We start from the raw sequence: 1029871 nt of genomic DNA, 5'->3' as shown, positions 1-1029871 counted from the left end.
AACTTCCTCATAGCTGTAGGTCGTATCATTCCAGCAGCCTTGGACACTGTTGGGATTTCCAGGAGACTGCGACTCGAGGCTACTTGTGAACTGATTGAGATCTGAACTGAGGTGCTGCCTATGTCTCATTGGTCTCAGAACCAGTTTAGGGTGCCTTAATTTTGTCCTCTTGACCAACTGACCCCTTGGCCGTGACAACAACACCCTTCTTGCCCTCATAGTAACCTCCACAATCCCTAGTCACCTGTGGCCTCCAACACAGCGTAGCACTTGCATCAATTTAGTTTTACAACTGTCTCTAGGACTCAACTCCCAGCCCAGACATTTTAGGGATAAAATAAGAGTTAGTATGACAAATAAAACCTTAAGTATCACAGCAATGAATGATAATAGCATCTCATACAAGGAGCCTGCAGAGGAGGGAAAGAGTGAATTAATCAATACCAATGAGCGTGTTACTTAGATTGACCTGAATGGGGTTCTATGAGCTGCTCCACCTTGGCCAACTCACTTTCGCTCTTCGGGTCTCATTTCCTCAACTGTGTGGTAAGACAGTGAGATGAGCAAGCCTAGTCTAGAATTTCTTTTGGTTCTAATGATCTAACTAGTATTTTATGACCTAATTATTTCTTCCACTCTTTCCTCCATACGTGGTTCACTGCTGGCAGTGTGTGAAGCGGTGGACTGTGAGCTGGCCAACAGTTGGGGATTAAGCACTGGTCCATTTGCAACTAGTTCACCAGCTGTGGCAGCTTGTGCTGTCACTTCAACAGGTCACTTCCTCTCCGGGACCTGCTACCCATAAACTTCACTGAGCATGCTCATCATTCCTTTTTCCCTTGAAAGAGCCACTCACTTCTAAGACTCTTCAGTGTTTCTCCCCAGCCATAGCCTCTCCATCCTTCAGTGAGGCAGAGACTGGGACAACGATTCCCCCTTTCTGTGCGTATAGGAAATAGTCTGCTTGAAGACCTGTTTTTACAGCCTGATGAGACAAACAAGCTGGCTTTTTATTTGGTGATTTTGGGATTTGAAACACAATGGCTAACTTTAAAAATAATTTTGAATTTTAGATTTCATTTTTGGTTCCAAAAAGCACCCCCACCTAAGAATCTTTCCTTGTAGAAGTACCTTACATACGATCAGTTATGTTTTCTGTTGATTTTCACTCTCCTATAGTTCCTTGAGCTTTCTTTGTAACAGGAATTAACACATGGACATTCTTTGGTCCAAGAGAAAGCATTTTACCCAGGAAATGAAAGTCTGCTGTTTTCTCTGACAGCCTTTATTTTGTGTTTCTTTGAGATGGATTCCTGAGTCATGTAACCAGTAGACCATGCCAACTTCTTTTATTAAAATCTCACTGAAGTCTGTGAGATCAGCAAAGAATCACAGCATTTGAACATTATCTTGACCTAAAAGAAACTTTGAAGATTATCAAATCCAATCCTCTCTCTTTACAGATAGGGAAACAGGCTCAGAGAGGTGAAGCAACTTGTTTGAGGTCACACAGCTTACAGGTAACACAGAGTGAGAGCTACAATATCCGTCTCCTAATTTCTACCATACGTATTTGATGGGAGAGCAGAAGGAAGGTAGAGTAAAATGGAACACATACCATCATCTTTTTGGTAAATTTATGTTCTAAGGAAACCCATTTTCCTATTTTGTATTTTAAAGTTTTGACACTAAATTTGATATTTTAACAAAAATTTTCCAAGATTATAAAATAATCTTGGTACTAATATGTGTTACAAGAATATCTTCCTAGTCCAGGGTAGTAAACTCTGGGGACAGGCAGGTAATAGGGGACAAAGCCAATAGGATGGAGGGGCTTCTGGCCAGCTGGAGCTAGGAGCCTCGCCTCTGGGCCTTCGAGGCCTCTTCCTTCCCCTCCTCTTCTTCCAGCTCTTTCTCCTCCCGCTCTTCCTATGCCTTCTCTTCTGACATTTACAAAGCATTGGACCAATAAGATGGTGTAGCCTGGTTGACCAATTTACTCCCCTAGTGGAAGCTGGAGATTCTTTTACTGTAAGATGAACAAAGACTCCTTATCACTCACCATTAATCCCCAGCACAGTATCTGTCATATTGTAGGCAGTCAATAAATGTTTTTCAGTGGATCAGTGACTAAATATGTATTGAGGTTGGGATTTTTCAATTGAATGTAGTGAACTGCTTCTGTGAAGATAAACTGGTTCAGAGCGTGATGAAAATTTTCCTACAACTTACCGTGTCCAGTGTACCAATTCCTACAGGGAGTGCCTTGGGAAGGCCACCAGTCATTCACAACTTAAGATGAATTAATTCCACTCACTTTGTTTTCCTTCTCGCCCTGAGTTGAGATCAATCCCATTTGGAGCGAGAATGAGGTAAAGGAATAGAAGAATCATGTGCTGGGGGGGTGGGGTTGGGGAGGCCGAACTCAATGCACAAAGTGAGGGTGGGACAAAGGGGTTTCAGAGGCAGGACAAGAAGGGAAACGGTTGATGAGGTTAGCAAACCGAGCCTATTTCACATTGCATTTGAGGCTGGTACTGCTGGATTCCAGTATGAAGGAAATGGGTTCACTTTTAGATGCAGATGACTCATAAACAAGCTCATTGTAAATTCTTTGGAAGAAATTTGATTCTGTATTCTGTTTTTTATCTGAGAATCTTTTCCCTCCTGCATCTCTCTCCTTCTCACTCTCTCTGTCTCTCTCTTTCTCTCTCCCTCCATCTCTCTCCCCCTCCCTCTCTCTCCAAACCATTATACAGGATAGAAACATATTCTCACATTTATCATTGGGGCCAGGTATCATCAGTTAAATCCTGATCACTTCAGCAACATAGCCTGTGGTTCAACACACACCATCCCGCCTTCAGGCAACATGCCAAACATATGTCCTTGTTTAGGGGGAATCAGGAGCAGAAGTGCTCTGAATTGCACTTTTCAAAACCTGTTGCGCACTCATGCCAAAAGAATGGGGAAATTTTCCTTTCAAAGCTGGTGTGAAGAGCATCCAGATGTTTTCACAGGGCTAAAGTGCACCTGCACCAGAGGCCACTTGTTACAGCAGCTACCAGGGTCCCTTGGGAAAGCAAGCCACGCTTAGCTCCATGACACGGTGTCATGGACAACTCAGGGCCAAGAAATTTCAGGGGAAAGGATACTGTCCTTCACACCAGATGATCTGGGTTTAGCTCCTCGCTCTGCTCTTTCCCGGCAGGTAGCCTTGGGTAAGCTGCTCCAGCTCCCTGAGCTTCCCTCCGCTTGTCTGTGGATAGACTCCAACCCCTGCTCTGCCTGTCAGTGCAGCTGTCCTTTCTTTAGCTTCCACTCCACGCTGGGCACCCTTGTGCCTCCAGTAGGGCATTTATTCCTCATTGCAGCCCTGTGGGTGGTTAGACACCTTTATCACCCTCACTTTACAGATGGTAAAGCCCTAGCTCAGAGTTTTTAAGAGAACTGTGGTAGCACAACTGGGAAGGGACAAAGCTGAAGTTTGAAACTAGGCCTATTTCCAGAGTTGTTGAAAAGACCAACTGTTACATTGTATGTGGAGCGGCTTTGAAAGCCATGATCTAGAGATTGCAAACGGGAATGAGTTAAGAGCACAGGATTTTATGCTCAGGGAGGGCCCCCGGCTGTGGGTATTAGGCAAGTTGTTTCCCTCTCGCAGCCTCAGTGTCTGCATCTGTCAAACAGAGGTGATAACAGTGCCTGTCTCCTGGGCTATGGTGGGAGTGGAATGAAACCCTCCACATACAGCCTTAGCAAAATGCCTGGCACATTAGTTCCCTATAAGCGTTAGCTACTGCTACTTTTGTTGGGAGGATGATTTTAAGTTATTGGTTATAAATTAGAGAAAACAATGTTGCCAGCCCTTTTCTCATCTCACGCATGCCATCTTCTGTTCACTTCCTATTTCCCCTGAAAAGCAAAAGCCAGAAGGAAAGCTGATTACTAATTCCAATTTTTAACAAGAACATTTTTTAGCGTAACACAGGTACTTAAGCCTCTTTGTTCCTCAACCTGAATGAATGAAAGTCAACATGCAGGACTTCAATAAACAATGGACAGCGTCTGCTCCAGCCATGTCCGTCCCCTGCTGGCCTTCAACAAGGGTCCTCAGGATGCACCCCTCCCACCTTTCATCTCAACCTGCTTTTGCTTCTTTCCTGTTTCTTGACTCTGAACTCTCAAGTCCCTTCCTACTTCTGCTCCTCTGGGATGGTATTTATCCTCTTCCCCCCGCTACTGGACCCCAGTGCTCCCTGATCACCTCTTTAGCGACAACTCTGGCTCCCACCGTCACTTTGGTCTGAGACCCAAACTCCAGAACCCAAGGAATCCCACCCCTGTTGTAACGGATGGCGAACAGACTTTGGCTCTCTCCAGGCTTTGCTGCTTTACCTTCTGTTGCTCCTTGTATTTAGCTCTCTGATGATTCACACTGGGGCATAGACCAAGCAAAATAGAAATTGAGGTTCAGACTGTGTCTCTCAATGTCAGACCTCCAGATGTTTCCAAAACCCAAAAGTTTTGATCACGTAGCTCAATTCCTGCTCCTGAGTGAATTGTTAGCTTTTCCTCCTGATGTGGCATCATGTAGGCGCAGCCCATGACTCCTGCGAGTTAAGAGCAGGGTCTCTCAGCGCACAGACATCGTAATTGTCTCTGATGAGATATACCTTCTCGAAGTAAGCAGCTAAAGAGGTCTTTTCAGGCTAGCATCAAAACTGGATCGTGTAAAGTTTTCATCAAACTGTAAGTAGGGTTTAGTAATAGGGAAAGATGGTGTGGGATTAGTCTCTTTCAGACCAGCAAAGCATGCTTTTTCAAATAGCTTTTTCCCCAGTGGCCTCCAAGGTATCTCCAGGTTTTCCTTCTACCTACTCATCCTTAGCTCATATGGCCGACTGGAAATTGCACAATCTACAGAGGAGTTTCCCAGACCTGGGATGGAAGCCCAGTTCAACCACTGAAACCCGTGTGTGCTGAGCAAGTCAGTTAACTTCTACAGCTCCTGACAACAGAAGTGATAAAACCTAAAACCTACCTCTTGGGAGAGTTAATATCTGTAACATACTAGCACGAAGTGGAGATATATGTGTGTGATGTGTGTGTGGGTAGCTACATGAATGGTAGGTGTCCTTGAGTCTATATAGGTCTACCTGTCACCTTACACCCTCCTTATTTGGGTGCCATTTGCTAAAAATCTCTCTGATCACAGGGATCATGTGGAATTTCATGCTGATCTCAGTGGCAATTCTGGAGTGAGTTGTCCATTTAAAGAATATTCTTAATATTATTCAGCCAAAAAAAATGAAATCTTGCCATTTGCAACAACATGAGTGGACCTCGAGGGCATTATGCTAAGTGAAATAAGTCAGACAGAGAAAGACAAGTACCGTGTGATCTCACGTATATGTGGAATCTAAACAGAAACAAAAACAAACCCAGGCTCGTAGATACAGAGAACAGATTGGTGATTGCCAGAGGGGGATGGGGGTGGGGTGGGAGGAATGGGTGAAGGGGGTCGAAAGGAAGAAACTTCCAGTTATAAAATAAATAAGTCATGAGAATGTAATGTACAGCACGGTGACTACAGTTAATAATACTGTATTGCATATTTGACAGTTGCCAAGACAGTAAGTCTTAAAAGTTCTCATCACAAGGAAAAAGCCTTTTTTCTTTTTAACTTTGTAAGATGACAGCTATTAACTAGACTTATTGTGGTGATCATTTTGCAATGTATACAAATATCGAATCATTATGTTGTACACCTGAAACTAATATAATGTAATATGTCAGTTATACCTCAATTTAAAAAATACTGTAGTCCTCCCCTTATCGATGGGGGATACACTGCGAGACCCCCAGTGGATGCCTGAAACCACGAATAGTACCGAACCCCATATATACTATATTTTTTCCTATACATACTTACCTATGACAAAATTTAATTTATAAATTAGGCACAGTGAGAGATTAACAACAATAATAACAAAATAGAACAATTGTAACAATATCTGTAATAAAAGTTACCATAGATCTTAGCAACTTCAGAAGCACTTTAAGACTTCTCTTTGGCATATCTGAATTGTCAGCATCACTACTCTTGAGCTTTGGGGCCATTATTCAGTAAAATAAGGGTGACTTGAACACAAGTACTGCCATACCACGACAGTTGATCTGATAACTGAGACGGCTACTAAGTGACTAACAGGCGGGCAGCATATTCAGTGTGGAGATGCTGGACAAAAGTGATGATTCACCTCCCAGGTCCAGATGGAGCTGGACAGCACAAGATTTCGTCATGCTACTCAGAATGGCATGCAATTTAAAACTTATGAATTGTTTATTTCTGGAATTTTCCATTTAATATTTTTGGATTACGGTTGACTGTGGGTAACTGAAGCCATGGAAAGCAAAACCTTGGGTAAAGGGGGACTACTGTCCAGTCACGCATCGTTCAACAACAGGGACACATTCTGAGAAATGCATCATTAGGCAATTTTGTCATTGTGCGAACATCACCTACACAAACCTAGATGGTGTAACCTACTACACACCTAGGCTATATGGCACTAATCTCATGGGACCACCATTGTATATGTGGTCCCGTGTTGACTGAAATGTTTTTATTTGGCTCATGACTATATTCCTAAAAGTGGCCTTATTGTTCAGATGCTATAGGATTATTTGATTTGTTTTGATTTGTGTGTGTATCTCCTAATTTTCTAGTTCTTTCCGCTGTCACACTTTGTCTCCTGCAAGCTTGTGTTAGAAGCAGTCTTGGTGGCTGTCCAGTTGGGCTGGCTGGTGGAGCTGCTCCAACTCGCTGATTTCAGAATTTCCGTTGGCCTCTAACAGCCACTCTCCTTTAAATATGGCCTTAGCCAGCTTAGTATTGGATGGGCCGTTTACTCCAGAAAATGCATCTGAATGCTTTCTTTCGCTAGAAAACGTTTTACTAAGGTGCACTTTTTTCTTTTTTTTGCCCAGAAAAATATCCCCCTGGTGTTTGACAGTTCAGAACTTTGTGCTTGGTCTGTCAATGAATAAATTCTCTGGGAGTAAATAAAACCCTTTGGAGGAGTGTTAACTCTTTGAGGGTACCACTTTATTACTTAGTCATAATTTGAGAATTCTAAAAACATTACTTTCCTTTTCATCCAGAGAGGATTTGAAGTTGTTTCAAAAATACATGCCATCTAGATTAAATAAATTGCAAAGATCTCAGATATAGGTAAGAATTCAAAACAAGAGGAAAGAGGAAGCACATGGCCCTGTATAGATGCTATTGTCAGAGAGCCAGTTTGTCTCCAAGGTTCCCAGTAACCAAAGCAAAGAGGGAAACTCTCTCAGTTTTAAGAAATACAGTTTGATGATATAAATCCAAACTAACTTTTTCTCAAGACAAGAGGGAATTCGATAAGACCCTTCCCCAAGGAAAGCCAAAGTGCTGGTTTGACCTGAATTGGTGGACAACTCAAAAGTTTTGGGACAGTTTGTCAGCTGACCTGGGCCTAGGAAAACATGTGGCAGTGTTCATGTATGCATGGACAGAATAAAGCTATAATGTTTAATCTCCTGTGCGTGGACATAAGCGTGAAGGCTTTAGAGGGTAATATAACTATGCCCCTGCTCTTCCATGTAGCCACATTATGCAATGTAGTGTAATTGAAAACAGTACTAAATTGCTGAATGTGTGTAATTTTAGATCCAGGGGATTAAAACTCCAGGGAATGTTTATTTATCTTACAAGGGCCTGCTGAAGTATTCCTACCCTGTGAAGTTCTGAGACATTTCAGGAGTACCAGAATAATCCACAGCAAATTAGAGGGGGCCATCTACGTCCTCCACACTGATGTGTCTCAGTTATAGCATTATAATGATGTACTTCCATGTCTGCTCCTCACCTCAGCTTTGAGATCACCGAGGGAGGCTCCTAGCCACCATGGATACCAGTGCCCAGCATGGCGCCTTCTACACTGAATGTTGAGCGTAAGAGTGAATATTATGTTCTAGTCAGAGTTCTAAGTCCTTCACCTGGTTTCCCTCATTTAGTCCCTCTAACAGCTCTGTGAAGTAGTTAATATTATTATACCCATTTTACAGATGAGGAAACTATGGCTTAAAGAGTGATTTTCCTATTTCTTGGAAATAAATGATAGAAGAGAGAATTTAAGCCTGTTCTCTCCACCAATATCCTAGAATGAAGATTAAGCCTGAGTGTGATGAGGAGGGACTCCAGTCTTGGGTGTGGGAGGCACTAAATGTGTCAGCGGGTTGTGTCACAGGAAAAGAGTAAGATGCAGTGTTTATTGAGATGCTTCCGTCTGAATTCCCTCTCATTATCACGGTCCCAGGAACGACGGCTTTCTTGGATTTATGGCCACTGAACATTATCTGGAAGCCATGGGACATCTCTAGGGGCAAGCGCCTTATAGATCCTCATTTCTTAAGTTAAAATTTAGTAATACAGGTAAACAGGTTTGTGGATGGTACTGCATTAACTGATTGGAAGATACCAGATAGAAAAATAGAGACAGTAATCTCTGCTTCTAATTTCTCCTAAGTGTTTATTCTCTCTCGATGCAAAGTACTGTTCACAACTTTGCATTATTTCACTCTAAACGCAGCAGGTTCTTAAGTGGCCTGACATCTTTTATGGTTTTCTGGGGAAAAGAATGAAACAGTTGCACTAATCTAATGTTGCTATTTGCTCTAATATTTTGATAAATAAACCCCTGTTCTGAAAGGGAACTATACCTTTTGATATGTTTGGCATATTTCTTTTGCAAGGGCATCCTAAATAGGTTGACTACAAATATTTCTACTAATGAGGTGGCCTTGAAATATCGCCCCTGTGATTATAGGCATAAATAGTGAATTTCATTAGGCTGCTCGAGTCTCACTTTTGATGGCATAGTAAATCTCAGGACCACTGTGGGCGGGAGGGAGATGAAGGGCTTTTTTCGGATATAATTAACTTACTCGAATGAACCTACTCGCTATCTTATAGCAATTCTATCTCAGTCTCAGGCTACTTTACGTACATAAAACAATTCAGCACTGTTACAGGGATTCTTCATGAGCCCAAAGGATTAATAAGTTAAAAAAAAATGACTAGGTTGAGAAAGGCGTGAAGATATGGATTGCTCTCTTTGCTTCACTAAGCAGTAAAGATACTAATACCTGGAACCTAGAGTGATAGTACATAGTATACTCATAATAAACTTGACTGAATCAAATCCTTAATGTTTTGTTCTAAATAATATTATTCTGCTTTGTCAGTTCTTAGACAATTATTCCTTTTGATGTAAATCCTGATGAACTCAAATCTTATTTATGAATATATATCGGCATGGGGGGTGGATAGAGGGATTTTTCTAAGCCAGGAATATGCATGGCCTTGGGGATACATATAGAGTTATACCAACGGTGCGTGAGAACACCTCTTCCCTCACCTCTTCACTCATGCTGTTTTGAAGAGACCAGGCTATTTCTCTTCTAGAATGTTCCATATTCTGAATTTGTCTGATTGTTTCCTCATGGTAGTGTTTAACTTGTTGCTCTATCACCTGCGTTTCCTGAACATTTGAAGTTCGAGTTAAAAGCCCGAGTAGATTCAGGTTCAACATTTTTAGCACAAATACTTCAGAGATGATGCTGCATACCCCGTGTTGTGTTGTGTCAGAGGCACATCCTGCCATGTTAGCCCTCCATTCATGAAGCTTGGTTATGATGGTACCACAATGGTACCCACCATTGTGAAGGTATGTTTCTCACTTCAGAATTAGAAAGGAATTGATGAGATGCATTTATTTAATTGTAATCGGATTGAACATATTTGCATATGTTATTGGCCAAGGAATTAATTTCCATCGTTGAGGAAGCAAAGTTGTTCGTTTGTTTGTTTGTTTGGGGTAGGGCGAGGGGTTTGCATTCCAGCACTCCTCAGTTCACACCAGGCTCACTCCCACTGACCAGTAAGCCCCAAAGGATATTCAGGCCAAGGAAACCTGAGACGATTCTGTTCCTAAAATTGTTTTAAAAGTTAAGTATAGACAAAAGCGTAAGCCAGGGAATTTGGGGGATAATTTTAGTTTTTCTTACTTATTTAACAGGAAATATATTCATGTGATTCAAAGTTTAAAACACATAAAGGGTACAGTGAGGGGCCTTTGTTCCAGTAATCTGTTGCTGTGCAGCAAACCACTCCAAAACAGTGGCCTGAAACACTAATATTGTGATTCAATAGTGAAGCTGGGGGTCAACTGGTCACCCCTTCTGCAGGGTCTCTCTTGAAGTTGCTGTCAGATGGTGGCTGCAGCTGGTGCCTCTTCACTCATCTGCCTGGTGTCTGAGATGAGATGACTCAAACAGCTGGGCGCTGGAGCAGCTGGGGCTCCTTGGGCATCTCCTTTCTCCCTTTTCTCTCTGTCTCCCTGTCTCTCGTTACGTGGTCTCTCCACTGGTGGCCTCCTTGTGCCCAGGCTTCTTACACGGCAGCTGAAGCCTCTTGGAGTGACTGGCCCAAGGGGAACCTGTAGACACTGCATAACCTTCTCAAATGCAGCCTTAGACATCGTGCAGCACCACTTCTGCGTTCTGTTCATCAGGGTGGTCACCAAGTCCCACGAGGGTCCAAGACAAGGGTCATAGGCTCTACCTCCTAATGGGAGGGGGTCAAAGAATTTGCAGCTGTGCTTCGAAACCATAACGCACCCCCTCAAACTCTTTTTCCCCAGCCACTCAGTTTACTTTCACTAGCAACCAATGTCCCTAGTTTCTTGTGAAGCGTTTAAGAGATGCTCTATATACAAGACAAGCATACATATTCTTCTCACTTAGCATAATGTATGCAGTGTTCTGTCCTTTGTTTTTTTCTTAAAAATATTTCATGGAGATTATTCAAATCAGGCCATAAAAAGGATCTTCATTTTTTTAATGCCTTTGTAGTACTGCATTTATACATGTACTGTAATGATTTAACCACTCCCTTGTTAATGCATATGTAAGTTATTACTCATTTTTTACTATTGCAAACAACACTAATATGAATAACTTTGAACATACGTACATCATTTTAGATACATATAAGCACAGTTGTGCTATACATTCTTAGATGTAGAATTACAGGACTAAAACGGTATGAGCGTTTTAAATTTTGATAAATATCGCCACATTGCCCTCCACAGAGGATGCAAACATTTCCACTCCCACCACGCGTGTGAGGATCCACTGCCTCACACCCCTGCAAAACAGAATTTTCTCAAATGTTTTGGGTTTTGCTAAGTAAAAAAAAAATAATTTTAATTTGGTGTGGTTTTAATGTGCATTCTTTTTATCAACCATTTTTAACATTTATTTTCTCATGTTTAAGAACCACTTGTATTTTTCTTTTTTTTTTAAAGATTGGCACCTGAGTTAACATCTGATGCCACTTTTTTTTTCCTCTTCTTCTTCTCCCCAAATCCCCCCAGTACATAGTTGTATATTTTCTTAGTTGTGCGTCCTTCTAGTTGTGGCATGTGGGACGCCGCCTCAGCATGGCCTGAAGGGAGGTGCCATGTCTGCGCCCAGGATCTGAACCGGTGAAGCCCTGGGCTGCTGGAGCAGCGTGAGTGAACTTAACCTCTTGGCCATGGGGCCAGCCCCTTCAATTCCTCAAAAAGATTGATGATCATTTCAACATAAAACAAATGTTTGAGATAAGCGAAAAGGTGAGATCCTCCACATTTTTGATAAACCTAAAGACCTTTTAATAATTCAAAAAGTTCTATTTTCCTGAATCCTGCAGATGAGTAGGCTGTGAGCATTCAGAGCTTTGTGACTCCTGGAGTTACTATGTCTCTCAAACCCAGCCCGAAATTCTCAGCGGGGCAGAAGTGGCGTTGAGATATTATAATTAGAAGTCTATTTCCGCAGGTATTTCTGCAGATCTTCTCTAACATCCAGATTTGGGATGAATGATGTGCCTTTGGATTTTGTGCACGTTCCTCAGACTTCCTTTTTACCCTCCACTTTTAGCGTCTCCTCTCCCTCCTCAGCTAACATTTATTTTATAGATTCATGGGATACATGGCAGTTTAGTCTGGTACAGTGACATGATATAGTAAGCGACAGAGAATTAGGTCAAAATTATGTAGGCAAGGGAAAGACAAATTAGCGTGGTTAGAAGGTACCAGCACTGGAGCCAGAAGACCTGCCATTTGCTCACCTGGCCTTGGGCTGGTTGGTCAACTTTTCAGAGAATCGATTTCTTCATCAGAAAATGATAATACTTAACTCACAAAACTGGGTTGTTGTGAAGATTAAGAGGAAGAATGTTTTCAACATTTATTGAACCCCTCTTATGTCCTGGTGCCTTTGTGTACTTAATCTCATTCATCCTCAGTAGACGTCCACTAACTTTCTGATTTACTGACTATATTGGTTTCCTAGGGCTGCGGCAACAACTTACCATATAACATGTGTCTTAAAACAACAGAAACTTATTCTTTCACAGTTTTGCAGACCAGAAGTCCGAAATCAAGATTGGCAGCGTTGGTTCCTTCTGGTGGGTCTGAGGGAACATCCATTCCATGCCTCTCTCCTAGCTTCTGGTGGCTGCCCACAGTTTTTGGCATTCCTAGGCTTGTAGATGCAAGCTCCAATCTCTGCCTCCATTTTTCCCTCTGGACTTCCTCTCTGAGTGTGTCTGTCTTCTTCTTTTCTGTCTCTTATAAGGACATTCATATTGAATTTATGGCCCACCCTAAATCTAGGATGATCTCATCTCGAGATCCTTAACTTACCTTACATCCGTAATTACATCCGCAAAGACCCTATAACCAAATAAGGTCACATTCACAGGTACTGTGGGTTAGGAATTGGACCTATCTTTTGGGGGCCAGCATTGAACCCACTGCAATGACGAAGTTAAGAACTGAATCCAGGTTCTTTCTGATTCCAAGACCAAGGCACTATGGACTCTGCCATGCTCTCTCCCTCTTCGAAACTTCTTTGCCAGCGTTAAGGATCACATCATGGTTTCTTCTCCTCCTTGTTCTGGAATTATATAGTTCCCTGTGCTTCTAATTTATACCAGAAAGTAGCCTGGGCACCTGGAAGAAATTATTGAATTCTACTAAATTTTTCATTTGCTTATAAGGGCATTCTCTGAATAGTAGGTTGGGTTATGCACATGGGAGTTAAATCATCCAAGCTTGTAGCAAAAATAAGAAGATAGTTAACATTTGTTAAATGCTTATTATGTGTTAGGCCTGTGCTAAGTGCTTCACAAGCATCATCTTATTTCATCCTAGGAGGCAGTGACTGTTACCATCTCTCATTTACAGAAGAAACTGAGGTTCAGAGAGATTAAGGAACTTGTCTCAAGTCACAGAGCTGCTAAGTGGTGGAGCTGAGATTTGAATCCAGACAGTCTGACACTAAACCCCATGATCTTCAAACTATACTAGAGTAACGTTACCACCGCAGCTCCTGGCACAGAGTCCGTTCCTCTACCACCAGGTTGGGCTGGAGGCAGTTGGGCTTAATGAACAACGAATTGTTAATCATGGAAATTAACCATTTATTTCTAATAGGAACAGACTGGGCATTCAGATGTCTCTTTGTTTTCCCTCATTTCATTTTTGGACTGACACTGTTGAAAGATATTTGGAACTGTTGAATGAAAAGCAGTTGGAACTATTAGCTCAGTTTTTTGGAAAAAAAACAAAATCAGGGTATTTCCTTTCTGTCATTACCGTTCCAATCCCTTTGGTCTGGAGTTTTCCTATGCATTCATTACTCAGAACAGTTGTTTGGAATTTGTCAGCACATTATAATGTAATTTTGCTCAAGAAATACAGCTTTTTTCCCCCACCACAAAGTCTGAGTTTGTTTTGGTTTGCCATCAATGTAAAACAAATTCCCCTTCAACAGGGTAATATAATAAAAAGCCACCTAATTACAAGAAAGGATGTAGTAAGTTAGATATAGTCAGCACTGTAATTCTTTCTTTCTGATTACTATTTTTAAATTATCTTTAGCTGACACAAGAAAGATAAATCATTGATATGACCCCAAAGTCTAAACAGAAGCTTATTACATTAGAGTATATTCTTTTTTTTTTTTTTTTAGGAAGATTAGCCCTGAGCTAACGTCTGCAGCCAATCTTCCTCTTTCTGCTGAGGAAGACTGGCCCTGAGCTAACATCCATGCCCATCTTCCTCTACTTTATATGTGGGACACTTGCCACAGCATGGGTCACCAAGCAGTGCTGTATCTGCACCTGGGATCCAAACTGGCGAACCCTGGGCCATCGAAGCAGAAGATGCGAACTTAACCACCTGCGCCAGTGGGCCGGTCCCAATATTCATTTATTTTTAATGCTCATGTCTGCTTTTAAAGAACGGCTTTGTAAAAATATTTTAACTACTTCAAACATTAACTACATCATCTGCCATTCCATTGCCTTAAGTTAAATGCTGAACTTAAGTAGATCTGCTCCCTGTCTTCTCTGTAATGAAGTTCACTAATGAAACTCATTAACGATGGTGTATTTATAGCTTATATGGAAAGAGTCATCTTCTTTTGTACATTGTCCTCTTTTAATTAACTTCAGATCCTTGAAAAAGAGTTTAAGCCTAAAAGTCCTTCTGATAAATTTATTATTTTCCTCTGAAAGTAACAATATCTCTTGTATTTAAAGGATCAAGATAGCTTGCTTCATCTCCAAAGCAGCCTTTGTAAATCATGCGTTTAGAGTGGTTCTTAGGAACACATTCTTGGATTCAGGGTTGCAACTTGATTGCACTGGGATGAGCAAGATTAGGAAACAAAAACAAGAGCACTGGCAAGAAAGGAAAAGATTGACCCTCTTGCCCCTTTGCTGAGCTACTTCCTCTCCTCAGCGTTAGATACAGCAAGTCACCAGGACAACAAGAGGCAAGAGACTTAGTGTGGAATTGCATTGCAACTGGCAACCAATGTGTTTTGATTTCCGAAAGCCATAACAAAGAAACCTAGCAGTTGTATACAAAGTTTCTACTTTGTTTGGGGCATTTTTTGTGCCCCAAATGAACACGATGATTCTTGCTCAATATACTATTTATAGAGTTTCTATAAAGTTGAAAGGAACAAAATTTCTTCCCTGGGTTTCTGCATGCCATAGATTCACTTGACAACAGTGAATTCAGGGAATTTCCCAGCGCCCCTTTGGGGAGGCTGTGATTTTCATTGTACAGTCAGGGAAACTGAAAAGCAGAGAGTTTAAGTGATTTGCTAAAGGTCAGTTGGAGATCAGCGAATATCTGGCTCCAAACTTCCTGTGCTAATTATTATTTGATTGCTCTCTCCTTGATTTATGCGTCTGTTAATAATTGGCTTTTTTGTAAAGAGAAAATAGGTCTGCAAAAGAAAACTAGCTTTTGATATTTTTTGTTGTCAATAAGCACGTTCTACTACTCGTGATTTAAATCTTTTTTTCGTTGTCTGAGGACTGTCAGGTGTGGACTACCACTGAAATAAGGAGACTTGGACATAGCTGAGTGTCAACTTCACCAGTTTTTCAGTATACTGCACTGACCATTGGCTGCTAGACTATCACCGTGTTACCGAAATTCTTAGCGGTTTCACTCCCAACATTCAGTTCTCGTAACATTGGTGTAACCCGTCTGTTGCTGAGCAAGGGGGTCTCACACAAAGGATACAACAAAAATCAGTCTATTTCCTTTTTTTTCTACCTTATCATCTGAGTAAACACAAAAGTATGGGGCTAATGAAATAAATTATCTGATCAATTTCAATTTCATTTTGATTTCTAAAACTACTAATCAATTCTATTTTTATTGTGGTAAAATATACATAAGATAAAGTTTATCATTTTAATCATTTTGATGTGCACAGTTCGGCAGCATTAATTATATTCACATTGTTGTACAAGCATCACCACTATCCATCTCCAGAACTTTTTGCTCTTCCCTAATTGATATTTTGTATCCATGAAACAATAATTCCCCATTTCTCTCCACCCCTAATCTCTGGTAACCACTATTCTGTTTTTGTCTCTGTGGATTTGACTATTCTAGGTACCTTACATAAGTGCAATCATGCAATATTTGTCCTTTTGTGTCTGGCTTGTTTCACTTAGCAGAATATTTTTCAGGTTCACCCATGTTGTAACATGTACTAGAATTTAATTTCTTTTTGAGGTTTCCATTTTATGTATATACCACATTTATTCATTTATCTATTGATAGACATTTGGGCGTTTGTACCTTTGAGCTATCAGGAATAATGCTTCTGTGAACACTGATGTACAAATATCTATTTGAGTCCCTACTTTCAGTTCTTTTGTGTATCTATTTAGAAGTAGAATTGCTGGATCATATGGTAATTCTATGTTTAAATTTTAAGGAACTCCCATGTTGTTTTTCATGTTGGCTGTACCATTTTACATTCCCACTTGCAAGACACAAGGGTTCCAATTTCTCCATATCCTCATGAACACTTGTTATTTTGATTTTTTTGATAATAGCCATCCTAATGGGCGTGAGTGGTTAATTCTATTTTAAGGAATATTAGCTATGGTGGACTGGTGTCACATTTGCAGTGACCTGTCATCTTCTGAAAAGCTTTTCCAAATATGGAGAATTTCCATAAGTTCTACCTCTCCAATATAGAACTCAGAATTCAAATCCCCAGCTTCCTTTTCGGCTAGAATAAAATTGTGTGACCTAGAGTTTGCTAATCAAATGTACCTATGCAAGATTTAAATTCCTAAGTGACTGATCAAAAGATATACGCCCTGTTCAGTGCCTCCATTTTGTTGGCTTAGGTGACAGCAGTGGAATCTGGCTTTGGGGGCCATTAACAGTTGCAATAGAGCCAATGCAGTCAAGTTCTGATGTCTACGGCCACAGTGGAATTTCCTCACCAAGCCATTTCTGTGGAAGGATTTTAGGCGTTGTTCCTGGAAGCTCAGCCCCAAGCCTGTTTAGCCAACCAAAAAGTCCCATCTAGTCTAGTTTAAAACTTCAGATGCATATCCAATTGAATACTCGTCTTCACCCTGCCCCGTACCACCAGCTAGGCTTCTGCCTGGGGGCCTTGGAGTGCAGAAAGGGCATTGTTTATACGTTCACTCTTCCTTCTCTCTTTTTCCCTCTAGTCTTGGTTCTTGCAGTGCAGGGGCAGGAAGGATGGAGGAAGAAAAGAAAGCATGTTCACCTAACTGGTGCTATTGCAGTCCCCTGGCAGATAGTATTCCCTCTCTGTGGCAAGTGTCTAAATACTGGCTCTCTGGTGGTGGACTTTTCTATATATGCAAGTGGCCAGAAAGCTATGGAATCTGCACGAGATGTCATTCAAAAACAGTCAAGGGAGATTTAGTAACGCCTGGTTGAAAGCAGCAAGTGGACAAAGATCAAAGCAGTTCACGTCCATGCCTCTGTGAGTTCAGGTTGTCTAACATTCTAGTTCCTAAAGGTGCAGCTGTTTGAGTGCCCTATTCCTATCTAGGGGTCTCAGTTCCAGCTCTTCACATCACCTGGACCCATCTCCTGACCTGAGAGATCCACTCAGGCTTGACGTTTGCCACAGCTCCCTCACTCCCAGCTTTGATTAACTGTGGAATACCCCATAGACTCCAGTTACTGGTATTCTTGCTTGATGGGTCACCATCTTGGGCAGAATGCCAGCAAGGCAGCTGAAGCCTGGCTCCTTGTGGACCCACAGGAAACCTATGCGGCTTTGCCCCACTGAACAGTGAGAGTACAGACTGCTACACACTTGCATTCTCTCTGCCCTGTCATCTTTTTTCATTTCTTTTTCCCTGCACATATAGGTACGTACAATCAGCAAGTACAGCAAGTACACTGTGTAAACAGAACCCAAACTAAGGAATAAGATGTCAATAAGATACTCCTCATCTCTGAGAGTAATGGTGGAAGCTCTTTCAACACTGGGGGATTTGGAAAAAGGCAGCTTCCATTTCCTTTCCCAAGGGGAGAGGAGGGAAAAGCCACAGTACTCATGCTTCACCAGCAACACCCAGCTAGCAGGATTCTCCTTTCTCTCTCTAATCTTGTCTTATACAGACTGGAGGTGGAGGGGAGTATGGGGCAGAGGCTGAGGTGATGATTGGGGGTTACAGAGCCCATTTAGCCACTTCTTAGTAATCTCTGGAAGAACTTCCTGGCCCCAATTGGTTTCATTTCTCTTTCAAATCTGAGGCTTTCCACACCTCTTTTATCTCTGGGCGATAGGTCATGTTCCATTCAGCATCCTTTTATACCCATTCAGTGGATATTTTTTCTGGGGAAAACCCCATCACCCATAGTCTCCTTTCAGAATTTTATATTTTTTCACTTCATCCAAAGGCTGTTCTTATGTCTCCAATGATTTATCCTTATGGGTATAATTTTCGTGTCTGAAGATATTAACTAGCCCAGCATACAACTGTAGTGTTGTACATAGATTCTCAAAGGATCCCAGATGAGTCCTTCCAAATCTTCACTGGGATTCTTGGAAACCCTACAGAACACCAAAGATGAAGAGTAAAACCTAAAAGTGGCCAGAGAATAAAGGTAGATTACCTGCAAAGGAGCAGCTATTAGAGTGTCAATAAACTTCTCAACAGTATTAACAGAAGCCAGAGGGTAATAAAATAATTATTTCCATATTGGAAAATAGGAACTTTTTTCTCTTCCTTCTGTATCCACCATTCATTTGCATATTTCCCAGACACTCATCCTTTTATTATAGTAATAGTATAATTTTGTTTAGATCAATCATCATTGTTTACATTATTAAGAATGTGAGTGACTTGATTTTGAGTATATGTGACCTACTTTTGCCCTCTGAAAGTGTTTGAAATCTTCTTGTTACCCCCATTGTTTTCATATTTCACAGTGATGTGCCATTGTATGTGTCTGTTTTCATCCATTGTTCTGAGCACTTAGTGAGCCTTTCAACCTCGAAATGCATGTATTTGAGTTCAGAAAATTTCCTTAAATTACTTCTTGAATTTTTTTCTCATTCTTTTTCTCTGTTCTCAACTACTGAAACTCACATTGTACAGATATTGACCTCCCTATATGGTTTTATATGATGTTTTATAATATAATGTAATGTTTTATATTCTCTCTGTAAAATACAAATATAGAAATATAAATTTATATAACATCTTATAATATTTTATACATTTTTCTCCTATTTCCTTTTCTTTGCTTTGTGCTCTACTTTTGGGGAGATTGACTCATCTGTACTTCCAACCTTTCTATTGAAGGTTTCAATTCTGCTATCATTGTTTTTGAATTTCTAAGAGCTCTTTTATGATCTCTGAATGTTCCTTTTTAAATAGCATTCTGACCCTGTTTTTGAGATTCAGTATCATTGCTTATCTCTTTGAAGATATTAATAATAGTTTTATTTGGAAGTTCTCTTCTCTTCATAGTTTATTTTTCCTCCAAGTTGTTTTTTCTCTGTTTGTGGTTTGTTTGTTTGATCCTTATCTTGTATGCTTGAGGCATTCTTCATCTGTCTGGTAATACTTAGGTGTCTGCTCATGTTTGATTGTGGGTGAGTAAAAAGCTCATTGGAAGACCTGAAGGAGCTCCATTGGAGGGTGATGTGGCTGGGCTATTTGTTGGGGGAAACCACAATATTAGTATGTTTGAGTTTTTCCTCTTTATCTGCTCAGATTCCCCAGAGGTGACTTTTCTGTTCTTCTGATTCTCCTACCTGAAGAGAAAAGGTCTGGCCATAACCATTCTGGAAGCTGGGTGGGAGAGCATGGCTTGGAGGTGGTGTTTTGGTTTTCACTGTCTACACATTCTCTTACTCATCCTGGTTTCTATGTGGTCCTCCTGCTCTTAACCCAGGCAGGGCCAACCAAATCCAACATACCTCTGTTTTGCCCTTTCCAGAGGATAGACATTCATTCTTTTGCTAGGGTGATGAGATAGTTAATTTTATGTGTCAACTTGACTAGGCTAAGAGATGCCCAGATAGCTGGTAAGACGTTATTTCTGGATGTGTCTGTGAAGATGTCTCCGGAAGAGATTAGCATTTAAATGGGTAGACTGGGTAAAGAAGATTGCCCTCACCAATGCAGGTGAATGTCATCCAATCTGTCAAAGGCCTGAATAGAGCAAAAGAGTGGAAGAAGGGTGAAATTACTCTCTGCTTGAGCATCCCTCTTCTCTTGCCCTTGAACAATAGCACTCCTGGTTCTCAGACCTTCGGACTTGGACCCGGACTGACACCGTTGGCTCCCCTGGTTATCAGGCCTTCAGGTTCGGACTGGAACTCCACTACTGCCTTTCCTGGGCCTCCAGCTTGCAGAGGGCAAATGGTGGGACTTCTCAGCCTCTGTAATCATGTGAGCCAAGCTCTCACAATAAATCTCCATCTAGCACTCACAACTAGAACATACAACCATGTAGTGGGGGGCTTTGGGGACAAGAAGAAGGAAAGAAAAAAAGATTGGCAACAGTTGTTAGCTCAGGTGCCAATCTTTAAAAAGAAAACAACTCTATCTATCTATCTATCATCTATCTATTCATCCTATTGGTTCTGCTTCTTTGGAGAACCCTGACTAATACAGGTGAAGAGAAGTCATCCAACAGCACGGCATATGGAGGGGATCTAGGGAGTTGGTGCTTCTCAGCTTTTCTAGTCGTCCTTATTTTAAACTACCCTCTTCACTCTCATTTCCAACATTACTTGGTGATGATGGTGTGGAACAAACTGAGCCAGCTTCCATTTTGACTTTCTTTGATCCGCTTGGTCAGTTTTTATTTATCTATCTTCTTTCTGTCTTTCAAAATTTTGTTGTTGTCTCCTCTCCACGTCGTTAAAGGTTTATACATTTCTAAATAATGACTATTCTTTGTGGTTTTTGAATGGTTTTTGGAGAATCAAAATTTGGATAGTGTGCTCAATCCATCCTCTTTACCCAGAACTTTAATCAGAAGCATATATCCAAGTGAACTATTTTTTTTATGACTGACGTTTTCGAAGACTGGGAGAATTGACTTCTCACAGATCTTTGCTGAAAAACGTTGCAAAAGGATGTATTTCAAAGATAAGGAAATTGAACCTCGAAGGAAAAAGTGGAATGCAAGAAACAATAGACATGGGAACCTGGTGGGGACCCAGGTGGATGTCACCTATGGGGAAGCTATTCCTTTCTGGAAGAATGTGTTAATGTCTTTGGCACAGAATGGAAACTTAACAGATGCAGAAGGCAGCTTCCACTGCAAGGCATTTCCACAGCTACAGTGAAAGAAGCCATTCCAGTCCATTCCAGTCCAGTGCTTTGTTTTGGAATAAAGCCTAGACGGGAGGGAGCAAGTTTCCCCATGGGATGTTCCCATCCCCCACCACCATGGGAGAAATCCTGAGTCCAAGAGTTAGATATTCAGAAGTCTAATTCAAGCCGGCTATGGGTGAATGAATAAATAAAGCTTCCACATAACAAAATAAATGTGTATATAAAGTTGTAAAACGGGTCATGAAAAACAAACCTTTTCAGTTTGTGAGGAGTTATAGGGGTTTTCAGCAGTTTGAAAATAAGGGGTCTCACTTAAAAGCTTTTTTCTGTTTCTTTTCTTCAGAAGACACTTCTATTGAACACAGACAGACTGGCCCCCCAGGCTGTAACCAGGGCCCAGGATAATTTCCTTTAGCCTCTAGAAACATAAACCTGTAAGTGCCTCTTCGTATAGGCCATTCCATCTTTGTTTGCTCCATCTCAAGTATCATCAAACAAATATTTCTATTGTAATCCTGAAACTATTTTCTATGTTCCTATTTTTAATGTCCTAGTTCTTGGTTCGTATAATGGCATCCACTCAATAGTTTACATTTTTCTTCTATTCTGATAGAACATCAAAGCTATAGTTTACCAATCGTCCAATTTACGTTTCTAGTTTCTGTACCCTCCCCCCAACTTCCAAAGGCAGGACACTGTATAAAACGTTATTTTGATGGATAGGCGATGTCATCAATTTCAGCTGCAAGCCTGGACCTGTGAACAACTTGAGTTGGTGTAAAATCAATAATAAATATTTATATAGTGCTCACAGTGTGCCAGGCACTCTTTTGAGTGCTCTAACAATACAAACTGATGTAGTACTCACGACCGCCCTGTGAGGAAGGTAACATTACTATTTTCAATTGATGGAAGAGGAAACTAAGGCACTGAGAGACCAGTGATGTGCTCTAGGTTCACAGGGAGTAAGCGGCTGAGCTACAAGCTGAACCCCAGCAATCTGGCTCCAGAGTCCATGGTCTCAATGACAAAATTACGCTTCCTGTTCTGATGTAACACTCTCTTACACTTTTTTAAACAGCGTTTTTTTTTTCTGTTAACAGTAATAGTGCTTAATTTTGTTGATGATAAAAAGATTAAGCCAGTGTGCTCTTAACCCTCTCTCAATAGAGTGGCCTTGGAGAGCTTTAAGGAAATACCAAGGCTTTGGTCCTATCCCAGAAATTATGATTTAATTGTCCTGGTGGGCCCAACCTTTGTATTAAAAAGAAACAACTCCCCAGATGGTTCCGTGTGCATCTGGAATTGTGATTCACTGGGTTAGCTCACTGAGGCATCTTGCGGTGCCTGGTGGTAGAGTTTCTTCATTATCACCAATTACCTGGGCTTTGGTACTTTGAAAATCCGAAAGAATTGGTGTCGTTTAACATCCTTAAGTCCCCAGTGTTTTAGCCCTTTGCATTTCAAGCTTCCAGATCAGTGGTAATAATATGACTTGGCTTCTCATCAATAATGTGTCTTTGGACACCACACACATGCATGCATGCACACACGCATGTACACACCTCATACACCTGTTCAGAGTTGATATTCACCATCTGTCCCTGTCCCAGTTGGTGTCCGTTCTGTCTCTCAGTTCCCAGGCCTTACTGGTTGTGGCTATCACTCCTATCTCTGCTCAATTTAGATCAAATAACACAATATGTAGATCCCTAATCTAATGCATTAATAATGCCAGAGGCTATAAATCAGAAGCTAAGCTGGGGTTTCACTGCTCTTTTTGGAAATGTTTTTGGCTCTGGAATGCTTTGTTCTTCCCTTTTTTTCCATGCCACAGCACTTAAATGGGGATTTAGCCCAAGTTGTCCACAGGCCTCCCCAGTCTCTGGAGCCACCGTTAACTGTAATAAGTCAAATTTCAATGTCCTTCACCTCGCTCTTAGCCCTAACAGGTGACATAGAGCCTTAACTTCCAGGACTTGGGGGGAGAATGTCCCAGGGGTGAACATATGTTCCGGTGAACCAGCCCGCATGGCCCTCCGGCACAGCCACATGCTGCCCATTCGCACTGCAATGAACCCTGAAATGCCAAAGGTGTGGTGGTCTGCAGCAAAGTGGGACGTGACACTGCTCACCTACTCTTTTTAATACTGTCACAGGGGTTGTAGAGCTGTTTGTGGCCCAGTGTTTGGTAGAGATGTAGGGGAACAGATCCTTCTAGCTATCTATCTATCCTTCTGGAGTCCATGAGGCTGGGCTGGGACAGGCTCAGGTGGCAGGATCCAGGCTGTTTCATCCTCTCTACTTCCCTCCAGCTCCCAGCGTGGGGTGCCTCCTTGCAGAGCTTGGGTTCTCTCCCTGCAGCCTGTGCTGCCTTTCATGAAAGTGGGCTTCTGAGAGGCTCCCCCACCCAGTTCGCCGAATGTGCTGCTCAGACCCCAGAGAGCCTGCGCTGACTCCCTGTTCACGCTGTGGCTCCTCTTTCCATGGCTCTGTGCTCCCAGAGTGCATCTGCGTAGTTCATGTTTCTGTAAATATCTCCTGGGTGACCTACAGTGCAGATTTGCTTCTTTTTCTTCTAATTGTAGGGCTGCCGCTCGGGCAGGCCTCTGGGCTCTGTGCACCAGTGAGGATGGGCTGTTCCTTAGCCTTTCTCTCAACAAGCATTTATTGAGCACCAACAACTAGCGTGCACAGAGATGGCACAGACGCCAAGATAAAGCAGACTTGTCCGCCCTCGGAAACTCAGCTTCTATTGCAGATAACAGAGACACAAACAAAGTCATTGCAAGGCAGTGTAACAGGCGGCAGCTTAGGAGGACAGTGAAGCACAGACGTGGGACAGGGGACCCGTGAACTGGGTCTGGAGAAATGAATAGGAGCATTTCGTTTCCTAGGGCTGCATACAAAGTACTGAAAGCTGGGTGCCTAAACAATAGAAATTTCAGTTCTGGAGGCCAGAAACCTAAGGTGAAGGTGTCGGCAGGGTTGGTGCCTTCTGAGGGCTGTGAGGGAGAACACTTCCGGGCCTCCTGCCTGGCCTCTGGCGGTTTGCTGGCAATCTCTCACATTCCTTGGCTTGTAGCAACCTTGATCTCTGCCTTCATCTTCACATGGCGTTCTCCTTGCCTACGGTTGTGTCCCAATTTCCTCCTTTTATAAGGACACCAGTCATATTGGAGTAGGGCCACTCTACTCCAGTGTGACCTCATCTTAAGTGATTACATCAGCAATGACCCTATTTCTAAAAAAGGTCACATTTTGAAGTACCGGGGGCCAGGACATCAGCATATGAATCTGGGGGCTGGAGGACTCAATTCGACCCATAACAAGGAGATCACCAACGGGAGAAGGGGAGGAAGGCATTCTGATTCTGAAAAGAAAGAAGAGCACATGAGAATACAAGGGGAGTGGCCAAGAGGACACAGTTGGGAAAGGCAAGTGGCCAGTGGAGGAGTGGGTGTTGGGGTGGGATGGATGTGGGATGGAGAGGTAGTCTGACTCCGATCACAAAGGGCTTTTCCTGTGGTGCTCCGGGTATGGACACTTCACTGGAGTAGAGAGAAACTCGCCTTCCTGGCCTCAGCCCAGCCGAGGGGTAGAGGAAAGAGGCGGGGGTCCAAGAACAGGACATTTCTGCGACTGCCCAAACCTCCCTGTGTGGGGAGGATGGAGAGGTCCAGAGGGCTTTGCTGGTAGCTGGAGTGGGGTTCACACCTTGCCTCGCACCCTCGGGCAAGTCACTTAAACTCCTTGGGCCTAGTTTCCTCCGTAAATTGACCCTGAAACTGTCTGGCGCATCACAAAGACTCAACAAAAGGTGGGAGTATTGTCACTGTGATGAGTCAGCCCAGGGAAATTTGACCTAAAAAAAAATCAAAAGGCTGCATTCAAACCATAGTGAAGGATGTCTGACCCCAAGCTAGGATTCAGAGGAAGCTGATGAAGAAAAGATTAGTAACAGAGAGAAAGTATCTATTTAAGTATCTCTCGCCTTTTAAATGCTCACTCTAAAAGAAATATCTACCTTACCAGTTCAGGTCATTCGAGTGTGGGCATTTACACAGTGGGGTATATATTTTGTGATAAAAGGACATTTGTAATAACTGGTTAACCTTGGGCCTCGGTTCCTCACAGTGGATGATTCAGACCCACAGCAGGCACATGACTGTCCCTTAGGGGTGAAAGGCAGCTGGCGCTGGGCAGGAACCAAGGAACACCACCAGCCAGCCTCAGGGCAGAGCCCCCAGACACCTCCTGGTGGAATGCAATGAAGGTCACTGGCAGGACAAGCCGCAGAGCCTGGAATTAGTTTGCCAGCTCATCTTCAACCTGATAGCATGCAATGAGTGGGGGCATGTCGGCAGGCATGTGCGGAGAGAAAGAGAGGGCATGAAAGCAAAACAGGGCAAAACACTGAGGGGAGAGGGAGTGGGGAGGGAGAGGCAGAGGTGAGCCCAGGGTGCAGCACGGAGACCCAGAGAGAGACAGACAGCCAGAAACACACAGAAACATAAAGAAAGATGGAGAGAGGCAGAAGACACACAAAAATCCAAAGCAGAAACAATGTCTTGGTATAGATCAAAGGAGACCCAGGAAGCAAGAGAGGAAAAAAGATATATGTATTATTTTAAAGCATATAGTCTATGATAGAAAGCAACCAAAGAATGATTACTATGAAGGACATTATGCATAGCCTTACACTTGCACAGGACCTACAGCACACAAAGTCCTTTCCACCTGCCCAAATACCCACCAATGAGGAGGCAAGCTAATGGCTTCGCATCCTGTCCCTGCCACTTGGAGCCGTGTGACCGTGTCTGAAAGTCACTTAGACTCTTTCTGCCTCAGTTTTCTTTTCTATAGAATGGGACTGGTCTCGTGTGCCTGGCTGCTCGGGTGGTGGTGAGGCACCCCGGTCTCCATCTCCATGGTTCTCATGGCTGCAAACGGAAGCTCAGGAATTGAATTTGGCCTCCCAACAGATTTTGTTCTACTCCCACGGAGATTTAAATATGTTCTGTTTTAATTCATTGCCAGCATTTGAAAATCAGGAGCTATTGCAGATATATCTGGACATCGGGCCTCTTTTGAAAAGCGGGCAGAATGGGCAGGGCTGGACCTGTCCCACTGTGGCAACTCTGCTTCAAGCTGGTGCCAGCGATGCCCTTTACTTGGGCATGCTTGGTCCAGTTCTCCACAGTCCCCATCACTCCCTATTGTCTCCCTGATGCCAGCTCACTTCATTCATTTATGTTCCTTCCTTGGCCCCTGGAGTTTTTGGGTTTGCTGCCCTTGTTCCATCTCACCAACATATTGTATTGAAATGATCTTTTCATGGGTCAGTCTCCTGTCTCAGAGGCAGAGAATGTGTTTTGTTCACCCCTGGATTTCCAGCCCTGACCTCAGTGCCTGGCACACAGTAGGAGCACAGGAAATGTTTGCTGAACTTAACATGGCATGGCACTACCTGAGTATGAGAGTAAGGAGAGAGAGAACCGAAGGGAAAGTGGGCGGTGAAGACAGACTCTGAATCTGGCTTAGTATCAACCATGCACACAAGGGTGCCTTGTAGGCAGTGGGGTTCTTTATTCCCCCCAGATTAGCTCAGTCCCTTTACAGCCTCACCTGGCTATGAGAGAAGAAACCGGACAGGGCGTGATACAGGTTCCAGCGAGGGGCATCGGTGTTTCACCTTCCTCTCTTGTGCCCAGAAAGTTAGAAGCAAGAATTTGGAGCCCTCTAGACCGAGAATGGTGAGACAAAAAGCAGGACCTCTGGTTAAGGGCCTCTGAGGGAAGCAGAGAATGGAGCAGAGTGGCCAAGAGCACAAGGATGGGCCGGGCTCTGAGAGAGGCGAGCCTTGCGTCAGTGCCAACAGAGACAGCATGTTACTGTGCCTGCACGTGGTGTAGACAGCCCTCGTAAGGAAAGACAGGCTTTTGTAAAGAGGAAGCTTGTGGGGACAGTGCAGTGTGTGCAATCAAAGTCTAGCTACATACTGACTGGCTGTGTGAACTTTGACAAGTAAATTAACCCTTCTGGGCTGGTTTCCTCCTTGTATGTAAAATGGAGCTAACACTGGTGTCCACCTCACAGGGATGTTGCATGAGTTAAATGAGATAATGCAGGTAAAGTGCCTGGCTCGTGTTTGCTCGATGCCTAACATGCTCTGTATTCATTTCTTACAGCTGCAAGAACAAAACACCACAAATTGGGTGGTTTAAAACAACAGAAACTTATTCTCCCACAGTTCTGGAGGCCAGAAGTCCCAAATCAAGGTCTCTGTAGGGCCACAGTCCTCTGAGGCGCTAGGAGACAGTCTGTTGTTTGCCTCGTCCAGTTTCACATGGTTCCAGGCATTTGTGGGCTTGGGGCTGCCTCACTCCAATCTCTGTCTCCATCTTTTCATGTGTCTGTTACTTCTGTCTCTTATAAGGACACTTGCCAGTGATTTAGAGCCCACCCTGTAATGCAGGATGATCTTGTCTCAAGATCCCTAACTTACTGACATCTACAGAGCCCCCTTTTCCAAATGAGGTCACATTCACAAGTTCCAGGCCGTAGCCATATCTTTTGGAGGGGCTACCATTCAACTCACTACCACACCTAATGTTTATTGAGTGCTTTCTATAAACCAGAACTTCACATGCATTATTTGATGACTTGATTAAGTTAGATCTTGAAGGAAAATCCAGGATAGTTCCTACCTTGGGGCCTGATGCTGTTTTCCCAAGTGATGAGGCAGTGCGCGGCCATGTGGCTCCGTGACTCCTGACCAAGGGAAGTGGGTTGACACACGCCATTTCTAGATTTTCTGGATTCCCTCCTTGACCCTTTCCATGTGCAGTATCCTTTCCCCTCTCTGTGGAATGTCTGTGGCGGACACGGATGTGCTGTCCAGATCCTCCTTTAAGGAAGGACTTGTTCCAGCTGCTGGGAGTGTGGTCATCAAACAGCCTGCAGCTGTCGGCCCCTTCTCGTGGGCCTCAGTGCAGAGAGCCGCCTCGTAGGAGAGCCCCTGTCATCAAGTGGGCCACATCTAGGGTCTGGTGGAGGAAGCAACACAAAGAACCTGGCCATATCAGCCTAATATGGGACAAGCAGGGTGGGCCACTATAACTCCAGAGTTCCCTGTGGGGTCACAAGAGGCTTTGTGGGGCCTGCATTGCAATGTCCCTTCTCCCAGCCCAGTCCTGCTTCCTCCTCTCCCATCCATAGGTGCCATTTTCACTGGATTCATATTGGTCTTGAATTTTTAGTTAAGTAATTTGATGAAATTCATCCGATATTTACCACCAACTGTGAGTAAGAAATCAAAAAAGAATATAAGACAAGGAAGACAGGCTACTGTCCCAGGTGAGAAAATAGGCTTTTGGAATAAAGCTGATCTGGGTTTGAGTCTTGTCTCTACCACTCTCCGTCACTGAACTCTGCACCTCAATTTTTCTACCTATTCTATGGGGATAATAATGATATATACTCCATGGAATCTTTGTGAAAGTTAAATGAGATCGTCTATCTAAAACATTTATAACAATAAACACCATAAATGTTATTTATTAGCATTAGCTACTTCCTGAAGCAAAGCATAGAAACACACACACCCCTCAAACAGCACACACTAAACAAATTTCAGATCATTTGAGTCACTGATTGCAGAAACCTCATGAAAATTTGTCTAAACTTATTTTAGAAGGATCCCAGGGGCTTTTTCCTTATTAGTGAGAAGGTTATTAAATTTTCCAATCCCGAAGGTGACCGCTGAGTAGACACCTACAGGCAGTGCAGGCATGCATCACATAGCTGTCCTGGGAAAAGCATTTTAAGCAGAGGGAACAGCCAGTAGTTCTGAGAGGACAGTCAGACTGTGTTTGGGGACCAGCCAAGAGGTCCATATGGCTGGAGGGGAGTAAGCAGGGTGGATGAGGTCAGAGATATACGGGGTGGGGCAAGTCTTGTAGGACCTGCTAGGTCATTATGAAGACTTTGGATTTTGCTAAATGATTTGGAAAGTTCTCAGGAGTCTGGAGCTAGGGAATGACATGGCCCAATTTCTGTACTAAAAGGATGCCCATGACCACTGTGTTAAGAATGCAGTGGAGGTGCACAAGGCAGAAGAAGCAGCGAGGTCACTGTCAGGAGGCTGTTGCAATCTCCCAGGCTAATAAAGATGGCAGCTTGGATCAGGGAAGCGACCACGGGCATGGAGCTTGGTCAGCACCTGCTCTACGTTTTTGTGTGTTTGCTTGAGGAAGATTGGCCCTGAGCTAACTACTGCCAATACTCCTCTTTTTGCTGAGGAAGACTGGCCCTGAGCTAACTACTGCCAATACTCCTCTTTTTGCTGAGGAAGACTGGCCCTGAGCTAACACCCGTGCCCATCTTCCTCTGCTTTATACGTGGGACGCCTACCACAGCATGACTTTTGCCAAGCAGTGCCATGTCCACTCCCGGGATCCGAAACCGCGAACCCCGGGCCGCGAGAAATGAAATGCGCGCACTTAACTGCTGCGCCACCAGGCCGGCCCCACCTGCTCTATTTTGACTCCTGTGGTGGCAGAATTTGGTAATGTCTTGGGAGGAAGAGAAGAGTCAAGGAGAACTCTTGGCCTTTTGTCCTGAGCAACTGGAGGAGAAAGGTTCCTTTAATAGAGATGTGGAAGATGCCAGCGAGAGGCAGGTTTGGGAAGAAGAGAGGCGTTCCTGTCGGGACCTGTTAGGTATGAAATAGCTCTTAAGCACCCAAATGAAAATGTTGAGGTGGCAGAGAGATAGAAGAGTCTGGAGTTAGTGAGCAGTCTGGGCTAGAAATGTCGATTTGGGAGTCGTCAGGCTATAGTTGGTGTTTCAAACTATGTGACTGGATGAAATCACCGAGGGAATGAGTTGAGAAAGAAACGGGAGATAAAAGGACAGGACTTGGAAGCACTCCAGTTTCAGGGGTCAGAGAAGATAAGAAGAACCAGTCAAGGAGATGGACAAGCAGCTGCCAATGAAGGACAAGGAAACCCAGGAGAGTCTGGAAACCAGGGGAAGGCATGTGAGTTGGGCTTTGATGGTTGAACAGGAGTTTGTTAGGCCAGTGGTCCTCAAAGTGTGGTCGCAGACTAGCAGCGTCAGCATCAGCATCTGGAAACTTGTTAGGAATGTGCAGAGTCTCCAGCCTCACCCCAGATCTACTGGATGAGAAACTCTGATGGGGAGGGCCCTCCAGAAGATTCTGATGCAGCCGGAAGTTTGAGAACAACTGCCCTAGGCAGAAAATTGCCTGCACAAAATTACAAAGAGGATCAAGAAGAAGAACCCCCCACCCCAAACACACACACACACCACTACCATTTTCTTTACTGGAAGAGAACATTTTTAAAGACCCACCTAGTGCTCAGAGCAAATTTGTAGCAAATTTGCTCCCCTTCCCCATATCATCACCCCCATCCCCCACATCCCTGTTTAGAAACCTTCTACTAATTTATCATGGCTCTTTGGAGGGGAGGAATGCCCCCATTTCACCGGACGGAGGGAATGCCGAGCACCAGGCATGCCAGACATTCCACTGCTAAAAAAAGGGGGGTGGTAGTCCAGGGTTAGCTTGACTGGGCCATACACGCTGAAACTCCTGAGATAGATAGCTTATTCCACCCAACAGTTTCCAATTCTTCCTCTAGGTTTTCCCAGGAGAATTCCACCCTCTTCCATTTTGGGGAGAAGAAGTTAAAATTAGGGCCAGCCCTGCAGGACTGGCATGCCAGATGCGGGGAGGCTGTCCCCATTAATAAGCTGGTTCCCACCGCGGATGGGCGGAGCAGGTCGCCTCCAGTCCCATTCCAGCCTAGGGGCTCCTGGAAGGCTTGCCTCTTGCAAGTGTCTACAAGGGGTCTGATCTCAAGCTTTAAAACCCTGAGCCACGCACCGCATCCTGACCTCTCCTCTCTCCCAGCCAGTCCTGGCTGGCTTTTCAAAAGTGTGCAGTTGTCTCCTCCCCGCCCAGCCCTATCCTCGCCCAGGACCAGCTGTGCGGTGGGCCGGCTTCACTCGGGACGCGAGCAGCCCCGCGGCGGCAGCCGAGGGAGCGGCGCTCTCCATTCAGGCACCCTCAGCTTTCCGCTTGGATCCGGGAGCCGCTTTGCAAAGTTGGGCAGCTCCTAGTGCACACTTGGCCTCTCCACTTCTCCCTCCCCGGGTTCCCGGCGCCCCCGCCTCCCACGCTCCCTTCCACCAGGAGCAGCCGGTCCCAGCTAGTTGGCAGCGTGTACCCCTTTCCGGTTCTACTCCCTGAAGCGCGACAATGCTGTTAAGGGGCGTCCTCCTGGCAGTGCAAGGTAAGGCCTGGACACGGGGGTACCCCCGGGGGGCGCTCTGGTGACCCCCTCCCGCTCCTGCAGCCCGGTGGCCTGCCGGAGTGGCCGTCCTGGGTTGGACCATCCGAGGGCGCCTCCCGATTTCTCTCCACAGCCGCTAACTTCCCTCTCCAAGCCACGCCTGGGGTGGCGATGGGGTGGGCGTGGGGTCGTGCAGTGGAAGCGCCCGGGGACGGGAAGAGAGGGGGACAGCAGTGCATCTCTCTTCGCCCCCCGCCCTCCCCCCCAACTCTCCTCCCCCCCCCCCTTTCACCAGGTAGTCCCCTGGGGCGCCCCGAGTTGCTGCCAAGGCTCCCGGTCAGAGCCTAAGGGAAACTCGCTTTGTGCCCGCAGCCCTGCAGCTGGCTGGGGCGCTGGACCTGCCCGCTGGGTCCTGCGCCTTTGAGGAGAGCACCTGTGGCTTCGACTCGGTGTTCGCGTTCCTGCCGTGGATTTTAAATGAGGAAGGTAAGGGGCTCAGTGCACGGGCGCCCGAGGTGAACTTCCCTCCTGCTGGCTGGCTCTTTCACGTGGGTAATGTTATCTTGGAGTTAAATCCCCTCCGGAGGAAAAGTGTGAGTCATGGATCCTCCTTCTAACCCTCAGCTGTGCTGCCTGGATGGCCAAGGGAGAAAGGGGGCGGGGAAGGGGGGGGGGTCCTTTGTTTACCTGGGCTGTGGGAAGAAGCTCTGAGATTTTCTCCCTCCCCTCAGTACTCCTGAGTGGAAGAGAGAAAAGAGGCACAGCTCCTGAATGTCATCAGCCTCTCTTGTCCTCAGTAGACACCTTTGTAAGTTGAGAAAGTTGGATGGGGAGAGTTCTCTTCCCACCCAGTAGAAATGGTTCCGTGATTCTGTGATGGAACCTCAGTGCTGAAAGCTCACATTTATGTTGTGCTTGACAGCTTTTTGTTGCCCGACTTCATCTTCATACTGTTGTTGTACTTAGAATCCAGCACTTGGCAAAGGAGGAGACCGAGTCCATGACCGTATGCCTGAGGTCACTCAGCTGCCTGGCCTTGGTCATTGTCTCACCACTACGCACCATCTGGGTTCTAGTGACAAAGTTTAAATGTGGAGTTTTCGGATGTATCTTCTTACCCTTCATTATATAGTGAAAAATAGGCAGTTCTTCAGTGCCCAACAGCAGGCACTGGGCGTCCCGCCTCCTTTCCTTTCTCACTCACTTGTGTCACCCCATTTAGAAGCCTGATGCCCCAGGCCATCTGGACTGGGAAATAACCTCCTTTAAAATACCCTGCAACAGAAAGGAGATCTGCTAACCTCCTTCTCCTCCCACAACTGAGGACAACTCCTCAGGCCCCCAAGTCATCTAGGCTGGCTCCCTGGAGGAGGGGGGAGCCCAGAACCGCTGGTTAGGAACTATGAACTATCACCACAACTCACTTTGCCCCAGGCTTCTGTCTGGGGGCTTGCACACATTAGCTTCTCTGACCCTCCCAGGTAGGAGATGTCAGCCCTATCTTACAGAGGAGGGAATCTCAGCCTTAGAATATTCAAATGGCTGGCCCCTGTCACTTGGTGTCACTGAGTGGCTAGCTCTGAGCTGTCTAGTTAGGGGCGGAAACAGGAGGGAACTAGCTCAGTGTAATCTTTATTTAGTGTCAACAATCGCCACGTGCTGACTATTGCAGTTTACTTAGGGGTAGCTGGGAAAAAGCAATTCCTGATTTATTATCTGAGGGATTCCTACCTTGCTGATGGCCTTAGGAAAGTCTCTTTCTTCTCACCACCCCGTCCTTTTCCCTGTTCTTGTTGCACGTGAAGCATTTTGAGACATGGCCTGACAGAGGGTACGTGACTGGCTTTGGAGCACTTTCTTGTCTAGCACAGTGCTTCTCAAACTTTAGCTGCATCGATTTCCCTGGTGAGCGTGTTAAGATACAGATTGCTGGGCCCCATCCCCCGAGTTTCAGATTTGGTGAGTCTGGGGTCAGGCCTGAGAATCTGCATTCCTACCAAGCTCCCAGGTGATGCTGCTGGTCTGGGGCTCACACTTTGAGAACCACTGACCTTCACAATGTGTGTTCACACACATACACACACACACCCCTCTGCTGGTGGCCCTGGGCTGGGCTGGGACTAGGACAAAGGGGCCACTTGCATGGCCCTGAGAGTGAAAACTCCTTAAATCTTGTGGCCTTGACACCTCTCTTGCCTCCCCCTAGTCCTGGCTCTGAGAAAAGGGAGTCACCATCACCGCTGAGCCCCCACTGCCAGTCCTCTGTCAGGACAGTGGCCTCGCACAGCCCACTCCTGGGTCAGTGGGCCTGCCACAGCCTGCTGAACTCAGCCGCCTCCCAGACCCACAGGAAGTGCTCTCTGCTGAGCTGGCACCTCTGCAGCAGTGGCAGTTAAACCAGTGCTCCTTCAGGGAAAACAGGAAGATGCTTATAGGAAAAGGTGATTATGGTTTAACAGTATAATGAAGGCACTGTTGCTTTCCTTTTTGCTTTCTTTCTAACTTCTAACGGCCACTGCTCTCTGGCTCAGGAATGGGACTACTGGCTGGGCAAAGTTAATTCACTCTCCCCTGAGTGCTCCAGGCGGAGCAGGCAGGTTAGGCTTCCGTTGTTAAAGTGCTCCAGGCGGAGCAGGCAGGTTAGGCTTCCGTTGTTACAGACGGAGTTTTTCAAAGGCCAGAACTTGGACGTAACAGTCCACACCAGAGGGGCAGTGAGGTAGGTGTGTGCCAGCTGCTGTGGTTGCCTGCTGAGAAGCCATCGCTAAGAATTTCCGTTGTAAACCCATTTCTAGGTTGGTAAATTAAAGATAATAAAATTGTCCCAGGCTGAATTTTGGCAAGCTGCTCACAAGCCTTTCTGCAAATGTACTTCATTTTGCTGCAGAAAACCTTGGAAACTGGTTCCATCCACCTCCATGTGTTGGATCCACCATAAAAAGTTGTAGGTTTCAGGGACTTTTGCCCACAAGTCTTTGGAACACAAATGTCGCTTTCTGTATGTCCTTGGCCACTAGGTTAATTTACAGTGGAGAGAACAATGCTAGAGCCCAGGGAGGGGAGTTCTGTAATGACAAAAATCTGCCAATTAGATTTTCATCACAGGAGATTCAAATCTGGGGAGAGTTGTCTCAGAATATCTCCCCAGCTGCCCTAAATTGTTTTTGAGGTCCACTCTTTTGGTTTATTTTGAGTGTTAGGTCTCTAAGCATCTTCAATGACAATTCCAGTGTCCCTAGTTCATGGCCATTTTGAAATATGCTTCATCTCTACTAGGCACAGAATAGGTGAGTTTGGACATGGCAGTGTGTTGGCTAGGGTTGTGTCCACAACGAAGGGCACCCCCAGGGACCAGGTGGCACCAGGGCAGGTGACCGGACCGGGGCTGCAACCTAGCCTGGTCTACTTTCTGGTTTCACCAATAGTTGCCTTGTTTTTATGATTTCCCTCTATGTTTTTGTAGAATATTTTCATGTTCCCCAGCTTGTCAAGGAAGGTGAGGTTCTATCAGATGCAAATTTGAACTCGCTTCTAAGTTTCAGGTTTGAATTAAATCCACACAAGAAGAGGTCTATTTTACCTTATAAAAATCTTCTTTATTCATTCATTTGTCCTCTGAAATCTTTTTCTTTATTCATTTGCAGTTCAGAGAATACTGGAACCCCTTTGAACAGTGGTTCTTAGCTGAAATCCAGACTGTTGGTACCATTTCCCCAGTGCTAGTGTGGGGGCAGGAGCCCACCGCTGAGGAGCTTGGAGACCGTGAAGTTGGCCTCTCTTCGGAAGAGTCACAATTCAAATTAGTCATCGGGTGGATTTTGGCTGCACTCTAAGTTTTGGACATTTTGGCTTGGCACATTTAACCTAACTCCAGTGTAGAAACTGAGGAAGGGAGGAGGAAAATCCAAATCCAGGTATTCCTCCTTAATTAGAAGTCTGGACCACTAAGCTGCTTGGGAGCGGAAGATAGATGTGGAAATGTATCAGGTTAAGAGGAGGTAAAAAGGAAATTCAAAGTGCTTGCTGTAGGGAAGGCGTTTTTTTCCTACAACAATAGGGGTCAGGATTTGAGAAATTGCCTAACACAGGCAGTTTGGATGGTATTGGCACCTTGGAGCAAGTGATGGAATCTGAGGCAGGACAGCCAACTAGAGGTGTGGCACAACCAAGGGACGGGGGTGGGGGAGATGGTAGACTAGCATTCTAAGTGTATGTGTGTGTCTCTTTCTGACACCCCTTTCGTCACCCAGACCCCTTCCTTCTCTCTTAAGGACACTTTGGGACACTTGGCCATCTGGGTTTCAGTTCTGCACTCAGTCATGTGCCAATTATTATTAATAGTGGTAAATTTTGCCTGATATTTCTTGAGGCCCAGCTAGAGCCAAAAGTCTGGCCAGGATCCCAAGGGGCTTTCCTGGGAGAAGAGGACCAGTCCTCGCATCCCGTGGATTGCAGCTCTTTTCCGGGGGGGGGGGGCCGACTCAGCAGCCCCGCCCCGCCCCGCGCCGCCATCAGCAGTTCGTCAGGCAGGTCCTGCCCCGTGGGCTGCTTGAACCTGCATCGCCTCTGCTTGCTGGGCTCTTGGTGTTCTCTTAGCAGAAACACAGCCCCCACTTCGTTAAGAGGTTGGAGAGCAGCATGGATCCGGGTGGTTCCTCGGCTGCCTCTCAGACAGCTGGTCGACCCCAGGAATTGGCGAAGTTTTACCTACCGTATCATGTGGCATTTCCCGGGGCTGCCCTGGCTATTCCTGCTGTCAGGTTGAGTGTGGCTATCATGCACTGTGCCTGAGCACGGCATAGGTTCCACCCCAGCTCTGCCTGGGATCCTAGATCCTAGAGCTGGGCCTTAGAAGTCAGCCAGTACAACCTCCTTATTTTACAGAGGAGCACACCTGGACCCAGACAGGCTATGGTCATGGTCACAGACCAAGAGTGGCAGCCCCAGGCAGGGCCTCATTTCCTCGCCTCTCCACCTGTTCTTCCCTCCAGGACTGCTGCCTCTTCTAGCATCCCTTTCTCCACTGGGTCCTGGACCCTGGACCTTGAGTGTGTTAATTAGACTCTATAACATGTTGGAAACGCTTCCTCAGAGATGTAATTATATTTCATCTGCGTGGAAGAACATGGTTCCCAAGGTACAGTCTTTGGGCTTACCAACCCACAAACCACTACATTTTATGTCACACAGTGCATTTATTCACTCTTTCAGATATGTAGCAATCCCTCCTGCCTGCAATCTGCAGCATCTAGAAAAGGGCTTGGCACATAGTAAATGCTCAATAAATATTTGTCGAATGAATGAATTTGTTGAATGAATGAATCCAGTATTGGATGATTAAAGGGTCCTTATGCGTTTTCCTGTGTGCCTCTGGTTCATTCTGCCCTCTCAAAGGTGGTTGCGTATCCTGAGAAGCAACGTAAGCCTAGTGGTTAATACGAACTCTGGAACTGAACAGCTTGGATCCTAATCCAAGGATCCAATATCTTAGGCCAATGGATCTCAACCCTGACTGGACATTAAAATCACCTAAAAATTTCTTCAAAAATAGCCATGTCCAGGGCCAGCCCTGGTGGCTTAGTGGTTAAGTTTGGCAGGCTTTGCTTTGGCACCCTGGGTTCGGTTTCTGGGTATGGACCTACACCACTCATTGGTGGCCACACTGTGGTGGCAGCTCACATACAAAAAGAGGAAGATTGGCAACAAATGTTAGTTGAGAGCAAATCTTCCTCAGCAAAAAATAAAATAAAATTTAAAAAATAGCCATATCCAGGCCCTACCACAAGAGATTCTGATTTATTTGGCCAGAAATGGGGCCAGACTTGGCACTGTTAACAAACACACACATACGCTAACAAGTGAATAAACTCCCCAGGTGATTCCAATCTGCAGCCAGGGTTGGGGACAGTGCCTTAGAAGACCGCCAGCACCCCCACCCCCCACCCCCACCCAGATGTAAGAAAGTAGGCGTGCCCTCTTGTTAAGAATGCTTTGATCATGACCAGTTGCCCACAAGATAGGTGCAAACTGCCTCGCTTGGCACTCAGGGTCCTTCATGATTTGCCCCAAATTATATTTCTCTTCTTCCCTCCCGTTAATCCTTGATGTGCTGCTCATTCAACATGCCCTTTAATTTCTTGCCTCCTTGCTCTATTTGCACTATTGTCTACACCTCCATTATCCTGCTTTTTTATTCCCCTGCCCCATCCTGGCCTTTTTAAATCCTCTCCATGCTTTAAGGTCTGGCTCTTCCTTGGAACATTCCCTGAGTTTCCCAGGTAAATGAACGTCTCCCTTCCCTCCCTTCTGCCCCTTGCCTTGGCTCTCTTCACTTTCCACCTTGTAAGTCTGCGCCTTAGTATCTCCTTATTGGAGTCCACACCCCTTCACCTCATCAGAGTGTTACATCTTTGAGAACAGGGCTCACATCCTCCCTATTTGTCACAACCCCTGACAAACAGAATGTGGTATCAACAAACACTTTGAATTTAACCAATCTCCAAAGCCCTTATTGAGGTTGATGGAAAAAACAGAAAACCTTTGACATTTTTCCTATGGTGAAAGAGGTTGTGTTTAACCGTCCTTCCTACCAGAGCACCTCGACGACTTTGGAGGCTTCTGTTGTAATTTCCAGATAGAACAGCGAGGCAGTATTTCAGCTCGCCTCACCAAGACATGGTCTGTTTCTTCCCTGACATACCAACAGACAAATAGCCCTTGGATTATTTAGTCATCAGGGCTGCCCGAGCCCCTTGATCGTCTGCCATCACAAACAATCCAAGTGCGACCTTGAGAGTGACACGGCTTGGTCTGAAAAGTATTTTTGGCAAAAGATCATCGGACTTTGAACTAGCTTTTGAGAGCTGTTGTTTCTAAGGAACCCGAGTGTGAGACATCAGTAGTACCCACCTTGATGGGTAAAGGAAGGTGGAGATATTTGTCTGCTCCTAGAAGAAAGCTCTTGCCTCGTGGTGTGACTAACGGAGAAACCAAAGAATGAGGTTTCTGATTCAGTGAGATCTGCCAGAATATTTGCTTTCTCTACTTTGTGAGACATTTCTGTGTGTTTTAGGGGATTCCGAGGTTAAGAATAAGATAATAAAACAAAGTAAGTGGTACCATACCATAACTTCATAGTCTTATATGAATGAATCATATATTTTACAGAAAAAGCTAGAGAATCTTCATTCTATCCACAAGCATGTGAGTGCCCACCATCCTTCAAGCACTATATTTGTAGTTGGAGTATGTAGGGAACAGGGAGTACATACGTGGTTGTGGTCCCTGCCCTCTGGCAGCTGGAGACCAATAGGAGGAAACGCGAATCTGTAATTATGGGAGAGAGCAAATGGAATTATATACTAGTCAAGGATCTTCATTGCAAACAGCGTAAGTTGGCTGTTTGAGCAGAAAAGGAGTTTATTGGAAAGGCATCAGTTAGCTCTCAATCAGCAGAAACTCTAGAGAGCTGTATTTGGGCAAGAAGAAAGAGATGCAAAGTGTAGGCAAGATCCTTCTGGGGGAACCATTTGTGTGACTTTGCCACTGGACATTTGTTACTGCTCTGCTGAACCCGTCTGTTCACTATCCTGTAGACAATGAGTCATGATGTGGCCTTCGGTCCAGTCCAATAACTGTGAGGAGGGTCAATTTGAGAGAGAGAGACCCCCGGGGAGGTTAGTCAGGGACAATCGAGTGGTCCAGCTGAGAGATGATGAGGGCTTGAAATAGGATAGGGGGATAAGGGTGAAAGGGGGGTACTAAATAAAACATGATAAAGGGGACTAAGTTGGCAGACTTGATGATTGATTGGGTGGGCGTGATGAATCAGAGGGACAGTGACTCCCAAATTTCTAGTTTGGTCACCTGTTTGTTTGGTGATGCCAAGAGTTGAGAGAATTTCAAAGAGAATATGATGTTAGGGGAGAAGAAGATGTATTCAGTTCTGAGTTCCCTAGGAAACATCCAGGTAGAAGTGGTCAGCAGGCCTTTGATGTAAGAATCTGAAGGTCAGGTACAGTCCGGCCAGGACTATGGCTGTGGGAATCTTCAGCATTAAGATAGTGGTTGAAATCTTGAGCAGAGATAAGATCCCCCAAGGAGAATGTATGAAGTGATAACAGCAGGAGCCTGAGGATGGAGCCTTAAATTCATGTTTACCGATTAGATACAGGAAGGGGGTGGCGAAATGAAAGAAACAGAGGGAACTGGACGTGTTTGAGGAGAATTAGGAAAGTGCCGGGCCACAGAAGCCAGAGGAGTTGGGTGTTCCAGTAGGAGGCTGTGATCAATAGGATCCAGGTCAGCAGAGAGGTGGGCCCAGTACGATTTGTCTGTTGGAAATGGCAATTAGGTGCCTGAATGTATGCGGTCTTAGTGGAATGGTGAGGGCAGAACCAGAATGCCCTGGTGAAAGAATGAAGGGGAAGTGTCTACAGTTAGCAGAGAATTCTCAGGAAAGAAGTTTGGATGTTCTCTTTCTCAGAGAGAAGTTCAACCATACCTACAAAGAAACTTGAGATGAAAGATTTTTTGTTTTGCTTTGTTTTTTAGGATGGGGAGACCAGCTTGTTTATGGAGCCAGAGGAAGGGCCCAGTAAAGAAGGTAGATTCAGGAGAGTGGGGGTCTCCTCATTAGCTCTGCCATAGACCCGATTTCCACAGTGACAGTTCAGAAACCTTAAGAACATACACATTTCTTTGGCCCACATAACCCAAGAGCCCTCCACCGAGTGGAAAAATAACACTTGAGTGTCGACTTCAAAATGTGTGGAATTTTAGTCCTACTCTAAATGCGGAAGACGTAGGAGATTGGGCTCGATCTGTGGTAATTATGATGCATCCTGCAACTTCCTTATTGAAAAGCAAAACCAAACTTTTTGTAAGCTACAAGAGAATGTTTTGGGTATAAGAAAACTTTAATGGCGTGGCGTATTCTATTTCTGTTCTAGGAGTAGTTACCAATGAGAAGTGTGGAGTGAAACTTAATAAAACATTTACCCAGTAGCTTCCTATGCAGCCAGGTTCTGTGGTCCATAGGTAGCATTTCTTGGTATACGCCAAGTACATTTATTGTGGTTGTCTCTAACCTTCACAACAATCCTAGCAGGTGGTTATTATCAGCATTTTGTAGATGAGGAAGTGTGAGACTCAGAGAGATTAAGATAAAAGGCAATACAGTTAGAGAGTCAAGATGGACACAAGCCCACCTGGTTCCAAAGACTTGAGCTTCGTTTGGCCCTACGCCCTGTCCCATCTGTGAGTAGGATGATGCCATTGTATTTCCAGGGGTCAGGACCAAGGAAGACACACCTGGAGGATTTACGCTTCTCTAGAGATGGTGGGAACCCCCTGCGAAATATTGATGGTGTTCCAGCCTTCCAACTCCTTCCCCTGAGTTCTAAGCCTCAGCTATGACAAGAGTGCCTGCCATGCAGTAGTAGCCTTTGCAATCAAGGAGGCATCAAGCCGAGATAGGGAAATGTAATTTTACTTATTTTTTCCAAAACAGATTAGTTTGGTCTTGGAACCATTTGAAGGATTCTCTTCTCCATCCTCGGCATAATCTTGGCAGAAAACTTCAGGGAAAATTTACAGCTTGACCTAAAATACTTTGGCAGTCTTAAGGAATACTCCTAAACTTTGAATTCATCCCTTCCTACTGTGAACGAATTGAAAGAGTACAAGATAAATGTTTTTGCAAGTCAGTTACCCTCCTAGATAAGCAGTTTGCTACTTCTTCCTTCTATTACTCTTAACAGAATGGCAATGTTGCTATACAGCAATGTGATATATAAGTTTGCTCTATGCTTAGAGAAATTTCCATTCCTTATTTGAAAAACTTTTGCCTCACTGCCAAGGAGAGCTGAAGTGTTATTTGGGGCCGTACTTATAATGAAGATGACTTTAATATGCTCTCACTTCACTGAGAAACTTCCTTCTTTGCTTACCAATATTTTATGACTAAGACCATTTCGTCTGGAACTAAAGTTTTCTTTTTTAAGTTTCTACAGATTTCTTCTATTTTTGTAAAAACTTTATTAAAAATTGGTAATAGACTAGAGAATTTTCCTTTGAAGTGTGTTTTGACCCTGCCCATTTTAAAATATAAGCGTCATGGAAACCCTTTGGTTTTCCATTACAAATCCTAAAAATTGGAAATAAGCATCTGAAATCACACTGTTTCTGAAAACTTTTTTCCTTTTCTACAAATTCTGATGAGGAAAATATGAGTTAAATAGTATCTGTTTTTTTAAGAATCAGCACTGAAGAGCAGACCCTTTTGAACTCACATTTGATACTTAGGAATAACTGAAAAAAACCTAATATATCCTAGGTTATATATTAGCCCTGCAGACTTTCATCTTTGTTGTCAACATAAAATAGTCAACAAACTACCTACACATGATTCTCTACTGAATATTGTAAAATAAAAGTGATGTCACAGATAACATATCTAAAGATGTATAGTATTGGCATGAGGCATGATTTTTTTTTTTTTTTTTTTTTGGTGAAGTAGATTGGCCCTGAGCTAACATCTGTTGCCAATCTTCCTCTTTTTGCTTGAGGACGATTGTTCCTGAGCTAACATCTGTGCCAATCTTCCTCCATTTTGTATGTAGGATGCTGCCACAGCATGGCTTGATGAGCAATGTGTAGGTCCATGCCCAGGATCTGAATCCAAGAACTCTGGGCCACTGAAGCAGAGCACACAAACTTAACCACTACGCCACCAGGCCAGCCCCATGGCATGATTCATTTTTAATCTTGGGCTTGTGGACCAGAACTTAATTTGCTTTCCGTACACGGGTGCTTTTAAAGAGTGTTGAATTCAAAAGGAAACGCTGGTAGCTGTAGATCATATGTCCCAGGTAGACCACCCCCCATTTAAAGAACAATAATTACCAACAATGGTATGTTCAAGTTTGATCCAGCGGCCCTCGCGTCTGTCAGGCATGCTCTTCAACAACTTTGGAGGGAAGATGCAGGTGACTTATTTGTGTAACAGCTGAAATTGGGCAGCTCGGTTGCTAGGAAAGTTTTTCTGTCCCTCAGATGTCCCTTAAGCCTCTCGCCTTTCCACAACTCAGCAACTCACAATAAAAATTGCTGGAAGATGGGGGCTGGCCCCGTGGCCGAGTGGTTAAGTTCGCGCGCTCCGCTGCAGGCGGCCCAGTGTTTCGTTGGTTCGAATCCTGGGCGCGGACATGGCACTGCTCGTCAGACCACGCTGAGGCAGCATCCCACATGCCACAACTAGAGGAACCCACAACGAAGAATACACAACTATGTACCGGGGGGCTTTGGGGAGAAAAAGGAAAAAAATAAAATCTTTAAAAAAAAAAAAATTGCTGGAAGATGAAAAGGGTGTGAAACGGTTTGTGTTTTTAATTAACTCCGTTTGGTTGTGATTTTGGTTATCAAGAAGTCATTCATAATCTTGTGACTATATTCCTATCATAAAATAAGTTTTGACACATTTATGAATGATCTCTTGCTGAGCAGAATATTAGCCTTGTAGTCTAGGAATTCTTAGAAAATTAATGGGTCTTGGAAAAATAGATAATATTCACCATCCCTCTATCCAAATGTGCAGTGAATCACGGTCATGCACAAAGACACTGCATTTGAGACTCAAATCATTTAAGAACTTTTCCTTGGAAACATTTGACGGACAAAGCATGGTGAACTGCGGAAATTCAGCGTTTCAGTTTCACTTTGGCTCCATCGCCAACCATGAGGTGCACTATAGAATGACTTGCTGTCACGTACCCTCAGCTGGAAGTTGAGGAGGATGCCTGGCATATTTTATTTAAATATGTTGAGAATGGACATATCAGTGATCATTTTTTATGTCCATCCTTAGATCTCGTTTCCGAGTTGCTAGAACAAACTCAAAAGACCAAGGTTGCATTTGCAGACGTTTCCTGAGTACTAAGAGTGTTGGCACTGAGCCAGAAGACTCAGTAGGTTATTGAATGATAACAGTGATTGTATCTAGCATTTATTGGGTAATTAATATATGCTAAGCACTGTGCTAGGTGCCTTGCATATGGAATCTCACTGAATTCTTACAGTGACCAAATGAGGAAGATACTCATTACAGATGAGGAAACTGGGGTTTAGAGATTTTTTTAACCTTCCCAAAGTCACAGAGCAAGTAATTGATGGAGCCTGGATTTTAACCTGCTTGTCGCCAAAGACTAAGAAAATAACGACTCTGCTATTTCACTTCTCTTTTCCCATTCTCCCTTAACATGGGGTCTCAAAGGATTTTTGTGATAGAAATAATCATGGTTATGATAATAGCTAACCCTTACGGAGTGACTTCTCTCGTCTATATACTGTTCTGTGTGTTTGGTGTTATTAACTAATTTAATACTCCCAACAACTTAGTGAGTTGGGTCCTGTTTTCATCCTCATTTTAGGGTTAAAGGAAGTGAGGCATACAGAGATAATGCAACTTGCAGGTCACAGGGATTCTAGGTGGCAGGGCTGTATTTTGTAACAGGTTTTTTGGCTCCAGTCTGTGTTCTGTGAAGGATATAGCAATTGTAATATTTGGGGTTTTTTTTCGATGCACTTTGAGCTTAAGTTCTGATGTGAATGACTAAGGGAAACATGTGAGGACATCATTTCTTCTAGATTCTTCCATACACAGGGGCCCTACCACCAAATAAGTTCTAATTTGAGGAAATTTCAAATCATTCTTTTCCTTTAGAAATGGCACAGGGCCCTGGGACAGCAGAAGAATTCCTGCCTCGTTCCAAGTTCTAAATGAGATTACTTTGGGAACTCCTACAAGAGTCTCAGACTCCAAGCGTCCCCATGACTGCCCGGCATTCTCTGGACAAACTCCAGGGTTTGTGTTCCTGGATCATCTTGATGTCTTGTTTTGAAAATGAGTCAAGTATCCTCACGCAAAAAGAAAAATGTAATATTTATCTGCTTGGGTTATGCAAAAGACTTGAGGACTCAAACCAGTAGGGATGTAAGCCAGAGACAATGAAAGTCCTTCACCCTTGGAACAAAGGCAGACGGTGAGCTCAGGCTTTCTCGTTGTCTTTTCATTCTGTAGTGGGTGAGGTCTTTGACACGTGGGATATGAACGTGCATCTCTCATCTAATTCTTTCCATGACCCAATGAGGAAGGTACGCTTTACGGACGAAGACACTGCAGTTTAGAGAGTTCGTTTTTAAGATTTCCAGAGTCTATCCCATGGGATGTGAACATGTGTTTGAAGACACCATGGAGTAATAAGGGTCCAGGGCCTGTTCTTCAGAGTGAGTACCTTTAGCTTAATTTTATTCATTTAACATTTGCCTACCTGTGCTAGGCAAGGAAGGTATCGGGGTGACTAATAAAGGTATTTCCCTCAAGGAGCTGCCAGTCTAGTAGAAGAAGTAAGATATGTGAATAGTAACTATCTCAACTACCATTGAGACCAGCGCCATGGCCAGGAAGACGTAAAAGGTCCTGGGAGTTCAGGGGTTAATGAGAGCTGGCAAGGATGGGCCAACCAGGTAAGAGGAGGCCTCTCAGTGGATGTGACCAAGAGGCTCTTTGGTCACATCAAGTGTCAGGAACAGCATGAGCCATGGAGATGGGAAAACAGGGGCCTGGTCTGGAAGAAGCATGAAATCTCTTTTGACAGGCATGTTGGATGCATGAAGCAAAAGGCCATAAATACCCTGGGTATTAGTCACTTTTCCCTCAGGCCACATCCAGCATATGATAACCAGAAAGGTCTGTCTCATGTGAATCTGTAGTCCCAGTTGCTACCACTGAGAGCAGTTCTAGTCCAGGAGCTCTACACAACAACAGAACTGCCATTTCCCAGGCTCAGAGAGGATGCAAAGGTTACAAGTGGTTTCTTATAGGCTGAGAGGAGCAGTGGTCAGTCACTGTTACCACTCTCCAGACCCCACAAACTGTCACTTTGGGCGGTAAATGATCGCATGATAAAACTTACTTTGTAGTTTAGCTAAAGAAAGACATATATGTCAGTCTTGAGTTTTGACTAAATAGAAATAAACTCATGAGTAGTTGGCCATGAAAGCATAGCCCTAGGCGGTTGATCAGTGATTGTGTATCTGTCTACTAAAATGCAAGGGCCTGACAGACACTGTGCTGAGAGGGTCAGTATTCAACTCTTAAATGACCAGTCACTTGCTTCTGTGGAGTTGTAATATAGTATGGAAAATTACTTGTCAATCAGACCCTCAGCCATGATATAATAATAATCAGCATTAGTTGCTGTGTTGCAGATACTATGCCCATATTATCTCTAAACCTCATTATAATCTTGTATGATCTGTGTGGATATCTCCATTTTAAAGATGCAGCAACTGAGACCCGGTGAGGTGATTCAACCTGTCCCGGGTCACAACAGCCAGAGCAGGGATCAAGTCCCTGTCTTTCTGCTCCAAAGCTAGTGCCTATCCCACCATCTTGCTATTGAGTGTTCAGCACTGGGTTTGATGCTGAAGGGGCTCTCAAAGAAGTGCCCTTTGGGAGTGAATAGGATTCCAGTCTCTTACATGTTGACTATTTTGATTACCTTTTCTCCCAAACCAGCCTCTTTACCTCTTCACCTTTGCCAGGAGCTGTTCACCTCTGCCATCATCCATCGTAAACATCTCTCCCAAACTCTCTTGAGGCCAGGGATTGCTTTGTGTCCCCAGCACCTGGCTTCATCATGGTAGACATTCTGCAAGGGCTCAGTGAAGTCAATTCGACTCGTCTTCCTCCCTCCCTTCCTGTTATGCTCATGTTGCGTGATCCCCTCCCCCCCTTTCCTTTTCCCACAGGCTCACAGTCCTTTATGACTTGCTCTTCCAAGCCTAAAACTAGTTCTTTCCTTATTTATTCAGGGAACCTAGTGCCATTATCACAAAGCCGACATCACATCCCACTTCCCAAAGCTTCGTTACGGCAGAAATGGAGAGAAAGCTTCCACCACTACATTCAGTTCTTTCGGTCCTCAATCCTTGAAAAATAGATTTATTCAGATTTATTCAGAAAGATATCCTTTCTCCAGGGACAGTGGGGTGACTCATAGCTCTGTTTTCTGGAAGAGATGCTAATGAGGCTAAGATCAATGGTTGTGTCCCTGTGAAGCATGTGCTACAGCACCCAATACCCAATTCTCAAGATCCGTTTACTGGAGCTCAGTACCTGCTTGATTCACTCATGAATGAAATAGGTGAGGATGAGCAGCAGCGCCAGTTCTTAAGCCTGGAGCCCTCTTCCCCAGACCTTCACTCACGTAGCCATCTCTTTCTCATCATTCCAGCCTCACCTGAAATGTTACCTCCTTCCCTGAGCACCTATCCCAAGGCTGACCTCCCTCACGGTCGGTACCATATTGCTCAATTTAAATTCTCTCTAGAGCACGTTAGCTCTCTGACATTTTTCTTGTTTATTTAGTGGTGTGTTTATTGTCTGTCAACTCTTAAACTGTAAGCTTTTGAGAACAAGGAACCTGTCTCGCTTGTGTCGCTGTGGATTCTCCCATGCCCAGCACAGTGTCTGCCACCTGAAAGACGCTCAGTGAATATGTGATGAGTGGGTGAACACATCTTAGTCACTGTGGTGATGTTGCCTTAGAAACGTATGAAGGCCAGCATGTTGTCAGGTCTTATGAAATGAGGAGAACTACTGGATGAGCCCGAGCATCACAGGGACGTTCTGTGTAGGTGATGTGTGCCCTCCAGGATGCGTCTAGGCAGAAGCATCCGAGAGAAAAGGTGGACTTTTCAGTTACGCTTTGGTCCTGCTCTCCTGGTGCCACCAGCTCTCCCTTTGTCTGCTGGTGCGAGTGAGTGTTCCACGGAGGGAACAGAGATTCATTACCCAGTCTCAGGATAGCATTTTCCTTTTGACGAATGTAGGAAGCAATTCCTGCAACAAAGGAAAGGAATAGAACATTTAGAAACTAAATTCTAAGACACTGCTCAAACATGACTAAGAAGGGTGTGTGTATGTGTTTCTGTGTGTGTGTATGTGTGTGTCAAGGGTAATTGTTAGCTAGTCTGTGTTCTGAGAGCAATTTTTCAGAAAACTGGCTGGTTCCTCCTAGTCCTAGTTGTGTGTGAATTATTCAAAGAGTTGTCCTAATTTTCTTCTCTTCCCCTAAGATAAGCCAAGCTGATACCTGAAATCCATCATGGTAATCAAACTCTAGATCACATGGAAAACATTCTCCCTTATCACAGATTTTCTTTTAAGTGTCCAGTCATATAGAACTCAGTGTGGAGCCCTTGAAGCATTTGAAAAGAAATTGCCAAATAATGGATGTGAATGTGTGGCATAGTTCCCATGCATTCCTGTAAAAATGCACATAGTGTGTTGCATTTCTACACCCTTCTCTCTATGGAGGTATGTGGTAACCAGTCTCATAACTGAGATTTTAGATGTCTTCCCCAGGCCCACTTAATAGAACCACCACTGTTATTCATTGTCTTTTATTGTGGGTCCCACGTGCTTTACATCGTTTCATCTTACAACCGCTGTTTGAGGTGGGTGACATTTCCTCCAGTTCCTAAATGAAGAAACGGACCTCTCTGTGGTTAAGTGGTCTGCCTGATGTCACACAGCTCGAAGTGGCAGAGCTGGGGCCTGAAGGCTTATCAGGGATCTATCCTGCCTCATTACTCCCAAAGCTCTGTCATTGTTTCTGAACCTCTCTTAAAGCACTTCCAAGTCTTTCATTTTGTTGGCCTTATTTAAGAACATATCTTTTCCCTCCTAGTATGTTATGGTTCTAGAAGTTAGCATCCATGTCTCTTCCTTCTCTTAATCCCCCATATGCCTTAGCTAGATGCCCTGCATAAAATAAACCAGGGCCAGGACTGGGGTGAGGCAGATGAGGCACTCCCTTTGGGTGCAAAAGTTAAGGGGATGCCATCAGAACTCAGTGATCAAGGTACATGATATTTTTGTTCTTGTTGTTGTTATTGATTGATTGATTTTACCTTTTGACTCCCATCACCCATTTCTCCCTCACTGCTCCCTGCTTCTGGCGACCACCAATCTGTTCTCTGTATCTATGAGCTTGTTTTGTTTTGTTTAGATTCCCCATATAAGTGAGATCATATGGTATTTGTCTTTCTGTGTCTGACTTGTTTCACTTAGCATAATGCCCTCGAGGTCTGTCTGTATTCTCTCAAATGGCAAGATTTTTTCTTTTTTATGGCTGAATAATGTTCCATTGCATATATGTGTATATATGTCCATATATACCACAATTTTTTTATCCATTCATCCATCGATGGACACTTAGGTTGTTTCCATATCTTGGCTATTATAAATAGTGCTGCAATGAACATGGGGCTGCAGATACCTTTTCAAGTTAGTGTTTTCATTTTCTTCAGATAAATAGCCAGAAGTGGAATTGCTAGATCATACAGTAGTTCTATATTTGGTTTTTTGAGGAACCTCCAAACTGTTTTCCATAGTGGCTGCACCAATTTACATTCCCACCAACAGTACACAAGGGTTCCCTTTTCTCCACATCCTCGTCAACACTTGTTATTCTTGTTTTTTTTTTTTTTTTTAATAATAGCCATCCTAAGAGGTGTGACGTGATATTTCATGGTGGCTTTAATTTACATATCCCTGATGCTTAGTGATGTTGAGTACCTTCATGAACCTGTTGACCATCTGCATGTCTTCTTTGGAAAAATGTCTATTTTTAAAGCACAAAATTAATGTGAGAATTCCATGATGAACAAAATATCAAAATTTTACATAAAGACAGTCTCTGACACTGCGTGTAGCCTCCCTTTCCTAGTCCCAGCCCTGGAAGAACACTTAAAACGTGTTGAATGAATGGATTACAGAATTGGTGTGGCTCACATGAGCTAAATGTGCTGTTCATGATTGAGTGAAATGTTACCATTCAGAACTCACTGATGAATCAGATGGACTAATGCTCTTGGCCTATCTTGCTGTCAGTCTGTCCACGAAGATGTTGATTCAGCTGTACTGGTCACGCCCACCCAAGCTTGGGAGCCCCTGGAGTCCAGCCTCCCTACCAGCCTTAGCAGCAGTCTACCCGAGAGGGGGAGTTTTCTTAGCAGAAGATCAACTCTAAATTAAAAACGGCACTTGGTTGTCTAAGATTCTGAAGTTCCTGGAATTGCTCTTTCATTTTGTTATTTTCCCCCTTTCCTTATTCTTATTATTTTAGGAAATGAGAATAGTTGTTTTGGAAGGGCAGACTGTGAGATACATAAATATATATATATGAGATACATAAACATATATATATATATCTCGATATCTCCCCCACTATCCCAGCCCCTTCACCAGGGCTAGGTAGATAAGCTCAGTAAATATTTGTGAAATTATTAACTGGATTGTAGGAGACGGACTGTAGGAAGAACAAAAATTTAATTTTGAGCATATTAAATTTATATCTGAAGACCCCATTATGCTTTATATGAAACGAAAAGATTGACAGGTCTAATTTGCTTTCATTTAAGTTAAACCTGTTTTTCCATGCTGTTTCCGTTGTTTGTGTTTGGAACCCTGAAGACTTAGCCACATGAGGGATCTGTAAGTGGAACGCAGTGCGTTCTTGTTCACAGTGATAGTAGGACAGAAATCCAGAGTCTAAATGTATAATTGGGTAGCTTCTCCTCTCGGCAAACAGGCTCAATTACAGAACAAATCACCACTTTCTCGAGAACTTTAGTCTCCCTCCAAAGATGTCTCCCCAAAGCCAATAGAACTAGAATTTTGAAAACAACCTTCAAGCCCACAAATGGTCAGACAGACTAGAAACAGAAACTGAGGGGAAAAGATGAGCCCTCAGAGCTACGGCCATGAGGGATTGGACCCAGGAATCCTTCTTCTTTCCTGTAGGTATGGCCTTCTTAACTGGAGCACAGGTGTCGTTGCTCCGGGCCTAGACTGTTGAAAAGAAGGAGCAATTTCCATCAGAATAAATCTTTCTACTGCTTAGGTGTAATCTACCTAGACGGGCATGATTTGGAAAGACTTAGCAGTTTTCAGCAAGAGCAGATTATTCATTCATTCAACAAATATCTACTGAGGACCTACATATGCCAGGTGCTGGGGATTCAACAGTGAACAAAATAATGGTCCATCTCACGTGGGGCATGTCTCCTGGTGGGAAGAGCTTGCAATAAAAGAGGCAACAAACAGTGTGATGTGGCGGGTGGTACACGTTTTATAGAGAGAAATGGGAGAGGGTTGGTCAGGGTAGCTGCTCTGGCTCAGGTGGGCAGGAGAAGAATTTCCGGAGAGGAAACGTTTGATCAGAGGCTAGAACGAGACAGGGAGTGAGCGTAGCACATCGTGTGTTTGGGGAATGGCAAGGAGGTCAGTGTGGCTGCAGCTGGGTGAGCGAGGGGGCAGGGAGAGAGATGAGGTCACACAGGAGCCTGGGGCCCAGATTGTGTCGGCCTAGTGCAGGCCGTGGGAAGGACTTTGGATATTTTTCTGAGAGAGATGGGAAGCCTGTGGAGGTTCCGAGCAAGTAATGACCTGACATGACTTATGCTTTGTAAAGGTCACTCTGACTTCTGGGTGGAGAAGGGCTAGTGCTTTGACCCTGGGAACCTAGAAGCCAGGCATAACCTTGCCCTTGTGGAGCTTACAATCTGGTGGGGAATTTTGGCAATGGGCGCATAAACAAAGAAATAAAGTCAGTTCAAGTACATTCAGAATAAAATGAAAGAGGGCGGTGGGAAAGCAGGAGGGATGGGTTGGCTTGCTGCAGTTAATGGGTAGGAGAGCCTCTCTGGAGAGGTGACACTGAACCCAGAACAGAGTGAGGAGGGAGAGCAGCCATGCTCCAATAAGAGAGGATGGGGAATAGACCAAGTGGATGGTCAACAGTGCAAAGGCCCTGAGGTAGGGGTGAACTGCACGTAATGGAGGAACAGCAAGAAGGCCAGTGTGACCAGAATATGGTGAGCTAGGGAGAAAGGTTGAGAGGTAGGCAGGGCCAGACTTTGGAGAGATGTTTAAGCCATGATGAGGAGTTTGAATTTGAACTTGAGCGATCTAAGTTTGAATTCTATTTCAAAAGGATCACTCTGCTGCATTGTGGAGAATAAATGCTTAGTGAGAATGGAAGTTAGGACACCAGGCTTTGCAGTAACGTAAGCAACAAATAAGAGCAGTTTTAATACTGGTAGAGGTTGTGGAGGTGAAGAATGGATTTGGGATATATTTTGGAAGTAAGCCAACAGATCCATAAATGCAATGGATGTAGGAAGCAAGGAGAATCAAGGATAATTTCTAGGTAACTGGCTTGAGCAACTGGATGGATGGTGTGCCATTTACAGAGATGGAGAACAATGGAAGAGGAACCGATGGGGGAGGGCCATAATGGGGAGAGGGGAAACCAAGCATTCTGATTTGAGATGTTACATTTGAGGCCATGGATAGAGCTTTAAATGCAAATATCTGGTAGATGATTTGATATGGGTGTCTGGAGTTCACATTACATGTCTGGGGGTGAGACATAAATTTGGGGATTATCAGCATGCAACTGGTGTTTAATGCCCAGGACTAACTAGGGAGATGATATAGAAAAACCAAAGGAAGAGGGTAGAGGAGCAAGCCCTGGGGGTATTCCAAAATTTAGAGTGGGGAGATGAAGAAGATACCAACCAGGAGGACTGTGAAGAGGGAGGGAAAAGGCAAGTCGAGACAGGGGGCCTTAGAAGCCAAAAGAAGAGAATGTTTCCAGGTGGGAGTGTCCAACTGTGTTGAATGCAGCAGAAGTAAGATGAAGATAAAGAAACTGTAGGATTTGGCGACGTGAGATTTTTGGTGATCTTGGCAAGAGCAGAGTTTGAGTAGAATAGAGAATATTAGTTTTGAGCAGTTTCCCTTTGGCTGGGGGAGCCAAGTTTCATGACCTCTCCGTGAAGTCATTTCTGAATTTTTATCTCTTGGACCACAGAGGAATATACCAATCTCCTCTCACAGTTGAGCAGACTGAAAATGGTTGCATTCTCTGGCATAGAATTAACCAAAGCTTTTGGTATTCGGTTTCATTTGAAAACAAACCAGAATCCAATTTCTTCACATGTGCTTATTGCTTTTATTATTATGATGATGATTACTTACCTGTTACTGTAAAAATATTTGGAATCATAGAATGGCCCAAATGGAGAGACCTTGGTGATCATCTTTACAATCTCTTTATTTTATGGATAAGGAAAGAGAAGCCTGGAAAAATAGAATTATAAAGGCAGGCTAGAATCTGGGAATCTTTTAACTAGATCCTGTCAGGCTTTTATGATCTGTATAATGCTTCCCCTCATCCCCAGATGCACCCACTTGAGTAAGATTAGAAGTGTGGTCTCAGGCGGCTTGAAGTAAAGGCATTCTACCTCCTAGGCTGCTTCTGATTTGAGACTATACCTGTAAAATGGAATCAGCTTTACTGACTCGGTAATTATTTACGATATTACAGAAGACGTTACTGATAAAGGTCTGAAAAACACTCCATGTTCCCCATCTATGGCAGCCCTCCTATTGTGGTACTCTTTCCTGCCTGCTCAGATACAGTCTCTGGCAGATTTCCAGGCAGCTACCAACAGTCACTTCATATGGCTGTGCAGTGGAATCTATTTGCCTTGTATGTTTTAAGAAGAAGTTGCTTGTGCCCCTAGCCTCAACAAACTTAGAGTGTACAAGGGCAAAAACTGTACATAGAACCAAAGAGTAATAGATCCAGAGGTCTTTGGTCTGACAAGGCTCTCAGGTGGTCCTAGGGCCAGGCATTGGCTGGTATGGTCTTTACAGGAGTTTATTATTTAAAGGTAGGATTTTCACTTTGGTGGTACAGGTGGAACGGTCAGGTGGAATGTGCAGCTCTTTTGGATAACTTAAGCAAATCACGTTGTTTACGAAGACTTTCTTTGTGGCTCTGATAGACCTGCCTGGCTGTGTGGCTCACCAGTGTGATGTCACCATGGCAACAGCTCCTCACCTGGGGTTGGATCAGAGGACGAGATCTCAGCCTGTCACTGTGCACGGCCCCAGCCGGGGTCTGAATGTGCTGAGCCATGTGGTCTTACACAAGGCACTTACCCTAAGTGTTATTTTTAACATCTGTAAAATGAGGCAAATTCCCGTAAAGAGTGCCCTGAGGCTCCCAGAACTGCTTTGAGTAGCTGCACGTTATAAACTGTAAAGCACTGTATAACTGTGAGCTGTTGTAAGACTTAGAAAGAGACGCCAGAGCTCAGTTAAGCCTGACAGTTTGACATCTTAAAGTATGAGAGACTATAAAGGTAAGGAAAATATTTATTTTAGTTAACTCATGAATTAGACAAAGGGCTATTTTGTGAATACTCAGAGCACGCAGTCTACTTCTTAAAAAGCCCAATAAAATCCTGCATCTAGAGCAGCCTGTATTCCGAGACACTGCCTGGAGCTGGGGATGGAAGGAAATGGCATTGATTGTGCATCTCTTCCTTGCGGGTGGGGAGCTTTGGGCCGCGTGGGATTCAGCCATGATGGAGACAGGGAACCTTCCCTTGAAAGATTACAAGCCAATAGGGAATGGGAGGCGAACATCCAAATCCTAGGACAGAATGTGATGTGTATAACGGGAGAGGTGCAAAGGTCTCCCAAGGTCCAAAGAGAGGAGGAGTTTTGTTAGAGGGCGAGGGCAGCAGAAGAGGGTTCTTCAAGAGGCAGAATTTCCGATGTGCTGCGACTGATGGGTAGGATTCTGAAAGTTGGATAAGGCAAACAGGTGCAAGGCAAAGCCATGAAAGTAGGTTGTGAAATTTATTCCGGTAAAAGAGTGGTCCAGTGTGATGGGAGCAAAGGTCAAAGTGGAAGAATTAGCAAAGCTAACACTTACTGAGTGCTTATGCATATCAAGCACTGTCTAAAGGCAGTAAGGGTATTTCTTCAGGTAGTCATCATGGCAACCCTATAGGATAGATATTATTGATGCCATTGTATGGATGAGCAAAGTGGGGCACAGAAAGGCTGAGTCAATTGCCCAAGGTCACCCAGCTCATAAGTGGCTGAGGCAAGAGATGAACTCAAAACAGCATCATTCAAGAGTCCAAACTTTAGACCACTGTGCTATGCTGCGTTCCCAGGGGTCTAAGATGTGAAATGCCGAGATGAGGCTGAAAATCTCTTTGGGGGCTACACTACTGTGGAGGTGCTAAGGAGCAGATGTGAGGGTGTTGTTAATTCAACAGGCCAGGGTTCCCCAAAATTTGTACATGGGCTACGATGGGACAATAAATCTTTCAGATAGTACATTAACCACCAATTTTTTAACAGGATATATTTATTTTAATGTCTATTAGAAAATTATATTTTGCACACCAAAGCCTTAATCTCATGGAAATTATTATTTAGAATGCTGCTATATTTTTAAGTGTGTCAAATTAAAAAAAAAACTATCAAAAGTTTTATTAAAGAAAAAGTAATAATAGTATAATTGGTATAAAGGTTTGTTAAAAACTGGGAAAGTTGCCCTTGAATGCCTGAAGTTTGAGGATGGAAAGCAATTAAAGTTGCTAGACTATGGAAGGATATGTTCAGATATTCTCTTTAGGAAAATTAATCGTGTCTCAACATTTAGGATGGATTAGAGGATCCGGTGGTGAGATCCGTGGGGTCCAGCTTTAGTGGGCTGTATCAGTCAATGCTCAACCAAGAAAACAGAAGTCCCTCTAAGTCGTTACAGCAAGGGGATTTAGTGGAGAAAATGCATAGGTTACATAGTGATGGAAGAATTGAGGAACCAGAGTGGGTATATTAAGGCAGCCCAGGAAGCTGCTTCCACCCGTAGGCTGGAGGGACTAAGGGAAAAGGTAATGTTGAAGCCCAGGTGCCACGGGCACTGGCAAAAGCTGGAATCGCACTGGAGCCATGAAGACATGCTGGAGCCATATAGGAGGCATCCCTTAAGGCAGAGAGGGATAGGGAGAAATACACATGCCTCTCCCTTCACCCGTCTCCAAACTCCTCCCTCCAGCGCCTCCCATTGGCTGAACCCCGCCTAGGAAATGCAGGCCCCTGCAATACAGAGCGAGGGATGGGGGAGGGCAAAGTATAAGATCTGAGCCGAAGGGGCTCAGGACCAGCACTGGGGCTGTAGCCCTTTCTGCTCAGGAAGTAATTATAGAGTGCCAGTGGAACCAGGACACAGAGGGTGCCATCTAGACTCATCTGTAGACAGAATAGGATTTGGTAATTGCTTGGAAGGGATAGGGGATGATGGAAGAATTATGTGTGTGAGAGAGAGAGGGATAAAGCAAAGTAAACCCTAGATGGAGCCTTTGGTTATGAGTCTCCTGGATATCACATTCTCTTTCTTTTACAGATGTTTCATCTCATGTGTGGCATTTCATTTCCGTGCACACTGGAAAAATCTTTATTCTTATTTCTGTGGATTTTTTTTTCCTGTTACTGTAGTTGTTATTTTACTGGGCAAGTTAAAGATCCATATAATTACTGAAAGTAATTATATTTATTATACGCACAGGCATTTTTAATGTGCCGTTCCAATTATAGCACAGTTTTCTGGTGCAGCTATTATTCTAGCCTGCTTTCCTGGCTAATGTATGCTAACGCAAGCCTCAGGATCCTCAGGACTCTGTGGGTCGATAGCCAGGGCTTGTCTTTGTAAACATTTCCTGGATGATGGTCTCAGAGGCGAATGGTGAGTTTACAGAGCCTTCTGATGATGTATTTAGAATAGGATACCTGACAAGTTTTAAAATTGAAAGCTACTTTGTTCTTTAGTGGCTAGCAGAGGCTAAAAATAAATCCAAAGTTTTGTTTCAAGGGAGAAAACTGTGAAGGTTTCCAGCTCCTGAGATGGGGAACTTTTTGAAGTTGAATGTTTAGCGTTAGCCCTGACCCAGGCCGGAGCACCTGGAAGGGAACTGCTTTGCTTTCTGGAACTTCTTGTCCCTGAAGAGTTACAGGAAAAGTTGGAGAAGAATTTCAGCCAGAAACATTTGTTCTTTTAGTTGCTTTCCCCTCATTTCCTAGGACCTCATTTTCATGTCAGCATGATCTTGGCTGAAGAAGAATTTATTCTTCTTAACATTTTCCTCAACTAAGAATAACAATCTTAACATGTCTTTTCAAAGCCCTGTCTGAGCCTGGTCTAATTTCTCTCACAGGGGGAGGTGGTTTCAAAAGGGACGAGCCGAACTTGGGAAATAGTGTAGGATGTGTGAGGCCTGCTGGTGGGTCGTATTTTCATTGTGTATTGTTAGAAACGGGCGTTCACTTTGGGAGATCCACCAATACCCAAATCCTTCCTTGTCTAGTGACCCCTCAGTTTCTTGAGGTTCCTGAGAAACATACATGTTCGAAGGGGGCATGGGCCTGGCTGCTCATTGGGAGGAGAGAAAGCAAAATCTAGCTTCTTCCTCTGCAAGAGTGGGCCCGGACTTTTACCACTACAGGCATCTGGAAGGAGAAGAAAGACTAGACCCATGTGGGCTGATGGACTTGCAAAAGCTCCACTACTAAAAAAATGTGGCCCAGTTATTATTATCAGTTTGAAGAGATGCCTTCTTTTTTGGAGAGTGGAGTTTTTTTCTCAATTTTAATTAATTCTTTGCAATATGTAAGGTACGAGGTAGGGAGCTTTACCCTTCACTTCTACTGTAGTGTAAATAGCTGTTTAGGATGGATTAGAGGATCCGGTGGTGAGATCCGTGGTATTGTGTCGCTGAAATTACAGGGCTCAGCGCATATTAGATGTTCAATAACTTCCTAGTGATTGAATGTTTGATTGATTTAAGAGACAAGAAGATCTTAATTTTTACGTATGATGTCATCTGTGGCCTGGAACTTGAATAGTAAATTGTATTCAAACTCCCAACCATTTCTTGACTTTCTCTATAGGTATTTATTTTTCATAGATCCTTAGCTAATATGCTCACTGTCTCATCTCATTTCTTATTTTCCTGTTTTAGTGGAATATATTCCTCTGCTATTTCCATACTTATTTGTCCCCTCCCCCCTCTTTTTAAGGTAAATATTCTGAGATTTTAATATATAATATCAATAAAATATATCAATAAGTTGTGTTGCCATTTGCAAGGTGTTCAAAAAAATTACGAGCAATTAAATATTTGAATATCAATGGTGATTTCTATTAACCTCTTAACACCAAATATCCCAAATCTAGAGTCTATAAAACTGCAGGAAATAAAAAAGAACCTAATGGAATCTCTCAATAAACAGTAATTTTCAGAAGGTCAGAATGAGATCACTGGTCTGTCAGAGTGGGAGGCCCCTATTGGCGCTGATTTTGATCGAGTCAATTTGGGTAAGGTTGGGTTCATAGTGTGCATTTTACCATGTACTTCGACTCATTCTCCCTTCTGAAGGAGGCCAGCTGTGAGATGAAGGAAACTTAAACGCAGTACTTGATTAACCTAAGACGTCGTAGTTTCATTTCGTGACCCAGAAAATTCCCTGACTGGGGCTGTGCTGCATCCCAGAGTTTCCAGAATTAAGAGGTTACTCTATTTTCCTTTCCATTCAAGTAGAAATAATTAACTAAGGAACCTAACGTGAGTCATAAGTCTAAGGTTTTGGGTGAAAATGTTCTTTCTTTTTATGATTCTCAAATTTCATAAGATCACAATGCCTGCTTGTTTAACTTCTCGGAGCTGAATGATCATATACCTTACCTACCTCCCAGAATTATTGTGAGGTCAAGGGAGACAGTGCAGATATAAAATGTTTCATAAACCTTAATGTTCAGTACACACTTGAGGTATTATTGTTTTTATTCTTACTTATCAATAAGATAAAGCCAAAGAAAGAATTTGCACCATCCAGCCTTTGGGTAATTTTTTGCCTCAGCCCTAGTTGAAAGCATTTCCACTTGGGATTTGCTGATGGGGGAGAGAGTCAAGAGTCAATGATTCTAGAAAGAAAGCAAAGTGATGGTGTTAATGAAACTGATAAGTTGAGGAGCAGAAGGGGGCCACCTGAGCTTAGAGAAGATTGTTTATAAAGATATGAACAAAGAGGCCGAAGGAAGGGACCGAAATGAAATTGATGTTTTTCTTTAATTTACCAAAAACTTCCTAGGAATTCATTACAAAGTGAACTTGTGCAATATGAAGGAGGTAGATGGGTGCTGAATTTAAAAATATAAATGTGGAATATTTAAAAGAGCCCTCATTTTCACTATTTTAGGAACTGCTCAAGATTAAAACCTCGTAGAGTTTATTAAAGATTGGCTTCCCATTAAGTACTTGCCATCAATATTGTAACTGATAATAATAATTTAAGAATCATTTATCATTAGGAAGTCTTTAGTGTTATGGTAAGTCGGGAAGGGTAACAAAAATGAGGTATCAAGTTTTCCCGCACAATAGCACCATCTCCGTATAAAACCGGTCTCACAGAAATCTGGTTCACAATTATACTGGTGCCACCGTTATCTGACTTGTCCACCTGGAGCCCACGTTCCCCAGGAGTGAATGTCTGGTTCTAACTGAGGCTCCCTTTTCTCAGGAAGAGTACTCAATAAGCCACCCTGAATTCTAGTCCCTTCCAAAGGAGATTATAAATTCTCTTAATTTTAGAAGTATGGTACTGTATATGCTAGAGTAAAAGTGGTAGCTTCACACTTATCAAACATTTTCTACGTAATTCGTTTAATCCTCACAACAAATCTCTGAACTGGTTATTGGCACTGTCATTATCCCCACCTTATGGATGAGGAAACTGAGGCACAGTGAAAAAGTCAGGTAACTTGCCTAGGTTATACTGAACTGGATTCGACTCTAGGCCATTTGGGTTCTTAACCAATAGACTGTATTGTCTGTCTAAATACTTGCATCCCCAAAAGTTTGAAATAGTGGAAGATTAATAGATATTTGACCCCATCTCTGCCACATTAAAAAATAAAAGTCTGAGATAAAAAAAAGGGTACCAAAAGTTAAAGGTGAGAGAATCACCTTTGAAGAAGGAAGATAAGAACGTATTTTTATGTTTCTGTTTATGATACCACAGAGATTTGTGTAAAGAAATGAAAAATAGGCTGCAAAAGAGTAAAGCTTTTGTTTCCAAGCTGAAGTGTCTGCAAACACATGGTTTAAAAGGGCGAAGGCTTTCACTCCTGACAAGCCAAGCTTGTTTTAACTTTTAGTACTTGTACATCTTGTACCTGAGGAGCCCTGAATATTTGTAATAAAGCGTCCTAGTTGGTTTAAAACCAATATAAAAGCAAGAGCTGGTTTAAGGGCTGATTCATCCCAAAGGGAAGATTCCCATCCAGGCAACAGAAATTCTTGGGGCTGACTTTATCTTGTTCAGAGGCCAGGATGGCCGCTCCAAATGTCAGTATGGTCCCTGCAGCTCACATACCTCCTCTGAAACTATTGAAGGGATTCTCAAACTGTGGCCTTTGAGTAAGGACGTTGAAAAGACTAGTTGGAAAGAACTGCTTCTCCTCAGTGATTTATAGACAGTGTACAGCAGCTTTTGAAGGATGAATTATATACAGGGTCCTAGCAGCTTTCAAGTAATGATCAAGTGTAGGTCCTTTACTCTCTGGTGTAAACCATGAGGCTCATCTTGCCAAGACAGTGCTGGGAATGAAGGGGTTAGAATCTCCTGTCCTGGCCTGGCTGTGATCCCCTTCTTTCATCATTCCAGTCACGTTGGTGTCTTAGCCATGGTGCTCGCTTCGACATCTTACATTGCTCTGGTTAGTGCCTGTTATTTCTTCAATATGTAAACAGCCACCGAGAACTCTGTCTGCAGCTGCTCAAAGCTCAGTCCTTAAACTCTTAGGGTCATGGGCCCCTTTGAGAATGTGATGAAAACCATGAATGCTCTCCCAGCAAAATAGTCAGACGCATAGTGTTTTGTCTACAATGTCAGGAACCTCTGAAACCATCTCTGTACCCAAGGGTAAGAACCCTGACCCTAGTAGCTTTAAATGAAAGGCTGTTGTTCAGGCTCCTTCTAGCTCACACTTTCCCATTCCCAGGTGTGGTCCATATCCTCATCGTCTCAGATAGTGGCAAATGCTCCAGCCATTATAAATGCATTTCAGGCAGGAAGATGGAAGGAAAAGATCATTTTTAAGGGCATCTCCCAAAAGTTGCACAGAAAACTTATGCTGATGTGCAAGACTGGCTCCATGGACATGCGATCAGTGCAGCCACACAAGCCTTTTGCTTTGGGTTTAGTGCTCTGTGGTCACCATCTTGAAATTCTTAATAAACTCATGTTTGAATTTGTATTTTGTAAGTAAAATTCAATGGCACAATGGAGACAGTGCTGGTGGCTTGAAGCCTCAGCTCATGAGAGAGCCCAGCCCCTGCCTCCTGTTTCCTCCCCAGGACTAGTTCTCCACTGCTGGCCCTTCTCCTGCAGACACACTGGGCCTTCCCAGTCTCCCCACCTAGCAATTGGTGTGGCCCTCTGCCCTGGGCACGTGGGCCTGGACAGGTGAGCCTAGGGAGGGTCAGTGTCAGGTGTGGTGTCCCAAGGCATCTTGGGGCAGGACACGGCGATGGTGATCCCAACCCTGAGCTGCCAGCATCACAGTGTGCAAAGCAGGCAACTCAGTGGGGGCAAGTGGCTTACTCACCTTTGATATAGACACTTAGTGCATCCTTACTGCACTCTGTGCATCCCAATGCACAGAGGTTACAATGCACTTGGGGGTAACCCACCTGCTGTGGGTTGGGGCAGTGGGAAGGGGAGATGCCTGGCTTGACTTCACAGCCCCTGGCTAGGGCACTGCATGCAGGTCTGGCATTAAGCAGGAGTGGGAACAGCAGCCCCGTGGCTGTCCTGCCTGTGAGTGTCTCCACTTCCCCATGAGTTTCCGTGTGCCCAAGGGAGGAAAATCAAAAGCAAATAATAATCATCATGACAGGCCAAGAGAGAGATCCCAGAAGAAATGAAAACGCATTATGTTTAATACCTTTAATAGCACTTTTTTCCTGCTTTTGCAACAAGAGGCTCTGCATATTTATTTTGCGCCAAACCCCACAAATTATGTAGTCAGTCCTGCTATGTCTCACTGGCCAGCCACAAAGAACTGCAAAAGAGACTGATAAATACAGCCTTTCTTCTGGGTGGCTGTGCTCAGCCCCAAATCGGAAGTTCTGTTGCCATGGAAAATGGGGACAATGGATATTGGTGCAGATAACTAGCAGTTTCTACCATATAAGATAACATTTTTAAAATAAGTCTCAGGGACCAAGCATTATTGAAAGTGTTTACAACTTTTGGCTCATTTAATCCTAAAAGCAATAGTACTTTTAGTACTCAGTTTACAGACACAGCCGCAGCAGACAGAGATGAAGTCACTTGCCCCAGAAAACACATCTAGCAAGTGAAGAAGCCAGGATTCAAACCTGGTTGGTCTGGATTTGGAGTCCAGGATCCCTCTATGCACCACCTTGCAGCTCAGCCTGCAAAAACCACCATCTGTGGCTCAGCAGGGTTCCTCTGGTTCTTTAAGACAGTGTCATATAAAAAGTTAGGTCATGGGATCACTTGCACCAGATTGCTACAAGAGTTGTTTAAAATGCAGCTTTCTAGGCTCTAAGCCAGGCTACTGAATCGGAATATCGGAGAGTGGATCGCAAGAACCTTCATCTTAAACGAATTCCCCCCCAGTGATTCTTAGGAACTTTAAGAAATATTGCTCAAAAGGTTAGGGCACAATGAACTTCCTGGGATGAGGGTTGTGTGGGAAGTTGTGAGGAAGTAGATGCTCATATAAATATCCTGGAGGCAGGAACGCGAAAGGTTACAACCCAATGAAAGGGAATGTGGCAACATCTACCAAGATTACAGATGCATTGGCCCTGTGATGCAGCAGTCCCACTTCTGGAAATTTATCCTACAAACAGACCTACACACATATGAAGTGGCACCTGTACAAGATTATTCACAGTAATAGCAGAATATTGGAAGCAGCCCAGGCATCCAGCAGTGGAGAGCTGGCCTAGTCCATCCAGGCAGTGGCACACTGTGCTGCATGGAGAAGAACGAGCAACATCACTAAGTACTGATATAGGCAAATCTCCAGGACGTGCTGGGAAGTGAAGAAAGCAAGGTGCCAACAGTGTGCATAGTAGACAGCCAAGAGAATCCCCTCTCACCAGGAACAGGATGCTCCCCAAAATCCCTCCTGCCAAAATCAGTGACTCTCTCTTTGCAAACTCTGGCTCTCAGGGCCGGCACGGCATGTGGGGGCACTAGAGTCGGCTCCAGCCTCTGTTAGGAAGCCCTAGGTTGTTGAAAGCTCCCTAACAGCTGTCTTTAGAATTGGTAGAGGTATTTAGGCCTCTCTGCCGTAGGCTGTGGGTCCTGTCCACCAATTCTATGGCAAAGGAAAGCATCCTATTACATCTCTTTGGAAATGGTAACCCTAGCTCTCAAGTATAGAATGATTCTGAGGTTGTGTTAACTTTTTCATCATTTCCAATTGGAAAGGCTTCTGCCTCAGTCCTGGACTGGATTCTTTGTGGGGACAGACTGATTTTCTAAGTGCATTTGGATAATTGATGCCCTTCTTCCACTCTGTATGGTGCCTCTCTCCTTTTGACTTTGAATTGCTCGCCCCTGGTAGGGTGTTTCTTTAGCACCTAAGAGAATGCCTTCACTCTTGAGCGAGGGAGTTTCAATAACAGATTTTTCTCTAAAAATAGTCCCTTCAGCCTTTCCCATTAAACTAGGTGTCAAGACTCAAGTTAGCAGGGCGGTTTGTTAGAGCAAAAGCAGAACAGAGAGTTCCCTTGGAGATTGTCATATATGGCTGTGAAACCCCAGGAAGGCAGACTCTGGAATTCTTCGTGAGTTAGAGGAAAGAAACCCAAATGCCAGGTTGGTTTTTTTTTTCTTTTTTTCTATACTTAAAAAATAAGGATTAAAAAATACTCCGGCATCAGGAAGTAGATTAAATAGTAAATGATCTGTTAGCACAATAGAAATTCTGTCACTTCCTATGTTTTTGACCTGGATTAATTTATTCTGGGTTCTGTCATGGTCTGTAGTGGTTCCAGAGTGAGGGGTGGGTAGAGCTTGAAGCTGCATTTTCGTGGCCCTTTATGTAAGATCGAAGAAGCATAAATTGGCCACATAGAAAAAACGAAGGGAGGGGCCGGCCCCGTGGCCGAGTGTTTCGTCAGTTCGAATCCTGGGCGTGGACATGGCACCACTCATCAAGCCACGCTGGGGTGGCATCCCACATGCCACAACTAGAAGGACCCACAACTAAGAATAAACAACTGTGTACCGGGGGACTTTGGGGAGAAAAAGGAAAAAGGTAAAATCTTTAAAAAAAAAAAAAAAAGCGAAGGGGGAGCTGATGGACAGTAGAGGTCAGCCCGTCTTCTCCACCCCTCAGGCCTCACCTTGGCACTGTAATTTCTCTAGCTTGGTAGATGATTCTCATCACTAAGGCCCAAGGTTATATCTAAGGTTCATCTGGACCAACACTGTCCAGTAGAACTTTCTGTGAAGACGGAAATGTCATGTACCTGTGCTGTCCAGTATGGTAGCCACTCTCCAAATGTGGCTCTTGAGCAGCTGAAATGTACCTAGTGTGACTGAGCAACTGAAATTTTAATTATATTTTATTTCAATTAGTTTAAAGTTGAACAGACACATTTAAATGGCTAGTGGCTATCATTTGGACAGCACAGCTCTCCACGCTTGGAATGGCAGTCAGGAATTATGATTTCTGAACTCTGTCTTTATGTCAAATTATGATGATGGTAATGTCACATTAGCGCTGTATGCGTTAAATGTCCATCTTACAGGGTAGATGTAATTGACCCTCCCCTTCCGGTTGGATGTTCTGGGAGGTGTGGGCCATCCAGATTTCCGTATTGAGTTCCGTGAGCCGTCAACGCCAAGTTGTTCTTTGACTTTTGGTCCATTTACAAGAACCAAACCAGGGATTCAGTCCCTGGGGAGGCAGACGAGTAAGAAAGCCCTGCCCAAACCACAAAATGTGTGAAATCACAACACTGCCCCTGATACTCACAAGTGAGAAAACTTCATTTGTCTGCGTGTGTGTGTGTGTGTTCCTTTAAACTCAGAATCAGGTCACTGATTTCAGGAACTTGACTTTACTCACATAAAACCCATCTCAACCCCTTCCTGCTTATAATTTTTACCAAGAGATAGAAAAGAACTAATTGCTGTAGTGCATAGTTTGTGCGGTTGGACAATTAGGGGCTAATTTATTGTTACAAGTCTTGTGTGTAGTATAGATACCTAAGGGGGCTTTGTAAAACCAAACACCATTCAATATGTTGATCTTACTAACCCTAAATCAGTCTGATGACTCTCTGCTACCCACTTTCTCCCCTTCAGAGTGTTCATGTTTTACCTTAGTCCCTTCAGTGCCATTTTTCAAGTGTCCACTACCTAATATTTTTTATGCTGTTAATTAAGAAACAATGCATCGTTGAGCCTCCCGTCATGGAGTCCACCAGTCCTGCTAACAAGAATCCTCATCCAGCCCTCACCCACTCACATCTCTAGGCCTAGGACAGATCCAGAATTTTTAAGAGATGGGTCTAGTCCTTCTTTCTTAGGAAGTGGGGAAGTTGGATGGCCAGAGCAAACCCATCTACTTCAGGTCCCTAGCTCCAGTTGATCTTCACTCCTAAGACTGTCCATGTGGGAGTCCCAAGATCTCCAGGGTTAGCACAGAGGGAGCCATCTTCCAGAATTAGTCTTCACTCCAGCTTCCACTTAGCTGGTGTGTTTTGGGTCAAGTCTTGAGCTGGGTCTCCATCTCTTGGCTTCTGATGCACACCCATTGGTAATAAACCAGGCCTTACTTGACCCTTAAGAAAGAGCAGCCCTGGGGCTGGCCTGGTGGCAGAGTGTTTAAGGTTGTGCACTCTGCTTTGGCAGCCTGGGGTTTGCAGGTTTGGATCCTAGATGTGGACCTAGCACTGCTCGTGAAGCCATGCTGTGGTGGCGTCCCACATAAAATAATAGAGGAAGATTGGCACAGATGTTAGCTCAGGGCCAATCTTCCTCATGAAAAAAAAAAAAAAAAGAGCAGCCTGGAATGGCATAGGCAGGTGATATTGGTTCACTCACCCTCCACTGTTAGCAGAACTCCTGAAAGAGTGAATCCTCTTGGCACAGACTGTTATGGATCTAAGACAATTTTGTGATATTGGGACACAGAAGCTCTCCTAAGGGCTTATTCAAGGATCAAATTCATAACACGTTACAGGCTGCTGTAAGAATGACCTTACTCTCCTCTCCTACTGAGTGAGCCACCCAGCAGAGTGCCATGAATATAAACAGCCCTAGAATTTCAGATCTTATTGTTTTGTTGACTAGCACACATGGTCCTTGAGCACGCAGTGTGGGTGGTCTGCTGAGGGGTTATGAATCAACGCCAAGGGGTTTTGTTTTCTGGTTGGCCTCCTGGTATTTGTGAGCACTTGACTAAATCCTTCTAAACTGTACATTTAATGGCCACTTCTGGGTTTTTGACAGGAAAATGGCTACTTGTTTATTCTCAGATGTCATATTACATCTGCCCTTTACGAACCAGGGTGTCGTGAATGGGCTCTGGTGTGAGATTCAGAGGACCTCCCTCAGATCCACAGCCCACTGCACGACGTTGAAGAAGTCATTGGACAGGTGTGCCTTTGGCTCACCCCAACACAAGTAAAACACACCTGCCCTTTATCTGGCTGAGTGGGAGTGTGTGCAGCTGCAGTAGATTAGAAACAATGAAGGTTTATCTGCAAACAGAGGTCTTGGTGGTAGGATGTTGCGCAATGACAAGTGTTATTGCTAAATATTGTTCTTATTTGCTTTGTATATATTGAAACATTTAAAATGTGTCATCCATTTTGTAGGACAGAGAGTATTTTTCCATGTCCTATTTTTGCCTTAATACACAACTGATTATGTTGAATGACCAAAACATTCATGCTTTTATGATGATTCAAGTAACACAGAAGTGTATAAATTACTAAATAAGTCTTCATCTTATCCCATCCCCTTGAAGTAACCAGTGTTATCAACGTGGCGCCCTGCGCGGACCTTTCTGCAATTCCTCTATGTGTGTAGAAACATCAGTTCTTATTTTTATAGTTTATAAAAGCACGGATATGCCTTTCATATGCTGTGGTTATATATATATATATATATATATATATATGCGCACATATGTATACATTCTCATACATATGACATATTTCCAAGTCAATATAGAGCTACTTCATTCTTTTTAATAGTTGCCTACCAGTCAGTAATATGGACCATGATCTATTTAATCATTTCCCCATTGCTGGCCACTGTAGTTTTCCATCTGTTCTTAAGAGATAAGGGCAAAAGCAAAGGTTGTTGCCTCGGCTTTATGATTTTTTTCATATGCTTAATCTTGGCCTTCGCTTTAAGTTCCTCTTAATTAGGTGTTTTGTCCTTCACATGACAGGTGATTTTTTGAAGAATGTACATGATTTTTATCTTAAGGCCCTTTATTAAGAAAATAGGAAGAAAAAAGTGCCTTGCTCTGTGATGGTAGAGCTTGTGGGCTGGCTGGTTTGGTTGCGTGAGTATTTGGGAGTATTGTTTGTTTACGCAAGTGGTTTCCTAGGTTTCTGTGTGTCCTTGCCAATCTGTGTGACTTGGCGGCCAACAGCTCTTTCCCAAACCATGTCTTGTGGCCAAATGCAAACTGAACGTCGAGGAATGGAAAATATTGCAAAGTTTCTAAATGGTCAGGAAGATTTTTTTTTTCTTTTAAAAAAATATTTAATAGAGTAAGTTCTTTTTAAAAAAAAAAAGATTGGCACCTGAGCTAACATCTGTTGCCAATCTTCTTGTTTTTCTTCTTCTTCTTCTCCCCAGAGCCCCCCGGTACACACTTGTGTATTCTAGTTGCAGGTCCTTCTAATTGTGCTATGTGGGACGCCGCCTCAGCATGGCCTGATGAGCGGTGCTAGGTCCGTGCCCAGGATCCAAACTGGCAAAACCCTGGGCCTCTGAAGCGGAGTGCACTAACTTAACCACTCGGCCACGGGGCCAGCCCCTGGTCAGGAAGATTTTAATTCCAAGACAGGTCTAGTTCCTATTTTGTGAAAAATAGTATGGAAACACCTACTTTTAAAAAATTCTCTTAAGTATATAATTGCACCCAAGGAATGAGAATATTCTTCACTTGGTGTTAAGTGAAGAGAGATTGGGGGTACTGGTTTGATTAGGTAACCCAACCCTGGGCCTTCCTTTAACATCGTGCTTCTGCGCTAGACTGTTAGCTCACCAAGGTAGGCCTCTTTATGTATTTTTGTATTATACATGGCATCAAGTAGGTTCTCGGTAAATGTTTGCTGAGCCACATGGATTTACATAGGGCTCAAAAGTACCATTTTTTAGAAGAATCTTGCTGAAGAGGGCCTCTCAGATGTTTGTTTGGTGCAAAGAGGAGGGCTTGGTGAGACAGACTATGGGAAGGAGAGCACAGGCATAAGATTTAATCTGGGAGTAGGAGGAGACCAGGAAAATGAGGTAATGCGGTTTGCTCTTGTGATAGATGCTAAATCAGATCTTGAGGATGTTTATCTTGGGCTTAAGAGCAATGGAAAGCCACAAGAACCTTCCTGGAGGGGGAGGGAATGGCCAAATCAGTGAGTGGAGAAGCTCATTGGGCTTTTTAGGTGTCGTTGTGACTGATGACCTGGGAGGGACTGTCCTCTCCTGCCCCTTGCAGGGGTGAGTTTGATACACCTTGTTTTTATAATTTGTTCTGCCAGGTTTCTATGCACCAAAGAATATTCTGAACAATAGAAACAAAACTCCAACTTTTCATGTTATGAGTTTGTCTGTAGTATGATTTTTATGTATCTACATGTACACCACACATTTCCACAGATCAATCAACAAAAATATAATTTGGGAACCATTAAAAAACCCTTCCAAAACAATGAAACGTCCTCAGCAGTCCTCAGTCCTCCTGAGTCTCTTGGTAGCCTCCAAGACTTCAGCTAGTTCCCAAAGGCTGTCGAAGCTTGTGGATAGATTTAGCAAATTGGAGGTCCAATTTTCATCACATGAGCTGGCCGCAGGCCCAATCCACTGAGAGAAAGAAGCTTCAAAAGATCATCTTTTTTTTTTGGAGGTCCAGCACTTCCTCCCAGGAATATCTAAGTAGGCTAACCAACTAAAATTGATTCACCTAAGACTTGTCTATTGCTTACTATGCCAGAGTTGGATGTTCTTGCTTGTAATGATCTCATTTCCAGGCTAAATAAAAGATATCCTGCCTGGACATCCCACACTGTCCCAGCTCTGGTGAGGTCCAGGAGATGGGTGTGGCTTAGGCCTGATCAGCGGGGAAAATGCAAGAGAAGGATAAATGGTTATAGGACTTTCCATCTTGCTTCTTGATACAGACAATGGAAGTGTTAAGATATAAACATGGAATAATAATAACAACTTCAAATGATTTTTGCAAAGCTCAATCATGGTGTGGGGAGCAGCTCTATGTAAACTGTGGCAAGCACTACGAATTAGAGTTGTTGCTTGTTCCAGAATGTGAAATTCATTAGGTAAAAAAACTTTTTAAAAGCTGTCTTCAAAATCCTGGCTTCGATCTATTGTAATTTTTCCATGGAAGTAAGTCTGTAATTCACATATTAGAAAAGTTGGTGAAAATATGTTCTCTCATCTAATGTCACTGGTTTTTTCATGCTTTTGCCTCAGTTGTTTCTCATTTGGAGTGTTATTACCTTTTAACTTCTAAAAATATTGGGGTATATTTTTTTCTTCATCTATATCCTCTGTCTTTTAACCCAAGAATTCAAACTGGGGGCTGGACTTCTCTCTTGTGGAAGGCAAGTCAAGAGCTCTTGCAGCCTTGCATCTAAAGAGCCTGGTATAAGGGAGTTGGCCCAGGTTCGGGTCTGTCTCAAGCATGAGTACTGTTGGTGGGTTGGTTAGAAAATGCTGCTAATCGTGGAAGATACTCTTCTTTGAAGAGAGGCAGTTCTCTGTTCTTTCAGACCTGCAAGCATAAGAAGCAATTTCCTGTACCTGGTTCACTCTTGGCTTTTAAGACAAAGCCACCTGCAGATCAGAATTTTCTAATAAATGCCAGCCACCCTCCACCAGAGGAATGTTGAAAATGTCAAAAAGTATATTTTTTTAAAAAGCTACAATAGAAATATTTTAAGGGACAGTAACCATCATCAGTGAAATCTGAAAGCATGTTTGTGTTAGTTCCTAGCATCTCTCGCCAAGGATTGAATTAACAAAAGGGAAACATAGGACATTGTATCTTAGGAGTAACATCAGAATCCAGAAAGCCCATATGACGAAGTTTTGGAAACCGTGGAAGTGAGCAGTGGTCGCGATCATCCTTTCCCAAGAATGAGAACAGTTTTCAGATATGAATAGGTGGTTTGTCCATTATTTCCCTCCCCTCCCTCTTTATATTCAGGTTATACTATTGATGGTTTTGCAGTAAAAAAGACAATTCAATTTTTTCACTTTAAAGTGCATATCTAAGGGATTCTCTAATTTTGGTTTTACAGAATTATATTTGTTTTGGACTAAATTTTTCGAAAATAGTTCACATTTCAGTTTTGTTGTTGTTATTGTTGTTTGTTCTATAATCAAAGCAATAAAGGGCTCCATAGTTCAGTGAAAATGCTCCTTCATGGATATAATATGTCTCCTGAGCTGAAGCAAGTCCTGTGTGATCAAGCACTTACGACGGTCTAGTCTATTAAAGAGCAATAACAATCACCAGGCCAGAAGGGAGTTGTAACTGAGGACGAGGATGATATTTCTCGATGAAAGAGGCCAGGTCAGGCCTTGTCTTCCATTCTCTTGTCTTCATTCCTCTTTTCCATACCTCTTATCACAAGCAAAGCCCAGCCTGTTGGGGACCTGAGGACGCAACTGAGATGACTTCCCTGTAGTCCCTCAAGCATATGTTTATTAATGTGGATTCACTTAGTTATTAAGGAGATTCTTTAGCCAGGCACAATTAAAGCATGGAAGTCATGCAGAAAAACATCTTGCTTCCATTCCAGTAAAAAGAGTATGTCCTGGCTTTACTGTTAATTAGCTGAGAGTCTTAAGAAGAGTTGAAACAAGGCTTGGACTCCATGACTTCTCAGGTCTTTTCTAAAGATAATGTTTTGTGATGTCAAAGAAACTATACAAAGAAACCTGACTAGGTGTCACCTATGTCTCCTTTAATATGTCAAGTCCTCCTTGACTTCAAAATACCACCTGGAACCATCTTCCCTTCTTCTGGTACACTCTCTACTTAGATACTGTGGGGCTAGTTTTTGTGAGGTAGGAAACTTATAACTTCTCAGTCTCCTGCCCAGGTCTCTCATGTTTCTCATGTTCAGATCTGACATCCTCACCACCTATTTCACCACCTCCTTATGTTATATCTTGGCCATAGTCTTTGAAGAGTCACCACCCAGACAGCTTTCAGTCACGGTGACTTGACTTGAGATCACCCGAAAGGAGTAAATAATGCCATGAACATCTTTTTTGTTTGTTTATAGCTATATCTCTAGGGCTTTAGAACAGTGCCTGGTACAGAGTAGATGCTCAGTAAGTACTGTTGGACTCAGAGCTGGCACCACATCATTATGTCTTGGGCCCCCCATAGTTGCAGTCACACATGGGGACAGGCATCCCCAGTCATTCTGTTCTCTGTTACCACCCCACCCTATGCCCAACATTACTCACTTACAACTTGTTTTTTTTCTTCCTTCTGTTGATTCCTTTCCTAGGCTAATCTACAAAAATTTCCTGTTCACTTGATTAATAACCTAAATGTCATGTTTTCATTTACTGAATAAGCCATTTGGAATGGGTTTGGTTTTCCAGTTATTGTTAAGACCCACTGATACCATAAGGCAAACACAGGCAAAGAACTTTGAGAGAAATGATAGTGCTTGTCTTTGAACCCAAGAGACTTTGGGCTCTACTAGTGAGGAGTCAACTGAAGCAAACTTTTCTCCACTATTAATAGCACTTGGTCAGGGGGGAATAAAGTCTGGGAACAGACGCCTGCGTGAAGGTCACACCCAGGGATTATTATTATGAACTATATCTGAAGTTGTAGTAATGGGAAAATGTAAACTTGTTTTAATATAGGACTTTGTTACACCTAATAAATACATAATCCTCTATATCCCACTTCCTCTAATTTACAAGTCTAGGTACCCAAAAGAGACAGTATAAAATCAAAGGTGAACATTAGCTCATTAAAACTGCACCCCAGGGCGCCTCGTTGTTCACATCAATGTTGGTCCTGGAGTGAACTTATGCTCCCAAATTTAATTGGGTTAGGCTTTTGGAAGAGTAATTATCTGCAGTTTGGGAGGACGGTACTTTCTATCCCCGCCCCCCCCTCCCCCCATCACCAAAGAGCCTATTACCGAGGGGCGTAGACTTCATCCCTAGGGCTTTAAGTCAAACCTTCCATTGGAATAGTGCAGTTGGTTCCCCAAGGCTCCAGGGACCAAGTTCATTCCATCAGGGGTGGTACCAATTGGGCATTCTGGGGTGTAGAGAATGAGATCCTTCATTTCTTAGGGTTTTAGCTTTGTCAGAGCACCTCTTGCCCAGGGAGCTATCCAAGGTGCTGTCTGAAGCTCCCTGTCATCCGGTAGATCTGAATATTTTGTCCCAGACCCAATATTTTGACATATATTTCTTCCTATCTTCAGCCTCATCCTTCTGCATTTGTCTAATCCTGAAACCATCTGTCTTTCCCAGTTTGGATTCTTCCTGACCGCTACTTGCTTCCAAATCCTGAGATGGGTTGTGACGCATTCATAGCTTGCTCTCAACTAACCCTTTGCCTGCATCTTGTCTGGACTCTGCCTTATCTGACTTAACTTTGTCATCTCTCACCCTGTCTCCCATCTGGGCTTTGTGTATCAATAGGGCATGTCAGCAAAGTGATAGAAATCAGAAGTTGATCCGCAAGAGAAATTAAACCTAAAGGCATATATGATTTTATTTTTGTATTAATATAAATTGCCCAGGTTATATACTGTTGAAGAAATAGTTCTCTAGTGAAAAAACTTCTAGTTATAGAGACTAGAAATTAGAAATAGAAAAACAGACAAATAGAAAAATAATGTTCATTTTTAATTTATTATCTTTCAGCATGTTTGTTAAAGTAAATTAAATATTCAGCTACTGTTGGCAAGATCAATATTATTCTTGGAACATATATCTGTTATACAGATTTTAGTCACATTTGCAATTCTGACCTGAAATAAAGTAAAGAAAATTGTTTTGATTATAGTAGTGGATGACCTATTCTGGCAATTTGTGCCAAAATGTATTTTTTATGGTACTTTTTTTTAAAGATTTGGAACACTCCAAATTTACATATTGTGTGAAAACTTGCCTGGAAGTTAATATATTTTAATGTAATAATAATAACTTATGTTCCTGTAAAAATGCTTTTAGATGCTTTCAAAAAATTATTGGTCATCTAATTTCCACTACAATATGTTTGTTGTCTCTATAAGGAAAAGCAAATCCGTGTTCACTTAGAGCACTGTGGATACGTATCAGGTGTTGTGCAATTGATTGTATAACAAGTGCTCTCTGGGTTTCAGTTTCTTCTACAATGATCACAGTCTTGAGAAAGAAAAACAAACAAACCTCCAAGCACACCACCCTCTGTCCTCTAGCTTTGAAGACATTGCCTGCGTTGAGTATTACCAGTGGTGTTTGTGTTGGCATTTAAGGCAGAGCTAACAACTATATGGAATCATTCCCATTCCTTTTCCCAGTCCTTTGTGTGACCAATGATCCACATCTCTGAGACCATTCTCAAGATTAGGGATGCAGATCATTGCCATTAACAGTTTTTTATGTCTTCATAAAGCTAATAAACCCTCCGGGGACTGAGCTCTTGACCTTGGCTTCTCACCAACTCTTAGTATAGAAGCACCACATTCTTACTGGCCCCAGATGAGCCTTGACTCGATTTAGACTTTATTATAAATAGAACTGGAATGGTCCATTTTAGCAGTAGAACCCATTCTTCCAAGAAAACCTTGTAAGAGAGCCTGGCAAATAATATAGATAAAAGGAGAACAAGTCCCACAGAATGGAAGTCTGGGAACCTGAGTCCCCATTCTCTTCCCATGACCTGAGGCACTTCAGTGCTCCACAGAACTCTGTTTGAGAACTACTGATTGCCCAATTCCTTTCTTTACAGATGGGGAAACTGAAGCTTGGAGACGTTAACTCAGTGTTCAAGGCTCACACAGCTAAGTAGGGGCAAAGTTGAGACAAGAAACTGGTCTCCTGATCACCTTCCACTGTCTAGTTCACGACCTCTGCCTCCTCTCTGTCCCTTCCCGTTTCCTCTGGTTGAAACTAGCACATCATGCACTCACTCTGACTTCTGTACTGACAGGGCTTTTTTGTCCCCAAGGAAAAAATACTCTAATTCATACTGGCTTAAACTAAAGGACTTTGTTACCTATTGTAAATTAAAAGTTCAGGGATATCTGGCCTCAGGTACAACTAGGGCCTTAAAAAATGGCAGGCAGGGCCCATCTGGTGGCATAGCAGTTAAGTTTGCATGCTCCGCTTCAGCAGCCCCGGGTTCACTGGTTCAGAACCCAGGTGTGGATATGCACCACTTATCGTGAGCCATGCTGTGGCAGGCGTTCCGCATATAAAATAGAGGAAGATGGGCACAGATGTTAGCTCAGCGCCAGTCTTTGTCAGCAAAAAGAGGAGGATTGGCGGCAGTTGTTAAACTCAGGGCTAATCTTCCTCAAAAAAAAAAAAAAAAAAAAGGAAAAAAAAAGCAATCCAGTTCAATCTTCTCTTTGTATCTCTTGCTTCTGTTGTGCTGGCTTCATTTTCAGGGGGCTTTCTTCATGGATTCCAGCAGGTGGAGGCATCCAACATTCTTATAGCTTATGGTTCTTGTGGAAAGAAAGCTTCTCCTAACAAAATTCTCATAATTGAGCCTCATTTACCTGAGTTGGTCCATAAGCTCATTCCTGAACCAACCTCTGTGGCCAAAGGGTTTAAATGATCCAATGGGTCAAGGCTGGGTCATGTGGCCACCCACGGAGGGGGGGTTGGGGTCAGTCGTGCTCAAACCATTTGGACTGAAAATAAGGCAGGGCAGGTTCCCCAGGATAAAACCAGGGTGCTGTTAACCAGAATTGTGAGGGAATGAATGCTGGGAAGGTAAAAATGACATGCATCGATTGCAACATCCTCAACTCTTAGCTGGCTTTTGAAGCTGATACTTAGAAATAGAGGTGAGAGGGCCCCCTGCAGAGCTGCTGGCACTGTTGCTGGTTCTGTAGGACCTCAGGCTCCTCTCCATTATGGACACTTCCATTTTATTATTGCTCAATTAGGAAGCATATAGGGATTTCTTGATTTTTTTAAAAAGCACAGGATTTAAACATATCCTGTGTTTTTGGAGGCAATTGGTAGAAATGTCCAGACAATCCATTAGAGGGCTTCATACATTCGAGAGTGTTTGGTTGAGAGAGGATGAAACAAGGTCAGAAAACTTCCAGAAAGGTCTCTAAACAGTACACAGTGTTGACCACTCCAAACTGCTCTGCTCTCCTCCGTTCCACTCCCCCGGGGCAGTATGCTTTTAGAAACCAAGCACAGCTCATCGCTAGGTCGGCTCAGATGTGCGCTCTCCAGCGTGTTCTGGGAGGGAAAGGCCGCCTTTAGGTTTCCTAGGTGAAGAAATAATAACGATGGTGTTGGAAGAAGAAGATGGCGTTAGGATGTCCCGGTGTTAATCCCGCTGTTTTATGGCAGGATTCTAATTATGCTTCAGTGGGAGGATTTTAGGAGACTGGCTGATGGAAATGTGGACCTGAAATCCAGAAGCTTGGGTTCTTGTCTCAGTTCTGTGATAGATTGCCTGGTTGACTTTGATAAAATTTCTCACCCTCTCTGGGTCTTAACTTCCCAATCTTGAAAAGGAAAGGTTGAAACTATAACAACCAACTTGCACATAAATTAGTGTTTCCCGAAGTGTGGTATGCATACCATGGTAGCTCATAAGATTATTTTAGGTGGGACATGGCCATTTTTTAAATTTTAATAATTATATATATATTTTCTCAGTTTTATTGAGATATAATTGAGCATATAACTTATGTGTATATTTTAAATGTACTAAATTAACCAACATGGCAACTCCCAAATTTCATGGGTAGTATTGGTAAAGAGCCAGACAAAATAAATTTTATATTTTTCAAAGATAAATAGAGTTAAAGAAAAACATTAAATAATATTAGTACCATTGGTACACAGATATGGCAAAACCTGAAGGTGGTAGATGAATTATAGAATTTGAGAAAACTCTGATATACGTGACCTCAAGATAAAAAAAAAGAGTTTTTTGATAGAGTACTATAATAATGATTTGACAGATGTGAAATTTGAGACCATGCTTTATTGAGAACCCACACTACACCAGTTGCTGTACTAAGTACTTCCCATGCATGAGATTATTAAATTTTCAGAAACATCACTTGAGGTGCATATTATTATTCCCATTTTACACCTGAGGAACTGAGGCTTGGAAGGAGTTAGTTACCTTTCCTGAAGTCATGCAGTGATTGGCTGAGTTGTTATTAAAAGTAAGAACTACCTGAGTCTAAAACCATGCTCTTTCCACCAGCCACACTGTCTCTCTGGGACTCATGGCTAAGGGAGAAGTAAAACCAAGAAAGGACCTCATATCTTCTGACTTCAAATCCTGGCAAGTTTTTCTCTAAAATTCATAGTGCTCCGAATTCCTTCTGATGCTCCTCACAGCCTAGATAGGGCTGGACATGCGAGCAGACAGAACGTGAAGCTTCCCACTTCCTTCGACTCTGCGAGTACCTCCTGCCCCGTAACCTATCAGTTCATCATGATAGCTCTAATTTTAATGTATATTGAACTTTTTGCATTTTAAAAAATCGTCTTTGTGTTCTGTAAGTTTGAGGTTACCCTATATTTTACACCCTAATAGAGAATAGCTGAGAGCTGGCAGGAAAACCCAGGGAATTATAAACAGGCTCTTCCTTAGAGTGTACCCAGGATATCTGGGGAGGGGAGTGGGGACGTGGGGGAAGAGAGAAGAGTGGAGAAGTGCCATGCAGAAGAAGGGAGGTTGACCGAAAACTTGGAAAGACACTTTGGCAAACTCCACATTTTCTTTCAGTCCACTTCTAGGTCCAAAATAAATTTTAGAAAACACTAGTACAATGACTCAATTGTACCTTCCTCACGGATCTGAGGTGATGGCTTTAAGTGATCAGGACAGGGCTTGACCCATCATTAGCCCTGCTGAAATGTTACCCGTAATAGTCATGGCGGTAATCACGTGTGCGGTGGAAAATGATCTCTTCCCTACCCTCAATATGCCTTATGCTCGCTTAAATATCAGATGTTTTGAAAGCTCGTTAATTTCTGTATTGAAAAAGTCATAATGGACAAATGATGAACTGGGGAACATTACAACACTTATGACAGATATCAGGTTACTCTCTTTAATATGCAAAAAAATTTCTGTAAATCAATAATGAAAAACTAACAACCAAATAGAAAAATGGGCCAAGGACAGCACACAAAGGAAATAGCCATGGCTTTTAAACATATAAGAAGATATTCAGCTTAACTCATAATGAGAGAAATTCAAATTATAGCTACAACGAGGTGCTATTTTTTATCTAATCAGATGGAGAAATATCAAGAAGTTCAACATACACTGGATTTATGAGGGTGGGAAAAATACTCTCATATATTGCTGCTGGAAGCATAAACTGGTCCAACTTCAAGAAGGAAAGTTGGGCAATATTTAACCAAAGTATAAATGCATTTTCCCTTTTATTCAGCAATTCACTTTCTAGGGCTTTCTCCCATGGCTATACTCAGAAATGTGTACTTAGTCATAGGCACAAGTAGATTTATTGCCACATTGCTTTAATAGCTAAAGATTAGAGGAAATGTGAATGTAGATCCCTAGGGCACCAATTAATTAAGTTGTAGTATATCTATATAATGGAAAAGCTATGGAACAGTTTAAAAATATAAGGCAGCTTTAGATAGACAGATGAGAGGGAGAGATAATAGATCAATAGATTATGTAACAATCTCCGAGATATTAAGTGAAAAAAATCATGCTACAAAATAGTGTATTGTATGTTAATCATTTGAATAAAAACTGAAAGGCTATACCTAAATATGTATTAGCACATGAATAAAGTATCTTTGGAATGATGTCCCAGAAGCTGAGGGTGAGAGAGAGGCTGACCTTCACGGTCTTATATCTTTCACTTATGCACCATTCTGTATCACCTATCCAAAAGATAATAATAAAAAAATTAAAAACCATTAATCCACCTGGAAAGTGTGGCCCTGGAGCCCTGAGAGACATTACTCATGTCATTCTTTGACAGTCCTTTCACTGCCTCCGCTTGGCCTAGCGCTGTGCTAGAGTAAGGCACCCATCCCCAGGCTGGCATGTGCAGAACCTTCAGGAAGGCCTAATCATAGAGTTAGAAAGGGGAGGAGAAAGGAGCCATAGTCTCAGCCCAGGTAATCTGGGAGGATCCACAGTGACCCTCAGATCTAATACATAGTCTCTTTTCACAGAAAAAGAATTGGCCTAGAGCCTAGGGTTGCCAGGTAAATTTCAGTTTCCATTTGAAAAGACAAGTAATTTGTTTAGTATAAGTCTGTCCCATGCAATGTGTGAGACATACTTAAGTATTTTTAATCGCTTAATCTGGCAATCCAAGTGGGATCCAGAGCCTGGCGGCTCATCAGGGAGTGTGTATTCTCCCAGCCTGGCTTTCCTGACCTGTGAAACGCAGAATAATAACTCTCCAGCTTTATCCCAGGGTTGCTATGAGGCTTACATACGCCCACTGCTATGTGAATAGTTAAGTGCTCTAAAATAGCGAGGAATGAACACGGTTGCCCTCAGTGTTATTGTTATCAAAACCCTGGTCTCCATGGCAAACAAGATATTGAAACCCACTGCCTTGTTTTCTACCAACTTTACTGTGATTTCCTATAAGCCGTAGGCACATAGTCATACGTTTATTTTTATATTTAAAGGGAATTTCTAAAATATATCAACAGGGACTTCATTCTTAGTATTTATTGTTCTTGCACTTCAATTTGTTGCCGTTATTTTAAACCATCTTTACCTGATGTGAATGGATGGCAGAGTATACTGATTAATTCTTTTAGCAGATGTCTGCTGAACACCTGTCTGCGCCAGGCATGGGAGGTAAAGTGGTGAGTGAAACAGACATAGACCCTGCCGTCATTGAGTGCAAGATCTGGCTGAGGCTCAGCAGTGATAGAACCGAAGGAGGAGAGTAAACAGATAAGAATGCTTCTCAAGCCTGGTGTGACTTTACAATCACTTGGGGAGATTCTAAAAATTCTATTGTTAGTGGAGTGACCAGCCAACCCAGTTTGCCCAGGGTGGAGGGGCTTCCCAGGACATGGACTGATGTCTAGGCTCACCGCAGACCAAGGTCGCCCTCGGTGATTCCAATGTGCATCCAGGCTTGAGAACTGCTGGATTAGGAGTGTTGGGCATGTTGGCTCTTGAGCTCAATAAAGGTGATGACTTCTCCAGCAGTGTGAATGTGATTACGTACATAGACATGTAGGGAGTGAGTTCATGTACTAGAGCCAACGCCAGCTAACTAGGTAAAACAGACATGGAAGGAGCAGGAGTCTGGCTTGGAGTGGGAAGGACAGGGAATGGTTGTGGTTTGCAGTACATTAGACCGCCATATTGGAGAGACCCAAGACTGTCTAAGTCAGGGGTTTCCAAACCCTCCCCAGGTCCAAAGGACGAACTCAGGAGCCCCCTGTAAAGAGATTGATTGGGAGGGAACAGACTTAGTAGGCAAAATTGCCCTGGACAACAAATGACTCTATAAAACTATAGCCAACTGGGCAATCACAGCCGCTCTTCTTTTGTCTGTTAACGGATGAACTTCTGTGTTCCATTCTGTTTGAAAAACAAAAAGTTTTAAAGCCACTAATCTAGATGAGATCACTCACTTTACGGATATTATGGGGTTTACTTTCATTTAAACTCTTCTTTCTATTATTATGGTCACACCATTGTAAGTTATATCCTCTCCGCAATGCAATGAAATGAATTGTGTATACCTCTATAGCTGTATTTTCTAAGTTGAATATTCTTGCTCCTATTTGCTTTTATATTTTATAATAGGCATAAAATGCAGAATCTGAAATGAGAAAGTGCAGATAAAAGTAAATATATATGTATATCTATTTATATATAAAATGTCTACTTAAAATATATTTAAATTCAGATTTATTTATTTATCTGTACTGTGGTGCAATTTTCATAGGCACCCTTATTTTATTTTGGTTTGAATGAAGCTGAGATGTGTGTAACTCCTTTTGTTTGACGAAATTGCCCTACATAATGCATGAGCAAAAATTCAGCTGTCCTCTCAGCGGTGTTATTAGAAAACTGGTGAGACAGAGTCTCTTGTAAGTCAAAATCAGAAAATTTCCTTGTAAATGAACACCTATTCCATGGAAGAAGAATACTTTTTCCTTCCAGGTACACTCAGGGAAGATGAAGAGCGAATCCAGTCACCCATGGCCCCTGAGGTCATCGCCTTCTACATTTCCTTTATCTTAAATGGAGCGACACTTCTGTTTCCAAGGAGTATCCTCCCCCGCTGGCAAGTCATGTGGTGGAAAATGTGTTCTGAGAACTGATCTTAGGTAGAACCAACGTTGTCGGTAATGCAGCCTTCTTATCTTTTCGTGTTCTTTCTTAAATACTGTGTAGCGTGGAGCTCCCTCTCCAAATATCCCGCGACTTTTCCGTTGGGGTTCGTCACTTGGCTTTCTGTTGGTAGTTGCTAAGGTAAACTTCTCTTCTAAAACTGCCACTGGGGCCAGCAGGGTTTAAAGCTACATCCTTCCCAGACCCCGTGAAGTGAAGCAGGGTGGGGCCGACATCTGCCCTGGTGGTTTCAAATGTTGGCAGATTGTTGACACTGGAGATTGCCTCCTGGCTTTTGTTTTGCTTTTGCAGCCTTAATGCTTTGTAATCTTTGAAGTCTACTTTTTCAGTGTTAGCCAGGGCATAAGAATAATTTCCTCGTTGCCAGGGGGAACCAAAATGGCAATGGGGACGTCTCGGCAATGCTGACCTCGTCAGTTCTCTGTGGATTGCTGATCTCGGTTCTTTGGACTCCTTGAAATTTGAAGCTGATAAAACCACTGCTGTCTTGAATCTAGAAATGTCACACGCTGAGACGTTGTCTGAATGCTTCCCACAAACTCTGCATTCCAGAGAGGCAAAGAATTGTGCATTTTAACAATCCCTTGTGTATCTTGACATAATGAGAATTTGTGTTTCAGAAACTATTAGCAGTGAGAGCATATGTAAAAATATTAAGTGTGGCGTATGTGAGTTGCTGGTGAAGTTACAGCCCTCATTAAATATCTTATTTCCTAGAATAACAGTACATTGAGTAATTGTGATGAAATTCAAACCTAATGAGAAATCTCCATAATAAAAATGTTTGAATGTTTCCTTTGTATGTAAACATAGCTAAATCTATCATTAGGAAGGAGTTTACTCATTTATTTAAAAGTATAGAAAGTACTGGGGCCAGCCTAGTGGCAGTAGTGGTTAGGTTCATGTACTCCGCTTCAGTGGCCTGGGGTTCATGGGTTTGGATCCAGAGCGTGGACATATACCCCGCTCATCAAGCCATGCTGTGGTGGCATCCCACATACAAAATAGAGGAAGATTGGCATGGATGTTAGCTCTGTGACAATCTTCCACACACACACACACACAAAACCAGAGAGAGTACTTGCCAGGAGGCAGGTAGATGTGGTATGTGCCCTTATATGCTTAAAGCCTAGTGAGGAATACAGATGAGTAACCAGAAAATCGTGAATTAAAGTTATAATGCTGATACTAAAAGAGACTTAGAAGAGACATTTAACCAAGTTTAGAGGTAGAAGTTAGCAAAGGCTGCCTGGAAAAAGCAATATCTAAATAGGACCACCATATATAGTTGTCTAGGTTGTACACTGCACAACTATACTTAGTGGCTATGTGAGAAGACCTGGAAGCAAGAAAAGGTGTGATGTCTTAGTTTAGAGGAACTAAAAGAAATTCTGTGGCTACCATGTAGACTGTGAAATGGGTATGGTGGTTAAATATGAGGGCCAGAACACCAGGGCCTTATAAATCAAGGACAGTGAGGAACCCCTCATGTGTTTTAGGCCAGGAAGTAATATGGTCAGTTTGGCATAGAAGAAAGAACACTCTGGCTACAATGTGGAGATCGGATTAGAGTGGGGCAAGACTGAAGCAGGAAGACCCATTGGAAGGCTCTCGCAACCATCCCAACAAAAGATGGTGTTCCAAGCTGGAGCAGTGGAGAGGACGGGGTGGAATGGATAGCTTTGAGAGAAGTTTAGGAAATTACATCATCAAGATTGATGGAATTTTGGAGGAGGGAGATAGACGAATCAATGAAAATGCTGAGATTTCTCGATTGGTCATTAGATAGTGTGGTCTCCATTCACTCAGATTTGGAACACAGAGGAAGAGCAGGATTTCGAGGACAAAGAATGAGTTTAAAGGTCAAGGGCATGTCCAAGTCTCGCCCAGCAGGAAATCAGATGTGTGGGTCCGGAAGTTAATAAGGGATCCGGCCAGTGATATAGACTTGGGAATCACCTGTATGAAAATGAGGCTGGAAGTCTTGGGGTAGTCAATCAGTCAGGTAGTTTGGAAGCCTGTAGCAGAAAAAACTATATACCAATGGTTTAAACTGGGAGATCTTTCATATGAAAAGTGCAGAGGTCGAAAGTCTAGACTGGTTAGAAAACTCAACGGTTTGAGCAGGAACCCAGGTCCTTCTGTGTTTCTGCCAGGCCCACTGCGACGACTTCCATCCTCAGGGTCGCCTGCTAGGGTGACCAGCTGTGCCACTTTGCCCAGGATGGAGGGGATTTCCAAGACATGGGACTTTCCATTTTAAAACCAGGAAGGTCCCAGGCTAACTGGGATGAGTTGGTCACCCTTGTCACCTCCGGTTTTAAGATGGTCACTGCATCTGCAGCCCATTGTGTCCACACCTCAGACAGGAAGAAGGAGGAAGGGAGAAGGACAAAAGGATATCCCAGCTGAGTCAGGCTCAACACTAAGGAGCTTTCCTGGCAGCCCCATCCAACTTTCTCTTCCATCTCTCTCTAGAACTTAGTCATTGGCTGCCTCTAACTGTGCGTGGGACAATGTCAGTGTCTCGGCTGGGTCCATTACCAGCCCCAGTAAAATGAGGGTTCTTTAGAGAGGAAGCAGGAGAGGATGGACATTGGGAGGGCCATGAGCAGTTCCTGCCAGTGAGAAAGACTCATCATAGTGGAGAAACCAGACCCAGTGAAATACAAGCACTTGAAGAGACGAGCAAAGTAGAGAATCCCACAAGAAGATGGAGAAGTAGCAGTAGAAGAGAGGAGCAAAACCATGAGAGAGGGTATCGAGGAATCCAGAGGAAGAACACTTTGTAAGATCAAGAGAGAGTCAGAGAGGGTAATGCCGCTCCATGCGATTTGTAAACAAGGACTATGGAAATTCCCCTCAGTCCCCAAAGGGCAGACACCCCAGATGTGGGAGAATTTGCTGAGCCGACTAGAGGAAGAACCTGGACTATATTGGCCCCCCATGGCCTTCTCCCGGGACCGGCGCTCACGCTGCTAATGGATGGCAATGCTCTATTCAGGGGGAGTGCACTGGGCCTCGCCATTTTCTGTGCTTTTAATCCTAAGGGCATGAGAGAAAAGCCTTCCCTGGCCTTGTTGAACATCAGGGTCCATCCACCCCCACATATTAAATTTCTACAGAAGTTCTGCAATCATAGGCAGAGTTCTGGCTCCTTTGGCGATAAGAGCAAATTCTTATTTATAAATGAATACAGGGAAGCCTGAAAAGTCGATTTCCACATTAGGAGGAAGGGTTGCCCTGCCCACAGCCCGAAGCTCGGATGTGGCAATTTTGCACTACTCTTTAAGTGCAGGCGTTTCTTTTTCCTTAAGCAAAGCTATATTTGAAATGTTCCAAGAATGAGAGCCTCTTTGCTCTACTGGAGAAGGTTTCCTTCTGGGAGAGGTTTCTTACCACTTGAGACCAAAATAGGACTGCAAATGCTCATCACTTCTTCTCAATTATAGATCATTTTGCCCATCACATTTCAGAAGCAGGACCTGCCTGTGAAGTTATATTACAAATCAAGCATCCTCAGTACATTGATTTCTGGAAAGATTTAGATTTAAGCTCATACCGCTTAAATCTTACTCATCTCCTTATCCATGGAAGCTAACCAGAAGCCAGGGGTTTTTTGCAGTTTTATTAAATGGAAATGAGAAGTTTCTTGAAACTGCGTCATTGTTAGGGACCTCATATGGCAAGAAATGGGAAGAAAAGAAGCCATTCCCATCAAAAACATTTACTGAAAAGGGATGCGTTTTGCAACGTCCTGTAGAGAAATCCTTTCTAATCCAGCAGGGAGACTGGGAGCCTGGCAGACTTGTTATGCTGGATATTACAGAGCATCCTGTTGTCTGGCACCTCGGGGTCCAAATCCAGCACTGAAATGGATTACCCATAGATGCACACATAGTGCCTTCTGCTCAATTTAAATTAGTAAATACTTGTTAAGACACTAGGCTGAATCTCTGGGCTGTGCCTTGCACTTACAGATCTCTGGGCTCCAAGGTTGCCCTCATGCTGAGGAGCTCCATGACCCTTCATCTCCATGTTGCCCCACTCCCTACTCCCCAACAGTGTCTACAGGGCGTATCGGCTGGGGTCCCCTGAGCTCAAGACTGTGGGGTCTCTCTGTCTACAGTCACTAACCAAAGAGAAGGTACCAATATCTTTTTCTGTAGACATTGATTCTAACCATCCGTTTGTTAACATCCTTTGGTGGGGATAAATGTGCACTACTATAGATCAATTATCAAGCATACCTAATTTTAGAAGACTTGACGTGTTTCAAACCTTTTAGATTTGAGGCAATGTGATAGAAAAGTTAATCTGGTTATTGTGTTATCAAACAGAAGTAGTATTTGTAGAAAAGCTTACATGGCTTCCATATAGAAACCTCCATCCATTCAGGATCCTGGTGTAAGGGAAACTTCGCTCTCCTGCTGTAGGAGGGTAGATCGAATTTTGAAAAGATAAATTAATAAAGAGACAGACGAGGAAATATTTGGAGGCAGTGTGGTGCAGGGGAAATGCATGGACTTGGTGCCAGACCCTGGTTTATTAGCTGTGACCATGGACTGCTGAATTAACCTGTGTAAATCTCTCTTTCCTCATTTGAAAAGTGATCATTCCCACTTCATAGAATCATTCATCAAGATTAAGAGAGAAGAACTTATGTCAAGAATCTAGTGCCTGGGGCCAGCCCCACGGCCAAGTGGTTAAAGTTCTGTGCGCTCTGCTTTGGTGGGCCGAGTTCATGGGTTTGGATCCTGGGTGCAGACCTACTCCACTCATGAGCCATGCTGTGGAGGCGTTTCCCACATACAAAGTAGAGGAAGATTTGCAGAGATGTTAGCTCAGGGCTAATCTTCCTCACCAAAAAAAAAAAAAGACTCTAGTGCCTACAGCACAATGAGTATTTGTTCCCTTTGAGTCTTTGTTTCTTAACAGTTGATTTGAGATGAATTCTTGAAAGCTATGTTCATTTTCATATGATTAAAATTATATTCAGGGGCTGGCCCAGTGGTATAGTGGTTAAGTTTGTGCGCTCTGTTTTGGTGGCCCAGAGTTTGCAGGTTCGGCTGCCTTGTGCAGACCTAGAACCACTCATCAAGCCATGTTGTGGTGGCATCCCACATACAAAATAAGGAAGATTGACATGGATATTAGCTTAGCAACAATCTTCCTCAAGCAAAAAGAGGAAAACCAGCAACAGATGTTAGCTCAGGGCCAATCTTCCTCACTAAATAAAAAAAAAATTATATTCATATAATGATTTGTTAAACTACAGAGGATAATAGTAAAATTGGAAACTTCAAACAGAAGGTGAGAATACTTTGTGCAAGTCATAGAAATTTGTGACTTTTCTTAGATGTTTTCAGAACATTCTTCTACCATAGGTAATCAGTAGATTGATAAATGGTTTGTGAATCTGATCGATTGAGAGAAAAGTCAGATGTTAATGATCCCCAATATTTAATACAGCTTTTTACATTTGAGGAATGCTATACCATTTATTTTCTAATAAGACAATCAACTGTTTTTGATAATCCCTATGTCCATTGCATTTCTATACATTTGACTTTTTAATTTTTTGAAAATCTTTGATGTGCAAAAAAAGCAAGACTCCTTCAAAATAAAGGCCAGTGGTGGGGCTGGCCCCATGGCCTAGTGGTTAAGTTCAGCATGCTCTGCTTCAGTGGCCTGGGTTCAGTTCCTGGGTGTGGACCTACACCAGTCATCAGCAGCCATGCTGTGGCGGTGACCCACATACAAAATAGAAAAAGATGGGTGACAGATGTTAGCTCAGGGCGAATCTTCCTCAGCAAAAAAAAAAATATATATATATATGTAAGCTAATGGTTTCTACATAATTGAGGATGCAGTTTCATGGAGGCACCCCCTCTCCACGATAGGGATCTGTTTCTTGCAAAAACTGTATAAACGTTTGCTGAATGTTTTGTATGCATTATTGTCCAGGCTGCTTTCATTAAATGGTAGACCCCAGAGATGATTGTCATAGCAGAGAATGTAGTTGGGCAAGGGGATGGGACAGACTGGGAGGGGCTGAGACCTAGAAAAGGGTGTGTCTGCAGCTGTGGAGCAGGCACTAGGGATAATGGCTCCAGCTGCAGCTGGATCTTCTGTACGGTGGGCAAAAGTTGGTGTCAGAAGGGCAGGTCAGTGGGCAGCAGGTAGAACGAGTAGCAGTTAGTATCAGAGAGGTCCCACCCTCAGGAAGAGTGTGCTGCGTGGATATCTGGAAAGTAGGAGCTAACTTTTATTAACAGCTTACCACGTGCCTTTAGGCACTGGGCACTGTGCTTAGAGCTTGACTTTCGTTATTTTATTTAATCTTCTTTAAAACTCTGCAAAGTCACTATTTAAGCACCCCCATTTTACCAGTGAAAAAAGTGACTCTCAGTTAGTACAAGCAACTGGCTCAAAGTGACATGATTTGTTAGTGGTGTGACTGGGATTTGAACCCACATCAGGCTGGTTTGATAACCACATTCTTTTAACCGCTCCACTGTACTGCTTCCACTGGCAGGACCTGACCCAGGAAGGCTTTCAGTGAGGCATTCAGGAAATCTGGTGAGAAGCTCCCCACCTCAGTTTATGGGCTGGACTTCAGCCCTGGGAAGGAAGCTGCCAGAAAGAAGGCAGTGTCCTTGTCTTAGATACGCAAGGTTCTGAGAGCTAAAGAAAATAGAGACGTAGGCATTGCTATCAGAGCTGGATCACGAGGTTTCAGCCAGAATCATATAGGAGGAAATATGCTAAATTCTACTTTAGAAATGATTAATCCTGGTGGGACGAGGGGAAATGTGAGAGTGGGTGGCCAGGAGGGACCACTCAAGAGGACAAAGGTGCAGATTTGAGCAGCAAAGGGTCAATTAAGGCGAAATGAGTGAAAGCTGTTCTCCTACCAGCATTGAAAATGTGCAGCTGGTCTGCTACCTGAACAAATATCGGCTCTGATTCTACTGGAAAAAAGGAAGGAGGCGATATAAATTTCTACTATCCCTGAGCAGCTAAACGTCTCCTCCCCCGATGATGAGAACAGAAATAATTAACAATTAACATTACAATTTACAGAGCATTTCTATATACGTCATCAGGTTCTCACTACTACCCCAAAAAGTAGATGTGAAGTCATATCTCACTTGAGCTTTAAAGTCAGCACAAAAAGTGAAAATTGGGTACCATCAAAATTGCTCTTGAAAGGTCCTTAAATTGCACGGAGAGTACAGTGCACATGGTTCTCTATATAGTATATCATTTCTGTGTACAACACAATTTTCCTTTCTGTGTTAAAATATGTAAAATAGATTTCGTTTAGTGGCTGTTTGTATGAAAAATTTATTTCATATGTGTATGTATGTATTGCAGTGGTTGGATTATTTTCAGTTGGTTTATTTTTTCTGAGTATGTTGAATGATTTTCCAAATATTGAATGTATATGTCATAGGACTGCCTGTGTTATTATTCCCATTTTGCAGGCAAAAAAACTGATGCCACAGTTAGCATATACATGATACAGTTTTAAACTGAGATTATACTTTGCAAATCCTGGATGGGCTTCTCTGCACCATACGGTTGCCTCATCACGATCGTCACACCGGAATGACAGTACATTTGTTAGCAAGTAGAATCGCAGGGGTACCTCACGATTCGTGCCCTGGCCACACTGCCATAGTGATGGCCTGGGATATAGACCCGTCATGCTGTGCCTTGGCTATGAGAAGTCCTTAATACATTGAGCTCCAGCTGTGCAGATGTGGCCAGCAATTGAGCATGACCTCAAAACTCAGGTCTTTATGTCTGCCCTCACTGAAACAGAAATGTTTTTCTATTGTTGTTTTCTGATGCCTGCGTGTGGCTAGAAGACATGTTCAGAGCCTCGGGAATATGGAGCCTGACCTTTTTGGCAGGATGGCTTAATTATTGATTTCGATTGCTGACACTTTTTTAAAAAATGCGTGTCGAAGTTTATGGCCCTTTTCTGACTCCTTTTAAAGGTTTTATCATTTCCAATAAATGTCTCATAAATCAGTTCAAGCTGACTAAGCAGCAGTATTTGAAGAGGCTCCTTCCCTCCCCTCCTGCCCTCATCTGTCTAACACCCAGCCTAGTGAGTCTCCCCCCGACCCGTGGCCTCATGTGTCAGTCAACCTCCCAATCCACCTGTGATTTCTGCCATTTTCTGCCTTTTTATTTTTTGTTTGTATTTACTTTAACATCTCTGAAGCACCGTTTTCTCTCTTTATTGTTTAAAATAGATGGAGAAAGAGAGAGACAGAATAGGGAATGGTGGAGTAAGGACTCCATTGTCCATGAAAGCAATGAAAACACTGGCAACAATTGTCAAAATCAGTTTTTTAAGAATTTGAAATTAACCAAAGACTTGCAACATTTGGGAGCATTTATTAAAAAAACTCTTGAATATCAGTAAGAACAGTGAGCTTTGTGATATTTAAACTTACTCTATTCCCATCCTGATCTTTAAAGTCATATGGAAATGCAAGAGACCCAGAATAGTCAAACAGTCTTGGAAAAGGGGATGAAGTTGGAGGTCTCACACTTGCCAACTTAAAATTTTACTACAAAGCTATAGTAAGCAAGACTGTGTGGTCCTGGCTTAAGGATAGATACAGATCAGTGGAATAGAATTGAGGGTTCAGAAATAAACTCTAGTATCTATGCTGCATTGATTTTCAACAAGGATGCCTAGATGATTTAATGGGCAAAAATTAACTCAAAATAGATCAAAGACCTAAATGTAAGAGTTAAAACTATAAAACTCTTAAAAGAAAACATAGCTGTCAACTTTCATGACCTTACGTTAGACAATGATTTCTTAGCTATGACACCAAAAGCACACACAACCAAAGAAAAAATAGAAAATTGGACTTCATCACAATTAAAAACTTTTGTACTTCAAAGGATACCGTCAAGAAAGTGAAAAGACCACCCAGAGACTGGGAAAAAATATTTTCAAATCATGTATCAGATAAGATTTAGTATCTAGAATATATAGAATCTCATAATTTAACAATAAAAAGATAAATAACCCAATCTTTTAAATGGGCCAAGGACTTTAATAGACATTTCTCCAAGGAAGATGTACAAATGGCCAATAAGCACATGAAAAAATGCTCTACATCATTACTCTTTAGAGAAATGCAAATCAAAATCACAGTTAGATACCACTTCACATCTACTAGATTGACTGTAAGAAAAAAAGAGGGACAGTAGCAAGTATTGGTGAAGAGGTGGCGAAATTGGAACTCTCGTACATTGCTAGTGAACATGAAAGTGGCATTGCCACTTTAGAAAACAGTTCGGCAGTTCCTCAAAAAGTTAAACATAGAGTTACCATGTGACCTAACAATTCCATTTCCAAACATATACCTAAGAGAATTGGAACTTATGTCTACATAAAAACTTGTATGTAAATGTTCATAGCAGCATTATCCGTAATAGCCAAAAAATGGGAACAACTCAAATGTCCATCAACTGATGAGTGGATAAATGAAATGTGGTATATCTATAAAATGGAAAATTACTCAGTCTTGAATGAAATTCTGATATGTGCTACAACATGATGAACCTAGAAATATCATGCTAAGTGAAAGAAGCCAGTCACAAAAGGCCACATATTATATGATTCCATTCATATGAAATTTCCAGAATAGATAAATCCATATAGATAGAAGGTACATTCATGGTTTCCAGAGGCTTGGAGGAGGTAAAAATGAGGAATGACTGCTAGTGGGTATGAGATTTCCTCTTGGAGTGATGAAACGATTCTGGAAATAGGTAGTGGTGATGATTGCACAACTTTGTGAATATACTAAAAACCATTGACTTGTATTTAAAGGGTGAATTTTATAGCATATAAATTATGTCCAAGATTAACTTCCAGATGTCAATCTCATTAGGCTGGGATAAATGAAATAACTCACAAAGACAACCTCATTAACTCACTCACTCAGTGGTAAAATGATTCTTTTTAACAAAGAAGAAACAACTCACCAAAAACATTATGAAGTTGTTCTAAAATAGCAATTTTCTTAGTGACAGTCCAGGGTAAGGCACTCTTTCTGATATCAATATCTTCCTCATTCTGTCTTCATTTTCTAAAACTTATTAAAAATATACCATGTTCCTTCTAGTTCAATTTAGTTCTAACATGACCACAAAATATACTCTGATACTGAAGCCACAAGCAAGGATAATAAATATTTTCAACTCAAGTGCCAGCTCTGATTGATTGGGAGTGGCCACATGAACCACTTTGTTTAGAAGGATTCTGAGGCTATGTCAAGACTAGGCAGGAAAAATATGTAGTGATTAATTAAGAAAATCTATCTTGAACTTGGCAGTGATAGTAGGAGTGGGTAGCACTTGGCTAGTTATTTGATCTAGGAAAATGCATTATTCTGCTGAATGGATGCAAAATCAGTTGAGTAGATAAATCTTTGGATGGATTATAATGCAGCTAATAGGCACATTCACAGAACATGACCTAAAAATGAACTTGAGGTCTGTAATTTACATGTAAAATCTCAATATTTTGAAATAGCCAAGATTTAGGACTGAGATGTCAAAATCACTCAATAAATAGCATCAACTTTCATACTGAATAATATCAAGGTATTTTAAATAATACATTTTATGGTATGTGTTCTCAAATGTTCTTAATATGAGAGCATTAGCATATACTTTTAATAAAATCTGATATAGTGAGAGATTATGTCAAGAGAGATTTTTTTTGGCATTCACTGAAAAATCAAGATAATCACCAGAAGGTGGACTCTGCGAGCCTGCTGTAAGACGCATTTACTGAAGTTTGAGTTTCTGCCTCCAAGTGGAACTGCCTCCTCCCTGCTTCACACACTACAGCAGCCGGCTCTTTCTTTGATAGACAAGAGGTATCTGGGGAGTGAGTCCTTTCTCTGTCAGCTGTTGTGTATCACTGGTTCTCAAAGTGTGGTCCAGACCAGCAGCATCAGCATCACCTGGCACTTTCAGAAATGCAGCCTCACTCTAGATCTACTGGATTAAAAACTTTAAGAGGGGGCCCGGCTGGGGCCTGTGTTTGACCAAGCCCTCCGGGTGACTCTGGGCTCAAGTTTGAGAAGCACAGGTGTGAGTTGTTCCCTTCTAGAACAGGGAGAGGAAGGAGCGAGTGGGAGAACAGGAGAAGCTGGGGAAGTGCCCCAGCAGAATTGGGCCTCATGGCAGCAAAGTTGGTTTGCGTTGTGAACCTCCATAGGACACAGTGGGGGTGTTCTTTATTTCTTTCCTCTTCTAGTCTTCATGTACCAACTCTCTCAAGAAAGGATTTGAAGTGCTCTCAGGATCTCCCCCAATCCCCATTCCCACCACACCCCACTACCAGCCTGTTTAGTGTCCCTTCTTTTGGGGCAGTAGCAGAGAGTAGGGAAAGGAGGATGGCACTTATACATTCCCTTGTGTCACAATGAAGAGTATTTTTATTCAAAAAAGCGTTGACATCAAGAACCCTGTCTTAGTATTTCAAAACCCAACAGGCCCCATTGCTAGTGAATGTGTGTGAAGCACCTAGAACAGTGCCTGGTTCTTAGTGCGTGTTCACCGTGCGTAGGAGGTAACGGTGTTGGTGGCAATTATTGCAAGGGCCAGATTTCTCCTGAGAGGGTGCCTGGTTGGCATCTAGAAGTAGTTGCTATTTGCGCCTAGTGGGTGGTTGCTATGTTAAAAGGCTGCCAGCTGGAGATAGGTTTTGATCTTGAAACTCTTCACAGGCGGGCAAGACTCCCTGAAGACAATGCCCTAACTGTGCCCTAACTGTGAGGATGGTCATCAGCTGAGCTGCTGCTGGCCTGTTGGCACTTGCCACAGAGACAAGGATCCAGACTGGAATCAGCATTTGGTGCAACAAGTGTGGGCGTAGGGGCTGAAGAACATCAAGCCAAGCAAAGAGGCATGTCAGGGCCTTTCTGGTAATAGTTTAGTGTCGGGGAGCCCAAAATACAAGGGGGTGGGGAGTGGCCACATGATGGAAGACAGCAGATTAAATGCTGGCCACCAGTGTGGGAACCTCTGAGCAAGCTTGAGAGTGCAGGCCAGAAAGGCAGTGGGTCCCCAAGACCCACAGGCAGATCAGATCACTGCTATAGGAAGCCAATGACCAGAGCTGGATTTGGAAGGCTCAAGTTAGGGTTCCCATCCTTTTCTTTGATTTTGTTCATAGAAATGTTGTTGTACATCCTGGTGTAGCTGGCAGAGCACCGTTTGTCAATATTGGGAAGATAGGGGGAGGCGGGGCAGGCGGAGGGAAGAGGAGCAAAGAGAGGAAAAGGAGAGGAGGAGGCAGTGAAGGAGGAGGGGGAAAAGGGAAGGAGAAGACAGAAGAGAAGAGGAGGCAGGAGGGGGTGAGAACGGGGAGGAGGGGATGGAGGAGAAGAAAATAGTGATGGCAGGTCCTGGTGTGTTCACTGCTTTCCAATCCCTGTCCTACATGTTTTGCATATACTTTCTCATTTAGTTAACAGAACTATGAGATTTGGTCATGGAAGAGTCTAGAGGAGAAGAGTCTTGTTCCTAATAAGGAAATTAACTTACAATGAACTTTTTCTACCTAGGCCCCAAGATCTGAGGTAACCAAAGCAATTCAATCAACTATAATGATGCGTGTTAAATGCAGATTGAATCATTAGGTATGAGGGGAGCTGTGGAAGGCGAAGGTTGAGTCCATCAAGGTATCTGACTCCAATCTTGGGTGTTTCACCTACTCTTGCTGCTCCTCCAGATTCTGAAGCCTCTTGGCCTGGGTTCTCAAACTCTTGTGCATATGGGGACCTGGACAATGAATGCAATGTGGGAAGTGGGCCAGCTATAACATAGTAATAGGCAACAGACACTTGGCCTCAATGTCAGGAGGTAATAGGGAGTAGTGGGGATTATGACAAAATGGAACCCTCATACTACCCTCTGAAGAGGCAGCACTACTCAGCTCCAGTTCTTTTGTTGTCATGTGTCATGTGACAGTGGCCTCAGAGTTGCTGGACCTTCTAATTTTTAACAAGAAGGCAGAGATCCCGTGTTCAGGCAATGTTCAATGGGCCAACAAAATGCATCTGCAGGATATATCTGCCCTCAGATTTACTGGACCACAGTATTTTCCTGAGTTGCAAACAGAAGACTGATCCCTTCCCTGTATTTCTTTCTCTTTCCAGGCCATTACATTTACGTGGACACCTCCTTTGCCAAGCAAGGGGAGAAAGCTGTGCTGCTAAGTTCTGACTTACAGGCTGAGGAATGGAGCTGCCTGCGTTTGGTCTACCAGATAACCACATCTTCAGGGTCTCCCTCAGATCCCAGCCTGCTGAACCTCTATGTGAGATTTGAAGATGAAAGCTTTGATCGCTTGCTTTGGTCAGCTAAGGAACCTTCAGACAGCTGGCTCATAGCCAGCCTGGATTTGCAAAACACTTCCAAAAAATTCAAGGTGGGTGGAATTCAGGAGGAAGGTGCAGGGCTTCTTATGTGACTTTATGCTATTCTGAGATCTTATGAGAACTTCTGCCATTGAATTTAGTTATCTCCTGTGTTAGGATGTGATGTTTTATAGGAGATGCGTCATAGAAGAATATTAGTAATGTAAATTAATATTTCGCTTATACCTAAAAAGAACTTCTTCCCAGATTTCTTTCCTGTCTATTTAAATGGAACTTTGGTAAGAATCTAAATGAGGCTTAAACCAACCTCTCGAATGGAAATTTATTTTCTAATGGGCTCGAGGGAGCATTTTCATTTCTTATAACTTTGTTTCATCCTTCTAAGTTGTGTGTGGTATGTGTTTATGTTATCTTCCTAATGGTTAGTTTGCTCAAGTTTTGAACAAAAGTAACTATAATAAAAGGAGAAATGAAAATACTTTGAAAGGGGAAAGGGACCTAAAGGTCATGTTCTAATTCCTGTTCAAGGATGGAAGTTGTTCCATCAGCAGTATCGGAAAAGGAAAGTGGAGAATGTAAGATAAAGTTGGATGTGGACTGGCGTAGGGAAAGAGGATGGAATTTGGACTCACTTGGCCAAGAAGTGTGATGTTTACTGAGAATATGTCATGCAGGACCCAATGGAGCCTTCAGGAAAACTTTCTCTTTTCCTAATCCCCATTCAATTTCCTATCCCATCCCTTTCCTTCTTCAGAAAGTTTTGAAATACGGTACTCTCTTATAACCCCTGTCTGCTGGTCGTCCCTCCCCATCAGGCAGTGGGGCGGTTGAGGGAAGGAGCGTTGAGGGTCTGAGGTCCCTATTTCACAATGTCCTCCCAGTGATATCTCACACCCTAAATCTACCAGCATCGTTGCAAAATATTGGGCTAAAGTCAAATAAGGAAAAGCAAATACTTTCAGAAACAGGACCAAACGTGAACCATAACGGTGCTTGAAATCAGCTGCATAAATTGTCGTGCTTTTCTCTGTTCTTTATTTAAAATGTCCGAAGTTTTCAGCAATATAGAAACCACGAGATGATTTGTGAGCCTCTTCCATCTCTGTGGAGATCTCCCACCGCTAGTCAGATTTTGCTTCCTACCTCCTCCCCCAAGGGGTTTTTTTTCCCCCTGAGACTTTTGCCCTCAGTTCCTGACCATTCTCAGAGTGAGTTTCCCCAGAGACACAAGCTCTCCTCTCCGTCTACAGCCGATTGGTGCTACCACAAGCACTGGCGAAGGTGGTGGTTGGGATAACGATCAAAGACAGCTGACTCCAAGCTTTTGTTGGACTTCTTGCTCACCTCAAGGTTCTGAGCGTATATGTATATGTTTGTATACACACACACGAGTGCACGTGTTCCTGTGCAAACACGCTAACACACACACATTTTTTAAACAAAGTCCATCCAATAGCAGTTAGCTGAGACAATCTTGTTTTGCCGTGAATTACTGAACAGCTCCTGACAAGTAACTGAAATACTGAACCAAGGAAGCATGGTGTTTTCAGGTCTAACTCCCTTCTCCCCCATGTGTTGTGCAGATTTTAATAGAAGGTGTGCTAGGACAGGGAGACACCGCCAGCATTGCCCTCTTTGAAATCAAGATGACAACCGGCTACTGTATTGGTAAGTGGGTTTCATTTTCATCACATCAGAATGGGAATCTTTTTCTAAAATCTATTGTTGTCAGAGGGAATCGGATCAACCCTAAAGCCAGAGTATTTTATAGATGCCACTGCATACTGCATAGTAGTTCCAATTCTTTGCTAGGTTCCCTTGAATATAGTATGTTGTTTCTCTGTCTTTAGCATGGCAAGGCTCCTTAGAGTTTGCCTGTGTGACTGGATTAATGAAAGAAAAGTAGATGCAGCAACTGGAACCTGAGTTGTCACCCTAACCTCAACGTATTCTAATAAAATAATTTCTAGTTCGCTGCGAATTCAGCTTTCTGTAGCATTTGCTAAAAAAGCAGGCATCATCTTACGCCTTTTCCTCTCTTTACTCCATTGCTCTCTTGCACAATATTGCCCCTGTCTTTGTGATCAGTTGTCACTTCGATTCTGCTTGAGCAGGGTTAGCTGGGCGCCTCTCATGTGCCAGCTTCTGGGATGGCGTAAGAAGACAGTCGACGTCTAGCTGTTGCTCCACTTCCTCCTGTCTGCCACTGAAGCTCTTTCTGTAGGGGTCTGATGAATCCTGCCGAGAAGGGCAAGCCGTGCTCTGGAGTTGAAGAGACAAGGAGAGGAAATGGGAGAGGACTGAATTCAGGAGAGGCAACTGAGCTGGAGTTTCAGTAGAATTCAGTCAAGTGCAGGCACAGGGTAGGAAAACCCCAGGGGGGAGAAAGCACAGAGCCTGCTCAGGCGAAGGCAAGCGGCTGAGGGGACTGTTTGAAGAGAGAATCAGGGCTGCTGTGGGAGTCTGTTACGGAGGAGTCGGGATCCAGGCTATGGAGCTTGGATTAAAGAATTATGGGTTTGGGAGGCCCTAAAAGTCAAGGCAGCGGGGGAGGGGCTTGCAGTTGCGTTTTCAGCTGACGGGTCTGGCTGCCACGTGGAAAATCAGTTGGAAACAGGGAAAATATGTAAGAGGTTGGAAAACCCCAAGGGAACAATTGTGACCTTACAGAGGGGACACATGAGGGTCTAAGATTGGAGCTGACAGTGGAATGGGAAAAAGCCAGTCTATCTGAGAGATGTGTCAGCACTGACGATACATGCAGGCTGAATGGCTGTGGAAAGGAAGAGAAAGGAGAGTCAAAGACGATTCTTAACAACAACAAAAAAGCCTTTGCTAATTCCCTGAGTCTCCCTTCTTCGTTTTGACCTTGCAATGACGTCCTTAATGCAAATGAAAGAAAGCAGCCTGGGACTGTGACCATTTTCTGAAGATACAGTGAGTTGCTCCAAGCTTCCCTCCTTCAGCCTCCCTGTAGCTCCCACATGGCGGCTGCATGATCTTGGACAACTCACAGGCTTGAGTCAGACACAGCTGGTGGAGCGCCACCTGCTGGCCCAGTCACCTCACTGAGCCCCCCAGCCTCTCCTTTCACTACCCGTAAAATGGGATAAAATACTTCCCTCACAGGATTACCGTGGGGACTAATGAGATCACGGATGTGAAGGTGATTGCTACAGTCCTTGGCACTCAAAAAATGTTAATTTCCTTTCTTCAGATCGCTTGGTGGCTTCTGGTTTGTTTAAAAAACAAAAGGAGTGCCAATACTTTTACTTTGTTAAACTGTATGATGATGTTCTCATCTCTTCTTTCTTTCTCTGCATTCTCTCTGCTTCTCTCAGTTCCTCATCAGTAGCATGAGGTTAATAATAGCACCTCCTCTGTGAGTTGTTTTGAGGATTAAGTTAATTCATGTAAAGTGCTTGGAATAGTGTCTGGTACATTGAGGAATATTTTGCCTTTTATTTTACTCCATGCAGCCTTTGGCACTGAATGTTGGGCATTGCTTAGCAGATGCTGCAGGGGAAAAGTTGCAAATGAAAATCTTAAAAAATTTTCCATGCTTGCCAATGTAAAAACACATTGATAACTATATCAGTCAGGGTGCTGGCAGGAAAGTGGAGACAGAGGGTACATTCAACTTGAGTAATTTGAGGAGAGCTCATTAAAGGAACTACAAAGATGTGGGTAGATAAAGGAAACCAGCAAGAGATGGTGTGGTAATCCAGGCTAGTCACAGTGATGACTCATGAGCCATCACCATCTTTAGGTCTCATGGGCAAGGGAGGAGGGGTTACCAGAACCTGGAGGCAATAGCTGTATGGTGGGGGCTTGTTGACAGGAGCTGCACCCTCAATAGAGAGATACAGCCAGCTCATGGCAACCTGGCAGGGTGGGAGCTGGACGAATGAACACCCCCAACCTCATTCTCTTCCTGCTTCCATTGGTCAAATGCAATAGGAAGCCAGAAGCCAGGGGAATCCTGACACAGTCCATACAGGTCAACCTCCATGTTTTTAATTGCATGATTATGGGGATCAATGGAGCCACTGGCTTGTGAGTTTCTTGTTCCCACCAAAGGAGTCTGTTGACCGGGAACAATTTATCAGTGCAAACATGTCAATGCTACTAAAAGGGGGAAAAGGGAGTCCCTTTATCTTCTCTCTCTTCTCCACTCAGTAGCTGCAGAAAGACCCAGAGCCCTGGATACACATGCCCTGCCTATTCTGACTGGGTTTTTGTTTACAAGAAAAGCAGAGGATTTTAGCATCTAGGGAACATGCCCCTTAGCTCTGGGTATCTTGTCCGTCATCAGGAGAGAAGGGGATGGAGGAATGGGCTACCAGAAGGGTGGTGGATAAAATTTCTGGAGCTAAGAGCATAGCCCTGAATAGTACTTTGAAACAGAGATGGCTGATATACCAAGCACTAACCCTGTCCCTGGCACTATGCAGGAGCTGTCCACACTTACAACAGCCCCATGAGATGGGAGCGTTCCCCCCATTTCACATATGAAGAAATAGAGGCTAAGAGAGGTTATGCAGCAAGCCACGTGGCCAGTTAAGTGGAAGGGCCAAAATCCAAAGAAGCAATGAGGACTTATGATCTCTATGCATTACTGGATCTCTCTTCCTGATCAATATTGTCTAGGGGTCCTGGTACAAAGGTTCCAGTGGTCAAAGGGAGTGAGAAACATATAGCATAACCTATCTAAGAGCAGACCCTCAGTGAGTCTGGGTGTACCCAGGTGTAACCACGTCTCCATGAAGTGTTTTTATTTCTTCTCTGCCAGAATGTGACTTTGAAGAAAATCATCTCTGTGGCTTTGTGAACCGCTGGAACCCCAACGTGAACTGGTTTGTCGGAGGAGGAAGTGTTCGGAATTCCCACTCCCTTCTTCCGCAGGATCACACCTTCAAGAGTGAACTGGGTGAGCTGAGGACAAATGGAGTCCTTTTCCCAAGAGAACTGCTTCTGCCATCTCCTTCCGCCCCCTACACTGGCCTAACTGTGGCTCTGTCAACAGAGATGGAGGAGAAGGGAGGGTGAGTAGGGACAGGGAGCCTGGTGGAAGAGCAGGGAAGAGTAAGCCATGAGATAGAGACAGGCTACAGACCTGAGCCTAGAACTAAGGAGAAGGCCACCCAGTTAAACGCTTTTCTTTACCTGTGACCTGGTCTTGGTATTTTATCGTTTCCATTTTATGTTTTACTTTCTTATCTATTTGTTGTTCAATATTTCTCATTTCTAAAGACAAGGCTGGAATAATCCTAGGTTGCTTTTCTCTAAAATAGATAGAATGGCAGGAACAAGTCCTTAACTTCCCAAGTGGCAATGAGGTGAGCGAGCGGTCCCAATGATTAATCCTGAATGCGGTGTGCAACAGGGCCCCCTAGTGGCCATGTGGGCTGGTTCTCTGCAGGGAAAATGGGTAAGAGAGGTGATCAGTGAGCAGTCAGCTTTGAGGAGAAAGCTTCCATGGAAAGGAGACAAGGACAAAGTAGAACAAGAGAACAAAAGAATGCCCCAGAAACCATTTCTTTAGGTACATCTGGGATCACCTACACAAGGAATTGAGATTAGAAAAAGACAAGACATTTTCACTTCCTTCTTTTAAAAGGAAAGAAGGTTTAGCAATTTTGAAAATGACCAAAGATTGAGGTTTCCACATGTATATCCATATTTTGGCCCTCAAGACACACAGCTTGTCTCCACTTGTGGCCACTGTAGGGGCCACACTATAAATGAGTGTTATGTATAGAGTAAATGATAACCAATCATGACAGATTAATCCATGAATCTACATGAGCATTTTTAAAAGACAATTGGATTAACGCAAAATAATAGAATGTCACTACCTCTTGAGATCTTTGATTAAATGAATAAAGCAACTAACAATCTCTTGGGGTTTCAAGAAAATAAAAGCAAGGTGACTTAATTTATGGAAGTACGCTAATTTTGAGATTGTTTTTCTGCCATGTCTTAAGAATCTAGTTCAAGGAGTAGAGAGAATCTTGAAAGACGAATGCATTAAAATTGTAATAATCCTTGGTGTCATTATCACAGAGGTATAAGCTTAAGTATGGGAAAGTATTAGAGAACTTTTCCAAAATCACTTAAAAGTTAGTTCCCAAGTCAGATCCTCTGGGTAACCAACGTCATGATCTGATGATCGCTTGTTCAGTACATCATTTTTATCCTCACTGATGGTGAGGACCAGCTGGCTGGGGAGAACATGGATGTCTTGGAAGAGGCAACAGATCTGTGGACTGTTGTGAAATCATTCATTTGACTGTGTTGCCTGAGTGCATTCCGTCCTTTGAAGAGTGTATCACGCTAGTCCTCCCTCACTCTCATTTGTGACCATAGACCATTCTGACCGTATTTGTGTCAACAAGAGATAGAGAAAGAGGACCAGGCTAGGAGTCAGAATGCTGTGCTCCAGACCCAGTTATCAGAGCACTGTATTACTCTGGGCAATCCCTTAACTTCTCAGGGTCTCCATTGGCCTGTTTGCAAGTGAGGAATTTGAATTTCATGATCTCTAAGATGCCTTTGAGTTCTAATATTTTACTCTTCTCTCTTTACCTAATGCTGTACATCAAATTCTCCAAATTCACCACCCATCGAGATCTATTTCCAAAATGTTTAGGGTCCCTCCTGATTATAAGCACCTTGCGTTTGGCATTAGAAAAAAAAGAAAAAGGGAGGACTAAGGGGTGAGAAAAAGAGGACCTGGGTTTTCTCCTCTTTTCACCAGAAGGGTCAAGAGAGAGGCGTGATGGTGCCATCACCTCTGAGGAGCACTAAGACTTGACAGTAGAGTGCTGTCACCCCAGCCACAGGTGCTTGCTTCTCTTTTCTCCCACTCGCTCTCCCCATCCCTTCGCCCCCTCTCCATTTTCCTATCCTTTCTCTTCTTCCTTGGGTATTCTAAAACACCTCCCAAAGGCACATAGCTTTGCCCACTGCCATTGCTTAGTCCCCTGATGTCAATACGGAATCCTAAAGAAGCAGCTGACACTGGGACTGAAGGGAAGAAATCTAGGGAGACCTTTGACCTCCCTTCCAGCAAGTCACAGGTTTATATAGTCAATCTAGGCAGAGCCCAAACACCAGAATGAGACTTCTTCATTGATCACTCACTTATTCATTCAACAAACATAAAATAACCACTTTGTCCAAGTCAGGCATTCTTGCATACCCTGGTGATCCAGTAGCAGTCACTGACCTCAAAAAATCATAGGAACCAAGTTTTCAGAAATGCTGTTCCCTTGAATACCAGTTCTTGAGTATAATAATCTCTATATGAAGACAGAAGGGCTATAGGTGATCAGATGTACTGGGGAAAACCTGAGTTAAGAAAGCTAAACAGATTTCTTTATTTCAGGACTTCTCAATGCCTTTAATATAGTTCTATGTTGATGTATATTATGGCATTTCTCAAATTATCCAAATATGAAAATGCTATGTAAACATGCACAGTGATGCATGGCTAATAGAGGTATGAAATAAATATATTATACAGGACCACTGAAAAGTGAGAGACTACCTTGGTTTTGGGATGCAGGGAAGGCTTCCTAGAGGAAGTAATATCAGAACTGGAATATGGCCAGATGGGAAAGGAGAAGATAAGTACAGCATCTGCAAAGGTGGGTAGGCATGGGAGTGGTTGGTTGTCTCTATGGTGGAGAGCATCTGAGAATGCTGGTGCGTCTGATGGTGGCAGAGCAGCCCCTCCATCCCAGGTTATGTTCCTGTTTATGATGGGCGGGGAGCCTGGATGCCTGCATTCCTCTCGGTTCATCCAATTCTTCTCAGCTAGTTCACCCCAACTTCTCTTCAACTTTTCGACTGATGGTTTGCCCAGTCATTAGCCAAACAGCCCTCTCATCTCCACCCAATGCACAGACACATGTGCACACACACATGCACACTCATTCACACTTCTCACGCCTGGACTCCCACGTAGGACTTCCTTCTATATAGGATGGGGCTAAAAAAAGATAAGTTCTAAAGATTCCAAAATATTTTATTTGAGAAGTTCTCTGCCCATGTGATTCAAAGATTTGACCAGGAGATCACTCTTGAGAAAAACCCTCCAATCTTCTAAATAGGAGAAGTTGCCTTGCTTATTACATTCACCTCTATCCGGTGTATTGATTTTCCCTGAGCTCTGTCAATTTGGGTGGCAAGTAAAGATTAAATGTTCAGATGTCTGCCCGCAGCAGCAGATTTTGCTCCCCATAAACTCATCTCATGTTCATTCATATCCTGGAAGGAGCTCATTACTTTGCTTTCAGGTGAAAACTGGAGACGCGAACAGCAGGGGTGGGGGAAGCTATGTGCCTGTTCAGAAACCACAGAGCTGCAGAGAGGCTGAGGGAAGCCTTCCCAGGAGGGCTATGGCCCTTGTGTTGTAGAAAAGAGAACAGTGAAAATGATATCTGAAAAGTAGGATGTGGGTATGTGTTTTCCTTCCACACAAATTTGTGTGTTTTTAACAGTTAGCCCAAACAGTGAGTCGGAGTTTTCGAATGTGTACTATGTCTCCAAATTATTTTTCTAATTGAAGTATAGTGACATACAATATCATACTAGTTTCAGGTGTACAGCATAGTGATTCGATATTTATATGCATTATGAAATGATCACCATGATAAATCTAGTTACACGTCACCATGCAGTTATTACAATATCATTGACTATATTCCCCATGCTGTACATTACATTCCCGTGACCTATTTATTTTATAACTGGAAGTTTGTACCTCTTAATCCCCTCCACCTGTTTTGCCCACCCCCTACCCTCTGGCAACCACGAGTTTCTTTTCTGTATCTATGAGTCCATTTCTGTTTTGTTTTATTTGTATCCAAATTCTTGTCAGATGATGCAAATGGCTAAAATAACGCAGTGAGAATTGTGGTGGGACATCTTTGGAATCCTGGCGGGGATGGGGTATTATCTTGCTTTTTCATGTTCTATTCTGATTCATCACATATGGATTTTTTTTCTTTGTTCATATTTTACAAAGTGAAATAAAATCTTTCAGGAGGTAACCTACTGACAGCTCAGATCATTACCGTTTCCTACCTGCCTTAGCAAAAAGAAGATAATTGCCAGAAAAATAATGAGGGAAATATATTTCTTTGCTGAGATTTTTTTAAATTAAATCTGCTTATGCTGCCACTCTAGAAGGAGCTGAACAAGGCTTTCAAGCCTCAAATAAGGTCAGAATTATTTTATTCCATCAAAGACCATGAGATGGATGGATCATCTTTCCATAACTCATGGCGCTCTCTTCTCATTTCGGCTCAGATTGGGCTCAAGCGTCATCTTAATGGCACCTGTTCATTCGCTCTCTGCGTTGATCCATTTGGCTCATTGCAGAGCCCTCAGCAGGGAAGCAGCTTTTATCTCTCACCATTGCCTTTGTGCAAACTCTGCTGAATCTGCTTTCTCTGCCCTTTCCAGTCACTTTCAGGTATTAACTAACAGCCTCCTTTTCAAGGATTAAGTTCAGTCAACTCAAAACCTCCACATCTCATCCCATTCAAATCTTCCCCCAGCCCGGAGCACAGAGTGGTAGTAAAGAGAAGGGTTTGTGCTTTGTTCTCTATCCTTCTACCCCTGGCTCTTCCCTTCCTCTTCCTTTGCTCACTTTGCTGCTTCTGCTCCTCCAGGTTGGGGGAGGCATGATGGGAACAGAAAGGGAGGGGAAGGGGACAAAGGGTTTCATGTGAACAGTGCTGGAGTTGATGCCCTTCGTACTGCAGGTGGCCAGCTGCTGGCCATTTCTCACACAGCCCAGGGGAAACCCACCTCACTCTCTGGGCGGCCGTCTGTGAAGCCCCTTTAGCACCTGTCAGTAATGGGACAGCCCGCCATCTCCTTTCCGTTGGAGCTAGCACCCTGCATGCAGTCCTCTTGAGAAGGGTCCTCAAGGCTGCAGCCCAGCTACCTTCCGAGTTGTCCACGTAGACTAAGGGAGAACTCAAATTTTTACTCCACCAAACTCTGCAAGTACAGCTTGCTGGCAACAAAATCCTTTCTCTGCACTCTGCCCCCACAGGTCCCTACAGCCATCTTGCCTTTAGATGTTATTTTAGATGCATTCAAGAGTCAGGCACCAGCCTCTGTACCCAACAAAATCCAGTTATCACTGACCAAGTTCTCCCAGTAACTGTGACCACCCTCCTCTTGAGGTCCAGGGCCGTCGTAGAACCCAGGAATTTCTGTAAGCATGGCTGGGGGTGAGGTTAGATGGCAGTTTCCCTCCTCCACCTCTCTGCAGTGGTTGCCTTAAGCCCCCTCCCTTGGATGAAGGTAAGAAAGGGGAAGCATCCCCCCCCTTCCCTTGGGTTGTTAAAAGGAAACACATGGTAGGTCAGCTCCGTAACAACTCTCTTCAAAGAAACTATCTCCAATATCTCTGATCCCTCTCTGGCCTTGTCATAGATACAGGCTAGAGGGGAGAGATGGACCGAATCTGGTGGAGCTGGCTTAGTGCCAGGTCGGCCACAATGTAGCATATTCTGCATCAATGGTTTAGCACTACTCTAGAAAACAGAGATACTTGTCACCCATCGTTCTTGGCACTGAGGTCTTAGCAGAGACTAGGAGAAGCCCCTCTTCATGTTCATGTACCTTTATGTCATTTCTGAAAGCTTTTTATACAAAAGACTATAGTCCGACTCTTTTACAGTAAAATTCACCCAAACCCATAGAACTAAAAGTTCATGAAGATAACTATTGGATTTATAGACTGGGAGAGCAAGCACAATAGCTTTTTGTTTTTGGGTGCTGTCTCCTCACAATGGCAGCAGACCAGTGGGTGTTTCCAGCTGGCATACGTTTCTTCAGACCAAGTTTCCCCCCTTACCCAGGAGACAGCTTGTCCAGACAACCATGACACAGATGCAGACGTTGCAACCGGAGCACAAATGTGGCCAATGGGGCCGAATCACAGCTGAGTCAGAGGACGCCTTTGGCATCACGGCCAAGCCAAGGGCAATCTTTGTGGAATGCTGGTTAACCAGACTGTTTGAAAATAAAAACTCGGGAACTACCCTCAGAGTTCTTTTCCTAATCCAAGGGAAAATGACTAACTACCAGGGGCCACTGGTTCCACATGAAAAGTTGAGCTCATCCAGAAGGCTGCTGCAAGGACGGGAGAGTCCTCTTCAGAAGCAAGTGTCCATGTGCCATCACTGCAGCCTTCACCCCAGAAGGGCCTGAGCTGGGCTGGCATCACTGAGAGTCTTGATCGTTCAACAGAATTGGAAATCAGTGTTTTCTCTAGAAACTGCAGGTTTTTAGTGTATCAGAGAAAAATAGACTGGCTCCCAGTCTGAGTATGGCAAAGTAGCACAGACTTCAGAGGAGTGACAATAAACTGCTCAATTTTTCGTCTTATGGGGAACCCATTGCCCCCTTCATAGACTCTTTCATTTCTCATTGAAGTTTTAATACTTAAAAATCTTGGTGGCCTGCAAGATCCCCAGTGATTTGGTTGATTATATGATCCTAGCCACCTAGGGTCCATCTATACCTAGTTTGATCCTACTCAGACTTAAAGGATCTGATAAAAATATCCTCTCCCAGAGGCTCTAGAACTCTGGACCAGATAAGAGGGTTGGCCTCACTGAACTCGGCAGGAAAATTCTCATAATACCAGGCACTAGGCAAAGTTTCCCAAGAGCTCCAGGCTACTTTTTTCATTCTCCTTGGAAAGGTACACAGAACGGTGCTGCACCCACCCAACCATTTGCTTCTCTTCTCCAGAGCAGATTGTACCCGATGACACATACTCAGCCTGGGCTTGTTGTCATTTCTCCAGCCTGGCGTCGTGAAGCAGACACCTGGTGATTTCTGATTCATCCCAACCCCTTCAGCAGAGATGAGGAACTATGATGAGCCACATTTTGTTTCCCAGTGAGAAACAGCCTTACTCAGATTGTCAGTAAATAGTGCGCAACCTCAGCAACGAAAGAGTGATGGAGAGGAAAAGAGGAGGCGACAGAATGTGGTCTAGTCTGGTGGTTCCACATGAGACTTGGTGTCAGCAGTCCTGGTCTTGTTCCCAGCAGCCTGTCTGACTCACTTTGAGCAGGTCACATTCTGTTTGCTGGAGGTTTTTTTGGATCAGAAATGTGATTGTGGCTCTCTTGGCATATTATCTTGTACATGAGTTGTTAATGAGGCACTTTAACTGCAAATTCAGGGATTAGAATATTGTCTACACAGCAGGTGAGTAACTAGCCTTTGAAGAGGACTATCAGATATCTGTCAACTGTGAGGAAGATAAACGTGTAGTGGGGTGGGGGGGGGGTGGGTGAGACACACTCTAAGCACAGTTGTGCGCTCTGGAAGTACAATGAATAGTTTCAACTGCATTTGTGTGGTCTCCCCCAGATTCACTGAGAATCTCCTAGAACCTTTGGAGGTGCTTCTCACCCTGGATAGAATGATCTCTCTCTTTATGGCTGTGTCAGGTTGGGTCTTCCAAGAAGCAGACACTAAGGCAGGATTAGGAGGGAAGGAGATTTATTGGGGAAATGGCTGTGAAGGATAAAGGGCAAGTGAGCTGGAGTAGCTGGGGCCGGGCTCAAGGTATCCATTAGGTGTGGTAGTCCCAGTGCCTAGGAGCCTCAGCGTTCTTAGGGATCCACAAGGATGTTTTAATTTTATTTATTTTAACCAGGAAATTTAATCAGGGAAAAAATGGATATAATAATAAATATAATACATCCACCTTAGGTTATAGTCATCTTTATACCAATGAAGTCATACAATATCATTTTTAATATTTTTTATGGAGTAAGGGGCCCACAGCAGCCAAAGTGCCTAGGGCCAACGAAAGTCTTAACGTGGCCCTGTGTGGGGAGAGCCTTCAGCACAGGGTGGAAGGCTGAAACTTGAGAAGGAGAGAGGCCAGGCTGTGGGGGACTTGCCGAAGAACCCAGATCAGGCGGGATGGTCCTGCTCTGGTACCCCTGCTGTGCTTGGTCGCAGGCTGAGAACAGCTCAGTGTGATGTGGCCTTGGCACACCTGCTGTTGTGGATCCCAAGATGAGGCAGCTGGAGGCTGTCAGTCAGCTATGGTCCCTGCAGCAAGTTCACTTGAAGGAGATGTCAGCAGCCCACCTCCATGGCCCCCACAATGAGGGATAAGGAAACAAAGTACTATAGCTCTTCTCCACCCACATTCCCAACGGCATATCTTGGAAAGGGGTTCTGTTCCATTGGTAAGACATATTACAAAGGGCATTAACATCCTCTTTTGACACTCAGACAAGTTCTGAGTGAGCAAAGGCATGTTCCAGGGGCTGCTTGGCCACATGTGTTCTCCATAAGTGAAGTGTCCTAGTAGAGGCTGGCTGGCCACCAGCAGTGCTGTAGAAGGCATTGGAGCTTAGGATGGGGATTCGTGGCCTTACCTGCATGTCAGAGGTTCTCTGATTCTGTTCAGTCTGACATTCTGATTCTTCCTTTAAAATCCGTCCCCAGAGGCAGCAAACTGGGGGCCCATTAGCCACTTCCAGCCTGCAGATGTGTTTATTTGGCACAGGCAAAGTTTAGAAGATTGTGGTGGGTGATGTAATGGGTTGAATTGTATTTCCTCAAAATTCATATGTTGAAGTCCTAACCCTCAGTACCTCAGAATGTGAGCTTATTTGGAAATAGGGTTGTTGCCGATGTAATTAGTTAAGATGAGGTCACACTGAAGTAGGGTGGACCTCTAATCCAGCGTGACTGGTGTCTTTATAAAAAAGGGGAAATTTGGACACAGAGAGACGTGCACACAGGGAGAATGCCGTGTGAACATGAAGACAGACATCTGCTAGCCAAGGAAAGCAGAGTGCCAGCAAACCACCAGAAGCTAGGACAGTGGCATAGAACATACTCTCCCTCACAGCCCTGAAAAGGAGCCAGTCCTTCCCATACCTTGATCTTGGACTTCTGGCCTCCGGAACTGTGAAACAATAAATTTCTGTTGTTGAAGCTACCCCAGTTTGTGGTACTTTGTCACAGAAACCCTAACAAATTAATTCAGGGGGTGTTATTTAAAATGGATAGATGTGCTATAAAAATCTGGATTTTTGAGCTTCAGTGGGAAAATTTTAGTCAGGACATCAGCTTGGAGGAGAGGGCTGGGTTCTCAGGGATGGAATGGAGAACACAGGCCTACTCAAGGGACCGCCACTCCTTACCACCAGCTGGTTGTTACAACACGAGAATATGGGTCTAGCGCCATCAGATTTTCTGACTTTTCCAGAGAAGCTTGATTTCTCTTTCTTGTTGCCAGTGAAATATGGTTTCAAATACAGGCAACTAATTCATCACTCTATTTTCTCCCTGACCCACTCCACTTCAATCGTATACTTGATCTGCCTGGCTCCTCTGATCGTCTGAGCTTGTGATCTCTATTTATTCACAGTTGCATGACTTGGCGAGATGACCAGAGAAATTATATTTAAGCAAGGGAGATTATTCAGGGGGTTGAACAATTTGCTGCCAGGAGAAAGTAAGCTTTGATTTTTCCATCTTTCCCCTCTGCCCTGCTGAGGTGAGGACCTTTCTGAGACTATATTTGTGCTTTGAATAACCATTTGTTGAGGGCCCAACACATCCTGGGTGGTGTGCTAGATGAAAGTAAGCGTCGGGTATGTGAGTGCATATATTCTTCCTAATATCCTTCCTGCTATTTTGCCAAGGATAATAAGATTTATTACTAACCAGGCACCATGTAACAAAAACAAAGATATTAAGTTGTAATTGTTCTGAGCTTGTAAATAGAAAGGCTGTTCTATCAAAGCTACATTACATAACTCCTCTGTCATTGAAGCTTAAATAAATTCAGACCAAAATGCTAATAATAATAGCTATCCTTTATACAAAACAGACAATGGGGAAAGCATGTACTAGAATCAGTAATGGCATTACTTTATTTCATTATAATTATGTTGGGCGATTGCAGTGTGCTGGGCACATGCCGAACACCTCACACACATCTTCTCATTTACTACTTATATCAACCTATGAGAGAAGCATTTGATGCTCATTCTAGAGATCAGAAAATTGAAGCCCAGAGATATTTAGTAACTTGCTCAAGGTCACAGGGCTTGTAAGAGGTTGGGCAGGATTCAAACTCAGTTCGCTCACTGCCGAGTCCAAGCTCTCCCCATTCTGCCTCACAGTTTCTCTGTTTCAGCAAAATGCCTCAACGGAGGTCGGCCTCTGGGTCCAGAGCACACCAAGGCCTTGCCAAGAGTGACGTCACAAGTTTTACCCTCTAAATCCTAACCTTGTCTCAGTGTTAGTTGACTGACATGTTCTATTAAAGAGCTACAACTGGTCATCTAGTTTGAATTCAAAATCTTCATTTCGCTCAAAGCATACGTAGTGACACTTTGTGGATATTGTAAAGATGTACAGGAGGGTCTCCCTGCTCTCTTAAGAACAGACGGTATGCTTGGTATGCTCTTAGAAGCCATATAGCCCTAAGAGGGCTCGGGGGAGGAGGGCTTCGGGGTAATGGTCTGTTTCTTTCCACAGATGTGTTCAGCTTGGGAAAATTCAAGCACCTCACAGATGATAGATACACCTCTTTAACTATATGAAGTACGTTTTACTTTACTCAAAAGTAAGGAAAAGGGGCCGGCCAGTGACACAGTGGTTAAGTTTGCACGTTCTGCTTCGGCGGCCCAGGGTTCACTGGTTCAGATCCTGGGCGTGGACCTAGCACCACTCATCAAGCCATGCTGAGGTGGCATCCCATATAGAAGAACTAGAAGGATGTACAACTAGGATATACCACTATGTACTGGGGCTTTGGGGAAAGAAAAAAAATAGAAATAGAGGAAGATTGGTAACAGATGGTAGCTCAGGGCCAATCTTCCTCACCAAAAAAAAAAGAAAGAAAGAAAAAAGAAAAGGAAAGCATGCCTTTAATAAAAACAACTAAGGAAAAGAAAAAGAATGGTTCTACTCTTGTATTTAGCAGAGTACAATGAACTCCATGTATTTACCTCCCAGCTGGGACAAGCCATGGCCATGCTTCTTCCTCCGTAACTCATTCGTTTCCTCCCCAACACTCCCACTGGATTATTTTGAAGTAAATCCCAGAATCGTGCCATTTCATCTGAAAGTCCCCTAGTCTGTCTTATGCTGTGTTTTCTCTGTGTAATCTTCAGGACACTACATGTATGTGGACTCAGTTTACGTCAAGCACTTCCAGGAGGTGGCCCAGCTCATCTCCCCGATGACCACGGCCCCCATGTCCGGCTGCCTGGCGTTTTATTACCAGCTCCAGCAGGGGAATGACAATATCTTCTCCGTGTATACTCGGGACGGGGCCGGCCTTTATGAGGAGATCTGGAAAACAGGCAGCCCAGGGAATGCTGTCTGGAACCTCGCCGAGGTGGAGTTCAGTGCTCCGTACCCCATGGAGGTAGGTGTGCCAGGTGTGCCAGGTGTGCCCCACCTGGCCGCTCTGCAGGGCTGCCAGCCACACACAGGCCTGGAGGTCAGGAGACTCGACAGTCTCACAGTCATTCTTTCTTTTCTGCTGTGTCTCGATCCTTCTCTTTCTTCTCCCTTCCTTGGCCCCCTCCACTTCTCTCCCTTCTTCTGTATTTCTTTCTGCCTTCCTCCTTTGTCACCTTCATTTTCTAAAAAGAATATTTTTTCTAAGGACACATATGGAAAAGCCAGTCCACCAGCTAGATTTCTTGGACACACCGTCCCCCTGAACCTTGCACTGTGGTTGTGATGAGTTCGAAAGAGGAGATCAGTGCCTTCTAAGTGAAACTCCCTCTTTTTAAAAAAAAAAAAAAAAATCTTATTTTTAATTGTATTTATTTTATTGAAGTCACATTGGTTCATAACAGTATATAAATTTCAGGTGTACTTCATTATATTTCAGCTTCTGTATAGACTGCATCGTGTTCACCAAAACTAGTTTCCGTCCGTCACCATACATGTGTGCCCCTTTAAGGGGTAAAGAGAGACTCTCTCTTGAACTTCCATTCCTGAGCACGGTTACGAAGGTTTCCCTTACTTGAAGGAATAGTCTTAAGAGATTGAAAAAACACAGCTTATTTTCTTCTTTTCTCCTTTACAGTATAAATAATGTCATAAAATCAGAAATAAACTTAACGATTGTGGCCCTAATTTGAAACAAGCCTTGGTGCCTTCGTCTTAGGACTTTTTATAGTTACGTGAGTGAGAAACGTCCTTTGCAGAAGGATTAGAAAGTTCAGAGAAGCAAAACAAACTAAAACGCCCTGGGCCAACCCTGCAAGATGAGAACTGCTAATACTTGGGTGTTTATGTTGCAGACCGTTTTTCTAAGCACGTATATTAACACATACCTGTATCTAGGTATGTAATCCACAACAAACAAAAATCCAACAAAGTAGATTCAACTATCCCCGTATTCCAGATGAGAAAGGGGAAAGGGGAGAGTCCAAGAAGTTTGACATTGTTTTCTAGGTCACACGGCTGGTGAGTGCCAGGGCCCTTAGCGACGTTCCTGGACTAAAAGCTGCCCTAAGGCTGGAGGAGGAGGCCCAGCTCTGTCTGGGTACCCCGGAGGACCTCTGGAATCAGGGAGCACATCATGGTGGTGGCAGATTTGGAGCTTTAAGTAGAGTCTTAGTTACCACAAGTTGTTGATAGCCCCTACTTTTCACTCTGCACTTTTTTGCAATATTTTCCCTAGCTGCCTTTAAAGTACAGAAGGAGCAGATTATCCTCTGGATGCTGTTCGGTGGGGCCATCTGCTCGCCTGATGTGGAGCTCCGGAGAACCTTGGGGTCGCCTCTTGGTTTTTTGCCGTGTTCTGCCTGCTGATGGCGTGCCTGCCACTCCCCTCACCTGCTTCTCATCCCCCTCTGCCGCCCCCCTTCAGCCCCGGAGAGAGGACAATGCTTTTTGCAGGATGTGTGCTATTTCCTCTCCCAAAGTCTGACCGAGCCTCGACGTGCTCTTGCAGCTCAGTGGAAAATTTCCTGTGAGTTTGGGTTACAAGGAGGAAAAGAAATGCACATGCTGCTTCAGACATGTTTCCTCCTGTTGAAGGCCCATGAGTCACACACACACTGACGGCGTTTTCTTTGCACACTCCTTCCATCCTACAATAAACTCCTGGGGCGACATTGGGATGCGTGAGACTTCGCTGATTTTTTTTTAAACCAATGCTTGAAAAATTCTGGTCACTACTAAACTTCAATATCTATCCTCTTGATTCACATGTGTGCGATTTTGCTCAGTCTGAACTCATTATGCTATATTTTCTCCTGGTAATTGCCAGGAAAAGAAACATATCCTGCAGAAATCAGCAAATTTAGCGTCACCATATTCTCAAATGAATTTTAAAAAGGAAAACAAGCATTCGAGACCCTCTTTCTGAAAAAGAGAGCAGCACATGGGCTGTGATTAGCATACTGGCAGATTAGCATATTCTGATCGAAATATCATTCTCATTCAGCCTACTCAGTAAGATTAAGTGCTGTCATTCACTTTCTTTATCAGCTGGCACCTTGAGAACGAAATGTCATGAATCTGTGTTAAGTTTGTAAACTTAATTTGCTCCTTCTCATTTGTCCACATCTGTTCCCTTTGTTCTCAGCTCTTCCTAGTTCACCAGAGACAAACTTCCAGGGTCCCCCTTGGATTTTGCAGAGTCCAGGCACCGGGTCTCTGTAAGACCATCATTGTTAAGCTGAAAAGCACCTTAGGAACCAAACTCTTTTTTTTCAAAAATGGAGAAGCTGAGACCTGGAGGAGAAAAGGAACTTGCTAGAGCTAATTAGTGGCTAACTGGGCTTAAATCTGAATATGAGTTCAAGAGGGAGTCAACCTGGAGAAAAAGGCATGAATTTAGTTCAGAGCTCATTATGCACCTGACTCCGTGCTAGGATTTTTATATACGTTATCTTATTTAATTTCTTCATCAGTCCTACAAAGTAGGTGTTATTATGCCTATTTTATGAGAAAAGTGAGGCCTCGAGAGGTTAAGCAACATACCCAAGGTCACCTAGCTTCTAAGTGACGCAAATGGGATTTGAACTCCCGTCAGTCTGCCTGCAAGACACCATTCTCTTCAGAAGAGGTTGAAAACCAGAAGCCTGTGGGCCAAAGCTGGCCCACAATGACTTGCCTGGCTGCTGTGGTTGTGTTTCATTGTTTGTTTGTTTGTTTGGTTTTTTGTTTTAATTTTTAAATTAATTGCTGACATAAAAAATCTAAAGATTTCAAGTCAAAATCTAGCGATCGAGGTCCTCTTGACAATGTGGTAGATCCACACATATTGGGCCGGATTTCCCACTCATCAGCAATTGACAAAGCTGAGCAGCCCCCTTTAGACAAGGTTTGCCTTCTCCATTTCACCACCTGTGCCCTGTCCCGCTGTGTCATACCGAGCCCACGTCATGTATTTGCATTGCCTGCTGACCGTTGTAGGCTTTTGAGTTTTAACCCCTGCTCAACACTGTATCTTCTCATGTTATCAGTTCACAAGTGTGGACTGCACACCTGGGTGGTTCCCCAACACGGGTGAGTGCTGTGCTCAGCACACCTGATCCCCATGGGCACAGGCAGAAGCTGTTGATTGAAGTCAGAATTAAAGTTGATGACAGAGACGACAGCTGAACTCATAAACCCCATGTTCTTTCTAACCATTTGCACATGCCTGGACTTGCTGACATCCTGACATCTGTGCACAGATTCCTGGGTCTGATTTTGCCTTGGCCATCAGGGTAATCATCTCTGATTGCTACATCTTTGTCCAGGACCCTCACATAGAATTCCACACATGAAGAAGAGAAAGGGCCTCGGAGGGGCTTAGTTCTCTGTGAAGGGCAGGGGAGAAGCTAGCCTGCTTTCTGCAAGTAGCCTGTGGTTTCTTTCGTTGAGGTTCATCATGCAAACTGTCACTTCTGTAGTTTGTCTGAAAGTGACATAGGTACTTCAGCTGACGCTCAAGGGAGGGGAAAACATTCACCAGTAAAATATAACTGAATGCTCAGTATCCACTCTCCCTAAGAGACTGTGGGTCGAGGAGCGAGCTGCCCAAACTCCTATATTTAGGAACACGTTTCCTTAAGTACTTTTAACTTGGCCTCAGCTGTCTTGACTGACACATCATTTTTAAATCATGCTTAAGAGCATGTAAGCCTCACGGGAAATACGTGAACCTGTAGCAATATGTCATTTTCCTCTGCAGGTTATTTTTGAAGTTGCTTTCAATGGTCCCAAAGGAGGATATGTGGCCCTGGATGATATTTCTTTCTCTCCTGTTCCCTGCCAAAATCAGACAGGTAAGCTTTCCTTCTTTCTTCTTCCTCACATTTGGAATTTTCCTTTCTCAGTAGATGCCTGTGGGCAGGACTTGCTTTAATTCCTTCTAATTTCCTCACCTTTCCTGTTATCTCATCCTTAAAAGATTACTTAACCGAATAGTCATTTTTCTGGTATATTACTCTTTTTTTCCCCTCACAGACTGAATCTAATTTTTCTGACACCACAGGCCAGTGGTCATGTGCTAAGGAGCTTTCATCTTCCCTACCTCCTCAGAAACGAAAATTAAATACTACTAACTCATTCCCACCCCATCTTTCTCTTTAAAGGATATCTTAGGTTCATAGACAGGTGAATGGATAGGTGAAGAAAACTCTCAAAATCTACTGAGTAGAGGGGCTGGCCCCGTGGCCGAGTGGTTAAGTTCGCGCGCTCCACTGCAGGCGGCCCAGTGTTTCGTTGGTTCGAATCCTGGGCGTGGACATGGCACTGCTCATCAGACCACGCTGAGGCAGCGTCCCGCATGCCACAACTAGAAGGACCCCCAACGAAGAATACACACTATGTACCGGGGGGCTTTGGGGAGAAAAAGGAAAAAAAATAAAATCTTAAAAAAAAAAAAATCTACTGAGAATTATAAAATCTCTTCCCAGTTTTATATAATCCAAACCTATAAATGTCCTCATGTTTAAAGATGTTAGTATTTGGTATTCATTTCTATGATGGTTTTTGGCTAAATATATTATCTTCGATTTAATGTCTAAGTGAACCCTCAAATATTTTATCATGGCCAACTTTGCAATTTCCATTAACTTGATGTTTAGAAAATAGGAAATTTTTACTTTCTGGGAAAATAAGTAAGCAAATCGATTCAAAGCGAATTAGAAAAAAAATGTTTTGGAATAAGAAGGATGGCACTATATTAATAATAACTCAGATGAATGTAATTGACCTTCCTTTTAGTGAGTTTGTTTCCTTGAGAGGCCCTGGGGAGACTCTGTGGTCATCCCATCTTATTAATGAGCCCTCCTTCTGGGTTTTGAAGCCTGGGAAGTAAACTTTTGAACTTGGCCTTTGTAGTCTGATTTTTAATTAAGATAGAGTTGGTCTCCAATGTAATGCGGTTTCAGATATATTCTATAAGCAAGGGGACTGAAAAAGACACTATTTTCTACTTGAGCTAAACTGTTACCCCCAAATTAGAAACACTGCAATTTGCTGAAATCAAATATTATTTTTTACTAATTCTAATTTAAAAAAAAAACTAGTGAAACAGAAACTGACTGGATTTACATGTTTACATATTTTCATTGAAATGATTTAATCCAAACCGTAATCAAAGATTACATGAGTCTCTAAATTTGACAGAACACAGAAACCAAAATTGTTTTACTTCTTTAAATCTGATTGCTCCCTAATCCCATCAGTTGATATTTCAATGATGTTAATAGTAGTTTCACAACCTCTTTATCATTAGTTTTAGAAAGTTCCTTCTTTCGGACACCAGGCACTTACATTGAACTTGATATTTCCAAGTTATACATATGGGTGAAGAGGTGTTTATTCAGTATCTGCACTGGGTGGAGGGTGGGTGGGAGGTAATAGAATCTACTGGACCACCTTGGAAGTAACGTTGGGAAACACTCTCCCTTTTAAAAGATACAGGATATACATGAGCTCTTTCCTACTGAGTGGTGAAAGAAAAAGAAGGATTCTAGCAAAATAGGGACCATTTATTGAAAGGGCTGGTGGCCTCTCAATCTGTAAAATTCAGCCCACATAAAGACCCTTCCTCCTCAGGGGCCACCAGAGATTCACGTTTTTATATAGAGAGGTTAGCCAAGCCTCCCTATGGGTCTTGAGAACTTCCCAACGTACCAGCTTTGCTTTCAAATGGTTTAGTTGCATGCTCCATAGTGTTATGCTCGAGACCCGGCACTTTGGATTCACATCCCTACTCTGCCACTTACAAGCTATGTGACCTTGGACATGTTAATTAATTTTTCTGAGACTCTGTTTCCACATTTATAGGACAAGGATGGAAGAATCTGTTCTGTAGAGTTGTCAGGAAGATTGATGAGTTAATATCTGTGAAGGCCTTAGCAGAGTATGGCACACACAAAATGCTCAGTTATGAGACTTAATATTATTTACTTAATTTTCGGAAGACTCCCATCCATTTCCTGGAGAACAGGGAGTCAGATTGAAATTAAGGAGAACCAGCACTGCCTCTGTGGATGTGTAAGCTAGAGCCTGCTTTGTGCCTTTCATTGAGCAGCTGTGGACCAGATTCTGAGTCTTAGAGGCTGAGCCCTGGTACTTCGTCTTACATTTCACAAATAGTTTATACCCTTCTGGTTCGTAACAGGTGCCAACAATTTTTTCTTTATCTTGGTTAGCTCCAGACTCATTGTCTCTGCTTTTCCCAGCTGGATCTAGCATTTTCTCCCCTCATCTTTCTAGTAGGCTGAGACGGGAATTGTTTCAACACATGAAGCGTCTCGTTCCCACCATCTGGTTGGGCTTAGAGTTAATCCAGTCTCCCAGACCTGAGACCCATCGCGTAGTCACAGGTGTTAAACACCAGTGTCATGTTGCTTCCCAAATGTTCCCCTAGGATGCTTCCAGAGGACAGTGAGACTCCCTCAAACCTCCTCCCCCTGGAGTTGTAGCACTTGCCTTTCCTACCCAAAGACTCCCCCTTCACCACCACATTTGGCCTAGGGTCTAGATCATTGGAATAAGCTCCTCTTTTGGTCTACAAGTTCTTGAATGCCTAAGAGGTGATTCCATCCTCTTCTAGGAATCCTGCCTTCATGCCCAACCCAAACTGACAGCCCCACTGCTGTGCTCTTGGCACCCAGCCTCTTCTGTGGGCTTGGGTCCGCCTCACACCCAGGCCAAGGACTAGGAGGATCCTGACACTCATGGACATACCTCTCAAAGGACATCTACTGGGCCTAATTCCCAATACTGACCATTCACCAACAGCACACTGCCCAGAGCTCTTGTCTAATTGGAGGCCTGGCTCCAATTGTTGCCTAGGATGCAGCTGAAGTTGCCACAGCCTGCCTTAGCTCAGATGCCCTCAAGGGTCTCCACAGCCTGGTCAGTGGCCCAGCCCCTGCTCCATCACAATTCCTCAATCTGGTGCCAGGTCCCACTCACTCTCTTCCCCAAGGCAGCTTTGAGCTGTCTCAGCCTGCTTTCAGGCCGGCTCATGCTAAAATAAAGCTACTGTGCACCCCAGATCGCTCTAGCACTACAGGGGCTGGTGAGCCTTTTAGGTTTTGAGAGCTGAGAGTGGGATCATCTCCACGAACTCCATGGAGCAGAGGAAAAAATGAGAACTCCCAACGATTCTTCTCAAACTGTAACACTCTCCACCTGATTAGATTATTTTCAAAGCCTCTCATTTCTAAAAAGTTCAAATGTCTGAAAGCACGTAATTAACTAAATCTTACATTATGATGCTTTTTGATACCTGCCTCAAAGGGATTTTATTTCCTTTTTTTTTTTTTTTCCAGATCAACTGAGGCTTAGGGGCTTCCAACAGCCTCTGATGCCTCCCTATGCTTCAAATATGTTGTTAACACTCAGTTGTGATTGTCACTTGACCCATGCTTCTGAAACAAGCCCGAAGCAAAGGCTTTCCATCCACCCCAGGTCTCTGGGAGCTCACTTTGGGCCACAAACAGGCCTTCTGGCCCCATCTTCAGGAATCAGATACTGTCTTGCAGTAGAGGAAGCGCTCTGGGTGAAAAAGATCCAGGCTTTGAATTATGCTTTTGAGATTTTCTTTTTATCATACCTTCTCAGGACCCTAGACAAATCCATTTCTAGGACTAGGTATTTAGCAAAAGAATATAATCACATCCTCAGAAAAATCTTTTCTGTGTGACAAAGTTTGTCACCATGGAGACAACTGATCCTTGCTGACTTTCAAGTTTTAATGCCACCTCCCACCCCTCCTACACACCTAATAAATGGGTTATGGTTCTCCTGTGGCTGCCCAGGGGGATAGTCCTTGGGGTATATTCCTGATGAGTAATTTCACTGACCTGCCCTTCTCTTTGTGCATGGCTTTTGGGAGTGCCATGCCATTTTCTGAGCTAGATTGCCATCTATAGATTTTGAATTTTCATCTGCTTTTTCATTACCAGGTGGCAGAGGGATGTCTAAGACTGGAGACCATCATGGGGTTTCCCATGGTCTCAAATCTGCATGGGAGGCTGTCAAAGGATTGTTGTTTGTATGACATATTAATTTTTCAAAGACTTTATCTTCATGGCTTAAAGATACTCCCTGATGTTGACAGAGTCAGGCCGAGCAGTGGGTGGGCTAATCCACCGATCTTAGAGCATTGAGAATTCTCTTCATTTCCTTTTCTCCTCTCTGGCTCATCAGGGTACTCTCCTTGTACACTGGGTAGGGCATATCATCTGAGATACAAGCAGGTTCCAGTTATGTAGGAACATTTTCTTTCTATTCTTTTTTGTAATGTGTGTTAGTCACTTACTTTTTTTAATTTAATGTTTTTAAAACTCATTTTTGTGTCATTTTAAACTCAGACAAAATTTGCAAGAATACTATAAAGAACTCCTCTGTACTCTTCACCCAGATCTACAAATTGTTAACGTTTCGCCACATTTGCTTTATCAACCATTTAAGAGTAGGTTGCAGACATTGTGTCCCTTTACTCCTAAGTACTTCAGTATGTATTTTCTAAAACCAAACACATTCTCCAACACACTATGGGATAATTATAAAGTTGAGGAGATTTTGACACTGATACAAGGTTATCAACTAAATTATGGTCCATATACCAATTTTGCCAGTTGCCCCAATAACATCTTTTATAGCTGGTTGTTTTCCTGGACCAAGACTGAATCTCGGCTCCCTTGTAGCATTTGGTTGTCATGGCTCTTTCATCCCCTTTAGTCTGGGCCAGTTCCTCAGCCCGCTTGAAGGGTTTCCTGCTTTGAAATTTGGCAGATTGAGAGAACAGTGAGTGTTTGTCTGTAAAGAGCTCCCTGTTTCATCAGATCACTGCTCCCAGAATTCGTAAGTTTTTCTAGAGATGATTTCCCAGTTATTCAATACAGTGCCCTCTCTCTGGCCCTACAGGTTAGACCAGTGTATGTCAGCATGCAGGACAGGAGCACGCTTGGCTACATGGAATGTGTCCCAAGCTGCGTCAGTCACGTCCCCTCTGGACTTGAAGGGCCATCTGAACAGCGAAGTTCACAGCTACTTGTTAGGACCAAGTTATTCTCGAAAGAGCAGAAATCTTTATGTTCCATTCCCTCCAGGCAATCTGGAATGAGGTGATATTTTTAGACCAGGGTGAATGATACCAGAACTCAGCAAAAGCCAAAATAATAGCAGTATAGGTGATGGAATTGGTGTGACTTTTTCAACAGCGTGATGTATACTGAGTAATGATTTTCCTCAAGCAGATCAGCTCCTACTCCTAACGTCAATTATAAATAGACAGCGGCTGTGCTTCTGACACAAAGACTGGGCAACAAAGGAAAATTAATTCTGGAAAATATTATTTCTAAAATGTCTTAGAGAGAAATTAAGAATTCCTTAAAATCCTTACCTTTTTCTTTCTTTGTAATTTTGTATGAAGGAATTCTGAGTTGTGAAGAAGTATGTGAATAAATTCTCCCAGTCTTTACATCATAAAAGGAAATTTCTTTTGAAGTTTTTTATTTTTATAGAGAACGTGAACAGAGCTCCTTCCTTCCATCCCTTTGGGGAGGAAAAAAACAATTTTCCTGTCATGCTGAGACGTTGGTTGGATGCTAACCTGTCAGCATGTCATTAGGATAAAAATATTGTCTTGTGTTTTACTTCTTCAGTCTCCCTGGGCACAAATGTGTGCGTGTTTGTCAACCAGCGCATGTAGTCGTTTGAGGTCCTGCGGTTTGGCTCTCTTTAACTTTGGTTCTCCTTTGCTCAGAGCTTCCTTTCAGCGCGGCAGAAGCAAGCTGCAATTTTGAGGAAGATCTCTGCAACTTTTACCAAGATAAGGAAGGTCCAGGCTGGGCCCGAGTAAAAGTAAAACCAAACATGTATCGGACCGGAGACCACACTTCAGGCACAGGTAAACCAGAAATCTGTCTGGGTGGGGATGTTGGGATTGGGGGCTGGGAGTTGTATTCATGCTCCATTCACCATTCTTACTCCACACCTGTTAAGTTGCTGACTTTTTTTTTTTTTAAAGGCACTTGTAAAGAAACAAAGACAATTGGTAATCTTGTCTTTGACCTTTTTTTAAAATTGGAATTCAAGTTGCTATGCTAGGAAAAGTATTTTCAGTTAATTAAATAGCCAAACCTTTGGAAATTATCTTGCTCTTCACTTTAGATGGAGAAATACCTTTAAAAAGCTATTAGATTCCAATTACATGAAGCATCCAGAATAGGCAACTCCATAGAGACAGGAAGCAGATTAGCTGTTGCTAGGGGCTGGGAAGGGAGATGTGGGGAGTGACTGCTTAATGGGTTCAGAGTTTCCTTTTGGGATAATGAAAATGTTCTGGAACTGGGTAGTGGTGGTGGTTGCACAGCATTGTGAATGTACTAAATGCCACTGAATTATATACTTTAAAATGGGAAATCTTGTATGTATTTTTTTTGCAATAAAAAATATATTGTGGGGCAATAAGAGCTATTGGAATATGTTGGTGGGCACTTGGATATATCTACAAGGAGCTCTTAGAAGCCAGTTTGTGCTCCCCTTGAATAAGGATTATGTAATCACTTTAATGGATCCCTTGTGAAGCCCACTCTGGTAGAGACTGATGGAAAGGGCCTGTTCTCGAGGGGTTAGTGTCTAATTCATTTATTCAACAATTATTTATGTACTCAGCCCCAGGGTAAGTTTACCATAAAGCTGATGAAACTTAAGCTGCAGGACCCCTTACTTGTACAGGCCCTGGTAAAGGCGTTGCAAGGGGCCCTCACAATTTTATACTTGTAATTTTGTGCGCTTTTCTTAGAGGTTGCCTAACTTGTAGGAATACAGGCCCTACAAAAACCTGTTCTGACCTTGGCCAGACTAACTCCTGGGGGATCCAATAGTGAGCAAATCAGGTATGAAGCCCACCCTTGCTGGCTGACAATCATTAGAGAAACATTAGACAAATATATACACAAATAACTTTATAATTACAAGATGTAGTAAGTGTTATGAAAGAAATGAAGAGTGAGCTCTGGGAGAGAAAAGAGGAAAGAACCTAATTGTGATTGGGGACTCAGGGGAGGTTTTTCTTAGGGGAGTGGGTGTTAGCCGGGAGAGTGGGAGCAATCCAGCAGAGGGAACAGCATCTGTGAAGGCTTTGAGTTTGAAAAGAGCTGGGCACTCCAAGGAATTGGAGGGTTAGTGTGGCTGCACTGTGTGGAGGAGAGTGGAGGAAAATTAAGTTAGATAAGGAGATAGATCATGGGTGTGGCAGGCCAGAGTAAGCATTTGGGATTTTATTATAAAGGAAATGAGAACCACTGAAGGTTTTAAGAAGACAAGAGATTCAATTTAGGGTTTTTTTTTTTTTTGAGGAAGATTAGCCCTGAGCTAACATCTGCCGCCAATCCTCCTCTTTTTGCTGAGGAAGACTGGCCCTGAGCTAACATCCGTGCCCATCTTCCTCTACTTTATATGTGGGATGCCTACCACAGCATGGCTTGCCAAGTGGTGCCATGTCCACAGCCAGGATCCGAACTGGCAAACCCTGGGCCACAGAAGTAGAATGTGTGCACTTACCCACTGCACCACTGGGCCGGCCGCTCAATTTAGGTTTAAAAAGGTTGTTCTGCCTGGTGTATGGCCACCTGTATTAGTCTACTAGGGCTGCCATAACAAAATACCACGGACTGGGGGGCTTAAACAACAGAATTTTATTTTCTCACAGTTCTGGGAGCTAGAAGTCCAAGATCAAAATGCCAGCAGGGTTGGTTTCTAGTTGGTTCAGGAAGAGAGAAGAGACCACTCTTCCTGGCTCGCAGATGGCTTCTTCTCATTGTGTCTTCATAAGGTCTTTCCTCTTCTGTACATGTGAAGTGGGAGAGAGATCTCTGGTGTCTCTTTCTCTTCTTCCAAGGACAGCAGTCCTATAGGATTAAGCCCCAACCCTTATAACGTCATTTAACCTTAATTAACTCCTTAAAGGCCCATCTCCGAACACAGTCACATTGACAGTTAGGGCTTCAACCTATGAATTCTACGGGGTAGGAGGCACAACTTAGTCCATAATGCCAGTCCTGTTAAATAACCAAAGAACCTTTTGCCGAAAGAATTAAATAATTGGGTAGAACTTGACTATATAGCAAAGACTGCGGCAATGGAAAGAAAATTGATGGGGGGAGAAACAGAAAAAGAAAGTAGGTTCTAGAGCTTATTTATGTTATTTAGGAAAAATAATTATCCTTTTTTAGGGTCCTTTTCTTGCACAGAAAAGGACTTGAGAGAGATTTTCTGATTGAATGACAGGCTGAAACAAAACAAATTTTGTAGGGGACCCAGTTCAGTTCCCAACACCATTCACATGAAATAGCCAAAGTTCCACGGAGTTCCAGGCCAGCCTGTCACCTCTCCCTCGCCACTGATCACTGCAAGGATAGGAAGGAAAAGTCTGCTCTGGGCCTTCCATTCACTATGACCCACTCTAGGTACTCAATCTAAATCAGCTGGTTGACCCAGGCAGCTGGGAGCCTCAAGATGATTTCATCCTTTTTGTTTCATGCAAAACGTAAATCCTAATTGATGACTGGAATGTGAGCATATGCGGTTGGAAATCTGTCCTGGTTTATGAGGTCAACTTAGAGTTGGAGAAGGTTTATTTGCAACAGAGTCACATCGATGTAATCTGTTCCTTAAGCCACAGATATTAGAAAATGCTTTCACTCATTTAAAGCCTATGGAAATAGCCTCTGTTGGCAAATTCTGCTACTTTAACCAAATTTTCCCATTTGATAACCGGGACTAGATTATTTAAGTTTTTCATTGCTGATACACTGAATGCTTTGTCCTGTTTGTAGGGTATTATCTGCTGGCCAACACAAAGTTTACATCGCAGCCTGGCTACATTGGAAGGCTCTACGGTCCCTCCCTGCCGGGAAACTTGCAGTATTGTCTACGTTTTTATTACGCCATCTATGGATTTTTAAAAATGAGTGACACCCTCGCAGTGTATATCTTTGAAGAGAACCACGTAGTTCAAGAGAAGGTCTGGTCTGTGCTGGAGTCCCCAAGGGGTGTTTGGATGCAAGCTGAAATCCCCTTTAAGAAGCCCATGCCTACCAAGGTACAGTAGAACCAGCGCGATCCATCGTTCTTTTTCCATTGCTGGACTGGGTTAGTGAATTTCTGTTTAGTTATTTTCAACTGGTGATGTGTTATTTTTCTTCTCTTCAAGCTGACAGCCACTCCCCCACACCCTATCCCAGCCATGCACAGGTTATATCCTTCAGTTCTTTTTAGTTTTCTGTGTCTCAGAATCATGGCCACCTAGGGAATTTGTTTGTTGTTTATTTCTTAGATTCCACCAGCCTGGGAATATGTGACTAGTCCAAGTTCGGCAGCTAAACTTTAGTTTGAAGCCACAATTCTTTCTCTCTCTCTCGTGCATACATACACACACACACATACACGAATGCTACTGTTTTTAAAAGGTGAAATCAGTGAACCTGTTTCTCCATTGAGGCTTTAAGATCAACAGCCTAAGACTATAGCTGAACACAGGATGGGGAAGCTCAGTGAAAAATGAGAGCCAACCAGACAGAGTGCATCTATATAAGGGAACCATCAGCAGCTGACTTTGATAGCAATGAGAATACAAAGAGATCTCGATTGCAAGGGGAATGTAAGAGAAAACTGTGATTTCCCGAACTTAACAACTCATAACCTCAAGGAAGTTTTACACATGTGATAAATTCTGTCAACTACAATCCACATATGAAGCTAGTATGGCAAAATGTTTTGTTTCAGCCTGTCGTTCACTCAGAAGCTATCTCTCAGGTACACTCCCAGTGCAAGTAGGGGGCCCAAAGGATTGGAAAGGTCCCTTCCTTCAAAGAGATGATTCACACAGTGGGAGCTCAGTGAAGGCTGTTGAATGAAGGGATGAATCCATTAGTCACATTCATTAGCCAGGAATTACCCAAAGTCCCAGCTCCCCAGGGGAAGAGCCATACCTAGAAGAGCAGTTAAACCTTCTTCACAAAGATCGATGACCCGAACTTCTCTCAGTTAGAACCATCTGGACAGAATCACCGCTTTGTCTATCTATAACTTTCTGCTAAAGAAATTTTGTACACCATTCCTGTCGTAATGTTGCTTCGTTACTTTTAGTCCGTTGCGCTACCCACCAGGGCATGATTAAATCTTTACAATGATTAAGCAAAGATCTTGGAATATCTTTACAAAGTTCTTTTCCACTGCTAGGCAAGAAGAAGTTGTGATTATAAAGACATGGCCGCCTCCTGGAGTTACTGATTTCTAAAAGGGTTGAACCAATTTCTGACACTTCTAACAGAATATAAGTATACAGATTTTACCACAATCTCATAGGCTGTTTGGATTATTTTTATGTTAATTAAATAGGTAGTGTTATTGGAGGTATCTCTTCTTAATTCCATTGTGCTTTGATGACTTGACTAGTCTGACAGATTTGGCTTGGGCCCCTGGGAATAAAATGAAAAGTCAGTTTCCTTATCACCCCCTACACCTAAACTCAAACTCCAATTCTTCTTCTCTTTTGGAAGGTTTTTCCCCGATCTTCTGTTTTCCTTTGTAATTCTGAATATTATATTTCCACCTCCGTTTCTTAATTCTTTAATCTGAACAGTATTCGCTGTCTCCTTGCTATGAAAGATAAGGAATTTAGCTTGTTTGTAGTATTCCTTATTCTTTTCTCTCTCCTCACAATTTTTAGTCATATTTTTATGTTCAACTTTTCTCTTGGTTCTCTTTGTAACTTTAATACACTTAACCATTTAGTTTTGGACCCAGAAACTTTAGATAGTGTCTCTTGACACCCCACTGTGTAAGATGAACAAATTTTCACCCCTGCATTTCCCTTCTCCTCTCTTACCCAATTCATGTCTCAGAGTTTCTCAGCTATACAATTGCTTTTACATTGTCATGAATTCTAACATTTAAATTCCTACAGCGAAGCCTTCTAACTTTGCCAGTGGCGGGATTTCCCAGTGTGAGTCCCCTTGGCATTTTGAAGAAGACAGTTCTGCCTTTGTGGGGAGCCATCCATCACATTGTTGGGTTTTTAGCATCTGCAGTTACTGTAACAACCCAAATTATTTCCACACATTTCCCAATGGCCCCAGAGGTGCCACACCGTCCTTGGATGAGAACCATTGGTCTATAAGCTGATTCTGAAAATTGAAATTAAACATAAACTCTACCTGCAATCCACTCTTGCCCCCATCCCATCTGTGCCCTGCCCAGCAGCAGCGTTATCACGAGGAAGCCGTCCCCTGAAGTAACCCTTTGGCCTCCTATTGCTCTTAGGGAAAAGGCTCTGCGTGACCTGACATCCGCCCCCTCCCCAGCTTCGCCTCTTGCTTTCTGCCTTCTAATCACACTGCACAATCAGTTCCTTGAACACACTCTGTACTCTCCTGTCTTGGATCGTTGCGCACTCTGTTGTTTCCACTGCCTAGCCTCATCTTAATTCGATCACACTTAAACTTCGCTTCCACAGAGAATCCTTCTCTAGCCCCACTCCCCGGAGTTGGTTAGAGTTCCCCGGGCATGCTAGGTTGCTCCTTCATCATCTTGGGGACAGTATAACACAGTGATTAGGAGCATAGATCCAGGAGTCTCTCTGGTTTCAAATCTTAATTCTACCATTTACTGGCTTGGCAATCTTAATGTTTTTTCAATTGAGGTGTAATTGACTACTATAACATTATATTAGTTTCAGGTATACAACATAATGACTTGATATTTGTTTATATTGCAAAATGATCACCACAATAAGTCTAGTTAAGATCCATCATCATACATAGTAACAAAAAAGTTTTTATCTTGTGATGAGAACTTTCAAATGTGCAATACAGTATTATTGACTATAGTCACCATTACATCCCATGACTTATTTATTTTTTACTGAAAGTTAGTAACTTTTAACCCATTTCACCCACCTCTGCACCTCCTGCCTCTGACAACCACCAATCCGTTCTCTGTGTCTATGACTTGTTTTTTTTGGTTTGTTTTTCAGATTCTATGTGTGAGATCATACCGTTTTTGTCTTTCTCTATCTGACTTGTTTTATTTAGCCTAATGCCCTCAGGGTCCATCCATGTTACACGTGCCAAGATTTCCTCATTTTTAATGGCTGAATAATATTCTCTTAGTCATTTTTTTTTAAATCTCTTTCTTCCTTACTTTTCCCACCCAGAACCCAAAACCTAGCAGATACTTTGCTCACAGTTGATGCTCAGTAATTGTGGGATGACTGTCAGGTTCTGACTCTCGAGCAGTGGTTGTTGACCCTCATTAAAATCACCTGGGAAGTGCTTTTAAAATGCTAATGCCCAAGATATTCACTGTCCATTTCTCTCATAAAAATATAACCTTCCTGAGGACAAGGTCTGTGTTAGTCTTGTTCATTTCTGTATCTACAGCATCTAGCACTGTGCCTGGTGCACAGTAGATTATCAGTAACATTTTGTTCAGCAAATTTTGTTCGGTACACATATGTGGTCAATGAATACATAGAAGAATAATGAAAAGAACAATGAAAGATGAATAAATAAAAGAATGAATGAGTTGACTTTCTGACGCTGATAAGTGGCAGAACTAGAGTTTGAACCATGGTCTAGCCTACCCTGAAGGCTGCTCCTTGGTGCAGGTTTCCTTGGGTGCTCAAGGTTTCCATCTAGTCTTGGGGAAGGCTTCTTCTTGTGCAACTGGAAACAGTCAGGCTCCCCAATGTGCTGTGGGGTATAGGCACCTTCTGTCATTTCATTGAATTCTCACAACATTCCTGTAAGGGAAGTAAAGTATCTCCTTTTAGTGCCCTTGGCACCCTGGAATGCAGAGTTAGACTAGCCCAAGCTCATGTTCTACTGGAAACGGATGCCTGAGCTCAGAGCTTAGTGTTCTGTGGCAAGGAAGAATGCTCCCTGCCTCTGCTTCTTGTCCTCACCACCCCGTTCCTGAAGCCAGTCAAGTGCCATTAGTCTGGAAGAGAGCAAATGGCTGCATTTTCACACCTACTCCCCAGCTCAAGAGCCATGTATTTGAATCTTGACTACACCTGGCCTAATCCTGCTGCCAATTTTCACTGGTGGAAATGTCTTCTAGATGTGTTTGAGTATCTGTGCTGCATATCCAAAATAATCACACCCATAATCCCTTACATTTGCTTGTTACTATAACCTGCTGTCATGAACATTATTGTCACCCCTCAGTGAGTTGTCATGTGAAACCAGAGCTGAGCAGAGTGGGGAGCAGCCTGGACAGAACTGTAACAGTGTCTAAGCTTGGAGCCCCTCTCGCCTGTTTCTCTCCCTCACTCCTAATACCTACACACTACCCCAGCTGTGTCTTCCCAGATGCCTTCACTCTGGATGTTTCTTTACCTTTCTCTCCCCTCTCTACCCAGCGTGTTTTAAAGACAATGGTTGATACAATTAATAACGCCCTCTTATCTCCCCTAGATGGTGTACTGTTTGATGGAAACTATAATATATAGCTCTATTTAAGAAAGGATAGCAATGGTAGGAATTTCCTTGACCGTTCTAGCAAAGTCGCTGTATGGATGGGTTCTGTGTTATGTTGTCACAGCTGCCAACAACAACAGGAACTTCTGTCGAGCACTTCCCAGGCACCATGCTAAGCCCTCAATGGGCATTGCTTCATTCGATGCCACAGCACCCTAGGAAGGGAATCATTGTAGCCCCATTTAACAGATGAGGAAAGCTCAGGTGGAAAACGAAGGACATTGTTCAGCAGCACTCAGCTATTAAGTAGCAAAGCTGAGAAGTAAATCCAGAAAGTTCTTTTTGAATCCAGAATCCATGCTTTTCACACTGTTCCTTTATGCCTCTCAGCCCTCTCCTGGGTGATGTTGAAAGTGCAGGATCGGGGGAGAAGGGGAGCCCAGCCCTAACTCAAGATTTCTAAAAATTTCTAGGGCTTTATTATTAACGCATAGTTGTTCTATTTTAGAAATAACTTTGGCTCCTAGGAGGGATCAAAGTTCAAGTGGTTTGATACAAATACAGTGTAATGCTTAAAAGACTTGGCTATGGGTTGTCTGCCTTGTAATTTGGGTAGTTGTGTGACCTTGCTGAGCCTCACTTTTCTTCATATGTAAAATGAGTACCTTAGCAGTACCTGCCTTGCAGGATTATGGTGAAGATCAAATGAGATGCATCAGGTAAAGCACTTAGCATAGTACCTGGCACATACTTAGCGTTTATTAAATTTAGGAGAACAGAGAGAGAGAATGACAGAGAGACTGCAGACTGTGTTTTCTAGGTCCTCATCCTCATAAGGTTTCATAGGCAACATCTCTTTAGTTCATGGATAATTCTGCACCTTGATTTTTGCTGTGAAGTCTTCTTTAAACTAAAAATCAGGTCAGAATTAAATCCTTCTTTTAATAGTACTAGACTTTCTTAATGAAATGGCTGCTTTTACACAATCATGAACAGCCTACAACAATTTCTTTTCCTCCCCAAAGCCCCAGTGCATGCTTGTATATCCTGATTGTCAGTCCTTCTAGTTCTATGTGAGCTGCCAACATAGCATAGCCACTGACTGACAAATGATGTGGTTCCATGACCGGGAAACAAACCCGGGCTGCCAAAGTGGTGAGAGTGCCAAACTTTAACCACTAAGCCGTCAGGGCTGGCTCGACAACAAATTTTTTAATGTTTTAGAAATACTTTGAAAGGGCATGAATCAGGAAGTGTTTTTCGTATTCTGTTTTTCCCCATCAAGCTACTAAAGCAGAGAGCAGGTAATCAAGAGTTACCTTGAGACTTTCATATACTAGAGAGGATCATGAGGAGAGGGAACAATTCACTCCAAAATGCTTTTCCTTAAAAGCCAAATGTCGAGAGAGACTAGAGAGTCATTGCCAGAAATTCATAATGATGGAGCACAAACATTAGCCGTTATATGTTCAAATCCTTAGTTTAACATTATGCTTGGTTACCGTAGTATGTTAGGTCCTGCAATATCTCCTGGCCTGAAGCTAGTTTTCCCTTTAACAAAGACCTTTAAGTGTCTGTTAATTAGAAGCACTGGGAGGAATTCAACATTGTGCTCATTAAATATTTCTTTTGGGAAAAAAACTGTTAAATGGCCATGAGAGAATGACCGGGCATTCTGTTTCATCTGGGTCTGGGTTAATGATCAGCTCTGCAGTCTTTCAAATCTTCGTGGTGAACCCTTCCAAGTCTACATCTTTACTCTGTTATAGGATTAAAAAACAAATAGATTTCAAAAGTCATTTATGGATTTGGAGAAAACCACTATGTGACCAATCTGAAAACAATATAAATATATTTTTTTTCACTAGGTAAGAACCTTATGTCAGCACTTCTCAGGGTATGTCCCATGGAGTACAAATCCCTTGAGTTGTTTCTTTGAAAAAAAGTTCTGTGATCAAATGAATTGGGGAAATTTTGCATACAGGGTCTCTACTTTTTCACATATGCACATGAAGATTCATAATGCGCAATAATGTATTAGAAACTCTGGTGAGTTCTACATTAAAGAATCCTGTTTAAGCTTGTTTAAGGTGGCAGTTCCTTCAAAGTATTTGACACGGAACCCTTGTCTTATGTTGCTCCTATTAGCATCATTCTACTATCATAGCATTTAATGCGTTATATTGAAATCGTCTACTTACTTGCCTACCTACGTTAATCAGACTGTAAGCCTCTGGAGAGCAGAGATCCACGTCGTACTTATTTTTTTGTTTCTAATGTGAACACAATTTCTGGAGCAGAGTAGGTGCTCAATAAATAGTTAAGAAAAGAACTAAATTGTCAGTGAAGATGTGTTGATGGCAAGGAAGAACAACGTAAGTCCATCCAAGGAAGAAGGAAGAATAAATGTGTCTGCCTTTGAGTCATATAAACCATAATCCCTTATAGGCTAGCACCTGAGCAATTTGTTCTGGAAGGAATTTCAGTGCAAATCCTTGAAAGCAAGAATATCCTGCTGGAGTGGGTTTAAGGACATGCACGGACATACATATGCCAAGTCTGGTTTGAAGCTTTTCATGATATTTATTAAAACCAAAAACTATGACTCTTCCCTTTGAAACAACTTCCTATCCTTACATCATGCCATTGTCCTGTTCCCAAAGATCCGTGTGAGGTTTTACCAGCCCTCTTGATTTCCCGCCCCCAACACAGCTTCCTAGCCTCCATTCTGTGCTTGTGGTCCATGATGCACTCACTTTCACATCATAATCCCCACGCTCAGGTCCTTCTGGCTTCTGCCATCTTGATCCTCTTAACCCCTGAGAACTGTCAGCAGCTACTTTCATCTTCTTCTCTGCAGGCTTCTCAGCATAGCTGGAGAAAATGGCTTGTCTCCCCTGTCCCCTCCTGCAGGGAGAGCCTTTTATTCATCTCATCTCTTGTTGCCTTCCCTTCTCACTCCCCACCCGAGATGTTCACACCCTTTTTCTCTCACAAGCTTCCAATTTGATTCTCCCTGCCTCGTTCTAAGGATGTGACCTCATGGGTTCATCTCCCAAAAGGATGAAGGCATTCAGGACGAGCCCCTTCAATTCTGTTCCTCTCTGAATCTTCACTTGCCTCTCTTTGTCGTCTGATGTATCTGACAAAGGAAGTATTATCCTTGCTTTTAGTCAAAAATCAACCCGTCCGTCTGTACATTTGATCTCACCCTCCTGCCTCCTCTGGGACCTTATTTCATAAATTATCCCCTCTCTCATGAATCTTCAATCCTCATTAGTCCTCTGCACACTGCCATCATATTTTGGTCACACAAATAAACAACAAACCTTCCTTTCACCTTTTCACTCGTTTAAGCTGTCACCCTACCCCATTCCTTTAGTCTTCAGGCCTCTTGAAAAATGCGTCTTCAATCACACTCTGTGCCCCGGTGCAGTTTCTCATTCCTCAAATCCTCACCTTCTGACCTCTGCCTTCCTCCCACCATGCTTCCTCAAAGGGTTTATTCCGTTGATCTTGCTGCAGGAATCATCATGCCTGGGAAAACCCTTCACCTCTCTCAAAGTCCTTCTCAAGTGTCCCTTCCTCTCTGAACCTTTTACAAGTCATGAACTTGTGTTTTACTTGTTGGAATGAGATTTGTATAATAAAAGATCCTAGGTCAGGAATGAGAAGACTTGGCTTCAAGTCCAGATTCTGGCATTAACTATGTAAATCAGAATGTCATGTCACCTCTCTGTGAAATAGGACATGTTTTAAGATGACCACTAAGTCTCTTCTATCTCCTATTATATTTTAGACGTCTTAATGGCAGGAACTGTGTTTTAATATTGTGCAGCACAATTCTTATGAACAGCTTTCTCTATTTCTTTATTTCTTCTCATAATATTCTTTTCCTTTTAGTAAAAGAATTAGTAAAATTTAAGTCTGTGATTTGGATTTCTCGTTTTAAAATCTTCCTTTTAACTTTGCCCTTTAATAATGAAAATGCTTCTAAATGTAAAATATCTAGGGTTCTGAAATTTTTTAAGGCAATACTTAGAAGTTCGCTCAAATAGAAGAGCAAGTCTAGGATGTTTCTGGAGAGATTTATAAATAAGTGCCTATTTAATAACAAGACATTCTGCTATAAAGGGATTAAGGAACCAGAAAACCAGTGTGTAGACAAGATAGATAAATTTCCTGTCACATTTCATGATGTCTGAGAACATTGGAAAATGGCTGCTCCAGGATATTGATGTCCCAGCATAATTAAAGCAGGACAGCTGAGTGCAAAGTAGAAATAACAAGATTGTTAATTACTGACAAGATGATCAACACATTATAGAACAGATTAGGGTGGTTCTGTACACAGAGCAGGGAAAATTATACTTTCAAGTAGAATAAGTTTTAATGTGAAATTGGATAGAGAGGCTAAGTATGGACAAGGCCCCTACTCTTGAGTTTTTCAAGCTAGACTGTGCCAGTTGTCAGTCCAGGAATTCTAAATTGCTATAAATATGAAAAGGGCAGGGTTGGGTTACTCTTATTTTCCTTCTCTTTCATTTCCTTTCAGGTCTTTGTTGAGGGCTTCTGCATTTCATGTCAGCTTATAGGGAAATGACTAGAAAGGCTGATTTGTACAACTCGTAGTTGCTTACACGAGTGTAGCGTTTATGTCAGTGCATTCTTTCATGACTTTTCTGAGGAATGAATTTCATGGAATATTGCTGAATTACTACACTTGTCCTCCCAGCACCACGGAGATATCTGAAAAGACAGAATAGACATTCTTTCCCCATAGTTTTATTAATAAGCTTTATTAGGCAAATGTATTCTGAGGATTGTCTAGGAATCTGAAAACACTACATCTCTCCACACTTCCAAATTCCTAATTTTGTATTTCACTGTCTTACAATGGCTGCATTTTTAAGGAATCTTTTCCTGAGTGTTTTTGGATGATGCAACATTATTTTTTGATGCTCACATTGAGATTCTCTGGGGATCTTCTGGCTTTCTGAGCTCATAGACAGGGTAATATTTGCTGGCCTCTGTAGCTATAAGCTTAATTCTCTTACTTGTAAATTGACTAGTCACACGTTACTAAAGGCTCTCTACTTTCACCTGGGGAAGAATATTTTATTTCCTTTTGGATAGATATCTCCATCTTTTTCTTCCTCTCTTGTATGACATTCTCTGGGTATTTTCTGCTATGTCTTTCTGGTACTCACCTCCAGGAGAAGTCTCCCTTTAGATGGTCCACAAGCCACTTCCCTATGACATCTCCCATCACACCACTGATGGGCCATGAGCCTCTGTTTTCTGTTCAATGTCAGGTTACATGTGTATCTAGACAAGGCTCAAGGATGCATCACTATTGTGGCCCACTTATTTCATCTCAGTCTTCAAACCAGGACATTTGGTTCTCCCTTAGTTTCATTCTCCAGGTAAGGATTGCCTAATAAACATATCTGAAAGGCAAATCCCGAGTCAGAAAAAAAGTTCATAACATATATGACAAACTCTTAATACATTTAGCATATATTTACTCTAATAAATCAATAAGCAAAAGACAAATTAAGCAATAGGAAAGTGGGCAATGGCTATAGACAGGCAAGTCAAAAAAGAGAAATACTGTTGGAAAATAATGCACAAATATATCTAACCTCATTTATAATCAAACAAATTCTAAAAATAATAAAATAGCACATTTGTCTCTCAAATGGATAAAAATACTTTAAAAGTATAATACTCTGTTGTGTGATGTTTGTATTAATAGCTGTGTTCATAAAGTATACTATTTGTATTGTTCAGTTTATCAATTAAGAAAATAAATCTTTCATTTTAAACCAAAAAAAAAAATATGTATATATACATATAGAGTTATATAGACGAATATATATATATATAACATATATATATTAAAAATTACCCTAAAGAGGTGAGGATGCAAGGAAATAAGGATTCTCATAAGTTCTAATGTGAGGAAAAATTGATATATTTCTAGATGACAACTCAATTACGTGTATCCAAAAGAAAGCCCCCAAACATGCATACCTTTTGACATAACAATTCTATTTCTGGGGATTTATCATAAGGAAATAAACATGGTTATGTACAAAGATTTAGCTACCAATATTCATCACCTCAAAGTTTGTCATATTGAGAGATTGGAAACTCCTCAATTAGCTATCAGTAAGGGTTGGTTAAATAAGTTGTGACATAGCTAAAAAGGGGGTAGTGTTTTGTAAGCTTTAAGTCACAGCTCTTCCTCAGGTCAAGGATCTACACTTTGTCTTGGGAATCAAGGAAAATAAGGCCAACAACTGTCTCTACGTCTCAGACATGAGTCTAGCCAAGTCAGTGTTCCTGTTTGCGTATTAGCAGGGCATGGCTAGAGTGTCTGCTGTCTTCTCCTGACCCAGGAGGAGTTCATCCAGAGCAGGGGTGGGCCTTGAGGGCCTTGACTAAATTCTTCCTTTTCTTGCTGTTTGTTGATTGCATTCTGCATGTCTTCTGGTAGGACTGACATTTTTATATCTCCATCCAAGTGAACCCCAATAACAGCTCCGTATTATGATAGTCCATCCTTGGACATGACAATTAAATTGGTCATTACGTTACATTAATCAGGGAAGTGTTTGAGCAAGGATCCTCCCTATGGGAGGTGGGCCAGAGATAAACCACATTGTATGTCCACCTGGCATTGTTTTTTTCAGACCACCTGCCCACTGAGGAGAGCAAATAAAAATAGGAAGGCATTCACACCTAATTTCCTTCAGTGATGATGAAACGTTTATGGGATAATTATATATAATTCTATCTTCATTATTAGGCTGTGAAATTAGACTCTAAAACACTAAAAATGATACCATCTTATCCTTGTCTGATGTTCATTTTTTCAAAGGCTTTTCAAATTTATTTTCCATTTAGATCCTCGATATTAACTCTGCAGGGTTAGGCATCTGTGTCCCACAATGAGAAGAGCATGAACTTTGGAGTCAGACAGGCCTTGCTCCCAAACAAAGGAAAGAAAGTGAGAATGGGTGCAAATATAAGGTGCAAAGATGAGGGTGTAGGTGTGGATGTGGAGAGCTGAAAGGATTCTTTCCTAGGGGCCTAAATTCTCCATGTGGAGTGGGATGTAAAGTCATCAGCTGAGGAGGAGAAGGATGCAGTGAGATGAGGGAGCGGCTGCTGTGCGGAGGAGAGGTTGCTAACTGAGAGGAGAGCTTTCAGCATTCACCGGTCCTCAAATTCAGCCGTGATTTATGTCAGATTGAGGTTCTGGTGCCAAAGGACCAAAAACTCTTTATAAACAGACATAAGGCAAAATGACAGGAAGCTGGTTGTAAACATGAGTCAAAGATGTGTTTGGTCCACTTCTATTAATTGGGGAGTTTGAAGATCATGCCACTCAGAATCATACTTTTAAATACCTAAAGCAAAAAGGAGAAAATGAGCGGGTTGGTATAACGGAATATGCTCTGTCAGAGATTCAGTGTGATGTTTCATGCCTGGGGCTGCAGCCGGCTCTTGTGTGACCTTGAGCTTACATCACAGGGTCTCCTGGCCTTTTCCTCAAAAATGACTGATTGTGAGGTCTCTTCTGGAATCTCCTCTCCCTTTTCAGTGACCAAAAGACCTGAAAATAATGCAGATTTCTGAAATCAACGAGCTGAGAGATCTGGGTATTTACCACCAAAATAGCAATGAAAAAATTTGGCTGTAAATCTGCAAGTCTACCACAGCGTGCCCTTTACCCCAGAACGGAAGGCTCCTATGAACAGAAAGACTCATGCTGGGAAAGGCTGGAAGCTGCTCAATCTTTGTTGCTTGTCAAAGCCAAAAGTTGAATTAAATCAGATGAGTCTTTAAAAAAAGAAAAAACAAAACAGATGGGTCTTTTAAGAAAAAAAAGTGTTGGTCAGCTAAAGACTTATTTAAAAACACATGGTCATTCTGCCTTTTGTGAGAGCTGAAGACCAAATATAGTAAGTGCAGGAGGCATGCTCTTACAATTTAGCGACTATTTCTCAAAACATGGCTGGGATTCTAAAAATGCTTAAGTCTTATATTCATTTTTCTAGATAAAGCTCCACTCGGCCTGTCTTTAGGGATCTGTGAAAATTCCACCCCTTTGGCCAAATGTTTTAATATTGGAATTTTTGTTTTGTTTTGCTTTATGTTTTTGTATTTTAAAAATTATTACAACTTATTATCAAACAGTTAAATGAATGCAATTGCATTATATAGTATATCCTGCAATTACGTCAATAGCATCTTAATGAAGGGCTCTGGAATTTCACTGACTGGATTATAGTAGTTTTGTGAATAATTATTCCACCAACTCTGTAGTCACCATATCCAAATTTATCTGCACAAATGATTTCAAAGGATTTTAACCTCATCAGAAGAAAAGTTAAATTTAACCCAGAATCAAACCCTCTGGTAAATTGTTGAGGTCCACCGCTTATAACAAGAACTTTTCTAGGTTCATTTTGTGAACATGGGTAATTTATGGTATTGTTGGCATAGGATTGAAATGTTTCTATGTGAAAATAGAGGGCCATTTATGGAAACTATCATTCACATACTAATTATAGGTCAAAGTGGGGCTATTCCATTGGTAAATTAGATGGTGGATTAACCCAACAACCTAGCCAACTGTCTATCCAGCAGGCCATGGAAACTGCTTTGAAAGACAGTGAAAAATCAGTCAGTTCAGCTTAGCTCTTTCATACAATCCTTTTTAACTGCAAGCAAAGGTTTGTGGTTGCATATACCACAGTTCCCTGCACAGATTGGTTTCCTCTCTCCCTCAGCAAAATCCTATTCATTGTGTGGGGTAGCCCTTAAACTAAGACAGTTCACAAAGTTAAAATCAGTAACCCTAATTCTTTTAAAAATCCAACCTGATTTGATTTTGGAAAATAGGTCCTGACATATTTATTTCTCTACTTTTTCTTTTTGGGTGTTTTAACCAGGAATTTTATGGGCTTTTCCAGGCCTTAGGGCAGCCTGGCCCCTCTGATAACACAACTTATGGCTGGATTTCTATCCAGACCCGCTCTCCTCCCTGCCCCATCCCCTCCCCACAAAACTTTAGAAGAGAGTTTAAATTATATGCTATGAGGAAAGTTTGCTCAGTTACCTTTAGGATCTGCTGCCTGTCATTGTGTTGTTTTGAGGGAGTGGATCATTCTTTTTGGAAAGGTAGAAAAATGAAAACAAAGAGGAGATTTGATTGCCTTTGACAATTTGCAGTTTTCTGAAGCAGGAAATTGGAACAGTAAAGCCCTGATCATCTCGGGGATGGTTATTCAGCTTGAGTTAGTCCATCTCCCTTGTTTTTTTGCTCCTCTGTCTTTTGTTTCCAGAGCTGGAGGATATTTCATTGCTTGTTAGAACCACCACCCAGGGATGTGCACAGGAAGAGAAAACTAACTCGATCTAGTCCGCATTTAAAATGGAAACTGTCCTCTTCTGACTGGGGAGAACAAATAGGTTGAAATTGACAGTGAATCCAAAAATGAGGTAACAAATCGGAAAGTGCCTAGCACAGGCGCTACACATAATAGGAATTTAGTAAGTGGGGTTTTATAATCCACACGGCAGTCTTCTCCCACCCTTGACCAGTGGTTCTCAGCCAGAGGATATTTTGCCTCTCCTTCACAAGGGACATTTGGCGATCTCTGGAGACCTTTTTGATTGTCATGACTTGGGGATGATATTGATATCTAGTGGGTAGAGACCAGGGTTTCTGTTTAATATCCTGCAGTGCACAGGGCAGTCCCCATGATAAAGAATTATCCGGCCCAAGGTATCAATAGTGCTAAGACTGGAACACTCTGCTGTAGATAATGAGCCTGCGCAGTCTATTTTTAGTACAATAAAAAGTAAGTGATGTTGTTGATCCTTACTTGACTATGTTTAAAATGATTTGTTTGCAAATATGTTTATATAGCTCTCCATTCACTGCCTCTTTGTGTTTCCAAAGTTAGTCTAGGTAAGTTTCCTTAACAATGAATACTCTCTGTCAAAACAAAAGTTTTTAAGTATTGCCAGTACCTCAGGACCGGCCCCTTTAATGCGCTGAAAGAAGTTGATTTACACAAATCCAATTTGCCCCTCACTCTTCAGAGACTTACATAAAATCAGGAGCACCTTCGAGGGATGTTTTTGACTTTGCCCCTCATCTCCTCCTCTCTCAAATAGATACTAAGATACGTTCCAGTTGCCTAAGAATTTTTTCAGTCTATAGAGATAGTCCACTTGCCTGTAAATACTGCTTAAAGTGAAATAAACTCTCTTTTAAAATAAGATCTATAAATAAACAAGAGGCTAATCCCCTCAAGAATTTAGACTATGTCCAATTCCCTTCTTGTCACATTCTTAACTGGACCCAGGCAGGGTTCTTAAGACAGACCAAGATGTTTGGCTTTCCTTTTGCTCTGTGTCAACCAGGCCTCGTTAGCTTTCCCAGTCACCAGCTACCTTAACATAACCTCTCCACCTCAAGTAGCCCTCAAAATGTAAGATGGTGGCACAAGAATAGAAGCTGACAATATAAGCATTATTAATAGCAGAGTGGAAAATCCAATGTGTTAGACCAAACAAGCTGATCTCATCATGTTTCTTTTGTGTGTTGGAATGCCAAGAGACAACTGACAAACAGATTTGAGGTTTGAGGCCATGGTTCGAATGTAGTCTATAGCTGGCTGACTTTGTGGGTCTTTTGTCAGACAGAACAACATATGGTCTGGCTAGTATTCTAAGTATGGAAAGAGTTCTAAGATAGGAACAATCTAATGGCCTACTGTTGTTGGGAATGTCTTTAGCATTTCGCTTAACCCACTGTGGCAGTTCACAGATTGTTTGGAATGCCCAAAAAGAGACAGGAAATTCTAGCCAATGGAACTTTTTGCAACAAGGTAATGTTATATATCTACTATGTCCAATTCACTTGACCACTAGCTATCTGTGGCTATTAAGAACTTGAAATGTGGCTAGTGCAAATGGCTAATTTATCCTAAAGAAATGAATTTCTAATTTTACTCAATTTAAATAGCCACATGTCCTCGTGGCCACTATAATAAACAATGTCAATCTAGGAAATACTAACTCATTATTCCTCATCTTAGTTACAGATATCTTCATTCCTTTTTCTTTTTTTCTCAATTCTAAATATAACAAAATTAAAGAATATTTAGAAAATAAGGGGAAATTCTGTTTACTACCCATAATCTCATGAGCCTAATATAATTGTTATGAATTTGGTAAATTTTCAAGGTTTTTTCTATGTATTTTTAGGTGAGTTGGATATAATTTATCTTATTTTGTTTCATTTTTATTGTATCTATTATAACCAGGTTTTTTTACTTAACATTATGAGAAGAATATATTTCTGTACTACTAAATAATATTCACAAGGTATTAGAGCTAATGATTGCCTGTTTCTTAGATTGTGGTACCATAGTTTGTTTATTTCCTCTATTTTCGAAACTTTGGGTTGTTTCATTTGTTTGCTTACTTGCTTGCTTGGTTTTATGGTCATCATAGTATAATGCTGTAGTAAACATATGAAAGCATGTTATTCCTCCTCCTTAGAATACATTTACATACCAAGTGTTTGAGTCTTATTCGGGTAATGGTTTACATGGTGAATCATTTCACTACCACAGATTCATTTTGGAAAAGTACTTTTTTCACTATTCATGTGAATAATAGACTTTAAAGCTGCCCAGACGAAAGAAAGTCAAGACTTTTCTCTCTGCAGCGTAATTAATTCACTAAGTTATGAGGCAGATTACTCTTCCTTCCCATGTAACAATAAAAATTGCTGATAAAATGTACCTGCACGCAGGGCTGATGACATAGACCTTTGCTTTTCAAATGGGGAATAAGTTCCCAGGCATAAATCCTGCAAGTAAAATATTGTACGTATTCAGATAATCTCTAGAATTTCTAGAATTTATTAACAGATGGTTTAAAAAAAGATTGGAAAAAGATGGTTTAACAAGATGAGAAAATTAACAGAGGTTAAAAAAAAAACACTCCTTTTTATCTTGTTCCTTGTAAATATATATAGTTATTTATTGTTACATCTCCAAACTATCCTTTTTATAATTTAAAGCAATATGAGTACAGTCCAAGGAAACTTCCACATATTTTACAATTAGTAATTATCCTGAAGATATTGGCTTAAGACATTTTATATTTTGCATAGTGATAAACTGTCTTGTGATTTTAAAATTTCTTTTAAACTGAATTCTATATTCTGTTGGCTCTGATCATCAAAGAGCAAAGAGATTCTACCCATAGCACGGGTAAATTAGAGATATAACGTACTGAATATGAACCTGAAGCAATTGAATGTTCTCATTATTCATCATTTAGGATTTAATGTCTGTAACATCTCTTTGTCTTTGTTTGAATTGAGATTTATATTCAAGGATTGAACACGGAGTGAGTCACCTCGTGCTCATTAAGCGTCAGGTTATACGTGTGAAGCAGCTTTGGAAACTGCGAAGTACGGTGAAAATCTAATAGAAATGCTTTGAAAAGTGCTCTTTGCTCCTCCTGTGTATGAAAAGGAGACTTTAAAATTGGCCTAATGGAAAGAAGTCTAAGCCTTTCCTCTCTCTCTAGCACAGTGAATTTAATAATTTATGGTATGGATTTGTTTCCTTCACATACAACAGTAAAAATGTTTGGCCTGATAAAATGACTGTGTTTAGGGCGTTTATTAGTGTTACCATCCAGTGACATAGATCTTTTCTTTGGAAATGGAACACAAGTTTCCAGATGGCAAATCACTGGGAATTTGTTCACAATATGAATGAAGCACATGGCCAGAAAGTTATTTCCAAAAAATCAATAGTGTTTGTACTGGAAATGTTTGTAACAACGCTTAGAATACCGTCAACTCTGTATGCACTTTGTGAATTATCTGGGGAAAATATTTAAAACCTGATGGATTTTCCTCTGCCACCCAGTTAACTTCTCGCTTTCCTCTTTCAATTCTTTAAAGAATGCAAACTGATTTCAGCATTAGTATACACAATATATCATTATGAGCCTGACTCTGCTTAAGAAAATAATAGAAGTAATCCTGGGGTCATATCTAAATGGTTAACCGTTGCTCACACTGCTGTGATCTCTAGTTCTTATGGACAATGGAGAGGTGTCTATAGTATGCTTCTGCCTGTTTATTGTGCTTAAGTAAATTTCAGGTAAGAGCTTCCAAGTTTAGGTTAACATAATTCACAGTTTTACTTTTCTGAATTGCAGGTGGTTTTCATGAGCCTATGCAAAAGTTTTTGGGACTGTGGACTTGTAGCCCTGGATGACATTACAGTAGAATTGGGAAGCTGCTGGTCTCCAGGTAAGAGCCATCGTTTCAGCTCTCTTGTCTCCCTGGGCTGTATGTGGCACACCTTGTTTCTCTAAGAACATATCACATACATTTAATCTGTGCTAGTTTATCCTTTGCTTTTCTTGCCAGAAGTGTCTCTCTACAGAGCTGTATAGTAAGTTTTGGAATTTAGAAATGATGACTCGAATGCAGTGTGTGACTTTATACGTATGACTTGACCCCTGTATCCTCATCTATAAGAGAGGTAGTAATACCTACCTAAATACTGGGCATAATACCTATAAATTCTCTAGCATAGGACCTGGCACAAAACAGTGCTTTAAAAACAAATACTTTCTATTATAATTACTATTGTTATTGTTGTTGTCTTACACAAGTGCAAGTTTTCCAGCAATATCAATGAAACTATTATTATACAAACGCTATACTAAACATATGATTTTCAAGTGGTAATAGAATAAATATTTTCTAAGTGAGTTAAATGACAGTGGAACAATGGGCCAAGCATTGATAATAGTGACAAATTAAATATGGTGGCTGTGTGTTGGACATTATGTGTAATGAGAAAATGGTGCATACCTCAACCCAGATCATTGGTCTCTCTCTGCTAATTGCCACTGCATCCTAAATCATGGGGTATCACTTTCTTTAAGAGGCCAACTGTGATATCAATCTGGCACTGGAGAATAATCTCCATGTTTATTTAATTAAAAGACAATTTGTTTTCAGTCCCTTGATTCGTGAGGCACTGCAAGGACAACACAAAGAAGAACGAGATAAAAATCTCTACTCTCAAGGCATAGAAAGAGAATGAGGCTTCATGAGCTTGTACTCTATGTAAAATAAAACAAAGTAAACTAACTGTCATGCAAGACAGGTAAATGACAGGCTGTTTATTAGAGAAATTTGCTAAGACTCTAAATGTAGGGAGATACAACCAAGTTCAGCCAAAGAAGTCCCCAGTAAGTTTAGAGTGGCACCTTTCTAATAATAATGAGTACCAAGTTATCGAAGATAGCATCCAAAGATATAAACATTCTCTTTTTTTGGAAATGGAAATTAAGCCTCCAGGTAGCAAAATACCAAGTTCTAATATATATTGAGAACTTTGTGTTCTAAATACTTTCCGTACACGTCTCATTTAGTCCTCATAACCCCATGGGGTGGATACCATTAATATTCCCGCGTTACAGATAAGAATCTTGAGGCACAGAAAAATGAAGTAATTTGCTGCACACATTTAAGCTCTATCTCCAGAAGCACATTTAGTTCTCCCCTCTTCTCCCCTTCCTCCAAACAACTATAGTGTTGTTCTGAGGATTCCCTTCGCTCATCCAGGATTTCTGAAGAAAGCTCCTGCGTTATGCAATTTTATTATTTTCCATATTTCTATAAAGACAATATACCTTCAATTTTCAGAGCTTTGTAAGCTTGTGAACACAAATACATTCACGAGTCAGAGAAGGCTTCTTTCTGAAAATATCCCAATACTTTTGGATCTAGATATCTGATTGTTCTCTGCCTCTGTGGCAGGACCCATGGTGGAGTCCAGAGTCTGGCTGGAGGCCAGAGCTTGGCATAGGTGGGCTGCCAGGGAGGGGACTGCCTCTCCATGTGCATGGCATATGGCCAGATGACGCTCATACATGCCGAGTGGGCTGCCAACGAGCCATGGATACATATTCATTGAAAGTGCCTTGGAAATTGCAACTCCTCCTGTTTCCTTACAGAGAGACTGCCACCTCCACCTGGAGAGTGTACTTTTGAACAAGATGAATGTGCGTTTACTCAGGAGAGAAGAAACCGGAGCAGCTGGCACAGGAGGAGGGGAGAAACTCCCACCTCCTACACAGGACCCAAGGGAGATCACACTACTGGGGTAGGTGAGTTATGCCACATGGTGCTGTTTCCTATGGAAACCTTCTAAAATAACATTCTAGGGATTGTTTATTGCATTTTGAAATGTGCAAATTTATGTCTTGTGTCTAGAATGAACTACACATGTGATTCCTCACACATGGGATAGATAATTCAATATGTGCACTTAAAATTATTCTTTCTGTTTATTGCATAGCTTATGTATGTTGCGGCAAAGAGGATTTAAATGGGCTTATAAAGATATGCACACAAAGATAATTTAATTAGAAGTAGGTTAAAAATAAAAGACAAAGGGACAAAAGTGAAGAAAAAGAAATGTGGTGATCTAAACTGGAGCCAGGACTGAGCGTAGTATAGAAAATGTGCTGGCAGACAGGGGAGGAGATGTACAAGTTTGACTCTATGCTTTCCAGGAGCTGAAACAAAGATGGAAAACTCACCTGCAAAATACGAGTCATAGTGTCCTTAGGATAAAAACAGGTGAAGCAGTCCACCAAGGGGTATAGGAAATAATGGGGTACATTTTCTGTAGAAAATGTATAAACTACAATAAAACAGACTAAAAGTTGATCTCCTTCTCATTATCACCACATCTCATTACAATTGTGTCAGCAATTGTAAACAGCGTCAGTGATAAATTACTCCCTGCGGAACAGGCCTTTCTCACCGACACTCAGTTTCACTTAGTGTGCCAGTTGGATAGAAGCACAGTATTTGGTCCAAAGAAGCAGAACTACCCCTGATGCTAGGCTCAGAGAGATACTTCCTAAAGGGCCCTTAGAGAGAAGGCATTATGATAGTAAGTGCAGAGGTAACTTGAATAGTACTGTCTCTTGTGGCCTACCTCAAGACAGGTCTATGGAATAACACCACAGAGCAACCTACAGCCTAACCTGTTTTCTAGTTGGCTAAACTTGGTAGGGTGCAATCAGAAATAGCTTTATTTTTTCTTTCCAACACTCTCTTCAAACTCACCCTAAAGGATTCTCCCATCTCCAGCCCCTGGCCGATCCCATAGCTTCCCAGTCCTGTTGAGGTATGAGAGCAGTCACGTATTCATGGATGTTAAAAAGGCCAATTCAGATCAAAACTTCAGTTTCTCATTCAATCAAATCATCTCTCTTTCCCTCAGCTTGGGCCTAACTCAGAGCTTTGGGGAAACTCTGTTCTTTCGTTTGTTTTGTTTCACTCTCTCCCTTACCCTTCATTTTCATGATCTTTTAGTCAGGGTGAATGGACGAGGGATGAAAAGAAAGGAACTTTTAAAATATTTGGTGCTATTTTCAATTCTCTCTTGGCTACTGAATGTCCTCTGTTATGACAGATATCTAAATATTGACTTTTTTGGGAACTGCTGCATTTTACCATTTCTGGCAATGTACTCTCTGGCTAATATCCTGTGACCTCCTGTTCTTCCCTTAGCACTTAACTCTTCAGAGGTACAACCTACCTAGATTTTCTGCCTGGGTTCCACCTGTCAATCTTGGCTTGAGTCCTTTCAAGGACACTTGGTTCCAGCTACCCTCCCAGTGGGTATCCATCTGGCCTCCGATACTAATGCACTCTTGCCTGACTAAGAAGAAGATGTGCAGCTTGGTCCTCCCACTGACCTCTCTTTCCTTCCTGCTGCTTCAGCAGATTCTGGGACAGTGTTACTTCAGTAAGGGATGATGTTGAAGAGATTCAGCATTGATCGTAAAGTGGACCAGATTCCTAGTGCCAGCACTAAGTAGAAGATTCTAATGGAGCTCTAAGAGTATATGAGGCTGTATCTGGAAGACCAGGAAGTTAAAAAGATAATGAGAAAGACTTGTATATGTTAAGACTGTTTTGGTTGGGAATAGTTTGTCGTCCTTTCTAACAGACAAAATCCATTTTAGGGCTAACTTCAGGCACAACTTGATGCAGGGGATACAACTATGTCACCGGGAGCGAGTCTTAGATTCTCTCTCTCTGTCCGCCTCTCTGCTCTGATTTTTCTGGGTTGGCTCCAATCTTAAACAGGCTCTCCTCTCATGGTAGCAGTATGACTGCAGCAGCTACGCCTTTTAATACTAAGTCTAGTGGAAAGAGATAACTCAAACAAAAATACAAAAATTGAGTCTCATTGGCTCTGATTGGCAATGCCTTGAGGGCAAGGTACTATCAAACTTGCTTTTGAATCCCCACAGGGCTTAATATTGTACCTTGTACACTATAGATCCTCCAAAATGTCTATGGAATGAATAAATGAATCTATAAGCCTTCACTGATGCATGTAAGAATAACTAACCATTTATTTAGCAAGACTCCTAGAAAATGGGATAGTGGGGAGGTACCCTTTTATTACAAGAGGAATAGAGAACAGTCAAGAATGAATCAGCTTTTGCTGGAGTCCATTTTAATCATGATGTTGTATGTAGGTACATTTTTCTGGGGAGAGGATTGATAGCTTTTCCTCCATTTCTCGGGGACACCAAGAGGGCTAGCAATAACAGAGCTGAGAAGAGGTACCCTCAAAGAGGGCTATGCTGTGGTGGTCTACCACAGGGGAATTTTCTGGGTAACAGGCTGTGGAATGTCTTGAACATGGAACAGCAGGCAAAGCAAAAATAGTAAGCAGTGGAGGGAGTCTCTGAAAAGGGCAAGGAGGGTCACCGGGCCGGGGTTACAACAGATCCGTGAATTTTGGAGTCAAGATTCCCCACTCACTAGGTATGAGACCTTGAGAAAGTTACTTAAAATCTCCAAGTCTCAGTTATGTCATCCAGAAAATGAGAATAATTATAGCTGCTTACCTTTTACCTACTTCAAAGGACGGTTGAGTTTAAAAACTGAGAGCTTTGGGATTAGACTGCCTAATTTGAGTCTCAGGTTGACTTTTCAACTTCTCTCAATCTCATTTTCCTTATTTGTATAGTAGGAATAATTAATAGCTATTTTATAGATTTTGGTGACATTTAAATGAGGTGATATATGGAACATAGTATAGAACCTGGTATATAATAAGTACTCAATTAATGGCCTATTATTCATCTGTTCCTTCATTCAACAAATATTTACTCACTGCCTACTGCATGCCAGCCACCATTTAGGTACTTGGGAAAGACAGATAAACAAAACAGACAAAACAATTATTCGCCCTCGTGGAACTTCTATTTTAGTAGTTGGAGACAGATAATAAACGCTACACTTAGTTATAAATTATGTAGTATGTTAAAAGGTGATAATTGCTGCAGAAAAAAATGGAGTGGGCCAAGGGCGCTTCGGAATTGGGAGGAGGATGGGGGAAGTTAGCTAATCTGAATAGGAGAGTCACAGTAGAACTCATTGAGAAGGTAACCTTGAAGGAGCTGAGGTAGCTAGCCAAGGGTATATCTGGAAAGTGTTCCAAGTGGAGGAAACAGCCAGGGCAAAGCTCTTCAAGTAGAAGCATGTTCAATGTGTCCCGGGAATGGCCAGAAAGCTGGTTTAGCCAAGCAGAGTCAGCCAGAGAGACAGTACTCTAGCTCTCTCTAGAGAAATCAGAGAAATAATGGTAGGCCAGACCCTGGAGGACCTTGTAGTTAATTAGAAGGACTTTGGATTTTACTTTACCTGAATGGAGGACACTGGAGAGTGTTGAGTTTAGGAGAGAAGTGATCTAACCTGGCTTTGAAAGGATCACTCTGACTGCTGTGTTGAGAAAACCCTGGGGGTGGAAGTGCAGCAAGAGTGAAATCAGAGAGCCCAGATAGGAGGATAATGCAAATAATCCCGGTGACCTATGATGGTGAATTTACAATGATGGTGGATCTACCAATGGCAGTGGATAGGATCAGGATAGTACCAATGGAGGTAGAGAGAAGTGGTCAAATTCTAGATATATTTTGAAAGTGGATCCTACAGCATTTCTTGATGGATTAGATATGGGTATAAAAGAAAGAGAGGAGTCAAGGATGATTTCAATGATTTTGACCTGAGCAACTGAAAAATGGAGCTGTCAACAACTAAATAGAAAAGATTGAGTGCATAGGTTTGTTGGGAAGATCAGGAACTCGGTTTTAAATATGTTTGATTTGAAATACCTAGTAGATATTGAAGTGGAGGTGTCAAGTAGGAAGTCTGGAGTTCAGGAAAGATGCTTAGCTGAAAGTTGTTGGCATATGGAGTGTATTTAAACCATTGTGACTGGATGAGATCTTCAAGGGAGTGCTTGTAGACCCAGAAGTGGATGAAGGGCTGAGCCTTGGGGCACTCCAAAGTTAAGAGGTCAGAGAGAAGAGGAAGAACCAGCGAAGGAGACTGAAAGGAGTGGCCAGTAATTATGAAGATATTATATTGATGCCACTGTCACAGCAGTTGTAGGAAGTAGAGACTCAACAAAAATGTCCCTTCCCCTCCATGATCTCTCCTTCCTTGGCTTTCTTATCATCGGTGGCAGTGGCCATTGCTGCTACCTCTGTCACTCCCATGCCAGTCTAGTCTACTTCATCTTTCTATGTTCATATCCATTTAATCTTCTCCACTAGCTTATAAATAACTTGAGGGGCATGCCTTTGGACTCAGTATTAGTTTGCTAGGCCATGGCACAGAATTTGCCATGACAAAATACCACAGGCTGGGCAGCTTAAGCAACGGAAATTTATTTTCTCAGAGTTCTGGAGACCAGAGGTTCAAGATCAAGGTGTCAACAGGATTGATTTTACTCTGAGGCTTCTCTGCTTGGCTTGCAGATGGCCACCTTCTCTCTGTGTCTTCACGTGGTCTGTCCCTCAGTCTGTGTTGTCTGTGTCTTAATCTCTTCCTTTTTTTTGTTTTTGAGGAAGATTAGCCCTGAACTAACATCTGCCGCCAATCCTCCTCTTTCTGCTGAGGAAGACTGGCCCTGAGCTAACATCTGTGCCCATCTTCCTCTAATTTATATGTGGGATGCCTCCCACAGCATGGCTTGACAAGCAGTGCATAGGTCTGCACCTGGGATCCGAACCGGCGAACCCCGGGCCACTGAAGCAGAACATGTGAACTTAACCACTGTGCCACTGGACCGGCCCTTCATCTCTTCTTTTAAGGACACCAGTCATATTGGATTAGAGCCCACCCTAACCGCATTTGAACTTAATCACCTCTTTAAAGGCCCTGCCTCCAAACACAGTCACACTCTGAGCTACTGGGGTGAGAGCTTTAACATGAATTTGGGAAGGACACAATTCAACCCGTAACAGAATCCCTCCCTGGAGTTAGGCAGAGTGCTAACCACGGAAGGAGCAGGGTAAACTCCTGTTACATAAGATGGCTGACCAGCTAACCTTTGTCCTGCTCCTCACATCTTTATGCTAAAATAACTTGAACTTGTAGGCCCTAGTCTGCCTCCTCCCCGTACACACAAAATCTGTGAAAATCTAACAAAAGCACATGCAGCAAATATTCCATTGCTCATAATTTTGCTCTTTTATTTGCATATTTCCTGGTTTATTGGAGCACACATTAGTTAACTTGGTATGACTTTGTTTAAAGAAAACTATATGATTGTGTTTTGCTTTGTCTCTTTGAAAACTTTGAAGCTGGCTGGGGTAAAACTTCATAGCAAAAATTATAATGCCACAAGTCAGTGTGCTCAATATTTATTCCAGGCAAATACATTAAATGAAATTGTCTGGTGCACAACACAGAGACTTCTGATTTTTTTTCAGTAAATTGCTTCTAGGGTCTGCCTTCTTCTCCATTCTTTGTTTCAAAACAAATTTTTGAAAAGTTCTCAAGACATTCTTCAATTTTCTAACTAAAAAAAATCTTTTATAGGTTGTGTCTTCATGTTCCTACGCACAAGAATGCAGATAAGGCAGCAAATTTTGCTATTCTGTGCCCAGGGTACCTACAGATATAGCATTGGCTGAAGATGTTTCAGTTCTGTTCTTAAAATTACTTTAACAATTGTTTTACTGGGGAAATAATAATAGCTATTGATCAGTTATGGAACATTTACCACGTGCAGGCACTGTGCTGGGACCTTTACAACCTGTCTTAGTTTGAGCTGCTATAATAAAAATACCAAAGACTGGGTGGCTTAAACAACTAACATTGCTCACAGTTCTGGAGGCTTCAAAGTTCAAGATCAAGGCACCAGTAGAATCGGTGTCTGGTGAGAGCCTGCTTCCTGGTTCATAGACGGCAGTCTTCTCTCTGTGTCTTCACATGGCAGAAGGGGCAAAGGGAGTTCTCTGGGTTCTCATTTAAAAGGGTACTAATCCCATTTATGAGAGTTCAGCCCTCATGACCTAATCACCTCCCAAAGGCCCCACCTCCTAATACCATCACCTTCGGGGTTAGAATTTCAACATATACATTTTGAGGGAACACAAACATTCAGTCCATAAACACATCCTTACCACAACCTGTAAAGTAAGTGAAAGTGGCATGTTCAGATGAGAAAACTGGAGCTCAGTGAAGTTAAGTGCCTTTCCAGAGCCACACAGTAGTAACAGGTATAGCAAGGACTGGATCTCAGCAATGTCAGGCTCTCATGGCCATATTCTGTCCACGTTGCCTCACCAGAGTTTCCCAGCCTGTGTGATACTAAGAAACCACACATGACCTGGAACAGTTATGTCACACATGGCTTGTGACAGCTTATATGTGAAAAATCACAGTTCTTCACATAACAGCATAATCTCACCCCTAACACTCTTCGCACCAAAGAGGAGTGTCTTCTCTTGGAAAGGATATGTTCAAACTGATGGTATTTTTAGACACCCATAGAAATGCATCCAGCAGAAAGGATCTACATTTTTTCTGAGCTCTCTCTAGTTTCAGAGAGCCAATGCTGTAAGTTCAACTCCCGGGCTGCATCTGGCACACTTATGTTTCCTCAACCTCAAAGAGTAGCTTCCTGTTCCCCTGGCCTCTCATGGCTTGAGCTGTATGTGCGCTGATGTCTTGGCTCTCAGATCACAATATGGCAAGGATCACCTATTCAAAAATTAAAGCATAGATAAGTAAAGGCCCCATTAAAACATTTGTTTATTGGTTAAAGCCACCAGTGTTAGAAGCTTCATGCATATAAGATGAAACATCTTAGAACTGGGAGCAGTCATCAGTGTTATATAGTGCAGGGTCCCTAAGATCTTGATTTATTCCACATTTCCTGAGTACCTACTGTGCATTGTACACCAAATAATTGCCCCAGAATTATAAGGAAAGTAATAAGTGTTAAGTCCTAGAGATGATGGAACCACACAGAAAGGAGCAGCTAGCTCTCCTTGGAAGCATCTTGAAGGATGAGTGGGAGTTCACCAAGAAGAATGGCAGGGAGTGAGGAAGCATTTGAGGACGAAGGAATGACAGGTACAAAATATGGAGCCGTTGAGCAGTATGGCAGCTTCAGGGAACTGTGAGTGATTCTACTTGACTGGCCTGTAGGATACCATGAGCCGGGATTCCCAAGAAAGTGAAGACTAGGATAGAGTCTTGTAAGCAGGTTGTGTATTTGGAGATGTGATCCCCAGGATCAGAAGTGTGGGACACAGGCAGCAAAACAAGAAAAGAGGGAGAGCTGATACAAGGATGTGTCACTGACTTGGCCATTGCTGTGTCCAACTTGTTGCTTGATCTTGTAGGAACATCTGAGAAGCCATGTTGAAATATGTCTCATGGCCATCATCCACATGGAGAAGAGGAGAAGCGTTTGTGCATAGGTTCCCATCCTTCATTGGCCAAAGATATGTGCCCATTCAGCATTGACTACCCACTCCTCCCTCATTTCTGGGTTGTGTTTGTATGGCTGCTGAGTGGTTCTGCAGAGGCCCAAACCAGGAATGAATGGAGAAGACTCAGCATCAAAAACAGGAGGGAATAGGCACTTGGCATGAGCCCAAGACAAGACATATATCAAGTTGCACCTAACTGAAGCTGGTTAAAGACTGTGTAGAACTAGTTGTAGTAATGGTGATTAGAATAAAAGACAGGCAAGGCTGGAAAGATCTGTAATGGTGCATAGAAGCTTCTGATTCGGATCCATCTCGGGAAGTGGTGGGAGATGACCCTGGATAGTCAGATGGAAACCAGATCCCCGAGAGCCCCATCTACATGTTAGGGAATTTGCATATCCTCCCTATATGGAATAGACAGCCATGGAAGGGCTTTAAAGTAGTGATCCCAAAGCAAAATAATAAAGCTTTAATTGATAGTTTTCCCAACTAGACACCATAATAGCCTCAACTTACTTGGCCATCCTGCTTAGGGGCTTTACTTCCAGCATATCCTCAACATCTGCCTAAGTGATCACAAAGGTCTGGGAAAATGAGAAGTAGTTCCATCTCAGAAAAAGACTTGGAACCCATCTGTAGTGACTCCCTCATAAAGATGAGGGTAGACAGGCAAATTTGGGATGAGAACCAGGACTCAAACTTAGGGTTCTTAACACCACCTTCACCTGAGGTAATTTGTGAAGTGAGATCTGGGCATTTGTGTTTAGATCGGTCTGAAAAGAAACAGGCTAATACCATGCGTGACTTTTGCTGAATATTGTACAATATGAGAGAGCTAGAGTATCAGCTTCATAAATCTTTGAGGCTGTATGTCAACAACATTAAAAGAAAGAGTACTATCACATCTCCTTTATTAGGATTTGAGAATTGGTTCTATATCAGGTAACTTTTGCTATATAGCAAACCACCCCAAACCTTAGTGGCTTCAGGTAATAACCATTTATTTAGCTCACCAGTCTACAAGCTGACAATTTGGTCTGGGCTCAGCTGGGCAGTTCTGTTCTTGGCTGGGCTCATTCATGCATCTGAAGCCATCTGCCAGATTAATTGGGAGCTGGCTCATCTAGGAGGTTCAGTTGGTATGGTTTGTTCTGTTTCATCATAGTCAAAGAATGAGGAAATAGACTCCACCCCTTGATGGGAGGAGCTGCAAAGTTATATTGCAAAATAGTATGGCTACAGGGAAGGAATAATTATGGCTGTTTTTGCAAACAGTCTACCAGAGAGTATATCAAACTTCGAAACAGTCCCTCCTGAGCAGATTATTATTGTGGAATCTTGCAAAGTCACAGGCATTGATGGTAGAAGTGCCAGAGTTAGCAAATAAAACCATGGCACACTTGGTTGAATTTGTATTTCAAATAAACAATGAATAATTTTTAGTAGAAGGTTGTCCAAAATATTGCATGCAAGTCATGGAAACAAAGAATATTAAAACCAGAGAAGACCTTAGAAATCACATGGCCTGGAGGTTGCAAATTCAAATGCATTCACATGCTAGGAAACCATGTCTTTAGCAACAGAGCTGTTATATAACAGAGTGTGGTAGGGACTGTAGTTTGCTGATATATGTGCATAATCTAAAGGTACTCAAAATCAAATTTTAAAAAATTATTCTGATATCCCGATAAATATCTGCAAGCGAAATTAGCTCAAAACGTCCCAGGCTTTACCTCCTAACAGATTATTTGATTCAACAAACTGATATAGCTAATTAAAAGAGGGGCCTGGCACTGGAACTAGACACTCATGATGCCCAGTCCTGCACTCTCTCACTACACCAAGATGCTTGTCCTTTAGCATCTACTTTGACAATTACTCAGCATTAGTTTAGAACTGGGATTGTAATCCAGGACTCCTAAATACCCATCTTGGGATCTACTAGATAGTGCTAGAAAAGTACATTCCTATTCATTTTTTTTAAGTAAAACACTTCAAGTATAACATATACCAGGGAAGTGCTGTAAATTTCCCTCTAAGAGCAGTTTTAGCCATAACCTACGTATTTTAAGTCAAGTACTGTATGATCTCACTCATAAATAAAAGATAAAAACAACCACCACCAAATACATAGATACAGAGATTAGATTGGTGGTTATCAGAGAAGAAGGGGGGGAGGGAGGAGGGCAGAAGGGGTGACTGGGCACATGTGTGTGGTGATGGATGGTAATTAGTCTTTGGGTGGTGAACACAATGTAATCTATGAAGAAATCAAAATATAATGATGTACACCTGAAAATTAACTGTCCATAGATGTGTGGGTTTATTTCTGGGCTCTTGGTTCTATTCCATTGATGTGTGTGCGTTTTTGTGTCAGTACCATGCTATTTTGAGTTCTATAGCTTTCAAGTATATTTTGAAATCAAGGAGTGTGATGCCTCTAGCTTTGTTCCTTTTTCTCAAGATTCCTTTGGCTATTTGGAGTCTTTTGTTGTTCTGTATACATTTTAGGATTCTTTGTTCTATTTCTGTGAAAAATATAGTTGGAGCTTTGTTAGGGATTGCATTGAATCTGTAGATTGCTTTAGGAAGCATGGACATTTTAACTATGTTAATTCTTCCAATCCAAGAGCACAGATTGTCTTTCCATTTCTTTATGTCTTCTTCAATTTCTTTCAACAATGTTTTATAGTTTTTCAGTGTACAGGTCTTTCACCACTTTGGTTAAATATATTCCTAGGTATTTTATTATTTTTGTTGCAATTGTAAATGTGATTGTATTCTTAATTTCTCTTTCTCCTACTTCATTGTTAGTGTATAGAAACACAACTGATTTTTGTATATTGATTTTGTATCCTGCAATGTTACTGTATTCATTTACTATTTCTAAAAGTTTTTCAGTGGATTCTTTATGGTTTTCTATATATAAAATCATGTCTTCTGCAAATAGTGACAGTTTCACTTCTTCCTTTCCAGTTTTCATCCCTTTTCTTTTTCCTGCCTAATTGCTCTGACTAGAACTTCCAATACTATGTTAAACAAGAATGGAAAAATAGGCATCCTTGTCTGCTTCCTATTCTTAGAGTGATAGCTTTTAGTTTTTCTCCATTGAGTATGATATTAGCTGTGGGTTTGTCACTTATGGCCTTTATTATGTTGGGGTATTTTCCTTCTATAACCATTTTATTCAGAGTTTTTATCATAAATGGATGCTGTATCTTGTCAAATGCTTTCTCCACATCTATTGAGATGATCATGTGATTTTTATTCTTCATTTTTTTAATGTGGTGTGTCACGTTGATTGATTTGCAGATGTTGAACGAGCCCTGCATCCCTGGAATAAATCCCACTTGATCATGATGTATGATCTTTTCATGTATTGTTGTATTCAATTTGCTAGCATTTTGTTGAGGATTTTTGCATCAGTGTTCATCAGTGATATTAGCCTGTAGTTTTCTTTTTTTGCGTTGTCCTTGTCTGGTTTTGGTATCAGGGAAATGTTGGCCTCTTAGAATGAGTGAGGAAGTTTTCCCTTCTCTTCAATTTTTTTGGAAGAGTTTGAGGAAGACAGATATTAAGTCTTTGTTGAATGTTTGGTAGAATTCACCAGGGAAACCATCTGGTCCTGGATTTTTATTTTTGGGGAGGTTTTCGATTACTGTTTCAATCTCCTTGCTGGTGATTGATCTATTCAGATTCTCTGTTTCTTCTTGATTCAGTTTTGGAAGGTTGTCTGATGCTAAGAATTTATCCATTTCTTCTAGATTATCTAGTTTGTTGGCATATAGCTTTTTGTAGTATTCTCTTATAATCTTTTGTATTTCTGAGTGTCCATTGTAATTTATCCTCTTTCATTTCTGATTTTATTTCTTTGAGACTTATCTCTTTTTTTATTGGTGAGTCTGGCTAAAGGTTTGTCAATTTTGTTTATTTTCAAAGAAGCCGCTTTTAGTTTCATTGATTTTTTTCTCATGTTTTTTAGTCTCTATTTCATTTATTTCTGTTCTGATTTTTTTATTTCCTTCCTTCTACTGATTTTGGGCTTTGTTTGTTCTTCTTTTTCCAGTTCCTTTACATACACCATTAGATTGTTTATTTGAGATTTTTCTTGTTTGTTGAGGTAGGCCTCTATTGCTATAAACTTCCCTCTGCTGCATCTCATAAATTTTGGCATGTCATATTTTCATTTTCATTTGTCTCCAGGTATTTTTTGATTTCTCCTTTGACTTCTTTGTTGACCTAATAGTTGTTTAGTAGCATTTTGTTTAATCTCCACATATTTGTGGCTTTTCTTATTTTCTTCCTGTAGTTGATTTCTAGTTTCATACCATTGTGGTCAGAAAAGATGCCTGGTATTATTTAATCTTAAATTTACTTAGACTTGTTTTGTGGCGTCTTATGTGATCTATCCTGGAGAATGTTCCATGTGCATTTGAAAAGAATTTGTATTCTGAGGTTTTTGAATGGAATATTCCATATATGTCTACTAAGTCCATCTGGTGTAATGTGTCATTTAAGGCCAATGTTTCCTTATTGATCTTCTGTTTGGATATCTATCCGTTGGTGTAAGTGGAGTGTTAAAGTTCTCTACTGTTATCGTGTCTATTTCTCCTTCTATATCTGTTAATAATTGCTTTATATATTTAAATGCTCCTATGTTGGGTGCATAGGTATTTACAAGTGTTATATCCTCTTGTTGGATTGTTCCGTTTATCATTATGTAGTGCCCTTCTTTGTCTCTTGTTGCAGTTTTTCTTTTAAAGTCTATTTTGTCTAAGTATTGCTATCCTCACTTTCTTTTATTCACCATTTGCATGGAGCATCTTTTTCCATACCTTCACTTTCAGTTTGTGAGGGTCTTTAGGTGTGAAGTGTCTCTTGTGTGCAGCATATATATGGGTCTTGTTTTTTTATCCACTCAGCCACCCTATGTCTTTTGATTGGATCATTTAGTCCACTGATATTTAAAGTAGCTCTTGGTAACTATGTACTTATTGCCATTTTGTTACTTTTTTTCTGGGTGTTTTAGTAGTTCTTCTCTGTTCCTTTCTTCTTCTTTTGCTCTCTTCCCTTGTGGTTTGATGGCTTTCTTTAGTATTATGTTTGGTTTCCTTTCTCTTAATTTTTTGTGTATTTCTTATGGGTTTCTGGTTTGTGATTACCATGAGGTCCATATGATAATAACTTACATATATAGCAATCTGTATTAAGTTATTTTTAGTTTGACCTCTTGCTAAAAGCTCTACTCTTTTATTCCCGTCCTCCCACATTTTATGTCTTTGATATCAGATTTAACCTGTTTTTTGTCCATGTGTGTCCGTTACCCTCTTATCATGGAAATAGATAATTTTAGTACCTTTGTATTTTGACCTTCATATTACCTTCATAGGTGGTTGATTTGCTACCTGTACCGTATATTTACTTTTATTGGCAATTTTATTGTTTTGTTTGTGTGGGGTTTTTTTGGATAATTTTCTTCTTCCTATTTGTGGGCTTTTCTTTTCTACTTAAAATAAGTCCCTTTAGCATTTTTTGTAAGACTAGTTTCTTGGGGATAAACTCCTTTAGTTTTTGCTTGTCTGGAAAACTCTTTATCTCTCTTTCCATTCTGAATTATAACCTAGAGTATTCTTGGCTGTAGGTTTTTTCTTTTCAGCACTTTAATATATCATGCCACTCCCTTCTAGCCTGTAAGGTTTCTGCTGAGAAGTCAGCTGATCATCTTACAGGGTTTCCTTTGTATGTAACTTGTTACCTTTCTCTTGCAGCTTTTAGAATTCTCTCTTTATCTTTAATTTTGGACATTTCAATTATAATGTGTCTTGGTGTAGGCCTATTTGGGTTTATCTTTTTTGATGCTCTCTGTGCTTCCTGTATTTGGATGTCTGTTTCCTTCCTTAGGTTAGGAAAGTTTTCAGATATTATTTCTTCAAATAGCTTTTCTGCCCCTTTGTCTCTCTCTTCTCCTTCTGGGACACCTATAATCCTGATGTTAGTGCACTTGATGTTGTCCGAGAGGTCCCTTAGATTGTCCTTGTTCTTTTTAATTCTTTTTTCTTTTTCTGTTCAACTTGGGTCATTTCCTCTAGTCTTTGGTCCAAGTCACTGATCCTTTCTTCTGTATCATCTACTTTGCTATTGATTCCTTCTAGTGAATTTTTCATTTCCATTATTGTATTCTTCAGTTCTGATTGGTTCTTTTTTATATTTTCCAATTCTTTGTTAAAGTTCTCACTGTATTCATCCATTCTTCTCCCAAGCTCGTGAGCATCCTTGTGACTCTTAACTTCTACTGTTTATCAGGTAGATTGTTTATCTTTGTTTCATTTAGTTCCTTTATTGGAGGATTTTCTTGTTCCCTTATTTGGAACATATCCCTTTGTCTCTTCATTTTTCCTCATTCTCTGTGCTTATGTCTATGTATTAGGTATATCAGCTACATCTCCTGATCTTGGAGAATTGGCCTTATGTAAAAGATGCCTTATGAGGCCCAGCATTGTGCTTCCCTCTTGTTACCAGTTCCAAATGTTCCAGGAGTGTCCCCTGTGTGGGCTACTTGTGTCCTTCTGTTGTGGCAGGGTTGCTCTTGCTGTAGGCACACGGGGAGGCTAGGCTGTCTCCCTGGCCAGCTGGTTGTAATGCTCAGCTGCGTGCAGCTGTTACCATCCCTTTGGTCACTTTATTGGGCAGGGGGAGTCCCAGCATAGTTGGCTGCAAGATCTAATAGCACATTCCTGTTGCACTCTTTCTGTTAAGTGAGTAGGCCCCCTGCATGACTGGTTGCTAGACTCAGGGGCTTACAATTGCTGTAGGCCTTGGCCTGTAAGGGTGTTGTCAACTCTCTCAGTAGTGCAGCTGAGTGGAGCTGGCCTCAGGCGTGGCAGCACACAATTGTTTCAGGCATTGAAATGTGGGGCCAATCCCCTATGTGGCTGTTTGAGAAGCACAAGTCTGCCACAGCTGACAAGGCCCACCTTCCACAGGCCTACATGCTCTGTCAATGCAGTCATGCCCTGTGTACAAGCCCTGCCCACTGAAGCAGACCCACTCACCCCACTGTAGAGGTCCCACACACCCTGCCTATGCAGGCCCACAAGTGGCCTGAGGGCTTGCTGTTGGGTGGGGCCAGTCCCTAGGGTGGGCTGCCTGCCCTAGCTGAGCTGGATTAAATAGGTGCTCTACTGGGTGCAGCAGACACCTGCACTAACAGCTCAGGGTAAGAACTCCAATAGTGTCTGCCAGTGTCTGTGTCAGCATGCCTGTACTAGATCACAATAATAGCTGCTACCAATGTCTCAGTCTCTGGGGCGGTGGTCCCAGCCACCTCCTGCCTTGCTGAGATGCACCTAGAGCCTCTTGAGTGAGTCTCTTTTCCCCAAAGGACTGTGCACTTTTCTTTCTAGTGATTATAGTTTGCTTCCTGAAACAGGTGAATTTGTGTGTGGGCACCTTTAGGAGCAGGATTTTCTTTCTTTTATGTTTGATAGCTTTTCTGGGGGCATTCTCTGTTGTATTTAATAGCCAGCAAAGCCAGGTATGATGACACTCATCTCAGAGTTCTTCTGAGTTCAAAAGCTGCTTATTATGGCAAAACTCTCCCACTCGGATCCCCACTTCTCCAGAGAAAGCTTCATACCTTAAAATTGCTCCTAGCTGTGAAGTACCATGGCTAGAATGTGGCTTTTCCCTCTTCAGAAAGCAATGTCTGCTTCTTCCACCTCAGTCAGCACTGTATCTTGTTGTGGAGGTTCTTTTTATCTAGTTTCTGGTTCTCTCTCAGGGGTGATTTTTCCAAGGGTAGTTGTAAATTTGTTGTGTCCGTGGGAGGAGGTGGGTTCAGAGTTCTCCTATGCTGCCATCTTCCCAGGAGTCTCATCTGTTTCTTTTTAATAGATTCAAGTTCTTTAGTGAAATTCTCCATCTTATCAGCTATTTCTTGAATATATTATTAATGCTCATATTATTAAATTATTAATCCTAGTTATTTTATAGTCCTTCTGTGATAAGTCCATACCTGAGTCACCTGTGTGTCTGTTTCTATTGCCTGTTTTACCCCCCTTTGGCCCTGTTTCTTGAAATATCTGGTATTTGGATTCAATACTGGACATTGTGAATGAAAAATTATAGAATCCTTGGTGATGATGTTTTTTCCTCCAGAGAGGATTTAATGTATTTTCAAGTAGCCAACTAGAGTAGAGTGGGTCACCTCAGTCCAATCAGAACTGGGCTAACTGAAGGTGGTGTTGTAGTTCTGTTTTGCTGGGTCAACCTCTTGTTCTCCCTGACACCTAGGGAATATTCTCCAAGAATATATCCTGGGATTTTCTTAGGGTCTCTCCTCTCCTCTTTAGTATGTCCTAAACTTCAATTTTTGTCTCAACAGCTGGTGAGATTACTGGAAACTCTACTTTGTTTTGCATTTGGCTTCTTGGCTCTTAACCTCTGCAACTTAAGAATTTGGCTCATGCCTCTAGGGAAGATTGCCAGGTGATGGATTCACTATTCTATGCTTCTTTTTTCTCGCAAAACTTGGTTCTCAAGCCCTGACTGATTTGGGAGCTCTGAACTCCAGTTATTGTCTTCCCCAGCCAGTGAGATCTGTTGGTTTCTCTGCCTCTTGTTAGCTGCTCTCTGCTTAGCTTCTAAACAGAGTAGGCAAATGCCCCAAGGGGAAAAGCAGCTTGAAGAATGTTGAGCTCACTTCATTGACCTTTCCCTTTCCCTGGGATCTTGACCTCTTAAGTTCTTGCTGCTTGGGAAGCTCTCTGATAGCTTCAAAACAAGTGTTTTCTAGAAAAGATATATTTTACCCATTATTTGTCTGATTTTTCTCAGCAGGAGTGTAGGTCAGCTACAAATTACTCAACATAGCCAGAAGGAGACGTCCCTGGTATTTCATTCTTTAGCATCATTTATTTAAGAACATGATTATTACACTCAGAATTTGAAGGCATCTGCTCTTTTCTTCTGTACCATAAGCCAACCAGTCATAGTGTTTTGAATGAGATCTTTGTGTCTCTGGCCTCTCTCGACTGTATTATTTTATTGATGTTGCTGGCTGTTCTACTCAAGGTCTTGCTGTATCTGAGATTATGCTGTTGTATGGTGTTCTGTTCTTTGGCAAGGGGTAGTAGGAGGAGAGTATTAAAATTTACATTAATACTGCCTCTGGCTATAAACTGCCCAAGAGACAACGTAATTTTCTACTTCTTTCCCTTTATAGCACTCAATCTTTAGTAATAAATATTGGGGACAACTACGTAGTGATAAAATGCTGCAAACGTCTTTAATTATCATGGGAACCACTTGACAATCACCTCACATTTTTTTAAAAAGTGATTTATATAGTAAATGCATTATTGCTTAGATGTATTTCATGGAATTTCTCTTCAACGTGGGATATAGTCTGAAGTAATAAGAAGATTTTCATTGGCTCAATAAATTAATAACAGTTCATGGATTTATAGAATGCTGGAAGTAGACAGGATCTTATAGATCAGCCAAAGCAACATACACATTTTAAATATGAAAACACTGAAACTCATTCAAGGGAGTTTTAATTATTATCTGCTTGGATCCTGGGATAGCAACAGCAAACCTGTCTGTGATTAGCTGTATAATTTAAACAATAATGGAATTACTTCCCAAAAGAACTCTTATTGTCTACTTTATTGATTTATTGCTATTTTTGCATTTAGTCCTAACAATCTTTTCTGTCTCTCTTTTTCAAATACAAGCAGTAAAATAATGGCAGGAGGCATAAATGGAAGAACATCTTACCCTATACATTAGTAAAGTAATAGGCTCAAACTCAGAACCAGCAACATAGTATCTTTCTCCTTGATGACTGGAGGGTATTTGTTTGGCATGGGTGACAACAGAATTGTTTTTGAATGCAATGTGTTCTGGGACTTTCAGAGGATATACCTTATGTACTTGTAGACTGCATTCTACCTTTTCACTTCCCAACCTCAAAGCCTATCAATTTACACTTGGAAGAATAAACACAAGAAGAAAATAGAGGAGAGGCATACAAAGCTGCTTTATAGACAACTCCATTCGATGGTCAGTAAATATAGGCCCCATTCAATAAAAAGATAAGCTCAGAAAAGCACAATATTGAGATGCCAGTTTATCATGTGTCTATCAGAATCAGTACATCATCATACATAGCAATTCCAAGGGAGCTGTAGTTCCTGACTCACTAACGGGCAATGCAATAAACCTTTCCAATTCTAGAGTGTAGCATGGTATAGTCTAGTGGAAAGACTATGGGTGAACAGCAAGCTGACTTTGCCACTTGCTGCCTGCATAACCTGGGGTGTGGTCACATGACTTCTCTGAGCCTTTGTTTCCTCATGTGTAAAATAAAGATAACAGTGGATGTCCTGCTAATCTCTTAGGGATGCTATGATGATTAACTGAGATTATATTTATGAAGGCTTGATACTGTATAAGCTCCACTCAAATGCATGGTATTACTATTTTTACATTTAGTGAATCTTTTACGAAATCTAATGTTCATCTCTGGGATGCTTTCTTAGACTCATTGTTTTGTATCATTTGTGCTTTTACAAAGAGAAAATCATAGCCTATGACTACAAGTAAAGTGACCTAGTAGAAACCAGAAGGTTTGTAGACCTTATACCAATGGTTTCCCAACTACCATTGGGGAATTCTAGTGGTAAGTGGATGAATGTTTTTTAATTTGATAGTAATATCCATGTTTAAGAAAAGTACATAACCCGTACATCAAAATTGTTGTTTCACAGATTTATGGTTTGTTTTCTGTTTTCGTGCTAATAGGAAGTTTCCAATTTGAATAAATATATTTAAGTAATAATGGAATCTATTTAAAGAAAAATATTAAACAAATAATAGGGCAGGTAATATATGGACAGGCAAAAAATAATCATGAAGGAGGTATTTATATGACTAAAATTGGGAAGCATTTCCAATGTTTTAGTCAGTCATCTGGTACAAGAAGTCATTCTAGTAGAACAACAACAAAGACCAAAAAGAAAAAAGAAATCTAGCCCCACAATTTGGCTCCTTATTTAATAAAATAATAAAGCCATTTGTGATAGATGGGTCTTGACTTGCATCGAGATGGGATGGACTCCGCAGGGTTTGTCTGTCCATTTCCTGCCACCATCTACTTGAGTAGCTGTCTCCTGGCAGGATTAGAAAGTTTCCTGACACAGATGCTGTTTCTTTACAAGACAATAAAAACAAGTCGTAACAAAGCTCCCAGGGTTTTATTAGCTATTGAAATTTTATCAACATTTGTATGATGCCATACTGTCAGAGTTCTTTTTAAATAATCGTTTTAGTTGCCATAGAGTTTACAGGGGTTTTGGGGCCAAAAGATAGTAGATTAAATAAATCAACAGATAACCATCCAGTTGAATGAGAAAATGCCTTCAATTGTAACATTTCCTAGCTCACTGAATCCACCAGTGAATAGATTAAAAGTCACCCAGTCCTGTCTTTCTCCTCCCCCCAGCTGCATCCTAGAAAAGCAGCTATTCATCATTTTCTGAACAATTTCCAGAGAAAGAGACACCATCAATTTCTTTGTGGCACTGTTCAGTGTTTCAGCAAATCTTCTGTATTTCTGGCAATTAAATTCTCTTCCAACATGCTGAGTAAAGTTAGAAGTCTTCTTCGTTTCTAAGAACATGCCCTTCTGGTGTGATAGAAGTATCATTGATGCATTAAAATACCAAAGAATGAAATTTATTTATAAAATTGTGCCGTAGACAAAAGAAAATCAAAACTATATGTTGAATGTGTTATATAGCTGAAACTTAATAGCAGACTAATTGAAGTCTTTGTCTTTTAAGAATTTGGGTAGTTAATATCCAGATATGTAACAATGCTACTCAACAAATCTGTCCCCATCTGAGAAGTTAGCTCCAGATTATTGAAATCTCTGAAGTCTTTCACTCTTTCTTTCCATAATTTATCTTATTGCACTAGGTTCTGATCTTGCCAGATTCTACTTACACAGAGATGGCTTCTAAGACAAGCTGTTTAAAGAATTGTGGTAAAATACACATAACACAAAATTTGCCATTTTAACCATTTTTAAGCGCATAGTTCAGGGACATTGAATACATTCACATTGTTTTGCAGCATCACCACCATCCATCTCTCGAACTTTTTCATTTTCCCAGACTGAAACTCCATACCCATTAAATAATAACTCCTCATTTATGACAAGCTTTAAGAATCATTTAAAAGGTAGGGTAAAGAGCAATTTTAGAGAGGCACATTTAGCTCTCGTTCTTCCCAAAGCATTGATGTCTTTTTTCCCTGCTTGTTAAAAATCTTCCTCCAGCTTAATGAATGCAGCTAGCTGTTTGGTCTACACGGCCTCGTGCAGGAGACTCGGGCTCCCTCCCTGCCCTGGTGGAAGGGGGCTGCAAGACTGGAGGAACAGCTGCTTCACTGTTCCAAATTAGGAATATGGTGTATCTCAACACATCACAGTTGTTGTGCAAAGAACAGATGGGACCTGATCTCCCAGGAGATCCATCGGGGCCCTCGCCTTGAATGTTAAACAATGACCCACAGAGAGAAAGTGATTTGTTTTCTCCAGTTAATAATCCCTTGCACAGACTGGAGTCCTTCATGTGCAGGAACACATGAGCTAGTCTGAGGTTTCAGTGCTGGGACTTCCTGGCTCCTGTCCAGGGCTTTTGTCTGCTGAGACAGGCAGCATTTGGAGTTGTAACATGGCAAAGCTTCTCAACACACAGGGCTTTTCTCTGCTTTCCAAACACAGGTGAGGCAGATAGGCTTTCCATGAAGCTCTGATCTTTTCTGGGAAAAGGAAATGTCACTTCAAGTCAAAAAGAAAAATGTATTTGGAATCAAGAGGAATAATTGGTTTGTGCATCAAAAGGACAAATTCTGATCAATTGACAAATACATTAAAATTATTTGTAGGTGTTGGTCTAGATTGGTCTAAATTGGTACTGCTTTATAGAATATACATGGGTGCTTAAAACAGAAACTGTATCCCAAAGGATTTTTGGAAAGGCCAACATTACTCAAGAAAAGTAGGCTGGTATCAGTGCCCCAGAAAGGCACATTTGTACTTACATTCTTCTTGATATTACTCTCTCTTCCAAAAGCAGCACAATTACACAAGTCAAAAGCTTAGGAAATTTCTTTTCGTATTCCATGGTGCTAAACACAAAAATCTGGGAACCTTAGGTCATAGCTTCAGCTGATAACTGAGACCCAGAGGTGCAGGAGCTGAAAGCAGTACCAGAGTAATGTTTCACCCATTTGAGGCTAAGTGATTAGTGCATTGTACTCATGAAAGAAAGAATTCAGTTGGCTAATCCTGGAGGTGATTAAGGGTTTTCCTCTCTTTCAGGACCTCAGACTAACTGGTTGGAACTCATGTTGTGATCACTAGGAATGCACACTACCCCCAAATGAAAGACACTTCTCGGTCATCTCTCATGATGGTTCCTCTGCTTCCTCTCCATTCTGGAAAGACTATGTTTTAGGGCCCCACAGGTCTCTACTTCCCAGTTTCTCAGTGGCAGCATCTTTCAGAGGAGCATATTTTTCTCCTTTAATTGAGTGTTTCATCTTTAGCCAAGGTCCTTTACTTAGGGTTCACGTAGGCCTTTTGAGAGCCCCAAAGCCAGTACAAAAAATTATTTTTCTTTGATTTTGTTCTTGTTTCCTTCAGAGTTATTTTTTGGAGGAATTTTTTTTAAGTTAAACATGCATTAAGATATTGGATCAGTCCTCTGTGCCACTAACTTGCATATAGGATAGCACAGGATACCTTGGTCATGGTCATTTTTATGCTTTGACCTTATTTTCTGTGTAATTAAATTAAATACATCCTTCTATTAGGATTATGTGTATCTGTATTTGTTTACATCCAGCCTAGCTTAAGTTAGAAAATGCTGAAGGAAAGAGCAATAAAAGTTCCTTCCATTGCAGAAAGTGCAAAAATCCAGTGCTTCTTGTGTACCAATTTTCTTGCCAGTGAAAGAATGAAGGTAACAAAGTTAAAGAATTATCTTTTGTGTTTTCCATTCAAAAAACATATCAGATGGTGTGGAAGTAGTTTGAGAACATTTGCTTTGATAAGACTTTAATTTCATCAAAACCTGGATTTGTTCTAGTTTTGCTTTGGAGCATCCTACTCAAGTATGTGTCTTATTGCCAAGACCCTCACACAATTGGAGTGACTGTGGTGGAGCCATGTTCTCTGGAAATGGTCAGACTTGTTTGTGGCTTAGAGCTGTGGGAGAAAGCGCATCATTTGTTCATGCAGCAAGTATATACTGAGCATCTACTAAGTTCCAGGCACTGTTCTGAGACCTGGACACATAGCAGTGAACTGAACAAGGAAAATCTCTGCCTCTCTGTGTTCCAGAGGAGGGAGAAAGACAAACATAAAAAATAAGAAAATTATGTAGTATGTTAAGAGGCAATTAAATGTTATGGAAAATAATAATTAGGGTATAGGAGTGAGGAGTGCCAGAAGAAAGGGATTGAAATTTGAAATAGTGTAGTCAGAATGTGCCTAATAGGAAAGGTAATATCTGAGTGAAGACTTAAAGGATGTGAGAGAGTAAGACAAGAAATTATATAGGGAAAAAGCCATTCCAGGCAGCGGGATTAGTACATGCAAAGGTCCTGAGGTGGTAGCATACCTACCATATTGCAAGAGCAGCATAGAGGCCAGTGTGGCCAAGCAACACAAAGAGAGTAAGGAGAAAGGTAGTAGGAGTCAGAAACTTAAGAGAATGGGCAGGAGATTGGATAGGGCCCTCCAGACAATAGTAAGGACTTCAGCTTTTACTCTGAGTGAAATGCTGAGCCAACCAATGGAAGGTTTTGAACAGAGGAGGGGTAAGACTTAGCTTTTGTTTTACAAGGATAGCTATGGATACCATGTTGGGATTAGGTAGTAGGGGACAAGGATAGAAGCAGGCAGACTAGTTGGAAAGTGTTGCATTGATCCAAGTGAGAAATGATAGAGGCACAGACCAGGGGGTAGCAATGGAGGTGGTGGGAAGAGAAATGACTGGATTCTAGACATACTGTGAAGGTAGAGCCAACAGGCATTCCTGACAGGCTGGATGTGGAGAGTGAGAGGAGGTGAGGAGTGGGACGTGACTCTCAGGCTTTGGGCTTGGGCAACTAGAAGGGGCAGAGTGGGCTTTAGGGTGAGGTTGTTAGGAGTTAGATTCGAACATGTTCAGTTTGAGATGTCAGTTTGACAGTAAGTGGAGATGCCCATGAGGCAGTTTCAATAAACCAGTCTAGATTTCAGCAAGGAGGTTGGAAATTTAAATTTGAGAAATGACAACATATATAGCATTTAAAGCCATGAAACAAGATGAGATGACCAAGGGAGTAAGTGAGAACAGAGAAGTTCAGGATCTGGGCCTTGGAGCTCTCCAAGGTCAGAAGGTCAGAGAAGAGAGGGTGAATGAGCAAGGGAGCGACCAGTGAGATGGAAGAAACCAGGAGAGTACAGTGTCCTGCAAGGCAAGATAGGAAAGTACCTCTAGGAGGCGGGAGTGACATGCTGCATCCAGTGATAAGGTGGACAAAGATGACAAGGACCGAAAATTGTCCATTGGTTTTAGTAATGAGGTTGTCATTGGTGAGCACTCCAGAAACATGGACAGTATTTTTCCTAATATTTTAAAGCAGATCATGGGGATGACTGGTTGATGAAGGCCACAAACCTTGGCTCTGATGGCCCATTTTTCAGGGTGACAACTTTACTGAGTGAAACATGGGGAAGGGGTTGCACAGTGCATACAATTTGATCAGACCAAATTGGACAGGATTCTTTCTCCCACTCTTTCAATATCCTGTAGGACTTCTCAGGTCTGTGTTTGTGGAAATAGGGGAAAGGGAAAGAAGGAATGCCTTGAAGGAGAATAGACGGAGCTGCCAATCAATTCTGGTTGGGATTTCTCAAGCACTGTATTCTGGGAGGTGACTAAAGCTGGTTGATTAAACTTCAAACTATAAAGAAAGATGCCCTAGAAACCATTTCATTTGCATTATTTGGGATCTCTTTCTTTTTTGCCCCAAGTCAGCCATTAATTTCTGCATGAAATAATGAGTCATAACACTAAGTAAAGATTATTTTTTACATCATGTATGTAAAAAGATCAGTATTGGCAAAGAAGAAAATAAAATTGCATGCAAACATTTGTGCATATTTTTTTCTGGTGGAAGAAATATAAACTTTTCATCAAATGATCAAGTAAGAACTACTGATGTAGAGTACAGTGCCTTTTTAAAAAATGGGCTTTAGGAGCACAAGATTATATTACTGGTGCATTATTCTAGAAATTACTATTCATATATTGCCTTATTTCAGTGGCAAGGGATTGCTTTTTAATTCTCTGATTCCAGGCAGAAGCAGGATTAGTCTGCAGGTAAATAAAGTAGTGGTGTGCTGGCGCTAGTTTCCACTGGGTCCCAAGAGTCAATTGTCTGACTTCTGTCGATAAGTCCAAAAGACTGAACACTGGTAGTTTGCAATGGGCCATGATGGAAGTATTTACACCACAAAAATGAGCCATAGCTACAATCAGGCCCCACCTCTCCAAAATAGAGCCAGTTGGTATTAAACAATTATCATTAAATTAAAAAGCAAACTAAACTTAGGAAAGGAAAATGGAAATGTAAAGTCTTATATACTATATATCATATAGTATATGATATATATTGTACATAATATACAAAATATCATATATAATTATATCAAATGTTACATAAATATGTCTTCAAGGCTAAAAGAAATGTCACAAAAATTTTTGGGAAAGAGGGCAGGACAGGAAACTAATGTTTGAATATGTGTTAACATGTGTGCCATATGCCCACATGTATTTAATTCTCACAACTCTGTAGCACAGGTACTATTAACCCTTTTCCTTTTGTTTACAGTTTTATTGAAGAATAATTAACATACATCACTGTATAAGTTTAAGGCATTCAGCACGATGATTTGATTTCCATATATTGTGAAATGATTACCACAATAGGTTCAATTAACATCCATCTTCTCATATAGACACAATAAAAAGAGAAAAAAAGGAGAAGAATTTCCTCCTTGAGATAAGAACTCTTAGGATTTACTCTCCTAATAACTTTCCTACATATCGTACAGCAGTATGAACTATAGTCATCATGCTGTACATTACATCGCTAGTACTTATTTATCTTATAACTGGAAGTTTGTACCTTTTGATCACCTTCCAGTTCCTCCTTTCCCCACCCTCTGCCTCTGGTAACCACAAGTCTGATCTCTTTTTCTGTGAGTTTGTTTTTTCATTCTTTTTAGATTCCACATGTAAGTGAGCTCATACAGTAGTTGTCTTTCTCGGACTTCGTTCACTTAGCATAATGCCTTCAAGGTCCATCCATGTTGTTGCAAATGGTAGGATTTCCTCATTTTTTTATGGCTGAATAATATTCGGTTGTATATATATTTATACCACAGCTTTTTTATCCATTCATCCATCCACGGACACTTAGGTTGTTTCTGTGTCTTGAGTATTGTGAATAATGCTGCCATGAATGTGGGGTGCAGATGTCTTTTCAAGTTAGCGTTTTCATTTCCTTTGGATATATTCCCAGAAGTGGAATTGCTGGATCATATGGTAGTTCTATTTTTTATTTTTTTGAGGATCCTCCATACTGTTTCCCCTGGTGGCTGTACTATTAATTGTTATTTTTAAATAAGTACAGGTTCAGAGAGGATAATTCATTAGACCAGGATCACGCAGACTATATTAGAGCCAAGACTTGAACCCAGATCTATCCGACTACCAAATCTGTGCTCTCTCCCCTAAACCAGTGTCTGGAAGATCCCGAATATTGTCCGTGAATTAGTAGGATAAATTCTGATGTGTTAATCACCACGTCAGGGGCATAATACTAGTATGTTAATTAGCTCTTATATATTAAACTAAATTATTAAATGAAAAAAATGATTTTGATGATCTAAATTTTGTAGCATATTTATTGTCCTTGGATTATACATATTCTCCAAAATTATAAAATCCTTTATCAGTACTGTAGTAGAGTCACCCATTTACTGTAATTTGTTTCCAGGAACACTACTCAAAAGAGAAAGAAGACACTATAGTTTGTGTCCTTTTTAACAATGCCTGATTTTGCATTGCTCTCAAGGCTACTACATGTACATCGAGGCCTCACACATGGTGTATGGACAGAAAGCACAACTCGTGTCCTGGTCTCTGCGAGGAGTCACTGGAAAACACTGTTTGACGTTTTTCTACCACATGTATGGAGCAGGGACTGGCCTGCTGAGCGTTTATTTGAAAAAGGAAGGTGACAGTGGAGAGTCCCTCTTATGGAGAAGAAGAGGTGAGCAGAGCATTTCCTGGCTACGAGCGCTGGTTGAATACAGCTGTGACAGGCAACACCAGGTAAGACAAAAGAGCTAAGAATCAAGCGATGGAGATCGTTTCTATAAGCTTCTGAAGTTCTTTCGTTTTTTTGCTACCAGAGAGAATGTTTTGTTCTTTTCCAGGGTCATAGATAAAGGCAGTACTTGTTTAAGAGTAAACATAATTAGTCTATATTGATTAAATCTAAGCAGGGAATGGGAAATTAGGCAGAGAGAAAAAGCTTTGGGTATTTATGCATAAAGTGATTTTTGCAATTCAGTGATGAAAGTGTATCTATTTTTGTCTTGGTACATTATGAGTGTCAAGTATATTCTATGCGTCCTGCAGATCTCCAAAACAGAGTCTCCCTTTCTTCTAAACATGGTTGTTGCAGCTATGTCTTTCACTCATCATCACTCACATGCAAGGGCTTTTGTATAAGCCCCTATTTGACAGAGTATATGGTCCAGAGTAAATTTTTAAGCCTCTGGCTGCATTGATGTGGAAGAAACTGAGTCTTGATCCTAAGTCTTCCCTTGAGTCCTCTCATGTGCTGTAGAGACCTCCATCCTGCAGGGTCCCGATTATCAGGGAGTCTGAGCAGCCATAGGAAAGAGCCGTTTAAATTCCAGTTGGTGAGACTGAGCAGCCAATCTAGTCTAAAGATCAGCAGCAGCCTCTTGACAGCCACCGACTTCACCTGCCTGCCATGAGCCCATGCTCCAGAAAGCTCTGAGGAGATAACCTTCAGACCTCTGATTGTTTCTGAAATTGCTCTCTAGAATTCTCAGATGTGACCTTCAAGTAAAAGCGCCACTTCTTCCTCATGCTTGCATCTGGCTGATGAACCCCCTGGACCAGCACCACTCGGCTTTAACCACTGGCTGCTTGGTCTAAGCCCAAATCTTCCTGGGAGGAGGCATCCAAAATAAGACTTGATTTGACACCACCCCACAACCAAAATTAATTTTCTACAGATCTAAATGGGAAGGGATTGCAGAAGCTTAGGTGGCCAGGTGGCAGTGCCGTCTAGGGTGCTGCATGGGTAAGGAACAAATTACAGAGGGAAGATTTCCTTTTATCCAGGAATGGCCCATTGTCTCAGCATGGATAAAGCTGTCTAGAAATTTAGTAAAGAATGACAGATACCCCCAGGAATGATTCTGTTAGTGATTTAATGTCTGTTTACAGAAGGAGAGTGGATCACTTAGGAACTTACTAGTATAATTGATCATCATTCAGAGGGGTTGGATTAATTTTGTTAAGCTCTTAGGGAACTCATACTGATACCCTATTCAAATGTTCTCAAAGTGTAGTCCTGAGACCAACAGCAACACCCAAAATGCAAATTCACCTGAAATGAAATTTACCTGAAATGCACATTCTCAGACCCAGCCTCAGAACTACTGAACTGGAAACTCTGGGGTGGGGCCCAGCAATCTGTGTTTTAATAAGCCCTCCTGGTGATTCAGATGCACGCTAAAGATGGAGAATCTCTGTTCTAGACTAAATGAATCTAAGTCTCTCTGGTAAGGCCTGAGCATTGATGTTTTTTAAAACCCCTAAATGATACTGATGCCCAGATTTCTAGGATCTGAGTTTTGGGGAACAGGTGACTTCTCAGCTTCTAAGTCCAGGGGGTTGGGTATCTGGCCTTGCATGTACAGGCATACCTCATTTTATTGCACTTCTCTTTATTGTACTTCGCAGATATTGCATCTTTTTACAAATTGAAGGTTTGTGGCAACCCTGCATCAAGCACCATTGTTCCGACAGCAGTTGCTCACTTCAAGTCTCTGTATCACATTTTGGTAATTCTTGCAATATTTCAAACGTTTCCATTATTGTATTTGTTATGATGAGCTGTGATCAGAGCTTTGATGTTACTGTTGTAACTGTTTTGAGGTGCCACAAATTGCAAAATTCCATTTCAGACAGCGAGCTTAATAAATGTGTGTTCTGATTGCCCTGTTAACAAGCTGTTCCCCCATCTCTCTCCCTCTCCTCGGGGCCCCCTATTCCCTGAGACACAGAAGTATTGAAAATAGGCCAATTAGTAATCCTACTATGGCCTCTAAGTGTTCAGGTGAAAGGAAGAATCACGTCTCTCACTTTAAATCAAAAGCTAGAAATGATTAAGCTTGGTGAGGAAGGCATGTTGAAAGCCACGATAGGCAGAAGGCTAGGCCTTTTGTGCCAAACAGTTAGCCAAGTTGTGAATGCAAAGGGGAAGTTTTTGAAGGAAATTAAAAGTGCTACTCCAGTGAACACACAAATGACAAGAAAGCAAAATAGCCTTATTGCTCATATGGAGAAAGTTCCAGTGGTCTGGATAGATCAAACCAGCTGCAACATTTCCTTAAGCCAAAGGTTAATCCAGAGCAAGGCCATAATTCTTCAATTCTGTGAAGGCTGAGAGAGGTGAGGAAGCTTCAGAAGAAAAATTGGAAGCTAGCAGAGGTTGGTTCATGAGGTTTAAGGAAAGAAGTTATCTCAACAACAAAAGTGCCAGGTGAAGCAGCAAGTCCTGATGGAGAAGCTGCAGCAAGTTATCCAGATCTAGCTAAGATAATTAATGAAAGTGACTACACTAAACAACAGATTTTTAATGTAGATGAAATAGCCTTATAATGGTAGAAGATGCCAGCTAGGACTTTCATAGCTAGAGAGAAGTCAATGCCTGGCTTCAAACTTCAAAGGACAGGTTGACTTTCTTGTTAGGGGCTAATGCAACTGATGACTTTAAGCTGAAGCCAGTGCTCATTTACCACTCCAAAAATCCTAGGACCTTTAAGAAGTATGCTAAATCTACTCTGCCGATGCTCCATAAATGGAACAACAAAGCCTGGATGACAGCACGTCTGTTTACAGCGTGGTTTACTCACTATTTTAAGCCCACTGTTGAGTCCTACTGCTCAGAAGAAAAGATTTCTTTCAAAATATTACTGCTTATTGACAAGGCACCTGGTAACCCAAGAGCTCTGATGGAGATGTGCAATGAGATTAATGTTGTTTTCATGCCTGCTAACACAATATCCATTCTGCAGCTCATGGATCAAGGAGTCATTTTGACTTTCAAGTCTTATTATTTAAGAAATACATTCTGTAGGCTACAGCTGCTGTAGATAGTTATTCCTTTGATGGATATAGGCAAAGTAAATTGAAAACCTCCTAGAAAGGTTTCACCATTCTAGATGCTGTTAAGAACATCATGATTCATGGGAAGAGGTCAAAATATCAACATTAACAGGAGTTTGGAAGAAGTTGATTCCAACCCTCATGGATGACTTTCATGGGTTCAAGACTTTGGTGGAAAAGCTAACTGCAGATATGGTAGAAATAGCAAGAGAACTAAAATTAGAAGTGGAGCCTAAATTGCTGCAATTTCATGATAAAACTTTAACAGATGAGGAGTTGCTTCTTATGGATGAGCCAAAACACAGTAGTTTCTTGAAATGGATTCTACTCCTAGTGAAGATTGTTGAAATGACACCAAATGATTTAGAATATGATGTAAACTTAGTTGATAAAAGCAGCGGCAGGGTTTGAGATGATTGACTCCAATTTTAAAAGAAGTTCTACTTTGGGTAAAATGCTGTCAAACAGCATTGCATGCTACAGAGAAATCGTTTGTGAAAGGAAGAGTCAATCAATGCAGGAAACTGCATTGTTGTCTTATTTTAAGAAATTGCCACAGCTACCCCAATCTTCAGCAACCACCACCCTGATCAATCAGCAGCCATCAACATCGAGGCAAGACGCTCCACCAGCAAAAAGATTATGACTCGCAAAAGGCTCAGATGATGGTTAGATTTTTAGCCATAAAGTGTTTTTTAATTAAGTTATGTACGTTGTTTTTTAAGACATAATGCTACTGCACACTTAATAGACTACAGTATAGTGTAAATTTCACTTTTATATGCACTGGGAAACCCAAAAATTCATGTGACTCTCTTTGTTGCAGTAGTCTGGAACTAAACCCGCAATATCTTGGAGGTATGCCTGGGTGGCTGGTGGTTTGAAATGTTTTTCAAGCACAAAGTAGTTCATCTGGGGTGGCATCTTGGGGTGTTCAAGTTCAAAGGGTGCAGAATGGCCTGAGAAATTTTTAGCTCACAATGTGGAAAGACTCCAGACCATTCCCTTTGGCTTCGAGTAGAACAGATATGAATCTGCCATGAGAAAGTTTCTTCTGGGTTTAGTGAGTCCCTGAGGAATCCTAAATGACTGTCTGGAGACCGGGCTGAACTACTTTCTCCAAAACATACTAGTGTCTAATAAAACACAGATACGCCCATGTGCAAATAGATTGGCCATCTTCTACATGCTAGGCACTTACATTGCTAAGAGCTGTACCTAAATTCTTCCAATTGATCTCATAGCTCCTCTTTACAGATGGGGAAAACTAAATGTCTAGCTGGTAAATGTCAGGGTGATAATTCAATCCCAGATCTGACTGTTTCCAAAGATTGGATCCCTAAGCCACTGTTCTACACTCCCTCCTACCATAGAAGTCCCCAAATACACTCATTCCTCTGGGTATCACGACCACTAGGTGATCTTGGAGAAATCTCATCCTCTCCTAGATTTTATACATTTTCAAAATGGGGCAATAATTCCTGCCATGCTGACATCACCAGAGTTAGAGTGAGGGTCAAATGAGATTATGTATATGAAAGGATTTTATGAACTTTAAAGTACCAAAATATAAAAAGATGTTATTGCTTCTATATTCCCTTCCGGATCTCTCTGGTCTCTCATTCATACCATGTCAGACCTGGTATTCTCAATAGCTACATCAGGCATCCAGACTGAGCTCCTGTAGTATGAGGTCAAAATATCTCATTTTAATAAATATTTATTGATCACTTGCTATTCTAAGTGCTAGGGATCCTGCAATGAGCATAACATATAAAGTTCCTACTCTTTTGGAGTTTACATTCTAGTGGAGGAGAAGTAGAAAATGTAAACCAGAAATATATAGTATAGCATCAGGCAATAATTAGTGCTATGAAAAAGAACAAGTCAAGCTGATCAGGTAATGAGGTCAAAGAAATATCAGGGCATAATCATGAAAGGCTTTCAACGATGTGGTAGACTTTGAAATTTATTCCAAAAGCAAAGAGAAACGATCAAATGGCTTTAAGGTAATATGATCTGATTTACATTTTAAAACAATCGCTCCAGCGACTGCCTGGAGAGTAGACGGTAGGGCAGCAAGGAGACTTTGGGGGTTACTGCAGTAATCCTGGCAAGAGGAGTGGTGGCTCAGGCTATGCGACCGAGGCGAGAGTCATCAGAAGCCCACAGAACTTCCTTATGGGTGGAATGTGGGGTTTGAGAGAAAGAGAGGGGTCAAGATGATTCCAAAGTTTTGGGCCTGAGCAACTGCTGGAATGGAGTTGCCAGTTATTGAGGTGAGGAATACTTTAGCTGGCGCAGATCTGGAGGAATGAGGACAGTGTGTGCAGGAGGAAAATTAACAGGTGGATTTTGTTTGGACTTGCTAATTTTTTGATGTCTACTAGACATCCAAGTGGGCCTGTCAAGTGAACAGCAGATGAGACTGGAGTTCAGGGAAAAGAACAGAGCTAGAGAAGTAAATGTGTACATCATCAGTGGGGGTGGGCAGGTGTGGATGATTTTTAGAATGCTATACTACTGCTGCCATTTGAAACATCCTACACGGGAAATATGTGAGTGGCCTCCTGATGACATTCCAATCATCAGATTATCCTTGTAGAAGAAATGCACCAAGTGGCAAAGTTTTAATCACGCTCCTTCTTAAGGGATTGATTAAAGTACTAAGCAGAACCTGACTCATGATTGATCAAAAACACAAAATGATTTTATTTCCGTTGGGTTCTTTGCTTACCTTTCCTCTGCTCTCAGGTATTTTCCTCCCTGGTTTCTTATATTTTGATGCCATTGAAACAAAGAGTTAGACAGATTCTTAGCTCACTGAAATATTTGCATCATTCATTTTGTTCGTTATACTGTCTAACATTTACTAGGGATTATTATGTGCTGGGTACTTAGCTAAGACCAGGTCTCTGAATTTTCTTGCTCATGATGCCCTTAGTCTCAGTGGATTTTTCCTGGTGCCCCCAGACCAAAAGAAATACTGAACAGTTCCATTTATTAAGTAGATGGGTCCAAACAGCTTAATAAGTATTTATGTCCTAATGACTTAGTAGCCATTTGAAAAAATAATACACTTAAATTGAAAGAAAAAATAACATTTTTATCTAATTCTTAAACAACCACAATTTACTAATAGAATGTGTATCTGTAATACAAGGGGAAAATCATAATGCTATAGAATGGTTATCATTCAGGTATTAAGGAAATTCAAAGGAGAAAGTTGTATGAAATCAAGTGTTTGGCCCAACCACAAACTATTCAGAATATAATTCCATCAGGGCCAATCTATTATGCTTCTATTGCAGACTTGGAGGCCAAAAAATAGATTGTATTGTCCACAAAACCAAAATGCTTTATTAACTGCACTCATATATCCTCCTATCTAGATGCATTAGGACGGTTATTTTTCTCTTCTTGCTACTTATTTGGATTCTTGTTTAGGATTGTGTCCTTTGAATTTTTATTAAGGTTTTTTTTTTGCCACATTTCTGTCATTAAAGCTTCTCTGAGTCATTAATTTCAAGATAGTTTCATATGCTTATTAATTATCCAGTTTATGTTCTTCGATTTAATTTAAATCGTAAACTAGTCCAATGGGGAGTCATTTGCTCATAAAATGAGTAGAGCAAATGTGTTTTCTGGACAATTTTCATTACCCACAAGCCTCCCTGGAGTATTCAGTCGTTTATTAACCATTATTGGGGCAGCCTTGGAGCTGGGAATGTAATCTGTTTTCCCTAGAACCTGAATATTTGGTAGTTGTTTTCTTCTCACAATCTAAAGTCATGAAACTGGTTCCCTCTTCTTCCTGGCCTGTGTCTTGGATGTTATGGTATTTAATACGATAAGTGAGCCATTGTCTTTTTGGTAAATTTAATTATTATGCTTTGCTGTTCATACATGGGTCTCATCAGTCATAGTAAATTCTTCCACCTAGTACCAGTATCAAAGGCAGATTTATGGAGAACCTAAGGAAGCTTAAGCTTCTGGGCCCATCACTTTCGTAGGCCCTATGAGTGCTGGGAGTAGAATGTTCTAGGTAGGGAGGGGAAAACAGGTTGCCACCTCTAGGAAGCATCTCTAGCTGAGCATTTCTGTGCAATTGCCTAAAGAGATCTCAGAAGAAGGGGGCCTGAGTGTCCAAGGCTCTAGTAATTTGTTGTGAATTTTCTTTAAATTCCAAATAAGTATTCTCTTTTGTACCTAAATTTGAATTTATGATTTTGTATTCGTTTCCTTAAAAGGGGCCCCAAGAGCGATCTAAACTTCTAGACCCACACAGTTTGGATTTGCCCCTTACCAGCTTTGTTTTATCAGAATGACTCTATTTCTAAATTCAAACTTCATTATTTTTCAGATAATTTTTGAAGCCATTCGGGGAGTGTCAATAAGAAGTGATATTGCCATTGATGATATTAAATTTCAAGCAGGACCCTGTGCAGGTAACAACATTTTTCCTGATTGTATAAACTTGATGGAAAAGGGATTTTGCAATAGTCTCAAATCATAAGAATGCAAATTACACATTTTTATACACTAAAAATAGAGAAAACAATTATTGTCTATTTGTCTTTCCTGACAGAAATGGAAGATATAACTCAGCAATCATCAGGGTATTCTGAGGATTTAAATGAAATTGAGTATTAAAACGTGATCTGGATTGGATTAACTAAACAAAAGCCATACCTCTCTTCAATCAAAATGAAAAGAAAACAAATGAATACTGGACAGTCTTAACCATTTCATAAGTTATAAAATGACTTCAAGCACTCTTTCCATTACTTTTGCAAAAAATACTGACTCAGGGCTTTTTTTTTTTTTTTCTTTTTGCATATGACAACTGTTACTAGACGTACAGGCTGCTAGTTTTGCATAGATCATTCATCTTAATTTTGGTACCAGTTAAAAATACAAATGTACTATATTGTAGTCATTTGAAGTAGGCAAATAGACGGCACAATCAAAATGAGATGTGCTCACTTAAATCTGCATTCAGTGAATGTATTGGGAGGAGAATAGGTCTTGTGGGTTTCCTTTTGAAATTCAAGTATCGTAAGTATTTTTAAAGTAATAATGTGAGGTGTCATTCTGCAGAATGAATGCAGTTTTTCATGGTAACAAGTTAGTCTAAGAAAATGAAGTCTTATTTTCTGTATTTTATTCCTAGAAATGGAGTATTAATTTTTAAATATTTTTACCATATGTGATAACAAAGGATCATTCATGAATGTCCCAGGGTATGTCAGTATTAATTAATGCTGTATTACAAGACAATGCTACCTTCTTTTTTCTTCTTTGAACTACTTTTGAAAGTCACTATAAACACATGGATATAAATTGCACTCTTTTTTTGTACAGCAAGCTTGAAAATGTTTATGTACACACACCCAAAAATTTTTAGAATGTGTTAAAGAATTTTACTGATTTTTATAATAAATGTTTTGGTAAGGTTTTGAGTAATACGAATTCAAGCAGATATACTAAACTACTGCTTTTTATTTACATGTTTAGAAAATTGTATATACATGTTTGTATACCCAAACAGCTGTTATGAAATTATAAGATTACCTAATAAAAGGTAATTTGAAAATCTTTTCGCTGACAGTTAACTCATTTCTACATTATTTCTCTTTGTCAGAATATCTTCACTACATAACTGCAGATTATAATTTGAATCTCTGCTCTGCTACAACTGAATACTTCTTAAGCCTTTTATTAGTGACTATGTAAGCACTGCATACATTGATGCAGTAATTAATTTTTTTTTTCAGGGAGATTATCCCTGAGCTAACATCCACTGCCAATCCTCCTCTTTTTTTGCTGAGGAAGATTGGCCATGAGCTAACATCCATGCCCATCTTCCTCTACTTTATATGTGGGACACCTACCACAGCATGGCTTGCCAAGCGGTGCATAGGTCCGCACCTGGGATCTGAACTGGTGAACCCCGGGCCGCCAAAGCAGAGCACACAAACTTAACCGCTGTGCCACCAGGCCGGCCCCTGCAGTAATTAATTTTTAAAGAGTGTTTTATTTCATATAAACAATCTAAATTTTTCCTCAAATTTTATATTATTAGAATTTAAATTCTGTGAGGATAAGGATTCTTGCCTGTTTTGTTTACTTTGCTAGTCTCAGTACTCAGAAAAAATATCTGGTATATATTAGGTGCTCAACAAAGAAATACTTGTTGAATGAATGAATGAATTTAACCCTCCCAACATCCTCCAAGATGGAGATATTATCCCTTTTTACAGATAGGGAAAATGAGGCTCAGAAGAGTGAAAAAATTCTTAAGATTCCACAGCTGTTTTTTAATTTTATAGTCCGGGTCTGTCTGCCCCAAAGCCCATACCACTCACTGCTTTGTGCGGCCAAAATCCATTGTTCTCATGGAGTTGGGAGGTTTTCCCACCAAGAATGTCAGAACCCATAAATTAATCTGTAAAGAGCATTACACTTCCCTGAACACCACATTCTTTAGAAAACAAAAAACACTCAGCTATACAAAATAAACATCTGAGGTTTATGGGGAAAATAGACTTTTATAGAAAGCAAAATTTTGTGAATCAAATCCTTTCTACTCATAATGATTAATTACTCAGAGTGGGGAAATCCCTAGATGGAGTTGGGACATTGGGAAGGAAGATTTCAAGATGATGACCAATTCACCAGCATGCTAGACATGATAATCTCCTGACAGTATTATCCCTGTCCAGAGCTTAGTTATATTTGCTGAATAAAGAAATGAAGATTGTATCTCCAGGACCTAACACAGTATCTGGTACATAGTCAAGGGTTTATACCTCGTGGTGAATGAATGAAGTAATTCACCAGCCTCCTTGCTTATGGATTGCATAAATCCATGTTAATAATCATAGCGAACATTTATTGAATACTTACTATTTTCAGACATTGCTCAAAGAGATTTATATGAATTTTCTTATTTAATCCTGATAATAACCCATGAAGTAGATCCAATGATATTTCCCTTTTATAAATAAGGAAACTGAATCTCTCCAAGTTCAGGGGCTAGTATAGGGCTTGGGTTTGAACCTGGTCTGTTTCGCTGACAAACCTGTGTTCTAATCCTTATACGACTGCCTCCTGCACCTGCCTGCTCGCCTACCAACTCCACCCCAATACCAGTTTAAACTCTGCCAAAGGTTCCAAGTTTCCCTCCCTCGAGAGGATTTATTGGCTATCAAAATTGCCCCAAAGTTTGCCAAACCAGAAAGACTACTTGGGACACCAGCTTTGGGAACTGAGGGGGCGAAAGGTGGGGGTTTGGGGCTAGTTATTGACTTAGCAGAAAGGAAGGAGGTAATGATTACCAGTTGTTGCTAAGACACACTCTAAAGTTCATAGAGGAGAGGAGGTGGAAGGGGAGAGAGCGGATTAATTTACCCTCCCTCAATTATACTCCTTTGGCAAGATGTGCTGTTTGGATGCTTCTTTTCCTTTTCCAGGTTGCCCTTGGCATTCATTTAAACTGTGCTTCACCTGGATGAAATATGGAAGGATAGTAAGCACCATACAGTTTTCTCAAGTTTAGAAATGCCCTAGGGGAAGGCACGCTAATAGCGACTGCTTCACAACTTAAACCCAGTGTTTGCATTTATTCCAGTTCTTACCTAAACCCACAAGTGCTTCAGATAGAAACTACTTTTCACACAAATTGCCTTCTCTCCTATAATTTGCTGTCTAAGTTGGAGATTATTTATGGATAGAGGGGAGTGAAGGACAGGATACCAAGAAAATAGTGGCTCTGATGCAAGGTCTGGTTTAATATGGAAGAAGAAAAACTTCAGCAAAGATTTGTTGAGAAATCTATGCTCCAGCCATTCTACCAAGCATGGAGGTTACAAAGATGCTCATGTACTGGTGAGGAAAACAGAGATCTAAACCGGTCAGCCCCATTCAGAGTGCTAAGTACCATGAGGTGAGATGTCCAGGGTGCTCTCGGAGGGCCGGGGAGGGGCGTCTGACCAGGGAGGCTGTGGTCTGGGCAGAGCAGTGAGAACCAACAGACACCTATTAGTGTTCCAGGTGCCCAGATGGATGTCTTCTGTCACTCTCTGAGGGTCATGACATGGGCTCTTTGACTTCTTATTTCCATGCAGGGGACATGTTTTCCCATGTGATTTAACCAGAACTGGGGAAAAAAAATGTTTTCATAACGGATCATTCTTATGTTGCATTTTCAACATATGGATTACTATAACGAGGTGCTACAGTGTAGTGATTAAGTGCACAGTTCCCGCTTCAGGCTGCCTCAGTTTAAATCCTGGCTTTGCCACTTAAAGGCTTTGTGACTGAGGGCATGTCACTTACACCTTCTCTGACTCCTATGCCTAGTCTGCAATATGGGGCAAATACTTGTCCCTACTTAAGGATGCTATAGAGATTAAATGAAAATAATACATATAAGCCCTTGGTGTCTGACACACAAAAGCCATTCTAGTTTATATTCTATGGTTTGAGTGAAATTTTTGGATAAATTGCAGTATTTTTATGTATTCTTTCTTTACAAAGGAATTGTGAGTTTATAGTGCCATCTTAAGGATAAAGCAACCATATAATCTTGTCGTTTTATCAGCTTCTTTTTCTTTATTACCAGCAATCCAGGATCATTTTAACGAGCACCTGGGGAATGCCCTCCTCTGCTCTTCCTGCTCCAGCCACTCTTAGTGGTTCTTCCATGCTGCTTACCCTGTGTACATACCCCTAGCAGAATTGATCACCCTAAGCCTAAAGTCTTTTTTCTACATCCATCTGTCTCCTCAAGGATGGTCGCTTATTCAATTTTGTAACCCCGCTGCCTAGCATACTCGGCAAATATTTCTGGATTAAGTAAACAAATGCTCAATAAAAGCATTTGTTTAGTATGAGTATGTGTGTGGTTTCCAAAAAATAACAAGGGATATAAAGAGTCTCTTTGGTCCATCAAAATTTCATGGTCTTGGGGCCAGCCCAGTGGTGTAGTGGTTAAGTTAGTGGACTCTGCTTCAGCAGCCCTGGGTTTGTCGTTTTGGATCCTGGGTGTGGACCTACACACCACACATCAAGACAGACTGTTGCAGTGTCCCATATATAAAGTAGAGGAGGATTGGCACAGATGGCTCAGCGACAATCTTCCTCAAGCAAAAAGAGGGAGATTGGTAACAGATGTTAGCTCAGGGCCAATCTGCCTCACCAATAATAATAAGAATAAGAATAATTATCATTATTCTTATTCTTCTTATTATTATTCATGGTCTGGAAATCCACACACTAAAAATTTAACATGAACATATGCCCCTGGCCATTGAGCCTAGATGATGCAGTCTCAATCTCCAAGGACACAGAGCAGGGTGAAGAGGGATGGACAATGGATATGACAGGGCAAGCAGAGAAAAACCAGCACAGAATCTTTAAATCTCCTAAGGCATTTTCTCATCTTAGAGTATTATCTTTGATCTCCAATAATGGGGACTGTGGCATCTTTCTTGTGATCGTAATAAGAACGAACAGAAATTTCTCCATTAATTATGATGTGTGCTCTAGGTTTTTGATATATAGCATTTATCAAGTTAAGAAACTTCAGTTCCATTCATAGTTTTCTAAGAATTTATTAAAAAGAGACATTGAACTTAGATGTTTCTTTGCATATGTTGAGATAATATAATTTGTCCCTTTTAATCTTTTAATATGGTGAATTACATGGACACATTATAGATTTTTCTCTTTTTTTCTCATTTAAAAATAGCTTAACTTTTCATGTGAAACATAATTTAAAAGAGTAATAGAATAGTAATGTAAAAGAGTATAGAACACATATGTAAGTGTTAAGGAGTAATAATAAAATGAACACTCACGTACCATTGATACAGCATGAGAAATAGAACATTCTCAATAACTTTGAAGTGTCCTATGGACTACACTGCAATCAAATTGTCTTCCCTTGCCCAGAGAGGTAACCATTATCCTAAAATTCATGTTAATCATAATCATTTGTCTCCTTGTTCTTTTGTGGTCCTAACTCATATATATGCATCCTAACAATACATTGCTTAGTTTTGGTGGTTTTTAAAAATTATACAGATGAAATCATTGCATATATATTCATCCATAATTTTTCTTTTTTGCTCAAAATTATGTTTTGAGATTCAGCCATGTTGAATTTCCAGCCGTAGTTAATTCATTTTCACTGTGGTATAGTATTCCATTGAATGATTATACTGCGATTTATTAATCCATTCTAGTGTTGATGAATATTTAGGTTGTGTCTAGTTTTTGCTATTGTGAACAATGCTCATACAAGTACCCGGGTACCAGTATGAATTTTGTTCAGTTATTAGATGTCTAGCATATGAATAGCAGGTTTGTACGAAAGGTACACTTTACTAAATGATGAGAAACTGCTTGCCAACTGGCTGCACTAATCTACACTCCCCTTACCAGTACAAATGAGTGCCAAAACTTGCTAGCGTCAAACTTTACTTTTTGTCAATCTGATAATTATGAAATTTATTTCATTGAGGTTTTAATTTGCATTTCTCTAATTATGAATTAAATTGAGCAGCTTATCGTACTTTCTATGACCATTCATGTTTCACCTTATGCAAAATGCCTGTTTGTTTTGCCAGTTTTTCTTTTGAGCTACATATCTTTTTCTTATAGATTTGTAGGAATTCTCTAATATTCCAGATACTAAGCTTCTGTTTGATTTTAAATGTTGCAAATATCTTTTTTCTAGCTTGTGACTCCCCCCTCCCCACTCATATTATGTGAATTTGATCATGAAAGGCCTTAGTTTTTTTGTTTTGTTTTGTTTTTTTAAAGATTTTATTGTTTTCCTTTTTCTCCCCAAAGCCCCCCAGTACATAGTTGTATATTCTTAGTTGTGGGTCCTTCTAGTTGTGGCATGTGGGACGCTGCCTCAGCGTGGTTTGATGAGCAGTGCCATGTCCACGCCCAGGATTCGAACCGACGAAACACTGGGCCGCCTGCAGCGGAGTGCGCGAACTTAACCACTTGGCCACGGGGCCAGCCCCGAAAGGCCTTAGTTTTTAATATATATGAATTAATAATCTTTTAATTTTCTTTATGGTTTGTATATTTTTTTGTCTTATTTAAGAAACTTTTCCCTACCCTGTGTTTTTAAAGACATTCCCATGTGGTTTCTTCTAAAAAATTACTTTTTCCTATTACCTTTAAGTCTTTGATTCATCTGGCAAGTCTTTGATATATCTAGCAAATTTGCTAAGCTCTCTATTGCTTCTCGGAATAGACTCTACATTGACGTTCATTTGCTATTGCTGCTGAAACAAATTACCACACTCTTTGTGGCACAAAACAGCACATTTTTTGTCTTACAGTTCTGGAAGTCAGAATTCTAAAAATGGGTCTCACGGGGCTAAAATTAAGGTGTTGGCAGGGCTGTGTTCCTCCTGGAGGCTCCAGGGGAGAAGACATTTCTTGCCTTTCCCAGCTTTTAGAAGCTTCCCGCATTCTTGGCTCATGGCCCCCTTCCAGCTGTGTCATCACTCTAACATCTGCTTTTGTTGTCACATCTCCTCTGACCCTGACCCTCTTGCCTCCCTCTTACAAGGGCCCGTGGTGATTATATTGGGCCCACTTGGATGATCCGAGATGATCACGCCATCTCAAGATCCTTAACTTAATTACATCTGCAATTCCCCTTTGCCATGACAGGCAACATATTCATAAGTTCCGGGGAGTAGGAGGTGGGCATCTTTGGGGAGCCATTATTCTACCCACCACAATCTTCTTTTGCTATTAGGTCAGACTTCTTTTTTTTTTTTTTTTTAAAGATTTTTTTTATTTTTTCCTTTTCCTCCCCAAAGCCCCCCAGTACATAGTTGTGTATTCTTCGTTGTGGGTTCTTCTAGTTGTGGCATGTGGGACGCTGCCTCAGCGTGGTCTGATGAGCAGTGCCATGTCCGCGCCCAGGATTCGAACTAAGGAAACACTGGGCCGCCTGCAGCGGAGCGCGCGAACTTAACCACTCGGCCACCGGGCCAGCCCCAGGTCAGACTTCTTAATAAAGCCAGTTTTAGTTTTTCCTTTTCAACTCCTCTATTTGCTCTACTTTCTTAACTGAATTGGCAGGCTGAGATATCCAATATAGTGCTCAATAGAAGTAATCATAGTACCATCCTTGACTTTTTCCAGAACTTAGAATACTTTCAAACATTTCTTCATTGAATATGAGTTTGTTGAAGGTTTTTGGAGTAACATTTTATTGGTTGAAGGCAGCTTTTGTCTACTCACAGTTTCCTCGAAATTTTAACTATGAATGTGTGTTGAAAATAATTGAATGCTTTTCCTGCTTTGATCTTTCCCTGTAATCTTTTTGTCTGAGGAATCATATTAATTGATTTGATTTGATTTGATACTATTCAATCAACCTTGAATTCCTGTAATAAACCCAATTAGGTCATGACATATTTACTTTTTTGAACATTGCTAGATACTTACATATGTGTTTCATGAGTAAGATTGACAGAAAATTTTCATTTTCTTAGGAACTAGGAGATTTAGACAAAGTTAGACTCATAAGAGGAGCTGGAAAGGCTTCCTTCTTTTTCTGTATTCTAAAAGAGTGGGCAGGATTAGAGCAACTAGGGGCGATTTTATCCCTTATGGGACATTCGCCAATGTCTGGAGACATTTTTGGATGTCAAAACTAGGGAGGTGATACTGGCATCTAGTGGGTATATCCAAGGATGCTACTGACCCTCCTGCAATGTACAGGAGAGCCGTCTCCTCTTCCCCCAACAAAGAATTTTGTCTTACCCAAAAGCTCAATAGTGCTGAGGTGGTCATTTCTTCTTTCATTCTGAATGAATAATAATCACTATCCTAATTGTGTATTTGTAATTTTGTATTTTTTCAGAGGGGGCTTCAAAACTTAGACAAGCTTCAGGTCCCACAGAACCTGGATTTGGTGGGAAAAAGAGAGGGCACTGTGGAGAGGAGAGGGATGTGTGTGTGTGTGTGTGTGTGTACGAGAGAGAGAGAGAGAGAATAGCCATGGAGCAAAAGCCAATGCTAGAGAGAGGGGAAAAAACAGAGAAATTTTGTTTTGACATAATTTTCAAATAATCACAATTACTAAGAAATTAGTCACAAGCAACAATACCAAGAAACTGAAGGAAAGTAATTAGTGTGGTGTACAGTCTAGCAATTCCCATTCTTGGTATCTATCCTAGAGAAATGCCAGCACATACACATCAAGACGTGTCTGAGGATGCTCCCTGCAGCAACGTTTGTGAAAATGAAAAATTGGAAGCAATCTACACATCAAATCAGGAGAGTAATGGATAAAGTATATTATATTTATATCAAACCCTAACAGCAGTTAAAAGGGAACCAGACTTATATGTGTCGACATGGATATATCTCAAAAACATATTTTTGAATGAAAACCCAGGTTGCATAACTATTCTTACAGTATTTTTATGCTAATACATTTATATATATATGCATGTAATACATTATATGTTTATGTAATGCATTCACACTTGCACTATTAGTACATATTTTCTGTAAATAAAATGCACATAAACTACAAAACTCGCCTTAAAGGGCATTACATTACACACTGAACAAATATACGAGTAGTTAATACTGGGGATTAAGGAATGTAGTAAAATTCAGAAATAAAACGTCAAATGTACACTAATTTTATCTGTATGTTCTGATTTTTAAGAGGAGAATGTATCCATATGCTTCATATGTAATTTTTTAAAAAGTAGATAATAGAGGGGCCGGCCCAGTGGCACAGCGGTTAAGAGCACACATTCTGCTTCGGTGGCCCGGGGTTCGCAGGTGCAGACATGGCACCGCTTGGCACGCCATGCTGTGGTAGGCGTCCCACATAGAAAGTAGGGGAAGATGGGCATGGATGTTAGCTCAGGGCCAGTCTTCCTCCGCAAAAAGAGGAGGATTGGCAGCAGTTAGCTCAGGGCTAATCTTCCTCAAAAAAAAAAAAAGTAGATAATAGAAAAAAAGACAGTGAAATCATGCCCAATTATTAACAGTGTTAATTCTTGATTGTAGGGATATGGATGAATGGTTGTTATGTTCTGCTTTGTGCCTTTTGGGTTTTCAGACTTCCGAAAATAATAACAAAATTACAAATACAATTTTAATTATAAAAAAAGCTTTATGGCTCCCAAAGCTGTGGAAGGAAACTTAAACCAACAGGTTTATGGGGGAGTTCAGCAGTACCACAGCTTGTTGAGAGGCTGGCATGAAATGTCACTCTTGGTGACCAATGCCAAAGAACTCACTTATTTTATAATTTACGTAGCAGATTTCGACAGATTTTAACACAATTCTGACAATTCCCAACTTTCTTTCCGTTGGGAAGTAACGGTGTGAGGGGAACACTGGCCCTCCTGGCAGGTCCTCCCAAAGCTCTGCTCCGCGCCCGCCCTCGCCTGCGCCGGGAGGACTGTCAGTTCACTTTGCAAGGACTGGCAGAAAAGGAGATCGCACACAGCCCTTTAGCGCCTTGTTCGTGATCTTTCTGAAATTGAAGGTAAAATCCTTCTGGAACAATTTAATACTGTTTTCTCATTTTATATCCTCAAAAGGAATGAAAGCCTGTTTAGCTCTAGGCTTTCTATCACGACAAATCACAAAGATATTAATTCTTGACGATTTTTAAAATCTTTCGGGATGGAAATTTTGGGAAGAGGCAAATCTGTTGAGACATTGATCCAGAAGATAAAAATGAAATATGAAAAAGGGCTTAGAACAGTAGCTGGCATATGGTAAATGCTGTTAGTATTAGCTATTTCTACTAATACAGAGCTATTGCTACAACCAGTTCCAATACTCACATTGGATCCAATACTCATATTTTGATTGTTTTAAACATTTGTGTGATGTTTGAAAAATATTTTTTAAAATTAAAAACTTTAAAGCGCCCTTAGCTCTAGCGGAAGCTTGCTGTATGGGGTTTTAGTTCCCCTGTGGGAGGGGCGATGGTTCTCCTCAGAACCCCTCATCCCTGCCTAGATCTTCCCCATCAGTTCTTGAACTAGGTTGATTACAAAGTGGCGGGGGCGGGGGGGGGGGGGGGGGAGGTCTGGGGGAGAGGCATTGTTCCCGAATGCCAAGGACTTAGGTTTTAGCATCTGACTTCTTCCCTTCCTTTCAAGCCATGAGTGTTCACTTTGCCACTTTCTGAATTTGCCAGAAGCAAAAGCAATATTCCCTCTCACGTGTTATGTAAACCAGAGGAGATTATTCGTGTTAGCCTGTAAGGGTTCTTGTTAGAACTGGAATAGTAAAACTGTCAGAGATGGTTTCAGCCGAGTCCCATTGCATGCGTCTTGCCCCACCTTCCTGCTATCGTGGCATCTTTATCAAGGGCTTGGGGTGAAGTCAAGAAAGAGAACACAGAAGATGGTATTCTGATGGTGAGGTGAAACATATTTATAACCCTTGACTCTGCCCCTTTCTGCCAACCTTTTGTTTGTGTCAGTTTTAATGTTTCTGCAGAATTAGAAGGCTGTCACTGAAAATGGCCCTCAGTCACTTACTCCTTGGTCAGTATAAAGTTAAATACAATTGCTTTGCCACATCTATTAGCTAGCAAAGATGGCATGATGAACTCAGCTGACTGGACTTAAAACCCTAAGAAGCATAGGATTAGCTCTTGTGGCTCATTCATTAGCATCAGATCCTGGTTAATTGATATTCTGCTCCAAAAACCGTCTCCCTCTGCCTCTTGAACAGCACCCTTTTCAAGGCAGTTTTCACCAGTGGAATTAAAGAATCCAGAAGTAGCAAGACAAATGTCTGAACTAGAGTAGTCTGCCAGAGGATCCTCGGTTCATGCAAACTTCCAGTCATAGAGTCAAACAAAAAAAGAAGTATTTAAATCAATTGTAGTATATCTGTTTAATGGAATACTATATAGTTACTTAAAACTATGTCACAGAAAAATATGTAATGGCATGGAAAGACATTCATAATATATCCAGTGAGAAAAAGAGGGTTAAATAACAGTATATATAATACAATTTGTACAGTATGATACTTTTTTTTTGAACAAAAGGAGCATACCATACATATACAAGGAAAAATACATAAAACATACCCCAAAATCTTAACAGTGATTAGTCTGGTTAGAGGAATTATGAGTAAATTTTCCCTTCGTGTATGTTTGTTTTTCTGCGCGTATTCCCCAAATTTCTGAATTTAACATGTATTGTTTTCATAATTAGAAGCAAAACCAGTAATATTTTCCTTTTTAAAGGATGGTGATAGAGTGTGACTGGCTGCCTGTTTAGACTGGCTGTGTGCATCTGTGGGGTCATCACAAGTTCAGGGGTTCATTCTAAACTTTCAAGTTTATACGCACAATTTGATTAGTTCAGTAAAGAACTGATGATGGTACAGAAATGATCAGACTGGTACCCTGCCCTCAACTCCCATTACTACTGCCTATATTCTTATTTTTCCACTAGGATAGATTCCCCCAAATGTAATCACTTCCTCAAAGAATTTGACTCTTCTAATGCTCTTCAAGCAGAGTACCAAATTACTTTGCAAAAAATCTGTACTAGCAATGTTGGGAATGACAGCATCATGCACTCCTAAGCACTGACTATTTTTGTTATTTACCACCATGTGAACAGTTTTAAAGCTGTTCATTTTCATTTGCATTTTTAAAAATTTCTAGTAACCACGCCAAGTTCACATGCTTTTTACTTATTCTATTTTATTTGGTTATAACTTTCAGAGACAAAGGATTCCATTTGTGTGAAAGGAAGAAGCAGACACCTGGGGCAGGAGCAGTGGTCCAGGAGTCAGGAATCCAGGTCCTACTGCAATAGTTTCCTGACTGGCCCCCCCCCCCCCCCACTTCCAAGCTTGACCCCTGCAAATAGCAACCAGAGCAGTCATTTTAGAACTTCAATCAGATCACGTCCCTCTCCTGCTTCAAACCATCCAAAGGCTTCCCATCGCTGAAAAATAAAATCCAGCTCTGCCATGACGGGCAAGGCTCTGCTGTGCAACCTGGGTCACTTCACCGCAGCCACACTGGCCTTCCCTTTGTTCCTCAAACATCCCACTTGTTCCACCTCAGAGCCTCTGTCCTTGCCCGGCAGGCATGCTCTTTTGTCATTTATGCGCGTGGCTCCTTCTCCTTCAGGGTTTAGCTCAAACAACCCCTCCTCGACAGGCCTTCCATGCCTCCCCCATCGCGCTCATTCTGTTTTATTTTCATAGCACCTATCACAGCCCGAAATGATCCTGAGCAATTGCCGCTCCACTTGTTCTTTTTCTGCCTCCCACATCAGAAAATAAGCTCCAAGACAGGCAACCCTGCCTGGCTCTTTTCCTGCCGCGGCCCCAGCCTCCTGCAGACGAGACATTAACTATTCAGTGAATGAAGATCTACGTGGACCTCAGGGCGCGGCATCTTTAACGAGGGGGCTATCCTGATGAATGTGAGCAGATTTAAGGGGAAGCACCCACTCAATGAAGCCAGCGCACTCTAGCTCAGGGATTTCTAGAAACCCCGGAGGAGGAAGTCTTAATAGGGAATCAGGGAGCGAGGGCGTGGAGAGTCACTGAGGGTCCGCGCGGCGTCCTCTTTTCCCAGGTTGGAGAGCGCGGGAGACCTCGCGCGACGCTCTAAGGGGAACACGGGCGTAGAGCCATTTGGAAGAGTTTTCATTTTTTAGGCACGGGGACCTGATGGGAAGCAAACGGGAAGCAAGCTGAGGAGACGATGAGCCAAAGAGCGGCGAGCGCCGGCGCACTTGGGCGGGCCCGCGGGTGGAGCGCGAGCCAGGCTGGCCAGACGTCGCCCGCCCCGTGTCCCCGGCCCGCCCCAGGTGCCACCACAAACGCCTCCTTCCGCCCCCTTGCGGGTCTGCTTTCTCGGACCAGTTAAAGGGCTTTCAAAATACTAAATGCAACTGACATCTTTTCCTGAGTTAAACTCTGAACCACGCAGAAACAGAGACAGCAGTCCCAGCGTCCGCACCACGAGACGCCCCACCGCCCGCATTCTCACCCGCTCAGGCCACCGAGGCGCGGGGCGGGGCCTGCCCGCTGACGTCAGCGGGCCGGGACTGCGCAGGCGCGGGGCGGGCTCGCAGCCGCTGTCGCGCGCGGGGCAGTTCGCGCGGGAGCGGGGCGCCTGGGCGCCCGTGCTGCAGGTCGGTGGGAACGGAAGCTGCTGCGGGGCGGAGAGGAAGCCAGGATGGCGACTCCGAGTAGGAAGACGTCGACCCCAGGCCCCCTGGCCTCCAAGAGACCTCTCCCGAGAGATCCTTCATCCGAGGTCCCGAGCAAGAGAAAGAGTTCGGCCCCGCCGGCGCCACGGCCACTGCAGTCGTCCGGGCCTTTCGTGGAAGGCTCCATCGTCCGCATCGCGATGGAGAACTTCCTGTGAGTGGCTGGAGGCCGCGCCGCAGCCGGGGGCTCGGACTGCGTGCGTGGGGGGTGGGCGGAAGTGTGCCTGGCTTGTGGGGCTGGCCGTGAATTCGTGCCGGGGCTACCGGGAGGATGTTTACTCGTAGGCCGTGGAGATTGACGTGTGTGGTGCGGTAGGAGTGGGTCTTGAGTGATGCGGGTTTTTTTATTCATTCCACTAACGTTTTTTGAAGGCGTCATATGGCGGGCAGTGGACGTAGTAGGGATTAGATCTCTGCTGGCCGGGAGTCAGGGCCTATAGAGGGAGGACATAATCTGTAATTCACAAAACTGTGGGCCCTGGGAACTCAGGAAGCAACAGTTAAAGCAGAGTGGCAGCGATGCTGTGGCAGGTTCGTAAACAGTAGGCAGTTGCCAGGTAGACAAAGATGGTGAAGGTTGTTCTGGATGGAGGTTGAAGTGTGCAAGAAAAGTAAGCCTTACTCGCAATTGTTGGGCCTCCTAACATGCTCTTGACCCCTCCAAACCCAGCTTTTTCTCTGGTTCCTTTCTTTCTCTTCGGACAACTCATAATGATAATAATCACTTTAGAATTTAGTAAATATATTTTGACAGAAATACCTTGTGTCTAACACCTTACAGTTCATTTGGTCAACGTCTTTTTTTTTAAAGCTTGCACATAGTGTCGTAGGGGAAACAGAATCTCAATGACAGCCCCAATATTTTTTTTCAAGTATCTATCATGTGCCAGGTGTAGAAGTAGGTACTTTAGTTACACGATGCTCTCTTACTGTTCTCATAACAACTCTGTATATTATCTCTATTGATGAGATAAGCTCAGAGATGTTGATTTGCCCACATATACACAGGTAATAAGTAGCTGAACTGCTGTTTGAATCTCGATCAGGAAAGATAAATATAATCAGATAAGGTATCTATCATGGTAACGTATATATCAGGATGCCATGGGGGGCACAAAGGATGAAGTGGTTAATTTTGTCCACAACTGTGAGAAAGGGCTTTGTACAAGAGGTTATGAAAGTCTTAAGAGAAGAGCGTTGTAGACAGAAGGAACAGCCTGATGCACTTTATTTTTAGGAAGTGTCCAGTATTTTAGTAGGGCTAGAACGCAGGATGTGAGTCAGTAGGTGGACAGAGCTGATACTGAACAGGTAGGGAACTGTTGAGGGTCTATTTTTTCTGTGCTGAGGAATTCCAGCTTCATCCCGTAGGCAACCAGGATGCATTTGAAGCAGGGAACAACATGTGATTTATATTACTCTGAAGGCAATGTGAAGGATGATTTAGAAAGGGTGCAGGATTGGAGGCAAGAAGACATTTACAGTGTCAAGGCAGGAGATGATCAGGGTTTGAACCTAGGAGTAGCAGTGGGGAGTAGGAGCAGAAACAGATTTGACAGCATCTGGCTACAAATTGTGAGGGATGAGGATAAGAGAGAAATGCAGTATTTTTCTCAACTCTCCCTTGACTGATTGGTGAGATATGGTGCCATTCAGAAGAGGGAGCAATTTAGGGAGAATAGTAATAAATGCCTTTTGGATTGTGTGACTTGAGGTTTCCTGTGGGGCATCTACAAGAGATCTTCTGTAGACATTATTTATAAGGGTCTGGAGCTTACAGGAAGATGTGAACAGGTGAGAGATTTGGGAATCATGCATACAGGTGGTTTGTTGAAGTTGCAGAAATGATTGAGATTGCTCAAAAGGAAATATAAATAGAAGGAATAAAACATTGAAGGATGAGCAGAAGAGGAACTCAGAGATTGAGTAGAAACTGTTCAGGGAGGTAAGAGGAGAACCGTGCGAGAGTATTATTTAAGAAGCGAGGGAAAAAGAGTGTTTCAAAAATATCATCTGCTACATTGGGGTCAGATAACAGGACTGAAAAGAGCCCATTGCATTTAGCATTTAGGAAGTCTGACCCTTAGATAAAGCAGTGGAAGCAGGAAACTTTGCAAGTCATAGAAGAATGAATGAGTGTGAGGGAGTAAAGCTTGGACAGGAACAGAAGAAAGAAAAGATGGCTGGAAGTGCAGCACTAGGTGAGGTTCGGTTTATTTTCATGGTGAGAGGACTTTGAGTTTAGGAATGAAGTAGGAGGAGTAGGCTTAGAGCACTGAACTGGCCTGGAAGAGAGCAGTCAAGGGAAAGATTTCTGAGTGAACCAAGTTGAATGGGATTGGGAGTGGAGGGAGAGAGTTCTTGGCAGAAGGAATAGCATATGCAAAGGCTTGGAGAAAGAAGGAAGTATAAGATCGTCAAGAAGCTGAAAGAAATTCATTATTGGTAGAATTTAGAGGTCTGATTAGAGAATAGGGGAAGGAGATAGAAAGCAGAAAAAGGTGAAGCTAGAGCTGAATTATGAAGGGTCCTATTTTTTTCTTAGTTATTCTTTTTCTTTCTTTCTTCTTTTAGCAAGTCAGATTGCATGTCTACTAACATGATTTGGTGATTGATTGGACGACTGGGTAGCGTGGGTAGAGGTGAAGGAGATGGTAGAATCAAGGATGATGCAAAACTAATGCCTTGGTTTCTGATTTGGGCAATGCGATGAATGATGGTATGATTCACAAAGAGACCACAAGGGTGGTTTTGGATGGGAAAGATGGTGGATTTAGTTTTGAATGTGTTAACTTTGAAGTGACTGTTGTGGGAGATCCAAATAGAGTTATTGAGGTGGTAATTGCATCTATAGGTCATTTGGGCCTACTTTTAGCATGTAGATGGTACCTGAGGCCATGGAGAATGCTTGAGATACCAGGCAAAGTGTGTAGACTGAGAAAAGGGTGGGCATTTGACAATAGCCCTTTCATGGGGAGCTCAGAGAAAAAGAAACTCACAAAAAGAGAATTCTCAATAAACGTATTATAGAATTAGAACAATTAATATTTTTAATGCAGAGGCTTTGTTTTGTTTTTGGCAACTCTTCCTGTTTATAATATCTATGTGTATGTTATAGGCCAGAAATTCTCATGCTTTTTCTTGTTGTTTTGATTGTTTTCTTAAATACCAATTGCATTACTATTTTAGTAAGACAGTTGTGCAGAGATTTCACAGCAGGAAGTTCAAGTGTTAAAAGAATGAGGCTTCATGTGTTGAGATTAAGAAGTTCCGAGTCAGGTAATTTTCTAGATGTCTGACGTTCCCAAACTGGTTTTATTTTAGTGGTTGTAAAGGGTTTCTTTAAGACCCAGCTGTTAACAAAACAAAGCATCTGAAGAGATCAAGTAGATAGTTGCTGTGTAGAGCTGTGAGGTTGGAAAGCTGCCAGAAAGTATTTCTCCCTTACCATCTGTATTTATTTTTATTACCATCTGGAATTTCAAAATTATTGATTTTTTCAGTATTAAAGTTGAAGTATGCTTGGTTACATTATTTATATACTTAGCAGGTTAGTAGCAAGCTAAGCTTTTATTCTTGGGAAATTAGTTGGCCCCTAACTGAAACCCTATGGGAACAGGACATTATTTCTGGGTTCCAGTTAAGGGTATTCAAAGACAAGGCGGAAGAATATCCGAGCGAGAGTTTGCTTCCCATTTTGCCATAGCTGTCCCGGCAGGTAATAAGGATTAGATGTTCCTGGTGCAGGTAGGTAGAGTGCTGGGTACCATGCAGCTTTCTGGTGTGAGATCTTACTAAAGTGCTTGGTGGTGAGGCATTCTTGTTTCCTTCCATAGGAATAAAGTTTATTTGAACATGGACTAACAGTAGATCCTTTGGTGAATCTCTGGCAGCATGTTAAAGGAAATGGATGTTATTTTTAAAAATTAATAATAAAATGAAACCATGGAGTTGATATATATCTTCAGTTTGCTGATTAGAATGAAAATAATTTGGATTGTTTCAAATATTAAAATATGAAAGGTTGCTATTAAGCATTTTAATTCAAGAGAAATGTAAATGTAGAATCCACAGATTTAACATGACCCATTGCTTCTCTTAAATATAATTTGTTTTAAAATTGTTTTATTTATACAGTAGGTTTAATATGTTCTCGCATGTATTATAATTATTAAAAAAGAATAAATAATATCAAACTTTGCTTTATTCCACAGACAATATTTGGAAAAAGCATATGAAATCTTATTTTCTCACTGATGTTCTTATTTTAGATACACATTATCACTCTTTCATTTCTTCTACCAATAGATTTTTATAACGACCTATAAATAACATAAAACTTGTAAGGTTAGCTAGTTTTTAAAGGAATTTGAGGAAGCCTATAGATAATGATAATGTAAAGCAAGAAAAAGTGCTTTTGTAAAAAGAATATTCTTCACTTCTTATCTCTGCTTAGTAATTTCCCTTCTTTATAATTCAGAACATATGATGTCTGTGAAGTAGCTCCTGGACCCCACTTGAATATGATTATTGGAGCTAATGGAACAGGGAAGTCCAGCATCGTGTGTGCCATTTGCCTTGGACTAGCAGGCAAACCTGCTTTCATGGGACGGGCAGATAAGGTGAGTTAACATAGTGCTTTTTAAAAAAATTCAAAGCTGTGAATTGCTTTTAGTAGCAGATCAGTTTCTGTTTCTCAGTTGCTTGGGTATAGCAAATGTGTAGTGCTTGAATATAAAGAATGAAGTTGGCAAGTGGAGACGCTGGGAGATTGCCATTTCTGGAAGTATTTTGGACTGTATACCTAGGGAATTCTCCAAGTACTTAACACCTGCAATCTTAGAAATGATGTAAAATATATCTTTTTAAATGTATTGCTGGACTTGTGGAAAGGTGAAGTAAATTTACCAAGGGCAGAACAAAATAGTGTGAATCTGAAGACATAAGCAAGCTCTTCAGTTGTTTCCCGAGGAGAATTTGCTCACCTTCCACCCTCTAACTTGGCTTTGAATTGGTTGCACAGGATTGGGGTCCTGAAGATGGGGAAGGGTTAGAAGATGAAACTAGAAGACAAATATTGTGTGTAACAGAAAAAACAACATCACAGAATGAGAAAGTGGGTTACTTACTTATCTCATTGTTAGCTCAGAATGCAGTGGAGATAAAAAGAGAATCTTCCAAAGAATTCCTAACCACAAACCTTAACACATGTTTGGGGCCAGAATTCGTATTCCCTATGTGGCCTAAATATCATAAATTGTAATTTTAGTTTAAAGCAGTCCCAGTTAGTAATATTCCCAGGCACCTGGCAGAAGCAAATGCAAAGCGTATGAAGGAAAATACCTTCAATCCAGTCCTCAAAAGGATTCTGACATAAAGTCCCAAGAAATTCGTGAATCCGTACCTAAAAAATCACAAAAGATAGGGGAAATAAATCACCAAAAATAAGAGCTAACAAAATCAGCAGACTGCACAATCAGAACTACAAAGCTTGTAGATGTAGAATGTAAACTAGGAAGATTTAATTTATTTAAGGAAATAAAAGAAAGTAACAGGTATAACAAAGGAATAAGTAACAAAAAATCAGGTAAATTTGAAAAAGAATCAGAACTTCAATAAAAATATATTACTTAGAGAAAGTTGGCGGATGGGTAAAACAACAAAGCAGACACATTTGAGAAGAGAATTTCTGAACTAAAATACTTGAAAAATTTTCTTAAAATACAATATAGTTAGAGAGCAAAAAATATAAAATCAAGGTTGAGACATGATAAAGAAAGATAATCCAATATACATATAAGTATCTGCAAAGGGAGATAATGGACTGAGGAAGAGGCAATATGTGAAAAAAGAATGACTAAGAATTTTCCAGAAATGTTGAAAAACTTGAATCCTCAGATTCAAGAATCCTAATGTATCCTGTGCAGGATAAATGAAAAACATACACAAGTAGACACATTGTAGTGAATTCCAGGATACTAAACACAGTAGTAATATGTTCTCAGAATGGGAGCACAGGAAAAAAAAAAAAAAGAATAAAACCTGAAATCCTCACTAAAGAATCTTTGAAAGTATATAATTTAGGAGAAAGGAAAATGATCCCAGAAGGAAAGTCTGAGATAGAAGAAGAAATGGTGAGCAAAAAAATGGTAAAATAAACATATAGGGAAATTATATGCAAACTGTATAAAATAATACTGATGTCTAATTTGTGAAGTTTCAATCAAACAAGATATAACTAACTTGTCCTTCTTGGGCAGCAAGAAGAAAGTGATCAGAGTTAAAATATTCTATGGATTTGTAATGTTGAGAGGAAGTTAAGGTAATTGGTTAACTTCAGAGTTTATTAAGTTAAATATGCATGTTAAAATTTCTAGGATAAGCCACTAAGAAAATTTAACTACATAATTCTCAAACAAGAGAGGTAAAAAAGTAGAATGAGAAAACTGAAGGAAAAAACAGCCACTACCCAAACAACCCAGAAGGGATCTTGAGAAAGGAGGAGGAGAAAAGAAACAGCAATACAGAAAATAAGATCATTAAAAAATGTAAAATAAGATGGTAGAAATACATGCAAATATAGTCACAATAATTATAAATGGTCTAAATTCTTGTTAAATGAGAAAGTCTGTTAGAGTAGATAAAGTTCAATTCTCTTTTGTTTACAAGCATATTGAAAGTAAAAGGCTACAGAAAAGTTGAAAGTAAAAGGATGAAAAAATACATACTAGGCAAATATATAAAAGAAAGTAGATGTAGCTGAATTAATACCAGGAAAAACAGAATTTAAAAAGTAGTTTTAGAGATAAAGATAGTCGTTAAATACTGATGAAAAGTTCAGTTCAGCAAGAAGATAATTTAGTTCTCAACTTGAATTCACATAATCTTGCTCCAAAATATGTAAGCAAAATTGCAGAACCCTTAATAAGAAGTTAACAGATCCGTAATCATAGTAGAAGAGCTATCAGTAATCAGTAGATTAATCATGAAAAATTAGTAAGAATACAGAAGATATGAGCAACATGTTGAACAAATGGACATGTTGTAAACACTGCAGTCACCAGTTGGAGAGCACACATTCTTTTTAAGCACAAATGGAACATTTCTAAAAATTAACCATATAGTGAGCCATAAAGCAAGTATGAAAAAATATCAAAGAATTGGTATGACACAGACCATATTCTCTGACCACAGTGCTATCGAGATAAAAATAGTAACAAAAAGATAACTAAAAATTTCCCATTTGTTCAGAATGAAAAGTATACTTCTATATTACACATAGGTCAAAGAAGACATCTTAATAGAATTGAAAAATAAGAGCAGAAAATAATAAGCAAAATAAAATAAATAAAATAATAAGCAGTGATACATAGGGACCACAAAACCAAAAATTGCTTTTCAAAAAGACTAATGAAATCAGTAACTTCTGAGAAGAAAAAGGCAGTGGGGAGAAAAGAAGAAAAAATATAAGGAATGAAAAAACTAATAGTTAAGATACATTATATTGTGATCCAGACAACCCTAAAATTTTAAGTGGTTTAAAAATACACAGGATTAATTCTTACTGTTGCTACTTATCCAGTGTAGTCCCTTTGTGGTCACTTAAGTATTTAGGCTGATGGAGTCTTCATTTCAATACATACTTCCATGATTGCCACCTTAGGGAAGGGAACTGGCTGTTAAAATTTCCTCCAAAAAGTGACACATACATGTTCCACCCACATTTCATTGGACAAAGCAAGTCACCTTGCATCAGAGATAATGAGCAAGTGCAATCCAACTATAGGCTTGAAGGAGAATCAGAATATTCCTGAACTGCCCTAAATACTACCACTGGATCATTACCAGAATGCAGCAGAAGTTTAAAAGAATATGAGAGCATATTATGAACATCATAATAAAATTTAACTTTTTTTAAATAATGCCATTAAAGTTTAAATTTTTAAAAAGTTGTAAATATATAGATTTCTACGACTATTGTAAATTATCAAAACTGACTCTAAGTAGAAAAGATAAATCATGTTACATTTTTTCTCCTAGAGCACATCAGACAACAACAACTATGGATTAGTTCTAGCAGCAATAATTTCCTATTTTACAGAGATGATGACTCTAGATTCTGAAATCAGTCAGGGATAGAATGAGAAAATTACAAGCCAGTCTCATGAGTATAGAAGCAAAAATCTCGAAAAGAGAAACTTTAGCATGCTGTGTCTAATAATATGTAATTTGCATAATACATCCTGCCCAAATTGAATTTATTCAAGGAAGGAGAGATTGATTCAACACTAGAAAAAAATTAACATAATACATCACATTTTAAAGAAGAACTGCATGATCGTCCAAATAGAGAAAAAGCATTCGATTAAATTCCACAGTAATTTAAGATTTAAAACTCTTAGCAAATTAGGACTGTAAGGGACCTTTCTTAATTTCATAAAAGATACCTATGAAAATGTACAGCAAGTTAAGGAACAAGTCGAGGTTACCTACTGTTACTAGTATTCAACTTTGTACTGGAAGTTCTAGGTAGAAGGTAAAGTAAGACAGAAAAGATGAGTTGGAAAGAAAGAAAACTCATTCACACATTATGTGAGTGTCTGAGTAAAAACCACAAAGGAAACTCCAGATAGGCCTTCTGATGAATCAATATAGGAATTTATCAGATTGCTAGATATAATGTTATATAACAAAAATCCATTGCATTTCTATACACTAAAAATGAACAGAAAATGCAATTAGAAATGGATACCGTTTACAATAGCAGTGAAAGTACAAGTTACATAGCAATAAATTAACAAAAGATATGTAAGACCTATATATGCAGAAATTATAAAATTGTATTTAAAAATGTTAAAGTTTGGGTAAATGAGAGATGCACTGTATTAATGGGCAAGAAGACCTAATATAAAAATGTCATTCCTCACATTGATCTACATATTCACTGTCATTCCAGTCAAAATCCCAATGCTGTATATAACAGATTAAAGCTAGTTGTGAAATTTAGATGGAAGAACAAGGGGCCAAGAATAGCTAAGATACTTCTAAAGAAATAGAACAAAATGGGAAATCTTGGCCTACCAGTTATCAAAACTTGTAATATGAAGTTCTAGTAAATTAAGACATTTTGGTGTTGGTGTAGAAATACACGATAGACCAGTGTGATGCGACACAATAGAGTCCAGATATAAAGCCATCATTAATAGAAAGTTGATTTATGACAGAAGTGACATTGTAGATGAGTGGGGAAAAGTTGGATAAATAGTACTGAGACGATTTGTTATCTGTATAGGAAAAAATGAAATTGAGCCCTATTCTTACACTTTAGCAAAAATCAATTCCAGGTGGATTGAAGATCTGAATACGATTGACCAGAAAGTTTTTGGCAGATATAGGTAATAGAGGAGAATATCTTTGTGACTCAAGGTTAAAGAAAAATTTCTTAAATAAAAGTATAGACCGAAAAGGAAAATATTGATAAATTCAGCTGTTATAAAATTAAGAAACTTTTGTTTTTCAAAAGACACTTTGCAGAGAAAAGACCATCCACAAATTGGGAGAAGGTATATATAACACATATAACAAAACAGCGGTATCTAGACTATATAATAAGGAAAACAGTAACAACTCAGAAGAAAAATGGGCAAAAGATATGCTCAGATCTCTCACAGAAGAAGCAACCCAGACACCCAGTAAATATATGAAAAGACACACAACCTCGTTAATTGTCAGAGAAATGCAAGTTAACACTGGTAGGATATATTCGTCAGACTCACAAAAATTCTGGCAGTGCTGTGTGCTTATAAGGCACTTACTGAGCAATGGGAACTCTGATGTATTTTTGATGGGAATATAAATTTGTACAACCTCCTTGGAAAAATGATATGGCATTACCTAGTAAATCTGTAGATTTACTAGTTACTCAAAAGTTCTGCTCCTAGATACCCTAGTAAGCTCATATACATTTATACTAGGTGAAATTATGGAAATATTTCTGGCAGTATTGTTTACAATAAATTCCGGTATAGTCAAAGAAAATTGAATGTTATATGACAGTGAAAATAAACCTTAGCTCATTGGTTACATCTCAAAAACATAATTTTAAGAGAAAATGCCATCTTGGAAGACTACATGTAATGTGAATTTATTTATGGAATGGTCAAAAACATTTAATGTTTAGAGATAATATATGTATATAGTAAAAATAAAAGCAAAAGAAGGACCAACAAGTCGGTTTATAGATTACATTTGTTGAGGAGAGAGAAGGATGCAATGGGGGTGAGTTACCCAAGGAATGTCAGATAGGAAGGTCTGATGTTGATAATGTTCAGTTCCTTAAATTGGAGGTAGATATGTGGTTTTATTATTCATTAAACAGTACATGAAGTTTGTATGTACTTCATGTACATATATATATATGCTATTTGGTATATATTTCACATAAAAATATATTGTGAAAAGAAAGAGTTGAGTTTTTACCCTATTGTAAAATATTTTTAAAACTTGAAATGATTCTTTTATTTTTCTAAAACTGTTATGAATATCACAATATTATCAAAATGATATTACAAGTTTCTTAGCTAGGCTTAAAATTTAATATAAAGTTACAAGACTGAAGCATATACCCCTTAAGATTATAAATAAACCTATTCAATTTTTTTTTAATGCCATATAGGTGCATTTGTGAAATAGAAAAGATACTGCTTTATTATTACTAATTAGCTTTGTGACCTTAGTAAATTGTGAGGACCTTAGTTTTTCTTTATTTCAAAGATAAAGGGGTTAGAGTGGATACCTTCCAAGGACAGACTCAGATTTTTATAAATATTAATATAAAGTTTTTTAATTGTCAGAAATCATTTATTAAGTCTTTATCTTTCTGTAATGGTCTGCTGGATTGTACTCCAGGGACTGTACAGTCAGAGTGGATTGGGCTGTAACAATTTTCACCAGTCTTCCCGTTTCTTTTGTCATAAAGAAGATGCATCTCTTCTCTTCCTTGAGTGGTAGGTTTCTTTACAGAGGCTGTGAAGTGCAGTATTTGTTAGATGACAGATTTCAGACCTTTGAGTTATCCACAAATGTGTTTGGGGGATGCCCAAGTTCTCAGCAAAAATATTTTTAATGTTCTATTTTTATTTAAATGCTAAAATGAAAATTTAACACAAGCATGTTCTGTACCACCTGCGTACCACCTGTATGGATACTAGATAATAAAAACTGCCTCCTGATTTGTGTTTTCTTCTGATTGGTACCAAGTATTTTAATTGTTCCAAGCTAATGAGCAGACACTGCTCCTATACAAATGCCATTGTTTTCCCTATATATGAAGAACTTGAAACAGAGGTTAAGTAACCTGGTCAAGGTCAAACAACTTATGTGTGGCAGAGTTGAGATTTGGAGCTAGACAGTGTATGTTAAAGCCTCTACTCTTCGTCATTAGGTTGTACTTTCTCATTACAAGAACAGGCTTTCTTTTTTATCTTTCTGGGCCTCTGCTTCATCATCTATAAAATGGATGTAATATATCCCTCATAAGGTTGCTCATGAGTATTAAGTGAGAAACTTATATATAAAGTGCTCAGCACAGCAGCATACAGTAATGCTTAATAAATGTTAGCTGTTGTGGTTATAATTGTTATCATCACTGCCGTTACCACTATTAAAAAGCTAATTATTTGCAAGGTGTATTTCCCACTTTTTTTAGTATTACTTACTTATGGCCTGATTTAAGATCCAGTCAGATGTTTTTAGACCCAGGATCTGTTTTCATGCTTATGCTCATGTACATATAGAAACTAGCTCAGATATGTCTATTTTACTATGTAAATTGTAGTGGGTAATATTAGAGTAGTTGTTAATAATATTTAATCTGTGCAACTTTATAGAAGTCTCCAGTGGTAATAAGGAGATTTGGTATAGTGCTTTGTGATTGCATTCATGCGTCGCTTAATAACGTGGATGTGTTCTGAGAAATGCATCATTAGTCAATTTCATTGTTGCGTGAACATCATAGAGTGTACTTGCACAAACCTAGGCGGTGTAACCTATTATACATCTAGGCTATATAGTACTAATCTTATGGGACCACCGTTGTATGTGCTCCATCGTTGACCAAAACGTTATGCAGCGCATGACTGTGGGACCTATTTTCCTAATGGTATTTTCTCCTTTTGAGCGTGTTTGGTATAGAGGTTGAGTACACAGGCTCTGGAGCCAGATATCCTGGGTTCAGATCCTTGCTCTGTACCACTTATGGCCTTTGTCATGAGCTTTCTAAGAGGCTCTCTGGCACGTACAAGATTCAGTAAATGGTAACTAATATTACTGTTGTTATTTGTGTGTGGAAACAATGGAGGGGCCCAAATCTGGGAAGGATAACTTTAGAAACTGATGGGAATGGATATACAAAGTAGTTACTGAAAGAATCTTGATCTGAAAAATAATAATGACTTTGCTAAATCTCTTATTGTTAACCTGGGAATGTCACCGTACAGCTCACGTTGTCTTTTTTATGTCTTAGGTTGGCTTTTTTGTGAAGAGAGGATGTTCCAAAGGCATGGTTGAAATTGAATTGTAAGTGTTAAAAGTGCTGAAACCACTTTTCCCTGTATAATTTCTTAGTTTTTGGTCATGCTTCCCTGATGACTTTAGGAAAGAACAATATATAGTATTATGGTGTAAATATTGGAAATAATATTTAAAGAATACTTTATTCAGACAAGTAAGTTTCTTTTAATGCATCTTTTAAAACCTAAATTGTAAGAGTTTTCTTTTTGAAAAATTCTTAAGTAAATTATAAGTTTATGAGATAATTAAGTAGAAATATGCCACTGTTAAATATTCATTAAGTTGCAGTGTTTACAAATTTAAGATGTCTAATTTTTTTTTGTTGAATTTGAAAGTAATACTTGCTTGTTAAAAAAATGCAAACAGTATAGAAGTGTATAAAGTTGAAAGTGAAGCCCTTCTTCCCGTAATTCTACTTCTAGAAATAACCACTGTTAATAGTTGGTGAATCTCATGTATGGCAAATACTTGGCACTTACATCACCATTTTCCGTTCCCTCCCTCATGATAGAAATCGATAATTCATTATGGTATTCTTTTCTCTGAAGCCTAGAATGTTCTCACTTCTCCACTATTGGCAGCCATTTCTGATGGATCAGAGTTAATACACGATGAAACCAGTTGACTATCCTTGGTGTATATGCTTTCAATCTTTTATACATGAATATGCACATTGTTTAGATGATTTTTAGAGAGTGTTACTTTTTGGAATTTTTGAGCTAAAATAGCTCTTAAAGATTATCTGATAGTCCTGTGATTTATAGGATATGAGGAAATAATCTTTTTACTGAAAAATTGTTGGGAAATTTTTTATTTATGTAGAGAAGAGAAATACACATGGAAGTAAAAAGAAAACAAGAAACTATACTCAACTTATTAAAATATAATGGTAGTATTTTACTGAAGGATATAAAACCAAGACCTGAATAAATGGAAAAGCGTATTGTATTCCTAGAAACATAAAGGTACTATCATTATTAACATGTCAACCCTTTCCAAATTAATGTATAAATTTGATACAATTCCAGCGAGAGTCTCAACAGGTAAGTTTACAAGTTGATTCTAAAGTTCATCTGGAAGAATAAATGTGACAGAAAACCCAAGAAAATTTTGAAAAAGCAGAATCATGAATAAGATATTTGTGTACTGGATGTTGAAGTGTACTATAAAGCCATTGATAGTACGGTATTGGTACAGAAAATTAGAGCAGCAAAATGGAGAAAAAAGGAACAGATCTACTTGTATATGAGAATTTAATTTATTGTAAATGAGGCAGTTTAAGTGTGAGGTATAAATTACTCAAATGGAGTTGAAATAATTGGCTATTAATTTTTTAAAACAAATTTAGAGTTTTATCAAACCCCCATACGTAAGTAAAATCTAGATGTGTCAAAGATTTAGTGAAAAAATATGTAACTTTGAAAATAATAGAAAAAATGTAGAATGTTTTTTAAATCTTAGGAAAGAGGAAGGCCTTTCTAAGCAGAACAGGATACCCAGTAACCATCAAAAGGAGGATGGGAAATTTAGGTTCCATAAAAATTCAGCTAAAAATAATGGTACCGTAGTAAAAAATGAATGACCGATGGGAGAAAACATTTTCAGCACAGATAACTTGTACACATCTTAAAATTACTAAAATACCAATATCTCATGCAAGTCAGTAAAAATTATAAATAGCTTAATAGAAAATAAGCAAAGAAATTTAACACAAAGTAGAGCAAATGGCCAAGAAATATAAAAAGAGGCTACACTTCACTAGTTATCAAGGAAATCAGAATGAGGATTTTTTTTCCCTCAGCCTAGAAAAGTTTAAAAATGAAATTCAGGGGTTGGCCCAGTGGGTAGTGGTTAAGTTCAGCGTGCTCTGCTTCAGTGGCCCAGGGTTTGAGGATTCAGATCCTGGATGTGGACCTACATCACTCATCAAGCCATGCTGTGGCAGCATCTCACAGACAAGAAATACTGGAAGGTGGGCACAGATGTTAGCTCAGTGACAATCTTCCTCAAGCAAAAAGAGGAAGATTGGCAACAGGTGTTAGCTCAGGGCCAATCTTCCTCACTAAAAAAAAAATTAAAAATCAGTATTATGAAGGTATAGGGAAGTGGATCCTGTCATGTACTTTTCGTGGGATTGTGGGCAGTATATCCTATTTGGCAGTATCTATCAGATTTTAAATATAAATATTCTTTGATCCAGTTACTATTCTAGAGAAAGTTTACTCATTTTCACAAAATTAGCTTTTTTCTAATTTTGATAGTAAAAAATTATGAATAACCCAAGTGTCCATCATCCGATGAGTGGCTAAACAAAATGTGATAATCCATACAATGACATATTATGCAGTCTTAAAAAGAGGTGAAGTCCTGATAGATCCTACAACGTGGGTGAACCTTGAAGGCATTATGCTTAGTGAAAGAAGCCAGGCACTAAAGACTGCATATTGTATGACCATTTAAATGAAATGTCCAGAATATGCAAATCCATAGAGTCAGAAAATAGTGCTTTCTGGGGAATAAGGGGAGGAGAGAATGGGGAGTGACCGCTTAACAGCTATGAGCTCCTTTTTTGAGTGATGAAAATATTCTGGAATTGTGGTGGTGATGGATGTACAATCCTATGAATATATTAAAAACCATTGTTGATACACATATTCTTTCAACCGTACACCTAAAAATGGTTAAAATGGTAAATTTTATATTATGTATATTTTACCACAATAAGAAAAACATTGAATTTATACACTTTAAAATGGTGAATTATCTGATAAGTAAACTATCTCTCTATTTAAAAAAAGTAATTGCCAAAGATACTCTTGGGTTAGCCTTGGTACCATTGATTGACCACAGTGGTTTCTTAGGTATTGAAAGTGAAACAAATATATTAAGCCAGGTATATTTATAAATACAGAGGGAGTAAAAGTCCATTGTGGGTGGTTGCAGGTCTTAAACACTCCTGACTTTCTCCTCGGAATCCCCAAGGCCTAGTTGTTTTCTTAGTTATCTAAAGAGGTAAACTTCTTGGTATGCAGTAGCTACTAGCTCTGATAGTCTAAACAGTGACTACTAACCAGAGTTCTGTTAACAAGTCTGGGACAAGGGAAGGTTTCCCTTTCCCCAGTCTTAGCATGGTTACATTGTGGTCACTTGTTCCACTAGGGTCCACATTGCCTTGAGAGTACCCAACAAAAAGCACCTCATCATTAGTTGAAGAAATTGCTATTGCTCTTGAACAAATGCATTAACTGGCCACGTACTCTTTGAGCGGAATGGTGGATAGAGTAATCTCTGGCATACATTTACGCAGTCATTTTTCAAATATTCATTGAATACCTATATGTTGGGGGGTACAGCATTCTGTTGTCATGGAATTTGTGGTTGGGGCATGAGGTTGGGGGACAGATAAATAAATAGGTTAAGTATGTTTTATATTAGATGGTGATAAGTGCTTTGTAAAAAAAATAAAGCAACAGAGGAGGATAGGGAGTGCCAGAGTGGAGTTTACAATATTAAATAGGATGATCAGGAAAGTTCTCACCGAGAAAGTAGTATTTGAGCAAAGATATGAAAGAGAGTGGGGGATGAACATGGAGATATTTGGGGAAACAGCATTTCAGGTAGAGGAGCCTGCAAATGCTAAGACTCTGAAGTGCACCCAATGTGACTGGATTAGGTTGAACAGGAAAGTAATAAAAGATACGGTCTGAAAATATCAGGGAGCCAGCTCTTAGGGTCTTGTAGGCCAATATAAAAACTTTGCATTTATTTTAAATGAGATATGAAGCCACCAGGATTTGGGCAGAGGAGTGGCATGATCTAACTTAAATTTTAACTAGATCATTTAAGTTGCCATGTGAAAACTAGACTGTAAGAGAACAGAGGCAAAAGCAAGGATATCAGTTAAGCGACTAATGTAATAACCGTAAGAGAGATGAAGATCGCATGGGATTTGCTCTCCAATTGGATACAGAGTATGGAAGAAAGAGAGGCATCGAGAAGGACTGCAAGGTGTCTGACATGCTTAAGAGTGGAGTTTCTGTTAACTGAGGTAGAGAAAGCTCCTACAGGAGATTTGGGGGTGAGATCAGAAGTTTGTTTTGGAATAAATCATATGTCATTAAATTAAGATGCCACCACTTTTAAAATGTAGCTTCCAATTTAACTGACACAGTTTGAAATGTGCATCCTTATTTCAGAAATGTTAAGATGTAAAAATATACCAACAACAGAAACAAATGCTTTTGAGAGTCAAAAAAACATAGAGTAAAGTTTGAGATGCCCAGTAGACATTCAGGTAGATATGTTCAATGGGCATTTACATATATAAACCTGACTTTAGGAGAGAAGTGTGGGCCGAAGATAATGCATTTGGGGAGTTGTCAGTAGGGTGGATGAAATCACCAAGGAAGAAGATAGAGATGAAGGAAAGAAGTCTAGGAACTAAACCCTGTTGCACTGCAGCATTTAGAGGCTGAACGTAGGAAGAACTTGGAAAGAAAACTGAGAAGAATTTGCTAGTGAGTCAAAAGCGTGTACTAGCTGGAATGCAATGCTTTCAATAGTTTGAGGAGGAGGGAGTAAGGTGTGTCTGATGCTGCTGATAGGTCAAGTAAAGTGAGAACAAAGAACCTAATTACGTTAGCGTATCTTCGGCCTTGACAAGGTTTGGGGGCGCTGGTGCTTTTATTTATTCCTATTGAATATTCAGGAAAGGCCTGTTGAGAATATTTGTGAGCTGAGAAGTGAATTATAAAAAGGAGCCAACCTTAAGAAGAACTGGGAGTAGAGTATTCCAGGCAGAGAGAATAGTTTGTGCAAAGGATCATAGGTGGAATTAAGTTTGTTGTTTCTGAGGAATAGAAAAATGTTATTCTGGCTGGAGTGAAGTGAAATATTTATTGTAGATTTTGGAATCCTCCACTCAGATTGTAGGGTTTGACTTTATCCCCAATTTGATCGGGGATATTCCCTTCTGTTCCTTATTGGGTATGCTTTTAATTATGAAAAGCAAATTAATTTTATCAGCATGTATTGAATTGATCATATTAATTGATAAATCAATTAATTTCCTGATGTTCACCCAATTTTGCATTCTTAGAATAAACGCAGTATGCTTATAATTTTTTGGATACATTGCTAGATTTGGTTTTCTGATGTTTCATTTCTGATTTTTACGTCTGTATTTTGTGAAGTATTTGTTGTTTAAATGTTTGGTTAAACTTACTGGTAAAATCATCTGGGCCTTAGAGTTTTTTCTTTTAATATTTTAACTATAGGTTTAATTTATTTAATGGTAATGAAATTATTTAGTTTTTCTATTTCTTCTTGAATCGTGGTAATTTATACTTTTCTAAATTTTTCTTAGTTTTTAATTTTATTGGCCTAAAATATGTTTATCGTATTATATTGTATCATATGTATATTATCTAAATATCTTTTGTAGTTGTAGTCCCCTCTTTCATTCATGTTTCTTTTCCTTGATTTGGAAAAATTGATTTGTCAGTTTTATTAGTCTTTCTCAATGAATTAACTTTTGCATTGTTGTTTCTGTCTTATATCACGGTTTTCTATTATGTTAATTTCTTTCCTTTTTCTTTTAAGAGACACAGTGGTATGGGTGATAATACCACAGAGACTCGAGGAAGCTTAGTGTTATTTGTGGGGTTGGTTTTTTTTTTTTTTTTTGGTGAAGAAGATTGGCCCTGAGCTAACATCTGTTGCCAATCTTGCTCTTTTTTCCTTCTCCCCAAAGCGCCAGTACATAGTTGTATCTCCTAGTTGTAGGTCATTCTAGTTCTTCTGTGGAGGATGCCGCCACAACATGGCTTGATGGGCTGTGCATAGGTCCGTGCCCAATATCAAAACCCGGCAAACCCTGGGCCCCCAAAGTGGAGTACATGAACTTAACCACACTATTTCATTAGTTTCTATTCTTACCTCTACTAATTCTTCTTTAAACTTTTGGTTTCTTTTGCTTTTTCTAATTTCTTGAAATGGATATTTATTGTACTAATTTTCGTTGTTTGTTTTTCCTAAAGTGTTAGAGTTAAAAATGTCCCTCTCAGTATTGCTTTTAGCTCCATTCCCCCATTTTTGTATATAGTATTTTCCTGTGTTTCAATTCTGAGTATTTTCTTCAATTTCCTTTATGAGTTCGTAATTAGAAGTTGTTTCAAATTTTTATGTAGTGATTTTCTTGTTATATTTTAATATTGATTTCCACTTTGATAGTAGTGTGGTAAAAGTGTGTGTGTGTGTGTGTATATGTGTGTATGGTCCTTATGTAACCGGCCCTTTGAAACTTGTTGAGGCTTACTTTTTGTAGTGAGCTTTTGTAATTGTTACTTGTTTGGTTGAAAGAATGAGTGTTCTGCTGTTGTATGTGCAGTAATCTGTATTTGTCCTTTAGTTCAAGCTTATTAATTATATTGTGAAATCTTCTACATTTTTGATGATTTCAGTTGTCAGATCAATTCCTTAATTACTGAGAAAAGTGTACTACACTATCCCTCTGTGTAGATTTGTCATTTACCCCTGTCCTGTCAATTTTTGCTTTATGTATTATTAGTTGCAGCTAAGATTCAAATTGTTCTAGCCTCCTAGTGGATTGGATTTTTTATTGTTTTGTACTGACTTCTTTATCTTCTAAGTCTTTTTGCCTTAGAATCTATTTAATTTGCCATTAATGTAGTTAGCAGCTTTCTTTTTAAGTATTTTCCTAGTTATCTTTTTTCATTCATTTAATTAAAATTTTTTGTGTCTTTTGTATCTCATTTAAACAAGTATAGCTGGGTATTGTTTTTTATATAGTCTTTTTAAATGATACATATATTCCATTTACATTTATTGTAATTACTTATATGTTTGTACTTGTTTGTACTTATTTGTACTGCCTTATTCTGTACTTTTTATTTGTCCCACTTTTCAATGTTTCTTTTCTCTCTTACCTTCATTGGATTCTTTTAGTCAATTTTTCTTTATTGTTTTGGAAATTATGCATTCTTCTCTTGTTTTAGTGGTTGTTAAAATTTTTAACATAAATAGTGTCTAGACTGAATTAAATATCTGTCTTCCTATTGAATAAAGACCTTGGAGTGCTTTTGATAACTTCTCAGAACTCCTATGCTGTTTTAATTCTATCTTGTTTTTTAAACAAGACATAACAACTATTATTAATTTATACTGTCAGTGTTTGTTTAGACGTAGCCCACATATTTTGTTTGCCTTGCTTTTGATCCTTTCTTGCATTTCTGCTCTTCCCTGAGATCTTTGTTCTGCCAGAGGACATTCTTTGAAGTTTCCTTTAATGAAGATCTTCTAGTGGAGCACTCAGTTTTTGTCTCAAATGATATTAATTTGCCCTAAATCTTGAAGGATATTTGGTAGATATCAAGTTCTACGTTGATAGGTCTTTTCTCAGCACATGCAAAGTATAATTCATTGTCTTCTAATGTGAATCTAATCTTAGTCTCTTTGATAATAATTCTTTTTCTCAGGATTTTGAGATGGTATCTCTGTTTTTGGTGTTTTATAGTGTCACGTCACATCATTTATTTAGGTGTGGATTTGTTTATTTATTTATTTTGCTTGGGATTTAATGAGCTTTTTAAATCTATGGTTTGGAAAATTCTTATCTATTATCTCTTCAAACATCGCCACTGACCCATTCTCTGTCTCTGTTCTAGAACTCTTAACTACACAGGTTTAGGCTTTCTTACTCAGTCATCCATGTCTCTTAACATCTTTCGTATTTTTTATTTTTTTATGTTTCTGTGCTGCATTCTAGATCATTTCTCTTTGGTTCTTTTTCAGATCTGCTTGTTTGCTTATATTTTCAATCTTTTATTTCTTAAAATGTAGTAAACATACCTATTTTATACTTGAGTCCATTGATTCCAATGTGATTTTGCTTTGCTTTTTTTGCTAGTACTTACTCTTGATGCTTTGTTTGTTTGTGTGTGTGTGTTTCCAGTGAGCTGCTCCTTTCTCTTTGAACTTTATCTATGTTAATTCTTTGAGGATAAAGGTAGATTCCTGTGGAGAAAGTTTTTATTAGCTTCTGTCATAGACCAATGGAGGATACTTTCAATCTAGCGTCAAAATATATAGAATTCTCAGTTTGAGAATTTTTGAACCTCCTTAGGTATGTCATGTAACTTCAAGATATAAATGTGTTTGAGACTGCCTTGTGGTTAGTAACTCTTAGGGGAGTTTTTTTGTTTGTTTCATAGTTCAAGGCAATTTACCTACTGTCTCTAGTGGTGATGGTGGTGATGGAGTATTTCTGGTTCCCTTATACTGAGCATATAGCATTTTGGGGATGGTTTCTATTAGACTCTCCACTTTGGGCAGCTCTGGGCTTTGTCTGCAGCTCCCGTCTCCCAGGAGATCATGAAAATGAATGGGCAAGGTTGCCTGGTTGGCTAAATGCCCTCAGAGTGAAAGCTGATTTCATTTTTCCATTTCTGGATTTCTGCCTGCACTGGGATTTTGGCCAGAATTCCTTACTTTCCTGCTAACTCATAAATGCATTTATGAAGATATTTTAATATTTTATTATTTTTTTAGTTTATAGCAAGAGTATCAAAAAGGGTACTTTATTAGTCATTCTGCTGGAAATGAAAATTTAAACTACTTTTTTTAAGTCTTAAAATTTTTACTGTTTGAAGTGTTCTTATTACAGTATAATCTATATATACAACATTTACAAATTATCATTGTCATTTAGCTATTGGATAGCAATAATTTATCTTTGTACCACATGCTCCTGATTCCCAAAGAAGAAGATCGATGAACAGATGGGAGGTGTGGAGCAGTAGTACTTCTAGAAGCAAGAAATAAGTAACTACCCTTCTTTCAGATTCTCTACTGTTTAATGTTCATTTTAGCCACATGATGCAGTCAGCACATGTGATTAGAGAATAGGATAATGATTAAAGAATAACTCCAGATATGGAAATCCTCTGGCAGTGTTTGGGAATTAGTATTGGCATTTGTTTTAATGTTACTTTAACAGTTTAAATAATTTTGAATGTTGAAAGAGTAGTAACTTACATGTGGTCAATTATGTATTATTACTCATAAAATGTCAAGGTTTCTTTCTTTGGAGGGGCCAAAAAATCAAAAGGAATCAAAATTATAATGCTCCTATCTGGCAACTTTTGGTACAAGAGAATTTGGGAAATTATTATTAAAATTATTTTTTAACTAGGTTCAGAACTTCTGGAAATCTTGTAATCACCCGTGAGATTGATGTGGCAAAAAATCAGTCCTTTTGGTTTATCAACAAAAAATCTACAACCCAGAAAGTAGTAGAAGAGCAAGTTGCAGCCTTAAATATTCAAGTGGGCAATCTTTGCCAGTTTTTACCTCAGGTATGTGAGAATTAGATGTAAAGATGGGTAAATTTTGTACATAATGTTTCCTTTTTATGCTATATGAGAATGTAAATTCTTCTCAAGAGATATTGTAATGGTTATTATTTAAGCTGAGCAATAGCAGTCAATAATCACTAATAGTTCTTTGTAAAATGTAGTGTCTCATCTCTTATAGCATGGTCTTATTAATTTGTGGTAATTTGAAAAATTTCAATTAAAAAGTCCAAGTTACAGAGTATTGTAAAGGAAATAAAGTTATATTATTTTTAAGTTCAGAGAGTAGCTTGAATAGCTATGTGCTTCCATTTGTAGGCTTTTAAAATTTCAATAAACAACTTCTTAATCAGTGTATTTATGTAAAATATTTGATATACTAAAACTCTTAAGTCTGTAGGTGTGCCTTCTAAAAATCTTGTTATATTTTAAGTTTGTTTAATAAAAATAAAACGTCTTGGGGGCCAGCCCCGTGGCCTAGTGGTTAAGTTCAGCGTGCTCCACTTTGGCAGCCTGGGTTCAGTTCCCTGGTGCGGACCTACACCACTTGTTGGCAGCCATGCTGTGATGGTGACCCACATACAAAATAGAGGAAGATTGGCACAGATGTTAGCTCAGGGTGAATTTTCCTCAAGCAAAGGGGAAAGATTGGCAACAGATGTTAACTCAGGGCTTATCTTCCTCAGCAAAAAAAATAAAATAAAAAACAATTTTATAAAACTGTTATGCTGATAATGCATGTTCAATATTAAAGTCAAATACCTTTTAAATTTGTCACTGAATGCCATCTGGTGACTGAATTATAGTTCATTTTCTTTCCTCAGAAACGATGATTTGATTACATATGTCCAAATTAAATAAAAATAAAAGTTTGAAAGCATTTATCAGCTGAAGTCAGACTTTTTTTTTAAAGATTGGCACCTGAGCTAAGATTTGTTGCCAGTCTTCTTCCCCCCTCCCTCCCAATTCTTTTCCCCAAAGTCCCCCAGTACATAGTTGTATATTCTGGCTGTAAGTCTCTCTAGTTGTGCCATGTGGGATGCTGTCTCAGCATAGCCTGATGAGTAGTGCCATGTCCGCCCCCAGGATCTGAACCATGAAACCCTGGGCCACCCAAACAGAGCGCACAAACTTTACTCGGCCATGGGGCTGATCCCTGACATTTTTTTTAACTTTTAACATTCCAGCTGATGTGTGGTAGATAATGATCATTTCAATCCAGGGGACTATTTTTTTTTATTTCCAAACTCTTTATTATGAGTATATAAACATTTCAACCTGGAAATACTGACAGACATTTTTTAAACGTTCTCAGGCAGATGACAGTTTATACCCTAAGTTTATCTTTATTATTTTAAAGAGTAATATATGAAAGGACAGGGTATATATTAAAATTTACTTCTCAAAATACATTTTTTTTTTTAAATGAGTTTCATCTTGAAAGGTGTGATCATTGAGTGAAATATGTTTTGAAGATATTTATAAATGATGATAGTTGCTGATATTTAAGTTTTGTGCTCTAGGATAAAGTTGGAGAATTTGCTAAACTCAGTAAAATTGAACTCCTTGAAGCTACTGAGAAGTCAATTGGTCCTCCAGAAATGCACAGATACCACTGTGAACTTAAAAACTTCAGGGAGAAAGAAAAACAACTAGAGGTATTTATAAATAGATAACTCATTTTTTTTGTCCCTCATTGATTTCTGTGTCTCAAAATGTGGAAGTAGTTCTGATTCATTGAGTGAATTCATATCTTTGTGATTTATTTCACCCAGGATTCTATCGCTGACATTAATTAAATTAGGTGACAAAAAGTGAGAATGGATACGATAATGTAAAGTTTGAAAACATTGACTATTGTTTTGTTAAATAGATGTTATTAATTGAATTTCTAAGGCACCAATAATAGAATTATAAAGTATTTTTTTTCTCAGGAAGTTTCATTATTATTATTTTATTCTTTCAGTATTTGTTAAACACCTACCATGTGCCGGGCACTCTGTAAGGCTTTTGGTAATGCAGCAGGTACCAATGTAGCTGTTAATATAACGTCTCTGTTGAACCAGTTCTCATATTTTTTCAGTTGCATGAGGGTAGACTTTTAAGAGAACTATACATTTAGTTGCAGTGTTGAATTTTTATTGTCACCTTTAATAAACATATAAATTAAGATGTCCTTTTATAGCATATCATTTGAAAAGATGTTTTATTTAATGAATCATTTTCCACATCTCAGCAACTAAAATAAATTCAGTAAATTTTTGTAATAAGAAATCTTGTGAACAAATGCTTTCTCTTAAACTCTGTCATACTTGATAATATGTTTTATAATTTAATATGTTTGTTATACTTATTCAGAGTGAATGACCAAAAGAGTTGTAATTATTTTGTCATACTTCAGATACTCCGTCAGTCCTTTTAGGCTTCCCCACATCAAACAATCTAATATTCCCCTCTGAAACCCTCATGGAAACTACCTGCCATCCTCTGAAAGCAAACAAGCACGTATTCTGCTAGGTTCTCACTGTGTATTTGCATTTGTTAATTCGCAATATAAAGGCTGAATTTTAGCTTTCCTCTATCTCATTTCCTTAAGCCATGGGCCTTCATAACATGCTGCATAACATAATCATAATCATACTACCTTGACTTGTATGTCATGGTATAGCTTCTGTTGAACTTTCATCTGCAGTAAGTTGAAGTGCTTCCACCCTGGAGGGGAATGGGGCAGGTATCTCTCTTGCTTTAAGCAAGAAGAGTCCAGGCTCAGAGAGGTGGGAGGCCTCCCTCACAGCCCTGTGATTAATAGATTGTCGAGCCTAGGCAGGAACTCAGGTGTGCACGTTAATTTTACACAGTTCTTAAGAACTCCTATGGAATTCTTTATTGTGAAATTTTGCTAGCATTGTACATTTTTTATTAAAAGATTTGACCTGTTGTCTTTTTTCAGTTAAACTAATTATTAAATATTTATTTTAGACCTCATGCAAAGAGAAAACTGAATATCTGGAGAAAATGATTCAGAGGAATGAAAGATATAAACAAGATGTGGAGAGGTTCTATGAACGTAAGCGACATTTAGATTTGATTGAGATGCTTGAAGCAAAAAGGCCATGGGTGGTAAGTCTTAGTTATTAGAGGCAAAAATAGTAATTCTTTAAGTAGCGGAAAAGTTATAAAGAAGACATTAATTAGTTTGAATAGTAATTCAAATTAGCGCTTTTGTTCATTTTTCCTTTATATATCATACATAATAAAATTTATCTTTCTTACTTTTTATTGTCATATAGCTGTGCTATGTTATTATTATTATTATATAACAAATAACACTTGATTAAGCCTGTGCTCTTAATTCTTCCAGATTTGAGTCCTCAACATATAGTTTTGTTTTATAAAATGTTAATGAACTAAAAATATTCGCACGTGTAAAAATTAAATCTTTGTTCTCAGGTCACTGAGAATTTGCTTGGAGTGTGCCACTGATATTGACTTCAGCTACAGATGTAGCTGAAGAATATTAACTGGAATCTTCTACTCATATGCATTATAAGTTTACTGAGGCAACTGTTTTCTTTCTGATCACTGCATGATATATGTTTTATTATTTAAGACCACAGTTTGGGCCAAAGATTCACTTCCCTCAATGCATTACTTTACAATAGCTGCGACGAAATAAAACAGTTTTATAATGTTTGTTCCAAGGTTAGGATGGAAATAATTATTAGATTAGAAAAATAAGTGGCTGTGTTTGTTGCCTTCTCCCACCCCCACTTTACCCTACCCTGTCCCATAATTCCATTATTCTTAAACTTTTTTCTTTCTTCAGTTTGTTTTGATTACATTTTTCCTTTATTCATTATTCTTGAACCTAATTTATCTTTGTCTTCTGAAGTCTTTCGTTTCCCCTTTCTAAGATTGATTTCAACTTTTTTCCTTTTTTTCGATTTATGCTAATGTTTGTGTTCTTTTCTCTTCATCCCTTCATTCTTACTATATGCTCTCTTAGCACTCCACTTGTTTTTTTTAGCAAATATTTATTAATTCCTCTGACATGACAAGCATCATTTTCATTGGCATACTTCTTTTTGACCCATTTTCCTTTTGTTGTGTTTTTTTCGTAACAGTTTCTTTTGCTTCTTGATACATTCTTGTGTCTCTTCTTTATTGGGAGACTAGAGGGCAACCTCATTTTAGTAGCCATTAGGGTATAAGTTTTAGAAACAGGAAGAGATGGAAGTCAGAGAGTCCAGCTTAGTGATAGAGGTGAATGCTCTGTGAGTATCAATCAAGATTCTTAGTGAATCATTATGTTAGTGTTTACTCTTTCTGAAGTTGTTTCAGAGGACAGATTTTATGTTAATAGATTGCCAAAAGGATGTCAAAATAGTCTTTTCATAGGTTTGGTTTCTGACTGTACCTTGATTTTAGTATACATGTTAGTTTAAGCTAGTAGTGCATTAACTTCTGTTTTTTGTGTTTGTTGCAAGGAATATGAAAATGTTCGTCAGGAATATGAAGAAGTAAAACTAGCTCGTGACCGAGTGAAGGAAGAGGTCAGAAAACTTAAAGAAGGGCAGATTCCTATGACACTTCGGATAGAAGAAATTGAAAAGCAGCGGCACAATTTGGAGGCTCGAATCAAAGAGAAGGTGCTCTTCTGGTTCAATTTTGGATTTCCTATATTTTATTTTAGCAAATACAGAAAATATTTTGCAGGTCTTTTAAAATATTTTGTAGATTTACTTCTAGTTTTGGCTCCTTAAATTCTTTAAGAATCCTACCAGCACAGGGCTTTCAAGGTGCTGGTTATTACTGTTCGAGCGTACTACTTTATAGAAATTGCAGGATATAAAAAGAGAAAAATGAAATGTGATTGTTTCAATTAAAAGAGGATTCAGAGTAGTATTCTTAGAAACATTGAACCTCACTTTTTGTGAATTTTTTTATCTGCTTTGTAATTATTTGCCCTTTCGGAGGAGGGTGATAGAGAAAGCCTGATGTTTCTTAGAATAAATAATACAATGGCATATAGAATATTCTCTCTATTTTGAAAATATAACTAAATTTTTTATGGTCATGGCTTTTCACCTTTAGGGGAGATTTTGGAGTCAGAGATTATTTTGAGAATGGTTTAAATTATGGGCCCTGCTATCCTGGAGGATTGGTTTTATGATCAGATAAAATAACACAAGAAAATAAATGTGACCAGATAAACATATGTATGCATATTGCTGCAGCTATTTTTAATATCAATAGGAATAACTTTTTATGACAGTTTTAATACAGTTTAATAACAGTTTTGCAAATAACTGTTAGTATCTTTGGTGACAATTACCAAATTTAGTTATTGATGGTAACAAAACAAATATAATAGTTTGGTTTGAAAGAGATCATGGAAAAGCATGGGTGGGGCCACATCACTGGCTTGCTTGAGTTTTTAACTAACTTCCCGTCTTCTGGTTCAATCTTGCAGGCAACGGATATTAAGGAGACATCTCAAAAATGCAAACAAAGGCAAGATGTTATAGAAAGGAAAGATAAACATGTAAGGTTTTGTATTGAAATTTTTATTATGCTAATTTGTCCTAACTTTTATGTTCAGGTCTGGATTACGAGACAACTTCTTGTTTGGGAATTGTCTAAAATCCTCCTCATTCTTTATTTTTTTGTCTCTGTGAGAGAAACTAAGATTGGAAGTATAGCAGTTGCCCAGTGGATAATTGGGAAGAATTGCTCAAAACTACTCATAGATATGCCTTATGGTCATTGTAGCTGAGTAGCTGTAGTTTTTTAATAGGGTAATGGTAAAATTGGATTTAGTTATCTTAATAGCAGAAATTAAATTATAAGGGATTTTTTCTGTTTATGTTAAGAATAGGGTATTAAAAAGCTGATTACAAATTCTTTGTACATAGGTGGGGCTTGATGGCAAAATTATTTTAGGATGATTGGGCAAGAAAGTGGACTTTTTAACTAACCAATCCCCAAATTATGTGGGGTTCTATTCTCCAGGACCATTCAGAAACAATTTTGAATCACCTGTCTTGGGGTAGTTACATAACGTGAGGCATTCCTTGGTGGTTGAAGCTTTGTGTTAATCTCCCAGTTGTCAGCCTCACTCCTTTTTTTTGTGCGTTTATCTTCAAGTCCCAGGCCCCTCTCATTTAAGATGAACCTTAAATTTCCATGGCAGAAGCTTGGCTGCCAGTGTTATGTGCTCAGGGTGTGTGTATAGAGGGGGCGTGGAGGCAGTGGGGTGGGAGGTAGGGTAGGGGTAAGTCTGTTATGTGATGTCTTTTTTTTTGAAGGCTCAACAATATTTTAATTTATTTATAGCAAAATCTTCCTTCTCCAGATCCCTGTAAAGTATGTACCGGGCAATCATTATTATATCCAAACTGCTGGTGGAGAAATAGCGGCTCAACAAAATTAAATGACTTAAGGAACTCAGAAGTAACTCCCAGTGCCACACTCTACTTCCTCCAACATAAAAAATTACTTTTTCTGCAAAAGTCTTACTAAATATGTACTGTCTTTTATACTTGACATTTGCTAGTTCTAAGAGTCTCTGGGATTAATTTTTTTTAGAAGAGTTAGCTCTTGTCCCTTACTCTTTGACCTCCCTTTTGCACCATAGTTCCTATAATATGCTGCTAAATTAGTTCTCCCTCTGCTGTCTTTTATCTTCTGAATATTTATTGAATTCTCCAGTTGCTGATGTCTCCTCCCTTATTTCTTTTGTCCTTGTGGGATTGAACCCATTTTACTCCATTTCTATTATTTAGTTAGAGTTTAGGAGGGAAAAGGCATAAAGATTCACCTTTAAAACCCCAGACAGGAATACCAGGTTGATAGGTTGTCTAAAGTTGAATCATCCTTGCTATCCTGTCATAAATCTTACTTGATATTTTAGTATATTGCTTGGATTCAAATAGAGAATCTCGTGTTTAGAATTTTTTGCATCATGTGAGATTGGCCTAAAATTTTATTTTAGTCCATCTTTAGCTGGTTCTTTCAATGTTATGCTGATGTTTTAAGTAGTTTAATACTCCTTGGACCAATATTTTCTTTTTTTCCCTTATAATTGCCAGGGTTTATCACTTTTATAAATTTTTGAATTTTTAGCTTAATGTTTCTTTCTTTCATTTTTTTTTTTTTTGGTGAGGAAGATTGGCCCTGAGCTAACATCTGTGGCAATCTTCCTCTATTTTGTATATGGGACGCCACTACAGCATGACTTGAGGAGCGGTGTGTAGGTCCAGGCCCAGAATCTGAACTTGTGAACCCTGGGCTGCCGAAGTGGAGCATGCTAACTTAACCACTACACCATTGAGCCAGCCCTCTAGCTTAATTTTTAGTAGGTAGATTTTAGGATATAAATTTTTTTCTGATTATCATTTAGCTACATCTCACATGTGTTGATATGTGCTTTTATTGTTTTTCAGGTCAAGATTTTATAATTCTCATTTTCATGCTTTTATTCATTTCAGGTTATATAGGAGTTCTTATTGTTTTAATTTCTATAGATAATGGAATTTTTAAGTTTTTTTAATGTAGAGTTCCAGTTATATTGCTTTATGGTTAATAAATGAGGACTTTATGATTATTTTAGAGTTTTTTAAGACCTCTTTTGGACTTTTATGTTTGGTTTTGTACACGTTTTACATATATTCAAAAAGAATGTGAATTCTGTCTTTAGGTGTAGTTTTATGTATATGTATAGCAGGCTTACTGTAATTATATTATCCGATGTTCTACTTCCTTATTTTTTTTCCCTACTTGACTTAGCCATTCTTAAAGTGTCAGTAGCTCCTTCTGTGAGGATAGATTTGTCTATTTTTCCTTCTAATTATGTTCTTGCTTCCCAGGTTTTAAAGCTTTATTGTTTTGTACTACTTGTGTCATGTTTTGATTTATTTTATCTGCTGTAGATAATAGATCCTGGGTTTTGTTTTGTAATTTTTTTTTTCAATTTGGTGTGACACACTTTTTAATATAGTGAAGGAGCTTAACCAGTTCACTTTTACCGTTGTTTTCTGTTTACTATTGTTTTTGTTTGATTCCTCCTGCTTCCCTTTCTACTTTCCGTTGCTGTTGATCAAGGTTTTCTTAAGTTATATATTCTAAGCCTATTCTACTCATTACTCTTAAAGTTTAAATAACAAAAAAGTTAATCAGTGTTTTTTTCTTCCGCTTAATTAAGATGAAAATCTTAGCAAGCTTTTATTTTCTGTTCCTCCACTCCATGTCAATGTCATCAGAAATTTTACTTGTCAGTTATTTAAAATGTATTTTTTACTGTCTGTATTTATTTAGACTTAATAATATGTTTTATTGGCTTATTTGATCATATTACTTCTTATATTACACTTCTGGCTCCCTCTTTTGAGGAGGTACAGATTTTTTTTTTCTTCCTGGATATATTCTATAGGTGTTTTACACAGGTTCTTTGGGTGATGAACTTTCTGAGTCCTTGTATGTTGGAAAGTATCTTTTCTACTCTTCACTCTGGAATATTAACATGGCTGGATATTGAATTCTAAATTACAAATTATTTTTTCTCAACACTTTGACAATCCTGCCCCAGTGTCCTCTTGGGTTCCTGAGAAGTAGCAGCTATGAGAGGTAGGCAGAGACTATTTTGGATAGATCCTTGAAGAAAAAAGAAAGGAAATTGAATTTGATTTTAGCTGCAACGAGAATCTATGAGAGGAAGTTTTTAAGCCAGCGAGAAAAGTATTTCATATATATTTTTAAAGCACTCTGGACTGCCTTAAGAAGAATGGACTGTATGGGGCAAAAATAAAAGCCAAGAGTTTAGTTAGGAGGCTGTTGCAGTAGTCTAGGCGAGAGAGAATGGTGGCTTGAACTAGGGTGGTAGCAGTTGATAAACAACTTTAGAAAATTAACCAACACAATTTGCTCAGGGAGTAGATAATAAAGATTATGGGAAAATCAGACATCACATCCAACTCTTTGACTTCACAATTGATGGATAGTAGTGCCTTCTACTGACTTAAGGATTGCTAGGAAAGGGGAAATAAAGAGTTCTGTTTGATTATGTAAAGTTCCATTCTTTTACTTTAAACCTATTTATGTCTTCAAATCTAAAATATATTTCTTGTAAACTGTACAGCCATGCACTGCATAATTATGGTCTGGTCAACGATGGACCGCATATATGACGGTGGTCCCATGAGATTAGTACCATATAGCCTAGGTGTGTAGTGAACTATACCATCTAGGTTTAAGTACATTCTGTGATGTTCACACAACGATGAAATCACCTAATGACACATTTCTCAGAATGTATCTCTGTTGTTAAGCGATACATGACTGTATATAGTTGGATCATAGTCTTTTTTCCATTCTGCCTATTTCTGCCTTTTAATTGGAGTGTTTAATCTATTTGTATTTGATGTAAATACTAACAAGGTAGGATTTATATGTGCCATTTTGCTAATTTGTTTTCAGTATGTCCTATGACTTTTTTGTTCCTCCATTGTTGCCTTCTTTTGTGTTAAATGTTTTCTGTTGTACCATTTTAATTCCCCTGTTTCTTTTACTGTGTATTTTTTGAGCTATTTTCTTAGTGGTTGCCTTTAGAGTTATAATTAACATTATAAGTTATAATAATCTAGTTCATATTAATACCAACTTAATTTCAGTAGTGTGCAAAACTTTGCTCTCATATATCTCCATTCTCTTCTTCCTCCTTTGTGCTGTTATTATCTTGCAAATTATCTTTTTAATCAGTATAAGCCTATCAGCACAGTTTTATAATTATTTCTTTATACAGTTTTGTTTTTGTAACAGTAGTTGTTTGATTCTCTGACACATATGGAGTGTCCTACAATTCAATTCAATTTTGATACTACCCAGAATTAGAGCAGACTACAAGTTAAGGGTTCAGTCTCACAAGATAGCCCTTACTTCAGACACCAGTCTCAAGTCCCCAGGCTACTTGGACTTTTGTCTGACTTGGCTACACATTCAGGGGTTCCCACAACCCCTCCTTTCAGGTTCAGAATTTGCTAAAACAACTCACAGAACTCAGGAAGACGTTATACTTAACAGTTACCAGTTTATTATAAAGGATACAACTAAAGAACAACAAAATGGAAGAGGTGCATAGGACAAGATAGAGGGAGTGGAGCGGCACAGAGCTTCCATTCCCTTCTGAGCACCTCACCTTCCCACCATATCAACATATTCCCTGACCCAGAAGCTCCATACCCTCATGGTTCAAGAGTTTTTATCGAAGTTTCATTTCATGGGCATGATTGATTAAATTCTTGGCTGTTGGTGATTGAACTCAAATCTCCAGTCCCTCTCTCCTCCTGGAGGGCAGGGGTTGGGGTTAAAAGTTCCAACCCTCTAATAATTTGATTGATTCTTTGGGCAACCAGTCTCTATCCTGAAGCTATCTAGAGGCCCTGCCAGGAATCATATTAGCATGAAATCAGGTATTGTCAAAAAGGGCTTGATGTGAATAACAAAAGACGTTCCTGTCACTCAGGAAATTCTAAGAGTTTTAAGAACTCTGGGCCAGGAACTGGGGACAAAGACCAAATGTATATTTCTGTTATGCTACAACAGTTGTCTTTTATATCAGATAGGAGAAAAGAAGAGTTATAGACAACAAATACGTTTTTACTATCTTTTATATTTACCTGTGTACAGGCGTACCTTGGAGATATTGCAGGTTGAGTTCCAGACCGCTGCAATAAAGTGTCACATGAATCTTTTGGTTTTCTAGTGCATATAAAAGTTATATTTACACTATACTGTAGTCTAAGTGTGCAGTAACATTATGTCTAAATAAGTAATGTACATAACTTAATTAAAAATCCTTTATTGCAAAAAAATGCTAATCATTATCTGAGCCTTCAGTGAATTATAATCTTTTTACTGGTAGAGGGTCTTGTGAAAAATGAAGTATCTGGAAAGTACAGTAAAGTGAAGCACAATAAAATAAGGTATACCTGTAGTTACCTTTACTGGTGCTTTTTATGTCTTTCTAGAGATTGAAGTTACTGTCTTGTGTCCTTTCATTTCGTCGTGAAAGACTTCTTTTAGTATTTCTTGTAGGGCAGGTCTTCTAGTGCCAAGTTCTGTCAGTTTTTGTTTATCTGGGAATGTCTTAAATTCTCCTTTGTTTTTGAAGGATAGTTTTGCTGCATATAGAAGTCTTGGTTTTCTTTCAGCACTTTGAATTTGAATATGACATCCCACTTCCTTCTGGCCTCCATGGTTTCTGATGAAGAATCAGCTGTTAATCTTATGAGGATCCCTTGTACATAATAAGCTACTTTTTTCTTGCTTTTGAAATTCTCTTTGTCTTTCAGAAGTTAACTGTGAAGTTTTTAGATGTGAATCTCCTTGAGTTTATCCTGCTTGGAATTAATTGAGCTTCTTGGATGTGCAGATTAATGTCTTTATAAAAGTTGGGATGCTTTTGGTCATTATTTCTTTAAATATTCTTCCTGCCGCTTTCTTTCTCTTCTCTCCTGAAACTCCTATTATGCGTGTTTTGATGTACTTGATGACGTCGTGCATTCTCTTCATTTTTCTTCATTTTTTTTCCTTTTCTGTTCTTCAGACTAGATAATCTCAATTGACGTATCTTCAGGTTTCCTTATTCTATATTTTGCCTGTTGAGATCTCCTGTTGAGCCCCAGTAGTGAATCTTTTATTTCAGTTATTGTACTTTTTAACTGCAGAATTCCTAGTTGGCGTTTTTTCATAATTTCTATCTCTATTGATGTTCTCTATTCAATGAGACATCATTCTCTTCCTTTCCTTTGTTCTTTAGACGTAGTTTCCTTTAGTTCATGAAGATTATAAATAGCTGTATTAAAATCTTTGTTTTTTAAGTCTATTACTCAGGTTCCTTGGGGACTTTTTCTTTCGACTGCTTTTTTTTCCTATTATGGGCCATACTTTCTCGTTTCATTGAATGTGTTGTAATTTTCTGTTAAAATTGGACAGTTTGAATAGCACGATGTGGCAACTCAGAAATCAGTCATTTTCCTCTCCCCTAGGCTTGTTGTTGCTGGGTTATTTTTTTTTTGTTACTTTCCTAATTAATTCTATGAAGTCTGTATTTGTTGTATGTGACTACTGAACTCTCTGCTTGGTTAGATTAGTGGTCAGCTAATTCGACAGATATTTCTTAAAATGACTGGAACCAGTCTGTCTCTCAGTTTTTGCTGAAGATGTCTGCATGCATGTTCGGTCACACCAACACAGCTGGACAGTGTTTTCACTTTCCACCAAGATTCAGTCATTTTTTGTGAGTAAATGCTCCCTGAATTGTTGAACACTTTGGTTAATTTCCACTGCTAGTTCACAACTCTCTTTTGACCTTCACTTCCTGTTTGTACAGAGTGTCAAAGTGAAACAGTCTTTGCACAGAGGCTCTGTGAGAGCTTAAGACCTCCTTGAGTCTTTCTGGAGCATGTGCACGGCCCTGGGCATGTACACAGTCCTACTCATGCATGTGGCCTTTTAGAGTCCCAGGAGCTTCCAGAGCCTCCTGTGGGTTTCTTATTCTCCAGCTTTTCCTTTTAAGTTTTTTGGTTAGCTTATTGTTTGTCTCAGCCCTTATTCCTCAGCAGCTAGCTGTGGTGCTGAACAGTTGCCACTGATTGTTCTTTGACAGATGCCTCCAGGGAAAAGAGTGTTTTGCAGTGAGCAGGCTCTGGAGTCAGGTCAAATAAAGACAAGCCTTGCAAGTAAGATTTTCCAGGAAACTGCTAAATAATGACAGTTCTCTGAGAATGAGAATATGAAAGAGCCCTAATCCTGTTCTGACTTCTCCAGTGGCTGCTAGGCTGCTCATTTCACTATGATTGTGGGCTGTTGGTTTTCAAGGCTGCCATGGAACTGAGGAGAGGAGAGTGGGAATAGGGTGTATTAAAATGCCACAGAACTTGTTGATTTTACCAAGATTCACACATTTTTGTTAATAAACTCTCTGGGTTGTTGCAAGCCTTTGTTAAATTCCAGAGTTCTGAAAATATTAATTTTGACAATTTTTGTGAGTGTTTTCATTGCTTTTATGGTGGAGAGGATTTTCAGAGCTTCTTACTTTGCCATACCTCATAACATCCAAATATTTTCTGTATCTACAGAAAAATGTTGCTGGGATTTTTCATAAGAATTGCATTAAATGTGTATATCAATTTGGAGAGAATTGATACCTTTACCATGTTGAGTCTTCCAATCTATGAACATGACATGTCTCATTTATTTAGATCTTTCATTTCTTTCACCAGCATTGTGTAGGTTTCAGTATACGCAATCTCTTTGTGTTTTGTTGGATTACAGCTTAGTATTTCTCTTTGATTCCTTCAGGTTTTCTGCATAGGTAATCATTGTCATGTACAAATGGGGACAGTTTTATTTCTTATTTCTGATTTGTATGCCTTTTATTTCCTTTCTTGCCTTATTGCACTGGCTAGAACTTCTAGCACTGTGTTGAATAAGAATGGTAAGAGTGGACATCCTTGCCTTGATCCTGATCATAGGAGGAAAGCATTCAGTTTTTCACCATTAAGTATAATGTTAGCTGTAGGTTTTTTATAGATGGTCTTTATCAAGTTTAGGAAGTTATACTCTATTCCTATGTTTCTGAGAGTATTTATCATAAGTGAGTGTTGGAATTTTGTTAAATGCTTTTTCTGCATCTATTAATATGATCCTGTACATGTTCATCTTTATTTTGTTAATATGGTGGATTACATTGATTTTTGAATATCAAATCAAGTTTGCATCCCTGAAATAAACCCTGCTTGGTTGGGTGTATAAATATACAATTCATTTTACATATTGTTGAATTCTATTTGCTAACAGTTAAAGGATTTTTGTATCTGTATTCATGAAGGATATTCTGTAGTTTTCTTTTTTACTGTCTGCTTTTGCTATCAGAGTAATAACTAGCTTTATGAAAAAGCTAAGGTGTTCTCTTCTGTTTTTTGGAAGAGATGTGTAGAATTGGTGTTAATTCTTCTTTAAACATTCTAAATAATTCTCACATAACACTGGGTCTGGAGATTTCTTTTTTGGGAAGTTTTAAAATTACACATTCAATTTATTTGATGGTTATAGGGCTAGTCAAATAATCTCTCATTTTGGATGAGTTGTGGTAGTGTTTCTTGAGAAATTGGACCATTTTTTCTAAGTTTCCAATATATGTGTACATAAATTCTCTTATTATCCTTTTGATGTCTGTAATTTCCCTCTTATCGCTATGGCTGTGTCCCACAAATTTTAATACATTTATTTTAATTTTTGTTCTGTTTAATGTATTTTTTTTCACTATTCTTGAGATCATAATTTGTTTATCCACTCACCTGTTAATGAACATTTAGGTTTTTTCTGGTTTGGGGCTATTACCAGTAAAGCTTCCATGAGTATTCTTGTACAAGTTTTTGTATGAACACATGCTTTCATTTCTCTTGGATAATGATTATTAATATTTTATTGTAATTGATAAAAGTTGATTTGTTATGGCTTAGAATTTTTTGAAAAGTGGTTCTTCACCATATATAATTTGAGAAACACTGCTTGGAGTAGCCTTGGAGGTGTTAGATTTAGGTAGCTGCAAGGACTCTCCTTACATTGTACAAGATAAAGCAGAGTGAGTACACACGGAGGGAGAGGGATGGATTTGAAAACTAGAAAAGTAGTCTTATCAGAGTACTCTGATTTTAACTGTGCTGTTAATGAGGTGTGAGACAGGGTCATTAGCTGAGTGTGTAGAGGGCGTGCAGCAATAAAGGACTGAGGAAGGAGGAAAAGATACGAGCTCATCTCAGAATGAGAGCACACATCTATTAGAGAAATGCAGTAAGTTTGCCTGGTAGTTCTGAGTGCCTGTTTAAGTTTTGTGGTTGTGAATTTAAAGTCATATCTATTTTTGAGAGTTTCTCCAATTAGTTCAGTTGCTTACATATAGATAGATAGAAGGTGTATAATTAGGTTAAATAAGGACTGGGCTTTTTCCTGGCTAATGTGACATAGGAATGGTTGGAAGGTCAAGAGGTCTTTGTGGGGGAGTGGTTCTAGTGCTGGACTGTGAAACCTCACAGCAGGTTAAGGAAAGAAATGAAGGGGATGATGGTTTGTGAAGAAGGAATAGGGTCAGTGGATGGCAGGACCCCATGGGGTCAAAAGATAGTTGGAATAGGATATCATATTAAGTAAAATGGAAGGGAAGGAAATGGTGATCAAAGAGTAGGATTGTGGAAATACAGTTTTCAAAGGTGGTATGACTTTTGGTGATTTACGTGATTAGAGTATAACCATAGTAAAGTGGCTAAGGAGGGGTTTAGGAAAAGATGGTTCAAGTTGAAGAAGTCAAGGAACACAGAGGCCAAAGAGGTAGATTGATTTTCAGTTTGTGTGTTGAAGTCCCATGATTACCGAATAATAATGGAGAGGAAGAGAGTGAGTCAGATGCTCAAGTCATCAATGAATAAAAAGGGTGAGGAAGGATTTGAGAGAGAGAGTTAACATAACAACAAAGATAATGGGTGGCAAAGTCTGATCCCATGGTCTTCAAAAGAACTGAAGTGGGGCTCAGTTAATGGAAGAAGTAGTACAGTGGGGACTAATGAGGACATCTTCCCCAGCTCTGAGTCCTGAAGTACTCTGAAGGATTATGGCAGGAAAATGTCACCAACTTGAGAGGGCTCTAGTGAGAAGTGTCTTTCAGGAATAGCCAAGTTTTAGTTAGAACAAGAAGAGAGAACATTCAGAGAAATTGAAGATAAAGAGCAACATTGGGATGATATCCTAGTGAAGATGGGTGATCTAGGAAGCTTAGACTTACTGTGTTTGAGCTAAACATGGGTATGATGGGATTAGTTATAATAGTTTCATAGATGAAGATGGCAGATGAGTTAAAGTTAGAGCTCAGAAAACTTAGCTGGAAGGACAGGAACCATTGGGCTGTTTTTTAGTGTTTCAGGTCGATATCAGACAAAGACTTTCTCTTGATATAAGTTTCTTCAGCAGTGCCATGATTTTTCATAGCTTGGTGGTCTGTATTTTGCAAGGAGGGCAAATTCGTTAAATTTCCTGTCCTTTTTTGATGGATTTGGACTTCCTCATTTGTTTGGTGATTCTTAATTCTATACCTGTCTTCCCTGATATGCCTATTTTCCTGAATGCTTTGGACTTCATGGGTCTCCTGGCTGCACACTGTGGCTTCTTGTCTGCTTCCTTCTTTTAGGCCTATTGAACATTGTTAATTTTTTTTTCCCCTGAGGAAGATTAGCCCTAAGCTAACATCTGTTGCCAGTCTTCCTCTTTGTTTTGCTTGAGGAAGATTAACCCTGAGCTAACATCTGTGCCAGTCTTCCTCCACTTTATATGTGGGATGCCTCCACAGCATGGCTGACTGGTGGTATAGGCCTGTGCCCAGCATCCAAACCCATGAACCCAGGCTGCCAAAGTGGAGTGCACTGAACTTAACCACTATGTCATGGGGCTAGCCCCAAACATTGTTAATTTCTAATCACAGATATATATGTACCTTAATTTTTTCAAATTTTTTTTTCTCTCACTTTTACGTGTTTGGTATAGGAGAGGGAATTTTAGTATATGTTCAGTTCATTATCTTGACACCAACAAAGCTAAATTTTTAGAAAGGAAAAATTGTTACGAACCCAGATTTCCAACAGTAGGGAATGGAATAAATTGTTGTATATCCATATAACAGGATATTATACAAATATTCAGTTTTTGTTTTGCAAGGACATAGGGAATAATGAAAAACTTGTCAGTATGTTTTTAGTGATGTCATTTAGTAAAACATATGTTCTATAGATAGGTAGAGGTAGGCATTAAAATGTAAATGTTAAAGGACATTAAGATTATAAGTGATTTTTGTTATAAGTTTGTGTATTTTCCATAATTTTTATAATAAATGTTATTTTTATAATGGAGAGGGGGAGGGAGTAAATGGGACTTGGAAAGAACGTGACCTAATGCAATAAGCAAATTAGATGATGTTAACCTTATCTAATTTAATAGAAAATTCTATTTTTGTAAAATAGAAATTGAGTCTATAAGTGTATATTTGTCTGTGTATGTGTGTATGTCTTAAAGAAAATCTTAACTCTGTCTTAGGTAGACTGTGTATGATTTTGATGAAAATTCCACTGGCAACTTATATGATCTGGGTTTTTTTGAATAATTTACCCTGAATGTAAGTCAAGAAATCTAAATATACAGATTAAGGATTAAAATCTCACAATATTACTTTGAAGTATTAGTAGAAAATAATTTTATTGAAAGAAAGTAGTTTATTTTGGTTTAAAATTAATAGGGTGACATAATCTTCATCATCATTTCTATTATTACTACTGTATTGGAAGGCTATCATATATCATGTGACTATCTTAATTTCAGTCTTACGGTGTGTAGTATATATTTACTTTCTATAGGTATTTAGAAATCTGCTGATTGGCTTTATAAATATCTTGTATATTCAGTAAATAATGAGCACTAACTATATGCTAAGCACTGCTTTAGGTACTTGGGATATATTAGTGAACAAATAAAACAGAGATACAAGTAGTCTAGAAGGAGTAACAGTCTCTTTCTGGCAGGATAGCTGTTAGTGAGGAAAGCACCCATGTTCTTGGATTGTTTGCATTGCTTATTTATTTATTTTTGGTGAGAAAGTTTGGCCTGGAGCTAACATCTCTGCCAGTCTTCCTCTACATTGTATGTGGGATGCCGCCGCAGCGTAGCTTGATAAGTGGTGTCTAGGTCTGTGCCCAGGATCTGAGCCCATGAACCCCAGGCTGCCAAGCGGAGCATGCAGACTTACCCACTATGCCATGGGGCTGGCCTCAGATTGTTTGCATTTTTAAAACTATATGACTGTAAAACTATATTACTTATAAACCAAGAGAAAAAGCAATTTCCAGTACTAACTTACTTTTGTTTTATTAGATTGAGGAACTTCAGCAGGCTTTAACAGTAAAACGAAATGAAGAGCATGACCGGCAGCGGAGAATAAGTAATACCCGCAAAATGATAGAAGATCTGCAAAATGAACTGAAGACCACAGAAAACTGCGAGAATCTTCAACCCCAGATTGATGCCATTACAAATGATCTGAGACGAGTTCAAGACGAAAAGGCATTATGTGAAGGGGAGATAATTGATAAGCGAAGAGAGAAGGAAACTCTAGAGAAGGAAAAAAAGAGTAAGTTTTATTAAACTCAGGATGAAGAGATGTTTATAAAATGGAGATATACCTCTGTTAGTGGGCTTTCTTCTTCTCCTGATATTATGTCTCTAAATGTTCAAATCTCCTTATTGAGGAAGCTCAGCTCAGTTCTTCCAACTTAGTGCCTTAATTACCCATATCTGTCGTGTACCATGATTTGCCATTAGCTGGCCATTGTCTTATGTCAGATTATGGGAATTGATTTAATTCTCTAAAAATGCTTTGCTAATATTTTCTTTACAAAGTCACTCACTGTTATTTCTTAAATTGAACTTAAGCTCTTTATTTGTAACCTTAGAACCTTCTGTTAACTTTGCTCCTTGAAAACTGTCCAATTTCATCTTTGCTTTTCTTTCCTATAGACCTCATGGATAGATCTATAGCATTATTCAGAAAGAGGAAATCTTATATTCTGTCTGCTTAGTATATGACTAAGATCCATAAGAAAAAGAACCCACTTTTTATGTTTACCAAAGTACTAGGTGTGGTGGCCCAACCCTTTTCCAACTTCCAGACCCACTCTGAATAGTAAGCACTTTGAACTATTTCAGCAGTTTTTTCAAATAGTCCTTCATGTATCTTCATATTCTTTCACCACAGCTTGAGTAATCAATTTTAGACATTATATCTTTTTTCCCCCTCTCTTAAAGATTGGCACCTGAGCTAATGTCTGTTGTCAGTCTTCTTTTTTCTTTTTTTCCTTCTTCTTTTTCTCCCAAAACCCCCCATACATAGTTGTATATTCTAGTTGTAGGTCCTTGTTGTTGTGCTATGTGGGATGCCACTTCAGCATGGCTTAATGAGCAGTGGCATGTCTGTGCCCAGGATCTGAACCGGTGAAACCCTGGGCCGCCAAAGTGGAGCATGTGAACTTAACCACTTGGCCACAGGGCCAGCCCCTAGACATTACCTTTTGTTACTTTAGACATAGATTTAAGCTCATAACACCTCCTCTCCCTATTGTAATTCCTCAAATGGGATTATTATATTAATATTGGTTATTAATCATTAACATTTATTATAAGTACTATTTTTTTTTTTTTTTTGGTGAGGAAGATCGGCCATGAGCTAACATCCGTTGCCTATCTTCCTCTTTTTTTTTGGATTGAGGAAAATTGTCGCTGAACCAACGTCTGTGCCATTCTTCCTCTATTTTGTATGTGGGACGCCACCACATCATGGTTTGATAAGTGTTGTGTAGGTCTGTACCTGGCATCAAGACCCACAAAACCTGGGCCACCAAAGCAGAGCACACGAACTTCACCACTACACCACCGGGCTGGCTCTAGTACCATTCTTATATCTTTTTTTGTCGTTTAACAGTTGTTAATGTTGCTTGAATGCTTGCTTTATAAGCTAAAAATATTAGTCTCTCATTCTTCTTTTTTACTTTCCTCCCTTGTCACATTCTAAATTCTCTAATCTGTACTCCTTTTTTATTTTCAAGGCTGAAAACGTACTTTATTGAGAACCATAATTAATTTTTATGTGATCTGTTTATAGGTTAATTCTAAAAGCTGGAAATACTAAGTATTATTTATGTTATTACAGCAATGCAGCTTGTTCACAGCAGAGCCAAATAGTGCATTATCATCTAATTTCCTTTCATTGATAGCTTTTTTTAAAGGTTTTGATTTACCTTTTTTTAAAAAAACACTTGGTCTAGCATTTTCTTAAATTAAAAAAAAAAAACAAAAAGCTATCTTATCAGGCATTCCTTTGAGTTTTGGAGCCTTCCATCCTCCTCCTTCCATCCAAAGTGATTGTTCTTACGGCCTAGAGCATGGCTGTCATCTGGGATTTGTCTCATACCTTTTCTGTGTTGGATAAAGTTATTCCTGAATTCTGTGTCTTCATTTTTCGTACATTACTTCCTCATTTTGTGAGAGTACTTCTTCAGGTAACCTCCTACAAAGAGATATTTGGAAATTAATTTCAAAGTCTTTGCATCCCTGAAAATATCTGTATTTCATTATCCCCTTTTCTCAGTGGTGCATATACAATTCTAGGTTGAAAATAATTTTTTCTCTCAGAATTTTAAAGCCCTATTGTGATTGTCTTCTGATAGGAAATCTAATGTTTTCTCATTCTTTTGTACATGACCTATTTATTTATTTGTTCTTGACATTCATTTATTCCAGTTTTATTGAGATGTAAGTGACACATAACATTGTGTAACTTTAAGGTATTCAACATGATGAGAGACCTATTTATTTTTGATATCTTAAAGATCATCATTTATCCCAGGTTTTTGAAAATTGGAGAATGATTTGTCCAGGGTGGGTCTTTTTCACTGTACTAAGTACTTGCTAAGTGGTGTTTTTAACTTTTAGATCTAAGATATTCTTTTATATTGCTAGTAGATTACTTCACTAATTAAAATTTTCAGAGAAACCATAGTTTGTTTTATTTTCCAATTTTAGACGTGGAGGAGCATATTGTACGTTTTGACAATCTTATGAATCAAAAAGAAGACAAGCTGAGACAGAGATACCGTGACACGTACGATGCTGTTTTATGGCTAAGAAATAACAGAAACAAATTTAAGCAGAGAGTCTGTGAGCCCATAATGCTCACGGTAAGGAATTTGTTCATCTTGCTAGCATCTGTTAGTTTTATTATTGCAATCATTGTGGATTTTTATTGCTTTAAAAATTCTTAGTCTTCTTAACTCACTGTTTTTCTTTTATCAAACTTGTGGCATCTTGCATATTGCTTAAGCCATACATGAGCTTTTTAAAGGGCCCTTGATCAGTAAACCTGTGAGCTTTTCTAGAAAGGAATATGAAACTGGCAGCTTTTTGACTAAGCATCATGTGTAAAATTAGCATGGTTAGCTGGTTCCTTCTGGCAATTGCTATTCTTAGGTTATAGCAGGCAATAGAGTAAATGTTGCCGAAGGGGTGGAGAATGGCTATAAACAATTATGTTGGTATGGGGCGCCTGACAGAGGATAGACAAGAAAATCACCTGCTACAAAAATAGGGCCTTCTGAGGATTCTAAGAATGAAGCCAGCAGTTTATTGACCTCATAAACATTTGATACCTCTTATTGATGATCATGAGTCATCAAGAATAGGATAGGCTGTATTTACTAAATCATTTAATGAAGTGTGGCCATGGATTTACTAGGAGGATTTCCATCTAAAATATTTAATAAGTTTGGCCATGGAAAGGGGTGAAAAATTAAAAACCACATTTTTTGGTAATGGTATATTAGATATGCATATATAATATAAACTTAAAACTTACCCCAAAATGACATAAAGATTGTTTTTGCTAGATGATTTTTTACTTTAGAAATCACTATTGATCCTTGCAGGATTCATGAAAAGCTCTATTTTCTGTAACTCAAGTTTGTGTTATACTTTATTCAAAATCATTTTGTATAGTTCTTTGTCTTTTATTATATCTTATATTGCATTGGCAAAATTAACATGCTTAATACTGTATTCTCTTCTTGCTCGGGTATGTATTATTAGAATTTTTTTGCGAGATCAAGAAGGAAATATCTATTTTGGATGCAAACACTATTGTTTTGATCAATCTGGTAAGGATTGAAAGAAAATAGAAGAAAAAATATTGTGATCCCTCATATAATAAGTTATAATGCAAATGTAATTGTCAACAGGTTTTTATTAAAATGCCAACCTCAGTACTTCATAACTTTATTAAATTTGCATCCTCTTGTCACTTGATTTCATAATAGAGGCCTATCACCAAGTTACTAGCTGGCATATATTTACATTTTGAATTATATTTGAATCTTTGAGATAAAGGGATATACTCTGCTTTTTTTTTTGACCCTTCCTGGAGTAATCCTTCCCCTTTCCTACCACCTCCTTCCAGCTGAATCCCCTACACACTTACCTAACTCTTCAAAATCTAGTTGAAATGCTACCACTTCCATAGGTGAGTTAGCAACATATAAACTTCAAATTTTAGTCATATAACTTGTCACTTAGCAGTCTATTTCCGTGAGTTATTTCTAATAGTTCCAATCTAGAATTAAAGTGTGCAAATATTTATTTACAGTTATATCCTCAAAGTAGTGTTTATAATAGCAGAATGATGGGGCAAAGAACAAAATTTCCAAAGATATTGATTGGTTACATAAATTATTCTATATCCTTATAATGGGATACTATGCAGCCATTAAGAATGTTGCTGTAGGTGTCTATTTAAGAATATAAAAGGACATTTATGACATGTTATTCAATCATAAAACAGGTAACAGGATAGGATGTATAGAAAGGTTTCATTTTAAAAAATTGTGAAACAGGAGTCTGCCATCAACCACTAGATCATCTGGAAGTGCTACCCTTCCTATGTCTACCTGTTTGTGTCTTGCTATTTTGTGAAGATGTGGTTTTGAAGAACTTTGCCAAATAGTTTCTTCACCAATCTCATGAGGAGAAAGAGCATGCTAAGAAGCTGATGAAGCTGCAGAACCAACAAGGTGGCCAGATCTTTCTTCACAATGTCAGAAAACCAGATTGCAAATGCAATGGAGTGTGCACTACACTTGAAAGATTGTCAGTCGGTCACTGCTGGAAATACACAAACTAACCAGTGACAGATATGACCCCTACTTGTGTGACTTCCTTGAGACTCATTACCTAAATGAGCAGATGAAAGTCATCAAAGAATTAAATGTCCATGTAACCAACTTATACAAGATGGGGCCCCCAGAATCTGACATGTCAGAATATCTCTAACAAGTACACACTGGGGGAGAGTGACAGTGAGAGCTAAGTCCTAGGCTGGCTTATCCATAGCTATAAAAAAGATGACTTCCTATGGTCATATTTGGGTTACTTTACCCTTTCTCTAAGTTGTAGCAAATACCCACTTAGGTTTTTCTTTCATTTGTATCATTCCTTCCCAATAAAGTAATTTGGTATAAAAAAATTACGAAACGGTAGATACTAAATGTCTGTAGTGTTTATGTCTGTTGGTATTTGATGTGGCTTTAATTTTTTTGTTTGCTTATCTATCAGTTTTCCCATTTTTCTACAGTGATTGATATTCTGTAATTTAAAATAGAGTAATATTGGCCAACATTTATATGACAAACACTGTACTAATTTTTTTTTATTGTGTTATCTTTTTAATCCACATTTAGTCCCATGAGATATAAACTGTTTTACTATGCCCGTTTTATGGATGAATGTAACTAAAGCTTTCAGAGATTTAGGTAGTACTTGGTCAAGGTCAGATGTAGGATTTGAAGCAACATCTGTCTGACCCCAGAGCCCTAGCTGTTAACTAGTATGCTGCATTTTAGATATATAATACATAAATACCTTCTGTTTCATAAATCTTTATTTTTTCAAGAAAGCTGATTTCCATCTGCTAGAGGTGATGTATCAATCATCTAAAATTCCATAGATAGCATTTTTTATATAGCTCTGTTAAGGAGCTTTAACATGCTCTGCTTTTCAACATACTTATCATCTGCAATAAATAATAGAAGATACTCTTCTTGAAACAATTTGTTTTCTTGACCTATTACTACCTTCCATAGCGTTGAGCCTCACATGCAGAAACGCCTAATTAGTTAGTAATTTTAAAATAAATTATGTTCTAGTGGTGCAAACCTAGGGTTTTTCTTGAAAGCACTGTTAGTTACAATTAATCCATGGCAAGTTTTTTTCGTTAGTTTCATAAAGTTTTGTTCAATTCTTTGTGTTTTTATACTGATCAGTTATTGCCGTGTGTAGTATGACTTCCTCTTGAAGATTAAGGAGAAAAATATTAAAAGTTTGGGGACAGATGAGAAATGTTTATACTCTACGTTACAGTGTAAGCCTATTTCAAATGTTTTCAGTGAGCTGACCAGAAGAGAACTTAAGTTATTTCTTAGATAGTATCAAAATTGTTATGTACCAGGTGCTATTCAAGTCTTGGCTTTTGTTTTACTATGTTTTGGATGCTTCTGGGTAATAAATAGACATTTTAAAATGTTGGCTCTTCAATACCAAGTTGTTCTTTTTTTGTCTTCGTTTTTCTCAAGTATTAAATTTAGTTAAATCTAGGTGTAAAGTATAATTATGTTCTAGTAATCACTTTGGGTTTCTTGAAAATTAACTTAAATTTTCTTTTTGTTTTGTTTAGATCAATATGAAAGATAATAAAAATGCCAAATATGTTGAAAATCATATTCCATTGAATGACTTGAGAGCTTTTGTATTTGAAAGTCAGGAAGATATGGAGGTTTTTCTCAGAGAGGCAAGTACTAACCACATAATACTTTGACTCACTTAGCACTTAGCTTCCAGTGCTTGAGTTTTAACCTCAAACTAGGGCAAAAAATGATAATGACTAATTTTACTAGCAGTAATGCTTGTGTAAAAATCATTTAATTTTGCCAATTTCTTTCCTATTTATGCCATTATTGGGGAATGAATTGGTTTTATAAGAGGAAGAACAGCCCATAATTCCATCTGTAACATATTTTGGAATTATCATTTGGAATTAATATGAATACTAATTCTGTCACATTATTTTAAGAGAAAGAAACATCGTAACGATGAGCCTTTGGTCTTAGACATCCTTTTTGGAAATGTATTGAAATGAACTCAGTTTTTCTTTGGAGGGGAAATCAGTATGATGTTGTTTCTTATTATTATAAATAAAACCTCTTTAAGAAGAATGAGAATCCTACATCTGGCTAGAAAAACACCATGACCGAGAATCTAAGACCCTGAAAGGCAGCGTGGCTTCATAGTTAAGAGCAGAGACTCTGCAGATAGGCTGCCAAGATTTGAATTCCGACTTTGCTACTGACTTGTGCAAGTTGCCTAAGTGTTTTGTGCCTTAATTTCCTTGTCTGTAAAATGAAGATATATCTGCTTCAAAAGATGGTTTGAGGATTAAATCAGTTAATAAATGAAAAGGTATTTAGAACAGTGCTTGTTAGCTATTATTGTTTCTATCATTTACTGTGTGTCTATATAATACATATTATTAGCTATGTATGTTGTTATTGTCAGTAAGATTTCTTTTTCCTTTTGCGTTATGCCTTCTACTTCTTTAAAAGCCTCGTAAAGATTAGGCTTAGATTTGGTATTGTTTTGTTTAAACCTTTGCTAGTAAGTCTAAGTGAGGACAGGACCGTGAATCAGCTCAAGTCGTCCTCTGTTTCTCTGGTACACAGTGATTGGGAAGAATCCTTACTTTGTCTGTCTTTTACCATATTGCCCTACTTCTGGTTTGGGAGTTGGCAGGGAACGTGAATATAAGGTGACTGGATAGAATGGTTGGATGTGTAAAATTATAAAATGGACTCCAAAGAGTTAAATATCTGTGTATGTTAGAATTGTTTAAGCCTAACCAGTGAGGTACTGATCTGGTGTCAAAGCTCACTGAAGAAGTAGGTTATTTAGACTGCAAGTCTGTGAGACATAGCACTGATTTCTGTTTTGCAAATGGCCAGTTTAGCCTATACCGAGTAGCTTGATTTGCCACAAAAAACTCACGCTTCCTTTGTGCTAGGGATTTGAACCATATATTGATAATGTGGCATAGGTTCCTAAAAATTTGACCTTTATTTTTTTATTGTGCTGTATCAATGAACTTTTCATAGCTTCTCATCAGTAGGACCAGAACTTGCTCTTACATGTATGGCTTTTTGTGTGCATATTTTAAATTATGATATTTGTTGTACGTAACTGCTCCTTATAATTGTATCTACTAGAATACCGTTGCCCATCTTTCAGTAACTTACAGACCATCTTCACAGTTTTCACCATTTCTGCATCTTCCATGCACTAGCACACCATTTCTGCTGTATCTGGGTACCAACTATACTATTATTTAATATATTTTTTTAAATCACTTCACTTTGTTATTCAAACAGAATATTCCAAAAGGAAGTATAATATCACTACCATTCTGGGGGGGGGGGGGACGACATAATTTGCATAACAATAAAGACAATTAAAACAATTTTAGTAAATCCTGGATCCATGCTGTTGCTTACTGAAAGCAGATAGCATGATTTTAAAGAAAGGAAATTATAAGGAGTTAAGGACATGCTGACACCATAGTGTAACTTTCTCCTTGGTATGAGTTATATTGAAAGGGAAATTACTTTCTCATTGTGTAATTCAGTTTTATTTAGTGTAACCACTGAAACAATAGATCTTAAAAACTTAAATCAACCCTACATACTAGTATCATTGATATATTCACTCATGGCCAATATTGTTTCATCTATACCTCCACTCCTCTTTTTCTTTTTTTTTAAATAATTTCTTATTTTGATGTAACTTCAAACTTTCAGAAAAGTCACAAGAGTCATATGTGTAACTTCTATATACCTTTTACTCAGATTCTCTAATTGTTTACATTTTTCCCTATTTGCTTTATTTCTCCATTGTGAAGTAAAGTCAGTTTTGCTATAACCTAATATATACATTCCTAAAAATCACTATGCTATGCAAAATTGTGAAATAAAAACCCAAAGGGCCTGTGGGGGAAAAAATAGTAGCATGATTTTATACATGTTAAATTGTTAAATACACAAATAGAGTAAATATGGTGTTTTGTTTTTAAAAAGACCTGAAGTTGGGTTGTGGAAGTAGGCATTGGAAGGATTCAGTTTGTGAATTGTGTACTAGGTAAAGCAATTATAAAGCACTTAACTGAAATTGGATGGAAGGTTGTAACACCAAATGTGGTTGAGTATCACACATGTGGTAAACTGAAGTAGGTGGTACATGTTTGAGAGAGGGGGTGTGTGTGTCTGTATTTGCACACAGATTGTATGTATTCCTACACAGCTCAGTTCAATTCGGTGCAATTTTCTGCATTTACCTAGAGAAAACTTTGTGTTTCTTGTAGATGTAATTGTACATAAGCAATGTGAAATTCACGTAGTGTTTAAATTGTCCCCTAATATATCAATTGCTTGAAACAAATTTGTCTTCAAAACAAGCATTATAACAAAACTACTTCTGTCCTTGTAATTATGTGTATGGAAATACTTAGAGACTTTGAAAATATCCTGTTCTTCATGAAACTTCGTAGTTGGTTTAAGAACCATTAATGATTCTAACTCAATCATTTCTTCTATATTTATTAGTTGGCATTCTACTAGAAGGGAGGGCTTTTTCTTTTCTATTTATTTGTTGATTCATAGAATTTTATTTTATTTTTGCTGAGGAACATTTGCCCTGAGCTAACGTCTGTTCCAGTCTTCCTCTATTTTGTATGTGGGTCACCACCACAGCACGGCTGCCACCAAGTAGTGTAGGTCTGTGCCCAGGAACTGAACCCAGGCCACTGAGGCAGAGCATGCTGAACTTAACCAGTAGGCCCTAGAATTTGTTTTTTTCATGGATTATAATCCATTACTATTATTATTTATTTTAATGCTCAAATTGTCCCAGATTTGGCCAGTGAGACCTTCTTCAAGTTGACTCCTGTATCCTGCTTGTATTTTGCCATTGTATTTTGAGCACTATATACTTTTTGTCAGAGCAAGATTATTGACTCATCTTGAATACTCTGTCTGGTCCTTACAATCTGCCTTTTTCCTAAAGAACCCTAGTTCCTTTTAGAAACCCAAATCTGGGTACCAGATGTATTCATTGCTGCTAGTGTCTCATTGCTTCTAAGCCTTCGCATGCAAACCTTTGTATCCATTTCTATGTTATCTAGAGAACAAGAGAGCATAAGTGCACCATCAGTTCACACTGATACTTCAGTTACAATCCAACACAATAGGGTTCCTTCTAGTCTTTCTCCCTTGCATATTTATAATTTCCTTCTGTAGCAGTGAAAAACATAGCCCCCCTTGTCATCAATATATTTACTCATTTGTTTAAGCTTAGAATGCTGTGAAAGTAGTTTCAGAATTGCTAATTCGTGCCACCCTGAGAATCTTCCATTCCACCATCCCATCATACCTCCATTAATTTCTCTCAGCATTGTTTGGGCTTTTTCAGTGTATTAAGTCTTGCTCATTTTTTGTTAACTATGTTCTTAGGTATTTCATGATATTTTGACACTGTTATAAATGGATTTCTAAAATTTGTTTTCCGGTTGTTCATTGCTAGTGTATTGGCATACAGTTGATTTTTTTGCATTGATCTTGTATCCTGTGAGACTGTTGAATTCACTTATTGAAATGTAGTATAGTCATACATTGTTTAATGATGGGGTTATGTTCTGAGAAATGCATCATTAGGTGATTTCATTGTTGTGCGAACGTGAGTTTACTTATACAAACTTAGGTGGTATAACCTACCACATACCTAGGCTATATGGTACTAATCTTATGAGACCACTGTTGTATATGTGGTCTGTCGTTGACCAAAACATTGTTATGCAGTGCGTGACTGTAGTTCCTTTGTTGATTCCATAGGATTTTCTTTGTAGAAAGTCTTATCTTTGTAAATAGACCTGTTTACTTTTCCTTTCCAATCTTTTACCTCTTTGTTGTGCTTCACTACAGTGGTTAGTGCCTCCAGGACATTGTTGAAGAGAAGTAGCAAGGTTAGAAGTGTTCCCAGTCTTAGGGGGAAAGCACTTAATATTTCACCATTAAGTATTATGTCTGCTGTACATTTATCATAGGTGCCCTTTATCGGGTTGAGGAAGTTTCCTTCTGTTGCTAGTTGACTGATAATTTTTGTCATGAATGGCTGTTGAATTTTATCAGATATTTTTCCTGCATCTGAGATCGTAATAGGGCTTTTGTACTTTATTCTGTTAATACGATAAATTAGATTGGTTGATTTTTGAATATTACATCAATCTTGAATTCCTGGGAAAAGCTCTACGTGGTCATGTATACCGTTCATATATTGCTGGATTCTTTTTAGTAATATTTTGTTAAGAATTTTCACATGTGTGTTCATGAGGGATCTTGTAACATTTTTGTCAGGTCTTGGTATCAGGATTATGCTGGAATCGTAAAATGACTTGGGAGATGTCCCTTCCTCCTGTTTTCTGAAACAGTTTTGGTGTTACTGCTTTCTTAACTTTAATAGAATTTATCAGTGAAAATAACAAAAGAAATGTACTCTTTTGGTAAAAATACATAATTGCAATATAAAAACACAACTATTTTCTAAGTACATACCATTAAAATATCCAGTCAATGTTCAAATTACTGATCATCCCATGAATGCCAATAGGAATATGGTAACTTTAAAAATCATTTTGAATGTTAGTATATGATAATTAAAATAGTATTTTTCACTTATATTCAGGTTCGTGACAATAAAAAATTAAGAGTAAATGCTGTTGTTGCTCCCAGGGTTTCACATGCAGACAGAGCACCTTCAAGATCTCTAAATGAACTAAAGTAAGTCTTCAAAATGTTATTAGAACTAACCTGTTAGTTTGAATATTAAATAATCATTTCTTCTTAAATATATTTTAATTATTTCTGTCACATAAATGTTTTTGATATAAGCTGTATTATTCCCTTCTGAAGGATCTCTCCTTAAGTCTAAAGTAATGAACAGTCTAGGCCAGGAATGGATCGTGGTATAACTAGTTTATGATGGTGATGTTTCAGATCAGTGGAACAATATTTGATGAAAGATACTAAGATAGTTGGTTAGTTATTGGGAAAATAAAATGATAAATCATCACTTCATAATGCCAAAATAATTTCCAGAAGGACTAAATGGAAAAATTGCAATTATAAAATAGCTATAAGTAAACATCTTAACTCTGGATGTAAGTAGACATTCTAAATATAAAAGCAATGAAAGATACAACAAAAAAACAGATTAATGAATTGTAATCATAAATATATTAATTTTAAACTTTTCTGACAAGGAATAAATCTCAATATTAGGTGATTTTAAAACAAAGAAAAAAGACTTTTCTTTTTCTGTACCGTTGTTAAATAATTTATATTTTATTGTTTATTGGCCATTTGTAACTATCAGATTTTTTAAAATGATATTTTAAGAAGAAAAATCTAGCAGGTGGTTTTCCTTTCAGACCATATGGGTTTTTCTCTTATTTACGCGAGTTATTTGATGCACCTGATCCTGTCATGAGTTACCTTTGCTGCCAGTATCATATTCATGAAGTTCCTGTAGGAACTGAGAGGACCAGAGAAAGAATTGAACGGGTAAGAGAGTACTGAATTAATACCAAAAACGTGGTTTTGTTAAACTTCCTAGCTTCAAGTCAAGGAAAAATTGTGAGGAATTTAAAAGAGTGTGTCGTTCTGTTGTTTTTAACCACACGGAAATTATCTTTGTATTTTACGTGTTTAATATGACATAAAACAGTGACTTTTGACTAATACTTTATGACGGGAGTGATGTGGGCTTACCTAGAGTAAATAAATACATAATCCCTGTAGGGTAATGGAATAAAGTTAAAACTTGAAAAGAGATACCTGGCATTGTTCTGCCTTGCTTGACAAACCTGTGTTCAGACATGGTATTAACTGTTTGATCATGTAAATTCTTGAATTCTGGATTATCTTTCAGACAAATTATACTTTAGGATGGTAGGCTGGGATATAGAACCGATTTGGTCAGCCCTCCCCTCTAAAAGCTTCCATTTAAGATTATCCCGTGTATGAATGATCACCCTTAATAGGATCCCATTTTCCTGGCTAGTATAGCTACATAAACCCTTAGTTCCTGTATTCTGCTAGTGCTGCTTGGAGTTTTCTTCTCCTTACGAGTGACCTCCAAGACTGCAAACCACATTAGTTGCTTTTATCACGAGTAGAAACGGAAGAAATCTCTTCTAAAACAGGGTTTTCCATAACACCAAGTTGCCATATTAATACTGCTTGTGCACGTCTAGTACCTAGTTATAGACCTAACTGCTACTTATAATATTGAATTTACTAGCAAAAGTTTTAAATTTTTAACAACCAGTGTACAAGTACCCCTAGGGTAATTAATTTGTAATTTGGGGGCTTTAATGTATTTCATTAACAGAAAATAGAAATGGCTCATTAGCAACCGATTTTACAAAAACGAGCTAATTATTGTAAGTTGCCTGCGTCTTTGATTAAAAATTGCATCCTCTTACAGTGATCATTTGGGGAAACCAAAAATAAAACTCTCCGTGTACCTCTCTTCTGTCTTAATTCACTGGGGTTTAGAAAAGACGACCATATGCACTGACCAAACCAATTTGTGTCATAACTTCAGGGGTAGGTAGGGCTATCTCTGAAAGTAAGGGTAGTAGGAGTTCTACTGTTGCAGAAAGTCTAGAAAATTTGGTGAGGGCTTTCATAACTTTACTTTGGGGCAGAAAGGAGTGATACTGCACTTAGAAAATCATTTTTACTTTTTGAATAGTGCTTCAAATTGAATTATTTTTATGTACTTTTACCTTTAAACAAAGTGTTAAAGTCACCTAGAAAGCTTTAATTCTACTGTTTGTACTAGAGAAAGAGCATTGAATTCATATAATTTACATTAAAAGGGAGATGAATTCTTATGTTCCCCTTCATCTGTTTTCAGGTATTTTCTGTTAGCCTTAATCTTTCCGGTTTTATATAAGTGCTGATATTTTAAAAATGCTTGAACACATTGAATGTTTCTTGTACTTTATTCTTCTGAAGCCCAGCTCAGTTATGTGTCATGTATAAATACTCTATAAATTATGATGAGACACTTAGATAGAGCAAAGTCAGGAAGTATTTTAGACACCTGGTATTATCTTGGCCGCCATTCAGAAGATATAAACCTTCATTGAGGAAATTTCCTGCCTTTATATTCTCAGTCCTTCTGTAATGGCTGTATTTCTCCCTTAGAATAAAAATATATTCTTTACTGTAAGTTTTGCTTTATTATCGTACCCTAACATTTTAGGTTCTCTAACAATGATTATACCCTGTTTATGGCATTATTCTCTCATAATTGCTGAGACTCTCCCCTTTGGTTAACTTTTCTGCTGACCTTAGCTTACGATGTTCTTTTTGCTGGGAGTGCCCTTTCCTCATCATCTCCAGCAGTTTAAATCAGTTTAAAATTTATTTTCATGAAGCTTGGGTAGGCTAACCTTATCTAGGCTTTCCCTTTATTCCAAATTATTCAGCATTTATGGATGCCAGTTTATACCCTACTAAACTAAGTGTGCCTAAATATGTCTTACCTCTTCACTTAGACTGTAAACTTCTGGAAAGAAACAAGCCACAAGAATATTGGTAATGAACCTTTAGAGATTGGAAAAAGCTGCAATACTAAAAGCTATTCTTTATAAATATACAGAAATAGATCTAGTAATGTTAAGGTGTTTAGAATGTGCTTTAGTTTATGAAACTCCCTGTATAAGTCCCTGAGAGAAAAGATCTCAAAAAAAGTCTTTGAAATCCTTGAAAAGTGTTTCCATTAAGTATTCCACCAAACATACAGGAATTAAATGTGAGATTAGGTGCCTTTGAACAATATAACTGAGGGGAGAGGAGATTAAATGACTTAGTGGAGACGACACAGTTCGGTCTCCTGGGCAGCTGGCTCCCGATATTTCTTCTGTAGAGAGAACAAGCTCCACAATTTCCCTACTTGGAGAGATTGTGGAGTGAAGCAGCAGCGTGGCTGACTTTGCTAGTTGTTTGGTTTTCTCCCAATTCTCTCTTCCTTAGTCTTTCTTACTGTTTTCCAAAATAATAACCTGAAATGGATCAGCCACTGTTATAGAGATGTTGGATAAGTAAAAAGAAAAAAAGAAAGTACATGTAGTATATTTTGATCTTCTAAAATTCACTTGATCTGTATTTTTAATTCTTTAGTCCTTTTAAAAATATAGTTATTGTTAGATGTGTGCTAATACTTGTTTTACATTGTAGGTAATACAAGAAACCCGATTAAAACAAATTTATACAGCAGAAGAAAAGTATGTGGTGAAAACTTCTTTTTATTCAAACAAAGTTATTTCTATTAACACATCCCTAAAAGTAGCCCAGTTTCTCACAGTCACTGTAGATCTAGAGCAAAGACGACACTTAGAGGAACAGCTAAAGGTTGGTTATTTTGATTTGGATTTTAGAAAAGAATATTAACTGAATTTATAATACTTTAACTAGAACTGTTTTTAAGATACACTAACAATTTTGAATATTCCATAGGAAATTAATAAAAAATTGCAAGCAGTGGAATCAGACTTGATTGCCTTACATGAGACAAACAAACGTCTCGAACACAAAGACAATGAACTTAGACAAAAGAAGAAGGAGCTTCTTGAAAGGAAAACCAAGAAAAGACAACTGGAACAGAAAATTAGTTCCAAACTAGGAAGGTATCTTTTTAGCCTTTTCGGGTGGGGCTAGGGGGTGGTACAAAGCGCTATGAGGATATTATTGGTTATACCCTATAATGACGACACCATCCCACAAGCAGGTTTTGTAATAATCTGTCTCTCAAACTTTAATCCTACTACCCAAAACACAATTTTAGTCCACAGGGCAAAGGGAGGTGAATCTTAAGTGTTGTGAGTTTTTCTATTCCCTAATCAGCTATTCTTATCGCAGACCCCTGTCTATGCTTAAGTATTATTGAGGACCCTGAAGAAGTTTGTTTATATGGATTATATCTATTGATATTTACCACATTAGAATTTAATTTCTAATTTTAATACTGAGAATGCTTAAAATATTTTTTAAGTCATTTAAAAGTGACAATAAGTCCATTATACATTAACATAAATCTTTATGAAAAACAACTATTTTCCAAACGAGATACATTTAGCAAGAAGAATGGCATTATTTTACATTTTTATAAATCTCTTTAGATCAAGTCAGTTGTTTTTCATATCTGTTTCTGTATTCTCTTGGTTCTGAGATGTTGTTTTGGTTCAAGTATATGGGGAAAACCTGGCCTCACATAGATACGTAGTTGGAAAAGGGAAGAGTACTTTATTAGACTTTTCAAATACTTGTGTATATTCTTCTTTAATACTGCATCAAAACTTGCCAAGGTGTGGTTTGTTAAAGTTTAATTGCAGTGTGGAATCTGAAATCTTAATTAAGTGCATCTTTTACCCATAAATGATCTTGCTACATCATTCATTGGTCATTTGGAAAATATTGGTTCACCGAGTCACATAGATCTTTGTTTATTGTATAATATCAGAAAATAGTGACATTGACCTCCAGTCCCATCAGCCTGTAAGAATTGGGAAGCTCACAGTGGTGGATACAGATTTGCCAAATTTCTAATTTTCACTTGAAAGCTTGAATTTTATCATTGGCAACAAATATTCTCAGTTATTTTCCTTGAAATGATAGGCTCACTTCATTCACTTTTGGGGGGAAAAAGTCTGCCAAATACCCAAGTCTGAATAATTATAGTTTGTCATTCTTTCAAGTAAAAATGGTATTCCATGAAGAGTGTCTAGTCCAGCTCCCACCTCAAACGAATGTCTTTCCTTGAGACAACTGTCATTCTTTGGTATACAGCAGAAGTGCTTTATAAGTACTGTGTACTTCGTGTTTCATTTCACTGAATATTAAAAAGATATATACTTAAAGACTTGAGATTTAATAAAATTAATAATTTTTACTGTGTCATCAAGGACATTCTTCAGTGAATTTGCCATTTTTTAAATTTTTGAGTGCACGGCAGTGAAGAATCTAATGACTCTGATGCACTCTGGTGCTGCTACCTTGATTCATTCTAAAGCACTAGCATTTTTACCCACTTGCTTTTGCACCATCAGTGCAAATGTCCACACAGTGAGAGGGGCAAATCACATCTTATTATAACCATGGTTTCAAGGATCCCCAGGAGTCTGTGGGCTACACTTTGAGAACCACTGACCTAGATGAATATCCAGAATAATATGTGCATTGAATTTAGAATGGTGAGAGAGGGGAGGGGATGGTATACGCAGTAAGATTATCAAATTAGGCTATTTGTTTTCTCACCAATTCTGAAGGAGAGTAATGGGTAAGGAGGAAGTTATGCTGATTTTCCTGGAATAGAATGGGCACCTGGAGGTTTGTCTCACTGCCTCAGTTGTAATCTCCCTTGTTACAGGTAGGATTATGTCTGCTTGGCCTTAATGGTCATGTGTTCCACAGAATTCTGTACGAAATATGAATAGTCTCAAATGTCTTTTCCAAAAGGAAAACTGCTAGTGTACTGTAAGAGCCCAGGCAACTATTCTCAGAACTGATTAAAAGTTTTATTTTGAATTTAGATATTTTGTAGAAACTGGAATATCTAAGATGGGATGAAAGCTATTACAGTGTTCAGTCTAGGGGAAAGGAACATGGCTTCCAGTTTCAAGTTTTTTCCCATGTTCTACCATCACACAGCTCAGAACTTTTTGTTGTTATTATTCTTTTATGCTTTTTCTTGTAGAATAAAGGTATTAATGACATAGTCAGTTTTTAATAATAAATGATAACTCATTGCCTTGAGTAGGATGTAAGTTTACACTTACCTAATATATATAGTATGTTTCTAAACACATTCATAAATTAAATCATATTTGAAATGCATTAAGAAAATTTGTTCTTTATTGTTTTTTAAAGCAAACAATTGCCCATTAACTTTTGTTTAAAAAGTTAATAACGTACCTGGGTTGCTTAAAGCAAGATATATCTAAGTCTAGCTGTCTAGAATTTTTTCAACTTTAAGCCTTTTTACAACTTTAACCCTTCACTTCATTTCTATCCTTAGTCATTTACAAGACACTTAACCTTTATTGTTCAACTGCTGTATTGGACCCATGGTTTAAAACTAAACATTCTCCTCAGTATGTAGCATTGATTTTTCTAGTAAAATGACCTTTCATACCCATTACCATCCTGCTGTCTCATACCTACTGTTACTCACTTTGGAATACTGCAGTGGTGACCTGGTTCCTGATCTCTTCCTGACTAGTCCCCTCACCATTCAGGCATCCAGAATACTGTTGTTAAATTTATCTTTTTTTCGTGTTCCTACCCCATTCAAGAATATCTCTTGTGGCTTCCTACTGTTACTATATGAAATTTAATTAAGCACTGCTTTCCCTTAGATTGACTTTCAAGTTTTTCAGAGTCTTGTTTCACTCTACTCATGCTAACTTATTTCCCTAGCCACCCCAACACTCTCTTCCATGTACAATTCAGGCTGCTCTGCAGCATCCACTGAACTTGTTCATTCTTGTATATTGTTGCTTCCATCGTTTGTTCTTGCTTTTTCTCTGGAGGCAACATAGTGTAGTGGAAAGCACTTTGGCTTTGGTGCCAACCACATCTTACCACTTAATATCTGTGTTCTTAAGTAACTTAATTAACTTCTGAGCCTTAGTTTCTTCATCTTAAAGTAAAGAGGAAAGTATTAACTTTCAGGATTGTTGTATTGTCTTTTCATTATGTTTTTTTACCTATTAATCAAATCTCCCCAGTTAAGCTCCTTGAGGGAAGAGACTGTGTTTGTAAACAATGTTGATAGCCACCGTAGCCCTAGAGAAGAAGTAGTACTATTGTTATTTCCACTTTGCACGTGAAGAAACTGAAGCTCAGAAGAGCAACTTGTCTGCTTATGCTGTTCATTAGTGGCAAAGAGGAAATTCAAATCCGTCTTTTTTGACTCCAGATCCTATACCATTAGCATTACCTGGACTATGCTGGGCACATGATATATCTCAACAAACATGTTTTGATTGCGAGTGGTTGCATAGCATGATGATTTAATCTAGAAGCTAGCAGTTTGGACTCTGAGTGGTATTACTAAGTAGACCATAAAACAGTAGGGGACCTAAGGATTTGGGTTCAATTCTTGTGTTTAACTCTGATTTCTCCATCATTATTTGTTTCTTACAGTTTAAAGCTGATGGAACAGGATACTTGCAACCTCGAAGAAGAAGAGCGAAAAGCAAGTGCTAAAATCAAAGAAATACATGTTCAAAAAGCAAAACTTGTTACCGAATTAACAGACCTGATAAAGGTAAGGCATTTTTGTAATATTAGTCTTTTTTTTATAATAGGTAGATAAGATAGTAAAATCTTAGCAAGGCATTTTTATTAGTTTCAGCTTGCTGTATTGTTTGACATTTCTCCTTATAGGTCGATAAATTCATTAAAAGCACTCATTAAGCTAAATTATTTTATTCCAGATGACTTGACTAAATACACAGGAAAACTGAAAATTCTCTTGTAAGAAATAGTTATAAAAAGAACTATTTGAGAGAAGTATCAGTCACAGTAGAAAAATGTTATTTTTTTCATGGTGTATAAATTTGTCTTTTTAAAAAAACTATTATTTTTCTTAGTGTAAAATAAATTAAACTCTTAGGGGTTTTTGTTTCTAGAGTTGTACTTCTTTGCATATAAAAAAAGTAGATTTAATTCTTCAAAATACTACAGTGATCTCCGAGAAGAACAAATTAGAATCAGATTATATGGCTGCTTCATCACAACTACGTGTCACAGAGGTAAATTTTTTGCTTTTGTTTATCTTGGGGTTCCAGCCTTAGACCAGTTTGAAAACATACATCATCATTTGCAATATGCAGTTTGTTGTGTGTTCTTTAATTGACAAATTTAACGTATCCTACCGATGAGGAAGCAATATTTGAAACACTTTGTACTGTGCATTTTTTGTTGTTTGATTGGGGGAGAGGTGGTAATCAAAAAAGAGAAATCAGAGTATCCGATTTAGTATCTGAAAACCAAAGTATCCTGTTTGCTTTCTTTCTTTCTTTTTCTTTGGTGAGGAAGATTGTCCTTGAGCTACCATCTGTGCCAGCCTTCCTCTAATATGTATGTGGGACACTGCCAGAGCCTAGCTTGATGAGTGGTGTATAGGTCCATGCCCAGGATCCAAACCTGTGAACCCCAGGCCACTGAAGCAGAGTGCACGAACTTAACCACTGCACCACCAGGCAGGCCCTCTGTCCTCTTTCTTAATCCATATAAATTACAATCATTACGGTTAGCAAGCAGCAACTAGTAGCTTCTAATTTCAGTTTGTACATCCCATGAAGTAAACTACAGAAGAGTTCTCATCATCACTAGCAGTGGTCTTAGTGTATCTTCTTGGCAATTTAATCTTCTGTTAAAATCTGTGAAATAATGATAAGTATTGAAATAGCGTGCAAGGTGGGAAACATGCTAACATACTAAGTTAACGTAAATCCCAAAGAAGAAATAGCAACAAAATGGTAGTGACAGTAGCATAGTTTTTGAGTCTTCCAAATCCTTTCCCCAAAATAGGAGAGCAACTAGGATAGCATAATCACAGCAAAACCATGGGCAACATATACAACAAAACTAAGTTTCAAGGTATCCCATTTGGTGTACTGCAGTATATTCTCACATTAACCACCCAGGGGTAGCATCAGACTGTACAAATTAAGGGCACAGTCTCCAGCAAGACTGCCCTTCAGATGTCAGCTGCAAGTTCAGGGGTCCTCAGGCTACCTGCACTTCTGACCAGCTGGCTACAAATTTGAGGGTTCCTTTAATCCCCTCAGGTTCAATAACTCACTAGAATGACTCACAGAACTCAAGGAAATACTCAACAATTACAGTTTTATTAAAGGATAAAAATCACTGCTAGTGAAATGAAAAACATACAGGGCGAGGTCTGGGAGGATCCTGAACACAGAGTCTCTGTACCCTTTTCCCATGAAATTAGGGTGCATCACCCTCCTGGCACATCAGTGTCTTCACTAATCAGGAATCTCTGCTGAGCTTCGGTGTTCAGAGTTTTTACTGGGGTTGCATTACCTCGGCATGATTGACTGAATCATTGGCCGCATGGTTGAACTCAGTCCCAGCCCCCTCCCCTGGAAGTCAAGAGATTGGGCTGGTAATCATGTGACTCAAAGCCCAGCCCTCTTAATCACATGATTTGTCTTTCTGGCATTGCCTGCCCCCATCTGCTTAAACTCAGGTGTAATCCAAAGGGCTCAGGAATAATGAAGACACTCTTATCACTCAGAAAATCCTTAGGGTTTTAGAGTCTCCCTCTCAAGAGCCAGGGTCAAAGGCCAGTCAAATTCTTTGTTATATAATACCTGTAAACTCCAAAATAGAAGCAGGGAAGATCTAATCAGCAGTAGCATCAAGACTGGCATGGTATCAGTAAGCATATGGTAAGAAGCAGGAGGAAGGCTCGGGGAACCCAACAATCAAGTCACCAACAGCTACGCATCTCTGAAGGAAGGAGGGTCCACTAGGTGTGGAAGGTTCAGCGGCCAACGTGGAAGCATCTGAAACTGCGAGGGGACTTTGTAGACTCCAGAAAGGTCAGATGCTGCTGGGGCGGCCCAGTCCCTGTGAACGCTCCAACCAGCTGAAACTGCTTTGCACAACAAAGCTGCTCACTGAGGAGAACTCGAACCACATAGACTAAGGAGGCCGTAAAATATATATGTTACAAGGCTGACAGTGTAGCTGAAGCACAACACTCTAAAATGGGAGAAGGGAGACGGTATCAGTAACAGAACATACTTGCTGATTGTCCTGTAGGTATTATCAGGAAATAAAAGGATATTACGTCAAATTAGATGTTTTGGGAGAAAGAAATGAGAAATTTAGTCTTGTTTATAGCGGGGACCAGCAGACAGTATCTCACAAAAGATATTAAGGACTTAAGGATATTATATAAGGTATTTTATTCAAAGTAACATTTCGAATGAAAATATAAGCTTTCCTAAATACCAGAAGATATACAAAGAAAAGGGGAGGGGGACAATAAAACAGATCACATCATTAAAGACGAGGTATTTGATTTATATACAAATATGACACAAATATAACAAACAATAGCAGAACTAAGGCCAAATGTCAATCCTACCATTAAATGTAATGGATATAATTTATCTTTTAAAAAAAAGATTTTTTGACATCCAATATTTTGCAGAATATAAGAGGTACATTTAAAAGAAGGACATTCAGAAAGGTTTAAAATAAAAGGACAGTGAGCACAAGTGATCTTTTTGGGTCAAAAAGATGCAAAGTATCAATCAAAAATATCTAAATCCGTGAATCCATAATAATACTTTAAAAATAATAATATTGGTCACCTTTGGAGGATATTAAGGAACCAGCTCATTATTTTTAAAAATGGCAAGGAAAGAATCTAACATTTATCCTGACTTTCTTATGTGAATTGTTATTTAGGATAAACAAATAAATGAAGAAGGGAAGTTTTTCTTTACAGAAGTATTTCAGATAATAAAATGCAGGAATTGTAGTATTAGAATATCACGATTTTACGGTGGCTAATGAGTCAGTGGATCACACTGGCTGCTAACTTCACCAAAAGATAGCCAGATATTTATGTGTATCCTGATAGAAGGAAGTAACACCTGCTATGAAATAATCTTTTGAAAGAAATCAAATTTCAGTTTGATTAAGCCTCCAGAACAAGGTTTCTCAACCTCAACACTATTAACATTTTACACTGGATAATTCCTTTTGTGGGGGCCTGTCCAGTGCATTGTAGAATGTTTAGCCAGCATCCCTGGCTTCTACTTGCTAGATGCTATTAGTACAACCTTCTCCCCACCCTAGTTGTGACAACCAAAAATGTCTCCAGACATTGCCAGATGTACCCTGGGGAGCAAAATTGTCCCCATTTCAGAACCACGACTCTAAGACTACCAGTTTACAGGAAATAAAGGAGACTGAAAAATACTAAATGACACCATAGGAATACAGTCAGCAAAATCTAGCATGTGAGGAACTATATAGGACAAATCATTTATTTCAAGGCTGTCCAACAGAAATATAGTGCAAGCTATATATATAATTATAAACTTTCTAGTGACCAAACTTTTACAAGTAAAAAGATATAGGTAAAATTGATTATAATAATATAGTATATTAAAATATTTCAACATGTGTTAAAATATTGAAAAATTGAGATATTGTACATCTTTTTTCATTCTAAGTCTTCAAAATATTTTATACTTACAGCATATCTCAATTCAGATGATAAATTTTAATCAGAAATATTTGATCATTGTTTTGATTTTATAAAACTTACAGTTGAAAAAGATCACATACTCAAGTTATTCTAAGCATTTTCCAATAGCTGAGCTGAATATTGATTTTTAATATTAAATTAATTTAAATTAAATTAAAAATTTAGTTTCTGGGTCACACTAGCCACATTTTAAATGCTTAATAGCCACACATGACTTGTGCCTTTTTTATTGGACAGTATAATATCTAAGGGAAAGGAAACCTATAATTTAAAAGGGGCTTAAAAAACATATTAGCCAGATAGAATGTGTGGGCATTATTCTGATCCTGATTTGAACAAAGCAACTTAAAAAAAAAAATTCTAAGAAATGAAAATTTGAATACTAACTCAATATTTGATAATATTAGAATTTATTGATAATATTTTTAAGTTTGGTAATGAGACTATGATAAACAACTTTATGGCAATAAATTTGACGCTTTAGACATGGACAAATTCCTTTAAAGGTACAAACTGCCAAAGGTCACTGAATAAGAAATAGCTAACTAGAATAGCCCTATATTTACAAAAGAAATGAAATTTGTAGTTAAAAACCTCCCCTCAAAGAAAACTAGGCCCAGAGGCTTCACTGGTGAATTTTACCAAACATTTAAAGGAAGAATTAGTACCAATTCTACTCAAAGTCTTCCAAAGGTGAAGAGGAGGGGAATGCTTCTTGACATGTTCTATGAGGCCATCATTACTGCATATCAAAACCAAACAAGGACAAGTAAGGAAACTACAGACCAATATCTCTCATGAACATAGGTGCAGAATTTCTTAATAGAATGTTAGCAAATTAAATCTAACAATATGTAAGAGAGTAATACATCCTAAGCAAGTGAGTTTATCCCAGAAATAGGAGATTGATTTAACATTTGGAAATTTATCAGTGTAATTTGCCATGAGAACAACTAAAGAAAAACCAGATAATCATCTCAATATATATGGAAAAAACATTTGACAAAATCCAACATCCTTTTGTGATAAAAAACTGCATCTAGGAGTAGAGGGAAACTTCACCTGATAAAGGGCATCTGCCAAAAACTAACAGCTCATATCATATTCAATGGCAAAAAACTGAAAGCCTTACCCTACTGATTGGAAACAAGGAAAAGGCTCACTCTCACCTGTTCTATTCCACGTTGTACTGGAGCGTCTAGCTAGTGCAATAAGGCAAGAAAAAGAAAAAAAAGGCTTACAGATTGAAAAGGAAGAAGAAACTTACTATTTCAGACAAACGATCATTTCTGTAGATAATCTTAAGGAATCTACAAAAATGCTGCTGGAGCTATCAGTGAATTTAGCAAGGTTGCAGGAAGAAACAAGTTCAATATATAGGAATCAGTTGTGGCTCCATCTCTTAGCAATGAACAATTGGAAATTGACATTTAAAAATAATACTGTGGGGGCTGGCCCCGTGGCCGAGTGGTTAAGTTCACACGCTCCACTGCAGGCGGCCCAGTGTTTCGTTGGTTCGAATCCTGGGTGCGGACATGGCGCTGCTCATCAGTCCACGCTGAGGCAGCGTCCCACATGCCACAACTAGAAGGACCCACAATGAAGAACATACAACTATGTACTGGGGGGCTTTGGGGAGAAAAAGGAAAAAAATTTTAAAAATCTTTAAAAAAGTAATACTGTGTACAATAGCATCACACGTATGAAATACTTAGGGATATATTTATAAAATTTATACACTGAAAACTACAAACTTTACTGAAAAAAATTAAGGTAAGACATAAGTAAATGGAGAGATTGATTGTGTTCATGGAGCAGAGATTCAGGATTTGTTAAAATGTCAATTCTTCCCCAAATATATAGATTCAATAAAATTGCCAGCAGGGCTTTTAGCTTTTAGAAATTGCTGAGCTTATTCTAAAATGCAATGGAGTTAGAAGAACTTGGAAAAGGGCAAATTGGATGACTTACACAACCTAATTTTAAGACATTATAAAGCTACAGTAACGAAGACACCATTGTATTGGTGTAAAATTAGATATATATGGATCAGCGGAACAGAATAGAGAATCCAAAAATAGACACACATATACAGTCATATTTTGGCAAAGATAAACAATTCAGTGCAATTCGAGGTAATTCAATGGAGAAAGAATAGTCTAACAAATAGTGCTGGGACAGTTGAATAGTCACATTTAAAAAATGAACCATAACCCTTATGTCATACTGTATACAAATGGGTCATAGACTAAATGTAAGAACTAAAGCTATGTAAAACTTCTTGAAGAAAACAAGAGAAGATCTTAGTGACCTTGGTTTGGGCAAAATAGAATGAATAGAACACAAAAAGTATGAACTGTAAGGAAAAGGAAATCTGAAGTTGTACTTCATCAGAATTATAAACTTCTACTTTTCAATAGACAGCTGTTAAGAAAAGGTAGGCAGCAAACTGGGAGAATACATTTGCAGAACATACACCTGACAGGGGACTTGGATCTAAATGACGGGCTATTACTGTGGGCCAAATCTAGCTTAAGGTCTGTTTATGTAACGTCCCTGCCAGCTAAGAATAATTTTTGCACTCTTAAAGGGTTAAAAAAGAGGAAGAAGAAGAGGAAGAATATGTGACAGACTGAATGTGGCCCTCAAAACCTAAAATTTTTATTACTGGCCTTGTGTAGAAAAAGTTTCCTGACCTTTGATGGATACTATAAAAAGAACTCTTAGAACTGTCAATACAAAGAAAAAAAACAACCCAGTCAAAAAATGGGCAAAAGATTTAAAGAAAGTATACAGATAGCAGTTAAGCACGTGAAAAGTTGCCTAACCTTGTCATTCAGCAGGGAAATGTGAATTAAAACTACAGTGAGCTACCACCACACACCACTAGAATGAGTAAAATATTAAGACTGACCATACCAGAGTACTGGTGAGGGTGTGAAGCAACTGGAACTCGCATACATTACTGGTAGAGATTTAAGGTGAATAACCATGTTGGAAAACCATTTGAGGGATTTTTAAATGCTAAACATATACCTGCCATATGATCCAGCCATTTGTCTCCTAGTATATTTACCTAAGAGAAATGAAAGCATATGTCCGCAAAAGACTGGTATATGAATGTGTAGCATCTTTCTTTGTAATAGCTAAAAACTGGAAACAAATGTCTAGCAGCAAAATGGGTAAATAAATTATGGTATATCCATGCAATAGAATATTACTAAGCCATAAAAAGGAATGAATTGCTGATATACACAACATAATGTGGCTGTCAGTTACGCTGAGTGAAAGAGGCCGGACCAAAAAACTCTGTGATTCCATTTATATGAAATTCTACAAAATGCAGAATGCCTAGTGACAGAAATAAATCAGTAGTTGCCTGGGGGAGGGTACAGTGGGATGGATTACAGAGGGATACATAGCTATTGAAGGTGATAGATATGTTCATTATCTTGGTGGTGATAGTTTCACTGGTGTATATATTTGTGAAAATTTGTCAAGTTGTACACCTTAAATATGTGCTCTTTATTCATCAGTTACACTTCAAAGCTGAAAAAGTTTAAGAAAAAAGTTAGGATTTTGTCATTTGTTTCACTGAAGTCTTTTTTCCAATATTTCAAGTATGACATTTTAAACATACACAAGAGTAGAAAGAGTAACATAACATCCATTGTCCTCTATCCCTGTTTGACAAATGTAACACTTTGGCACATTTGTTGCAGATTTTAAAAACTTTTCCTGTATTCAAAGTCCCTTTGTGTACTCTTCCCCATCCTTTCTTCTACTTCCACACTCTACTACTCACTGGCAGTGGTCTGTACAGGATGCACTGTACGCTTAGCTTTTCAGAAACATACCTGTTGTGTAAGAGTGAACTGTAGTAGTATCTTTTTGTGGAAAGAGTCCTTAGAGGATAGGTTTTGGGAAGTATAGGACTGCAGAGACGAATGGAAACGATTAAATCAGAGGAGAATAGCAAGCTGCTTCAAACTCGGACTTCCTGGAAAAGCTTATGGCTAGAAGAAACTGGAAAAAACAAGAATTGTGCTAGCAGATAAGCATCTTAGAGTATGCAAGCACAAATACACCTACCCAAAAGGAGCTGAAGGTCAGGTTGCTAGTATTGATTAGTTCATTTTGAGCAAAAGCCAGAGGCTTGGAAGATGGAAAAGTTCCTTCCACATCCCCTCCCCACCAAAAAAAGGAGAGTAATGGGGAGGAAGGCAGCAGGAGTAGCTGTAGTCATTCTGAAAATAGAAGGGATCCAGCAAAAAGAAACCAAAGATAGTACCCAAACTGGAGGGGAAGGGGGATGCTGGATGTGGAACTATCTGCCAGAAGAGAGCCTCATCAGTGTTTATTTCATGGGACCGTAGGGGGAGTCATCTGCTCATCATGTGTTCTGTTGGTAAGTACTGAGCCCATCAGTACAGGAAATGGTCTTACAGAAGAGATTTCATGCACACATTGACCCATCCTGCAGATACTCTGTGGAGCTCTAAGTCTACTCACATAAAACAGTATTTGATCCTGGTGCCTGAAGTTTTATTTTTGAATTGTGTTAATGAGAACTTAAGAAAATTATGGGTTTGTGTCATGTTTACTGAAGTATGAAATCATGATGGCTTTGGAGTAAGCACTCTCCCAAACTTTAGCCCACTGTTGACGTAATGAGAGATGCTCTTCCGACAGCCTTAGTTCACATAGATGTACTAAGATAGGTGCAAACCAACTGGGCATTCTCTTACCCATTTTGTTGGTAATACCAGAAATATTAGTATTTTGAGTTGAGCTGACTACTCTGGATAGTAGAAAAGTTCTTGGGAGTAGGTTTTGTTTTCAATCTTTGAGTCACTAATTAATTTTTTACAAAGACAGCCACATTATACTGACCAGAGAAATAATCTCTGGTTAGCTACTTGTCGCTCTAGATTTTGTTACCTAGAAATAATACCCGCTCAGTTCTCAGCCTGTTACCACACATGCACGTACACGCGCATGCTCACACATGCACACACCTCCCTTGACAGGTTTTTCCATACTAGTCTAGATGCTACCCCTAACTTTATTTTGCATTTCCTTAGCAGTATTTTGCACCCTTCCATTTCCCTTTTTCATGTTGATCTGAAAGTTATTAAGTGCTTTTTATTTATAATTGCTTTACCAAACCCTTTTGTAATGTTCTTTTATTTCTTGCACTGTGTACTTTATATGTGTTTGTGGCTGACTGACCGCAGTCACTAACCACACAGTCTAAGTAATCAAGAATGGCGAGTGAAAGAATATATAGTAGAGTAGATGTATGGTAGTTCACTTTCTCTTTTATTTGCTCTCTTCTCATGTTTGTGGTCATTTACTCATACTTGCTCTGATCTATTCTTCTTGCTGTCCTACTTCATTTGAAACAAGGAGAAATCATGTGTGTGTGTGTGTGTGTGCTTGTCCCTTTGAACACAGGGCAAGTCTACCACTTCTGGTTTTGTCCTTTGCTCTGATGGTGAAAACAAGTTCACAAAAGAAGATTGACACAAAATTTCATGGGATTGTATCCATGAGGGAACTCAGGGATAGCTAACCACTGTGGAGTTTGATAGTTCCTTAAGTTGTTGGAAGGCAGAGAGGGCAACAGGGTTCCAGACCTACACAACATCCCCAGAGAAAGGCAAATGGTTGTGAGCCTGTTTGGTAATTATATCACTACCTTCTGGAATACTTTTAGGACAAGTTAGACAGCTGTAACTGCATGTGAATCCAGATGTGGAGGTATACCTGTTACTTGGTTTTTGACCTTGGGCAGGTATCCTAACCACTCCAAGCCTGTTGTCATCTTCGGTCATGGGTATTTTGATATCCCTAACTTTCAGGGATCTTGTGATAGTAAATTTAATAATATACTTATCAAGATCCTTAGTAGTGTCCTACCTAGATGAAGCCAATGTTTCCTTAAAAAGTATAGATTGAGGGCCAGCCCAGTGACGTAGTGGTAAGTTCACACACTCCGCTTTGGTGGCCCAGGATTCGTGGGTTCAGATCCCGGTATGGACCTACACACCACTCATCAAGCCATGCTGTGGCAGTATCCCACATACAAAATAGAGGAAGATTGGCACAGGTATTAGCTCAGGGACAGTCTTCTTCACAACCACACAAAAAGTATAGATTTACATCAGGATTAATATTAATTATAAGAATCGGAAATTGTTAAATTTGTTTGTCCTAGTACTAAATTTAGAAATTCTGTGCTTTCATTTTACGTTCTCTGCATACCTGCTTACCGCTCTCCTACAAAAAAGAACTGAGTTTCAGAGGAGTTTTTTTTTTTTTTTTTACTTAAATGAGATATACATATTGTGGGGGGGGGGGAATTGTTTAGCAAGTAAATAGTATTATTGCCATTACTTCATTGTTTACGATTAGATTGAAACAGGACTTTGTAATCTTGTATATATTAAAATGTCAGTTAAGACCACTGGTTTCTAAATTTCAAATTTGACTTTAAAATTTCAAGTTAACATTTTTACAAAAGGATCATTAAATACTTTTCATGTTTCTAAAATATGTGTTCAGTCTGATGTGTACTAAAACTTATAATTAACATTTGAATTTGAAATCAGTTACGTTGGAATGAAATTTAGGAAAATTGAGGAAGAAGTATTTTAATTGACAGCTGGTGTTTTAGTGAAAATTCACGCTACCTAGAACTTAGTTTAATTCCTTTCATACAGAAAATGGTTTTCATTTTGTTTGACTCTTATTTTAATAAATTGTTAAATAGCATACTGTGTTAGATAATTTTGTGTGCAATATGCTATTTAATAAATTATGTGGACAGTTCTGATTTGTTCCACTAGAGGGCCCTCTTAGAGAAGCTTTTCCTTGTTTAATGTCAAGATATTTCTGTACACCTTTAATGGCAATGGAACTTTCTCAAAAAGGATTTTAGAGAAAAGATACTACTTAGTAATTTCTTTCAGAATATATCCCTATACCGTAATCTTTTCTGAGATGTTTGTGGGGGATGTTTTGTAAATTGGCCCTCTTCTCCCCTTATGTCTTAAACAGATGAAATGTTTCTATTGTCTATTAACTGTTAAAGGCTAGACTCTAAGCAGAAATGTAAATAAAGCCTTTTTTCACTAGCCTGACTTTACCATATTACCTTATATATTATATATTCTCTTTCTTTCCACTCCCCCCACCACCAAAAAACAAAGCCTCAGCAAGAATTGTGGTTTCGGGGCAGTGGGCGGGGGCAGCAGGTGCTATGTGAAGAGGTATGTGACAAATATATGTATAGAAAGAACATTTCTTCTGATAAAGATGGTGTCAGACATGACACCAAGCAGAAGGGACTGTTGGATGAGGGTTTATCCTCCTAGGCCCAGAGCTCCAGATAGTCGACTCAATATTTGTTGAGTTGATACTCAGCAAGTGTTGGAATACTTCATTTTAGTGAGGTCCAGAGGAGGAGGAAGCAGGAATAGAAGGCTTAGGAGTGTTAGTTTCTATCCAGCTGTCCCTTGTTTTACATTTGCCTCAGTACGGTGGGCCCTGGGGAGCATAGTAGGGGTGACTGTGAATCTTTAACATTTTCTTTTATTTCTCTCGGGATGTAGGGACTGAGGAATTCATTCAAGAAAACCATAGTACTAAGTGATAAGCATAAAGGCTTGCTTGTATTTTAAGTTCAGTCTAATGCATTATCCTTTTACTTTTTATAACTACTGTCTTAGTTTAGTTTCTTTGCCATCAAATTTGTATCATAAAAATCACCTGAGGACCTTGTTAATAATACAGATATCCAGGCCTCAGCCCAGAGATCTTAAACAAATAGATGTGGCATGTGACTCTCCATCAGTACTGCTTTAAGACTCTACACCACCACCCTCCGCAACCACGTGGTTTTTTGTGTAGACTGAAGTTTGAGGTTTAGTGGAAAGAGCAAGATAGACATGTTTTCTTTCTCAGGAACCTGTTCACCTGATAGTTCCATAACCTTGAGCAAATTTCTTAATATCTCTGAGCCACACCTGAAAAAGGAGATAATACATTTCTTTAGGATCATAATGAGGATTAGATTAATTAACATATAGGATAGGATTATAACAGTGCCTGGCCCACTGAAGGTATTCCACGATGCTCTCCTCATCACACATGAAACTTTTGCCATCTGGCTCTTGCCCACCTTGCCACTCAGATCTTTCATATCCTTCCCTCTCCTCCTACCATGTTAGTTTTCTTGTTCCCTATTTAAGTGGGTCTCTGAGGCTTCCATGCCCTTACAGTTGTGATCACCTATCCTGGGAATGCCTTCTACTGCTTCGTCTTTAGTAATTTCTTACTCGTCCTTTAAGACTGTTCGCTTGTCCTAGCTTCTGTGGCTACTCTGACCTTCCTGCATCCCCTGCCCGCACCACACACGTAGCTTCTTTGCTTTCCTCTGTCCAGCCCTCACACACTTAGAGGCAGCATGCTGTAATGAAAAGTGCGTGAGTTCTATAAGCAGGCCTGGGATGTGAATACTGACAGCCTCCAACTAAATGTATGAGCTTGGACAAGTTGCTTTAATTCCTCTAAGCTGGGTTTTTTCAATGTGCAAAATGGGGTAATATTACTGTACAGTGTTGTGAGAAATAGGGAATAATGTGTGTGAAGCACCTAGCACATAAGCTTTCAGTCAGTAGTAGCTGTTAATTTTATGATAATGATTTTATGTATTTTTCTCCCTATTCACCTTTGCTCAATGCATAATAAAATACTGACATTTAGGGGCCGGCCTGGTGGCGCAGCGGTTAAGTTCGCATGTTCCGCTTCTCGGCAGCCTGGGGTTCACTAGTTCGGATCCCGGGTGCGGACATGGCACCACTTGGCACACCATGCTGTGGTAGGCGTCCCACATATAAAGTAGAGGAAGGTGGGCACGGATGTTAGCTCAGGGCCAGGCTTTCTCAGCAAAAAGAGGAGGACTGGCAGTAGTTAGCTCAGGGCTAATCTTCCTCAAAAAAAAATACTGACTTTTAATAGGTTCTCAGTAATTATTTGGTGAAAGAATGAATGGGTCTATGCATAAATGATAACTAAATGATAGTTTGGAAAACTGTCAAACACTATTTAAAGGTTCTGTTTATATTTGAGTGCTGAGTTTTGTGATATAAAGCCTGCATACTACGTATTTCAAATAGAGTATAGGTACAGAAAAAGGCAATTAAATTTAAATTTCAGAGTTTTATAGACTACAGAAATGCCATATTATTAATGTGCAGATATAGTTTAAAGTTTAAGTTCAAATTTAGGCTTCACAGTAAAGAGCAGTCGTGATTTGAAATATGGTTTTCAGATGATTTGCTTATCACAATCGAAATTCAATAATTTATTTGATATAATGTAGTTTAATAAAATAGCTCTCTGATTTAACAGTAATGTACAAATTTTCAAAATATTTCTTTTTCTTTTAACAGCAACATTTCATTGAGTTGGATGAAAACAGACAGAGATTATTGCAGAAATGCAAAGAACTTATGAAGAGAGCTAGGCAAGTATGCAACCTGGGTGCAGAGCAGACTGTTCCTCAAGAATATCAGACAGTAAGTATAAAAAGTATATAATGCTCAAGTTAACATATTTAACACATATTTAATTTAAGCTTAAAGTGTATTAGACATTGTAATGGACCATGAAAAACATCATAATTCCATAAAACATGAGATTTTTTTTCCCATTTTTAAACTGAGCATGTATGTAAAGTAATTTTGCTTAATGGATTTTCTCTACTATACTCAAACTTGGGCACCAATTAGTCTTGGCTCAATACTAAAGTTATTAAAACATGAGTATCATCTTGCAAAATCATTAGTATCATAACATTCGTTCTTCCAATGACAGGCTTTTTTCTCCAAGCTACTTTTAAGGGATAAGGTCAAGAGATGGGGTATAGTTTTTCGTGGAAATATAGTACCAGTAATTCGTATATAAGAAACAGTAAATAGAGGTGATAGTTGAAAAACAAAGGCAAAATGAAAATGTTTTCCTGGAAATTAGGGTGTTTATTTAGGGAGCTGAATCTTTCAGGCTAACATCTATTGGTAAGGAAAAGAGAAAAGGGCCTTCTCTTTTTTCCATTATATTTTATCTGCTGACATATTCACTTAGTAAAATGAGGAGATGCTCCCCTTTGTCCAAGTTCCACCATTAATTATATAGCTCTATGACCCTCAGCTTTATCTGACAAGTAGGGATAATACCTTGCCTAACATACCTTAATGTCAAAGTAAAATAAGAGAATGAATTTTTAAATAGCTGGTATTTGTATGGCTTTTTTATCTTAATTTCAAATGTTATGTCAATAGATAATGAAATGTCTACTGAAGATATAAGTGAAACTGGGGGAAAAAACTAATTTGGATTATAATTTTCAAATCCCCAAGGATTTTACTGTATGACATCAAACACAGAAACCACAGAGAATAGATCTCTTTGGGTACATAGTAGGAATTTAGGAGATATTTGTAAGATACGCTGAGGAGCTTTTGTTTCTAAAAATATGCTGGAACTTCTCCAAAATACATTGTGTCATCATGAAATAAGTAAACATTAGTACAGTGTCTATCCTTGATAAGTCGTACTGTTTTTGAAAGGAACAAAGTTAGAAGATAATTCATATATTCCTTAAAAATGTATTGATTACCTGCTATATATCAGGCACTGAACAAGACAGATATATTTCCTTCTCTACCAAAATTTATATTCTAGTCTGGAGAGTGGGACAGACAAAAAACAAATGAAAAAGTAAGTAGGTAATGTTGGATAGGAGGAGGTGCTAAGAAGAAAAATAAAACAAGGTAAGAGAACAGAGTGTCAGGGAAGGCTCCTTTGAGGAGATGCTATTTTAGATGAGCCCTGAATGAAGAGGAGAAATCAGTCAAGTGAAGATTTGAGGGAAAAGTATTCCAGGTAGAGAAAACAGCTCATATAAAGCCACTGAGGCAGATTATGTGACGTATTTCAGAATAGAACGAATCTCAGTGGGGCTAAAAACTTATAATCCAAGCAGAAAGGCAGACAGAAGTCAGATCCTGCCGGGCCTTATAGACTGTAGAAGGAATTTGGGTTGTATTTTGAGGTGGAGTCCCCTGGAGGGTTTTAAGCAGAGGAGTGGTGTGACTGACTCCAGCTTGTAGAAGAGCACCCTGACTGCCCTGTGGAGAAGAAAGGGGGGATGCGGGGATGGAAGCCAAGGAGACCATTGAGAAGATCATTGCTCTGGACCAGGCAAGAGGTGATAGTGGCATGGATTAGGGTGGAAGCACTGGAGAGAGAGAAGTGTAAAGATTTGAGGTTATCTTTTAATGACCGAGCCAGCAGGACTTGCTGATGGATTTGAGGTGAAGGGTAAGACAACCTCTAAATTTTGCCATTTACTGAGATGGAGAAGATTGAAGGAGAAATAGGTTTGCTCAAATTGGTGAGGAAGGTGGGTGAAATGCAGATTTCTGTTTCACCAGCTTAGGTTTGAGCTGCCTGTTAGAAAGGCAAGTAAGTGTTGGGCACATGAGTTCAAAGCTCAGTGGACAAGTCAGATTCAGCAAAATATTCTTAAATATCTGAAGGTCTGTAGAAGTTGGACTGCTTTCTAAAAGGTTAAAGAAAAAGACATAAGATTAAGATATTAGATTAATGTAACGTGTCAGGTTCTTTTTCCGAGTTTCAAGACTCGTTTTGTACCTTGTAGTATATGAATTTTGCAGGTTATGCTGGCAAGACAATGTACTCCTTGCCTCCCCTCCTAGGAAAGTATCTGTTCTAATTTGTCTCTGTGGCATGGACTCAGAACATAGTACTGTGGTGAAATTCTACTGTCAAAGTAATTGGATTCTTAGGATGCTTTTGTAGTTCTTCATAAGTACAGTATAAAGTTCTAACTTCTTGCTCTCTTTCAATGCCCCACATATTCTGGACCCATTCTACCAATTCAGCAAGTACCCACCATTCCAAATGGACACAACTCCTCACCCCCCATGGTATGCAGTGCTCATTCTTTTTTCCAAGCTCCTGTCTCCCCTCTGCTTTGCTGTTCTCTAGCCATTTGCTTTAAGGTCCAGAAATGAATTCTAGGCTTCTGAATTCTCTTAACTCTCTTGTAGCTCCTGTAGCATGAACTGATACTTCCTTTCTCTAAATTTCATAGCCTATATATGTCCTGCTTGTTTTAATACCCCCCATCAATACACTGCCTTAAGGTGTTATCCAGTGTTATTAAGTTTGTACATTTTGTTTTCTTTTAGAGTAAAGCGTAAGATTTTTGAAGGCAAAAAACCCTGTTTATAATTCCTTTGATTCCTTGTTGTGTGCTAGCATGCTGTTGAACACATAGCATACTTAGCATAATATTTTTCTTTTAACTATTTGAATTGAACTGTTTTCACTGTACTATCTATATTGATGGACAATTTTTTTCTTCTCTAGGCTTTCCAAGATCTTCCAAACACATTGGATGAAATTGATGCTTTATTAACTGAAGAAAGATCAAGAGCTTCTTGCTTCACAGGACTGAACCCTACAGTATGCTTCTTTGCCTCTTGCTCACTGCAACTGCCACCCTCCGCGCGCCCGCACACATACACACACACACGCACACACGCACACACACTTCCCTCCAGGACTTGCCTCCCACTCTGTACTAGAGCTCCTGGTAATAATAAGCTAGACAGCAGGAACAATGTGCTTTAAATGCCAGATTCTGAATCTATTAGAATTTTAAATAGATTTCCTAAGGAACACAGTGTTCTGTGCCTTTTCTTTATAAAAAGAATAGTTGGGCTAACCTGAAATACTGCACTGTCTGTTTTTTCAAGGCTAAAAAATGGCATTTTTCTATATGTTATAAGAACATAAATTAATTGCATACAAACAATGCAACACAATTGGCATTTTCAGTTAATGTTTCAATTTATGAAAAACTTCCTGTAATTTTATCCTTTGGTAGGTTTATCTTAAAGAAATATTTTTTTCCTGCCAGGTTGTTGAGGAATACACAAAAAGAGAAGAAGAAATAGAGCAATTAACTGAGGAACTAAAGATAAAGAAAGTTGAACTGGATCAATATAGGGAAAGCATTTCACAGGTAATTGTTTAATCTTTACCTTTTCTTTTTGTTGTTTGCTTACCATTAATCATATGGGAACGTAGAATAACGCAAAATAAAATGATAGGCTTCTAAGAAAAAATACAATATATGTTCTTCTGCCTAGACTGATATTGATATTAAATTTGTTTATGTAAAGTTTTGTATCACAATGTAATAATACTTTTAAATCATGTTTTTATATTGCCTTTATTTGCAGGTAAAAGAAAGGTGGCTTAATCCTTTAAAAGAGTTGGTAGAAAAAATTAATGAGAAATTCAGCAATTTTTTTAGTTCCATGCAGTGTGCTGGTGAAGTTGATCTCCATACGGAAAACGAGGTAAAACTGCATTTGAAATGTTTCCTGGCAAGCTGAAAGTACATGTAAATTGTTTATTTACTGTAAAGTCATGTCTGTGAAAATTTTGTTTACTAAAAAATTGTTCAAAGGAAGGAGACCACCTATGGGATTCCATCAGGGTGACCTTTTTTGTGTGTGTGCTATTTGAGATTAGTGACTAATACCTTACTAACTCTTTTTATAGCCATTTTAAGTAATGGTTATTCAGCTGTGATGAGCAAATGCATTGCTTTATAAATGCCTCTATCCCAGTTAGAAGAGTCATAAACAAATTGGCAAACATAACTGAAATATACCAGTGGTTTCCTTTTGATAAAGAATTTAAAAGTTCACAAGAATGGAAATTTGCTACTAATTTCTTGAGCTATAAGTTCATGCATTTCAGTTGTGGGTAAAATAAAATTTCCATTAAGAAATGTGTAAAGAGATGAACTGGAATTTGCTTTAAAATAATTGGGAAAGAGGAGTGGGTGGAGTTATAGATGATACAAGATTGGTCATGTATTGATCAGAGTTGACTAGTTGGTGATGCATTGAGCTTATTTTAGTGTTCTAATTTTGCGTATGTTGAAATTTTTCCCAAGTTTTTTAAGTAAGAAAGAAATGAAGATAATAAAAAATCCTTTTCCTTCACAGCTCAACAATTTTTAACTTTTACATTTTAAATTGTATACAATTTTTCCTGTATGTTACTTAGATAAATATGAAGCAAAGTAGCACCTTTTCCTCCCCTTAGGAACTTTGTCCCATCCCTCCTTCATCTGCTTAGTGTGAGGCATAAGGATAGCAAACATCATTGCATTGTTAAGTTCTTGTAAGATATCAGATCCTGCCACAGTAATTGTTGCCTACGCAGTCCTTGAGCTTGTTAGAATTGAGATGTATTGTAGTAACAAACATAATTTATAATATACTTTCTTTGTGCCAGGCACTGTGCAAGCACTTCTAAGTTTTTTATCTTGTTTAATCCTCACAACCATTCTATAAAGTTGGTACTTTTGTTGACCCTGTTTCACAAATAAAGAAACTGAAACAAAGTATTAAAGAACAGTTCCTGCTTTAAGGGTCTCCAAGGATCTGTTTAGATAAAACTAATATCAGTAAATTTTAAGTTCTTTATTCTTATAAATGATTTATTCAATCTATTTTCAAATAATAATATCAAATTACCAGAGAAAACTCACCTTTCATCATCTTTTTAAATGTTTTATAGGAAGACTATGATAAATATGGAATTCGAATTAGAGTCAAATTTCGCAGTAGTACTCAACTGCATGAACTAACTCCTCATCATCAAAGTGGAGGTGAAAGAAGTGTTTCTACTATGCTATACTTGATGGCACTTCAAGAGCTTAATAGATGTCCATTCAGAGTGGTTGATGAAATCAATCAGGTATAGTGCCTATTCTTTTACTTGGATTTTATTGTATCTTGTAATAGATTTAAATGTAATCATTATTATTGTCATTGTTTAGGGAATGGACCCGATCAATGAACGAAGAGTATTCGAAATGGTTGTAAATACTGCTTGTAAAGAAAACACATCTCAGTACTTCTTTATTACGCCAAAGGTAGGTAATAAGTAACCTAAAAGTGCTCATGTATTCAGAAGTTCCCTGTGACTTAATCGTATAGCAGATTTTGACCCAATATGTAAATGTGAGCAGGAACACTCCCAAAAAAGAAACTAAAAAGATTACAGTAATATTTATATTACTAAAGGGGACAAGTTCCAGTGACATACTTAATCAGAAACCTCATTATCAGAGGAAGAAACGTAGGAGGCATAGCATTATGTTCTAGAACCAAGATTTCCTCCCTGCTTTTGGCACATATTTCTCCTCTAGAGAAGTTCCTCTTGTAGCACTAAAAGAGGACAGGAGAATACAAACCCTGGAACTCTGGCTGTCCTCATTTCCCCAGAAAGGCCTGTCTCAGCATACTCTGCCTTTCTTTCTTCACTAGTACCACTGCCCTGGTCCAGGAAACATCATAAGTATCCCAGCGTCGTCTGTTCACAGATTAACTTTGATAAAAACAGAATTATCTTTATGGAGAATTTTCCATAAGCTAGAACCATTGCAATGGGAAATTTCCTTTTGTTGCATCTTGTGCTGTGGGTAAATTATAAAACTGATTACTCAAAGATGTATTTCACTAATGTAATCAGTTTAAGAAGAAAAAAATCTTAAGTATTTATGAAAAATTTCATTGGAGAACCCATCTTAAATTCAAGTTTTTACTGAACAGTATAATCTGTCTTCTTTTTCTAGCAGATGCTCTATGGAATAGCCAAATCTGTTAATACCCTATTGTTTACCTAACACCTCGGCTTATAAACCAGACCCCCCCATTACACACTTTCAGGCTACCAATCTATTACAGTGCCTGACCACAGAAGCTGCTTGAAGTGTTTGTGGATAAATGAGTGAAAGTATCTGTCCTAGGAAAATTCTGGAGGACACTCTTCTCCAGGGTCGACCTAAGAAGTTGTATGATCCCATTTGGCCTGTGAATGTAGAGCTCTCCCAAGGCATGTTGATTACTTAGGCCAGGCTTCAGGTGTGCTAATTCAGGTAAGGATCACAGTCTGGCAGGGTATACATTGAGAACTTCATAAGAGTCTCATTAATATTATAAATAAAATAATATATTTGACTTACACATGTAAGGTTGGAAAATTATGCTTCTTAATGTAAAGCATTATATGACAGTTTGCTTTAACACTTACAGCTCCTGCAAAACCTTCCTTATTCTGAGAAGATGACCGTATTGTTTGTCTACAATGGCCCTCATATGCTGGAACCAAATAGATGGAATTTAAAGGCTTTCCAAAGGCGGCGGCGCCGAATTACATTCACTCAACCTTCTCAATAAAAGTAAAGGGCGAGAACTTTGGTATTTTTCTGTTAAATCCTGTTTATAAGTACAGCTCAACTGAATAAAAGGAGATTCAATAAGACTAAAAGATCGGTTATTTTTGAAAATCTGCTGTTAGATATAAATGGGCTGATGAATGGAGATCATAATAACTTCTTTCTGTGGAATCGTCTGGTAGTAAAAGTTAAATCATCTTCAAGCGTTGTTGAACTTGAGTCCTTAGCGCTCTGACGGTGAGTCATTGGTTCCCACGTTAGAAGGTGTTCACTATTTCAAATCAAGGTACCATGGAAGGGTTCTCAATCACAAGAAGTTTAGGTGACATAGTAACCCTGAGCTTGAATCACAGAGTAACTTTAATTACTTTTAGAGTCTAAAGATGACTGGACAGCTTGTCATAGTTTTCTCCCGGTGTTACATTTAATTTTTAAAAATTGATACGGAAATGTCTGGTCTAATGTATAGTAATAATTTATGACAAATCTATTCATTTCTTCCTATTAAAAACGATTACCTTATCCCCACTAGGAAATGGAATTTTATGGGCATTCAAGAAATCTTATGGAACTTGATAATATAATTGTATTGGTATCTCAAAGGGAAAAAAAGTACTGAGGTTCAAAACTGGTAGCAGGACTTCTTTGAATGCCACAAGGTGGCCACTAAATGATGCAAAATGCAACCAAAAGATTGACAGAGAATAAAATCAAGTGACAAGTGTTTTTAAAGAATAACCCTGTAAACTGTATGGGACTTTTTTTTAAATTTAAAGTCAATTGTATTTTACATCTTAAATTTCTAAAAGCATTTTTATAATTATTTTTAGTAAGATTTTTCTTAAGATTTCATATGCTGGTTTCTACGATTTATATTTGAAATTTCTCAGTGTTAATGTAAAGAGTGAGGGAAAGCATTGATTTGTTTAAAACCATAATGTTTCTAGAACCTAAGCTTATAGATCCTTTCTTACAGTGTTGATCCTATCCCATTATCTTAGAAAATCTAGTTTTAACTGTTTTCTTTTAGCATGAAAGAATTAGATGAGAAAATCATTTGTTTGTCTCTGAGATATACTAATTAACAGTGCCAAAACAAATTCTGTTCTTTTAAAAAACAAATCTTGTAAGATAATGGACTAGTCCATGAATAGTGGATTGGATCTGTGCCGGTAAAGACAAAGTTATTTTTTGACTTGGTAGCTTGAATAAATTGAAGAATTGCATTCAGTTTGGGTTTTGTATATTCTTAAATAGCCACTGAAATTTAGATTCTTATTAGGTCAAAAAATAATGAACCATAAGTTTATCGCCTCTCACTTGGACATTTTCTCTTTAAAAGGGTATTTTTTTCCTTGATAAAAATTTTAAAATAAAGAGCCTTCTCCTCTTAAACTGAGTCTAATGCCTGTACCATGAAAATATTTTAAAATAATTTTACCAGTGTGAACAACTCATGTAAACATTGAAAAACTTGGTAACATTAGTAAATGGTGGTGGTTACCAAATGTTTTTGTTGTTTAATACTTTAAAACGTTTTCCACCAAAATACCTTTACTAATATGTGTTTGGTGTAGTTTGTTTATTGTCTTGGTTTGTGCCAGTCGTCCTCTTTCTGCAAAATGAATATCAATGTGAAAAAGAAGCTTGAAGATTAGGTGTGTTTGAAAATAGAATGGTCAGTTGCATTTCAGTTTACATATGCCAACAATTATTCCATACCTTGTGTATAAACATTTTTATTTCTCTACTGGACAAAATTAGTATTTGATTTTACATTGAATTTTGAGCTGTGAAGGATAAATTATGTATCATTTTACATAGTAATAAAAGTCTATCACATTGTAGTCTCAGCCACTTAAAACTTTATATATTTTCTGCAAAAGTTGATTTTTAATTACATACAAATTGTAAAAACTTCAAGTAAAAGTCTGATTTGATGAGTGAAATATTTGAAACCTTAAAGTGACAAGCAAGTATTTTTAATGACGAAATCTTCATTGATTTGCCTAAGGAGAAAATCTCTATTAAAGGGTTTTTAATATTCAGAGTAAAAGAAAAGACTTCTTGCTGCTTTCTACTTGTCTTTTGGACATGTGCTTATTTTCTTTGAAGTCTGAATCTTTATTACGTGAAAAATGTAATTTTGTCCTGCTATTGTGTGTCTTCGTGTGTGTGTAACTGAAAAAACTCTTTGTGGGAAATGCTACTTTGTTGGTAATAAATGCATATTTTCATATTCTTTTACTGTGTGTTATTGTAAATGAGAACTGTTTTTATACTTTGAACCTTTTTAAGAGTCATTTTGGTTTTCAGATTTACTGAAAAACAAGTCTCTTGAGTGCCTCCATTTACAGAAACAGTGTTTGCCAGTCTGTTTGTGTTCCAAAGAATAGAAAATTTAGTCCTTTGTCTGCCCGCAGGGAAATTACAGTCTAATAGAAGCAATAAACACATGAAAGAAAGGTTTAAACCATCTAAAGAAGCCAAATTACAAGGCAAGTATAAATATTTTTAGGTTGAAACCCTAGATTTGCTAAAAAAAAATTCCCAATAGCAAATTTTGTCTTATTTCTTACATTAAACTGCTATCTAAAGTAACTTTTTAAAATGTACTTTTGAGTTAGGCAGACTTTATCGTTTACTTGCAGACAAGTTGCTTCACTCCGTTTCCTCTTTGGAGAAATGAGGTTGATGCCTAATTCACAGAGTCACTGGGAGGATCAGGTGAGGTCAGGGGCCTAGTAGGGCTCCAGCTTCACCACAGGCACTTTATAAATGTTTTCTTCTATTTTCTTTTCCTCCAGCTTTATTGAGATCTTATATTTTAAATCCTGAAAAATGTAATATACTATGTATTTTATACATCAAGGCCTGAGAATTCTCTTCTAAGTAAAGGTAATGTAAAGATTTTTATTCTATCTTATCGATAGCGTGAATTGTTCAAAGGGTGGGGATGCCTTTAGGCTTTGAGTGAGCTTTGGGCAATACAGATAAAATTATTTTCATACATCTTGTTACCTTCGTGAAATTTGAATGTGTTAGCCAAAGGAGCTGCCCTAAAGATACTTATACCAATCCATGTCATTACTTTATAGTCACACCACATATTTTGGAAAACTTATAATTAATACAATTTGCACATTTGGGAGATTTGACTCTATTGACAATTGGGGCTTATTTTTTATTCCCAATGGAAAAGTTGGATGTAGGGGATTTTTTTTTTTTAATCTTGAGATATAACTGTTCACTCACTGCTCCAAAATAAGTTATTGGTGACTGGCTGGAAGATTTGGGTATTTTTTTAAAGCCACCTTTGTTTAACCCCAAAGAGAAAGAGCAGGGCTACTCTGCTGGCTTCATTCTAAGAACTCTGCTTGAGAGGACTCGGTAAGCTGAGAATGGGCTAAAAACAGCTCTGGCTCTGTGGGTCCTGGCTTCATCTGAGAGTCTGTAACGTGGGCTGGCTCTTCTTAGGCAGGTCGGAAACGTGAAAGATGTCCTCCCTCCACAAACATTATTACATTACCTTTCTGACCACCCTTTAGTTAGTAAGCTTTGATCTCATTTGCTCTCAGGAGCATGCTTACATACTCCCTTGGCATTCAGGTCTTGTGTTTAGGGTGGAGGCCAAGGGGATAGGGGTGCCAGGGAGTCAGTCAGTCATTCCTGCCGAATATTCAATGAGGAGTGGATTGAAATTGAATTATTCCTAAGGAAAGATTTGGGGCAAACTGTCCAAAGAATGTTAGGATAGCATGATAAATTTTAAATTCTCTTCGTATACTTAAAATCTTAATTTAGTCCCAGAGACCGCTGACATGTTGCATTATTTACCTTCAAAGATTAGATATTAGGCTTGGGAAGGATCTTCCAAGTGGCTTAGTTCATCCTCCTCTTTTCAGTTGTAAATCATGAAAGGAATCATTTGAGTGATTAAGGCTAGCACTGATAAGCCTAAATAAGTTGTTTTGTGAACTAGATGCTATAATAATTTATTTATAAGCTGTATTATATTTTCAAAATGTTTTGATATATAGTATTATACACAACAACCCTGTACTGTAGATGGAGAAGCAGGAACTTAGCCATGTTATGACTTTTTTAAACTTTTACGATTGGTAAATGGCAGAGGTGGGGCTGAAAGAACAGGTTTAATTTTTTTCCAGAATACCATACTGCCTTTTTATCAAGAGCCGTTGCCTTTTGAATTGTTGGAGCTATACCATAAACACTTGCTGGTTATGTAATTAACTTCCTTGTCAGTAGCTTCCTTGCTTCTCCAATATGCCCCTGAATTAAGGTACAAGTTACTTCTGCTGTAATAAAAACCCAAATATAGCTTATATAAGATAGAAGTTTATTCCTTTCTTAACAGAGCATAAGCAGTTTGGGACTCTTCACCCAACTCCTGTTTTGTTGCTCTGCCATTTTCAAGAACCTCTGGGTTCCTGCTCATGGTTCATGATGGCTGCTTCAGCTGTTGCCAACATATCTGTGTCCAAATGATCAAGAAGAGAGAAACGGACAAGGGTGAGACATGACCACTAACAGCACGATCTGCAAGACGCACAAATTATTTTTGCTTTTGTCCTGAACTTAGTCACATGACCTGCAAGAGAGACTTGAATATGTCATCTTTAGCTATGTGACTGTGTACCTAGTTACGCTCCAGCTGCTCTGTTACTCAAGAAAGGGACGGTGAATATTGGGAGACAAGCAGGAGACTCTGCCACAGACTCAGAGAGATAACCCATTGTCCTATCTATGGCCTGCTGGCAGTGTTTTCAGAGAAAAGACTTGGTAGATTTCCCATCACACTCATAAACACTCAGAGCTATCGTAGCCTTCAAGATTCCTGCATATCCCCGACTCTACCCTCATCTAAAGTAGCGTCCCTAAACCACTCTGCTATTCTCTTACCCTGTTTTCCCTCATAGCATTTACCACTACATATCACTATATATTATGTTTATTGTTTGTCTTCTGCCCTAGAATGAGTTCTCTGAAGGCAGAGACTTTGTTGTGTTGATTACTACCTCCCGTGAACCTAGAAAAATGCTTACTACTACATGGTAAGCAGTCAGTAATTGCAGCATGAATGAATGTCCTTTCTCCCAACACTGACAGTGACTTGAGCATATTTATTCCATTATTCATGTATTCAGTCCTTATTTACATGTACTATGAGTAAACCACTATGCTACATAGTTTGAGGAGTAAAAAGTCTGGTTGCTTATGATTCCACTCTCAATCTTAGTCTAGCATGGGGATTCTGGTTCAAAATGGTGACAGGAAGATCTTGAACTCACCTCCTCCCATGGACACACTGAGCCTACAGCTACATGTGGAATAATTTCCTCTTTAGAAAATGGGAAGGCTGGCTGAGTGATGTCTACCCATTGGGTGAATGAGAAGAAAAGCATGTCAAAGAGGGTAGGAGAGGCTGGGACACAGTTTCACCATAAATCCCACCCCCAGCGTGGTGACCCACAGTCGGGAGGGAACTCAAAGCCAGAGCTTCTCCCTGAGGAGCAAAGAGTTCAAACCCCACATAGGTCACCCCAACTTATAAGACCTGCTCTTGTGGGACAAGCCCCCAAAACATATAACTTTGAAAACGAACAGGGCTCACATCCCACTATCCACAAGATTATAGCTATCTGGGAAGTGGTTCAGACTCACCTGCCCCAGGGTGCAGCTCAGAGGCAGCCAGTCACGCCCAGACTTAAAGTGAAGGAGGCTCACCTGCTTATATTAAAGCATCAGCCTGAGGGCCAGGCATGTAATTTACCACATACATCTAGGAGCCTGCTGGAGCACTCTCTGGGGCCTGGCTGGCACCATCTTTGCACTCTCCCTTTGCCATGCTCCAAAGCACCAGTATCTCCCAGAAGGGAGCTTTGCAAGTGTCTGGTGCCCCAACTTTTACAGCTGCTGCCCAGGGGACGACTCTTGATCACCTGGTTTTGGAGGCCAGGGGGACTTGCATCCCTAGCCCCATGGAACTGTAACAATCAGTGTCACCCAGAAAGAAGCTTATGTCCTTGTCTGGCACCCCGAATTTTATGGTTGCTGCCAGGGGACACCTACATCACCTTGGTCTGGTGGCCAGTGAGGCTTACGCCTGTGGGTCACACAGGATTGTAACCAATGGAGAAAGCTACTCCCCCCAGGTAGACAGCTACTACCCCCAGGGCAGGGGGCAAGACGCAAGAGCTCGGTCGGTCTCTCAAGGAGGCCTGTTAAACAGCTAATCATCCTGGCTGCAGCCTAAGGGAGAGGCTTCTAATTAAACACACATCTAGAGGCTGTCAGTAATTTTTCCAGAGACCTCAGAAGACAGATGCTGTATTCACATTCCCTGTCTGCTGAGCTCCAGAGTGCCAGTGTCTCCTGTAGAGGAGCTTTACATGTGTCTCGTGTCCCAGTTTTTGAGGCTGCCGCCCAGGGAACACACCACGATCCCCTGGCTCTGGAGGCTGGGAGTTTGCATTCCTGGGTCCCACAGGACTGTGGCAATTGGAGAGACAGTTCTTGGCAAGCTACCACGTCCAGCGCACTGCACACACAGCAGACCGAGGCATACTCCCCAGTCTTTCTGTGAAGGAGGCCTCTTTACTAGTCCTGGAGCTTCCACTTGAAGGGGCATGCATCGGGTTTGGCACATATCTAGTGGCCTACACAGCTGCTCTCAAGGAACAGGTTATGGACACCATCTTGGCACTCTCCCTCTGCTTTGCTCCAGCTCAACATTATCTCCCAGAAAAGAGCTTATACACTCATCTGGAACCCCAATTTTTGTGACTGCTGCCCAGGGGACACCTCCAGATCACCTGGGTCTGGTGGCCAGTGGGGCTTATGCTTTTGGTCCCACAGGACTTATATATTTGCATACTTTTAAAAGCTGCTGTCTGAGGGTCTCCCAATCAGCCTGAATCTAGGTGCTGCAGTTCTCCCCTTAGGACACTGACAGGTCTTGGCACATCCTCAGCTACTGGGAGCTATTAAGAATATAATATGCTGCTTGTATAAGCACAAAGGTTTGAGAGACAAGCAAGAGCTAGGGCAGAGTTGAAAGACAAGTTTATCACCTACATGAGGCTACTCTTTCAAGCCTGGGAGAGGTAGTTGTTTCATCTACTGTATAGAAACCAACGCAGAGAGTCAAGCAACATGAAGAAACAAAGGAATATGTTTCAAATGAAAGAATAAGGTAAAACTTCAGGAAAAAACCTTAATGAAACAAAGATAAGTAATGTACCTGACGGAGAGTTGAAAGTAACAGTTATGACAATGCTCACCAAACTGGGGAGACGAATGGATGAACACAATGAGAAAACAAAAAGATAGAAAATGTAAGACAGTACCAGATAGCCAGCCCTGGTGGTCTAGTGGTTAAGATTCGGCACTCTCACTGCCATGGCCTGGGTTTGTTTCGTGGTCAGAGAACCACACCACCTGTGTGTTGGTTCTCATACTATGGCAGCTGTCTGGTGCTGTGATGCTGGAAGCTATGCCACCAGTATTTCAAATACCAGCAGGGTCACCCATGGTGGACAGGTTTCAGTGGAGTTTCCAGAGTAGGACAGACTAGTAAGAAGGACTTGGCCATCCACTTCTGAAAACATTGGCCATGAAAACCTCATGAAAGGCAGCAGAGCATTGCCTGATACAGCACCAAAAAGTGAGAGGGTGGCACAAAGTCTGTCAGGGTTCTGCTCTGCTGTACGCAAGGTCACTAAGAGTCACAGTTGACTTGATGGCACTAACAACAAACCAAATAGAAGTCACAGAGCTGAAGAACACAATAACTGAACTGAAAAATACACTACAGAAGTTCAACAGCAGACTAGATGAAGCAGAAGAGTCAGTGAACTCAAAGACAAGGCAGTGGACCTCACCCAATCAGATCAGCAAAAAGAATAAAGTAAAGATAAAAGTGAACATAGCTTAAGGGAATTATTGGACAACGTCAAATGGACTAACGTTTGCATTATAGGACTCCCAGAAAGAGAAGAAAGAGAGAAAGGGGCAGAAATCTTATTTGAAGAAATAATGGCTAACAACTTCCCTAACCCAGGGAAGGAAACAGTCATCCAGATCCAGGAAACTGAGAGAGTTCCAAATAAGATGAACCCAAGAAACCCACACCAAGACAGATTATAATTAAGATGTCAAAAGTTAAAGACACAGAATCTTAAAAGCAACAAGAGAAAAACAACTTATTACATACAAGGGAACCTCCATAAGACTATCAGCAGATTTTTCAGCAGAACCTGCAGGCCAGAAGGGAGTGGCATGATACATTCAAACTGCTGAAAAGAAAAAATTTTCAACCAAAAATACTCTACCTGACAAAGTTATCATTAGGAATTGAAGGAGACAGAAAGACAGCTCTTTCTCTGAAAAGATAAACAAAACTGACAAACCTTTAGCTAAACTCACCAAGAAAAAAGAGAGGACTCAAATAAATAAAATCAAAAATAGAAGAAAACATGTTATGACTGATAACTACAGAAATACAAAGGATCATAAGAGACTACTATGAACAGTTATATGCCAATAAATTGGACAACCTAGAAGAAATGAACAAAATCCTAGAAACATACAACCTACCAAGGCTGAATTAATGAAGAAACAGAAAATCTGAGCAGACCGATTATTAGTAAGATTGAGTCAGTACTCCAAACCTCCCAAAAAACTAAAGTCCAGGACCAGATGGCTTCTCTAGTGAATTCTACCAAACATTCAAAGAGGATTTCATACCTATTCTTCTCAAACTCTCCCAAAAAAAATTGAAGAGAAGGAGATACTTCCTAACTCATTTTATGAGGCCAATATTACACTGATACCAGACAAGGATAACACAAAAAAAGAAAATTACAGGCCAGTATCACTGATGAACATAGACGCAAAAATTCTCCAAAAGAAAAATAGCCATTCAAATACAACAACACTTTAAAAAAGTCATACACCATGAGCAAGTCAGGTTCCTCCGGAGATGCAAGGATGGTTCAACATCCACAAATCAATCAACATGACACACTGTGTTAACAATATGAAGAATAAAAATCACATGATTCTCTCAGTAGATACAGAGAAAGTATTTAACAAGATTCAGAATCCATTTATGTTAAAAACTCTCAATAAAATGGGGACAAAATGAAAGTACATTAACATAATAAAGGCTGTATATGACAAACCCACAGCTAACATCATATTAAATGGTGAAGACCTGAAAGCTATCCCTCTCAGAATAGGAACAAGACAAGGATGCCCACTCTCACCACTTTTATTCAACATGGTATTGAAAGTCCTAGCCACAACAATTAGACAAGAAAAAGGAAATAAAAGTTAGGTAAAACTGTCACTATTTGCAGATAACATCATTTTATATATAGAAAACCCTAAAGAAGCCACCAAAAAATTATTAGATGTAATTAACAAGTACAGTAAAGTTGCAGGGTACAAAATCAACACGTAAAAATCAGCTGCATTTTGGGGCTGGCCCGGTGGCAAGTGGTTAAGTTCGCACGCTCTGCTGCAGGCAGCCCAGTGTTTCGTTGATTCAAATCCTGGGCGCGGACATGGCACTGCTCGTCAAACCACGCTGAGGCAGCGTCCCACATGCCACAACTAGAAGGACCCACAATGAAGAATATACAACTATGTACCAGGGGGCTTTGGGGAGAAAAAGGAGAAAAATTTAAAAAATCTTTAAAAAAAAATCAGCTGCATTTCTATACACTAACAATGAACTGGCAGAAAGAGAAATCTAGAATACAATCTCATTTACAATTGCAACAAAAAGAATAAAGTATCTAGGAATAAATTTGACCAAGGAGGTGAAAGACCCACATACTGAAAATTATCAGACATTGTTGAAAGAAAGCAAAGCAGGCACAAAGAAATGGAAAGATATTCTGTGCTCAAGGATTAGAAGAATTAATATAGTTAAAATGTCCATAGTAGGGGCCAGCCCGGTTGTGTAGCAGTTAAGTTCTCGTGCTTCCTGTGCTTCACTTCAGCTGCCTGGGGTTTGCTGGTTCAGATCCTGGGCATGGACCTATGCACTGCTTATCAAGCCATGCTGTGGCAGACATCCCACATATAAAATAGAGGAAGATGGGCACAGATGTTAGCTGAAGGCCAATCTTCCTCAGCAAAAGGAGGAGGATTGGTGGCAGATGTTAGCTCAGGGCTAATCTTTCTCAAAAAAAATTCCATATTACCTAAAGGAATCTACAGATTCAATGCAATCCCTACCAAAATCCCAACAGCATTTTTCAGGGAAATAGAACAAAGAACCCTAAAATTTATACAGAACAAGAAAAGACCCCAAATAGCCAAAGCAATCCTGAGGAAAAAGAACAAAGCCTGAGGTATCACACTCTCTCATTTTCAAAATATACTATAAAGCTATAGCAACCAAAACAGCATGATACTGGCAGAAAAACAGACACACAGTAATGGAACAGAATTGAGAGCCCAAAAATAAACCCGTACATTTATGGACAGTTGATTTTGGACAAGGAAGCCAAGAACATACAATGGAGAAAGGAAAGTCCCTTCCATAAATGATGCTGGAAAAACTGGACAGCCACATGCAACAAAATGAAAGTAGACCACTATCCGACACTACACACAAAAATTAACTCTAAATGGATTAAAGACTTGGGTGTAAGATCTGAAACCTGAAAACTCTTTCAAGAAAACATAGGCAGTACATATTTTGACATCGGTCTTAGAAATATTTTTTTGGATGTATCTCCTCAGGCAAGGGAAACAAAAGAAAAAATAAACGGGATTACATCATACTAAAAAGCTTATGCACAGCAAAAGAAACTATCAACAAAACAAAAAGACAACCTACAAATTAGAGAAGATATTTGCAAATTGTATATGAGATAAGGGGTTAATATCCAAAATATCTGAAGAACTCAGCATCCCATTTAAACAAACAAACATCCCAATTAAAAAATGGGCAGAGGATCTGAACAGACATTTTTCCAAAGCAGATATACAGATGTCCAACAGGCACACACAAAGGTGTTCAACATCACCAATTATTAGGGAAATGCAAATCAAAACCACAAGGAAATACCGTTTTATGCCCATCAGAATGGCTATTATTAAAAAGACAAGAAATAATGTTAGTGTTGGAGAGGATGTGGAGAAAAGGGAACTTTCATATACTGCTGATGGGATTGTAAATTGGTGCAGCCACTATGGAAAACAGTATGGATATTTTGTAAAAAATTAAAAATAGAACTGTATAGTCCAGCTATTCCACTTCATGATATTTATCCAAAGAACACAAAAACACTAATTTGAAAAGATAGATGCACCCCTATGTTCATTGCAGCATTATTTACAATAGCCAAGACTTGAATACAACCTAGTGCCCATAGACAGATAAATGGATAAAGATGTGGTATATATATACAATGGAATACTACTCAGCCATAAAAAAGATAAAATCTTGCTATTTGTGGCAACATGGATAGACCTTGAGGGTATTATGCTAAGCAAAATAAGTCGGAGAAAGACAAATTCTGTATGATTTTACTCGTATGTGGAAGATAACAACAACAACAGCAGACAAACAGATACGAAGAGCAGATTGGTGGTTACCAGAGGGGAAGGAGGGTGGGAGGAGGGTGAAAGGGATAAAGGAGGACATTTCTACAATGACAGATGGAAGCTAGACTTTTGCTGGTGAACACAATGTAGTCTATACAGAAGTTGAAATATGATGCACACCTGAAATTTATGTTATAAACCAATGTTATCTCAATTAAAAATAATAATAATAAAACCTCCCAACAAACAGAAGTCCAGGACCAGGTGGCTTCACTGGTGAATTCTTCCAAACATTCAAAGAAGAATTTGTACCAATCCTTCTCAAACTCTTCCAAAAAATAGAAGAGGTGAAACTCTTCCAAAGTCATTTTATGAGGCCAGCATTACCCTGATACCCAAATGAGACAAGAATGCCAGAAGAAAAGAAAATTACAGGCCAATATCCCTGATGAACACACTTGCAAAAATCCTCAAAAATATTAGCAAACCAAATTCAACAATACAATACATTAAAAGGATCATACATCGTGATCAAGTGGGATTTATACCAGGGATGCAATGATGATTCAGCATCTGCAAATCAGTCAGTGTGATACACCACATTAACAAAATGCAGGATAAAGATCATACGATCATCTCAATAGATGCAGAAAAAGTGCTTGACAAAACTGAACATACATTTATGATAAAAACTCTCAACAAAGTGGGTATAGAGAGAACATACCTCAACATAATAAAGGCCGTATATGACAAGCCCTCAGCTAACATCATACTCAATGGTGAGAAGCTGAAAGCTTTTCCTCTAAGATCAGGAAGAAGACAAGGAGACCCAGTCTCACAACTTTTATTCAATATAGTATTGGACGTCCTAACTAGAGCAATTAGGCAAAGAAAAGAAGTAAAAGACATCCAAATTGGAAAGGAAGAAGTGAAACTCACTATTTGCAGATGACGTGAAATGATATATAGACAACCCTAAAGACTCCATCAGAAACTATTGGAACTAATAAACAAATTCAGCAAAGTTGCAGGATACAAAATCAATACAAAAATCTGTTGGATTTCTATACACTAATAAACTATCATAAAGAGGATTTAAGCAAACAATCTCATTTATAATTCATCAAAAAGAATAAAATACCCAGGAATAAATTTAGCCAAGGAGGTGACAGACCTGTATACTGAAAACTACAAGACATTAATGAAAGAAATTGAAGAAGACACAAATAAATGGAAAGATATTCCATGGGCATGGATTGGAATAATTAATATTATTAAAATGTCCATAGTACCCAAAATGATCTACAGATTCAATGCAATCCCTATCAAAATTCCAGTGGCATTTTTCACAGGAATAGAACGAACAATCGTAAAATTTGTATGGGACCACAAAAAAAGCCCCAAATAGCCAAAGCAATCTTGAGAAAGAAAAACAAAGTTGGAGGCATCATGCTCTCTGATTTCAAACTATATTACAAAGCTATAATAATTAAAACAGTGTAGTATTGGCATAAAAACAGACATGTAAATAGGGGAACAGAATGGATAGCCCAGAAATAAACCCATGCATATATGGTCAATTTATTTACAACAAAGGAGCCAAGAATATACAATGGGGAAAGGACAGTTTCTTCAATAAATAGTGTTGGGAAAACTGGACAGCCACATGCAAAGGAATGAAAGTAGACCACTATCTTACACCATACACAAAAATTAAGTCAAAGTGGATTAAAGACTTGAATGTAAGACCTGAAACCTTAAAACTCCTAGAAGAAATCCTAGGCAGTAAGCTCCTTGACACAGGCCTTGGCAATGATTTTTTGAATCTGACACCAAAAGCAAAAGCAACAAAAGCAAAAATAAACAAATGGAACTAAAACAAAAAAACTTGTGCATAGCAAAGAAAACCATCAACATATAAAAAGGCAACCTACAGAGTGGGAGAAAATGTATGCAGATCATATATCTGATAAGAGGTTAGTATCCAAAATATATAAAGGACTCATAAAAGTAGCAGAAAAATAATCTGATTTAAAAATGGGCAGAAGATCTGAATAGACATTTTTCCAAAGAAGACATACAGATGGCCAATAGGTTGATGAAAAAATGCTCAACTCACTCAACATCATTAATCATCAGGGAAATGCAAATCAAAACCACAATGAGATATCATCTAGTACCTGTTAGAATGGTTATTATCAAAAAGAGAAGAAATAACAAGTGTAGGCAAGAATGTGGAGAGGGGCCGGCTCCGTGGCCGAGTGGTTAAGTTCGCGCATTCCGCTGCGGCGGCCCAGGGTTCGGATCCTGGGCGAGGACATGGCACCGCTAGTCAGGCCACGTTGAGGCGGCATCCCACATCCCACAACTAGAAGCACCTGCAACTAAGATATACAACTGTGTACAGGGGGGGTTGGGGGAGATAAAGCAGGAAAAAAAAAAAAGATTAGCAACAGTTGTTAGCCCAGGTGCCAATCCTTAAAAAAAAAAAAAATGTGGAGAAAAGGAAATCCTTGTACACTGTTAGTGGGAGTGTAAATTGGTGCAGCCACTGCAGAAAACATTATGGAGGTTAGTTAAAAAATTAAAAATTACAAAATTAAAGTTAAAATTACCATATGATCAGGGTCTGGCCCTGTGGCCGAGTAGTTAAGTTCGAGCGCTCCGCTGCAGGCAGCCCAGTGTTTCGTTGGTTCGAATCCTGGGTGCGGACATGGCACTGCTTGTTGGGCCACGCTGAGGCAGCATCCCACATGCCACAACTAGAAGGACCCACAATGAAGAATATACAACTATGTACCAGGGGGCTTTGGAGAGAAAAAGGAAAAAAATGAAATCTTTAAAAAAAAAATTACCGTATGATCCAACAATTCCACTTCTGGGTATTTATCTGAAGAAAATGAAAACACTAACTCAAAAAGATATATATACCCCCATGTTTATTGCAGCATTGTTTACAATAGCCAAGATATGGAAACAACCTAAGTGTCAACCAATGGATGAAGGAATAAAGAAACTGATATATATATATATATATATATATATATATATATATATATATATATATATATATATATAGGTCTATCTGTCTGTCTTTGTATCTATCTATCTATCTGTCTGTCTATGTGTAATGGAATATTTTTCAGTCATAAAAAAGAATGAAATCTTGCCATTTGTGACAATATGGATGAAACTCGAAGGTGCTAGACTAAGTGAAATAAGTCAGAGAAAGACAAATAACATATTATCTCTCTTATATGTGGAATCTAAAAAAAGAAAAAGAAAAAACCCAACCTCATAGATAGGCAGAGAGTGGGGGCTGGGAAAATGGGTGAAGTGTGTCAAAGGGGGTCAAAAGATAAAAAAATAAAAACAAATTGAAAAAAAGAAACACTCTATCAAGTGATAAAAAGTGGAAAGTGGACCACGAAGACAAATTTCGAAGTGCGTTAAGTGACATGCAGATTGAATACTATTACAATCGAAAGGGGATGGGATCTATCTGAAATCAGGTAAGGCTTCACGAGGATACCGAATTTGGGCATTCACAGTGCGCCTTTCAGAAATGGGGAACAGAACATGCAGGAAGCTGTCATATGGTGTTTTACAGGAAGTGAAAGGGTGTTCATGTTGTTAAAAATATACATCCAATTCTTCCCAGCTGATCCAAAGCAGTTTCATCATGCACAACTCTTAGGGATTTTGTTGGTAAAAAACTATGTTTAACATGGATGAGAGTTGGCTATTCCCCCATAACCTTGATAACAGGATATAATGAAAGTAAGCCTTAGATCAGATTCTGCGGCTCATAGGCATTTGTTAAGCATTTATTATAAGCAAGTACAAAACTGTTCATGTAACTTGTTTTGTAAGCATGGTGAAGTTCTAGTTCTGTTCCCAATTTGGATGATTTGATTTCACTTTGCATGAAAGGTTCACTCATACCAGATGTGATAATATTCCTTTAAATGGGCAGGAAACAACCAGAAATCATTAGACCCAATGTCTAATGGTCATGGGACTAGTGGGGTTCAAGCTTTGGGAACCACCTCTAAGGGTAAAGCATATAGAACTTGCTGAATTCTTATACCCAGTTCATGAAATAATGGGGAGTGTCTGAACACTTTAGCCAATCAACTAATACATATCTTGAACACCTTTAATTTCTAATGTTCATCATGCTAATTACAAACCATCAACTTAATGAAAATCCATTTCTGACATTCAGTGTGCTAATTAAAAAAGCATCTGTCTAGTATTAATCAAAATATGGATAGTAGATGCTTTTGTGATAGCTACCTCTCTAGTATGGGTTTTCTGTTTAGAACGCTGAAGTGTAAACTACTGATTAGGGCAACTGACTGCACCAATAATTTAACCTGGCACATAATACCACTCTGTCTATGCAGGAATATTGAAAAGAAATTATAAATATAACAACGGCCAAAGGCAGTAGTGAGAAATCCCTTGGGAAGGTAGGGTTAGGCTTGATAATGGAAAATAAGTACAGAATTTCCTCTTAGTTATACAGCTTTTCTGTCTTTCTTTTTCTAAACCAGGAGAGTAGCACAACGAGAACTTGAATTCAGGAAGATTCATTTGACCATCGGATTTGGGGGTAGGGGGAAGGGCCTGTGAGAAAGATCCTGAAAGCAAGTAGATGAATAATAAAGCCTGAACACTTGCTGTGCTAAGAATAGAGGTGGAGAAGTGGAGGGGAAGTACAAGAACTATTTACATGTAGAATATATAAAAATATTGATTCTGCCTACCATTTGTGTAATGTTTGGTCTTTCACTTATCACCTTTAATTTTGATGGAAACTATAGAAAAATAATATTATTTCCATTGAGGAAGAAGGTTCAGAGAGATTAAATTGACTTGCCTAAAGTCACAAACCTAGTAAATGCTAGAATTAGGACTTCGAGTTAGGTAGTGTGCTACGCTGAAAAGAGAATAGAGAAGGCAAAACCCCAGTGGGCAGGCATATGGTGGAAGATACACATGCATCATGGGTGATGTAAAAGTCGGACACCCTCTGCAGTGAGCAATTTAGCCATATATTCTAAGTATCACCTTTGACCTAGCAAATCCACTTAGAGGAATTTATCCTACCTATATTCTCTCGCGTGTATTTCTAAGCATATGTGTAAAAATAGTAAGTTCAATATTATTTGAAACAGCAATAGATTGAGAACTGGTTAATAAATTATCATGCAAACATCCATTTAATAGAGCACTGTACAGTTGTTAAAAAGAGAAAGGCTGATCTTTATGGACTGATATGATCAGATCTCCAGGCTGTATCAACAAAAACAGCAAAGTACTGAAGAGAATGTGTGCATGTGTGTCTATTTACCATTTTTGTTTAAAAAGAAAACACACACACACACAAACATGTAGCTACATTTTCTGTCTCTTAAAGGATACAAAGAAACTAGCCTTGGTTGCCTCTGGGGAAAAGAACTAGATAACTGAAGATCGAGGTGGGAGGCAGACTTCTTTTCACCATATGTCTTTTTGTATCTTTTCAATTATGTACCTTATATTACTTATTTTTTTAATCTTTTTTTTAAAAAACAAGAGAGTATAGGCTTTGGACTCAAAGAGCATTTGTTTCTACTGCTTAACTGGCTATGTGACCATGGCTGTGTGGCCAAGTTATTATTTTCTAATTTCATGTGACCACACTATAGAACATGTGAAAAACAAAAGAAAGTCTGTTATGAAACCAACACTCAGAAATAATCACTGTAAAACTTTGGTGTAATTCCTCCTAGTCTTTTAAGAAATCTTTCTGATTACAAAGTAAACGATTTAATTTTAAAATGTATTACAGAATTCATTATTGGGTCACTTTGGTCTATTAACACATTGTTTGAATTACTGTTGATTCACAGTACAAATGCTTACCTTGTAGAGTAGTCCATTCTTCCTATTTCTCAGAATTTCCCCTCATTATTTTCCTAAGGTTTACATTTCCAGGTGAACTTTAGAATCATTTTGGCATTCTGAGAATAGCCTATTGAGATTTTGTTTGGTATTGTAGTAATTTATAGACTAAATTAAAAGAACTGACATTTATATAATATTGAATCTTCTCATCCAAAAGTAAGATACGTCTCTCCATTTAGTCACATTTTGCATATTCCACAGAGATGTATGGGTTTCTTCACAAAAGTGCTGCATATTTCTTTTCAGGTGTGTTTCTAGGCACTTTGTCAATTTTGGTGTTATTTTACTATTGTGAAAGGCAAAAATGTCAAGATCATTATATTTTCTAACCATTTTTAAATCAATAGGAAAGTTCTTGCTTTCCTCCCTCAAATTATTAGTTATTCACTGACATATCTTATTAAAATAACATACACTAGAGCATACAATTTAAAAAAACTGAACTCATATGAGCTCATTTCCAGTAGTCTATTCATAAAATTTGATATGAAGCCACAAACCCTAGACTGAAATTGGTCAAAACTATGAAGATACTAAACTATGCATAAGTCACAAATGTTAAGTAACATGTAAAACATTACCATATTGCTGGTATATTTTCAGGATATTGATACCTATTGCCATAAAATACGTAATTCTATTTTATGGATGAGTGTGGAAATATTTGTTACTATTATTTAAAAATTAAAGATTTCCGCATTTTGTGAAAACTAGAAACCCACAGATCTAAGAGGTGTAATGAACCCCAAGCACTAGAAACATGAAGAAAACTATACCAAGTTATACCATTATAAAATTGTTCAAAACCAGTAATAAAGAGAAAAAAGCAGGAAGAGGAAGAAAGAGACATGACATACAGAAGAACAAAGACAAGATCCACAGCAGATTCCTCACTGGATATAATGCAAATGAGAAGACAGGAGCAGCATATCTACAGTATTAAAAGAAAAAGTGGAACCTAGAATTGTATACGCACCAAAAATATCTTTCTAAAACAAAGGTAAAATACATTTTTAGACACAAAAGCCAAGAGAATTCATCACCAGCACACTGACACTACAATGAATGTTAAAGGAAGTCCTTCTAGTGAAAGGAAAATATCAGATAGAAATCTAGATCTACAAAAGGAATGAAAAACAATGGAAGTGGTAGCTACATGGTTAAATATATAAGATTTTTAAATTACTTAAATCTCTTTAAAAGATAATCGACCATTTAAACAATAATAGTAACAATATAGTTTTGAGTTTACAAGATATGTAAAAGTAAAATGTAGGACAATAGCACAAAGGTTGGGAAGTGAGAATTAGAAGCATTTTGTTATAAGGTTCTAATACTGTGCTTAAAGGGTGTAATATCACTTGAAGGTAGACTGTGATGAGTTATGGATGTAAATTAAAAGCCCTATGGCAATCACTAAAATAACAAAACAAAGAATTATAGCAAATAAGTGGAGGGTTGGGGTGGGTGAAATGGCTGAAGGTGGTCAAAAGGTACAGACTTCCAGTTATAAAATAAATAAGTCCTGAGGATGTAATGTACAGCATGGTTACCATAGTTGGTAATACTGTATTGTATATTTGAAAGTTGCTAAGAGAATAGATCTTGAAAGTTCTCTTGCAAGGAAAAAATTGCAACTATGTGTGGTGATGGATGTTAACTAGACATTGTAGTGATCATTTTGCAATATATACATATATTGAATCATTATGCTGTACACCTGAAACTAATACAATGTTGCATGTCAATAATATCTCAATTTAAAAAAAAGAGTTCAATACCCCTCTCTCAATAATTGATAGAACACTTAAACGGAAAATCAGTAAAGACTTTGAAGACTTCAGCAACACTGTCAACTAACTGGTTCTATTTGACATTTGTAGAACACTTGACCTAAAAAAACAGAATATACATTCTTTACAAGTGCACATGGAACATTTAACAAGATATGTCATATCTGGGTGATAAAACAACTCAATGGGATCTCGTCAAGATGGCGGCATAAGCAGACTCTGAACTCATCTTCTCCCACAAACACAACCAGGTTACAATTTTTGGAAAAATTATCCTGCATAGAAAACTTAAAACTGGATTAAAAGAATTCCCACAACAAGGGACAGTCCTGACTAAGGCGGAAGAGGCAGAAATTCCTGCTGGAGAGAAAAAAACACCACCTTTGGGAGCAGGGAACTTCTCAGCTGGCCAGGCAGGAGCCACTCTAAGGTATGCAGCCCTCCATCATGGAGTGAGGTCAGGAGCCGGGGCCGATACTGCTGTAATCGTATTTCAGACTCAGCCCAACTGAGACGAGGGTCTTACTGTCTGGCTTCGCTGGCTATTAACTGCAGCAAGGATACCTCCAGAAAAGCTATCAGCCAAAAGCCAAAAAGACCCGGATCTTAAAGGGCCATGCACAAACTCACTCATTGCAGTAACCTGAAATCACCAGAGAGAAGGCTGACAGTCCTTTGGTGAAATGAGACTCACCTGGTGGGCTCTGGGGGCATCTTGGTGAGAGGAGGGACCAATTGAGACATTGGTGGAGGCCATTGTTCTGACCTGGTCCAGGCATGCTGACACAGACCCCGGTGGACCAACGCCATTGAGGTTCTTCCCTTGGCCTGTTAGCCCAGGGGTCTGCCACACCCACTAGGGCACAGATTCTATCCAGTTCAGCCAGGGCAGGCAGCCTGCCCTAGGGACCAGCCCCACCCAACGGTAGGCCCTCAGGCTACTTTTTGGCCTGCATTGACTGAGTTCTTTGATCCTCTCCAGGCAGGCGAGTGTGTCTACCTCTGTGGGGCAGGGCCTGTGTGAGGACCAGGTGAACTTTGGGGGCATTGGTGGAGAGGTGGGGGCCTCTGCAGTGTGGTATTGGGATACACTCCAGAGGGTTGGGAAGTGTGCACAGACCAGGACTGTGTTGACAGTGTGTGTGGTCCTGTGGAGGGTGAGGCTTCTCAGTGACAGAAGACCTGTGCTTCACAAATAACCATAAAAAGGATCAGCCCCACCTTCCAAAGCCTGAAACAATTGAGTGCCCACTGCCAAGGGCCAGCCCCACTCAGCTGCACTCCTAAGAGAACTGACAACACCCTTGCAGGCCTGAGGCCCATAGCAACTGTAAGCCTAGCAACCAGCTACACTGGGTACCAACCCAATTAAGAGGAAAACTGCAACAGGAGTGCGCTGATAGACTTTGTAGCCAACGGTGCTGAGGCTCCCCAAACCAGATTTACAAACAGCGGGCTAGGGAAGGACAGACTAGACTCCCTGGGTACCTGCAGTAAGAGCAACCCTGCCACAGCAGAAAAACACAAGTAGCCCACAAAGGGGTCACTCCTAGATCATTTGGACTGGTGACGAGGGGGAATCACACTGCTGGGCCTTATAAGGCATCTCATACATAAGGCCACTTCTCCAAGATCAGGAGACATAGCCGACTCACCTAATTCATAGAGATAAGTACAGAGAAAGGGGCATAATGAGGAGACAAAGGAATACTTTCCAAGCAAGGGAACAGGACAAAACCCAGGAAAAAGGACTAAATGAAACAGAAATAAGCAACCTACTTGACAAAGAGTTCAAACAAAATTTCATAAGGATGCTCACAGATATTGGAGAAGACTGGATGAACACAGTGAGCTCATCAGCAAAGAACTGGAAAATATAAAAAAGAACCAATCAGAAATGAAGAATACAATATTGGAAGTGAAACCTTTACTAGAGGGACTCAATAGCAGAGTAGATACAGAAGAATCGATCAGCAAGCTGGATGAAAGACTAGAGGAAATCACGCAATCTGAACAGATAAAAGAAAAAACGAATTAAAAAAGAATGAGGGCAGTCTAAGTGACCTCTGGGACAACATCTAGCATACTAATATCTATGTTATAAGTGTCCCAGGAGAAGAGAGAGGCAAAGGGGCAGAAAATCTATTTGAAGAAATAGCTGAAAACTTTCCTAACCTAAGGAAGGAAACAGACATCCAAGTACAGGAAGCACAGAGAGCTCCAAACAAGATAAGCCCAAAGGGGCCCACACCAAGACACATTATAATTAAAATGTCCAAAATTAAAGATAGAGAAGCCCAAAAGCAGCAAGAGAAAGGTCACAAGTGACATACAAAGGAAAGCCCATAAGGCTATCAGTGGACTTCTCAGCTGAGACCCTATAAGCGAGAAGAGAATGGCACGATGTATTTAAAGTGCTAAAAGGAAAAAACCTACAGCCAAGAATACTCTATCCATCAAGGTTGTCATTCAGAATGGAAGGAGAGATAAAGAGCTTCCCAGACAAGCAAAAATTAAAGGAGCTTATCACCAAGAAACCAATTCTACAAGAAATGCTGAAGGGACTTATTTAAGTGGGAATGTGATGACCACAAATAGAGATTAAAAAAAATATCAAAAAAACAAAAAACAAAAAAAAAACAGGCAACAAAATCACTTGTAAAGGTAAAAATATAGTAAAGGTAGTGGATCAACTACCTGTGAAGATAATATGAAGGTTAAAAGACAAATGTACTAACATCACCTATTTCAATGATAAGAGGGTAATGGATAGACACACACTAAACAAGAGACTGTATATGATTTCAAAAACATAAAATGTGGGAAGAGGGGAGTGAAAAAGTAGAGCTTTTAGAAAGAGGTCAAGCTAAAGTGTCTATCAACTTGACATAGACTGTTATATACATAGAATATTAAATAGGATTCTCATGGTAAACACAAATCAGAAACCTATAATAAGTAAGCAAAAAAGTAAGACAAATGAAATCAAACATATTACTAAAGAAAGCCATCAAACCACAAGGGAAGAGAGCAAGAGAAAAAGAAAGGAACAGAAGAACTACTAAAACACCCAGAAAAAAAAGTAACAAAATGGCAATAAATACATATTTATCAATAGCTACTTTAAACGTCAATGGAATAAATGCACCAATTGGATAAAAAAACAAGACCCATGTATATGCTGCATACAAGAGACACACTTCAGACCTAAAAACGCTCACAAACTGAAAGTGAAAGGATGGAAAAAGATATTCCACACAAATGGCAAAGAAAAGAAAGTGGGGGTAACAATACTTATATCAGACAAAATAGACTTTAAAACAAAAACTGTAACAAGAGACAAAGATGGGCACTACATAATGATAAAGGGAACAATCCAACAAGAAAATATAACACTTGTAAATATCGATGCACCCAACATAGGAGCACCTAAATATGCAAAGCAATTATTAACAGACATAAAAGGAGAAATAAACAGTAACACAATAATAGTAGGGGACTTGAACACTGCACTTACACCAATGGATAGATCATCCAAACAGAAGATCAATAAGGAAACACTGGCCTTAAATGATACATTAGAACAGATAGACTTAGTAGATATACATAGAACATTCCATCCAAAAACCACAGAATACACATTCTTTCCAAATGCATGTGGAACATTCTCCAGGATTGATCACATATTAGGCCACAAAACAAGTCTCAATAAATTTAAGAAGATTGAAATACTACCATGCACCTCTTCTGACCACAAAGGTATGAAACTAGAAATCAACTACGGGAAGAAAACCAGAAAACCCACAAAAATGTGAAGACTAAACAAAATGCTACTGAACAACGATTGGGTCAATGAAGAAATCAAAGGAGAAATCAAAAAATTCCTGGAGACAAATGAAAATGAAAATACAACATGCCAAAATCTGTGGGATACAGCAAAAGCAGTTCTAAGAGGGAAGTTTATAGCAATTCAGGCCTACCTCAACAAAGAAGAAAAATCCCAAATAGACAATCTAAAAGCACATCTAAAGGTACTAGAAAAAGAAGAACAAACAAAGCCCAAAATCAGCAGAAGGAAGGAAATAATAAAAATCAGAGCAGAAATAAATGAAATAGAGACTAAAAAAACAATAGAAAATGTTAATGAAACCAAGAGCTGGTTCTTTGAAAAGATAAACAAAATTGACAAACCCTTAGCTAGACTCACCAAGAAAAAAAGAGAGAAGGCTCAAATAACAAAATCAGATATGAAAGAGGACAGATTACAATGGACACCTCAGAAATACAAAAGATAATAAGAGAATAATATGAAAAGCTATACACCAACAAATTGGATATCTAGAAGAAATGGATAAATTCTTAGAAAGATACAACCTTCCAAAACTAGACCAAGAAGAAGTAGAGAATTTGAATACACCAATCACCAGTAAGGAGATTGAAACAGCAATCAAAAACCTCCCAAAAAATAAAAGTTCAGGATCAAATGGCTTCCCTGGTGAATTCTACCAAACATTCAAAGAAGACTTAACACCCATCCTTCTCAAACTCTTTGAAAAAATTGAAGAGGAGGGGAGGCTTCCTAACTCATTTTATGAAGCCAACATTATCCTGATACCAAAGCCAGACAAAGACAACACAAAAAAAGAAAATTACAGGCCAATATCACTGAGGGAGATCGATGCAAAAATCCTCAACAAAATACTAGCAAATCGAATACAACAATACATTAAAAAGATCATACATCATGATCAAGTGGATTTCATTCCGGGGATACAGGGATGGTTCAACATCTACAAATCTATCAATGTGATACACCACATTAACAAAATGAAGAATAAAAACCACATGATCATCTCAATAGATGCAGACAAAGCATTTGACAAGATACAGCATCCATTTATGATAAAAACTCTAAATAAAATGGGTATAGAAGGAAAATACCTCAACATAATAAAGGCCATATATGAAAAACCCACAGCAAATATCATTCTCAATGGAGAAAAACTGAAAGCTATCCCTCTAAGAACAGGAACCAGACAAGGATGCCCACTGTCACCACTCTTATTTAACATAGTATTGCAAGTCCCCGCCAGAGCAATCAAAAGCAGAAAAAGAGAGGAAGAAAAAGAGAGAAAAGGGATCCATATTGGAAAAGAAGAAGTGAAACTGTCACTCTTTGCAGATGACATGATTTTATATCTAGAAAACCCTAAAGAATCCACTAAAAAACTTTTAGAAACAATAAATGAATACAGTCAAGTCACGGGATACAAAATCAACATGCAAAAATCAGTTGCATTTCTATACACTAACAACGAAGTAGCAGAAAGAGAAATTAAGAATACAATCCCATTTACAATTGCAACAAAAAGAATAAAACACCTAGGAATAAACTTAACCAAAGAGGTGGAAGATCTGTACACCGAAAACTATAAAACATTGTTGAAAGAAATCGAAGACACAAAGAAATGAAAAGATATTCTGTGCTCTTGAATTGGAAAAATTAACATTGTTAAAATGTTCATACTTCCTAAAGCAATCTACAGATTCAGCGCAATCCTTATCAAAGTTCCAACAACATTTTCCACAGAAGTAGAACAAAGAATCCTAAAATTTATATGGAACAACAAAAGACCCCGAATAGCCAAAGGATTCCCGAGAAAAAAGAGCAAAGCTGGAGGTATCACACTCCCTGATTTCAAATATACTACAAAGCCATAGAACCCAAAACAGCATGGTACTGGCGCAAAAACAGACATGCAGATCAATGGAACGGAATCAAGAGCCCAGAAATAAACCCACACATTTATGAACAGCTAATATGCAACAAGGGAGCCAAGAGCATACAATGGAGAAAGGAGAGTCTCTTCAATAAATGGTGTTGGGAAAATTGGACAGCCACATGCAAAAGAATGAAAGTAGACCATTCCCTTACACCATGCACAAAAATCAACTCAAAATGGATTAAAGACTTGAATGTAAGACCTGAAACCATGAAACTTCTAGAAGAAAACATAGGCAGTACGCTCTTTGACATCAGTCTTAGCAGCATATTTTCAAGTCCCATGTCTGTCCCGGCAAGGGAAACAAAAGAAAAAGTGAACAAATGGGATTAAATCAAACTAAAAACCTTCTGCACAGCAAAGGAAACCATCAACAAAACGAAAAGACAGCCTAATAATTGGGAGAAGATATTTGCAAACCATATATCAGTTAAGGGGTTAATATCCAAAATATATGAAGAACTCATACAGCTCAACAACAAGAAAACCAACAACCTAATTAAAAAATGAGCAAAAGATCTGAACAGAGATTTCTCCAAAGAAGATATACAAATGGCCAACAGGCATATGAAAGATGCTCAACATCATTAGCTATCAGGGAAATGCAAATCAAAACTACCATGAGGTATCACCTCACTCCGGTCAGAATGGCTATAATTAACAAGACAGGAAACAACAAGTGTCGGAGAGGATGTGGAGAGAAGGGAACCCTCGTACACTGCTGGTGGGAGTGCAAACTGGTGCAGCCACTATGGAATGGAGTATCCTCAGAAAATTAAGAATAGATCTACCATATGATCCAGCTATCCCACTCCTGGATATTTATCCAAAGAACTTGAAAATGCAAAGGCATAAAGATACATGCACCGCTATGTTCATTGCAGCATTATACACAATAGCCAAGACTTGGAAGCAACCTAGGTGCCCATCAAGGGACGAATGGTTAAGATGTGGTATATATACACAATGGAATGCTACTCAGCCATAAGAAATGATGAAATCCGGCCATTTGTGACAACATGGATGGTCCTTGAAGGTATTATGCTGAGTGAAATTAGTCAGAGGGAGAAAAATACCGTATGGTCTCACTCATAAGTAGAACATAAGAACAATGACAAACAAACACATAGCAATGGAGATTGGATTGGTGGTTACCATAGGGGAAGGGCAGAGGGAGAGCAAAAGGGGTGATTAGGCCCACATGTGAGGGGATGGACTATAATTAGTTTTTGGGTGGTGAACATGATATAATTTACACAGAATTTGAAATATATTACGATGTACATGTGAAAGCTATATTATGTTATAATCCAATGTTACTGAAGTTAAAAAAATAAAAAATTAAAAAAAAACAAAAAACAATGAAATTTTAAAAGATTCAAGTCATACAAAGTATCTTCTCTAACCACAATGGAATTAAATTATAAATTAATAACAGAAAGATCTATAGAAAATCTCCAAATATACAGAATCTGAGAAAAGGACTTTTAAATAACATGTGGGTGAAAGAAAAAATCAAAAGGGAAAGTAGAAAAGATTTGGAACTGAATGAAAATAAAAACACAACTTACCAAAATTTTGGAGATGCCTATAAAGCAAGACTTAGGAAATTTATAGCAATAAAAGCCATGTTAGAAAACAAGAAAGATCTCAAATCAATGACCTCGGCTTCTACCTTAAGAAGCTAGAGAAAGAAAAGTAAATTAAATCCATGGTGAAGACAAGAAGGGAAATAATAAGGATCGGAGTGGAAATCTATGAAATAAAAACCTGAAACTGGATAAAAAGCAATGAAACTAAAAGCTAGTTGAACTGATTAGGAACAAATGTAAGAATAAACCAGTTACCAATATCAGGAATGAGAAGAATGGCATTACTAGAGATTCTACAGATATTAAAAGGCTAATAAGGGAATAATGTGAACAACTTTATGCCAATAAATTTGACAACTTAGATGAAATGGATAAACTTCATGAAAGACACAAATTAACAAAGCTTACCCAAGAAGAAATATATAACCTGAATAGCCCTATATCTATTAAATAAATTGAATTTGTAGTTTAAAACTTTCCCACAAAGAAAACTTCAGGCCTATAGGGCAGCACTGGTGAATTCCACTAAACATTTACAAATTCTTCAGAAACTCTTCCAGAGAATTGAAAAGTAGGGAATACTTTCCAACTCATTTTATGAGTCACAAATTGCCGTGATACCAAAACGAGACAAAGACATTACAAAGAAATCGCAGACTAATATCCCTCTGTCATAAACATGGATGGCAAAAATCTTAAACAAAATTTTATCAAGTTCAATCCAAAATATGTACAAAGGATTTTTTCTAGTTTTATTGAGAAATAATTGATAGATAATACATTTTGACCAAATGAAGTTTATCTCAAGAATGCAACATTGTTTTGACATTTGAAAATCCATCCATCCATCAGATTAACAAACTAAAAAATATGTATCTATAAATACATAAATATACAAATGATATATGATTACCTCCATAGATGTAGAAAATTATTTAAGGAAATCCAACATTCATTCCTTAATAGGAATAGAAGGAAAATTCCTCAACCTGATAAAGGGCATTTACTTAAAATCCTACAACTAGCATCATACTTAATGGTGAAAAACAGAATGATTTTTCCCTAAGATCAGGAACAAGACAAGGACGCCCACACTCAACATTGAAGATTCTAGCCAGTGCAATAAGGCAAGAAAAAATAAATAAAAAGCACCCATATTGGAAAAGAAACATGTAAAATTGTCTTTTTTTGCAAATGACATGATCCCTTATGTAGAAAATCTGATATCTATGAAAACCCTACTAGAACCACTAAGTGAGTTTAGTGAGTTTTCAGGATACAAGATCAATATATAAGAATTAATTGTATACTAGCAATGAAGAATCAGAAATTGAAAGTATAACAGTATAAACAGTATTGTTTATAATGGCATCAAAGAACATAAAATTTGGGGCTGGCCCTGTGGCCGAGTGGTTAAGTTCACCCGCTCTGCTTCAGCGGCCCAGGGTTTCACTGGTTCAGATCCCGGATGCGGACATGGCACCGCTCATCAGGCCATGTTGAGGTGGCATCCCACACAGCACAACCAGAGGGACCCACAACTAAAATATACAACTCGTTGGCAACAGATGTTAGCTCAGATGCCAATCCTTAAAAAAAAAACATAAAAGTCTTAGGAATAAATCTAACAAAAGATCTGAAAGACTTATACACTGAAAACTATGACATATTGCTGAGAAAAATTTAAAAAGACCTAAATAAATGGAGCTATACCTTGTTCATAAGTTGGAAACTTAATATTGTTAAGATAGCAGTTCTCCAATTGATTTCTAGATTCAACACACCCCCAGTCAAAAAATCCTAGCAGGCATTTTTGCAGAAATCAAGAAGCTGATTCTAAAATTCATATGGAAATTCAAAAGACCAAGAATATGCAAAATAAGTTTTAAAAAGAAAACAAATTTTGACAGCTAACATTACCAAGTTTCAAGAATTATTATAAAGCTAAAGTAATCAAGACAGCCTGCTATTGGCATAGAAATAGACAGATCAATGGAACAGAATAAAGAGCCCAGAAATAGACATATGAACAATTAATTTTCAAGAAAATTGCCAAGACAATTTAGTGGAGAAATGATAGCCTTTTTGTCTGGAACACTGGGTATCCATATGTGCAAAAAAAAAAGAATTTTGATGCATGTTTTGCAACACATAAAAAATTAACTCAAAATGGTTTATAGATCTAAATCTAAAACCTAAAACTATAAAACTTCTGGAAGAAAATGAGAAAAACTTTGTGATCTTGGGTTACGCAAAGATTTCTTAGTTATGACACCAAAAGCACAGTTCATAAAATAACAAATTGTTCACTTAGACTCCATCAAATTGTAAAATTCTGCTCATTGAAAGACACTGGTAAGAGAATAAAAAATAAAAATACAAGCCACAGACTGGCAGAAAATGATTTTACAGCATATATCTGATAAAAGACATATCCAGAATATATAAAGTACTCTCAAAGTCAATAATTAGATAATAACCTGGTTTTTCAAATGGGAAAAATTTTCAACAGAAAATTCACCAAAGAGAGATCACAAATAGGCACATTAAGAAGTACTCAAGGGACCAGCCCAGTGGTGCAGCAGTGAAGTGCACGTGCTCTGCTTCAGCGGCCCGGGGTTTGCCAGTTCGGATCCCGAGAGCGGACACGGCACCGGTTGGCAAGCCATACTGTGGCAGGCGTCCCACATATAAAAAGCAGACGAAGATGGACATGGATGTTAGCTCAGGGCCAGTCTTCCTCAGTAAAAAGAGGAGGATTAGCAGCAGATGTTAGCTCAGGGCTAATCTTCCTAAAAAACAAACAAACAAACAAATAAAAAGGGCCCGGCCCGGTGGCCGAGTGGTTAAGTTCAAGCGCTCCACTGCGGCGGCCCAGTATCTCACCGGTTTGAATCCTGGGCGCAGACACGTGGACATGGCACCGCTTGTCAGGCCACGTTGAGGTGGTGTCCCACATGCCACAACTAGAAGGACCTGCAATTAAGATATACAACTATGTACTGGGGGGATTTGGGGAGATAAAGCAGAAAAAAAAAAAGTACTCAACATCATTAGTCATTAGGGAAATTCAAATTAAAACCATAATGTGATGCCATTACACTCAGTAAAATGACTAAAATTAAAAAGATATTCAGTACCAAGTGTTGACAAAGACCTGAAGGAGCTGGAACTCTCCTGCAAGGCTAGTGGGAATGTAGAATGGTACAACCCTTTTGGGAAACAGTTCTCTAGTTTCTTAAAAAGTCAAATATCCACGTACTATGTGATAAGCTATTCTACTGCCAAGTATTTACCCAAGAGAATTGAAAGCATATGTCCATGCAAAGAGTTTACATGAATGTTTATTAAACCTTTCTTTGTAACAGCCTCAAACCAAAACAATCCAAAAGCCCACCATTAGATGAATGGATAAGCCAACTATGGCACATCCATGCAATGGAATACTGTGGATAAATCTCAAAATAATTATGCTGAGCAAGAGTAGCCAACCCCTCCCTCCAAAATAGAACATACTGTGTTATTCTGTTTATATAAAGTTCTGGGAAATGAAAACTAATGTATAGTGTCAGGAAACAGATCAGTGGTTGCCTGAGTATGTGGCAGAAGGGGTGGAAAGGAACAGCAGGTAATTATAAAGGGCCGTGGATACGTTCATGATCTTGATTGTGATGGTTTTATGGCTGTAGACTTATGTTAAAACTTAAATTGTGCAGTTTCTTGTCCATCAATTATAACTCACCAAAGCTGCTAAAATCATTAATTTGATAAAATAGTTATTAGGAACTTTAAAAAACCAATCTTATCATCCCTATTAGTGGATAGAGAAAAAAGAAGACTTTGATAATAAAGAAACTCTTATTCCTTGATTTGACCGAACAAATCAAAGCATGAAGCCTGTTTCTTGCAAAACTTTTCTTGTTTCTTTTACTGTTACTGGTTGTTTTGCCTTATCTTATGTTGATACTAGTTTCTGGGAATCTCCATGACTGTTTTGATACTGAGTAAGCAAGAACGGAGATCCAAAAACCGCCTAGAGAATATCCTGTCCTCTAAAATTCAAAATGACCCATTTGTCATCATTATAGAGGGAGGACAGTTTCTCAGCTGTTTATAACCCAAACTTGTTATGAAGTTATAGCCAAAGTCTAGTCTTACAAATACTCTGAGTATTTACACCAGGGAAGTAGAAGGCCCAGCTTAATGAATTTATTACCATGGGTCTCCTAACAGGAAGTAGTCCTGTTCCTTCTCCTCTTTTTTCTTCCAGTGTGGAAATATAAATCTACTCTGGATAAGGCCGTATTCGGTGTACAGATCTAAGCAGGAAGTCTTCAGAACTCACAGAGCCCAGGTGGAAAGATGCCGTTCATCATCCATCCTCCTGTCTCCGACCTCAGCTATGGCTTCCAAATGGGTGAAAGGCCTTCATGGAGAGGTTGTGTTACCACTGAGTACGGTATCTGTTGGATTTTAGTGGAGGGGGAACACAGGAGAGGAGGAGGGGGAGGGCTGAGTTACATTTCAGTGAGCATCACAAAAGGCAGGTGAACCAGTCAGAGGACAGGACACCAAAGGCTTGTTCTCTGGGACTTTGCTCTTTGCTCTTTGACTATTCTTTATATTATACTGGAATTGTTTTCTGTTTGTGAGATTCTCTTCACATTCTTTTTCTGCTCCTCAATTCCAGACATTGCGGGTCTTCCGAAACTAGATGTTGAGGAATTTAAAGCGAGAATACTGTAGCAACCAGTGAGATGCATGGAATATTTAACTGTAGAAAAATTGGCATTTGGATTAATTCCTATAGGCATGGTTTTTGTGTGTATATCCAAAGGATAATGCCATCCTTTGAGACTGTCTTGGAACAGTCATTTGAAGTGACTGTCAAGGCCAAAGAAAAAAAAAAGAAGAAGAATCAACAAAGACAACAAGAGTGGAGATGAAGTGACTCTGCTAGGTGGAGTTATTTAGCGAAGAGCATTCTCTCCCTTTATTATGCAGCTGCCTCTGCTTTAAAAACAGTTAACCGATTATGACCATAAAAACTGCCTTAGTTAAAATTTTATCAAAAAGCATTTAAAGAATACTTCATTTCTAATATTATCTTACTGGTGAAGTACTTTTTATTTTGCTAAAGAAATTTCATATCTCTTTCTCACAGGTTTTAATTATAAAAGCTATCTTAACATTTTACACATTTACACACAATTTCCCCCACCACCTAGCCAAGAAATTTCCCACAAACATTGCCTAGTTTTTTAGCATAATACACATATGGCCATTGTTTTTCCCTTTTCTATTTTTCCTTTCTATTCTCGAGTGTATTTTACATTCTGATTCCATTCTTCTAACTCATACACGTGTAGACTTCCACAGTTCTTTTCTTTCTAAGATCCATTGTTCTTCCTCTCTTCTCCCACTTGAAAAATATCCATTAATGAGCAGCTAAGAAAATCATCTTGGTACAGAACACCCCTGAGAGGCTCCAGAACCACGTGGACCTGCACTTGGATGCTGCCTTCAATGCTTATCCTGGACCAGTGACATTAACACCTCTGTGTTTCTATTTCAGTGTCTGTAAAGTAGGGATAGTCATAGTCCCTGCTTTGAAGCGTTGTTCTGGGGATTAAATGAGATAAAGTACGCTCCCAAACGGGGCTGCTCCCACTCCTCCCGTTTTTGTCAAGTAGTCTGAAAATCTTTATATATTTAATAGGTTGATACCAACATTGGCTGAACTGCCAGGCCCTGTGTTCAGTAGAGATACTACCTCATTGAATCATTACAGTACTCTGTCAGCCCGGGTATTATCCCCAGCTTGTAGAGGGGGTAACTAAGGCTTACAAAAGTTGTCACATATTTACTCAAAGTTACACAGTGAGTAAGTGGCGGGACTGATGTTCAAACCCCCGCCATCTTGCTTCAGAGCCTGAGCCCTGGTACCCTGCCTGCCTTCTTGTTGAATTCCTGTAGCTGACCAGTATATCCTTCTTTTGGAGAGATCATACTTTCCTTCTTGTTCTTTTTAAGATACGTTTGCTAACTTTGACTTTATATTGGTCTTATCAACCTCAAATATTTTACCAAGCAAAATGGATATGAATAAAAATTTTAATACTCATATTAAAAGTCTTTTTTGTACAAAATCTTTCTTATGAGTTCCCATCTTTGCCTTAAACTTCAAGTTCTGTAGCCGTTTTCTGACATGTGGCAACCTTGCCTGCAGAGCCACTGACTCCTGACGTCACCTTGGAGATTGCCTGGCATTTTTAATTCATTCTGTCATCTCGCTCATGCCTTTTTTCACACTTGTCTGTTGGGTTTCTTTTTCTTTCCAGAGCAGTGCTCCCTCCTTACCAGTCTTAAAACATAGGGAGTGGGAATTCAGAATTTTCACTCCAATTCAATCTTCTTCCCATGGAAATGGAATAATGGAAAATGATTCTGCATTCATCAGGCCTTGTATAATAGACACTGACTCCACTGTTGATGTCTGACTTCTGAGGCTTTTAAGCCTCTTCTGCTTGTGCCCCCCATGTGGGTGAACTGATAGAAAGCTCCAGCACTCCATCCTTTGATGCCAGCAGGAAGGTCAAACCCCACCAGCCGCTGCTCACCTGCAGGAACCGCGCACCCTGGCCTCACCTCCACCACAATAAAAACCCACAGCCGTTTCCTCTCCTTGCTCTCTCAAGCCATTTTGGATAAACTTGGGGCTTGCCCTGCTCTCTCCAGAAAGACTCATTATGTGAGTAATAAACCTTTCACACCTCTTGGTGTTGGGGAGGCATCATTAGTCTCAACATCTGAACCGGATTGTGGGTGGAAGGTCCATCCTGTGCCTGCAGTCTCCATGGCACCCTGCACCGAAGAGCCCGTCCTGCTTCCTCTCAGGAGCCACCTTCTGAGTTTGCTCCCTTATAACATTTGCTGCCCGGAAAGTGCCGGAACTGCCTCACACTGTTCTAGGCTGACGTCTCAGTTTCCCTTGGGCTCGTTACCTTTCCCGACTTTTTATTTTCTTTGTTTTCTTAGTATAGATCAAAAATTCTCACCGGCCCATCCTTTATTTGTCATTATGTGATATTATTGTTACTGTTCCCCCGTTCTGCTGGGTTTATGCTTTTCCATTTTCGGTTGCCTCTTGCTCTGGTTTCTATAGTGTACTCTTTGTCCAATTCAAGGAACTTTATCGAATACCAGTTGTGTGTCCTACAGAAGCAGACAGCTTTGCTGGGAAATGAGCATTTCCAGTCATGGTTTTGCAACTTTCCAGCTGACAGTGCCTCTTCTACTTTGATAAACGGTGGTTATCTATTTAAAGTGAAGGTTACAAATACTGCCTCTAATTATCGGAATGTTCATTCCAATATGTTCAATTGAAAAGATAGTACATGTGTGTGGTACACAAAGGGTAGACAGGGAAGTCTCCCTCTGACCTCAGACCCCCCAACCCCCTCCCCTGAGGCAATGGCTCGAACACTATTAGATATACTTCCAGAAATTTGCAAAACAAGATATACACACACATATGTGTACACATACATATACACAGAAACATTTTAAAATTAGACTTTTATGTATATTTATTTATACACTTAAAAAAACCCTCACAAATAGAAATATGCTAATATGAATGTAGGCGTGAGAAAATCAGACCTTGTCTGCCTTAAGTTGACAGCCTCTGACATTTGGAAGGTGCCCAATAGTTGTTAAATGAATGAATAATACTGTTCACAAAATATATCTTGGGAAGTATCCCACATCACACATATGTTCTAGTTCATTCTTTTCAACTGCACATTCTATTCCATTTTCTAGATTTGTCATTATTTAACTGAGGCCCTAGGATGGACATTTAGATCGTTTCCAACTGCTTCTCTATAGACGATTAAATAAATGAGAAATAATCTAGGCAATGCTTCTCAGATATTGCTTTATACTCTGCTGTTTATAAAAAGTTTTTGGTTATTTCAGGAATGTGCCATAAAATTTGAACATCCTATTAGAAGTTTTAGTTTTTCTTTTTGAAGAAAAACTATTAAAACTATCTAAAGGTGAGAGAAATAACCCAACAGAAAATGTAGAAAGTGTTGACAAACAGGCAAAGTGGCATCCATGACTGGGAAAAAAAATTTTTAAGTAACTTAAGAGAACAAAGTGGCTGCTTTAAAAAAGAAAAGATTAAAACAATTTGTAAAAGCTCCCTGGAGTGAACAGATGTTATCTATCTGTGAATTAATTGTAGGAAACATTGTTTGTTTTTTCCAGTTTGCTCTTGGGCAATTTACTAGGAATTGAAGATTTAAAATTTTAAGCAATGAAAGTATTGCTTAAGTAGTAAAACAGGTATAAACAATTTAAAACAACTCAAATATTTCAGATTGAGAGGAACAAAAGTCTGGGGGGAGAATCCCTGGTTCATCAAAATTATCACCAAAGTCCCCCACCCCCTCTCATCCTGGAAATACAGTCCTGAAAAAGACTATTGGTCAATGAAATATTGGAATGCTGTCTGATTTATCATAATAGATAAACTAAATATCACAGTCTAAAAAAAATGTGGCTAAGTATATTCCATTGTCTATACATACCATATCTCCTTTATCCATTCATCAATTGATGGGCACGTAGGTTGCTTCCATATCTTGGCTATTGTGAATAATGCTGCAATGAACTTAAGGGTGCATATATCTTTTTGAATACATGGATGGATGTAGAGAGTATTTTGTTAGGTGAATAAATCAGACAGAGAAAGACAAATACAGTATATTTCACTTATATGCGAAATATGAAAAACAAAACAAATGAACAAACAAAACAAAACAGAAACAGCCTCGTAGATACTGGAAACAAATGTCGTTGCCAGAGGGGAAGCGTTGGGAGAACAGGCGAAATAGATGAAGGGGTTTAAGAGGTCCATACTTCCACTTATAAAATAAATGAGTCACGGGGATGTGGTGTATGGCATGGAGAATGTTGTCAATAATATTGTAATAACTTTGTGTGGTGACAGATAGTGGCTAGACTTATTATAGTAATAATTTCGTAATGCATAAAAATCTCTAGTCACTATGTTGTAAGCCAGAAACCAACATGGTATTGTATCTCAATTATAATTCAATAACAAATAAATTTAAAAAATAAAAATGAAAAGTAAAAACTTAAAGAATGAGAAATCAGAGATTTGAAAAATCTTTTTGTTGCTTTGTTGTTTGACAAACATTTTTTTCTGCCAACTTTGTGACAGAAACTTTTACAAGCTTTGTGGCAGAATTCTTGGTTGAAAGTTGTGAAAGGATTTTGATCTAAAATGGAACCAGAGGATGTGAAACGGAGAATCTCACGCAAGTGCCCTCAGAAGAACAGACCTTAAGAACTGAGAGACTGATTTCCTGTAAATGCCTGATTCACAGAAGACCGAGACTTATCTCCTGACCAGTGAACGTCCACCAAGAGTCTCTCCCCATCCTCAAGCCAGGGAACTTACTGCTTGGACTCTGGCTGGACTTCCCCCCGCTTTGTATTCCCTGCCCATAAATACAGCCCACCCCAAACCCTCCATGGACAAGCCTGTAGTTTGCTACAGCATGTGTTTCCCAGATTGCAATTCCTCTGCTAATACCAAATAAACTCAATTTCTGGTAATTTGAGCTTGTTTGTTTACTTCTTTATTTAGGTTGGCAAAGTTATAGAAGCCAAACTCAAACTAGCTTAGGCAAAATAGGAAATCCACTTACACGGGTAACTGGGACGGACAGGGGTGGAAGCAGGATTCAGGCACAGCTCTCTCCAAGGTTTCGCTTATCCTCAGGGCTCACTCTGGGTCCCTATCTCAGCTCTTTTCCCTCTGTACGCTGCCTCTTTTTCTCTTAAGCACACAGTTGTTTCATGTAGCCAGGAAAGATGGCCTTTTGCAGTTCCAGATTCGCACTGTCCAACTTAGCAAATGCAGCAGACGAAAACACTTCTCTTTCCCAACATGGGTGGGGCCAGTCTGAGTATGTGGGAGAGACAGGGTATGGGAGTCCCCAAAGGACGGGGTGCAGATGTATTACACTAAGCCAAGGAACCAAGATCTGAGTGGAAAAGACGAGAGGAACAAATGTGTGTGCTACAGGAAGAGGAATGAGTGGCCAAATCTTTGCTTTAAAAACAGATTCAACCTTTCCTGATTAATATCAGCGTTGCGTCATCTGAATAAATACATGGAATCCTTTGACCTTTATACCTCATTTCGCTTAAGTGCTTCATTTTCTCAAGAAAAACTCTACAGTTGACTCAGCCTCCTACCTCCACTTTTGCCTGCACCCACTGCTCCCTGATCTCAAGAAGAAGCGAGGCTTATTCCAACTTTTAAATGAGCAACGTTTTCTAGTTAGTATACTTCACCCAAATACGTGGAGCTTTTCAATTGTGTTCCTGTATACTTTATCATCTTTAAGATTTTAAATAGTATTTTGGCGGGGGGGACAAAAGTACCGGGAAAATTAAATAAATGCCAGTTTCGAAAGTAAACTTCAGGCAGCCTCATTTTGAAATGCCTTTTGGAGTACCTACAAAATCTCAGATATTTAAATTGGAGGACACTTAAAAAGTAAATATTTAAACGTCGAGGCATTCCTTCATAGGATTCTGAAGAGGAAAAAATACAAATGATAAGCCTTGATGATAAAAATAAACATAACTGAAACACACATAAAGGTTGACTCATTTAGGTAAATTCCTTGGAGGCCAATTGGCATTTCCACGGTTGGTGATAACAGAAAATTATTTTTTAGGTTGCCCAAAGCTGATTGCCTAAGACCAGCACAGAAACATAGAAGGTAATTGCAGGCTTTTAAAAAGTGGCTTTGATTTCTATAGAAAAAAAACCCATATTTTTAGTCATTATCAGAGGTACTTAGGAACAACAGATTGTACATCAATGCTGATCTCGACTCAGAAAGATAGAGATACGAGTCACTTAAAATGCACTTATCCGTAGCTCCCTTGAAAATGGGGCAAGTTAGCTGACTCCTGGACAGCATAAACACTACACAATGAAATTACTGAATGCCTCCTAGAAAATAATAAAAGCTTGGAGAAACTATAAATAACTTGGCACTACCTCCATGGGAAACCCCTATTTTAGAACTGTTTTGGTTTATCAAATGTGTATTTACATATGCAAAAGAGTGAAGAGTCTGGCCTAGGCAGGGGTCTAAAATCTCCCAGAGCAGCTAGAGAGAGACCCCATAGAGACCAGAGGGACCAAGGGGAGTTAATTAGGACTGGTATCCTGCTGCTTTAGGAAAATGAGGAACTTCTGCAAGCATTTGATGGTTGGCAGCTAGTAAAAATGCAAAGAAGACATAATAAAACCCTCAGGTTTTTCCTAGGATTAACAGAAAGCAAGCTACTTTAAAACTGAGTAAATATGGTTATTTAGAGCTGACATCAGAAGACAACCTGCTGCTGTGTCTCCAGGGGGTGTGAATTTTCTGCCTGAGAGCGCCTGAGAACAACATAACGATCTCTCAGAATAAGCCAGATCGAGTTCGGTTTGGCGTGATCGTCATCATTCAAAGGGCTGTGGCCCTTTAAATCCTGCTCCCGTGTGTACGGCTTTATTTAGTGTTAATTGTGTTTAATAAACATTTTTACTTTTACAGAAAAACTATAACTGAATGGATGGTGTGCTAGACACGCCCTCCAATTATTTAGGTCCAGTGTAACCATAACCCACGCAGCCAAAGCTGGCCGGGTTGCAGTCTCCACCAAAACACCCATTATCCGAGAGGAAAGGAGAAAAAAAATGTCTTTCTGCAGAGGCTCTACCCAGGAGACTCCACTGTCCCTGTTCGGGGACTGCCTTTTGTAGTATAAAGCAGAATACTTAGCATTAGTGTCTGAACCTCTCTGTTGTAAAGAAACTCGAAGGTGAAAGTGGTCCCTCTGCCCAGGAATCCTCACATTACAGAGGGAGGAACGGGGTCTCTTTACAGCAGCATCTTCTCAGATGCTTGTTTAGAAATCATTAACTAACAAGGGAGGCCAACGACAAGGAAGTGTTCTAAGGCATTGCTGATTAAATATCAATTAGAACCTATGATAAAAACAAATCTGAAATGATAGTTATTTTAAAATAGATATAGAGGCCCCATGGCTGAGTGGTTAAGTTTGCGAGCTCTGCTTCAGCCCAGGGTTTGGCTGGTTTGGATCCTGGGCACGGACATGGCACCACTCATCAGGCCATGCTGAGGCGGTGTCCCACATGCCGCAACTAGAAGGACCCACAACTAAAAGAATATACAACTATGTACTGGGGGCTTTGGGAAGAAGGAGGAAAAATAAAAGAATAAAAAATAAAAATAAAATCTTTAAGAAACAACCAAAAAAATAGATATATAACCTAAAAGGTTAATCCTAAAAGATAGTCTTGACCACTAACCAGGTGGCTCCTAACCAACAGACAGACAGAGTTATCTAGAAAGAAACATACAGCTTTAACTGTGCCAGGCTTGCGAAATCAAACCTATTAGACTTCATTGGGGTTGAAGTAAAAGGGTGGAAATGGAAACTTGAAAAATTAAGCCTTCAAAAGACATTTATTTTGTTTAATTAACTTTTAAAACTGCAATCCAATGAGCAACTCCTCTCATACTTCAAGCTTGCCTTCAAGAGATACTTGGATAAGAAACAGCCTAAAGCAGAGGTTGGCAAACTTTTTCTGTAAAGGGCCAGATAGTAAATATGTTCAGCTTTGCAGGCTGTCTAGTCTCTGTCACAAACACTCAGCTCTGTTGCTGTGTGATGGCAGCCAGAGACAATATGTAAATGCATGAGTGGCTGTGTTCCAATAAAACTTTATTTATGAACACTGAAATTTGAATTTCATGTAATTTTCATATGTCTGGTATAAAATTCTTTTGATTTCTTCAACTGTTTAAAAACACAGCAACCTTTCGTAGCTTGCTGACTCTGCAAAAAGAGGCTGTGGGTCCGATTTGACCAGGAGCTGCAGTTTGCCAACACCAACGCCAACCTCCTCCTCCTCCTCCCCAACTTCAGGCTCTTTCCATAAACAAAGGTTGAAGTAAGTAAACTGGACCCACTCAGGAGGGAGAAAAGGGGTTGTAACTCCTCTTATTAATTGAAGGCCATATTAACTGTGGGGTGAGAGATGGATGAAACAAATATTTGTTGAAACCTAGTACTATAGAGCAGGTACTATGCTTAAATCTCATTGATTTAATCCTCGCCACAATACTATAGGATATTATAAATACATACACACTTTTCTTTTCATAGATGGGGAAACAGACTCAGAGACATTAAATGCCTTGCCTAGCCCTGGTTCCTAGCTAGGGTTTGAACATGGCTTGGTATTTTCAGAAAACCTTCATTGTGGTTTTCTGACCTGGGAAGAACTGGGTTGATAGTGAAGACTGGAGGAGCAGAAGTGGCATTCGGAAGAGATGAAACTCAAGAAGCAAGAGCTTTGATGGCAGAGTGGATGGAGGCAGCCTCAACTAGAGCATAGATGAGAGAACTCAAGAATTCATTGCTCTGCTAAGACTCCAGTGGCCATGCCAAGTCATCCCAAACCGACTGGAGGGTGGGAGTCCCAGGTTGACCTGTCGTGGTAGGATAGGCAGTCCAGAAAAAATTAACAAATCTAATTTAATTAAGGCCATAGAGCAAGTTAACCCCCCTCAGGAGCGAGGGGTTTAATGTTGCTGTTCTAAGAGACGGTATTTAGACTGACTTCTGGCATTTCCTTTTTTTCCTTTTTACAAATGTTATCCATATTGACATTGTAGAAACTTGAGAAAAATATAGATAAGGAATATAAATTAAAAATTTTCCACCAAGGTAATCATGGTTAACATTTTTGTGTAGTAATATCCTTTAAATCCTTCTAGCCTTTTCTCTACATGTTTTAAAGTAGGACTATGCTGTTCATACCCCTTTTTGCACAAAATATGTCATGAACATGTTTCTATGTCATTTCCCCAAATCTAAGTTGAAAAAGTCCCCCTCAAAAGGAAAACAACCATAATCAGATTTGCGCGATTCTGCACTGTCAGCCCCCGAGAAGTTAGCAGTGCCTATTAGATTAGAGCAAAGACTTGTAACGAGCTCAATAGAGAAAGCCCATTCACTTTGCCTGCCCATCCCAATCTTATTTAATCATGGGATCCTTCTCTAATGGAACACTGGGAAAATTAATGTCCTACAAAATATCCTTGGTGAAAAGCTGTTCTACATCATTTGTAATGGATGCATAATATTCCATTGTTATTTAAACTGTCCATTAGAACTAAATATTGAGATTGTTTTCAAATTTCCACTATTATAAAGAATACCATCATGTACGTTTTTGCAACTAAATCTTTGCAGACATTCATGGTAATTCCTTGGATGTACAATTGGTTTGTCAAAGATATGATCAATTTTTATAGTTTTTTTAGAAATGGATATTATAATTTATTAAAAATTTCTTTGTTTTTCAATGAGAAATTGAATGCTACATTTTACTTTTAACTTTATTTCATTAATGATTAATACTTAGACATTTGATCAGGCAAGCTGCTACTAGATGCTTTATATTCTGACTACACTAAAAGTGACATGTGTTGATTTTATAGAGCAACTGAAACTCTCATACGCTGCTGATGAAAATATAAATTGGTACTTTGAAAAACTGTTGGCAGCATCCACTGAAATGAGTACATGCAAACTCTATGCATTCGTTTTCTATTGCTGTATAACAAATTACCACAAACTTAAAACAAAATCACTATTAGCTCACAGTTCTGTAGGTCAGAAGTCCAACTCCATGGGGCTGGATTACCTGCTCAGGGTATTGCAAGACTGAAGTCAGTGTGTTAGGAAGATTGAGTCCTCATCTAGAGGCTCAGGGGAGAAATCCACATCCTTGCTCATTCAGATTGTTGGCAAAATTCAGGTCCCTAAGGTTGTAGGACTGAGGTCCTGTTTCCTTGCTGGCTGTCAACAGAGGGCCACCCTCAGCTCCTGGAAGCCACTCTCCAGTCCTCACATCTGGACCCCTGTATCAAGAAGCCAGCAACGAGGCAGCAAGCACCCCTTATGCTTCAAATCTCTCTGACTTCCTCTTCTGCTCCTGGTTAGAGAAACTCTCTTGCTTTTAAAGTGGCTGGTGCAACTAGATTAAGCCAACCTAGATATCTCCCCATCCTAAAGCCCACCTGGGTAATTTCCCTATTTTAGCATGGAATCTTGGAGGTCATTTTTAGTACTCTGCCTACCTCCTCCTATAACTGAGCAGTTCCAGTCCCGGATATAGACCCAACAGAAATTCATACATGTGTTCACCAAAATACAGGCACAAGAATGCTAATAGAAGCATTACTCATATTTGCCAAAATCTGGAGAAATTATTCAACAACAATTGTGGTATATTCTTATAATTGAGTACAGAAATGAGAATGAACTATGACCACTTACAACAACCTGAATGAATCTCACAAACATAATGTGGAGTAAACAGATAACATATGGGGCCAAAGGGAGGGCTACCTAACCCAGCTCAGAAAGTCATAGAAAGCTTCCGAGGGAAGGTACACTCACCAGAGTGAGTGATGGGGGACGCAGAGGACAGGACTGAGTTTTAAATTGAAAGAATAATATGAACAGAAATAACATATCTCTAAAAGTTACAAACAGATGGGTTTAATGAATGGACAGCAAAATGAGGGAGGGGGGGAAGGTGTGCGAGAGAGTTTGGCAGGGGTCAGAACGTGGAGAACCTTGCCAGCCATATTAAGAAGATTGACCTAAACATGAGAGGTCCTTGCAAAAGGAAGGATATGGACATATATATATTTGGGATCACTGACACCCAAAGTGGAAGATGAAATTAAAAGAGGAAAATGAGGAAATTAGATTAGTTAGGAGGCTAATCAAGAGTAGAGGTGGGAGATGATGGGAGCCTGAGGTAGCTGGAGTGAAGTGGAGGAGGGACAATAGAATGCTTTGCATCCATCTCCCTTCCCAAAATCTCTTCTTAAAGTCTTCAGGACATTTTTTATAGTTTTTTAATTCTTATGGCCCAATTGTCTTCTCGAAAATGTGTGCCAGTCTGGATTCCCACTAGCAATATGCCTATCTCCCCCAATTCTTGGGGGAGTGGGTGCTTTATTTTATTTTATTTTTTTGAGGAAGATTAGCCCTGAGCTAACATCTGCTACCAATCCTCCTGTTTTTGCTGAGGAAGACTGGCCCTGAGCTAACATCTGTGCCCATCGTCCTCTATTTTATATGTGGAATGCCTGCCATAGCATGGCTTGTTACAAAGCGGTGTGTAGGTCCACACCCAGGATCCGAACCAGCAAACCCTGGGCTGCCAAATTGGAACATGCAAACTTAACCACCACACCACCGGGCTGGCCCCGGTGCTTTATTTTTTTTTAATCTTTACCAATTGTATAGGCAAATTACTGTACCTGGTTATTTTATGTTGTGTTTCTGGTTGAAAGCATGATGAACATTTTCCTAATGTTTATTGACTATTTTTTGTCATTTTGTAGTGTCAATTCATACCACTTGCCAGAGTTTTCTAAATGTATTCATTTTTTCATATTGACTTGTGAGAAGTTTTATATTAAAGACACTAATCCTTTTGAAGTACGTTTCTTCATATCCATACCTTTTAATTGTGTTTAGGCTAATTTTTCATTTATAATAGTTTCACATTATTAGTTAAATCTATTAATCTTTCTGTTATTGGTTTCTACTTTTAGATTTGTGCATCTGAGTTCTTCCCCAGGTCATGATTTATGAATCTTTACCTACATTTTCTTTAAGTACTTTACTCATTTTATTTAAATCTTTAATCGACACAAGATTTATTTTGTACATAATATGCTGTAGCTTAATTCTTTTCCATATAATCAGTTGGCTAAAGACAATGGATAATTCATGACTTCCCCATCGATTTGGAGTGCCACTCTTATAAAATATATTAAATCCTTACAAATTCTTACATCTTCAAAATAGGCTATAATTTCTGGTGGGGCAAACTCCCCTACACTACTTTACTTTTACAAACCAGGACTATTCCTGTAAGCCATGTTTAAATGAGCTTTCTACAGTGAATTGAGATGTTTCCCATCATTTTCTATAGTCTACATTCTAACAGTTTAAATTCTAAAGGAGATATTGGTTTCTTAAAGGTTTGGAAGATTTTGTCTATAAATTTGCTGGGTGCAGAAATTCTCTGACATTTGTTAACTTCTTTTATAGCTTTTGGTCTATACAACTGTACTATCCATAAAAATTGTTCCTTCCTTAGAAGAGCCATTTAATCAAAATGTCCAAAATTATTAGCTTATTATCTCTATAGTCAATCTCTGTTTTCATTCATAATGTCATGCATTTAGATTTTCTCTTTTTTTTGTTTGACTTTGTCAAAAGTGTCTATGTTATTGGTCTTTTCAAAGATCCACCGTTTGGAGTTATATGTCAATTCCACTTTAATTTTATTCTTTCCTCATGCTTTTGCTGGATTTTTTCTGCTTTCTGGCTTCTTGAATTGATTGCCTGGTTTATTTTCACTTGTTCATGTATAATAATAAAATCACAGAAGGCTCTGAACTTTTCTCTAAGTACAGCTTTCAGGTATGTTTTGATATATAGTTTCCTCTAGTTTATATTGTCTTAAACTCAGATTATAACTTGTACTTTCTCTTTAATCTAAGAATTATTTGACAGTGGTTTAATTTCTAGTATTTTGTTATGAATTGCTCACTTCATTGCCTAGTGGTCAGAAAATGTAGTCTATAATGTGTTACAGTGTTATTGTACCCTATATATTTTGTATAGGTTCCACGGATATTTGAAAATACGCAATATTATTAAAATCCTCTCTTTTTTGGGTAAGACTGATTTTCATGAAATTCTCCTGCTTTGTTTTGCGGTTTTGCTTTATATATTTTGATGGACTGTTACCAGGCACTGTTCTATCTTCAATATAGAATGTGCCAATATAAAATAATCCCGTCTTTTACCCAGTTATCTTTTCCTTAGACTCTATTCTGTTCTGGTATCAATATGACAACTACTGATTTATTTTTGTTGACTTCTGCCTTGTTTATCTTTACCAGTCACTTTGTTTAACCTTTGTCATTTCATTTTAGGTGAGCCTCCTGTGTAATGCACACACACACACAACCCACAGGTGTGAGCACAGACACGATTTCGTTTTTTGCTCCAAATTGAAAATCTCACTTTAAATAAGGAGGTTTAGGGGATATGTGGGTTCTATTTTCCTTTTCATTTTGTCTGTTTTTCTTATGTCTCCTTTTTTCCCGCATCTTTTGCTGCGTATTATCAAGCTTGAGTTTTTTTGTTTTTACTTTCTGCAAACTGTGCAGGAATTGATTATACCTCCTATTTATGATTTTTCACCTCCTGATTACTCTTCCCCCTACCAACCAGATGTCTGTTTCCACTATTCAAATGTAACGTCACTAATGAGTCACCAATAATCTCAGATTCCTACATACAGTGGACTCTTTCAGCACTAGTCTCACTGCACGCCCGGGTGACACCCAACACGATTGATTACTCTGCTCCCCCACTGCCGCGGATTCTAGGACCTGCCATTTTCTAGACTTCGTTTGCTTGTTTCCTTGGTATTTCTTGTGCTGGCTTTCTGTCTCCTCCTCTCTTTTCCCTGCCCCTCTTCCCCCACCCCCCATCTGTTCTAGGCTCTAATCCTTTCTATTCTATCCCAGGTGATCTCATCCACTTCTGTGGCTTCGATTACTATCACATGACAGTGACTCCAAACCGCCAGTCCAGACCACGTTTTTGAGCTCTAAACTTATGTATACAATCCTTCTCTGGACATTTCCATGTGCTGACAGGCACATCAACCTCAACGTGTCCACATACAAGTCCATGGCTTTCCCTTCGCGCCAACAGTCTCCCTTCCTCCACCTCATCAAACTGCACTAAGAATGGAAAACAACCTGTTGCTCAGGCCACAACCTGAGGGTCATTACTGGACCATTTTATCCTTTACCCCTGCCATCCTAACACCACTAAGTCCAAGTGATTCTGCCTCCAATGTAGTTTTTGGAACTATTCGCTTCTTCTCACCGCCACTGCTAACGACCTGGCCGGAATAACCATCACCTTTGGCCTGGACAAACACAACAGTCTCCTTGCTAGTCTCCCAGCTTCCGCCCCCACCCCTCTAAAATCCACTTCCCACCCAGCACCCAGAAAGAGCTTGCTGAAACATATCTGTTCATAGCATTCTTCTGCTTTAACCCTTCCAAAAGATCCCCCTGCCCTTAGAATCAAAATCAAACACCACGTTGTAACCTGCAAAATGAGGCCCTGTGATCCACCAACCGCCCCAATTCCCATCCCTTCTCCTCCTGTTTATACTCCAGCCACCCGAGCTTCCTTGGGCTCCTCCAAAATGCTGATGGAATTCCTGCCGAGCGCTTGCACTGGCTGCCATCACTCCCTCCGCATCTTTGCAGGCCTGGCTCCTCCGTGTCATCCAGGTCCCAGCTCAAAAGCTCATGTCCCCTCAGAGAGACTTAATCTAAGGGAACCTCTCCCAACGCCCTGTCATCTGACTCTATTTTCATCATAACGCATATCAATCACTATCTGAAATTATATGGATAATTTGTTTATGTGTCTCCATCCACCAACCTATAAACTCCTTGAATGCAGAGAGCTTGTCTGTTTTTTTCACTTTGTGTCCTCAGTGACAACAATGCCTGGCACTAACAGGTGCTCCGTAAAAGGGGTCAAATGAAAACGACACTCAGTAAATCCCCCACTGTCCGGAGGCAGGCCGGCACAGAAAAATGGAGGGCTGGATTTAGAAGATCCAGATTTAGGGGCCGGCCCTGTGGCCGAGTGGTTAAGTTCGCACGCTCCGCTCTGGCAGCCCAGGGTTTCGCCGGTTCGGATCCTGGGCGCAGACATGGCACCGCTCATCAGGCCATGTTGAGGCGGTGTCCCACATGCCACAACTAGAAGGACCCACAACTAAAATATACAACTATGTATTGGGGGGCTTTGGGGAGAAAAAGGGAAAAAAAATCTTAAGAAAAAAAAATCTTTAGGAGATCCAGATTTAAAGATTGTCTGTCTTTAAAGCTATCCCATTCTCAGTTTCCTCAGCTGAAATCTGTGGGTAACAACAGCATCTACTGTACACAGCTGCTGTAAGGATTAAATGAGACAAAAGACCCAAACACTTGGCATGACTGGCATGCAACAAGAGTTTAATAAATAAGACCTAGCTGGTATATATCTATGTGAATTATACACACACACACGCTCACACACATAACTTGGGTGTTCATCTTCACTAGACTTAATGGTTCTACTGTCCTGCCTTTGAGACCTCAACTTGTGTGTTCTTACCAATATCATATCTCAAGAGCACAATCTGAGTCTCTAGCATTCTCTGCCCAGTTCCTAGCACAGCCCAGCATAGTCATGACCTTTATAAACCTCTTTAAGTGATTTATCTGAAAATATAAACATTCCCCTTGAGCATAATACAGTAGTTTCAAGTGGCCTCCATTTCATCTACTTCCTCAGAGGCCTGTGAACAGCAAATACACACACATCTGTACAAATATTGTGCCTGTTGAAAGGCCTGGGATGGAATCACCTTTGCACTCATCGTAAAAGCCCACGAGCTCAGGTTAAAGACGTCACTTCCGTTATGGCAATAAAGACGTCACTTTCGTTATGGCAAAATCCGCCCCCTTCACAACACATAATGGCTGGAACAACTCGATCTTTATCATTTATTATTTTTATTTGGACAACATATATACATATGTACAAAATACCCACTGTCAGAATCCTCTTTTATAATTTCATTTGATTTACAAAAACGGGACAGCAAAATAACTTAGGTCACTAATACTGTACAAAAATAAAACTGATTAAACAGTTGTAAAGATCAGTATCTTACAGTGTTACAGATCATTCATCTGTGGCGAAAGAACGTCTCAATCTGTCCAGAGTGATGAGTACTGAGTTAGGTCTACCTGCAAACTGACAGCTAATCAGTGTCTGTAATTATAACTACCAAATATAATTCTCAAAAGAAGCATGATGTAGAGCCAGACCGTAAAGCCAGGGCATCATTCCACAGTGGTGAAGGGCTTTCTTCTTCCCTAACCAAGGAGAGGAGTTCTCTTAACTCTAAAATGATTAAATTTTCCAGAATATGACAACTACTTACAGTATTAGATAAAACAACTTTTCTTTCTTTTTAAACACCTGCGACAGTCTTTCAAAAAATTCAGTTTGGTTAAAAAAGTAAACAAAAATTACTATCCTGCATTTGGATTTTTACACGTTAAATCCATGGTCTTTTTAATATAAAAAGTAATTGTTTCATAGTTTTAGTGTTCAACGAACTCTAGTAGTCCTATTTGAACCATATCTTGAGATAGTAAACCTAATTCGAATGCTGGTTCCTGTTCCGTGACATTTGAAAACAGGATTTATCACAAAGAATAAAAAGCCTTGAGTTTATACGTTACGTTACTATAACATATAAGAGAATATCAAATGTGTGTTCTTCAACGACTTGAAAAGGCAAGTAGCAACTTTTTTTGGGAAGTAAATTGTGCATTTTTTTTAAAACAAGTTGCTGCATTGACATCCGTCTAAGTGCTGGACAAGAGCCACACATAGATTTACTCCTGAAACAATAAGGATTGTCTTTCACTGACTTTGCTTGGTTTTCCTTCATTTCATTCTGTGAGGGGAAGATGAGTTTGTACAAGTTTGCGGGTTGCCAGGCAACCCCAAACTCCTCACTCACTTTAGGCAGCGCGCAGAGGGTCACAAGTGGAACCATTCCATGAGTTCAGTCGGAAATAGGCGGCCTCACCTATATCCTATGGAAGAACAGATGTCCTTAAAACTTATTTTGGACACAAATTAAAATTTGGTTTGAAATAAGCGTTTCAAAAATCTGAAACAGAGGTAGAAAGTGTTCTTTGTTTTTTCCTGACATGTTTTCCCGCGAGAAAACACTTTCCTTTGTATCCCACGGCCTGCTCCCAGAGTCCCTAATGTTAAAAGCAGTTCTCTTTATAGAACTACTAATACACCTACGTTGATTAAACAAACGGAAAAAAAAACACCGTGCTAGTGATGGCTATAGTCTTGGAAGTCGGAGTTGGCCGTGACCCGTGCCTGCTGCAGGAGCCCACATGGCTCTGCCCTGGAGCCAGCCTGTGTCAGGTGGAACAACGAATTCACTAAGTGGGTGCCCTCCGTTCACACAACACATCTTATAGCACATGTATAAACTAGAGTGCACCATAGCTCCCTGTGTTAAATAGCAGATAAAATTGTCAGAAAGTGTTATTTCTGAAGAAAAAAAAAATGTAAACATTTCCCCCACGATCACTGCTGACTCCCCTTTTTTTGAGGTTTCTTCTGAACTATGAAAACTCAGTTCCTTTTTCTGACCATGTCAAGGCCAAAATTAAGTTCTCAGGTACATGGCGTATTATGGATGTAGTGGTTTCGGCCATTGTAGACACCTGGATACAAGAGAGAGAGTGGTGAGGCTTCGGCTGTACAAGATACAGTGATGTGCTTTCCTTTGTATGCATTCCGTGTGCCTTCGTGCTCCAAAAGGGACGATTTTCCAGAGTCTCCTCTGAAATTATCGTGGTATTTTCCCTTGGCACTCATTACTCCTAGGGACATATTTTTCTTTTCGTATTTCGGCTCGCTTTTCCTTTTACATCACTCTTGCACCTGTTAGTGGGAGTTCTGTAGGAACACAGGAAGGAGACCAACCAACCTTTTCCCCAAAAAATAGACATTTCCAGAGCTAGTCACAGTTATGCATCCATTCAAAAAAACCCAACAGAGTCAACGCCCTCTCTCTTCGTGGCATTATGGTACAATAGATGATGCTAACTAAAAGGATCGGAAAATTTGGAAAAGTTAATAGAGTTAAAATTCTGTCTGTTCTTTTGAAACTAAAAAAATATATACTATCCTCCTCCTCCTTCAGCATCTGTCATATATATTCTGCCCTCGCATCTCTGCCGTGATTTCACAGGGAAACGCATATACGGTAAACTAAGCAGATTATAACGTGGTTCCACATAGAATGTCTGTTTCTATCCTTAAAGCATGTATTTACCTTACTCATCCTCTGCATTAGAAAGTAGAAGTGCAGCTTATGTTCAAAAAGGACAATTCATACAAAGCAAGGTTTAAAAGTTCTGTACTTACTGTAACCTTTCAAAGGTTTGTCTTGATTAGTATAAATTCAGACTGCTTACCCATTGACTCTAAGTGACTTTTTTGTTCTCAAGTCTTTAGATGACAGATCATGCTGGAGTAAATGTGCTCTTGCTTGCATAAAGACAGCTGTGCTATGGCGTTTTTTAATCTCAAAAGTTAACGTGATTCAAGAGAGTGGTTTTGCTAAAGAAACGGAAGCACACTCGTCATTACATTAAAAGGTAAGAAAAACAATTCTGAGAGACAGCAAGCAGAAAGGGCCCAGAATCACTGTGTGAGGCCACAGGTCAACGCACCCAGTCAGACATATGTACACCAGTGTTGAATCTGGAAAATTCTACCCGAGTCTTGGCCTTACCCCGCCCACCCCCCCCCCACCCTCCCCCAAAAAAGTAAAGGAGGAAAAAAAAAAGAAGCATTTGCCTTCCTTCCAACAGTCAGAGACGGTTCAGAGTTGCCTCTGCAAGGGGACCAAGTGTTGACCGATCCTAGGCTACCATGTGCTTTTGAAAAACAATGCAGGGAGAGGAAAATTAGAATATTGACCAAAGAACAGTGGCTTCCTGTGCTGGCAGGGGGCCTCTTCTGGGCGTCGTTTCCGTGTCTGTCTGTTGGCTGGGAGTAGTTTTGTCTGTGGGGGTCCATCCCTCCCTGGCCCCGGCGGGTAGCACCTCACAAAGGGTGGGCCAGCGCCTTTTTTGACCGCTTGATCATGCTGGGGTGGAACTCGGTGTGGCGCCGGGCGTGCTTGGTGAGGTGGTCGCTGCGCATGAAGCGCTTCTCGCAGAGCGGACAGCGGAACTGCTTCTCCCCGGTGTGGGTCCGGTAGTGGCGGGTCAGCTCGTCCGAGCGCGAGAACTTTTTAAGGCAGTCTGGCCACGTGCAGGGGAAGGGCCGCTCACCTGGCAGGAGGGAATCAGACAGGACACGGTTTAAAGAACACGGAACCCAAACTCTGAACGCTGCTCATGGTCACCCATCTCTATGCCTCAAGGGATAAATCCTTTGCAGATGAGTTTATGGGCTGAATTATTCCCGTCGTCCACCCCACCCCCCGCCCCCATATATATGCTGAAGTCCTAACCCCTAGTACCTCAGAGTGTGACTGGATTTGGCCATGGGGCCTCTAAAGAGGTAATTAAGGTTAAACGAGGTCATTAGGCTGGGCCCTCCTCCAATGACTGGTGTCCTTATAAGGAGAGGAGATGAGGACCCAGAGGCACAGAGGAAAGGTCATGTGAGGTTGCTGGGAGAAGATGGCCACCTACAAGCCAAGGAGAGAGGCCTCAGAAGAAACCAACTGCACCAAGACTTAATCTTGGACTCCTGGCCTCCAGAACCTTGAGAAATGTACTTGTGTTGTTTGAGACGCCCAGAGTGTGGTACTTTGTCATGGTAGCCCTGGCAGACGAATATGATGAGGAAATTGCTGAGAATTATCTTCTCTAAGCAAACGAGCTTGCTATTTTGTACCCAATTGGATCCTCAAGAGTCTTGGAAATTATTTTTTCTGGTTTTATTCTATGCAGTTGCTGGCTTCCTGAGTTCTCTCAGAGGAATCCAAAAACTTAGGCCTTTGCTAAATTTCCTGGCATCTGATCAACTTCCCACCTGGAGCTGGCACCTCCCTCGAGCTCCTGAGTGCTGGGGCCGCTGGGCCTGTGTCTCAGCAAGTCTGGTGACAGGAGGCCTCCTATCTGACAAGAAAGCCTGCCTGTTCTTGAAACCAGCCTTCCTGCAAAGGCCATATTTTAAGTCATGTTGTCTTAATACTAAAAATAAGTTTGTTCCCTCTGCCACATAATAGTCCTTTAAACATCTCTAATCTTCTCTCCTCCAGATGAAACAATCCCAATTTCTTCCATATCTCTCATGAAAGAAGAATTGACATTATTCTAAAATAATAACACAGGTGCAGGCACAGAGCTAAGGGCTTTCCAGACATCATCTCATTGAATTCTCACAGGATACCCCACAAAGTGGCCCATTTTACTGATGAGGAAACAGAGGCTGGGAGGGCCAGAGTACTTGCTCAGAGTCACACAACTAGAAAGGAGAGCCATGAACTGACACCATATACTGGACTCCAGGGCCCATGTTCTTGGCCACTCAGCTGTCCTGCCTCTCATGGGTCATCAGGACTTGACAGTGTTTCCACATCCCTCCCCACTCCGATTGCTTTCCTTGAATTGATGTTATTGTCTCCGTGTCCCACTTAAAATGCAGCTGGCCTCACCCTCCAGATGTGATCAGGCCAGCATCAGGGGCCTCCTGACCCCTGGAATGGCAGGGGAGGGCCTGTGTCCATTTTGGGGGTGGGGAAACACACATAAGTAGAAAGGCAGAAGGAGCTGGTTACGATGAGAGTCTTGCTTGTCCCTTTTGTGAGTGACTGCCACCTCCTGGCTCTGAGCGCCTGCCTGCCTACTCCTGACACCTTTCCAAGCACAGCCAAAAGCAGCTGCTTCATAGACTCAGGGCACACAGACTCCTGGTTTCCACAGAACCCTCCAGACAGTCCTCTGGTAGCCGTGAGGAGTGAACACTTTCTCACTCCTGTCCCCACCTTCCTGGAACGCAGAGAGAGGCTCAATAGCGTGGAGCTGTCCAGCGTGGGGCATCTGAGTCATCCAAAAATTATCCATTCTCTCCCCCAGCTGGTTCTCACCTGTGCCAGAGATGTAGAAATAATAACAGCAAAACCAGACCTCGACCACCTTCGTGACAATCAATACAGGCTAAGGTTTTATTGCTGTTCTCTAAGCAGAGCAGTGATCGTCCAGCCCACTTGTTCTTGTGGGAAACCCAAGGTGGGCAAAACAAATCTGCACAGGCAAATTTGCTACACATGGGTCTAGGTACAAACCTTCACCGAGCTCTGGGCTGAAAAGCCACAGCAGCAAAGGGCAATAGCAAACCAATGGATGCGAGCCCTCCCCGAGGGGATGGGCGCTAGGGCTAATGAGGCATGAGGATGCTCAGTCTCCAGTAGGGCCAAAAAGGAAGAAAGAGAGCCTCACACTGAAGCCTCTGAAAAACTCAATGACACAGAGTTGAAAGCTACATGTTTGCAACTTCTGTGGGATCAAACAGCATTTTTACCCAGTTCAGCAGAATGCTGAGCAAAAGAAGAAATGCAGGTTGTCACAACCCAACAAGGTCTCAACCTCCCGGGGCAAGGACAACGTCATGTCTGACTTTTGTGTGCAAGCATTTAGTAAATGCCTAAACTCTGTGTGTGTGTCTGCTGAGTCTGTTAATCCTCCAGGTCGCTCACATGACCAAAGTCTGCTCAGAAGTTCCCAGAACACTGGAGAAGATTTCTGGGCTTTCCAGAATTAGACTGCAGTGAAGTCCTCTGTAACCCCAATGAAGTGTCTATGGGGACAATCTTCTTTTAAACATGTTATGTTAAAATATAGAAGGGTCAGAATTCATACAGTGAAATGTAAAAAGCAAACCAAAAGACCGTCTCTGCTGTCTTTACAGGAGCCCTCTCTCCACTGCCCTATGATCTGGTGGTAAGGAAAGCAATGAAAAGGAAAAGCTCAGTGTTCTCTCAATGCTTGTTAGGACAAAAACTGACAGAGGTGGTTTTCTTGGAGGAGTGGTAATGTGGTTTAGCTTACTCACTGGCACATGTTTCTTTCAAGTGAGTCATGAGATGAGGTTACTTTATTTGAATAGATCTGTGTCCATCGTGGGGAAAACGCATCAGAAGACCACTCTGCTGTGTGCTAGGACTGGGGAAGAAATAAAATGGCTTAATGGAAGTGATAGTGGAAAACTGTCAAGAAGCCTGAATCAGCTATATGTACAGAAGAACTCTTAAGTATTTATGCTTACGATTTACATATATATCAAGTGTAATCAGGGTGCATTCCCACTGAATTCACTTTCAATCTGGCTTATGGCTACCTTCTCTTCTCGGCCCCCCATAGTTGCCATTCTGTGATTGTTCTCATTGCTTCTAATGCGGATGCTGTCACTGACCTAGCATCCTTATCCCGGGGTGTTTCAGAGAGAAGAGAGGGCCACCCACAGAGCCCAGAGCAAATCAGAGCCAACGGCAGCCTTTGTTAGACTCATATAACTTGTATAATTCAAGCTTACAGTTTCCAAGCATTTAAAAAAAGATCTACTTGGAAGTGAATTGCTAGCGTAAAAGCTCCAGAATCATTTTATTCTTCTTGGATCCCTTGGAAAAGCATTAGGAGCTTTTAGTCAATGATCTAAATTAGGGGTTAGCAAACTATAGCCTACAGGCCAAATCTGACCTGCCGTCCATTTTTGTAAAGTGCATGAGCTAAGAATGGTATAAACACCATGCTCGTATTTGGTTTTTACCAAATGGTTGGAAAAAAAACAAAAGCAGAAGAATATTTTGTGACAGAAGAAAATTATATGAAATTCAAATTTTATGTCCACGTACAAAGTTTTACTGGAACAGAGCCATGCTCACTCGTTTATGTATCATCTGATGGCTGCTTCTTCACTACAACAGTGTCGAGTAGTTACGACAGAGATCGTACGGCCCACAAAGCCTAAAATATTTACCATCTGGTCCTTTGTGGAAAGTTGGCCGACCCCTGATCTCAATGTGAAGATGTGAACTTCTACGTGGTGTACACCACAGTGTGTAAATCCAGATGTCTTCAGGAGCCAGACATGTGATACAAACGGGTGAAATGCCAGGTGTATTAGCTCATGGGTTGAGGTAGAAATCATGGCCAAGTGGAGAGGCTTTCCCACTTCAAGACATTCAAATTCCACACTTTATAAAAAAAACACTGTACCAGCCAAGCAGTATGTGTGCAGGGGGACCTAGATTCTTCTTGGGGACTTACAATTTGCAGCCCTTTGAAATCATCCACCTCTTTAACTCAGCGGTGAGTTCGCATACAACCTGTTATGGGATACGTTTCGGCATGTTGGTTAACGATAGACACATAGTACCAACTAGAGAATGATACATACTTTGCCTCTAAGAAAGCATGGAATGGGGAAATCGTATGTAGAGAAGGAACAGAATTTAAGGCTGAGTGGGCCCACAGATGTTCTGCCGAGGGAAAGAGAGGCCTTAGAGAGGCTGTGGCTCACCCTTCATCCTGCAGCCAGGGGGACATCAGCAGGCGCTTTCTATCAGCTCAGGGCTAAGGCCCAAAAAAAGAATGGTTATGTGCAGACTGAACAAATTCATGTGGCAAAGCAACTATCAATGAAAGAATATTTAAACTTGTCTTTAGTATTAATGAGAGAGTTATCATCCTCCTGCGGAGAAAAAAAAAAAAGAACAGACATGTACTAGTGCTTTATTTCTGGCCTTCGCAGGAAAACACACCCAGAGGCAGTGACACAATAAACTCCGCTTTACTGGAGCAGAGCTGTTAACAGCACAAGTTTCTCCGTGTTCTCATTATTTATAAACCACTCCCCTCCCCTTCCAGCAACAAGCTAAGCACCTCTTGCTGACAGAGACTCAGCTCCGAGAATAAAATAAACTTGATCAAAATGGCCACTGAACACGGCACCAAAAGTGCACAGGCTTTCTCTGTGGAGACAGGTCAGGCCTGCAGAAGTCTCCTGGGCCTCCAGCAGGTTCAAAAGAAGTGGAGTGGGGCCTGCAGGCTGTGCCCCTGCTTACTTAGCACAAACGACGGCTCCCTGTTTATCAGAAGGAGCCTCCACACCACCTGGGGGTTAGTTGACGATGCCAAGAGAAGCTTATTCTTCTCGGCAAGGTCTTCAAACAAACGGTGGTGAGTTCTCCATAGAGAGGGAAAAAGAGGACGAGCTCCGGGCAAGTGTGGGGCTTGCTAACTGGATAGACCCCAGCCTGTCCAGGCTCCCCTGAACTCAGACAGGCCGCCACTGAGGTCCTGCCTGGGGTGAGGCAGCTCTGTGCTCTCCACAGTCCCCCTTTCCCACCTGGTTCTTCGTACCTCCCCTTCCACAGTCCCACCAGAGGGCCTAAAATGGGCTAACCTTAATTGAGGCAAGAAGTTTAAAAATGCAAACTCTGAAGCTTCCATTGCTTCTAGCAAAAGTAACCCAATCTAGTAAAACAAACCTAAGGGAATTAGGCCCCCTTTTCAGAAATGAACTCTAAAAATGCCAATTAAGAATCATAGCTTCTTGCAGACACACAAAATCAAGGCTGCTTCTTGAGGAAAAACAGTGTTTTTTAATTGTAAAAAAGCAACTAGGATCCCAGAGATAACAAGATAATCTCATATTAGAAAATCATATTGATATTGATATTATTCCCCACTTTAACAGGCTAATATGCCCCCACACCCCCACACACATCTTGCCTTGTCAAATGCCAAATAGTATTTGATCAAATTCAACATCCAAACCTCATAAAGCTTTTAGGAAAATAGAAGAATAAAAAATATAGATCTGAAACCCTTCCCCAGCAAGGTCAATAGTAATAGAAAGGTAGCATTCCCACCAACGCCAAGCTCAAGGCATGAAGGGACACCCACCCCGTCACTACAGCTATTCAATAGTGTTCAGGAAATGCTAGTGAGTGCAATTAGATGACAAAATAGGACGTAAACCCTGGGAAGGAGGAGGTGAAATAAGAATTATTTGTAGTCGACACAATTTTCTATTTGGAAAGGCTACAATAAATAACTGACAAATTAACATAAACTAGAAATGCATTCACGGGTGTAGGTATGCAAAAGAGCAATGGTTTTCTTATACACCAGCCACAGCCAGTCAGGATAAGCCTAAAAAGTTCAGGACCTGCATGAAGACAATCATAAAACCCTGATAGAACAGAAATGAATAAACGGAATGTTTCCCATGTTCTTGGAGGGTAAGACTCAGTGGTGTGAATATGGTAATTCTGTCCGAATTCCTCTACGAAATTAACACACACCGTAGAAATTCTTTTTTCTTGAACTTGACAAAATTATTCTAAAGTTCATTCGGAAGAATAAATATGCTCAACTTGCCAAGAAAATTTTGCAACGGAACAATAATAAGTGAGCACTTGCGATAGCAGTTATTAAAATGTATGATTAAGGCCGCAATAATAAGATAGTGTGATACCAGCACAGGAAAAGAGAAATCAGTGGAGCAGAGTTGAGTCTGAAAATAAACCCAAGACTCTACAGGGATGGGGTACTTCAAATCAGTGAAGGAAAGGATTCAATAAACGGCACATACATCTGCTAAAAAAAAAATTAAAAATTAAATCTAGATCCTCACGTTTACCTTTCACCTAAATAAATTCCCAATGGGCTAAAACACATAAACGTAAAAAAAAATAAAACCTTAAGGTAAAAGAAAATATAGGTGAATATTTTTAGAATCCTGGAATGGAGACAGACTTTCTAAACATGAAACCAAAGGCAGAATCTTACTTTAAGGATAATTTTGAAATACACAAAAATGTTAAACTTCTTCATGGCAAAAATATACATAAGTAAAAAAAAATAAGAAGCAAAACAGTGAACTAATAAAGGAAACTGCGGCATATGACAAAAGGTTAAAATCTGTAATATAAAAAGGACACGTAAATCAAAATGAATAGCCCAATTTAATACAACTGGGCAAGGATGCAAATAAGCAACTTACAAAATAAGAAATAGTAATGGCCAATAAATAAATCTATGAAAATATATTCAATCTCACAAGTAATGAAAACATGCCCATTAAGACATCAACAAAATATATATGAGGTTGGTGAAAACATTAAAACATATGTTCCCACCTATCATTGGTGGAGGCACGAGAAAACAGGCCCTCTAATGCATGAGTGGGATTTATAATTGGTCCAAGGCCATTTGGCAATATGTTCTTCTAGGAATTATTTTTGGTAGTAATTAGATAGGAACACAGAAATATACAGGGATACCAGCCTTGTTTATAAGGCTAAAACTTGGTAACAACTCAAATGTCTAACAATAAAGAACTAACTGGTCTAAGAGTTATAGAGTATCCAATATGGTGGAATAATATGCACTTGTTAAAACGGTACTAGATTGTTACATAATGAAAGGGAAAGATGTTAGCCGTCCAATGCTAAGTGAAAAGAGCAGCCTACAATCTGCTGTGTATGTGCGTGAACATCTATGGAGAGAAAAAATCCTGGGAGAATAGATAGAAAATGTGAATAGTAGCTATTGATAGGTGAGCAGATAAAGAGCAACTTCTAATTTTTTCTGTAATTTCCCCATTTTCTGATTTTTTTAAACAGCAAGTACAAATTTCTTTTATAATGAGAGAAGTCATAAAAAAGTTTTTTCGTATTAAAAAACATCTTACTGTAAACAAAGGAAACAATGACGCATTTGAGTTTAAATTTTTCCACAAATGGGTTGATCAAGAATACATTCCACTGGGGGGTGGGGAAGAGGACTCACACTCTAGTGAGAAATTACGGGAACACTCCAGTGCCCAAGACCAAAGCAAAAAGAAGAACCATTCTTTCTCAGATTGTTAGAAAGTGAGAAACTTTTGGAACAAACTACATCTGTTTTCTCTCTCCTCCTCCAGCTTCTCCTCTCCTACTTTTTCCATAGGTGAAAGGAAAATGCCCCTACACGAAGGGACAGGAATCTCCCTTCACATGCGGAGTTACACAGACAGTAGTGGCAGGGCTGCTCCCCTAAGGAGTGTCGTTAGGAAGCAGGGGGAGAGAGAGTGTGCAGACGTGCAAAGACGGGCAAGTAAAGTCCGATGCAGTGTTCCTCATGGACGAGGCTGGTAGGGCACGTGTCCACCCAGACCTGCCCCGACCCCTGGCACCTCACTGTCCATTGTCGTGGGTCCTCAGTCCCCATGGGAAAGCAACATTGACTTGCAAGTACAAAATGTGAGCCACTGCTTTATTGTGTTTTATTCCCATTATCCTCAAGTGCAGACCCACCCATGTATTGGACAGAAGAGGCGTGCAGGCCATCTCTGGGTACAGACAATCCTACATTTCCCCGCACAAATCATGCTGATTAATATTGGACTCAAATATCAAGAAATCAAAAGGCTCATTTGCCAGAAACATCGCTACATATGATGTTCTGAAGGAATAAAAACGCTTGATACGCTTTGGAAGAATAAACTTGCCTAAATGCCAACCTATCACATTACCATTTTCTCCTGGCCTCTCTCTCTCTGAATCCTTCTTGTGATTTGGTTTCCTTTCATATTTTATTTGTTGATATAACAAAGTCACTATAGAGTTTGGATGTGAGATCGTACTTCCTGGTCCCTGTGTTTATCTGTGGAAAGCAGCTTGTCCCATATTTTAGGGTCTGAACTGGGAAGTGGGTGTGTCTCTACCATCTGTCCCGCAGCACTTCCTCACTGGAAGCTGGTGTCTAGGCAGCAAGCCTGTCCGAATACTGCTTGCACATCCCCGCCCTCGACCGATCTGTGAGACAGCACATGTGCCAGGACCTCAGAAATAAGGACAGTAGACATCAGATTCTTGATTCTTTAGGTTCTCAACCCGGCAAGAGACACGTCTTCATGTCTCAGTTATACCGCCCCCACCTTAGCAACTCTGAAGCAACAGAGAGGTGAAGGGACCTCCCCACATCCACACAGCAAGGTCCAGGCCCAGATTAGCTGATTCCCACGCCCGCATTCGTCCTGCCATCCCAGACTGTGCTGCCTCTGTCGAGTTATTTGTGGGAAAAAGAAACAATAAATAAATAACCTCCTAGGCACTAAACGTTGAACTGGATATAAATGTCTGATGGCAAAACTATCCTGAGAACATAGATTCTTTGAAGCCTTGCATTTGGGGTGATTTTTATGACCATCTAATTCACACCTGTCCTGTTTCACACGAAGCCCGACTCAGAGACGACTTGCCCAAGGACACCCTCCGACTGGAAACGTTTTCCAAATTCCTTCAGTTTCGAGCAGAAAACAAGATTAGATGTGAAAGAAGAGCAAGGCCCTGAGTGACGGTACAGAGAGCCTTTGAGGGTGGGTTTTCCTAATTCTTACTCCCAGGCCCTTCTTTCCATATGCACTGCCTCTGGCAGGGCAGAGACGATTGAAAACAAGTAAGTTGCTGCTGAGCTTTAAGTTTCAAAATAGAGTTTGAAAAATGTAAAGCAGACCCCAAAGTCCTGCAACTCCCTTGATTTGCTAGAGCTTTGACCTGAGCTGTAGAGAAAGAGAGAGACCAGAGGGGCTGTGTTTACAGAGTAGACAGAGAGGTCTCTCAGACGGGCCCAGCACTCCACACTCTCCTTTTAGAAAGGGGCTTGGGCAGTCCCCAAGGAACAGCCACGGTTGCCTGGTCCCCAGCATGCTTAGGGCCTGCGTGAGCCCTCTAGGGAAGTCCCCACACACGCCAAGGCACCTGAGGAGTTGGCTGCGTGCCTGGGAGAAGGGTCTCAGGGCACGCCTCGCAGTTTGCACATTTCCAGACGTAAGGTGGGGACAGGGACTGTGTGTTCCTGAGCCCAAGACCACGTGGTCAGGAGAATGCCACAGGAGAGCTGAGTCACAGAGCACAAGGTTCTACCTCCCAGATCCACGGTGCAGGGTGCAGAGGCACTCTACTGCAGAGGCTGCCAGCAGGTGAGGACCAAGATCCAAGCAGCTGAGACCACCAAGGTCAAGGAGGGCATGCTCCATGGACAGCCCCCTGAGACGCCAAAAGAAGAGGGGAGCCTCTTGCCCACCAAACAACAGATCACTCCCAGGAGAAAGAAAGGCAAAGGGAGAGGGAGAGAGAACTCTGATTTTGCAAATATTTACCCAAAGGAAAATACAATTGAATACAGAAGAGACTTAGAGACCCTAAATGGCCAAGATGAAGTTTTTCTACTCACAGCAGAAATGGGTATGTGTGGGGGAGTGGACAGAGTGGGGAGGGAGATCGAGGACTCAGTTAGTTCTGCTTATGGACAGTTACCACTTTGCACACCCCAGGTTTGTGACCAGGAGATTCCTACTCAATGCACACAGTTGCTTTACAAGGGCCACTGAGACTTTTGGCGTCCTTAGCGAACACAAGGATAACCTCTCCATTCGTGCACTTAGGTGAAATTCTATGTAGCATCCACAGCTTCCAGCCTGGGGGCAGCTGCTATCCAGAGAGCTAAAGCCTTTGGCTCAGGAAAGACGATGGGTAAAAGGAAAATACAGGAGTCGAGACTGTTGTCTGCTTAGTAAGTGGCTACTCTACAGCCAGGTTGTGGTTCTCGCAATGACTCAGAGTGACTAGCGATGCTATTCCAGCATGTGTTTCCAGCTTTTTCTCTCTGGTCTCAACCTCTGTACACTGTAAGGCTGTGACGGCCATAGATCCTACTCACACATGCCACATGGGCCATCATCTAATAGTTTTGCAAGCTCTAAGAGAGTAAGCCACTAATTCACATGGCCTGGTGTTTGTTATCAAAGACCATGAGGAATGGCAGGGCTGAGCTGTCCAAACCAAAGCACCCCCCTGCCTGACTCCCCCAGGCATTTCTGGGCAGCTCTTCGACATTTGGGAGCAGGCAGGATGTCGAGAACAAATGACTCAGGTTGGAAGGGCACAGCCCATCTTTCTTTCACACGGGGACCTCGCTTCAGTGGGATCATGCTCCCCAGACAAGCACTTGTGGTTGGCCATGGGTATGATGTACATCATGAAAGAGGGAAAGCCAGCTGTTTGGGTGTCATTCTGCTTATTTTCATTAAATTGGCAATGGTATAAAACTACTGTAGAATTATGGCCGCATAGCGATTTAAGTCACTTTAATGTGTTTTTGCAGGTTATTTTTAAGATCTAATTTTTGCCTCTAATGATTTATTATGGTGTTTTTGTTGGGCATCACTCACACTGAATAGACTTCTGAGTCCCAACGGGAACTGCCATATAAAAAGTTCGTCTTTGTAAAGATGAGGCCTTGATCATTTAGCACATGGGGTGACAAACATTCATAACCCCAACTCATTTCTCTGGGCATCTAAATAGACAGGCAACTGGGATGAAGACCAAGTGAGCGGGACTGCTGATCACACTGCTCTTGCTATTCTTGTTCCACGCGAGGCTTTCAGTCCTGGCTTCCAGAACCTCCACTGAGAAGGGCCTAGGGGTATGTGCTTGAGCACAAGAAAAACAAGTTGAAATAATCGATCTTCTACCAAGACCATTTAGTCCATGCCCTTGTGGCCTATCTTTTAGGTTGAACTCCAGAGATAGCTCACAGCTCTTTCTCTTCATGGGGAGAAAAAGATGGAGAAAAAAATGTTGCTATATTGATCCATCTTTCATTTTGTCAAACTCTGCTCTTTAGAACATCCTGTTTGTCATTCTAAATGGGCAGATAGAGTGACTGTTGGTTTTGCCTGTGTGGCATCCATTCACTCTTTTGGATAATACATAAAACACCTTGAATTGCCTTTTGGAAACCACCCCTTCCCCACTCTAAGTCTATGTAATCGCATGGGGGTGACCCCACACCCCGAGACCCAGAGGCTGGATGTGACCCAGCTGTGCCTCGGTGACTGAGTCCACGGACAGGCACACAATTCTAACTCAGTCATGAAGCTCGAGGCCTGGGACTTTCACTGGAATCACTGGGAAAGGGGAACGGTCTTTCCACAGGGCTTGCTGGCTTGGCAGGATGGGAGTTTGGAACTGCTGGCAGCCATCTTGCCACCATTCAGAGACAGCCTGCCCATGAATGAAGCCAAAGCAAAGGACAAGCCATGCTGAGCTGGGAGAGAGGCAGACACTGAGTACCTGTATCGAGAGAGACCTGAAACTACAGTGACCCCAGGTGTGTTGGCAATTTGAATCAGTAAAGTTCTAGTTTTCATTAAGCCAGTCCAAGTTTGGATTCTGTCGCTCACAACCAAGAGTCCTGACTCACACAGATGTGGACCCAGAGCTGGGGTCTTTTTCAATCGGAAGGAAGCAGGTTCTGGATAACTATTAGAAAATACAGGATAGGTTTGGTCAGAGTCCAAGATTTCTGCAGATATTCCTAACCAAGGTTCATAAAAACCCACCACAAGCCAGAGTCACAGCACAAGAGTAGAGAGCTAAAGACTGGTGGCTTTGGGGCCAAATCCAAGAGAGCCATGCAATAGCCAGGGTCTCTTCCCCTCTGGCAGAAACCCAATGGGTCCAGGTCAACAAGCATTCATGCGCAACTCCAAGCACCTGGAAACATACTGGGAAAATTCCAGAGTAACCTTGGACTAAGTTAACAAACTCCAAGTCTAATTCCTCTTATAAAACGAGAATAAGAGTCCCTTCCTATCTTATAGGACTTCTGTGAGTTTATATGTGACAATGTATGTAAATCATTTGGCTTGGAACCTGGCATATAATAAATGCCGGATGTTACCATTATTATTGCTATCATTACCACTAACATTAATAATTTACTATTGTTCTTACTATTATTACTGTTATTTACAATGCCTGCTGTCAACATCTAGCACAGCTCTTTGCATGTAACAGTCACTCAATAAATAAATATTATGTAAATGAATGAGCTGCTGCTGGATTAATCTGGAATTGTAAACAAAAATTCTAGGAACCTCAAGGGCTTCTGGGCAACACATGTAAATTATTTCTTTTTAATTATAAGACTCAGGATATGGGGACACTGTACAAAATGCTTTAAATACCCCATCTGAATTAAGTCTCATAACTACTCCATGAGTATATAATTACTGAACTCCATTTGACAGATGGGAAAACTGATCTCAGAGTTCTCATAATTAGAGAGGTGAGATTCAAACACAAGTCTGAAGAAGCAAAAGGTAGCGCTCTAACCACTCATCCTATAGCCTCCCTACTGACTGTAAAGGCCTCTCCTAGAGGACCCTCCTGCCCCCCAGCCCCATTCAGGCTCCTGAGAGTGGGCTGGTCCCCTCATCATTGGCTTTACACTTTTCCGACAGCCTCTGTCTTGTCAAAGTTGGCTCCCTGGACGGGAGAGATGGTGAAACATTTTTTCCCCTTCTATCTTTTTGAACAAGGAGAATCTATCAGATTTCTTCCAGTTCTGAGATGTCCATAACTCTCAGGCAGGATTTCTGTGCTTTTGTCTGTTGCCTGCCCCACTGATCCCCACTTTGGTTCAACTCAGGTCCTCCGAGAGGCGCTCACTTCCAAAACGATGGAGAATCGCCTTGGGAAAATGTCCGAACCTTGTTTAAGACAAAATACTGCTGCCTGCGTTTCAAATCCTTGCCATTAATTTTGTAAGGCTTAAGCTCCATCTCTTTATTTAAATCTATTTAAAGAATGTCCTCACTTTTTTAAAAGGTTCGATCAGGGGTGAATTCCATTCTCCTGTCAAATTTGTGATCATTCTCAATTTTGTTTAAAAAAAAAATTTCAAAGGCCCGGGGTCCCTGGTGGCTAACTGGGTCTTGCAGCTCTAGAACCTTTAGATTTCAGATCCAGATGTTCGATTCCCATGCCAGGACTCCAAAGGCTCACAGACTTCATGATAAACCGAGATGAAAAGGGAAGCCTGTGGGTACACCATCATACACGTGGGCTTTAAGCACAAATGGAAACGAATGCCTCCCAGGATCCTATGCATAAAAAATGGATGCACCTCACTCCCTTAGTGGGAAAGGCATTCTCTATGAATAATAACGTTAGTCCTATTATTTGCTGAGGAGACTGCTTGAGGCCGGGATAAGACAAATGCTTACTCTTGGCCTTAATGCACCAAAAAGGTATTAAAGTTTCAGGAGGGCTCCAGGAAGGGATGAGGAGGAAACCTCCCAGGCTCCCCGCCTTGGGCTGTTCAGGGAGAGCTACTCCCATCATGAAAGGGCAGAGGTCCCTGGGGCTGACTGCGCCTCTGCCCTTTTGCTTGGTTAATTCGAAGCAGCTCTTTAAATCAAGGTAAAAAAAATGTTAACCACAGATTGAAATCCTCAGGAGACCCGGGGGGAAAGAATTCAAACCAAAGAAGTGCAAAGAAATCACAATGAAGGAAGATCTCCACACTTCATCTTCAGAGGACCCAGTGCTTTCATTGTGCTACTGAGGAAACGGAGGCTCTGGGAGATTGTACAAGATGCCCAAAGTCACATGCTCCTCAAGGCAGAGAGCCAGCTTTTGAGCCCTGGGGGCCTTTCCAAACCCTCCAAGCCGCCCCCAATGCTTAAATGGAACAATCCCCATCTATCTGAGAGGGTGGGCATACGGATTTTTTACAGACAAAATGATGGATGTGATGACCTCTCAAGGTCACTTCCAACCTCTAAATTCTATTCTTTGGGTACTAACAACTGCTGCCACCAAGTGCTCTGAGTTAGGCCTAGGCCTGTGACTAACTTTCCAACAAAAAGTGGGGCGGAGCAAGAGACAGGATTGCTCAAAGACCACTGCTAAGGATCCCATTTCTTTCCCTTTTTAACCATCTGTGGGGTTTTTTTTTCCTTTGGCCCCTCCTCTTTGCGTGTGTTGCATAGAAACAGAAAGTGCCTTTGTACCAATTACTAGGCACTAATTTACTCTCTTCAGTGGGCGCGGGGCTTGCTGGAGAAACATTAGGAAAAGGTGGGAGGGTCGGATGTGGGGGAGGACTCCAGCAGCACAGGCCTGGAATGCTGCATGCTTTTTCTCCAAGTCTGAGAACAGCTAAGAGGAGGGGAAAAAACCCAGAAAATTTGGAAGTCAAGACTAATGAAAATGATAAAGCTGTTTTTTTTTTTTAAATCAAGAATGCTAATGATCACAAGGCATTCAGAAATCAGATTGATGGGCTAGAAAACCAGCTCTAACCAGGGCACATCAGGTTGTTTTAGGGGTACCAGAAAGAGTGAATATCAGGAAATTGTCCGCCCACTTTTCTTCTGAATGAACTTATTAAGGAAGACCATTGTCAGCCACTTTCCCAATATGTCATATGATATTTCTCTCTGGGAAGTCCAATCTGGGAATTTCCCACAGACGTTGCAGAATGACTAGTTCTTAGGATAAGCGTCAATAATTGAGACAGGAATGTAAATCTGACCCTTCTGTTCAGAGTCCAAGAATTCATTTCCCTCAGGTTAAATCTTTGCGTCTGAGGGTAATGGGGTGTTACCATCAAAACAGCCCTGTGTTTACTCTGGTATCTCCCTCCCCCACTTGCACCCCTCCCCTCTCTCTTGTCACCATTCACAGAAGATTTGAGAGGAAAATCGAAGCAAACAATGTTTTTACTCTGAAATTCTACTCCACTTGTATTTTCTGTTGTGAAATAGTCATCATGACAGCAGTAGAAGCTTTTCTAAGGTAACCCCACTTTGTCTTTGCTGGGACAGGAATAAAGAGCTGTTGGGTCTCTGGACAGGCCTCAGGCCCCAGGGTGAGATTCCAGCATCAGGCTAGGGCACTAAGGTCATATTTCCCTGGAATCAAGGGAGTTTTAGCCCCTTGTCTGAAACCCGGAAGCAAACCCTATAGGACATCCCTACAATCCTTATGAACCTACCACCCTCTACAGCTAGAGACCATTTGCAGCCCTCTGCTCTCTTCCTGAATGTTGATTGTTATTTTTTCCTGACAGGATACATGAGACTGTGTCTAGACAGCCTCACTGGGGGGTGAGGGGGTGGGGGGTGGTATTGCCCCCAAGGGGCAAAAATTGGATCTTTGACAGATGAAAAAAGTCTTAGCTATTACAATGGTGTGTGGCCTTCTAAAGGGACACAGTGCACAGACAGCTCTACAGTATATCTGTGGTACTAAAATGACATGGGGGGAAGGACAGTTATGGAAAAAAACCCAGCTATAGTCTCCTGAGAGGAGAGAAAATGGGGAAAAAAACAATGATCTGTGCAAGCCCCACTCAAGCTTAGTTGTAAATGCATCTCGGATGAAGCGTGTCAGGTTATGAAACACCATTCCACATCACAGTGGGAACCCTCTGGAAAGAAGACTAGGCAGAGAGAATGTCTCCTTAAGGATCAAGGCACAGAGCCTCCCTTCTCCTCACGAAGGGAAGAGGAAGTGGTAAAGACTGGGCAAGGGCTAATTAACCAGCTGCCGAGGCCACTTCTGAGCGGAGGCCCCTAGTCTGGGGCCTGCTGCCAAAGCCAGACCTTGCCCTGTCCCTGAACCCCTGCTTCCTGGATAATGGACATGGGTCCTTCTCACACCTCTGATGAAACTAAACTCTCCTGAACCAAACAGTTGCCTCCAAAGCTCTTTGCAGTAATTATGGGAGGAGAACGCAAGAGGCACGGAGCAGGCCTGGTCCCTGCATAAGCAAAATTTTAAAACTTTAGTCTAGCTACGGAACATCCCTCCCCAGTTAAGGTTGGCTGGTAACGGACATTTCCAGAGAGGCTGGAAAATCGCTTTCCCGTATTGGAGGATAACTTCCACTGTGGGGGCCGGGCTATCTGGGTCCCTTTCACCAGACAATCTCAGTACCCCAGGGAAATGTACCAACAGGGCAAGAAAAACAGAAGCAGTCACTCTTGGGATGTTGTGGCTCTTGTCTTTCCTTGTTTTACATGAAATTCCTCCTGCCCTATTAAAATAAAAAAAAACCAAACTATGATTTTTAATTTTTTTTCTATAAACTGAGGTGTGACGGACGGGATTTAGGGCTTTCTGATTTCCAGAATCCTGTAACCAGTGTCATCAAGCTCAACCCACCGTCACCACTTGAGGACAGCTGACTTAAAACCCTCCAAAAAGAGAGTGAAATTGCACCTGGCAGGAATATAAGGCCTAAGGTTTCCATCACTGGGATGTCAACCTAGCACGACTCTCCGTCAGCCAGTTCCAATGACTTCCAATCTGGAATTTAGATGTAGTTGTTCCCCCCCACAATATACATATAGTCTACGTGCAGGGTGAGGGCAGGGTCAGGAAACTTAGATACACTGAAAATTAGTTGTAGTTTCAAATAATATGCTCGATATGTTTTCAGACAAAGTACTCCAATGGGTCTAACTGTTCATCTAATTACAATAAATACACCTGAAGTATCCAAAATGTCTGGAAACGGAAAAGAGTGTATTTGTTCTCTGTTTTTTCACATTAACCATCCACTGCTTCACCTGAGAAGATTATCTGATCTAGAGGCTGAAGAAAAACACATCGTGCATAGTATCGGAAAATGTAAACTAATGTACTGCTTAAAAATAAGTTTATTCTATGTTTCCTGGGTCTGAGGACACCCTGTCTACTGACACAAATTGTAAGATCCAGAGCTTCTTGATGGCCTACTGTGTGTGGAATTCTATTAGGTGCTTTATGTTATCTTGTCTTTGGACAAGAACCTATGAGGTGTCATAGTACCCTATCTTGTGGATTAAGAAGATGAGCTCAAAGCAAGAAGGGGTTGCAAACTTGAATGCCAACAGAGCCAAAGTAAATGATTAAAATAAGGGACACTGCCCCATATAAAGAATAACCAGTTCAAGCCAATTGTTCCTAGGCAGGAATTCAGGCCTAGTATTGCCAGATCATTCGATTTTTCCAGAGAAGCCAGAAATCTGGATTTGTGTCGAAATCCTCTGATTTTTAGATGTTGATAACTAATTAAATTTTTATGAACCCTGTGTTGGGCAAGCCAAACAAATTTGCCAAGCAAATTCAGCAGCAGCTCTAGTTTGCAAACTCTGAATTCAAGTAGCTTGCTTAAGGTGTCACAACTGGGGAACAGTAGGACAAATGAGAACCCAGCTCAGTGCCTCAGAAGGGTCTTTTCTCTTAGGACACTATATATATACCTGCACTGAATTAAATGCAATTTTGTTTAAACGACTCTCAACTTCTACAGCCACGGGTTCTACAGAAGTAGCAGCTGTTTGAGGCAGGAGGAAGAGGTGAGCAAGCTGCAGGCGGGATTCTTGTCCGGCTGCATTGAGCAGGGGGGTGTGGCTGGAATTTTAGCTCTTAAAATCTTCACAGAATGCAGACATTCCAACACTATCTCTTGTCCACCTTCTGGAGTGAATACCAGCAAAAAGAAAAGCTCCTTACCCCACCTCAAAGACAATCTAACACCAAGCTGTATCTGAAATTTCCAAATCCATGAGACCTCCTACCAGTCTCTTATTTAATGTCCCCTTTGCACATACCTTCTCCAGCAGGAGGACGCTTCCGACTATAGACACAGAGGCCGAGGTTTTTGCTCAACCATGTCCTAGCGTGACAGAGCCCCAAGCCATAAATAAGACACCTGCAATCACCATATCGCTAATTTCAAAAGACTGACTGTAGCATTTAAAACGGGATTAACATTTCACTTCGTTTTCCACTCTTAACTGTGTAAGAGGTTCTCCTGAAACAGCTGAGCCGACTCGCCTTATGGAGAATTGAAGAGCACCACGCATGCACGCACACATGAGCAGCCATTTCTATAAATGCCTTAGAAAATCACTCAGCCGAATGGTCCAGAACGCTGGGAATCTTTTTTTTTCTGAGTTGAACAGACTCAGGTAGCTCACACAGAGGCACTGCAGGCCTCCCCAACGGTACGACTGGGCAGCTCCCTGAAGGAGAAAGTGCCTTTGCTCAAGGTGGCAGTGGGTGTCGATGGGAACAACTGTAGTCCGGGAACATGGCTGACGCGGCCAGGCCCGCCCAACAGCTGCCGGTGAGTAACACCCTCGGTTAATATACCCCTACTTCACCCCCGGGAGCCACGCTAAAGGTCACATCCCCCATTCAACCTTACAGATACCAACTTTAAAATGTGCTATTTTATGGCAACCTAGATGACAGCCCCAAACAGAACCTGATTTTACATTAACCACGGAGGACCTTCGGTTTTACTCCTGTGCCAAGCAGCCACCTCCACAAGAAGCACTTTCCAAAGAAAATAAAACATGAGATGCAGTTACGTGGCCATTCTTTGAAAAGACCAAACCAAACCAAACCAACCAATTATCATTTTAAAACCACAGGCCCAGGGCCTCATCTTAAAATTACAACAATTACACCAAAAAACGACAATCCTTTTCCAAGTAACTCGGACAACCACCTCTTAAACATGGTGTCATAGGACAGAAGGAAAAGGGGTTTCCTGAGAGGACCACGCCCCGTGCTTCCTTATCGGAAGAGCACTTGCAAAAGAACCTTGCTAAAGATGGTGAGACAGCATGGCCCAATGTGAAGGCTTTCCAACTTTTTCTGAGTATGTTAAACAGAACCAACAGAATTGGCTGACCAAGGTCCCTGTCAGTCCCCAAAGCCCGTTTTATACTGCAGATGTCTTCCTAGCCACATTCATTTGGCCAGCCCTGCCTCTTGCTCTCCCTGGGAGAGACCCTTCCACGAGGCCGACCATTGCTGAGCCTTGACAGCGGGCAAGGACCACACCTCCTCAGTAACCGCTCTGCTCAGAGGTAGAGGGTGCGACCTAAGTCACGTGGAAAAAAAAAATCCCCTCTGAAATCTCTCTTATTAAAAAAGCTAACTAGTCGTGAAGTTAACCCACCAACCACCACTTGATCAAACTCCTCTGCTGCCTGAAGCAGTGTTATTTTAAACCTCTCTGGGGACTCCCGGCCAAATTTAAAACCACCTTGGCAAGCCCTGAAAAGTAGCAAGCATACGGCTAAATGAGTCCTTAGTCATCCCCGAAAGGTTCCATGTCAAGGGTGCCGCTTGCCCCCAGGTTTTGGCCACTTCGCTGCAACCCCACAAGAGAATCAAATAAAAGATACGCCATTTGACTTCCCCCCCGCCTGCGTCTGCCCAGGTGCGGTGGCCCCACCGTCGCTGGGTGCGGGAGTCCTGGGGGCGGGGCGGGACCGGGGAAGGGCGGCACCGCTCCCCGCGGAGCCACGCACAGGGGCTGGCCCTCCGCACTCACTCTGCCCGCCAGTTTAACGCTCTCCGTGGCTTCTAGAGGCCGAGGACAATTAAGAAGAGAGTGAGCTTGCCGTCTCTACACCGTTCAATTATTTAAAGAGTTAAACAGCATCTTATCCAAAATGTTTGCACCCTTGAGGCCGAGTGTGGTGTCCTTAACGCCCAGGATCGCTGCCCGGCCAAAGGTGAACTAACCCCCGAGCTCGCTGGGAGAGGGAGACGCCGCTAACCTGTATGCACTCTGTAATGGGCTTTGAGATGGGAGGATTTTCCATAGACTTTCCCACAGCCACTGTAGGGGCACTTGTGCCTCTTTTCGGAGGCGTGTTTCCCCTTCGCAGACACTCCAGGGTGGAGGAGGGAGAGTGGGCTGGGCGCGCTGCCAGGATCCTGTCTCTCCTCCGGGCTGTGGGAAGGACTCGACCCAGATTCGGTGGTCACGTCGCTGTCGGATCCCATATCCTCATCCGGACTCTCCAGACTGTCGCTGCACACCGAGGGGGTCTGGATGGGTCGGTACTTGTTCAGGTCCAACAAGCTCTTGGCGATGGTGACCAGCGTGCAGTAATCCTTCCAGGTGTCCCCCGGGTCACCGTGCTCCTTGGTCACCTCGCGCTCAGGTAGTCGCAGTCGCTCGGCGTCCGGAGCGCCCCCATGCTCCGGCACCGCAGCGCGGTTCGAAATGGAAACCAGACACTGGGCAGCCACGAAGTCCATGTAGGCGGCCGCGGACATGGTGCGGGCGACGGCAGCCCCGGCGGCGCGGCCAAACTTGGCGGTGGCTGCGGAGGTTCGGCTCGCCCTGCCCTGGCCTCGGACGACGAGCGCGGCGAGGCGCGGCGCGGCGCGGCGGCCAAGGGGGCGGGGGCGCGGGGCGCTTCCGACTCGCAGGAGCGCCGAGGCGACCTCAGCCCCTCATCTTTACGTAACCGGCAGCGCCTCCGCACGCAGCATCCACGGCCCCGGGCTCCGCCGCGCTGCCGCCTCTTGCCGCCGCCCGTACCCCGCGCCGGGCGCGATCCCCCCGACGGGCGCGCCGGCTGCTCCTCGCCGGCTCCCTTGGAAAGATGCCACACGTGGCGGTCGCAAGTTTATTCGACTGAAAACGCCCCCGAGGCGCTGGGAGAGGAAACTGCAAGAGAGGTACACGCCCTCGGCCGCCTCTCCGTCGAGCCAAAGCCCCAGGACATTCACCCGATCACCCCGACGCAGGTGGCAAGGGCCAGACCAGGTGCCAGGTCTAAGAGATACTTTTCCCCCAGTCCGCGGACGGCTTCGGAGCCCCTTCTCTTGCCGGTCCGCACCGTTCCGGCATTCTCTTGCTCAGTAACAATTTCGCAGAATCCCATCACGTCACAACCCAAACCCCCTCCAATTGGCCGGTGGGGAGGGTGATTCAACTCTGTTTACTTTCTCCCCCTGCCAGTCAGAAGGGCCTTTCGGTGGAGAGGTGCGTCTAGAACTGAGGCGTGCGGCCAATCCGACTGTTCCGTTTCGCTGCCTCGTGCTACCCCTACAGCCTCGAATGCTGACATTTAAAAGGGTAACAGCCGGGAGGCTGGAAAGGAGCAGCCGCTCATCTTCAAGAGGGCCTCTGGGTCCGGTAGCCGGTCCAGGCCTCCCCGCTCACGTTCCAGCCTGCGGAGCTGCGGGACACACCTTCCCTAGTCAGTTGTGCCCGTTCTTATGACAAAAGAGAACTTCAGGTTCGGTTTTCCAGCTTGCAAAGAGTTAAGTGACTTCCTGCAAACGCTACAGTCCCAGCAACCGGCCTTCCAATCAAAAGTAAGTTGGTTGATGTCACTGACATTGGCTCAGCCAATCAGAAGGGCGTTCCGAAAGCAAGCGCTCGACACTTGTAAACGCGAGGAGCTGTAGTGAAACTGGACACATCCTTGTATTTTATGTTGCCGGTAGTAAAATTGAGATATGTATGGGAGGGCAGGGGTGATGAATAAATGCCATGTGAGTCTATAATTTAAAAAAAAGCAACTAAATATGTCAAGTCAGTTGCCCAAGAATAAACACAAATGAGAAAGCATCAATTCGTTTTTTCAGTTTTGGGGCGCAGCATACTTTGGGAAAGACTTTAAATAATTTTTCCATCTTATACATTAACTATGACTAATTCATCTTAAAAATGCAGAGCCGACAAAAGTTCTGTTTTAGAGCACAGTCTTTCTACTGTCTGGCTATTCTTACATTGGAACACCTCATCTTTGGTTTTGTGATGCTTCTTAATTCCTCTTTCCCCAGTGCAATTTATTCTAGGTTACTTTAGTTTTTCTTTTGAAGCTATTGTAACCCACCTTCAAATAAGTGGGGACAAAATCCTTCATTTGTATAACGTAAAAAACGAAAATGAAGCATTCTTAGCTCATTTTCTTTCCACAGATCCTTGCCTGGTTATTGGCATGTGTTTCTCTTCCCTTGCTTTACAAAGGTGGAGACTGAGACCCAGAGAAATGACTTCTCCCCCTTATCAGGTGGATAGTGACAGAACTCAATTGAAACCATAAATCTCCTGACTCCTAGCTCTTTGGGCTTTATGACAATTGAGCCCTTTGGTTTTGTGGAATATTAACGGTGCTAAACAGACTCTTAAGAACTGGAACCAGCCAGAGATCCTAAGCCATTGAATATTGTGGCGTTACTTGATCAACAGTTAGTATGGGTCTTGGAGTCTGATTAACGCAGTTTGATTCTCCCTCTGGATGAAGGATGGGGTTGTTTTCCATCTTGATAGCTGAGAAAAGAATCTAGTTCCAGTGTCTCTTGCAGGAGGTGTACTGTCAGCACAACTCATTAAAAATACATTTATTTTCCTAACGGGGTGTGAGAAGTGCCTGCTTCTATGTGATGCAGATCCAGTGAGGTCCAACCAGGGCCCTCACTGGCTGTTAGCCTTTGTCAAGGTTTGGGAAAGTTACACCAAGTTCCTGGTCTCTAAAGGAAGGGTCCAAAATTAACCCTCCCAGTTTGAAGGCTAGTATAGTTTATTTTGATTTTGCTTTTGAAGTGGTACAGGAAGATATTGGAGTAAATGACTACACAGGAAAGGGAAATAGAGAAAGGGAGTGCTAGTCAACCAAGAATATCATCATCACATCACCATCATGGTAAGGTAGGTACATCATAGTAGGAAAAGTGAAGCCCTCTTCGAGTTCTTGTATTCCAATCCCCTTAATTTTAGAAAAGAATTCACTGAAGCCCAGGGGAGTTTGCCTACTTCATGATTTTTCTGGGACAAACTGTCCCCAAGGATACGTGATCACTTAGAAACTGCACCTTTCCTTGCTTCTTTAAGGTCCAGCACAAATACCAGTGGGATGTCTCCGGGGTCCCTATGAGCACAGCCTGTACAGTCTCTCAGACTTTCGCATCGTAACTGGCATTGCACTGGGCACCTCCAGGTGGTCCTAGAGTTAACTTTGGGGTTATTCCAGAAAAGAAGGAAAGTCTCTATCTTTCCTTGAAGTTTGTAATTCAGGAACTTGAATAAGTCAATCATCATAGGTTTTTTAAAGATCTAACTTTCCCCTCTCCTACTTCTTGCCCTCCTTAAATCCCTTTAATTTTGTTAGGACTGGACATAAACCTTGAACTCTCCTATTTCATTCATTTCAGAGTTATCAAAGAAAGTAATAAAATGAAACAGATTTCATCCACATGAATTTCTCTCCCACATTTACAAACATAACTGCTGCTTGACTTGATTTAGAATATCTTTTTAAACCCAGCAATTCTACAATTGTAGAATGCCTTCTCCTTTTTCTCTTTTTCCACTCATTCACTCTCCAGATATTTATTTTTCTGTCAATGAGCTAGGCATGGGGGAATACAGAAATGAAAAAATGATCTGTCCTCAGTGAGGCTTAAATGTTAAAAATAAATAAATAAATAAATAAATATATATATATATAACAACATATCACAATAATAATTCCTACATCAAGATTTTCTTCTTATATTTTCAACAACAGGGTTTCCTTGCTGTGTTGTGTATTATAATAGTTTTATGATTAAAACCAGCTTATGCTGTTCTGCCAGCATGTGGTTGTCCTAATTAAAATTCTGGCAAAATAAATTATCCCAAATTAATATGAATCATTCCTAATTACAATGAATAATTTACCAGTAAAGTATATATTATGCTACATAAGTATAAGAGGTCTGTTTTCTCCCAAGTTAGTCTTTGTAAATGCACATTTCAAATCCACACAAACCAGCTGGGAGGAGCATGAGAAGTGAAAGACCGTAACTGAGCTCCTGGTTCATAAGTATGCATTTTCCTCCCTAAGTTCTGCCTAAGCCTTGGCTTTATCATCCAAGTTCTCAAGAACAATGGCTTATGGGTCTGCAGCTAGAACATATAAGTCTTATTTTCCGTGCATCCTAAAGTAATTACTATCATTATCACCTCAGCGCCTACAGTGAGCTGATGGCTTCAGCATGTGTTCAGGCCAGCGTGAGGCATGGAACTGGCCTCCTGGGCCTGACATGAGCTGTGTGACCTTAGGCAACCTCTTAGAGCTACTTCCATATCTGTGAATTAATGGGATTAGATGAATACATCTCCATAGTCCTTTCCAGACTCCAAATACTCGAGGGATCCAAAAACCAAAAAAAATCCTAGGGAAAAAAACTGAGCACACTGGGTTCTTTAAACACCACCTCCTCTGCTGTGCATCTACAAACACAGCTCTTTATGGCCGTGAAGGTCAGAATACCTTAATATTTAATGGGATAGCAGGCGCAAATATAAACTCGCCTCAAATCTCTTAAATCCTTTCTTCCTTAACTTCATGATCTCCGTTTTTCTTTCTTCAAGCTAGTTTGTAGGAAGTGGCCTGCGTGGGGGGGAGGCTCGGAGAATCCCATCCTTTCTCCTGTACAAATTTTCCACCCTAGCCCAAAGTGAGGTCTTTCCAGGCCCCTCCCCTGGAAGTTTTAATTCAAACTGAGCGCAGGGCAGAGTGTCCCCCACGCGCCGGGTGGAGCTAACCACCTGGAGCTTAATCTAGAGGACAGACTGCCCAGTCTCCTCCCTGCCCAAGGCCCGGGAGGGTTAGGTTAAAATCGCACTCTGTAGGTAGCGGGTTCCGCCAACTCCGGCTTTTCTCGCTGTTTCCTGCTGGGAGGCGTGGACGGTGCTGGGCAGAGCTGCCAGCCTCCAGGCGGAAAGGAAGGAGAACAGATGGCCCACTGGGGGTAGGAGATCACGTGTCAGACCTCACTCTGGGCTGGATCCAGACTTCTTTCAGGCCCCAGGCCCCTCAGCTTCAGCGACCCCCACCAAGGCACACAGGACAGGACTGGGGGAAGGTAGAGTTCATTTTAGTAAAAGCCGGGGAATTAGAGGGAGGTGGCGAGTTTGAGGACGGGAAGGCGGGGCTGAAGGGAGCCGGCTTCCCACAATGGCGGTGTCCCTGGATTTGAAATCCAATTAGGTAAAGCCTCCTCCGGTGAGATGCCTGTGGCCTTAACGACAGTTAGCACCAGAAAGAGGGAGGGGGGTCTGCGTGCCGCGCGAAAACTTGCACGACGCCCTACTTTGCTCTCGCTCCACTTAGCAGCCTTCCGCAAAACTCCAGGCCTCTCCTTTGCGGAGCAGAAAGGCCACCCGTTCATGCATATGCAGGAGGATAAGTTTAGCACGCAGCCCCCAGCGCTCCGAGAAGGCCCGCGCGGCGCCGGGTGAATCACCCGCGCTTGGGGGCGGGCGCTCAGCTCGGGCCGCAGACTGGCGGCCTGCGCAGCCACTGGCGCGCGGCGCCCCGGCCTGGCATCGCCCTTTTAAAAAGTCTTCCGCAGGCGGCCGCCGCCGCAGCAGCCGGAGGAGGCGAGTTCATCTGAGGACAGCCCCAGTTCTCAGAAATCCCTTCCCTGCTGGAACATCAAGCTCCCTTTACTGCAGTTGAACAAACTGCCCTAGATTGGGGGATGAGGAACCCGCCCCAAAATCGTGCAAGGAGCTCCGGGCGCCCGCGCCCACGTGAGCTAACCTTGAAATTAGCCCCCACACCCAGGTGGGGGGCGGAAAGGGCGGGAGGAGGCAGGGGCGTGTTGTTGGCCCTTCCCGGCCTTGGGTTTGCGCCCTCGGCGTGCACGTTCCGCCCCCTCCACCCTGTTTCGTAACTCTAGCGGGGTTGCATTTTTCTTTTTTCTTTTTCTTTTATTTTACTCCAGGGTAAGATAGGGGTGTGTGTGTATGTGTTTGGGGCCGGGGGGAAAGCACCTTCCTCATCCCCCACACCCGCGAGGAAGAGGAAAACCTGCCCTGCGGTCCCCCTTCCCCCGGGAACACTGCGGAGTAGGGTGTCGGGATGACATCAGTTTCTAAACATAACCAGCACCGCACCCCAACTCTGAGCGCCACGAGCAGGGCTGGTGGGGGGGGCCGGGGGGGAGGAGAGCGGAGGAGGCTGAGCTGCTGTCCGCGGGCGGGGCGGGCCGGCCGGGCTGTGCGGGAGGAGATGACTTTGCAGGAATCGTGCTCAGAGTTTGCAGGCACATCTCTCCCGCGATGGTCGGGCCACGGGGTTAGGAAACATTCCTGTCATTCCGCGCTCTCCCCTGCCCCACAAAAGTCACACACACACAGAGAGGCGCGCACGCACACACGCATCCCTTGCATCTAAGGTGCCTTTATTTATACAAATCAACCCTTCCTCCAGCCGTAGCGCCCAGGTTGGGTCTGTCTGGGGAGCATCCGCACCCTCCAGCCCCGCGCCGGCCTCCGGGCTAAGCCTGCGAGGGGGTCGGTGTGGCCCTCCCGGTGAGTCAGATGGGCTGTGTTTCCTGTGGTTGTTGTGGAACAGTTTGTCCTTTTTACCACCACCACCCCCCCGCCCGGTCTCCACCCCCTTGGTAAATATAGCCCTCACGTTTCATCATCTCTTTGTCCAACGAGCGCCAGACACCCCGGCCCGCGGCCCCCGCCGCCTCCCTCCTCCCCAGCGCGCGCGGTTACCTCGGATAACCCCGCGCGGGCGGGCGGGCAGGCGGCGGGCGGCAGCCGAACCCGCGGCCCTGCCAGCGCTGCACCCCAGCGTTTCCCGCCGCAGTCCACCCCCCCCCCCCACTCTCCACCCCCTGCTTCCGATTCCCGCTTCAGCTATACCCGCAAGTCCTAGTCCCACCCCCGCTACCCCGTGTCCTGGGGACCGGGTCAAGATGTGCGTAGGTGCTGGGAGGTAGACACCCCTCCTTCCTAGCCCCAGGCGTCACCCACGCCCAGGCCAGCACTGGATCTTCCACTTACCTAACCTCCCCTCTCCCAAGTCCCAAGGCCACCCCCTGTGCCCCTCCTGAGAGCGGGTGACAAGCTGCTGAGACAGTGTCTGATTCACCGACAGCTGAACCAGCTATGCGTACTCGGAGGTGGGCGCTTCGTGAACCGTACCCCTCCCCCTCTCCAGGGGAGTGGGCTAGAGGGTCGGGCAAGGCGAGGTGGGTGGATAACAGCCGAGAAGTGCCTGCTGACTCTTCCCTCTCTCCCTTCCCCTCCCAGTTTCATTTCCACACGTACAGCCACCCACCGGGGACCGGAGGCGGCTGGTGTTCTCTGAACGCAGGGAACTGGCTCTCTCTGTGGTCTCCTGTTTACTTCCCTCCTCCTCTTCCCTCTCCGTCCTTCTCTCCCCCACCACCCTACTGCCTCCCGCCCCAAGCAGCTGGGAAACCTGCAGCAAAACACTGCAGTCATGAGACTTCCCTGGAAGAGAGCTGTGGCCCGGGTTTGCCCTGCCGGGGCCTTGCCCTGTGTCCACTTGGGGAGCTTCTTTGTCCTGGAAAGAAAGGCTCTTGGGGCTCCCCATCCAGGAATGTGGGAGAGGTGACAGTCTCCCCCCTCTCTCTTCCTCTCCCCTCTTGGCACCAGATCTCATCCTGTGGGGAACCTGCCTGGCTGCCTTTTTGGCCAGGGCTCTGAACCACCCCTATGAGTGGCCACCTGTCCAGGGAGGGGTAGTGAGAGAGCTGACAGTGTGTAAGAACTCGGCATCCAGGATGCTGCAGAGCTGGCTTATTGGCCATCACAGGCTGTCCTGTTCATGACAGGGCCCCCAAAGTTCCCTGCTGACCAAGGTTTTCAGGCAGAGCCCGGAAACCTGCTCCCGGGGACACACCCTCGCCTTATGGAGTCTGGCAAAACCTTCCCTTTCAAAGCTTGCTTCCCAGCAGGGAAGAATTCAGCCTCTCTCCCTAAGTAAGCTGAATGAACAAAGAACCCGGCGGAGGCCCGGAGGGTTGAGCTCTGGGTGCCGCCCTGCCTGAAGTTCACTCCATTTAAAAACCACCTCTTCACTACCAGCCTCTGCTCCACTGCCATGGTTACCAGCTCCCTGTCCTTCGGCAGCACAAATGTTGCCGAAACAAACAAGGGCATTTAAAATGTTCTTTTAAATATCCAAAACACTGCCATGGTATTTTGGTAGCCGAGAAGAGGGAATGAACGTCCCGACTGTTCCCTGGTTTCCTTCTGACCCCTTGACCCTGAATAAATCCCTCACCCTGGGCAGCTTCTCAGCTGCCAAAGGAGGGAAGGAAGCTTATTGAGATACTAGATAGTGGAATTCAGAATGGAACGGGTCCACCCACTGCTGGAGAATTATTACTCAGGTAAGGCTGTGTCTCCCCTCCTGCCCCCAGCCTTAACTACCCCCACCCTCAGCTGCTCTGAAGTACCTGCTGGCAGGCTAGACTATCCCCTGATTGTTGCTGTGTTCTGCAGCATCTCTTGTGCACACTCCCTTGTTCCGTGGAGATTCAAGCCCCCGACTCACAGTCCCTAAACCCTACCTGACTCCTGTGAACATTTTTGGTGAATTTAGCGTCCTCGTAGAATAATGACCCATCTGAAACCCTAGTACCTAAATGGCAACCATCTTCCCCTCCACCCGCCTCTCATGTGGGTACCAAATAACAGCACCACCTCTGAACTTTTCATTTCAAGCCTCCTGTTGCCTGACCAACACCTCTTTCTTTCCATCTTATCTACTCTGTTTGAACAATTTGAACAATTCGTGGACCCTATTTTGACTCTAGTCTACTTTTTTCACTGTTTGTCATGGCCCCTAGATTGTCACATCCCTCCTACCCAGCTTAGATTTCATGGTCTATCGCTCTATGATTCCTTTACATACACCCTTCCCTTCCTTGTTCCTGGGACCACCTACCTGGCAAAACCCTGATTCTGTCCAGCTTAACACGCTGGACAAAAACAACAGAGCGAACTGTCGTCACTAAATTTATCATCATAAATCTCAAGTGGCCTCTCAACACCGTCTCTCTGCGTTTCCCTAGTTGGTTTACTTTCCCACACTCCAAAATGACTACATTGCACCTTCTGTCCCCAAATATCCAACACCTCTCCCCTTCCTCACTCTGAGTTGTAAACCTTGCTTCTTATTTCACTGAGAAAATAAAAGCAGTTTCGCAAGAACTGCCTCATCTTCCCAGCACCAGGGCTTCCATCCTACCTGCCTCTCTGCCCGGCTCTGCCTCCCCTCCAATCACATGGATGTAGTGTCCCTACTCCTATCTAAGGTAAATCCTTCCACTTGGCACGAGAGTCCCTTCCCCTCTTGACTATTTACTGACTGCTCCTGAAATTATCCCGTCATCTCCTGCTTATCAATTGTTCCTCTCTCTCAAGTGATTCACTTCAACACAAAAACATGATGTGCGCTCGCCCGTCCTTCTATCTATATGGATGTGTGTGATATTCCCTTAGCCCCATAACTTGCCAATTTTCCTTGGCTGCCAACATCTCAAACTTGCCTGTAGGTCTGCACCTCCTGTTCTCTCTTGGTCTCATGCCAATCAGACTTTCACCCCCATTGCTCCACCAAAACTGCTCTTATCAAGGTCACAAATGCCCTCTATCCTACCAAATCTGTTGGACCGTTATTCCACTTTATTAACGTCAAAGCAAAGAAGACTAAGGAGTGGGCAACAAAGTAAGAGGAAAATAGAAAAATACGGTAGCCTAGAAGCCAAGCAGTTGTTTCAGGGAAGAGAGTTTAATTCCTTCTTAGTTTCCTTTGCTGGTTTCAGTTCTTCTCCTGGCTCTCTGAAGGCTGGGGTGCCCCAGGGCCCTGTCTTTGGCCTTTTCTACGTCTGTACTCACTCTGTTTGTGACTTAATCCAGCCTCAAGGCTTTACTACCTTCTACATACCACTGACTCTCAAATTTTTATCTTCAGTCCAGACCTCTCTCTTGATTATCCAATCATCTAGCCATCATCTCCACTTGAATATCTAACAGGCATCTCAAACTTAACATATTAAAGTCGAACTGCTGATCATTTACCCCCCAAAACAGCTCAGTTCAAAGGCTTCCTCATCTTAAAGGCATTCCTGTGCTTTTGTTTGCTCAAGCCAAGAACCAGAACCAAGTTATCCTTGATTCCTCTCGTTAATTTATACCCCACAGCTAATTCATGAGGAACTCTTGTTAGCTGTATTTTCCAAATACATCCAGAATTTGGCACTTCTTGCTGCCTTCTCTCCTACCACCTTCTTCTGCGTTGATAACTGCAGTGGCCTTCTAGCTGGTCTCTTGCTTCTGTCCTGGCCCTGACTTCTTTTCTCAACATAACTGCTAGCGTGCTCTTCTTAAAACACCTGTCAGGTCACCTCACTCCTCTGCTCAAGACTCTGCAGTGACTCCCATCTCACTCAGAGTAACTGCTCAAGTCCGCACAACGGGGACAAGGCACACACTGTCCGCCCGGAAGGTGACTTCTGACCTCTCTCTTACTGCACCCTGTTCCTCCCTCCACTCCGGCCACGCTGCCCACCTTGCTCATCTGGGGACTTGCCAGCCACTCTCCCACTTTAAAGCGTTCATGGATGGCTCTTCCTTCTCCCTGGAATGCTCTTCTCCAAGATTTCTGCGTGACTCACTCCCCCACCTTCCCCAAGCCTTTACTCATGTCCCCTTCTAAGAGAGGTCTGCCCTGGCTGTCTCATTTGTAATCACATCTCCCTCAGTTTCCCTTTTCTACATTTTCCTCTTCCATGACACTTATCATATTCTGACATGCTACATAGTTTGCTTATTTAGTATATTTGTTGTTTATTGCCTGTCTCTTAGTAAATACCAGCTGCTGTGTTCACTGATGTATCCTTAATGCCTAGAACAGTGCCGGGCAGGTGGATTATAAGCTCTCAGTAAATTTTGTTGAATGTTGAGTAAACAAGGGATAAATAGCTATAATTTTTTGGAGTTGTTGCTATGTGCCACACATTCCAAACTATACTCTGTGTTGTCTTAGCCCTCTTGGTTTATAGATGAGGAAATTAAGATACAGAGAGGGTAAATGACAAATCCAAGCTTACACGGTGGCAAAGCTAGGATTTGAACTCAGGACTCTGGCCCAGAGCTCGTGTTCTTAAGCACTCCGTTATTGTGCCGCTGTATACGAGTAAGCTAAAAGTGAGTTCTTTCTGCTGTGGCTGCAGCAGAGAATGTGGAGAAGCACATTGTGACATCTCCAGAGGTCACCTGAGTATGTGTGTTGGGGCGGAGTGTGTCACACAGCTTCCTGCCCCTATTCCAGACGCTACTGCTTAAGAACAGGTGAGGATGATGGGCAAGCATGTGGCCATGTATTTGGTGTGCACTAGAGTATTTTGCCTCTTTATGAAGATGTTGAGCATATTTATAGAATAGAGGTAGCATGGTGCAGTAGCTTTGTTTCTTGCTCACAATACATTTTGTTATTTATTTCAAAGATTGACACCTGGGCTAACATCTGTTGCCAATCTTCTTTTTTTTCTTCTTCTTCTCCCCGATGTCCCCCAACACATAGTTGTATATTCTAGTTGTGAGTCCTTCTGGTTGTGCTCATAATACATTTTAAACAAGCATTAGCTATTAATTCAGACCCAGGTTGATGGAACAGCCACCATTGGGAACATTCAAGTCATAGTTTATGCTTACATCTCATATGTCACCCTCCCATCCATACCATAAGAGGAACAGGAAGCACAATCCTTCCAGTGCCCGGAAGGCAGAGAGCTAAAAACATTTTTTGGGTCCGTGTCCATTTTTCGGGTAAGCTCTTGTTGGACCAACCCTCTTACAGGTAACAACTATAAACTTTGGATAGAATACAGAAAACAATTACCTGAAGTTCCTGGAGAGTGAAAAAAAGCAGGCATAGTGGAAGGAAGTTGGCATTTGGAAGATGGGAATGACATGAGCAGAATTTCCTGTGTATTAATGGCTTTTAGCCTGAAGGTAGGTCCTAATTCATACCGCTTAAAATGATTAAAATATTGATAGAAAGCCAACAGTCTTATTGGCCTGCAGAGCCAGAGGGTAAGTTTTGGGTCACTCACAAGTAAGCTGGAAAGTAAGGGAAGAAGTTTCAGAAAAGAGAGAGCTAGAGAGAAGAAGTCCCAAGGTCTGGGTATAAACCCTGCCCTAATCTCTGTCTGATCACTGAATCAAGTGCCTGCAGCAGGCTCCAGGCAGCCCAGGTAAGACTACATGAGCAAACTGAAATTTGAACAGCTGCTCACTGTAGGGGAAATGGAATTTTGCAGTTTGAATTCTGCTAACTTAATTGTCTACTTAAACTAAAAAATCAGTACTCTTTGGAGGAATATAACAGAATCCACAGTCTCTCAATGTGTTATCCACAATATCCAGGATGTATTTTAAACTTACTTGACATTTGAAGAAAAATAAAAACATGGCCCATTCACATTAGAAAAGACAGTCAATGGAGAACAGCCTCTAGATGACTCAGATGTTCGATATTATAGATATGAACTTTAAAACAGCTATTGTAAGCATGCTTATGGGTAGAAAGAAGAATATACTTGTAATGAATGGATAGGAAGCCTCAGCAGAGAATTAGAAACAAAAAAAAAAATCAAATGGAAATTTCTAGAATTTAAAAACATCTGAAATAAAGTATTCACTGGATAGACTTAACAGCAGATGGAAATGACAAAGGAAAGAGTCAGTAAACTAAATGATATCAATAGAAATTACCCAATAGAAGAGCGAGAGCAACAATATTGGGGAAAAAAGAGCCTGAGCAACTGGTGGGACAATATCAGAATATCTAACACATGTGTAATTGGAGTCCTAGGAGAAGAGAAACAGAGTGGTCAGGCAAAATATTAGAATAAATAATATTGAGATGTAAATTGATAGATTCAAAAAGATCAGTGAACACCAAGCAAGATTAATACAAAAAAAAAGTATACCAAAGCATTATCATAGTCAAACTCCTGAAACCTAAAGACAAAGAGAAAATCGTAAAAGCTGCCAGGAAGAAAAGTCACATCATGTCTAAAGGAATAATGATTTGAATACTACTGACTTCTCATCAGAAGCAATAGAGACCAGAAGAGAATGGATGACATCTTTAAAGTGCTGAAAGAAAAAACTCCTGTCAAATCAGATTTCTGTATCTACTGAAAATACGCTTCAAGAATGAAGGCAGGAGCTCTCCCTGATGGACGCACTCTCACTGCTTCAGGGCCCGAGTTCATTTCCCAGTCACAGAACTACACCACCTGTCTGTTGGTAGCCAAGCTGTGGTGGTGGCTCACATAGAAGAACTAGAAGGACTTACAACTACAATATACAACCATGCACTGGAGCTTTGGGGACAAAAATAGAAAAGAATGAAGGCAAAATAAAAATAATTTCAGAAAAAGAAAACCAAGATAATTTGTCACCAGCAGGTTTGCACTATAAGAAATGCTAAAGAAAACTCTTCAGGATGAAAGAAAATGAAACCTGATGGAGACTCAGATCTTTGGGAAGGAATGAAGAGCATCATATATGGTAAATATGTGGATAAATATGAAAGACTTTCTAAAAAATTTCTTTAAAATGCATATTAACTGTTTAAGGTGAAAATTATAACATTGTCTTGTGCTGTTGATAATAAAGTACATGTACTACATATACTACATATGATAATTATAACATACAAGATGGGGGAGGGTAAGTGAACCTATACTGTTACAAGTTTTCTAAATTTTATGTGAGGTGGTGTAATATTACATCTAAGTAGACATATTTGGTGTACAGCAAATTAATGACTATGGTATACTTTGCCAAAGTGTTCACAGTATGGTGGAAGAAGACATATGTCCAAATAATTTCAACACAGTATGGTATGTGCAAACAAAAAAGGTTGTGCAAACACCTCTGGGATTCCAGGGAATCAGCGATTAGCTCTCCTTGGGGGCAGATAAGTAAAGGCTTCATAGTAGAAGTCATGTTTGAGCTGGTTCATGAGGATGATTAGGAGATGAGAAGGAGAAGGAAGGCATCCCACACTTCGCAAACAGTATGAGCATAGACATGAGCGTAAGATGGTGCAGAATCTATTTAGGGCACCAGTAGTCATCTAGCTCTACCTCTGGGATGGGCAGAAACTATGAACTTGTCAAGAAGGGCCTCACATAGAAAGATCACTGTAGGGGACATATAGAGGATAAACTGAGGCAGAGAGAACCTGCAGAGAAACTAATTGAGAGGTGATTACAAAAACCCTCATAAAAGATGATGAGATCCTGAACACAGGCTATGGCAGTGAGACTGGGGATGGGGAATGATGGGAGAGATGGCCAGAAAGCAGCATTACCAGGCCCTAGTAACTGGCTGAATAGCAGGAGGAAGCCAGAGTAAGCTTCAGATTTATGAATGTGGGGACTGGTGCCACTAAGAAAAAAATACTGGAGGAGCAAATTTGAGGATGGGGGCAGGGACGGGAGTAATAAGCTTGGTTTGGACATTTTAAGTTTGATAAACCTGAGGGACATTATGTGGACACTGTAGTTGCTGGTGCAATGACAATTCTCCCTTCTCTTAGGGGCTGGCCTTGATTTCTGTTTGGGTACCTATGCCTCTTTGGGCAGTCCATGTGTTTTGGGGGAATCTGAACTCTATCTCAGGATATAGACCTTGGGCATTTTACTTTAAGCCTTAGCTTATTGGAAAAAATGTAATCTTCTGGTACTTTAAGAATGGGTACATGATCCAACTTGGATCAATGAGCCTGGAGACTTCCCTGAGGGCTTCTAGAAAAGAAGCTCCTTTTGACTCTTTCCTTTTGGGTAAGGTAGTAATATACAATTGCAGAGTCTGGAGGACCTCCAGGCATTCTGTCACCATGAGGAAGCCAGCCTTAGGGTGAGCCGGACAAACAGAGTCAGATCAGAGAGTCGAAAAGGAATTGGGTCCTTGATGACAGTGAGTTGATGAATCGAACTGACTCTAAAGCTTATACACCCTGTGGATTTTCATGTTACACGAGCCAGTAGGTATTCTATTTTATAAAGCCACTTGTTACGGTATTTGCAACATAAAGAGCTTAACTGGTCTATTTAGATAGAGGTGGCCAATGGGCATTTGCAAAGATAAGACTGGATCTTAATAGAGTCTTGGGTTTTAGAGAAGTCAATTATTGGGGTTTGGGGTTATGATAGTGGATGAGATTGTCCAGGGAGCAAATGTCAAGAGAAAAGAGAAAATTATTGTATATGCAGAAGAGGAAAACAGAAGTAGGAGGACAGATGCGTCTCAAGAGCTAGAGGAAGAGAGGTTCAGGAGAAAAGGAGTTGCCAACAGTGGTCAAATAGGATGAGGACCAGATTTAAAAATTAGAGGTGATGGGGAGTTTGGTGGGTCAGACACTTTGTTTCCTGCACAAAAGCTATCACTTCCCTGTCCTTCTTTCTAGCAGAGATCCCTTGATCTCAGAAAAAGTGAGGCTATCTCTAATCTGGAGGTGGGCATGTGACTTGGTTCTGACCAATGGGGTGTAAGGGCAAGTTTGCTGAGAGGCAATCACATGAGGAGAAAGTCTGTTCATTGAGCCATTCAGGTCCCCTCACACAGTTGTGTACGGCTCTGATGTTTAGGTCTGTAATGACCATGAGAAGAAGATGAAGAGGATGTCTGAGATACCAACCCACAACCCCATCATGGGTTACATGCTGAATTGCCAGCAGTGACCTACTTCTGGGCTTGTTTATGAGGAGAAATAATACAGTTTGTGGTTAAGCCATTGCCGGTTGGATGTTCTGTTACTTGCAGCCAAACACGTTCCTAACAGACACATTTAGGAAGAAAAGTTTCAGTAGATTAGTGGCAGATTAATCAAACTCAAATGAGCTGATGTGTGAACTGTAGGTAAACACGTATCATCAGAGACTATGGCATGATTTTGCAAGAAGTTGGGAGGTTAAGGGGAAAAGCAGATGTAGTGTATATTGAGGGAAGCAAAGATGATTGGAACATTTTTTCTAGATTACAAACAGTTGAATACGTTTCAGTTGAGGAGAAAGAGCTAGTGGTTAGGCAGAAATTAAAAATACATGAAGGAGGAGATCATTGATAAAACGAGGTACCGAAGGGAACAGGCTAAAGAGCCCAGGAAAGGAAAGGAAAGTCACGTCTTCCTTTGAGGCAGAAAGGAGAATGTGAGCCTGGCTGAAGACGTGGAGAAGTTTGGAGGTGGAAAGAGAAAGGCCCCGGGGAGTTCATGCCTAGTGGTGTCTGTGTTCTTTGTGAAGTAGAATCAAGGTAGTTTATGCAAGGGAGATGATGGGAAATGTGACATAGGCTGTGGGGAGAGTGGCAAGGGTTTGGAATGCCTGTCATCAGAAGAAGTCACCCTATTTATGTCTCCTTGCACTGTGCCTAGCACGTGGCAGCTTCTGTCTGTGGGAAGAATGAGTTGACTCAATATGACTAATAGGATTGTTAAATAGCAACAGCTGCCTCGCTGAGACGGGAAACCAGCCATTTATGGGGCTTTCTTAATAACTTTTATTTCTTGTGACAAAACAAATATAATTTCATTGTGGAAGAGTTTCAAAACACAGATAAACAAAAAGAAAAGAAATAATAATCAATCATATCCCACAAACCCAGAGGTAACCATGGGTAATATTTCATGCACATCTTTTGTCCTTTTTATGCATATCTGTGCCTTTTTTAAAAAGAAAAGTGAGATCAGGCTGTGCATATTTTTTTATAATCTCTTTTTCAGTTGACAATTTTCTACAATTGTATTTCACATTGTTTTACATTCTTCTACATTATTATTTTAAAAATGTATCTTTTGAATAAGTAAATATTCACATAGTTCAATTCAAAAATTATAAAGTATATATAATGAAAAATTTCTTTCCCAACCCTGTCCTTCAGTTATCTAGTTACTCTTTCCAGAAGCAACTAAATATTACCTTTTTTTTTTTTTAGTAAATCCTTCCAGAGATATTTTCTGTGTCTCCAAGCAAATGCATACATCTTGCCCACATTTTTACACAAATGGTTAATATCTTAACAGTGTTCTGCACCTTACTTTATTAACTTAATAACGTGTCTTGAGGATCGCTACAGATCAATGTGTATACAGCTTCCTCCTGTTTGAGGGCTGTCATAGAATTCCAACATAAATGTAGCTTAATTTAACAAGTCCTTTGCTCCTCAGCATTTAGGTTATTTTGGGTCTTTTGGAATTTCAAAAACTACTACCCTCAACAACCTTCTTTCACATTGGGGCAATACACCTGCAGGATAAAGTTCTTGAGATGTCTTACCGGGTGAAAAGATACATGCATTTGTAATTCTGATAGATGTCATATTGTTTTCCCCACAGTTTGTACTGGTTTATATATTCCTATGCATAATTTATACAAGTACTTGTTTCTCTATATCCTCATCAATGAGTAGGTTAAAAATGTGTTTGACCACTGCCAATCTGATTGATAAAAATGATATTTCAGGGTACCTTTTTTTTTGAGGAAGATTAGCCCTGAGCTAACATCTGCTGCCAACCCTCCTCTTTTTGCTGAGGAAGACTGGCCCTGAGCTAACATCTGTGCTCATCTTCCTCTGCTTTATATGTGAGATGCCTACCACAGAATGGCTTGCCAAGCGGTGCCATGTCCGCATCTGGGATCCAAACCAGTGAACCCTGGGCCGCTAAAGCGGAACGTGCACACTTAACCACTGCACCACCGGGCTGGCCCAATGTTTCAGGGTACTTTTAATTTTCATTCTCTCATTATAGGCTGTAGGTTTTTTACCTATAGAGTCTTTCTATATTAGGATATTAGCCATTTGTCTATGACATGAATCACCAATATTTTTCCCAATTTGTCATCTACTTTTTAACTTTGCTGACTGTGTTTTTGCCATGCAGAAGGTTTTTGTTATTGTTGTTATATATATCAGTGTTTTATACTTCTAGATATAATTTCATAATTAGAAAGGCCTTCCGCATTCATATTATAAAATAATTGTCCTGGAACTGGCCTGGTGGTGTAGCGGTTAAGTTTGCATGCTCCACTTTGGCGGCCCAGGGTTCACGGGTTTGGATCCCAGGTGCGGACCTACACACCACTCATCAAGCCATGCTGTGGCAGCATCCCACATACAAAATAGAGGAAGTTTGGCACCGATGTTAGCTCAGGGACAATCTTCCTCAAGCAAAAACAGGAAGATTGGCAACAGATGTTATCTCAGGGACAATCTTCCTCACTAAAAATAATAGTAATGAAAAAATAATAATTGTCCCATGGCTTCCTCTGGTGCTTTTGTGATTTCGTTGATCTATTTAAAAATTTTTTCTGGTATAATTTGTGAAGTGCATACCCAATTTAATTTTTTCCAAATGATATACAGTCGTCCCAACTCCATGTATTGATTTTACTTTTTTACATATACAATCATGTCGTCTCTGAAGAAAGACAGTTTTTCTTCTTCTTTTCTGAGCTTTATGCCTTTTATTTCTTTTCTTACCTCATTGTACTTGCTAAAACCTCTAGTACAATATTGGCTGACGTTGGGGAAGTGGTGATCTTTGCCTTGTTCTGGATCTTACCTGAGAACCAACAGGTAAATGCCCAGCTGGCTATGTATTGCCAAATTGCTCTCCACAAAATTTATGCCTATTTGAACTACTCTGCAGTATGGAGCTGCCTAGGAAACTGTCACCATTAACTATGATGTTAGAAGTAGGTTGTAGGTGCCCTTTATCAGATTGAGAAAGTACCCTTCTATTCCTAGTATGTTGAGAGTTTTTAATCTTTTTTCGCTTGAAGAAGATTGTCCCTGAGCTAACATCTGTGCCAATCTTCCTCTATTTTGTATGTGGGATGCCACCACAGCATGGCTTGATGAATGGTGTGTAGGTCCATGCCCAGGATCCGAACCTGTGAACCCTAGGCTGCCGAAGTGGAGTGCGCAAACTTAACCACTACACCACCGGAATGGCCCTTTATCATGAATTTTGACGAGTGCTTTTTCTATATCTATGAAGATGATCATACGGTTTTTTTTCTTTTATTCTTTGGTGAATTATATTAATTTAACTTTGAATGTTCAGTCAACCTTGCATTTCTGGAATAAACCTAACTTGGTCACAATTTATTATCCTTTTTATATCTTGCTTTATTCTGTTTTCTAATACCTCATTAAGAATGTTTAGGGCCTGGCCTGGTGGTGTAGTGGTTCAGTTCACATTCTTTGCTTCAGAAGCCTGGGGTTCACAGGTTTGGATCCAGGGTGTGGACCTACACACGGCTCATCAAGCCACACTGTGTCAGTGTCCCCTTTATAAAATAAAGGAAGATTGGCACACATGTTAGCTCAGGGCCAATCTTTCTCACCAAAAAAAAAAAAAAAAAGAATTTTTATGTTATGTTCATGAGCGATATTGGTCTCTAACTCTCTTTTTTGTAACATCATTGCTATGTATTGATTTGAAATACCAGTTGTATACTACATTTCCATATATATTTGAGTCCGTGTCTGGGTTTTTATATTACATTCTGTTCCGTTAGTATCTGTGTTTCCTACCTCATTATTGTTAATGGATACATCATTGGGTATTTAGGCATTAGCTTATTTCCAGTGTCCTGCTATTACAGGCAAGGCTGTAGTAAACAGTATATGGCCAGATTTTTTTTCCCACTCCATGATTATAGCCTTAGTATAAATCCTTAGAAGTTGATTAGCTGGGTCAATGGGTAGGCATAATATTTTTTTTTAAAGATTGGCACCTGAGCTAACATCTGTTGCCAATCTTCTTTTTTTTCTTCTTTTTCTCAAAGCCCCCCAGTACATAGTTGTATATTCTAGTTGTAGGTCCATCTGGTTGTGCTATGTGGGACGTCACCTCAGCATGGCCTGATGAGTGGAGTCATGTCCTTGCCCAGGATCCAAACCAGCAAAACCCTGGGCCGCCGAAGCAGAGCTTGCGAACTTAACCACTCGGCCACAGGGCCAGCCTTCTGGGTAGGCATAATTTTAAGAATTCAGCTACTTTGTCAACCAGTGTCCCATCAGGAAAGTAGAAACCATGCTAATTGTTTCAATCAGGGGACTTACTTAAGGAATGATTACTATTGTTGGAAGGGCTGAAGGAGCAAAAAGGAGAAGGTGAGATAACCCTGGGTTAGTGTCTGCAGGCAGCCTACACCAACTCTAGGATTGTAGGAGCAAACAGGAGGAGGTGGCGTGCCAGAGCCCTGGTCATGCTCACTGCTGACAGTGATAATGACTACACTTGCTGTTGAAACCGCTGATGCCGCTCCTAGAGTCACAGCAGGATGCTGGAACCACAGTCACCCAGCACTGCAGCCCCTGGAACCACCAAAGGATATTCCACTGCTGCAGGAGACATTGCCAGAAGCAGACAGGGATACAAACGCCTTCTTCCTTCCTACCTTCCACTTGCCCTTCCCTCCCACCAGTGCCTCTCATTGACTGAACTTAGTCAGAAACGAGATGGCAAAGAAGTCTGGAAAAGTAGTTTGCAGTGTCCAGCTCCCTCTGATACAGAACAGCAGGGCCAGCTTCATGGACATTCGACCTGTGCAGTCACACAGGACCCCATCCTTAAAGAAGCCCCATATTGTCACTCTCTTGAAATTCTGAATACTTCTTGATTAAAGGGTCTTATGTTTTTATTTTGCACGGGCCCTGCAAATTATCTAGTTGGTCCTGGAGGGTGGAGCATGGAAGGGCAAAAATGGAGCTGAGAACACAGAGGAAAATGCCAGGGCTGCTGTGTGTTGGCAAATTGTTCTCCACAAAGTTTACACCAACTTGATCTATGTACTTGCAATGTATGGAGTGGCCTGGGAAACCACGAATTAGTTATGGTGCCAATAGGTAAGTTCCTGATATTTCCCCTAAGCAGTTCCAAAAGCAAGAGCAGAGAAGTCAACAAACTGGATCTCTGGCCTCTCAACCCAGAGCGTCAGATTAGAAACGCTCCCTGAGCTCTAATAGACAATTTTCCTACCTCACCCCTACACGGTGGAAACAGATCTTGGTGAGGGTATTGGTTGTCATAAAATTCATATATTTTATGAATATATAAAATTCATATAAAATTATAGCACAGAAAAATATCTTCTAGGGCCAAGTAAAAGTTAAACATAAGAGTAATTTGAAATATGTGAAAATAGTGCATGCACGTGACAGGTCAGAGTCATAAACGGTGCTACCTCCTCAGTTCTCTCATTGTTTTGTACACAAAACAAAATGTTTTGGGATTTACACAAACATGGCTCACAACGTAAATTTGTTCCAAATAATATTCCCTACAATAAAACTATTGTGTCAAGGAAATTGATGAGTGGATCTTTGCTTGAAACCCTGGTAAAGAAATATTACTTCTTGTTCATTATTTAGTTAGTGAGTTTTTGAGTAAAAAAGATGTTATATCCAAAAAAAGAAATCACCATTAAGTGGTATAAATTTTCAAGAGCTGTTATGGTGAAAAGTTGCTAATATGTAAAAGAAAACATAAAAGAATGAAGAATGGATGAATGAATGAATGGATAACTTTAAGGCCCCCTGTGGGTAGGAACCCTTGTTGTATGAGAGAAGGCTGACAACCCTGGGAGCACACAATGGTGGAGGAGGTGATGGGAGACCAAGAGAGAAGCCTAGTGCGGGGAACAGCATGGGGGAGAATTCTAGCCACCCTTTATTGATCATCCAGTGTATGCCAGCTGTAGAGACAAGATGGTCTCATTTGAGACTTCATTCTCCTGCCTTGTCATTTTGCAGAAGGTTATACACTGTTTCTACTCTTCAGTCACCAGCCTTTTTCAGTGCACGATTCCAGTGAACATACGTCACATATTTACTAGGACCGTCTTAATTTCAAATATTCTGTTTCATTGTCAGTCACGTGTTTCATACTTTGGAAAACATGATGGTCAAAGACTTGGGGCAGGGCATATAATTTTTTAGTGTGAATGAAAGGAAAGGAAGGGAATAATTGTTAGTTCGTATACTTCTGCGCAGAATATTCAACTATGGGATATACTTATTGCTTTGCGCAGTTTTGTTTTTCTTGTTTTTTTAGATAAACTAGAAATGTTTGAAGTAAAGAAGATGAAACTCTCAGGCTTTAAGCAATATCATAACTGCTAACTCTTACCTTGAGTCCCAGCCTCCTTGGTTATGAAGTAGGAAAACAGGAAGCTGAGATGAACAAATGAGTAGAGAATGGAAATTTTATTCTACCTTTTAACCTTTTTCCTTCATTCACTTATGACGATAATTCTTTTCCAACTTTTCTACCAAAATATCCTAATAGTCCAGAAGCATGAACTCTGAGATTCTAAGGGCTTGACTCCAAGAAAAATAGCAATTTCTTATCATTCCTTGGAAGACTGGTGTTTTATTATAAAAACTCGCATGAATTTTGTATTAATGCTATATATCTATATTTATTTTAATATAATTTTTTATAATATGGTTTTTATTCTCACCCAAATTTAAGGGTAAAATTGTCACCCCGGGAAGATTTGGTGTATAGTATAGTATTTATTCAATGGCTTTACGTGTAGCGCCTACCTTCACTACTGCCACATTGCTGCATACTCCTAATTTGGGATACATATCCTTATGAGTTCAAGAGTAAATAAATAAAGAGAAAAAAAATCAATCTTTGGAGCTTTGCTGTAATGATTTCAACTGTAATGATGTGTTTACTTACCAACAGTATGTAAACTCTTTCTTTAACTGGAAACCTCAGGGGAGGACGATTCCACCACACAAAGGGATCATTAAGCAGTGGGTCACCCAGAGTGAACCCTGTGATGGCTACCACAATCAGAATAAGGAGGAAAAATATGTAACTATCCTGTTAGATGAAGAGAAAACATTGGTTAGAATTTAAAATTTGTTCATTTAAAAATACTTAAATTAGGACTAGAAGGAAAAGTTTTTACACTAATATCCAGTACATTCCAAAAATCTATAAGAAACATGATACTTAACAGTGAAGTTCTAGAAGTATTTCCATTAAAGTCAGAAACAAGACAAGAACGCCCCCTTCACCATTCCTAGTCAAGACTGTGGAGGAAGTTCTAGATAATGCAGCAAGACAAGAAAAAGAAACAAAAGGCATAGGACTGGGAAGGAAGAGGGAAAATTTTTTGACATTTGTAGTTGATAGAATTGTCTAAACAGAAAGATTCAAACACACAAATAATTAGAACTAATAATAGTGCAGAATGGTAGCAGCTACAGTTCAACAGACTTACAGAAATCAAAACCTTTCTGTAAATCGTTAGCAATCAATTAAAATATGCAATTTTAAAAGATTCCATTCAAAATATCAAACAAAAATTGTAAGGTACTTAAGTTTCAAAATATGTGTATGACTGTACTGGAGAAATTTACAAAACATTTCAAGAGACGTAAAGGGAGATCTGAATAAAAAGAGGGTCTTTTATAAACTGGTTTCATAGGTGCAATGACAACACTTTAAAGATATCAATCTAAATTAATCTATAAATTTTTGCTGTTCCAAATAAAATCCCTGAGGTAGCTTTGAAAAGTGTCAACTCAGCTAAGCAGGAACTTTGTTACCCAGACTTCCTTCATGGAATAGTCCTGGGTTAGGATGAGCCATAAGAAAAGTTTGTGTGAAGATGGGAAGGTGGAGGCGAAGCAGAAGTCATTTTTTATGGTCTGAAGGTCAGTTTTGGGCCAAGAGCTATTGCAACTCATGTAGTAGCAGTGGGACCAGCTCTTTGTGACAGATCTGTGGTGAAGAGTGCCAGTTTATCCTGTAGGTCATCCCTATCATTGAGGTTAGGGCAATGAGAGAAAGACATGCGTTTATCCTTGTGGGCTGGTAATTGTCTCTGCTCTTCTCTATTCATCTTTCCACACTGCTGGCTTTGCTAACTTCAGGTCCAGCATCAGACACAGAACCAACAGCCTCACCTAGAATGCTTAGCTATCTCCTACAAATGTGTAAGGTTTAAGCCCTGCAATAAATCCCTATTCTATATCACTGATAGTGGCTCTGTGTTTCTGATCAACTCCTAACTAATGCAATCTCAAACAGGCATTTTGTAGAAGTTGATGGGCTGTTCCAAAAATTAATTTGGAAGATGAAGAGCCCAAGAATAAGTCAAGAGAATTTTGAAAAGTTAAAGAAGGAGGCAGGGGGTATTTCTGTCCTAGCAGACATCAAGACTTATATAGCATTTAATCAAAACAGTGTGATACTTATGGAGTGATAAAGCAAAAAAGACCAATAGAACAGAATAGAGAGCCCATAAAGACACTCAAACATATGTGAAAACATAATGTAAATGATAAAAGAGGTCTTACAAATCAATAGGGAGAATGATGTTCAATGTTGCTGTGGCATTTGGATATCTTACGTAAAAAAATATTAAAGTATAGCTCTATTTCCTATCATACCAAAAAATACATTTGCGAATAACTAAAGCTCTAAATATGAAAAGAAAACTTTAAAAAGAATTAGAGGAGAACATCACTCAAGACAAGAAGGAATTTCCTAAACAAAAACAAAAAATTGCAACCATAAGTGAAAAGTTGACAAATTTAGCTATATTGAGAAAAAGAAAAAAACTTAGTCTAAGTGACAAAAGACACCAAAAGCAGAGTGAAAATACAAAGCACATCTGGGGAGAAGACTTTGCATTACACACAGTAAACGAAGAATTAGCATCCACAAAATGTGACGAACTCCTGCAAATAGCTGAGAAACAACCTATTAACCAAAGCAAAGGAGAAACAAGGAAAGAATATAAACAGGCCATTCACATAAGATGCTCAATCTGACTGGTTATCATAGAAATGCAAATTAAAATTAAAATGAGATATTATCTCTTACCCATCAGATTAGTGAAAATGAAAAGTCAACAATATTAGTGAGAGTGTGGAGAAAAAGGAAACCTCCCATATTGTTGGTGAACGGAAATTGGGAGAACCACGATAGGAACAATTTGGTCATATCCATAAAAGTTGAAGATATATGTACCCTATCACCAGGCATATATCCTAGAAAAACTCTCTCAAGGATTTCATTACAGTGTTCTGACAGCAAAAACTAAAAACCAAAAGTCTGTTAAAAGAAGAATGAATAAATAACTTGAGGGCTATTCATGTCAGGGAAAGCATACAACAATTAAATGAATAACTTAGACCTACCTGGAGCAACACAAATGAATCTCACAAGCATAATGTTGAAATTTATCAAAACAAATTGCAGGATCCTATGTACTATTTTTAATGAAAATTTTAAAAACACCCCAAACAATGCCAAATATTGTCTCTGGATACATATCTATGTAGTAAAAAGATAGAATTAAAGGATAAATGCAGATTTCATGATTGTGGTGCTTCTCAGGAAACAAGATCAGGGAAGGATCCAGATAAATTTCCAAGTGTGGACATAACATTCAGAGTAAAGATTCAAAGCTAATATGGTAAGGTATTAACATTTGTTAAATTTCAATGGTGGGTACTATGGTTTATGTTATTCTTTTCTGTGATTTGAAATTTTTCATAATAAAAAAAGAGAAAAGCATTACAGTGGTGTCATGAACTGAATGTTTATGTCCCACCTACGCTCATATTTTGAAGCCTTGATCCCCAGTGTGATGGTGGTTGGAGGTGGGGCCTTTGGGAGGTAATTAGGTCATGAGGGTGGAGCCCCGTGAATGAGATTAGTGCCCTTGTAAGAAGAGAAATGAGAGAGACAATCTCTGTCTCTCTGCCATGTCAGGACACAGCAAGAAGGCAGCCATCTGTGAACGAGGAAGAGAGCTCTCACCAGGAGTCAAATTAGAGGCAGGACACCTTGATCTTGAATGTCCCAGCTTCCAGAAGTGTGAGGGATAAATGCCTGTGTTTAAGCCACCCAGCCAGTTGCATTTTGTTATGGTAGCCTGAGCTGCCTCAGACAAGCGGACACCCGTGGCTCCTCCCACCCCAACCTCTCCCGGAGACGTGAGCTCTGCAGAGAGCCAGAGCATGTGGTCTGATTTTACCACCCTGAGGACCTTGCTCTGCACATCAGCCCAGAAGGCTACCATCTGGAGTCCAGATAGGAGATTAGTCAGAAGTGGGATCCCCTCAAGTTTCCAGTGGAAAGACCCTCATGTGTTTTGCCCACTGGGAATTCTTTCTCCTCCCGCAAGACTGGCCTGGGTCACGCTGTGGTGCGTACTCCCTGTGGACTTGGAAACCAGAATGTCAGATGTCTCATGTGCAGCCGTGCTCCTGCATTGATTCTACTATGTCAGGACAGCCTGACCTCACCTGGGCCTGGACAGCTGTGGCTTCCTTGGCCCAGGGTGTGTTGGGACAGTCAGCACAATGGCCAACATGACTTTCCTCTTCCTCACAGCCAGCGAGACTGTCACCCCTTACCTCTATTCCTACTGCCTCAACTCAGAACAATCTGGAATGGAGCACTGTTTCTCATATTTGCCATCTACCTGACATACGGATTCCTTGAAAGGCAGATATCTGATTCTCCCCTCTCTTCATCTTCCTCTTCTCCCTTCTCTGTTTTTGTATTTGCTTCTCTGGTTTCCACACATGACTTTATTGTTTCACTGTGTGTCCACTTTGCGCTCTCTGGTCTGTCCCAGTGCTCTGTTTTTTTCTGATCTCTCTCTCTCTCTTGTATTTCTGCCTATTTGTCTTCTCTGTGGCTTCCCACTGCATGTCTGTGAAGAGCAGCGACAGCTTCCCATCCCACAGACCAGTGGGAAAACCAGAGGGAGCTCTGAGTGTGAGCAGTAGATGGATGGAAGTGGAAGAACACAATAAATGGCAAAACAATTTCAGCATTACAGGGCCTTAAATCCCAGGAGATGGGAGCCATTGAAATCTCATGTATCTAAGTTGAATTTTATTCAAGACTTTCTTAAGCTTTCAATTCTATCTAAGACATTCTGCTGAACAGGTCTAAGTGTTTCCCATAAGCTCAAAGATTAGTGAGAGTTGCAACAGAGATGGCGTAGAAGGCTAATATAGAGGCTCTCCCAGGTATCTGCAATGATAATAGGAACCTTCTTTGGATCACTAAGCAATGGTCTTCAGCCGACTTGTAGTTTCCAGCTCCTAGGGTTTGGTGTTTGTAGTTGAAAAGGTTTATGACTTTTCCAAGGAGGCAACTTCCATATTACAAGGTTTACAAGTGGGTTTTGGATTTGACTGAGGACTAATAGAATCTACTGACCTGACAAAGTTGTATCGTGGTGTTAGGCTGATTTCAATAAATTATAAATTGAAGCAGCCATACAGAGTGAGGCCACCCATTCAGCCCAAGTTATATGAACAGTGGTTTAAGATGTCAGTGCTTTCATAGTTCATATTACCATGCTGGAATGGAAATTTTACTCTACACAGCCACTTAAGGGGGAATATAGTGTCTGAGTTATTTTTAAAAAGCAGTCTGTCTTAACGCTTTTATACTTGCAGTGTTTTATAAGCATCTCTGTCACCTGAAATGGAGGCAAGCATTATCACTCTCGTGTCATGGATGAAGAGATGGTGCAGACGTTAATCGACATTCACCTTGCAGGGCAATGGCTGAGTCATTCAGGGTCACAGGTCTCCTTTTTTCTGCTTATTCTACAGGAGAGCATCACCTTGTGGTCAGTGAGTTCAAACTCCCGGGCTCTGCTACCGATGGAGACAGTCTGTTGTCGACCTTGAGCGACTTTCACATTCTCTCTGGATGCCTGTTTCCTTGCTGTGAGTTTGGACAACAAACACATACTTATGATTGTTTTCTTTCTTTCTTTTTGTCTTAAAAATCAGGAATGATGGATTGCCAGTGAATCAGAGGTGAGGGATTCCTATGACATAAAGCACAGAATCTCCAGGTTAGAAAGGATCTGGAAAGGGCAGCTGGCAGGGTGGGCCTGAAATGTAATCTTACAGTGGAATTAATGAAGGAGTTAAAAAATAAAGATTCTTGAGCTCCTTCCTACTAAAATGGAAAATACTAATATGAGGACCAGGAGTCTATAGTTTAAAAAGCGCCCCAGGTGATCTGGTGCAGGTTTAGAATTCGTGGCTTATGTGGAACCAACCACTCCAAGTGCATGAGACAGGGAACAGGCTTTGCAACTGCTGAGGGGTCAGATGTGCACTTCAAATAAATGGGCCATGGCATCAGAAATGCAGCTCCCTTAAAAGCGATTGAGCAGATGGGAGATGGACTGGGCAGAGGTGTTGGGAAACCCTGGACTCTGTTTTTGCCAGGAAGTCCTCCAGCTTAAGTGTGGAAGCCGGAAAGAGCCTCGAACAGAGCAAGGCTCAGTTTCAACCTGCTGTGTGATTTGGGTAAGCCACTCCCCCTCTCTGGACCTCAGTTTCCTACCTGTAAAATGGGAGTGTGGACTCTTTGATCTCTAAGTTGATTCTATGACACTTTGAAATTTACCTAATGTCCTTTTTGATGTGAACTTGCTATAACTCCAAATGCTCTCCATTATCTTAATGTTCTTATATAATGCTTTGTGGACCCAGTGCTTGTCCCACTGAATGTCTTTTCAGTCGTGGGCATCCTTGAGTGGCATGAATGCTATACCCAGCCACTGAGTCAGTGCGATTGCCCATAGAAATCAAAGCATTCCGAGGTGATTCCCTGCCATCTTAGGCTGCAAAAGCAACCTCTACGAAGGCAAGTTCCAGGGAAGAGAGGCAGAAGTCTAGGTTGCAAAGGCATTTGGAAAAAAAGGTGGTCTGATTTGGAGGGCGCTAAGTATCCTACCAGCCATCTCTGCTCCAGGTGAGGGTAATTCTATCTGCTGCTGCTTCAGGTGACCAGAGAAGGCTCTATCAACTGGCAAAGACAATGCTTTCCACTGATCATGCTCGCCTTTCCCCTGAGTGCTGACCGCTGTTGGCCAGAGAAGCGTGTAATGGTTATAGTTGTTGGCACCAGTGTTGGCTGCTCAGGCCGTAGCTTGGCCAATGAGACGAGGCTTGGGAAGGAAAGACTGGCTTAGCAGCAGCACCTTTGTAGGCCAGAAATGATCAAGTGTTCACTATGATTGGAAAGGAACCAAAAGAGAACAGTTCAGGGAAGAGAGCCCAAGGCTAAGGAGCCAAATAGTAGGCTTTACTGGGTTTTTGTTAGAGTCAATTAAATTCAATGGAGGAAACATTTATGGAGCACCCACTGTATGTCAGAAACTGTGCAAGGCTTTAGGAATTCAAAGGGGAACAAGCAGGGTCCCTTTCTTTAGGCATTTATAACCCGGGAGGGAAGTTCTCCATAAGAGAGACAGAACGTATCATCTAGGGGTGACGGCATGGCAGGGGGAGGAGCTTACACGATCTGGGCAGCAGGAAAGGGAGGCAGATGAGGTGACGTCTGAGTAGGACTTTGCTTGGAGAAGAGGGGAGTGGGCAGGACTTCTAGGCAGAGGAGACAAAATTAGCAAAGGCAAGAAGGTGTGGAAGAACATGGTGCCTCTGTGAACTGGAGAGCTGATGGGAGGTGTGGGGGCCATCCGGATACACAGGGGAGAGGAAGCTGAAGAGACCTAGCCAGGAGCTGGGCTCAATGTGTCTGTGCGTGCAAGGGCTTTAGCAGAGGCAGCCTCTTATTAAATCGTCACATTCGTGTTTTAGAAATATTGTCCTGGAAGCAGTGTGGAGGATGAGTGAACAGAAGGGACAAACGGAACCAGGGGATACATTAGGAGGTTAGGGAGGCAAGGCAGTGGTGGAGAGGCTGGGTCATATTCAGTATTGGGTCATCGAGTGGATCCGAGGGCTGTCTGGATGTGGGCAGCGTGTGAGAGGGAGGCACAACAGATCGTTCTTGGTTTTCTGGCTTGGATAATGGGCTCCAGGGATACCCCTCTCCCTTCGGCTCTTGCGCCTCCCCCAAGGTGGGGTGGGTGAGATCCCCCACTCTGCTTTTATAACTTTCCAAGATAACTTGGAAGCTGGTGGTTGAGGGACACCCTTTGAAAAACGATGAGTTCTTAGAGGCACCCAAAAGAAGAAAATACTTGAAAATAAACTTTAGCTAAACTTTTTTAGGGACTGTGTATTATTTGACTATTATTAATCTTGAAGAAAGTACACATATATAATTGTGAAACATTACTCACATACTGAAAAGCTTACAAAATAGAAATATACAACTCATCGATTAATCACAAAGCAAACATTACTGTCACCATCATGTTGGGCTGGAAATGCGGGCAACACGGCGAGCACCCCGGAAGCCCCTTTCATGCCCTGTCTCGGCCAAAATCGTCTTGTCCCAGAGTCCCACCTCCCTCCGGGAGAACCATGATCCTGATGAAAGCACTTAAAAAAAATAAAACTAAAAACCACGCATTTCCAAATGAATACAACAAAAGAAAAAGCATATCTTTCGTATTTTCCTTTTTCCAATTTAGGTTAATTCTTCCTCATCTTCCTAGTCTGATTGAGTTTAGGGATCCTGACAGTCATTTGGTTCAGTACCTACAGGAGTAACAAAACTGTGGTCTGGGCTGCTCTTTGCTCTGTGACTATATAAGCTAAGCTGTGGTCTTGATCAATTAATCACCTCTGTAACTTTTTGTAGCTTATACGGCTTTGAGTTTACAGAAAGTCCATTTATCTAGAGAGAGGCATTCGCCTTTGTATAAACAGTGGTGAGTACACCCCGAACCATCTAAAGGGAGAGAGGAGAGGAAAAGAGGATGAATTGTTGAGCCTGGAATCTTAACATTTACTTATTTAGGTTCTGCATGTCTTTATAGGCTTGAGGAGCTATTTCTCCATCCCTCTTCCTAAAGCTGCTGCTTTCTTAACAGGCTGTTAGAATTGCAGGCTCCAGCCACCTCTGATACACACAACACTTTCATTCACTGCAGAAGGGAGTTTTGTGTGGAGAGAGGGTCTACCTAAAGGAAAGAGTGGACGGCCCAGACGTTTGATCTGCTAGAGCGAGCTACATCAGGAGAGGCCTGGGCAATGGAGCAAAGCGTTAGGACGATCTGGAAAGATGGGAGAATTGGCAAGAAGGCAGCAGCCCCGTCCCCCTCTGCCATCCCAAAGGCAGGATGAGCCAACCTCTCCAAGTTCACATCAAGGTTTACGAGGGTCAGCGTGTTTGTGCAGGCCTTGACATTTTCACAAATTGCTCTGTAGTTGTTTTTATTAGTTTTCTTCCAGCTGTTGCTCCAGGGCCCTTCTGGCAGCCGGGCCTTCCAGGCCAGCTTGGAATCCCTTGTTAATTGACTCAAGTCATGAAAAGGTGCCATCTGCTTTGAACTCTTGCCTGTTCCAAAGCTGGACAAATCCCAGGCACGCACCATAGGAAAAGCAGTAATGAGGCTCACACCTCCGAGTTTAGAGTTTAGAACTCTGTCTGGTCAGGTGTTAAGGGCAGAGGTGAAGGGCGAGCCCAAGGGGACGGGTTTGAAGAGTAAACAGACCCTGAGGCTGTACTTCCTCCTGGGTCCTAAGCGATGACGCCAGGCTTGGGAGGAGATTTCACAGCAATCCTGTCAAACCCCTCTGGTGAATAGCATCATGTTGACCCAAATAAATTCACAGATATCTGTTACTCCCTGTGTTTTCACTTCACACCAGCTCTCCTCAGATGCGCCTCAGCTTGGGAAAGAGGCCTCGGTGAGAGGTTTCCTGTGAAGCTATTAGTTTCATCCCACTTCATAGAGAAAAAACAAGAAAAATCTTAAGGGGGTTTAGGAAGAAGGACCACTATCACCACGATGCAACACCTGATGTTGAAACGCTCTTTTCATATTTATTATTTAAAAATGATGGCAAGGGCAGTGTCAACAGAGCAAAATATTTATTGACTTTCATGAAACATCCCCCAATTACAACGTTTTAAAAAAGTGTTAGATCAACTGTAGTGTGAAATTGACTTCTGTCTCCTCCAGTACAATGTGTAATCAGACCTTCTTTCCTTGATAAATTTTGATACTTTAAAATGGACCCAGGTCCAAGCATGCTTCTTAAAGTTGTATCGTACAGAAGGGCGTCCAGTATGCTGTTATTTGTTTATCAGGAAAGATGAATCACTAGTGGAAATAAGAAAATAGCGTGTTTGCTAAGGCTTGGAAAGATTGTCAGAAAATGTGGCACCAGTGCAGGGCGTGGTCGGTGGGGCGTGGTGGCAGATGGAGGGAGAAGCCGTAAGTTAAAACAGATTTAAGAGGCATATTCATCATATACAATGTGTAGACCTTGTTTGAATCCTGATTTGAACAAACTAACGGTAAAACAAACAAAGACAATCAGGGGAAATAGGACAGTGACTGGATATTTGATGAAATTAAGGAATTATTCTTTAAAAAATTTAGGCATAAGAATGGTATTGTGACTGTTAAAAAAAAAGAGAGTTCTCATCTTCTCATCTTTTAGAGATATGTACAAAAATATTTACAAATGAAATTACATGATGTCTGGAACTTATTTTGAAATAACCCAAAGGGTCAGGGAGGGGTTAAGTGTATGGTAACAGAAAAGAGGCAAGAGATGAAATAAAATCGACCTTGAGTTGATAATTGTTGAAGATGGGAAATGAATATGAGAGTTATGGGTTTGTTGTATTATTCTCCCTGCTTCTCTGTATTGAACATTTGTATTATGCAAAATTAAAAATGAAAGTCCTCAGGGGCCGGCCCCAAGGCTGAGTTGTTGGGGTTCCACACGCTCCACTTTGGCAGCCCGGGTTCAAGGGTTAGGATCCCAGGCATGGACTTACTCCACTCATCAGCCATACTCTGGAGGCATCCCACGCACAAAGTAGACGAAGACTCGCTCGGAAGTTAGCTCAGAGCTAATCTTCCTCAAGCAAAAAAAGAGGAGGATTGGCAACAGATATTAGCTCAGGGTCAATTTTCCTCACAAAAAACAAAAAGTGAAAGAGAAGGACCTCAGTGGGCTCTTGTCACGTATGGTTAGCTTTCTTATGTAGAGGAGGGAAAAGGTGCTGAAGATTTCCTCTCCAAATGGTCATACAATTTTTACCTTTATTAATTTTATAATCAAAGAAATCTCAATGAGCTCTTTCTAATCTTATGATTCTTTGATTATACGATTCTGTGAAATTGCAATCAGTTGATATCTTGGCCATAACAGTCATCAGCTCTGACCTCAAATTGAGGTTGGAGAGGAGCAGAAAAGGAAGGAATAGCTTCCCACTGAGAAGTTGGTTTTTCACTTACACCAAGCCAGGGATCTGGTCTGAATATTTGTAATGGGATGTGGAGATGTGGGACAACAGAATGTTATGCTTTTGGGGACTTAAATAAATGTGGGCGGGGAGAGTAGTTCCGGTTTGCATGATAAACTCATTTTAAGGAAACTCTATATCCTAGACTGAAAAATAATTTATTCCTTAGACCGGATTTCCAATGCTATCACAACTCTATTAATTATCCATGCTGTGTAACAAATTCCCCCAAAAATTTGGTGGCTGAAAACTGCAAATATTTATTATCTCACAGTTTCTGAGGATCAGAAATCTGGGTGTGGCATAGCAGGGTGCTTGTGGTTCAGAGTGTCTCCCAAAGCTACAGTCAAGGTGTTGTCTGGGGCTGTAGTCATCTGAAGGCCTGACTGGGGGAGGATCTGCCTCTGGGTTCATTCACACGGCTGTTGGCAGGCCTCGAATCTGTTTCCCAATTCACTCCTGTGGGCCTCTCTGCAGGGCTGCCTCGCCACGTGGCAGCCAGCTTCTCCCAGAGCAAGTGAACCAACACAGAGCACGAGAGAGGGAGCATCATATGGAAGCTGCAGTCTTTTTATAGCATAATCTTGGAAGTGACAACTGATCTCTTCTGCTGTACTCCATTCTTTTTTTTTTCTTTTTAAAATTTGGCACCCGAGCTAACATCTGTCGCCAATCTTTTTTTTTTCTTCTTCTTCTTCTTCTTCTTCTTCTTTTTCTCCTCAAAGCCCCCCAGTACATAATTGTATGGTCTAGTTGTGAGTCCTTCTGGTTGTGCTGTGTGGGGAGCTGCCTCAGCATGGCCTGACCAGCAGTGCCATGTCTGCGCCCAGGATCCAAACCCGAGAAACCCCAGGCCACCGAAGCGGAGTGTGTGAACTTAACCACTAGGCCATGGGACCGGCCCCTGTACTCCATTCTTTAGAAATGAGTCACTAGATCCAGTGAGGGTGACCAGTTCATCCCCAGTTGCCCAGGACTTTCCCACTTTAACGCTGAAAGTTCCACATCTTGGGAACCTCTTCAATCCCAGATTTTTACTGGTCATGCTAAATCTAGCCTACACTCAAGGCGGGGAATTCTACAAGGGTGTGAATATCAAGAGGTGGGGATCGCTGAGTGTCATCTTCCAGGCTGGCTACCACAACAACCTTTCTAAGATTTAGTTCTCGTCATTACTGAAAAACAATGCCTGCAAGCCATTTCCTGATTCATATATCAGAATATATATCATATACCAGTTTTTTAATGATATAATGAATCACGTTAAAGTGGATTGAATAAATACATAAACCAACTTTAGAAACAGAATTTTATTTATGGGGGAGGGATAATAAGATTTATTATGTGTGTGTGTATAGTTTTTCCAATTTGGTCATTATTTCAAAGCAAATATTGATTTTGGTATACCAGTTCTGTCTTTTGCTTTGACTTCTAGAATTCCTGGCTAGATTTATGATCTCTTTTTTTTTTTTTAAGAAAAATTAATTTTTAAATTATCCCCTATGGCCAGATATTTTAATGATTTTGAATTTTGGAACATATTTTAAAATTTTAAACCCAGCTTTGGAGTTGACCATTTTGACTCTGACTCAGAAATTCAAATTATTCATTGGTCCATTCAAGCAATAGATATGTATTAAGCACCTAATGTGCGCTGTGCTCTATGCCCAGCCCTGAGGATATAGCGTTGAGCCAGCAGGACTTGTTTACTTTTTGTACGTCATGGACCTTGGAGCCGATTGGGTCAGTAAAATAAGGTGTCCACCACCGTGGGCTTAAGTGTCCCTCTCTTGCACTCTTCTGCCCACGGCTATCTGACGTCTAACTCTTCATGGAAAGTATCCATTTGTATACAAGTTTCTTCCACTACACTGTGCGCTCCTTGAGGGCAAGAAGCATGTCTTTGCTCAATCTTTAAGAATAAAAAAAGGTATCGATGACTTCTAATATGCTAGGCCCTCTGCTGCATCTTGATTAAGAAAGCTAAAAAGATCTGTTTTCTTGGAGCTTCCAATCTAGAGGGATGACCGACAGTAGACAAGCAAACAAACCAACAGGGTTATACGTGTGCTAAGTGCCATGAAAGAAAGAAAGGGTGCCAGGAGAGAACTAGGAAACCCTAGTTTGGAAGGATTAATGAAGGAAGGCCTGTCTGAAGAAGGGCACTGGAGCTCAGCTGAGACTGGGACGGGGAGGGCCAGGCGTTCACGCAAGGAGCTGGGTGAGGGATATTCCAGGCTGAGAGAATAGAGTGTGCAAACGCCCTAAGGCGGGGAAGGGCTTAGAAAATTCAAGGAACTGAAGGGAGGCAATAGGGCACTAGTGTTGTGGGGAAGGGGGAGCATGATGACTGTGAAGATTGGAGAGGCATATAAGAGATTCCTATAGGACTTTCTAGGACTGGAGAATTTTTTAATTTATCCTAAAGACAATGGTATCCCCTGGTGAAATTGTAGGCAGGGAGTCACTTTGCAGGCAGGGAGTCACATTGTCTTAGTCTGGCTTCTCCTAGAAGCAGACCATGAGTGAAGCATTAGGATGCAAGTAGTTTGTTCAAGAGATGACCCCAGGAAGCATCAGTAAAGGAGTGGGGAATTGAGACAGACAAGGGAAGATATCCAATAAAGGCTGCATTTTAAACAAAATTACCACTGTGGACCACTGAAGCTTAATTGCTCTGGGGAACTCTGGAGGCCACTATAGAATGTGCCCCTCGAATTATTCCTCTTGAGGGGTGAGAGAACTGAGGAATTTATATACCCAATCTCGCCAGCCATTGCTTGAAGTCTGTTGGGGGATAAGGAATGTCTTGTAGGGCATGGGCAAGCGTTTCTAGCCTGCTGCAAGGGTGGGCAAAGCAGCTTCATGACCAGAAAGAAACCTCTGGCAAAAAAAGACAGGTTCTGGAGTTTGGAAATCGGGTTAGTGAACAGGTTAGCGGTAAGGGTGAGGGTACATGGGGAGGCAGTGTCTACTGCAATCATGATCCAGTGTAGGAGTTAATAGTTCCCTCTGGTTCTTTCAGTGTGAATAAACCAGGAGCAGACCAGAGTGAAAGTGGGAGACCAATTCAGAGGCAATTTCAGTGGTCCAGGTGGGAGAGGATGGAGACCTGGACAAGATGATGGCAGATGGAGATGGAGAGAAGAGGTGGGCTTCAGATTCATGTTGGACATGGTGTTCACACCTTGGTGATGGTTTGGACATGGGACATGAGAGAGAAAGGAACTTCATGAGTGATTTCTGGCTTGAGTATCTGAATGGGTGGTGGTGACATTTACTGAAATGGGAAAATGGGGAAAGGGTTGATTTTGGGTCATGTATTTATAATGACGCAGTTGGCACAGTCATGTGACTTTCTCCAGCAATGCTTAGCTGGCACAGAAGAGGTGGGCTGTAGGTTTCATCCACAGGTGAGTGTTTGCCAGGACTGGGCAGCAGGAGAGAAGTAAGGGAGCTGAAGGGACTTGCAAGGGAGTCATTAGCAAACTGTTGGACTAGGAACTCAAAACTCATTGACAGGGAAATGAAGGCAGAAAGGGGCAGTTGGTCAGAGACAAGATGGTGGAACCAGTGGGTCAACAGTGGGGCTATTAGAGAAAGTAAGCTGGAAGGATAAGAGCAAGTGGTCTTCTTCATCTTGGTACCCACAGCTCCTACACAGCTTCTGAAATATAGTAAAAGCTCAGTAAATAACTGTGTTTAAACTGAGGTCATTGTTGGCCTGAGGATGGATCTTAGAGGGATGGGGTTGCACCTTTCTCTAGTCCTCTATTTCTTGGGTTCAGTGGTCTTTCTGAATGAGTCCATTCTGTTTCTCTGTTCAATTTTTTCCTTTGGGATCAGCACACAAGAACTTCTCTGCTTCCAGTCCCCAGTGGGATATGAACACGATAGTTACTGCTGGGCTGTCCCAAAGTCACTCTGTGCTTGTGGGAAGCTGGATGGACTGTGGACTGATCTCTGGACGTTCATTCGTTCATTCGTTCATCCACCCATTCATTCAATAAACCCTCACTGAGCAGCTACTACATACCTATCTCCTTGCTAGGTTTTGAGTTAACAAAATGAATGAATGAGTAAATGGCCAATAAAGTTTTGTTCATTAGGGAGCTACAAATTGTAGCACTTGAGTTTCTGGACTTGAACTTTTTGGGTCTGTCCATCATTCACAGTCATATTGAGACTAGAGGGGACAGCCTTTATTCTTTAGCCTGCTGTGTTGTTTTAAAATTTTACCAAAATGTATAATACTCTGAAGACACACAAAAGAAAGAAATCCTTCCATGGTGTCTAAAAATGTACAAATGCATCTCTCCAAGAGCCGGGGTCAGGTCAGCAGTTATGCCTTCATCAAGGGCGGGATTCAGATTCTCACCCCTTTAACATTTTTTAAACCATGACATATTATTTTTTTAGGATGGTTTTACCTACCTAAGGGTAATGCTCACCAATTCTTCTTCAGAAGTTGCGCTGTCTTCCACGTGAGACATTTAATTTTAATTAATCGAATCAGCCATTTGTTTTGTTTTTCCAAACCCTCCGCCACTCCCAGGTAATCTGAAGAAATCTCTCCCCAAAGGGAGCCAGGCTTTTGCGTGCTCCGGTGTCAGCCCTTTCCACTGTTGCCTCCAGCAGGTTGGAGGGACCAAGTCTCAGGTATTTGCTGAGCGTCTGGCACAACGGGGTGCATAAGCGCTGTTCATAAATTCTGGTGTGACTAATGGATTGATATAAATCTCATTAGGGCTAGGATTGTGCCTCTGTCCCCAGCACCTAGAACAGTGCCTCCTACCATTAGGTGCTCAATGAAAATGTTTGTTGAATGAATGCATGAGTGAATATTACTGGGGACTGTTGAGCTTTGTAAATCCAAAAATGTGCTCTAGGGTCGACTCATTTGATTCCCTTCCAGCTTTCAGCGGTGATATGAAATAGGGCTGTGATTTTAGAATGTTTTGCTTGTGCTCTGCATCCTTTTTTGGGGAGGTGGGGAAGAGGTTAGCAGGCCGAAGCATCCTTAACCAACACACCAATCTGAGCTGCTCCTCCTCATCCATTCTCTATCTTGCGGAAAGTGCCACTCCAACCAAATCAGTGAAGTGAAAAAAGAAAACAAAGCTGGGTTTAATTGTTACTCCTATCCCTTACACAAGAGTGCCACGACTGAAAATACAGAGGGGCAGCCTGAGGGGCTGTAAATAGAGAGACTAGAAAGTTAGGAAAGAAGACTCTGAAAGAGCATCACTTTTGGAGCCTTTCTTGAGGATCTCCTCTGTCACCTGCAGCTTGCTCTGTGTCTTGGCTTATGTTGGAGGAATGCTTACTCCTCACTCATGATGCTCTTTCCATGAGAAGGGGCCTTCTGTTCCATCAACAATGCTGGCCTTTCCATACCCTTCCACTCATTCCTCCCAGGAAAGGATAGGTGACATAACAGAGTGGTGAGTTTGAGATGAGGAATTGAGTTGTGTAGCCCAGTCTCTGCCTCTCTTGGGACTGACCTGTCAGCAAAGAGCCCCATTCTGCTCTGCTCCAGTATCCTCTATAGAGGGCAGGCTATGCATCTGTTGGGGGCCTTGTAATCATGCAGTGCTGCCTGCGACTGGGTGGGTAAGGCTGCCTAATTTTGGGATTCAGTACTAGAAAGCTCATTATTGCTGCACACCTAAGACACATCTTCCCGCCCAACCTTGATGAGTAATGTCATAGTCGGTTTAGGCTGCTGTTAGAAAAATACCATGGATGGGGTGGCTTAAATGACAAACATTTATATTTCACAGTTCTGGAGGCCGGGAAGTCCGCAATCAGGGTCCAGCATGGTTGGGTTCTGGTGAGGGCTCTCTTTCTGATTTGCAGATGGCTAACTTCTCCCTGTGTCCTTGCGTGGTGGAGAGCAGACAGAGAGGAAGCAAGCTCTCTCATGTCTCTTCTTATAAGGGCACTAATCCTATCATGAGGGCTCCACCTTCATGATCTAATTACCTCCCAGAGGCCCCCTCTCCAAACATCGTCACACTGGGGTTAGGGTTTCAATGTATGAATTTTGGGAGCACGCAAACATTCGATCCATAGCAAGTAATAAGGATGAGTTTTTCATCTCCATCTGCCTGACTCCTGTGGCTTTCTCTCATTTGGTGCCAAACTTGGGTGAGGAAGGGACCCCCTCAAATACCAATAGCTGAGGTCTAGTGTTTGGATGTTTGGGGGTTGATCTGGCTGAAAGGGACAGAGACAAGCAGGTAGAGTTTCTTTGGTTCAGTGCTTAACCAGTTTGCACAGAGCAAATCCCCTTTTCTTTCTATGGGTGCCGCATCCACGATGCCCTAGCTCTCAGCGCTGTTGCTGCTCCTTCCCTCTGCTATGCTGCTTTGCTGCAGCCCTTGTTTTCCAGCATCCTCCATCTGATAACATCACGGGGAGAGAGGGGAACGTTAGGAAAAGAGAGCAGGAAGAGAGGGCAGAAGCGTTCCCAGTAGTAGCCCTGCAGGCAGCACCCTTGTTTAGTGCAAACTGACTCTTCTTCAGCCAAGCAGATGCTTAAGACCCAAGTTTCATTAGGCTGAATTCCTTCCCATAGGGCACCTTGGTCCCTCATGCAAATGAAACTCTTCATGAGCCAACCCCGATAGCTGAAGAGGCCATGTCTGAGTCTGATAATGCTCTGTATAATATATGTAAAACACACAATAATGCATACATACACACCTACATTTTAGGATGCAATGCTACAGGTGAATACATATATGCACAAGGAAGCATGTGTGTACACATACATTTGCTACATATAATAAAACAACTCTTCCCCAATTAAAATTCAAAGTCAATAAAGGTAAGGAAGGGACTGTTTCTGTATTTCTTCTGTCCTCAAGGTTAGCTCTTCGAGTCAAGCCTCTCTTCCAAGTCGGGATTTAATTTCCTTGGAAAGATAGTCTATGGAAGGCAAGAAGTGCAGGACCTGGGTCCTTTTTCTGACCACGTCTCTGGCTGTATGACCTGGAGCACAACCGTCCTGCTTCAAAGCCTGCGTTTCACTGCATAGTACGTAGGGTAGAGGCTGTGCTGCGTTGGCTCTCCTAGCTCCTTCTGTGGATGTATACTCTGAACAAATAGCCAACGATTTGTAGGTGGCCAGAGGAAGATATGGAGGGAAGGAGAAGGTGGTGAGGTTTAAAGAGACAGGAAATATGGCAGCCCTCATTTACTGGAGAGCTACGTATTATACAATCGGCAAAGGATGGGGTCTAGGGGTTCCAATGGAATCATTGCCTACCTCATCAGTTACTGCAAGAATGATAGAAACAACTGTGATTGGCTTTGCACTCTTTAGAAAAAAAGGCATTTACAGGTGTGGCAGAGAGGAAGAGAGAGAGAAAGAGAGAGAGAGAACAGGCTGTGTGCTTGGCACTTTGTCGGGTGCTGTGAGGGGCACAGGGGTGGACCAGCCGCGGACCCTTCCCAATTGCTCGTCATCTCTGGCGAGAGAGGTCAGCCGCAGGCTCCGGAGAAATAGCTCCTTAAGAGCGGGACAGGAAAAGTGCTGTGGAATTTGATAAACTAGAACTGATATCTAAAACTCTCTACTTGAGTCATTGAGCATTTGCAAGACAGATTCCTTCAGGAGAGGGCCCCACAGGACTCTTGTTTGGGCTCTCACCTCACTTATCCCATGGAAGGCATGATCAACAGTGACTGAATGTGTTGGCCCACATTATTTACAAACACCGTGCTTGAACCGTGGTTAGGCAGAGACGTATTTGGAGAAGGTTTTGTGCTCACTACAGCTCTGTGCTAGAAAGGTCTGACTCGAAATGCTTCAATTGAGTTTCTTAACTATTTACCTTGGTCCTTCGTGTTTTTTGTTTTCCAGTTCTTCCTCAAACACGCTCTTTCTCTTCTTCCGAAAACAGTCAGATGGCTGAGTCTAATGGGACTGTGATTATCTTACTAGAAAGACAGCACTTTGCAAAGCTTGCTTTATATTAGATTCCCTTCAAAGTCTACACAGGGCGTGTGAGCATGAGGGCAATGACATCCACATAAGGCCTACAGCTGGAAAGAACATTCTTAGAGCGGGAAGTGCTGTGTGAACAGTTGTCTGCTCTGCCCCAACTGTTGCCACATGTGGGTGGGGCCCCCTGAAGGAGAAGGCAGAAGGGCTCTAGGTTTCTGGGGTACATATTAGGCTCTGAGCCACAGTTACCGCTACTATTATTATTTATAGTTAAAACTACTCAGTTAGTATTCATGGAAAATTTCTAAGGTAGGAATTATTGTGACCTGCCGTTTACAATTTGAAAGGACATGCAATTTCACTAAGGTTATATCAATAGTAAAAGGCAGAACCAGGATTCAAACCAGGCTCCAAGATTTCTCCCCCACCTTTTCTTTTTTGGAGAGGAAGATTGGCCCTGAGCTAATACCTGTGCCCATCTTCCTCTGTTTTGTATGTGGAAACACCACCAAAGCATGGCTTGATGAATGGTGTAGGTCTGTGCCTGTGATCCGAACCCACGAACCTGGGCCACTGAAGCGGAGTGCACCGAACGTAACCACTATGTCACTGGGCCAGCTCCCAAGTTCTTTCCCTTTTGTTGAAGGAATGATTTAGTGAAGGAATGACTAGTGATATCGTGATACGCACCAGCCGAACTTTCACTAGGAATTGACCTGATTGTTGATGTTTTGTAATTTGTGTACTTTCCCCCCAGTATTGGCATGATTCTTTATCTAAATTCAAGAGGTCACTTCTTAACTAAGCATTTCAGTGTTAGGAGGCACCATCAATCAACCAACAAATTTTGGTCTCTGTATATTGATACCTAGGTGCCTGCCAAGGTGAATTTATGGAGAGTATCAGATACTCTTCAAATGCTCATTTTAGCCAACTATTTCTTTCCCAGTTTTAATGTGGATAATGTATAGTAACACTGAATGAACTTACATTCTCTGTGCTCTCTCCTCACTCGTGTGGGGTAAATGAACCCAAGGTGACCACTGAGGAGGCCGCAGGAAAGAAAGAATGAAGGGACTGGCATGATTCATATCTTGAAAGCTAGTGTTTGAATAATGAGGAGTCACTTATGATTACTATTAGAATTTCCCCATTCTTCCTCTTCTTGTTCTAGTGACTTTCAAGTCCCTGGAGTATTTTATTGTCATTTCTGATACATAGACAGCTAAAGTGGGTATCACCCTTAAGAACTTACAGATGGAAGTTGACAACGCCTCTGCGAGAAAGAGGTATCATTACTGTCATTCACGGAGAGCCTGAGAGTCTAGGCCTCCATGCCTGCTCCACTGGCTACAAGTTCAGGACTCTCCAGAGCCCCAGGGTGTTCTCCTGGGAGCTTCTCCTCCCTCCCCTCCACCGCCACTTGGAGACTGTCACCTGCCTTGGAGGAGAATTCTTATTGAGAGTTCCTAAGCCCTGGATTTTCCAGACTCAGTCCTCTGCCTCTCAGTGATCAGCTCACGAGAGTTTGCCCTGAAACGTACACAGTGATTTCTGTGCTACTTTTTGGTATTTCCTGCTGGAGCTCGGTCTGGGTGGAGTTCCCTGTGGAAGTGCCAGAGTTTTCCTGTTTGTGCAGTTGATTTTCAAAACCTTAAATAAACTCTGTTGTGATGTGTTCAGGATCATAACAACTCAACAACTAAAATAGGTGCCTACTATGGGCCTGGCACGGTTCTAGCAGCTGGGGATACAACAGTGACCTCAGCAGACCCTGCTTTCAAAGAGCTTGCGCTTGGGTCCAGGACACTGATTAGCAAACAGGCATTTGCCCTCCGCGTGGTAAGTGCTGTGAAGGACAAAGTCCAGGGTGTTGGAGGTTGGGGGGGTGGTGCACACAGCAGGGGCAGTGACTGAGCCCAGCCTCGGGAGTGGCAGGGCTTGGGGGTGTGGGAAGTGCCAGCAGAGGCTTCCTAGAGCCCGAGCCAGCTAAACTGTATCCTAACTACCAGAAACTAATTTTTGTAGACTCTGTTCTCAATTATCTACAAGTAGATGATTGCACTTAATTTGCAAGAAAACTTTTTGCAATGGCTTGAGTATTTCAATTTCCTCTATTTATAATACATGTTACATAGAGGCATCAAATCTCACAAGGACAGAGCTTCGGCAGCCCAGATAGCCTGCTCAAAGGAGGGTTTGGGACGAGTGAAACACTGCATTTCCTGCTTGGGACCGAAGAGAAGGGAGAAAGGAGATAGGGGTGGGGGGCATTGAAGTGCTTCCCAAGCTTCCGACCATTCAGGTCTTTATAGGGAGCGTCATTATTTCATCTGAAGTGTATTTTCAGGGTGTCAAGCAGGCACATCTCTGTTCAAATACCAGATAGGCAACAAAACACATTCCAGAGCCACCAGATGTAAATGACTCGTGGATGATTCTCTTTTTAGCTTCTCCAGGCCATTGTTCCCCTCCATTAGCGCAAATAATAAAGACCAACTTCTTGCCAAAGGAAAGAATAGGGGGTGGGGTTGGGAACAATGCAAAGGCTTCTGTGTGTCTGGCCAGACGAGTTCCCTGTGATTAGTCTCTGATCCACTTTTGATCTCTTGGTCAGACAATAAAATGCCTATTTAATTTAAAAATAAACTTTATTAAGGTTTAATTTACATGCAATAAAACACACCCAATTTAAGTATGCTGTTCTTTGAGTTTTGACAAATGTATACACGGAGGCAACCACCTCCCCAACCAAGACATGGAAAATTTTCAACTCGCCAAAGTTCCTTTCGGCCTTTTTAGTTACCCTAGCCCCAGCCCCGGGCAAGCGCTGACCTGCTTTCTGTCACTATAGATTAAGTTTGCCTGTTTTAGAATTTCCAATAAATGGAATCATACCATATTTTTTCTTTTGTGTCAGGCTTTTTCACCCAGGATCATGTTTTTGAGATTCATTCTTGTTGTTCTTGTATCCATAATTCCTTCTTTTTTATTTAAAATGCTGATTTTTGAAGTAGCAAGCAACTGTTCAAGGTACCACTCAGGAAGATGAGCAAATCGAGGAAGTCCCTCTGGCCTAAAAATTCTATCAACTTGCCCAGGAAATGAAGGCCTGAGAATTGCACCAGGTTAGTACACACCGCATTTAAGAACCAGCCAGGCACAGGAATTTCTGGGCTCCAGGAGGCCCGGACGATGGGGAGAGATGAAACCTTGGTGAATGATAGAATGCATTACAGAGGATGACAGGGCTATTTGTTCAGTTCTGTTATGAGTTCAGCAAAATGTGACAATCCTGGGAAATATAAATATATATTGCTATATTTATATGTGCATTTGTCTCAGGAGACCTGGCGGGGAGTGGTGGGTAGCAGAGTGCGTTCCTGTAGGATTGGAGTAGGCAGAGATAACTGGGTAAAGCAGAGCCTGTCCCAGATCACGTCAATGCACAGTCAATAAATACAAATGACCATGAGAGCTAATATTTATTGAGCACTTACTATGCATCAGGCACTGTGCTATGTCTGTTGTATGCATTGCTTCATTTAACCTGTGCCCACATCCTGTGTAGCTCTGCCTAAGTCCCCTCGCATCCCTTTCCCATATTCCTGCACACTGTTATCAGCGTGTGCTGTGCTCCCAGCAGCCAGCACCACGGCTCTGTGTGGGGGACAGTCCTCGAGCTACTGGAACCGCTTTGCTTCCCAGCTCAGAGAGCAGAAGTTCCTGAGACTTTACCGGTGACCAGCCAGTGCGGGGGACAATCACCCCAGCTCCCTCTGTCACCTGTCTTGTTCCCAGTCCTCCCCTCCATGGCATTTTGCTTGATTCTCAATCTTGCTTGGCCCCCTTCCCTTCCCTAGTCCCACTCCTCAGTTTGGGGACACTTCTTAATAAACCACGTTCACATGAGTCCTCATCTCAGGTTTGGCTTCTGGGGACCCCAAACTTAGGCAAGATACTGTTAGTACAGTCATTTTACAAATGAGGAAACTGAGGTTGTCTCTCTCTCTCTTACATACACATACACTCTCTTTCTCCCTCTCTTTTTCTTCTCTCCCTCCCTCCCTCCCTCTCTCCCTCCCTCTCTCTCTCTCTCTCTCTCTCTCTCTCACACACACACACACACACACACACATACACACATCGAGCTAACACCTACTCATCCTTCAGATGAAAGCTTGAACTTCACCCTCTCAGGCGGTCCTCCCTGATTCCCAGTCTAGCTGAAGGCTCTCAGAGCCGTCCTTTGTAGTGCTCACTTTGGTTCTCAGTCTACAATGATCTGTGTGATGATTTTCACTAGTCACCATCCCCCTGCTAGACTGCTGGCTCTGGGAGTTCAGGGACCCCATCTCTTGTGCTCTTAGCTGTATCTCCAGCACCCTAGCAGAGCTTCTAGAACATAGTGATTGCTCAGTAAATATTTCCTGAATGGACGAATGATTTGAAGTTCCTTTAATTTCCTCACAGGTGCTCGCTGGCCTCCTAGATGCATCTCAGACTCTGCATGGGCCAGAAATGAGTAATGTATAACCCCCAAGGGTGACATAAGATCTCCCACCCAATTCTGTTCTTCTGGGTATTTAGGGAAGAGCAATATCCAGGGCAAGGTGATGGTACTTCGCTCCACGGGACAGAAATTTAGCATCAACTGGAGAGTTGAATCTAGAGGGTGGTCTGGGAGGCTGGGTAGAATTGGATTGATTATTAGGAGAAAATTCGAATAATATCATTTAAGTACACACACATTCTGAATTAAATACACATTTGTGGATCCCTGTACTTCTTAATAAAAGGACACTTAGTTCCAAGTTCTCGTTAAGAAGCTGATAAGCATCCATTTTCTTCTATTCCGACAATGATTATTCCTCAACTCTATAAAATTTACAAACTGCTTCGGAAGCATTGGTGGAGAAAGGTGCTGTATGAATATATGAGATTATTGAAATAAATGCTGATTTAGAGATTTCCCAGGTGGAGAGTTAAAATATACTGGGGCACATGCACCCACTCTCACCCCACCCTCAGGGTACTTTCCGCTCTGATCAGCGGAGATAAATTTTCCGACCTGACAGTTGACTGTAAATCAAGAAGTGTGTTTTAATAGTCACCACCTTTCTGCTTCTGTGTGCTGCTGTCTGAGGCAATCCTTCACCTCCCGGGACACAAGACCTGAAGGATTTTGGCACATTCTCTCCCCTGCACATGGAGAGGTGGTGCTTAGCAGCAAGGTAAATATTGGCAGGCTTGTAGGCGAGCAGTGAATATAAATAAGTCAGGACATCCTTAGAAAAGTTCATCTCTGGATCCACCGTTCTTTTTGCCAATAGGTAAGAAAATAGAAAATCATGAGTTTCTCAGGTTTTTGCCAAATCACAACAAGATATTTTTGTAACAATATAAAAGCTAGAAAGTATTTGAGAGTCAGTAAATGCTGAATAAATAATTCTGAAGGTGAACACATGCCCTTATTGCCACAAGCCCTGATTACTGGGTTGGATTACTACACTTGCTCCTCCTGACTTTATCCCTCATAATCCTGTCCATCAACGTTTGCTTGGAGTAACGCAAATAAACCAGGCTGTTCCATGCCCCAGTGTCTTTGCACCTGCTGCTGTGTATGCCCGGACTGGAACGCTTTCCATTAATCCACGTGGGCCAGGGACATTTTCTGATCTTTCAACACTTGGTACCAGGATCACCTTTAATTTGCTTTATGAAGCTTTTCTTGACAAACTCTCTCACTCCCAGACCTGCCACTTCATCCTGTACAAATGTGATTGCACATGTCTATTTAACACAAACATCACTGGCCTCTCTTGGCAAGTCTCTGCTCATATCCTGTACTCCCTCTGAGGCCATAATCAACACTTCATTGCTACCCAGTTGCCCTTTGTGACTTCTCAAGCCTCTTCCCAAAGCATTTTGAGTAATGTAGCTTTTATTGAAATGTTCACAAGGGAGAAAAGTGGAGGGCTTACACTGAACACCATGTGGCCAAACTTCATAAAAATCCCCACTAAAAATCTCCATCATTCCAAAAGCCTGTTCTCCTTTTGCCAGCTGCCTTCTCTCCTCTGTCTCTTCCATTCTCTGCTCTCCTCTAACCTCCTTTCACCCTTGGATCCCTCAACACGGCCACAATCCCAGCTCACAATCCAGCCCTTTCAGCCCTTTCTCCTTCATTAACTTGTGTCCTTGAAGTTTTAGGTCCTATTCATCAAACAAAGTATCTCTGTGAGATCACTCCCCTTTAAAAGGCAAGGGTCACAAAATCTCCACATTTCTTCTCCTTCCACTAAAGACTGGAGCAACTTGAGGGTAGGAATCAAGCCCTATACACTTTTGCATCTCTTCTGCAAAATATTTAAAATATTGTGAAATGGAAGAAGAAATAAATGAAAAAATATAGCCACAGGTTAAAATCCCCAAAGCCCCACTCTAATCACAGTTTTCTTCTGTTTGAAGATCTTCCTTACCTCGTGAACTCATGCTTTGGTCATCTGCCATTTCTCCCTGACTCTAGCACTCTGCCCCGCCATGATGGGCCCTCTCCACTCCAGCCCACTGGGCATGTTCTTGCCCTCAGGTGCTCATTCGGGTTGTCTCTCCAGGCCTAGAATAATCTATGTCATTCATGAGGATGGTTGGCGGTGGTTTACCATCACCCTATTGGAGGCCAAGGTAGACGCAACTGTTCTGGTTTCGTAGGTCCGTCCTAACCCTTCCCAGTCTTCAAGGCTCAGTGCGGGTCTTTGCTTCCTCAGCAGACTTCATGGAGGTCTGCAGTCCAGGCGTAATGCTCTCTCTCATGTCCTTAGGACATAAGCCTTGAACACATCCACTCTGATGGCACTTAATCATTCAGCCTTATATCATTGTTAAATTTGGGGTATGGGGCCTTGAGGTCATCCTCTTTCCAAAATGTGGTCATCATTAGGTCTGTTCACCAAAATTTTAGGTGTTTTCCTCATTTCTAGACTTGTGGTAAGTTTGTACTTGTCTAACCCCTTGAAGCTATGTGTGGCTGTCTAATTGACTCTGGCTAATGACATGTGAACAGAATTGACATAAGCCCCTTTGGGAAATAAGCTTTCAGAGGAAGAGTGATGGATCATGCTGTCTTTCCCTCTGACATGGCGACTGGCAGTGTTTGAGGCATCTGGTGGATTGTCCATCAGCCTGGGTCTGTGAATGAGGACCCAGCGATTCACATGGGCATTTGGTATGAGCAAGAAGTAAACCTTTGTTATGTTATGCCATTTAGATTCAGAGATTATTTGAACAATTAATAACATAAATAAATAAATGTGTGTTGCTGCAGCACAACCAATCCTATCCAGACAGACTCTAAGTTCCCTGAAGGCAGCACTCAGGTATAACTCACCTTTCTGTCCCCCAGAGAACATAGCACAATGCCTCACGGATGTTCGAGAACTACTGCTGATTGATTAGACATACTGTGATAAGGTAAAATATATGAGACTAGAGAGTAGTACTTGGTGTCAGGACTTCAACTTGAGACTTAGCCTCTAAAAAACCAAAATAAATGTACGTGATGATTTCAGTAGTATTCCAATAAGATCGTTGCATACAGGGAGGCAGAAGAGTGTAATGCAAGGAACCTGGGCTCTCTAGCTTGATAGACCTGGTTCAAGTGCAAGCTTTACCAGGTACTTGGCTGCATGACCTTGGGCTGGTTATTTAAGGTCTTTGAGGCTGGGAGAACATCACTACTTACTAGGAAGGATTATTGTGGGGATTAAACAAGAGAATGTATGTAAAGCCCTTGGCACATAATGAATGGTCAACAAACGTCATTCTCTTAGGCTCTCCTCCCACCAACTGCGTGTGGGTTGGTATGAACTCTTGCTTAATTCTCTGGGAACTACTTCCCTTCATTTACACCCTCTGAGACCTTGGTTGCTCGCCTAGTCCCTGGATTTCTTTAGCTTGGCCTACCTCAGATCCTTAGGATTTTGCTTTCCCTACCCCATGCACACTCTGGCCTTCTGAGAAATTCCATATGCAAATGGTCACAGTTGACAGGAGCCCTTGGCAAAGGACTGCAATGGGGGAAAAGGGTTCTTGAGACAGACTGTCTGCTGCCCCAAATTTAAAATAGGGCCCTTGGTAAGGTGTGTATAGTCAGGGAGGTGATCTCTATGGGGAAGAAAGAATTTAAGATGTCATGGTGACCAGTTCCAAGGAAGCCCCACCTTGGCCTGTGCCCTGGCTCTAATGGCGGGGGGTTCTTCTCTTGAATCCTGGGATTGTATCAGTGATGGTCGCAGAGAGGTCTGTGAGATTATCTTCAATGACTGACTCCTTCCACAGACTGGGTCTTGGTGTGGGGCCCGAGGGCTTATGTTTTCTTGGACTCCTGGCCCAGTGAACTGTGTGTTTACAGGTTTACAATTGTCCCTGACTGAGTCCTTGAGGCCACCTCCCCCCTTCCCCTCCCCATGGAGCGCAACCGTGATGTGGCATATCTAACCACCCCAAGGTGCTTGTGTAACTTGTTTTTCAAAGTCTTGGCAGGAGCTCCGGTCCTGAAGTGAGAAAGGGTGTTTACATTCTGGAAGAGCAGTGCCGACAAATGTCTTGCATCAGGGCTGTTCTCCACCAATCTCTGCTTCCCAGTTTTCTTCTCTGTGGGATGGCTTGTGACAGCCACAGAGATAGTCTGGGACCTGGAAGAAACGAGCCTGAACGTGAAAGCAGGTAGGCTGTGAGGCGGCCCTCATGAAGCTTCAGGGCTATGTAAACCGCCCTCCCTGGAAAGGTGAGGAGCTTCTTGAGGATGAGGCGTTTGCTGCCCCACTGCCTGGTGCAGGGCCTCACACAGAGCGCAGCGCTGCATGCAGGCGCTCAACAGACACGCGCTAAGTCAGTACACGGTGAAAATACGTGGGAAGGCAACATTTGAGAGGACACGTTGGGAACTGACACCCCAGTTAACAGCTTTCTTGGAACAGTACTTACAGTAATAACAACAACGGTTATTGGTTATACCTCCTCTATGCCAAGCAAAGGCGTATATTATTTCCTTAAATTCTACCATAGTCAATAGTTCTAGCAAGACGTAGTCCTCTCTCCAGTGAATAGCGGAGGGCACGGAGACTCATGGGCAGAGTCTGAGCATCTCACCCGAGGTCACGGAGACAGTAAACCCGAATTCCGAGCCCCTTGGGTGCACGGAAGCCAGTGCTTTTCCGCTTCCGGTTCCTCCACACCGCCCCTCACCCCTGCTGTCTCTGCCTCGTGAAACAACGGTAGGGCAGCTGTCCGTTCTTTTCGTCATTTCTTCCTCTAGCAAATAGGCGTGAATTCAGAACGGAAAGAGCACTGGGGCGGCAGCCCCATTCCAGATGTCTGCTTTGTCATCCTTAAGAACACCCGCCCGTGTTCAAGGCCTTCTAGTACCTCAGTCTCGCAACCCTCCCTGGAGAGCGCCCTCCCCTCCCCTCCTCCCTTCCTCCCTCCCTTCCTCGTGGCCACTCAAGGCTTCCTTCTTTTCTTCTTCTGCCTGGCATCAAGGCCAGGTTTTCACTTCACTAGAAAAACCTTGCTACAGGTGTTATTCTATGGACAGTCCCTGGCACTCAAATGTGCACTCAATAAATATTTACTGAATTGCACGCTAAATTCTAGACAAAAGAAGAAAAGAGTGGATCCAGAAGAAAATTGAAAAGCTTCGGGAGTGGGGGAGTGAGTGCAATAACCAACTCTCTTTCCTTCCCCCTGCCCGCCCCCCTCCCTTAGGAGGGAAGCAGCGGCACGGTCAGTGTTAAGGCTGTCATTTGATTACAGTAACATCCAAACAGATTGAAAAGCTCCCATCAATGCCGGAGCAGAAGTGCACACGCAGGGGGTTGTTTCCTTGGAAATGTTTCAGCTGTGATTACTTTCCAAAGAGAAATAGCCAAAACACTTCCTTGACCCTCTGGGGAGAAGAAGTCACAATTGGACAGAAAGTCATTTCTGTGGCCTTTCGTTCGTGTGTGTGTGTGTGTGTGTGTGTGTGTGTGTGTGTGTGTGTGGCGCATGCGCGTGCCGCTGCACCTTTGGCGTGTACTGTCCGTAGGGCGCCTTTGACAGCCGGTCTATTCAAAGGCTGGGGCCGTGGGTTGGCGGCTCGGTGCCTGCCGCCGCGGTGGCTGAGATCATGCTGTTGATTTTATTTTACAGAGAGCAGCCCGGCCTGTTGTGCAGAGTACAGAATGTTCTCTTCTGTGAACTGAGCTTGAACTTTTCCAACCCACTTTGTTTGGGGAACCATACAGACACAGAGGGGAAAAGATAGGGAAGATAACCCCCAAATGGTTGAAATCATTGTGTTCTCTCTGATTTTGGCACAGATCGTTTGCTTTTCACTGCTCCAAATTAAAAATCCCAAGCATTACAGTTCTTGGAAAAATGGAATGCCTGTGATGTCTTTTCTCTAACTCAGGGCTCTGGCTTTGACTTTGGAAATTAACAAGTCGGTCACTGTCACTCCTCAATTTCCTTTTTTTTTTTCTCCTAGGCATTCAAGGGACAGGGACAACAAAAGCTGTTTCCCTATAAGGAAAAGAAAAGGTTCCCAGTGCCTGTGACTTCTCTCCCAGTTGTTCAGGCTGTCACAACATTACAAATAGTGTTCCCCAATTTGCCATATGGCCTGAGATTTCATAATGAGGGCTTTGGGTCTTTGGCCTTCATATACATCACCAACATGAGAAGCTGCCAATGCTTGGTAAAGTGGTTTGAAATTTATCTTTGAAAACCATTGTCTAGTCTTAGGCTCGAGTCTCCAGTTTGGGGATACACGGATAAATGTTTAGGGGGGGCTGCTTAGAGAATCTGAGGCAAGACCCCTATTGGATAGGCAGCAGTTTTCCGACTTCTTGTTATTTTTAATAGCAGTGGATTCCTTTCTTTATACGAAAACTTACCAAAAACTCGCTAGTGAAGCAGGAAGAGCACAACTTTGTGGGAGCGGAGCTGGGAATCTGAAGTGTGAGCGCTGGATTTGAGTCTCCTAAGCATGGGTATGTCTATCATATTGGACAAGTCATGTTTTCTAAAACTTGATTGGTGAAAGGGGCATAAAGCTTGTCTTGTGTACTTGCAGAGTCATTTATACGAGTTGAGTGCTATCCCGCTGTACCGACAAAAGAGATTCTCCTCTTGAATTTGCAGCTCCATCACCTACCTCATAGTTTGGGGGCTGCTGCCTCGTGGCTCTTGCTCATAGCTGGCAACTGGGAGATTCCTACAAGACTAACTTTACTTCTGAGATGATTCTAGTTTCTCAAGATTCCCTGCAGCCTTTTTTCTTTTTAAGTCAACGTGCCATCAGAATATTGGTTAATTAGTTCCTTCATTCCATAAACTTCCTTTGAATACTTGCTAGGTTTAAGTTACTGGATGGGATCTAGGAGTTTGGAGATGAGTAGAATGTGTTCAATGACTTCAAAGAGTTTGTTGTCCAGTGGGAGAAGCAGAAATACACACACACATACATATACATACATACACATACTGCCCATATACACACATAGTATGTATATACATATGTAATACTTACTGTATAAAGGAAGTTGATACATGTTTAACGGAGCTACAAGTAATAAACTGTGAAGGCAGAGTGTCACAGGAACAAGATGAGGATTCTAATAGGTGGAAGTTGAGGCAAGATCAGTCTAGACAGCAAAAGGAATCATGAAAATTGATGGTCTTTGTTAATAGAAGCGTGTAGTATATTTGGGTAATAAAGAGTAGTTCTTGTGGCCGAGCAGTTGATGCTAGAGTATGTGGGAAGAAGCAAAATAATAGATTGAGCCTAAATCAGGATGTCCACATCTCCCGCTTGTGCCCGTTTTAACCTTTCTTGCTAATTTTGTATGAAGCCTCAGAATCCTTCTCAACACAATTCCCCAAGAAGCCACCACTAATCATTTGGAGTTGGCATTTGAGATAAAATCATTTTTCATTCCTGGCTTGGGCCTTAAATCCCATGCTTACATATTTATATTTTATTTGGTTGTTCTTGGGGAATTACTGCATGTTTTTAAGAATCAGAATATACAAATGAATGACATGATTCAACCTATGATTTTATAAGGTAGCTGATGACCACAGGAAGGATCCGTGAGAAAGGCCAGAGAGTGGAAACTGAAACTGACTGACAACAGACTGGAAAGAGAGAGTCTGGTAAGAAGACTTCACAAATCATCTACAACAGCATGAGTGGGAGGGAAAAGTAGGTTAGACGGATAGGGCATTGTGGAGGTAGAAATGATAGAACTTGCTGATGCTGGAGGGAGAAAGAAGACTTGATGATAACTGAGTTTTCTCATCTGGGTTATGGGGAGAAGATTGCTCTGGTCTGAACGTGTCCCCCTCCCAATTCATATAGAGAAATCCTAACTTCCAAAGATAATGGTATTAGGAGGTAGGACCTTTGGGAGGGGCTTAAGTCATGAGGTGGAGCTCCCATGGGTGAGACCAGTGCCTTTCTTGTAAGAGAGGCTCCAGAGAGATCCCTAGCCCCTTCTGCCATGTGAAGATACAACGAGAAGTCTTTGATCCAGAAGAGGGCCCTCAGCCAACCATGCTGGTGCCGTGATCTTGGACTTCCAGCCTCCAGAACTGTGAGAAATATATCTTTATTGTTTGTAAGCTACTCAATCTATGATATTTTGTGACAGCAGCTTGAATGGACTAAGACAGGGGCCCAAAGAAGGAACGCAGGAAGAAGAGCTTTTTATTCTTTTAATAAAGGGAAGATGAGGTATTGAGTTTCAGACAGGTTGGACTTGAGGGATACGTGCGATATCTATGGAGAGAATTCCAGCCATCATTTGGAATTACACATCTGGAGCCAAGAGCTAAAGAAGTAATTCAGGATTCAGCCACATAGAGGAACCAAAGAAAGCCCTAGGAAGAGAGCCACACAGGTCATGTACAGACCTGCAGGAAGAGAGGGCCAGGTTAGACCTTGGGAAGTGCTTATGTTAATGAACAGCAGAAGAAGGGTGTCTGAGAAGTAATATAAATTCCTAATAATATGAGGCGCCATTAGTTAGATCTGGTCCTCCGTTCCCGTATCTGAGCATCTGATTCTTCTTTAATACAGAACAATGACTCACCTGAATGCAACCTGTTTGGTGTCTGTCTGAGAATTCAAGAAATAGGTAGTTTTCTCCTGCATGTCCTTTAAGGTAGTGTTTCCCAAACTCTTTTGATGGTTGACCATGACCCACAGTGAGAAATATATTTTACACATACATATATAATTACGTAACTAAAATAAAAGGCTTCGATGAAACAATATCTACCTGTACCTTCTGCAATTAATGCTATTTTCTATTTTATTCTATTTCATTAAAAAAATGCTGGTTGGGGCCCCATATGTTGATATCACAACCACTAATGTGTGACTGCTTGCAGGAGCCGGGATTAAGGGACTGTGGTTTCTGCAAGTCCGCTGTCCGTCTAGGGGTTGGCATCTTCCAGGAGAGGCTAGAGCTTGTGAGTCTCAGCTCAGCCTGAGGACCCATGGAGAAGAACGTAATTCCAGCTCCAAAGGCCTCTCTTGCACAGAAGAATTTTTAGCGTTGAGAGGAAGTCTAGGTGAGTTCCACCAGCAGGGTTGGTTATATTGCTCCCAAATGCAAATAATAATAATAATAACAACAATGATACCTATTAAGTCAGGCACTTTACATACATTATTAACACAATTCCATAATAAGCCTGTAAGGGAAGTGTAATTATTTCCTCCATTTTACAGATGAGAAATGCTGAGGCCAAGAGAGAGAACTTGCCCATGATCATACAGCCAGTAAATGGGGAAGCTGAGATTCAAACTCAGTCAGTCGGCTTGCGGAATTGTGACAATAAGCTGTATCTTCTGGGTCTGGCTGGGCCCCTGCCATCCCTGTCAGTTCCTGTGTATCTCTTAGCAAGGACTGGTCTTTTCTCATGGTGCTCTGTTCCTTCTCCCAGTGGACCCTTGGTGCATTTAAAAGTTTCATGAATATAACCAAATATCTGACGTGTTCAGGAAGTAGAGGCAGGAAAAGAGAAAGGAGAGGGAAAAGTAAGGCGGCAGTGGGGTGGGTTGAGGAATGTGCTTTTGAGGCTGGGTTGGAGCAGGCAGTGTGAAGGGGTACAGTGCTGCTCCTCATCACCATTACCTGGCAACAGCGTCTGGACCACCTCTGCTTCCATCTTCACCCCTGACAATCCATCCACCCTCCACATGTCCACTAGGCTTATCTTTCCAAAGCAGCACTGTCCTCATCACTCCCCTAGTTCGTGCTTCCTGCTGACATATCTGACTTTTCCTGTCCCCAACTGAACTCTTCCTCTCTCCCTCAACGCCAACTCCCCCTTCCCGCCCCACCCACCGTCTGCTCTTCAGATGGCCATTCCAGACTCGCAGTTGGCCCCACCCTCCCTTCCCCACTCCTGTCCCACTATTTCCCCACATGAAGCTCAGCCTGGCAAGTTTTCTGTCTGTCCCTGCAAGCATGGGGCTTGTCTGATCTCAGCGCCTTCGCCCATGTTGTGTCCCTGCCTGGAATGCACCCATCCTCCACCCCCTCTCTATACCTACTCATCCTTCAGACCCAGTTCAGGGCTTGCCTCTACCCTGATAGCTTCCTCTGATCTCTTCCTTTATCTTTGCAAATCTGCTTTTGCATCATCCCTTTAGGAATATCACCAAATACTGTAGAGTATTTAAATGGTTCATGTTTATACCCTCAACCAGATTCATTCATTCATTTTGAAACTATTTATTGAATTGCCTGTTAAGTTGCAGACACAGGAAGTTCAATGACAATGAAAGCAGAAGAGGTGTTATAACTCCAGGATCCACAAACAGGGCCAGAACAGTGTGGTGGAGGGCTATTGTTCTTTTTTTTTTTTTCTTTTAAAGATTGGCAGCTGAGCTAACATCTGTTGCTAATCTTCCTCTTTTTTTTCTTCTTCTTCTTCTCTCCAAATCCCTCCAGTACATAGTTGTGTATTCTAGTTGTAGGTCCTTCTGGTTGTGTTATGTGGGACACCCCCTCAGCATGGCCTGATGAGCGGTGCCATGTCTGTGTCCAGGATCTGAACCGGTGAAACCCTGGGCCACCAAAGCAGAGCGTGCAAACTTAACTACTTGGCCACGGCGTCGGCCCTAGGGCTATTGCTTTTAACACCCAGCTTCTGTTCACCTTCTAGAAAACGCCTGAATTTTGAGGGGTCATCCTCTGATGTACTAGTTCATGTTGTATGAGCAGGGCTGACCTCCCCACCTTGAATGGAGTGGGCGTGTGACAGAGGCCTGGCCAGTGAGAGATCTGCATTCCCCTGGTCACAGATATAGGTTCAGAGATGGGTACATCATTCTGGCTAGGCCAATGGCAGTCAGCCCTAGGTTCTTGCTAGAACTATCTGGGGATGCCAAGCCGGTGGAACGTGAGCTAGGATCTTCTGGAAATTATTATTGCCTCCACTGGAGAAGGCCTGTCTGAAGATGAAGCCAACATGAAGGAAATCAGAGTTGAGGGTTGGAAAGCAACTGATTCTGGATAACATCTTTTGAGCATTTAGATCCCTGAAGTCAATAAATTCTCTATTTGCTTAGGTCGTTCTCTGTTGAGATTCTGTAACCTGCAACTAAAAGAGTTCTAAATATTGCAGTGCATCCTTCATCATCCATGCTCTATGAGCCTCTGCAAGTGAATAACAGATCAAAGAACAGTCCTCTGGCATCTGGCCTGAAACTCCTTCCCCGACCCTAACTAGCCTCGACTGATTCCCAGCTCAGGTTGGGTTGAGCATCAGATTACAGTGAGTCAACGAGTTTCGCATAGCTCTGGTGACAGAGGAGCACAGCCTTTTCCCACAGCTCCTTGCCTGGAGCTGGCATCCTCCAACTGCTCAGTGTATACCTGGAGCTTCTGTGCTCGCTCCTATGGGTCCTGTGGTGCAAATAGTTGGTTTTGCCTCTCTGCAAATGATAAAAATTATTCCTCTATCATTTGATATGATAAGCATATCTCTAAATTAAACAGGATCCTCATATTGAGCCAGAGTGATGGTAATGTCCCATAAGCTTATAGTGGGCTTATAAACTGTAAGTGGTGGTGACAAAGTGACAATAGAGAAAGGAAAACTTAGAGTAATCATTTTAATAAGGGCTATGGGAGGGTGGTGGCTACTGCATATGTATTTTATCTGTTCTCTGATAAATTCCTATAAATCAATCAATCCTTCAATCAATTGGCATATATTAATAGTACCGACTAGAATTAGACATCAAATTTTTTTAGTTGTCTTGCACAGACCTAAGCCAGAGGTTGCTTAATAAATATTTTAGTGATTAATAATGGTTTGCAGCCTTGATGTTATTTAGAGATATGATCGAACAGATAGAGAACAAATTCTTGGTTCCCAAGACTGTGCTCATCTCCACTCCTGGGTCAAAGAACCACCAAGTATTCCTGAGCTGTGGTAGTGGTGTTGGTAGGAATAGTTTCCTTTCCTCCAACATTTAGCCTCTGATTCTTGCAATATTGCAGTTCCAAAAGTCAGAAGCTGGGGAAGACTTCAAAATGCTTTTAACAGGACAGGTTATGCCTTGAACTAAATCACTGCCTCACCTTAAATGTCCCTAGGCTGCCACAGCTGGCTTCCTGTGCCTGCGTTTAGTCTCGGGCTAAGGCCACATGGACACACCCTTGGCTCAGGCCCAAGTTGGATCTTCTGCATCTGAAGGTGTCCCTCTTACTTAAGCCCTTTTGGCTGGTGAATATTTGGAACATTTTGGGTGCCCCTTCTGACCTCTTTTAGTTAAATCCCTCTGTAGTAAATCATACTAGAAAAATGTCAGTGACCTTCTGCTAACGAGTCCTATAAACAGCTCCTGTTAGAGGCGCTTTCAGAAGTAAGACCGGCCGCTCGTCTGCATGCGAGATGGGTGGGCAATGGGCGATCTTACAAGAGAGTATGATTTCATTAGAACCTGTGAGGAGCAGGACTTTTCATTCAGCTAGTTCCTATTAAAGCTCAGAATCCTTTTTGAGGCAGAACAACACCTTCCCTCACCCAAATATCCCAGGAATCATTAGACTTTAAAGATCCAGTAACAGTTTTATTTTCCTATTGTCAAGATGGGAAACATTTAACTCACCTCCCTTCCTTCCCTGAGGTTGGGTAGCCATTGGTTTTAGGGCGACTCCAAGGCAATGGTTCTCCTGGTCAGTGGTTCTCTCCCTCGGGGGCACACTGTAATCTCCTGGAGATTTTAAAGATCGTTGATGCCTGGGGCCTAGAGAGTCTGAATTATGTGGTCTGGGGTGCATCTCGGCATCAGGATTGAAAAGCTTTCCCAGATATTCATAATGTGCTGTAGTTGTGTGATCTGACGAGGGCCAGAAGAAAAAAAAGGCTAAACCCAGCCTTTGTTTATGAAGGTTATCATTACCCAGAATTTACTTTTTATATACCACAGAATATGACTTTCTAATAAAGAAATTTGGAAAAATCTTTTGTTTGTGTTTTGATTGTAATCGAGGAGAGTAAAAGTCTTCACCTTGCCTGTTCCAAAGGATTGTTGTGGAGCCTAAATGAGACTAAGCGGTAGTTGGGGGTGGGGGGTGGGGGTGGGGGGTGGCCAGTGCTTTGTGAACCAGGATTTGCAGCCTCACACGCCCCGAGGCGGGTGGGAGGGGTAGTCCGGGTGGGGTCAGGCAGGTAAGTGCTGGAGGAGGTAGCAGGATACAGGACAACAAAGAGCTGTAGGTGTGGGGTGAGGCAGGTGTCCTGTCTCAAGGGAGGACACTGGCCCAGCTCTGGCTGACTGTTGCCAAATAAGTCTGCACCTAATGTTGCCAGAACTTTTTCTTTTAAAGATTTTATTTTTATTTGTTTTTTTATTTTTCATTTTTCCTTCTTCTCCCCAAAGCCTCCCAGTACATAGTTGTATATTTTTAGTTGTCGGTCCTTCTAGTTGTGGCATGTGGGATGCTGCCTCAGCATGGCTTGATGAGCAGTGCTAGGTCCGTGCCCAGGATCTGAACTGGCAAAACCCTGGGGCGCCAAAATAGAGCGTGTGAACTTAACCACTGGGCCACCGGGAGGGCCCCCAGAACTTTTTTTTTAGGAGAAGACACACGTTAGAATTTTTATGCAGAATTTCTCAATTTTAAAAACACTGAGTGCCAAAAAGCACATTTGGGAACTAAACCCATGGATCATTGTTTTATGAACTCTAAAACTGTGAAGGGATGGGAACCTGTTTAAAATCAGATTTTTTGTTTGTTTGTTTTAGTAAATCATTCCATTTCAGCAACTTACTTTTATTCTCATTGTCATACAGATTGACTCTCTCCTCTTAGGTTGCTTTGCTAGAGGAAGAAGAGTTCTCTATGCTCAGAGGCAGTAGACAACTTGTTAGTTTGTTCTTTGGGAGTTTCCTAAGCTTTAAGGAGTTGGCATGCCAGGTGGGGAAGATGGCTTGGGAAGGAGTTCTGAGCTGAAAAGAACCTTGCCTGCTATACTATGTGGTTTTGAGCAGTCTAGCTACCTCTGAGCCAAGCGGGCTGGGCCGGGGTCAGGGTCTGTGGGGTGGGCGAAGAGGCAGAAGGGAAGAAAGGAGTGTCCTGGATGAATACAGGTGTTGACAGAGTTCCTGGTGCACAATGGTCCTGCTTATGCCCAGCGAGTGGTATTAAGAGAGGGACAAGGTAGAGAGTACTCAAGGTCAGACGTAAGAGGGAACCAAGAGGAGAGCGGAATTTCGTCATAGGAGAAGGAGGTGCTGAGAGTTAGATTTGAGTAAGGCTGATTTGTCCTCATGCTTTGAGAAGCTGCTGGATTTTTGGATGAAATTTTGGCTGTGGAACCAGTGGATATTCCTGCTTTGCTGCTCCCTCATTCTTGTTTCTTTAGAGCGTTCCAAAAAAGAAGAAATATCACAGGGAAAGGAGAAAGCTGTTGTTTGGACATAAATGTCCTCAACAGAGACCAGGAAGGATAAGGGAAGCTACTAAAACATACAGGATGCTAAACCAGTTTATGCTGAACTGGGCTGCACCATGCTAAACGTTTTCTCCACACTTTCTTTGAAAGTCTCCTTAGTTCCTTCCCGTCCTCATTCTACAAGACGGCATGTAATGCCCTTTCAAGTGTGGAGAAACTGCAGAATTCTTCAAACAAAAAACCAAGAAACACCAAAAGATTGCAAAAGCAATTTCTTCAAATTTAAGACATCTTAGCATCTCAATATCTAGAAATAAATAGAAAACAGAGAAGAGAACTATTGCAAATCCTTTTGTGAAGTAAATGTAGAATGTGTAGTCCCACCTAAGTATATATGTTTTGTGGATCTGAGTTTGGGTTTTCCGTCTTCCTCTTTTTTTTTTAATGGTGTTTAATCTCAACTTATCTCCTTTTTTTTGTTTTTGTTTTTTTTCTTGGCTGGGAAAGATTCAGTCTGAGCTAACACCTGTTGCCAATCTTCCTCTCTCTTTTTTTCTCTCTCCCTAAAGCCCCAGTACATACTTGTATCTTCTGGTTATAGGTCCTTCTACTTCTTCTATGTGAGCCACTGCCACAGCATGGCTACTGACAGACGGGTGGTGTGGTTGCACATCTGGGAACTGAACTCAGGCTGCCAAAGTGGAGTGAGCTGAAATTTAACCACTAGGCCATCAGGGCTGGCTCAGTTTGGGTTTTCTTAAAGTGGGACATATCTGTGTCTTAAGAAGACCTCTCCCCTAAGGTGAAGTAACTTTGAAATCAATGAACATGAGCAATTATCACCATCATCCATTTCCCCTTCCTCCCCGTACTATCTACATGGGTTTCCCGTTTTGTGTTGGGAGTTGAATAGAATCATAGCAAGTTAGATTAGAAAGGGAGTGTTGATATCCTCGATTCTGTCCTCTTCAATTTGCAAATGAGGACACTGAGACTCAAAGAGTTAGAGGGAAATGTCCGGCGTCACAAGGTCAAGTAGTTGCTATAATGACATTCTTGATCTTACCCAACATCTAGGCCCTAGTTTATTCCTCTCAACATAATTCCAGTTTTGGGATCTATCCTTCTCCAGTGTGACTCAGGGATACCCAATGTGACACCATTTCCAGCTCCAGGGTAGATCCTGGTTAATCCAAGCCAATTAATGCATGGCATTCTCCTGGCAACTGCTATTAAGCCAATAGTGAGTATATGACCTATGGTGGCCCAGTCCCTACTGAAGGAGGGGACTTGTGTCCCATGCTTGGGGGAGAAGACTCTTTCTCTTTCCTGCATGTAGCCTCTATCACCATTGGGAGCCATCCTTTCATGCTTAGGGGTCTATCTGATGCAGGTGTCCAGGCCCAATTAGAACACAGCTCCATCTCCACTAAGTGAAATGTACTTCTCATTATACCATACAATTGCCTCACAATTGCCAGCAGGCTAGGCTATACCCCTGGCATCAGGGCAAAGGGAACATTTCCAACTTTTCTAGGCTGCTGAGTAGCCATAGATGGCACTGAGGGAATTTCCGTGGGTCAGTCTCTGGCGATTGAATCTTGTGCTGGTCCCCAGTGCTGTGAATTGCATTGCCTGTATTCGTGTAGGGCTAATGAGACAGAAGAGAAGGAAACTACCTGAACTAGCCAAGATATTTTAGTTACAAGTGACAGATGATGCAATGCAACATGCCTAAATAATAAAAGGAATATATTGGTTTAAGTAAATAAAAAGTACTTGGGTGTGTGACCCAATCTACAGGCTCAAATGATGTCATTAGGATCCTGCCTCTAGTCACTTCTTAGCTGTCCTATTAACCACATTGGCTTTATTTATTCTCACATTTCACAGGAGGGCAAGATGGCAGCCGACAACTCCAGACACTTTCTACCCTGCTCAAGACCAATGGGAAAGAGGTGGGCCTCTCTCCTGTCTCAGGTGATGCAAATGTCTTAAAAGATGTGGTATCTGATGTTGGGTACAACCCTTCACTCCTCAAGCTGAAGCTCTGGGTTTTGAGCTCCCTCCTGATTGTGGGTCGCTGTGCAGGTGTCAGGTTTATGGCGAGATTGTGTCTTGGCTTTGTCCTATATGCTTTGATGTCGCTTCTCCCCTCTTAGCCTGATGTGAAGGGGTCACTCTGCCAGTTTTTAGGTTTTTTCCAGAGGAAATTGTTCCATATATACCCGCATTTGGTGTGTCTGTGGGAGGAGGTGAGTTCAGTATCTTCCTAATTCACCATCTTGCACCAGAACCCCTATGCAAATCTCTTCTTGCCTCTCATCAGCTCTGATTGGGTCACAAGCCCATTCCTGAACCAATCACGATGGCAGTGCTCCGAATGGCCAGGAGGCCTGAGGTGCGTGTCTCGCCCTGAACTGAAGGATGTCGACTGAGAATGGCAGCAGATCCCCAGAGGAAAATCACTGTTGTTACCCAGGAGACCGGCGAATATGTCCCGGCTGTCCAACTGGATACCTAGAAGCTTTTCTAAATGTGTAGATTTTTTTGGTTTATATTGTGCAAAGAGCAGAGAATTTGAAATCAGAAAGCTGAGATTTCAGTCCTGGCTCTCTCAGTCTCAGCTCCATAATTGTTAATGGGACAGAAGACTTTTATTTAATTGGATCCCGGTGTTGTTCTGAGGCTTGAATGAGATCCTGCATAGGAAAGTATGTTTTAAAATATTAAGGGCTAAACCAAAATGAGGGATTGTTGTTGTTTTGTTACTATTATTGTCTTTTCTGAATTTCTCCCACTCATGCTCTGATTATGATGCAAAGCTCTTTCAGGCCAGACACGAAGAGTAAATGCATCATTAGCAACTAGAAAGAATTTGGCAAGGGTTGCTGTAAGCATATATAGCATCTCTGTGAGAATCAGAAATAGACTCCCCCCTCCACCTTTGGGTGGTGCAGTTCCCAGGGAACATGGCTTGGCAAGAGAATAGCATCTTCGTGCAAAGAAACAGTCACCCCTTCCTCTGTGTAGACACTCCTACATGCTAGGTTGCATGGCTTGGTGAGTGGAAAGGATGCTGGATTTCAACTGTCACTGCCCCTTTAGCAGTGGGGGTGGGCAGGCAGGGGTGAGGGGTTGTTCTGTGCAGTGCACAACCCGCACAGCTGTACTCAGTGGCCCTGACTTTGGTGATGAACCATTGAGCAGGTTGAACTCTGGAAGCCTGACTCCTCATTTTTCTGTCAAAATTCATCTAACCCTTTAAGACCATTTATCACTTTCCCCCTTTCTGAGCATTTTCCCTTCATCCTGAAGGCAGCAGCCTGTGCTGTCTCTTTTAGTTAACTACCCATTAGCGATCCAGGTTCTGCTGGCTTTTCAGATGCTCACCGCGTACTGTTCCAACTGCAAGGAAGAGAATCCTTCCTTTTTACTCATCCTGAGGAGCGAAGCAGCAGAGGGCAGCTAACCCTTTACAATGAATGCAGCATGTCAGTTGACCACAGTTGGCTGTTCCTGGAAAATCAGAGGCTGAGTTCTCTGAAATGCCCAGGAAGAAGGGATGAAAAGCACAGGTAGCTTCACCTAGATGGACCACCACTATTTGCTGTTCTCCTGGCAACAGCAAATCTGGAAAGAAATTATTTGAACACGATCCAGCCAGCCTCCAGAAAGCCAGGGATTCAATGCAGTAGCTTCGTGTTGCTGAGCCTGGAAGCCTTCCTATTCTTAATAGATTATCCTTCTCGTGCAACAGATGGATAGTTAGAGCCAATAGGTGTGTGCAATGTTGTTGAGCTGTGACCATGTTGCCCCTTTCACTTCATCCTTGGTATCTTCCGGGGCACCTGAAATGACAGTGACTTTTCTACACGATGTGAGGCAGGATTAACTGGTCTCCATGATGCCAGTGGTGTGGTTTAGGGGAGCTGGGTCTCAGTTTAAAGCATGCTCAGATCTCTTTTTCCTAGAAAGCACCTCTGCTTGACACTGCTGTTCTTACCTCTTCCCTCTTCTTCTTTACCCAGAAAATAGCCTGCCGCCTTAGCTGCCATTTCCTCCCTGTCTCCTTGCTCATCTACTTCCTCCTTCCTCCAAGTTAGGGATTTCTCCATCTGTCCCTCTCTCCCCACAGATCCATTCTCTGCCCTTCTCTGCCCCTCCTGGGCTCCCTTGCCCTCAGGTTTCTGGTAGGTTCACCCAATGGGAGGCACAGCAGGAGACTGGAAGATGCAAGGGCTGTGAGATGAGATGTTGGCTACGTCTCACCCTCCATCGCAGCCTCAGCCTCACCCAGCTCCTGGTGGAAGGGGTTCCTCTATGTCTCCAGTGTCATTACTCCCTCTCTTGCCCCTTCAGGGAGAGGGATGGAAACAGCTTCCTGTGACCGTCAGTCACCGGGTGCCTCATCATCTCCAGGTGTTTCTCGCTGCCTTAATCCTGTCCACACCTTATCTAGTCTGTTCATTAAATTCTTTTGAGTGTCCATCTATTTCCTGCTGGGATGCTAACTGATGCAGCCTTCATCCTCACTTCTCTTCTAGAAGAATCTCCTGGATGGTCACCAGGGACACTCAGGAAAACTCCTAGGCTTTCTTCTCCTTAGCCACTTGCGCCCAGGTTACTTCCTCCTCTTTACCTTCCTCTCTCCTTTAGTCTCCTAGATATAATTCCATCCTCCTTTCTTTCTATCTTTCTACTCATTCTCTGACAAGAACTACCACAGTTGTTTCTTAAGTGGTCCGCTTATTTCCCCTTCATCCTGCCCCATCTGGAATATCACCCACAAAAAAATAATCTTCTTCAAACACCTAGAACCAATTTATGGAGCAGTCTCACTCAGGAGAGGGAGCTTCTGGATACCCTCCATTTGTCCCTCTTGATTAATCCTCCATCCTTCTCCATCACTCTGAGCCCTGGGAGATGGACCTCCATGGAAGTATCGAAGGGCTCCTTTGCCCCTAGCTTCCTGTTGGGTTCAGCCACTTAGGAAGTACTGGTAGGAAACCAGAGGCAGGAGGAAGATGAGGTTGAGGTATTTATCTCCTAGGCTGCCTCCCAGAAGGGCAGAGGATCGGCAGTGGCTGTGTTTCCCTTGCAGAGACCACAGCCCCTGTCAGGTGGTCAGGCGGCCCTCCCTACCACTACAGCTACTTGCTCCCTTTCAGAGCTCGGATTGATAGCAGCTCTCTACTGCTGCTGGCCTTACCCTGCCCACCACTTTGAAAACTGCCCTGTCCTATTAAACTCTCCTAAAGGACCTGCATTTGAGGGTGCCATCTGCTTCCTGCTGGGACCCTGACTGGTCCCGGGGCCCCGATCACTGCTTTCTGTGAAGTTCTGTAGCCTCTCCCTTTCCTATCACTTCGGGAGCTCTCATTGCATCCTGGTCATTCCAATTTATTACAACTTAGTCCAGTCAAGTTAGAATTTTAATCTCACCTCTGATTTAATTCTCATCTCTTCTCCTCCCCTCAAGGACAGGGACCTGGGGAGGAAGGCATGGTGCACTCTTTCACTTCCTGATCCCCGAGCCCGGCAGCTCCTGTGTGTTGGAGGGAGGAAGAGGAAAAGGGAAAGGGACAAATCTCTCTTTTCATAACTAGCTTCTGAGAGAGTTTTGTCTTCTTGTCTGCTAGTGTCTCTGGCCAACACTAAGGGGCCACCGAGGCTGTCTGTGGGGCAAGAGTCCAAATGCTGAGCTTCCAGGATGGGCTAGGTTATGATATGATAACAAACCACCCCCAAATTTAAATAACTTCGATCAGTAAAGGCTTCCTTTTCTTTCGTGCTACATGTCCACGGCACATCAGCAGCTCTGTTCACCAGATCACTCAGGGACTCAGGCTGATGACACAACCCCTAACTCCAACATTGTCAGACTCTACCGGGCGACAGGAGCTTGCAGAAGATCTTGCGTCAGGACTGAAATGGTGCAGCCAGCAGTGACTTATACTTGCATTTCATTGGCTAGAACTAGTCACGTGACCCCACCCAACCGGAAATGGGCCAGGAAGTACCATCTTACCATGTGCGCGGAGCCGGTACTCTGAAATATTTGGGAACAGTACTGATGACTGGGGTGATCAGATGATTTGGAAACTGTGATGACCACATGCATGAGTCCCTCAGAAGATTCAGCATGGTCTAGTTCTCTGGCAAGGGAGATCAGACCCCACTCTGAAGACCACTGTCCCACCGGCCTCACATACTGGAAGTGTACACTTTATGACTTCTTGCTTCTGAATCTTGGCTCCTCGCAGGCAGCCCCTGGGAGGATGACTGACAAGACAGCTGAAGCCCAGCTGCTATTTCTTCAAGAAAATTGTTGCAGTCAAATACACTTAATGTGAAATTTACGAATTCAATCATTTTGAAGTATATAATTTGGTGGTATTTATTATATTCACAGTGTTGTACCATCACTACTATCTGGTTCCAGAACATTTTTATCACCCAAAAAGGAAGCCGCATATCCATCAAGTAGTTACTCCCTATTTCCCTCCTCCTTCCAGCCGCTGACAACCACAAATCTGCTTTCTGACTATGAATTTGCCTATTCTGGGTATTTCATATAAATGGAACCACACAATATGCGGCCTTCTGTGTCTTTAAGCACAGCTGCTTTTCGAGGTGTCCGCATGACCCATGAGCAGCTCACAGAATGTTGTGTACCAAATGGTGGCGGTGCAGGTGCCCCACAGATGCCTGCTTTCACCACCTGCTGTCACTCTGATTTCCTTTTTCTGGCTCAGAGGGAGAGTAGCACCCTGCCGCCTAAGCAGGGAATGGACTGCCCGCCTCTCCTTCTTTCAAGGCCTCAGTCTCTGTAGGTGACTCTCTGTGGGAATCCCTCCCTCACACCGGTGGGGGGTGGGGGGTGGGAAGGGGAAGAAGGCTCGTCCCTGTGCACGGAGGAGGAGAAGCCACTGTACCCCCCCAATCTCTCCCGATTCCCACCCGCCCCAGCAGAAGTCCTTCCAGTGCTTGAGGTCAGAGTGATGATAGTGGAACCACAAGGGGTTCCAAGACATGGGGAAGTGTGCCACAAGGGGTTCCAAGACATGGGGAAGTGTGGCCTCTGGCCCCATTCCCCCCCTCTCCCCCGCCCCCGCCGTGTTCTTTACAATCTGTGTTATTTAGCTGCTGTGTTTTCAGCTTTGGGCCTGAGGGCCAAATCTGCAGCAACAAGAAAGGTCCTATTTGATATCTTACACACCTTTTTGATTAATGTTCCTCCCTCACTCAACAACTTCCCACGTCTCTCTGTTATGAATGGATAAATTCCAAACTCTTGACTTGGCATTCAAGGCCCTCTACCAATGGGTCCAACTTGGCTTTCGAGCTTTCTCTCTTAGCGTCCCCAGCACGAAGTCTCTGTTCCTTTCAGGCTGGCCTGCTCACTCGCTGCCCCCACAATGGCCTTGTTCCGTTTGGGTTGGAGTCCTTCACTCTTCCCTTCCCACCTGGGGTGTGCTTTCTCTTCTCTGGCCTGTGCAGCTCTTTCCCATCGTCTCTCAGCTTTCCTGGGCACCCAGCCTCTCTGTGCTCTGCAGCCTGGGCTGTGCCCTCAGGCACCTCTCCTGCTGCCTTGTGTGGCTAGTGACCCCCTCACAGGTGTCCTTCTGTGCCAGGGCAGCCTGAGTTGCTGAATGAACACTGCAGCCTGCGTGGAGGCTGACCCGCCCGTCCCCTCACCCCTGTGACCTCAGGAAGGGAAACTGGCAGAGCTACGCTGAAGGGGATTAGCCAAGGCCACAGAACCCAAATCTTCTCCTGATTGGTGAGTGGGGTGTTAGGAATGTGTGAAGGAGGTGACTCTGCCTAGCTCAGCCATCTTCCAGGGACACCTCCCTGGTCACATTGGGATTGGGGCTCATAAATTTTCTGCTTGGGGTTCTTTCGCGTAGACCCGAAAGTACATTCTGTTGTGATCAGGTTTAGGTAGAGGGGTGAGAAAAAGGGAGAGGAGGGAGGGAGCAAGAAAGGCAGATTGGGGAGGATAGATGAGACAGAAACAGAGAGAAAAAAGGCAAGTCAATGTGGGGGAGATGGGGAGGGGGAGGGGAATTAGATTTAGAGACCCCCAAATCTTAAGTGAGAAGAACAGGATTGCTCTCATCTTCCGAAGGGAGGAAACCCTGCTGAGTGGCTCTCACTATTCCATCCTTTCTCTGCTCCCGCACCAGGACCTACCATCTGCCTGCGAGTTATCCTCAAGCTGCCTGCCTTCATGGGTCAGAAGCAGCCCCAGCCCAGAGTGTGTTCCTCCCTGGCAGTCTCCTCTCTGCCGTGCTGGCTTTGTTTTTGTCTTTCTAGTTGAGTCTCTTTCAGTGGGAGGGGCTGACTCGTGCCTTGGAGGAATTATTCGGAGCGCTGGAGAAATGCCCGGAGGGACAGAGCTATGGCCACATCCCCAGGGCAGCCTGACCTTTCTCAGGATGGCCTAGAGCCACCCTGAGACCAGAAGTTTCCCTCAGCCATGCAGACACCTGGAAGTGGGCATGCCCAGTGCCTGCTGCCCCAGACCCTGCAGGGGCTGCGTGTATTCCTTTTCCTTTTAGGGCCCCCTGAATCAGGCCAGGCTGGCAGCATTCTGTTTCTAGGCACTCTGACTTTTACAAATCCCTTGCCCCACTAAAAGTGAAGGCAGAGGCTGCAGGCACCAGATATTGTCAAGAAAGTCCGTGACCCTCAGGCTGTGGTAGGGCCTGCCACTTGGCTGGCATTCAGGTAAGGGTGGCCCGCTGTCCTTTTCGCTTCTCTCTGTATTATCTCTGCCCTCATTCCCATTCAGGAAGACTTCTCTCCGGGGCTACTGAAGCAGCTCTCCAAGAAGCTCCTTGCCTCAAATGTCCCCTCCAGTGCATTCTATGTGTGGCTGCTGGATCCATTTTGCTCAAGGCCATCTCTTATCTTGTCATTTCTCCACTCAAAAACCATCAGTGGCTCCCATTGACCAGGGAATAAATAGTTAATTTCTGCAGAGTTTCTGTGCTTACTCCAGGGAGTAGAACCCCATAAGCTCTGCCACCCTTCCCTGGGGGCAGACGTGAGAGCTGGGGAGAAGAGAGGGACAGTATGCTGGGGACCCTATGACCTGCCCATGTCCCATTCCCGGCTCCGGGGGGGGGGGGGGGTGCCGCTTGGAGTGTTGGTCCTGGGATGATCCTACTTTTTAGCCAAGTATCCTTTATTCTTGGGGTTCCCACTTTTCACAGGCTTTCCATCAAGCCCTCTAACAGTATTTACTTCTATGATCTAGAAAAGGGAGGTTCTAGATGACTCTCCAAGTTTGCAGATAACAATAAGCTGGCGATGCTGGTTCTAGGCACGTATGCTATCACATCTCTCCTCCCTCACCCATGGCAGGTGTGACTAATCCACTTTTGCTCAAAAAGCCCAGCTGAGGCCTCAAAAAACCTTTTCAACACTGCTCCAGGCGGCCACCACCATTCAATTGAATTTGGCAAGTGAGTTGAAGTCTGTTATTCCTACACCCAGCTCTTCCAGGGAGTGAAGCTGTAAACCCTGGCAAGATTGGCTACAAGAAGCCGTGGACGGGCCACTGAAGTGGATCCACAAGTGGCAGGGGGCTCATGATTGTGGGATAATTCTATTTTGAGATTTAACAAAGTGTTTGTCCTCATTTTCTTGTACCCCTAGCCCTTCCCTGAATTCAGGCTAAAGATACTCTGCTTTTATTCTCTCGGTGAATGAATGACTTGGCAAAAATGCAGAGAGAAAACTGAGACTCTAAACAGACTGTTGAAACTCCGGTAGAGATGGAAATTCGAGGCAAAAAGAAAAGCTTTTGAGGTTCAAAAGCTTAAGTTTTGGAGTTTCAAAAGCACGGCTCCTAAGGGAACTCAGGGCATAGAGGATGTATGATGAGTAGGAAAAAGAATGAAAACAGGCAAAGTTGGGGCGTAGCTATCCTAGAGAGGAAGTCGGAGCGGGGAGGGGAAACGCTGGGGAGAAGTGGGCCTTTGGGAAGGATTCCTGAGCCCTGCATGTCCCTGCGCCAAGGCTGGGTGAGGAACGATGGTGCCCCAGGTCAGATTGGGAAACTGAGACCAGAAGGGATGTGTGCCTCTCTTTCCTGGGGTAAGCCCAAGAAAGTGCCCAGCATGGTGTGGAATATGAAGGCGCTCAGACAAACTCTCTGAGTTTCTTGAAACCCAGGGTAGTGTGAGAACGGCAGACAGGATCCCGTGCTTCTGCGAGTGGCATGGATGAGGCATAGGAAGACGGTGGACATGAGGAGGGACCAGAACAACATGGCAGAGGACAGTGAGGGTGGGGACCCCTCCGGGATACCAGCATGGTAGATGATGACACGGGGGACCCCGTGACCCTTTCCCCTGACATCTTGGGAGCCTTGAGGATAAGAATCTACAGGGATTCTGAATTTACCAAGATTTAATTTTGCAATTGAGCAAAATGGGAGCTGAAAAGGGAACTTAAGTTTAATCACAGAAAAGGAGAGAAAGTTGTATTTTGGGCACATTGTAGCTGACATTTGTATGCATTATGTGTAGAAAAACTTTCCCCAAACCATAATTATGAGGTGACATTTTCTGCCTCTTGATTGTGGCCTGGGATTTGTATTGGTGGCCTCTTTTAGGGGGCATCCAGCTCACAGCAAGGGTCCCTGGTGTCTGGCATTTTGGATGTGGATCTGGCCACTGCACTTCAAGAAGGACTTACTGTTTCGGAGAAGATTCAGGGATGGGCAGTCCTGAGAGGAGCAGGGAAGTTGGTGGGGACGGTGCTGACACGCAGTACAGCTGTGTGATTATGACGGTGGCCTAGAATGCACATCCCTGATAGGAGATTTAATCAGAGTGGCAAAGCTGAGGGCTGGGCCCCATGGATTGTTCGTGAAGTCCTGGAAAACTGTAGATATACAAATTAGGTCAACTAATAGGATTGGAGAGAGAAAAAGATATTATGGCTCACAGAAGATAATATATCTCTGGGCCTGTTAACCCTGTAACAGTATGCAGGTTGGAAATACAAATATTTTAAGAAGGGGTTAGTTTAGGGTTTCTTAACCTTGGCATTATTGGCATTTTGAGTCAGGCACTTCCTTGTTGTGGAGTAGGAGGCTGTCCTGTGGATTGTAGGATGTTGAGCCCCATCCCCGGCCTCTACCCACTAAATGACAGAAGCATCCAGACTCCTGCCCTACCCCGGCTGTGACAACCAGTAATGTGTTCAGATATTACCATGTGTCCCCTGGGGGGCAAAATCACCCCCAACTGAGAACATTGCATTAGTTTAATGTTCCCAAAGGGTGGATCATGGAATAGAGCTCATGCCAAAAATTGGAGTCTGTAGTAAGTGAGCATAGAAATACTGAGTTAAAACAAACTAAACAGAGCATTTTATTTGCAGGACTTCTCAGGCCTGCACTAAGCCCGTGGACATGTTAAGTCTCCAGGAGGGAACGTGTGAGATGAGCATGCGCTGAATACACTCTGGGCATTCCTGTGTTAGATATGTTCACAGACAGTAAAACGTGAGGGTACATAATAACAAACATGATATTAGTTCTCTACAGATGAAGTGTCTGCCAAATAGGTTGTGTTTTTTCCTTATCCCTGTTCTCCAAAGTAGATATCATTATTCCTTCTCATAGGAGAAAGAACCAGGACTCAGAGAATTAAAATATTTGTCCATGGCCACACAGCCAACAGATGGGGAGACAAAGCAGGTTTAGATTCTCAGTTCCACGTTCTTAACAGGGCTACATGCTGCCTCATGAGCACAGCCCTAAGCTTCTGGAATTGATGTCGTGTCAGAGTCACGGTACATCCTCACTCTCAGGAACGCTGACTCTCATATTTAGAGTTCTCTTGAGAGTCTTTGTCTGCTGGGTCCACATTTACAGGGGCAAATGGAAGACTTGATGGAAACACATTGGCAATCTTCAGCACGATGAAGTCTCTTTTGATTACAATTCTTAAGTAAAACTATTTTTCCTTCCTGAAAATGAAAATTATATAACTGTGTTGTTTTGTTTTTTCCTTGGTTGCCAGGAAGCTCAGATCCAAAATTTCCATCTTGTCTGACAGTTTTGTGCCCTTTCCCTTTGCTTCTATTTTTAATTATTGTATGTACTTTTATACGGTTTGTATGCTGCTGCAAACGCTTGGGAGATAAGAGGGAATATGTAAATGCATATAATTAATAAATGGAAACTTTCCAAAATATTCTCCCCTTAAAAAAAACCCCACAATGCTTGAAAGTGGTTCTTCATCTGATTTTATTTCCTAATCATGTTGAAATGCCCAGGTGTGGATGGCAGCCAGGAGAGGTTACACTTGGGTGAAAGATAAGTAGCCATCTATATGAGATGATTTATTATTTCTTTTAATTAATTAAATTAAACTGATATTTATGTAGTGTTTTAGGTTTACAAAGCCTTTGCATAAACATTATCTTGTTTGATCTTGTCAGCTGGCCTCTCTGAGAGCTCCAGCAGGTATCATTAATTACTATTCTGACTTGACTGCTGATGAATAAACTCAGGCTCATATATTTTAGGTGACTTATTTTTGCTTTCCAATGTTATTGGCCCAGACTAGCTAGTGGAAGAGTTTAGAGGTCAATCTGGGTCTTTTGCCTCCAAATGGGATATTGGACCTGAGCAGGAGTGACAATCTGTGGTGCATGCCACATCCTCTCCCTCCTGTCCCTCCCTGCAACATACTCCAGGATCCCAGAGGTGGCGGTAGCAGCCCTAATTGAGCTAAGCTGTCTTTTCCCGTTGAGCTCAACCATAGCCAGAGTCCTCAACACAGGACCCCAGACATACATCACCAGTGACATGACGCAAGATATCCCAGGACCAGACATTTTTTGGAATTCTGTTAAACTCAAAGATTCCTGAATTGTATGATTGTATACTAGATTTAGAAACCTGAGATCATCAAACGTGATGGATTTTGTCTGTAGCGTCTGTGCGGCAATTTTAAAAGTAGCAATGTATTGGTCTGCTCAGGCTGCCATCAGAAAATACCATAGACTGGGTGGCTTAAAGAGCGGAAATGCATTTCTCACAGCTCTGGAGGCTGGAAGTCCCCGCTCAAGGGTTGGCCACTTCGGTTGCTGGTGAGAGCCCTCTTCCTGGCTTGCACACAGGCCACCTTCTTGCTGTCTTCACGTGGCCTCTCTTCAGTGTATGTGTGTGGAGAGAGAGAGAGAGATCTCCTTTTCTCATAACGCCACAGTCCTATGAGATTAGGGCCTCACCTTTATGACCTCATTTAACCTTAGTTACCTCCACAAAGCCCTATTTCCAAATACAGTCACACTGGAGGTTAGGGCTTGAACACATGAATTTTGTGTGTGCGTGTGTGTGTGTGTGTGCGCGTGTGTGTGGACACAATTTAGTCCATAGCAAGCAGATATGTCATTTAGGGGTAATTTTTATTCCCAAGGTTCATTCCAGTTTGGCTGGTGCTGACTTTTAAATCAGCCATTACTAATGGACTAAAAATAGCGTACACAAAACACCTAGAGCAAATATTTTACCTTATAAAAAATCTGGTTGCTTCAGCTATACTGCACTGAACTCCTTTCTTAGCGATATTTGGAATCCTGCACTCACAGTAACTGCAAATCTTGCTCTAGGTCCAAGATTTTAACACGGGCCGACACTGCAGGAGAGTACATATAGACAGCTATTTGGGAAGAGGGAAAAGTGTCTCCTTTTAGCTTTTGAGAATGGCTCAAGCCGAACCCCGTTCTCTGTCCTCATGGACACCATGCTCTCAGGATTTCTGGTGTAAAAAAATCATTACTTTCTCTATAGTCTTGCGTTTTGTCTGGATTGCAGTGTAAATTAAGAGCAATTAAAATCAATGTCCCGCCCATTGCCTGGTATTGCTTATGATAAATTTGCTTCCTTTGCTATGTGGTCATAGATGATGTACAATCTCTCTGTATCATCACTGATGTACTAGAAGATGGTGAAATAACAGCCTAGTATTCTTCATCTAAGGATTGTTCGTTATTTAAGACCATGTGCATGTTCTTTTTGATCTCCTTTCCTTAACCTCATGTGAATATGCTAGAAAAAGGCCAAATGATAAAGCAATCTTTGGACCATTGATCGACAATCATGGATCATCCTTGCTTCCAGTCTCTCTCTCTTTCAAGCCTAAGGGACCCTGAGCCTTGCACGATAAGGCCACAAATGGAACTAAATTATGCTGGGCAAAAATAACTTCTTTTACTGAGAATTTCCCAGGAGTTTTGATATTTTTGACTCTTGCTCTCTAAATATGGAAAAGATTGAGACACCATGAAAAGCAGGGGAGCTGTTCTGCTTTTTTTAGTCCTTCTTTTAAGAAATCGTTCCATCTCTTTAATGCTATGTTCACAATATATCAGAAATCCCCTCCCTGTAGAAAAATCACAGCCCTCTGCCTGGTAACAGTTTCTGGAGATGTTCTCTAAGCTTCCATTTTTATATACAGAATAAAGCTCCATGAATTATAATTTATGTTTTCTAGTGGTCTGAATGTTGTCCAATATTGGGAAATGATGGAAATGGACATTTCAGAGCATCTTTCATCTTGAAGGCATCAAACCCCCTTAGACTTCATCTCTTCTTCTCTGTCTCCCATTTAAGACAGGCTCATGGTATTATCCAAATTTAGTGGGTGGTCATGGAACATGGTGGAAAGTATGTGTGTACCAGGGCCTTCTTAGGGAAGACTAGACACGATCAGGAACTTCGGTTAATGGGGTTTAGTTTAAGGCTGTGATTGTGGAAGTCAAGAAGAGGTGGAGCATCCTGAGCAGTTCCATGGTTCAGCTTCACTGAAAATGAATGCGTTATTCAGCCATCTGTAGGACTTTAGAGGTTTAGTAGTTCGACAGCAGCATCTCTCCAAGAGCAGCCTGGTACCTGAAGTACTCCTGACTCTGAATCACACCTTGTACCATTTAATGTGTTTCTCTGTCCTTTGTGGTACACACAAATTGGTAGTTAGTGTTAGAGGTTTGGTTACATTCTTCTTCTGTTTTTTTCCTCAGACTTCTGAGTTGGTGTATTTTTGTCTCGTTATCTCTCCTTTACGATTGGGAGCAGCCATTGATATTCATTGTCTGGATACATTCATTCATTTGGGTCACAAACTAGTAGTATTCTGATTTTATCATTCTTTATTTATTTACTGAAACACATCTATGAAGAGAAACTTTCTCATGTCAACTGGTTCATTGCCTTGACATACAGTTCCCTTGGAAAGCAGAATAAATGCTTGATTCTGTCCTTCTATTTATTAGTTTTCAAGATAATGAGTTGGTTCTCTAGCATCCCCCAAAAGTAATTAATGATGATGTTTAAAAAACTTCATATTCACTATGAATATATAGATATAAACCCTTTGGCTGTGTTTTCAATCTACTGCAGTTTTTATCTTCATTGATGGCCAAATCTTCCCATTTTTGAACAACAGGTTGGTTTCTAAGACTTTGTATGATCCTAGTAATCTTTGGCAGCTTCCTTGCTTTCAAGTATGGCAAGATGTTCCATGTTCATCTTGTACATTTTTGGCTTCTGACCTAGCACCAGCCCTCTCTCTAAGTTGACATGGTTCCTTTCAGTGGAAAATGAGATTTAGACACCATTATCCAGGTGCCAGAGGAGCTCTTTGATACTAATTTGGTTATTGTTTCTAAGTGTTTTTTCTTTTTTTTTTTTTGAGGAAGATTAGCCCTGAGCTAACATCTGCTGCCAATCCTCCTCTTTTTGCTGAGGAAGACTGACCCTGAGCTAACATCCATGCCCATCTTCCTCTACTTTATATGTGGAACGCCTACCACAGCATGGCATGCTGAGCGGTGCCATGTCCGCACCCAGGATCCAAACCTGCGAACCCTGGGCCACTGAAGCGGAACATGCACACTTAACTGCTGTGCCACTGGGCCAGCCCCTCTAAGAGTTTTTAGGAGAGAGAGCTACAGAATTTTTATTTATTTTTTTTAAAGATAAAATACATCAAGCATTCGAAAGGAAACTTTGAACTTAAATTCAGTTCTACAGCATTTTAATTTAAGTTTATCAGCCTTATGTCTGTATCTGTTCTCTCCCATGTTAAAAATTGTGATTTCCAATGATACATTGTAACTATTAAATTGCTTTATTCCACATACACACACACCAGTCTCAAAATAACAGTACCAACAACCACAACCAATAATATAATTACTAAAAATAGTTAAAAAAATTCTTTTGGCAGTTCTATATCATAAAGTGATTTGAAATAGGTCATCTTTGTGTGGTTTTGCCACCAACTGGACACACAGGTTTGTTTGCTTTATTTTGCTTCTGACTTTTAGGATTGTTTTTGTATTAAATTAACTTTGTTATAATTATGCAAAATATTAAATACTTCCAAAGTTAAATCTACAAAAGTAAGTATATTCAAAGAAGTCCAGCCCTTTCCCTGTTCCTTCTACCTATTTCTTCGTCTATCTAGAGGTAACTTTAATAAAAAAAAGTGTAATGTATTATTCTATTTAAAAAATATAAACAAGTATGCATATATCTACCTGTATTTCCCTGCTTCTTAGATAAATGATCTTGTACCATACATACCTTTTTCCCTCCTTGCTTTTTTTGTACTTAACAATCTGTCTTGAAGATCACTCCTGAGTAGCATATAGAGATGTTCTGCATTCCTCAAAGGGCGTATTTTTAGCTGTGTTCATGCACTAACCAGATCTTAACAGTCTTCAGGATCACACAGGGAAAAATAAGACCCTTTTAGAAGAACTTCTCATACACTGTTGGTGGAAATATCTATTGTTGAAACCACTTTGAAAGGCAATTTGCCAAATCTAGAAAAGATAAAAGTGTGTTTGCCACAGCCCAGCAATTCTCTTTCTAGAGAAACTCTTAATCTTGAAGGCGTACAATATCACTCATAATAGTGGGAATTAGGGGCCTGCCAGGTGGCGCAGCATTTAAGTGCACACGTTCCAGTTTGGTGGCCCGGGGTTCACTGGTTCAGATCCCAGGTGTGGCCATGGCACCACTTGGCAAGCCATGTGGTGGTACATGTCCCACATAGAAGGTAGAGGAAGGTGGGCACGGATGTTAGCTCAGGGCCAGTCTTCCTCAGCAAAAAGAGGAAGATTGGCAGCAGATGTTAGCTCAGGGCTAATCTTCCTCAGGAAAAAAAAAGTGGGAATTAAAAAAACCCTAAGTGTTCATCAAAAAAAGAACAGCTAAATTAAATTGTGCTATATTTAAGTGATAGAATACTATACAGTAAGGAAAAGGAATGAATTAGATCAATATATAACAACATTGATATCAAAAACATAATATTAAATAAAAACCAGATTGCAGAATGAATACAGTAACATCATTTATGTAAACTTAAAATCTATAAAACGGTACTGTACCTTATGTATAACTACATAAATAGAGAGTAACAGTATTAAAACATGAACAAAAGTCTTTTTTCTATGCGCTTTCTGTGGCAGGAACAGAGCTGTGATTTGTAAATTGAAGTGTTTTTATAGTGTCTTTTTCTGCTTAGTGTTCTGCCTTACCTTTCAACTTTCCCCTAGGATTTACGATTGATTGATTGATTGATATTTCCACTTTAACTCATTCTTGCCAAAGGATACCAAGAAAAAAGTATCGACCATGCTGAGTAACAATGCACCCAGGGGGACCAGGGAGGGGGCAGCGTGGTAGTTGGAGTAAGAGAGAACCCCAAGGCCATAATTATTTGGTGATCTCTGCAATTTTTCCAGATGGAAGAATACTCTTGTGTAAACATGTCGGATCTGTCAAAAGTACACGAAACCAGCTCCTTGCAAGTGTGAAATATCAGTTACAGTGCCACATGTTCTGTGACAGTGCAAAGTGCAAATTTTCATCATCGTAGAAGAGAAAAACAAAGAAAGACTGAGCCCTAGGCAGCGCTAGGCAGGAGCCACAGGCTTTCGGCTTGGGAGAAACAGTCTTCCGCCACCTGAAGTGAGCTATTGGGTCACAGGACACAAACTGGGAGCCCCCAGATGTTTTTGTTGGAATTGTTATAGAAAATTTTTTTGTTGAATTTTTATAGAAAAATACGAAAAAATGCGTTATTCAAAAATGTGTAAACATTTAGGTATTGGGGGATTTTGCATTAAAAAAAAATCCAGATTTCTTGATTCTCTTGAAAGATCAGAAGATTTGGCACCACTGGGCTCACTGTACAGCAATGGTAGGTAGCGGTTACCTGGTGGAGCTGCTCCCTTTAGGTGGAGAGTGTGCTCTCCTGCCAACCACGGTCTGCACCTAACAGGGCCTCTGTGTTACCTGCCTGATTATCAGATTGGTAATGCCTAGTTTAGGGCCAGACAATGGTATTTGTATTTCTCTCCCTGACTCCCTTTCTTCCCTCTAAACATTTCAGTCCTGTGTTTCCAAATATATTCAAATTGGAACTTGGAGGACTTGCAAGTCAAGGCTGCTAGGGGCCCAGCATCCTTCCTCAGGTCTTTGTTTTATGTAGGGGTTAGGCAGGGTGTTTCAATTAAAATTACAGTCAGAAAGTCCTTAAAACCCTGCTGCCTCAGTGGCAGGAATATGGCCTTAGTACTCATTCTTGGTCCTACATGGCTGGGAAAGATGGCTAAGTAGGAATAGTAGAGTGCACGAGGCAGTCAAAAACGATTTTCACAATTCTGAATGCAGACCACACTCTATTATGTGTAACACTCACAGCAACAATTCCCAAAGAACTAAGTCTAATTAAGAATTCCTGCTCATTATCTAGTGAGAAAATAGATTGGAATGAGTCCCAGACCCCATCCATGCCTTTGGCGTGGGGGTGGGAGGGGGAAGGCTCTCCCAGGCAGGATGAGGAGAAAGAGAGACCCTACAGCAGGTTCAAATAGGTCACTCAGTCAAAAGGACTCCTTTCTACATGGCAACCTCTCAGAAGGCTTCCTGTTCAACACCGTAGGCGGAGCGGATTCAGACGAGTCAGTGCGCATTGAAAGGCTCAGCTATAGTAGACGTTGCTGGACTAAGCAGAACACCTATAACCACAGATGGAATTTCCCCATAAAGAGAGCACGTGCATGATGTGAATCCAGGGATGTCGAGAAAGGATGAGACAACAATATCCACCGCCACCAAAAGTTTTCAGAATTTACTTTCCATTTCTACTTCCTCACCTGCTCGGTAGCCCACCACGAGAGAGCCATTCTTTCATATTCAGGCACTATCCCTAGGCGTTATCTCCTTTTATATAAACATCTTTGGGAGAAGCTTTAAAAAAGCTTTTTAAAAAAATGTTTACAGTCTGTGCCAGGCTCTGTCTTACGCGTGAATTCGTGCCCAAGGTCACGTAGCTGGTAAGTGGTCACCAGGATTGGAGCTCCTCTAACTCCAAGTTCATTGCTCCATATGGTGATTTTCAATGTATGATCCTGGGACAACTGGGGGTCCTGGAGACCCTTGCAATGAATCCGAAAATTCAGATCTATTTTCATAGTGATACTAGCACAGCATTTGCCTCTTTTACTCTCATTCTCTCATGAATGCGTGGTGGAGTTTTCCAGAGGCCACATGACATGGGATTTCACAACGAATCAAATGCAGAAGCAGGTTTAAGAATCATCCAGCTGTCTCCTATTAAGCCAGACACTAAAGAGGTTTGCAAACATAAAACAATGCCATTCTTCTAATGTTTTTGCTTGTTTGTTTGCTTTGGAGGTCTTTGAAGTCTTCAGTAATTTTGAAGAGTGGAAAGCATCCCGAGATCAAACTATTTGAGAATCACTCTTCTGCGGCACAGCTAGCCTGGTGCCCAGCCCTCTTTATCTGAGCGTGAGCTGAATTCCTTTTTCTCTGAGATAGCTAGTTAAGAGAGGCACTGGGTGTGGAGTGGGGTGGGGAGAAAGGGAGTCTCTGCCCATGGAGGATGCAGCCTTAGATAATAGATAATAATACATATAGCAGTAATTAAAGATAAAATTGCAGAGTTTGTAAATATTTGCTTAATAAAAAATTAAGGTAGATTTTGCATTATCTCCTATCATAAGGCCACTCTACTCATTTGAGTTCTGATGTGCTTTCTTGAGTGGGACTACTGCTAGCACAGAATGGCTTAGCCCAGGGAGTATGTCATCACAGCAGATCAGAGAGGCAAAGAGCCTTGACAGTAGATAGCTCAGTAAGGTTCTTTTCAGCTCAAAATCTCTAGAGGTCTAACACAGTGTTTGGTGCCTATCCTGTTGACACGTGTCCTCTCCTAAGAGGGGAGACCTGCTTGGAAGGAGGATCAAGAGTTATCAGACTTTCCAGCCACGCAGACCTGGGATTATTTCTCAACTCTGTCACCTGATATTTGTATGTCCTTGAGCAAGAGATATAATCTCTCTGTAAAAGGGGCTAATAATGCCCACTTTATAGGGCTGCTGTAGCTGTTCAGAGAGAAAACATATATCAAACTGGCTGGCTTATAGCCAGCACGCAATAAATATCGGCCTTCTGCTATTTTCTAAAAGTGGGCAAGTAGAGAACTGAAAGACACAACATGAAATCCTTGTCTTTTTAGGGTGCCTCTTGGTGACAGGGAGGGCTGCCTCAGGGGAGTGAGGTGCCAGCATTTAGATGCTGAATAGGAGGGGAAGCGATTTGGTAATTCTCTATCCTGAAGCTGAGCCTGACTGGAGATGCCATGTTGGTGGCCTTTTCCTTCCTGGTGGGTACATGGAATGTCTCCTCATTCATACCTGCTCCCCTGGGTCCCACTTCCTGGGAGACATAATGGATGAACCACAGCCAGCAAAGACTTCACTCCCCATTTATCATCTTCTGGCTTGCTTAGTGAGGCCATTTGTTTTCCAACAGGTGAGCTAGATGAGATGGATTACATGTTGTCAAAATAGTAAGTAATGGGATGTTGTGGCCATTCTTTTGTGATGTGGAAGTGGGAAACATTTAAGCGTTTCAACTTAGCTTAACAGCAAGCTCAGGAAATGGATATTTATGATTCCCAATCCTCCCTCTCGTGTTTTACTTATTGACTTTAAAATGACCACAAAAAGTGCCTTATTTAGGTTTTTAAAACTATTTTCTAGGCACAAAAATATTTGGAAAAGATAAAGTAGACCCTGACTAGAATTAAACATTATTTTCCAATAGTTTCTACACGCAAATATGGTAGGCATAGATCTGAGAAGACGTCAGGATTCATTGGTTAGTTTGTTTCATCAAATGAGTTTCAGTGAAGAGCTACTCTCTGGCAGCCCAGAGCTGCAAGAGCTACGGAACTCCAAACGCATGATTTGCATATACTCTGAGAGGCGGGGGAGTGGAAAAAGCATAGGCCTCTGAGTCTGAGAGGTCTGGGTTTGAATTTGGGCTACATCACTTACTAGGTGTGTGATCTTGGAAATAGCTTTTAACTATACTGAGCCTCAATTTTCTTATCCAAAGGTTGGAGGTAATGAAATCTACCTTGCAGAACTGTCTTGAAGATTAGACATAATGTATATAAAGTGTCTTATAATAACAGATGCCTAAGGAGTGGTAGCCAGATGAGGATAGCGATATCTGTAGTCCGTGCGGACAAGTTCAGTACACCGAGTTTAACCAGAACTATTCGCCCTTTAGAGTTGCCTTGAAGTACTCCTTTATGTACCATATGCTTTTCAGTTCTGTCCTCTAGTCTGGCTAAAAATTACAAGGTTTGGGGAAAGGTTAACTAATTGATTGACTGGCTTAACGTATAGTCACAAGCTGCATAAATAACCTTATGAAGAAAGTACATTCATCGGTATAAAAGCATGTGAATATAAGTACATTATGTAAATATAAGATCAATCGCAGGTACTTTATGGATAGAGAGCATATAGGAGGCTCCATCAGAGATTAAATCTGTTTTTCTCTGTCTAGATGTGCCAACTAACTTTGGAATCATTGAAAGCAACACTCCTAGAAGAAGGGATGTAAATACTTTAGGATCACTTGGGGAGACACTCTTGGAAGGACACTTATCTTTGAGTCATGAGCGTGACTTCCTTTAGAAGAGTATGTGGGAAAAGCAAGCATCATCAGACCCACTCTTCAGAGTCATAAAGGAATAACCACCTGCTCCCTAATGTGGGTCTTGGGAAAGGAATGGAGTTAATTCTCTCCTGGGTTCCATGAGGTGAAAGATCCTGGAATGAATTGTGAGGTAGCACTCCTGGGGCAGGCTGATGTACTGAGATGAGTCTGTGTATGTGAACCAGAGAATGAACTGGGATCTTAAGGAGAGGGCACCCATCGCTGTGCTTAGCACTGCTGGACAGGTATTGGCCTCCCCAGCAGATGCAGCAGCTGTCAGGAATCCACATCAAAGCAGTATGATCTCAAGGTGGGCCAAAATGATTTGGACTGTGGAGGGCCGGTCTTCAACAGTGACACTGTGTGACAAGAACTCATGGCAGTGGCAGACTGATCAAACCTAATTCTCACCTCACTTGAAGGCGAAAGTAAGACTGACCCTTTGGATTGAGTAATTCTGGAAGGGATGGAGGATGCATTTTGCAATTCCCAATGTAATAATTGATTCAGTCAAGGGCTGTATCAATGGATACGAAAACCATTAGGTGTAATGTTGTTGAGGGAACAGCACATTCGCCTGCTACCTACGTATCACCCCACAGGTTGCTTACGAATTGTAAATGTATCTTTACACCGGAGAGATCTGGTGATCAAAGTGAGCCCCACTATTCCTGGTGGAAATACCTAGCATTCTGTGGCTCCTCATATGATGCAAAAGTATGTAAGATACTTGTAAAGTGTTCTTGCCAAATGTGTTTAACCTGCATCTGATCAAGCCTTTAGACCGAACTTCCGGAGGGGACAAAGGAGCATGAGCAGGACAAGAGGAAATAATCATACAAATTCAGACTGTTTGCATACACAGACTGCATTGCCTTCATGGCGGATGGGTTGACTTAATTCAAGATCTTCCTGTCTCGACTTCAGTGCATTTGTTCAGCAGCTGTGGAGGAGGACTGGTGAGCGCCTGCTGCTTACATCACGCCTCATCCAGCTGTCAGCCTGATTTCTTCTGCAGACAGATGTTTCAAAATGACTGTGGGAGCTTTATGCTTTGCCAGCCGGCGTGGAGTCTCAGAGCTTTAGGGCTGGAGAGACATTTGGTTCCTAACCTGGGGTTCAGAGAGTCTTCCTTTAGTGACTGAGGATGGGTTTCAGGGATTCCATGAACCCCTTTAAACGGTCTCCCAAATCCAAGCTTTTTTCCCCTAGAAAGTGTACCTGGCTTCCAGTAGATGCTAAATGATTATAACTAAAGAAATTGAAGAGCCACTCATCTGTCCAAACTCTAAACCCCACATAACAGATAGAGAAACTGAGAGAACAAATTAGAGAAAAAAGCAGCTATTGAAATTTTTGGAATGTCTGTATACTTTACAGAACTGACCTGGTTTTCTGCTGCCGCAGACTGAGCTAATGGCCCAATAAAACTGCTTGAATGAAATAGAGCCACTAGGGAGCTTTTGCTGTCAGCTTCAAAGACCCGAATAGCAGAGACAAGTCTGGTTGAAATCCCTAAGAAGGCAGCATAATTTAGGAGCAGCCCCAGCAGTCTCGAGAAGCCAGTGACATGGGCGAGACCAGTAGGTTCTTTTGTGTGGATTACATTTGAACCCTGGGAAAAAAATACCATTGAGGAATACCTATGTCAACAAATTCCATCCCTCCACCCACTTCTTTTGCCACCTGGCCCCTCCAACCCTGCTTAAAAAAATGTGAGTCCCTTTGGCAGAGCTGACACAAAAAGAGGGCTCAGTTTTCTTTCTGAAACAGAGAAAGCACTCTATCTGATGAAGCATTGCTGTGCTTACCAAATAAGTAAGACAAGACGAAAAGATCCTTTAAATTAAACATTGAGAATGATAGGGATGTGTGGGGAGGTTGTAGAATAATTGTAACTAAGAACAATGCCATTTCAGTAATTTTTGAAAGGCTTCCAGCATCTGGGTGCTGGATGCAATGGTCTGGTGGGTCCTGAGGCTGCCTCTGCTCCCAGTTGTGAGTGGCTCTGGGTTGTGTGGGATGCTGTCGTCTGCCTCCAATATCCCTTCTGCCACCTTCTCTTGCTGTCAGCTCTTCATAAGCGTCCAGTGACCCAGGGGCCTACAATGGAGCTCCCTATAAGTAGCATCTTTCCATGACCGCACTGACTTTCTTGCCAAGTTCTAAATATCTCTTAGGGGACATCTGTTGGATGTTATATGCTTCTATTAGATTGGGAGCTGACTAAGGGCATATTCGGGTACATCACAATTGGGAAAAATACCTTGGTGGGTGAAGCATCTATGCTCATGGTCTCTAAAACACTTTTTGGCCCAGATCCAACAGGTGTAAAAGGTCCCATCTATCTTCTACCTCAACCTTATTTGTACTTGCCACTGCTTGGGCAAAGAACCATCATTCATTTGTTCATTCATTCAATTTGTCACTCATTTGTTTTGTAATTCATTTGTGTGTTCATTCATGTATTCAATAAACGTTGATTGGATTGCAATTGCAATATACGATCGCATCCCACCAGAATATTTCTAGGTTCCACAGTTGAGAATCAACATCTTCAACTTTCCTGTTTCCATTAACTTGTTCCTATGCTCTGTTTTGTGTGCCCTAATTGATTCTTCCTGCTATAGTTAGCCCATTCCATGGCCCTTTTAACCCACTGGCAAGTCCCATCTACTTCCCATTTTGACTTCCGCTATCATATCCCCTTTGGTGTCATTTTCAGCTCTCACCTAGATCAAATTTTCTGGGCTCAACTCTTTCCACTTGTGACACGTTGGCATACGCTCTAGTTGCTATGAATTACTTACCTGTTTTCCAGTGCTCTGTTGTATCTTCATGCTGTTGTGACTTTTCTTGGTCATGCTATACTTTTTGCCTAGAATCCTTCCCCTCCTCCCTCTTTTGTACCTTTGAAATTCTACTCATCCTTCAAGGTTGAGATATTTGAGCTCAAATGTCATCTCTTCTGAGAAGCCCTCCCAAACTTTTCTTCAACCCTGTGCTCCAGTTATTGCAAATTTGAACACATATTTAAAAATCACAGTCTGAGGGCTGGCCTAGTTGCATAGTGGTTAAGTTTGCACACTCTGCTTTGGTGGCCTGGGGTTCACAGGTTTGGATCCCAGGTTCAGTCCTAGCATGGCTTGTCAAGCCACACTGTGGCAGCATCCCATATAAAATAGAGGAAGATTGGCAACAGATGTTAACTCAGTGACAATCTTCCTCACAAAAAATAAAAAACAAATAAAAAGCACACTCTGTACTCTAGCGCTGTTTGTTCTATAATTTATTTATGGTGCTTTGAAAACTCTGATTTATATAGTGACATATCTATTTCTACTAGACTAGGAGCTCGCTGAGGTCAGGAACTGTCTATTCATGTATTTCCTCCTTCATTCCATGTGAAGGTGCCAAGCTAGGCACCAGGAACTGTGCCAAGGTGCTCATGTGTAGCTGGGAAGACAAACAAGTAAACTTACCAGTATCACGTAGGGTGACAATTGCTGTGATAGAGGAAACATGCAAGGCTTGAGGCATGGTCCAGAAAGGAGAGTTTATTGTGGTGAGTTAGAGAATGCTTCACAGAGGCAGAGATGGTCGAGTTGTGACTTGAAGGAGATATTGCCTTATTTCATTAATTCTAAGCACACTTTTTTTTTTTTTTGTATTCTGAAGCCAGGATGTGTCTTTTGATGAATGTGGCATGTTTCTCTCCCACCCCAAATCTGGTATTAATTTGGCAGTGTGTCTTACAGTCAATGGCATCTTAATATTAAGAAGGTATGGTACTTAGATTCTTGTGGTTGCACATAAAAGATATCAACTTGATTTAAAAAAAAGGTGTGTGTGGGAGGTGTATTAGTTCCCTATTGCTGCTGTAATAAATCACCCCAAACCCAGTGGCTTAAAACAACACAAATTTATTCTCTTATTGTTCTGGAGATCAGAAGTAAAAAGTAAGTTTTGAGGAGCTAAAATCACAATGCCAGCAGGTTTGGTACCTTCTGGAGACTCTAGGGGAGGAATCTATTCCTTGTCTTTTCCAGCTTCTAGAAGCCTCCTGCATTTCTTGGCTTGTGGCCCCCTCCTTCATCTTCAGAGCGTGTCTCTTCAGCCTCTGCTTCTGTTGCCACACAGCATAGTCTCTAATGCTGACCCTCCTGCCTCACTCTTGTAAGGACACTTGGGATTACATCAAGCCTGCCTGGATAATCCAAGAACATCTCCCCATCTCCAGATCCTTGGCTTAATCACATCTGCAAAGTCTCTTTTGCCATATAAGGTAAACGCATAGCTCTGGGGATTAGCATGTGGACATCTTTGAGAGGCCATTATTTAGCCTACTACAGGGGGAATGTCTTTTAAGGATACTAATATGTTTTTGGATCCCAAAGGTAGGACTGTAGTCATGTCCCAGGAAGAGTCTAGAATTTTTCCATTTCCTATATCTGCTCCTGTCACTATGTCTATATTCCCTTTTTCTTTCTTCCTCAGCAGATTGACTTCCTCTGCAACACAGCCATACATAGGAACATGACTGTCAACAATTCCTGAATCTGTCAATTATGGTTTCACTATCCAGAGATTGCCCCCTCCCCTACTTCTATTCCAAATTCCCAAGGAAGAAGCTCCGATTGGCACTTTTGGGTCAATGTCACCCTTCGCCAAAGATGTAGGCAAAATTGTGACTGTAGGCAAAGGGTACAGCTCTTCCATATTGTACAAAATGCCTGCTAGCAAGGAGGCATCACAAAGGATGCTCAGCATACACTAAAAAATAGTCCTCTATGAAGGATTACTAGTTGTTCACCAGGGAATTAAGTAAGAAGGTGACATTTCAAATAGAATGTGCTTGTACTTGGTCAAGTGTTTTTCAAATAGTGAGTATCCATGAAATAGTTCTTGAATTGGGTTGAGTTGTGAAATTTCTCCAAAGCGTCTTTTCATCCATGGGGTTTTATCACCTTTTGCCTGGAATCCTGCAATTAATTCCACTGCACCTCCCCATCTTCTGCCATGCCATAGTTTTACACGTCACATTTTTGCCCAAAATTCTTCAGTCACTTTCTTCTTATCACAGAATAAAGTGCAAATGTGAACCTGGCGTTTATGTATAAAACGATGAAGCATCTTTTCCCCATCTGGGACCCACGAATAATTACGCTGATTTCATAGATGTGTTGAGACGATTAAGTGAATATAAGGGATTGTTGTACTTTCCCACAAATCTCCAATGTAAGCCCTCTGCCCTGATCAGTTGGTTTCGTACTGTTCCCCAAGCATATCTTCATTATTCTCATGGCTACACCTTTGTTTAACCAGGGACTCCAGCCTTGGAAATGCCTGACTCTCACCTCCCATCTTCTTCAGTCCTGTCTATTCCTTTAGCCCTCTTGGGCCACAGATGTTCATTCTTTCCTTTTAATTCTAAGAACATGTCTAGTCTGTTCTATGTAGAGTCTCAGAGTAGATTATATAATACAATTTCCTATCTAAAGTGGGAAATCCACACATTGCCTTCCTGGCGGCCATTTTGCTTCTACTTGAATACTTGTAGTGTTGATGAGCTAAACTTGGGCTGCTCAGCCTCATTTTTTCAACAGCTCTAATTAAATAACTTCAACATGTAATTATCTTTTTAGTCATGACAGTCCTGCCTTTTTAATAAAATTTTCAGTCCTTCCAGAGGAACAAAGTCACTGTTCAAAAGGCATCGATTGTATTTATGCCTAAAATTACAACGTCACGACATTAGTAGTTAAGCCACTTCGACCGCTTTTCTTTTCTTTTCTTCCAACTTTATCATTCCCTGGGAGAAACGACTTGACTTTACAGGACTTGTGATCATTGTGATGATGCCTAGAACAGGTCTCTGAACAGAAGGGAGGCAAAGAAAACCCTCTTGGTTGACATCTATTGATACTTGAACCAACTTTACTTAGGCCATTTTAGATTATTCTTAAACAACATTTGAATTTTTGAAAAGAAAAATTTCTGTTGCAAAACATTTACTCCTTTCTCTCCCTTTTTGTGGTATTCTTCCAGTCTTTTTATTATTCATATACAAATATATCCATATCTATATTCCTGGTTTAGTTTTTACAAAAATTGAGATTAGACTATATATTCTGCTCTGTATTTGCTTTTAAAAAGTCTTAATAATAAACCAATGACATCTTTCCATGTAATATACAAAGACAATTATTTTCAATGGCTCTACAGTTTGGCACAGTTTATATATTTTTTTCCTATTGATCAACAGATATGTTGTTTCCAATTGAATCTTGAATTCTAATTTCTTTACATTAAAAGATATTAAAAGGATAAATGACCACCAGACTCCTACTCACAAATTCACCCCATGTTAGGGGTTGAATTTTGTCCTCCCAAAATTCCTGTGTTGAAATCCTAGCTCCTTGTACCTCAGAATATGATCTTATTTGGGAACAGGGTCATTGCAGATATAGTTCGTTAAGATGAAGTCATACTAGAGTAGGGTGGCTCCATACTGGTGTCCTTACAAAAACAGGAAATTTGGATACGGAGAGCACACAGGGAGAACATCATGGGAAGATGAAGGCAGAGATTGGAGTGATGCTTCTATAAGCCAAGGAATGTCAAAGATTTCCAGAAAATCACCAAAAGCCAGAGAGAGGCATGGAACAGATTCTTTCTCACAGCCCTCAGAAGAAACCAACCCTGCCAACACCTTGATCTCAGATTCCAGCCTCCACAACGGTGAGACAATAAAGTTCAGTTGTTTAAGCCCCTCAGTTTGTGGTATTTTGTTAAGGCAGCCCTAGCAAAGTAATACACCAGTCTTAAAAAAAAATGAGTGCTTTTTTTAATTAAAATATTTTTAAATTTTTCAAATGCTTGAGACAAAGAATATTGAGGCAACAGTTCATGACTTTGAGTGAAGGCCTTGCTAGGGTGACTATGTTATATCTTAGTGTCTATCCTGATGATATATTCTCAGATAATGACTGTGATAAAGCCCAAGGCTTCCAGGAAATGGCTCAAACTATAAGAAAGTAGTGTACTGAATGTTTGGGCAGAGGCCAGTTAATAACCAGAGATGAGGAAGGGTAGGAAAGAAATAATTACTGAGAACTTTCCACTGAGATGGGTATGGTAACCCAGGCCTTTATATGGTAAGCCATTTTCTCACTTTTAAAGAATAGGGTAATGTAGACAAGTAAGTAGTGATAAATTATCTCTAGAGAATTTAGTCTTCTTTTATCTCCATCCATACTTCCTTCAAGGAAGCCCTATATTGGTTTAAATTGAGATTTTGGCAGCAAATGATGGTTGATCTGATTTTCCAGGAAATTGGAAGGCATGTGGTTGAATACTCTGTGTTACATAAATGTGCATATTGATGAACATGGACAAGCTGCTTGCAGAAAACTATGCCAGTCATTCCATTTTCAAAAAATTGACTAGACAGAGCCAATGGGAAAGGTAAAGATAAAGGTGCTAATTGGAGCAAAGCCTCATTCTCAAGACTGGGGCCCATGCTAGAGATGCAACCCATGAAGCTGGGCTGCCTGGAAGTTTTAATCAGGATGAACCACTGTAACATTTGAGTACTTATCAAATTAATGTTCCCTTTACCTGGAGTGTCTTCTCCCTGTCTGACTAGCTAAGCCCTCTCTGTTCTTCAGGGCACATGCCAGAGTAGCCTCTTCCACAGAGACTTCCTTGCCCTGAGCCACAGAGCATTGTGACTCCTCTGAGTCTCTAGACTTAATTTTCATGCTCTATTCCTTAGGCAACTAAATGGCAATTACAAGACTGTATATGATTGCATTTCATTACAGATAGATTTAAAACTCCATGGAGGCAGAGATTTTGCCTACTTTATTTACCTTGGCACACCACTGGGCACACAGTTGGTGCTCGGCAAATATTTTTTTGAATAAAGGATTGCATATTTATTTATTTTGTAATTTCTCTTCCCACTGCTATTTGAAATTAAAATATTTGTAAGGTCAAGGACCATTGCTTATTCTTTTTGGCAGGAGTGTAACCAGAGTTACTTAACTGTGGTGGGCTTGAGCCCCTTTCACCCATCTCTCAGCTCTCTCAAAGCCAATCCAATTAAAAATCACAATAATATACTTTAAAATGGATCATGGAAACTATACCTTTAGTGTGAAGACAAGTTCCCTATGTCTCTCTCATCCAGCCAAATTGCTACTCTTAAGCCTTTTGTACTTAGAAATTCTAGAGCTGCCACTGCTGTTTTTACATCCTTTAATGTACGGGTCCAACACTCCAGTGCATATAGGGTCCTTCTAGGTAATGTTAATGAGTGAAGGGAGCCATATGTAAGAGACAAAAGGGAGTGGTGGGGACTGTGGTGTATTGGAGAGCACACACTCCTTCTAAAGGGGCAGCCAAGATGCGATGATTCAGGTGATTATTGTCATGTGGGAAAATAAGTCTTATACTACCAAATCTTCAGATTTTTCAAAAGAAGCCAGAAATATGGAATTAGATGTGAAATCTATCCATTTTTAAATGTTTTAAATTTTTAAAAACACTGTGCTGGCCACCAACACCCCTTCTCTGCTCACTAAATATGACCTCTAGGCCACCAGTTTGCAACCTCTACCCTACGAGTAATTTATGGGGCCCTAGGCACTTATCTCTGTGTACCCCAACAGTCCTTGGCACAAGGATAGTGGAGATCAAATGGCGGCAAATAAATGCACCAGGAAGTCCAAGTCATGTTTTGAACTACTGAGGTGTTTTTTTTTTTTTTATTGCAAAACATTTGTTACAGAAATTTCAGAAAGTTTTTCCCGTGGTATCTGCCAGCTTCTGCTTCGAATTATATATCTAAACAAACAAGCTCGAAGTGCATCATGAATCCAATAATAGACCTTTAAAAAAGAACAATTCCTCTAAGGATTTATATATATTTATAATGTCAATAGATATGCAAACCAGTGTCTATCCATACACAAAGAAGAAAAAGATGTATACATATTTAACGAACCCAATTTCAAAATTGTTGTTATGTATAGGAATTCATTTAAAAATGATATTTGAATAATTTCCCCCATTATAAACTATGGTTAGAATGTTTACAAATGAGAGTCTAAGTTCTATATTATGAAATGGCTGAGTACAGTACACTGCACACACTGTTTTGCACAGCAGGAGCAGCAATATAAACTCAAGTCAGACGCTGTAGTGACAGAAAGCAGATAAGCCTTGATACAATGCTATGGTACTCTTCTTGTGAATCACCCTCACAAAGATCCTGCGTTTGGGTCCAGAATGATGCGGCTAGCAAATACACATGCATATATCATTCGAGAGAACAGCAATAACCCTGAATAGGGTGAGTTCCTTTCCTCCTCCCTCAGTTTTCAGTGTATTTCTTGTATACAATCACTAAGTCGGAATCAAGAATATGATCCTGATTGGCTCTAAATCAGGTCCCCAACTGTTGCTGTTGGGACTGACTGCTGCTGGCAGACACATCTGTTTGGCTAGGACAGTGTTTGCAAATCTGAATGTGAATGTCTTAGTAGCGGGATGTGCGTTCTCTCATGCCCTACAAACCTTGCCTCTTCCTGTCGTCTTTCACCAGTCCAACTGACACTTTTGTGTTCTGGATCCTGCCCCTCCACAAATTTGAGTTTACAACCCCACAATCTGGATGCACATGGCTGGGTCTGATGTGGGGGACTCTTTTGGGATTCAGACAGGCAAAGAATTGGATGAATCTGATGCAAACACCAGCCAAGTCAGGAGCATGGGGTAGAGTTAAGGGGAGGAGGCTAAGTTAGTGGGAAGATTAGGGCTTTTTCCAAGTAACCACTGTTTCAGCTTACTGGGCCAGGGTCCATGGGGTACTGAGGTATTGGGAGCCAGGGTCTGTTGGCCTGGCAAAAAAGCATCTTGTGCTGGGTAAGAGAAAGGAAGAAAGTCAAGGGGGTGAAGAAGGCCACATGCACATCCAGGCATGAGGCTGAACTTCTCTCTGCGTCCCACGGCTCTCAGTGGCCTGCCTGTTCTAGAGGAAGGCCTGGGTCAAGGTTAGCATTGACGCTCTTCAGAAAGCCTATGGTCTTCTGGTCATACATATCCTTTTCACTTTCCAGCACACAAACATTGTGCAAATAGGCAATGGCCTGAAGGGTTAAGGGAGCCAGTAGACTAAGTCAGGGGAGGGAAAATTCACCTCACTCTTATTGCCCTCTGGATTACTTGACCACTGAATCCTCTCTCAGATGCTGTGTAGAAGTTGTTGTGTCTTGATTTCACTAGCAGTGAGCAGTGCAAGGAATTCATCAGAGAAGAGGTAACACCACTACCTTCTCAAATGAATTAAAAAAGAAAAGAAAAAAATCGTGTTTTCCTTAAATCAGAACCACCACTCCTTTGGTTGACTCCAATCTGACAAAGAAGGTTTGACTTGTAAAAAGAAGAGACAGCTTAGGCCATTGCAGGCTGAGAGAAACGTTTTCTCCACTCATTTGAGGAGCAGTCATTTAAAAGACTGTGCAAATTGGCTCCTCTCTTTTCAGATGTTGAATGGCTTCTAATAATGAAATGGTGATTTCTTTAAAGGGCAAACCCTTCAGAGTCACCCAGTGCTCAATCAGACACACAGTCACCCATCTCTTGCCCTCCCCCAGGCCAGACTCACTCGTAAGCCACAAGGTAGGAGGGTGGTCACATGTCATATCATTGGACCACTTATTCATAATAATCTGTGCATTTCTGTACTGTCACAAATGGACTTCTCACTCTCGTCTCTGGTTTAGCAATTTGTATCCATTGGCCCTAAAGAATCAGAAACGTGTGTTTCATATATCACAGATGCACCAACACCTAGACATTGGTAAACCCAAGTGGTGTTGGCTAGCCATCTTTGGGTCCCATAGCTACATGCCCTGTGGTTAATACTTTATCTCATGTTATTTGTTCAGAGCTTAAAAAGAAGTAAAAAAAAAACCTTGGTTACTTTTTTGTTTTTAATTTTTAAAAAAACTGAACATAATTCCCAAACAGTATAAGAAGTCCATCAAGGTGAGTGAGTTCCTAACTTGTTTAAGTGTCACAGCAGGCAATAGGACAATGTCGAGTGCCTTTAAAAAGTCAAAAGAAACGCATAAAGCAGTGCATGCATTTTGTTGCCACGAAATTAAGACTGGATTCGGAGAAAGATTTCTTCATTTAAGTCACATTGCTATTGTTAAAGAATAGTGAGTTACAATGCAATATCTAGAACAAGTATATAACCACCTACACACTAACATCACTTTATCTAGAAACAAACATATTAGTGTTACTAAATGAACATATTTATAAAATACTGTACACTGCTTCCACATGGGGTCAGCAGATGTAAACAAACAGCTAATTCAAATGGAGTTTAAAATATTATTTTAAGTTCATTTGTCATATAGTCTTTTGCATAACATGCCAGTTCGTCTTTCCCAAATTCACAACTTGCCCACCACAGCTCGCAGGGCTGGTTAGAGGATGGACATCAGCTTATACAAATATTTTACAGTGTTCTGCAGGAGTGTGGAAAACACCGAGCAGATCAGGAACAAAAGTGCCCATTTCACGAGGATGCTAAATAACATGGAATTGGGAACATAATTAATCCTTGCAACATGTGCTTCTTTATTGAATGTTACAGATTTGTAAGTGATTATAAAGCTGTCCTGTAACGTTCATTAACACAACCACATGCTACAACTACGCTGGGTTAAATACGGTTACATATATGTTTATGTGTGTTTGATAATACAGTGTTGCCCAACACGTTGAATGGTGCAGCCTAGAGAGATAGCGTGATGGATGACTGGATAATATTTATTATCATTAAAGAAGTTAAGCAGCCCAAACATTCAGGAAGATTAGACTGAAGAGCCTCAGAAAGTGGAATCGATGTACTATCCAGTTATCTACCATAATATTATCTATAGAAACCATCTTGTAGACAACATTTGAAACATTCAGAAGAAACACATTTTGTGTTTTTACAAGTACATTTTTCCCATTTGATTATTCTTACATGTATATTTTAAAGGGGGAACTTTCAAAGTGCTAAATAATATCCTAGACCTGGAAGCTTAGACTTAAAAAAAATCCACTTCTGTAAAGTGCTGCATTCTGATGCTAATACACCTTTTGGCTTAGAACAATACACCAACCAGCCATGACAATTATACCCAAGCTTTCCAGCTGCTCATTCAAATTCGTCAAGGAGGGAGTGTCTAACTATAAATATAAACTATGTTGGTTAATCAGGAAATTTCCATGGTCATTTTCATAAAACATCCTTCACTCTTTTTCAAAAGGGCCAGGCAATTTAGAACAAATCATTACATAGAGTAGTATATAAAAATTGGCACCTCAGATGCAGATGATTAAACCAAAGCCATTACTTCCTTGAGCTCGCTATGACTTTATTTACGCTCCTCAATAACTTGCCGCTCATGAGCTGCTTAATTCACAGAGACAGGTAATTAACGTCCCCTCCATCAGGGACATGGTGCAATAAATGAGCTGAACACAAGCTGACTGGACAAGGCCACAGAATCGATGCCACATCGGTGTGCAGAGAATTAGAAATGGAAAGAAATGGATTGAAACATAACACACATGTATGTGCACAGGAAAGAAATGGCTCATGAAAGTTACACAGTTTGTGTTTAAAGTCATTTAAATTTGGCTTAGACAGTTCACACACTTCACAAAAGATGTGAAGAGCTTCATTTTCACGCACAACAAAAGAACCAGGTAGTCACAAGGTCAGGACTGTTAAGTACTTTGTTTCCCAGGTCCTGTTCTCTTCTCTCCAGAAATCATGATGAATAGAAACACTCATGCTCATAATTTTTTTCCCCGGGTTTCAATCTGGTCCAGAATGAGGCCCTGGAGGTGCTGTGATGTCCTGCTCTGTGGTCAGAGAACTTGGTTTCACCTCCTTCTTGGAGTCATCTACAGACTACCTCAGAGAGCCTCCTGGCCTTGAGAGTGTGCTCTATCCTCAAAATCATCAAAATGTCAGGATGTAAATCCATCAAACTAGCAAAATCTAATCTAAGGGACGAAAATAACAAAATCTTGGTTCAAACTCTGGTGCTGAGACTTGGCCTTCCTGAGAATCACAGAGAAATGGTCTCAAAATGTAAAGTGCCTATTACAACAGTGTTGATTATGAACAAACGTGTTCCCCTTTCTCACTATCAATCAATACGGAACCAGGGGACATGAACTCTTTAAAGTTATATTGCAGCTATGCATGTGTGTACATGTTTTTCTGGGGAGAGGGCTCAGAGCTTTAATCCGATTCTTATAGAAATTCATGACTCAAGGAAGTTTAAGGGCAAATGATTTATTCTCACACCAAATGCATGTTGGCTGAGGGGGAAATAGCCAATGCGGTGCTCAATAAAAAGGTAAGTGTTTCTAGAGCAATTACATATGAGGGACTCTTGGTTGCTTGTTTCTGATTCACCTAAATACCAAGGAGTGAAAAGAGAATTTTTTAGTTCTTTGTTTGTGGCCTCATCACTATTTCTACATCCCAAAAGCTTGTTCAGCAGGGCATTTTTTTTTTTTTTTGAAATATTTAAGGACTAGAGGTTTTGTCCACCTAGTTACTTGACTTCATAGAATGAGAAAATTGGAGTTCACAGCTACTACTAAACAAAAGAACCAGGTTGTATTTTGGGCCAAGAACATTAAGTCATTTTTGTTAAAGATTTTAATCTCTTTTAAATCAGTGATCCAAATAGGAATCCGAAGATTTGAAGGTCAAGATTTCTTTACCCCACTTCAAATCCAGATTCTGATCTAGAAGCACATGCCTATATTCTGGAGTCTGTAATCCTATCTGGTTTAGAATTGCATGTCTATTCATATTGCACTTGCTGTGATCCCTTTGTGCAGGAGAAACTAGACTAAATGAGATGTCTTGAGATTGAGTGCTTCCAGACAAAAAGAGAGGCCGAGGGCAGGTAGCTAGTCATTTTGGCAACTCTAGTTTGGTATGAGGAAAAGTTAAGGTCATAGAGACTTTAAAAATCATAATTTCAACATCTGTCAAAATATAATATAATGAACTCTTTCAATGGATCTCCTTGGATATTAAAAAGTCCTGGTTACACCTTAATGTGATAGAAAAGTCCAAGCCTCTTAAGAAAGTGCTATATGTCTGTTTAGATACTATATATAAACATGTCTCTCTGTGTAAATTCATATATATGTATATAAACAGCATATACTATAGAACTCTTTATATGGTTTATTTGCTCTCTATTTTAGTCTACTGTATCTTTTTTATAGCTCTATATGTAAGAAAAATATTCATAGTATGCCTGCAACTGATGGCTTTGGGTTGATACCAAACTCCCAGTCAATTCTAAGCTTATTTATGGTTTTGAAACTTCCTTAAAAAGTACTTTGGAACATTTCCATAAAAAAGATACCAGCCCTTGAAAAATTCCAATTAAATTGATGCCGAGCTCGGATTAAATGGCAAAACTCTAGGTATGAAAATATCCACATGTAACCAGATATTCATATACAAAATGGTCATGTGATGAGTGGTATGAAAAGTTGGCAGTTACATCTGGGAGATGTTGAGAAGACATGGTGGAGTCATGCAAATGATGAAGGTCACACAGCAGCATACACATGACATGAGTGGTAAAAATATAACTGTATCCCATATAGCAATTTTAGGTAAGTTCTGCCTACTATTATTTTTTTAGTTCACTATTACATATTCAGTGAGTGACTTCGTTGATGACAGGTGAGATACAAAATAAATTAAAAAATATAAAATTATTTAATTACATTCATCCTGAGCTTGCTCGACTATACTTGAATGCCCACTGTATATAACAAACCACCTGACATTTGTTTTTAACATCAATTCTTCTTTCATTTTGATTGCAATACAAGAAGGCATTTCTTTTCCCTTTATTTTCTTCAAAAATGATAAACAGTTGTGGCACCAGAAGTGAATATATAAGAGACAGGTGAACTATGACTGTTACCTTGTTTTTTCTTTATAATGATCAATTACAGAAGTGTTGGCATGAGAAGGATGTGGAACGTTAGGTAGAACCGCTTGCTGCCGGCTTATACTGAATAAAAAGGATGCTCTTCATCAGTCACCAGTGATGGAGCCAATGTGAAAAGAAAACAGAATTGAAGTTTAGAATATCTCATTTGTATGCTGGCTACTTTATTTTATTTTATTTTGCAATTTAGCCCTGCATCCTAAAACTCTTGATAATGGTCAGAAATCGAAAGACGCGTCCTGGCATGGAGAGTGCTTGAAGCCCCTTCATTCCCAGAGCTCATGGCTTTCTGAAGTGACTAGTGATACACATTCATCTCAGCCCTCTTCTGCCTCTCTTTCCCCTCCCTGCCCATCAAGCGTGAACATGACTTACATCGCCCGTGTTTGGCACTGGGCCAGATCAAATGCTTTCTTGATCTGTGGCCCAGAAGTCACTTTTGAGTTAACACCTCCCAAGGCATTGATTATTTTGCTCAGCTAAGAATAAAGCAGGTATGTTTCAAGGAAGGGGAACAGGTGGAGTTCGGGGAGAATTTTAGGGCTGGCTTCTTGAGCCTCCTGCAACGCTTACTACGAAGGTTTAGTTGTGCTTGCTTTCAAAGCTGTGGAAAGCAGACATTCTGGACAGTCTCCTCATGGACAGGCTGTCCCCTCGGCCCTCCGGCTTGGAGGACTTACTCTTCTGGAAGGGATTTCGCAGGCTTGCTGTGTTCCGCTGCCTGTCGAGTTTGTCACTGATGGAGAAGCTCTTCCTGGTGTGTGCATATGGTGCGCTTGGCTCCTCCGCTGAGTAGCTGTTGGCGCGCTCCATCTTGGGAACAGTGATGTTGTTGGACAGGGTTCTGTCTGAGTTATCGCTCTCTTGGGAGGGTATCGCAATGGTAGCTCTCCGGCCTTTGGCCTCATTCTCCTCACTGTCAGAGCTGGGGTGACTCAGTTCTGCTTCTCGCTCAGGATGGCAGCAAGATGAGTCCTCCACTTTGCCTCCAAGACCTCCAGGTAAGGTGGCCCTGTCGGCAATTGCTTGAGGGGCATTGACACACCTTGTGTCAATACAGTCTGTAATACTTGTGTATTCTGCTGTTTTCACAGGCACCCCAAAGTTGGCGTAATAGCTCCTCGAAGGAGAAAACATAAAGCTATGAGATTTCACAATGGGGGCCTCTTCTAGAAGAAAGGGTGTGGTGGCTAGGTAGCGGCTACTTTTGGAACGCTCGATGGTGTGGTACATTGGAGGGTCAGTGTCCCAGGGGTTTTGGCATTCTGGGAGGTGGGTATAGTCTGAAGAAAAAGACCTAGTGTCCATGGAGGTAATGTCCTCAAAATCAATGCTCCGGCTTGGAGGTCTGTCTGTGGGCGCAAGAGTTGCATAGGCACTGCTTGAAGTGGCTGTGGAAGGTACTGGAGCCGAAAAGCTTGGCTCGCCCAGCCCAAGGATGTTCATGGAATTGTCCAGAGGGTCTATATCACAGTGGAGCTCATCCATGGCAGACACGTAGATGTCTATGCATGAAGATGGTCTTCTGGAATCAGGAACAATGGCCAGGGTGTTTGCAGGGGCTGCAGGAGCTTTGCATTCTTTTGCTACAGAGTGGGAACTAGTAGCACGGTGTAGGCTCAGGGACCTTTCTTTAAAAAGACTTTCCAACTTTTCTATACCACCTTTGTCTTTCACATTGACTGAATAGAAAGAATGGCTTCGCATACGGGGCATTAGGGTTGGAGAAGTTGGGGACATGGTCTCCTCACCTGCAGGGTCTATACTCTCTTGGAGCTTGAAGGTGTTGCCCTCCTGGCTGTTGAAGCTGCTCTGGCGGACGATGTAGGCTGCGTCTGTGCAGTCCGAGGAGGTCCGCGAGCGGATTTTGTTGGACTCGGCCCGCTCCAGACCTGCCAGGCGCTCCAGGGCTGTGGCCATGCGCCCGATGAGGTCCTCGAGCTGTGCCAGCCGGATGTCCACGGTCTGGAGCGAAGCCTTCATGCAGTGCTCTCTCTCGTTGACTTCCTCCAGCCGCATGGACATGTTCTCCACCCTGTGCGAGGAAGAGAGAATGAGAGTCACTCAGGGCTGGATCCCTCTGCTGGAGGTTTAAGAGAACGTGGAAGGAGGCAATCAAAGCTGAGCCCAGAACTTGGTGCCATCAATGTCCTACCAGAAGGAAACCGAGGGGTTGCAGGTAGCAAGAGGGAGTGGGAAGGAGAGGATGGCAGTGATGCTGTCACTGAGAATCACAGAATCCAAATCTCTTTGAGCTTGAAGAGGCTTGAGAGATTATCTAATCCAGTGGTTTTTAGCTAAATCCCCTTTTCCCTCAGTGAAATTTAATGCACAATCCCAACACAGTAAATAAACACTTACTGAAGTGGAGTGGGGCCAAAGTCCTACCCTTTTACCACACTCATGGCTTAGCTGTGGCTTGGGGCAGGGTTTAATGACCTAAATAAGTATTAGGGTGTTAGCTGATCAGAGTCACCCACAAAATGAGAATATTGCATTTTGATGACTTTACCCAGAATTTTGCAATAGAATTTTAGAATGTACCTATTCTTATTGCAATGTGTGTATAAAATTTGTATGTTATGGACAGGGATTATTTTTATTTTGTATCTATATAATAATCTTTTGTTGTTGTTGTTCACAATAATCTTTTTAGAATGTAGTGCCTCCAAAGGAATTAATATGGTCCTTTTACTGAGGCACCTGGAAATGATCTAATTTAATCCAATCCTTTTATTAATAAAGGAAAAACAAACACCAAGAGGTGTAACCAAGATTGCATGAAGTAATTTGTGGTAAACTCTGGAGTATCTATCAATCAGTAAATTACCCTGCTCCTCTCTGTCTCTCTGTCTCTCTGGATAGCTGATCACAAGTGCCTTCTATGACAGTTATTTCTAGATGTCTTGACCCTCCCCATTGGAAATTCTTAAGGGCACGATGTGTCTCATATTCCTGCTTCCATTCCCATGTTGCCAGCCCAATATCTGCCAGGTGTCATAAAAGTTCACTGAGGCAATCACTGTTATGAACTTGATTTCAATTGTCTAATCGGCTGCCGGGCCATTTATTTACAAAGATGGAGGCCACATATTTATAATACAATTGTGTCATATTTTTCACTTGCTCAGATTAACTTGGCAAGGACAAACCAAAGCCAAGTTCGGTTTGAGCTCAAACTTTCACTTTAAATGCCCAAAGTCAAATCTTTTGGACAATCCCAATAAGATCCATTCGCAACTTTTCTGGAGAGAATAAAGAAACTTTTCCAATATTCCCTATATGCACAATAAATCACTTGACTGCTGACCCTTAAAAAAAATGCCTGCATGTGCAGAGCGTGCTTTACAAAGAACGGTGGGAGTCAGAGCTGGGTTCCCCCAGCTGCTGTGATGGCTGTGGTGGGGATGCTGTGTTAATAGCAATGTCTCCATTAGAGGAGAATGTACGTTCCAGTACCGGAAGGAGGTAGAAGAGGCACACGGTTTCCCTCTTTAAGGGACTTGTAGGCTTTGACAAACAACCTCCTCTTCTGCTGGCCTGAGTCGGGGGTGTGATTCTCTTGCCTTGGGCCACGTTTCTGCCTCTCTCTGTAACAATTCCCCCACTCACTCCACCCACTGGGCTCTTTTATCTTTCAGATTCCCTGCACCCAGCCTAGGGTTCTGGACTGTTCTCAAGAGCCCTGCTTTGGAGACATTTTTTTCTTTTGCTCCCTCCTGCTGTCCTATAACCAACTGAGTGCCTCCCAGGGTCCAGCATGCCCAGGTGTGTTCCCAGAAGACTTATAAATTGAGCAGTTCTGCATCTGACAAACCGCACGTTATCCACCCAGCTAATTCAGCGACTAACACAGCTACTTCAGGAGGAAAATACTTTTCCCTCTTTCATTTTGTTTTGAGGTATAAACATAGCCCAAGAAACAAATTACTTAAAATAGTAAGTTCATGTCTTAGAGACTTACAATTCACTTTTCATCATCTAGCCTAAGGAGTTTGATTTTGCAAGTACTACGATTTCATTTTTTATAATGCAGTAAGCTTTGGGTAAGTGGAGAAAATATTTCATTAAAGTCAGGAGCAGGACAGAGCGTGCACTGCTGTAGAATGAGACTTTTCATTTCAGACTCTCTAGGTACAGGGCCCCCCTAGCTTTTTAGTGTTGGCAGAGTAACAAAAGGCAGGATAGCTTTCTTCCTCCTTCTCCTTTCCTTTCCTGGAGCCCAGTGTATACTAAGTTGGTATGGAAAGAGATAAAGATGCTCTTTTAGCATAATTGCATGTGATCACTGGTCCAAGGACTGTGAAAAATCTCCCTGCACTGTGGGGACCTCCCCCCCTGTGTCCCGCCTCCCTTCCAACAGTGCCCCAGAACCCAACACTGCAGAGAAAACTAGCAGGTGATAGGCAGAACTGAGGCACCAAGAGGCAACGGAAGTGTCAAAGCCTGGTGGTGGGCAGTAAACCGAATATAGAAACTAAGAAGCCCAAGGAGAGGGGCCGAAGAGAGGAGGTCTAAATAGAAAGAGACTCCTTCCAGAAAGCAGAAGATGCCCAGTGGGAGCCTCAAAAGTGAAGAAGTGTGGCCCTGGGGTTCCTCGGGGAATGGAACCAGGGTAGGGAGGCCTTCTGGAACAGGGCCAAGGAACTATTCTTAACCAAATCTTAACTCTCCCGTGGGTTCTGCGGTGCCTTAGAATGTAAGACTTGGATTAAAAAACATTGGACTGTTTCATCTATTTTCTTCCAGAATTCTGGATGCATTTAACCATCAAACCATATGATCATTTAGATCAAGGATGTAACTGATAGCGGTTTAATGTAGGAGTTACAAAAGAATAAAAATTCCTCGAGTCAAATTTCTATGTTTGTTCCATAACTAGAGTGTGTCCCTTAATCTTTAAAAAAAAATTCTCGGAAAGTTAAGTGTAACTGGGCGTGCATCACAGATATAAATAGTTCTGAGGAACAAATCAGGAGTTTTGGATCACGACTGTAATTGCTAGGGGCTGGTTGTGGTCAAACCACTCAGGAGACAAAATGGAGATAAGAATGATAAGAATTTATGGATCAATAGGAATCCACGAGGAGATAGATATGGGAAGTGACTGAGTAAGAAAAAAAAGAGGGACTGTGCAAAGGAAGATGTTGTAAGGGAGAAACACTTTATTTTTCTTTCCCTCTTTCTCATCTCCAGACTTGCATGGCTCATTTTAGGATAACTCGGGGGGCAATCACAGTAGAGACACAACAAGGTCCTGGAGAGATGAAATGGCTCCTGCTCCTGGAAGCTCAAGGAATTGACAGCCAGGAGCCCATCAGAGGAGACTCAAAGGATGGTGAAAAAAAGCAAAACAGCTAAGAAGACAACTAGCCTCACCAGAAAATGTAAGTAATCTATAAAAACCAAAGGGAAACAAAGAGAAACGCCAAGAGACCACAGATGGGAAAATGTTTTCCTGATATTCAGCATTCTTGGATTCAATGGGAATTTGACATAAATTCTAGGCAGAATTATACAATGGTAGGTAATTAAGCAAGTATCTCAGGTAGGCATCTTTTGAGGACTTTAAAAAGATAGGGTTAGCTAACAGGTGACTACATAGGCTCAATATTAATCTTGTCCTTTTTTTGATAATTTAGACCAGGAGAGTGACAAAGATGCACCATATCTGTGATTAAGTACATTTGATCTAAGCAGGGAGGTTGACACTGGGCTGACTAGGGAAATGTGGAAACTTGGTTGGCTGATTAATCAGATGAGGGATGGTAAAACAGTGGGCTGATGGCGTCAAGAAAGATCTTTTTTGGAATTGGGCAATGTCTTGGGTCTGTCTCAGTTCACCTGATTGGTGCTGGTGAGAGTTTTGGTGAATTATGTTGAAGGCATAGTAGGTACGCTTATCCAGCAAACAATGACATAAAATGGATAGGATGACAAATTAATACACTGGAGGATAAAAACAGGATCCAAAGAGCCCTTGAATTGCTGGAATAATGAGCCAAAGGGGAAAAAATAAAGAAAAACTTCACAGCGACGAATGTTAAGTCCTGATTTTAGGTTAAAAACAAACATTTCACAGGAAGAAATTTGAGGATATGTGAATCAGCTCATGTGAAAAAGCCCTGATTTGAATTAATTTTAAGCTCACTCTGAACCAAAGATGCGACTTGACTGCTATGATTGCAATGCAATCTTACAGCAAATAATATATGCAGATGAAATAATAAAAGTAACCACCACTTATTGAAAGCATAACATCACATATGTTGTCTCAGTAAGTTTTAATACTCTACAATTAGGTATTAATACTCCATTTTACAGACAGAGACATAGGTTCAGAGGAGTTAAGTAACGTGCTCAAGGTCACACAGCTAGTTACTGCAGAATTAGTATTAAAACCTTTCCATTATACTGTATTCTTTCCCTTATAACATGAAAAGAACTACTTGTCCTATTATAATCTACGAGTATTAGCTCAGCACATAGTAGGTACTCAAAAATAGAAAATGAATGAATAAAGGAATTAAATCTAGGTTCTAACTACAACACAGAATTAATTTCCATTTAGGTATCACGTTGGAAGGGGATGTTGACAATTTAAAGTGCATATTGAGGAAATGAGCAGCGTAGTGGGAGATTAGCTGCATGCATCATCAGTAGTTAAAGAATCTTGGGATATTTAGTTTGGAAAAGGCAAAGCAAAGTAGGGAGATGATAGTAATCTTCACATATGTAAAATATTTCCTCAGAGAGAAAAGAATTTCATTTTTTTCTATATTCATTCATAAGACTGGTATCTAAGGCACGTTCTCCTCTTCCTGGGACGTATTCACACAGAGGCTAGGTGTAACGAGACTACACGTTCTTTCAAAGCAGAGTCCTTATACCCCACCACCACCCCCGACCCAGGCCCTGCTTATGCCAGCTGCTCAGTACATGTTTGTTAAATCACCATTGGTCAGGTGTACAGGAGAAACGACTGCTTTGGGTACGAGTAATCTGTACTCAATGTCATCCAGAAACTTTTTCAAATGTAAGGTGCCAAATTTTATGTGCTCCACAGTGAATAATTCTGCACCATCCTCTGCTATCTCTGGACTTTTAGCCTGTCCATTGGGTTCCAACACCGGTTCTCAAAGTGTGGTCCCTGGACCAGAAGCATCAGCATCAGCATCAGCTGGAAACTTATTAGCAGTGCAAACTCTCAGGCCCCATCCCAGATGTAGTGAATCAGAAACTGGTATGGGGAGGGATACCCAGCAGCCTGTGTTGTGACAAGCCCTCCAGATGGAGGCCCTCAAAGTTTGAGAACTGCTGGGGTAGATGTTTCTGGCTGTTCCTGCTTTGGGTATGCATTGGAACTCAGTGAGACTGTGTGATTCTTGAGGACAAGGCTCTGCCTTGTGGGTGCTCAAGGCCTGCCACATTGCCTAATACACAGTGAAAGCCCAGTAAGCACGTACTGAAACAGAAGTGAGCTTGTAAAAGGACAATGAGCATGGAATTTGATGGAACAGACTTCTAGGTTTGGTTATCTTCAGCCAGGAGCCCAAAAATCCTCAGAAAAGAAGCCAGTCACCAATACAGCTTAAGAGGTTAAAAATTTGTTTCTTTTAATGTAATTATCATTAGCTAGATATTGACCCAAATAAAGTGGAGGGCATTGGTTGCTCAATTAACTCACTATATTCTGAAATCGTATTGCTTGAGATGAATCAGGGTTATTGCTATATAAAAAATGGGAAAAACAAGGAATTTTCAGAATCAAGTTCCTCGTAGGTGGTAATGATCTCCTGAATATTGTATTGAGCTCTTTACATACCATTTGGGTGTAAAACTAAGATTTAATAATGATGCATTTAAATCAATAATTATGGAAGCATCTTTGTATTTCTAAAAAGACTTATGTAAATATAACTTGTATAAATAAATTGTATTTTAAAGGCGGTGGCAGGGGGTGGGATGGGGAGCATAGGGCTCCCTCTGTGAAGAAACCATTTTTTCCAAGTCTTTTAGTAAAGCAAAGAGCCAGCTCATAATTTTTCTGACTTTCAATCTCTGTATTGGGGCCATCTAACATGAAAAGAGAATTACATAGTATTCTATATCTTATATAGAATGTGCACCGTTAATTTACGTAAATTAAATATATGTACCTATCCAAATGTATGTATATACATTATCTATCTATCTATCTATCTTTCTATCTGCCTGCCTATCTATCACCTATCTGTCCAAGTATCTATGTATCTATCATCTATTTATCTATTATCTATCTATTATCTATCACTTATCTACTATCTCTCTATCAATTGATCTATCGCTCTACCTATCATCTATCTACTTATCAACTGTCTGTCATCTCTCTGTCTCTCTGTGTATCTATCTATCTATTGAATGTAAATAGGACAGGTGATTTCACCTGCCACTCACTCAGAAAGGACGTGTCCTAGAGTGTGTGAGATGGATATCGTGGATTCGCTCTTCCCTTGGTAGATCTCTGTTCCTCATACACCTCATGGTGTTTCTGTTGTGCTGAGTGCAATTCTAGTGTTTAAAGAAGTTATTTTTTGGTACATTTACAAATGTACAAACCAAAACAAACCAAACCACAACCACCACCAACAGAAACAAAATCCCAAACAAATATAGACAGAAGCAACAGAAGTGGAATGAGGCCTGGGCTTGGGTTTGCTTCTCTGGCCCCAGGCTTGGTCGTCAGTTCGTCTTTATCCTCCAGGCCCCCATTACTCCAGAAGGCCAGCTAATGCCTAGGACGCAGGGAGGGTGGGCCTACACTCTGTCCTGGATTTCTGGGAATTGCTCATCTTGGTCACCCTCCTGAAGGGTAGGTCTCTGTGTCCACCCAGAGAGGAACGGAGCCTTGGGGAAGAGTCTCCTGGAAGCGTTTGCAGGTGTGGGGTGAGAGGCTCAGGTGAAGGTGCTATAGTTCCTCTCTGTTTCCAGCCAAAAGGAATTGATGACACGATCACAATATGTTCACATGCGCTGGTGTCTGCATCTCTCATTCTACTTCCCTAGAGAGGCAAAGCCTTCTTTGCATCTGAACACTCCCTCCTGACGTTTCTTTCCTCCCAGGTCTGTGGCTTTCTGAATTCAAAAAGTATTCCTAAGTCTCCTGGACAGATGCTTTGGAAATACGTTTGCGCAATGGCAATGTGTCCATGTGGCACAATTTTCTGGGAACCACATGGTTCTGTGTCCATTAATAAATAGCTTTTTCGAGACCTCAGAATGAGAAAGATCTTCATATTTTCAGCTCTTTCCTCCGTTTGCCAGAAAATTGCTTCACACCACATCATCATTAAATGCTCTATTTTGCAATGACAGATGCATATAAAATCTGTGCATGGCTTTAAACTTTATTAATATTGGCTGAGCACCTATGGATGCAATCACTCAATGGAGTATCTTGTTATTTTGCTTTTCTGATAAACTATAGAGATGTGGCTGCTGCCTTCTATATTTTTTCACTTCCCCTCTTTTTGCCTTGAACATGAACGTGATTCCTCGAGTATGTGTACATACCTACTTATCTAGGCTGAATTCTTTAAAGAAATAAAGGGCTAGGGACAGAAAAATGCCATTGTGTAATTTCTGCAGAGCCACTAAGAATGCATGAAGTGGGGAAGCAGACAAAATGTCATTTCATAAAAACTAGAGGTGACTGACTCAAATCTTAGAAGTCTGAGTCATATTGACTAAAGTCATCAATATATTATACCTTTTCCCACTATTCCCACTATTTATAATTTTTTCTGCCATCTTTATATAGCAAATGCTTAAAATTTTAAAGTTACACCAACACTGTCTAACACTCTGGGTGTCCTTGAGAACAGTGGTTCCCAAATGCTGGGTTTTGAATGTGCCAGCCTGGAATGAAATTTTTATTAGTCTACAGCAAAATGAGGAAATAAGAAAATGTAAGTTCATTTGCATAAAGCTAGATTTATTAAATTTAAAGAATTCTCTTCTTTTTATTTTGAGATTTTTCTTGCAGCCCTCCTGATCCACAAAACTATTTGGTCAATGAGATCTAAAGGTATATAACCACTGGGTAGAAAAATCTGCTTTTATTTCTTTGCTTTTATCTTGTTCTATAAGAAGAAAAAACGAATTAAAAAAAAAAACCCAAACAAACAACCATCAACCATTATTCTAACTAATTCACAAGCCTCTTGCTATTGTTTATTCAGAAGGTATTGAGCACCGTACAAGCCAAGCACTTGGACCATCTATGCTTTGGGAGAAGATGCTCAGGGATCCACATGAAACAAAACCTGCTTGAGAGCCCTGAGTTGGGTGGGTCTCTCTTGGTTTGTGTCTGGGTTAGAAGTTTCCAGTTTCTGGTCTGAGCCAGCACCTCCTGCCCTGTTCTGGACTCAATAATCTCCAGCATCTAGGAGGGTGGCTCCTATTGCCTGCTGAGAAGTCTAGGATCTGTCAGTCTGGGATTTTCACCTGTAGACACTTCAGACAATGTTCGCTTCTCTCATAAGCTCGATGATTTCTTGGACAATAAAAATAAACAGAAGGGGTTTCTGTTTTTTGTGGCATGTAAACAAAATCAACTGATAAAGCGCACCATGGCATAAAATATTCCGGGAGGTGTATGCCCAGGGAACGCACCTTTCTGAAGTCACCCGTATCCTCTCATCATTGGATGAATTGAACCGATCATCCTTTTCTCTGAAATATTCCTCGATGCACTGTTCTTCGAAATCATGTACTTTCTTGAGCTCGTCATCAGTTATGAAGAGTTCTGTGGAAAGGAAATGAGATATGAGGCAGAGAAGTAAAAGCGATGGCATCTGATCTGTGGGCCTAATGACATCCCTAATTTCAATCAAGGCTAGCAAAAGGGCCCTAGATTCTTTACTTAGTCTGAAACTAAATCCAGATCTAGTCAGGCAACTTGCGTCACTGTCCTCTCTCTGGGCATTAGACTCACGATGGGTCTCTGAAGTTCACCTGAACATACCTGGTTTACTGCCAGGGCCGATTAGAATTATTCAAGTTGTAAGGCCAAAAACATAGCAAAGCCAAGGAAAGAGAGGCTACGCCAAGAATGGAGGTGTCTTAAAAGCTCAATGTCCAGGCCAAGGAGTGTGGCAGACATTGTTCCCTGGCCTTACTAAAAGCCCTTTTGCAGTCACATCCCCCCATCCCTGTTCCCACTACTGACGCTGCAAAGCCCAGTACACACATTTCCAGCCTCCCTTGAAGCTGGCAACAATCATGAGACCCAGTTTGGCTCAAGAAACAAAAGAAGTCTGCTGCAGGGAGTGGTGGTGTATTGGGAAGAGATTTTGCTTTTCTGATAAACTATAGAGATGTGGCTGCTGCCTTCTACATTTTTTCACTTCCCCTCTTTTTGCCTTGAACATGAACGTGATGACTGGAAGTGCAGCAGCTGTTTTGCTACCATGAGACAAGACAGTGTGATAAGGAAGAGCTGAGCCTAAAAATAGAAGGACTCTGGGTCTTTGACTTCAGTGAGACACCATTGAGCTCTGGGCTGTCTACTTCTTCACTTTTTGTTATACGAGAAAAATAAAATTTTATTTATTTGTGTTATTATTAGTCTGGTTTTCTGTTAATAGCAGGTAACCTAATTCATAATTGATATAGCTGTAGAAAAAACTCAATGGAAATTTGAGTCTTTTCTCCCCCTAAGCTTTCTATTTGTCTAAATTTGTGTTTCAGATGGAAATAGAGAATTTTGGAATTCCCGGTCCCTTCCAATGCTCGAATTTTAATGTCTAGAAAGAAGCTGGGCATTGCTATGTCAGGGAAGTTGTTAAAACTTTACACTTAGAGAAGCAGTTGATAAAGTGGCTTCGGTTTCAAACTTTGGACGCACTAGTGATCACCTGGAGATAATTCCTGGGCTGCAATCCAGAGGCTCCTGTTGAGTAGATTTAGTGTAGGTGGTCTGCTTGACACACCTTGAGAAACCGTAGTAGCTGGCTGGTATGGGGCTGGATGCCCAAGGGTTCTTAACTGTGGGTGGTACTCAAAGGACATTTAAGAAGGTGCAGGAGCTATTGCTATTTAACGTGTGGAGGCCAGATGTACCAAATCTCCTGCCATGTGTGGGACAATCCTACACAATGGAGAATTGTTCTGCCCCAATGCCAAGGGAACCTCCTTTTCGAGACCCTGAACTGGAAGGTGGATGGTGGACGGTCTTCTGTTTCGTCCTTCGAATAACGGAAGGCAGGGCTGGTCTCCTCAAGAAGTCATATAGGCACAACCCCTGAGACTTGGGAAAATGTTTAAGACCTAAAAAAATCATAGATCCAGAAATGATCATGGACAAGCAGACCTAGTCACTTGCAACTCCACTCCACTCCTGTAACAATGCTTAAATTAGATACAATGCAACATTGGCAGCACATGGATATGTGGTTGATATATTTTGTGGTAGGACCTCTGGAAAGCAAGACACTTAGAACCTATAAAGTTGCTAAAATAGCCCTGCTGGAGACTAGTTTTATCTCACTGAGAAAGATGTGAGGCTAAGAATGCTCGACTTCCGCCTCTACAGTCTCCTTTCCAGCACTGTTTCTCCGGCGAGGGTACCCTCCCGTTCTCTCCCTAGTCTTCAGAGCTGTCGGCAGTCTGCAGGAGGCAGGAGGAACCAGGTGGCCGCATGGCCCTGCACGACTGCCCACAGGAAGCGGTAGGGATTTCTGATATGTGGCTGCAGGGGGCTGTCACTTGAAGCTTACTCAGGCCATAGTCCCTTTCGTCTGGGTCGCTCTCGTGTTTCCTCCATCGGCAACACAGGTGCTGGAATATCATGGTCATGTGGCTGAAGATGATCAGAGGTGGGGGCAGAACTGGCCTTTCATGGAAAGTCATGATGAGCTGATACCTCTGAAACTTCCACACTTGGTTGGATATTGATTTTACCTCAAAAAAGGTATTGCTGAAACAGGGACCAGAGAGAACCAAGTGAGCAACTCCACCGCTTTCTGGAGCCCCATGCCCTCCAGTGCCCCCACTCCATCCCCAGTGCTCTGAAGGAGGCACTCACTTAAAGACAGCGATGAGGAGGTTGACCAGCAGGATGTTTGCCACTAAAAGGTAGCAGGCCATGATGGCTGGCACGATCCAGGCTCCTGTCTTGCAGGGAGGCAACTGGATTATTTTGCCATCCTCTCGGGTCTCATTCTGTCCACAGGGAGCTGGAGGAAGCAACATGGGCAAGAAATGAGAAACCATGGCTATTGATTAAAAAAAAAGGACTGATTTGAATGAGGGGTCTTTTTTTAGATGAAGGAAAAATACAGCCATCTCAAAACAAATAGGGAAAAAAACTTGCAAAAAAGCCTAAATAGAAAAATGAAAGCTTCGTGACTAACCCAAGGGGCTGCTGGTTCCTCCTGTCTCCCAAGTCATCAGCTGACTTGGAAGAGGTGGGTGGAGCCCCCTGCTTGCTCACCCCGTCCTTTGGCCCATGACACTCGCTAAGGGGCACTTGATGTTCTCAGGAAGCCTGGGGAGGCCTTTCCTGGGGTGCGGCAGCCTCAACGCCCCAATCAAGTTACTTTCAAAATGTGCTGTGGAGGCCAGAAGCCGCCAGCTGTAAGAGCAGCAGCGTGAGGGGCTATTGATCAGGAATTAACACCAGGGCAGCTGTTAATTGCTGCAAGAAACAACCCGGGGGCTCTGAGTTAACGATTTGCTGTCTCAGTGTGGAAGGAACAAAACTGGGCAGCGTCTTGAGAAGTATCTAGAGGGCTTGTCGCTCGGTGCTCCTGACGGATGGCATTTCAGGGGAGGGCAATGAGGGGTGATGGGCAGAAGCCTGTAGCTACCTACTTTCTTCCAGCAGCATTTCCATTCCAAAAATGTGCTTTTCAGGGCACAGGGAATAAAACCCAGCTGCACTGAAGATACGGACAAATGGGAAAAAAGATCTGGAGGTGGGGGTAGGGAGGAAGGTGATGTGTGGGACTGGGTGAGCGTGAGTAATGTGCTAATGAGGCGGGCTTGGAGTTTCCGGGTAAATTCAGGTGAAAACAAATCCTTGACAAAGCTCCTTAGTGCTGCAAAGACAACATGGCCAGGGGGTGATGTGGTGCCCAGGGATTGGTGACGTGCTCCTCCCTCTCCAGCTGCCTTATGTTGGCTTTGGAACAGGGTCCTTTTTTGTCTGTCTCTAAATAGGAGGAGCCACGAAGAAGTCTCAGCAGTTGCCACAGCCAGCTTTTGAAGATCTGCAGGGAACGTTTGCAATGTTGACCTAGAATCTCGGCTGGAGTACCTGGCGAGGGGTCTATTCCCTTCTCAACAGTTAACATTGCTAGGCTGTGTGTTCCATAGTGGTTCTCAACCCTGGCTGTACAGGGATACCCTGGGGAGCTTTAAAAAGCGCCACCCCAGACGATTGAATCAGAGTCTCGGAGGGTGGCTCAGGCACCAATATAATATTTCTTTTAAAACTTCCCAGGTAATTCTCAGGTGCCATTAAGGTGAGTCCACTGAGCTAGAATTAGACCTGAAAAATTCTGTGATTTTTGACATGCTTTCAAGTCCAAAATGCATCTTCTCAGCCTATGAAGGTTTTAATAATATTGGGACACCAAGACTCTGTTTTTATGGCCATCTCAAGGAGCTGGCATCTTTTTTATTATTGGCCGTTGTGGCACTAACTGCCAGACAGCCCTGGAAGAGGTCCTGATCATTTACTCCCTTGGAAGGAAAACCCAGTGATGGAGGCCCCCACTGGCTCCAGGAGGAAGTCCAAACTCTCAGGGTGGCTGGCTCAGGGCCATCTTTTGCCACTTCTCACCTCTCCCTCTGAACACAAACTGGACCAAGTTTCTTGCAGTTCCTAGAAATGTCATGCTCTCTTTTACTCCCTGATTTTGAGCCATGCTTTTAGTGCTTCCCAAGGTCCCCTCTGACACCTTGCTCCCACTGCCATACCTCCCCTGGGTAAATTCTATTTATTTTTCGGTGCTTACTCAACTTTCTGAAGTTCAACCCAGCCAGGTTTTTCAAAGGCCTTTCAGCCCTTTCCAGCCAGGACCGGGGTAGGTATTGACAAAGGTTCTCTGCTTGACCAAACTCTACTCAGGTTCTTCCGAGCTTTTTTTCAATTAGACCTTGACTTTTGGACTTCCGTGTCTGTCTCTGCATTGTTCAATTTTAGCAAGAATCCTGTTAAGTCAGGTTAGCTAGAATCCCCACCCTCAATATCTGATCAGGTCCCCCATCCACCATCTCCCAGGTGGAGTCTGATCACCCTCTCCTGTCTTCCCCAAGAATCCTGTTAGGTCAGTTTAGCCAAGATCCCACCTTCCCCCTGACATTTCCTTTTAGTGATTTTTCCAGCCACCAGCCCCTACCCTGCTCCTGGTATAAATTCCCGCTTCTCCTTGTTGCATTCAGAGTTGAGCCCATCTCTCTCCCCTACTGCAAAACCTCATTGCAGTACCCTCCCTGAATCAAGTCTTCCTTACCATCTCTAACACACGTCATACATGCTTTTTGCTTTAACAAATAATTTTTTCTTTAGTAATTTTATCTTCCTTATGATCCTAGAGCCCCCTCTGCTTGCCCCTCTGGGGGTCTTCTCACATGGTATCACCCTTGCCAATTTACTCATCTATGCCCCACACAAGATTCCCAGTGAGAAAATTGCTCTTCCAGGTTTCCCATGACCTGCATACACGTAGCACCTCCATGCACATCCACACACGACCACTGTCTGTTGAACGAAGAAAGTAGATCATGTGGCCACAGTTTGGTTGTTGAGCACTAACAGACATTTCCCACAGTTCTGCAGGCCTACTCATGATGGACAGTCCTAACTCTGAGCCATTGTTGGTTCCTTCCTTAGGTCCTTTCCAGAAATCCCACTCTTGGCTTGGCAAGAAGGCTTCTTATATTCAGCAGAGACTTCACTTGGCCACAGCCCTCAAGGAATCCCTCACTTTGCTTTTCTCTCCTCCTGGAAGGCTGCCCCACCCACTCTACTTGCCTCCTCCCAGCCTGACCTCCTGAAGGGCTGTCACTCCTATTCTGTCCTTTCCTCTGGCTCCTGCCCAGATCTCTATGGGGATGCTGACAAAGAGCAGCAGAAAGAACTGCTTAGGGTAAGTTACAAATGCACAGTTTTAACAGATGTGGTCCCTGGTCTCCATTTCTCGAGGACATTGTGATATTTCTCTTCGCATTCTGGGAGAATGTAAAATAAACTTTGGAGGAGCAGTCCTTATCTATCTTGCTCTTTCCCCCCATATTTAGTGAGGCATGCAGACACTTCCTCCATTTGGGCCTTTCTTCCAGTCTAGAGAAAAACCAGGGAGAAGAGCAGGTGCTCACTGGTTTTATGCCCAGGCACGTTGCCATGGGTCTTCACACAGTGTCCTTGAGACATCTCTAGATCTTCTGTTCCTGCCTCAAAGGCCCCTACTAGTTAAAAAATTGGACCAGCTTAATATCTTTACACATGATTTGATTTGCTGTCAATGTGACTGGCTTTAGGGACTCTCTGCTGATCCCTTGCATGTTAATTGATTCCAGCTTCCCCCGCCTTTTACTGATCCTGCCTTTATAGAGGTAGCATTATTTTAGTGTTAGGAACACGCACTATAATTAGGCAGACCTGGCTTCAAACCCTGATTCCACCAATATCAAATGACGTGACTTTAGCTTAGTCCAGAAACTTCAGCTTCCTCATCTGTAAAATGGGGGTAGTAATAGCATACAACATGGGGGAGGTTGTCAAGATCATTAACTGAGATAATGCATACAGAGCCCTTAGCTCAGTATCTAGCATATCGCACTTGGTTAACATTAGCTGGTGCCATAATTAGTATTGTTATTTTTGTAATTAATAGGCTTTAAGCTTCTCGAGCTTAGGGACCACATCTTATTCCTCTTTGTTTTGCAATCACTAAGCACAACACTTATTCTACAAACATTTATTGAGTGTTATAATATGCTGGGTACAGGGGAGATTGGGGATCAAAGAGACAGCGCCTGTTGTCAAGGAGCTCACAGTTTAGTAGGGAACGTTACAATATTGTGTGATGTGAGCTCTGATAGGGGCTCTGAAGAAGCTCTGCAGAACGGCTGCAGCCCCTCTAACCTGGGTCACCCCAAGCAATGTGGTAGTCAGGCCCAGCCTTGAGGACCGTCATCTAGATTCTACGGCAACAAGTACGGTATAAATGAATTAGATGATCCTTGAGACAGTGATAACGATAATAAAAATGAATCATTAAGTAACAGCCTTCACTGGGTAATATCAGCACAGAGGCAGTGAACATTATATGCAGAAGTTAGTGCAAAACATTGCTTTATAATAGCTCCTAATGATGTCCTTGTTCTGGGTATTTATCTGCACTAGAAAGTGCTATGACTCAAACTCACAGATGTCTACCACTGATGACGATGAGCTGGGTGCCTTAAAGGCCTCATAAGCAGCAGATTCCAGAATGGGATATAAATTATTTGGATTGTCATGTGGCACCAACCAGTATCTGAGGGTTCATGTTCTCAGGAAAATGCTTCAGGGCACAGGCACTCAAGATGGTACACGGATGGATGTTTAGGGGCATGGGCGCTGGTGGTTCCCACTGTACCTCCTCCTTCCCTGCTTTGGAACCTGACACTTGAGTGGTTATTCTCCCAATCCTCTTGCAGGAAGTGAATGCACAGTCACCACCATTTTCATGTCAAGTGACATGTTGTCACCTCTCTCTTCGTTGGTGACGGTCAATGCAGAGTGCCTCTAGTGGATGTGTGCTGGTTCCACCTACCCAGTGTACATTTCCCCTTCCTCTCGTAAGAGCATTCTGGTTTCCCTTTGTGGAACTGCCCTCTCCCACTCTCAGTCCCTGAAGTTTGGGTGAAATGGACTCAAATTCCATATCTAGGAAATTAATGTGTGCACTATCCCCTGATTGCAGTGATTGGTTCAGAGATGGACATGTGACCCTAGCCTGACCAATCAAGGCCCATGAGCATCAGCCTTGGGACTTTTACAGAAGCTTGTATAAAAGAGAAGCTTTCTTTTTACAGTGCAATGTAAGGCTACCAAGTGGAGAGGGCTTGCCTGGGAGTGACTCCATCACAGAGAAGAAACACAGATTTATGACCCAGCCATGCCTAAAACCCACCCTCTTCAGTTACACGGACTATAAAAGTCCCTTTTTCCTTAAGTCAGTTTGAATTGCAATTAAGTGTCCTGACTAATACACTCACCCCCACCACCAGCCGCTCTCCACAGGCCAGTAATAAAAGACCCCACTCCTGAGACGTACCCCACTCCTGCATTTGGAGTCTTGGATAGCATGAAAAGATTGGAAGGGGCAACTGGGAATGGGAAATCTGACCCGAGCCCGGGGCTGAATCACAGCGTCAGGGTTCAGGAGCAGGCGCACTGTTGCTCCTCTTCCTCCCCGAGCACACAAGAACTGAAGGGTCTGCATGATCAAAGCTCAATTGTGCAACTAGAGCCTCTGACTCAGAAACCAATGACACAGATTCCACCTACTATCAGATAAGTAGGGTAAATGCACTTGGGGAGCTACAGCCAGGCACCCAGACAGGGCCAGCTGCTCCCAAAGTGAAGAAACCTTGTTGTAGAAGCCGATCATAGATAGATTAGGCCACAGGATCCGCAGGGTGGGGGTGCAGGTAGAGTGGGAAGGCTACATCTACGCAGTTGTGGCGAAATTAGAAAGGATCAAGCACTTGGTGATTCAGATTCTCTATGGTGTATTACGTGGGTCACATTGACATATGACATGGCAGGAAGTTGGAAGGGCCGTTTCTGCTAACCACGTATTAATAAGTAGAAATGGAATGGATGATTGGGCTCCAGAACAAGGAGAGGTTGTGCAGTCACAATCCAGCCAGAGTGTGTGGATGATGGTAAGAAAGCCCTCCCTTCGCTGCGCGTGTTCTGGAGAACACCCTTCCAATGGTTGGAATTTCTTTTTCATAAATAAACTTTTATAATAACTAAAATAAGGGTCAACAGAATCCCTCACTAGAACATAAGCTTCGTGGAGAAAAGGGTTTTTGTCTGTTTTGTTCACTAAACAAAACAGCACCTAGAACATTCCCTGGCACACAGTAGGTGCTCAATAAATATTTGCCAAATGAACGCAGGCAGGCCTGTCACATACTGTGCATTTGACCTGCAGTGGCAGGCATTTCTGTAAGAGTTACACCTGACCAATTTCACTGGATCTCTGTCTGTTTTCCTGTTTTTTTCAAGATCTTAAGTGACACAATGACCTGCCAATAAGAGATGGTTCCTATGAGAGCAAAAAGCTGAGAAAGGGAAAAAATGGGAAATGTTTGTTTGTTTTTGCAATTGCCAAGTTTTGCAATTATAAGAACACATCTGATCTTTGGGAAAGGCTGGGAAAAAATCTCCCTTCTGAATGCTGTTGTGTAAATTTCCACGGCACACCAGCTGTGTAACCCCATCTCAAATTCACGGCAGACATTGCTAATCAATCGTGATAGTCTTCTGAGTGTCAAGTTGTGGCGTTAGAATCCTTTTTAAGGCAAAACTTCCTAAAGCACAACCAATCAACTGAAGCTGACACAAGAGGTGGAACCTTTCTCTTGGTCCCTTCAAAAATGAGAACATGAGGTCTGGGTGATAGATAATTTCTGTGCCTCTTTTCAGGATACACTTCATGCCCACATGGCCTGGCCAATACCCAATCTATACTACCTTTCAGTTACCCAGGAACCAAACATGGTCAAATTGGACATCCTGCTTTTCTCCGACCCTGACATTTTTGATGAAGGACCACACTGAGGGTGTTGTGGGACTTCTGCCACGAACATCCTGGGCCCCCTAGACACTTCCCACTGCTCGTTTTAAAAGATAGCTTATAAAATGGATGCTTTCCCAGGAAATGCTGATCCTAGTTCTTTATCTGGGATCTTCAGAAGTGAAGGACAGTAGACATTTGGGAATATACATTGTGGAAAGCATAGCACGTGCCAGCCTCTGTGCTGGGCATTTCTCATCTGCCATTGCATTTAAGCTTCCCAGCAGCTTTGTAAGAAATGTATTATGCTTGCCTCACAGTTGTGGAAACATGCACTGAGGGGTGAAATGCTTTACCCAAGATCACACAACTAATAAGGGATAACGCCAGAACTGTTCACTCATTCATCCAAAAAATACTGAGTCCCTGCTATGTGCCAGTGGGAATCGGCATTGGAGATGCAATTATGAATGAAGCAGAAATGTGCCCTACCCTCTCTCTGACCCCAAAGCCTGTATGTACTCTTATCTCGTGTGGCCTTCCCAATGTAATAATGCTAGTGACCACCTATTGTATGCTTAAATGTAAGGCCTGGGCTATGGGCATTACTCACATCACCTTATTTTAACGTTTACAATATTTTGACGTATGGCTATTATTATGCTCATTTTACAGATGAAGAACTGAAGCTCAGAAAGCTTTAGTATCTCTGTCAGTATCTCCAAGACAGTTAAGAACAGAGTCAGGGTGTCCACTCAAGCCTGCTTGACTACAAAGTCTTTTTCCTCTGTGCCTCTGAAGCAAGAGGCAACACAGGGTTGAGAGGAATCTCTCAATTACGAACAAATGTAGAGACAGGTTGATAGAATTCTTCTTGTTTCCATCAACATGACTAACAGCCTGAGCTGCTCACATGAGGTAACAGATGTATGGAGCACTAAAATTCAGAGCGTGGAGAAAGAAATTCAATTCACATAATAGGTATCAGGTGTAGGTACCCACGTCCCCAAGATTAAGACACAAGCCCTTTTGATTTCATCCTGTAATACATGGGGGAAAGAAACATTTATTTAGTGCACACACAACACTGTTTCCCAAAAAGTATGAGAAATTAAAAATGAAACACCAATGTTTCACATAATCAGCATCATCTTTATAAAGATGACAAAGAAGGATATTTCTGGAAGATTGTCCCTTCCCTTCCTGTCTGAAGAATGTCTCAAAGCTTCTTCCAGATCACAGGCAATGCAATTACAAGCTTAGTTGAGTGTATTACTACACTTATCCTATTTTTTCTTTTCGAAGAAAGGATTTTCAACTAAAAGTCCATCTCGAAAAGATAAGGAGACAAAGAGGATTTCCCCACCTCCTTTTGAAAATCCATACAACTTGCCTGGAGGATTTAGAATGCCATTAGCACAGCTCCAATGGCTTACTCCAAGGAATTAGATTTAGATAGCTCTGCTCTTTTGGCTTTCTTCCTGACACAATGCTTTCCTTGGCAAGACAACTAGAGATGCCTCTCTTTCTATGGCTATGTCTTTCTAGAAGTTTCCTGATCTAAGAATCTTAGGTAGTGGTAGATCCAGACAGAAATCTTCTTTATGGGAGCATGGGGCACTTTCTATTTCTTTCAATAGGCTACAGCCAACGTCCTTTAGTGATGGATGACAGGAAGAGCAGCAGTAATTGAGAACCAGGTAAGCTCCAACTCTGTAGCGTCAAAAGCACTATCCACCAGCTCCGCCTTTTACTTCTTTTGTGGTTCATTTCTTTTCCCTCCCCCTGTCCTAACTGCTAGGTAAGATGCAAATCAGTCATGACGGGACACAAAGGCAACCACCAGAAAGGAGTAAGAGAGGGCCTCAGTTCCTTCCTCTGTTAATGGAGGGACTTGGACTATTGATATTCCCAACAGTGTGGTGCACACACAACTCAGGATGTCCAAGATGATTTTAGGATACAGGAACAGGGCATTAAATAACAGTGAAGTGGATGGTGAGAGAGTGATGACCTTTTCCAGCCTCTTTCGATCTTCCTGACTCCATCAGCAAGACTGCGTCAGTTGGAGAATAATATTTCTTTAACACTTCCTTCACAATTGCTAAACTCCCTTTTTAGTAAAGACTGGGCTGGCTGAAGGCTCAAGTATCTGGACGGAATTTCATAACAATGTGGTGTTTTCATTCTGTTTATTTTATGGTTATCTTCTATTACATCAAATTATACTGATTTTTTTTTAAATTTTATTTTTCCTTTCTCTCCCAAAGCCCTCCAGTACATAGTTGTGTATTTTTTTGGTTGTGGGTCCTTCTAGTGTGGCATGTGGGATGCCAACTCAGCGTGGCTTGATGAGCAGTGCTATGTCTGTGCCCAGGATTTGAACCGACGAAACCCTGGGCCGCCGAAGCAGAGCCTGCAAACTTAACCACCTGGCCACAGGGCCAGCCCCTATACTGATTTTTCAACATATTGAAATGATATAAATTTTCAAGGCTAAATTAATTTAGCTTTGAAAAAGGAGTCAATTTAACTGATATTAAAGAGTAGACAGAGATTACAAAACAGTGAATGCTTTATGTGACTAACTGAAGGTTTGGAAATGCTTGATTAGATGATTCCTAAGCCCCATCTAGTCCTGACATTCTATTACTCATGATTCCATGAAGAGGAAGAGAAAACCAGAGTAACTCCCAGACAGGATGATCTACCCCAGAAGCTAACTGTAGGCAGCTTATAGAAGCTGTATTCTTCCCACTCATGGCAGAAAAGCCAACAAATAACCAGGCCCCGCTGCACGATTTGGAACCTACCACCACCGAGGGCAAAAGAAGGCACCAAGAACAGAGCATCCAACTCTTCAGGGTTAGGGTTACAAGTTCAGCTTTGAGCTATTCAGAAAGCATGATTAAGTTGAATAAGCCTCATTTTTTAACTGAGTGAATTCAAAAGCAGGATGTCACAAGCCTAGGTATGTTGTGTGTGAGCTGTGAGTGGGGGAGGGGCACATATTTTGGGGAAAATGGGAGAAAATTCAATTCCCTATGTTATCTTGGTTCTGTGTTCTTGCCATTCTATATATCTAGCTTTACTTAGAAACAAATTATCATTTATTTGCTGTTGTTTGAAAGGGTTTCAAAATTCCATTAGTTCATTATCTGAGCTCAGGAATTAGTATCAGAAAGGCTCTGTACAAATCTTGCCAGGGAAGGATGTGTATCTCTACTAGCTTGTTGTATATGTCAGTGAGTTTGTTGCCATGATGCAGCAGATGAGTCACATTAATAGCTCCAATTTCTCTCCTCTCTCTGAATCCGGGCTCCTTTGCCATGTGATTTGATAGTTGCTCTCACTAAACAGGTAGGATCTATTTCCTTGCCCCTTGATTCCGAGTTTGGCCATGTGAGTTTCTTTGGCCAATGAGATGTTAGCAAATGTGACCCAGACAGAACCTTGAAAAAACCGGTGAGTGTTTCTGTTTCCACTCTTCCACCTCAGCCATCACCATGAGGAACATGCCTGAGCTAGCCTGCTGGAGGATGAAACACATGAGCCTCTGCTCCCAGTCGCTTCTGTTGTGTGAGCTAAGGTTGTTCTGGATCAGTTGACAGCCAGCTGACTGCCTGGCACATGACAGCCAAGACCAGAAGAACCATTCAGCCATCCCATAGGCTCCTGAGCTCAATAAATGCTTATAGCTTTAAGCGACTGCCTTCTGGGCTGGTTTGTCCTATTGCATTATCAATAGGTAATATCAATATTATTCATTACCTATCATCAATAGGTAATATCAATATAATATCAATACATACTCCACTTCCCTTGCTCTGCTCACAGGTAGAAGACACAGCCCAGGTCTTTCGGGTTGACAAAACCCTTTCCTAATTTCTTCACCCTACCTGCTTCAATTCAGGCCAGGTCCCATCATTGCCCAAGGAAGATCAAGTTCACTGAATGACCAATGGCTAATCAGACTCTGTCTTTAGAAATTAAACTGAAGTGCAGAGATGATGGTAGGTACTTAATTGAAAGATCATACAGAGTCAGACCATGTTAGGTCATGTAAAAGTAAAACAAGCCATCTGAGAGAGGGAGAGGGGAAGGAAGGGAAGAAGGAAAGTGGAGAGAGAGAGCAAGAGAGGATGAGAGGGATGATTGACTGATTGAGACTGGAGAGAAGCAGACAGAAAAGAAGACGAGAGCAGCCGTGTCTTCCGATTCTGCCTTCCCTGAACCACTTCCAGTTTCATTTCCAGTCAGCTCACGTCGTGCTTTGTTTCCTGTCTTTGAATGTCTTTGAGGTTTCCTCTTACACACTTACAGTCAATCTTTTATTTAATCTAGCTTGAGTGGGTTTGGTTTTCTTGCAATCACATTTTTCCCTAGTTGAGGAAACAGTCATTAACACCTTAAAGAGAACCAGCTTCTCAGGCCTGTAGTTTCATCAGAGGAGGCAAAAGTCCAGAGAGCTCAGGGAAGGGCCAGTGAGAAGGGAGAAAGGGGCTAGGGCAAGAGTTGGAAGGATGGAAATAAAAAGCATTTAACTTACCATTTGACTGAGGGCTTGCATCATTTGTTTTGATATTTTCCAAACAAAATAAGATTAGACAAGCTATTTTCTTCTTCAAACCAAAAACAACAAAAAATTTCAGAGAGAAAGTCAAATGGGTGACTTACTCTCCCGGATTTTTGTGCTGCTGTCCACCTCCACTGTAATTCTTGACTGATCTTCTTGTCCCAGCTCCTCTCGTTGCAACAATACACCCTTGAGAGCTACGAGGGCAGGAAAACCTGTCCCTTCCGTCACAGGTTCAGGGAGCTCCATTCCATTCTCATAGCTTAACCGTGGAAGGTTTCTCCCGTGGGTCCACACCACCCTAACCACCAGGGCACACCTGAAGGAATATGCTTCTTGTTTTTGTTTAAGAAGGGATCGCATGACTTTTTAGAAACCCATACATCTGGCCTGTAGGGTATTTGAAGAGGGAGGAGCCAGGGCCTTCTTGAAGAGAGAATGTCTTATAAAAAGAAACCAGCAGCCTCACAACAGGGCTCCCTGTGCTGAGAAGGGTCAGACCAGCGAGCCAGACTGTGCCTATCTCTGTGCAGACGTACATCAAGGACACTAGGCTAGTCCAGCTCCACAGAAACGATCCATGGCTCCGGCCAACTCCCATTGGATTGTGCCCCTGGAGTTATAGGACATCAAGGACAACCACCAATGTGGCCCCTAATATTCAGGAACGCGTTTATAAGCAAACACAAGTTCCTGCTGACATTGTTTATGAATTCCCTGGTAAGTGACAGACAATACAAGAAATCCATTTATACTCACAGCTCACACTCCTGGTTCTGCCTTCTGGCACATTTCCCCCTCGGTGCCCCTCATTCCCTTACTGCCCTCTAGGTCCCAGGCTCTGTTCTCCCTGCCTTCTCTCATTTTACTTTAAGGATGGTCTGCCCACTTGCCTCTGTTTACTGCTAAAACTTGAGCTTTTCACACTTCAACTGATGCTCCTCCAACAGCAAAGAATCCAGATCATAGTCCGTCCTTGTTCTACTTACAGCTAAATAGCTGTGGATGGGCTCAGACTCCAGTGCCCATTACTTGCTGTCATGTTGTGAATACGAGTCCAACTGTATGCCGAATATAAACAGCATTATTATCATTATAACAAAATAGGACAATACACCCTTGTACAGTGGATTAGCAACTTTTTCTTTCCCACAGCGATGTTGACCCACATCAGGTAAAATAAATAAATACTTTCATCTTGAAAGGTCTATCTGTTAAAAATAAGAAACTCAGATGCCAATCAAGTGGAGAAGCGGAGTCGGGGCTATAGAGAGGGGTAGGATGGGAAAGGCACTTTGTGGTTAATCATAGTTTGAATATGTTAAATAAGCACATTATCGTACATCTGCATAACTGAGTCATCTTACTAAATCATTCTTTGAAGTCACTAGACACAAGGCACTAACCCTGGATGGGTTCAGTTTGAGTCCTAGATCTGACAATTTGCTGTCTGTGTGCTATCGACTACGTCGATTAATGTATCTGAGACTCAGTTTCCTCATGTTTAAGCCAGATATAATAATAATAGAAATAATGTTAATAATAATGATGATGACACATTCCCAACTTCTCACATCATTCATTCAACAAATATTTATGGAACCCCTACTATGTGCCAGACACTGTTCTAAGGGCTTGGGATACACCAGTGAATGGAACATCAAAGATGCCTACCCTCCCGGAGCACGCACTGGGAAAGGGGCAGAGGCGGCGGTGGGTGGACAGAAGATAAACAATAGCATAATAAGTCAACCAAGTGGTGTGTTAAAAGGTGATAAGTGCTGTAGAAGGAAAGAAAAAGTAAGGCAGGGCAAGGAGGGTCAGGAGGGTGTGTGGGGGGCTGGGAGCCCCATTGAGAAGGCGAGATGGGAACTCCACAGGTGAGGGAGCTGGCCCAGAGGCTTTCTGAGGAAAACGCTCTAAGCAGCGGGTGCTGCCAGGGCAAAGGCCCCGGGGCGGAAGCACACCTGTTGTGTTCTGTGAACCACAAGAAAGTTCTCGTACCTGACATAATGCAGGGGAGGTTAGCCAGAGAAGAGAAAGAGCGCTAAGGGGTGGGGGGAGGGACAGCATCATATGGGGCCTTTGGAAGGACCTCCCAGGATCCAATCAGACAATGAAAAGGCATTATTATTATTGTAATCCTTTATTGGCTTTATTAAAGAAGCTAATTCCCCTTCATCCATTCTAGCCCCTCCCTGACAGTTTCTGGCTCTAAGTGAGTGCTCTCTTAATTACTTCTGTTTTTCCCAATAGATCCCCAGTGCCCTTAAATGAAATAGGGACCAACCCCCTGTCCCCAGGCGATGGACAGAAGGCGGCCGAATTTTGGTCCTCCGCAACCACTCTCAGACATTTGTCTCCACCTACCATAAAGAAACTGAGGGCTCATGAAAACAGGTGCCTGGCTCACTGGGGCTTTCTCTCAGTCCTACCCACAGTAACAGCCACCCTGCCTTTACTGGCCAAACGGCAGCCCGCTGAGGGAAAGCTGATTGCTAATCTGATTTGAGCATAATCAACTTTTACAGATAGAAGAAACTCTCATAGCATGAGGCTTGGGAGAGGGCACAGGGTTCTTATTGATGACTTCAGAGCACAATCCCCGCTTTTCTCATGGCAGCTAAACTCCTCAGTGGTGTCTGCTTAGTGCAAACTGTTGGCTGCAACTGCTGCGTCAAAGCGCCATCAGCTCAGGTGCAGGCAAAACCTCTCCATTCCTTAAGTGTCTTAACCTTTCTCGGGGCAGGAAGCCCAAAAAGCTGGCGCTGGCGGTTAGTCTGAAAACTTTCTAGACAGTTTTACTCAGCAGTGTGGATATCCGTCGCAAAGTGTATGAAGAGAAAGGGTGTATTTAAATTCTCATTTCCTTTCTTGGTGAAGATGGGAAGGTAGTTACTTCTTTTTTAAGTGAAATAGATGGTTTATATGTAGTCTGTGTTTTTCTCTTAGACCTGGACAAAAACCACACACACACAAACACATAAACACACACGCACACACACACAAAAGATGCTGCTGCTTTCACAAATGATCAACTGAGTTGACCACGTTGATTAGAGTGAGAATAAGATGACTTCATTTTGTCATTGCACAAAGTACAAACTAGTGACATGTGAAAGCTGACCTGTATTTGTTTCTTTTAAAAGATGTCCATCCCATTTTTAATAAGCTATGCTTCACACAGCTCCATTCTAAACAATGCTGTGTGGTGGCATTTCCTTTGGCCAAACTGATCTGAGTAGACCTGTGAGAAAATCTGCAAATTAAACCATAAGCAGTAAAAAATTGGCTAGTTCTGGGTCCTACATAGAAAGGAAGCAAGTTGGGCTTTTTCCAATATATTCCTTGCCTAAGAGTGAAACAAAGGCTGTTCTCCGGGCTCTGGTGGATCAGCTTGTGGGCCTGCAAACTTGGGGAATTTGTAGCTGAATGTTCTGTCTTCCTTTATCCATATCTGGTACAACTCTTTAGTAGAGAGAGGATGGTTAATGCGCAGGTTCTGTGCTGCATGCTCAATGATGACACATATACATGCATGTGTGCACACGCACACACACCTAGGAGAGAGAGGAGAGCTAAAAGAAAGTCATGGGGTCAAGTCCTGCTTGATTGCTAAGTTAACTAACAAGATAAAGAGGAATAGCCTCATGCGTCCACTTAATATGTGACCTGACTACAATCAAATCCCAGTGTAAGATGCAATTCTACTTAAGGCGACGTAAAATCAATGTCCAGTGGAATGAGAGGGATCATTGTTCCTTGGGGCCACAACAGGACATGCCAACTTGGACCGACATAAGGCAGATGGCCAAGTTTTTCTCTACAACTTTTCAAAGAACAAGGCTGCTACGGGTCTGATGAAACAAGTTTCAAACTCAAGTACAGCAAGCATTTATAATTATATAGCAAACAATTGTGGTTACAACCATCGTAGAGATGGGCATGTAGGATTCTAGATGCTTTCACATATATTATCTCATTTGACTGTCACAATAACAAACACATTTTCAGAAGGTATTAAGGTTATAGAGGCTGATCATGAAGACAAAATAGTGAAAATTCTGCAGGGAACACCTTAGAACTTCCCACCCGTTCATTTACTTTTTAAAATTTCATTTGACAAACAATTAATAAAGCACTTGCTATATTGCAGGCATTATTCTTCTTGCTTTATCAATTTCAACACAAAAAATATGAGAATGAATATAAGGCAGTGTCCCAGTCAGCTCGGGCTGCCATAACAAAATACCATAGGCTGGGGGACCTCAACAACAGATATTTACTTCTCACAGTTCTGGAGGCTGTGAAGTTCATGATCAAGCTGCTAGCTGATTCGGTTCCCCAGTGAGAATTCTCTTCCTGGCTTGCAGATGCCATCTTCTCACTGTGTCCTCATATGGCAGAAAGGGGGAAACAAGCTCTCTGGTGCCTCCTCTTACAAGGCCACTAATCACATCATGAGGGCCCCATCTTCATGACCTCATCTAAATCTAATTACCTCCCAAAGACTTCTTCACAGTCACACTGGGGGTTAGCGATTTAACCTATGAATTTTGGGAGGACACAATTCAGTCTTTAACCGGTAGGTACTATTACTATGTCCGTTTTACAGATAAGTAAACTGAGGCACAAACAGGCAACTAACTTGCCCAATGTTACAGGGCTAGTAAGAGTCCTCAGAGCCTAGATTCAAACTTAAGATTCCATCATCTTAACCACCACTTTGTGCTATTTCTCGTGGTGAGGGAGTTGAGAGTTATTTTAAAGTCAAAATGGTTTGAATGCCTGGACATCTGCATTTAGACTTTCCTCATGTTTCATTCTGTTGCCTGGGTCAGTGGCTTTACAATGGTGATGTCCATGAGTAATACTCTTTCCATGTTATAAAGACTTTTAAGAGTAAGTTTGACCATAAGTGGCTTTTGGCCAACATGCTTACTTTAGAAGAACATCTGTGTGGCTAATACAGTCAATGTAAATGGAAAATGTACATTTATCACCACAAATATAATGAATGAAATGAAAAGGCCCAGTTTTCATTTCGTTTATTGACCAAGGTGCCTTTGGAAATGAGTAAGTTGATATTCTTCGGAAGGGACAAGAACAATTCCAGTCCAGAGTGTATCATTTATACTGTGTTGGACAAGGTGCTTCATCCCACAGGCTCAAAGACTTGATTTAAGCCCTCTTAGGTCTTGTTTATCCCAGCTAACTGTGTAAGCAGTCTGTTTTTAATCCATGGAAATAGAGATCTCTCCATTTCACTAGAGTGTGTAGACAGGCCCAAGAATAAGCGATTTGCTTAGGCATAGCTATCTGCACCTACCATGACTGATAGCTTCATTTAGCATATTAGGGTTGGGTTTGCTGAGGATCTCTGCTGAGAAGAGGTTGCAGACCAGCTTCAAACAAGGTATAACCCATGGACAAAGCCAAATCTTGTTTTGCTGTGTGTCATGAAGAATAGCCTATTATTTCACATTACTAGGTGAATGAGGAACTGGTTATGTCAATGGTTACCACGGATATGCACTGCTCCAACTGGTCCCGGAATACAACAGGAACCAGTGATGTTGAGGTGAGGAACATCAAGCACAGGGATTTGGCTTTACCAATCAGTAGAAGTCTGTGATTAGCATCTGAGACCAATTAAGATGTTCATACTCATGTTGATATGCTTCAAAATCCAAGAGAACACTAACAACAATGGCAGGTATACAGGGCCAACTGGGCAGAGTGGGGTCAGTAATATGTTCATTGCAATGCTCTTTTCATTTAATTAAATTTACATATGAATTAGTTAATTAGCATTTTTTACTTATGCCTTGTTTAGGTCTGTCTCCAGTCTAAGTTACATTTCCATGGAACTGACCCAGACTATGATCCATGAACAATGTTCAGGGACTTAATCAGTTCTATTTTGAGATTTAAAGAGACAAAGTTAAGGATGCTTCCATCTTTGTGTAGATTTGGTGGTCTGAATTACTTAGTGCTCAAGTCTGGAGTTTCTTTAGATTCTGTGACTCTTTGTGAAGAATCTTCTTGTTAGGCAATCATAGCTGGTTAATTTAAGATAGTGAACACATAAAAATAATGGAATTGCATTTTGAAAAATTCTGTAATTCAGATTTTTTGCTAATTTGGATTCACCTGGTAGTTAAAATTAGTGAAGTTTTAGGTCATAATATTAAGTGATATTTTAAAAAGTAAATTTTTGGGAGAGCAACATTCAGCTATTTTTTACTCTCTGCTTAAGAGAATCCTGGTGTAAATTAAGCAGATTGAATATTGGGCCATTATGACATGACTACTTAACAGTTGGGTAAAGCAGATCCAAGGACCAGATATCCATTGAATGGCCAACGAATCACTGAAAAGTGGGGAGAAGCTAGCCAATTGCAAATAAAATATTGATTCCAGATATCTCCAGCACAGGAACACTTGTAATATCTTATATAGTCTATCTTCCAGTCTTTCACACTCTTTCTCTCCTTTTGCTCCATTGTCTTTCATTCTCTCTTTTATTTTCTTGCTTATTTTCAAAGAGATTATGAGGTCAACTTCCTATTCCACCTGAATAACAATGTCATTCATCTTGAACTGGCCAGAAAATATAACATCCCCCTTCTGTGGGTCCTACCAAATGCAAAGCCTTTAGCATCCGTTTTGAGGTTTGACAGGAAAAGCCTCTCCTCTCCAGATTATTGAAAAGCTTATCTCAGTCCAAATTCTGCCATCCATATGTTGACGAAAATAATCCATAACCAATCCATAAATGAAAATTTGGGTGAATTTATTCTGAGCTGAAATCTGAGGACCATGGCCCAGGGCCTTTCTTCCTGAAGGAAGAAAGGGCACCAAAGAAGTGAGGTATACAGAGTGGTTATATACCCCCATACAGGATGTTTCACATATGATTGAAATGTCCCTTCCACAATAGTCACAAGATTGCCCTGTCGGCCACAGCGCTTGATGGACACAGCAGGTAGTGGGTCTGCTATCTCAGAGGACGTAGCAGGAGGCAGGCCTATTGTCTCAAGCTGGGTGGTCATAGATCAGCGCAGCAATCAGTTCCTAGCCTAAGGAAAGATGCTTAATCCTTAAGGGAATGCCAACGTTGGGAGGGGGAGGGAAGTTGCACCTTTATCTCAAGGGCCTTTGTCCTTGCCATAGGGAATATCTAAAGCAGATATACAATGCATGCTCAACAGCCACGGTCAGGCCCTTTTGGAAAGACAAGGTCAGGCTGAATTAGGTTTATACCAAATGGCTTCCTCATATTCTCCAATATATCCTATTGCTTGCCATTTTTATTTGTCACATACCACATCTACAAACACATGGGAGACAGGGAGCACTGGACCCAGGCTCTGGAGCCAGCCAGCCTGGGTTCAAATCCCAGCTCGGCCATTTGTTAGCTGTGTAACGTTTGGCAGGTCACTTAAGCTCTCTAGGCCTCAGTTTCCTCAACTATAAATTGGGTGATAGTCACACCCACCTCAAGAGTGTTGTTGCAAAGATAAATGAGTGGTTAACACATGTAAAGCTTTAGACAGTGCCCAATACATCGTGAGAAGTCAGTAAATGCTGGCCGTTTCTGAAAGAGGCCCTCCTGCTGGAGACTTGCAGACCAGGCCCCTGAGCCAGCTGCCAGGGTTCAAAGTCCAGCTCCACCTCTCAAATAGCTGTGCACTCTGGGCAGGTTACTTATTAGGTCTAACCATATGAACTTTCTGAGAGGAGAGCAGTTTTGATCTACAAAAATGGCAACTTCAGAGGGTTCAACCTAATATGTACATAATCTTCTCTGTGCTTCAATTTCCCTACCCATTAAAAACAGGGGCAATAATCCTACCTCATAGGATTGTTATGGGGAGTAAATGAGTGAGCATTCACAAAACATGTGAGACAATGGCTGATATATAGAGAATGATGTTTAAGTATTGACTATTCTTATTTTTATTACCCTCACATCTCATTACTGCTTGACCCAAACTTTCCCCAGAATATCCTGCTTATTAATCCCTCTTTTTGCTTCTGTCAATCAGCCTTTCTGTTTCACCTGCAGTGCCCCACTGCTCCTTCAAAGTTTGGTCTCAATTCATCTGATTGACCTGCCCACTCCATTCCCTCCATTTCTACCATGTCTCTTGGCATTTGTATATTCACTAAGGACATGATGTTTTATGTTAGCTGGCAGTGGTTCCCATGTTGTTTTTCTCTTCTTCACATACTGATACTGGAGTGTGAGAGTCCTGGGAGGATATGACATTTCTTCTGCTTTGTGTCTTTTCACATGATGATAGTTTTATATCTTTAGAAAATTCCTTAAGTTATGCTTAAATGTGGGACCCCTAATGTCTTCTTACTTTTTTTTAAAAAACACACCTTAAAAAAACTTGAATAATTTTAATTTTATAGAAACGTTGCAAAGATACTACCGAGAATTCCTATACACTCCTCACTCAGTCTCCCCTAATGTTGGAGTCTTATGTAACCATCGTACATCTGCCAAACCTAAGAAATTCACATTGGTGCATTGATCCAGGGAGCTGCACTGCATTTGGTCCTCATGTCTTCCTGGTCTCCTCTGGTTTGCGACAGTTTCTCAGTCTTCCTTGTTTCTCATGACCTTGACAGTTTTGAGGAGTCCTGGTGAGGCATTTTGTAGAATGTCACTCAGTTTGAGTTTGTCTGATTTTTTTTTGCATGATTAGACTTGGGTTATGAATTTTTGGGGAAGAATACCACAAAGGTCAAATGTCGTTCTCATCGTATCACATCAGGGGGTAAATGATACCAACATGACTTCTCACTGGTGATGTCAACTTTGATACCTCTCTACGTTTTTTAACAAAGTACAATTTTTACATAGAATTCTCTACATGTTAAACTTACCAAGAGACAATCCAAAGATAGTAAGTAGCTAGATTTCTAAACACATAGCATTTTCAAGCACTGAAGAGGCTTGTTCAGTTCTCAACCTTATCAGATCTAAGATGTCTTTTTTTATAGTAAATATTTTCTACTGCTTCTTTTACTATTATGGAGTGAGATTTATAGATGATATAATTTATCTGTACATATATAATCACAGAATAATCAATATAATGTTCTAATTTTAATATAAGGGGGAAATAAAAGGAAAACAATTTATAACAAAACAATAAATATTTTGATATATAAATGCTCAGGTCTGACTCTTCTAGAAGCCATCGTGAAGTGGTCAGATGCTTACACCTACATGAAGAATCTCCACGAATGAGACAGACACAAATGTAGACTGACAGAAGTCTCGAATACAATGAGCAGCATTGTCATTGGTGAGTTGATTTTCCAAAAGGGTGAACAACTCTTGGGAAAGTTCCAAAGCAAACAAAATACCATCTCCCTCAATTTTCATGGTGGTTTCATTCCTGGAAAAATCCACAGCTTATCAAAGACATGCAAAAATATTGGGTCTTTAAATGCAAAATGGAGTTAGGCTGCGATAATCATAACCAGGTTTTTCACCTACATGAATGTCTGCTGGAACACTGGAAAGCTGTGTGGGACAGAGCACAATGCTTTACTGTGAGAGGGTCCTGTGCATTGCAGGACATGAACCCTCCCTGGATCCCACCAGTGGTGCCAGTGGTGCCCCCCAATCAGGGAGGGAAAGCAAAAACATCCCTTGAATTTCAAGATAAAATTTCCAAAACATGGGGGCCTTGCTGCCCCAGTCAAGACCACCACTGGTCTAGTGTTAAAGTCCAATCACTTCATTTTATAGCTTGGAGTGGGGCTCAGGTGCACATTGGCAGCACAGGAGGGCCAAACTTAGCCTGGAAGTCAGGTTTCTCAGCTCTTAATCTGCATGATCTGGTGCCTACTGAGCCCTCAATAGTACCCATTGGCAACCCTTGGATTGATGCTGAAATCAGATCAAATCATGCAACTCACGTCACACACACACACTCCCCACCACAACCATCACCATCATCATCACACCTAACAACTTGATTCCTGCACAAAACCCTTCATAGAGTTCCTATTAAATGCAGAATAAAATTCAAATCCTTACATTGGCCTAAAAGGCCCTGTACAACTTGACCCTCATTTGCCCCCCTGGCTTTATTTCATACTATTTTCCCCTTGCCTGTGGTGCTTCCATCATGGCGGTCTTCTCAGTTACTGGTAGGAGTTACCTCCTTCCTACCTCAGGGCCTTGGCACAGACTATTCCCCCTCTGGGCTCTTCTCCTGCTCTTTGCCTGGTGAACTCCTACTTATTCTGCATAACTTAGCTTAAAAATCACTTCCTCAGAGAGCCGTTCCCTGAGCCCCTAATACATCTCCTTGTTAGACGTTCTCATAGCGCCCTATATTTCTTGATCATATACTTATCAGAGCTTATGATTAAGTATTTATTTGTGCGTTTCTGTGTTTGATATCTGATGCCTCCACTGGGTTTTTAGCTCCCCAGGAGGCAGGAGTGTCATCAGTTTTACTCATGCCTGTACTCCCAACACACAGCGTAGAGCCTGGAAAAGAGTGGGTTGTAAACATTTGCTGAATCCATGACTGAATGAATAGTTATGTTAGCTGCCCAGAATGACTTGCAGGTTGGCTGGAAGGCAGACACAATAGGGCAGACAAAATCATAGTTTTTCATGATGAGCAGTAGCAATGGAATCTTGGTTCCATCCTGCTGTGAGGAGGGAGAGGCATGCTCTTGGAAACTGCTTGTTAGGGCTTAGTTGTTTCAATGGGCTTGATTTTAAAAGAACACCACGGAATAGAGGAGGCTGGAAGGCACCCCACTCTTTGGATGACTCAGGGCTCCTCTGTCCATCTGGAGCTGGCTTCCCTGCTGGAAGAGACTGGAGGAAGTAAGGCTTTGCAAGCTCCAGTTTTTTGGACTCAACCCTACAAGTACCCCCACTTCATCCTTCCACTGTTACTACCAAAACCCCTTTTCTCTGAGTAGGCCTTGGTATGGTGCCTTTTAAAGTGCAAATTTTGTTTCATTCTTTCCCCAACTTCAGTCCTTTGGGTATCCCTTTCATTAATTTGGCACATCTGCACATCACCGGTGCTATTATTTATTAATGTTTTTCTTTGAACACATCACACCCTGACATTGATGCAGACTTCAGCTTCATCATAAACACTAATATGCATGAACTCCTGTATTTCTTGGGCTTATTATATTCATTTGGGAAGGACTGCTCTTTTTCTTAACAGTGTTCCCGTTGGGAGGCACACCAAAGCAGACCTCCTTACTGTCCTTAATTTGTTAAAAATACTGAAGAACAGAGAGGTTCACTAACTTGCCTAAGGTCACAATTAGCAGAGGTGACAGAACTGGGATTCAAGGTGTCTGGCTCCTGGTTCTGTCCTGCGTTGTCCCTGTCACACTAACTCAAACCATTCTTAACCAAGTCCTCCACCCACACCAGACACTCCATAAATGTGAACCGCTGTGGGACTAATGATCACTCCCCAGAGCGAACTGTTGTGTAAGGTTTTTCCCCTGAGTGTGTTCCATCCAGTGCATGATGCTGGTGTCTCAGGGCTGACGCTTTTTAGCTCCCTCTTCTCAATTTGTAATGTTCTGACCTGTCCGTGAGTCACGTCTCATTTGCAAATGCTGCATTCTTGTTTATGTTACCAGGATGTTCCAGTTTTGATGATGAATGCTCCTCTGACATACTCATGGAGACAGGTAAATCTCCTCTTGGGAGGTACAATGTATTTTTCATGTGGGTATTTAATTCATCCATGATGGGTGCTTCTGAGACTATTCAAGGTGTCACTATCCCAGTGTCAGAGCAAACCTTCAGTGAGGCCACAGGATGGCTCCTACAGTGTAGGCAGCTCTCTTCCTGATTCTGAAAGTGACTGGCTTCTGGAAGATTCCCCCCTCCTGTCAGCATATGGTGGTGTGCTGTTTCCTGAATGAATGCAGAGTTGCTGATCCCATTCTTAAATCCAGTCCCTAACATAGAATTAAGTCACTTCCTTGAACCCAGGAATTCCACCATGACATGCTATCCCAGCTTGAGCTGCTTTAGATCTCAAACTCTAGTTACGCTGGCACTCTTTCTGATCCTAGTTGAACACATCTAGATCCTTCCTATCACATGGCTTCTGTCCTTGCCTTCCCTATCTCTGTTATGTTCTTTCCCCAGTTCTTGCCATACCTGTTTTCATCATTCACATTTCAACTCCATCTTAGCTCTTCAAAGCCTTTCCCTGACCATCCTACATAAAATTGTCCTACCACCTCCCCACCCCAATGACTCCCGAGCCTACTACTTGGATTTGTTTTCTTTGTGGAACTTATTACTACCCCAACGTATCTTATTATTTCTTTACTAATGTTCTATCTCCTTCCTGCCCCCAGTAGAATGTAACTCTCACAAAGGGAAATAGACGGCCTTTTTCTCCACTGCCAAATAGGGCACTTGATAAGTAGTTGCTAAGTAAGTAAGCGCATGACTGTGCTCCACTCACCACAGTGAGGTGCAGGGGAAAAAGGCGGGCTGTGGAGTCAGATGGAAGTAGCCTTCCGTCATCATGTAGAAATAAGAGCACTGGCTTAGGAGTTAGATAGGCCTGGGTTCCGATTCTGCCTCTGTTGCCCTAGCTGTGTGCCGTAAGCAAGTTATTTAATCTCTGCTCTTTATGGCCATCAACAGTAAATCAGGACTAAATGAGTTGCAGTATATTATGGCCTGCTCCAGTGCCAGCCATTGTAATAGAATCTCAACAACTGTTAATTGACTTCCTTTCACCTAGAAATGCCAGAAGAAATCCGGGAAACTCATGACACAGCCTTTGTAAAACACTTGACAGCTCATAAAGAACTCAGGCATCCTTATACGCAGTCCAATCTGCTTAAGTACAACTGCTGTATGTTTTTTCAAAAAGCAGTGATATTTTCGACACTTGGTTATCTTATGTAGACTCCTGATAGGATGGATAATCTTAAATCCACTGAAAGGAATCTAGTCTTTCAGAGTATGACCTGTTTGATACAGGTGTCCTTCACTCTGTATATTCAATTACTTGCTGTATAATAGAACGACATGCGCCACGTACAGTTCCTTCCATAGTTGAACAATATGTTCCTCAGGTGGCATAAGTGACTTTGAAGTACCTGTCAGCAACTGGCTTTCCTGGAACAGTACTATAACCGTTGAGTTCACAGTGGCATTTTACTTCTGAGGCCCTCTTCAGAATATTAAAAAGGGCACACCGCAGACTTCATTCCTTTGCTTCAAGGGCTGTGATTTTGTAAAGCTGGACCCCGTGGTCTACTCAGGAGAGAGACACAGGCTCCAGCAAATGTTTAAAAATGGTTTTGAATTTGGTCCAGTGTGTGAAGTTGGTCAGTAACTGTAACAATTGAGTCTGATCATGGGCAGTGCGTTTCCCCTTCCCCCTTCATCCCAGAGGATAAGCTGATTGACTGAACTGGACACTTTCACAGGGCTTGTGAGGTCACGGAAACCACTTTCTCAATTAGTGCAGGATGGTGCTTTCCTATTTAAAAAAATCACTGACGTCTCTCAGATACAAACTTGGGAAGGGAAGTGTTGAAGTTTGCTAGACTTCACCTGGATCACCAATATTTGGTGACTTCTGAACGATAAGTTAAGGCCTCTGGGTTCTCCTCTTGCTTCACTGCAATGGTAACTGGATTTATTCTGTCCAAAACTCACGCCCAAGAGCAGGAGATTGGACCTATTGATGTTTGCCAAAAGCGGCTTGTCATGTTGATCATTCTAACACCATAACCGCGTGATGTCCTAACTTGGTCTTTGGTCCAAAGATTGAGTGAGCAGAGCAGAGGAGGATGTTGTGAAACTCTGTATGGGATGGCAGATGGGGCCCTGGAGCATGCTGTTTCTGGCTTCAGATTGCGAGAACTTGGGATGAGGTCTGTCCTTTAGGACTTTGCAGATGTTGAGGGCAACTAGCTTGTGCCATTTTTCTTTGAGAAGCAACAATAAGAAGTTGAATTTTAGATTCCGATAGACTAGGTTTTCTCAACTATTGACCTTTTGGGTTGGATAATTCTTTGTCTGGGGGCTGTCTTGTGCATCACAGGATGCGTAGTAGCATGGCTTCTACCACTGCAGCCAGTGGCATCCTTCAAGTTGTGACAACCAAAAATTCTTCTAGGCAGTGCCAAATGTTTCCTGGGGTAGAAGGTGGGGCAAAATTGCCCCTGGTTGAGAACCAGTGAGGTAGACCCTCACTGTGGGAGATTTCGTGGTCACAAGAAAATTTTGAAATGTTCCAGCTTGTCTTGGGGTTTTTAGACCTTTGAGTTTCCTGGGAAATAGATTTCTGAGGGACCTGTTGACAGGCAAAGAATGAACTCGAGGAAAAAGTGAGAGAGGTGGGTACCCAAATGCATTTAACTCCTCTCTTGCCTCTTCCTTCCACTCTTGTGCCTCTGTTAGTCTTCTGGGGGGGGGGGGGGGGGGGGCGTGGCGGATGTAGATGAGGAGAAACCTGGCTGAACTGGAGAAGCTGCAGTTGGGAAGCCCAGCGCCTGCAGACTGAACTGGCAGAGCCTGAGGCTTTTAGAACTTCAAGCAATCCTCATATGTAAATTCAGGCATCAGCAGTTGACTGCAGGCAGCAGAGAAGATGGTTTTTGGAGGCAAGCCGGGCATCTGCCATGGCCCTGGGCAAAACTGCAATGCTGGCAAAGCTGTTTTTGCCACCACCTCTCTTTCGGCACCTCCCCCACACCCTGTCTCACTTTCCCTGCCCTCCAGGCACAGTCGCCTGCACTGCCCTCTGGCTGCTCAAAGTCCACCTCACCCAACCTGAGCCATCTGCTTCATTACCTGCCCCCATTGAACTCTCCTTCCCTGAATGCTGACTTCAGCTATTTTGGGGGTTAAGATGAAAGAGTCAAATACTTCACCCTAAGCAGAGAAGAGTCGTAGTTTTAACCCATTCAGGGGATGTTTTGACTCCCAGCAGCTTGCTACTCCTCTTTTAGAACACATTTTGGAACATGGGCTTTCTGTGGCTTATCTAGTTTCCCGGAAATGAGCATTACGGTATAATTTCTAGCCACAATCTCCCCACTGGGTAATCACAACCTATAAATTCCATAAACCAGAGTCTTAACTTAGAAAGTGGCTCCGTGTAAGGTGAGCTGTGCATTGCCCATAAGAAAAGATCCAAATTCCTTAGCCTGGCATACAAAGCCTTTATAATCTACCTTTCTAAACTCTTCTCCATTCATTCACTCAAATACGGTAGAAAAGATGGACACAGACCCTGGCCCCCACCCTCCAAAAATACATATAGTCCAGTGGGGGATACACATAAGAAATCGGACAAAAACAACCTGGTGCCATGTGTTAACCCAGGGTAGGTAATGGAGGCTTGGGAGCCCCTTGTAGGGGAGGCTAACCTCTTGTCAGCTGGCTCAGGGAGGAAGTCTCACTTCTCTGCTGTCTCTCTATGGCTACACCTGGCATGCCTCGTCCCCATCTCTAGCTTTCTACATGATGGTCTCTCTGTCTAGAATGTCCTCTCATGATCTGTCTGAAAAACTCTGAATACCCTTTATGATCCAGCTTAACTGTTACCTCCAAGAGAATTTCTCTGACGGTACTTTGCCCTCTCTTGTTTTTCTCTGCTTCATCAAGTGCCCCCTGCCCACCCCAAATAAAAATGTGTTCTTTCCTTTGAGCTAAGTCCTTATACATTGTCTCTGTGGAAATATGTATCGTACTGATTTGCAGTGATTTGTTAACTTGTCAATCTTCCCCATTAAACTTTTTGTAAAGTCAAGGCAATGAAGTATGTCTCTTTTTAATTCCCAGCTCTTAGCCCAGTGCCTAGCACACAGAAGGGCTCAGTAAATGTCACTGAATGCACAAACCCATTTAAACTAGAATCTGGAACATGTGATGGCAGGATGCTGCTCTATTCCTTTTTATATTACATTATGAGATATACGATATACAGAAGAGTCCATAAAACATATATGTCCAGGGTAAAATGAAAACCCATGTAACCACAACCCAGGTCAAGAAGTAGTCCCCTCTATTCTTAACTCATCAGCGGATGTCATCTGCTTGAATTGAGTGTGTCACTATGACAAGGACTCAAAATGCTGTGTCTGACCTGAAGTTATTGGGGTCTTCTGCCAAGCGTGTCCCCATCTTGAACCTCAGGCCTGATAGTCTAGATAACAAATATTTGACTGAAAGCCAAGCAATTCAAGCAGATATCACTTGGCAGACGTGGTCTGAAATCCAGCTGCAGGAAGCTCTTCGCTCCACTGGACAGTAACTTGTGAAAGATCTTGAGCACCTTACTCCCCCTTACATATTGAGGCTCCAGGCTTATTTGGACTCTGCCACATCTGAGAAAAAGCAATTAACATGTGAGCCTTGCTGAGGTTGTCAGCTAATAGTTAACCTGCGTGGAATAGTCTATTTTTTCATTGCTATTAAGGTAGATCAGTTAAAATCTTGCCATGTTATCAGAAAGGGTGTACTCTGCTCTGCTTTGAGTAGAAATCAGCCATCTGCCTTGTTGCATTTGGTCCGAACACTGTGCCTTTGGAGAGGCCCATAGTTAACAGGATGCATGGCAACCACCTTGAGTGTGTGACATAGCTCAGAGCTGGCAGGGATCTCATTGTGTCTCATCTGGTCCCACTGCTGGGCTCACACAGCTCTCCCTTCCTTCCTCAGCTGCTCTCAACAACCAAGGGCTTTCCTGCCTGGCCTGCTGCCTGCCCTTCTCCCTCCCTCCTACTTTCTTCTCTCTCTCTTCTCCTGCCTCTCTTCCTTATAGCTGCCCAACAATTAATCTCTGCATATGGACTAGAATGATGACTTATTCAATGGATATTTCTTGAACCTGGTTGTAATTCTCTTCTTGAATACAAATTCAGCTAAATTTCAAGAAGTTATCCATTCTACGATCCTCTTTGATTTCACTTTTCCGTGCGTGTGTGTGTGTGTGTGTGTACGTGCGCGAAGCATGATCACTACATTTAACTTAATCCAAATTTTAAATTTCTTTATAATAAACTTAACTCTTTTTCATCCTCTTTATTGAAATTTCAGGTGCTTTGTGTCTTGGAATTACTTTATATGTAGTCATTGAAAATTTTTTTTGATTATGTAAAACAGACAGCAACCTTACCCTCTTTCTATTCCTTGCCTCAAGGGGTTTGATTTATCCACTATTTTCTGAGTACCTACTATGTGCCAGGCACAGTTTGAGATACTGAGGCCAGAGCAGGGAAGAAGGCAGATGTGGTCTTTGCTCTCGGGAAGCTGGCATTCTAACAGATTTTTATAGTTTTCTAGAACTGAGCTGTCAAATATGATAGCCACTAGCAACATGTAGCTATCCAAATGAAAATTTACATTAATTAAAATTAAATCACATTTAACATTCACTTTCTCATTTACACCGGCCACATTTCAAGGGCTTACTAGCCACATGTGACTAGAAGTTATGGTATCGGACAGCACAGATCTAGAGCAGTTCCATCATCACAGAAGATTCTATTGGATAGGGCCATTCCAGAGGAATTTGCCAGACCTACTACCATTCTGAAATCCCTGTAGCAATACCATGAGATGATTTATTATCATGATTCCTTCATATACAATCCTGTCTTTGACATACGGAGATTATGTCTAGCGCGCCTAGAGCCAATACGTTTATTTTTATTCTGGGCATCCTGTTTTTATTTAAAAGATGGTTAAATCAGTGCAATGGGATAGCATGTTAGACTACTGACTCATTTTCCCCTCCTGTTTTTCAAGCAGGTATTGGCTCTGTATCAGGAAAGGAGGGGCTGCAGAACCCAGAAACAGCCTTTGAGTCTCTGGCTGCTTTTGTGGTCCAAAGACACAAGGTCTCAGGACCTGGAGAATTTGTAAAAGGGGCAACAGAAAGCAGGATTTGAGGAGTAGATAAAAATGTCTTGGCAGAAGCCAGACTGGAGGAGAGAGGAGAGAAACGTGTGTCTGTGCATCCGTGTGAGGGTGTTTGAGAGTGAACGCCAACTTCCATGTGGTGCTCGTTTGTGTACTCAGGCTGTGTGTTTTTCCTGGCAGTTCTGTTGGGGGCAGCAGGGTCCCAGAGGGAGGAAGTACCTCGGATTTGGGACTGTGGTGAGACCTCATAAATCGACTAGACCTGAAGTGTTACACTGACTGAGATGATGGACATTTTAGCAGCCAACTCTCTGGACAGATAATACAAAACCCACAATCTGCTCCCACCCCCAACCTTAATCCACCTCAGAGAAGGTAAAGAGGGTGAGCCTGAGGTCATGATTTTCCCTCAGCTTAAGGGGATGGGTGTTCAAAATAGAAATAAGTGAAATTATAAGAAAAAACTAAGTGGATTTTCTGGCAGCATCTGCATTTGTGGTCTGGGAGCCATACCCACTCCTCAAGTAGTGTGGTTTCCTTATAACTAACTCAACAACAACAGACATAATCTTCTCCTTTGGTCTGTTTTATTTGAATTGATAGAATAATACTTTTCCTGGAAGAAATGAATACCCACAGCGGTGTCATCCTATGTATTTGGATAAAACGTCAAATAGTTAGGAAATTGATTCTATCCTGGAGCATTGGTTTCACATGTTCCTCAACCGAAGGAAGGGGGAAGAAGGCCAATGCAACAGCGTGACTGGATGGTTTAGATCAGGGGTTAGCAAACTACAGCTCATGGGCCAGATCTGGCCTGCCTCCTGTATTAGTAAATAAAGTTGTATTAGAACACGGCCACACCCATTAGTTTACTTATTGTCACATTGAGGAGTTACAAAAGAAACTATATGGCTCCCAATATCACCTGATCCTCAGAAAAAGTTTGCTGACCCCTGAGGGGCTTATAAAACTCCTTAAAATCAAAGACAGTATCTACACATCTTCCTGTTCCCTCCAGGGGCCTGCCTGGTGCAGAGCAGGAATTTGAGAAACACGGTGGAATAAAAGATTCGAAGGCTAGGACAAACTTTCCTGCTTCAAGGATGACTTCTTTCATTGATGCCTGGGAACATAAAGCCTTGAGTTATAGCCGTTGACGTCAGGTGTTAAAGAGGTACAGGTGCAAATAAGTCTCCATCATCTGTAATGAGTTGGCCTTGTTAATACAGGTGACTAGATCAGCCATCTGCTTTATATAATCTGGGTGCCTCATGGCCTCCTGCCCTGCACTGTAAGGAAGGTTCCTGAGCCTCTGATCACACGATTTTAAGTTGGATCTGAGGAGACATGGCGCCTCAGTGCCCGTCTCAGGTTGGGTTCTTCCAGAAGTGACCCTACACAAAGGAATCAAGTGAAAGTGAAAATGCTCCAAAGAGAAACTGGTTAGAAAGTGGAAGAGCGAAAAACTGAAAAAGGTGCAATTTTGGAAGTTTAAGCTTTCTCCCTGATCCCACGGGGATCTCTGGGGTATAAGTTGCACCTCACTTTCCAGAAGTGACTTTGCGGTCTGACTGTAGAAGTGTTTTCCACTTAAACAAGAGCCGAGGGACAGACTTTTTCTACTCTCCCTACCTTTCCTTTCCCAGAAGGCAGCACCAGGGTATGGATATCCTGGAGGTATAGACACTCTCAGGTGCTTTAGGCTCTTTGGGTTGTTAAGGTCAAGGGCAATTATCTGAAGAAGTTTACAGTTAAGAGCCCTTGGCATCAAAGCACACAGAAACTGGAGGATGGGTGCAAAACTTTGGTAAAGGGGGATGGGAGGGAATCTGAGTAGAGGACTAACGGGATCTGTTCCATGCTAGACTGGGTGTCTTCTCCACCAACATTTAAATGTGATTTGGATTATATGCCATTTTGAATTACCCATGTCATTTCTATGGTATGGGTCCTCCATTATATAGCAGAATCTTCTTCCTCTTTTTCCTTATCCTTTTCCTTCAAAAGAAAATTATTTTGGGGGATGAAACAAAACAAGCCACTTTTTGGTCAGATTCTCCCTTTTTATGATTAGAACTATAAAATTTTCAAAATTCTCTTTGAGACTATCTCATTCCTCCTGTAACATCTCTTGGGGGAAATAAATCCCATAAATTCTCTACTTGCCCTGTAGAATGGTATTTCTCTTATTTGACCTAAGTCAACCACTGTCATACTTCAAGGGATTCTTGGCTCAAGTATCCCAGGATTTGGGGATCCATGTCACGTTCACTTTACCCACAGAGAGATTCACTTTGAGAGTTCACAGGCTTTGGACATGGTCACTTTGATCTTTCATAGTGAAGAGCTCTAATCTTCCTGATTTGTCCTCCAATTGCAGCTTTTCATACATTCCCTTGATTAGTTTGGCTGCTCTTCTCCAGCTCAATGTATCATGGCTTCCTTGAGGGACAGTGGCCAGTATTATACTTCATGTCCCAGGCACAGATACACCAGAGCTTCAGATTCGGTAAAGATAGCCCCTTCTGTTTTGTTTTTCATGCTATTCTAGATGACGTTTAACATCATTTGGGGTTGAGTTACACACCACGCAGGTGTCTCTAGTATTCAATCTGCGGTGATTACTTTTCCTTGCCTGTAGTTGATTGCATCTAGCTAGAGTATGGAGTATTATTGTTTTTTAATGACTAATTTCATCTTAAACATGCTCATAATAAACATTATCTGCTACTTTTCTGCTGGCACACATGTGAAATCTTTCTGAAGTCCCTCACTGTTGCCACAGACTTTAGTTTCTTCTCTAAATCTTGCAGAATCCCATTTTTAGGTCACTTTTGCCCATGCTAAAGAGGACACAAGTTCCAACATAGTTTTACAGGAAGCTCTTTTGATTTGCCTCTATTTGGAGGGGTACACACTTTCCATATCTTTTCCTCCCAGTGATAAGTTAGCTCCCCATGGGTGACAAGTAGTCCCAACAACTAGATGGGAAGTCAGCTTTTCTCTCCTAAGGACAACTTTTTGGGAAGTGGCGTGGAGCTTTTTTGAGAAGGTTTCGAGAATTTTAAATACATCCCATCTGCTGATGCTTTATTTGCCACAGGGTTATGTAGGACTTCCGGGAGTATTCATGGGGGAGTAGAAAAAGCATGGGCTTTGGAGTCATGCAAGCCTAGGGTGTACCAAAAGCACTCTGTTAAAGGCAGAGTTACAACAGAGGCGGAAAATGGCCAGGATGGGCCAAGCACTAAATTTAATTATAGGCAAGGTATTAGCAAGTCTAGAAAAGGTTAAAGAAAAATGGAATATTCCAAGGTGATAATAAGCACTCATTCTTGTGAAAGGCGATGAATGATGCTTCTCTAGTATCACGGGCCACTGCTAATTTTAAAAAGAGAGCCTCCTCCAAGATGGAGAATTTTCCAGCCATTTGGGGAGGTTCCTTTTTAGAATCTGGTTGTTCTGCACCACTATATAAAGTCTCCGATTCCATCCTTTTAGGGCACCAAACAATTTGTCCCTAATAAGTCCTTGGAAACTTGAGCAAAGTCTGCTCTAGACTGTGTGTTAGACCGAGATATTATTAGCCTCATCTGGCCTCTTATACTACCAGGGCTCCAGTCTTCAGCTGCCTCAAAACTCTGGAAAAGTTATTCCCACCATACTTCTCTTACCATCATCCTCTGTTCGCGCAATGCAAGCTCCTCTGGTCAACTTTCTTTCTCTACGATATTGTCCTCATGTGACACTGGGCTTTCTGCCCACTGAATTTTCCCAACATTTCTTCCTTTCCTCCCTTCCCCAGAGCCTTCTGGAACACTTTACCATTGAACACAAACTCTTAAGCTTTTTCCTACTTTTATAAGCTCACTTTCCCATTTTCTTGCCTTAACTAAAACCCATTTTTTCAGGAAGACACCGCCTCCCTATAACCTTCTCAAATGGAGATTGCTCATTCTTTTACATCCACCATTGTAGATCCCATAAGTAATGTCAGCCTTCTCACTGATACTCGTTGTCTCTTCTAAACCACTGTTCTTCACTCTTTTGCAAAAAGCCCTTTCTCCTTTGCATTTCAGGTCATCCTGATCAAAGTCTTCTTGTCTACTTTCTCTCCTGTCATTATTATGGACACTTCAATATCTGTATTGACAAACACAGAAGAACCTAGCTTCAAGATGCTTGACCTCATTTCTGGCAGATCCTAGAGCCCACTCTTGTAGCCACTCCTGGACCCTATCACTACTCTAAATTGTTCCACCTCTTAATTCCAAATGCTAATTCATTGACCACAACATCTTATCATCACCACTCTCAGAATCCTTAGTTCTCAGTGCGCTTGGTGCTCAGGCTAACGCTAGTCCTGTGACCATTCTTTTTTCCTCCTAGGTACTTCCCAGCATTATACTTTTATTTTATTCTCCCTTCATCTTAGACATTATAATGCATAACTTTAAAAATCCTTGCAAGCATCTTCAAAAACCCTAGTCCCCTTTTTTTCTCCCATACTGGCACAGCAAAGTTCCAATCTTGGATTAATCCAACTATTCATTTTTCCTGATCTGGGCTGCTGAGTCTTGAGTGAATAAACAGACAACCTAACTATGCAAATAGGTGGCCCTAAGCAATTCTTTGACATGTACTGAGTTGGTGACTTTCCTGTGTGGTGATTACAAAACAATTCTCTTCTCAAAGCCCCACTTCATTGAATGACCCCCCAGCCCCATACATATACAACACTTCTTTCTCTTTCCCTAGTTAATGCTTTGCTTTGTGCTCATTTACTCTTAAATCACTGTAATTGGTTTTTGCACTCACCACTGAAATGAAAATTCTCTGGCCAAAGTCACCAGTGACTTCCTAAAGGTCTAATTGAACGGACTTTTCTAAATATTCACCTAATTCCTTGCATTTGATTCTGTTGACTCCTCCATTCTCAGTGTTCTACTCTGGCCTTCTTTTCTCTCTTTACTTTTGCTCCATGGCAAGCTCACCCACTACCATGGCTCTAACTGGTAGTTATATTCTTGATCACCAAATCTATATCCCCAGTCCAGCTCTTTATACTTAGCTCCAGAGTTCTATATACAAAATAGCCTTCTCCATGGTTTTCCTGGAACTCCCATGGGAACCTCAAATTCAATCCAACCCCAACTGAACAATCCTCTTCTCCCCATCATTCCTCCTCCCAGGTTCGCTCTCTCTCATAGTAAATGACATCACCTTTTAGACTAAGCCAGAAATTTTGGAGTGACCGTCAACTTCTCCATCTTAAATCCTCATCCACTTCCCCGACTACCACCTTCTGCACCATGTGACTTCTGCCCAGGTCCTCCCGTTTTTACCTTCCTAAAATCTCATATTGCCTATCTTCTCCATCCCAACTGTTATTCTATTAGCTAAAGTCCTCTTACCTCCCATCTCAACCCCATTTATGGACTCTTTACATTTTTGCTTGATAGCTCTGACTAAAACATATATCAGATCATGGTACTACCTTGAGCATGGAGGACAAGTCCTCCAAGATCTATACTTCTGTTCTCTTCAGCCTCATCTGTCCTGCTTCTTGCCTCCTGACTCTCACCCTACAGTCAGCCATATTAAACTACCTGTCGTGCCTGGAACTTGCCATGCTAAATCTCAGTTTGGAATGCCATTTTCTCCTTCACACCCCCCTGCTCCCATCTGCCTAGCAAATAGCTGCTCATATTTCAGAGCTCAGCTCAACCCTCTCATGCTCTTCAAGGCTTCGTCTATTGCGCCCCTACTCTCACCCCAAGAAGAACTAACCACTTTCTTTTTTGGGCTCCATCTCCACATACATATTGTTGACATCAGTTTGCCTCTCCTGGACTGTAAACTCCTTGAAGGCAATGTCTCTGTCATGTGCATCACTGCACCTCAGTGTCCAGCTCATAGTAGGAACAAAATAAATATCCAAAGAATGAATAATGAATGAATTAAAAATGGAGCCCAACCCGTGAGCCAAGGTTAAATGAATATTATGGTAGTGGAACAAATGTTGATCACAATAGTGCACTGAATCATCACGAAGGCCTGCCTGCTGGTAGCTTGCTATTTGTAAATCTGCTAAGCCTCAGTTCACTTTAGTAAACAAGTTGGGAGAGTCTTCTCTAGAATGCAAGGGACAGAAAATGGGTGTGGTGCCTCATATTGGCTTACTTCCTTAGCAATTTGCAAAAACAAAACTCAGCAAAACAATTCCCCCTTTTCCAAAAGTTGGCATTGGCTCAAGTTTTTCTTTTCCAAAATACTTTGTTTGGTCAGGCAACACTCCCCATGCTATAGCTGTTAGGGCTTAGCATGCTCTGAAGCCATTAGGGAAGTCAGTCCTGCACACCAAACAGACTCAGAGCCCTGAGTTTCCAGAACTGGAGTCCAACGACTGAAATCCACAACGACAGCCGTCTTCTGGGTTCATGCTGTTCTAAGCTTCACCAGAACAGGCATGTTTTAGAGACTGGCCTTGAGCTATCCTAATTTCCACACCTGAAGTGAGGCACGAGTAATTGGAGGCAGAAAAGTAATGCAGGAGAGTGTTTTAGTTTTACATGCACATACGTGCTCCTTGTTTCCTGACAAAAACACCACTTTAAATCCAGCCAACATCACAGAGAGACCAAGGTACAAAAGAGCAAGGATTTTTTGATAGCAAAACTTTTGTACTAAATAAATAAATAAAATAGAACAACAACAACAACCACAAAACAGACAACAAACCCTCTTACTCCATATTATCTATTCATTTCAGATGGAAAAGCCCTAGGCAGCAAGAGAAAGAAAATTTGACCCATGCATTAAGTAGATTGGATAGTTAATTTAGGGCGAGTGGAAACAGCCAAATAATATTAAGCTGTCATGGTGGAAAGTAAGTTTTGGACATTCTGCTTTCACATTACTACCCAAACTTGTAAAAAAGAGAGGCAGAAAGAAGGACTAAATTTAGACTTTAATTTAATGCATTCAAGAGCATGATTCATTTCCCCCCTGCCCTGGTCCAGCCTGGGGAATCTGCGTGTATGTCAGGCAACACCAGGATGCCCTGGAAATAAAGGGAAGTCTCGTTCATTCAGAGGCTTGAGGAAGCCAGAGACACCCTGTTTTCTCTGCCAACAAAGGTGTTTTCCAGGTACCTCACACACCAAAACGTAGAACCTGATTTCTCGGCTGGCGAGAGTCCATCTAATTTTAGCTTTGCCCTGGCCTTGGCATGAATATGCTGGAAAGATATTCTGCTGCTCCTCTTCTCTAAGTGGCTTTTTTCCTCTCAGGCTCCAGTGGGATCCCAACCAGCTCTCAGAAGCCATGCAACATGGGTCACCTTAATGAGACTCCCAAAAGGCTGTCATCATTTGGGAGCAATGCATTTAGCAACCCAGAGTCCAAGTCACCTCATGGTAGTCTGCGGGTTGGGTCTTAAAGAGCTAGTATTATATATAACATAAATACCTGAGAGGATTTTGGACTATGTGAAAAAACCAAAAGCAAAACAAAACACCCAACAGCAAGAGCAAGTTCCATCCCCATCAGTCAACCAGGGTTTTAGGCAAAGTGAGCAGGTAGAGCAGATCTTCACTGGCCCTTCCCCAGCGTCATTATCTGCTGCTTCTAATCACGTTCTTGCATTCACTTCTGCTCCCGACACCAAAGCAAATATTTTAGCCTCTACAGATATTGATATGAAGGCCAGACTATCATTCGTGTTAATCCAATATGGTTTAGAGGTGAAAAGCGCCTAAGCTATTTTATGATTTTACGGTGACTTCATTCTTTTTCTTTTGCTGTTAGTCTTTAAGCACATTTGGAAAGTAACCTCATAAGTCTTTTCTAGCTCTTTTTGGCCTTATTGATAGTCTCTGGGACAAAGTCTGTCTCTTAGGACAAACTATGAGAAAAAACATGGAACGTATATCAAAAATCTGTAGTTCGGTAGCATTGCCTCCCAGAAGTGAGGGCATTAAAGCGGTCTTCCTTTCTAAGGTATAAGACAGATGTTGATAACCCACCTCTAGGGCCCCATATATCCATATACACTCATCCCAATTAAGAAAGATTATTGCCCCAAACATGAAATGGGTTCAGCAACTTTGCAGTTAAAAACAAAAAGAGTTAGATATACAGCACGTGCATTACGTTACAAATGAGTTGCTCTGAGAAGGGCTGTGCGGATAAGCAGCGCTTGGAGAGGTCCACACAGGGCACATCCACACAATGAGACTTGTAGACCCTGGGCAGGGCTGTGGGTCCAGGTGGATATGAGATCCGATCAGCCTGAATACATGCTTCACAAACCAACCTGGACACAGCACAGAAAAGAGGCAAGACACCGCAGGGCAGCATAAACTATTTGTACCTTTCTCAAATAGCTTGGTATGTGGGTCTCCTGGGCAGTTCTGAATGACCAGGTGGGGCGGTCACCCAATGCCCTTCGGGCCCACCCAGTGCCATAACATGAAAAACAAATCATTTAGACAACAGGGATGTTCAATGACCTTGGCCAAATGTTATGACAGATTTGGGGGCAGCTTTCTATACCCATTTGAGAAAGGACGAATACTTTTTAGCACTCTGGACAGAAAACTGGCTGATTTAGCTTAGAACAGTGGCTACCATTGCAGTCAATTTCAGAATGTCAAAAAGGAAGGTACGTGGTTGGGCAAAGGGTGTCATGAAGGTTGCATCCATCCAAGACTGGGTCAGTTACACATCGGGATTTGGGGGAGAAACTGATTCTCACACGCGCAGAGCACCACAGATCTAATAAACAATGTGGGAAATCTATTTTGATTCTTCACTCACACAAAACACCTCTCTTCCATCTCTGGGGGGGGTGGTTTCAAGTTCTAAACTACAATCAGCCCTTCTTTTAAAATAACAATAATAGATCCTCGTATTCAGCCAGATGGTGGTGTTTGTTGCACTAGGCTGGGTTCATAGTACAACATCAATAAATGGCCACTTGTAGAGGGACAGACAGAATCCCATTCATAAAACACACCTACACCTCCCTCCTTCTCCCATCCCAAAATGTTGCATTGTCAAAACACCCATGGGGGCTTAATCTCTTTTGGAGAAGAAAGGAAAACTAGAAAAGGCAAAATAGTCTAAGTGGAAAAGCAATTTCTTGGGGGAATATAGTACATTTACTCTCTGAGGAGGATAATCACAGGTGGGCTTTTTAAGTGTTGTTTTGCCTTTAGGCACCATTTAAAAGGAGGATTCCAAAAGAGTTTTCCCCAGTCCCTGGAAAGCTGTCTTGTTGAAGGCTGCACATTGTCAACCGAAAATATTGCAACTGGGAGATGGAGTTAAAATTCTTTCTCAGTGAGTTGGCTAAGTCTGACGAAATGAATATTTGTTCCAATTAGGTGTTCCAAAAAGCCTTCTTGCCTCAGATAACTCATTTTGAGAAGGAAAGGGTATTTGTTCAAAATCCATCACGGAAGGGAAAATGATGTACTGGTGTGTTCCATTGCCAGTGTACACACGCTCTTCATAGGCCTGGAGGACTCACACTCTTTGGTGCTTTGTCCTCATTTTCTTGGTCTCAGTCCTACCTGGGACCGGCAGGGGTCGTAGATGGGATGCTGACTAGTCTCTGCTCCTGCTCTTAGTAAGCTGTACTACCTGGTTGTGTAACCCTAATCCATGTCCACAGTCCGGGGCTCAGATGGCTGGCCTGTCAGCAAAAAATGTTTGAAAAATGTTAATTCAACAATGTTAGAGGGATGTTATTTCTAGAGCTAAATTCCTCAGGGAAAAGAAGAAATGGTTTTCCTGGGATTCAGCTCCTCGACTCTGAAAGATATTTCTTTCCTGACGCTTTCTTCCCAAATAATTTCCTAATGCCTGGTGTGCCCTGCCATTTGAACCAAACAAAATGCTGGAACAGACGCCTACTATACAACCATCTTCAAACTCTATACAAGGGGAGTGTTTATTACAGAGAATAAGCATCTATTAGGGCATGAAATGGTGGGGGCCTGCTGGCGCTCGCTCCCCACACTGAATCGCTTCATGATATGGATACCATTTTTTTTTCCTGGCATTTACAGCAAGCAACTCAGTTAATAACCTAAGGCATTTTCCATCCTTCCAGGCAATGAATACTAGCCTCTTTTGAGTCTCAATAGCACATAATTTAAGACAGTGGGAAAAGGAGCTAGAGAATAGTTTCCAGTGCAAGGAAAACACCACGCAGATGTTTGCCCTCACTCTTGAATTCTGATGGTGAAACTGAGAATCGTTTATTTGTTCTGAAGTCAAACCCAAGGAATTTATTTTTTAAAGCTGGGGGCTGGGGTAGTGGTGGGGAGTAGCGACATAATATATTCCTAATATTGAAATATTCAACACATGGCCCTAGGATTTTGAATCCCCAAAGAATTTAGACCCTTTACAATGGTTCATTTCTTGATCGAATTTGGCACACCAGATATTGATTTATGTCACAGAAAGGACATACCTGAAGAAACACCTGAGGACTATTTTGCTAAAATTGTATATTCACCTTTTGTAATTGCTTTTTTCCTCCAAGATAGCAAGCTAAGAATCGGTCCTCTATCTTGAGCCATTTATTGAGAACAAACAAATGCACTTAGAAAAGACAAGACCCAATTGAAGTTAAATACCTGACTTTGGTGTATGAGAATCATAAACTTGCTTACGGTCTATCTGGTCCGCAAACACTTCCCCATAAATCATCCAATAGGGCATGTAGAAGATGTTCTTGGCCAATTTCCATGATGGCTCCTCATTGGGAAAGAGAATGGCTTGCCTGGCGACCCCAAAACTCATCAGCACCACCAGCATAATGATGACAAAGTACATCATATCTATCATCTGGAAGGGTGGGGAAGCAGAGGGAGAAACAAGAGGAAACCAGTATGATTGAGTGTTCCTAGGACACGGACATTGACGGACACCTTTGAAGGAGGTTCACTTTTGAGACTGCTGATAGTTTAGATAGAGAGCTGTGTCCAGGTAAGAGGACATTTGGTCTACTGAGGCCAATGTCCAGAGAATCTTATCAGTAACTCAAAAATCATTTTAAAAACCCCCAAAAAACAAAAAAACACAAGCACAGTAGAACTCCTTCATTTTCCATTGCTGCCTGTGGGACCCAGTCAAGACTAGCATAGGAGTCAAATAACACAGAGGCTTGCATTTCCATATGAATGCAGTACTAACTTTTTCTCTGCTCACTGGGGAGGCAAATGCCCTCCTTGGGTCTCTCTTTTTTGAGCAAAATTAGAATTGGGATAGTTGAACTATTTCAAGAACTACTGAAATGCTGTAAATTCCCTAAGTTCTGAAAGGCTAATGAAGAGTTGGAAAGCTCAAGAAAACAAGCATTTGTAAACAAAGCTAGGACAACCTAAAGATCTATCATATACCATCTTATTCTTGTGGCCCCACCTCATTGAATGGTATTCGACCACAAACCAGTCTCTCAGAGAACCACTCTTTCTGACTGACTTTTCCTATCAGGGTACGTATCCTATCACAAAGGGTGTTTTCATGGGGCCTTAGAATCAGGCTGCCTAATGGCCCATTCCTGTGCCTGCTGTTGAAATGTTGGATTTTCATCTCGACATGTTTATAAAATTCTCTTAACTCCACTCAAGTACAATGTTGACTCTTGTTCTACTTTACTTCTATTTTTTATTCTTTTGCTTGTTTTCATGATACACGTTATCTAGGATCTGTTTCACCTATGCCAAATTACTTTCCTTTTATTACCGAAAATAGATGAGGATGTAATAATTATTATTTTGTCTGGCCAGAACCCATTGCTTCTTTCCTTTAGAAACAGTTCCCACCCATTTTGGCTGCGAAGGTAAGTGACTTTTCCAGGCTAGGTTAATTGTGGTAGCTTACCCTCTGCCAACAGTGATAGGAGGTAGGCCTGTGACACAAGACAGGCCAACCGGAATCCTTTCTTTGGACTTTTTTCAACTGAAGCTTGGAGAGAGAAGCTCCCTTTCTCTCTCTGTAATAATGTGAATTCAGTGTCTGTGGCTGAGTCGCCCACTAGTGAAACTGATCAGAGAGAATGAAGCAGCTATTCCAGAGAGAGAGAGAGCATGTCGTGATGTGATTGAGGGCCTGGTTGCAGTAGCTCTTAAGCCCAGTTCCATCACCTCCTGCTATAAGTCAGTATCTCCCTCCTGGGCTTAAATTTGTTGGAGATTGGTTTCTATCCTTTGCATCAAACAACCTAATACAGAAGACTACCTTCTCTTGGATTTCAAATTTCCTGAAGGGATGCTTATCCAGAGAGAAAGACTAATGATAATGTTATCAATGATAATGAAGACTTTAAATTAGTTTTAAAATTTTATTTTGAAGAATACTGGAATTAAAACATTATAGGCTTTCTGTATGCCTTAGGACACTGGGGGCTCAATATATTTTGGGTCAATGAATTGACTTTCAAGTCAACTTCAAAATCCATCTCTCAAGTACTGTCTGAATTTGAAACTAAGAATCTCTCAAAATTTGACATTCACTGATATTTGTTCACTGTTCTTAAAAATGTATGCTAGTTAATTAGTTATTCCTTTCACAATTTAGTGGCCTCAGAACTCTCTCAAAAGTGAGCAAGCCAACTGTGTTGAAATAGTTTTATAGGAAACATGGGTCTGTTTTTCATCCTCTCTCTCTTTTTCATTTTGTAAAATTCTTTGGTCATTTATTTACAAAAAGTTATATCAATGAAAAAACATGGGTCCTTCACGTTGTGTTTATTTAGATTGATTTGGAGGTGGGTGGGGAGCGGAAGGTGTGTACTCATGAGATTTGGAGGCTAGTTTGACCCAAGAAAACTGGGCCAGTAAATACAGCAAACTGTTCTAGTTTAACTTCTCAGGACTGCTTTCATTCAGACTGATTGTGGTATCAATCCAAAGGGTCAGAACAAAGAAGAAACAATGTTCCCAAACACCCGACTTCATGTACTTCAAAGAAGTCTTAGCTTCCAAATACCAAAGTCTGATAGAGTGGAGTGCAGAAATAGAACACTATTAGTGAGAACTGTGGCGGCTACTTTGGTTTTTAAAGCTAAATTGTCCAGTTGGTTCAATGTTAAGAGCCCCTATTCTGTCTTGTTCTTGTAAGCATCCTCTGATTGTGTTCTGTAGTGGAGGATATATGTTGCAGTGGCTTTAAACAGTGTTCTCAGGTGTCAGACTACCTGAGTTTTGATCTTGGCTCTGCTAGTAAAAATAGCTAGCTGGTCTTGTGCAAGTTGCTTAATCTCGGTTTTTTCGTTTTCAAAATGAGGATAATAACAACAATAATAATGTATACTATTTTTGTAAGGATTAAATGAGGTAATAAGTGAAACAATGTGGGTAGTTTTCAGTAAATGTTAACGTATTCTTGTTATTAGAATTGGAAAGAGGTCAGGCTGTGGAGTCAGATGGACAGGAGTTTGAATCCTGCCTTGGAATATAAAGGAAGGGGGTCAGGGTTCCATTAAGTGATCCTGGATCTAAACATCAGTTGGAATCATACTTGATCAGTATTGTGCAGAGGTCTCAGCATCTGCCTGTCCCTAGACCTCAGGGCATAGTGAGTGACTTGGCTGTTCAGTACTGAATAGGGACGCTCGAATGCTGAGAGGCTTTCCATGTCATCACATCTGGGCATATTTTGTTAGCATCCAGCCTGGCAGTCCATCTGGCTCACTGATAAATTCTATAGCCATATTTTTACCTACCTTCTGGATCAGTGACTCAATTATTGAACTAATTATCTTAAAAGCCCCATGAAAGAGAACAAAGCCCCCAGATATACTCATTTTCTACTTATTCTTGACTAAGTCAAGTCATTCATAAGTTAGAAGGTAGAGAAAATGCAGTTCCTCTCTCTTACTCACTCCATAGTAAGGTTTCATTCTAGTCAAAACTGGAGATAATTATGCCGTTATTAAAATGATAGACATGGATTTTAAAATAATCTTGTGCATTAGTGTGACTTTATTTCTAGTATTTAAATGCCACCCGTTTTTAAAGTAATACATTTGATTTGTTTGAGTCTTTTCAGATTTTATTTATTGAAATAAAATAAGGTAACAATCAATTAGAGAAAAACAACCAATCAGATTATGTAATTGTCTAATGTAGTGGTTCTCAACAGAGGGCAATTTTGCCCCCCAGGGAACATATGGCAATGTCTGGAGATGCTTTTGTTGTCATAAGTGTGTGTGTGTGTGTGCGCACCATGCATACACTACTGGCATCTAGTGGGTAGAGGCCATTGATGCTGCTAAACATCCTACGATGCACAGGACAGGCCCCCACAACAAAGAATCATCTAGTCCAAAATATCAATAGGGTCAAGGTTAAGAAGACTTGGCCTAACTTTGCAGCTGTTACAGTTCTTCCCTTTCATTGGGTCCATTTGAGAATCTCATGGAAGCTTGTCCTCTCTGTACAGAAAATTCATGCACCCACACATTTTTATATATAAACTGGGTGGAGGGTTCACAAATCCTCTGTCCTAAATCTCTTCCACAGACTCTAAGTTGAGACTCTCTGCTTTTAGACATAGGAATTTTCAACACAATCTCAAATTCATTACTAAAGCACAAAGAAGATGAGATAAGAGGCAGTGTAATAGGGTAAGATATACGTTTTCTTCCCTAGTCAAACATCCCTAATTGAACAGGGATTCAGTTTTGGGTAAGTAACTCAAGCTTGCTGAATTTAAGTTTTCCCGCTCTAGAATGAGCTTGGTGAAATTTCCCCTAAACAATGTTTGTGTTATAAATACCCAGCTTTTGTACAAAAGGATTAGGAATAGAGCAGAATAAGTATGCTCACCAATCTTCCCTTTTTTCATTGTATTTTAACAAACATAATATGAACATAATGATAACAGATACAATTTATCAACTACCTACTATTAGCCAGATACGGTTGGCCATTTTAAATGTGTTATTTCTAATCACCAGCACAACCTTACAAGATATGCATTTATTATTACTACTTGGTAATGAGTAAACTGGGTCTCAATGAGGTTAAATTAACTGCTCAAGGTCTCCTAACTCCTTCCTTTTGGATTCAAATTCTCCCTCTCTTTGCATGAGTTAGTCAGTGCTTTCGTAGAAAGAGTCTTGGTTATTTAGAATTTGTTTCAGTAGAGCTACATACATACATACACACACACAACAATAATAATAAATCTTGATTTGCTGACTGAAAGGTAAGTAGCAATGAGGTATAAGGTAAAACTTGAGTGAGAACGATAATAGAATACTTATTGACCAATTGTTGGTTTCAACAGCTCATGCAACGGGAGTGGAGTGGAGGTTATTAGCAAAGAGGTTTTTCAGTAAGAGGTGTTTGCCACAGGAGGAAGGGTGTGCTGGACTTGTCCACATATGTCCTGCAAAGGTTAAGTAGGGGGCACACTTAGAAAAGTGGGTAACTGATAAAAAGCACCCAGTTTCTGAGCATCAGGCTCTGATTCTTCCTCTGGTGAGTCTGGAGAGGGAACTGATTTGCTTGTGCACTCCCAGGTTGACACTGATGCCATCCCTCCAGGGTTCAGTCTTTATGGAGACAGTCTGGAAACTAGTATATGATCAAGGAATATTAGAACAAGTCCACAGCCACTTGTGGAGAAGCATATTAGTCTGACACTTGGGATTCTTCTTTTAAAGAAAAAGATAAGTAGTAGAATCATTCTGGAACCTGGTTTTTAACAGACATCATTTTCCAGTTTCCAACAAAACACATGATATATTGATAGAGCTTAATGTTCCACTCAAATTCAAACTAACTCAACTCAACTCAGTTCAACGCAAATCAAATAAACTGTTTTTCTTCCCTTTGTGTAGGGAAAGACATTTTTCTAGAACTTCGTTAAAAGAAAAGAATCTGTTAAAGTCTGGAGTGGAGACCCACTCCTCTTCCAAGATCCAGACAAAATGTAACCTCTCTGTGAAGCCTTCCCTGACCAACATTCTCTTTTCTATGCTCCCATTGTACTTTATACACATCTCTATTACAGCATTCTCACACCGTATGGCAATCAGTTCTCTCTTTTGCTCATCTTCAATCTCACGGAATGAACATCTTTCTATACCCAACTCCTAGTCCAGTGCCCAGCACAAAATGGATGATGTTTATATATATTTCTTGGTAGGTGAATGAGTGAGTGATGGTTAATTCTTTTTTTTTTTCTAAAAACTTATTAAGCCCCCCGGTACAAAGTTGTATATTCTTCGTTCTGGGTCCTTCTAGTTGTGGCATGTGGGATGCTGCCTCAGCGTGGTTTGCTGAGCAGTGCCATGTCCGTGCCCAGGATTCGAACCAATGAAACACTGGGCCGCCTGCAGCGGAGCGCGCAAACTTAACCACTCGGCCACGGGGCCAGCCCCTAATTCTCCATTTATGTATATAGATGTAGTCAAACTCCTGAACACTCAAAAGGAATTAAAAAATACAACACCCACAGGGCCATCTCAGTTAGACATTGCTGGCAGACCCAAAAGCATTATTTCCCTCTTTCTATTATAACCACTCCTCCTCTGAGAACTCACAACATAGACTCAGAGGACCCTGCTTACCATTTTTCCAATCATCATTACATATGGGCCCAAATACTTGTTCACGCCGAAGATGTCTAACAGACGGATGTACCAGTAAATGATGTTCACACAATAGATAACCCTTCCATCACTCCTGAAGGGCTGGTCTTGGAGACGAAGGATCATTCCAACAGAGAACAGAAGGATGGCTATGAGGTCTGTGACGTTCCAGTATTCCTGCAGCCACACCTTCACTTTCTGCAGCAACTTCCCTGGCTCTGACATCAGAATCTAAAAGGCAGGAAAGAGAGTGGGGTTAGGTCTGATTTCTGTTTATCTATCTTTTCAGGCCAGGCGGAAAGTGCTTGATCTGTTAACTGACGTCAGTAGCTTCTTTTGTCTACCTCTATCTACTCAAAGAATCTGGATGGCCTAAACTTAACTCAGTTGCTGAGCTAAGCTTAGGTCATCCAGATGCAAATATTCTAGAAGCAGACATAAGCAATAAGTTTGCTCTTTTGGGTTGCCTTACAATTCTAAGATACACATTAGGGTTTTTTTGCTATAAAATGATTGATTCCTAATATCCTGCAAATCTCCCCCAATCCTCTCCTATCTCAGGAAACGGCATCACCATACTGAGTTACACAGGCCAGTGACTTAGGAGGACTCTTCGTTCCTCTCTTTCACACCCACACCCTCTGCGTCAACATGTCCTATCACCTCTGTTTCTAAATCCAACCTAATCCAACCTCTTCTCACCACTTCTACTGCTGTCACTCTATTGGAAGCCCCATTGCACCTCCTAGATGATCGCAGCAGCCTTCTCACTGGTATCCCTGCCGCCGTTGTTGCCCACCCAGCCTCAACCCATTCTCTGAGCAGCACCTAGAATGATCTTTAGAAACCCAAGCCATGATCTGCATAGTGGTAACATGGTCATATGGGTAGGTAAAAACTCATCAAGCTATACCCTTATAAGTTCATTTTCTTACAGGTAAATTATACCTCAGTCTAAAAAAGAAAGAGACTTGAGAGATAGATGAACAACGACAATCAAAACTAAGGCAACTTATGATAATTGAATATTTAAGCCTTCTGATGGCTTCTATTACAAATAAAGATCCAAACTCCTTATGGTGGCCTCATGTCGTGACCCACCGCATTCTCCCCATTCCCTACCATGCAACCCTAGTGGTCTGCTCTTAAGCAAAACAAATCCATTCTGTACTCAGGATATTTGCACTTGTTCCTTCTGTGGGGCATTTTCTACTCCCAGATTTTTACATTTCTGGCTCCTCTTCATCCTCAAGGTCTCCACACAAATTTCCCCTTTTTAGGACAGCCTTCCTTGACCACCCTCCCTGCAGTGGTCCCCACATCCCCAAGTCACTCGCTAATACATTAGCCATTTTGTTTTTTGAAGATTTTATCATAATAGGAAAATATCTTCTGTATGCATGTATTTGTGTATGTGTATTTCTGTCCATCTAGCTATCTTTCTAGCTCTCTAGCTATTATCTGTCCACACATCCCTCTCTACATCTATCATCTATCATCTCTTTCCATGAGACTGTAAACTCTGAGGGCTGACCCTTTGTTCTCTAGGGCCTATTACGAGACACTCAAAAAATATTTGACTGACTGATTGTTGCATAGACACCTCACTGCAATTCTCCCGGCCCTTGTGTATCTTAACTGCTGGGCAATACTCTGAACTGCCTTAAATCTAGAGGGGCCTCTTTGCCGCCACACACTTTATGAAATGCACAGTTGCATAGTGGGAGTTGCCAGCCGTCTTGCACCACAGCCTGCCCCGGGATGTGAGGGGCCAGGCGGACAGTGTAGTGAGGCTATGTAGCAAGGCTACCTTCATGACCCATCTGTGTTCACCTCTGAGATTCTCATCTCTTCGAGCCATGACCCCTCCCTCCCTACTCAGGACCTCTCAAAGGAGAGGAGAGCAAAGACTGGGGAAGGGTCTACTCTGTAGCTACTTATTTAAATCCTCATGTCCCTTTAATGGTTTCCCTGGGCCTGAAATATTAAGGAAGGGAGGTCTTAATAAGTCAAGACTAGGGCTTGGAAGGCTGAGCAAGATACCAGGAGCCACCTGGTAGCCCCCTTCTTCATCCTCTGTAGTCCTCATTCCTAAACCCTAGCCCTTAGCATGCATTGGAATCACCTGGAGCTGTGGTAAAAACACAGACTGCATCCCACTCCAGAAGTTTCTGCTTCAGTATGCCTAGTGTGGGGCTTGAGGAGTGACACTTCTAACAAGCTCCCAGGTCATGCTGGTGACCACAGGTTGAGAGCCACTGTCCAACCCATCAGGAATTCCCGCAGCTGCTGTTATCCTGATGGCTTCTGAGCCCCGGCTCTGCCTTACCTAGGCAACAATCTGTGCGTGTGTGTGTCTGTGCGTGTGTGTGTCTGTGCATGCGTGTGTGTGTGTGTGCACGTGCCCCCAGGGGGATGGGAAATACTTCAGAGTTTCTCTAATCCTTTGCCCACACTTTCCTAAAACTGTTAGACACAGAGGTTTTTAGTACAATGTTTTCCAAATAGTGAAAACATTTTTGTGAAATCTCGACACAAAAAAAGAGAGAAAAGCAGAGTGGTTCGGGGCGAAGCAGGAGTGAAAAGTGGAGTCCCCACCCTGGGCCCCTTCCCTTCTCCAGTCAGCCCCCCCGGCTCCTCTCTAGGCTCCTGGGGCCTATGAGGAGCATCACAGCCTGGAACCCACCCGGGCTGTGGGAAGAGAGGGGGGCCCAGAGGCGGATCAGTCAGGTTTAAGTCCCAGCTCTCCTTTTCAGCTGTGGGTTATGGAAAATTGCTCAATCCTTGAGTCCCAATGCCCATACCTGTAAAGTGGGGACGTCATAACAGCCGCACCATTTACCTCCCAGAGTGGTAGGGAGGAGGCCCCACATGAGATAACGTCTACAACGTGCTGTTGTAAACCGTTCCATGCGATTAAGGGATTACCGAGCCTTGTTTTGGTGACTACATGCAGAAGTATGCGGTGCTGGGAACGGGAGGGCGGCATGCGAAACCACAAAGACCTCCTTGTATAACCCTGGGAAGGCACGGAAGCCCACAAACTTTTCCATGTTTCCAGGATCTTGCGTCTGAGATCCTGAAGGAGACACGAAGGCAGTCCCTGTGGGGTCCTCCTCTCCGAGGGGGTTGAACATTTCTTTAATGGGTTCAGAGCCCAGGGGTGGGGGGGGAGTGAGGGGGTGGCCGAAGAGGAAAAGGTCAGACACTAAGTGGTCAGTGCCTCTCTCCCTCCCCACGGCTTCCTCAGAAGGGAAGACTCTTCGGTGACCCCCTGCTGACCCCAGCCTCCAGAGCCCTGCCCTCCCGGCTATTCTATGCCGCCTCAGGAGAAATGGATATCCAGGCCTTGAGGTTCCTGGCAGCCTGCCTGCTTGGCAGCCTCTTCCAGAACAGTCTGTGGAGTACAGACTGCTCCCTGTCTTCTCCAGTCCCTGGAGAGATTCCAATCTCCCTGCTCAAGTCTTTCCCTTTTCTGCGTATCACGGGGAAGGAATATGCATCTGGGCATTCAGTCACAAGAGCGAGCTGGTGCTTCCCAGCAACAGTGCCCTTAGTGGTAGCCGGCCTCTGTTCTCAGAGAGCTGCACAAAGACCAAAGCAAATTTATGACTGTTTTTCACTTTGCAAACTGGAAATCCACAACAGTGGTCAGGAAGTAGAAGGCACTGTGAATGGGAAGACCTAAGTGTGGACAACTAGTTGGAGCAAGGAAAGGAAAGGCAGCCATTAAAAAAAAAAAATCCAGTGCCTTATAAAATGGGGCTAGTGTACCCACCTCCAAACTCTCAGGAGGGGGGCACGCTGGTTAGAATTTAAATGTCCCCGGTGCAGTTTAAAACTCAAAAGAAGGGCTCCTAATATATATAGAGATTTTTTTTTTTGATTCCAATACGATGGCATCTAATATATACTCTATCTACTTCTATGGAGAACATTCTAGAGCTAAAACCTAAGATGGTCAGAGCCTTTTAACCTGTCTTAGTATTGAAGGCAAGGGTGAACTTGTGGATTCGTGGGAATCTTCTTTTCTATGGAGACCAATATATTTTCCCACTCACTGTAGTACAATAAGTAGGATTGTTCCAGAGCTCTTGAGGGTGCAGTGGACTTGACAGGGAACAATTCTTCCAGAGACGGCTTCTCCTGCTGACTGTGGCTCCAAGGGGAAATGCAGAGGAAATGGCACTAGCACGCAAGCCTGCCTTCCCCGAGGGCTTTTCTCTCTGGGAACGCGATCGCGTTGAGCAGGGCTGCAGAGCCCTCTGGTGGACCGCTGCTTGAGCACATTCATTTTAGCGGCTCTGAATCTGATGGGCCCCTGAGGCGAGATCTGACTTCAAGTCAGTCATATGGGGGTGGTGTTGCGAAGGCTCCTTTGAGGCGATGGGGGTGAGAGGAGAAGAGAGGGAGCCACACGCTTAATCTGCAGGATTAGAAATATGCTCAGTTCACCCCGGTGATGCCTTGGGCTGGTGGAGAGGCTGGTGCCCAGCAGGTGCATAATAAATGATAAGTAGGAATAAACCAGAGAATAAACTAATGAATAAATGCACAGCTCCTCCTAGAGAATCCCGGGAATGGGTAGACTCTGTCCAAAGAGACCCAGAGTAAGGGATTGCAATGGGAGTTAAAAGTCAAAAAATTTTAAAAGTCACGTTTATTGGGAAGAGGAAAGAGAGGTGTAAATTGCACTGAAGACAACTGGAGGATTTCTTGTGGCACGAACTACGTCAGCAGAAAATAGACTAAATCCTAAGCAGGCATGGAGTGAAACCCGACAAACAGCCCTGTAAACCTCCCCAGGTTTGTCCGCAGCTCTGGAAGCCGAGTCCATTATGTCTGTGGCAGAATTAGAGAAAACAGTTTTCCGGCTTAATTTGGATCCCAACCGTCCCTCTCTCTCTTCCACCCACAAATGTAACTAACCATTGTCCTCTTTTAGGTTCTCTTTTATGAAAGTGATTACCTCTCTCATCTTTTCTATTCCCAAGGTGAAAATATAGGAAATGACGATCCATTCCTGGGTGGAAGGCCAGCGCTCCATCTTCACCAACACGATATAGTTGAAGAGCATCAGGTATCCGATGTATGCCAGCTGTAAGGAAACACAATACAGTGCCCTGGCTGCTCAGACCCGGGAGTCCTGCCCTTGGGCGAGGCCACTGCACTGCAGGACAGAACAAGGTCAGCAAGCAGGACTTAGAAATCCTGATGAAATGAACTTCAAAGTTCTAAACTATCAAAAGAACAAAAAAAGACTAATATTTGAAATAATTTGATATGCAATCTTCCTTTTGACCCTTACATGTGTCTCTGGGTCCCCGTCCTTTGCTGGTACCTATGTGTCAGGATGCATCACCTTGTTTTGCAATTACTCAGATTCTCGTGTCTTCCTGGCTAAAAAGGAACCCTCTTCTCTCAGAGGCTGCTCTTGCTCCTGCCTGAGCCTCAGGTTCTTGAGCTAGGGCAGCACCATGGATGTTTGCCTAATGAATGCCAGGTAGATTAAATGTCTGTGAGAAGGAAAGGATGACATGTTATACTTGTAAATTGGTCAAACCAACATAAAAATATCCCAGACTTTATCTCAAAGCCCCGCTTTAATTCTCTTCTCAGTTAACGTCTTCTTTTTTTCTCCTACCTTAACGTGCTTGGCATGGCAGTGCCCTGAGAGGGTTTGGCTATTTTCCATTATAACACCTTCCTGCCCTATCCAGGCTGGGATATTCCCTCCTGGTTTCTGCTTCTTGGAAACAAAACAAGAGAAGACAAAGCAATTTATAGAAAGGAATGGGTGTGCGTGGCCCACTGGGACTTGGAGCAGGGTTTCATCCTCCTGAGGCTCCAGTACCCAAGGTTGAACCCTGATGGAACTGGCTGAATTGCTGGGTGTCCCAGGAAAGCTCCTCAGGGTTCAGCTTTGGTGACTGTCACTGGAGGAGTCAGGTATGTCTAGATGAGTGGAGTATAGGAGGGCAGGTGAGCTTCTGGCATAAGGGGCCGGGAGCCTCTGGGGAATAAATTCACCGTAGGAGAAATGGCATATACGTCAAACCTTCCCCAGGCAAGGTTTCAAGTGGAATAAGGCACCTGCTGCCTTTAGGAGCCTCAGGGGTCATGAGCAGGAACTAAGAGTGAGTTTATTCAAATGCCCACTCTTCAAAGCCCACATAGCAAAGAATGGGACACAGTGTGGGCAAAAGGATTGAGGCCTTGGGAATTCTGGAAAGTACAGTATGACTCCGGAGCTCTGGAGGCAGCTTAGAAGGTGGAGAGAGATGCAGCCTGGCTATGAGATCCAAAGGGGACCTGGCAGCCCTACAGAGCCGGATTAACGCTGCTTTGTCTACTAATGGGACCACCCTCTTTCTGTCTTTCCTTTTTTCAAAAAATGAATGGATTATTATTATGAGTCAAAGGTATTTTCTGAGACCCTATTATGTTGACACATTTACTGACACAGTCATATAATTTCTCATCTCTTGAAGGGCAAACATTTGTCGGAGTTCAATGAGACCACGTATGGGAGCATGAGGGCCGTTCTGTGGATGCTGGAGGGCCCCAGGGCTCGTTCTCCACCTGAGAGATTTGCTCTTGGAAGCCCATCCCCTCAGGGACTGTCACTGTAATCCATGCCTCAGTTCCTACCCCTCCCGGTGAGGATCATTAGCACACTGTGAAAACCTCACCTGGCAAGAGTCCACTCTACCTGAAATCACGTAGGAAGCTGTTTAAAATGTCATCTGGTTCCTGTGATTCCTGTTTCCCCTGACACCCTGGCATCCACTGTCTAGTCCCTGTGAGTGCCATATATTACAAAACACCGAGGAAGGACGTCAATGGTTAAACTCTAAAATATGCTCTCAGCTTCCTTCTGACCGGAAATCCTTCTCTCTTCCTGGTGGCTTCCTTCTCTTTGTTGGATCATATTCCATTGCTTCTGGGTGAAATGAATCTTGCTAACTGCCCTGGTTTTTATCATTTTACCCAGTTCATTGCAAAACATTCCAAAGTATTATCCTCTCTTGTCACATGGAGGCCCAGCAACACACCCCCCATTCTTCCCGAACCTCTGCATTTTAGTACTGAAGCACCTCCTCCACCTGCCTGTTTCCTCTGAATACAGGTCTAGCGTACTTGGTGCAAGGAATGGTGTTTGACGGAAGGAACATAGACGCAGAAGTCAGTGAAACTTGGATTCAAATCCTACCTCAAGTGCTTACAAGCTGTACCATTTTGTGTATATCACTTCACCTGCCTGGGCCTCCATTCTGTGAAATGGAGGTGATTGCTACCGATGTTCTAGAACTTTTGGAAGGATCGGGCAGTGGAGGGGAGACACGTTTCTATCTCCTGACACAGGGTAGAGGCCCAGTGAATGGTGGCTAATATTATTACTCGCCTCTTTTTTCAAGAAACTTCTATTCCTCCTTTCTCCTCTTACCTCAGTCCTTCCTTCCTTTTGATCCCTGTTAACTATTCATATCTCTCCTCTTTCCTTCTTTTTAAAATTGCCCTCATTATGGCTTATGCTTCCTCTGTGGTCATCCTTTTCAGCTCCTGCCTGTTCTTTAAGTTGCAGTTACTCTATCATGATCTTTTCTTTCTATAATCAAGCCACAATATAATATTTTGGGACAAATCTCAAAATATGGGGTTCTGAAAATAGGCCTTTAAACACGTTTAAATGGCAAACAGAGATTGGCTGCTGTCTTGGAAGCAACTTATCTCAGAACTCACCAGCATTCGTGGGGCCTTGCTGCAGATTCCCTTAACATGCTTTAATGGTGTGTGTGTGAAAAAAAAAAGAATATATATATATATATACTCACAAATATATATTTTATGAGCTTGAACAAGCTGCATGTAGAATATCAACACTTTGAAAAGAAACACAACCTTATATTCCTATTTAAGTCACTGGAAATCATATAAGAATTTGTATTTAATTTTCTTATATATTCTTTTTATAAACTTTCCATTAACCAAGATGTGTGACTCTTTAACTATGAAATGCAAGCCCAAAGCCTGCTGGAAGCCTGTGACTCCCTGGTGGGGCTCTGCCATTCCTCACTTCTTCCCAGGCCTTTTCCGATGGCCCCTTGAGAGTGGAGGGGACACGTGGCGTTAGTAGAGGAAGGAGTCTGCCACTGCTGGAGAAGCCCAGAGCACACCCCCTGTCCTCTGACCTGGGACCACTTCGCACCTTGAATTGGCATCCTTTCCAGTTGGGAACATGAAACAGGCTATCTCACAAACCGGGTCTGGAAGCCAGTTGGATTCCTGCCTCCTTTCTTCTTGGAACAGAAAAGGGGCCAACCTGCTCCTCCAGACACTCACTAAGATATGGAAGTGAGCTTATGTGGAAATGAGGTGTGTCCTACCTTTTGGAACCTCAGGAGCGTAGAAGGGGATACTTTTGGAAATCAGTATGGGAAATACTCTTACAGAAAAGCACACAACCAAAAGCAAATGGGACCTTTGATCTAAAGCTGAATTTTATTGTTAAGCATCTCTGGGGATTTAAAAGACTGGCACTCCTCATCTCCTTTTACTTCCTTGAGGCCCGGGCTGTGTCAATAAATAAATGTGGATTTCTGAAAATCGTTGTGTAAACACAATCAGACACGACTGGAGCATCCAGTCTGATGGGTTGGCTGACCTAACCCAGCCAGCCGTGCAGAAGGGAGCTGGACACATGGGCTCTGCTTCTCAAAGAGGCAGCTTCGCAACCTGCTGCATATTATACAAGGAAAGCAGTGTGTCCCACGTTTCCTGGACCACCAGATTCACCTGGGAAGCTTGTTAAACACAGCCGCCCAGGCTCTTCCCTGGACATTTGATTTAGTGCATCTATGATGGGACCAGGAATTTCCATTTCTAACAAAACCCCTCATCATCATGGAAGTTTTGGAAATACTGGGCTAAAACCTCAGTCCTCTCTCTGAGGCAGTGGTTCTCAACCTGGCTACTCATAACCACCTGGGACTTTGAAATATCCTGATGCCCAGGCTGTGCCCCAGACCAATGACGTCAGAATCTCTGGGGATATAACCCAGGTATCTGTTTTTACAGATAAAGATATAGATTAACTAGAACCCAAGTGTTATTTTTAAAGCACTCAGGGGATTCCAATGTGTAGTCAAGGCTGAGAACCACTTGCCAGGGCATTTGTGATTTAAAAACATTCTTGGCTAGCAGATTGCCTCAGCTGAATAAATAGGACTAGAGGAATTAAGGAAGTAAAATTAATACTGAACACAGATCAAGGGAAAAAGAGCGGTGCCTTGGAAGGATAAGAGAAGTGAGTTTATTCTAAAGGTGACAGGTAATTCTTGATACTACTACTTCTACTGGTCTCTTTAATGCTCTAGATCAAGAGTCTGCAAATGTTTCTTGTAAAGGGCCACAGAGTTAATTTTTAAGGCTTTGTGAGCCAGACGGTCTCTATCACAAGTAATCAACTCAACAGTTGTAGCCCCAAAGCTGCCAGATTATATAGGTAAACGAATGAGTTTGGCTGTGTTCCAATAAACCGTTATTTATGGACACTGAAAGGTGAATTTCGTGTAATTTTCACAGGTCACAAATTAGTCTTCCTTTGATTTCATGTCAACTCTTTAAAAATGCAAAAACCATTCTTAGCTGGCAGGCCACACTCACAGTCAATGGGCAGGATTTGGCCCGTGGGCTATCGTTTGCTAAGCCCTGTTCTAGGTTGAGACAACGGAGGGAGTCTAGTGGAAGAGAAAGGATAGACATGGAGGTAAAATGCAGTAAAAGAATTATGTTGATAAATCTGTCAGATTAGGGAAAGTCTATATAAGGCACCAAGACCGTGCCTCACAGTCGATGTTCAATAAATGATATTTTATTATTGTTGGGTGGCTGGATGAAGAGAATGCTGACTATTGCTGTGCAATGGGACTAGCCTACAAATAACAACTGTTACATTTACATTGTGCTTACACGTTCCAGCACTGTGCTAAGTGCTTCACTTATTTTAACACATTTACTCTTCACTAAACCTTACTCCTATTATTAGAGTCATCTTAAGAAAACTGGAGACAGAGTGCTAAAGCAATCTGCTTGAGGTCACACAATAACACTAAGAGGCACAGACAGGATTTCTACGTGGGTTATCTGACTCCAAAGTCCACATTTGTCACCACTAAGGTTGTTTTCTGCAAGGTAAAAACAGCATATATCTGTACAAAACATACAAATAGAAATGATTCTTGCACACCTTAGTTATTTTTTGGGGAGAGAATTTTTTTTCTTTTTTTAACATTAATAAATTTGAATTTTTACTTCACTAAAAAAAAATCTAATATTTGTTTTCTGATAATTTCTCATCCTCTTTCAAGACCATACTTTAAAGCAGTGGTTTTAACTGGTGGCAATTTTGCCCCACAAGGGGACATTTGGCAATGTCTGGAGACATTTTGGTTGGCATACTTGGGGTGTGGAGGGTGCTCCTGGCATCTGCTGGAGAGAGGTCAGGGAGGTGGCCAAACGTGCTAAAATGCACAGGACAGCCCCCCTACAAAGAATTATTCTGCCCAAAATGTCAGTAGTGCTGAGGTTGAGAAAGCCTTGTCTAAAGTCAGCAGTAACTGTTAACACACAGGACTCACAATAAGCACCTCATCTGGGATTTGAGTCATCTCGATCTCAGACTCGGATTATCCTGTTGCTGACTCAAGTGACTGCTGTGTAGCTGGTTGAGAGAAGGGCCAAAAATACAGACACGCTATCCTTCATCTGGCACAGTTCCTCTGTGGCTGGAGAGAAGCAGGCATGTCCTGAGCCAAAGCTCACCTTAAGGTTAAAATATCATTGAAAGGTACAAGTAGAAACCCAATGGCGGAGCCACTTCTCCTGTATCAGGAGGCTGTTTCAGGGACTATCCTTCATCGTGTGGGCAGAAAATGTTTGCAGGCTGTGCTTCCTGAACAATATTTGCCAGGATTTGCTTCTTGTAGTTTTTGCTGCTTTGGTTTGCATGTTGAATTGTGTCACAGCAAGAAAGGTTGTCTGATGACATTACAAATTGGGAGTAGTTACACATTTAGGCTACCCACCTTTAGTGGGGTTACTTCTAACACTCTTCTCAGATCTTACTCCACAAAAGTACCCCCAGACCCAGGACTGGCATCTAACAGAAGCAACACTGACCGAATGTGCTCATCCATCCAGAACAGGAAAGTGTTTGATAGAAGGACATCTATTTTCCTGCTAGACTAGACTCATACTCATCTCACCTCTATTTCTGTTAGTTCTCACTTTTACCATTTCCTTTATTTTCTGCACAGAGGAGAAACGTAGAAGCTGTGGAAGCTACCTCACAAATCTTACAAAGCTGTTGAAAAAGCAAGGTCGTAGAGCTTTCATTCCAGCCTGTATGGTCCTTATATTCTGACTCACAGAGGCAGCCACACAGGCGCACAAGAAATTGACATCGGCTCTTTGTGGCCATCTATTAGGAAGAACAAAAGGAAAGATGCTTACAGTGTAGAACCAGAACTTCACGATGGGTGCATTGTAGAATTCATAGATTTTTCTGCCCAGGGGGATTAACCGGTGCCTGCTTTGAACTTCCTCTTCATCCTTCTTCCTGGAGGATTCCCCATTGTTTCGTCCCAACATTGCCTACAGTGGAAGAGAATTGATAACATCATGGCAGGGCTCTGGAGAGCCTGTAGCTCAATGTGCTCATTCTACTGATGAGGTAAAGCATGCTCGTAGAACCTAAGAGCTTTGTCCAAAACCCCCAGAGATTTAGAGATTGTGTCTTCTCTGAGTGTGCATTTGCGTTATTCTTAGAATCTGTGTACCCTTTGCTGGGATGGAAGGCTGTAGGGATATTTCTTGATCATTCTCTTCTCTTCCATCCTGGGACCTCTGGAAGATGTGAGTGATAGAAGATACTCAGAGTTCTGAGAGGGAGAAAGAACGTAGCCTGGGAAGGCCAAGAATCTGTCTTTCCTCCCACCCCTCTCTCCCCATATATGTCATGAGACAGGCAGATCTGAGTTTGAATTCTGTGTCCACTCAAGCTAATGACTCATCTCAAAGGAAAATTGGATGAGTAATACCTAATTTATCCAAAGGTTATGAGTATTCAAGAGGTTAAATTATCTGAAGTTCCTGGAGCTAAATTAGGTTAGGAACATCTCCCCATATGCCGTGGTTCCCTGATTTCAAACCCTGTAAAAGCCAAATTACTGCTGGTAGTAGTTTCATGGCAACTCCTGGGCACACTGCCTTCCTCTGCATGGGAGAGTCAACCAAACAGGAGTAGGAAGTCAGCCCTGACCTGGAGGGCCCTCATCTCTCAAGCTGCTGGAGATTTCCTTAAGAATGGAATTATTCCCTTCTCATTCATGGCAGAAGCAGCAGCAACAACAACAATAATGATTAAGCATCACATAAAAGGCAGAATTTGAGAAAAGGCAGGCACATGCCTGTCTGGGTAGCAACTGACAGAGTGGATGCCTAACCCCGTGCCAAAGATGGCTGAAGATCCTATTGGTGATGAGTCCTGGGCTTTTGGTCACTCAGAGGGCGACTGAGTCCTGACTTGGACACTTAGAATCCATGGCACCTTGAGCAAGTCTCCTCTCTGAGACTTAGTTTCTTTCATTGTAAACTGAGGGTAATAATAGCACCTACTATAGAGCTGGTCTACAAATCAATTAGCATCCGGCACTTACGTGCTCAGTAAATATTAGCTAGTGTCTAATGTGAACTGAGACTTTCTCAGATACTCTTGACTGAAATGATCTAGTTGGGATCTCTCACCAGAAAAAAAAAGTGTGGTATTAGGAGTCTATTACAGCATAATTTCTTGGCTTTAATTCTTTAAATATTGTTCTAAGATAAGGTTAGTTCTATAATGTTTGGAAAAATGCAATTTTTATTAAATGTGAGAACAGAGTAAAACTTTAAAACTGCTCAGAGACTGACAAGGATTTGGGACAAGAAAAAGCACTAGGAATATGAGTTTAGAGTTGAGAGATATAATTATAGAAATAATTTAAGTTTATCTTGAAGTTGAGAACAGAGACAACCCCTAGATAATTCTGGTTTCAAACCACCATATCTAAAATATACAAACATTAGTTACAACTATTTTTGTCATTGCCTCAAATATCCACTTTGCTCAAATATGTAATAATCATGAATGATTTACCTGTAACCACAGGATTTCTGGAAAGTGTAACTTCCATTCCTTTATGGACCCTCTAGCTGGAAAAGTACCTTGAGTTAATGAATAGGTAAGATGCCACACTCTGGCCTCTCTAAGCATTTACTTTGATCAGTGACTGAGTCAATCTTCGTGATGGATATAGCACACCAGACAGCGACAGAATTCTATAAATATTGATCATTGACCTCAAGAAACTCTGAAGTTACACGACATTTGTGCCTCTATAATTTATAATTTATGTAATAATTATCCTACTTCTGTTCTGCTTACTTGTATGCTCAATAATATAATACCATTTGGGGACACAATGAGACAGGAATAAAGGCAGCTTGGAGAGTTTGAGGCATCTTGGAGAGTGGCATCTTGGGGTAACCTCTAGGGACAGAGACTTTTCCAACAGTGATAACAACGCCTGGGTCTGTGGACATATTGGGACTTCACTGGTAAAGTACAAGACACTTATCTGGCAATGAAGGTAAAAGAAAAACAAAAACACAACAACCTGATTGGGTTTTATTATTCAGCTACATTCCAAAGTGAATGCATTTTTAAAAGGCTTGCCTTTCATGGGTTTAAGTAAAGCATTTTTGACATTTTATTAATTCTAACCTAAGCAGCTTAACTTGCTGATTTTGTTGATTTCTTTTTCCAGTAGTCAAACATTTCCTTTGCCTACACTCCTTAAAGCAGAACGTAACAGGGTCAAATACAGACAAAACTGCACAATGTGGATCTGAGAAGCTTTGCTGGCTGGACACAGATGTCAAATCAGGGCAAGATCCTTTGAGGTGAACTCAGCTATAAGAGGCTACGAAAATGAAGCAAACTGAGGCTGATATTTTGATATAATTTTGGAAGGGCCAAGGGAAAATGTCCCATTCTAAGAGAGGATATGAAATATTTAACAAAGAAGCTCAAATATCAACCCTATGAAAAGGGCAGGGGAATCAACAAGCTGCATTCTCCAATCCTGTAAAGGGTAAGCCAAGATCAGTGCTCCAACAGTGATAGAATTTGTCATTAGGGTCAAAGGGAGCTCCACCTTCAAGACAAGTGCTGCCCCACCCGGACTTGGCCAGCCTATAAGTCTCTTCCTTCCTTTCCTCCCCGTGCTGTTTCAGCCTGTGGAGGAGAAGCTCAGGCAGTGATGTTACGGTGGTATCTTCTATTTGGTTCTCAGCAAACCAGAACAAAGTCTATTCTCTGGGAAGCAGATTTTGCTCTCAGATCAGAGATGCATCTTTCATTATGGCTTTTTGAAGGATCAGGTCCTCAAAACTCTAGACTGAGCAGGAGAAGGAAACTGCTTCCTTTATTTTCTTCCTTGAGACCCAACCAGAAAGAATATTGCTTCATCTTCTGGCTATCTTCCTAGGATCCTTCCTTGAACCTTCCTAGGATGTATGCCAACGTCAAGGCCATGTCATACTTGGCACAGGAGGCCCATGCATCACTTTTCAATTCTCTCTGCTACATGGTGGACCAAACCAGTTGAGCACCTCCATTTGAGACTAGGAAGAAATTCTTTGCACCCCTTAGCCTATCAGCTAAAAGCGAGGCCAATGGAGTCTGTAGGCCCGGGTTCTAATCCTGACTTTGCAACTACTTAGCTGGGTAACCTTGGGCAATTTAACCTCTCTGAGTCTCAGCTTCCTCATCTGTAAAATGGGATAATAAGAGTACCTACCTTGTGGGATTGTGATGAGGATTCCATGGGTAAATGTATGTAAAGAATTTAGCAATATTGGTAAACATTTATCAAGGCTTACCATGTGCTAGGCACTAGTCTACATAGTTTATATGTACACTTTTTACATAGTTTACGTGTACCTGTGAGCTAGTAATAATAATAATGTTATCATTCCCATGTTACAGTTTAAGAAACTGTCCCACAGTGAGTAGGTGATGGGGCAGGATTCTGGCTCCAGAGTGCACACTCTTTACCCCTCTGCTGATGTAGTCAATAAAGATTCGGTATTACCACTCTCACTGTTTCTGCTAATGATCAAAATATCATTTCCTATCCTTGAAGGGGTTCAGAGGCCAAAATGATGGTAAGATCTATAGGGAAGACAGTCATCTGGTCCTATCATAGAGGGGAGCAGACTCCTCCGCTGATTTTTATAAGGATCCTGAAATGGAAAGGGAACATTGGCTTTTAACTCAGTGAGTCAACAGCTGTGAACGATTAACCCATCGAAAGAGCCCCATGCTATACCCTGCTGTACTTGGGGCTGGGGCTGGCCTGAAAACAGATCTCTAGGAAGGGCCTGCTGGAAGGAAATTGTGCTTATCTGGAGGAAAAACAATTCACAAGGTGGTCCCAGTAGGATAATAATGCAAAGGCCTTTTGTCACCTGAGCAAAACCAATTTTTGTTTTCTCCCCTTACAGCTTCTTCTGGGTCATCACAGTTGTTGGTCGGGGTGGTGGGGAGGGTGGGGGATATCCAGGAAGTCCTGCAGAGTTGTTGCCTGATGGCTCCAAAGCTATGAAGCCTTATTTGTCCCTTTCACAGCATGTGATATTTTTAGACTTTGGATACAATCCAGTGGCAGTCACGCTGCTCAGGCAGGAGTCGCGGGAAGCTGTCCCATGCCCAGCTGCCCCATTCCTCCTACAGAACAAAGCAGCTATGCTCTATAATTATACCAGGAAGAGCTAATAAAAGCCTTCCATACAAACCTCCAAATTCAATTAGTCCTGCATTTGTGAGCCTGACCCCGAAGACAGACAAAGGCTTAGCTTCTGATCAGCAGAACAGTTCCAGCTCAGAGACGCTGGCTGCTCCCAAGTCACAGAGTCCCTTTCCTTCTTTGTGTGCTGACTGCCACATCACCTGGTTGTTTATAAAGCACTGCCTGTTTGGGAAATTGACGGCGCCTTCCTTTTGAATTTCACTGGGTTGTCTTGCACCACTGATAACCCTGGCTGAAGGGTTTCACATAGGATTAGTCCCTATAGCCATGTTGTTTGCACATAGAGGGGACATGGTGGGAAGCTGACCTCGAGAGCTATGGAATCTCAAGTCATATCAATGGGACCAGTGGATCAGGGATTCTCCCCGTGGACAGTAACTGGGTAGTTTTTTCTTACTGTCAGTTCCATGTCTTCTTCATCTTTTTCCTTCGTCGGCTTCTCCGGTTCTTCTGGCTCCTTCTCTTGGAGATGGATTTCCTGGGCCTGAGTCATATAGGGCATGTCGTCTTTGTTCTTGAACTCCAAGCTGAGAATTGAAGGAGGAAGTAGAATTCCCAGAATTACCTAAAGTAATAATAATGATAATAATAATAATCACATTTAAAGGATTAAGATTAGGGTGGTTGCTTAGAATCAGAGGGCCTGGGGTGTGACATATATGTGTATGTGTGTGTGTGTATGTGTGGGTGTATGAGTGTTGTGTGTGCCCTGTATGAGGACCTACACATCTGAATAAACACATTAGTACTAAGAGGGTCACTTCTGCCATCGGGGAACAGTGACGCACAGTAGCTCAGTCTGATTCTGGAGAAACAAAGCATTTTACCCAATTAACACTCAATCTGCATGGGGGAAAATGAGGAAAACAAGATCCACCCAGGGCAAAAGTGGGAAAGAATTTGGATTCCCATTTAGCCATTAGATAGGACTTGACTTTGTGAAATCAATTCATACATACGTCCATTGGCATTTATTTGCTAATGTCAGGTGGAGTTGACTATGTGTCATCTGGTTATTTCTGTAAAAACTACTATCCTAAGTTGACTTTGAGAAAGTCCGCGTAGGAAAGCATGTTATTCTGTTCAGAGCATTCCCATGGCATTTGCTACTATACAACAGAAACACGCACACACACATACACACACACACACACACCCCAGTGGGCCTGTATTCACCATGAGAATCCCCCTGCACAAATGCCCCATGAGGGCCAGCACTGTATTTCTCTCATGCATACACGAGGTGCTTAAATCTCCATGTGATGATACTAAATACATGGGCCTTTCTCATGAAAGGGCAATCGCATTCTCCCTTTGCCAGGGAACAAGAGCTTTTCTGAATCATAATACTGATATCTGACCTGTGCTCCCTAAATCTTCTCCCACCTCTCCCCTCCATCCTAAAATGGTTCTGCTGCACAAGGCATCTGAATCGGAATCTCCTTGAAGAAACTGCACCAAGGTGAGGGGCTAAGAGAGATCCTGAAGGGTAGGTAAAAATGCTCCTCAAGCCATGAGGCAGGGGCAGCCTGCGCTTGAATGCCCACAGAGACTGGAGAGCAGCTGGGGGAAAACGGAGAGTGGTGACCCTGAACTCAGGGTGCCTGGCAGGCCTGCGAAGGCTCAGGTGGCATGCTGGCAGCCTTCAGGGGACATGACACCCTGTCCTCTGAGCTGAGAGTCTGGCTTGGCAGTCACCAGCAGTGAGCTATGCAACAGCCATGACCCATTTCACGGAACCCTTGTGGGACCTTGGGCCAAGAGCTCACAAGAAGGGTGGAGTGGTGGAGGGGTGCTGGTTAAATAAGGGTGGCCACAGCGATTGCTGTGGTCTGGTGGCCCTTCTGCTTTGGCCTGACCTCAGAGTCACCCGAATCAAGCATTTTAAAACTTTCTTTTAACCGTCTCCCTCCCATTTTTTCTTTCTTTTACTTCTTTCAGTTTAATGTTTTCCTTGCAAAACATTAAAGAAAACATAAAAAAGCAAAGGCCACACATCGTCCTACTTTCCTTCTAACCCCAGTGGTAGCCACGACAAGCAATTTACTGTGTATCCTTCCTGTTTTTTTTTTAAAAAAATTAATTTGCACAGATATAACTACATGTACATGCTTAAACACGACAAAAATGGACTCAGGCTCTACACACTGGTTTGTGACTTGTTTTTCTTCACTTAAGAGTAGATCAGTGCCACAACTAGAAGGACCCACAACTAAAATGTGCAACTATGTACTGGGGGGATTTGGGGAGAAAAAGCAGAAAAAAAAAGACTGGTAAAGGTTGTTAGCTCAGGTGCCAATCTTTAAAAACAGAAATAAATAAAAATATTAAAAAAAGAGAATAGATCAGGATTATCTAGCAATGCCTTTACATATTAATCTATCTCATTTTTATTTCAGTTTAAGAAATTTCTCCAGTATAGCTGATAAGCATCAACGTCTCTTCATGACATAGTACAAAGGAGGGCCAGGGCATTAAGGCTTCCCTGGTGGTGAACAGTTGCCTAGGTAACTGGCTCCTGGGGCAGGATGGCTTGTGCCAGAGCAAATGGTGCCCCTATGGTACCTGAGTGTTACCAACACGTTTGACTCTTCTAAAAAATATAAATGTCTACGTGCCATCTCTAGAAATTCTTTTAGCAGAATTTGAGGGAGGCCCTAGCTTCCACATGAAAAAGAAAAAACTATACGGAAGATTCTGATGTACAGTTGGGGTGTAGAACTACTCTCTCGAGATAAGAGAACGCCTAACACCACCATAGATTTGGCTTGGAAGACACCAACCAACCCTCCGGTCCTCATAGTCAACAGGTCCTCCTGGGCGCGCTGACCTTGAGGCCTGAGTTCTTGCGCATGCGGAGCCGGCCCATCCACATGTCCGTGAGCAACATCTGGCTGCACGTGTGTGCAATGAAGTCGCGGTGCTTGGCAGCCACAGCGAGCTGCAGGCATGTGGCATTGCTCCAGTTCTTTAGCTCATACGTCAGCAGTTTCATGGCCAGCTGCTCGTCCTGCTTGTAGGACTGGTCCAGGAGCTCCACGGCCAGCTGGCCAAAGTCCCTGAGAAAGAGAATGTGAGGAGTTGTCTTTTGGCCTTCTTGGAGACTTAGATGATGAAAGTGGGGACCCACTGGCCAAGCCACAAAAGGTGGTTGCTGTGTGGTCTAGTTGTTTCTTATGGGTCTAGTCTGTTCATTCACTCCTCCAGCCAAACATCCATTAAGCATCTACTATGTGCCAGATACTGTGTTTAGAACCCGGGGTGTAAGTTAAAGAAGGTACGATCCCTGCACTCAAAGCCCCCAGTTCGAGCATATGGATAGGGAGGCTGACCAATAAATCAATGGTTAGAGTGAGTCTTCTCAAAGGTGACAGTCTGAGCCTTGTCAACCGCAAGTGTGTGATCTTGAATGAATGAAGTTCTCTGAGCCTCATTCTCTTCCGCTGTAAAATATGCGTAATAAGAGTACCTACCTCTTGGGGCAGTTGAGAGGATGAAATGAAATCTTCTATGTATCTGTATGTAGCTCTGTATCTAGCACTCTGCCCCGTAAACATTCATTATTCACGTCCACCCCCTATGTGTACCATTGGGTGATACTGCCTTCCCTTAAAGTTTTGGGTAGCTCAGACCCTCCAGTACTTGGGGCCCACCTTCCCTTCTCTGCCCTTGACCACCCCATTTGCTGGGCTGGCCAACCTGGAGTTGTGGTTCAGCTCCTGGGAGATGTCATCGACCATGTCATTCTCGGAAGCCTCGTGCGCCATGGCTTTACAGAGCTTGCAGGCCACCAGGGCCTTGGCCATGGCCTCCTCGCCGTGCTGCCAGAAGAACAGGGCCATCTTCTGTCGCTTCATCAGGACGGCCCATACCATCAGCTCGTGGAAAGGGAAAGGGAAGTGGTTGATCTCAGGGTCATCCAAGTCAATGTCCACCTCTTCTTCACGCTTCTTGGTTGTCTTTCTTCCTCGCCTCAAGGGAACATCGTCCTGTAATTTCAGGGAAAAGACACAGAGGTGGAGTTAGAAATGAATCACGTCAACTTATAAATAGTTATTGCCTGTCTACTACTGGCCCAGCTCTGAGACAGATACAGAAATGAACTATCCTATTCCAACTCCTATCCTAAATGAGCTTACAAGCTCCTATATGCCTAAGTGTTAAAAAAGTTATAATAAATGCATAACCGCAGTCCGAAGGGAACATGTCAGTGTTGTACTTTAATTAAAAAAATATTTTTTAATGGACTATTTTCTTTTTACTTTTGTCCTTTTTTTTTTCCGTACAGGTTGGGTTATTGGTACCTCATGATGGACAGTGCTACCCTTTTCCTTGAAAGGATAAGGATATCCTATACTTGCATTTGCATATATGATAATAACCACATGAGCCAAAGATGGGAAACAGATCACCTCTCTCCAGTTTCTGCACACCTCATTAGATACATTGGTGAAGTATTTCTGGCCTTTGGATCTGTCGCCATTTGTAAACACCCATGAAGAGATTCCACTGACTGGAATTTATACGCTTCCTTGGTTTTCAAGTTAGTTAGTATTTCAAATAGGATTTATTTTTCTTGTTTGCAACGTTAATTTAACCTCATGGTGGAATTTTCAAAGCTGCAGTGACCTGCCCCGTGACGCTGGGAAAAATTTTACTTCCTCATTTTATAATCTTGTATAAGCCCTACCACGGAAGTGATTTTATGTATTTTTAAAAAATGTGTAATAAAGAAAATAAATAATTGACACTAAGAATTTGAGCAAACACTTACCTCCATTCCCAGCAGCTTCAAGGCTTTGGGCTGTTAAAAAAAAATGTTATGTGTAAAGTTAGATCTTTCTTTACAGAGGTAAGAAAAAATCCTACTATGTTTTAAACAAGTAATGGAACAAATCTATTGTACCACATAACATCTATTCATTTCACTACACAAAGCCCCACAGGGCAATGTATTTGTAGAAAGTCTAAGAGAATTAGGGATTTAGTGATTTTCCTGAAACACAGAGGATTAGGAAACTGGAGAAGCATAATGAGATTGCCCAAGGGCAGAGCCAGCAGGTTTATAATCTCTTTTGTGGACCAAGATTACTTCCATCTTCCTAGAACCATCCTGCTTGCCTGACTTCTCTATGACATCAAGCACTTGGGTGAGCAAAACGTTCAATCAAACCATCAGATGTTTCTCAAGTCTCTGAAAGACCTCTATTATCTAGAGACTTGGGATATTATTTAGAAACAGGTTTAGATGCTTCATACTGACCATCTCTCCATGTTGCTGCTCAGTAGAGCAAAGGTGAGTGGGGCCAGAGGGGTATGTGCTGATGGTGGCAAAAGGCGCTCAATGCTCAAGTGTCAGCATGTAACAGCAGCATCATTGGTCATGCTGGGAATGTGCAAAACAGGCACAGATCAAGACGGAGAGAGAAGGTAACTCAGCAAATTGCAGCCCCTGACTTATATTTATCAAGGGGAGATACAAAATTACATCTCAAGGGTCAGGAATTCCAATTCTATGTTTTAAGTATTACAGAATGGTTGGGTGCCATCTTGAAAGTTATTTGAGTACACAGTTAGGTTACAGCACTTACAGTTCCTCCAAATTTTATTTGACCATTCAAGTAGGAGTAACTTGAACCTTGTCTCTCTCTCTTTGTTTCTCTTTTAGCTTCTAAAATGACCATTAGTTGAAATTTCTGTGATTTTGTGTTCTTATTTATACTTTTTGGTGTTTTCAAAGTTCTAGCATCACAAAATACTTTCATAATCAAAAGATAAGCTTTGTTAAAAATAAAAATCATGCCCACCACCAGCTAGTGCAGCAGTTTTCAAAATGTGGTCCATGGACCATGCGACTCTTCCAGGGAGGTCTGTGAAGTCAAAGCCATATTCATAATAATACTAAGATGTTATTTGGTTTTGACACTGTGTGAACTTTTGCACTAATGGTGCAAAAGTAATGGTGAATAAAACTTCTGGGTGCCTTAGTCAGAATGAAGGAAGTGGTACCAAACTTTATTAGTTGTCATTAGATTTCACTGTTATGTACTTGAAGTTTTACAAAAATAAAGCCAGTTTCACTCAAGAATGTCCTTGATGAGGCCTAAAAAATTAACTTTATTAGATCTCTACCCTTGATAATACAAATGTCTTTTTACTATTCTGAGGGATGAAATGGGACGTATACTTCTGTTACATACTGAACTATGATGAGTTGTCCTGAGGAAAAACACTTATGTGTCCATTTGGATTGAATCATGGCCACTTTGTTTCAAGGACTCTACTTGAAGGAAAGACTGGCAGACAAGTTATGGTTATTCAGACTTGGATCTTGGCAGACATTATTGGAAATGAACAAAGTGGGACTGTCATTTCAAGGAAAACAACTGACCATATTGGTTGCCAATCACAAAATTCAAACTTTCAGGCAAAAATTAGAATTTTGGAAAACTTGTCCTCCCCCACCCCATGATCTTGACAGTTTTTCAGTACTTAAAGTCTTTTCTGCTGAGATTGGAGGTGATAATGATTGTGAGTTTTTGAAATTGTATAATGAAATGTGTCAACATTCGGAAGATGTGCATAACTCAACATGTTACCATGTACCAGTATGGTACAGTATAATAATGTACTAGCATTTTACAATCTACGATGTTACAAGATCCATACAAAGGGCAAGATATGGTTTTAATGTAACAAAATATAACAGTATGAAAAGTTCATTGAGGCGGTTTCAGATTTCACATTGCAACTAATCTTTAAGAAATTCCCACTTGTTGAATTTTGATGTAGTATCAAAAAATAATATGTACAACTATCTGTAAAGATTATTAGAATACTCCTTTCTTTTTTTGGATATATTTGTCGTATTCGTCACATATTTGTGTGAGGTCAGATTTTCTTCATATACTTCAACCAAAACAGCATCTCACAAAAGGGTGAATGCAGAAGTAGACCTGAGAATCTAGCTGTCTTCTGTTAAAGCAGACATTACAGAAATTTGCAAAAAATGTAAAACGTTGCTACTCAATTTTTGTTTTTGAAAATAGTTATTTTTCACATTTATGTTCACATGTAATGGGTTTCTTATGGCTATCTTAAAACGAATAAATATTTTTAAAGTCAATTTTTAATTTCTGATATGATAAATGTTGATAGAACTCATATAGATAAAAGGTTTTTGGTGTCCTCAATAATTCTTAAAGGTATAAACAGATCCCAAGACCAAAAACCTTAAAAACTGCTGAGGTAGATAAGATTAATTGGAATATCATTATCAGCCCCTGATCACTAAGGCTGCCTCTTAGTGCCAGTTTCTGATTTGAACTGGACCTAGTGAGGAAAAGATACGCGCGTATCACCCAATACGTTCCTTTTTTAAAAAAATGGATTTGACGGCGGCAGGAAGAGGCGGGGCAGCTGCCTTCTCATCTCATCTCCTCCTTGGAGACAAGGAAGTTACACCCCAAATCCCTCGCACCCCAGTCCCCAGGAATCCAGGAAACGGAACCCGCTACAAGCCTCACCCTCTTGGGGCCGAAGAGGTTGTGGTAGAGCGTCCGGAAGCGCTTGCGCGTGTAGTTGCAGCGGTAGGCGCCGCCCATCAGGTACTCGATCACCAGGCCGATGTCGATCAGGCTGATTCTGTAGTCCGGGGGCAGGTTCCCCTACCAGGGAAGAACAAAACAAACAAACAAACAAATCCAGAAGACAGCGTGGTTTACTAAGGATTCTATTCCATGGGTTCTGTAACTATTTTAGAGTAAAAAAAAAAAGATAATTGAAAAAGAAACATATGAATGTATTATTATGCTGGTTAATTGATTCACCTTAAAATAGATCCAACCGAAACCTGGGTATTCTCGCTTGGAAAGAAGACATAAGTTAAATAAGAAGATGCAGTAATCGTCGGCAATAACAGAAAATCAAAATATTTATTCAAGTCTTCAGCTGGGGAGAAAAAAACACCAGTGTAGCAGAAAGAAACACAAGGCTAGACATGGCAAGTGCTATCGCTCCCAGCCACTAGGAACTGGGTTCCCCGGATGTCCCCCGTGGAACCCCCTCGGACCCCCTCGCTGCTCTGCCCCTGACCCAGGCCTGTGAGTACCGTCTTGCCCATCATTTATCTCTTCACACTCACTAAATGAAGACTCCTTCCAGAAGATGGCTGTTATTACCAGGGTCTGCAGTGGGTGCGATATGCTTTAGAGCTCAGTGTCCTTTATACAAAATCTCTATCACCAATTTAAAAAATTGGCACCTTTTTCATAAAAGGAGAGCGGGATGGATGTCAGGATGAAGTCATTTGTGAACATCCCTTGTGTTTAAAGAGAAGGGGGAGGAGTCAGAGAAGAAATTTTATTAGTGGAATATTTATTTTCCCAGAATTAAGGAGGTTTTTCAGATTTTCTTTCAAAGAAAATAGTGCTTCTTAAAGACCTAGAATTATGGTGTATCTTTTAGCTGTTTGCCGTATATAGATGCAAAAACAGAAGAGTTTTTATGGTGATCTACTCATTACTGGTTTCTGCTTCAAGAAGCAGCTCTGTAGGGTCTAAGGAAAATCCTTGCTCTGTTAGGTCGAGGAAGAATTAGTCCCACTGTGGGAAATTCTGAGCGCACAGTGAGTTCCGAAGGGCGTGATTGATCGCCTCTCACCGTCTGCTTCAGCTCCTTAAGGAAAGCGCCTGCTCCATACCAGGAGTGGTGGGGGTACCACACCATGTAGGAAGCCTGGTGCACTGTGTCCTTGGATATATTTTGGAGAGGCATGAGGGCCTTGTCCACATTTGTCCTTAATGGAGGACATGGCAGGATGCTGTATGAGATTTCTGCCACTTCACAGAAGTGGCTCCTAGCAATAGTGGTGGTTCTCTAACTTGGGTGGCATCAGAATCACCTGGGGAATTTGGTGACAGCACAAAGGCCTGGACCCTGTCCTGCTTCAGTGTTTGGGCCTCTATGCACTTTATCAGCTCTCCAGGCGATTCCGATGTACACCAACGTCTGTGGACCTGCTGGTCTACTAAGTAAGGTGGGGTTACGCCACAGCTCAGGAAATGCATAGTGTATAAAGGTAATCACCTTATTAGGGAATTAGCTCAAGTTGTTTTGCTAAACTGAGGCTAGATTTCCAGTTATCCTTACTCAGCTTTATCTATGCTCAATGGCATCCATTCGAAGGGTTTGGGATTCAGGGTTAGAGGTGGCCCACTGTATCCTACCATCAAACCGATAGCTTTATATTTTTAATTGTTTTATTTATCTTTGTGTTCCCAGTGCCTTTTATAGTCCTGGTGTATGGTAGGCATTCAGAATGTTTTTTGTTGTTGTTGAAAATGTGAATGAGTAAAACAGTAAAATTAATTGATGTGCTTGGGATGAAGTCTCAGTTTGGGAATTTTCAATATTATGTTCTCAGTCACAGAACTAACTAGCCACAGGCTGAGTCACCCCGGGAGAGCCCTAGTTCGCTGTGGAAGTTTGATTTGCAACGAGTATGGCTATATTCTCAAAGGAGTAGGCATGAAGGGACAGCAATTGCAGCCCCAGCCTCAAGCGTATGAGACCCCAGTGCTGTCCCCAAACTTACTTCCCAGCCCCGTCTCTCAGGTTCTACCTTTCCCTTGGCTTGGGGCACAAGGCCAACTTGGGGATCTAATTTGAGTGGTGGAGCAAAATGGGACTGCGTGAAGGGCCTCATATCTGAAGTGTGAGCACTTTGAGGCACAGAACCCCTCCCCTCCTTGACCGTAGCCCATCAGAACCCAATCTGAGATCCATTTCATCAGCTGAATTGTCCCGTCACAGGAAGGGTCTCTACTCTCCTCCCCACCTGTCTCTGAATTTTGAAATCTCCTTTGTTTAAAGATTATCTCATCAATCCAGCTGAATCGCCAAATTAAGCTATCCTCAGGCTAAGACCAATTGTCTGACTTCTTTATGCAAAGTGTGGCAAAAATATAAAAAAGGGAACTTAGAGAAAGTTTTATTTTAAGATAGTAACTTTTCATATATTGTCCTTTCCATAGACATTAAACTGAGTTTAAAAATACTACTCATGCAACCACTTTTCTTCATTATCTTGGAACAGGTCAATAAGGGGCAGTTTCTGTACCATCTGCTCTACCAGACCATTAGGCAAGGCTGTTATTTAAAGAGTAGAAGAGCTCCTGAGCAGGGGCATGCCTGGGTCAGCTACATCTCATTTACACTTGGCCCCTGTAAGGATGACCTCCAGAGGACGCCCACCCCATCTCTCCTTTTCCTTGGCTCTGTGAGGCAGGCAGGCAGGCTAAAGAAGACTGGCTATGAGTCAGCTGCCCGGAACTTCTGTCTGTCCTTCTCAAATTGGCTTCTTTCTCTCAAGGCCTCAGTTTTCTTCCTAATAAAAGGGGTTGAACTCCATGTATGGTCTGTACTGCTCAAGTACCAGGTTTTGGAAAAATCCCCAAAGGATTTATTGTAATGCAATTGAAAGGCAATCATAGCAGGTCTATGAATTTGTGTCAATTTTTAATCTTGTAAGAATTTTCTGAATTTAAAACGTGGGTAATAGTGAGCTTAATACCTACATATTTTCTTTGGAGAAACCTATGTGTGAGCATCAGTTTGAATTCTAAGAACGAGAACCAGTATTGCCGAAGACTACTACTGAATGGCGATAGTTATGCTTTTGAGGTGTCTGTAAATGTGGGGTTGTCAGGGAAGTGATAATAGTAAAATTCAAAATACTAAATAAACATTTAAGATGGGCAAATAAAATATTTTTTGCAAACGACTATTCATAAAGGGCTGTTAGGTTTATATACTACCAAAAAAGGTGCTGGGATCTTCTTTTTCTAGAAGCTTATCATATAAAGCTTGATTATTACAGAGTGACGGAGTGATTGATGTATGATCTGGTCTGAGGCAGGAGAAAGGATTTGGTTACCGCTCTGGGTTTTACCCAGCGTTGAGTGCAAGGAACTGACTTGCATTCTGTGTGACCACAAGGGGGCGATGTTCACCTAGCCGAAGCCCCTGAGGGCTCTTCCCTCACCTGTGTTTACCTGCCTGTTCCATCTGTACTAAGGCGATGTAAGGAATACACAGCTGACTGGAGGATTTGGGGATAAGGAGAGAGTCAGATGCTCTTGTTGAAGCGATATCTGGAGGAGGGAAAGCTTACTTTACCAAATAATGTGTTTGAACTCAGCCTGTAAGACTGCTTGCATCTGTTGCTTTCCAGAGGTTTTTGGAGCAGAGAAATTCAGGGAAATTGGTTTTACAATTTTTCCTAGGAAGAGTGGAAACCTTAGGGGAAGAAGAAGTAGATTTCATAAAATTAATAAAATTGGGTACACTTTAGGCCTCTTGGGAGGACTGTGTCCTGGGTGGACTCTGAAGGGGATGGCAGCCTTGGTGCATGTTTGAGGTGCTGGGCTGATGGCCTTGATCATCTGTGACCTGCACATGTCACTGATGTGCAGAGAACAGCCAGCAACACGACCCGCCATGGAAATAGCACTGGGCTGAACTGTGGTCCTGGCTGTGTGCCCCTTGTGGCCCTGGACAGGTCACCTCCTTTCTCCGTACTTCAGTCCATGCTCTGAAAACAGGCAATCTGGACACAGTTATTGCTAAGGTCCTATTTCTACAGGTCCAATTGTAGGATCACTACCTGGCAGGCTGCTCTTTCTCTGCTGCCAGGTCACTGGGCAAGGACCCCCATCCACAGCTCCCAGGGTTGATGTAATTTCCAATAATCCCCTGGGGTTTGGCTAGTGGAGATGGGGACTCAGAGACAAGGGATGGTAAAGGAATAGACAGGGATGGGGGTGTGCTCATCACATCCACTTCCTCTGGAAAGAGCAGAGAAAGTGAACGGCACCTCACATACCAACAGGTAATGACCAAAAACCTTCTGGAGGAGTCTTCCTTCTCTTGCGTCCTTTTCAAATAGGACATCAGAAACGATACTGGAGGAACATTCATTCTGCCTGCTGTTCCTCTCATTTCCCCCCTCCCCTTTTTGATAATTACTTTGGTAATTGGTAAAGCCTGAACACTTAGTTCCCATTTCATGCCTTAACAACACATGGCAAGCCACATGATTCAAATCATTTGATCCACAGCATAAAATAGGCTTGGATCTATAGGTGGGTACAACTGACAACTTGAAAACTTTGTTTCCTTTTCTCATGCTATGGGCTGCTACTCTCGAGCTAAATTTTAATCCATGCCATGCCTAAGGATGTCTTTTAATCTAAAGAACAGTTTAAATTCACTTATTACATCTCCTCTAAATGTTCTCTGTTTTCAGATGTCGGCTCATGATATGATTATCAGATTTCAGCTGTTGAGGAAACCTTTTTTTTCTTTGAAGCTCGTAACAAGCCTTCAAAATAAGATTGTTTCCTTCTGATGTATGTGAGCTGTAAAATGATTGCTGGTTGTCAGGTTTAGCAAGGGAGAGTAGGGAAAAGACCATCTTGGTGAGAATTCACGGGAGAAGAGGACCTCCCCCGAGGTTTGGCATGGTGGTAGACTGGGCAATTAGTCCTTAAAAAAATAAGAAGCCTTTGCAAATTTGCTTGAATTTAGCAGATGGGATTATGAAAATGTCCTTTCTATACCCAAAGTGTGTCTGAAATGCTTTTTTTCTTTTCATTCTGCAAAGCTCTGGGTCTTGATTCCCATGTAAGTGAGCTTTAAATTATCATCATTTCACCGCTACTTCTATATAATACTCAAATACCACCCTCCTTGGATGGGAAGGGGTAGTCTAGGTATCTGAAGTATTAGCACATTTAAGAAAGAAAAACTACTACTTTAAAACATACAGAGGCACAGATTGAGCAGACAGTTAGCTACTAAAATGGCAAGTTAGATCCACGGAGAAGCAGACAGACTCGAGCCGCTCTGGTTTAATGCGAGAGCATTGGTACATCCAATGGATTTATGCATGGAAACAGTTCAGGGAGTGCGGTTGGCTTGTATTGCTTTAAATTTCTGATTGATGCTGAATAGCAACTCCTTTACCCCATTGCTCCTAGATTATTCCCTTGATATAAACAATTTGAGATTTTGGAATTAGCTTGGGAGCAGTTTTCCACGGTCAATTCTGTTGGTTTCAAAGGCTAGCTGGACTCAGAGATGTCAGGCTGGGCAACTTACAAGGGTCTGACCATTCCTAAATGCATTCTCTGGGTTCATAAGAGTTATTTATATTTAATTTTACAAGCATCTGATTAAACACTATGTTTAAGGTCCAGAACTGTGTTCCTTAACTTATGAATGGCATTTTGTATCAAGACTTATCACTGATTAATTTTTTGCCACAGATTAAATCAATTAATATGTACGTAAAGTCCTATAATCATAAAGCACAAAGCGCATGCTAATTATTACTATGTTCCTGAATTTTGAAAATTGCTTCAACTGGCCAAGATTTTCTTAGCATTTTAAACATAGTTTTTGTAGACTTTGTACATGTAATTGGCCTAAATTGCTGGAAGTTATCTGGAACCATCTGAGGAAGATGTACACCAACATTAATTTCTCTCTCAGTCACTGCTTAAAAAACATAAGCAAAACCCCTCATTTGCAGCTCTCTTCGTCCATATAACATGAAATGTAGACAGTCCCAGCTCCTTTGGCTGCATTGCTATTCTTTCTCACTCTCCAATAGTCAGACGCTCACCTCTGTCATAGAAATAAACGGAGTCTGTGCTTCCTGCTCCTGTTTCTTCCCAGGGGAGGAAACTAAACTCAGCCTTCTCGTCCCTCCCCACCTTATTGGTAAAAGGATAAATCGTTCCTAAGCCAGTTCAGTCCTATCCTGGGCGATCTGTTATCATTTATTCCAGTCACTAAATTATTAGTCAGTAAATGAATCCTTATGTAACTATCTTCTTGCTCCAGTATTTGGATCACACTTAAAAGAAAAATAAAACTGCTCCTCACTAATACTCCTTCTTCGCAAATTCTTACCCTCCTCTTCTTTCTTGTTAGTCTCTATTATTTTTGAGTTACATCTTTAGCTAAGAAGTTTTTTTTAAAAAACCCCTACCTTAAAAATATCTACATGACTTCTAATACAAGCAAAGTGAGTAAATGTAAGAGGCAGGTAAAGGGATCAGAAAAGAGACAATGGTACTGCAGAGCAGAATCCTACGAGGAAGAGACCTAAGAGAGGAATTTTGATCTTTACACTCAGTGAAATCGAACTGCAAAAGTCCCTTTGAAAATCAGGCAAGACACTGAGACACTGGGCGATGGAGGTGGATGGGCGGCTTGGATTGGCCGGTCGCTGGCATGAGGGACCAACGTGTGGCTGTTTCCGCACAGATGCTCACAGTTCCTTCAGCGACACCGACTAGCTTCGGGTGAGGCTGATAATATTTATTGTTTTCGAAAAACTCAAGACATTTTATTGAACACGAGCAACAAATGACCTGACACAGAGTACATGTTGGATGTGTACACTTAATCTTCCGAGATACTTGCCCTGTTTAGTTTCCAGGCAATTTTAAGCCAGGATAAATTAAACAAAATTGGAAGAACTGAGGGAAAGAGAAAAGGGTTTTGCTGAGGGCAGGTGTGCTTATGGCTGGAAGCGGGGCAGACTAAGGAAAGATGGGATCTTGGTAAATGATTGTGGGGTCGGACGTACAGATTGCACAGCATCTGCTTCCCTTGCTTTGAAAGAGCTACAGGCTTCACTCACTCACACAGATGAAAAATCCTTTGTTCAGGTTGTGTGGAGATGGTAGGAAAGTTTCAAAGGGTCAAAAGAAGGAGGGTTTTTTCTTTGTATCCGTTACTCATTACTAGCAAAGGTCCAGCTGGCTAATAAGAACATTATAAGCTGCCCCAGGGCCTTTGCTTGACCTTTCAAAGGAAAAATTTAACAAGTGGCTACAGAAAACTTGAAGCCAATGTTCTAGCCAATGACTTCCTACAAGAGGATGGAACTGTACTCTATTTTTGATCTCACTTTGTAGCTTTCTCCGAGTATATTCTGTGGACTCTGGTGAGGAATTGCTACACATCGGTAGGTGTGGATACCTGTGTGTCTGTGTGCCTACGTGTACATGCATATGTGTATCGGGTGGGGGAAGTGCCACCATCTATTTTATCTTTTGGAGTTAAAACATCACTTTCTGGGATCGCTGTCAAGGTTTTGGAACCGAAGTAACCTCTGAAAGAGACTATATGGGGCAAGAGAACAAGCACTTGGTTAAGATTAAACATAAGCTTCATGTGCCTCTCTCTTTTCATCTATAAATGGGAATAACACTATATGATAATAAAATAATAATTCTACTTTATAGAATAGTAGTAAAGATGAAATGAGCTGAGACGTATAGAAAGCTTAGATTAGTGTCACGCACCTAGTCATCACTGAATCTTAGTACTGTCATTTTATTATCAACCAAAGGACCTGAGTTCTAATCCCAGCTCTTCACTAACCTCTTAATATAGTTCTCACCTCCTTGTATTTCATCCTTCTCCTCTGTAAAATGGGAATAAATCTACATGATCCAAACCTACTGGCTTTTTTTCCCCCTATTGAATTAGACGATGAATGTGAAAAAGTATACTGGAAAAAATAAAGTGTTAGCAGGATGGAATGCACATATGTATTTTAGCTGCTGCTGCTCTGCGAACTTTTTGAGCTGTGTTTACTCCACCCTGTATAATGCCAGACGTGACAGTGACACGTTGCATCAGGAGCTGGTAAGTAAAGATACCTTCTATGGTCAGTCGGACAGATGGAAACTGGCTCCCCAAACAGTGAGGGCCTATGAAAAATACAGGTAATGGCATAAATCCACACGGCATGGGAGAAAGCCTAGAGTTCCACTATCCAAAAGCAGTATGTCCAATGAAAGCATCCCCACCACGGAGACTGGAGGTAGGCCCGCAGCTGCGTTGTAAGCAGAGATGTCAGAGTGAGAAGACAGACACACAGGCTGTGTCCTGAAATGAGGGGGGTCTGGCGGGGGCAGGAATATTCCGGCAGCTCATGCAAAACAGAGGCGCTTTCTAATCACAGGAAGCAGTCAAGACAGGGCCTCCGACCTGCGGTCGAGAGGGTTCTTACCTTTTTGACATCCCTGACCAAGTGGTACAATGTGTTTGAGGGCCCATGTCTCTGAAAACAATAAAGAAGAATCAAATGGTTTTGCTAGTCAAGGGGCTCTCATTGGCAAGGCAGGAAGGATCTGGAAGGAAGGGTTCTGGCTGGTGGAGGGGCAGTTCGTTAAGGTGAACCTTGTTGTAGTTGCTCAGTTGTACTCATCTTTTCTAAACAAACACACTGGCAGATTTTGGATTGTGGTTCCTCGAGAAAAGCCCTTGGAGGTTCCAGGATCAAACTGTATCAAGGAGGTCATCAACGGTGTTGACAGCTGGGCCAAAACACCTCTTAAAAGGCTCGTTGTGCAGCAGGGGGAGACAAAGGGGTCAATTTACTGTGTTGGAAAGAAATATGCTTTGGCACATTGCCAATCCCAACTGGTTTATTACCCATAATGAATGAGAAATTGTCTAAAGCAAGGGTTGGCAAACTTTTTCTGTAAATAGCCAGGTAGTCAACATTTTAGACTTTGTGGACCATCCAGTATTCATCGTAACTGTTCTACTCTGCTGTTGTGCAAAAGTAGCCAGAAACAATACATCAACAAATGAGCTTGCCTGTGTTTCAATAAAACTTTACTTTTGGACACTGAAAGAGAGTCAAATTTCAAATAAATTCAGCATGTCACAAAATATCATCCTTCTTTTGATTATTTTCAACCATTAGAAAATGTAAAAAACCATTCTTAGCTTGCAGGCCATACAAAAACAGGCACCAGGCTGGATTTGGCCCTTGGAAGTTGATGGTAGTTTGCTAAAATCTGGTCTAAAGAAAAAGCCACAGGCTATTTGGGAAAAAGAGAGCCTTGGGGACCAGATGTATGTTTGTTTAAGGTAAGAATAAACTGAAATGGCTTGCTATCCTATTGTCTTTTAGGAATAGAAATGCTAGATAAAATATAGGATGCCCAGTTAAATTTGCGTTCCAGACAGACAATGAATAATGTCTAATATAAATATGTCCCATGCAATATTTGGGGCATCCTTATACTAAAGATTATTTGTTGTTTATCTGAATTCAGATTTAACTGGGCATCCTGTATTTTTATTTGCTCACTAAGGGACCCTATTGGAGGATCTCAGTGATGGCAAATCCTTCAGCATGGTTGGAAGACTCTCAGGGACTGAGACAATGCCTGTGGCTGCCTCAGCTACCTGCCCATTCCATGAACTTTTTCCACTGAGGGATGCAGTATTGTGTGGGGATTAAACAAGCAGACTCGAGTCCGATGTGTGGCTCCACGCCTGGCTCTGCTGCTGACCAGCTGTGACCAGGGGCAAGCTACTTAACTGTGACTCAGTCTTAGCATCTCTAAAATGAGGAAAATAATACCACTTATCTGATAGGGTTTTTGTGAGGATTAAATGATGAAATGCTTATAAAGCTGGGAAAGCAGTGCTTAGCACTCAGTAAATGTCAGCTATTACTATTCCTGAGGCCGTTCACGGTCCCATCATCCTTCTCAACAGAGTTCTCCAGGGAACCATCTCACATTGATTGGAGTGAGGAAATTTATTGGCCTGTCTTGATCTAGAACTTTCCTACTTACTTCTTTCCAATCCTTGGAATAAATCACTCTACTCCCTTGATTCTCTAATTCACAAGCAAGTCATTCAACTCTGTGTTTTATTTCATGTACTTATTTTACTGAAAACCTCACTATTCTTTTTTTGGTCAGCTTTATTGAGACATAATTGACATAGAACATCGTGTAAGTTTAAGGTGTACAATGCGATGAGGTCATAGTTGTATATATTGTGAAATGTTTATCACGATAAGGTTAGTTAACGTATCCTTCACCTCACATAATTACCCTTTTGTTGTTGCTGTGTTGAGAAAATTAAAGCTCTACTCTCGTAGCAGCATTCAAGCTTACAATACAGTAATGTTAGCTACAGTCACCAAGCTGTTCATTAGATCTCTGGAACTTACTCATCTTATAACTGAAACTTTGTAGCCTTGGCCAATGTCTCTTCATTTCCCCGACCCCTCAACCCCCAATTTTTTGAAGAACCTCCACATTGTTTTTTATATTTGTCTCCCTTGTCAAATATTAGTTGACCATGTATGTGTGGGTTTACTGTGAGCTCTCGATTCTGTTCCATTGGTCTATGTATCTTTTTTTATACCAGCACCATACTGTTTTGATGACTATAGCTTTGTGATATAGTTTGAAATCAGGAAGTGTGATGCCTCCAGCTTTGCTCATTTTAAGATTGCTTTGGCTATTTAGGGTCTTCCGTGGTTTCATGTGAATTTTAGGATTGTTTTTTCTATTTCTGTGAAAAATGCCATTGAAATTTTGAAAGCGATGGCATTGAATCTATAGATGGCTTTGAGTACTATAGACATTTTAGCAATATTAACACTTCTAATTCATGAACATGGGGCATCTTTCCATTTATTTGTCTTTTTCAATTTCTTTCATCAATGTCTTATAGTTTTCGGTGTATAGATCCTTTCACTTATTTGGTTAAATTTATTCTTAGGTATTTTATTGTTTTTGATGCTATTGTAATGGTTAAATTTATTCTTAGGTATTTTATTGTTTTTGATGCTATTGTAAATGGGATTGTTTTCTTTATTTCTTTTTCAGATAGTTCATTGTTAGTGTATAGAAATGCAACTGACTTTTGTATGTTGATTTTGTATCCTGAAACTTTACTGAATTAGTTTATTAGTGGTAACAGTTTTTTGGTGGCGTCTTTAGGATTTTCTATATACAAGAGTACGTTACCAGAAAACCTCTTTCTTTCCAATTTGGATGCCTTTTATTTCCTGCTCTTGCCTAACTGCTCTGGTGAGGACTTCCAGCGCAATGTTGAATAGGAGTGGTGAGAGTGGGCACCATTGTCTTATTCCTGATCTTAGAGGGAAAGCCTTCAGCTTTCACCACATGAGTATGATGTTAGCTGTGGGCTTGTCGTATGTGGCCTTTATTATGTAGAGGTGTGCTCCTTCTGTACACAGTTGTTGAGAGTTTTGACCGTGAAATGATATTGAATTTTGTCAAATGCTTTTTCTGCATCTATCGAGATGATCATATGACTTTTGTCTTTCATTCTATTAATGCACTGTATCACATTTATTGATTTGCATATGCTGAACCATCCTCGCATCTGGGGATGAATCCCACGTGCTCATGGTGAGTGATCTTTTTAATGTGCTGCTGAATTTGGTTCACCTGTATTTTATTGAGAATTTTGCATCCATTTCATCAGGGATATTGACCTGTAGTTTTCTTTTCTTGTAGTGTCCTTATCTGGCTTTGGTATCAGGGTAATGCTGGCCTCCTAAAATGAGTTTGGGAGTGTTCCCTCCTCTTTAATTTTTTTTAAGAGTTGGAAAAGAATTGGAGTCAATTCTTTAAATGTTTGGTAGAATTTACGTGCAAAGCCATCTGGTTCTGGGCTTTTCTTTGTTGGGAGGTTTTGGATACTGATTTAGTCTCCATCCTTGTCATTGGTCTGTTTGAATTTGCTTGTTCTTCATGATTCAGACTTGGTAGATCATATGTTTGTAGGAATTTATCCATTTCTTTTATGGTAATTGTTGGTCTTTTTGGGGAGGTGCAAGCTGGAGCATCCTACTCCACCACTTTGGCCCATTATTCTTACTGAAAGTCTCAATATGCTGAACCAAGAAAAATCGAGAAAACAGAAACCTGGAGCCATCCTGCCAACCTGTTTTCTCCTTCCAGCAGTGGGAATGAGATAGAGCCAGGATGCCACCAGCTAACACCTACCACTGGCTGTGGACAGGTCAATAAGTTCCTTCTCCTTAGTGCTGTGGGTGGTGTGACAGAAGCAATGTGACATGTGAGGGGAAAGATCATCTCTGTGACAGGAGCTTTGGTTCAGTACTGGCTTTTTTCTTGACTTAGGAGTTTTGTGACCTTGAATAAACCAATTCACTTCCTGGCCTCAGTTTTCTCCTCTGTAAAATGGGGGAATACAATATCTACTCTTTAACCTTCATTGGATTTTGCTGAGTATCAGCTCAGAGAGCTCAGAACCAATGTACTTAACTCATGGAATACTCTCCAAAACTTCATAAATAGTAGTTTTTCTTGTGATCACTTCTTGGTATCTCTAGTGAATGAATGAACAAATAATTATAAAACAAAACAAAAAATATTTTGGGGTAACTCCAAACAAGAGGTATTTTGTGTTTTATTCTATTATGGTGGAAAAGGAAAGAACTTCATAGTTCTGAGGATAACAAGATGGTGCAGGATAGTTAATTGGCCTCCTTTGATGCTTGGAGTTAAATGAATCCTCCTCGTTGATTGCCTCAGACACCCTCGGGGCTCACAGAATAAACTGTGTTCTAATTTCCAGAGCCTCGTGGTTTTGTGTAAGAATCTGAGAATGTTGCATTTGGTGACCCCATAACTTTCTGCCTTAGATGCTGACAACTGAGCAGTTAAAACAAGAGGAATCTCGGTGACTTGGTGTTTGTTGTCTACTCAGGACTAAGGGAGCATTTGTGAAAAGTGGTCCATGCATTTGGAGGGGAGGAAGGAGACTCACAGGCATGTGGGGGCGGGAGAAGGTAAGACAAAAAACGTAGAGAAAATGAAAAGTGCCTTAGCTTGGTCCTACCGTATTGTACAATTCCTCTAGTCTGGAGATGGTGAGAAAACGGTGCATGCTTACTCCATTCTCGATCAGTAATTTCACAAAATCCACTCTGTCCAGAACCAGGGCATCCAACATGGCTTGCTCCAGAGACCCCACCTGCAAATCAAGTCATGAGTTAGGCTGCCCCGGGGTCTAGGGGTGCAGTGTTTTGGTGTTCGTCTGAACAGGTAAGACATGGATGCCTTTGACATCTGGTAAACCTTCAGCACATCAACACGCTAGCAAGACTGTTTCCAGCTGCACTGTTGGGACAGCCACAATCTCTCCTGTGTTTGGGGGCCTGTCTTTGCAAATAGAATTCAAAGATTTCTAGTTCCAAAAGCTATTTCCTCCTTGAATCTCTCTCTCTTTTTTTTTTTTTTTTTGGTCTTGATCCTGAGAAAGTGCAAGGGTTTACAAGGCTTTTCCTCTCCCCACTCTGACCTAACTTCTGCAATACCCGTGAAGTGCCCAAGTGGGTGCTTTGCTGTCTTCATTTTCATCTTCCTTAGGCTGTGAATTGGACCCCTGGCTGACCTTAGAAGAGGGACCAAGTAAACAGACCAAAGGACCAAAATAGATGCTGGGTCTCTGTGTTGAAGTGGGTGAGATGGAGACGAGGTGGTATCACTTAACTAAAAAAAGAGCAGCTTACTTTCTGAATTTGTCACTGGCTAGGATTTTGATTCCTTTCACAAAAATTTCCCAGTGTCCAGACTCCTTGACAAATCTTTTCACATGAGCAATCCACCAGCAGCACTAAATGAAGACGGGACTTAATCCCAGGCAGAAGCTCTCCGGGGGAAAGGAATGGTTTAAAAAGACTTGGTCGTGAGAGTGTTGTACTTCAGTGGTTCCAGGCACAGAACTCAAATTTGAGGCTGTTGCTGCCTCCTGGGGATACACACATATACCACCCAATGGCCAATTTTCCAAGTTTTTATTTTTGGTAGAGTCAGTTGAGGGAAACAAACCAAGAACAGTTATATAAAGCTTTGGTTCCCTCTGTGCTGTTCTTGGGAATAAGGAGGACTTGTGCTCAGCCATCAGGACCAGATGGCATCTGCATGGGGAAGCCTGCTAATTCTGCATCCGGAGGTGCAACCCAGCCATACACCAGCACCGGATGCCACTGGTAGGAAGCAGCAACCTCAAAGACAATGAGAAACAAACGGCTAACTCCACTCATTCCTTAGTTTTAATTAATACAACTTTGTCTCATATAAATTTTTGGACACGTAGGAGAAATGGCATCACTGGCAGCTGAAAATTCCTATCAAAGGCCATTCAGAGATGGAAGTGTTTGCAACTTTTGGAGTTGTGCTTTGTCTCATCTTCCACTAGGTGGCAGTGTTTTCCTAACTATGAGAAAGGGAGCTGAGACCCCGGAATGCTCTAAAGGAATATTTCCATCCTAAAGAAAAGGCGGCAGTTTCCTGAGCAGTTCTCAGAGGCTCCTTGAACAAAAACCCTTGCCCAAGCAAGCGGGCTTTTCAGAGGTGACGACATATACTCTACCGGCCACTGTTGCCCATAAATAAAGATCTGGCTGCGAGCGATGTCGACTCTGTTCCAGGCTAAAGCTAAGCTCAGTTGGTCTGGGGCCGAGGCATTGGCTCCTGTGTGTAGAAAATAGGAGAAAAGAGCAGGAGAGAGAAAGCAATGATCAGTTATTAGACCAAGAAGACCCGCTCCATCACTCTCGCATCGACACCCGTCTCCCGAAGAGTAGACATAACTGTACAGCAGGGTTTCTCAAACTCGGTACTTTTGACATTTTGGGCAGGATAATTCTTTATCGTGGGGCTGTCCTGTAAGTGTAGTATATTTAGCAGCATACTACCACCCAGGAGATGCCAATAGCACCTTGCCCAAGACATGCCAATCAAAAATGTCTCCGGACATGGCCAAATTTCCCCAGGGATGAAGGGAGACAAAATCAGCCATTGAGAACCACTCGACAGTCTTGCTAGTGCAAGTGTGGCCCATGGAGCAGCAGCAGCAGCAGCAGCATCTGGGCACTTGTTAGCAATGCAGAACTTCAGGTCCCACACCGGAACTGCTGAATCAGAATCTATATATTCACAAGATCCCAGGTGATTCGAGAGCACATTAAAGTTTGAGAAGTGCTGCTCTGCAACACGTTTCTGCTGGCTAATCACTGGTTTCAAGGCATCTTTTGAATTGTATATTGCACCGCGATGGCCCCCTCATCAACTCCTGGGCCAGCTTTGCCACTCTATTGAGAAGGAGTTATGAAGATCGCTTAAGAGAAAGATGAATAAGTGGCTTAGGTTTACTTTGATTTGTGGCTAGAAACCATTGGAATAAATTTTCAGTTTCCCATTTTTCTCCAGACTCTGTGGCTAGACCGGCACTGTCCACTTGTGGCTATTTAAATCTGAATTAGTTAAAGAAAATGAAAACTTTAATTCCTCAGTTGCACCAGCCACATTTCAAGGGCTCAAAGCCTCACCTGGTGGCTGGTGGCCTTTGAATTGGAGAGGAGAGACACAGAACATTACCATCAGCACGGAAAGTTCCACTGGGACGGAGTGGGTTGAGATCAATGTTTTCTGTCCATGAATGCAAACTGCCAAGCAGCTGGATGTGAAGCTGAGAATGCTAGGTGGAGAGAGTACTGGGCTACAGTCAGGGGACCTGAGTCTGCCATTTGATGGCTGTGTGACACTGGACCTCTCTAAGCCTCTGTTTTATCATCTGTGAAATGGGGACAATAAGGATTATCCTGTTTACTGGCTCAGATGAGAGACTAGAATGAGGTCATATCAATGAATTCACAATGTGAGCAGCGTTTTTGCAATTCATCAACACCCTTGGTGCACTGAACAGGGGACATGCTTAAATATTTGCCCGATTTCATGCTGCTGGATGTCCCACCACCAGGGGAGTAGGGGAAAGAGACAATACTATTACCTGCCTCAGATGTTTTGACTATCTAATGTGTCCTAGGCAATATATTAGGCACTTCTGCATGTTATCATATGTAATTTCCCAAATAATCCTGGGAATTGGGTCTTACTGTCTCCATTTGACAGATGAAGATGCTGAGGTCCCCAGAGGTCAAAGGTAAATGGCTACTAACAGGGGGTAAAGAGAACAAGCGTTCATCATGCCAGAGGTGAGTTTTTCCTTCATTCCATCACTGCTGACTCTGATGTTTGTGAGAGACAGAGGGAAAGCAAATGCTGACGCTGCCCATTCCTGTGGGTTCTTCAGCAATGGAGGCCCAAAGCGATGAGCTGGGGATAGGGTTCCTGGTGATAAGGTTGTGTCAGTGATTCCCCAACTCTGCTGCACTTTAGAATCACCTGGAAAGCTTTTAAAATATCTCTGTGCCCAGGTTGCATCTCAAACCAATTAAGTCACATTGCCTGGGGTGGGAGCCACGCTCTAGTTTTAAAGATCCACAGGTGTTTTAAATGTACAGTTGAGTTTGGAACCACCGTGCTATATGCTGCCTTCCCACTGCCCCTTGCTTCTTCCCTTTGGCTCTGAGATAGTGATGCTGAGGATTAGGCGAGCGAAGTGTTCTCTTGACGAGAGCATGCATAAGAATAACCTGGAGGGCTGTTTAAACAGATTCCTGGACCCCACCTCCAGAGATTCTGATGCAGCAGGTCTGGGGCGGGGCCTGAGTGTCTGCATTTCTCACAAGCTCCCAGGTGATGCTGATGCTGATGATCCAGGACCGCCTTTTGAATAGCAAGATCCTAGAGAGCTACAGTGCTGTGTTCTCTTCATGGGTCAAAGGGCATTTCTGTTTCTGGGTTCAGCATTAACCACATACTTGTAGTAAATCAATTAGTGTTTGGGATGATGGATATTAATTTAGTTTACACAGGGATTTTTTCAATAAGGAAATCATTTCTTATCTCCTCAGATAACAGCAGGGATGGCAGACTTATACCAGGGTAACTGGTATATGCAAGTGATAAATAGGAATGTGTCAAAATGTGCTGTTATCATTTCGAAGGAAAAAAGTGAAGGCTCATTGGGGTTCCATTTGGAAAAGTGGCACTTTATACTTTGCTTCCTTCTGCTGCTCTGTTGGTCATTGCTGACCTGCTATAATGGTTTAATCATTCCTTTTGCCATTTGTATGCCACAAATTTGTCTGTCACTGGAGTCAATAGTAGCAGCACAAATCCGAACAAGAGGGCATAGCAGGAAGCAGTCACTGAGGTCAACGTGAGCCACCTGAATGTAATTAGATGTGTCAAATGAAAGCATGAAGCCAATGAATTTTGACTTTTCTAAAATTGAAAATACATCACTCAAGAATGGTCCAGGGTGACAGTTTGGATCAGTGATTCTCAACCAGGGTGACCAGCCATCTCAGTTTGTCTGGTACAGTCACAGTGTTAGCAGTGAAATTTCTGCATCCTGGGAGACCCCCTCAGTCCTGCACAAACCTGGATGACTGGTCATCCTTTTCTCAACTGGTTGTACACTGCAATTGCCTAGAGAGCCTGAAATATACTCCTGCCTGGGATGCATCATCAGATATTTTGGTTTAATTGGTCCTGGACATTGCAGTTTTTAAAAGCTCCCATATGGCATGTGCTTTGTTACTGTGAGGACTAAGGTGTATAAGACAGAATCCTTGAGAGCTTACGTTCTAGAGGAGGAAAGAGGTCTGTAGTTAGATACAGCATTTCACACAATCATCCACTTATCTGCTCAATAGATATTTGTTGAATACCTTCTGTGCAGGACTGTTTAGGCATTGAACATCCAGTGGTGAATAAGATAGCTGAGATTGATTTTTTCACTCTTTCAGTTTCAAGAGTTTACTACTTCCTTCTACTAGTGGAGGAGTGGTACTCAGAAAATAATGAATAAACAAACTAATAAACAGTGTACTTTCAGATTGTGCAAGTGCTATGAAGGAGCAGTGTCACTCCCAGGATATGTGGGACCTGTGTCTCTAGAAACAATGTGAGTCACTCCAGATCAATGTGGCAGCCTCATTCTGGCTACCCAGTCTCGCATGATCCCATCACAGAAGTATTGTGCCAGTCAGCTGGAGTGATCTGCTGGCCAGGCTTCCCACCTGACACCAGGGCTGGATATGGTGCCCTTGGATAACTTCATAGGTATAAGTCTGGGAATTCTTTGGGGCATCTGGTTGACCCTGTGTAGGAACTAGAGAGTTGGAAAATGTCCTGAAGTGTTGAAATGGGTCTCGGGTTCTTGCAGGGACTGGTTTGGGCTCAGGGCACCCTACCCATATGGCACTGCAGCCCTGGCTGGTGCCAGGTCCCAGGTGGCCATGGAGAAGGCCCTTTAAAGCACCAGTCTGAGGGTGGTACTGATAGCAACCAGGGTGGTGGTGGCGCTGCTCTGTTAGAATGAGTGGACAGGAGACCTCACTGGGAGTAACATATGAACTGAGACCTACATGATTGGAAAAAGCCATCATGTGGAGAATTGGGGGAAAACATGCCAGGAAGAGGGAACATCAAGTGCAGAGGCCATGATGTGGGAATGAATGCAAGTAGGTATAAGACATAAAAAACAAGGTTTTATTGTTTCCTCTTCCTACAGGGAAGATTTAAGTGCATAAATAATGACCAGGCATGGTTTTAAAAGATTAGTTCACTAGACAAATGAGATGAAGAAAGGCATTGTAGCAAAGAGAGCAGTGACTGAAAAAATTGGAGGAGTTAAGTAGCCCCGTGAATTCGGGAATTCACAGGGAGATCTTGAGGAGTCAATGCTTGGGGTATATAGTGTGAGTTGGAAGCAGGGAGAGATGAAGTGAGAATGGAAGGACTTAGCAATGATGTAGAGGAATTTCTCTTTATCCTGAAGGTGTGGGGAAACCACTGGAAAACTTCATCTCAGAAACAATGCAGTCAGATTTATGTCTTAGAAAAATCACTTTGGCAGGAGTGTGAAGGATGGGTTAGAAGGGCCAGTGGACTAGAGAGGGGAAGAGCAATTAGGAAAGCCTTGCAATATTCTAGGAAAGGGATAAGGAGGCCCTGAAGGAGTGGCTTGGATGGAGGGATATTTAGAAAGCGCAACTGATAGACTGGGTGATAGATTTAAGTGGGGAGCAAAAGAGAAAGAGAAGTCAAAAGGTATCCCCTACTCTCTAGCTTGGGACATAATGACCAACTGAGATTGGCAACGCAAGATAAAAACAAGCTTTTTAGGGGCGGCAAAATTGCATTCTTGAATATATCAAGCTTGAAATGCCTGTGGTCTATTCAGGTGGGAATGACCAGAGGCTGTGGGATGTGGAGGTCTGGGAAGGGGGAGGAGTCAGGCCTGGAGATAGAGAGTTGGGAAACATTAGCATGCAGGTCTCAGGAAGAGGGCAGAGGATGGATAATTGAATAACACTAATACTTAAAAAGTATGACAGTAAAGCAAACCTTTAGAAAGAAATTAAAAAAGCAGTCTGAAGGAGAAGCAGAGAACCTGGAGACCACGGTGCCCTAAACTTTGGGAAGAGGGATTTTCAAGGAGGGGGTGGTCAATAGGGAAAGGCTGCAAGAGGGGAAGTGAGAAAGATGGGCCGTCCTCCTTTACAGCTCTTCTCATGACCAGGCACCAGCTTATGCATCTCCTAGTTTATTATTTATTTCCTTCTCCAGAATGTCACCCTCAAGAGGTCAAGGATTTCGTCTGCTTTATTCACTGTTGTATTTTTAGAGTCCAGAAGAGTGCTTGGCACATAATAGGTTTTCAGTAACTATTTGTTAAATGAATGAATGAACCTAAAAGTGTGCACTGGATTTGACAATTAAGAAGTCTCTGATGAGATGAGTGTGTGTGCCTTTCGTAGAGTATGGGACTAAAAGCATGTCTGCAAACTCTTTCCTTAAGGAAATTGCAATCTAGTAAGAATGGAGGTGGGATGGGATAAAGGGAGAGGTGTGACAGGTACACAAATGGTTATATCAAAGAACAAAGGGGTAAGCGCCATAAAAGCTGTACAATTAAGTCCAGAGCTCTTCCTTGTCAGCTGAGTCAGAGCAAGTTTAAGGAGGAAGTAGTTGACTGGAGTGGGGAAGGATGGTGGAGAGTTAAACAAATGGAGTTTGTGGTAGGCTGAATGATGTCCTTCCCCTCAAGGTTGTCCACATCCTGATCCTGGGGACCAGTGAAGATGTTACTTTATATGGCAAAGGGACTTCGTAGATGTGGTTAAGTTAAGGACTTTGAAATGGGGAGAATATCCTGGGTTATCTGGGGGCCCAATGCAGTGTAATCACAAGGATCCTTATAAGAGGGAGACAGGGGGATCAAAGCAGTGGTAGGATGAGTGAAGATGAATGCAACAGGTTGGGTTGATCAAGAAAGGGGCCACAAGTCAAGCAATGCAGGCAGCCTCTAGAAGCCAAAAAAGGCAAGAAAATGATTCTCCAGAAGTCTCAAGAAGCAATATAACCCTGCTGCCATCTTAATTTTAGACTTTCAGCCTCCAGAATTATGTTATATTATAATATTATATTATGCTATATGATAGTTTTGTTGTTTTAAGCCATTAAGTTTGTGGTGATTAGTTATGGTAGCCACAGGAAACAAATATAGAGCTACTAAAAATACTGTTGTATTCCTATCAAGGAAAAAAGGGAAATGGAGTTGAGAAAGCAAGAATTCTTACAACTTGGCTTTAGTGTAGAGGTGGTTTCTCAAACTTTAATGCGCTGATGATCCGCCTTGGGATCTTGTTTAAAAGGTCCTTCTGACTCAGGTGGTCTGGGGTGGGGCTCTAATGTCATTTCTTTGGGCGGCACTCATCAGTTCCTACTGTGAACAATGATCAAATTAGTGCATGTACCCTTTCTCCCTTTTCTCTCCTCCACCACTCAATTTTACAATATAAGATTATATTTTTAGTGTTTCACTTCGTACTGTTAAATATGCTTATATTTCTTTTACTAGTATTTGAGGTGTCAGTCTTAAATTATATTTTTTGTTATACTAAGTAAAAGGTACAGGTATTACAATGAGGCAAAAAGCCTGCCAACTCTACCTCCATCCTTCTTTCTTCTTCCTCTCAGTTTCTGTTGTTATTTCTCCATTGTTGCGGCAAATAACATTTACATTCCTTTCTGTTACTCAAATTCTGGTTTTTTTTTTTTCATCTTAGTTCTATTAGACTCTTAGTATCAGTGTTCACAATTACTGATTTTGCCAGAGTGTACCCAAGCATCTCTTGGTTGGTAGGTTAAATTCTTCTGTAGTAGTTTTTTCAAGAGTTACTTATGGGAACAATATTGCCAGAGTTCTAGAATATTTTAAGCTGTTTTTTTTTAAGTAGTCTTTATAGTTCAGTGACGTTGGCTCCGTAGAAAATCTCTTGCTCTATTGTCTCCTGGCATTGAATGTTCCTGTAAGAAGGTCTGAGGCCAGCTTGATTTTTTGCCTCATAAAAGAATTCATCATTTTGCCTGGTGGCCCAAAGGATCTTTATTTTTCTTTGAAGTTCAATAAGTTTACTAGGATATGTCTGGGTGTTGAGGATTCTGAATCAGTTTTTCCTGGCATAGGGTGGCCCTTTCGATATCTAGATCAAAGTTTAAAAACACTTTTTATGAAAAAATTCTTAATTTTTTTTTTAAGTTATGTGATAATTTAAAATATTTGTTCTGATCCATTATTTTGGTTTTCTCCTTTGGAGACACCAATTATGCTTATGTTAGATCTCCAATTTCTATTTTCTATAAATAGAATTTCTCTGTAATTCCAATTAACTATTTCCATTTCATTTCATTTTTGTTCACTTTCCTCATTTCTATCTTTTGTGTCCTGCACTGCGTTTTTCAAAATGTGTATTTGATCTTGCACTATTTCTCATTTCTTCTGCAATTCAGTGATTTTATTTTTCTCCATCTACTGCATTCCTGGGTGCTACTCCCATTTCATCTCCTCTTGCTGCCTCACCTGCTCTTACCTGAATTTTGGCATTCCAACTTTGAAGTATTTCTTCATAGATAAGTGCTTCATTGAGATTTAAATTTTTAAAGTTCAGGGTAAAATATTTATTCATAGCGTTCATCTGTTCCCTGGAAACATTTTTATAGAGTATTATTCTCCTGTGAATACATTTTGCTCTTTTGTTATTTTTTTTTCTTAGAATGTATCTATATGTTAATCCCTTTTTTATTATTCATCGGTAGTGACTTGGGTTAGAATGGGCCCAGGGCAGCATTCCAGGCTAGTTATTGTTCACGACTGGAAGGCTTTCCTCTTAGCTACCACAAAGACAGACTCCCTTCTGCAGAAATGGCTTATCTGCCTAGTTGTGTGTGTAGCCCATCTCCTCTTTCTATCACTCAGTCAGGATCAGGAGGGTCTTCTGCCGCCATCCAACGCTCTCCTTCTTGCATGTGCTGGTGCTGTTCCAGACAAAGGAAAGAACTCTGCACCTTAGCGTGTTCCTCACATGGAGGAATTAGATTCTTGTGGTGCTTTCTGACGACTGCCACTGCTGGCTTCTCTCTCCTCAGCTTTCACCCTTTCTGCCCACATAGCCCCTGCATATACAAATATTTTGGAATATTTCCTAGTTTTACCAAAAATGGAGTTTGCTTGTTTTTTGCTTCCCTTTTCACTATTGGTTTTTGAAGCTTTCTAGGAGAAGAGAAGGATGAATTTATGTTGCCATGTCTATATTGGAAGCTCTGAAGGATTCTATAGGTAGAAGAGTGTTGTGATCAGATCTTTGCATGAGAAGTATCCCTCTGATTGAAATATGAGGGTGGATAGGAAGTGCTCAGTAAGAAGCAGGAAGACCCCTTAAGAGGCCATTGCAGTAAATCAGGTCAGAACTCCTGAAGGCCGGATGATGCCGAGCAAGGACGGAAAAGAGGGGACAGACGTGAAAGATAGTGAGGTGGCAAAACTGCCCCGAATTAGGAAGAAATTGCTTGAACAAAGGGAGAAAGAATTTGATGGTGGCGTTGAGCCTGCGTAACTGCAAGGATAGGGCCTACATGAATATAAATGGGGAAATCAGGTGGAAATCAGCTTTTCGAGGAAAGGCAATTTATTTTTATTTAAATATATTTATTTTTTAAGATGATTAATTTGATTGAATGTGAGGTGCCTGTTGACACTCGAGAGAGTTGTCCAGTAGGCAATTAAAAAAAGAGGGCAGGCAGGGAAGCTGGGGTTGGAGGTAAATTTGGAGTTATTCACGTAGAGCAGATGCTTAAAGTTATGCTTTGTAAGTTTGACAGAAGGCAGAGTGAAGAAGTAGAGGGCCCGATGAAGGAAAGGAGTGGCCAGAAAGGCAGAATACTCTGGCACCAAGGAAAGGTAAAAATAAATACAAATACCATCTTACCTTGAGAGCCCATTACATGCTAGGCATTTGATATGTATTATCTCATTTAATGCTCAGAAAAAAACGTGTACAGTGAATATCTTTCTCCCCGCTTTGCAGATCAGAAAACAGAGGCTCAGTGAGGTAGAGTAACTTGTAGAACCAGGCTTTAAATGGAGACCTTCGCTCCAAGGAAGAAAGAGTTGTAGTAAGAAGTGGATAAAGTCAACACTGTGAGAAGTTGCTGAAGGTTCGTGAGGATGATCATTGGGGTTAGAAGACTATTTGGGATCTTCAGGAGTACGAAAAGCTATGTGAGTAAACTGGATGGGACGGAATCTAGAAGGCAAGAATTTTCAGAGTAAGTGAGTGAGTCAAGAATTTAGAGTGAGCAGAGGCTAAGGAATGCTGGTAGAAAGGGAGACTATCTTTCAGAGTTTGATGGGTAAGAGGAGAAAAGGAAGATTCTTCCTTGAGGGTCCTGGTGGAGCAGAGGCAGAGTCTCCTTAGGTGACAGGGCCCCTGAACATGTTTATAGCAGAAGGGAAAGAGCCGTTGGAGAGAGAGATGTTGAAAATGTAAAAGGAAAGAGCAAGTCCATGATGGATGAGATCGTGGGGGATGAAGGCCAGGGAGTAGCTGCTTTTAACAAAGAACAGAGCTCTCTAGAGCGAGGATGCAAAGCAATGAGGCTGAGTGAAGAAACTCATTCATGAGTGAAAAAGAAAGGAGCTTGGCTGAACCTAAATCCTGCTGACAGTGAGAGTGAGTTGGGACTTGAAGAGATTGGGGGAACATGGAGAATGTGTTGGAGGCTGAGGCTCAAATGATTTCAGAGCAGAGTTAGGGCCCACTTGAGGTAAGACACCCCAAATATTTCATGGCATCAATGGGTACATGTTGCTGGGAATATTTATTTAGGGACTTGAGCATCAGTGTTTGGGGGAAGTTATTTTCCTTTTAAATATGCTGAGGGTCACTAAACACTTCAATGGTTGTAAATGGAGCTGTGGACTCTGGGAATTTCTAAATAAAAAAGTCAGGTGTGTCATCTGACCTGGATAGTTTCAGTGTGGCCTTGCCTGTTGGACTGAGGAGGGGTGTGGGGGGCAGGATTTGCTGACCTTGCAATGTCCTTAGTAGCGGCATGACTCTATGATATACAGGATGATGCCACCCATCCCTATAATAGTTGAGCATTTCTTCTTACTGGGGTCTTTGGATCTCTTCTTATCTAAAGAATCTTATCTGGATTAAACATTCCTGCTAGGAATTCTATTTATTTCCATCAATTTACTTTATTTGTAAATGTTACAACTAAATGCCATTGGATTTCAGTTAATGAAAACCCATCCATCCGTTCATTTAAAGACATTAGGTTCTCTGCCTATATGAAAACCATGAAGGTGGAAGGAAGCTAGCTGAAAGGCCCCATCATGTGACTTGGGTTGCTAGGATACACCTGCATCTGTCTCCCAGAGCAGAGATGCTGCTTACCCTGGTGAGCTTCTCTTAGGAATGTGGCTGCTACATGGAGAAAAACCAAACTGAAGGCTTGAAACTTACACATAAAAAAGTAGATGAGGTCTGTGTGTAATTTATTCTCTGCTCTATTTTCTTGCCCTGAATGATAACTATCTCTTCTTGGCAAAAATAACTTTAGATGGAGTCCCAGGAGAAAGTTAAAAGGAATCAGGAAAAATTGGATTAACTTTAGCTGAGGAAATTTAGATTTGGCTTGTAAGACGCAAAACAGGGAGCTGAGGGAAAGGGCCCTGTGGAGGAAGGTGTGGTTTTCTTTCTAGGTTTGTCTTTAGTAAATAAGAAAGATGATAATAACTAATATTCCCTTCACACTTAGCTTGTGCCGGGCACTGTTTCTAAGTGTTAATGTATTGAATTCTCACAAGAAGCTCTGAGGTGCCATTGTCCCCATTTTACAGATGAAGAAACCAAGTCACAGAAACTTGTCCAAGATGAAGTGGCTAGGAGGTGCCAGGGATGAGATTCAAACCCAGCAGTCTGATTTTTTTTTTTTGCTTCATAGAAACTTAGAAAATTTTACTGAGCTCATTATAACCACAACAAAAATGGAAATAGGCAAACAGGCTGCTTCCCCTATCACAAAACAACCCACACTGCATTAATGGAGGGAGCCAGAATATTCTCTAATGCCCTAGGATGAGGGCCCAAAGTGATGGTAAAATACCACCTAAAATTCAAATATCAGCTTAACTCTTTCCTTTTTTGGTTAGTCAAGCCATTTGGCCTTGGAGTTTTATTTATTTATTAAAAACATTTTTTCCTCAGTTTTAATAATATATAATTGGCATATAACTATAACACTGTATTAGTTTTAGGTGTACAATATAATGATTTGATGTATGTGTATATTGCCAAATGATTAACACAATGGGTCTCGTCAACATTTATCACCTCACATAGTTACAAATTTATTTTTCTTGTGATGAGAACTTTGAAGATCGAGGCTCTCAGCAACTTTCAGGTATAAAATACAGTATTATTAACTATAGTCAGCATGCTGTACATCACATCTCCAGGATTTATTTATCTTGTAACTGGAAGCTTGTACCTTTTGACCACCTTCACCCATTCGCCCACCCCCACTCCCCACTCCTTGCTGAAATTCTTGATGTCTTATTTTACTGCCTGTTGGGGCAGCTTTTAGAGAAGAGTGCTGGATCCCCAGCTGACTTCATTTACTCAACAGATTTTTATTGAACTCCAGTTCTCTGCCAGGCTTTGTTGTAGCCACCGGGGAAACAAGATTGGACCAAAGTTTCTACCCTAAAAAAAGAAAACTCTCTCTGTATGTGTATGTATATGTGTGTGTGTGTGTGTGTTTGTGTGTGTATTTTTCCTGCTGAGTCCTCCTTTGGGATCTATTAGTGAGTCTCTGCTTTGGATGGAGTCCTTCAAAGTCTACCTAATACTCTATGGCACGATCTGAAGTGAGCAAAATGAATTCAGTGTTCTTTATTTCCTTTGGAACAGCAAAGATTGGTTCTAAATTGGGCTCCAGCCATGCCATCCTACCAGCCCCATTCATTTCAATCATTCCATCTCTATTACCACTGCTCACTGATAGTCATAAATAGGAGTTCTCAATTTTAAGCAGTCATGCTGTGAAAATGAATACTTACAAAACAGTGACTTACATAATAACTTATTTTATAAAAAGATTCTCTTTTACAAAAGTATTTCTCATTCTTTCCTTAATTAGGGATTTATCAGTGCATCTAAAGTATGATGCAGTTCCAAAGATAGTTTACAAATACATTTTAAGGAAGTTAGTGACTGGATATAATGATGTACACCTGATTGGGCAAAAGGACCCCCCCCCCCCCCCAGTTTGGACATTCTTATATGCTGTTTATTTGGAGGTTCTGATTTTCAGTGTAATAAGATTTAAAAGCAATATTTCCTTCTTAATTTTAAATTCCTCTGAAAAAGAATTAGCATACTCTTTATTTTGTATTTCTCTCGGCTGTTCATTCATTATAATAGGCTTGGCCTTCTGAACTGTGGGGGTGCATTTCAGATGCTGCCTCTAGAATAAAATTTTGCCTGAATCCAGGAGTCTCTTTCACTTGCACCTTTTTGGTATTTTATGTACACTTTATATTGTGGTGTATACTTCTATCATATAGAAGACGTTGCAGCACTTAAGATAATGCCTCATATACAGTAGGTGCTCTGGCCACCAGCTCAGTTTCTCCTGATACTAAGACCGATACACACTGGCTTCTTGGGAAACTGATGGAGATACCAGCCATACGGCAGCTGCCCGCCTCAATGCTGATCTGTGTCAGGTTACCCTTTACTGGAGAGCAGGTGTGTGGTGAGTGTAAACAGAAGCTGTAATGACTTCTTTGGGTGGAAGAGAAAGGGCCCCGAGCTTATTTATTACCTGTGGGGACTTGGGAAAGTTACTTATCCTTTCCAAGACTTAACTTCTTCATACATATATACAAGGTCAATAATAGCTCCCTCCAGGGGTTGCTTTGAAGATTGAATAGAATAATAGATGGAAAAATTGCTTGGCTAAATTAAAGCATTGTGCAAATATTTTTAGTGTCTTACATATCCCTGACAATACATTTACCTGATTAATAATAATAATTTAATAAATTTATCAGGTTAATAATGCTATTGCCATGCAGACACTCCTGGATGGAGAAGAATTACCAGCCAGGCTATTACTATTGTTTCTGCTGTGGTCAACGTGAGTGATTAGGTGTCACTGAATTTTCATAAAAGGAATACTTACTGTATAGTGAAACAGTAATTCTTGGAATTAAGTACTGACAGTCTTTAAATTACTCAGGGCTTAGCATGCATGTCAGAATGGCCAATGGGCATTAGGAGGGGTTCTCTGACAGAGCTCGGGGAGTCAATCAAATGCTACCTTCTATTGAGGTTTTCTCTTCAGACACTCCCCTAAGGGAGCTGAAGCTTGTAGGTGCTAAGATATAACCAAGAAGAGGTAAGTTTGTTACAATGTAGGAGTCTGAATTTAGGTACAAACACTCTGTTTGGATTATAAAAATGTGACTGTTTTGTAGGAATGTCCATTGAGAAGATTGGTGGTCAGCCCAGGCCGTGGACGCTGGGTGTCTCCCATAGGAACCAGAACCGCAGTCTATTAGGAGACTGCATCTGGCCGCTCCCCTGGCTGCCTGGTGTACCAGGACATCGCTCCTGGGCTTGACAACTGCTGCAACCTGCTGAGGGAGTTGCTGCACCTTCCCTGGTCCGTCAGAGGTGACCGAGCTCTCCTCCAGACTGAAGGCTCCTCCTCCTTTCCTCTCAGCCTTGTACCCTGCCTGAGTGAGAGCTGGACTCTTTCTCTCCCCTGGCTCCCCACACTACCTAGCCACTGGGTTTAGGGGTGGTAGGAGGTGATGATTAAGCTTTGTTTTGTTTTTCTCTTATTTATTGGGTCTGCGTTTTCTGTGTAAGGTCTCACTAGCTTTGAAAAACTGTTCTTAGTTTATGGACAAAAGCTATATTAAATCTTCACAAAGTCAGGCTGTCTATATGATGCTATTTGCCAAGAGTTTCTACAGTAAATGTTGCCACTATTTCCTCATGTCCTAATAACATATGCAAGCAGAAAGGACAAATGAAATTATATGGATTATGATTAATAACATTGTAAAGCACTGTGCTATTTCCTTCTTTTTGCTGACCTACCTAAATGGATGTGTCCTCTTTATTGTGCCCTTTCTGCAATAAAAGAAGTCAATACTTCACGAAAGTCTCCCATTAACATGTTTAAAAAACTTTATAAAAGTGTTCCTGTATTATGCACAATATGCAAAACTGAGAAACATTTTATCAAAGTAAGACACGGGGAGTAAAAGGAAAAAACATTCTAATTGGGTTATCCTGCTTGCTTGTGATATGACAAAAGGAATTCATTTACATAGGTGGGTAAGTGAAGAATGCGCATCTTCTATATTGTGATCTTTATCAGGATTCTATAGAAACACATGCCTGGAGTTCTGGGACATTTTCCAGAATTATTGCATTGAGGTTTCCTTACCTGTTCTATTCTCTCTTTTATTCTTTCTGTCTCTTTCTGTACTCTCTGGGTGCGTTCCTAAATTTTATCTTTGAATTCTTCTATTTATTTTTAATTTGATGCTATCATTTTTTAATTTCTAAGAACCCTTTTTAGTTCTTGAACTAAACATCATGTAACATGCTGTTCTTTTGTTTAATGGTACAAATATTTTCCTTGATTTCTCTCAGGCATTAATGATAGTTTTGGTGAGGTTTCCTTCCTCCTGCATAGGTTCTGATTGCTCCAAGTTGCATATCTGTTGGTTTGGTTGTATATTGATCTTCTGTGTTGGAGGTCTTGCTGGTCATCTGCTCATATTTAACAATGGGGCACTAACGTGCTGCTTGGAAGCCCTGAGCCCATGAATGGATGTTATCAACTGTGAACTTCGTTGTAAGATAAACTGGTTGAGCTCCTTGGATGGGGACTCATTCCTGTTAGTATCTTTAGGTCTTTTCTCTTAGGAGAATCGAATTTTACAGACAAGGATCTTCTCGTCTCCTGCCTGGAGGATGAGGACCCCAGTGGGGACCAAGCAGAGGAAAGGGCGGGGGTCTCAGCATCCAACATGTATTAGTTTGTTGAGTGCCCCCTCCTCCATTTTCAGAACCATAGCCCAGCCCTCACGTGGCACCTGGTGTCCCCTGGTCCAGAGAATCTGTTTTACCCTCTTTAGAGAATAGATCTTTACGTTTTGGTTGCAGAGGGCTTTGGAGAGTAGAGGGAAAGGATATGGCATTCTGGCTCCTTCTTAAAAAAGACTCAACACATTTTTTCATATTCCCCTCCCTTCTTCCTGCCCCCCGTTTTGAGGTCCTGTGTGCCCCAATTTCAGGCCCTTTTGAGCATTTTGAATTGTAAGTCAGCTTGATATCAGCTTAGTATTCAATTTTTTCCCCTGGTCTGTTATTTTCCATTCTTCCACCTGCTTTTCATCATCCAGGTCTAGAAATGGCATACATCGTTCTGATCACCTCCTATTGGTCAAAGCGCAGCCATATGGTCCCAACATCTCTGCAAGGGAGGCTGGGATATTTAGTCATCCAGTGTGAGGGAAGAGAAATCAATGCGGTGAACACAAAATGTGGTTTCTGTTCCAATGATTTTAATAAATAACCATTTACTCTTGTTTTAGAAGGATTCAGAGGAGAATGATAGTACTGATTCATGTGTTCAGTGATCCATGTTTATCTAGGAGTCTGTCTGTATTTTTATGCACCAAGGAAAGTTTAGTCATCTTTACTTGTTCAAAACATGTCAAAAACAGGGGCAGTCCTTAATAACCAGTCCTGGTCATAGATGCCCAGGATGCAGAGCATGTGTTCTGGACTCAGATAATCTGGGTTCATGTCCAGATTCCATCAACTTCTAGCTGTGTGACTTTGACCAAGGTAGTTGGCCTCTCTGTGCCTCAGTTTCCTCAACTGTAACATGGGTGATACTGATAGTACCTGCACCATTATGGTGTTGTGAGGATTAAATTAGTAAATAATTGTACTACAGCAAGTGTCATATGAGTTGTTATTGTTATATGTTAGTTTTACATGTTATCACTAATATTTTTATCATTAATGTAAACTATTTGTTTCGGAATCGTGCTGCTGTCAATCTGCATGATAATGTAATTCAGAATACAAGATGATTGATTTAATGACTGAAGCAGATTCAGTACTCTCAGGCAAGTCAGGGAGGAAAAAGCATGATTCCATCGCCCTGCTGGGCAGTCAGCAGCGATGACTTCTTCACAAGCTGAGGGTCACTCAGGAGCTCTGGGTTTGCAGTTAGCTTAATGATCAGCTCGCTGAGCACACTGGCATCGTGTCAATCCCAAGGCACTAGCCAGCTGCAGGGTGAAAGAGTAGCTTCTGGGGAACAAGGGGCCAGGGATGGCCACATCTGTCATCAGAACTGGTTGCCTGGTGCAGGGAAGGAAAAATAGACCTGGGCATCTGTAGACCTGGATTCCAGTTTCTCTTCGTCCAGACACCAGCAGAGGCCTCTCAGGGTCCTACAGCTTTATGGCTCTATCCAGCGCTAAAATTCTACAATGAGACAATCTTACGGACATGGTCATAACCTTGACAATCTTCCAGAAACGGCTTGAGACTACAGACCTGGGGCCCTGGTATCCACAGTCCTTGCAAGGACTTGAGCCTGCTACATGTTGCACCTTTCCTGCTGGTGGTCATGGCCTTGGAGCAAAGAACACCATACTCTCATCTTCTGAGGAGAGACATGAGTCCATGCCCCGCTGTGTCACTTCCCACCTATATGAAAGGAGCTGAAGAAATCACCCTCTCCTATGAGTTGGCACCGGAACTCTGCTTAGGAAGAGGACTGTCTTTGTTTGTAAAAACGCCTCGCAAAGCTGCTTAGGGTAGATGAGCCCTTCAGGGATGGGGCCAAAACATCAGAGAACAGGGATGGGCTGCTCTGTTTGAAAGGAGAAGAGGAGTTTGTTTTACTCTTAAGGGGAGGCATGAGGAAGAAGTGAGTAGCGGGAGAAGAACTGTGGGGAAGCCTGTGGGACAGTGTGACACTGGTGAAGTCATGGGTGAAGGATGCATGCAAAGGCCCCTGTGTGAAATAGCCAAAGGACGTCAACACTGGAGCTGCCTGCCTTTCAGTTAGAAGTTGTCTGCATTACTGAGAAGTAAACCTCTCTTCCATCCCTACCGACCTTTTTAGAAAAGTCTACCTCATCTATTAAATGCTTTGTGTACTGAATTTTGTTTTTTGTTTTGAAACTGTTGAAGGGCTGAGTTTTATATTTTGATGAGGAACAGAAATAGCACATATGGAATCAGGAACTTGAAGGCAGGGGTAACCAAGAGAAGTTAAATCTTCAGGAATTTGTGGAAATCCTGGGGAGAGAGTAGAATTTGTGGATCACTGAGTTAGGGGGTTAGAGTCTGCCTTAATTAGATTTCAAGGAGGAAGGAGGCCCCAAGTTTATTCCTGGGTTGTTTATGTGACTTTGGCTAGTGGTCGATTAGGCCAGGACTCAACCTCATGTCTTTCAGTCAGTGCATATTTATTGAATGCTTACCATATGTCTAGCATTTTTCTGGGTGTTGGGATAGAAAAGCAAAGAAGATATAATTCTTTTCCTCTGGAAACTTCCTAATTGGAAGGCAGAGTTTGTAAACAGGGTGAGCATACTTCCCAGGATGCCTGGACATTCCTGGTTTATTCCAATTGTTCCGGCATAATTATCAACACTGGTCACTTTCATGCCCAAGAAAGTCCTAGTTTGGAGACAAATGATCTGGTAACCATTCCACAGAGTTCTGAAGATTGGGTGATAAAAGTTATATGGATATGCTTTATGAATTGTAAGGCGTTATACAAATAAAAAGATTAAGAGATTTAAGTTCTTTTATTGCATTTTCCTCTTAGAGACAAGCAGGAACGTCTGAAATTGCTATCTCCCTCGGTCTCCGGTTAGTGCTCTGAGATCTACTTGGATTGGCAAGAAAATAAACTTGCCATAAAATTAATTTTAAGGCAGCTTAGCATGTGCTCAACCATTTTCAAGATTAAACTCCTTTTTGTGCTCTATTCTGGATCTGTACACGTATGCTTAAGGTTTTGTTGTTGTTTTCAAATTTATGGGTCTTTTCAAATTTAACATTTTATGATTCTGATGGGTTCTGGATATAGGGGACATCCTAGATCCTTAGGAATTTTTAAAGCCTATTTTAGAAGGGAAAGGGTATAAAAGTACTTGGTGTTAAGTATTTACCATAACGAAGGCATAGTGCCTGCCTTCGAAGACCTTCCACTGTAACCATCTCATGCGTCCCTTTTATCAGCCCACGTGAGAAAGGTACGATTTCCAAGGGAACTGAGGCATATGGGGGCTACATAACTTGGTTAATGCCGCAGCCAGTAAAGCACTAGGATTTAAGTGTATATCTGAGCAGATCCCAACTCATGTTGATCATTTATTCATGAGTTCATCAAATATATATTGAATACCAACTATGTGCCAGACACTGTGTATATATGTATATGGTGGTGAGTAAAACAGATGTGGTCCATGTCTTCATTTCCAGTTTGGCAGCATCATCATCAACAGTCAGATCATCATTTATTAAACATAGTTTTCTAGGTACTGTGTTAAGTGCTTTACTTGAATTATCGATTAAAATTGACACAATGGCTATGAGGGAGGTGTTATAATGATCTCAGTTTTATAGATTAGGAAGTGGAGCCTCAATGAGGGGAAGCAATTTGTTCAATTAGGGAGGAGCGATGCTTTGAGTATGGCTGTCATTCTTACTATTAGAAGATCCTTTGCTGGTGGTCTCACTGTGGTGAGTACCACATGGAGGGGTTGGAGTGCTAGTGGAGGAGGGGGTGGAAGAAGCTTAGTAGGGAAAGCCTAGGGTGATTTGGTCTTTACAGAATCATTCTTTTCTAAGGAATAGACTGGTCTTGGGGAAAAAAGTGATGAGAATGTAATCTGCTTTAAAGTTTTTGTCAGAAATAATCAAGTACAGACCATGAAAACTGAAAAAGGTAATAGTGATTATGATGATAACTAACTATTATGTAGTCAATAATATTAAGAAGTTACATAATTAGGTCTACCTGGAGTAAACTTTACGAATATGACTTGGGTGGACGTCTGAACCCTGCTTACTATTCATTTGACCTAGTTCCTGTTTTTATCTACTGAATGAAGAATTTATTCCTGGTATGTGGATTTTGAGGCAAATCTGTCACTCTTTGACTCTCAGCACTTATTTTAACACAATTGCAGAGAAGTTTATTTTTTTTTTAGTTGCTTTTAGTCTTACCAGCCTCTTTGCTCCTCCGCTTTCTGGCCATAGAGGCTTTTTTTGTTGTTGTTGGGAACCCATAACTCGTGACTTGGGTGGAGCTGAAACCCATCTCTCATTTCATGGTTACAGGAATTCTTGCCTCTCCTTTGCCATGGTGATGGATTCAGGGATGGGCACAGATCCAAGGAAAGCAAATTCAAGTCCTCCCTGGGACCTTTCTGTTGTAGTTACCAGGAAAGTGGCTCTTTATAGGGATTTGCTCAGTTGGTTGGATCTGAGTCTGGTGCTGCTGTTGGCCGTTTGGTGTGACAGGTGTACAGACTAATATCTGAGAGATAGAGGATAGAACCTGGTGCCGTCATTTGGTGCCCTGGATCCTGCTTTGCCTGAACTCAGTTTACTCTTAGACTTCTTGGTCGTGTGAACTAACAAACCCATCTTATTTATTTTCGCTTGAGCTGATTTGAATTGTTTCTGTCACTTGCAACTAAAAAATTTCCTGGTTGATGTAATATCCCACTGGTGGTCTAATCTTTAAAAATAAAACAAGTCTCAGGTCACATTTATTCTTGCCGTTACATGAGGTGAAATTGTGGGCATCTTGGTTTCATCACTAAGATATTATGTGTGCAACTAAGATAATCTGGCAGCCGAGGGTACCAGTAAGTGCTCTGAGAGTTTTGAGGAAGCAGATGTCCTGATCTGTTCATCACTCTAGACACCCCTGGAGCCACAGGGGCAATGCTAATGTCTCTGTGGCAGACTGGAGCCAAGGAATCCTGGATCCCCCAAAGCCACATACATGTAATATAAAGAAATCTGAGTGGAAGTTAGGAAACCCGTGTTTAAGCTTTGGCTCGCCACTGATTTGCCAAATGATCATGAACATTTTTTAGATTCTTTGGCCTCAATTTCCTAGTTTGTGTAATGCGTGGGGGTAGCAAGGTGAAAGGGGACATGGTGGCTTCAGAGTGGCCTTGGGATGAGGTTATAATAAGAGCCCAGGGGCAGAGAGAGGTTTGGGGAGGCCCATGCCTGCACTCTAACTGCTTGTGGCCAACCTGCTGTCTGACATCTAAGTTAAGGGTTTGACTAAAGGGGCGAAATGAACTAGTAGGACATAAGCGCATTTGGGGAAGACTGATTTATAAGTCAAAGGACACAAGGAAGACTAAAAGTGGCCTCATGCAGACAAGGGCTTGATAAATACTTCTGTAAAGAATCTACATTGTAAAAATTACCCGGTGAGTTTCATCCAACTGAAATACTTCACTAATCTCCCACAGATGACCCCCCCCCATGCCTTTGTAAGCCTAAAATAAAGTGAACATGCCATACATTTTAACTTTGTAGATCTCTTTTGAACAAACTTTCATCTACTTCCATTCGTATAATATTTAATAACTACAGTAACTTTGCTTCTCACATAAGTGATGAAAGTGTTAACATGAATGTATGGTTTTTTGGCCTTAATAAGGCTATCTAAACAGTTCTAGGTTGAAAAAAATTTTAAATGAAAGCAATCATGCATGTGTTGTATTAAGCTGCCTACACACAGGAAAGAGGGATGGGGAAAATTGAACCCATAATTAGAAATAATTTCTTATTTTCAAAGCAAGGCCGTAATTAATTCCCATAAGACCTACTCATGAATCATCTGAATTTAAGCAAGGTAGCTTCTCAGTGAACACTCCAGGATGTTAGTTGTTTATGAGATCTATCTGGTACATAGAATTGTCAGATATAAGCTACTTAAGAATATATGCCAAGATTTTTGTTTTACTAGGGATTAATTAAGCCATTTTAAAAATAGGATGAGTTATTTAGCAAGACTCATTATCTATTGATGTCAGTACTAGTTTGTGATAATATCTCTGCATTTTCTAGTTAATAGAGTCAGAAGGCATGTATTCAGAAGGAGTTACAAAAAATTAAAATATATCGGTATTTTTTAGACTTTATCCACTTTTATTTCTAGTTTAAGGTTTTTTTAAGATGCAATTTTAAAGGAAGATAGTTCAGAACAGTGATTTGCATTATTTTGTATGATCTAATCTATTCAGTGGCATTCTTGAAATTTTTCTAAAGTTAAATAGAACATATTGGCTATTCTTTTGGCATTTGAATTTTTATTTCAAACTTTTTTGTTTCTATTTTGAACAAATTTACAAATGCATATCTGAAAAAGAAGCTGTTCCCCTCCACCTAAGTATCTATAAGGAATCAGTTTATTAATTATTGATAACATTAATTATGTCTGCAGAATCAAAACATAAAATAATGTGGTAGGAACTAGATAATTATCTCTGAAATGATTGTGTAAATCCATAGGGAAATTTGATTTCCTACAAATCATTTTCTGTTAGTTCTGCATTCGTCTATCTCTTACTTAGACTCCCCAGTGGTATTTCTAATCATTTCTGAGATCAGCAGTGATCAGCTGTTATCCATGCCTCTGTGATTTATACAGATGCTTTATATTAAATACTGCCTGCGCATGTTATGGTACTTTTATTATACATATGCTTGACCTTTACAGTTAATTCCATAAGATGCTTAGGTTCCTCTAGGCTGTGACAATTTCTCAGACTTCTCTTGTTTCTGATGACCTTGACAGTTTTGAGAGGAACATATTTTTTTGACATTCTCTTTTCAAATGCTTTCCAGAAAAAGAAGTATGCAATAAAGGTTACTCTCTCCCCATGCCACAGATGAATTTCTTTTCTTTTCTTTTTTTAAAAATTTTTTTTGAGGAAGTTTAGCCCTGACCTAACATCTGCTGCCAATCCTCCCCTTTTTGCTGAGGAAGACTGGCCCTGAGCTAACATCTGTGCCCGTCTTCCTCTACTTTATATGTGGGACGCCTGCCGCAGCATGGCTTGACAAGCGGTGCCATGTCCGCACCCGGGATCCGAACCGGTGAAGCCCTGGCTGCCGAAGCGGAATGTGCGAACTGAACAGCTGCACCACTGGGCTGGCCCTCAGATGAACTTCTTTGCCAATGAAGATTTAACCCAAAGAAGGAGAATTTCTCATTGATGGAGGAAAGCTATCATCACTTATTACATTTTAGTGCACGTATAGGAATGAGAGAGTATACACCCATATGATTTGACTTCCAAGGTGTATGAGAAAACATGAAAAAAACGGGGGGTAATTTTATCGACAGAAGGGGTCGAGGGACCTCTTATAATATCTTCATCTGCTGTGAGCAGGTGTTTTCTGTCTTTCTTGAGCCTGGAGCGAGAGGGATGCTGCTGCATGAGGGATGCAGAGAAGATGAGGTGACTGAGAGAATGGGTTCATAAAGACCAGATTGTTTAGTAGGGTAGGTTTGGGGTCGCTTCCAGTGGAATTCTTCTCTGGTTGCCGTGATTAGGCAGGGCCTGGCTGAGTGATGGAGGCAGACCGAGGGACGAGGTGACCTCCCTCAGTTCTTGAGTACTTTTCCTACAGAACCTCTCAAGGTGTCTGAAGTCCAGAAGTGTTAATGGCATCAGACCTCTGCTGACTAGAGTAGCCTGATTTAGCAAACAAAAATACAGGACTCCCAGTTAACTTTGAATTTCAGATAAATAACGAACAATTTTTTTAATATAAGTATGTCCCAGGCAATATTTTGGACATGCTTATGATAAAAATTTAACTGTTTGTGTGAACATTCAGTGTCCTGTATTTCCTCTGGCAACTCTACTCTGCACCATTTCCTTGGTTCCCCTGGGTGTGTCCAGCGGGGAGGGGGAGAACCGAAAAGGAGAAGGGTGAGAGAGGACAGTCTCTGGCCTCAGACCACCACTCTCGGGGAGCTGTCACCTTTATGTGAAAGATATGTGACATCACTTATTCTCAAAAGCTACCCCAGGTCAGCTTTTGAAGAAACCGTGGGCCTCTTAGATCTCTAGAACAGCATTCTTTTTGTCTCCTTCTTTCTCTCGTCATTTTTGAACAGATACCTAATGTCTGTATCATATAAACTGCCTCCTTTAATATATGCAGATCCTGAAGAAAATCAAACCCAATGGGATTAGAAACATGGGGCAATATTTTCCCTATAGCCACCAGTTTCCTTCCTATCTGTACTCCACCCGCTGCCCCCCAGGCTCTGGATTTATGGACCAGTGGTTAGTGTCATGACTTTCTCCTCCTACTCCTCCTATCTAACTTCTGGTTTTCTCAGATGATGGAGAGAATAAAAACTGGACTGCACCAAGATTCCTCAGGCAGTGGATAATTGAAAACTAAGTATAATTGTAAAAATTAAGCGTTAAACCATGTTATGTGCCCAGGAATAATTTAAACAAATATATAGAATAATTTAACAAACTAAAGAATTTGAAACTGATATAAGTATGCTCTTGGCCTCTAAGGAAGTCAGGAAGAGTCTTATGCTTAATACCCTTCACAAATCAACTGGGTCGAAATCAGAGAGTGTTGAAAAGCCTTCTTGAAATAGAGTTGGCAAACCATGATCTTTTAATGGCATAAATTCCCATTAGCATCAACTGCTGCATAAATAATATTCATTATTGTGATTAGAAATGCTAATTTCTTAGAGTAATCATAATTTCCTTTGATCTTCTATGGCAGTGTTTTTTTAAATTGCAGGTTATAACCCACTAGTGGGTCGTAAAATCAATTTAGTGGGATAGAATCAGCATTAGATTAGAATAGAAAGTATTCAATTTCATTGCATATAGTCAATGTAAATATTATTTCATGTACTTTAATTTCAGTTTTCTAAGTACACATGTATAACTACTTGGTTATAATATAAAATCTATTTCATATGGTCTGTCACGCACATAACAGTCAGAAAACAAATATTCTGTATTACAACAAATAAATTCTACGAGCGATCCAAAGGTAAAGCACAATTTTAAGTTTCACAAATTAGTGAAAGAGGAAGAAAATTTCTTCAGTAGAAGATATTACAATGGTTAATATGTTTTAACCAATGATTGGGCCACTTCTCCATTTGCTGTGAGTTTTGGTTCAAGGTGATAAATGTGGCCTTCAACTTATTATCAATGGGAGAAGGATGCCTTGATGCTACATGTAAGTGAGGGCTATAGGGTCAGGCCGTCTTGCTGCTTACTGGTCAGCTCATTTTGGGCAAGTTACTGAATTCCTCTGTGACTCAAATTCCTTGCCTAAAAAATGGTCCTTGTAATAAGCTGGTCATCAAACTGTTGTAAAGATTAAATGAATTTATACATAGAATGCATGTAACAGGTTTTGGCACTTAGCAAGTCCTCGATAAGTGTTAGTTACCAGCTTTATTACTTTTTCTTATTTTGATATACAAATGGCAAATATCAGATAGTTACTAGCTTCAAACTTTTAATTTTGTTTCTGATAAATGGAGAATGGGGCCCAAAGTATGCTTGGTGTTTCAGCCTTTGCATGGTCCCTTAATTCTCATGCACATATGTAGTTTTTAGTTCACTGGAATGAAATGCTTTAGAGCAGAGGTTCTCAACCTAGGACACATGATACACTTCACAGGATTGTGAACTTCCTGAAGTGTGATCAGGATCTTGAACGAATGTGCGTATGTACACTCGGGGAGTAGATGAAGAGGATAAACAGGTTCTGGTGTCAAAGGGATCACATGCGATATGGTGAAGAGTTAGATATACTTGGATCTGAGTCCAGGCTTATTAACTAGCATGGTAGCCTTGAGCAAGTTATTTAACCCCTTCTTGCTCCACGTACCCCATCTTTATAATGAGGATTAAAAACAGCTCCTACATGACATAGTTGTTGCAACAATTCATGTTTACAGTATTTGCAAAAAGCTTAGCACTTAGCATAGTGGCTACCACATCATGGGTACTAAGAAACCATTAGTAGTAGAAGAAGGGTAAGTAGAGTGGAAATTAGAATAAAATGGTTGCTATACTGAGTTTTAATTTTGAAATGCTGAATCTCTCACTGAATCATTGAGTAATCCATTCATCCCTTCATTTATTCAACAAAAATTGATTGAATGCTGCCATGTGTTAGGGATTGTGCAAGGCGCTGAGAAAGCAATGATGGACGAGACACAGTGTCTGCCCTCACAGAGCTTAGAGTCTAGGGAGACCTACAAACAGGCTGTGACCAGCCATGTGATAAATGCCTCAGCAGGCATACATGATGGGCCTCGGGGAGAATGTGGGAGACATCTCTAACTCAGAACCACATTCAACAAGGTTTGTGGCTTTGTTTTGTCTTATAATGCCAGTTTTCACTTCAGTGCTGAACAGAGGCAACTTCCTTTTGTTTACGTCAATATTGAAAATTATTAGTCAAATGTCGTGTACCTATTAAGGGATATTAAGGGTGAGATTTGATCTGCAGAGCCTGGAAGAAACTGGTCTTCTCTTGGATATGGCTCCAAGGATGAGGTGATGTACTGAGAACTCTTTATAATATTGGGACTAGAGAACAGGAGAAACACTCACCTTAAAAGGCAAATCATACAACCCAGGGCATTTCTATTTTTGCCTCAACTCCAGGCTGCTTAGACTTAAATTTAATGCTCAATAATAACAGCTACAGTAGCCTAATTATTTTGGTTTATTTCTTTGTCCTTTCCTCTCAATGGTTTTGATTTTCCAATTTTAGTATATTATATCACTGTATCTCTATATCTATCATCTCTGCCATATTTAATGGTTTTTAAAAAGTAGACAAGATGATAATTATTAAATAACCTCAGTAACTTAGAGTCTTACATTAGCCTTTTGCTTTATTATTTTTATGATTCAATGGAATGCATGAATTGTATATTTAAGCTTTATGAAGTTGAGTCACACTGTAACAGGTCTATTACAGGATAATTTAATAGCAGTAAAAGTGTCTTGCTGGAGAGGTCCTTATGTTATCAATAATTGGATGTGTCATGGTATCATTTGGGATTATATCCACTATTAGGAGACGTAAGGTTGCTGTGTTAATCCGTTTAAATTATTTTTGCACTCTCTGGACACAGAAACTCTTTTACCTTTGAGCAAAGCTGTCAGGATAGCTAAATCAATGTCTTGGTGTCCTTCTGATCCCATCCGAAATACCGTAATCTGCAATTTGAGACAAGGTGACCATTAGCAAGGCATTTTTTTCCCCCAAGAGGAATTAAATCAATAAGACCATATCTGAACACAGACGATCTTAATATATATATAAAGTAGATTCTTAACCACAGGGAAAGCATATATAGCAAGAATTCAATTAAAGGGCTCTGCAATTCATTAAGAGGGAGATGCCTCCATAGCTTTCTAACAGAAACCACCTGAGATAATTGTGTTGATTACAGTTACAATGAGGAGAAACCAGAGACCAAGGAAAATGTCCTCTTCTATAATTTCAGTTTTAAAATTAAACTTGCAGGATTTACAAAAATGTGTAAGCCGTAATGTAAGCTATGAGTTGAGAAATCGTGTTTAAAAATAGCTAGTTAGTGGGCCCTTCATTCAGTAAATGGCCTCACTTTCTGTGTGTGCATGCGTGTTTGCGTGTGTGCGATATAGCCATCACTACATTTACTCCTCAGCGATGGGTACTCAAGAGTTTCAACACTGTGATGCCTCTAGATCCTTCAGTCCTCTCTATAACTTTGAACGCTTTTGAGAATAACTTAGCAGTACATCCAGGTTGTAAGAAGGGGAAAGCAGACAATACAATAACATCTTTGCTTTTGGTAATCCAGGGAAGAAAAGTATTCTCTGGGGATGAGTAATGGGAAGGAGAGTGAAGAGATCACAGAGAAGGATTATTACATGTTGGATTAATACAAAGTCTACCAATAATGCTTAACGATAATGAAGATTTTTTTCCAAGTCAGAGGGAAGCTACTTAAGGGAGCCAAAAGTTTATTTGAATATCTACACTGAATTACTACTGTACTCAACTGCTTTAGACTTCCAGTTTTTCTATCTGTAAAGTGGGAAAATGATAGTGCTTGCTTATTTCCAACAACATAGGAACTAAACTTTGTAGAATTTGCTAATATATAATTCTAAGTTTTGCCACTATGATGGAGAGAATAGCCACAGAATCATAGATTATTAATCAGTTGCCTTAATCAGTGAGTTACAAGAACAGCTATGAAAGGAACTCAATAGTTCTCATCATTTTGTCTCGTGCCTTAAACATTGGGAAGAAGTGAGGAGAAGGAACAAGATCACATGAGCACCTGACTTGGGAGCTGCCTAACTTTTTTGTATCTGTTTATGTCCTCAGGTCAGAGCCTGGGGTGAAAGTAAGGCAGAGATTGCAAGTTGAAATTCTTTTATAGGCGTTTGAACTCAAAAATGTAAAAAATATAGAGAGGCAGAAAAAATCCTTCTATATGCTGTGTTTGGCTCATGGGCCAGAGCTGTGATCTCTGGTAAGGCCTGTGGAGTGGAGGTGTGCCCCAACTCCATTAGAATTGCACAGAATCTGCTCCAGCACAGCAGTGGTTTGGCGAAAGTGCCATGAGGCATTCTCCCAAAAGACTATTGATGCCCCCACAGAATCCACTTGGTAGATGAGAGGCAGCTCTCCTCTGCTCTGAGCTCAGGAAGGGGTGCCGGAATTGGGAAGACAATGTGAGGTCCAATGGAGAACGAACGAGGGGGCAGAAGTGGGATTTTGGCTGACTCTGTTACTTAACTCTTTAACCAGTGCTGGCTATGGTCTGAAAGGTATTATCGTGTACTCAGCTGGTAGTGAGTTTAGGAGAATCAGGATAACATCCGAGCCCATTGTTTTAGAAAAGTTCAGAAATTAGTCACCCAACGGAATTCCTTAAACATTTGACCTACTTGTTCTGCAGATGCCTAAATTTCACTGCCTAATTAGAGATCATATTTGAGATGCAAATTCTCCTGAGGCAGCAAATAGATAAATTTACCCTGAAGTATAAGATTATCAGGATTTCCTAGGAATGGATTTGAAGAGGGGATTAGTTTATAGTGTAGGGTTTTTTGTAAATTGTGAAGAATTTCAGGGTCGGGGCGGTGGATACATGGATGTGTGTGCTGTTGTTTGTCAAGGAGACTGAAATGGAACAGTATACCAGGGCTTTGCAGTTTTTCTGGAAAACTAATGTGGAGGGAATGGCTACCCACCTGTCCATGCACCCACCCTGGTGTGCTTAGGTTGAAGAACCCAAGGACCCCAGAAATAAGGAAAGAAAGCACCAAGGGGAGATTGGAGGATCCAAAGACGAAATTTATTTCATAATTTTGCCTTGAGCTGACCTGAGGTATAAGATCTCCATCACTACTCTAAAACTTTATTTGAAATTAAAAAATTTAAAAATATGAATTACATAATTTATATGTCTGCCTCAGGAAAAATAAAAAAGATACAAATCAAAATAGTAGTTTTGGAGTATGATAGGTTAATATCAAATTCCTTAGTTTTGGTGTATTATTCTTTAAACAACACTGGCTTTTATTTGCTAATATTTTATTTAGGATCTTTGCAACTATGTTTGTAAGTGAGGTTGGTACGTGTCACCAGTCTTGCCTGGTTTTGGTATTAGGGTTGAACTAACTTTTCAGTATGAATTGGGAAGCTTTTATTTACTTATGTCCAGAACGGTTTACGTAACAAAGGAATTCTGCTTTTGGCAGGTTTTGTAGGACGTTTGTAAATTATCTAGCACTGGATCATTTTTAGAGATAGATGGCTGATCATCTTTATAATTTTTTCAACAGTTACTGATCAGTTTCTGTTTTCTGCCTCTCCTTGACTCAATTCATATATTTTCCTAGATAATCAAACATTTCATCTAGATTTTCAAATTTCTTGGTATACAGTTGTGCATAGAACTCTCTTATTATTTTAAAAATCTCCTTTATACCGAGAATTATATGGCAGTTTTTTTCATTCCTCTTTATTTCTCACTCGATCAAAATTAAGGTCATTTTAAAGAATCAGGTTTTCATTTTATTGATCAATATTATTATTTATAATTTAAAGTTATTTTCTGCTTTTATCCTTATCCATTTATTTCTTCTATTTTTGCTTCCCTAGCGTTTCTATCTGGAATTTTATGTTGACTTCATGTTCAATTTGTTTTTATTCTTTCTTGTTTTCTAATAAACGCAGTTCAGATTATGTATCTCACGTATTTTTATATGTGCTGTGTCATTTTCATTCATTTTTAAATATCTGCAATTGATTTTCTCTTAGTTAAAGCTGTTTTTAATATTAGAGTGTATAAGTATATATACGTATATTTGTAACATTTTGTAAATGTGCTATTTTGTTTGAAAAAAGTGTATATTCTCTTATCTGCTAGGTATAGAGTTATAGATTTAGATTACACATTCTAAGTTTTTATTCAAATACTCTACATATTTACTTATTTCTTATTTCAGAGAAACATGTAAAAATCTCCTATTATGATTATCACTTCACAATTATTCCTTGAAAGTAAACAGTCCTTGCTTTGTATGTTTTGAAGCTTTTTATAAATGTACAAAGGTTCAATCTTTTCTCTGTGGATTGCACTTTTTAGCAACATATAATATTTCCATTTAATGCTGTTGCTTTGTATTATATTTTGTTTTATATTTATATTGTAATTGCCACATGTACTTTTATGAGGGATTATGCTTTGTGTGATATATTATATTATTCCATCTGGCATTTGTCACTTTTCTGTGGTCGTTTTGTTTTAGGTGTGTATCTTATAAACAGCAAGGCTGGATGTTTTTTCAAAAACTTAATCAGAATCTCTCTCTTAAAGGCAGAAGAGAATCCAGCTTCATTTAATATGATTACTGATTTTTTTGTCTTATTTCTTCCATCTTTATGTTTTCAATTTTTGAGATTATATTTCCCTTCTACACCTTTTTTTTCCTTTAGAAATATTATATATTTGCATAGATAATATACGGACATGGCAGAACAAAATTTCCCAACCAGTAGAAAGGGATATATGGTGAAAATTAAGTGCATCACTCACTTCTGTCACCAGTTCTCTAGCATCCCTCAACAAAGGTAACCAGTATTACCAGTTCTAGAATTGTTCCAGACCTATATAAACAGAAGTACACATATGTCTCCCTTTTACACAGGTGGTGGAAAGCTTTATGCACTGTTTTACACTTTGCTTTTGTCACTTGACAATCTATCCTGGAGACCATCGCACTCAGCCGCAAAGAGACGTGAATCACTGTTTGTTGACTGCCTAATGTTTCATGATATGCATGCGCCTGACTTATCTAACCAGTCCTCTGCTAATGAACACGTGGGTCGTCCCCAGTCTTTTGTTATTATAAACTCCACGGCAGGAATACCCTTGCGTGCACATGGCTGAGTGTATCTGTGGAACAAAATTTGTAGATATGGAATTTCTTGGCCCACGTATTCTGAGAGACGTTCTTTAATTCATCGCTCTGTTTCTGCGCCCAGGGCCTCTCCTATTTCCTGCCTTTGTTTATTTCGATCCTGTATGGTAACTGACATAACTTTCAACTTCACAGTAGTATGTATTTTTCTCCTGTAATGATTTGGAAACTCTAGTTTCTCTACTTGCTTTTAATATTCCGGGAATTACTCAAAAGTTCTTGTCTCCCAATATGGTATCTTTTTTCATCGCCCTCCACGCTGAGCACTGAAAGGGATTCATTTAAGAAATATATTTTGTTTTTGTCCTTTTGCCTTTGATTGTCATTTGAGGTACAGGAAGGGAGACAGGCACATATGCTCATTCTATCAAATCTCACCAATGTGAATTTTAATAGAAAAAATTTTAAATTAGGTGGAAATAGAATTTATTAATTTAATTGTTCTATGAATGATTTAGTAAATAAAGTTTGATTTTCCTTTATTATAAAATTGATATTTTTAACGTGTACACTAAAAGTAACTCTCAGATTTGTTTGACATTGTTGGTTATTTTGGGAAAACACTATGGAATACAGGGAGATTAAAGTGAACTTCAAGATTCAAAAGAACAAACATCAAACATCTTGTTAAAAAAAAAAACCAAACATTTCCCCAAATTCAGTTTGACATTTTATATCTTCAGCTCACTTGTGGACAAATTGCCTTAGTCTGGATGGAATTCTGATTCTCACATTGAAGGAGAGCTGAATCTTTCAAAATGACATGATTTCCCTGTTTTCCACCCCTCCAGCCTGTCTGCCCACCAGCTTCTCGGCTCATATTCTTCCTCTCCTTTTGTACCCCCTTCAAAGTCGGAAATGAGGGTGTCGTATTTTTCACCCTCATCACCTGCATGCACGGGATTCACATTGATTGAGCATCTCTGTGCCAGGCACTATTTAGGTGCTGGGCGTAAAGCAGTGAATAAAACTGACAAACAACTCCTGCCTCCATGGTGCCTACTTCTAGTGCATTCTAGTGAGGGGAGACAGAGGGAAAGTAAGTCAGTATGTGGTATGTCAGACTGTGAAAAGTTCTGCACAGTAGGGCTTCTCATGTTTACCTCCTCCTCCATCCTCACTGTCACAGCTATTGTGCAGCCTGTAGCATCTTAACTACGACAGTCATTTCTCTACTGGCCTCCCTGATTCTGGTCCTTCCATTCTGTTTGCCTAGTCAAGCAACCTTCCTGATTATATCACTCTCCTTGTTAAAATGTTTTAGTGGCCTCCATTGCCTATGGCACAAAGCTAAAAATTCTTAGCAGGGCATTCAAGGAATGCCAACATCATCACGCTTCTGGCTATCTCCTTAGTCTTATTTCTTGCTGATACATCTTCATTGCCATGCCCTTGCTGCCACTCCCACCACCACTGTCACAACCCAACCCCACACACCTGATGCTCCAGTCATGCTGAACAATTTCCTCCTTTCAGGGCCCCTGATGTTTTTTCTATCCTCTTAGTCTTGGTTCATTCACTTCCCTCTTTTTGGAATGCCCTTCCCTCTGCTTGGTGAACAAACTACAAGCCTTTCATTTGACATGTGCCACTGAAGAAGCCCTTCTGTATCATTAGGATGGAACCCTCAATTCTCCTTGTGCCCCCAGTATATGCTGTAAGGCTATCTGGTATACCACTTTAACCTTTCGTTGCTCTTATTTGCACGTCTGCCTCTTTGTATGAAAGAGAGGTCCATTTGCAGGCAGGGTCGCTAGTCCTTGCTCAGTAAATATTTGTTGAGAGGATGAATTTTACCAAATGGCTGTGTTTAGGAAACTGGTCTGGAGAAACCAAAAATTAAAAAGTAGCACATTCCACACAAGAATGGTAACAGAGCTAAAGTGAATGGGCCTATTAGGCTATAGACCAAGAGTGTATTTCAAGTGTTAAGAGCTAACTTTAACACAAGAGTCTGGACTGGACACTATTTTATTGCCAAGCACCTAGTCAAACATTATGTGATAAAAACTGGAGCTGCCTGAGCTTTAGAAATTATTTATTGAGGCTTAGCGTGAATGTGACATTTTTGAGATATAGGTAGCACCAATCAGCCCAAAAGTATGTTTCACCATAGTGTTTGAAATTTTGGTGCCATGTAGATTAAACCAGTCTTTTTGAGAAAAAGACTCAAAGCAAGAATATATTACAGAGAAATGAAAAAAAATCCAGAAGTATGGAAATAACTTAGGAAAGGTAATTTTATGTTTGAAGATAATTTGGTTCAGTTTCTGGGCAACAAACCTAAATAACAAAATTTACCACCTAAGTATATTCACCACCTAAATCACAAAATAGAGTAGATGTGGCTGAATTGATGATGACTTCCTACTTCTAAAACCCAGCAGGTCTGATAGTTGAACAAGATGAGAATACAGAAAAAACACTGGGAAAATTAAACTGACTCCCTTTCAAGATGTCTATTAATTAGCTTAATTTGTGATTTATATTTATGTCATACTGAGCAATGAATATGTGAAAGTAGACATGGATATCGAGGCAAGTTTTGAAGATGAAAATAACCATTTTATTAAACTGAAAAACATCTATAAGCTGCAAGGACACTCTGATGAATCTATCAAAAATAAAAAGGAACATTCCACAATCATGTCATGCTGTGTTAGAAATGCAAAAGATGATATCTGAGTTTGACAGGTGGTTTGCAACATGTCTGAGAATTTTAGAGAAATCCCATAGCTACCCAATAGATAATCAGCAAAGATCTTATGATTTTTTAGGAATTTAGAAAAGTCTACCTATAATACTGTTAACCAATAGGCTTAAGAACATTAAACATGCTACATCTGGAACTTCCTTAAAAGAAATATCTCTGAAATGTTTCCTATTTACTCCTTCATTTTTTTACTAAGATCTGGAGACATGCTTCCAGAAAATAGGAGCAGGGAGAGAGGGAGAGAATTAGACCCATAAGTAATTCAATCATCACAATGCAATGACTTCAAAAAATCACCAGCTTAGCAGAATATTTCCCTGATGAGTTATTAATATTGAAATTAATTTGAAACAATTGAGTGGTTAATAGAAAATGCAAAAATCCATGTTCATCAAGATATTGAATGATACAAGACTCCTGATAGGGATCTAAACACGAATCCTGGTTGGTAATGACAGTTCTTAAAGCAGATTCTGGCTTCAGTTTTCGCTTTGGCCCAATCAAAGGTGACTTGGTATGGGACGAGAACGACACAGCCTGATGAATAAGATACTGTGCACCTAAAATATACTCCCATTTGATTTCCAGCATTTGAGAAAATGAACTCCCTCTGGTTGGCAAAATTCTTAAAGCTAACATTTTGCCGAAGGTACTGGCTTCTAGAAATGAACATGCTGATTTACATGGCGGTGCGGGTCGGGAGGGGATCAGAGGAAATTCAGACACACCTGGAATTGGGCAAACCAAACATCAGTGGAAAGTGATATGCAAAATTTTTATTAGAAAATTAATATCAAAGAAGTTCAAATATAAGTTCACATAAACTATATATTGACTTTCTATGTAGTATTTTTGAACAAGACTCAGTTTCATCTTGAGGTGAGATAAAAATAAAAAATGATGCTATGGAAATGGAAATGCGATGAAACTAATATAATTCTAGTGTGTCCTACTTTATAAAGACTGTCATGTATGAATTTACACATTAGATAAAATAGGTGATTATTTGACTATCACAGGATATTTTACTATACAGTGGATTTGCCAGTTCATTTTAAAAGTGTGTTCCTTCTACCTTTAGTAAACCATTCAATTTAGGTTACTTTTAGTAATAGATTGTCTGGTAGATTAAAGCATACCCAACTTGCCACTCAACCTCATGCTCTCTCAAGGGACATTCATGCAAGAACAACTTGGCAATTAATGACGAGAGCCAGAGAATGGAGGAGGTTTTGCTTTTTTGATTCTAATCCTTGACTCCCTTTTTTCTTTCTCCCACTTTAATCTAAGAACACTAGAGTTTGTCTCTCCCACTTTAATCTAAGAACACTAGAGTTTGTCTTTCCCTCCAAGAAATGTGATTCAGAAGCTAGAAGCCTACTGGTTCAAATGCAAGAAAACCAATTTTCTTTCTTATAAAAACAATCCATGATGGTCCTTAAAAATTGTAGAAACTTTAGAAAAAGTCAAATGAAAATAATTTCATTTAATTTCATGATATTTTGTTATATTTCCTTCACATCTCCATCTCTCTCTCTTTTTTTTTCCATAGGCAGAGTGTGTATATGTGTATATGTCCATGGGGGCATATTTGTGAAATACTATTTTGTATTCTCACTTTCTTTTCCGTTAGCATTATAACCAAGCAATTTTCTTTACTGGGAACTCTTCAAAACATTATGTTCAATATCTACAGAGTATTTTGTTCAGTAGATGTGTTTTGGCTCACTTACTACCTCCATTGTTGGACATTTACACTGTGTCTAAATTTCTGATATAAATAATGATGTGATGAACATCTTTATGTATGAATCCTATTCCACATTTAGAATTCTGTCCTTAGGATAGATTTCCAGAAGTTTGGTCTTGTCACAAATTGCCTCTTATGTAGAAATGAGTATTTTTAGCACATAAAATCTAGTTGAAATAAAAGGAAGCTTGTGTTGTCCTTGAGCCAGATTTGCCAGATTTGCTGTAATGGCCTCCAGTCCCCTTAGGGGAAGTGCTGGGGGGAGGGAGGCAGTTCTTATGAAACTGGTTGCACCAACATGGTAGTGGAAAACATAGGCACATGCGTATGTTGAGAATGCAGCCTTCACACCCTGAAGCAGAGGAGCTATGAGCAGGATCAGCTCTTGTCCCTTCTCTATTTGCACCACCACTAACCACCAGGATGGGTTCAGGCTCCTGTTTTTTGGAAAAGGGGTCTTTTTTTTTTTTTTTTGAGGAAGATTAGCCCTGAGCTAACATCTGCTGCCAATCCTCCTCTTTTTGCTGAGGAAGACTGGCTCTGAGCTAATATCCATGCCCATCTTCCTCTACTTTATATGTGGGACGCCTACAACAGCATGGCTTGCCAAGCGGTGCCGTGTCCACACCTGGGATCTGAACTGGCAAACGCCGGGCCGCCGAAGCGGAACTTGCGAACTTAACTGCTGTGCTGCGGTGCCAGTCTTGAAAAACATATTGACTTTGTCACTCTCTCCCAGTTTTACTTTCTTGATTTTTCCTTTAGGTCCCAGGGCACGTAGGTCCCAGGGCAGCGCTGGCTTGTATAACTGGATGGTGCAAATGAAACCCTTTGGTGAATGTGAGCTTTGGATACTTTTTTTTTTTTAAAGATTTTATTTTTTACTTTTTCTCCCCAAAGCCCCCCAGTACACAGTTGCATACTCTCTGCTGTGGGCCCCTCCAATTGTGGCATGTGGGACGCCGCCCCAGCGTGGGTTAATGAGCAGGGCCATGTCCGCACCCAGGACCCGAACCAACGAAACACCGGGCCGCCTGCAGCGGAGCGCGCGAACCCAACCACTCGGCCACGGGGCCAGCCCCTTTGGATACTTTTTTAAAAAGCATGTTAACTCATGTCACAGTAAGGAAATTGTTCAATATGGGTCAGGAACACACCCATGGCTCCCTGGATCCATGATTGGCATGTCTTTCATAGTCTAAAGAGCACTTTGTGATCCTAAGGTGACATATAGGGAGGACAGGAAAAAGCAGCTCAGTTGATTTTGTGATGAGGGCAAAAAATGTGAACAGGCTAAGCTTCTCATCTACTAATTCTTTGGAGAATTTCAGCTGGACTCTCTAGGGGCTTAGAACTAGATGATAACCTGTCATCTACTATCTCCTGCTTTCAGTTCTTTTCCTGACAATTGATGTTACATCTTTCATTTATTATATAACCATGTGATATACCTCACTGGATGCCAATGTGACAGACGCCACAGGTTCAGTAATAATATTTCTAGACGCTTCTTTATATACATCACAACATTGGCTAGCAGAATCAAGAATGTCATCTACCATTTTGTCAGCCAGCTAAATGGGTGAAAATTTAATTTGACCCAAAGTCAAATATTTTCCATCTCGGGAAGGACATTATTGGGTTCATGTGCATTCTCTTAACATATTTTTTTTTTTTTGAGGAAGATTATCTCTGAGCTAACATCTGCTGCCAATCCTTCTCTTTTTTGCTGAGGAAGACTGGCCAGGAGCTAACGTCCATGCCCATCTTCCTCTACTTTATATATGGGACGCCTGCCCCAGCATGGCTTGATAAGTGGTGCGTAGGTCCACACCCAGGGTCCGAACTGGCAAACCCCAGGCCGCTGAAGTGGAACGTGCAAACTTAACTGCTGAGCCACCAGGCCAGCCCCACATATTTTTTTAAATAAGTAGGCCTGTCTCTGAGGAGAATATATAGGACCACAGATAGTTCATATAGGCCAATACCATATGAGCTTCTCATTAGGTTGTAATCTTCATAAAGTGCTATAGACAGAGAGGTTCTCTTGCCTCCCTTCTTAAGCCAGTCCAGTTTCCCTGGCAACAATCTTGCTGACAGTTTCTAAGGTCGGAAGACCAGATGCTCTTGGTTCACCCCTCTGGAAACCTCCTCACCAGGAGGTCATACCACCTGTTACTGGACCAAACTCATCCTCCCTTTTGGGCAGGGAAAGGCTGAGTCTGAGCCAGTGAGAGAGGCCTCTGAGGGTAAGAGGAATAACATTTTGGATTCCCTTCTCACCTTAGGAAAAGATACATTTTACAAACTTCCCTTCTGCCTAAACACCAGAGACAAACATTTCAAAGCACGGGCTTGTAAGTTCACTGGGGATGCGGGATCTGCTTTCTTCCAGACTGGCTTTCTGCACCTTGCCTAGTGCAACAGTGGAAGAGAGCTACTGAAATAACGCTCACTTCAGAGCCTGTGAAAGATTCTGCTATGGAGGGTTGGGGAAATGTTTTGGAGGGAAATGCCCATTTCGGCCTGTGTGAATGCCTTCAGATTCCTGGGCTTTCTTTATATGGCTAATAGGATGAGATCAGTTCCATGTGGCAGGTGTCTCATGTCCAAAGGATCTTGGCCTAATCACCTCACTTCTCTGAATCTTGGTTTTACCACCTACAAAAGAATAACTGACTAGGTGATCCTTGGGGCTCGTTTTAGCTCTAGAGATCACAAAATTTCTTTCTTCATACTCAAAATGGCAGAAAATCAGCATTAGGGGCATCTAATAGGTTCCCCTTCCTACCTGATACATTAATTCCCTCAAGAAGATTCCTAAGAAGGGACCTAGATTTTTGAGGATGGTACCATATGAAAACGTTGTTTCCGTTTGCTGTTCTGTCTAATCTATTCATTAGCTTAGGGTAAATTACCATTTTTTATTGAGATATATTTGACATATAACATTGTGTAAGCTTAAGGTGTACAATATATTGATTGGATGCATTTATATATTGCAATATGATAACCACTTTAGTGTTAGCTACCCATATGATCCAGCAATCCTACTTCTTGGTTTATATCCAAAGGGAGTGAAAACAGGATCTCAAAAATATATCTGCACTCTCATGTTTATTGCAGCATTATTCACAACAGTCAAGATAGGGAAATAACGTAAGCGTCCATCAATGAATGGGTGGATAAAGAAGATGTGGTGTACATATATATATATACACATATATATATACACACACACACACATACACATACACAATGAAATATTATTCAGCCATGAGAAAGAAGGAAGTCTTGCCATTTGCAACAACATGGATAGAGTTGGGGGCATTGTGCAAAGTGAGATATGTCAGGCTGAGAAAGACAAATACTGAATGATATCACTTATATTTGGAATCTAAAAAAGCCAAACTCATAAAAGAAAATCATCATTTTAAAAATGTTCCCCCTTGTATGTTGTTGGGCCATGGTACCAGAATCTCTGATCCATGCCACGGATACCATATCGCTGATACTTAGCCTATTAGACATCCAGCTCTTATGCCTGTGAATTTAGTTAAGTCCCACATGATAACTTTCCCTTGTTCAGGAAAATCTGTCACTCTCAGGCTTATAATACCCCAGCAGTGCTGATGGCCCAGGGCAACGCTCAAATCCCTTATTATGAACACTGGGACTTTCATGGTCTAGTCCCTGAGTTCTCCTCTTCCACAGCCCCCACAGCCCTCCTGATACCCAGACACATTTTATACCCTGGCTCAGGGAGGAAGGACTGTGTACAGAACATGAACTTTAGAATCATGCAGACTCAGAAGTGAATCATGCCGGTTACTAGATGCACAACCTTAGGTAACTACATCAGGGCTACTGCACCTCTCTGAGCCTCAGTTTCTTCCTGTGTGAAACAGAGATAGCTTCTTGTCTCAGGATTATTGCAAAGCGTTATGTGGGATCATCTTTTCAAATCAAATGGCACAGTTTCAAGTATCTGGTATGGGCTCAATAATTGTTAATTCCCTTCCCGTTTGCTGTCCTTCGCATGTTCTCCGGCCCTGCTGTCTCTCCCATTGAGGTGGCTTTGCCCTGTCTCTTCTCTCTGCTGGTATGTCTTGCCCCTGAAGCTCTGCCTGGCTATCTGCCCCTTGTCCTCCCAGGCACAGTTCAAGCATCACCTCCTGGAAGCCCCTCTTGATTCTAATCATCCTTCACCTGGGTTCGGTGACCTTCTCTGTAGTTCCTCTGAACCATGTGAATATACCCCTATCACAGCACCGACACTATACCACAAACAATGTCAACATCGGTGACAGCAATATTACTAAGGCTGCTTGTTGTGTATTTACAGTGTGCCAGATACTGTGCAAGCACTTCGCAAACATCATTTCAGTCAATCTCACAAAAATCTGTCATCCAGTTACTGTTATTATTCCTATTTCACAGCTGATGACCTTGAGACCAGAGAGGTTAAATGCCGTGTGGAAGGCCATGCAGTTAGGAAGGCATATTGAACCCAGACAGCCTGACTCAAGGGCATAATCTCCTCTTTGCTTGGACACTTCTTCCATCTCCACATCTCTATTATCCAGTAGTGAGCTTGGCATATGGCGGGTGCTCAGTGCATGTTTGTGGACTGAATCCTTCATGCCCAAGTTCAGTCTGGCCCGTAGTTTTCAGACGGGGACTGTATATGACAAAACTCTCTCCGTGACCAAAGTTTAGTCAGGCTCCTCTGAACCCTTTTCTCCACAAGGCTCTGACCTTTGAACTTCCATGTTCATCTTTGGATTGCCCAGTTTTTGCAAGAATCCTGCTAAGTCGCTTTAGTGAGAATCCCCCACCCTTGATATCTGATCAGCCTTGATATCTGACCCAATTCCTCATCCTCCACTGCCCCCCAGGTGATGATATCTAATCACCTGGTTGGCCTTCAGCAAGAATCCTCTTAGGTTAGGTTAGCAAGAACCCTCCTACCCTCTTAGCGATTTTCCATCCACTTCTCACTCGCTTCTTGGCCATAAATTCCCACTTTTCCTTGTTCTGTTCAGACCTGAACCCAGTCTCTCTCCCTTACTGCAAAACCCCATTGCAGTAGTCCCTTGAATAAAGGCTTCTTTACCATCTTTAACAAGCAGCAGAATATTTGTTTTCCTTGACATATCTGAGACCGAGTCCTCACAGGTTCAGAGAGGGCGGGCTGGAGTCTTAAAGCTCAGTGTCTGGATTTGGGTGCCTGTGTGTCTTTGTAATATTTCCCAACCAGAGACTGGTCAGGGTTCCACCTAGTAGCCATCCCCAGTGTCACCAGTCAAGACAGGACAGGCTCAGTGCTATATTCCACGGGTACTCGGATCATAAGGGGTTAGGACTCACTTCACTCATAGCCTTGCAGGCTAATCATAAGCAAAATACATACTGCCGTTTGGTCAAGAATGTCCCCATGTGGTCATAAGAACCAGTATTAAAATAAATTCTTAGCCTGAGAGACAGTAAAGAAAAAAAAAACCTTCTAGGCTGATTTGTGGATATGTACACAAATGCATGCTTGAAGGACATGTTGGGCCAGTGCCAGGATATCCTGGGGTGTGTGTCTGACTTAAGATAATCCTGAATTTTGTGTTTGTTTGAGCTAATATATTTGAAAGCATTTGCAAATGGAGATGCAAGAGTATATTTTAGCATGATGATTATTGTCTTAAGCAACGGCAAATAAAAGAAAAATGACAATTACCATTTACTAGAAGTCAACACCCCCTGGGACCTCCTCCGCCTTTGAGTGCCTGCCAGGGCTGCTCTCCTGTTCTTGTTCCTGTGTGCCTGGCCTCAGTCCCACATGGCAGAGAAAATCCCTTGTTTATTTACACAATGCCCAGCCTGGAGATGCTGCCTTTTTCACTCTTCCTTTTTGCAGTTTTTGATTTCAATTTGTGCTTTCTCTACAGCTTTTTCCTAGGGCCACTCGAGAAGAATAAGAAGCAAGAGGCTCCTTTGTCATATGACAAGAATAGAAATACAAAGGGAAACAAAAGGCAGCCCCAGTAGGTTTTCCCCTTAACCCAGCTTGGCAAACTAAAAATGAAGCTGGTGGGAGAACGGAAGTCCTCCTATGAAGCTGCATTTTCTGACTCAACAATGGGAGAACGTGACATTTGTTAAATAGTAAAAGGGACTATGAGTCTAGGGCCCACTGACTGTCCTTTATTACCAACCTACAATGAAGCTTATTTTGAAAAGTTTTCTATTCTTTCAAGCTCAGATGGAATTGATTCAAAGAAAGAACAATGCAGTTTATCTGCTCTATTGTTGCTCCCTAAAGAAAAGTAATATTTCTCTCTTCTTTGGGCCAATGCAGACACACAGCCCCATATCCTCCCATTGAATAGTTGAGTTTGTTGTCATTGTTGCCCATTGCATAAACCATAGTTACTAACTGCTCCAGGGTCAAAACTCTTTGCAAAAGATTGCAGGCTAAGACTTCGGCATTATTAATTTGAAAAGGGCTGTTTAGGAGGGATAGCTTTTCTCCCAAGAAGAGAAATCCTTTCCTCTCTGTCTTCCTTAAGATTGCTTTAGTGTTTCACGTCATATGTACGTATGTCAAATGGAAAAAGATTTGGGGATAAATAGAGATTCAAACATGATTAAAATCAGGAAGCTGTGATGAAGGCCATGAGGAAATTCTACGTCGGGAAAGAATATAAGGGCTAAGGAGACAAAGGTCATTTCTGGCTGGTGTGACACGAGAAGACTCCATGGAGAAGGCTAGGATTTGATCTGGACTTTGTGGGGTAGTTAGAATTTCAATAGGGAAGTTTGGTGGTGAGAAGGAGCAGGAAAAAGAAAATAGTAAGAGAAAATAAGAGAAAAGTGAACATTAAAAACGTTATGTACAGATATTCCGTGTGGCTGGAGTATTGGGTGAAGGGAAGGCAACTTATGAAGGAAGGTTGGGGCCAAGCTGTGAATGATCTTCAGGAATTTCGAAATAATTTACTATGTACTAGGCCTTATGCCCAGCATTTTATATATATATTACCTTGTTAATCCTCACATCAACCCTCTGAGGCTCAGAGATTGAATTAGTTACCCAACAGCACTTAGTTGGTAAATGACAGAGCCATTGGGTCTCAGATCTAAAGGCAGCTCTAAAGGCTATGCTCTCAGCCTCTCTAGGCTATCTTGCTAGAGTACAATGCTGGTAAAGGCAAATTAATCTTGGGGTATGGATTGGAGGTCAGGTCCAGCTTCAGGGCTGTGGCAGCGGACTTGAGATGAAATAACAAGGGCCCGGATCAGGAGGTGGCTGTGTGATGGAGAGGAGGCCCTGTGGGAGGGACGTCAAGAAGAATCACAAGGTGGGTTGACTTTCAGGGGTCAAGAGACAGGGAGGGATCAAAGGTGACTCATAGTTTTTCAGCCTTGGTGCTGCGACAGTGAGGCTGCTCTTAACAGAAACAGGGAAGCCAGGATGATCTGGGGGAAGATGATGAGTTTGTCCACAACTTCCATCCTTTTTGACTCAAAAGTTGCATGTAGGCCCAGGGCAGCATCCTGGAGGATAGGGGTAATTCGGAGAGCGCTCTGCCCTGCAGTGAAACCAAAATCAGTAGAATCTCTGCTGCCCACATGCCCTCAAAACCTTTGTACTGGTGAGCTAAAAGAATGAGCCCTTTGTTAAAATGTCTTTGAATAGTGCCACACCAAAGCCCTGGGGAGATTCTGAAAAGTGGGGAATGGGAAGTATTTGGCAAAACTTAGAGGCTGTCGGCAGCTTTTTAGGTTATGACTGCCACAGATGGTGTGTGTACGTGGAGAGCCCCAAGACTAAGAAAACAGAACCTCTTATCAAAGTGTTCTCTTTGGAGAGCAAAACTGGAGGGAGGTTTTACACACATCCACTTACCTATCACGGCAATAAGGGGATATGTGCACGTGCACACACATACACACATGGGGTGGTTTCATGAGTCATATGACTGAGCAATGTTCAATATGCTAACCATTGTCCCAGAAAGCAACTCTGTACAATCTGAGTGTGGTTCTCTTGGATGGTAGAATGTACATGTCAACCAGCATTGCCTTTCACACAAAGAACCCTCAGAAACGTGTTCAATTTTACATTTACCACTTCAGTCAAATGCTAGCATTTTTTTCACATAGCCCTATCATATTGATTATACAGTTATACAATGATGTCTATTTTATTTAGATATATTAAAGAACAAAGTGTTCTAGAGAAGTGAATTTTATAGTTAAGTATGGGTTATCTCTTAATGCCAATTAAAAACGAGTTAATTCTCTTGGATGGAAGCTTTTCTAAAATGAAATAGACACAATTGTCTTCTTAGACAGCATGAAATAAAGTGAAAATCTATTATTTTCTTTTGGTGTGACTTAGTGATGTTCTCACTGACTGTGGCCTTATCTAGATGGCCCCAGACTGCTCACGTGTACAGTTCATATATCTGCTATGTATAGTTTCTAACCCTACGGTCTAACGCTTCTCACAACCCTCATTCATTATGCCTCCCTGCTTTCTAACTGCCACGGGCAGGAACACAAGACCAAAATCGAGCAGAAGAGTGGTGATTTCTGTGGCATTTAGTGCCTATGACTGTGCGGGATTTAGTGCACAGAATTTCTGATACCCGTGTAGGCATTCAAATAAATTTCTTTTTTCATTTCTTATTTCCTAGTTCTGAGTAGCTGAATTTTCTAAGAGATCTTTAGATAAATTAAGTATTGTTATGTTTTTAGCAGAAAAATTTTCTAGTTAATTTTATTTTAGCTCTTTCTACTACTAGGGAGTTAAAGATTGAACATTTCTAGACTCTTAAGGACAGCAGTTGCTAAGTGAAATAGACACATTTGCCAAAGGTGAGAATAGACGTGAGGTCTTAATAATAATAGCAGCTGCCGTGTGCAAGCACTCCTGTAAACACTGTACACGTGTAACTCTCACTTAATCATCCCAGTGGCCCTCAGTATCATCATTCCTATTTTCCAGTAGAGATAACTGAGGAATAGAAAGGTAAAGTAACTTATTCAAAGTTGCATAGCTAGAATTTCTGTGCTGTGCTCTCAAACTCTACCCAGCTGAAGGCCTCCTTGCTCATTCCGCTGGATGACTCATCAGAGTCTCCTGGATGCTGTGGAGGGACAGAAGGAGAACGATGGCAGCCGCACTGAGGTCAGAACCCATGTTCCATTCCTGATGTTGGCCCCTGCTTTCAAGCAAATAAAGAGCCTGCTGAGAGAATGGGTGGAGCAGCAGCAGGACCCTGTTGGTCACACTGGATGGTCAATGGCTCTCACGCCATGCTGACCAGCTGCTCTGTCATCAGAGCCTCCCTTCCCCTTATTATGTACAGTGCATTCCTCTACTCAACAGAATCAAAGGAAAAGAAAAGCCCACTAGAAGGAATGAATCATGACTGTCAGCCATTGTCCCTTTTGCTGTCTGAAGTTCAGGATTCATCTGGAAAGCTGTCAACTTACAGGAGAGGGTAAGAAGAACTTGGTTACAAAGAAAGAGACAGGATTGCTACCCAGTCTTGAACTTTGTCTCTGTTGCTTTGGCAAGAGCATCTACTGATCTGTCAGATTATCCAGACAGATTTGATCATTGATTATCAGCTCCTATAGACTTTGATTTTTAAATAGAGAATTCCCTAGATGCCCAGAAGTAAAACAAGCATGGAATAAAGCAGGCCACTAAAGAGTCAAATTCTACAAAATAGACATGGTAGGATGGCATGAGAAGGTGTATATTTTTAGCTGGCAATTATAAAGTGACTGCATTTAATTGAGGTAACAGTGGCATGAAGTAAAATGTAATTATTTACTGTCCAGCACTTGTCTTTGAGTCTTTCACTTGACTAGTCATTTCTGGACCTCAGTGAGAGATGTTTTTTCCTTTTTCACCTCTTCCTTATCAACCCACTGCAGCAAAACCTCCCTTAGCGTGAAAGGTATGTATGGATAGATGCATGGGAACATTCAAGAAACATTCAAAGGCTGAGTTCCTCGCTCCTACAAAACCGACATTTCTTTTAGTCGTGTTTTCAACCTCCCCTTCTTCCCTCTGCCTTCCTTCTTTCCTTCCTTCCAAAAGTATTAACTGGGGGCCTTTAAGGTGCCAGGACCTAGAAATAAATAAATAAGTAAATAAAATTTAAATTTGTATATGTAAACTTATATTATATATCTTTAAAGCCTCCTAGTTATATGTGTGTATATATATATATACACACATGATATATATGTGTGTATGCATATGTGTGTATGTATATATATACACATATATGTATGTACGTTCACACATACATATACATATACATATTAACTAGGAACCTCAAAGTGCCAGGGCACAGACACTTGCACAGTAAGACCTATTTAAAGGCCCCTAGTTAATAGGTATATTGTTACATATACATATATATATATATATATATACATACATAGGAATATATCTATATTATATATATTTACGTATGGTGTCTACCTTTAGGATCACTTGCTCCTTATCTCGTGATCTGGATAATTGGGTAGATATAATTTAATCAACTCTTCACTAAACTTTAACGGTATTGTGATTCTAGATAGAGATTTGTTTCTCTGGAATAGGGGCTATAGCTAGGTGAAGCTCAGTTCAAAGTTTCTAACCTTAAAAACTGCATCATAAAAGCAGTTTCATTAGTTGAAAGAGCAAATATAGGTTGTAGATGATGAGAAAAATGTGCCTAAGAGAGACTTTTTTCCTGGCCATAGTTGTTTAAAATAAGAAACAACAGAATATATTAGCAGCAAAATGAAATTAAATTTAGCTATGGGGAACAATTACAAAATTATGTACTACTCAGCTTGTCCCTGAAATTCTGAATGAAAAGAAAATTAGTAGGTTTAGACCAGGCACAACGGACAATTCTAATTCCTTCAAAAGAAATCAGGTTTTATTTTAATTGACCCGTAAGAAAAGAAAAACCTAGTTTTTATTAGGCCATGAAGTCTGATCCGTCATTAGTGGCTCTTCACAATTACATTGTCAGTCTGAAAGTGCAGGTAAGGCCAAGTTCAACCCATAGATGGGTACTATAACTCCAGGGGCCTAAGACTTGACAGAAGTGAGGTAGTTCCTAAAATAAACTGGGCAACAGGAAGAAGAATTTTTTTTTCCAAAAGAAGAAATATCATGTGAATGACAAATCTTTTAATTATTCAAGGCAATATCTTATCAAGCGTCTCATCGTCTTTTAACAGAGGCCACCGAAAGCATGACCACCATGCCACCAAGAACTAATGACAAAGACAGCCCACGGCCACCAGCATCCTGGATGCTGTGAAGAGCAGAAGGCTCGGTAGCATTTTCCAGGTTGCTTGGTTTTTTGAGTCTATCTGTCAGGCTAGTTCAGTTCCTCCAAGAATTCCCAGATGTGACAGGCAGTCAACAGCTCTGCTGGGCATGGCAAGCTTCATTTCAAGGAGTCCAGCTTGTAATTTCAAGTAGACTGGCTGCTGTTGGAAGCCCGGTCAACTCTGGGTTTCAGTTGCTTCCAGGCACTGCTTCATTGAGCACACTGAGCAACCACAGTATCACCCTGGCCAGCGTGGCAAAGGCTGGGAAAGAACTGGAAAGTCCCTTAAAGAGAAAGCATATTTTAGCAGCTTTCTGAAATAAGCATCCCAAACATACCTTTTTACAGTGACTAATCCTCCTCTGCATTCTAATAGGCATGAGGAGGGGAAGCATTTCTCGAGCTGGGATGAAATCCAGGGAGGAGGCTTCCTCCCCATCATTGGTACCTTGCTTATGCTGGCTTGTGATGGAATATCGGACATTCCTGCTCTCTGACTCAAATTTTCATTAGGCTTTACCTACAATTTCTAAATTTTATAGATGTTTGACTAGGTATCAGGCAAAAGTTTAAAAATGGCATTCTACATTTTATACCTGCACACACCAAATACACACGTTAAACACATACACTGACTATACAAATGGGATTTTTCGGAATAATCCCTATTTCAAATATTCTGCCCAGTTGTCAGCTCACATCCAAGGTCATCTGGTCTAGACATCAGTTTGAAGATATGGTCTCTGGACCCATACAATCCACTATTTTGACTCCAAGCCTGAACTTCTGATTTTGATTGAATAGATATTTTCTGAGCATCTTCTCTAAATGCAGCATTGGTTTTTCAACTCAATATCTAGTGAAATCAGAGGACCTTTATTACATGGTATATGTTGTATTATTTTTTCCTGGTTATCCTTACCAACACATAATGGACTTATTGCAACACTCTTGAATGAAATACTCAATTCATAGAACCTTCAAGAGAAATGGACTTTTATAAGTTTCAATATGTAATATAATAATATTTATTATTATATAAGTTAATTTTATAGACAAGGACATTAACAATATCTCCTTCATAAATTGTGAGAAAAGTGAATTAGTGTGTGTAAAACAGTCAGAAAAGACCTTGCATATTCTTGGAGAAATTCAACCAGCTTGATAGATGAGCTCAAAAAACCAAGCCACCTGGAAAATCTAAGTGTTTGCTAAATTCTCTTGCTATTATTGTTATTTAAAGTCCTAGTTTCCTCATCTGTAAACTGTAGGAGTGGATTTAAACTCAGTGATCCCGAAGTTTCTTTCTCTTGGTGACTCTCTGCTCATCTGTGCTTTAACTTTCTAGGAGTGACCAATATTCTAGAGGAGTGGGTCAGGTTAGCATTTAATGCAAATGAAAATTTACCCTGCGGTGTTGAGAACCCATGGTAGCAAATACAAGCATGAGAATAACTGTTTTGTCTTGCTCTGCAAATAACTTCTTTGTGTTTGCTTTTTTATGATGCCAGAATGATGAAATGATAATAAGCAGGTAATTTCCCCTGGGTGCTTAAAAACTTGGCCTGGCTTTGAATGCTTTGGGATCCAGAAGGAAGGAGAGAGACCCAGCTCAGCCTTGACAGGGAGCAGAACAGCTTGTCAAGTGGTTGTTGTAGCTCCCCGAGGCCTCGTTCCGATATGGTAATTTTATGTTATAAATCTGGGAGAACGTTTGGACAGGCTGAGGGCCAGTTGTTCCAGCAACTGCTACTGTAAATCCTTCATTCCCCAAAGAGTTGCTCTCCTTCTTAAATATCTTCCAATGCAGAATGAATGCTAGTCATGGGAGCTGTAAATTGCTTAAAATTAGGCTTTGAGCTAGTGAGTATGTCCTCTCCTGAAAAAGACATTTTTACCTTACATTTGTCAGTATTTTGTCTCCACCAAAATCCAACAGCTATATTTCTTGCTCCAAAATGCATAGAAAAAGTATTTAAAGAAAAATACTGGTGAGAGACAAAGCAGCCAAGACGATACAGTTTTTCTAGGGAAGAACAGCCCAGAAAATAAAAAAATGCTATTCATCAACAGTTCAATTTCAATGATGTTTTACAAAACGAACCACTTCTCATCAGACATAGATTTATTGGTATTACCACTTGCAAAGCAATTCAAAATGAAAAGAAAGAAAAAGAGAGAAATAGAGAAGGCATGAGAGAAAGAATGAAAGGGGATTCTCTTTTGTGGTCCTAATTGGTTTCTAACATTGTCCCCAGCATAGCTTCTGTTGCACACGAAGAACACTCTACAGTGATCCAAGACCTCTTCAATAATACGTCATTGTTTTGTTAGTCAGTAGCTGGTATGTAAATAACCGTGCTGGTTGTATTATACCCAGGAAACAGCAGACTTACAGCGGGACTCTTACCAGGGCCAGTATTATAGCCACATTCCTGCAGAATGCAAATTCCAACAAGGTAGGCCTGGCAAGAATGCAGCAGTGAAAGCCTGCATTCAGCACAGATGTCAAGTGCAAGCTGGTTCTTCATATTTCTTTTTGTCATGCAATTTTATCTTATCCTGTGCCTCCTTCATACGGACTGTGTATTCAGGGGACAAATGTTCTCTGGTAGACTTTGACTAAGGTCAGACTCCGTGGTGCCTAGGAATCCATGGCACTTACCAACTCAGCAAATTGCCCTACAAAATGTTTGGACATTAAATGAATGAAAATTAATTGTAGTATCTAAAACTTCATGAGTGAAAAGGGCCAAGAAGTAAGGGTCATCTCTGCATGATGATATTTAACAATAATCCTCTGTTCAAACGCTGGACTATTATGGTCTTCAATTGATGCTCATGAACAGCATTCCTGTGCACTTTTACTGGTTGGGAAGGGCGTTGTTAGGCAGATGTGTGGTTGGCATGCTACTAAATCCAAAGTTTTTTCAAGTGTTCTCAATAGGGTTGTAAAATTGATAGTAGCATGAGCCCAACGTTTATACCTGCCAAGGCAGATCCCTTCCAGAAAGCAGTTTTGAGAACCATGGTGGAAGTGAGGGAAGAAACTGTTAGCATCCTTATAATCAGACACCTACTCTTTTCTAAAAGCATGGCTGGGAGGGCTTAGGGGCACTATCCATATCTTTTCCCGAGTTTAGAACTCACCCTAATGTTTTCAGTGGTGGAATCACACTATGAAATAAGGAATGATTTTACTTTAAAAATGTATGCCTATGAATTGTATTGTATAATGTATTGTATATGAATATGTATTGTATTGTATATATATTGTATAAAAATGTATTGCCTATGAAACAATGCAAGTGTTTTGGTGCTAAATGAAAAATCTCACTGTATAAATATATACATGATTACAACTGTGTTTAAAACAAAATAAATCTGAAAACTTACATAGAGAAAAAAAGACATCTTAGAAGGAAATTCAACAAAGTCATTGGTGCTTGTGGGGCTGTGGGTGATATTTTTTCTCCCTTTATTTTTCGGTAGTCTCTAAATTTTCTGTAATAAGTATATGTTTAATCAGCATATATTACTTTCTCAGTGGAAAAAATGAACTGGATCAAAGCTACGTTAATACTCAAGTTCAAGATGACTGTTCACTGAAAGATGCGAAATTAATTTGAAATGTGAAGGAAAGCAATTACTATGAAAATGAATCACAGAATCCAAGGAAAGCAGTGCCAGGTGGGACCTAGAGCTTATCTAGATTGTGTATTCCATCTAATCAGATCATTTGAAGGTGAGGTTTTCTGGCTGGAGAGTTAAAAGCTTGTCCTTCTCACATCAGAAGAGAGATGTGGAGAGAACATAATCTTTCTATTCAAACAAGTCTGGATTCAAATCTTAATGTTGCTCCATAACTCTGTGTCCCTTGGGCAAATTACTTAACCACTCTAAGCTTTAGAGAGAAAAGATGACAATGATACCTACTTCTTAAGGTAGTTTTCAGATTTCTATGAGAGAGGGGAATATATGTAATTGCCTAGTACCTAATAGGTGCCCAACAGGTGGCAGCTTTTTAGCATGATCATTATTATTTGAGCCTCTGATTCCTCAATGGCCCACAGGCCAGAAGTATTTTGGTGTCATTTCTCTTGGGTTTAGAAGAGAGTGAAGATAACTATAGAAGTCTCTGTCCTGTATCTTCCAGTATCGGATGGGATATATATTTAAGGTCATGGCATATTTTTGAATGGATAAGAGTTGTTGTGATATCATCTGTTTATCTCTGTTCTCCTCCAACTTCTTTCCTATTTTTCATTTTCCTTTATTGCAAAATTCCTCAAAAGCATTTTCTTTTCTCACTGTCTCCCCCCTGCAGGCTCATTCTCTCCTGAATGCACTCCATTCAGGATTTTCTCCCTTTCACCACTGAAACTGCACATCTGAAGGTCATCAGTGAACTCCATCTTGATAATTCTGGTGGCAAATTTTTAATCCTTGTAGTACTTGATGTATCGCACAAGATCACTGCCTCCTCCCTGAAACTCTTTCTTCACTTGGCTTCCAGGACATCATAGGACATCATACTTTCCTGGTTTCTTCCCATCTCACAGGCTGCTGCTTCTCAGGTCTCCTTTGTGTATCTTCTTTCTCTTCCCGGCCTTTAAATGTTGTAGTGCCAGGGTCTCAGCCCTCGTTCCTCTGTCTACCTTCCCTCCTCAGTAGGCTCATTCCGTTCAATGGTGGGAATACAGTCTATATGCTAAGTGGTCTCAAATTCATATCACCCACTCTAATTGCTCCCTGAAGTCCAGGCTCATAAATGCAAATGCTTCTTTGGTATTGTCACTTGGATGTCCAATAGGCATGTTAAAATTATCATGTCCAAAACAAAACTCTTGTTTCCACTTCCTCCTAAACTCACCCCTTCCTCTTCTTCTCCACCTTAATAAATGGTAACTCCATTCTTCCCATTGCTCAGGATGGAAACGTGAAGTAATCCTTGACTCTTCTCTTTCCCTCACACTCCTCTTCCAATCCATCAGCAAGTCCTGTTGGCTCTACCTTCAAATTCTGTTCCAATTCTAACCTCTTCTCACTGCCTCTCACCATAGTCCATGCCGCCACCAAGTTTTACCTGGATACCTCTGTAGGCTCTTAAATGATCTCCTGGCTTTCACATTTAGCAGGTACAGAACAATCCTTTGAAACTTAATTGGATCATATTACTACCCTACTCAAAACCATCTAATGGCTTCTCATCCCACTCAGAATAAAACTCAAACTCTTCACAACCAGAAGGACTTACAACTAGAATATACAACCATGTACTGGGGGACTTTGGGGAGAAGAAGAAGAAGAAGGAAAAAGATTGGCAACAGATGTTAGCTCAGGTGCCAATCTTTAAAAAAAAAAAAAAGACTCAAACTCTTTGCCATGTTCTCTTAGGCCCTGCACTCTCTGGCCCCTGGCTCCTTCTCTAAGGTTGTCTCTTATCATTGACCCCCTCACTTGTTTTTCTCCAGGCATGCCAGCCTTCTTGCTATATCACAGACACTACTGGCGTGTCCCTGCCTCAGGACCTTTGCACTTACTCTTCCCTCTTTCTGGAATGTTCTGCCTCTAGATCTTTACATGGCAGCTGGCTCCCTCACTTTACTAAGTTCTCATCTTAAGTATCAGATCCTCAGGGGGGGTTCCTCCAATTCCCCTCTTTATACAGTCACTAATTCTGTGCCAGGCAGCTGGGGGGATGGCAGTGAAGAAAAGCCCCTTCCCCTCAGGAGTTTACCCCACCCCATCCCATCCCATCCCATCTCCTTGCTCTCTATCTACTAACCCTGCTTTTAAAATTTTTCATTGTACATATCACTACCTGGTACTTTTCCATATATTTATTTTATTATTTCTCTACTATCTCTTCCCCACTGGAATGTAGGCAGAGTAAGGACAGGTACTGCTATATTCCCAGCTGCTAGAAAAGTACCTGGCATGTGGCAGGCGCTGAATAAATGTTTGTGGAATGAATAATTGCAGAAGTCGTTTGGTGCAGAAGACTATTGTGGCTAACAGATAGAGTTTACCTTGCCCTGTGTGAATTAGAGGGGGACCCTAAGCGGAATGTGAATAAATGTTCTTAGCTGAAGCCCACCCCATAGATGCCACTAGCAGTTCCTGAGGACATCCTGGACTTCTGTTCAGTGCTTGACAATTTGCTGGCATGTGTGATGATTTGGCTTTAAAAAGAGGTGCATTTCCTGCTTGGGCTTTTCTGCAGTGAGCTTTGGCTGCATATGCCCATGTTTATTTGTGTACGATGTGTGCTGTGCCTGGCACCTGCCCTGCTTCCCGCCCTTCTGTGTGCCTGTGCCCAGGGGGCATCTGGGAGATCATTGGCATGCTATAAGGAGGCTTAGGAAATTCTCCTCTCCGAGCCCTCTGGCTTAACCTATTGGGCTGAGAAAGCTACTAAGGATTGCTAAGCTGGCCCAGAGTCAGAATCAACCCACGCAAGGAGATAAAACAGCTGCAGTGGAGATGGAGAGCTTCTGAGGACCAATGAAAGAGGAAGACAAAGAGATTATGGCTGATGGATGGCAGATTGGTGAGGTCTGGTTAGAAATCAGGTTGTCGAGAAACATTTTGTCTTAGGCAGAGCTGAAACCTGGGCATTTAAAGCCACGTTAGCGACAAGTCCTGGCAATCTCAAGCTCCATCTGTGTCAGGATTGGGGTCCTCTCCTCCATTACACTGTCCCCATTTTTGTGTCCATATGGAACTCGCAAGTTGGTTTTTGTGAGCCCTGAGTTGTTGGGATGCGGGCACGTGTGTTATCTGGGCACTGCATCCTTTCCCCAGAGCACTCAGCATTCTGGGGGCATCTCTCTGAAGGTGTGGGGGCTGAGTGTGATGCGTTGAGGTCTGCGGCACTGAGGCTCTGGAAATATAGGTATTAAGAGAGGGGATTTCAGTGAGAGCAGTGGAAAAGGAACGTGCCATTCAAAGTGGCTTTCTGACTTCAATGTTTCCAGAAAGCACTGTCTCTGACAGGGATTATTTCCCTGTGTTTCCTGCCGGTGAATGTGCATGCTTTTGGCTGTGGAGAAGGAATGAACAAACAGGAGAGGAAGGAAGATAAATGAGAAGCACTGTTGTTCAATTCCTTGGGAAGATTAGCCATCCTCCCTAATACTCTCTCATTTTTCCTTAGAGATAGTGTGACAGAGTGAAAAGAGCAAAAGCTTGGATTTAGACACATCTGTGCTTGAATCCTGGCTGTTTCGGTTGTGATGTTGGCTTAGGCAAGAAACCTAATTTCTCAAACCTTAATTTCTCAATCTTGTAAAATTGGAGAAATAATACCTATCCTACAGTCTTGTTTTGAGTCTTAAATGAAATGTGTACAAAGTGCCTAGCCTAGGGTATGAAATAGAGCCCATCCTAAATAGTAGTTATAAAAAAGGGCAGGAGGAGAAAATACAGAAACAGAAATGGCAGACTGGGCTTCATCTGTTAATTTATTCAGCAAATATTTCAACTGAACATCTACTTTGTAGCTAGAAATGTGTGACACACTGGGCAAGACAGATATGCCTTCATAGAGCTAAAGGTGCAGACAGACAAAAACTCATGCAAACATAAATAAATGAGAGAAGTGTAAAGTGTGGTAAGTGCCATTAGGAAAGAAATAGTGGAATGAAAGGCAGGAAGTACTTTATATAGGGTAGTCAGGGAATGCTTCCTGGAAGAGGTGATGTTCAAGCTGAGAATGAAGATTGAGAAGGAACCAGCCATATGAAGACAGGAGGGAAAGAGTTTCAGGCAGAAGGAAGGATGTAAGCAAATGTCCAAGACTGAAGAAGACTTGAAGGTGTTTGATATACTGAAAGGTGACCAGAGTGGTTGAGGTGAGAGACCTGTGCTGGAGCAAGAAGAGAGAAACAGGGGGAAGTATTGGTAGTCATTCCTAAGGGAAAATCTCTCTTGAGAATTTGCCATTCCCACCCACCCCCACCCCCACCCCAAGAAAATGCTACCTTGTAAGAGATTTTTCCCTTTGGTACCATTCTGTCCTCTACAGTTTTGGAAACAAAATAGAGCCGTTTCGCTGAAATGCAGTGGTTTGCCTTTATATTCAAATCATTAGGATTTGATTGTTTCTTAAGTGTTGTTAGACTGGAGGATGGTGGGTTTTCGTGAATGCTCTGCCAGCCTCCAGGAGAACCAAGACTGTGCCCCGTCTAGTTCCAGAGCAGAGGAAGTCCTCTGGCCCATTCCCTGGGGAAGCCTAGTGAATGGACTCACACTCCAGTCTTTGCATTCATGCGGCACCTGCTGGAACCTGCTGGTGGAATTTCCACTTTTCCCCTGACCCAGGTCTGCGTGGAGGTCGACATGCTGCCAGGAAAACTGAAGCTCCACTTCTTGGGTCCCAAGTCAGCCTGCCCCTACCAGATAGGCTGATAGCTGTCATCTTCCTCTCCCCGGGGCAGAAACGGCCCTTCCTCCCACCTTGAGCCAGGCTGGCCTGAAGTAGCAAGGGAACTTGATTTCGCTTCTATCTGGAGAGCCTATATTGTCTGCCCTTTCAAACTAGGGCAGTAGTAATTGAACGGATGCTGACAGTAAGGAGGGAGTGGCAGGGGAGGCTGCATCATGTTACTTCCTAGCTGAGCGACCTCAAGCAAATTATTTACCTCCTCCTAACACATTTTCTGTCTGTAAGAACAGGGACGCTATCATCTGTCTCTTAATGTTGTGGGGCAGATAAAATTACAAAAAGATACCAGCAAGCTAAGTATTAATTTTCTGTTTCTTTCCTCTTCCTCCACTTCCTTCCTTCTCTTCCCTTCCCTCCTCTAGTCAGCGACTTCTTCTCCCTGTTGTCTGTCTTTTGTCATCGAATGGCTCATGGTTGGCTTGTGCGGATAGCCTGCAGTGTGGTAGTGAAACCCCAACAGTCATTCTCACCACTTGTTAAAAGTCATGGCCAAGTGCTGGAGAAGGATGTAATCACAATATTTAAAATCAAGTCAGGTGGGGTCAATTTCACTTATGTTCTTTTTCTGCCAGCCTCCACCAGGCCTGCTCTCAGTGTATAACGATGCTTCATTTTGTGGTATCTTTGGAAAATGAGCGTTTTCATATAAGTGAAATTTTAATTTATTTTCCAGGAAAATTAAGCCCATCTCCTATGGCAAATTATGCCAGACCTTCTCTAGGCCCAAAGGCACAGAAGGAAATAGAATGCGTAAGTGGTAACGGTGCAGAAGCAAGAATTTTCTTCTATGAGAAAGGCCCGTCTGCAGAGCTTTTAACATCTTTCACAGTCAGGCCACACCCCAGCAGAAGTATATCAGAATCTCTGGGGGTGGGGCTCAGGCATCAGTAGTTTTTAAAGCTCTCCAGGTGATTCTAATGTGCAGCCAATGTTGAGAACCACCGCTGTAGGGTTTCTTAACATCCCAAACCCCTATGCATCTGTAGAGGATGTATCTACATTTCTATGAATTAAAAAGAAGAAGAAGGAAGATGAGAAGGAGGAAAAGAAGAAAACTACAGTGATGTGGCTGCTACAGGCCAATGCTGTGGTCCACAAGGATAGGGGTGAATGAATGTCACAGCATTATGGAAATGAAGATGACAGACCAGCTCCAGAGTGAAACCTGAGCGCTGGCCACCATAGCTGATAGTCATGTGCAGATAACAAACAGTGGAGCTGGGCAGTAGAAAAAAATACTACTAAATACAACGACGATGACAACTACTACTTCTACTACTACTAAAGAAAAGACAAGAGAGCAAAGGCCAGATGAGAAGGGAAAAGAGGGGAAATGATATTTAAAATAAAGGAGGAGATTAGCAGGTAAAACATTTAACTTCTCAGTGAGAAAGAAGATGGCAAAGCAGATAAAATCCAAAAATAAATGATAGAGATAATAGTAGCAGCAATGATCTTTATGCAGCATCTGTTTGTCTTCCCTGATTAGGATAATTTTCTCAGGTCAAGGTGTGGGTTTGGTGAAGGCAGATAATAAACTGGGAGAATGATATATTGGGCAACATGTGATCAACATCCGGCTAATGGCCCTGGCTGAAACCTTGGAGTTTGATGAATGTATTCATTTACTGAGCATCACATCTAATAAGCAGCAGCGTAAATACTAATATAGACGGAAGTGTGGGTGAACGAGTTCAACTGAGAGGAGGTGTTTTATACACACTGATTAGCAGGGCAGAGAAAGCAGGAAGTACCTGATGTCCAGACACCTGGTTTACAAATAACCCACGCACATAAATAGCCTCTCTAGCTCCTTCCCATTTATTTTCCCCTCAACTCTCCTGCAAACTTCCCTTTTACTCCTGGAAACACTATGGGTCAAAAACACAGCAAAACTCATGGGTTTGAGTAAGTTTTGTGGCATCAGAAGTGGAGGAAGGGAATAAATGGGGATACATCTGTCTATTTTGGAGAAGTGATTTTCAAACTTGAGTCCTATGACCTTTGGTCGAATGAAGTATTCCTGGGAAAGGGTTAGAGAACTAAGATAAGTTTAAGACAGAGAAAGGGTGGGTCAGCATTTGTTATATTCAGCACGCTTCTTCTCCTTGCCTTTACCCAACATGAAGATGTTGTAGGAAGCAGAGTTTGGAAGCGATTTGAGTATGAGAGTTGACATTGGAAGATTTCCAAACAACTCAACAATCACTGTCACAGCCCATCCCCTCCTCTCCCTTCCCCTCTGTATTTTCCCCTTCACTGGTTATACTACCTTAAGTCCCCTGATCAGTAATTCCTTTGGTTCAGTGTGTCCTCTCTTGGAAGTTCAAGTATGTTACAGAGTTCAAGGAGCTATCAGTCCCACATGCATGAATGTGAATTCAATAACACTGCTGGCCTGGAGATTCCCCTGTAAACTCTGCAGTGAGGACATGGAATTTTAGGAGGTGGGAGATGGGTAATGATGGAGGAAGAAGATGAGGAAATCCTGAGCGTCCAAAGAGGATTCTGGGGGCCCTCTGGGAGCAATGCTGCAGAGGATAGAGTAGGTACTAACATGTTAATACATTAACAATTTTGTCTAGGGTCAATCTGTCCCAAACAAGGGGATGGCAATCTTTTTCTTCTTTCCTACTACATTTCTTGGTTTCTTGTTCTCAGTCTCTATAGCACACCAGAATTTTGCTAAATTAGTCACATTGCTTTATGAGAAAATGGATTCTGGGTTGTTAATAGATCCTTGGATCATAGCCCATTTATAAGCTGGTGACTTCCTGAAATGCGTGATTGACTGTTTAGCATAGGAGAGATTACCTGTGCAAAAACTGTTAATGAGAAACACAGAGGTTTACACGTTTAAAAATTGCTCAGAGGTTAAATGCGTATCCACATGTGGTATCTCTGGGGAACTAGAAGGAAATTAAGGCAATGTTTATGGCTCCTGTGAGCCTTAGTTGCTGCCACAGAGAGGCCTCTGATACAGTGGTTCTTAACTCTTTGGAGTTATTCATCCCTTGGGGAATCTGAGAATTGAATGCGTTCTTCCCATGATATGCTTATACGCATAAAATCTTGCATATATTTTCAAGGGATTCGCTGAACTCCTTAAAGATTTCTAGTTTTTTCTTGGAGGCTAGGCTAAGAATTCTTGCTCTGTTGAATTCAGGGAAGACACTGGCCCATATATTCCTACTTGGAATAGAAAAATTCCTATTTGGGAATGGGCAGTAGGGTAGGGATGGAGAAACCACTCCAGTGCTTGTAGGACCTAGTGCATTTATAACCCTTTGAGAGAGGATTCGAGAGCTTGCACAAATTACAGAAAGATGCATAAGGCATGGTCTTTTTCCTCAAGGAAAATTAGATTTGGTTAGACCAGAGTCAAGGAACAAGACTGGTAGTATTAGTAGCCGTGGCTGGAAAGGTAGACCAGACCTGGATCATGGAGGGTCTTGAATGCCAGGCTAAGGAACTGACATTTAATTCTGAGGTCCGCTATGTTCCAACCTATGGCCATTCTTGTACAATCACCTTTTGCTATATCTATATACCAAACATGGCAATTAGATCTTTTTCTTCAAACTGATTCCTCTTTAAAATTTGTAATTATTTAGGCTTAATATCCATGGTTTTGTGTGTCATTATAATTATTTGTAGTATATATGCAAATAAAAACATCCCTCTTAAAATACAAATATTAATTTGCATTCCACCTGAAATGATCTCATAGTCAATCAGCATTCCTCCCACGGGAAAACACTAGTGAGTACGATGGGGGTTTCTGACTGGGTGGGAGGTTATGTAAGGAGAGTTGCCCTTTAAAAGGAGTCATTCAGCAGTCGTGTGTTAGTTGGCATGGAGAGGATGGTGGCTGTGAGACCAGCAGAGACAGATGGTCTATGCAGGCATGGTGAGACCCTGGCCTCCAGAGGCAGGGTGGGAATGCAGCGTGGAGATGAGAGGTACAGTCTGAATCACTCCCGTCTCTAGGAAGACCTTCTTAGAGTTGGGACTCAAACCAGTTGTCGTGTAAATTATTTAGTAAGTCAGCTGTTAAAGAGAATAAAATAATAAAATCTCTTTTGGTATTATTTCTATTTAATGTATTATTTTTATTTTTTTCTCAGTAAAACAGAGTACTTTCTATGTTTTCCATTGCCTCTAATTTAGTGATATTTTTTGATGAATATGGCTGAAAAAGGTCAGGAGCACTAAGATTCTATGCATTTTTATTGGTTATAAGACAGAATCTGAGACCTGGATAGTGCGGCTGAAAATCAATAGGCATTTCCTGTATACTTCTGTAGTCTTCCCGAACTTGTTTAATTTTTCTGGTTAGCTGACAGATAGACATAATTCTTACCCCATTGTTGTGCAGCTCAAATGACATGAAGAGTGCAACAGAACTTTGTCCATATCAGGCATTACTATACATTATACATCATAAGATGAAAGGTGTTATTATTATTATTATTGTTATTAGCTGTCTTGGCAAGGAGTTGTATAAATGACATTTCCTTAAAATTCCTTTTTTAGTTCAATGAATATTTTGTGAGTAAGACATAGAGTAAGTAGATCTCTAATTTTGGGCTTCTAATTAGTCTGATTAAGATATTAGGCTGGAAAAGAATAATTTCAGTTGGCGCTTGATGCAGAAGTATCAAGTGATCTAGACATTGTGCTTACATTTTCCTTGTAGGACTATGACTGCTGCACAGGGGCAGAGGGTATTCCAGGAATACTAACCAACAACGTATTCTTTTCTGACCAGGAATCTTGAAGTCTGATAAATATTTCTTTAGATTATTTCAGGAATGAGAGAGAAAGTGGGCTCCTATTCTACAGTCATGTTTAACTTGGTCAAACCCAATATTTAAAATATGGAATCAGCTGACGTATGGTGGAAAGAGCCCAGGTATTGCAAAAAGATGCTCTCGGTTCAGGTCTTGAGGTTCCCGCCAACTAGCTACATGACTCTGCACTTGTCACTTAAGTCTTTGAGTCTTGGTTTCACGCTATAAAATGGAGATACCAAAAGGGACCTGAGCAAAGTTGATTGTAATATCAAATAATATGACATGAAAATCATGATGGTTAAATATAAAGTGCTATGTAGACAACATCGTCATCATCATCATCATTGGTACAATAAAGGTATTTATTGAGTGCTTATTATGTTACCTGCATATATTAACTCATTTAATCCTCATAATTAGCCCCATAATATAAATACCATTATCATCCCAATTTTCTGGAGGAGAAAATGAAGGTATCTAGAGATTAAACAATTTGCCCAATACCGTGTATTAAATGGCAGATCAAGGACTTGAAGCCAGGGAAACTGACTCCAAAGCCTGCCTCATCCTTATTCCTGGCACAGTGATATTCTAATCATCTAAAAGAGTTTCAGAACTTGCAAAAATCAACCTGTAACCCACTGTGAGTTGAGAACACAATATAGAAAACATTTTTAATGGAGCAATTCTTCTTCTGTATCCTCTCTCCACTATCTCATTTAAAATATCTGGATTTAAATTATGTTAAGATGATATTCCAATGAACTTAAAAGGAGTTAGGTACAATTCAGCATCTATCTCAAAGAACATTTCTATTTCTCCCCAAACACTGTGTTGGAGAGAACTGTTTTCTCAACTTGGTACATGACTCTACGACTTTTAGCCATATGGCCTAAGAAGCCCCTTCTCGGCTCTAAGAGTTTCTTTCCCCCATGACCATAGAAGGTCTACGGTGCTTGTTTGGTCATTGGTGTAACACAGGGAAGGCGCTGGCTTCCTCCTTTCCTATCACACAGGGGGTTACATACATGTTTCCTCTTGTCTGTACTCTCTGTCCATTGAGATGAGCAAGGAGGCAAGGTGGACCCTGAGGATGGGATGACAGGTCACTGAAGTCAAACTGTGCCTCACTGACAGTTTCAGCGAGGACTGGAGAAAAGACAAGGATAAGGGTAGACATCTGTGCTGTACTCTATTTAGCATCTGTACTTACACATAGAACAACTGTAATGATAGCTAAAGTTATTGAGTGCTTCCTAGGAGCTGCACACTGTGCCAGTGTTGTTTCCATAGGCTGAAATGCTTAATTCTCCCAGCAACCCAGGGTCACGGGGTAACCATGCTCTTCAGGAATATCTCCTACAAGGTGCCGAGACCCTAACCTGCCAAGTAACACTAACCCTGCTGCCCCTGGTATTAAGAGTCTGACAGGCATCTACTTTTCTAAGCAAGGAACATCTTGGACTTTGTGGCCCTCTCTCAGATATAAGATGCCTATCTGCAAAAAGAGAAGAACCCTCTTTGTTTAGAAGTCATGTTTGCCAGGTTTTTATGAATCTATGAAAGGATAGGTAGAGAGCTGCCCTTCAGTTTCCCAACTTGTGACGGGATGTCAGCATACACTTTAAATGTGCCCTCATAAGCGAAAGAAATCTCCCTCACTGAAAGGTAGCAGAGTGGGGCCTCCAGAGCCTCATGTGTGAGGCATAGACAACACCCTCTGTTGCTTTCCTAGTGTCTAGGGGAGATTCATCAGCTCTGGCCCCTGGGGCCAACAAGCAGAGGACAGGAAGCCATGTCAGTGACATCTGGGTATTGCATGGCCTTGCACTTGGGAGGGCATGGATATAGGACATGTGAAACCCTTGGGCCAGTCTTGATCTTTTGGTGTTGTGACATTTATCCAATTGTGGTTAAAGAAAAAGAATCAAAGCTTAATCTGTGCCAGTAAGCAGGAATCCCTAAGTGTGGCAGATCCTAGAACACATGGGTGCTATTATCACTCTTTTTTAAAGCTAGGGATCCTGGGGCTCGATGGAGGTTAAGTCACTTGAGTGATGAAGCCAGAATAGAAATCCCAGTTTGTCTGCTTCTACAGCTTGCTCTTCATAACCACCACATTAGAATGCCTCCCATAGGTCCAGCAACTTAAGCAGATGGCCCTGAATCAAATTTAAGTCTATAAACCAAATCTATGACTCCCTGAGGAGACATGCCACTGTGTTAGTGGAGATTTCAAGGCAATTTATGGATACTGAATATGTATCTCTCCTCACTAACGTATATTCATCTGAATTCACTCACTCACCCATTAGACAAAGATTTATTGAGCTTCTGCTACATAGGTGCTGGGCTACTAGGCATCGTTAGGGATGAGTGAGTGCGGGGAAAACAGAGTAATGAATTAGACACAGATTCTGCTCTGAAGAGCTTACGTGGGAAGTTAGAGATGTACATAAATAAGGTATACATGATATGTACCACAAAAGAGTTACAAATAAAAGAGTGAAGTGTATTCTAGGGGGGTGTGTGTGTGTGCATGTGTGCGTGTACGTGCATGTATGTGCATGTGTGTTTGGGAATTGGTTCTGTCTAAAGAGCGAGTTCTAAGTTCGAATAAACGCTGGGAAGTATGAAATAAAAAAAAAATGACTGTAAGAAGATCAGTTTGGTTAGCGTGAAGGGTTCATAAAAAAGCGATGGAATTTTAGACTGGAACTATAAGCAAAACATTACACTTTACATTCAGATGAGCGATGTGATTGGTTCTGTGCTGCAGCAGAAGGCTCTGGCATTATTATAGAGCAAGGGCCAGCAAACCACAGCCTGTGGGTCAAATGTGGTCCATGGTCTGTTTTTCTATGTCCAGTAAGCTGGAAATGGCTTTTATATTTTAAAGGTTTGTTTAAAAACAAATAAGCAAACAAAGAAAAATATGTGACAGAGACCATATGCAGCACACAAAACCTAAAATATTTACCATCTGCTTCTTTACAGAAAAGTTTGCCAACCTGTGCAGTGTACGGGATGGAATGTTGGCAGGATATTGGATTAGGGGAGACTAGGTTAGGAGGGGACAGCAATAGTCTAGGCAAGGAAGAATGAGGGCATGGGTGAGTGTGGAATTTGGGAAGGCAGGGCCTGGAGGAAGTCAAGGATGGTTATTTTTGCATTTGAGAGTTGTCTCAAAATGACAACTGAAATCAGAATAGTGAATGAAAGACAAAAGAGCCAAGACCTTATCTTTAATAAACATCAGTTTATAGAGTGGGGAGGAAGAGGAACTAGAAATAGAAAGATAAATGAACTGTAAGAGAAATGGCAAGGAAATAGAAAGATCATCTAACAAACGGAATCCATGGGAAAGTAACTTTGAAGAGGAAAGAGCGAGTTGACAGTGTTCAATGCTACAGAGAAGTTACTAAAAAGGACGCAAACCTGATGACCTAATATCTCTGCTTCCATTTATTCCATTAGCACATCTTCTATGTCTTGGCTTTTCCTTGCCTTCAGGTGCCCTACCCGAGTGAGAATGTGATGGTATTGAGATGCCACAGCTTCAGCTGCTAGGACATAACATGACCTATTCCTTAAGTTTAGGTTCTTAGGTTGCATGTCCATCATCTTCCAAATAAAGGTAGATACCAGGTCCCCTCTGAGTCTCCCCAAACTACCTCTTCTCTAGGTCTCTGTGTCTCTAGACATCCTTGGAAGCTTCTTGACTGATGAGGTTTAAGGAAAAATCAGTTTATTTTCTGTATTCCTGAACATCCTGAATTGATGGACTGCATAAACGTACTTAATAGTCTAGCTACAATGTTTGTGTCTAGATTTTAGAATCGTTGTTACCAGCTAGAGGAAAGTAAGAAGGAAGCTCACGCTGCCCTATCATAAAGACTGTGAAGTGCATTACAAATGCAGAAGAAGCATTCAGGAGATCAAAAAGTGAAAGGTTTAGAACAACAATTGTTGGGAAGGCTATTGACTAGAGATGAATAAAAGGATTGCCCAGCATAATTGAAGGCCTAATTGAACCAAATTAGAACCAAATGACTCAGCTTTGGGAGTGGTATCGAGAGGTATTAAGTACACAGGGCCGAGGAATAGATAGGTGAGAGGAGTCAGATGACGGAAGAGTGGAAATAGATAGTTTGGACTGTCAACTAGGCACAGGACAAAGAAAACTACACTTTAAAACATGCTGCCACATAGAGTATCTCAGGAGCTTTATCTCAGACTAGTGAATTATGGAGAAGTTTGCCATTCAAGTTTTCTATGAATAAAGTGATGGTGGTGGGGAGAGACGGGAGGGCGGTTGTGTTTGGAGGCGGGACGTGAATCCTAAAGTCTTGGATTTGGAAGCAGCATCAGTTTTTTTTTTCTTTTTTTTCCAAAGATTGGCACCTGGGCTAACAACTGTTGCCAATCTTTTTTTTTTTTTTCTGCTTTTATCTCCCCAAACCCCCCTGTACACAGTTGTATATCTTAGTTGCATGTCCTTCTAGCTGTGGGATGTGGGATGCCGCCTCAACGTGGCCTGACGAGCAGTGCCATGTCAGCGCCCAGGATCTGAACCCTGGGCCGCCGCAGCGGAGCGCGCGAACTTAACCACTCGGCCATGGAGCCGGCCCCGCAGCATCAGTTTTGAGTGGAGACATGATTCCCAGGTGTGACTGGGAAGTGGCGGCAAGGGGAAAGCACTGAGCCCTCTGAGGCTCTGCAGCTGGGAGAAGAGGACAGTAAATTAGAGGAGCCATCTGTGTGGAAATGGAGGATGATGAACTAGGAGCTGGGCGGGCATCCTCCTTCACCATGACTCGTTTAGGGCCACACAGACCATGTGGCTTACATTGCTGGTCCAACCAGTACTCCTTCACTATAGAATGTCGAAAGTACATGCACTGCTCGAGCCTGGGGCTGGTGGGTTGGAAGTGGTGACAGAGGAAGGCTTCTGCAGGAGCTCAGAGAGCGGACAGGAGCTCCAAGAGGCAACAGCAAGGGGAAGGAGCTGACTTGTGCCCTGGAACTGAAAGGCTCCATGATTTCTACACACACAATCAGCCTCAGAGTGGGCTTTGCCACTTGGGGTCCTCTTTTCCTGGTCATGACATTCTTTATGAGCAGACCCTCTTGAGGAGGAAGAGAGTGGGGGGACACTGTGTCCTGGTCCCTTACATTTGCCCCCAAATTAATATGCTGCTGTGAACAGTTTTTATCTCTTTAATTTTTATTTTTTCTGGATAATAATGATGGAATTTAGCTCCATAGGTTGGTATGTAGGGTGATACATCCTCTCAGAAGGTGACAGCTTTTGAGATGTTGTTTTGACCCAAGGTGGGAAATAAGCAGAGGAGAAATGAATTTCTTCAAGAGCAATACGAAGTAAGTAGAAGGTACTCTTACAAAAGGCTCCTCAAGGCATATTTTCCATGAGGCCACACAGCCCAGTGGCCCAGGTTTCACAAGCTAAACATGCGTCCACAGTGCAGGTCTTTATTACATAAGTTAATAGGATGCCAGGATGAGAAAGGTGTCAGATCAGCTTTAGAACCAAATCCCTTAGCAGAACTCAGCAAGAGTTAGAGTGCCCTCAGAATATTATATCCCACTTAGTTTGTCAAGGGAATCAAAAGACTCCTCGAAGAATGTCAGAGTGAAGAGGAACTCCACTGTGAACATCCTTGTTCCGCGTGCTAAGCTACACAGTATGGTGAGTAGACGCTACTTGGGCTCTGCCACAAGACAGCCCCAACGTGGCTCTTCCTGGCTGTGCACACATCTCCTCACCTCTCCAGCCTCAGTACCCTCTGATGCTCCCTTCAAAAGGAGGAAAATAGGGGCTGGCTCAATGGCATAGTAGTCGGGTTAGTACGCTTGGCTTCAGTGGCCCGAGTTCTCGGGTTCAGATCCCCACATGGACCTAAACATGGCTCATCAAGCCACGCTGTGGCGGGATCCCACATACAAAGTAGAGGAGGATTGGCATAGAAGTTAGCTCGGTGAGAATCTTCCTCAAGCAAAAAGAGGAAAATTGGCAATTAGGTCAGGGCCAATCTTCCTCACCAGAAAAAGAAAAGGAGAAAAATAATGCCTATCTCATGTCCACCTCCTTTAGAAAGCATCTAGTACTGTCCATGCACATATATAAACCCTCAAAAATGGAAACTATTTTAATTGCACTTATGATTTTAAAAATCCTAATTTCTGCCTAGATGTGGAGATAAGGACAATTTATTTCCTTTAAGATCCGATTGCCTTAGCCCACAGCTAGGGATACCTCACATATCTTGCAATAAACACCTCATGTTAAAATGCAGTTGACCTTTTCAGCAGGGGCCATAATTACACAAGATGACAATTATCAGGCAGAATCCTAGGGAACAGTCCTATGAAATATCCTGAGAAGCATATTAAGCCTCATTTGGTTTTATGACTTCCAACTGCTTCCTAGAATTTTAATTCTAACTGCCCCTCTAGGAAATTTGCGGGACTGCTCAAATGCATAGTTCTGGTAAGATTTCACAGTCAGCATTGGCCTTAGCGCTGGAAAATCATTAGTACTCAGGAGGAAACCCATATTGTGGCAGGTGGAAACTCAGGGTTTCACGCGCCTCCTTGGGGGCGGAGGGAGCCTTTGAGCTGAAACGCCTTGAGCTAACCACATCCTCCGACCTGGGAGGAAGCCAGTGGCACTCTTGGGGTTGACAGAGGCTTGCCTGGGGCACCAGCAGTCGTGACTGTGAACACCATCTTCATGCTGGCTTCTCTATACATGGCGTCCAGACCACCTAGGTCTACCGAGACTCAAGGATTAGAGGTGCTGTTCCCTTCTCCTCACCTCCACTCCTTTTGCCCCAAACCTGAAAGCTGCTGCAAGGCTTCACAAAGGTCACACGGATGCTTTCTGGAGATGGGTCTTGCTTAATGGAATCAAGTCCTCTTTTTCTAAATAGCAGGTTTCTCAAACTCAGAAATTGCCTCCCTCCCTTGCTCCTGGCAGTCTCAGTGAGTCCCTGTGTGTGCCCCGCCGTCCCAGGCACAGGCACACCATTGCGAACAAGACAGTTCCTGCCCTGCCTTGAGGAGCTTGCAGCCTAGTCGGGGAACTGGTTGAAGGCAGCTCGCTCCAGCTCCACTCTACCCTCTCAATCTCCCTATGTTCACTGCAGCATTATTCACGATGGCCAAGAGGTGGAAGCAACACAAGTGCCCATCAGTGGATGAATGGATAGTGGCTGAGCCTTTTAGGGTCTGGCCCTGGTGCCACTTTGGAGGAGAAGTGCCTCCTTGATGTCTCTAATCATTCCAGGATGCCCACACTGACTTGAGATGGCCCAGAACCTGAGTGAGGCCACTGCTCAGGTTTAACTGCTCCTTTCCTTCCCCTGTCACAGGCTCAAATGACCTTCCAGAACAGTCTCCACTTGCTGAGACCTACCGGGAATCTACCCCAAGTGGGCAATGTGCTATGTTTGCTTCAATGAGACAATGTCTGTACAAAAAAATTTCCCACAGAGATTAAACACCACAGGTTTTGAATCCTAGTTCCTCATTTACTAATCGAGTGAGCTTGAGTTTCCTCATCTGTAAGGTGAGGATGATAACTACACCTCTCTCATCAGGACTGTGGCAGAGATCACAGGGGATAGTGATGTAAAGATTTACCACCCTACCTGGCACATAGCCAGCGCTCCGTAAATGCTCGCTCAGGTGGTTTCTTCCATCCTAAAGAAGGTCTCTGTGATTACACCACATTTGCAAGACCCTTTCCCCAGATGTAAGAAATGTTTCATTAGCTATCAGAGGACGCTTCAGAAACTACAGAAGTTTCCAGGAATCCTTTGAATACATTTCTCCCTTTTCTATTTGTACGATTAGCATATTAGCTTGGACCCTGTGTCACTAAGATATTTGACAATAAAAGCACATCAGTGATTCACTACTCACAAGCAAAGTGAAACCTCAAACCTAGGAGAGGATCAATGTAAGCATCTTCCAGGAGCAAACCTATTTTCTCTCTTCAGCTCATTTGGGTGAGGTAATCGGAGGCACTTGGAAGGAAGTCAGGCTAAAACTTCAGTAGGAAGTCAGGCTAAAACCCTGCTGCACACACTTCATTAAATCCAGGCAGGAAAAGCAGGGTCTTAACTACTGCAGGGAGCAAACTACAGGAGCCAGCGGAGCCTGAGGAAGGTTGCGAGCTTGGCCAGAACTAAACAACAGTGGGTGCAGGACTCAAGAAGATGGTGAAACAGACAGAGGGAACATGGAGAGGGCTCTGCCCCTCATGGGGAACACTTTACATACCAATTCCTTCTTCTTCATGCACTCCATGAGGATGATGAAGAGATGCTGAGCCTGGGTTCGAGTGTATGTGAATGTCTTCTGGATGGTCACCAGCAGCTGGTCCCTCAAAGATTCATTTATAAGTCTGCAAGGAAAAATAATGTCAAAAACAGGTCAACCCAGCTCCTCTACAGTATGTATTTCTGAGAAAAATTATAGAACACAAGAAAGCATTATGAGGATTTACTTTAGAGAGGAGTTCTTTCTGTATTTTTCTCACAACAGTTATTCGACTGTGATAATTTAAAAAACCAGTGCATTTAAAAATAAATCCGTTTTAATATTTCAGAACCTAAAAGAGTAAAGTAAGAAGATTGATTTAGTTATTTTGTCTCTCTCTTTCCTTTATATATGTGTCTAATACTCTCTTTCTCAAGTATTGTTATCAAAAAATGCCTTCAATTAATCCTTTGCATCTTGGTAAAAAATTTACTGTGTTACTTATCTGAAGAAGATTTAAATTTCAACTTTATCTCTAGTTGTGGAAAGAAAGCTTATATCCCAGTAATGGATTTTTGAACACCAGTGAGGAGAAATAGGACTTATGTTTCCTCTAAAATCATTCCATGTAAGTGGTAGCTTATCTGACCTATGATTCAGGACATCATTATGCTGAGCTTTTACTGTGTTACAGCCAACGAGAAGAGTCTGACCAATAAAGACATATCATATTGACTATTTCATTAAAAGACAGTTTTCCTACTATAGAAGAATGAAAGAAAGCAAGGAAGGTGCATCATGTCCAATCAATGCTCTATTATCTCTTGAATAGGGACCAAATCATAACTAAATTTTAATTCCTCTCCCGCTAGCCTGGTGAGAACTAGTCTGTCTCTACCAGCCATCAAATGGCAGATGAAAATTCACTTTATTATTAACAGATATTGTCCGAAATCAGGAAGATAAAACTGCTCTCAAGGGCCAGTGACCAAATTATCATAATTTGCCCAGTATTTTACAGTTCGCAATTTTTTTTCATAGTTGAAGTATCAGCAACTCCTATATATGACATAAAATATAATTATTCTCATTTGGTGCTTACAGGAACCCAATAGGCAAAGGATTTGTACAGTTTAAAAGGGAAAGATAGTGTAGCCAGAAAGAGCCAGCTGCTTAAGGTCACTCCGCAGAGAAGTGGTAGAGCCAGAACTAGTTTTTCTGATTCCTTGTCCAGTGCTCTTTCCACTACACCACGCTGCCTCTTATTACACCAAGTGCACTACACCGCTGCCTCTCTTCGTCACTGTGGCTGATAGAGAAGGACATTGTGAAATTTCCTTTAACAGAAAGCATGACAAATTTTGTTGCTTAAAATAAAGCAAGATGGGAGGCCTGAGAATATCTTCATATCACTGGTCTGCTGTGCCCCAGGATTGTGTGAGGATTCACCTGGGTGTACTAGGTTGGGCATTATGGTGGCCCTACTTTGAGGAGGGTGCATTCCCCATGACAGAATTATACCAAGATCTTGGAACGTCACTTAGCTTGATGGAGAACTGGGTTAGCCCTTCTGCTCCCCAGGAAGATTTATATCATGAACATATACATTTAGGAAAAGAAGGTGGTCCAGATAAGGTTACAAAATGATTCCAGATCCTCTCAAGATTACTAAATTATTTTGGAAGACTCTGTGGCCTTAGGTGTGGGCCAGTCTGAAACCTTTCATTCATTCATTCATTCATTCAACATTGCTTAGGGGTTTCTATTTAGTGCCAGGGCTACAGGGATAGATGAGATATACACACTCCCAGCCTTCGTTGAACTTAGACACCCGAGGAGTAGAAAGACAGGAACCAGCAATGCAACTGTGATTGACAGTGATGAAGAAGTAGAGAAGCTTGTGGCAGGTGAGTATAATCTAATCTAGGAGGTTCAGGGGAGACTCCTCTGAGGGACTGCTGTTTTATCTGAGACATGGAGAACGAATGAGCGTTAGCGTGGTCAGCGGGGTCGGGAGCCGGCTAAGAGCGTTCTTTGCAGGAAAAAACAGCATGAATAGGCCTAGTTAGGAGAAAATAAAAAGAAGGTTGGTATGGTTTGAGCATAGGGAGTAAAAGAAAGAGTGGAACAAGATGGGGCTGCAGGAGGGATGAGCAAGGACAAGATCATGGGGGACTTTCCAGATAGTGTTCGAAGCCATTGAAGGATTTAAGTTGGAGAGTGACATGATTACATTTGTGTTGCCAATGAATCTTCTTGAAGAGTCCAAACATGAGCAGTCAGACCTGGACATGTGTCTACTTCTCAGGTAACCCATGTGGATGGGTCTAGAGGGTTCTGTAATATCAAGTGTACACACAGGTTGTACATGATTAACAACAGGAGAGACTCTCCTGATTAGCCACTTGATAGAGCCCGTCATTTGTCTGCAGCTGTCTAATTTCGATAACAACTCAAAATTTGTTTTCCATTGCCAACCATCTGTAATGGAGTCCCAGTTCCCTGAGGTCATTAGCTGTTTGAAGGATCTGTCTGTCACTTGCATCCAGCCTGTCACTTTGTGAAAATTGAGGAATGATATGCAACTTAGCTGACACTGATTGAGGGCTTCAGTGCTTTGGAGAGCTGAAAGGCACTAAGAATCTTATACTATTTAGCCCAATTTTGCAACGGACTGAGTTGTGGCTTTGGCTAAATCATTTAGCAGTAAGAACCATGGAATTCTACTTCTAGAAGGAGAACAATTCTCTAGGTTGGTGTTTTCCAAAGTGTGGGATGCCTGTCATTGATGGAGCAGAGATGGTTTTCACTGGAACAAAGGTGATCTGGTCCTTCCAAAGGACTAAGTTATACTCGTTAAATATTAAATAACTGTTATTTCTGGTTCAATTCTTTTCCCATCTTTCTGAGTGCATCAAGAGGAAAATCTCATTTTTGATGCTTTTTGGCCTTTAACAGCTCCCCAATATTTGAAAATTTCTTCCCCTTTTGACAAAGAAATAACAGCTATTATGTCCTATGCCTTTGGCAGAAAGAGTTTAATAACACAGTGTTAAAAAAGATCCCACATGACATTTGACGTGTTCATAGCACGTTATAGCTTATGACACACAGCAGCCTACAGAGATAATCTCATTTGGTCTTCGTAACTATCTGAGTCAAGCAGGTATTCCATTCTGCAGAAGAGGAGACTGTGGCCCAAGAGGTTAAATGATTTGTGCAAAGTCGCATAGCTTGGTGCTCTCAACACTTGAGTTGATTCTATTGCATTCAGCCTTCCTTCCGTGCTGCTGCTTTTCCTGATTGTAATCTATAAATATGTCTTTCAGTTTCCTAATTGTCTGCGTTGGAGGTAGAAATTTAAGCGTATTCACTGTGAGAAATTGCTTTTCCTTTTTTGTGATATAGAGAACATCTGAAGGAAATCAGATGAGTTTGAAGAAGATAAGGGGAAACCAGTAAATGAAAACAATGGCAAAGTGCGTGGAGTACATTGAAGATTAAATTTGCTTCTAATTTTTCACAAGTATTTCCCATGCTGAACTAGATTTTTTTCTATTTGGCACAAAGGCTTCCTCTGTGTTCTCCAAGTACCCTTTCTTATTGTGTGGCCATATTCCTTAGGATTTTGGAAGCCTGCTTTCCTGAAATTATTGCTTTCTTAGCTCTTCTCATTTTTTTTTTCTTCACAACACTGGAATGATTTAAAAGTCTTGACTGTGATATTTAATCTTCAGCAAAAATAGAAACAAGCCCATTTTTAGATTTCTTTTTATGGCATTAGAATAGTGATTGAAAATTTCTTGACATCAAAACATGGTCATAGTATTATGTAAAATTTTAGTTCTAGAATTGAGTCTTTGACAAAGTGGTGCCTATTTACAGAAACTGTTAATTTGTGGCTCCATATGTACCAATGCTATTTTTGGTATACCTCAAATTAGAAGGTTTTCTGATTTAAGAAGTGTAGTCATTAAAGTGAGGAAAATCTCTAAGCTATGGCATTTGTGTTTCCATTTAAATGCTGTACTTGTGATCTGGAGCTCTTTAGACGAGTCACAGAGTTATTTGAAATAGGTCAGTGTTCAGACAGTGCTCAAAAGGTCCCACAGTTTGTGATTAGTATTCTGTTCAAATGCTGCCAATACAACCCACATGTACACTCTTTTCTCAGGAGGAATATAATTACCTGCAATATCAGAGTTTTGTTCCCGGATACAAAGTTAGAAAATGCATTTTGAATTCAATGGCACTTGAAGAGCTGGACTGAGGTGACCGAGGTTAATGACTTTTGAGGAGAGGAGGCTTTCTTGTGTCCTCCATAGACACTCTCTATTAACTTATTCAGATACAATATGAGAAAATTTTACTTATGTAAATAAAAAAAGATTGTTAACAGTATCACAATTTGGTACTTAAAAAAGTATCATTTCCCATGGAATCTCTAATGCTGTAAAGAAAAATGAAATTTTATCATTTGCTTGAAGCTAAAGCAAGTTACTAAATGAGATATTAAGGGCACAGAAAGGTTACCATGTCTTGTCTAACATCACAGAGAATGGTATTTTCCTTTTCTATCTCCTCCCCTTCTTCTTATTTAGTAAAAGTTACCACTTCCTCCCAGATGCCATGACTCTGGGGTCACAAGTGACAGCATGATTCTTCCCAGAGAGGCAGGACAGCATTGTGAATAAAAGCATCATGGCCCCCAGGCCAGGCTGCCTGGAGCTAAGCTGTCACTTGCTAGCTATGTGATCTTGTGCAAGTTATTTAGTCATTCCATGTCACATTTTTCATATATGTAAAATAGGAATTAAAATAGTATAATCATAGACCTGTGACTATTAAATGAATTAATTTTCGGAAGGGGCTTAGAAAAGTGCCTGACACATAGCAAGTCTTTTGTAAGCATTTGCTGTTATTTAAACATAGTCCTACAATGCTCCTTAAGAAAGAGTCCCTGACATATTCCTTCTTGTCAAGTGGCATGACCTGTGACTGGGCCTTCTGTGGGCAATTCAGAGCTCTTTCCTGGGATCGACAGTGCTCTGCATACCTGATGAGCCCGATGGTTGAAGGACCATTACAATCTAGGCTGAGGAAATAAGTTTCCCACTGCAGAGAGGTCAGAGATCACCAATTCTTTCTTACATTTGGGAAATAGAGATACTTAGCTGATTTAAGAGACTTAATTATATGTACATCTATTTATGTATTCATTCGACAAACAATATTGCTGCCTACTATCTGTCAGCACTTTGCTAAGGGTAGAGAGATGAATAATATTCAATTCTAGTCTCAAAGAACTCACAGAGTTGTATGCCGTATATTCTGGTAATCTCTTAATAGGTAACACACCCCCAAACATAGTGATGTAAAACAGTGTTTATTTATTGTGTTAATAATTTTGTGGGTCAGGAATTCACGCAGAGCACAGCAGGGATGACTCATCTCTGCTTCTTGATATCTGGGACCTCAGCTGGAGAGGCTAGAAAGGCTGAAGATGGCCAAATGGCTCAAGTGGGGCCATATGTCTGGGGCCTCAATTCTTCTCCATGTGCTGTGTGCTGGAGCTGGCATGTCCAAGATGGCCTTTTTACTTCCAAGTCTGGGATAGCTGAGAGAACTGACGGCTGGCTGGCATTGCTCTCTGGTGGTTGCAGAGTAGATGGACTTCTTGCATGGCAGTGGACTTCTCATGAAGTGGGGATTCCAAGACAGAGTGTTCAAAGAGGCCCAGGCAGAAACTGCAAGGCTTCTTAAGACTTATCCTCAGAAGTCCCCGAATATCATTTCCTTACACTCACTTAATCAAGCAAGTCACTAAGAGCAGCCCAGATCCCAGAAGAGGGAAGGAATAGACTCCAAGTCTTGATGAGAGAAAAGCATGAACACACAGAGATGGAATATATTGATGGCGATCATCTCAGACACAAGCTACTCCATTGAGTGATTCTGTTCAGATGAGACATTGTAAAACAGAGATCTTTTCCATATTTCAGTGATACACAGCCTCAGCTGCCTTACTTTGAATTCTCTTTTAACAACTGATTATAATGAGAACCACCATTTTCCTTAAAAGTGCTAGTCTAACCACTCATAAATATTTTTTAAATGTTATTACTAATTTGAAGCATAGAACTTGTAACTATTTTCTCCTCTGCTCCAGCTGCCTATTTACATCTATTTAGCACCTACTGTGTACCAGGTTATTTCTTTTTGGCCTTGAGCACCTGGCCAGAGCCTGTTTTTCATGGATCCCATCATCAAATTGTCTCCCGTACATGCTGTATGTAAGGGACATCTTCAGTAAAATGCGTGCATGCTTGGGTCAACCTTTAAAGCCCAGGGTAAGTTACTATCAAAAACAGTGGGTATTTTCTTTGTGCTCTTATCTCACTTTGGGGTCTGTGTACAGAGAATGCAACAACAGAAACTTTTGGCTTTGACAACTCTTTCCAGAAACTGGATAACAGAGAAATGTGACTTCCTAAAATATTGTTCAAGTTTACCTCAATCTTGATGTACCTTGGGTTGGACCCTTATCATGTCTTACTCAGATGGTACCAACAGAGGACCACTGATTGGTTTCTTCTCTATCCTCCTCTAATCTGTTCCCCACAATGTTGATAGATGGTTCTTCTACAAAGTAAACATGATTCTATCACGTCCTTCTTAAAACCCTGCAATCGCTTCCTATCACTAGCAAGATAACACCTCAATTTGCATATGACATTAAAGGCTTGTCATGGTTTCTCCCCCCAGCCAGGCTCATCTCCTGCTACTCTATCACACAAATCCCATGATACGCTCTCACCCACACACGCCAAAGTCTTGCATGCCTCAATAACCCTTGAACTTGCTATACCTGCTGCTTGGAATACTCACTACACTTGAACTCATCATTCAAAACTCATCATTCGAAACTCAGCTCAAACTCCACCTCCTGTGTAAAGTGTCTGATGACCACTCTCTTGGTGATCCCACAGCACTTGATACATATTACTACAATTATTATATGGCATGAAAATTATTTGTTTATATTTCTGTCTTCCTCTGGTAGATTATGGATTCTTTGGAGCAGTGATTGCATCTTTATTCTGCCTGTACCTTAAGCTCTGGAGGAGTGTACAGTTCGACTTTGGCTCTAGAAGAATGCTTGCAGATTGACAGAGTGAATGAGTAGCTTCCTGCTTTGTGGCAGCTAACCGGGTGGTCTTCCACACACTTCTTTGTTCCTCATAGTGGGATGAACTTCAAACCTACCAAGGGAAAATGGGAGAAGTGGCATAGGGTTTTGTCCCCCCACAATGTGTTTTTCTTGATCCTTTTTCTTTCCATTAGATTCATCTCTGTGAAATATTCTTAACCTCTGCCTATCTTTCTTTAAACTCACAGGGTACTTAGAAATGAATTGGCTGCCCAACTCAAAAATCAATATTTGGCTCTACTTCTGGAGACTGTTTTCCCTCTTTGAATTGCTTTGTAGCTATTGTCAGGGGAAGATTCTTATTCAATTTTGTCTCTCCCATGATGCATAGGGAATTATCTTGCCCATAAAATTGCTCAAGAATTGCTTGAAGACTTTAAAGACTTCAGTGATATCAAGATAATTTCCTTCATATAGATCTTAGTGGTTTTGACAAGTAGAAGTAATTATATCACCCAGAAATCAATTCAACATACGTCTATATTTTTTCAATTAATTCCATGTCATACATGGGAGGGATGAGGTCAGTTCTGCAATCTGTCATAGAAGATGGAATGACATCATTAAGGCACTATAATATGGTGCCATTGGTTGAAATCCAGTTCCTTTATTTACTACTTGAGGGACCTGAGACAGGTTATTCATTCTCTTTAAGCCTTCTTCTCCTTATCTGTTAAGTAGGGTGGAGGGTGAGGTTGTATAAGTCTTTTAAGATTGATGCATTTGGGAAAAAAGATCCTGTATGGAAAGCACCTAGTTTTGTTCTTGGCACATAATCGGTGTTCAATAATCGGCAGGTTTTGTGTTGCTAAGTACCCTGGAGCTTTCACACCTGCAGAGAATCCCAAGGATGCCTAGCTCAGAGCTGAAGCAAGGTAGCTGGTGTGTAAATTAGCTGGAAAAGACCATCCCTATGGAGAAGAGAATGATTGCAGTGTTTCTATAAAAGTTGGATGGGGCAGGTCTGTGAATGGCATGAAAGAGGCTACAATGCAAAACGACTTAGCAAGGGTACCACTGGAAAGACCCTATCAGCTCTTGGATTATGCTCATCAAGGTCATGTAGAACCAAACAAGCCAGTGATGCTAAGATGCCTTAAAACCAATACTCTTAAATAGTTTTATGCCATCTTGAAGTCAAAGAGGTGTTAGGATCAGAATTCTTACTTGGCTGTGACCTCCTCCTGAAGATCAGATTGTGATATTTCTGGAGTCTGCATGTTCCAGGGAAAGCGCTATTCTGAAAATTCTGCTGAGGGATTTGAACTTCAGGATAAAAGAATGACGACTTTATAGCAACCATTTTACAGATGAAGAATCTGAAGCCTACAGAGGTGAACTGACGTGCTAAAGATTATATAGTTGATAAGTATCAGAGCTGGGCTTGGAAGACAAGATCAGGAAGGATGAATTATGCTAACCTAAATACGTAGGTTCAATTCCATGTAGTAATGGACAGTTAGAGGTCTGCTGTTTAAATGATCACATATGAGTGGAGATTTCTTCTGTTTTATCCCTGAGCCAGAATGCTATATATCTTATGTGCGAGAAGACTGAGTAGTGTGATTTCAAGGATCCATTACTTTCCCAGAGTTACTCCTCTAGCTTATCAGACGTCCAAAGTTTCATTTAATTAATTGTAAGGCAAACAAATATTTTGTGCAATAATTAGAAACCTTAAGAGCAACTCTTGTGATAAGTGATAAATCGTGTTAAATTCAAACTTAACTGACTGATGGTGGTGGTTTTCAGAAAACACTGCTTGAACAGACTGCTGGGGAAGACGTGAAAGGAACACAGAAAAATGGCCAATAGATGGGATGGGATGGCTGGGCCATTACTCTGCACGAGTTTTTACTGAGGATCAATTCCAGATACAGAGGGCCTCTATCAGCGAAGGCCTGTGAGAAATAGTGCCTCTGATTTAGCTTTAGTATCTAGCCTCGAAAGGCTGTTCACCTGGGCTTCTCCTGAGGTTCCCATCTAGCAAGATGAGGTAGTTGGAAGGATCTTAGAGAAACTGCCTGTAGTTGGGCAGGATGTACGTGCTTTGATGATACAATCTGTTCTCTGAAAAATTTCACTTACTACCACCCATAGGGTGATTATTTCTTATGTTTGTTCATTTTCTTTTCTTTCTTTCTTTTACTTTTTTTCCTCACCCTAGAATTCTGAGCCAGATATAGTAAAACAGAAGGCACAGATAGACATACAAAATGAAACAGAAGGTGGGTGGTGCAGTGGGGTTCAAGTGGTAAGAGAGGCACTTAGTACCTATTCTAAGACAAGCTTTGTGCTACTCACTTTACAAGTGCCATTTCACAAAGACACATTCATTAAGAAAGTTCTGACCAGACTGTAACTCCTTCGATGCATGGACTCTACATTCTATTACTTATGTATTCTCTTCTCTCAGTGCTCATCAAGGTGCTGATGGCAGAGGCTTTTCCACCACCCCCTTACCTTGATTCCTCTCATCCTTCTCTTTTTCCCCATAGCATAGCACCTTCTAAAGTATGATACAACGTGCTTATTTGTTATGCTAATTATTTATCTACCTAGCCCTGCAATAATGTAGGCTCTGCAATGGCAGGAATTTTTGTCTATTTGGTTCACAGGCTTATTTTTGCCAGTGCCTAGACCAGTGCCTGGAACATAATAGGTTTTCATGAAATATCTGTTGAATGGCTGAATACATAATGTTAGTTGGATGAAAGAATGTAATAATTAAAAAACGAAGGGAACAATGTTAAATAACATTGGAAATCTGTCAGACATCCAGGGGTTCCCAGTTTAGGGGACCCCAGCTGCAGAAATGCTAGAGCTGCGCTATCCAACATGCTAGCCATTAGCCACACATAGCAGTTCAAGTTTAATTACAATTAACTAAAATTTAAAATTCAATTCCTTGGTCACGCCACAATTCAAGTACTCAGTGGCTATCTGATCAGACAGCAAAGATAGAGAACGTTTCCGTCATCACAGAAAGTTCAACTGGACAGCACAACGTTCTCTTGACGCAGACAGAGCTGCCAAGCTCTCCACCTTAGGCAGGGACAAGCAGGATACTTAGACGAAAAATCCCGAACAGTGTTGGCTGTGTCTCTGCTATTTCTCTTCTTTCCTTTGCCTTTGTTATGAATGTGCCAAGAGTAGAAATTGAAGTGTTGCCAAAGGATATAGGAACTGCCACATGGTCAGGTAGCTTCTCTGTGCCAAAATTGCAAGGAAAACACATCCTCTGAGTTTGTTCCAAGTGAAATCCCATCAGTGAATATTGCACATAGCCAGGCAAGAGCAATACTCACAATTTTATTGTTTTAGGCCTGGTCTAAAAGACAGAATCAAAGCTGGACTGAGATGTGTAGGCTCCCTGGGCAGGCAAAACACTGGCACCTCTTCAACTGACATGCTTTAGATGTTGGTCCAACATTTATTCAGAGGAGAAGTTAGCCAGCATGTGTGAGAAGCGGGAGAAGATGGAAGCTGGGGGCATCTTCCTCTGTTGTCTGGAGTAACTTAGCTCTGGGGCCAGCAAACTGCCTGCAGTTACTGGATCCCGTCTTCCTTGGAGTAGCTAGGGGTAGCTGCTAAGAGCATGGGTTCCAGCCCCTGTCTGCCTGGGCAGACCACTCTAACTCTGAGATGTTAAGCAAGTTTTCTGTCTTCAGTTTCCTCACTTAAAAAGTGGGATGATAATTAAAGCTACCTCATAGAGTTCATGAAATAAAATGTTTAGATCAGGTTCTTGCATGTAGAATCTTTCAAATATATTAATTTCAATTCCTTAAGCATGGTGTTGGGGAGAGGGTTTGGAAGTGTGGGGAAAAGGAGGGGTATATCTAAATTCTCTCTCAAAGTAATTTGTCAAACTCCATATCCTACTCTATGAGATGTTGAGGCAAATATAATTTTCTCTATTTTTTATGTATTCTGTGATGGATTAGTTCCCAGCTGTTTTTTTTCTAATTATTCTTTCTTATAAATTATCCATAGGCAACTGCTCAGTTAGTTTGTCCTTCAGTCCAGCTCCAAACAGTACCCCACAATGAACAGCTTCTGGTCCATCATATCCTGTGCATTATGCCTGTGTGGAAAGGCTCATCTCATCGGATAATTTAAAGACTGACGTACTTCACAGTGTTGATAAAAAATTGACTGCGTATCTTTAGGCAGATACGTTTCTTATTTTTCCCTTGGCTTCATAATTCACTGTGTTCTTTGATAATTGCCTGGTGGTAATATATGGGGCTCTCTAAGATTTTGTTTTAAAATCTTTTTTTATTGAGGTAACCTTGGTTTATAACCTTATAAATTTCAGGCGTACATCGTTATGTTTTGACTTCTGTGTAGCCTACATTGTGTTCGCTACCAAAAGTCTGGTTGCCGTTTGTAAGATTTTGTCTTCATTCTAGAGCAAGAGTAGACATCCATGACATGTTGACTGTAAATTTCTTTCTTTGCATCGTTGTTAATCTATCACAGTAATCTATCCTCTGAGCCCAGGTGTGGCCCCAGGATCATTCTCAACCCATCATTCCAGGAAATCAGTACCAATTGATTATTGTTGACACTCAAGATGAAAACTATTTGTCATTTATGCACTAGAGATAATAAAATCTCAAATATACTATCTAAATGGTGAAAATCAAGGAGGTCACAGGATTAAAATCTCCAAAGTTTAGGTCTGTCTCCAAGACACTGAACTGTGGCTTCCATGGAGTTAGAGGAACTGATTCTTCACTGCTTACTCAAGACCTTTAGGGTAACTACTCATGGATGGACACCTGGTTGGCATTGAATATCCCCAAAAAGACAATAAGCATGTATGTCAACTTTAGGAGTGTTGTCCAACAATTAGGACAATAAAGAAAAGGCTTTATTGAATGGAGACTTTTCTAGACAATGTAGTCCAGTCTTGAGTTAACTATGGAGTGCTACTTCAATGCATCTTTAGAGTTTCTGTGGTTGAAGCAGCTTTTATAAGCAGGTGGTCACTGCTATAAATAGTTTTCATAAATCCTGTGCTCCATAATCAACATCAGAGAATTGCTTGGGGAATCTGGGGGAAATCCATTAAGAATATCTCAAACTATTAATGGTGCCTCTGGGTGAGAGATGTTAATCCACTATATTTCTAGCAGCTGCAGGTTCTAATGTCAGCCAAGTTGATTCAGAATTCATTGCCTCTGAGGCAGAGGGATTAAATATCAGGACAGTGTATTATCTATACCTCACTCAGATGAGTTTTAAATGTATTTGTGGATTTTAAAGTCCTCACTACTTCTTTTCATGAGAGAGAGGCTGTGTCATAGAACTTCAGGAAAAAATCTCCGAGAAATGAAGCGGGTAAAGAAATGTACATGTATATCTCTTGCGAAGGCAGAGGGCTATGTCAGCATGCTGTGCTCGGAGAGCTGTGACGAGGACAGTTCAGTTGGGTTGTTGGGTAAGCAGAAGTTTCATTGAGATGGCTCTAGAGAGAGGCTGGGACCAGAATGCAGAGTCTTGAGTCTAAGCAAAGGAATGTAGAATTGACCTGTAGATTAAAGGTCTTCACCTGGGTTCTACCAAGAAGCTCCTGGAATTCTGAGGAGGAGCTCCAGGGCTTCCTTAGAGGGTGAGAGCCAGGCAGAGAGAGGGAGACTCTAAGCCAGTGGTTCTCAAAGTATAGTCCCTGGATGAACAGCAACCTGGGCACTCCTTTGAAATGCAAATCACCTGGTCCCAACCGGACTTACTGAATTAGAAAATCTGAGGTGAGGCCCAGCAATGTGTGTTTTAACAAGCCCTCTGGGTAATTCTGATGCAAGATAAAAATTGAGAACCGGTGGTCTAGGCCTTCCACTTCAGCTTCAATAGAGCACATCTGTGTCTTGTTTTATATGTTGGACTTCTACCTGGGATTTCATTTGAGAAAGGATTCAGGGCTTTAGTGAAAATCAATACTACAGGCCAGTAGGGATTTGTGACTCTTAAATGGTTGTCCATTGCAATTGTAAAGTCAACGGAAAGTGAAGTAAGACCTTCTCATGGTGACGTTAATGGCCCTGATGACTGTCGGTGGCTTCTCAAACAGCTGAGAGAGCCATCATTCACAATCAACTAGCCCCGGTTCACGCTTAAATACTTTTGCTTTTCTCATTCTCTTTTTCAGTTGTTAATGCATTTTGAACTGCCAGAAAATAATTTTTAAAAGAAATAAGGATGTAAGTGAAATGAATGCCCTTAAGAAATCCATATAAATAAAAATACTAACAGAGAAGTCTACCAGTTCTGTCAAAATGAGTATTTTTGTGGTATAGCTTGCTCTTCAAGGGAGGAACTTTCAAGTCTGACATATGTTTGGAACCAAGAACAGCTGTGATAAAGAAATAAGGCAATTCATATACTTTTCAAGTCAACTGGGTTCCAAAGACAAAATTTGGCAGAGGGTAGAAAATTCTTGTGGTAACAATGCAATGACTTGTGTGAGCAGAATGCACATGACGCAGAGAAAGTGAAGAAGCTATTTTTAAAACCACCAGAGGATATAAAGAGAAATCTAATTTTTATAAATTTTATAAGAGTTTTTGAAAGTGTGGGCCATGGATCGCTCTCATTGGAATCACCTGGGGGTTTGGTTTCAAATATAGTTTCCTGCACCCCAACCCAGGTACAATGAATCAGGACATTTAGGGGACTCTGTGTCTCCTAATGCTTTCCAGATGATTCTCAGGCATGCTGAAGTATGATAACCATGTACTTATTTTGAATGTTTTCTATATAACAAGTAGTCAAGAGTTAGCTAAGCAAATCTCAGAGGAACATAATTAATCGTTACCTTTGAAATCTTCACTTGGCATTGATGGGCTATCTAAAAGTTGTGGGCAGTGGTTCTCTAAAAAGGATTTCTTTATCATAAGGGATTACCCAGCTATGTCTTTCTCTGATGTTTACTGTTTATGTTCAAGGCCACACTTTCCCAAATTGGAGTTGAGCATTCTAAAGTGAATTTAATCAATGTAGAGAACTGATTGACCAATTTAGATCAATAAAACTACCCCTCTCTAGTACTTTCTTCCATGAACTCTAGATTTTTTTTTAAGTCAATGCTTCATTCTTGCGATGTTGACACAACATGGAGGGATCAAAGAGAAAACTGAAAGATGAAAGTATTTGTTTTATTTTCTACTTTCCTAAATAAATGGAGCTACTCTAGCCTTGTGGAACTTCGACACAATGACGCAGGTATCAGTACAGCTATATCTTTATATATTCCACAGAAGGAAAATTACAATAAGACTCTCTCCGTGAAACCTTCTCTATCTGCTCCAACCTACGCCTCCTTCCGCCTTCTTAGAATTCAGTAGCTAACATCTAATTGAAAATTATTTGTTATTAGATTAGTTCAAATGAGATTATAAGTCTTGAGGAAAGGTATACTTTTTGCATAAAACACACATTAAAAAAAATACCTGGCAATTGATTGATTTGAAAAGTCACGTTATCTGTCCTATCTTTAAGTTTTCACTTAAATTTTCAACATGCATACACACATATGTAAATATGTAAATAATTATAGGCATTAGTATACATACTTAATTATGCATAAGTAAATTTTATCAAATTAATCTATCAATTAAATTTATTTCATTAAATTGAATTCAAGTATATGTAAATTAAATTTAATAATATACATACACACAAACACACCGCCACTTAAAACACCACCGTACTGTCTCACAGAATTTGTCCTCTTTACCAACTCTCCTTCAATCTTATTCAGATTGATTCTTTTTCCTGTCTTGAGTTTCATAAGAGAGGGTAAATATTAACTTTTTCTCGGTCATGCATGCTGGCCCTCAGTTTAGATCCAACTTTTGATGGCAAAGAGGAAGAGGAGCAATAGTCATGATATTGCCATTTTGTGGATAATTAACATACCAGTTTCTGTTGAATAGATTCACAGGAGGAATGCCCCCCTTGAGTGCTTTGTCCTCTGTGCTCTTGTAACACTAATATATTTATTATCATAGCACACATGACCTTCTAGTTGTCTATATTCATTTCTATGATTTAATCTCCATTATGAAGTCCCTGAGAGGACCATGTCTTGCTCACCCCCTAACAGTTCCATGCACATAATAGGTACTCAATAAATGTTAACTTGGAAAACAGTTTACAAAAACAACACTTTCATAAATAAAGCCATTGGTATCCTTTGTCTGTACAAGATGTTTCCAACATTCCTTACTTCCCTTCTGAGAAAGTTACTTGATTCTGAGAAAGAATCAAGTTTTGACATGCTTTCTTATAGAAAATTCTCAAAAAGAGACAGGAAAATGAAATTAACAAAATCTCAAATGGACACTTGAAGTCAGAATGTTTGATATTTGTTTCCTTCTTCCTCACTTGACATTCCAATTGTGTCCAGATCATGCTGGAATACAAACCATCGAGATCAATTACTTTCTTTCAGCAGATCTTACAGAGACAAATGATAGGGCTGTGACATCCTTCAGCTTTAGATGGAAATCTCTCGAGGTGCAGAACGTCAGTGACCACTGCATAGAATGATATGCCCTAGGGAATTCAGCCTACACCTGGGTTTCTAAAATGACTAGTTTTCTGGTGACTTTCTCCTGTCTTTGTTCATTTTGATATGTATTTGGAAAGAAACAAACTTCTGTCACATCTCTGCTAGGGTATAGTTATATAATTTGAAGCCACGCAACATATTTTTCCTTTTTCATCTCCACTTTGTATTCCATTTGTCTTCACCTCAGCTAATCAAAAAATGTAGGGACCCTTATTAAGCTCCCTTTAAACAGGAAAATCAGATTTTTATTTGCGATATATTATCTATTCCCTTGTCCTCAAGAGCAAGCCATTGCTCATTTTTACGTCGCATTTTCTAAGGCAGATTCCACTGGGACATAAGAAGGTGAAGTCTATTGGTGTTTGCCTCATTGATAACTTCCCAAAAGTTATGAACAGACCACTTAAAAGCTTCAAGGCTTTCTTCTACCACCAGTTCTGCTTCTTGTTCTAGGGTGTCTAAAAATGATAAGTCCAGATGATTATTTTTGGGAAAAAGACACCAAAATAAATATAAGCATCAGTAATAAAATTTGGATGGATGAGGGGCATCATCTCAGAACACACATTCATTCAGATGCCTTTTTCACACTGACACTTTTCATCTGTGAGGTCCTTGCTCACTGGTTGATAAATGAAGGGGAGCTAGGCCACATTTCTCTGCAATCTGAGACTTAGGTTGACAATTATCAGGCAAAGTGACCTCTGACTTCACCTTCAGGCACCTACAGCCTGAAAGGTGCTCCCGTCTTTGGGTAATCCTGGTCATCTTGCTTCATCAACACAGTAAAAAGTGGAATCCTGGTATTTAAAAACTTAGGTAATTCAATCTAATGCTACTTGGGTAGCATTAATCTATCTACGTTTGTAACGTTTAGTCATTTGTGATTCAGAAATAAAATTTGGTAATATTTCTGAAGCAAGGAAATTAGTTTGGGAAAGTGACTTGTGACTCATTCTCAACCACGATGAATGACAACAGAAAATCCAGTATGACAATAAAGTAAAACCAAAGTTTGACAATTTCTTTCAGGTAGTATATGCCACAACGCAGAGATGGGGAGAAAAAGCCAAAAAGAAGAATTTGATTGCAATTGTCTCCTCCCTGATCCAAACCCATTTGCATTGGGATAGTCTCTCTCTCTCTCTTTTTTTTTTTTTACCTCAAATAATCTCATCTACAAAACTTAATTAGCTTTGCCAATTTTAATTTGCTTCCAAAGTGATTCCCTTTCAAATTCATAGTCTCGGAAGGTGGTTAATAACAGGGAATTTAAAGGCAAAATATCAAGTTCAGAAAAGTTAAAATACAAGGTGTGTAAATTTCACTCACTCCTTTAAGATTATAAAATGAAAAGCTTTATAGCTGAATTTATACACTAATAGTACTTGGGCTTGTATTATTTAGCAATCTGTAAATAAACTTAAAATTAAAAAATCATATTTAAATTACTAAAGTAACTGAAAAGTAAAAATCAATGATTTCAAATCCCACCTCAGTTTTCATAAACAGGATGTGTGATGTTTCCTAGGTTCAATTTTATATGTATAATCACACACATTTATTTATATAGTTTTGTTTATATGAACAGATAGTTGTGCATTTATATTTATTTATAGTGAAACATGTCCCAACTCTGTTGGACTTTGTTAGAAATTGATGAAGAAATCCCTCTTGGTGAATGAAGTCTAGGTGGGCAAATTCTTGTGTTAGCATAAAGAAAGCACACTATTGCAAAATAATGTTTTTGGAAATGATTTTTTAAATTGGCTGCACATGTGTGGCTAGACAATTTCTCTTTTTTTTTTTTGAGGAAGATTAGCCCTGAGCTAACATCTGCTGCCAATCCTCCTCTTTTTTTGCTGAAGAAGACTGGCCCTGAGCTAATATCCATGCCCATCTTCCTCTACTTCCTCTACTTTATATGTAGGACACCTGTCACAGCATGGCTTGCGAAGCAGTGCATAGGTCCTCACCTGGGATCTGAACCAGCGAACCCCGGGCTGCTGAAGTGGAATGTGTGAACTTAACCACTGCGCCACTGGGCCGGCCCCAACAATTTCTTATCAAGCTAAATAAACATGATTAATTCTGGCAGTTATTCAAATGGCACATAGAAACATTCTGAATTCATTTTATCATGATAAATTTATAATTGCCTTCCCGAAGCAAGAGCATACTTTGATCATGACGTTATATATATATATATATATTTGGATATATATTCTGTGTGTTCCAAAAAGATAAAATCAATGCATTCCTGGTGGTAAACCAACGCCAAGCTGATCAACCCTACATCATGTGGATGCTTTTCTTTCCCCCACGCAGACTATTATACCACAACCCCAAGAATAAGAGTCAGAAATATCATGCCCTTTTAACTTTAATTGGCAGTTTTAGAAGCAAATATAGTTTAGAAGCAAATATAATGCTTCTTTTTAGGCTTCTATTTTCCCAATAACCATTTCTAAATGTTTCTGAAAAATTTTTGTTTTAATTTTAATAATTCTCAAGATATGAAATTCTATCTTAATCCTTTATCTCCACACCAGTTACATGCATGACTTCACATTCTTTGATAATCAGCCATGGTTCATATGTTTGCATAGATCCCACATAGATTGTGCTTTTGCATATTGTGACCATAAAATAATTAGAACTAAAACTAAACTTTACTTTTAAAACTAAAACTGCCAATTAAAGTTAAAAGGGCATGATATTTCTGACTCTTATTCTTGGGGTTGTGGTATAATAGTCTGCGTGGGGGAAAGAAAAGCATCCACATGATGTAGGGTTGATCAGCTTGGGCGTTGGTTTACCACCAGGAATGCATTGATTTTATCTTTTTGGAACACACAGAATAAAAAAAAAGTTATAATGCATCGAGAAAGCTGAAGGCAACTTGAGTACACTTACATATTTAAAAGACAGTATCATTGAAGTTCTATGTGAGATACATTAAGGCACATACCACAAAACACATTTCAGTGAATTTTTTCTTTTTTGAGAAAGATTGGCCCTGAACTAACTACTCCCAATCCTCCTCTTTTTGCTGAGGAAGACTGGCCCTCAGCTAACGTCCATGCTCATCTTCCTCTACTTTTATACGTGGGATGCCTGCCACAGCATGGCTTTTGCCAAGTGGTGCCATGTCAGCACCCGGGATCCAAACCGGTGAGCCCTGGGCCGCCGAAACGGAACGTGTGAACTTAGCCGCTGCGCCACCTGGCTGGCCCTCAGTGAATTTTCATAATACACCAGAAAGAATCTTGACCTGGGATTGTGGGCTCTGTGGCCTTGAGAAAGCACTTCCCTGTGTATTTGTCCCTTAGGTTAAATAATAGACAGTTCCACCAGCTCTAAAATGTATAACATTTCTCCTATATTAAAACGGAATCAGGAAGCGCAACTTATAGACGATTTTAACATTTTCAAGGACACAACCCATGATAATGACAAAAAAATAAGCACTAGGTCCAGACTTTCACTGTAAATAGACCTAGGAAACTTGAAATGCTGAGATGAACAGTTTACTTTTTCATTAGTCTTCTCAAAAGGTAACGTGCATTCTGAATGTATCAACTTGTATCATCCTTGTAGGAATACAATAAAATAATTGCATACGCTAGGAAGCAGCAAAGAAGCCAAGGCTAAAAACTGTGTATTCTTTAACTTATTTCTGAAAAAAAGAACAAATTCCTATAGTCAAATCAATGAGAACTGTGGTTAAACTTTTAATAAAAACAAAGCACAGTGGAGGATCTTGAATTCTGGTTGGTGCCAGACATGGAGGCATTTGGACAACTGTTCTCTTTTTAGTTCGTTAGCTATAAAATGGACTAATATTTAGTATCAAAGGAGAAGATAAAAGTAATTGGATTAAGTTTGCCAGTAAGCAAACTCCAACTTCAAAATTACAAAATCACAAAAAAGCTTACAAAAATTAGCTTTTTTTTTTAATCAAAAGCTTTCATGGGGCCTAAAATCACTGTCAAGGTTTGCGATGTTAAGCTGGAGGCCGTGTGGCTGCCGTTATTCCTCCCTTCACATATTTAGGTTCATGCACTTACCAGGGAAGGATGCTGTGTTAATGGCTCCCCTGGAGTGCCGGGCGCTGGCAAAGACAAGGAGAGGAATAAGGAGAGAAGAGATGGCACGCAGCTGTCATGCTGAGTCTGTAGTTTAGGTCAGGCCAGGTGAGAGAGAGGTGGAGGTGGGAGTGTCCTGAAGTAGGCCAGCTCACCTGTCACTTTTATTATTATAATTATAAGCTTATCTACTTACTAGACTTACTGTGAGCTCTTTGAGGGTAAGAATAGAATATTATTCTTTTTCACATCTTGGTATTCAACATAGCGCATGGCACCTAGTAGACACTGTATATTTGTAAAAGGGATGATGAAGAAAAGACCCCTATCTCCTTTGGGGCTCCTTTCTCCCCCTAGTTTCATGTGTTAGGAGAATTGATCAGGTCAGGAAGTTCCTTATGTAAAACCTCACTGGCTCCTTTGAGTTTTCCTCCTTAAACTCATTCACACCTTGGGATGAATTGCTTTGATCAACTAATCTGCAAGAGGGCCTGGCTTTCCTGATTCACTGAGTGGGACCTCAGATCAGAGGGGAGGCTGTGAAAGGAAGTCCTCCGTGGGGGTGGGGGCTTTGGACTGTTGAAAGCAGCATTAGGGGGCTGATAGAAAAAGGAAAGGGCAGGAGGGGACCAGGGAAAGTTTACACAGGACCAGAGTGGTTACTGTTACAGAGATTCCACTTTCCAAGCCAATCCAGAGAGATCTGACAGCCCAGGCTGCTGCATGGGTTTGTAAACATTTAGCATTTGTAAACACACAACAATTTGGCAAAGCTGGTGTTTATAGGACAAGCCTGGAAGCGGCACATCACAGCATCTCCCAAGTTACCAGCCTGCACTATATGGTCCAGATTAGCTGTGCTTCATGTGTTAAAACCCAATTACTGCTTCTCCTTGGTGGGAGGAGGAAAAGAGAGAAAGAGAAATGACAAGAAGAGAAAGGAGGCCTCGACCTATGACTCCTCCCCTCCCCTCATCCTCTTTATCATCAGTGTGGTCTAGTGTAGCTTTCATGGAATTTCCTGCTTCACAGAACAGTTAGAATTGTTGCCCTGCTCTTCCCCACCACCCTACCATGCCAAACATCTTCATCAACTAATACCCTCTTTGCCAAGTGTGGAACACAGGCTTTGCACTCATGGGTCTCCTATGGGGCCTGGCAAATTACCTACCCGCCTTCTTCTGAATATTTATGCCCAAATGCCAGGATGTCAGATGCCCGTCCACTGCCATCACAGACAACAACCGGCACGGGAGGGGTGTCTCGAAGGTACTCCAAGACAATTGAGATCACGTTGGGTCCTCCTTCCACAATGAGCGCCACCACCGGAACGCCTTGACCGATTCCTGCATTAAAAAAGGAAAAGAAAAGGAAAAAAAGAGAAAAGAACACAAAGCCAGCAAACCAAAGAAACAAAAAGAGAAACAAAAAGCACAAACTAAAATTACTGAGCACGGGGGAGGTAAGAAGACATGAAGGGATAAAATATGGAGCGGAAATTTACTGAAAACCCTTTAGCAGAATTTCCCCACCAGAGAGTCTATTTAACTTTGCTCTCTCCCCACAGCTTCCGGAGCACTGGGGCTGGGGTCAGTGAAGGCACCGATTACCATACTGGTCAGTTGCGGACAAAGGGTGAGGAGGAAGAGAAAGGAATTGGTTAGTAGATGAAGCACTGGGCCAGCAGCGAAAAGATTGGGAGCTAAATGTGATCTTAAGCAAGTCTCATCTCGTATGTATCCAGTGGTTCAGTTTCCTATATGAAAAATGGGAAGTTAAAAAAATGGCACCTCCCTGGAGTCATCACAGAGCTAAGAAAATGCCTGATGGTTCTTTTTATTAAAGACTATCAAAATCAGCTGGGAGCATATTTTGACTTGTTGAATCAACTGCTGGCTAAATTAGAGGTCTATCTATTTCTGCCCTTAAATAATCAGCTTGGTTATTTATTCTTAACAGCATAACAGGCATAATAAAGTACCCTGGAGACATGGCATCTGCCATCTGCCATTATCGTATCCTTCACTACTGAGCAACGTGCCAGGCACATCATGGGTCATCAGGAAACATTTGTTGAATGCAGTTGAATTCAGGGGTTTCACAGACTTTTCCTAAAGTATTTAAGCTATTTATGCTGAGCCATAAGACATTGCTGTTTTCAAGTAAAAACTACCCTAACATCAGCACTTACATGTGGTTCAACTTAACCTATTAAAGAGAAGTATTATAAACAAATGTCTGTGAGAGACACGATGAGAAAGAAATTCAATTTGTTTTCAGGTGACATCTCAAGTACAACCATTGTTCATTGAATAACATGCTTTTGCCCAGTTTTGTTATCACACTGTATTTTCTCACTCTGTCTTCCCAGAATAGTTAGGGAATTGAGCAGTGCCATATAAATGAGACGGTTTTGCTCAGTACACAGAGTAGTTATCTTAAAAAAGACGTAATCAAGATTCTGTACCACTTCTGTAAATATGAACTAAAAAAAGCCCTTTGTCATCTCAGTTCTCGCTCTTCCCCCTTCTGCTGTGGTTTTATCTTATATCAAGAAACTTCTTTCCTGTGAGAAATAATAGTTTGGGGTTTGGTTTCTTGCTCCATTAATAAGAGATTTATTTGACTTGTGTGGCCTGTTTTACTTTCAAGTGTAAGTCCATCCATCTCCTCGGACCTCATCTTTTCTAAGTCAGTGTTTTTCATGGTTTGATTTTCATCTTAAAGGAATGGTCCAAAATGTCAGTTACACAAAAATTGGTGCTGTTTTAAATCTACATTTTAAAAATGTAAGAAAGTGACAATTATTGATCACGGCAACATGCCAAGATTTTTTTGTTCCCCAGAAGGAATTGGCGAGAGAGATGACCCTTGGACCCACCAGGGTTTTCTGTGCATGCGGTGGTTTTGAGAATTACTCTTTCAAATCAAATGAGAGGGAAGTGAAAGGTTGCGCTGCTCTCCTTTGACCCAGAAGCCCTTAATGACTCAGACAAAAGGCCACTTGCTTTAAAGCTCTTTGGGTGTCTATGAAGGAGACACTTTCCCCATTGCTGCTGATTATGAGGATTAAGTAAGTTCTTGTTGAAAGGCTCTTTGAAGATTAAGGGCTAACTTGAAATGGTAATACAGGACATTTCTTTTGGAGGGAATTTGCTGACATAAAAAATACCCACCCCATTTGGATTTGTATTTTAATATGACTTGGGAAAGAGTCTCTTTTCCAATGTTTAAAATTACTTTAAGAGGTATTTCCCAAAGTGCTATGCTATTTAATTTTTCCTCTTTGCTTTGTTTTAGCACATGCTCCTAAATAGCTTCATATCAAGGAACAATACTCTATATCTGCTGTTTATACCAAATGATGTATTTAGACTCATTCTAGGATCTTCTAAGAGAGGACTTTGCCAAATTCTGACTCTTGAGGACTGATTCTGTCAGTGGGATCTTTACTCCAACTCACAGACCAACTGTAATCCACTCAGTGTTCTTCATGGAGGGAGAAATCCTAGAAGGGACCTTCTAGAATGTTCCAGTGATCTAGAGTCTACCAGACAACAGGCAAGATGGCTGGAAACCTCTTTTTTTTTGAGAGGATACATAGGTTCTGAGGATCAATTTTTATATCATTTGAGAGCAATAAACTGTCAGTTGATTTCCTACCAATATATTTGTCAATGAATCAAACTGTTATAACCTCTAGAAATACAGAAGCATATTAAATGATCAGACTTTCTATATTTGGTATGAAGCTGTTATCAATAAAAATGATGAAAACAACTATAATATATATATAAATATATATATATATACACTATTATTATATATATAGTGCTAAAAATAGGATGGAGCAAAGCATCAAAATACCATCTACTTTTTCATATATATTGAATATATCTGATATATGTATGCCTCTAAATTCTCTCCCATTTCCTTCAGTGATAATACATGGAAATTTGTTCCAGAGACATTAAAAGCTTTTAGAGCCTAAAACAAAAGCATTTTTGAATTTCTTAGTTATGGGTGGTGGAGAATCAGTCTATGCCTAAAAATATCATGCTTCATATAAATTAAACTTGCCAATGTATAGTAACATTAAGCCATTGTGTCAGGACACACACACCCACACACACACACATTACTTTTGTTTCTGAGAAAAGAAAATGCTACCAAATAATTAGTAATGACCTAAAGCAATGGTTCTTAGCCTACTTTTTGGAAACAAGGATCTTTGAATACTTTCATGAATCTGATGAAAGCTAGTGACCCTTTCACCTGAAAAATAAATGGGCAATCACAAAAATGTTTCTATGCAATTTCAAGGGGTTCATGGCTCCTTGAAGCCTATTCATGAAAACCTTGCAAATGGACCTCTAGAAAACCTCACCCTAAGTTAAGCACATTGATGTATCTGCAAAGAGCATCAGTTTGTGTTCCTTCAGGAAGCTCACCAAGGCCTCTGAGATAAGTTCCAGAATGAGTTTTCAAAGAAAACTCTATGCCAGGGAACTATATCACATTATTAGTGCCAAGTTATATTGACTGGCTAACCTTTTCAGGAGGAAGCACTGTCTATAGGATATCTCTCCTTCCTCCCTTCATTCCCCTCTCTCTCTTCCTTGTTTCTCTTTATTTCTCCTGCTCACATTTTCTTTTCTAAATTACATTTTGGACATAGGATATTAAAAAACATCTCTAGGGAAATTCACAAATTTACAAATTAGAATTTGTAGTATATGACTTCATTAGTGAAGAAAAAGCTTTTTAAAATATCAAGAATGGTATTTTATTAGTGACATAAAGAAAACATTTTGGGAATACAGTGCAGAACCAGTGGGTTCACAGGCCCACTAGCATCTTCTGTATGTCCATAAACAATTCATATAAATTCCTTTGAAGATCCTCACAAATTTATGCTTTGCCCAGCTAAATATACTGACCATTCACGAAAGATAGTAGTTTAGATTTACAGCTTTACAAGACATAATCTCTATTATTCAGGAAAAAATTTCATTTTATCTAGATTCCTCAGGAAGCTTTTCTGTAAATACTTGTACTTCTGGTTTTGGGAGAAAGTGGGTTAATTCCTTAGTTGGTTGAAATAATTTTTCATTTTCTACCATAATCAAAGACTTGCAGTAGTTCTCAGAGATTTCCATTAGAATCTAATTTTAGAGCAATATAGAGTTGCTTAAGCAGAAAGAGGCAAGACACTTGCCACACTTTAGCTTTTTCAGTTTTGGAACTGGAAGCATTATAGCCAATGAAAATGGGAGCTGGAGTAATGGCTGTAGCAGCTACGTTCTCCAGGATTCCAGGTTGACCTAGGGCTTTCAAATTACAAACTGAACCCCAATTAATTGTTCTTTGTGAAAGATAACCTCTTGGACTTTTGTTACATTTTGTTGTGATTGCTATACAATTCAGCCAGGGCTCCCAATAAGGCAAAAAATGTTGAAATTGGCTTAAACCAAGACTGGGTTGGGTGTTGTGAGGAGAGGAGGTGGCAGGAATAGAAGAATGTCTTAAAATTCCAAAAGCTTTTTTTCTCTCTCTTTCTGCTGGCATGAGAAATCTATGATCAGTTCAGGCACTTGTGACATTTGGTGTGTTGTAATGAAATGCCTGGATAACTGAGAATTTTAATCAAAGTAAATTAACACTTTGGTGTTATGTCAACATCACCATATAAGACCTAAAATGCCTATGGACCTGAGGAATAATTTATTTGCCGTTAGAAAATGGTTCATATTTACATGGAGATGGAGCATAGAAGATTGATCTTTAGCTACAGTCTTAATGACCAAGGCCACAGATCTTGTGATTATTACAGTATACACCATTTTAAAAGGACGGTTCAAACTTTGTGTGAGAGGTGACTAACTGAAGATCTTGAACAGTTCAGGACTGAGTCTGTCAGTGGTGGATGGACGTTTCTATTTATCAGCTAAAGCCATGTAGCAATAACATGAACAGGGTTCATTCACTGGCCTTGCCAGCTCTGGGGTTATGTGATTCATGATAATGCAGAAGTTTGTGGGAAAAATTCATATGCTTTGAAATTACACGTATAATGAGACTTTATCAATATATTTTCTGCCACACAATTTTAAATTTGCATAATTGAAATTTGCATTAAATTGTAAAGCATTGAACATGTCCCACGAATCCAACTTCTCACTTGACTATCCCAGTCTTTGACTCAATGGTTGACTCTACCAATGGGACACTGGTCACCACCTCCTGTATTTGGACAATATAATGGGGCCATAAAAACTCAGGAACTCCCTAAGATCTTACATTTTTTTTTAAACAGAACCTTACACAGACTTGGGGGACATTAGTACTTACTGTAGTGATGGGAAAAGATGCAGTCACAGCTATTTGCCTCATTTTAATCGGCACCTTTTGCTGCCTACTTGAGAAATAGTGGCTGAAATTTGCCTAATAGCACAGCTTTTCATAAAGAGTTTCATAATTACATTCCTGATGCCCTTAACTATTTAGTGCATTTCTTCTGTGGTCTGAAAATTGTGGAATAGATTTATGAAAATTACATAAAGATTTATGAAAATTACATAATCCATTGTGTTTAACTCACAGCACTCAAAATTATTCTTGTTTATTAAGTTTAAGATGCTTACAATTAGAAGATTCCCAGCACATGAATATTCAGGTACAACTGTAGAATATTATTGTCCAGAAAGAGAATATTTTAATATGCTATATTTACTGCAAAAGGAAACATGATTGGAAATCTTTGAGCAACTAAGGAACAGAGTGAACCCAAAAAAGTGTCTAGGGACAACATAAGAAAAAAAAACATCTCATTTTAACTAGAATAGCTTTTCAGTCTTCTATGGAAGTAGATGTTTTGAATATTACCTTCATGTTTTAGAAGTAGGATGCACTGTCCATTTAAGACAACAGAACTATAACTGGAATGTGTCTGACCTTACTTGGAAATGGGTAATAAACCCAAATATCTTTTAGTGAATCCTGGTGATGTACTCAACTGGTGAATGCCAAACCCAGTGCAAGCCAATCTTGTGTGTCATTATCGCTACATTTTTTTGCCACTATAAGCCGACACCTAAATTGATGCTTGGGAAAGTGTTTGGAAATATAAAGTACCACAAAAACTACTAAGCAGTCAAAATAAAACCACATGCAACAAGATGCTTCACTTCTAGTCTCTCTGGTGGGGAGGAGATTCCTTGAAAGATCGCTGGGTTCGTTCCCTGAGGCTGGGACTTCCCAAGGTATAAATTTCCAATTCACTTTAGGACTAGACAGGGGTAAGAATAATGTGAATTTCTTAATTATCTTTTCCTCTCATCACCAATCCCTATGGTAACTCCCTTATTGATATTTAACTTAATGGGCCTCCTCCATATACAATCTTTCCATATTTAAAGCTAATGCTAATATTTCAGAATAAGCACACATGTATATTTTATCTTGGCATTTAAAATCTCAGCAAATGGGCCGGAGATATGTAGTTGTCAAGACACTGAAGATATAGAGCTTGCGTGAATGGGAATGCCTCTGAGACACTGATAAATGATTGAAAACTGATGGTGCATAGCATTTCTTATCTTGAAGACTGAGAATGTAGAATCCATGAATTAATATGGCAACCCCCCCTTTTTTCCTGTTCATTTTCAGTACCATTTAACTAATCTATTCTGTGCATTATCAATGCTCCAGGTATTTTCATAGGAATCCACCACCAGCTGGCTTCCATTTTGGGCATTGTCTTGCTTTACTTTTCTGTTTGGCAATCAGAGGGCAAAGGACAGAACTAGGGGAGTAGAAGAGTGGATTGCATAGGAAAACTCCGTAAGCCAGCCAAAGGGTTCACTGTGGCATGTGTCCTGGAAACCCCCATCACGTCCTCCTTATCCGTATCCTATCAGAGAACTGGACTGACCACAGCACAGAAGGGCTGCCTTACTTGGCTTCTTCAGAGCTGGTTGGCCTAGAGGTGGATTCCAGACCTGCAGTGGGCCAGATTTGCCTTCCTGGAATTGAAGTGGAGACCCAGGGCCCAAGGTCAGTAACTGGGAGGTAGGCTGAGTGGGCAGTGAAGCCTCTTTGAAGTGAAGCTCTGATGGGACCGTGGGAGCGTAAATAAACAAGCAAAGAAGACTGTATCCAGGAAGAAGAGAAGGGAGCAGAGGGACCACAGAGGAGAGAGCATGTGGACTGAGTGAGAAGGAGGGAGGAAGGATGTGTGTCGGGGGGTGTGTGTGTGAGAGAGAGACAGAGATCCAGAGGGAGAGATTGCCTGGATTTATTGGTGACTCTCCAGTCCCAGTTATAGTCACTTGGCTATAGTTCCTGCACAGAGGCACCTATAGACAAATTTCTCTGTAAAGGGCTAAATAGTAAATATTTTAGGCTTTGTAGGACAATGGGAAAAATAGAGGATGCCATGCAAGTATCTATATAATGAGAGAAAAGTTTATACAGAATTTTATGGGAGAATTTCAAAATACAATTGAATACAATTTTTTGTCTACTAATGAGACAAATGGAATTTTTATATGGATGCTGAAATTTGAATTTCATATAGTTTTCACACGTCACAAAATATTCTTTTATTTCCAAACATTTAAAAATGAAAAAAAACATTCTTAGCCCGTGAGCCATATGAAAACAGGGTGGGCCATAGTTTGCCGAACTTCCTGTAGACACGTTTCTGTCACTTATCAAAAATACCCCTTTATCGATTTTGAGCGAGTTTCTCTTTATTGCTACCAAACATTGCCCTCTCCAGCCTCACCTCTGCTCACTCTAAAGAAGTCTTCACCTGTCCTTAACCATCCTGAAAGTCCTCATGTGCTCTTGTCTCAGCGTGAAGATCGCAGCAGGAAAAGTAGGTGAGGAATATTTGCATAAGAGGAATTTGGCATAGCAGAGATTTCTTTTTACGTGGTAGAGCTTTAAGAGGCGATATTCAGGTCGAAATTGGGCATAAGCCTATGCTCTATGTAGGTGTCAGGTGGGCCTTCATTTTGCAGCATAACTGATGCTCATGTGGGGAGCCTGGTTACCAGTCACGGTAGCTGCTCTGCTTCTCTCAAAAAGAGAATGAGTCACCTGTGTGGTATATAAAGGAACTTGGCCTTAACAATGGAAGGGGTTTAGATCCGTTCTACGGAGGGCTCTAAGCGCAAGAGCAGAGTGAGTGATCGCTCCTCTTTGAACATTCTTCATCCCTGGAGAGCAGCACCATCTTCCACCTGTCAGCCAGGCTGGGACACTTGCCTGCTCCCTGCCTGGCAATGCGGGTGCCAAGACTGGGGCTTTGCCTTGATTTCAGTGGGCTTTCCTGCAAGCCCTTCTTCACGTGATACCGCTCTCATCTCTCCACTCTGGAAGCCTTGACCTGTCTCCCTCTCTCAGTTGAGGCTTTTCCTTAGATCCTGGGCTGCCTGCCTGGAACTGGGCTGAATCTGTCTTGTCCTTGTTCTCAGACTCTGATTCTTAGTTCCTTGACCAACTCTGCTTCATTTGTCTGCTGGCTTCCTGTTGACTCCCACTTCCTTCTCAGCATGTCTCCCTCTAGTCTATTTTACCTCCCTCCTACTGTAAACCGTGGCAGTAAGGCTACAACATTAATAACAAGTTGGCTGCAACGATGCATATCCTAGAAGGGCAGAAATACGTCTTGATATACATTGATATACCAAAAATATATTTTGGTATTCTACACAGTATCTAATACATCGAGTTGGCACATAATTCATATGGTTGTTTTGAGTAATAAATGAGTTATTATTTATAAAGCACTTAGAACAGTCTGGCACTTACTAAGAACTATATGGTCAAGCAAACACAAATATAAAGATTTTTATTTATATTTACTAAGCTTATAAAAGGTTTAACGTATAAATGATTCATGAAGATGAAAGAAAAATAAATGCATTTTATATGTTTAAGCCAAAAGGATGCTCTGACAGATAAGTAATTTGAAACATCCTTTTCCAAAGTTTGACTACTCTCTCATGCAGACCAATAATATGCTTAGCAAGCCAAATTCCTTTATCTTGTATCCAAAAGACTAACACTTTCAGCTTTTGGGTGGGTGATCTTTCGTTTCACTCTCCAAATGCCTTCTACCAGGGGCCTCTCCTCAGTGCTTCAATCAGCTTAAGTCTTTTGAGTTCTGTGGGTTGGACAAAGATGTAAACGCCAAATAACAAAACCAGTAAACAGACTCCAAGTATATTATATGCTAATAAACTAACTTAGCTTTTGACTTAATCAATGGGAAAGAGTTATTCCCTTATGGCCAGACAACTCTGATTGAAGTATTCTGCTATTAATGTCCGTATATTACCAGGACATCCAAGCAACATTCCACATGAGTTGTTTCAATAGAAAGGGAACAGCCAATCCCTTGGGCTATAAGGCCAGTATTACTTTCATAAAAGGAAAGAGCCAGCATTATTTTCTTTGGGACCATTGTTTGCGGGCTGAATGTTTTAATGTAATTGATCTAAGTCTACAAGAAAACTCGCCCAAACACAGCTATAGTCTTCTTAGTTTCTGCCCTGTTCAAAACCCACATCAAAAGGCATTCTTTGCCTTCTCAAATGTAAGGTAATCAGCGTGGTTCTAACTCATTTTACTTTATAATACTGTGACCACACTACCCAATAAATGCGCCAGGATCTAGGTCCACAGCCCATACAAGTTTCTTTGGCTTCTTGGCAGAATTAGTAAGCAGCAGAGCAGCCAGGGGAATTATGGATTGAAAAAACATGGAAAGACCTACCTAGCCTACGGTGCAGGGCCGAGCTGGGGAGGAGAGGCAGATGGTAGGAGAGAGGGAAATGTTGCTGGTAATGGCAGGGCACAATGGTAGTATGTTGTTACTGTACCCTTCCCCAATAATAATAATAAAAGGAACTCTTTGCATCAGTTGAGGGAGACTGCAATTACTTCTCCCTGCCCCAAATGCAAAAAGTTCTATTCTCTCTTTTTGACTTACTCTGTGAGGAACTTATACTCATCGTGTAGTTCCTAGGTTCAAAGACAAATCTTTCTCAGGACCCTCCCTTCCACCCCACCAGGCAAAATTAACCATTCTCTCTTGTATGTTCTTTTAGCATTTACTTTTTTAAAAAGCCCATGCCAATGAATATATTATAAATTTGTCAATCAACTACTATGGTATAAAGAAAAAATTCTCATAGTACTTTATATACCTCTTGAAGTTTTATCTCATTAATTACCTATTTGGGCCTCTCTTTTCTCTGTTAGGTAAGTTTCTCTTTATTATTCCCAGTGTTCTACATGGAGTAGTTGCTTACGAAAATTTGCGGTACAGAAGGAAGGCAGGATTCTGAATTACCGTCAGATATATCCTGATTTCTCATAGGTTAAATGACAATGTAATTATTTCCACAGAAATTTTTAAACATTTTATGACATAAGCAATTTTCCCTCAGTCCGCTGACCTGAGATCCAGGGCACTCAGATCTGATGTAAATTCTCATGAAATCAGGAATTATGCCAAATGTCCAGTTTCTATGCTCATTAGTTTTCCCGTGGACTACTGAAATCGCTTCCTAACTGATTTCCCTCTCTCCACAACATTCATCATGTAACTACGAGTCACCATGCATCCAACACAGTCTTCTCTGGGACAGTCTTTATGGATTCCCATTGCCTATAGATAAGTTTCCAATCCTTATGGGTTCCCGTTGCCTATAGATAAGATCCCAATCGTTCTGGGTTCCCATTGCCTATAGATAAGATCCAAATCCCTTCACATGACAGACAAGGTTCCCCATAATCTTCATTTGCAGCCTCATCTCCTCCAGAACTTGTGTTCACTCTGATTCCGGTCTCATCAGACTACCTTCACGATCCTCTGTCTAGGATTATTTTTTAACTTCCCCTCAGCCATCCTAATTTTCAGAGAGGAGTCTCTCTCCCTACTCCTGGTTTCATGAAGAAGAATTTTTCTAAGCACATCCTTGGGTTTTCGATGCTCTTTTATTCACTTGGGTCCCTGGTAAATTCGAGAATAATAACTGGATTTGCTCGCTCAGGCTCCCTCTTCTTCCTCTCGACGTCTGCCTGCCTGCAGGAAGCCTGAGATCTCCCAGCTCCTCCAGAGGCGGTGCAGGTGTGTGCAGTGGGCTGGGGAGGTGAAGGCTCACCGGGGATTCTGCCTAATTCTGAGGAGTTATTAAGCCCTCTCGTCCAATAAACTTAAAGCCACATCTGATCCCTTGTCTCCCTACTGAAAATGCTATTTTTGAGTTGCGTCAACTACTTTTATTTCTCCAGTTGTTCAGAACGTGGATGAGGAAGAAAGGTGCTATTTAGTGTGGCCCTCAGAGATCCCAACTCAATCTTCAAAGTCCAGTTCCAACGTCTAATTCCTGAGGCCCTTCCTAACTCCCTCAGGAAGTATTAATCATCCATGCCTCTGTAGTCCCATTGTTGCTTTTTAAAAACATATCTTTTGCAGTTATTTTATTCTGCTTTGCTTTAATGAAAGTTTTATCCACTGAACTGTAAACTCCTTGGGACAGAGACCCCCCCCTAAGACAGGCCCTCTTAGGCAACATTCTGGTTTCCATAGGGCCTCACACTTAGAAGGTAGTTCAAATGAATGCTTGTGAAATAAAACAAAATTAAAATGTACAATGCCTAGGTTTATACCTTGGGAGCAGCACAGCTGAAGGGACAGGAATAATTGGTAGTTATAAGAGGACTGAATGTCCTATCTCAACACTATTGATGTATATTGCTAAAAGTGTAAATGACAGCCATTTAAGTGGCCCCATGGTGTCCTTTCACCCCCCTTAACTACTGGGGCTCAGCAGTGGTCAGAGACCTAGAGAAGAACGTGCTGAGTGGCCTGGGTAGCTGCTCGCATTTCACTTGTCCATCTGGATTAAGTCTGGAAGAGTCTAGATTTTCAGGGACTCGAATAGCCAATTTTGGTTCAGCTGTCTTGTACTTTTAAATTGAAGCCTTGCTATTTCTCAGAATTGGGCCCAGCTGGAGTGACAACGTGCCCTAGCCTCTGGGGAGAAAGATGTAAACAAAAGTTTACATTCTTCCTCTTCTTGGAAAGATGTTCATGAAAGCTATTACTTCCTCCAGTTGAAGTGAATAGGGAACTATATGACTGAAATGGAAACCTAATTCTCTTCTCTCTCAGGTGAGTGATATATTTTAGCAGCTAAGTTGCTATAGGCTAGGAGTGACCTTCATTCACCATTACAGTTATTAAACTATCTGACTGCCATTGTCATATATGAGACAGAGGAAAGGTACTGATTATTTGAGATCTAGTAATATTTAATCCAATTTCTGACCAACAGTTGGGATAATTAAAAAGTTATTAATTATCTGAGCATCTTCTTCAAAAGATAATGTGTCAAGTCTAATCTGATCAAATCCTTACTTTGACTACATCCTTAGTGAGACATATGGGTGGCAATGTTGTGGGGAAACTTCTTTCCTCTGGATTCAAGTTTCCATGTGGAGGGAGCTCTATAAGTGTGACACCTCTTCCCTTACTCCTCTCCACACACATTCAGTACCCTGATTGATGGCAACTAATGTCCATCCATATTTCTTGATTGGATAGAGGTAATCTACTAAAAGTCTTTCAGTGAAGATGGTTTAGCTTCTTTCTTCCTTTCCCTCCATAGACCAGCGCCAGTCAGTGATTTTAGTAAAGTGTCGGATGTAGACCCAAATTTCTCCTCTGCTTGGCTGTCTGGGGCTGAGGTGAGCAGGCAAGCCCATTTGGCCTTCACACTAAGTCGTTGTCTCCAACAACTTCATTGTTAGTAAAAATGATATTTTGATCTCCATCTGCCTGACTCTGGTGTCCAACTCTCATCCTGTTTGAATCTTATCCTGTCCAAAGTGAAGTATAATTGACTGGGCTTTCTCAAGCTCCAACACCATGGATGGCAATGTTGTCATTTCTGTTTCTGGCATGCACTTTGCAGTGGCATCTAACAAACTTGAGCCTCTGGGTCAAGTTTGTGAACATGAACTTATTTTTTAAGTGCGCATATGGCCTTCTATCAAAGATAATTTTTTCTTAATGTCTTTCTAGCTCCTTGAAAGGGAATGACAATTACAACACGTTAAAAAAGCTAATTACAAATGAAGCAAAACAAGGTTGGTTATGAATTTCTCGGCTGCGGTGAATAATTTCATGTATTGAAGTCCACTCGGCCAACTGACTGAAGGCTGTTTCTTCCTCCCTTAGGGGAAGTAGCAGTTGCTGTGTACCTACCAGGTGTGGGGCACTCAGCCAAGCAGGATGCATACGGTTACTCAATCTATAAGATTGGGTATCCTAGATACATTATTATCCCCTTTACAGTTAAATAAACTGAGGCATAGAAAGTAAATTGCATGTCTGAACTGGGTTTCAAACAGAGATCAGTTAGTAAATGCAGAGTCTGTGCTTTTTGTACTCTGCTGGGTTGTTTCTCACTGGGGTGACCATCTCATTTATCATGCAAATACAAGGACTAACTTTTGCAAATGAAGAGGTCATCACTAATAGTCACTCTGGGATGACAGGGGTAAGCTGGAACGACTTAGTCCTGGACAAGTCAGTCTATTTGGTCACTCTCTCTCTCTCTCATGTCTTAGGGTCTCAAACTCATTTCCGGCAGATTTTAAAAATAGATGCCAACCTCAGATATTTAGACAGGGGCCTGAGTTTGTCCGCTGTTCCTTTGTTTCATCTCTTCCTGGCTTAAAAAGCCCAAGACTTGCTGCTGCCCACCCCTGATTCCTGGGATCAGATTGCCAGCTCCATGAAAACCACAGCTGTTCATGGTCAGAGATTTTCCTTCCTCTTGATACACGGAGGGATGAAGCGTCCGGGAATGATTAGATCGTTAAGCAAAGGAAAATAGCAACAGTACCACCGCACCTGCATAAATCCTGTAGGGGGACAATATCAATTTAAAGTTTTCTCATGTCCTAGCACATCCTTCATGGTGGTGGAAGTAAATTTCTTCTACTTTTCTTTCTCATAAATAAATGCCTCATTACATTCTATCACTTAAACACATTGGAGTGCCTTGATGAGGAGTCAGGAGACAGTCACGGCCCAGGGGCATGCATGGGTACTTTGGGTCCTTAATCATGGGGCTGTTTAACCTCGTTACCCTATTCTGTCATGTTTGTGTGAAGCAGCCACTTGGCTTATTCTGACTGCTGCCACCAAGAATCATTTGATTGCAATCCTAAGTGCTAGTACCACATTCTAGAAAGTGTGCTATCCTAATGTTATAGATAAAAAAAGTGGCACCCCAAGGACTACTCTTAAAACCCAGATTCTAATGTGCAAAAAATTAGTTTGTGCATTGAAAATGATCACCAGAAAGGGTGTGTAGAAATGCCCATTTCAAGTTCTCAGCTCTTCTTGTCAATATCTGCTCTGACACAATGGCTCTCAAGTTTAACATGCATCAGAATCACCTGGAGGTGCGGTTAAAGCATCCACTGCTGGGCCCCACCTCCTAAACTTCTGATCAGTAGGTCTAGAATGGGACTGGAGAATGTGCATAAGTTCCTAGGTGATGCTATTGCTGCTGCTCCATGGACCACACTTTGAGAATCACTGCCCTGGCATAAAGCTGCAGGGAGAGGAGACTTCTGCCTGTGAAAAGAAGTGAAATCTAAAATATGCCCCAGTGGAGTAAATTAAGAAGCCTATGGAGTAGGACTGAAACACCCATATTTTGTTTCCAATAGTCTATTTTAAAGTTTAAACCAGGAGTCAGCAAACTTTCTCTGTAAAAGGCCAGATGGTAAATATTTTCAGCCTTGCGGGCCAGACGGTTTTTGATGCAAGTGCTCAACTCTACCACTGTAGCGTGAAAGCAGCCTTTGACGGTACACAAAAGAATGAGCACGGACATGGCTGTGTTCCAATAAAGCTTTATTTATAAAGACAGATGGCACACTGGATTTGGCCCACGGGCTGTAGTTTGCCAACCTCTGGGTCTAACTGATGTGATAAGAATGATTTATATAAGGCAACACTGTTAGTTTGCCAAGCCTGCGTATGCCTATGATCAATGAGAAAGTAAGTTGGAAACCTGACTGTGTAAGCCAAGCTTGCACACCCATTTTAGTTGTATGTGATTGATATAATATTGCCCTTACTGGAAGATACGTACTCTTCTTGCAATTCAGCCCCTAGAACCAACTATTTAAAAACAAATGGCTTACCACTTCATCTTATTTCAATAAGGGTTTAACTGCACTGCTGGAAATTACTTAACTATATTTACTACATTCTCTACTTGGTTTTTTATCTAAAAGGAATATCATTCTGTGCAGCAGGATCATTTATTGAATTAGCAATTAATTCATACTTCACTGCTTGTTTTTCCTTCTCCTTATTTCCAAAAGGGCCCACTGGGCTTTCTTTTCTCAGGGGAGTTTTGCGTTACTGGCCTAAAGATAAGCTTTCTTGATGGCTTTTGTTAAAAACCTAAGTTCACTAATGTCCTGAAGAGGAAGAAGAGAATGGCAAGTGTCTTTGATGGGAAGAGGTGGGAGCAGACAAGACAGGGAGGAAATTACTCAACACCTGGGACAGGGAGAAGGGACTCGCAACGTCCCTGATGGTCAGTTCCCAGATCTCTTCTTACTTGACCTCTCAGCAGCATTTGATACAGTTGGTCATTTTTGACTCTTGGAAATATGTTCTTCACTTGGCTTTCAGACAGCAGTCTCTCCTGGTTTCCCTCTTACCTCGCTAGCTGCTCCTCCTTCCTCTGCTTTGCTGGTCCTCGCTAGCTGCTCCCTCCTCATCTCTCTGACCTTTGATAGAAGGACCGTCCACAAGGCTCAGTTCTTGCCCCTTCCTGTCCTCTTCTCTCTTCACTCATTCCCTTGGTGATCTCATCCACTCACATGGTTTCATATACCATCTACACACTGGAAACTTCTATATTTATATCTCCAGACCAAATATCTCACTGAACTTCAGTCTCACATAACTGTGCCCCTTCTCAACATCTCCACACGTGCTGTGAGACATCTCAAACTTGATGTGCCCAAGCTAACCTCCTGATAGTGTCTCATACTCGTCACCCCCATCCTCAACTCCATTCTTCTAGCCGAGCAACCCAAAATACTTAGAGTCATCCTTGATTCATCTTTTCCCTCACACACCTCATGTTGAATTTAATGGTAAATCTTTCCTGCTCTACCTTCAAATTATAGGCTGAATTTGACTACTTCTCACCTCCTCAACTGCTACCACTCCTAGTCTAAGGCACCATTAGCTTTTGCTTGGCTTATTGCCAGGGTCTCTTAACTGGTGTCTCTGTTTTCATCCCTGCTCCCCATTCAAGCTACTCTCAACTCAGTAGGTAAAGTGATTCTGTTGACACATACAAGACTACTACTCACTCCTTTGCTCAAAGCTCTGCAAACTCCCATCTCACACAGTGAAGGTAAAAGTCAAAGGTCTTGCAATCCTCACTGAATCTGGCCCTTGTTCCCTATGTAGCCTCCTTGTTCATTCCACAGGGCCACACAGGCGTCCTGATGGTCTTCAAACATGTTGCCCACACTCTCGCCTCGGTGCCTTGTGATTGCTGTTCCCTCCACCAGAAATGGTCTTCCCCAAATATCACAAAGCACGCTCCCTCACTTCCTCCAAGTCTGTACTCAAATGTCCCCTTTCTTGGGAAGCCTTCTCTCCGCTCTGCTTAAAACAGCCTCTTTCCTGCACTGTGCGTTTTCTGCTTTATTTCTCTCCTTAGCACTTATCTCTCTGCAATTCACTGTATATTTTATTGACTTATTTTCTGTCTCCTTCCACTCAAAGGTAAGCTCTGTAAGGGTGGGATTAGCACAGGCACCTGGTCTGAGGGGGACTGCTGTAAAGTGCATTTTGGGATGCTGAGCCCTGGGCACCTGGGCATCAGTCATGCCAGCTGCAGCAAAGATGCCACCGGCTTCACTAGGTGCGGGAGCACCAGAGCCTGCTGCCTGGGAGGGACCAAGCAGGCTTGGGCAGTGATTGTATCAGTGGTAACGTTGGCTAAGGGAAGTTAAGAGGCCCTTTTCCAATTCTCCAGGTACACTGTAAGCATGAAGGTGGAGGTAAAGAGAGAGGGAAGATAGGGAGGTAATTGGGGAGAGAAGAGGGGCAGGTGGGGAGAGAGAGAGAGAGATGGAGGAGGGAAGGAGAGGGAGAAGAAAGAAAAGGAAGAGAGAGAGAGGAGAGTAAGGGGAGGGAGAAATATGAGGGGAGAGAAGAGGAAGAAGGAGAGAGGAGGGAGGGGAGAGAGAAAGAGACCTAATAAAGATTAAGATTAGGGGCCAATCCAGTGATGTAATGGTTAAGTTTGCACGCTTTGCTTCAGCAACCCGGGGTTTGCAGGTGGCAGCCCGGGGTTCTCAGGTTTGGATCCCAGGTGCAGATGAACACGTCATTCATCAAACCATGCCTTGGCAATGTTCCACATACAAAATCAAGGAAGACTGGCACGGATGTTAGCTCAGCAACAATCTTCCTTAAGCTAAAAGAGGAAGATTGGCAACAGATGTTAATTTATGGCCAATCTTCCTCACCAAAAGAAAAAAAAAAGGATTAAATTTCATTTACCAAAACTAGATTGAAAGGGGGCTTGGAATTGGATTTATCTCAATTAAGGAAAATATTTATTATGTGACATTTGCCACATACCGAACTTTATGAACAATAGTTCATACTCACTGCAACAATTCTTATTACTTGACTAATGGAAACAAATAAATCAACAGAACAAAACAAATCTTGCTTCATGCATGCCAAGAAAACAGAATCTAAGAATGGAAATACAGGGGTGAAGCAAACTTTCCACTTCTCCCCAAATTCCTGATCCGTGCACGCCATGTTCAATCACTGCTTCCTTCAGAATCCCCCATGATTTCATCATAAATTCTGAGGTGCACCAGAGTCAGCATTCACTTCCTGTCTTCTCCCTCTGGGGGGAAGAAATGCTGCTAATGAGGATGGGTTCAGCTCAGACTTGTCTGATGACCAGAAAAGCTGACTCTTCAGTCCTCACACCCCTGTTCGAGCAAAGGCGCACCTGCCTCGTTCCAGGAGGAATTGCCCACAGAGCCCATGTGGACCCAGAGACTCCAGGCTCATTAGCTAACAAGAACTGTTGGTTCCTCTGCCTGAGATTCAGGACTCAGTGTCTGCCTGCAGGGTTGTGGCATGTGGAACTCCGCACAGCTTGTGTAATCTGGCTTCCTCGCAGAACAGGGACAGCCTGTTCAATGAGGGAGAGCGCTGCTTATTGGTTTCAGCTATGGATGCCAAAAAAGAAGAAAGAAAATCAGCTCTTTGCTTATTTGGCCAGTATTAGGGCATAACATCTCTATTTTCCTCAAGGGTTAATGATCTTTAACTGAGGGTTCAAGGTTAAAAGATTTTTATTCTGTTAAAAACCCATCACAACTTTACTACTGACATCTTGGGAGCACTACTTCTTACTCATTTTTCAAGCCTATGTGAATTATATTTCACTCTTACATCTATTCGTTTCAATGGCTTGAAATGATCCAAATAATGTTTTGAAGGGATGGGCAAGTTATTTTAAATCCTGGGAAGCGGCTTTGAAGGGATCTATGACAAATTCCCTGGCCTTACCCACCATCTCAAGCAAATTTAAATCTCAGCCCACTTTTTTTTAAGACCTCCCTAGAGAATGAGATCCCTTATCTTCTCTAAATATATCCCACTGTGAAATTGTTGATTATGGCAGAAAAGTACTCAATCAGCACAAGTTTTCCCATTTATTTTATGTTTGTCTGACTTTCTAAAGTTAGCTATGCATTTCCACTGAATGGCTGATCCTAATCTGGACTGAAAAGCAGCCATGGGCAGTTATCACTTTAACTAAGTGGGGAAAAATCAATAGTTATTTCTTTTTCCGTGTAAATGGAAATAGTGAAGCCATGATGGCCCTGGCTGCTATGAAAAAATATATTTTTAGACTCTGTAAATTCCTAAGATGGGAATGATTTAACAACAATCATGATTCAACAGGAACCCAGTCAAATTTCTCAGAGTAAATGCTTTCATGCCCATGACAGTTGGAAGTATGCATGATGGTCTTTGCCTGTACCTGTTCCAATTCATTTATCCTCCCTGAGTCTTTCTATGTATTATTGTTTGACTATGTGTGCTTCCTGTATAGCTTTTCATATCTAAACTCCTCTATTTCATTTTCATGTCAGGCTGGAAACTAGAGCTAAAAATAAGGCCAGAAAACCAAATATCACTGTTTACAATAAAAATTTATTGAGCACCTACCTGCATGTGCCAGGCACTGTGCTAGGTTTGCAGGATGACAAAAATGAAGACGACTCAGGCTCTGCTCACAAGGAGCTCACAATCTACAGGGGATGGGGGGCAGTGGAGGCAAGTAGATACATAACCACTCTACCAAAAGAGGTGGTGCTAGACAGATGTTTACACAGAATGCTGTGGGAACATGAAGGATGTGGTGAAAATTGAGCCTAGGAGGATCGTGGGGTGTATGTGTGTGAGGTTACCGATAAGATTTCATAGAAGAGAAGATTTTCGATCTGCCACTTGGAGTGTAGGTTTTTGTCAAAAAGGAGAGTTGGGGAGAGGTTGGAATTTCAGCAAGTGTCAAAATGGGACTAAACCACATCCGATGGGGTATGTCATTCAAGGGAAACTGCAAGTAGCTTAGAATGTGTGGAACATAAGGTCCAAATGCATTATGGAAGGAGGAGAAGTTAGAAAAACAACAGATGAAACAATACAGGTCTTTTGGTTAGAAGTGGAACAAGGAAGAGACTGGGTCCCGTCAAGGTCTATGTTATCATGATAGGAACCTATTAGATCTGACCAGCGACAGTAAACTTTGCTGACTTTGAGACCAAAATGCCAGGAAAATATTTGCAACCCAAATCTTTCCAATGTGATGGGAGATCTCAGCGTTCTTCCCTGAATGTAAAAGAACCTACAAGATCTTATCAAAATGGGAGACAGTTCCCCTGTTCAGACTCATTTGTTTACAGGAACCGTCCGAGTCCCTGAACGAGTAATTCTAACTCAGAAAAGGCTCTCTCCTAAAAAAAAGAGAGCTCCTAGCTTGAATTGGCAAATAAGTCAGATAAACAAGACAGGCAAACGCCAAGAAACAGGTTTTGCTAAAATGTGTTCTACCCTTCCAACGTTTTTCTTTTGACTCCATTATTATCTTGATTGACAATGTGGCTTTTCATTAACAAGCATGAGAAGCATTTCAGCGGCACAGCCAACTTGTGCCAAGCTAATTCATAAGATTAAGAGAGGGCAGATGTTTAAACTGTGCGGTCTTCTTCACACAACCTATTCTTCAGAGGAAAAATTCTTTAAAAGGCAGAAAAAACTTTGAACAACACGTTCAGCTGAGAGCATCTGAAAAATAGCAAGTCATTACAGTCCAAAGTCAATTGATCATGAATTTGGTATTTGCAATTTGGATGGTCTTTTACTTGATTGGTTGAGACTACAGGTGGTAGAAAGTCTGAATGATTGGGCTGAATGGGTTAGATCGTCCATAGAAGGCAATGAGATGTTCCTGATACATATGTAACTTGCTGGAGGAAGTGTTACTTCCTTTTCAAGTCATGTGGTTTGAACCCAGGGCTGTTGGTCTTTGAGAGTATAACTTCACCGCTTCCTACTTTCTGGGCTCCCTGGATTAAGTTCTGCTAAGACCTTCAACTGTAGAGTTGTTATCTATTTCATGGAACATTTATAGGCTCAATGATGGAAAATTTCATGTCATGGTTACCCCAACATATTTGATGATGGTGCAATGATCAAAAAAGATGCCAGTGATGACAATTGAACGTCCCTTTGCCTTCCCAGCCTCCTTCATATATTCTCAGGCATAGGATGACAAAGGGAAGTCCACGAGTCACATGAAGAAAGACTGTAGCCACAGGGACACGATCAGGAGCTCCTCTGTTTCTCCCCATCCCCACCCTCCACGTCATCACCCCGTCCTACTTCCTCCTCATGTTGCTCCTGTGACCTCCACCATCTTGCCACTAACCACCATCCTCTGCCCAAAGTTCTGCCAATGACTAATTCCAATCGAACCAATACTCAACCTATGTCTGGCATAGAGTTTGTGTTCAAATAATTGTTGAATGAAATAATGACCTCCAAATCCTCCAAGGTCACAAAGTTTTAGAGGAGTCTCTTTTTTAATGAAATCATGCTTCCCTATGTGGGGTGAAAAGAACAAGGTTTTTGGAATCATATTAGCTTAGGTTTGCACGTGGTCATGCCACTAACTGGACTTAAGACAAGGGCTGAACTATTCTGAGATGCTGTTTCGTCAACTATAAAAAAGGAAGATAGTAATTCCTACCTTGAAGGATTTCTGTAAGTATTAAAAGAGACAGTGCCTAGCATAGTGCCTGGAACATACGAGTATCTCAATAAATGCTTATTTCCCTCCTTCCTGTTTTATGAGGTATTTTAGGATGATGAATAATAGGGAGTAACTAATCTCTGATGTGGTTGGATGTCTTAGAAGAGATGGAGATAAACAACAGTCAGAAGGAGGGGTAGTGTTAGGAATTTTTAAAGGAAACGAATGCTTCTATGGTTAATTTTCTTGGTTGGGGTTTAAGACGCAATTCATGTTGTCCATTAATTATACTTACCAATTGGGTCTAATTGGCAACTACCCCAAAATGAATAAAACAAGCGGGAGTCAAGAGAGAAAAACGGCAGGCATCCTGTCAAAAAATAAAATCTTTGAAATTTCTACAACCCAATGGTCGGATACACATTTATTAAAGCAGACTGATGATCCAATTTATATAAATTTATACATGTGATGGCAACCCAAGGTGCGCATTGAGACTTAGGCAAAGCATCCAACAGCTCTTCCGTGCCAGCTCTATCTTGTCTCAACACTCCTTCAATTAAACAGGTCCTTAAAATCAGCATCCCCTTTGCTGGAGGAAATATCCTTCATTATTGCAATTCAGACTAGATAATGGCTGTGGTGGTGAAAGGGTTAAATGAGTTACTCCATGTTAAGTGCCGGTAAACAATGCTTAGCACTTAGTAAATCCTCAAGAAATGTTAGCTGTCTTTATATTAATAATAATAATTATGAATCTTTCAATTCTCTGTCTTCCCAGACTAACCGGATTCCTCCCTCTTTTTAAAACATTTTTCTGATTTTTGGAGATATGTGTCCTGTTCTTAGGTGGTTAGCTACTAAAAGAAGTACATTTTCAGAGGCTAATCTACTTAATTCTTCTTCTTTTTAAAGAGGAATTGAAGGCAATGCCAATATGTCTCTCAGTGTGAGAAGTATTATTTACTGAAGAGATCCCCACATTTCCCTCTCTTCTCCTTCTCTCATTGGCCAAGAAAAATGACTAATTAGATACATAGTAGATAGAGTTATATAGATTAGATCTCTATCTGTCTGTCATATAGATCATATATCTCTTTCTTTCTACATATGTATGAATCTATCAATCTATCTTCATAAACGTCATCAAAGACATTTCATTATAATAGATTTCCTACTAATTTGGCTATTCTATCCCAAACTAGGAGATAAATTTAATGGTAAGATCATGTCTCTGGAGTTCTTAACTTACTAAGCAAGCTAGCTTTGGGAGAGATGACTCAGGCTGTATCTCATTTCAAGTCCAGGCCTCAGAGGAGAATTCCATGAGCAGAGGAGGATCTCTGCTGCTGCCCCTTTTTGTTCCTTCCGTAGAAACAACATTTTTGGAGGGCCCCTACTAAGATCCTCAAGTTAGGTCTTCTGGCCCTAGCTTCCTAGGATCAAGCCAGACTTCCAGAGCAGCCTCAACTTGTGGCAATTGTTGGGAGCTGGTGGTTGGGAGGGAGAAGCTGGTTGAAGAATGGCATAGTAGGGTCTCAGCCCGTTTTTCAAGGAACATCACTTGGTAATTCCTCAGCGCCCACAACCTGGCAGAACTGCCTTTTCAAAAGAAAGTACTCTCTGGGGAAAACACAAAGCAATATCCCTCAAAGCACAAAATATAAGGGTTAGTTCCTCTGGATTCTTAATTGTTTGCAAAATAACAAGCCAAGGGTAACTACTGTATATTTCCAGAAAGTTACTAATTAGCATGTTCCTGAGAACATAAATTCAGCTTGGGAGCACACACCTCCCCAGGCTGTCTACAACAACTATGAGTGTACAACAACTAGAGTGCTTGCTAAGTACTACAAGCAAAGCCTCAAATAGACAACACCACAAACCCTCCTGGAAATTCAGCACAAGCATTTGTTTATGAACCCAGCACAGGATTGGCTTAGCTTCATCTTCCCTGCAGAGTGAACAGCACACTGGTATTTTCGGTTTATTTCCTTTTCCCCCTGGTTACCAAAACCCTAATGGACAAAAGTTAAAATGACATTTTGGTGACGATCAGCCAGATTTGTTGCATGGTTAAAAATGAAAATGTCTGGATAACAGGTGTCTGTTGATTGTGACCCTAAATGGCTAGATATTTCCTTAACTACCCTTCAGAACACAGTGGAGAATATGGTCTCAAGGAGAAAAATGGGAGAATAAAGGGTTTTTCATCAAATGAAGTTGATGCCGAGAGTACCCTGCTTTTGCTCCTTGCTCAGATGCATGGAGAACCTTTTCTGATTTGAGTTCCCCGGGTGCGGTGTTAAATAGAATGAGAAGTCCCTCCCAAACTAAGGTGGTGACTATGCTGTGCAAAGAACGGCAGACTAGGAGTGTGGCATTCTAAGTTCAGGTAAAAGCCGTGACGATTAATTCACTGTATGAATTTAGGCAGACACTTGATCTTTTCCAAGTGGACTTTCCCATCTGGAAAATGAAGGCAATGAACTAGATGAAATAGATATTTTTATATATCTACATAACATCTATCTATCTATATAATATATATCATGTATATAATATATATATAAAATATATATCTATAGCTACATAATAATGTCCCATTTCTCATAGTATTCTGTAGTTTGCCTTCACATTACTCTATTAAGGAGAGTCGATAAAAGAGAAACAATGAAACAGATACATCTTTTCCTTAGGAATTTGATTGTCGTTATTTCCTAAAAAAACTACCTCCAGTTCACTTGCCGTCCTTATTTTTATTAGCAGCTGAAATTTTGCTTATGCAGATAGGATAAACAATTTACTACAAGCAAAATGAAAATGAATTTAATTAGACCACATGCTGTGCACTAAATTTCTGGATGTTGAAAGCTGTCATCTGCATGGTTTGTAGTCCCTTGCCTATATTCCACCTATCAAATTCTTACTTTCAATTACCTCTGCCACGTAGCCCGATGAACATTCCATCCAGAAATGCTCTCTGAATTCCTGTTGTACTTTGTATCATTCAAGGGCATTTGACTGCCTTATAATGCAGCTCTTTGCATCCTGAGAGGCTGGAGAGCACAGTGGTTGGGGCATGGACATGAGCTGCCACTTCCTAGCAGTCTGACCTTGGACCTATTACTTGAGCTCATGGTGCTTTAGTTTTCTTATTGGTCAATGGGAATAATATTGGTCTCCACTTCATACGGTTGTTCTAAGGATTAAATCAGTTATTTTTTGTAAAGTGTTTGGAATAGCCCTCAATAAACACTAGTTACTGTGAACTTATTGGTAAACTCTAAGTTCTTCAAGTGCACAGCTATGCCTTATTTATCTTGCAACCCCTGTGGTGCTTTGTATATTGCAGGCACACAAGCAAATACTGGTAGAGCAATAGAAGTACTGTCAAGGGAAAATACAACAGAAACAGCAGTCACTTTATTTTAAGTGACATATCAAGTTCTCATTTTTGCCATATTTTGAAAAGCTGAAGAACTTTTGATGTGTATTTTGGCTCTATATGGTTTAGTGGAGTAAAGAATGTAGTGGCAGCCATTTTTTCCACTGTGAGCATACAGACAATTTTCAACATGAAACAGCCATTGAACGAGCCAGCTTCATTGCAGGGAGTAGGACCTAGGGAGAGGGGAAGTGGACTTTGGCATGCCCAGGAGCATGACAAAGGGAAAAATGAACAATTCTAGTTCTACTAGATTGTACTCATGGTAGGGATATAAAAGTGGAGCATTTTCAGTAGCCCCATTATAACAGAATATGTAGTTATGGCTAAGGAATGGAAATAAATTTAGGCTGTTTTGTCATTCACCAACTCCAAATAGGTAAGATAGTTCTAGTTCTGATTTCAGCCATTATCCAATGTGAGCATCAAACCTGCTACATTGGTCTCATAATTTTTATACATATCCTTTATATATGATTTGAGAATATTATTCTTTACAATATGTCCTTAGGTTACCAGGATCTAACTAGCCTCTCCCTTAGGTTTCCTGACTTGACTCTTTCCTTTTGTCTTCGAAAGAGCAGAGGATTGCCAGGAGATTGAGCGAGCAAGAGAAAACAAGATGTAACAAACACAGCTGCACTGGCTTCTTACCTTCTGGGTAAGAATGATATACATACACTTGAGGGAGGAAGACACCAAACTCCTACATTACGTGGATAGGTTGACTACTTCCAAAGGTTTCCTCCCTCCCTCCTTCCCTTCTTTGTTCCTTCTTTCCTTCCTCCCTTCCTCCCTCCCTCCCCTCCTCCCTTCCTCCCTCCCTCCATCTCTCTCTTTCTCTTCCTTCCTTCCTTTCTACTGTACAAGCTATTATTTGCTCATTGTAAAAAAACAACATTGAGAAGTTTTTAAAAGGTATACAGTAGTCCCCCCTTATCCACAGTTTCAGTTACTCACGATCAACTGCAATCTGAAAATATTACATGGAAAATTCCAGAAATAAACCATTCATAAGTTTTAAATTGCATGCTGTTCTGAGCAGTGTGATGAAATCTTGCACCCTCCTACTCCATCCTGTGAATTATCCCTTTGTCCAAAGTATTCATGCTGTGTACGCTACCCACCCATTAGTCACTTAGTAGCTGTCTTGGTTATCAGAGGGACTGTCTCAGTATTGCAGAGCTTGTGTTCAAGTAACTCTTATTTTACTTAATAATGGCCCCAAAGTACAAGAGTCATGATGCTGGCACTTCAGGTATGCCAAAGAGAAGCCATAAAGGGCTTCTTTTAAGTGAAAAGATGAAAGTTCTCAACTTAATAAGGAAAGAAAAGAAATTGGCCACAAAGGCTGCTAAGATCTATGGTAACTTTTATTACAGTATATTGTTATAATTGTTCTATTTCATTATCAGATATTATTAAGCTCTCACTGTGCCAATTTATAAGTTAAAATTTAACACAGGTAAGTATGTATAGGAAAAAACAGAGTATATATGGGGTTCAGTACTATCCATGGTTTCAGGCATCCACTGGGGGTCTTGGGACATATCTGCCATGGGTAAGGGTGGATGACTGTGAGAGTGAAAAATGTCAGTTCTCTTCTTACCTCTCCCACCTCGTCTCACTCCCTAGAAGTTGTAACTAGTAATTGTTCATCTATATCCTTTCAGATATTTTATGAGTATATATATATATTTTAAAGAAACATAAATGTGATTATAAACTTGTAGTTGCATGCTTGTACAGCAGGCTTTTAACTTAAGAAAAGAGAAAAAAACTCCCTTGGATATCTTTCCATATAAGCCTAAACGGAGCTACTGCATTATTCATAATAATTTCCTAGTATTTCACAGTATGTCTATATATAATTTGTTTAATTAGTCACTTATTGGCGAATTTCTAGGTATTTCCATTTTTATTACTGTGAACAATATTACAATAACCATGCATTGATTAAATTCCTAGAAGTAAAATTACAGGGCCAAAGGCTATGCACATTTAAAATTTAATAGGGGTCGCTTAATTGTCTTCCAAATAAGGTTGCCCATATTTGAACACCCAACAAAATGTATGAGTACATATTTCCATATACATTTATGGACCCTAGGTGTTTTTAAACTTTGGTTTTCACCCATTTGATAGGTTAAAAAACATTTCATTGCTGTCTTAATTTTCATTTCTTTAATTATGAGTGAGGTTGAGCATTTATATTTTCTTCCCTATGATTTTCCTCTTGATATATTTTGCCCATTTTCCTACAGAGTTTTTCCCATTTTTCTTTCTGATTTGTGGCTTCCCTTTGCTTTTTATGGAAATTAGGCCTTTGTCACGGTTGCAAATATTTACTTTGCTTTGTCATTTGTTTTTTTGATTTGTTTCTAGTATTTTCTAATGGGGTTTCTAGACATTGAATCTATTTTCTACAGAAACTTAGCTTGTGTGAATGGAAAGTCACAACAGCTCTGAGTTTGGTATTCTAAAAAGGTGAAGGGAAAAGCAGAAACAAGGCAGAGAAACTGTTCTGCATGTAGAGGATCCAGAGGGGAAAGGCGAGGCTTATTTCCAAAGCACTAGCCTGTGGTTTCATTAAATCTGTAAGACAATAGATTCTCCCAGGCTTTATTCACCTATCAAGATGGAAAGAACACCCAACTGGCTGTAGCTCTACCTTTTAGTTTTTATCGAATAACACAAGCTAAAATCAAAAGGAAAACTAACTAGGGTTGGGTCACTAGTGCCTAGTGTATCTCGGTCTCTAAAACAAGGTGACGCAATTCACCAATTACTAAGAGAAGCTCTACTAATTAATCTTTTATAACTGTCAGTGTCAGCAAATACTCTCAATTACATACTTACTGGCATTCAGAAGGTTTCCAGAGCCCTTCAACTGAATCTTGCTAAATTATTAGTTATCACCTAGGGGTTATTAAAATGTAGGAATGTCAAATTGAATTAAATCCCTCACAGACTCATCTGCTCATCGGGTCTCCTCAAACGTTTTCTCAACAGAGTTGGAGAATAGGTTGCTCTTATTCCCTAAGACAGTCTCTTGTCCTTTTTCCCCAACAGGGCCAAGACCCAGTTGCAACCTTTCCTCCTCAGGAAATCCTCCTCAGATCCTCATGGATCTGAGAGGCCGACCAATCTCCATTCTACTGCTGTTACCAAGATGACAGTCTTGTGTAGGTCATGTGAGAATTATTTTCCAGGATTCATCTTTGCAACATTAATATCAAGAGTTCAGTGACATAGAAACACAGAATCTGCCTATTTATTTTTAATATTTTGGGATTTAAAATGTTACCAAATGATGTGCAACAAAATATGTGGCCAAGGATCCATTATGGAAGGCCCATGCATTGTGCAGAGCATGGCATATGCAATTATCTTGACGCTATGGGGATTTGTTTGAGTTAATTAACTTAAAAATTTAAACCAGGATGGTCTAAAATTATTCATATAATTTTAGGCAGCTTGTCTCAATTTGATTTCAAGTGGAAACTGCAATTATCAGAGCAGTGCAAGACTCTTCAACTACGTACCACTAAAAGCTCTCAGGTGAAGCGTGAAAGGGCAAGATATGAAGCATATGCTATAGGAGTGATTTGACGGGCAGGGTTCTTCAATGAACATATTGGAACACATAGGCGTGGCTTACTTACGAATGCCAGACTCATGTGCCAACTCTAGCCAATTCTTAATGACCATCTAGACTGCTATGTTGAAAAGGTGTGACAAAAACAGTCAGCTGTCCCCTAATATCTATTCTTCCCTTCCTTCATAGTGACAGAATTTTAGCTGGCTATGTGTTCACCCAGGATGAAGACTACATTTTCAAATCCCCTTTTAGCTAGGTGTGGACTATGTGACCAAATATTGGCACACAGGGTGTAAGCCAAAATCATGCTTCCTCACTATGCCTTTAAAGGGAAGGCTTATGCCTTTCCCTAGCTCTTTTTCCCTGATGCCTCTGGCTAGAATATAGATGTGATGGGGAGCTCCCATGAACCATGAAAAGGGGGATGGTCAGAGCAACAGAAAGAAGGAATCTGAGTCCTCAGCACTCTGAGGCCACCCCACCACATCAGATCTGGACTCATGCTCAGAGTAACATACGCATAAGGAATAAACTGCTGTCTCATTTAGGCATCCATTGTTTTGAGTCTTTGTCACAGCAGCAGAACCTGTGTCCTAACTAATGCAAAATGCTTCTAAGCTGTATCAAGGCTCAGTGGGGAAAAGCATCAGGCTAGGTTTGCAATGTCAACCACGGGCAAGGGACCTGATGGTCTCATGCCAACTCTAATCTCTTCCTGTATGGATATCAAACTTACACCAAAATGGAAACCTCTCCAAAGAAAATTCTCATTAGTAACTCATACTTTCTATCTTCCCTTTGCCATCTGCCTCCCTCTCTGTGCTATTCTTGACCACTTCGGGCTTGGCCTCTCTGTATTTGATATACAGACAAAGAAATGAGACTGACAACAATCACAATAAGAATAAAAATAAGTAATTTATGTCGTATTTATGATTTACAATTTATTTATATATAAATGACCGCAATCCTTTAAAATTGCCTCCTGGGAAGCTGTACACTATTTCAATGATGTTGCCATTGCTAAAGCTTTTGGAATTTTTTTGAAACTCTAAATTCACACATTTCTCATAATAATATGACTGGGTCAATTAAATCTCTTAAATATATTTATCCTCAACTGACAACTCTTTATTGAACGCCTACTACGCACAGCATTAACATTAGTTTTGGTATCGGAGAGGTTGGCAAATCTATTAAGGATCTCATGGTACTCTTTAGATAATCTATGTCAAATTTTCAGGGTAAGTTGGCTTCATAATTTAACAATAGAAAAATACTAATATGTATAAGGAATCTACACAGCCCAGAGAAACGACTTGTACCTGAAGTGGAGTGTGAATTTTTAAAAGCACTGCTTCATAGTGTTTTATTTCATGAATTTATTCATTCATCTCAAGATTTATTACTGCCCTGCTCCCTTATTTCCTACATAATTCTCAGTAATTTATAGATTAAAAATTAGAGTTCTCTTTGTAGTCTATTTCGAGCTCTTTATTCTACTAGAACTTTGATTTATTAAAATATTTTCTGGGCAATGAGCTCTAGTGAGTAGGCTCTCCAGGGGCCTACAGGTAAAGCAACTGCATTTCTGGGCCTCCGCATGGACCCCCAAATCAGCTAATAACTGTGGACGGTGGGATCTCTTTGAGCATCAAGAACTGACAGAAGAGCTCCCAGGGTTGAGCACATTTCTGGAGTCACTGAGCCTGAAACTATAAGGCAGTGGTGCTCAGAGCGGGTCCTGCCGAATTGGAAATTCTGATCTGATTTACTCCATGAGTCAGTTCTGCCTGTTAAGCAGGTCGGTGTGTCTCTTCAAATGAAAAACAGCTTCCTTACAGCCATTGTGGCAGAAAGGGCAATTCAAGTCCATTTACAGTTTTCAAGTATGCTGAGAGCTCTAGCCTAGACGATGACTTTGGTCCTTGCCCAGGAGAGAACAGATTCAGAGCAAATGAAGTCAGATATAACGAAGGACTTCACAACAGCAAGTGACATCAGGATGTGAAGGAGATACCAGGGCTGACATCCAGCCTGTGCTGTGGATTTAGGGTACCAAAGTCTTCACAGGTCGTTAAATATTTTGAATCTCACCACTGCCTTACTATTGCTCCTGCTTCTACAAATGCCTTTAACTGAGGATAGAGTGTCTTGGAACGCTGTGCCCTGCTGAATCAGGTGTGGGCTGTTGGAAATATTTGAAGAAAAGAAAAAGAAAACTCAAGGAAACACACTGGGGATGTGATTGGCATTTGGGCCAGGCAATTCCTCATGTGAAACTGTCCTGAAAATGGTAGAATATTAACATTCCTGCCCCCTCTCCCATGCCATTCAGGAGCACCAGAAACTGTGCCAACCCTAAATCCTCTTGATATTTTTAAATGCCTCCTTGGGAAGGTAGTGTCACCTAGTTGAGAACTATGAAGCCATGTTTTAGAATCACCACTGAAAAATGGTGGTAAAGGATCTAGGATACAAATGATGCAGTCATGAGTACTTCTTTCTGATTATGGGAATTTCACTGAAACAGAGTGCTTTAAATTGGTGTGTGTCACCTCACAGAGATGAGCTTCTAAAAATAAAATCTCCTGTAACCAACTAGACTTTGCCAATGTTGCCTTACTCTGTGCATTAGTACATTCATGTGGCTCATATATCATACAAATCAGTGGAAAGGGGAAATATTTGTTCCCACAATAAAGCATAACTTAATCTCAGGAATGAGATTCTGTACTACTGGGAGATATTATTATCATTATTAATTTTGTTAGTTTGTGTGAGTAAGCACATACTCATATATGAATTGGTGTGTTGGCTTAGGGACTGCATAATAAAACATATTTTTTTCCAGAGAATTCTAAATAGCAATATCCTCAAATACCAAATTTGATTATGTTTTATGAATTCTGCAATGATTTCTGCTGCTTCTTTACTTAGAAATGCCAAGCTAAGCCCATTTTAATCTGCTGCTTTAGAGAAAAGTACTCTTGGTGGCTTCATCAGAGGAACCACACACAAATGTCAGTCATTACTCTGGGGCATAGAAAGAGCAGAGCATCAAATTCTCTTTCACGCAAACCCTGACAATAACAAAGGCACTGGTTATGGAAATCTAAACCTACCCAGACACCCCCATCAATTAATATCACAAAATACGTGTATCTAGAATGACTGCCATAGGGAAATAATCCCGTGGACTGGAGTGAGTCTGATGTAGATTTCACTATATGGAAGGGAGGTGACAAAGTCTGAAAATTCTAGCCTCAGTCATGAAATTTCCTACAACCAAAGGTAATGTTCATAATATAATTAGATATGCAATCTAAATAAAACTTTGCATTCAACCAAACCTAAAATAAAATTCAAACACAAAGGAGTGATATGCTAATCAAACAGAGCCCAAAGAGAGCTAGACTCCTGTCCTTTTCCTTCAATCTCCTTTCTGGAAAAAATGGTAAATTACAAGAAGAAAAGCTGATAGTGGCCCGAATCTAAACTTTAAGATATATTCTGGGCCAATCCACATTTAGCACAAGTTCTTATCCCTCCGCCAAGTGGAGTCCTTCACAATCCTAGCTGTCATTCGTGAGGAATTCTCCAAGACACTGAAATAGCTTGAATCTCTAAAGAAAGATTAAATTTTCTCCATTACACTCTGTTTACTTGGGCAGGAGGAACAACTACAGTTTAGAATATATTTTCAACAATGTAGGGGAAAAAAAGAGTTTTCTAGTTATTGCTATAATGACCAAGAATTTAAGTCAATTACTCTTAACAAGTAACGTTAACAGAGGCTTGATCATATGTGCCAGGACGTAATTTTGAGCCTCAGTTTTCCCTTTGGATCCTTTCTGTGATTACAGGGATACCTGGCTTCTCCTTCACAAGCAGAGCCAGGTTCAACTGTGGTAAAGATACTCTGATGAACACCCTGGACTTCAATAGGCTTCAAAGGAGAGGGTCTGGGTCTCAGGCTGGGAACCTACGGCAGCTGGGCTATATAAACAGGGGACATGGTTTCCCACTGGGGGACCGCTGTACCACTGAGCAGGCAGGAAGGCAACCAATGTTCCTGAACTGCCACCTTGCAGAATCCTGTCATATTTAGATTCATTTAATCACCACACTGTGGGGAATTACTCTCCTGGGTTCACAGATGCAGAAACAAAGTCTGAGAGAAATACAGTAACTTGCCCAAGGTCACACAGCCAGGACCATCTGAACTCCCAGGTCTCCTGCCACTTTCAGCTTATACCACCAGCAATAGGCAAAGCATCCTCTTCTCCCAAATGTTATGTTCTTCCTTTCAAACTCTTAAAAGAAAGCCACAGTTGCTGAGGAGTTTTCTAATCTTCTGTAAACTTCCAATGTAATATTTGTTTTAAATGTTTTCTGGCCAGCTAAGAGTAAAACTTGGGACTAGAAAACATGATTATCAAACTTTTAGATGAATTTTAGCATGGAATAGTGTAGTTCCTAGTTATTAGTATTGGAAAGAATTGTTAAAGAATTCTTGAATCAATATTAGCCTCTATGTTGCTACTGAATTGGGGAAATACTTTTAAAATCTACCCTATGTGTGGCCAACATAAGTTTAAAAAAATGCTTTGGTACTGAAATATTTATGGATGAAATGACATGCTGTCTGGATTTCCTTCAAAATTATCCAGAGGAGGATTTACGTGGGTAGATATAGAGAAAAACAAGAGTGGCTGTGGGCTGCTATATGTAGAGGCTGTGTGAGGATACAGTGGGTTATTATGATATTTTCTAATTTGGGGGGTTTTTTTTGAAATTTTTAAACAATAAAAATGGGGCCAGCCCCAGTAGCCTAGTGGTTAAGTTCAACGTGCTCTGCTTCAGTGCCCAGATTCAGTTCCTGAGTATAGACCTACACCACTTGCCTGTCAGTTGCCATGCTGTGGCAGTGGCTCACATTAGAAAAAGAGGAAGATTGGCAACAGATTTAGCTCAGGGCAAATCTTCCTCAGCAGAAAAAAAAAAAAAAGGATGCAGAAAATATGCTTAGGATTTTTAAGATCTCATTAAGCTGCTCATGTGCTACTTTCTAGAGCAGTCCCTTGGTACTCAGCCTTTCAGCTAGCGTGTGTTTATTGAGCAGCTACTGTGTTCCCAGCAATGTGCTAAGTTGATTCAACTTATATGAATATGTGAACAGCAATAAACATGTAGAATTGTTTATTATAGACCTTTGTTTATTTAAATAGTCCAAACTTAGTATACATGATGCTTTGCCATACTAATGGAAGGTGTGGGTCACCTTTCATAATTCTCTTAATCACTTTTCTGCACCTCAGTCTGATCTTTTAGATGAATGCTTTTATGTTCTCTTGAATGTCGGCCACCATGTTGCTTTCATCCACAGACACTGATGATGCTCTTGGGATACAGGTATAGGGAGCACATATAGCTCACTCCCTTGCCTCTTTCTCCCTCCTTCCTACCTTCCAGGCAAAATCCCACAGATACTCAACCCAACTCTATGCCTATTCTACTACTCGAGCTGAACATGGCTGGAAAGAGAGTACACAGCCCTGATGATTCGTGCTACTTTAGATACTGCTTCTGAAGGACTTGTTCCAATTCCCCTGACATTGGTCCTCAACTCCTTCTTCTTTTCTGTAAACGCTTGCTACTTAGGGCTCTCTCTAGTACCATTGTTTTAAGGATATGCTGGTGTCTCAGGCTGACCTGCAGCATCCCTGAGGTGTCTATTCCTTACCCTAAATACTCAATTCATTAGCAAGTCCTTTTGGGCTCTACTTTCAAAATATATCTTAGGGCCAATATTGTATGATCCACTTATGTGAGGTAGCTAGAATAGGCAAATTCATAAAGACGTAAAGTAGAATAGTGGCTACGAGGGCCTGGAGGGAGGGAGTAATGGAGAGTTGGTGTTTAATGGATATCGAGTCAGTTTGGATCACTGAAAGACTTCTGGGGACAAATAGCAGTGATGGTTATACAACAATGTAAATTGTACTTAATGCCACTCAACTGTGCCTTTAAAATTGGTTAAAGTGGTCAATTTTGTGTTATATGTATTTCACCACATTAAAACAAAATCAGTTGAGAAAGTATCTTTGTATACTTTGAATCCAGCCTCTATTGCTGCCGTCCTAATTCAAACCACGGTCACTTCTCACTGGCACTATTGCAGTAGTCTAAAAAAATTTCTTTTTAAATCTTGCCCCCACCTCAGTGTGATCTCTACACACGACAGCACAGTGATGTCTTTCTTTTTCTTTTTGCAGGGAAAGATTCGCCCTGAGCCAATCTGTTGCCAATCTTCCTTTTTTTTTTCCTCCCCAAAGCCCCAGTACATAGTTGTATATTCTAGCTGTAAGTCATTCTACTTCTTCTATGCAAGCTGCCACCACAGCACGGCAACTGACAGACGAGTGGTGTGGTTCCACGACCGGGAAGCAAACTTGGGCTACCGAAGTGGTGAGCGCCAAACTTTAACCACTAGGCCATCAGGGCTGGCTCAGTAGAGTGATGTTTTAAACCACGAGGGACATATCATAACTTGCCAGATCAAAACTCCACTAGAATAAAATCCAACTCTCACTCTGCATGAAACAGCGGGCACCTCGTCCCTGCTTTCACTCTTCCCAGGATGCTCCTTGACTTCCCTCGGGTCTCTGCTTACCTGTCACCTCCTCATAGAGGCCATTCCTGACCACCTAGTCTACACCATCCTCCCAACACACACGAGTGCATGCGTGCAGACACGTGCACATGCATCCACATACCTATACCTTCCTCTGCTCTATTTTTCTTCACAGCCCTTTTTATTACTGGCCATCGTATATTCACTTGTTTACTCATTTACTTATTACTCTGTTTGCCCTTGTTGACTTAAAATTCAATGAACTGCCTACTGATGCTTTTCTAGGCCTTAGCCATGACTGGTACATCACAGGAGGTCAAGAAATGTTTGTTTGCTAAAGGCCTGATTGGAATTGCGTGAGGCTTTGCACTTAAATTTGAAGTTTAGAAAATGGTAGATGGGAGAGTGTTCCAAAGCTGAAAGGATTCTCCTTTAAAAATGAAGCCCTTCAGGAACCAATGACAATACTTCAGGGCCGACTGTTGACAGCAGGAATAAGTGGAGGGAGGGGAGAGATGAGATAATGGATGCAGAGCGCTGAGAAAAATGCAAGACGCTGGTGCTTGTAATATGTTATTATGAATAATTGGCACGTTGATGAGAAAGGGTTTAAAGGTCTCCTGAGCAGGATTCACTTAATATTGAAGGAAAATATTCTTCAGAAGATTATGTCATTTATGTAAGAAAACAGACTTGTTAAAAAGGTTACCGTGGTATGCAGGTCACCCCAAAGTGATGAGGAGGAATGGAACTTTAATGAGGAAAATGCTGAGTGTGTTCAGACGTCCCCGGGGTCATCCTAAGTGGAGTGGGTGGTGAGCAGGATTTTTGTGGTATAGCGGTATAGTATATTATGGCATAGAGGCTAATTTTCAGGACAAAGCAGTGCCTCCCAAAATTGAGTTCCACTATTGTATTTTAGGTTTCTCAAACTTTTGAAGAAGGGAATTAAAAAGAAAAATGAGATTTTTAGAATGAGCTTATGGAATAAAATTTTATTTTTAATAGGAAGAACCACATTACTGCGAATTATGATATAAAGGAAAAAAATAGTGTCCAGATTCGAAAGTAGAGTTGCTGTTCTAAAATGTCGCCTGGGGATTTCATTACAGGTTTGCATTCGTCCTTCTGCTGCTTCCTGCCATAACCAGGTCAACGTTTCCCCTTCTTTCTCAGTCCTGTTCTGGAGGCTTCTGTGTTCTCATTGGGCACTTTGCTGCTAACTCAATGGAGACCTCAAGGTGCTACGCTGCTTCTGTTACTGGGTCACTCCTTAAGCTGAGGACCTTGCTGCTCCCTCCCTGCTTTGTAGGGTGAATGCAGTAATAAAAGAAGTAGACTCAATGACTCATGAGACCCTCACTTGGAAGGTGACCTGCTGTCTTGGTGTCCCTAGGACCAAGGGGTCCTGGGGACACGGGACTTTCAGTGCTAAATCTGAGAAAGCTCCGGGCAAACTGGGATGAGCTGGTCACCCTCCCACTACTAAGTTCAGAGATAGAACTGGCATAAAGAGATGATTCATGGCATCATTTGCTACAGCTCATGCACTAATTCCTTACCCGGAGCCTTTCAATTTCCTGTGACCTCTGGGATCTCCACTGGGCATCTTTAACCCTCCTCTTCTCATTTAATTATATTCATTGAATGGGAGTTTCTATGAAGCCTCAAATACAGTCCCCAAAGCAAGGAGAAAAATTATGTTCATAATTTGTGATGATTGCAATGACTACCTAGCTCCTTCTGCCCCTACCCTGTTCCAGCCACTGTCACTTAACCTACTCTGGGGGCTCAGCTCTATCCCAGACCTTAGGCCTAATCCTGTTTGTGGACTTGGAGCATCTCAGGAGTCTCAAGCCAGCTTCTCTGACCTTGTGCCTCAGCTTGGTACCGGGTCTGTGCTTCTCCCCTACTTTGTACCGTAGAACCCTTGACTGGGTCCCCATTTGTCAACGTGCTTGCATGCCACTACCTGCCTTGATAATCGAGCAAGGGTCCAGTGTCTCCACAAATGGCAGGGGGGCATGTGCATGGGGTCCTGGCCCCTCCAGCATTCCCAGTGTCCTGACCATCAGCCTTGGTCTGCTCTTTGACTCCACACCACTGACTCTGCTCCTCACTGAGGCCAGGCTATTGTCTGTGAGCCTCCCTGGGCCTCCCCTGCAGGACCATCCACACATAGCACCTTTGTGAGCTTTAGAGAAAGATGCCCTTCCAGGCACATCAATTAGGAAAGAATGTCCCCTCTGGAATGACCAATTAGAAAAAAACATCCTTTCCTCAGGCAGCATGTAAGGTGCAGAGTTTGGCTAACAGCCATGGCTGGGTTTTAACTCCTGCTGGCAACCCTTGAACAGGGTGTATAACTTACACAACCACACACCTAACTCTCCACCTAACACTACTGACTAACCGGCTCAGCCGCCACCCAGGCCTGGCACAATGACATGCTTTGTTTATCTGGACAGATTTTGTCTCATTACCAAGCACTGAACTTGACCCTGAATTTGCTCCTTGTCTACTCTGCTCCCATCTCCTTCAGCTTTCAGGTCACTCCTATTTAGGCCCTCATTATTAACATGATGGTGTAAAAAGGCAATGCTACAATCTAGAACAACCTAAACAGACAACACAAATTACATGACATTTACCCATTCTATCAAATATTACAATGAAAATCGATTTGTGTATAAGCAAACCTACCACCCATTGTTTATAATGTTTTGTTACACTTGATTAGTGCTGTGGTCTGGAGATCAATTTTCTAGTCTTTTCTACTCTTTTTTTTCCCCCAAAAGATGTTTACCTTGGGATAGTGCTGTGTTTTCTCTTTCCAAAGACAGTTGAGGATTCTTAGATAGAAGAGAGTTTTCTAATAGAATTTTGACTTCAGGCCTACACCAAAATTTATTATTCCAGACTTCCCTGTGAAAAGATGAAGGTATGAAACTTAACTGCTTAAACAGTGGTAGCCCCTAAAAGGTGGAACCAGAAAAGAGAGGATAGGAAAGAGAAGTTGTGGTCTGATTGGTTGAACACCCCACTTCTAGGAGCAAGGAAAACCCATTTGAGACAGATGTAGAGAAAAGACCAGAGAAGAGAAAAGCCATTTGAACAAGCTGAGTCGCTTTGCACTGGACTTTTGAAAATGTATCTAGCCAAAGAGAACATTTTTCTTATTTGGAATTATAGGCTTTGAAAATTCAATCAATTAGATCCAAGTTTCCCCTGATGGGACATAGAATTTACCACAAAGTCTGAGCCTGCCGTGAAGTCTCATGTGTTACTTTGTGAAAACAAATGGAATTTTATTTGTGAGGCGGGATAGATTATTTTCATACGTCTATCACATTTAAATGCAGGCTGCTTAGTGATTTGGGGAGCACTGCTGTTTTTACAAGGCTACCTTTTCATAGTTAAATTGTGTTCACAAAAAATACAGTATAGAACACATAAGTACTAATTTTAATATAACTGTCGGATACGTATTACGTGGTACACATAAATATACAGATACATCTAAACACATATGAATCTAGAGACAATGAATGAATATGTACATAAAATTAAGAGACAAAGTTTCATCAAGGTGGTTACACATGACACTTTAGTTTAGAGAATGTCAGTTCCCTTGAAATGCCTTTGCACAGCCAGATCTATGCTAAGATCAAAATCTAATTTTTTCTTTTTTTTTTTTATCCACCAAAAATAGCTTCATAAATAGAAACAATTTCTCTAGGGTATCTTTCTTCCTTAGAGTGTTGTGTAATGGATGTAGGAAAAGTTTGGAAAGAAAAGCTCATCTGCATTTATAAACCCCAAATGGGGTTGAATTTTGCAGGCATGATAAATGAGCTCGAGTCCCCTAATTGTGTAATCACTCCTTATGCCTCCAATCATCCTCCTCTAGATGACTTCCTGTAATTCTAACCAGTGGCCCAGGAGAAATAATGATCCACGCTTGAAATTTGCTCCCATTTTTATAATATCGCTGCATGGTGTACTTAAAGTTACTCACTTTCATCATACTTCCTATGAGGCATGATGTGGGAACAGTAGCCTACTTACTTGTGTTTATCTTCTGGAGTGAAATATGCTTTTCCAGTTGTCTCCTAAGTTTCACCTCTGCTCCATATTTGCCGGTGGTGCCATTGTCGGCCAGGATGAAGTGGGAATGCATGCTGTTGAGAACAGTGAGCTTGCTCATGGGATTGGACATGGTCTGATACGGTCGGACGACCTGCAGGATTTCAAAAGGAAGAGGCGGAAGTCAGAAAAAAGAGAGCAAAACATGAAAAGGAGAACCAGATAGAGAGGAGAGAGAGTGAGAAGGAAAAGCAATTCTCGAGTACAGTGACAGGATAGTCCACATCCTCGTCCTAATACCGCTTTGGGTAGAAGCAAGATTTATAGTTAATGCTCCACGCAAAGCAAGATTATGCTTAAAGGGTGCTGTATTAATTTATTTATTGAATTCTTACAGAAACTAGAGTTTGTGCTTTCATTGCACTCAAAAACTGGCATGTGAAGGACTGTTTCATTTTGATGTTGATTTTTTATTTGCTGATGAACCAAAAATAATTTTTAAATTTAGTTATTTTGTTTCTTTCTTTCTCTTCTCCATCATGTCCATTCTCTGTTAGGCACAGCAGAGTAATTATGATTCTGGAGTCTGGTGGGAGCAGGGTGATCTTTTCTATCAAGCCCGTTCAGTAATTTGAATGTCTGTTATTTAAAAATCAACACTGTAGTTATTAGACACCTTGTTTAAGTGGAAATGTTGAGTGTAAAATTACTGTCTCATGAGATGCATATGAATCAGGCCCAATATGTTCATCTCTATCTTATGGTTTTGTTGCATTATTTTAATTTCAAGGTGAATTACACTACATAAAACAGAATAATTCTTAGTGTGGTCTTTCAGATTTTTGATATGAAAAGAAAAGAAAAACCAATTGTGAGCTAGTTGCTTTATATCCATTATCTATATTCCTTGCAACAAATCTGCAGGGTAGATGCTGTTATGTTTATTTTGTAGATGAAGAAACAGAAATGGAAGTAAAGTAGGTTTTCCAAGAGTTTCCTACACACAGAACAAGAATTCATACCCAAGTCTGCCTGATTCCACAATCTATGCTTATTCCCCTTTCCCACACTGCTTAGACTTCTAAAATATTTAGATAGAAACTTCACTCAAGACTATGAGAAGGAACATTCAACAAGCTCATTGTTACGTGGTCCCAGTACAGTTATCCCTGTACCCAGTCATTGAAATTGACAGGACAGAAATAAATGCTATTGGGTTTTTATTTCTGTGCTTTTGTGCTGTATGTACATTAATTATGGAGTTGAGATGTTCTTGTTCATTTTCAGTATGTCATAACTCACCATGAAAAGTTGTAGTAAGATTGAGTAGTTTGTTAAAGGAATTACAAAGTGATTTAGTAAGGGCAGTCTTCAGTAGTAAAGATCTCATATAAGTCATTTTTTAGACCTTGATGCTAATTTTCAAAACCCCACATTTCTATGTGCTTGGCAAACAGAACCTTCTCAAAAAATAGTGAATGAATGAATAGGAAAACTTGAGACAGACAGGCTTTTGTTTAAAATTGAAAAAAAAAACCCCTCCCTTTTCTGAATTGTTTAGGAATTGATCTAATCTAAATTTAAAATGTGTAATTCTGAGCTTTTGAAATATCCTTCATTCTTTTTAATATATGTCCTATTTGTTAATGTAGCATTAATATAACATTAATTTCTAGCTTCATTTTAGTTGGCTCCTATTGATAAAGGAAGCTTATAACCTTTTGATGATTGTTTCCAGCAATTACATGGAGCAGTATTCAATTACTCCTTTGTCTAGAAGAGTGAACGAAAGACCCCCGAAATACAGAGACAGAGGTTGGCTCGCTCCGTCCTGAGTTCTTTATCAGTGGAAGAGTAGGTTGCTTGTGGTGGAAAGTCCCATTTTGTTGTTAACCATTTTTTATCATAAAACATTCATTCTACAGCAGAGTGCAAGTTAATAAATATTAATGCTTTGTTGAAAGAGGCTTAGCAGAAAGACTTTATTCTGTTCTTAAAGTGCCTTTGCATTGTGCTTTTGGACAAAAGAAAATGCTTGAGTTACTGTTCTCTTTTCTAACAGCAGGTCTCCCAAGGCTCCATGCCAAGAAGGAGGAAGACCCAAAGCACTTCTGCGAGAGGCAGGGGCAGCGGATTTTCTAGAGGTTAAACTATGCGTGATAGTGAACCCCAGACACTCGTTCTACGTGAGATATGAGGACATGCTTTCTAATTCCTGGGAAGGTAATTAAAGACCATCAGTGAAAACAACAGTTTCAAATGGATAAAGGAGTGAACATGATTCTGGTTCAAGCTAACGTACTCACCACAATCTGAGAATAAAAGAACATAATTAAATCATCTGATTCTATCCTACATATCTGTTTCCTCCAGGACAGGATTCTAAGGACATTGATGCTTCAGTCTTCTGAGTTTTGACCTTCTTTTCTTGTGAATCATGGCGCACCAGCTCTTTGGGAAGACTGTGCATTTGAATCTGTCATGGCCAGAGGGTCAAGTTTACCAAATTACACATTAATTTCACTTTCTTCGTCTTACTGCTCCCCATTTCTTTTGATCTTATGTGAAGGTAAGTTAAAGGTGGTCATATTTTGGCAGGCATTTTGTCTCCTGATTAATAGAAGATATAAATCTGAAAAAATAAGTAAAATGTCCCAATTTATTTTCCAGTCATAATTGGAGGAAGATATGCTGAATCTTGGGACAATCCTGGGTGTACAAGCCACGGAAATCTATTTGAATCCTAGTTCTGCCGATGGCTGTGTGAACCCGAGTCTTAGATTTTTAATGTGTAAAAGGGAAATGACAAAATCACTTACCTCATGGGAGTTAGATGAGATTATATGTGCAAAGTGCCTGGCCCCATGCCTGGCTCATAGCAGGCAATCTATAAATGTGAATTCTTTTCAAGCTCTCCTTTATTTTACCAACTGTAAACTCATTTTCCAATTGCAAACTAGGACCAAAATGAAATGATAGGGGACAAATCATTGACTTTTGTTTTATACAAGAGGTTTAAATCAACCAATTTAAGTAAAGAAAAAAATTAGCATCAGTTGGCAAATTATGCAAAGTGTCTTTTCTTTGCCACATCCTCCCAGGCCATTTAAGAGGGTGATGCTCTGGAACTCCTGGTTGATTAACTGCAAAGTTGGAAATAACTTCCCAAATACTTTAGAGAAATGCTAAGCTTGCCTAAAAAATCCACCTAATACTCTTCATTACAAACATATCAGCAGCCTATTTTTGTTTGAGTTACAATTTGCATATCTACAAAAGATTTGCTGATCCTCCTGTTGTTTTTCAAATAGAAAAAAATAATGTCTTTGTATCACATGAATACAAATGAATTTTTCTCTCTGACAAAATTTTGGAGGTAATGCATCCACTTTCATTGTTAAGAGCTCATAAAAAGAAGACATTTTTGGAAATGTGTGTGTGTGTGTGTGCACGCACGAGTGCACGCATAGTAAGAACACTTGTGACGTGTCCATGACTTGGAGATATATTAGATTACTCTAGCATGCTTCTCAGGCAGTGTTTCCTGGGAGAATCAAGCCCTGTGCCCTGCAGCATCCATTGTATGTAATGTTTCACCTTCGCTGCTAAGAATATCGGATGGGCCAGGTTAGGTCCATCCTTGAGAGAACTGAGAAGATTCTGTGAAAATTAACAAAAATTTTCTGTGTTTTGTAGTTCGGATGAGGAATCTGGGTTGAGAAAGGCTGAATGGTGTCTGAAAGACCTACATATCAAGTGCTCTTTCATAATGGTACATAATATCTATACCTAGAAGGGAAATTTGCGTAGAAGTGGATTTTGGATACTTAGTACTCTTCAGGGATCATGGGCCAGAATGTCTCTGAGTAATGACATTTTGCCTCTCTTTCTTTTCCCTCAAGAGTGGATGACAGAATTCTTCACTCGTTAATCCATTGTACACAACTTTGTATTGGCTGATTGGTAAAATTTTGGTTCCAAGGCCTCTGCATACCTTGACTCTGAAACAAAGAGGCAATGAAGTGGGGGCTGTTTAAGGAGTTAATGGAGGTGAAGGCCTTTTATATAAGATATTTGTAGGGTCATTATCATTGTCAGGAGGGGACTGATCCAGAGACACTGTAGAAAATCTGAACATCCTTCACATGCTGGCACCAGAGCTCAGCATTTATTTTCCCTAGATGGGCTTAAATCAGTCATCTGGGAGTTGAGCTAAGACACCTGTTGAGTTTTCCTAGCTATTTTCATGCATGTTCCGGCTCCCCCAGTAGTACACACTGGGAAGTCAGGAGACGGGGGTTCTAGTTCTAGTTCCTGTAGTTACTAATTCGTGACCTTGGGAAAGTCTTTGAATTCGTTCATTCATTTACTCACTCATTATAAATTTCTTGAGGAAATGTATGTCATAAGTATTAGCTAGGTTGAGGAGACATACAATCTCTCATCTAGGTAATATCTCACAATAAATGTTCAAAATATATTGGAAGAAACGTTTTGGATGATACTCTTTGGTCTCATATATAAGGTAGAGGACTTTAAATTTCTAAAGGCTTTCTACCTCTAAAATTGAGTCCGGACAACCCGTGTTAAAAAGTATATTTGCCTTCTCTAAGTTAGTTCAGAACATGATCTTCCATGTGTGTTGGCTACAAAAAACGTAGTTTGCTCATGTCCTGGGGTCTCTTCCATTTTGTGGTGCTTTCTACAATGCAAGGGCAGTTTGGTTATCTGTGACTCCTTTCCTGAACAGAACTGAATTGAGATAAATCAGGTTTTTGAGTCACCAATCACAGTCCTCTGCAATCACAGATCTTATTATCTGGTGAGGTGTGTAGCGACCTGCCCCAGGCAAGTAGCACGGTAGAGGGTGTGTGGCCCACTGAGTCATCCTTTCCCCCCTAATAGCACTGTGATTATAATTTAGGCAGGAAGAAAATTAGCATTCATTGACCACTTATTGTATACCAGGTACTGTGATAGACACTTTCACATGGATTAATCCATTTCATGCTTATTTTACAGGCCAAACTGTGGAGGCTCAGAGAAGTAAAGTGTCTTGGTCAGATTTGCCCCACTAACCACACTCTTTCGTCTAAACCACATGTTGATCTTAAATTCCTTTACAGGTCAGGAGACACTTAGAGGGAAGACAGAGGACACAGCGTGATTTTAAATTTGTAAAGGATATTATGGTTGGTTTTGCTGCTGGACATTTTTGCCAGTGGCTCAGCTGGGCATTAAAATTCTTCTGACAACTGATCAGATTATTTCCAGATGAGTCCACTAGAACTGTATAGTCTACAGGGATCAGGAAAAGCACCAGCAGGCAGCAAAATGGGGTTTGTGCTTTGGAGAGAGAAACAAAAGGAGTGTCAAGGTTCTTGTAGGATCAGGCATGTGTTTCTAGGAGGAATGAGGGGATACCACTGAGAAGTGGGAAGCAACCTCTGTGTCTGCGATAAAGGAACATGGGGACGGAGAGAATGAAATGAAAAAAAGAAAAAAAAGAAAAAAGAAAGGCTCTGTGTGTCCTCATAATCACAGCGAGGCCTGAGCTGCTGGAGACGCTGGCTTACTTCCTATTCTGGCAGCTCAGCTGTAAGTCTAGGTATAAAGCAGGGTCATGTTGAAACCCAAATGCTGCCTCTCAGCTCAGCAATCCAAACAAGAAACCCCCAAACCCAGGGATCCATCTTCAAAGATGTCCAGATACTCTAGCCGCATGAGTCCCACTAAAATCCACGGCAGGAACAATGATATCTTTCTGCAGCACTTTGAAAATGTGCCCCTCAACTCGTGGGCTTGCAGAGAGCTGCCCTGTCCTCATTTCAGGCTTTCCACTCCAATACCTTCACCTCTCTTTGCCCTGTCCTCAGGGGAACCGTGTGCCATTCAGACACAAGGCCTGCTGGCAGTGGAAGAAGGCCCTTGTGCTCTGAAAGGGGTTACTTGCTTTAGAAACCACCACATATCAGTGGGGTGATTTTAAAAAACGTTCAGAAATTCTTTGAAAATCTTCACTTAGTCTGGGCTGGATTCAGTGATTCCCTTCTAAGAAGTAGAATAAAACAGAAGTGATGGTTTGTGACTTCCAAAACTAGGTCATAAGAGGGCTCCTCTTAGCTCTCTCTTGGATCCCTTACTTGGGGGGAAGCCAGCTGCCATGTTAATAAAGCAACATTCTGGAGAGATCTATGGTGAGGAACTCCTACCAACAGCCACGTGAGCGAGTCATCTTGGAAGAGGGGATAGTAGCCCCATTCAATCCTTCAGTGATGCAGCCCTAAATGACATCTTGACTGTGACCTTAAGAGAAACCCCAAGTCAGAACCACCCAGATAAGTCCCTCACGAATTCCTTACCCACAAAAATTGTGAGACAAAAAATGGTGTTTTAAGACATTAAGTTTGCGGGTAATTTGTTACACAGTGATAGATAACTAATGCAATTGTGTATTATTATCTTCTTTGAGACTTCAAATGTATTTTCTCCGCTTTATTCTGGATTCACCGATACATCATAATTTCACGACCTCTAGCCCCCGCTGGGGCTCCGTGCTGCCTGGCGTTCCTCCCTTGGGCTCTAATCAGTTCTGGTTCCTGTTGTCCACTGGGCCTATGACTGCCATCCTCCACTCTCCTCATATGTCGGACCCTAAACACCTTCCTTCCTTATTCGGCAGATCATCTGACTCCAGCGCCTACACACTTGCCAGGTTATTTACCCTCTGTGTCTCAGTGTCTCCATATGTAAAGGGAGATTAATAATGATTATTACCATCTCATTGGGGTCTTGTAAGCTTTAAATGAGATATAAGCGCATGGAACAATGCACATATGAACTCAAATAAATGATAGCTGCTCTTATTATGGAGAAGTAGTTTTGCATATTAGGTAAGGGTATGGTCTTGGCAGGTGAATGGCCTAGGTTTAAATTCCAGCCACACGATTTATTGGTCATGTAACACTGGGCAAGTTACTTCATCTCTTTGTGTTTAGTTTTGCCATCAGTAAAATGGGAAGGATGATAGTGACACTACAAATAGCAACTTCTGAGTGCCATTATGAGAATTAAATGACTACCTGTGTAAAGTGCTTAGATGGGTGCTGATACTTATTAGCCTCTACAAAAGTGTTGATATTATTACCATTATTCTTTCATTTCAGTGATAAATGATAAACCTTCAGGCTAAACCTCAACAGCCCACCACCAACTCTTTGCATACATATTCTTTCCTCTTTTCCTTCAGTTACAAGGGTTCGGATGGCTAATCTCCCCTTTAGTTCTGAACCCCATAACCTAGAGCCACTCTAGGACTTATTCCATCAGTTATCTCCTCTCTATCCCAGTCTCGCTTTCTACCATAAACATATAGACAAACTCAAGTCTCTTCCATCTTGAAGAAAAAAACCCCCCAACTTATAGCTCTTTTCCGTTACTCATATCCCTTCTCCTCGTCACAGCCAAACCTCTAAGAGAGTAGTTGCTACTTGCTACTCTTGCTGGAAGTATCTCTACTTCTTCATTTCTCCCTCTTCAACCTATTGAAATGTAGCTGCCCCTTCATCATTGTTCTAAAACAGCTTTGACCAGTGATGCCAGTGATGTGTGTCTTGAAGTCCTTACCTTCCTGAGCCTCTCAGTTGAACTTGGCACTGCCCTTCACTCCATCCTTCTGAAGCAGTACCTTCCCTTGGCTTCCACAATACTCTCTGCTTTTGCTCCTCCCTCTCTGCCCTTCTTTTGGTCTCCTTTGCAGGCTGCTTTTCCTCTGCTCAACCACTAAATATAGGAGAGCATCAGGATCCAGGTGGAGGCCCTCCTTTTCCTCACTCTACACACTCTCCCTTGGCAATCCCATCGACCACAATGGCTTTAATTGTCATCTATCTGCAGATGCCTTCCAAATCAAAGTGTGTAGCCAGATCTTGTTCCTGAGCTTCCACCTCAGATACTCACTGCCCTGATGAACACTTTCACATGATATTTCAAAGGAACTTTGAAATCAACATGTCGAAATCCACACTCGAGACTGTCTTCACCAAAAATGCGTTCCCTGTGTTCTTGAATATAGCCCAGACGCTGAGTGTGGTCTAGTTTTAGCTAGCATTGGCTCCTATATGACTGACAGCCTTGGGTGGGTCTCCTTGTCTCTGAACTTTTCCTCTCACATTCTCTGCATAGATCTTATCTAACCTAGTCATAGAAATACAATAAACTCCATGCAAGGACCACTACTGGGAAGTTTGCTGAGCTTACAAGATGAAGTCATATTTAGCTTGCTTCAGAAATAAGTGACAAATATGCTGAGTTGACAACTACACCAGAATTATTCATCAAATGTGTTATTAAACATGATTTTTCTTGGCTTGAAATAGAAAAATGGCATCAAAAAACACTTTCCAATTAAGTATAAGAACTCTTAAAGATTACAAAATTCTGAGAATATAGGTATAGTTTAGGGAAAATAGAAGATATCATTGAATGTCAAGGTAATTTAATAACCACATATGATGATGTGTTGGAAATCTACCCAAAGACAATTTTCATCCTCAAGTTAAAATGAAAAGTGCTTTTTCTTGTGATTGTATCTGGATTTTTAATTTGGCATGTGTTTTGTTAATCTAGATCTGGGAAAAGATAAATTATAAAGGCTTCAGACACTGTTCAATTACCTGAGACACTTCTGGTCAGATTATTTTCTAAAGTAATGAGTCTAAGTCTAAAATGAGTCATATGAAAATTATAATTCATTGGAAGCTCTTTCTTAACTTTACAGTGATCATACGTTCATAATCATCTACCCAGATTGAGATTCTCTAGGGACAAAGAAAAGGCTCTGTTTACTCTCATTGAGTCTATTTTTGTGTCCAATTTACAGGCATAAGATGTTTGCCAATATGTCAATTAACAATCAAAACAATATCATTAAATATTTTCATATATTACTTGGCATACTACTAGTTAAGAGTATGGGCTTTGGACCCCGTGGATCTTGGTTCTAATCCTTAGTTAGTTTCCTTACAGGATAATATGCACCTCATAAGGCTAATGTATGAAATCACAGAGAGCTTCCTCAAATAAGAGCTTAATAAATTATAATTATTATTATGATTATGCTCGTAGAAGTTATATGAAGGTAGACAGAGCAAGTGTTTTTATAGTGCACTTAGAGATGAAGAAATCAAGTCTTATAGAGTTTAAGGACATGTCAATGCCTGGTGTTCATGTTAGTGGTGAACAAGAAAAAAGAAAACAATTTAATTCCTTTTTTTTTGGTGAGGAAGATTGGCCTTGAGTTAACATCTGTTCCCAATATTCCTCTTTTCACTTGAGGCAGATTGTTGCTGAGCTAACATCTGTGCTGATCTTCCTCTATTTTGTACGTGGGATGCCGTCACAGTATGGCTTGATGAGCGGTGTATAGGTTTGCACCTTGGATCCAAATCTGTGAACCCTGGGCCGCCAAAGCAGAGGGTGTGAACTTAACCACTACGCCATTGTGCTGGCCTCCACTTTTAATCCCTATTTTTGAGGAGTTTTCAATTAAGTTGGGGAAGAAGACAATTGTGGGAGAATGAGAATCAAGGATATGACATGATGGGTGAAGTTAGTCAGGGAAGACATCTTGGTGGAAGTGAGCCTTGAGCTCAGTTTGACTGAAATGTAGGATTATGGTTGTGATAGAAGAAAGAGGCAGTAGGAATAATATAGAGAAAACATCGAGGTGGGGTTAACCTCAGTAGCTGAACAATATTCATTTTCATGTCTAACGGCAGTACAAAAAATTATTACCATCTCAGTATTCATAGCATTATTCCTCATCAAAGTTTGTTGGTTTGATCCACTAATTGAAAGGTTTGGTTAAACAGAGTGGAAGACATTTAAATTTAAAGAATCAAGCCTAGTTCTATCACTCAGTTGAGTGGATCATGCATCTTTCGAAGGGGTTAAAGGAAGCCCTGTTCTCATTCCACACTTCTTTGCCCCCATCCCCAATGTGTAGAAGCTTTACCACCCACCTCCCACCTTGCATTGCTACATAAGAAAATAGTTTTACTTCAGATGCTTGGTTAAAAAATGCCCCCACTATAGTCACTATAGCATGATCAAGCTTGGGAATATGAGTAGAGAGGATGTTGTGGTAAAACTGTGAACTAGATAAGATTTATCATTATATTTTTTTCCATAATTGTTTATTTTCCCTGTAGACTAAATTTCATCATGCCCAGTCCATTCATCAGCATTTACTAAGCACCTACTTCTTTGTGTGAGGCTCTAAATGGAGCTCTGAGGATTCCAAGATGCATGCCCTGTATCTTTCAAGTCTAACTAAGAGATAAGACTTGAGGGGAGGTACATGCTTTAGAATATCTGGAAGCAGACCCAAGGGCAAGCTCATCTTTCTTCTTTATCTTTAGAACCAGTATTTGCCTTTACAGCGCCATGCCAAAGGGATATTCAAATTACAGCGCCATGCCAAAGGGATATTCAAATTACAGCGCCATGCCAAAGGGATATTCAAATTCTAAGATGAATAGCAACTGCTGTGTCTACTACGTCTATCAAGAAACTAACTCTAGCAGCCCTTCAATATTCAGCTTCTAGAAGTGTTTATCTGAGAGCCAGCCCCACAGAAATAAAATGATCTATATTTTCTATCAGTTTGGAAGTAAATCTACTATTATGAAATATCTGGCATAAGAAATGGAGCCTTTCTTTTATCCTTATATTTTTATTAATTTCAAGTAAATTTCCTAATTTCCCTTGACATTTACTTTGTGCCATTTCAACTTTATTCCAGCATACAGACATAGACTTGACCAAAAATGCAGCAATTCTATTTTTTCAAATGATTGCTTTTTGATAGAATTCTGAAGTGGTAAAGATTTTTAATAATATGTTAGTTTTTTTCTCTGCTACCTGATGCCTGATGCTAAAAGCTTTACTTTTTGATGTTTATTACCTGTCAGTTTGATTATATCAAATGGAAGAAAAAGGATAAAAGGCACTAAACACTAAGCTAGCTATGAAAATTGTTATAAGTGCTTAAGAAGTTTATGAGACAATACTTCTTTCTACTTTGATGATTTTTAGGGGGATTTTCACCAGTGACCACCAATATTTTATTCAAATACTTCTTTTTTTTTGGTGAGGAAGATTGTCATTGAGCCAACATCTATGCCAGGCTTCCTCTATTTTGTATGTGGGATTGTGGAATGCTGCCACAGCATGGCTTGATGAGTGGTTTGTAGGTCCGTGCCTGGGATCTGAACCCGCAAACCCCAGGCGACCAAAGTGGAGCACACGAACCCAACCACTATGCCACCAGAACGGCCCCCACAAATACTTCTTTTTATGACAACCTAGCATCATATTCCTTTTTAATTATCACATTAGGATAGTAAACACGTATAAAAATTTCCCTCAAATCATGCCATAAGTCCTGTACACCAAAAACAGCACTTCTGCTCTAAATAATTTAGAACTTGAAAAACAAACTCTATTACTATACAAGAGCCTGAAAAATCCTATGTGTATGATAATTCTCCAATTTGGGGAGAAAAATGTTCCAGAGTGGTCAAAATTCAATAAATCTTGGTCAAAGATTTACTAAAAAACTAAAATACAATTTTCCTGTGCTCTCTACAACCTGCCAATTTCCTGTCCTTTTCTCGATGGTCTCTGCAGGTTCCCTTCAATCTTTGTGAGCCATGGTTTGCTTTTATTACACCCCTGTGAGCAGGGACCATGAACGCACACATTTTACTGAACATATGCGTGGCTTTTTCTGCCCTCTGTGCTGGGATCAAGACTATTTTTCCATTGGGAAGTCAGACAATGTAACCAAGTCCCACTGGCACAGGCGCACATAAGTTCCTATTGGCATACAACTGGGAAGAAATATGGGGAGGAAGGAAAGGAGAGTGAAAAAGGGGAGCATCAGAGGAGGTGACATCAGAGAAAAAAAGGGCAGAATTAGAGGAAAATGAATCAGGGGTGATCCTTCCAACTCAACAAGGCAAGTCAATGTAACATTAGTATTGTCTTTCTGCACTCATGGGGGATTTACAGGAGGAACAAACAAAATGACACAGAAAGGCAGTAGGCCAGAATTCTCTGTAAACGTTTAGGCAACTGACGTAATTATTTGGTTCCTCTATCTTGAATACAGGAATAATCAGCTTCCATTTATTCATAGTTCATCCGAATGTGAAAGTTCCAAAATGGTTTTTCCCCCACAAAATTGGATATTAATAACTCAGGTTTACAATAGAGATCCTGAAGCTGTGACCATTTAAAAACGACTTGTGAATCATTGCATTTTAAATAGTGAATCCACTTGTTAATAAAATGCACCATATAATGCTTTTGGTATTAGGGGCACTTTAGCATATTCTCAGTCTTTAATAAATATATTTGTTCTAGTTCACAATCAACATACACTTAAAAGCTAACTTGGAATCCAAGGCAAGCATTAACCCAGGTATATTCCATCAAAGACTAGTACCAGATACTCTGAAAAAATTAGTAATGCTTATTTTTCCAGTCAGTTCTGCCTACGTAACACTTTGGGAATTGCTACTTGAGATATTCAATTTGTGTGTGATATAAAACAGCCAGTAAATTTTAGTTAAGAGACTATTACTCTGCTAAAACTAATATCTCCTTCCTCACCCTACGTATTCTGAATAAATGAGAGTTTCTGTATGTAATTTGGTAGTATTGATATGGACACTTCTTATCACTTAAAATAAGAGTTCTGAAGGATTTACAGAATGTTTACTGCATTTCATGATATTCGATGTTTTTATTCAAAATATTTTGCATTGCATGTTGAGAAACTGCATATATTATGTTGCATTGAAATAAGATGGTTTCACTGTACTGCAACACAATAGAAGAAGCAGTTAAAGACTAGCTAATTCTCAACCTCTTTGATTTTTTTTCTTTTTTGATTTTATGGGTCAGACAGACCTCAGGGTACTTGGACAAAACTACTTAGCATATTTGTTATACTCTATGGCAGACCTTGACTGGGAAGGGAGACTATGTTGATCTGATGTAGAGAAACAATGATAATTAATTGCTAAAATTACTGAGGAAAAAAGAAGTGAGTAAAGTATGACAACTATAAATCTTATCAATGGCATTTTGAGAAGTGTTTTATAAGGGAAAAATTCTGGTGATTAATAGGAGAGAAAGCCATCTGAGGGAGGTTGGGAATGAGCTGCATGTGGTTTAAGACAAAAAAGAGACCCCTGGAAGGAACAGAAATAAGATGATGACTCAGAAAAGATAAGACCGAGGTCTCCCTGGCAAAATTGTTGATTGATAGGTCAGTGTGTGGCTCTGGCCATCAGAATAGAAAAGAGAGGTTGATACTCTGCTGAGTTTGGTCAAGGGCTTCTGAGTAGTTCCAGGGTGTGAAATAAAGAACCCAGCTGTGCCTGCTCCTTGCCCAAGCGTTTACCAAAAGAAAGGCCAACCAGGGAAGCCACAGCCTGAATGGAAAGAATTTGTCTCTGTAGCTTTCCTGAGCTGGGGGAAGGGCACTCGAATAATAAAGGAGCTGGAGATCCGGGGCGGGAAGAGTCCCCATTTAATGTCTTGGTCAAGGAGTTCACATTGCTATATATCATGTGGTGTTAATTAATCTTAACCCAACTGTGCCAACAGGAAATGCAAGATTTGATGGGTGAGGAAAGACCACCACTTGATTCAAACCAAGACGGTAGTTGGTAAATCTTATTTAGCACCTTTCTTGCTTGTAAGAATGACATTGGAGTTTTCATAGATAGACTTTGGAATATAACTAGTCTCCCAATAAATTCTTCCTAACACAAGTTTCATTTTGGGAGGTGGGGGCTAAAAGAGTACTATAATATGCATATTTTGAATTCTAATTTTATTCGATTCTTTTGATAGCAGCTCTATGAGAAGTCACACACAGGGGCAGCTCCCAGGACTTACGTCTCTTCCAATCAGGTCCTCCTGGTTTTCCACAATTCCCCAGGGGGCGATACCTATGGTACATATCTTCCCCCGAGACTTAGATGCGTGGTCCTTTAAGGCGTCTCCAACGTGACGAATAACACCTAAAAGGAAAAAGACAAGTTTTAGTCTCGCCTTTTAAAGCAATTACTTTCCATTGTTCTAAAGGAAATTGTGAAACTGTTTCTCCCAAGATTAAATGCATTGAATATGAAATGTTGACACATTTCTACATGAACTACGTGTGTTCAGGAGAGAACAGAAATTTGTGGCTTTACTGCTAGAGATATTTGCTATACTTGTATATAAACTCTAGCAATGCATTTCTTATTCTAATTCATATTTTAAAAAAAGCATCCAGGAGCAGGCCTGGTGGTGTAGTGGTTAAGTTCGAGTGTTCCAGTTTGGTGGCCTGGGGTTCACTGGTTTTGATCCCAGGCGTGACCTAGACATTGCTCATCAAGCCATGCTGCAGTGGTGTCCCTCATACACAATAGAGGAAGATTGGCACAGATGTTAGCTCAGTGACAATCTTCCTCACCAAAAAAAAAAAAAAAAAAAAAAATCCAATGTCTATAAAAAGAATACAAATTTTAACTTAGAGAATCTTTTTACTGTATTATAAGCATAATGATGTGTTAGTGTGACTAAGAACCAATAGCATGATTGTATCCTATAAAAAGCACTATATATAATATTGCATTAATCCTACGCCACACTTTGTGAATAAGATAGGGTCATTCATATAGAGTAGTTACTAGCTCAGATTCTGTTAACCTTGATTTCTTCTTCCTATTTAAGGACAATTAGTATGGAAAGTCTATTTGTAAAGAAAATGTTGGCATATTCTGTGGAAAATTCATGTTAAAAATATGTAAATACACCTTTTTATCCTCATCATTCTAATATTTTCCTCTTCTGTCATGATGGCCTTTGCCATCCCTGTGGCCTTTCTCATCACAGTTAAAAATGAGAAAATCCAGTTTACAAGATGGTGGGGAACCTACCTCTTATCTTTCTATAAACCATTTGAAGAAGATGCAATGTCTAATTTTTAACCTGCCTCTCAAATGATTATTTTTATAGAAGATATAAAATACATTCTCTAAGAAAAGATGTTTTTACTTATGAAAATTCCACCCATTCCTCAAGGAAAAATTCACACCTAATGCCATCTCCTAAATGAAAGCTGAGTTGCATTTGAATTTTTCTCCATTTGAATAGGATTGCAGTTTGCATCTCTTGAATAGCTCAATATGTCACGTAACATATTCTCCTGTGATTCATAATCATGTATGAGGATGTCTCCTCTCATTGTAAAATTCCTTGAGGGGACGGTTGGAGAGTCAGCGTCTTACTCATCTCCTTGTGCCTCAGGGGGTAGCACAGAGCACAGGCTCAGAAACTAAGCACTGGACTAAGCACACAAAACACACCAGGCAATGTAATCATGGGAGAGGACATACACATGTCAACAGCTCAGTTCTGAAATATTCATAAGATCAAACAGAAAGAACCTCCTTTAGAAAAATCTAATAACCAAATAGTGTAAATAGCCACTAATCCATGTTGAGCTACACTGGGAGCGTTGAGAAGAATATCAATTCAGTTAGGATCTTCTCTATGGATCTTCTAAGTGAGAGTACTGGTAAAACAGAAACACATACAAGAGTAAAGTTGTGAATATTAGTGTTAAATTTTTTCCTATTAATACGCAAAACTCCTTTCGGGGCCAGTCCTGGATAAGCAGTTTAACCTCATGGTATGCCCCTCCATCTGTCACAATGCTCCCGTCATCTCTTACCTAATCTCAGTGTGCCACCATCAGGACCTATTTGTTGTAAAGTCTTTTGTGAATTTATGCTGTAAATGATTGTTTTGATACTGAATACATTTCATAAAAGAAGAAAAACAGTAAACAATGTTCCAAGTTACCAGAAACAGAAGATAGGTAAGAATTTCTTTTGGAGCTTTAGAAACCTGTGAATTGGTCTCTACATGAGTTACAGGTTATGTCAGGAAAGCAAAAGACTGAACAATCACCAGGTCTGGTATCTCTGTCGTGAGCATCCTTGCGGCAAACATTTTGGCTGCATGACTAATTGGCCGTAAAGCAAATTTGCCATAAAAGATAACATAACTGGTTGATGGAACCAGTTATTGCTTATTTCTATTGACTTGATAGGAAATACAGTAGTAAAACTTCCTGGAAGTTTGAAATATGAGATTGTGAAGCCAGATTGCATATTATACTAGAAAATGATAACGTATCAGTTAGCAAATCCTTTGGTGAGCATAGTCATCTCTCAAGACCCCTCAAAACCTAAAGTCGACCAAGCTCTGGCGAATATAAAAAAGGAGGCTAGTCATTCACAACAGTCTGCGAGAGTATTATGGATTCTTTAGCTAATTTAGATACAACAGCTTGTTCTCTAAGCTGTCTTCACCAAATTTATCATGCAATATTAGAAGATGAGGCAAAAGAAGAATCAAGCCCCTACTCCTCCCCTCCCCCAAAGAAATGGTTATATGATTCCTGGGAGTGTCATTTTCTTGAAAATGGTCAAGACACTTTTTGCTAGTTGCTAGTGGAGAATCTGACGTTGTGGACAGCAGTAACAGAATGGAGTAACTTTGTCAGGACTTCTAAAATGGACCTGGGAGACCATTACGGAAGTGAGGCTAATGGATGAGCACCATGTCTCTGTGCAGATGGAATGTGCCTTTCTGAACTCTGCCTCACTGTCGTTCCCTTGACCTTCCTTGAAGAAAAGGAAAAAATGCTTACACCTATAGAAGAATGCTTACTCCCGTAGATAAGAAGCTTTTTTGCCTTAGAGATGGCCTTAGCAACCAATCACGGGTAGCCAAGGAATGAGAGTTGTTGCCAGGACCGATCATGCGTCTCGGCAAAACAACCTGTGTGAGGACTCTCTTTCTGTCTTTATAAATCCTTAGCTTCTTTATCTTCTCCAGAGCACATTTTGGGTTTCTGCCTAAATCTGTGTCTCCTGAATTGCAATTCTCAATGCCAAAATAAACACCTGTTGTTTAAGTTGCAGTGACTTTCCTCGGTTGACAGAATTTTGGGATTTGGCACAGAGTCTGGCTTAGATGATTTGATGAAATATAAGGACTGGGCACATGATGGAACATTTAGATGTAGTCCAGATATGTACTACATGTTCATTATGTCCTTTTTAATGTTCTTCTTTTATTTATTTTTATTTTCTCTTTTACAGCAAAATTACCTTATGGCCAATTAGGTATGTGGTGAAAATGTTTGCAGCAAAAATGCCTGTGGTTGAGCCAGCCCTGACGGCCTAGCAGTTAAATTTTGGCGTGCTCTGCTTTGGCAACCCAGGTTCAGTTCCCAGGTGCAGAACGACACCACTCATCTGTCAGCAGCCATGCTGTGGGGACAGCTCACATAGAAAAACTAGAAGAACTTACAACTATACACAGCTATGTACTGTGGCTTTAGGGGGGAAAAACAAGGAAGAAAAAGGAGGAAGATTGGCAACAGATATTAGCATAGGGTGAATATTCCCCTGCAAAAAACAGGACTACTGAATTCCCTGTAGGGCACCTTAAAAAAAATGCTTGTGGCAAAGATGTCTGCAGCAAAAATGCTTACGGCAAAAGTACCCAGAACCATAATCACAGGCGCATGATGCCTGCTAAGCTGTGAGGGAAAGTTGACGCCTAAAGCCTGAACAGTCACTGAAAGAAAATTGCTCCGTAGATATTTGATTACTACAAAATAAACAGCGAAGAGCTGACTGAGCAGGTCACTTACAATCGTGTCAGTTTACAGACTGAGTCAGGATTTAACCTAACAATGATGAGCATGGTCATCAGCAGAGTTCATGGCTGAAAGGTACCTATGGAGTCGTCTGCTGAATGTTCACAAATTCTAGGTATTGAGGAGAATTCTGAAGGCAAGTCTCACTCAGACATCATGTGAACCACAAAAAAGGGAATAAATAACCTTGAGATAACCTTTTATTTAAAACTAGTTGGTCTAGGGTTATGTTTAGAATGTCCCACTAACTCAAAATGTGTCCCCATGTGCAGACTTTGAGCCTTATGACAAGTTTGAATTAACTTACAGCAGCATTACTTGGGCACTTCCAATTGACACTTCTGACTCAGGCTGCGGAAATATGTCAACATGATTTACAGGCATCCCTTCCATTATCTGTTGTACATCAATAATGTTCTGCAGATAAGCACTTAACTATAAGTGAGTTTGTAACAATTGATTTGTCAGCCTGCCCGTATCACAATATAGAAACTCATCTGGCAGGTAGAAAAAACTGTGTGGAATGCAGAGTAGGGTGTGTCTTCTGTTGGTGCAGAGATGGATTTAATGAAATATTTTTAATGATAAACACATAATATTCCGGACTTCGCTTGTGACAATTTATGTCCCAGATGGAAAGAGCATTTTATAAAAGTTAAAGCTATTTGCATTAAACTTAAAATCCCTTAAAGAACAGAGGCAGAGCTTCCAATTTAGAGGAAAAGTTATTCCTTAAAAAACTATTGCATGCTTATTTGACAACTGGAGATATGGAAATCTCCTGTGAAATTCCATTAGTCACGTTTACAAATTCTGTACGGTCATGTATTAAATAGCCCAACCCGTTTCTTAGGTGTAAGTAATTCTTGGTTTAGAGGTAACAGTGCAGTTATCATGTAGGTAAAAGAGGGAGAGAGAATCAGCGAGAGGAGAAATAACCAGTGAGTGTGGACACGTGGGTAGGGAATGAGGTGGGGGAATATAAACGAATTCAACCTTGGGAGAAAATTATCTTAGTCACAACATTCTCCCGGCCATATGTTGTCTTTCTCTGTCCCATTTCCAATTACCTGTGTTAACCCCTCCAGTGAATATCCACGCGCCAGTTGTCATGGCCGCTTTGATGAGACCTTTCCCGAAGACTTGCTTGAGCTTCGGCTGCAGTTCAAAGTTCTGCAGGCCCCCGTGGACAGAGATGAGAAGCTTGGGAAGCTCCAGCTGCCACTCCTTGGTCATCAGGTGTAGGAGGAGATCAGCTTTTGTATCGAAAGATACCCGCACATACTGGAAGAAGAACGGCCTTCGATCAGAGAGACAGGGCAGGGCTGCGCGCCACGGCTCATCTTTAGTGATTGCAATGATGTGTGTAGTTACTTGAAGAGAGCGTCTCATAATAAATCAGATTTTTTGAAATGGGCAAATCAACTGCTTTACTAAAAGAGCCTTCGTTAGACAAAGGGATTCACCATTTTTAAAGGTTTTCCCGAAATTGTGAATTACTACAAACTTGAACATTATTTAACTTTCTAAAATCAGCACAAGCACAACTTTTCCCAAAATGCGTTCTTTCTTAAGAGGAAATCATGTTTTATCAACCTTAACATTTGTGCAACAGTTCAAGTGTTTCTAATACGTTTAATATAAGTAATCCCTTTATACCAACTGGACCTAGATGTAACTGTTTCTGTGACTCTATTATTTCAAGAGGTTTTGAAAATTCTATAGTTCTACATAACGTAATGAGAATTTTAAAATAAGGTAACAGCTGATTATTTAAATCAATAATAACTACATACCAATTGTTTTCTTTATCTTTTAAAGAAAAGTGACAAAAGGCACGCCAATTATTCTTGTAGAATAGTTGAAAAAAATTAAAATGTATAGCAGATATCAAGGTATTACCAGATGAAACCGGAAATAAAGTTGTGATAGGTACATATTAATGAAATGCCATAAATACATACAATGGTAAACATCTATATAACCATGTATATAGATACTCATTTAGGTCTCAGGTTAATTATGTAAAGATTTCATCTCTAGCTGGAAACAACTGAAATACTGGGCAAATATATTTGTAAAGCTTTTGAAATGCATTGCTGAGCTGGCATGAAAAGAGGGAATATGCAGATTCCCAAACAAAGTGGAAGCTGGATCCTTAGGAGGGTAGGAAGTGGGAAAGCAGGCTTTGGCCCTCAGAGTTTGTCCTAAATCCTGGAAGACCTTGAGCTTCTCCTTTAATGGCTTTATGTAGTATGGGGGGGGGGGTCTCATGGGGGCCCCACATAAAGATGAGATACTTCAAAAGACTCCACTCTCAGGTGGAAAGAAGAAAAATAAGTCTGATGTACAGAGGAAGTGAACAACGAAACTTGTCTGCCTCAACAGTGATTCTGAGTGGATAGGAAAAAAATTCTCCTCTGATGATTTATAAACAAAGGTGAGCCCTCACACAAGTTTTGGTCCACATTCACACTATTAGTGTGGTTTGAGAAACAGCAAATAGGGTATTTGATGCAAGTTCTGGTGGGGTAGTGGCTCCAGACAACGGGCAGAAGCAAATGCAGATTCTCTGTGGAGGAATGAGTCATCAACCCAGGTCTCAGAGAATTCCTGGGGAAAATAAACATTTCATAGGCAAAATATAAAATCACAAATTACACCAGGAAATAAAGCAGCATGAAGGAGAACCAAAAGAAACAACAGGTAGCAGAGTAAGAGCCTCAAAGACGCTGAAATGCTCGGAGAATATAAAATGGCTACATTAAACATGTTAAAAAACATATATGAAAAGATTGAATATATGAGTAAGGAACAAGAGACTGTAAGGAAGGACCACATATATTTCGGAAAAAAAAATCAAAAGCAGAACCTCTAGAAATTAAAATGTAATAATTTAAATGAAAAATACAACAGATAAACTACAGATCAGACACACTAACAACAGATCCAGAGAAATAAACCAGATGCAACCTAGAAAGACAAAGCAATTGAAAACAGAAAAGAAAAAACTGATGACCTTAGAGGAGAGAATCAGAATCGTAGTAGAAATAAAAGAGATACCAAGGAAGAGGAAATACTTGAATAGAGATTGGCTGGGAATTTCTCAGAATTATTGAAAGATACCAATTCTCAGATCTAGGAGGCTCAATGAATCCCAAGCGGGATAGATAAAAAGAAACCTCACCCGCAGATACCTCATAAAGAACACCAAAGGGAGGGAAAAAAATCCTTCAAAAGCAGCTAGAAAAAAAGGGCAGATCACCTACAAAGAAACAGTCAGCAGCCTGAAGATTACTCCTCAGCAGCAACAATGGAAGCTAGAAGCCAGTGTCTTCAACGTGCCAAGAGAAATTAGCTGTCCGTCTAGAATTCTATATTCAGCAAAAACATCTTTCCAAAATGAGAGCAAATTACAGACCTTTTCAGACTACCAAAACTGAATTTACCTCAAGCAGACTTCACCGAAGGAAATTTTAAAATATCTAGAGCAGCCAGAAGTTCCATGCTCCCAAATGGATGGTCTGGGATGCAAGAAAGAATGATAAACAAAGATCATTAGCAAATATATGGTAAATCTAAAAGAGCATCGGCTGCAAAATATAAAAGGATAATAATGTCTAATTTAGAGTGGAAAGGGATAGAGCTAAAGCACTGGCTAACATAGTGTATAAATTGGGTGGTAGGAGTCAGAGTTAAAGCATTCTGAAGTCTATATGTTGCGTGGGAGAGAAGAAAAAGGTGTTGATTAAGTTTGGAATTTATTAAGTAATAATGTTGGAGTAGCATTACCACAAAAAGAATAGACCTGCATGTAATCATACAAACGTATATTTTCAGATGCATAAACAAATAAGGTTATCGAGGAGATGACAATTTATTGCCATGTTTTCAGATCTGGGAGGCCCCACTGTTGTAAAAACCTCAAAATTTATATGTCAGTTCTTTTGTTAAAGTCTATTTTAAATGTATTTAACTGAAATGTGACGCAAAACGGACAAAATACACAAGTAGCTTGATAAAATAAACTGCCTCATCAAGAAATACCAAAGAGCGAAAATTTCCCACACACATATACCAGAAATCCAAAGCAGTGCTGGAATCTAAGAAGTTCGTTCTATACTGATCTGATCCACCTAGCAAAAATCAGTTCCAGAATGGGAAGGGCAAAGGTTGGCAATTTTAGCTAAGTGCATCATAGCAATAGAATGCAACTAGAGCTTGCGATATGAGAAATGGTATATTTTGTACACAAACTCTCATGCAGAGGGGAAGAACTTTCCGATACCGATCAACAGAAAAGTTCAACAACAATGTGCACTTCTGTGCCATGCAAGGAGCCTCAGGGCAGGAGAGAGGGTATTGCATTCGTGGAAGCAAACACAAGAGTTTCTTAAATAAAAACTTCTTTATTGTTATATATATTATCTCATTGAGTGACTGCTTATCAGAAAAACATCTAGATAATGAATGCTATAAGATGAAAGAATAAAATGTTTTCTGTGCCTGTACACTGAGTCTATGCTACTTGAGCAGTTAAAATTTGGTGGCTCTGCTAGATTGAATTTGTGTCATTTTCACTAATTCCAGAAAGGGATATTTAGTGAAGAAACTAGAACTGGGATTCACAAGGCTTCCAGAATATACAAACCAAGAATGCTTAGTGTAAGAGATGGTAAGAAATTGCCTTTCAAGTTACTTCTCCTATTCATCAACTTTAATATGTTACTCTCTTATTCCTTCTAAAAAAACCCAGCTAAATAAGGACCCATATTCTTCTAAGGTGAGACATAAATCACATTTTTCTTAAAGATAGAAAAACATCTAAAGATACTTTTAAAATTGTGCCCCTCGCAAGCTTAGATAGCAGTTCCTAACGTTTATGAAGGATCATAAAGATGTATTCCAATGATTAGAGAAGGCGCATATGAGAATGGTATGTTTTGAAAAACAGGAAAATTAGTTCTAATTGTGGTTTTTGGAACTTCAAGATGCCTAACAGCATCCCCACCTGTACATTTCATTTAGTCAGGTAAATATGTGAGATTCAGAGTCATAGTTCGTATCTGCATAACTCACATGGTATGAAGAGAGATTACAATTCATACTAAATCATGACAGAGATTGTGTAATAATTTTAGCAAGCTTAACCTCGCTAAATAACATATTATGGAGTTCAATTATTCATACTAAACGGTAATAATAAGCCAAATGCATTTTTTTTTTTCTGATGAGGAAGATTGACTCTGAGCTAACATCTGTGGCAATATTCCCCTTTTTTTTGCTTGAGGAAGATTGTCACGGAGCTAACATCTGTGCCAATCTTGCTTTATTTTGTATGTGGGATGCTGCCACAGCATGGCTTGATGAGTGGTGCGTAGGTCCATGCCTGGGATCCGAACCTGTGAACCCTGGGCTGCTGAAGTGGAGTGTGTGAACTTAACCACTATGCCACTGGGCCAGCCCCCCAAATGCATTTTTAGGAATAAGACTCCTTGGTAAATAATTCACTTTGAGGCTTCTAAAGTTACATATACAGCTTACCGGTAAGAAACCAATTGATTGAACATGCGAGCAGCTCACTGGAAAATGACCAACGACTCTATTGAGTACGTATGTTGAAATTCCTTTTGCATTAGCCTAAACTTTTTCTTTCTTAAGAAACTAAGAAGAGCTTGTTCGTGATCACAGAACACTTGTTACTCAGCTAATAAGTGCTCCAGTGAGGGAATGAATGAATGACCATAGATCACCTAGTCCCCAGCTCCCTGTCTTACAGATGAAGAAATGGAGGCTCTCAGTGTCTGGCCTGTGTAAGGTCACATTGTTTTTAGGCTCTTTTCACATATGTTCTCTTGATTCTCATTTTCTTAACTCTTCTGAGAAAAAAACCCCTCAAAACCCAAACCCCAAATCTTTGCATATTTACTGTGTTCCAGGCACACACATGCTGTGTGTTTCCCTGCATCATTTCATGGACTCCTCCCAATACCAAGGAAGTTGGTAGCATCCACATTTTACTGATGGGGACAGAAGGGATCCATCAGGTTCTCAAGTTCAACTGCTAATAAGTGGTGAGGGCAGGATTCATACCCAGGTCTGTCTGATTCCAGAGTCCTTGCTCTTGACGTCAAAAATATAAATGCTTCTCTCTCCTTCTCCTTTTCTTTCACCCACAACCAAGCAGTCTCCAGTCCCAATGATCCATTTCTCAAAATGATGCTCGGATCTGGGCCCTTCCCTCTGTTCCTCCAATTGCTGTTTTAAAAATAAATTCTCCTTGGGGCTGGCCCCGTGGCCGAGTGGTTAAGTTCGCGCGCTCCGCTGCAGGCGGCCCAGTGTTTCGTTGGTTCGAATCCTGGGTGCGGACATGGCACTGCTCATCAGACCACGCTGAGGCAGCGTCCCACATGCCACAACTAGAAGGACCCACAACGAAATATACAACTATGTACCGGGGGGCTTTGGGGAGAAAAAAGGAGAAAAATAAAATCTTTAAAAAAAATAAAAAATAAAAAAAAAAAATAAATTCTCCTTACTAGGATGTCAGTTTGGATGTGGCGACAGTCCTAATGGCTTCTCTAACCCCACGGCCTCAACAATACACCAACCGGCAGACTTCTTTCTCTGATTCCTTTTTGATCATATTTCTCAACTTGAATTGTCATGTCATATATAACCTCCTATTCTGCCTGTCAGGGTCCCCCACAATTTGGCCCCACCCTGGCTATTTAGAGGCATTTCCCCACTTCGTTCTGTATTGGGCTAATGCTGTTCCCCAAGTTCTAGAAAACCCAGTCCATCCCCTTTCATCTACATAAATCATTCTTATCTTTCAAAGGTTTTATTGACTTTTTTGGAGAATGCAAGCTCATGTTGATGCAGTATTACTCTCAGTCAAACCCAGTCTGGTATTTTTTTTCTGATTGTTTTGTTACTTTTATCTCCCCATGTTGCAAGATCTTTGAGGGGAGGGACCCTTTTGACCTGACCTGTGATTTTTGATAAGCCTTTCAGTACCAGCTATGATGTAATTACAATCTTAGAAATAAAAGGGAGCTTAGAAATATCTTAGCAATCATGGGAACTAGAAATCATCTAGTTCAATTCTTCTGTTTGATAGATGAGGACACTGAGACCCAGGGAAGCTGAGTGACTGGGACATCAGAGCTAGTTATCTAATAAGCAATCACTCATCTAACCCATTATTATTATTATTATTATCATTATTATTTAGGAAGATTAGTCCTGAGCTAACTACTGCCAATCCTCCTCTTTTTGCTGAGGAAGACTGGCCCTGAGCTAACATCCATGCCCATCTTCCTCTATTTTATATGTGGGATGCCTACCACAGCATAGTGTCCCAAGCAGTGCCATGTCTGCACCCAGGATCCAAACCGGCAAACCCCTGGCTGCGGAGAAGCGGAGCGTGAGCACTTAACCGCTGCGCCACCGGGCCGGCCCCCATCTAACCCATTATTAAAGCTATTGTTACACTGGCAACTCTAGGTTGAGCTGTGCTTCTCGACTTTAATGTGCACAACTCACCCAGGACCTCAAAAATGCAGATTCTGATTCAATAGGTCTGGGGTGGGGCTTGGGGGTTTGCATTTCTAACTAGTTCCTCAGGGACCCCATGAGTAGCAAGGATTATAACTCTTTCCCAGACCAAAGGTTGTAAGTGGTATGTCTTGTGTTTGTCACTGGGGCAAACGGAAAAGAAAGAACACTCAATATTTCACATGAAAATCAAAGAGAAGAATGGGGGAAATACTGGAAGAATTACTCAGGCTCTGAAAAATAGGACAGGGCACCACTGGTAAGCTACTAAGCTATCTCGAACCACCCACTCCCTTTTGACGAGGACTAATTCTTATACAAAGGAACATATGATTAACTACCGCCCACCCCTGGTTATCCGGAAGCTGATAAATAACACAAATACTGGGTGTCCCCATTCCTTTGATGCTGGCCATTATTTGTGATTTACAATGCCCTTCCCTTAGAGAGTAAAAAGCAAGATAAGAAAAAAAGGAAATACTTGAATCAATTTGTTATTTTTTGTTGAGTTATTGTTTAGCAACTCAAGGAAATAGTTTGGGGATAAGAGGATAATTAAAACTACGGGATAAAATGACACTTTACAATTACCGGAAGATTTCATTTTTAAAATTATATTCTTATTACCCATAAAAATCAGGTTGTTCGGTAAGCTCTCGACGTGCCTGTAATATAGCAGCTAACTCGTGCCGAATCAGCAGCTTCAAGGTCATAATGGTTGAGCCCAGAGCAATTACTCAATTCCTGCTAAACGGTCACTGTGATTTGAAATCAGGAGCTATTTTGGTTGTCAGGATAAGCAATTTGGTGTCTACTTGTGAGCTCATTAATTGCTAAGGGATCGCCTGACAAATAACAAGAAATCTTCCTAATATGTATACTAAATTTTGTCACCCAGGCATTACTCTGATGTGGTGACAGGTGCTCCCATTTATAGATTTCCCAATCATCCACAGCATCACATTCTAGAATCAGATCCTGGCACAGGAAGTCACTTGGCCAATTTGAGCACCCTCCCTTGTGAACAGGGTCATCCTCCTGACCACCTCCCAGGACACCATGAGGATTAAATTGTGGAAAATGCCTGCTATGGCAGAAAAACCGATACACGTAAACTGGATAAAGGTTACAAACACTCCACTTAGAGATGACTTCTGTATACAATAGGATTCAAATAACTTGCCTCTAGCTCTTTAACCAGTATGCCCTATGAAACAGATCTCTGTTTCTCAGCTCTGGGTTATGTGGGGAGCGACTGGCGCAGGGGTTTATAAAAGTGCCTGTCCACAGGGGGAATGATACTGCTGCTCTGGGCTACCTAACCCATCCTTCGCCGATATGCACTTAGTTCCCTATTTTAGGATTTCTAGAGATAAACTGAGCTCAGGTAAGTTACCCATCCCTGGAATTCTCTCCCCTTTCCCCTTTCCATCATTAGTGCTCCTGCCTGACAGAAAGCCTGCGTACGGAGCTAACGACATTCAGAATAGCATCTCCAGAATGCTCTGCAGAAAACAGAGGCTCGCTTTAGTTGAAATTGTATTATTTGAGCTATTCTTTGGTACTTTGGAGGCCAAGGCATACAGCACTTTTTTCACAAGAACACATATTTTCAGTTCCAAATCACAAACTTACAAATGAAATTTTGCAAGTGAAACTATAATAGGAAACTGGAGTGTTTCTTTTGTCTGAATGGCAGAGGGCTTGGTAACTGAAACTTTGAGTTTTTGCTCTGCCTGGTGCTAAAGGTAGTTTTATTTGGCAGGTGACTTCACTGCAGTTTTTTCTAAAGCCATTCTTACTGCTTCATCATTAGAAGTGTTACTATTCACTTATCAAAGCAAAATTCAACTTTACTGTGGCCTCACTCTGTACTAAACCGGGGGATCCCAGAGGTGTCACGAACCAGACAGTATCCTTTCCCCTTTTTGACACCCAGAGTGGGCAAAGACTGGAGAGTGGGAGAGCAGCCATTACTACTTAGAACAGGCTGGGCTGTTCGATTAAAAAACTAGTAACAATCTTCCTTTGGCATTCTGAACTTGAGCTTTCGTGGTGCAATTTGGCTCTGACAATTAATCAGTCACCTCTTTAGCCCTAAATTTTTGCCCAGCTTTTTAAATAAAATGTAAAAGATTTACAGAACAATAAATCTGGCTACATTCTTGGGAATGGTAAATGACAGATCCTCCTCGTAACACTGCAAAGCCATCTTTAATTCTTGGAAATAATCAGTTGCTTCCAGTAAGTACTGCTTGTTCGGAGTAATGCAACTACTATCGCCAAATCTATTTTAACAGTATTTTTTAATACATTTTTTCCGAGCCTATAGTGGGAAATTTGCCCCATTTTTCTCTCTGTTGAGAAATGTGACAAGCATCATTTCACTTTCTAATTATTTGAAATGAGTACATTTAATTAAAGCCGTGGCCAAGGAGAAGATGTTGCATTAGACTGCTAAGACGATTTTGCTGATATCAGCTTTCCAAGTCCATAGAACCTTTGGTTTTGCAGTGAGAGTTTAATGCTTATGGTGGTTTAATGCATGTAAAAGTTCCCTAGAAAGACAATATTTGGAATGCAAGTGTGAGGTGTCATTGTTATTGGATCCCTAGTTTGATAACCCACACAACTTTGAAAGTGAAAATGCCATTGTAATTTATTCTTTACTGTCTTTGTGATTCCTCAGTGTTACATAATGGGTGCTTCCAGGTGATGGGTGCTAAAAACCAAAGCTAAAGGTTTAGAAATAATATAAAACTTCACTAAGCATATGAACAGGGCACAGGGGGTACTCTATGAGTTTTCTGCCCGAATTATTTAGCATAAAATTTTCTAAAGGCAGGATGGGTTTCTTGGAGGAGAGTTGGTCCTGCCTTTCCTATAGGTCTATGACTGGGATCAGAAGTTTAAGTGATAAATTCTAGTTTGATTCTCAATTTCAGAAAGGCCTTCCAAAGGCCAATTCAATGGCCTAAAGATTACAAGGTGGAAACTGGAAATTGATGGAACAACCCCAGAACCCCTCAAATACCATACCGTGCTTATGGAAAGCTGCTTAGTTAGCCATAGTCTAGTGGTGAGCTATTTTGTTTTGTGAAGTGGGATTCATTAAATTTCGTATTTGGTGTGTGTCAGTCAATGATGACTCCCAGATCAAATTTGCATAATGCAAAGAAAGACAATTTTTAAAAAATCAAATTCAATCTCAAAGCAATTTAAGAGTATAAAGTTGCATATGCCATGCTTCTGACAGCCTCCTCAGCCCCCTGAGTGTCTCCCTCTCAATTGTCCCTACTCGCTCTCACCCCCCTGCCCCCACTGGCAATGCTCAGAGAATAAGGCTTCCATCCTGGTTTTAAGGGTGACAATGAGGCACAGGAATAATTATCTAAATTATATGAAAACTGTAATAAGGGGCTCAACCTGATCTAATAAGCAGAGTAAATAGCAAGGGAATAGCTCAAGAGAATTACGTGGGTGACTTGAGAGGTTTAGATGCGAGTCCTTAATTAGGTTAGACTCACCTGGTCTGCAAGTCAGCTCAGCATTCATTGGAAGAGATGATTAGTAAGCAAAGATTCTGTTTAATCAAGTCCAGCACGGCTTCCTTTTCTAAATAACTTACCGCCTTAGCCCCAGATAAAGAAGAGTCTTTGAGAAAGGATCCCATTGCTACTGTCAGGCCACCTTGCTATTGTTCTCTAAGTCAGTTTTAAAGTTACCTGGAACCCAGTCTAGTGAGACAATGCCTAAATCAGAGCTTTAGTATCTTCTCTTCTTTGGTCCTTGTGTTCTGATTTTTATGAGGCATCTGAACGAACTGCCAGGTCCTCCAATAGCCCAGGAATGGCATGTTGGGGGCATGCAATTTGGTAGGACATGGCTTGGTGTAGAGAAGAGAAGGGCATGACAATCCTTCACTCACTGTTCACTTCAAATGTCTCCTTCCTGTGTCACAATTTCTGCCTCTGCAAAGTGCAAGAGATGCTGGTTTCATTGCTATTTCACTGGAGCTTGTCAAGCCTGGAAATTGAGGACAGACTACCACAAAGTCCTGAGAAGGGCTCAGAAAATGGTTCTATTAACCTAGGATGTAATTTTACAAGGAATTCTTCCTGCTGACAGCTTCTGAGTTCAATTACCCCATCAAATAATAGTGATTTTCTAATTCCACTACAAAGTTTCCAAACCCTTATAAAAGAACTAGAAACATAATAGCAATTAGCTTCCTTTCAAAACATCTGCTATAGTCCGTACCAGGTAGACGTGACAGAGAAGAAACAGAACTGATGGAGAGTCCTGAGGAACCTGGGTTGGAGAACTACCTTTGCTGTCAAATAATTGGGTCACTCACAGAAAATAATTTAACTTCTCTGGGTTCAAGTTGCCTCATCTATAAAACAGATAGAGAGATTGGGATTATTTAGTATTTGTAAGCCTGGCTGAACAGTAGAAGAACCTGGCTCACTTTGAAAACACTTTGGATGCCCAGATTGTACCCCAGATGATGTAGGAGACTCTCTGCGGACGATCCTTGGACACGGGCATTTCGAGTAGCCCCACAGGTTATCCCAAGCCACCAAGTAGAGAACCACTGCATACATCCCTCAAGTGTTTTTGGTGACCAAAGTTCCGGGACGTCAGGTGTACTGCCCATGTGGTTAGATATACAAATGTCCTAAGCAGGTCTGTTTCTCATGTGGCCCATCACATTTTAATAATGATTCTCTTTTCTACAACCGTATCTTCTACCAAACTTGAGCAGATTCTGCCTCACATGGTGTCCAGACCACATTGGCATTTTGAAGACCCAAGTGCTTCATCTTGGGAAAAGTTAATGTTATATCCTCTTAAAAAAAAATTAATGAAGGTCAAAGTTAATTGGCCCTTAGAGGTCTTTTGACCACCTTGTTAAAAATCATGCCAACTTTCAAATATTCTTCCCAGGAGCAGGGGACCAAACACATGTTGAATTAGTTGACCTGTTTCTCGTCAATCTTGGTGAATATTTAACTGTGCCTTCCCCATCTAAAGACTGGCACTCTTTAACAGAAACAAGTTGTTGATTTTTCCCTCTGTCCAAACTGCATGCTGGGTTGCTGGAGGGGACAAGAGGTAAAGAAGGCACAGGTTGGCACAAAATGACCATCTTGCCTGATAAAATAAGCCATTTGACCTATAAACAACTCCATGCCTTTGTCTAGACAGGAAAATCAGAATAATTTGACAGCAAATTTTAAAGTGGACAGAATGCTCATTGTATCTGGATGAAGAATGGGGACGCTCACTTGTTAAATATTTGGTTGTAATAAAAAGGAAAACTGCGGGGGCTGGCCCTGTGGCTGAGTGGTTAAGTTCACATGTTCCGGTTAGGCAGCCTGGGGCTCACCAGTTGGGATCCTAGGTGCGGACCTACACACCACTCATCAAGTCATGCTGTGGCGCCATCCCACATGGAAGAATTAGAAAGACTTACAACTAGGATATACAACTATGTACTGGGGCTTTGAGGAGGAAAAAAAAAAGAAAGAAAAAAAGGAAGATTGGCAACAGATGTTAGCTCAGGGCCAATCTTCCTCACCAAAAAAGCATTAAAAAACCAAAGGAAAACTGGTCCTCATTCGACTGATTAGACTCAGAAAGAACAATTTCCCCTTGTCGTGACTGCCCTCAGACTGTCAAGAGCAGGCGAGACCTAACCTCAGTGCTGGCTGCATGGCCTGCGGTCAGTGCAGTTCCACGGGCTGAAGGGCAGTGCTCAGTGTTTAAAGCTCTGAACTTGCTGTCTTGAAGTTCTTAATTTTATCCTTGAATCTGTGTTTTGTAGTAAAGTCTGTCAGGACAACGGAGCACGTGCAGAAGGCTTGGAGCCTCGGCTCACACATGGTCTGTGGTCCCACGTTTCACGTCCTCCTGTCTCCCCAGGACAGGATCTCAGCCACCTGCTCCTGCCTCAGGTACCCCAGCCAGCCTAATCTTCCCTCCCCAGCCTTGCCTGGGGCAGTGACAGGGTTGCCGTCCATCATCAGCCTCTGTCCCTGTCTGGGACCTGGGTACAGGCAAGGAGAGGGTCAGGGTACAGCGTGTGCCCTGCAGTATTTCAAGGCAGGGCGAGGAAGTTACTGTTGCCACCTTGGGCTGTCAGCGCCACTGTGTGTTTCATGGGCGACTTGGTGAGAAGCCTCACCCACAACAGATACCAAGCACGTCCCCGTGTGGCAATGGCAATCCATTGGGGGGCTGCCTGTCCACTGCAGGTTGGGGCTGTCACCTGTGGGAAGGGGGGATTGATCCCCTGCCCCTGCCAAGGGCCTTCGTTTTCATTTTACACGAGGCCCCACAACCATGTAGCTGAGCTTGCCTGACCTGATTGCCGACAGACAGCTCTGGGTTCAAGAGAGCTGTGTGGGGCTCCGGTAGGGCTGTCAAAGTTCAATGTCCATATGTGTTCATTCTTCTGGAACAAAGTAAAAGATCTATCTGCCTCTTCAAGTTTTTCCTCTACTGTTAAATATCTTAATATACATATATATTAGCTGTGTGACGTGGGGCGTATCACTTAACTTTTCTGGGCCTTAGTGTGTTATTCTGTCATATAGGAATAACACTACTACTGTCATAAACATGAAATGAGAGAACATACGTATGTCCTTGGCACTGTGCTGGGCATAGAGGTGTTCAATAAACTTTAGTTGCTATATTATTATGATTGTCCTTTTTATTTGCTACAGATTGTGAGAGCAGTTGCAAAAGTATTTTGATTAATACTTTGAGAGACACACATTTTGACAAACTCATTTGGAGATTCAGTCTCTGGGGTTCTTTGGGTCTCGCAAATTTACTAGAAATTTTTAGGAGGGGAAAAATCTCAGGTAGAGGAAAATTGTATACTGAAAAGGAATCATGGCTTTGTCCATCATAAAAGGCACCAGTGCTACACCCACGGTAGCTGTGGAATTATTGAGGGCTACAGTGAATAAAGAGGAGAGGATGCCAGGCAACAGCATCTCACTTTCTGTTTTGCTAGTGACTGGAGGCAGGAGATTGACTCAGTGTGGAAGTCAAAGTGCATAATGTGATGATTGACAAGCCACATCCCTCCAGTCAGTGACGAGCCGGTGTCCTCAGTGGTAGTGTCCTGCCAAGGACTGCCACTAGTGCCAGCTTATGCAGCCTGATACTCCTCTGGAAACATTGTTACATCTTCAGATTCCCAGTAAGTAAAGGAAGGTGCTTCCCTGCACCATCACTATGAGTTCCATAAATATATTGAGCACTAGCTGTATACCAGGTGATTTTTTATTTTCTCTAATCCTCATAAAGATCCCATAAGGCAATCATGCCTGCTTTACAGATAAGAAAGCTTGTGGCTCAGCTAACTGATTAAACCAAGACTTTCTAGCTAGTCAGTGAGAGAGTGAGGGTTTAGATACAGTTCTGACTTCAAGATAATGCATCCGGGGCCGGCCCCATGGCCAAGTGGTTAAGTTCGCGCGCTCTGCTAGGGAAACCTAGGGTTTCACTGGTTTGGATCCTGGGTGCGGACATGGCATCGCTCATCAAGCCATGCTGAGGTGGCGTCCCACATAGCACAACCAGAGGGACTCACAACTAGCATATACGACTATGTACTGGGGGGCTTTGGGGAGAAAAAGGAGAAAAAAAGAAGACTGGCAACAGATGTTAGCTCACGTGCCAATCTTTAAAAAAAAAAATACAATGCATCTAATTTAATTGATTGCAAAGCCTCTCTCGTAACTACAGTAAATGACATAGTAGAAGTAATAATGTAGCCAATACTTATTTTGCCTTAACGCCAGGCACTGTTCTAAGCATTTACTATATATTGACTCATAATGCTTGCTCCAGCCCTATAAAGTGGAATTACTATCCCCATTTGCAGATGAGAAAATTGAGGCGCTGGGAAGTTAAGTAAATTGGGTAAAGTCACACAGTCACTAAGTGCAGGCTAAGCTATAAACCCAGCAATGTGGCTTCAGATTCTGTGCTCAACCACCAGGCGAAGGAATCAGAACTTCTGGAATTATTTTAAAGGGTTAACTGAAAAAGAATAATTTGGCTTTCTAAAAGACTATACCAAGATGTGCATCCAAATATGTGTCCTTCAAATTATTAAAAAAAAAATTTTCAGAGCCTGACGCAAATAATAATGATGATAGTAGTAAAAACAGTAGTAAAATTAATTTTACATCTATTATGTTTCTGGCACTGTGCCAAATGATTTACTTATGTCATCTCATTTAATATTTATGATGGTAGTATTTATTATTCCTAGATAGAATAAATTACTGAGGCCCAGGGAATTTAATTAACTTTTCCCATGTTCACACAGCAAATATATGATGGTTCTGGGACAAACTTAGACCATCTGCATCCAGAATCCATTCTCTTCACTACCAAACTAGTACTCCATTCTTCTAGAAGTTTTAGTGGTGGAAAACTTATCTTCTGAGAATAGACCTGATTTTTAAAAATTAGGAGAAGTCGCCTGCGACTAAGCCCTAAGCTTTTTGAATTTCAGGTCCTTGAGATTAATGTTTGGTCAAAAACATCATTTGATGCAAACATAGATTGCTTTTCTCTTGTGATGTATAAATTATCTGAAATCAGTTCCCAAACACGTTCTGGGCACTGGCAGCATCATGGTAATTGGAATCTTCCAGGAGATGGCTTTGGAGGGATGCTCACTCATGAGCAAATTGATGCTCCATATTTGACAGATGCTGCATGTTAACAATGGAAATGATGACCGGAAGCTTACCATGTGCCTCTAGGCTTGTGGCACAATGTGTGTGGGTACCGTTCAAGCACCTACAGTGTCACCACATGAACTTGTGATGACTACTGCCCACCCTCCACTGCCTCATCTGCTGCACTTTTTTTATAGACAGAACTTGTGTGACTTTTCACGAACGCAGGGTCCCAGAGGATCCATACTGCGTATGGTCCAATCCTATTCTGTGAAGGGGCACTGTGCTGAGCTGGGGACCCTTCAAGATCTTGTGTGGGTGAATAGATCCCTTAAGGGTTGAGGACGTTGCCAAATCTCCATTTCCCTTGGTTCTGTCCAAGATAAGACTAACTAACCCTTTCTTTGTTTTCCCAGGCCTTGCTGGGGGTTACACAGAGCATTCTCTTCTTTCCAATATATTGCTCAAAATTGGTTTTAATTTAATGTATAGCTCAGAATTAATTGTCTTAGGGAAGGACTATGAGAATACCTCAGTCAGCCATTCTTGGTGAAGAAAATACTGCATTGGGGTGGGGGTGGAAGGATAGGAGGAAAGGAGAGGGGAGAGGAAGGAGACGAGAGAGGCGGCTTTATTGCCCGTTTTTAGACTGTAACTGGAGTGAAGTGACTTCCCGTGCATTTTGCAGTATGCTTCTCTAAGCAAAATTCCCCCTCTACACTCAGAAAACTCCGTGGCATGCCTGGGACAACCACCTCCAACTGCTCCACCCTCAACTCACTCTCTCTCTGTCTAACAGTTAGAAGCGAGCTTGCTGGAATATAGCATTTCTAGAATTTCCAAAAACACATGGTATACTTTTCTCCTGGCAAAAATCTGTCAGCCGAGAAGGGAGAGGTCCGTGATGAAAAGTGAAATTGAGAAGCAACAACTCTTAGAAGTAAAATTTGTGTATTTCCTAAAGCCTCCTTGCCAAAAAAAGGAAAATGCTTTTCACACGGAGCTCTTCTGTTGAGAGCATTATTGAACACAGCTGCTTAGAGAAGGAGCACACAATTTGCATGCAGGATCTCTGTTAGAACAGGGAAGAACATAGTCTGAGATGATCACTTCTACCTTGAATTGAGAGAAACGCTACTTACCAAAAGAACACAAGAGAGACCTAAAGGTAAGATATTTTTTTACCAAAGGAGTTAAAAACGTGTTAATAAATAAGACCCAGAAAGTAACATAATAAACAGTGGATAACTATAGAAATCTACTTGCTATTATTAACAATAATAGTTACTATGTCTGATCTCAGACTAATTATGCAAAAACTCCTGGAAGGAAGGTTTTCTTCGCCCCGTTCTACAGAGGAAGAGTACAGACGCACAGAGGTAAGGTAATTAGGGCAGGTCACCCAGCCAGGAACTGGCAGAGTTGGGATCTGGCCAAAAGATCAAATCTCCAACTCTTCGCCACTCCCTTGCAGGACTCGAGACAGACTTCGGGAAGTGACTGAACAGTTTTCTGATTACCATGGCTTTATTGGAATGGCCGCCTCCTTGGAACTCAATGGTCCCAAAAGCATCTGTCGGGCTGAGTTGAGTGTGCTTGCTGATGGACCACTTCTCAGACTGGATGTCATTTCGGGAGATGCGACTTTCATTTTTCTCATTCTGAAGAACTGAGATGCTGGGAGTAAGGCCGACATGCTGACCTATTAGACGCCCGCAGCAACACCTATAACATAAGAGGTCAAAGTGAACTCCTTGTGTTAACTGCTGTTGGAATACACGCTTGAAGTAAACTGCTGGAGAAATCTACAAAGTGTAGCAAGCCAGTCAGTCAATTTTCAGGTGGAATCCCATAATGTGGCTGTGTGTCCACGCATATGTGGACATACATATGTTTTCTTTTCTGCCCCCTCCTCATTTTCCTCTAGCTGTATAAGCTGTCACATGCCTCCTGTCCTTCTCCACCCACCCCTTTCACACCTGCCATTATTGCTCGGGACTGGAACCTGCAAACAAAAGCCTTGTAGGTTTTCCTACTTGTCATCCTCCCATCTATCAAATATTGCATGAAGGACACTGAACAGCTTTGAGGGAAGAACTTTACCATGCACATTTCAATAAAGAATCTCCCTCATATGCGAGTCACAACCTAACTTGTCTTTTGCCAATTGACATTCACTGTCAAATATCCAATTCCAAGAATAAAAATCTGCTGCTTAAGTGTTCTTGAAGAAACAATGAAAAAGTTATTTACAGGATATTTGAAAACAAAATTCACTCCTTACATCATGAAAATGTCCTTCATACTTTACCACTATTATGACTATTAGTAATAATATCGACACACAGTTATCATTTGCTAAATACTAACAAGTGACATTCGTTCTACGGATAAAATATTGTAGTTTTGAAGGTTAGGTAACTTGCTCAAGGTTACACAGCTAGCCTACATGGCTCTACAGTCTATATTTTAAACTGCTTTATTACATTGCCTTTTCATAAAGACATTTCCAGATATATATATATGTTACTTTATCCCAAATGCTTCCCACCTTATATACTATTTATGGTCAGGAAGGTAAAGAAGATTCTAAACATGTGCTTGGATAGGAATCTGAAGGTTTGCAGTCCAATTAGTAATCTGCCAGAGTCTTTTATTTAAAAATCTTTTTTCACGATAGCAGAGCATGTTGGTACAAACTAAGCATTTTGATGAAATGCTTAAAAGGGAAAACCAGTACCCATACTAAAAATATGTGAAACCCATTCCTTCCCTGATGGTGTATCTGTTATTCTGCACAGGCTGGTAGAGAATTAACTGCAGGGAAGACATATTATGTGGTGTGTTTATATAAGATTGCTTCAGAGATGTCCAGCAACAATAAAAAAATGATCTTTAATTTGACATTGGTTCCCTTGCAATGGCTGGTGATTACTACTGTGGGTTTGTTCCCATAATTGCTACTTCATGTTCTTGCTGCATTATAAAGAAGGCAAGATTACCTATGGGGGTCTTTGGTGCTGGGTATGATGTGAACACATTCTCTTTTATAAAATGCTCTTTCTATCCAGGATTTCTGAGCCTGAAAAAAAAGAAAGAAGAGGAAATGTGAATATAACCTTTAAGTATTTTTTGACTAGGAAGCAAAACTTCATAATCACATAATAGACTATTGTCTCATAAACTGAACTGAAATTGTGGTTACTTCATACATAAATGCTGCATATAATAAAATCAATTACTCCCAGAATCTGCTGATTAGGTTATTTAACATTGTAATATTGAGAATTAAAGGAAATGACCATCATAAAAAAAGTTAGTGATGGAAGAATATAAAAATTCATAATAATTTTTGAAGGAAATGCTATTTACAGAGAAAATGAAAAATACAAAGTAGTATGTTTGTAATCCTATAGATAACAAGGATTCAGTGGTGGGAAGAAATCTGTCTAAATAAGTATAAAGTTTTCATGGCTGACACTTCCATTAGAGTTTCCTCATAGAAGGAAAGAAAAATGGTGAGGGAATTCCGTAACTCAAGAGCCCTAATCCATCACCATGCTTTTTCTAAAATCTCAATTAGCAGTGCTTAAATACAGAGGAAGAAAAGGAAATGGAAACGTAAGGAAGATAAATGTCTTCATCGAAGTCCAAAATTTCACAGGTAATGCCATTGGAAGGAAGTAGGAGAGCACATTATTTTGCATCCCACATGCTTTAAACACAGCAAATACAGCTTCCTAGAATGGACATTGTTGGGACCGTCCACCCAGAAGTCTGGCCTCTGCAACTGGGTTCCCAGAAGGATAAAGGAAGTTCCGGAAAACTGTACCATCTTTGTTCCGAAACAGCGTGTCCATCCTGCATCCCTTTATCTCCTTTTTCCTTTGCTGGGAAAGATTCGCCCTGAGCTAACATCTGTTGCCAATCTTCCTCATTTTTTTTCCTCCCCAAAGCCCCAGTACATAGTTGTATATTCCAGTGGTAAATCCTTCTAGTTCTTCTGTGTGAGCTGCCACCATAACATGGCTATTGATAGACAAGTGGTGTGGTTCTGTGCCCAGGAACCAAACCTGGGCCACTCAGAGCGCACGGAAATTTAACCACTAGGCCATCAGGCTCCCTTTACCCCATTCTTGACCAGCATTTGAAATAGTAGAGGAGTTTCCCATAAAATCTGGTTGGCTACTCAGAAGAGTCCTTCTGTAAGCATTTAAGATGGAAGTTGCCAGAGCAACCTGTCATGTTATTTCTATATGGTATCATCTTCTCTCTAACCCAGCATCAGGGCTAAATTCATACTCTTAAAATATACAGGGCCAAAGCACAACCGAGCTGTTTACTTGGCCTGTCTCAATGACTGGTGTCAACTGTGACAAGCCCCCATTTGTTGGCCGTAATTGCTATTGACTCTGCCAAGGACCCAAAGGTCTGTATAAACTGTGTGAAAGTCTGGTTACCCTCAACCCCTTCATCTCGCCTCTTCCTCTTCTCTCACAACGGAGTCTACGCAAGGATGTGGCACTGAAGGCAGTAGTTGTCTCAGACTCATGACAAAGCACATTTTAAAAGTAGCAACATGGGGATGCTTGAGGGGCACGAGGGAACTGCATCCTGTTTCAGTCATGGTCACAATCGGGTCGCGTAATTTCTGAGTGTTTATGCGTTGTCCACTTGAGAAGGAGTACCCACCCTTCCTCAGAGACCCTCGGGTCCAGGTGGCCCCCTGCACCCTGCACAAAAGTAACATTTGCAGTTGGTTCGTCAGCTGGGCATGAAAAAAGCCTCAGTGTCTATTCTCAAAGAATTTTTTCTCAAATATGTAGGAAAAGTTAGTGGCTCCATCTTTGTAACAGAAATGAGCTTAGCAGTGTAGATAACCAGTCTTTATCTTTGTAAAAAGCCTGTAAATTAAACTATTCAGAGGCAGTGATTTTTCCTAGACACTGAATACTTTCATTGATAACATCTCTTGGCAGAAAGACGGTAAAAATATTCCTCACTGGACATTTGAAACCAACTTTCCCTACACCTCAGGGGGCAGAAAAGGGAGCGTGCACTTTCCTTTCTTCCTTGGGGCCTACTTTGGCTAGTCTTCAGGAGGCTCTTTTGGGGGAGCATCTGGGAATTGCAAGGAGTACTGATCAATAGTCCCTGAGAGAAAGCAGGAATGGCAGTATCACGGGTACAGCATGAGGTCTGCAGTTAGAAAAAGCGGTGTGAGTGGGCCTCTGTGGCGTGGACAGTGTCATACAATTTCTTTGATCTTCAGTTTTCTTCTCCTATGAAATGGGCATAACAATAATGCCCGAACCACAGAGTTATCATCTGTGTTCCGTGTTTCCACTTCAAGAAGACGGACCAGTCCTGGGTTGGCTCTGGCACTAAAAGTTCACATGAAGATTCAGACAAGCGTACCATGGAACTGCTGTAGCAGATCTGACCCAGATGGATCTCACTTTGCATGGGGGATGATCCAGTCTCACAAGGCCTGGCTGGCTACTAACAAGGTATATGGAAATGTTCTTTAACTTCCCTGAGTCTTTTCTATAACAGGAGGATAATCATAGCCACTTCAGAGAGTTGTATTAATCAAAGCAGATGATTCATGGGAAGCACCTGGCACTTAGTAGGAGCTCGATAGGCAATAACAATGCCCAGCTTTCATTAAGGGCTCACCACATGCCTGGGGTGGTGCCATATGTGTTGTCTCCACTGAGCCTCATAAGTGCTTCCCGTGCAGAAAGCACTGCTGTTACATCCATTTTACCAATGAAGAAACTGAGTTGGAGAGATGCAGCAAATAAGTTTTATGGACAGAGTTTGAACTTGAGTAGTCTGACTCCAGAGTTCGCACTCTTACCCATTCTGCTAAACTGCCTCTCCAAATTGGATATTATTGATATTAAACACCCTTGCTCTGAGTAGTGCCATGTGCGCATGCCTGGCTATGCTGTGGTGGTCGGACAGAGCTGGACTTCTAGAGGCATGTCTTAGAACCAGTTCCTTCTTGCCTCTTTCCCCTTCTCATTTCCCTCTTCCAGTTCCCACAAGGGAAGGAAAGAATGCTCTGCTGTCTGTTCTTCCTCTCTCCCTGGGGTAAAGGACTGGGGACATCAGGAAGACATCAAAATATGAGAATGAAGTAAAAGAAGGGGGGGTCATTGCAGTGGCTACAACAAAGAAATCTAATCACAGCAGGACTCCCAATTTGAGAATCTGGGGACCATGACAAATAGATTCGACTTTTCAAGCGCACTTTCATGATTTCTCTCACTCATGGATCCCAGTGTCAACTTGGAAGGCCCTGGAAGTTTTACTCAGATGGTATGTAGTAAGAATGACTACATATGGATTGCCAACTTGTTTGTTAGTCTTTAAGTATGAAGTAATACGACTTGTGTGCAGTTTAGCAACTTCATTACCTCCTCAAAGGTGAAAAGCTACCTCAATGTAAGCAAAGGGATTGAGGATCAGTTTCTACTTCTCACTATTAGCAGATTAACCATTTCCCTTGCAAAGTCATAGAAAACTAAAAGGGGAGAAAAAAAGAATTGTAATGTAAAAGAAAATCTTTGCAGAACTGGCCTGGTGGTGTGGTGGTGAAGCTCGAGAGCTCCACTTTGGGGGCCTGGGATTTGCAGGTTCAGATCCCCGGCATAGATCTAGCACTGCTTGTCAAGCCATGCTGTGGTGGTATCCTACATAAAATAGAGGACGATTGGCACAGACATTAGCTCAGTGACAATCTTCCTTAAGCCAAAAGAGCAAGACTGGCAACAGATGTTAGCTCAGGGCCAATCATCCTTACCAAAAGAAAAAACCCTTTCCATCCTCCATAATTGAACTGGATTCTCTTTTTTGAGAAGAAAAGTATAATACAAAAGAATGTATGTATAACACATGAATTAGGAACTCTACAAAATGTCATGCATAAATACTGTTTTCTGTATTATTGTGCTTTTATTCAGGTCTTCAGTGTGGACAGATAATAGACTTTTAAAACTATTTTCTTGGAGAGGGCGTATTCAATGTATAACCATGGTTTAACTTGTTCCCTGAACTAATTCCCTGTTCTTTTGTTCAAAGGCTCTAAACTACTCTCTGTGAAGTTTTATACTTGGCTTCAACATGAACTAAGTCAGCCCAGAGTGGCTACCCTTGTTGTTAGAAAGCATGAAATAGTTTTGGCATGCCATGCCTCTAGCTGACCCTTTCATTCTCTTCTAATGCAAAACTTCAACAGATAGCGTGTCTTAAAATCTCTCCTTTTTAAATATGCTTCGGAAGTCTCATGTCCTCTTAGAAAAGATGGCTTCTATCGGCTTAGAAAATCACGTTTGTACATTCTTTGCTAAAGGTAGAGCAGGCTCACCACCGTGACTGAGTGTGTGAAGGGCTCTTTCCTTCCCTGTCTTTCTGCATTATCAGTCATGTGTGATGTGTAAGAGGGAAGTGGTTTTCAAAGGCTAATAATTAAAGGACATCTTATTCAAAACAAAAATGAGGACATTCACGATTTGAACAAAGTATAATGATTACCCTCAGAGAATAAAGTGCTAATTGTGAAAGTCAAATGCACAGTCAATAAAGCATCAAAATGAAAGAAACAAATTTTAAAAAGAGCTGTAAAGATTTCCTTCATAAGAAAAGAAATTAAATCGCTTCATTTAAGCAGGTTTCAACGCTTCTTCACAAAGGCTCTGCTACAAACATTAGACTCCCAACTACTTTGACTTTCTTACCACCCCCTCCCCACTAGCTAGAGAATCAAGAACTTCTCCCAGCAGGAATGGTTTACAAGCACATATATAGAGAGTATACATTAAATCTCTCTCCAGAAAGTCTTGGAAAGTGCCGTTGCTATCCGCCCTTCAGCAGGGCAACTTAACAGAAGGACAACAACCCAGCCCAGCAATCGCAAGATTAGAAAAAAAGAATCGACTAACTATAGGAACAAATTACGAGCAAAATTTCACAGCGTTCCTCATTTTGAGACACTCGTGTTTCAAATGTATATTCTGTCCTGATCAGAACAGAACACCAAAGACCCAAAGGTACCGAATGCCTATGTTCATTTTTGCCTTTCGCTTTCGCTCAACCTCTCCCTGGGCATTCCTTTGGTCTTTCTCGAGGTCCCCAGCTCCAATATTGGGAAGTTGAACAAGAGGAAAGAGAGCTGAAATCATTTTACCTGAGCACTGACTGGGTGGTGGCAACGGCAGTCCCACAAGCAGCTCGTGTTGCTTTCATTTTGCTGCGGCTGGGCTGGTCATCCCGTTAATAATGCTCTTATGACCGCCCACTGGAAAAAAAGTCACTTGCCCGGCTCTTCCCCCAAGAGACGTTTCAAGCAAGCAATGAACTTGGGCAGATTAGCCCCTTGGAATGTGCTGCTTCGGGATTAGCCTCGCTCAGAATCCCATGGACATTCCCTCGCAGCCCTCAAACACGGCTTGATTTGAACATCTAATCTGACGCCAGAAGAAAAACAAGTCCCCGGAGAGATCGGATTTAACTGGCACAAGTCCTGACAGGCTCTCCCCCCTTTGCTTTTTCCATTTTCAGAGAGAAGGCTTGTGAAAGTGTGATAAGGTGCTCTGAGTTCTGAAAAGTTCCACTTTGGAAAGCAAATCCTTCTAAAGGAACAGTGTATTAATGCTCTGAATGGCTGGCACACACAAGCCGCATTGTTCATTCCTCCCCCAAGAAGGGAATGATAGCAGCTCTTTAAAAAGGAACTGCTAAAAACTCTGAATGTTTCAAAAGAATAGTTTGGTCCCTGAATATGAGCCCAAGTAGAATAAAGTTGGAGTTTGCTGGTGACCTTCCATAATTTCTCAAATGTCAATAAATAATAAAATTTGTCTGATCACACTTCTCATCCTGCAGCCCCTCCCTGACACACAATTATACGTGTCACACACTTCTGGGTGATTAGAAACCTACGCTCCGCTGCTCCTTGTTGAAAAGAGATGACCTGTGACCATTACAGCATATGGATGCAGACTAAAAGCAGTGACATTCCGATGCGTTTATCTGGGGTGGCCCAAGTGAGAGGTTCTGGCTCACACCAAAAGGGCTTTTTCAAATATCATCCAAGAAGGAGTTTTCCAGATAGTGGTAGTTCTTAACCAGATAAGTGAACACATTGTGGGAGAAAAGAGCTCAAATTTCAACAAGGTAAAAATACTTTTTAAAACTCGAATATATGAGCACTTCATCTCCGAAGGACTTCTCTCTTCCCGCAGACAGAAGTCAGAGCTGAAAGGAGATGGTCACCGCCAACTCTGTGGGCTGTAAATCTGGGAGCCATTTTGATCTTCATTTTTCCATCAGCTTCTCTCAAAGTGCCTAGTGTGTGTTATGTGGACACTCCCTGAGAGTCAGAGTGTGAGCTGAATGACTTATTTCAAACTTGGATCGGATCCTTAGCCTTCTCCTTGCCTCTCTGCTGTTCACAGGATTAATGTCCTGCAAACTCCTACATCCTCTGGTTTCTCACTCACCAAGGTTTCCCCGAAGACAAGGGACTATAAACTATTTAGTGCCTTTCAGCTGAGGAAACGTTACAAAAAGCAAGATGCAAATGGGACATCAGACTGAGTTTTAGGATAAACACAGGATGGAGAAGTCCCTTTGCCTGTCTTCAGTAGTTAGCTGCAGAATAATATGTATTGATGGCATTAATAATGTGCATACACCTCCTTCTGTGCAGCTGTAACACTCCAGTGCATTTCTTCTCAAGGAATCATCAGAGATGGGAGCACACAAAGATGTCCACTGCAGCATTATTTATAACACAGAAAAATTGGAAACAAATTAAGAGTCTATCAAGGGGAGGTTTATTAAACTATGGTTCATGCCATTTGATGGTTGCAATCAGGTTTCAGAAGACTATTTAGTTACGTAGAGAAATACGTATTTTCACACTGTTATGTGAAAAAAGCAGGGCATAAAATAGTACGTGAAGAATAAATACAAATTTTAAATAGATACAGAGATGATAGAGGATATACTAAAGTGGAAAGCATGGCCAACTTCGATTTCCTTCCTTTTGCTTTTCCATATTTTCCAAAGATTTCCCCTGGAATCATATATTTGTAGACATAAAACTATTCTATGTGGTCAGAAGATTCCAGGTACTCTTTCTTTCCAAGTGTTAAGCTCTACCTTATGATAATAGGAAATCATTGGCAAAGAGTAGTTCAGGAAGTGGCTTAGGAAGTATTCAGTCAGGAGAGGTCACAGTGGGGAATATTTGGAAAGAAAAGTTCTATAATGTACAGGGTAAGTTTTCTGAAGTTTCGAGGTGAGGGGGAGGGAAGGGAACAGAGACGGGGAGGAGGAGGAGGAGGAGGTTGGTAGACAGGCAAGCATCTGAGAGACGCTGAGCTAGTAGGCTATAAGCAGACTGTGAGACTAAATGAATTAGTGCCACATAATCCTTCCAATGTAAGAAATATTTTAAAAATTCAGCTTTCTCGACTTCCTTCTTCACTAGATACTACTTCAACTCTTCGTCTGACTTACTTTAAATCTTGAATTCAATCACAGCCACACTGAGTCTTTTAAATATGGCCCACATGTTCTTTTTTACCCTGTTCTCTCTAGTCTTACTTATTATTTTCATCTTTCATTTTGCTTATTTTTCCTTTCTGGAGAAAAGTATTTGATAGAAATGAGAATATGAGGCACCTTCCATGAACTTTACACCAAAGACAAAAATATTGTCACCAGGACCATGAGCATTTTGTTTAAATGAAAAGGAAGCCCCAGCGAAAGTCGGCACAGCAGTTCTTTCATATGAGGTCAAGATGACCTCCAGGACCCTTTGATTTAAGAAGGTAATTAGTTCCAAAGAGACATGTAGCTCTGGGCCACACTGTCCATATGGATCTTTTTAAAATCTTGTGTTATCGCCCAACAATGCAACTCCTGACAGCATATATTATCAGTCTGTTTCAGATGTAATTTAGAGGGAATATAATTTGAATACTAACAAGAGGAAAGCACAAGTGTAATGTGAACCGTGGTTATTCTTCACCTCCTATCTTCGTGTAATGGCAGATTACCTTATTTTTCCAATTCATCTATAAAGAAAAACAATCACACTCGAATAGAATATACCAAAAAGTTTCTCCACTCCTATCTTCATGTAATGGCAGATTACCTTATTTTCCCAATTCATCTATACAGAAAAACAATCACACTTGAATAGAATATACCAAAAAGTTTCCACTGGTACATAACATTTTAAAAAGTGAAATCACATTTTCTATAAGTAGAAACTAGCTTCTGAAGTGGAAAATTCATATTTCTTTGTTAGGAAGATGTCCAAAGCATTGTTTTTCTGTGATGTCCACATCTGACAAAAACAACAACAAAAAGAGCATGATATAGAATAGGAGTCAGCAAGCATCTTCTGTAAAGGGTCAGATTTTAGTAAATTGGTAAAGCATTTAGGCTCGTTGTGGGGCATATGGTCTCTGTCACGACATTCAACTCTGCTATTGTAGTGCAAAAGCAGCCATAGGCGAGACGTAAACAAATGAGCATTCCAACAAAACACGTGGTGGGCTGGAATTGTGTGCACTGGTCAACCTTGGTAAAGAAGAAGGGGGTCTGTCTGATGGGGCAGCGGGGGAAGGAGTGGTGGTCCTAAGATCCAGGCTTTCATGGCACCATCACTAGCTTGTCTAGGCTCTTCCTCAAGCACGTCAGGCAGGGCCTTACACAAATGCCTTTGCTGTTGTTTCTTCTACCTGGACAGCTCCATCCTCAGATATCCCACAACTTGTTCCCTCAATACCCCAGGACCGCTGAGAGGCCTTCCTTCACTACCCCATCTAAAGGCACACCCTGTCATTCTCTCTCCCCTTACTTCCCTCTATCGCCTCACAGCCCTTCACAATAACTGGCTTTATGCCATGTCTTTATGTATTTGTTTGTTCTTTGTCTGTATCCCCCACTAGAAAGTCAGTTCTTGAGGGCGAAGATTTTGTTTTGTTACTGCCGTCACCCCAGCACCTAGACCTGTGTTTGGGACGTGGTAGGCATACATAGGGGACCCAGGCACACATCTGGTTTACTTGCTCATCAATTCCTCACCTGTAAAATGACGGCATCAGATACACCCATGTTCCCTAAAGGGGAATTTGAGGGTGGCACCAGACGGGCATTTGCCTTTTAATGGTAGGGTTTACGTTAATATATAAAATGTAAGCAAGGGCTAAACCCGCAATTTAACAAATTCTGCTGCTTGGGGAAATACATTTTCCTTTTTGGAGTTGTGAAAAAATGAATCCACCAAAAATATTTAATAAATTAGGATAAAAATGACTTGTAGATAAAAGAAAAGTCATGACGGCATCACAAAAGTGGCCGAAGTTTGAGAAATACAGGACCAATCCCTCTTAAGTGCCCCTTAGGCTCCTTGTTTTTATTCTAATGCATGAATATAAATGTATTGTGTTCTCTGTCATTCAGAGTTGCTGTTGACCTATAAAGTAAAACAATGCCAGAGCACACTGCCACCAACATGTTCTTTCTGAAATAATCCATCAGGCCATCCCCCGGTCAATACCCTTCTGTGGCTCCCCACCCCCCGCACCATAGGATCAGTTCAGTATTTAAAGCCTTCAAGATCTGGAAGTATCTGTTGAAATCTCTCAATTCTCACCAAACCTTCAAATATTATGCTCCAGTGAACTAAATTATTGATTGTTCCCCTAATGCACCACGCGGTTCCACACTTCTCAACCATTTGAATACGCTGTCCCTTTCGCCTGGAATGTTAGGTTCCTCCTTCTGTACTTAGTAAATGCCTCTCCATTCTTTCAAACTGCACAAAACATTGTGTTCTTTGAGAGGCGTGGCTGGCCACTGCCAGACAGAGTGAATCACCACAACTATTGTTCCACGTCCATGCTGTGCTTACGCTTCCATTGCGGAGACGTCATCCAATATTACGATTAGTCATTTTCATTTCAAGATTTATCATGATCCACTGTTAGTTTCCACCACAAATATACAGTACTCTAGGTCTATTTTGGCATAACTAGAGTTTCGTAGCCTCCCCCAGGACACTTCCCTTCTTCTTTCTTCTGTTTTTAACTTGGTTTCTATAGGAATATCAATTCCTCATTCCTAATAATTGTCTTTGGGGAATCATTCTTTGTAGATTGAAATTATTTACTTTATAGCCTTTAAACTTAAATTACATACACTTTAGCATCAAGTTAAATTGTATGTTTTTCACCAGATTTGGAAAAGATGCAATAAATTATGCTTTACAATTATAAATGAAACATCTATTATCAACAGGTCATGCTGTGTAAATTATACTAAAACCATACAGAATGTTTCTGTAGAAGTAATATGAATACATATGAATATTAATCTCATAGAGTTTTCATAAACAATTTAAAAATATATTTCCTTGTTTCTTCTGGAAATTGTTTCCTCATTATAAATCAGTTAATCACTGCTTGGCAATAATGCATTATATTTAGAAAGTGTTCTACAGTTTGCAGAATGCTTTGACATATAGTATTGTTCGCAACATTCACAATAAATCTGTAAGGTAGGTATTATAAAATTTCATTATACAAATAAAAAACTGGGGCTTACCAACGTTAAGCATCATGCCAGCATTATCCATCAGCCACTGGCGCAGCCAGACAGCCCCAAAGCACTTCCACCAGAGTACAGAGAACTCTGCATCCCTTTTACTCTGTGACTGATATTAGGGATGCTGAGTGACCTTTTTCTCCTTTGTGGTAGAATAATCATTCTGGTCTTAATAAAAGTATACACACTTCATCAAGCCTAAAAGACTGCTGAAAAATTGAAATGAGGATGTAGGCCTCTATTTGAAAAGCATCCTGTTTATGGTCAAGGATTAGCCATCTGTTTCAATATAATAGCTCTTTCCGTACATGGTGGCATAAAAACTTGAAATCTACACACATACTCTTAGGAACTTTACTGCCTTCATTGACCAAAAAACATACGTACAATAGTGCTGGCCCTGTAAAACTGGAATACATCTGAAAAGGATAGTAGTAGGATAAACTCCACCCAGAGAAGGAGGAAATGCAAGACAAAATTGTGACCAACAAAACTATGAGACTGAGGTTTGACATGCTCCTCAAGGGTCCAGAAGTTTAAAATGATGGATCGTTTGTTAGAAAGCGGTACCAGTGGGTTAGTGTCAGTGCCCAACTAGTGACTAGGAGGGTTTTCCATATCCTTGGAGGCTGCACTCATGGGAAATATAACTTTGTTTTCCATCAAGTAAATGCAGAGCTGGAGCAATGTAATGTCATCCGTTAAGTCCTTAATTCTGTTTAGCTTTCACAACTCATTCCTGCACCATTCTGATTTTGTCAGGAACCAAAGACGTGCTGAGTCATGAAATTGGAGCATTTTATGTTGTGTGGAAATGTGGGATTTATGTGACAGATAATATCACAGATTGAGAGGCTGATTTCTCATTTTGTTTAGCTCTTTTGCCTGGAAGGATGAAGATGCTGAGAAGAAGGTGAGGATGGATAAATAGCTGTACTTGTATTTGTAGCACTCCTCATATCAAGATTAAATACTAAAGAAATCAGTATCTCTCTCTATATCTATATATTTATTCAAATATTATTAAATATATATTATAAAAATTAAAATTATATATTTTTTAATTTTTATTTTTAATTTATATTAATTTTACTTTATCATCAGTCTTAACTGCCTTAAAGTATTCTGAGTAGAGAACTGATTTAGCTTCATCAAATGATTCCAATTCTCAGGTCAAACTCTTTATCCTCACAAAGTACAGACTTCAGTTTGGCTGTAGGATTTTCTTTCTGAAATCCTGATTTTCTTTATCCATTCAAAGCTGTAGTAAGGCAGAGCCTGGTGGAAGCATGACTGATTAGGAGTCCGGAGATAGGCATCCTGGTCATGCCTCGTTGACGACCAGGCGGTGACCTTGGGGGAATGATTTAATCTTGGTGATCTTCAAGGTCAACCCCAATTCTTAGAGTTGAGGATTCTGGGAATCAGAACATATCAGCTTTGTTTTTAGTCCCTCATTAACGTGTACATAACAGGTGTAGAAGCTTTTTTGAACATAAGAGGTTTTTTTAATTTTAATAAATTCATGGAACCATTATTCTTTTGATAACAAACAAAAATGCAGCCAAGCACAAAGTCTTGTGCCTACCGAGCACAAAGTACATAAGGAGATTTGAATTAACAAATAATCCCTAAAAGAATTCTCACTGGCCTCCAACCATTCTTAAGAATGCCTCTGGGTTAGTAATCTGGCACACATGTAAAGTCCTAATTCTGTTTCAATAAGACTTCAAGTATTAATAAGACCTTATTACGATTAATTAATAATTTGACATTTCTAGTTCTGCCACTGAGAGAGTTTTCATAGCCAGAACTTGGTGTTCTCTTGCCCTTATCCCCACCAAATGATAAATCAAATCTTGACCATTCAGGTCAGAGTATGCAGAGACTGCCCATGATTTGTAAATGTTTTTAAACCCAACCATCAAGAATTATTTAACTAGAGAGACTGAGACCAAATCAGTTGCATTTTTATCATCAGAAGCAAGTTATAAGCAGACAGGTCCAGCAATGTAAATGCAAAGCTATTCCCGTTATTGTCTAGAAATGAAAAATTATTAGATATTAAGTTAATGCAGCATAAATGTATTTCTGTCTGATAGTCATCTTTCTCTGTCAAATTACTAGATTGCTTGGTAGAAAATAAAGCCATCCACATAAATTCAGCCTCTGGTTATGTTGTAGTAATGTGACAGTTTTAAGGTGGTTCAAGGTTATTAGGCCTAGCTTCAAAATATTGTTAATGTCTTTTCTTACACCTTCACTACCAAAGTCTGTATCTTTTTTATTTATTCTTACCTTAGTCTGTTAAGATAAAATCTCTCTGGAAGATTTTAGGTCCTGTATAGGTCCTGATATATATATTTGCTTTCTCTAAAGATACTAACTTAACTCTAGTGCACATAGAAATGAACACAAATTCAAAAGTAGGTGTAACAATGTTAGTAGCTAGTTCAGAAATATAGATTTAGTCCGCAGTTTGTGTTCCGTTGGATGGAACATGATTTTTTTTTTTGTCTGTTTTCTTACCACCTCACCTTTACTCTAATGTGGACAGTTCCAGTCTTTGAATATTTGATGCCAAAATGAATTTCTGATAGCAAAATTCTTCTGAAAGAAGCTATGGTAATAAAACTATTTTAAAAAATATCCTGTGCCAGCTTCCTAATTAGTCCCCCCAATTCATCCTCTACCCAGCAACAAGAGGGATCTTTTTTTTTTGCTCTTAACTAATAGATTTTATGTCTTAGAGCAGTTTTAGTTTAAAGAAAAATGGAACAGAAGTACAGAGGGTTCTCATATACTCCCTGCACCTCTCCTCCTGGTTTTCCGTGTTATTTAATATCATGCATTGGTGTTCTGTCCTTATTCCAGCTGAGGAACTGATATTGATACATTTTCACTAACTAAAATCCACAGTTTACATCAGGTTCACTCTTTATGTTGTACAGTTCTACGGGTTTTGCCAAATGCATAACATCCTGTATCCAGCACTGCAGTATCATATGGAGTAATTTTACTGATGATCATTTAAAATGATGAATTAGCTCATGGCGTTCCATTTCCCTCATCTCAAAATCACTCAGTGACTTCCTATTACTTCTAGAATAAAATCTGAATTCCTTAACAGTTCTCACAGGCCTTGCGCAGTCACAGCCCAGCTCACGTCTGCAAACTCTTTCTGTGCCAAGCTGACCCCACCCACCACCTCCAACCACACCAACCTTCTATCAGATCCGCAACTCCTCCATGCGAAAAGATAGAAGGGTAAAAACACATGCTATGTTAGTCTTTAATTTGAATACTACTTTTTGAGGGGATACAAATAAATAATACTCATGACCTGGATGAAGGGGGCTTGGACAATTTGATGTTTCAAATGTAAATTTTCATAAGCAGTAATTCACAGATTTGTTTAATTTGATAATGTGATGTAAGATTCCTGTTTGGCACATGAGGGATAAATATGGTAACTATTTTGGAAGTAATTAGTAAAGGCATTAATCACTGGGAAATCATGGGGTAGAGACAAAGTATTCTGATTCATCTATCAATTTAAACTCTAAACTGTAAGTTTGCAAGAGATCTGAGGTTGTTTCTCCAATATTTAGTAGAAAACTAACTTCTTCCTGGTGAATGGTGCCTTGTTTCTAGTTGGCGATATAACTGCAAAGGAAAATCATAAAATACACACACACTCACGTAAAATTTCTCACTCTGGGATGCTATAGTGTTAGAATACTATCTGGCCATTCATTAAAACTGTCACTGCAGGTAAAGGCATATAACATCCTATAGTACTAGTTGATTTTCACCCACACATACACACATACACACATACACATACCCCCAAAATAATAATAGGTTTCTTTTGCTTGAACAGGTATTTCTTTTCCCTTTTCTTTTTTCTTTGAGTGTCACATAGCATACTCATGTGTACATTATTGTTAAATACTGACTCTACTTGAGGCCATAGATGAAAAACAATGATGAAATATGGGACTCATATTCAGGCACATGTGGGTATGTATTTTGTTCCACTTCAGATCCCAATGTTAGTTATTTGAAAATGAATTCTTACGAAAGTAGGCATGCCTTTCTACAAATGCACAAATCTAATACAGCCGTGCATTGCATAAGGCCATTTCAATCAATGATGGTCAGCATACGTGATGGTCCCGTTAAGACTAGTACCATATAGCCTAGGTGTGTGGTAGGCAATACCATCTAGGTTTGTGTAAGTACACTCTATGATGTTCACACAACAATGAAATCGTTTAACGAAACACTTCTCAGAACACACCCCATCGTTGAGTGACACATGACTGTATTTCCCAGGAGAGAACCAGGTGGAGAAAACTTGCCTGTGATTACAGCTCTCATGCAGAAGTCTTTAAACAATCATTAAGAATAAAATGTAAACAAAAGCTTAGTTGTGGAGTTGCTAATTCTACTTCATTAAAGTTGATGCTTCCTGGAGCTCTGACTCCAGCCATTACATGGGGAATTTGAAAATGGGCAATCAGAGCTGTATTCACTTATTTTTTAATTAATTCACACCAGCATTCAAGAATATCCTTTGAACACTAACCTTGGGGGAAGCTCTTTTTGTTGCTGAGGAGGTATGAAACCTCACAAAGACCCTGTATCTGCTTTTATGTTTATGCTGTGTTCTAGAACAATGTTTCTCAAATGACTTGTGGTGAAGGATCAGTTTTCAAAAAAGGCTTCACTGCATTACAAACTGATAGTTTTGTAAAATGCCAAAAAAATGATCATATACTTGGATTTTGTGGCAATGGCAAATGGCTCTAGAAGTTTCTAAATGTTTATTCTCAATTTTTGCACTTCTCTCATCATTCACAAACAGTTCTCAGGCCAGCACTGGTTCATGGACCGTCAGGCCCTACTCAGTGAGTGATCCATGAAGCAGCAGCATCAGCAGCATCCGGGAACTTGCTAGAAATGCAGATTCTTAGGCTCCATCCCAGATCTACTGAATCTGTGCCTGCCTTTTAATAAGAGCCTCAGATAATTCCTTTATGTTGAAGTTGGAAAAGCCTGTTCTGGAGGAAAATCACCTGATGGATGAAAGGCTACAATAACAAACAGATTTATAGTCCTTACAATAGGCACACCCTGGTCTGATTATTTCCATATATTAACTAATTTGAACTGCATAACAAACCTGTGAAGTAAATGCTTTTATTATGCTCATTTTGCAGCTAAGGACACTGAAGCTGTCGAGATGAAGCTCCTTGTTCCATGTCACACAGCTGGGAAGCGGAATGCAGGAGTGTAGGACAGCTTAAGTGCCATAAGAGAAGCAGAGACTGACTGAGCAGGGGTGCTGAGAGGCGGGAAGGGTCAGTTTTGGCTAGGAGAGGTATTTGAGCTGGGTCTGGCCCATCGCTGGTGCTCTTAGCATACGGGAGGCACAAATTATTTTTGTTGCATTTCATTGAATTAAATAACTTTTGTCCTTCCTTATTTTCGTAATTTCAGGAAGGTTGTTTCAATTTAACTAGCTGTTCTCATATTCCCTACTTTTTAAGATTTAGCTTAAATTTTCCTTTCTTCTCCTGTTTCCATCTCTACAATGGGAAGTATTTGTTTCCTCCCTTGAGCTTCCAAGGACTTTGTTTCTTCCCTGCCCATTGACGATGTCTACCCTGATTAATTGTGTGCAGTTACCCTATATCCTCACTCATTTAAGGCAGGAACGATATCTATTTACCTTTCTACCCTCTTCCCTAACCCCAAGTGCCTGGTACCTGATAGGCCCTCAATAAACATTTGTTAAAAGAATGGATAATATCATACCATTATCAAGAAAATAGATCGTTCAACTCTGGATGGAGCATTCTTGAAGATGTTCATTAATGGAATATCATGCTCTTCTATTTTCCTAACATGTTCTTCACCAATGGAACTGTCAAGCTTTAAAATATTGGGCAAAATGTGATTGTCAGCCTGACAGTATTGCCCCTGAATTGACTGATTGATTATCCTGGATCACTTGCCCATGCACACCATGCACGTGCACACATGCATACACATGCACATGTGTTTTTTCTGTTGGAATCTGGTAGACACACTCCAAGTTCTGCTTTCATCAATGCTACATTACAGAAAACATGTTGGAAAGCACTGAAAAGAGAGAAATGTATAAAAGTGTATCAAACTTCCACCCTTCCTTTTATTGGCATTATAGCTTAATTAGCACATTTGAAGGACAACGGTTCCATACTATCTTGAATGCCTGGGCCTTCAAATTAATATTTTATAGTCTAAGGACAAAATCTTAGGAAAGCTCTGGATTGTCAAATGCTATTTTGGGGGTACACAGTCTTTTCTTAAGAGTATAATTGCTTATAAATTATGTTTTCCCACTGAGTTTAGATCACATTATAACTCCCTTTTGCTCAAAAATTTTCAAGTCTTAGAAAATATATGCTGATGTAGACAATCCAAAAAATAATTTTAGTCAGCATAAATCAGAATAATAGAGAAGATCAGAACTTTTATTTCTTTGTTGTTAGTGCCATCGAGTAGATTACAGCTCCTAGTGACCCTGTGTACAGCAGAGCGGAACCCTGCCCAGTCTCTTTTGCCATCCTCTCACCTTCCAGAGCTGTGTCAGACAATGCTCTGCTGCTATGCATAGAGTTTTCATGGACAATTTTCTTTGAAGTGGATGGCCAGGTCTTTCTTCCTAATCTGTCTTAGTCTGGAAGTTCTGCTGTAATCTGTCCACCACGGGTGACCCTGCTGGTATTTGAAATACTGGTGGCATAGCTTTCAGCATCACAGCAACACACAGCCACACAGTATGACAACTTACAGAGGGTGGTGTGGTTCCCTGACTAGAAACAAACCTAGGCTATGGCAGTGAGAGCACTGAATCTTAACCACTAGACCACCAGGGCTGGCTTTTTATTTCTTAGGTAGCTTTTAAATGATGGTCCTTGCTAGCTTCTGTTTTACCCAAATAGAAAATTCTGCATTTTCCATGTTAAAAAAATAAAATTGCACCAACAGAATCCTCAATGGGTGGATTTTAGTTGGTATTTGCGTGTGTGTGTAGTTGTGTGTTGCCTGGACAGGTTTAAATGATTAATTAGTCCATAAAATTGAGGCCAGAATCCTGAAATGCTTAGTTCAACTTAATTTTATAGCTCCCTTCTTTTGTGTTCTTAGATGCACAAATCCGACCCTCATCTGTACTGCTCTGCTCATTATTTAACATTGAAGACCTAATTGATGAGTTCCTCATGACATTGTCACTATCAACTTGAGCTTTTGTGCGAGACATCAATACAAGTAACTTGGAGAATATCTACGTGAATTCTAAACCTCTCCATTAGTGATTCTGTTCTTATAGCCCTCTCTTAGGACCAGGACAGCATAGAACAGAAAAGAGAGATGAAATGGTAGTCTGCTCATGTTCCTGACTCTGACTGGGGACAAAGCATCCCATTGCCTCAGTTTCTCCTTTTACAACCCTAAAGAATACTGCCCATCTCTTATCACCTCACAAGGGACTGTTCTGGACTGATACCATGATGAGAACCCTGGATTCTTTGTGTCATATGAGGACTTGTTAGCAAAGGTGCTAGCTTGCCATATGCAGAATAAAACATTCTTTTAAGCTTTCTTTTATGATAATAGCTGGCTGAATTTAAGCAGTTTTAAATTACATTCTTGCTTGACTTATACCTGAATGTCAATTTTCTTTGGATTAAAATAGCGCTATATGAACGAATGTGACCAAAAAAACCCAGACACACAACCATTAGGAATTTTCCGAGATTTAAGTAACATGGAATTTGATTACATAGTGCATTCTGGGGCTCAGCCACAGCAGGCTGTAGCTACCAGGCAGGCTGATTATGACTTAAGCATTGTTTCAATGTGATTTTGCAAAGGATTTCATTTAATGCAGATTAGTAAGTTTATTAAGCTGTTGATAATTGAAGCCTCTTAGGTTCACTAAGTACCATCCAGCAAGGTAGATTAGTGGGGTTTAATTCGTTGCCCTCAAATAGCAAAGGAAGACTTAGCTGAATAATTACATCTCCTCTGTGGGCTAATCAAAGGCGACATCACAATGGTGCTTTTGGCCATTTCTGCATTTCTGCAGTTTCCTTTGCAGTCCTGCTTTAGAGTTTTCTGCATCTCTCTCAAATGACACCAAAACCCATCACCTGGTTACATTCCTTAGAGAGAAATCAAAGATGTAGTCACACGAAATGTGAGCCACAAATGGAAATACTCACTTTAGAGCAAGCTGAGCCCTAACTTAGTCGCAACTTTTCTACCATTTCCAGAAATTCTCTGTCCATCCCCTCGTCCAGATTATAAGTACCTTAAGGGTAGGAACCACCTCTATCATCTGATTCTTTAGTGATTAAATATAGTATCTGGCATATTGGGGGACTCTGTTTGCTTAACAAACGAATATATTATCTTAAATAATCATAAAGTATGCTCTGAAAATAACATTATCACCAAGTTTTCAAGTTCTAGGAAATTACTCTTAGTCAGAGTATAAAGTTGTTGTGTTAGCCAAAAGACTTAGAGTCAACACGTGAAAGAGATTGCATTAAGGAGTAAAATGATAATTTATTATCTGATAGATTCTTGGCCACACAGAGCGTTCAGCCCAAGTTAGGTGACTAAAGAAATTAACTTAGTGTCTTGATATGACCTGGTCCTGATTTTAGTTGATTTGGTTACACGCATATGGTGTCATTGCAAGATGAAGAGAAACAGTCCTTATTCCTCTGGGACTCCTAGGTCTGCCATATTTCTAACAGTCACAAACCGGGCAGTAAAAAGTATAGTGGAGGGAGCAGATATAAATAACGTTTCTTAACAGGAAATGCCAAAGCTGTCTGGAATGGCTGGAAATGAGTTTCTAAAGTCAGTCTTGGTTTTCTTTCTCTTAAATTCCTGGATGTTAGAACATCAGCAATAATGCAGGTGTGGAGACTCATGCCTTAGGAATTGTTGCCAGTTTCTGTTTTCTCCATTGGCTTTTCAGGGACTTTGTTTTCTTCAGAATGACACTCAAACTTAGCAAGAAATTTTGAGTATTCTGGGACATAGCACCTTTCTTAAAAGTTTCATCTCACTCCTGTGTCTTCCACTTCATACAGTTGATCATATGAGGTCTACTTTGAATTATCAATAAAGTTCTCCCTTAAAGATTCTACCAAGTGACCTCGTGATCATGCTTGGCTGCAGGTTGAGGTAACTATTCCCAGTGACTTGATAACATCTTAAAAAGGAAAGGAGAATGAAGGCTGACTCTGGTCCTTCATTGGAATGAGTGGTGACTTTGCTTGAGACTGTATCTGTTAAACCATGGACCCATTTTCCAAGATGACATCCCTAGACATGTATGTTCTCTATAAGACATAATAAATTAGGATAGAAACAAACCTCAACAGGATATGTATGTAAGAGAGCTAAAGGCAGGAGTTATAGAGAAGTACTCAAGCCAGTGTACTTCCTAGAGGTCTCAGGCGGTGCCAGTCTATTCACATGTGACCATTTTTATTGTAATACCACATCCTTCCCCACCCACCTGGTCAGAGCTGAATAGACCAGTGGACCAGTGGGGGTGTCTGACTGCAGAGCAAAAATTCATAGGCTGGGCACTACTTTTGACTTACAGGATGGCCCCCAAAGAGAAACGGATCAGTCATATTTCTTTCCTTGGAAATTAGAACTTAGAAACTTAGAGAAAATGAGCGAGGAACCACGGGGATCTAATGCAGAGAAGTCTTGAGGTAGAGAAAGTTCCAAATAGGCAATAACACTTATGAAAAACCAGAACCCGAGAGAGAGGAACACATGCATTATCAGAGTACTCAATAGCACCCAGGCAGTTAGAAGCAGAAATGCTGTGTATGAGAGAAAATAGGTAGCCTATGAAAGACAGAGAGATGGAGAGAAAGACAGGTGGACAGAGAGTAGTCTTGCTTCCTGATGATTTTCCCATTCCAATTCTGGACTCACAATAATTTCCCCTCCCCTGAAATGACTTGAGTGATTCTCATTAGTACATCTAGGAAGGGTAACAGTAAAATCATATGTGCCAAAAGATACCAAAAAAACTAATTTCTTCATAGCTCACAGATCCAGCTCTCAAGTACAGCATCTCATGAGCTCTATGGTGGAAGAAACTGATGTTCAGAGAGGGGACATGACTTGCTCAAGGCCACACCATTAGCAAATAGCAAAGCCAGCGCTTAAGCCCGGCTCTTGTGACCCAGAATCCTGTGCACCCCGATCACAACACACTCACCCTTCCATGTGGAAGAAATTGCTGGATGCTTCTAAGATAGAGTATTTTCATCTCTGGAAAGGGACTGATTCGTAGAGCAAGTATAGAGAGGCTGAAACCTTCTGTTCAGGAGTCATTTTTCACTTGGAAGCGGTTACCAGGGTAGCTCTGACATACACGGGTCTTGGATGTCTCAGTGTTTCACCTAATGGGACCCATCTAAAGGAAGCTGATTTTCAGCATTTGGGTAGTTGTGTTCTGGGCTGTACTGAAAAACATATTTTAGTGATCTCAAGAAACATAGGGACATATCTTCACAGTGAGACTCATCCCCTTTCAGCGTCCATCCTTTGCCCTTGTTCCTCATGAAGGGCTTCCTACGGTGTCTTTCTGTATTAGGGTGTGGTTTACAATGATCCCTGGCAGGGATGGTGCCAAATGCAAACTCTCCGAGTTGCTTTTTACAACTTATTTTGCATATTCTTTCCATATTATAAAAGTTTTGCTAATTCATTGAGGACTTCTGGGAAATATTTACACAAAAAGAAGAAAATACGTATTACCTCTAACCCTGACTCCCATCAAGAGAGAACTCTGGTAACATGTCAGCATATGTTTGTGGTAGAAAAGTGTAGGATACCCCAGAAGCCCACAAGGCAAATGTCTGATTTCTCCCTGGGATGCAATGACCTGGTGAAAGCATGCAGAACTAAATTAACCATTCATCTGAGAATCTGCTGACCAGGCAAGTGGGGGCAGAACCAGTGATGGCCCCAGCACGGGGTAAAGGGTGCACTTGGCATGTGGCACAGGTGCTCCTTACTGTAGGAGAGACATGGCATTTTGTGTATATACCCTAAACAGTTCCTGTATACAGAAGACATAGATATGCTGTTATTTTTTGCAACATCTTAAATATGTTTGATTTATGTCCCTGCTTCCCAGAGCTGGGGGACACGCATTCTTCTAATTTAAGTGATTAAAAAAATTAGGACAATCTTGGAGATAATTATAAGCATTATAAGCATCCTGATGTATTAGAAAACAAGTTCAGGAATCAATGACTTGAGGTGGAACTCCTGCTAAAAATTATCCCCGGAGTTTGTATAAAAATGTACATGATGGTCCCTTGCTCACAGATTCTGCATGTGTAGGTGAGAGTGGGTCTCCAGCATCTCAACTTTTAAATGATGACCACAGATAATTCCATCACCTACTCTCTGAGCAACACCACTAATGTTTCCTCTTGGTCACTGGTTGGGATCTGAGTTTCTCAAAGTTGATTTATGTTTATTTGCAATATGCCAAACTCCCTGCTGTTGCCTCTTTGGTGCTCTTATCTCACTCCAACACTATTACTGTATTTTTCTGACAATCCTCTTGACCCTCAGCTTCCTCTCCCTATTCCATCCTTCACAGTGCCATAAGAAATATCTTAAACCAGAATTTCTCAACCTCGATACTACTGACATTTGGGACTGAATAATACTTTGTTGTAGGGGAGGCTGTGTGGGATGTCTTTGTAGGATGTTTATGGCTTCTGTCCGCTAGAAACCAGTCACAACCCCACCCCAGTTGTGACAATCAAAATTGTCTCCAGTCATTGCCAAATGTCCCGTTGGGGCAAAATGGCCCCTGGTTGCAAACCATTGCTCTTAAACCTTAGGGAAGAATGGATTGATCTCTTCCTCTATTGTCCAAATATTTCACCACGGCATTCAAGTACCTATGTGATTTGCCTCAAAACCACATTTCCAGTCTTGTCTATGTTAAACTCTTCAGGGACTCTCACTATCCACCAAACTAGACCATTCTTCCAATTAACCTTTGACATTCACATCTCTGTACATTTGCTTCTGCTTTTTCTCAGGCCTTGAGTGCCCTTTGATTTTTGCTTGCTTTCCCAGGAAAACCTGACTCCCTCAAAGCTTAGTTCAAAATCCATCTTCTGCAAAGTTTTTCTTGATTTTCCTAATTATCTCCACTCCTTCCTTGTGTACTACAGGTTTACTTCTGTCTCTACCTAGAGCTTATTCATTCAGGCTTGTCCTACAATCAATTTTTGGTCCATCTCCTTTCCCCTTGACTGCAAAGACCACAACTTATTTCTACCCAAGTCAGTAGCACTTAGCATAGAGAAAGCACAAACTGGCCCTGTGCAATTGAAGAAAAATTTGACTTTTAAAGAACATACCACGAAAGTAAAAAAAAAATTTAATCCTTAGGTTGTAACTGACTCACCAAGAAAAATGGAAGTATAATTTAATGTGTGCGCTATAGACCTACAGCATTACACTCATAACCAGGATGTTAGCCATCGACATTTTAGGATATTTAATTTGCATTAAGTTCTTAACTGAAGTTAGGTTAAAATCAGTAAGAAGAAGTGACCAAACTACTCACAAGCAGCCCAAATGAAGAAAAACCAGCCCCAAACAAACCCATGAACCATGTTCACTTCAATGTTTTTCCTTTCTTTCAGTAGATATAAATTATACCTCAAGCCATCTATGAAAAGCACTGATTCAGCAGGTGTTACCATAGCATCTTTGGTAGAATTGCTGCAAAGGGAACTCCCAAGAAGTTCTAGGCTTTAGGAATTACTCTATTATTAGCTTAGCAATTGCAGGAATTTACAAGAATTGGCTTTTCTGCATTTTCCCCTCATTGCCTTGTGCTCTTACTTTATGTATAAAACAAATGCACCTAGTTGATCCTAACCATCCAGTCTCTCAAGAGCCTATTTCTGCCATCTTAGCTACCCTGAGCTCAGAAGGAGATGGGGCAACAGCTTGAGGGTGAAGTGGGGAAGGTCCACGGAGGAAGATATGACGGTGGTAGGGAGAGGTCTTTTGAGAGTTTCTCTTTTTATTGATAAGGTATCAACATTTATAACTGATAATTGGGAGGAAATGAAACCAAAACAAAAGTCGAGTTGAAAGGAGGGTCATTCTTCTACCTGGAAATCTGTAATAGCATTCTGCCTAGAGTTTGCTAACCTAGACTGCCTAATCCCATGTCATTTGGATTTCTTTAAACACTACCTGCACCTAGCTGATGGGCTCCTGCTTAGAAAGAAAGAAAGCTGAAGATATGAATTCATCGATTTAGTTCAGGTTGTTCCAGTTCTTATTAAGCCCAAATTGTGTCACATCTACATGTAATCTTCTTCCTAACTTCAGTGTTGAAGTTACAAAAGGAAAATGGAAGATTATGTAAATTCTGGAAAGATCTTCAAAGAATTAATTGTTTACCGACAAAGATGATTCTTAACTATATTGTTGCTCATCTAAAAGGCTAGTAAAACTTAGTGGAAAACAATGTAAGGAATGTAAATATAAAAATGCCTTCTCTTCGGGGCTGGCCCCGTGGCCGAGTGGTTAAGTTCGCGTGTTCCGCTGCAGGCGGCCCAGTGTTTCGTTGGTTCGAATCCTGGGCGCGGACATGGCACTGCTCATCAAGCCACGCTGAGGCAGCGTCCCACGTGCCACAACTAGAAGGACCCACAACAAAGAATATACAACTATGTACCGGGGGGAGAAACTATGTTTGGGGAGAAAAAGGGAAAAAAATAAAATCTTTAAAAAAAAAAAAAAGCCTTCTATTTTTTTAGAGCATATTAGAATGGACATGTGATACAAATCTAATAGATATAATTCTATGCTATGATATTTCTGTCAATATAAATGCCTTCTTTTTATGAATTATTTCAGAAAAGAGTTTTCCAGGATATCTGAAATGACAAGAATAAATTTCTAGCAGGCATCTACAAGTTTCGTATTCTAGTAGTTATGATTTTCTCATTTATTTTATAGTTAGGGGAATGAGGCAGCCCATACAGATCTCATATTTTCCTGAAATCTGGTTATCTGTGTGCTTCAATATCCATTTTTTAACTGTCAACCATTTCGTCTTTACCACCAGAGATTGGTTTGTTCCATTTTCCCTGTGTACATAAACACACACATTTACACTCTCACACGCATGAAAACTTAAACTTGGGCAGAAGCAGAGAGAGATATCACAAGAGCCTATAAAGTACCATGTATTTTCCCATAACCATTGTATGATGAAAATTAATGTCAACAATTGTGCAACTGCAGTATGACAAGTGTGAATGCCCTAATTGGTCAATTGGACCAGAATGATGAGTTGTTTTTTTTTTTTTAAACCAATGTCACTTCTAATCCATTACAACGGTAATGAACAGCCAAGCAGCCTATTTCCCACGGATATCTTCAAAGCGCTACAGATTGCCATTTGAACCATTCTTTAATTGCATCTGGCACAGATTGTAGCGTGCTCCATAGAACCAAGAAGGCGTATTAACTAGATTTGGCTATCCCCAAGTCACTATAATCACGAGGCTTTGTATGACTAAAGGGAGTTTAGCTTCAGTCTTAATATGAACTATTATAACCGCCTAGCACATAGTAGTTGCCTAAAAATTTGAATTTTTATGGCAATATATTCACCTTTTAAATTTCTTATTGGGTTAATAGGAGTTAAGAGTATTTTGTGCTTTTGTTTTTGTTTTTGGTTGTGCGTATGTGTGTTTGTATGTGGTGTATCCAATTTTAGATGTAAAATTTTCTGGATAATTAAGACAAAATTGGAAATGATCAGATAATATATATTCTCCAAGACACTTCTCAGAAAAGTTTATCTCCTATTCATTTGGAGATTTTATTTTTGAATTTATTTTGCCATTGACAGATAAATGTTTTGCTTTCAACTTTTGTTTATTGTCTTACCTCCATTGTTAATGGATATTGCATATCATTTAAAAAACATTTCTGCGATAACTGGAAGGGATGGCCATACCACGCCACCCTCCTGAGCCAGCGATGAGTCACTAACCATTTCTATCTGCCTGCTTCAGCTCAGCAGAGACCCTGACTTGCCTCTGGAGCCTAGGAAGAGAACGGGAAGGAGACATCGTTCCCCTCAGGCTGACCCTTGCCTAGGTTAAGGGGTGATGATGTCCATTCTGGAATGGGAAGGGGCCTGAATCAGTAGCACCTCTGGTCAAACATGAAGATTGAGTATATGTATTTTTCCTGGTTCCTCTCAAATATTCTCCTAAAATGACAGTAAAGGACAATAACAACAACAACAACAAAAGGCATAACCCACAAGGACAAGAGCATGGAGGAGGTGGAATACATGAGGGACGTCAACAACACTTTTGGAAGCTTCAAAGGGCATGAGCAGTAGCTAGTCTAGCTGACTGGGGATTGTTCCAAGCTAAGGGACTGAAAAGGGTGGCATAAGCCAACAAGAAGCAAACTGATTCAGAGGCCAGCCCTGGTGGCCTAGTGGTTAAGTTTGGCATGTTCTACTTTGGCAGCCTGGACTTTGTTCCTGGGTGTGGACTTACCTCCCTTGTCTGTTAGCTGCCATGCCTTGGTGGCAGCTCACATAAAAAAGTAAAAAAGAGGAAGATTGGCAATGGAGGTTAGCTCAGGGAAAATCTTCCTCAGCAAGAAGAAAAAAAGAAAAAGAAAAGAAAAAAGAAACAAGTTGATTCATTCTTCTGAACCTCAGACAGGCTTAGGAATAGAGGCGCGAGGTGTTTTTGAAGGTTGGGGTTGTGGGTCCAAGCCCATGTGGGACAATTGGTTGAAAGTCTTTAAAAGAAGGAGCCAAATTTCTTCCTCTACTCCACATAGCCAGGAAACTGCTGCTCTCCCACCCAGGCAGAAGACTAGAGATTTATTCTTTTGAAAAGCTGAACCTTAGAGATTTGGGTCCTGAGACACAGCTGGAAGAAGGCGTGAAGCACCAGACTGAAAACAAAAAGACTGAGTGAAAGCCTACAAAGGGATCAGTGAGATCTCTTAGCTTCCTCCGCTCTCCTTAGAACGTGGGCAGTTTGGCTGAACATCCTCCCCACAACCCCCTGCTCGCTCCTACCGACCTGCACACACCTTCCGGCAGGACACCAGAGGACTTTTCTCTGGAAGTGCTAAAGAGCACCTAATGATCTTGACTTTCGAGGCTCCCCCAACAAAATATTGGGTACCCACTGAAAAGGCCACCAGTCAATACATCCCCCTCAGTACAAAGAATTTCCAGTTTGCATTTTAGTGTCTCATTCTTAAATATAATCATAGCCAAGGGTTACCAGGACTTAAGGAAAGCCTCTAAGACAAAGACAGAGACCATCAGAATCAACAACAAAGAAACAGTTTAGAGACAGAGGGGAATATGATAATCAATGGTCTCAGAGAGATAAAGAAGCCCCGGGCATGGAAGAAGAGAGGAGATGACAAAGGGCATTTCAAAAACAAGGACAGATTACTAGAAAGTTAAAGATACGACAAAAAAACCTTAAAAACCAACTAAATTGAAGTACAGGAATATAAAGGTGATGTTATTTCTTGGAAAATAGAACAAAGAGAAAACAGGAGGAAAAAAAATAAGAAAATGAGAGAATCAATAGTCAAGTTTTGCAGAAAAAGGAAACAGAGAACACCAAATGAGAAAATTATCAAAAACTGATATAAGAAAAGTTCCCAGAATTGCAGAACATAAATTTCCAAATTGAAGGTGGCACTGAGTGCTCAGTGAAATGGATGAAGATGGATCTACATCAAAATACAACATTGTAAAATTCCAAAAGAGAAGCTTCCATAAGCTTCCAGACAGGGGAAAACAGGTTTCAGAAATAAGATCAAGAGTCAGTGAAATCTAGAGAGCAATGCGGGTACCTCAAAATGATGAGGGGAAGTAATTCTCAATCAGGTGTACGAAGAGAATAAAGGAATTTTAAGACCTAAAATATCTCAAAATTTAACCTCTGTGCACCTTTTCTCAGGAAGCTACTGGAAAATATGTTCCATAAACGTGAAAAAAGCATGGTATGCAAGGAACAGGGAACCAAGTAGAGGACAGAGGCAGAGGGAATTCACAGGAGGATGGAAAAACGAAGCGCCAGATTGACAAGACAGCTATGCAGCTCACCTGGGAACAACCATTCCAGACTGGAGCAGAAGGACTGATGGAGAAAACTGGATGGGACACATTTTACAGAGCTGCTCGGGTGTGGGAAAATTGGCAAGAGATAGAAAGCAAGCCATGAATACGAAAACAACAAAAACAGAGAAACACAGAAAAGCTAAAATGTTGTTTAGCAAAGGAGATTTGATAATCATATTATTTGGCTCAGCAGTGAGCAAAGTTTGCGTAGTCATAAAAAATGAAAACACTGAATACGGGTTGAAAAAAATTTGTTAAATCTCTGTTGGAAGTAAGGGGGAAGAGAAAGCGCGTGTTGGGGAAGGAGAGTAAAATAGCTAAATCCCACCTTTCATTATAAAAATATCTACTATGAAAAAATAAAAAATGTAGAAGTATAAGCATGATATTTACAAACATAGAGATAAATATCGGAAAAAGATGATGGAAGAGTAGAAAGAGGATGGGCCAAAATTTAAATAATGTTATAAACCAACGTTACCGCAATAAAGAAGGAAGAAAGAAGGAAAGAAAGTGGATAGAAAGAGGGAATGTGAAGCGAGGAGGGGTGAGTAAGTGAATCTGCTTTTCGTGGTAAAGGCCTTCTAGCACAATTTGACTTTTTAAGCAGTACAATAAAACTATGTAATAAGAATTGAATTAACAACAATAACAAAACTTGAGTAGGAAGTTATCTTTCCAGCTCCTCCTGGGTTATTATTTAAAAGCAACATGCATTGTCTATTATGAGCTACTATGTTGGCAGTTGCTTATGCACCATTTCGTTTGATCCTAGTAACAACCCTACAAGGTAGGCGTTTTTGTTCCCACATCTCAGATAAGAGAGCTCAGGGTCAGAGTTCCAAAGGCTTCTCCAAGATCAGAGAGCTAGCAAAGCCAGACCTTACCCTTCAGGCTTTTTCACCCTGAGTTCTGTATTCTCACAATATTCCGAAGTTTCATTTAATTACATAAGGAAGTTTGAGCTCAGGAAGTTGTTATGGGCCACCACGTTTCTCCTAGCTTTCCTTCAGGTCCATAACAAGGTGAACACGCAGATGATAACTTTACTCCTTCTTTGGAGGGAATTTATAAACAAAGAGGGGAAAAAAGGGAAAGCAAGTTCTGAGAGGCTTATTTATTCTTAGAATGTATTATATTATATCAACATCTTGTGTCCTAAAGTTTTGAAAGACTGTATTTAGAAACTAATTATTCATGGGGATAGAAGATTAAATTTTTAGTCAATAGAGTAGTATACACTACCGAAAGTGGAATGAGTTAACAATATTAAATATCTTTCAGAGAAAGAAGCTCCTGTTATAGTCAGAACATTAAACTAGTCATCTATAAATTGGTGGAAATATCTAGAAAAAGGCTAGCTCTCCTAGATCAGCATTTTCTTCCTTTACATTAATGGGATCAGACCTTGAATTTTGAGATTAAAAATAAAGCCAGTTTCTGGCATTTGATTATTTTCCGGGGAATAGTTTTAGCTGACTATTACTGAGGCTGTGCCACTGTTTATTTTTAAAATAATTACCTTGAAAGACATACTGTTGTTCAATTCAATTCAAATTTGCTTACTCCAATCTTTTATGCTTTTGGACTGAAAAAAAAATCCCAAGTTAATACACAGTTCCTACTTTAGATTCAAGCTTTGTATTTGCCTCTTTGACTTCCAAAAAAATTTAAAGAGGATCAATAAATTAGCCAATCTGCAGCATTTATGAAAAACTATCATGTTAATAGACGGTTAAAACCAGTTCTAAGAGGTCTATTTCTGCATGTAGGTCAAGGGTTTCCTGTTAAAGACCCTATTCTAATTCTTAATCAATACTAGGAGGTAAGTGGTTAAAACTCGTCATTTTTATTCCAACTGTAGTGTATGGTAGAATGGAAAATAACTTGAACAACAAACAAGAATATGATAGGTTCCTTGTTCTGGTTGTTAACTTACCTTCATGTGTCTAGGAAAGTTACTTAACTGCATGATCAAATACATCCATAAATACAACTGAGGAAATATATCCATTGTAACTACTTACAAGGTTGTCAATATGCTGCAACATGAGATGACATTTTAAACAAGCACCAAGCACCATCTATATACAACATATTCTGAAAAAGAGGCAACATTGATGTTTTGCTTCCCTAAAGGACAGTGTCCGGCGCTGGATCGCTATTACAATATCTAGGTGAGGCTATTGCCTGAGACAACAATAACGCCTTTGCTAATGAAACTACTCCCCAAAGGCCCTCCAAATTGGAAGGGCTGCATCACCATCCTGAGGAGATTTGCTTGGTGAAATCACACGGGCCACGCCAGGGCCTTGGGTCAAAGAGCTTTGTCACAAGGAACCTTGGGCAAATGATTGAAATTCTCTTAGCCTAAATTTTCTTATCCATGAAAAGGAAGCCCTATTTGCTTCATGGCGCTTTCCTTATGTTCAAATGAATAAAGAGTATGAATGGCTACTGTAAGGAAGCTCTTTTATAAATGATGAAGTACCATAGGGACATGTTATAACGATATTACTACTAACACAAAGAATAATAGCATAACAGAGATATCAAGATGTCCCATGGTGGGGCCGGCCCGGTGGCGCAGCGGTTAAGTTCGCACGTTCCACTTCTCAGCGGCCTGGGGTTCGCCAGTTCGGATCCCGGGTGTGGACATGGCACCACTTGGCACACCATGCTGTGGTAGGCGTCCCACATATAAAGTAGAGGAAGATGGGCACGATGTTAGCTCAGGGCCAGGCTTCCTCAGCAAAAAAGAGGAGGACTGGCAGTAGTTAGCTCAGGGCTAATCTTCCTCAAAAAAAAAGATGTCCCATGGTGACCACCAAGGGCTTATATAGTACACTACAGATATTTTTAGTAGTATCTTGATGACTTTGGCATTGAAAGCACACCTTTCAGACTTGGAATAGTTAGGGCCCCATACTCTTATTTATTGGAAAGAGAAAACTAATTCATGCAGCTAGAGTCACATTACTGTGGTAGCAAAGCACCCCCCGACCCAAATCCCACACGTGCTCAGATTAAAGGGCTAATGGTAATTAAAGATTGACACAGAGTGAATAAGATTAATATAGAAAAGGATTACATCAAAAAAGATTTACATCAAAGGATTCTTTCTCTTTTTTCCCAAAGAAGGACTGGGACACGAAAGAAGTCTTATGCAAAGCATTCTAAGCCTCTCAGTTATTTTAAAAGAAGTTGAAAATGTGACGAGGTAAGCACAAATATTTTCTACTGGAAAATACCAGAAGTTATAATACACTTAAGGCTTTTCTCCACTATGTTGGAGGGCAAATTGGGTCATGGATGTCTAGGAATGTGGGAATCTTGTTTGGAACAGGTAGAGGAGAGAATGTACAGTTGACAGAATGAAAAGGTGTATATAAGCCATCCCACCGAATTTCAATACTCATATGTGTTCCTTGTTGAGCTATAAAGAAGCAAGATTTTTTTATGGGTATTATGTACAAATGCAGTGGATGCACATCTATGTATGCAGGTACACAGTCATCTAACTATGATTTGTAGCCAAAGAACACACACACACACACACACACATCAATCAAGAATATTATCTAAAATCAAAATAAAAAATAAGATAGGCAGAAAACTATTATAGAAAAAGTCCACTTTGCTTCACAATAGCTTAAAAGTTGGGGAGTAATTCCGTGACAGATATGCACATGTCCTTAATTTGCAAGTGAAGAATGTATGTTCTTCAGAATCACAGCATGAGGATAGAAAAGGACGTTAGAAATCTAGGAGCCTGGTAAGGTGCAGGGACCTGGGATTTTTCCTTTCTGAGTTGCTTTGAGGCTCCATGCGATGTCTATGAAAACACTTTGGGAACCGTTAAATAAACAACAAAAGGGAACATTTTCCATGGGGTTGCCCCTTGACACTGCCAGCTATCAGCAGAGGCAAGCTCAGGACCCAGCCGAGGTTTCTCCTGGGCTATGGGGTGAATGGATACCCAGGTGGGAGGAACCAGGGGACATCACCTGGGCTTTCTGGGACTGCGCCACTCAGTTTGCTATACTCAGTGTTTGCATCTCATGGTACAGCTTTCTGCAAATCAAGGTCTATACCTTTGGTACAAGGGCCAGGGAAAACTGCCATTACTTGTCATCCATTTATTCATTCAACAAATGTTCCTTGAGCTCCTACCATGTCCCAGGCACCATTTTAGGCATTTGGTTGTACAGTATTGGCCAAGAAAGCATTGAACAGGGGGCCGGCCAGGTGGCGCAGTGGTTAAGTTCACACGTTTAGCTTCTCGGTGGCCCGGGGTTCGCCGGTTCGGATCCCGGGTGTGGACATGGCACTGCTTGGCACACCATGCTGTGGTAGGCATCCCACATATAAAGTAGAGGAAGATGGGCACGATGTTAGCTCAGGGCCAAGCTTCCTCAGCAAAAAAGAGGAGGACTGGCAGTAGTTAGCTCAGGGCTAATCTTCCTCGGAAAAAAAAGCAAAAAAAAAACAAAAACAAAAACAAAAAAGAAAGCATTGAACACAAGAATCAAATACACCATTATGTGCACTTGAGAATTCTGTAAAGAACAGAAAATGTGGCACTGGGTGTCTCCAGGGCCCAGGTGTGTATCTGTATCTATTTGGGCCGTCATACAGAATTGTCATTATATTACTAAAATTTATATAGCTTTTGACAGTTGCTACACAACTGGTAGCATCATGACAATCCTGCCTCGTACGATAGACCTTCTGAGGGTCTATGTCTTCAAGAAGCTTACATCTTAGTGCTACACTGGTTCTAATAGGACCCACTGAAGTGCTCAGGCTCTGCTGCTATGTCTGTGAGTCTGAAATGAGAAAAAGAGCACAAGTTTTGAAGTCAGACAACATAGGTTTGAGTGCTGGCTCTACCAGGCCCTAGGGACAGGACTTGGGAAGATCCTTATCTTTTCAAAGCCTCTGTTTCCTCATAAGCCCAAGGAAGATGACAATAGTCCCTATCTCTCAGGTGTACTGAACATCAGATGAGATACTATCCATGAAGGCACTTTGCAAAGCGTCAAGTACTATAGAAATATCAGTCGTATTATAACAATTTCGAACGCTAGTCCAAACACATAGATCTGGGCTCTGAGAAGACCTCATGTTGCATTTTCTGTTCTTTACAGAATTCTCAAGGGCACACCACTTTGAATTTTGTTCTTATGTTTAATGCTTATTAACTTTTCAGAAGGTTTTTAAAATCCTTAATATTTTCTACAACTGGGCAAGACCACCTGGCCCATTCTGAATAGGCATATTATCTGTAAAATAGCTTATGCTCCACCCAAAATCTAGAGGAACAAATTAACTTCCCGAGGTATTTGAAATGAAACTGCATAATTAGTATCTGGATGGAATCCTAATTGTTCTTTTCCTTCACATCTGATATTTTAATTAGAATTATTTAATACTATAAACTGGTCAATTAAAGATGACCTTGCGATGAGACAAATGGATTGTAGAAAATTCCCAGTATTTGTGAGTGAACAGAATTCTTTGAGGCAATTTTCCACTTCATGTTATATTTAAAAACCCACCATTTTCAATTAATTTACTGCATTTCAATCTATTTTGGGGGAAGCTGCACTGAGGATATATTTTACAGATAGAGAAGGACTTTAGAAAGTTAAATGATATTTCTAAGTTACAAAAAGAGACAGACCACAGACTAGTCCTCAAAACGTCCCCGAAACTAAAGGGGTAATCTCATAAGGAACATATCTGGAAGCCATAGAAAATTTGACTAGAGATGGCAAAAGTCTTAGATAACCCTAAACTAGGAATGAGGGGATTAACCTGAGGGCAACTCTGATGAAATCTCATCATATAGGGAAAATGTCCTCTCTTATAAAATGCATTACTGGTGAAAGGGGCCAGACAGCAGGTAGCCTAAAGGATCAAAAAGGACTGGAAAAAAGTAGTTCATGGGTCACAAGAAAGATCCTTTAGAGATTAAGAATACTTTTGGAAAGAAAGCTGAGATGAAGGCCAATCCCTAGAAAAAGAGATAGAGACCAGGACAGTGACAATTCATGAAAAGGTTTAGAGTGATATCTTTTGTTTTGTGTAGGCTGTTGGCAATGTCTTTGCTATATGTCTACACAGTGGCAGAAGAGCCAGATAATTTGGGGGAATGTTCACGTCTATTTGCCTGTCATGCCTTTCTGGAGTAGGCTACACAGGATAGCCTTATAGCCTAGTGGAACGTGTTGATTTAATCCTACAAATTTATTTAGCCAAATTGATCACTGAAAGGCTAAAACCCTTCAAAATATATTGGAGAGGATGAATTTCTATTTCAGCTACACATATTGATTACATTAAGCAGATAGCTGCCGCGTCGTCAATTTCTTTTATAAGATACAGACAGTCACAGAAAATAAAGAACCAGATGCTAGAAGGCAAGAATTCAAAAGTGAAGATGTGTGAATTATTATACAAAAAGTACCAATCAATTTGTAAACGGAGACAATGAGTCCTTCCTATAACAAAAGGAATTTAAAAAATAGAAAGCTGTTTCATCACAGCTGATGCTCACTGTGCAGTGAGGTATTTCAACATTTATTAATAAAAGCCTGACATGTATATCACTCGTGGGTTGGATTAGGCAGACTTTAATTAGAAGATTACCACTAACAAATAACAATGATGAGATTTGTAGGGACCAATGCCTAAACCAGGAGATTTATGTCTTATTAAAACCAATTTCTCTAGTTTACAATAGTTTTCTACGTGACAGAGCAGCGTAAAGAACTGCCTAACACCACAGAGCATTTTAGAGCTAAGCAGACCTTCTGACTAATCGTTTTGACAGGTGAGAAAACTGAGGTACACAAGGGATGGCGAACATCTGGTTTGGAACTAGACTCTGATTTTCCAACGGTTCCTTGTGGAGATCATTGATTATATTGGACAGTTGCTCCAAAAAGTCTAGGCTGAGTTTTGAACAGGAAATTGTTTTCCCAGAGGCAAATTCCTAGAAAAATTATAAAATCTGTAGGTAGATGTCTCCAACTGGGCGAGGGAACTGATTACGTTTAGTGAAGGAAGAAGCAGAATACTCTAATGGGTTGTGAATTAACCAAACAATGGCTTTGAAATTATGCTGATATCCTAGAAGAAAATTCTCCATACTGTTGTGCACAAGCTTACCGGCCATTGATATCATCTCTGGTAAAGGTCAAGGAGAGTCAGACTGGTAAATTATAGCAAGGCTCAAACTGTCCAGGCAGATGCCATTAAACCACAAATAATTAACAGCTCAAGACAAAAGGAAGCATTAACTCCAATTTCTAGAGCTCTGGGGATACCCCTGCAGGAATAAGATCCTTGGCAAGTGCCCCATATTAAGTGACTCATTGGAACCGTCTCTATTTTGATATTGAAGGAACCTAAATTCTCACTAAGCAACTCACTGTAAGTTTAAAAGCAAATGCTTTTGAAAGATTTACTCCGTTTTTCTCTACTTCTGCAAATTTGAAAGCAGCCTGAGCATAGCAGAAGCTTCTAATAAAATTTGGACTGAACAAGCCTCTTGAGATCAAACCCTTACTGGGAATGGAGATGGGCCAAATGCCTTTGGGAAATATGTGCCTAACTATCGCGCTAGCTACCCAAACGGAGCCTGCATGGTAGAAATGAACGTGCTATCCCTCTGTAGGAAGCAGTCAGTGAAAGGAACGGAAGCCAAGGCCAGTGCCCTCATAAAGAGTTTGGAGAACCTGAAATTTGATGTTCCGAGAGAGAGAGGAGTAAGGCACAGAAGACAGTAGAAAAGGACTGACAGATTTCAGTGGAACTGGAATGGAAAAGCAATAGGGCAAACCAAAATTTACAGAGGGGAATAGAGATTTCATTTTATAGGGTAATACATTGACCGTCACTGACTGTAAACTTGCCACCACATTTTGTTGCAGCCTCAAAAAATGACTTGTCATTCCTGGAGGTAACCTTACAGTTATTATTTATTTCTTAAAACAAAGTGTCTTGGGCAAATCTGATCACGTCCTTCAACAGCTCCTCATTGCCTAAGGGTTTGTATCCAAACGTCTTATCTTGGCGTTCTAAGCCCTTTGCCATCTCTTTCCTTACTCATCTCTTACTATCTCCCCACTTCACACCTCACACTTGAGCCACATAACCACTTCCCAGACCCTAAACTGCTTTCATGGGTTCACATTTCTTGGTTTTCCTTATACTGTTTTTCTGCGCAAGCTGCTCTTTTTGTCCCTTCTCCAGACCCCTTATGTATCTGCTGTCTTGCAAAACTCAACTGAATCATGATCTCACCTGTGAAGCTTTCCCTTACCTACACCTCAGGAAGAACTGACCACTCACTCTTTTGTGCCCCAATGCACCCCACAGATCCTTAGACCATAATAAAGATCCCATTTTATGGCATTTATTTAATTGTGTATTTATCCCTACTAGACTGTTAACTCCTCCGGGTTAGGAACCCTTTTTGCTTTATCACCATGGAAATAGTGCTTAGCATCGTGCTTGCATAGAGAAGTCACCTAATGTTTGAAGAATAAATGAATAAATGGACCAACCAACCAATCACGGGATAAACGTATAGTTGAAGAGACTGTCTTTTTTATACACTTGCAGCATTATAATTGCTATAAAGTATCTATAAAGAATTCAAGAAATAGCACTGCATAAATTCTCATTATCCTTTTCTTGCTTGGACAGAAGAAAAGTTTCAGAGAATCTCAGGGTTGGAAGGGCCCTTAAGAATAAATTCATCAAAAAAGAAAAATCAAGTTCCAAGTATGGGAATCATAACTTTAATGACATTGATATAATTAAACTTATTATAGGTCTAGAAAGAAATCCCCAGAAAATCAAGTGAATAAGGTACAAGCATAGGTTCATGGTTTAAAGACTTCTTACAGAGATTAAGAAAGTTAAAAAAAAAATAGCAGTGAATTTTGAATTCAAGGGCACAAACAAGAAATAACAGAAGGAAATAAATAGACCAGATCATTACAGAATAGGTTATTAAAACTAAAAGACAACCAAGAGATTGAATACTTTACCTCAAAAGGCGTATTCTGTAAGTTATAGCACAAAACTGGGAAGTACTAAAAAAATACCTTTAAACAAGAATTTCTAGTCTTTTCCCACTATAAGCAGATGTTTCATTCAGAGCAAACTTTGTGTGTACACTCTTCTCATTTTCCTCCCAGCCAAAGTTACTACACAGCCTGACAGTAGGGCAGGACTTCTGATTCTGCCCTAAATCACGGAGATGGCCCAGACTCATAGGACTGATAATGAGATGGGAAAGGTCAGTCTAGGGGCAGAATCCATATCTGGCCTACAGGCAGGCAGTCATAATTGCTTCATAAAGGCAATATTTTCCTTCTGAACCAGACATACTATGAACGACTTGTATCTTTGAGGTTCATAATGAGCTTTCAAAACTATTTTCTAGGATATTCCCAGGGGGATGTAGAGGGCAACTTTGCTCCCCCCAGTTGTTTTCAACAGAAATCACTGATTGGTTTGCCTTAACACTGTTCTTTGTTTCAGTGCTATTTATACACTGCCTTGTTCTAGAAGGAACAGGATAGCCTAAGATGAAAGTGGCATGAAAAAAGAAAAAAGGGTGGGAATCTAAAATGTAAGCAGGAATTAGGTAAAAATACAAAGGATAATAACCTGCATAGTTGTGGGTGTGGCTGTGACAATACAAATTAAAACCAAAGGCAACACCCTCGATCACTGAGCTCAGAGGGCACAGTAAGTTAATGACCTTATACGCATTTCCAGATAACATAGAGTCAGTCCGTAGAGAGAAAAATCCCCTTGAGACAGCTCCAAATACTGCCAAGTAATTTGAAAGGCAGGACATTCTGGAGGCACATTTCGGATGACTTACTTCATGTGAGCAAATTATCAAGATGTAATATTCAACGCTTTTTTATCTGAACAACGTACATTAACTGCAACCTTGTTACCAACTTGATAGATTTTGTGTTCATGGTGGTAAAATATACTCTGCAATTTGAAATATACCATGGAAAGATCATACTCAGGAATTTTATTTTAGATCCAGAAATAAATTCAACAACGAAATTTGCAAATAGATTGAAAATACAATTTAAGCTTTCAAAATAAAAACATTTGATAGTTTATAAGGGGAGAAGTGCAGCAACACTCACAGAAGTGGAGCTGTGAATGATCGATAGACTTTGACAATTTAAAGTTTTTGAAGCATCAAAGTTTTGATGTTGGCTAATGGCACAAAAGAATGAAGAGAAAGTGAGTTTTGTTTGTTTCCAAGTTATTAGTAATTAATTAATGACCACAGAGGATGACTTCTATGAGAGGGCATCAGAGCACAGATGTGAAAGTGCTTTGCAAACTTTAAGCCAGCTGACGATGTTCGTCATCATCACTATGCTTCTACTAAATGTCACACATTGTGCTTGCTGCTACCATGAGGATAAGATGACATGGGCAGACAACTGTAGCCACACAAAGCAGACTTTACGCTCTGACGTTCTCCTTCTTTGACGGTTGGGGGTGGGGTCACATAGAACATGACGGTCAACACTGAATATCTAGTGAGCAACACACAGCGATTTTTATGGAATTCTCCTCTACCAAGCCTGCTTCTTTCCACTGTGTCTAGCTGATAAGGAACCGAATTTCCCACACCTGCAAGCAAATGACACCTAGCAAAGGCAGAATCAGAGAAGCCCAAGGAGCAAACGAGCATAATCTTGCAAGGCTGGTCATGGCTTCAGTGCTGGTCCAGGCATGCCCCTCCATCTATTCACACCCACACTCTGCAAAGCTGTGGTCACGCTTGACCTCATCGCACCCAGAACTGGGATGCTTCATGTCCTTTGTGTCTGACACTGTCCGCATTCAATAAATGCTGATGACCGAATGGGAACTGGTTAAGGTTTATTTTGTTACTCTGGGAGCTATTTATTTTAATCTTGGGGAGGATGGGGAGGGACACAGATTTCAGATTTTGCACAAAAGACACAAATTCATTGCCTCTGTGTGAGACAAATTAGGGTCAGTTCAGTTTTCCTTTCAATCTTTCATCTATTATTTGAATAAGAATCATGTCAACTGCTTTCTTTCTTCTTCCAGAGAGGTTGCAATAGCAAAACACACACCATGCACTCACTGACTCAGTTTTCAAGGACATAGTCAGCACCACACTAGGTGCTGGGGATCCCTGATGAATAAGTCACAGTGCCCCATGCCTAGTGTATGCTAAATGGATGAATGAATGAGTGACCCGTGACTTGCACAGAAAACTGTTTCAGGGAAGAGAAAGTTGTTGGCCTGAGTCTTATTAGAATAAGTCACAGAGCCTGTTGCAAGAGCTCACAGTGTCATGTTGTAAAGAGCAGAGCCACATAACCCTGCTCCTGCCTCCAGTTTACACTCTGGTGCAGAGGCTGCCTCAAGCACAGAAGGTTCCATAATACAAGGCGTAATGTGTTCTGCTGTAAATGCAGAAGAGGAGGCAAAGCGGCTGGGGGATGTAAAGATGTTATCCCCGTAGCTGGCAAGGGGAAAATTACAGCCGGAACTCTTTCCCAGGAAGGAATTCAGAAACCAAATCCAGTACAAAGGAAAGATGACTCCGTGTTGGTTTGTACCTTACTGTCCTTTCCTGTGTTGAAACGTTAACATTTTCAGATATAATGGGTCTTTTTTCCAGGTCATGAAGCACAGTCAATGTGCCGGAGGCCTGGACAAAGTTGGCTCATCAGCAGGGCTTTGCACTTAAAACAAAGATCAGAGCTTTCCTGGCTGTTTAAATGAGAGTTGGGCATTAAAACACAGAGAAGTGACTGACATGTTTGGTTGTGGGTATTAGCTCCAGTATCTGGAAATGCCACGTTGGCACCCCTACACGAACATTCTGGACCTCTTACAGTGTGAATGGAGGCTTCCATCGACCTCCCGAAAAAAGATAATTTCCCTTAAAGCTCTTTGTTAAAAGTGTTCTTGGGGTAACATTAAAAAAAAAGGAATTGGGTGAAAAGAAAGGAATTGACCTACTTTGTTTTCTTAACAGGGGAACTGAAAGATAAATGTGCTTTCTTGTTGAATTTATTTATCATAAAGAAAATGAAAAAGCAAAATGCTGAATATGACACACTAAAGAGTGATTTAAGTTAAATTTTACCTACAGAATACTATTTAACTTTATCACCTAGAACCACTAGGTAACAAAGGCAAAGATCTAGTTTGCTATAGTTTTGGTTCTATTGCTTGCAAATAGCAGGTTCTTCATATACAAGAGGCGTGTAACAAATGTGTTTATTTAAATGTTCAATTAAGAATCCACTGTGTATGTCAAGAAAAGAAAATATATTTTTCTGAAATATAGAATTATATAGGATTTGAAATTGTCACATATTTTCTTTTTTGCTTATTTTTGAAATTAATTAATAAAAATATAAAGATTTCTCACTTCTCTGGCAAACTTGACTATCCAAAGCACAGCCCCAAGCCATAATAATGTTTCTTGACTGAATACTTGCCTGATAAGAAAAAACTAAGAAAGTTTTCTGAGAAGTTCCTTCTTTCTAATCAAAGAAATACAGCTTAGGTGCTCATTCAGGGCCTACTTTCTCTAATTCACTACCTGCACCAATAAGTAGAATAGATAATGTGGTTTCCAAGAGCCAGCAGGTTAGAAACAGCCCAGGAAAGGGTGTGAAGAAGGAAGAGGGATAAGAAGAAAGGACCTCAGAGGCAGATGAGAACCAACCTCAGAAAGCAGAGCTACGTAGGCCCATGTAGGGATGGGGTAAATGGCCAACATGCATACATTAATGGGACTGGAGCAGCACTGACTTGCAGCACAAAATGTCACAAAATGACATAGTCCTCAAGGAAGGACTAAATTGGGTTTCGGGTACTCAGTTTGAAAAGACAGGGTAATCATTTAAAATATTTTTTCTTCGAAGACGTTGAAATGAAGTTTCGCTAATTTAAAGCCATTTTCAAAGAGGACTTAAAGGAGAGTCTTGTCATTGAACATTGGCCGCTTTTGATATTAACAAAATCCGAAGGAAGCTTTTCTAAAACTTTTGTTTATATTCCAGGGCTTAAGGTTTCCCTGTGGCCGGGGAAGCTTTCCTTATAATGATCCCTGAATCTCACAACATCTGCTTTTCTCACAGTGCAGTTTAATGAAGTAGGTGAGCAAAAACTCAAGTGTTTTGGCAGGTTTCAAGATATCCTGGGGAGATGCCAGGAATCCTGAAAAGCCGTCTTGAGGGCACCAATAATAAACAGGTTTGGCTCCTGTCAATCATTAATTATCTGTTTTCCTCCACTAGACTTTCTAAGCCTACGAATGCAATGTAGGTCATATTCTAGAGCGGCCTCCCCAGATCTATGCCTTTCACAGCATTCTTCCTGCAAGATGTTGCTCAAAAGGATTCTGAAGGTGAGGTATGCCTGAGATGGCAGGGCACTGTGTTCTCCTTCTGGAAACACCCAAGACGCATTAACATAGTAAAGAGCATAAGTCCTGCAGTAAAGAAAGCTGTTTAACTTTGTTTAAATCAATATTTCCAAAACTAATTAAAAGTCCCTCTCCCCTTTGTTTAGAGACCAGTAGCAACCGTGAACATCTTCAGAAAATACCAAAGTGCCTGCGTTAGCATTTTCACTGAGTGTCATTGAAACCAACTGCGGGGACTGGCCTCTACTTAGTTGTAACTATATCATTTTCTCTCAATAAAGTGTATTTAATTACTCTGAAGAGTAGCATACCACTGTATAAATAGGGCAACAAGATTTATTACCTTAAATATAAGCAATATTTTATAAATACCTGGAAACGAGAAATGCAATGAATAACCATTTGCCGTCTCTACAGCTAATAAGCCTAGAGGATGATCAATACACAGATATACCATCCTCCATGTCTAGGACCTGGATTCTGATAAGGGATTCATTTCTTGTTTGAGAAGCCTCTTCTTTCTCTAGTCACAGACTAACAATAACAGATCACAGGAAGACACAATAAAATTGTGATCCTGTTTTTCCCTTCATAACTTAAGTAATCCTTCTTTTGCTGAATATTTATTTCTGTAATAATATTCAGGAGAGGAAGTCTTGTGAATCAGAAGCTATTTCCTATGATATACAAAGGATCCCAGTAGAAACCAGGGGTTTTGGAGTTTATATCTATCACAGACGAGAAATGAAGAGGTACAAGAAAAGAAAATCTTAGAATGGGAGTGGCTCATAGGTTTCATTTTCTGCTACAAGCCTGTGGGAGGGGCCAGGTGAAGGGTCCTTCGCTGGGCCTGGGCTCTGAGAATGTGCTGAAGTCAAGGGTGAAGATGGCTGCTGAGCTCTGGCGGGTTAACTTAGTGTCATCCCTTTGTTCCGGGTCGGGGAAGTAAATGCCAGGAGAGTCCTGGGAGTTCCTGGAAGCTTGGGGAAGAATCCTCCAGACCAAGAGAGTAACATTTAGATGGAGATTTTAAATATTCAGTTAAGGTGGTAAGAATGATGCTTTTAAAAAGTTCAGATACAGAACAGGAAGGGTAGAGAATCTGGGATAAATGAGGAGTTAAATTGGACTAGGACACACTCAAATGTATGAGAGCTGGATACATTTATTATTTATTCTTGGACTTTATAGTACTTTAATTTATAGCACAGTTTATTGAAAACAATGTAATTTTACTTAAAGAATACAGCTGATCCTTGTTAGTCATGGAGTCTGCATTTTTTAATTTGCCTACCCATTAGAGTTCACTTGTAACCTCAAAATCAATACTCATGGAGCATTCACGGTCATTCGTGGACATGTGCAGAGTGGCAAAAAATTTGACTTGCCAGACACATTTTCAGCTGAGGTCGAACAAGGCGATGCTTTGCCTTCCTGTTTCAGCTCTCATACTGTAAACTTTTCACGGTCTATTTAGTGCCATATTTTTCTGCTTTTTGCTGGTGATTTATTTTTAAAAATGTCCTCTAAACATCGTGCTTAAGTGCCGTCTAGTGTTCCTGAGTACAAGAGGGCCGTGATGCGCCTTACCAAGAAAACACGTGTTAGATAAGCTTCACCCAGGCATGAGTTATAGTGCATCAGCCATGAGTCCAGTGTTAAATAAATCAGCAGTATATATGAACTAATATAACTTTAAACAGAAACACACTGAAAACAAGGTTAGGTACTGATCAGTTGATGGAAACGCTGTGAGCAGAGGCTCACAGGCACCCAGCGCTGGATTTCCCTTAAGAGTAGTGATTCCATATTTGCTAATTCAGTGTTCATGGTGACTTCATAGAACATAACTACTGAAAATAATGGGAATCAACTCTTTAAGCAAATAATAATTAACTATTTAAATTGAAAGGTAGAGAGAGTTTCACTTCAGGCAATTGCAGACCAGCTGGTTTCGGACCAATACTCCCACCAAGAACAACTATATGAGTTCATCAAAATAGATGTAAAACTTTTGAAGACATCAGGAAGCTATGAAGGCAACAAGGACTTGTGGGGCCAAGACCCAGGAGGGCATAGATGTGAGCATAACCATATTGAAAGAAACTAAAGAAGATCTAAACAAACAGAGAGAAACACTATGTTCATGGATTGGAAGATGCGCTCTTGTGGAAATGTCAGGTCTCCCCAAGTTGATCTGTCTTCAATAGGATTTCAATTAAAATTCCGGGGCTCCAAATACAGTCGCATGCCACATAACAATGTTTCGGTCAATTATAGAGCCCGTATATGATGGTGACCCCATAAGATCAGTACCATGTAGCCTAGGTATGTAGTTGGCCTTACCATCTAGGTTTGTGTAAGTACACTCTATGATGTTCACACAATGATGAAAACTCTAATGGTGCATTTCTCAGAACATATCCCCGTCATTAAGCAACGCATGACTGTAGTCAAAACACGCTTGAAGAAAAAGAGCAAATTTGGAGTATTCACACTAGCATATATGAACACTTATTACAAGACTATAGTAATTAAGACAGCATGATATTTGCATAAAGATAGACAAATAGACTAATGGAACCAAATTTAGAACACAGAGTCCAGAAACAGACCCACACTTAATATATGACCAATGTGACACTTCAGAGCAGTAGATAAAGAATAAATGGTGCTGTTTTAATTGAATATTCATATAGAAAAAAATAAAATACCCCTATCTCCCATCATCAAACAACAATCCCAGGTAGATTATAGATATAAATATGAAATGTGAAATAAAGCTAGAAGACAGTAAAGTATTTTTATATCTTAGGGGTGGGCAAAGATTTTTTAGGACACGATCATGAATCATAAGTAAAAGAGATTGATTCATTGCAGTACATTGAAAATATGAACTTCTATTCATCAAAAAGCTCCATTATAAGAATTAAAAGGCAATTCATGTAATAGGAGAAGATATTTGCAATACACATAACCAATTAAGAATCTGTATCCAGAATATATACAAACTCCTATAAATCAATAGCCTACATTCCCTAAAATATAGAGCCTGAGGGAAAGCTAATGGGATAATGCTTTATTGGGGAATAAAAATTCCAGGGCAGCAAGAGGAAGGGAAATAGGGAAGAGAGGCAGGGAAGAAGAGAAAGCAAATACCTAGCTACCCATAGCTTTATAAAACAACATAGCCGATTGCTCAGTTTCCTGACAGGACATAGAGAGACACCTAGCTGAGAGGAGTATGTGGAGAGAAGGGAAGAAGAATTTGTAGGCTGGTTTCCTTCTAGCTCCTGTCTCACATTATTAAAATACTCCACAATAGGGTATTACATTTTTTACATTTCCAGGTTAAGTCACCCGGCTTTTCCAAGTAGCCCTTAGGGAACCTCTAGGGAGGTGGTAGAAGAAGCCAGATCCTCCACAGTCTGGTAGGGTTGGGCTTGGGAACCAGAACTGCTGCAGACCCAGCATGATGTTCATGAAGGAGGCCATGCTGAAGCCCAGCCCTTATTCTGAGAGAGCCCTAAGCAACCTGTGGTGTTAGGAAAGCAGGCAGCAGCATTGGCAGCTTGGGCTGTCCACTGAACAAGTAACTAGAGCCCAAATGGCAAGGGTTAGAGTGAGTTAATTATAGGGGGTATATAAATTAGGTCCAATACACAACCTAATGGGAAATCTGGCAAAGGACTTGATGAGGTCCTTTGAAGATATCCAAATGGCCAATCAACATATTAAAATATGTTTGATTTCCTTTGTCATCAGGAAAATGAAAATTAACACCACAATGAAATATGGGTATCTTCCTACTCTAACGGCTAAAAATAAAAAGACTGACAATATGAAGTGTTGAAAAAAGTGAACTTTAGAACGCTGGATGGAGTGTAAATTGCCACCACTTGGAGTATAAATTGATATAACTACTTGGAATTTTCTCCTAATGTCTAATGTGCACATACCCTATGATCTAGCAATCCCATTCCTAGGCAAAAAAGACATGTAGATGAATGTGTATAGCATCATTATTCATACTAGTCCCAAACTAGAAACAACCCAAGTTTCTATTGTAGAATAGACAAATAAGTTGTGGCATGTTCACACAATGGAATACTATGCAGCAGTGAAAAAGAATAAACTGCTGCTACACACAACAACGTGGGTGATTCTCACCCACATGCTAAACAAAATATGTCATATGCCACAAAATACATGATTCTATTTATATAAAGTTTGAAAATAAATAAAATTAATCAGGGTGTTAGAAGTCAAGATATGGTTATCTTCAGGGAGGATGGTATGGATAGAGACGGGGAAGGCACAAGAGTAGGGCTTTTCAGGTGCTATCTGGACCTGGTTGATAGTTACATGGGTATGTTCACTTTGGGTCAAATTTTTGAGCAGTATACTTTTGGTTTATGTACTTTCTACCTGTTATAGTTTAATTTAAAAGTTTATTAAACTACAGAACAAAACTTGATAAAATTATAATGTTAATAGAAAGACATGCCATAGAAACTGAATCTTTGATTATTGCTTTATCACTTTCTACTCACTCTTCATCTTCTAGAAATCGAAATTCTGCTACAACGTGCAACTGAAATTGCCAAGTCATGAAAAAGAGTCACCAAATGATAGCTAAGAGTACTTACTATGGGCCCAGCACTGGTCTAAGCAGTTTGCATACAACTACTATTTTTATCTTGTGAGAAGTCCTATGAGGCATTGCTGTTATTGTGTGTGAGCTCTTAACCATTACAGATCCAATTGCAATAGATGGCTTTCAGTCCTAATCTGTCCTTGACTTTGCTACAGCAATGGAAATGGAGGACGTCCTTTTGCATGAAGTTCTCTTACCTTGACTTCTATTACACTAGCTCTTTTCTACAGCATGTTTCAGGAATAGTAGTCTTATTGGATGTTAATGAAGTTTACTCTGTCTGAAAATTGCTTTGTGGCCCGACATATTGGGAAATCCCTAGATTATATAAGGAAATCCCTAGATACATAATCTTCCTTACTAGAGGATTGCTTCAAGGAGGGTATATGGCAAGCAGCATTCCCCGAACTTATTTGATCAATGAGTACCATCTGAGGGGATCAAATCACAGGAGTAACGTCCTACAGCTCACATTTTAGGATGGATTTTTTTAGATCAATTACTCTTGGTTTTTCTCGACCCTTTCTGGCCATTCTTTCTTTGGCTCCTTTGCAAGGTCCTGTTTTTCAGACCACCTTAGAAACACCGGTGTTCCCTCAGGCTCCATTTAGGCCCTCTCTTCATTTATGTCATTCCATACTCCCTTCCTGGGTAACTTCATACAAGATGGTACTTCAAGTACTAACTAAAATTTGATGACACCGAAATCCTTATGTTGAACTTAGATGTCTGTTACAAATTTTTTAACTGTATATTCAACCATCTACTAGTTGTTTCTGATTAGATGCTTCAACAGCATCTTTAACTTGATATGTCCAAACGTGAACTCATGGGATTCTACTGAAAACTGCCTCATCTCTACTGTCTATTAATAAGCATCACCAGTATGAGTCTATCAGCGACTAAAACAGAAACCTGGATGCCAAAAGTCTCCCCACTGTTATTTACTTTCCCACTTACCATCTAAAAGGCACCTAGTCTTATTGATTCCAATTTCTAAATATGCCTTGAATCTGTCTTCTCTTCTTTGTCCCCATGGCCAATGCAACTGTCTTAGTTCATGCCTTCATCTCTTCTTGCTCACTATGGCAACACTCTCCTAACAAGCCTCATCATATCCCATCACCCCTTCTCCTCATTTGCCTCCCTAGGACTAACAGATATCTCCTGGATATCTCATGTCCCTTCTCTACTTTCTGGCCATGATGGACCTAGCTTGGATGGACAGTGACTGAGTAGCCAGGGGTGAGGATCGAGGTACAGAAATAAAGGAAATGGCTTTGGTCTTAGACAACAGAATGATGTCTAACCAGACAAGAGTAAGAGTGGAGTCAGAGTAATCAAAGTGAACACCTCTATGACCTTCTCAATCAGAGGTTAATGTGAGGAAAATCTTTGTGGCCAGAATGGTCAGGAAAAGTCAAAGGGAAAAAGAAGGGGCCAATAAATATTTCAAAGGATTAATGTGATCTTCCCTGAGAATCATTATGTTGGTTTCCAGTTTTCCAAGCACTTTGTAATTCTCTTAGTATTTTTTACCCAAAGGTAAGAAGTCAAAACTATTTGCTAGACGTTAAACAGTTTCTCAAAGTTAAAATTTGAAAACAAAACAACAGTTTCATGGGTAAAATATATTGAAAAAGATCATTGTATACTTGATAAAGAATTGAAAACAGCAATTCTAAGGTATTCTAAATAGCTGCCTCACAGCCTTGATAAAGCAAGTAATCTTAAGCAGCTAAAAAAATTGGAATTTCTTAGTCTAGTTTCTCAGATAGTAGAGACAGTGGGTAAGGAGAGTGAGGAGAGAGTGGGGCGGCCCAGCAGAGTAAATGCGAAAGCATGTTTGGGCTGCTTATCTGAAAATCAACAAAAGTATTTAGAAAGCACTACTCAGTGAAAGGAGCAGTGGATGGGAAGCCAAAACAAATACGGACATCGACCCCTAACAAGTGTTTGAGATCTCAGACTTGGAAAGAAAGGCTGGAAAAAAACAGTAAATAATGAGAAAGAGAAGCAAAGTAAAATGCAGTGGGCACCAACTCTGAGGCCACACCCACTGTGCGTGGGACTTTAGATTTGCTTCTTTCTGTCCCTCTCTCCGTCTCTGTTTCCCTCTCTTGCTCAGTCTCTCTTTTTTATTTTTACAATGTTATTGAGATACAACTGATATTCAATAAACTACACATATGATTTGATGAGTTTCATCATGTATGTACAAGCATGAAACCACCACCATAATTATGATAACACGCATTTACACCATTCACAAAAGTTTCCTTCTTTTTCTTTATAATCCATCCCTTCCCAGGCAACCACTTGGTTACATAGTCATCCAATCTATGAGACGGGTTCTTGTCAAATAAAATCTAATTAGGCAACCTATAAATGTAGAGTAGAGCTTATGTTTACTCTAATGGTGAAATTGCCAAACCCAAAACAAAATGGTAGAAACAGAATTTTTTTTCTTTTCAAAATCTGTGATGAGTCATCTTCCTTAATATTTGATTTTGTTTACCAGGGCTCTGTTCCTTTGACGTGATTCAGAGGTATGAACTCTGAATTTTGCCTATACACAGAGTTATTCCAACAGGCTTATTTGGCTCATCCAGAAATGATTTACGGCACCCTCTGAGTCTCTAGGGAGGTCACAAGTCAGTGCTCTAATCAATGCAGAGTGTAGTGACCTTTGTTTTCACTGCACTGGTGAAGATCACTGTTCCTCCAGGTGTGACACCTTTCACATCACCACTACGACTGAGAGGATGAGGTCATCAAGTTCATGTACATTTGTCTACAATGTCCAAGTTCAAAGGAGTAGAGGGAAAATAGCTGTTGCTAAAATGACTTTCTACAGCAGGAAAAGACACAAATAACCAATGATTATAATCAATGATTTAAATGAATGAATAGGTTAGTGTTATCAAGTACTAACCATTCTAGACTAGACTTTGTGATGTCTCATAGTGCCAGCATAAAGGTAGTAGGTTGTACCAGATTGCTGGATGAATTAGATTCTTTTAGCTTTAAAATGAATTTCCTAAGTCTCTGTGACACTCTGAGCAACTCATTGTTTTTCTCTGTAAATTTTCCCGGGGGTAAAATATTGGCTTCTCTATCAGAGTCTTGAAAACATAAAACTTGTCAAGCTTACAAGTTCTTGCTTTCCTCTGTGTGATGGCCACAGACCATACATAGACCCCAGTGCACCAATATGTTCTTGGTCATGAGAAAGACTAGCTCAAAGAACAGAAAAATAAAGGTACAGACTTCTCACCATGTTCCCTTGGCAAAATAACTTAGATCATGGCCTCTTATGATGGCTGAAAAACACCATAATCTCTTATCTCATATCTCTTAGAGTCACTGAAGCCACAATGAGGAATAAAATGATGCATCAAAATAAACTTCCTAAAGTGGTAGATGCTGAAGCAGAACAGACATGTGTAGTGTGACAATTAAAGGTCATGGATTAAGCAGTAGTTACAATCAAATAATGACTATGCTTTTAGAAGTCTGTAATAATGACTTAAAATATTTCAAATAATTTTCAAGACATTCAGAGTCTCAGAAAAAGAAGTATCATCAGAATATATTACTTTAATGATTTGTGGTCTTGAAGGAAATAGCACATCTCCAATATCATCTCTATCTTAAGATCAGTGGGGCTTGCTTTTGTTTTGAAATCTTCATGCTGCTGTTTTGGAACTGACCATGCATCTAGTCAAGCATTTCAGTGGCTGTCACTTGCTTTGTTCTAGGAGGTGTAGGTGGATGAGCCTGTGATCCTTCCTACTTGTGTACATTTCTTCCCTTCTCTCATCCCTCAGAGCAAAATAAAAGCAAGTTATTTTCAAAACAAAGATCAGTGCAGTAAACTGTTAGCCTTGAGCTAATGAAGGGGAGTATGGGCTTGGTCACTTTGCAGACACAAATGAAGCCATCTGAAGGGATGCTCAGAGAGGAGCACCCACTGGATGAAGAGAAAATGAGATGTTTCAACAGAAATGTCAGCTTTGGGTACAAAGATTATTCATTTGGGGGGTTTTGAGTTTAAAAAATAAATTTTATAGGTCCCCACTTAAAAATAGGGGATAAATATGTAATGCCAAGGTAGTTTTACAGGAAGATGATGCTCAGGTGTTTTTCATATGAAGCAGACATATATTGGTCTGCTCAAACTAACACAGTATTTTCTATAAAACACTTAAAAGTTGTGTTACAGATTCGATCCTTCATTCCTTTCCACTTGCCTTGCTACTGATCAAATATGAGCCTTCATTACCTCTTTCTTGGGTGGTTACTGTAGCCTTCCCACTGGAGGTGTCTGCCTGTGTCTTTCTCTCTTCCCTGCCTCCACCTTTTCCAATTCATTCTATCACCTGTCCTGTCAAAAGAGTAATTTTCCTAAAGCACCAGGTTATTATACTCTCAGTGAAAAATCCTTTAATAGCTACTCATTTGCCAAGAAACAAAGTCCAAACTGCTTAGCATGAAAATGAAGGCTCTCCATCAATCTGGTTGGAATCTCCTCTCCCAGCCTGACTTCCGCTTTTCTTAGGTCCCTGATGCTACAGTCAAACTGTGAGCCCTGGTCTAGAGGCGGGCCTCTGCTCGACCCCCCGGCCCCTGGCAAGTGACTTTACATTTGGGCAGAGTCTGCCCCAGCCTGGAAGGTCCTTCCCCCTCACCCAAACCTCTTCATGTATGTTTGCTAGCTTCTTGAAGGTTAGCTCAAATGTAATTATTGTCATCACTTTCCTCAGCCAAAATTAATCTTACATGCCTCTGAACTCCCAGGATATTTTGTTCATTTCCCTATTATAGAACTCACATTCTACCTTATCTTTTATTTATGGATGTCCGTGACTGATATTCAGTCGTGAAGGTCTAACTTGGTGTTCATCTGTCCATCAACCAACGCAGATATTTTTGTCTAGATGGGGTCAAAAGAACAGAACAGGCTTTCCTCAGCTTTGACCAAACTGACCTTCAAGAATATAGTTAGCTTTCTCTTATTTGGCCCATCAAGTCCAATGGGGAACCTAGGTAAAGAAAACTGACATAATAGACCAATATATTTATTTTAGATAATAAATTATGCCATGTGCAGCATTTGGTGATTTTTTTTTATTAATTCATCCCTACTATGGGTTGTGCAGAGAAAATTAAATAAACCATTTGTGTGATAAAAGCCTTTGTTCTCCTTGGGCTATAGTCTTCTTAAAGGCAACATAGTGCCCTGTTTATATCCGTACCCCCACAATGCTCATGTGCCTCGCACATAGTAGATGCTTAATAAAATTTCATTTCATCATTTAGTGAGTGGGGGCAGTGCTTTGAAAAGCCTATTAGTTTTCTGCTGTGGTAATAAAACAGAAGTAATGAAAATAATGACGTGGTAATAGAATAGAAAGAAAAGAAATAATGGAAAATCACAGACCATTTAAAAATGTCAATAATTTTGGTATTTTAAAGTCTCCTCTATCAAACTTCTAAGTAGAACTCTAACAAGGAGCTAAAACAGCTGATTTTGGCTGCTCTATATTTTCCCAAAACTATATGCTCATTATTATCACAAAGTACTACAATACATCATCAAACATATCCCTGAAGATTAAGACAAAAAACCATGAAATTCCCAATCTGAATAATCAGACATCTACACTCCAACATTATCTCATAAATAAGAGGAAATATTAACACTCCCAAATATGAAAAATATAACACCAGAAAAAGACAGTACTTTGAATTGGATCAATATGAAAGGCTTACTATAATATCCTTATTTCTTATTTCATTCTGGGTTGATGAAAATTTTATTGTAGACCAGTATTAGGGATTCATTTTTAGCAAACTCTTCAAATACAAGTTGCACACTCTTAATTCAATATTCCTACACACTATGGCCAGAGATGTGTTGCTAAGCAAATACAGGTCACTTTCCTTTGATGTCTATGTTTCTCTTTTACTCTAAATTGCTTTTTCTTAGTCTTTCTAAAATGTCTGATTACCTCCCATACTGATTTTGTGTTAGCAAGTAGATTCATTTCTCTCATGCCCATGTCCTCTTCACTCTTTGCTTATTTTATTCTTCGTTGAACAAATGACTGTAATCTTCTTCACAAGTTGTTCTAGTCTCTCTCTTCTAGTTTCAACACAGTTCTCATTTCAAGTTCTGTTTTCCGCGGTGCATTTAAATACAATTTTATAATCTGCTTCTTTATTCTCTACTGCCTTTTGATTAAAAGGTAACAGAATATTGAAACACAATACTTTCTGCTTCAGTTTTCCTGAGGCCTAAATGCTGAATTATAAATGACTGCCAACTCCCTTCACATTGTATAGCAAGATGCTAGCTCGTCCATGTGGAGTTTGCAAAGAAGCAAGCTTCGAATTGGTACAGTCAGCAATTAGCCAGGCCTCCCCTTCCCACAATCTATGTAAGAGATCAATGATGAACAGTCTGCAAGAGAGAATACTTTGGGAGAGGGTGTTGAGGTGCTGTGACAATTCTCCACTGGGAAAAGAAGGTTGCTTTTCCCTTGGCCAAGCGATAGATCCAAGTGGGTCAATAAGCAGCCCACTAGGAAGGTTGCTAAGTGCCTCTTAAAAGTAAGGCTGCACAGATGGTGACTATATTTCTAACACAGGAGGGCAAAAGTCTCTTTGCTCTCTCTCTCTCTCTCTCTCTCTCTCTCTCTCTCTCTCTGGTTCTTCTCTCTTGCTTTCTCTGATGAAGCAAGCTGCCATGTCGTGAGTTGCTATATGGAGAGGCCTACATGGCGGGGAGCTGAGAGTGGCCTTTGTGCAACAGTCAGCATGGAAGTGAATCTTGCCAATAACCACAAGAAAGAGCTTGGAAGAGGATCCTTTCCAAGCAGAGCTTTACGATGAGACAGCAGCCCCAGCCAACACCTTGATTGCAGTCCTGAGGGAGACTCTGACCAGAGGATCCAGCTAAGTCATATTGGAATTCCTGAGCCACAGAAACTGTGAGATAATAAGTGTTGCTGTTTTAAACAACTAAGTTTTGGGATAATTTATTACATAGCCTTAGATAACTGACACACTTGGGAACCAGCTCTGGACTACATGAATAGGAGCTGGCCTGAGGATGTCTTAAAAGGGATCTCCTCTCAGAGGAGCACCTGGAATGGGTGAATGAAAGCTCCCCCATGAGAGAATGACCAGTGGAAGGACAAGATACCAAGCGGGGATCTTAAGAAGGCAGCTAGAGGAGGAGAATCGCTGCTTGAATCAAGGGAGTCAGAGAAAATCTTGGGGAGTTGGGGTGGAGAGTGTGTAGGAGAATCTCTAAGGAAACAGTAAAAGTGTCCCATGAATGAAAGACTTCGTATTGTCCAAGCATTAAACCAGAGCACTGATCCCAAATTGCAACCATACAAGACATGTAATTCCCTGGCCACCTGGGCTGGACCTTAAAGGGCATGGAAATAGCAGGACCGGAGAGCACGGCAAGATAGGAAGGAAGAATCAGTTGTAGTTTTGACATTTGACAGTTGAGATTGGAATTATTTGATTATTTGCTTAGAGTGGATCCTTAAGTGCTTGAAAGTGACCACAGGACTTCTTGTTATTGTAAAGTGATGAGTGAAGATACGGATTCTGCCTGACACTTTGTCCATGGTGGGGCCCAGCAGATACATGAAGTGAGTTTACAGGAGGGTGTCTCAACCTCAGCACTGCTGACATTTTGGGCAGAATAGTTCTTTGCTATGCGTATTGTTGGGGGGAGGAGAGGAGATCTTTTGCATTGTGAGGTGTTCAGTAGCATCCCTGGCCTCTACCCATTCAAAGCCATTAGCATCCCCCAGTTGTGGTAACCAAAAATGTCTCCAGACATTGTTAAGTGTCCCCTGAGATGGGGTGAGGGGTCACCCTTAGTTGAGAACCACTGGTTTAAAGGAAAGCAGTAAAAAAATACCAAGTTATTTCTGTGCTTGTGCATTGCTAAGCCCAGCTTGATCAATAAGCTGGTTTATAGGAATCAAATGGAGAAAACGGAGAGTAACTCTTTGACTCTCCACGGTCTAGCCTAAAGGAAGTTCTCGGGAAGTAGATTTGACACCTGGCAAGAAGAACTCATAGGAGATACACATCTATGTGCAGATTGAAAGAAGATTTTCTGATATATGAATTTTAAGAAGCTAAGCATCTTTTCCTGTGCATTCACTACATTCCTTTATCGTCAATTCTTGCCAAAAGAGATTCAATTCTGAATAAATACCACCTCTCCAAATCCTGTCCTCAAACACACACACATGTCTCCGTGCATTATGTTATTAAGGCTGGACTTGGACAATGGAATATGGTAGACCTCAAAAGGAAGTTAAACTGGTGTGCTGATTGCACAGCTCTGTAATTTCAGGACACTGAAAATGAATTGATTTGATGGTATGTAAATTACACTTCAATAAAGCTATTTAAAAAAAAGCAGTTTAAACAGCAGAAAGTCACTTTTTACATTTCTGTATCTCTACAGATCTTCTGCAGATATTCTTTCTGCTGCTATTTGAAGATACATAATACTTTCCTTTGATTACCATTTTTTCTACTAAATCATTGCTTTCAGAATTCACTACAACTCTTTTTAACGTAGCTTGTGGCTAAACCCTCACACACAACAGATATTCCACTGGTGAGAAAATTTCATTTTGAAAGATTGGAGAGGGAAACAGCCTGCTCATTTTTATTTGATTTCAGTTATGGTTGTGCAGCTAAGCTGTCTCAGTCTTGTTTTCTTTCCACATATTGAGCTTGGATCTCCAAAGATGTTATTTTCAAAGGGGGGGTTTTGCAGGTAAGCTGCACGCTATATAGAATGTAATATTTGGGGCCTGAGGAAAGAGAAGGGACTCTGTAAACATGTTCCACAAAAGCTCATTTGCTGTGAGCTCATCTGAAACGTGCGATTGATCCCCTTGTGAAAAATCACGCCCACCAAGAGTTAAAGTGATTGGTCTTTCTGACTTTGGCCTTCAAAATGGAGTAGACTAGTTGGTCTATTATAAATTATAGTGCCTATCCAGGGACAATTTAGTAGAGCCTATAAATTTCTTTGTTTATTAATTTCTTTGACAATTTGCATAAACTAGTTAATGAAAAAGAAGCCTAGAAAACCTGAAGGCATGGGGCTGGCCTGGTGTAGTGGTTGGGTTTGGAGTGCTCTGCTTCGGTGGCCCAGGTTCACGGGTTCAGATGCTGGGCATGGACCTACACCACTCATCAAGCCATGCTGTGGTGGCATCCCACATACAAAACAGAGGAAGATTTGCACAGATGTTACCTCAGGGACAATCTTCCTCAAGCCAAAAAGAGGAAGACTGGCAACAGGTGTTAGGTCACGGCCAATCTTCCTCACCAAAAAACAACAACAAAATCTGAAGGTAAATGTTACTTAAGGTAACTATGTGTTTTCATTTTCATGGCATTTAATACTTTTCAATACATGTTCATATTTACTATGACAAATATGCAGGTTTTGTTCTATTTTACAGTGCTGGAAGGGATACAAAGAGAAGATGAAATTCATCAGGATTACAGGATTACAGGACAACAGCAGCCAGAATGAGCATTTGCTTCCTAGCCTGCTCCAAGGATTTCTTAAAACACGTTAACTTTTTTCTGATAACAAATTAATTCATGTTAATTGGATAAAAATAGAGAAAATGTAGCAAGTACAAAGAAGAAAAAAAAGTGACTCATCATCACCTGTTACTGATGAGAACTGAGTCTCTTTTGCCAATAACTGACTATAAAGTAATGTAGCTAGTACACAGGGAAAGATGGCTAAGTTCCTAAAGGTCATTTGTCAGAAAATCTGTTTTCAGTTCAAACATAGATATGTACCTTCTATGAGTTTTTCTTGCCAGATGTCAAATCTGCTTCCCGAGAATCTTCTTTAGGTAAGACCCTGGAGAGCCAGTGAGTTGCTCTTGAAATTCTCCATTTGATTCCTAGAACCAGCTTATTGATCAAGCTGAGCTTAGTAATGCACAAGCACAGAAATAACTGGGTATTTTTTTACTACTTTCCTTTAAACCAGTGGCTCTCAACTGAGGGAGATCTCGGCCTTCAGAGGACTTTTGACAATGTCTGGAGACATTTTTGGTTGTCATATCTGGGGGAAATGGTACAACAGCATCCAGTAGCTAGAGGCCAGGGATGCAGCTAAAGATCCTCCAATTCACAAGATAGCCACCTACGTCTATAACCAAGATGTCCCAAAATGTCAACAGTGCTGACAGGGTTAACAGAGATAACCACTGTTGACATTTTGTTGCATGTCCATCCATATCTTTTTTCCTTCCTTGATTCCTTCCTTTTTTTTCTTCCAAAATTATAATCACACTGGTCATCCATTTTCATATCCTATATATTTTTTTACCTATATCGTGAATATTTTTTCATATCTGTTCTTCAAAACATGACATTTTATGCACATAATATTCTGTCATGTGATTTATTTATTCCTTACTGATGATCACCAGTTGCATTTCCAGTATTTCAACATCGTAAGTAATGTTGATATGAAATTTTTGACCATAAATTTATTTCCATTTCTCTAATGACTTTCTTTGGATCGATTCCTGGAAGTACAATTACTGAGTCAAACTAAATGAATGTTTTTAAAGCTCTTTCTCTTGTTGCCAAATTACTTTCCCAATTAACAGTCTCTCTGGCAGTGTAGGAGAGTACTCATCAGTCTGCGCTGTTTCTACATCTTGCTGAGTTAAAATTTGACACGCTAACACTAATTCTTAGATCTTAAAGCTCTAATGTGATTTACTGGGTACTAAGCACATTAGCAACCATTCTCTCAGCTGACTATTGTGAGGTAGGAAGTTCAGGTACTCTAACTTACGCCACCCCCAAGATCCATATAAGGAACACTTCAGGAAGAGATTTCCTCAAAGTTCCAGTGATTTAAAAAAAAAAAAAAAAAAGGTGAAGAAGGCTGAACCAGGACCAAAAGCCTACTTTCATTCTCTGCTGTTTCCACTGAACCATAATACCTCATTATCACTGAAATAACGTAACTGCCATTTCATCTGTGAATTACTCAAACACGGACATGCATGGACTTGACCCAGGCTAGGGTTTTGGCTTTCGGATTCTCCAATACTCGGCTAACGTAAGTTTCCTTACCTGCCCCTTTCCAGCAGATGGTGCTGTTTTTCCAACATTTAAATTTGCTCCACAGCAAATTGTAACTTTTGATTGATTTGAGCAGGGTTGCTTAAGGGTGTTCAATGAAGTCTACTTTGCACATTGGTATTATTGAAATTGCTCATAGGCTCAAAACTAATCTAAAAATGAGACGGCATGCCTCCAACGCAAAACCAGTCTTTGCTCAGTATTGATGGAAACAATGTGTTTTCGAGAGTACTGAGAGCAAATAAATGATGAATCACCACCCTACAGCAAATGATACATTAAACCAGACCTTTTTCCTAGAGACACAAAGGAATGTTTTGGGGAGGCTGTAGGAGTCACAGGTGGTCCTTAGGGTAGTTAGCAAAAGATTATGAGTCATATATACAGATTCTATCTTGTTTCCATGGTAGGTATCACAGAACAAATGTTGGTGGAATATGCATTAGATGGCTTGAGTATTAGCAGTGACTCATTTTCCAAAATAATTTAATGTTAACATGGAAGAAGCAGCGCAATATCTCCTTTCAGTCAGCCCAATGGAGATAAATTTCTCACTGTCAATACGGGTTAGAAGTTCCCTTAAACACAATTAGGACTTGGAGGAGAACAGCACCTTTCCTGGGTTCAGAAATTGTTTACAATGTGGAAACGAGGCCAGCCCAACTTCTCTGAACGCAGAGTCAGTTTACGGGAGGGCTCAGTTTCAATAAGGCATCTTGCGATCCACTCACAACTAGGAGAGAAAAAGCTGTGTTTGGAAAAAAAAAAAAATAAATAAAACAAAACAAAAACACCCACCTACCTTTAAAATCAAACTACAATCTGTATATCTCAAACAACTCGTACGAATCCACACAGAAAAGTCATCCATGTTTTAAAAGACCGAAAACAACTCACAGGCTGTTGGTAAAGAGACTGATAGTCAATGATATTGACAAGTAGATGACCTATAATGGTTTCCTTCCTAACCAGTTGACAAGAAATGGAAATAAATTACCAATCTGGGTTTGAGATCTTGTGTGTTCTTCAGAGTGAGGTGTCCTCAAGATCAAAATGAGACAAAACAGCATTTGTAAAATGTTTCAGGTCTAGCCCAAACTAACGTATTTGTTTATGAGGCCATCTGTATTTATTTGTAAAGATTTGTGGTTAACTAATTCAGAGATACTAACGTATAAATCTTTTTCTTTTGCAAAATCACACAAGTACCTATGATTCCACACAGAGACTCACAAAAAATGGAAAGTAGGCTCTCCCAAAAGGAAGTGTCGGGCATTTGGAAAGAGGTAGGCAGATAACAAAAGCAGAACTACTTTTTTAGATCTTGAAATATCCCAGAAAAAAAGCCACGTCTTTTTCTTCACATAGTACTGCTTCAGAGAAACGTAGAGGCACTTTCTAACTCAATTCTAACTCCTAGTCTGGGGCTTCAATAATAGAAGTTAACAAACAAAGCCATTTCTCTGTAACCCATTATTTTTTCAGAGCTTTTGAAGTTTGTTGTAATTTACTTAGTCTTCTGCAAATCCATCTGATGCACTTGGCTGTGTTGCTCCTGCACAAACTAGAACTGGTGGGCAATCTCAGTCCTGGATATGCTTAGGAAGGCGTTTTAAAGACTAAATTTTGAAAGATGTCAGCAACCTTGCAGATTTGAGATGGCAAATATCCACACTTCAAAACATGTCAACTAATCTTCCAATCAGAGGAAACCTGTGTTGACAGGTCTCCCCACGGCAGGCATCGGGTTTAATTGAAAAATTTACAGCTTAAAGGTTGAGTGCTAACCTGAAAACGCACCATGTCTAAGGAAACTCCATTTCAAGTAACATGAAAATTTATTCTAGAATTATCCGTGACTGTCATAGTTGAAGGGCTCAGTCTGACTTATCAAGGTTTTCTACTAAACTTTATTACCAACATATTACAATGTTTTCTTGTTTATCATCACTTTTTATCTGAATTTATGGTACTCTAGTTCTCTTTCACAGGAAGCTGAGAAGGCTAAAGGAAAGTTTTTTATATAGAAGCTTGAGAGAGTGCATCCTTATATTTTTATGAAAATTCAAATTTATTTTCATACTATCATGTTCTGCACGTGGGAAGTGAAAATACATTAAGCTGCAGATAAGCCACTATTGACTGTTCCCTGAATGATCCTGGTAGATGCCATCTACAAAGCAACTGTCAAATAGCTATATGGAACAAGGGAGAAAATTTCAGGAAATTAACAGCATGAGAAAAGGTAAAGGAATTTCAATGCAACTAGCCAAGACTTAAAAGCATCTAAATCTTCCAATTTAATTTTGTAAATCAGAAAAGTACATTAAGGTTTTCTCATGGAGAAAGAGGAAATAAGGTTTTATTATATAGTTCTGCCAATTTCCAGTGGTTGGTTTAATGCTCTTTGCTATTCACAAGGACTTGCTGAATACTTTTCTCCTGGATTCTTCCTTCCTGTGTTTCTTTTAGGTTTGGGTACAGAGTCTGAGGTGTCCCATTTTGTATGAAAAAATAAATTTGGCAAAATCACAGCACCCATTAGTCTATGCTGGCAGGAGTGATTTAGGGCCAAATTATGAGGTAGACACAACTACCCTGTGTCTTTATTTTACTTTTGGGTATCATCCATTCTCCCCCTTATATACACTACCTCCTGTCTATTTTCAGCTCTGGAACAGCTTTCTGATCTCCTGCTAATTAATAGTTTCTAACAGCATTTAGAAGCACTATTTATTTTTTATTAAGAGCTTTCCTGAGACATCTCTTCTTTCCAAGCTATTTCAGAGAACTTAATTTTTTCTGAGTTCTTATGATTCCAAACTAATTGTCCCTATCTTTGCAGGCCATCTGAATACTTAGCTAGTAAGGCAAAATGGGAAGAGCATTACGGGCTTTGGGGTGAGAGAGATACATAGCTCTGGGATCAAATGTCATCTCTGTAACTTACTAGGTATGTGACATTGGGAAGGAACATCAATATGTTGGAGCCTCAGTTTCCTCAGCTGTGAACTGCAGATAATGCTGTCTGCAGGACTGCAGGCTAAAGCTCTATTAGGGGCATTTGGACTTGTCTCAACAGACCATGGCCCCTCACCCGCTTTTAAAAATTGCCTTCTCTCTTCATTTCTTGCTAAAAGGATGATCCTAGGAACAGTCGGATTTAATACAGGTGATCTTGACCCTCTGGCCACAATGATAGATCAGTGTGGAAACCTGATCCTAAGGAAACTCATAGAGATTAACTACAGCCAATTATGGTGTCTTTCTTGAGAATTTAATCTAACAGACATTCACAAAACCTAGCTGAGACAATATGGAGAACTCGAATTCTCGTGACATTGACTATGAACATGGGATTGCCTCTCTGTTTACTTTATTGTCTCTGGAAGCTGAACATTTTTAATTGGATTCAAAGGAAACATAATGACAAACCAGAGCCATTGAAGGCATGGAGAAGTAGAAACCAAGAGGCTCTGAGAAATGGAATCTGCAGAGGAAGGTAGGAGAATAAAACAGGTGTGTGCAGAGAAGTGGGGATCATGGAGCCTTGAGACCTGGCTGAACTTTGCTCCTTGCCCTTGGATAACTGAGAGGTTGTCCTGACGATTAGCCACCTACCATAGAATCTAGCTTAAATGGGTTTCTGTAGCTTGCAACCAAGCTGTCCCTAAGAAAAGCCCTCATTTCTGGTTCTGGCACAACATGAGGGGTGATGAGAATCATTGCAATTCCCAGTTGGCCACCCAAACATGGCTTCTTCCACACTCCAGGAAAGCTTTAGCACGAATTCAGGGTAGAAAGGATTCTACATTCTCATGGTTTTTATAGCCATACTCAAGAATGGTGTGAAGTGGCCTCTGTTTATTTAGTTGGTGGCTGATAAATTCCAATAGTATTTAAACATTGCCTTCTTTTTCGCCTTGTCTCTTAAATATAATTCTTCCTGATACTTTTTCACGTCTTTGGAACCTAAGCCACAGAATAAGTTGTGTTTCACAAAATCACATGTTCTGTATGGTCTTTGGGGACAGTTTTATCCAAAATCACATGTTCCACTGGGTCGTGGCTGAGTCTCTTTATGGCTGATGTTGACATCTGGACAATCTATCCTTCAGGTGGTCAGGGCAAAAATTGCTTCTCCCATACTTTCTGGTACAGGAAACTTATCTTAACCAAGAACTTCTCTAAGTACTTGAACATACTTAAAGAGTTTTTTGCTTTTTGTTTTTCAGGATACTTTTGCTGTCCTCCTCCCCAGCCCCTACTCCCCTACTTCTCTCCCCTGTATAGACTTAGAGTTTGCCCTCAAAATATCAGCTCTTCCATCTGTCTGCTAGAAGAGAAAGAAATTCTGAAATCTGAAGTATCAACCACTGGAGGCACATTATATGATTTGGTCTTCACAATAATTTTTATGAGGTAGGTATTTTTATTCCCATTTTACCTATGCAGCAACTGAGGCTCAGAGAACATAGAAGAGAAAGTACAAATCCTCAAGGTAGTAAACAGTGGAGTTGGGGTGCAATATTTTGGGCTTCCCACAGTTTCACATTCTACATCCATCTGTTTGGGGGTGGTGGGAGAAATGAAGCGATCTGCAGGAGAAAATGAATGGTTGGGGTGGGGTGGGAAGAAAATAAATGAATAGATAGCAATATGGTCACATTTGTAAATTGCCTAGAATACTGTTCTATACTGAGAGCATGCAGTAAATGGTGGCTATTGATCGTCTTTTTCAAAACTGTAGTTCAAGAAATTGTCCATCTTGTCACTTAATGAAGATTACATAAGGTCCTGTGTGAACAACTGTGAGCAGGACTCAGCAGCGCCATGAAAATGGTTTCTCTGGGTGAATTTTTATACTTCCTTTTATCATCTTTTATTATCTTTGACTTACAATTGTTTTTTGATTATTAAAAAGTGTAACATATATTGTTGACCTATTTATTCATTTAAACCTTAACATTTAAACCACAGTATTTTAACATTTGATCCTGCAGTAAATAAAAAGTTAAGGATAGAGCAGAGCACCACATATTCTTATTAATGTTACCTTAGGAGTTGTTACCCCGATGAAATGCAGGATTATCAGGGAGTGATGACGTCCTAGAACATGATTACTTGGCTGTTTTCTTACAGTGAAATATGATTTAAACTCAATTCACTTAGATATCAAAAGTAGTTTCCATAAATACTTTGGCAAAGGCAAGAATACCGTTCATTTTAAACATTCATTGAAGACAAAGCAAAGTCTTGCCAGTGTGTTTAGTCGAGATGTGGGGCTTGAGAGAGCAGAAAAAGCAGGATGAAGGAAAGGAGCTGAGGAAAAAGTACACTACACACATTCGCACGTGTCAAATGCAATGATCAAAGCTGAGAAAATGTAGATAACTTTGAACCTGGGGCTCCAATAATCATCTCCTCCAAGTTCTGGATTGGTTAAAGGAGCATAATATTAATTTTTCCAAAAGATGATTTTTTTTTTTGTTTTTCAATGTAACAGAATTGTTTCCTATCTTTTGTGAGTTATATAAGGGTAACTATGAGGAATGCAACTTTGGGTAGTCAGTGTTCAGACTCTGCTGAAACTTGTGTTCAATAGGGTTTCTGGCATAATGATAATTATCCTTATAGTAAATGCATTTATATGCATGTATAAGTTGTAAGTTTTAAGAACAATTTGAAATGTGTAATTTACATTTGGAAAAAAATATGAGCAAGTTTAAAAAACTCCTATTTTCTGAATACATTAAAAAACAAAAACAAAAATGTAAAGAAAGATATGTAATTTCAAGGCAGTGTATTCCAAATGTACTTCAAAGAAACTATGTCCATAATTAAGAAATAAGAATGCTTCACAAATGTAAGCTCTTGAGGGCTAAAACTGATTACAGACAGAACCCAGAAAATAGAGCTACATCCAAAAATGTATACCCATCAGCTTCCAAATAAGAACAATAAAATAAAGTTTGAAGAGGGTATTTCATTTGAAGAGGCGAAAGGCAGGATTGAGCACCTTTTTCCTCTTTTTGTTTTCTGCAGTGTACTTCGTTTGCTGCATAGGAGAACGATCAGAAAGAAAGGGAAAAATGAGCTCTCTGCAGAAAGATGGTATTTTCTCTAAATGAAAACCTTTTAATATTTTCACCAATGCTTTTTGAATTAGTAAAAAACTTTAAAAATCTAAGTTTTGTGATAAATCTTGAAGTTTACCTTTCCCATATGTTTGGGCGTTTCTAGAATAATGAGTATATAATCTAACATTCTACTCAGCATATAAACTCTTTTTCCAAACTCAGTCCTTGACATTAAGGAAGCCACATGAATGCATTTCCTGGCCTCTACTGCTTTATTAACATGTGAGTGCCAAAGGATTTTCTCTGCTTGTCCAAAAAAAGTATTTGTCAATATCTTTTTATAAATGTACCAAAATCCTTGGAATGCACAAGACAGCATCAGTGTGTGTTGTGTCCCAGGTAGGCTCCGGAATAACAAAGAAAGGCACAGTTGCACAGACGATAAGCCTACAGTATGGAAGGATAATGGGAAGACTTGGCAAGAAAAACCTACCATTTGATGATTCTACAATTAGGTCTGGGAGAAAGTGAGAGTATTTCAGGTTTTGTTGCCTCTCTATCTGTTTTATCATTACGTTACCACCAGCCTTCCTGTTGGATCCACTGGTTTTCCTCTGGACTGACTGTGATGGAAGTAAGGTGAGGGGTTGCATGCGCATATTCTAAATCCTTCCTTCCTGCCTACCTGTCTGCTTTCCTCAAGGTTTTACTGAGCATTTACTATGTTCTAGGCACTATGGTAGTTGCTGGAAATGCAACGATGAGCAAAAGCAGCCACATTCACTGATTGCATAGGGCTTACAGATACTTGATAGGAGATGAGCATCATATAGATATTCATATTTTTTGAATGACTAATAAAAGTCTGGGCTAAAATGCTCTGAGCAAAGGCAACAGGGCCCCAGAGAGTTCAAACAAAGCAAACTGACTCAGACTAACTCAGACTCTTCCAAAGAAGACTTACATCAAGAGGGGAAGTAAGAGATTAACAGACTGAGGGGGAAAAGCATGTGCAAATGTCCCTCAGCAGGTTGGAGCAAGATCCTGAAAGAAGCCCTGTAAACTTGACTGAAGTAGGATCCAGAAATGTAGGTCCACGTTAAAGGCTCTGATCTTTATCTTAATGGAACAACAGGATAACTCCGAAAGGTTTTTTCGGTAGGGGGAGTAGGGATCTCCCACTATGGCTACTGAGTATAGAACTTGTTGGACAAACCATGGTGAATGTAAGAAGGCCATTCAAGAGGTTATTGTTCTGCTTCAGTCTAGAGGATTTTGGTTTAGGTTGGTGACAGAGGAGATGGTGATAATTGAATGGGTTTGAGATATAGTTCAGGATTAAGAGCAACAAGATTTGGTGATGTGTTGACATATGAGGTAAAAAGAAGAGGATGATTTCAAAGAGGACTCTCATTTCTGGTTTATACGTCAAGATGAATGATGACACCATTCAATGAGAAAGACAAGATTAGAAGAGGTCAGGATTTAGCTGAGAGGACCAAGAGTATTACGGTATTCAATAAATGTTGGATGAAATAAAGAATGAATGCTGGGGATATTTAATTTATTTTTTTTTGAGGAAGATTAGCCCTGAGCTAACATCTGCTGCCAATCCTCTTTTTGCTGAGGAAGACTGGCCCTGAGCTAACATCCGTGCCCATCTTCCTCTACTTTATATGTGGGATGCCTGCCACAGCATGGCTTGATAAGTGGTGTGTAGGTCCGCACACGGGATCTGAACTAGTGAACCCTGGGTCATCAATGCAGAGCACACGAACTTCACTACCACACCACAGGACAGGCCCCTGGGGATATTTTAAATAACAATGCTGACTTGCACAATTACCTAATATATATATCTCGTAGAAAATACCATCTAAACAGGAAGTTGTTCACATTTTACAGGTTGCCAGTAAATATACCTAACCATTGACCTATGTATACTGAAAATACATGATATTCATTACTTTTTTGCATCTACTTTGCTCCCTTCCCTCACTGATGTGCATCCTGTATATTTTTCTAAGTCACTGGGGATCAGGACCTCTGTCAAACTAGCTATATCTAATAATTAATCTGATTTCAAGAACAGGTAGACACTTAAATATGTATTTTGCGTGAGACTTAAACATGATCTTGTTTATATTTGTGAACTTTTTAAAGGAGGAAACAGACTTTTCCCCCCAAGCATGAAAAATGCTCCACATTGTAGTATCCTTTGGTATGCTGTTCCCTGAAATCAGTTACCCATTTCCAAATTTGCTCTAGTGTCTTCCAAGCTCCAAGGTTTAGCGAAAGGAGTATTGGTCCAGTTACTGACAAAACAAAAAGGCCTGTGAATACTTGTGTATTTATGCGCTTTTCCCTTCCTTCAAACACTTTCGGATAATGCTACAGACACCTGGCATTGCCTTAGCAATAGGATTAAGTTTGGCTGCAAAGCATAGGAGAGCGAGCTTTGTTGGGGCGATCGCTCCATGGAAGTGACTTTATAATTTATAGCTGTCAGCCTCTGAGGCTTTTGAAGTTGATTGTAGGGCATAAACGTACTGTAAGGTCAATCAATGCAGTAAATGAATAAGTAAAGAAGTGATTAAATGTACCAATCTTTAGATGTGAACAATAGTATTGCTTGGCTTTGATTTAATTTTCAGGGATTTCTAAAACAAAACAAAAACTTCACTCAACTCCATTCATTAAGTTCTGTACGAAGACCTGGCAGCTATAGAATTTTCTGTGGAGGGAGAGAATTACATCCATCCTCTGCAAAACTTCAGCTAAGATGAGGTTCTTAAGAGAATGCTTCATTATTCACCCTTTGGAATCACATAGGGAAACTCAGGCTGAATTAGTAGAAATGGGAAACAGCTGGAAAGCAATTGATTTATTTAGAGACCACTAAAGGGTTAGCAGAGGAGTGGCAATCAGAACCGATCATCGTTTGCTGTTGGATGTTTTGGGTGATGGTTTGGATGAACGGAAAGCTACCATCTTCACCCCTCAGGTGCTCTGGAAGCTTTTGTTCCATATGAGCCCCCTGTGCCTAGAGTTCTCTTGACTCAGTAAATAGATTGCCGTTATGACTCAATGGGACGCACTCCCCGCTCAGGGAGAGAGCTGCCTCTGTAGGTGAAGTGAACCAAGCCCAACCTCATCCAGACTCAGCTCAGCTGACTCCAGGCTTTAGCTCTGAAGAGGAAATTCAGGTAAGATTTCTCTGCTATAACTCATATTTGTCAAGATCTTCCAGACTCTCAGTTTGCCAGGCCATGCAAAAGATACTGGCTATCACCAATTTTCCACCTCTGCTATCTCAAAAACCTCCAGAAGCACATCAGCCTGAGGCATCCATGATCTTACACTTGGGCTCAGTGTTAACACAAGGAGGAAATGAGCCATGAGCTGAGTTTTGAAGGAATTAATGAACTTCTGTTGTCACACATTTTGATGCAACTTCACTAGAAGGCAAGAGTGGATCAGATAACTTTGTTTTATAATGGTACATTTCAAAATGAAATAAATTTTTTTAAGTGGTTAGTTAAAAGTAGATAGGCATAGAAACAGGCACTGAACTTAGAATTAGATTTAAGTTCTATTCTCTTGTTTCCCTTTTCAGCTTGGCCGCAAACCAGCATCTTTGGGCAAATCTCTTACCTACCTCTTCCCCAGTGAACCCATCCCTAAATAAAGATTTACTTTATTGATTCTAAAATCAATCCTTTGAGGATCAAAATGGTAAGATGCTATGCTGGAAACAGTAAACACGGCAATGTTGAGAATATTTAATTTCATCCTTGCTAAAATAATTTTGCAACATATTACAGACGGAAGTGTCCAAGGTTATCGAGACAATATGAATTTTCCTGCAGACAAAAAATAATCACAATTTTTTCATTGACCGCCATTCCTAAGTTATGAGAAATTAAACATATTGGTAAAGAGCATATTTCATTGACTCTTTCGTGTGGAAATCTCACCAAAAAAGCAGCCTCAAAATGTGACTATCTGAAAATATGGTCACTGAACAGAGATTTGAATGTTCACTGGGTGGACTGTGACATCCTCTTTCAAAGGTCCTGGGGCAGGAGGGTTCCACCAATTGCCCCCGTGATCCCTTGTGACCCTTGTAGATCCTGCAGAAATCAGCTGAGACCTTGACTAAATTCTCAGACTAAAAGCTAGCCATGTTTTTTGGGGGGAGGAGGTAGCTTCTAAAGAACTCTTACAATTTAATAAAGTTCTGAATTTTGACCTCTTAGTTGATTTCTGAGGGTTTGTTCTCTAATTTGCCACTTTCCTGTGACAACCGTCCTCTCCTCTTACAGTGTCTCAGTATATTGTGTCCAGTAAGTGAGCAGAAGTCGGAGGACCACTTTTGGGACCTCTCAGTCAGCCGAGATGGGGAATAGGACATGTGCTGCATCCCTATAATGCGCCAGGGAGTGCTGGGGACTTTGAGCTGTGGCAGAGGGAGCTAGACTGCTCAGAGATTTTTGTTTGAGTTTTGAGTTACTGGGTGAGGTTGCTTCAAAAACTACAGAGATCCAGACAGTTTCTGAAGAACCAATTGAAACATGTAGCAACTATGTCATCTCCACTTCCTCAGGTCGTATTCCCTTCTCAGTTTGCTGAGCCCCAGCCTGCTCTCTTTAAAGTTGCTAATGACTTTTTGTTGTTAACTCCACTGCATGCTTTATGGGCATCATCTTCCATGAACCTTTTGCAAACCTGCCAATGCTAATTGCACCTTCTTCCTTGATGCTCTTTCTACATTTGGTGCATATGTTTCCATTTAATCCTAGTTTTCCTTCTATCTCTCTGCTGATTCTTTCACAGTCTTCTTTGCAGATTTCTTGTCCTCTGAACACTCTTTAAATGATGATGTCCATTTTTAGCCCCATTCTCATCATGAAATGTTACCAAGTATCACATACTATTCCTTTATCCTTCTACCAAGGTACCTAAGCAGCTGAAATTCCACTATTAGACATTCATTTCTTTATGGTTCACCTTGTATAGTACAGTATCCTACACCTTAAGGTGGGATACTAAGGGATACCTTAGTAACTACTAATGTGTTAAAGTACCTCTGCTTTTCAGAGCCATTCTCTTTTGTGAAAGATGAGACATGGCAAATAACGACTCTCAATTTTTTTTTTTTTAGGAAGATTAGGCCTGAGCTAACGTCTGTCACCAATCCTCCTCTTTTTGCTGAGGAAGAATGGACCTGAGGTAACATCTGTGCCCATCTTCCTCTACCTTATATGCGGGACACCTGCCACAGCAGGGCTTGACAAGCAGTACATAGGTCCACACCTGGGATCCGACCCAGTGAAGCCTGGGCCGCCAAAGTGGAATGTGCGAACTTAACCACTGCGCCACCGGGCTGGCACCATGAATCTCAATTTTAAGGTAATTAGGTAGGGAGGGGAAGAGAGAAGTGAAAAGGTGGCAGGGAACCTTAAAAATGAACTATATTTCCTTTATAGTTTTGTTTAAGGTTGTTGCTTTTTACTAAGACTCTCGCCAAAGTCATTGTCTTTATTGATGACAGAACTTTCTAAAGTGAGCAAGAGCTTCCACCTACCGCTGCAGCCAATTCCCCGACAGTTCCTGAAACCTCTCTCAGATGTCGATAGCGCTTCCTCCCTTTTTCTCATATATGTTAATGATTCAGTAAGATTAATGACTTATCACTCTGATTTCCTTCCGCGGCAGAGCAAATAGCGCAATTGCTTAGAGCAATGCAGCATTTGAATAGCAACAGAGAGATTTACCTTAATGCTGCAAGGAACAGTTTCTTCAGATAAATCAACAAATCTCCAACTGGGTTAGAGTGATCAGATGTACCCACAGGGTTGATTTTGCAAGTGAAAGATTGGAAAGAAAAATTTCCTAAGATAAATCCAATTAAAATTTATAGAGAGAGAGAAAACAGGAAATCTAAAGGAGCGACAGCTCAGCTTTTGAATTGATTGCTGAATTATGAAATAGGGTTGCTACAACCATTTCCAAGCATCTTTCTTCCTCATTCCCCGGCCCTGGGGGTCCCTTCTCCCAGGCATACCCATCTATGAAGGTAAAATTAGTTAATCTTGCTAATGACATAAGCTGTTGTTCCTTGAAGCATGAAGATGGCGTGGAAATACAGTCTTAAAGTCTTTTGGAATTCTGCTTGACGAGGCAGATTGTCCATTATAGTTACAGTAAGCTACTTTCTAGCTGAAGTTAAGAAGCTAAAGTGAGGACTCCAGATGACATCTCAGTATTTGAACAAACAACACTAGCTCTCCGTTGGGTGGCTTCAATCTTCCTGTAGTGAACTTCGGGTTCCTACAGGTGCTGGAGCCCCTGTATGGAGTTTTTAAAGCCAAATTTCCTGAGGAATAATAGCCAGAATTTACCTGCTCGCCACTGTTAAAAAAAAGTACATAACATGTGTTAACCTAACTAAGACTAATTACAACCTTTTGAAATAGATACAATTATCATCTCCTGTTTATACATAAGGAAACTTAGACACAGAAAGGTAAAGCATTTTCCCAAGTTCACCAACCTCTGAAGTGGCAAAGCGGGAGTTTTTCATTATTAACCTATATTATCTCTTTAAGTTTCTTTGAAAGCTTGTTAGGATTCCATTGGAATATAAAGACAGCATGATTGGAGAGTAATGGGTAGGGAATGGAGACAAGAAAGTGGCGAATTTTTAATCTCTGATCTTGCTGGTCCATTGAGTGAAAGTTTCTTGAGACTATGTGCTAAGAGTGATGCTAGGTGATGAGGTGTTCCTTGCCCTTATAGTACTTATAAGTATGGTGGGAAAAGACAAATATATAACAAAGGAAGTAAACAAAGAAATATACAAACATATAATGGGGTACAATATAAATGGTGTGAAAGAAATATCATGAAGCAAAGAGAACACCAAAGCACAGACCTGTTTCCATAAGGTGGTCAGGAAAGGCTTCTCTGAGGAGGTGACATTAGAGCTAAGACTGAAGAATAAAGAGTGAGCAATGAGAAATTTGGGGACGGGGATGGAGAGTAGAAGGAAGGACAGTGTTTCATGCTGAGGGAGCAGAGGTGCAAGGGCTTGAGGAAAGAAAGGACTTGCTCATATTTGAACAACTGGAGGAAGACCAGCATTGTTTTGTCTTAATGAGGAAGAAAACTCACTCTCCTTTTAGATATCATTACAGCTGAAGTATTTACTTAAGATTCCTCTTTAAAATGATGAACATTTTATGATTTCTAATACTTTGCATATAAAGAATGCAAGAATGGAATCTGAAAATCATTGTGTAGTGTGGAGGGAAATTTGACAGGGTATCAGTGTGGTATCTTCCCTGAACTGAGGGGTGCTCTGTGTTGACGCATAGGCTGGTGTGAAAAGGCAAGGGGCATGGCCCACTGTCAACTTCCTATTCACACTGCGAAAGACCCAGAGAGGCTGGAATGTACCAGATGAGCATCCAGATCAGATTTTTTCCCCTGAATCTTAGGCACTTCTGAAAACTCACTGGACTCTTTGGAAAATAGATATGATTATTGTTTGTCTTGACTCCTCGATTCAGTGAGTAGTTTCTATCCCCAAATCTGTCATTTGAAAAAAAAATTAACCTGTCTCTATCTGTCCCAAAAAGAATCCACAGAGGTACTCGGAAGTCTTATATTTCACCCTAAACCTGTAGGCTTTTTCCTCTAAAATCTTACTGCATACTGTTTTCAATTTCCCTTTGGATGCCCTTTGATTTTTCTCTGTGAGACAAATGGATCATGCTGCTCAGGTACCAAGCACTAGCAGGAGCAATTGGTCACCCTTTATCTGAGAGATTTTCCAGAAACAGAGCTTTGAAAAAGTGGAGACAAATCTTCCTTCTTGAAAGCCTACCCCTGGACCATGTCCTCTGATATTCTTTATAGAGCTAACCTTGGGAATCTCAAACAAGCTGTTATGTATGTATGTGCACACACACACATACACAGTTGAATTAACCATTCAAGTGCAGTAAGGAGTCTCAGGTAAAGGAGAGACTGAGAAACATATTTAGTACAAAAATTCATGGAAATCCAAGAGCAGAGGGAAAAACAAAGGATGGCCAATTCAGAAAGAAGAGATGAGCATCTCAACCATCAACAACCATATTGGCACATTGCACATGTTATTTACAAATCAACTCTGGCTCCCCAAAAGTCAAGACCTTGTTTGGAAATTTCATTGTGCAGGACTTCTCTTCTTCTTTATCAGTGGTCATACCATCTTTTTTCATCTTCGATAATGAAGGCTGATCCTATGTAGCATATGCCTTCCATGCCTTCTGTCTCCACTGGCATTGCACTCCAAGCTCAGAAGCAAAGACTTTGGGATCAGATTGAGTTGTCTTGGCTCTACCATTTGAAGCTCACCAGTGGCTCCACCATTGCCTTTGGGAAAACTAATACCTCTGTAGATCATCTGTAATATGGATGCTTTTGACCAGAGGTTCTCAAATTTTGGTGGAGAGCTAATAAGGAACTTAAAGGAGGACAGGGCCTGGGCATGTGTTTTAAGTTCTCCAGGCGATTCTGATATTCGCCAGTTTGAAAACCACTGATTTTTGAGACTAAAGATAAGCTAACGTAATAAGCACCTGGCCATCAGTAAATGTTTCGTAACTGGGATCATTTGGTAAAATGGAAAGGAGTTTCGCCTTTGGTATCCAAGACCCGGATTCCTATGTGAGTTCTTATAACTTATAACTGTGGGAGTTTGGCTTAGTCACTTAACTGTGTAACTTATGGTGTCCTCATTTGTTAAATCGAGATAATGATGCCCACGTCCAGGGGTTGTGGGTTTAATGAGATAAGGCGGCTCACAGGGGATGATCGATAGAGGTTGACTGAAGTAGAATCTCTTCTTACACTTGGATTTACTTATTTGGAAACTACTAGACGCAAGACATGTTTAGTGTAGACATTGAATGTATGACTGCCATTGCATTTACCCATGACATTCGGTAAAACTTTTCACACAAAAATGCTTCGATTACATAACACATAGTTCCTGCATGCCCTCACTTTAAAACTCCTGTTGGTTTCTTACATCCACTCAGTAATCTGAGTTGACTTTCCCTAAAGCACTGAAGAAATATTTTGTTTTACTGGGTTAAAAGTTATTTTTATTAACTACAGGCAAATCTTAACTTATGACAAAAATACTAGCTAATTGCAAACATGGGTCACGGTTACTGAGCTATGCTTCCGAGTTAAGTCATTCTCTTTATTAAATGCAAGAAAAAAAATCTTATTTGGTTCAAAGATTTTGCATAGACCTCAGAGTCTCCAAAACGTCTGATACTGAATAATAATTTTATTGTGTATTAGTCATGATGATGATGATTTTAAAGTAATTTTTCATCAAACGATGCCTCCATAGGGTTGTACAAGTAACAGAGAAGCAAGTGCATCTGTTCTGGCTGGCAGTACAGAGAAGGAAGGAGTTGGAGGGCTGGAGGTGGATGAATGAAAGCCAGAGAAAAGATAAGATGCAGCAGCATCATTAATGACCTCCCAGCTTGAACAAGCCCGCCTCCTATAAGCAAAAAGGAACCAACATGCCAAAGTGAGAAACAGCCTTGGACAAGGCATGTGTTTCTCTAGTGTTCCTTTATTTTGTTCTCTGACTTCTGATTGGGCTCAGCTGCTGTAGACCACAGAGCACACATCCCTCTCCTTCACTTCCACACCTCCAGTTCTCTCATTTTCTCATTCCTTCCCTTTCCTTTCACTCTTCCTCTTTTTCTCTGATCTGTTTTCTTCTCCAATGACTGAGGACATGAGTAAAGAGTTATTCTAGGTTCTTCCTGTAAAGACTTCCCCTTTTCTTCCCTATAAACACCCCTCATACCTTACAAGGGTTGATGACAATGCCATTGACCCCAGTTTACCTTCCTCTCTACTGTCAGCTTGCACCAGTGGGAGAAACTTGATTTAGAGACACTAGAAAAATATACAATACAACTTCAGATTTCTCTTCAGTCTTTCCAAAGATTTCTTGATCAAAATGGCCAGAAGGACATTAATCCCCTAAATTTTAAAATTTTAACAGGGATCTTTTTTGGTTTGCAAGGAAAAATTTTTTTTTTTTAAAGACAAGTCTTTTTCTTTTCTTTTTTTTTTTTTTTTAAAGATTTTATTTTTTCCTTTTTCTCCCCAAAGCCCCCCGGTACATAGTTGTATATTCTTCGTTGTGGGTCCTTCTAGTTGTGGCATGTGGGACGCTGCCTCAGCGTGGTTTGATGAGCAGTGCCATGTCCGCGCCCAGGATTCGAACCAACGAAACACTGGGCCGCCTGCAGCAGAGCGTGCGAACTTAACCACTCGGCCACGGGGCCAGCCCCTGCAAGGAAATTTTTATGCTCATTTATGTTTTGAAGATTTTACCCTCTCCTATTGCGTAGAAATAGATATGCTGCTCACAGGGAAAAAACCTACAAAAAAGCCTCAATAAAACTAGGTGAGTGATCAGAAATCAGTATTTGTGTGTCCACGTTTTGCATTAAACTTAAGGAATCAACAGAAGCAAGTGCTGTCATTCTTTGGGCTGCAATCAATTGTTTATTGCTTTTAAAGGTACCGTGCCTAATTAAAAAGTCTCTTTGGAGTGGAACATGGGCAAAGGTATTTTTTTAAAAGCTCTCAGGTGATTCTAATGTGCAGCCAGAGAGGAGGAATATTGTTTACATGGAAGTGAGAAGGCACAAGAGATTGTGCCTTGAATTTCTCAGGACAAGATAGAGCCCCTGCCCCAGTCCTGACAGTCCCTTCCTATCCCATCATTCTGTTTTATTGCTTTTCTCATAGCATTAACTACCATTGCAATTATCCTTATATACTTGTGTATTATTTGTGTATAGCTGCTCGCCTCACAGGAAGGTAAGCTCCAGTGAACCCAGAACAATATTTGGTAAGGGAGAGTTGCTCTATTATACATTAGTCAAATAAATAAATTTAAATTTATTAAACATCAGCTTTCTCATCTTACAATGAGCACAATACTACTACTACCCGCCTTGCTAGATTTCTGTGATGAGTCAATGAAATCACATCCACATCAACTAATTGGATAACATGAAGTGCCAAGAAATGTTATTTTTATTATCACAAGACACTATCCAACCCAAAAATTTTCCCCAAAGAGCTGCTGGCTTGAAATTTCCAACTTTAGATCCCCTTATTTGGCTTTCAGCTGACTATTGTTAAAATGTAAATTGCTTACCTTGGTGGAATAATATTAATTATATGAGTTCCTGTCACTTAGCAACCATTAGCAACTCTAAAATACAGAATAAGTTAATTTTGAATTAAATTTAAAATTAAGGGAGATTCTGTACTATTCAGGCAGGGCAGACCTAGTAAGTAGGAAGAACTGGATACGGGGGTAGAAAGGGAAATAGAAATGGGGCATGGTATTGAGGACACTGGGTGCCAATGGGACCAGAAAAGGGAGAGAAAAGTATGTGAATTATAAACTTTGTTGATCCTGAACTGGGAAGATCTAGGGTCAACTCTGGTAAGAAAATTGGAGCAGTCATACTTCTAGTCAACGTTAGTTAAGTACCTTGTAGGCTAGAAGACTGCCATATATTATCATTCAATCCTTAGGGCAACTCTTGGTGTATTATTTTCTGATTTTGTAGCCAGGTACCTGAGGGTAACTGTAAATATTCAATAAGAACATGATTACCCTTCGACCTTGTTCCCAACACAGACACAGATGAAAAGAAGTTAATTTTGTCAATTTGCTGTTTTCTTGTTTAACCTGAGGAGTGACTCAAGGGTCACAAGGATTTATGAGCTTCTTTTGCAGAAGAAAAAGTATGTCTTCAAGGAAGTTTTGATCACTAGATAACCAGCCCCCAGCTGCCATTGATGCCCAGAAGTCTGATTGTCCAAGGGCTTATCTGGAGTGAAAGAAACACGGATTTCCCCTATGTTTCTCCAAAATGCCTCCTCCCAAGCCCTTAGCTCTATAAAATTCCCTGATTTCTTCTTTTGTTAAGGCAAATTTGAGAGAACCTACCCTTCCACCTTCTTATTTTGGCCAATTCAAATAAACCTTTCTCTGTCTCCAAGGACCCAGGTCTCAGTGATTGGCTTACTGTGCATCGGGCACACCAACTTGAGATTAGGAGGTTCAGTATGAATTTTATAAAAGGGAAAATGTTGTTCAAAGATGTTAAGCTACTAGGGAAGCAGCACAGTATGGTGGTAAGGACACCGAATCCATAGAGCGGCAGGCTGAGTTAGAAACCCAGATCCAACATGTATCAGCCATGCGACCTCAGGGAAGTTACTTACATCTCCATGCATCAGTTTCCTCCTGTGTAAAACAGGGATGATAATAATCGCAACCATCTTCTAAGGTTGTTATGATTAAATGCTTTACCATTTATGAAGTACTCAGAATACTGGCACAAAGTGGGTACTGTCTAATCGTACATAGGGACACACAGGTAGTGATTTGGGGCACCAGAATTTTTTAAAGCTATTAAAATTTATATATATCTTGATGGATTTTCACACACTGAACACACTCATGTAACCAGTATCCAGACCATGAAACAGAATATTACCAGCACCCAAAAACCATCCTCATACTCTCTTCTAGTCATATTGTTCCCCTCCCTCCCTCCCCCATAACTAATAGTCTGACTTCCAATACATAAAATAATCTTTTGTGTTTTTTTAATTTATATAAAAGGAATCCTACAATGCATAACCTTTTCTATCTAAACATTATATTTATGAGATTCATTCATGTTGCTGTGTATAGAGAAAAATCCTTGATTCTCACTGCTGTATGGCATTCCATTTGTAAATTTACTGCAATTTATATATCCAATCTACTATTGACAGGCATTTGGGTAGTTCCTAAATTTAAGCTATTACCCAGAGAACCACTATAAACATTCTACCAATACTTTTTGGCGAAGATGTGTGTACACTTTTATTTGGTATATACGTACGAGTGGAGTTTCTGGCTCATAAGGTATGAATACAGTCAGCTTTAGAATCAAGTGTAAAACAGAAAGTGATTGTACAATAAATACTCCCATCAGTAGTGTAAGCGAATTCCACTTTTTTGTCTTTTCCATTGTAGCTCTTCTGGAGTGTGTAGAGTGGTATCTCATTGTGGTTTTACTTTGCATTTCTTTGATGACGGATGAAATTGAACACCTGTTTCTTGGGCATTTGTATATCTGTGAAGTAATGCCAAGATTTAAACTTAGATTTTTCTAGGTCAAAAGCCTGTGCTCTCTATTTCCACTTCAAAAAAAAAAGTGCTTACCTCCAAAGCTTTTCAGAGAATTATAAGTCCTAATTCAGAAACCAAGGGTATTCACTATTTTTATTTTGTGTTCACTTTTTTTCTTTTGTAATTTAGAGAATTATCTTCCAGTAATGGAGGGAAGGAAGGGGGTCTTCCATAAAAGACATTTTTGCTCTTCTTTCTGTTGACATTCAAAGCGGGATTAACAAATTATCTCGGCTCTGCAGGCCAGCTCAGAGCTCAGAGGAGGAGGAAGGCCAAGGCAAGGAGGGAAGCTGACCTACTTCTGGAGGCTCCATGACACCGTTTTTTGTGACTGCAAGATACTTTCACGACATTTATATCTGAAACGGAGCCAAGTGTGTGAGTGAGGAGGAAGGTTGGGTGTACATGTGAGAATAATGACAATACAGAAAGTCTGTGAATATTTTGTAGAAGAATGCGTGATTGGTTTTTGGGTTTTAAGTTTTATTTTCACTATTAATACATGCAGGTACACCCAAGTTTCCTGCACTTCCTCCAAAGCTTTTTGCAGGGAAACTAAGAGGAAAAGTTACTAGCATAAGATATATCCCTTCTAAAACACTTAAGTTGTTCCTGCTTTTCTTTAAATGTTTGAGAGTGCACAGGAATACCACCCGATTCTTTAACCTACTGTGATTTTATAAACAGCACTAGTATCATCTAGGATACAGCTCCTATATTTTTATTCTCACCCTTGAAAACCATTTTTTTTCGCCTTTCAGACAGAACACTAAACTGCTCTTTATTCTCATAAAAGGATTCCAGCTAATGAATACATCTTCTTTGCTTGTGTTCAAATCATAGGTCTCTTGGATTTGAAAGAAACGTCCTCCTTAAGAATCTTTCTCAAATATAAATTATTTAAAATAATTTTTTTTTAGTTTGGGAAAGTTGAGTAAGGAGGTATATTTTGAATCACCTGTGCTGATCTGATCATTGCTGAAAACAAAATATGCTTTAATAGTTCCAACTGTATGCATTCAGCCCTATTCTGACCTTTCCCTGTCTTTCTCTCTAATGAAACGCTAAGCTTGAAAAACAAAGAGCCCTTTGATGACTGAAATAAGTTTTTGTAACATGCTCCCTGGTTTGAGTATAACTATAAAGAATTGAGACTGTGCCCAGTAGGCTGGGTTGTAGGTTAAAGATGAATGAATTTTTTTTAACAATTGGAGAGACTGTCTTCAAAAACATGGCTTGGGTAGTTGAGAGACTGTTAAACAAACATCACCCTTATTAGGAACTGAGAACAGCAAACAGAATTTCTGCTGTTCCCAGCAGTTGGTATTCTGGACACTATCCAAAGATAATCCTTGCTCCCAGTAAACTCACAACAGGACATTGAACCTGGGGTTGCTTTTGACGCAGATTTTCCTGAATTACTTAAACCATTTTCCCTATTACCAAGAATGGTAATTAATGCAGGAAGATGCTAAATTTTTTGCTCCAAGGGTTTGACCATACTGTATCCTCACGACAGACAGGTCTGCTGTTTCGCTGACTCTGGAGTCTTTCTCTACACTGTGTTTTTAGGGAGACAAAGTGTAATGCCCTCTGCTTAAATTTTCATGACATCTCCTTGACTCAGCAATTATACTTAAGTTTATTTGTTCTTTCAATTAGTATTTAAATACCTACCACAGGCTGAGCATGGCATTAAGCCCTGGGCAAACAGTGTTCTATAAAATAGACTTGATCTATGGATTCATGGAGCTCGTGGCCACTGCGAGTGAAGGAGGTGGCAATAAATAGGTAGATTCTCAGATGTATATTTCATTAGAACTTCAGTGCTTTAAAGGATACATTACATGCAATGATAATGAATAACAAAGGTGCAGATCCAGTTGGACAGAGTGGTGAGAGAAGGACTTTCTGAGTTTGCAGAACTGACACGAGGCACAAGGAGTGGGTGCATAGTGTCCAATGGGAAAAGAACAAGTTGAAAGTGAGGACTTATCGTAAGATGATAACTGGACAACTGTGCAAAGATGATTGCACAAAACTGTTTATCATAGCATTGTTTGTCATACTGAAAAAGTAAAAAAATAACCTACGTGTCTAACAATAAGGGAATTATTAAATTAATCAAGATTCATACCTATAATTTAAAATTGCACATCTATTAAAAATAAGATCGGAGCTGGACGGTAGTGCTGTCTGGTGGTTCTGAACATAGATCTGGAGCAAAACTGCCTAGACTCAAACTGAGGTTCAGCCACTTAGCAGCTGTGTCCTTGGGCAATTTACATGACCTCTCTGGGTTTTAGTTATCTTGTCTATAAAATGAAGATAATAACAATCTAAGCAGGACTATTTTGAAATTTACATGAGTTAATATATTAAAAGGACTTAGAAAAGTGTCCTTGCATGTTAAGTACTATCGTCATCATCATCTACATTTATTCACTGAGAAAGCAGGCCATCGTAAAGCCTAAAATGTAGGTTAAACAACTATACATGTAGTATGTCTAACATATCCTTTAAAAAATACCTTTGCATAACAACCCACCAATTGGGAGAAAATATTTGAAAATCATATATCCAACAAGGGGTTAATCTCCATAATATATAAGGAAGTCACACAGCTGAATAACCAAAAAAAAAACAGCCCGATCAAAAAATGGGTAGAGGATATGAACAGACATTTCTCCAAGGAAGATATACAGATGGACGATAAACACATGAAAAGACGTTCAACATCACTAATAACCAGGGAAATGCAAATCAAAACTACACTAAGATACCACATTATGCCTGTTAAAATGGCTATAATCACTAAGATTAAAAATAACAAACAGTGGAGAGGGTGTGGAGAAAAGGGAACCCTTGTAGACTGTTGGTGGGAATGCAAACTGGTGCAGCCACTATGGAAAACAGTATGGAGATTCCTCAAAAAACTAAAAATAGAAATACCATATGACCCAGCTATCCTACTACTGGGTATCTACCCAAACAACTTGAAATCAACAATCCAAAATAACATATGTACCCCTATGTTCATTGCAGCACTATTCACAATAGCCAAGACATGGAAGCAACCCAAGTGCCTATCCACCGATGATTGGATAAAGAAGATGTGGTATATATATATATATATATATATATATATATATATATATATATACAATGGAATACTATTCAGCCATAAAAAAAGACAAAATCATCCCATTTGCAACAACATGGATGGACCTGGAGGGAATTATGCTATGTGAAATAAGCCAGACTGAGAAAAACAAACAAACACCATATGATTTCACTCATATGTGGGGTATAAACTAACACATGGACAAACAAAACAGTTCAGTGATTACCAGGGGAAGTGGGTGGGGGAGTGGGCACAGTGGGTGAAGGGGAGCACTTATGTGGTGACAGACAAGAAACAATGTACAACTGAAATTTCACAATGATGTACACTATTATGAACTCAATATAAAAAAATACCTTTGTATACAAAGGACAGAATCTAATAGAGAATATTAATAGTGGTTATGTCTGGATGATGATTTTACTTTTTTTTCTTTTTTGGTATTGTTTGTATTGATTTCTACAATTAACCTTTATTACTTTTGTAATCAAATAAACTAATAAAAATATTCCCCCCGGGGGCGTGGGGCAGGGGGGCGAGAAATAGGTGAAGATAGTCAAAAGGTAAAACGTTTAGTTATAAAATAAATAAGTCCTGGGATGTAATGTATAGCACAGTGACTACAGTTAATTTATACCGTATTGTATATTTGAAAGGTGCTAAGAGAGTAGATCTTAAAAATCCTCATCAGAAGAACAAAAATTTTTTTGTAACTGTGTGGTGATGGACGTTAAGGTTGGAGGAGGTGAGATCCTGGAAGGACTTCTCCACCATGCTAAGGAGTTTGAATTTAATCCTAAAGACAATAGATGGAGAGCCAATGAAGGATTTTAAGGAAATGTAATGATGATCAGATGGGTGTTCATATGAGTTATTTAAAAAAAAAAAATGATGCAGGTTTCTGGAAGACATTCAACATTCTTTTATTTCTAGTGGTACGAATCATCTCCATTAGAGACCCGGGCGTCACTGCCTGGCCAAGCTAGGTCTGCTTTTCTTTCCTATGCTGAAGCCACAGAGCAAACTAATTCCTGTTATGGAGTCTGTGTGAAACTTGGAAGCTCCCCGAATGCTAATTTGGCACCGCAGTTTGGAAGAATGCTAATGCAATTCACTTTGGAATGACTGATGAAATCTTCATACCTTGTTTACTAAGATTTGGAAAAAAAATGACCTGAAAGGCTCCCTGTTCAGTTATGATCTTTCTCTTAAATTGAAATGGGAAAGTCTATATAGTACGGCAAATTCTAGCAAGACCTTCTAAAGCTGCCATACTTAAACAATTTAGAAAGTATTTAAGTAGCAAAACAGCTTTCTTTTTAAGGAGTGCCACAGTACAGATGCATTTAAACCCACGGCAGAACATGACTTGCACCTCAACCTTTTACAGAAATCTCTATTTGCTCTTAATAAAGAGCTGTTGCATGCTCATGATGCTATTTTTCAAGTGGCTCTAACACATTTTTGACTTGATCCATCAAAAACAGATGGGCAAACCTCCACAGTATTTTCACGGGTTTGGGCGACATATTAATTGTGTGCTCCTGACAGTATCCCAGAAGAAAAAATAAGGTGGTTGAGAACAAATAAAATTGAGACCACCTCGTATAACACGGATTGCATGGGAATCCTTTGGAAAATGCATCCCTTTCATGGAATCGGATTCTCCAAGTTGAGGTGCTGAGAATGGAGATCGCTCCATAGTTAATGGACAGACAGGTTCTGAGGCAAATGGAATGAAGCAAAATGAAAAGAAGAGGAGAAAGTCAACATCATGACCCATGAATTCACTCAAAGTACGCATCTGAAAAGGCCTGTTAAATCTCCTCCAAGCTCTTCAGCCTGCATTGAAGTCTTTCCTTATAGTACATCAACCTTGCTGTTTTATTTAATTCGTTTTTCAATTATTCAGGCTTCAAGGTTTCCGGATCTCTTACAGGAAAATATTCAGATTTAATTAGCTTGTGGGAAACAATTGCTAGATGTTTCCTCTTGGGATTCATCCTTAGTAGATGCTTAATAGACAATTGTTTGAATGGGTGGATAGATAGAATGTCAACGAATAATGATGATAAATTTCTTGAGTAACTTTCAGTTCAATATAAGTAACTCTAAATCGGCAAACCACATGACCAAGGTAATTAAAAAAAACAAGTGTAGTGACAGCATTCTATTATCCTGTAAGTAATCAAATTACGGATTAGAGAAGTCTAAATGTATAAATGTCAAAATATGTATTATGCATTTAAAAGATCAAGGAAAATTTAGGTACACCATTTAAGTGGGTAAACTAAATCTTTTAAAATACAATAACATATTAAATTCAATTTTATTCTGTTACATTGCTAGCTCTTCCTCACTAAACACACTCTATAAATCAGGCATATTGTACCATTATGACCCTTTTAGAAATTGAGAAACATGACGGACATAAGCATTATTGCTTACATAACCTAGGGCAGTGAAACTCATTGATAATATTTCTGTTACAGTCTGTTCTTGAGTCTCTGCTGTAACTTCCAAGGAAACGGATTCTGCAGAGCCAAAGGAATGTCTTCTGGAAGGCCTGCTTGTTCCTTCCTGTTTCCTATTACCATTCAACATGACAAGTGTTTTGGTAATGAGGATGGAATTCTATTTAAACAGACAAACCAACTAATAAACATTCAAAGAAGCTATAACTTGTTTCTCTGCATTTCAGCCTTCTAGAGTTTCTGATCAGTTGAACAAAGATTTACCCTAAACTCCAAGGCTGACTCTGTGGAAAATGGCTACTCTGGGGCAGAACAAAATGCTCAAGGTCAGGAGGCTTCCTGGGGTCCATGATCCAAGAAGTCTCGATTATATCTCCAGAAAACAAATACAATGCCCTGAATACAAAAGTACCTTTCTCCTAACCATCAACGAGTCCAGATTTCTTCTTTAAAAGATTTGCTCACTGTTTTTCAATGAAGATGCTAATATTTGATGATCTTGTGACACTAACGAAAGTTCATTCTCTTTAGCAGCAAATTTTTATTGCTCATCTTACAGCCTGAACCCATAGATGGGGGATAGTCTTGCTCCTACAACTGCAATTATGTTGAATTCTTAAATGGTGTGTTAGGATATGTTTTTATGTGGAATTCATAATATAGTTCTTAATAGGGACTTTGGTAATGACCGAAAAGATTCTTGCTAGAGATGTCACAGAAATTAAAGGAGCGGTTGTTCACATTACATAAGCAGAAGACTCTTGACATTGGGATAAAGATAATACAGAAAATATACAATTATAAAGCTCATTTCAGGTACACTGATTGTTATGAGCACATATGATGTACCAGCTTTCTAACAGGCACCAGGAATTTGGAGATGAATAAGACATGTTCAATTTTGGAGAAACTTACAGTCTAGTCTCCTGAAGGTTAAGCAGAAATTCATCTGGAAGATTGCATAGGGAGTGAGGGGGTGAGGGAAAGACATGAAGCCAGACAGGGATTAGCAGGTGAGCCTGAGTATTGGGGAAAATGACAATGGTTCACTGAGGCTGCAGTGAAGAAAGCTAGTCAGAGATCACTGGGAGACGAGTCCGGACAGGGAAATAGGAACCAGTTGCTAAAAGCCCTACCAAAGCCATATGAAAGATTTTGGACTTTATCCGGAAAATAAAAAAGAGCCACTGAAGGGATTTTTAATCAGGAAAGTGACAAAATTGAATTAGACTCATCAAAGAAAGCATTCACACTATTTTTCTGCAACTATGCCATGTGTGGAAAAAATGGTTTTTCTACTGACCCAAATAACGTGGAAATAGCCTCAAAAATAGGTCCTTAGTTTCTGGTTAAAAGGGTGTATTGGCTGACGATGAATGATGCTCCATAGCTGTGAGACCCAAAATGCTTCATGCTTCATTGCTACTCAACAGAACCTCTATAGCACAAATAAAAGTCATTTTATTATAGATAAATAAAAGGTCTATGACATACCCTCAAATATTCTCTTTTCTTCTCCCATGGCAGGGCGGGGAGTTTGCCTGAAAATGACTCATGTGTTGGTCATCCAGTGTCAAAGTGTTTTGCTTTTCAGAGTCACTTAACCAGCTGAGGCTCTGATGAGAAGGCTATCATGTTGGCGTTTATGATTGGGGCACGCTGTCCATAGACATTCTTTAAAGTGACACCTAGTTCAAAATGAACCAATCAGCCCTGGAGAAGATTATTGTGGGAAATAGAACCAATCAGCCCTGGAGAAGATTATTGTGGGTAGTATTCTTCTTCTAGTGTCAAAACTAAAAAGTCATTTAAAGTAAGGACACAATACCATTTCCAGAAAAATCTGTGACAGTGTCAAGCATTTTAAAATGTTCCATCATGAGCGCATACATGGGATCTTCAGAAACCAGGAAATATATTTTTTGAGAATCTTGATTGTTGGGAAAACAGTTTTATACACACAGTTTTTTGACCCCCTCTCAGCTGTGTAAGAATGGGTCTTGGGCCCAGAACTCTTTCTTAGCGAAAAGTAAAAGGTCCTTACGTCCTGTGCTGAACTTACAAATCTTGAGTGGGATATCTTTCTCTGTTTCAGACTTAGTGTGAATATCTTTCTTCCTAAGTGTTAGGAACTTTGTCCTTAAGTTCATAAGCTTGAGTGTGTGTGTGTCATATGGCACCAGACTAACCCCACTGCTATATCTATCCCCTTCAGAGAGGGGACAGGGTTCTTTGTTCTGTGGCACAACTGGGGTGCATGTACACCAGTGCGTGGCTGCTGGCCATGGATATCCAATGCTCATTACCGAAGCTGGTCTTGCTTTGTCTCTTCTCTGTGTGAGGAGAGCACTGTTCCACAAGTGCTGGACTGCATTGTGTTTTCCTTGGCGACTCCAATACCAAGATGTAGTGGGCAGCAGTGTTTAGATATCTACTCATGATAACAGGCAACATATGCTAATTGCTCAACATTGATTATATGCTAAAATTCTCAGAAATTATTTTGTAGGTAATAAAAATGGCATTATTCAATACAAAGTGAGATTACTACAGAATTTGACTAGGAACTCAAGATTCTAGGTCATAAATTGGCCATTTCTTCCCATCAGGTCCCAAAGGAAATTTGCATACATGTAACCCCAAATTCCAAGGCAGAACTCTCCAGTGAACTGGGAGGGGCCCCAGGTTGAACCCCTATGGCTTAAACAAGGTAGACTGAAAAGACCAAGAGCCAGAGCAGACTGCATGGGCCACTATGTCCAAGCCAAAACCTCAGATCTCACCATGACATGGCAAAGGCTCCAGAGCCAGCCTGAGACTCAAAGAGGAAGACTGAGGAGACATTTTCTGCAACGCCTACTGCAGATTTAGTCTAGAGAACTTCAGTAGGTCTTCTGAGGCCGGGGCATCAGGAACCTCCCTGAAGAAATAGCATCCCGAAAAGAAATAGAAAGAAAAGATCAGGCTTATTGCAGGAGGTTGTGGACCACCTCCATTCTGGTCATGTGAGGACAAAGGTGAGAAGGGAGCAGAAGGAAACCAAAGAAAAAGAGAGAACTAGCTACTTCTCCCTAGCATTTGATAAGGAAGTCCATAGAAAGAGAAAGAGATTGTGACAGTCCCACTTCCCCCTTCCTTCTTGGCTTCGGACAGTGAAACACTCTCCCCATTACTTCTATAGTTCAATGACCAAGAAAAGATCCTTGAGCATGTCGACCAGGCTTCTTGGTGGTGGAGTGAAATGCCTTGATCCTGACCCAATTTTGTTAAAGGATCAGATATAGGTATGTACAGGTATGTGAGAAGGAATGAAAGATTTTCAACTTCCTCCCACTAGAACCCCAACTGCCACATCATCATATTTCCTTATCTCTAAGACTAATCCTTACGCTATTAACTACAGTGATTTGGGAGCAAGTCTTACATTTAACGCGTACTTTTTAAGTTGCTTTTTTAAACAAAATCTTCTATTAAATTGATGGTGCCACTGCTAATCATTGGAATCTTAAAATCATGGAAATATTGTAACATATGAGAGTTCAGGAATAAAGACTAGTTTCACACTCTAACTGTTCACACCTATCAATCATTACTTTAAATGTAAATGATTTAACATTTGAAATCCTTGGCTTATAACTTTAGTCTTCTCATGCAAGTGTTATTAAAGAAATGGTTTTGAAGAGCAGTAGTGGGTTGGTTTATCTATTGTCAACGGTGCATCGTCCTCATCCTTGGGGAGGAGGCTGGGACCTACATTTCCTGGGATCCATTGCCAGCTAGGTTCCAGCATGGATTATGCCAGCGGGAAGCACTTGCAGGAGATCTGGAGCACAGAAGAGGAGCGGCCACGTGAACACTGACAGATGCCTATGGAAGATTCTGCCAGGGGCTTTCCCCGTGACACCTGTGAGTCACTTGGGAGTTGCAGGTAATTAAGATCATCAGTAATAGCTTCTCTGTGTTTCCTGCACTTCCAGAGCTCTGAAAACTACAGCTGTTTTTTCCCCTGGCCTTTCTTTGCTTCTGCAGCCCTTCCAACAGTCATGTCAGCCTCTAATTCCCTGTTTGATGTTCTTTTCTGCTTGAAGTACTTCGAGTGACTGGAAACAAGTGACAATCACCTTCCTCTTTTTCCTATGTGCCACCCTCTGCCATTAACTAACAAAATTTTTTTAAACAGCTAGGGGATCTCATTTTAGAGATCGTTTCTGTGGTACAGAAGTGATCACTGGAAGACTGGGGACTATCCTTTGGCATTATTTAGTTCCCTTGTCTCATCCAATTCTTTTTATTTTTATTCATACTTCATGCTCCTGTCTTCAGATCTTCTCCACTATCCCATATGGCTGGGTAACAATAATACCAGTGGCAATTAACATCTCTGTATTTCTTAATACTTTGTAATTCATCTCTCTATATATTATCTCACTTGATCTTCACAATAATTTTATAACTCGAATGGAATGGCATTATGTTTTCCTATTTTATAGGTGGGAAGTTTGAGACACAGAGAGGTTAAATGATTTATTTGAGGTCACACAGAAAGTCAGGGAATGTGCTAGCACTAGAATCCAAGATTTTTGACCACTATTGTTCCAGGTGTCTGATAGTATTCTGTCAGCTCACTAAGTAAGATGGCAACTCTGCAAGCAACTTTCTTGATCTGGAAAAATTTCCTATTATAAAAGCTCCATGAACTCTGAGTTACCATCTGTCTTTCCCATGAGTAGAATCCAAGTCTTTGGCAATGCTTTGAATCCCATTCTTCAGATTAATATAACAAGCTCAATGGGTGACTGCAAGATCATTGGGGGGGGGGCAGCTCGATGATTGTTATTTGGCATCTAGTATATTTGGTATACTGGAAAAGTATAATAATGAGAGTGACAATATATCATTATCTCTGACAACCTTTCAGTAGCTAATACCAGTTAGTCATTGGTCTAATATCTACTGAATGAGTTTTCATATCAGAGGAACTCCCAAGATTCTAACTGGACTATTTGGCAATGTCATTTGAAGGGCACCTGACTGAGAACCAGAGGGAGATACATATTTGCTTACTCAAAGGGAAGCTTTTCAGAATAAAGATAAAGGAATCAGGCAATGTTGAGAATAACAGACCACAAGCTATAGTTCATATTTGAATAAACGGAGAATTTGGATAGCCCTTAGGATTAGTCTTATCTTAAATCATATAAATAAATATAGTCAAGGCTCTATTAAGAGAAATGCACATTTTCACCTCAGAAAGCATTGGCTCTTGTTAATTAGTTCCACATTTCCACCTAAGGATAGTAAATTTAAACAGAAAAAATAAGGAAAAATATATAATCTGCAAAATGTCAGCAAAGCAAATGGAGTAGTTATAGCAAGCTCTTAAAGCAAAGAAAAATATGTTGAAAATCTGTAAAAACTTCATGTTGACTAAACTAAACATATGGATGTATGTGTATGTATTCATATGCATATCACATCTAAATGAATGAAAGTTTTAATGGTTTACTTCTGACATTAAGAAATTCTTCTAAATTTTGAAGTTTTATTTTTGAAGCACATGCTTTTTAACTAGACTTGTGTATAATTGCAACAACAAAGTCAACTTGAGAGCAGAACATGTGACCTGTTTAGACCAATGAAGCACTTATGACGCTTCTACTGTAGGTTACCCACTGCCCCAGGTGTTATTACTATTGATGTGCAAAGTACTCTGGGGCCAAAAGGACTGAATTCAAACTCCAGCTTTGCCACTCAGTGGTGCTGGAACCATAAAGTCTCGGGGTAATTTCTTGAAAATCCTTAGTTTTCACATCTGTGAACCTCATATTTGGTTTTGAAGAGCCTATCAAATGGGATAGGTATTTAAATTATTTAGCAGAGTGCCTGGCTCAGAGCTGGTCAATGAACACTCATTCCTTTCAGTTTCTCTAAATCTCGCAATAATTCAAGTGCTATGCCCAAGGTCTCCAAACCCAGCAGCTGCCCTGCTGCCCCTCCCTCCAGCTTCCCCAAACATCATCTGGTTTGTGGTGTCCACATAAATATAATCAGTAAGAGGCAGAACTTTTTGCCTTTAGGAAACAGACTTGACTACAATAGAAAAGTTGCCCTGTAGCTTGGCAGCGCTCTCACCCAGCTTTAGCCGCTGTAAACGGATGTTATGTAAAAAAAGATCATCTTTGCCTTAGGAACCCACTTCCTGGGAGATATTCTCTGGGGGCTCAGGGAAGTGGGTTTAACAACCAGAAAATTAGGAACATCATGCGCGAACACCTAACTAGACATGGTGCTTGCGACTTCCAGATGAAGCACAGAAAGGGTCATTGAGTGACTGGAGATCACTGACTTGAAGTCACCTTCCCCTTGAAGAAGTCTCATGGTGACTCCAGGGCAGTGGTCCTCATTTGTCCTAAACCCCAAGCATGGCAAACAGGTTCAAGAGAGTAGGTAGGTAGCTACAGCTTTGTAATTTGTCTGGTTTTGCCTCATGGGGTGAAGAACTCTTTAAGGTGACAGACACGTGCATGAATTCACTAACGGTCATCTCTCTTGACAATAGCAACACTCTCACAGTAATTTTTAAGTACAAATACCTTATTATATTGTGTAGTCATTATTGGTTTATGCATATTTCTCTCAATCTAGTGTATACCTAATGCCACATACCTTACGTCTTAATGGATGCTTATTATAATTTGATGCAATAATATAACAATAATGATGATAGTAATAAACACAGCCCTTGACTTGTCCTTGTTGGGACCTCCACATTCTGAAGTCTAATTACCCTTGATGGCTGAAGGGCAAGATGTTTTTGAACGAAGGAAATAGGAAGTATCACTTTTTTTTTTTTAAGGAAAAAGAACCAAGTAAAAGAGAGAGGCATGCTCACTTGGCAGCCAAAGAACACAGTCTCCTTAAAAAGCAGCCCTCTGCCAAGTTTTTGGCTTCTGTTTGTTGTTGTTTAAAAGGTAAACACAATTAAGAAAGAAAATAGCAAAGTCTCTAAAAGCACAGCTGAATATTTATGTTTTCTCTTGGAGACTTCTGGGCTTATTTTTGAGGATCTGTCTTTGCTACCAAACATCATAATAGTTAAACTCCACCAAAATAACTCTGATGCACCCTTCTGCCTTGGAAAAAGGGGAACATGTTTATTTCATAACGTCCATCCCTTGCAGATTGTGTTGTAATTCCCTAAAGTCTGAACACCAACATTATAATTTTCTCTCCCATTGCTGAAAACACACACTTGAGTTCTGAAAATTCCATGTTATCAAGCCTTACTAGGCCGTCGGATACAGCTATCTGATCCCATCTTAATTACTTTACCCTAGATAAGTGACTATACTGATGACCGGACCCCCAAATGAGTTAATAAACCATGTGGGCTCACTCACTCCTGAACTATCTGAATTGATTTGCCAGAGAAATATCTACAGCCCTTGCCTGTATGCTAATGAGAACTCCCCTAAGAAGCTCTCTGTCTGTTGCAAGTCTGTTAATTCATTTAATTTTGGGATTTTTTGGTTTTTCTCTAATTTCACACCCATGTGGAGCCACAGCTATAGCTAATTCCAACAAAGTAGCGTCTGAATCAAAACTCACTGTGTGTGACGACTTATTTCAAATTCTGGACAATATAGAAAGGACAAACAACAGAGAGCAGGGTTAGCAAATAGCGTCTCAGCTCTGCCCTGAAGGCTTCTTGTTAGCCACATCACTTTGGCTGCCGCCACGTGATTGTCCCCACTATCCATGGAAACAGTCTCTCCATGAGATCACTGTAGCTTGTATAATTGCCCATCACAGACTACGTTTTTTTTTTTTTTCCAATCTTCTTAAGATTGAAGTCTCCTTTGGGACACCTGGAAGGTTGTCTGGAAAGGTAGTTCCCAGCTCTCAGGATATCCCGTATTTTGAAGTGTGACGACGATTCCTCCGAAACCAAAAGACTTGCATCTCACCCCAGCTCTAGCAGGAATATCGGAGGCAGGAAGAGTGGCAGGCCTCTTCGGGTGACTGCTTTCCCAGGGTGAGGCAAGTATTCACTTGGAACAAGCTGAGGCTGTGTTCACAAGTGCAAAGTGTAGGTGGGAGTGTGGGTAGTCTCTCACACTTACATGTGACACACACACTCAGGCAAACTCAATGCACCACACACAGTGTGGTGATAGTCAACAGTCTCCGCACTGGTATCCTTGTCTCTCTGCTTTTCTGACCACCGCTCTGCCTTTTACTCTGGGCTTTGCTCATGTCCCACCCCAGGCTGAAAAATGTTCAATGGTTTCATGCTGTGTGGATAAACTTCAAAGCTTATCACTTAAAAACCTCCTCACTATCGTGCTAACTGACTGTAATGGACAGAACGATAGCCCTCCGCCACAGATGGCCAGGTCCTATTCCCCGGGACCCGTGAGCATGTTATCTCACCTGGCAAAAGGAACCTTGCAGATATGATTAAGTTAGTTCAGAGATGAGGAGATAATATTGGATTGCTCCAGTGGGCCCAATGTAATCACAGTGCCCTTATAAGAAGAAGGCAGGAGAGTCAGAGTCAGAGAAGGAGGTATGATAACATCAGCAGGGGCTGGAGTAATCTGCTCTGAAGATGGAGGAAGAGGCCATGAGTCAAAAATGCAGGTGGCCTCTAGAAGCTAGAAAACCCAAGGAAACAGATTATCCCCTAGAGCTTTCCAGAAGGAACGCAGCTCTGCCAATACCTTGGTTTTAGCCAAAAGACCCATAAGACCCAGTTCTGAGTTCCGACCTACAGAACTGTTAGATAATATATTTATGTTATCTGAAGCCACCAAGTCTGTGGTAATCTGTCAGAGCAGCAAGGGGAAACAAACGCTCTCACATTCTACTTTGTCTCTCCTTGTCTTCCCGAATCTTCGGTTAAAGCCATGCTTTATCAGACAGGGTGCCTTACAGTCTGACTCTGCAGATCCTATTCGTCTTCCAGGAGCACCTTCAATCCCACCTCTTTTCTGACCAAGTGATCCCTGCTTTCTCTGGACGTCTCTCATGATTGTTCTGAGACGACCTGAGATGTCATCTTACTCACAGGCAGTATTATTACATTTCTACTACTACTTTGAACTAATGCTTAACTTTCTAGGATTAGACTTTGTCCTCCTCCCCAACTGAATTTGGAATGTTCTGAGGATGGGACTAATGTCTATTATTTTCTTCTTTTCCCCACAGCCCCTAGCACGGTATTGTGCACAAAAAGAGCACTGAATAGGTATTTGTTAGGAATAGGAATTGGTGTTTGTAAAGTGAGACATCCTAAATAATGCTGTAAGAAAATTTACTATAAAACATCCGAATAGCCCCTCTTATCAGTAATTTCATAGGATTAAACCTGGAGGTGGGTTTTCACAGAGGTTCTAGATTTCTGAAGTGGCATCGTAGAATCGCTCTATAGGGCTGTGGTTACTGGTGAATAATGGAAAATAAAGAAATAGGTAAAAGTATTATAAAGACAAAAAGAAGGAAATGGTAGTAGAACCAGAGAGGGCACTAAAACCCCAAAAGCACTTTCCCAGATACCATGCTGTAGCGCAGGTGTGACAAGAAAAACGGACTTAGGCTTTAGCTTTTAGGGCTTTTAATGAGGCATTTATGTGGCCTGTGCCCTCCAAGCTCCATTCAGTGCCAGATACTGAGGCATTTCCTTGTAAGGTTAGAGGGGAGAGGGTAATAGACTTTCTCATTATTTTTGCAACCAAGAACTTCTCCAAGTATAAAATCTACAGATGATAACCTTTCCTAAAGAACTGCAGTAAAAAAAAAAAGGTAGGATCCATTTGTACCAGGGACCGGCACATCAGCAGTTAGGCCACATTTTGGAGATGAATTGCCCAGGTTGAAATCTTAACTCCATCTCTTAATGTTTGGGTAAATTTTCAAGTCTTTCTAGACTCAGTACCTCATCTCTACAATGGCGACAACAGGAATACCTTCCTCATTTGGCTGTGGTGAGGATTAAATGAGATAAGGTATGTGACGTGATCAATAGAGTGCCTGGCACATATGAGGCTTCAGAAAGATTACTTGTAATTATTGTTATATCTGTAAAACTGCATGGGTCACTTCTGTCATCTTCTGGGGCACAAACCAATTGAGGCTGTTTGGAGATGAATGGAGAAGGAACAGCTGCTCCATAGGAAGAAATGGTGTAGAGAAGAAAATTAACTGCTGGGATTAAGGTCCATATTTTAACCATAGACCTCAAGGCAAAGTCAGGTTTATCAAACGTTTTCATCTCCTCCTCATCACTGATATTTCCATATGCGCATGCGCTGTTTGTGAACGCAGAACTAGGGAGGGTAAAATGCTCACCTTTTCTGGCAACTGGTTGGAAGCTCAGCACATTATACGTTACACAGCTCCAACATTATTATCATAACCACAGTATAGGCTAGGCATCATTTCCCCCATCTCACAGATACTGGAATGTGCCTCAGTGAAAGTTGCTAAATGCCAAACAATACATATGATTTGATTCCATCTGTATAAAATGTTTAAAAAGGGAGTACAACACAGAATTACAGTGTTAGAACTAAGTCAAGAGAGTGGTTACTCTGTAGAGGAGAGAGGGGAGTAACTGGAAGGGGCCAAGGAGGGGATTCTGTGGGCTGGCAATGGTCAGTGTCTTGGTTTGGGTGGTGGCTACACAGATTTCTTTTGGTGATAATTCATTGAGCTATATAGTCATTTGCTGCATAACAACATTTTGGTCAACAACAGACTGCATATATGATGGTGGTCCCGTAAGATTAGTACCATAGAGCCTAGGTGTGTAGTAGGCTATAGCATCTAGGTTTGTGTAAGTATACTCTGATGTTTGCACAATGACAAAATCATCTAATGACACATTTCTCGGAACGTAGCCCCATCATCAAGTGATGTACAACTGTACATCCATATTTTGTGCATTTTTTTGTAAGTGTGCTGTATTTCAACTAAAATGCTTACAGAAATGAGGCTCGGAAGGGTTAAATAAGCTAAGTTCACATGGAAAACATGTGTGAAAGAATATGGATTCACACCCTTGTTTCTCAGACTGGGCACCAAAATCTACAGTCTTCCCCAAGCTCTGCTGCCTTTAAAGAAGGTGAATGAAAAATGAGTCTTCTTGGGGATGGCCTGCTGGTGTAGTGGTTAAGTTTGCACACTCTGCTTCAGTGGCCCAGAATTTGCGGGTCTGGATCCTGGGTGTGGACACACAGCTCATCAAGCCATTCTGTGGCCCTGCCCCACATACAAAATAGAGAAAGACTGGCACAGATGTTAGCTCAGGGACAGTCTTCCTCACCCCCCACAAAAAATCCCCCAAAATAACGAGTCTTCTGCCTCAACAGTCGCCATGCTTTGGCCTGGAAAACTTCTGTCTGGTGTCAGAAAGAAATGTTTTAAAGAAAGATTCTTTTGTTAGTGTTTTTTAACTAAGGAGGGACAATTATGACACGTAAGATCCTATCACCTTCATAGTTTTTTCCTTGCAAAGTATGTTTTCTAATGTCTTCTTTGGGTTAGAGAGGTTTCTAACCTGAGTTCTAAATTTCATAGCGCTTTATTACAAATCAATCTAATACAGTGATTTCTCAAAGGAAAGTGAAATTTCTATTCACCTAGAGCTTCCATTCTGAAGTAGTACACCCACCCTGAGTATTTATCATCCTTATTTTTATTCTTATTATTTATCCCAACTATGATTTTGTATATCTTTTCCTTGTTTTTTGTCTGTCTCTCCTGCTAGATTGTAAACCCTAGAAGGGCCGAGTATATACCTAGTACCTAGAGCAGAGAATAGGCTCAAAGAAGAGGTTTTGAGTGAATGAATGAATGCTTAAATTAATGAATGAAATAACAGAGGAAATAGAATAACAAGAGCTTAAAAGCTGTGAGGCATTTCGGTAAATGACAGAAGTGCATCACTAACGTCAAGTCAACAGTCTCGCTATCATTGCTGGTTTTCTTCCTTATGGTTCCTCATTCTGTTTTATTTACCCACATGACTAGTCTGCACAGCAAGTATTTACTGAGCAGCTACTACATTCCAGGCCCTGTGCATGGGGTGGGAATAATCTAGTTGAGGAGCTCATAGACATATTTCCACTTATATTCTGAACCGATGTAAATTATTATAAATAACCACCAGTTTGAATCAGAGCCACAGGTATGATTCCTAGCCTTGACTACATTTTGTAAAACACAATTTGGATTTGAGTAATGATATTGTAATTAACCACAGAGTTGCAAATAAATCACCCTTTGTGTTCCAAAGATTCTGCTTGGGTGTCTAATTCTATTTTAGGAAATCATGAGACTTTTCAAAATCAAATATTTTATGACTCTCTCCTATTATATGAAGCAATAGACATTTGTATTAATCTGTATTTCTCTGCCTAATTTTAACTCTCTGTCTGTAATATAATGAGCACCGTGTTGAGCTTGCAGTGGTTGGGTTTTTTTTTTTTTTCGGTAAGGAAGATTAGCCCTGAGCTAACATCTGTTGCCAATCTTCCCTTTTTTGTTTCGTTTTGTTTTTCTCCCCAAAGCCCCAGTTGTAGATTCTAGTTGTAGGCCATTCTAGTTGTATATCCTAGTTGTAGGTCATTCTAGTTCTTGTATGTGGGATGCCACCACAGCATAGCTTGAAGAGTTGTGTATATGTCCGTGCCCAGGATCTGAACCAGCAAACCCCAGGCTGCTAAAGCAGAGTGTGCAAACTTAACCACTCAGCCATGGGGCTGGCCCCCAGTGGCTGTTTTTAAGTTAGTTTAGTAAACTAGTATCTGACCCAGTATTGTTGTACTTACACCCCGTTGTTGCTGATCTTACTACTCGATAGTTCTTTAACTGATTCATCCTCCCCCAGCTAACTGCAGCTTCTCCAAAGATCGCTACAGTGTTACGCCCTCCATCTAGCCTTTAGCTTTTGAAATTCACAGTAGAAGCTCCTCATGGGGATTCCCTTTAGCACAGACAACATTTCCATTGGTACATTAGCCTAAAGGCCAAAGGCGGTTCACCGGTGAGAGCAGCACTGAGTATATTTATGACATTTTTAAACTGAGAAACCATTGTACTTTAATTTCACAATTTCAATTAAAGGGGCCCTCAGTACTAAATAATGTGCTAAATTTCAGTTAAGAATGTTACATTTCATCACGTTTTTTGAAAAAGTGGTTTTGAAGAGAAACTCACAGGTTTCAATATAGCTGGGAAGCACCCCAAAAGTTAAAAACAGTCAAGGGCTCACACAGGGAGGAGAGTCATTATTTTTGCAGTTGTATTTTTTAAAAAAGATATATGAGGAATTTAAATGTAAGTCCATGTCCAAGTTTAGAAGACTCAAACTTAATATCTGTTTTGGGTGAACAAAATTTTTGTAATTGTGAATTCAGAATTGGATCACAAACCAAAAAAAAAAAGAAAAAGAAAGAAAGAAATGAAGCAGTTTCCACTTGTGAAATTCTTCTGGAACCCTAATGAGGAAATCCTGCCTTTTCTTTTAAAATTGTGGTTTTTCTCACAAATTTCATTCTAACCCTATTCAACTCTGTCAAATGTGGGACATTTTAATTCTGCATAATTCCAGTTTCTTAGAGACGACTCCAAAGCCCCAGTTCTTGGGGACAGTCAGTGCTGAGACAGGTCAGAGAACAGAGGGATCCCTGTGGGCCAAAGGGGAGGGAGCCTTGGAACCATTTTGTGAAAGAGAGAAACCTTGACCGGGGTTTGAGTGGGTTGAATTTGGATGGTGAGATATAACTCAAAAATGCTGTTTATTTAAAAAAATACCCAAGTAGGCAAAGCCCATGGGTAGAATGAGAAGTTAAAGTTAGACACATATTCTGACCCAAAGAAACTGTGTTTACTTTGCAAACTTACACTAAAGTTGTACAAAATAATGTGAGTGATCACGTTGCTTTATACAAGTATACAAAGGACTTTCATGTGTATTAGTATTTCTCAAAGTGCGTTCCATGGAACCTGCAGATGATAACAGAAAAACACTGAATAAAGAGGTTCTGGGGTCAAAATATTTGGGAAGCCCCTGACTTAAACAAGGTTCAACCATTTCTTTTTAGCCTTAAATATTTCTTAGCATCATAATGATGCAAGTGTGCCTTGAGAACTTCTAAGAGGAGAAAATATTTAGGATTTTTCAAATTTGTTTTTGCATAAAACCTATTCTCTTGGGCTATTTCAAGGGTCTAGTAGTTCATACAATGCACTGTGGAAAACGCTGACCCATATAGGTCATGTGAACTCCATGGAAACAAAGTTGGTGTCATCATCCCCATTTTATATGTGTATATATATATATTTATATGCATATATTTCTTAGAATAGTGCTCGAGTCATAGTAAATGGTAACTATCATCACTCCTACTTTATTACTATTGTAAAGTCATATAGCTAGTATATAGTAAGCTTAATTTGAAACCAGATCTATGGGTCTCTACATTGTACAGGAAAATCAGTATCCATGTGGACAATGACACAATTGAAGCATCCTGAGCAACAGAAAGAACATGAGCTTTACTATCAAACAGAACTGTGTCTAACCCCAGTGGAACAGATCATTTACTGTACAACCTACCCAATTTGCTAACCTCTCCAAACCTTGATTTCCTCGTCGATTATATGGGGATGTTAGGACCTGTATTGCAAGGCTCTTAACGAATATGAGAGCTAATTTATGTAAAATGTTCCCAACACAGTGACTATGACAAAAAGATAATCTTCACTAATGAAAATCAGTGATTCCCGTTGAGGTCACATTGAGAAGGAGGTTGCGTAAGACCCAGTATCCAGAATCCAAACCCTGAGCATTTTTCACTGCATCAAAGCTGCGTCTGGTTGCCTTCAAGCAAAGGCAAATTAAGATGAATTCCTCTAGTAAGTCTACAGGGGCTGCCAGTCACCCCTTCTAGATCCCTGTGTTCGCTTATTATCGTTCAAGGTGTTCCAAAGAGACAGTTGGTACAGTTGATGGGCCTTTTTTGGGGTAGGAATACTGTTTTGGTCTACTCTCTTCTTCTCTGTTACTCTCCTCTCCGTAGGGATTTCTTTCTCTTTTTTGAGCTCACGTTATTATCCTGAACAGCATTTGCTCATCATCTTATGTTCCGACTACATGCGCAGTAAACCATAAAAGACTGAAGCTAAAAAGAAAGCAGGGGGTTAATGAGGCTGAAGCGAATGCTTCTAAGCAGCAAAGCTGATCTGCACGGCAAATCCCTGGCAAATGCTGTGCCAGCTAGAAACAAGGGTGGCACTTGAGAAACACCCTCATCTTCATTGTCATCGTCACTACTCTCACTGAGAAGTCTAGGAAAAAAACAACATTTGAAGGACTCTCTTATCACTGATTGATCTTGGATTTTCACATTATGACTTTCAGAATTAGAAAAGAAAAACCAAAACTGAAAATAGAAAGTTTTTCCCTAACTCACTTGGTAACAAAACCAGATCTAAATTGATATAAAGCTATTTAAGTCTTGATCCCTTGTAGTGTTATATACACTCGATGCTGTGTTTGATTATGGGATGCCGCCTCAGACCATACCAGGGTATTATATAATGCATAGCACATCTACTGTAATACTTTCCTAAAATCTGGAAAATACTGAATTACAAAACATATCTGGCTCTGAAAGATTGTGGATCTGTATAATCAAAACATCGTGGATTTGTATATTTAAAAGAAAGTTTCTTTCCCCCTTCCACTGACAAATCTCTACAACGCCCACCTCCTACCATATTGAGCTGACCTGTAAGACTCTTCCTGATACCTAGACTGGTGGCAGCACATTGAAACAGGTGAAGCCCATCATCATAGGTGTTTTTTGTTTCCCCCTTTTGTGCCTTTCTTTTATTTATTTGGTGATTCTTATTTTTTGCTATTCAGGTAGCTGGGCTCTCTACTCACTCCTAGGACCACTCTCCATCCATTACCCTACCAAAACTCACTTAGAATAATGGTGTAAAAAATTGTATCAGAATTCCTATTACGGAGGAAACTGTCTTTTTTGGATAAAATACATTCTTGTGGAGAAGAACGTTAGAAACTATGAGGAACTCAAGTAAGGAAATGAGGAAGGTAGGCTCTGCTACATGAGAAAATGAGGGAAACTTGTGTTTTGATTCTTGAAAGGTCCTGGAGAGAAGGGTGGGGGAGAGAGAGAAAGTCTGAGCAGAGGAAAGGACCATTTAGGAAGTGGATTGTACTGGGGACAATTAATAGTGAAATATCCCTTGGCCAAAAGAACTTTGAAGGATAGAGATGTCTAAAATGTGATTTTAGATTATCTGTCTGATAGATGATGTGGCTACTAAAATTTTTGTGAAGTCAATGATCTCATGGATGTCTTATAGAAGAGGAGTTGGGGGGGGGGTGATATTTGTGGAAATCAACGAAGGGCCTAGTTTTCCTGTGTGTCAATGTGAGAACAGAGACACTATGTACAGAAGAAGTAGGACCCCCAAAATAGAGGTACCATAGAAGCATCAGTGCCACAGCATATGGAAAAATTGTCTCAAAATGGACCAAAGACCTAAGGGTGAGAGCAAAAACTATAAAACTCTTAGAAGAAAACACAGAAGTCAATGTTTGAGACCTGGGGTTCAGCAATAGTTTCTTAGCTATGATAACTAAAGCACATGTGACAAAAAAAAGATAGGTAAATTGGACTTCGTCAAAATTACAAACTTTTTTTTTTTTTTTAAAGATCTTTTTTAATTTTTTTTCCTTTTTCTCCCCAAAGCCCTCCAGTACATAGTTGTACATTCTTCGTTGTGGGTCGTTCTAGTTGTGCCATGTGGGACGCTGCCTCAGCGTGGTTTGATGAGCAGTGCCATGTCCGCGCCCAGGATTCGAACCAACGAAACACCGGGCCGCCTGCAGTGGAGCGCGCGGACTTAACCACTCGGCCACGGGGCCAGCCCCAAAATTACAAACTTTTATGCACCAAAGAACACCATCAGGACAGTGAAAAGGCACCCACAGAATGAGAGAAAATATTTGTAAATCCTACATCTCATAAGGAACTTGGATCCATAATATAAAAAGAACTCTTACAACTTAATAATAAGAAGACAACCCCATTAAAAAATGGGAAAAGGATTTAAATAGACATTTCTCTGAAGATACAGAAACGGCCAATATACACATGAAAAGATGCCCAACATTCTAAGTCATCAGGGAAATACAAATCAAAACCACAAAGAGATACCACTTCACATCCACAAGGATGGTTATAATGAAAAAGGCAGACATTACAATTGATGGCGAGGATGTGGAGAAATTAGAATTCTCATACATTGTTGGCGGGAGTGAAATAGAGCAGCTGCTGTGGAGGGAGTTCCTCAAAATGTTAAACAGAGTTACCATAGGACCCAGCAATTCCTTTCCTAGATATTTGCCCAAGAAAATTGAAAATACATGTTCACATCAAAACTTGTCCATGAAATTCATACCAGTAGTATTCACTATAAAAAATGAAAGCCAAATGCCCAACAATTGATGTGGTATACCATACAGTGGAATATTATTCAGCTATAAAAAGGAATGAAGTTGTGATGGATGCTACAATATGGATGAATCTTGAAAACATTATGGTAGAGTGAAAGAAGCCAGACATATAGTATGATTCCATTTATATGAAGTGTTTAGAATGGGCAAATCTATACTTAGATTAAAGTTTGCCCTGGGGCTTGGATGAGGATGAAATGGGGACTGACTGCTAACTGGTACAGGGTTTCTTTTTGGAATAATGAAAATGTTCTGGAATTAGATGGTGGTGATGGATGTACAACTCTGAATATACTAACATCCAATATATAGTACACTTTTAGAAGGTGGACTTGGGACCCAGCCTGTTGGCATAGTTGTTGGGTCCATGTGCTCTGCTTTGGCGGCCCGGGATTCACAGGTTCAGATCCTGGGCATAGACTTATGCACCACTCATCAAGCCATGCTGTGGCGGCATCCCATATAGAAAACAGTGGAATATTGGAACAGATGTTAGCTCAGGAACAATCTTCCTTAAACAAAAAGAGGAAGATTGGCAACAGATGTTAGTGTAGGGCCAATCTTCCTCAAAAAAAAAAAAAAAAGGTGGACTTTAGGGTATGTTATACAAAGCTATTATTTAAAAAGAGCATCAGTGCTCCAGGAATTTTTTCGGTTCTTGAAGAGGGCTTTGGACTTGTAGCATAGATTCTTTTTCTACATCTCAAGGGGCAAAGAGACCTCGGAGGGTATCTGGCTCATAATACTTGTAAGGTTTCCTCCAGTAAGCATTTTCAGCTGAGTGCCCAGTGTGACCCACCATTATTATTATTTTCTGTGGAAGCAATGATATCTAAAGGATTGAAAGCACGGATTGAGCTTATACATGATCTCTGCCTTCTCACGTCCTGACTTTGGACTCTAACTCCTACATAAGATGCCACCATACTCTTAATACCTCCTCATTCATATATGATATTTGTATAATGCCTTGGGCTTTTAAAGCATCTTGGCATTTATGCTTTCAATAATTATTCTAATTTCCAATATAAAGATTAAACAACAAGGGTCTAAATAAGATTTTAAGTGACATAAATGGAAAGCAACCCTGGAATTTGAGTCTGCTGAATCATAGTCTAGTCCTCTTTACAGTTTACTACGTACAGCCATTTATTAACTCAAAGGACTGACTTTATCACATCAATGACAGGTTGTGGGTGGTTAATATTAGTGTAGACCTCTTTCATTAGTCTTCTTATCACACTCACAAGGCCACTTCTCGCTCTGCTTATTTCAGCTGAGTTAGCCCAAGGACAAGGAGGCCTCATTCATTTGTGAAGTCATTTAATTTCTAGTAAAGTGACTCATGCAAGTGTACGCATTCTTATGTGGTCCTCCTATTGGTTTGTATTTATATGAGCATTCAAACCTTATCAACCATACCTACGTGGGAAAGCAATCGCTGTCAGGGATCTAAGATCCTCCACTTCATGAGGCATTTATTTTTTATGAGTTTATCTAGGTGTCTAGATCATTCTCACTAACTCGATTTATAGCATCTTTAAGATAAGAAATAAGAAGACCACACTCAAAGGCACTGATTGTTAGCATCCCTTCCCAATTCTACATTGTGACATCATGTTGGTAGCGTCAAATCAACCATGGTGAGAGTATTTATACCATAGGGGAATTGGTATATGATACAAGTTAGGGTCTTTCTTCCTTCCGCTGACCTGATTAAACATCATCTATTTGGTCATTAAACATTTACAAGACACCACTGGGTGAGAACTGTCTCCCATGGGGAAGAAATAAAAAATTTAGACTAAAGTCACTGGAAAAGGACTACTAATTGTAACAAAGATTTCAATGAATGTGATTTTTTAAATAAAGTTGTGTAAATCACACAGCATACAACTGGTCAGTTTCAAAGACACGATGAAATTCCCCACCAAAGGGAAGAGAATTTTATAAAGCAGTTGAAGACCAAAAGGACCATATTTTCAATAAGTTAAACGTTACTATTCACAAAATGCTTGGCACACAGTAAGCAAAGTATTTGTATACACTACATGAATAAAAAGAAATGATACTTACTAGTGTTAGCTGCCTACTAACCAAAGAAACCAGGGGACTAATCCTAACAGTAATCCAGTCATCATAGTTTGAAGGCAAATTCTTCTTTATATAGCATCATAAATTTACTAGAGCATTTTCACCTGCATTATTAATTGTTTTCTGGTATAACCGTTTCCAGATACAAATAAGAAAGGGTTTTTTGTTTTTTACACAGAGGAGAAACAGGAAATTCAGAAAAGTTTAACAAGTGTACATAAAGGCAAAAATTCAAAATCAATTGCCATTTCACAAGAATGAAAGACTATCAGTTTCTTTAGGAAGGTGACGTTCACTTTGGCAAAGGAGCTGTTGAGTGAGGCCATTTTACAGTGTCATGTTACCTCTATTTCAAAACGTGTCTTTAAGAGTAAGAAATGAGCATTTTCTTGGGAGCAAAATGGCGGGGTGAGCTGACCCGGGATTCTCTCCCCTCCAAAATACAACAAAAGATTGGAAGAACTGAATTTCAGAGAATAAACATAATGCCAGCTCATTAGAGACCTACAATACCAAGAAGGCAGAGATCATAACCTTGCTTACACCCTCGGAGGTGCTGGAACGGTAGGAGAGAACATCGCTCCCTCCCCTAGAGTCTGCGATCGCTGCAGCGTGGGTCGGGAAGGAGCGGGGGAGGGGCCGCGCGACCAGGGGATCATCCAGGACTCCTGCCACTGATTCAGTGGAGACCCGCTGACGGGGGGAAAGCTTCCGTCCGCGGGGACCCTATAAATCAAGGGCCTTGGGAGACCAGAGAAGAGAACTGATCTGAACCCAGACCAGCGCGTGTGAGTAACAGCTCCTCCCCCCCAGCAAAGCCAGTGGGCGCAGCCATCTTGCCCCAAGGCGGAGAGCTCATAACACGCCGCTCTCGACCCCCATCTAGTGGCGACAGGCTGTAGCTGTAACTGCAACTGAATTCTACCACCATGAGAAAAAACTGCTCCTCTACCATCCAGCAATTTATAAAAGCCCCAGACCAGAAGGAAAACAATAAAAACACAGAATTAAGTCCTGAGGACTTGGAATTAGGTAAACTAAGTGATAATGAATTCAGAGCAGCTATAATCAAAAAACTCAATGAAGTAGAGAGAAAGATAGAGAAACAAGCCGAGTTCTGGAGTTACTTCACAAAAGAGATTGAAATCATAAAGAGGAATCAAACAGAATTACTTGAGATGAAAAACACAATGGACCAGATAAAACAGAATACGGATTCCCTGAATGCCTGTGTAGACAACATAGAGGAGAAAATTAGCATAATCGAGGACAGACAGGCTGAATGGCGCCAGACAGAGGAAGAAAGAGAACTAAGAATTTAAAAAAATGAGGAAAATCTCCGAGAGATAATGGATTCAATGAGGAGTAAGAACATAAGGATCATAGGAATTCCCGAGAATATGGAAAAGGAAAATGGAGCAGAAAGTGTGCTTAACGAAATTATTGAAGAGAACTTCCCAAATCTAGGGATCAATGGAGAAATGTGTGTAGAGGAGGGTTTTAGATCTCCTAGATTTGTCAATGTAAAAAGACCTACTGCAAGGCACATAGTAGTAAAGTTGGCAAATAGGAATGATAAGGAGAGAATACTCAGGGAAGCAAGGAAAAAAAAGAGAATAACCTATAAAGGAGCCCCTATCAGACTGTCAGCAGATTTCTCTACAGAAACCCTACAAGCTAGGAGAGAATAGAGTGATATATTCAAAGCTTTAAAGGATAAAAACCTTCAGCCAAGAATACTCTACCCAGCAAGAATTTACTTCAGATATGAGGGAGAAATTAAATCTTTTCCAGACAAACAAAAGTTAAGGGAATTTGTAACTAAAAGCCCTCCATTACAAGAAATCCTCAAGAAGGCTCTCATACTTGAAAAAAGAAAAAAGGGAGAAAGGGGACACAATCCACAGACTAGGGAGACCGATGGATAGAACCAGAACAGGATAGCAAATATTCAATTATAGCATTAGGGTAAAGGTAAGGAAAGTACCAAAACAAGGACGATCTTAGCACTCTAACTACAAATGAATAAGACGAGTTGGAATAAAAAATGAAAATAATTATTTAGGAGGGGAAGAGCAAAGGGTCTAAATCAGTATTGGTCAAGTAGGTAAGAGACCACCAGAGAATAGACTATATTATACACGAGATTCTAAATATAAACTTCAAGGTAGACACTAAAATAAAGTACAGAACAGAGTCACAAATCATAGATAAGGAAAAATCTAAGAAACCCAGCATAAGAAATTGCAGTATTAAATGGGTAGTCTAAAGCACACAGGAAAAGAAACACAAGAAAACAAGATAATGAGCGACAGATTGACAGCATTAAGTCCACATGCATCAATAATCACTCTCAATGTGAACGGATTGAACTCTCCAATGAAAAGACACAGAGTGGCAAAATGGATTAAAGAACACGATCCAACAATTTGTTGCCTCCAGGAAACACACCTCAGCCCCAAGGACAAACACAGACTCAGGGTGAAGGGGTGGAGGAAAATACTTCAAGCAAATAGCAAGGAAAAAAAGGCAGGTGTTGCAATTCTCATATCAGACCAAGTGGATTTCAAAGTAAGACAGGTAAAGAGAGACACAGAGGGACAATATATAATGATCAAAGGGACACTTCATCAAGAAGAAATAACGCTCATAAATATCTATGCACCCAACACAGGAGCACCAAGATTCATAAAGCAACTATTAACAGACCTAAAGGAAGACGTTAAAAACAACACAATAATAGTAGGGGACCTCAACACCCCACTCACATCAATGGACAGATCATCCAGACAGAAAATCAACAAGGAAATAGTGGAGCTAAATGAAAAACTAAAACAATTGGACTTAATAGACATATATAGATCACTCCACCCTGAAAGAGCTGAATACACATTCTTCTCAAGTGCACATGGAACATTCTCTAGGATAGACCATATGTTGGGAAACAAGGCAAGCCTCTACAAATTTAAAAAAATTGAAATAATAACAAGCATCTTCTCAGATCATAGTGCTATAAGGCTAGAAATTAATTACCAGTAAAAAGCTGAGAAAGGCACAAAGATGTGGAGACTAAACAACACACTACTGAACAAGCAATGGATCATTGAAGAAATTAAAGAAGAAATAAAAAAATACCTGGAAACAAATGAAAATGATACCATGCCATACCAACTCATATGGGATACAGCAAAAACTGTATTAAGAGGAAAATTCATCGCAATACAGGCACATCTTAACAAACAAGAAAAATCCCAAATAAGCAACCTTAAAGCACACCTAACTGAACTAGAGAAAAAAGAACAAATGAAGCCCAAAGTCAGCAGAAGGAGAGAAATAATAAAAATCAGAGCAGAAATAAATACTATTGAAACGAAAAAGGCAGTAGAAAGGATCAATGAGACAAAGAGCTGGTTTTTTGAGAAGATAAATAAAATTGACAAACCACTAGCCAGACTTACAAAGAAAAAAAGGGAAAAAGCTCAAATAAACAAAATCAGAAATGAGCGAGGAGAAATAACAACAGACTCTGCAGAAATACAACCGATTATAAGAGAATACTACAAAAAACTATATGCCAACAGAATGGATAACCTAGAGGAAATGGATAAATTCTTGGACTCCTACAATCTCCCAAAGCTCATTCAAGAAGAGGCAGACAATTTGAACAGACCAATCACAAGGAAAGAGATTGAAACAGCAATCAAAAACATCCCAAAGAATAAAACCCCAGGACCAGATGGCTTTCCTGGGGAATTCTACCAAACTTTCAGAGAGGATTTAATACCTATCCTTTTCAAGCTATTCCAAAAAATTAGGGAAGATGGAACACTTCCTAACACATTCTATGAGGCCAACATCGCTGATACCAAAACCTGACAAGGACACCACGAAAAAAGAGAACTACAGGCCAATATCACTGATGAACATAGATGCAAAAATTCTAAACAAAATTTTGGCAACCAGAATTCAGCAATTCATCAAAAGAATCATACTTCAGGATCAGGTGGGATTCATACCAGGGACACAGGATGGTTCAACATCCACAAATCAATCAACGTGATACACCACATCAACAAACTGAGGAATAAAAACCACATGATCATCTCAATAGATGCAGAGAAGGCATTTGACAAGATCCAACAGCCATTTATGATAAAAACTCTAAACAAAATGGGCATAGAAGGAAACTACCTCAACATAATAAAGGCCATATACAACAAACCCATAGCCAACATCATACTCAATGGGCAAAAACTGAACGCCATCCCCCTGAACACAGGAACGAGACAAGGATGCCCTCTATCACCACTCTTATTTAACATAGTACTGGAGGTCCTGGCCAGAGCAATCAGGCAAGAAAAAGGAATAAAATGAATCCAAATAGGGAGGGAAGAAGTGAAACTGTCGCTGTTTGCAGACGACATGATCTTATATATAGAAAACCCCAAAGAATCCATTGGAAAACTGTTAGAAGTAATCAACAACTACAGCAAAGTTGCAGGGTATAAAATCAATTTGCCTAAATTAGTAGCATTTCTATACTCCAGTAATGAACCAACAGAAAAAGAACTCAAGAATACAATACCATTCACAATCACAACAAAAAGAATAAAATTCCTTGGGGTAAATTTAACCAAGGAAGTGAAGGACCTATATAATGAAAATTACAAGGCCTTTCTGAGAGAATTGGATGACGACATAAGGAGATGGAAAGACATTCCATGTACATGGATTGGAAGAATAAACAGTTAAAATGTCCGTTCTACCTAAAGCAATCTACAGATTCAACACCATCCCAATCAGAATCCCAATGACATTCTTTACAGAATTAGAACAAAGAATCCTAAAATTCATATGGGGCAACAAAAGACCCCGAATTTCTAAAGCAATCCTGAGAAAAAAGAACAAAACAGGAGGCATCACAATCCCTGACTTCAAAACATACTACAAAGCTACAGTAATCAAAACAGCATGGTACTGGTACAAAAACAGGTGCACAGATCAATGGAACAGAATTGAAAGCCCACAAATAAAACCACACATCTATGGACAGCTTATCTTTGACAAAGGAGCTGAGGGCATACAATGGAGAAAAGAAAGTCTTTTCCACAAAACCACACATCTATGGACAGCTTATCTTTGACAAAGGAACTGAGGGCATACAATGGAGAAAAGAAAGTCTTTTCCACAAATGGTGCTGGGAAAACTGGAAAGCCACATGTAAAAGAATGAAAATTGACCATTCTTTTTCACCATTCACCAAAATAAACTCAAAATGGATTAAAGACCCAAAGGTGAGATCTGAAACCATAAGGCTTCTGGAAGAAAACGTAGGCAGTACACTCTTTGACATCAGTATTAAAAGGATCTTTTTGGACACCATGCCTTCTCAGAGAAGGGAAACAATAGAAAGAATAAACAAATGGGACTTCATCAGATTAAAGAGCTTCTTCAAGGCAAATGAAAACAGGATTGAAACAAAAAAACAATCCACTAACTGGGAAAAAATATTTGCAAGTCATATATCTGACAAAGGCTTAATATCCATAATATATAAAGAACTCTCGCAACTCAACAACAAAACATCAAACAACCGAATCAAAAAATGGGCTGGAGACATGAACAGACATTTCTCCAAGGAAGATATACTGATGGCCAATAGGCACATGAAAAGATGCTCATCATCGCTGATCATCAGGGAAATGCAAATCAAAACTACACTAAGATATCACCTTACACCCGTTAGAATGACAAAAATATCTAAAACTAATAGCAACAAATGTTGGAGAGGTTGTGGAGAAAAAGGAACACTCATACGCTGCTGGTGGGAATGCAAACTGGTGCAGCCACTATGGAAAACAGTATGGAGATTCCTCAAAAAATTAAAAATAGAACTACCATACGATCCAGCCATCCCACTACTGGGTATTTATCCAAAGAGCTTGAAGTCAGCAATCCCAAAAGTCCTATGCACCCCAATGTTTATTGCAGCACTGTTTACAATAGCCAAGACGTGGAAGCAACCTAAGTGTCCAGCAACAGACGAATGGATAAAGAAGATGTGGTACATATATACAATGGAATACTACTCAGCTGCAAAACAGAACAAAATCATTCCATTTGCAATAACATGGATGGACCTTGAGAGAATTATGTTAAGTGAAATAAGCCAGCGAGAGAAAGACAATCTGTGTATGACTCCACTCATATGAGGAATTTAAAATTATGGACTAAGAACAGTTTAGTGGATACCAGGGGAAAGGTGGGGTGGGGGGTGGGCACAAAGGGTGAAGTGGTGCACCTACAACATGACTGACGAACATTAATGTACAATTGAAATTTCACAAGATTGTAACCTATCAATAACTCAATAAAAAAAAAGAGGAAGAAATGAGATGAATTTAGGATGCTTTAAAGGAAAAGGAGCTCACTACTTGCACCATAGCCATTCCCAGGAAAAGCCTCTTGGAACACATGCATAATTCTACCTCGGGCCGTAAGCCAGACCATATTTTACTCACATCAGGAAAAAACAGGTGTTTATATGTACACTTATCTAACATCGAATAGTCACAGTTTCTGAAGAAGGTTCTCTAATTAGTTGTAATAGATAAACACCATGTGAGCTCTTAGACTCGGGGAATCTCTTGGGGGGACCTCTGTTAGTTCAGGACTTGCTGGAAGGTGGCTAGAGCTCAAAGGTTAAAGATGTCACATTCTGCGGTGTTAGGTCACTCGGGAGCTCACTCCAGCCAGGCACCTGCCCTGTCTTGGCCAGCACCCTTGCAGTAGACAGCATGATATTATGGAAGGAACACACTCTTTGAAATTAGATAAGCTGGAGTTAAATCCTAAGTCTGTCATCTTTTAGCTGTACAATCTTGGGCACACTAGCCCGGGGTCCTCGTCTGTAAGAATGTGGATAACACATCCTTGGAAAATTATTTACCCAAATGATCAAGCACAGTGCCTAGGACATATATTTTAGTTTCCCTTCTTTCCATCTCTTCTCCCTCAAGCTTGATCTCTATTCCCAGAGTGAGACAGAATCCAAGGGGAGTCTCATTTCACTGTATCCAGCACACACTTTCAGGGCAATTATTTAGTAAGACTGAGTCTCCTCCTAGGACAGAGAAGACAGTTCATGGTGGGATTCCCCGGACAAGAAGAGGAAGGAGAGTACAGATACGCTCTCACCCCTGGTGCAGAACAACTCAGCCGAAGACATTGCTCAAGAAGGAGCAGGGTGAATTAACCATTATCCCATGATCCAAAACCTCAGGAAGTAATACTTTCATCCATTGTGAAAGAAAACAGAACAGGGAAGCCAACCTGTGCCCAGGAGGTCCTGCAGCTAGGGATTTCTTAACTGGATTGACCAACGTCCACACACGGGAAAGAGTTCTCATGATGCTGGGCCACCAGGCAGAACATCCAAAGTACATGCTGAAGTCAAGAGATTTAAGAACACCCTAGCCCATCTCAGATACCCCTTATCTAGACAGCAGGGTGTTCTCAAGGTGTACCTCAGCCACAGGCACCTGAATCTGAAAGATTTCCAGGCCCCAGCCCAGAACTACTGAGTCGGAGGGCTCCTGGAGATTCCGACGTGCACTACAATCTGAGAACACCTTCTAAAGGAGCCCGTTTCTCTGAAAGTGCTTGTGTCTTTAAAGGGCAGTCTGTGCAGTGGGTAAGGTCATAGAATCTGAGAACCAGACTGCCTGCATTTAATGCCTGCCTCCTCCCCTTCATAGCTGTGTGGCCATGGGCAAGTCACTTAACCTCCCCATGCCTCAATTTCTTCTGTAAAAATGCGCAAAATAATAGTCTCTATCTCACTGGATTATTGTAGGATTAGATGAGATAGTGCGCCACTCTACTGGTATCCAGTGAGGGTTTGATAATAGTTATTATTAATAAAAATTCTTTGCCTGAGAAGGAAGCACCCCAGGTGCTGCTACTGATGGACAGCGGGCAAGTCTCTGAATGATCCTGGGAGTTGTGATTTTCTCATTTGTCAATCACCATAGTGTGATTCTCCTTTAAATCCAGGGATTTTTTTTTTTTTTAGGAAGATGCAGAGAAAGGCACAGCATTACTTTAAGTATGAAGGCCAAAAAAACACTTAGGAAATATATGCAAATACAAAGAATCTAAAATATGTTCTACCTGCATGTTGGAGGAAAAAGGGATACGTGAGCCACTGCTGCCTACAGAGCAGCTGTGACGAATGTGCACACATGAAATGAAAAATGTCTTGCATGCTTCACGGGGCCACTGCCTGCTCAGATATTTATGGCCAGTGACCAAAGCAAAGGCAATTCAGCCCAGTGAGTGTGAGGAAAACCAGCCCCATGCCCACCCCACTATCTTTCAGTAGAGTGCATTTTACTCTTTTCCGGTCAGTTGACGTCGCTCGGAAAATCCCTTTATGGGTTTCTCCCTCACCAAACTTGTGCTCTTCCTCTTTTCCCAGCAACACTCCTATTTATTTAATGCATGCACAACAGAGATGCTTTTAGTGCTTCAGAGACATCAGCATTCAAGTTATTTCCGGTGTTTTCATTTGCAATACAAATTCCTGAAACACCGCCTCTACAAGGAAATATTGCACTTCCTGTCATGGGGTAAGGCATTTAGCTTAATGTTAATCTGCAATCAGCCTAATTTAAACAACTTCATAAAACATAAATGACATGAAATGGAAACACATTTGTTTTGGTGGCAGATGGCACTATTTTATGTAAAGATGTTTGTCTCATGGCTGCAGGCTTCCTGGGTGCCCTGCCAGTGTCTTCAACACACAGCACCATGTTGGAGATCTATTCCAGGAAAATGAACATGATTGTTCCAAAATGCCACACACATACCTTTTCCACAAATGCCAGAGAGAAACAAGCTAAAATGAGATTTTTTTTTTCTTGCCAGGGAAGAAAGAAAATTGAAACATTGAGTGTTACTGCCCTGGCAGATATCTTGAGATGAGTCATCTCAAGGGAACACTTTTCTAGAGTAGAAAAGAACTTCCGCCTAATACAATCACTAGGTTATGTACTCCTTGATACAGTGATGGGTCAATGTCCCCGTTGGGACACATGATACGTCATTGCAAGCCCACACCTTCAGACTGTTTCTCCTTACCTCCTGTTACACCTCTCCACTTGTCATCCCATTGCTCATTAACACCTACAGACCTGGGGAGATGGGGAGGAGGTAAGTTCATTTATCAAATATTAATCATTTGCTTAAAAGTGCCATGGATTTTCTACCTGTGTTGAATACAAAGATGAATATGATGTATTGTTAGTTTTCTAACGTTAACTTCAGTCATCCTCCTGCCTTCTGAGGCATCTGTGAAACACGTCATAATTAGTAAAATCAGAGATTTTTGTCTAAAGAAGTGTCTCAGGTCTCTTTTATTTCTAATTGGATTGGTGAAATTAGAGAAGCTAGCCTGTGCTAAAGTATGACATTCTCTACTTCTCTTACTTCGGATGTTTAAAGATTGTCAACCCTTCAGTTTGGGCTGCCTTTTGCCAGAGGCTTTCTCTCACATCTCACACTAAATCTGAACGCTTGATTTTCCCCCCATACCTGCTTCCCTTCAGCCTTTTCCAACTCAGTGGATGGCCTCTCCATTTCTCCGATTCCTTGAGCCCAAACCTTAAAGTGGGCCCCAGCTCTTCTCTTTCTCTCATACCACACGTCCAATCTGTTGGGAAATCTCACTCGTCTCTACCTTCCAAACATATCTAGAATCTGGTCTCTGCTCCCTACCTCTCTGCTACCTCCCTGGCCCAAACTACCATCTCGTGCCCAGATTATGGCAGTAGCTTCCTATATAAAGTCTCGCTCCTTCCACCTTTGCCCTCCTATAGTCTGTTCTCAATAAGGCAGCCAGAGCAATCACTTTAAAATGCAAGTCAGATCATGTCAGTCCTCTTCCCAAATGCCTGTGGTAGGTCACCACCATTGCAGTTGGAGTAAAAGCTGAGGTCCTTATAGGGACTAAGGTCTGGCCCCTTTCTCTCTCTGGCCTCACCTCCTACCACCCTCCCCTTCCACACACACTCACTCCACTCTGTCACACCAGCAGCCTCTTTACTGGCCCTGAACACACAGGTGTGCTCCAACCTACAGGTATTTACATTTGGGTTAGCTGTACCCTCTGTTCATTTGCCTGCAATACTCTTCCTCCTGGTATCTGCATGGCTGACTCTTTTTTTTTAAGTCTTTGCTCAAAAGTCACCTTCTCCCTGAGGTCTGCCCTGACCATTCTGTCTAAAATTACAAGCATCCTCCCTTTCTCATTCACCCATCACACCCAGTCCTCCTTACCTGCTCTGTTTCCTTTCCCCATCATGCTCATTGCTTTCTTACATACTATGTGACTTAACTCTTACCTCTTTTGTTGAATATCTGATGCCCCTAGGGGTTGTGCCATGTAGCTAGTTCTTGTCAATGAGTTGTGAGCAGGAGTGAAATGTATTATGTCCTACTTACAGCATTTAATTGCTGATGTGAGACACTCTAGAATGCTCTTGTCCTCTGTGTGGAGATCAGCAATGTTTGTGGATGGCAACCTGGGTCCTTGAGTTACTCCAATGAGCAGGGCCCTCTCACCCTCCCACCTCACCAAACCATGGTTGACATAAAGCATGAGCATGAGCGGTCTGAAACCACTGAGATTTTGGGTTCTTTGATAGCACAGCAACACCTAAGCTACTGTGACTGATATATGGAAGATGGAGATATTGCTTGCCCAATATCACACAGCCAAGAAGTCCAGACATCCTTCTATGTCACACATAATGAATTTCTGAAAGTGTGTTGGAAACACAATGTTCTGAAAGTCAAATAGCATATTTGCAAGCTTTAAATTGAGGTCCAGTCCCAAGGAACTAAACCATTTATAAAACCCAACATGTGGCCTCTGCACATGCTGCCTTCTTCAGAATCAGGCAACTAGCTAGCAAGTGAAGCCTTTGATAAAAAACTAGGCTTAGGTGGAAGTGACAGCAGCATGGTTATCAGTTATCCACAGATGCTGGTTGGGTCCATTCTGGCATTTTCCTTTCCACTGGATAGGAAGCCACTCTAAGAAAATTCCTTGGGAGTCTCCCTAATAAGCTGCCTTTAGGTCTACCTTTAGCCCAGTGGTTCTCAAACTTCAGTGTGTATCAGAACCACCTGGAGGGCTTGTTAAAACACAGGCTGCTGGGCCCCACCCCCAGTGGGGATGCTGTAGGCCTGAGAATTTGTGTTTCTTACACCTTCCCAGATGATTCTGATGCTGCTGCTCCAGGGACAATGCTTGAGAACCACTGGATTTAACAACAAGCAAGCCCAGTATCAACTCCTTCAAAAAAGATATAAATAAACCAACAAACTATATTTATATCAGAGAGAGAATTTTTTTGGTAAGAATCTGATATTTCCAAATCAAATTAGTCATCATAGAAAAAGAACTTTCTTACACCTCTTTTATGGTTCTGGATTAGGGTAATCCTACAGCCCCATTTTCTCAGGACATTTCTGGCTTATGCCTGTTGTCCTGGCATTTGTCAACAGCTCCTCCTTTCACTCTTGCGAGGTCCAGGTTTAGATAAGTTATGTGGCCATTCCATTTAGGCTTGTTTCCATTTTTGACATATATGAGAAATGGTTATACAATGGTTTTAGGATTTAGGGTCTCAAAAGTCCTAATCCCACCCCAGTTGCAGTGCTGTAGGGAGGAGGATCTATGGTCCTGGGGGAGGAAACAGCCCTGGGTCCTGTTCCTGACCTCAGGATCCCTTTTGGTTTTCATAGGGGTTGGGGGGCTAGAGGTAGGGATGGCGGTAGGAGGGATGGGTATTGAACCCGGGCGCAGACCTACTCCACTCACCAGCCATGCTGTGGAGGTGCCCCACATACAAAAGAATAGAGGAAGATTGGCACAGATGTTAGCTCAGGGCTAATCTTCCTTAAGCAAAAAAAAAAGAGGAGAATTGGCAATGGACGTTAGCTCAGGGTGAATCTTCCTCAGCAAACTAAAAAAAAAAAATGCTTTTGGGATGCTGATGTATAATGTAGAAAAACAAAGGTTGTAAGAAAATTGAAGATCTCAGTATAACCCCCCGAGCCCCCATAATGGGAACAGAACCATAATTAATTTTCCTGCTAAATAGCCACTGCCATTTTACTCTCCAAGCTGGCTCTGAAGCCTTGTGGAAGGCATGCTTTGTGCCAACTTGGCTACCATTCTTTTCTGAAGTTCATATTGCTAGATTGGACTATCTAAATATTAAAGAGGGTAAGTCTGCAGGGTCCCCACATGAGGAGAAGCCCCCCCAGGGACCACCCTCTGTCTGAGTCAAAGGGATGGATGCCTTGATGTAAATTATAGCGTGGGCGTGCTGGCCCAGGGAGGAGGATGAAGCATTGTCCTTCCACCCCCTTTTAATAGCACTGAATCACTTCCAAGCTTCTCCCAGACAGTTTTTCAACACAATGATTAGGGTAGTGGGAAAAGCGCTTTTTCAGCTAGGCTGTCATATATTAGCTGCTTCTTGATAACTGCAGGTGTCCTTACTTGAAACAATTTATCTGCGTTGAGTTCTACACCTAGAAGTGCATACAGCTGGCTAAGGCTTTAGTTACTAGAAATGTCACAGAGTGTGAAAAATCCACAACTGCTTGGCACAGCCTCTCAGCTCTCTAGGCTATTAGATAACTTTACTCCAACCTGGTCCTGTATAACCCAGAACTTACAGTATTGCTATCTCTGGGCCCCTGGTCTCAGGTAAACAGAAGTTCTGGGGAGGCCGAGTAGACGCATAAAGGAAAATAGGCAGAAGACATCTGTCACCTCCCATATTAAAAGAAACAGCAGAATTTACTGGTATTCAGTAGGTACTCGCTTTACATAAACACTGTGCTCCTTATTGTAAACACGGTTAAATCGACAATCCTTGCCTTGCGGGAGTTTTGTTCTAACAAGGACGACCTAAATTCAACCAACATGCTTCCCAACTGCACCACCCCCTACCCACACACACTGCCATCGACTGCTCAGGCTGCCATAGTCAAAGACAGACTGGGAGGCGTAAACAACAGAAAGTCATTTTCTCACAGTTCTGAAGGAGGAAAAGCCCAAGATCAAGGTTCAGGCAGAGTTCAGTTTCCATGAGGGCTGTTTTCCTGGCTTGCAGACAGCCACCTTCTTGCTGTGTCTTCACATAGTGGCAGGGAGTGACAGGTGGCGGGCTGGGGAGGAGGGTGGGATATTTCTCTTCCTCTTCTTATAAGGCCACAGTCCTATCTCATTAGGGCCCCACTCATATGACGTCATTTAACATTAATTACCTGCTATGGACCCTCTCTCCAAATACAGCCACATGGGGGTTAGAGGTTCAACATATGAATGGAGGAGGGGTCACAGTTCAGTCCATAGCACGTGCACATGCACACGCACACTCACACACTCTGCACACAAAGCCAAGAGCTGAAGCTATGGTGAGAGCACTGGTCCTTAACCATCTACACTGGGGACAACTTTCCCACATCGGGCCTTGTGGTGAGCTCGGGGAGGCATGCCACAGTCTGCTGGAGGAGGAGAGCTCAGCGTGGCCTCTTTTCATTAGGCAGCAAAAGCTTTATGGGGGAACTGGGATTTCTGGAGATGTTTGGGGGGCAGAAAGAAAGATTGGAGCGATGACTGAGAGAATAATAAGCCGAGAAGGAGCAAAAGCACGAGAGAGATCAGAGTCAGAAGTAAGAAAGAAATATGACGGGGGCAGCTTGAGAGAGTTTTCGTATTTTCCCTTTGCTTCTCTCAAGTGGTTAGAAGGTGGTTTTCCTTTGTTCCTGATGTAGGAAGGGAATCAGCGCCGGCTGTGTGTAGGTGTTCATTTTTCTTCCTCCCTCTGCTCACTTCTGTCGGCTGCTCCCCAGGGTTCTAAGGCATCTGCTTCATGTTCTCGTTTTGCTCCAGTCTCTATCCAAGCTGACTGATTTGCTCACCCTCTAAACTCACTCATCTTGTTTCTACTACTTCACTTCCAACTTCCAGCTTATTTGTTCAACAGCAGCCCAGCCCCTGCCAACATATACTCCCGTCAACTACCTTACTTTGAGCTTCTCTCGAAAAAAGTGCGCAGAAGTGATTAAAAATCAACCGAACTATTTTTCAAATGTGAGAATTCAATCTTTGGATGTTTTGTGCTGTTGTCGCCTGACTTCTAAGCTAGATGTTGTTTCACCATAGAGATAAGCACACTGTTATGGCCTCGTCTCCCCTTTTCTCATCCTCACCTATGTTTTAGGACCCAGAAAGTGCATTATATTCATTTGTTTTAAGAAATCTATCTTACTAAAAAAACGATAAATATGTGAGGTGATGGATATGTTAACTAACTATATGGGGGAAATCCTTTCACAATGTATACATACAGCCATGCATCACTTAACGATGGAGATGTATTCTGAGAAATGTGTCATTAGGTGATTTCATCATTGTACGAACATCATAGAGTGTACTTACACAACCTAGATAGTGTAGCCCACTACACACCTAGGCTATATGGTACTAATCTTATAGGACCACTGTCATAGACACAGTCCATCATTGCCTGAAACGTCATTATGCAGCACATGACTGTGTAGCAAATCACCATGATGTACACTTTAATTATCTCACAATTTTATTTGTCAATCATGCATCAATAAAGCTGAAATTTTTTCAAAAAAGAATTCACACAAAGAAGCAATCTAAAGCAGTTTCAACACACACAGGTGAGTGCACATGTACACAGGAATGCACACACAAGAGTGCCTTTTTTCTTGGATGATTAGAAAGCTTAAGAGTCACATCAAAACAGTTGCTTCCTAATTAGCACAAGCTTTGATGAACCTAGAATCTGTGTCAATCCTCTGTTCTCTTATCCCCACAGACCTGCTCACTTCTACTGAGAAAGATGGCAATGTGGTTTGGTCCAGAGCTTCAGAAGTCTTGATTTTTAGGGCGCTAGTGTATGAAGACAGTACCATTATCTCTTCTGCAGTTTTGTAGCATAGGATGGCTTGAAAATGGGAGAGTAAAAGCATCATTAGAGCTATCTCTTTGATTTAGGTCACCATCTACAGAAAGTTTCCTAATAAATTATGAATACGATGTCTGGGAGTACATGATTAACCCATTAGCAAAGGTTGTTTTATTGCCTTAGTTGGAAAGGAGACAGAAGATGTGTCATCTTGGAGAGGTGGGACTGTCAGGCAAGGACTGAGAAAGTAAAGCTTGAAGGAAGACAGTTACAAGAGAACTGGAAAGTTCCTGAAGACCACTTCTGCTGACATCACAATTTTGCCGAAGAAGGTCCTGGGTTCCAGTCCTGACACCATCACCTCCTAGCATGGGGACCTCCAGCAAGTCACCTGACCTCTATAAACCTTAGATTCCTTGACTGTAAGATGGATAATAATGGTATCTAAATTACATGATTGTTGGGAGGATGAAATAAGATAATGCAGGCAAACATTTGGAACAGTGTCTGGCTCATTGTAAGTAATCAATTAATGTTAATAATAATTATTACATGAGAATGATAGCATCTTCTTCCACATTCATTTTGAACCTTGTGCTTCCAAGATACACATAATTGAAATTTGAAAAAAGTAATAAAAAAGCATAGAAGCATCCTAATCTTAGAAAATATTATCTTTGTATTATCCCCAAATTGGACTCCATCCAATAAGCACTAAAATTATTCTTAAGAGATTTATAAAATGATGTCAAGAAGATGTATGCTAACGTGCCTTGATGTGCTGCTGCGACTCAAACAAACCTTGCAGAGCTTCCTGTTCTTTCTGAAGCCTTAGAGGCCTGGGGCTATTTCACCATTTAAACCTCACAAAACCTCAGTTCTGGGTTATATCCACTCTCCAAACTAATTTCACCTCATCCATCATGAATGTCCTCTTTTCCCTCTCAGGCTAGCCCGGCATCTCTCTGGTGACTTTGTTTCTCCAAGTCAGCTCTACTGTACAACCTCACATTCTTGGATCAATTTACTGATATGATAGTAAATTCAAGGCTATAAACCTCAAATGGGCCTTCAGCTATGCCTGGCATTCTTTCCATCATTTCCTTGGTAAACTACCTCTCCTAATTTCCACAGTGACTATTTGAAACATTTCCAATCTCACTTCGTATTACTCAGGAGAGCAAAGCTTTCCAAAGGAACCCTCTTGAAAACAACAAACCCACTGACCTAGACAACAGTCCTCACCATCTTCTTGCCTGTTAGATTAAAGAAGTTATTCCTTCTATTAGATTTTTCTAATAATTAGATTCCTTCTTTAGATCCTTCTCCTCCAGTCTCCTCAGGAACCTGATCTATGATTATTCATTTTCCTCTCCCATATAATCAACCAACTCCTCTCAAATGCATCCTTTCTGTCAACATTTAAACATGTGCAAACCTTAGTTATCTTTAAGCAACCCTCTCTGATCCTTACATCCTCCTCCAGCTCCTAGCACACTTTCATCCCTCCTCTTCACATCATCAGCCAAACTTGTCAAAAGTTCTCTAAACATTCAGTCTTCCTTTCCTCATCTCTCTTCCTACTCAACTTGCACGAGTCTGGAATCCATGCCATCACAGGAGCGTTTCTGCTAGGGTCACTACTGACTTCCAATTGCTAAATCCACTCAACACTCATCAGCATTAGATGCTGTCAATCACTTCCTTCTTCTAAAGCCTCTCTTCCCTTGATGTCCATGATCTCACTGCTCTAGATTTTCTCCTAACTCCTGTCATCTCTTCGCACTCTTTTGTAGGCTGATGCTGCTTTTTCCAGCCATTATTTGTAGGAGTTCCTCTAGGATCAGTTCTAATACCTCACATCTCTCCACTTTGTACATTTCCCTAGGCAACTTTATCTACCCTCCACAGCTTAGAACCTTAAGACCAATATATCTAAGTGCCTACTTGACATGCGTGCCTTGATACTTCAAAGGCATCAAACATATCCTATCCCAGATTCATTTTCTCTCATTCCAGCATTTTCTCAATCATTGAAAGACACTTCAGTGGAAATAAACAAAAAGACAAGACCACCCAAATGAGAGCAAGCAAAGACTACTTATTCAGAACAAGGGAGTCAGCCACTATCACAGGTGTTTGGCAGAGACTCAAAGGCCGGTGGAGGAGTGGAAATGCTTTTAGTGGAGAAAAAGAAAGGCCTCAGGTACGCCCTGATTAGAAGCTGTTGGCATGGGGACACTGTAGGTGGGCAAACTAGAAGTGGGCATCCTATGTGATTGGTTAGAGGTGTATATTTGGCTTTCTCCAGTTGGTCCTACATTGCAAATGGAAGCAAAAATTAGGAAAGATGTCAGTTATTAGCTAGTAACGAGGTTAAGATGTCAGTAATTAAAATTAAAGATGTAAGTGATTAACCCTGGCTGTTTTGGGCTGATGTTACAGGGATTATTGTTTGGTTTCCTGGACAGGTTGCTAGAGATAGAAGTTTGGCTTCCTGGATTGGTAACTATAAGTAGCAGGTTAGCTTCCTGGGCTGGTTGCTGCTGATTATGAGTCAGAGTTCTACTTTATATATGGTCTGGCCATTGTGCATTTGTATATTCAGTCTCTTAACTCCAGCAGTCCAGTCATGTAAACCAGAAACTAACAAGGCAGTAGAGCATGATGACAAGAATGTAAGCTCTGGAATCACACTGTGTTTATTTTGTAGGTCTACCACACATTAGCTGTGTAACTTTAGACAAGCTACTTAAATGTTGTTTTAATTTTAGTTTACTTACCCTAAAAATTAGGAGAATGACAGACTTATCTGAGGCAGACACAGCTATTGCCTATCCAACAGCCACTACCCACACTTTCCTAGAAGTGTAAAAAGCATTACCTATCAGCTATGTGCTTGGTCCAAGGATAATCAGGAATGGTGTGTTACAAATAACAGACCCTAAAATGAGAATCAGATTGAAGTAAGAAAGGAGATGGAGGGTGTTGAGAACTCCATTATTCCTATATTGGAAGTTTGACAAGCTTTGTTATTCTATGTTAAAATGTTTGGTTTGATTATTGCCTTATTACTTTAGAATGGAGACAATTTTACTAACAAGACTCATATTAATATAAGGAAAATTCAGCCTACTCATATGTGCTAGCTACAGCATTGCAGGTTTCAGTGTAGTCTTCTAAGAGTCAAACTTGCTAAGAGAAGCTCTTTCTGCCGGTAGCCTGAGATCTAAATTAACTAAATCTTCTATTATTTGAAGCCTTGCAGTGTCGGAATAATGGAATTCTCACCTTGGATTAGTGTAAACAAGAGAGGCAGGAGATACACCTGAGAAAACAATGGGCCCCAGCATCTTCCAAGCATCTCCTCTTATTCATTCTCTGCTTGACAAAGGGGAAAAGTTTGGTGGAAAATATAGGCTTAATGGAGGTGTTTTCCCAGACCACTGAAGACAGTATTTCATATTTTAACTGGAGCCATTAAAATCAAAGCTACTGGGAGTAGCAGAGGAAATGGACCAAGGACTAGAAGACCCATATTCTCGAGGATAATGGACAAAGAGATTGTTGGTCCTGTTTTCACAATATAGAGCAGGCAAGAAAAAAAAAGCATAGAAGCCTAGTAATTTTTGTTTCTGAGTATCAGAATGCTAAATTTACCACATGCCTGGCTGAAAATAATCTGCAACAAACCTTACAGTCATTTTTGGGCTCTACAATTCATACCTACAAGAAGTAGAGTGCTAAAACTTTGCAGCTCAAAAGAAGGACATTCTACTCAACGTACGTGTCAGACGTCACTCTGAATACAACAGTTAAGAAAGATCCTTCTTTTGGGCAGAACCAGAGAAGACCAGGTTGACTGACTGACTTCTACCAGAGCAGACAGTCCTCACCTTTCCTGTGTAACAAAATATGATATAGGCTACTTTTCACTGTGTGTGTTGTTTCCCATTTTTCCTTTTTTCTGAATAGTAGTTTTAACTGGAGTTGTTCATTTACTTTTTTGACATAGTCATTTGGTACGATGGGATTGAATAACCTGTCTTCTACACTTAGAATACCTGAAGATGAGTGTCATATCCTGATGCAGTGGAATATCTTCCTACCAATGACCCTAGCAGGACAAATGGCTGGCTAAGATTTAACGTTTTCTCCATAGGAGAGGAGGTGAGTGTAAGTACACCATTTTTTGAATGTATATGTGGCGTGATGGATGTTAATGGACACTGGGGAGCCAGAGGTGGACCGTGGCAGATGCTGCAGGTAGTTAAGTCAACAGTCATTCTCAATCCTCCCCCTTACTACTTCTACCCTGATAAAATATTACGTTTATATATGAATTGGTCATGTGCTTAGTATAAGCTGGGTCTAATTTCAACCCCAAGGTAAATTTTGATTAGTCTAAACCAATCTTGGTCATTCCATCTCCTTGTCAGTGATTGTTTTAGGAAAGAGGATGTGATATAATTCTGACCAATGAGAGAGAATAAGAAATATGCTGAGAGGTTTCTAGAAATATTTTCCTTGCCTTAAAAAAAAAAAAGTAAGAGAAGGAAACTTCCTCAACTTGATAAAAAATATCTACAAAAATTTATCGCTGACGTTATACTTAATGATGAGAAACTCAAACCTTTCCCACTAAGGTCAGGAACAAGGCAAGGATGTCCCCTCTCACCACCGCTTTACAACGTCATATTGGAAGTCCCAGCTAATGCAATAAGACTAGGAAAGGAAATAAAAGATATGTAGACTGGGAAGGAAGAAATAAAATTGTGTTTTCAGATTACATGATCATCTATGTAGAATATCTGAAAGAATCAACAAAAAAACCTCCTGGAACGAATAAGTGATTATAGCAAGGTTATAGGATACAAGGTTAATATTAAAAAGTCAATCATGGTCCTTTATAGTAGCAATGAAAGAGTGGAACTTGAAATTTAAAACATAATACCATTTATATTAGCACCCAAAAAATGACATACTTAGGTATAAATCAAACAAAATATGTACAAGATCTAGATCAAGAAAAGTACAAAACTCTGATGAAAGAAATCAAAGGCGAACCAAATAAATGGAGAGACATTCATGGAGAGGAAGACTCAGTATTGTCAAGATGTCAGTTCATCTCAACTTGATTTATAAGTTCAATGTAATCCCAATAAAAATCCTAGAAAGTTATTTTGTGGATATTGACAAACTGATCCGAAAGTTTATATGAAGAGGCAAAAGCCCCAGAATATTGAAGGAGAAGAACAAAGCTGGAAGACTGACACTGCTGGACTCCAAAACTTCTATAAAGAGACAGTAATCAAACAGCGTGGCATGGGTGAAAGAACAGACACACAGATCAATGTAACAGAATAGAGAGCCCAGAAATAGACTCACTCAAATATAGAGAACTGATCTTTGACAAAGGAGCAAAGGCAATTCAACAGAGCAACGATAGTTTCTTTTACAAATGGTGCCAGAACAATTGGACATCTGATGCAAAAAAATGAGTTTAGACACAGACCTTACAACCTTCACAAAAATTAACTCAAAATGCATCAAAGACCTAAATGTAAAATGCAAAACTATAAAACGCCTAGAAGATAACATAGGAGAAAATTTAGATACCTTGGGAAGAGTGATGGCTTTTTAGATGCAACACCAAAGGCATAATCCATGAAAGAAATAATTGATAAGCTGGACTTAATTAAATGAAAAACTTCTCCTCTGAGAAAGACAATATCAAGAGAATGAGAAGACAAGTCGCCGACTGGGAGAAAATATTAGCAAAAGACACGTCTAATAAAGGACTGTTATCCAAAACATACAAAGAATTCTTAAAACTCAAGAATGAAAAAAAAAAGACTCAATTGAAAAAGGGCCAAAGACCTTAAGAGATACCTCACCAAAGAAGACACACAGATTACAAATAAACATATGAAAAGATGTCCCACATCATATGTCATCAGGGAAATGCAAATTAAAACAATGAAATACCACAACATATGCATTAAAATGGCCAATGACAATAGCAAATACTGGTGAGGGTGTGGAGCAACAGGAACTCTCATTCATTGCTGGTGGAATGCAAAATGGTACAGCCACTTTGGAAGACAATTTGGCAGTTCCTTACAAAACTAAATATACTCTTACCGTACAATCCAGCAATTATGCTCCTTGATATTTACCCAAAGAAGTTGAAAACCTATGTTCACACACAAACCTGCACATGGATGTTTATAACAACTTTATTCACAACTGCCCAAACTTGGAAGCAACCAAGATGTCCTTCAGTAGGTGACTGAATAAACTGTGGTACATCCACAAAATGGAATGTTATTCAGGGATAAAAAGATACAAGCTATCAAACCATGAAAAGACATGACAGAATCTTCAATACATATTACTAAGTGAAGGGAGCCAATCTGAAAAGGCTACGTACTGTAGAATTCCAAATATATGACATTCTGGAAAAGGCAAAGACTATGCAGACAGTAAAAAGATCAGTGGTACTACTCAGCCATAAAAAAGGATAAAATCGTCCCATTCACAACACCATGGATGGACCTTGAGGGTATCATGTTAAGTGAAATAAGCCAGATAGAGAAAGACAACTCTGTATGACTCCACTCATAGGTGGAAGTTAGAGATATAGACAAAGAGAACAGATTGGTGGTTACCAGGGGAAAGGGGGGTGGCGGGGAGGGCACAAAGGGTGAAGTGGTGCACCTACAACACGACTGACAATGATGTACAACTGAAATTTCACAAGGTTGTAAACTATCATAATCTTAATAAAAAGTTAAAAAAAAATAAAAGACCAGTGGTTTCCAGGGATTGGGGCTGAGGGGATGAACAGGTGGGGCACAGAGGATTTTTAGGGTGGTGACACTATTCTGTGTGATACTCTAATGATGGATGGATGTCATTATACATGCTTCCAAACCCACAGAATGTACAACACCAAGAGCAAACTTTAAGGTAACCTATGAACTTTGAGTTATTATAATGTGTCATTGTAGGTTCATCAACTGTAACCAATGTACCACTCTGGTGCAGGATGTTGATAATGGCAGAGGCTATGCTTGAGGGAGGGCAGGAAATCTCTGTACTTTCCTCTCAATTTTGCTGTAAACCTAAAGCTGCTCTAAAAAAACAAAGTCTTTTTTCATTTTTATTTTTTTTTAAAGATTGGCACCTGAGCTAACATCTGTTCCTAATCTTGCTTGTGTGTGCATGTGTCTGTGTGTGTGTTTTGTTTCTTCTTCTCCCCAAAGCTCCCCCAGTACATAGTTGTATATTCTAGTTGTAGTTCCTTCTGGGTCTGCTGTGTGGGATGCTGCCTCAGCATGGCTTGATGAGCGGTGCCATGTCTGCGCCCAGGATCCGAACCTGCAAAACCATGGGCCGCAGAAGCAGAGTGAGTGAACTTAACCACTCGGCCCAGGGGCCGGCCCCCAAAGTCTTTTTAAAAAGGTATACTTGAGCAAATAGAAAGCTATGCCATGTTCTTTGAAAGAAAGAGTCAATATCAAAAAGATGTCAACTTTATCAAATCGACAGTATCAAAAAGATGTCAACATACCTCAAAAGTTAGTTTATATATGTAACACAATTCCAATGAAAACCCCATTCAGTCTTTTTCTGCAGTCAGATAAGTCAGCCACAAAGTTTATTTGTAAGAATTAGCAAGCAAAAATTTCCAGGAAAACTTTCAAAAACTCAATGTTGGAGAAGGGGGCCGGGATGGCTAACAGATGTTAAAATATTATTTAAGCTTCCACAATTAAAATAGTACATATTGGTATACGAAGAGAGAGACAAACCAATGCAACAGGATAGAAAAGCCAGAAATAGATCCAAGTAAGGGAAATTTAGGATATGATAAAGACAACTTCTCAAATCAGTGATTTGAAAGGAAATGATGGGCTTTTTATCTAGTTGACACAACTGAGTAGAAATATGCCAAAAAATAAAATGGGATGGATTTCTCACACTGTACACCAAGACAAATTCCACATAGAACAGAAAACTGAATATAAAAAAATGAAATCATACAAATGCTTTCATTAACTAATTATGAGAAAAAAATGATCTTTGAGTATATGAAAATAAAAGCTTTTTCCTGACAAAAAGTGTCAGCAGTAAAATAAAATACCAAATGACAAAATAGGGAAAATATTTGCAAATTAAATCACAAGAGATGTCATCTGTAATATATAAAGACTTTCGCAAAATTTAGAAGAGATGAGCAAACCAACAGAAAAATGAGCAAATGAGATGATCGGACAGCTCACAGAATAAATGGCCCTAAACATATGAACATGTGTTCAGTCATGCTTCCAATAAGATAAATGCTAAATTAAATATAATGTGATTCCACTTTTCATCTATCAGACTGTCAAAAATCCAAAGTCGGACAATGATTGTCACTGGCCAGGCTATCATGAAACAAACGTTCTTCTATGTTGCTGGTGGGAAGGCAGAGGAGCAGCATACCACTGTGGAGGGGAATTGGTGTTCACTGCTGAAATTACACATGTAGTTTCCCTTGAACAGAGCAATCCCTCTTCTGGGAATAAATTTTGAAGATACATTGGAAAAAATGTGAAATGACTTATATGACCAGTTTACTCAATATAGCACTAGTTGTAATAGCAAAAGGCTGGAATGTAGCCAAATGTCTATCAATAAAGGACTAGCTGAATAAATTATGGCACAGTCATAAACGGAGTGCCATGCAGCTATAAAAAGGAGAGAGGAAGACCTTTATATATGAGTGATCTTCAGGATATGTCGTTAAGTGATGAGAATATATGGGCAGAACAACGTGTATACCATGCTATTCTTTGTAGGAAAAGAGGGAGAAACATTCATCTACATATTTGCTTTTATTTTTGGAAAGAAACAATAGAGAATAACTCTCAAACTAAAACAAATGCTTACCTAAAGAAGAAGGAAGGTAAATGAGGGAAGGAGACAGAGATGGAAAGTTTTTCCTTCTGGACTTAGCTGTGTGAGTAGTGATGACTGGAGCTGCTGCAGCCAGTTTGCAACCATGAAGGGAGCTATCCGAAGGATCACAGTACACAATGAAGATGACAGAGCGGACACACAAAATGAATCTGAGTCCCAGATGATATTAGATCTGATGAATTAATTCAACATCAAAACTACCTTACTTGCAGAGTTTTATTCTGCAACCAAGTAACATGGTAAGTTGGCTTTTCTGTGCCTTGAAACCAAAAATATACTAACTGATACATTATCGTCTAATTATTGTGAAAAATGAGAGATAATCCATGAAGAAAGTTATCAACACATCTCACACATAGTAAACATTTAATAAATGTTAGCTAAGGTTATTATCCACTTCTCTATTTCCCAACCTATCACCAAATTCTTCCTGTCATCATCATTTCCTCAGTATCACTGACATCTTTTCTCTTTCCTCCATCCTCATTGCCATCAGTTACCATAATATCTTTTCTGCACTACCCAGGAGCATGCTCATTGCTAATCTGATCATATAGTGAGCTTGTCTTTCCATTCCCACCCAACTAAAAACTTAATGGCTTTGCTATTGGGATAAAGATAACTTTTAGCATGGCCTACAACAGTCTTCCAAGGCCTTTCTAAAAACCCCTGTCCAGATCAAGTTCTTTTGTTATGTGCTTTCATAGAAAGTTTCTTTCCTCCTTATATTTATTATACATTATGAATGTGATCTCATCAAGATAGAAGTTTCTTGTCTATTCCGACATACATCCATGGCAGATGGTTCCTCCTTCCCTACTTCACATTCAAAGGAAGGGGGTTGTCACTTTAGCACTTTATTTCTTGAATGATTCCTTGACTACTCAAGGCATACAGGTTTCATTCCCTAGAGGTTACACAGTAGAGAAGTGTAGGGAATATGGGTTTAGAGTTAAGACAGATCTCAATTTGAACACTGCCCCTGCTCCTGACGAGCTGGATGACCCTGGGGACTTATCTATCAGCCTCAGCATTTTTCCTCTCCAATGAGGACACCACAGGTTGTAAGGATTTGCCATTATTTGTGTAGAGGGCTCAAAAGAATACTTAGTGAGTGCTATTATGGTGGCTCCTCCACTTTTCCATGTTATGTTCTTTCTTTACGGAAAGTCTATTTCTAGGCCAATCCTCAGAAATTTTTCCCCAAATAGTTCCATCCATGATTCAACTCCTTGCATAGTTCCAGACTCATGAGTTCCCCTCACAGGATTCCTGTAACTGCTCTTTCAAGGCATGGCAACGCTCTGTAGCCCCCGGGTGCATAATAAAAGCTGGTTATGTAGTTACTGGCATCTCTCAAAACAACCGTAACTCATGCTCAAAATGCCCTTGACTTGGAAATTCTCTTTTGGAACTAGAAAAGGACTTCAGAAAGTGACCTTTTGAAAACTGTTCTCTTATGACATCATACTTTCTCTCTTATTGGCACTGGTATCCACATTGCCACTTTCTTTTGGGCGGGGTATCAATCTGACATCTTAAAAATAAATGAGAATGATGTTTAGAGTGAGTAGAATGGAGACACGATGCAGTGTGAAACCAGAAGCTTCCTTTTCTGGTTTTCTACCCTGATGATCAACTTCCCCTTGAAACATTACAAATAAACTCCTGTGCACATCACACATAATCTGCTTTGGCAGGCATAACAGCGTTAATATACTAGTGCATTTGATGGGCCATTTTTCTTGCCTGATCCTTGTTATTAGCTGCAACTCAGACGCCTGGTCTTGGGCCTGGATTCCAAAACAGTGAATTCAGGTAAGTCACGTCTCCTTATTTATAAAAGAGAGGATGCTGCTGAGAGATGCAAAATACCACAAGAACACCATTTATTTAGTGCTTTATAACTACTAAAGACTTCAGATAAGTCATGTTTCCCTGGCTGGACATTTGTTTCCTACTTTCCACATATTTTTGATGCTGTACAATGGAACTTCCCATCTGTAGTAGGCTGGATAATGGCCCCCTAAAGAAGTCCACGTCCTAATCCCTGGGACCTGGGAATCTATTACCTTACATGGTGAAAAGCTTACAGTGTTAAGCATCTTAAAATAGGGAGATTATTTTGGATTTTCTGGTTAGGCCAATGTAAACACAGAGTCCTTATAAGAAAGAGGTGAGAGGGTGAATGGGAGAGAAAGCAATGTGACAATAGAAGCAGAAACCGGAGTGAGGCATCTACAAGGCAAGAAAAGCCAGCCCCCTCTCAAATCTGGAGGAAGCAAGGAACAGATTTCCTGGAGCTTCCAGAAGGAATCAGCCATGCTGAAACCTTGATTTTAGCTGTTTAAGACTCCTTTTGGACTTCTGACTTTCAGAATTGTAAGAAAATATATTGTGTTGTTTTAAGCCACTAAATGTGTGGTAATTTGTCACAGCAACAATAGGAAACTGATATGTCATCCATTGTCTCCTTTATCCCACACTATGGGGTCCTGTGGAGCTTCCTGCATCTCTACCCCAGGTTCCAGGTTTTGCTGTTGGGTTCTCTATCTCAACCTAAATACGCTCTAAGATATAGAGGTAAACAATACCCAGCAGATGGCACGGAGCGCCAAAGGAACAGATGGGGCAGAAAAGAAAAAAAGGTAAAAAAAATGAGATCGCAAAGAAAGTCTAATTACGGCATTATTCTCCATAGGGGTTAGGGACAGCCGTACTGTGGCAGAAGCTGTTGGGGCCAATATGGGACATTCTTTAGGCTGAAAATGTCGGGGGTAACCCTGATACCCAGGGCTGACTAATTTAAGGAGACTTCTGCTGGAGGGTGTCTGGGAAAGAAGTTTTTCTTAAAGAGAGATGGGTGAAGAGACGACTTTTTCCATCCCTCCCTTCCTGCTTGGTGTACTTGATGTCAGGGCATGCCATATGGAATGGCTGCAGCCATTTTGGGGCCATGAGGAAGAGACCAAGAGAATTCTAGAGAGGCCAACCCAGTTCTCTTACAGCATTGAGCCTCTGAACCAGCTCTGGGGCTGCACATTTCCAAACTTCTTCTTTTTATATAGGCAATGAAATGTCTGCATCCATTTTCAGTCAGGAATTCATTCTATTACTTAAAAGCATCATAACTAAAACACTATTTAAAAAATGAAATTTGGTTTCTAAATCCATCTAAAGAAATTGCTAGTGATCTCAGCTCACCAGTCGTGTTTTCTGAGAACTGACTTTGCACTGTTTTGGGCTCTTATGGGGGGGGAGGGGTATGAAAACAGGTCAGATATGATCCCTCTACTCAAGAAACTTATAATGCAACAGGGGAAGAGAAACGTCATCTATGTGCAATATTATAAACAGAATATAAGAAATCTTTTTTAAAAATTCAAAGGGCCAAGAGTTTGGAGAGAGAATGAGCCACTGGAACGGGTATACTGACCACCCAGGTGCACCAGGCAGACTGGAGGGGGAGATTTGGGTAAAAACGCCCACGCATGTTAGTTATTGTGTTTTATGAGCAATGAAGACTCTTTGGGAATAGAACCTGTGGAAACTAGATCAAAGAGGTTTGTACTGCCATTATTATCATTCTGAGACTATATCACACATACAGTATAAAATATTGTTAATCTAATAATCTGTCAGCTGGAACTTTCTATTAAATAGTCCCGCACACCAGTAGAACAACAAAGATTAATTATCTGTTGGATCCTGGAATGTCTTCGAGTGTTAAAAAATTGTAAGATTATATTAAAATATTCGTATGTTTAAAATTATATTAAAATTTTATTTCATGGATAATTAATAAATCATGCATGTTATGTAAATTACTAATTGAAAAATAATCCAACTATGGTATAGAATGGTGGTTCCCAAATGCCAGACCTGAGATTAGTGTATTCAATGACAAATTTGTTATCATTCCATGGAGAAGTAAGAAACATAAAGACATAAAAGATGATCTTTTAGGGCCTGGCCCGGTGGCACAGTGGTTAAGTTCACACACTCTGCTTCGGTGGCCTGGAGTTCCCCGGTTCAGACCCCGGGTGCGGACATGGCACTGCTTGGCAAACCATGGTGTGTTAGGCGTCCCGTGTATAAAGTAGAGGAAGATGGGCATGGATGTTAGCTCAGGGCCCATCTTCCTCAGCAAAAAGAGGATTGACAGTAGTTAGCTCAGGGCTAATCTTCCTCAAAAAAAAAAAACAAAAAGATCTTTTATTCTGTAATTATGTTCTACATTTTTTGGTTTGTAAAATGTCTATTCTTAAAGTAGGCAAGCGTATGTTAGCCACTGAGATTGCCTGGATTCTCTGGGAAATATTGCTATAGAGTAAGATTTCTCACATAGCAATTCCCAGACCATGACCTAGAGAATGAGAATGTCTGGGAGGAGGGCCTAGAAATGAACACATTGGACAAGTTGCCCACTGATTCAAATTCATCCTCATGTTTGAGAACCACTAGTACGCAGTAAAGTGTGCAGACATTGAATCCAGATGCTCAAAAGCCTGAAATCTTGCCTTGTTATTTTCTAGCTGGGTGACCTGAGATGCTTTACTTAAAGTCTCTCAGCCTTCATTGTCTCACGTGTAAAATGGAAGGGCTGTTAGGAGAATGAAGAATGTTAATCAACGGAAAGTCTCCAACAGCACCTCGTCTAGAATAGAAACCCAAGAAAATTAGTTCTCTACCGTACCCTACAGATGCTACTTAAGGGTCTGCTATACGCCTTGCATACGTATATTTCGATAGGCAGAATTTTAAGATGGTTCCCCAAGATTCCTGGCCACTGGTTATTCAATATAAACACAAATGTAGGTACTGCTGTGAAGGAATTTTGCTCATGTAATTAAAGTCCTAAATCAGCTGATCTTAAGATAGGAAGATTATTCTGGTGGGCCTGACCTGGTCACAGGAGCCCTTTAAAAGGAGAGAGTTTTTGCTTGCTGGCTGCCCAAGATGAAGTCAGAGAGATGCACTCAGCCAGGCCTGGAAGAACGCCAACATCCATGTTGTGAATTGCCTGTGGGGCCACCTCTTGAGGACCTGAGAGTGGCATCTAGTTGCTGAGATCAGTCCCCAGCTGACAGCCAGCAGGACAAAGGGAACCTCAGTCCTACAACTGCAAGGAAGCGAATTCTGCAGCAACCTGAAGGAGCTTAGAGGAAGCGCCTTCCCTATTTGCGTCTCCAGATGAGAATTCAGCTGGCTAACATCTTGATTTCAACTTTATCCTACCCTGAGCAGAGGACCCAGCCACGCTGTGCCAGACTTCTGACGTACAGAACTGTGAGATAATAAACGGGTGTTGATTTAAGTCTCTACGTTTGTGATAATTTGCTACACGGCTATAGAAAAAAATACATATAAATATATAATGGAATTGTATTGTATGATTATGTTTTCAAAAGGTAACATTATTGAGAACAAATTCCTTCTCTTTCCTTTTTCACCATACACCTATGCTTCTATCTATAATATAAATCGGAAGTGACAGTTCTTATCTTCCAAGGGACAAATGGAAGGAGAAACAGCATATCCACTATTGTGACATGTCACCGAGGACTACGTAAATGCACATCTCTTTCACCCCATCTCCTTCAGTTTGTTATAAATGCCCTACAGTGAAATAGCCTTCCCGTCTTGCCCACAGGCTTAGCTAAGAATCTAGAAGGAAAGCAACCGAACTTTTAACTTGGAGAAACAGCAATTCCCAGAGGTTTACAACTGCGAAAGCTTTCTCCCTTACTCCTGTTGTTGACTTTTCATTTTCTTAGTCCTTCTATATGATTGAGGGGAGGGGGTTGGCACTGTGTGCGCTCCTGACCTGGACCAAGATCAGGATTTTCTTTGAAAATCTTGGGACTTCAGTAATAACAGTAAGGTTTATATGTTGTTCAAGCTAGATCCCAGTTGGTTTGGATTGTTTAAACTAGGAATTTAGACATTCATCCAAACTCTATCTTCTAATGTGTTTCAAATAAAAATAAATCATGTCTCCAGTCTCAATGAAGTCAGATCTAATAGAAGCATAATGATATCCTCTGCCCTTTTTATAACCTAAAGCAACTACATATAGGAATTTCTACTTGTGTAGGAAGTATATGTGCATTTCCCATGTAGATAATAATACTATTCTCTAACATTTATTAAGCCGTTATATGGTAGGCCCTATTGTGGGCACTTTGTATTAATTTAACTGTCATGTCATCTCTCTGAGAAAGGTACATAAGTTCTAACCTGATGCCTTTTGTACAATGAGGAAACCATAGAATATTTAAATAACTTGCCCAAGATCACATAGCTCAGTAAGTGGAGGAATTGGGAACCCGGAAATTCTGGCTCTCCAGTTGTGTATTTAATGCCTATCCTATTTTGAGATGAAATGTATTATTTCTCTCAATCCACAAGTCTACTGCATGCAAAATGCAGCATTTAGCAGAAGACGCAGGACCTTCAGGTCGAAGTATGTTGTCTCTGCCTGGGGAGGTGAAACACACAGGCACAAAACAAGGAAACACCTAAAAACCAGGAACTGAGTCTAAACCTTGCCCTTGCCTTCACCACTGCTATTGGGAATAAAAAGGAAGAATAAGAAACCCTACTTTAAAACTTCTGCCTAGAGCCTAGAAAATTCAATAAGACACCATAAAACAGTTTAAGAGTTTATAAGAAAATAAAAGCTTTCAGTTCAAGATACGAGATAAATGGGTCTTGAAAGGTGACTCCCTGGATCCCTGGTCCTGTGTAACACGTTCTTGGGTCCAAAACGCCTTGTGCTTGAAAGGCTTGTGTTGAAATGAAGGAAGGCACAATTCACTTCTCTCCGTCCTGGGCTATTTGTCACTGTCCCCGATGTCAGGATGTTAAACAGTGTGTGGGAGTCCACGTGCACACACATGCACACAGGCACGTGTTTAAAAACAAAACAAAGGCATGAAATGCACAAAAGGGATTTTTTTTTTTCCTGGAAGAACAGATTTTAGAACTACTCAGTTTTCTTCCCACCATGTTCCAAATGAGCTTTGAAAACAGAACTAGCACAGCTGTATCTCTCCGGAAACATTCTGTCTCTGAAGCTTCCACATCTCAAAGCTCTGTAAATTAAAGTCTATCCTTAAACAAGGTAAGGGGTGCCTATTCACAGGAGTCATGATGAATTGTTTCTAATGCAAATAATAACCTTTAAATGATCTATTTTGGAAGTTTGAATATGGCTGCTTCGGTTTTAAAGAAACTGCTCCGTTCAGGCTTGCTCATCTCTCACCTGAACTGGGCAGTATCTTTTTACCTGCTTTACCTGTCTCCAGTCTCACAACATCCACCCTCATTCTTTCCCACCCCCAAGTTCATTCTCTGTAACATCTAGAGGAGGGGCTCTTAATCTGGATCCACGGACAGAATTTGGTGGCCCATAAATTTGGATGAAAAAAGATTATATCATTATTTTCACTAATCTCTAAGTGAAATTTAGCATTTCCTTCTGTCACGAACAGAGACAACAAACCTCAGTATTATTTGTAGTAGCAGTGACCTTGTCACTAAACAAAATCACAGACATTTTCATATCACTACAGTTGCAGCAAATATGCCCAGCGATCATGTGAGCTCACCACCATTCAACATTATCATAGTTTTTGGAGCTTCTGCTAGATCTTGTTATTTAATGCATTTAATAAAGAAGCACATATATTGCTGTACCACAAATTCATTTTTTTTCTATATTTTGATCACTGTATTTCAGTGTAATTGGTCTCCTTTGAAATTCTATGTAGCTATTTAAAAAAAAATCCTTAAAAAGAAACTATAGGCTTTCCCAGACTGCTAAAGGTGACCATGGCACACACACAAGAATTAAGAACCTCTGCTCTAGAAGGATCTTTCTAAAATAAAGTTCTCATAATGTTACTCCCTTAACTTAAAGCTCCTCCATGGCAGAAAGTCATCTTCCTAATAGCATCTAAATCCTTTGCGGTTCACAGAAAGTTTTCCATGATGTACGTGTCTCCCTCTACTGCCTTGTCACCTGTGTGCTGATCCTTGTCCTCTGCATTCTCTCTGTTCCAAACTGTTTCAAGTTCCCAGGTGCACTGAACTGTCACAGCTCTCTTGCGTCTATGGGCACACTGTTCTCTCTGATACAAATATCTCTCCTTGATTGACTGCTGGTAAATTGCTACTCATCCTGCAAGACCCAGCTCAAGGTCACTCCCTGTGACACTCTACCTGACATATCAACTCTTCATTCCTTCCTGACTCAGGACAATCACTCTTTCCTTTGCTCCACTCCTGCGCGCTCTCCCTGCCTTATAGCACTTAACACAGGGCATCACAGTTGCATATTTCCAGGTCCCTTGATTTTAAGGAGTTATAAGCCTGGGATCTCCTTGTACTGTCTGTTCTGTAATGGTGCCCAGCACAATGTGGGCCTTTTATGCACGTGAGCTTGACTATTGTTCACAAGTGTTAGATAAAGACGTAAATCTTGAGTTGGCCCAAAAGCCGGTTTTGTAGTCAGCGTAGGACTCTCAACTGAGTAGGGAGTGGGACTAGCTAATTTGCTTTGCTGATAGCTTTTTGGGAAGTAGAGCTGCTAAATTCCAAATATTAGTGCTGAATTCTTCTGGCCCCTCTAGGTGGATTCATTTACATCTTCACAATGCTCCTAGCGAGACTTCTGTAATAAAAGAGCCACTAAGTCAACAGCTTAACTCTTGGTGGTCTCCAGGTAGCATCTCCTCCTGAAAAATTAGATTCCTCTTTACATACACCATTTGTTAATCTGCTCATTCACTCATTCAGTAAATATTTCTGAGAGTTTACTATCTGCCAGGCACTATGAGGGGGATTCAGCAGTGAATGAGACAAACCCTGTCCTGCTCTCAGGAAGCTTACAATGCAGGGCAGTGCTGTCCAATAGAACTTTCTGTGATGATGGAAATGGTGTATATCTGCATTGTCCAATACAGTAGCCACTAGCCATCTGTGGGTATTGAGCCCTTGAAATGTGGCTAGTATGAGTGAGAAACTGAACTTTTGTTTAAAAAAAATTGTTTTTTCTGCTTTTTCTCCCCAAGTCTCCCTAAAATTTTAATTAATTTAATTTAAACAGCCACATGTCGGCAGTGGGTACCATATTGACAGTGCAGTTTTAGAGAGTGTGTGGTAGAAATAAGTGGACACATGTGTGAATAAATAGGAAACAACCAAATAAAGGAATAAGAAAACCTTCAGATGTTAAAAAGTGTCACTGCAAAGAATTAAGTAGGCCAATGTAGAGTCACTGTGGTATCAGAGAAGGCTCCTTTGAGGAGGAGACATTTGAGCTGAGAGTTGAATATCAAGAAAGATACTGCTATGACAAGGAAATGGGAAAGAGAATTCTAGGCAGAGGGAACAGAAACAATTAAAAATCTATAACAGGGGCCGGCCCCGTGGCTGAGTGGTTAAATTCCCGCACTCCGCTTCTCTGGCCCAGCGTTTTGCTGGTTCAGATCCTGGGCGTGGACATGGCACCACTCATCAGGCCACGTTGAGGCGGCATCCCACATGCCACAACTAGAAGGACCCACAACTAAAAAATATACAACCATGTACTGGGGGGACTTGGGGAGAAAAAGAAGAAAAAAAAATTAAAAAAAAATCTATAACAGAGTTATGTGCTTGACTTGTTTGACGGATACAAAGGGCAATGAACCTGGAGTGCAATAGGTAAAGGGGTCGGAGCAGGGCACGAAGTCAGAGGAGGGCAGGCGCCACACTACAGGGATCTGTAAACCAGCGTAAGGAGTTTAGATTTTTTTCCCAGTGCAATGGGTTTTAAACAAGGAGACAGCATGAGTTTACCTATATTCATAAAACTCATGCGGATGGCTGTATGAAGAGCAGACTGCAGAATGGAAGCTGGCAGTCCGGTCAGAATGATTACGGTGGTCCAGGGGTGAGGTGATGGTGGTTTTGTATTAGGGTCATGGTAACAGAGGTAGGAAAAAGGAGATGGAATCCATACATAGTCTAAAGATGAAGTTGACAAGATTTTCTGAACTGGTGGTGAGGGCTGGCAAGAAAGAGAGAGGAATCAAGAAGAACTCTTAGATTTGAGGCTTCAGCCATTGGATGAATCATGCTATTTACTGAGATAATGAGTGGAGGAGATTGGAGTGAAAAATCAAGAGTTCAGTTTTGGATACGCCAAGTGTAAAATCCCGATTAGACATCCAAATGGAGATGTCACCTCTGGAGTTCTGAGGAAATATCAGAACTGGGAATGTGGATTTGGGAGTTGCCAGTGGAGAGATGCTCTTTGAAGCTGAGGGTCTGGATGAGATCGGCTGAGGGATGAGCACAGGCAGAAAGAGAAGGGCTCCAGCACCTTTCGCACTCTTCCCTACATTGACGAGCACCTCCAGGACATAGTCCCTTCCGATTAGGGTCAATCTCTTCTTAGGGCAAAATGGGCCGAACCATCAGTGACCCAAAGTGCACACCACAAAGGCACCAAGTAAATGGCTACAGTCAGGGGGAGAGAGAACCAACAGCCATGAGCTGTCACGATGCAAGTCTGCATAACCTTGGACAAGATACTTAACACCTTCCAAACCTCATCAGTAAAATGAAGTTTTGGAGAGAATTAAGGAAAATAATGCCTACAATCCCAATGCCTAACACATAATAAATGCCCCAAATCTGCAAGCTGTTAATACGATATACCTGGACCAGTGTTAGTAATCCCAGCTACTGTGTGACACGCCTCGGAATTTGCCCAGGTGTATGCAACTCCAAAGCTTGTGATCCTTCCACCATTCTGTGATTCCTGTGCTTGAGAACTACTCGATTTTGGCTCTATCCCTTCTTTCTCTTGTTTACTTCTCTAAAGTTCTCTAAAAACAAGTTTTTAATTTGATTCATTTTTTCAAATTGGGAAGTGCTGCTTCCTGAAATTGGCTTTGTCCTTTGCTCTCAGGCAGGCAGGTATGCAATTACACATGTCCCTCTCAAATAGAGGCCCAGGGAAACTTCCCCTTCATCGTTTCCCCTTTTCCTCCTCCCAGCCCCCTGCTCCCCAGGAGAACCTCACCAGCTTCCTGGGCATCCAGGGCTCAACAACAAAGCATCAAGCACTGCTCTTTTCCCAACCTGCGGTTAAACACATGGATTAGCTACATTCCTGCCGACTCTGCTTCCGCTGCGCGTTCTGTTTAATAAACCTCCAGCCACTCTGGATGTGAGAAAAAGAGATGGCATTTATTGATCTCTACAGATCAATTAGAAACATGGACCTAGCCTTGCTTTGTTTTCTGCAGGACATGCTCTCCATGTCACCTTGTATTTGCACAGGTATTCACTGGATCCACGAGAATGCTTCTGATGAACAACCACAACTAAGGCACAGACAGGGAACCTTTGCAGAAATAAGAGCATGTCGTTTCCATGATTCCTGCTCCCTCCTGTGCATGTGTGTGTGTGTGTGTGATCTCATCAGCATTTTCCTGCCTTACACTTGGCTGCAAATTAGTCTAGGAGTCTTCATAGTGCAACACATGGGTACCGACTGTGTTTTGAAAAGTCAGCATTTTCTAAGGTTAGAGGGTCTAATTAACTCTCTTTGAACTGTTCTCATCAGGGTATCCTAAAAGGATTTATTGAAAAATACATTTAAATCAGCAGTTTGAGCAAATTTTCTCTAGATCAGGGCAGATGAGAAATAGAAGAGAGAGATCACTTAATGCTTTTAATTCCTATCTTTCCTAAAATGTGCAAGGCAGATGATTACTTTTTTTTTTTTTTTTAATTCTCATCAACTTAATCTCCAAACCCAACACACTGGATCCATTTTTCTTTATCACTCCTTGTTTTGGCATTTGTCACCCTGCACATCAAGTGTCCTTGTATCAATTAGGGAAGACCTGGTAGGACTTTTTGACATTTTTCTTCCATTAGTCTGTGGCAGAAGCTGCTAAAGAAGAGTGAGATGTTGCTTGCCTAGCCATTCATAATGCTGCAACAAGAGCCATTTGTTTTAATTAGCCATGTCAGAGGTTCCTAGCATCTTTCCAGATGTGGGCAAGATGACGAGTAAACTCAGCATTCCAGGCTCTTAAAAATTAATTGCTCAGAATAAAGCCCTATAAAACCCAGCTGCTCTCTCTCCCCATACACTCCCATTCACACATATGCATAAGTTTCTAGAGTTACTTAACTGTCTTGTGTTGATGTCCCAACTTTGGTCCCTAATTGCCACCATTTCAAAAAATTTCAGGAGGAAACTTTAATTTTGTCCCTTTTTCCCTCTGTAATCCCCTGGACCAGTTAGCTCTATGTGTCTCTTGACTGTAATGTAGCATACCTTTTTTAAATTGGGTGGGGCTTGTTTACCCCAGTGGACTGAGAACTGCTTAAGGGCGATTGCTGTCTTATTCACTTTGATAATCACAGAATCTAGCGTCTTATACATGGAAGCCACTATATTGTTGAATTAATGAAAAGTCTGTCTTTTTTTTTAAAAGATTGGCACCTGAGCTAACATCTGTTGCCAATGTTGCCAATCTTCTTTTTTTTTTCTTCTTTTTCTCCCCAAAGCTCCCCAGTGCATAGTTGTATATTCTAGTTACAGGTCCCATTGGTTCTGCTGTGTGGGACACTGCCTCAGCATGGCTTGATGAGTGGTGCCATGTCCGCACCCAGGATCCAAACCAGCGAAACTCTGGGCCGCCAAAGCAGAGTGCGTGAACTTAACCACTCGGCCCCTGGAAAATCTTTCTTAAGGTTTCCAGCTAAATGGCCAACAACATCCTCTCCAAAAAATTGATCACATATACATAGAAATAGAATTCTGCCTATCATTTTAAGGGGTTAAGAACTTTGGTCTACAGACACGAACAGGGTTGCTCAGTCTATTTACAGGTCTTAGGTGGTGAAAAGCATGGGTCCAATACTGTTGGAGGTGGTGGAGAATCTGATAAAGAAATGTGCTTCTCTTTTTCCCTGCTCTATAATGACACCAAACGACTTGGGCCATCTAAGTCTACTGCAAACAAATCCTGATAGTCAAACCAAGTCAACAAGATACCCAGGAGCATTGTTATGTTGGCTTATGAATGATAGAGCAAACTAGGGTGGTAAATGTACGGTTCCACCTTACATTTACACTCCACAGCCATGGCACTCACATTGTATCCAAGGCTAGCAGTGCATCATTGGCCAAGTCATGATATTAAATCACACGAATTTTTCACGTTTAGATCGGCTCACTGGATCATTTCTAGTGTACTGGATGCTATCTGGTTTAACAGTTATTTGGAATTTCTTTTCCTTTTCTCTTTAAGTAAGTTTAAGTAGCTTCAAGTTTTCTTTTGTTGGGTTGGTAACTATCTGGTTAAATTGCCTTCAAAAGCTTTCACATTTACTACCTAGTATTTCAAAGTAACTAGAAATTGGGACTACATTTCTTCTGATGCTATTTGGCACCTGTGACCAGGTGAACGTGGAGAGCACTTTTTAGGTCTCAGGAGTTTTTCACAAATGAGAGCAAATTTCTAGTCAGCCATGAATATCCCTTTAATGGGGTTCATGACTCTTGTTTTTCCTCTCCTGTGGGTAGTATGAGGGCTTCTTCTGCCTCAATTTTCTTTAATGCTCTATTGATCACAGCGTGTTGCTTTTATCTTAAGAAGGGCTAGATGGACAACATACGTTCCAATAAGAGAGCTCAAAACTGTTTTATAATTTCAGTAATTTATTCCTTTTTCTCTTCCTCCCGCCCCCTGCCCCGTGTCACATTTTTACACTCATTCATCTTAATGCTTTCTTTGGTTACCTTTTCAAAATGTGACTCTTCCACATTCTTTCCCAGACCATTGTTTCCCATGCTTTCGGAATCTAGTAAATCAGAGTAGAAGAATTCCCAAATCCTTTCACCTTCCCCTTAAGAAGGTAACCCGGCTTCTTTTGCAGGGGACATCATTGACGTCTAGGTCCAATGATCTTCATTACACACATACTCTGTAGTTAAGCTGACAGAATCCTCAGTGTCCCAGGTTCCCAGGTATCAATGTTAATTACAATCCACTGCGGATGCCTACTAGAAATTTCACCATTTGTTGCATTTCCTGGCTGAACTGTTGTGCCCTTCCTGACCTGCTTACATGTTTACCTTCTCGGAATTGATAGCAATTTATACAACCGTCTTCTAATACCCACCTACACAGCACTCAACAAGCTCTCCTAGAGCCTCACAATAGAATATCCCACATCCCACAGCACACAGCCCACACAGTGACGAGAAATACCTTGTCCATATGCCTCCAAGCCTGTTTCTATTGTTCTTGGGTTATGGCTGTTGTGGAAAATTTCTGTTTTTAATTTTATTCTCTGTTTACATAATCCATATATTATGCTCCAATTGTATTTCTTAGTTTTAGTTTTTTCCTTATCCTGATATAACCCTTTACTGAATTTTATTTGTATCACTATTTTTCAGTTGTTTTCTAGAAAGTGTTACCTCCCTCCCTCCTTCCCTTCCTCTCCCTCCCTCTCTTTCTCTCTCCCTTCTCCTTCTGTTGACATTATTCCCATGAGAAGGATACATTATTTACTCTTAGAACTCAGATTACAACACAGTGAACCATGCAATTTCATGTGTGGTTTAGAATTCCTAGAACTGCATTTTCATTTAGTTTACAACAACAGTCTTTGTGTTAAATTTTTTTACTTTAAATTTTTACTTTCTACCCTCTTATCCCCTACAATACTACACAGTGCCCTCATCATTTTCATACTTTCCATAATTTTTTGTTGCATACTTGCTATATATAAGGCACTGTGGTGGAAGGTACACAAATTTATGAGGCTTGGTTTAGCAAAACCCCCTATTTCTGCCTAACTGAAAATCACTACCTCCTTTAAGCTCCTTGGTCCCTTCCAATTTCACCTCAAGATGAGTTTTCCATTTTTCTTCAATTCCAGTTGCCTTTCAGGAAGGGAGCAGGCTGGAATGAAAGTGCTGAGCAAAGATGAGTCAGAGTATCTGGCCTACCTCCCACAGGGCCTCACTAGAAAGAAATGATTATGAAGGCACTGATCTAGTAATATTCTGTCCATCACACCTGAAGCGGATTGCCTGTATGTTTTCAATTGAATTGATTTTTCCGCTGTGTGAATGGGGCAGTCTCTGCATGTCCACAGCTTTCTTGTTTGGACTCCTTCAGACAATGGCTCATGCCAGAACTCAGTATCATACTTAGCATTTACCAGGACAGGGTACAACGGTTCCTTAATCTGACAATGATGAGAAATAATAAGCAGAAGTGGTGATACTATCCTGGATGACCCAGAGAGAAAACCAAAGAAACTTTCACCTCTTTTCAAATGCAAAAGGATAAAGAGTTCAGTAGGTAACATCAGGGGGAAACGAAAGACTGGAAACTCCCGTATAATTATTCCTCCATAATGATGCTCCTTGAGAATACTTGGCTACCATGTGTAGTATCATGGATTCAGCATACTTTAATTGCCTGTTATTTTCAGCAAGGTGGCATTTTAAGCTTTTGTTCCCTAACCGCAGAATGGATAAATACGGCATTTGACTCATAGGCTGATCCAGGATTATTTTTACTCTCCAGCACCTTCCAATGTCATACCAGAAAAAGGTGCAAATGTTTCTGGGCACTCTTCCTCCAGACCGTCGAAAATATTCGCACAGGATAGCATTTCTATGGTTCTCAGGAGCATCTGAAGCAATCCACAGTGTGGTCCAGCAGGAGTCACTTGAGGGGAGATGTGTTCTTGTTCTCTGACTTCAGCATTCAGGACATTTTTATAGTTAGAACCCTCTGTAAGGGGAGGGGCTGTGCCAAGCCTTTAGTTTCATATATTGCGACAGCTTGGCGTTTCTTTGATCTCACTTACCCTGAGACAGCTGTCAGGGATGGCCCCTGCAGAGACAGCTGACCCAAATTATGGCTCCTTTCAGGGAAGGGAAACCCCTCTAGGACAAACAGGAAGCAATCTTTCAGCATAATGTATTCCCATTGGGAGCAAGTAAATAGTTTACTTTTCAGTTCAAAGCAGTGGATTCAAGACACCTAAGTTAGTTTTGGCTCACTGTGACCCTAAAATCAAGTCAAATGGAATGAGTTTACAATTCAGAGCCTTAAGATTCTATTTGGCCAAACACTGAGGTTAAAGTGTTGAATTCCATCTCATTTTAGGGATTACTTTTTCTTTGGCCATTTCCAAAATACTGCTAAATTTTGGAAATAAAAGAAAGAAAGTGGTAAGTTGGTTTTCAGATCCATGACCAGGCTTTCCTGGTGTAAAAATAATCCTCTGAGGTGTGGTGTTAAATGAAAAATAAAGTTTAAAGAATATGCATACAACTGAAAGAAATTTTCAATCTAGCTGTAATCCAGAGAAATTCAGATTTATCTTTTTAATTTATTTGACTTTTCTCTAGAGTAGTTATTAGTCAAACTTATCTAGTTTTATTACTTTTAGAGTTAATTAAACACAGTTTGCTGATTAAATAATGTAATTATCTGCCATCATAAAGGAAAGGGATCTTGCCCTGTACTTCATTAACCCAGACCCCTCACAGTTAATAAGAAGCTGAAAATAAAATCCATATCTGCTATTTAGTCCATAGGGTTGACACAACCTGAAAAGTAAAGTGGGTTGTTTTTCCAATGTTTTCATTAGTATACATAGAGTAAAAATCTTCACAGAATCAAGATAAACTGCAATCACTCTAGCTTCCAATTGTAGAGGAGCAGAATTTGTCACCCCAACATGTATCTCTTTGGCTTGATTATTTTTAAGAACAAAAGACTCAGGAAGTAACACTTTGAACTTCCCCCTAACTGCCTAAAAGAATTTAAGGTGGAAGGCCTGTTCCAGGAAGGAGCTGTCACCATAGATAACTACAGTATAATATGAACTAGGTGTGGCAGACAGGGAGGAACCTAGCAAGGTCCCTTTGATCAAAGTCCTCTCCATGTCTCATTGTTTCTGCAAGGTATTGCAAACATTTGTTTACCAAGCATTTGCTTTTCCATCTCTGTGTGAATTGCCTTCCTCCCCTTTGAAGTTCCAAATCACTACCCCAACATCCTCTTTTGTCTTTAGCAGAAGATGGTATTTAAGGTGGTGGCTCAGGCCATTTTCACAAGTTACTTAGTTTTCCTGCATCTCTCCCATGTGTACGTGTTATCAAACTTTGTCTGATTTTCTCCTATTATTCTGTCTCATGTCAATTTAATTCTTAGGCCAGTCAGAAGAACCTAGAAGGGTAGAGGAAAATTTCTTCCTCCCCTACACAATCTATCAGTCCTGTAAGTTCCATAGAAGAAACTAATATTAGTCTGATATTTTTTTGTTCCTATAAACATAATGCCAGCTAGAAAATAAACAAAACACCTTATCTTATTAAAAGCATCTCATCAAATTACGTGCAGAAAACAACATGATAGTTTGGCCTGCTAAATTTCCTCAGTCCTACCTACTTGCCTTTCATTCTAATAGATGAAAGATTGATGTAGAAGGTATTTGAATGGTGGTTGGTGGATGGGTTTGAGTGAATTCTGATGCTAATATGTTTTTGGAACCCAAAGCCAGTTCCAGGTCACTCCAGTTCTGGGGACTGGGAGTCCAGGTTGTGACTGGTGGTGTGGTCTAAGAACGCTTGGGTCTTCCCAAAAGTAAGCCCAATGTGGCGGTTATGTCTATAAGCAATTCAGTAGTCATTGTGCCTTCTGATTAGGTTTATAACCCCTGGGATAACTAATACAGAGATATGGAAAAAGATATATACATGTAAAACTTTCCCGCAGGTTTCTACATGTTTGTACTTTCCATTAAGATCATTTCAAGCTTTAATATATCTCAGCAAACCAAAGACTTCATAGTTCTAGTGTCAGAAGTTACAATATTCCTACTGATCCAAATGCATTCTGAATAGGCATGCCGAATTACTTCTAAATGCCTTGGTACCATAAAATGTCCATTAAGGAAAGAAGCCAGGGACAATAGAGGCATTGTGAAAAATAAAACCAAACACTCTCCTATTTTTTTTCTCCTGTGAAAACAGCAAGTCCCTAACTCTGAAACATTAACCTTTTTTTTTTTTTTTTTTTTTTTAAAGATTTTTATTATTTCCTTTTTCTCCCCAAAGCCCCCCGGTACATAGTTGTATATTCTTCGTTGTGGATTCTTCTAGTTGTGGTATGTGGGACGCTGCCTCAGCGTGGTTTGATTAGCAGTGCCATGTCCGCGCCCAGGATTCGAACCAACGAAACACTGGGCCGCCTGCAGCGGAGCACGCGAACTTAACCACTCGGCCACGGGGCCAGCCCCCTGAAACATTAACCTTTTTCATGTTGAATCCAAAGCAAAAAATCATTCTAATGGAAGGATGACTGTGCCGTTGATTCACACATGTCCGGGCAGCTACTTGGATTCCTAACCCAAGAAGGAGTACAAGACATATCATCTATGGTGTGGTGGTAGCAACTTGGAAGTTAATCACTTCTGTTTTGCCTTTGCTCTCAGTTGGCAGGGGCATATGTAAAAGAGAAGGGAGCTGCCCGAGATGGTTTTGTATAACCCTAAGGAACAAAGGAAATACCTGTGGGATGGCACACAGACCGCAGACCAGGTGTCACATCCTGGCTGACCCCTTGAGGCTGATGTGACAATACAAATGGAGGAAATGAGCAATGGGGGTGGAAGCTGGGGGGGGGATTTGCAACCTGGTTTCTTACTACTCATCTTTTCCCTTTCTGTGCTCCAGCCACACTGGTCTTCTCTTAGTTCCCAAATGGGCCACGTTCCTCTCTTATTTTTGTTCTTTGCACATGCTGTTCCCTGTGCTTAGAACACTTTTATCCACTCCATTTGCCTAGTTAATTCTTATGCATCCTTCGGAGTTCATCTTTGACATCACTTCATCAAGGAAGCACTCCATATACTAGGTGATTTTTTGTATCATATGCTATAAGCAATTATCAGTTGCTAGAAATACTTCTCTAGATTGAAATTGAATCCAATGATTTTAGCTTTTGAACTTTAAAGAGAAATGTCAGTCTCCAGGAAACCATCTAATACAAGAGACCACATTTCTTTTTAATGAGAGCTCTCAGAGGAAATGAAAGGCCAACTTTTTAGACACAACACAATTATTCTACCTTGATGTTTTCGCTAAAACTTCATCAGTGTGTTGATCATTTTTCTCTTTTGACTCTTTTTCCCTTTCCACTACACAAGTCTATTCTCTAACTCACTGGATTCTTTTGTCCCCTACCACACCTCAAATATAACAGGCATCCAACGAATGTTGACTGGGTTAGGATGACCAATTTATTACCTTTCAACTTTATTAAAATGTAAGCCCAAATTCTGATGAATTACCAAATAAGTAAAACGCATAGCTCTGATTTAAATTATCTTTTATCCTGGACATCCCTTTTGCCCCTCAACTTTTTATTTGAGTAATTTCAAGTCTGCTTTTGAGTTGAAATAATAGCACAATGAGCACTTATGTAGCTTCAACTAGATCCTCTATCTACACATATCCTTTAGAACTATTTGAATGCAAGTTGTAGATATCATGACTCTTCCTCCCCAAATATTTCAGCATGCGTCTCTTAAGAACAAGAACATTCTCCCATACAACTACAGTACCAATATTGCAACTGAGAAGTTAACACCGAAAAGTATGATTTAATATGCAGTCTATATTCAAGTTTTCCAAAAATGTCTTTAATAATTTTGATTATTGTTGTTAGATCCAGGACTCAATCAAGGATTACTTACTGCATGCGGTTGGTTGTTAAGTTTCTCTAGTCTCTTTTAATCTAGAGCAGGTCCGCTGCCTTTTATATTTCTCTTTTTCTGGTCATTCATCACACTGACATTTTTCAAGAGTCCTAGGGTCAGATATCTTGTATGATTTACCATAATCTGAATTGTCTGATTGTAGCTTCAAGGCTAGATTCAGTTTAAACATTTTGAATCCTTTGAATCTTGCTCTTTTCTTTATGATTTATTTATTTATTTTTTATTGCAGTAACATTGGATTATAACATTATATAACTTTCAGGTGTACATCATAATATATTTCGAACTCTGTGTAGACTAGATAATGTTCAACACCCAAAGACTAATTATAGCCCATCACTGCACATGTGCCTAATCACCCCTTTCGCCCTTCTCCCTCCCTACCTCTGGTAACCACCAATCCAATCTCTGTTGCTATGTGTTTGTTTGTCGTTGTTTTTTTATTTTTATTTTTCTAATTTTTTTTGCAGTAATATTGGATCATAACATTATATAACTTTCAGATGTACATAGTAATATATTTTGAATTCTGTATAGATTACATCATGTTCACCATCCAAAGACTAATTACAAGCCATCACCACACACATGTGCCTAATTATCCCTTTTACCCTCCCCCCAGCCCCCTTACCCTCTGGTAACCACCAATCCAATCTCTGTTGCCGTGTGTTTGTTTGTTGTTGTTTTTATCTTCTCCTTATGAGTGAGATCATATGATATTTGACTTTCTCCCTCTGACTTATTTCATTTAGCATAATACCCTCAAGGTCCATCCATGTTGTCACAAATGGCTGGCTTTTTTTCCTTGACTGTATATTCTGGAAATCTCTCCATAGCAGTTCAAAGACATTTTCCTCGTTCTCTGTGTGTCTTTATGTTTATAGTACTTTATTGTGCAAATGTCACTCAAATACTCTCTTGTGGATGGACATTTGAGTTGGTTTCAGTATTTCGCTACTACCAATAGTGGTACAATAAATAATTTTGTGTTGTTTTATATTTATATATTGTTTTATATTTAAGGCATATTTATTTTCAGAGTAAATTACTAGAATTGGGACTGCTAGGTCAAAGAGTAAATGAATATGTATTTTTATTAGATACTAATAAACTCCCCTCCACAGTGGTGGTACAAGCAATGTAGGAGAATACCTGTTTCTGTACAGACTCAATAGAATGTGTTGTCAATCTTTTGAATTTTTGTCAGTCTGATGCATGAGAAATATATTTCACTGTAGTTTGATTTACATGATTCTTTTGAACAAAGTTTAGTGTTTTTTTATTATAAAGACAATTTGCATAGTATTTTATATCAACTATGTCTTTCACCCATTTATTATCAAGCTTTTGGTATTTCTTTTCCTATCTTTTTTAAAAATTTCTTTATACATTAGGAAGATTAGCCCCTCATCTGTGTTATATTTGAAGGCATTTTCTCCAAATTTTTAATTTGATTTCAAGTTTAATATCATGTTTTTTTTATGTACTATAAGTGATTTCTTTTTATTTTTATGCAGTGAAATTTATAAATTTATTTAATCACATCTTGATTTTGAGTCGCAATAAAAAGGCTTTTTCATATGGAAGTCATACAAGAATTCACCTATGTTTTCTTCTATTACTTCAATGGTTTCATTTTGTACACTTAGATTTTGACCCATTTGAAGTTTGGTATGAGGTACCTAGTGTGAAGTATGGATTCCATTTTATTGTTTTCCAAATAGGTATTGTGTTTTCCCAACACTATTTATTAAAAAGACTACCTTTATCCCCTGTAATTAGAGATGCCACTTTTTCATTTATTACATTTCCAAGATTACATAAATTTATTTCCTGATTCTCTATTCTATTCTTTGATTTGCCTATCTATTCATTTGCCAGTCTCACACTATTTTAAATATATGAGCTTTATAGTCTGCTTTAATATCTGGTAGGGCCAGTCTTTCTCTTACTGTTCTGTCTCTTTCAGTGTTTTCTTAGCTATTATTACACGTTTATTTTTCTATCTGTACTTAGCATCAACTGCTTTTGTCCAGGAAGAAGAAACCATTGTATTTATCGGAAAGGTATTACATTTACATACTAACTTGTTTACTTCTACTTTCATGTCTTTTGTGAGTGCTTTGAAGTTTTCCTCATATAGTTTGACACATTTCTTGAAAAGAAGTTTCCTCTTGCATTATTCCTCTAATTGTGTTTTTTATGTAAGAAAGCTAATAATATTTGTATGTTTACTTTATATCCTGATATTTTAGTGAATTCTTTTATGGTTTGGGTTGGTTTCATTAATGAGTCTCTAAGATTTTTTAGATATCATATTATTAGTAAGTACAGACAATTTTATTTCTTTCCAAATTCTTATGCCTCTGTATATTTATTCTTGTTTGATCTCATTGGCTAGTACAGCCAATGCAATATGGAACAGTAGTAGGATAGTGACCATCTTTGCCTTGTTCCTGATCTTAATGTGAATGCCTCATGTCTCTTCATTGGTGCTGGGTTTGGATCTATATACATACATATACATACATACATACATATGCACATATACACATATATTTACACACACACATGGGTCTACATGTGAGAGAGAGAGATAGAGAGGGAGGGAGTGATGTTGAGGAAACGTCCATTAACTCTTAGTTTGTTGATTTTTGTTTTAAGTCAGGCACAGGTGGTAAATTTTATTAAATCCCTTTTTTCTCTGGAGATAATAATATGATTTTTCTCCTTAGACCTATTAGTATGGTAAATTATCCTGGTGGAGTTCCTATTATCGAACCATCCTTGAACTTCTGGAATAAAACTTTCTTGGCCATAAAAGGCAAATGTCTAGAAAACAAAACACCAACACTGGTACAAGGAAATAGTAAAATATTAAAATCCTACATCTTTTTAAGAAATTAAAACCATATTTTAAGACATCCTGACAAAGGAAACTCCAGGCCTAGATAAAAATTCTTGAAAATATTCAAGGAAAATATAACACCAATCTTTTTTTTTGAATTGTAAAATGGCAAATTTAAAGTAAAATATATCACTGGTTACATTATTAATCCCATAAACATAATATTTAGCAAAAGGTACCAGACACATTGAGAACATGCTGTACTATTCCATTCATATTCAATTCAAAAACAGTCACACCTAAATCATAGTGTTTAGGGATTTATACTTAGGTAGTAAAACTGTAACAAAGGAAAGCAAGCAATCACTTCCTGAAGAAGTGAGGAAGAAATGTCAGCACAGTGATTACCTTCAGTGGGGAGGGGAGGATTTGTGATTTGTAAGGAGTATGGTGTGTGATGGTTAATTTTATGTATAACACCAATCTGAAGCAAATACCTCTGGAAGCCAAAAACAAGGAGTAGATTTTCCAAATCACTATGAAGCCAATAAAACCTTGAAAGTGAATACTGACAAGAATTTTGTGAGAGAGATAAATTAGAAGCCAATAGCTTTTGAAATCTTAGATGAAAAATCATAAATAAAATTAAATAAATAAAATCCAAAGGATGCTACATTACAACCAAGTCAGGTTCATTTCAGGAATGCAAGGATGGTTTAACACTCAAAATTCTATTGATTCAGCACATTAACTAAAAAGAAATTATGAGTGTGATAAAATTCTCATGATTATCTTAAAAATGCATATAAAGAACTAGGAATAAAAGAGAATTTCTTTAATATTATAAAACATATCTACAGAAAGTTCCTACAGTAAACTATTCTTAATAGTAAATATTGAAAGCTCCCTGTGGAGTCCTGGAATAAGATACAGATGCCTGTTATCACCACTGCTAGTCAATACTTTACTGGAGGTCCTGGCCAATGCAATAAAGCAAGAAAATAAAATAAAAAGAATTAATATTGGAAAGGAACAAATAAAGCTGTCATATAACTAAAAATACAAAAGAATTATAGCAAATACAAAAGTATCTACAAATAAATTTTTAGAATTAATAAGTGAAATTACTAAGGTCATTGACTAAAAGATCAATATACAAAAATCAATTTATTTTTATACATCATTGACAGTTACAAATGAAATTTTAGAAAGTTCCTGTTTACATCAAAAATCTTCAAATATCTAGTAATAATTATAACAAAAGAAATGCAAGAAGTGCAAGTACCCAGAAAACTACAAAAAATATCAAGAGACTGTCAAAGAATTAAATAATTGGGGGACGTAAACCAGATTCATGGATTGGAATATTGATATTGTAAAGATGTCACATCGCTACAAATTGATCTATAATCCTAATGTAATTCCAATCAGAATCTTAAGGGAACTTTTTAATGGTAATCTGATTCTAGAATTTATATGGAAATTCAAAGGACTGAAAATAGCCAAAACAATCATAAACTTTTGGAAGGCTTATACAACCACATTTCAAGAATTAGTATAAAGCCAGACTGTGTGCTGGCACAAAGATTGACAAATAGGAAAATGTAATAGAATAGGGGGTGCAGAAACAGACCCACACATATATGGACGTGATTTATGACCAAAATTTTCACTGCAGAACTTTGAGAAAGGGATAGTCTTTTAAAGAAATGGAGCCAAATTAGTTGGATAGTCATATGGGAAAAATATTTTTTGACTCCTACTTAATGCCATACACAATAATTAATTTTAGGTGGACTGTCGATCCAAATATAAAAGGTAAAACAACAAAGCTTCTAGATGAAACTATTCAGCAGTATTTCTATAATCTTAGGATAGGCAAATAAACTTTAAATAGGGCAAAAGACACTAATCAAAAAGAAAAGATTGCTAAATTGAACAACATTAAGAATTTCTGCTCATCCATACAGTTTTAAGAAAATGAAAAGGAAAGCCATAGACAAAAAATGGATTCGCATTTAGGGTATATAAAGAACCAGCTGAAAAACATATGAAAAAGTATTCAACTCCGTTAGTCATCTGGAAAATGCAAATTAAAACCACAATGAGATAAAAACGTCTACTAACCAAACTGGGTAAAATTAAAATAACTGCCAGGACCAAGTGTTGGTGGAGAAATTGATCAAGTAGTATTCCCATACGTGTTGGTGAGACCATAAATAACAAAACCTAGGAATACTGTTTAGCAGGATCCACTAAACTTGAGAATATTCATACTCTATAACTCAGTAATTGCACTCTTGACACAGGCCCAACAGAAAGTTTGTATGTATGTACGCTAAGACAGGGAAAAGACTGTTTTGGGTTTTTTTGAAAGAAAAATGCAGATGGCAGAGAGACAAATAGTTTCCTTTAATGTCTATGTCTCCTGATGATATTTTAGAACTGAGATTATACACAGGCAATAGATCTGAAAGATGAGTAATAAAGATATCTTGAATCCTACTGGAAAATCATGTTCCATATTATTTTTTTCCATTTTTGACAAGACACCCCAAAAGTACCCTGTGAATTAATTGCCACAAAAGAAAAACAATACCATTACATATAAGTAGAAAGTGCACAATCACATTCACCCCAAACAACCTTCTCTTCCTCACTCATGCTGAGGTAACTCCTAATTGTTCAAGGGAGTACCGTTTTTTGGGTGGTGGAGGAGACTGTGCCCACAATCCTTAGCAATGATTTCCTGACTGCCAAGTAGCATTAGTCATGCATCCTCCTCAAGTCCACAAATGGAGGGCAAGCCTACACTGACGCTATCAGAACAAATTTGAACAAGGCATGTCCTGAGAGAACCCTCAGAACCAGACTGGCAACACTCCCTCAGCAAATTCATCGTTCAACAGAAGCATGCTGTGTTTTTGGGTTTTTTTTTTTTTTTTTAAGGCTAATGCCTTAAAGGGCAGGAAAGAAGAATCTAACTTTGCTGCGGAATGGGATCTTTCTTCCGCAGGGGAAAAGAGTCTGTTGAGGTGGAATAAACTGATGAAGTGAAGCAAAGATTTTTTTCTTGGGCTGTTTTATAGGAGTTCATGGATTTATTCAGACTGTTGGCCGGTCCCTCCTACACACACAACCCCATGCCCAAATGTGGCAAAAGACTGTTTATAGAAATAAATTCACAAAAGCCAAACAGGAAAAAATGAAACAAAACAAACAAACAAAATGTCCATCAGAGTTAGAAAGAAGACATTGTGGTATTTTAATAAAAAAACTACCTTACAACAACAATAACAAAAATGAATTACTGCTGAATGCAACTACAATGCAAGATGCATGTGGATATCTTTCAGAAGCCTAACGTGAAGGAAAAGAAGCCAGCTCAACAGGTTAATATTGTATTTGTCAATTTCTATAAAATTCAAAATCAGGTAAAACAAATAGATATAGTGTTTGAAGTCAGGATAATCGTTACCTTTGGGGAAGGACAAAAAGCGACTGGCATAGTGCATATGAAGTTTTGGGGGATGCTTTAATATTCTATTTATTGTGAAAATTTATCAGCCTATTCACATACAATCTGCTTTTTATGCATGCATAATACTTCAATAAAAATATTTATTCCAAAAAGATTGACAATATGTAATTCAAGGAATAACAAGAAATGCATCGTTCAAGAGTGAAGCAATCTGAAATATGACATAATTTTGAGCAATTGGTGGGAATAGTCTATTTCAACTTGGTATCGGGAACATCTGTATTGAAACAGCCCTTGGGTTGTTATTTGGCACAGTAGGGAAATTTGTAATTAAATATTTATGGTTTTAAAAAGCTAGCAATGTCTATTGATTTTCAAAGTTTAAAACTGAACTATAAACAAATAAGACAATTATCATTATAAAACAGAACGCAAATGTTGAAAAGTTTGACAATGTATAAGACAAAGAATTTGAGGTGAGTTGAGGGGGCATAGTGTCATCTTACAAAGTGGGGAGTCAAGAGATGAAGTTTCAAAGCATGTCTCTTCAAGATGTACAGGTGACCAGTGAATAAACTGAAAACAGCACTTTAACCATAGGGGAAGGAAGGTGGGAGAGGAGTGGGGATTGACTTACATGAGGTAAGACCTTATATATTATAGTAGAAACGTTGATAAATCACGAGATAACATTATAAGTATATTATTTAGGGATAAAGAGTCAAAAACCAGAAGACACTAAAATGCAACTAGCTGACAGTTGTTGCCTCTGGGAGGTTTGAATCAGGATGTAAGTGGAGCACAGGCTGTTGCTTTTCATTATAAATTATCATTATGAACTAAATATAAAACAGTTAAAACAAACTTGAAAAAGAATAAAAATGGGAGGAATCTCTCTATCCAAAATCAAGTCTTACTAAACAGTTACATTAGTCAAGACAGTGTGGTGTTTGCAAATGGATGGACATATAGATTAACAGAACTGAATAGAGAACCCAGAAATAGACTCACACAGATATGTCCAACTGATTTTTGACAAGGGTGCAAAAGCAATTCAACAGGAAGTATAGATTTTTTTCAAGAAATTATACTAGTGCAATTGGAATCCATAGGCAAAATTAATAAATAGGTGAACCTTGACCTAAACCTCACACCTCATGCAAAAATTAACTCAAAATAGATCACAGACTTAAATGTAAAACACAAAACTATAAAAGTTCTACAAAAGAAAACAGAAAAATCTTTGAGATCTAGGGCTAAGCAAAGAATTCTTAGTCTTAGCACCAAAAGCATGATCCATAGAAGAAAAAATTGATCATTTGACTACCAAAGTTAAAAAGTTTTGTTCTGCAAAAGAGCCTATTAACAGGATAAAAAGACAAACTATAGAATTGGGAAAATATTTGCAAATCATACATCCAGCAAAAAGACTATTATTTAGAATATATAAAACACTCAAAACTGAACAGTAAAAAAATTTTTTTAATCCAATTAGAAAATCAGTAAAAGACACAGATATTTCACAGAAGAGAAAATAAAGATGACAAATAAGCGCATGAAAAGATGTTCAACATCATTAGTAAACGGAAAAAAAATGCAAATTAAAACCACAATGAGCTACCTCTACACACCTACCAGAATGGATAAAATAAAATATAATCTTAGTACTGAATGCCAGTGTGGATGGAGAGAAAGCTGGATCACTCATATATTGCTAGTAGGAATATAAAATGATCCAGTGTTTTGGCAACAGTTTTCCAAAACAATCTGGCAGTTTCTGGTAGAACTCAACATCAACTACCATATAACCTAGTAATTGTATTCTTAAGAATTTATCCTAGAGAAATGAAAAGTTATATTTACACAAAAATCTGTGCATGAATGTTTATAGCAACTTTATTCATAATAGCCCTAAAGTGGAAACAACCCAGTGTCCTCCAAAGGGTCAATTGTTAAACCAACTGTGGAATACTACTCAGCAATAAAGAGGAACACATTTTTGACACATGCAGCAACTTGGAAGAGTCTCAAAGGGATTATGCGGAGTGAAAAAAGCCAACCCCAAAAGTTACATACTGTATGACCCCATTTATATTAAACATTTGGTAATATAAAGTGTTAGAAATGGCGACAGATTAGTAGTTGCCAAGAGGTTAGGGACGGGGGCAGGGTGGTGCAAGAGGAAGATTGTGTAGTTATAAAAAAGGCAACACAAAGGATCCTTGTGGTGATGGAACTCTTCTGTATCTTGACTGTGAAGTAAACACATGAACATACACGTGATAAAATTTTATCGAACTAAATACACATGCACAAATGAGTAAAGTAAACCTCGGGAAATATGAATAAGATAAGTGGATTGCACGATGTCAATATCCTGGTTGTGATATTATACTATGGTTTCGCAAGATGTTATTATTGGGGGAAACTGGGTAAAGGATACACAAGATCTCTCTGTATTATTTCTTACAACTGTATGTAAATTTACATATGTCAAAATGACAAAGTTTTCATTAAACACAAAACTATTACCTTAATAAACTCACAGATAGAATATATGTGTGTATACAGACACATATACATATGCACACAAATGCATATACACACACACACATTAGGATAGAGGGGCAGAGTATCAATAACTGAACCAATTTCAGGTTCTGGAAAAGAAAGAACGAATTGGATACAGTAATATCAGAGAGGTAGGAGAAGCACTGGGTAAGACTGAAACTGAGATTTCAATGAAGAGGGTAGCAAGCTTCTACCTAACCATGGATGGAAATCCAGGGAAACTCCATCACAGTGCCTTCTTGAACAGAATATATCATCACTACAAATACACAGTAGAGTGTGGTTGTTAAGAATGTGCACTCTGAACCCGACTTCCTGAGATTTGACACAAACTCTATCAATTATTATCAGTACAACTCTGGGCAAATTATTAAAACTTCTCTGTCTCAGGTTCCTCATAATATATGAATCCCACAAAGTTATTATAAGGACTAAATTACCTTTTGCTTAACAACTGGGATATGTTCTAAGAAATGCATCGTTAGATGATTTTGTCATTGTGTGAACATTATAGAATGCACTTACACAAACCTAGATGGTATTGCCTACTACACACCTAGGCTATATGGTACTAATCTTAAAGGACCACCATCATATATGCAGTTTGTTGTTGACGGAAATGTTGTTATGTGGCGCATGACTGTATATGACAATGTAAGCTGTTATTTTCCTGTTTCTTTCGAATTATTTATTGTGTTTTGATGCTTCTACTATCTGAGCTCGTTCCACAGTGTCTGGGAGAATTGATACCTCTGCATGTCTGATTTCTAAAGTCAGTTGAAAGTAGGCCAAGGAAGCACAGTCCTGGACAGATGGCTGCCTCCCCACCCAGGTACACACAGTGTTCCTCGGAGGGGAAACCAGTGTATCAGTACATCTCACTCAAACCTGGCCCCCTTTTCTGGGCTGTGATTTCCAACATATCTTTGCATGTGAATCCAGCACAAATTAGAGCTAATTCTGTAGTTTCCTCACCCTCTCAGTGCCAACAACCTATTTATTTTTTGCCAAAGCACAATGCACCTTAGGTAACGCAACACTCATTCTACAAAGAAAAATATAATCATCATTTTCCAGCCCTGATGATACATTTTTTTCCTTATTTTGCAGCTGTCTTGACTGATGAAGATTGATAGACAGTAATGATCTAGGCTGAAGTTGTCGGCTCTAAAGCGCCTACAGATAGACTTGCTCTGCTTGTCAGAGTGATGCAGAAGTAGCTGTTGAAGAAGCCCTGAAGCTCACAGAATGACAGCCATGAGAATTCCACCATGAGAGCCTGAGATTTACTGGCAAGAACACATGAGTCATGGAAAAGGAATAAATACTTCTTAAATGTATGGGCATGAGCTATATGGCACTCATATTTTCTAATGAACTATAGGATCACTCCCACAGAAAAACGCCATGATGGTAGTACAGGCATATTTCTTCTTTAATAAGGACAAGCATTGACTTGGCAGCCATCACTCTTGGTGTATCATTCACAACGTACACTCACAGGAACACAAAAAAAGCACACAGTAGGAATACCAGAATCCAGTCCATTGTGTGGCTCCAGTTAATATCACCAAAGGATATTTCGTCATAAGCAATGGTTACCCTCTCTGTCAGCAACTTCAAGAGTTTAGGTACATGGGTCTATTATTTCTATTTTCCCCTAATGAAATCCCCTTAGAAAGTCACCATTCACACACTCAACAGTTTTGAGCCCCTCTTTTTTGACTATGTTAACATATATCACTTTGGAGATGACCAGTTCCATATGTTTATTACTTGCTCTGTATGGTGATTCTATCATTTATTTTTAATTAATTTCTTAAATCCACCCTCTCTTAAGAGTTCTATGTTCCAGAATTTGGTTAATAGAGCCATAACCATCTTAATTATACTATTCAGAATTTTGTAGGTGTTAGGTTTGTTCAGTCCTCAACTGCTCAAATCAAGGCATCCATCCATCCCCTGATTGTTTCAGCTGCCACTCGCTGAACTTCCTCCTTATTCTTCACTCTTTTTGTGAAAGTCCAAGAACAAGAAACACACCTCTGGCAAGAGTATATAATGATTAGACACATGCTCAGAACAAGATTTTCAGTTTTTATTTCTGGAGCTCTTTCTGAAGATGATCAACTTGGCAGGAGTGGGAACGGGTGGGAAAGAGAAGCACCTCTGGCTGTAGAAGACTACACTTCAGGAAACAGTCACAATGGCTTCTAGACCAAACAATCCTCTTTTTAGGATTATATTCTGCAAATTTATTACCTTTCCTTATGAAAGCATATCTGCTATGTCTCACTAGATCTTTTAAAAATGATCCTTATTAATCTGGCAACTCATTTCCTGGACAAGATTAGCATCAATCATAAATAGAATGATTGGGAACTTCCTCTTGTACATCATTTGGGATCACCTTTGTTTACTCTTCTCCATCTATCTTTTAATCACTCCCTTTTATTTGTCTTGAAGTTGATTTCCTGTTCAATTCTTCCAACTTCTATAGTAATCTTTTTTTTTAAGGTACGGAAACTAATCAAAAGATATTTTTGAGTTCCAAGTATCAAGAAAGAAAGATTGGCTCTATAGGGTACAACTATACAATGGAATATTACGTAGCATCAAAATAATTTGTAAAAGAAATTTAATGATAAGGCAGGGTCTTCCTGGTGTATTATTACAAAAAATAAATAGGTTATAAAACTCTATGCACAGTATCATCCCATTTGTAGAAATATAAATATGTGCCTAAGAAGAAGATCAGAAGAACTTACATCAAATAAGAACAGTAGTTATTTCAGAGTGGGAGATATGGCCAATATCTATCTACAAATAAAAGAAAAATAGGTTGAAATCAGTATTGTTTGTAATATGCATTTTAAAATTTCTATCTTAAATAAAAAGATGTAACTGTTGAATTAGATTTTTAATTTTTTAATTTTTAAAATTTTTTGGTGAGGAAGATTGGCTCTGAGCTAATATCTGTTGCCAATCTTCCTCTTTTTGCTTGAGGAAGATTGTCCCTGAGCTAACGTCTCTGCCAATCTTTCTCTATTTTGCAATGTGGGACGCCACCACAGCATGGCTTGATGAGCGCTGTGTAGGTCTGCACCCAGGATCTGAACCCATGAACCCTGGGCCACTGAAGCAGAGTGCACAAACTCAACCACTATGCCACAGGGCCAGCCCCTGAATTATATTTTAAAGGTCATCTAGTTTTATTCTTAGAAAGTTCTTGATATTTTAATTCATGACAAGATTGTTAAATGTTGGTATGTTTTCCTAATCTTTGGGGAACTAAAATAAATAGATGAATGATAGTTTTATGCATAAAACAAACAACTATTTACAAAGAAAACCAGTTATATTGAAATACTAAAATACTAAATATTGTTGTTGCAATATTAAAACCAGAAATTGAATAGCATAAAATATGCAAGCCTTTATTAATATATTAAATACCAAGATCTAGCAGATCTAAAAAGTGCCATAATTTCAAAGTAGTGATGAATGTAATAATATTTTACACTATCTATAACAACTGTAGGATGATATGAAAATATCTATGAATTTCATTGGTGAAAAAACCATAGATATTGCTAACACTATGGTGGTTTGTTGTCTACATTTATAATTGAAGAAACTGCTAAATTTCAGTTAGAGGCTAGTGAATATAAAAATGTATTCGTTTTCAAGAGAGAATGAAAAACAAAAACTAATAGAATCAGCTTCATATTAATGAGGGATTATTTAATATATTTTGTGTATTCACAGATTTCTAGTGCCAAAGATACACAAAATTCGGTATAGAGTAAAAGCTACATATTGAAAAATGATCAAAATATAAAATGACACCAAATTAAGATGTAATTATTGTATCAATAAAATGTTCAAGATATATCCATTCCAAATTCAATTACTATGTGAGGATATGATAAAGGAAGAGAAATACCTTAATAAAGTTTAAATGATCTAAGCTTATGAAGAAAATCAGAAAGAAGAAAATCAATAGGTTTTTCATTGCATGTATTCTTGAGAACAGGCCCTCAGGCATTAGGAAGTCTTTACAAATCAAAGTACATAATGATGCACTATTATGAGAGACATCAGCAAGAGACCATATTAAGTCATTCCCGATCCTTCTCTAGATATGAGTTCAAATGCCAGTATTATAGCTATTGATAACAAACAACTGTCAGGCAGATCACTGGAATTCAGGAGAGAAGATTTAGGAGGGAAATTAGAGTAGAATGAGTGCTATGACAGTGCTTTGGTGGGCTGCTCTTATCATTTGAGTCATGTATTAGGATAAATAGACTGACCTCTTAGCTAAAAGGAGCTGTTCCAGGGGTCCAAATACCGGAAATGACATATTGAAGCTTTCTATAAAGACAAAATGTCTGATTCACATGCCCTTTTCACTGACTCCCAAATCTATAAATAAAGTATAAAGTGTCTAAGCAGACGCAAACAAATGTTAATGAATGTTCATTGTGGTTATCTTAGGCTCAGGAAGTGAATTTAATTTATTTTTGATCATATTTTCTAAAGTTTGTTCAATGAACACATGTTACTTTTATGGTTAGGAAAAGTTATTAAATCTTTTTAAAAAATAGCTTGCTATCATTTTGTTTTTAGAGATGACAGAGGAACCTTATTTGGAAAGAGAAGGGCTATTTTTCCCCTGTGACAGAATCCTAAATTTTAATGAAGTTTAAGACTGCTAAAATAACACTAATCAGGTTAAATGACATTTTAAGAACACAAAACACTATTTTAGTATGGACAAGATTATTCATTTTGGAATCAAGTGCAGCAGTGCTAGCTTGGATAGGAAGAATAAATATATTAAGCTGTAATAGCCAATTCATGAATTCAACACCCAGGATGTAGTCAACATTATTTGATGGTTTTACCTGGATTACAAACGCTGAATGAACATGAAGCTATATCTCCTAGAGATTTTAATTGTTACACTTATTTTACTGATATTGACGTGAAACATCTGAAAAGAAATTACATAGGCACAGGGTATTTATTGATCACCAATGAAATTTTTTGAGTCCGATGTTAAATTGTTGAACTCATGGCATCTTTGGATTTATTTCAGCATATCTGTAGTCTTTCCTAGATTACATCTGGGGCTCCTACAACTCCCAATTGCTGCAGGCTAAGGAATTAAAATGCTGCAACCACATTAAGTCATATGGTCTCATTAAATGTATGAAAGTTTAACAAAGAATTTTAACATTATAATTTTCACTTTACACATGAAGAAAACAAGATAGCTAACAAGAACTTAGGAGAGATGCTCATTTATTCTTTCAACTCACAAGTATATATTGAATGCCAAGCAAATTATTAGGTACTAGAAATAGAAAGGTGAGCAAGACCGACATGGCCTCTGCTGTTTCAGAGCTTAAAATCAGATGGCCATAGTAGTTAAGAGAGCAGAATTATGGTCAACTTGATTCGAATATTGGTTCTACCTCGCATTTCTTTCTAAACTTTTCTAAGCTTCAATTTCTTCTCTTATAAAATCAGGGTAGTGATAACCCCTTTGTCAAGTTCCTAATATCTAGGAACTTATATCTATGTGATGAGTACTATCACATAGTGGTATTTAAGAAAGCTAGGTAACTGGCACAAAGTAGATACTTAAAAAAGCATACTCACTATTATTATTTTTGTGGTTGTTGATATTTTTAGTACTCTTAAAAAATATCATGCCAAGTTATACTCCACTAGAGCCATGGAATTTACAATTTCTGAGATCATGAGAGACTTACACACTCTTTTTTCATATGTAAAAATGCCAAACTGAGGGTTAAGGCTAGATATGCTGGACTAATCCCACTCTAAATGTGTTCGGCTACTGATTCTTTCAAAAAATACATTTCACGAAGCATAGTTTGAAATCCACTGAAATCTGACACTTCCTACTTATTGACCTAGACAATAAGAAGATTTGGGGCAGATACTGGCACTCATCTTTGATGTATTTTCTAATAACAGGGTTTTAAAAAATAAATATTAGGTTACAAATCCACCATTAATTTCAACATATTACTGAAATACAATCCGAATACTGCAGAAGTGAAACAAGCCAGTAGGACAAGAGAAAGAAGAGGAAAGATTGCAGAATGAGGGGTAGGATAAAAAGATAGTCATTCCAAGTCTACACAAAAGTAATAACATTCCAATAACTAGAGATGATATAAAAGTGTATATGATGTGAAGATCTGTACCCAGAGGTTGAAAAAGCAATCTCTGTGCCCAGTTAACCTCAAGCATGAAAATGTACGTCTTCATTTTTTTCTACCACAATACTGAGGGGGTCTGTGTGGGTGTACAGATGTTTTATAGCAGTTTTCACATGATGATTCCTACTAATGGCCTTAGCATTATGCCAAGGGACTTTGAAGTAATGAAGTATTTAATTTCTTTATAAGGAAAGTCACGCTAGATTGTTTAGTCATCGATTTTATATTATAAAATTCCATCAGGAATGAATGTACATCTAAGTTTTTAATTGACATCAATAAGAACTTAATTGTGTAGATTTGGGAAAATATTTGTTAATTAGAGGTAGACAAGCTCTGGAGTGCCAGAATCACACCCTTTGGTACATTATATTGTACAGTACCTGGCTATTCATACCATCAAGGGTTCTCAGTAAGTATTGATTAACTGAATTTTCAGAATCTGTAAGGAAGTAAACTTCCTCCCTGTCAGAAGTATTTTATATTTGGATCAAATAGAACCTTTTTTAAAAAAATTATACTCTGTTACTTCCTGGGCTCTATTTAGCTGTGTATTCATCATAGTCCTATTTACCTTGATTAAAACGCCTTGCTGTACTTAGCATCAATTATTGATTGTGAGCAGAGTTAAACAATCAGATCCTATCTCCATCTGACTCTTGTCACTCATCTGACATTCCATTGATGAGTCATCTCTCCATCTCAAGCAGGTGGGGGCTTGCAGTCTCGGAAGCAGGAAGCAAGAGCGAACACAGGAAATAAAGGGAAGGGGTCCTAAACTGTTGGGAAGCAAAACAGCCTGTCTGACAAGCAGGTTGTGCTGACAGTAAGGTCCCTGAGACAAAGCTGGCTTTAATATCTTCAGAGCCAGTACCTCAAAGCTGTCCTTTTGGTTCTCATGGGGTGGTGGCCATGTTCCAGCTCTGCTTGGAATAGATTTCCAGTTAGCACTCAGCTTGGTCAGTGAGTCTGGGTCTTTGGCAAAATGATAGCAGGGTTGGTGAGGGCTTCACGCTTATAGATATCATTTATCAATTGAATGTGTTTCACTAAAATGAGTTTATTCCCAAGAAGAGGCAAGCCTCATTGTTCTTTTCCGTTGACTGAAATATGGAGAAAAGAAAGGTGAATATTTCATTCATTCTATCAGTTTAGATAATTTTATAATGGGTTTTGAGTCACCTCTACATATGACTCACAGGATTCAATTTCTGTGATATTAGAGATTAAATGGTATATGGGTGTGTGGTGTGCAGTGGTTTGCTTGAGCTGGCTTCCTTCAATGTAAGAGCTGATTGTACATAAAACTCTTCCCAACTCTACACTCAGTGACACCACATTCGTAGCTTGAAATCAGCCATGATGGGGGTCTTTATACCATGGACATTGACAATGCTACAAATCATGGCATTTGTATTATTATTTTTTTCAGAGAGCTGTTGTGTTGCTAAAGGTATAACAGCACATCACTCAGTGCATGTTTGTATGTATGTGTGCATGCATACCTTCTGGAAAATTAATTAAAAATAACTTTAAATCTTGCTCTAGCTTACCATATGTTTAATAAAGTGGTCAGATATATGTTTTTGGAGCTACAAAATGTCTTAACATTGTTTCCTCGAATTTATTCATTTTTTGCAGGGGAATGTTGTTAATGGTGAACTAATCCAAACCTGTTGGTAATTCCAGCCCAATTCTGTCCTTCAGTAGGCCAACTCTTTTGTTGTAGTTAATTACAATTATTCTTTCCCATTTAAGCTCATTTATTTTTCTTGCTTAGTAAAAACTTGGTTAACAACCACTCGGCTAACAAGTAAGCAGCAATTTCCAGAGTGTAGGTTGATCAGGAAGAGGAAGGTGAAAGTACCAAATAGACCATTGGATGCAAACTTTGCAATCTTCCCAGAAAGTTTTCTAACAACAATAACAAAAACTCAGCAACTACTTTTAGAGGCTTAACAGGTCTCAAGAACAGGCACTAGGAGACACAAATTTGCCAATTCATGTATGGCATAAAAACACAATAAAAAATTTACTCTTTCCTCAAACTTTATGGGAGACTGTTAGAATTAGGATCTCTCAAAGAAAAAACTCAGTCTCTACCCTTGAATAACTCACCAGCAGTAGGGGTCAGATCATAAGCAATACTGTAATAATTATTACATAGAAATAAGTAGCGGATGTTTTACAAAGAAATCTCTCCTGAGTTTATTGAATACCATGTTAAAATTCAACTTGGTGATGCAAATATGGGCTTTTTTTTTAAAACAATTTTGGAAATTTTTTCAGTTTTTGTAAGAGATAAAAATTATCTCTTATCCACGATCTCTTATCCATTATCTCTTATCACCATAATCTCTTATCAAAAATTATCTCATCACCAACCCTAACTTTATGATCTAGAAAAGTAAGGTTTCAGATTGGATTTCTAAAGCCTCCATCTTCCAGGCAGTTAAGAGATGTCCCTCTCTGCCACACTGCATTTTCACAACTATGGACATTAATTTATTAGCCCTCAGTTGATTGGAGGAGGTAGCCAAATGCAATACCTTACTCCTTGAGCAAACCAGCAACCTGAAGTGTAACTGTAATTGCTCCTTATCCAGATGACAGAAAGCAATTTCAGTGACTGCTTTACTTAATTAGGATGCATGAAGCTCACACCTCCAGGTCACATCTCTATAAATTATGCCTCTTCAATTTTCTTGAAAAAGGACTTATGTCTCAGGCACCTTGACATCGTTTTGATTAGACCATATAAACTCAGTGCCATCAAATTTCACTTATTTGTGGATATATTGCCTACACTGCCTTCTGGTTTTTCCACAGACTTCAGTTCATTTAATTATTTACTTTTACTTTGCTGGGCATTAACTGAAAAGTTAACAGTGAAGAGGTTTCCTTATACATTTGTTGGCACAATATTTTTGAAGGACTAGGTGAATGCATGAGGGAGCTCCCTCAGTTTACTTTGCCTGAGGAGAACTCTTTGAAACAGAAGCTTTTGGCTCCTTGCCCAGATTAAGCGAAGTTTAGAAAGGAGGCTAAATTTGCATTAGTCTGAAGAAAAGTAGCTGTCTATCATTAGGAAGCAACTTGTAAGAATGGCAGCACGAGGAACTAGACAATTCCTTCGTACCTTGGGGATGCCACTAGGTTGTTCAATGAGAGGTGAAGACGAATGGATGCTCAAATGTGAGTAAAGACACACATTTCAAAGACAAACACAAATTGGTCATGTTTAAATTATGCAAAATTTAGGACAGCCCACTACAACACGATTACATGCATTTATTAAGCCCCTATGATGATAGGAAGCTATGACTGAGATACCAAGAAACATGAGATATAATTGCTCCACTCAAACAGCTCATGACCAATAACAGTAGCAATAAGGGAAGCATCAGCAATAACACAAAACTGTGAAAGCCATCCCATATGAAAAGCTATATTTTATATAAACTTTACATTTATTTTCTTTCCTCCTAGGGTTAATAATTGAGAATTAAGTATGTTAATCAGCGAGCCTTGATCAGTTTTTATTATGATTATTTCCAACTTATGATAGCCAGGGGAGTGTCAGCACTTGGATACTTAGGGACGTAAAACTGGCCTAGTTTAGCCAATCAGTAGCTACCCCCTAAACCTCAGAGCAAGTCTTGGTATTCCAGGAAATACCAGGTTTAAAGTTTGAATATCTAACACAACTCCAGTGTTTTGACTGAATTTAACTTAACCGGGTGGAATCTAAGAGTTTCCTAAAACAGTGGGGTTTCATGTGTTCATGAACATTTGTATGCATATATGTGATATGTGTGCATGTGATGTATGGCTTCAGGTAGGACAAGCTTATACACACACGTGTGTGTCCACGTGTGTATGCCCATCCATTCAGCACAATTCTTCTGCTATGGATTTACACGACTGTACTTCTTGCTTACTCAAGACTTCCCATGGTAACTGGCTGTGGTTCACTTCATTTCTCAGCTAACAGCTTGCTAGCATTGGTCTGATGTGGCAGGCATGTACAGAAGCCTTCAGTGAAATGTACATCAGATCTAATCAGTAGCGTGCAAGAGCCCACTAGTTGTATAATACAAGCCAGCCTGCTATTCTTCCGTCCTGCCCACTCACAGTTCCATCAAGCCACAGGAGAATCCTAATCAAGGGAAACCTGCATAAAAGCATCAGTCCTTCTAGAAAATGACTTTTATGCATTCAAACAAATGGTGTAGCTTATCATTATTGCGGCTAAGGCTCTTACATGCATTTTTTTTTGTCTTTTTCAGTCAAAATATAGTGGTGCTTACTGATTACAAGGGAACAAAGGTAGAAGAATTTAATTTAATGACCCTACTGAATTTTCAACAGTCAGACAGCGTAGTGAGATAAAGGCTGGAGTGACACAGATTTTCAAACAGATTTGCATTGTTCAAGGCCATGGGTTGTTTTATTCTTCTGGGAGTTGGAAGAGAAGTAGAGAAGCACATATTGTGCATTTGAGAACACTCATCGACTAATAATTGTGGTTCTGGAGAATGATAAGAGTTTGAAGAAATCTGAGATGCTTCCTGTCTTCAACTTCAAATTCTAATTTTACTGATAAGGAAGTAGAATTTACTGATAAGGAATTGCATTATAATATGCTTATTGTATAACCTGGCTGAGAATTTTTCTTTCTCCCTCTTTCCTTCCCTCCCTTCTTGTCTCTCTCTCTCTAACAATCTCTCTTCCTCTTTTCTTTTCTCTCCCCCTCTCTTCTTTTCTTCTTCCTTTTCCTCTTTCATCCACCCATCCAACAATTATTATTATTAACAATTATTCACTGAGTATCTGTTAACGTGCCAGGCATAGTGTTAGGGACTAGGGATTCAGATGGGTCCCTGGCCTCGTGGAAGTTACAGTGCAGCAGGAAACATGGACAGGTCAGAAAGAGCTTTCTGAGTAAGTCATGTTTACACTGAGACCTGAAGCATGAGTAGCAGATAGCCTGTCACAGAATGGGGGAATATAACATTTCAGGCAGAGGAAATCATTTGTGCTAATGTCTCACGGCAGAAAGCTGCTAGAAGAGGCCATTAGGGGGATCTCGGCAAGAACTGACACACAGGCAACAGCAAAAGAGTATTGCTATTTGATTCTGTCCTCAATGTCATGGCCCCAACCCCCAGCCCCAAATTTCTTCCAAAATATTTTCATTCCTCTATAATCTTTAAATTTTCTATTTATAAATCAGGAATAAACATTTTGAAGTAAACCTAAAAAAAAGAGATAGAGGAAAATGTGTCCTGCATCTGTGTTAAGACATTGTCAATATAACCACGCATGTTGGTCCTTTTCTTCCCCACACATCCTGCACGCTTTTGAAAGCCAGTTTGCTCAGTGTGGTAAACGCCTTATTGACTCTAAAATCAGACAAATCAAGGAAATTACTCCTGTCTCAGAACTTTCTGTGCTTTGGTTTTGAGCAAATCTTTCTATCTCTGAGCTTCAGCTTTCTCATGTGCAGAATCAGAATTCAAAACCACCATGCAAAAGGTATGGAACCAGAAGCTACACATGTAACGAGCCCAGCACAGAGCCAGGCACATTATGTACTCAACATACATTTCATATGCGGATAAAAAGGTATATAACATTTTAAAAGCAAATGTTTTAAATCATAATAACCATGGATGCTCTTTAATAATACCAATGGATTTACAGGAATGAAAATCTATAGTCTCTAGCTAGATTCTGCCGGGGCTGAAAGAATGTATTATTTCAAGAGAACTTATTGGATCTGGAAATACCACATGTGGCCACAAAAGGAGAAAATATTATGAGCCTCTTGGGCCTTATGCACAGTCAACTCAGTCTTAACGCTTTTCTCACTAACACAGATAAACAAAAACAGATTCCAACTCTCAGCATTTATGAGTAGGACTCATAAACACTGGAAAGGAAATGAAGGGAACTCAACTCCTCTCTGCTCAGTTTTGTCTTCTGTAAATGGGAATAATGCCTCACAAGGTGCTTTTGGATTAAACGAGAATATATAGAATATTATATTAGTATATCCTGTACCTGGGGCATAATAAGAGATAAGTAAATGTTATACTTTTTTATTGAGCGTATATAAAGATCATATTTCGAAATACAATGTTTGAAATGTTAATCCTTGATAATGTGATTATAAGGACAATAATTAAAAAGTAGCTGACCTTTTTTCTTTGTCCAATACATCTCACAGGTAATATGAGAATTAATTTTTTGCCATAATTTGCACGTAAGGCGAAAAGAGAGGTAGAGTCTCTATGCCGGGAAGAGAAAACCTGTGGTTTCTCCAAACAAAGCTTTAAAGGCTCCTAGTCTACTTTCAGTCCCATACAAACAAGTTTATTGCTTGAGTAAAAGCAAAAGATAAAATTCTTTAAGCAAAAACAAGTCCTGGTGGCCAGAGCTGGAATTCTTCATAAAAATAGTTTATCCCAAATCTCAATGTATTTCAAAAAGAAACATTGGTGGACAGAGCTGTCTCTATAACAGAAGCTTGGAAATGCATAGGTGTTCATCAGCCTGTTATTGCTTCCCAGACCTTCTCAGCAGTGCTATGCCCATGACATTACCAGTCACAGCTGGGTGTCAGGGATGTTTTCTCATGCCATATATAAAACATTTTTATTTCAGGGTGGCATTTTGTAAACTAGAATCATTCACATTTCTCTGAATACGTGATTTTAAAAAATTGCTTTTGACTTGGAATTTAAAAAGTCACCATTTGGGGAATGGCCTAGTGGTCAAGTTCAGCCTATTCTGCTTCAGCAGCTGGGGTTCGGCTCTGGGGTGTGGACCTACATTGCTCTGTTAGCAGCCACCCTGTGCTGGCAGCCCACATACTAAAAAACAGAGGAAGATTGGCATGGATCTTAGCTCAGGGAAAATCTTCCTTAACAAAGAAAAAAAAAAAGAAAGAAAAAAAATCACCATTTGGCAACCATCATGGTTATAATTGATTCAGAAAGAATTATCAATGGATGCTAAAACAAATAGTATAGACTTTGATTAGTAACAGGATATTTACATAATTGGAAAGTGAAGCAGAAGAGAACAGGGGAAACCTAGTTGGTACCAACCTCACCTAGTGATGAAAATTAACAGCCCAGCAATGAGAAACAGACATCAGGTGCCTCCAGATATGATGCAGTGGAAAGGAAGCAATGATACTTCTGTGGCAAAAATGCATAATCTGAATGTAGTCATGAGGAGATATCAGACAGACTCAAATATTGACAGAGTCACCAAAATAACTGTCTTGTACTCTTCAAAAGTGTCAAGGTCATGAAGACAAGGGAAGACTGACGCACTTTCCCAGGCAGAAGGAAAAATCTGGCAAATATGAATAATGTATGTAGGTTAGATAATATTGAATTTGTGTTAATTTCCTGAGTTAGATCATTGTGCTGCTGTTCTCATGAAAAAGAATGTCCTTGTTTTGGGGAAATACATTGAAGTATTTAAGGATAAAGACATATCTGCAACTACACACCCACCCACACACACACACACACACAAAATATAATTTAATCCTTAACCTTTACAAGGGATAGCCATTATTATTCCCATTTTAGAGCTCAGGAAACTGAGGGTCAAAAGTTAAGACAATTTTTTAGTTGTCTGGCTTTGTCCTTTCCCTACTCATTTCCTAAAGTATGCACCTTAGAATATTGAAGCTGTAATTTGAAAAAAAACGGGGGAGTAGAATGGTCAAATACACTTGGAATATACTGCATTAAATGAAATTAATTAACTTAGCTTCTAATGTGTTAATTTGTTTCTATTCTTCAATGTGTTCGTATTATGCAGCATTCCCCTCTTAAGGTGTACCATGCCATTTAACAGCCACTTTGAAAAAATTCTTGCTGTGCTACGTAATCTTGTCTTTCAAATATACAGTATTTATTTGAAGAATGGGATGTACCTTCTATTTCAGTTTCCTTCACATGTTAAGCCCATAGTAGGTGTTCAACAAGTATCCCATGATTACTAAGTCTCCTATTGTGTTTCTTCTCTTCTTACAGTATTCCTTAGTAGTTCTCCTTGAATTTTCATTCTTTCAATTTCCTGTATCCAAACTAATATTTATATGTAAACTAAGTGACCTTTGGATGTCCTGAAACTGACTTCTAATCATTAATAGAAGCTTCAGCCTTCTGACACCTTTGATTACATCTGTGTAACTCTTCATTCTCTTATCCAGGTAAGAGTCAATTCTTCAAAGAGCAACGTCCTTAAAAGGTTTTGAATAAGAGATGAAAAACTTAATTTAAATAAGCATTACATACCTGGCAGTTGAGAGAAATGAACGGGCATAAACAGTTCACCAGGAAGCACCATGGTGTGTTAAATTATAGGTAATAAAATCACAGTGTCATGAAGAAAACCACTACACCGATTTCAAAACGACTTTCTAAACTGCAAGAGTTGCATTAATTCGTATTTCCTGGGATTACACATGAGCATGACTGCATTTGGTGGAAAGCACACGCTTTCTGCCAAGTTCTTGCAATTTTATGAGAAACAGAAATTTTGATATCTTTGCAAAACAGATCTTGAGCTTTTAAGCACATAAATGTAAGAACGCACACACGCTGCATTTTCAAGGCTAAAATGATGTCTGACGTATTCTCTCCTCATCCTTGAATAGCTAAACTCTTTGCAGGGAGCCCCTCACCTTGCTATATCCCAACTTAAGTAGTTAGGGGGTGATTGTCACATAACTGGTATATTTTGGATATGAGGTGGAATTTTGGGGCAGTTTCTGGGGAGAAGAGATGGAGAGGCTTAGAAGAGGTGACTACATTTAAGAAGTCTTAGCTACCAGAGCAAGGAGAAAGAAATGGCTCTTAGTATCTTCCATGTATAGATAGTCCCGGAGTCCCTAACGTATATATACCCTATAGTGCTGGATCCTGTGGGAGGGAAAATTAGTCCCCGGAACTACAGCCTTTTCCCATCCTCTTTTCATAGGCAAATCTTTTGAACTTGCCTCCATTTGCTACATAAACCTCTGGATTATCATTTATTCCCTTATTCCCCTGCATCTGTTAACAATCTTCCATCACTCTATTACATGCGTTCTCAAAGTATGGTTCCAGAAGCAACAGAAACATCAGCATCAGCATCAGTTGGGCATCTGTTAGAAGTGGAAATTTTCTGGCCTCACTGCAGAACTACAAAATCAGACTCTTTGGCCAGGGTGGTTAGGGAGAAGAACTGCCCAGAGATCTGTGTTTTAACAAGCGCTCCAAGGAATTCCAATGCACGCTACAGTCAGAACCATCACTCTCCTGGAACCACTCTGTCAAAGTTCAATAATGACCTCTGATTCACCATATCTATTAGTTGTTCCTCAGTCCTGATTGCTCTTTACCTCTGTACATTTCACATCATGGCTTGAGACTTCCTCTTCCCCTCTTTTCTCTGCTTTTGTACTCCCCTGACTGATTCTCTCTTTGCCTTACACCATTCCTTTATCTCTTTCATTGACTCTTCTTTTCCATTATCTGGAAAATCTCACCTCCTTTCACTCTGTACTTTCTCCCGTGAGGATCTGATGCATTTACGATCTCAATTATTCATTTTAGTCATGAGACTTTTAAATTTTGTTTTTTATCCGATCTTCTCTATTAGTCTCCAAGTTTGCGTTGCCAATTGCTTTCATAGACATGCCATCTCTATGCTCCATGGCCTCTTAAAGGGAAGACATCAAAACCCAAACACCCAGTCTGCGCCACCCCCAAAGCAGTTGCTCTTCAGCTTTCCTGTTTCCCTGACTGTTAGACAAGAAAGCTCAAAGACTCACACTCACTCTTGTTTTTCATTCACTCCAAGACTAATTACTTGTGGAGTCTGTTTATATTCTTTGCATTTCCACCAACTTCCCAATAGACTGAGCTTCTAGTTATCTTTCAGTTGACTTTTGTCTAGGCATTGCTACTAAGTTAATCTTCCCAGTCTTTGTGTCTAGCTTCACAAAAACATTCCATGATTCTCTAATACCTGCCACCGCCTTCTATATAAAATCCTCATTCATTGGCTTGACACATGAAATTATCTATTATATGACTCCAAAGATCCTTTCCAGGCTTATTTATATTCTTATATATATTAAATCTAGGCCCTGTTATATTCTAGCCAAGCTGGGTGACTCATTGAAGAGTCTCTGGGCTTTATTATTATTTTTAATATTCCTTTAATTTTATTTTTAATGTTTTCACCCAACCTAGAATACCATCTCAATTCTCTTCCATGTCTCCTCCTTAGGTGGCCCCCATCTGAACATTATCTTTCCTCTATTTTCATCTCCTTTGTGCCTTTCCTACTGGTAAATGTGGCTGGTGACACATCTGCAAGTTATCATAATAATTATAATAATGTCTTTTCTTCTTGGCTAGATTTTAAACTCCTTGAAGACAGGTACTGAGCTGGTCTCTAAGTTTTTATTTCTCACCTGAGTACCTAATGCACAATTTGTCATGCTATAGATACTTAATATTTGTATATTGAACAAATAAATTTGTCTTTCATTCTGTTTATGAGACGATTGATGAGTCTCATAAGAGAAGCAGGCAATGAGAAGGACGGGGGAGGGGCAGACAGGACATAAAGGAAGCAGACAAGAAATTTTATGACTGAGAGAAACAAAGACTAGAGTTTCCTTGAGCGGAGATTTAAGAAAGTAATGTGGGCTTGTTTTGAACTGTGACGAGTTCTAAGTGCAGGCTAAGGGACTCTTAGGGAAGAATTCTTGACAGGGGTGCTTCCCACAGGGTTTAGCGTAGTGTGAAACAGTAGTTCTGAGGAAAATGAAGAGCTGCTAGCCCATAAAATTGGGGGTTCTAAGGTCAAATAGTTGGAGGAAATCTGACAAACAAAAATGAACAGGATTCTTTGTTGTACCACTTCCTAGATCTTTCCATTTACTAATGTGTGACTTTGCAGGAGGGTCTGTAGCCTGTGGTATTTCCTACACTTACATGACCACAACACTCTTTTATCACAGAGCATTCTGTAGGCATAGCATTTCTGAGGAACTCATGTTGAGAATTCATGCCTGATTGATTCCCTGCATCTTGATATTTTGTGAGCTTTTAAATAAGAAACTAAAGACGATTTTAATATTCAACACCTTAGGAATGGAAAAAATAAGTTAGGTGGTATAAAATGGCAAGAAAAGGGGAACTTCTATTTCAACTACCCAAATATTCTTATCTGCTTCACAGTCCCCTCTCCCAAGAGGATTTCCCAGATTATCAGTTATCTGTCGCCTGATTCTAGCTCTATCCACCACCAACCACCCTTCCTCCCTAATCTTATTTCGTGAGACACTTTTTTTCTGGAGGGATCTTCTTAGAAATCCAAGGAAGGTGGGGGAAAAGAAAATTAACTGCACACACAATTCTCAGGCCCTTATAATTTAAAATGGATTTACCATGACTCGAGAGTGTTGCTAAAGCAACATATATATTGAATAGATATTTGCCTAGGGGCACAGAAGAAGAAACAGATCAGAACGGAATGGAGTTAATATTCTATGTGGTCTTTGGTATTTCATAGTTGTGGTCTATTTTTTGTTTTCTAAATGCCATGACATTTACTTAAGAAATGTTCAAAATAATATTTTAAAGTAATAAGCACCAAATACCACGAGCTTCACACATATGCCAAAATTGTCTCACCCTTGTAATCCCTAAGAACTTTTTCTTGTAATATTTTGAAGGCAAAATACAAGCTGCATTTGCAGTGGTTTTTAAAGACAAAATCTTAAGAACTATTCTTTTAGGGAAAGAAATGTATGTATTTTGTGTGTGTGTGTGTGTAAGTCAATTTAATGAAATGTTTTTCCAGTAGATGGTCAAATTAATCTGAGAAAGGAGTTCACATGTGGATCTCTTCCTGGCAATTTGGAATCAAGATCATTAGAAATTAGTAGGAATTACCATACACTGATTATGTAGATGTATAAATATGGTATATTCTTTAATTATTCATGGACCTTTAATTTTTTTATACTACCCCAGTTTTTGTTGGTTTTCTTCTAACCATTCAAATGCTCTAGCCTGAACTGATCATCAGGTAGGAAAATTTTAATATTTTTTTCCTGAAATTCTTATGAAATATTTTCCTTGAATGCCCCAGAATCAGGATACATCATTAAGAATCTAGGCATGGCACACTGTTGAAAAGAATTCAATTAATAGGTTGATTTTGTGCAGGGATTGAAATCTTCTGGTAGAAAAGAGGCTAAAACTCCTGCAAATTTGGTTATCCTGTAGATAAGATAAACATATTGCCCACTTGATTATTTCACTTGAAGAGCATCTGGAGAAGACGTGACCTGGTCTGCCGGTCCACCATATGCAAGAATTCACTCCTTCACGACCACTGAAAGCTAGCAATGGCTAAATGTGCCCCATAATCAGAACTACACGACCACAACTTTATACATATGCAATTGCCAGAGAAAATCATTGCCTTCAAGATGCAAGCCTACTGGTTGCATCCCTCTAGAACAAAAGCATGTTAAGGGCTGAGAATTTGACTCTCTTGTTCACCAATGATTCACCAATGCTTTGTAGAGTGCCTGGCACACAGTAGGTGCTTAATAAGTATTTGTCAAAGGAATGAATGATTCCATCTTTTCTACTCTGGTCATATCATTATTTAACTCTAGTATAGATATTTAATCCAGTACGTTATTGACACTTTTTTTCAAAAGATGAAGAGTGGTATTTTCATCACCCCACCCAACACACAGCCTAGATGGGTGTTCTGCTCAGAATAGGTGCTCAATATGTTTGTTAAATGAAAAGATGGCTAAAACTATCTTTTAACTTTTTAGAGCATTTAGTCATTCAACTAACTACCTCATTTTATGCCAAAGAACTAAGTAACTACTAGTTAGACTAGTCTAAATTGTCCAGAGTTCAGTCTCCACTTAGGGGTAGGTCAACTGACCTCGAATCCTTATGTCTTTGGGAACACTTGACTCACTGGCTATCTATGAAGTGCCCAACCTTCCCCAAGCAGGCATGCTGGGGCAGTGTGTGCTTCAGCAACGATCCTGCAGTTCTCATGTACCATATTAGTCAGGGGAATACCCATTTGGTTCTGCTTCCTCTCTAGGCACTTCGTTTATCACTCTAGCCAGCGGGGGAGAGCCTTGTTTTCTCACTTCCTTTGATTCTGTGATTCGAATCTGCTGTGTTTTATGTGTGGGTCAGAATCTGAGCCTTGCACTGGAAAGGGGATGAACAATTGCAGACAATCACACCCGTGCATAGAAACTGCAGGTGACGGAAAAGCAGTGTCCAATTTTTGAGACTGCCTCAGAGAGCAAAAATCTCACTTTGATGCTAACGTGAGAGGAAATGTCAAGATGGATTTCCATGGGTATTAAACAGCTAAAGGGACTGGAAATCACTCATTGCTAACGTAAAGGGGACATATGATTTTTTCATCAGGAGCGTGAGCTATGGCTCCATTCTGGCCCACGTTAGCCATTATGAGATGAAAGCAGATGGAAATTATTCATTCCCTTCAAACTCACGTTCTTAAATGCCATCTTATACAACAGCTTTGCCATCATCTTTCACTTCCAGGGAAATATGACAAATGAGTCTTCCCCCACAGCAGGCCGAGGACCTCACTTTCTTCACCGCATCTTTGCTACACTAACATTTTCAGCACCATTCTTGCTCATCTGTCACAGGCACTATAAATGACTCCATCTCATGTATCTTTTTTATCACGAGTCACATCATGACTCCCTCACCCCAAGGTTGTCTGACTGGCCTCAGCGACCTGATCCTCCTCCAGGCTCCTAGCTCCTGTCCTGCACCCAGTGATAGCCATGTCAGCAAAAATGCTCAGAGTCCCAGCCATAGAATTAAGTGCTCATCTTTCAGGGGATGGGAAAACTCTGCCTAATAATGCTCTGACAATATCCGCATCTGAAACGCAAGTTTTAGTTCCTAAAACATAATTTTGTAATAGTTCCTAAAATATCATTTCGTAATTGTGCAGGAACCAAATTTTAACCAACTTTTGTCTGGTTCATGAGAGGAAGAAAATGATGGCCCCAAGGAGCCCAGACCAATAAGGAGGAAGAAGTGGCCAAATGAGAAGGTCCTTGAAGCAACTGTTTAGCCACTTCTACTTTGCCTGGTCATCATGGATATACTGTCTTGGCCCTGCTGGACCGCCACTCTTTGAGGGCAGAGGAGGCACTGAGGCGTAACGGAAAAGAGTATAGGTTCCAGAATCCCAATGGCCTAGATTAAAATCCCATATCCTCCACTTTCCAGCTGTGTGAGTCTGGGAAACTTGCCTCGTTCTCTGAGGCTCAGTTCCCTCATCTGTGACCCAGGGGTTGATAATAATCCCCTTCAGATCTGCTGCACAACATTGTACCTACAGTCAACAATCACGGACTGTACACTTAAAAATTTGTTAAGAGGGTGGATCTCATGTTAAGCGCCCTTACTACAACAAAGAAAAAGAAAAGCATACACACAAAAGTCAAAAAACCTCCCTCTAGGTTATTGTGAGGCTTAAATGGAAAAATGGAAAGTGAAATAACAACTGGATTTGGAGCACAGAAGGTGTTCCAGAGCCTTATTAATTGTATTCTACAAGGGCCCCCTCAATGTCATGCACATCGTAGGAAACAATGCATATAGGAAGCTGTTAAATAGAGATTGTGACTTTTTCATCACTATTGCTGGTGTGGAGCATGGTGCTTAGGACATAGGAAGTGCTCAACTAATATTTATGCATATGAATGATAATTATTAATGTTTTTTGAGACTCATGTTGGTCTCAGACACACCTTGGTAACAGAGAATTTAAGAAGTAAATGAAAAAAAGTAGAGTTTGTAACTTTAAGTTGGGCATGGATAAGGTACAATGTTGCTTAATGGGTCCTGAAGTCCCTGCCACGTCAGAGAGGAAAAAGAAGAAAACCACAGTGATGGGGGACAAAGGGCACGTAGTAAACAGAGGATGTTGCTTGAATTATTGAAATATAATTATTATTGCAAATTAAATCATAAGAAAAAGTTATGTCTTATTTGATGTTACATATATTTCACCACAATTTCAAAAATCATATCTTAATATGCTACTGGATGACTAGAAGTGTCACTTTCTTAACACACGCTTCTGGGGCCAGCCCCATGGCTGAGTGGTTAAGTTTGCACCTTCTGCTTCAGCGGCCCAGGATTTCATGGATTCGGATCCTGGGTGTGGACCTAGCACTGCTCATCAAGCCATGCTGACGCAGTGTCCCACATAGCAAAGCCAGAAGGACCTACAACTAGAATATACAGCTATGTACTGTGGGGCTTTGGAGGGAAGAACGAAAAAAGAAGATTGACAACAGATGTTAGCTCAGGTCCAATCTTAAAAAAAAAAAAGTTCTGTTTACATACCATACTTAAGTGTATACACAACTCTGATCTACACTCATTTTTCAGACTGTTTTTTTTGAAGATTAGCCTTGGCCTAACATCTGCTGCCAACCCTCCTTTTTTTTTTTTTTTTTTTTGCTGAGGAAGACTGACACTGAACTAATATCCATGCCCATCTTTCTGTACTTTATATGTGAGATACCTGCCACAGCATGGCTTGCCAAGCAGTGCGTAGGTCCGCACCTGGGATCCAAACCAACGAACCCTGGGCCACCAAAACGGAACGTGCACACTTAACCACTGCACCACTGGGTCGGCCCCCAGACATTTTTTTACTGATCTGCATCTGCAAATGGGCCCTTGCCAACAGAATGCAGGTCAGTCACCATGCTGAATGAACTAATATTAACTTAAAGTCCATGTCTCAGTTGGTCTCCCTTTGAATGCCTCTGAACATCACTTCAAGGAGAGGGAGCCAGACAAATTTATAATTCAGTGAGGGTACCTGATAATATGGGATGGGAGAAGGCCTGGCATGTTGATTGACTAGTAATCGCCAATGAAGACACTGACTTCAATTCATGAGAAGTAAGTCCTTCACATCCATAGGCGTTAGTTTCCTCATCTATAAAATGAGAAATTCAAATGGCCAATGTTTTGAAAATTGTGTCTACTGGCCGCTGGGGAGCTCCAGCAGTAGAGGGGGATGTGACTGGGCTGGGCATTGGGTCTTTCCCTCTTCGACCTGGGCAGCTTCTTGTTTATCTATTTTAATTATTGGCTTTCCATTGTAAGATTTTCTTCAAACAAGGTAGTACACTATAAAGAATCTACTAGGTTAGTGGTCTAAGCTTCTACTACTTAATTGGTTTGTATTCATTTAGCATGTCTTTGAGCTTTTAAGATTCTAAAATGTGTTTAAGTGCTTTGCAGTTTACTAAATGCATTATTAAATGCACAAAATCACATTCATTACTTCATTTCAACATTGCCGTGAGGTCAATATTATCATTGGCCTCCATTTTGAAGATTACAAAGCTGAGGCTCACAGCGGTAAGCCATGTACCCAAAGATACACATTAGTCAGTCATGGAGGGGACACAAGAGCACAAGTATTCTGATGCCAAGTCTGGTGTCCCTTCTCCCCCAGCACACTGCCTCACCCACACAGGGGACTCTCCCACTCAGACTATATTCTACAAAAGAGGAAAAAAAGGGAAACGGGGGATTGTTCAGTCTTATTCAGCATCTCAAACGTGCTCTGAGTATTGAGGCCAATACATTATTTGGCTGTTTTTGTTTTCTGTCACCATGGATTATTGCAGAACACAGTTTTGATGTTCATTTCAGTCTCATCATCATCTAGGGGATAGAAGGAAAAAAATAATTAACATTTAATTTCATCCTCATTAGTGTTCAAGTCTGGTATGTCTTACCCACTCCTGTACTACATCTCTTAATCAAACGCATTCCTGACATCGGAATAACCAAGTCAAAAGAAGAAAACTGGGCAAGGAGCAGGAGAAAATGTAAAGGCAGCACTATGTCATCTCTGGTGGTTGGTTCTGTATCATTGGGGAGAGTGAAAATTTAGGGCACAATTTAGCTTCATGTTAAGGAACGATGTTAATACGTTCATTCTACATATTATTATCTGCATTCCATACTAGAGGAATGAGATAAGAAACTTGGCCAAGGTCACACAGCTAGCAAATGGCAGATCAAGAATTCATACCCTAGTGTCTCCAAAGTAGTTGTTTAAGATGCAGTTAAAATTAAGATACAGTAAAGAGACATGAGCTCATTAATCCAAATCAAGTAAAATTAAATGTGTTGTACTTCAAACCCATATCTATTTCTTGGATGCCCACAGCAATGAATCTTGGAATAGCAACTGGGTTTTGAGTACTAATTCTCATTAGTTGGTAGTTACTTCTTGAATTGCTGTGTTGAGGAAGGATTCTGAGTTCTTGACTCAAGTCAGTAGGAAAGAGTGCCATGTTCGATTATTTATGTCCGCAAGGGGTGTGTAAGTGGGAGTCGGAACACGAGTGTTCCATGTTTTGTGACTTCTACTCTATCTATTGAAAGCAGAAAATAACAAATGCTCATCACAAACACATCACGCTAATTTTTAACGATGAAAGTCATACTAAGAGCTTGTTTCCATCTCTATTCACTAGCTGAACCAAAAACCACATAACATCGAAAAATCCCCACATCTTCAGGTATATAAGAGCTTGCTGCAAATGGCCAAAGTGCCATCATCTGTTTTCTTCAGTGCACAAGCAAAGCACAACTCCCTTTCACCAGACAAAATGAACTTCCCATAAGTCCATGTGAGATAATTATTTCTCTTTTTGCCTGAAATGACCATCAGAATCTCTATTTCCATGACAAAAGAAAAAAATATTATACTACTAAAAAAAATAAAGTAACAAAACAACATTTACACCTACCCAGAAGTGATCTCAGTAACTCTCCTGGCACCAATGATGCATATGAAGTTTCATAATCAGCAATCTAATATAGATTTTGTGTGTGTGTGTGTGAGGAAGATTGGCCCTGAGCTAAGATCTGTGCCAATCTTCCTCTATTTTGTCTGTTGGATACCACCACAGCATGGCTTGATGACCAGTGTGTAAGTCCACGCATGGGATCCGAATCTGCAAACTCTGGACCACCAAAGTGGAGCACACGAACCCAGCCACTACACCACTAGGCCAGCCCCCTAATATATGGCTTTTATAGAACCGTGCTATGGAAAAGAAATTGAGCAGAGAGAGAAGAGGGAAGTTATCTTCCAGCCTAGCAGTAGATGTTCAGAATCTTGCAATTAAGAACCTGGAAGTAACCTCAGGATCATCTATTTCAACTCCCTGCTGAAGAGAGTAGGGTCGAAGCCTGAGCCACACTGACCTCTGCACATGACTGTGCACTTCTGGGCCCTTCAAGCTGACTCATCCTGCCTCACTATCTGCACGTATACAGGGCTGTCCATCTCATTCCCATCACAGTCATTTAAGTGCCTCTTACGTCACTCCAGTTTCACAGAGATTTTGGAGGGAAGGTGTCCCAGAAGTGAAAAGATTTATTGTTAAATACATACACAGAGTTTGTGGCCCTGAGAATTTCAGGTCTTCTCCCAAGGTCACAGTGACAGAGGATGAATGTCAACTTGCTCGTTGTGTATGAAACACAAAATTATAAAAGAGGTACAGATGCCACCTACAATTCCACTGCCCAATTTTGACAAATGTGTGTTATTTTTCAGCTCTGTTAGAGGTTAGAGAGTTTTCTGACAATTTGAAAATATTGTCAAATTTCCATTGAAGTATCAAATTGCTTCTCTGCCACAAAGACTTGGCAACATAAGCTTCTTCCTGATGTCTTCTCTGTTTCCTCACACTCCCTGGCCAGCATACCCTCAGCGGATGTGAGCCAGACCAGGCTACGTGATGGCTGAGATCTCTCCAGCAGGTCCCCCAGGGGTAGAAGTACAAAAATCATTAATACGTATTATTGGCCAAACATCACCAAACAGAGTGAAGGATCTTCAGACACTGGAGTGTAAGGGTCTCCAGCCAACTTGGGAGCTTCAGAATCAAAGAAGTCTGTGGGAGAATAATTGAATTTTAGAGCAGAAGGGGCCTTAAAATGGTAGTGCTAAGGCTTAAAATTCAGTTAGTGGGCTTAAATCCCAGCTCTGCCCCACCTAGCTGTCTGTCCACAGTTGACATATGCATGCCTTTCGCATGGTGTCTGGCATCTGAATAATGGTGGCTGTTACTATGTCCACCAGCTTCTTCGCATTAGAGAGAGATGAAGAACTTAGTCTAGAGAGGTGAAGTGGCTTGCCCAAGACAGCCCAGTACCTTGTGTGGATGTAAGCAAAAATAATGGTCCCCAGGAGGGCGGCAGCCTGATTTTGCTGACTGGCTTGAAATGTTTCCCACATGCAGGCTTCCACATCTATGGTTATTCAGGATGCCTGCTATGAAACTCTATTCCCTCTTATAGGAAGCCACACATCAGCAATGTTTCTTCATGGGTACAAACTCATAAAGTTCACAGAATCTGTTTATTCTGCCCTTGAGGCAGACTGAGGTAGTCATGAACTGAACTGAAATTTAATTCAGCTCAGCTTTTGTTTATCTAAGTCCATAAATATACGAGGTGCCACTTTGCTTTTCACATGTCTTATGCTCTATCTGAAATCATCCATTCCATCCATTTATTCATCAAACATTTACTGAGTACCTACTGTGAGGCTAACACTATGCTAGACCTTATGAGTAATAAAAAATATATATAGTTGGCATCTCCATGGTCCCAATAATAATGGAGCTCACAATTTTACTAGTGGGGATGCTTCCGATGTACCTTCAAGGGCTGACTGGTACATCTGAAGAAGCACGGATTGGGGCAGAAGGATAGCTTTGGAGTCAGATAAACCCAGCTCAATCACTCCTAGTTGTGTGACCTTGGGAAAGCTCCTTAACCTCCTCAGCTCCCACTTCTGTTCTATAAAACAAAGATAATAGCAGTATCCCATAATGATTTCTTACAGAGTTGTTGTGATGATTAAAAAATACAATGCATGTAAAACATGCCACACAATGTTGGGCAGCTTGCAAGTGCTCAGTAAATGTTTGCTACATTTGTAGTTTGAACAGTGAATTTAGATTGTCTTTGGAATTTCCAGTTCATCTGAAACACAAGTGAGGAAGTAAGGTACTGTGTAGTTATGTTGAGGCCAGAGACTGGGTTGTGCTTAAACCATTTAGGAGACAGTCTGCTGACTGAACATTCTCTATCTCAAGTGGTGACTGAACAGAGTTACGTTTTAAGAAAATTAGGCAATTGGATGAATTGGAGAGGGGAGAGAATAAAGTCAAGGAAACTAGTTATAAACATAATAATCTTAGCAAGAGTTAGTGAGGACTTAAGAAAGTCAGTGCAATAGACATAGAGAAGAGGGAGTCTAAAGATAATTAGACACCATGGAAGATAGAGAATAAAGTAGAGGAAACTACAGATTTCAAATATGGTGCATAGAAAAGTGGAGAATTCAGGATGAGCAACAGAAAGAATCCAGAGGGAGGACAAGGTGTCTGGTTTCCCACTTTTCAGCATATATTTTTATAGCCAGGGCTTGTGGATGGCCAGAAAATATTCAATACACATCCTTTCTTATTTCCACAAGCGCGGCTTCAGCTGGATCAGAATTCAAATGCATGCGGATCCAGGCAACATCATGTACTGCACTGTGCTATTTGCTCTGATACATATTATAGAATCTCCAGCCTCGCTACTTGTTCTCTTGAAGGAATTCATGGTGTAGATAGAAGTCATAAGAATTCAGATCTTTATTCTGGTTCCTTGAAGATAATATTACACGAGCTGGGGCTGCCACAGTTCAATGTGAGTATGTCCTCATGAGTTCATAAATGAATGTAGATTTGAATGAATGATTTAAGGGGTGGAATAACCAAGAATAGTTTCTGATCTTGACAGAGAACACGAAGTGGAACACTCCTTTTTCTTTACTGCTTCCCAATCCAACATCTAAGAATCCAGCCTCTTTTCCATACATCCTGTATACAAACAACTCTTTTGGTTTTACCTATCATGTATTGAGCACCTGCTGCATGCCACACATTATTCAAAGCACTTGAGAGCCATTATCTCCTGTTATCGCCTTAGCCTCCCTATCTGGTAATTATCTTCTCCATCTCACACAGGAACGGACTGAGACCTAGCTGGGCAAACTTGTCCAAGGCCACTCAAGTTGCTGGTAGCAGAGCCATGATTCAAATAAAGCTTAAAGGAAGTTTAAAATAACATGTTTGGGGGTGGAATTGGGCCTAGAAAAAGTGAGGAAGAATATATTATATTCGAATGTTTACAGAGCACTCATTAGCTGTGAATGGAAATTAACATGCCAATCACAGTGTGCTGCCTCTTGTTGTAGTCTTTTCATATTATGTTCAAAGGAAATCTGGTTTTGATTAATTTCAAAACTTCAGAGAAGGATGATTATTTGACTCTAATCCTTAGGATACATTGCAAAGATACAAATAATTAGACACTCTTCACTGAGACAAAAATAAAGCTTTTAGTCTAGTCGGCAGGTCACACTGTGAATCCTTTCTTTCCAGGAGCAGTTAAGTGCCTGTGTTATGGGCTGAGTTATATCCCCCAAAATTCACATTTTAAAGTCCTAACCCTCAGTGCCACAGAATGGGACTGTACTTGGAGATAGAGTCTTATAGCGGTAATGAAGGTAAAATGAGGTCACGAGGGAGGGGCCTAATCCAATAGGACTGGTGTCCTTATAAGAAGAGGGAATTTGGACACAGACAGACACAGAGTGAAGACACAGGGAGAAGGTGACCATCGACAAGCCAAAGAGAGAGGCCTCAGAAGAAACCAACTCTGCTGACTCCTTGACCTCAGACTTCCGGCCTCCAGTGAAGTGAGAAAATAAATTTCTGTTGTTTAAGTCACACATCCTGTGGTACTTTGTTATGGCAGCCCTAGCCAACTAATAGAGCGTGCCCGGACTCATCCACACTCCAGGACCTGGCAGGCACATCAGTGCATTGACTAAGATGGACAAAAGAGTGAGAAGAAATGCTTTGGAGGCTCAGGAGTTCAGTGACCAGGCCTGAGTCTTTTAGGTTTCAACAAAACAGAGGAGGGGATAAAACATTCAGTCTGTAGTGTCGCTTTCATTTTATTAAGTCTCTGAGCACTCATGCACTGGGTTCATGAGATCCTGGACACAGAATTGGATTTCCATGTGCCTCGTAGTGCTTCCCCACTTGGCCAGGGGGTCCATGTCACTTTCTCTCTTTCCTCTGAAGGGCCAGGGGACTGTCAGTCCTTCCTCTCTGAACCTTTAACTAAAAATTTTTCAGGACACTTTCCATACCATTGAGTCTCCCTTTGTGTATAGTCTAGCCTAGCCTCACCCTGACTGTTGTCTTCTCATTTCTGCTTTTGTATTTGAAGCGAGTGTCAAACAATGAAGTGCTCTAAACAGAGTCAGCTAAACTACTGCTTAGTGACATTGATGCAGTCTCACGGGATAAATAAAGACTATTCTGTCTTTATGTCTTGCTGCTAGATCTCTGCCCTTTGTTCTCATCTTTCTGATCGGTGTGCCATTTTCTTCTAACAGAGCTGAAATGCTGAAAGCAATAATTTCTATTTATGGAGTGCCTATGATGTGCCTGCACTTCATATTATTAGCTCTAATCCGAAAACCTATCCTAAAGGTTAATTTTTATCACTTTCATTTTATGGATGAGAAATATAAGACCTTAAAGAGGCAATAATAGAGCTGAAATTTGCACAAAGTTCTGATAGTAAAGCCCAGCCTTTTCTCATTTCAATTTCTAGTTGTAGCTATTCTCATGTCACCGTCATAACTTTTACTATATCAACATATTGTCTGTACTGCTAGTTATTGAACACTTTTCTAAATAGACTCAAATCTTTACCTTAACATTGTTTTAAGCAATGTGCAATAGCTATACCTGTATATAGCTTAACACAACACCTATACTTTTAAAATATGCATTAAAATGAATACAACCTTACACTATACTTTACAAGAATGTGTACTAAAGTAAATAAGTACACAGGCCAAGAATAAAAAATGATCATCCATGCAGCACCTAAAATTATCTGTGAGTCACTAATAGTATGGATATCATACTCGGTGAGATACTGCATTACAAAGTGATACCACTTACGAACAAAACGAAGCTAGAGCATCGCCCAGCACAGAATCTGATGTTCGCCCAGAAACTACTAGATACATGTTTTAAACAAGTTGTGCAGCCACCTGTCAGGATCTTAAAATCTATAGCTTTGACTAATAGGCATTGCAGGCTCATACTATTTTTGAAGTAAGATGCTCCAGTCCCGTGTTTTCTCCTGCTGATTCTTCAGCTGCTCAGTCCCTCTTGATATTAATACAGGAATTAGGAAACCATACCAGGGGCAGAGGCAGCACAGCTGCATAAATGTGGGAGGGCTGGCCCCGCAGGCTGATGGAGTGTCCATGGTCCTTGGAGAGGTCAGCCTCCTGACAGGGACAGGGAACAGATTTCAGGAATGGAGAGTAGGACACAGCTGGCCCACCTGATGAATCTTGTGCCAGTTTCTAAAAATATTTCCCTCCCTGCCTGTCTTTGCAGGTCTGCTAAAGTAAATACATTTCTATGACATGTTTTCAAATCTCAAGAGTCCTCCATTAGGCTGTAAATAATCTGTAGGAGACATAACCCTGTAAGTCTTTATGAACTAATACTATGCTAGCAGCCTCTAGGTGGCAGTTAGGGACGTGTGAACAGAAGGGCTGGACTGGGGCTGGGAAAGAGTACGTTACCGGCAACTGAGAACAAAGTAGGAGTATGTCAAAGAAAACGGGCTCTTTCCCTCTCTCCAGGCTCCTTCACAGAGTCCCTCCCTCTCCCCATCCTCCCTCCATTCTTGGGTTTTCCTTTGCTGTCAGGCATCCTCCCACCTGGACCAGGAGCTTCTCCAGCAGGGTCCAGGCTCCCACTTGCACGAGTATATATATGTTCAATGCAAACAAGTCAGTGTGTCTGCTTATTTTTTTAAAGTTAACAAAATCTTACACCACATAACACAAAGGCAGTTTCCAGATCAAGGAAGCTAACGCTCTCCCTGTGTTAGACTCTAGTCAGAGCAAATGTTTCTTGCTTAGATCCAGCATCATAATTTAAACGTACTGCCTATGATAGCTTTATGGCAACCTCCCTATGGTACCCAGTTATTTCATCAAACACTAATCTAGGTGTTGCTGTGAAGGTATTTGTAGATGTAGTTAACATCTACTATCAGTTGATTTTAAGCAGTTTACCATCAATAATATGGGTGAGCCTCATCCAGTCAAGTGAAAGCCATAAGAGCAAAAACTGAGGTTTCCCAGAAAGAAGAAATTCTGCCTCAGGACCACAGGATCTACTCCTGCCTGAGTTTCCAGCTTGCCGGCGCCTGCCCTACAGATTTTGGGCTTGCCAGCAACAATAATCTCATGAGCCAATTCCTTAAAATAAAAAACACATATCCTATTGGCTCTTTTTCTCTGGAGAACCCTGACTGATTCACGGCCCAAATGGAGCATGTGTGGGGGAAGGCGGCCAGCACTGCAAGGGGGCTGGAAACCGTACAGGTCCAGAAACTCCAGTATGTGAGGAGTGGCTGAAGGCACTACAGATACTTAGTCTGGAGGAAGGAGGTTTAAGTGTGATCTGACAGCTGTCTGCGTACACTCGAAGGTCTGAAACATGGGTGAGAAATCAGACTTGTTCTCTGTTGCCCCAGAAAACAGAACTTGGCCTTAAGGTTAGAAGTTACAGCAGGCAGATTTGGGATCAATACACACAAGACCTCACTAATCATTTGAGCTGGGAAGCAGTGAGCTCCCAGGGACCAGCTTTTAACAGAGCCGTGATATGTGGAGGGAAATTAGAAAAGGGACTCTTTGATTAGGTGAGAGGAAAGAGTGTGACCTTAAGCTCCTACCCAGCTTGACAATTCCAAGACCACGGCTGCCCTTTCCTGAGTACTTCCTATGTGCCAAGCACTGTGCACAGCATTTTATACATTTGATTTCATTAGGTCATCCTTCCGACTCCTAAGGTGGGCTTAGTATCTTCACTTTAAAGACAGAAAAAATAAGGCTCTTGGAAGCTCAGTAACTGGTGCATAGCCATCCACTTAGTAGAAGTGCTGGTTTCAAACCCAGACCCATCTCACTCTCAAGGCTCGCCTGTAGCCATTGTCCTAGAGGGCAACCCTACGTGGAAAGGCTCTCATAACTCTACCATAGCATGGTTCAAAATCACAAGAATGAGCCACAAGTCACTGTCTGTTCAACCCTTAGTACATGTATCCTAATTGTATGTTTGTCTGTCTGCCTTTGGTCTAAGGTGGTGAATTTATCTGATGGGTCCATGCCTCATTTGTCAAAGCATTGAGTGAAAGAAATGTATTCTTTCATTAAACAAATACTGGTTGACCACAGGTACCAGTTATCTAGGAATACATCTGCAAACAAGACAGACACAGTCCCAGGCCCATCAAGAAACTTACCTCTCGCAGGGAAGGCAAATATTCAATTACAATTTATTAAGTATTTAACTACAATTGTCACCAATGGTGAGAAGAACGGAGTACTCTGAGACTGAGTGACAAGTGGGTCTTTATCTGATCTGGAGGGTCAGGGAAGATGTCCCTCAACAAGTGATGACCAGGGTGGGAGCTGGAGGCTGTATGGTACTCAGCCCGATGCAGTGTACAGCAAGGTTCTGAAATAGGAAAGCTCTTGGAGCATTGGAAGAACTGAAAGAAGGCCAGCGTGACTAACTTATTATTAAGAAAGATGGCAGTGGCATAAGACTTGGCTGGAGAGGTGGAAAGAGGTCACTTCATGCAGGGCCATGTAGACTATGTAATCTTTTAAATTATTAAATGAATGAATAAAGGACAGAGAAAACTCAGTGGCTTGTGACATCTCAATCATATAGTCCTCAAATGCAGTTGCACATGGGGCTTGGATGGTGTGTAGAATGAGTCAGTATAGCAGACCTGAGATTGCCATTCCTACAAAGTCCTGTTTGCAAGGTTGGCCTTCGGCTGGCATCAGGGAATTTGGACCTTGAGACAGTTCTCACCATTCCCAGGGCTGAAAAGCATGGCTCACTATGCCTAACCTTTGTGCAAACAATATGGTTTATGCTGAACACCGGCTTTCTTTCTGGGAGTCTGGAATTTTGGTATGTGCTAGGCAGAGGATGCCTGCATGACCAATCCCCAGTAAAAACCCTGGGTACCGAGTGCCTAATGAGCTTTCCTGGTAGACAATATTTCACACATACTGTCACAACTCATTGCTGGGGGAATTAAGCGTGTCCTTTGTGACTCAACTAGGAGGACTCTTGGAAGCTTGTACTTGGTTTCCTTCAGACTTTGCCCTACACATCCTTGTCATGTTGCTGATTTTGCTTTGTGTCCTTTCTCTGTAATAAATCTTAGCCATGAGTATGACTGTATGAGTCTTGTGAGTGTTCCTAGGGAATCACCGAACCTGGGGGCAGGTGGTGGTCTTGGGAACCCCTGACACAGGGTGTGTGACCTTGCTAACTCAAAAGCCTACAGTGACCATGGAATCAAAGCCTCTGCTCTGACTACAGAAGGACTTGCGAGGTGGACTGGAATGTCTCCCTGCTTCTGGGGAACTCTAGCCTCTGCAATTGCTTCCTAACTCTAAAGTCTAGAAATGTCTGCAGTGATCCACAGCTGGGTAATGAAAATTTAAAGACATACACCAACTTCCAATGAAGACTCGTAATGAATATTAAACAGCCACTAGCAATCCTCAATGCCACTGCTCTGGATTTGCCAGGAACACGCCATCTTACGTTTAGGAGTTCAGAAAGCCAATTTTGTAATGCCCTACAGCTCTAATCTATCTGCCCTTTATTAAAATGCAGAATGTGCCATGGGTCTAATAAGGTGGTCTTAAGGGCATTTCAGTTTTATATCTTTATATTAAGCCAGCCAATGTTATGATCTGAATGTCTTCTTTTTTTTATGCTTCCAATTTATTATTCAAGACCAAGGAAAATTAGTCGTTTCTTTGCACTTTATAGTCTGCTGATTGCAAGGACTATCAATACAAACATACTAGAAAACCACACAAAGGCAAATTTTATGAAACGTACGCCAACTTTACTGCTGTCAGTGGAGCAATGCTTAAAACTGTTGATTTTGCTTACTAAATACTTGTGTTTCTTTGAGTAACTGAAAATTCAATATACTTCCTTTTACCTTCCCAGGAGAGAAAAACAGCAATAAAATATTGATGAGACAAGAACTGGCATGGAAGACTCATCTTGCTCTCTAAAGTAAACAACCAAACAACATTACTCGTCTTCTATCTCTGGAATCCAGCCATCCTGGTCACATTATCAAAACAGGTCTAAATTCCTATTACAGGACTTACCTTCTGCCCATGAATGGCCACTTGGGAGAGTCACAAAGCTATCAAAACTGACATCTCTGAGGAGCCCGGCGTACTAGTCCTATGGAGATTCTCACTGATATGGACCCAAAAAAAGTCTTCACTTTTGCTGAGGACAGTTAGAATCCTTTCATGAAATCAATAAACGTTTACCAGACACCTACTTCATGAAAAGCATGTGCTGTGTCCTGAAGGTGACATAGTCCTTGATATCTAGAAACTTGTCCGTCCTAGGTATGGAATCACATGTTGCAATATAATGAAACAATAGAAGGACTGTGTTGTTAAGTAAGAAATGCAGATTGATATTAAGTCAGAAAGAAAAGAACACTCTGTGGAGGTAAAAGTCTTTACAGAAAAGATTTGCCCTGAAACATGACGATTGGTGGGATTCCATGCTCTGAGGCGGGAAATCATGTCTGATGGAGTTGACAATGTGCATAAATGTACACTCAGGAGACAATGCATAGACTAAGGCGGCTGAGGGGAGGGTGTGTTTTGGGAAATAAGGCAAGATAAGGCTGGGTAGCTAGGATGGAGCCAGGCCGAGGACAGCCTAGAACACAGTCTAAGAAAGTCGGCATTCCTTGTCCTGCTGATGGAAGACCACCAAAAGAATCTGTGCAGCAGAGGACTTTTGCTTTCAATGTGATATCTATGGATGCTTAATCTGGAGGAGTGGTATTTGAAGAACAAAATGGAAGAGAGGCGTGGAAGAGGTCATAAATCATTGAAATAGAGACGTGGAGAAGACCTGGAATGGAAGGGCACATGGCGTGTCTATTGAAAGGAGAAAAGTTCAAATCAGGTTGGAAACATAGGAAGGGGAAAAAAGAAACGGATAGGATAGGCCAAATGAAGGCACAGCTAGTAAGCACTGGAAACTCTTATAGTATAGATCTCCCATAAAAGAAAATTTTAAAAGTTGGTTTTAAGACAACACGTATAATGTGCTGAAATTCTAATTGATAATCTTTAGCACAATTGTAACAAAATAATTATTAGTGTAATTATTGATGTATTGTTATTCTCTTCTAGCGCATAACACTTTGCAGGCTGGGACTGTGTCTCAAGTGTCTGGAGTAGGTCGTGGCATATTGCAATTGTTCAAAAATTGGATTTAATATATAGGCATATTAGGAGAAAGATAGTTTGAGAAAATAAACATAATAAATCTAGTTTTAAATAAGGTGAATTAGAGGTGAGAAGTCTAGCAGGAGCTGCTTGTTTATAACACGCTTTACTGTGGTCAGGACGTTGGACTGTAAGCAATTGGTATAACAGATCTTTCATGATATTTTGCGGGTGACATTTGTCCACATCCCTGTAATAATGAAGCCCTGTTCCCTCTTAAGTCTGTATAGTCTTGAAATCATTCTGCATACAAGTACAAAATTCACCCTTCTTAAATACCACTCTGATGAGTGAATGAATGAATGAGGGCTCTGAACCCTGGCAGACTTAGGAGCCCATCTGTGCTAGTAGTGATTGGCTGCTACCGACTGACAAAATAATACGGTCAAATCACAATCACAGAACTCTGTGACTCAGTCGTTCACCCTGCAGTTCTCAACAATGGGGCCACTAAGGTTCTAACTACTTTGAGGACGTATCATTAAGTGAATTCATTAAAAAACATTCAAAATACCTATTGATACTCAGAGCAAAATATCGCATCTAAGAAACGTTCATCTAATCACTTCAATTACCTAAAGAAATCCTGGAACACAGGAGATTAAGAAAAGTAACCTGAATTAATATAACATGTCTCTGACTGGCACACAGGCAAGAGTAAGAAATCATATCTGGAAGTGGGGTAGTAAGGGAAGAGATTCCAAGTTCAAATGCAGACACACAAACTCATCCAGGACAACAGTCTGGGACTAAAGTGTAGGAGAAAACTGCTGCGTAAGCATCAACACTTCTCGAGAGTCATTGATCGTGTGTATAAAGTAACCCAGAGTACAGAGTTTTGTTTCAAAAGGAACAGAATTGTATCACATATTTGAGAAATGTCCTTGCCTATATGTTTAAAGTTGCAGAAAATAAGCTTTTACACCTTAAAGTTATAAAAGTCAGTCTTCTGAAAAAATTCACTAAAGTGAAATATTTTATATCCTGATGACAACAATATCTAAATGAGACAACTTTGTGAGCTTTATTATTAAAATATTGGCACACTTGCCTATGGCATAGCTTGACACTTGGAAAAGGCTAAATTTCCTGAGAAACTAAGGTATGGTTTGATTTTTCTACCAAGACACACAATCCTTGCCTATTAACTTGAGACTTGAAATTGTAACAAACTTCATGTCACGACATAGGCCTTCCCAGCTATAAATAATAGATTCTAAAAATGTTTTGTAAATGGGTTCTCGGCAGATGGGGTGCTGTCTTTAAGTTGTGCTAATACTGTTTCATGACAGCATGGAACAGAGAGGGCCCCCAATGGCTTCATAGGCAGAGCAAGGTCACATTTCATGCTGCTGTCTAATTAACAACCCTGAGTTTTGGCATATCAAGACACACACTGGTAAATCACTGCTGACTAGCACTGAACGCTGCTACATACAAAATTACTCTTTTCTTTTTATAAGGTGGGGAAATCATGGTGGAACACAATTCTTCACAATGTATTCTTCAGACCACGTTTTCCTGTGTGGCCTCTCCTAAAGGTTTCCCCCTGCCATTCTCTCCTGGCTCTTGTTCCTTCCTTGTCACCTAATCTCAGCACAATGTCCCATCTTTGTTCACCTCTCTGTACCCAAAAGTTAACTCCTACAATCCATCCATTCATAGTGGTCTACAGATAAAGTTTGGGAAAATCTTTCCTTCAGGTGATTTTAGGAGTTGGTGCTATGGTGCCATATTTCAACCCAGGAAAGCATTAAAGCAGTTCTGTCAGCCCTTGAAATCTTCACTGTACAAAAGCACTCCAAAGTTAGACAAGAATATCCCCCAGAGGGCTCAACTCTGACAGTAAATGTCTGTAGAAGTCAAGGATCCCTTTCAATGGTTTGAGACAAAAAGGAGGCAATGAACTTCTCGATTCCTTATCCTGTATATGGCATTTTTAAAAAATAATATTTATTTTCCTTTTGACTACCAAAGTAGCAGATATGCTTTGTAGGAAATTTGGAAAATAGAAAAGCACCAAGCAAAAATAAAATTGCACATATTGGAGCATCCGGAGTTAACCACCGGTGACCTTCTAGTATATAGTCATCGAGTCTTTTATCATTGAAAACATCTCAGTGGTGTTTCTTCATTTTAGGACTCATGTTCAAGTGCAGAAGTTAGCAGGAGCAGAGACAAGATTACCTTCTCTCATGTTTCCTAAAAATGTGGATCTGTAAAGCTTGGGTCATCATTCTCTCAGTTGACACTAATCATCATTTCATAGAAATAAATGGCATAGCATAATGATGAAGAATATGAATTGTGGAGCCAAACTGCTGGTGTTAGAATACTGGCAAAAAAAGTAATTTCTTTGTATTTAATTTCCTCATAAGTAAAATGGAGATGACAACAACAACAGTAATAATAGGAATAATCCCATTTACTTTATGGAATGATTATGAGAATCAAATGAGTTAATATGCTAAGTACCTAGAACAGTGGCAGCACAAAGTAAGTGGTCAATTAACATTTTCTATTATGAAGATGGCAGGTCCTGGCAATGGCATGTTCATTGCCAAGGGCTCTCACTAGGCCACCATCATATATTATTTTCAAAGTCTTGGAAATATTAATTACTAGATATTAAGATTCTGGCCCTATTCCTCCCACAAATAAATATGTGAGCTTGGTAAGCCATTGCAATCCTCTGGATCATTATTTCCTCACTGGCAAAATGAAGATGCTAGGCTATATTGGTGGTTCTTAATCATTTTGAGGAGATCAGAAACTCCTTTGACACAGTACTTTGTTTATGATTTCAGGGTGTCCACTGACCACTGGAAGCGAAGGGGTTCCTTCTAGGGGCCCCAGGTTAAGAAGCCCCATGTTCTATGATCTCTGATGGGTCTTCAAGCTCTGACATTGTGTGGTGGTCAGTTCCAGAGAAACGGTCCCATTCTATTGATTCTGACCTGACTATGGTGGAAACAGGAAAAAGATGAAAGGTTAGTTCAGGAAGCAATTCTTCCTCACTGAAAATTTCTCTATTTTTTGTCTTATTGGTGATTGCAAGAGTTTCCTCATTAAATCCCTAGTGTATACTTTCAATTCCTGGTGCACTCAGGATTTGGGAACCCAATAGCACTTATTTATATGCTAATTTGCTACAGAGAACTATAGTCTTTCTCAATCCCAAAGGCACAAGAGATATTTATTCTCATGCTTTGCTGCACCCAGTGGAGTCTAAGGCAGGCTGGACACAGCCAGGGTGCAAAGTGCCCTGGAGAAAAAAGCCTGGCCCAAAGCACCATAGAGAACCAGGTGGCAATGGGATGAGGCAATGCTGCTGACGACCAACACGATGCCCTACACAAATAATATGTGCCTCCAGACACTATCTATGGTTGTGTGTTAAAGTGCTGCCCAGGGGTCACTGCCCCCAAATTATCTGGGGTGTATGTTCAAAAGGAAGATTGACGAGCAGGACCTCTATGTTCCATTCTATGTGAATGGCCATGATGGAGTTGGGCTACCTGGGACAGCTGTGTTCCAGCAACTCACCCCAGACATGCTGATGAGAACTTACGAGGGTGGAGCCTAGGAATCTGCATTTTCAAAGGCATCAGATGATTCTTTCGTATTCTGAAGCTGAGAACTTCTAGCATAGAAAAACTCTTTTGTGAGCATATGGACGAAGGAAATTTTCTTAAGAATACCCAGTATTTAAGAACCGATACTATTGCTTCCACATGGTGATAGAATATGAATCCAACTACAAGACCCTGGAGGATAGGAGGGCTCATCATGGAAGCACTGTAGAAGCTCCCAGAGCTCTGGTTTTCTTTGAAAATCCAGGATAATAATTCCTACCTTACGAGTATTTGAGGATTTAACTAAATAAGGCCCCTTAGACTGAGTATTATGTAACCAGTTTATTTAGATTGGTTAAATAAACTCTGACACATCCACACAATAGAAAAGTATGCAGCTCTATAAATGAATGAGGAAGCTGTCTATGTACTTGTAGTAACAGCTCTCTAAGATATCCCATGTAAGAAAAACAAGGTACACAGCAGTGGATATAGTATCTCACATACTACCTTTTATATAAGAATGGCAGGGAATATGTGCTTGCATTTATATGTAAGTGCATAAAGAAAGTAACAAAAACAGTTACCATAGGTGGTCACATGGTGGGGAGACAGGTAGGTAGAAACAGCAGGACCCGTATACCAAAATTAAATTTAAAAAAAGCATGCCCTTAAGGTCTCTTCCCCTAAAATAAATTTATTCTAAGTAATGAAAAGTGGATTTAAAGCCACCAGTCTAATAATTTAATATGCCAAGCTATCATTCTTCTGCTTAATTTAGATTTTAATGAGTGTTGACCATGAAATTATTATGTTTCACTCTAACAGTTGCCAAAACTCATCACCCAAATCAACTTGCAAATTAAAGGGGAACGTATCTGGATGAAGTGTTATTACTAAAATGTATTAGTAATTTGTTCCTAATGGGAGTGGGAAATATCCTAGATCAGCAAAAACAAAATAGGAGAGGTGGGTAACCTAGTGGTGAACTAATTCGTGCAGTGGGATTTCTGCATTGATTGCCCTGCACTTTGCCTACTCCATCAGGTCATGAATGATGCATGGTGCCACAAGAAGCTCAGCCACACAGCTCTCCGCTGCTGACTGAAACAGACAGGATGGTTAGGCAGCAAAGAAACATGTCTTCACTCTGCTTTTAGCTCTGCACCAGCTCGTGGTACAAATCCACTGCAATTTCTGTAAGCTTTGTTCCCTAAATTCTCTTGGGCCAGATTTCTTATCAGATGTATTTTCTTTTAAAAAAATCAAAACAACAGAAAACCATAGCAAGATATTTTAGAAGAACCACATTTGCAAAACTCTTGAGTTGCCGAATATTCACTGTCAACTGACACCCATGCAAATAACAACATATTCGCTTTTTTTTTTTCTTTAATGATGAGGTTTGGAGAGGGAGAGAGGATAAGAAGAGATAGTCAATTCTGAAATTATCTTTTCAGTGTAGTTATGGCCTTTTTATAATATAAATATAAGTCTTTGTCACTAGAGTTACTACAAACAGACATCTCATTTTCCCCATCACACATGCAGCTTTCTCCATGCTGGAGAAGGCAGGAGATTTTTTCCAACTTAGCTGATGGGCTTGTAATATACAGACTTTTATATATGCCAAGACCATAACTGTTGCTTTAAAAGATTTCTTTTCAGCTCTCAAATGGACATAACCCTATGTTGGCGAGTCTCCAAAGAAAAAACTGAATGGGTAAGGTGGGACCTCATCATAAAGAGCATTGGAATCTAGGTCAGCTTCAATACAAGTCTTAGAGGAGTCTTAGAGGTTCTTTAGTTTGGAGGTGATGCGTCAGAGACCATTGCCTGTGCCCCAGAATGTGTTTCCCTTTCTTTCTTTTAGCAGTAGAACTTCTATCCCCACAGCCACTCGGTTAGAGGGTTCACTAGTTTTGTAGCTGGTTTTGCTGGTTTTGTATGAGTTAGTTTGGACAGATAAGATGTGAGTGGTAGTAACATGTTCCATTTCTGGGCCATCTCCTTGCCTTGGATTACCTCTTTTTCCCTTTCTTGGAAAGAGGCAACATTCACGGCCATGTTTTGAGGATGGCAAAGCTGTTTGCTAGTTCTGGACTATTACATAAAAGAGAAATAAACCTTTCTCTTGTTTGAGCCACTGTATTTTTGGGCTTTTGGGTTACAAAAGCATAGCCTGTACCCTAACTAAGAAAGATGGCTTGATACAGGAGAATGTTTTAGGAAGCTAGCTTAGCTATGGCTAATCTAGAATGGACAAGGTCACAAAGAGTGAAGGATGCCAGGTTGTTAGAAGGTTCTAGCCTCAGGACTACAATCATGAAAATGAAATGAATGAGACTAAACTACCCAGGAAAACCTCTCTTTGAAAATTTACAAGAGGGAATTGTAACCCAGGGTCTACATCCATTGCTATAGAGTCTTAATTAACCAAGACTGAATTAACGCATTATAGCTATAGCTTTATCCATAGACTCTGTGGTGGAGTGATTAGAGGTGCAGAACAAGTTGTATCTATAAGAGAATAGGCTTTAGTATCATATAGACCAGAATTTGAATCCAATTCTGCAACTTAGTAAATGTAAGATGTTAGGAGATTCATTTAACTCCTCTGAACCTGCAATGTAAGTGCGGATATAAACACCTGCCTGTGGCATAGGATTGTGTTAGAGCTTCCAGCAGAGGCTGGGTTCATGGAGAGGGAATCAACAAGTGTCAGGTGTATTTTTCTCTCTTCTACTCCTTTGAGAGACATCACAGACATCTTAGTGCCAGGAAAGCAAGAAGGAGGTAAGAGGAAAGAGCAGGAAATGGAATTCTGGTTTTTTTTGGTATCAGATCACTTGATTAGGTAGGATTAATCTCTTAATTAGGTAGTAATCCTAGAATTATCAGGCCCAGAACTGTAAGACTAATTTCAGAGAGGATCTAATTGAAACTAATGTCACAAAACATATGCCCATTTGATTTCTTTATATAAGAGATTCTAAACATTTCAGATTTAGTTTCCAGCACCTTATGAAATACTTTTATTGATGACAGCTTCTAGATTGTTTGAGATTTCCTTATCTGCTATTACGGTTGGTGAGTATCAGGACCATGTTTTACTTTTGGAGTGGTCATCAGTTAATTTTCTTTTAAGTTAAGGTGGTTAAAACAATCATCATTTCTACAAAGCCTTTTATCTTATATTTGCCTATTTCTCTTCCCCCAGAATATGTCTGTCCATCCAACTCTTCAACAGCTAACGCTTATTGAGAACTTAGCATGTGCCAGACTCCTTTCTAAAGCATTTAACATGTATTAAGGCATAATCCTCACTACAACCCTAGGAGGCGGGTACCTTTATTACTCCATTCTACAGAGGAGGAAAATAAATGATAGATGGATTCAGCTGTTTGCCCAAGATCACACAGCTCTTGAGTGGCAGAGTCAAGATAAGAACCCAGGAAGTCTTACACCAGAGCCCATGCAGTTACACTACCTCTTCAAGGTCTCAAAATAACTTGCAAAACCTAAAACAATACACAGCATAAGGCTGTGAAAGAAGAAAAACTAAAACTACACACAGAAGACTAAAAACAGAAAGTTAAGTAATATGGAGGAGGATGGGGGAGAGAGGAAGCAAGACTGAACAATCAAAAATACAAACTTAATGCAACATTATGAATTTGAGCTGAAATCATTCCTCTGAATTCTAGGATATGGGAGGGATATGGGTTTCACTATATGGCAAAAGGAAGACTACTAGTTTTCAAGGAGAAACAGACTGTATCAGACTGTGTTCCCAGCCCTTCATTTCATCTCTCAGTTCTGAGCTTGAGAAAGCACAGAGATCTCTTCCATGATTAGGCCCGACACTACTCAATTGCTTTAATTTTGCTGGCCAGAGATGTAACTTCACCTAATGCCCATGTTCTAATATGCCCACTTAAATTTTCTTGAATAAGATTTTAAAGCAAGCTGTAATGTGTTTCCCCATCCCACTCTACAGATCATCAATGAACAATAAACCAAGTTGTTTAGAAAATCTTATTTCTTGCATTGCCAAATATTAAAGCAGAAAGCTTTGCTTTTCAAACTGGCAGCTTACAAACGGCAGGAACTCCATAATGCACGAATTAAATATTGTTTAACAAAAAAAAAAACCAGAAAAAATATTGCTGAGATAATGCTGAAAAGAAATGTTGAATTTTATAGTGATACAAAGGCATTTACAGTTATCTTGATTTTCTTTCCCTAAGTAGCTATTAAAAGCTGGAAAATCACTAATCTAAGGGAAAGAATTACGCTTCTATCATGCAAAATTATTGTAATTTAAGCTTTCTTGGCTGGACCATTTTTCTTCTCTGTAAAGTATACATATCTTGATTCTATTAAGTTGGGGCTTTTAAATAATAATAAATAACCTTAAGAGCTACAACATGCTTTTTCCTCCATCCAACTAACAGAGGCCAGCAGTGACATGATTACAGTTAACAACAGAATTCAACAGCCTGCAATTAATTCTATTTTAGTAACTTCCAGAACAGGTGAGGTATATACAATTAGCTCTTATTTTAATTATTGTCCAAATATTGTCCAACGTTTTTCTGTGCATGAGGTAAGTAGTCTGCCCTGCTGTTTCTTGCAGTGTTTTTTACTCCAACTGGTATGTGAATAAACCAGTTACTAGGGAGAGAATTTCCTGGTACAGATATTTATTCACTCCTGCTCATATAGTATTTATTTCATGTTTTAAAGTAGATAAGGATATGGCTTTCGGTCGCTTCACCATCAGATTTTGAGTATTTTGAGAGTATCTTGGCCCTGTTACATCACTGGTAAACATTGGCGGCAGGCTCCAGCAGCAGATTACCTGTCCGTTCCCAGTACCCCTCCTTAGCAAGTTCTTCCTGCTTCAGTTAGTTCATACCCAAAATGATAATGAGTAAAGTTTCAACCTCACAGGATTAAAGAGATGACACTTGTAAAGTGCTTAGAATAGTGCGGAGTCACAGTAAAATAGTACACAGTAGATACTCCATATTATGATTGTTGTCATTATTACTGAAAAAGCAGAGACTTGGCGAGTTCTGGACAGAATTCAGGAGTATATCATTGTGGTTACTTAAGGATAATCATTAGAAGGAAAAGGCTAACTTGAAATGACCCTAGTTAAAGCAGGAAAAAGCATTTCATTATAAATAGTGGGGGGGGGGGGGGATTTAAATGGGACTTTGACCAGGAAAAAAAAATTCAAACTATGAAAATAACTTTTATAGTATACGTCAAAAAACTGAATTATAACTGCATCTCCGTGCTGATTCTTAGAATTAGCCTTTTGTTTCTAAGAACAAATGGCTCCACCGTTATTCGGGGTTTTTTTTCTGTTTTTTTGTTTGTTTGTTTTTGGTGAATGGGAATGTAGCTAATTTTCCTAAGAAGATTATATGATCCTTTGTAGTGCCATTATTAAGATAGCTATTTTGACCAAAATGTCTATCAAGTTTTGCAAAGGCTTCTCTCAATATTTTGGTATTCAAATAATTTACTTCTGAAGAATCTCTCCTGTCTCCCTCAGATTTCTTTTCTTCAATGCTTGATTCAGCTAACTCAATCAGATCATCATTTGTTTGCAGAGGATTCAAGCCATTTGCCAACATTGCCTTCAATTAAATTCCTCATATTCAAGTATTTCCAATGCCACCTTGAAATGAGTTTGCCTTGCATTATGTTCAGTGTTTAAACAGACAAGATGTCAAGTGGAGTGGGTTGTTGGAATGGGGGCTAATTTTCTAAGTGGTCAGTTCATTTGGGAATATTTGCTTGATGTGGTCATCTTTGCTTCCCTGTGCAAACTTGTTCTCATAGAAATGTGGATAATTAATGTTCAGGAAACCACCACCTCTTCTCCTATACTATGCGATAGATTTAATTTAAACATACATCTGTTTTATCTTTAAAATCGATAAAACTTCCACATCATGAGTCAACTTTATAAAGCCATTTAGTAAGTGGCTTGTGGATCATAAATAAATAATAAATAATAGCTGTCTGGGACATTTATTTAAATTTTGAAAAAAGGAAATATTAAACAAGTTTTTTTTTTCTGCTCTAAGGAAAACTAACTCTTTTAGCATAAGTTTTCAAACAAGACCTCTCAGAACAGAAATATTGTACACTATTTTTAATTGTGATGTTCATGGTACGTCTTAAGAGAACATATTAACTAGCAACAAGGTAAGTTGTCCCCATAAATGAAACCCAGACAGGATAGAGATGGAAATCACTGGTCACGGTAAAAGCAATAAAACTTTAGTCTCCATCCTCCACTTTGGTTTTTGTTTTATTGTTTAATTGAGATATAACTTACACACAATAAAGTGCCAACTGTACGTTTATGTCAAAGAAACTATCAAAAATAAAAGACGATTGGAATGTGAAGAGTAGGGGAAAGATGCATCTGGTGGTGTCCTGGAGCTGGCTGGCATGGGCTCCGGAGGGCGGCCTGTTCAGTTTTTAGGAACTTTGCAAGGCAGGTGTCAACCTGCTGCCAGCACAAAATTAGCCCTGGGAGAGTATTTACACCACAAAATTAGCAAACACTACCAATCAGGGATTCTGGTTCTTTCTAGAGCTGGTTGTTCAACATTCACTAGGCACCTCACTGAGCCTTATAATAAAAAAGCAATGGGCTGATTCGCTACAGGGTCAAGCCGCCATCCTTGAGAAGTGGAGAGCTTTTATCTGTTCTCGGATTCCTGGACTGGGTGGAGAGTTCTCTGCAGCAGGCATCAGCTGGGAGCGGGAGGGCTGCTACACACAAGGAAGAGCCCGCGGGAGTCCCTGGAGAGCCTCGTTCTGCTGCTCTCGGCATTCTCCACTTCTTTATGTGATGAACACACCCTCTCCCTGTCTCCAAAATTTTTGACGATACAAGCATCTTTCCCTACACCAAAAATCAAGGGTGGGGGAGCTGAATTGGGAGAGAAAAGCTGAGAGAAGTTATTATTCCCTCTTCAGCCTCATGCAAATCTAGACAAGGTTCTAAATATTTCCAGTCTTGCAAATCATCTGGGGAGCTTTAAAAAGATTAATGCTTGAACCCCATCCCAGAACCAGTGAATCACCTCTGAGGATGAAGCCCAGACGTTAGGTAGAGTGCAGTTAAGGATCACTTATCAGGATCATTGAACAGAGCAAAAGCCAGAATATAAACTCAAAGGGAGCAGGGAGCCACCTTCTCTGCCATCCTGTCCCCTGGAACAGAGGATTCACACTGTGCACTCTTCCAAGAAAAGGAGAACGCACTTTCCTGAGATACAAACAAGCATCTCATACTTTACGAACATTTGGTAATGCTTCTTACACCCTCAACAGGTTACTGTCTTCCTTCCCTTTCACCCAGGGCCATGTAGTCCAACCTTGGAGTGGTTCTTAATCCTGGCTGTGTATCAGAATCACCTGGAAACCTGGACAGGAAAATCCTGATTCCTGGGCTCCGCCCTCAACTTCCTGAATCAAATCTCCAGCATGGGTGCGCAGGAATCTGCCTTTCCAAAATTTCCAAGGGACTCTGAAGTACTTTCAGGTTTGAGAACCACTGGTTTAAAGCAAGCCCGACCAAAGCCCACCCTCCCTCTGAAGACCAGCCCAGGGGGCGGAGACAAACATGGTGACCTATTGGGCAGTTTGCAGAACTCTCTGACCCTAAGCTTCATCCCCCGACGATTCGTCATACAGACCTCAACTCCACTTCGGGACATACTTTCTCACATACAAATACACATCCTATTTGAATTCATTTTTCCTTCTATTCTTTCTTCCAACTCTTTCCTTTCCACCTCGGGAAAATCTCTCCCTTTGATCCCTTTCCATGAATCACAAAAGAAAAGCAGCGCAAAGGACAAAAAAGTGGAAATTAGGATAGATTGGTGAACTCCTAAAGCCCCTGAATGTTTCCAGAGAAACAGCCAGTGCCCTTCAGAATCTCCGCTGACCTTTCATCTTCCTCTAACTCAACCTGGTAGTCTTCAAGCGATAGTAAGCTGCTTATTCAAATTGATTGTTTTTATCTTTTGCTTAATTACCTGTTTTGAGTACAACATTGCTACCTTCTTTAACCACGGATGCACAATTTTTCTGCTACATTGTGGGTAAGATATGCTTCTCTGTGATAGTTTAGGAATTGAAACAATTTACGGCGATGTTTCTGTGGGGAAAGTCATTCAGAACTCCAAATGGACTTAAAAAACAAGTTTTGGAATTCATCCCATAGTTAGGGAGCAGATTGTGTGAAAATTGATAGACAGAAATCTTGTTTAAAATGGAATCAGGAGGCCAGACGAGAGAACTCTCACGCATGTCATGTGTCACGCAATGCACACCACAGGCCTCAACAGGAGGAGACTGACTACCTTGCATCTCCCACAGGAAGTGATACTACTCACAGCCTGCAGAGGAAGGAAGAAATCCCTCCTTGCCCAGCAACGGCTCAGCCAATGAGAGACAGCCATGACTCAGCCAATGAAAAGCCACTACACTTCAAACTCCCACTCTCCTCCAATGGACTCTTCCCTTACAACAGCCCCTCCCAACTTCATAAAAGAACACCTCTTTCCTTGGTTTCTCCAGATTTGCACATGGTTCACTATAGACCATAGGTTCCAAATTGCAATTCTTTGCCATTTTGAATAAACTCATTGGCTGGTGAAATAACTGGCTGGTTTAGGTCAACACCTGTATATGAGTTCTTCCTGAACTGTACAGAAATGCTATAGGCTGAAGCATAAAGATAATTGGGGTATAAAAAAATACCATAAACATGAGCCCCCTGCCCACCAACACTATACATATCTTAAAATTTCTCACCTATGCTCCTGTAAAATCTGTGTTTTCACCCACAAATGCCTGTACTAGTGGGCCAGGGACCCCTTAAGAGAAGACAAGCATGCAGCCACACTCACGTGTGTACAGCTTCCTCCCCATCCATCCAGCTTCTTGTCCATCTAACACTGCTCACACACACGAGGTACTAAGTGTTTGACAAACTGAATTAAACCACTTATTGTTTTTAGATTCCATTTACATTACTATTTCCTTTATGCTTTTAGTATATTGTAACATATTAATTCAAATCATAGTCATATGTTTTGGTTTTATACTTGCCTTTTTCTTTTTTTTTTTTGACTCCATCACAGTTTTTCGAATGCTAACCAGTCACACAAGCTCCTTGGAGTGCAGTTTGGAAACACTTACCAAAATTTTTCAATGCGTGTATCCTTTAAACCTCTAGAAAACCCTCTTACACATATATGTGCACATGTGGGTAAAAACATGCTCATGAGATTTTTACTGCAATGTTTGTAAAGGCAAAAATGTAGAAACCATCCTCTTTAGATGACTTATTACATAAATGAAGGAACATCTTTGAAATGGAAATTATATGTAGATGCTAAAAACTGAGACAGATCTATTTGTGCTGATATGTGAGTGTCTCCTAGATACAATTTTACATGGGAAAAAAAAGCAAGATGTAGAACAATATGTAAAGTATCTTCCCATGTGTATAAACACACACTTTTGTTTATACATAGCAAATTTCTAGAAAGATACAGAAGGAATTTTTAACAGTCATTGCCTCTTGGGAGGGAGAATTTGGAATTAATTATTGGTGATGAGATGTCATAATATTTTCCATTGGATGCTTTATTGTGCTCTTGAAAATTTTTGCCACAGCCTGTATTACTTCTTCAAATAATAATTTTTTAAAACAGAAAACCACCATAATTAAAAACAGGATTTTAAAGTATTTTGACTTACATGCACATATATAGGTATAACATGCCGTTAAATAAGAGTCTGCAACCTTAAAGGAATTACCAAAGGTGTCTTCGCCTAATCATCTTGCTTCTTTACACATAAGAAGGAAGGATTTTTACTGTTGGAGCCAAATAGAGGAGGCTGTTATAAAATTTAGTCTATGAGCCTAGAATTTCAACTAAAATATTTTCCAATAGCACTTAAATTCCTATAATAAATCCAAGAAGAAATCCGGAGTAAGTGTCTAAACCAGTACAAAGCAAATAGGTAGCCCAACTGCCACCCTTTCTGCCCCACCCCCACCCCGCGGAAAGCCATGGCCAAGGGTCAAGGCCCACTTTTCCCCTGGGCCTGGATGCCATTTCAGAAGCCTCAAGGAACTCACTGCCGGTTGAGTAGAATGAGAACCAGTTTTTCCATATCAGGCCTAAACTGTGCACCCTGGCACCCACCTTGAATTCCTGGGAGGCGGAAAGGAGAAGTCTCTGTGTTGGTCTGGCTAGGGTTCTGTTTGCATGATCCAAACATCTCAAAGAACGGAGAGGAAGTGTTTGTGTCCATTAGAGATGGTGGCTGATACTTGGGTAAACACCTGAATCATGCACAAGACGAAAAAAGAATGTGCTCTCTGGGGAAGGAAAATGTATACCTGTCTCCTCTGTGGACAATGACAAGTTGGAGTGAAGGAACGATAGTACCACGCTGCACTGTTCCCTCAGGGTGGCTTCTGTCCCAAGGAACTTGTGCCAAGTTCCAAGGGAAAGATGGCTGTAACAAAGACCAGACCAAATGAAAATTGTATTTCTGGAGGAGTGTAACCTTAGGTAAGTCAAGTCACCTCTCCAGGCCTCATTTTTCTCTTTGGTAAAGTACCTGCATGGAAGGGATGATTTCAAAAGTCCCTTTCGGTTTGCACAACAGAACTGTACCATTTGGAGATAAGCTGCAAAGTAAATAAATCTTTATTAAAAATGCATGGAAGTCGTCCCAATGGAACTTAGTGCTTGGTTATGCAAATGGCATCTCTCTGCTCCCTCTCCAGCTTGCTTAGCAGTCAACAACATTTCTCAGTGAGTCCACTGGACGTGTAGACTCTCTGCCCTCCTTCTGCCAGGTTGAGAAGGGCTGGTCCATCCTGAAATGGACTTTCCATGCTGCCCATGTTACCCACCGTTGTCCTCTGTTGACCTCGGGAGAGTTCGTAAGGATCTAGAAGAGACTCTTTGCCCTCTTAAGATTTGTAATCTAGTCACTGGACTGAGACAACAACAACCTCAAAGGGTGCTATCACCCTAATAGTGGCAGGAGCAAGAAGTAGCTGAGAGGGATTTTGGCGATGCTCTCCATCACCTCCCACCTCTAAGTCAAACCAAAGAAACATGTATAAAGAACCAGTTTCGTGGGCCTGCAATGAGTACAGTTGCACAGGTTCCCATATTCAGAAGAGTTTAATACCTTCCAGTTCCCATCTTGAAATTCTTAGTCATTTTATTTTGAATTTGCATTTTGTAAGTGAGGTCTGATGGGATAATGGAGGATGCACTGGGGCTTTGGAGCCTAAGCTCAACCACAGTCCTACCTTCCACCGCCTCCTTGGGATGGATTCTTGGTCATCCTCCATCCAACTCGACCCACCAACTGCCCTCTTCCCCTCACTCTCCTGCAGGGGGCCTAGGTGCACTCACCTAGTGAGTATCCCCATGCCTTAGGGAGCACAATACTAAGCAGCAAATAAAAATCTCCATGACAGGTTGAGAGGGAGACCACAGAAGAAAGGAATAAATTTTTTCCTGCTTTTTGAATAGGGGGTCCCATGTTTTAATTTTGCACTAGGCCTAGCAAATGATGTAGATGGCCTTGAATTTACACAGAAGGCATGGAAATCCCTAAAGTCCCTCTCTCTGCAAAGGTGGCCAATCATAAACCTCTTCTGTACACACATTCGGGAGTTAATCCCGCACCTAGAAAGGACAGAACCAAAGAGCAGGAGAGAGCGAGGGGAGAGAATGGAAATGATAGGTTTGCTGGAGGTAGGACCATCCCTTCCAGCTCTGACCATAGCATGTCCAAAACATCTCCTCTACTTCAGCTTTCTGGAAATGAAGCTAAACTGATCTTTATCAAACCAAAATGTACTCTGCCTTTAAGGGTATAAGGAAGAACAATGCCTATAATGTATTAACAAACTACCTAAAAAGACAAGACAGAGTCACAGAGAATGGTAACTAGGAGTGAACATGTGAGGAAGTCTAAGGAAGTAATTAGGAAGGCGGGCTGTCAAAGAAGAGTGGGCCTGGATTCCACTCCTGACTCATCTCCCACTAGCCATGTGCCTTTGGTCAAGTTGACCTCTGCATTTCAGTGTTCTCATCTTTGAAAATAGGATAACAAGAAGAGTAGTTCCCCCTAAAAACTGCTGAAAGGATTAACTGCTTAGAACAGTGCCTATCACATAAAATTGCTTAATCAATGTTAAATATAAGGGTTCAAAGAAGAGACGTTTGGGAGGGACTCAGGGTAATCAGAGAAAGATTTTCAAGGTGCCAAGACAGGTCCTTTATGGGAAATGTGTATGGCATTGCTAAGAAAGCAACTACGAGCTTAACATAAGAGCTTTCATTAAGAAGGATCTTTGGTATAATATCTGGATGAAAATGCAGATATTCAAATGTCACCATTATTTGAAAGCACACATGCACAGAAGCACTTAAAAATAAGAGACTTAGGTTAACATACTTTCTAAGCTCTTTCTGAAATGGTCACCATTGGTTTTTCCAGTCTCATGGAGTTTTGATTTGGTATTAAGCAGTTCTAATGAAAGTGTGCAAACATCTGTCTTACATTGTGGCTCTTTCCTTAGCTACACTTCCACATTGACTTACTGGAGTTACAATTTAGAGTGATTCCAAATAAGATAAGAGCCACATCTGCTTTTGCACCAATCTTTTTAGTTTTTCTACTAGAAGAAACTTATGTCCCTACACATATGTAACAGTATCAATTGATGTTTTAAAATAAATCCTACTGGAAAGAATGCAGAAAAAGTGCACCTTTCTTGTTATGAATGTTTACATGGAACAGACAGGGTTCCTAAAATGCCAATTTAGTTAACTATGTGTTGAGTTAACAGTTGTATACGTCCAGCACTGATCCCAAGGATCATGCAAATACATCAAATGTGGTAAGGGCAATTCCCTTGCTGTTTACTCATGATCATTTTGCTGCTTTGGATTTAATTATGAGTGTTCATTCCTAACAGTATACGCATAGACAGCCAAAGAGCTGATGTTGAAAATAAAAGTTAGGAAACCACTGGAATGATGCCAATTTTCCTGGCATTGACAGAATGTTGTCTTACTAACAAGGCTGTATAAATTTACTGTTCTGCAAAGTTTTCTCATGTCATATCTACTAACATAGGGAGTAAAGAGAGGATGGCAAAAGGTAAGTTAGAGCTGTGTTCTAATTTCATTCTAGGTAGATGAAGGAAATCTGTGTTTGGTTTCAAGACATAAGTCACAAACACTATTGAATGATAGTTCAGAAGGTGCCTTAACTTCTCAGAACTTCCCCTTTGTACTGTGAATAAAGAACAAAGTGAACTGGATACTCTACAAAATGCCTCCCAGCTCTAACAGCCTAGGATTCGATCATCAGCGGATTGTGTGATCTTACACAGCCTGATCCCCTATCAAATCAAGGAAGAGGGAAAGTTGTTACTGGAATTAAAACGATCTACGTCAGGGAAAAGAAGTCAAAAGATTTATAATGTAACCACTGAGAGTTGGTTTACCGGGACCAGTATCTCTGTGGTGGTGGAGGCAAGAAGAGTCATATACAAACAGAATAAGGTAATGAATTTTCCTTCCTTTGTAAGAGTCTTTAGGATAGCAGGAAGGAATTGAAAAGGACAGATAGCATCTTAGAAGACAATTTGATAAAGTCTTTACATGGAGATTTTGTATGGAGATTTCTAGCTTATTCTGAATAGGGAAATCTTTCAAATATCTCTATGTGTGTTCCAAGGAACAGCCTTCATTTAGTTGACACAATATGACAGGTACTGCATTTCACAGAAGCCATAGAACACTTAAAGGAGGTATGCGTCTGAATTCCAAGTGAAGCCTTGGAACATATAGGGATTAAGGAGGCTGAGTGATTGTACGGGACGGAAATAATTTCATAAAATGTAATCAATGTCAGCCTGATAATAATAGTTACCATTTACTGAGTGCCTACCATGGATTGGAAACTGCACTAGATGATTTACATACATCATCTCATCTAATGCTTAGAGCATTGCAGGGGGACAATTTAATATCTAAAACAAATGTTCAGAAAGGCAGGCAACCTGCTCAAGGTCACAGGGCTCATAGATGGGAGACTGAAATTCCAGCCTGACTGATTCAAAGCCCATGCTCTGTCCCACCCTCCATCCTGCTTCTCTCTGAATCTTATTGGATGAGCCGATCCTAAGAGCCATGTATTCTGAAAGTGTAAACACCACAATGCTCTGACTGCACACTGCACTGTTTTGGATGGATAGGAAAATATAAACAAAGGAATAAATGTAGCCCTTATTTTTAATGACTATTTCTTTATGCATTGTCTTTTGCTTTTGAAATTAGTAGACTTATACATTGAAGGGCATATACACATACATATGCACACACAAATTATATATATATATACACCAATATGCCAACACTGTGCATATATACCAATATAGTATATATATACACCAATTGGTATATACTATATATACACCTATGTGTCTATTTAGTATATATATGCATATATTTAGTATATTATATATGTGTATATTTTATATATGTATTTATCTGTGTGTATATATATATAATTTTTAATAACTTCTTCTTCCAAGTAAAATATATTAAAATATATTAAAACCAATCAATTGCCTGGCATAGCATGATCAAACATTAGAAGCATTATCCTAGCACTAGAATCTTGAAGTAAAATGATGTGGACCCAGTCTATGTGGGAGAGAGCAATTCTACAGAGGAAGGAGATTTTTCGAAAGAAGGGAAGAAAGTGAGCCAGTATTTGACTGAGGACCTACAATGTGCCAATGTTGTGCTAGGTGCTTCCTGCTCTCCTTTGTTCCTCATGAGTGAGAAACAGGCTGGCTGGCTGTAGTTGAGTAGATATTCTTGGTTGGATAGTCATATACAGTGCATGCTAATTTTAACAATGGACCACACAGTATATTTATAAAATATCTGCTCTAAGAATTGGTGATTATACACAGCTTCACACAGGCAACCAGTAATGAATTAGTAATAACATGAAGGGATCTTGGCCATAAATGAGTAAATGTTCTGTGACACCTACTTCTTGTTTTAAAAAGAAGAAATAAAAAATTAATTCTTGTTTTTTTCTCTTCTTCTTAGCAACCTTAAAAATGAGCCATAAGCCTTGATTATCATAAAAGACCACTAACACAAAGTCATTGCTCAGAGTTAGGTGCTCAGCACCAAACAGTTGGAGATGTCCTTTTCTCTACCTCAGACTGAAAATCTTGCTGAAAGAGCTCAAAGTGACAAGGACCTGGGAGCATTCTGCATATCCTGTCAGGATAAGTGGGAGCTTCAGGCTCATGGAGAGTAAGGTCTTTTTCTAATTGGCCTGGTGCACTGGAATACCTCATTGCAGTGCAACTTTTCTATTCTCTCTCCTAATAGAAATTGCAAATGGCGGCCCAAGAAAAGAATCCAGTCGACCACTTTGAGAGTACTCATAGGAAGAGATTGGAAATGTTGTGAATATTTTTTACAGCAATGTTAGCTTAATATTCCGGGCAGGGCCAGGACTAGGTGAAGGTGAGTGTGGTACCACTTCATGCACTTGCATGGCCCTAAGAATGAGTGCCTCCTCTAAATTGACACCATACGCACCTCACATGCTTTGCCCTCGTCCCATCCCTTATTTGAGAAGAGGAGAGCTATGTCTCAACATTTCATTTCCTTATGAAATTATCAAATTTCCTCCTACTTATAAATTCACTGACCATTGACGCTGACACCTCTGATTCTTGAAAACTTTTGAACACCATGGCCTATCTCTTCTTTGCCTTGCCTCAAAAATTTTCATTATCTCCCCACTGCCTGGGAAATTAAAGCAAGATCCTCACCTCTCACCAATAACTTTTGACTCAAATCTGACTTCCCAGCCTTATTTGATACCACATCTCTGCTCCTACATCCCATCTGTGCCAAAGAACAGCTTTTAACCTTGCTGCTTCCAGCCTTTTGACCAAGGCATGTCTTCCTCTCAGAAGTTCCCTTCTGCATACTGCTTATACTGTGCAATGCTTAGACCATAGTCTCCAAAGCTCCACTCACATACCCTTTCCTCCAAAGGCCTTTTCAGATCCCATCCATAGGAGTTAAGTTTTTCCCTCTTTGTTCTACCACTCTCTTTGTTCAGAACATTGAGAGAGCACATATCTCAGTGTTCCTTTTATAAAAAACATTACTTGCAGTTATATCTCTTCTGCGACTACCCTTTGGACTCCTGGAGGAAGAGTCCATTTTCTTTGTCTCTGTACTCCCATGGAATCCAGCGGTGAATTGCACATGGTGGGTCTCAATGTATTTGCACCTCACCGCATGACTGGGTACATTCTTTAATAAACTAAGTGTACACAGATTAATAAACTCTAGGGGAGAGCAAGCAAGTGAGTGCAAGCTCATTTCCTTCTTTTAATCAGCAAAGTAGATTTTAAACATAGGCTGTTGCACGTTTAGGCCAATTCTATTGGGTATAAAGACTAGGAAAACACTTATAACTAATAAATGACTTTAGGGTGAGGACATGGTGTAACTGCATTTTGCAAATTACAATCTGCATGAATACAGAGCAAATAGGTATTGGAAGCTCAAATATTTGAAAAGCTCAAAAAAATGTGGACATGATGTTCTTTGGATTCAAATGTTGACTGGAAGAAATTGTATCTATGGCAGTCCATCTGCCTTAACCCTTATCCTGTTATTCATTCTTTGATCAAGTGTTTACTATGTGTCTCCACTGTGCTTGATATTGGGTGAGGTGCTAGGAATACAAAGCAGACAAAAAACTGTTCTTCAGCGAGCTTTTGTCAACAATGGGCTACAGTTACATCTGTTAGGTTACGGTAACTCCATAGCCAACTGTGGGAGAAAAGACACTTGAGACAAGTATTGGTAGAAAGAAGCATTTATGAACCCCAGTTATACAGAGGACGGAACACTTGGTTATGCCAGATAAGAGAAAACGGATTTCAAGATGGAAGCCATTCAAACAGATTTTGAAGGTTGAGTGGGACTTCTTCAGATGGCAAGGGAGGAACTGCATTCTATGAAGTGGGAACAGAAATATATGGAAACCTGAATGGGCTTGATGTATCCGAAGGACTATTATATCATTTTTAAAATTTATATTATTAGTTTTTGTGTGTGAGGAAGATTTGCCCTGAGCCACTATTCGTTGCAAATCCTCCTCTTTTTTTCGCTTGAGGAAGATTAGCCCTGAGCTAACATCTGTGCCAATCTTCCTCTACTTTGGACGTGGGATACCTCCACAGCATGGCTGATGAGTGGAGAAGGTCCACACCTGGGATCCAAACCTGCGAACCCTGGACCGTTGAAGCAAAGCATGTAAAACTTTAACCACTTGGCCACAGGGCCGGCCCCTATTATATCACATTTTTAAAGATTGATAAAAAATATCTTTGGAAGTCAATATAATCTATAGATATAATCTAATGATAGTTTATTATACAAAGTAAACTATAGCTACCTAGTTACCAAAATGTTTCCAAATATATCAACAATGTTTCTCTCTGGCTCTAGACTCAAACTACCAATACTTAATTTTAAAAGTCGAAAATTGTCTGTGCTAACAAGGAGCCAACTGACATTTCTAGGCATAAGCAGCAGAATTTCAAAGGCATAATGAGGTTTCCTCATTCCTCTTCCCAAGCAAACGCAAGTAGTATATGGAGATAAGTGAGGTCTTTTCCAGATCTAAAATTCTGTAACACCACTTTACTCAAATTTCCTCACTTTGAAAGATTCTTCACGCTCTTTTGATTTTGGAAGTCACTCCACTCAGACTTGTTATTTGCACTTGTACACTGAGACCAGATGATAACATCCATAAGGAGAGAAGTGGGAAGAGAGCGGAGAAGTAGTAATGGAGACTTGAGGGGGAAGGACACAGCTTCTGATACAGTGTTCTTCTCTTTCTCTGGTTCATTCCCTGAAAAACGATCCTGGCACTATCTTAACTGTGTTCCAGGGTAAAAAGCAACCTCAATATCAAGCCAAGCTTGCAAATCACTGTGTGTGTGTGTGTGTAGGTATATACAATATATACATATGCATTGTATATACAAATATATACTTATATAGTGTATATATGGTTATATATATTATATATACAAACATTTGCTTACATGTATTTCTATATAAGTGTATAATTAAATGAGTTTTGCAAAAATGTTTTATAACTCTAAGCATGCTATATAATGATATGGCACACATGCAAGAATACATACATATAAAGTGTATTTTTCTTTTATAACATTTCTACCTACATATAACTTGCATAGATCATCTGCTTAGGGATATATAAGAGACAGCAATACAACCAATATATTCACATGTGCAGAAAAACATCAGAAAAAAAGTTAAAGAGGTTATCTCTGGTTACAAAATTATGGGTAAATTTTTGTTTTTATGCCTTTAGTTACCTCATAATTATTGTGTACCTACTGAGTGTTTTCTGTATTTCCCTTTTTATGAACATGCTTTATTTTTGTAATTAGAAAAGAGCAATAAATATTCATTTTAAAGGAAAAAAAGAGATAATACAGACATAGTCTGTTACTATCTGTATCTGTTACCATCTGTATCTTCTTTATATCACCTGAAAGTATTTCTGTCTAGCTAGAGACTTCTAGATAAGTCAAAGCCAGAAATTCATTTAGGATTTTCTTTTTTTTAAGATTGGCACCTCAGCTAACATCTGTTGCCAATCTTTTTTTTTTTTCCCTTCTTCTCCCTGAAGCTCCCTAGTACATAGTTGTGTATTTTTAGTTGTAGGTCCTTCTAGTTGTGGCATGTGGGATGCTGCCTCAGCATGGCCTGATGAGCGGTGCCATGTCCGCGCCCAGGATCCGAACCGGTGAAACCCAGGGCCGCCAAAGTGGAGCATGTGAACTGAACCACTCGGCCACAGGGCCGGCTCCTGGATTTTTTTTTTTGGTCAGATGCATAAAGTGATATTTGAACAATGATGTGAAAAAATACAAAATAGGAATAAAATTATGCCATAAATATTTTGGAGTCTTAGAAGAAAATGGGGTCCTGGAAGTCATATAACGTACTTTCCACTTAATGCAGGAATTTATCACCATGGATAAATTTATCACTCCCCAGGGGTGGGGAGTGTCTTAGGAACAGCAGAGTCTTAGTGCTCTGGAAGTTACTGGAAGTAGCTATCTTGGCTTGATGACAGTGGTGAAGGGAATCAAGCAAGGCCTCATGGAATAAATGGCATTTTAAGGTCTCAAGGACGGGTTGAATCTAGACCGTTAAAGAGAGTAGAGCAGCTTTCTGGACAGAAAGAGTGGCCTATGCTAAAGCAGAATTGCTAAGAACTCTTTCCTTAGCTGCAAATGGTTGCTCTGAAACATCCAGCAACCTTTCTATGCAAGGTAAGTATAATTCCATATCTACAAGCCGGTTCTCGGTTCTCACAAGTAGGAAGCTATGGAGTGAATGTTTGTGTCCCCCACAAATTCCTATGTTAAAACTCTAATCACAGTGTGATGGTATTTGAAGATGGGGCCTTTGGGAGGTAATTAGGGCATGGGGGTGGAGCCCTCATGATGAGATTAGTGCCCTTATATGAAAAGACACAAGAGAGCTTGCTCCCTCTCCCTCTGCTCTCTGCCATGTGAGGACACAGTAAGAAAACCACCATCTGGGAACCGGGGAGAGGCCCTCCCTAGAAGCTGACCATGCTGGCGCTCTCACCTCAGCCTTCCAGCCTCCACAACTGTGAGAAATAAATTCTGTGATTTAAGCCGCCTAGTCTATGGCGATCTGTTATTACAGCCTGAACTAAGACATAGGTGAAGTCATTATGTCTCTTTTCCTTGATATGAACCTACCAATTTCCAGGCTCATCACCATCTTGGCCATCCTCCACGCCACGCCCCCAGGTTTATCAAGGTCCCCCCTGAAATATGCTTCCTAGGCTGTTATGCTGCTCTTCCTATCTGCCTGGACCAGTACAAAACAAGGAGACAACTGCTTTTCTCACTATGGGCTGTTTCTGTTAATGGAGGAGGCTGAGGGCACGGGTTAAGTCATTGTCTCTCAAATTGCACCAAACTATAAGGCTGCCTCTACTACTCACTCACTCTATGATCTTAGACAAGTTACTGAACTTCTCCAAGCCTCAGTGTCCTCATTTGCAAAACGAGGACAACTACTACTTCTTGGGGTCACCATAAGGATTATAAGTATTTAGTATAAAGCCAGGCATATAGGAAGTAACTAATAAACGTTATACACTATTAGTAGTGTAGTCATATGGAAGGATTTTAAAAGCTCCAATAAAACTTTCAGATTCTTGATTCATCTCTATAGTAGGAAATTTTTTTAACACACCATCACCCTTTTTCCTTTTAGCAAGTCTTAAAAATTTACTGTCATTGTCTACATTCTAAATTAAGCTTTACTTAATGGCTAGTGACCCTACCTTTTGACTCTGGCTCAATATGGAACACCTTGAAATATCAAAACTTAAAAACACTATGCTTGCCATTCCCTTGCAGACTGGACATCTCATTCCTCGGCATGTTGACAGCTTTTATTACAAAAGTTGTGTTATTGTGGTAAAGGATAAAGAAGGTCAAATTTCACTTTAGGTCCTCTGTAATTGATCTCTCTTGTTTCTGCCACCTGGAGTTCCTTTCACCCCACTTCTGGTAATTGAAACTCAAACTTCTGAGGAAGCACCTTTCTCTCAGTCTCAGCGCCTATTCTTCAGCTGAAAATCCATCCCAGTTCAGGGTTGGAAGTATGTAATGTAGGCTTAAGCTGGGCAGAGCATCATATTCCCCTCTCAAAAATGGTTGGTTTGGATTTGCCACAGGACCTGATCAGAGCCTCTGAAACATGACAAGATAAATTTAGAAGAACAATGCAAAGATGGAACGAGAGAAACCAAATACTATCAACATTGTCTACTGGAAGCCAAACAACTCCTGGGGTTTCCAATTACAGAACCCAATAAATTTACTTTATGCTCTAAATTGTTTGGGATTAAATTTTCTGTCATTTTGAGCTCACAAAGAGCCATGGTGGATACAAAGGAAATCCCTAGTTACATGTATTGCTAAATAAAATCAAAGATATAAACCCTAGAAAAGGCCAGTTTCCAAGCATCTTCCAGTATTGGAAAGAGGGAGTTTGGCTATCATGAATGGTGAGGGTGTATATGAGGCATCAAGAATTGTGCGTGGATGCCTCAAATTTAGAATACCATAATAACCTTGGTTTCTAGCTATCCAAGCACAGCCATGTATTATTTATATCTCTATACACCTATACCTCACATATCTGTACCAGTAGATCATCAATCACATCTGTCTATAGATAAAGATACCGTCATATCAGTTTAGTATTTTTCATTCTGACAGATGGTAACTCTCATTTAGAAATCATGTCTTACTCATCTGCAAGCTTCTAGCCCAGAATTTGACATAGGTACTCAATAAATGCTAAAAATAAAATGAATTGTCATATTAATATGAAAACAATTCCCTGGCTAAATTGATTATTTTTTTGCAAATAAGAATCTATTGCTTTGGCCTAAATAGTCTATATGTAGAGAAGGAAAGGCAGGGCTGCTGATGGCTGTGAAACTAGAGCACCCCTTAAACCCAAATCACCATTCCCATAGATTCACCTCCCTGGGAATGGTGCCCTCCGGAGGTGTGCTGTGGAACAACCTGAACAAGGTTATTAAACTATAGAAAATAAAACAACACTGATTATCCATCTTCATGATAAACATGAGCAGACATAGATTCATTGAAATTTAAATGCGATTTCTCACAAATCTGTTTCCCTAATGGCAATAAGGCTAACTTCTTCACTTACCAAGTATAGATTTCTCTGTTTTCCCTTCTTAATATTTTATGAACTGTAGAATATACTCAATTTGAAGTTTCAAGATCCGCTTAGGAAGGTATCCACAAACAATGTCAGTTATAATTCTTAATACTGTAATAATGACTTAAGAATAACAAAGACAAAATAAATTAAGCATTCCATTTCTTTCTGCTCTGATTCTAAACATCTGAATCTCTAAGGCCAATATGGCAGCATTCAGTCGAATTGACAAAATCAATGTCCTCTGCTCTTTGGTTGTTATTATAATGTATCTTTGACAGTAAAGATTGTGATAAATTTATGGATGGTATAATATAAACATTAATTTATTTAAAAATATTTGCTTCCATTTGCCAAGCACTGTGCTAGGTGCTCAGGATGCAAGAATGAAAGAATAGACAAGGTCCTTCCTCTTGTAGAAACTGTCTCTGACAGACGTTTAGGATTGGAAAATTGAATCTTCTGCCCAGTCCTTTATATTCTCATTTTATTAGCTTGATTGCTTCCCTACTTCTCTTCCATTTCTATGTGCTGTGCTTTATTGTTTTAGAGAATCCCTCTTATTCCATGGAAGAGACAGAAGAACACAGCAAGAGGAATAGAGTAGGAAGAAATCAGTTAGTAGTTAAGGGCACAGACCAGGTTCAAACCTCAGGTACCATTTACAGCAGTGTACATCTACTGCTCTAAGTTGTATGCAGAAAGGGCGATTTTATGTCATGGGGCTGTTGGGAAGATGAATGAGCTAAATGTGCAGAAGTCAGTAAGCACAGTGTCTGCCATACAATAATTGTTCTGTGCTACTTTAGATATTATTATAAAGGCACATTCTAAAAATCAAACTGCCTCTGGTTTAATCACTTATATCATCAAAGAAAATAAATCCATCCTCAGAATAAAATAGAGACATTCAACTCAGCAATATAACATTGATCTCATGGGATACAGTCAGGGTTTACAGGGAGGGCCAGGAAAAGGACAGCTATAATGCTCTCCAGTTTTGGAAGATCTTAAGTCTTCTGAACACACTCCATCCAGAACAACCACTTTGTATTCAGAAGAGGAACCATATCGTCCCCACAGATGACTCTACCAAATGGACTGTGATCCAAGCCCTGGGAAACGCCTTGGCTTTTATCTGGAGCGGGGCTCAAAGGACATATTACTATTTCCCTTTTTGATTCTGGGACGGCGTTTCTGTTTACATTAGGCTATTAAATGTACGTGAACAAAACCTCTCCTGCTTTCACTAGCAAAAGATTTGCTTATTAAAGGAATACAGAAGGGGTCAAACTGATTCCACCATCATGCATAAGAGATAGAACCATTTCCCAGATTCCCTTCTTTTTCTTATCTCACAAAAGAACATGGAATTGGGGGGTGACATGGGACACAAAGGAAGATCCCCTTATTTATAATCTTGGATGGTTTCTTATAAGCTTTTAACCACAAACCAAAACAGGTAGAAGACAAAATTAACTCTTCCAACCCCAGGAGGATTTGAGAATTTTACGCTTAAATTTATTCTCTTCTAATAGTTACACAGATATTTCCATTGCTCACCTACATAGCTACCAGAGATACAGGGTGGATGCTTGAGATCTTTATTAGAGTAACTTCTCAAAGAATTACAATTCTCCTCTTCCATTGTCAGATAGCCCAGTCAAAGTGGGCCTGTGGTTTTCTGGAGACACCATGACTTTTTCCAGTTAAGAGTTAAACACAGGTATTGTTCAAGCAGGATAGCTTTCCAAGATTAGCCTTCTTGCTTCTGAAGGACCAGATTTGATTTTAAGTGAAGTTAACGTTTCAAGAATAAGCTCATTTGCTCCTACCTAAAAATAGATCAGTGGTCAGAAAAAAATGTAAATTCACAGTAATGTTCTAAATGCTATGCTTCTATCCAGGATCAAAACAGAGTGGAGTGTGGTAGCCTCTCATGGCAATTGATCTTTATAACTGGTTGCTTTCCTTTTTCTTTAACTACTAAAAATTGCTGGAACCACCCTGCTAGGATCTGAAGGAAGAAGATAATCACGTCCATGGTCAAATTTCTAACGGAAAATCATTAGAATAACCTGAGTCAGGAAACCTGAGAAAAAGTGAAGACTACATATCGTCTCGCCTCTGGGTGTCATGGAACTCTTCCAGATGTTGAGAGTGAGAAAGGAAGGCAGTAGGCGAGAAGCTTGCAGGGTCCACCATCCTCTGTGTGCACACACCCAATTAAGTACAATGGTGAAGCAAGTACAAGAAGCTCACATGGCACTGGCAGATTGTTTTTACCTGCAGTGCTGCAATCATTATCTATAAACAAACAGTCCTTCATAATTAAACACTAACTTCCAGATCAGCTAGTGGTCAACTTAATTCATGTTTCTGCAATTTCTGTGAGTGAGTGGGAAGATGCTATCTGGAACTATTTGAGAGAAAATACAAATTTGGAATTCAAACGTAATCAGACTTTGTCTCTAGACAACAGTTGCTAGTGTCATCTGGTTGGTTACACCATAGCAGTCACTTAATTGGTCACATATATTATTTTGTTCAAAGTAGCTGGTGCTTCAGAGAAGGAGGAGGGAGGAGAAACTAATTCCTGTGACCTATGTGGCCACAGCCCAGGTAACATTAGCAATTTCTGCATCGTTCCTGACTCTGGCAGCTTTTATAGTTTGTTGTCAAAAAAGACTCAAGCATGGATTTGCTTTGCACTGTTTCTTTGTTCCTTTTTATAAAAGGGCTCCATGTTCATTTGAAAACAAAACTGAAAAACTCTGAAAATATGTAAGAAAATAAAAATTGTCAGTAATTTTGTCACGTGGCAATATTAAGACTTTCAGATGTACATATATATCCAACTGGCCAACATTTCATATACATACACACTCACACACACACACACACACACACACGTAGTATAAGCTAGGGTACATTTAACTTACATGTCTGTAGAGTATTTATTTACACTTAATATTATGTACAAAAATATATTTATCTATAAATATATATTTTTTAGTTTCTGGTTTCTTCTAAACCTTTCTGAGCATAAAACTCACCACAGAGAACTTTCTGACACTTGCAATTCTGTATTCTCCTTATCCTCATTGGCACCACTGAATTTCTCCTAGAACCAAATACACGCCCCACAGGAAAAACAAATTTCCCACTATTCAAGCTGATGTACTTCTGCATTTTAGGACCTAAAAATAGCTGTCAACAGAGGTCCAAGTGCCCAACAGTGCCAAATAGAAGGGAGAGAGTATCCCAAAGTCACAGGTGACAAAATAACCAATTACGGTTTTGAAAAAAATTGCCAACAGATGAAGTATTTCCAGCTTCATCCAAATCGAGAGATGTTGGGGCCAAGGGGTACTTTGGATCTAACTAGCAGCTGCCAAATATCACAGATGGCATGAAGTTAGAGATGTGGCAAAGGAAGGGAGATATGATGAAATCAGTCCAGTAAGGGAAAGATGCAGATAGGAAAGCTCCTAATACCAGCCAGGACTCTCGTGAGCATCCTGCAATAAAGAGGAAGAAAAGAGGATGCAAAAATCCACCCACTACAGCCATGGCCTCTTTGATGCATGCTCATGCCACAAGAGTTTCACGGTGTAATGATGGTTCTGCAGTCAACACTGGAATGTGTGTAATATGTTCACTTATCTCCTATTAGCCCCTTTATTAGGGCCATGGATCATGTTAGGCATCCTCACTCTACTAACACAATCCCAAGCTGAAAAGTAATGAAAAGAAAATGAAAGAAACAACTAAAAATAAGGGGTAGAAATCAATGGTTCTGAGTGTGAACACAGAGGCACCTCACCAGTAATGGATTTAGTGAGTAGGAATTCAAGAAGTTTGTTTTCACGTCGTCAGTTAGCTAACGACCCTTAAGGAGAGATAAAGGAGCAGACACGTGTGGGGAAACAAACCAAGCCAGGCTGCCTGGTTGGTCCTACTGGTGTTTTCTGGTTTAATGCAATCACTTTCACACGCCATTCAGCTCAGTCACACGTTTCATAAAGCTAGTAGGTAACAGGCATATGCAGTGGTGAATGCGCCTCTGTCACCCAAACTTTGTTATTCAGATTCTTTTGTGTGTGTGTGTGTGTGTTTGTGTGAGGAAGATTGGTCCTGAGCTAACATCCGTTGCCAATCTTCCTCTTTTTGCTTGAGGAAGATTGTCCCTGAGCTAACATCTGTGCCAATATTCCTCTATTTTGTATGTGGGACACTGCCACAGCCTGGCTTGATGAGTGGTGTGTAGGTCCACACCCAGATCTGAATCTGCAAATCCAGGGCAGCCGAAGCAGAACAAGTGAACTTAACGACCACGCTACCGGGCTGGCCCTGTTATTCAGATTCTTATTGCAGGTGACCTTGGGAATATCACTTAAACCCTCTGGACCAGAGGTTAAGGGATAAAATTGGACCAGATGATCAGTTACATTCTTCTCAGTTCTAGAATTCTATATAGTTCTTGTTCCTCCAACCACACTGGCCGGGAAGTTGTAAAAGTATGGATGTGATTGTAGCCTAGTTCTTTATCTCTAACCTCAACCAGAGGATTTCTAATCCTCCTCAAGTCTTGTCCAAAGATGTCTTGGAGTGCCTTGGAGATTTCAGTGGCAGGTGAAACCTGTGATGGCATCTCTCAAGTGTCGGTACTCCTAGGCCCACCACTTGGGATGTGACGCCCATGCCTCCTTAGGCATCCCTACTTTCTTCTCTCCCGGGAGGGGGTGCTCGTTCCCCATTCCTTAGGTCTCACACCATGACACAGAGCCAAAGCAATGTTAGCTGGTACTTCCAATATCTCAGGCACTTTACAGGAAAAGAGCTTCCCTCTCCCCTCACCATATTTAATTCACAATCCCTGCTTCCTGAAATGCACAGGGTGGCTACAATGCTGTATACCACACCACCCCTCCTCTCTGATGTGGGCCCTTTTTAATGATCCAAGCTTATGTGTAACTGTACCTTTATATGACTTCTTTCCCAAGAAGCCTGGGCAAGCCCATTGTACCAGCTCTACACATGCCAGGATAGAAAATACAACTTAGCCTCCACCTGAGATCTGTGCTACATTTGTGTTATGACTCTAAGCTCCCTTTCATTCATTCAACATCAAATAATAATAGCTAATATTTATTGAGCATTTACTATGCGTAAGGCCTTAAGTAAGTAAGTGCTTTCTGTGTGTTACTTTATTTGGTCTTAATAATAACCGTAGGAAGGAGGCATCATTATTTTTTCCTTTACAGAAGAGGAAACTGAGGTTTAAAGCATTTGAGGGTGTTTTCATAGTCTTCGCTGACTTCCTCCTTCCAAGGAAGCTGATGTAAGAAAATCTGCTGAAGCCATCTCAAACAGTTGTGAAGACTGCTTCTAATGACTGAAGAGAGGGCTGCATTGTGTGTGCACATGCAACTGAAGACAGGGATAGAGGAGACAAGTGGGCGACACATTTAGGGTGGGATGAGTAATTCCCAAGGAATTAGTTCAAACTCAGTTAAGGAAATCTAAAAATTGGCACAAGGCTTTATTATCAAAGATGAATATCGCAGAACACAACTTCCATCAGAAGCAATTTGCACAGGAAATACGATTAATTTCTTCAAGGTAATAAAATCCAAGACATCACTTCCTGTGAGGAGAGAAGAGAATGCTGTAAATGCGCTCTTTGTAGGCCTTCTGACCCAGTTTAGTGACTAGTTTAATATTCAAAGGGCAGATGTGTCCTCTTCACTTTAGAAAGTTTGATGTTCAAAGACAATTTAGGTCATTGGCTTCTGGGACAGCATTTCCCCTGTGAGAAAGCTACATTTAAACATCCACCTCTTGTATTATCGACAACAAAACTGGTAAAGGCCTGCGAAGTCCAACCATCTTTTTCTCTGCGTGGTTCAGAAGAAGCAATTAAATCAAGATTCTATTCCAGCTTTCCTTTTAGGGGCATACGTGTGTGATTTGATCATCAAATCTATGAAAGTGGAATTCTAGCATGAGTTTTTCTTTTCAAATATATTTCAAGCATCTCCTCCATACCAAAGCAAAATCAGAAATGGCATTACAGATATATTAAGGTTTGGGTTCACAACATGAAAATTTTTATCTTGGTAGTGAATAGAACGTGTTCTTTCAAAGGTAAAGCAAAATAAAGCCCCCTCTCTTATGCTCCCAAGTCCCTTCCTGTCAAGTAAAGAGACATATCTGCCCTTGAATCACTGCCGTTACTTCTATGGTCTAGCTACACTTGGGATTTCTGAGGGCTGGGAATGAATTTTTACTCATCTGTGTTCCGGGTGCCTAGTGCGGATTCTGCCACACAGCTGATTTCTGTAAACATTTATTGAATACGATTTTCCCTAAGAACATTTTAGAAACAATTTAAGACGTAAAATCCAAACTACTGAGCATTGCACATGAAGGACTTCTCATTTCCTATCTAAGCTCCTGCCACATTGCTTACTTTTGCCTCAAGCCTGTTACTTAGTTACACTGACCAACTTCAAATCACTCAACATGCCCTGCTCATTCACACCATGATGCTTCTGAACATACTCTTTTCTCCACCTGGAATGCCCTTTCCTTTCTTCTCCTCCTGTTGAAATTGTCTTTTAAGATTCATACAACCCAAATATAACCCATTTAATGGTGCCTTTTTCCTCAAGCAAAATTAGTTAATTCACACACTGCTCTCTTGTAATATCTAGAACACTTTTCTATTATATTTTTTTATTAGAAAGTATTATGATTAAATACTCATGTCAATTTCTTCCATTAGTTGGTCAGATCCTAGAATGTATAGATCATGTCATTTTCATCTCTGTATTGCTAATGCTTAGCATGAAGCTTGGAAATGCTCAAAAATATTTATTGAGTTAAACTGATTTCTAGTTCTGAGTCCAGCACATATTCTTTGCCCCTTTCTGATAAACAAATGCATATTTCCCTGCTCCCAAGATTTGTGTTTTATCAGAATTCTGAGGTATATTAAAAAAATTTTTTAAACTAGCCAAAGAAATTGGTTTTTAATTTTAAACAAAGATATTATTACCTCAGGTCCTCTTTGACAGACGAGGAATGTAAATAAGAAAAGAGGATAACAGCTTTGGTCATTTAAAAATACCTATCCCCAAGAACAGATTAGTGGTTACCAGAGGGAAAGGGGGTGGGGGAAGGGCAAAAGCAGTAAAGGGGCGCATATACATGGTCACTGATAAAAGCTAGACTATTGGTGGTGAGCACAATGCAGTCTATACAGAAACTGATATATAATAATGTACACCTGAAATTACAGTGTTATAAACCAATATGACTCAATAATCAAATAATTTAAAAATTAAAAAATAAATAAAAATATCTATCCCTAATAAATCGCATGCTGAATTACCTTCTTGGAAGTTTTCTCAAACACTTGTATTATTTTTTTCCATTGAATCCCGACTGTAACCAAAGTAAATACCTCTGTTAAATTTTCTTATTATAGAATGAAAGTTAGAAAGAAAAAGTGAAATAGGAACCTTAGAACAAAGTGATAAGTATCTTCTCTCTTATGGCTGAGTATCCTATGAAAACTAGCCTTTCAAGCTGCTGAGTCAAAATATGACTCTGTATTTGAGAGGACTGCCAAATAAGGTCTGAAATTTCAGAAGCCAAAGTTGAGGGAAAAAATTATGAAAAACTGGCACAGTCATTTGTGTCACTGTGATCTTTGAAATTTACTTACAGGGGACCTCAAAGCAAAAACAACAAAACAAAAAACCCTGCGCCGAACACAAAAATCTTGCTAATTGCAGAAATTGGAAGTCAGTAAGTCTTGCAAAACAGCCCAAGTGGCCTAAGGATAATTGATTAAGGAACTAGATGTGATGGGTTGAGGGGATGGAACACACTCAGAAAGACAGTCTTCTCTTCAGCTCCATGAAGGCTAGCCATAATCACCATACAAGTTTGTATTTCCAGCATTCAGTGTGACGTCTCATGCATAGGATGCATCTGAGAAGTTTGGTGGAAGCACTGAATTCATCAGTCAATTAACAACAGGCTTGCCCTCTTTGTGAAATGTGGATACTCTCCATTCAAACCAAGCTCTATAGAATAACTATAGCTGAGAACAATCAGGACATTGAGAACGACGATTTAGCAACTCTTCAAGGGTGACCATCACCACTAACGTGAACACATCCCTTGTGGTATAGCCAAGATTTTGGAAAATTTCCCTGTATTAATTCAGCTGGATAAATCCATAGCCTACCACATTCCTATTTTCCTTAAAAGCCACAAGATAATTTTTTTTTTATTTACAATGTGTAGCATTATGTTTCAAAACAGCAAAAACATATTGAGTGCTTCTCATGTATGCTTGGCACTATTCTCAGTACTTTATGTAAAATCACAGTGTGTATAAATGTGTATAACTCATTCTTTTCTCCCAACGACGTTGCAAAGTAATTAATATTATTACTATTCCTACTTTATTTAATGTCTCTCAATCACAAATTCTTCACTGGAAACTGGAGATAATAATACCTCATTATTATAGATTAAATGACAAAGTGTAAATCACATATCTTGATTCTTAGCCACAATAATAGCGCAATGAAAGTTTATTTTCTGGGCCCAGCCCCATGGCATAGTGGTTAAGTTTGGCGTGCTCCACTTCCGTGGCCCAGGTTTGCAGGTTCAGATCCCAGGCATGGGCCTACACCACTTGTCAAGCCATGCTGTGACAGTGACCCACAGGCCAAATAGAGGAATATTGGCACAGGTGTTAGCTCAGGGCTAATCTTCCTCACCAAGAAAAAGAGGAAGATTAGTAACAGAGGTTAGCTCAGAGCAAATCTTCCTCACCAAAAAAAAAAAGTTTATTTTGTCCCCTCTTGCTTCAACTTCATCCATACATTTTTTGCTATTGTTACTGTTTTTAAAAAATATTTTTGCATGTGAAATTTAACACCACATTACTCATGAAGGAAATAAAAATTATAATACAATAAGATAGAACTATATACCCATCGGAATGGCCAAAATTTAAAAAAAGAAAGACAATGCCAATTTTGATGAGAATATGCAGTCACTGAAACTCTCACATGTTGTGTTAAAGGGAGTATAAAATGGTATGACCATTGTGAAAAACTCTGCGGTAGTTTCTTCTAAGGTCAAAAATATATGTCAACCCTATAACACAGCAATTCCATTCCTAGTAAATAACCAAGACAAATGAGTGCAGAGGCTCACAAGAATGTTCATAGCATCTTTATTTGTAGGAGCTCAAAACGGGAAATAAATGTCCATTAACAGGAAAAAGGATAAATCAGTTATGGTGTATTCATACCACATGATATTAGACAAAATGATAGATAAAACAAAAATGGATGAATCTCTGAAGCATTATTTTGAGCAGAAGAAGCCAGAAACAAGAGTACATACTGTATGATTCCACTTAGTCAAAATACTAAATTCTAAATCAGGCAAAACTAATACAGAGATAAAAGCCTGACAGTGGTTACCCTGGGTGATGCTTGGGTGGGATTAACAGGAAAGGGCAACAGGGAACTTTTTAGGCTGATGTAAATTGATATGTCTTAATATAAGTGGTAGTCCCATAGTGATTGCATTTCTTAAAAATTATGGAGCTTATAGTTAAAACTCATGAATTTTACTATATGTAAGTTTAGCTTAATTTAAGGAAGTTTTCCTGATGCTGTTCAACTGTTTGCTTGAGTAGTTCACCTGTAGAGGCTTTTACAGGACGGTGGAGGATGACCACCCCGGAGAAGTCAGTTGAGATTTCAATAGTCTCCGTGTCTAGAGTTCATTTGTTTGTTGAATGGGGACACACCTGAAGGCACACGGACCCCTTCTGCTCAGTGACATGCCATGATTGACAGCTGCAAAGTAAGCTTAGTATTCCCTTTGCCTAACATTTTATAGCTGTCCACAGCAAAAGAAAGACGTTCTGTGCCATAGCTTTTGTTTCCTGTAATTCTCATAGGGCCATTATCACTCTGGATGAAAACATTTAAAAATGTATAAAACATGACAAAACATTTCTCCATGATGAGGCAGTTTGCAAAGTGGTTTGGATATGGAAAATGAGTTTGCCAGGGGCACAGAAAAAAAAAGAAGGAAAGGAATAGCGAAGATCCCTCCCACAGTGTAACCCTCTTAATAGAACATCCTACGGCTGTGGAACAATTCCGACATTTATTGACTAATGAATCTGGGTTCTTCGCCTCTGCATTTGCGCAGCTGGGGACAGTGGTGCTATCTACAGAGCTCCTTTGAGGCAGAGGGTGAGGAGGTGGCAGCATTGCACTTCAACTTGAGCAGTCTAAACGGGGCAGACTTCAGTGAGTATGAGCTGTACACCAGAGCAGTCTAAATAAACGGACCCCACACCCACCACCAGCAGCAGCCGCTCAGCTTCACGTTCCTCTCTTCAGCCCACTTCTCACCACGACATTCCCTTTATACTTTACACTTCAGCAACCCTCATGGGAGTTCCCTCCCAGCGCTATATTCTCTAGGATGCCTCCTTTCCTTTGCACATGCCACTCCATTTATCTGGAACACTCTTTCTACCCCAACTTCCCATAGCTATCTCCTTCAATCCTCAGTTCAAGAGTTTCCTTATCTAGTAACCCTCAGGCTATGTTTGTGCTCCTTACCTATGCTCACCAATATGAAAACTTGTATCAAGCCACAGGGTCATTTCCAATTTGCTTGTCTGTCTCCCTAACTCCATTATTAGCTCTTTTTGATAGGGAGCCCAGTATTCTTCATCTTTGAATCTCCAGTACCTTTGCAGTTTCTGACTTGTGGCAATAGATGATTGCAGAAGGAATAAGTATGTGAATGAATGGGGGAGAAGAGCTAATGTCATGTTCCTGTTTTGATTTGTGAATTGCTGTACACCTAAAAACAAAACAATACTCATTCTGGCAGCATTAAACGTGTATGAACTTTTCTCCTTCAAAAGAACATTGACAAAAACAGGAATATTCTGATTAAACATTAATCTCTCTTATACTAAATTCCTTGAAACATGGTTAATTTTTTTAAAAATCATAAAACTTTTCTCATATTCAGTTTACTATCATATTACTACTTCTAAACAATGTGCTACTTTGCTTTCAGATCTCAGGGATATAAATTTGGGTTGGTGCAATTTTATTCGGCCAGAAGAGGTGACAAACCCCATTACAAGCTCCATAGGACCTTTCAGCAGTGGTGAAACCACGAACAATGGGGGAACTCAAGGAGGCATTTAAAGGGACATTGGAGCCCATCAGGCCATCTGATAGTGGGACTCTAAAAGTGTTTCCTCTTGATTTCAATGTGTTACTCCACTGGAGGAGAGTCTATTTTTCCAGGCTTTCTAAGGCTCTCCGTCAGAAATATTGTCTTTATAGTACTCCTAAAATCAGATTTGGTTGTTAGAATCAATTTCCTCCTGTTACATGCTAGCAAAAGGTGCAGACTAATTGGTTATCTTCGCTTGCAGAGTGAAACCTTAGATTACTTGCAGTACCTTTTATGTCTGAGTGGCTTCCAGAACTGCTAAACTATTATGTGTCCAGGAGATTCACGCTAATTGAATTAGTGAAGCATTGTATGTACAACTTTGCTAAGAGAATCTGCTCCCAACCACATCACCTACTGGAAGAACGGGTCTAGGGGGCCACATTTATACCTGGTGATTCAATCTCCCTGGCTGTAGCTACACAGGCAAAGGTGGATATCTGATGGAACCTGTCAATGAGATTCCTGTGGAGAATGGGAGACAAACTGGTAGGATGTAAGGAATACAACTGTAAGAGCACATAGAACTGGACACTGTGGAAAGTGTTAGCAAACGACAGAGTCAGAGAGGAACCTGGTCTACAAAGAAAAACCAATGTACAGAGCAGATGGGCCAAGAGAATTCAAATGAGAGACTCTAGGGCCCCATAACAGAGAAGCCTGGGTCCCTGCATTGTATTTCCGTTCCAATTGCTGGATATGCTAGAGATTAGCCTTAGAGCAAAATTTTTATTTAAGTTAGCATGAGTGGATTTCTGCTTTATGCAAGAAAACTACATCTAAAATAGTAATTTTTAATATAACTATAACAATGATCTGTGTGATGGTTAATTTTATGGGTCAACTTGGCTAGGCCGCAGTGTCTAGATATTTAGTCAAACATTCTGGATATTTCTGTGAAGGTGTTTTTGGATGAGATTTACATTTAAATCAGTGGTTTTTGAGTAAAGATCATTGATTTACATAATGTGAGTGGGCCTCATCTAATCAGTTGAAGGTTTGAATAGATCAAAGGCTGACCCTCCCCCAAGCAAGAAAGAATTCTCCAGAAGACTGCCTTTGAACCTCATCTGTAACATTCGTTATTCCTGGTTCTATAGCAGACTGCCTTTGTACTCAAACTGCAACTCTTTCCTGAGTCTCTAGCCTGCCAGCCTCCTCCATCAGATTTTGGACTTGCCAAGCCTCTACAATCGTGTACAACAATTCCTTAAAATAAATCATACATACACACACACACATACACAAACTCTATTGCCTCTGTTTCTCTGGAGAACCCTGAAAAATACAACCTACAATAACTACGAAGTGTAATTAGTTGTGCATAAATAATATGTATTTCTTAAATCCAAATTATTACAAAAGACATCTTGCATTCTGTTTATTTGCATAGCACCATTTCCATTTTATTAGGTTGAAAGAAAGGAACTCATATTTACGGAATACCAACTACAGTGTAGGTCAACATCAAACAGGTATTAATTTCTGAACAATATAACGTAGGATTTTTATTTAATTTATAATTAAGGAAACTAAGATTCAGAGAAGTTTTGCATCTTGTCAATAATCATTTTGAGACTATGCTTAACTCTTTTTGCTGTCAAGGACCCAAATGATCTACTTGTTTGTATTATTGAGACATGAGACGACCATAATCCAGTTGGGTCTCCAAGGGAGACCCAACCGCGAGATGCAGAGGAGTGCAAGGGAGGGAATTCTGAGTTTAGAATCACAAAAGTCCACTAATACGTGGCTTAATCTATCTGGGCCATAATTTTTTCAGCTAAAAAGGGGAATAATTGTGTTTATTACACTAGTTTCACAAGATTGCTATTGAAGTTCAGTTCATTTGATGTAAAGCATGGACTCTGCAAGTTGGAAAGGACTTTTCAAACGTTAAGTTTTAATATCATTTCACTCTCAGTCTCTGTACATTTCAATAGTTTGTGAATAATGGCTTCTTTTGAAGAACCGAGGCATTCATGTTTTTAGAGAGAGAAAAAAAAGCATTCCCCTACTAACATTTACTAAATGCGAGCTACATCGTGAGACAGCAAACCCACCACACACCGCTCCCCAATGAGCGTGAGATGAATATTATTATAATTAATGGATGAATTACTCTCAGCTCTTTCAGATACTGAAGTCGTTTTAACATAAATTGGGGCATGCAATGGCTTTCTATCACTCCTACTTGATCCAAGAACGTTAGAGCTACAAGAAACCTCAATCATATCACGGTTCGCAAAGTGCAATTCACGGCCCAGTACCACCTGCCTCTGTTTGTGTACAGCCAGTGAGCTAAGAAGAGTTTCCACATTTAAAAAGAGGTTGAAAGTAGGAGTGACATTTCATGATATGTGACAATTATATGAAATTCAAATTCTAGTCTGTTTTCGTCTGTTTGGGCTACTATAACAAAATACTACAGACTGGGTGGCTTGTAAAAAGCAGAAATTCATTGCTCACAGTTTAGGAGGCCAGAAGTTGATGACCAGCATGCTAGCATGGTCAGTGAGGGCCCACTTCTAGGTCACAAACTTCTTCTTGTATCCTTACATGGTGGACAGGGGTATGGAATTGTCTCGAACCTCTTTGACAAGGCACTGATCCCCTTCATAAGGACTCTACCCTCATGACTTGCATACTTCCTGAAGGCCCCACCTACTGATACCGTCGCCTTTGTGGGTTAGGATTTCAACATATGATCTTTCAACTTACGAACAGTATTAATAAGTTTTGCTGGAACACAGCTCCATTCATTTGTTACGTATTCTGTATGGCTGCTTTCTCAAGCTACAAAGGCAGAGTTGAATAGTTGCGACAGAGACTGCATGACTCACAAAGCCATTTACAACTATCCTTTTATAGGAAAAATTTGCCAACCCTGATCTAACCATCCAATCTGGTCATTTTATTTTATTTTTTTGTTGAGGAAGATTCGCTCTGAGCTAACATCTATTGCTGATCTTCCTCTATTTTTATGTGGGTTTCTGCCACAGCATGGCTGCCAAAAAGTGGTGTAGGTCTGCACCCGGGATCTGAACCCACGAACTCAGGCCAACAAAGCAGAATGCACAGAACTTAACCACTACATCATGGGGCCAGGCCCCCAGTCTTGCCATTTTATAGATGAGAAAACTGAGACATTGAAGGATAAAACTATTTATTCTAGGTAACTCGGCTAGGATATTAATTAGTGCAAAATTAGGGCTAAAATCTCATTTTGCTGACCATCTGATCATGCTGAATTTAATGATTGAAAATCAGCTTTAGTTATACTCAGCTTCAAATTAAATTATATAGCCTCCTTGTGCTAATTACTGGATTTGTCTCAGAATCTTTGCCCACATGAGCTAACATCATACAAAGAAAGTCATCTTGATGAAGTAAAATACTCTCTTCATTTATTCATTGAAATGAATTTCATATTGAATTATTCTTAAATAGTTGTAAGGAGAAGTTACTGTAGAACAAAATAATGGTAAAAATTAAATATTTCACTTGATACATCAATCAAATGAAAATATGCTCTGCTTTTAATTCACAAAGCAATAATATACGGAACATTCAAACACTTTCAGACAAATTGGCCACATTCAATTTTCTTACAAGCGATGATTGACAATAAGATGAGAAAATAATTCCTTAGTCTTTCCATGTTTAGTGAATAGAACTCAACCAGTTAATTTCCCAAATGTAAGCTAAATTTCAGGCTTTTGTAAAATGGAAAAGCAAATGTGTCTATGGTTAAAGCACCCGCTTCACATCACTAGGAAAACTCTATTAGGTTTCCAGTGAAATCAGTTACCTACTCACTCCCTAAAATATCCATCTTCAAGGAGAAATGTTGGAAGCAATGGTCCCAACTGGGAGTAATTTTACCCCGCAAAGGATAGTTGGCAATGTCTGGAGACATCTTCTGTTGTTACAATGGGAGATGGGAGGGGGTGCATTCAGTACTTAGTGGATAAGGTCCAAAGATATTGCAGCAATGCACAGGACAGACAGTCCCCGCAACAAAGATTTTTCCAGCCCCAAATGTGAGTAGTGCTGAGGTTGAGAAACCCATTTTCAAAGGGAAATCATTAACCTAGCCCAAAGCTTTCAATGACTACAAATTAAACCACCAGATCCTAAATGTTTAAGCCATCATTTATTCATGAACTAGCACTAGAGAGCAAACATTTTTTATAGATTCCTCCATGACAGCTCATTCTTTGAAATATTTTCATTCATTCCTTTCTTCTAGCAAAGAGATGGATAAGCATGGAGATGATACCAAAAAATAATGATTACCTTCTTTCCTTCTTCTAAGATCAATCTATCATTGATCTTAACCAACAGGTAGTAAGATAATTTTCTAATGCTTCTCATCTCTTACATAAGAAATTTATTTTGACTTTGGTCTATTTTTTTCCCAGTAGGGACCTGATAAACTAAGACTTTTCTATTTGACTTCTATCCATGCTACTTGATATAGTAAAATAAGCTAATGCTAACAGAAAAACAAATCCTAAGTCACATTTACCTTTAAATGGAAATGCCAAGATACTGCAACAGGATTTTTTCTACATAGTCATCTTTAGACATTTGCCAAAGGCATAGTTAAAAGATAAAGCAAGAATGGCCCAGAAAGTTTAATGGTGTAGTTTTTCGTCTAATAGTACTTTCTCTAAATCACAGTGTCACCCAGCCAACATTATTAAAGGCAATATATTAAAGTCTCTTAGCTCACTATATTAAGGAATGCCCTTTCTCCAGCATAATCAATAGATGAGGTAATTTCAATCTCTCGCTTTCTCTTTCAGTAAATATTTTCAAAGCAGATACCTGGTGCTACCTACTTATAGTTTCTTCCTTGAGTACATATTTAATTCTGCACCACTTTTACTGAGTACTAACTATTGGTCCAATTCCTTAAATAATCTTCCAATTTGGGGAACATATAAAGTATATCAACTCAAGCTCAAAGTACTCTTTAATTAGACAAAAATGCTAAGACCCTATAATACCATTTGGTTCTTCTAAGGAGCAACTTCAGAGCACTGCATCAAGAGTGTAGTTACCCATCCCTCCAAATTTATCTACTCAAGTGTAATTCATCCAGCACCCCAAAAATCCTAGACTCTCTGCTTAGTGCTGAACTTACTAAATTGTCTCAGATGCGATCCCTGACTTTAAGAGGATCTTCAGAATGAGGTGAAGGAGCTAATAATACTACAACATGCTAAAAGCAAAGATAGAAATACCCACAGCTTTTTATGGACATGCATAAAAGGAGAGCCTATTCTGGCTTTGGGGATTCAGGGAAATTTTCTTGAATCCTCCCAGCTCACCTGAGTTGAGTACTAAAAGACAGGCGGGAGTTAGGTAGGAGAAAGCATGGTTCAGATTTTCCAGGCAGTGGAAACACCTTGTGCAAAAAAGCCCAGCTATAAGGAATTCCATAATTTGAGGAAGGGAAAAAAAATATGAAGACACAGGACAGATCATTGATGGTCTTATATACAATACCAAGGAGCTTAGATTTTATTCTACAGGAGAAGAGGAACCACTGAAGGATGTCCAACAGGGCAGCATCCTGATCTTACTTGCATTTTAAGTGGACCATTCTGGTGGCTGTGAGAAGGATCAATTTGAAGTAGACAGCTATTGTATTTTGGGCCCCAGGGAAAGAGAGACTGATCTTGGGAACTGGGAATAGATAGAAGGGGGTGGATCAGAGACATATTTGTGAAGAAACCTGGCAGGACTGATTGGCTGATTACATAAGGGATAAGAGCAACAAAGCATAAGCCCAAGTTTTCCCGTTTGGGCAACTTGGTGAATGGGTAATTGCGGCAATTGGGAGAAAGTAAAGAGGAGAAGGAGTAGATGCGAGGGGGCTTGCTTGGTTCAGCAATGGCGGAATGATTAGAGCAGAATTAGCCTTAGTGCTCTTTCTTCACTACAAAATTTTTCTGTCTCCAACCATGTAAGTGTATCATGTCTTGAAGTAAACAAGAAAGAGGTTAATACGCCATCTTTTCTTCTAATCCAGGATACTACCTATCAACTAGACATTCCAGCATCTAAATTAGCTTTCCTGCATGATCCTTTAAAAACAATTATGAAAGTCATTCAATGTTCCATGAGCATGGGGACTTTCAAGACGTGGAAACATGAAGAGCTGAGCCTATATAAATTTAGAGAGAGCTATTGGGTACTCAATTTTTAATAATAAAAATCAGATATTTAGTGTGGTCACGCCAGAGGCACAATTTTAATGAGCCATTGTCTCTTTACTCAGTGTCACACTTCAGAAGAGATGCTCTCAAATGCTTCAGTGCATAAGATTCATCTGGGTTGCTTGTTAAAATGCAGATTCTCAAGGTCCTCCCAGAGCTTTAACTTAGTAGGTATGGGTGAAATCCACGGAAATTGATTCTATAACAGGCAGTCTTGGACAACACTTTGAGAAACATGCTTTCAAAGAGCTCATTTTGATGGATAAATCTTACTTTAAGTAAGGCAATTCAATATATAAAATGTTGCTGTTAATGGATTTATAAACAATGGGATCCATCCTTTCCTCGTTCCTTCTTCCTTCCTTCTTTCCTTCCTTCCTCCCTGCACCCATCCACCTACCTATCTATCTATCTATCTATCTATCTATCTATCTATCTATCAAACCTTGAAAAATCTTTAAGTATTTGAGGGAGAAGTAAAACGTATCAATGCTATCCCTAACTTGCAATTCCTATGCATGTGCCTCTGAAAATGAAGTAGAGAAGAGCCACTGGTTAGAGCAAAATTCCCAAATGCTTTTAAACATAAATTTGATGGATGATAAACGTAAAAATTAAATGATCTCCTCCTAGAGATCTTGTACCTGTCCCTACCCCACCCCAGCGCTTAAAGCACTATAATTTTCTCATGCGCTTAGGAGCCAAGAAAATTTTGTTCAGCTCAATTTTCCATGTTTAAGATTTAATCCTAGGAATCATTTAAAAAATTTCAAGTATAAAATTAATTTTAATTTTGAATGTCCTTTTGTAAATGAGAGTCCTAGAAGTTCTCTTCCCCGCCCCCCTTCCTGCGCAGAGTCTCTTCCTTCCTTAGTTTTTGAAGGCTGTAGAGTAGAGTAGGCAGGCGGAGGAGGGTGAGGATGAGGATCTCTAGCATTGTGGGCATCAGTTGGCCTTGGCCCCCAAGTGAACTGGCCACTGCTCACTTGGTACTATCACATACCATTGGAATCTAAGGGACATGTACTGGAGTGACCACTGCAATTCTAAGGGCCATCAAAAGGGAAGGGTAAATGGGAGGGCATATGCTGGATGCTACAGAATCTTGACCATGGACACTATCTTTGGGAGCTCGGATTCACAACCATATCGCCATACAAATTCAATAGAACAGGAAAATCTGAAATTGTATGTCACATGACTGAAAAAATTCATGAAAATAATACACAAAGAAATATCATATAAATAAACAAAAAATAGAACGAATAGGGACAAACATTCCTTCGGATTATGATGTTATGTCATCTACAGACCAAAACAGGGCAACTGAACTCAATTTACTTCTCTATCTGTAAATGATCTTTCATGATTAAATTATGAAAACTCATCAACTGTTTACTTAAAACCTTTTGCCCCCACTGTTGATTAACACATAATCTGTTCTGCCCAGATGCCAGCATAAGAGAGGGCATTTAATTAAGTTTCCCTCCAGCTCAGCTCAATCTATGGCAGCTTTGCTCAATGTGTGGTCCTTCCAAGAGCTGTTCACATCAGCACCACTGGGAGAGCTTGTTAAAATGCAAATTCCTGGGCCCCCCACCTACCTACTGAATCAGCACCCCTGGGGGCAGGCCGGAATATTTGCTTTGCTCACAAGCTCCGCAAGTGATTTCTAAGCATTGTCAGGATTTCATATACAGTTCACATGTTCATTCATTTGTTTATTCTTCAAATAAACATTTAGTGAATACTTTTCATCAGCCACCGTCTTTAAAATGCTTTTTCACGTTAGATAATGGAAAGGGAGAGACACAGTCTAGGTGTCTGTAAATGAACTTGGAGCCAGTTGAGTTTACACCAACATACAGAGAGAGGGGGAGGGTGTAAAGCCACTGCTGGAGAGGCAGTGTTCTCTTTCCCCTAGGAAGTCATCCACAAGGAAGGCAGAACCCTTTCCCTTGAGAGAGACCTCACTCCATATTACCATGACTCCACAAGTCATCCCAGAGCCAGGTGGCCCTGGACTTGAACATCCTAGCCACGTTCTCCCTCCTCCCTGGTGACCACACACTTTCATTCTTCTCTCCACATTAGAGGGCATCAGAAGACAGAGCTCTCCAGAGAGACAAGAGGGTTCTTGTTGCCTCAGGAATTTCCTTCAGGCTGCCCAAGGAACATTTCACAAAAACTCAAGTCATGTGGTCACTGTTCAGCAGCCTGAGATGAAGCCACCATTTGAAACACACCAGAGAGATTTTCTCTCTCTTGGATTTTAGTTTGGGCACATTTTCTTTCCTTTTTTCTTTTCTTTCTCTCGTTTTCTTAGAGAATCTGAGGCTGGCATGCTGAGATGAAAAGATGGAATTTTCTTTATTAATAGCCCCTAAAATTTTGCCTAACAATACACTCTGTTTTCCCAAAAGCAACTTATTCTTTGAGTTTCCCATCTTTAAGGTACTTAGTGGAATTGGTCCACAACAAGTTCCCTGACCTTGCTTGCCACCACTCACCAACATGTCTAGATATAATAGGTGTGTGTTTCCTCTCTTGCTGTAGAAACTTAATTGCTACCCACTAGCCTGTGGTTCAGGGGTTGCTTGTCCTGGCTAAGTAACAACTCTGGGTTATTGATATTATTCTACCTGAAATGTAAAGATTCAAAATTTCAGATGTGAAAGAGAGACCTTAAAAGCCATAAATTTAAAATACAAATTGAAAGGAATCTCAACATAATGGTATTCTAAGATTTTGGGAACACCAAAGGGAAGTCAGTTTCTGGAATTTCTGGCAGCAGCTGTAGAAGACAGACCCAATTCATTATGTCATTAGGATCTCGCTATGCTTCAGGGACAATATCATAGACTTTGGTTACCATTACGTGGAATTCTAGAAGTAGAAAACATTGGTCCCCGGACAAAATTTGTGCTGACCTGTAGCCTAACTTGATCACTACTCTATCAATTATTTCCCTTGTGTTTCCCAGTTCACTTTCATTAATCCTTCTTTGGAAAATAACATAAAAGAGATAAAGGAGAACAAAAAATAAAACAAAACTCTGAGCTTTTTGACTGGATTCCAAAAAATTGGGAGTTTACTATACATAATTTTATAGAAGGCAGAGTGTAAGTAACAAAAATGCAATCTAAGAAAACTAAAAGTGGTATTACTTTTAATACATACCCAGCATACTAAAATAATATACTAAAAGTGTATGTTATTTACTTCAAAGAGTTCTGTTATTAGGCATTCAATGGGGTCATAACTCATCAATAACATGGAATTATATTCCTTATTTTTGTCTCAATCCCACTAGAATCAATAACTGACATATCCATCTAGCTCACTAAAGAGGAGCCACGAATTGAGAAATTCCATCTTTCCTTCTCAGGACCTTTATTCTCAGACACTGAAACCACCATCCAAACAGAAAAAAAGATAGAAACTCAGAAGTTATCCTAAATTCTTCCCTCCACCACAACTCATCAATTTAACAAGGCCCTGTTTATTGAACCTCCATTTCTGTTGCCTTAGTCCAGGTCCTCATCAATTCTCCAGGCCTCCGATTCAATCTCTCAGCCTCCAATCCCACTATCCCCCACCCTTCTAGACATTACAGCCAGAGAAACTGCTTTAATATCTGAATTTTGCAGTCACCTCCCTGCTAAAACCCCTTTAGTGGCACTCCCTAATTTTGAGAGTAATGCTCAAATACCTTAGCTTAGCAGACAAGGCCCTTTATGATTTAAACACTTTTGATTGTTCTAGTGCTTTTTCCATTTTAATATCCAACCCAGGTTAACTATTTTTAGCCTCAATAGACTATGTTCTTTCATGCCCACAGAACATGGCAGCCTTTACGACAGGGAGTCATAGCTTTGGATCTAAGTCAAGTCAAGACCTAAACTCTTTATTTTAAAGAGGAACACACCAAGTTACAGAGAGGTTAAATAATTTACCCAAGGTCACACAGGTGGTTAGAAAAACAATGGAATTAGGACCCAGTGTTTAGGCCTGTCTATAATATAATTTCTTTAATCTCTTTCTGACATTGCTCAAAGTGGGCAAAGTCATACTCTTCCTAAAATGATATTGATCATTTGGTCTTCATTAAAAACAGGCTTAAGCACGTATATCCAAAATCTGTTAAAGTACAGAGCTTCCTTTTTCCTCAATGCAGCCCATTTTTCAGAAGCCCATTTTTTCCCTTCAGTAAGTCCACCAAGACTTCAACACAAAGAAAGCTCTCTGCCCTAAAATCAATCTTCAAATTCAACAGAAGTTACCAAAAGAAAACCTTCCAAACAAAACAATGGCAGCGATAGACCTGATAATGAATATGAAATATGCTAAGAACATTTTGTCACTGAAATAAACTTGACTTTTTGTGATTAATAGTAACATGAAATCTTGAAACACATAAGAATGAAGCAAACAACAAATGAAAAGAAATAGTTTGGAAAATGTCCCATCTGAAACGTATCCGTTTGAAAACAGCCTCTGTCTTTTGGCTATCATCATTGTGTGCCTGTCCAAAAATTCCTTTTCAAATGTTATTTCCAAATTCAAAATGTGAGTTGGTTGGCATATTCAAAATTTGCTCTGTGATGGACAAAACAACAAATGAGATGTTTTCAGAAGGAATAAAAAGTATATTCCAATATTCATTGGGTTTAATTCATCCTTTAGATGCTGGCCTTACCCTCCTAATTCTTTAGTATCCTGTTTCTATTAGGAAATGGGAAATTCAGGAAAAAGGATTATAAAGCCATTTCTAAACATTAGCATGGTACACATTTTCAAGAAAAAGCTAGGGAGGGAAATTGGCTTGAGCTCAGTCTGTCAGAAATGGTGAGTGATGGGAATTTAGCTAAATCTAATCATGCCATCATGCCCTACACTGCATTTACTGACAAGTCAGGGCACTGGAAAGGGCACATCACATCAGAAAAAGGCTTGGAAGAGGAACAAAATTACCTGTTGAATAGGAGAATTGGGTTTATTAGCTTATGATTTCAATAGACTCCTGGATGCCCAGAGAATCTATCCATCAAATTAACCTGGTGGTGGTAGTGTGGGGGAGGTAGAATAAGAGACTGAGGGGGAGGAAGGGTGGGAAGGAGCAGAAAGTAAGGGAAGAACAATAAAAATTACTGCTGTTAACTATTTACTCTATAGACTAAACCAGGAAGAGCATTGACTAAAAGATGCAAATGATTACTTAGGAACTTCCATTTTACTTGAAATATAAAAGCGGGGCAAGAATACATAGGGACTAACAAAGCAAAGACAGGGCAGCAACAATTCAGAGGGGAAAAAATTACATGGCATTCATATCTAGATATTGATAACAGAGTAACTCATCTACAAAAGCAGCTTTCATTTCTTTCTAAGTATTGCTGAAAGATCTTGGCATCACTTTTTCTTTTAGTTTGAAATGTGCTCGATATCTGAAGTCTCCTAGGATATTATAGCTATGATCTTTCAAAAATACAGATATCATTTAGAAAGAAAGTTCTCTATCAAAACACATCCTATCATTTGGATATTGAGAGAATTGGAAGGATACTCACTAATGCACTTTATTAGATGTATTGTTATAAAGCATCATGTTAATAAAGGAGGTAAGAATGAGTTGCATGCCAATGACAGTATTGGTGTAGTATTGACAATGTCTACTGGTATATAGCATGGATGGTACTTTCAGCTAAAAAAGATGACAGCCTTTCTAAAAATAAGTAATCTACTTCAAATAAATACTTGTCTGCTGGTTTTTTGACTAGTAAATGATGAATAATATTTTCCATTAAAAAAACTATAGTATTAATGAATAATATATTGAGGATGATATACACATACTTGTTAAAAAGATCATTATGTAAGTTAAGCATTATTTTGGGGTAAAGCCAATGAATGACTTTAGCTGAAAAATGTTTCTCATTGCACATGGAATTGCTGGAGTCAATTTTCCCATTCATAGTTGGATTTGCCAAGACATTCTTTGCCCCAGTCCCTTGATTCAGTAGTGATTCGGGAGGAAAATTTACATTCATGTGTTAGTAGTTCCCTGGCCTCATTCTTTTTCATGCCCTGTCACACATGTTGTTCCAATACAGCAAAAGCACTCATACCCAAGGAAGCTTCTCTCCCATTCCCCATTACCAAACCTGCCTTTCCTCCTAAATACTCTTTTAGAGAAGCAAATGATTGCCATGGCAACAATATGATGGGAGTCTGAACAGGACATGGGGCAGCCTTTGAAAGTTAATATTGGTTTGCATTGACCAGGATAAGAAAAACTCAGGCCAGGAGTAATACTGTTATGAGAAGCCACTTAGCTGTACAGAGATCATTGTCCACACCAAACTTGACCCAACCGGAAAGACAGCCTCAGGAAAAAAAAAAAAAAAAAACATTGCAAGTGTAATTTATAAAGAGCTAGTTCTTTAATCCTCCATTGTGACTGACTGGACTCAATGTCCAGTGGTCATTAAATCGCAATACCATATTCATAGGAAAAGAGAATTAACAACTTTGCCTTATGTTTTCAACTTCAAATGGACGTGGGACATCCAGAGATAGGCACTTTTCCCAAAGAAGTGTTACCACAGTCTCTTTTCTGGGGAGAAATTCCTGTTCTTTGCACTGCTTTCGTTTCATTTGTATTTCCTTCCCTCCCAGGCAGACGATGAAGGTGAATTATTAGGGAGTTGTAGGGACTTTTTCCATCGCTTTAATGTGTTTGCTTCCAGAAAGGGGAGTGCTGCAGACACAAGGCGGCAATTCTAGCTCAGGTGTAGTACATTCTTTTGTGTAACTCAGAGCTAAAGGGAGAGCAGGAGGCGGACGTTCAGTATATATTTAACAATAGTTTCCCACTACTGACTTCACTTAGGAAACTAAAATTATCATGCCTCTTTTAAAAACAAGGACATTAAAAAAGTCACAATCTGATGAGCTTCATTCTTTGTCTTTACCTGAGCAACCACCTAAGGACACAAGGCTTTTAAAATAATGAGGAGAATCCTTTGTTCTCTCAGGTTCCATTTAAAGGGAAAGTGGGTCGTCGAAGGGCTTCCCCAGGGAGGGAAAAAAAAAACCCAAGAGCCAAACACACAGGAGTAAGAGATTTCACTCCCACTACTGTTCCCATCCTCCCAGAGAAGTTAATTAATTCTATTTTAGGGATGTTTGGGGGAGGCACTCAGGCAGCCCATTCTCTGAGACCATCATCTCATTCTCAAATGTGGCTCAGACCATCCTCTCCTCCCTGACACCGTGGGGTGAGGGGCACCGAGAACCTCTCTCCAGCCTTGGGCAACACAGCCAGGACTGCATGCATTTGTGCTCCCCAAAAGGTGTGTCCCAACCCAAGTGCAAAGTTGGGTATTTAGACCTGAAAAGCACAATTGAAGTCATTCAAAGCAGCAAGTTACAGTACCTTAAGAAGTCTGACAGATGGGAGAAAGGCTGCGTGGCACAGCTTCCGGATGGTCCAGTTTAGGGGTCGAGGAGCATCAGTTTGATTCATGACCCCTTCCAAATTCCACCGGGAAAACCAGAAACTGCAAACCTCAGCAATGCCTAGAAAATGAACTGTCCCCGACGGCCCTGGCATCCCATGGTCATCTCCACACCTGCAAATTCCATTAGGGCAGAGGCTTCTTGGAACTTGGGAGACTAGTCAAGTGGCGTTGCCTAAGCCACTGAACCTTCTTAAGAAAGCCACCTCCCCTCTTCCTGCAGCCGTGCTCATGCATACCAAATGTGGCTGAATGGAGGCACAGTGCCTGCTGCTTCGGGGAGGGGATGCACGGTTTTGAAGGAGAGGGACAGCCTGCACGAAACAGCCTGTGGTCGGAGTCAGCAGCCTGCTCGGAATGCGCGCTCCCTCTCCCGCTCTCCTCCCAGTAAACGCAGGTCAGGCGTTGGGGGAGAACCCGGGCCATTTGCTCTGTTCCCTTGCTTTGGGGGGGAGCCAGGAGGAGAGGAAAAGGGAACATCAATAAAGCCAGAATGGGGAACTTGCACTTTCTTGCACAAAGCATCTTTGAGGGGCTGGAAACTGGCACAGGGGGAGGGGCTAGGACATCGAAGGAGAAGGGATGCCTCCGAACGATAAGATAAACACTTCTCTTTTGATTTACGTGACATTATAAATTGAGAGTGACTGTAAAACGGATCTATAGTAAAAGGGATATCTGTCATGTTCTGGGGTTCTTCTTAACTGTGATTAACGGTCCTCACCCTGATACAGATGTTATATAGATGACAGATAGGCAGAGAGATAGAGAAGCAACCTAACAAGCACACGCTGGGAGCTGCGAGTTATTCCTTTTATAGGAAGCAGCAGCGTAAACTAATGTGTGTTTGGCTTACCTTTTAGAAATGGCAGTTTCTAAACTGGGAGTTATCCCCTCTTGGAAAGCTACTTGATACTCTTTCTCTGCAACAAAAGATTAACCCTTAAGGTGCCATGTGGGATGCTTTCTAAAAAAGATGGAGTTTCCTGAAGTGGGGACAACCCCGCCCATCGTTTTCTAAGGATGGCTTTAAGAGAGAGTTGGTGCATTGGTGTGGGTAGTCTTCAGGGCTCCTGTGGTGAGAGAGAATAAAGGGGAACTTTTCACTTTGAAGGTAGAAATTGGATAATTTCACTTAGAGTAGTGAGATTCCGGCGATTGGGATGAAGGGAAGTTCATGTCACAAAGCCCACATGAACTCCGCTATGCCCCCCAGGCATCAGACCTCACTGAAAGCAGTTGACGGATTGCTGCCCAGGAGAATCCCACATCCTTAGAGAACTGCCATCATACTTATTTTTCTTCTTTATGTCCCTCCCTATGACTATACTGATTTTCCATTCCTAATTAACTCAAAGAGATTGGTAAATCCCAGCTCCACGACTGTTATGCATTCTGAAGCAGACATGATACGCAGGGGTCCTGCTGTAGTTCAGAATTTGAGACAACAGGGATCCTCCCCAGAGTGTAATAAATACCCAGAACACTGCATTCCAACACTATTTCCCTCACAATGGTCCCGTGTTACAGATCTAACGACACTATTGCAGAAAATCCAGTCCATTGGTGGAATCCAGACCACTGGCTTGCCTTCTATAATAAAATTCATGCACCTGATTATCTTCTACTAAACAATATCCCTTTGATAGACCCCGCACACAGTTGGTTCATTTTCTGTCACCATCTTATTTCCACAAAGGATTAAAGGTAGCTTTCAAACAAAACCAGTTAACATGTATGTGTCAGGCATTGTGCTGGCACTCTAATTACGTTACATAAGTTCATGTCAACAAGAAGCCTATGAGGTAGATGCTGTGGTCATATCCCCATTTCACAGAATAAGCAAGTGAGGTCCAGAGAAATGAGTAGCAGACCTAAATCACATAACTAATAAAACCTGAGTTTGGATTGAAACCAGTCTCAGGTTGCAAAGACAAGCGTTCTCTTCTCTCCTCTTTCTTTCATAATTAAGGGGCCACAACAATAAAGCCACTGCCTCAGTTTTCTGGTAATTTAATCTTACATAAGAGCTGAGCTAAAAAGACCTTGAAAAAGAAATGCTTAGCATGCCTTTCAGATTATTCCTTTGGTATGATGTGGAGGCAGTAGTTAACACCATGAACTCTGGAATCAGGCTGCATGATTCAAATTCTAGTTCTGACCCTGGCCTTGGGCAATTTACTCAACAGGGAGAAAAACAAAACCACACACCTGAGGCTGCTGTGAAGACTAAAGGAGCTAATATCAGTGTCACAGTTAGAACAGTGCCTGGCACATACTAAGTCCCTTTACCATGATTATCTTCTGGTGGCACATGCTGATGTTGAGGTGGGACCCCACTGTAATTGCCATTAAGTATGCACAAGTCTGACTACTTATAGTAGGACGTAATGAAGTCAAGCAAGACAGATTAAACCTGAATGCTTTCAGTGAGTTAGCATAACTTTAATAAATGGGGTAAAGAGAAAGGCAGGGGAGTATGACGGCAGCATGAGTTGCCTCCTGCTCTATTGCAGTGGGATTCGTCAGATGGTAAGACATTGCCATGACTGAGGCTCCAAGGCTGCAGCCTCTCTAAGCTATTAAACAAACGCTATTAAGGGGTTCCGTTGTGGTTGTGAGAAGTCTGCTCCACAAAAATGCTGAAACACTGCAGTTGCCTCTTCCCTGCCCCTGACTGTTCCAAACTGTTAAGGACCCCACAAAAATAACAGCATCGTTCTGAAAACACACAGCCTTTGATCCTCCGAGCCCCTTTCATTTCTACTGCAAAACTTTGGTCAAAGAGAATGGCTAGGAACTCAGGAATGGGGAAGTAGGAGAATTCAGAGCCCTCGCTAATGGCAATTAGAGGAGGGAAGCCAGAACCTCGGGAGGATTGATTTGGAGACTACATTGCATAAGAGGCGAATATCAAAGAAGGATGACAGTGCATGATGAGAGGAGGTTTTTCTTCCATTGTTGGGGTAGTTTGCGCCAGAATTGTTTGCTATCCAAACATCTAAAGCAGGATCTTCAGGACCCGCACCTTCCACTTTCAAGAAATGAAATTTTCACATGGAATGATGCCGTGGAGTCTAATGAGGAAAGAGCATTGAGGAACAAGACCAGCCCCAGAAGTTAGCATCTCATCCATCCAAAAGGCTTGTTTACAAATTTTATGAATGTGGATGTTTACAAATCTACAGAACAAACTCTAGCGGCTTAAAAGTCTGACGTGACCCTATCAGCTTTCAGTATCCTGAAAACGCAAACCAAGCACATCTAATCTCTGTACTCCGAAGCCTGCCTTTGAACAAACGAATTCTCTCCCCTGCAACATAAGCCCACTTCCCACTGATCATCTTCACTTTTTATTTCCTGTGCAAATGATGCTAATTTTAAGAATCATGATAAGATTTGAGCTGTCTCAATGCTGACAATGAGACCAGGACAGACATTCCTCATTCTTTCCTTTTACAAAACACGTTCCCTCTCTTTAAAAAAATCATGGCGGCCTCAATGTAGCATCGCACCCGTTCTCAGAGTACCTCAGAGTTCTCTTTTATACCCCTTAGATATAAAAGGGGCTGATCTATGAGACCTAGGAAAACAGAAAGGAAATGACACAGTGACCAGGTAGTTCAGAGTGTTCCAAAGCCACCTGCTAAAAGGCGTTTTCTATACACAACACTCAAAAAATACTCCAATGTAACTTTTCACAGTCTGTTATTTTAACATCGAAATTCCTAGGTGCCTGGATATTAATTGAATGGGCATTTTCAGGCTCTAAGAGATGAGTGCAAGGTACATAGTGGAGAAGGATGATATTCAGGCACCCAAGGGAAATAGCAGGACTAGCCCAATGGCAAGCCTCTGTAGAGAACTTCGTTTGCCTCAATATTTTATTATCTCAATATTAACATCCTGCTCTATGATTTACTCAGTTATTAGCTTTGTTATGTTTGATAATTCACCATTTCTATCAGAAAATTTGTATTGTGAACTCTAGGCCGATTTATCATTTTTGTCAAAAAAAACCCACGCTTTTCCTGTTTCTTTCCTTTAACCGAAGTCAAATACAGCTGCAACATTTTTAGGAATTTTTAGATGTTTCCACAATATTTTCCAAAATATTAAATCTCTTTATAGATTCCATTGACCTACAGAACAGTTCTGAATTATTTCCAAATATATGTTTTTGAAATAGATAAAATAACTTTTTTTATTCATTTAAAGATATTTTCACTTTTGGGCATCTTTTATAGATAATAGATTCTAAAATACATTAAAATCTATCAAAATAACTTTGTTAAGCAGCTTAAACAGCACTTATTCTGTGTATAATGAAAAAATCTCAGACTTCATTGTCTACTCCATTCCCCACCCCAACCCCCAATATTGGGGTCTTGCCACTGGCTTCCTTGACTCCTGTCCCCCCTCTGCACGAACACCTGCAGTGAGAGGGAGCAGGTGAGTGTCTGAGGCAGCCCATTCCATGGGTGGACAGCTCTAGTTGACAGAAAGTTCTTCCTAAGACTGAGGAGAATTGCACCTCCCTGTAACCTCCAAGTTAAGTTTCTCTTCCAGAGAATGGTTCTCCAAATGTATAAAGACGGGCAACCAGCTCCACTCAAACCACCTCCTCCCACTGGACATCTTGGACCTTCAATCCTTCTGCACACTGTGGAGTAGAGTTATTTAAAAACCCTCTTTGGGGCTACAGCCAATATTATGTTCTAGGGGCACTTTAAATGTAGTAGTGTCTAATCCTCTTAAATCCTTTGAATTACATCCCGTAAAGATCCTTTAGGGAGCTCTGAGGGGAGACTCACTAATAATTTAGCTTCTTTTAATGGTTTTCTTCATTAATTAATTAGTTCCCTCAACATACAGTTTAAGTAACAGCTGACCACACACACACTCATGCACTCAAAGTGAATGTGCCAAATAGAACCTCTGCTGCGAAGTGACCTCCATCCTACCTGAAGCCTGAATGTTGTAATTTCCTTTTTTTGGATGTCTCATAAGGGAGGTAGTGATAAGCTTTGGCTGCTGGGAAGCTCATGCTTGTAGCAAGAAATGGGCAGGGATCGGACATCCTGTGCTTCATTCATGCTGTCTGCATCTGCTAGCTTAGTAGTCAGATAGACTCAACTCAAACTCAAATCCCACCTCATGCTTGCTGGGTAGCCCTGGGCCAGTTACGCAACCTCTCAGAGCCTTAGCTCATGTTGTTAAATGGGATCTACAACAGTTTCCACCTCCAGGTTTTCGTGATAATTGAAAGCAATTAGTACAGTGCTGATATAATAACACATTTAAATATGATGATGATGAGGATTGTTCTGTCTTTCACCAATACCACTGGCATAGTGCTGGGACCCAATGGCCTGGATTTAAACCCCACCTTTTCCATTTCATGTCGCTTTGGGAAGTTTCTTAACCTCATCACGCTTTGGTTTCTTCATCTACAAATTGGGGCTAATAACACTACCTATGTCAAAGGAATATTGAGAAATTAATTTGCTAATATGAACAGAGCCCTTCGAAGAGGAACCAACATGAGTTAAGAGCTCAAAAAACAGTAGTAGTTTATCATTTCCAATATGAAGTCATATGTGCTGCTATTTCCAAAGCTGCTGCTCTAGGAAAAGCAAAGCAAAACAAAACACCTGCATTTCCTCCTTTGCTTCCTCCAGTAAGCAGGTAAGCCGCAGAGAACATGGGAGAAGAGAACCACACATGGCTTTCTGTCCTGCTTTCCTCTCTGCAGCTGAGAGAGGATCACATATTCCACTAACAGAGTGAAAAACTTTAATCCATGAAATGGTTCACTTTGGAAAACTCTCAGGTGTACGAGCAGCTTCTGTCTCACCAAAAGTAGAAACCCAACATACACACACACACACACACAAATGTATCGCAAATACTCAACAACCAAGAGCTAAAATACATCCTCACTCAAGCTCTGAAACCCTAAAACTTTCATTCCAAAAGGGGATGATGTTTTTAGTATGATTCTGAAATTTTAATGAGTCCATGGAGGCTTGTTAAAAAATATAGGAATCTGAGATGTGCATTTCTAAACCACTTAGTATTTGCATTTGTCTAATATCTGCATTGCTATTCATTATTGTAGATGTTCTCTATTCTGAACCTAGACATCACACACACGTGCACACACACACACAGAAGACAGATATTTTAGATAATATTCCATTATGAAAACCTTAAGTCTGACCAACTTGGTAAAGAACTCATGAATGAATACCTTTGAGAAGGGGATTTAAGCTGTGAATCTCCAACTACTGCTGGAATAAATTGTGTGAATTAGAAGGAAGCTCAGCATTTCCTTGCTAACACTGCTGCGTAAGCCAGATCTTTCGGCCAAGGGATGCTCAAATAAGATAGAAGCTCAACCTCAAGCCTCGCGCACACCTCCTCAAGCACCATCTGACTCTGACCCACAAGAGCAGAGAGCTGGCCCCAGCTGCACACCCCGCCTTGCGCATCTGGGCTTCTGACACTACGGCTAGCCCTAGGTTGAACCATAAGTTCTGCTCACCTGGGAAACAGAGACAAGCTGTGATCTGGAAAATCCTCAAAGCAGTAGCTCTGAGTGGTAGAGGATTTTAATGAAGGAAGCTAATGAAAACTGTACTTGCTTTCTATTTTTATCAGCCTTCTGTAAAATGTATCATTGGGATGTTTATTCCAATATCATATTTTTAACAACCATGAGCCTTTCATTTTTGTTTTTATGAATAGTAGTATTACATGATTTTAGTTTTTAAGAGGTGTTGGTCTAGTTTTTGTTTTGTTTTTCTCAAGAGGAGGCATAAAATCAATGCAAACAGCGAGGATTTTGAAATCAAGGAGAACTGGGTTTGCATCCACATTAAGTCACTGGGCAATTTATAGAATTTTTATGAATCCTCATTTTTAAAATAAACATGGTGACTAATTACGATAATGTTAAGATGATGATTGTTAACTTTGAGCATTTACTATGTACTAAAGTGTGCTAAGCCTTTTAAGAGCATAGCTCATTTAGTTCTCACAACAAAGCTAAGAAATTTACAGCATTACTATCCTCATATTACAGATGAGAAAATAGTCTCAGGGAACCATAGACTCAGGGAGGTTAAGAAACTTGCAGGCCACATGGATGGTAAACGGACTTGAATCCAGGTCTGTCTGATTCTGTAATGTCTGCATCTGATTCTATAACCTGTTTTCTTACCCACTACAATATGCTGCTGCCAACTTAAAGAAAGAAAAAGATCTACACAAATTTCCTGTCGCATTCCAAAAGGAAGGTAGTATTTGATCACTGACATGATCTGAAAAGAGGAAAAGTAACTCAGTGTATCTAACCTTAACATGAGAATCCTGCAGAGCACAGAAGGACTAGAGGCCTGGGTTTCTTATGCTTTGGCTGCTGGCTTCCACATCCATTCCCAGCTCTCCAGTTCCATCTGGCTGGGGCAGCTTGTCCCGGGCAGGAAGCTCAGGCCTCTCTGGTGAGACAGGGATCTGTCCTTACTCATTTGAGATATATATATATATATATGTATGTATGTATGTGTGTGTGCATGTGTGTGTGTGTGTTATATCTAACACAATGCCTGGGACATAGTATTTCTTAAGCGGAAAAATGAAAGTTTCTGAAGGACTCACATGATTCTTGCAAATGTGGCGTAAGCTCTTTATATAAATACGAACTTATTTAATTCTTACTACTATCCTACTTTTATCCCTACTTACATTCTCTAGAGGAGGCAGAGAAAGGTTAAATGCTTGCCCAAGTTCATACAGTAAGTTTCAGACTCATAGTTTTAATTCAAATATAAACTCATGATGTATTGTTTAATGTTTTATCATATATAAATGAAAGTAAAATCTATTTTTAAGGCAACTGAATTAGTTTCAGATACTCTAGTTAGATGTCTCATAACCCATGATCGATTATTCTTCATGACTGACAGACAATATTCTAGATATTTAATAAGGTAACAGGAGGTTTCAGTCACACAAAAGACACACTTCCCCAGCAAACCTGATAACCATCATAGTAAGTAAGTACCAAAGGTATCTGGGTAGCCATATAAATAAAATTATGATGATTATTCAAGGTTACTTGACCTTCATATGAAATGTTCAAAGCATTTGGAGAGAAAACAAAATATTATCAAAACTCTACTACTGACCTGAAGCTATTAAGCTAGCAAATTAAGGCACCAAAGAAGAATTTGATTTACAATAGCTTCTAAATTGGCTAATTAATCAGTTTCTGACTGCTGTTATTCTAAATCTAGCCAAAGCCACCCACAGGAGCGTAAACGATACATGTGCTGGCGTGGGGTATCTGGTTGACTGCATGGGACCCCCCAGCTGTCCCTGGAAGCCTGCCCCAGTAAAGAAGTAGAGACGTGATAATAGAGGAAAGAACCATAATGTTCTGTAGTACCTGAAATTATCCCAAAGAAAAAAATCGTGAGAAATTATTCTTTTAGAAAATAGGTAGATAAAGCACTACTGTGTGTATTTTTTTCCTTGCATCTTAATTAAATTCTTTGCAAGTAAACTGCAAGTTGGCTACAGATCATAAGAGGGTTATCAGTTCAATTTTATGAAAACACCCAGGAGTAAAACAGATCAAGTCACCTCCATGAGTAAAACCATCCAGTTCTCCCCATAGAGTTAGAACAAAACCCACACTCCTCGTCTTGGTCTGTAAGGTTGTGACTGATTTGACCATACCTAATTCTCCAGCTTCAACTGGAGACCTTTCCTCACTCCTCATGCTTCAGCCACATTGATTTGTTTTAGTTCCTATATTTCCTGTCACAGGGCACTTACATACAATGTTCCTGCTTCTCCTAATGCTCCTTCCTCCAGCTCTTCACAAGATGAGCTCCCTACGCTTCAGGTCTCACTCGAGTGTACTCTCCCTACAGAGTCTTTTCTCAAGTTTTCTAGGCCTTACCCAATGCAGCTCTTTGTTTGAATTCTTTTTACACTTATCAGAATTTGTGACTATTTAATTGATTGGTTTATTTATTTTTGCTCCTCATCTCCAACTCGACTGCAATTTCTGTTAAAGCAATTATCAACTGTATCTCAGGTCCTACAGAATGTCTAGAACATGATGGAAATGCTATCAAAATGTGGTGACTGTATAATGAATAAATGATGAATGAATAACCTAGTAACATTCGTTGAATCATTTCTTTCAAGTCATTTAAAGTTATCTCGTGGTGCCTAGTGCTTATCTGCAAACTGGTTTGAAAATTATTGGTTTTTCAAGGCCTTTTTATTTCCCCAAATCTTAACTCCATTGCCTTGAAAAGTCTAAGAATTACTTATTTAGATATCAAAAAATTAATAAAAGGACATTCTCATACTCTAATCTGCTAGTAGAGACAAAGCTCTTAAACACAGAAGGATTTGGAAAAGAAAAGCTGAAGAAGAAAAGGGAAAAGTATGAATACCATAACTTGAATCTGAAAATCATTCATGCTGGAGAACTCAATTATTTACCACTTGTGACAGCCGGGCCCATTTTCAAACATCTCCCATGATTGCCATTCATTAAGTGCTTAACTTAATGTCATAATATGCCTTTATGAAGGCAAGTCTCTATTTTATAGAAAGGCAAATCTTTGGAAGGGAGAGGAATACTGACCTACACTCCAGCAATAATAATCACACTCACAATAATTAGAACAGAAACTCATGCTCATGCCTCAGAGAATGGTTTAACAAGCATATTCTGATTTGTTAACCATAACGATGCTGAAGTCTGGGTAAGGAAGTTGTTATTATCAACCTTGTTTTACAGAGGAACAAACGGAGAATCAGAAAACGTAGATGACTCATCCAAGATCTCCAGCCCCCAAATCTCATTCTTTTCATTATGCCCCATGGCCTCTTCCTGAGGTTAAATCTTGGAGTGAACTGTGTACCGAGCATTCTTTGAAAATATAATCTTTAGAACTAAACAGCAGCCTACACTGTAGCACAGCTGAATCTCAAAATCACATACGAAATCCTAGAGAGGACAAAACAATAGCGACAGAAAACAGAGCAGTGGTTGCCAGACATTGTTTAGGGGATGGAACTGACTGCAAAGGGGCATGAGGAACATTTTAGGGTGATGGAAATGTCCTCTATCTTGAATGTAAGGGCAGTTACTCAACTGTATATAATTGCTGGCATTCATCAAACTACACACGCAAAATTAGTCATTTTTTTGTATGTAATAGAGCTGGGAAAAATATATGTATTGCTTGTCCCTGATTATAAGGAAACAACTTTAAGTCATGAAAGTATAAAAAAATAAATAAAAAGTGCCTGTAATTCTATTACTCATAAATAATTATGGATGCGATTTTGGAAATTTCATCAAACATTTCAGGAATCATATTTTATATATAGCTTAATACGATTATCACACCATGAATTGATCTCCACGTCATTGAATATTCTGAAAAAATATGAAATTAAATGGTTAGATTCTATTGTGTTATTTTATTCACTGCAAAATAATCAAACTGGTTCCACTTTTATTGTTATAAATAATGCTATTATGGATATACTTGATCATACATTTTTGTATATATCTTTGATTATTTCCTTAAGATACAATTTAGGATGAGAATAATTGGTTCATAAGTCATGAATATTTTTTCAGGTTCTTGATAGGTATTTCCAAATTCCTATCCAGAAATGGTGTACCATTTTACATGCTCCTCAGCAGTATGTTAATATGTCCCTATTACTGAATCATTGACAAAACCAGGCATATCATTAATTTAAATTCATTTTTGGCCAAGTTGATCAGAAAAAGAAATGTATTGGGCATTTATTTGGTAACTTATAAAACTCCATTTTTCCTGTGGCCATTTGTAATTCTTCTAATAAACTGCTTTGTATTAGAGTTTTCTTTGTATTTCTTCTTTGTATTAGAGTTTTATTTATCTTATTAATTCATAACAGCTCTTTTTAACTAAGGGTTTTAATCCATTGTCATATGAGTTGCTAGTGTTTTTGTAGTTTTCCACTTGTGTTTTAATTTTGTTATGATCTTTTTGTTACTTACAAGAAATATTTTTAACATTTAGACATTCAAACCTAGCAGTAGTTCCCACCATAGATGCTATGCTAAAGGAAGGCCATCCTCAACCCAAACTCAGACAAATACTCATCTATGTGTTCTTATAGCTGTTCTATGGTCACGTAGCAGCTCTTAACACCATCTCTGGTCCACTCTTCTTTCTTCATGACCTCATTATTTTGTCTACTATCTCTAAAAGTCTATGTGCATTGTATGTGTGCCTCTCTCAATTTCTCTCCCTTTCTCTATCTCTCTCATTATATTTTAAATATTTTGATTAAAATTCCCTTGCTGATTCTTAACCAAACTGCAATCCTACATTACTCTTTTTATTATGGGTCCATCCATTATCATACCATTTGGTATGATATAATTCCTTAAATAGCAACTGTGAATACAGGGATCTCTGTTCCATGATATAATTAATTCACAATCTGTTCTAAATGAGGCCTATTGCTTCCTATTTTCAAATATTATTAAGGTTTTCTTCTTTCTCAAAATCACTACCTTTATAGAGTAAAGAATCCAAATGCCTTGAAATCTCTGTCATCTCAGTCCCTGATAGATGCAGTCCTGCATCACTCACTGTGGCTGTGATCTCTGCCACAAAATTGACTGGAAAAGCAATGAGTGAATTGAATGCTATCTGGCTGGCTAATGAATAAAGGTAACAGAGATTTCTGAGTTTGCCAGAATCTAAGCCACTCGAGACTTTGAAGTTCAAGAGCCAATACCCTGAACTAAGCTCTTTGGACTCGTAGCCAGAAAATAGAGAACTTCTGTTTCTAGAGCTATCAACCTGGCACCAAACCAGCTGGGGGAAAATCTAATTTGAAAAGTCGCTAAACCCTCACAACAGGAAGATGTGCAAGAGGCAAACAGACAAAGAAGGAAGTCAACAGAAAGAACCCATCCTAAATGCAACCTTACAGGAACATACTTAGCTCAATCCAAAAAATTCTGGAATTATCAATTATGACAATTTTCAGCATCCTTGAATTATGTTAGTGACACCTCAAGTATTCGTTTGTAGCCAAAACTTATTTCTGGACCTGTAAGGTCATCTTCTGTTGGCATCTTGCCCATACACTGGACAGCAAATTCTCAGCCACCCTTCAGCTCCCTATTCTCCTCTTCACATAAATCCTGCTGTCTGTTACTTGCAGTTCTGATGTGGGAGCAGAAAGGCAGAAGCCAGAGACATGATTATGTAGAATGGAACTAGTGTGGAAGCTGAGGCAGCTAGATTCTTCTCCAGGCTGGACCACAAAGCAGCAGTGTAAGCTTTGTCAGGGCATCTCACTCCTCTGGGCCTCAGAAAAATGGTATAAAATAAGAGTGATGCTGATGATACTCTGCTGAGTTCTTTCCAGAGCTAACATTTTAGATTTTAAGACTGATTCCTTCCTAGACTCTTTCCATCCATTTCCAGTGTGCCACAAATAAAGTATTTTCAGCATTACTTATTTTGAATAGAAAGTGAATATTGCCTAATACTACAGGGTTTGTGTAACAGGACAGCCTAAGAAACTAACCTCACCGGGAGCGATGTGAAGTCATAGATGTAAATGGAGAGTTTTGCATTCTATAGGTATTTATGCTGTGAAACATCTGGGCCAGATATACTTCAGCATATGCCTCTCTTTAGGCAAAAGGAAAAACATCAGCAAATTTTAGATCTGCTTTATTCTTCTCAGTAGAGTGAAATAGAGTCATACTGAAGGGCTATTAATACATGCACAAATATTATTTATTGATTACTAAGGAATTACATAAATTTATTTCTCTAGGCCTGGAATTTGTTTGATGCCACACCTGCAGCCTGACCATGGATTTAAGATTTTAGCAAATTTATGAAGACACCATTTAACAGTGACTTAATTAACTGGACTAATTGGACAGACTTCTTAATTTGGCCAACTTCTTAATGTCTGGTATGTGTCCAGCACTCTGCTTGGTGCTGAGGATACAAAGAGATTAATATATAGTCCACACAATGATGGAACACATAAGCCGATTACTTGAGAAAACAAAGCATGGTAAGTGCCAAACTAAAGGCAAGACTGACAGAGACAGCCTCCTAGACAAGCTGAAAACACAAATTCTTTAGCTAGTGGCTCAAAAAGGGTTAATCCCTTAAACCTTACTTTGGAGGAGTGGCTGAGTGTCATGTGGGGAATGATTTAAGACTGCCAGGTGCAGCTTCTCTATTGCCCCCAGTCATTCAGCTCTGACGCCAAATATGGACACTCCCTCTGGTAACACGGAAGTGCCACAGGTACCCAGATTCATACACCTGAGAAGGTAGTCTGGGGCTAGGACCATCTTGGAATTGGAATTTACTTCCTGGAGATTTTCACTCTTCAACTCTACTTGCTTTTCAATCAATTCTTCCCATCCGCACACCTTAGTCTTCTTTGGCTTTCTAATAAATGTAATATCCTCCTCCTTAGGACATTTCCAGGAGTCTGAGGAAATTCACATGCCCATCACAGAACAGGGATCAGGTAAGTGCTCCCAGGTTTGCTCCTTAAGCCATGTCTACATGGGGATATGCACCAAATGCTAATGGGAGCACATGACGGGGAGCTTCTGCAGGTGGCCTCTCAGCCTGGGGCACAGGGAGACATGCAACTTCTGAGCTGTTTCTGGAAGTACAAGAATTTAGTAACTTTAGCCACAGAAATGAAAGAAAGGCACTCTAGGTAGTAAGAACAGCCCTGGTAAAGGCATGGAAGTAAGAGGGCCCAAGGAGCCTTTTGAAGACAGGAAGTAGTTTTGTATGGTAAAAGGGTTGGCTGGGGTGGATAGTTTGAACTAAGATGTTTGAACTGTATCATTAAAGTGGATGGAGTCGAGGAGGTCTTGAGGTTTTCAAGTGTAGGAATAAATGTGATTAGGCTTGTGTTTTATAAAGTGACTCTAGCATCTGTGTAGAAAATGGATCGGAGTGGGGTAAGACTAGAGGAAATAAAGCAAACCTCGTCAATTATAGAAAACAAATATTACTTCTTCATTTTTTACTGTTTAACACCAAATTTTTCTTTAACCGCTTGACACAAAGGTAAAATTTTCTTATAGACTTGAGGTCAACATAATGTTCCACACATGTGCTTAATAATGCAAAAGTTATTTTTTATGTTGTAGCTTTTCCTTAAAACTAATAAAAAGGTATTGAAATTCACACAAAAGAAACAAAGAAGAAAGAGATATTACTTCAAAGAAATAAAGATTGTGTCACCAATTTCATGGTTTCAGACTAAAGCAAAAAATCTATTATGTTTGATATAGCTTCTGCCTTGTACAAAGAACTAACATCAAATAAAAATCTAATAGTTTAGGGGCTGGCCCCGTGGCCGAGTGGTTAAGTTCGCGCCTCCGCTGCAGGCGGCCCAGTGTTTCGTTAGTTCGAATCCTGGGCGCGGACATGGCACTGCTCATCAGACCACGCTGAGGCAGCGTCCCACATGCCACAACTAGAAGAACCCACAATGAAGAATACACAACTATGTACCAGGGGGCTTTGGGGAGAAAAAGGAAAAAATAAAATCTTTAAAAAGAGAAATCTAATAGTTTAATAAATAAAGTGAACAGATTACCTTAAGTACTTAAGTAAATATTTAAGCTTGTCTCAGCATAACAACAAGAAGAAATGATAACTGAATTTTGAAGATTCTTTAGTGGGATGGATTATAGACAACATATTGGCAACAGTGTCAACATAAACTTTGCAAATTGGCTGAGGAATTCCAATTATTTTAATCTTTTTTCTTGAAAAAAGATGATTCTTCTCTTATTTCTCTTTAATTTTCCACATGGAATAGCATGCGACTTTGAGCTGTAATCCTCCTCAGTTCCTTACTTTGATATGTCCCTGAAGAACTCACGTGCAAAAGATTCAAGAGTTCTCCGAAATGTCCAAAAGGAAGCTTCCGGCTTGGATGATACATTTCAAGGATTATTTTTAGGAAAGTAACATTTTTACTTTATTTAAACAGTCTAACATACACCTTTAAGGAACTTTTGCAACTAGAAATAGACAATGGAACTTTGGAAAGAGGAAGTATTACAAATCAAGAAAAAAATTAAACTGAAGCCTGGCAACAAAACCTCCTTTCTCAAACTCACACACTTGATTCCACATCAAAGGTCTCCTGGACTTCTTTCTCCACCCAGCTTTCCCTGTCTTTGGTTATATCTGCTCCCAGGCATCTGAGGAGCTTTTCCATTCCCAGGTAGGGATCCTGTGCACACACTAAGAATGCCTGAACTCAGGACATCTAGAAAATGCAGTGCATAAATATTACGTGTAATTTTCTTTCTGCTTTTAAATGAAAAATTTGTCCTCCAATTGATTTTTCAGCATTTACATGAGCTTCTAATTGGAAATCAGCAGTTTCTAAGCATCCTCATTTTTTTTCAGTTTGTTTGCTTCTCTTAAAAATAATAGGTCCAACCATTAAATTGTATACTTTAAGTGGGTGAACTTTATGATATGTAAATTATATTTCAATAAAGCTTATTTTGTTTAAAAACAAAATAAATTATAACATACACACAACATTAGGTCTGGATTATAGTCCTATTTTCCCAATATTTCAACTATTTACGAGGCAGAAATCAGATCAACTTTTCCTAAGGAGAGTCTCTCTTTCTCTAACTGGCCTGCTGATCCCTTCAGTATATTGATAACATACATTGCAAACAATCATGCACATTTCTGTTTGCTCCAATATAAAAATTGATTTTTCAAATGTGATTATTTGTTCTTCTATCTACAAACATGGAAAATACTATTGCTCAAGACTCCTTACTTTGCGCCTTATGCTGGTACATAGTATATATACTATACTATACTATACCGTACTCTATTAGTGTATTATAACTTGTATAATACGAAGTCTTGTGATTAGTACATTTAAAGAGGTCTGTTAATTTGCTAGCATAACAAACTTGGTCGTAGGTTTTATTACTTTCATCCTTCTCTCTCTCCTCTAGAGGTTATTTTTCATTTTGTTTTGTTTACCTCTTTGGTATTCTTACTTGATTCCCTGAATATGTGCCATTTTATCTTCCCCAGATGCTGTCCTCTCTCACCACTATTCGTGTTGTAACTGAAATAAGCGATATTCTCAAAGAGTAAATTGATGGGAAGAGCATATTAGGTAAATTTTCTGTTAGCTAACCAGTCTACACAGAAATGGCTGGGTGGCAAGGTATTATCTCAAGAGATTTTCTGCAATGAAAATTTTATAAGTTCTGAAGCTCTGAGGTAAAATGCAACCTTAATTCTTAAGCCTATATTAAAAATAATTGAAACAAAAGTTTCCACTCATCTTAATTGATATTTTAGGAAAACCACTGTTTACATTTCAGTTCTGACAACAGGAACAAACTAATTCTCCTAGTTGGCAACATGCACAAAAACAGAGTGGGGTGGGATAAAGAGAGGGTGGGGGTGGAGATAATATCAAAAGGATAATAATAGTAATGTCTGAGTTTATAAATTACTTATAAAAAAAATTGTAAGTAGTAGGAAGTAGCCTATTTGACCATGCAAAAATCTTAACTTATATTGGAATTATTCTCTTCAATGCAGTCCAGAGTAGTTATAATAAAAATAGCAATACTTATCGAATAATAAGTATTTGATGATAATAATAATATCAAATCTGTACCAGGCATGTTGCTAAGCAGTAATGATCCTTATAGCAACAGTGACATATATTCTTGGCTGGCTACTCGACTGCCATTCTCAACCTCTTTCTTACTTGTCCTTCTGCTAGGAAGGCTAAGAAATAAGATGCTTGTTTTCTACGCCTCCCTTACATTACTTCTGATCAATAAGGGAAGGAAATGATGTGGGGATTTGGGGAAAGAGTTCTCTATCTGAAAAATGAGAAAGGCCCCGAGTTCTCTTGCAGCCCCTTGTCAACCCACTTACTGTCCCTCCACTTGTTCCCCATCTTTGGGATGCTGCTATTTGAGGAGGGGATGCCTGGAGCTATAGCATCATCTTGAAACCATGAGTGAGAGGCCAAAAGAAAAACAGACATGGCAGCCCAGAGGCTTCATATCCTAAACTGTTCAAACAACCTAGAACCTACTACCTCTAAGACATCTATATATGAGATAACTAAATGGCTTTGTCACTTAAGTAACGAATAGGTTTTCTGTTACTTACAGTCTGATACTGTAGTATAATCAGCCCTATGAAGCAAATTATGGGTGAAGAAACCGAAGGACAGGAAACCCCCTCAAAATTACACAACTAGGAAGTGGCTGAGGCATGATTTCAACCCAGGTTCCAGTGTCTTAAATCCCTACTCGATGTTGTCTCTCATTTTCAAAGGAAATGGTGTGGAGCTTGAAAGTAGAGTTACTTCTCTTTTCTTCTTCATCCTCCTAATTTGTTCCAATTCAACCCTTTTCTTTCTCCTCCCCTTCCTTAATACAGCATCTGGACATCTCCCCAAGTTTGGTTCTCTATTCCATCCTAGAATAATGTTTGAAAATATTTTAATGTCATGGTATCTTTAAAGCGAACGAGCATACAACTTTCCTCAATGACTGCTCTAAATCAACATATTTCTTCATTCATTCATTCATTCATCCACCCAAACATTTACTGAGCTTCTGCTATGTGCCAGGCCTGAGATATAAGCAGCAGGAGAAAAGATAAACAGAACTAATGCCCAACAGTTGAGTCACAACTATACTTATACAGGAAAACACTGTGTATTAACATACTGTATAAATACATTACGGTGAAAAGCACTATAATATAAATGTAAATAAGCTATGGTCTTATAGGAATAAAGCAACTGGCTCTGTCTGGGGCATCTTGGGGACTCAGGGGAGTGGGTGTACCTGAGCTGGACTATATCACATTCAAATTTAATTAGTTTCTATGCTCAAAAGTAAGCACATAAGACCCTTCATGTCCAGCTCATTTGTCTTGGGTTCATTCATGTTGAAATATAAAGATTATGCATATCTCATTTTTACCTTTTTATATTTACAAGAACCCAAATCAAGTACAGTGAACATGATACATGCAACTTTGACATGTAAAATTAAAATTTCCACATAAAACTAGGGAAGTTACACTGGTGGCATGTTCTCAAGTTTCTGATTTTTACTCTGATAGCTTCAATGACTTAATCACTTGTATGAAAGTATTATGACTTATCAGTGCTCTTAGCTTCAGAAATGTTTATAAATAGCATCCAGTTGACTGAGATTCTGATATTCTTGCACAATTTACAAATATCTTGAGCAGTTAACATAAACACAAAAAATACTGAAAATTCATATGTAAGATGGAATTTAACGTTCAAAATTATTATAACAAGCTGATTATGAACATTTAGTTTTTAATTTGGGGGATGGAAGCAACTCTGCCCTTTGACCTCTGATTCTGATTCCATTTTTTTACTAATGATTTCAAAGTGGATCTTTCTTAACTCATATTTTAATGCCAAAATGTCATTTTTTTCCATGCAGTAGTTATTAAGGGGCTTTTCAAACAAAACTCTGGAATAATACGAGTTAATCAGATTACTGGTACAACATCTGATTTCTAAATCTGCAGCAAGACATGAGTGTTTGAAGCACATCTCTGAGACCTTAAACAATAGAATTAATAATGTTACTATGACTTACAACACATTTTTATCACATTTCATTGTTGACTACATTTTTCACACACCACCTTCACTCACGTTTGTAATTCTGTTACTTGCTGTCTTGCAAAATCCCAATTACTTTGGCATGGCCTTTTGATTTCCCATGAAATGAAGCTCTTCTTCCACAAAGAGCATCTTTAATACTTTGCTACTGTACGTGTTACATTTTGATTGTTTCTGAAATTCCATTGACTGGGCCTATAATATAGCCAAACTCCTTGTTTATGAACGATATCAACAAAAACACCACTATATAATATCTGAATGTCTTCAAATCTGAACAGAAAGGGTTTTGTCAAAACTATAGTATTTCTATCTTAAGCGTTATCTCTATTACATAAAAATTTTTTGAAACATTGACAGAGCCGATAACACTAAATTTGGAGTCCAGAGAGTAGAATTATCTCTCTTCTGCTTGTGACATTGGACAAAGCATCAGTCTTTCCAGACCTCTGGTTCCCCGTTTCTCAAGAGCTTGGCTTTAGCTGGGCAATTTCTTGATAGGGCAACTCCCAAATGCCTTTGCACATGGTGGCCACTCACTCTGAAACGTCTTAGATGTCTGAAGTCAGGTTCCCCACAAAACAAACCCTGAAACAAGAATTTAAGTGCAAGCAGTTTGGTAGCTATCCCAGGAAACACAGAAGGAAAGTTGGAATTGAGACTGGAAAGGGGAAAGACAATAAGGATGTTAGTAAATTTCCACGGTGAGCACCTGGAGCTCCAGATCACCAGGATATATACTTTGTGACACGATGTAGAACCTGCTCCCCAGAGTTATCCCTCAGAGGGCCAAGGGAGCCAGAGAATTTGTATACCAACTCCTCTGAGCCATTGTTTGAGGACTACTGAGAGGCGAAGGCACTATTCACCAGCACTTGCAGCCCGCCACTCAGGGTCTAGCAGCCAGCAGAAGTTCTCAAGCACCGAGATACAGATGCATTGAGTTGTAATTTGGCCAACATCCACAAAATGAGCTGAAGGGATATAGGTGGAGCACTGACAGGTCAGCTACACCACCACCACTCATGCTCATGCTCATCCTCTGGACTAGCTCAAATGTTACATGATCTGTGTGTAGCTTCCCTTGACTCCTGAGACTGGTCCTACAACATCATTCCATTACAGGAAAGCTCACACTGCATGCCTATCTGCCCACTAAACTCCAAGTTCTTTTTATCTCCTGCCTAGTCGTCCATCTATATCTATTTGTTCAGTGCTAGTGGATAAGCATGTGGTTCTTTTGTAAAAATTTAGCATCCACTAAGCTGCCTCTTCCCTCATTTCTCTAAGGAAACAGAGCATGCAGAAATTACTACAGTGTTTATGCCCAATAGCCATTTCTGTCTGTGATTCTTAAACTATTTAGACATCCAAATAGTGGAGTAGTTTACGCTGACATTTTAATGTTGCTGTCAAATTCATAACACCAAAAACATGGTGAGCCGTGATGTTTGAAAATTCATTCAGCAGTAGCAGCTCCAACAAGCATATATTGGATGCCTATTATGTTAAAGGCACTGTGTTGCTAAGATTTTTCCATTATTCTGCACTACAAATATATATATTATATATAATATATATGTAATATACATATAATTTAACCTAAGATCAAATCTAATGTTTAATTTTAATATTGAAATCAGATTATCAAAAAACATCAACCAAGCTAATCTGAGCACATTAACTTCAACAAAGGTAAGATCCTCAGATTTACTTTTCACTGATAATTTATAAAAAGAAGCTTGTCTGGCAATTTATATTAAAGTTGTCTCTTCTGCTTATGTGGAGTTGCATTCTTCATGCACTGTCAGATTCTGTTACTTTATATATATAGTACACAGTCTTCAAAGTGGTTTTGTATTTTTCCACTGGTAGAGCTTTGTCCCATTAATATTACATTAGTTAATGGAGCTGCCTTTTAAAAAATCATATTCTAAACGGCATCATTTCTTTTCATATTGGTCAGTTCTCAAATGCATGTTTTCTCTCTTATGTTTCAACAAAATATCCCTTACTTTATGGCCAACCCTATGGGAAGGAAAAAGTACAAAAAATGAATGAGAGTTCTAAACTTCCTACAGTTCATGATCTTTCAACTTCGTATTATTCCAGTTTGATCCTGTGCACCTAACAGCAGCAGGTTCTATCCAAGCAAATTTAATTGATTAATTGTAGTCTTACCCAACCTTAGCCTACTCAAAACAAAACAAAACAAACCTTCCTCAATTCCTTTCATCCAAGTCTTTGCTCAGGGACAACCAGACCTATGTCTGGTTCCACCCATCCATCTATCCATTCTCTTTTTACTTCCTGGGTATTAGTCAGTTTGTTTTTTCCTTCTAGTCTGTTCTTAATAGTTGTTATTGTAGCCTTAAAGTAGGTGAGCACAGTGAGATTTGGGGAATTTTCTTAGGGGGAGCTAGGGTTTACTATTTTTCCCCCTTGAGGTCAATTAGATTTCTATGAGCTCCCTAGAGGGTTGGTCTAACTCATTATAATAAGCATTATCTGAGGGTTATATATAAACCTTGCTTGACATATCAGCAGGAGAAAGGAAGAGAAGCAAAAGTCAGCCTAGACTGCTGATCAGTCATTTTGACACCGTTTAAACTGTGCCCCTTGGCAATAAAATGTTTTTAAGGAAAATAGAAATTGAAAGAAAAACAATTAATGAACAATATGCTTAATAAAATAACCTTAGTGAAAAGGAGCCTCAGTTACAACATCAGCATTTTTGGTTAAACTGCATTACGTACTAAAAATAAATAGTTTTGTAATAAATTGATAAAGTAAGCTTCTGCATGTACGTATCCATGACAACTCAGGTTTTTATTTTTGAGTTTCGAATAGCTATGTCACTAGAAATGTGTAAATTATTGAAAAAGTTGTAATAAGGTAAAATGATTTGTTTCCATAAATACCCATTTGCTAATAGTCCAACAAAATACTTCACAGCAAGTCACAAATTATGAAATGTTTTGAATATCATTCCTAGACAAACTAGAAAAGCTGTTTATTATCATAATTGTAATGATGAGCAAAGAGTCAAGGGTCCCATGTCCTTCAGACTACTGTAAAGTCTAAAAGGATATGCAAGTAGGAGGAAATGGACATGCTACCTTCGATCCCAGATGGAGCTCCATTCGGAGATCTGCTAGGGTAACTTCCGTGGAGTAGATACCCACCAGAGGAGAATAACAGTAGAAGAAAGAGTGAATGCGGCCATTCAGCAAGAGCTGCTGCTACTCTTTCCTTTTTTCAGTAAGGGCCTAAGCTCCTTTAGATACGGGACTTTGAGAATGGATTCTGGAATACTCTGTAATTGATACAGCAGCAAACACCACATCATTAGATGTGTTTACTCAGAGCACTCTGAAAGCCCTAGTAAATTCTTATGAAGCCTGGAACTGCCCTGCAGGCAAAATTTAAATTTCTGGGAAAAGAAAATATAGACAGTATGAAGAAGGGACAAAACAGGCATTCCAAAGTCTATTCTCTCATGTAGAATCCTAATTTTGTGTGTGTGTAATCAAAAAGAAAGAGTGAGCTACTGTACTATTGACGTATTTTTCTAATCATAAGAAATGTACACAAAAAAAGCATTGAAGGAAACATGTCCTAAAATATGGAATTAAAACTCCAGATTAAAATTTTTCAATAGAAACTAAAATAGTCTTTTAACAAAGGAAACTCTTACAAACTAATTTGAATAAAAGACGAGAATGAAGGGGGATCCCAAAGTACAAAATTAAACATTGCGATTCTTCCCCCCATTACTAATTATATTTTTCAGTTTATAGAGTTTGGTGAAAAATTCTGAAGAACTAATGAAACATTTGCTTAATAACACGGTTCCTTATGAAGACATATGATGATGGAGTCAATGTACTTAGTGATTCTAAAATTAGATGTGTGGTTACTCTTTTAGGCATATGTCTGCTATTTAGATTAATTCTCTACTTGCAGACAAAGTGAACTAAGGAACACTTCTTATATTTGTATATTTGGGGGAGTTGGATAAAATGTTACCAAATCATGTTTTATTTTCTAGATATGCCCTCAGATATTTCTTCATTTTTTTTCAGCTTTGAGATGTAATTGACATATAACATTGTGTAAGTTTAAGGTGTACAACATCATGATCTAATATCTGTATATAATGCAAAAGGATTACCCAAATAAGGTTAGTTAACACATCCATCATTTCACATAACTACCTTTTTGTGTGTGGTAAGAACATTTAAGATCTACACTCTTAGCAACTTTCATGTGGACAATAGAGTATTATTAACTATAGTTGAAATGCTGTATATTAGATCCCCAGAATTTAATCATCGTATAACTGGAAGTTTGTACATTTTGACCAAGATCTCCTGCCTCCCAGCCCCTGGCAAAACCCATCTTATTCTCTGTTTCTGTGAGTTGAATGATTTTAGATATCTCATATAAACGGGATCATACGGTGTTTGTCCTTCGCTGATTAGCTTACTTCACCTAGCAAGTCTTCAAGCTTTACATGTTGTCACATATTGCACGATTTCCTTCTTTTTTAAGGCTGAATAGTATTCCACTGCATGCATATACCACATTTTCTTTATTCATTCATTTGTTAATAGACATTTAGATTGCTTCCACATCTTGGATATTGTGAAAGTGCTGCAGTGAACATTTGAGCTCTCTTCAGCATCCTGATTTCAATTCTTTTGGATAAATGGTCAGAAGTAAGATTTCTGGATCATATGGTAGTTCTATTTTTACTTTTGAAGGAATCTTCATACTGTTTTCCACAGCAGCTGCATCATTTGGCATGTCTACCAAGTGTACGTGTTCCAGTTTCTCCATCCACATCCTCATCAACACTTATTGTCTTTTTTTTAGTAATAGCCATCCTAATAGGTGTGAAGTGACATCTCATTGCAGTTTTGATTTGCATTTCTTTGATGATTAGTGATGCTGAACACCTTTTCTTATACCTGTTGGCTATTTGTATATCTTCTTCAGGGCAACGTCTGTCAGGTCTTTAGCTCATTTTTTATAACTGTTATTAGGGGTTTTTTTTAATTGAGTTATAGGAGTTCCTTTATAGTAGCAGTTTCCTTGTAGAGCTCAATTATGTTCCAGGGTGCACCTTACATAACAGTAGTGAGGACTGGTTGTTTTTCTCTGACCAGCATCCTTCTTTCCCATTCTTCTGGAAACAGAACCATTCTTTAAGGGCAACCAGTTGTATATGTTTTCTTTTGAGTTGATCCCACATCCACCATATAACCCAGCTGAGTGCTCCAGACATGGACCACAGTGTTTGGTTCAGGAATGGTCACGTGATCCAAACTGGCCCAATCAGAGGCCCCCTGGAACTTTTCTTCTAAAGCAATAGGAAAAGGCTACCACTATTTGCTGAGTTAACTAAACTGGTAAGATATGTGTTTGGGACCCACTAGATGTTATCTTGCTTTTACACAGAAACCCTGCAGCTAAGTAGGGGCAAGCAGAACTGGGAGACAGAGAGAAACCTGACAACATTGCTTGACTCCTTGAAGCTAGTCTATCCAAAATCAATAACACTTGGACTTCCCAGTCTGTGAGCAAAATGTTCTGTCTTTCGTTTAAGCTAGTTTGAGTAGGGTTTCAACCACTTGCAACCTAATACAATATTTTCAACATGGAGATAGCTCCACGGATTTCTTGTTTAATATTAAGTAAAGTATAAAAACAAGAAAATCTATAAAGAATTCTCCTTGTGAAATGTCCTAATATTACAGTTAAAGCAAACTCTCCCTTGCCCACTCCCATATCCACTATATTCATTTTTTATCAGTTTCATTTGTTTCATTAGAATTACTCTTTATTCATGTTTACAAAGGGAAGATTTGACAGAGGTAAATATAGAGATGTATGAATGAATGGATAGATAGTCTCTTCTATGGATATAGGTATAAAAATAGATCAGTGGATATGTTGGGAAATGAATAGACGGTTATTTTATATATGGTTTAAAATAATTGAATCATCTTATGTATAGCTGTATGTTTTTGCATCTTGCTCCATTTGCTTATCAATATATTGTAGTGCTCCTCCAAGCGTCAGTACATATTGACCCATTTCTTTTTAAGTGCTAAATAGCTCCACCAAAGTAGATGTATCATTATTCATCTATCCATTTCCCTATTAATATACTTTTGGAATTTTTCTTTTTTCTTTTATAATTCTACACAATGATCCAATAAAGAGCCAGTTCCAGATCTTTCAAACTCAGCACCTGGCTTATACGTGCCTTAGATGGCATTGTTGGTTGCAGAAAATGACGCAACATTCATATCTTTGGAACTTTGAAAGAACATGCTTTCTGTTGAAGATCTCAGTAGTTGGAAGCCCTTCACAATTTATTAACAGTCCCTCATTGAAAAAATTTATGTTACATTACTGCCTCATGCAAGGCAGTGTCCCTAATCCTCAAGAAAAAAACGAATGGACTTGCTTCCTGTCTTTAAGGAGTTCTTAATTTATTAAAAATGATAATTATTAAAGAAATACATACCATATACTTATCGTTATTGACAATAATAATGTGCCAGGCACTTTGCTAAGTCTTTTACCTACATTACCTCATTTAGTCTTCCTAAGGACCCTTCACAACCTTCTCACTTTATAGATCAGATTAAGAACCTATATCACATAGTTAATAAGGACTAAAGATGCAATTGGACTCTAATTCCTCTGTCTATAAATCCCAAATTTATAAACATTTCATAAATTTCATTTAGAATAAATTAAAACTTTGAATTTTTCTTGTATTTGGTGAGAACCGGTTAGAAGGGAAATGAGTAGAGAGAGAAACATGCCACTGGCCTGACCTATTAATGATGTGCACAGGGAGGCCACAGACTGAGAAAAGGAAGTTGGATGCTTAAGGAGCCCTAAGGCCAGAAAACACCACAGAGCTCCCATTTAGTTCTGGGTACTTTCCAAAGTTCCCATGGATTTGGTGTCTGTAGATCACTGCTTCCATCGATTCTTGGAATGTATGAGTGACATCTTACTTATCTGTGTCTCCTCAATTCACAATACTCAACAAACGTTTGTCGAATAAAGTAAAAAATGAAAACATGCAACATACCTCTAGCTATATCTTAGCGGAAAAAATAGCCTAGAAATTACTGTAAGCTTTCATAGTGTATTGAAAGGCATGGGTTAATTTTCTCCTGTTTTAAAATCAGTGTGTGTGTTAAAAATAGACCTTGGAACGTTTAGAACAGAAATTCTATGCAGGAACTATCTAAAATATAACTGTACTATAGTCCACATAACTATTTCTCTTTAATATTAAAACAAAATACACACACCTGTCATTAAACACTCCTCACCCCCCACACACCCAGGCATAAAATTTGTACTGATTGGGAAAAGGTTAATGGAAACCAAACTCAACTGTTCTTCTTCATAAGAGAGCTCTTTCCCAGACCTTCTCTGAAGTCCTATGCCCACACTTGACAGAAACCCTCAGGAGATCTGGACTGTGCACTCAGTAATTCCTTTAAACCAATCTCCAGTCTAAATGGAAATCAAGTTAAGATAGCATTTTGGAATTCAGCCTGTTTCAAGTGCTCTAATCATATAACACACTGAAAACATAACTTCATTTGCTGCCAACCCTGCTGACTCAAGTTCTCACAGATACAAAATGCTGCCTCTGGACAAAGGTAGGTGTACAACTCATTTCTCAGACCAGCTGGAAGAAGCAGCAACACCATAAACAGGGGCCTCACAAAGAGTACTAATTATGTGTCACTTCCTGACCAATATTTCATTTTCTAGGGACCTAGAAATAATCTCCCTCTCCTCTCTACCTTGATAAAAATCTACCCAGCTCAAAGAGCCACCTCATCAAGAAAAGTCTAGCCAACGATGTTCCCTCCTTCCTCTTACTACCACATTTCACTTGGCACTTAATTACCGATTCTCAAATGGAGATGACAGGGAGTAGTAGAAGAGAATTATCTGAAGTTTAAAAATCTTCTCAAGTGATTACAGCATACTTGTTCTTCCATTTGATAAAAACTGTTGTAGGAAGAAGCACTACATTTTTCTTGAGTCCTTAGGAAATAAGAAATTTCACAGAACAAAATTGTTTAATCAGCTAAAATTACTAGGTAATGTTTAAAATATTAGACTACTTCTTTAATTAGTAGAAGAATATTTCTAAAACAAATTATATATTTGCCTGAAATTTTATAAATAACATCGAAAGTAATTTACATTTTTCTTAACATCCTGGGACATGGTAATATATATCATTCTTATGTAATATGCTACAATAATGCTTTCAGATACAGCTGAGGTATATTGGATGTTGATTTGAAATGCTTTGATTTTTTGAGCTTTATTTTAGATTTTTATGATTATTTTTATCTCCCAAGAGGGAGAAACAGAATTCACAGAAGTATCCAGAGCAGAATATATAACTGGCACATGGTAGAGTGATGCCTGGGAAGATCTTAGGAAAAGCATAAACCAATAATTTTACACCCAGCTAAGCAATCACTTGAGTACAAAAGCCACAGAAAGGGCACTTTTGAACATATAAGAACTAAGGATATTATTCCAAGAAGGCTTTCTTGAAGAAGTTTGAAATTTCTTTAAAGTCAGAAGATAAATTTCAGCTGAAGAAGAGGAAAATGGAGTAAGTACAGCAAGTGGCAGAGACTATTGAAGCCATCTAGTTCGGAGATAAAGAAAAAAAAAATTGAACCTGTGGCCATGATGGTAATAAAACCATAAACTGTTGAAATAATGTAACTATCAAAACTTAAATGAAGAAGAAAGAGATGGTAGTGGATGTATGCTGATATTGTCTCTTTTTAAAGCTGGAGATTCAAAAAGTATCATATACAGGTGATAAATCAAATAACAGAAATAGAGATACATTCAAAGATACAAATAAAATATGATGACAGATAAAATGTAATCACCCAGAATTGTGTAGGAAAAGATAGGAAGGAGGTCAAGTGAGAGAAAGTGAAAGTATCCTAATTTAAACACCACATATAGAGGAGCGTCAATAAATTTTGTCTAAATAAATAAAAGCATACATACCACAAAATATAATGACAGAATTAGGTCAAATTGGACTTATAGATGATCATAAAAAGAATATCCTTATCCATAGAAAGGAAGATAATCTTGAAAGCAAAACGACTATATACAGTACAAAGGAGATACACTTAAAACAAGGTAATTAGGGATGGTTGAAAACAAAAGAATGAGCAAAGGTATTCCAGGAAATGCGAACAAGAAAAGGTTAAGGGCTATGAACTAAGATCAAACAAGTTAAATTCAGGGCCATAAAGAGTAAACAAAAACAAAGGTGGCATTCAATGATGATGAAGAATTCAATTCCCTGAAGACTTAACAGTTATGACATCTGTGAATAAAATAACATAACATTAAAATTCATCAGGGGAAACTACAGGAAGCATAAGGAGACATTGATGGAATCAGATCAGTCATAGGGGATTTGAATTCCTCTTTCCCAGCTCACAAAAGAGCAAGTGGACCAGAAATAATCAAAGCCATCTTAGACCTAAAGAACAAAATTAACAAGGTAATTGATATAAATTTCTATATCCTGTAAACCAAGACAATAACTTTCTTTGAGGTAATGATGGAATAGCCACAAAAAATGAACCAAGTATTAGCTATACAGAAAACCTCAATAAATCTCCCAAAAGTATAATTAGTACAGATACATGTAAGTTAAAGAGGAAATAAACATAAAATTGTAGAATACTTAGGTAATGAAAATTATCTTAGAATTGGCTAGAAATAGCTAAAGCCAAGTTTAAGAGAACAAAATCATTTAAAATATTTATATAATAAAGAAAAAGAAAATCCCTGAATGATAATTATCTAACCTCACACAAGAACTTTGAAAAAGGAGAGTAAAATGTAACTAAACAGTACAAAAAGAATGAAATGGTAAAGAGAAATGAAAAGCAAATAATCAGAATACAGAAATGTTGTAGAATTAATTAAAAAATTCAAGAGATGATTCTTTTTCAAAAAAATGCAGTTGAATAAACAACAAACACCACCAAGAATAAATGGAAGGGATAGAAGTCCATATACACAAAGTGAAAGGGGAAATAATTTCAATGACAGGGGAAATTAAAAGAAATAAGAGACTACTATTATTCTCAGCCATTTGAAAATCTGTATGAAATGTATGGTTAACAAGGAAAATATAATTTACAAACACTGAGCTAGAGTGAGAAGAGATGAGTAGGCAGAGCAAAGAGGATTTTAGGGCAGTGAAAATACTCTATCATATTGTAATGATGGATAAATGTCATTACACATTTGTCCAAACCCACCGAATATACAATACCAAGGGTGAACCCTAAGGTAAACTACAAACTTTGAGTGATAATGGCTCAAGGTAGATTCATCCTTGGTTAAAAAAAACCAAAAGTACCATTCTGGGGAGTGATGTCAATAATGGGGGAGACTATGCATATGTGGGAGCAGAAGGTTATATGGGAAATGTGTGTACCTTCCTCTTCATTTCATTATAAACCTCAAACTGCTCTAAAAATAAAGTCTTTATAAAAAACATTGACCTAGATAAGCAGAATACATAAATATCCTAATTGGTAAAAATAAAGTTGAAGAAACATTAGAGCAGTAATTCCTCCATCCCCTCTTATACCTTTGAAAAATTACCAGTCTCTGGTAATTCCCAGGTGAAAAAAACCTGCAAGTAATAAACAGCTCCAACACCGTATGAAATTTGAAAGTGCAAATACCTCCAGTCCTATTGAACACTTCCAAAGCAGAGAAAGAGAAGAAAATCTTTCAAATTTTTTATATGAAGCCAGTATAACATAGATGCCAAAATCCAGTGAAACAGCCTCCCACTAAAACCACAAATGAGTAACACTTCAGAAAATGAAGGCACAAATCTTAAATACAATTGCAACATATTTTCTAGACCTATACCAAGCTGTTTATTTAATTCATATGGAAAAAATAAATGTGCACAAAAAGGAGGTGTTTAGACAAGAATTCCAGTGAAGAGGAGGTGGAGGGAAAGCTAGTTTTATTATAAATCTGCTGCTATTAAAATATTGTGGTATGTTGCATAAAAAGACAGCTCAATGGAACAGAATAGTGTCTAGACATAAATCCAAATACATATGGGACTTCAGTTTATGATATAAGTGGCATGTTGAATCAGCAAGAGAGCTAGAATTAAATGGTGTTGAGACAACTGAGAAGCCATCTGGGAAAAACTGAGGTTGTATTTCTATTTTATATCTCATAGAATAAATTCCAGATAAAACCACTGGAAACGAGAAAAGAGAGAGAAAGAGAGAGCGTGTATTTGCAATGAGAAGTCATAAAAGATTCATAAATGTAATAGGTAAAAAAATCTAAATTTCCTTCATGGCAAAACATATTACTAAAATGCCTCAAGATAAATGACAAATGAGGAAGAGTAATACTTACAAATCCTATCACAAAGGCATAGATTTTCCAATACGGAAAGAGTTTCAACAAATCAGAAAAAGACCAATAATCCAAGATGAAAATGGAGAGAAAACACAGAGAGCACTCATAGTAAACAAAACATAACTTCAAAAACTCTTATTTGCAACAAGAGCTGTGTAAATTAAAAGTGTCCAGATGCCATTTTCATCTATCAGATTGGTAAAGGTCTGAAAGCTTGATATACATATGTAAAGAATAGGGTATCTTCTCACATTCCTGGTGGGAGTGTAAATTTTTTTCTTTCAGATGTACATCATAATACATTTCGAATTCTGTGTAGATTACATCATGTTCACCACTCGAAAACTAATTATAGTTCATCCCCTCACATGTGAGCCTAATCACCCCTTTTGCCCTCCCCCGCCCTTTCCCTACGGTAACCACCAATCCAATCTCCAATGTTATGTGTTTGTTTGTCATTGTTTTTATCTTCTACTTATGAGTGAGCATAAATTAATGTAACTTCTATGAAGGGCAGTTTGGCCATCTTCATCAAAAATAAGAAACATATAGACCCTAGGACCTAGCAATTTTACTGCTAAGAATTTATTCTTCAGAGTATGCACCCATGAGCTCAATGATACGCACACAGATATTCTTTGCATCATTGTTATAGCAGCAAAAGTTTGGAAACAACATAAATTTCCATCCATAGGAGATGCTTAACTATATTACATAAATGCCAATAAAAGGATATTTAACAGCCCTTGAAAAGAATGAGGCAATTCTATATGCACTAATATGAAATGAGCTCTAAGTGAAAAGAACAAAGTGGACAACAGTGAGTATGTCATGTTTCCATTATAGCAAAAACATTTGCCAAGCTCTTAAGTGCAGGTTCTGAGTTTTTTACTTCAACTATCTGCCATCAACAAGTGAAAAATGTGCATTATAAAAACCACAAAATGATATATCTGCCTTTCCTTTCAGAAAAGGTGTAAGAACTTATGGCTTGTTTTTCAATCAATTTGTATTTCATAGCTGATTTTATGATAATGTGGGTTTTTAAAATCTAGACACATGTTGTAAATAACCAGAAGTACATGTCCTTAATCACACATAAAACTGTGAACTCCTTGTTGATAAGAATTTTATCACCTTCAACTTGTTCTGCTGTAAACTGTAAGAGAAATGATTCTGAGATTTACTGTGTAGTAACTTGGAGATTTATTTTTCAAGTCAAGGCCATTGCTAAAAACCAAGTCACTTTGGAGGGTGTATGTTATATATTCTCAAGAAAGGTGCTGAATGTTGATTGCCTTGTACCTTACTTCTAAGGACTTGATGACCTGACAAATTTCTTTATAATTATTATTGTACTTACACTAGTAAATCATCATTATCAAAAGGCTTCAGCATCAAGGAAATCTTTAAATGGGAGAGAAAATACGGCCTTGACCAAAAAGAGAGTTCTATTTTCCATTTAACTGGATCATTAATGTCCAATGAAAATAATACAAACAAGGGAGAATTTTATTTTAATTTATGAATTTCAATCCATTACATTTCAAATGAACTGAAATACAGAGGGGAGGGGTAGTGGGAGATAATACATAGATATGGTCCATCCTCATATTGGAGTGCTCACCACTGGCTCTCTCTAGCCTTATCGCTGCCCAAGAAGTGTGAGGCTATGGTTGGGGGTGGATAGAATAGGTCCTCAACTCCCCTTTCTTAGCTGATAGCCTATAGGGCAGAGATTTTAGCTCTCAAAATGATAATAAGGTCCCCATTTAAATAACTTTTGGATGACTATGTACATCCATTTCAACTCTTTAAAGGACCTATTCCATATCAGGCTCTGTACTTGGTAGACGCAAAGAATAAAACAACTGTTCAAAGACCTTACTCTACAGAAAGTCTAGGAGAAGAGATAGCAGGTTGATAAGAAAGTCAGCATAATATTAAACTCAGGAAACTGAGAAAGAGCTCCTAATTGTCACAATGGCCAGTGACTACCATTTATACAGTCATAGCAGCATTTGTATGCTATCACAAAGAATCTTTTTAACACCCCTATGAAGAGGTTGGCATCATCAGAGTTCTCACCTGCAATACTGAGCCCAAGGAAAGTAATACCATCAGATCATCTTGGTAATGTGCCTCGTGTGTTAGCAACAATGCTTGTCACACGGTTGCTTCCTATTTTAACTACTCTTTCTTGCTAACTAGATGCTAGGCACAATGCATATGCTGTCAATATGCAAATGTTGTCCTATTTTTTAACTAGAAAAATTTTACAAGCTACATTTTGTAAATTTAAGGTGGATAGTATGTTACTTTGATACATTTATATGTTGTATTATGATTACCATTGAAGCAATGTTTATCACATTATATCATTACAGTACAGTATTATTGAATATATTCATTATACCGTGTATTAGATCTCTATGGCTTATTTACTACTTACAAATTTATACCCTTAAACACTATCAGTCTTATCCCTCCATCCCCCATCCCCTGATAAACATCATTTAGTCTGTTTTTTAGATTCCACATAGAAGTGATATCAGATAGTACTTGTCTTTCTCTGTCTGACTTATCTTGCTTAGCACAATGTGTTCAAGGTGGATCCATATTGTTGCCAAAGAAGAATATCTTCCTTTCTCATAGCCAAATAATATTCCACTGAGGATACATACCACAATTTTTAATCCATTCATCCATTGGTGGGCATTTAGATTGTTTACATATCTTGGCTATTGTGAATAATGATGCATGAGTGTGCACATATCTCATTGAAACCTTGTTTTAACTTCCTTTGGGCATATACCCAGAAATAGAATTGTTAGATCACATGGTAGATCTATTTTTAATTTTTTGAGGAACCTCCATATTGTTTTCCATAGTGGTTGGACCAATTCACATTCCCACCAACAGTGTGTAAGCGTTCCTCTTTCACCATATCCTTACCAGCACCTGTTGTCTTGTCTTCTTCATGACAGCCATTCTAACAGGTGGGAGGTGATATCTCATTGTGGTTTTAACTTACATTTTCCTATGATTAGTGATGTTGAGGATCTTTTCATGTGACTATTAGCCGTTGTTATGTCTTCTTTGGAAAAATGTCTATTTAGTTCTTCTGGCCATTTTTCAATTGGATTTTGGGGGTTTTTTTGTTATTAAGTTTTTAGTTCTTTATATATTTTGGATATTAACCTCTTATCCAACATACGGTTTGCAAAAATTTTCTCCCATTCTGTAGGCTGCTGTTTCATTTTGTTGATTGTTTCTTTTGCTGTGCAGGAGCTCTTGAGCTTGGTGTAGTCTCATTTGTTGATTTTTCTTTTTGCTGTTTGTGCTTCTGGCATCATGTCCAAAAAATCATTGCCAAGACAGATATCAATAATATGATCTTATATATAGAAAATCCAAAAGAGTCAATCAAAAAACTACTAGAATTAATCAATGGTTTCAGTAAAGTGGCAGGTTACAGTCAACTTACAGAAATCAGTGTCATTCCTTTGCACTAATGATGAAGCATTGGAACATGAAATAAAGAAAATTATTCCATTACAATAGCATCAAAAGCAACAAAATACTTAGGAATAAAATTAACCAAGGAAGTGAAATATCTGTACAATGTAAATGACAAGACTTTGCTGAAAGAAATTGAAGAAGACACAAACAAATGGAAAAACATTCAAGTGTTCATGGATCAGAAGAATAAATATTGTTAAAATTACCATACTACCCAAAGTTGTCTACAGATTCAATGCAATCCTCATCAAAATACCAAAGGCATTCTTGACAGAAATAGAAGAAACAGTCCTAAAATTTGTATGTAACCACAAAAGACCCTGAATAGCCAAGGCAATCTGGAGAAAAAAGAACCAAGCCAGAAGTATCACACTTCCTGGTTTCAAACTATAGTACTAAGTCATAGTAATAAAAACAGTATAGTACTGGCACAAAAAAACACACATAGATCAGTGGAACAGAACAGAGAGCCCAAAATTAAATCTTGGCATTTATGGTCAACTAATATTCGACAAGAGAATCAAGAACACTCAATAGGGGAAGGGTATTCTCTTCAACATATGGTGCCAGGAAAACTGGAGAAACACACGTAGTGGACGCCTATCTCACACCACTCACAAAAATTAACTCAAAATGGATCAAAGACTTAAACATACGACCTGATACCATAAAACTCCTAGAAGAAAACATAGGAAAGAAACTCGCTGATATGATCTTGGCAATCTTACATTATTTTAAATGGCACCATTAAAATTTTATTTTTTCAGGTGTTTGTACTCTCTGAACTTGGTGCCTTGGGCCACAGCCCTGTTCACTCCACTGTAATTTTATCTCAGGGTAATTTTGCAGCTGAGCCAAAGGAGGGTCAGGAATGTCCTCTCACTCACGCTAGGCCCTGGTTCATAAGCAGTAGAGAGAGACTATTACCCTGGTTGACCTGACCTGAGGTCTATACTTTTTCACTACAACATCCTCCATAGGGAAATGAAACTCCATACCCTTCAAATGTGACCCAGCAAGTCCAGTGAGCACTTTCATTTCGTCTTATAACTTAGCAACTTGACTTACTTGCACATCGTCTAATCTGGGTATTTCCTTTCAAACTCCTTTAACGTTTCGCAATTCGAGGTGTATATAGCCATCTTTATAAAAGGCCAATGTTAAAACACTAGGAGTAAATTTATTTTGGCACTGTGGCAGTGACCCTGTAGTGGGCTGCAATGGCAAAGTCCAAATGTTAAACAGCAAAACACTTTGGAGTTTATAATCCCCGAGTTCTCCAAATAAAAGCAACTCTATTTTAGGTATATCCAAAGGAAAATTTGAATTTCGAATTGTCTCTTCAAATAACTGCTTATGCTTGAGATCTTTTATCCAGTAATATTTTACATTTATAATATACACATACCCTTATTATATTTAAAACATGTATTTTCAGGCTTTATAACTACAAAGAAAAATACTTCTTCTAGAATAAACACCAAAAGATATGGAGTGAACCATCCACTACATTAGCTGGGAAGGCAGAGCACGTGGCTACACTGAAATTACCAAGGGAAGACGGAGTCCCAGATTCACCTCTTTTTGAGCCCCCATCTCCTTGATGTAAAATTAAGTGATCAAACTAAATGGTATGTAAGCCTTCTTCACACCTCAAGATGCCTTGAGTCGATCGTTATTTTGCAAGCTAGCATCTTCAATTAGCAGCAGGTCAAAATTTATTTGCAGGGGATGAAACCCAACTGCTCTCTCACTTCTTCAAAACAATGTAACTGAAGAAAACTTCCCCATCCCACACTAAACACTGAGCCAATTTTACTCAAGAAGTGAGCTTTCTTTTACTTGATTCCAGAAATTTGTACCTGGCTTTGGTGGTTTCTAGAAACTGACACCCTGAATAAGCAGACAGAAGCCAAGACCTTCTCTTATGAGATATTTTAATTACCCTGCTACTGTCCAACTTCCCATGGCTGCAAAAGAAATTTTGCCTAACTGGTTTTATTCTAGCCAAAGAATATTGTGCCAAGGTTGAAAAGCATTGTCACCAAAGAAAAGAATGATACAGTCTAGAATTCAAAACTCAAGATTCCCTTCGAAGTGGTATAAACTACAGAATTACATCTAGTGTTACCAATAATATATCTCCATGCAAAAAGCCTTATCTTGGACTTTTGCTGGATAGTCTAAAAAATTAGGCTTACTACATATTAAGGATGTCACTCTGCTAGAAAACATAACTAATATTTTTTACATACAGTGTTTTATCCTCAAATAATTGAATCACTATCCCAGGTATGAATGAAGGCTTTATCAAGCAACGTTAATTTTAAACTGAAGCCAGAATACCGCTATCAGTGCACCAGCTGTGTTCTCTTTCCAATTATCTAGGAAATAACGATACACACAGAATTTGTATTCAAAGCTGGAAGAATCAGTTTAGTTTATAAGCAGGTGGACTAATCAAAAGTCTATCCTAAATTTTTGTTGTTCATTCATTTATTCAACAGACATTTATTGAGTGCTTACTGTGTGCCAAATTCTAGAGCTTGTGTTAGGGATACACACATGCTAAAACAGGACAGACATCATCTCTGTTCTCATTTTGCCAGGGCACCAACAACAAACAAGTAAAAGTAAGAAAATTTCAGAAAATTAAAAGTATTTTAAAGCAAAATTTTAAAAGGAATGTGATAAAGAACTGTAGGGGGAGTTATTTTGGGGGACACTCATAGACAGTCTCTCTGAAGGAACATGAGAGTGGAAATCTTAACGAAGACAAGAAACTATCCAGGCAAAGCTTCCAAGTATTTTAGGCCAATTGCAAAGACCTTGAGGCTAAAGGAGCTTGGCCCATTCTTGGATTAAACTTTTGTACCTAATATATCCTCATGTGTTTTGTATTATAATTATTTAATAGTTCAGACGTATTAAAAATTAAACTTAAAACAAACCTGAAGCATTCCACTGAATGCTAGTGTCCTACAAGAAACAGTTTGCTCTAAATAAATGCATCTATATCTCAGCTGCACATTAACATCCATTACAGAACATTTGAAAAATATCAGTGCAGAGGCCTCGAGACCCATTGAATCAGAATCGCAGTATGTTTTAAAATTCCCCAGATACTTCTGATATACAGTGAGAGTTGAAATCCGTCACTCAAAATTCATCTAGAATTTGCCATGTTCTAGTAGCCATACTGTGTTGGGGTCTCTCACTATGATGGTCAACCCTAGTTTGACTTTTGTTAGTTCAGTCACATTGGGAGTTTGAGAAAGACTATAGAGTGTGGCGGTTGAGGCCATGGGTTCTGGAATCAGATCATTTGTGGTTTGAATGCTTTCCTCAGCTGTATAGACCTGGGTAAATCATTAAATTCTTTTAGCTTTTGCTTCTTTATACTGAATACAAGTACATCACCAGTATCCACATCATTGTTCATCAGCTAGTGTACACACAGCGCTTATTACTGCACCAGCTGCAGAGTAACTGGTCAGTAAACACCAACGATGGTAATTAATCATTAAAGGAACAGCTTAGTCTTTACCTCCTTTTTTAAAAAAAGGAAATCTAATTTCTTGCTCTCAGGATTAACTTTTAATGCTCTAAATGAGAAGAACTGATTGTGATTAGGTTGCTACCCATATAGCCCAATATAATTATTTCATTACATGCTTTTCAAGTTATGAATAAGGCAAATGTACTTACATTTCTAAATTGTTCATTCCCATACTTAGGAAAACTTGGCATTAAAAGTTTTCCACACTCACATATATATAAGTTTATATGTAAAACATTCTTCAGGATTCTTAAGGGATTTATTTTTTATATCAGGAAAATTTTACCCTCTGGAACATTTGCAAACTCTTATGAAGAACTGCTCAATGTCACTTGTGAATGCATTCCAAATTGCTTTAGAAGGAAGAATGATGATAACGTGATGTAATAATGGGCATCTTCATGACAACCATTCTCCAAGACCAAACCACTTCAATGTGCTTTAAGTCATAACCCTTATTACAAAGGGGCTTTCCATGAGAATTGTGTATAAGAATATAGAAATCCAGTATCATTTTCATAAAGCATATTTTATCAAACATTTAAATTCTCCACTTCTGCCTCCCTCCCACACACATGAATGAGTGAGGGCTTCTCTGACTGTAAAAATCTACATTGGACACGTACTGACTTTCTGAGATTCTAGGTTTATTTTGCAAACATTAATAGAAGATGAATAACAGTACATTATCAACAAAAAGCATAACACCTACACAGTATTGAGGGAACATTTTGGTTTGCTGAATGAACAAATGTTACACTTCTGAAGGCAAAGAATATTTTTGCCTAAACAAATAACAAAGTGTCACAACTTAAAAAAAAATCAGAAGCAAATTACCATGAATGTGTCTATAAGGCTATCTAACCATCTTTAAAAATAGTACTTTTTATTTCAAAAAGTTTTAAAGCCTATAGCTACCAATTTTAAAACTATTTGCTATCCTATAGTCATCTGAACATACAGATAGTATATTTGTCCATCTCTTGCCTCTTTCACAGGAAGAGCAGGATGAAATTAAACCAATGGCACTCTCGAAGGACTCATTACACTACAAAGATGATATCATTTAAGATCTACATGTCAAAGCAAAGCCATTCTGATTTTCCATTAATATATACTTCTTCAGAAACTCGAAATTCTAATCAAAGTTCAGTAATTAGCCAAGATATTAGCCTACAATTGCTTTGTTGCATCAATATTATTTTTAGGTATTACAGGGAAACAAAAACTACAGATTTGTGATGGCCTTACATTTAACCGACACTTCACATTTGAGTGCAGATAGTAAGTAACAAAAGAAATTGGGTTAAAGATATGCTATTTTTAGTCATTCTTTTGTAGACAGGAGGAATCGAGTCGCTCGGTAAGAGAAGATCTAAGCTGAAGAGCACACAAGACAGATTGTTGAAAATGAAATAATTGAACTATGCAAAAACTATGAGGACAGATTGTCAAAAAATTTCTACATTTGGCACTACAGAACACTTGACTGGGTTAAATGAGGTTAATACAACTTGCTGTGCAAGACTAGTAATAAACTTTTCTTATTGAAATCAAATTATAATATTATACAGTGAGCTATATTACACGCAGTCTTAAAGTTGTGACAATGCTGAGACTATTAATCCTTGATATAGACACATGCCTTGCCATACACACAAAGACAAGCTCTTACTATATTCAACTAACGAAAACTAAAGTCTTACTTAGTTCAAAATATGCCCTTATTCAATTCTCCCAACAACTCTGCAAGGTAGATGTGATTATCCTCATTTTATAGATTGGAAATGGAAGTTCCAAACCGTAAAATAACTTGACCAAAGTCATAGTTATGAGGGGTGAAGTTAGGATTTGAATCCAGGACTTTTAAACCCCTACTACCTAAATCATCCTAGGATGTCATAGCAGGTAGAGGTGAACACCTAGAAGCACTCAACCAATTAACAATTTATTCCTTCCACTGGACTCTAGTTACATATTATTCAAAGAGTATTAAAAAGAAGACAATTCAGTCACATGGAAATTACAAAGGATTTGGGGTCAGAGTAATATGAATTCATATTATAGCACCGCAATGAATAAGCTGTACAACTTGGGAAAAATTAGTTAACTTCTGTAAGCTTCAGTATTACAAAGTAATATATATGTATATATGCATATGCATATATATACATATACATATACATATACACATATATATGAATAAAAATCTCTCTCATAGAATCATTGTCAGGATAAGAAATAAAGTATAGTGCAAACAGCAGTGAATGCAACGGGCCATAGAAGGCCATTAACACATTCAGGCACAAAGAAGCATAAGTTTTTGTATGCCCTTGCTGTAGAAGGAGTCACGTGGAAAAATAAGGCTTGGCTACACCTTCAGTGTTAATCAGAAGACGAAACTCAAATGTCAACATGTTGAATCAAATATTCTGCACGCGTGCATACTTCAGTTTGGCCAAAGGAAATACACATATATTTAAAAAAAAAAAATCCTAACAAACACAAAATCTACAAAAAATCATTTTAGTTCTCCGTTTTTTTTGTTTGTTTGTTTTTTAAAAAGTTATATATAACTATCTTATTTCTTTCTAACAAATTTCCTTCGAATACTCTTGGGGTAAAAAGTCTTTCTAGTGAAAAATAACTCATTCCTGTTGTGTCTAATGCAACATGAGTATGTTTGGATCACAGGGTTTAACCATTTGAAATATTGCTTCCTCTCTATTTGAAGTCCCCTAAAATCATCTCCATTCCAGAGATCCGTGAGGTTGAGTCAAAAATTTGAAATAATACAGAATCTATGTTGATTCCTTCTGCCGAGAAATGAATAGATGAATCACCACATCCCTTCCTGGGGAAAGCTGTGGCAGGGCCCTGACTCCACATTTTCCATGAGATACCAAAATTGCGGAACTATTGAGTGTTTGGGGAAAGTGTTGGCAGAGGGGGCAAGAAAGCCCTTAAACTTCTATCAGATTTACCACCACACCCATCGCGCACTACTTTACCTCTCTGCCTATATCTTTTACTTCCCTCCTATCCACTCAGCTCCAGATTTACTGGTGTCCGTGTTATTCCTTGAACACACTAGGTACACTTTGGTCTCATCTGTCTCTTCTTAGGACATTCCCCCCAACATATCTGAATGGTTCTCTTCCTCATCTCCTTTAAGTTTTTGCTCAAATTTTCTCAATGAATTATGCTTGGACTATGCAATTTAAACTGTCAACTTGCATTCTACAAGGCATTGCAATCCCCCTTACTCGGCTTTCATTTTTCTTTTATGTTTATAGCACATGATCACCTTCTAAAGTCCTGTATAATTTTTCTATTATGATTATTGTCCATCATTTGTCTCTCTCCACTTGCACATAACAAGTACTGAGTAGTTTCTGAATGTTGAATGCAGAGCAAATTCTGCCATATAGGATATTTCCTTATCCCACATTATGCCATCTCTGCCCCAACACAAGAATACTACTGACCATTCTCCTTGCTCTGTCTAACCACCATATTTTCACTCAGAATATATTTTTATCTAAAATGTTCTCCACACCTCACTTCTGTCTGTCTTCAAAGCCTGCTCAACTTCCGTCTCCTCTATGAAGTCTTCCCAAATTCCACTAGGTGTTCCCATATCTACCATACAATAATAATCGACAGTCATGACAATGGACAAAGGACAGAAAAACACTGTAGATTCAATCATTTAGACTACAGGGGTTTTTTTGTAATATGTATTTGATGAATATTCTTATTCAATAAAAATGGGTATACTTTATATGGCATATATAGCTTCACGCAATATTAATTGATTATAACATACAGTTGTTTGTGTGTCTCTTTCTCAATCTATTGCAGAAGATATAGTCTTTTAAAAAATCATCTTTATATTCCCCTTACAGCCTAGCACAATGGCTGACAATAGGCACTCAGTTATACTTATGAGATTGAACTGGCCATAACTTTGTCATTTTGTATTGTTGGTAGAGAAAATATTAGATATGAGTAAGCCTTTGTAGAGGGTGGTACTTAACCATTCCCAACTCAATATAAATCAATTCCTAAGTCTGATGAAATACAAAATTTACTACTTAGTGCGATTTTACTGAGCAAAGAAGTGACTCTGGAAACCCAATGTTCCCCCTGAAGCTTAGGAAAAATTACATCAAGCTTCTTTATCAAATAAATGACAACTTTACTGTCTGATTTATTAACCCTGGTTTGTAAATGTCCTTCAATTTAGTTTCACAGCTTTTGCTGTTTCCTGAGGAGGAAACCCCAACAGCTTTCATGGAATCCAAGCCTTTCTCCATCTCTTGTTTGCTTCTGGTTTGGCCTGATCTTCTACCATGTCCCAACACAACATTTTTCACTCCAGCAATAACCAAACCTGACTTCAGTGCTAACTGAGCTCCATATACCCTAAAGGGTCAGTGAAATGCTTTTAGGGATCTATGACTCTCTGAACTGGTAGTTAACACTTGGGAGCATATGAGGAGGTGCATTTTCCTTGAGAGAGAACCAATATCAGATTCTCAAGAGGTCCACAATCCCACGGAGATGGAGAAATACTCACTCTACTTCCTGTTCTCTGCTGTATTACATCCTTGAACATACCCTGGGCTTTGCAGTGGACATACTAGGGGCTTGGGTGGATTGAAAATCCTCTACATGTGGTAAAACTAAAAGGAAGAACAGCTTCAAGAATGCAGATTCAAGGTACAGTCACTGAGTACCTGCTGAGCATCTGGTACCATGCTAAGGGAGAAGGGACTAGGGGAACCTCTGATGACTCAAAGTCCACAGAGAAGTTGAGTTATTTTAGGAAAAAGTTTAGACTTTAATAAAGATGCTACATTCCAGGAAAATTATTTCAAAAGGAATTTCTTAGCAATATAAAACATTGCACAGAGATTAGTGAAATACCTAAAAGCTTGCTATATTCATATAACTGAGTATATGCAGATGCCAGAGGATCTTTTAAAACAATCTTATTCAAAGGAAATAGCTGCATTGGGGATTTGAGTAAGATCAGTTCATAATAAAATATAACACTTCTCACTTTCTGGTAACCTACAGGTCCCTGATCTATCATGCAGTAATAATTGACAGTCATGACAATGAACAAAGGACAGAAAAACACTGTAGATTGAATCATTTAGGCTACAAGTTTTTTGTATCAAGCATTTTATTATATTCTTATTCAATAAAAAAGGCATAATTTATACAGCATAAGTAGCATTAGATAATACTAATTGAAATACGTAATTAGCAAGAATGCAACTGCCCTCCAAACATGCAAAAGAGAATTTGAAAATAGAAATGAAATCACATAAATGGAATTATTCAGAGGAATCACTTGAATTTTTTAACTGAGAAAAATTCTGCCAGTGTCTTAATTTTCTTACTTCTTATGATATTTTACTTGTTCACTTATAAATGAATCACTCATTCAATAAACACTTACTGGTCACCTACTATGTACTGGGGTAGGTTTTAGGGAGATAAAGCGAAGAGGGTTTGGACTTTAGTGTAGGAGACAGAAAAGTAAACAGACTATTCCAGGAGGTAAAAGCACTGAGGTAAAGATGTGAGTGTATATAAGGGGCTGTAGGAACAAAAAGGAAGGGCCTCTATGTCAGGTTGAAGGGTCAGAGAAGGCTTTCTTAGGAAGTGATGCTTCACATGGGTCTTACAAACAGGTGCAAAGCATTAATGTACATGGCACATTTAGGAAATGCCATGTTTGCCATTGCTGCAGTAATGGATACATGTCAGAAAGCAAAAGAATAAATGTTATAGATCTAAGTAGGGTCCAGGTTATAAGGGCCTTATGTTCTACTAATAAGATGACTCTTTGTTCTAAAGAGAATGGACATCTAATGACAACTTTTACCCAGAGAAGTGACAGGATAAGAACAGCACATTAGAAGCTCCCTCCAAGGCCACAGCGTGAAGAAAAGATTGGAGGGAGGTGAGATTGGAAAGAAAACAATCATTGAGGAACAGTTGTGATTTGGGAGAGAAAAGATACATATCTGCACTAAAGCAGGAGCAACAGTGACGAAGAACAGAGAGAGAGGAAGGGAAGGATTAGTTGACACTGACTTGGGAGATGGAAATGGCAGGATTTGATACTGAATGGATATGACTGAGGCGGCTTGGTGGAGTGGGTAAAGAGTGGTGCCATTTAACAGATAGGCAATGTCAGACAGGAAAATTTGGAGAATCACGAGGATGGGTTTGAAGTGCTTTTGAAATAACCAAATGGAGATAACAAGTAGACAGTTGTATATATGTCTCGAGATCAATAGAGATGCCAAAACAAGAGATATAAATTTGGGGATTATTGATAGACGCACCAGTTGAAGTTATGGTCATGGATAAGCACATTTAACAATGCGAAGTAAGAGGGTCAAAGGCTGAGTCCTGGAGAAAGACACTTAAAGGGAGTGGGTGGCTGAAGAAAGATTTGTAAAGGTGACAGAGATAACAGCTAGAGAGGCCATAAATCCTGAAGGATTCTGGAAATCAAAGAAAGATTTTAAAGTAGCAGAGAATGATCAAAATGGCAAAAAGCAATGGGATTATCAAGAAATATAATGACAGAAATGTAGCTACTAGAATTGGCCATATGAAGATCAATGATCACTGTGGCCAGAGAAATTTCATTGGAGAATCCAAAATCCAGCACTAAACTAAGTGCTGGCCCTAACTCTTAACCCAACCCCATCAGTGTGTATCTACAATACACATATTGAAAAGGCCAGGTTTATACTGTGAGCAAGATGGGTGCACAGACCATATGTGATCACAGGAAGTCTGAAAACAGGAGTGCTGGATGTCCCCAGAGTTTGCTGCTTCTGCCACTCCCAGCAGAATTGCTCAGGGACTATCTGAACTAAGGTTCAGAACTATTAGTCAGGACTCTTTCCACCAAGTCACAGATGCCAGGCAGAACTAGCTTAAGCACAAAGCATGCTGGGATAGTTCACAGCATTAAAGGACAAGCTGTATAACCAGGAAGACAGGACCAGGGCAGCCTCAGGGCCAATATCCCAAAAGATCATTCACCATTACCCCAGTTGGCTAAATGGCCACCTCATTTAAAGCCAGTTTGCTGAAAGCTAATTCATCAAACAGTGCACTGAATTTACTTGTTTCTTTTAACAATTTGAGATGGTTTACAGAAATTTGTATTGGATGGGGTAGGGATAAGAGCTGGTGAAAAATTTATGCTGCATTTTAGTTGACCAGTTTTTTTTCTTCTCCATAATAGCATTCTTAAGAGAGTTCAATTTGCCCCAGATACCCATTGTTAGAGCTGAAGGGAGCTGGCCGGAGAAGGGGTGGAAGGCAAGGAACCCACAGCTGGAAGAGAGCAGAGACAAGAGTCAGTACCCATCGCTGCTGGTGCTGTGGACAAACTGAAGGGGAAATGGTGGGTGAAGTATGAGGGGCAGAGACAGAGTGGGAAAGAGAAGGGGACTGTGAGTAATATGGTCTGAAAATCATCTGTTTAAATCTAGGAGATCATTAGTCATTTTAAGGAAATGCAAAGTGAGAACAATGAACTTCATTGTTCTGAACTTTGACTGAATTTTATTTTCCTATCAACAAAAACAGAGATACCATATAGCATCTGAGTTTAGAGAACCAATATGTTTTGAACTGCTAAAATTTACCTTTCTAAACACTTCTAATACATTCAGGGACAGTTACTCACTAAATAACTGCTTTGACTCATCTTTGGGAAGAATTGATTTAATGTTCTCAATTCTTTTATGACTAATCTTTTTGCTTATATTTAATCTAAAAAGCTTCATATTCACTGAGTTCAACAATAATTTACGAAGTTGCATGCATAAATAATATGATTTTTATCTTAAATAAAATAATTCATTTAAATTAAAATTTAATGTGTTCCTTCACAGACCAAATCAGACTGAGCAAATTATCCTAACTATCTTTACCAACACCACCTGTTCACAGTGATGCCATATGCCTATGACAAGGACAATCAGTCTAGATGAGCCTCAGAGCCAGGCTTGCCTGAGTCCCAATCCCAGATTCACACTTATCAGCTGTGTGACCTTGAGCAAGTTACTTAACCACTCTCTCTATATTTTCACAAGCCAACATTGCAGCAATAATAATACTAACCTCATAGGGTTTGTGAAGAGTAAATGCATTAATATACATAAAGCTTTTATGACAGTGCCTGACCTAAAGTAAGCACCACTTAAGTGTTTGCTATTATTATTATTGTTTATATCATTTTTATTGCTAAAGTAGTAGTTAGTAGAAATTTAAAAAGCTGCAAGATATGGTTCCTGACTCAAAGTAGCTTAAAATCCATGGACGAGAAATAGAATATCATGACTGTAGACTTAAATACACAAACATTCTAAAAGCATGTTGAGTGGGACCTTTTATTTTGCATAAAGGGTCAAAATTGTACTAATGACAAGCCACCCAGATGTGTTCCTCTTCTAAAGGGATTTATTAAGAGACAGCAGAACCAGCTCCTCCATTCACTAACCTTTCTCCCCCAGGTTATAGAAGAGTCTGAAGGACAGCCTTAGACTTCATGGGTACACACTCCTTATGGTGAGAGGTTTCGTGTCCCTGTCCCAACCATAAGAGGAAGACAAGAATATTTTGTTTCTAAGTCAAGCATTTCAGGAGAAAAGGAGACTCACTTACAGCAGTTAGTGAGGGAAACTGGCTGGTTGATTTCTGAGCTAAAGTTGAGAACAGTGAGAAAGTTCTTAGGTGAGGTTAACATCTATCCCTTGAAATGTAAGATAAACACAAATATAGAACCTGGTGCTCATTTCTGGGCTAGAGTTGTCTGAAGGCAGAAAGGCCTTAAGAGTAGCCTATGCAGCAAGCCTTAAAAGGACTAAAGCCCATTATACCTGCGAAGAAAAATGGTGGGGGAGCCTCTTCTAGGTTTCCAGAGGCCATCAGTGGGCACAGAAGACCCCCATGATTCCTGAAGTCCCACATGACACAGAAAGGAGGACAGAGGAAGGTCAGAGACAAGTGAGGAAGTATCCACCACAAGAAGGAATTGGGAAAATGGCCTTCTGGAAGGGCTCAAGGGAAACTAGCTGTCCTTCTCTGCAGGCATCATCAGCAACAGAAGTCACCAAAAGGAGGATGAGCAAAGCCCTCACTCCCCGACCCCCACTCCCACCCAAATGCAGAGCATCCACACAGAGACCATTCTCTCAGTAGATCTTAGGTGGGACCAGAAAGAAGCAGAGCAGCCTAGTTACATAACAAGCTGTGCTTCCACTATTCCTCTCTCTCCCTATTTCAAGGGACTAGACCTTGATAAAGAAGAGGGGATGAGGATCTAGGAGGCAGACTCTCTTACTCTTGAAAGTCCAAGTAGCCACGATCATAGCCTACACCAGGGGAAAGGGAAAAAAGACTTTGCAATCAGATATAATGTTGGAACTTAAACAGGATTAGACTAATCATAATAACGCAAAGTGACCAGAAACTTATGATATCTGGCCAAAATAGATCAAAAGAAAATAGAAAATTCAACACAGTAGGTTGAAAGCTCTGACTAAAGAAATAAAAATAAGTTTCCACATTAGCATATTCTTTAAAACAGTGTTTTGAAGAGAAGAATTAACGGACTAATGGACCATCAATGTAAAGGCGCCAAAGTGAAACTTAAATACACAGTTGATGACATGAAAGTAGACTTAGTCAGATTATCAAGCATAAAATATTTGGAAATTGACTATTTAAGAGAGTAACAGAATAAAATAATGCGTTGCATAAATTGAAAGTTGGTACAAATAACCTGGAATCATTCTCTGATTAAATTGAATTGATTAAAGGCATTATGGCAAATAACATGGAAATATCCCAAGTACTGTCAACATCATTTCAATTTCCTTTTATCATCTTGTTTGAGACAAATGGGGTAAAGGGCAGAAGGGACTCAAGAACTCCATTGAGTATTCTATCCTCATATCCAGTCAATATCAGTGGAGATGTTCTCTAAAATATAGTTGGTCCACATATTTTTTAAAAAATGTTATAAGAAAAAAAAAGGAAAAACAAAATTCATTACAGCCAAGATTTCAAAAATTCGAGTCAAGTGAAATATGTGATATACTATAACATAAGACACTGTTCGGGCTAGTCAGTGGTTGGTTTAAAACCAGTAGAACAACATCCAGGTAATTCTGAAAAAGATGCATTCATTTCAGTCTGACCTAACTAGATAGATGATTTTCTCAATTATTTATCTTATTGCCCTTAATGTGTTTTTCCTTAAGACCACTGGGTATGGTAGGAAGATACTGTTATCTTTTATTTAAAATTCATTGTTATTTTACTCTGGTATCCCCAAGTTTTATACTAGAAGACTTTGAGAACACAAAAATAAACTTAGCAGAATAATACCTTCTTTGGCCATAAAACCAACCAACCAACCAAACAACCAACAAACCAAATATCTCCTGCCTGCCCCCTCACCCCGCAAAAACCCATACTTCTTTTCCCATGACATATTGCACTTTGGATTCTTTATAGATATCACATTTCCACATAGTGACAATACATTCCGAAATTCAACAGTCTTCTACCCTATGCAGAAATTAATCTTGAATCTAGTTGACAGTTTCCAGAATTCTGAGAACCACAGGCTCATAGCTGAGACTCCAACTAAAACTGCCTAGTGAACTTACTCCTTGCATAAGTTGAGTTAGAGTTATTGTTATTTTTAAACAACTATTTTTTCCCTGCTATGAAGGATTTACCCAGACTTTCCCATTAAACCAATTACGGAGGGAATTATGACAGCATAATTTTAAAAAAATCTAACAGCATGCTAGTTGCATTCTGCAGAAGAAAAAATTGAGAAATTAGAAGAAGGAAGTAGAAGGCAGGATGTAGGAGAATAGAAGAAACAATAGTTTTATTAGGCACACAGTTATCTTACCAACAGCAGTATAATACCGTGACAAATAGCCTGCTAAGGAATTGCTTTTGCTGAAGCTGAAAATAAGTGCATTATGACATAGTTCATTTAGAGGAAGAACTATCATCATCATCTTACAGAGAATACAAAAACGGATTGCCAAAAATGTTACTTGAACGGGCAAAGCAAACCAAATTAAATACTACCACCCATCATTGTATCCTATTTAGTGGTATTGTCTGCATGGCTTTGAAACTTGTGTTTTCAAGGGCATACAGACTACAATGACTTTGAATACACAACTTTTCTGTTGACTTCCCTTGTGGTCTAGTTTTCACTCATTCATACTTCTTGTATCAGAGAGTAAATTAGGACAGATCCTATACCATCTGTCTTCTCCCAGTCCGAACCTCACATTCCACTTGGGTGGGGAAAATACAACAGCAGTGGTACCATGGTGATCTAGAGCTGCAGGGAGTTGAAGTCAGAGCCTTGCTTTACCTTTATTTGCAACTCCAGCATTTCTGACCCCTTTCTCTAACTCTGATCTTCCTTCCACATGGCTTATCCCGTACTACTGGCAATGGTTACTTCCTGAGTTGTTGGTATTATTTTGATAATAACATCATTCATTTTATTTTTCAAAAGTCAAAAACTTAAATGCCTATAAGAACATGAAAGCAGCTTAAATGAGTGAAGATGCCTGGTTAAAGTTCCAGACACACTTTTTTTCTTTTTTTTAACATTTGATGTGTAAGAACATGCTTCATTGACACAAAGAAATAAGCTAGCTTCTACTCTTTGCTTGACATAAGCTGCCCTCTCCAGCCATCTTTCATTTTCCTATAATTGACAAAGCCATGGATACAAGGAAGTTTTTCTCTACAATAAGAGCATACAGTGAAAAACTGGAGATGAACGGTAGCATGCATTGGGCCTCCACACCTGGGAGACAACAGAGAGTGGTAAGGACTGTGGGCTATGGGGAGTGGATACATGCACAAATGAAGTAATTGCTACTAAGCTCTGGCTGATTTTCACCATGTGATAAAGTGGATCATGTGCTGGATTCTTTTTAAAGAAAACCTGGAAAGCTGAATTTTTATGTGAAATCTTCCAATTTTCATATGTTAAGTAAAAAATAAGTTTTTCCAAGTAGTGTGCTTTCTAAATAAAACACATCTGCAGGTCAAACATGACCTTCAAGCCTCCAGTTTGCAAGGCTTGCTCTTCATGTTCACCAATGGCTGGAAACAAGACCCCCAAAATTTATTCTGTGTAAGAGGAGATTGGGAAATGCAGCCTTGGAAGGGAAGAGCATGTCAGTGAATATTATTTATATGCAACAGACAAATGATATGTAGAATGTGGCCATGCAGATAGATCAAGCTGGTTCAGGAAAGCCAATTGAAAACTATGCCTGACTGGGAGCAAAAATAATGAAATCTACTTAGAAGCAAGCACTCTAATTTGTTATTTTATTTCCATTAGACAAACAGATTTGATTCCTTTTTGATGTTATCAAACTTACGGATTTTTTTTTGCCCCATTGGGAAGGAAGGCAGGAAAGAAAACTACACAGTGATATAAAAGTCCAAATTCAACCTTTACTGCTGAATCTCTAACTTTTGGTGGCAAGTGTGGAGGAGGATGGCAAGAGATGCACAATGGACATAAGAGGGGAAAAACCCTGGAGGAGAAATTGGAGGTGATGGAGTTTTGAAAAGATTCTCTAGTACTCTTTCTATAAAGCTAATGAGTCAGACGGATAAGGTGTCAATGGCCAATGAACTTGGTTATAGAATCAGCAAATAGAGATCACAAAGATAAAGGGACAGGGAACAGAGGTTGTCAGAAATGTACAGGACTCCTAGGAAATGGAAACCCCAGGATTTGAGATCAGGAGTTAGAACTGGGGAGAAAGTCTGGACGACTAAAGCTATGAGTCCAGATACGTAGCAACACTGTGAGTTGAACCTAGGTCTTTACAGCCATTATGAAGGTATGACTTTCACAAAGAGATTCCACTCAGCTTCATTGTTTTTGGTTTTTTTTCATTAATAAAATAAATATCACACTGTACTTACTACGAGTCAGGAATTAAGTCACAGTTTCTCTGACTAAAATACTTACAAGGTGTTAGATGACAGAAATATAAATAGAAAGAAACAACACTGTATTGGAGAAAGTGCCGGGTGCCATGAGAGAAGTACTCAAGGCTGCTGTATACTGCTGCTCAGGCTGTGAACTGCATAAATCCAGGAAGCGCCATTCCCATAGACTGGAAGTAAATGGCGTGCCCTGGAACTGTGTAATGTGCCAGTTTTAAGCATCTGAGACTAGTTTGGTGTCATAGAAGGCTTTTTGGATGACGTTGCTCCTGGACTGAGTCTTAAAAGTATCAGTAGAATTTAGCCATACAGAAATTGGTTGGGACAGAGTGTGAGGGGAACAGAGATCTCACTCCTATCAGAGGAACTCGTGAAAAAACAAACAAATATAGACTAAATGTCCTCAGAAATTTCACCATTGTCATGCTTAAAGGACATTTGCTACCAAACAGCAAGTCATATCTTTAATTGTAAAGTCTCAGAGAGGAACAAGAGAGGCTTTCTCATTGTAGCCCACATTTACTGAACATTGCGTGAATAAAGGAACTCCACAAACAGAATATCTAAATAGATTCTTCTCATTGAACTGAAATGGATTGAATAGGGTGCAGTGTAAGAAACACAGAAATTAAAGATGGTGTAAAGAATAGCAAGGCCATCATGCATGGAAGACAGAGATATCTGAAGGGCAAAGGTGTAACTGGTGAAGTTGATGAGCCTGAGCAAACCAAACACGTGACAAACTGGAAAAGTCACATAGAGACAGGAAGGAAAGAAGAGTTGCAGGGCTTCCTTCTGCAAACCATAATGTCTCCCTCCTCCGAACACTTTTTGAACTGCCCACCTGTCAATGATGCCCTATTTGTCTTTCTAATTGTTCTCTCTTCACAACTAGACTCTAAGTGCCTTGTCTTATAACTCTGCATTTCCCACAGTGCCTTGAGCATGTACAACTCATATTAAACACATTTGTATGCTTTTCTCTTGTTAATCTGTCTTTGCCAGTTTAATTTTCAGACCCAGTCACGGACCCTAAGAAGATGGAGAAAAACATTTCCTCTCCTACAGAACATACATGGAAAGGCAGTATGTTTATCTTATAAGTCTTATATTTGGTGGTGATGAAAGAAACAAGCTATACTTTGCAAGAGTTCTATTCTTTAAAATGTAGTTGGCAAATGTGGCCCCTGAATTAGGGAGGAGAAAGGTCCATGGCTGTGTATCGATGGAGGTGCCTGAGTTCTTTATGGAAAATTCCATGGGGGGGCCGCGGGAAGAGACAGATCACTACCTTCCAGTAAAGAAGTCTGGAGAGAAGCACGTCACAAATTGTCCAAATGTTTTCCATCTCCATCTAGGGTAAGAATGATATTGAAACAGCTGAAGGACAGCTTGAGTCAACTTTTAATTTGTTTTTAGATGTATTACCTAGTAAGACTAATTTATTTTTTGAAATTACTGTTCTTATTTGTGAGCTTTCACTTGTAAAAAGACAATGAATTTGATTACCAAGTCATTGACATGATCTGGGCATTGCTTTGCATTATAAATTGCTAAAAATAAAGTCATTCCACATTCACCGCACTCCAAGATAAACCAGATCACAATAATCATCAGCAATACAATGTACTTTCTATGGAGGAAAATATTTCAAAATCTGTAGAAGTGATAACTGACTCGGCATGTGATTATTTCAGCGCTGAGTCAAAAGAGTATGTTTGTATTAGTGCTATTATATTTCTTGCTTGAGAAATTAAAATAAAATAAATTTGGAAATAAAAAAATCATCTGGGAAAGGGATGTCATAGAGGAAAAGTTTTGGAGAAAGATAACTTTTAGACAAGCTAAAATAGAAGATATCATAGGAACATTAAGTTGAAATATTCAGTAGGCCTTTAAAAGAGAGATGTAACTTTGGAGAGAGATTTGTGAGAAGGCCTATTTTGGGGCATCATGAAAATATATTTGATAGTTGAAACTGGGGAATGCCAAGCAAAGAACCAGGAGGAGAAAACTATCAAGGATAAATTTTTTAAAAACATTCATATTTAGAATCTGAAGGATAAAAAGAAGCCATTAGTTAACTGATGAGAGGAGGAGAATCAGAGAGGACTGCTAGGCAGAATTAGGAGTCAGCAAGGTCCACAGTCCAAGGACTTAAGGAGACGCTGCTGCTGAAGATGATGTAGCAGTCAGGTGAGGACCGCACATTCTAGCAGCTCACCAGAAGGGACAAAGCCAAGTAGGAGAGTACTAAGAGAGGACAGTGAATGCTGTTTGGTTGTTTTGTTTTCAGATAGTGAGAGCAGATCCTGTTTAAAAGTAGAAGAGGAGGAGCTGGTACTATTGGAAGTGAATGAGAAACTGAAGCCTTGAAGCAGTAATAAGAGAATGGCAGGCAGGCCGAATTCCATGGAGGCAGGAGGTGTAGGGAGAAGAGGACTAGGAGAAAGGAAGCGAAAGATGGAGGCAACCATGACCAAAGACGCAGAGCAGCTCTCCACAGACTGTTTCTGCCATAAATTTGGAAGTAGGGGAAGGTAGGATTGGAGTCAGAGAGGAGAAAGAAGGTCACAAGTAGCCTCTGTGAGAGTAAGTTTAGGGTTGCACAAAAGAGAAGTAAATGGCTTGTAGAACCACATTAATGGCCAAACTAAATTTGTGTGAATGTGTATAATTCTACGCTTCTCTCCCATCAAGTCTACAGTTGAGGAAAAGAAGAGCAGAGGACACGAGTTGAGACAGTTACCAGTGTTAGCAGTGCATGTGGGAAATTACCTGGCAGATCAAGGACAAGGGAACTGTGGGCGGGAAAAATAAATCTCTAATATAATGAAGACTGGAGGTGAAAAAGAGGAAAGTAGATGATGAGCTGGAAGGCAGCCAGTGATGGAGATGTGACAGGCAGGCTGCAGTGATGACGCGTCTCAGTGGCAGTGAGCACAGAGTAAGAAGGAAAGGAAGAGGACCCAGGAGAGATCTCTGAAGCAAAGCAATACTCATTGATCAGGTTTAGTATCTGGGTTGCTGGGGAATGGCTGTGCCATCAAGAAAGGCATAAAGCCAGGCAAAGGAGGGATCAGATGGCTTTTTAATAGAGAAATAGAAATAATCAAATGGTAAAAGACACGGATAGACTAAGCATTAAACCTCTAAGCCAGGAGCAGAGGTGTCAGAAGGGGTGCAAAGCAATCAGTGATTGTGTGGCGTACAATGGGAAATATTTCTCTAAAATACTGAATACCCAAGTTTCACATTCATAGATAGGATTCCGTGTCATCCGTGAATTAGGAAAACTTAGCTTTTTCTACACTCAAATACACAACTTAAAGAAGACTCAACTAATATTCTAAATATTCTAACGATTACTCAGTCCAGACCCCAAACTTCATTGGGTTTTCAGATATTTAAGTCTTGCTTTCTCTGACTTTGGGACTAGCACATTCAGGCTTAGCTTTTAGTCATGTGGAAGTGTCATATAGGGGTGTCTTACATTGATGTTGATATGGTTTTCATTTCTCTTTCCCTTACTTGCCTTTAAGCTATAGGAAGACTGTATTTTTATACCACAATGGAAAGGACAGTGTAAAACAAAAATGCTTCTAATGAACCTGCTTTGCTGACAGAAGATGTTTTATGTTAAACCACTGTGTTATTTTAAACTCAGTACAAGTGTGAGCATTATTCAACTTGAGAGTCCCTGGAATTTATTTTCCTCTAGATAAGATTTTTATCACACAGCCACACTATACAGAGAGTATAAAAAACCTACACAATGGCAAATATAGCAATGGGTAATGTATGATTTACAATGCCTTGTTGAATTTTCATTGACAAGACCATATGTCAAGGAGGAATTCTTCTGCATGTGTTACACATATTTACAACTTTAAATAAAGAGAACGGAGCATATTACAGAAAGTGGGCACATAAACTCAATATATTTTGTTTTAGGTAGTATAAACATAATAACATAATATGTTTCTCATAGTAATTTAATATAAAAGCTTCTGAATAGACCAGATTACACATTCAGGCAACTTCAAATGAAAGGGAGGGGGAAGAAATGATAACTGTGAGATGGGATGGAGGTGGTAGCTAACACTTTGGTGGTAATCACTTCGCAACATATAAATGTATGAAATAAACATGTTGCACACCTTAAACTTACACAACGTTATGTGTCCAATATAACTCAAGAAAGCTGTAAATAAATAAATAAGTAAATAAATGAAAGGCGAGTAAAACCAAAATGCAGTTTCTCTCACTATAAGATCTCAGGTTATTTAGTTGTTTGTTCTAATTAATCATTGTTTATTATTACCCAATAAGACCTCTGTCAAATAGGATTTTAGACTTGACCACATCAAAGACTTAAGACTCAATAAATCTTTGACTGACAGATATTTGCAAGCAATTGTTTTAACACAGTGCATTTTCTACTGTGGAAACATCTAAGACTACATTTCTTTTAGGATATTATCTTTCAGGTACTGGTATTTAGAAGATAGTATTTAAAGAAATAATCACTAAAGAAGAGGCCAGTTATGAGAAGAAGAATATGCATGAAGAGAAAATGACATTTTATAAGATTCATGCCATTTCTAAGAATATTCTCCAACTAAATACAAGGTACAGATGTTAGAACATCCATAACTATATCAGAGTCATCAGCCCCTTATCCTTGCTCTGCCAGTCTGCTGTTAAAAATGCCTGCTGCCTTCACTCTGAAACAGACAGCCTGGGATGCTTTTCTCACTTCAGAGGAGTTCCTTCTACGAAGTAAAGGTAATTAATCCATTTTATTCCCTCAGTGACACTCCAGCTGCCATAGAACCTAGATTCCAAAAATTAACTTTTGTTTAAAAACATTTTTAAGAGGACAATTTAAACTTTTATTAAACAGACATTTCATGCATTAGAATGATGAACCAGATAAAGGGGAATTTCCAGAAGGTATTGAACCTTGATTTTCCCTAGTCCTTATACCCCAGCATTTCCCCTGCTTTCAAGGAATTGACAACCCAGTTTAGGAGAAAAAGTGAACACGCCTGAAACAGAGAACAATTGGGTGTGAAATGCAGTGGGCCAACTAAAAATGCATTGCTAGTTCCAATGTGAGAGACTGGGCTGGACGAGTCAGACAGGGCCTGAAAGAATTGACAGGAGGAACCGATTGTTAAAAGGGGCAGAGAAAGACAAGATACATCACCATTCATGATCCTAAAGAGAGTTCAACGTCACCAGACAGACATCTTTTTGTCTATCAAATGAGCGAAGCGTAAACCACATCCGACGTCGCAGGCAGAGTCTGCCCACCTTCCTATTCTTTGTTTTGACTTTGCTTTGCTTTATTAGGAACCAAACACAAATGCATAGTACGTAAAATAAAATAAAATGGAAGGTTCAACTATTTTTTGGTGAATTTGATCAGTTTAGATAATTCTGAACAAATCGGTTTTTAAAAAAATGCAATCTACTTAGTAAATACTGAAATTATAAAACAAAATGGTCCTAGAGAAGGCAAGGCAATAAGGAAACTAGACTCTCCGTTTTTTCTGAAGGGGTAGGATGCTGACTCAGCTGCAGACAGCTGTGACTCGGAGTGATCGAAAAGCACTTTATTTGTCATACCAATTAAATGTAACCACCTTACATTCCCATTTGGGGAATTTTCTACTTGGGGAATATTTTTCCATAAGCATTTTGTCTAAACAAAATTTTAAAATCACAATGAGACTTGCTAATCAAGGCTGCCTCCCAAAATAAGAAGTAAATTTTAGTGGTTCACCTGACAATAGCAGCAGGACTCACCATATGGCACTAACGTGTCTGGGAGGCTGGTGTTCGTCACTGCAGGAAACTGCTTTGTTGGAACTACCATGTTGGGCAGGCTCTCTCTCTCTCTAGAATATAATAGAGCCTACATTACACAATGGAAGGGGAGATCTTTACCATCCATCTTTCTTAGAAAAAGACATCCTTTTCAATGTATTTCAAATTCAGTTCACCTGAAAAGAAATTCAACCTGGACATAATTCCCCAAGGTGTGGGTCATGGCCTGAGTCCATTTCTAGAAAGAAATGTATACTTTGAAAGTACTCTACTTATTGAGAAATGTGAATTGCAATACCTCACGTGGGAATCCATAACAGATATTCTAACGTAAAATTAGTTTATGAAAACATGTCTTATTGAATATGAGAGAAGGAGGTAGAGTGGCTATTCAGTTCCCAGTGAAACCAGTAGCGAGTTGCTGTGGGAATCTGGAAGATGTCCTAGGCCACATGCTCTCTCGGTTGCCTAGGAAATTTGGAAAATTTTTACCAAATAGAAGAAAGCATGTATCATAAGGAATTTCTCTCTAGTATAAAATAAGATTTGAACAATCTGACCCCAGTTAAAACTTCTAAATCTCAAGATTAGGCAGTTAGAATAAATAAAAGGCTAATAGTTGTTGAAAAGAGGCCCCTCAACTCCCATCCGTCCAAATTCTAGCATATTGCATCTTCTAATTACAGAATAAAAGTACTATTTAAAGGTTTGGCCTTTCAGTCTTGTGAGAATTATGTTGCTAGAAAAAAGCAAATGGTTCATAAAGGCTCTACAGAGTTTATTTTCATCACGCTAATTTAGTCACAGGAGGTTGACAGAACTGCCTTTACTTGAGGACAGAGACACTTCAGAAGTTGGATTCATTTGCATTAAAATTAATTTAGCTATGCCTTTTTTAAATACTCGTACTTTATAGATCAAGAAAGATCTATGAGCTTCCTGAGAACAAAGGAATTACCCCAGTCATTCACTATCAGACTTTCTAAGGTTCTCTTCTAAATTATATGAAAATGATCTTGTGTTCCTACAGCCTTCTACAACTCTGAACCCCATGAAGAAAAGCATATAAGTCTTTTTTTTACTTCAACTTCTGTTTTAATCAAAACACTTGTTTTGTTTTCTTAAAAGAATAATAGAGTGGGAAACTGCTTTTTTTCTTTTGATTAAGAGAAAACCTAGTTCTTCAAACCACAGGATGATGAACCGAGCCCTTATATCAACTTACTCTAGTGAAAATAAAGCAGCCACCAGGAAATACATAGCTTAAATAATAACAGAAGGATAACTAGTAAGAAGAACCCATGCCATTTGTTAAGCATCTTATTATCAGCCACTATGTGAAATACCACGTGAGCATTTTACAATCATTGTCTTATTTAATCCTCCCTATGAGGTAAATCCTATAATCACTGCATTTTTCCAGATCAGTTTTTCTTTTCAAAACTTACGAAAGTGATGTTTGCCATTGTGCTTTAGCAACAAAGAGGTCATTTTTCACTTCTCTTTTCTTGTATCTGCGATACACATTCACTTGGAATTGCTATAACGGATCTAACTGGTAACCCTTGAAAATAACTTTTGCCCAGATGTCTGACCCCAAGTAACAGTTGTAAGATCATCTCACCGTGGTCAGCATAAAGCACAGGTTTAAGACTGCCCCCTTTTAGTGTTTCCTGTACTATCTGACTCATAATCACCCTGTATGTTTGTAAAAACAAATTCCTGAGCCACTTCGAAAATACAGAACCAGAATGAATGGGGGCCTGGGAATCTGCATTTTGACAAGCTCCACAGGCCATTTTTAAGCCCACTGGATGATGAAAACCACAGCCTCTACGTGATTCATTCCCCAAATTCTTTATTGCATGTCATCCTCAGCTTTCTTGTTTCTTTTTCATGTGGACCATATTTTGCCAGACTCACACAAGCATATAATATGCATTTTTAAGTGTGTGTTGAATAAACGATTTTTTTTCTCTACTCAAATACATTCCTCAATACGTATTTGGTATGAGGATTTCAGACATGTTTCTGAAGTTGGAGTCATAGTAGAGAGCAACAAAGAGAACAATCATTGGTGTGTGTGTGTGATTAAATAATGTTAATCCACTAACCCACACATCACTAGAGATGCACACACTTTCTGCTCTATTGAATTTCCTTCCTAAAACGATGGCCACAGAAGGAAGAGCTGGTCTCCAGGGTTCCAAAGCTATGAAAAGAATTTGGGTTTCTCTGAGTCTTTAAATAATTCTACATGGCCAAGTAAAATTTGATCATTTCTTTTTTTTCCCCTTAATATGGCAGGTAGACCTCAATGAAGAAAATGGTCCTAACTTCATATACATCTATCAAAAAAACCTAAAAGAGCCAATTTGTCCTAAAAGACATTTTTGGCAGTTTTGAATCTTCTTTGATGGAATTAAATGCAATATTACACAAAATAGTATATTGTCTTACTCATATTACCCAAACTGTTCACTATTGAAAATTTTAAAAACGTATCAAGAGTGGAGTGATTTAACTCATTCCCCAAGTGGGGTAATAAAAAAAAAGACAATTAATCTAGTGGTATATGGGTAGCATATACCTAGCAAGGTAGTAAAGAGGGATTTTGGTACACAGAAGAATAGACTTTATGAGACTATCCATCATTCACCACTTGGGTAAGACCCAAAATGAAATAAACATTTGTAATCCAGAAATCATTAATGGGCACCTGATTACATCAGCACAGTTGATGAACCCTGAAAGGTCAAAGCCATGGAAGTTACTGTGCTTTCTAGTTCTCATTACCCCCTGTTCATCCTCTGCCAGGTTCTCTAAGGATAACGAAAGTAGAAGAACAGAGAAGAAAATCATCTCACTTGAATAAGGTCTTTCTTTGGGAACTACTCCTCAGCATGGTGATGCTGGAGGCATTTCATTCCTTAGCCAGCCAGCCCCTTTGAAAATGTCTTTCCTCTTCTGCTCTTCAATTTCCTGTCTTATCACAATTATTGGCTCCTTCTCCTGCAAATCACCATGAAAACAATGCTAGCCAAGCATAGCTGCACTGCATAATATTTTTTCCTTGTTATATACCCACCTATTCTTTTCCGAGCCTTGCTTATTAATTTCATGCTAATTCTACAACTTATATTTAATATGATTTATTTAGAGCACTTTCACATCCAAATACACACAGCTAGGAAAATCTTCCCCTCTGGAGTTTCTATCACGCTGTTGCAGCTAATAACACTGCTTACTGAACACACTAATAACACAAATGATACAAGTAGTATAATTTTCTCAGTGTCCTCTGTTCTTTAACAAGTACGTATATCACAGTTTAACCTATGGGAGCATTTGGAATAAAAAATGTTAGGATGTTTCCCCTATGAAGAATTCAGGCTAAAGAATAAAAGGAGAAAACACAGTTAACAGTTTACAGGCCGCCCTGAGACGCCCATCACTGTACACAGTATAGATAATTCAACGGCAATTCATTCAGGGCACCACTGATAGAGTGAGCAATGGTGTTCAGCTCTGTCACATCTTTTCTCACATCCTTGACAGGAAATGTCACTTCCTACCATCAGCTCAGCCAAACTCAGGACAGGTTTCCAGCTATACGGGCAGCCAGCTTTTCAATGTATATCTCCGGAATCAGGTTTTGGGGATTCTCTTCCAGATGTCACCAGTGTGTTGTAGGAGTCACAGAAGTGAAGAACACCATCTATTGTTGCTGTTACCCCAGAAAAATCGATCTCAAACACACCACGTGGAGATGGAGCAAAGAATAACATGGTTTCAATCCATGCTGGGCACTGGGATGGGGTTCTAAGAGAACCACTTGCCCCACTGCTCACACTTAACATGGGCCTCAAGTCTAGACTGCTGCTTTCTCTCTGAATGAAAGAACTGTTAACTTGTTCAATGGAATCATTTAAACCATATTACAATTTTTGTGACGTGATTTGGCATTTCTTTCTTTTCTTTTTAATGTTATCAAAGCTCTGAAAAGTAGAAGTGGCCTGGGCCTCTCTTGATCTCTGCTAGTCCCCAATTCATTCCATAATTGTCCCCTGTAATGATGCCATTTGGGCAGATTCTGTGTCTGCCCTTGGATGGGCAGACCACCTTCTTGTTGTGAAGTATTAACCTAGAACCAGCCTCAGGCAAAACTGTGAAGGAGGCAGAAAGTTCTCATACGCACTCAGCCTTCACCTTTTTTCTGTCTTGTTGACCCATTCTTTTCTCCCTATGCTCACTTTAGTCTCTGACCCATTAAAAATTTACTTCAGTCTTTGACCCTACTCTCAAGCAAGGATCTGACAACAAATTTTGTGTGCTTATCCAAATTTAATTCCATGTGTGGCTTACTCCAGAGGAATTTGCATTTGAGTCTATTTCTAATTAGTGAAGAGGTTTGTTTCATTCATATAAAAAAGAAGAGGGGGGCTGGTCTTGTGACATAGTGGTTAAGTTCAATGCACTCTGCTTCCGTGGCCCAGGTTCTCAGGTTCAGATCCCAGATGTGGACCTACAACACCCATCATCCATGCAGTGGCAGCGACCCACATATAAAGCCGAGGAAGATTCGCACAGACGTTAGCTCAGGGTTAATCTTCCTCAGCAAAAAAAAAAAAGAAAGAAAGAAAAGAAAAAAGAAAGAAAGGTGGGAAAGAGTAAGAAAAAGGCTAAATAACATACACACACACACAAATTAGAACAGAAGCTATCAAGATGCAAGATGACCAGCCTAAGATTTGTTGATCTTCTATAATGAACAGACAAGAAGTGCATGCATCGATGAGCAAAGTGAATATTCAGAGAAACCAAGTGACTTTTCAGAATTTGTGCTCTCAAATGAACTGTACAGAACTCTCTGGGGTAGAACAGTTGCTGTGGAGAGGCTACAACTACCATAACAAAAACACAGGGCGCAACTTGTGTGTGAAAGGAGAGAGGAGACATTACGAGAGACATCAATTCAGAGCAATCCTGGGTACAAAACTTAGTATAATCATAGCTTCTTCATGTTTACCCTTTCCTCCCTGCTTTTCACCATTGAAAAGCAAAATACTGTCCCTTGATTTAATGCAATGATATTAACTTGTAAAAACTCCACAAACATCTATATTTTCATGTAGAATGGCCAAAATAAACAAAACAAAACAGGAACAATAACAACACAGAACCCAAAAAGTTTATTTTGGAAGTAGCTAGACCCTCTTTGTTTCTGGCTCGGCTGTCTGGGCCAGGTGGGGAGCAAGCCCAGGCCCTGACAGACCTGGCTTCTCCCACTCAGACACTGATTAGGATGGACTTCAGACAAAGCTTCTCAGGGAGTAATCTTCTGTCCTGCACAAGTCATAGACAGGGAATGCCCCAGAACTCACATTTATTTATTAAGCATCTATTATGTAACAGGCTCTGGGGCCATGTTTTACGTGCAGTCTCACTGCATAACCCTGCTATCAGGTATTAGTCCAAATACTTTACAGATGAGGAAACGGAGGCTCGCAGAGTTAAGGTAACCCATCCCTGGGCACACTGACCCCTCTGTGCATCACGAGCACTTTGCAGGAGTGTGCATGTGAAAAGCATCACAGTCTCACATTCATGTGAAAATCGTTCCCATTAAATGTTTTAGTGGCTAGGTTATTTACTATATTAACAACATTTTAGAAATTAAGCAACCAATGCCTTTAAACTATTTTCAAACTATAAACTTAGGAAAATCTAAGTAATGATATTCTAAAGACCATCCAAGCCTGATTTCTCCTTAAATCCATACCCTCTCTGCTCTTAGACGATACGCTTTTTAAGAGCAAGTTTGGTGGCTACATGAGCTTCCCATCTCCAAGGCAATTCATTTGTAAATTATCCTCCAGAAAGGCAACTGATTTATGTCCAACGAGGAACTGTGTCTGACTAAGAAACATAAATAAATCACGGCAATATACGGTCAGCCCAGACCCAGACTGGGGAGAGATTCTTGGAGTTTCACAAAAATTTGTGATATTCCTAACTAGAAATATATCAGAGACAGAATTTGTGATTAACCGTTATATTTAGCTCCTTAAAAAAGATTAGATTTGAATGTCTATAAAATCTTTAAGCTTTTCTCACATGGATTGCTGTTAGACTAGCGCTTTCCAAGTGAAGACGAGCAAGGAGAATTCTGTCTCGTTACCCCTCAACTGGATCTATGAGCAAATCTGAGAACGCCAAGGGGCTTTAAAGATATAGCCACCTATCCATTAAAAACTCTTTTTAACAATCATCTGGGATAGTGTGTAATATTTTATCAAGTGAACACACCTAATTCTGGGCCAGTTTTAATTAAAAGATCTGCCTCATTTATAATTACCACTATATTTGCATATCAGTAATTAGCTCACTAGAAGTTCTGTAGAGCAGATTAAACAAGCCTTTGGCTATCTTTATAACAGTGCTATCATGCTTGGCAAATCTCTTCTTCATAGATAAGATAAAGTTAAACTTGAGTTCAATTTAGGTTAAACTATTCCCTCATTTGTAATTAGTCAATCTATATTCAAGAGGTTGTATGTTCTCTTGGTCATCTTAACCAGGCATATGCACATTGCATAATTCACTCCATCAAGAAATTTCTGAGAAACTGGGGTAGAAGATTGGCAATAAAACCAGGAAGGATAGAATGATCCTAGAGAGAAAACTGTAACAAAATCAAGTGATTTTTTTTAAACCTAAGGTTTATTTTTATTAAAAACTACTTTTTATAAAATAAAAAACTCAAACAATCCAGAAGAGATTATTAAGCAAAATTTAAAAGCTCCCTTCCCTGTTTCCCCATTACCCAAAGCTGACCACTCGTAATTTTGTTATTTCTTCATTTTCTGAGAATATATGATCACACCCAGGCACATTCTTTTTACACCACAAAAAGGAATATACTTTCTATATACTCTTTTCTCTGAACATACCTTCTCTTTTCATGTCGATACACATATACACTTAGATACATATATTTATCTATTTATTTATTTTAACTGGTATTCAATTATATAGCTATATCATAATTTACTAACATTTCTCTTAATGTACATTTAGGTTATTTCCATATTTTCTATTACAGACAACTGTGATAAACATCCTTGTGCACCTTCCCTGGGTCACAAATGCAAGTCTACCTATACAATAAGTTTCTAGAAGAGGATGTACTGAATAAAAATTTTGCACTTTTAATTTCAGTGGGAAACGTCAAAGGCTAAACCCGTTTACACTCTTGGCAACACTGTGTGTGAATACCTGCTCCTCCACATCCTTGCCAACACTGGCCATCATCAACATCTTAGTCTTTTCCAATTTGATTAGGAAAGGGAAAATTTTTAATTAAAAACATCATATCAACAGGACAACAGTGCTCATTTGCAGATGTGACATGCACAGGCTGCCCAGGTCCCTAGATAGGTTTATATCACTGTCATCACAGTGTACAAGCAATTTTATGGTTTTTCCTCTTGTTTAATCTACTGGATGGTCCTTTGGATGCTCCCACGTGATAGTTATGAATATAATGCTGCATAATAGGAATACTGAATTGTAGAATTTGAGGAGCCCTGGCAGACAGGGTCTTGGCATAGCCGGGAGCTGGGGAGAAAGTGCATGTCTCTTAAATACCTACAGAACTGCTCCAGCAGACCCCTGAGCACTGCCCCCAGACACCTCAGGATATCCCACCAGGACCCAGGAGCCACCTGCTTCCTCACCTGCATATGGATCAAACAGCTACTCACTAGCTTTGTGCCAATGTACAAGTTACTCAACATCTCTATGCTTGGCCTTTTTTCCTGTAAAATGTAGATAATAAATAATACTTATCTCTTAACATTGATGTAAAAATGAAATTGAATGATGTATATCAAGTAAAAGGCACAGTGCTTGACATAGAGTAAATGTGTAAAGTTGATATTTTTATATTACTGTGTTTTGTGCACATGTCCATCAAGAAAAAAAGGACCTATTTTGCAAATTCAAGAAAGGACGAGACTGACTGTTCTCATCCCCAAGCCTTGAACATGTAATGCCCAGAACTGGTTTGAAATTCATCTGGGCCAACACCACTTCGGTAAGGATGCTTCTGAAAGCCAGTCAGCCAGCAATAGCCTCTGTCTGTTGTGGAGGAATTCTGGGATAAAGGTCAGCCAGTCACTAAACACTCTCACTGCTGAAATCCCTCTAAACTCTAACTCCGGCCTTCCTAAAACCCTACAAAAGATCATCTGTTTACTTTGTCTACTCTGCTTGAGAAGCACAGCTTTCCTTTGCTTAATAAGCAATATATTCAGCCTTTTGTTTCAGATATTGAGTGGTAGCCTCTTCCTTGAACAGCATATGTGGTACATTTGTCTAAAAACCATAAGGCTGACGTAGTCCCTTAATCTGTCACATAGTAACATTCACCTCCTTCTCCTTTCTCTGTGAAAACTGCAATCTCCAGCATAATCTAGGTGTCATCAAAGGAAGCGGTCTCAAGAAATGAGAAATAAAAAATTATTGGTTTCTCAAATCTTATGATTCCCCCCAAAAAGAGAAAAAACTATGTTTGAGCAGAGGATTAATGTAGGTCAGTTCATATGAAAACCCATGGTTCCTGCCACGTAAGTCAATCAAGACAGGAATGTAAATTTGATTTGGGTCCACCTGAGTGAATGTTGTTTTAAACAAAATTACCTCTGTGTTACGTAGTGGATACTAATGCACGTGCAGACACATAAATTCTCAAGCTACTGTCTTTATGCTCCCTTTATTGGATATACTAAGTCCTTAGCCCCCAAAATAAGATGATTTGCATTCTGGAACTGTCTCACATTTCTTGTTCTGATCCCATCATTCTGACTTCCAAGCTCCACTCTACCTGGCCCTCCCTGGCTCTCTGACAACTTCCACTTTTTCATGTCTTTGTACTTGTGACCAAGCTATCCCCACTGCCAAGAAATACGTTGTTCTCTCCACCCAGCCACTCACTTATCCAACTCCCACTCATCCTTCAAGCCCCAACTTATGGAAGATAGAAGATGTCTCTTCCACTCCTTTAGCCTCATTCCTCCCTTTCTTCTCCCCCAACACTCTGTATATGTCTCAAGTTAGCTCTTGCCACATATATCTTAATGTATTTATATATCTCTCCCCTTCCATTGAGATTCCATATCTCTTGAGAACATATACGTATGATTCACTTTTTAAATCTTGTGTCTCCAAGATTTTACATTATCAACAGACATATATAGTGCTTCCACTCGCATGGACTATTCATATAAAAATTCACCTGCAGTCCACGGTAACTCGAAAAGAATGTGTAAAATCAGCAGAGAATTTAGTTTTTCATCCTCTTGATTGATTTGGTATCTTGTTATACATTTTAAGTTACAAATTGATTTCCCCAATGGCCATCAGAGGTGTAAGGATTTGAAAGAGCAAACCAAATACCTTGCCTTTTGCCTTGACTGTTGTATTAAAGGTATACGGGCTTGGTGGTGTCGACAGTTTAGTACACAAGGTGTGAGCAGTATCAGATCCATGTCATTTTGCACAGTTGCTCAGTATGGACAAGGCAGCAATGATATTGCAATCTCCATTTGAGTTCGGATCCACAAGTGTGTAACATGCAGAACAAAGCAACTCAGTCCATCCTGCCCCTGAAGACCTTGCACAAATGCCTGAGTACTAAGCGTTCCATTAATATCTGCTGAGCGAACGCCAGCCCCTTTTACATCCCCACCAATTAACGTACTCCCATTCACATTCAAGTATCATATTGAAGTTTTTGCCACAGAGACTTAGTGCAATTAGCTCACAGACAACAATCCTCTTTTCACATTTGATTTTTATTTCGTTTATGAACTATCTGAAAACATACAAGGCTTCCAGGTACCCGAGGCCCCTCTATAACGAAGGATGGGTAGGATAATGAAGGGCGGGATAAAAGGGATGTTTAACTTCACACAGACACTTTGTAAACTCCTGGGGATGATAAGTTCATAAACTTATGACATGCATTTCCTTCCGAAATAGGATCTCCACATCTACCTAAATACAGAGGATCACAATGTCACTTATTCTAGGACGTCAAGCTTTAAGAGCCACCCAATTGGCTACCTTGCTCCTCTGCTGTAGTCAACCTGTTACACAACCACTGTGCTCATAATGCTACCCGGGCAGGAACTCTAAAGACTCTCTATGGCCTATAGAATATGCCCAAAGTCCCAGCCAAGCATTTGAAAACTGTGATTGTCTCCCAACCAAGCACCCTGATGAAATCTCCTACTATTCCACAAAACGTAAGCTCCAGTCCAGGGAAAAGCAAATACCATTTTCTGAATTCTTACTAGACACTGTGTTTAATAGCTAAGATGTATTTCCTCATATACTCCTTACCAATACCCTTCCAGGGAGCCATTATGTCTTGGATTTAGAGATGAGGAAACTTAAGCCTGAAATGATAATATAACTTTTCTAAGACCACAAAGCTCAAAAATAACGGAGCCAGAAGTTGAATACTGATTCCAAGGCCTCTTAAACCTAAAGCTATATTGAACAGGTCTGTAATTTCTGACTTCAGCCCTTATCTCTATCCTTAATGGTCCCGTGGTACTGAGTACACTGTAGTCATTCAACAAACTTTTGTTGAATAAATAAAACGAGATCTGTGGGTTATTGTTTGTTTCCTTGCTTTTTGACTATATTGACAATGCCTATTCACTCTTGCCTCAAATCCTTTTCAAGTTCACATTCTTTCATGATGCTTCCATGACCGGCCTTTCCAGCTCAATTTGATCTCTCCTTAACTCATGGTCTATGCTAGAAAATCACAATTAATGCCCTATTTCCTTGCAACATTTATGTATTTGTTGTCCTTATTTTTCATTTATTTTTATTCACATGGTCTCATTAGTTCTTCAACTGAATACTCCACACCACCTACCTTAATGACTGGCCTCTGATGATAGCTGATATAGGCATTTTCTGTGCTGGACTGTATTATACTTGCTTGTAATACTATGAGACAAAAACTATTTGTAAGTGTTGCTGCTTTGAAATTTAGAGCCGTTCTTTTTCAAATATAAACTTTGTCTTTTTTTTGTGGACAAATTGTTATTTTAACTTTAATCTGTATGTATTTCCCTAAGAGACAACTGAACAGCGATTTTCTGAACCCACCACATCATCAAGGATCAGAAAACTGAACTGTGAATTCAGCCACTGGGAGCCAAGGCAGGGTAACACAGCATCTGTGAGGCTCATTGTCTGTCCCTCTCCTGACCTGGAAAGCTCGTGGGAAGGTGCCCTTGGCTGCTTTATTCTCTCACATCAAGATGAATCTAAAATTCTAATAGACTTGTTACATTTTGGCCCTTCTTCTCAGTCATGGAATAAAAAAAACAAGAAAGAAAAATGTGTCTCATATATGGTGACCTTTATTTCTAAGCTGATGGGAGGCAGTGTCTTAAATCTTTATGTAAATATAGTGAAAGTCCATATCATTGAACAAAGAGTCCAAAGGGTATCACTTTGATTTTCTCCTTTTTATAGCATTTTTAATGTTCTCTTCTAAATCCAGGCTTCTGAGGAGGTGGGGGAAAATAGGCACGAAGTTTTGCTCTCTGAAAGCAATTTGGCAATTGAAGGTCCAAGCTTAAGGACACTAATAAATGAATGAAAATGCCTTTAAAGGAATTTATAACAGAGAAATGGATGTGTGTGACTTCTGCTTTAAGCTAACTTTAAGGAGATAATACTGATTATTTAAAACCATTTATGGCATTAGACACACCTCCCCAAGGGTGAAAGAAAATTCTATTGGATTTTGTCACGAATCTACTACATTTCCCCAGGTCCTCCCTTCATCTCCATTTAACATCATCTTCCTGTCTCATTTCCCATGCGACCATCACTTTCGTCCCCCTCTGCGCTGCTTCTCAATCCATTTTAAAGTCTTCCACCTCCTTGGCTCTACTGAAAATGCCTGAAATACGTCACCAGGGCCCTGCTTGGACTCCACTGAATATTTGATGCTGTTCTCCATCCTTTTTTCTTAACTCTCATGACTTTACTCTCTCCTATTCAACCAAACTCTCCTCTCAAGCTCTGTTTCTTTAAGGATTCAAATTCCCAAATCTCCCCATTTCTCATTCCTTGCTCATTTCTCTTTCTCCTCTACCAGTGATTCCTAAAATATCTATTTCCTTCTGTTAATTTCAAATGACACTATTCTTCTACTTACTCCTTTTATTTCTCTAAGCCTTAACTTTCTATTACTCTCTAAAACTGCCGTTTAAATGATCTATTAAATCTGTCCACAAAGTATCTTATCATCGCCTCAAACTCAGTAAGCCCAAAACTAAAAATAAAATTGTCCCTTTTAATCCTGAGACCATAATTTTTTATTCTCTTGTGCTCCCTAGGTCGGTGGCTGGTGTTGCTATCCACTGGACAATTCAAGTAAGAAACCTAATATGCAGAAAGGCAGTGTGTACTATGAAAAATAAGCCACTAATAAGTAATTTTATCTTGAGAAGTCATTCGCCCTAACTAGAGTTCAATTTCTTTATTATTATCAAGACATAACAGTTCTGTGTTTTTCACATTTTCACCATTCATTAAAGAACCAATTAATAAGTTTTCCGCATAGTCTCAAATCACCAAGTTTAGGTAAAGTAAAAATAAATATATACACACATTTTAAAATAAAAATAATTTTCAAGTACAGGTGATTTTGAAATCACTTCACATTGTTGAGAGGGATAACACTGTTTGCAATTTTTGTAGTTTGGTAGTTGTGATTTTGTAACTTTTGTAATGAGTAGATTGAGTCTGTCTTCTCTTCTCTTTAATTCTACTAAATTAGAAAATTGAATATACAACTATAGATCATTGGAATTTTTATTAAGCATTTATTGGCTCTAATAGTTTAATATTTCCCTTGGGAAGGGAGTGAGAATGTTCCATGTGTGGGAGGAAGAGTGACATAGATATATGGTGACCAAGACTGTTGATTGTGACCGAAAGTATGTGCTCACTAAACCCTGTTCATCTCCTTCCTTGGTACCTAGCTCCACTGTGTTTCCCAACCTCCCTTTAGTTAGGTGTGGCCCTGTTGTTGAAATCTGATCAATAGGATTGGGCAACAGAATACATTCCACTTCCAGGCCATTCTCCTTTCAGTCCATGAAAACCTCCTATGGTGACTGGCTGGTTGGAATAAATATGGCCTCTTGGTATGTCTGGGAGTCATAAGCTGCTACTGATGAAACCACAGGATAAAAGAGGCTGGGCCGTGGCTTGGGGGAGAGCTGCTCAACCAGGACCATTCTCACTGAGCTCTGACCTAAGTGAGAGAGAAATTCCTTTTATAGTAAACCACTGACTTTACCTGCCACAGCAGCAGGCTTTACTGTAACTAATACATATGCATTAGAAAATGTTTTCATCCATATACAACCGGTCCCACTCTAATATTAAAAATATGCTCTACAGTTGGAAGTGTGCTGAAGTTATTTAGAAACAAAACAGCAACTTTGCTTTCAATTAGTTCTGAGAACTCAGGTAGACTTGAAAAGGAGATCAAATGTTACCAAAATGTATACCACAAAAAACCCCAAGAATAACCACCCTCAACCAATTTCTAAGTAGGTAATTTATTAAGGATCAATGGCATCTATATTACACATTGAAACATTGGCACTCCATCTCTTATTTCATTGAGTTAAATAAGCAGAATTAATTTTGAATAGGCACCAATCATCATATTAAAGACTATTGTAAAAGATATATGTATTTTTTAATTACCACAAAATAGTGTTTTGTTCTTATGTGCTCTACTTGTGATATACTTATTTGGTCTCCCAATTTCTTGATCTTCACTGTTTGTTTCTTTCCCGTAGTTTTTAATGATTTGTTTCAGATGGTATTGAAATACCAGAAAGCAAAAAAAAAAAAAAAATACAGTCGCTCATATTCCCAGCCCCAATTGCATTGTTGAAAATCTATGCCACCCTTTGGTCTTTGTTCACGTGCATATTCGATATTTGCATTTCTACCCTAGTATCACAGATGGAATTTTATAGTCTACACCTTCTGTTAACAAATGTCATGTGTATTTCACCACATTCCCTCCTTCTTCCCTATATATTGACCCGTCCCCACTGCTGTCACTTCATCCCCACGCCCTCTCCCCAAATTGTCTTCCAGTGTTTGGTTTCCTAATCGACATCTGATAATTAAACTCCTGCTAAACCAAATAAATATCAGATCCATTAAGAGAGAGTTTTTCTTTCCTTTTTCTTTAAATTTTATTTAGCAATACTTACTCGACCTGTGTATATTTCTGAAGAAAACTAAGACATGAATAGGAGATTAAACATTGTTTATGCATACAGGTGCCGCTGTAGAGCTCTCTTTACTATAAAGCAGGATGGATTATAAATTAGATCTTTTTGTATGCCTCACAAGAGGATTCAGTTACCAACATTTTAAGAAGACCTTGTTATAGAGTTCTCTGGTGTGTACTTCATAGGGAGACAGAAATCCTAGGTGGCTTTTTTTTTTTTTTTAATACTTCCTGACTTTTGCTTTGTGCCCACTCTGAGAATCTTCCCAGGTACAGAGTGACAGGTACATATAAGCCGCACGTGGAAGACTGATGGGCCCACGTGCTTAGTCGGACAACACAGGATTGTGTGTTGGTTAATACACTTCAGTATTCTTGGTTGTAACACTTTAGTGAAGAATCAGTTTTCAGAGTTCAGACTATACAGCCGGACTGCTCAGGTTTGAATGCCAACTTTGTCACTTACCCCTTTGCACCCTCATTAGTAAGATGAACCTAATGATACGGCTTACCTCATAGACGTGTTATGAGGATCAAATTAGAAAATTTATGCAAACAGATTAAAATAGTGCCTGATACATACTAGGTATTAGAAACAAAGTTCTCCAAGCAAGGACATTATAAATATTGAATAATGCATTTCTTTTTGTAGAAGAGAAATCCCCAAATTGGCAAGTAATACCATGGTATGCCCGTTGCACTGACTCTGTAAACAGTATCAATTATTTAAAGCCAGGTTACAAATTGGTGGCCTGCATGTTGGCCCCCAGAAGTGTTGATTTGGCCACCATACAAATATAACTGGTTCTGTTTCTCTGGCTGACAATGACTGATATCCACTCTCTGAGGAAAGTCTAGTTTCAGAGAAGCAGAGAAGCTTTGGAGCAGGACACAGCTGTTAAAATGCTGCCTTCACCACTTCCAGTGTCATGCTGGGCACATTTATTAACGTTTCTTGGCTTCATTCTCTCTTATCTGCAAATCTGGAAACTATCTCCCACACAGAACCATTGTTCTTGGCTCAAAATGCACACTCAATATTATTGTTATCCCTGTTTCCCTTTTAACATCGAAGTAACTTGTAGCCAAATCCACCAGGTTTAATTTTGTGCCAAAATGCAGTAGACATAAATTCCAGTATATTGTTAACTTGTATGTGTTCATTTGTTTATTTAGCCAAAATTATGTCTTGAAGATTCTGCAGGGGCTGGGTAAAACCAAGTATTAGATATTCGAAAGGCAGAATAACCCTGGAGACAGATTGCCTGGGCTGAAATCCCAACTCTGCTATCAATTAGGCTAGCTGTGTGACCTTGGGCATGTTGCTTGACCTCTCTGTGTCTCAGTTTCCTCATCTGCAGAAGAAGATCAATTATAGTGGTATCTACCTCTTAGGGTTGTTGTGAGGATTAAATGAGTTAACACACCTATGGTACGTTGGACAGTCCCCGGCGCAGCGTAAGAACCCTTATACAAGAACCAGCTATTACAATCCATCATCATCTTAAAAACCAGTTTAGTGCCACATATAGCAATAGGAGTGTTAGTAACACCATTTCAAAGATCTGAGTATAAAAGGAGGCAAAAAAAAAAGATTGCTTCTATGAAAATACGTACTAGTTTTTATTCTAAAAGCTTAAAAAAAAAAAAAGGCTATTGATTGAGATCATAATGAACTTAGCATGTTCTATCCTGAACTTGCTTGAGTTTTATGAGTGTCCATGCCAAGGTCTGCATCTTATTCCTAGTGGGGTGGAGAGTGGTTGAGGAACAATGGGGCTGGAAGGAGGGTAAAGAAGACGGAATGGCACCCATGCCAAGTTTGTTGGGAAAACACTTTTTAAATAAAATTATATACAATGCTATGTGAAGTGTTCAAACACATTAGGGTTGTTTGAGGATACAAACAAAATAAAAGCTATTTGTACTAATTATGCACTTTCCTAAAAAAATCCACTGATCCATTTTGAACCATCGACTGTGTAGTCAGAAAGAAACCAGCTCAAGAAGTGATTACTCATCCTTCCCCAGTTTACACTTTGTGTAGTGGTAAAACTGACTCATTCACACGAATTAATAAACACTTCTTGCCTAAGACTGTCATCAGAATGAACAAATTGAAGTGTCTACTGATATTTTCCATGAGAAATGACAGAAATCCCTGTGTTTGCACACTACGATTTCAGTAAAACTGAAAGTGTGAAAGAGTCACCTCTGGGAAAGAAAACAAGCAAATGAAGCCTTGGCTTTCACTGCAAGAACACATGTCAGGAATCCGAAAGGAAAACGGAGTTTTAAGATGAGGGATACTAGATAGGTGGGGTAAAGAGGAAGCTTACCAAGGAAAGAATATACACAGATTTGCAAAATGCTTTGCGGGACAAAAATGTACTAAATGGGTTCTTCAACTTACCTCAGGGAATAATTCATGAACCAAAGCTAGCTCTGAGAGCCTTCACAAGATTTTCTTCTTTTCAGCAGTTGAAGTGGATACAAAAGCTAAATAAGGAGATGAAGAACCAGCTACTAGTATAAAAGAAAGTGTTGATCTTTTAAATCCATGCTATACACCTGGACAGTCATTAGGAATTATAACTTTTTTCCTTGAAATTTTATGGAAGGAGCAGCCAGTTTCCATTAAAATTCATTTTTCTTAAATAAAAGGATTAAGACACTAAACAATATCAACCTGCTACTAACAATTACAGACTTAATTCCTGGGATAGATAATACATCTCTTAAATATGTTACCTTTTTTAAATGAAAACATACAATGAGATTCTTCAACCGTGTGTCCAATTAAGTCAACTTAGTCATTACTTCCCAAAGTGATTTTTGGCATGAGAGATAAAGAGACAAATGTGAGCTTTCCAACATGTTTTGTAACCAACATTGCACATCATTCGGTTCGGTCTTCACCATGAGAAATTTGGCACTTTGTAGTGTGGTACTATAAATTTTCCAGACAGTAATGGGTAGTGTAATCACAGAAAGTCTCTGAATCAGTTATTGTTCAAAATGAGAATGAACTTTACAGTATTTTTAAATATGTCATATAAAAACACTTGGTCTTTCTTTTAATGCTTTTCAATAGATCTTCATTGCCCTTTTGAAAAATCAATATAAAAGAACATAAAGAGTTGACACGTCAAGCTTTTTTCTTTTCATCAGTTTCTCAATACAGCTTAACTGAACTTTTGTTTTTTCCTTAACTGCTCCAAAATAATGCTGATCTCTTCTTTGATGGGAATTGTTTCCTTATTCCCAAAGCCTTCCTTTCTTAGGTCCACACTTGGCCAATGGAGTGAGGTATCTTATATTACAGGGGTGAGGAGGAGGCAGGGCAATTGACAAAATAGGGAGGGGCTAGAATTACTTCAATTTTGTTCTCCCATCTCTAACCCTGAGAAGGAAGAGGAAAGAGATCCTGCAAAGACAATATGCAGGTGTTTTGCCAAAGAATAGGGCAAACAGAATAGTGTTGGCATTTAAGCCAATTATTTCATTTGGCATGCCTGCCTAACCAATAATTGACATTCACCTTAGCCGGAACTGACCACTGAATAATAGTGCAAAATGATACTGTTAGGGTAAGGGGGGAGGTGGGAGTACAACCTGTTGTTGCAGTTTTAAATTTTCATTTTTGAACAAAACATTCGCAAAAATTATCAATTATTTAGGTATTAAAAAGTTTTGGAAACATTGAGGGAAACACTAGACCTTGACTTTCATATTTTACCCAAAAGCTGGAATAAAAGTCAGAAGAAAATATTTCTGCAGTGGAAGATATACAAACATTTTATGGTCATGGGGGGGGGGGGCGTGTGTGTGTTAAGAATAAATAGTTCAAAATGTTCTATGAAGGCCTAATTTGGTTTGCATTAATTAAAGTTGACTATAAGGTCCATTTCTAAGAAAGAACCAAGAATTTACTTGGATCTTTAAAATTAATCAAAATAAAGTATCCTTTATATGTTAGTAATGCTTGCAAAAAGAAATTAGCATGAAATTTTTCTAAATTATCTAACCAAAATTATGTACCATTACAGGAATAGATCTCATGGTCAACATAATATCTCTAAATATTTCTAGGATACTTGCTAAACTAGACACCATAACTCTCCCTCCTAGTGTCTGATTTTTCCAGGTAAAAATTGAAACGGCCAGAGATGTAGAAACATAAATGCAACCCTCTGTGATTTAAAAATTATTATGGAGTTTTATGACATATGTTGGAAACTCTAGTAAACCTAAGATATTTCCAGTTGTGAAAATCTCAAGACGTTTAGTAGCAGCTCATGAAACTGTTTATTTGTGAAGAATTTAACTGATTGTAGACATCCTAGCCCATCCAGACATAATGTAAATCATGAAACTTCAATCATTTTAATTATTCATATGCCACAGCTAGAAATTGAATTCTGGCTGATGTTAGAATGGGAAAGAGTAATGAGCAAATTGATGCCCCATTTCTATTCTGCATCATGATTGTTAAAACTAGCTGCTTGCTTTTTAAGGAATAAACTTGTAATTTCTCTATCAATAATAGGAAGTGAATGTTTGCATTTCCATAAGCAAAATTTATTTCTTAAGTTTTAACTCTCAGATAAGGAAGCCAGTTCCAAAAGTAATTTTATGAGTTAAAACATCTAGCCAAGGAAAGGAGCTTTAAATTAGAGAGATAGAGATAGAGAGATGTAGAGCGTGGCAGCGGAGAGCGAGAGAACTTGTTTCCTTCAAGAATTTATTGTCTTCAATAACATGAATATCAAATCGATTGGACAAAAAGAAAAAAAAAACTTTTTCAAAATAACCTCAGGCAAAACAATATCAGATAGTGGGGCCAATCTAATTTGCACCTCAACATCTGCCAAATATTGTTGGTTCACAAAGCAAAAAAATGAGCTTGGCAAAATTTGTGGGGGAGGCAGAGCCCCTGCTGATGGAGAGCGAGGGAACTGTCCATGGTAGGGAGGCACGCTACTGCCCACAGGGCCAGTCCAGCTCACCGTCTGTTCTGTAGGGCCCCCGAGATAAGAGTGGTTTTTACATTCTCAAATGGTTGAAAATAATCAAAAGAAGAATATTTCATGACACATGAACATTACACCAAATTTAAATGTCAGTGTCTATCAATAAAGTTTTATTGGAGCACAGCCATGCATAGACATTGACATTTGTCTATGGCAGAGTTGAGTAGTCATGACAGAGATTGTGTGTTACAGAAATCCTAAAATATTTCCTAGCTGGTCCTTTACAGAAAAAGTTTGCCAACCATTAAACTAGATATTTGGTTTAATTCTTTCTTTGGTTTATTATGTTTAGTTTAGAATAAATAACTTCTAATAAATAGAAAAAATGCTTTACAATGGTGTCATGAATCACTGGACAAATTATTCTGTCTTTTTGACCTCACCCTTTTAAGGAAGGGATATGACACAAATGGAAAACATCAGTTCTTAAGGCTGCTAGGAGGTGGGGGTGTGTTCAAGAGATATTACAAAGATCCTCAATTTTTAAATTCTGACCAGAAGGCTAAGGCATGACCCCTATTTTCCATTAGGTTTATATCTACTCTTTGCATAAATAAATGATCCCATTCATTGACTTTGTAAAAGTCAAGAATATCTTTTTTTTTCTGGTACAACAAACACATGACAGAACCTGTTTGCCATGTCAGAGCCTGGTGCAGATTTATATTTACTTGGAAAACTTAAGTCTAAAGATTCCTGTGTTGTTATCTTTTTAATCTTTTCTTCGGATGTTTCATTTTCTGCCTCCAAATTTCAAAATAAATTTACTTGGGATGTGAGATTCTTTCCCTTAATTGCCATCTCAAAACTCATAATTTCTTAAAAGATACAGAAACAAGTAATTATAAACAAGTCTGTGTTGGAGAAAAATGCCTCCAACTCACTTGACTTTTATAAACAAGGTCCAAGGCAGGCTGCCAGCATCCCCAGAATGAAGAGACTGAGAGAACTGGGAAGACAGGCGGGCTTGAAAGGAGCAATAGTTACAGGAATGGAACCTGAATCATAGCTTAACAGATCAGATATATCAGAATTTCCAGGCATTTCAAAAAATTGTTAGCAGGAGGAAAACAGTTTGGAAGTTTCTTAAAAAGTTAAATATATATTTATCCATACAACTGAGCAACTCCACTCTTGGGTTTCTACCCCAAAATAATGAAAACACACATTCATACAGAGGCTTGTGCACAAATGTTCATAGCAGCATGATTTGCAGTAGCAAAAATGTGGAAACAACCCAAATACCCACCAACTGTTCTAGACCCTCTAACTATCAAATTATCCAGTCTTTTCTGTATGGTGGTTCCATTCATCATTCTGAAATTTTTGTCATATCATGTCACCTACCTTTTAAACTTTTGATGGCTCCCTATTTTTGGCAGGATAAAGCTCAAACTATTGAACATGATATGTACTCCCAAATCTTCTTTCCAGGTATGATGCACTCTGCATTCCAGCTACGTGGGATTAACAACCTGTCCCTGAATACTCCAGGTACTTTCATATTCCATATCTCTGCTTCTTTTGATTCCTCTGTCCAAAGTGCCTTCCTTCATCTTGTTCACCTGGAAACTCATCTTTCAAGGTTAAAAGAAATAGTCTCTACTCCTTGATGCCTTTCCCTAGTCCTTCCACTTTCCCAGGTAAATTGTTCCATCCTTTTGTACCCAGAAGCCTCTGCAGGACTGTCATAATTCTATCATATTTTATTTTGTAGCAGACTTTATTGTTATATATCTGTCCACCTTTGCTCAAACAAAAAAAAAAAGTCTCAAAACTGTAAGCTCTGTGAGGATAGGAAAAATATCCTATTCATGCTCAACACAAATGCCCGACAAAAGATTGTGGTTCATAAAGTATTTGTTAAATGATTATTATCCTCCAACACTAACAACATTTTCACTAGAAAGCAACTTTATTTTTTTTTAATCTTACTTCACATATCTTAAGAAGATATGGAATTTAGTTTGCATATGGAGAAGATGTTGAATAGCACTCATTTTAAAGCATGTGAATAAGTGAAGAGTGAAGACAAAGATTATTGTTTCATGGCATCTGTTACTATGATCACAATAGGCATTCTCTGTAGACCCATCTCTGAAAGTCTGTAACACTGAGTCAGACTGGGGGCTCTGCTTTGCAATTCGCTTTTGCTCAAGATCACAAGCTTAATGTTAGGATACCATGGAATTATAAAACTTCTTACGTCCTCTTATTTTTCAGCTTAAGAGATTCCTTCCAGCAGCACTCAGAGTTCAAAAAAACTTGCTTTGAACTTGTCTTAACTAAATGCATTATTGAACCACCACCAATGGAAGCACTAAATATTCTTGACCTCCTCGGGTGTTCAAAGTAAGACCATTATTAAGAAATTGACAAATTTAGGAGGCAGATTTACTTGAACATGAAATAAATTGAATGAACTCCAAAGTACTCAGTTTCACTTGAGGAAGGAGCTAAGGATTTTTCTTTGCTGGAGGTTTTAATTGGATAAGGCACTTGCTCATTTTCTTTCTTAAAGAGTTTTCCATGGCTTTTCTTTTCTTTTTTTCTTTTTAATGTCAGAATGAATAGGCATTCCAGGGCAAAACAGAGGAAGTTAATATCACTAAATAGAGGGGGAGAGACCCTTGAAGTTACTTACAACATATGGGATTCTCTACCCTTAGTGAGGTCACAGGATGGGAGGATAGAGGCATATGTTATAGCTAAAGATGGATCAGAAGCCAATAGGCTGAAGCCAGCAGAGATCTGCAAAAAAAATTCCACTGATGTCTACTGCGATCTAATCATTTGACGGCTTAAGTGAGAAGCTATATCTTGATTGTAACTGAAGCATAAAACTACTGACAGAGTTTGCTCTCAACTAAGGGGAGCTGTAAAAAATTCTTGGTTGTTTATTAACAGTTGTGATTTTATTAAAAGCAAGAGAATTACTGCAAACAATTAAGTCATAATACTAATCATTCTTCTACTAATTTGTGCACATCTTAGAATGAGTTGATCTCAGAGACACCTGCCAAACAGATTAAAATGGATTCAGAGAGATTTATGCTTATTTGTCTCTCATATTTGCCTAGTTCTTGGTGAGTGACAAAGGAATCAAAGACGATAAATCACTTTCACACTGCAATTGCCTAAAAGGCTAGTCTGATTATTAGACTTAACATAAAATAATAAAATACAGCTTTTTTCTTTGGCAGAAGGTTGGGAATTTGACTTTGGACCTTTGTGTTCACACTTCACTACATAGGCCCATAATAACTTTTAGACACATGTACTGGGAGAGAAAGGTAGCTAATTCATCAATTATTCTGTAGGTCTAAATAGAAAGTGAAGAGCCAAGCAAAGGGCATGTTTGTGTTGAACTCAGTACAGTACCCGGCATGTTTAGATTTAGCTGGATCTCCTTCCCTGTAAATTCCTTTAAATAAGTGGTGAATCACTATCCTCTCATTTCTGTATGTTAACAGCACTTGGCCCATAGTAGGAGCTCAATGCATGTTTGTAGCATTGAATTGAATACCAGCTTTCTAGCCTTATCCCTTGGGAAAGAGCAAATACTTCCACGCTGACCCTCAAGAAAATTTATTTCATGAAAATACCCTAGCAGTAATTTTTGCAATCAGCCTCAAGAACGGATATTCAGTGCCCCTCTCTTAGAACATTCTCCCTCCTGTGGACTCTAGACAGTGTAACAGAGTTCACAGTCATGTAGTTAGCAAAGACATGTCATGCAACAGTCACCTTGTTACACTTTTGCAAGCGCTAAAGTATATATGTGTCAGGGGCGAAGAGAGAGAACCAAGGGATGATCAAGTAAAGGGTTAGGCATTGCAGAACTCTGCCCAGCCACCTCCATCACTTCCTGGTGAAGCCAGAATTTATGTCCATGGAATTTAGTACAGTATTATTCAATCATTCAATCATGTACACATATTGTGTACATATAACGTACACAATGCAAATTTATTGACTGGCTAATACCATTTAATAAAATACCAGGCTAAGGATATATGGAAAATCTTTGACATCTAAAAGTTTAATGCAAGGTTTTGAAGTCTGGATTGAAATCTAGCTCTCCTGATTCAATCCAGTGTTCTTTTGGCCAGATCATTCTGTTTTGGAGAAAGCCGTACAGCCCAGTTGGGATTACAATCAACTGGGAAAGGCAGGTCCACGTGTCAATGAAGGCTGCATTATCTGTTCAAAGTGCTGTAAGAGCACAGAAGACCCGGTGACTGACTCTTTGCCAAGGCAAGGAGACTTTTACATAGTGAATGATAATTTAACCAAGTCTAAAAGAATGAGAAATATATTGACTAGTGGCTTCATGGCTATATTATGATTGTGCTCAAAATTTTCCAGTGAAAAAAGGCTGCATTTCCATTTCTTTGAAGTGGATTTGTTTAGACTAACTGAGCTTTTGAAAAAGGTTGGTGAGGGAGCTCTTTTTTCTTTTTTGGCATGAGTCTCAACTGCTGTTATTTAAGTACCTTCCGAAATAATTAGAGCATGCATACAACATCACCAACTAGACACAAAATAGCACACACCAATGTATTCTATAATTTCTCAAATAGTATACAAATTCCTGATGTTTTTAATGGTTAGTTGTAGGGAGTTTTGATAATATTATGAGCTATTTAAATCAATACCTTAAATTTTTACGAGATAGGTTCAGCCAGCCTAATCATTCTTAAAATGCTTAGATCATTTACAGGAAAAAGTAGCTACCATCTAAGAAACCAACAAAATTGTCCTGAATTCAGAAAAAAAAAACCTGTTGTCATTTGCTACCATCTCAGGATAACTAAAAATTGCATACTCTTGTACACTCAACTTTCCACCACGCTTCTTAACACAAGTACAAAAGCACATGCTGCAGGATATCATATACATTTTTCTAGAGTCTCAGAAACTGTGTCCTAGATACTGATATAGTGTGAACAACATTAGTCTGGGAGTTGGGAACGAGGGAACCTTGGATGAATTTAGCAAAATTAGATTGCCCAGTAGAGATTAGAACAAAGGATCAACAGAAGATGTGGGATGATGAATACACATCAGGGGCTCTAAGAATGTAACAATGCATGGTCTTCAAGGATCTATAAACTGCCTGATATTGTGTATGCAACTGGGTACGTCTACTCAAATCTACATTTTTCTGGGATTGATTTTTATCATACTCTCAGAATAGTTTGTGTTCCCTTTCTTTCTTCCCCCTCAAAAAAAGGTTTAAAATCACTAGCTAAGAGTTTTCATTAGTGAGAAAGAAGCTGATAGCAGGTCCCCACTGTTTTAGAATTCATGACATATTATTTATTTCTGCCTGGTTGACTGAATAATGAAAAGTACATACGAAGTTCCCCCTTTAAAAGCTTTTCCAGTATTGTTTTCTTAAAAACTGGACTTAAGAGAGAATCATAGTTTAAGAAGAATCATTAATCCCACATTTGACAACAACCACCCTCTGCCAAAGCCATGTCTAGATTATGGGATATTAGAAAATCCTACTCTGGGGGAATTAGAAGAACAGATAGTAGATATCATTACTTCCTTCTTTGTTCACTGTGCTTAATATTAACATAGTGCTTTTTAATTTCATAAAGTCTGATATTTCTGTGCTCAGTTTACTAACTCACCTAAATAGGTAAGTTAAGGAAGAAAAGCTGATCCTATACCACATGCTCCCAATGATCTTTACTATATTAACTAATTCAAGAACCAACTGAAATTTTCTTAGTTTGTGCCCTTTTCTGAAATTTCAACTTATACCTTCAGACATTCAGGACCTTCATGGGAAGCAGTACAACACAGCAAAAAAGAATATGGGCTTTGGTCTCAGATGGGCTTTGGTTCCAATCGCAGCTCTGCCTACTACAAGCTATGTTCCTTTGAACATATTACTCAGCCTTTCTAAGTCACTCTCTCCTTATAAAATGGACTTAATAGCGCTTTACAGGTTTTGAAGAGTAAACAAGATAATATAAGTGTGCGACACAGGGTCTGCATACAAAAATATATAACTACCCTCCAATCAAAAAGTGCTCTCAAGGTAAAAGCTAACAGACTTATTGGCACCACCCCGTGCCCATCCCACATCCTCTGTGCTCCCACAGCACTTTGCTCTAACATTTATCACATTCTGTCTTGTACACAAATTTCTTGTTTTCATGACTCTCTGTTGTGGAGGCCTTACACGTATGCCTTTATTCCAAGACAGTTGACAATGGCCGATCAAGAGCATTGTTGGGATCACAGGGAGATTTGTGCATGTGTTTGTGAGTGAAAATGACTCAAGTTGTGTGAGGCAGAGGTCCAAAAACCAACTAAAGTCAACGTCCTTGGAGAAAATATTTACCTACTTCTTAAGATCTAGGTCAAGTGTCCACAAACTATGGCCCACAGGCCAAATCTGGCCTGCCCTGTCCCATATAGCTTCTGGATACAGCCATACTCATTCAGTACATATTGTCTATGGGCCCAGGCCAAAAACATTTGCCATCTGGCCATTTAAGCAAAAGTTTGCTGACCTCTGCTCTAGAGCAGGGCAATAGAAATACAGCATGGTTTTAAATTTTAAATGTTATCTAAACATTATCTAATAATCCATACATGTATTATATAAATATACATAATTTTACATTTTCTAGTAGCCATATTAAAAAAGTAAAACAGATTTTAATATTTTATTTAATCCATATGTCTAAAAGCATAAAAATTATTAATGAGATTTTACTCTTTTTCCCATACTAAGTCTTTGAAATCCAGTTTGTGTTTTACACTTACATTCCATGTCAGTTTGGACTAGCCACATTTCCACAGAACACACATGTGGCTAGTGGCTGCCTCACTGCACAGTGCCACTGTAAAGGGCCACATGTGGCAGTGGGCCTCATGGGACAGAAGTGGCTGTGTGATCAGGCCTTCATCATGTCACTGATCTACACACAGGCAGGTTACCGTTAGGAACCCCATCAGGCAGTGGGTAACTCTGGAGCCTATGTGAGACAAATCAGGGAATAAAAATCAGTGAAGACACAAATCAAGAAAGTTACAACATGCCTGTGGGAGGATGAACAGAAATAAGAGTTCCAGAAGATGAAGCCACCCAGAGCTATAATGAGTGAGTGTACAGGCACACTTGCTTGAAGTCTAATGAAATTAAATGTCAATTTCCTACCACTTAGATTTGAAGTAATGCTTACGTTCATTATATACCCTTAAAGAATCATTAGCTCTTGAAAGACAAAAACTGTGTTACATCAGGGGCCGGCCCCCTGGCCGAGTGGTTAAATTTGTGCCCTCGCTGTGGCGGCCCAAGGTTTCGCTGGTTAGGTTCGGATCCTGGGTGCAGACATGGCACCACTCATCAGGCCACGTTGAGGTGGCGTCCCACATGCCACAACTAGAAGGACCTGCAACTAAGATATACAACTATGTACCAGGCGGATTTGGGGAGATAAAGCAGGAAAAAAAAAAAAAACCTATGTTATATTAATTTTCTTATGTGATCATAGTCCCTACCATGGTGCGTAGCCCTTAGCTTGTACTTAAAATATATTAGCTGAGGGCCAGCCTAGTGGTGCAGTGGTTAAGTTTGCACATTTTGCTTCAGCGACGTCGGGCTCACTGGTTCGGATCCCCGGTGCGGACCTACGCACCGCTTGCCAAGCCATGCTGTGGCAGGCATCCTACATATAAAGTAGAGGAAGATGGGCATGGATGTTAGCTCAGAGCCAATCTTCCCCAGCAAAAAGAGGAGGATTGATGGCAGATGTTAGCTGACGGCTAATATTCCTCAAAACAAAACAAATATATATATATATATATACACATTAGTTGAAGCTGAAACTAAGCAGTAGATTGCTGATGAATGGATAATGAATAAATGATTGCATGAGTGACTAAAAATATAATAATAAACCAGTTTTCAGTGACTGATAACAATTTCAATCTCCCCAGGATGCTTAGGGCTTAATAAAGATCAGAGTCTGAAAGTTAAAGAAATAAAGTTCCACTGACAAATGGCAAGCATTATCCTGTTATAGAAAAAGCAGTCCTTTATTCGTTTAGGTAGTTTGCTTTGGGAGGGAGAGTAGGGACTCCTGACCACAAGTCACCCATATGTATTATTTCCAATAATTAAGATAGGCAATTTTAACAAAGCAAACTAATACAAAGGTGCTCATAGGCCAATTTGGCCAATTTCTGCTCAAAATTCTACGCTTGCAAAGTAGACTTGATCCAGATCGTTCATGCAGTTACTCCAAGCAAGTTAGAGCCCTGATCTGCGTCGCGTTCAAGGCAGCAAGATTTAAAACTGCACATAAATTGAAGACAACCTGAGGGTACAGTCAAGCTTCCAAGACTTTGCGAATTGGAAATGCAGACCTGCTACTTCCCCAGCCTCATGCCTCTAAAGCACATATTTCTGTTTTGGCTTCTGGGTTGTCTTTCTTCCATATTTGAAAGGCAAACTTCAAGTTGCTCACATCACAGGAAAAGTATTTATTACAAAACAGAGAGAAAATAGCTGTTTATTACTTTCCAGTTTTACTAGGTTTCAGAGTCACAATTTAAGTAGTATCATCTAGCTAAATTTCCCCAAAAATGACACACGGAGAAAAAGTAGTATTCTTCCATGGAATATGGCGAGCTACTTGACATCTCCAGTGTGGAACCATTTGGATCAGGACAGTAAAGAACTACATTCATATTTTGTGATGGAATATGGACCATAGTCATAATCGTGATGGTTATATGTTGACTTGACTGGGCCCAAACATTTGGTTAAATATTATTCTGGGTGTATCTGTGAGGGTGTTTTTGGATGAGATCAGCATTTAAATCGATAGTCCTAAACAGGAAAAAAAAAAGGGCTGAGTAAAAGAATTCCCTCTGCCCGACTGCTTGCAGTCAGGAGGCTGTTGTAGTCTAAATAACATCCCACCAAAGATAGCCATGTCTTTATTCCCAGAACATGTAAAGATGTTGCCCTACATGGCAAGAGGAACTCTGCAGATATGGTGAAGTTAAGGATCTTGAGATGGGTAGATTAGCCTGGATTATTAGGTGGACCCAATGCAATCACAAGGGTCCTTCTAAGAGGAAATCAGGAAGGTTAGAGTCAGAGCAGGAGACACGATGATGGAAGCAGAGTGAGAGAGATTAGAAGATGCTAGCATCTACATTTGAAGATGGCGGGCAGAGCCTTAAGCCAAGGAATGCAGGCAGCTGCTAGAAGATAGAAAAGGCAAGGAAACAGATTCTCTTCTGGAGCCTGCAGAAGGGTTGGGACCCTGGCAACCCACTTTAGGATTTTTGGCCTCCAAAACTGCAAGAGAATAAATTTATGCTTTTTTAAGTCATTAAATTGGTGGTCACTTGTTACAGCAGCAACAGGAAACTAATACACACACATTATATATACACATACACTTAAACTTGAATAATAGATTTAAAAATCAAGTTATTATTCAAATGTTACATTCATATTAGTCCTTTCAAGGAGTTGAACTCAAAGTACTGCAAAGGTACTATGTTCCTTTGGAGCCTTAAAGGATGCCTGCTAGCTATAAGCAATCATCCTTTTCAAATTAAAAATGAAGCCCAGCCTTAGAGAGCAGGATTTCAAGCAGATGTTGATACCAAATGGGGCAGATTCCTAGAAGGAAAAGGATCTAGCAAACATAGGGAATCTGAGCGTCCAATTTAGACATAAACTTGAACCAGCCCTCTTACACCTCTTACACATTAGTCTGGCCTGTGTTAAGTGTCTTGTTGCACCATTTTAACAACTTGCCAAGATCCCACTATTGATTAGTAAAGAGTGGAACCAGAAGTTAAACTGAAGCTGATGTGACTCCAATGCACACACTATCAACATTCTACCATCCCATCTCCCATATATTTGCTAAAAGAATATTGTCTGTTCATTTTCCGTACCCTACCCACTCCCTGATGCATATTCTAATGCATTTATAAATTGGATTCAGTGCCAAAGTACTTATTCTTTAACTTGTGGCCTTCTCCCTTCCTGGCCCACACTTCAGTGTTTGTCTCTTCTCCCTACATTGTGTTGTCTTTGCACCTGTGCTTTGATACATTAACCCTCCAGCCCCCAGCATCACACTGTTGAGTTGGGGGAATGAGGAGATCATCCTCCTTCCCTGAGCAGGTTCGTAGCTGCTGTCTGTCCTCAGCCTCCTTCCAGGAGCCACCTGCCCCAAGCCCCAGACTCCTTCTGGGGTTACATTTGAAAGTGCCACACGTAGCTTGGAAAAGGCAAGCCAGGTCTTCATTTTTACTATCCTGCTTTACCGTCCAACAATATACATTATCCTTACTTAAAAAAGCATAGGACAATTGAATTAATGAACTGGTAAGGATAATAGAGAATGTTCTTTTCAAATCAAGTGAATTTTATGTCCCTTTTTAAAAGTCAAAAGGAGAATGACAAATTCATATTAACTTTCTCAAAGACTATGATTCATTTTAATTTTGTAAAAGCTGTAATCACTTATAGCCAACAGACATCTCATTTGTCTCCAAATTACAAGTTGATAATTAGAGTTTCAGCATCAAATACTCATATTGCAGTAAACATATTTGTTTTAATTATACACAGATATCTTAATTGCTCATTTCTTGGTATAAGCAGTATATACAAAATTAAAAGTCATGCTATGATGGAAGGGAGTCTTATTTTTACTTTGCAAAGGCATCGTCTATGCCATAAAAACAAAAACCTCACCTTATACATCATTCCACGGGGAACAGCCTTGATAATTTTAGAAAAGTAACTGCAAATTCCAGAATCTTTCAGATTAAACACACGTGAACACATACATAAAATTGCAGTTAAATAAATTGTAGGTGTTATTATTAGCATTAGAAAGTCCTCTAGAGTTTTCAAGAAGCCAAATTTTCAAAGACCCTAACCAAAAATTCAGTTAGGCCTTTTCAATGTCATTCTAGGCTTGGGATTTCTCTTTGCAAGGCAGCTCATGAGTCTTTTCCTTTAGTTCAGACTGAATGAAACCCATTGACCTACTTTCAGCCTCACAAGAAGGAATGTAGCTATCTTGTTGAGCTACTTTCTCTTTAATTATTATATTACTTGTCTATTGCTATGTAACAAATTACCCCAGACTTCATGGCTTACAACAACAATATACGTTTATTACTTAATGATCCTTACAGATCAGGAATTTGGGAGCAGCCTGGCTGGGTGGCTCTGGCTCAAGATCTCTCATGACACTGCTGTCAAGATGTGAGTTGGAGCTGTAGTGTCTGCTTCTAAGGTTCCTCACTCACATGCCCGGCTATTGGCAGGAGGTCTCAGTTCCTCGCCACATGATCGTCTTTATGCAGTTGTTTATATAGCCTTTTCAGTTTGTAACATCACACGGCAGCTGGCTTTTTCCAGAGTGAATGATCTAAGAGAAAGTAAGGCAGGAGCCACAGTATCATTTATGACCCAGCCTTGGAAGTCACCATTATTTCCTATGAGTTACATTAATCAGCTCTATTCTGTGTGTGAGGGAACCACACACGGGTGGAAATACCAGGAGGCAGGGACCACTGGGGGCCATCTGAGGGGCTGACTACAACAACTATAAAATTTTGATGACTCCAGATACATTAGTTCCCTAGGGCTGCCATAACAAAGTATCTCAGACTGGGTCGCTTAAAAAACGGAAGTTTATTTTCTCACAGTTCTGTAGGCTAGAAGTTTGAGATCAAGGTGTTGGGAGGATTGGTTTTTTGTGGGGTTTTTTTTGAGAAAGATTGGCCCTGAGCTAAGATCTGGTCCCACCTACTTTATATGTGGGTTGCTGCCACAGCATGACTGATGAGTGGCGTAGGTCCGTGCCCAGCATCCAAACCTGCAAACCTGGGCCACTGAAACGGAGTGTGCTGAACTTAACTGCTACACCATGGGGTCGGCTCCCTGCAATCTCTCCTTTTCATAAGGACGCCAGCGTATTGGATTAGGGCCCAGCCTAATGATTTCGTTTCAGCTTAATTACCTCTTTAAAGACACTATTTTCAAATACAGTCACATTCTGAGGTACTGGGGGTTAGGACTTCAACACAGGAATTTTGGTGGCACACAGTTCAGTCCATAACACCCTGTTATCCACCTTCTTCACAAGAGATGTCCTTTGTCCTGAGACTCTTAAAAGCAAGTTTTCAAACTGCTTACTCAGGAATCCCTTTATCAAATAGGGAATAAGTAACTATTTCACATCTATCTACATATAAGTCATAGGTTGTAAAGAGAAAGCTCTGAGAAGATAGGGACTAACTTCAAAAGCCTTATCGTGAATTGAGCTCTCCCCATCTGATCTGGCTCCGACCTGCCTCTCCAATTCTATACCACTAGGCCTTGTTCACTCCACTCCAGCCTGCTCCCTGCTCCTCTCACAGGCCAGGCTCCTTGCCATGCAGGACCTTTGCCCGTGCTATTCCCTTTCTGGAATATTCTTCTTCTGCTCTATCATGGCTCATTTACTCACTTATTCAGGATTCTGCTCAAATAGCCCCTTTTCAGCAAGACCTTCCATGACCACCCATTCTATTTAACATTCCTCTCTCCTCTCCAGTTACTCTTGCTGATTTATTTTTCATCAGAGAACAAATCATTACGTGAAATTACATTATACATTATATCCTAATTCTTTATTGTCTATCTTCCACACTAGACTATGAGATCCATGAGAATGGGGGCTTTATTCATTTTGTTCACTATATATCCCTCGCACCTAGTATACAGCAGGTAATCAATGTATGAATTTGTTGAATAAACGAGCAAATGACTATACCCATTATGTTAGTTTGGGCAGCGTGACTGATAGATGGACCAGAGAAAGATGAAGTAATGTGGTACCTATATTTTATGATCTACATCTTCCAGGATTTCTCATTACTAACAGGATACTTTTTTTGCGTGGATATAATTTCAGTAAATGGCTTTAATCACATTGGAAACTGCCAGTAAATGTTTGTTATCCTTCGATGAGAAACTCTAAGATTTAGATATTACATATGCAATGGTCAACAGTCAAACACACAAATGGGTGCCAATCTGGATATGTTTCCCAGAAATTCTCAATATTCAAAACTCAAGGTCATATATTTGCAAAAGGCTTTCTGTTGATGCATACTGCTTTGTACATTATCTAAAACTAAACTAGAAAAGTAGAAAACAATTCTTTAACGAGATATACACCAGGTTTACAAAATGCTTCATGACTTCTTTTTTTTTGTTGTACATTGATTTCTTACCTGAAAATCAAATTGTGGGCCTATGAAATAATTTTTTACCTATCATGGTCTGACATAAGTTCAAATAGCTCAGTTACTCCGTATGGTCTATCTATAGATGCCATATAGTAAATTAATAGGCATAACCTAAAAAAAAAACACTTCCAGAGACACGTAAATTATCTGTTTCCATTCTCAAATGTGCTATGTATTGTGTACCTCTTGCCTGGGATTTAGAGCACCTAATTTCTAGTGTTAGATCCACAATTATGCATGGATTGTGGTGAGGCATTTAAATTCTCTGCACACTAGTTTCCTTACCTAAAAATTGAGGAGCGCTTGTTCAATCTGTATTGTTT

The 1029871-nt window shown here is 40.3% G+C and overlaps 4 protein-coding genes and 6 long non-coding RNA genes across 36 annotated transcripts; 6 read left to right on the top strand and 4 right to left on the bottom strand.

The window, feature by feature from the left end:
• Window positions 1–30019: 30019 nt before the first annotated feature.
• On the top strand, window positions 30020–177884 carry MAMDC2 (MAM domain containing 2). Of its 2 annotated transcripts, none has more exons than XR_011531709.1 (14): window positions 30020–31584; window positions 31957–32070; window positions 93611–93882; window positions 95416–95500; window positions 98625–98762; window positions 110029–110285; window positions 114063–114156; window positions 120105–120248; window positions 123181–123446; window positions 141100–141193; window positions 142915–143063; window positions 168928–169187; window positions 176650–176734; window positions 176875–177884. XR_011531709.1 is itself a non-coding variant. In XM_070590444.1 (14 exons), exons 1-14 carry the CDS (start codon window positions 31551–31553, stop codon window positions 176937–176939), a joined length of 2061 nt encoding a protein of 686 aa, XP_070446545.1. In that variant the 5' UTR covers window positions 30020–31550; the 3' UTR covers window positions 176940–177884. The 2 variants fall into 2 exon arrangements, 1 of the variants encoding a protein (XP_070446545.1); XM_070590444.1 differs by having other exon boundaries at window positions 142915–143067.
• A 10310-nt stretch (window positions 177885–188194) lies between these two features.
• Window positions 188195–190384, bottom strand: LOC139078688 (uncharacterized). The gene is made up of 2 exons (XR_011531708.1): window positions 190249–190384; window positions 188195–190016 (listed from the first exon to the last, which is right to left on the bottom strand). It is a non-coding gene; the product is annotated as an uncharacterized lncRNA (long non-coding RNA).
• On the top strand, window positions 190010–272222 carry SMC5 (structural maintenance of chromosomes 5). Of its 8 annotated transcripts, none has more exons than XR_548638.2 (26): window positions 190010–190718; window positions 195045–195186; window positions 203088–203140; window positions 212346–212508; window positions 214029–214163; window positions 215485–215625; window positions 216993–217154; window positions 217979–218050; window positions 230476–230731; window positions 233179–233333; window positions 236873–236986; window positions 241978–242072; window positions 242723–242855; window positions 245544–245717; window positions 245823–245992; window positions 249510–249633; window positions 249998–250120; window positions 263082–263207; window positions 265596–265640; window positions 266086–266181; window positions 266639–266743; window positions 266964–267083; window positions 268318–268497; window positions 268580–268675; window positions 269552–269680; window positions 269838–272222. XR_548638.2 is itself a non-coding variant. In XM_008543751.2 (25 exons), the coding sequence occupies exons 1-25, from the start codon at window positions 190531–190533 to the stop codon at window positions 269979–269981; spliced, it is 3312 nt and encodes a 1103-aa protein (XP_008541973.2). In that variant the 5' UTR covers window positions 190010–190530; the 3' UTR covers window positions 269982–272222. The 8 variants fall into 8 exon arrangements, 2 of the variants coding, with proteins under 2 accessions (XP_008541973.2, XP_008541975.2); XR_011531703.1 differs by having other exon boundaries at window positions 269490–269680; XR_011531702.1 differs by having other exon boundaries at window positions 269381–269680.
• LOC139078687 (uncharacterized) lies at window positions 195846–306686 on the bottom strand. Its single transcript, XR_011531707.1, has 5 exons — window positions 306433–306686; window positions 299576–299665; window positions 232568–232663; window positions 198130–198222; window positions 195846–195968 (listed from the first exon to the last, which is right to left on the bottom strand). It is a non-coding gene; the product is annotated as an uncharacterized lncRNA (long non-coding RNA).
• Window positions 272344–286335, top strand: LOC139078686 (uncharacterized). The gene is made up of 5 exons (XR_011531706.1): window positions 272344–272478; window positions 272632–272707; window positions 272788–272878; window positions 274359–274513; window positions 286126–286335. It is a non-coding gene; the product is annotated as an uncharacterized lncRNA (long non-coding RNA).
• A 10814-nt stretch (window positions 306687–317500) lies between the features above and the next one.
• KLF9 (KLF transcription factor 9) lies at window positions 317501–344654 on the bottom strand. Its single transcript, XM_008539121.2, has 2 exons — window positions 340982–344654; window positions 317501–320889 (listed from the first exon to the last, which is right to left on the bottom strand). Exons 1-2 carry the CDS (start codon window positions 341484–341486, stop codon window positions 320660–320662), a joined length of 735 nt encoding a protein of 244 aa, XP_008537343.2. The 5' UTR covers window positions 341487–344654; the 3' UTR covers window positions 317501–320659.
• A 1135-nt stretch (window positions 344655–345789) lies between these two features.
• Window positions 345790–413433, top strand: LOC103563677 (uncharacterized). 2 transcript variants are annotated; one of them, XR_011531698.1, is made up of 11 exons: window positions 345790–346076; window positions 368683–368799; window positions 377292–377416; window positions 385238–385348; window positions 386694–390947; window positions 393129–393256; window positions 394333–394421; window positions 395347–395431; window positions 395661–395843; window positions 403083–403147; window positions 403519–403939. It is a non-coding gene; the product is annotated as an uncharacterized lncRNA (long non-coding RNA). The 2 variants fall into 2 exon arrangements; XR_011531697.1 differs by lacking the exons at window positions 345790–346076; window positions 368683–368799; window positions 377292–377416; window positions 403519–403939 and adding exons at window positions 383903–384062; window positions 392752–392961; window positions 408827–408975; window positions 410565–413433.
• On the top strand, window positions 347998–360044 carry LOC139078684 (uncharacterized). The gene is made up of 3 exons (XR_011531700.1): window positions 347998–348134; window positions 354465–354567; window positions 359913–360044. It is a non-coding gene; the product is annotated as an uncharacterized lncRNA (long non-coding RNA).
• A 24812-nt stretch (window positions 413434–438245) lies between the features above and the next one.
• On the bottom strand, window positions 438246–941073 carry TRPM3 (transient receptor potential cation channel subfamily M member 3). Of its 18 annotated transcripts, none has more exons than XM_070590437.1 (28): window positions 940480–941073; window positions 700444–700523; window positions 698962–699166; window positions 682238–682451; window positions 677342–677466; window positions 663350–663521; window positions 645891–645965; window positions 624340–624514; window positions 603311–603434; window positions 561603–561675; window positions 535444–535544; window positions 533908–534042; window positions 529268–529318; window positions 521004–521039; window positions 520701–520841; window positions 517949–517978; window positions 516874–517163; window positions 516005–516233; window positions 513572–513739; window positions 508775–508915; window positions 502230–502358; window positions 497240–497491; window positions 491292–491502; window positions 451417–451567; window positions 451109–451308; window positions 449004–449136; window positions 440102–440385; window positions 438246–438431 (listed from the first exon to the last, which is right to left on the bottom strand). In XM_070590437.1, the coding sequence occupies exons 1-28, from the start codon at window positions 940654–940656 to the stop codon at window positions 438409–438411; spliced, it is 4125 nt and encodes a 1374-aa protein (XP_070446538.1). In that variant the 5' UTR covers window positions 940657–941073; the 3' UTR covers window positions 438246–438408. The 18 variants fall into 18 exon arrangements, with proteins under 18 accessions (XP_070446538.1, XP_070446539.1, XP_070446527.1 ...); XM_070590438.1 differs by having other exon boundaries at window positions 491328–491502; XM_070590426.1 differs by having other exon boundaries at window positions 438246–440385.
• On the top strand, window positions 443547–520300 carry LOC139078683 (uncharacterized). Its single transcript, XR_011531699.1, has 5 exons — window positions 443547–443737; window positions 471908–472036; window positions 474369–474419; window positions 502255–502447; window positions 517463–520300. It is a non-coding gene; the product is annotated as an uncharacterized lncRNA (long non-coding RNA).
• Window positions 941074–1029871: the final 88798 nt, after the last annotated feature.

Source organism: Equus przewalskii, chromosome 22 (genome assembly GCF_037783145.1).
Source record: "Equus przewalskii isolate Varuska chromosome 22, EquPr2, whole genome shotgun sequence".
Classification (NCBI taxonomy): domain Eukaryota; kingdom Metazoa; phylum Chordata; class Mammalia; order Perissodactyla; family Equidae; genus Equus; species Equus przewalskii.
The sequence above is the reverse complement of the archived record's forward strand: the minus strand, read 5'-3'. Positions and strand labels throughout refer to the sequence as shown.

Excerpts from the sequence above, each read along its gene's own strand:
- MAMDC2 (XM_070590444.1), top strand. The coding sequence starts at position 31,551 with ATGCTGTTAAGGGGCGTCCTCCTGGCAGTGCAAG. Across the intron at positions 93,883-95,415 it reads ACACTTCCAAAAAATTCAAG|ATTTTAATAGAAGGTGTGCT; the intron begins GTGGGTGGAATT and ends TGTGTTGTGCAG. Across the intron at positions 114,157-120,104 it reads TCCCTGCCAAAATCAGACAG|AGCTTCCTTTCAGCGCGGCA; the intron begins GTAAGCTTTCCT and ends TCCTTTGCTCAG.
- SMC5 (XM_008543751.2), top strand. The coding sequence starts at position 190,531 with ATGGCGACTCCGAGTAGGAAGACGTCGACCCCAGGCCCCCTGGCCTCC. Across the intron at positions 203,141-212,345 it reads GGCATGGTTGAAATTGAATT|GTTCAGAACTTCTGGAAATC; the intron begins GTAAGTGTTAAA and ends TTTTTTAACTAG. Across the intron at positions 250,121-263,081 it reads CACAACTACGTGTCACAGAG|CAACATTTCATTGAGTTGGA; the intron begins GTAAATTTTTTG and ends TTCTTTTAACAG.
- KLF9 (XM_008539121.2), bottom strand. The coding sequence starts at position 341,486 with ATGTCCGCGGCCGCCTACATGGACTTCGTGGCTGCCCAGTGTCTGGTT. Across the intron at positions 320,890-340,981 it reads CCATTACAGAGTGCATACAG|GTGAGCGGCCCTTCCCCTGC; the intron begins GTTAGCGGCGTC and ends CCCTCCTGCCAG.
- TRPM3 (XM_070590426.1), bottom strand. The coding sequence starts at position 940,656 with ATGCCAGGGCCGTCGGGGACAGTTCATTTTCTAGGCATTGCTGAGGTT. Across the intron at positions 529,319-533,907 it reads TAGAGGAATTGTACAATACG|AGACATGGGCCCTCAAACAC; the intron begins GTAGGACCAAGC and ends TATTGTTTTCAG. Across the intron at positions 491,503-497,239 it reads TAATGATGATTGGAAAAATG|ATGATAGATATGATGTACTT; the intron begins GTAAGCAGGGTC and ends CCACCCTTCCAG.